General features: G+C 40.9%; 11 protein-coding genes, 1 long non-coding RNA gene and 1 other non-coding gene across 44 annotated transcripts; 2 read left to right on the forward strand and 11 right to left on the reverse strand.

Moving 5' to 3' along the window:
* Positions 1-203994: 203994 nt before the first annotated feature.
* IARS1 (isoleucyl-tRNA synthetase 1) lies at positions 203995-408368 on the reverse strand. Of its 4 annotated transcripts, none has more exons than XM_073352336.2 (36): positions 408072-408368; positions 381848-381942; positions 376567-376669; positions 371171-371297; positions 370278-370434; positions 368256-368375; positions 366770-366852; positions 357143-357260; positions 353462-353609; positions 350465-350552; positions 348685-348745; positions 345970-346065; positions 339725-339847; positions 338164-338255; positions 319137-319235; positions 296108-296234; positions 290840-290913; positions 289877-290071; positions 281873-281959; positions 281004-281087; positions 272142-272289; positions 264427-264547; positions 260008-260099; positions 259528-259605; positions 258916-259037; positions 255206-255308; positions 254914-254997; positions 246408-246582; positions 245331-245443; positions 244737-244832; positions 242626-242802; positions 234698-234809; positions 226434-226559; positions 220350-220493; positions 218652-218804; positions 203995-204591 (listed from the first exon to the last, which is right to left on the reverse strand). In XM_073352336.2, the coding sequence occupies exons 4-36, from the start codon at positions 371287-371289 to the stop codon at positions 204509-204511; spliced, it is 3798 nt and encodes a 1265-aa protein (XP_073208437.1). In that variant the 5' UTR covers positions 371290-371297; positions 376567-376669; positions 381848-381942; positions 408072-408368; the 3' UTR covers positions 203995-204508. The 4 variants fall into 4 exon arrangements, with proteins under 4 accessions (XP_073208437.1, XP_073208436.1, XP_073208438.1 ...); XM_073352335.2 differs by lacking the exon at positions 408072-408368 and adding an exon at positions 384910-385003; XM_073352337.2 differs by lacking the exons at positions 381848-381942; positions 408072-408368 and adding an exon at positions 379329-379428.
* Positions 376375-376509, reverse strand: LOC140915440 (small nucleolar RNA SNORA84). Its single transcript, XR_012160177.1, has one exon. It is a non-coding gene; the product is annotated as a small nucleolar RNA SNORA84 (small nucleolar RNA).
* A 20917-nt stretch (positions 408369-429285) lies between the features above and the next one.
* On the reverse strand, positions 429286-508822 carry NOL8 (nucleolar protein 8). 8 transcript variants are annotated; one of them, XM_073352341.1, is made up of 18 exons: positions 508734-508822; positions 505454-505715; positions 504545-504728; positions 504295-504357; positions 502875-502953; positions 501257-501404; positions 497948-498019; positions 494788-496806; positions 494362-494478; positions 491153-491272; positions 490086-490170; positions 488958-489102; positions 486529-486612; positions 485690-485979; positions 484773-484899; positions 479321-479391; positions 478580-478662; positions 478017-478226 (listed from the first exon to the last, which is right to left on the reverse strand). In XM_073352341.1, exons 3-18 carry the CDS (start codon positions 504681-504683, stop codon positions 478173-478175), a joined length of 3696 nt encoding a protein of 1231 aa, XP_073208442.1. In that variant the 5' UTR covers positions 504684-504728; positions 505454-505715; positions 508734-508822; the 3' UTR covers positions 478017-478172. The 8 variants fall into 8 exon arrangements, with proteins under 8 accessions (XP_073208444.1, XP_073208442.1, XP_073208443.1 ...); XM_073352342.2 differs by lacking the exon at positions 508734-508822 and adding an exon at positions 507324-508693; XM_073352343.2 differs by lacking the exons at positions 478017-478226; positions 505454-505715 and adding an exon at positions 429286-429377.
* A 100-nt stretch (positions 508823-508922) lies between these two features.
* CENPP (centromere protein P) lies at positions 508923-828722 on the forward strand. 3 transcript variants are annotated; one of them, XM_073352368.2, is made up of 9 exons: positions 508923-509334; positions 512259-512410; positions 513122-513267; positions 513728-513816; positions 523237-523325; positions 543948-544044; positions 824717-824796; positions 826873-826964; positions 828375-828722. In XM_073352368.2, the coding sequence occupies exons 2-9, from the start codon at positions 512277-512279 to the stop codon at positions 828494-828496; spliced, it is 849 nt and encodes a 282-aa protein (XP_073208469.1). In that variant the 5' UTR covers positions 508923-509334; positions 512259-512276; the 3' UTR covers positions 828497-828722. The 3 variants fall into 3 exon arrangements, with proteins under 3 accessions (XP_073208469.1, XP_073208468.1, XP_073208470.1); XM_073352367.2 differs by having other exon boundaries at positions 508924-509290; XM_073352369.2 differs by lacking the exon at positions 508923-509334 and adding an exon at positions 509528-509601.
* OGN (osteoglycin) lies at positions 549498-570488 on the reverse strand. The gene is made up of 6 exons (XM_073352366.2): positions 570247-570488; positions 562720-562816; positions 559211-559369; positions 556784-556986; positions 554162-554257; positions 549498-553510 (listed from the first exon to the last, which is right to left on the reverse strand). The coding sequence occupies exons 1-6, from the start codon at positions 570415-570417 to the stop codon at positions 553343-553345; spliced, it is 894 nt and encodes a 297-aa protein (XP_073208467.1). The 5' UTR covers positions 570418-570488; the 3' UTR covers positions 549498-553342.
* OMD (osteomodulin) lies at positions 597332-599349 on the reverse strand. Its single transcript, XM_073352363.1, has 2 exons — positions 598410-599349; positions 597332-597642 (listed from the first exon to the last, which is right to left on the reverse strand). The coding sequence occupies exons 1-2, from the start codon at positions 599347-599349 to the stop codon at positions 597332-597334; spliced, it is 1251 nt and encodes a 416-aa protein (XP_073208464.1).
* On the reverse strand, positions 644401-674610 carry ASPN (asporin). Its single transcript, XM_073352364.1, has 7 exons — positions 674345-674610; positions 666903-667015; positions 660683-660896; positions 659300-659410; positions 657584-657677; positions 655827-655965; positions 644401-644592 (listed from the first exon to the last, which is right to left on the reverse strand). The coding sequence occupies exons 1-7, from the start codon at positions 674580-674582 to the stop codon at positions 644401-644403; spliced, it is 1101 nt and encodes a 366-aa protein (XP_073208465.1). The 5' UTR covers positions 674583-674610.
* Positions 697773-700638, reverse strand: LOC140914473 (uncharacterized). 2 transcript variants are annotated; one of them, XR_012159869.2, is made up of 2 exons: positions 699312-700638; positions 697773-698327 (listed from the first exon to the last, which is right to left on the reverse strand). It is a non-coding gene; the product is annotated as an uncharacterized LOC140914473 (long non-coding RNA). The 2 variants fall into 2 exon arrangements; XR_012159870.2 differs by having other exon boundaries at positions 697773-698330.
* ECM2 (extracellular matrix protein 2) lies at positions 703018-742518 on the reverse strand. 4 transcript variants are annotated; one of them, XM_073352349.2, is made up of 10 exons: positions 742336-742518; positions 734730-735048; positions 720006-720194; positions 715296-715844; positions 714604-714719; positions 711680-711815; positions 710019-710176; positions 709174-709313; positions 705911-706237; positions 703018-704841 (listed from the first exon to the last, which is right to left on the reverse strand). In XM_073352349.2, the coding sequence occupies exons 2-10, from the start codon at positions 735022-735024 to the stop codon at positions 704625-704627; spliced, it is 2127 nt and encodes a 708-aa protein (XP_073208450.2). In that variant the 5' UTR covers positions 735025-735048; positions 742336-742518; the 3' UTR covers positions 703018-704624. The 4 variants fall into 4 exon arrangements, with proteins under 4 accessions (XP_073208450.2, XP_073208449.2, XP_073208452.2 ...); XM_073352348.2 differs by having other exon boundaries at positions 715296-715895; XM_073352351.2 differs by lacking the exon at positions 720006-720194 and having other exon boundaries at positions 715296-715895.
* Positions 828519-929133, reverse strand: IPPK (inositol-pentakisphosphate 2-kinase). Of its 10 annotated transcripts, none has more exons than XM_073352354.2 (15): positions 928778-928820; positions 890263-890310; positions 887213-887340; positions 883695-883865; positions 878949-879044; positions 865830-865896; positions 846915-847036; positions 845626-845715; positions 844173-844231; positions 843658-843730; positions 842145-842424; positions 840672-840822; positions 835145-835247; positions 834184-834263; positions 828519-832486 (listed from the first exon to the last, which is right to left on the reverse strand). In XM_073352354.2, the coding sequence occupies exons 4-15, from the start codon at positions 883707-883709 to the stop codon at positions 832261-832263; spliced, it is 1362 nt and encodes a 453-aa protein (XP_073208455.1). In that variant the 5' UTR covers positions 883710-883865; positions 887213-887340; positions 890263-890310; positions 928778-928820; the 3' UTR covers positions 828519-832260. The 10 variants fall into 10 exon arrangements, with proteins under 10 accessions (XP_073208455.1, XP_073208460.1, XP_073208456.1 ...); XM_073352359.2 differs by having other exon boundaries at positions 883691-883865; XM_073352355.2 differs by lacking the exon at positions 928778-928820 and adding an exon at positions 888958-889039.
* Positions 929134-1001813: 72680 nt separating this feature from the next.
* LOC140914477 (protein BTG1) lies at positions 1001814-1003320 on the reverse strand. The gene is made up of 2 exons (XM_073352379.1): positions 1002981-1003320; positions 1001814-1002451 (listed from the first exon to the last, which is right to left on the reverse strand). Exons 1-2 carry the CDS (start codon positions 1003096-1003098, stop codon positions 1002099-1002101), a joined length of 471 nt encoding a protein of 156 aa, XP_073208480.1. The 5' UTR covers positions 1003099-1003320; the 3' UTR covers positions 1001814-1002098.
* Positions 1003321-1019363: 16043 nt separating this feature from the next.
* Positions 1019364-1047807, forward strand: ATRIP (ATR interacting protein). Of its 7 annotated transcripts, none has more exons than XM_073352374.2 (14): positions 1019364-1019494; positions 1021751-1022204; positions 1026600-1026682; positions 1026974-1027144; positions 1029383-1029498; positions 1031313-1031473; positions 1033610-1033705; positions 1034584-1034713; positions 1037501-1038217; positions 1039688-1039830; positions 1043314-1043405; positions 1044306-1044389; positions 1044648-1044897; positions 1046039-1047807. In XM_073352374.2, exons 2-14 carry the CDS (start codon positions 1021769-1021771, stop codon positions 1046104-1046106), a joined length of 2547 nt encoding a protein of 848 aa, XP_073208475.2. In that variant the 5' UTR covers positions 1019364-1019494; positions 1021751-1021768; the 3' UTR covers positions 1046107-1047807. The 7 variants fall into 7 exon arrangements, with proteins under 7 accessions (XP_073208475.2, XP_073208476.2, XP_073208477.2 ...); XM_073352375.2 differs by having other exon boundaries at positions 1019370-1019464; XM_073352376.2 differs by having other exon boundaries at positions 1019389-1019434.
* An 11586-nt stretch (positions 1047808-1059393) lies between these two features.
* Positions 1059394-1110752, reverse strand: SHISA5 (shisa family member 5). Its single transcript, XM_073352378.2, has 6 exons — positions 1110504-1110752; positions 1102850-1103018; positions 1099269-1099343; positions 1067127-1067242; positions 1066048-1066266; positions 1059394-1062805 (listed from the first exon to the last, which is right to left on the reverse strand). The coding sequence occupies exons 1-6, from the start codon at positions 1110562-1110564 to the stop codon at positions 1062726-1062728; spliced, it is 720 nt and encodes a 239-aa protein (XP_073208479.1). The 5' UTR covers positions 1110565-1110752; the 3' UTR covers positions 1059394-1062725.
* Positions 1110753-1123341: the final 12589 nt, after the last annotated feature.

A 1123341-nucleotide genomic window follows, 5' to 3' on the forward strand; every position in this document is an offset into this window, starting at 1 on the left:
GAATATGAACAGTTTGGTGGGGGGAGTGACATGTCCATGGGCTTTTATGGCTGCAAATGAGACAGACTGTATTGCAGCAGGCATTTAGGAAACCCACCCAAAGCATAATAATATACACGTAGGATATGCACTATGGGCTACATAAGAGCAATGTCTCTAATCATTCTGCATAACAGCAGAAAATGGCACCAGGGGATAAGATAAACAACAAAGCAATCAACTTAACAGAGTATAAAATACAAGTTGTTCACTTACCCCAACAAATGATAAATTTAATGAATACAGCAGTTCAGATTCATGGCATTTTAGTAAGGTATTCAAACATTTTTTAAGAGAGGCAAAACCTACTGTGTTGGGACAAATGAGTCCATCATGGTCCTCACTTCTACTAAAATTCTTAGACTTTTAATATAAAAATTATACTACTCCTGATTATTAGAGGATGGTGTTTATTTTGGTTTCTGGTGACCTCTAAAATTTGTGCAAAATGACTAATATGCCGTTTTGAGTTTGAGGTTTGAGTGCCTTTCTACCACATCTAGTGTATATGTGCACACATACACTCATTTTTGTACAACTTATTGCCAAATAGAACTCTGTTTTACTGGACAATGACAAGTGCAATTCTCCTCAGACTTGACAAAATGGATATCCACCCCACACAAAACAGGATGTGTATAAAACTTATTCTAAATGCAGAGTTCATGTTTAACATACTGCAATACATAATGCTGCTGTTTGCCTGCCACACAACTATAGTGAGGAACAAGGGACCTCAAAAGTCAATAAGAAGAGGTTTCTTTAAACGCATCAGGAGCAAGAGAAAGACCAAGCGAGTGTACATCCTCTACTTACTAGGGAAGGAGAGCTAATAACGGATATCAAAAAGGCTAAGCTGTAGAATGCCTATTTTGCATCAATCTTCACTAAAAACGTTAACAGAGACCAGATACTCAACACAGTTAACATTAACAAGTCAAAATGCAGAAAAAAACAGGTTACCAAATATTTAGATAAGTTAGAGGTACTCAAGTTTACAGAGCCTGATGAAATGCCTCTTAAGGTACTTAAGGAACTTGCTGAAGCAATCTCTGAACCATTAGCAACCACAGGCCCCAACTTTTCAAAGTGCTAGGGGGAAGGTGCTCCACCCCTCCCCCGCCCCCATCCTGCCCCCGGTCCACCTGTTCCCACAAGGCCCCCCCTTCCCTCGGCATCCCCACCCCACCTCTTCCCACCCAGTTCCACCCCTCCCCCGAGTACATCATGTCCTCGCTCCTCCCTCTTAGCCTCCCGCACACCGCAAACAGCTGATCGTGATGAGTGGGAGGCACGGGGAGGGAGAAAGGAGGCACTGATCCCGCGGTTAGCGGGCGTGTGGGTGGCACTAGGTGGGTGCTTCAGCCCCGGAGCACCCACAGAGTCGACGTCTATGTTAGCAACTATCTTTAAGAAGTAGGAGTAGGGCAAGGAGTAGGGCAAACATAGTACCTATCTTTAAAAAGAGAAACAAAGAGGACCCAGGAATTATAGCTCAATCAACCTAATTCTGATACCTAGAAAGATATTGGAACAAATTAAACAATTTTTAAAACCCTATAGTATAATCGGATTATAAGGAATAGTCTATATGGATTTGTCAAGAACAAATCATGCCAAACCAAGCTAATTTTCTTCTTTGACAGCGTTACTGGCCTACTTGATGGGAGGAAGCAGTAGATCTGATATATATTTATTTTAATAAGGCTTTTGACACAGGCCCACATGGCATTCCCATAAGCAAACTAGGGAAATGTGTTCTAGATGAAATTACTGTAAGATAGGTGCACAATTGGTTGAAAGACTGTTCTCAAAAGAGGAGTTATCAATGATTTGCTGTCTGACTGGGAGGGCATATCTACTGGAGTCCCAGGGGGTCAGTCCTGCATCTGGTATTATTTAATATTTTCATTAAGACAATCTCAATTTTGCAACTGCAGGACGATTCAGTAGTTTAGATAAGACTCTCTAATTCTAACTGCTTATCCCAACATCTGCTGTTTGTTCAACCCTAAATCGTCCTCTCTCTGTTTCATTTTTTTAAAATGACAGCTTTGGAGTGTGGGGATTAAAGAATGCCAAGGAGCGATGATGATGACTGGCAAAGATCTAGCGTGTCTTCAAACTAAAGTATTTTGCATGACCGCAGGGGGAGAAGCATCCTGTAACAGATTCATCAGTAAGTTAGTCAGCTGACTTTTTATGCAAGGCATGTTGTATTCAGTCTGTTAATTAATGCATACTGACTCATAAGCAGGGATCCGTTATATTTTCCACTTATTTGCTAAAATAATGTGATACATAAATTATGTTCTTGGCATATACAGAAGTGCATTAAAACTAATTCCTTTAATTATATGCATGATTACATGGCAGCAGATCAGACAGTTTATCAATAAAAATACTGATGAGATGTCAGTCAGAATTTTGTATGGTTGCCAGTTAATTTGCCTAGCCTCTTGGTTTTGGTTTTTGGAAGGGGAAAACTTGGATGAATGCTATCCAGAACTTCTGTCTGTATTTCCTAGGTATTTTCAAGGTGTCTATCACCAAGTCACCTAAGCACGGTTTCTTAAAAGAAACTGAAGGACTACAACACCAAGTATTTGAAGTAGAACAGGTTATAATCAACCTCTTAATATCAAAGACCAAACAGTCTTCCTTCACAGGAAACATAAAAGAAGGGGCTAAGGTGCAAAGAAAAACTGCAAGATTCCCCTTGCAAATTTTCCCTACACCACCCACTCTTGTGAAGAAGCAGAAGCAGATGCAACCTCACAAAACTACCCAGATCTCAGGACACCACAGAGGAGGAAGCGACTTTTTATATGGAACCAGGATCAGGGATAATCTGACAACACAGCTTCTGCTGGAACAACAATGCCTTTTCCTGGGTCTCCCTGTGGTGACTCATTAGCTGTTCAAGGCAACTCAGGCCAAGACAACATGGCAACTAGCGGTTCTTCCCCCTGCTCAGCTTTCTGATCAGGGCATGGAGAGGACACTCCTTCCCTCCTTCTGGGCAGAAATGGGGAAATCTATGTCCAGATGCATGCAGACACACACACGGCCCTACCTCCAGGAAGCAATCCAAGGATAATAAAATAGAGGCGTAAAAAAATAATCCCAGAGACTGGTAACATACAGTGATCCTGTTGGCTGAGTTACCTGGTAATTGCCTGCACACACTCAAACGTAAACTCTGGCTTGATTTTATTGATTTTACTCTTCTAATATTGTTAGAGGTTATTATCTGATAGTTTCAGAAAACAGGCCTATCGAGTTCAGCTTAAATATAGATTCTGAAGTCAAAGTTATTAAAGGTGAAAAATCAAAATTCGTATTTAATATTATTAGCTTGCTAAATTGAAAGTATGCTATTCAGATGCTTATGATTATGGACTTTGCTCAGACCACATTAAGTTCACTTCCCACTAATGATGAACAAACTAGTTTGGAAAAAATATGATGTGACAAAATCCAAAACTTTTTTTTGGCTGAGTAAATTCAGCTAAAGAAGAATCTTTCTTTCTGTACCAGGCCTCAGTCTTTGCCAAAATCTCTCTCTCATTTACAGTCTTTGAAATTAGCATATTCTCACATTCTCCTCGAGTTGAGAGCAGAAGCAACGTCGTCTCAGATGCCGCTGACCTGGAGAAGCACTAAAACATATACAGTTTTCATGTGTTGCCAATTCCTGCAACTGTATCATGAGTTTTGAGACATTTAGTGCTTTTCTTAATACCCCAGATGCTCAAGTCATGTGACTATGTATGAATCTCAGCCTTCATTTATAAAAAAAAATGTCTAGCCCTCATGCTTGTGGAGTAAAACTTGAAAACATGAATCTTAAAGGCTTAAAACAGAATGCAAATAAAAAGAATCAAAAATGTATTTTTCTTAAAAATCTCATTATTTTAAGCCAACCTCATTATTTTTGGGGAGTCTAATTTACAATTTTTGAATGCTCGAGCTGGCAATCCTGATAGAGATGGTACACAAACCCAGCAAATTGTGCCAGACCAATCCCTAACAGAATATTAGCGATGGATTTGGAGTGAAGAAAAAGAGAACAATCTAGCTCTCTTAGAAAAATGAAGGGAGGGGAGAGGGAGCAGCATGCTGTATGCATATGCTGAAGATGGAACTCAGAGATGCACAGCCGTACAGTGTGAAAAACAGCACAGCATGTATTTAAATTGATGGAGCAGGCTGTCCATTCTCACTAAATATACAGAATAATTGAAACTTTAACAAAAATTTGTGCCAAAGTTTTTTATGTTATGAATAAATGGAATCATTTTGTACATTCAGTTAATGCTTTCTGACATGGTAGGATAATACATTTTATTAAAATGCATTTCAGTCACCAGACTGGTACCCTGCTTCTCCAGCCATCATTATCCTGCTAGACATAAACCTGTTTATAAAAGCTAAGATGAGTTTCCTTTTAAACACCAAGTTGAATAGGATTTGTTAACATCTACCTAACCTGAAAAATGCAGGAAAAAATGAAACTGTTAGTTTGATTAACTGCTCCAATATTCCCCCCCACCACCCTCCATTTTCTGTTCACTACCACCACATTTATTTTGTAAACTGTTTATTTTGTTTAACTGCATTCAGAACATGCAATCAAAATTTAAAGACAGGTAACCAGAGCCATAAGACATCCCAGTACTAATTTTCCTTTGCCATTTATGACATCATGGGCCCTGGAACCATGTATATCTCTCATTGACTTCCATGGGACTGACTTGCATGAGCTGCAAGACTAGATCCTCATGTTTGTATGATATATTAAGCAGTGAAATCCAAAAAATGCCAACCTTCAAATAAATTCATTTCTGCTAAGAAAAAGAAGTCGTCCACTGCTGTGTGCCCAACCTATGCGAATTAGAGTTGAGAATCCCATGGCAGCCAAAAGGGTACTGGAAAAGCACACAAAATAGCATTATGTCCTGGCCAAATACCAGACTGAGTGAACTGTCTTCTGTCTGCCTAAATTCACCCACTGAATGCACGTTTCTCCACTTACAAATCATAAACAGACTGTATATAGTATTGTTGGGCACCATTCATCAACTGATGCCTTCTGCCCCAAGATGTGGCTGCACTTAAGTAGTGAGTTAAGGGTTGCCTATGCATCTCTTATTTATAAAGAATTTTGGGATCCTTCCTGATAAGAGATATTGCCAGAATATGAAATATATGATTTTACTATTAACGGTCATAGTCTGAAGAGAGACTTGCAAAGTGCTATTTTGAGTAGTCCAATTTCTCCAACGAATTAAAAATTTGCACTGCAAAATACAAATGATTTTTTTTTATAAAAGGATAGTATCCACTTTACCAAATGAGGGAAAAGATATTGAGGTGTTCCAAGGTTAAAGTTTAAAAGAGTCAATTGTCTACTTATATGCAGTTTTCACACTGCTGGCATGTCTGGCAATTTGGAACACTATTCTGCTGTGTCCTTAACATGCTCATCAAGGGATCTGCCCAACAATTCATTGAGTTCCCTTGTTTCAGAGATTGGTATCTTTAATTGTTTTCCCTAGAATATTCCCTGAACTCATTTCAGTTTGTCTCTCATAAATTTAGTAACCCAGAAATGCATAGCACACAAAAATAAAAGCAATTTGCAAATATTAAAACAGCTTATATGCAAGATACAACTCCCAGATACAAGACCTTTGTGAACCATGAAGTAAAACTATCTGAAAAGTGAAGTAAATGTGTATTGTGGTAATTAGGTCACCACTAAGCTTATAAAGCTTGACCAAAAAAAAAATCAGATTAAAGCTATCCAAATTAACAGCACAAGTGGTAAATTATTCCCAGCCAAAATTATGCCCTCAGTTGCTCCTTCGCAGCTCTGAATGAAGTCAGTGAGCCTATCTAGGTGTAACCATTCCTAGTTTACCCCACAGAAAAAAAAACAAAACACTCCCTTAAAATAGAAATGTAAATATATAAGCACCACAATTCTTACTTGTGATACTTCTATCTTAATGGAGCTTTGAATCATACAACAGTTCTACACATAGGTAGCTCTTCTCAGACACTTTCAAAAAGTGGCACACACAGTATGCTAATACTGTGGCTTCTCACCTTTGTGAAAGGAAACAGAAAAAAAAAATCAAAGAAATGACTTTGTTTGAAGTAAAATAGATGACAACTAGGTGCTTTCAAGGCTTGCGGTACAGCTACAAAACTGTTAAAGCAACAAACCAGATTTTTTCCTAGGATGAGACTAAAAAAATTATTTTGATTCAGAAATGTAGTTGAGGCCCAATTGACACCCCTTTGCACATTTCTGGAGCACTTGACAATGTATGCAGGGTACAGGATCTTTGGGCATCTATTTCCTCACCTTACCACCACAACTACCACCCGCTAAGATATAAGGATTCACCATGACGCAACTGGACCTTCTTTTTTCTGATACTGAGTTTGACCAGGCCCATTGAGGAAACTTAACCTGAACCAGATGGTACTGCAGGAGTGTCCTGAGATGCTCTTGAGATGTAAACCTAAGGTTCCTGCTGTCTTCTATAGCTTGCCAATTTCCCTATATTGTTCCTCCAACCTCTTTTCTATCTCTCTTCCCTCCCACCGATTCTCACCAACATTTATCCAGCTCTGATAAACATATACGTTTTATAGCACTTACCTATGACCAGTTTTGCAGGCTAAAAGTGATCACAGAGCAGCATGATCTTGGCAAACTTTGCTTCCACAGACAGACCAGAAGAAAATAATAGATACAGAGCCAGGAGAGTAAACCCAAAATCCAGGAGTGGCTAACTGGGTCAATGTGCTGAACCTGTTACATTCCAACCAGGGTCCAGGTTGACTGTGGTCCCCTTAACCTTCATATCTTTATTAGTATTTGACATGTAGTCTTGGATTACTTTCTTACTAAGGACTAATATCTCATTTATCAGAAAAAAAATGAGTGAAACTTTATAAAGTCAAAGAGAATAATGGCTGATGTGACACAGAATGCAACCTACCATACACCAAATCATTGATTAGACACCCAAAACATACAAATCAAAATTTCCCTGCAGAAAGAATGAAAGCAGCACCTAAATATGCATCTAAGTAATTCAAAGTCATCCAGGGCAACTGAAAGGGTTTTCCATCAGAGTTTAATGTTTTCTAGTTATGAAGCTCTGCATTTAATTATTCCTCCTTATTTTAAGAAGCAGTACAAAACTGAGGCTGCTCAGGTGTCTGTTCCAATTATTTTACTCCAAATTTTTCCTCTGCCACATGCACATTCCATTCTTTCACAGTATCTATCTTAGTGGTGGATAGTTTCCTTTTTATTACAAGCTATTCTGAATAATTTTAAGCTTTGGTTTTTAAGTGAAGCATTTGAGTAGTTTCTCCTTTTTTAAAAAAAAAACACAAGGAGTCCAGTGACACCTTAGAGACCAACAGTCATGCATCTGGAGAAGTGGGTTTTTTACCCACAAAAGCTTATGCCCAAATAAATTTGTTAAACTTTAAGGAGTCACTGGACTCCTCGCTGTTTTTGTGGATACAAACTAACACGGCTACCCCCCTCTCCTTTTTAAAGACGTTTTTAAACTATGGGGTTAATTTCTGCTGTCCTTACTCAACCAAGACTCTAAATGATCTTAGTGGAAACGTCAGCATCGTTAGGACTCCAGGATTAGCCCCAAAAGATGAAGACCAAGACTTTCAAAATTGACTAGTTGATTTTGGGTGACCAGCATGAGATACATTCAGAGGGACTGATTTTCAGAAGACAGGACAACTCAGCAGTTTCTGAAAATCAGGACCCTTTAATGTGGCTCAAGCCGGGTACCCAAAATCACTAGTCATTTTTGAAAGTCTTGGTCTTCATCTTCTCAGTCCCTTGCTCATGTTATTTACTTAAAAGGAAAGAGGACTAGCTAAACGTAAGCTTTCAGAGCCTGATCCAAAGCCCACTGAAGTCAAATGGGAAAGACTCCCATTCATTGCAATGGATTAAGAGTCACGCCCCATATTGTACATGAATACCACAAAGGAAATAGATGCTGGCTTTGGGATTTTCTCCTGTTTCTTACTGACCATGTTCTGATACATGGTGTGAACACCTGTGTATTTTGCAAAGGATAATGAAAAAAGTACTACAGATAAATCTCTATTGACCAGAAATCCATCTCTACATCGTTTTGCATCTGTCATAACTACATATTGCACCTCATCTTGTTTAATAAACTTGAACATGAGAAGACAAGAGGTGTTTTGACCTCAAATTAGCATATGAGACAAGATAGATAAATAGAGCATGAAATGGTTCCATTTGACTACTACTGCACTTTATCTGTGTGGAGCATTTCCTTGCCAGCTGGAATTGATCAAGGGCATGGCACACTGTTCCAGGAATACATACTGTAAAACAATGAGCAGGCTGGCTTTACTTGACATATGCATTTAGGAGAAAGGTACCTGTAGCACTGCTCGCCTACCAGGGGAATACATCAAAAAGTTCAATCCGGTGGCTAAAGACTAAGCTGGTAATGATTCATACAGCAGCTCACTATTTCGAGCTCAATTACTCAATCATTTCATTCAGCTCAGCACAATACTGCTCAGTTATGTGAACTACTTCACTGAAGTCATGTATTTCCTGTATATGTTACACAATACAGAAGTTATAAATAAATAAATAAATAAATAAATAAAATCACAGATGCCTCCGCAGGAAGACACAGGAAAATTCTGAAACAAAACTATAGGTATAGGGCAGATTTTCACATGTGCTCTGTACCCATAATTGGGGCCAGGTTTTCAGAAGCGGTCAGCAACCACTTAGGCACTTAAGTCAAGAGCTCAGATTTTCAAAATGACCCAGCAGCCAATCTCCCACTGAAAATAATGGGAGTTACTGGATATCTGATAAACTGAAAAGCTGGCCACTCAATTTAGATGCCTAAACAGGAGAAAAACTCTTCTGAAGAAAAACACTGTTCTCTTAATGAGGTGCCTGAGATATATGAGGGTACAATCCAGACTAATGAGTAGCTGTGTCACCCCTGCCCTCTAATCTAGGGTGCCCTTTACAATTCCTTGCTGCTGCAGCCTCCAGCGTGCAGCGTGCTAAGGTTCTGAACACTCACATATGGTACGTCCCTTAATACATTTGCACCTGCACTTCTATCACTCAGGCTTATATGTGGTTATAAAAACAAAGAAGGTGCCCTCCAAAATATTGCTAACATGTTGAGAAATGTAAGTGTATATTTAGAAAAAGTCAGACACAAGGTAACAAGACAGTACTAACATTCATATAACATAAGAATGGCCATACTGGCTCAGACCAAAGGTCCATCCAGCCCAGTATCCTGTCTGCCGACAGTGGCCAACGCCACGTGCCCCAAAGGTAGTGAACCTAACAGGTAATGATCAAGTGATCTCTCTCCTGCCTTCACCCTTGATGAGTAAGGCTCTGATACAACTGTGAACTCCACATGAGTGTACCCCTGCATATGCCCAATAAAGTCAATAGGGGACTGCCCATGTGTTTTATTGCAGGACTGCAGCCAACAATTATTTTTGAACTGGCAACGATTTTAAATATTATCCAAATGATGATGGCCAAAGGGCCCCCATTAAAATCTAAAAATGAAACAAAAGCCAGCATGCAAATTACCCTCAACTTACAGGAAAGCAGGGATCAAAGTCTGAGCCTCAATCCAAAGTTTACACATGTCCTCTGCCATGGTAACAGACCAAACCAAAAAAATTGTTCCATGTGCACTGAATATTATAGAATGATTTTGCAGCTTAGTCCCAACTCTATTAAAAGCAAATATTTATTTCTATTTTTTTCTTGCATACTAGCTTTGATAAACTATAAAGTATAATAACTAACTTCAAATGCTCATTTTAATGCCACTGATAGTGTCTAAAAGCTAGTTTAACAAACTCAAACATTCAGAAATTTAGAAGCAGAAAACTAACGGACAGTGCAAATTATCTGCCACCAAGTATGCCCCCCTTCATCAATTACCCCATGATAATTACCTTGGATTTTGTTCTCTACTAGGGCACCTTATACTAGCGAAAGGATCTGAGTCCTCACTCCCACTTCCTTTACCCAGTGGCCTCCCTGCCCAGGAGGACTCCCCTTCCACTCTCCTGTCTGGCAGAGTCCTCGTAACCCCAACAAGGCTTGGCCCAGGATTCCTGGGGGGCTCGACCCCCAACCCTGCTGTGGTCACCTAGGACGGGGCTAGGGTGTCCCCATTCCAGGGAACTCTCTCTGCACTGGGCACTTCTCTGACCCACAGATCATTACATACAATTAGAAGCAAATGCAAGTTATTTAATCAACAATTAATTTTAAAAAGAATAAGGGAAAATGGGAAAGGTTAAAGGAAACACATCAACCTGCTCTGTGGCAGGGAACAGCACAAACAGCGTCTCTGGGATGTCCGGGCAGTTCACAGTCTGCTCCTTGTAAGTCCCAGGCCTCCTTCTCAGGCTCTGGCTGTGCTGCAGGGATGCTGTGGGTTGGACACTTGCAATGGTGGTGGCAACACACTCTCAGGCTCTAGGTGGCAGGGCCCTTCTTCCCAGCGTTGCCCCCGCCCTGTCAGGGTTACCTATCCCCCTCTGAGTCTGGTCTGCAGAGCCTTCTGGCTGAGGCGTCTCCCTGTGCTGGGTCCACTGCCCAGGGTCCTCCCTTGCTCTCCCCAGCTGCTCACGACACCTGGCTCCGGACTGCCCCAGCTCCAGCTCCGCTCTGCCTCAGCATAGCTGCTGCTCTGCCTCCAGCTCCCTGGGCTGCTTCTCTGGCTCTGGTTGCTACAGCTCTGCTCCCAGGACAGGTCTGCTCTCCAGGCTGCTTCTGTGACTCTGCTCCCAGCACTGACCTGCTTCGTGGGCTGCTTTTCTGGCCCCTCCAGCTCTGGTTGCGGCAGCTCTCCTCCCAGGGCAAGTCTGCTCTCTCTGGGCTGTGCCTCTGGCTTTGAGGCTGCAGCTCTGCTCCCAGGACAGGGCTGCCCTCTCTGGGCTGCTTTTCTGGTCCCTCTGGATCTGGCACAGCTCTGCTCCCCAGCTTTCTCCTTAGCTCTGCCCCACTCTGTCTGACCCAGTCAATTCCAGCTCACAAGGAGGACGGGACCCCCCCCCCGGCCTGCTGACTCCCTGATTAGCCTGCCCGCCCTGTCATTCAGGCTGACCTGGAGCATTGGCCTCTCCCCATTGCTCCTAGGGACTGGCAATCTCAGGGTCGTGATTCCCCATCGACCCTTCCCCCTAGTAGTGGGAGCTAGCAACTAAAACACCCCCCACTGAATGTTAATCGGGGGCAACAGTCCCCAAACATATATATAATCATTCATTCTTCAGTGCTGCAGAAGGAGCATCTGCACCAGTGCTCGTTTTTGGCTTTGCTTCCTTGATCTTAGAAATCCAGGTTTAGCCAGCCTGTGTTTTCAAACACCCTCTGCAAGCAAGAGGCAAAAAAGGAGCTAAAGCTCATTCACAGGCGGTGGCCAGTGATTTCCCCCATTTGCTCAAAAGCAGGCAATTCCAAAACCACTTCCACAGGTAATGTGCATGCCTTTTAGAATGCAGACACACACACGCCGGAGACTGGTGCAATAAGCAGGATGAATATCTCCATGTTCAGAAAACAAGGTCAACCAGTGCCCCTATTTGTCCTACTGAGAAGAAAAGAATATGCACCCTCAGTGGCAGCTACTGGTATATTTATTGTCACTGCACCTTAAACATAAAAGAAATCTATTGCTGGGTAGGGATAGATTTACTGGAGCCAGTTTTCTCATCCCCTCTCGTCTACATTCCGCACATTGTCGTCTCGCTAATTTTGTTTATGGCAATGTCAGTATTGCTGTTACCCAATGCCTCCACCTCTTTCAGTATGATTAATTATGTTCGCTCACCAAACATACAACCACTTTCCAATCATAGAAAAGGCAGTCTTCTGTGTCGGTGTTTTGCCATTTTTTTAATGCCCGGGGTGGAGAACATGTTCAGTATACACACACACAGCGCCAAGCCAAAAAATCCCTCAAACATGCACAATGCCAAGTAGTAGAGCCATGCAACACCCCCTAGAAGCTGTTTGGCACCCTGAGCAACCGCCCTCCTCACCCACGCATAGGGCCAGCCCTGCACAATCCACACACTGAAGACACATGAACACAAGCACAAGTCTTTGTCAGACCAGGGCCATAAAATACAGAGAATTACAAAGTAATCAGGTTTCAGACTGGTAGCCATGTTAGTCTGTATCAGCAACAAAAAAAAAGAGGTACTTGTGGCACCTTAGAGACTAACAAACTTATTTGGGCATAAGCTTTCATAGGCTGAAACCCACTTCATCGGATGCATGCAGTGGAAAATAAAAACAGGAATAGAAATCCAGTCCTCCTGACTCCCAGCCCTGCACACATTCCCCTAACTTACCTCTCCTGTGATTCTCCCTTGCAAAAAAGGATAAAACATTTACTAATTGTCCTATCCCCCAAGTTTAAAAAAAAAAACAAAAAAACAATTTTAGTGGGTTTTTTCCATCTTTTTTGTGTTTCCCCCCCCCCCCAGCTTTTCTGCCACATCTGTATTAACTCCCAGTTCACCATACACAGTGATGGTTTATGCCACACATTTATGGCATAAACCAGTAAAAATACCCCATCAACATTTTCACAAAACCAGTACAAAAAGAGGAAATTTACCTGTTGCGTATGGAAAAGATATTACCCGGCTCTGAAACAGACTTTTTCTTGTTACAGTGATGACAGCAACAAGTATCCTTTCCACAGCAGCTCCATGAGGACTGCTGTCATGAATTCCTCCTTGTGCATGCTCAAGCATTAAAGAAAAGTACAGGTCCATGTTCTCTAAGTAGTCTGAGACAAACTAGCTATTTCCTTTTTAAAAGCATGTTCAGTTATACTGAAAATAAAAATACATAAATAGCTAATGTGGGAATGCTTGTACCATAAGCAACACTTTTGTGAGATCTACAAAGTTCTGTCACTTCTTATATTATGCACAGATCCCCACTCACTCTCCTAGGCTATCTAGAAAGAGATAAGTGTAACAGCTTGTCTGTGGCTTAAAATAAATAATTTTATTAAGAAGATTATTAAAAGTACAACAAAGCAGGGAGCTGCAATCAAATGTAAAAAGGACCAGCATGATTATACTTCTCAGAGTCTGGTTACAACAAACTTCTCACAGTCAAGACTCAAACAGGCTTCCATAAAGCCTTTCAATCACCAAAAAAAAAAAAGACAGGATAAATAAAGAGAGAAATCTGTTACTGGCAGGAACTTTCCTAACTACTATTTTTCTCCTCTTTCTTTCTCTCTCCCTACCCCAGAAGAGTTTGTTTGCAAGCCACCACTCAGACCACTTCCAGGGTAATGAGAAATTACTTAATTCACTACAGTTGCCCATGCCCTGCTGTTATGATAGCCCCAGCAATTAGTACATGCAGCTGTCCTGTTCCAACCCAGACAGAGTATGAGTGTTAACTCTTCCTCTGCCATTCCTTGGACAGGCTCTATCCACCCTATCACAAAGAGTTAAAATAAACTGTAAGGACTTAGGCCCAGATTCTCAGTGGTGTTTAGGCTCCTATTTTCCATTGATTGAAGAAATGAGCCTTAGTGTCTGTTGCTTTGTAGAAAGGATCAGCACTGGCTATACATCTGCTGTTTTAATGGCTCTTCCAGTAACCATGCAATCTGTAATAGCCAGCCATTCAGAAAAATATCTACTACATCTCCTAAGCACTTGAAAAATCCATGCACAGAAAAGGAAACTTGCATGCCAGAGTTACAGTTCTAACAGTTTATCTCATCTGTGAGTCTTGACCGAAAGCAGTACATATATGGAGGAAGACATATGTCTCTAATGTTTCACTTTAGAATCCTGCAGCTGTGTAGTCATTCATAGTTGTCTACTCCAGGTGGAGTGGATGCTCATTGCATACGCCTCACCAGTGATAGAGTATTTTCTGGAAGAAATATTGGCAGTAATATGAAAGTTTATGTAACTCTGCTCCATGCTATGCTGGTAGAGATCATATGGGCATTCTGTCTTTACATCTAAAGGTAATCTGTCAAGGAGCTGAAGCAAATAGCTTATTGTTCCATTAAAAAGTTCTTTGTGAATAACAAAGTCTCTGACTTAAATTTTACAGTTGTGTATGGCATTATACCAATTCAACCAGCTTCTGTATAAATGTCACAACAAAAAATGTTTCTTCACCAATGAGCTTAACATTATAACTGAAGGGTAAATTAGACTATGAGAACTTTGTAAAATAAACTTTTTAATATGTGTTAGAAATGGAATGACCGTTAGGTTAAGGTTGCATAAGCATTTCCATTCTAATTACCTGTTTGCAGTAAAATAGTTTACAAAAATATTCACCTTTCAGCCTTAGTCTCTGCCCAAAGGAAAATGCTTTTGTAAGTTTAAGGAAACCCGGGTTAGACAGCTTGTGAAATTAATACTCTCCCTGTTGGAAAAAAATTACAAGGCATTTTTTGAGCCCCTATATAGCACCAATAGAAAATTTACATTGGGTAAGGAAATAGCCCTCACTGAGGAAAGCTGATGTGTTCTGGTGAAGCTTGATTTTGATGTTGTAGTTATAACCCATTTGTTGCCTTCTGTGCATATGTAATATCTTTTTTGCTCTTCCCCCTGGAGGATGTTTTCACTATGGGACAGAAGGGCTCCCATTGACTTCAGTGGGCATTGCACTAGGCCCTAAATTTGTGTTTAGGCAAGGAAGACTGCTGTGTACAAGCATGCATAGCTAATCAGCTGCAAGCTGAAAAACTACCTAAATGTGCATGCTGGTTCAGGAAAGGCCCAGCATAAAAACTTTACCACCTCCATTGGTAGGAGCAGGGCATGTGTTACATGAAACAATTATAAGCATACACAAAAGAGCAGATATAGAACTGGATATGTAACTTTAATTTTGTAATTTCTTGACTTGAGTGCTTAACTGTGCAATCTTAATGGTCTCTGAATATTTAATGAATACCAATGAATAGTGTATGCAATGTAATAAAAGTTGCCATTATGCAGTAACTATGACAACGCCCAATTTTTATATTATATACATAGTTGCAAAACAAGCTTTTTATCATGTTTACCATTCTTTGCTCTTTCTCAAAAGCTTTCCTACATTATTGCTTACCTAATGCTTAAACAAAGTGACCTTTAAACGAGCATACATAAATCTACAATAAAGCTTCTACACTACTCTATCTCATTATTTAAACTGCAGTCAGCCATGATATTGGAGCACCAAGCAAAATGAAAAAGGAGTTGAAGTGAAGCTTTTCTCTTTCTGCCTCTTCCCCTTATCAGAGACACATATTTAGTAGTTAAACATTATTAGTAATAATATCTTACTATGGAAGACCAAGTATGAGAGGATTTTACATTTTGGTCTGAAGATAACACAGCAGCTGCTTCAGGTTTTTAATGTAACTTTTAAACTCCCTGCTCTGTAATACAGTGAATGGGGCTCTACATTTAGTTCCCAAGTGAAATGTCTGCAGGATTATCTGATATATATATATAGATAGATAGATAGATAGATAGATATATAAGGGATGCAGAAAAGAAAGAAGGCCCTCGATCTGAGAGACTTTAAATAACCCATGAGGAAAAACATAAATTACTCCTTAAGATATAATTAAAAGCAAGCAAGCAAGCATCTTCTACAAAAGTACAAACCAAGTTTTTTGCTAACCCATTAGGAACATATTACCTAATGCCTCTATAAAACCCAAGAGTTTCTCCACTTTAGATCTTACAAAGGGATTTAATTTACTCTTGTGTTAAGTAAGGAAACTTCTTTTAAAAAACACTCTATTCCTAATACTGATAGAGCTAAACCCCTACAGGGTTTTCCCTGCTAACATTCTGTCAATTAAATTTCATTCCAGGAGAGTTAAATGGTTCTATGACATTTGGCCCTTTGTCTGTGACTTAAAAATATGTCAACAGTACATTCTAAAGCTGACAATGCTTCATGTGATGTTAACAAACAAATGGTGTGTTTCTTGCGGATTGCAGAACTGATGTGTCATGAAAGGTAACGGTGTTTGCCACAGAATTTTGCTCCAGAGCATTTCAAATCAAATCAACTGACCCAATATACATAGGGCTTGATTTTGATTTCACCTACACCAATGTAAATCTGGAGCAACTCTGTTAAAGGCAGTGGAGTTACACCAGTGTAAATGAGATCAGAGCCAGGCCCCTAATACTAGTCCTTATTATGGAAGTGAAAATTAGATTATGATTTTAATATATTTAATTTGTGCACTTCAGTCCTTTTACTAAAAATTCATTGAATTTATTCATAAAATTATATACTAAAATGACTAGTTAACTTACTGGAGTATTAATTTTCAATCTTTGGTACAACTATTAACAATTTCCCAGTTACACAAAAAATCCTATAAAGGCTGAATTAGGAAATAGGTTTCCAAGAATTGCTTTAGGTTGATTTTTCTGAAACTATATTAGAGCTGGTGAGGCTATTGGCGGCACTCTGCTTTAGGCCTTGTGCCTAATTGTGCACTTGGATGTATTGTTGAGGCAAAGTAACATGCCTTCGATGTAGCTAACTGCTTAAGTAACAAGCTTTTGTGCTGTCTTCCTCCTTTTTGTTGACATTACTAAGATGGTATAAATATTTAATGAATATTATATTATTATTGTATCATTATTATTAAAGTTCACTTTATTAGGAAACTAAAAGTTGGTAGAGATCTAATTTGCTAGTTCAAAAATACTCCATGCACTGGGGAAAAAATATTATTTTGTGGTTCGGGAAGGGGGGCCTGGGCATTGAGACTCCTGGGTTCCATTCCCAATTTTGCCATCTACTTTTTGTATAATCCTGAGCAAGCCACTATAGGTACATCTACACAGGTAGATAAAAGCCCTGTGACACAACCACAGCCGCCCAGGTCAGCCTCCTGGTTCCACTGCCCCTGAACCAGTTTACTGTGGATTGGGGCTTTGTGTCAGGTCACTGCTGGCTCACTCCCATTGTGACAACCAGCATTAAAATAGTTATAATCTCACACTGAAGACACAGAAAAGGAAGGAAAAAACAGTTAAAGGATGTAAAACTTAGAGAATTACATCTTTCGTTCTATTAAATCACCATTCTCTATAACTGTTTGGAGTCTATTACAGGGAAACCACTGCTGAACTCTTCTTGGAGTGCATTACCAATACTTTCTGAAGGAAAAGAGAATGTTACGTTTCGGAGATCTTCAGCAGCTGTTTTTTCTGAAGTCCAGTGGTGTTTCTTTACAGATAAAAAGACAAACTCAGACAGAAGGGGAGAGAAAAGAATAGCGACAACAGACAGTCCAGCTTCTGTCTCTGGAACTTGTTTTCTCTTGCAACCTTGCTGGAGAAACATAGTCACAGCACACTCTCTTATCAGCCACTCTGGGTACATCGACACTGGAATAAAAGACTCACGAAACGGGTCTGCTGACGCAGGCTTGCAGAGCTAAAAATTACTGGGTAGACGTTCGGGCTTAGGCTGGAGTCTGGTTCCAGAACTTGGGCTCCAACCCAAGCCCTAATGTTTACATAGCAGTTATACAGCATTGCAGCCCAAGCCCTGCAAGCCTGTATTAGCTGACCTGTGCCAGCTGCAGACATTTAAAGGCTGTGTAAATGTACCCTCTGAGACCTGGCAAACTTTGACCAGTGTCAGACTGAAGGCTCACAACTGTGCTACACCGGTTGTCTTGAATAGCTAAGTCAGATTCTGACAGGTCAGAAAGCAAAAGGAGAGAGAGAAGAGGAGAAGTAAAGCAAAGAATGAAGAGGAGACCTTAGGAAGGGGGTGGCAGCAAAAACTAAAAGTTCAAATTCTGAATCCTATGTGGTGTCCAGGATTTAGCTAAGGCCAGTGGAGGTGGCATCACATAGCCCCTTCCTTCTGACCTGATCTGGACAGAACATATTTCTGGATCAGGAAAATAAGGACCCAGCAATGTCATAGTGTACCTCAGAGTGCATGGGCAGCAGCAGCCGTAATGGTGAAGCTTGGTCCTTGCAGTCCACTCATCCCTCTGTCCCAATGAGTGACCTCAAATAAATAATGCCCAACATTGCCCTAATAAAATTAACCAATCAAAACATATTTTGATGACTTCAACTACAATTCTTTCCTACCATTTCTGTAATCTTTTAACTCATTGTTATGCCAACTTAGGACTTCAGCAGGAGACTTGAATACCCCTTTACACAGCTGATACCAATACTTGTCTCCAACTTTGCCCACTGTTACAAATTTTGTATAACAGGCTGAGCTGGACTTTTATTTTTAACTTTGAATAACTTAGAATACAAGCTTCTATGCAACAATTTGAGTTGCCTATAAAGGGGCCTGGTTTTCAGAAGGTGAATGCTCAGCATTGCCTGAAGGTCTATCAGCATTTTCATGTGTATCATACTCCTGCTTTGCAAAGGAGGCATATGCCCAATGAGGTACACTGGGAATTTCCCTCTGCCTACTGCCTCCTCCTGACTATTAAGAGCAGGTTATCACACTAGATCATTACCCTCCTGTCACTGCCTATCATCACTCATGGGCTTCATAGACATAGCCTGGATGTGAGGACCTTGGGAGATGTTGAGTAAGGAGAGGAAAAGGATTAGGGAGAAAGTAACCATCACCAACTTGAAATGATGGTTAGACATCCACAAGGAGATGTCATAGACAGGCCAAGATTTTGGTTTGGACAGAAGAAAACGGGTCTGGAGTAGAAAGGTAGATCTATGAGTAGTCCACATAGATAGTTGAATTTGTGTTTGCAGATGAGATTACGCAGAGATAAGGTTTAGCAGCAGAAGAGAAGGTGACCAAGAACAGAGCCCTGTGGAACCCCAACAGAAAGGTGGAGGGGGATGAGGAGGATCTTTCAAAGGACACTCTGAAGGAGTACTTAGCAAGGTCAGAGGAGAAGCAGGAAAGGGCAATGATCTCCCTGATGCACTGTGCATATAGAGGTATGTTCAGCCAATCAGGGAACTAAGGGGGAAAATGCCATATGAAAAAACTCAATCAACCTACTTTGAAACTTGAAAATGCACCCACAAAAGGCTGCACTGGAATTCTTGTTTATCTAGATATTGCAAGAACACATCAGACTTCACTTGAATTACACACCCCTACTGATAAATTTCAATGGAAATGATACAGAAGCACCAACTTAAAGTAGCAAACTTCCACTCTTTGGAGTTAAGCATTTCGTACAGTTCCAGATTAAACAAAACATCAATATTTTGAAGAGGAGCACACTAGAATGACTTGTTCAAGAAGTGGGCACAATGAAATCGTATTTTCTTATTGAGGCATTTGCTTTCTTTGATTCAGATCCACTTGTCTCTACTGATTGGGTTTCCCATGTAAGACAGGCAGCTCATTTGCAAGTAAACAATTTGCATCCAAAGTCCTCAAACAGGGACTTTCATACTGATATTCTTGAACATAATTCATGTCTAATTAACAATACGGCAATGTAATTAAAGTAGCCATTCTGCTTTCACACCTTTTCTATTAACTATTCTATATCTTTGCAAAACACAATTGTAGCAGCAATGACAATCCCTGTTAAGTGAGTTCAAGTTAACTTTAAAATAAACAGTTCTATACATTATTTATAGAAAATAATTCCTAGTTATAAAACATTAAATAAAATTGATTGACTACCACCTAAGCAAAAGATTGTGTGATTCTCTACCGTAGCTGATAGCCTGGTTACCAGTCCTAACTTCATTTTCTTCCATGTCATTTTTAAGGATTCAGTTCAGCAATCCATTCCTGCTCACAGAAGCGCCAAACCACACACTTAAATCTCATTTACTTCAATGGGATTTAAAAGCACTGCTGACTGGGTATGAGCTTAAGTATGTGCTTAAATACCTACCTTAACTGGGGCCTTAGAGCTGCTGTTGTCCTGTAGATGGATAAAATAGTCAGTTTTGGACATTGGAATATCGATTTATTGGTCACTACAGGTGAAGGATAATTTGACTGAACTTAGTTCAGCTTCCTTCAGTTCTGGAAGAGCATGTTCAATCTTATTTGTCAGTCATGGAAGCAGTTAGAGCAGGGACACAATGCTGGTGACAATTCCATTTGGAGATTAATTGAAGGATATGCTGAATATGACTAATATAAGTAAAAGCTGCACGGAATCATAATTTCTGAGCCAGACATCTTAAAGTGTACTTCTAAGAGAATCTTTTTTAAAACAAACCAAAATGGTCCCATCATGCTCAGACATTTTTCCTATATGTATCCAGAGTTTCTGAACTTACTCCGGGAACTAAAACCAGCTTTTACCACCATTTACTGCTATAGCACTATAGAGTCAACAATTAAAAAGAGAATGAGCTAGCTTCTATTCCACCTTCTGCATCATCAAAATTATTTAAGAATTAGTGATATTCAATAGCACCAGTGAAAATCCAGCAAAGGCAACAGGTTAGCACAGGTGTAGCTAAGGAGGCAGAACTTGGCATGCAATATCTCAACTACAGACAACAGTGTGTGAAAAGGAAAGTACCCAGCTCAATTTCTAGAGCCCAAACAGAGTTGATGGAGCTGGCAACTTATGTAATCACAACATCAACAAAAGCTTTAACCCAGCACATTCCATATAAAAATTGGGACACAAACATGGAACTCCAAAATGCTATTTTATAAAGTCACCTTTCAGAGCAAGCCCACACAAATTGTGTGGGCGTTTGCTTTTTACAATTTGTCAGATGAGAAGATTTTTAATGTTGAATACAAGCGTCTATGCACCATTACACTCCAATCATTAATTTTTCCATTGGAAATCTTCTCCCTTTCCTGCTTTGACACTCCTTATTGACCATTCTGATCAAGCTTCTGCAGAGTAGCTTATTCCTACAATATGCTCCTCATTTGGGTTTAAGTCCAAGGCATTATTCTAAACCCCTTTTAATCAGAGGTCCCTGTATTTTACTATATTTGTATCCTTGTATAAATCTTACTTCTATTAGAGAAGAGAGGGTTATTTGTGGTGAGTAGCACCATCACAGGCCAAATATCACTGGGAGATAATGGCCAATGGCCAGTGGCTCTGCAATCACAGCCGCCAACTCCTTTAGCACTCTCGGATGCAGCGCATCCAGCCCCATGGACTTGTGCTCATCCAGCTTTTCTAAATAGTCCCGAACCACTTTTTTCTCCACAGAGGGCTGGTCACTTCCTCCCCATGCTGTGCTGCCCAGTGCAGTAGTCTGGGAGCTGACCTTGTTCGTGAAGACAGAGGCAACAAAAGCATTGAGTACATTAGCTTTTTCCACATCCTCTGTCACTAGGTTGCCTCCCTCATTCAGTAAGGGGCCCACACTTTCCTTGACTTTCTTCTTGTTGCTAACATACCTGAGGAAACCCTTCTTATTACTCTTAACATCTCTTGCTAGCTGCAACTCCAGGTGGGATTTGGCCTTCCTTATTACACTCCTGCATCCCCGAGCAATATTTTTATACTCCTCCCTGGTCATTTGTCCAATCTTCCACTTCCTGTAAGCTTTTTTGTGTTCAAGATCAGCAAGGATTTCACTGTTAAGCCAAGCCGGTCGCCTGCCATATTTACTATTCTTTCTACACATCGGGATGGTTTATCCCTGTAACCTCAATAAGGATTCTTTAAAATACAGCCAACTCTCCTGGACTCCTTTCCCCCTCATGTTATTCTCCCAGGGGATCCTGCCCATCAGTTCCCTGAGGGAGTCAAAGTCTGGTTTTCTAAATCACTTGTCTAGAGTAGAAGCAGACAGCAGAAGAGTATTGAGTAGGGACAGACTCAACGAGGGTTAGAATGCGGGGTGGAAGCAGCAGGGACTTGGGTGTGATGGGGTCAGGCAAGAGCAGAGCTGCCAAGGAGTGGGGAGGGAGGAAAAAGTAGGTGTTATGAATGGACTATATGGATGGGTAGCAAAAGGGGCAGGGCTTGTGAAGGGGCACTTCGGTTATATAGCTAATTTATGCCTGGTTTCCCATCAGTATATTGTTACGGCCCTGGGAATACCAATAACATGGTTGTGAGAAATGCCATTAAGTCTCCAAGCCAATCCAGTCATTCTGTCTTCTGCCAAAAATGCCAAGAAATCATTTAATTTATGCTTATCATAAAGGAGCCACGTATGCAGTGGATATCTATCTTATAGGAACTGAGCTGATATTACCAACTCATTATGCACTGGTACTCAAAAGCCACACAAACACGGCACTGCAAAAATAATCAATATCAACGGTTTCACATGGTAGTTTCCAGTTGCTATTGAGCTACGTTTGATCTGAACCAGAACTAAAAAGCACAGGATTACAGTAAGAATCCCCTATCCTCTTAGTGTGACTCTAACCATTTTTCCAATTTAAAGTTAGCCTGCACTATGTATTTACTGATGTGGCTAGTTTTCATATAAGTAGTTTTATTAAGATTAAAGCTTCCAGGAGAATTGCCTGGCTCAGGAACAGGTAATGGGACATAGAGCTTTTCACCTCCTGGCTGCTGAGTGAAATCCATCCCAGCTAAGTAAGGACAAAATTTGCTACCACCTGATTGTTCAACTGACTAATTAATGGTCTCAGCCCAGTTCTTAGGGTAAAAGGCATCCACATATTGGCATTAATTCTTGCATCATTGGCAGTCCCAAAAGAGAAGACGAGTGTTGCATGGACCATGGTAACTGAATTCCCCCAACTCCCCCACCAATGGAAGTGGTCCCTCCAGCTGAGCACTGAGGGCAAGCATTAGTAGGGCAACATGAGGAGGCTTGTACTGTAGATGTCCATGCTGAAACTCTTTTGTGGTTAAAGAGAGGGATTCAGGACTATTCAGCCAGTGCTTTACACAAGCACCAAACAAAATTACCAACATTTGAACTTATTTTAAAAGATTAAAACCCATATTTTGCAAAGCAATGTAATATGGATTTATTAATGGTGTCTTACAAATGTACAGTCAGTAAATGTGAATGTTCTTAGGTTGCAAAACTTCAATTAAAATAAACAGGCTTCTATACTATGCATAACTATATTCGCCGATGAGAATCAAGTTGTATTTATTTTCAAACAATGTACAAGGGACCAGTGCAAAATAAAGCCAATAAAGCAAAAGAAGCAATCTAATCCATGGTAATCTAGTAGCTGGTCAAATGTAACTTGATTATTACACCACAGTTTAATAGCACTTAATCCTTTCTGTGTAACTTTTAATACATGGAAACTGAGACTATTTACTTTTCCCTGAGGTACAACGTGAAAATCATTTAAAAATTAACAAAACAACCTGTTCCCACAAATACTGTAGAGTTGAAAGAGCTAAAATCTGTAGTGATTTATAGCCTGTCCAATCCCACTGACTCATAGAATTAATATCCCAGCAGGCTTAAAAGAGCTAGTGAGAGACTGGAAATGTGATGGTTTTCATGCTTGTCTTGCTGACAGAAGTTGTGTATTTTTCTATTGGGAAGGGCATCTTTTCAAAGAGGGTAATGAAAACAAACACTTTCAGTTCTCCCAGCAGAATGAAAATTTACAATTTAGTTTAGTCTTCAGAGATCCCCGATTGTAATGAGCTTGGGAAGACAGAGTGTGTTTTTCATAATAAATACTATAACTAAATTAAACAGAAGTTGTAGGGAGTTTGGGCTGTAGTTTCAAACCTGTAACAAAGAAATGTCTGTAGGCACAGATGAAAAAGAGATACTGACCAAGTGGATGAAGACTTGAAATATCCTTTACACTTGAGAATTTATATAGGTAAAACCTATTACATGAGCACATGGTTGTGTGCTCTCTGTCTTAAATATTAGTAATTTCCTTATTAGGGATTTCTCAGTGGTAACAGCACCCACCTCATGGACTTGAATTCAAATACATAGACCAATGTACTTAAACATCTTTGAGGATCTGGACATTAGGGTTCAAAAGAGTAGAAAGAATCATTTCCCCTCTATCATTTTGAACCCTAATGGCCAGGCCCTCAAAGGTATTTAGGTGCCTAACTCCTATTGAAAATCAGTGGAAGTTGGGCACCTAGGTACCTTTGAGGATCTGGGCCTTAGCACTACCAGTCCATGTTCTGCTTCAGACTATCATCGGCAGTCCCTTTGTGCCAGTTGGGTCTTAACAGGTCCATTAGCAGCTACACAAACAGGCCTTATGAAGTGTTTGATGCATGAATGCCAGAGAGTTGCTGTAGAAACAGCTGGAGAACTTAAGAACAGGACACAGTCACAAGACAGGGTCTTTGGAGGGATATCAATATGTGTTGCACCTTTTGAACAATGATAGTGAAAGGGCTTTGAGGACCACAGAACAATGTCTGGGGTGGGGTGTATTTATTTGCTTTACCTACTCTCCCCAGGCAGGAAGAGATTGCCCTCATCCTGATGCTGACCAAAAGGCGCATGAGAAGCTGAAGTGGGAGATATGAATCTGAGTGGGAGATAAGAATCATTCTCTACCAGGCTAGGTGGAAAAAGGTGAAAAAGTTCCAGGTTCAGCTGAGCTACTGATTTGTCTCCAACAGGAATGATCCTAAACACTCCTCAACCCTCAGCTTTGTGAAACCTTCAAGTGACTTAAAACAGAGCAGAAGAGCATAAAATTGTATGCCAACTCCCTGCTTAGGCAGAATCTCTGGTGATGAACTGCTGTCAGCATGCAGTGATAACCACTTTGAAAGTCCACCGATGCCAGACAGTTACCTAGGCTGTCTGAACAGACACTAGTTAGAATTTTGCAATGGTGACAAACATTTTTAACACTAAGTTTAAGATGGGTTTCTTCTTCGTGACTTTTGGGGTACAGTGAAGTAAATAATTACCTGTGATTTTACTCTGCTGCGCAGGGACTAACAGTTGGATGCTTTGCAGGTGTTTAAGTGAAACTTGGACTTGGAACAGCACTCCTGTGGGTGTATAAGAAGTATGTCTAGAAGCTACTAAAGAGCCCTGGAATACTGCTCAACAAAGCAACTGATGAACCTCCTCTGATCTAAGCACAAAGGATCTCTTCGCTCTTACATGGTTGTAAATCAGAAGTTATTCCAATGAAATGTATGGAGTTATGATAGTATAAACTTAGCATGAAAGGAGAATCAGGGCCCTTGTCTGAATTCTTCATAGACGAGGGAGTTAAACAGAAGACTTCTTGGAGCAGATGGGATTGGAGGCCCCTAACTCTTCAAGCGCAGTTCATATTAAACAATGGCTTTCTCCGATGAAAGTACCTGCCTGGACTGTTATAGAAGGAAAAACAGCACAAATTCTGCCAGGAGAAGAAGAAACATTTCTCAGGGACATGAGAACCAATATCTTATGTGGCATGACCATGAGCTTGAACTTAATTCAAAACACATCTAAAAATGCAAGGATTCTCACTGTTTCTGTAAGGGTACCAGCTGAAATGTAAAGGGAAGTCTTGGACCACCCTCCCCATGGAAATGAATGAAGGCTACATTGGAGACTTGGACTAAGAGGTAGCTTTCCTGGATGAACCAGGAGTTCTCCTCACCACCTCCACTATGAACAGAGAGGTACCCAGAGGGAACCTATGGAGACAATGCAGTCTTGATGTTGTAGACATGAAATATCCTGATACATTTTATTCAACCTTGAAAGATCTTGTTGAAAATAAAGCCATGTCTCCAGATTACCAGGAACGTTTGCCTGATATACAGTATCAGATCCCAGAAAAGCCATATTAGAATGAGAATACAGGGGAGGCTCTTAACCTTCTCACCTTCTCACTCATCTGCAGTATTGCCTTGTATTTATTACTGAAATTCTGAAAACATTGCTGTCAAACTGCAAGGACTGAATTATCTAAGTTAACTGGCAAGTTTAAAGTTCTTCCACTGTTCTACAGGTCAGGGGTAGTTCTAAGAAAAATGTGTCTACCGTGTGGACTTTCTGACTCTTTTGCTGGGTTATAACCTGTACATTGCATCAGTGTTTTTTGTACTGCATACAGTACATCTGTACGACATATGAATACACACATGCCTTTAGCTTTGTGAGTGGAAAAGGAATCTGGAATCTGATACTGCATTGTTACACAACCAAAATTTATCCATCAAAGTATTTTTCCAGTTTTGTAGGGTGATTCTGCTTTTATGAGGTGTTTGTTTCTTTATGTTTCTTTCTTGATAGATTAATCAGCACTTTAGAATAGCTGTCTTAGACATACTTATCTGATGAAGACAAGAAAGGCTTTTTTAAAAGAGTTGGGTCACCAAGAAGGGACTTTCCAAGTTGAGCATTAGTGGAGTATGATTAAGACATAAAAACATTCATTTTTTTTGACTCTGCATCCTTTTTGGTCTGTACTAACATACATAAATAACCCTAATAATTAAGCATACCATGATCATTCTGAAGAAATTAGTCCCTCTGCTTTGTCAGAACAAGGAGTAATAAAGTTTTAAAACTAATAATATTATTTCTATTACAATATGTGGATACCTAATAGGGGCTTATAAATTACAAGCTCTAAAAATACTGTATACAGAGTGGGGTATTAGAAGATATGCTGTATTGTGTACAGTGGTGGGTTGGAATATATGGTATATTGTGTACAGTGGGATATTGGAAGGTATGGCATACTGTATTGTAAACAGCAGGGTGGATAAAAATCAATGATTTTTTTTAAAAAAATTTTAAAAATCAGATTTTTTTATTTAAATTGGATTTTTTTTGATAAAATGCTTTTTGAGGAGGAAAACCTATCTATAGATAGTTTTAATTAAGATATATTATAGCTCAAAGATATCTCCTCATGGTACAGGGAGTATAAATTCTAATTCTATAGTATGAGACAATATATTCAAGTAATGTTTAAGAAAATTTTTGTAAATGAGTTCCAATAGTTCATGAATTAGGGACCCAATTTTATGGAGTTCTAAGGGCTTCAGTATAGATTATTCAGGTTAATCTTTCTATCTACCCAATGTGACTCAGTGCTCAGCCTAGAAGACATCATCAGAGGTGCTTAGTTTTGCAGTTCTCACACTGTGGATTTGTGTCTCCCCAGATAACATGCTTGTTAACAGCAAAAATTATTTTAAATAAATAAACAAACATCTAGAGGTGAGAAATAACAGACCTCAATCCTATTGTCCCTCTCCAAATTTGTGTACACAAAGTCAATCCCTTACCTCTCTCTAAAAGTGCAAAGTTTCAAAAAGTTCAATGAATAGAAGATTGTTGGGAGCGGAACAGATCTGGACAAGGAGAAGAAGTCTGGAGATAAATGTGAGAAGGGAGGGACAGGCAGTAGAAACAAAAGTCAAACTGTTTAAGCAGCATATTCCAGAAGTCTTGAGGTCTTTCTGAGTGTAGCCTTCATTGATTTGAGATCTACCATACCATTCTCTCACTAGAAGGGAAAACCTTTCATGGCAGCAGGCCCTAAAAGAGACCCAGTTTGGGAATATTTTAATGAAGTTCCTCTACCTGTGGGTAAGACAGGCATGCATGCAAAATGCAAACAGTGCAACAAAGAAATGCAAGGCCTGGTTGCCCGAATAAAACAACATCATGAGAAGTATTCCTTCTGAGGAGGAAGCTGCTTTGAAGATGATGAAAAGAACATGTCTGAACATGCAGGATCTTCAGGTTGGTAAACTTTTTATTTCATACTACTTTCTTAAGGACTGCCTGTCTTCCTTCTGCACTATTCTTGCATTCTCATGTTTGAGCAAAAAATATAGTTGTTTCTCTATGGTACTATCATTTTAGATGCAGTTGTGATAAAAAATAAATAGCTGAAATAGGCAGATCTTCCTTTTACAATTTCACCTTTAAAGTAGTACTGAGTGTCAGTGAATGCAGTGAGTAATACTCAATGAGTAGTATGGTAAAAATAATTAAATAACAGCATTGACTTATTTTGTTTCGGAGAATCCATCCTCAACATACAGGATTCTGAAGACTATCCATCTTCAAGATCACTATCATTTTCTATAGTTTCAGAGTTATCTGCCAATGATAGTGTTTCAGTCACATCATGTATGTCACATACAGTATATATATCACCTGTAGCAAAAAGAAAATCTCCATCATCCAGAAACAACCATAGATAAGTTTGTAATAAGAACCAGCAGATTACAAAAAGAGGTAATTGATTAAAAAATTGCCCAGTTCGTTTATGCAACAAACTCTCCTTTCCAGATGATTGAGAACCCACACTTCATTAACATGGTTCAGTCATTAAGACCAGCATACAGTCCACCCAACAGAGCAGATGACGCAGACAAATTGCTGGATAAAGTGTTTGAAAGAGAAATTGCGCAGTGTGCAAGAGGTCTAGAGGGTGAAATTGTTAACCTGAGTCTTGATGGGTGGAGCAGTGTCCATAATGATCCTATTGTATGTGCTTGTGTGACAACAGAAGGGAATGTCTTCCTTACAGAAACAGTTGATACATCCGGAAACACACACACAGCAGAATACTTACAAGAAGTAGCAGTAAAAGCTATAACACACTGTGAAAAAAAATTCGAATGTCTAGTAGGCAGCTTGGTCACAGACAATGCTGCAACTGTATCCAAGATGAGAAGAAATTATTTAGAAGAGAGTCCCAAGCTAATAACATACAGTTAAGAACATAAGAAAATAAGAATGTAAGAATGGCCATACTGGGTCAGGCCAAAGGTCCATCCAGCCCAGTATCCTGTCTGCTGACCGTGGCCAATGCCAGGTGCCCCAGATGGACTGAACCTAACAGGTAACGATCAAGTGATCTCTCTCCTGCCATCCAGCTCCACTCTCTGACAAACAGAGGCTAGGGACACCATTCCTTACCCATCCTGGCTAATAGCCATTAATGGACTTAACCTCCATGAATTTATATAGTTCTCTTTTAAACCCTGTTAAAGTGCTAGCCTTCACAACCTCCTCAGGCAAGGAGTTCCACAGGTTGACTGTGCGCTATGTGAAGAAGAACTTCCTTTTATTTGTTTTAAACCTGCTGCCCATTAATTTCATTTGGTGACTCCTAGTTCTTATATTATGGGAACAAGTAAATAACTTTTCCTTATTCACTTTCTCCACACCACTCATGATTTTATATACCTTTATCATATCCCCCCTTAGTCTGCTCTTTTCCAAGCTGAAAAGTCCTAGTCTCTTTAATCTCTCCTCATATGGGACCCATTCCAAACCCCTGATCATTTTAGTTGCCCTTCTCTGAACCTATTCTAATGCCAGCATACCTTTTTTGAGATGAGGGGACCACATCTGTACGCAGTATTCAAGATGTGGGCATACCATGGATTTATATAAGGGCAATAAGATATTCTCCATCCTATTCTCTGTCCCTTTTTTAATGATTCCAAACATCCTGTTTGCTTTTTTTTTTTTTTTTTGACTGCCGCAGCACACTGCGTGGACGTCTTCAGAGAACTATCCACGATGACTCCAAGATCTCTTTCCTGATTAGTTGTAGTTAAATTAGCCCCCATCATATTGTATGTATAGTTGGGGTTATTTTTTCCAGTGTGCATTACTTTACCTTTATCCACATTAAATTTCATTTGCCATTTTGTTGCCCAATCACTTAGTTTTGTGAGATCTTTTTGAAGTTCGTCACAGCCTGCTTTGGTCTTAACTATCTTGAGCAGTTTAATATAGTCTGCAAACTTTGCCACCTCACTGTTTACCTCTTTCTCCAGATCATTTATGAATAAGTTGAATAGGATTGGTCCTAGGACTGACCCTTGGGGAACACCACTAGTTACCCCTCTCCATTCTGAAAATTTACCATTTATTCATACCCTTTGTTCCCTGTCTTTTAACCAGTTCTCAAACCATGAAAGGATCTTCCCTCTTATCCCATGACAACTTAATTTACATAAGAGTCTTTGGTGAGGAACTTTGTCAAAGGCTTTCTGGAAATCTAAGTACACTGGAATGTCCACTGGATCCCCCTTGTCCACATGTTTGTTGACCCCTTCAAAGAACTCTAATAGATTAGTAAGACATGATTTCCCTTTACAGAAACCATGTTGACTTTTGCCCAACAATTTATGTTCTTCTATGTGTCTGACAATTTTATTCTTTACTATTGTTTCAACTAATTTGCTCACTACTGACATGAGACTTACCGGTCTGTAATTGCCAGGAGCATCTCTGGAGCCCTTTTTTAAATATTGGCGTTACATTAGCTATCTTCCAGTCATTGGGTACAGAAGCTGATTTAAAGGATAGGTTACAAACCATAGTTAATAGTTCTGCAATTTCACATTTGAGTTCTTTCAGAACTCTTGGGTGAATGCCATCTGGTCTCGGTGACTTGTTACTGTTAAATTTATCAACTAATTCCAAAACCTCGTCTAATGACACTTCAGTCTGTGACAATTCCTCAGATCTGTCATCTACAAAGGATGGCTCAGGTTTGGGAATCTCCCTAACAACCTCAGCCATGAAGACTGAAGCAAAGAATTCATTTAGTTTCTCCACAATGACTTTATTGTCTTTAAGTGCTCCTTTTGTATCTCGATCATCCAGGGGCCCCACTGGTTGTTTAACAGGCTTCCTGCTTCTGATGTACTTAAAAAACTATTTGTTATTACCTTTTGAGTTGCAATGCTTATTTGGTGCACCTCTTCGCCAAAGGCGTCAGTGTTCCAGAAATAAAGGCTAATGTTGTTGAAATTGCAAAATACTTCCGTAACAACCATTTTGCAGCAGCTGCTCTGAAAAAAGTGGGAGGAACCAAGCTAACTCTCCCACAAGACATGCAGTGGAACTCAGGAGTCGACTGTTTTGAGCACTAGATTAAGAACTGGCCTAATCTGATGACAGTTTGTGAACAAAATCATGAAAAAATAGATGGCACTGTCACAGCCAAAGTTCTCAACATTGGGCTTTAGAGAAATGTTGAACGCGTGCTGAGTCCCTGAAGCCTATTTCTGTAGCCTTGAATAAAATGCAGGGAAATAGCTGTTTTATTGCTGATGCTGTTGAAATTTGCTTGAGAGATGCAATAGATCTGCTCTGCTCCCAAAGACAAAGCCAAAACAGGTCAGTGGTGATAGAGGAGGCAAATCTGGTCTAAGATGATCTCACCATTATCCGTCCCTGGTATTCCAGACCTAAGGGACAGGTGTCTGCTTATGCAGCACAGAGGGAACTTGAAACAGCCAAAGGAATCTCACCAGTGGCAGTGATGGTTCTGCTGCCTTCTGCATCTGCCATCTACTGTGCTGGATCCCACTTCTTGGAGGCAAGGAGGAGACAGAGCATGTGAGGGAAAGGGAGGAGGCAGAGCTAGGCTCTGATATACTCAGTTCTCAGCTGGTTTAAGGTCCTTGGGGGATCTTTCCTCTTGGGCACAGTGGAGAATTAAGCCCAAATCTCTGAAATAGACCAGAGTAATGGATCACTGAAATAAGCATCTTGGCCTGGTATCCCCATTTATATAGCTATTGTTACAGGAAAATGGTCTCTTACATTTTTAGCCCATGGCTGGTCTCTTTAAATAAGTAATACAGAAATAAAGGTGGATCAGCTGTCTCATTGCTTTGATGGGGATATAGCAGCTCAAGGGCATAACATTCTCATTCATTTTAGCAGGGTTCAAAGACAGCTAGATAGCAAATCAATGACACATTTTTGTGCACTGTCTGAGCAAGAGCTTGCTAATTTGTTTCTCAGTCCCCATTCTATTGCCCAATTTGCTGGGCACTCTCCCCAGACAAACTCTGCCTAGCAGTGTACTTTGCTGCCTGCTTGCATGCTGCAAGACAGTGTATGTCTCTTGGCAGCCATCTTTTATTGAATTTCTCTAAACTACAAAATGCAGGTAGAATGACCGTATCTCTGAGCAGCTGCAGGAATTTTTTGGGGGAAATGTAAACTTGTTGGAGAGCTAAGCTGCTCCTATTATTCAGAGCTTTCACCCCAACAGCAATGCTTGCCTTCCGTGCGGTTTAAGGGTCCGCTTGCATCTTTGCCACTAGAATCAGGAAAATTCCTTGACACTGCCTATGAAATTTATATTAGCACCCTAGATGCATATTAATCATTAGTTATCTTAGTGCTTGAGAATGTGAACGAGGGCTAGGACTTCACTCCAAACAGTGTTTTTATTAAAATAAAAATGGATTATTTTTTCTACCAAAACCTCACTTGGTTTGGTTGTAATTATAAAGCTGTACGCAGTTGTGTTGGCATTCTGTTGGGGTTATATTTATTCATAAGACTGAGTCTGGCACTTTATTCTAAGGTAGCAGTGAGCACACCAAAGAAAAATGACAGCATGCATAAGAATTTCTGCGAGCGCTCTTTTAAGAATCTCAAAGTGTCAGAGCCAGCAAAGTACAAATTGGCCTTAATACTAGCCACATATTAGGACAACTTTCTTAAGATTTTTAATGCATGTACGAAACATACAATCATGGTTTTCTTCATGTGTAGCTCTCTTTTAGAACAATCTCCATCTGCTATTACATAGTATCGTAAAACATGACATCAGAAGTAGTGCTAGAAACCAAAACTCCTTTGTCTCATCAGTACCTGCCTTGAACTCTGCTGCATACCACCATATTCTTTAAATTGTTCCCCCTTACTATCAGCAGTTACAGTACTAGTCGCCTGTGAACCACAGTGTCTTCATAATTAACCCCAAGATCCCGCTCAGTCCAAAATGCTGTATAGGCATACCCAAGAGGTCACTTCCTGTGGAATCCTGCCTCATTTATTGGAAGGTATGTAGTGAATGAGGCAGGAGATTGCAGGAAGAGAAGGAATGGTCTTATGGTTAGGGCTCTACCAAATTCACGGTCCATTTTGGTCAATTTCATGGTTATAGGATTTTAAAAATAATAATGTTCATGATTTCAGCTACTTAAATCTGAAATTTCATGGTGTTGTAATTGTAGGAGTCCTGATCCAAAAAGGAGTTGGGGAGGGGATCACAAGGTTATTGTACGGGGGGGTGTGGTACTGCTACCCTTACGACTGTGCTGCTGCTGGCGGCGGCGCTGCCTTCAGAGCTGGGCAGCTGGAGAGCGGCGGCTGCTGGCCAGGAGCCCAGCTCTGAAGGCAGAGCCATTGCCAGCAGCAGTGCAGAAGTAAGGATGGCATGGTATGGTATTGTCATCTTTGCTTCTGCACTGCTGCCTGCAGAGCTGGGTCCTCAGTCAGCGGCCGCCACTCTCCAGCTGCTCATCTCTGAAAGCAGCACAGAACTAAGGGTGGCAATACTGTGACCCCCCTAAAATAACCTTGTGACCCCCCCCGCAACTCCCTTTTGGGTCAGGACCCCAATTTGAGAAACACTGGTCTTCCCCATGAAATCTGTATAGTATAAGGTAAAAGCACACAAAAGACCAGATTTCACGGTGGGGAGACTGGATTTCATGGTCTGTGACACGTTTTTCATGGCCATGAATTTGGTAGGGCCCTATTTATGTTTAAGGAAGATGAATGCTGCCTTGCAGAACTAGATTCTATTCCCACCTCTACCACCAAGTTCCTATGTGATGCTAGGCAAGTCACTAATATCAGACGTTTCAGAAATGGTCACTAAGTGTGTGTTCCTCATTTTTGGGTGTCCAATTTGAGAGTCTAGGATCTGACTTGCAGAAGTGCTGAGAGGAGCTATACTTTGAATGTATAACATCCTAAATAACACTCAGTACATAAACAGTCCTTAGACTACTGTATTGTCAGTATTGGAACTTAATCTTCTCTTACACAGTGACATTATCAAATATTCTGAATCATAAAAACTCTATTAGAATCTCTTTGTACTTAATAGTAGTCTTACGATTAAAAGATAAAGATATATGTACTATCAGTGACCTATTGACATTTCTGCTCAGCAGCACCCCAGTTTCCTTGGTTTTTCACCATACCCACAGGATGAAGCTATGAAAGAATATACTCTTTCTAGTCCAGACATTATATACTCATATTTCTCCATCCCAGGTTCAGCTGGTGGAAATGCTGTTTTTCAAGGAAAACTTCTTTTCTAATAAATCATCCTCTTTCAGATAGAAATATTTGCTAACTTCACTTCAGAAGCAAAATTATGACCGTCATTAATACAAACTATTGATTACATTTTTGCGGTAGTAATCAACTCTTACAATGTCAGCTGAAGCAGTTGTTGGTAACCAATCTCTGAAAGTTTGCTACATTGGAAGTAGATTGGCTAACGTTTACCCTTTGAAGATTGAATATATCCTTAGAATGGCGGAAGCAGAGTGTTTGCAGATTGTGCATTTTTATAAACTAGTCTCCTGTATTTGTGCTTCAGCTTCCCTGTCAAAAATATCCTCCTCCTACCGTCCCTTACTTATTCCCTCCTTATCTCAAAAAGGACTGCAGATAAGAGAGAGCTCATTGAAGATTTCTTTAAAGAAAAACATAATCCTGCCTTTCCCAAAGTATTTATTTTTATTTCTAATGGCTTCTCCTACGTTACAGAGTTGGGGTGGGGAGGGCATGGAAGGAAGCAAAAGATCATGGCACAAGTCCAGTTCTGTGAAGTTAGGATTAAAAAACAATGGGTCTGATTCTCACTAATGTTAATTTAACACCTTCAATGGAGTTGCTTCTGATATACACAGGTATGTTATCAATCAAGTCCAGTATAATCAGTCCCTCACTAAAGGTTGGATACATCCTTCACTGAAGTCAACTGGAGTCTGTCCAAATAGAAATTGGATTGGGCTCTAAATTTTGACCTTACTCTTTAAATTGTGAAAAGCTTGAAAAAACAGTCTTTAAAAAGTCAGTAGCCCTCTAAGAAGGGATATCTGGTCATACACATCTGCAAAGTTTGAGGTAATTCTCCCTCCAAATTTTTTCTCCCTCACTGAAGTGTTTCAGAAGAACTGACTTCTAAATTTCATCATGAGGGCAAAATAACACACTTTGAGAGAGGGAAAGAAGGAATACTAATTTTAAAAAAATATTGACAAGCAACAGTTTCAATTTAGTTAACTTTCCAAATAAAGAAAACTGATCACTACTATGTCCAAAACTGCACATGATCATTCCTCAGTGATTCAAGACACAATTACAGTTTTAAATTAGCCTAGTAGTAATGTTTACATAATTTCCCTTGAGGAAACTATTCCAAAATTGCCCTCTTAGGAAGCTTCTTGATATTTAGCCAAACTTCCCTCTTGCTAATCCAAAATGCCATTTTTGGGGAGGGACAAGGTGAAGCTAGGTAGCATATAGCAGTGTTAAGCCTCATGCACTAGAAGTTTGGGTTCGAACCTGACTCAAGATATTAGTGAAAATTATCTTGGTGGTTTCCACAATGGCATCTAGTATGTGTAAGCATAAATGGCAGTTTTCTGAAAATGGCTGAGCCCTAAGGACTATAGCATATACTCCTGTTGCTTATGTGCTAAGAAGTTTAGCAGCTTGCTAAATTCTATATACAAACTAAAATCTCCTACTTTATATGCTGCCATAACAATTTACACTAAAATGGTCTCAGGAAGCATTCACAAAAGATCTTCCAACTCAAAAAAAAAAAGAAAGAAAGAAAGACTGTAGCCTGACGGAGTCACAGCAAAGCCATGCAGCCCTGGAAATGCAAACTTAAATTGCAGACAACTGAATGTAATGCTGCTCTGAGAGGCGTCAACTTGCTATGTTACCTTACCCAGGAAAAAGGGACCTGCTTAATCTGGAGCTAATATATCTGCCTTCTGTCACTCTCCTGTAGCCGTCTGGCCCAACCCTGTCACACCACCTTCTTGGGTGGCAAAGATCATTTGATAAAGTCTTGCAGCTCTTTTCAACAGAGTAATGCTGCAGCCACAGAATTGCCCTTTCAAAGTGATAGCACTGTAACCTGCACAAGTTAGGTAACCTATTTTACTTTGTCAGAAATAACACAGCCATGTGAATGTCATCTCAGCAAGGTCTCACACCGTTAACTCAACATTTGAAATGAACAAAGCAACATACTAATGTATTGCTGTGGCCCTATTGTGTCTGCTCAGTAAAAGTGACTATCTCCAGTGTGGAAAAAAATTCATAATAATGCCTCTTGACACTGGGACTACGGATAGCAGTCCCTGTTTTCACAGGCATTAAAATTTAATAGTCATTTCCTCACCTTCAGACCCGCAAGTCAAAAAGTGTTTGGAAATACAGATTTATTTATTTTCGGTGTTTCTCATCCAGCATTATTAAGAAATGCAAAAGGATCTTGCATTGCTTAAATTCATCTGCCAGAGTCAATCACATCAGACTTATGAAAAAACAGTGAAACATTCCCTTTTTTCCCTACAATATTTCTGCTCTCTTCTGATATTTTAACTTTAGTGTCTTGTGAAAGATTTCTAGCTTTAATGTGCTATGGTGATTTTAAATTGTTGCAGTGGTTTTCTGACTAACCTGTGCAACTTTCCCTTGTGTGTCTTGCAGGAACCAACTCACAACTAGAACTTGTGAGGGGAGAATGCCTATGAAAATAGCTCTCTCGCATAAAAGTGCTCACCAGAAAGAGAGAGAAACTATTTATTTGTAATATTGAGAATTTGTATTTTATGCAGCATCTACTGTTGTCAGGGGCTGTCACAAATGGTTCAAATAATTCTTGTCAGTCTGCATAAATTTAAAGACTTCAGGTTTGTTGTTAATATTTAAGATACTAAAAAGAATGCTGTGTGGTCAACAATGCTGTCAAAATATATACTGGATTTTTCCTGAAACTTTTGTCAAGTTTACATCTACACAACTGAAGGAAAATTTAAGCCTACTCCTGGTGTTGTCTGTATAATGTAGCTACTTCATTAACTTAAAAAGCTCAAAGTCTGGTTCAGAATAAAGCTTGCTAAACTTGTGCCCTCCATATGCTCAGGAATGTTAAGGATTAAGGTAAGCAGCACACCATGTTTGCCAACACGTTTCCATGGGATTCTACTTCTGAATAAACCTGGATCAACCTTTGGTAGTTCTGTTGTAAAATCAGATACTCCAAAGGTCAAGAACTGACTTCAAATAAAGTATGGATTGTCACCTACAAGTAAGATAACTTGATCTTCAGTGGTGACCTCCTTAAAATATTTTCTATGAATATTTTTATCAGAAACATCTATCTGCCAAAACAAAGTATAACATTACAAGGAGACAATAGAAAAATACTCATAGTTTTATTAAACACAACTAGCTCAGCACTTACATAAAAAACATTATGGTATATGATTATCTCAACATGCTTTACAACAGTAAGTGTCCCCATTTTACACAGGGGAAAATGAAATGAAACCCCTAAATTAGGAGATACTATGGTGTTGGACACCAGAGAAATGCCTATAAAGGATTACAGAGAGACTCCAACCTCCTTTACACAGGAATAATTATTTATAATTATTATTTATAATTGTTATTATAATAATTATTTATGTAACTTGAGAAAGTTATAAATATATTGAAAGATATCAATTCATTTTCACTGTAGATTTGGTACATGATTAAGTGCCAGTTCTGCCTCATACTGGGAATGAGGGGCGATCAACAGGTTATCTCAAGTGCTTATATACAAATGCACAAAGCCTTGGAAACAAGCAGGGAGAACTGGAGGTCCTGGTGATGTCAAGGAACTATGACGTGATCGGAATAACAGAGACTTGGTGGGATAACTCACATGACTGGAGTACTGTCATGGATGGCTATAAACTGTTCAGGAAGGACAGGCAGGGCAGAAAAGGTGGGGGAGTAGCCCTGTATGTAAGGGAGCAGTATGACTGCTCAGAGCTCCGGTACGAAACTGCAGAAAAACCTGAGTGTCTCTGGATTAAGTTTAGAAGTGTGTGCAACAAGAGTGATGTAGTGGTGGGAGTCTGCTATAGACCACCGGACCAGGGGGATGAGGTGGATGAGGCTTTCTTCCGGCAGCTCACGGAAGCTACTAGATCGCATGCCCTGATTCTCATGGGTGACTTTAATTTTCCTGATATCTGCTGGGAGAGCAATACAGCGGTGCATAGACAATCCAGGAAGTTTTTGGAAAGCGTAGGGGACAATTTCCTGGCGCAAGTGCTAGAGGAGCCAACTGGGGGGGCGCTTTTCTTGACCTGCTGCTCACAAACTGGGTAGAATTAGTGTGGGAAGCAAAAGTGGATGGGAATCTGGGAGGCAGTGACCATGAGTTGGTTGAGGTCAGGATCCTGACGCAGGGAAGAAAGGTAAGCAGCAGGATACGGACCCTGGACTTCAGGAAAGCAGACTTCGACTCCTTCAGGGAACGGATGGCCAGGATCCCCTGGGGGACTAACTTGAAGGGGAAAGGAGTCCAGGAGAGCTGGCTGTATTTCAAGGAATCCCTGTTGAGGTTACAGGGACAAACCATCCCGATGAGTCGAAAGAATAGTAAATATGGCAGGCGACCAGCTTGGCTTAATGGTGAAATCCTAGCGGATCTTAAACATAAAAAAGAAGCTTACAAGAAGTGGAAGGTTGGACATATGACCAGGGAAGAGTATAAAAATATTGCTCGGGCATGTAGGAATGTTATCAGGAGGGCCAAATCGCACCTGGAGCTGCAGCTAGCCAGAGATGTCAAGAGTAACAAGAAGGGTTTCTTCAGGTATGTTGGCAACAAGAAGAAAGCCAAGGAAAGTGTGGGCCCCTTACTGAATGAGGGAGGCAACCTAGTGACAGAGGATGTGGAAAAAGCTAATGTACTCAATGCTTTTTTTGCCTCTGTTTTCACTAACAAGGTCAGCTCCCAGACTGCTGCGCTGGGCATCACAAAATGGGGAAGAGATGGCCAGCCCTCTGTGGAGATAGAGGTGGTTAGGGACTATTTAGAAAAGCTGGACGTGCACAAGTCCATGGGGCCAGACGAGTTGCATCCGAGAGTGCTGAAGGAATTGGCGGCTGTGATTGCAGAGCCACTGGCCATTATCTTTGAAAACTCGTGGCGAACCGGGGAAGTCCCGGATGACTGGAAAAAGGCTAATGTAGTGCCAATCTTTAAAAAAGGGAAGAAGGAAGATCCTGGGAACTACAGGCCAGTCAGCCTCACCTCAGTCCCTGGAAAAATCATGGAGCAGGTCCTCAAAGAATCAATCCTGAAGCACTTGCATGAGAGGAAAGTGATCAGGAACAGCCAGCATAGATTCACCAAGGGAAGGTCATGCCTGACTAATCTAATCGCCTTTTATGATGAGATTACTGGTTCTGTGGATGAAGGGAAAGCAGTGGATGTATTGTTTCTTGACTTTAGCAAAGCTTTTGACACGGTCTCCCATAGTATTCTTGTCAGCAAGTTAAGGAAGTATGGGCTGGATGAATGCACTATAAGGTGGGTAGAAAGCTGGCTAAATTGTCGGGCTCAACGGGTAGTGATCAATGGCTCCATGTCTAGTTGGCAGCCGGTATCAAGTGGAGTGCCCCAAGGGTCGGTCCTGGGGCCGGTTTTATTCAATATCTTCATAAATGATCTGGAGGATGGTGTGGATTGCACTCTCAGCAAATTTGCGGATGATACTAAACTGGGAGGAGTGGTAGATACGCTGGAGGGGAGGGATAGGATACAGAAGGACCTAGACCAATTGGAAGATTGGGCCAAAAGGAATCTGATGAGGTTCAATAAGGATAAGTGCAGGGTCCTGCACTTAAGACGGAAGAACCCAATGCACAGCTACAGACTAGGGACCGAATGGCTAGGCAGCAGTTCTGCGGAAAAGGACCTAGGGGTGACAGTGGACGAGAAGCTGGATATGAGTCAGCAGTGTGCCCTTGTTGCCAAGAAGGCCAATGGCATTTTGGGATGTATAAGTAGGGGCATAGCGAGCAGATCGAGGGACGTGATCGTTCCCCTCTATTCGACATTGGTGAGGCCTCATCTGGAGTACTGTGTCCAGTTTTGGGCCCCACACTTCAAGAAGGATGTGGATAAATTGGAGAGAGTCCAGCGAAGGGCAACAAAAATGATTAGGGGACTGGAACACATGAGTTATGAGGAGAGGCTGAGGGAGCTGGGATTGTTTAGCCTGCAGAAGAGAAGAATGAGGGGGGATTTGATAGCTGCTTTCAACTACCTGAAAGGGGGTTCCAAAGAGGATGGCTCTAGACTGTTCTCAATGGTAGCAGATGACAGAACGAGGAGTAATGGTCTCAAGTTGCAGTGGGGGAGGTTTAGATTGGATATTAGGAAAAACTTTTTCACTAAGAGGGTGGTGAAACACTGGAATGCGTTACCTAGGGAGGTGGTAGAATCTTCTTCCTTAGAGGTTTTTAAGGTCAGGCTTGACAAAGCCCTGGCTGGGATGATTTAACTGGGAATTGGTCCTGCTTTGAGCAGGGGGTTGGACTAGATGACCTTCTGGGGTCCCTTCCAACCCTGATATTCTATGATTCTATGATTCTAGGGCGTGCTTCCGATAAAAGAAATTGGCTGATTACGCTGCGTTTTCTTTCATGCAGTCATACAGCTGAAATATTTCTTTGCCTATTCAATAGTCTGCAGACAAAGGCAAAATACAGACTTCTCTAGATTCCTTCCATTATTCTAATGTATAATTTCTCTAATGTCACAAGGTGTTATTCTGAAAGGTTAACGCAGTATCTAGGGAATAACACCTGAAGGGCCAGATCTTTCTGGTGCATCTTCATAATCAATTTATTTTTAATCTACATTGTTCAGTAAACTGCATCCAGAGCACAAGCAGTGCAGTAAAGCAGCTGTAAAGGGGTTAACGAAGACATTCAACTGAAAGCAAGGGAAAGCAGAAAAATACTGAACCATCACACTTTTTAAAAAAAATTCTGTGTTGCCAGGATCAGGGAACAACGTATATATACAGTACCGCTTTTCATAAAATACAGTTTCCTAAAGTACTTGCACCCAAGGAACTGTCCGGTAGAAGAGAAAATAAGTTACTTTTTGCTAATGGGCTAAGTTTTTACTGCTAAAGCAAAATTTCTTTCTACAGCAGAAGTGTTAGCTGGTGTTGTAATATTTTTAATAAACTACTTATTCCCTCATATTTACAGAATGCTAACATCAGAGAATTAAAATACATGCATAACTAGCAAGATAGCTGTCTGTTGGCTTTATTTGTTTTATTTTATTTATTTGTTGGAAGGCCCACATAGAAATTAAATCTTCCCATGCCCTCTTTCATGCAAGGTTGGAAATATCCCACACAGTGTGCCTCAAAATAAGTTGAATCTGCTTGTGTGAGCTAAATTTAGGGGACTTCTTTATTTTCCAAAGCATACATAAATTCAGTTTCTCCTCTTCCTAAAAGCACTCTCTTCCACCTTTTAAATTTTATCTTTTGTATCTTAAGCAGTCCTGAAAGTGTTACATTTCTGCAGATATTTCATTGTATGGAGAGAGACTTCTCCGTAGATTAATATAAATAAAAATTCACTAAACTGAAAAAAAACCCAAAGTTTGTTCAATTGCATTTGCTTTTTCCCCTAACATTCCTGCTACGGTGTTGTATGTCAATACTTACCAGGCAAAATGTGCTTTTTATCTTAGCTAGAGCAGAGAGAAAGTGTTCGCACAAAATAAAAATACCTCTGATGAAGAACAAAAGCCACCTCTTCAATCCTAACCTGATTAGGACAAAATGGCCTCTGTTATGGATTATCATAGAAGATTAGGGTTGGAAGAGACCTCAGGAGGTCTAGCTCAAAGCAAGACCAACACCAGCTAAAACATCCCAGCCAGGGCTTTGTCAAGCTGGGCCTTAAAAACCTCTATGGATGGAGATTCCACCACCTCCCTAGGTAACCCATTCCAGTGCTTCACTATCCTCCTAGTGAAATAGTGTTTCCTAATATGCAACCTAGACCTCTCCCACTGCAACTTGAGACTACTGCTCCTTGTTCTGTCATCTGCCACCATTGAGAACAGTCGAGCTCCATCCTCTTTGGAACCCCCTTTCAGGTAGTTGAAGGCTACTATCAAATCCCCCCTCACTCTTCTCTTCTGCAGACTAAACAAGCCCAGTTCCCTCAGCCTCTCCTTGTAAGTCATGTGCCCCAGCCCCCTCATAATTTTCGTTGCCCTCTGCTGGACTGTCTCCAATTTGTCCACATCCTTTTTATAGTGGGGGGCCCAAAACTGGACGCAATACTCCAGATGTGGCCTCACCAGTGCCGAATAGAGGGGAATAATCACTTCCCTCGATCTGCTGGCAATGCTCCTATTAATGCAGCCCAATGTGTCGTTAGCCTTCTTGGCAACAAGGGCACACTGCTGACTCATATCCAGCTTCTCGTCCACTGTAATCCCCAGGTCTTTTTCTGCAGAACTGCTGCTTCGCCAGTTGGTCCCCAGCCTGTAGGGGTGCATGGGATTCTTCCATCCTAAGTGTGGGACTCTGCACTTGTCCTTGTTGAACCTCATCAGATTTCTTTTGGCCCAATCCTCCAATTTGTCTAGGTTGCTCTGGACCCTATCCCTACCTCCACAGTATCTACCTCTCCCTGCAGCTTACTGTCATCCGTGAACTTGCTGAGGGTGCAATCTATCCCATCATCCAGATCATTAATAAAGATGTTGAACATAATCGACCCCAGGACCAACCCCTGGGGCACTCCGCTTGATATCGGCTGCCATGTAGACATCAAGCCATTGATCACTACCCATTGAGCCCAACAATCTAGCCAGCTTTCTATCCACCTTATAGTCCATTCATCCAATCCATATTTTTTAATATGTTGGCAAGAATACTGTGGGAGACCGTATCAAAACTTTGCTAAAGTCAAGATATATCCCGTCCACCGCTTTCCACATATCCACAGAGCCAGTTATCTCATCATAGAAGGCAATCAGGTTGGTCAGGCATGACTTGCCCTTGGTGAATCCATGTTGACTGTTCCTGATCACCTTCTTCTCCTCCAAGTGCTTCAAAATGGATTCCTTGAGGACCTGCTCCATGATTTTTCCAGGGATTGAGGTGAGGCTGACAGGTCTGTAGTTCCACGGGTGGTTCTTCTTCCCTTTTTTAAAGATGGGCATTATATTTCCCTTTTTCCAATCATCCGGGACCTCCCCCGATTACGAGTTTTCAAAGATAATGGCCAATAGCTCTGCAATCACATCAGCCAATTCCCTCAGCACCCTTGGATGCATTAGATCTGGACCCATGGACTTGTGCATGTCCAGCTTTTCTAAATAGTCCCTAACCTGTTCTTTCACCAGTAGGGCTGCTCACCTCGTCCCCATACTGTGCTGCCCAGGACAGCAGTGGGGGAGCTGACCTTGTCTGTGAAGACCAAGGCAAAAAAAGCATTGACTACTTCAGCTTTTTCCACATCATCTGTCACTAGGTTGCCTCCCGCATTCATTAGGGTCCCACACTTTCCCTGACCTTTTTCTTCATTTTTTTCTTCTTTCTACATGCCTGTAGAAACCCTTCTTGTTACCCTTCACATTTCTTGCTAGCTGCAACTCCAGTTGTGTTTTTGGCTTCCTGATTACACCCCTGCATGCTGGAGCAATATTTTTGTACTCCTCCCTAGTCATCTGTCCAAGTTTCCACTTCTTGTAAGCTTCCTTTCTGTGTTTAAGCTCACTGAAGATTTCACTGTTAAGCCAAGCTTGCCGTCTGCCATATTTGCTATTCTTTCTGCACATCGGGATGGTTTGTTCCTGAGCCCTCAATAAGGCTTCTTTAAAATACAGCCAGCTTTCCTGGACTACTTTCCCCTCATATTAGCCTCCCAGGGGATCCTGCCCATCAGTTCCCTAAGGGAGTCAAAGTCTGCTTTTCTGAAGTCCAGGGTCTATATTTTGCTACTCTCCTTTCTTCCTTTTGTGAAGATTCTGAACTCAACCATCTCATGGTCACTGCTGCCCAGGTTGCTACCCACTTCTACTTCCCCTACCAATTCCTCCCTGTTTATAAGCAGCAGATCAAGAGGAGTATGTCCCCTGGTTGGTTCCTTCAGTAATTGCACCAGGAAGTTGTTCCCAACACTCTCCAAAAACTTCCTGGATTGTCTGTGCACTGCTGTATTGCTCTTCCAACAGATGTCAGGGTGATTGAAGTCCCGCATTAGAACCAGGGCCTGTGTTCCAGAAACTTCAGTTAATTGTCCAAAGAAAGCCTCGTCTACCTCATCCTCCTGGTCTGGTGGTCTATAGCATACACCCACTACGACATCACCCTTGTTGCTCTCACTTCTAAACTTAACCCAAAGACTCTCAACAGGCTTTTCTCCAGTTTCATACTGGAGCTCTGAGCAATCACACCGTTCTCTTACATACAGTGCAACTCCTCCACCTTTCCTCCCCTGCCTGTCCTTTCTGAACAGTTTAAACCCATCCATGACAGTGCTCCAGTCATGTGAGCTACCTCACCAAATCTCTGTTATTCCAGTCACATCATAGTTCTTTGACTGTGCCAGAATTTCCAATTCTTCCTGCTTGTTTCCCAGGCTTCTTGCATTCGTGTACATGAACCTAAGATAACTAGCTGATTGCCCTGCTTTCTCACTATGAATCAGGAAGCCTCCCCTGTTGCACCCTCTTCCTTGTGTTTCCTCCTGGTATCCCACTTCCCCACTTACCTCAGGGCTTAGGTCCCTGTCCCCCGGTGAACCTAGTTTAAAGCCCTCCTCACTAGGTTAGCAAGCCTGCCGGCAAAGATACTCTTCCCTCTCTTTGTTAGGTGGATCCCATCTCTTCCTAGCAACCCCCTTCCCAGAAGAACTTCCCATGGTTGAGGAATCCAAAACCCTCTCACTGACACCACCTGTGTAACCACGCATTTACCTCCACAATTCAACAGTCCCAACCTGGGCCTTTTCCTTCAACAGGGAGGATGGACAAGAACATTACTTGCACCTCAAACTCCTTTATCCTTCTTCCCAGAGCCACGTAGTCTGCAGTGACCTGCTCAAGGTCATTCTTGGCAGTATCATTGGTGCCCATGTAGAGAAGTAGGAAGGGGTAGCGGTCTGAGGGTTTGATCAGCCTTGGCAGACACTCCATCACATCCTGAATTCTAACTCCATACTTGATGACAAAATTGGTAGGTATTTCCCCAGATGCCCCGAAAATAGAAGGGGCACATTTCTTCCTCCCCAGGGGACTTCTTATGTTTCCCACTCATACTTTTAAAATTGCAGATTAATTTTGAATGCTGCATGGAGAATATGAAAACAAGCCCTGAGGTTCCAATTGTATTTAACACTGTGATTCCATAACAAAATGAACGAGTCCTTTTCTTTCCTTGGGCTTCACACAAAGTTCCTTGAGAAATTCTCAAATGATTAAATTACCTTGACAAATGATAAAACAGCCTCCTATAATCAACCCCCATTTTGTAAAAATATGGCACAAACTTCTTTTTTCAGGAATCCCTTCAGTTACTTGACTTTCTCCCATGGCTGTACCAGTCACTCAAATGCAGCTCAGTGAGAGAAAGAAGATCTTTGCAATGGAAAGGCTAATGCAACTAACCAGTCAAGGACAATTCCACTATAAGAACCCGTTGAAGAGCCCATAGAGTCTAGGCTTTGTTACAGTATAAAATCTGTAGATAAGAAACTTTTTAATGACACTGTTTCCAACCAGAAAAGCCCTCAATTTTTCCTAAAGCATAAATAGATACACATAAATGTCAGGTTTCTAGGGCATGATCTAAATCTCACTGAATTAAACAGGCAATCTTTATACTGACTTCAGTCTGGGACAGGACCTCAAGGTTAAAACCAAAACAATATTTTTACAAAAGAAATAACAGCTAGTCAAAATTAAACTTTAATTTCCAAATTTAATAAATTGAAAAATAAACAAGATTTTTTTTGATTAAATGTTAGTGAATTTTCTTTGGTTTTTGACCAATTACATCAATATTTCACTCACAGGCATAAATCAACTTACTTTACAAAAAGTTATAGGCACTATTCAAAACTAGGCAGCAATTAATCAGATTATTCACTGACAAATACTTGACCAAATTCAGAAATTCCTTATTAAGAATCAGAGACCAAAGAGGCCTTCCCACCAATAAAAGAACAAATAACTTCTTTATATCTTCAATGAGAAACAGAAAAAAACAGAAGCAAATGAACTTTTCCCTACAGTCTTACGAAACCATAGACAGATCAAGAAAAATGAGAATTTTTATTGTGCAGAATGCTATATAATATGGAATAATAAGAATCTAGAATACATTTTTAAACATTTAACAGTTAATCCTCATTTATTTGTTACTATGTGCTGTGACAAAGTTCCTCCTCTGCCTTGGTGGGTCCTGCGCTTATTGGCAGATTTGCTCGCCTCAGAGATTCATGGCAGCCCTCAGTTTGGCCACTTTTGCTAGTGGCTCAAACCTGCCGTTCACTCAGCTAACCTCATTACTGGCCAGCATGGGGAAAAGGAAGGAGAACAATCCCCACAGTCTCTGCTGGTCCACCTTCCCCTCTGGTGGGACCCACGGTCCAGGTCAACTCCTCCTGTATCCAATAGGGAGCTGGGGGAAGGGAGGAACCCAGGTCCACCCTCTACTCCGGGTTCCAGACCAGGGCCCTGTGGATCACAGCTGTCTACAGTGTTTCGTGTAACACCTGTGTGACGACTATGACTCCCTAGGCTACTTCCCCATTGCCTCCTCCCAACACCTTGTCTATCCTCACCACAGGACCTTCCTCCTGATGCCAGATAGTGTTTGTACTCCTCAGTCCTCCAGCAGCACGCCCTCTCACTCTTAGCAACTTGCGCACCCCTCACTGACTGAAGTGAGGTCCTTTTTAAACCAGGTGCCCTGATTAGCCTGCCTGTCTAATCAGGTGCCCTGATTAGCCTGCCTGTCTTAACTGCCTGTCTTAACTGATTCTAGCAGCTTCTTAATTGGCTCCAGGTGTCCTAATTAGCCTGTCTGCCTTAATTGGTTCCAGCAAGTTCCTGATTATTCTGGAACTGCCCCTGTTGCCTTAAGGGACCTGCTTAACCTGGGGCTAATATATTTGCTTTCTATCAATCTCCTGTAGCCATCTGGCCCGACCCTGTCACAGTGCATATTAATCAGCTAATGCAATGGGGCTCAGTAGTACAGCCAGGAATAGAATCTGTGTTTCATGAGTCCAATGCCCCATCCAATGCTCTGACCTACATTTAGGTTAACTATATTGTTATCGTGAACACTATTTAATGCCATTTCTACTGACAATGTTCCTTCATTACTGCAGCCATGGGCTCTAGAGCACGGTGTATTTTTCCCTTGATGCAAACAGTTGTGTAGCTTTGCTGTGCATTGTTAAACAGGTGGAACATTCTACACCAGAGACGACTGCACTTCACAAGCCAGCTACACAGGAATATTGTAAAGTTAGCAAAGCAGGCTGATTATTTGGAATGAAATATGCTAGGAAGAGTTCAACGAGAATAAATATATGTGGAGTTGTAAATTCTTTTTGCAGAACTGGACGAAGAGCTGGTGTGCTGGATGGACCGTGCATCTTTAATCTGAATGCAAGTTAAAATGTTTCAGGTCCCTTTGTAAAACAGCTGGGAACACAAAATACATGGAATAAAATGAGTCCTGCTATCTTCTACTACATAAAACCCCACAAAAAGAAACTAAGGGCATGAGAAATCTGAGATTTCCTTAGACTGCTTCACTCCCCAATTATTTTAATTGCTGATGCTGATGTATCCCCTTCTGCTGTCTCCTCCATCCGAACAAGAATCCCCAGGAGATCAGCAGGAGGGCCGCTTTCGAGTCTCTAAAGATCTCTCCACTCAAAGTGCAAGTCCAATGGATGCTTCCCTAACTATAGATGTAAAATTAGATCTCTTTCTCCTCTCCCTCTTTCTGTTTCAAACATGCACTAGAAATTGACCTACTTCATTACCACTGACTCTAGAGTTCTAGAATGCCCCACTGGGTCCTACTGCCACACCAATTCTCAGTCACTTCAAGTAACTTCTTTGTCTTCTGGTTTGACTGAGTTATTTCAGTACTTATCCACTCACTCACTCGCCAGCAACTCCCATGGAAATTGTATTGTCTCAGATATCAAGTCTCATAGGAACTTAAGCTTTCTGCTAATTGTGTCATCAGAATTTGGGGGGAGATAACGATGTAAAAAATGAAATTGGAGTACTTGTGGCACCTTAGACACTAACAAATTTATTTGAGCATAAGCTTTCGTGAGCTACAGCTCACTTCATCAGATGCATTCAGTGGAAAATACAATGGGGAGATTTATATATACAGAGAACATGAAACAATGGGTGTTACCATACACACTGTAACGAGAGTGATCAGGTAAGGTGAGCTATTACCAGCAGGAGAGCGGGGGCGGGGGAACCTTTTGTAGTGATAATCAAGGTGGGCCATTTCCAGCAGTTGACAAGAACATCTGAGGAACAGTGTGGGGGGGGGAATAAACACTGGGAAACAGTTTTACTTTGTGTAATGACACACCCACTTCCAGTCTCTATTCAAGCCTAAGTTAATTGTATCCAGTTTGCAAATTAATTCCAATTCAGCAGTCTCTCGTTGGAGTCTGTTTTTGAAGTTTTTTTGTTGAAGAATTGCCACTTTTAGGTGTGAAATCAAGTGATCAAAGAGATTGAAGTGTTCTCCGACTGGTTTATGAATGTTATAATTCTTGACATCTGATTTGTGTCCATTTATTCTTTTACGTAGAGACTGTCCAGTTTTGCCAAAGTACATGGCAGAGGGGCATTGCAGGCACATGATGGCACATCACCTTCAGCCCCCAACTAAAACCTCTCCAACACATCATCAAGGATCTACAATCTATCCTGAAGGACGACCCATCACTCTCACAGATCTTGGGAGACAGGCCAGTCCTTGCTACAGATGACATGAAGCAAATACTTACCAGCAACCACACACCACACAACAGAACCACTAACCCAGGAACCTATCCTTGCAACAAAGCCCGTTGCCAACTGTGTCCACATATCTATTCAGGGGACACCATCATAGGGCCTAATCACATCAGCCACACTACCAGAGGCTTGTTCACATGCACATCTACCAATGTGATATATGCCATCATGTGCCAGCAATGCCCTCTGCCATGTACTGGTAATGTTGGTATATGATTCATCTGCCCCTAAGCTAGTATACTTTAAAAAAAAAAGAAATGTTGCCAATAATCCTGAAAACTTTAATTTTCTCTATATGTTACATTTAGATGCAGTATTGGGTCTTATTCTCACACTGTTCAAATTTTCAGAAATGATACCAGTCCAGTACTGTCACTAAATCTCCAGCAGACTTAATTCGATACAGTTATCTGAAGTAACCAGTATATCATTCTGTTCTATGCTCAAAAACATGACTGCTTCAGGAATATGGACCTGACCCAACAGGAGCCTTAGACAGAAAGCACACATATAAAATAAAAAAGTTTAAATAAACATCCTACCTGTAAATCTGATGGATTGATAGTTAGGCTTTTATTCTTCCTTTCGCAAGAAAACAAATTAAAAAATAAAGTTAGGCTACAAACATCACAATTAACCTATATAACCTATATAATTACTACTACTAAGTATTATGAAGGAACCAATTGTGGTTCTACAGTTAAGCCTGAGTTCAGTTTTTCAATTAAGGTGACAATTAGAGCTTTGTTTTACATGGAGAATAGTATTCTCTCCCCTAAACTTACAACCTATAATCTATAAGTGAAGATTGATTTTTCTGATGATTTCCAAGTAACTTTGTTAATTACTTTAAGTTAAAATTCATTAAGTGAACGCTTTTAGAAACTTTACTTTTAATCTCTTATTTCAATAACCTCCTGGAAAGTGGGTGGGGTTGAGAGGGGAAAGGGAGAGGGAGAGGTGGTTGTTTGAAAATTATTTCACATGTAGATTTTCAGCAGGTTATTGTATTATCTTTTGGTTTGATAATATTGGTCATAGCAGTTTAAAAAAAATCTGGCTCTCCTAATTGTCTGAAAAATCTTGAAAATATGGACAATATTTATATTTGGTGGCTAGTAGCATCTCATTTTACAAAAATAATCTTGAAACTTCTATTCTTTGTGAAAGTGTAAAAAGCCACTTTGAGAGCTTTTCTAAACAAAAAAATGGGCCAGAGGAAGTACATATTCCACATTGTACGTCTATCAGACAAGACCGCTGTACACAAACTGCCAGACGAAACCTCAGAAAGAAAAGAAAAGTGAAGCCATCTAACTGCTCACACCCACTCCTCATCTACCCAGGGCCCCACACCTCAATACAAGTACTCTATAACACAGATGCTGGTTCAGTCTTAACACTGTCATAATAGGAATGCATGCCTCCCAGTAGTTCCTTCCCCAAACTTGAATCCGTATAGTCCCAGACTGATGGGACAATATGGCCTGGGAGGAATCTGATTTGTTTGATAGGTAACAGAAGATAAGAGTCTGGAGAACAGCATGCAAAATGGCTGGCAACTCTGTCCCAACAGGGTTGAGGCTGTACTGTATACACATGGGGGTTTAGTGGCTGTGCATGCAGTCAGGTGCATCACTGCATGGAGAAAAGGGGTTATATACGGTGAAATGAATTATTTTTTCCTTTTCTTGCTTTTGAAGTAAATTATGGGTGCAGCCACCCAGAATGATACAAAGTCTAGTGGTTTTTTTTTTTTTGTGTAAGTATAGTTAAAACCTGACGCAGTAACCTAGAGAAACCCCGGAAAAATGTGTCCGGCTACTTTGTGCAACTACAAGTGATAGAAGGTACCTTGTTTTCTTTTTCAAATACTCATGGTGTGACATAAAATGCAATCTCAGTGAACTCCTCTGTCTCCACACTTCTATAATATACTTGAACATCTTCATCTTCAAAAACATGTCATTATTTCACTTGTAAAGATTTCTTTAACTTTTGGGTATCCAACCTGGCATTGATTAATCTGCTTCAGCCTTTAACAAGACCATTGGGCACTGAATGCATTTTTAGTAAGTTTGTAAGATGCTAAGATAAAATAATGTTCTCTGCAAGGAACTCATTCACTTTTCATGACTGAATTCTTAAGGGGATAAATATAATTTCAAGTGGCACCCAAAGAGAGAATGGCAATACTTGCTCAGCCATCAGACTTCTGCTTCAAAAACTTAATTGTCATAATCAAAAGACCAAAAATGGAAATTAATTGCTAGTCAGTAAACTGCATTTCAGCTAATTTGACTCAGCAATTCAGACTTATTCCAAACCAGGGTTTGTCCAGTTTTCTCATCTCCATGGTACTATCACTCTATTCACTCTCTCTACCACTGTGAAATTGACCCCTTTCAACATGATTTTTTTTTTACTGATTTTAGATACATTAAACAATAGCTCTAAAGTAACACAATAGCAGGTTCCTGCACCTTCACCCCACCGGCTCTTAGGACTGAAGGCGATGTCCATCGAAGCCTGACACATGATTCTTTACCTAGAGTTACCAGCTTGCCTTCAAGTACAGTTTCACTGTGAAATGTGAAGCTCTAGGAATGACATTGTGGGGTACCATTTCATTACCCCTTAATTGCTTTCAGATGAACTACATAAATAAATAAATGAGTAAACAAGGAACATTTATTTGTAAATATTTATTTTTCAATACAAATATGACCGTAATTGCTAACCCTGCACATTCAGTCTAGGAACTGAAAGTCAAGCTGGAATCTGTTTTATAGACAGTGATGTGTACAAAGGAAAGATCACGGAGGCCAAATTCTACCTGAGGTAATATTCTTGTAACCACAGTGAAGACTTGTGATGCCTATGCAACCTCAGAAAGAATAATTTGACATGCTGAATATTTATGAATTAATATGTGAGAAGAAACGAACCATCATGTTCAGAACCCAGGCTGAGTCTGAATTACTTTAGTAACATTTTATCTGGGAGTTGCTATGTCAAATCTCAGTTCCACAGTAAAATTGGGTATTTTACTGATTTTGGTGCCATTCCCAAAGATCCTCTGCCTATCTACCATGGGAAGGAAAAAAACACAAGTTATACTTTTGAGTGTGAACTCCTGTTTGTTGAAGAAAATATTTGGGGCAGCTGAGTAGAAAGTCGGTCCATTTCAGCCTTTAATAGAGCTTTACAAAAATAAAACCCTCAGTAGCTAACAACTTCATTAATAATACTTCCCTCTGCCAAGGAATTCAAGTTGTTATACTTAAATTATTAATAAGAAAAGATTACTTAAACTTTCCAAAGTTATAGGACAAAAATATTTCTTCCCTATTTTCTGAGTAGCTCTCATGAAGTCACATTCTTAAACTATTCCCTAATTTTGAAATCCAGGTCACGCTATGAAACTGTGTCTAGATAACTTATGTTCATTTTTCATTTTTTTGTCTAGGATACCTCCTAACCCTTCTTTAAGGAACAATAGTTTCAGACAGGACAAAACAAATTGGAGGGACTTAGGCACCAGCGGAGGTAGTGGTATTTCTTTTAGCCTGCTGGTTAGAGCACTCACCAGGATGTAGGACACTGGGGTTTATTTTCCCCTCTACCTGAAGTGGGGCAGGGATTTTAATTTGAGTCTCCTATATTGCAGGAGAGTGCTCTAGACACTCAGCTATCGGATATTCTAGGATGGGGTCTCTCTCTCCTGTTGAAGCTGTTCCACTATGTATAAGTAATTAAATAGTAATTGGTTATCAGGTAACCAATAGCAGACAGGCACATTTTGACCAAATTACCCATGCTTTGACACACAACTACTTCTACTATTCTAAAGTACTGAGAAATGCAACAATTCTTTCAGCCTTAAACTGAAGTTTCAATGAAGTAGGAACCAAGACAAGCACTTAGGTTAGGAAACAACCACAAAATATGAACTGTTCCTGTTGAGCCTTATAGATATTGTTAATACAATTACTAATTACCTATTCATTGGAAGTAATAAAATAGGGAAGAATTCATTGTGAATCTGAAGGTGGAAGGGAACTTCAGAGAAAATGAAAAGGAAAAGAACAGGTTAAAGAAAATTTAGATAAGATAGATGTATTAAAATCAGCAGGGCCTGACACAATTCACCCTTGGGTATTTAAGGAATTAGCTGAAACAATTTTGGAACCATTAGCAATTATCTTTGAGAACTCATGGAGGATGAGAGAGGTTCCAGAGGATGGGGAAGTGCAAACATAATATCTATCTTTAAAAAGGGGAACAAAGAAGACACAGGAATTATAGACCAGTCAGCCTAACTCTTATACTTAGAAAGATACTGGAACAAATTATTAAACAATTAATTTATAAGTCTCTAAAGCAGTGGTTTTGAAACTTTTTTTCTGGGGATCCAGTTGAATAAAACTGAATAAAATTGTTGATGCCTGCGACCCAGTGGAGCTGGGGATGAGGGGTTTGGGATATGGGAGGGGCTCAGGGCTGGGGTAGAGGGTAGGGGTGCAGGGGTGAGAGTTGCAGGAATGAGGGGTTCAGGGTGTGGGAGGGGGCTCTGGGCTGGGGCAGAGGGTTGGGGTGCAGGAGGGGCTCTGGGTTTGGGGGGGGCTCAGGGCTAAGACAGGGGGTTGGGCAGGGGGTTGGGGTGCGGGAGAGGGTCAGGACTCTGGGCTGGGGGTTTAGGGTGCAGGAGGAGCTCTGGGTTTGGGGGGGCTCAGGGCTGGGGCAGGGAATAGGGGTATGGGCATGGACTTACCTCCGGTGGCTCAGCGGCACAGCCAGGATGCACTGCGGACTGCACTGCACCCTGCAAGTGGCCACCAGCCGGTCTCGCTCCTAGGCGGAGGCACGCAAGCGGCTCCTCACGACTCTCGCCTGCAGGCACCGCTCCCCCCACCCCCGTTCCCATTGACCAGTTTCCAGCCAATGGGAGTGAGGAGCCAGTGTTCAGGACGGGGGCACTACACAGAGCTCTGTGGCCCAGCGCCTTACATACCACGATCCAGTACTGGGTCGCAATCCACGGATTGAAAAACACTGCTCTAGAGTATAATAGGGTGATAAGTGGTAGCCAACATAGACTTGTCAAGAACAAATCATGCCAAATCAACCTAATTTCCTTCTTTGACAGGATTACTGGCCTAGTGGATGGAGAAGGGGATTCAGTAGACATGATATACCTTGATTTTAGTAAAGCTAAAGTTTAGTAAAGTTGACACAGTCCCAGCAAGACATTCTCATAGGCAAACTAAGGAAATGTGGTCTAGCTTAACCCACTATAAAGTAGATGAAAAACTGCTTGAAAGATCATACTCAAAAAGCAGTTATCAATGGTTCACTGACAAACTGGGAAGATGTATCTCCTGGGGTCCCTCAGATTTCAGTCTTGGGTTCAGTATTATTCAATATTTTTATTAGTTACTTGGATAATGAAGTAGAGATTATGCTTATTAAATATGTAGATGACTCCAAGCTGGGAGAGGTTGCAAGCCCTTTGGAGGACATGATTAGAATTCAAAACAACCAGAAGTGTCGTATCTAAGACGTGGGAGGTAGTTTTTCCATTCTACTTGGGCTTGGTGAGTCTCAACTAGAGTATTGGGCACCACAGTTTAAGAAAGATGTGGTCAAACTGGAAAGAGTCCAGCGGAGAGCAACAGCGGAGAGCAAACCTTTTATAAAAGGTTTAGAAAACCTGACCTATGAAGAAACTTTAGAAAAACTGGTATGTTTAGTCTTGAGAAAAAAAGACTGAGGAGGGTCCTGATAACAATCTTTAAATATGTTAAGGGCTGTTAAAAGGAGGACAGTGATCAATTGTTCTCCATGTCCACTGAAAGTAGAGCAAAAAGTAGTCGGCTTAATTTGCAGCAAGGGAAAAGCTTTGTAATTATAAAGATGATTAAGCACCAGAATAGTTTCCTAAGGGAGGTTGTGGAATCTCCATTACTAGATGTTTTTAAGAACAATTCGACAAACACCCTCTCAGGGATAGTCTAGTCTTGGTGCTGCCTCAGCAGAAGAAGAGGAATTCTGGGAGGGCAGAGGGGGAGATAACTTCTAAGGGTATGCCTAAACTGTGATAAAAAACATGCAGCACCAAGACAGAGACTAGGTCAACTGACTTGGGCTGGAGAGGCTCAGGCTGCAGGGCTAAAAATTGCAGTGTTGGTGTTTGGGCTCGGGCTGGAGCCTAGGTTCTGAGACTCTCCCTTGTCACATCAGGCAATTGTAAAGTGCAATAAACAAATGCACTAGTTTTACTGTGCAAATTGCAAGTATAGCCTGTTCACACTCATATTCCTGTGAAACTGCAGCATATGTTTCATTGAACCAGTCTGTCGAAAAGGAGAGGCTGAAGGAAGAGACAGCACACAACTGCATTCTAAAATATCAGTCCCAGAGATAGTAATTGCTGCCTTTGGCTGTTTCTTTTGTGCAGCAGTGTTCTGAGTCTGATACAGGCTGACATCACAGGAGCCTAAATAGCACTGTGATTGTTTGCAGTTCCAATTTGTACCCCTAACTAACATAGAACATAGATTTCTGAAACTCTTACAAAAAATTAACAGCATAAAGGTCTCTAATAGATCTTTCCCCTTTCAAAAGGATGGAAAACACACATAATACAATGTTTAGAAATGCATGATTATACAACGGCTTTTGTTTAAATATTTATATGATGTGCTAAGAGGCACATCAAGATGGGCATTGCAGTAGGTTAAGCATTGTACAAAAACAGAGGTGAAACAAGCCCTACTCTGAAAAGCTTGTAGGCTAAGGCCCTGAATTGCAAGCTCTTGCATGGGCAGATCCCAATGACATCAAACAGGCTCCAAGAGGTACAAGGTGGTGCTGCAAACATTAGGCCCTAAAACTTCAATTTTGAGCACTTTAGATGTTACCTAAGAACTTATATATTATACAAGAGAAAATGGAAACTGGGTAATTAATTTTAGAAGCCTAGTCGTACATGGATTGCAAATACCTAGAAGTACTAATCTTAGAGACAAGATGATCTCTAGTGGGTTCCTGAAAAAGTATGACATAATCAATTCACCTAAAAGACAATCCTCAATGGATCACACTTAAATATATTCATTCAACAAAGAAGACACTCTGTAAAAGAGGATGCACAGTTTGTGGCTTTATCCTCTCAAACTGTAAATCTGTCAAAAACAAAAAGTGCTTCCACTTTGTGGGATTATAGTACAGTTATCACTGTACCTTGTGGTCAAATTCTCCAACTGGACGCAGTCTATTAGTCCCGTTACATGGCTGAGACGTACTGTGTGTGTGTAGCATGCATATCAAACTATTCTAGTCTCAAACTCGTACTTCATGTTTTGTAGCAGTAGCATTTCCAGGTTAGCAAAAGGGCAGCTTGCTATTGGCTCCTAATGCTATTTATGGAACAAAGTGACTTAAAATCTTATTTCAATGTAATAAGAATTTCTCAACTGAAAGATACTCTCAAACACACAGCAGTCATTTAGTAAGATCAGCAATTATGTTGTGTGACATGAGTAACAATCAGTGTTAAGTGCAGGAGCACAAAATGGTGAAGAAATGGCTATTTCTTACGGATATGAAGACAACTGAACTAAATGAGATATATAGGAGTTATGCAAGACTTAGACAGGAGCTCTCCAAAACCAGTTTGATATTATAATTAGCAGAATTGCTCCAAATACATAAAAATAGGTGACAACTCTGTTAGCCCTCTCCCACCTTTCCCAAAGAAGTTGAGGGTGTTAAATAGTCCCTATTTCTACCACAAAACTTTGAAAATAAATCTCAGAAACCACAGTATCTTAGAATATAAATGACAGGAAAGTGTCTCTGTTCCAGAACACCCTAGACCTGTTGCATTTTCTTGAGCAGCAATCAGACAGCTAAAGCTTAGATACAGAGATTTTAGATGAATATCTACCCATAGGTGAGGTGGCCTATTCCTGCAGATTGGGAACAGCAAGTGTCTGTCTGCTGATATCTATATAAAGCCTGCATGTCAAAACCCATAAATCTGCTAAGTCAGGAGCTGCCCTTGTTTTCCTGATAAATGTGTACATTATGTAAACATAAGAAAGCCATACCCACCTAACGCTTCTTTGGAATGGAAACAGGTTTCAGAGTGGTAGCCGTGTTAGTCTATACCAGCAAAAACAACGAGGAGTCCTTGTGGCATCTTAGAGACTAACAAATTTATTTGGGCATAAGCTTTCATGGGCTAAAACCCACTTCATCAGATGCATGGAGTGAAAAATAAGTTGACAAGAAGGAGTGAACTGGACATCATCAAATGAAGCCTGAATAAAGATTGGGAGTGGATGGATCACAACAAAAAGTAATTTTCCCTCTGCTGATACTCACACCTTCTTGTCAACTGTTGGAAATGGGCGACATCCACCTTGATTGCATTAGCCTCGTTAGCGCTACAAAAGTAATTTTCCCTCTCTTGATATTCACCCCTTCTTGTCAACTGTTGAGAATAGGCCTCTTCCACCTTAATTGAATTGGCCTAGTTAGCACTGACCCCCCCACTTGGTAAGGCAACTCCCATCTTTTCATGTGCTGTGATATATATATACTGCATACTGTATTGTTCACTTCATTCATCTGATGAAGTGGGTTTTAGCTCACAAAAGCTTATGCCCAAATAAATTTGTTAGTCTCTAAGGTGCCACAAGGACTCCTCGTTGTTTTTGGAATGGAAGATACTTCTGGATCTAGGAAGTGGGAACGATCTTCTGGAAATAAAACATAGTGTTGCAGGGAAACAAGTCTCCCTCTGGATCTTCCTTATCTATGTACACTACATGTTTGGGATGATGTCCTTTCTCCCCGCAAAATCTTTTGTCTACTTAGTGTCCAATCCTGGAAATACACATGATTATCGTTCCAGTGAAGCACTGTTTCCATCATAAAGTGTCCGACAGTCTCAAAACTGATTGAGTAGCAGAAATGGATGCCTGTCGTAGTGATGCCCAAATACAACCTGCCACACTTGAGAAATCATTGCTAGGTTCTATCTTCTGAGGGCTGATCTGTGATCTTGGCACTACCTTGGTGAAGACTTCTAGAGCTGTGGCTAAGCCAAAGGGAAAAGGAAGAGTAGGGCAGGTGATGGAAAAAACTGACCAAAGCAGACATATTCTGGATAGTATTGCTCAGTGGTGAACATAACTGGCATACTGGATCAGATAACTAGTCCAGGACCAGCTGCTTCAGAGGATGATGCAAGAAACCCTGTTTGGGAAAATTATGAAATAAGATGCACGTAAGTGGCTCTTCGTAATTCCTTTATTGAGCGAGTATTTCATAGCCTAAAGCACAGGGGACGGTAAGCTTAATTCTATTATTAACACCTATTTAAATCCTTTTAAAACTGGCCTGTAGCGGGGTGGTCACCCCACTCCAGCCCTGAAGGAGTTAAAACAGTCTTGGGGGAGCCAATAGTAAAAGCAGCCCTGGACAGGGCTGTGGCTGGGAAAAGCTAAGCTGATTGGGGGAAGCAGCCACAGCAGGGGCCATGCCCCAATCAGGCCACAGCTGGTTCTATAAGAGGGTTGAGGGTCAGGAGCTGTAAGAGTCTCACTATAGCCCTGGAGTGGGAAGGGCTAGCTGCCTGAGAGCAAGGTACCTGAGGCGGAGCAGTGCTGGGGATGGGCAAAGGGAGCTGGGAAGCTCCAGCCTGGTAAACCCCCAGGCTGCAGGCCTGGGTAAAGGCCCAGAGAGATACTGGGGCTGCAGAGGGGCAGCCTGGGAATAGGCAGAGGCAGCTGGTCCTAACCCCTTGCCAATGATGAGTGGCCATTACACTGCAATCTGCCCCAGTAAGTGGGGCTTAGATGATGACTGGCAGCAGCCACTGAGGCAAGGTGGGTTTAGAGGGTTGGGGATTCCCCTGAGAGGGGAGACCCAGAGTGTGGGGGTACTGCTGGGGCAGAACCCCAGGGTAAAGGGCACCGGGGTCCGGGAGGGACATGGATGCCAGCGGCAGACACCAGCCTGCAGAGGGCGCTCCAGGCTGAAATTGAGCTAATTCCCAGGATAACCAGCAGGAGGCATTGCACCGGTGAGTCATCGCTTCGCTACACATCCACACAAAATGACAATCTTCTTTTGAACCCTAATCTCTCTGATTTCCAGTGGCAGTGGGTTTGTCAAGTTCATGGTGCACTGTATTATCAAACTTTTAATTTCAACATTGTGTCTTTAACAATGCTTGTAAGCCTCCACTTTCAAGGTAGCCATCCAGACTGATGGATGAATTGCATTTTAATATGCCTCTCAGTTACAAACTGCTGTTCAAATCACTTCAGAGTTAGGATCCATAGATCCTGTTTAAGACATGAAGCACAGATTCTGTCCATGATTCTCTCCCAAAACAGACAGCTCATCTGACTGACACAAAGGAAATGGAGTGTGAAACAGAAAATGACTCACTTTTGGTTTGGTGACAATGACAATGCCTTTCCTGGGAAGCAAAGGAAGATGAACAATGACAGCCTCTATTACAGGGCAGACAAAGTTTTTGGCTTGAGGGCCACATCGGGTTTCCAATATTGTATGGAGGGCTGGTTAAGGGAGGCTGTGCTGCCCCAAACAGCCAGGCATGGCCCAGCCCCCAACTCCTATCCAACCCCCCTGCTTCATGCCCCCTGATGCCTCCCCCGGGACTCCTATCCCATCCAACCCCCTGCTCCCCGTTCCCTGAAGGCCCCCCTTGGACTCCTGCCCCATCCACCACCCTCTGTCCCCTGACCGCCCCCAGACCCCCTGCCCCTGACTGCCCCCCACTGCCCCATCCAACCCCCCTCATTCCTGACTGCCCCCTGGGAACCCCTGCCCCATCCAACCACCCCATCTCCCTGTCCCCTGCCTGCCCCCAGAACCCCTGCCCCTGACTACCTCCCGCTGCTCCATCCAATGCCCCCTCTCCTTCCTGACTGCTCTCCCGGGACCCCTGCCCCCATTCAACGCCCCTGTTTCCTGCCCTCTGACTGCCCCGACCCCTAACCACACTCAAATTCCCCTGCCCTCTATCCAACCCCCCCGCCTCCTTACCGCGCTGCCTGGCACACCGGTGGCTGGTGACGCTACAGCCGTGCAACACAGCGCACTGGGTCAGGCCGGGCTCTGCAGTTGCGCTGCCCCAGGAGCTCGCAGCCCCGCCGCCCAGAGCATGGCACTGGTGGCGCAGTGAGCTGAGGCTGCAGGGGAGGGGGAACAGCAGGGGAGGGGCTGGGGTGAGCCTTCCAGGCCAGGAGCTCAGGGGCTGGGCAGGAGGGTCCCAAGGGCCGGCTGTGGCCCACGGGCCATAGTTTGCCCACCTCTGCTCTATTATAACCAAACTAATCCAAAGCAGAGTCTTTGAGTAGATGGCCTGTAGGTTTCTTCATCCACGTCTCACAAAGCGTGATGGCTACCAATAATAGGGAAAGGGGAGTCTGGCAGCTAACAGCAGGGAGTAGGAGCAAGTGCTCCTTTGGAAACCTTGCTGGAATTTTCTGTAACCACAGACAGGTTGAAATGACTGAGTACGGTCTCCCATGACAGCAATTTTTCCCAAAGCTCAGGAGCATGGGTGTGCAGATAAAACTCTCAATTGTCCTCCAGAGTCTTGTCTTTTATTAAAAAAAAATTAGCCTCCAACTTCAAAATTTGACACAAGTGTAACTCGTGTAACATTGTCTGCCTGATTTTGCAAAGAGTCTTAAACAGTATCTCTGAGATATGACTTGCCCCGTTAATTTCAATAGGTGTTAATCCAGGGATCAAAGATACTTTTAAATATCAACCTTAACCCTTTCATTGCTCAAAGCACATAAGAAAGGAAGGTTTCCATCCATCAATATCATGAAGATTTACCCCCCCCCAAAAATAAGGACACATTTTAACACAATTTGACTTCAGTTCGTTAAAATTCTAAATTTCATTAAATTTCTCAATTAAATTCTAAAATTTCATTACAATTCTAAAATATGGGTAAGCCTCTAACACAGGGAAGGGTTGAAGGGGAGGGTGGGAGGTTTCATTTCCCTGAAGGACTGGGGGAAGGAGGAAGGAGCAGTTCAGCCAGATTCCTGCTCTAGAGAATTTGAAATGAGAAGAGGAGAGCACATAAGGAAACCTTTCAGAGTAACAGCTGTGTTAGTCTGTATTCGCAAAAAGAAAAGAAGTACTTGTGGCACCTTAGAGACTAGCCAATTTATTTGAGCATAAGCTTTCGTGAGCTACAGCTCACTTCATCGGATGCATCAATAAATATGCTCAAATAAATTGGTTAGTCTCTAAGGTGCCACAAGTACTCCTTTTCTTTTTATAAGGAAACCTAGTATTTATATACACACAAAAACCCTCTTCACTTCTTGAGGCTAAATGAGTGACTCTCAGTATAACCAATTACCTGTGAAACCTGAGGCTAACATTACATCCTCTGCGTTCCCAGCATTTTTCTTGCTTTCCTGGACTCCTCTCCAAGACTCAAATCAAAGACACACGCTGACAGACTATTTTCTTTCTGGAGTTGTTGTAACAGTCTCTAGTGAAGCAGAACTGGATCAAACGTCACATGGCCTCAAGGTGCAAAAAGTCAATCTTTATGGGTGGTATTGCCACTTTCTATCTCAGGAGCTGCACTTTGTCTGTAGTGAAGATATTGTCACAGTCTTTCCAAGTCTCGGTTGAAATATAGATAACACTTTTTATGAAGGGTACATTTGTCAATTGCTAAAAGATTAACAAATGTTATAAGCCATTGGTTTTCAAACTGTGGGGAATGGCAAAGTTATCAGGGGGGCGCAAGGACCTGACGGGTTACAGATTTTTCTTGTTTCTTGTTTTCTAGATTCTAGTTGAGTCTTCAGTTCCTGCTGGCTCCTGGACCACAGACATCTGTGGAAATACTGTTTTTAGACAGAGGGTGACATGTATGTAACATAAGTCTCTTAATGTGAATGGGGGGGGTCAGAACATTTTTTGGGAACCTCTGTTGTAAGCATGTTACAGGCATGAATAGTAAGTTATTAGCAACCTCTTTAGCACCTTTATGATTGATTTGTTTCATATTAAAACCGCTGCCAATAATTTATTAACCCTTTTTGTTCACCCATGAGTGAAATCCTTAAAATATAACAAAAATATTGGTAGTACATTAGCCAGAGGCATCTTTGTTTCTTTGCTGTTTATTTTTTACATTCACAAAAACAATGTAGATTAACAAATTAAGAACAAGCCTGTTCCTCTAACTAGATAGTTGAAAATAGACATTAAAAGCTTGTCCCAGAGTATCATTCACTTAAATAGTTCCAAAGGCCAACCATGTAAAAGCCCTATCTCTGACTGTCACAGACAAATAAAAGCTTCTAAATGCAAGAGTAATAAACTAAAGGGTAACATGAAATAAATAGTTTACTTTGGGGCTTTAAGATATCTAATGTGTGTCAAGTTTGACACTAGAAAATAATTTTTATTAGTTGGCTTGTGGGCAGCGAACAAATATATGAACAGGGGCTAATGGAAAGAAAGCAATTTTTATTTAGATGAACACTGCTGAATAAGTGACGGGGGGGAAAAGGGTATATCAACAGGGAAATGCACAGCTTTTAGTTCAATAAGCAATTTTAAGACTTGCTTTGCTATTTTATTTAGTGCTATTCCTTTTGCAATCCGTGGTAAAGTCAGCACCAATTATAAAACTTTTATTATACTGTAAGCTGTTAACACTCCTCTTTTGAGTTCTAAAGAGATTAGGCTTGCATTAAAATAACTCCTTCAACTTGCTTTTATATATAAGCATTTTTCATTACAAAGACAGTTAGCTAATTTTCATAACTGAATTAGATATATTACTGTTTCCTTTGATGCTGTGTAACACTTTTTGGTTCTGTTAAGTGGAACATAATTACACTTTTCCCCCCTCTGCACATCATAAATCACTCATCTTTCTGACAGCTTCAAATAATTATTTAAGCTTTAGAAAAGTATGCAGTTATGTGAACCTTAGTTTAAAACTTATGTGAAGTTGCTAGGCTTTTTTTGATGCTAGGACTGGATTAACCCCAAAGCTCTGAAGGTTGGTGGCTCTATTCCATTTCCTACCTTCAGGCACTATTCTCCCAGAAAGCCATTCCATACATCGCTTTAAATTGAAGTTTATACCAAAACAATCTTGAGTATTTATTTCCTTGAAGTTTGTGAACTCCTCTTGTGGTGTTAGTTGTGAATATTTAGAGCCACTATTCATGGTAGCCAATAGGGTGCACATAGCAAGGAGTTAAGGGTCCATGTAAATGGGAAATAAAGACATCTCGCATTTGCCGTAACCATACTGTGCGGGTCTCTAATCTCTACACCTCCCACTTTCAGTGCTCATGCAGAGACCCATTGAACCAGTTCTCTTCTCTCCCTTTCAACATTAAAATATCTTGGAAAGATTGGTGACCATGTTGGTACACTCTCTCACACTGCATTAGCTCATATTATAGTGTTTAATTCAGAGAGTCAATTAATAAAACTTGGCATAACAATAGCACTTCATGAAACAGTAAAAAATAGATATTATGAACTAACCAAAACTGATGAGAATGTCTTTGTCTTTATTGCAGGTATTACACACATGCAAAGATATTCTGCACGTTGTCCCCATATTTGCTGAGATCAACAGGAAATCTTTTTATGCTTAATAAACTGGTGGAACATAACAATGGCCACAGTGGGTCAGACCAATATCCTATCTTTTGACAGTAGCCAATGCCAGATGCTTGAGAGGGAATATGCATGACAGAGCAATTTTTGAGTGATCCATCCTCTGTCATCCACTCCCAGCTTCTGACAATCAGAGGTTTAGGGACACATCTTGGCTAATTGATGGACCTATTCTTCATGAACTTATTCTTTTTTGAACCTGGTTATGCTTTTTGCCTTCACAACATCCCCTGTCAATGAGTAAAAATTTCCTCCTTGGAGGTAAGAACTTTTCATTGTACCAAATGTAAACTAACTTTCTTTGGAATTTGAAAATTTTTGAGCTCATATAAAAATATATCCTGTTAGCAATGTCTGTGGCCTACTAAAGTAGGACAACACTGAACAAATGTTGCAAGTGTGCACTGAAGTCTTCCCCTCAGAGTGAGCACAAATCATAGAAAAACATCCTGACCGGAAGCGTAACTGGCTGGCTGGTTTACCTGATAGGCCTGTAGTGTGTGTGTGTGTAAATAGTGAATATTTATCATGTTCACTGTATTAGTAGTCATACCTCAGCTAATGGGATCCTCCTCTCTGAAGAACTTAAATAACCCTTAACTTCGACCCAGCTCTCTAAGGAGAGTGACTGCTGATAGCACTGCTATAAAGACTCAGGAACATATAAAGTAGGAAAGGGCACGTTCACTATAATATATTGGAAAAGTAGAGAAATACTGCAGAGCTATATTGCAGTTTCAGAATGCATTCAGGTGACCAAAAAAAAAGTACTCTAGAATATCATTACAAATGAAATACATTGATTAGTTTTGTGAGTATGTCTAGCTCCTTTTATTCCCTGACATTTGGGTGTGTGAGCTTTTATGCACCAGAACATAGAGTGAAAACTAAATCATCACCAATACTAGCCAGAATTAATATTCACAAGAATGTTTTTACTGGAAGTGCTCTGGGGGCCATTTTGAATTTTTTTATTTATTATTATTATTATTCACATTATATTTTCTAACAATTACAATTGCTTGCAGGTAATTTTCTCCTGTTTATAATCCCTAGATCATCCAGTTGGGCAACCAAAACACCACCATGAGGCTTAGGTGATCAGCTGTAAGGCACAAATTGTGAATAGCAAATTGCCAGTTGTTAACTACGCAAAATAGCAATAATTGCAAATAGTTGTTACAACTAGCAGTAGCGAGAGTGACTTGTCAACCTCTGACTTGTTTGTACAACACTCTGCCCGGAAAAATTGCAACTAAGCATTAGTTCTTAAAAATCTATTTGCAGATAATTCATGGGGAAAGTATTCAATAACTAAGAAGTTTATTCCAGGAATTGAACTAGCACTAGCATGCAGTATCTTTGGGACATTATTACTATGCCAATAAAAAGGAGCAATGATACATTCTTGTGAGGATTACACGCCCCCCAAAAAAAAAAACTACTGCATAATACATGCACTACTATGCTGACACCACCACACCTTAGATTCTTCTCATCAGCTTCTCTGATAAAGAACAGCAATATAGTCACTGCTGATAAGTTCAATATATGCACAGATAAGAATTTAGTGTGTTTGCCAAATAAATTAGTTCAGCAAATAGTTGCACAGCCAAATTTGCAGCCCTTAGGATAGCAATAATTCTGGCTTGGCCAGCCAGCCATAATGCAGCAATGTTCTCAGGCAAAGCCTCAATAAATATATATATATACCATCACTATGCCCATTTTTTAATAGAAGGGAGGACAATTTTCTGAAGGCCACTTACCTCTAATATCAGAATTATGAAAGGCTAAAAGTGCTGAATCTACTCTTGTAAATGAGCGTTTAAGTAACTCAGAACAAATCTGGGCAGTGAAGTGTCTCGAATATATTACCTTTTTGCCTTCTGTCAAATACTGAAAATTAAGATTATACTATGTTTTTATTCAAATTTGGGTCACGTCTCCTCCTCCACACCTGCCACTCCCTTTTTTTGTTTGTTTTTTTGTTTTGCGAATAGGATATTCTGCAACAGGCTTCTGTAGCAGGTAGTGCTGGGTAAGCCCCCAAGGGTCTGGATGCTTCAACACCATAATATTTAAATAGTTCTCCAGATTTTCCCAATAATGTCTTGACTGCAAAGCTGGGCTAGAAATTTCATAAGAACAAATTTAAGTGATTGTTCGCCCACAGCAATCCAGCATCTCCTTTTGCAGCTCTGCTTGTAAACTAAGAAAACAAGGGCTTGTAAAAGTATGAGATTGAGACAATTAATCTAACACTATCAAATCTCACATAAAGTTTACTTTAGATTCACATGGGGCAACTGTATGGGTAAATTCTTCATTTCTCACCACCTTTCCCTATTATTGGTCTCAACTGAATGAAACTGAACCACACTTAGGCCTGGTCTACACTACCGCCGCCAGTCGATCTAAGCTATGCAATTTGGGTTATGTTAGTAGCATACTCAAGTCAACATAGCTTAGAAGCTCTCACGCCAACATTGCTTCCACCTCTCATTGAGGTGGAGTACAGAAATCGATGAGAGAGTGCTCTCCCATCCACTAAGCGTGACTTCACTAGACCCACTAAATCGATGCCGCTGCATCAATTGCAGCAGTGCCAATTTAGCGCCGTAGTGAAGACAAGCCCTTAGTTATGGGCAATTTCAACACCTACTCGCTTCCTTGCACAAGTAAATGTCCTAATAGAGAGGAAATCCAGTGCAATTTATCAATCAATCAAGTTGGCCCATACAATGAATGTGAGGTCTGTCAGATTATGTAGGTCTATTAGCCAAAATCTTCTATTCCCTTCCCCTCCAAAAGGGGGTCAATAGCTGTAGATGTCGAACAGCCTTGAGGCAACCACAGTAGTTATCAATTGTTTTTGTTGCAGCTCTGTGGCCTAAATGGAGGAGTGAATTTCCCTATACACACCAATCCCCATTGTTGACTCCTTTCCCCAAGCCTGTTGACTTTGCCTTAGCACCAGGCAGTGGATTTATCCCCAAAAGCTTGGTATTATGCTGCAGCCCCATGAAGATAGGCATGTGCCAACACAGGAGAATCTGATTCCTGAATCAAGCTAGTCAAAAAATTTCCATCTGAGTCATTTTCTGATGGAGAATGCCCTTTTTGCAAAACCAAAATTTTGTTGCAGAAAATTGAAATGATGGCTCCTTGGCTCCCCGCCCAGAAGGCTCTTGTCAAGTTCATTTTCTGCCAGTGAAATAGGCAAAAGCTTTCCTGGAAGGCTGCTGAAGCAGAGTTCTGGGGAATGGGGAGAGACAGAACTCAGATGCTCCGCTTCTGTACCTCCACATCAGCTCCAGGAGGCAAAAGAACCTCAAAGGCAAAGGTGCCCCAACTCTCTGCTGGTCTGGAGCTGTGGGTTTAGCAGGGAGACTGAAGGCCTGGGCTCTCTGCCTCCGAGTCTGCCAAGAGCCTTTCTGGTGGGCAGCTGCAAAGCCAAAAAATTCCATTTTGATTCTCCCTCAATGGGAATTTGTCTTTGAAACCCTTTCCGTGACAAATTTCATGTCTGATGTTTCAGAAAGATGATTTTTTGTCCCAGAAATGGATTCCCTTTTTCAGACAGCTGTATTTCAGAACTGTAAATATCCCGTTAGCCTTGTTTACCTCTTCCACTGCATTAGCTGCAGATTGCTTAATGCATCATTTGAATTGTTTTGAATTATGCAAGTGAGATTTATTAGTCCTCTGAGGCCTTTTTTAAATGTCAGAAAGTGAATTTAGTGCTGTTGAAAGGTCCCAGATTAATACATCATTGGAGACAGACGTCTCCTACTTTCAGGAGAAAGTACAGCACTTCTATCCCTACTGATGCACCACGAACTCAATCTACATCAGAAGGGGCAAATAGTTAAAGGCATGATTTTTAAACTTTTAATCTCCAAATAGACTGAAGACAAAGGTGTCTGTGATCTCATCTACCTATTTAAATTTAAATATCAACTAATTTTCCTTAGACCATTGAAGGTGCTTCAGATAGTCACTTTCATTACCCTCTGCTTGGAAACTACTTTAACCTGAATAAGCTGAAACATACTGTGTCTTTTAGAATGTATTTTTCCACATTAAACATGGCTAACATGTTTAGCTCCTATTGAGTTTTGAAGTGTCACTAAAACTAAAAAAAATTAATTTTTATGACAAGTTTCAGCCATAAAAACCTGTGTTTTGAACAGTCGATTGAACTATTGTTCACTGTGTGTATATATATATATATAACTATTGATGCTTAGAAGTTGTTTTCAAATTATTTATAGACAATTTTAATAAACTTCATTGAACACAAGTACAAAAATATGGAGCATTTATTGAACGTAGGCCTGTGATATTTTATTTAGACGATTAGGTCCTGGACCTAATCTACTTTGAATGGCTTTTCGCACGCTGTGCAATAAGATGTTCCTGTGCGTTAAAAACTTAGCTTCTGTTATATCTGATTCTGTAAAAAGAGACCTGTCATTACATATCACAGTGAGATAATACTTAGCATTCAATGAGCCTGCAAGCAAAAATGTTTTAAAGGTTTTTAAAACTTGTAAAAACACATTTAATTTTAATGCGGATACATATAATACTTGCTTTTCGCCACCAAAATCAGTTTATTGCAAGGATTCAAGCATTTTTTTAAGTGATTGTTTTTGGTCTCTCTCTCCTAAGTGACCAAAACTCCCTTATTAATGATAACAAATTAGCTAAACAAGCACAGTAACCACTTCCAGGTGACTTACAATGAATACCACAAGCCCACAATCCACCTCAAATGCTGGACTTCTTTACTGCATGAAACTTGAGAGCTCGTGTAATATCTTACATACTTATATACTATATAGTGCTTTTGTTTAAACATTTAATTCTAGAAAATTTAAAAGCTAAAACACCTTCAAACATTTTTGTGTCCAATCCTGCATTCATTGTATACCCACAAATGGCCACCAACATCACTGAGCATTTGAATGTATGGAGAATACAGATTCAGACCCATAACATCAGCCAGCATTTAATAAGAAAAGCAAACGAATTAAAAAAAAAAAAAAAGACAAATGTGTTACAGTCTCTGTAGGTCTCTGTGTCTAGTTAGTGAGGCATCCAAGAAGAGGGGGAGTCCACTATTTATTATAAATATTGAATTGATAACTATCACTGTAGTATCCACGTTCACAACAAGCAAGGGAAGAACACCTCCTATGTAAAATGTTAAAACACTATTCAGCACTTTATAAGGACAGAGATGAGGAAAATAGCAATGTGGATTAAAACAGTAGCTCTCAACCTTTCAGACTATTGTACCCCTTTCAGGAGTCTGATTTGTCTGGCGTGCCCCCAAGTTACACCTCACTTAAAATTACTTGCTTACTAACTCGCACATAAAAATACAGAAGTGCCACAGCACACTATTGCTGAAAAATTTACTTTCTCATTTTCACCATATAATTATAAAATAAATCAATGGGAATATAAATATTGTACTTACATTTCAGTGCACAGTATATAGACCAGTATAAACAAGTCATTGTCTGTATGACATTTTAGTTTGTACTGACTTCGCTAGTGTTTATGTAGCCTGTTGTAAAACTAGGCAACTATCTAGGTGAGTTCATGTACCTCCTTGAAGGCCTCTGCATTCGACCAGGGGTACACATACCCCTGGTTGGGAACCACTGGATTAAAAGACAATGGAAATTATTGTCACAATTATTGAGAAACCTACAGAAAGTCATGCATCTTCCAGTGCTTTCTGATTTGGACCAGGCTTGGCTTTAAGCCAATCTTGGCAACAGCACATTCCAGAGATAACTGTCCATTTCTGAGAATGGTCCTGCTGCTGATTTGCTTGGGTTTCATTCTGTGGGATGGTTAACCTTAAATGTCCTAGAACATTGCAGATGGTGGTGTGGGCTGTAGTCAGAGACTATTAATTCCCAACCCATGACAGACTTTATAGATGGTAACATCAGCACCGTATATCACACACAGTTACTAGCAGCCAGTGCTGAGCAGAAGTGCAATATCTTTTCAGGATCGATCTGGATGGATGGCAGGTGAGCAAGCAACATTCCACGTTAACCAAACATTCTGGTGCCTTAGTATCAGTCTCACTGAGAGCACAGTGCAGTAGCATGAACTAGAAGTCACAAAAGCATGGAAGCCTGAAGTGAATCAGAGGGAAAAAGGGTTCTCCTTTCTTGCTATCTGTGAATGCGGAACAGGGGTGTATCTAGTAAACCTGAAAAAAGGGACCCCTTTGACAAGGGGTAAGCAGATCCCTTCAACCTATGAGGCAGTTAGATTATGTTCCTCAAGACATTTGCTCTTGTCTAAGGAGTGTTCAGTAGTCTAGGTCTCTGTCTCTTCCAGAATCTATGAAAGAAGAAGAAAGGCTCTGAAAAGGCCTTCAGGTGAGTTTCATTTGTATATGGGTGACCCTACAGCTTACACTACCTTACAATCCCCCCACTCACAGTAGCTTCAAAGACCTTTTTGACAGGATCACGTAGAACCACTTAAAACAATTCTTCTCCCTCTTAAGTGCAAGAAATATTGGCATTTCATAATTAACTAAATCAAATCTCACCAACAAAAAGATCTCAGATAAGAATCACAGAATCATAGTTCTGGAAGGGACCTTGAGAGGTTGTCTAGTCCAGTCCCCTGCCCTCACAGCAGGACTAAGTATTATCTAGACCTTATTCCTGACAGGTGTTGCTCTAACCTGCTCTTAAAAATCTCCAATGATGGAGATTCCACAACCTCTGTAGGCAATTTATTCCAGTGCTTAGTCACCCTGACAGAAAATTTTTCCTAATGTCCAACCTAAAATTTCTTTTGTTGCAATTTAAGCTCATTGCTTCTTGTCCCATCCTTAGAGGTTAAGAAGAACAATTTTTCTCCCTCCTCCTTTATGTATTTGAAAACAGTTATCATGTCCCCTCTCAGTCTTCTCTTTTCCATACTAAACAAACCCAATTTTTTCAATCATTCCCTCATGTTTTCTAGATCTTTAATCATTTCTATTGCCCTTCTCTGGACTTTCTCCAATTTGTCCACATATTTCCTGAAAAGTGGCACCCAGAACTGAACACAATACTCCAGTTGAGGCCTAATCAGCGCGGAGTAGAGTGGAAGAATTACTTCTTGTGTCTTGCTTAAAACACTCCTGCTAATACATCCCAGAATGATGTTCACTTTTTTTGCAACAGTGTTACATTGTTGACTCATATTTAATTTGTGATCCACTAAGACCCCCAGATCCCTTTTCACAGTACTCCTTCCTAGGCAAGACATATTATGTCTCTCCGCTACACTGATGAGATCAGATCATTGAGACTCAGGACATTTATGTTCTGTGTCCTGCTCTGAAGCCTGACTGATAACAAAAAAAAAAATTCAGATGTCAATTGCTATAATCACCTCAGTCCTAGAAAAGGGAGTTTAAAGACCTAGCGTTCACTTTGCCAACACTCTCTCAAACGCAGCCAGACCACTATGTGCTTGAGGGTAGCTGAAACCTGGCCATCCCTCAAGAAGGCATTAACAAGCCTCAGCAATTGCAGGTGCATTTATTCCCTACTCGATCTTACCATCAACAAGGGGCAAGGACCCAATTCACAGGTGATCACGTGGACCTTCCAAAATGACTCTTGAACCCTGGATTGGGAAACTGCATTATTGAAGAAATAATAGTTTACTTGCAAATGATTACGGAACATCAGATTATCTGTCATGAATCTGGGTTTCATACATTTTAAAATAACTACTTTACAGTTGGCTTGTATTTATATTAAATTTTAAAAAAAACCTCATCTACACAAAATGAAAACTTTATCATTTAATATATGGTTCCTAATGATAAAATCTTGTCTTGTGGTCCTCTTTGTGATGCGGCTTTACATACAGGCAAGTTCTACAAACAATATAAACGGGAGTCACTTGACCCACCTGTAAAATGCATCCATCCTCTCAGGAGGAAAATGATACATATTGAATAACTCTCAGCAACACACTGCAGGATAACCACTTGCTTAACTTTTGGTTTTTTGGGTAGGCATGTTACATTTCCTTGAGCTTTTAAGACTTGTGACCAGCGGTGCTGGAACAATTTGCATAGTGGAGGTGCTGAGTGCCATTGAACCAAACTGTAAACCCTATATATGACGGAAACTACTTCAAGCCAGGGGGTGCAGCAGCCCCCTCAGCACCCCTAGTTCCAGCACTTATGCTTGTGATTGAAGACCTGGGGGGGAAAAGGCAGTTTGTGACACCATGTTCCAATGCCTTTATGTATAGGCTTACCAGTTACTCTAAATAGAGCCTACTCACTTATACAGATTGTCAAAATACAAGAAACTGATAGACTATTTTAGTATGTTTTGTTCATATTAGAACTAAGTTGACATGATACTGCAAGTTCTAGAGATTTGAAGAAATTATACTAAATTCAGTATCACAATATGGGGGTTGGGCGAGGGGTATTAAGGATTGTATTCACCTTAACAATACACACATTATTTCCCTCCGTTTTCCAGGCTGGGAAAAAAATGGTTTTAAAGCAAGACCCTGTACCATTGCTGCTACTACTGAGGTATCATCTTAATTCAGTCATGTCTAGATTGCTTTACCTAATGGGTACAGGCTACTGCATAATTTGTTTTTGCCAACTGAATAGTCAATTTTATTGGAGCTGGACCGGGTATAAACTGCTACAGTAAAACCTGAGGAAGAGTTTCTATTAAAACATGATTTCAGCAAGTTTTACCATTTGGGCATATGTTTCATCCCATGTGTCTCTCTCACAGGTGGCTTTTTATTTTGTATTTTTTTCAAGTTTAAGCAAAATCCCATTGGCTGTTACTGAATGAAGAGAGTGGATTTTTTCTTCTTTAAAAAAATACTGCAACTTTTTTCAGAGGATAATGGCATGTTTGAAAAGTTCAAAGTGGAAATAAGGTAGACATGTAACTGCAATGTTATCAGCCATAGGAACAGATTACCAAGAGAAATAAATAATTTGTCATTACTTGAAGTCCTTAAATCAAAAGGACTGACTCTCTAAAAAGCGATGCTCTATTGAACCATTTATTCCTGCCATGGATGGGTTCCCTGCTACTGAAATAAATACTGAATGAAGATCTACGAGTTATGCTGTGCAGGAGGTAGGAGTATGTGATCATAGTTTTCTATTCTGGCCTTAAAAATCCATGAAAATAGACTGAACCTTTAAACATGAAATTTGATATGTAAGTAGTCTTTGAGGTGTAGCACGGGCTTTGGTAATTCCAGGACTCTTGGATGTAAAAGAATGTTTGAAAATCCACTTGGTCATACAGAGTAGAACTTTTAAAAAATATATTATGTAAAAACCTGAGCATGCAAATCTTTGAAGAGTTGTTGTGCAACACCTCGGCCTCTGTACTGCTCTACACAGGTCACAACAGCTTTCTGACTGTCCAGGATCTAATAAAAAGAGATACTTTTCTTTTCCCTCTTCCTGCATCCCCACCACTCAAGCACTACAGAAGGAGCATGGGGCTAGGAAGCAGGAAGCAAAGTTCTATTTCAACCTCTTCCCCTGATTAGACTTAATACCCAATACTTGAAAAACCTTATTTTAGACTCACACCAGTGCCCTAAGTAAGCAAATCCCCCATTTTATAGTTAGGGTAGCTAAGGAACAAAGTAGTTAAGTAACTTGCCCAAGATGAGATAGGAAGTTTGTATGGCAAGGCTGCAAGTGAACCCAAATCACTGAAATATCACATCAAAGTTGTCTTCACTAGATCAGCACACACCTAATGTAATTGGTCTGATCTCCACTTTGTATGGATGTTGTAAAATGGGGCGGCTTATGGTTATCCACTTCTGTAACAGAAACTTCTATGTTCTTGTCCAATTAGGAACCAATTTTCTATATGAACTCTACATAAATTCTCACTCTCTTCAAAGAAAGTACATCCAGTGGTTTGAGAAAGTAATACTCAAACTTTATTAAAACAGTTTCAGGATAAGTCACATGAAAAACTCAAAATAGATATTTGTATATAACCAAATGGTGGAACAATAACTCCTTAAAAATATAGACAACTCTTCTAACTGAGAGAGAATCATTCAAGTTCCTCAATAAGTTGTTACTGGTCAGTGGCCCATCTGTCTCCAGAGGAAAACGATATCCTGATGAACATATACTGTAATACACTATAGCTGACCACAGTATTGATATATATCTTAAAAGAAAGATATCTGCATACAAAGTCAATGAAGCTGTACTGGACCATTAGGACAATTAAACTAGTTTAAATATACAAAACTAAAAAAATATTAAGTTTCTACACAACTGCATCTAAGGATGAAAGAAAATGTTTAATGGTTGTTCAACTATTCACTGGTTCATAGTCATTTCCAGTGTTTCTGAGCTCCCACAACTGGTTGAGCTTGATACAGCTTTCCTCACCATACTATCTGATGCTTTAAAGACAATGAGATCTATTGGAAGTTGAGAACCTCAGAAAAATGAGGCCATTCAGGTGCCTAAGTACAAATCTGGATGCCCAACAACAGGCACCAAAGTTAATATCATCTTCACTCATCTAATGCATACAGTGAAGTTGCCTTTCCTAACAATTGCTCACTGAGACACGCTTGTCCTTACATCCATATGCACAACTGCCCTACTGGCTGTGTTGTGACTGCCATTTTGGGTCAACCTCTTTAGATGTCAGTTGGCATCAACAACTTATTTCCCCTCTTTGGAAAGATTGAACTTTGCTTGCTTCTTCTTCTGCACAAAAGCACCAAGAGTCAATGTGATGGCTTCAAATTGCCCCACACTGTTCTGGATAACCATGATTACAATATAAATGCTGAGACTTCCTATTCCTGATGTTCTTATGTGAATTGGGATGGAATCTCTCTCTCTCTCATTCTCTGTCTTTCCCCCCATGGGGCTTCATCCTGCAAAGTGCCTATTGCCCTCAACTCCAATTAAGTTAAACAGAAGCGGGGGACACAAATGTATTGTTTATAAGTGACATTCAGTTACAAAAATGTAAGTGCTTGCTGTAAATTTGAATTAATGTGACAAGAGGATACTAAGCCCCTGGGAGGTTTTAGCCCTAAATGGAGTGGGGAGGTTGCTCGGCTGCTCCCTTTCTGTAACATTCCCATCTCCTTTCTCCAAGATCCAGAATTAGATGCCTAAAAGGAACAACTGAACTGATGTCCTAGCTCACCTATCCAGCCTTATTTGTCCAGTCACACATGTGAAAATCGACATCATTGACTGCATGACCTATATATTTCACAGTAAGCAAAGCAACATTTGGCAAGACAACAAAGTTGACACTCAGTTACCACAGGTGGAATCTTAACACGTGTTCATATTTACATGAATAAAAATTATGGCTGTCAAGCGATTACAAAAATTAATTGCGATTAATCGCACAATTAAAAAATTGTGATTAGAATACCATTTATTGTGATAGAATACCATTTATTTTACTACTTTTGGGTGTTTTCTACATTTTCAAATATATGGATTTCAATTGAAACAGAATACAAAGTGTACAGTGCTCACTTTATATTTATATATGTGCACTGTAAAAAAAACAAAATGGTATTTTTCAATTCACCTAATACAAGTATTGTAGTGCAATCTCTTTATCATGAAAGTTGAACTTACAAATGTAGAAAAAAACCCGCATTCAAAAATAAAACAATCTAAAATTTTAGAGTCTGCAAGTCCACTCAGTCCTATGTCTTGTTCAGTTGATCGCTCAGACAAACAATGTTGGTTACATTTGCAGGAGATAATGCTGCCCACTTCTTCTTTACAATGTCACCTGAAAGTGAGAATAGGCGTTCTCATGGCACTGTTGTAGCCGGCGTCACAAGATGTTTATGTGCCAGATGTGCTAAAGATTCATATGTCCCTTCATGCTTCAACCACTGTTCCAGAGGACATGCATCCATGCTGATGATGGGCTCTGCTTGATAACAATTCAAAGCAGTGCAGACCGACGCTTGTTCATTTTCATTATTTGAGTTAGATGTCACCAGCAGAAGGTTGGTTTTCTTTTTTGGTGGTTCAGATTCTGTAGTTTCTGCATCAGAGTATTGCTCTTTTAAGACTTCTGAAAGCATGCTCCACACCTCATTCTTCTCAGATTTTGGAAGGCACTTCAGATTATTAAACGTTGGGTCGTGTGCTTTAGCTATCTTTAGAAATCTCATATTGGTACCTTCTTCGCGTTTTGTCAAATCTGCAGTGAAAGTGTTCTTAAAATTAACAAGATGTGTTGGGTCATCATCCAAGATGGCTATAACATGAAATATATGGCAGAATGCAGATAAAATAGCAAGGGACATACAATTCTCCCCCAAACAGTTCAGTCACAAATTTAATTAACGCGTTGCTTTTTAACAAGCGTCATCAGCATGGAAGCATGTCCTCTGGAATGGTGGCCGAAGCATGAAGGGGCATATGAATGTTTAGCATATCTGGCTCGTAAATACATTGCAGTACCAGCTACAAAAGTGCCATGCAAATGTCTGTTCTCACTTTCTGGTGACATTGTAAATAAGAAGAGGGCAGCATTATCTCCTGTAATTGTAAACAAACTTGTTTGTCTTGGTGATTGGTGAACAAGAAGTAGGACTGACTGGACTTGTAGGCTCTGAAGTTTTACATTGTTTGTTTTTGAGTGCAGTTATGTAACAAAAATAAATCTATATTTGTAAGTTGCACTTTCAAGACAAAGATTGCAATACTGTTCTTGTATGAGGTGAATTGAAAAATACTATTTCTTTTGTTTATCAAATGCAAATATTTATAATAAAAAATAATATATACTTTGATTTCAATTGCAATACAGAATCCAATATATATGAAAATGTAAAAAAAATCCAAAATAGTTAATAAATTTCAATTGGTATTCTATTGTTTAACAGCACAATTAAAACTGCAATTAATTGCTATTAATTTTTTTAATCGCGATTAATTTTTTTGAGTTAATTGCGTGAGTTAACTGCGATTAATTGACAGCCCTAATAAAAATGCAATAACCTGATTCTCTACAAAGCAGTCTTCCTTCCTCCTGGAACCCAACAGGTCAAGCATAGGCTAGATGCCAGCTCGCTATCAACACATAGTTATTAGTTTAAGATGCTGCAGCAGTGGAACATAAAATATCTGATACTCTTTGATGCTGAATCCTGGTGCCTCTTGACAGGCCAAAAAACAAAGTGAATGATAGAAAATGATCTGGAATTTTAACAATGCATCAAGCAGAGAAAAAGCAGTCATTCTTCAGCTCTAATTTAGATTGCATATTATTTGATACTGGCAAAAAGCCAAGCACAAATTATATAAACTCTGCTACCGCAGCCAAACGTGGTACACAATTCTGCAGAAAGATCTGACCTACTGAAATGACAAGCTGCTAAATGGAAAAAGCTAAAAACAAAACCTGTAAAAAACAAGGGGTTCTGTTTTTCCCTGACCACGAAGGAGAAAAAGGTACAAGTAAATGAATTTATGCATGGCAGGTCAGTCATAACTTAGGGCCCAATACTCTAATACCTGTGTAAGAAGACTGGAAAATCTGCAAGTTTGCATTCATAGAGTTTCCTTGTAAGTCTCTTCCTTTGGAAAAGGGTATGTGATCTGCCTCCCACCCACTGCTGTGGAAAAGACCAGGGGGTTCTACGCTCAGAGCTATCAGAATCTCTCAGATGCACCAGTTCCTCATTTACAGCTCCCTTGCCTGGGAGTGTCACTTGGGCACCTGAAATCCAGGACAGAGCTATGCCCCTGCCCTTCAGAAATCTATGCTTTGGCAGCTTTGCCTTGCCATTTTCTGAGCTGCCCCATGCACGTGTCCAGCTTGGCAGGTGAAGCCCTGTGTCTGGCAGGACCAGGGCTAGGAAGAGGGCGAGGCACCGGGGAAGACGCTGAGCTAGCACTGTTGGGCCCACCCAAATTTCCACTTCTACTTACACCACTGCCTGACTGTCGAGGGATGGGCAAACTACTTAATGTGGGAAACTTAAAATGTTACAAGTAGTGCCTTGACATAAGCTATCCACCTTCACCCCTTCTCAAAAACATCAAAATTGCTGTTTGAAGCTACTACCTTGTATCCCATGCTGTGTGTATGTATTTTTGTTTGATTTGAAGGGAATATTCATGAGATGCGGCATACAACAGTTTCCATTCTCACTGATGTCTCCCTAATAACATTTCGAAATTCCTACTGCTGTAGCTGATTGGAGTGAGGGGAGGGGAGGAATATAGAATCAGTCTGGCTTTGCCTATAAAATTGTAGTGATATTCTGAATATGGTCACCAAGGACAGTATATTAATTACAAAGTTTTCTGGAAAACAAGTGTTTGCTCAAATACTAGCTAAACAAAATAAATTTGTTTATGTCACCCTGAAAAAATCATCTTTTATAAATGCTTTTAGCCACTCAAGGATGGCTTTGGCCAAATGACAAGGCATTAGAGGAGCAGCAATTAATAAGACAGTCATGGTAATTACAATACTTATTGTGGCCTTGTGACAATTTGGGGAATCTGTCCATACAGTTTATGAATTCTGTGTGAGATTATGAACTCAGCTCTCTCTATGTATCTTTACCACACTGCAAACTTCATTTTGAATGTGGGGACTAGAAGCTTTCTCTCTTGTCTCTTTACTTCCATGTTGGCCTGAAATGGGAAGGGGTGGTGATACAGGGCTGACAACAGAGGGTCATTAAATTGGATGGTCTTCTATTCAAATACCAACATCCTAGACCAGGGGTGGGCAAACTATGGCCCGCGGGCCACATCCAGCCCACCAGCCATTTTAATCTAGCCCTTGAGCTCCCACTGGAGAGCAGGGTCTGGGGCTCGCCCCACTCCGGCGCTCCAGCTAGAAAGCAGGGTCGGGGGCTGCTCCGTGTGGCTCACTGAAGCAGCTGCATGTCCCCACTCTGGCTCCTACACATAGGGACAGCCGGGGGCTCGGCTCCACATGCTGCCCCCACCCCAAACGATGCCGCCACACCTCCCATTGGCTGCGATCTGCAGCCAATGGGAGCTGCAGGGACAGCATCTCCAGACTGGGCAACACGCAGCAGAGCCGCCTGGCCATACCTCTGCATAGGAGCCAGAGGAGGGACATGCCGCTGCTTCTGGGAGCTGCATGAGGTAAGTGCAGCCCAGAGCATGCACCCCTGAGCCACTGTCCCAAACCCCAACCCAGAACCCCCCTCCCACGCTCTGAACCTCTCGATCCCAGCCCTGATCTCCCTCTCATACCCCAAACCACTCATCCCCAGTCCCACCCCAGAGCCCACACCACCAGCCGGAGCCCTCACCCCTCCCACCTTCCCTACCTGCCCCAGCCCGTAACCCCCTCCCACACCCTGAACTCCTCATTTCTGGCTCCACCTCGGAGCCCGCAATACCTTCTGCACCCCAACCCTATTTTCATGAGCATTCATGGCCCACCATACAATTTCCATACCCAGATGTGGCCCTCGGGGCAAAAAGATTGTCCACCCCTGTCCTAGACAATAGACTGACTCCCACCCAGAAGAATTGGTTTGTCAGGGGAGAGGCCGCCTGGCCACAAAGCCACTTCAAGTCCTGACCTTGAGTCACCCTCAGAAGGCTATTTCTGGAGTCATCTGACAGAGGGACTGGAAGATTATGAAAGGGCAGGAGCTGATGTATTCAGTGTCTTCAGCCATTTTCGCCAGCCTAGCTTAACTCAGACTGGTCCCCCAAAGACTCCCCTGAGGAAGGGTGAGTTAGAAAACATTTGGGGAATCAGCAACTGGATCCCCTCACAGCAGTCCAGTGAGTGTCCAAATGGGGGTAGCTCAAGTAGATCTGTGACAGGCCCCATGAGCCCAGATATAGCCCTTTAATTCCTTTCTTTTTCCAGGGCACACTTTGGGGAAATGCTATTTTCCAAAAAGGAGAAGACACCTAATTTGCCTAACAAAATTATACTTCATGTGCAACCTTCTGGAAATTGTGCTAGAAGGATTTGAAGAAAATTAGGGCAATCCCTACCAATGACTCCAGAACCAACGAAGGGATCAGCTAACAGCCACTTTATCTTCCAAGGGCAGAAGCAATATGTGGGGGACATGCAGGGTCCTGTCCCCCTCTGCCAGATTTCTGCTTGTTTTGTACTGAGTATGCTCACACGGACTGAGCGTGTTCAGTAACACTGCTGAAGCAGACTACCCACACTCTGCCCTCCCACAATTGGCCGGCACATGTCATCTCTGTGTGAGTGGACAAGGCACTGGATGAGACTTTGCATAACTGAGGTTTGATTTAGGTGGGAACAAAACTACGGAAATGAAATACTAATATCTTTCAGCAATGGACTGTCTTTTAAGGAATTGTTCAGGAACACTGCTGTGCTAGTCATTAGGTGGGAACACATGATGTGCTGGCCAATTTTTAAGAAGTCTGAAAAAACTTAATCAGCTACAGCAAATATAGGAATTTCTAACAGACATTAGAAAATATACTTTATGGGATGGAATAAAAGAACTGCAGTTTCTTAAAACCCACATAGGGAGACTGGAGTTCTATCTTCCAATAGACCCATTTCATAGGCATAATTATCCACTTTATAAGGGAAAGAAAATAAGCAACATGAGTATCTGTCTTTGTTAACAAGATTTGTTGCACAAGTAAACGGCTAACTGCAGTAATATAAAATATAGAATGAATTGTGCTGAAGTTGTACCAAATAGGAAAGGAAGATAAATGTTCACAGTAGCCAACTTAATCACAACTTCCTTAGTTTTACGAAACTTTGGAATTATAGTTTAAGTTTCTGGTATTCACCAGTAATGGCAAACAAAAGAAAAAACTGTTTTCACATTAATCTTTCCTAGCAGTGAGTCTCTCTTGCTTATCGCTGCAGCATTGGTGTAGCAAGTCTAAAGTCCTGGGATAAAAGTAACTTGAACAAGATCACCTGAATAGGTAATGGACTACACAAATATACAGATGCCTAATAATAAAAAGAAAAGCCACATTCTCATGAAGATATAATACAGTCCAGGGGAACACACGGCGGATACCATGCACTGTCACAATCTGTTAAGCTTCATTGAAACTATTCTATTATTGTACATCAGCATATAGCTCAAATATTTAAAAGATGTTGAAAAAAGCTTAAAATGACAGGCTTTTGGTCAGGAATTATAGCTTAATGATATAAATCACCTGAGTAGCTATGCCTGGTGTGATAAAACATACAAATTCTCTTGGCTTTAGCCAAGCTCCCCACCCAAGTGAGCAATTTAGAATTCCAGCTGATAGCTTCGGAGTTAATCAAGTACAGCAGATTAGTCCACTGATAATTGATCAGTACAACAGTACAGAGCATTTCTAAGTGAGCTCATTATCCCATGATTCTCACTATTGTGTTTTTGGTTATTTAGTGGGATAGTTGGATTACATTTCCATTTTTGAATATCATGTTTCCAGTCTAATTATGCTGCAAATTAGTTAGCTGTATTACAGTCCAAATTACAGACTGTATGCTTTCCGGCTTAAAGTGAGACAGAAGACAGGTTGCTTGAAATTTACTACCGGGGTAGTAAATATGGCTAATTTTCCATTAATCACTAGCAAATACGAAATACCACATTACATGTCAATATCTTCTAGTCCTATACCCACATCATGCTGATAGCATCGCATGTAATTGTCATGGTATTGCAATGTGAAGCTATTACAGAGAGGAAGGTCTTGAAGTGAATGCATTCACAAAGGACTCTAGAGAACTGTGTTCATTTTCTGGTTCTGCTATAGCCTCCTTGTATGACTTTGGGCAAGTCACAATCTCAGGGGCACGAAGCACAGTCTGTCTAATTAGGACAGTAATACTTCCTCTGTCTGTCTTGTCTAGATAGTAAGAGACAGTGCCTCCAAATACCTTATAATGTATGTACAGTGCTTAAGAAAATTATCTCAACTGCAACTTACTGAAGGAAGAAAAATGAACAAATTACTTTCATTACTTTTATTTTAAAAAAGATAGAATATCAATGGCATACCAATATTAGCATGAGTTCAGAATGGTGATTACTAAGAATAAAATTATCATGAGTAGGTATGTTCCTGAATAAAATTCTAGCTCTACATACACAAACACCTGACAGTTAAATGCAAGGAAATTATTCCCCAAGAAATTCTACTGTCATGAACAGCTAGAATAACAGAATGTGCAAAGATATTTTCACAACATCCTCAATAATGAATTACAGCCCTCTGTCTGACCCTCAGGATGGACAATAAATATATACTGAAAACATGGAGAAAACCCCAAACACTAGTTAACTCTTTGTAGCATATCACAACAGCACTTACAGTTCTGCTTTATGGCACATGAAAATGGAGCATATTTTCTATATGCACATAGAGCAGTTATGAGACAAAAACTGAAGCTTTGAATGATATACAATATTCTATCCTTCAGCTTCCAACAAAACTGAATGCCAACTTTCAATCAGGCATTTAATAAATGGATAATTAAGCAAAATGTATTATATTGCTCAAGTCTAAGTATTAGATTTCAGAGGAGGCCCTTTGGGGTGAGATTTTAAAAAGCACTTATTGACACTATTCCTATAGCTGGTCAGAAAATGGAATTTTTACTCCATGGAAAATTCTGACATTTTGAAATTTGTTTTTGTTTTGAATTAGAATGAAATGCTGAAATTTCCTGTAAAATGAAAATTCTGAAAAATGTAGATACAAAACTAATAATGTTGAATGTTCAAAAAAAGTTGAAAAAATTCTTTTGATAATGGCAGAACATCTTCTAATATAAAAAGTTAAACAGAATATATAAATTTTATATAAGAAAATATTTTATTTAACATAAAGTATAAATGAAACGAATGAAAATGATAAGGTAAAAACATTTCATTTTGACTATGTAAATGTTTTGACACTATCAAATGAAACAAGAAATTTTCCTATAGAAAATAGAGTCAAAATCAACATGTTCCCAGAAGTTTCAATTTTGATGAAACTGTATTTTTCAATGGGAAACTTTCATTAAAAAAAATTCACCCAGCTCTACTGCTCTCAGTGAAGTCAATAACTCTCATTAAGAAAGCTTTCCATTATAGCATTAACAGATTTTCTCCCTGGTTTTATAGTAGAATGACTTTCAGTATAAAGTATAAATTATTACACTTAATAATTCATCCCAAGTTAAAGATCTTAACCAGAGCTGTCTCTTCCCAGTATGAGACAGATAAGTGGAGCAGAGAATAGCACTGTGCAGACAACTGAATATTCAATTCAGATGCATGTTCAAAAAAATTAGTTTTAGGTACACCCAAAATGAAAAAGTTTCAAAATTTTCAGCAAGTTGTAATGTTGGGAAAAGTTTTGTTTTCGTTTAGAGGATTTTAGCACATTTTAAAACATTTTTTAAAATAAAATTAAGAGAAAATCCAAAATAAAATATATTTCTGAAACAAAAAGTCAAAATGTTTCATTCTGGAAATGCCAAAATACACCATTTTGACATTTCCAGAAAAAAAATTCTACTAAAACTATTTGCTGAAATCTACCCAAATTCACATTTTTTTTTGTGTGGGGCCGGAGTGGGGAGGTTTAACACACAATAATTTGCACAGCTCTACTAGGGAACCTCCTTGCTCCCTTTGATTAGAGAGCTTATATCCATAACCTCCACATCTTTTCCCCACAATTCCCTACTTTTTTGCATATATCAGGATTGCCAAATAGCAAGCAACAATGCTTGTGAATTTTTATTAAGCTGACCAAAGCTCCTATGCTTGGAGCCATCCCAAGTTTGTTTGTTTGGGTTTTTTGTTTGTTTTTTTAGGGTGGGGTGGGGTTGTTGGTTGATTGGGATTTTTTGGTCCACCTCAGGATCCTACAATGGCCACAGCCTGTTTTCAGCTTTTTGCCTGGTTACAAGCATAGGGCTTGATCCAAGCTCAAACAATGGGACTTAAATAGACTTTGGATCAGGCCCTCAATGCTCCTTTCCCTGGATTCTAAAAGAGCAAGTTCTTTGAGGAAGGGGCCATGTACCCCTACTTGTTTGTACAGTGCCATAAGCAAGGGGACTCTGGTTTCTGACTGAGGCATTTGGGTGCTACCACAGTATACACAAAATGAAGAAACACCGGGAGTATTAGAAGCAATTCTTACTCCCATCTGTACAGTAGGAGTTCAGTTTTCACACATCTCCTAGGATCAAAATAATATCACAGTGCTTAGTTTTTAGAACAACCAACATTAAAGGAACCTTTGCAGTCCAAAGCTGCATCATGTCACAGGGGAAGAAGATTTTGCCAAGCAAGTACAATTCTGAAAATTGGTTTTCCTAATAAATCAAGTAGAATAGACATGTCTGCAATACTTGGATATCATTGGAACGAAATGACTCTCTTAAAAGATTTATACATTGAGGGTATGTCTTCACTACCTGCCAGATCGGCGGGCAGCGATCGATCTCCGAGCCCTCTCCTGTTGACTCCTGTATTCCAGCGCCACGAGAAGCGTAGGCAGAGTTGATGGGGGAGCAGCAGCAGTCGACTCACCGCGGTGAAGACACCACAGTAAGTCCATCTAATTACATTGACTTCAGCTGCGTAACTTGGATCAATCTCCCCCCCAGTGTACACCAGGGCTGAGATTAATACATATGTGGAAAAATGAGATTTTTAAAGGAATTAAAGCTAGAGAACCAAGCACAAATGAAAATAAATGAATTCCATAACGTATCCTGATTGGGAATATTTAAATTTGTTCTTAAACGCAATTGAAAATAAGAATGGAAGGTGCAGAAATATGTCCCTGTCAGTTTCTTTACAGTCAGGTGCATCATTTTCTTTATCGTTCACAGAAGAGCAATCACCATCAAACACCTCTAACCCCGCCATTGCTCATTCTGTCAAAATCTAACATATTGGTAATGCTTCTGCAGTCTGCTATTAACACAGAGCTTTTTCAGCATACGGACACTAGCATTAAATCTTGAAGAGGACACTGCAACTTTTGAGATGCATTTATAATGTTAAAGTAAACAATGTCAATATAGTCTATACATGCACTGATACCCCCATCTCATGATAAATACATAGCTAAAATGGCAATAACCGGAGAAAGCTGACTGTATCTAATGGAAAGAATGTTTCTAATGGAAATTAATAAAACCAGTAAATAAAATAGGCTTTTATCTAGAATAAATGCAAGTTTTTTCCTATACTGAGGGAGTCTCTAAGGTGCCACAAGTACTCCTTTTCTTTTTGAGGAAATACAGGTTCACTGACAGTTTTTCTGTATAACAAAAGAAAAGCTACTGATATTCCAGGATATATTATAAACCATACAGGGAGGATTTTAAGAGTATTCTCTGGATTATAACAACCTTCATGATTTTCAAAACTACCTCTAATACAACAGAAGTCCCTGAACAACAAGTAGAAAAAGATATGAAAGGATACATCATTCTCCAACAAACAAAAAAATTATGAAAAAAAGTTTGTGAAAATAAGAAAAAGAAGTCTACCTAAACATAGGCTACTCCCAAGTTATTCATTTTAGATGTCCTTAATTAATATAGGATTACGTATGTGATTAGGTGTTAAGCAGTCTAGGAGTAATGAAAGAACACTTGCAAGGCCAAATGCTGCAGAGCTGAAGGTGACCTATCTTATTGTAGGTGCAAAGGACAAACCCAAAAGGAAATAGCCAGGGGCACAAAAGTGACATTTCCTTCCATGTTATTTTGAATATTTTACATGTATCATCTGATTTGAAGCGCTCACTAAAACTTTCCCCAATGGGAAGGATTATCTAGACTGAAAAAAACCTAACATCAGTGATATGTATGGGCATTGGATCAGACTCCAATTAACCCTTTACCAAATGTAGTACTGGAAGAAAAGAGTTTAGAACCAAGCAAATCAACCACGAGTAAAGCATAGTTATCAGACTCAATATTCATACCAGTGCAACAAGTTTGTGTGAATTTGCCCCTGACAAAATGGAAAGCTAAAGAGGTATTCAAAAGATAAATGTGCTGAATAGACTCAGATGGTTTTTAAGCCCACAAAAGTATCCGAATAGCTTTTAATGTGTCATTTATGTATCTGGATTCCTCATTATAAGGTTTTATTAGTTGTGATAATGCTCACCATGAACACCTAGGATGCTGTAGTAGATTAAAAACAATATTTACATTTGCTAATTTACAAGTATACTTGCAAAATACTGCATGCTGACTATTGATCACTTCAAGACACTAGACATTTACAATTCAATATGAAATCCAGGAAGGACACACCATAATATTATAACAAGTTTATGACCACCTGGACTGCATGGTTGTCACTATAATCCATACCTTGGCCACTGAGAAATTAATTGTGATAACAGGGATGGAATTCAAATCCTCCTGCTCCAAAATCACATTCTCCCTTAGCATACAGCTGTTAAACTGGGTGAATAATGAAAACAATTATATATCCAATATTTTAAATAAAAGTGCCATGACACTTGAGTACGTTATTTTAAAAAATAAATTATTAAACCAGGTCTAGTTAGCAAAACAGGGAGTAAAGTACACAACTAAACCATTATGTTTCTATCCAGCAGAAGACATTGGCTTGTTTATTGCAATATGTTTGACTAAATCATTCACTGAAGTATTCCCATTTGCCAGATGATGATATAATAGATTCTTGATTTAAGTATTAGGAAACCTGGTGTTGACTTTCCTCACCTCTAGCAAAAATAACAATACATTGTCAGACAGTCACCTAAGACTACATGAGTTAAAAGAGACATCAATTTAAACATAACTTGCATCATCTGGGTAACACAGTGCTCTCCACACAAACAAAAAGTTACCTCAGGGAAGTCCCAAGAGTTATACAGTTAGTTACCACTGGTACATTTCTGAAGATAGAAATCTTATGCATTAAATTCTGAGTTGCTTCACAGAGGTCAGTTGCCTAAACACATTACTATCAAATGTCTATCGCAGAAACTGAGAATTTAGAGAGGGAAGAGAACTATTAGGTCATCTGCTGCTTTGCATGACTGAAAAGGCAGCAGGAAGCACTAATGGGGGGGTTGTGTCAAACTGGAGAAGGCCCATATTTGATTTTTACTGAGGCTGACCTTGGGAGTACTTCACATCAGGGAAGCCCCAGAGTGCTGTTTTAATGGCACTGCATATTCCATCTTTATTGTCTATTTTCCCAAATTCCCTCACATAAACCACATGGCAAACCTTCGGCAAATATATACCAAGTGAAAATAAATGGAATATTTGTCACATCTCTATTCTTATGAGCTTTGTTTATTTTATTTTTAAGTGACTCATGCAAGGAGGAATCCACCATTTCCCTGGGGAGAGTATTTCAGTCTAATAGACATCACTGCTAGGAAATGTTACTTACTATTGTGTTCAGCAGAAACTTTCATTAGATCAATTCAGCCCACTATTCTTAGGCTTACCCACAAAACAATTCCTAACTATCCTTGTTTTAATTCCTCCAAATATTTGTAGATGGCTGTGTTACCCATTAGTCATTGTTTGTCCAAGTTGTACATATTTCAGGCTTGACTGTAACTAAATTCCCTACAATGTGACATTTCTAGTATTGAGGTGCTCAGAAATCTACATAGTTTCCTAAGTGTGGTGTCACCAATGTCCAATACATCCTTGGAATGTATTGGGGATAACTTTTTGTTTCATCAAGTGGAGGGAGTAACAAGGAGGACTGCCATTTTAGACTTGATTCTGACCAACAGGGAAGAATTGGTTGTGCATCTGAAAGTGAAAGGGAACTTTGGAGAAAGTGATCAGGGAATTTAGATTTCATTATTCTAGAGAAAGGAAGGAGTGAGAGCAGCAGAATAAGAACAATGGACTTCAAAAAAGCAGACTGTAACAACCTCAGAGAACTGGTAGGCAAGGTCCCATGGGAAGAAAATCTAAGGGATAAAGAAGGTTCAGGAGAGCAACAAAAAATGATCAAAGGTGTAGAACGCCTGACCTCTAAGGAAGGATTTAAAAAATTATGCATTTTTAATCTGGAAAAGAGACTGAGGAGGGGACCTGATAACAGTCTTCAAATATGTTAAAGGCTGTTATAAAAAGAGGATGGCGATCAATCATTCTTCACATCCACTGAAGGTGGGACAAGAAGTAATGGGCTTAATTTGCAGCAAGGAGAATTAGGTTAGATATTAAGAAAAACTTTCTAACTACAAGGGTATCTAAACTCTGGAACAGGCTTCCAAGGAAGGGTGTGCAATTTCCATCATGGGAGGTTTTTAACAACAGGCTGGAGAAACACCTGTCAGGAATGGTCTAGATTTGCGTAAGCGCACAGGGATGGACTTAATGGCTTCTCAATGTCCCTTTCAGTCCTATGTGTCTACAATTCTATGATCCTCCAATATTTGATATCCAATATTTTCTCTCTTTACTAACTCTTGGCAGCAGAAGAATCTCAGAAAATATCATCTATATCAATCTTACCTTCAGTTTTCTTCTGAGATCACTGAAGTTGCCTCTAATTCTTATTGTAACTGACTCCCATACAAACAGTAATGAGCCTGCTTTCCCCATATTGTTCACTCTTCTTGCAATATCTCTGCCCAGGCACCTAAAGTTAAGGTCCCATGGAAAGAACTGCAACCTTACTCTGCTGTTGTCTGTCTAGGATGGGGAGAGCCTAGGCCATGTTATTCACTTCTGAGTCGAGCTAGTGGGAAAACTCGTCTTCTCTGCATTCCATCACACTTTAACATTCAAAAAAAACTGAACCACTCTATGGCTGGTTGAAAAACAAGACAATTTTTTGTGAAAATTTGTCATTTTCTTTTTTGGAAAACACCTACATTTGAAATTTTTCAACAAGCTCTACTTCTAGGTGACTAATTAAGATCGTGACCTCCTCCTCTCCCTCTCTCTGGTGGCTCCTTTTAAGTCCTTGCTATTCAGTCATTGTATAGGCCACCATGTGCCCTCAGACTCTTCTCAGTTTGGTTATCCAATAATGCATGACATGGATGGCATATATTTTGCTAGTACCTAGGATGAATGTCCTCATATGAGTTTTCCCTTCTTCCAGGTGAATTCATCCTTCACATACAGACATACAAACCAGAGTCTCTACCTCTCACCTCAATCCATCTTGTGGCCCCTTCATGATCTTACTTAATTCCCCATGTGTTCTAGATGATTTTGATGCCCCCCCACCTTTCCCTCAGTGGGAACTAGCTTGCATTCCATGCCTATGTATGGGCCTGCTCTCCTTCAGACAGAAACAGGAACATTGTCATATACAAAAAGTTCCTTCATCTATAATACCCATTTACAGAACACAGTCCTTCCATATAGCAATAGGAATGTGTCCTGTTAGTCTCCTCTTCCCACTCAAACTAATTAGGTCTCTTCAATAGCTATTCAACATTCCAATGGGTGATGGGACTGGTTTTTTTAGTGGTCTCCTTCTCTTTTCAGAGCCTATCAGTGTTTTGAAAATCTCTTCCTCCCCACTCCCGAGAGCTTCCACAGGAAAATTTGTAGCTTGCTAGATTTCATGGGCCAAGGCTATAACAACAATCTCAGCTCTGTTCCCCCATTTACATTTACTAGTAAGTCCTCATTTGCCTTCAAAACAAAGCATGTTCAAGACTCTGTTCCCCAATGAGCCATTCATTCACTGCTCTAAGTGCATATTCTGCACTTGCTTCCATAAAGCCCTTAATAAAAATAAAATCAATCTCATCTACCTGTTTGCTAACTTTAATTATTGTTTTCCGCTGTCACTTCCATCAGTCACTCAGCCTCTGTGAATTCCTACTCAAACTATATTCCTTATTAGGATTATATTTCTTTCCTTGCAGAGTTGGTATTTCACGATACCCCTTCTTCTCCAGGGTCAAGGTGACTATGGTCTATAACGGATAAATCTTTAAAATTTCTCAATGAAGGATGAACACTGGAAACAATATCTAGCGAAATTTTTAAAAATGAAGCACTTATCTCCAGAGAACACATTCTGAGAATCAAAGCAAGGAGGCTATATTGCTAAAATTGTATCAAAGTTCAGGATTATAATTACTAGGAGTATAATGAACGGCTGTCTTCATGCCAGGTAGCTCCCAATAACTATTATAAAGCTACCATTATTTTCATTTTATGCTTCATAGAGGAGAAGGCAGAGAGACCTGTCATGCCCAGTTCTATCTCAGCTTGCTATGTTTGATCTCAAACAGGTGTTTCTCCAATAGAAATGCTTCATCAATTCCCACTCCCCGTACACTCCAGTAATGATAGCATCTTTTACCATTTAACTGAAGTCTAAATTCCCCTCGCATTCCAGGAGGTCAAATTAAAGTCAGTCATTTATACAAATCATACAGAAAGTCAACTGAATTTTAATTAAAATGAAAGGCTGTGTAGGCAGGAAGAGCTGAGGCGTTCCCCCTCGCCTGTTTTTCTGAACACAGAAGTCAGTACAATATGTACCCTTCCTTCAAAAGAAAAAACAACAGAAGCAGAAAATAAAAAAAATAGTTCAAAACAGTCCCCCCAAAAAGGCAGAGGCAAGAGAAACATACCCTACCTGCTCAAACCCAAAGATATTTATTAAATATTATACAGGGCTATATAAATATATCATTCATATTGTGCTGTATTTTTAAAGCCCTGAAGAAATATTGACTAATATTCACTACTTCTGTGAGGCAGGCAAGAATCAGTTGCATTTTATGGGTGGATTAACAGACACACAGAAGTTAAAGATTTATCTAGGGTAACACAGGGAGTTAGTGTGAGGCACAGAATTCAGAAATTCCTGAGTCTAAGCCCCATGCTCAGTTCAGTTAGACCACACAGCCTCTACACAATATTCCAGAGCACACAATTCTTAGTGTAAATAATACCAGAACTCCACACATGCCTACCCTAGCACCCACTTACGTAAAGAGTTAACAAATCAACATGATGGTTGTGATTTTACAAATGATGCACATTTTTGCATTCTGAGGCTGCACAGGGGCCTACTTGGTTCCTGGTGTAAAACAGAGTAGCCTAGGGCACCTCTAATTTACACACAACTTGAGCTGTTCCCCAGGTGCTGGTGCAGAGCACAGCAGTTCCACTTGCTACTGGTGTACCCTTCTGTGCTGGGCACTTTCAGTTGTGGCATCCCACCATCAAGAGAAACAGTTATGTTTTCAGACTATTGCCTCATTATGAGTCCCACTGTCCTTCCCTCCCCCATATGCTGCTATAGCAACATAAAAGGGGAATAATCTTAGTAAAGTAGCAAAAGCTATATATCTCTGTAGATGTTTGATATTCATCTAAATTCTTTGGGGCAGGGACGGTATCTATATAAATGTACGTACAGAACCTTACACAAACCAGCATGGGGCCTCTTGGCCCTAACATTATACAAATAACATTAAACTTGTTCTTTATAACAGGAAGATTTGAATTCCAGTATAGTTATTTTAGATGCTGCCCTTGCTCAGTAGTTCCCACCTTTTGCCACACAAGAAGTAAATTCAAGAGGTCTTGGTTTCTAATGTAAATGAAATTGACTTGTCCTAGTCTGTGGGAAGTTTGCTTCTGATAATGAGCTTAGAGAGGTTGTGGGGTTGTTTGAATGCCATAAGAAGGGGTTCAGAGAAGATTTCTTTCAGGATGTGGTCCCCATCAAGTATTGGTTGTAATTGTTTGATGATATCCCACGTGGGCTCCACTGTGCGATGGGAGGTGACAACTAGAGGTGTGAGATTGGAGGGAGTCTTATTTCTGCACAGAAGCAGAGATTTGTGTGGCCCATTTCATGATAAGATCCACTTCTCTGGTGAAGTGTACTCGTTTAAATTCATAACTGTATCAGATATTAAAAATCATGGACTTAATAGAGACACTGGATGTATGGTTTATTACAACAATCTATAACCCATTTAACACCCACACACACACCTCCCCAGCTTCCCCTTCTCGCATGGCTGGAGAGGTGTTAACAGGCCTCTTAACCTTGAATGGCCCCTTGAAATATGTGTTAACTACTTATGCTAAACAATCTGTTCCAGCTTGTATTTAGCTGTGACACTGAGGGCCTGGCTACACTGGAAACTTCAAAGCGCTGTCGCGGGAGCACTCCCATGGCAGCGCTTTGAAGTGCGAGTGTGGTAATCCACCTGGTGTGGTAAATTCCTGATAATCCACCTCCACAAGGGGATTAGCTCCAAGCGCTGGGAGAGCGGCTCCCAGCACTCGGAGCCTGTTTACACTAGTGCTTTAAAGCGCTCTGACTTGCTGACCTCAGGGGGTGATTTTTCACCCCCCGGAGCCAGAAAGTTAGAGAACTATAAAATGTAAGTGTAGCCAAGCCCTGAGTACATTTCCCAAACGTGATGAAGAGCTCTTCGAGTAGCTCGAAAGCTTCTCACCAACAGAAACTGGTCCAATAAAAGATATTACCTCACCCACCTTGTCTTTCTAATGTGCAAAATATATACATTTTTTAAAAATCTATGCCAGTGGTTCTCAATCAGGAGTCTGGGAACCCCTGGGGGGCCACAAGCAGGTTTAAGGAGGTCCACCAAGCTGGGCCCACATTAGATTTTCTGGGGCCCAGGGCAGAAAGCCAAAGCCCCACTGCATGGGGCTGAAGCCCATGGGCTCAAGCCTCGCCACTCATAGTTGAAGCTGAAGCATGAGCAACTTAGTTTCACAGGGCTCCCTGTGGCATGGGATCCCGGGCAGCTGCCCTACTTGCTACCCACTAACACTGTTCCTGGTTTTATATGCAGAAAAACAGTTGGGGCACAAGTGGGCCATGGAGTTTTTAAAGCACGTTGGGGGGGCCTCAGAAAGAAAAAAGTTAAGAACCCTTGATCTATGCAACTGTTAGTGAACATTTTGGAAGCTCTTGCAATATTTGACATAGTCCAGTTTCTCATGGGTTTTAGAAACATCTTCCTTCACCCATCACCAGCCCATGAAAAGTCAGTCAAAACTGCTGCAGGGCATCACTAAGAGCCAAGATCATGTTCTCTATTCCACTTCTGCCTGAGCTGTGGTTTCATAGCTTTCAAATTCCAGAGATTTGTCAGAATTATTGGATTTACCGCCAAGAATTTTTGTAATCCCAGAAATGAAATGGGCAATGGCAACAATATTATTAGCCACTAAACTAGAATACGGAACTGTTGGCACAGCCATTTGAGGCTCAACCTATTCAGCTTTCATTGAATTATTTGTAGTACCATCAGTTGCTGCCCCTACATATCTATAAAAGTGTTCTCTGCTGGGGTAAATCTAATCTGTTAAATATGATTGAGTGATTAAAATGCTGTTCTGGGCAAGATGCAGGTGACCTCACTAATATCTGTTCAACTAGGAAATACAACGTGAACAGATTTTAATTTGTCTCTGTAATACCAAAATAAATTGCACATGGCACACTGCCACATCTCAGAATGCATGTCAAAATACAAATAGCTTTTTGTTTACAATGGTTCACCACCAGATAACAGTGTCATCAGAGTGTGGGTATTGGGGGGTTATTGGACAAAGTAACTGGAGGCGATTGGTAGGGGTGGTGTGAGCTTTTCATTGCCTGAAAGAATGACAAGGGTTTCTTTCCTTTCTTCATCTTCGTCTTCGTCTTCTTTTTTTAAAACTGCAAGGCTCTGCAGCCCTGTCTACTTGAACTGTAGTGTTGGCAGCATTTTAAAGATTCTCAGCATCAACTCATCTTGCTGCTGCAAAACTTTTTTGGTGCTTCAATTGCTTATGAAAACAGCTTTGATGGTCCAGTCGTCCTTAGCTGTCAGCAATAGTTACCACATTATGGTGCCTGAAATACCACAGTCATTTCCCTACGGTTAGAGAGAGTGGACTTCCTTTATGACTACTGTAACTGTCTAAAGTAAACCATATTAGTAAAAATATCATACATCGTGCATTTTATACTTTTCTGATCTGCATTTCTGCTTAATGGTGAAGTTCAATGACACTGAAATATAATGCGGGGCAAAGGGGTTGTTCTAAGAAAGAAATGAAAAAGACCTAAAAAGTTGACTCTGAATTCTCACCGGGAAAAAAGCCTTTGGCTATACATTGATGCCAGATGAAGAGAGCAATCAACCACATTGCTTTCATTCACTATGTTACATTTCACAACTGTGTTGAATAACTCATGTCATCCTGATGATGAAGGCCAAACATCAGTCCTGGATTTTTTTTTTCAAATCTAGAACTAGGAGATTCATATCATTGGGGCAATATGTCTTATATGACCCATACCACTGTCATCAAACTGCATCAGATCTTCATGTGGTTAAAAAATATTTAAAATTGTAAGTGCACACTAAGGGAAGACAATATGCTGCTGAATGTAATCCAGTTACTAAAAATAAATACCATTAGATTTGTTTCAAAAGGAGACAATATTAAATAAGTCATTTTGGAACAAATGAAACCATAAGTAAACAAGCTTTTACAATAATTTGATGGATGAGATTATCAAAATTTTAAAAGAGATTGCTTTTCTGACTACTACACTTGCTTTCATTGACATAAAGAAACAGGATGTGGTTGCTTCTCTTCAGGGATGAAGATAATTGATCTGTGGAAGGAAAAAAAGGGCCTTTATCTAGCATAGATACAGTATACAGTACAGCTGATGGAAAAAATCTGAGAGATCATTTTGCTGGCATGTCTCCAGAACTGCTTATCAGCTCCCACTGCTATATTTTCAACTAACTGAAAGCTGGTGTTTGAAATGCTGAGGATGATCATATTCCCTTTCTTATATGAACTAAGATGAATTTATTTTTCTGTTGTTAGTATGATGACTGAAAGGTGAGTACCCACTCAGAAGAAATAAAAAGGTTAGCATTTCCTTGTCTGGAAAGTGCTGTTCTTTTAGCCATCTGGGCTCAAGGAAATTGTTTTGTTTACAGATGTATTTAGTTATAATAATAATAAACACAAAATAATTAGCCTGACAATACATGAATTGCAGGCATATCAAAAGTGCAGCTTCTAAGATTTTGCACTACTTACCTCAAATGTTCTCTAACAGAATAGTTCTTGGGGCATAAAAGGACCTGTTTGGCAGTGTAAAATAGGTGCAACTCATTTAATGACTAATAAATACACTTTTGTGGTTAGTTAATGAGATTATTAAAATCTGTGTTACCAAAGCGTTAAACTGAAGCTGTAAAAATACAGAATTGAGCTAAGATTTTAAAATGGGTGCCAAAAGTTACACTCTTAAATCCAAATGTGGGCACCTAAATAGGTGTTCTGATTCTCAAAGCTGCTGAACACTCAGGAGCCCCTCCCTAGACAATGCATCCACAAATCATTGTATATGAAGATTTTATTAATTCTGTTTGTATTTTCAGTATTACAGTATAGTGTAATGTGAATCTACTTTCTTTTACACACACACACAATTTAAAAACTAGGACTTACAAAGAACACTATGTTAAATAATCAACTGATCATAATGAAGAAAAGGGATGAGATTTCATTTCTCTTGCATTGAAAAGTGTCACGTATTTCTTCACTGGCAGTTCTGTTACTGGAAATTCCTTATTTGGACCAGCATCCCCATTCAGGAACAACTTTCATCTCATTCCTGGGCTGTCTCTGTCTTCCCTTTGCAAGGAAACAATATATTGCCCCATCTCTTCTGTATAAGTCAGCATCTCAGTAGAATTAAAAATGGGAAACTGCAGAATGTTACTTTTAAGTAGGGTGACCAGATGTCCGATTTTTAAAGGAACAGTCCTGTTTTGGGGACGTTTTCTTATATAGGCACCTATTACCCCTCACCCCCGTCCCATTTTTTCACAGTTGCTATCTGGTCACCCTACTTTTAAGGATTTTGACATTTCTCTTTTCTCATGTGCCTGATGTGGGTTACCCCTTACTTCCTGCTGACCAGATGAGACTAAGGTGATAGAGGGTTGTATGATTAAAATTTTTTAAAAAAAGCCAATGGGATGGGGATACAACATGAGATGATGGAGGTTAGCTGAAGCCAAATGCCTCCACAGTTAATCTTATCTCCCAGCACAAGATAGTTCCGACTACACCTCCTAAAGGCTAGAACTTTAGCCAAACTAGATTGAGAGTTTATGTTCAGCCCTAAGGGTGGAGTGCAAAACTGTGCCAAGAATGGGTGAGCTCCTGAAAGAACTGTGACTCTGACACGCCTCTTCACAGCTCTTGCTGTGAACAGGGTGGGCAAAGCAAAGGGTGTCCTGCATCAACCTAAATGCACCATAGATTGTTGATGCTCCCACCCACAGAATCAATCTCGGGGTAGGTTCTGCCTTACATCCCTTTGGTCATAGAATTGCTTCCCAATCCAGACCTTAATATGTAGTACAGACATGATTTTCATCAGTGCAGTGTGATTTGTACTGCTGGAACCTACCCCACTTTCAAGTGGGGTTAAGATACACTGTAAAAAATTTAGCTGAACTGGTGTAAATAGTAACTGCATTAATGTTTTTCACCAGTTTCATCAGCTACATCAGTGGCTAACAATCCAATGTACAGACAAGGCACCAGGTTCAATCCACACTCAAAACTATAGAAACTTACCAACTGCAGCTGATTACTAGTCAGCCAAACTGCTATTCCAAGAATGCAAACTAAAACTGAATAGAGACTGAAAAATAAAGATGTGCTCAACTGATAAACATTTTGACACCTGAAGGGATACAATCAGCTCCAATCCCACCATTCCCAAAAAAAGAGGTATGTTCTGTGAGCATTGCTATTCAGCCTTCATCTGGGCTGCACCTTTTCTTCTGTTGTTTATAGGCTTAATACGCCATTACAAAAATCCTATTCCATGAGTTTTGATTATCTTACTGGCTATTGGTGAGTGCTTTAATCCATGATAATATATAATATGCCTGAGGGTAAAATCCAGTGCATATTATCAAACATTTCTTATCAAGTTATGTAAATATTAAATTCAAATAGCTATGTTAAAATACTAACTATAATCATTGCATTAACTGCACAGAATTCAAGACATTTAACATTACAGTTTTCAATTTCTCATGTACATTTACACTCTTTGGCATTACTTCTCACATTAATACCATACAGTTAAATTATACCCTCCAGGGAAATACCCTCAAGGAGTATAAGTGGGCCTGGAAACCCCATGAAGCTGACTTGCCATAGCTGAGTTCCTCTGCTGTAGGATGAATGGATTGGGCTACCAACAAGACATGGTATGCCCTCCAGCCCTATGGGGCTTTGCAGGAAAGTCCTTTGTTTTCAATATGTGCAATAAAATTCTTCAAATCTAACCATAGGCAAAATATGTGACCAAATAAAAATCCATTCACGTAAAAAGTTGTAAAATCAAAGACCTAGCTATATAAATAAGTCAATGAAATTATGAAAATACTGAATATTCAAATTTAATTGCTTGAGATAGATTCTTCTACATTTTGGTAATATTCTTGGCTGAACATGTTGCCATTTTCCCAATAATAAGACGATTATAGTATCCTCTAATTTTTATTCATTTCCCTTTTTCAGTCTTCTTGTCAGCCTTTTTAATGTAATTTACTTGGCAAACATTGAACAAGATATTTAAATTACCATGTAGCTTTGTAAAATATAAAATCATTAACACTAAATCACTGTAAATAAACTGTTAGACTACGATATATTACCACATCTGGAAACAATTGGTTATAATGCCTTTGGCTTATGTCTAACAGATACTCTAGTGTCATCAAAATCCCTTATTGAATCTTCATTGTCTTTACTTTCCAGTGTATCTAGTCCTGCAGTTACTATGAAAAGTTTGAGATGGGCAAAATGACAGAACATTTTTCCATCCTTAATCTTTGACTTTTTTCATTAAAATATAATGAATGATTTTGATCACCTAGAAGTAATTATTACAGGAAAACTACAAACCATTAATCAGTATGAAATGTTCCTGTTATGAACTACATCCAGACTATTTTAACAAAGGATTTCTTCCTTTTATAGCATAACTTGACTCAAAGAAACCAATATATTTTGTATTTTTTGGCATTCTTACACTGGATGTGAGCTTTAACATCACCCCATCTGAAGCTGAAGAATCTATTTCAGTCAGAATTAGTGATGTATTTCATTTTTATATTATGAAAGAAAAAAAGCTCTACATTGGAAAATAAAATGAACAAAAATGAGCATTTATATTGCCACAATATAAAATGACATTTATCATAAAATCTTAAACTACTGGCCCATTGTTCTAGAATTCCACTATGAATTACTATGAACTCCTGAGGAGAGATTGTAAAAATTAAACCCCCTCCCACCACCCAAACTCTCCAAAAACAAACACTGTTGATATGTAAGAAATGAATTCTTAATTATATTTAGGAAATTAGAGAGTTCTGGGAGTGTTCATTGGAAGAGGGGCTGAGCATTGCAGAGGGACATTCAGAGGACTCGTGGGTTGGTGAGTGCCTATCGCTAACCTAGGCAGAGAGCAAGCCCTGCAGAGGCCTAGAAGGCAGTGCTTGCGTTGCCAGAGGGTGGTGGTTTCAGTGAGCTGATCCACAACAGGCACAGACAAGACTTCCTCATGGTAAGGGCAGGTGGTGGTGAGGTACCTCACAACCTGGGTACCCCTGGAAGTGTCACAGCTAGTCACTCTGGCCATGATCTAGCAAAGCACTTAAGTATATGAGTCACTTCAATGAGACTACTCATGTGCTTAAAGGTAAGCATGTGCCTAAGCGCTTTGTTGGACTGTGGTTTATTAATGAAATAGTACAGCATTGGATAAACTAATTTTTAAAAATTTCTTTAACGTGTTTGTGGGGGCATGTGTGTGTACGTGTTTTGGTTTGGTTTTTTGTTTTACAAGAAATGTAATTTGGTTTTGCTGGATGTATGCTATGCATGGGGACTTCAGTAGGACTGAGAGTGGGGAACTGAACATGGCCAACTAGCAAATGTCTTGTTTTCTTCCTAGCAAATGTCCAAGTTGAAAGCCTTCGTCAGCTCAAGATAATCTATGGTTATGTATGGCCTGTGACTGGCACGAATACAGTTCAACTATATAAGGCCACAGTAATTTCAATAAAATGTTAATCACCGGTGTAAGAGAAATGCTACTGATATTTTCAACTATTATGGGCACTGGAGAGTTTCAATCTCTGCATAGAGGCCAAGGACTGAACCTGCATGGAGACTTCACTACCCTTTCATATCCCAGTCAAAACTAAAGTCCACTGATGCAACTAGGTGAGGAAATTTGCTCTGTTTCTGACCATACTGTATTTATTCTGTAGGCATCTGAAAGATTTTGACCACCAATGATAAAAATCTCTAACCTTTCACAAACAATAAATTAAATGGAGAGATATTAGAACAGATGCTTTTATGTGCATAATTGGACATTAGTGCATATAGAATAAAAGAAAAATCTGTAAGGCCAAAGTGCCATTTGTTCACAGTTTATTTACAGGCAGTTTCATACACATGTATGTGTTAAAAGTAAAATATTGACTATACTAGGTGTTCAGGAGATTGGCTTGGAGTCATCTGTTCTAACATATTGTATTTAAAAAAAACTCAAACTGAATGATTCCTACTAAAATCAGAGGGTATGCATGGATTTGTTTTTATAGAAAAGAGTTTATAAAAGGCAGTCTGGTCAGTCCTCATGGTTTAACTATTTTATTGCTTTTTAATAATAACATTACAAGTCCACATATACATCTACATCACCCGTACAAAAAGAACACTGATTCTATATATTTAAGTTTATAGAGTAGTCTGTAACAGTTAATGTTAATCAAGTCTTGTGTCTTAAACTATTAATGTTCCCTCAGAACATCAATTATGAACAGCAACTAGGATATAGTAATTCTTCTTGAGATTCATAGGTAAATATTTCTAATTATCAGTTCTTTATTTTTGGGGTAGAGGTATAATAATAAAGAACCAAACGTGCGAGAAATGTTGCCAAGGTATCTTTTAGTACTTCAGTCGTAGAGTTATGCCTTCTGCCTTTTAACCGAGTGTTTTGAAGTAAGCAATATTTCTGAGGATGTGCTATCCAGAAGGTTTCATAGCTTGTCATTAAAGTGTTAGGTAAGTAATCATTGGGGTCACCAGACAAAGCAGAGGTAGTATTGTTAACTTAGATGAATGAACCATAGTAGCAGAGATAAAAATCTCACTGTATTTTGTATGAAATATACTTTGGAGAGAAAAGAGATGTCATATTATATTATATGAGAGAGAAATATATATATGACAAGATTGGAATAAGTTTAGTTTCCAAGAATGACAGGCGCAGTCCACAGGAGATCGGCAGTGGCACACAATAGTCCATCAACAAACACAGTATGAACTGTGCATACAAGAATATTCCAGCTAACCAAAATCAATTCTGTTTTTGCTTTAGCTTCAGATATATTTTGGCACTTTTTCTCTTTACAGAAAATGTTTCATATTCCATACTGTTTCATAACGAAGACCTAAATTGCAGACACACAAAACGAAATCAACAAATCAGAACAAACAACTGTGATTAACCTTTTCAAATGTTATGTTGGCATAAAAGTGTTCAGCACTCACAATACAGCCTTTTCTTCCCTGCGATGTAAATAGGGTTCTGAGTAGCGGTGGCACAATGCAGACAATCCAGTACATTTTCTCTCATAGCTATTCAAATCCATTCTAGGAACAAAAACTCCTTTACGCATTCTCCACTGGAGTAATGTAATATGAAGTCCTCAGTATAATGTATACCCAGATACTGGGTGATGGTGGTGATTACTTCACCTGGATCCAATCAAGGTCAAACATGTTTTCAGCCTACATGTCGAAACAGTTTACCTATGTTCCTTGCTGAATTCTCCTCTCCATGCATATTTTATATGTGTGGGGAGTTTCAAAGGATTTTAAATAAACTAACAAAAAGATGCCTGTAGCACTAGGTGTTGTTGTTCATAAGGTGGGATGATCCACTATGGAAGTAACAGTGAGAACTGGGGTGGAGAGATATTTCAATTATATGTAACATCTAATTAAGTTAACTGTAGTTTGTGAAGGGCTATCAGGGAAGGGGAATCAGCCCAACTCTGATGAAAATGTATTTAACACTCCAATGGGCAGAAACTGAGGCATTCAGGTCTCGATTTTATTTTGTGCTTCCCTTCTATTAGAGCTTTCTGGAGTGTGCGAGAACTCCTTTTGCTTTCCCTCCGTAACTTATACATGGAAGGAACTGGAGGATTTTACTGATTATGTCAGGTAAAACAAGTTCTCCCTTTTTCTTTTCTCCTTTTTACTGTGCTTTCTCTAGGTCTAATTTTTCTATAAAGTTGCTTAACTTAGTATTCTCTCCCCCTTTCCTTCTGTTGTGGTCTCTTATTTCCTTCTATCATCATCTTTCCTTTATAATATCCTCTCTCTCATCCTTCATAATCTTCTCCCTTTACCCACTACCACACATGCCCCACCTCAAGTATTTCCTGTTCACTCTGGGTACGCTGTTTTCCTGTCCCCACCAGAAAAGGAGAGGAGAATACAAAGTAGCGAGGATCTGGAAGAATACAAAGTAGCGAGGATCTGGAAGCCTCAGAGAGTAGCTGCTTCCTGCTCAAAGCAAGCCAAAGAGGAAGTTTCTTAATGTGCAGAAGTGAGATAGGTGGTAGGATTCCTCTCAGCAGTTCAAGTTTCAGAGCTTGATGCCCTCCTCCACATGAATCTCTGGGGTCCCACTCTGCTGCTCTGATGAATGCGGAGAGCCACATACACAGGTGAACCATAGCATTCGAAAATACTCCAACTTGCTCAACAGCCTGAGCCCCATGCCACTCCATACTCGTTCTGCCTCACAGCAGCCTTGAATGCATGCAGCACCAAACATCCTTGCTGCAACTGCCTTCAAGCGTGGCCATCAAGTGTGGATATGCCATGTAACTCAACTGTGTTCTTGGCATGTAAAATAATTGACCATTTAGTGCTCCAGCACAGACATATTTTTTAACCTATCTTATTCTCAGACACCATGCTGGAGTTGGCCCCCAGCACTTCCTGAACACAATGTGCAACCATAAAACTAACATGGTTTGACTACGTAGGAAGCCATGGTTCATTAACATTTACCTGTCAACCTGAGAAGTACTATTCCCATGGACACTGTCCAACTGGGAAATTATCATTCAGAATGAACAACAGCTCCAAAACTTACCCATCTCCTCTTCAGTTTATCAACATTTTCAATATGCACATGTCATAAATATAAAGGGAAGGGTAAACACCTTTAAATCCCTCCTGGCCAGAGGAAAAACCCTTTCATCTGTAAAGGGTTAAGAAGCTAAGATAACCTTGCTGGCACCTGACCAAAATGACCAATTAGGAGACAAGATACTTTCAAAGCTGGAGGGGGGGAGAAACAAAGTGTTCTCTCAGTCTGTGTGTTGTTTTTGCTGGAACCAGAGCAGGAATGCAGGTCAGAACTCCTGTAAAGAGTTAGTAAACAATCTGGTTAGATTCTGTTTTGTTTAAATGGCTGATAAAATAAATTGTGCTGAATGGGATTATATTCCTGTTTTTTGTGTCTTTTTGTAAGTTAAGGTTTTGCCTAGAGGGATTCCCTATGTTTTGAATCTGACTACTCTGTAAGGTATTTTCCTTCCTGATTTTACAGAGGTTTTTCTTTTACTTTTTCTTTAATTAAAATTCTCTTTTAAGAACCTGATTGCTTTTTCATTGTTCTTAAGATCCAAGGGTTTGGGTCTGTGTTCACCTATGCAAATTGGTGAGGATTTTTATCAAGCCTTCCCCAGGAAAGGGGGTGTAGTGCTTGGGGGGATATTTTTGGGGGGGAGATGTTTCCAAGTGGGCACTTCCCCTGTTATTTTTGTTAGACACTTTGGTGGTGGCAGCATAAAGTCCAGGGACAAAAGGTAAAACAGTTTGTACCTGGGGGAAGTTTTAACCTAAGCTGGTAAAAATAAGCATGCAGGTCCCCACTTTCCATCTTTCATGCAGGTCCCCACATCTGCACCCTAGAGCTCAGAGTGGGGAAGGAACCTTGACAGCACATATTTCCAAAAGGTAATATAAGCCCAGTATTCAAATATTCTAGCTAAAGTACACATAGTATCAAAGACATTTATTTCTATATAATGTACTCTCTTCCTGTCATCCCTTAAAGCAGAGGTGGACAAACTATAGCCCACAGGCCACATCTGGCCCACGGGACCCTCCTGTCCAGCCCCAGAGCTCCTGGCCCGGGAGGCTCGCCCCCGACCCTTGCCCCGCTGCCCCTCTCCCCCGCAGCCTCAGCGAGCCGCACCACGCTCTGGGCGGTTGGGCAGCGCAGTTGCAGAGCTGCGGCCTGACCCGGTGCTCTGGGCAGCGTGGCTGTAGCACCGCCAGCCACCGGTGCTCCAGGCAGCGCGGTAAGGCGGAGGTTGGATAGAGGGCAGGGGAGTTGCGGGTGGTGGTCAGGGGGCAGGGGTGTGGATAAGGGGCGGGGTGGGGAAAAGGGGGATTGGATGGGTCAGGGGTTCCAGGGGGCAAGTCAGGAATGAGAGGGGGGGTTGGATGGGGTGGCAGAGGACAGCCAGGGGTGGGGAGTCTGGGGGTGGTCAGGGGACAGTGGGTGGTGGATGGGACAGGAGTCCCAGGGGGGCTGTCAGGGGGCGAGAACCAGTGAGGGTCAGATGGGGGTGTGGGCCGAGCCATGCCTGGCTGTTTGGGGTGGCACAGGCTCCCCTAACCACCCTCCATACAATTTTGGAAACCCAGTGTGGCACTCAGGCCAAAAAGTTTGCCCGCCCCTTCCTTAAAGTATTTATTTCAGTAATTCTAGGACAAAGAAGAATAAGTAATTATTCCAGCTGAAGGGATATATTGAAATTTGGCAGAATTCTTCCTCATCAGGCAAAAATGTACAAATTAAAATGAATGTCCACGTTTGCAGAAAGAAATCTGAAAGCTTGCATCAGCTCTGGGAAAGATGTGTTTGCTGTAATGTCTCAAGTGAAGGCCAGGCAGCTCCTTCCTATAAAAATGTTACTCCCTTCCATCAAGGCTAAGGCCTCTTCACGGATGAAATGTGTCCTAATACTCTTTAGACATTATGCCCCCTTCTCCACTGTTCACTGGGCTGCTGCAGTTTAAACTCTTTCCCTCCACTCCTTTCCCTTCATATTTAAGGAAGTCTTTTATTCTCATTCTAATGTTTGTAGAATGTGGAAGGGTCTAACTTTAAGGTTTTTAACTGGTAACCTGGATAGATTTGCTGTATCTTTTCCTGTAAATTTTCTGGGGGCTTTTATAGGGTGAATGGTTTTCCACAGGGGATTTTGAAAGGGCATTTGCCTGCCTCTGAAAAACAGTGTTTCTCTATTGAACTCTGAGCTCCTTCAGCAAAGCTTTTATCCAGCACAGAAAGTATCTATGTCCTGCACAAGAGCTTTCAAGGAGAAAGCTAAAGGTTGCAGCTCCCCACCAGGGAGTGCTTGTTTGAAATCAATGCAAATTCTGCTCCAGACAGTGTCTGGCCTTGCTTTGGTACACAAAGGGTAGGTAGAGAGCACATAGAGTTTTCCCCACAAAGTCTTCTCACGCTGAGGCCACACCCAATCATAGACTTTATACACTTCCTGAGCAAAGACTATTCCAAGCTAGTGCTGCTGCTCACCATCCCCAAAGCCCTAGGAAGGTAGAACTATTGCTTTGTCGTGTCCCCACCTCACTCACCAAAGGCAATGGCCCCACATAGGTGAGCACAACACACCTTGATCTCATTCAAAGGGTGGCAGAGCTCCATCACCAGAATGCCCTCCCTTCAGCAGCCACGGCAAGAAGTCTGCCTAAATAAGCCTGAAATCCTCCAGCTTCATGCTGGGGCAGTGCCTCTCACTTTCCACAACATTGCAAGCATTCTGGTTTGCTGGGTGCATAGTAACAGAGAAAAGCTCCTGAAGGTGTAACAACATGCTCTAGTGCAGCAGTTTTCAACCCGTGGACCCTGGACCCCGAGGGGTCCGCAGACTATGCCTAAGGGGTCCACAAAAGGTTGTTGTTACAATAGAACAGTGGTTTTTAACCTGTCATCCGCAGACCCCTGTGGGACCACAGACTATGACTAAGGTTTCCAAAGGGGTCTGCACCTCCATTTGAAATTTTGTAGGGGTTCGCAAATGAAAAAAGGTTGAAAACCACTATGCTTGTGCAATTTATGTTCCGTCATTTAAATCAGAGTTCCAGGCTTCCTCTAACTCATTTTTGGTCTATTTTCTTCAGCTACATTGCCTCTGCAAATAAGGGGTCCTGAGATTATTTACATATAGTTACATCCCACTTGGAGAGAACATTGCTGAAAAGTTCATATGCAGATTGATCCCACCATAACTGGCTTGAAAGGTATCCCACATTGCACAAATTTGCAGCCTTTTCTTTGAGCCATTGTTTCCATGCTCATTTTAAAAAGATATGATCATAATACATTAAGGGCAGCAGCAGATTATGGAAGAATTTTTAGGATCCAGGAAAAGAGGTCAGAATGGAGCCTAGACGCAGCAGCAGTGACAATATAAGAGCTGACTGTTGCCCATCAGCCACCTGTTGGGATAATCATGAAGTGGAGGGATGTTGGGAAGGAGAATGAAGATTCTAGGTCAGGAGAGAGACAAGACTATATGGGGGCAGGAATCATTTTTTCTGAGGGTGTGGAGGGGGAAAGGATGTCTAAGATAGGAAGAATTATCTGCCTGGGGGTCCCTAATATTTTCCAGATTCTAGCCCCAGTTAGCCTTACTCTATCCTTGGAAGAATTTTTCCAGACACAGAAGCTGACTCCTACTGATGTAAGAGAAAACTGAGGATCCATTTCACGGCAGTATAAAAGGGCACCACAGTTGTATCAACTGATTAGCAGGTGCTCTTTGCCAGACAAGATGAGATTAAGAGTAGATCAATGTTAATATGAGTACCCCTACACAGTCTCCAGTTTGTGTATGTTTTAAGCGTATGCACCTGATCAATTACAAGCCAGATTTTATTTTTTAAATAAATGTGCTTATGAAAGAAAAGTTTTAATTGGAAGAGGCTTCAGTCTAGAATTTGACCTGGTCCTTAATATATCAAATGTGGTAAAGACCTAGAGAGATAAATATCAGATATCAAAGAAGACATGATGAAGCTAAAATAGAAGCAGTTAAGCTCCTAATAAAGAAAGCTGATCCTACTGCTTCAGTGGAACAATGCAATGAAGGATGCAATTCCAAATGGAAATTTACCAATCTGTGACTGGGATTCTAGTTCTGTACTCCAAGGTGGACAGAGATGTTTTCTTTCAGTTCAGGATACCATTGACACTGGCTGAATACTGTTACAAAAGAAAACACAAGGTGTATCCAAACCCCCTGTTTCACCCTCTTGAAAGAAGAAGATGTAAAGCAGCACAATAAACAAAGTAGCACAAAAAAATTGAAGGTAGCACAAAAGAGGAAAGAAGTAATTTTAAAAAATCATTTAAATATTGCAAAAATTTGAGGACTATCCAATGTTCTCCAATGAAACAATTAGAATTTAGGTAAAACAGAAAATACACTAACAATATAATCTCTCTATAGCAAAACTTTTGTTTTACTAACAGCACTTTGAACTAAGACACTTTTAGGTCATGGTTGTATATTTTGCCTGTTTTGTATACATTATATTTTAATAATTTTGTATAGTGGAGTTCAGCTTTGTTCCAATCTAACTTTTCCAGATGACAAATCATCACAATCAAAATACAGCTCGCTTATTTTAAACATCCATTGTCCATTTCCATCAAGAAGTTATGAATATTTTCCTCCTTCAAAACACCTACAGATGTGGACTCTGAGTTTAAAAATAATACTAATGTCTCCTGGTATCTGTTAGTTAGAGATGCATCAGTAATATCCACACAAAGCGATATTTACCATGAAGTTATCCATAAGGCAATACTAATCTTATTTAAGAAGTACTAATGTCTTCAAAATTCTTCTAGGGGAAAAAAAGGGAATAAAATATTTACAAGGTATCTTTTCACCCCTGTGAATTTTTAATTACTGGAGAATAATCCAGACCTCAATGTATTGTGTGATAAATGATCACTTAGCACTACAAAGCCTCTCAAGTATCACATCTGTTAAAATTTCATGGAGTCACAGCTTTAATGACGTCTGAAAACTCTATATTTAAACAACATTGAAATTAGTTGCACCAAAAAGGATAATATCACTTTGAAATGCTTCAGCCATAGAGGTTGATTCACCAATACTTCAATATTCAGATAATGATCGCTTAAGTTAAGGACCCAATTCAGAAATGAGATTGATACAAGAATTACTGTAGATACTTTAACTGGTGATGTAACACTGAATTTAAGGGGAAAAAAATGTTGTCCAGCATCACTTAACCCAAGCAAAATGGGTTAAGTGATGGAGTCACAGAGTCACAGAATGAGTGTCATTGTTCCTACTGGGAAAAGTTTGATGAATGTATTTTTCATCTTCATGGACATAGACACCTTTGAAAATACAGCATTTTTAATGAGTTGTTCTTGATATTAATGAAATAAACAACCTATTAATGCACCAATCGGAATGCAGCACCATGGATGCCAGCATTCAAACAGGCATATAATAACGGAGAAGAAAGCATAATAAATTGTATTATATGCTTTCAACAAATTTTGGAAAGAGACATTCTATACTCTGTGATCATGTGCCCTCTTGGATGCATCATTAAATGATCACTGCCAGCATGCTATTTGCCATACCATGGTAGAGACTTTCTCTTAACTTCAAAGGACTTTAGATCAAACCACAAACAACTTTCATTTTAAGTTTATAGATACTTTATATTACAGTGCAATACAGGAAAAAGCTGTCTGAGATATGGCACCATTTTAATTTTCCTCCTGCTCCAAAAAGACTATCCTTCATTGCCTCATATTCTCTTCTGAGAAGGTGACAGATCAAGCAAATAACCCATCACCCCATCAGAACAAAATGAACTTTCTCTAGCCTCAAGTGAGGGAAAGCAAACTCCTGTCAGAAAACAAAAATCTTCAAAGAGCAAGATAACTGCCACCAAAAGCAGCTGCTGTGATGGCATTTTAATAATTACTAAATATTATTTTTCAATAAATATAGATTTGCTATAAACAAGGGCTACACAAATTTTAGTACCTGAAAAGAAAGTGAACAAATATCTTTAAATCCACCTATCAAAAAAATTGCTCTGGTAGAAAAAATATTTTTAAATCATTCTTCAAAACGTAGCTGGTAACTTTTGTAAGAAACAAATCAGGTTATATATATTAATATTTTAAAATGTTTTCGCAAAAAGAAAAGGAGTACTTGTGGCACCTTAGAGACTAACCAATTTATTTGAGCATAAGCTTTCGTGTCACGAAGTGAGCTGTAGCTCACGAAAGCTTATGCTCAAATAAATTGGTTAGTCTCTAAGGTGCCACAAGTACTCTTTTCTTTTTGCGAATACAGACTAACACGGCTGGTACTCTGAAACCTGTCATTAAAATGTTTTGAGGCTGTGCATTTACCCAAGAGTTATATTTCATAATTGTACTTTGGATTATTTGACCTTGGAATACAGCTAACCTACAGAATGGTGGACAAAACCAAAACTTGTAATTTGGTAGAGAACTGATGGCTTTGAACCAGAACACAAAGCATTTCAGCTCCATTAGCTGTACTTCTTTATCACAGCCCTTGTTGCAAGTAAATGTCATGGTTAATATTACTTTTTGTAAAGCTCTTTAGTAATTGATGAATCAAAACAAAATAAAAATTAATAAAAAGGCAAACATTTATCAGTGATTCATCATAGCATGACATGCAATGGATAAATTTTTCATAACAAAGCAGTTTTGACATCCCTAACCAGGGACTCCCTGCATTCTTTCAAAATAATGGAATGCATAACTTGTGTTACAAAAATAAACCCAGAAATCCACTTAGATAACAGAAAATTAAAGTAGACCAAATAGTATGCTGTCATTTAACTGCATCAACAAAATACTTTGTGGACAAGCAATGTACTCCAAATTAAGGCCCCTGTCCTGCAAATACTTTGCATTTCCTTAACTTTAAGCATTTCAGCAGTCCCATTATGAGCCCTTGTGCCTGCGTTCAAACAATGAGAATCTGATTTAAATACTCAAAAGCTAGTATATGCTGAGTCAAGGCTCAGATATTTACCAAAGTATAAACTATATACATTTGTATACATAGTACATACACACACACACACAAATATACACTGAAGTATATACTGCAGGTTAGGATGTCATCCTAAACTCCCTCCTTTTGTGGCTGATCTAGGTACTATGGCAACACTAACCAGCACCCCCCAAAAAATCAATTTAAACTTTAGTATTTGTCACTCTTAAAATCCATTAGTGGTTGTTTTCAGATTGTATGTGTTTGTTTTTACTGTCCCTTTGCTTTTTAAAAAAATCACAGCATTGAAATAAATATATCTTATTTATGTTTTACTGTTCAATTTAATCCTAGAGAAAGTATGAGACGCACTGCTAGTCAGTGAATATTAAGGAATTTCTGAATCTCTGTTTATGAAGCATTAATGCAATAGATGGTGCAAAGTAGCCATTGCAGTATATTGAACTCCACTACAGTGTAACTGATTTTCAGTGCACATAACTGGGTGCATTTTAACTGATTCTTCAGCATACATATTAGTGAAAGGACAGACCATGACTATCATGAAGTTATGGCCCGGATTCTCAGCTGTGGCCAAATGGCACACCGATTAACTTAAAGATGTACAAAACTGGCTTTTAAACATTATTGCACTCCCCCTCTCTGGGCTGGTTGTGTACTGGGCCAGTCCCCTGGCATAATCTAGAGCAGCCTGAAGGCTATTCTAACTTTTTACTGGTTGCCAGTGGCCCCAATAAGCCTTGTTTACATCCCGTTTTCCTTGACTGTGCCCCATACATTAGCTTCAAGGAGGGAGATTGGAATAGGAACTGTTACCTTAGCTCTAAGCCACTGGAGGATCCCCCTTACACTGGCACCATCCTCCTGAGTCTGCTTTCATCAGCTTTAGGGCTTCTTTGTGCCAGCAGCATAGCACAAATCAGTCACAATGCAGGGAAGAAACAGTGCCTATGTACTCAAGGGACTCCACTAAACTGGTGATATAATAGCTCCTTTGTACCCTTTATTATGCAGCGTGTCAAAAATTAGCTGGGAACTTTATCTTGTGATTCAGTGTTTCCCTTGGTAGGCAGCACTGACTATTTGTTTTTAATACTGAGTTCAAGAACATCTGACCCGCAATCTGGTTGTCATACCAGACCCAAAATTTGGACAGACAGTTAGTCTGAGTTCAGAATAGGAATATCCACCACTTTAACAAAACAAAACAATAAACAAAGGAAATAAAACAAATAAAAAACAAATAACCCCCCAAACCTGAGGTAAAAATTTACCTCCTGGCTGAAGTCTAGCAGCAGTAAATTTGCTGTCTTCCATCATGTATCAGGTATGAGAAAAATGTAGTTTAAGAGAAATCCCTCCCTTTAATTTTAACCCAGAACTGTTTAAAAACAATAGGAAAAATATCTCTTTCCCCTGAATTTCTCTCCTTGCACGTCCAATTTGATTGTGCTATACAACCACTGAAACTAATCAGTTCAGTCACAAAGCAATCAGTATTATCAAACACTGGCTAACTTGAGTACAGACTAGGAAACTCAAAGAGGAAAATGCTTTGCTCGCAAACAAAACAAAACTGTTTAACTGTAATGTCCAAACTCTGGCCTGGGGCCGATTGTGGCCCTCAAGTGGGTTACAGATTTTCTTATTACTTGATTTTGAATTTAGAATGTTTTCCCTGAGCTGTATTTTAACAGAAAAGCTCGAATCAGCTCCTGCGCTACAGAAGAAAGCATTGATTCACCTACAGTCCAAGAAGCAGCTCTGGTGAAAGCTGGGAATGCTTTGTCCCTACCCTGCTAGCCTCTTGCTGCATCACAGGGAAAGGAGACGGTAGCTCTGCCTGCTCCTATTCCTGCTTCCCTACCAAACTGTGGGAGGCCAAGGGAGAGCAACATAGGAACACAACTGGCTTTGTGAGAGCCCAAAAAAGAATGGGTCCTCTTCCCCGCCCCCTGGCCCCAGTCATCTGGAGCATCCCAGAATAGTAGAAGAGGGAAACTCAGAACCAACAACCGTTTTTGCCTCCCTTGTTCTTGGCCTCAGCCTGGATTGGAGGAGCCTGGAAGTTGTTCTAACTTGCTGTAGTTGGCTGTGTGCCCCAAGGGACTATACAGCAGCTGAGGATAGCCAGAGCACAGGCACTTCAGTCGCTCCTCCAGTCTCTTATAAAATTTCCTTAGATGAGGGGTAGCATTTTCAAAAAGTGCCTACGTGACTGAGGAGTCTAAGTCCCATTGATTAGACTTAGGCTTCTATGTGCCTAAATCTCTTTTCAAAATGGGTCTTAAGACAGTTCTCAAATGTAGTTAGGCCTAAGTATACAGACAGGTGTCTAGTGGATTTTCAAAAGTGAAAACTCCCATTTAAAATAAATTGGATTTGCCTGTCTCTTTAGGCACATAAAAAACTTTGAAAATCTGACCTTTAGGCATTTTTAAAATTTTTTATCTTCATTCACTAATGAACCCCTAGGGGCCATTTTTTCCACATTATTCTCTGTTGGGATTCTCTAACAATACCCCGCCCCCCTCACTTTAGTGTCCAACTTGAGCAAGTCCACAATTAGCTGCTTTATAACCAACTCAGGCTCCTTTTTGCCTACAGGACCGGTGAGTATTAACATATTTCATGGTATGACTTGGTTATCAAGCTGCTCTATTTCCTTCTCCATTAACTGGGGTTCCTTTAGAAGCAGCCTGGTGTGTGCCACCTACTCCTTTTGGTTTGTCTTTTTCCCCGCTTCAGGTCTTGGTTATTGTCCCCCATAAAAACTAGTTTTATTCACAGCCTGTATCTTCAACTTACAAGTTCTAGCGGCATGATTTGAAATTTTCCTCCAGCCAAGTCATCGAGCTTTCCAATCTCTTACTTGTGGTCATCAAGTCTCTTTTTATTTACTTTCTGTACCACTTAGAACCTGTGCAAGGGCCCCTTGCTGATGGTAGGTGTGGCCTCAGTGCACATGTCACATACTGACAGGTTTCAGCGTAGCAGCCGTGTTAGTCTGTCTCCGCAAAAAGGAAAGGAGGACGTGTGGCACCTTAGAGACAAACCCATTTATTTGAGCATGAGCTTTCGTGAGCTACAGCTCACTTCATCGGATGCATGCAGTGGAAACTGCAGCAGACTTTATATACCATGAAACAATACCTCCTCCCACCCCACTGTCCTGCTGGGAATAGCTTATCTAAAGTGATCATCAAGTTGGGCCATTTCCAGCACAAATCCAGGTTTTCTCACCCTCTGCCCCCCCCCACACAAACTCACTCTCCTGCTGGTAATAGCCCATCCAAAGTGATCACTCTCTTCACAATGTGCATGATAATCAAGGTGGGCCATTTCCTGCACAAATCCAGGTTCTCTCACCCCCTCACCCCCCTCCAAAAAACACACACACAAACTCACTCTCCTGCTGGTAATAGCTCATCCAAAGTGACCACTCTTCCTACAATGTGCATGGTAATCAAGGTGGGCCATGTCCAGCACAAATCCAGGCTCTCCCCCCGGGGGACGGACACACACACACAAACTCACTCTCCTGCTGGCAATAGCTCATCCAAACTGACCACTCTCCAAGTTTAAATCCAAGTTTAACCAGAACGTCGGGGGGGGGGAGGAAAAAACAAGGGGAAATAGGCTACCTTGCATAATGACTTAGCCACTCCCAGTCTCTATTTAAGCCTAAATTAATAGTGTCCAATTTGCAAATGAATTCCAATTCTGCAGTTTCTCGCTGGAGTCTGGATTTGAAGTTTTTTTGTTTTAAGATAGCGACCTTCATGTCTGTGATTGCGTGACCAGAGAGATTGAAGTGTTCTCCGACTGGTTTATGAATGTTATAATTCTTGACATCTGATTTGTGTCCATTTATTCTTTTACGTAGAGACTGTCCAATTTGACCAATGTAAATGGCAGAGGGGCATTGCTGGCACATGATGGCATATATCACATTGGTGGATGTGCAGGTGAACGAGCCTCTGATAGTGTGGCTGATGTTATTAGGCCCTGTGATGATGATGTTCCCTGAATAGATATGTGGGCACAGTTGGCAACGGGCTTTGTTGCAAGGATAAGTTCCTGGGTTAGTGGTTCTGTTGTGTGGTATGTGGTTGTTGGTGAGTATGTCACATACTGATTTTGCTACACTTCAAGGCTACATTTCAATGGCTTTTTTCTTTAAAAAACAAAACAGCTTGTATTGCTTTTCAGCCTTTGATTTTTCTCACACTTTTCCCCCTAGCACTTGGTTAGCTTTATCTGCTAACAGCTCAGTAACCTCAGACTGCATACCATTCTTGGCGACTCCTCTTCAGAAAGACAGGTGACATTCCGCTACATGTCTACCATAATGGATCTTTCAGCTTGCAGAGTGAAGCTAGACACTGGCATTTAGGAAAAACTAGCTCACCAGCACTAGCCAAAACTGAGTATTTTTTAAAGGTTGGAAGTGAATCTTTTCAATAAAAATCCATTCAAGCTAAATAATTGAAAAATATCCATCCCGTTTTAGGACTGTACCTTCACCCTAAGTAACCACATGTGCATTGTCGTTGTGTGATTTCAACCAAAGCTCCCCAAGGCTGGTCTATGTTTTAAATGTTTGTACAGTACCAAGCACATTGATAGTTGTCAAATAACAAATTATATAGATCACTGGAAGTGTAGGCTCTTCTCCCTTTCCCTTTTGATGACTGTGTTTAAATTATTCATCTTTTTTGCAACAGGAACCAGGAATTTAGAAGTAGCATATAGGAAAACTGGTATGTTGGAAGCAGAATGTGAATGATTAAATTTCTAATTACCTTTTTCAGTTGTGGCCCTGCAAATTCTTATCCTTCAGGTTGTTTGCTCATTGCTTCTTCCCTGTAGTTAGAGTGAACAGGGATGTTCTATAGCTAGGGTTGCCAATTTTGGTTGGACATATTCCTGGAAGTTTAATCACATGACATAATCTTTACTTAAAGATTAATCTTTAATTCTTGGAGACTCCAGGAGAATCCTGGAGGCTTGGCAACCCTAGTTACAGCACCTCAGCTCTTGCATGTAGTCATTCCAGTATTGATGTGCTCCTCCCCATCTTGAAGTCTCTGATTCATTTAACAGAATGGAGAAGGACAGGGCGAGTGCGGAGAATCAAAAGGGAAAAACTAATTTCTTTCTTTTTTTTCTTTTTTGTTTTAAAAGGTCTTTCTTAAAAGACTAATCAAAAAAATGTTTAAGGAATTGGCCCATATAATATAAATGCTGTTTTATTAAAGAGTCAAGGGTCATTGGAAATCTGCCTCATTGATATAAAAAATGCTGACTTCCCAGATTAATTTTGGTACCAGAATTCAAATAATGCTCAGCTATGAGAAAGTTAGATATGAAAGTGGGAACACCTGTGAGTCTGCCCTACAAAGATTATCTGAACTTTAATTTTTAGCTGTGTTTTTAGCTGTTTTAACACATATTAACATGCATTTACTAAGACAATTGTAAATGCTAGTGTAGGCAGGACACAAATGTTTGTTCCTTGTGGTTAAATACAACTAGCAACAAATATGTGCAGTGTTTACATCAGAATTTACAATTATGTTAAAACATGACTAAAAACGCAAGTATAGACATACCCTCAGAGGCAGCAGTGTGAATCTCAGCTAACGGGTAGGACACAACCTCTGAAATTTGTGTGGTGGATGAGCCTCATTCTGCATATATGTTTTACTTTTTTTTGGATTGTTATACAAAGTGCTACACGTCTATGAATTGGAAGGGACAGTGTGAAATGCAGTATATTCTGAGTTTCCATGCACCCAAGAGCAATGCTTGAGAGAGCTGGTAAGTAGCTGCCTTAATCAAAGCTCACTGAAAGACTTTTGCATGTTGCCCCATCCCCAAGTCACTTATTGACCCAGTAGGCTTCATGCTGCCTGCAGACTGTGAAATACTCTCACATATGCAGTTGCTTATGCTATGCTTTCCTAAGACTTTCTTTTCCTAGGTTTGAAGACAAAGACCACTTTTTAACTTAATTTACAGTACTATTAATTACAAAGCAAGGAGGTGTCAAAAGATACATTATGAACTAGTGCTGGCTGAACCTAAGACAATTCAGAGTTTTAATTTGAGTAAGATCAAAAGTTCAGATGCGTATCTGGATTATTTGTAGTTCACAGAGCTGCACAATTAGGCATAAAATCATGTAAATGTTTGAGATATTTCTGATACTTCTCATTTATGGCTGCAGAACTAAACCCAAAAAACAGGCTCTTTTTTGAGGTATTTTCGCATGTCTTCTCATAGTACCACTCCAAACCAGGAAAGGCTGTGATGTTTCAGAAGGAAAGCTGTGGGGATACCAGATTACTTTGCTGGATTTTTGAAAGTGTTGGCTCAAATAAACATGGAGCAAATTTTCAGGTCTCTTTATTTTGAAATTGAAAATGAGTTGTTTTCTCTCTCTCACACACACACACACACACACACACACATATTGGGCATTCAGAGCCTGATTTTGAAAAATTCATGGTCGCTGGTGTGCCTAAAGATATAAAACTGGTCATTTACATGCAGATATCCAATTTGCCTGCATAATCTTGATACTCCCTTGACCATTCTCCTGAATCCTGGTTACAACAGACGCGCTACCGCAATTAAAACATTAGATGGGTAATTCAACCGTCAGGCCCCAGTGCGTCTTGCCCTCTGTAGTTCCTGACTACAAATTTCAGGCCAGGTGCCCTGCCTGAAAGGCATGGAAATGCCCTCCGACAGCCAACCGGCTGTGTTTAGAATGCAGTTGCCATAGCTGTGAAGAAATGCACCAGATCTACTAGGAAGCCTGCTTCTGTCCTGCATAATTCAGCAACTATGACGCAATGGAGAGCTCTCTGATTAGTGAAGTTAAACAGGGCAGCACTGGTGCCTCCTAAACTAACTTCATAAAAGTCTGTTTAATAAAGTTAACTGTTGCCACAATCAAATCGTTCTAGACTTTTATAGTGCATTCATCCTCATAGTATCTCAGCAGTTTACAGAACGATAATCTCATTGAGCAGTAAGATAGCCTTAGTACTTTCTTCTTCCCTCTCACAATGGAGCAAGGGGGATGTGTATGCTTTTGTTCGTTCTCTTTTGGAATAGCTGTACCAGAGAGGAGTCTTCACAACTGGACCACACAGTCAGTAGCACACTACGTCTGTCTTGTGTAGGCAAGGCCACAGATAGCTGTTTCCCACAGGTATCCTGGGACAAGCCCAGTGACAACTTGGAACTCAGAGACCAGAACATTGAAAATCATGTTACAGTCTGGTGAAAGCAGCTGGTAATAGAACTGGCACAGCATAGCAAATCCATGTCCCAGGTCGTAACCCTGGCGTGCAGGGCCTCTGGATTTTGAATGCAAAATTATGAATGTTCTTTGCATTGTATTCAGCAATCCATTTCATGCTGATGTAATTCACACCACAGCTTAGGCAGACTCTATGTGGTAACACTGTCCTGCACAAACTGTACTCCGTAGACTGCAAGCTAGAGTGCTACAATGTCTCTGTGTTCTGAGAAACCTCAGGAAGGACAGTGCTTATTACACCTTACTACGCTATCGTTTATACAGGTCAACATCATCTGTCTACGCTTTATAATATCCTCTTCCTGTTCCCATACGTGATCTTCTCTCTGCACTTGCCTAGGGTGGTACTATAACTAGTACTAGTGACTTTATTTACTAGAATTTGTATATCCAGTACTGCATAAAATTATTTATTTGCATTTAGGGTCCCAAATACAAATGTATTATATTTAGATTTAATGAAACACTTATCAATTGCCTAAAACAGAAATGTTAGCCAATGTTTTTCTTCAAAATGAAAAGAATGGTCTTAATGTTATAATTTGCTCGTCCAGTCTGGATGACATCATTTCCATGTGCATCTGCCAACTGCTATAAATACTGTTGCCCCTTTTGACCTGAGCAGTTAGTCAGTGTTCAGGGTCTTGTAGGTTGTTTCCATTAGGAGGAGAAATTGATGGAATCCAGTATTTCTTTGATGCAATCCTGTTTATTTACAAAGAGTGACATAAAGTCCTGTTTCTCTGCACACAGTAGGAATCAAACAAGGAGATAGGTTCTTTGCTCACACTACCATGCCTTGTTCAGCCAGCACTCTACCCTAAGAGCTCTCTCTCTCTAGGGTGTTTCTCCCAATGCTTGTTCTGACTGTCTCCTGGATTTCTGCTGCTTTGTCAGCTTCTCTAGTGTTTCTGCTTGTTTCTTCACAGATGCATAGCTCCACCAAAAACAATAGCCAGCTTGCCTGCATTTGCATTCTGCCCACCGTGAAATCCCGCTGTCCACATAACTCAGATGCCTGACTGGAATTGCATGTGGCCTGTGTTTTGTGTGGTAGCTCCTATTGCTTCAGCTACTTAATTCCATTTAAAAAGCTTAATCGTTTCTTACACTTACTCTGAATGTTATGCACATCAGCTTCAAGGCTATTTCACCCAATCCCCAGCATTGTATATTCCAGCCAGTTTTAAATTCTGTATGCATGATCACTGAGTTGTTGTATTTTTATAGTTCCTGGAAGATAAGACAAGCTTAGTGACCACTTCTCTGACTTCTAAGGTAAGATGGCAGAACAGTAGTTACACTTGGCAGTTTCCGATTCCCTTTACATCTTCAGAAACTCCAGCCTATCAGATCTCAGCTGCAGCCTACATTAGAACATAAACTAAGGTTATAGCATTCTGTTTCAAGTTTGTTGATAGTAATTTTACATTTAAAAATGATGCTCGTAAAATATACATGACTTTTTGGATTCCTTCCCTTCTTTACATTGGATGTTCTATTCATGAATAGAATAGGACCTACAAAGGAACTGCAGACTTCTACGCATATTCAAAGGTGAGTGTGGCCTGAGCACAACCCCACACAAATTCTGTCAAAGCACCTCAGTCCTGACCAATAATTTCATTTGCTGACTCATTTCAAGCAATGGGATTGAAGTATGCAAATGAACTGGAGAAAGTGATTGATGACTGACTGAGTTACCTCTAATATCACAATGCTCCTCTGCCTGCAGCACCAAATGGGCACCCTGTGAAAATTAGGCTTTTCCAGTATTCCAATTTTCCTACGGCCAGCATAATCAATAAGGTTTCTTCCCACTGATGCCTAGAATATTCCCTAAAATCTTGGTATTGATTGGACATGCTCTTTAAAAATTATTGCATTACAGAAAGACATACAAATAGAGAAATACCATCATGTTAAGTATTAGGCCTAATTTGCTTGACCAACCGTTTAAGCACTGATTCAGCAAAGCACATAAGCATGCACCACCAAAATCCAATTCCCATCCAATAAAGCACTTTAAGCACATGCTTAAATCCATCCCACTGGAAGTTAACCACATGTAGCAAGTGCTTTGCTGCAAAGGTCTGGATTTAAGTACATGCTTATGTGCAGTGCTGAATTGGGGATTTAAAGATTACCAGAAAATAGTTAAGTCCTTTTTTTCCCCTCTCATTAAACTCTGCAGTAGGTTCTCTTATACGAGCATCACAGAGTCACTGATTCCCTGTAAATCACTGGAATCAAATGCTGATCAAACAATACTTACTCCTTTGACAAAGTATTAAGGAAGGGCACATAGATACTGTGGTGGCAGAGCATTACAGGCCCAACAACAGACACATATTATTGTGAATAGAGGGGATATATTTAGGACATAAAAATTAGGCCCCATAAACATAAATAATGTCGTGCCGGACTGAGGAAGGCAGCTTGTGTAACAGCTTAAAATTTATAACTACATTAGCTGACCTGGGAAAACATGTGTCTCACAATAAGGCAAGCATGACCAGCTAAATTTTCCTTTTTTATAAAATGGCTTGATATGTGTAGAAAGCCTCTAGAAGAAAGAAGAGTGTTTTCTTGGAGCATTCTAAAAATATTAATTCCTAAAGAGGCATGACAAATTCTCTTTGCATTTTCAGAAGCATCTTTAAAAAAAAAAAAACAACCCTCAAGGTTGAAGGAATTATTCTGCAAGCTGAGTTCCCACTAAACTTTGCACTTGTGATAGTTTCTTTTCATTTTCATCAGCATGTACTTTGAATATAAGATAAGGATCACAGTTTTTCCCCAGTGTGAATTTGTTGCTCACATATTAATGCAAACAGAAATGCCACTGAGTTGCGTAGTAGACCTCAATTTGATTGGCCAACGAGCTGAAAGCATCAGATTACAAAGCAGCATAAGATAATATAATGAATGCATTAACTTTGCATCTCTTCCTCCCTTTTCAGTTGCCTCACATAAGTATTTAGAATTTTAAGACAGAATTCAGGGAATTAACAAAAAAAAACCAGTTTCATTTACACCTGTATGGAAAAAAGCTTTAAACTGTCCCAATAAATTATTTATAAGCCACCAAGATGCTCAGAATCAGTCAGAAACATCATGAAAATCTTAGCATTAAAAGCACTTCCAATGCCTGCTTTCAATATGATAAAGCAAACTGTCCCTGCCCCAAAAGAAACCTCAGTTATATTCTTTAATTTCCAAAGATTTAGGGACAGATTGCCCTGATGTGAGGGAGAAAAAAAACCCATGAGGGGGGCCAAGAATCTACATGAGGTTACCCCGATGGAGTCTTCTGTGAAGTATCACATCAAATTGGAAGGGCTTGGCAGTACCACAAGTAGCTTCAGACCCACCACAGAGGCTGAAACCATCCTTCTCCACAGCTCTGTGAGCAATATTGACTGAGCCCCCTGAAGGGAGCTCACTAGCAACTGTGGAAAGGACCCATGGAAAAGAGGAACTCCACCATGATTTCAACAATTTCCATCCCACCATCAACTTCAGCCTGGACCAGTCCACACAAGAGATCCACTTCCTGGACACTACAGTGCTAATAAGCGATGGTCCATAACCACCACCCTGTACCGGAAACCTACTGACCACTATACTTACCTACATGCCTCCAGCTTTCATCCAGACCACACCACACGATCCATTGTCTACAGCCAAACTCTACGATACAACCACATTTGCTCCAACGCCTCAGACAGAGACAAACACCTACAAGATCTCCATTAAGCATTCTTACAACTACAATACCCAACTGCGGAAGTGAAAAAACAGATACCCAGAAGTCACCTACTACAGGACAGGCCCAACAAAGAAAATAACAGAACGCCACTAACCATCACCTTCAGCCCCCAACTAAAACCTCTCCAACGCATCATCAAGGATCTACAACCTATCCTGAAGGACGACCCATCACTCTCACAGATCTTGGAAGACAGGCCAGTCCTTGCTTACAGACAGCCCCCCAGCCTGAAGCAAATGCTCACCAGCAACCACACACCACACAACAAAAACACTAACCCAGGAACCTATCCTTACAACAAAGCCCGTTGCCAACTGTGTCCACATATCTATTCAGGGGACACCATCATAGGGCCTAATCACATCAGCCATACTATCAGAGGCTCGTTCACCTGCACATCTACCAATGTGATATATGCCATCATGTGCCAGCAATGCCCATCTGCCATGTACATTGGCCAAACTGGACAGTCTCTACGTAAAAGAATAAATGGACACAAATCAGACGTCAAGAATTATAACATTCAAACACCAGTTGGAGAACACTTCAACTCTTTGGTCACTCGATTACGCACCTAAAAGTAGCAATTCTTCAACAAAAAAACTTCAAAAACAGACTCCAATGAGAGACTGCTGAAATGGAATTAATTTGAAAACTGGACACCATTAAATTAGGCTTGAATAAAGACTGGGAGTGGATGTGTCATTACCCAAAGTAAAACTATTTCCCATGTTTATTTCCCCCCCCACACCGTTCCTCACACGTTCTTGTCAACTGCTGGAAATGGCCCACCTTGATTATCACTACAAAAGTTTTTTTTTCTCTCCTGCTGGTAATAGCTCACCTTACCTGATCACTCTCATTACAGTGTGTATGGTAACACCCATTGTTTCATGTTCTCTGTTTATATAAAATCTCCTCACTGTATTTTCCACTGCATGCATCTGATGAAGTGAGCTGTAGCTCACGAAAGCTTATGCTCAAATAAATTTGTTAGTCTCTAAGGTGCGACAAGTACTCCTTTTCTTTTTGTGGATACAGACTAACATGGCTGCTACTCTGAAACCTGTGGAAAGGACTGTTGAGGTATTCAAGCAACACTGCTTCCCAATGGGATTTCCACATGGAAATCTCCAGACTAAGCAAGGGACATTAGCACAGTAGAGCAGCTGGATTTCAGCCACTATTCCCTGCGATAGGATTACATTAGCCCTAAGGACCATCTTGAGGCAACAAGATGTTTAGTGTGAAATACCAGAATATCTGTCTCTTTAGTTAGAGTAGCTCAGCAGAGGATTCTCTCTACATCTCCCCAGCTTTCCTCCTTTTGAGAAGAAAATGGGTTATAATATTAAAGTAAAAGGGCAGGTGTGGGAAAACAGTAATTCTCTTTCCAATGCCTTCTCTGGATTTTCTACCTTGTTCCACACAGTTTTTGCCTGTCTGTTCTAATTTCCCACTGTAATCTTAGCATATTTTTTGTTCCTCTCCTTCTGTCTCTCCTATTCTGCTATCTGCTTGCAAGCTCTTCCATTTTTCTTACATAATACGGTGAAAATACTTTACAGCTAAAGAGGAGGGTTGTTTTTTGTTTTTGTTTTTTACAGTTGTGTACCTTACTTAATTTTGGTCAAATTCTCCTCTCATTTATGTCCATACATCTTATCTGGACCGACACAAATTAAATGTGAACAAGGCTTGTTTCTTTTCAAATGAATTTATGTAAATGGTGTATCTGAATATATAAAGAATGCTTATTGGTGTGGAATGATTTCATTGACATGAGTCTGGAATTGGCACATTACTGATGAGTATTAATATTATAAATAGTACATTGAGGCATGTGTGTATATATTTGGCCAATAAATATATAAATAGCTCTTTAGTTTTACGCCTTTTAAAATAAGCCCTTGTCTATACTTAAAATTTATATCAACTGTGTTGCTCAGGGGGTTGAAAAATGCACACACACACACAGAGTTAAACCAGCCTAACCCTGGTGTAGATACGGTTAGGTCGACAAAAGAACACTTCCATGACCCTAGATACTGCCACTCAAGGAAGTTGATTACTTACATGGACCGAAAAACCCCTTTAATCAATGTAGGGAGTGTTTGCATGATGGTGCTATAGCTGAAGTGTGTATAATAGAACTACCACAGCTGAAATGTTACAAAGACTGATATTGTCATACTCACAAACACAAGAATTTCAAAAGTGAGCAGTGACTTTGGGTGCCCAACTTGAGATACCTCAAAAAGCCTGATTACACGAAGTGCTGAGCACCCACCCTTTGAAAATGAAGCCACTTACAGTGCCTCAAGCTGGACACCCAAAATTGAGGCATACAAACTCTCTAATCTGTTTTTTAAATGTTGGCCATAATGTTTGTCTCAGAGGTTTTTCAGCTCAATCTACAGGTTTATCAGTGATTTCCCATCTTCCCCCCACCACCATTGTCATGGTATTTGCCATAACAGTATGGTAAACTATGGAACTAGGTGATACAAATTATTCATATTCATAATACACATTGCCAGCAAACACCATCCAATGCTTGTGACCTCAGAAGTTGATGACCATGGAACTGAGTCTGATGTTTCAAGCACAGAACTGCAGTATTGATTACAGAGGCAGGAGCAACAGGTTGAGTAGAAAGCTTAAACATCTTAATTCCAAGCAAGAAAACATATTTTAAAATATTTTACTTTTTAATCAAATGTTTTAATATATTCATTTTTTAAAGTTTGCTGCAGTGTAATAATGATATTTTAATTCAGAGAATTAAATTGTCACCTGTATTTCAATATTAGTTTTGTATTTCAAAAATATAAATAATTATAAATTTTACTATAAGTGGATTGTTGATGCAAACCTAAATACCATAATAAACAGAAAAGCATGCTACAGTGTAACCCATAAGTTAGAATAATTTAAAATATTGGAACCAAATTTGATGTCATTTCATACATTTTTAAAGTTCTAAGTGCTAATTGCTTGATAGTTGCTTTACCATAAAGGTGCTTTAAAAGCATGTTGGCAGTATTGTTGTAGCCATGTTGGGCACAATGAGGATATGGGAGAGACAAGCTATCAAATTTTGCAGTTTAAAATGGAAACTTCACAACATGAAGAAGGAAGCCAGACTAAACAGTGACATCTACTTCCTCAGCAAATGCAAGAAACTACACATCATCCCCAGAGGACTTACCATCTATAACCCTCTGGCCACTACATACAACTCCAAATATGCTGAACAGCTCTGAAGAAGGACTTCAGAAAAAAGGAAGAACCATATCCTCCACCTTACATAGTCCAAAAGGGTCCATCTTAAGCAAGAAATGATCATATGCTCCCACACACTGGAAGGAAAAAACCAGGAAACCTACCTAGAGATTACAGAGCAAATCCAAAACAACTATCAAAAAAACCTGATGACAACCATCCCACATAAAAACAAAAAGTGGAACCAACTACAACAATCCACAATTAACAGAACACCACCTCCAGGAGAAACCAAGGCACCACAGCCCATCACGTGGACAGTACATGACACTCTAACATTATCAGCCTATGAAGACTACCCCTAACTGGAACTGGTCTGTACTCTCCAAGGGACAGAACTTCTGCCCCACCACAGAATCAGATAACATACTAATGCTGAGAGCTAGAAGTATTTTTCCGCAGACTCCGCCTCAAGGAATTATTTCACAACGAGCCCAACAAACAATTCTCAGACACTACCTACTACAAAGAACTCAAAGATGACCCCTCACCACAATTCACACAGGAATTTCAATATAGCATCAAGTCCTTCCCCAAGTTCTCCAAGAAAAACTCTACAACCTGATCCTCCATGGACCCATCTCAGGAATCTCCCACACACTTCCCAAACAAGGGAATCCAGGCAGACCCTTCATATCTGGTTACAGAAGGAGTATCAGGAATCATAGAAACCATTCTTAAACTACTTACCACACAAAGGGCCAGCTTCCTCCACAACACTACCAACTTCCTCCAAAAACTCTGCAACATTAACAACCTCCCTCAGAACCCCATCCTTGCCACAACGGATGCCACCTCCTATACACCAATATCCTTCACCATGACAACATCGCAGCCTACATCAAATACATACAAGATAATGCACAACACTCAGAAATTCACCCAAACCACTTCAAACTCACCCATTTCATCCTCACCCACAACAACTTCACATTTAACAACAAACACTTTGTCTAAACTATTCAAACAGTCACAGCTAGTAGGATGGCTCCACAATATGCCAACCTCTTCATGGACCACGTCAAGGAAGAATTTCTGGACAAAATCATCATGAAACCAATGAGATACCTGAGGTACATCAATGATATTTTCATCCTCTGGACAGGAGATCTAAACTCCCTCATAGATTTCCACAACACTAAAAAACCACCATCCATCCATCCATCCATCCCTCTCTAGAACACCCCCAAAGCAGCCACCGGAAAACCCTGGGAGAACCTGGTTCGATACAGGGAAAAAAAACCTATTGACCCCACATGCCTAATTGTCACTTCCCACCCCACAGTGGAACTTACACAGGGTATCATCAAACAATTACAACCCTTATTTGATGGGAACCACAGCCTGAAAGAAAATCTTTCCTAAACTCCCTCTTCTGGCCTACAAATAACTCTCCAACCCCACCAAGCTCATCAACAGAAGAAAGCTCCCCACAGACCAGTACACACCAACTCAAAGTGGTACCAGACCCTGCTAGAACAAGAGATTCAAAACCTGCAAACATATCTCCACTTCTACAACAATCAATACCATCCACAGTACACCTTTCAAGATTCATGGACCCTACACAACTATATAACAATGTGTGGTGTACCTCATCCAGTTCACAAAATGCCCCCAATAATAACTCTGTGGGTGATAAACACTATGCTCTCAAATAAACTCAGACAGAAAAATGATAAAAGACAAAAGTCACCGTATCACTCCTGGACAAACATTTTTCACAAAGCAATCACTCCATATCTGGTCTTTCAATACTTGTCATCAAGAGGAACCTGAACAACACCTTCAAAAGGCAAGCTTGGGAACTTAAATTCATAACTCTGCTAGACACAAAGGCTTTGTCTGCACTGCACTTTTGTCGGTAAAACTTCTGTCATTTGGGGGTGTGAAAAAAACATGCCCCCAAATGACAAAACGAAAAGCGCTGGTCTGAACAGCGCTCTCCTGCCAACAAAGCTACCACCTCTCGTTGTGGGTGGATTTTTCTTTTTGTCGGTGGGCAAGCTCTCTCCTGCCAACAAAGAGCAGCTACAATGTGCACCTTTAAGTGGCACATCAGTGTCACTAAAAGGTGCATAGTGCAGACATAGCCAAAAAAACATGGACTTAACAGGGACACTGGTTTTATGGCTCAGGACAACAATTTGTAATAAACCACATTGCCTGGTACCCTTAATTGCCCACTTCAAACCCTTTATGCATAACAATCTAACCCCCAATTGCTCACTTTATTTCAAGTCATCGCCTCCAACATGAGTTACCCTTCTGCTTAATGACAGGTTTCAGAGTAACAGCCGTGTTAGTCTGTCTTTGCAAAAAGAAAAGGAGTACTTGTGGCACCTTAGAGACTAACCAATTTATTTGAGCATGAGCTTTCGTGAGCTACAGCTCATGCTCAAATAAATTGGTTAGTCTCTAAGGTGCCACAAGTACTCCTTTCCTTCTGCTTAACAATCTTTCCCAACTTGCATTTAGCTCAGACACTGTGCTCACTTTCCCAGACCTGAAAAAGAGCTCTATGTAGCTAAAAAGCCTGTATCTTCCTCAAACAGAAGTCAGCCCAATAAAAGATATTACCTCACCTACCTTGTCTCTTTAAAAGCATGGCATTGAAAGAATACAAAAAGGGGTTCTATAATGCTATTATAAATTATAATTAGATTTGATGTAATTAACTGCACCCACTTGCAGCTTTATGCCAAACTCACACAGTTTGTAGAAGTCTTGCGTGTTTATTAAATAACTTGAATAGATTCAGGCACATGATGAAGCAACTTGAGAGGTCCTTCCATAAGGTGCTTACACATGGTGTCTGCTAAGTGGAAACACACAAGCAGTACAAATTTTGTTTTTAAAGTGGTGCAACATTCCAATTACTGCAGTCTTAAAGAAAAAAAAAAAGCAGCTATTCACTCAGCTCTAAGTGCTTTGACTACATGCCATGAAAACAGGGTATCAGAGAACCTAGAGATTATGAACACAGAACACTATTAAGGTGGTGCCAAAAAGATTTAAGCGCGGGGGGGGGGGGGTATCTTAAAATGTCTTGTTTGATTTCTGCTTCTTTTTAAAGTGGTTCTTTGAAGAGCAATGTCTCTTGCCCCAGACACATTTTTGTATTGTTAAGGCAGAAATTCCATCCCTGAATGCTGGTTTAATATTGATTTTGGATTTTTTGAAGAGATTTAAGTACAAATGATAGCATGCAACATTTAAATTTAATTCAGAACTAGTGAGTGAACTTACAAAAAATAACTATAAAATATCAATGTATACATTTCTTATATGCAGTTCACCAATATTTAATATTTCTGTATTATCACTACACCACAGTTTCAATTGGACACTCAATGCAAATGCAAAACAGAAAGAGAGATTAGCTGAACACTATGCAGTGTTGTGCAAAAAGTTCACTTTAAACCCAAGTATGTGAAATTAATATTATCAGATGGGGCATTCTGGGTCAGAGCTTCCTGAGAAAGGTGAAAGACCTTTATAAAGCAGCACAGGGACTGCAGCAGCATTTCTCAAACCTGACAGGGGACAGGAGGACAGGCATTCACTGCCCTGATGATGTTAATGGAGGTCTTGGGCATGGAGCAGCAGACATAGGAGCCAACCACTGCAAAGATTCTATACAGGCTGACTGGCCCCAAGGACTTTTGGGGGAAGAGGCCATTGTAATAAACTCCTATCCCCAGAGGAGATCTTCAGGTAAACAATGAAAAACAGTTTCATGGGGGGAAAAACAGTTTTCCCAATTTGCTTTAAGTTTTCTAGGCCATACAAACAAAGAACTTACAGCTGTCTTCATAGAGAACTAAACCACAGGTAACTCCAAACTGGCAATTGTTTACAATCTTAACCTTATTCTCTGCTATATAAAAGAAAGTGACTGGGAAATAGTCACAAGAATTTTATTCAGTTAATTAGCTCTCTTCAAAAGATAAGATTCAATCTGCATTGATCTCCTGCACCCCCTGGTGGTAAACTCAAAGAACAGCAAAACCAATTCAGTGGAACTGCCCAGATCCAAGCTATAAGGTTCACTGGTACATGCTCTCTCATTACCTCAGTCACTCACTTACTGTAGCCCTCCTTCACGTAACTTTAGCAACCCCAGACAATTCCCTATGTTTGATTTCTTCCTCCAGAAAGCAGCTCTCACTTACAATTAGTCATCTGCATAGGCCACCTTTAATTCCCTAATGCATCCCAGAACGTGTTGCATGGCCAGAGTTGAAAGCCCTTCCCTGGTTGTAGGGTGAACAGACAGCAAGTATGAAAAATTGGGATGGGTGTAAGGGGTAATAGGCACCTATATAACACAAAGCCCCAAATATCGGGACTGTCCCTATAAAATCGGGACATCTGGTCACCCTACCTGGTTGCAACTGACATCTCACAAGGAGAAATGTCATCTCAAAGGGAATCAGTCAGAGGCCACTTAGGGCTGTACAGGTCAAAAGAAAAACCATGAAAATGAATCAGAGGCCAGTGCAGATCAGGAGAGGCAGTGCTCCTTGTGAGTAGCACCGCCACTGCATTCTGAACTAGATGAAGTTTCCCAGTGTTTTTCAGATGCAGCACCTTGTACAGCACGCTGCAGAAATCCAGTCTCAAGGAGACAGACATGGATAACAGTGGTGAGACCCACATCTGAAAGATAGGATTGCAACCACCTTCTTGCCAAGAGTAGCGGGAAGAACATTCTCTTTATAACCACTACTTTTGGGGCATGCAGCCAAGGATCCAAAGAGACCCTCAAGCTGTGAATATAAGTAAAAAAAACAGGCTAGTTCCCTTCAGCCGAAAGCACCAATAGCATCTCTGCCATTCCCTTCAGCTGTTCCCCAGCATTTAACAAACTGTGTTATCCATATTTGAGTTGGAGCCAGCTAAGCTCCTATTTGGATATCTCTCTCAGACACTGGAAAAGCTGGTCAACTGAACTGTCTACGGAGCTGTCCCTTGGGTAGGGCGAATCAGGACGACCGCTCCGGGCCCTGTGCGATTGGCCGGTGAGGTTGGAACCAGAAGAGATTAATCTGTCACTTCTGCCCCAGGTCCCGCGCCCTCCTTGACTGTCTAGGTTCAGTAAAAGAGAAGGGTGTAGAGGAGTATGTTATCTTCATACTGAAGGCTTCTCAACCCATACCACCATTTCTTATAACCACATATATCTGTTCAACAAGAAGGCTGACAATGGAACCCCACAGATGACAGCCCTCAGGTCACGATAACAATATCACCCTCTGGGTCTGCTCCAAAATTAAAGCGCAAAGTCACACTAGAGAAGTTCCTTGATCATTGCTATGATCTGCAGCATGTCAAACCACATCTCCATGGTCAATGGTATCAAAGATTCCTGACAGAAGGAACAGAATTAGCATGGACACTTTATCTTCATCAATCCCCCCCAAAATCACTGAACAGCTATTAATATGAGGTCTCCCTACCATACACAAATCTAAAATCTATCCTTTTGATCCAGGGTCTTGGAAATCTATTTTAACAGAATGGGATTCAAAGAACTTTTCTTTCTAATTTCCATGGGGAAGATTATACCATCTCAAACAGACCTTTTGGGTCCAGGTAAAAGATACCTGCACTGTAAATACAGTGCACACAAAGGGATACAGTCAAGCATTTTTTACCCAAATGAATGCCCTTTTCTATTCTTCCAAGAAAGGAAGTTGAAAGACCATAAAATAAACTGTCCATTGTCAGTATCTAATGTAGAACTGCCCAGCCTCTCTACAGAGCAGGTTTGAAAAAACAAGAGTTTGGTAATGTGAGAAAGACTTCTTTGCTGAGGAAAATAAAAGACTTGCAATTCTAGAAAGATAACAAGTATCTGGCAGGAAAATGACAGCTATGGAGCTCAGACAGGAACTTGTCAAGCTTGTGAAAGCACTTGGTTGATGTTGGAAAGACTACAGAGAAGACAAATACGGGATAGGAAAACTCAAGTGCACCCTGCCCAACGATTAAGTGTTATAATAAACTGACTCATTCTCTTAATGACAAAGTGAAGGCTGGAAGAGAAATGCCAAGACTGGGATGTCACTGACAAAAAGGTTTTGGACTATAGTTTGGCAATAGAGGTCAAATCTTTGTAAAATCCAATAACATGAAACACAGGTTATATGAATTAGCTTTGCTTTGGATCACTATGGTTTAGAAATGCAGAGAAAGGTTGCGTTTGCAGATTAACACAACGCAGTGATTACCCTCAGATGAAAGATGTTGCATAAAGTATGACAAAAGAGGGAAAGTGCACATTAGTATTACTAGTAGGAATAGGCCAGCATAAAGACCATTTTCTGCTGTAGAGAATGAGTAATGTGGACAATTTGAGTTGCGACATGGCCTAGAGAAATATGGGTGGTTTAACAGCAAGGAAGCAGAGTGTGACTACTTAACGGCCCAGGACTCCTGCCATAGAACAAGTGATTGGACCGAGTTCCCAGACACCATAGAGAATAACTGCTGGACAGATAGGGTTTCCAGTTGAAATTTGGATGCATAGGATGCCTCTCAGCCTTGACTGTGTAAACATTTTAGTTGACTGTCAATTCTGTGCATGTATGTAAACAATTTCTGTGACATTATATGCTGTAATAACAGCCACTTCTACTGTGATTCTAATCTCTGTGTACAATCACCACCAATAAATATTTTATACCAACATCCACATGGAATGGAAGTATGCCTCCCACACTGGCAATGCACTCCATAACGACATTGTTCACACCATATTTTTTCTTGCTTAGAAAGAATTAGTACTGCTGGACAGTTAGAGCTAAAGTTAAAATATCCAATTCTTAATATACTTTGTTTTGTCATAGGCAGTGGGGGATGGGGTATTGGTCACTAGTATAAATGCAACTGTATAAACATAACTGCCAATATTGTCAATATGAATTTTTCCAATAGAGTTAAGTAATATTTGTAGTCAAATCACATGTAAGCTCTCCCTCATCTTCAGACTACTTTTGTATTTGCTGAAGAAGCAGCTGATTCAGTTTCTTGGCCCATAGCAGCCCTTGGCATCATAACTGACTTCTTGAGTAACTTTCTGAAACAGGCAGAGGATAGTGACAAAAATTGTTGTAATACCCCAAGCTGTAGTTTAAATCTGCAAAACATCTACTTTATCGAAAAGCTGACAACAAAAATCACTAAATTTTCTCTCAAGCCATGCATATAATGAGTCTAGTCCCAATGATTTGGAAACCCCTATTATGTACAAGCAATGCCTTGACAAACTTTTCAACTGCAGCTCAGTTGGCATTTCTCTTGCTTTTGCCCAGTATTCAAAGAGAAGCACAGGTGAAACACAATCAAACAAAATATGGCCCTCATACAGAGAATTAAAAAAGGATATTGAGAGAGAGATTTTCAAAGGCACTCCTATTGACTTTCATTGGCACCTTACTGCCCTTTTGTGCCTTTGAAAATCTCCCCCTTAATCCTTTCTGTTCTATTGTATGTGTAAGTAAAAATCAGATAGAACGTGTTCCGCAGATTGTGTTCTTTGAGAATGTAATTGTGCTGGGGAGTACTTTTTTTTAAACAAAACCCAGAAGATCTGCTGTGCTTTGTTCCAGCATATATATATATATATGTACAGTAATTTCAAGTTATGCACACATTTTAGAACCCAGGGCAGTTCAGCATATACAAAATTGGATTTAAAACATGTAATCAAGAAAATAAGGGAAGATAATGCAACTGCTTTCTGAAGCAAAGATTTGCCACTGTGTCATTGCATCCTGTAGCCTGCATCATAGTTTCTTGGTATAGAATTCAAGGTACTTTCAAAATGACTCAGTGAATCATCTCTCTCACAACTGGACATAAGTACACATTAAAAAAAAAAGCATGTTAAATTAGCATGCTATTTTTTAAGCACACTGTATTTTCTGACTAACTAACAAAATAATCCATGACACTGTATGGAACAAAATAAAGCATTTGTGAAGATCATCACTCTCACCCAATATACAAGTGATTTAAAAACTCACAACCTCTTCAAACATAATAAGAGTCTCTTACATTGAAGTCAATTTTTCTATAAGAACCATTTAACTATAAATAGAGATTCACTATAACTGGAAGGACAGCCTGCACATGCTGCAAAAATACATACTCAGCCCTATAGTGAAATCTAGAAGTAGAAACAAGTGGGAATTTTCATTATATTTCATCAGACAGGTTCATCTGTATGCCTCTCCTGGTTCCACCACATTTTCACTTTACTTACTGAGAAACTATGACTTCTGTTGATATAAAAATGCTGACAAATTTTTTTAATTAATGTTACAAAAACTGGTCCAAATGCAACCTGAGTGCTGAATGCTGTTGATTTCAGTGGAATTCCACCCATTTATTCCAAGTGTTAATTTTACTCTCCAGGTGCAATATGGAAGCAAAACATGAGGTGCCATAGAAGGGTTTTTAATAGCATTTTTGTTTAACTGAATTTCAGCACTCGACTGCAAAACATGATAAATATCCCTGTTTACTTTCTAAATACCATCCCAGTTCACTATCTCAATGTTGTGATAATTCTTTAATCACAATTCTGAAGGCAGAGCAGATTCCACAAAATGGCTGCAAGAATCCCAGATTAAAATATTTCGTGAATGTCACATCAGTCCAAAATCAAAAGCTACACAGACATTTATTACAAAAATTTTAGCCAGTGTTATGGAAAATTTTAGCATGGCACTCTCCTATTCTACATATGTCCAGTAAAGAAATCTGTGCCTTCCAGCCCCAAACCCAATTGAAATCTTCAACCTGAAATAAGAGAAAGGAGAAAAATAATGTATAGCTTACCATTATCTAGCCAAAATGAGAAAGCCTAAACCTTATTTCACACAATAATTCCCAGTATTAATCTTGTCCACTAGCATTCTACATGAGCAACTAATTATCTTAGCTAAAATCCACTGATTGAATATATATTTAATATACAATGTGAGCAGTCTGAAACTTTAGCATAAACCAGAAGAGGAAGACAATGAAGGTACCATGAAATAAATCATAAGAAAAGACAGATCTGTGCATAAACAGAAGAGACTAAACTAGAAATAAATAAATAAATAAATAAATAAAATGGAGATTTGTGGCAATTCCACTGACTCAACTCTTCCTGCTGTTGTTTTTCTACGTCTCTTCTACACAGAACGAAGCATCTGTATAGTCTTCTTTCCTGCCATTCATAGCCATGAACCAGACTCTCACACCTCTTGTGCAGGGTAGTCAATATTATTTGAATATCACACTGCAGAAGTTTTGTGAGCTCTTTTTAAACAAGCCCAACACTACTTGAAGATTCTAATTTCCTTTCTCCATGAGTGATAGGAAGCTAAAAACAGGAAGACAAATCTTGCAGATGCTATGCTGAGTTTTACAATGGATCCACCTAGTTCTTTGGCTGATGGAGGTGCCTTTTAATTCCAGAATAGATCAAAATCCATACGGGAGAGGGGAAAGGGAGAAAAACAAAAATAAAAATGGTACCTATGATGAAATACTAACCCCACTGAAGTCAATGGTAGTGGTCATTGACTTCAGTGGGGTTAGCACTTTACCCCTAACAAGCAAAAAATGAAAGCTTCATTTCAAAAGACACCTGTCATTTCAGCTCACTCAGGTTATAGCCTCTTTTCCTCATTCTCTTCTTTCAGGCAGATGTAGTTTTGGACTATTCTGGTAGTTGACAAGAGTTATTTTTCACATCCACATCCAGCTCTGTTCCTTGCACCAGAAATCTGATGCAAACAACTTGCAATACTGTTTATTAGTGGATTGACCCCACTCTCAGAGCTAAAGTCAGCAAATATGGTTCTTACGAATGTTTGTGTGCTGTTGGTAATTGTCACATTTCACCTTAGGCTCAGATTTTTGGAAATCTTGGCCTTCCTGTCTGTTGCCCAATTATTTATCTATGGGACAGATGCCTCTAAAATTTACCTCAATTTGCTGGATTAAAGCTACTATTCTGTACAGCCACTTAGTGGCACCGTGTCCTCAATATCACGGACCACTCATATTGTTGTGCCACATCATGGTGGAGAGATGGGAGGCCTTGGTGTACAAGTCTGTTGTCTGGTCCGTCTTATGTTCCGTTAGCCAGACATCACCAGACTGATGCAGATTCAACAGCCATCTATGGAGTGCTAAGAGTGATTGTTCACATGCCACCACATCCTATTTCCTCTCTGCAAGGGGATGCTGGAAAGAGCCCAACAGTTCCAGACTGGTGTACAGGAGACTGGTGAAATATTTTTTTCCTGGTCCTTCCCTTCCTGATGCTTTTCTGTTAATATTAGTTCCCCACTCTCGCCCACCCTTAGTTAATAAACCGTAGAAACTGACATTATTTTATGATGATTTGATTATAGTTCCTCTTTTTAACATCCCCTCTATTTCTAAGTGATAAGCTCAGCTTAGGCTATGGGAAATGGGAAAGAGAAGGTAAGGCCAAGAGTTCTCAAGACCAAAAAATACAGATAGGTTAATCAGAGCTTCTGCTTATCACCCATAACAAGGGCAGGTGACTCAGTTGTTCCTAACTAGTGAAGAGGAGAAAAGAGTAAATATGGATAGGGTTTTTTAAAAATAAACCAAAAGCTATGTCAGTCATATTAAATCCATGTTAATTTATTAGCCTCAAAGCTGACTGCACTTATTTGAAATGATGAACGTAGCAGAATCAGTGCAAATAAAACATTCTTGGCTTTAGAAGCAAGTCATGTCTACCCAGAAAGGAAAATATGCAAGGTTGATTTATGAAGTGATTTATAGCTGCAAACACCACCTTAGTCAAAGAACTATTTTATAGTACAATACTGATTTTTCTAAACCTAACCTCAGTGTCTGTATGATCTTACTAATGAGATTTTTTACCTGCTCTCTCACTGTACCTACTCAATCTATTAATAAATAAGAACCAAAATCATCCCTCCTAAAAAATAATCACAGTGAAAAACATCTTTGAACATAAATTATGCTAGCAAAAGAAATATTACTGCAGTGAAAAAAGTTACCAGGAGTTAGTAACTGCTTTTCCTTCAAAGTCAAGCAAAGTACTAATGGGATACATTGGGAAGAAACATTGACACTCAGCAATGCATTCAATAAATAAAACTACTTAGCAACTTAAAACTGCTATTCCTTCAAACTCATAAGCAATGTACTAATGGGATACATTGGGAAGAAACACTGATACTCAGCAATGCATTCAATAAGTAAAACTACTTAGCATGGAACTGAGGTGTGCCTGGGTTTCAGGAGAGAGAGATGACCATAAACTTGAATAGTCATTAGCAACAGACTTATAGAGCAGCAGGGAGATATGTTTGAGAAGGCATTACTTTCCATCCACCCACAGGACAAATACCACAATGGTGGCCATAAAACAAAGGAAGGAGAGTTTAGTGGGTATGAAGAAAGATGAGAAAAAAGTAATGACTTGTAGATGGGGCTTATTCAACTTAAAATTGAAGGTGATACAGTGTGATGGCTAAAAATACAGACCATCAGAGTACTTGTTCCTCATTGTAAATGAACATTTACTCAGTCAGATCACAGCTCACCAAGTACTAAATGAAACACAAAATGAATATTTACTGGAGACCTACTAGCCAGAGAACAAAACATACTATTTGGAGGCTGATATGATAGTTGATTGAGGGTTCGGAGGCAGCAAAAAAGGTCCAGGGATAACACCCCATGTTGGAAAGTCCAGCATCTGCTGCCTCCTGCTGGGAAAATTAAAGGGTGGCGAGATTCTAACCAGCTTGCTGCCCGTGGGCCCAGCGCCTTCTTTTATATCACTCTGGGTAGTAGGCATCTAATATAACCTCTCTTCATAGCCGCTGAGAAAAAGCTGCTTCCTCAAGAACACTCACCAGAGGACTCCTGGCTACTATATGGGGACTGGGCCTTTTTTTTTTTGTTTGTTTCATTGTTTCTTTTTTAAAATATCATGTGTAATAATGCTGGAAATGAATTGTCTGTCTCTAACCTTCTCTCTATCTCTATCTTAAATTTTGTTTGGGAATTTCCTTCGTTTGACAGACAACTTTTTTCACGTTAGCTCATCAAAATCATTGTGTCTGTGGAGTTGGTACAGCCTCAACAGACAGTGAGCCAGAGCAGTTCCTAGAAAGAGAGAGCCTGGGATGCCTATATGCTATAAGGGAGGCCACATATTTAGATCTCTCTACCGAATTACAATTATTCCATCTACATCAATGTTACCAAAATATGTCTAAAAAGGATAATAAAAAGTTTCTTGTGGAGCTTACAAGTCCCATATTGCTGTGCAAGTGAATTCACTCATCAGAGCCTTCCTCCAACCCTCCACCCCCACTGCTTCTCTTTTTAGACGTTTAAAAATATATTACACATAGATATACAGTAATTTGGGCATCTGACTAAACACTTAACTGCAACTATGGGGACTGCTGCTGCCTGTTGTCCAAAGAGTTTGAGTATTTCCTATTCAAATGTTCTAATCCATAAAAACCACACAATCACTATGTGAGAAGATATTGTCGAATAGATAGTCAAGAATCTACCATATTACGAAGCCTCATACACAATGCTTCTGAGGCTGTTGCAATGACCTACTGACAAGTCTCTGAGCATTAGGTACAGTACTTACCATATCCAACCCTAGAGAAGTTATCAGTAGAGCATACTACTGAAGGAAAATAGTGAATTTAGTACGCATGAAAAGTGCTGGATTGAACGCACCTGGACACAAAACCTGTGTTTAAAAAAATAAGAAATAATCCAAGCTGCAAAACCCTGCCCCCAACAACATGTCTTAACCCAGTACTAGAGGGACTTACTCTAGAGAGTAAGCAGCCCCATCGCTTCTTTTTTGCCCTTGTTTGTTGAGACTGCCATCAAGGGGACCAATTAGTGCACATTTTGGTAGTGTTTTTGATGTAGACTTTTGTCCAGCTGGAAATGGACTGACACACCAAACACATTTGAACCTAGAGTTGATGGGAAAGTTATCTTTTTGCCTCACTTGTCAGAGAAATGAGAGAACCTTAAGAAGTAAGTTGCTAGGAAGTGAATCAGCAGAGAGACAAGGGAGGAGTTACCAAGGGCCAATTGTGTTCCACATTTTATGCAAACACATAAAGGGGGTTGGAATGACAATATGATTTGCAAAAGGTTTTACTTTATCTCTGGTTTGAGGAAGAATCAACAAGCAGAAGAGGTTAAAATATATGGACACTGTGATGGGGTGTTCACCCCACACCAGAGAGGAAGGCCGCATGGGCCTGACATACCCTGTCCCAGAGAGGAGCAGTGGAGGTGAATCCTCCAAGCAGCCTAGGGACGCTGCGCAGGAAGCATCCGGTTGGAGGGAGGCTGCACGGAGCAGCTAATCAGGGCCCAGCGGGCTCGCATAAAAGGGAGCTGCAAGGCAGAGCAGGGTCAATGGCTGCTGGGCACTCAGGGAGTGAGGATTGTGACCCTGAGAGGCTGAGAGAATAGGAAGTACCTTGGACAGAGCAGCTGCTAGCAAGGACTGGGGAAGCAAGAGGAAGCTCCAAGCTGGCTGCTAGGACTAGCTGGTTCAAGGCTCTGAGAAGAAGGCAAAGAAGACGTTGGGGCTGCACAGAAGTGAAGCAGCAGAGATGGAAGTTAGAGGTGTAGCAGGAGGCTGCTATCTACAGAGTCCCTGGGTCGGGACCTGAAATAGTGGGCGAGTTCGAGTCCCTCCCACCTATCACGAGGGAAGTGGCTGGACTATAGAACTGAGAGATACTTGCCCTCCAGCAGGGGGGAAACATGGATGGGCTGAGTCATGAAAAGGATGCTGCGGTTCCTGGACTGAGGTGGGTCTGCAAGCGGACACAAGGGCGAGAGAGGTACCACCAGGAGAGGGTGCACCTAAGAGACAAGACAAGGGCTGAGAGAGCTAATCCCTGAGACAGCCAGCAGGAGGTGCCACTCTGGTGAGTGAACTGCATCACAGACACCAAGAAACTAAAGCTTAATAAATGAAAACTACATGTACAGAAAAGTGTAAGCATCTTTTTCCCAGTCATTAAAGTTGGCCTGTGGAAGTACTCTGTGATGCCATGCTGTTTAAATTTAAGTTTACTGTTTCAAGCTCACAGTACCTCACTTATTTCTCCACTGGTCCTGCATTTCTCAGTTACTTCTGTTCCCAAGGTAATCAGAGTAGCTAAAGACGACCATTCTAGCATTGAGTTTCTTCCTTTCACAAGTCTGAGTCTAAGCTAAAACAGGGCCACCTGTAACACACTGTACCATTCATCATGACTCAGAAAAAAACAGAACTGTTGTGTAGGTGGAAATGACTCCAAAAGAAAAGCGAAGAGGCTGCCTGATTAATATAAGCATACAAATGAATCTCTTGTTCTTCTTAGGTGACTACTCCAGCACCCTCTTTTTAGTCTTCACTAGGAAAAGCCTAAAATTTTGCCCTCTAAGAACTTACATGACCATTTCTGAAGTGCTAGCCTTGACATACCATTCACCCAGTTTTACAGCCAGCTAACCTCATAATTTTCCTGATTAATGATGCACTGTTTCAGAGAATCACACGTACAGCTCTCCCAGGAGTATTTCCCCTTTGCAATAATTACATTTCATGTACCACAAAACTCTAAGGAAATTGAGCTCCTTAGCCATAAAAACTACTGTACTTTTTCTTCCCAAAGATTTGTCTCCAACAACAACCAAGCGTCACATGAGTGAAAGTCTGAATGATATTTCACTCATGTGATTCTGTTTCTATGCAGGCTAAACCTCTCTTTTCTGTTTTGCATGACTCCACAAGCTCTTTTGAGATTTAAGGACTAATCCTATTTCACCAAAACATATTTGTTTGCCTCAGATCCAGTTTCTTTCTCCTCCTCATTGCCAGTGAGAGAGTTTGGATTCCTTTCAATCAGTATGCAGAGCAGTGCTGAGAAATACGTTTACATTTTTTAAAATACTGCAGTAGTAAATGTCTATTAAAAATCATTATGGTTTATCTGAGAATTTTAAGCCTTTAAGTCAGTCTCCTTAGCTGCGATGTTTTAGAAATGAATTACTTCAATCAGTTTAATATATTCTGGGGTTAATTTTAATGCTTATGAAACCGAAAATCTAATAGCATTTGCTAGAGCTAACCATACTTTAGTTTGGACAAGCACTGTGCTAATGTCCCTACATAGCTCTGCCAACATGTTTTCATGCTGACCATCATATCCCTGTTATTCCACCAGAAGTATTGGCCAGAGTACACAGTCCTTGTGATGGAAAACATGGTCTCATTCATCTGGTTGGTTGACACCTTCTAACGGGGGAGTTAGTCACTCTTGTTAGTGTTTTGTCATGACATTTTATGGAGTTCCCCAAAGATGGATAGAAGCGACTTCTTCCGTGTCTTTGGAGGTACTGTATATGTGGTGTAACAATGACTGTGTTGTGGTTGCAGGGATTCCTGGAAAGTCATTTAAAATCCTTTTTAAAATAAGCATTAATCCCTTTTTCTTTTGTGGATATTGGGAATAATATAATTCCAGGGTTTTCTGCATGTCATTCAGGAAACTTCTGGCTCTGTATCCACATGGAGCTCACTGCAAGAACAGGGCCTCTGCGCATTGCTTAGATGGATATATGCTGTGATACGGAGAGCATTTACACAATAATTTAGCAGGCAGTGCTTGGCTTCCTCATCAAAACCTCTGCAGAATCTAAATAATTAATTTAATTTTTCTTTTCATTTATATTTTGCAGGCTTTGAGCAGATCCAAGGATGAATCATTGTTACATTTCAGATTACATTATAGAACTGTGACAATGAATTATCCAATTTCAATGATTTATGCAGGTGATTTTTCTTGAGAAGAAATGGAGAAAAAGAAGAAGTGCTGCAGTGAGCTTGCCTCATTTCCAGGCATAAAAAAAATCTCATGACAAAAATTTGAAAATAGAGAAGCCAAGATGTGAGTTTGGCATATGCTGAAGTTTGTGGCAAGGCAATTTCTCTGGATCTTTGACATAAATTTGTCTGGCCTCAGAAAAGACTCGATTTAGCAGCTTTGGTAGGCAGGGATGCAATAGTTACAGGAGATCAAAGCCGGAAGATTCTGTATTTAAACCAAAAGTGATTATTAACATCTATGCAGAAGTCATCTCAGCAGACTCCAAGAGATGTCACTGAGCTGCACAATCATTGGTGCACATAATGTACCACTGTAATAACAATGTTGTTGTTATTGCATCATTTCCCACCCTCCATGCAGAGATCTTCCCTCTTTGTAATTCAGTTTCAATGACTGTTAATGAACTAGTTCCTATAGAAGTGAAATCATCTTAACTGGCTTTGCTGGGCTAACATCCAGAACCTGTAACAAGAAACTAAACAAACAAAATAAAAAGCTTTTAGACCTTGTATTGACAGCCATACACCATTCTAATAATCAGACCTTGGAGATGGTAGGAAATTCCTTTGATGAATGGCTAAATGTATTATTAGCAGAGACTCTTGGGAAAGGAGAATGGTTCCACTTAAGTCTATTATGAATTATGTATGTATGTATTTCTAGAAGAGCCTACAAATAAAGTGGTTTAGTCTTTTGGAAAGCGCTTAGGACTAGCATGTGACTAGCCCTAAAGCAGCTGCACATTTGGGGCCTTTAAGCAGTCATGTAAGGATTTCCTGGTTTGCAGTTCCTGCCATTTAGGGGAACTCAGGGGCTGTTCCTGAGATGTTCCTCACCCAGCCATCCCAGAAGTAAGTGGACAGGATTTATGTGGGAAGTAGGCAGATTAGAGTTTACTGGATACAGAGGAGGAATATATGGAATCCCCAAATTATAACTCATCCCCCAACAGAACAGGGTGTTGAGGTGGGTAAAGAGAGCAAGTTAGATGGCACAATGGATTGGTGATGAGATACCAGGTGTCACTTCTAAAGCACTGATTCAAAACCAGTCTAGTTCAATAGGGATTGGAAGCTTACTTGTCACCAGTTCTTATAGGGCAGGTGTCCATTTCACAAGAAATACCATGACATTTGCCACTAATGGGCAACCTTGCAGCATTCTCAGCTAACAGACCTATTATCTTCTCACTCTCAGAAGTGGTCCCATCCAAGTCAAGTGGGTAACTTTGCCATGCCTGTGCTGTACTGTGCTGGATAAATAGAAGACTTCAATTTCCAGTACTTTCAATCTGGCATCTTTCACAAGCACTAATATTTAAAAAAGCCTCAGGGGAAAGACACTATAGACCCTTCTAGGGAAAAGTGGAAACTTGGTTTCCCCATTTCTGATTCATCAACAGGAAATTGCCTCTCCATCTAGTCTACAGAAAAACATGGACCATAAGAAGAGTTAAGAGGGAAACTGAGAATCACTGAAATCAGGACAAGTTCACTTCCTCTAAAACATCTTCATAGCTCTTCATGTACAAAGCCTCATTCCTACCCCAACAATTAGCATTTGTACATTAACTTCTCTGTTTCTAGTCTGAAATTTTAAAAGTAATTAATATTTTAGTGCTGATAAATGGTTATAAATCAATGGCCCTATATATAGTAATATATTACTATAACAGAATATTTAATTATATTTAATTTGTATTACAGTATCACCTAGGCACTGTATAGCTCAGTCTCTGTGGCCTATCCATACTTTGCTGAGGCATCTTTGCTGAGCCTGCCTGATCACCTTGCCAGTGAGTGATCACTGTATTGGGTTTTGGGGGCTTTTTGTGTTCTAGATATCTGTCCTCTGGGAACATTACTGAGACCTCTAAATTTATTTCAAAAGCCCACCAAACAACAATTAGATGGGGTTAATGTCAGTTCCTATCTGGACTGGAGCAGCCTAAGTCAAATATAATATCATATTACCAATCCCCTGAGCTATTTATTAATTTGCTTGTTTTTTCTCCTTTTTGTGGATTTGCTTCACAGAAGATAAAATAGAAACATCTCTCAGTCCAGAGGCCAGTTATTAGTATCTTCTTTTAACAGGTACTTTAGCAGAATATTTAAATTCCTCATTTTCTGCGAGGCTGTTTTGCAGAAACAATACTCTGCTCAACTTAAAGCTATATTTCTTAAGTGAAAATTTAAGTACATGTAATGTTTTTTTTCGAACTGCTTATTCAAAAGGTTAAATAGCTAAATAGCATAAATAGCTAAAACATTTTTTACAACACAATACCGTTTTTAAGCATAACATCCCAAGCCTCTGTAAACAAGCCAGTTTACTATAAAAGTCTATGCTCTGAAAGGCAGCCTTTACACACTTGGTATTTTAAATCTGTTTTTCTTAAATGAAGTAACCAAACATGGTGTTCTAATATATTCTGAGAACAAAATGGATGTTGGCAAAAAAAAATGAAGATTTTATCATTAAAAAAAACTACAGACTTGTGTGACTTGATTCATATAAACTAGAAGACATTCTTGCTATCACCAGTTTTGCTAAGAAAAGAAATATCTTGAAAGCACGAGGGACATCTGAAGAAACCAATACCAACACATGGGCATGGGCATGCACATCCGCACGTGCACACCCACCCCACATGTCTGTAAGTTCTATGCCGTTAAAAATTGTCAAGACTGGAACCAGTTTGCTTCAGTTGCTGAAGAGAAGTCTAGTGAATTATCTTGCAATATATATGTAAATGTTCAGTATATTAGTAAGATGCTGGGATGATTTACAAGACAGATTTCATGTGATTTTACATAATACAAAATTTTTCTAATATTGAAGCAGGTGCTGTGTATTTCTAACTCTTGCAGTACCTTGTGCTGTATTTGTGTTCACTATTCTGTTACCAAATATAAAACCACATCTCCCAGAAAAAAAAATAAACTACATTTTTATCAGTAGCCCTAACTCCTGACCCTATGAACAGAAAATAGAAAGCTCTTTCTCTGTCACTGGGATATTGGGAAAACAATGCCCTTCAGATAGTAACTCACTGAGTCAAGAAACTGAATTGCCATGGGCAAAAAATAAAATATAAACTTGGCCAAATCAGTCCAATTATATTCCAAAGAAGATTTTATAAAAGCTCAGATAAGGAGGTCTGCCATAAAAAGACACCAAATTCAACTATTTAAATTTTCCCACCTGGTTTCTGAAGGAAATTAACAATTATGCGTAGACATTTTATCCTATAAGTACAACTAGCTACTGTATTTTACAGGATTTTTACCTGTTTGATCAGTTTCAAAAATTCATATTCTCTGTTCAGATTAAATAATTATCCACCCTATACATAACACTTTTATATCAAAGTCTAGCATTTCTCCATTAGTATCTCTCTAAACAGTAAAGCTTTACAGAGTATTGACCTGTGGGTAGCAGTGTGACGAGAGCTGTGCTGAACAAGATTATTAAGGTTATAATTTTTTATTAAAGGTCATTGACAGATTTATATAGATATCTGTAAAGCTATGCTTATTTTTATTAGTTGCACTTTTGAGCCAGTTAAAAAGAGTTACTCAGCAGAAAATGAACTTTTTATAATTCACACACACAACTGAATCCCTCCATTGACAATTCGTGTTTCCAGTTCCACATATCATTGATAAGTGAGATGACTGTATAATGACAATTTGTGAATGTTTATAGTGGAGTTTACTACCAGCTTTGGGCTGCATTCCCAAGCAACGTGACTCCAAGATGACTCGGTCCCGGCGTGCTGGGGGCCGCTACCGGCTGCACACCATCCACGGGCACCAAGGGCGTGAAACCATTAAGAGGTACCCATGGACAGTGTGAGGCCGGTAGCACGCCCTTGGTGCCCATGGACCGTGTGAGGCCGGTAGCAGCCCCCAGCGCGCCGGGACCAGGTCTTCTTGGAGTTGGGTTGCTTGGGAATGCAGCTCAAAGCTGGTGGTAAACTCCATCTAAGGCTAAATACTGGCACGAGACTGAACGTTTATAGTGTTTCTTTCAAAGCAGTGAAATAAAAGTTGGGGGTTTTGTTGTTTCTCTATTTAAGGAAGGAGAATATAAACAACCACCTGCCTTGTTTGTAGACTTCTCTGCCTCACACCTAAATAGTCCTCTGTAAGTTGTTCAATTGTATTAGATACTTAACTGCCTTATTTTTGTGCATGAGAACAATTAAAAAGTACAGTCTATTCTCTAGTGATAAGAACAACCTGATTTTTGGTTTTTATTTCACATAAATGCATTTTAATTTGTTATAGGTAACATAAGTTTGGTCACCTACTGGAACACATTTTTTCTGTAATTTTTGACAATTAATATATTTTAGTGCAGTATTGAAAAAAGCATAGAATTGCTCTACTATAAAGTTATGCTGAACACATTCTATAGAGCAAGCAAAGGTCAATTGTCAATTGTGGCCTCCTTACCAGTTTCATTTTTTATAAATAGCAGTAGGTTATAAATGCATTCAAAGTCTTAATTCCCTCTGTTTGCACCTTATTCTTCTTCAATAAATGTTATCTACACTTGTTTTATACAGGACTACCAAAGGGCACGTCACCCGTTGAAAAAAATGTTACAAGAATAGTAGCACACTGATGTTTCTCAAACCACATCTGAAATTTAAATTAGTTTTCCGCTGATGTCTCTGTTTAACAACATTATAACTCCTGGTAGACAGTGCTTCATTTACAGATTACTCTTTTCCACATAATATATTTAGGTTTTAACTCTTTTATGCATTACATTTATCTACATGCATTTTACATTATCTGAGATGGGATAACAACAAAGTAGGAGTTTTAACTAAACCTTATCAATAATATATCATGCACTTTCTGTCCCTATCAGTTCATGGCTACTGCTGATACACTTAGCAGTTAGACTTGCCAAAATGACTCAAATGAAACAGAATTATAAAGTTATTAGAAAAGAAGATGCAAGGCCAAATTCAGGCTCATTAATGAATTTTGCAAAGTAAGCATGCCTTCTGATATAGAAGCAATGTTATTAACTGCCTGCATTATGCCTGGCAGCAGCCTCACCAATACACATTATTCCAAATAAGTTGTTCTTGATAGAAGCAGGAATAAGTTGAGTGGATGCTTCTAACGGGTGTTGCTACTTAAGGGAGTTTAAGGACAAAAATATACAAATGTTGACCCCCTTGTCCCTAAATCCTGCTTGCAGTTTTTCTCATAGAGGTTCTGTGGAGCAGCTCATCTGTAGGTTTCAGGGAACAAAGTCAAAACTGAAGAGAAAACCGCACTGCTCTAGTTATACGGCTTTTCTGCTAGGATTCTTGAGCACAGCAACCTGCAAAGATTCTGCATTACAACTATTTTTCAAAATTAGTCAGGATTTAAAAGTTCAGCATGAGGATCTTTGGAAGCCCTGAGTTCTTTAAACTCATCCTTGCTTCGATCACATAACAAACCGATAAAGAGTGGGTTTAATTAATTTCTGTGTAGACGGTTGTCTTAAAGCCTAACACTTTGAGTGTACGGTCTAAGTATAAAAGAAGAGATAACAGATGGATACAGACAGATGGGGGAGCACAAGGAAACAATGGGATAATATTGGTGGATAGGCATCATCACAGCACACCAGCAGCTAACCATTGTCAAGTTTTTTGTAGGCATCATGGCAAAGGAGAATTCTGAGGAGGGATTTCAGGGTGGATAATAAGGTAGCTTTGTGGATGTTTACAGGGAGCACCTTCCAGTGCAAACACTTCTTTGTACTCACTTAAATCAGCTTACAGCAGGCTTACATCAATTTATGTTAAGTCAGTTCAATTAATATAAGCCATTTGTAAGCCAATCTGTGTGTTAACACCAGGTTTGGTTTGCACTAGTTTAACTGAATTTATTTACATATCCATTACAGTTAAACAAATGTGTAGGCCAGCTCCAAAAGAACATGATACATCAGGTTTAGGACATTATGTTTAGGTTTGGCAGTTTTCCCTGTCCTCTTTCATCTACGTACTTAAAACATGGGGCCAGGTTATCCCATCCCACATTACAAACCAAGGGAGGGAGATTTTTAGAGTAAAAAAATATCCATAGGGCTTTCCTCACAAAGAGTCCCAATGGGAGCATGGGTGGGAGTTGCATGCATCTGTATGGAAAAGGGTGTTAGGCCTACTCCCAAACCAGATGTATCCTGGGGAGAAAATGCAGGAATCCAGGACCACTTGCACAGAAGCCCTGGTTCTTTGCACCAGCTCCAGCCCCTTGGTCCCTCCCACTGTCTCCCTGGCAGCACAGCAGAAAAACAGGAGGGGATATGTGCAAAGAGGAGAGATGCACAGACCTGGAGAGGCACAGATCTGGAGGGACTCAAATGCCCTATGGCTCTTTGGCTCTTAATTTGCTCCCCTGCCTTTTTGTCGTATCTTTCTGTGCTGTAAATTCTTGGTTTTAAAGGGCAAGACCTCTTAAAGAAGTTTTCAAAAAATTATGGGTAAAGTATTCAGATTCTCCTCCCCCGCCCCCAATTCATCTTGTGCTTTGAAAGAGCCTAACAAGTGTTTTAATTATAGGAAGGCAACTTTGCACATTTCACATACACAGAGTGATTTTACCTTCCTAATCTCTGAAAAATTAAAATACCAGTCCCACTGAGAAGACAAACTTTGCAGCTCCACAGGGGGATACTTAAATAGTCTCAATTTCATGGTTGTCATTACTAATGTTAGGTATCCATAGTGGAAGGAAGCCCATTTCAGGATCGGCACAATACAGATGACAGTCAGTATCATTTGGTGTGGATACCTGTGGGACCTTAACTACGCCTGAGGGGTTAGTCTACTGATGCAGAGCAGACGTCACTCCACTCCATTTTTTCTCCCAATTCTAGTATCTCAGCAGGAAGAGTGAACAGAGATTCCCCGAGCAGAGAACTGTGCTACTTTACTTTTCCTAAGACATGGAAGGAGATGGTCCTTGCAATGTTAGTAACCTTCCCTGGCACAAATGTTAGTGTTCGTTAACAAGCATGTGTGTAGGATGCACCCAATGTGAGTGAGTAAAGCAGACAGTGATTGCATGAGAAAGATGGAAATTGCAAGACTTGGAATAAGGAAAGAGACAGCATATGAAGGGAGATGGAAGAGAGACATAAGGGACAAGGGGGAAAGAGAGCATAAGGGAGAGAGAAAAAGAAATCATACTTGTGGAAAATGGAGCCTGAAGATAGTGATACAGGGAGAAATACCATGAAGAGTAGAAACTAAAAAATGGGGTGAACAAACAGAAAAGGGAGAGAAAGGAGAAAACCCAGGGAGCTGGAGTAACTTACTACAGTGCTTTAAATTCGTGTTTAATGTCAAACTGTTAAAAAAAAGTAAAAAGATATTGCAATTTTTTATCAAAAAAATCTAATCTAAAAAGACATGTAATTTTATGAGTGGCTCATAAGCTTACCATTAACATAACTCCTCTTAGTTTACCTTCTGCTGGGAAAAGCCTCACTTCTTGTGTGCCACAGCACATTCCAAAACTTACCTCTTTCACAAAGCCTTCCTACATTGTTCTCGCTGTTATCACCATGTCTACTTGCATTTGACTGTTATCATTATTATAAGCAGGGCTAATAGCACCGCCTATTATTAAGGTTGTCCAATATTTCCTATTATAAGACCCTGTTTTCTATTACTTATAACTTCGCCAAATTTCAACTGTTGGAGCTAAAATACGTCATGCCAGGTGAATATCAGGCTGAATTTTTTATTTTATTTTTAATTTCAGTCAATTTCTAAGGAGGTAGCTGGGGGGGGGGAATGGATTAGCCCATGTTAAAAAATTGTGATAGTTTTTTTAGAAGCTGTATGTCCCGCACCCCCTACATTAGAGCAGGATCTTGAAATCAAGCAAGGGGCCAGCCTTTGTGTCAAGGATGTGACTGTTTTTCCCATGCAAATCTGGCTAAGTTGTAAGTCTTTGAAAAACATTAATTTGCATATGCACTTGCTAGAGCTTAGCAGCTGAATTCTCCGAAGATTCCATCCATACTGAGCATGTTCCAGGCCAGGTCTGAGCAGCACTTTCCCTGAAATTGCCACTTTGGATGGCTACAGGCCCAGACTGAGTCTAAGCACTGAAACTCAAAGCAGGGAGACAGTCTCTCCTGTGCTCTCAATGACCCCACTGCTGAGCCTACTTAGCTTGTAGGAGGAAGCTACCTGATTCAAAGGCAAATGGGTCAAGAGCCAGACCAGAGGTGGGACTTGGTGTGATGGGGGAGTAGAATGGAAGCTGAGGCACCTGAAGGAGCCTGAGGGGAAAACTGGGACTGGAGGCTGACAGGGACTGGAGAGGAAAACTGGGACAGCAAAGTAGGTTGCGGGTGGGGAGGATTCTGGGAACGGGTGGGGAAGGAGACCCAGGAGTCAGTGGGGAGAGAGACAGCTCAGATAGTGAGCTGGGAGTTAGGGAACTGGGACTGGCTGTACAAGGAGACTCAAGGCAAGGAGTGTGGGGTGTGGGTGAGGCACTGAGAAAGTAAATGGCAAGGAGACCAGAGCTTTGAGTCTAGACAGATTTGAACAGGATGTGCTGGGCAACAAGACTGCAATGAGAAGCCTGAAATGTGGAGACTGGGACTGACTAGGAAGGAGAATGGGACACTGGGATGAGGAGCCAGGGTGGGAAAGAGATAGGGGCACCTTGGAGAGGATAGCACAGTAGTCGAATTTGGGGAGAATGGGCAGAAGTATCTGTGACCATTAAAACACCCCTCTCTAGGGCTTAGAATGGCACCTGGAATTCCTGAGTCTCACCATTTCCCTGCTGTCAGCAAATATCTGTGAAACCCACTGGCAAAAGATCCCATCCCCTTCTTGTGCTGGGCCTCACGGAGGATGACAACTTACTACCGCTATTAGTTACTCCATTAGTTCAAGAGACAAAGGTCTGTATGATGGATCTAAAGGCACCAACCCTGCTAATGAACCGTGTGGGTGTAAATATGATGCCACATGACTGAATTTCTGTTTTTCCCATCTGCTTTTTTATAAACCTAGGAAATTACACCAAAAAGCTGCATTAAAAGTACATTATGAAGGTTGTAAAGTCAAGCACTCAAAAATTAGGAAATGCCAGAACTGAAGTTGCCTGTGCAACATTAGTTCAGCCCTCTTATGTGTATGCATTATGATACAGTCTTTAACGATATGATCACATACTAATGCCTGCAACTACATTAGATTTTAATATAGTATATAGGTGGGAGAAAATCAGCCTGCGGCACCATTGTTCCTCTTTTGCTGGACCACTTATCTATTCACTTTGTTGAGTCTGTATTCTTTTTCTTTAGGATTGAAATTTTAAATTGCCACATGCTACCTTTAATTCCTAAAGTTAATATGATTTTCTTTGAGTCATTCTACTCAATTACTTATGCCACATAAATAAGAACTATTTTCTGCTTATCATTGCTAGTAGAAGAATTTTCATAGTTTCAAACAGCCTTTATGCCATTTCTCAAAGATATGTCCTGGACCTAGATTAGAGCAGTTGCCTTAGAGAGTTTGCAATGACAGAAGAAGAACCTGGCCTTCATAACACATAGGGAGCAATGCAAATAGTTTTATCTCAAAAGATGCATTATTGTCAACCATAAGCATTAAAAATCATGGGTTTTAAAAAAATCTTAAAAACCATGAGGGTTTTTTTTTTTTAAATATGTTTTGGGTGCTTTTTATTTACCTTCCAATGTTTGAGCTGGGTTAAGTACATTTTAAGTGTTTTCTCTGAAACCATGAGGGATAGATACTTTTTATAAAAGGCAGCCAAGATTCTTACATAATCACTTGACTCCTGGAGCTGTGGCTTTCAGAAAAACAGAAAATATTGTGAGAGTGGTAACAATGAGGATGTTAATAAGATAAATGTTCATCAAGAAACCCAGAACATTAAATCTAATCCAGGCACTGTATCCTATGCAGACCTCAAATTCCCCAGTCTTTACATTAAGCTCTTGAAACTTCCTATAATGTCCAGACTTCACTTCTTCTGTACCTCTCTTATGTGCACAACAACTGAATCTGACTCATCTCGATTTTTTTCTGATTTAAAAAAATTGTGAACTTTGAGATATCAGTGAGAATTAAAACTGGTCAGGAAAAAAAAAATATTTTCTACTGAAACATTTTAATTTCAACAAAGACTCCAAAGGTTTCAGTGAAATTTTCCATTTTACAAAAAAAATCATCAATAAAAAAGTAGATGCTAAATTTTTATCTGCTCCAATGAGACTATAGGGGTACTACATTGTGCCAACTGCATAACTGTAGCATGTAACCTGGCATTCTCTGGGTTATACGGGAAGTGCAAACACAGCTACACTCCTTCATGGCTTGTAGTGTGCTCATGTCCCCATCACCTCACAGTCAGTACATATGGGGGCGGGGAGCCATAGCTTTGCATCCTACATACTCCTCTGTACACCCTAGGTAAGACAGAGCAGGCCCAGCGCTCTCATAGACTGTTGCATTTTTATGCTAGCTCCAGTTTAAGAGATGGGGTGGGGGAGTGAAAATGCAGAGTGAATATAATTTATTTTGACTTGTGTTTGACATAAAAAAATAACACTAATTATATTTCTAAGCCTAGGATGAACCATCTGAATTAATGTTTCTTCATGTCCCTGGTGATTCTGAGGGAAGTAATCATCTATACATCATTTATACCCATTATGAAACTCTGGCAGTGGTGAAAGAGGAGCAAAAAACAAACATATAATATTTTGAGTATGACAACTTAAAAGTTGCTTAACTTGTATATATAAAACTTGTATGTGTAGGATAGACCTCAATATTGATAATATTTTTTAATTTTTTTTTATTTACTCATTACTTTTGGTTATTACAATCTTGATTTTGCCTTTACTGAATTTTAGGAGACAATTATTTTCATACACATGATGCTTGGAGAATCACATGCTTGGGTTTTTGGTTACTTATTTAATGAAATTAAATATTCTAGCTAATTAAGGAAATTAGTAGGAAATCTCTGTTTTCTGCCAGCCGATGACAGACTCCAGGTGTTAAAAGGGATGACCCCTCTTTAGCCATAACACCATATTTATTATCTGCATGTGTGTTAACACAGACTATGGAATGCAGCTCTAATTTCTATTTTCTTTTATACTCTGTTTTGAAAGATGTATATTAGTGTTAATTATTTTGATTCGTGCTTTGCATAGAATATTTGATAGGACTCTTAAATTGCAAACGTACTAGAAATGGTAAGTTGTAAATCTAGGAACCATTTGGTTAAAAAGACAAACCAACAAAAAGTGTCTTCTCAGAGAACAGGGCACTTCCTCCTTCTACAAGAAACCAATTTGATATAGTCATGATCTTTATCACAAGAAAACAAACTTTGTAAGATATTTATGGTATGGAAAGAGACCTGACTATATAAAATAATGTATGTTCTTTATTCAGGATATCACAAAGAGGAGTGGTGCTTAGGATGTGTTCTCAGAACTATAACCCAAGTCATAAACAAGTCTTTATCCCGCTTTGCAAAGAGAAAACACCTTGTTTTTAAACCCCCACAAAGAATCCTAGAAATGTTCTTATTGAAACATATTTATTCTAAAACACTCAGAAGTATGTGTTCTTTCAACTTCAAGGAGTACACATTTATGACTGGGAAATGTTTTGCAAAAGATGTTGGTTATTTTTAACTCATGTTTCCTCTTAAAGGTGAAAACCTTTGTTGTCCCTGAAATGCTTAAGATGGTATAAGCTTCTTTCGAGATGTATAATTGCAAAAAGTTTGTATCTAAATGCAAGACTTCACATAATAACTACCTGAAACCATTGTTATGTGACTATTAAGATGTATGTAAAAATATAACAAGGTCATTTGATGTTGTAACTAATTACTAATATAAGAGCCATTTCAATATAAAAACATTTATATTAATTGGGGAATTAATTACACATTTGGCAATGCTTAAGCAACTTCATTACCAAACACAGGAAGACTGTACCCACCGCAATCTCCATCCAAGTGTGTGTCGGTGGCGGGGGGGTGTCTTTGTCTAGCTAGCTGAAAGAAACAGGTGTGTTCCCCTATAAGGGCTCCCTTGCAACAGAGAGAAGAAGGGGGAGAGTTTTCAGGGATGGACAGGAAGCTTTGTGGGCCAGATCAGGGGAAGGTCACTGCACTGTTTTTTCTGCTGACGGGAAGCGTGGGGATGTATTCATAACCCATGCAGCCCTGGAGATGGATGAGGTGGCAGCACCCAAACACCCATGAGCATGGCAAAAGGACTGGGTTCCCTCTTGACCCGCTGAGAGCATTATAGTGCTCTTTTCCTTGGCGGGAGGAGAAGGAATTTTCCCCTCACCTCCAGATTGGCCAAACTGGGATGGGTTTTTTGGTTTTGCCTTCCCCACAGCAGGTCTGGGACCTGGTGTGGTTGGAGTATGGAGGTTAGGTCATAACATTGCAACTTAGTACCTAAAACTTGTAGATGTCCAATGCAGGTACTCTGCATTGAAGGGATATGGTTATCGGATAAAATGGATTAGTAAAGGATTTGAAGAAAGGTGTCCCTTAAGGGAGCTGAGGAAGGAAGGTTTGGGATTTCTGCACTTCACACAGCATGACCCGACCCCCCTCCTTTATCTAGCCCCCTTAAAGAGAGCTGAGGAACAAGGTTTTGGGTTCCTATATGTGAAACAGTGGGAAGCCAACCACCTGCTCTGATTGGACCCTTTCACCTCAGATGAGGGGAAGGCAGCAAGATACCTGGGATCTGGTTGGGGATTATTTGAAATTATTAAGGAAAAATTGATGATCTGCATCATACAATTTATTGCCAAGTATTCCCAGATATTTTAAGTGAATAAAGTTGCGGCCTAATTAAGCCGCATCCTCTGCCTCTTGTCTAGCCATGCCCGAAGAAAGATGGAAGGAGAACCTCTACAAGAACTGATAAAAAGAAAATACAATAACTTCTCTGATGACCATTTAAGCTTAAAGACTTTCTTTAAAAATCATCTAAGTTTAAAAAGCCTATTTTCAGAGCAGAAAGGCTTTTATATAAAAAAAATTGAGTGCTATAGGACTTTCATATAAGAGGGAGCGTTTGGACTTATTTGAAATGGAATTTCAACTCCTATTCATGGAACTGAAGGTATATGTAACAGAAAATGTACTGAATAAAAGAAAGCATTAAAACTAGTTTACAGATGCACTGAGAATTTCTCACCACAAACACAAAAGCAACATAACCATAAAATTGAAGAATTACAACTCTGCTGTATGTGTATTAGGAGATTGCATATTTATGAGCTGAAGATGCTACAAAGACCATCCAATTAAAATGCTGAACCAATGAAAGGTGACAGTGGCTTATATGAATCTAGCAAAGGCCCTGAAAGAGGTGAGCCCTCCACCTTCAGTGAGACTGTGGAAAAACAGTATAAATTCCTCTGAATTGGGATAGCCACTCTTATGTTTATATGCTCTCTTATTCTTATTACACTCTTACACTTAAACTCTTACGCACTCTATACACTACATGCTTAAACACTCAGCTGTCATCTCAGACTATACATCTCATCTTCATAAGCAAGCAAACAGTAGCAATAAGACAGCTAAGAAAGAAGCCATAACACTGCAGTAGAAGCTGCAACCTTCTAGTCCAGCACTGCTTCTGCAACATGACGACATAACCAAGACTTCAGCATCATGGTGAGAGGTAGTGTGAAAAAGCACTGCTAAAGGGTTACATTTAAATTTTTCTTATAATAATTTCAATGGGATACTGTAATTTAAGGTACTAACAGCTTTTCCTGTTAAACACCAGATTGTTTGAGCTGTGTACTTCTGGAGAGGCGACATAAACTAACCTTGGTAAAGAGAGAAATGGTGGGATTTAATATTCATTAATTTTCCTGTCTCAAGACCACTCCTTGAATGGCTTCTTTTAAGTCACTCAGTTAAAATTTTTCTTTGGTTTCATAGGACTTAATTAAGATCACTCATCTCTGCCTATTTATAAACTGTTAGGTTATCCATGATAAACCAAACAGAATTCACCAACCTGTAAATGAAATTTCTTTGCCAATCTATAAACTGTTTCTATTAGCTAATAAACCTTTAATTGGTTTACTATGGAATTGACTGTCAGCGTTGTCTTTGGTGTAAGATCTAGGGTACCAGTTGATCTGGTAAGTGACTGGTCTCTTGGGACTGGAAGCAACCTAAATTTGGTGTGATTGTTAGTGTAAGTGACCTTTTATCTCAAAGTCCAGTTTGTCTGGGTGGCAAGAAAGACTGGAGAGTCTAAGGGGACTGTCTGTGACTCCATGGTAAGACTGTAGTGATCCAGGAGTTCACATTTGTTACTGGCTTAGTGAAATCTAATTATAGAACACACCACTAGCTTGGGGTGTTTGCCGTTCTTTCTGACAGTCTGCCCTGAGGTAGGTACTCACAGTCATGAGCCATTCCAGACAGCATAACAATTGGTGTAGTTGTAACCCACACCTCCTGGGTGTGGTGTTCTGTCCCATCTAGTGGCACTGAGACCACTGAGAGAGAAATGGAGAGAGAGAGAGAGAGAGAGAGAGAGAGAGATTAATGAGTTTGGCTTTTAGCTCATGTGATAGAGGCTCATGCACTAAGCTCCAGCGGTCCCAGGTTCGATCCCGCCCACCAACAACAGAGGTCTGCCAGCGTTACAAGTGAGGGCTCGTCCAGGATTTCAACTGGGAAATTGCTGAAGCTTGGGACACGCTTCCTCAATAGGGGAAGTATGTAACCCACATCTCCTGGGTGTGGTGTTCTGTCCCATCCAATGGCACGAGACCACTTAGAGAGATTAATGAGTTTGCTCTACTGCCTTAGCTAACAGCCAGTTGACTTTTAGCTCATGCACTAAGCTCCAGAGGTCCCAGGTTCGATCTTGCCTGCCGACAACCGGGGTTTGTCAGCGTTACATAGTCATGACAGGATTCACATGCCATGAGTCAATTGGGCTTAAAGATCAAAACTCAACGCTGTTAAAAGTTTAAATTTGATATTGAGAGTTTTAAGGGTTAAAGATTAGTTAATAAATGAAAAATAAATAAATTATTTTTCAAATAATAATATGAAAAAATGGGTAGTGGGGCAGAGGCTGAGGGAGCTACAAAACCCTTTGATCTGGTGCTGCGAGAGCAGTTATTGTAGACTGTCACTGATGAGGTAAAAGCAGCCATCTGTCACAAAAAACCCTTCAACAGGAGACAGCAGAAAGTATTAAATGTTGACATCTATTCTGATGTTTTGGTACATTAGTACATTCTTAGGCTTGGCAGAATTTGATTTTTTTATAAAATTTAGATAGATGTTTAGTTTTAAGCATTTTAAAAATATTTTATTGATTTATATTTTCACAATTGCATGAAATTATGAGTTTTAACCATTTTTTCTATTTTTATCTATTTAGATTTTTCTCAGTTACAGGAAATTATGGAAGGGTCAGACAATTATTTAATTACAATAGACATTCAGATTCTAAAAGTTAAAGCTTTATAACCATTAAAACATATGTCAAAATATACAAAGTAAATATCCTTAAATAAACAAATCATGCCTGTTTTTACCAGTCATTCATTAGTCCATTTGTAACAAGCCTGCTACAATTGTCCAAATCACTGGATTTTGACTCTAATAAATGTTGAGGCAAATTAAGAAAAATGGTACCTATCTGTAAACTTTTATCATCATCTATGGTAATATATCTTTTCATCAGTTTGTGCATGTACACTTAAATTGACATTTACCAATAAAAATCCAATTCTTCCAATGCTATCCATCTTGTAATATGAATAATTAATGTGTGTTCGGTACATACTATAACTGTTTTACAAGAAATCTGAGGCATAGTAAGGTTAAGTGACTTGCCCAAAGTCGAAAGAGTCAGTGAAAGAGCAAGTAATAGAACCCAGGAGTCCCATGCTCCATCTACAGTATACTTAGTCTTTCTACTGATTTGACTGACAAGTGTGCAGTATAAATAAGGCACAAAGTCTGGCTACAATGGTAGAATGAAGACCAAATATTTTCTCCCATATTACGGTAATCTAGAAAACCACACAAACAGCCTATAAAGAACACTGAGTTCTTTATAGATATAAAAACTATTGTTGTATGTTCATCTAGGACAAAGAAATGCAACACAGTTCAAAGATTAAATATTTCAGCTATGAGTATAGGTTAAACAATTGTAGAACACAGACAAAGAAAGGAATAATACTAAAGCCTACAACATTAAAAGTGTTACAAGTATCATTTTTTCCTCCAGTTCTTTTCTGTGAAGAGCAAAATCTCAGAATATGAAGTCAAAATGAGGAAATTCACAAAAAAATGCCTCTACCTCATCATCTTTTTCAACCAGGAGGCAATAAAAAGTAGTAATGACACCTGCCAAGCAAAACGTATGAGATGAATACCACAGGGTCAGGATGCTATGTCTTCTCTAGGAAACAGTGTATCAACGAGTCTTGATGGCTTTAATGCCATATTCTTGTTTCCATTACCCTCAAGTTCTTTTATGTTTGACACTTTTTAAAATTGATAGAATTGGATGGAAAAAGTTTACACCCCCCAGGTTTTTAACACAAGTATTTAAATTGTGTAGTCAGATTAGTTCTACCCTTTTAAAAAGAGAAAATGTGGAATCATCATCAATTTTCACTTTTTCTATGTACGTATAGGACACAGCATGAAACCTCAATTCTGATTGGCATCTTTTGGTCACTACAGTAATAATTACTTTATCTAATAAATAAGGACCACTTACAATAAGAGGAACAGATTAATTTTTCAGATATTTATACAGTGTTTTGCTATTTTACCTTAACTATTACGTATAAAATTAAGGTATATTTCTCAGTCTTTTATTCTTTTTAAATATATTTTGACATAAATATTGCATTGTTTAGCAAAATACTGATAAACATGATTTTGTAGAACAATTATAGCAGTACCAACAATGCATTAGCACTTTTGCACTAAAGAACAGAATTTCAAGGGAATACCCAGAATAGTTATAGATATATACACATGCACTAATGTCACCATTAATTTGATTTGTTCTTCTGCATATTTCCCTGCTTGGAAGATTGTTGTCAGCATTTAAACTTTTATTGCTGCTGTGCCAAAATGTGAAAATTCACAGCCCAGTTCCCTAAAGTGACAAAAATCCACAACTGTGAGACAGAGGGGGTTGAATATACTTTAAGCTTTGAGGGTCGCTCTCAATATAAGTGCTAAGTAACATGACAGTACCAAAAGAAACTTTGAGATACAATTGATTATCTTTAGCCTTCACCTATGTTAATCCTAATTAAAAATATCCCAAGGCTCTCACCATTGGAATACTGCCAAAGAACCACTTTTCTCCCTTCTAGTTGATTTCCAATTTCAGTAATATAAAAAATATCCCAAAATAAACTTAATAATGAATAGTATATTTCAATCTGCACTCAAAGAGTACTGAAAAGATTATTTTAAAATAATTTGTATCTTTTAAATAATTATTTTAAAGAATCATTACTAACTTATGTACACATGTGAGGAAACAATCTTTTTATTTTATAATGCATTGAAAATAAATATGCAAACATATTACATAGAAGTGTGTCAGTATCATCTGTACTGCAAATATATTTATGTCCTAGTGCTCTACCATGTGGGCATACTTTGTATCCCCTGGTGAATGCAGTCATTTCTGCTGTGATGGGAAACTTCCTAATTTTGGAATCGCCACCATCGATGGAGAACATAAGTATGGCCATACTGGGTCAGACCAAAGGTCCATTCAGCCCAGTACCCTGTCTACCGACAGTGGCCAATGCCAGGTGCCTCAGAGGGAGTGAACCTAACAGCTAATGATCAAGTGATCTCTCTCCTACCATCCTTCTCCACCGTGTGACAAACAGAGGCTAGGGACACCATTCTTTGCCCATCCTGGCTAATAGCCATTAATGGACTTAACCTCCATGAACTTATCTAGTTCTCTTTTAAACCCTGTTATAGTCCTAGCCTTCACAACCTCCTCAGGCAAGGAGTTCCACAGGTTGACTGTGCGCTGTGTGAAGAAGAACTTCCTTTTATTTGTTTTAAACCTGCTGCCCATTAATTTCATTTGGTGGCCCCTAGTTCTTATATTATGGGAACAAGTAAATAACTTTTCCTTATTCACTTTCTCCACACCACTCACGATTTTATATACCTCTATCATATCCCCCTTTAGTCTCCTCTTTTCCAAGCTGAAAAGTCCGAGCCGCTTTAATCTCTCCTCATATGGGACCTGTTCCAAACCCCTGATCATTTTAGTTGCCGTTCTCTGAATCTTTTCTAATGCCAGTATATCTTTTTTGAGATGAGGAGACCACATCTGTATGCAGTATTCAAGATGTGGGCGTACCATGGATTTATATAAGGGCAATAAGATATTCTCCATCTTATTCCCTATCCCTTTTTTAATGATTCCTGACATCCTGTTCACTTTTTTGACTACCACTGCACACTGCATGGATGTCTTCAGAGAACTATCCACGATGACTCCAAGATCTCTTTCCTGATTAGCTGTAGCTAAATTAGCTCCCATTGAATGGGCAAGGAGCCCCCATTCAAAAAACATTATTAAATATATCTCAACACCAGATATGCTTGGGGTAAAATCACCACTATCACATGGTGAAACTACATGGGCATTTGAAAAGTCTCTCTTTTGCACAACCCATGTTCTTGAAGGATTTGGAGAGTGCTTTCATATGACATGACCTTAAAGTAGAGCACCTGATCCACTGTAGTTGTGACACCTGCAGCCAGTTTCATTTCTCAAGATGTCTGTCTGATTTTGCATCAGAGATGTTCCTAAAACATAATTTTACTAACTTCGTATAATGTAAGTTATTTTAGGCACCTTAATAGAGAAATTAGGTCAAAGGTAATGCCAAAATGTCCTAAATTCCTTATTTGTCCTTATTCATTTTAGAATCATGTGCTTAAGTGCTGTCATGAACAAGGATGGGTTCCTGAATATGGGATAGATACTGCAAAGAGAAAGATCCAAGCCATGAAGTTCACATCCAAACCCTACTTGTCACCAAGTTTGGTAGAGAAGGGGATGTTCAGTTTTTCAGCTCTGAATTATGCCCCATCTTTAAAACTGAATTACAATAATACATTCTTTTTTTAATAGTTCCAATTAATTTTCAGGCCCTTTCTGATGATCACCTTTGTGATGCCTTAAACATACATACACACAGACAAATAGATGTTCAGTCAGGACAATGAAATGATCCTGTGCAAGGATATCAATGAGCAGCTCCCAGTGTCTGCGGCTCGCCATTCCCAGCCAATGGGAGCTGCAGGAAGCGGTGCGGGCCGCAGGGACGTGCTGGCCACCACGTCCTGCAGCTCCCATTGGCCGAGAATGGCGAACCACGGCCAATGGGAGCTGCGGGTGTCTGTGGCTGCAGACGGTCAATGTAAATAAACTGTCTCATGGCCTGCCAGCAGATTACCCTGACAGACCACGTGTGGCCCACAGGCTGCAAGTTGCCCACCACTGGTCCAGAGTGTTGCAACCCTGTGACCCAGGAACATCTTAGAGCCAACTGACCCAGGGCACAAAGCAGGTGCATATGGGTTACAGGGATCTCCTGAGTCTGGTATGTACATCCTAGTTCACCAAAGACTGTCATGTGAGGTCTGCTGGTGTCACACTGATCATCTATATCATTATAAAACACATGCATGGATGTTGTATAAGGAGTTATGTAAATATACTGAAAAATATGTTCTTATACTAAATGTTTATTTATCTGGTTTTGCACATGTAAATTAAGTATCACAATGGGTCTCCTCTCATCAGTCTGAACCAACTGATAATAAAGGATTGTGAAAACTTTGAAGAGAGAAAAGTAACAGCAAAAAGTAAACAGTGGGGATGGGTAGGGGAGGAGAGCCTATCCTGAAGTCCATATCAAAGGTTGCTCTAGTATATTTGGGGAACACCCACTCATCCTTCACCTAGGAAATATATGGACAGCAAGTTTGCTTCATGAAAGAGGGGTCTCAGACAGGCATGGTTGAAAACACTGGAGAGACCTTTGGATGAAATGAGCTTCTTTAGACAAGAGAGTAACTTGGTAGTTAAATTTAGTCTCTAGAAAGCAGATTTTGATTTTGTTTTATAGTTCAACTTTTGTTTCCAATATTCTTACTTACTATCACTTGACTGTTCTTTGATAATATTCTTATTCTTGTTTTCACTATAAATGTATATAAGTGCTGTGTTGGGCAAAGTGATTATACTGAGTTGAATCTTACAAACGGGTTTGTACTGTTCATTTGGGAACAGCAGATGTGGTCATTCTGAGAGTGTTCAGTGGATAAGGGACTGGATATTACAGGAACTCTCAGAGAGCTCAGAGGCTGGTCAGCTCCTATCACTACCTGTACAGAGAGAGAGCAAGGCCTGCGGAAGCCTGGAAGGCAGTGCATGTGTTGCCTGTGGATGGTGGTTTTACAGCAGGCACAGACAATACTTCCTCATGCAAAGGAAAGGTGATGGTGAGGTGCCTCACAACCTAGGGTACCCCTAGGGAGAGTCAGAAACTCTTATTCACATGAGTAGTTCCATTGGTGGCAACAGAACTATTTGCATAAATAAAAAATATTCATGAGTAATGATAGCAGGGTCAGTCTCTAGGCTGTATTACAATGATCACATAATGTAACTGCTTTTACTTGCATTTGGCATTCTGAAGATAGCAGCTTCCATCTGGCTCAAGTGAATAAAATGTTTACTAGAATTAGATCTGCCTGGGGTCTGCAGTAGGCTTTGTAGTCCTCTCCTGGCTCCCAATCCAGTACAAATTCCCTAGGCCAAAAGGTGTGGGATTGGCTGCTCAATTCCCCCAACCAGGATATAGCTTTGGGCATCCCATGTGAGAAGTGCAGCAGAGCCTGAAGGGATGCACACATGATCATTGCAGGTGGCATGCAGAAAAGTTCTATGAAGTTGCAACATGCTCAGTGCAGATGAAGTGTTAAATTTTAGTAGTAAGCCTCTAGGTAGCTCTATTAAGCATGTACAAATCGTGATTTTCAGAACCTTTTAACTTGACCCAAAATTAGGTGGATTTTTTGACCCCAAGACAACATCCCAGCCAAATTTCAAGTCCCTGCTTCAAATTATGAAAACAATAGAACTTCTCAAAGAAATGGCTGGAAACTATTTTAAACATTGGACAAAGTACCTATTTTCACAAGCCTTATTTTCAGAGATTGCTGAATTATTATCACAAAAATTTAAAAAACAAAACAAAAACACAAACAACGAGCAAGTATGGAAAATTTCAGCCCAAGTGGTTAAAATTAAGCAAATTCATAAGTAACTGAATACAGTGGCTTATAACATAAAGTGTTAGACATCCTTAACTATGGCATCGCCACCAGCTCCACCTAAAACAGCAGATTTAATCTATAAGAATGAAAGAATTAAAAGCTGTTACATAAATGACAGGAATCTTTATGCTATTATGCCATTACTTAAGTAGGATCCATCTGATGGATACCTGGAACAGAATTTCTAACCCTACATGAAAAATTAAAGCAATGACCACTTTTCAAAGAGATTCTTGTTTCTTTCGTTTTGCTTTGTTGATGTATCCTTAAATATGTAAACCAGGGGAGTACATTTGTGTGAGACAATTCAGAATCTATTCAGAAAAATCCTAACCTCTCACTGTAGTCCTAAGTGAGAAATATAGCAACTAGAATATCAATCACATTTTAATTAAGTCTGTAAGTCACTAGGCAAGTCTGACTATGTATTTTATACTTATATAAATTTGTTATAGATTTAATTGAATCCCATATGACCAAACATTTCAAATATATCTATACTCAAACAAGAAATTAAGCAGTGATTTAATTTTGGTTATAAAACCAGCATTCTGTGTGTAATAACTTAACTTAATTTTAAAGAGAGATGGTTGGTTTTGGTTTTTTGTTTTAAATTCACTATGCTCCTTTAATTCAATTTTGCTACATTTATTTATATTGCTCCAGATTCAAGTAGCATAAATTAAAAGTATACAAATAAAAAGTGAGTCCTGAGAAATCCTACAGAATTAAACAGCAAATCCAGCTTGACTTGACTGACTTCAACTAGACTTCTCATCTGAGTCAGGCTAACAGGTCCAACTGGGCAGAAAAACCTCTGATTTTTCAGAAACTATATATTACTCCAATGCTTAATCCTGCTATGAGTGCAGGGGACTGGACTAGATGACCTCTCCAGGTCCCTTCAATATGATTCTATAACCCCCCAGAATCTCTTTTTCATAGCAAGTATTAAATATGTGCAGACTACTACCCCACAGGAAGTTATCTAAAACTTTACAGATTTGGCTCCCAATGTTTGAAGGACATCACTGGACCTGATATTAAGGGTCTGATCCAAAGCCTATTAAAATGAATGGCATCTTTTTATTGACTTCAATGGGTTTTCTACTTTCTCCTGTGTCTACCTATTCTGTGTTAAAACATTTTTGCCAGAATTCTCTTAGATACCAGTCCTATAATAGCCTTTTCAACTAATTAGAATACATTTCTACCCTTTTTTGATATTACAGCATTGGCAACTTTGATTCATGCAAGATATACTGCATATTTATATTTCGCATTGCTTTGGCAAGTTTATAGTTTATTTTTCCTTTTAAAGATATTATTCATTTTGTGCTTTGATTTTTATGAATTACAAATATTTTTGCATGTGCTTCTGTTGTTGCCTAAAACCCTTAAAAATATTACACCTTAGAAGCTCATTCTAATAGCAAACTTTTACTAAACATCTGGACTTAACTCAAAAACTCAGATTTATTTTAAAAACAGGATATCAATTTTATGTAAAAAGAAAAGGAGTACTTGTGGCACCTTAGAGACTAACCAATTTAGGTGGACTCCTCCTGAAGGTCGAAACAGCAGACTGGACTTCTACATACCTTTTCTTTTTGCGAATACAGACTAACACGGCTGTTACTCTGAATTTTATGTAACTTTATTTAAACATGTTTTCTTCTTTCTTTTCTAAGGAATGAACTTCCACTGACTCACTAATATTACAATCCAGTTAACTAATGGATTTTTCCTAATATTCAATTTAGATAAGCTTGGAGGGGAAAAAAAACAAAACAACTCCACAGTGTTTTCATCAAATCCTTATCTATCTTGAATTTTTGATGCAAATCAAAGAATATGGTGAGTGCTCAGATTTTAGACATTTTAATTTCTGGTTTTTTTACTCCACTTTAAAGACTCATTTGCAATTTATGGACAAAATTACCAGAGAGAGAAAAAAAATGTTGCTTTGATTCAATCAGATAGGCCCCAAACTAGCAAGCACCTATTCACATGTGTAACTGTATTAAGGCACAGGAGTACCTGTGGCACCTTAGAGACTAACAAATTTATTAGAGCATAAGCTTTCGTGGGCTACAGCCCACTTCATCTGATGCATAGAATGGAACATATAGTAAGAAGAGATTATATATATATATATATATATATATATATATATATATATATATATATATACACACACACACATATACACACACACACACACACACATACAGAGAAGATGGAAGTTGCCATACAAACTGTAAGAGGCTAATTAATTAAGATGAGCTATTATCAGCAGGAGAAAAAACTTTTGTAGTGATAATCAAGATGGCCCATTTAGACAGTTGACAAGGTGTGAGGATCCTTTACATGGGGAAATAGATTCAAAATGTGTAATGACCCAGTCACTCCCAGTCTCTATTCAAACTCAAGTTAATGGTATCTAGTTTGTATATTAATTCAAGCTCAGCAGTTTCTCGTTGGAGTCTGTTTTTGAAGTTTTTCTGTTGTAGAATTGCCACCCTTAAGTCTTTTACTGAATGGCCAGAAAGGTTGAAGTGTTCTCCAACTGGTTTTTGAATGTTATGATTCCTGATGTCAGATTTGTGTCCATTTGTTCTTTTGCATAGAGACTGTCCGGTTTGGCCAATGTACATGGAAGAGGGGCACTGCTGGCATATGATGCCATATATCACATTGGTAGATGTGCAGGTGAACGAGCCCCTGATAGCGTGGCTAATGTGAGTAGGTCCTATGATGGTGTCCCCTGAATAGATATGTGGACACAGTTGGCATCGGGCTTTGTTGCAAGGATAGGTTCCTGGGTTAGTGTTTTTGTTGTGTGGTGGCTGGAGAGTATTTGCTTCAGGTTGGGGGGGGGAGAGGGGCTGTCTGTAAGCGAGGACTGGTCTTTCTCCCAAGCTCTGTGAGAGTGAGGGATCACTTTTCAGGATAGGTTGTAGATCTTTGATGATGCAGTGGAGAGGTCTTAGTTGGGGGCTGAAGGTGACACGAAAGCTTATACTCTAATAAATTTGTTAGTCTCTAAGGTGCCACAAGTACTCCTGTTCTTTTTGCGGATACAGACTAACACGGCTGCTACTCTGAAACCTGTATTAAGGCAAGCAGTCCTATTGCCTTCAACCAGGCTATTCATATCAGTGAAGTTACTCGTGTGTGTTAATTTTTTTTGCAGGATTGGGTCCTTAATTAATAACAATGAATAGGCAACACAGAGGAACACCAAGCACCATCTCAATATGATTTTTTCATTACATTCTGATAAAATGAACCTCATTAATACTGAGGTGACAGCATCACAAGTAATATACAAGTATCAAAGTTCAGTTACTATGAAAAGTTTCAAGGACATCAAAAATATTTGGATAAGCAGGAATTCAGAGTATTGGATAGCTATGTGATTCATGTTGAGGGATATAACCAAAATGTGGATGAGTTTCAAAGTAGAGGAGATTGGATAACTGGAAGATTACTATACTGGATTTCAGCATTGAGAAAGTGAGGATTTGAGTAAAGAAATAATGTGAACCAATGGTAGCATAGAGTATTTATAGCTCCTTGTAAAATGAAATAACATTCAGTATACTCAACAATAGACTGAAATAAGACAAAATAATTCTTTCATAAGATGAAAAAAAGGATTAAGAAGCTATTTTTCTTCACAGCATTGTGCAATTAGAAGATGAAACTGGACATCAAATCACAAACCCCAGTGAACAATACGCAGAATGAGACACATGTACACAAGCCCTGCAAGCCATTAGTCATAAATATGAAACCTGCGAACAGTTATACACATAAGTAGCTACATTCATGAGAATAGTCCTGCTAAAGTTACTCACGCATAGTACTGCAGGCTCTGATGCCAAGAGCTTGATCCTGTGAATGCTACCATTTAAAATGCAAGCAGTCCCACTGAGTTAGAAAGGACTGCTTACATGACTAATGAGGTGCTAGATTCATCCCTCAGATATTACCATTCTTTAAAAGGCTCTGCTGCAAATAATTATGAATTTCCTCCAAATTTTTTTTCTTGGAAATAAGTGATAGTTGCCTCAACTCTTATAGTACAGGTATATATAAAATTATGTTTTACTACCTTAGAAATTCCTGAACTATACTATTGCTAACTAATAGTTTGTATAGCTTTTATTAAAAAATATGTTAGCTCATAAAATAACGTCCATACTCCCCATATATCTAAATTGTATTATAAAATGAGTATTGTGCATAAAAAGGTTATTTTATGACAACTAAATTCTGCATCAAAAAATAGATTACATTTGTTTAGGTACAATCCACAGTGTTATCAAAAAATACAGCTATAATATTTTTATATGAATGTAAAGAAAATGCAAACAAAAAAGTACAGAGAAAACACACATTTCTCATTAGAAATGTCAATTAAAAATGAAATAAGATTCCTCCATATAAAAATCAATCAACTTTTCAAAGATGTTTGTCATACACATTAGAACCATACAGAGCAATAAACTAACTGCAATATATTCTCATATCAGGTCATTACCCCACTAAAACCAGTCATGTGTTCCTATAACTAATATAAAAATTGCTAATAATGTCAGCAGCACTCTGAAATTGTGGAGACAGCCTGGGGTTTGGGGTTACAGCAGGTGACTGAGCCAGGATTGCATTTACAGCTCTGCTGCAGACTTATTGTGTGACCTGAGGCAAGCCACCCTCTCTCTTTGCCACAGTTTAGCTATGAATTTAAATAACCATAATACAAGTCCTACCTCAGTAAAGTGTTGTGAAGCTGGGTTAATTAGCATTTGTAAACCACTTTGAGATCCCTCAAATGAAAAAAAAAATCTCTACAATAGCTAATAGTTCTACTAGTCACACAAATGTGCATCCAACATGTGGAAAAGTGAGGTTTAGTTGCTCTGAAGATTCTCTTTTTTCATTTGTATTATTCATCTGGCTCAAACAAACGCAATTTAAGGAATAAGACTATAAACCTTTTTGGAACTCTCCAAAAAAGGAAAGTTTTGTTTTACACCATTGACACACTGAAGCCCACTACAAAAGAATATTTTGTTCACTTTTCCTTAAAATTAAAAACATCACAGATTTTAAAACAAACTATTTTGTGTCTTAATGAATAGAGTGTAACTTTTAATTTATTTAGTGTGAACTGCTGTGCTGTAAACTAGAATGGAGGGCGGGGGTGGGGGGTATATTTCCATGACAGCATTTACTTTTGCTTCTTGAACTGGTAAACAAGGGTGAAAACAGCAAGTTTTATTAACTATGTATTTCTGTCTTTTTATTCCGTGCATTAAGTAATGCCAGTCTTCCCACGCTGAAAGCGAGCGGCTCTTTTATAAAATGCTTTTACTCAAGCTCTGTTAAATCAGCTAGTCCAGTTAAAGTTCTGAGCATGCCCTTCTGTGCCAGACTCGTGGATTATCTTAAAGTAACAGCACTCTAAAACACAGCACAAGATGTGTGTCAGCCTTAAGTTTCTATTTACAATATGGAAACCCCCCGATTGGAATTTTACAATCCGCTGCATGATGGCTATTGTAAACTGACCCAGCCTCAGCGGCCCAGGCTGGCCATTTTCACAGGGACAACTTTCCCACCCCCCGCCTGCAGCTCCGGCCTTTCAGAGTTCCTTGCTACCGAGCGAGCAGCCTGTCCTCAGCCAAGGCTGGTCTCTCCCTAGCTATGCTCCAAGCACAGCAGGTTGTGACCTACTGCGGCTGGGGGACACACACACACACACACACACAACTGGGACAGTCACAATGACTATCTCCATCTCCGCAGGTCCAAGCCTAGTCTCCTAACGCTGCTACCTTTGCACCGGTCCAGCCTCGCTCAGCGGATGGTTCCCACATTCGTCTGCCAGCCTCCCCCCATCTCTGGCCATTTGCCCCAACCCCCGCCCCAGAACGCGCAGGACCCCCTTGGAGCTCCCTGCAGCCCGCCAAGAACCTCCCCCCGCTGCGGAAACCCCCTCAGCACGGGCCCAACAAATCGCCCCGTCTCTCCCATTCCCCCACCCCCGGGGAGCAGCTCAAGGTCACCTAATGACAAAGCCGGCAGCACCTGGAAGGGGGAGCCTGCTGCAAAGCCGCTGGCCACAAACACCTGCCGCAGGAGGGATCCCCTGCTTTGCACTGGGGGGTTGTGGAAGGGTTGGCGCTTGATACCCCGCCGCCCCTGCCCGGCCCGCCAGTGCTGCAGGATCGGAGCCGGAACGGAAAGTTCCTTCGCTTACCTGGGCTGGGGACTGAGGAGCGCGCGCCTCAGAAGTGAAGCTGCTGGCCGGCCGGCCGGGGCGGGCGCGCGGATGCTGCTGCTGCTGCAGCTGTTGCTAAGTCACACAGGCGGCTGAGCAAGGGTCCGCTCAAAGCGCCAGCATCCCCAGCAGCAAGCGGCGGCGCCCGGGGATTCCTCGGCTGCACGACGCCTCCTGCTGCTGCTGCACCATCCTGCTGCGCCCTGCTGCTGCGCTCTGGCATTCCACCGCCAGCCTCAGCCCAACTTTGGCGGGCCCGACGTGAAGGGGGAGCCCTGCAGGACAAACAGATCCTCCGCCCTCCGGGGAAGATTCCAGCCCTGCCCCATGGCAGGCAAGGAAACGCCTGGCAGGCCCAGTGCCAGGGAGAAGGGTTGGCTAAAGAAGGGGGACTCTAATTGCCACTCACTACCCACTGTTCCCATTGGCACAGAGCTTCCCCAAGGGGGTCAAGGGAGAGAAGGGGGGCTGCTCTGGGTGCTACTGGAGAGAGGATGTGTACCCGAAGGAAGGGGATCACCATCCCTCCATTTTGTCATTTCTGCTGGGACAGGGGACAAGAGGGAGGCTGGGTGTCCACCCTGCAAGGGGAGCAATGTTAATCATTATTATCTAAGGGCTATTAAGACTTGGATGCATCCAATCATTTTCTTCTTTAGGAGAGAATTCGGGGGACATGTGGCAGAGCTGGAGGAATAGGGAGTGCTCCTTCCCAGCTGGATTTCCCCCGTTTAACCTGGGCCCTGCTCTAACCCCTCTTTTCCGATGCTCCATTCAGTAGGTCACCCATTCACGCAGGCTCCTGATCCTAAAGGCACAGGCAGGGTATTTCTGAGACTGGGATGCTATTTGTTTTCACTTCACTCCTATATCTGCATATGGAGCAAAGAAACACAACCAATAAAGTGGACTGGGGAAGGGGAACCCTGTGACATCTTTCAGAGGGGTAGCTGTATTAGTCTGTATCAGCAGAAAGAAGGAGGAGGACTTGTGGCACCTTAGAGACTATCAAATTTATTTGAGCATAAGCTTTTGTGGGCTAAAGCCCACTTCATAAGATGCATGCAGATGAAAATATAGTAGGAAGATTATATATATACACACACACACCCCATGAAAAAAATGGGGGTTGCCATACCAACTCTTAATGAGACCAATGAATTAAGGTGGGCTATTATCAGCAGGAGAAAAAACAACTTTTGTAGTGATAATCAGGATGGCCCATTACAGCTTTAATTGTTACCATACAATATATGGGTACCGCCTCACAATTTTATCCTCTCACATCTGTGATTTTATCACAAATAGATTTTTACAGTAGCAGACAGAAAATCATATCACACTTTGACCTTTGAAGCACTACTTCCATCCATGAAAGAGGGGATTTAATTGTGTAGTTATCACTACCATCACTGGAAGTTTTCCTATCATTTCCATGCCTAATAAGGGCCTGACTCAATGTCCATACAAATCAGTGGGAAGAACCCCATTAAACTTCAAGGGGTGATGGATCAGGCCTTAAGACAACAGACCTGTGCATACACTAAACAACATGGTACTGTATCCAAGGCACCCTGAGATGTAAGTACAGTTATTTGTAATACACATTGCAAGGGTGTGTGTGTGTGTGTTAGACATTTCCCACCAGCACAGACTACATGTCACTTAGAGCTGGTCAAAAACATTAAAAATTTGCATTTTTAATCCAAATTTTGAATTTTGTTAATAACAAGATAGAATTTGTGAGTTTTCTCAAAAATATGACCCCTTTTTCAACCAGCTCTGTTAACATTTGGTGATTTAACCAAGCCTCCCTAGTAAAAACTGTACTGTAGCATTTATCTTTTCCCCCACAATATGTATTAAGCTATTTCTTTTAGTAGCTTAACTGAGGATCTGTATTTACAATCCATGATAAACTGACTGGATATTCTAGGGCTCTTCAAGCTCTAAGACCTTGTCTATGCTAGAGAAATTTGGTGTGCTGACCATTCTTTGGTCCCTGTAGCATGCTTCTAACACCCTATTGGCTAGACTTTCAGCACCCACCAGCTCCCTTATCCATAGATGCTGGAACTAGGAGTTTTGGAGGTGCTGCCACACCCCTTGGCATGAAGTGGTTTCCATTACATACAGGGTTTATAGTTTGGTTCAGTGGCTCCCAGCACCCCCCCCCACTATAAAAATTGTTCCAACACCCCTGCTCTTATCTGTCCACATGTGCCCATGTATATGTAACACCGACAGACCCTGATCGTCAGCAGGCAGGATCGAACCTGGGATCTCTGGAGTTTAGTGCATGAGCCTCTATTGCAAGAGCTAAAAGCCAACTGCCTCTTAGGTGACTGTAGAGCAGACTCAATCTCTTTTTCTCTCTCTAAGTGGTCTCAGTGCCACTAGATGGGACGGAGCACCACACTCAGGTAGGGTGTGGATTTTTAATCTCTCCCTCTCTCTCATGCACACACTCTCACATTCACACTCTCTCTCCCCCAATGGTGCTGAGGCTATCATACCACAACTTGAGTCAGTTGCTTGAAAATCTGTCTGCCAAGAGAACAAACAATTCACTGTATTAGCAACAATTGCTACGTGCTACTTCATGATCTGCATGATATATCCCAGTCCCATCGCAGCTGTTTTAATATATGTGCATAAAACATTTCTAATTTGGCTAGTACACCTTCTGCAGGCTGTGCTAAGATAAATTAGAACCTACACACAGGGGCAACAGTTTGTCTGACTAACTAGGAATAATTTGCAGAAAGTCTTTCTGCCTTCTCCCTTTATGGTATCAGGAGCACTGCACTATTTTGTATTAGGTAAAATACAACAGAAATAAAATCAATAATTATTTAATACATAATTAAATAGTAAAGGACCAGTCACTGAAAGTCTACTTATGTCTCCATCTTGCTTTCAGTTTACCAAAAGCACACTCCACCACCATCCTTCGTCTGCTGAGAGTAGGCTGGCTTTACATACTCTGAACATAGTTTCAGAAGCCAACGGAAATAATGGATATACTGTGAATGACTGTGGAGATGGAAACATCCTCAGTGTTGTTGTTGATGGAAGAATTTCTCTTCTGATCACTCTTGAAAAGTCCAAAGTTTTTGAAAGCTCTGGCATTGTGTACTTCGACCTATGGAATGATCAAGGTACCTGCCATAATGATCCTCTATGTCTTGCATCACCATTAATTAGTACACCTTTCTGTTGGTGTAATCCTGGCCGTGTTGGGGATGGAAGTACAGAATAGATGCATGGATTATATCTATCTATAGCTCCAGCATAGGTCAGGAAGCACAATTTTTGAAATTCCACATCAACCTCAGGTACATAGTCCACTCCAACCACAGTTCTCCTGCAGTATGGTTTGTAATGCCATGGAAACTGCTCCATTATGGATTTCCCAACCCCAAGCTCTGCCCAGCTGACAAGAATCTGTCTGGATAGCCAACTTCCCAAAGGCAATTGCCTCTCAATTTTCCATTACTTACTTCAGTTCTAATCCTCATGGTGGACTACTGCAATATTGGGACTAATTTACCACAGAGGTACAAAAAAAGGCTCTCTCACCCTGAAGTCCTTCACCCACTATTGTTCCTCCTAGGTCTCAAAAACCATGTGGTCTTGCCAGTCTCTCCAGACCCTCAGAGTGACCTACTGTCATACTGAAGTACTGTCCTAAGCCAGATACTCCTAAAGGGATAGAGATGGCAATAAATCCATTAACTCATTATCTTTCCCGGGCTCTCCACAAACCTTCCCCACTGCCTCTGGAGCCATCTGAGAAACGTTTTGGTTATTTTTCCAAGGCACAAAGTAACACCTTTCTTGCGGAGCAAGAAGCAAGAGCTGAACATTCACCCCAGCTTTCATTTTGAGCAAATGACAAGAAATGGTACCCATTTCCAGGGACTTATGGGAGCTTCCTTTGGAACTGTGGAAATCTGATTTATCCCACAAGGCCTTTTGAAAGGAACTGCTGTAAAAGGTACCCAGGAGAGCAGATCCTGGTAAATGAAAGTTGCATCTTTCTTTTGCCCAAGGTTCTGATCATTTCTTACTTGTGTGATCTGACTGGCTACAGGCCCCCACCCAGGATGCATGGGATGAAGAAAACGTCCTGGCCTGTCTGATAAGTGCCTACATTTTTCATGGTCCAAAGGGTCAGTGCTTGTCTTATATGTAAATTCTTGTGAAATACTTTTATAATAGAGTCTATAAACACCAAGATTTTCACCAGCTTTCAAAAGGTGTACAGCATTGTTTTCTAGCCCTGGTGGTGTATGAGATGTTAGACTTTTAAATCACATCATTCTGATTACCATCTTGCCTTCCCCATCACCACCTTCTGAATTCCAACCATAACCTCACCCCACTGGATTCCAACTGAAGACCTAGGGCAGCCAGAGGAGCCAGAATGCAAGTCAATACATATTTTTAGAGACATTTTTTAATTTGTCATTTACAAAAAAACAGTAGGACATCCACTATATTTCTGCAGTACTTTCAGCACAAGCTAGTTAGCAATATAGAAATAGGCTATTCCTGCAAAGTTTTAAAAGATTAGAATACTTGATAACATCCAGTTAAGGTTCCTCATTTTATCCTCAAATGTACAATCAACTGAGAAACAACATTTTACAATCCTTTCCCCAGCTACATCTCATACCTGTGTAAACATGAAGAGCAAATGAACTGGGAAAACCTAATAAAAAATAACAGCATCTCTCTTTTGACAATGTTTAAATTGACTCCAGAGAAAAACAGAATTAAAATGTTTGCAAAACAAAAATAATCAGGCAGGCATTAGGTAAATCTGGTGCTATTTTCAGCTTGTGCTTATTAAGCAGTTAGAGCAGATTGTTGGGATACAAACTGAGAAGCATTAGGTGTGCATTCTTTCTTTTGTATGTACAATAGTAGGATAGTATTTGAGTGTATGACTGGAGCACATAATAGTCCCGACAGCAAGTCTCTTACCTTAACATGAAGAAGGACTGGTAAAACAAAGCACAGGAAATACTAACAATTCATCCTTTTTCTTCCCTTCTTTTGGCCTCAGATCCTTGTCCCTTCCTTCCTCAGACTGGCTTTATATATTGTTACAAAACAGCATAAATTCACAGCTCTTTATAACATGTGATGGTAAGATACACCTAGAATCCAGGATGCACTTTGCCCATTTTAGCTACATCTGCCTATGAAAATCTATCCAATTTTAAACAAGTATGTAATAATTCTTTAAGTTTCCTAAGGTTATGGAATCTACCCTATTCAGGTTCCTTATATGGAGCACATCACTGTAGTCTCCACGGGCCAATTAAGTCAGCCCTTACCATTCCTGAAGCTTGCAACTGTCTACATTTTTTTGGTCATTCTCTTTACTTTAACTGCAGTACAGCTAGTGGATTACCCTGACTGGCTGCAGGTTGCCCACCAATGATCTAGACCATCCCTGGCAGCTGTTTGTCTAACCTACTCTTAAACATCTCCAATGATGGAGATTCCACAACCTTCCTAGGCAATTTATTCCAGTGCTTAACCACCCTGGCAGGAAGTTTTTCCTAATATTCAGCCTAAACCTCCCTTGCTGCAATTTAAGCCCATTGCTTCTTGTCCTATCCTCAGGAGATTAAGAAGAACAATTTTTCTCCCTCCTCCTTGTAACAACCTTTTATGTACTTGAAAAGGTATGTACCTTCTCTTTTTCAGACTAAACAAACCCAATTTTTTAAATCTTCCCTCATAGGTCATGTTTTCTAGACCTTTAAAATTTTTGTTGCTCTTCTCTGAACTTTCTCCAATTTGTCCACATCTTTCCTGAAATGTGGCACCCAGAACTGGACACAATACTCCTGTTAAAGACTAATCAGCATGGAGTAGAGCAGAAGAATTGCTTTTGTGTCTTGCTTACAACACTCCCGCTAATACATCCCAGAATGATGTTTGCTTTTTTTGCAACAGTGTAACACTGTTGACTCATATTTAGCTTGTGATCCACTATGACCCCCAGATCCCTTTCCACAGTATTCCTTCCTAGGCAGTCATTTCCCATTTTGTATGTGTGCAACAGATTGTTCCTTCCTAGGTGTAGTACTTTGCATTTGTCCGTATTGAATTTCATCCTATTCACTTCAGACCATTTTGAATTATAATCCTATCCTCCAAAGCACTTGCAACCCCTCCCAGTTTGGTATTGTCCTCAAACTTTATAAGTGTACTCTTTATGCCATTATCTAAATCACTGATGAAGATATTGAACAGAACCGGACCCAGAACTGATCCCTATGGGACCCCACTCGTTATGCCCTTCCAGCATGACTGTGAACCACTAATAACTACTCTCTGGGAATGGTTTTACAACCAGTTATAAACCCACCTTATAGGAGCTCCATCTAGGTTGCATTTCCCTAGTTATGAGAAGGTCATGTGAGACAGTATCAAAAGTTAAGATATACCACATCTATGGCTTTCCCCCATCCACAAGGCTTGTTACCCTGTCAAAGGAAGCTATCTGTTTGGTCTGACACGATTTGTTCTTGACAAATCCATGCTGTTACTTATCATCTTATTAGCTTCTAGATGTTTGCAAACTGATTGCTTTATTATTTGCTCCATTATCTTTCAGAGTACAGAAGTTAAGCTGACTGGTCTGTAATTCCCCAGGTTGTCCTTATTTGCCTTTTTATAGATTGAAAAAGGAAAAATATAGTGCCAGTCTTCTGGAATCTCTCCTGTCTTCCATGACTTTTCAAAGATAATCGATAATGGCTCAGGTATCTCCTCAGTCAGCTCCTTGAGTATTCTAGGATGCACTTCATCAGGCCCTAATGACTTGAAGACATCTAACTTGTCTAAGTAATTTTTAGCTTGTTCTTTCCCTATTTTAGCCTCTGATCCTACCTCATTTTCACTGGCGTTCACTATGTTTAACGTCCTATCACCACCAACCTTACTGGTGAAAACCGAAACAAAGAAGTCATTAAGCATTGACTTCTCTGCCATTTCCATATTTTCTGTTATTGTTCCCCACCCCACCCTCCATTGAGTAACAGGCCTACCCTGTTCTTGGTCTTCCTCTTGCTTCTAATGTATTTGTAGAATGTTTTCTTGTTACCCTTTATGTCTCTAGCTAGTTTGATCTTGTTTTGTGCCTTGGCCTTTCTAATTTTGTCCCTACATACTTGTGTTATTTGTTTATATTCATCATTTGTAATTTGACCTAGTTTCCACTTTTTGAAGGACTTGTTTTTGACTTTTAAATAATTGAAAATCTCCTGGGTAAGCCAGGGTGGTCTCTTGCCATACTTCCTATCTTTCCTATGCAGTGGGATAGTTTGTTCTTGTGCCCTTAATATTGTCTCTTTGAAAAACTGCCAACTGTCTTCAATTGTTTTTCCCTTTAGACTTGCTTCCGATGGGATCTTACCTATCAACTTCCTGAGTTTGCTAAAGTCTGCCTTCTTGAAATCCATTGTCTTTATTTAGCTGTTCTCCACCCTACCATTCCTTAAAATCATGAACTTTATCATTTCATGATCACTTTCACCCAAGCTGCCTTCCACTTCCAAAATCTCAACCAGTTCCTCCCTATTTGTCAATATCAAATCTAGAACAGCCTCTCCCCAGTAGCTTTCTCCACCTTTTGAAATAAAAAAATTGTCTCCAATACATTCAAGAACTTGTTAAATGATCCATGCCCTGCTGTATTATTTTCCACAACAGATGCCTCGGTAGTTGAGGTCCCCCATCACCACCAAGTCCTGTGCTTTGGATGGTTTTGTTAGTTGCTTAAAAAAAGCCTCGCCCACCTCTTCTTCCTGGTTAGGGTGGTCTGTAGTAGACCCCTACCATGACATCGCACTTGTTTTTACCCCTTTTATCCTTACCCACAGACTTACAACAAGTCCGTCTCTTATTTCCTCCGTTCAAGTGTATACATTTTTATTATACAAGGCAACACTTCCTCCCTTTTCCCTGCCTGTCCTTCCTAACCAAGCTGTGCCCTTCTATACCAATATTCTAGTCATGTGTATTATCCCACCAAGTCTCTGTGATGTCAACTATGTCATAGTTGTTTATTTACAAGTATTTCAAGTTCTTTCTGCTTATTCCCTATACTTCTTGCATTATATACAGACATTTAAGATACTGATTGGATTCCCCCTTCCCCCAGTTCTGTCTCATCTCTCCCTTATCCCTGCTATAACAGCCCATGCTCCCCCCAGATTCCTACCCTTTTCTCAGATCTCCATGTTTTGGATTTACCTGTGGGCTTTGGTCACTTGCCCCCTTCGAACCTAGTTTAAAGCCCTCCTCACTAGGTTAGCCAGTCCATATCCACATATGCTCTTCCCCTTCCTCGATAGGTGGGCCCAATCTCTGCTTAGCAATCCTTCTTCCTGGAACAGCATCTGGCAGTCAAGGAAGCTGAAGCCCGCCTGGCTGACACCATCCTCACAGCCAGGCATTCACCTCCAGGATGCATCTGTTTCTTCCTGGGCTCCTACCCTTGACCAGCAGGATCGAAGAGACCACCACCTGCACTCCCAACTCCTTCACCCTTACTCCCAGAGCTCTGTAGTCACATCTGATCTGCTGAGGGTCAGACCTTGCAGTATCATTTAGTGCCCACGTGGATGAGAAGCATGGGGTAGTGGTCAGAGGGCCGGATGATGCTCGACAATCCCTCCATAACATCTCTGATATGGGTCCCTGGCAGGCAGTATACCTCCTGGGATGCCATGTCAGGGTGACAGATGGGTGCCTCCGTACCCCTCAGAAGAGAGTCACCAACCACCATTACCTGACATTTCCTCCTCAGAGACGATCCTCCCAGCCTTAGTAATACATGGCTTCTCCTCCTCCACCTTTGGGAAATCTGAAAATATCCAACATCTCTCCATTGTTCTGGAGCCTGAGACCTTTCCCATAGGATTTTCTGGACCCACCCTCCTCAGGCCTCGATATTCAGGGAAATCCTGGAAAATCCCTACCCATTTTATATATATTATGAAATCCACCTCCTTCCTCAATGTGGGGAAAGGTATGCACAGCCTCTTACTCTCCCTTCCCGCCCCCCGGCCCTTCAATTATGAATTGTAAACACAGGGTTATGTTATAAACAAGAAATAAGTTTATTAACTACAAAAGGTGAATTTAAGTGAATATAAGATGACAGAACAAAGCAAATTACTGACCAAATAAAGCAAAATATGCAAGCTAAGCTCCATATACTTGAGAAACATGTTACAAAATGTAAATTATCGCCCTAAATGTAAATTTAGGCAGGTTGCAAAATTTCTGTGGTTCAGAGCTCCAGTTATATTCCTTTTCAGACTGGCCCCTGTCTCAATCTGGACTCCCACCTTGCCTTCAGGTTGCTTTAATAGTGTTTCTTCTTGGGCAGACAGGCCATGGAGAGGAGAAGTCTCATTTACCTTCTTCCCCACTCTTACATAGGATTCCCGCCTTGTGTAAATCCTGTGTTTCCCAAACTTGACTCCTCCTGCCCTTCCAGTGGAAAGCTACTAAACATTACCTAGGACTTCTTGTATCAGGTGACAAGACCACCTGACCAAGTAGTGTTACTTGTCTAAACTGGCAAGTTTCTGCACAGTAAAGTAGCTTTCTGCATTGTAACTCCTGAGGTGTACACATGCCAAGCCACTTAGTGTGCAGAAACTGCGCACTTGCAGCACTATAAAAAACCCACCCCAACGAGAGGCGTAGAGCTTTCTGCACCGGAAGTACAGTGCTGCGGTGCCAGTGTAGACACCCTGGTCGAGTACAGCGCTGCGATTGGCCTCTGGGAGGTGTCCCACAATGCCTGTTCTCGCCTCTCTGGTCATCGGTTTGACCTCTACTGCCCTACCATCATCCTCACCCCGTAAATTCCTTTTGAATTTTGAAAGTCACCTTCCTGTTTGCTCGGTGACACGTGCAGTGGTCTCCGCGCATCTTTCCAGGTGCGCAAGCCTGCTCCACACACCAGGCAATCCCCCGCTTGGAGCAATGCTGAGCTGCTGGACCTCATCAGCATTTGGGGAGAGGAGGCTGTCCAGTCCCAACTATGCTCCAGCCATACGAATTATGATACCTACAGACAGATTTCACAATGCATGGCAGAAAGGGACCATGTCTGGGACACACTGCATGCAGGGTCAAAGTGAAGGAGCTGCAGAACACTGCCACAAGGCGTGGGAGACAAACCCCTGCTCCGATGCTGTGCCCACGAGCTGCCGGTTCTACAAAGAGCTGGATGCAATACTCTGTGCTAACCCCACCTCCACTACGAAGGCCACTGTGGATACTTCGATGGCTTGCGTGCCAGTTGAGAGTGGACCAAACCAGAGGAGGAAATATTGGACGAGGATGTGGAGGGGGACCCAGAGGCAGAGGATGACTCAGAGGTCAAACATGCATGCAGCCAGGAGCTCTTTTATACACTGGAGGAGGCTATCCAGCCACAACTGTCAGATCTTGGCAAAGCACAAAACAGGAGAGGAGGCCCCTGGTAAGTGGATTTGATTTTGGGAATCACTGAGGCGAGTTGTTGGGGCAGGAGGGTTGCAGAAAGCAGGCATGTATGATGCCCGTACCACCACATGCCTAGTCTGAGTGGCAGAACAGGCTGTTGATTGACTCCCTAAGTTCACGGGAATCTGCCTCAGAGATCTCCAGGAAACTCTCATAGAGATACTCGGCAATCCACCGCCGCAAGTTCTTTGGCAGAGTTGCTTTGTTTCTTGCCCCATTAACAGTAACTGTCCCGCACCATCATGGGGGAAGGAGGGTAACCATTGTTGTACACAAGCAAGCTGCATAAGGCCCAGGGCAGAAGCCGCAGTCTTGAAGAAGACCCTCCCTTGATTCCCTGCTCACCCTCAGCAGAGAGATATCTTCCATAATGATCACATTCTGTGGAAAATGTGCGACAGAAATGATTATCAGGCTCTCCCTACAGTGCTGGCTCTCCCCACGAGCCACATGCCCAGTGTACAGCAGGGTCTGGGAACACTGATTTACCCTGACCCTGCAGCTACTCACCATTTTGGGGGTTTTGTGGCTCATGTGTGCTTGCCTGGGGTCAGCCAGTTAGTAACAGGTGTGTGAATACTGGCTGTGTTTTAAAATCACTGAATCAGTGTTGTGTGTGTTGCAAACAATACTGCTTCTGTAAAATGTTGCATTTAAACTTCACAGAGATGACCTTGGGAGCCCAGCCTCCCTTTTTGTTATCTGCAGTAGAACGGCTACACAGAATTAGAAAGCGGCCATGAAGAACTAAGGAGGACTTTCTGCATGACGTTATGATGCACTCCACGGCCGAAAAACAGGAATTGAAATGCCCACAGTGATCCACAAGCGCCTGGAGAACCATTGAGAAATATCCTTTGCGATTAATGTACTAGTGGCTAGGTGGTCTGGTGCCAGAATTGGAATATGCATGCCATCTGTCGCCTCTCCGCAATTAGGGAAGCCCATTTGTGCAAAACCATATACAATGTCATGCACATTGCCCAGAGTCACAGTCTTTCGGAGCAGGATGCGATTAATGGCCCTGCACACTTCCATCAATGAGTCCAACAGTCAACTTTCCCACTCCGAACTGGTTAGCGACTGATCAGAAGCTGAAGTATCCAGCTTCCACTGTGCAATCGCCATGCATTTCTTCAACGGCAGAGCAGCTCTCATTCTTGTATCCTTGCGCGTCAGGTCTGGGGCGAGCTCATCACACAGTCCCATCCGAAAGTTCTGCAGCCACTGCTCGTCATCTCAGACGTGCATGATGATGTGATCCCACCACTCAGTGCTTGTTTCCCGAGCCCAAAAGCAGTGTTCCACTGTGGTCAGCACCTCTGTGAATGCCAGAAGCAATCTTGTGTCATAGCTAGTACGTGTGGCGAGAACAATGTCACATTCCTCTTGCCTTTGTAGTTTAAGGAACAACTCCACTGTCACTCATGGTGTGTTGGTCAGAGCGAGCAACATGCTGGTCAGCAGTTCGGGATCCATTCCTGCAGACTGAGGAGGCAGAGCACGCAGTACACAAACTGTTGAAAGATGGAAGCACAGGGATTGCTGGGATGCGAAGCAATGCATCATAGGGCATTGGGACAGGACCCAGGATGCTCCAAAACCCCCATCTTCCCACAACTCTTAGCAGCAGAAGAGAAAAAGATGCTCCGTAGGATAGCTGCCCAGAGTGCACCGCTCCAAATACCACTGCAAGTGTGAACACACTATTGCACAGGCAGCTGATAGTGTGAACACACAACAGCGGTTTCCCTTCAACGCTCTCCGAGAGGCACTGTAACTGCCAGTGCTGTAATTCTGCCAATATAGACATGTCCAGGGAAGTAACAGTGGGTAACTCCCAGGAGGGAGAGAGATTAGTATCTTCATGGTTTTGTTGTTCCTGCCTGATGGCTCATCAAATTTGAGGGCCTGTTGTCTGGTGGGTGTTTTCGGATACACACCCCGTTGTAATGGTTACATAGTCCATATTTCTAACTTTAGATACAGAAATGATACAAGTATACAAATTGGATAATCACATTCAGTAAATCATAACCTTTCCAATGGTACCTTACAAGACCCATCTTGCATAAAACATCTCAGTTATGTCATATTCATATCATAAGCATATTTTCATAAAGATATGGAGTGAAACATCACAAAGACGATCTACTTAGTTCACAGCATGGGAAGCAGCAGAGAGTACGACAACCACAGAACCCTCTTGCCAGTACAGCACTTCCTTGTGGTTGACTCATCGAGACATAAGGTTGTAACACACAATTGTCCCCACCCTCCCATTCCATTTCACTGACAGATATGTTCCACTATCTTCACCATCTACAACTTATCTCCACAAAACAAAATAAAAGATTAATTTAAAGAACACTTACAAAGTGAGGCTCTAACTGGTGCCAATGCAATGTGCTGCTGCACCAACCAATTTGTTAACCAACAACATTGGAATTGAATAGCCCTGTAATAGAGCCGGACTCACCTGGTGGCACCTCCTGCTGGTTGTCCTTGGGAATTAGCTCATCAGCCTCTGGAGTGCCCTCTGCCATCTGGTGATCTGCCTTACCACCGGCCCCAATCCCTCCCAGACCCGGTGCCTCCTCCCACTCGGGTGCTGTCCCCTGGCAGTAAACCCCAACAATCCCTGAGGGTCTCTCCTCCCCAGGGAACGCCCACCCACTACCCCCACCTCACCTCAGTCTGGGCTACTGCCAGTCATCGCTTAGCCCCGCTCCCCAGGGCAGACTGCAGTGTATCAGCCCCACATCAGAGGTGAAGAGGTTTGGACCTGCTGCCTCTGTCTAGCCGTGGGCTGCCCCCTTGCAACCTCAGTACCTAATAGGCCCTAATCTAGGCCTCGCAGCCTGGGGGTTTCCAGGGTGGAGCTCCCCTGGCCTTTCCCCCTCAGCCCTGCTCTAATCTGGGTATTCCCTCAGGTCCCTGCAGCCAGGCCCTTCTGTTTCTGAACACAGAGAAAGACTCTGGCTAAGCTTCAGCCTAGCAGCCCCTTTATAGGCCCAGATGCAGCCTGATTGGGGCATGGCCCAGCTGCGACCATTTCCCCAATCAGCCTAGCTTTTCTTGCCCTCAGCCCTGGCTCTCTCCCAGGGCTGGCTTTTAAGCCCCACAGGGCAGGAGCGGGTAACCACCCCGCTACAAGCCCTATTTCTTAAATTTTGAGGTCTCTTCTGAAATTCCTGAAACAAGTGTACAATATAACTACTTATATTTATATAGTACAACACACCTTCCATCCCCAATGATCCCAATGCATCTTACTCGCTGTGTACACACAGCAGTCATTTCTCCTCCTTTTAAAATGCAGCTGCTGCTAGAATGAGCAACCACGTAAGAGAGGAAGGGCAGAACATTTTATCCAACTGAAAGCGTGGCTGGGAATTAAGTAGGTAAAATGCAGTTATAACCAAAATGGAGTCTGGCAAGGCTAACAGGGTCAGCCTCACATCCTTTTATAAGTAAGTGAGATATTTAATTATCAGAATTGGTCAGTATTACAGTTTCAGATCTCTTCTGAAACACTTAGCTGCCAGCAGCACAGTGCCCCCTAATATCAAACTAGGTCACTGACCTAGAAAGAAGAATGCCACCGACTGAATTACCAGCACAATTTCCTCCAGTAATCTCGCATTCCCTTGGAAGTCTCCCATCCAAAAACAGACCAGTCCTAATACTGCCTAGATTTTTAAGAGCTAAAACAGTTATAACTTAAGATGATGACTGTAACACATCCTCAAAGTTTGTCCATGAAGATTTATACCAAACAATCAGTTAACGTTCCCCGTGAGGAAGCATCTTCTCATACATAAAGTTTGAATATGGTATGCATTACAGAAAGAGATTGGGAGAAGTTGGCTTAAAAAAATCTGACTTTCATTTGGAGAGAATTGATGTCTGACTGCAAGATTCTTAAACATACTAGAATACAGCACTGTGCTGCTATATTTCATTGGTCTCCCTTTCCATTTTGTATCACCTCTGATTCTGCACCAAAGGAAAAGAGATGAAGCTGGAACCTAGGGTCACAGCAGAGAATGTATAGTATGATATGTACCTAGCTGTAATGCCTTTGGAATGGCCTAAATTTGCCTGTTAGATGGACTTAACCACCATCTGGTGTGAAAAGCAACTTTATAGCCCAGACATCACAATCTAAACAGTGCCCAAATTGCTGACCTTTCTGGACTGACCCCGGTTACAGAGAAGAGCAACTAAAAATTACTGATTGACTTCTTTCTAAAGTAAATCTGACACCTGCCTGGAAAGCATTCTCACAGTTAAGCAATATGTTAAACCTGACATCAAAGTTGATGAACTTGCAGTGAAAAGCATTTGTTCAGAAACTAAGTGAAAGGAGAGTTCCTTTGGAAGTTAGTATTTGGTGGAAATGTCTAGTACACACCTAATCTTAAAAAGCTGTCACCTGAAACATACAGCAAACAGGCATGAAATAGCTCAGAGCCCAGAGAATTCTTATTTTATTAAAGGGCTACAGCCAACACTGGCAGATGCATAATTTGTCTTGCTTTTTGCTCTTAAATTAGTTTACCAAATGGATGTTGATATAAAGGGGGATGGAGGAGGTGCACATTTGATTTTTTTAAAAAGCACTCTAAAACTCATTAGCAATCACACCAGGATAAAACAGTTCATATGCAAAATATACTAAAATTTGAAAGGAAACAGTCTGGTTTCAAGCTTTTAAAAGATTATTATAAACAACTGATTTCAGTATAACAGAAGAGGTGTTTTAGAGTTTTACAAAAATTCTCTGACAGTTCTTTTGCGTTCCTCGACAGGTTTATTAGGCAGTGGCCTTTGATTTTAAAAACAAAATGCTATGCATTACTCTGTACAGAGGCCATCATGACAAGTAATTTAGGAGGATTTTTAGAAAGGATGGATGGATCTTTTTATAAACATTCACGTCATTTGCAGAAGTCTACTTATAAGGAAAAAGTCACCGTTGTCACCTTTGTCTGGCTTGTCCTTGTCTGTTCCTCCATGAACACAAGTCGATGCCACACAATTCTATTTTGTTGCGAGCACATTCTTTCAATTTCTGGCCAAAGAGTTTTGTCATAGGATCAGCCCACCGTATTTTCAGTCTGCTCAGCGGCAGGGAAGACAAAGGAAAAAGTAGGTAGAAGAAAAGTGGATATGGATGCTGAATGTTGAAGCAAAGAGCATTTGTGTTTAAATAAAATGGAGGCACTGTAGATCTCAGGAACCCAAGACAGAGTGCCATAGAATATTACATTACAGTAGGAGCTAATTTACAATTCAGGCATAAGGCTACTTGAGATTTTATTTTGGGGAGCTGGACATAATCACAAATTGACTTCTAACAAGACTCCTCCTTATTTTTCTTGTAGCTACATGGTTTGTATTCAGAGTCAGGTACTGATAAAATAATCTGCGTGGATTGTGTTTCAGACTCTTGGAGACATGGTCAAAGTGACAAAGAATTGCTATATTTTGAATTTGGTTAATGATTAAATCCTTGGACCTAGGTTGGAGACATCTGAGATGTAAGGCAAAATTCAGGCAAGAAGTTTAACTTTAAGTAGGTAAGACACAAGGCAACAGCAAAAGGTCAATATTGATAAGAATTTTCCGTGATTATTGACATGCTTGATTCAACAGAACAGTCCACTATTTTTACAAATAAATCTTTTGCTTTCTACAATATTTTCCCAGGGGAAAAAAGGAATAATTGATGTAAGTGCTAGTTGTCATCACTGGTTCTGGCAAAAATTTACTGTGCAAACGTTATAGAAAAAATCCTGAAGCAAAATATTTATCAATACTACAAAAGTCCTGTCACAAGTCAAGATGGATTTAGCAAGTTCAAACACATGACACAGAAATGGTCCCAATGGTCATAATATAAATATCAGATTTAGCTTGCTGCTGTTTGGTTAAGAAGATCCCTCTTATTTTGTGGATGAGAGAGTTCTGAAATATCTTATTTACAGTGAAAAATGCCAGCAACATTTATGCTGTTTTGCTGGGATGCTCACTTATCCTTTATACTTGTACTGCTAGCCTAAGGCACACATAACAAAATCAAACATCACAAAGGCAAGGCCAAGTTGCCCAAAAATATGGTTTACAGCAAGATTTATTTGTATATATATGTAAGGTAAGTGGTCTGCAGGTAAAATCTTTATGTCAGGCTAGTGGTTGTCAAGGTAACTAATCTGAAAGCCATTAGGTTCCACTCAGAGAAATCCATGTCACTGTAAAAGAAAGTTAATGCTGCTAATAAACTGCTTTTCTTTTAGATTAATATTGGTTCTTGTTTTCTCACTTTTCCAACCTTTGGCCAAAAGCTGCTGTTTAAGATAGTACTCTAATTTCTTACAACATGTTGTAAAAAGTCTCTCAGTTTCTTTTACTGAGCCCTAAAACTGGCTTTTTAGCTAACCAGATGTAAAACCTCCTATTGTCCTGATGATGTTGGTAAGGTTATAAACATTCCTGTTACCTGAACCTTTGTGTGTATCTCCAGGTATGGAAGTATTTCCCTGCTTATGTATAGGATTTGGTATTAGCCTGCTTTCTCAGCTAATTATCATTAAACAAAAAGGTTAAGGGCCAGATTTATTTTTAAATTAGTTGTAGAGTTATGTGCACAAAACACATGGCTAATTTGGCCCCACATGACCAGTATTTCACATGGCTAATTGGATGTACAAATAACAATATTTAGCCATTCCCTTCGTGTATGCAATTATCCAAAAGATATGTACAATCATGGACTTTGCATGTGTGTATCCAATTGCATGCTTAACTTCTTTAAAAATTCAGGATTGGAATTTTTAGACTTTTATAAAGGGACTTGCCAATGTATTGAAAGTACAGCCAAGATCACTTAGGCACCTAAATACCTTGAAAAATGTGACTCTTGGTGCTTTTACATTAGGTGCATTCATTTGGCTAATCCATCATAGATCTTTAACATATGGTGTCAAGGTTCCTTCCCCACTCTGAACTCTAGGGTACAGATGTGGGGACCTGCATGAAAACCTCTCAAGCTTACTTTTACCAGCTTAGGTTAAAACTTCCCCAAGGTACCAACTATTTTACCTTTTGCCCTTGGACTTTCGCTGCCACCACCAAACATCTATCCGGTATTTATTATTGGGAAAGAGTTCGTTTGGAAACGTCTTTCCCCCCAAAATCCTCACCAAAACCTTACACTCTCCTTCCTGGGGAAGGCTTGATAAAAATCCTCACCAATTTGCATAGGTGACCACAGACCCAAACCCTTGGATCTTAAGAACAGTGAAAAAACAATCAGTTTCTTAAAAGAAGAATTTTAATAGAAGAAAAGGTAAAAAGAATCACCTCTGTAAAATCAGGACGGTAAATACCTTACAGGGTAATTAGATTCAAAACATAGAGAATCCCTCCAGGCAAAACCTTAAGTTACAAAAAGACACAAAGACAGGAATATCCATTCCATTCAGCACAGCTTATTTTCTCAGCCATTTAAACAAACAGAATCTAACACATATCTAGCTAGATTACTTACTAAGTTCTAAGACTCCATTCCTGTTCTGTCCCCAGCAAAAGCATCACACAGACACAGACAGACCCAGACCCTTTGTTTCTCCCACCGTCCAGCTTTGAAAGTATCTTGTCTCCTCATTGGTCATTGTGGTCAGGTGCCAGCGAGGTTATCCTAGCTTCTTAACCCTTTACAGGTGAAAGGGTTTTTCCTCTGGCCAGGAGGGATTTTGAAGGTGTTTACCCTTCCCTTTATATTTATGACATATGGTGTTTCAGACATGAATGCAAATATTTTGAAAAACCAAAATATATACATAAGAACAAATGTGCTCTGAAGAATTGTACAGTACAAACCTTGAACTTTCCTTGCTGCTTATGCCATGTGCCCAACTAGCAAGTCAGCAACACATTGGTTACACTGTTCAGGCACTTTTAGGTACAAAATTAGACTCATACATTTGACCTAAAATAAAGAGCATCTTAATCACAGTATCTCTTGACCTATATGGGTTGTAACAAATTTTTCTGTATGAACCCATCAAAATGTTTGGAAATTCCATTTCCAAAAGCTTTTCTGGAGTTGATCTGAGCTTTTCGAGACATATTGGATAATTATGTTATTTCCAATAGTTCCTGGTGGAACAGAAATATCTCAAGGATCAGAAATACCTCTGGTGAGCTTTTATCACAGAGTTTCAGTATATTGCCTAAAAATAAAGAACAAAAAAAGTTAAGTGAACTTTTTTCAAAACTCAGTAAAGGGACCAGGATCTATATAAGTGTGGGGAAGGTTTAAGTTGATTCTTATTTTGCACAAACCAGTTATCCCAAGTCATTAGTGGAAGTGAGAAACTATTATTTGAACATGGAATTTACTTGCATATTTTAGGCTCTTGGGAACATCCTATGAAAAAAATCATATTTCACTTTTAGTCTTAGCATTGTAGCTGTTGGTCAGTGGCGACTTTTTCCTCTCTCCACATTCACAAACTGTTTTGTTGCATCTAAACAGTTACAGATAGAACACTAACATCTACCTTCCCAATGGAACAGATGTTCTGCAAAGTAGAAGGTAAGACCCTGTGCAGTTTTATATTAGGAAATCTATAGTGCTTACAGTACTGCTAATGTGTGGTATTACAGCCATTCAAATTCACCTTAACTCTTAAACCCACTAAACAACTTACTAGACAACTAACTGTCCTAATTCTGCTTAGAAAACATGGATCTCAACAGGCAAACAGACCCAGCAAACAGGAAGACATAGCTGCAGACTCTGTGCTTGGAGGTAGAGGAGATTAATGAGTGGTGTGTTTCGTCTGTCCGTCTGTTTTCCATGAGGATTGTACAGCTAGGCTGTGGGCCCTTCCATATGGGAAGCTCTGTTTGTGTCTTGGTGTGAGCCATGTGGCTTGGACACTTTGAGTCTTTTATCAGATCTGGTGTTTGAAGAGTGTTTGAACTATTCAGAGACTTCATACACTCCTCAGTATCTAATCCCTCCCTGTTAATGGGAGGGTGGAGCTGAGTAGCAAGGCTAGTATATAAAACAGCTGGTAGGCAAACTTCTGAGCAGGTGAATAGGAGTGGCAAACAGGAGTTAATCAATCGACCCAAACATGGGTTTATGGAAAATAGATTCACTGCCTGGTTTTTGAAGCTAGATAAATTCAAGCTAGAAAGAAGGCATAATTTTTTTAACAGTGAGTTTAATTAACCATTGAACAACCTACCAAGGGTTTGTGGTGGATTCTCCATCATTGGATATTTTAAAATCTAGATTAGATTTTTTTCTGAAAGATATGCTCTAATTCAAACAAGAATTAATTCAAGGAAGTCTTGTGGCCTCTGTGATATGTGAGGTCAGAGCAGATGATCACAGTGGACCCCTCTGGCCTTATAATGTATGCACACTTTGGGGAAATTAGATCTGGATCCATAGTATGTCTTGGGCCCTGCTCTTCCCAGTTAGAGATTGTAGAAGTAGAGGTCCCATTAAACCATTTTTTCTACATCCAATAATACTGGGTTGTTACACGAGTTGTTTCCTTCTTCTTTCAAACGTATAGAAAGCAACCAAGTAGGTTAGAGTGGGATGGGAGTTGCCCAGGATTGACAGCCTGAAGACACATGGGCAAAGGACTATCAATGGTGCCCTGTACTGTGGACTATCACTGTCTAATGTTGTTGGGTTTTGTGTAGTAACAACTGCTGCTTTTTGTTACTGCGTGTGTGTGTGTTCTGAAATGCCCTACATACAGCAAACATTTCACCATTTTTGCCTGCAGCAATTAAAAAGTCCTATTTAAAAAAAATCTATACTTTGATACAATTTTATGTGAACTTCATTAAGGACAAGTCCAGAAATTCCTGCACTAAAGGCAGAATTAACAATCTAAAGTCTGAGATGAGAGTCTAAGAGAATCCTATGCAGTGGCAGAGGCTTCCCCGGGGTCTTGTAAGCTGCAGACATACAGAGGAGATGGATTTAAGTGTATGTACAGTTATGTAAGACCCAAGAAAACAAACCCCAGCTGTGCAGCATTCTTTCTGGATACAATATTGGGGGGGAAAGGTTGATTTATTGTACAGGACAGCATTGTACCCATGAGGGAAAAGACACTCAATTTTGTAACAGCAAAAAGACTCAAGCAAAACATCAACCATTCCTTGAAACATCTCTAAGATTGTATATACACATTACTTACTTTTAATGAGCTGCAGTGGCATATATTAATCAGATATTCTAAGCTAAAGTTACACCATAATCATTACAAAGTACTACAATTATAAGGGAGTTTTCAAGTAGATGTACTTAGTACAGATTAATATTTCTTTAATTATATAACTTATTGAGATCTGAATACAAATGAAGCTATACTGTGACAAACTTTCTGAGTACGCAGATTTACTGGCTTCCCGGGAGCAGGCAGACATGACAAACCTTCACCAAGCTCTCATAATTTTTTTCTGTCCATTTATCATATGCTTACAATAAAAACAGCAAAGATTAATTATGCATATTTTTGAGCACACAGAAAACTTAAATAAAAATGTTAAATACAACTTATATGTAAGATCTGCACAAAACACTCACTGGCCTTGCTAAGCTTTAAAAGGCATTCTAAGATTAGTCTGGCATGTATGTCAAGTGTACAAAAACAACAATGTAAAACTTTTTTTTAAAATGCTGGTACAGACTGTTTCGTGCCTGTATCCTTATTATGCTCAGTGTATTTATAGGAAATGACTCAACTTTAAAATAGTTAAAAGCAAGGAACACTTCTTTTATTGGGGAAAATTGGTCTTCAGATGCTGAGAGGCTAGATCTTCAATCTGCAACCTTAGATAAAATGTGTTTTACATCACACTGAATGTGACCTATATGGACTTCATAGGATCACATTTCCTCATACCAAATTTTTTAGAGCTTAAGTTAATATTAAGATGATGAGGTTCAATAAGGATAAGTGCAGGGTCCTGCATTTAGGAGGAAGAATCCAATGCACCGCTACAGACTAGGGGCCGAATGGCTAGGCAGCAGTTCTGCGGAAAAGGACCTAGGGGTGACAGTGGATGAGAAGCTGGATATGAGTCAGCAGTGTGCCCTTGTTGCCAAGAAGGCCAATGGCATTTTGGGATGTATAACTAGGGGCATAGCGAGCAGATCGAGGGACGTGATCGTTCCCCTCTATTCGACATTGGTGAGGCCTCATCTGGAGTACTGTGTCCAGTTTTGGGCCCCACACTACAAGAAGGATGTGGATAAATTGGAGAGAGTCCAGCGAAGGGCAACAAAAATGATTAGGGGTCTAGAACACATGACTTATGAGGAGAGGCTGAGGGAGCTGGGATTGTTTAGTCTGCAGAAGAGAAGAATGAGGGGGGATTTGATAGCTGCTTTCAACTACCTGAAAGGGAGTTCCAAAGAGGATGGCTCTAGACTGTTCTCAATGGTAGCAGATGACAGAACGAGGAGTAATGGTCTCAAGTTGCAGTGGGGGAGGTTTAGATTGGATATTAGGAAAAACTTTTTCACTAAGAGGGTGGTGAAACACTGGAATGCATTACCTAGGGAGGTGGTAGAATCTCCTTCCTTAGAGGTTTTTAAGGTCAGGCTTGACAAAGCCCTGGCTGGGATGATTTAACTGGGAATTGGTCCTGCTTCGAGCAGGGGGTTGGACTAGATGACCTTCAGGGGTCCCTTCCAACCCTGATATTCTATGATTCTATTATAGCCCTGAAACATTTTATGGTTTAGTAAATAAATCTTGGAGGGTTGTGAGTGAAAGAGGTAGGAAGGGGAAAAAGAAAAAGCCTTGAAACATGTGCCTAAGCTCCAGATCTCCTGAAACCTACAGCTGTAGCCCCATTCCCCAGTTCAATGCCTAGCATTACTCATTTCTCTTGTCTTAATGTAGGTCCTGCCCTCGAGCTGTGGGGGGCTAAATGCTGATGCCCATGCAGAATCTCCTTTAATTTATTCCCCCTGTTTCTCCCCTCTTTAAAGAAACATCTCAAAGTTTTTCATTGCTCCCTGGTTTGTTTGGAATGAGCATTGCTGGCTCCTTATTTATTACTTTTCTTTCCTGTCTATTTGATCATCTAGTTTTGTAACATATAGGACCAGATTGTGACATCCTTACTCATGCTGAGTAGTACCTTACATCATGAATACCCCATTAAAGTCAGATTAGTAATCGTTCCTACAATGACCGCATCACACTATTGTATTTTATTGTTGTATAATGCACTGAGAAGGGAGGCAACTTTAAAAAGATAAATTATTAATAGGCAATTAGAAGTCAGTGGGGCACTCAGGATCATCTCTTCCAAGCAAAGTAGTAATGAACATGAGGAATAGACTGGAGGGAACTGCAAATGCAAGGAAGAGAATCTTACCAAATTATTATGAGCGCACAAAAATAGTTCAAACATATTCAAAGATGAGAGAGCTGTACAGAGATCCAACTTGGAAAAGGGTTTCCTGTTTAAAGGTCAAGTTAAATAAGGCAATATAAATGTTAATTTATCCTCTTACAAGGATTATCAGACACAAGAGCACTGTGATTTGAATATGAGCCTTGGAAAGCTAAGTGCTGGACAGGTGGCAATTCTTGTCCTGGGCACCACCTCTGTATTTGCCTCCTCCGTGAACTGTCTTTCTCCACTGTATGTGCCATATTTAGGTAGCACAATGTGATGGTTACAGCACACATGATGGTCAACATCAATGAACATGGTTGTGGGGAGAGAATTTCAAATAGCAGACACATTAAATGTATTTCATCTAGTTTTCTGCTTGACTGAAACTGCTTTGCCTAGATATTATAAAACACTCATTTAAATCCCAATCCAGGCATTGAGGTTAGATTATATATGTGTTTGCATATATGCAGCAAAATGTAGGCAATTTAAGGATGGTGTGGGAGCTTTATCTTGATGTGATTGAGTATTCTTCATTTCACAGTCAAACAATTTGACTTCACATTGGGGGTATTGTCTTGTACTTTGAGCAGGGCACTGGAAGTTAGGACTCCTGGGTTCTGTTCTCTATTGACTCGCGGTGCCTTTAAGCAAGTCAATATACTTCTAGGTGCTTTCGTTTACTTATTTTAAAAAATGGAGACAATGATTCACAGAAGTGAAAAGACTCAATTAAATTAAATATTTTAAAGAGTTGTAAAATCAGCAGATGGCATATACTATGTAAGCATAAAGCTGCATTTTATTAAAGTAACTCTTGCCTGTGCTGTGAACTTTTACTACATTTCAGCTTCACATGAATTGTCCCATCAAACTCTGAAGGTTGGGGAAGGAGAGATTAAGAAGATGAAGACTGTGAATTATAAACTTGTTCCTTCTCCTCTGTGAAGAAGGTTGCAGCAGTATCAAATGCTGAAAAAACAAAGACTAATGTCTTAGTTATGAATAGCTTTATCAAAAGAATAGGTAAGATAAAGGATACTACATGAGTGTATCTCAAAATGGGGAATGCAAATGAGATGTGGCAAGTAACATTTAAACTCACTGTTGACTCATTAGACAAAATAGAATATGCACTGGAAACAGCTTATCTAGCACCCAGGCTGTCTCCGAACGTATTCGCAAGCCACCATTTTTCAAATCCCTGCTAAAGACACATCATCTGCCTCAAGAAGATGAGTAATAAAATTATAAAAATAATTTTCTTTAGGCCAGCATTTAGATCATATTAATCTTATTTTTGGATTCCCACCTAAGGCCAACAAATCCTCTCCTTTGTATTCATTCTCACTTGTTATGTCACTGTAAAACTCTGTGTGGTCACCTTTGCCTGAGCCAGAGGTTGCAAGAGTTTTTCCCGGATGCAGACCTTGCTATCATGATCCATGCTTTTGTCACCTCTAGACTGGTCTAATGCAATGCACTCTCCCATGGGGATACAACTACCTGGAAGCTGAAGTTAACCAGCAAGCTGCCACATTCTACACTAAATGGAGCATCTCATCAAGAGCACATGACAGCAATGCATCATGATTTGCACCAGCTGTCTACTGGGTTCTACAGGGAATGTAAAACATTGCTTTTTTTGATTTGCCGTATAAAGCCCTAAATGACCCATGACCTCAGAAACTGCCCCCATCCCCATCACTCTTCATGTGATATGGAAAGATGCTGGTTTGGTGTAAAAGAGCGGTTGCTGGCAGGGTATTCTCCATGTAGTCTACTCTGACTTGGAAACTCACTCTCCTCCAACCTTTTTGACCCAAAATAGCTCAGTGATCGACTTGCAGGGCACATTGCAAAAAGCCACCATTTTGACAGGGCTGGACTGGCTGCGGTTTAGCTTATGTATTTGGGAATCAGGGTGATAGATTTCTCATTTGTTGTGATTTTTTGCTGTCTGGAACTTTTATGTTGCTGGTGTGTTGTTTTGTTATAGTTGTTCTGGTTACGGATTGTATTTTTATTGGATGGCAAGACACCTACACCTTTGATACTAACACTTCTCTATCTCTACAGGAAATACCTTGCATTAGCCTTTTTCACGGCTGCATCACGCTGCTGGCTCATAGTCATGTGATCAACGAATACATCCAGGTCCTTCTCCTCCTCTGTCACTTTCAACTGATATGTCCTCAGCTTATAGCAAAAAATTCTTGTTGTTAGTCCCTAAGTCCATGACCTTGCACTTTGCATTATTAAATTTCATCCCATTTCTATTATTCCAGTTTTCAAGGTCATCCAGATCTTCTTGTAGGACATTCTGGTCCTCTTCCATATTGGCAATACCTCCCAACTTTGTCTCATCCACAAATTATATTAGCACACTTCCACTTTTTGTGCCAAGGTCATTAAAAAAATGTTAAATCAGATTGGTCTCAAGACTGATGCCTGAGGAACTCCACTAGTAACCTTCCTCCAGCCTGACAGTTCACCTTTCAGTATGAACCGTTGTAGTCTCCCCTTTAACAAGTTCTTTAACCACTTTTCAGTTCTCAGTATCGCCTGTTAGCTCCATTGGCACCATCTTTCCTCTTAGTGTCTATTCTCTCTACCAATCATGCCCAAATTCTGGCACTAAGGAACATTGATAAGGCTAAAATCACCAAGACTGACAGGGATGCTGGAACAATTTTTATCATGTGGGTGCGGAGAGCCATTGAACCAATCTGTAAACCCTGTAAAAATGGAAACCACTTCAAGCCAGAGGGTGCCAGCAACACCCCTAGCTCCAGCACCTATGAAGACTGAGATGGTCTTTCACTCCTGAGATAAGTTCAAAAAATTAAACATAACCCTCACTTCTTACAAATGAAAAAAAAATTATTTCAAGGATAGATGCTGCATTGCTCTGTGTTGGTCTCTCTAACCTACGGGACATAAATGGCAATCGTGGAAAAGCCTCTGATCATATTCCAGAGCACTATCATAAAATATTTACAACAGCAGGTGGACTACAATGTTTTGTTAACCTTGTAGCTCAACAGTGTCCTTTAGAGGCCAAATTTGGAATCTATGTGGTTCCCCCCTTTAAAACGTTACCGTGTTTACTCTGGTTTATTATTGTGCTTGTTTTATGCTCCCTGTGAAATTCGTAAAAATGCTCAAGTCTCTCTCTTCATTAATTAAATCATGTGTAAGAGGAAAATGCAGGCAGATCCCTAACCACAGAGTTACTGCTGGCCACCACTATAAAATATCTTAATGGCCCTTTTGAGAGGAATAAGACATTTTTTCAAAGTGATTTTTATTTCTTGTAAAAATAGTTCTAAATTGGCAATATTTTACAAAGACTATTACAAAGGTACGTATAATCTATTTGGTATTTTATGACCCCATATGAAGTACCTTGGCCTCTTGCCACTCCAACACCTTCTGAAAAACATTCATTTAAGAAGACAATTGTGCAGTAAAGAATGAACATAGTTTGTATTTCTCTTATATCCCTATCCACTCCTTTGTCTCCCCCCCCAAAAAATATGCACATTTGCATGAAAATATGGTCTATGTCATTCTGATCATACTATATTCCTTCCTTCCCCTTTTTAATATGAGGGAAACTATTTAAAAAATAATTGCTGGTTAGTCTGAGGCCAAGGTCTATGTCTCATGCTGACATCACAACCAGTTGCTATGAAGATAACTATGATGTCACAGACTGATGACTGAATTTGGGTGGAAAAGCACCAGTGGGGGCAGATGCATTCTAAGGTCTGGGTTAGTGGGAGTTTTGCAACTGAGTTGAATGGGAAACCAGATAAGGCTAAACCATAAACTGACATATTAAACTTTTAAAAATGCAAACATGAGGAGTAATCAGACTATTTCTTAGCTCCATAAGACAGCACTGATTTAATTTGTTTCTTTTCTTGGCAACTCCTTTGTTCATGTCACAAATGTAAGGTAACAAATCAGTAAAGCCATGGTTTAATTTTGCAACTCACACTTGGCAATTCAGACACATCATAAAAGTAAGCTGAAAGCAATCAGACGTGGAGTTAAGTTAAGTAACACTGCAGGCTAACAGCCAAGTTTTCAAAAAGGCCCTTAATATTTTTTAAAACATTAATGAACTGTCATTTATAACATTAAGACAATAACAAGGTATTATCATACCCATACATTATGCTTAAAGAATAGTATCTTGGGAGTGAATAAAGTACTCAATAAAATGAGAGTGGGAAAAAAAGGAAAGATTGTCTCAAACTCTTAACCTCACTCAGGCCATGTCTACACTGAACTTTCATCGCTAAAACTTCTCTCGCTCAGGGATGTGAAACCCCTGGCCCCCTGAATGACAAAAGCTTTAATGACAAAGTGCTGGTCTGGACAGTGCTTCGTTGGCTGGAGCCACTCTCTCCTCGATAAAGCTACCGCCCCTTGTTCTTGGTGGTTTTATTTTGTCACCAGGAGAGCTTTGTGGAAGAGGAGGTGGGAAATTTTTTGTTTTGTGTATAGGTTTCTTTTGTGTGGAAAAAGGTTGCTGGTTGACTATTGGTATTTTTTTCCTTAATTTGATTGATTAGCTGTTAACGGCACCTAGAGTCTCTAACAGACATTCTTTTTATGTTTGTAGGCTGAAATAGACTCAACAAAACAAATAAAATCAGAACCGCAAATTCACCTGACACCTGAAGCAGAAAACTCAGCTCTGAAGGAGAAAAGATCTAACGCCTAGCAGGAACATTGCAATTTGGACCTCAGCCTTACACAGCTGAAAGAAAAACTAACAGTGAGAAAGGACTCCCTTCCTACCATGTTAAGATACTTTATCTTCCAATGCTGAGCAATACTGGCTACCTGAGATAAGAAACACAGAAGATTGAAACATTACGTAGCCAGTAAAAACAGCATCACGTGATACAGTAACTAAGGAAAATGACATCACGACAAATTATTTTTCCCTTAAACTGTATTGAAAATGGTTTCCAGCAATTTCTGCTTAATGCTTAACTTCTGTGGTGGGGTTCTCAAATGGGGGGTCAGGACCCCTCAGGGAGTCATGAGATTATTACATGGAGGGTCGCGAGCTGTCAGCCTCCACCCCAAACCCTGCTTTGCCTCCAGCATTTATAATGTTGTTAAATATATAAACAAGTGTTTTCAATTTATAAGGGGAGGGCACAGTCAGAGGCTTGCTATGTGAAAGGGGTCACCAGTACAATAGTTTGAGAGCCACTAGTTTATGGCTAGTTACCAGTCAATCTGTCTTGTTAATTTTCAACTGTAAAGTTTAGATAAATTCTATGTCACTGACAATGATATAGCAGACACCAGAGAGAGGGGTTAATAGCAGGGCTGGCTCTAAGAGTTTTGTTGCACACTGTGGAAAACATTTTTGGCACATCCTGAATGGGCGGGGGGGAAACGTGATTTGGGGAACATCATGGTCATCTGCCCCTAAAAATGACCTATTTAACATAGTTTTTGGGCTGGTAGGAAATAGAGGATGATGCTGAACAAGGAACAGGCCACAAAGAACGTGGTAGGAAGGAACCCAAGATGAACTACTTCCCATGGCAGTTGCTCTAGGGCATCAAGATTGGGAATGTGTTGTTTCCAGTTCCAATAGCCTCAGTATAACATAAAATGACTTGGATTATTCCCTTAAACTGTAATTTAAATCCCACTGATTGCCCATTACATGTACACAACTGATCTTACCACCACTTGGCTTCAGAGATGCCTATATTATGTAAATTTTTGCACACCCTCTCTACTAGATCTTTAATATAGCTACTTTTTGATTCCTTCTGTACTATAGCTTCAGCCAAGCTGATGGTACATCTGACTTTTTATTAACCCATATGTTGGGACCAGTAAGGGCCAAATTCTTGAATAGATCTAAACAGGACTAGGAAAATCTGCTGGGGCATCCAGTTTGCACGTGTAAAAGCTGGTAAAAATGGACACAGCTACCTATCTTGTACATGAGAATGTAGGATTGGCATACCCAGACAAGAGAACTCAGGGATTTTGCCAGTGTATTTGTCTAGGCCCACATGAAAATATGGTTAAAAATTAAGTCCTGAACTAAACCAAATAGAGTGGAATAAAGGTGCTGAGATACCACAATGAACACACTAAGAACCTGAAAAGACTAAATGTCTCAGATCATCACACATGGATAGAGCGAGTTTATTTTCTCCCCACAGTAATCTTCACAAAGCGTCAAATCCCGGGTTTAAGCATCACTTGATAGTAGGTCTTCACACAACTAATTCTGATGACACATTGTCCTTAAACAGTAAGATACTTTTTGCCTCTCTCAGTTCTTGCCAAGGACCTTCCTTGCTTGATGACCATTGCTCCTGTTACAGGAATAATATGCTGTATTTCATCAGCCGCAAGTCTGGCTGGACTATTTCATGCTATTATAAAAGTTGATGGAATACAGTAGAACCTCAGAGTTACCAACACCAGAGTTACGAACTGACCAGTCAACCACACACCTCATTTGAAACCAGAAGTGCACAATCAGGCAGCAGCAGAGACCCAAAACCAAAAAAAGCAAATAAAGTACAGTGTTGAGCATAAATTACTAAAAAAAGTAAAGCACCATTTTTCTTCTTCATAATAAAGTTTCAAAGCTGTATTAAGTCAATATTCAGTTGTAAACTTTTGAAAGAACCACCATAACTTTTTGTTCAGAGTTACAAACATTTCAGAGTTACAACCTCCATTCCAGAGGTATTCGTAAACTCTACTATACTCACATAAGCATAGATTGCAGACTCAATTATCCTAAACTAGATTTCTCCACTAATTCTTAGACCTTCCTCAAGTTACACTGATTGGCAGAGCTCACTTCATATATAATTAGTAATCAGTATAGCCCAAAAGAGCTTAAAAGATAAAATATAAAGGCGTTTGGATGTATGATTAGTCACACAACATATGGTATAATTTTGAGTTCTGATTATTTTTCCTTTGCAAATTACCAATTCTGCTAAGTAAAGATAATGATTTGTCCTTCAAATGTACTAAAGATGATATTCCATGGAAGTACCTTATGCACAGATGTCTAATTGTCATATTCAATCAAATACAGCAATTTATAAGCATTGGGTACCCTGGCAATTTATCAGAGATGTGTGTGTCATTGTTTTAATCACTGAAGAGTATTGGGAACAAATTGCAAAATGAGGGTAATTTCCACAGAATTCCCTGACCTCCAAACCAAGAAGCTCTTAAAATGTAATACAGAAACGTATTTATGGATGGTTTTATTTGGGCATTAAGTGCACCTACAAGAATTTTTTTTTTAAATCTACCTTCTGAGGAGCTGAGTGACCTATCATTAGAACTCTTTACCGACAGGGACAGCAAATTAGCTTAAATATTCAGACTTAGGAGAGAAATAGGAGAGACTTTTCTGCAATTACATAAAAGTTATAATTACATTGGTTATATAAACATTTTAACTGTGAAAAAAGTTAGGTAACTGGAGATGCACACTGCCCCAACCCCAGCCAACCACCACTCAAAGCACAGCAAAACAGTAACATTAACTCAACAAACAGAGCTTCATGCTGTAAGCTGCTTCCATATGTTTACAGAATGGAAGTTTCCTTTTTTCTTCCATTTTGTCGTCTTTTTTTTCTTTTTTCTTTTTTTTTTTTTAAGGAAAACCTTGGGGACCATGTATCAAGTTAGTTTACACTAATGCACAGGCTTTTCATTAGCTGTTTTGTTGATGTCATGAGCTGATACCATGCAAAATCATATCAATAACTACTAAAAAAAGAATAATTGCTTCCTGCTTAACCAATGTGACAAGGCGTTCTAGACAGCTCTCAAGAATTATGAAGGAAAGAGGAAATTAGAAAGATTCACAATAGCAAAGTAGCTATTGTGATCATATTTGATGCAATCGGCAAACAAAACTCAGTTGCTATGAAAAAAATGATTGTGGATAAAATTTTGATGGGAAGAAAAACTTAAAAAAGGCCTAGAGGAATCTATACCTTCACTGAAAAGAAGTTAACCATAAGAAGTGCCGTGATAATAATTGCCATGAAGATTTTGTCTTTAATATTTTATTGAGTGCACATCAACAATGCACAAACACAGGTTTTCGGCACTATACATTCATATGGAAAAACTAAATTAACACCTTGTAACATGACTATACAGATCCACCACTTCAGTCTGAATTACAATCTGGGGGGAAAGAATCTGTATTGACAGAGCTAGACCCTGAAATCCTCTCTGTTGAGCTGGAGAACAGGTGCAGTACCAGGAGCAGCAGAACCATATTTCCCCACATTGCCTTGCCAGTATATCTTAGTACTCACCTGGAGAGATCAACTCTAAGGGAGAGGATCTCTGGTGTCATTCAGCTGTTGGCCCCTCTGCTGTGTGTGCTAACAAGGGTGCCAATTGTGGTGGATTTTGTGGAGTAGACACCTCTCCGGTAGGAATTGTTTGGATACAACCCACTCTTATGGCCCAGTCCAACTCCCACTGACTGCAAGAGAAGCTAGCACGAGCCATTGGGTACACAGTGGCCATCAGATCAGGGAAGAGGGAGTTGTATAGAAGAAAAATATTGACAGGTTTCAGAGTAACAGCCGTGTTAGTCTGTATTTGCAAAAAGAAAAGGAGTACTTGTGGCACCTTAGAGACTAACCAATTTATTTGAGCATGAGCTTTCGTGAGCGACAGCATCCGATGAAGTGAGCTGTAGCTCACGAAAGCTCATGGTCAAATAAATTGGTTAGTCTCTAAGGTGCCACAAGTACTCCTTTTCTTTTTAAGAAAACTATTGACATTTCAAAATATAAATGTCCATCCTTTCACTTGTTGAAACCACATTGCCATGATTTTGGACACAGTTGCAATGATAAATCTACATTGTTACACTGCCTAAAGCTCCCCAGCAATAAAGGACTTGCTCAGCAGAATTCAGCTCTTGCAGATTGCTGAAAGGAACTTATATTTCAATGAGATGAGAAAGATGGGATGCTGTATTGTTGTCATCTGTTAAAAAGTGAGAGAGAAAGGTCAGGGGATTGTTGCCAGGACTGGAAGATATAAACTCTTAAAGTAAGGACATGCTCAGCACTTGATACAGGCTTCTGCAGCATTACATCAAAATGGCCCTGGACCTAATTTATACAACAAAAGACAGTTTAGAGGGAAGTCAATTGAAGTACATAAATCCTAAAGAGTATCACATCAAGTCAAGCAACTATTTTTAGCTTAATCGAGATGAAACAGCAAGACAGGAGGCACAAAAATGAAAGAAAAACTAATTTAAAAAAAGTAAGTAGGAAACTTTCCACATCTCATGAAAGCTCATGAGACAAGATCGCTGAAGAAATAATTAGATAGTACCCTGGGGGAAATGATGACTAAAAATGGAAAGGGAAATAAAAAGAGTTCAACCCAAAGGGTCATTGCTTGTTCCCAAAGATTTCTTACAGTAAGTTTTATAGATATGGGAACTTGATGAGCTAACACTGCAGCAGCCAAAAGTTGAACTTCTATACTAATCCTCATTTGTTAATTACACAACACTAATATGCATAAAAAGGGGAGGCCAAAGTAATCTGGTGACCTAGCAATCATGCTCAATAGTGCCATGTGAAAAAACTCAGGCTTAATCCATTGTCTGATTCTTGCACTGACTACCTGCCCTGGGTGGGCGGGTGGGTGTGTCCCCCTGTGAATGATGACTGATCCTGACTGACCCATGGCAACAGCATTTAAGGACACTTCTGACTTTGTGACAAAATCAGCTGTAGTTGGAGACACCATGTCTCTTCCATCCAATCACAGCTCCGGAGGAGGATAGGATACAGATATGAGAACATGGGTGCGCGTCTTAAAGGACTAGTGGGGAAGTGGGGAATAAACAGAGAGAAAGGGAAGAATACATGGGGGATACAATGAAGAAAGCGAAAGAAGAGAGAGAAAAGGGGGGAGAGGGTGGGAATACTATTTATGGCACTGTGCAAATTAAGACACTAATCCTGGAAAAATAACCCTGAAAAAGGAGCCCTGTACCCATGCAAAGCCCACACACAGTTCTCTTTGGAAGATCAGTACTTCAAAAAAGCTCAATGGAAGCAAATTATTTGAGGAAATTGCAGCCTTAACTTTGGTTCTTTTCAGTGCATGCTGCACAGCCCTTCTTTTATATTTAAGCACAACCTTTATCTGGAGAAGAAGAGCAGAGTGCAGTGAAGGAGTTATGCAGGCAACTTATCTAAAGACAAAACTCAAATTGTTAGTTGAATATGCTCCTTGACATGGAGAACAGTCTTGCACTTGCTTGAAAGATGATCCCTTGTGCCATGTGCCACTTGAAGCAAGACTCTCAGACTTGCAGTGATCCCAATTAGCATAATGATAGAAACTACAAGTACCATCTCATGCCATTCGAAGGGTGATAACATTCACTTCAAAACACACATATTTGGGAATACATAATGCATTATTCTAAATGGAGAAAATAAGACCAGGTAACATTATGTTAAGACAAACCAAAAGCTGGGAGGGGGGAAAAGTAATTTTCACTTTAAACACAACTAAACCAGACACAGGGAATCATCTCCCCAGCATATCTCCCTGCCAATGCAGGATTTAGCTTCCTGTAGTAATTTGTCTTGTTCAGTTTTAATTGTCTCTAGGGCCCAAAACAAAGCTTACAGAAGTCAAAGAGTCCATTGAGGGGTATTTCTAAAAGTTCTCATTGAGGAATTGTTCTGTCGCATTATATATCTCTCTGTCAAGATGTTTTTCCCAATATTCAACCCATATTTCTTATTTAAATTTCATCTAGTTGTACGCAATTTGCCTTGTACTATTTGTGAACTTCCAGATACACAGTAATTTCTATATTGGATCAGACCAATGGCCCACCTGCTCCAGTTCGGTCTCTGACAGTGACCAGCATCAAATTCTTTAGAGAAAGGAGCAAGAAACTCCATAGTAGGCAATTATGTAATAACCTGGCATAGTGGAAATTTCTTCCTCACCCCAGTTACTGATTTGATTACACCCTGAAGGATGAGGGTTTAATATCCCTTATGAAAATAGATCAAAAGGTATCAATTTTTTGCTCATCACTGCATTGCCTTGTTTGTCAATCTTTCTGTTAATCATGTGTCAAAAAAAAAAAAAAGTTAAATTCCAGGCTCAGTCACACCTACGCTGTATTGTGTTGCCTCTATATAAGCAGTTCAAAATTGCCTTGTTCTTTTTGTCAAATTTTAGACTACCAACTCTTAGGGCAGGAACAATGTTTTCTTATGTCTGTACAGCACATTGAGATGCTACTGGAAACACGATAACTATTACCATCTTCCATATAACACTGTGCACTTCTCTCAGAGTAACTGCTTTCCTGCTTCTTCCCTCTCCCATAGATCTGGATTTTAGATGATTTTTCCAGATGATAGGTTGCATTATTCCATGTTAAGTCTCATTTTTATTACTTCTTGTCTATATTTCTCATTTGTTTAGGGCTATTTGTTTCATTTCTCTGTTCTCAAGCATATTTGCAATGCCTCCCACTTTAGTGCCACCTGAAAATGCTATTAATATACACAAATCCTGGCACCGCTCAGATTCTCTGCCTTCTTGCACCACCTTCTCTAACCACATTCTGGTCAGACCCTGCTTCTGAGGATTCACGGAGGCGCCTCTTCTTGATTTGTAGCCTAACATCAGGGTCTTATTTCTGTGTTCCAATCCTGGTTTGGGCGCTGATAAGCTGTGGGACATAAAGCGAAGCAGTTGCTTGCTCGCTCTCTGTAGCTTAGCACCTAACTTGTCATGCAGGAGCACTGAACATGATCAGGTAATATTTGTACAGCAATTTGATAACACAAAGTGCAAATATTACTATTAATGTGAGAAAAAAAATCAAGTGATGTTCCAGAACCTCGCTCCCAACTTGTCCTCACTAATGCAGAAATTGCTTTCCTGTGCCTCACAGGAAAGGAGGTGGAAGTGGGGAAGCATTGAGGGTGAGATTTTTCTAGAAGTGCTCAACGTTAGCCTGACTTTTCTCCCATTGAAGTCAATGAGAGTTCTTCTTTGATTGCAGTGGAAGCACATATTGAGATGCACGTTGAGAGAGGTCTGTCATCACTAACTTAGCTTTCAGCCACTGCTGTGACAGTCAGTCAGGGTACATGCTTTCTGCAGTAAACATTCTTGTGAAAATATGTAGTAGACACATGCAGATGACTTGTGTTAATACAAAGACATCTCAACATTCCCCCTTCATCCCTACAGAGTAAATAACGTACCCAAACTATTTATCTCCAAAGATATTCTTTTTTTTTATTGGAGTATCAACAAGGATTACTTTTAACAATGCAACATATGTATTGTACTTTTGCAAATAGCCTTTGGAGTGAAGACTGGTATAAAAAGAAGGGGAAAGCAGCTGTTTTATTTTCATCTGCAGAATATACCAGCTGCTTAACTAGGAAGCCTATTTTGGCTACATTTTCCTGGATACAATTGGGAGATCATCAGACTTAGCCCATAGAAGGTATTCCTTTGCTGCAGGGTGGACTGCATTTTTGGCATGAAGCAGCACTGTGCATACTTTGAGAAAGGGTAAAGATTCTGAAAGAGATTTTGATTTTTTTCTACTGGTAACTCAGATTCTGATTCCAATTCATATCCCAGTTGTTTTTTTTAAGAGCTGTGTAGGACGTGAACAAATAGGATTTGTGTGACTAAATGCCAAGCAACTCTAAGATGCAGATAATTGTGTCCTATGTTTCAATATCCTCATTAAAATGGATTTCTCATCTCATTAATAAGATTTTTATTTCAGTTTTTACTCTGCTTTTATTTACTTTCTGTAAAAGTGCAAAGCAAAGTCATTAGCTGTAGATCAGCAGTTTTATCTTCACAGAAGGTATAATCCTGAACACATTACTTCAAGTGCAAGGAAAGATGGCAATAAAATGAATGCTTATTTGATTTTCATGTGACTAAATCAAGAGATAAACATGGTTTACGGGAAAATAACTTGGCACTGTCCAATACTTCTAGAACTGTGCATTCCCAGTATTTCAGGAGATACAGATTTTCAGAAAGGGTTTCATCACACTACAGGCAAATACACATATGTAGCTACATGCTAGAAACTTGCTCCACTTCTAGTGAATTGTGTGTATCCCACTGAAGAACAGTAAGCAAGCATAATAAAAGTGATGTTTATATTTGCCACTGATATAGTATATTGTGGAAAACACTATTCAATATAGTTTTATATCTACATTTAGCATGAAGATGAAAAAGAAATGGAGCATAAGGATGTAGAGCAAAGGAGAGGTATTTTAACTAAGTATTGGTTATTCTTATGAGAGTCTTTTCATCATTCCTGTTTCCAATTTACTTAGCTTTCTTCAAAAACTAAGAGAGGTAAAACAGTGATGGTAAATTTTATGCCAGTATTTCATAGTGAGCACAGACTCCAATACCATATCACATCTCTAAAAGGAACCTGTATGAAATCAAAGTGTCAATTTCATAGGATCAGAGAGTCTGATTTATTTGTTCTCTTCCCTCTTTGGACCCTAGGAAAGTTCATGAAGTAAGGGTTTTAGTCATTTGGGTTATCCATCAGAATACTGTAAACAAAACTAAAAACAAAAATGTTTTGCAAATTTTACAACCTAACCATCCATAACATCCACTTAGACAAACTGTACAAGTTTCATGTTTCCTTTAGATTTTGCTGAACCCCAAGGAACCAATGTACCATCTTTTTTAAGGATGTAGGGAAGTGAATTACCACCAAATCAGGAAACATTGTTTTGGAGATAAAGAAAATTTATTGTTCCAAAGTATGGAAATTAGGAAGTATTTTCATCAACATCACACTTCATTAAAACCCAACTAGTGTGAATGCACAGAACTGGGTAACTCTTTCCTCATTAGTTTCAAAGCTATAGTAACACACCCCCGGACACACGGCTTAGAAAATTAAAGATAGCCTCTGCATAAAGGACAGGCAGAGAACAGCATCACTGAGGTAAGAGTCCATTTCTTTCAGGCAAATTACTGCATAGATATCTAGGCTTAAGATCTGACATTACTCTGAATAGCCTTTATAGTAGCTTATGATAACAACAAAAATACATTGTATTTGAAACCGAAAGCAGCATATTACACATGCACTGGTAGAAAACATCATCGGTGTACAATTGCTGATGTTGAAAATACTGTACACAACTTGGATGTTCATTAAAAAGCATACGAATCAGAGTCAGATCTCTCTTCTGTGAAAAAAGTCTACATGGGCTTATTCATAAAAACGGAATCATCAGCATTCAGCTGTTGTTGGTATAACATGAACATACAGAGTCTTCGTATTTAGGGTCTTCATGGAGGTGTCCTTTGTAATCTCTGAACAAAAGGCAAGAGAAAAGATGGAACAGAATTAGCAATCTCTATACAACAGAACATTGTCAACACTCTTATTTCCATATTCTGAAATAATAATCCAGTTCTCTTTATCTCAGCCAAAATGATGCTTGGACAGAAAATTCTCAGCTGAAATCAGATCCTGTCAATGATAATGCAATGAAGTCAAAGGAGAGATCAGCATACATTAAGCTTGCCACTCATCAAAATTTCCAAGGTACTAGTATGGTTTCAACAAAGCTAACATGCAGTTTAAGATTGAAGGACACAAACGTCCCAAAATATGTTCTGGGACAAAGCCCTCAGCAGTTTCAAGTATTCATAGTGTTACGTGGATCATGATGACGATGGCGACGGGAAGACCATGTTACATTGCAACAATATGGAGTCAGGAGTCCATTATGAAAAAGTTAACAGTACAACATGATGAAATTGTAGGATACCTTAAATGACACAAAAGTCCCCATTTTCTTATCTCTCGTTACTTATGTGCTAGAACTGTGTAGCTCAAAAGCTTGTCTCTTTTACCAACAGAAGTTGGGCCAGTAAAAGATATTACCTCATCAACCATGACTCTCAGACTTTGGTACACGAATACTTTTCTCTTCATCTTATCTTTTTGCAGCATTAAAGATTCTGAACTGTGCTGGTTGTGGCATTCAGTTGAAGAACAAGAAATCCTGACTCCCAACTCCATAGATACTAATGTAAACAGAGGTGGTTAGCATACTGGGCTAATATTCCTGATAGAAAATCACCTCTCCTGCTAGAGCTGGTCACTAAATGTCTTCCAAATAAAATTATTTGAGCAGCATAAAGTGTTCAAGGATATTTGGGAAGTTTTCAATAGACAAAATACTCTGACAATTGTTTACATTCATTCCTCCATATGGCTGCCTGCTCCAAGCAGCTTTAGCTGAGCTCAGTGCTACTAAGAACACAACATTCAGAGAAAGAGAACAGGGGTGGGAGAAAACTAGGTGGAAAAAAAAAATCTGTAGTCAGAGTGAAAGTGAGTTGCACTGAGCACATTTAAATGTTTATTTTAGTCTCCTTCCATTAAATAATACATGCTACATACAAAGAGTTTAACAAATAATAGAAGAGTCAGTTATAAATACATGTGGTGAAGTATACCTAAATAAGCCATATGCTACTGGTAAACTGTCTTCCATTTCCTTTTGTAAGATGAAGTGAAAACAAAAGCAGCACAGAACAAAGAATGAAAAAGTCATTTTATCTAACTCTCTGCACTTGAGATGTGAATTAGTGTGCCCAAAACTAAGAGCAAAAACAAAGTCTCATTGAAGTCTGATGGATTAATTTCTTCTGTACCACCTTTATCCAAGGATCAAGGCAATTTACAAATTAAAGCTTCAGTCCTAAATCAAGCATTTGCTAACATGCAGGTGTGATGTTACTGACACAGACTGGGACTGTACAGAACATTGTTGCAACCAAGGTCCTGTAGTGGCACCAAATCTTGTATAAAGGAGGTCAAATAAGGTGTCTAAGACAAGGTTATCATTTGCTGGTTATGATTATGCTATCTGTATGCATGTATAATTTTTGTACATAAAGTTATAAGTATTGGTTGTATACTGTCTGTATTTCAAAAACTTGTGCTATGCTTCTGGGTGACACCCCAGACAATTTGGGAAGTGACAGGGTCGGGCCAGATGGCTACAGGAGAGTAACAGAAGGCAGATATATTAGCCCCAGGTTAAGTAGGTTCCTTTTCCCTGGGTAAGGTAACAGGGAAGGTTCCAGAACAATCAGGAACCTTCTGGAGACAATTAAGACAGACAGACTGATTAGAACACCTACAGCCAATCAAGAAGCTCTTAGAATCAATTAAGACAGGCTAATCAGGGCACCTGGGTTTAAAAAGGAGCTCACTTCAGTTTGTGGTGCGTGTGTAAGGAGCTGGGAGCAAGGGGCACTAGGAACTGAGAGTGATAATGCATACTGTTGGAGGACTGAGGAGTACAAGCATCATCAGACACCAGGAGAAAGGTCCAATGGTGAGGATAAAGAAGGTGTTGGGAGGTGGCCATGGGGAAGTAGCCCAGGGAGTTGTAGCTGTTGCACAGCTGTTCCAGGAGGCACTCTAGACAGCTGCATTCCACAGGGCCCTGTGCTGGAACCCGGAGTAGAGGGCGGGCCCGGGTTCCTCCCAAACCTCCCAACTCCTGGTCAGACACAGGAGGAGTTGACCTAGACTGTGGGTTCATGAAAACGGCCAAACTGAGGGCCATTGTGAAGCTCCAAGGTGAGCAAATCCACCAATAAGCACAAGACTCACCAAGGTAGAGGAGGAACTTTGCCACAGGGGTCAGAACTGCATAGTCTGCTTGATGGCCCATTAAGGACCATCCATAGGCACCAAATTCTGGCACCAGTGGGTGCTCAACCCCCCTCATCCCTGCCCTGACTCCACCCCTACCCCGCCCCACCCCCATTCCAACCACTTCCTCAAAGTCCCCGCCCCAACTCCACCCCCTCCCTGCCCCATTGGACTCCCTCCCCAAATCCCCGCCTCAGCCGTGCCTCTTCCCCACCTCCTTCCCTGAGCATGCTGCATTCCCACTCCTCCCCCCTCCCTCCCACAGCTTGTTACACCGTGAAACAGCTGTTTTGCACCAGCAAGCGCTGGGAGGAGAAGCGTGGACCCGGTGCACTCAGGGGAGGAGGCGGAGGTGAGGGGAGGTGAGCTGGGACAGGGCGCTTGGCTGCCAGTGGGTGCAGAGTACACACCAATTTTTCCCCGTTGGTCTATCCATGGAGTTGGCACCTATGGGACCATCAGCTATACAACTGACCCATTGAAAGAAGGCAGATACACGTAACTCAGCAAGGTATGCAAGGACATGCCTATGGACAGAACGCTAAAGTTTTTCCATGCCATGTGCTGGGTAGCTTGTTTTTGGAACAAAGGAAGCACAGGTCACATCGCAAGAGACTATAAAAGGCAGCTGCATCTCCTCCATCTTGTCTACAATCCTGCTTCTTACCTCTGGAGGAACTTTGCTACACTGAAGCTCTGAACAAAGGACTGAATGACTCATCCAAGCTGTGGATGTACTCCAGAGGCTTGATGTGAACCTTCAGTTTATTCCATCACTGCTACAAGCCTGAACCAAGAACTTTGCCATTACTGTATGTAATTGATTCCATTTAACCAATTTTAGCTCTCAACTATATTTCTTTCTTTTTATGAATAAACCTTTAGATTTAAGATTCTAAAGGATTGGCAACAGCATGATTTGTGGGTAAGATCTGACTTGTATATTGACCTGGGTCTGGGGCTTGGTCTTTGGGATTGGGAGAAACCTTTTTTCTTTTACTGGCATATTGGTTTTCATAACCATTCGTCCTCTCAAGGAGCAGTGCTGGCGGTGATACAAGGGAACTGGAGTATCTGAGGGAATTGCTTGTATGACTTCTGGTTAACCAGTGCAGTAAAACTGAAGTCTTCTCTGTTTGGCTGGTTTGGTGTGTCTTAATAATAAAGGACACCCAGCTTTGGGCTGTGACTGCCCTGCTCTAAGCACTTTGTCCTGAATTGATACTTTCAGTCGTGTCCCGTTAGAGCCCGCTTCGTTACAGCAGGACCGTTGTTACTCTGTGGAGTTCTATAAAGTTCATAGAATCATAGACTTTAAGGTCAGAAGGGACATTATGATCGTCTAGTCTGACCTCGCACAACGCAGGCCATAGAATCTCACCCACCCACTCCTGTAACAAATCCCTAACCTACGTCTGAGCTACTGAAGTCCTCAAACTGTGGTTTAAAGACTTCAAGGTGCAGAGAATCCTCCAGCAAGCGATGCATGCCCCACACTGCAGAGGAAGGCGAAAAACCCCCAGGGCTTCCGCCAATCTGCCCTGGAGGAAAATTCCTTCCCGACCCCAAATATGGCGATCAGCTAAACTCTGAGCATGTGGGCAAGACTCACCAGCCAGACACCCAGGAAAGAATTCTCTGTAGTAACTCCAATCCCACCCCATCCAACATCCCATCACAGGCCATTGGGCATATTTATGTATTCAGTGGAACTCTGCACAGGCAGGGGGCCTCCCTTGCAGAAGCATATAGGGAATGTATTACAGCAGTAAAGTGAGGCCACATCCAGAGTCAAATGCACAATAACAATTCTCCTCAGCACAGGAGACAGCAGAGCTAAACAGCTTTCAATTCTGGAACATTAGAAGGAATGCCCACATTAAAATCTGCAGCAATTTAATATTCTGAATGATTAAGAATATAATATACACTTAATATAAATTATATGCAACAACTGTGCAAAACTACAGTGATGAAACCAGCTTTATTCATATTCTGTATTTTATACATGTTCAAGATTCGCTGTCCTGCTACCTGGATGAACATCAGTTTCTCTCAGTATCACAGGTACACCCATCTGACTATTCAGTGGCTATTTTTACCTGTTTGAAAAAGAATCTGAGACAGTTCTGATGTGAAAAAATAATATTGAGCCACCTGATTCAGATTACTGAATACATATGTACATCCCATATGTATCTTCTGCAGCAGTACTCTCACACCGTTTTCATGAAGCATGGCATTACATGATGGCATGCCTGGAGAGTTAACATTTTGCAAGTTTTTTAGGACCAATTAAAAATGGTGTCAAAAAATATTAGTGCAGGGATGGTCCCCATTACAAAAGCTGACTGAAAACCACCAAACTTTTGCACTAGGTTGGTGGTTTCCATGAAAAATTAAGTGCACCAAATGAAATTAAGTGCCTTATTATGTACTCCCGGACCATGACTCCATAGCCAAATCAGAGCTGAGTTTTACACTTAAGGCAGTGATTATAGTAACAAGTGCTAAAATAGATTAGTGTAACTGTCTTGTTAAATATAATAATGTATTCCACACTGGACTACACTGGTAATTTAAATCTGCTTTCCAAAACAATGTACATGGAGTTCTAAGGATTATTTGGTGGCTGATGTTCTGCAGATAGAGGACATGTTTCAAAATTCCACGGTAAGAAGTGCTAGTTATGAGAGAGCAATAGGAGGAAATAGGTCACCAACAGAAGTGATGCACCTGTGGAGAATAACTGCCTGGAAAAGGATGTAAATTAGTCTTAAAATCTATTTAGAGACTACAGTTAGTATTTACAGGAGCATAAAGCAATCCTGTTTCATAGATGTAGCAGAGATATTTGACAGGCTTGGCAATGTTCGTGAAACGTCTGGCAAGATCTTCTACCATTCTGCTATCTAAAAGAGCTATCCTTAGGTCAGGTAATGTGACTGCTAACTCCAACCCTCCCCTACATGTGGGCCATAGCATGCCACCACAGTGGAAGAGCAGCTCAGTTTTACCTATTGGGGTCCTCATTTTCCAGCCTTTAAACATAGTCTATATAACAAACACACCAGTGACTGCATCGCATAGGATTGTCCAAGTAGTAGTAATGACAAATGCATATGCTGAAACAGACAAGTGGATATCAGGGTCCTGCCAACAGTGTTACACGGCATAGTAGAATCCACGTAAAAACATGTGAATGAACAGGAAATATTTTAAAATCTTTGAGTACATTTAATGGTCATATAAGTAATGGATTAACAACAATGGCTGGAGCTAGGCATTGTGCAGTGTTGTGATGGAGACAACTCTGCCACTGTGTCACAATACTGTCCTTCAATACTCTTACAATTCTAGCCTTCTGCTTGCCCCCAAGAGCCAAGCAAAGAACTGTACAGAGGCTTTGTAATGTGTGCAAATGGAGACTTAAATATATTTTAGTCTGTAACGTTAACAAAGTTCCACTCTGAAAAGTGATTCTGAAAGTGGCATTGTGGGGTTTTCGGTTTGTCTCTTTCACTTGGTCTACATCAAATGGAGTTGAAAAGAAATTTACTTTTTCTTAGATAACTGCCCAGGATCTGAAAGTCAAACTGGATTCTTTCCTTCTCATGCATCACCATCAGTAATACAGGTGCCACAGGTCAAATTTGACGCACACCTGCACTGAGTAACTATTAACCTTCGAGGGGTTTTTGTCAATACAATTAGCCTTCAAATTGGGTTGTACCAGAGCAGCTAATACAGATTCTGTTTTACCAGTGGTGACACACAGGAAGAAAAGAACCACGCTCAACACTCGGAGCCCAGGGTGACTCTGCAGGGCTGTCATTTAAAAAGTGTTTTATTTGTAAATTGAGCCAGTTTTGTATGGAATTAACAAGACAAAACATGGACCTTCATGAGGCTGTTTTTACAGTCTCTTTTCAGAGCAAATTACAAAAGATATAGGATCAGGGCATTAATTCATTTCAGCAATTAACATTTCTTTCCCTCAATAGCTCCCTTACACCCCCTCCCCGCCAAAAAAAAAAAAAAGATTCTCTCATTAACAAAATAATTTAAAAGAATTATTCGGAAGCAGAGTAAAGCCAAATTCACTGCTGAGTTACTCAAATTGTGAACCTGGTCCCAAAGTTTTTTAAAAATTATTTTTAAACATCATTGACTATATAATACCAGCTTAAGATGGGTTTATTATCAGATACACTGTAACCTAACTATATGCATAACCTCATTAAGAAAGCGTAAAAAGCTTCCCCTTTATTATTGTAAGATAGTTTTAATTTGGAATATGAAATAAAAATACACTAGATAAGGCTTGTGTTCTAAACCAAGCATATTTAAATTAGGATTTACTGTAACTGTTAACATGTAACTGTATATGGTAATCTTTTCCTAGCTCTGTTGAAATTCTAAGGTCTCAGATACTTTGCCCAGCAGTGTAAACTGACAGCCTTATTTAGGCAAAACTTACCATTATAACATTTATTTCTGAGAGTTTTCCAGGAGTTCCACAAAGAAAAAATTATAAGAGATAAAGGAAGTGAGAGCATGCAGTTTGACACAAAAATATTAAAAAAAAAAAAGTTTTTCAAGCCTTTCAAAACTCAGTTCAGCCTATAAAAAACATTCCAACACCTGGCACCAGCAGTTTTACAATTCCAGCTGATATTTTATCAAGTTCTTTAACTATCTACCAATGAGTAAAATTATTATTTTGTATTAGAAGTAGCCCTAAAGAGTTAATAAAAAAAATTAGACTCTCCAATACTATGAAATATCAGAGCTGCTGTCTGCCATTTCAAAGCTTTAAACATTTTCTGGAGCTGTGGCTATAATGATAGATAGATAAAAAGATTATTTAAAAAAATAAGTAAAATTGCAGAAATATGCATTGCCATTAGTTGTACAAAATGATTTACAGAAGCCCCAAAATATAATTTACTCCAAAATAATTATTTTCTCTGAAAACATTTGCTCGATATTGATCTTGGCTCTTTGTGGCAGATAATTTAATGTAATGATGTCATAAAAAAGAATTAGAGTAATATAACTCAATTTGTGTATTTATACTATAAAAAGTGTTGCCAAATCACTTCCTATATTACATCATATTAATAGGGAAAAGGAAAGTGAGAACTTGAATTGAGACAATAGAATTGTAACCATTACACACATACTGTGTTAGCTACACAAATCAGCCTGTTAACCAACTGAAAGTACTATGCTTCTTGGGGCTCAGGTATGATTTAGAGAATATTCCAATCAGGGCTTTTAGCCTTTAAAGAAGAGTATTTACAGAAACCGCACATTTTAAATTTACATGTTATGTACAAATTATGGTTTAATCCACAGATGGATGGTATGACTTTCCTTAACTCAATTTATACTTTATTTAACCTTAAGAGTAAATCTACCCATTTTCATTTGTGTAGGAATTATGCTTAAAAATGTAAGAGCTAAAAAAAAGTTATTCCTCATATTTTCCCCTCCAATACCGGATAACTGCTGCAGCTGCACAGGAGCTAGCAAACAGAGCTGTAAACAGGGGAGTTTGAATGGGAGTTTGCAAGGGGAGTTTGTCTTGTGGTGCTTGTTTTTTGCTGTGGGTGGTGGTGTTTTAGTGTGGTTTGTGTTTCCCAGATTAACAGGATTGAGGTGGGAAGGCTATGACAGATACAGAGGCAGCAGTGGGAGTGACCCATGTAGGGGAAGACACAATGAAGATGACTGGATGTGGAAGCTGTGGTACGTACATGATCCTGGAGGGGGCACCTGGTAAGAGTTGTGTCTGTATGAAGTGCCGTCTGATAGAGCTGATGGAGGAAAAGATCCGAGGTTTGGAGATGCAGGTGGAAAGTCTGGTAGAGTTTAGGAAGGGGTTTGAGCAGATTATGGAGCAAAGACATGAGGTATCTGAAGGGAAAAGCTCAGACTTGCAGATGGAAGCAGGACTAGGGAATTCTGAGGGGAGACTAGGTGAGGAAAGTTGTCAGTGGAAGCATGTGACTAAAAGAACCAGGCAGAGGAAAAGACGGGCTAGTGAAGGAGAAACAGAGCCTAAGACTAGGTTTGCAGAGTTGGAAAATGAAGAAGGGGCTCAGCAGGTAGTCACTGAAGGTGGAAGGGCAAGGAAGAAGAGAAGAGCAGCTAGCCCTATAGGAAAAGGGGAAGAGTTAATGGAGATTACACCAAATATGAGCCCCAGGAGGATACAGGATGGGTTAAAGAGGATTACAAGGGAGAATAGGAATGGAAAGAACTTGCAGCCAGAGGGAACAGGGGATAGCACCATCACTAGGAAAAGGCAGGTCTATGTGATTGGGGACTCTTTACTGAAGAATAATAGATAGGCCTGTAACCAGAGCTGATCCAGAGAATAGGAGGGTGTGCTGTCTTCCAGGTGCTAAGATACGGGATGTAGACCTGAGGTTGAAAAGGATTCTAAAGGGAGCAGGAAAGAATCCCCTAATTATCCTTCATGTGGGAACAAATGATACGGCTAGATTCTCGCTGGAAAGTATTAAGGGAGACTATGCTAGGCTGGGGAAGACGCTTAAGGAAATTGAGGCTCAGGTGATCTTTAGTGGGATTCTGCCTGTTCCTAGAGAAGGGCAACAAAGGTGTGACAAGATTATGATTATCAACGGAATGCTTAGGCAGTGGTGCTATAAGGAGGGCTTTGGGATGTATGGCCACTGGGAGGCATTCCTGGACAGAGGACAGTTCTCTCGGGATGGACTTCATCTGAGTAGGGAAGGAAATAGACTTCTAGGATGGAGGCTGGCACAACTGATTAAGAGAGCTTTAAACTAGGAATTTGGGGGAGATGGTTGGGAGATATCCAGGTAATCTCCACGCCAGAATTTAGCATTGAGAGGAAAGAAAATGAAGTAAGAGTGGATACAGCCGTGGGTAGGAGGAAGGGCAGTGTAGATACAAGTCTAATAGGGTCTACTGGTAGTAAAATGACCGTGCCTAATAGGGTACAGAAAGTGAGTGAGGCCAAACAGCAAAAATTAAGATGTTTGTACACCAATGCGAGGAGCCTAGGTAACAAAATGGAGGAACTAGAGCTACTGGTGCAGGAAGTGAAACCAGATATTCTAGGGATACAGAAACATGGTGGAATAGTCGTCATGACTGGGCTACAGGTATTGAAGGGTATGTGCTGTTTAGGAAAGACCGAAATAAAGGTAAAGGTGGTGGAGTAGCACTGATATGATGAGATAGAATGTAAAGAAATAAGAAGCGATGAAATGGATATGACCGAGTCTGTCTGGGCAAAAATTAAATTGGGGAAGAAAACTATTAGAGCCTCCCCTGGGATAGTGCTTGGGGTGTGCTATAGACCGCTGGGACCTAATCTGGATATGGATAGAACCCTTTTTAATGTTTTTAATGAAGTAAATACTAATGGGAACTGCGTGATCATGGGAGACTTTAACTTCCCAGATGTAGACTGGAGGACGAGTGCTAGTAATAATAATAGGGCTCAGATTTTCCTAGATGCGATAGCTGATGGATTCCTTCAGCAAGTAGTTGCTGAACCGACTAGAGGGGATGCCATTTTAGATTTGGTTTTGGTGAGTAGTGAGGACCTCAGAAGAAATGGTTGTAGGGGATAATCTTGGCTCAAGTGATCATGAGCTAATTCAGTTCAAACTGAACGAAAGGATTAATGAAAATAAATCTGCAGCTAGGGTTTTTGATTTCAAAAGGGCTGACTTTCAAAAATTAAGGAAATTAGTTAGGGAAGTGGATTGGACTGAAGAATTTATGGATCTAAAGGTAGAGGAGGCCTGGGATTATTTTAAATCAAAGCTGCAGAAGCTATCGGAAGCCTGCATCCCAAGAAAGGGGAAAAAATTCATAGGCAGCAGTTGTAGACCAAGCTGGATGAGTAAGCATTCTCAGAGACGTGATTAAGAAAAAGCAGAAAGCATATAGGGAGTGGAAGAAGGGAGGGATCAGCAAGGAAATCTATCTTATTGAGGTCAGAACATGTAGGGATAAAGTGAGACAGGCTAGAAGTCAAGTAGAGTTGGACCTTGCAAAGGGAATTAAAACCAATAGTAAAAGGTTCTATAGCCATATAAAGAAGAAGAAAACAAAGAAAGAAGAAATGGGACCGCTAAACACTGAGGATGGAGTGGAGGTCAAGGATAATCTAGGCATAGCCCAATATCTAAACAAATACTTTCCCTCAGTCTTTAATAAGACTAAAGAGGATCTTAGGGATAATGGTAGCATGACAAATGGAAATGAGGATACGGAGGTAGACATTACCATATCTGAGGTAGAAGCGAAACTCAAACAGCTTAATGGGACTAAATCGGGGGGCCCAGATAATCTTCATCCAAGAATATTAAAGGAATTGGCAAAAGAAATTGCAAGCCCATTAGCAAGAATTTTTAATGAATCTGTAAACTCAGGGATTGTACCATATGATTGGAGAATTGCTAACATAGTTCCTATATTTAAGAAAGGGAAAAAAAGTGATCCGGGTAATTATAGGCCTGTTAGTTTGACATCTGTAGTATGCAAGGTCTTAGAAAAAATTTTGAAGGAGAAGGTAGTTAAGGACATTGAATTCAATGGTAAATGGGACAAAATACAATATGGTTTTACAAAAGGTAGATCGTGCCAAACCAACCCGATCTCCTTCTTTGAGAAAGTAACAGATTTTTTAGACAAAGGAAACGCAGTGGATCTAATTTACCTAGATTTCAGTAAGGCATTTGATACCGTGCCACATGGGGAATTATTAGTTAAATTGGATAAGATGGGGATCAATAGGAAAACTGAAAGGTGGATATGGAATTGGTTAAAGGGGAGACTACAACGGGTCCTACTGAAAGGTGAACTGTCAGGCTGGAGGGAGGTTACCAGTGGAGTTCCTCAAGGATCGGTTTTGGGACCAATCTTATTTAATCTTTTTATTACTGACCTTGGCACAAAAAGTGGGAGTGTGCTAATAAAGTTTGCGGATGATACAAAGCTGGGAGGTATTGCCAATTTAGAGAAGGACAGGGATACGCTACAGGAGGATCTGGATGACCTTGTAAACTGGAGTAATAGTAATAGGATGAAATTTAATAGTGAGAAGTGTAAGGTCATGCATTTAGGAATTAATAACAAGAATTTTAGTTATAAGCTAGGGACGCATCAATTAGAAGTAACGGAGGAGGAAAAGGACCTTGGAGTATTGGTTGATTATAGGATGACTATGAGCCGCCATTGTGATATGGCTATGAAAAAAGCTAATGCGGTCTTGGGATGCATCAGGCGAGGTATTTCCAGTAGGGATAAGGAGGTTTTAGTACCATTATACAAGGCACTGGTGAGACCTCACTTGGAATGCACTATGTGCAGTTCTGGTCTCCCATGTTTAAGAAGGATGAATTCAAACTGGAACAGATACAGAGAAGGGCTACTAGGATGATCCGAGGAATGGAAAACTTGTCTTATGAAAGGAGACTCAAGGAGCTTGGCTTGTTTAGCCTGACTAAAAGAAGGTTGAGGGGAGATATGATTGCTCTCTATAAATATATCAGAGGGATAAATACCGGAGAGGGAGAGGAATTATTTAAGCTCAGTACCAATGTGGATACAAGAACAAATGGATATAAACTGGCCACTAGGAAATTTAGACTAGAACTTAGACGAAGGTTTTTAACCATCAGAGGAGTGAAGTTTTGGAATAGCCTTCCAAGGGAAGCAGTAGGGGCAAAAGATCTATTCGGCTTTAAGATTAAACTCGATAAGTTTATGGAGGAGATGGTATGATGGGATAGCATGGTTTTGGTAATTAAATATTCATGGTAAATAGGCCCAATGGCCTGTGATGGGCTATTAGATGGGGTGAGATCCGACTTACGCAGGAAAGAATTTTCTGTAGTATCTGGCTGATGAATCTTGCCCATATTCTCAGGGTTTAGCTGATCGCCATATTTGGGGTCAGGAAGGAACTTTCCTCCAGGGCAGATTGGAAGAGGCCTTGGAGGTTTTTCGCCTCTCTCTGTAGCATGGAGCACGGGTCACTTGCTGGAGGATTCTCTGCTCCTTGAAGACTTTAAATTACGATTTGAGGACTTCAATAGCACAGATATAGGTGTGAGGTTTTTTGCAGGAATGGTGCCTGCGTTGTGCAGGAGGTCAGACTAGATGATCATAATGGTCTCTTCTGACCTAAATATCTATGAATCTATGAAACTGTACATCACACTGTTTTTCTCATTTATTTTACTATTTCAAGCGAGTATTTTCTGTGTGATAATTCGAGCAGCTACACTGATCATTCACTGCACTGAGATCTTTCTGCCCTGCAATAACATTGACAGAATCCAAAGACAGATGTGGTTTTAATAATAAAGTGTAACATCAACTGCTGCTAAGTGACAGCGTTCTCTCTAGTCAGCAAGATTTCACATACAGCCACATTTACACAAATTAAAACTGTGCTTTCTGTATATTCTGTTCTTATGTCTTCTGCAGTGATTTAATGATGGTAATTTTCATTCCTCTATATTAACTAACATCAACCATGCAAATTCTCTTTAGCAGGAGTTCAAACTAGCATTGAACAGTTACAACATTTCACAACCACCTCACTGAAGAAAAGTTCTTTTGGATAACCAGTATTTGTGGTTCACATGAAACAACACCTAGTATGACCTAGGATATAAACCTGAGTCTTGGCTCAGACGATAATTTTGGAATGACTAGGAGAACCTATCAAGTAGACAGTTCTGGGGTTATGGTCTCCCCCAACAGATTCTGAAGTGCACAAATACAACCAAACACTTACCTCAATAAAATGAAAGCACTCAAAAAATTTGAAGACTAGCACTTATTAACACTGAATACAGACTCAAATGGACTACTTTGAACATTAGTGTGAGCAATTCATAGATAAACTCAGTAGACGTGCTTCATGATTGTGAAAGCATAGGCTGGTGGAATTAAACTGGGTAATACTGAATCAATTGTTCAAAATGAAAAATAACAGGTAAAAAAGTGTGTCACTTGCTCGGATTCCGATCTATACAACATTCTGAAATGCCTGCTCTGATCCATACAGTTATACTCCTTTCCTCCATTCCCTTTGGCCAAAAGAAAAAAATCAAGCCATTCCTATAACAATGTGCAGTTTACTGCAGAACAGATTCCCAAAAAGATTCTGCTACTATTTAAATTATTTTTTTCCTCTAAGTAGAGACTTCTTTTTAAATTTACTCATGACATCAGTACATACCTAACATTTTCATTACTGACTGACCTTTCAATTTCAACTGAAGAGGCTCCTAGAAAACTATTCTTAGCCATTTCAGCCAATGCATGTAACTGCACTACTCATGCAAAATTTTACTACATTAAAAGTACTCTCTGTTGGTATGTATATGATGTACTTTGGATTAAACAGATTTACCACAGATCAAATGCACGCAAGTCTGATGAACACACTAAGGCCCTGATATTGCAAACACTTACGTACTAATCTAAGGATTTAAAAAACTAAGTAGAAGACAATCAATTATCAGGCAAGATAATTAGAAAGAAATTTTGACTGTAGGCAACTAAGTTAATTCACTGGAATCCAATTAAAAGGATATATCGCTGCTGTTGAAGAGAAACAAAGTACATAAGCAAAAAAATCTACAGTACACTCAGGCATTAAGTAACTTACCCTGTGTTTGTGCTTCATCTAGGAACAATTTTAGCCTCCTGCTCCTGAGTCCAAACACTTTTGCTGTTTCATAGAGAAGACCTTGATATGTTAGTCCATTCTGACCAACTGGGTTTTCCATTAGAAGAGTTCCCACCACTCCTTTCAGACACTCTAAGGAAACAAATTGTGCATTATTGCTATTTGAGCGGGGAAAACTGCCTCATATTACACATTTGCATTTGTCTTGACCCATAGGACTTATTCCTTCAATTCACCTGTTTCCTCAACATCATTCCTTAATAGCATTCACTTACCCAGGTCTATAAAATCATGAGTGGTATAGAGAAAGTAAATAAGGAAGTGTTATTTACTCCCTCTCATAATAAAAGAACAAGGGGCCACCAAATGAAATTAATAGGTATCAGATTTGAAACAAACACAAGAAAGCATTTTTCACGCAACACACCGTCAACCTCTGGAACTCCTTGCCAGAGGGTGTTATGAAGGCCAATTATATAATCGGGTTCAAAGGGAGCTAGATCGATTCATGGAAGATAGGTCCATTAATGGCTATTAGCCAGGATGGGCAGGAATGGTATCCCTAGCCTCTGTTTGCCAGAAACTGGGATTGGGTGACAGGGCATGGATTACTTGAGGATAACCTGTCTGTTCACTCTCTTTGGGTCACCTGCCATTGGCCACTGTCAGAGGACAGGATACTGGGCTTGATGGACCTTTGGTCTGACCCAGTATGGCTGTTCTTATGTCTAAGCTAAAATATTACAACAAATATCTATCACAGATTAATCACTGGAAAGTTGTCTTTTTGAGCTATAGATCCATGAGCACTGAACTCTGTGAGCACATCAACAAATGAAAGGAAATCACTAGGTCCCCTACAATGGGCAGGCCACAGTAGCTGAAGAGGGGTTATGGAAAACAAATATTTCAGTAAGACACAGGTGATCTTTCACAGAAGTACAGATCATAAATGCTCAAGGAAAAACACCAAATATATTGCTGATTATGGTCCTATTTTCTGCCCAGCGTCAGCCCATGCTGATTTCCAGTGACTTCAAAAGAATCCATGCAGGAATAAGGGCAGTTATTTGCACGGAATCCAGGCCTAAAACAAAGCCTTCACTGGAAAGGCAAATAAGTCTTTTGGAGGCAAAGTAATGATGGAGGGGAGGCAAAGTAATGAGCATACAATGGGATCAAAGAAGAAGAAACCAAATTACACATGCGTATTGATCTCTAGATTGATGATGATATAATTCCCCTATTTTTTAAATCTGCGTAAAAGCAGTGGTTTTGACTCCTGCATCATGCACTCAGTGACAATCCCATTACAAGAGAAGCTGGCCTTTTCAAGTCAATTTTAGGCTTGTAGCCTTTCAGAACAAGTTTTGCATATGCAAATGAATAGTTAGAAATAGAAGAAACTATTCTGAAACTCATATTTAAATGCCAATAAGACCATCATCCCCCTCTCTCAACTCATCTTTCTCTCTTTTTCAAAAGAAGTGAGGAAAAACTAAAACTCATCTTCCACTTTGTACATTAGAAAGTTTCTCTTATATGGGATACCGTAAGTAGAACACACCAACTACCAGTCCAAACATGTATAGATCTCAAGTGAATAGTGTTCACGAAAACTTAAATTACAACAGATAAAACCAGTAACTGAAATGAGAAATATCCTACATACAGTACCTTGTGGTTTTGCATTCACTAGCTGTAAGTTGATATACTGGCAGACGAGGGTATCATGGGTATTGATCAAAGCAGGGGCTGACCCCGATGTCACATGAAGAGTCTTTCCACTGAGACTCAGTAAGTCAGTGTTGCTCAACAGTTCTGAAAAGAAAAATGAGACCAGTCAGGCCATTACAGGCTAATTAACATCTAGCTCTCATCTGATTAACTGACAGAGTATTTCTAGCTACTGTTTCCATTACAGAAATGCTTTCCTTTTCAGATTTCCTTTCTCAAGAGAGATATATTTCTTCATTCTGAAAAACATAAGTGAACTTGTACAGTGAGTTAGAGATACTTTGTTTTATGATACAAAGTATCTCATCTGCTATGGCAATTAATATGTTAAGCATAATGGGCTCAGAATGCACAACAGCACTATCGTGCAAAAAACTTCGAAGATTGTATAAGAGGCTGGGAAGTTAAGATGATGTCACTTAGAAGTACAGCCCTCATACAGGAAAGCCAGGAAACACACCTACTCGGTAGGTCAACTTCTAGAATCATAACTATATATACAATAAATAGCTTGCTTGTTTATAGTAAGCCAACAATGATTCCTTTGTATCAGCCATTTCCAAACCATCAAATTAAAACTTTGAAGTCTTTGCTTCTATCTCAATTTTGTTAGCTGAAGCATCATAGAACATGTTTTAGACAATGATTTATTCAAGGTATTTTTCTGACGCTTCAGATGCCAATTAATGCAAAGGCAGTGGCTAATAAAATGATTTGATTGTGTATGAAGCCCTTGGCGTTTGCATGTAATACCCAAAACAGAGTCAAAGAGCAACAACTAAAATGTTTACTTTCTCATGCCCCCTTTTTGATAAGCAGTGGCCTGGAGTGATGGAGCTGTCAGCTGTCAGAGAGAGGTGACTCACATGTCACTCAAGCTTTTAACAAGCAGAACTTGACTACATGGAGACGCAGTGTAGCGAAGTCAGGCTGTGATTCAACAGTACACTAGCATGCCAAGCATTGTTTCCATGTAGACAAGCCCATAGATGTATCTATATAATAAGAGTCCAGGAATGTCACTCTGAAGCCTAAAATGTCTATTGTGTCAGTGTGAAGTGATGGAAGCAGCTACAAACATGGCTGAGAACTCTTTTTGTGCAGAATATCACCAGGTTGAATTATCACTGCGTTTTCTGGTCTGCTACCCTCCAATTTTTTAGTTCTCAGCCATTTTGACTTAACGAATTACACTCATGCAGTGTACAGCTACTGTAAGACAAGAATCTATGACATGCCAAGAGTCCTAAACTATTATGATATCAGAGATAACGCAACCAGTCACCACCCTCACTCTACAGCTAAGTTGCATGCAACAGTTTCATGAGTTGTATGACGAAGTTGTGCACAAACAGTGGATTACTTGGCCCAACTGTCACACCCATACACCCTAAAGCCGCTCACATAAATCAACACAAACCTCCGAGACATAAATCCAACACAACCACCCATACATGAACACAACAATGACCTTAAACATCACTCTGAAGCCCAGAATGTCTGCTGAATCGGTGTGAAGTGATGGAAACAGCCACAACAGCAGTTCTCAACCAGGGGTCTGGGGCCACCTGGGGGGCCACCAAAATAAACCAGAGAGCAGGGCCAGCGTTAGACTCACTGGGGCCCAGGGAAGAAAGCTGAATCCCAAGCCCTGCTCCTTGGGGCTGAAGCTGAAGCCTGAGCAACCTAGCCTCACAGAGCCCCCTATGGCATGGGGCCCTGGGCAGTTGCTCCTCTTGCTACCCCCTAACACCAGCCCTGGCTTTTAAATCTAGTGATAAACAGTTGTTGCACAGGTGGGCCATGGAATTTTTATTGCATGGGGGGTGGGGGGGGAGGGGCTCAGAAAAAACAGGTTGAAAAAACAAGCACGGTTGTGAGCTCTTTTTGCTTAGAACATCACCAGGTTCAATCATCACTGGGATTCATGGCCTGTTACTATCCAATTATTTAAAGTTCTCAGCTATTTTTGGCTTTAAAAATACCACATATAACTTTACAAATTACACCCATGAGACAGCATGGGCTTTCAGCTACTCACAGTAAATATCTAAGCTTGTGGGTATAACACTAGGAACAAAAAAGTATTTTTCCATCTAAGCCACTAACTGAAAAACCAAAGATTTTAAGATACTAAAACATCCTGATACCGTCTTTGTTGTAGTAAAATGAGACCATAGGAGGGATAAATAATTTAGAACACTATGTCAATGGACTTCACTAAAGCTGATATGGCTAAGTTTTCCCTTCAAAATGCTGAATCAGACAATGACAAAGCTTACCAATGACCCTCATCACTTGGGGAGCTATAGTCCTCTCTGTTAATATGTTCTGACAAGTGTATTGCTTCTGTCTGTTCATTTCATTTTAATGTGAAACTAATGGTATGGTACATCTTACTCCAAGGACCAGGGGGAGTATTTGATGCAACAGCAAGTATTTATGGAAACAAAATATTCCACAAGATCCTTAGGCAATAAAGAAATGCACAAAATTCCCTGCTTTCTCATGAAGCCGACAGTTTTCAGGAATAAAGGGCCGGGTTAAAGCTAAACTTAAATTTTACGGGTTTCAGAGTAACAGCCGTGTTAGTCTGTATTCGCAAAAAGAAAAGGAGTACTTGTGGCACCTTAGAGACTAACCAATTTATTTGAGCATAAGCTTTCGTGAGCTACAGCATCCGACAAAGAGCTGTAGCTCACGAAAGCTTATGCTCAAATAAATTGGTTAGTCTCTAAGGTACCACAAGTACTACTTAAATTTTATGTTAGCATTTTCCAGCAAACAGAATGCTGAAGGGGATGTGTTTACATGTGTATGTGTCTGCTGTCTCCAGAGGGTTAACAGTTACTTTTCAAACAAAGCAGAAAAAAAAAATCAAGTCACTAATGCACAATACTTAGTGAGAAGAATTTATAAAGTAGAGAGACGTAGCAGCAGTTATTTTTAAGCTGCATGAAGCTAGAGCAGCTGTGCCGAGCACTGCCATGCACTAAACCCATGATTACTATGTATTAATTATACAGCACCTTAAATGTGCAAGGTGTTTTACAGAACAAGTAAGAGACATGGTCCAAGGAGCTCACAGTAATACTGGATCCCTGGAATAATCCAGGTAGGAGGTGGACAAGCATGAGTGACAGGAATTGTGATTTATCTTTCAAGTTACTCTAGTATTTTGCATCACAGGGCCGTTGCCATGTCAACACAAAGACAACTCTCCATCTGCAATACTGTCACCATTTACTTAAAAAAAAAAAAGTCTTTCAGAGTAGATGGAAAGCAATATTTTCACATACTTGATATAAAAAGTGTGAAAAATCACAAACCATCATTGTACATCAATATTAAAGCTTTTAAAAAACCCTTCAGTTCAGCCTGGAGCTGAGGTTTGTAGTTGGAAAGCACAGCCACTCAACTGGGATGGCAGTAAGATGGACTTCCCAAAACCCTAGTCCTTCTCAGTCTAGGCCAAACCACCTCCCAAGGGGAAAAAATTTAGCTTATCCACAACTGCACAATGTGTACATTTAATCTTAACTGTTTAAAAAAATACTTTTCATTTTAAATGGTTTACAGCTTTATTTATTTTCTGCTGAGATCCTTTGTCCTGGACGCCAGAGGAAGACAGACTAGACATCAGGAATGTGATTTAAATAGGCCACAGCTTCATTAAGGAACACATCTGAGAATTATCCAGCAATAACTTATCCAGTTCAGGTCATTCTTTCTTTGTAACCTATTCCATCTGGTTGAAGGCTGCTGTTAGCCCTCACTTAACTCGGTCCCAGCAATGTCCTGAGGCCCCACCACCCTCGCCTCAGACAAGGGTTAAGGATCTGGAGAAGAGAGGGCTGTGTCCTTGCTGTACCAGACATAAGGTGCTCCAACCCCACTCCCCACCTTCTTTAGGAGATACCAGACCCGCCACTGAACAATCACCTTAACTGGACTACTGTCAAGTAGCAATAAATTGAATTTTACAGTGTAACCTACCCACCAAGTCCCTGAGAGGAAGACTAGAAAACCCACCCTATCCAGACCAATCTGGCAGTGCGGGAAAAATTCCTTCCTACCTCCAAAAAGGCAGTTAGCACGATGCCCAGAGCAATGCCCCAAAACCCAGCCCTTCCTTAATACCGTGGAGAGATGGGGAAAGGGTATCTTCCCTGAGCAGAATGGTACCCTTGGACAAGGGGAAGGGCTTATAAATCCTCCCCTTAGGAGCAAATAAAATGCTGCACCCTTCTGTCCAACCAATCAGCTACTATGGTTCTACCGACTACTTATCTCTACAACTTCACACCAGACTACTTTGATTTTGTTCTCCTCATTCCAAATACAATACATTGTTGCTATTTGGAAAATTATTTTAAGGAAAGGTTTTCTTCCACAGCCAACTTTATTTTAAATGATCTTGTTAAGCAATCCTGAAAAGCAGAGTACTCTTTTCATATGGTAGAAATATTCCACTTGGTTCTGTGCAACCAACCACTTTAAGTGTCCTGGCTATTAACAAGCTGAATAAGGCAAATGGAGTGTGTCAGATAGAGAGACTCAGTAAGGGTACCCCAAAAGACTTCTACTAAAGACATGAAGAGAAAAAATATTTTTTCAGGGAGTGAGAAACAGGAAAGCAAAAATGTAAGAAAAAAAAATGGTGGGGACACAGATCTAAGGCAAGTTACTGGTCCAGTGATGTAATGTATGGGCACAAACTTCTGCTCCTAATAGCCCTGTAGGAATTTTAGGGCAACTGTTCATACTTTCCATTCACGGTGATCAAATTATTACATTCATCCCCCCCCCCCCTTTAATATTAGCTATTCTTCAGGATTAAGTAATTTTAAAGATAAAAAACAAATTTTTCATAACCATTGACCTCTGTCAATTTTGCAAACACTGTCTTCAGGTCTCCTTTATCCAATCCTGTTGAACCTTGAATTGTGTAATTTGCAGAATCCATATTAACTTTAAATGCTTCAGTTTTTAAAACTCTCTAGAGCAATACTACTCACAGTGACATGTCTGTAAAGAACTCACTAATATACTATAAAAATAAATTTCCAATTCTTGCTAATCAAAGTTTTTACTTTGATGCAGCTAATTCTTTTCTCTTTTTTGATTTATTCACTGAGTGGTTTGGTTACTTAGGGTCTTTACACTACCAGCCAATCAATTGTCCCTTAATTCCAATACAACAGAATACAAAATGTAATCTTATCATAAAACAGAATCTTGATCTCGAAGACAAGAAAATAAAGCCAGCTTGTTTGCCAACATCTCATGGTCACGAATTGCAACATATTTCAGTGTTTAGTTTCTGTTGTATCAGCCACTCTATCTCCGTTATGCTTGCTAAATTATGTGTGCTCTGTACATAACCCATAAAGTGCACTTTACATTTTCATTTGTTTACAGAGTCTGAGCACAAATTCAATCCTATAAAAATGTTTTCAAAATAAACTGTTCTCTAACAGAAGAAGCCTGGAGATCTTCAAACTGCTCTGCTGTAAAATACAAAAGTATGGCAACAGCAAAGAATTTGACTAAAAAGGAAAATCAGTTTGTACTCAATTTAAGTTCTAACGCCATCTATTAGTGTATTTGCAAAATCATGCAACTATATTTTATGGCAGCTTGCCAACTCATGGTACAGTACTAAACTGATGAAAATGCTTTCTGAAATGGATGAAATTTCATCCTAATGAGAACTGAAAAAGAAATACAAATTGGAAATGGATCGCATAACAAAAGTGATGAACACCATTTAGCAAGAACTTTTAAAACCATTTAGATAGTTTATAACTGTAAACTATCTATAAAAACGTTCTCATATGCTTAGTAAAAATCAGCCCTAGAATACTGGGCATACTTCCCAGGAGCTCTTTTTTAGAAACTTCATATAGACAATCTGAGAAAATGATACATTAAAGGATACAAGCTGCCAGTGACATTCTTTGAAAATCAACTGAATCGCTACTGTATGCACTTTCTCAGCTTTCATCCGCAAACATCACTTACCTGATTTTCCATTGAAAACTAACAGCTTTGAATTTTTAAGGCCAAAAATGCAGGACACAACATCCACAAGTTTGGTATAGTTTAATTTATTATCTCCTTTTGGATTTTCCAGCAGCAACACACCATCTAAAAATAAAAACAAAAATGAAGAATTAAAATGAATTTTATTTAAGAAATGAATTTGTATTTTGCAATGATGAACTACTTAGAATTGGTTTGCTATATTATGTAAAATCAATACTGATTATAGTGAACAAAAAAATGTGTCTCACATTTCTTTATCCCAGGAATATGAACTATGGGTCTCCTCTTTTCTTAAATTAAGCCCATTATAAGAGAAAAAAACCCTGTTTCTGGATAGGTTTAGTAAAAAGAAATCTAATCTCCACTGCAGAATTTGTGTGGGCATCTCTCAGTAGCTTTAATCAGCAATAATCCTATACACTTTGACAGAAAAATGAATTTAAATCTAAAAGGAAGCAAATATTTATGCGTGATGCCATCTTCGTAACAAAATAACAGTACAGAGACATACTTATTTGTATGTGACGTAGACAATTTGGGTATTTCTTGAAAAGTGTAAATACAAATAATCTGCTCCTTTGCTACACCAAAATCCTGTGTGCAAATGTTTTATATTGTATTGGATAAATCAATATACAACTCAAAAATATACACTGAATGTATATTCGCAGAAAGAAAAGGAGTACTAGTGGCACCTTGGAGACTAACCAATTTATTTGAGCATAAGCTTTCGTGAGCTACAGCTCACTTCATTGGATGCATTCAGTGGAAAAAACAGTGAGGAGATTTATATACACACAGAACATGAAAAAATGGGTGTTATCATACACACTGTAAGGAGAGTGATCACTTAAAATGAGCTATTACCAGCACGAGAGCGGGGGGAGAAAACCTTTTGTAGTGATAATCAAGGTGGGCCATTTCCAGCAGTTAACAGGAATGTCCGAGGAGCAGTGGGGGGGAGGGGGGGCGGGGAACAAACATGGAGAAATAGTTTTACTTTGTGTAATGACCCATCCACTCCAAGTCTCTATTCAAGCCTAAGTTAATTGTATCCAGTTTGCAAATTAATTCCAATTCAGCAGTCTCTCGTTGGAGTCTGTTTTTGAAGTCTTTTTGTTGTAATATTGCGACGTTTAGGTCTGAGATCGAGTGACCAGAGAGACTGAAGTGCTCTCCGACTGGTTTATGCATGTTATAATTCTTGACCTCTGATTTGTGTCCATTTATTCTTTTACCTAGAGACTGTCCAGTTTGACCAATGTACATGCCAGAGGGGCACTGCTGGCACATGATGGCATATATCACATTGGTAGATGTGCAGGTGAATGAGCCTCTGATAGTGTGGCTGATGTGATTAGGCCCTGTGATGGTGTCCCCTGAATAGATATGTGGACACAGTTGGCAACGGGCTTTGTTGCAAGGATAGGTTCCTGGGTTAGTGGTTCTGTTATGTGGTGTGTGGCTGCTGGTGAGTATTTGCTTCAGGTTGGGGAGCTGTCTGTAGGCAAGGACTGGCCTAAATGCAATACACACTCATTAAAATCTAGCACATGCAGGAGATTGGTTTGCATATTAATCTACCAGGGAGATGTACATACATGCAAATTAAATTAAGAGACTATAATGAAATCAAATCAATTATTTATGTATATATTACATGATGGCTCGGTGCAGTATATTTGAAATTAAGTGAAAGTAACTCATGTGCCAAATGTAGGAGTGGTTTACAATTAACTGGCAGCTTCATCACTCTTAAGCACATACTGGGTAAAGTCCAAAATAGTGATGCTCTATAGACATGCAGTATTTTGCCCTGTAGACAGACACTATTTTATGCTACAGATTTCTATTAAGGAAGTGTCAACATGAATACAGTTAAATTGGTGTTCCACCACAAATTTAGCAAAAAGAAAAGGAGTACTTGTGGCACCTTAGAGACTAACCAATTTATTAGAGCATAAGCTTTCGTGAGCTACAGCTCACTTCATCAGATGCATATCGTGGAAACTGCAGCAGACTTTATATATACACAGAGAATATGAACCAATACCTCCTCCCACCCCACTGTCCTGCTGGTAATAGCTTATCTAAAGTGATCATCAGGTGGGCCATTTCCAGCACAAATCCAGGTTTTCTCACCCTCCACCCCCCCACACAAATTCACTCTCCAATTTCTGTTAGCCGACGGCCAAGGATGTTTGGTGAGGTGCCAGCTATGCCCGTTTATACCATCCGTGACTTTAACCGCTAGGACGCACTGTCCCTTCGCGGCGGGCAGCCCGGGCTAGGCTGACGGATGCCCCAAGGTCCTAACCACCCGTGACTTTAACTGCTAGAGCTCAGAGCTCCTTCGCAGCGGGCAGTCAATACTGACTGACAGGTGCCCCAATGGCAGCACTAAGAGCCTCTCCACACCCGTGACTTTAACTGCTAGAGCTCAGAGCTCCTTCGCAGCGGGCAGCCAGGATTGACTGACAGGTGCCCCAAGAGTTTGCCCCGTGGAGGCGGCACAACTCAACGCTAGGCTCTTAGTACTCTCACCTAATGGCCAGGCTTTAGAGCCCAAACGGCTGAGGTTCTTTAATTGTGTTGGCTGCTTTACAGTAAACCAGAGAAAACAAGTCAGGCTTATGCATAAATGGTTACCAAAATTTATTAAGCTAGATTCTAATCATGTGGTTACAAAATTGCTAGTGCCTACTTATTTAAATGTAGAGATGTTACACACACAAACAAGTTACAAAACTGAAGCCACAATCCCAAAGAAAGAAAACAAAGTATAGAGCTCTATTTCAAAATATGTGTACACTAAAGATAGGAGATCAGGTGTGGGTGCTTCTTACCCTCCTTGCATCTCTCGATTCCAGCGGTGCCAAGCCAGGATCGGTCACTCAATTCCGCGGAAAGACGAATAAGGGACAAGGCGTAGGGACCCTCTTAGCTGCAGAAGCCTTGGGAGGCTGTCACTTGAAATGGCCCACCTGATGATCACTTTAGATAAGCTATTACCAGCAGGACAGTGGGGTGGGAGGAGGTATTGGTTCATATTCTCTGTGTATATATAAAGTCTGCTGCAGTTTCCACAATATGCATCTGATGAAGTGAGCTGTAGCTCACGAAAGCTTATGCTCTAATAAATTGGTTAGTCTCTAAGGTGCCACAAGTACTCCTTTTCTTTTTGCGAATACAGACTAACACGGCTGTTACTCTGAAACCTGTCACAAATTTAGCATTCAAGTTCAATTAAAACACAAAAGACCCTCTCAGAGGCACCTTTAAAAAGAGAATTTAAGCTATTATCATTTTGATATTCATAATAAACATAGCAGCTCAAAATACTGCCATCATTTCAAAAACAAAACAGTGCAATACTCAAAACCAATTATTTTCAGTATCTTATGGGAGCTGCAATATCCCAGCTGGCATTTTGGGTTTGCTCCTCTCAGGGTGAATCCCTGTGTCCCTTGGAGACTGACATCATATTTGAACACAGAAAAATCTTACACACTTTAAAGAATGGAAGTCTTCAAAAACAATGTTTAACCTTGTACTGGATTTATTAGTGTACTTCCCTATCATGCATCAGTCAAGTGAATACCAGAGCTTAGGTTCTGGTAGGTTGAAGGAACATATATTTCACTGCTATGTGTGATATCCGTGAAATAAACAAAATCTGAGCACTAGAACTCGACCAGATAGTTATGAATGCATTATTTCCAGGGCTATCCATTAATCACAATTAACTCAAGCAATTAACTCAAAACAAATTAGCTTGGTTAAAAAAATTAATTGTGATTAATTGCAGTTTTAATCACATTGTTAATAACAGAATACCAATTGAAATTTATCAAATATTTTAGATTTTTTCTACATTTTAAAATATATTGATTTCAATTACAACACGGAATACAAAGTGTACAGTGCTCCCTTTATATTATTTTATCACAAATATTTGCACTGTAAAAAAGAACAAAAATAGTATTTTTCAATTCACCTCATATAAGTACTGTAGTGCAATCTCTGTATTGTGAAAGTGCAATTTACAAATGTACAATTATTTTTTTCATAACTGCACTCAAAAACAAAACAATGTAAAACTTCAGCTCCTGCAGGTACATTCAGTCCTACTTCTTGTTCAGCCATTCACTAAAACAAACAAGTTTGTTTACATTTATGGGAGATAATCCTGCCCGCTTCTTATTTACAATGTCACCTGAAAGTGAGCACAGGTGTTCGCATGGCACTTTTGTAACTGGCTCTGACCTTACACCCCATATTCTTCATAGAAATATTGTTATATGAATATGGCATAACTATGATAGGTTTTATGCAAGATGGGTCAGGTGCAGGATCATTAGAAAGGTCATGATTTACTGAATGTAATTATCCAGTTTATATGCATGTATCATTTTTTGTATCTGAAGTTAGAAATATTGACTATGTAACAATTACAACTGTGTGTGTACTTGGGGATCGCCCACCATACAATATGCAATCAGCCTGGATGGGCCATTAGGAAGGACAATAGGACTTTGAAGATACTAATCTCCCTCCCTCCTGAGAAGTTGCTTGGGATGCTGCTTTGACACTGCAGGGTCATGTGATCATGTCATCTGGTACTGGATAGCAGGTCTTAAAATGCTGATATTTTTCCACAGGATGGGAAACAAAGGATTCCCGCCATATGCAAATCCTATTTAAAGCTGGCGAGTGAGTTAATCTTGGCTCTTCTCCACTGCCTCCCTGCCCAGGAAGAAAGACTGCTGAAAACACCTGAAGAAACAAAGGAACTAAGATGAGGGGCGCCAGGGGCTGAGCCCAGGTGAGAAAGGAAACCCTGGAGATTTAAACTGCAAGCAGTTCAGTTTACCTTCAAGAAACTCTGCAACCTGCAACATTTAGGGTGAGAACTTACTATTTGTAGCCAAATTTCTTTAATGTATTAAGCCTAGTTTGCGTGTTTTGTTTTATTTGCTCAGTAATCTGCTTTGTCCTCTTTGCTATCCCTTATAATCACTTAATTTACCTTTTGTAGTAAATAAACTTGTTTTCTTGTTTATTCTAAACCCAGTTTGTGCAATTCATAACTGGGGGGGGGGGGCGCAAAAAGTTGTGCATATCTTCCTCCACATTGAGGGAGTAGGTGAATTTCATGATCTTACGCTGTATAGATCTCAAGTTGGTCTCAATGGGTCTCAAGTTGCAGTGGGGGAGGTTTAGATTGGATATTAGGAAAAACTTTTTCACTAAGAGGGTGGTGAAACACTGGAATGCATTACCTAGGGAGGTGGTAGAATCTCCTTCCTTAGAGGTTTTTAAGGTCAGGCTTGACAAAGCCCTGGCTGGGATGATTTAACTGGGAATTGGTCCTGCTTCGAGCAGGGGGTTGGACTAGATGACCTTCTGGGGTCCCTTCCAACCCTGAGATTCTATGATTCTATGATCGCTATACAATGCAAAAAACAATATAATTTTGGGTTTATACTCCAGGGAGTGCATGCACCAGCATGCTGGGCAATTTCCTGAGCTGAGTCTTCCCACACAGAGCTGAGTGCAGACTCTGTGTGATTCTGCAGCTGGATGTGTCCCTACCTGTGTATATGCTGGAAGGGAGCTTGAGAGCCTGTCACAACAGCCCAGAGTAAGCGGAACCCAGGCTGGTGGGACAGGCAGGCTCAGTGGGACCCCAGCACATCAGGTGGCACTCCGGAAGAGTGGGATCCAACCCACCACACTGACATTGCAAGGTATTTTCATGCCAAATATGCTAAACATTCATATGCCCCTTCATGCTTCAACAACTATTCCAGAGGACATGCTTCCAGCTGATGACGCTTGTTAAAAAAAATTAAAATTTGTGACTGAACTCCTTGATGGACAATTGTATGTCTCCTGCTCTGTGGTTTTGCCAGGAGCTGGGAATGGGCGACAGTGGATGGATTACTTGATGATTATCTATTCTTTTCATTCCCTCTGAAGCACCTGGCATTGGCCACTGCCAGAAGACAGGATACAGGGCTAGATGGTCTGAACCAGCATGGCCATTCTTATGGTTTTATCTGCATTCTGCCATGCCGCCACCCACTGGGAGCTGCAGGATACCCCTGCCAGTGGCGGCGGCAGGGAGCTGCGGGGTATCCCTGCCACCCACAAGGATTTGGAGCTCCAAGGGCCGTCAGAGTTGGCGGGGGTACCCCATAACTCCCTGCCACAGCAGGCAGCGGGAGACCCTGCAGCTCCCAACCACCACAGGCTGAAGTCACAGAGGCCGCTGGAAGTCACCCATTCCGTGACTTCTGCAACCTCTGTGACTAAATCACAGCCTTAAGCATACGTAACCATCCTTTTGAGTATGTGTCAGGGTGGATCCCACTGTAGGTGACTCACAAACAGTATCCCATCAAAACAGTGGGAATGAGGAGTTCCAGCTGCATCAAACAGGAATTGTAGTTCTGCTCTCCTGAGAGTTTGACCTATCAGTTAAATCCAAGACACTATGTTAGACAAAGGTCCAGTGGGTTACTCCACATCAACACTTTGCAGATTTCTGATACTGTATTATTATATTTCTGAAGCAGGAGGGAGCCTGGATGTTCTGCGTGAAAGACAACTCCAATCAACAGGTGACACAGTGAGATACATCACATTATCCATTTTGAAAGTTGCTGTGATGAGATGACCTGACCTTCAGAATGCCCATCTATAGCTGGACATAGACACTGCAACAGTCTGAATGGATTGCGCCTATTAATGTCACAAAGTAAAGTCCTGGACACAACTAATGCAGGCAACTTGTTTTCTTCTGGTGCAGAGTATGGTTTCAGGAAGATGATAGGTTGATTGACTAGTTTAAATGGAAGTCTGAAACTACTTTGGGAATGAATTTCAGGTCAGATTTTAGTACCCCTTTGTTGTACAGGGGGTTCAGTTACAAGCATCTGAAGCTCAATCACTCCTGCCCAAGTGACCAGCATAAGGAAGACCATCTTCAGAGTCAGCACAGTGATGTAAGGAACATTGTGAAAGAGGTTCAGAAGGAGGCTCTATGAACCTCAGGTTGACTATGTTGAAGTCTCTGGCAGAAGTAGGTTCTCTGATCTGTGGGTAAATACGTAACAACCTTTTGAGGAACTCTGTTATTATTGGATGAGAAAAGACAGAGCATGACTGTACCAGAGGATGTCAAGCTGAAATTGCTGCAAGTTGGACCTTAGAAGTGAAATACCAGCCTCTTAAGTGCAACAGGTAGTCAAATATCTATGGTATTGAGATCTGAATCAGATTCAGACCATGTTGGGCTATCCATATTGAAAACCACTCACAAGGAGATGAATAAGTCTTTCTGGTTAAATATTTTCTGCTGTCTGTCAGGATTTCCTGGACCTGCAGGGAACAGTCCTTGTCTATGGTACCAGCCAACTGTCATGCCCTCAGTCACAGTAATTTCATGTCTGGGTGGAGAACCTGGCTGTGGTGTTGGGAGATCAGGTCTAAACAGTCCAGGAGCTGGATCCGTGGTTGGATGGACATTTGCAGTAGGTCAAACAGCCGAAGCTGCCTCAGTAAGTATGGAGCTATGAGAATGTGGCTCTGTCTCTTCTGATTTGGGAAATCACCCTGGGAATCTATTCAGAGCCAACCATTTGCACTCAACTGGATCAGCTGGTTTCCATCACTTTCCGGTTGTGCTTCTCCTTAAGCAAAAGCTTGCTGCTCCCTGATTCCACAGGCTCTTTCAGGCACAGGCCACCTGCTATACCCCCATTCTTGTTTTAATTTAGCATCCAATCCTGCAATATATTTATCAACAAGCATAGTGCTTACTTCTGAATAGTTCATTTGGCTATTCAGAGCAGTATGTGCTACACACCGTAGTAGAATGATTTCTGGGTTGGATACTTAGGTTGTCAACTCTTTCAGCAGGGCACTGTCTCTTTTGCAAAACCTTATGTGCATGTAGTGGTAAATAAATAAATTAAAAAGCATTATACACACTATTTTCTTTTACCCAGTTGAGTATCATCTTTCATTGAAAGACATAGTTATAACAGTGATAGTTAGATTTCCTCAATAAATCTTTATCAAATACTATTTACAACAACTCATAAAGGAAGTCAGCACCACCTTGTGCACATAACCTCTTTGTTCAGTTATCTTTCAGATTATTCCTTAATTCATCTTATGCGGTGATGGCTCTGAAACATTAAATATGTCTAATTAAAACAAAAATCTCCTACCTTGCTCTTTACCATTAATACAAATGTTGAGATTGACATAAGCACAGGCTGGGTCAACACGATGATGTAAGCCTCCTCTGACAAGTGTGATTTCTAGTTCTGACCCCTTCAGCTAAAAACAAAACCAAACCAAGAGTATTATTTTTACTTCAATAGTACTCTATTAAGATATAAAACCAAAACAAAACATATGCCTCAAATTAAGCACATTAGGACATTTCTATGGATCATATTAAAAATAATTACATGAGAACATAATAAAATGGTAAATTCTATAGCGTTCTCTCTCTCAGGATCTGAGAGAGCGTTGTGAGTATGAATAAATTCAACCTTATTACACCTATGAGATAAAGAAGGGGGGGAAGGGGGAGGAACTGGAGTACAGGGAGCTAGAATGGCCTAATTTTCTGAAGTGCTGTGGTCCACAAATCCCACTGACGTCAATGGGGACCGCAAGTGCTCGAACACCTTTGAAAATGAAATCATAAATGACTTGCCCAAGGTCAAACAACAAGACAGTGGCAGAGCTGAGGAAAAACTTCTGTCTCCTGAATTTTGTCCCATGTCCAAACCACAAGCCTACACTTAACCCCACTTTCCACCTTGTTGTGAAGTGCTATGGAAAAATTTCTTAAAACCGCTGGAATATGGAGAAAGACACATGAACTGTGGGCTGGTTTTGTTGTCCTGCTTCTTCCCCCAACACCTTAAAGTCAGAAACACCTTGCAATTAGTCAGAAAGCAAGTTGTAAGCAAGAAAAAGCACTTTAATCATGGACTATGCTATTTAAGTAATGCCTAGCAATGATGCAGAGCATTCTCCTCCTGACAGCAGAAAAGTCAGCATTTCCTGGTAATGGATTCTTCACATGCTTGAAGCTTTGTTTTTTCTTTATTCCTATTCAGTTTAGGATTCTTCCACATTAAAAATATGCAGAAGTGGACAGTGAAAAAAAGATGACAGGTGTGTGTTCTTTGGGGTATACAGAACCTTATGCTTATTGGAAGCACATTATTTTAATAATTCCCAGACCTACTCCCCCAGTCTGAAATTTATTCAGACACATGTATGACAATAACTGAAAAAATATAACTGATATCCTATAGCAGGTATAGAAATAACCATGCGATAATGTACATGATATTATTTGAGAACTAGTATGGGATCATGTAAGTCAACAGTATTTTAATGCATACATTCGAAAAGAGTTAAGGTTTTCGTTACAAGCCAACTTTTCTCTATGGCACTCACAGTGGTATCTGACTAACCCAGAAACATTAATTCACTCTTGCATCACCCCTGTGAGAAATGGAAATAATAGTATTTTCATTTTTCAGATGAGGAATTGAGGGATAGAGAAATTAAGTGACTTGCCCATCATCATACAGGAAGTCTGACAGAGCTGGAAAAACAAAATGTAGTTTGTACTCTCATTCAAACATTAACTTCCATGAAAGTTATAGTGAACAATGCCGTTCTCAGTCTACGATCTATAGCATGGCCATGCTGGGTGGAATTTTCAATTCTTAACACAAACTGTGTTCAAATTAATGCTGGTGCAGGATGCTGTGGAGAGATCCTTTTATTTGGAAACAAATATAATCTGTAAATAGAGACAAACATGGAACTACCATTTACATGGTAGCTTCTCTTTTCAAAGAGCTGGGTTCTAATATAGGAGGTATGAGAACTAACTTAACTGCCTTTCTGATAAGAAGCATAAGGATGTGTTTTGAGGAGGAACATTTGGGTTAGATGATTAGAGGCCCAAGGAAGGGAACAAAATTCATTTGGGAGGCTTCTTGTCCATTATGAGTCTAGAGGCTGTCAGTCATGAAAGCAGGAGAAAGAGCTCTTGAGGACGGCTCTCTCCTATTAGCAATTAAAGAATCAATACACTAAATCATGTACTTGTCCTTCCCACAGTATTTTCCACAATAAGGGTATTACATTTTGCCATTTTTTAGAACAAGCCTTTTGGAAGTCAGTTTGCTATGAGATATGAGATTGAGGTCCTACATAAAGAGCTGACAATCACTGCAAACATCAGATAAGGGATGAGGTTAGTTCAAACAAAATACTTTCAGCAAAAAGAGTTTAAACTTGATTTCATCTTGAGTCTGCATACAAATTCAAATTCATACAAAACTGTTGGCTTAACAAATTGCACTCAACTGTTCATACATTTGGTAAAAAAGAACCTGCTAGCTTTCAATTCATCTGCAAGGTGCTTTGGGGAATCTATATGCACCATGTTCTCTAGATCTTTTCCACTTTAAGCGTTTTAAAAAGTTATATAATCTTATCGTATATCAATGTTGACATGAAAAGCACTTAGTGAGTTCCACAAACACAGAAGAAAGTCTATGTATAAAACAGGTTTTGGAGTAGCAGTCGTGTTAGTCTGTATTCGCAAAAAGAAAAGGAGGACTTATGGCACCTTAGAGACTAACAAATTTATTTGAGCATAAGCTTTCGTGAGCTACAGCTCACTTCATTGAATGCATCCGATGAAGTGAGCTGTAGCTCACGAAAGTTTATGCTCAAATAAATTTGTTAGTCTCTAAGGTGCCACAAGTACTCCTTTTCTTTTTATGTATAAAATAGTTTCAAATTCATATTGGACCCGATTTGCTAACACCTCTGCATTTATTCATTTAACTGCTGTATGCACAAAAATATCTATAGGTATATATTAGGGGTTATATTTTGTGCACAAAACTACATTATTTGAAAATATTGCTGAATACAGGTTGTGGTAGGTAGCAGTTTGTGTAACAGAATTTCCACACACACACACACACACACACACACACACAGAGCAGTAACTTGTGCAAAGGAAGGTATTTTCATCTTTCACAGTTGTGCATATCTACAGTAAAAGCTTTAACACACAACAAATGCCAAGGTACATTTTTTGTTCAGGACACAGCTAACAATGTCTCTAATTTATAAAAGGTCTTCAACCTCTCCTTACCACCATGTACTCTAGAAGCAGGAAACTTCACAAACGTTAATGGGGACTAGATTGGAGTCAGAGCCATATATTTTTTTCTCTAAATAAAATCATTATTGTGATTGGAGTTCAAAATCTAAACTAAGGAGAAAGCACTGGAGTGTTACCAATTCCTGAATTCCCTTTGCAATTAGCTTTCATTGGAATTTACATGAGATTATTTAATTTTCAGTGTTGAGCAGCATGGTTTTCAAAAAAAATTAAGTGAAATTAAGATACTTCTCCACCCCACCCTGTTAAAATATTCCAGAGACTATAGTGAGAATTCCATACACAGAACTATGTCAGTGGGCCTGCTCCTCGTGTGAAGAAAGTCATTATATTTAGTTAGAAGCGGAATTTTTCTGCTCAATGTAAAATACAGCAACTGCTTGTGGCCCATTGTTGCCAATTCGCTTGATACTATCACCAGTCTTATGTTACATGGTGTTTCTCTTAAAAGCTGGAGGTCTGAGCCTCATTTGAGTATGCACAAATCTCAACATTCATTTTAAAACAAAACAAAACAAAAAAAACAGAAAAACCACCTTCAAGTTTCTAGCCCTTGTGGTCAATGAGAAGGCCTCGAAAACATAAATCCTAAAGGCTCAAAAACTGAAAAACCAACATAAAAAGAAGCCAACATTTAGTACTTTAAAAAAAGTCTCATGTTTTTTTAGTTCATTTTCAAAAATTACGAGTTGTACCCCCAAAAAATCGTGAAGACTTTGACATAACATTTTCTAATATACAGTAAATTTTAAAATGTGAAATCAAAACAAAACATGCATCCATAACCACCATGCACCTTAAGGTCACATTCTACAATGAAAGGGTTTCAACTTTTTTTTTTAAAGTAGTTATTGATATTTGACAGTTAAGATGACCAACATCTAGAGCAAAATGCAAACACAGTAGCACTTAAGAGTTACGAACACCAGAGTTATGAACTGATTGGTCAACCACACAGCAAACTTGGAACCAGAAGTATGCAATCAGGCAGCAGCAGATTTAAAAAAAAAAAAAAAAGCTAATATGGTACAGTACTATGTTAAAAGTCCTACTTCTTGTTCAGCCAGTCGCTAAGAGAAACAAGTTTGTTTACATTTGTGGGAGATAATGCTGCCCATTCTTAATTACGTCACCTGAAAGTGAGAACAGGCGTGAAGTGCCTTCCTAAATCTGAGAGGGATGAGGTTTGGAGCATGCTTTCAGAAGACTTAAAAGAGCAACACTCTGATGCAGAAACTGCAGAACCTGAACCACCAAAAAAATAAAATAAAAAAACCCAACCCCCTGATGGTGGCATCGGACTCAGATAATGAAAATGAACATGCGTTGGTCCACACTGCTTTGGATTGTTATCGAGCAGAACCCATCATCAGCATGGACACATGTCCTCCGGAAAGGTGGTTGAAGCATCAAGGGACATGTGAATCTTTAGTACATCTGGCATGTAAATATCTTGCAACACCAGCTAGAAAAGTGCCATGCAAAAGCCTGTTCTCACTTTCAGGTGACATTGTAAACAAGAAGCAGGCAGTATTATCTTCTGCAAAGGTAAACAAACTTGTTTGTCTGAACAAGAAGTAGGACTGAGTGGACTTGTAGGCTCTAAAGTTTTACATCGTTTTATTTTTCAATACCAGGGTTTTTTGTACATAATTCTACATTTGTAAGTTCAACTTTCATGATAAAGAGATTGCACTACAGTATTTGTATTAGGTGAATTGAAAAATACTATTTCTTTTGTTTTTTACAGTGAAAATATTTGTAATAAATATAAAGTGAGCACTGTGTACTTTGTATTCTGCATTGTAATTGAAATCAATATATTTGAAAATGTAGAAAACCAAAAATATTTAAATAAATGGTATTCTATTGTTGTTTAATCATGTGCTTAAAAAGATTGATCACGCGCTTAAAAAGATTGCGAAATTAATTTTTTAAATCACTTTACAGCCCTAATTTAAATGGTAACCAAACACAGATTAACAACTTAAATATGTAGAACAGCCATACATCTAAGGAAACCAAACACAGATTAACTTCACAGTGCTTCATTTGTTAAAGATTGTCTGTTTACCTCTCTGATATTTCCTTTTATTAAAATGTTTGCATTTTTTTAAATGTTTACTATGAAATAGCTTTTTCAAGTGTATCAATCCGAAACTTGCATCAATTCTTAGCCAATGTTTATGAGTGACCTACCATGCCTGTAGATTTTAAGTCAACAACAGCTATCAAAACTCAGTTTAACGAAGATCAAGATTTTGTTGTGTGCTTCCATTGGCCCATTCACCATTTACAATAGTTACTCAATTTTTCCCCACAGAAAATTTTATCTCTGCTAAAATTCTTTAATATTTGTAGTCTGATCTCTTTTCATCATCTTCACATGACGAGCCCTACCCAACATAACCATCTCACATGTGCTCTGTAAATAACTAGCTTCTAATTTCAAAAATAGCTGACTGTTCTTTCTGCTATCTGCAGAACATGTTCAACACAGCACATCTACAAAGAAACCAGCACTTTCTGCCAGGATCAGCTCTCAACATCACACAGATGGAGAAAATTAAAAATTACTCTTGTGCTCATCCTTAGCTATTCTATGATACATCTTTTCCTCTTTAGATGGGTAGGTAAGTTTCTCTGGTTTTTCATATTTGCACATTCACAGAAGTCTAAAAACAAAATAAGTTGACCAGTATTAAGCTAAATACAGTACTCAACATCACAGTTATGCAAACACAAATGTGCCCCACAATTATACCCTCCGGCAAAAGCCTGAGCAAATAGATGGACTTTCCATGAGGCCTTGAAAATCAGATCTCATGGAAAGCATTTTAGAATAAATGTGCCTCATTTATTCCATTTTCACACACCATTTGCGCATAGTCTACTAAGAATATAATTTCATTCAGACTAAATTCACTTTTTCCAGCTGTCCTACATTCCCCGGCGTTTGCTCTCAGATTTGGCATCAACTTTCTAAGGTCAAAAGTCCAGTCAAGGAGCATCTAGCTCCATATTCATCACAAACTAGCAAATATCTACCTGGAATATGACAAACTACTTGCCAGTTCTCAGGCTTTTACTGTGTTCTCACCAACTCTTATATCAGCATGTTCTCTAATTTTCAGTCAAATATTTCCCAATGCCTTTGTCAAGAGATGACTAACAGTGTTGAACAAAGACAAGAGAAGCCTTTGCTTGAAAAACTCTTCTGACATTACAAGTTCATTCATAAGAAAAACAAATATGTCCTTCTGTATCAGTACAGGGTCAGAAATGACTCACGAATATCTACCTCTTTGTTTTCAGATATTCCCAGGGCATACATCATTCTGCAGATCAAATCAGTAAGTTATTTTATGCCTAGACTCTTCCGTCATGTGGGCTTGTCACTCTTGTTTAATGTGACATACAAGCACATTCTGAGCAGAATAGGGAGATAAAGGCATGCTCAAGACAAGGTGTGGTCCAAGTAGGCCAAATATCTACTGAAGCAAAGGAAGCAGCTCGATTTTGATGCTGAAAAGTGTAAGCCACCTAGCAAAAGATTCCAAATGCCTGCTCTGTATTATCATGCAAGGCTAAACTCCAAAACTATCATTAAAAACTGGGTTAAAATGGTTTCTTCAAGCCTTATAGAAGATCTTAATAAAAATTAGACTTGATTTTAATGCAATATCGTCTTTATCATACATGCAAGGGCAAAATACAGCCCTTTAAAAGTGTATTTGTGAACAAAAGCACCCCTGTATTCACACTCTATTATAATATTTTTTGTCCAAAATACACTTTGTGAGGTATCATTTAAAAACTAACACATAGCTCATCAATATTTTTGTGTAATGTATGTACAAAATGTGCATTAAGAGTTATGAGCATAAGCTGAAATTATGACCATATGTGTTTACCAGACAAGTCTGGAGAAGCGGTAACTGGTTTCTCAAAGACAAGCTGATGCCTCTATCAGGTGTCAAAGTTGATTAGCAATCACTTTTCAAGTGGCCATTCTTTGGCAACAAAGGGGGCCAGGAACAGATCGATCTGCATTTTAGTAAGCAACAACATGGAACCTCTTTCATGAGACTCCATATCTCTGTCCTCACAGCAGGAAGGAACTTCATAGGTAAATCTCAGGAAAATGCATTTCAAAGGGTGACTGGACTATAAAAGCCAGGGGTAAAAACACCCCAAGCTTGCTCTCTCATTTAAGACGACAAAGGAACCAACCCTTTAACTTTGGGGGAGTTCCTGTCTGAGATTTTGGTCACACAGTGCTGCTGGGAACCTGTCATAAGGATTTTTCCTTGAACAAAGTCTAGCTTGTTAAATTTTAACTTCCAGAAAGCGTTTTTTCTTTTATTTCTCTTGCAATCATTTCTGACTTTAATGTCTTATACTTGTACTCCCTTAAACTCTCTCTCTGTAGTTGAATAAACTTTTTTTTTTTTTTTAAATCAAAACTAATCCAGTGTTTTGTTTAAACTGAACTGTTTGGGTAACTTCAGTTAAAGTAGAATACTGTTGCATAAGATCCTCTATAAGGCCTGAAGAAATCATTACTACCCAGTTTTTATTCATAGCTCTGGAGCCTGAGCCCGAACATCTGCACTGCAATTTTACAGCCCCACAGCCCAAGTCAGCTAACATAGCCAGCCCACACATGTTTTACTGCAGTGTAGATATACCCTAAGTGGCCTGATTTTCTAAGATACCGAACACCCAAGCAGAGCCCCGTGACATTTTGTACTTAAAATGCTAGCTATGGCAATCTGCAGGTCTGAAAAGGTTACAGCCATCTGATAAAACGAACATGTAATGTCAACATTTAGGCCATCATCTGTAGTCCAATGTATCATTCAGTTTAATCTGAACGAAAAATCCTTTCAAGCATGTAGTTCAATGTAGCATTCTTACTTGGGTTTTCTCTTGAATAAGCACTTCCCTTGAAGTAGGCACAGGGTATGGCTTCAGGGCAGCCTTTATTGTTGCAAAAATGAAATCTGTATGCTCCTTAATAACAGAATCCAGGTAGTCACCTTCAGGATGTGATCTGTAATATACAGTAATCTCATCCGTAGGAACTAGATTGCGCTGAAAGAAAATCCAGAATTACAGTTCAATGACAGCAAGTTTATCTGTACATATACAAAATTCTGTAAGAAACATGCAAGTTAAAACTTTTTTTAAAAAGTATTTTAGAAAAATATCAGTCAATTTTCTGTTAATATGGAATTAAAAGTTTTTCCTGAAAACTGAAAACAAGGCTGTACCTTTTGACAGAAGCAGAAAGTATTTTTCCAGTCAACTGAATGAATACAAATAAACACTGTACGTTTCTGAATCAAACTAACTAGTTTATAAATATTCATTTCTTCATGATGCTAAATAATTCAGATAGAATTAAAACAACATGTTGGTCTCAGACCAAAGCTTTTAACAAGTTAAACTCTCTGAGTGGTTCTGCAGCTGTTACAATCAAGCACTGAAATTTACATACAGATATCTGAAAACATATGACATTAACCTGCACACATAGTGCTAGATGCACATCAGTGTTTCAGACCAGGACCTCATATGAATTATGAGTTACAATTTATTGGGGTAGGGACTCAAACTCCCCAAGCCTCTAAACAGTACCACTCTTGCTACATTGTACTGCAATATGTATTTTGAAAGCTTAGGATGTTTCTAAATAATTCATTAGGAAAAACAATCAGACTTCAACAAAAGGAACAGGAATGAAGCAATGCAAGTTGTAGGATGTTTTTTAGCAATGACAGTTATTAATGAATAGAGATCAAAAAACATATGGGGTTTAGTGACCAGATGGGATGAATTTATGACCCTAAATCATTCTGATAGTAAACGTAACTTTTGCAATAGCTTCTGTTAAAGGGTAAATTTTCTTGCCTGTATTCTTTCCTATTTGTATTACATACTATCATTGACATCAGTGTGTCAATCTTCACAGATGCTCTCTAAAGAATTAACTCTAAACATATCAGACAGTTTGATTCCCCAGAACCTATCCCATGAACAACAAAATCTCACTCCAGCAAGACTCCAAATGGGAGTCAGGGCAGACGTGTACTATCTGGCCACAATGGCTGTGGAGTCATTAGTTTTCACTTGTGGATTTTGTAGCCATAATATTTTCTTGCACGGGCTATACAGTACTATACAGTACCATCCACATTAAGAAAATCTGAACCCAGGGGTAGTCACACTGATGCATATGCCTAATGTACACTGGTGCAAGGTGGAGTTTCCACTGAGCGCAGAACCAGTGCATATACCTTAGGGGCATGGCACCAGGCTAACTGTATTAACATAGTTATACTGGTTCAAATTGCCTTAACGTAGACAGGGCTGTGGTTTGGGAAACTAGGCCAAAAACCTTGTTTCATGCAACTAGAAAGAGAGAAATAAATAGGCAAAATATTTCTGTCAACACAATGTTGCCAGACATTCCCTCACACATTTTGGTAAAATACACATTTGCTTGTGTGAATGAAGACATACAAGTTGTGGTGTCTTGAAGTATGATGATCGCAGCCTGCTCATCTCTCTGTCACTGACCCAGCTGATGCAGTCTAATTCACACAAACTGGGGCACAGACCTTAAACTCACTGTCTGGTAGAAACTGGGGCATGGATGCAGGTTAGCTGGCTGAGGCTCAACCCAGATAAGACTTAATTGATGCTAGTGGGCTGGGGAAAGAAATCAGAAGATTTGGCATAAGCTCCACTTCTAGAAGATGTGTCTCCACTATAAATGATGTAGACATGCAAGCAATATGGGGCCTGGTTAGACTGCTAGCTGCTATGAGACCAAGAAGGAGTGATCAACAAAGCTTATTACCACTTATGTCTTGACCAGTAGGCTGCAAACATTTCTACAGCTAACCATGCAAGATTAAAGTACATGGGGCTGCACTTTAAATCAATTTGGAAACTTTAACACCTTTGGTATATTAAATAAAACTGATTTTTCAAAATGATATCCCATTCCATCACTTACTAACCTTCTTGCGAAGTTTTTGGATGCGATTAATCACTTCGCGAGCAACTCCTTCGTCAACCATTGACTGATCTGGGGTGACATCTAGGAGAACTAAAACCTGAAAGAATGTACAGCAGAACCATTAATAAAATACACCAGTTATTGCATTAACATGCACTGTTACATTTTTATAAAGCTGTTCACTTAAGGGTGGTTATGGTGAGGAGACAGACTTAATAAGGTGTGTTCATATTCAACAGATCAGCTCCACATATGGATTCAAAGTCACAGTTTCTTTAGTGACAAAGAGCAGCCTTTACTGCTGTTACTCCTGTTACAAATGAACAGTTCATACTGCTGGAGGAGAGTGAGCTACCCATTATACTATCCTAAGTACTGGCATTTCCCCTGACATAGATGAATGTTCAGTAAGAACTAGGTTAAGACAATAGCGCTCATTTCTAGTTGTGTACTAAATATGATTTGAAACTAAGTATCCTGAAGTGAAAGGCTAGTGCAATCACTCACTGTGCGACAATTACTTCATTTAAATATTTAAATGCTTACTTTCTAGGGAAACACTTTGCTTAAAGCAGAGAAATAATTACTACAATACCTGAGCATCAGAATGTGCCTCATACTGGGCAGATCCTCCCATGACCTGGTCAAAGGTGTACATGAGACGGAGATCCTCCTCATGTAATTCATGCCCTTCCACAACAATGGTACCTATAATAATTAATAAGACAATTATTTACACTAGCTTATTACAGAACAAAGCCTTTCTCTCTTAGTCATGTCAGTGAGCATCCTGCAGTTAACTCTTGAACTAAGTATATATTAATATCTAACTTCAAATACAAGAAATACATCAATTGTGACATTGCTTTCAACAAGAAGACAGTATCCAGAAGACGTTAATACAGGTACTTCTGATTATAAGCAACAAAATTGATAGGAATCCTGAGCTATGTTATTTGAAGTCAAGCACTGCTGTCCAACATTGCTAAGCAATTGTCAGGAACACTAAAACTACTCCAAGTTTAGACTTTCCCAAGTAAAGTCATTACAAGCAGCAGAATTTAAGCTCAAGCACCACCACCGGTGCAGACCATTTGGAATCAATAGCGGTCTATTATTACAGCAGAATAAAAGTTAAACATACAAGACAGAGTAAAGATGTTTGGTAAAATCTCACCCACCTGAAACTATTAAACAAATATTTAAAAAAAGTTTCAGCTAGATGTTTACTTCATATATGAATTTAAGAGTCATGGAACAATCCAGTTCTTGTGCTCCATACAAGAATCTATCAGTTTCCTCTGTTCTACATAATACTTTTCACTACAGTACATACAAGCAATGTGTAAATTAAGCACATAAAGCCATTTGTTTCTACTCTAGACAAGTAGGTTCAAGGTATCAATTCACAGCTTCCCTTTATTCACTTGGAAAGTTCCCTAGTTTGCCTGGAATGTTAGCTGGGGGTTGGGCCTTAAAAATCTCTTGCATTTTGATCTAACTATGTATTTGTGTTTATTTTTTTACAAAAAATGTGTGAAACTGATTATTATAAATTTAAACTAAAAGCAATGGCTTGAGTCTGAGAGGCCTGAAATCCTTTGGCTCTTCTTTCCAAGGTCCACATCATGACCATCAACTGCTGATCAATGCATAGAGTCCTACTATGCACCTGACGTTTGGAATTCTTCCAGCTGCTCACTCTTCAGCTCCTTGATGGCAGTCATAACAGCTTTAAAGGCACCTTTCAGACGCTTCCCGAGCACCATATGATCCGGTTCTGCTCTTAGACGGATTCCGTACTTATCTTTATCAGTAGACAATGTCACCTGACGTACGTTAAGTTCCTGCATAAATTTGCAAAAAGAAAATAAACATATAAGCAAAATAACAACTATGACAAAATTAAAACTATACTTAGAAAAATAGGGAAAAAGGGTGGGTGGGAGATTATAGCACGCACGTGAAGAGTTTTCTATCTAGATGTCCTTATAAATAAAAGGATTAAACTGCTGTATCAGTGTGACAATGTATAAGCAAAACAATGACATGTAGATTATTCTTTAGGTGCAGACCCCATTCTTGTATTACAGTTGCAGTCCATTTGGCCTATTGGGTAAAGATTTCACTGCAGTCTAAAGATTCTGTGCAGCTCTAACCTCAAATCAGACTTGCCTTCTCTGATGCTTTTCTACTACATGAAAAGATGTGACTGAAGGATCTTTGTGTGTCCAATAAGTTATATTGCCAGGCATTGGCTCAAAAGGATGCATAACATATTCAGGATTGTGTTAAGAAGTTGGCTTCAGTATATTTGTAGCCAACAGACTACTACAAGTTTTAGTTCTTCAGTGGACCAAACATCAGCCTAAGTATGAGTAATCTCATTTTGCCTCTTTCCTTTTCTGGTTTTCCTACATTCTCATTGTATGTGGATGCATTTTGAACAAGTTAAATTAATGGCCTTGGGTTCTGGAATGCTGCCAGTAAATTCTGATGATGTAGAACTACAGATGCTTTCCTCATTATTTAATTAAATTAAAAGTTGCCTCAGAACTTTTACCCTTGTTACATATATTGGCCTGAAGTGATGCAGATTTTCAAGAACCATTGTAGACTTTTGTACTCTACATTCAACTCTATTGAAAAGCAGAGATCACAACATGCACCACTTGTAATTTCTGTAGGTTTGAGGAATTTCCTTCTAAAGAGGAAAGCACTGTATCTAGATTTAAACTACACTAAAAGTGCTCTGAGTCTTATAGAAAGCCTGTGTTTATTCTGTCTACTTTGTAAAATTAAAGAAGAATGTCACACTCAAGACACACAATTTCATATCTAAAATTGGAGCTTAAGGCAGAATCTTGCTCTATCTTTTTGTTTGTAACAATGCTTTGCAACTTCTGCCCATTAACTCTTTTACTGACATTGTTGGTTGTAAAATTCTATGCACTTACCAAGACCACCGATATTTGAGCTTGTTGAATAACCTACACGTTTTGCTTTTAGTACCTGACAGGTTAGCAGAGTTCACGCAAGTTGCGATAGAATCACCTAATGCATTTAATAAGCAATCTATTTTGTATAAGTTGTGGAAACTAGATGAAAACACCACTCATGTCAGTATGAAAGGACCAACAGCTGATATAGTTAGATTGGGGTTATGATGGCTAAATATTCTATCCACACCACGGACTCATCTCTGAGAAAGTCCTGTTGAAGAGAACAGCTCAGAAGAACACTCACTTAACACACTGTCCCATTTAACAAACTTGCTTAGGAAAGAAAACTGAACTGGAATTAAATGTTTCAGAGGTAATTAAGTTTTAACTCTGTGCTGTTAGACACAAATCCATATGGAAAGTGACAAACGACAGACATAACAAATAAGACAGCTCAAGTTTATAGAACATCTCTGGCCTGAGTTTTAACAAGGTGAATATGAAAACTAGACATACTTGCCAAACAATGTTCAAGAATAATCAGAATAAAAACTAGTTTTCTGTATATAGTGTTAGTGATAATACTAGTAGAATTATTTAAGCAGAGTTACTTGTGCAATCAAGTAGCAGGATAGTATAGGTTTAATTGTGTATTAGTCTTAACATATTGTTTTGATTAGAAAAAACAGTTGGTTTATTTGACTTTGCCACTAGGACATCCTTAATTTTCTCAATATAAAATTAAGGCATTATACTGTGTGCATGAATTTGTATTTATATCTGAACAGCTACACAAAAAGATACCTATACACTGTGTAACATGTTACAATGTGTATCTGTACTACAAGTATTTTAAATACCTGCATCTCAATATTTTAACAATCTACAGTACACAAAGTAAAAGCTCTAGTTTTCAAAAATGTATTAGTTAAAAGTAAATTTAAGTAACTTACACCAAAATAAATAAATGAATAAATATTAAGTTAACTGAAATATTTAATTTACCAGGAAAATAGTATATCATGAATGCAATTAAACTTTCCCATTGCATTTCATTAAAAATTCTCTCAGCACTCTAATTTGGCACCATCCTTTGAGATACTAGGAGATCACTATGTATTTAAGTGATTTTATTCACATTATCTTTGTTGTGAACGCTTAGACCCAGCATTTCTCTCCAGAATCCAATAGTGAGCATGGAATAGGTCCTTTCATCCTGGATTAATCATGACCTTCATTTATGTTTTTAATCAATGCAACAATAAATAATAATAATAATAATTTCAAGAATGTATTTGTTTCATAAACTGACTCAAGGTAAGTTATGTAATATAATTCTTGTCCTCCTAAATGTTTAATCCTTTGTGACATTTAAAAAGTTAAATTATCTCCTGAAAAGCCAACTTTTAAAAATAGAAGTTGCTGTTTTAAAACCTTATTTTTCACGGATGGGGCAGAATCTGCAGTTTTCATACACCACAAAAATGTCATGAAATGAAATCAGAAGGTTCTTGAAGCGAAGCATCAGTCTGTATGAAACAATAGATTTCAGCAGCATGATCTGACACAGAAGAAAATGGCTACGGACTTTGCAGACATGAAATCTTTATTGGATAGTATCCATCCATAATGGACTTTATTTTCAGTCTTGCCCTTTAAATTTATGGATTAGCGACTATGTGCTGTCATTTCAGGTGGTAGCTCTGCAGACATCTTACAATAACAGAATTATAGCTAGAGCTAGCAGAACATGAACATATTTTTTTAAAGGGTGGGTATCTGCTGCTAGAGTATTTATAAAGCACTTTACTTCTTCCTCCATGTGGCAAAAGCTGTAAACGCACCTATAGAAACTGAATTTGGTTTTTTTTATTGTGATAACTATTTATGTAATTTATGTTTTGTTAAGCATATTTAATCTGATAAATTCTGCATCAGGAATTAACCACTAGGATTTCCTCACATAATACAACTGACATCCTATCTAACACCAATTACATTACCTCTGTGACAAACTTGCTCACAACTCTAAAGCCTGATGAAATTCATTCTAGGGTACTTAAGGAACTAGCTGAAGCAATCTCAGAACGGTTAGCAATTATATTTGAGAACTCGAGGACGACATAAGAATGGCCATACTGGGTCAGACCAAAAGTCCATCTATCCTGTCATCTGACAGTGGCCAATGCCAGGTACTTCAGAGGAAATGAACAGAACAGGTAATCATCAAGTGATCCATCCCTTCGTCCATTCCCAGCTTCTGGCAAACAGAGGCTAGGCACACCATCCCCATCCATCCTGGCTAAAAGCCGTTGTTGTCGATTGGAGGTAGAACAAAGAGTAATGGGCTTAATCTTTAGGAAGGGAGATTTAGATTAGATATTAGGAAAATCTTTCTAACTGTAAGGGTAGTTAAGTTCTGAAATAGGCTTTCAAGGGAATTTGTGGAATCCCCATCATTGAGGTTTTTAAGAACAGGTTGGACAAACACCTGTCAGGGATATTTAAGTTTACTTGGTCCTACCCCAGGGCAGGAGGTTGGACTTGAGGACTTTGAAGTCCCTTCCAAACCTACACTTCTACGATACTTGTAGTAAGTTGCGTACTGATTAAATGTGGACTGAATTCTCCCAATAACTAAAGTAAGATGAGTATTCAGCATATTGCATTGGAAGAAAAAAAAAATAAGACCGTAATATCCATCTCAATTTTAGCTAGCCAACTCCTCTGCCAATCTAATGCTCCATCATGCATTATGCTGGGGCATTACAATTAATATGGAACCATGGGAGATGCTGGACATGACCCATATGGAATAGATTATGTTCCATTTTAATATGTAGGGTTAAGAGTTGCACATTTCTTTTTTGGGGTATAAAGCTATAAATAACTTTGATACATAGAACTTAACATCTCTGCTCATACACTATGTAGGGCTATCTGATGGATTTCAAAACCGTGTAAAACCTTGTTAGGACACTGATTCTTCACTGAAAGGGATTTGCAATAGGTCCCACAAACCAGTGCTGGAAATGGCTTAATTGCTAGTGCTGACAAGACAAACCTATTTTTGGCACTGTTACTAAAAGCTTTCTTAAGACTTGTTTCTCTTGTGAGCTTGATCTTGGTCCTTTCTGCACTAGCACTTAAACCATTTTTGGCAAGGCATCTATTTCCTAGCCTAGACAGCTCTACCATTAGTCTTAAGTTTCATTTGTTTAAAATAATTGCTTTATTTTCATAATAAAGAATCAAAGATTGCAGTTCACAAAGCAAGTCAATTTAAAATAGAGCTCTCTGCAGAAAATTGTTCTGGTAAATGAGGTTTTACAAAAATTGACATCTCCTGCACTTCTCAATTTCTTTTGTCAGGAGTTGTACTAAAAGCTTACACTATAAGTGACATCACAGAGGTAAACCACAAGAGAAATCCCACTTTATCAAAATTACCAAAAATCATTTCTGGCATTAATGCTAACAAATAAAAAATAAAAGTAATAAATACTCTGATTACATAATCAAGTTTGATGAACAGCAAAGCTGAGAAGTATAATCAAAACAGAGCATATCATAACTGGCTGAGTTCCTGGATATCTCTAGCTCTGTGCTCTCCTTCCCAGTAACTAACTTGAAAACTTTCAGTAAGTAGCAAAACGAATATTGGGTTTTGGTATCAACCTGAAAGACTAAGATTTACACAGCACAACTCTAACATAGGGGCAAATTAATACACTAAGAAATATTGTATTGAGTTTGTTGCCTGATGTTTGTGAGAGAAAAAGATGTCCCTTATTTTTGTCATGGGTGTGGAACTTTAATCATTCCTCCTTAAAACCATTTATTACAAACTTTCCGATGTTTAATCTGAGAGGTTAACCCAGCCTTACCTTTACACATCTGTCTCTGTTCCTGAAAACCAATGAAAGTTAATACTACATTATACACATCTAAATAAACCAATACTTTTAGCGCTTTACCACAACCCTCATAACTCCCTTGTGGCTTGAGTATTACTCCTAGTTTTACAGATGAAGAAACTGAGGCAGAAAGGCTAAATGACTTGCTGAAGACAAGAGGGTCAGTGCTAACAAAACCAGCATTAGAAGTCAGGAGTTGCTGGTTCCCAGCCCAGTGCTCATACCACTGGACCACACAACCTCCAACTGCCAAGTATTGGAGAGAAGATATTATCAAAGATGGGGTGGCTATTCAACATATACTGCCTCTCCAAGAGCCAGAATGGGAGGCTGTCTTTGTACGGCTGTGAAGGAAATAGAAGATTCCTAGTTAAGATATTTTACCAGTCCTCTGGCATCCAGCTTGGTATCAGCCAGTGCCTGATGGCGCTAGAAAAAGTTAAACACTCTCAGTACACCTAACCAGACTGTGCAATGCTAAGCGGAAGAATTTATATTTTCATATTTAAAGAGACCAGTCAAAATTGGCCTAGAGTGTACCAAACCAAGCACTGGTAGAAGTGTTTCTATAATTTTATTTTCTATTTTATAACTAAAAAAATTCTAATGAGAGCGGTGCTTGTAGAGCAACTTGGCAGAATTCTGCTAGTGGCTATGAACCTGAAAGTGAAATTGATTAGTCCATTTATATTGCCTAATCTAAGAGAAACAAGTACTAAACAGCAAAGAAAAATTGAATTAGTTCTTAAAATCTTTTCCCATCTGGAACTATCTCCCTTGTTATTTGATAAAAACAAAGATTTTTTCAAGTACATTTTTAATCTGTGTTTCTTTAGTGCATATTACCAAGATGATGCACAAAATGAAGTTATATTACAACAAAACAATCAAGTTCATGCAAAGGATGACTGGATGAAAGAACTACTACAGTACATTCAATGTTTATGTGCAATTACAGTTCCCTATGGAGGATTTCATCACATGCTCAGTGAAGACCCTGTGCAATTTTTGTGCTTTAATTTGGATATTTATTTTATAACACTAATCAGCAGATTTTCACCATTGCACGTATTTTCCTATAGACTTCACATGACAATCCACCTAAATCATCAAACTAAACAATTCAACTGTATATTGCTTAATTAATTCTGTGACAGGGTCAGGCCAGATGGCTACAGGAGAGTGATTGATTTTTTAGTGTGTTTTTTAAAAAAAAAATAAAAATCTCATTAATTGGTGCATGTGCTTCTTAAAATATTAGCCCCAGGTTAAGTAGGTCCCTTTTCCCTGGGTAAGGTAACAGGGAAGGTTCCAGAACAATCAGGAACTTTCTGGAAACAATTAAGGCAGACAGGCTGATTAGAACACCTGCAGCCAATCAAGAAGCTGCTAGAATCAATTAAGGCAGGCTAATCAGGGCACATGGGTTTTAAAAAGGAGCTCACTTCAGTTTGTGGTGTGCGTGCAAGGAGCTGGGAGCAAGAGGCGCAAGAAGCTGTACTATTGGAAGACTGAGAAGTACAAGCATTATCAGACATCAGGAGGAAGATCCTGTGGTGAGAATAAAGAAAGTGTTGGGAAGAGGCCATGCGGAAGTAGCCCAGGGAGTTGTAGCTGTCATGCAGCTGTTACAGGAGCCACTGTAGACAGCTGCAATCCACAGGGCCCTGGGCTGGAACCCGGAGTAGAGGGCAGGCCCAGGTTCCCCCCATCCTTCCATCCCCTCAACTCCCTACTTGATACCAGAGGAGTTGACTGGATTGTGGGTTCCACCAGAGGGGAAGGTCTCTGGCCTGTTCCCCGATCCACTAGGTGGATCAGCCGAGACTGCAGGGATTGTTCTTCTTCCTTTTCCCCATGCTGGCCAATGATGAGGCTAACTGAGTGAATGACAGATTTGTGCCACAAAAGTGGCCAAACTGAGGGCTGCCGTGAACCTCTGAGGCGAGCAAATCCGCCAATAATCGCAGGACCCCCCAAGGCAGAGGAGGAACTTTAGAACTGTGACAAACACCTGGCACTCTCCAAGTCATCCTTTATACTCATGTTATCTACCTCGGTAAGAGTTCAAAGTACCCCTAAACCTCAATTCCAAAAAAAATAGTCTCTCTCTTAAACTCTGTAAAACAGCTCAAATACACCACTCCGCCTGAAAAACAGTCTTCCTTACCAAATGTTACCTTCCTCCCCTTCTACCCACACACTTGATTTTTCTACTGCAGGTCATCATCTTTGAAGTGAAGTGAAAGAATATACACTTTAAAATGAGCTGTTTGTAATAGCATTTAATTGAATTCAAGAGACAATGAACAACAGCTCCACAACCAGCATTTAAAGATAAAAAGAAATAAGTTTGTTTCCCCACCCCAATTTCTTGAATTTGGTACAGAGATTAAAAGCTTCAAGAACATCTTGAAACTACTAATTTTTAGATGATTGCCTGAAAACAGGATGCCCAGACAATTTGAAAGTCAACTCAAATATGTCAAATACCAAAAAGGTTAATTTATTTTGAATGGCAGGGTTTTTATCCTTGTAAAGTATTAAAGTAGGGCAGAGTGCATTTTCTCTAATGGACCCGCATTAAAGAGAGAGTACTTTAAAGGCATATCACAGGGGATGCTCAAGATAATTGCCAGAAATTATATAGACCATAAAATCTTACCTATTTGACATTTTATTTTCTATAAACTTTGGAAAAACAGGTTAAGCTTTGAGAACTTTTGGAACATACTCAATTGTTTTCTGCTCTTACTTTTCACAGAACTTTCCATCTAACTAAGCTATGGATCTGCATACTTCCTTAACCCTTCAGCATATACTCTAGTCATTGCATTTTAATATCCTTGAATTATTTATTTATTAATAATGATTACCCCTACAATTTCACCTCCAAGATTTCACTATAATATACTTTGGCAATTCTGGGTGATTTAGCATGCCTCATTTTCATTCAAACTACATTTCTGCCCCACAATGGTCATGGAAAAGTGTATTTCTAAAGTTCTCTGAATGACTTGTATATTACCAAAGTAATGCTGTGTGGTTAGACACTTCCAGAGATGAAGCGTTTCTCATAAATGTAGTCTGTAGATTTAGGGTCATAATCCACCCTTTGCCTACACTTCCCATTTATATAGCTCACATTTGCATATTGACCAAATATGGAATGTGGCCCAAAAGAGCAGTATATGTAACTTACTGAAATTCAGTTAAATGAGGTATTAACCTAGCCAATAGAAATGATATAGAAGTGCTCCTTTGAAACTGACTTGCACAGTAAAGCTCCAATAATATCCTCTGTTGATTATGTTCTTACCTCAAGTATATACTTCTCCAGAGACCGGATGTTTTCCAGAGCCTCTAGGTCCTGATGGATAACCACTACTTCTTTTAGTGGATACTGAAACAAAAATCAATAGAGGTTCAGTATGAGAGAGGAAATAAAGGGCTACAGAAAGTATTATTTTGGTCATTTTAAACTAAATTCCTTTCTGTTTAATTCTGTTTGCTAGCACAGATTTAGTCACTTACTCCCCACTTCTCCGAAAGTTACAGAGCTGCTATATGTTCATGGAATATTGATGTAAGAGATATTAAGAGCTTCTAACCTTTACTGGAATGGTTTTTCTGTCTCGGATTACCCGGCCAAGCTCAATAACAGATTGCATCCAGGAAATGGCATTTTCAATTTTTTTGTCAATCAGATCATCCCTAGATTAGGAAGAAACAATTTAATGTTTACATCTCTTTAGATTTATTTAAGTGGGCCTTTAACCCATCGTCACATCTGTCAAAAATTTCCCACAACAGATTTGGTCATATCCATACACTGGTAATGCTAAGAAGCAATTTTGTGTGTGGGTTTCTTTTATTTTTTAAGAATTATTTTTATTAGCTGTCATTAATACCTTTCACATGACTGACTGATATGAAATAATTATGTACACTATTCATTTTACAAGTATCCAATGAAGAGCAGAATTTATATTTATGATATAATGGAATATCCAAAAATACATAACAAATGAATTAGTTACATTGCTATTGAAATACCCACACACAGTGAATTGGTGGGATCTCCATAATTTTTTATCTTGAAAGTGTGGGTTATAAAAGAATGATGGGCCATGTGCATATTCCCAGAATTCAGACCTGTATTTTCCAGAAAGCTTATGTATTTCAAATCTTTTGCTTTTCTCTGTGGCTTGATAACATGCTCCCCCCCGCCCCCACCTCTGTTTCCAGACAGCTTGTTTTTCAGGTTAAGCACAGAGTCAAAGCTTGTTTCAAATGTAAAAGCAATCACCAGTTCTATAAGTGATGCCAGTTCTTGTTCTTTGTTGATTGTTTGAATGTATCTGTAATTCAGGCAGCTCCTTCAAAACTACATACATTTTCAAGCAAAGCACAGAGTCATTACTATTTTGGTATTTATTTGTGTCAGAAAAGCTGTGAACGAAGGAAAAGTATAATGTGGATGTGAAGTTGCTAATTATATCACTTTAACTGGAAACATTCTTGGTGTAAAACAGAGTGGTCTGGAAGGTTTACCAGAAGGGAGAAGACTCCATGGAGCAAGATTTAAGACTTATGCCCTAATCTGTGATACCAGGAATATTTGGATTAATGTTATTGGCTATTTTTAAGTTTCTGTGCTTCTTCAAGTCAATTTCCCAGGGAAGGACTTAAAAAAAAAAATTTGTACATTATTGCAATGTAAAGTTTCCTTGTTTTTCATAAATGTTCATAGTAAGAAATATTACTTTCCTCTTAGATTTTAAAGCATTATTGTGAAACTGCATTGTGAGAATATTTTTCATAGATTTGTGGTTTATTATAAAACTCAATGAAGTACCACAAAAACAATGTTTCTGATTTTACCTGTTACTTTGGACAGAGAAGAATCTAGTTAGCATACAGCATAAGTAAGGTCCTTCATTCTCAGTTATTACTTTATTTGAAAATTTCCCAGGAATTTATCAACGTAAAATAGGTGACAATTGGTGCAAAAAAACTAACTGAGCAGTTTTCTGGGTAAATATCGGGAGAAGGGAGGACAGAAAAAAGCAACAAATAGAGAAAAGTAAGAGTACTAAAAGTAAAAGCAGTTTAATGCTGTGGTTTATTTCATGAACTGCACGTCAACAGTACATACATATGTGCACATGCGTGTGTATTTGTTCGTTCCACTACTCTGCCTTACTTGAACAGCCTCACATTTACAATTAGACTAAATTTATTATTAAAATAAATGTATCTACTTAATGTAATGTCCTGGATTTTCTTCTCGTCATCAGTATTTTCATTTATTGCGTGATCCAAAATTCAGGTAGAAAAAAAAAAGTTAAAAACCAAATAGTATAAAACCCAGAAACTTTTTGGTTAAAAAAAAAAAAAAATCAGTAAAAACTGAAAACAAAGGGCCTGAAACATAAATCATTGCTAAAAAAATCCTAATATTTCAGGGTGAAAGTTTACAGATCTATTGTTTATTTGACTGTAATTGAAGTACAGATCTATTACAGCAACTCATATTCAACTGTTTTTGTAAAAAGTATTAACTTATTGGATTTCCAGGGTATATAAAAATCTGCAACAAGCAATCAGGAGACTGTGCAATTAAACGAAGAACAGGAAATAAGAGCCACAGCTGGAGCTGAGAATTCTGGGAGTCAAGGCAGGACAAGAGGGTTGGATTAACCTCTTGCATCTTGGTGGCTGTCTTGAAGGTTGTCAGAATTTCCCTAAATCACTAATCTGAATAGCACTTAAAGGGAAAATGAAATCACATTTCTGTGGACTCCCAAGAACTCACGGCTATTACCATTAGTTGTATGTATCAATACATTGCTTAAGTGTCATAGAAACAATTCATTCTCTTACGCATATACAGTTTTAAAAGTTTTAAAAAATACAAATTTATGTCCAACCCTGAAAATGACACAGTCAATTTAATCTGACAACCATAATGTTTGCCATATAGCTTTTTTTGTATAAACCTATCATGCTGCTGTGAAAGTACATGCCACACAGCACCATAGCCTACAACTGCTACAAAAAAAAGATGTCTCTGTTGCGATCTGTGCTACTGTCCTTGGAAAAGCTAGCTCATTACAGATTAACTATCACAATCAAAACTTAATTTAAACATAACACTAAGACAAAAAAGGCACCAACGAAGAAAAATGACTGCCAGATTTTTAGCCACTATAAAACCTCAAGTGTAATTTAGTTTTAAAATAACATCTATCTTTGATTTGATTAGTAGATGGGAACAGGAATGCACATGCGACCCAATACGTTACACAAATTAAGTTGCCATGAATAACTGAATTTCCTTCTATTAATCCATATACACCACCAATTCAAGGGCATTCCTAATAACAACGTATCAGTTTCACATTCTGTGTCATAGAAGAGTACACTTCTAGAATACATAAAACCAGCAGCATTGCTAAATGAATCTCAGTAGATTTCTTGTAACAATACTTTCCACAATTAGTGTATACTGTATGGCCATCAGAAGGAACACAACTAGTAGCTCTCTTGCTTGGTCAGAGACACCAAAAGGCACAATATGCATGAAAAGAAAAACCTAGGTAAGTTTTAAACTCTGATGTCAAATATGGCCAGACATATTCAGCCATGAAAAGGCTCTGGCACAGAGTTTTACGATCCTTTGGGAGTCTTTTGGAGAAGGCAGGCATTGCAGCCTCCAATTAAGCATCCATCTTGAAAAAGATACTGCATGCTGATGAGAAATGGGGAACATTATAGCTCTGTGACCACTCTTCTTTAGCCCCAGCAAGCTGTAGACCCCTACTGCTTCTCAGCATGCAGAGAAATCCAAGTCGGTAGCCAGCCTTTTTGCTGAAGGAGAGAGATTGGATCTAGAAAGAGTGCTAACTCTGCACCTTTCCTCCCAATACTGCCACAGCACCTTATCAATACTGCCCCAGCCAGTCCTGTCAGGTTAACACACCTCAGCAATGGCAAGTGTGTTAAAGACTAAAGGGAAACACTTCCCTAAAGAAAATTGGTGTACAGGAGTAAAATAGTTTCATAAACACTTCAGTTACATATTTTGCCCGCCTAAGGAAAACAGAAGTGTTTAAAACAATAAGCACAACTACAAGATCATTTTCTGGGTGCAAAAGGAATCCTTTGTATCAAAAAATGTGTTCCTTGTATGCTTGTAAATGCCAAAGACTGGTATTTTTGCTTTGTTTAAATATGTGAATAAGGTATGAAGAACTTCTCTCTGTAACTACAGGAAAGAGAACCCTGCCCACTGTCACCAACAGAGGTTGTTTCTTACCTCACTTGAGGAAGCATGAGATAGTGAATGCTATCACTGTTCTTCTCCTGAACTGAGGCCGGATCAATAAGGGTCTTCAGATTCTGATACATCATTTCAGTGATAAAGGGAGTATAAGGTGCCTGCAATATTTTATATATTATTCATGAATGCATTCTCTTACTGAATTGTATCCTCTATATTTTCAACCAATTACCTTCATTATCATCAAAACACAACATTTTTTTGTGTGTTCCTTTTTTCCTATTAATCAGGAATCCTTATGTTACAGGATTATACTGTCCAGCAGACAGCGCTGCAAAAATGGAATATTTACTTTGCGTTTTAACACTACAAAATATAACACTAATTCAAGGAATAGGCCATGATGAACAAATTAAATTGATGCCACCTTTTCACCTTCCGTTTGAGTTTAACCCAGAGAAAACACAATACTATACAATACAATGATAAAATGCAGTAGCAGTTTCCCCCATTTTCAGGTCTGGTCTTTACTAGTTTTCTGGTCTGTTACTTCTAGGGGCAACTGTAACAATTAGAAGCATGCACCCAGGCTTGCTGGGGAATCAAGTTGAATACGTTAAATAATTAGAGTTGAGTGTAAAACCTTACCATGAGTCTGCACATTGCATACAGAACACTGAACAAGGTTTCCAAGGCCATAATGCAGTCCTCATTCCCATTTTCACCCTATTCAGAGTATCCATGGAGAAAGGAAAAGGATTAGAAAAACCATCTACACTTTTTAAATTATGAACTACATTCTCACACTGTAATACATGATTTTACTCCTTCACCCAATAAATGCTAGCTTTCCAAGATCCACAATTACAGTTCAATCCTATCCAACAAAACAAAAATTATGGGCTACAGTGTATTTTTACTTGCCCTATGAAGAAACAAGGGGCAAGAACATAAATGGAGTAAAAAGGGAAAATCATATTTATTTGCAATTTCAGCTATTCAGCTGAAAGCTACACAGTTTTATATAACACACAAAGGTACTATAAGGATTTTATTAGTTTAATTAATCTATTTAAACTACATTGGGTCTATCTACAGTAAAAAGTTAGCAACAGAAATAGCACCTACCTTTAACCTTCTGCGATTCATTCTGATGTACCAGTTGGTCAGTACATCAACAAACTTAACTAGTCGAGGGACTACAGTGTATAGTCTGTAGGCTAAGAGGAAAAATAATTTCTTACTGTACAAAACACTTGCCTTCTGCATCAAAATTCTTCCCTTAAAGAATCACACAGTAATATAAAGCCTTGACAACTTAACACTCATGACTTTACAGAAGGAAATACCTTCATAAGATTAAAAAAATTGATTAGACACACTAGTATTACTAGAATCTGCACTTAAACTATATCATAAAATTAAAATTACGAACATAATCAATTCTCACACTTCAGGGCATAAGCATGTCATCAGCTGAAGGTCAGAAATAAATTGCTATAGTCTGGTACTGCACAGAGGTGCATTATGGCCATTTTATGCCTTAATCTGAAGCAAATTGAAAGAGGATAGTGGACAAGATGGACCACTGATCTATTATGGCTTGGCAATTCCTAAATTTGAACATATTGCTAAAAGAAACTGCTGAATACTTAAATTCACCAAAAATTGTGGGAGAAACATGAATGGAGATGCAATTACCCAATTCAGGAACCATTTTAATTTCTATTGCAATGTTTTTTGTATTTAACTTTTTTTCCCCACGACAGTTTCTTGCACAGTTCTTCTAAATAATAGAGCAGACGAAAGGCTGTAAAGTCATTCATGCAAATAGATTTTATTTTATCTCATGAATAATATTAACAGAATAAAAAGCTAGGCATAGCCATTTTCTTATGTTCTGTGTAATTCAAATGCATGAAGAACTGCTAACACAAATAAGAGGTTCTCACAAACTTCAAAGTCCAACCAGAGGGAAACATGACTTTAAATGCTCAAACATTTTTAGTTTACAAAAAATTGTTTTCTAGAAAGATTAGATAAACTAGTCCTTATAAACAAAAGTTACTAACTTGCAGGCAGCTTGGTTAAAAATAAGGAGCTGCTATTAATACCATGGTCTTTTGCTTCTGCCATTTATTTTATTAATCAAACAGCTATTGAATTATACACCTTTCCTTTGAGAGTTCCACAGCACACTTTTTACAACTGCATTTTGCAAGCTAAAAAAATCTTGTAAAAGACAGAGCACTAGATATTTCAACCTAAAAAGGAAATTTTCTGGAGTTATGTGTCAAGTAAAACAAAGAAACTATTTATGGGGTTTTATGTTCTGATAGAGATCCCATTACTAACGCTGCTTGAAAAGTAACTATGATGCACAACAAGAAAAGCTTGCTAACATACTTGTGTATTTTACAGTGAGATATTTGTTTGTTTTGAAACTACGTTTCATTCACCTTTAGTAGTCTAGAATCTCCAGTTATAACCTGTGCCATGATATTATACTTTGAGCTGACAGAAGGGAAAAAAAGAAAGACACTAAGTCAGTGGTTCCCAAACTGTGGGACATACTCCCCTAGGGGGTACAGAGAAACATTCAGGGAGTGGAGGGGTGCACAGCAGAGCCAAGGCCAGCCCCCACAGGGGGCAGGGAGGGAGCGCCGCCCAGCCCTGCTCCGACCCCAGCTCCACTCTGCCCCGTGCTCTGCCCCCAGCCCAGCTCCAGCCCCACTCCACCCCCAGCTCAGCTCTACCCTCATTCTCTCTCCACCCCAAGGCCAGCTCTGCCTCTAGCCCCAACTCCTTCCCCATCCCCAGTTCTGTCCCCAGCTCTACTTTCAGCCCAACTCCTCTGCTGAGAAAGCCTTGACTGTGCAGTAATGGAGGGGAGACACAACAGATTCCATAAGGGGGTGGGGGGCAGGAGAAGTTTGGACACCACTGCACTCAGTCAATCTCTTAAGCTTAACCACCGTGAGAAACGCTGATTTGTAATTTATCCTCTTGTATATTGCACACAGGCACTATTCAAGCACCAAATGCACTATGGTAAAAATCACTGTTTCTAGATAGGGAATTTCACTTCACTAAAACCATGAAGAATTACTTACTAAATTTCCAACTTCCAATTCAATTTTTCTTTCATCCTTAAATGACTTTATCAACTGTCACAGTCTAGATATTTAATATTTTATTCACTGAAGTACTAAGTACTCAAATGAAAAAGAATATGAAAATTTGACCCAAGATTGCCAGTTTTAAAACCTTATGACTTAATAGGAGAAATAAATGATGCTAAGGTCTACCTGCTAACATTTTATTTTGGTGGCTACAATTTAATGTTAATAAGTGGAAGCCAGCTCTAGCAAAGAGGACCTGTTTAAACTTCCCCCACAGAACTAACAACTTAAGGTTTGTTTGGTGCTGGTTGTTTTTTTTTTTCCCCAAGTAGTGGCCATTCATGTCCATTTTTCCAGTTCTACACCTCTAATGAGCAGAGATAGAAAGGAAAAAAAAATCTATGCTTAAAGAAAGAGCTTAGATTGTGACACAATTCAAAAAATCCAGTAAATAAATACAAAACCAATTCTCTCTCTACTGTATTTCAAATAAGCTCATGCTAATTACTTATTTTCTGTAATATCTACTTATACCAGATTGGAAAAGTCTTCAGCAATTCTCTGGGTGCTTTTGTAGGAGAAACAGAGAGAACCCAATGAAATATTACTTTCTACAATATAGGGATTAGGCATTAGGAGCTGAGCTATGGAAGCAGCATTTGAAATTGTGCTCTTTGATGGGTAAATTCTTTTTATTATTTGCTTTGTAGTTTTTTTAAGTCATCAGACACAAGCATCAGTGCTGGTCCATGACATTTATGTTCTTGTCAACAGCAGTGCCGTACTGTTGTGGCTTGCCAGGCTATATCTGAATACCAGCAAATTCACATTTCAGATTTTAAAAACCAACCTATTTTTAGCCACTGACTCACTGCTTGCTTGCTAGCTACAGTAAATTAAAATAATGGAGCATGAACTACAGGGCAGTTGTATGCCCAGTAAGTCCAACTAAACAGTAAAACAATTAAGTATGCATTGATTGTACATTTGTAACAGACTCTATTAACTATGCTTCAACCAAAAATGTTTCAGCTAGCTATTAAATGCATACTACTACATATTAAATGCACCCACTTATGAGGTCTCTGTGTAAATGGTAGAGGGAGCGAATAAACAATTCAACCCATTAGTAGGTTGAAAGGCTCAGACGAGGTAACCTTGATTATCCCCCAAACTCCTCTGGACTGTGACACTGATGGAAGATCAAGGGTATTGTGTGGAGTCCACTGGTCACTGGCCCTCCTTCTAGGTTGTTAACTGGTCAAAGCGTGGAAAGGCACTGTAAAGTGCTCCCTGTTAGACAGGTCAATGAAGGAGAGAACCACAGGCACTCCCTGTAGGAGGATTAAGGAAATAGTGTGTTGAAAGCCTTTAACAGGGAAATTGTGGAAGGGACACTTCCACCAAAGCAATGTGTTAAGAGTACAGGAGACTAAATTAAATAATGATACAAAGAAACAGTCAAATGAGTATGTTTCAAAGGATCTGTCAGGGCTAATTCCCTGCTCTGGCACTTCAAGTGCAGAAGGTGGGGGCCAGCAAGGATTCTAAAAATTAATACTGGCCACTCCAGGCTTGTATTAAACTCCCAAGGTTACAGCTTTTCTCTGACCTTGGATTGGTAGATGCTGCCACCACCCAAGTGCAGAACCCCTTTGAGAGCTCAGGAAGGCGCACTTGGGAATTCCTTCCTGTGGGGTACCCTCAAACCCTTTCACCCTGCCTACAGGGAAGAGCCGAGAAAGCAAACAAAGGAAATCAGCTGTTGCCACCAGCTAATTAAACAACGTGTGCACAAACCTCTTAGGACACAAAAATCCAATTCTGTTCTTAAAAAAAGGTAAATTTTATTAAAAAACAGAAGGAAGAAAATACACCTGGGAACTTATGCTACTGCTAGATTTTAAAAGAGCAACTACAAGGATTAAGCAACAAGAATAGTTTCCTGAGGTCCAGCTTAAAGGTTACAAGCAATAGGGTTTGCTAATTGCCCTAATTCTCTGAACGGTTCTATCGCACCAAGTAAACTCAATAAGCCTATATTACTGAGCCCAGAGTTATGACGGGTGAGGACAACAGCACTGTGAAATGAATGTGAGTACTTCAAAAACCATGGTCATCTTACAGACTTCATTGTGGGAGAAGTTACTCTAGGCTGAAGGCCACTGTGTCGCCAGAACTAAGTTCTTATAACAGCAAGAATGGTATGTACATCAATTAAATTAATATTCTATAGCTGCCCCTTTCCCTGTGTTACTGTTTTAAGATTTTTTTGCCCCTTTCTTTCATGCAGTCTGATCTGAAATCTGAAAATCCCTGGATAAATGCATCCTTTGTGCAAGCCCATCCCTAGTCACCAGTCAGTGACAATTATTCAAATGAAGTCTTTTTCTGAACTGAAACAAAAAGCAAAAGATACACATACCTGCCATTTCAGCCTTGAAGAACTGAATGAGTGACTGGGTGAAGGAAAGAATCCATTTATCCATGATGTTGTTGCTCTCCTTCATCGTGTTCTCATTGTACAGGAATTCCTTTACATCTTCCTATAAACATCATTGGAAAAATGAATAGTAGTAGAGCATGTCAACTCTTGAACACATTAAATCCTATAAAATAATACCTCTCTCATCATCAGTAGATCTCAAAGTGTTTCACAATCTTTTAATGTGTTTATCTCAAAACACCCCTGTGAGTTAGGTCACGGCCATTTTAACCCCATTTTACAGATGGGGAACGGAGACCCAGAGACTAAGCATCTTGCCCAAGATCACAGTCTGTGGTGAAGCAGGGCACTGAATCCAAGTCTCCCATGTCCTGAACAAGTGCCCTAATGACTGGAGCACCCTTCCTCTTAAAAGCCCATTTGTTATTCATTGACAAGAGCCTCCTATCCACGCTCTCCATTACATTGGTTAGTAAGAGTATTCGCTGTCAGATACAGATATTTGTTCTTGAGACACATTAACAGAAAAAGCCAAGATAAACTGATTTGCACTGATCCTGTTTCATTACACAACAATGTAAACTACAAAAGGGACCAGTTTTCTGTATTTATTAACACACAGAAATAGTAGTACAGTACACAAGGAAATTCAATAATCCCACGTTTTACACCTTTTGTATGTAGTCTCATCACAATTTATGAACACAGGCTAATGATACTGATTTTATGTCCCTTTCATCCATCTGGATTCCAAAGCATTTAAAGAACTTTACTGACTCTGAGGTGTGTGTGTGTGAGAAAATATAGGTAAGTGAACATTAGATAGATAGACAAACATAGGACATGTATATAAATAACTATAATTTTCAAATGCAGCAATTGTTCAATAGCACATGGCACCGCAAAAGAATTGTTACAAGTAGGTGGAAAAAATAGCAAACTCAACTGGAACTGCTGGAGGAATTTTAGGCAGGCATCATGTCATTACTGTACATATTTAGCATTTCATGAGAGGCAGCACTGTTCACTGCCCCTGAACGTTGGACTGTAATGTAGTATACACTGCAAAAGAGAAGGTGGGAAAAGGCTAGAAGTATATGTGCTAAATTGGTAATCTATCCATTCACTTTGCTCTTCCAGAGAGGGAGGGAGGGAGAATACCACATTGACTTCTAACTAAGCAGCTTTTAAACAGTGATCAGTGGAGATCCCTACTGAATCTCCTATACCACTCCCTACAGGTTTTCCCAAAGGCCTGCTATCCCTGTAGTGAGGATTTTTATTCTTGAAAAATCTAATAAAATAAATAAATTAAATAAATAAATTTAAAAAAATCACAGTTTGAGAGGGGCTAGGTCTGAAGACAAGGAAAAAATAGACAAGAATGTGTTGCACTAATTTGCAGACATATCTATCCAACCATAGAATTACCAGGAGACATGGTAAGACGTGTTGTTATGTGACCTTTAAACAAGTGCATCTTGTTTAGAAAATATGTTTTGAAATAGGAAGTCTTCTGTTCTTTGTTGAAAGTAATTATAGTAGGCTTCCTAATCATAAGAACTTTTCTTTCCAAATGCCACTGAAATACCTTTCTTCTATATAGGAGGTTTGCCTTTGTCACAAGGTTTCTTGAAATGGTATAGTAACAAAATAGTACCTCATGTACAGCATCTTCCATCCAAAAAGATCCGAAACTGCTTTGCAAACTTAAAACAACTATCTACAGGAAACGCACGGATCAACATACCTACCTTCACAGATCCAGTTATCACCCCAAACACACCACAAAATCTCACCTACAGCCAGGCACTCAGATACTATAGAATATACTCTGCGGAGAAAGTCCGGGATGTACACCTTAACATGCTTAAAAGCAAGGACACTTCACCAGCGAAGCAGATTGCATCATGGAACGGGCCTCACAAATAGTCCAAAAGAACCTACTTCAATACAGAAATAAAAACCCCACCACTATAAGCTGTTACCTACCATCCCACACCAAAACCCATACTGGAGATCATCAAACAATTAAACCCATACTTGATAGGAAGCACACCCTGAAAGAAATCTTTCCTGAACGCTCTCTTCTGGCCTTTAAACAACCCCCTCAGCCTCATCACCAAAAGCAAGCTCCCCACAGACCAAGACGCACCAACTCAAAGCAACACCAGACCCTGGCAGAAAAACAGATGCAAAACCTGCAGGCATCTCTCCACTGCTGATGATCAACACACCTTTCAAGATCCTGGGATCCTACACATGCTTATCACTACACGTGGTGCACTGGACAAGGTACACTAAATGCCCCAATAATAACTATGCAGGTGAAACCAGACAATCACTATGCTCTCGAATGAACTCTCACAGAAAAATAAGACAAAAACACCATTTCACCTGTGGGTGAACACTTTTCACTTTATGTCTGACCTCTCAGTCCTCATCCTCAAAGAAAACCTGCACTATACTTCACAAGACAAGCCTGGGAGCTTAATTTCATAATTTTGCTAGACACTAAAAACCATGAACTGAATAGAGTCACTGGATGTATGGCTTATTACAACTATCTGTAACCCACTTACTCCCAGCTTTTCCTCCCCTCCTTTTTCCCCCTATGACTGCTATGGTTTTAATGGGCCACTATCCCTTGAAATATGTGTTAACTACTTACACTAAATCTGTTCAACCTTGTATTCAGAATGTCACAGCTGAATACATTTCTCAGACGTGAAGAAGAGTTCTGTGTAAGCACAAAGGCTTGTCTCTCACTAACAGAGGCTGGTTCAATAAAAGATATTACCTCACCCACCTTTTCTCTCTTGCAAATTTAAAGCAATATTGTGTGGCCATAGTCTCAACCTATATCATATCAAGGCTGTTAAAGGCTGGAAAGCAGAAGCCATTAGAATTTAAGTCAGTACACCACATCTGGCCATAGCCCTCTCTACAATGAAATTAAAAACCCATGGCTGGCCTGTCCCAGCTGACACAGGCTAAGGGGCTGATTAATTGCAGTGTAAAAGTTCGGGCTTGGGACCCCAGAGCCCAGGCTCCATCCTGAGTCCAAACATCTATGCTACAATTAAACAGCCCCTTCGTCCGAGCCCCACAAGCCTGAGTCAATTGGTGCAGGCCAGCCGTGGGTATCTAATTGTAGTGTAGGCATACCCTCAGTTGAGGAGCTCATCTTTGAACTGGGCTTCCACTGATTGCCCCGACAAGTGAAACTGTATATAAATCTCTTTGTCCACTATTCATTCAACCACCCCTGTGGTGCAAAATGGCAGCTGCTAAATGGTGCACAACAAGATTACACAACAACTCAGGGTGGGGAAGCAAACAATAGTTTACCCAACTGTAACTGCAATGGCAATTTTAGGAGGCAGAATGTAATTCCCAGATTTCAGCCAGGACACTAGAATTAGCTATTTCTCTCTTACAGGAAGTATAATGAAATTAACAAACAGCCAGAGCCTCTGTATCAGGTCTCACCCAAAAAATAACATCTTTGGCAGCATATTATCTTCTAATTCTATGCTGACACATTGTTTCATTACTGATTCATAAAGAAAATTTACATTTGCTGAATCAAAAAATTATTTGCTGAAGGATCCAGGTTTTCCACATACGTCTCCTATCCCCAACTCTGTTGATCTTGCAAAATCTAACGGGATGACAGCAGAAAATGGCTGGCTGCAAAGCTCATTTCAGCTAATTCCATGGTCACAGGTGAAAAAAAATGGAATTTTTTAGGTAACATGAGAAATTTCTTATGAAGGCTGTGAGGATCCTCAGAAAAGGCTCGTTAATTATAAGGTAGTTACCAAACTTTCCTTGAAAAGATTATTACTAAAAAGACAAAACAATTTGCACAACTATTTATTGAAGTCTGTTGCCATTATCACTTTAAATGGCAGCCTTCCAAAGTGAATCATAGAATATCAGGATTGGAAGGGACCTCAGAAGATCATCTAGTCCAACCCCCTGCTCAAAGCAGGACCAATCCCCAATTTTTGCCCCAGATCCCTAAATGGCCCTCTCAAGGATTGAACTCACAACCCTGGGTTTAGCAGGCCAATGCTCAAACCACTGAGCTATCCCTCCCCCCATTTAAGTGATTAAATGGCTACCATAATTTCAAGAGTACTACAAGGTCTGAACTTTTCACTTAGTTTTTGCTTAGTTTCCAGCCTATTTGAAATGTCTGCACTAATAAGTGGTAACCTGTTATAGGATGACTTTGTTGAAAGGAAGAAATTGCTTTCAAAGGATCCCACTCTCCACAAGCATAAAAATTTCAACATCTGACAAAATAATAGTGTTGCTGAGGAAAGATATTTTGATCTTTTTTGTGGATTAATGGGAAGTGTTCAACACACATATCACTTACTCCAGTGTCTTTCATTAGCTCTTGACATTTACAGGTTACATTCAAAGACCTATTGCAGATAGTAACTATTTTACAAAGATGCAATATTGGTTATATATGATGCTGTCCTCTTGCTATTGCTAAGGTGATTCATAGAATCATAGGACTGGAAGGGATCTCGAGAGGTTATTTAGTCCAGTCCCCCACACTTATGGCAGGACTAAGTATTATCTAGACCATCCCTGATAGGTCTTTGTCTAACCTGCTCTTAAAAAAAAAAATCTCCATTGACAGAGATTCCACAACCTCCGTAGGCTATTTATTCCAGCGTTTAACCACCCAGACAGTTAGGAATTTGTTCCTAATGTATAACCTAAATTGTCCTTATTGCAATCTAAACCCATTGCTTCTTGTCCTATCCTTGGAGATTCAGGAGAACAATTTTTCTCTCTCCTCCTTGTAACAACCTTTTATGTACATGAATATCTAGTATCAAGTATTCTTGACTACCAACATTTTTATGCAAATCTACAGCGAGTGCAGCTATCTTAGGTGGCTCTTTATTCAGTATTACTGATTTACTGTACACTGGGCTAGATTGACCTTTGGTCTGACCCAGTATGAGAATTCTTACAGTAGTCTAATCCTAAACCTAATTACTCACTGTAATTTCTTTTTATTATTTATTAGGGACTTCATTGATGTTTTTGGTACGTATGCTATCAAGAGTGCTTTTGAAGCTCTGAGAAATTATCACTTCTAACTGAAGTCAAAGGTCAGCAAGATGAGAGAGTCAAAGCTTCAAACCCTCCCTTCCTATCACCTAGTTGTGAGCTGTCAAGGTTCCTTCTCCACTCTGAACGCTAGGGTACGGATGTGGGGACCTGCATGAAAAACCTCCTAAGCTTATCTTTACCAGCTTAGGTCAAAACTTCTCCAAGGTACAAAATATTCCACCCTTTGTCCTTGGATTGGCCGCTACCACCACCAAACAAATACTGGTTACTGGGGAAGAGCTGTTTGGAAACGTCTTTCCCCCCAAAATACTTCCCAAAACCTTGCACCCCACTTCCTGGACAAGGTTTGGTAAAAAGCCTCACCAATTTGCCTGGGTGACTACAGACCCAGACCCTTGGATCTTCAGAACAATGAACAATCCTCCCAACACTTGCACCCCCCCTTTCCTGGGAAATGTTGGATAAAAAGCCTCACCAATTTGCATAGGTGACCACAGACCCAAACCCTTGGATCTGAGAACAATGAAAAAGCATTCAGTTTTCTATAAAGAAGACTTTTAATAGAAATAGAAGTAAAGAAATCACCTCTGTAAAATCAGGATGGTAGATACCTTACAGGGTAATTAGATTCAAAACACAGAGAACCCCTCTAGGAAAAACCTTAAGTTACAAAAAAGATACACAGACAGAAATAGTTATTCTATTCAGCACAATTCTTTTCTCAGCCATTTAAAGAAATCATAATCTAACGCATACCTAGCTAGATTACTTACTAAAAGTTCTAAGACTCCATTCCTGGTCTATCCCCGGCAGAAACAGCATATAGACAGAGACCCTTTGTTTCTCTCCCTCCTCCCAGCTTTTGAAAGTATCTTGTCTCCTCATTGGTCATTTTGGTCAGGTGCCAGCGAGGTTACCTTTAGCTTCTTAACCCTGTACAGGTGAGAGGAGTTTTCCCCTGGCCAGGAGGGATTTCAAAGGGGTTTACCCTTCCCTTTATATTTATGACATGAGCTATGAAGCAAAACAGGCCCAGGCTTGCAAGAAGACGAGGATGGATTTGTGGCAGTTGCTACCTTTAAACTAGAAAACAGATTATGCAATTCGTGACAGATTTACAGGCTAGGTACGAGAACAAGGGTGCAAGACTGGGTAATGGCTGCATCCCCTGGAGCAGATTATGAGTTTAAAGAAATGGATGTGTGCCACATGATATGAACTCTCAAGACAGGGAAATGAAACGATGATTTGAACACATTGAAGCTCTATGGTGCTATTTCCAACATTGTTCAAATTCTTCAAAATAAGTCTGACACCAAACCAACTCCTGATCCCAGAGTCCAACAGAAGCACGAGGATAATCTGGTGTACAGGTGTGTTAGATTTACAGAAATAAAGAGCAACTAAATCAGTGGGAACTAACTTTCGCTTTTAGATGAAGTTCCAGTTCACAACACAGAGCTGCTCCCATCTCTCACATGAAAATACAACGCTCCAAAAATATTTTTGAACAAGAATGTTCAAAACTAAATTTAACAGAATGCTAGGATAAGCCAATTTTATTTTAAAACAAAGTTCTGGTTTTGGTGTAGCTTGAGCCAGTTCCTTACAAGGCAAGAAACAGAAGAAAAGTTAGCCGAAGGAAAAAAAGAAATCTGCTCTGAAAGGACCAACAGTCCTAATGGAACTTTTTTCGCAAGTGTTAACTCTGGTGTCCTCGGTAGTTAGTGTTTGGTTGGTGAACTTACTTCTCGTTGAAATGTGACGCTAGCAGCACTGATCTGATTTGAAGCCAGGCTTAAAACGAGCATGTACTGCACAAGGTTTACTCCACAGCTCAATTTTTCTATTCCAGTTCCAACACTATAACCTTGCTATAGCATAAAGTTCATTTCAAAACCAACAAGTAAAAGCACCTTTGTACTGTAAGAAATGTTTATACCTTGAAAAGGAATTATATTTGTAAGAGCAAGAAAGCTAACATACTACAGGTGTCGGTAAATTTCCACTTCCTGTTATGTCTATAACATCATAAACCTACAGAGTGTTTTACAGACAACTAAAAATGATCTTTACAATGTAATTTATAACAGGGATGTAGCCAAGCCTCGAGGAGTGAGACGAATAGGACTAAAGAGCTACAACAGTAAGTTAACTGTGGCTGCTGATGCATGCAACTTGAGAGTTAACCTCATTTTTTATCCTTATCCTTCCCCTGTACCTTCTGTTTTCCTTGATGTACACATATATGCACTTATTACGGCTTAGAAGGGAAGATTAGCATTTGTAGCATTTGAGGCCTGATCAAAAAAAGTTGAAGTCAATGTAAATGACTCGTATAGACTTCAGTGGACTTTGGATCATGCTCCTGGAGCACAGGATGGAAGCATGGTGGTCAGGATCAGAGAACTATACTCCAGGCTTAAGGAGCTCAGCAAGAGAAGGTACTGAGAACAAAAGGAGACTAAGGAGGTGAGGTTAGCTTTGTGGCAAGAGGGTATGTTATTAACATAACATAAAATCCACCAAGAAATAGTGCCAGGTGTACAAACTAGCCTTTGCCTTTTCAGTGTCTCAAAACTTCATACCTTATGTTGTAGGATCACAATATTTTGAATGAGAAAGCGATACGCATTGTACCAGGGCAGAAATACATCCTTCAGCACATCTCTTACTCCTTCCTCCTTAAACCGCAAGTTTTCTGCTCTTACCACAGGAGAATTGATGAGGTACAGCCTGCAGAGAAACAGTGCAATAGGATCAACTAGGAAGAAGTTTAATGGCATTTCCCCTATGGTCTCTATTACTCATATTAGAAAGCTTGTCATTTTAACTAAAAAAATTACATACTCTAAAAGCTCACCTGCAAATACTCATCAAACTTTACAAACCATAGCAAATTCCAAACATTGTGCCACAGTGATAGAAAAACACTAAAGGGGATGGATTCACAGGAAAAAAAAAATCTATAAAAAGACAAAATCGTAAGTAGGTACAGCATGTTGAAGATATGAAGGTTTGTACCCCAGTCATAGTCTTGTTCCAGCTAGAATACTACCAGCATTGACATGCTGGAACTCAGAAAGAAAATAGTCAGGGTTACGAACCAAATATGGATCAGAATACTAATATATCCTCTCCTCAAAGTCCATAAGGGAGAAGTGCTCTTGCTGTTGTGACTTATTCAAAAGCTGTCCTGATGCTGAGGAGTGATCCAATAAGCTCAGCAGGAAGGAAGACCTCTCCTTTTTCAGAATCTCTCCTGCCTGTGCACCTGGAACCAAGAAGGCTGGCTGCCTTGAGACCAGAGTCAATTGCTGGATCCTTCAGAAAGTGTCTCTTGACTTGTCTAGGTTTCAAGAATCCATGTTAAGACAAGGCTCTTCTCTGGCACAATCTGAAAGTTTTACGTCCTTTAGCAATGGATACTACTTAGATGGACTGTTCATTTTTAGGGCTTCCTCTAACAGCATGGGACCCAAAGGATCCCAAGTTCAGTGCCAAGGAAGGTTTCAAATTTGATCTACTTGGTCCAGGAAACACCGTCTCAGATCAGTTTCTCCTGAACCAACAGGTCTCCCATAATTAGAAAGACAACCCTACTGCCCCAATCTCCTTTCTGGATCTTGGGAGAGATGACTTCACAAACAGCATATCTCCTGGAGGAGCGCCCTTCCCAAAAGCACTGAAAACCATTAACCACACAAATATCCAACTGATGTTTTGGAAGGGAAACTGATCCCTGCCTTTTTTTCTGCCTCCACCACAATAACAAGGCCCCTGGTATATCTTAATCAGATAACAAAGGTGGCGGGGGGGGGGGGGGATTTTAAATAACTTGCCCTGTACTAATCCTATAACTAAATTAAAAGGTTTGATACAAAAAACTAACTTTCCCACACAGAAGGAGAGGGAGTAAGGTACCATGACCGCGCTTTCTGGTGGTTAGAAAGGAATGGAGACATGGTGGAAACCAGGTATTTACAACCTAATTGAACAGAATATTGGTCTTGAGGGATGTTCTGCACATGCCTGCTAAATGCCAGTACTGCACAAAAAGATTCAGGGCCCACATGAGCAGGCTCACAACTCCTACAATTTCAGAGTGGTAGCCATGTTAGTCTGTATCAGCAAAAACAACGAGAAGTCCTTGTAGCACCTTAGAGACTAGCAAATTTATTTGGGCATAAGCTTTCGTGGGCTAAAACCCACTTCATCGGATGCATAGAGTGGAAAATACAGTAGAGAGGTATAAATACATAACAAATGGAAAGGCAACTCCCATATTTTCATATGCTGTGTATTTATACCTCTCTACTATGTTTTCCACTCCATGCATCCGATGAAGTGGGTTTTAGCCCATGAAAACTTATGCCCAAATAAATTTGTTAGTCTCTAAGGTGCCACAAGGACTCCTCAATGTTTTAACTCCTATAGTATGGCTCAAGAGATGCAATGTCATTAAGGAGAATATAACTGATGGGAAAATATCTTCCCACTATTTGCTCAGCTCTGCCGGTCAGAATAGACAACTTTAAGAGCTGCCAGCTCAGATTTTCCCATACTGCATGAAGAGCAAATAGGAGTGTTTAACATTGGCTTAGACAAGGGATTTTCCCTTCCTGCCTTATTCCCCCCTTATCTCATCTTCAGGACAGGATAGTGGATGCTTGTTTTTGTAGTACCCATTTGCATAGCCACATGAAGTCAAATTGAGCCACTATTCCTCTTAACCAGTTACCCCACTAGAGCCAACAATACAGAACTTAAGGTGTCCCTACTGAAGAAAACAAGTCAACTTCTTCCACCAGACGCTCAGTGTGAAAACATTTTTTTTTTAAAGTACCAAATAAAAACACTGGTACCTAGAATAATGCATAATGTCTCTGCTATTCTTCTACAAGAAAGCAGTGAAATCTGAATTAATTTAGAATAAGATTTAAAGTCTGTAGCCTGTAAATCTGCTGCAAAGAGGAGAAGAGTGGTTCACACAAATTTTTTTTGGAGGTAATATTGAGAATAATATTCACTTACTTTTTTTAAGTGTATCATAATATGTATCCACTTCAGTTTGCAAAAAGTTTATCTTTTAAAATCTTACATCTGCACTGCCCTAAGCTAATATTTTAAACTACAAAGACAGCTTGGTTTCTACTAGCTTATGTATAACAGAGACTACTGTAGGTCAGAACTAGTGTCTCACTCAGCTAACTTAACCTGTACAATTATTTAAAATAAAGATGTACTTAGTACTTCATTCAACTTGCCAAAAATATTTTCTTTTTAAGATTTCAACATTTTCAGTAACAGATTTATTTCAGAATTCAATTTGTCATGTTTTATAAACTTTTTAGAACACAATTTTCTAAACTAATGAATCTATACAGAGATTTCCTTTAGGGCACTTGAAAACCCTAACTTGGGCTGACAGAATACATTCAAAAATACTGGACCATGAATTCTTCTTGAAAGACCTTCTCACATCAACATAATACATACAATACAGCTGTTAGGGCAAACAGATGGTAAAGCATGAATGTCAGCAGTACAGGAATGGGTACTACTTTGAATTTAACATTCAACTCTAAAAGCTGGATTTCAATATATATGTTTAAAAATAGAAGAAACTTTCTTTTGAATTTAGATAACCCCAATATGTGGCAAAGTAAAATAGTTCAATATTATGTCTAATTACTAAATAAATATGTAAATGAAACAGCAATTTGGCCTCCAATTTTTATTTATTTATTGGTAAAGCAAATATCTTTGTACAAGCCTTTGTACATGCTGTCTCCAACTCTTGCAATTCATTCTCAAGTGACAGGATTTTGGCTGGATCTGGAACCAGTCTCAAAATGATACAAGAAGCTCCAGTCCCCTCAAACTTTAGCCAAGTCACCCACTTTCCTGCCTCCTGGGGAAGAGTAGCTCAGACCTTCTTCTATTCACATTAGAGAAGGAACTGGAGCAAGGTGGTTGGTCCATGCTGCTCCTTATACCTTTGGTTGGGAGCACAAGGCGGCAAAGGGAGCAGGCATGGACCAACAGACACTGCTACTGAAAAGTTTCCAGCCCGAGGGGCATGGAGCACATGCACACCCACAGAGAGTACCTACAGGGACCAGCACTGCGAAGGGAGAGAAGAGGACCCCCTGCAGCTGCCCACCCAGGCCTGGCAGAATTTGTATGAGAGTGGGAGTGGGGGAAGGACACAAAAATTAATTCATTAGAATGTGGGATAAACTGAAAGATCCAGGCCACCTTACTCAACAAATCTGGCAGAGTTTACAACACTACTTGTCTCACATACACTGGAGGTGGGGAGGGGATACAAAGATCTTCAAACAGACCAAAAACACTACATAATTTTTTCATCTCATAATTTGTGAGCCAGTCTCACATGATTTATAGGGGTCTGACTGGTGATTTTTGAACTTTCAGGGCTGGCAATAATGTATAACACAGACACGGCAAACCAATAATACTGTCGTCTCTAAATTTTCCAAATTTATTTTACATAAATGTCATTTTAAATCTTTACCCACTGTGTTCCAAGGTTACCACCACAGCAAATGGCCTGTAAGTAACTTAGGAAAGTAACAAACACTACTGTCTGCAGGCTTCAGAAAACATGCACGTCTCTTGGTTTTATCTGGTGTCCTTGTGTACTGGCAGCTGTGTAATTACAGTACATTGAAGATACTGTAAGTAAATTATTTATAGTAGCAGAAGCATGGACTGTTTTGGACTAAATGCATCTTCAAATGAAATTTGTTTTTAATGCTAGTCAGAATAAAATGCTTCTGAATGTAAAGAAAAGAAACAAGCACAAAACAAGAGTTTATTTTATTTTCAGTCATTTTAAGGACACTTGCTTATGGTCAAACGCCTATTTAAAGCAGTTTATACTGAGCCTGCTTGGCTTGCAATAACATCTTAACCTCAAAATCATAATGTGGCCTGTGTTTACTGAAGCAGAAAATTATTTGACTTGCTTCAGATGCATTTGGTATTTAATGTTGTGTACAGGTGTTTTTACGTCAGTTGTGTGTGCAAGGAGGGGGAAAAAGCTTTGCCTTAGGGCTAAAACAGAAGGAATGAAATGAAGCAGCCGACTTAACTTTTACAACCTTGATATTTTATTTATGGTCCATATTACAGCTATACAAAACTCTCCGTGCTTTGGCTTTACCTATTTTTACAGGACTTAGCATTTTTGATCATTTTGCACCTGTATTGTCTCTACATTGAACATTTGGTCATGTAGAGCTCTCAGACTCCAACCCAAGATATAAAAAGACAGTTATCAACTTTTCTTCAATTCCCCTAGGAAAAAAACCATCCAAACCTACACCCTAGGTCTTTGAAAACCCGGCACCCTGGTGTACTAGCAAGGCATCATGGTGAACACTGGCCTGACTCCTTATGTATAGAAGAAGCATAAAACCAATTGTTTACAGTGATTGGAATGAATGAAACTGTCTCAAAAAACACACTGCGGATCATCAAAAGCTTCTGGTATCTAGAGAAGAAAATACATGTAATCTTCTTGCAGATCCTTCCTATCTCATGAGTGAGAGAAGATATATTTAGACAGCAGATGATATTTGAGGTTAAACATTGTCTAGGTAAGTGATATAAAGTATAGGGGTTTGGTTTTGTTGCACACTGGACTGTCTTCTATAAGGAGATAAAGATGTACGTCTTGGACGACCTCTGAAATTAACAATAACACTGCTACATTCTTTCCCAAACACACAATTTATCCTTATGGCACCTCATGCCATGAAAATTAGTTGCCAAATGCAAATAGCACTTTTTCTCAGAGTTGTATTGCTAGGATACCAGTCTGAACTTTGAGGGATAAGGCCTCAGTGAAGCAATCAAAAGCTCAGCTGTAGAAGCTATTGCCCTCTGATAAAAAATGAAGTGTGACAGAATTGCAGACACTCAGCGGCAGTGTCTGAGTCTACTTGTTTGCCTGTGTTGGCAGATGGGTGCTTAGGTCACTTGATTATACTAACAATAGTGAAATATTACTTTCAAGGTAATGAAGGAAGAAATTGATTACTCTGGAACAAATCCAAAGAAAGGGACATAACTTGCATACTTTTATGAATCATTCATTCTTGTAATGGCTTGTCTACACTGAGAAGTTGTCGACAAAAACTTTTGTCTTTCATAGGTACTTTAAAAAGCCCCCCCCCCCCCCCACACACACACAAGACAAAAGTTTTGCCAATGCAAGTGGCAGTGTGAACATGGCTTCATCGGCAGAAGTACTCTCCTGCTGACAAAGCTAACGCCGCTCGCGGGGCTGGAATTCTTTTGTCGGCAAAAGTGCTGACTAAGTACCCAAAAAGAGCATTTACACACGCTGACTTTTAGCGACAAGGCTGTGTCGACACAGCCTTGTCGCTAAAAGCTGTATGGTGTAGACAAGCCCTTAGACCAGGGGTCGGCAACCTGCGGCAAGGTGGTGAGCCAATTTTTACTGGCACGCTGCTGCCAGCCGAGGTCTGGTCTGCCGGCCTCACTCAGCCCGCTGCCTGCCTGGGTGAATGGAACCCCCAGCCAGCAGCAGGCTGAGCGGGGCCGGCGGCCAGGACCCCGGCTGTGGGTGAGCCGCTGCCGGTCTGGGGTTCTGTCCGCCACCCCGCTCAGCCCGCTGACAGTCTGGGGTTCCGGCTGATACTTTTTCCCCCTCACTGCACAACTTTATCTTTGGCTTACAGCCCGTCTGAGTCAAGTTTGTCAAGACTGCCCAAGTGTGATAGCAGCTTTAACATTTAGGACTTGTCTACACAGTGCAACAGTACACACCAGAAGGGGTGTAAAATTGTAGAGGGCTCTGAAGTGTTGAACTCTAACAGTTTTGTGTTGACTCTACTGATGTGCTCTAAAAAGTTCCTAGTGTCCATGAATATAGTCCTGTTTGAAAACAATACAACATTAACACATACATTTAAGACTGCATCAGCTAGATCAACACAGGGCAGTTAGAGCTCAACATTTTAAGGTGCTCTACAACTTTACACCTCTTCTGATGTGCATTGCTGCACTGTGTAGACAAGCTCTTAGACACTGAATGGTTTCACATATGATTCAAAGAACACTGGAATTAAAGACTCTAAAAGTCAGAGACCAGTGTGCTCTGTGCTACCTAGCTATTCCTTCCATCTGGAGTTCTCATCCTATTACACATTTAAGCACTTGTGTGTGTAACTGCTGGGGATGCTGTATTTACTAACATACTGCTGTGCTGAGACTAATTTGAAGCTACCGTTCGTAAAGATTCTACTGAGGTGGAGGAGAGAACTTCCTTCACAGAAGCTAAAGTAACTCTACATAGAAGCAGTGCCAAAATGACAAGTCTAAAGTAGCTTATTCTAAATAGTATCCAAGAAGTGCTTCAGTGGATGAGCACAAACAACTGAATCACAGAGCACTTTCCTTAACTGAACCAAGTCTGTACTGCTTTGTACTCTGTGTGTGGGCGTGTGTATAAATAAATATGACATTAGAGAATGTATGTCAGGCAGAAAAATGAATTAGCCTTTTATTGAACAAAAATGGGGAAATAATGGAATTGTACCTTTTAGCATTTTGGTTTTTGTTTGTAGGCAGAAAAAATTAGGGAAAAAAACAACTGAACATTGAGTTTAAAACCCTCTATAAAAACTGGGAATCTCTGCAGTCATGCTGCTTCATCTACCAGTTCTCTGCTTCTTCATATTCTGCTGACCATGGTTCGACTATTATAAAAGAGTTTGATCTTGTTGATCAAACATGAGTCTAGTCTTCTTAAAATAAATGTTAATTTTAAAGCAAGTTTCAGCTATGGCCAATGAAAAGTTTTCAATAGACACACACATTTATTATTTGTACTGCCATAGTCTCAGCATGCAATCATGATGCCTGGTGACATAGTATAAAAACTTGAATATAGCAACATTCAAATGGCTCTTTACAACCATAAATAAGATATTAATTCAGATATTCAATGTCCATATTCCACCTTTAGGTTGTGAAGAGATTTTATTGCCCCCAGCCAAATTAACTGCCTCTTATACTTGAGCATGTATGTTATTTTAATGAAACAACTTAAACTGCCCAAAGACCTAGATAGTCTAATCAGTAAGTTGCTTTTTGTACATGAATATATTCAGATCTGCCTCTTCACTTTTGTCTCCAATTTTAACTGAACATAGTGCTTATAAAGATGCTGTATTAAACAGCAATGTAGACTAAATCTTTTCTCCATAGGTAGTTGTAGCAAGGTGAGACTCACTGGTGTGCCGATTCCTGCTGGTCATCTTGAGAATTAGCTCTTGTCCAGCCCGGAGCACCCTCTGCAGGCTAGTGTCTCACCTTCCTTGGGGCCCCCGTGTCCCTCCCAGACCCCGGTGCCCCTTACCCTAGGGTTCTGCCCACTGCAGTACCCCCACACACTGGGTCTCCCCTCCCAGTGGAACCCCCAACCCTCTGTCCTCACCTTGCCTCAGTGGCTACTGCCAGTCATCATCTAGCCCCTGCTCACTGGAGCAAACTGCAGTCTGTAATGGCCACTCATCATTGGCAAGGGGTTAGGCCCAGCTGCCTCTGCCTATTTCCAGGCTGTAGCTCTGTAGCCCCAGTACCTTTGTAGGCCTTTGTAGGCCTTGCGGTTTTGCAGGCTGGAGCTCCCTAGCTCCCTTTGCCCTTTTCCCCAGCACTGCTCTGCCTCCGGTACCTTGCTCCCAGGCAGCTAGCCCTTCCCACTCCAGGACTAGAGTGAGACTCCTCCAGCTCCCGGCCCCCCAGCCCTCTTATCAGGGCCAACTGGGCCCTAATTGAGCTGGCTACAGCTGAGGCTGATTGGGGAAGCAGCCAATCTTGGCTGCTTTTAACCCCTGTTCTCCAGGAGTGGGGCAGCCGCCCCACGACAGTAGTATATAGCACAGGTAGCGACTGCACAAGCTTCCCTCCACCATGCAGCGTATGTGCAGATACCCTATTCTAGAGTAACTAGCTCTGAGAAGTTGATCATAGTTTTCATGACCATTCAAATACTTGGCCTGTATGCTCATAGAGCCAACAATGATACCAATTAGCGTCAGCTTAAATTCACATATTATATAATAGGAATTGGACACAATTCATTTCCTAACAAAAAAGCCATCAGATAGCAATTAGCTTCAGTCATTATCAGCCTTGTTAGGATCAGAACCAACGATTTAGAAGTTCAAGGCTCCATAACCCATTACCAATACCCTGGGTCATCCCTTCCCCCTACTATTTCCTTGCCACAGAGTTCTGAAATACTCTAAACTTAAGTTCCTTCCTATTGCTATCTGTCAAAACCCATTACACGCTTTCTGGTATACATGTCTGATATAACCATTCACAGGAATTTGAAGTATTAGGTATCTACATTACAGAAAAATATAGACAGAATTGCCAGCTCCTACCTTAACGCATCAGCTCCATAACCATTTACAATGTTCACTGGATCAGGATAGTTCTTCTTGCGTTTGCTCATTTTCTGGCCATCACTAAAAAAAACAAATGCCAAGTTTGGGGAATGAGTTCCTAGGATTTTGACAACACAAGAGTTGCTAACCAAGTATCCCTTTACATCCAGCTTCCTTTCCAAATAATTGATTAAAACTCAAATCTGATTGTCACAATATGTTTACAGTTACCCAAGCCACTGTCATGCACTCAGCACACTACTTCAGCATGATGAACAATTCCAGAGTACTGAGAAAATCTGGAAGCAATAGGCTCCTAAGTTACAGACTCAATTAGAAGATTCCATCTTCCTTGGAGATATTAAGGTGTATAATAAGGTGCAAGAGGATAAAAACAAAACATTTGCTTTGGATCAGTAACATCATCCTGAAGATGTGACAAGTTGTGGCACTGGAAAATATATTTACTGTTATAAAAAATATATAAACCTCCAAATCAACATCTCTTTTAAACAGGGTATCCTTCCTTCTGCACAATGGCATTTCACTTCTTTCCTCAATTCCATCCAGTTTTAATTAGATTTGTGGCTGATAAGTAAGGGCAAATATTTCTGTGAAGAACCAGCCATAATTCCTGGATAGGAGACACAAATGTCCCTCTCTGGTGGTCAGTTAAATTCTTCTGCAACGTTGCTACTTTGTGACAAGTTTCTCTCTCGTTGGTAGCCAAAACTGACCTAACTATAACCACTATGTACTCCTAGGCTACCAAAACATCTCACCTGTGATTTAGAGTAACATGTCTGAACCTATTACAACTAGGTGACAATAAAAAGCTGTTCACTAAAGAAAACCAATATACTAACCTAGCAAGAATCAGCCCATTTACAATTACATTCTTGAAAGGCGGCTTCCCAAAAAGAGCTGTGGATAGCACCAGGAGAGTATAAAACCTGAAACAAAAGTGGTAAGTTTGTTATCAGACAGTTCAAACCATATTCTAGGCACGTTATGCTAAAAGCACGATGCTGTCAATTACATATCAAATTTCAATTAAGCTGGATTTATTCACTCTAGCACATTAGAATTAAAAAACATCTTAGTGGACATATAACTGGAAAAGATTCATTAAAATAAACTTATTGTACAACTGTTTTCTTGCTGTGCAGTATATACTATTATTTCTCCAAATATTACACGCAAGTACTAGAATACTAATAAATGACAGTGAAACATTTTGGGAATAATTAGCAAGGTTGGGAAACAGGAAGATGGAGAATTTCCCCTTTAAGTAATAGATTTTTAAAATCTACAAAAAAACCCAAACAAAAACGTACATTAAAGGGTCTTACATAATAAATTAACAATGAAACTCCATCCTTAAATTAGCCTCCATGGTGCCTTATTGTGTACATCTAAACAGTGCGAGTTTAAACACCAATGTGTTACAATGCCTAACAGTAAATTAAGCCCAGGAATGAATGGTGGGCCAGACTGACCCTCTTTTATGGAACACAAATTTAATTTCCAGTTATGGTTGTACTCTCCAAGCCAGCAGGTGCAGGGGCCAGGAGGCTGCTATAGACTAAGCGTAAGTGAGCACTAAAGGGAGACAGCTTCACATAATTAAAAAAACCCTTCTCTATATAGGTTAGGGAGTTAGTTAGCTCTCAAGCGAGTCTCATCCAGTCCTCCTCACTATGAAGGATGGCAGCAGTAATGTAAGACCTCAAATGTGGTGGCACAACAAAAGAATAATCTGGGCTTTCAAATACTATGCAACTCCCAGTGTCGTCTCTCTTTTGCTATATTTCCTAGAACATATATATTAGCTTTCTGGATTCTTGAGAAACTAAGATTTGCTTCCGTACAGGCACCTACATCATAACAGAAGCCTACATGTATCACTAGTTCTGAGATGCTAAAAAGTGTTATAGTAAGTGGAGATGTGAAGGAACTGAATTATTTCACATTTACAAATAGGATTCTTGTCAGAGGCCTGGGCTTGTGCAACTCTTTTTTTTTTTTTTTTTAAATAACTTGAGGGTGGGGCACAGCCTTGTCAGCTAAGGAAGAATATCAAATACATCAGCAATCTATAGAGCTAACGCTAACACAACCTTTAAATTAAAGATTATTTTATGAAAACTAATTGCCTTAGACCAAAGCACAGAAGGTTATCTTTCAAAACTGTTTATTAGCATAAGATTTAGAGAAGAAATTCTCTGCCAAAAGAAGGGTTCATTTGTATCCTCTGAAGTGGTTGGCTCTCAAAAAGCTGCATCGAATTGAACACATCTGTGGCTCTTGAGTATCCAAGACTTGGTAAAGGTTACTTGGGTGCATTATTGCATTTATAAAGTGGCTTAGATGAAAGCTGTGATTGTTATTCCCTAGAGAGGCTTTCAACTCACATCATCATCTCAGGGCACACACCCCTCTGGGCTGTAAAACTCCTAACCAACCAAATTACAATGTAACTTACAAACCTTTATCAAACATTCACACATACACAAAAGTAGAATGAAAATCTTTCCCATTTTAAGTTACTTTCCCAGTCTTTACTCCTTGTCCATAATCCTTTACTCTCCTGCTTACATCCCACTCTTCCCCCTCCATCTTTAGTCTTCAAAAGAAAAAAACCCCTCAATCCTGAGCTTTTGCCCATATGATCAAGACAAACCAAAACTAAAGAGACTGCATACTAGCTGATTCTTCCCTCAGCTAGTATGAGTACCCAACTGACAAACTGTCATGGGTTATTGCATGTAAATATACATACAACACACATGCAAAACAAACAACAAACTGATACCAACAACAGCACTTGTCATGTAATGATGACAACACTGTAAGGCATTTCTATTTTAAAAGTGAAAACTGACTTTGTTTAGAAGGGGCTTCAGTGTTTTTTTGTTTTTTTAATAGGAGACTGGTACATGAGGGTTACGTACTTTGAGGTGGCACATGCAGAAATTTTTTAGTGACTGAAGAAATTTCTCCTGGGACATTAAGTTAGATAGTTCGGTTTCTTAAAAAGATGAACAGAAGTATAACCACAATCATACTGGACAGTATATTTGGAAATAATTGAAACATACCTGGTGTGTACTGTTGGGAATATAGTGCTTGTATAGAAGTATATAATTAATTGCAGTAGTAAATGTTATGAATTTAATGACAACCACAATAGTCATTGCAAAATATCATCTACATATTCCTATTCATGATCATTCTGTGGTTTGATTGGCTTTATAGACTGTACAGTAACTCCTCACTTAACAGTGCAGTTATGTTCCTGAAAAATGTGACTTTAAGCAAAACAATGTTAAGCAAATCAATTTCCCCCTAGGAATTAATGTAAATAGGGGGGATTAGGTTCCAGGAAAGTTCCCCCCCCCCCCAGACAAAAGACTATATTTTTTAGTAAAATACAATGATGATTGTGAAGCTTGGTTGAGGTGGTGAAGTCAGAGGGTGGGATATTTCCCAGGGAATGCCTTAGTGCTAAATGATGAACTTGCAACTGGCTGAGCACTCAAGGGGTTAACTCATTGTTAATGTAGCCTCACACTCTACAAGGCAGCAGGAATGGAGGGAGGGAAGACAGCATGGCAGACAGAGACACACATGGTGTGTGTGTGTGCGTGAGAGAGAGAGAGATGCGCATTTCCCCTTTAAGTATGCTGACCCACTCCTAAGTACACTGCCTTGTTAAGTTAATCTGCAAGCTAAGACCACAGCTGGTGCCAGGAAGCTCCCTCGGTCCTGAGCCCTGTCATGTGTCCCCCTGCTCTATAGAGATGGGGTAAGTGGGGTGCAGAAGCAAGGGGGAGGGGGACACCCTGACATTAGCCTCCCTCTTCCCCTCCCCCCCTGCAGCAAGCAGGAGGCTCGCAGAACAGCTCCACAGCACAGGGCAGGAGCAGCACATGGCAGTGGGAGGAGGGACAGCTGAACTGCAGGCAATTGATAGCCTGCTGGGTGGCTCCTGCACAGGGAACTTATGGGAGCGGGGAGCTGATGGGGGGGCTGCTGGTCCCACCCTGGTTCCAAGCCCCCACCAGCTAGCTCCAATGGGCTGCTCTTCCTGCAAGCAGTGGACAAAGCAGGCGGCTGCCAAACAATGTTATAAGGGAGCAATGCACAACTTTAAACAAGCATGTTCTCTAATTGATCAGCCTTGTAACAACGAAACAACGTTAACCAGGACGACTTTAAGTGAGGAGTTACAAATGTAAAACTTAAAACCACCAAGTACAGTAAGATGCTTTTGACACGCACATCTATAAACCAATTAAAAACATGCCTTTTATAACAGCCAACAGACAGCCGATGCTGGTAAAACGTTCTGTATAAACATGCACAAGTTTTGTGGGATTGGGGTAAAGACCCACATTACCCCAACCCAACACTGACAAACCTCTGTCAGAATGTAAAGGCTTGGTTAAGCAATTAATTCTGGTATGACAACCTACAGGTAGGGCAAAGACTACCCAGGACTATACAGTTTGAAAATCTCCACCATCTGGCAGCTGTTATGTAACCTACAGAATATAAATTGAATTGGTAGGCTCACGCCAATACCCAATGGATCTATGTCCATATCACAAAAATCAAATCACAACTGGTATTACAAGTGGCCTCTCTTTTGAGATTGACAAAGACAGACTCAGTCTGGAGACAGACCACCGCATAAACTCCACAGCTAAGTTACACACTGTGTGAAAAAGTATTTCCTTTTGTCAGTTTTTAATTTCTGCACTTTTAAATTTCATTGACTGTCCCCTTGTTCTTGTATTATGAGGTATGGTACAGAACCTCCCAATCTAACTTCTCTATATTCATTGTTTTATATACTTCTATCATGTTCCCTCCAAACGACTGGAGGATAGCTAATGTGATGCCAATTTTTAAAAAGGGCTCCAGAGGTGACCCTGGCAACTACAGGCCAGTAAGCCTCACTTCAGTACTGGGCAAATTGGTTGAAACTATAATAAAGAACAAAATTGTCAGACTCACAGATGAACATAATTTGTTGGGAAATAGTCAACATGGTTTTTGTAAAGGGAAATCATGCCTCACCAATCTACTAGAATAATTTGAGGAAGTCAACAAGCATGCGGACAAAGGAGATCCAGTGGATATAGTGTATTTAGATTTTCAGAAAGCCTTTGACAAGGTCCCTCACCAAAGGCTCTTAAGCAAAATAAGCAGTCATGGGATAAGAGGGAAGGTTCTCTCATGGATTGGTAACTGGTTAAAAGATAGGAAATAAAGGTAGGAACAAATGGTCAGTTTTCAGAATGGAGAGAGGTAAACAGTGTTGTCCCCCAGGGATCTGTACTGGGCCCAGTCCTATTTAACATATTCATAAACGATCTGGAAAAAGGGGTAAACTGTGAGGTGGCAAAATTTGCAGATGATACAGAACGACTCAAGAATGTTAAGTCCCAGGCAGACTGTGAAGATCTCAAAAGGATCTCACAAAACTGGGTGACTGGGCAACAAAATGGCAGATGAAATTTAATGGTGATAAATGCCAAGTAATGCACATTGGAAAACATAATCCTAACTATACATATAAAATGATGGGGTCTAAATTAGCTGTTATCACTCAAGAAAGATCTTGGAGTCATTGTGGATAGTTCTCTGAAATCATCCACTCAATGTGCAGCAGCAGTCAAAAAAGCAAAAAGGATGTCGGGAATCATCAAGAAAGGGATAGATAATAAGACAGAAAATATCATATTGCCTCTATATAAATCCATGATACTCCCACACCTTGAATACTGCGTGCAGATGTGGTCGCCCCATCTCAAAAAAAAGATATATTGGAATTGGAAAAGGTTCAGAAAAGGGCAAAAATAATTATTAGGGGTATGGAACGGCTTCTGTATGAGGAGAGATTAATAAGACTGGGACTTTTCAGCTTGGAAAAGAGGCGACTAAGGGGGGATATGACAGAGGTCTATAAAATCATGAGTGGTATAGAGAGAGTAAATAAGGAAGTGTTATTTACTCCTTCTCATAATACAAGAACAGGGGACACCAAATGAATTTAATAGGTAGCAGGTTTAAAACAAACACAAGAAAATATTTTTTCATAAAACGCACTGTCAACTTCTGGAACTCCTTGCCAGAGGGTGTTTTGAAGGCCAATTGTATAATCGGGTTCAAAAGGAAGCTAGACAGATTCATGAAAGATAGGTCTATCAATGGCTATTAGCCAGGATGGGCAGGAATGGTGTCCCTAGTCTCTGTTTGCCAGAAACTGGGATTGGGTGACAGGGCATGGATCACTTGATGATAACCTGTCTGTTCATTCCCTTTGGGGCACCTGCCATTGGCCACTGTCAGAGGACAGGATACTGGGCCTGATGGACCTTTGGTCTGACCCAGTATGGCTGTTCTTATGTTCTCCTTTCTGAAGTAAACAATCCCAGGCTTTTTCCATCTCTCTTTATGACAGTTTTTCCAGGCCTTTGATCATTCTCATTTCTCTTCTCAGAATCATATTTAGGTTTGCAATATCTTTTTTGAGATGGGGTGACTAGTACTGCATATAATATGACAGGTGAGGCCACACCAATGATTTATATAAAAGCACTAGAATATTCTCCATTCTGCATCTCATTCCCTAGAAGTGTTAACACGTTAGCTTTTTTTGATCACAGCTGCGTGTTGAACAGCAATTTCCACTGAGCTCTCTACAATGATGCCCAGGTCCCCTTCTTGAACTGATACTTAATACAGAAATATTTGTTTTAAAATAAACATATATTCCATATCCATATAAAATCTATTTCTAGGACTTTTACCAAATAAGGTATTGCATAAAAACTAATAAATTAAATTAGGGAATCTGGGCTCAGGGCTTAGTAACAATGTCTAGAAAAATACTTAAGGAACAGTGTGTCAAGAATAATCATGACCTATAGGAAGTTGTGTCTCAAAGTAACAAGATGTTGATGCTCTTCAATGTTGAGATTCACTCTAATAAATATTCTTTATTAATAATCATTCTGATACTGTACAGTGAATAATAAATCAATATATAATCACAGGAAGTACAAACTGAAGTAAGATCTAAACAGGTGGGCTAGCAGGTGGCAAATGGAATTTAATGTAGTAAGGAACAAAGTAGTAAAGTAATTTTAGGGTTAATGGAACAAAATTAGAAAGGACTAATGAGGAAGAATACTTCAGAATTGAAATAAATAATTAATAGAATTTTACATATAATATGAGACTGCTCCCAGAAAAGCAAATATGGGGTAGTAATGATGAAAGAGTGTTGACTGTGTATAAAGTTTTGGTGAGGATCCATCTAAAATATTATCCACTGCTTTGAACAGAGTTCAAAGTACAGTTCTACTCTGCAAAGGAACCAAAATTATGTGAAGGTTCTGGTCTCCGTGATTTTGTGTTAAGTGTGCTCAACTGGCAAATAAAATATATATTTTTTTAATTGCCAGCCTTCAAAGCGCAACCTGGAATTTGGGAATCAAGTTTGGTTCTTTCCATCTCACACATCACAACCAGAAATTATTGCAAGGTTAAATTAGGTCTTCATTTATACCTATGCAACTTTTCTGTATTCATATCATGCCCTCAATGATACCTGTTCAAACCCACTACCTTTCGGAAACTAAACCTAAATCATTTTCTCTAATCTCAGAGATTTGCAAAAATACAAATGACTGGAATTGAATAAACAAGTCTGTTATATACAAAACAATACTGAATTTAGCTCACTTAGTCCTGTCTGACTTAGCCCTGGTCTACACTGGGGGTGAGGGGGATGGGGAGGAGGGATCGATGTAAGTTACGCAACTTCAGCTACTTGAATAATGTAGCTGAAGTAGACATATTTAGACCTACTCAGCGCGATGTCTTCACTACAGTGAGTAGACTGCTGCTGCTCCCCCGCTGACTCTGCCTGCACCTCTCATGGTGGTGGAGTACAGAAGTTGACAGGAGAGTGCTCAGGGGACAATTTATCGCATCTAGACTAGACTCTATAAATTGATCCCTGCTGGATCGATCGCTGCCCACTGATCCGGCGGGTAGTGTAGACATACCCTTAGAAACTTAACAGATCTGTTTACTGTGCAAGTACCACTTCAACACAGTGAACTACACTAATTTGGGACAATGAAAGGAAAGTCTAGTTAAGAAAGGTTTGTTAAACTAAGCATAGTCAACCTCAAAATTAAGACTTCAAGGACACATGATTATAACAGACATTCCTAAATGGGCCAAAAAGACCAAAAACTAAATATTATATATAAGGAATTACCAGGGACAAACCTGAGATTAGAGAAAGATTTAGGTTTACATCAGGAAAGGTTTGTTTAGCCAAGGAAATATCCGTCAATGGAGCAGTTCACAACGTTATGGAAGTAAACTTAAGTCTAGAAGTTTATAGTTTTGAAAAGGAGTGTCTCCTACTAGTCACACAAGGGTTGACTTAGTTACACTTTTGGCCCTTTCCCATTAAACTAACACAGAAAAGTTAAGTTGCATCTAGACCATGGGGTTTACTGGCTTACTCATCAGGTATGAAATACCTACCATCCCCAGAACAGTTTTTGTCTCAGGTCAGTCAACTCAGTCTTTCCTCCCTTTATGGTAAATAAACTGAATTTCAAGCAGTTTACTTTGTGGCAAATTTCTCAATGAGACTATCCAATGGCAAGTTTCAGAAAGAATAAGAGATTGTCCTGGTATTTGCTGACTACTTCCCTCCCACCACATACGTAACTGCATTTTAGTGAAAGCTGTATGCTTATAGTTTGCACATCACTCAGGAATGGTTCATATGTTAAGTGCACTCTCTCTCTCAAATCTGGAACAGAGTATATTACCATCCTCTGGTTTGGTCAATGCCTTCAGCAATGAAGTCAGCAGGAAAGGCATCTTCAAATTCTTTTCTGTTCTCAAATGGATAATGGACTTGTGCGTAAGGCATGCTCCCACTTTCAAACCAACAATCAAAGACTTCAGAAACACGGTGCAACATTCCCTTTCCACAGCGTGAAGGGATGGTTAGATGATCAATACTGTAAGAGAAAAAGATGGACAAATGCTAATCCAAATATTAAGAACTTTGGTATAATATCCATATTCTGCTTACTCATTCGATAGGGAACAAAAAAAACCCAGTTTCACTGAGATTTCCAACAGGCCAAGATTTCATATAAAAATTTTTACAATTTAAAATTGCTTTGTACATTTAGTATCAATCTCAAATTGAAGTTCCATAAGAACATCACAATGACTATACTAGGCCAAACCTATGGTCCATCTAGCCCAGTATCCTGTCTTCTGACAACAGCCAGTGCCAGATGCTTCAGAGGGAATAAACAGAACAAGACAATTTATCGACTTATCCATCCCATCATCCAGTCCCAGATTCCAGCAGTCAAAGGTTTAGGGACAGCCAGAGCATGGGATTGCATCCCTGAACATCTTGGCTAATAGCCATTGATGGACCTAAGCTCCATGAATTTATCTTTTTTGAATTTAGCTTTTTTGAACCCAGTTATTCTTTTGGCCTTCATCACAACCCCTGGCTATAAGTTACAACAGTTGACCGTGCGTTAATGTGAAGAAGCACTTCCTTATGTTTGTTTTAAACCTGCTGCCTATGAATTTCCAAGAAAGAAATGTATATATACTTAATACAGTATATGTAAAGCCATTCTAGTTTCCTCCATACTCTCCTAAAACCTAAATGGTTTTTCAGGTTTAAGACAATAATAACTAACATTTCTGTGTGCCTCACAGTTGCTAATTAACAACAGAAGTACATGTTCTCAGTGACTGACCTTTCTCTGTGGAGATCAGTGATTTTCACTCCTGACAGCTCTTCCAGCTCTGCCACTGACCCAATGCAAACCACCTGTTAAAAGATAGTAAAATACTTTAGAATCAATTCAATGGATATTTTAAGAGATATTACATAATTGCACAGTATTATGGATCACTTTCAAGTACAATACAGAGCTGAAGTATTTAACTACAAACTATAAGTTAAATTTACCCTTTTATACAGAAATCCTGCAACATTTTATGGTTGTTTTCACTATGTGTAAGGGAAAAAATTATTTTAATCTAAAACCCAATATATATTTATATAAAACACAACAATACTTGACACTTCAACTGAACCTTCCATCCAAAGATCTTGAATCACTTTAAAAGTGGATTATCTCACTTTATATTTAGAAAAAGAGGCCAGAGAGGTTTAATAATTTGCCTAATCACAGAGTTAAACAGCGGTAAAATTTGGCACAGAACCCAGATATGCTTAGTCTCCTGCTCTGACCACTAGAAAATGCTGCTTTCCAAGGAGTCAAAATAGTCTTCACTGACAAATGTGAACTGCTGCATAATGTCATTAACCATTTAAACTAGAAACATTAGCAAAATGGTTAGATGAGAACTGGCTCAGATCCAGAAGTGACACTCATGTTCTAAATCAGAATTTCCCAACTTTTTTGGGGTGGTGACCCCTTCAAAGCCAAACTTTCCACAACCCCCTGATATTTACTACATAAAAGTAGAGTTAAAAATGCATAAGTGATCACCTTTTAGCTCAGTGATTCACTCATCTGGGCTGTGGGAGACCCAAGTTCAATTCCCCCCTCTGCCCGATGTGGAGCAGAAATTTGAATTTATATTTCCTACACTGCAGGAGAATATACTAATCACTGGGTTATGGGATATTCCGGAGCAGGTCTCTCTCAGTATCTCATATTGAAGCTGTTCCCCTGTGTATTAATGCTTAAATAGTCACTGGAGCAGGAACACAAACTTGGGTCTCCAACATCCTAGGTGAGTGCTTTAAATACCAGGCTATAGGGTCATTCTCTGTCCCTGCCTGAGAGCTGACAACATCCCTTTCACAAGTCTAAGAAAAATGGGATTTAGGCATTTCAGATTAGCAACAATTAGCATTTTATCAGACTTTTAAACAATGTGTTTGAGATAAAATGCTCCCTACTTATTAGTGCTTTTAGAGACTGGTATTTTAATGCACAAGTAGCATTTTGACTCCATATAAAAAAGCAGCAAAGGGGCTTTTAAAAATACCTATCCATGGACTGGAGCTGCCTCAATCCTTCTACCAATGTTTGCTTCAGCAGAAAATGGACAATCCACATCATATTTGTTCAAGGTGTAGGCAGATAAAAAGGAAGCAACACAAAAAGTGTCTTGACCAGCTTAGAGTTGACCCAGGTAAGAGGCAATCTCTCTCCCACCCCCGCAAAAGGACTTCTGACTGTCAAGGCAGGGGGATTTTCATAGGCTTTCAAGCCTCCTTTAGTACACAGTCTCATCCATCTTAAAATGGCTCTTAGTTACCAACCATTGTTTCCATCCCAGGACCTGTCAATCCATGTTCATGAAAGAGTTTGACTATATTAAATTACTAGGACTACCGTGAGGGCATAATTTAGCATCTGGCTCAATTGGGATTTTTGGGTCCTGGAAAAAGTTGAGAGACGTATCTTATTTAAAGCAAAAATCAGAGTAATCTATCAAGGAAGAAAAATGTGTGTCCTTAAAACATCCTGCATCCAGCAGAAAACTTACATCTGCACAACCAAACCTCCAGGAGAACCTTCCATGGAATTGCTGCAGCTAGAACAGATTCACAGAATAGACAAAGGTGCAGAACCCAGACTGGTAATTATATTTAATGGTGGGTCAGTTTTCCAGCATTTAGGAATCAGACTGGCAGGACACACACTGCCCAGTCTTGCAATCTATACCTACAATTCAACATCATCATAGGAACATAGGAGTACCCAGTTTGGATCAGACCTGAGGTTCATCTAATCCAGTAACCTGTCTCTGACTGTAGCCAGTAGCAGATGCTTCAGAGAAAGGAGCAAGTACCCTTCAAACAGGCAGATGGGGGATAGTCTGCCCCACACTAGGTCTCATCATGGTATCTGATAGTTACAGACTGGCTTAACCCTGAAGAATGAAATGTGATATCCCTTTTGCACACACACCTATATTGGAATGTACATGAGCAAGCACTCAAAGAAGAAATGTTTGTTATAAATTGTAAATCTGGATATTTTTGATATCCATATAAATGTCCAGTCCTTTCTGAATATTGCTTATGTCTTTGCCACAAGAAGTTGTTGAAACCATGAGCTCCACAGTTTAATTACACATGTGAAACTTACCCATTTTGATTTTCCCCTTTAATTGAATTTCCCCTTGTCTTTGTGTTATGAGAAGAGAGAACAGAAGATTCCTGCATATCAGTACCAAGCAAACCACCTAGGAGCTTTAAAAGAAACTTACAGGGAATGATTTATATGAAGAATGCTTGACAAGATGATCTAGAGGTGGCAGCCTAACAGCAGCTTGACAAACGGAAACAAAACAGACTGGGTGCAGGACATAGAAAAGATTTCCTCACAGACTTAAAACAGCATAACCAAGGATTTCCTGTGGTTAGTGCTGTTATACAAGACTACTGGCAATAAAACTAGTTGGTCAAATGCCTCAGTTGAGTGTGGGGTGCTCCAAGCCACACTAAAGCATCTGAACCACATCTTCACGAAATATTCAGCAACTTCTAGAAAACTGGTTTACAGTTTAATTGAACATTTTATCATCTTCCTGCTTTATAAACTTGGTCGTGCTGTGTTAGAAGATTTTACATCTAGTTGAAATGGGATTTTCTGCTTAGTCCTTTCTTCAGAAACTTATAGGTTTAAACTCTCAAAACAATGATTTTCACAGAGTAATAAAAACACACGTTTCAAAGCTCACCTTCCACTATGTGCTTCTACTACTTTATAATATGCCAAAACAAGACTAGATATTGATTTGTAGTATATTTTACTTTACTAGCAATTAGTCACCTTTCTATATATTAAAAAATAAATCACATTTTTTTTTCTGATTTTAACAGGAAAAAATAGAATTGCATGCATGGAGTGTTCCTTTTTGAAGGGCACATTGTTGAGGTTCAGTAATCTGGTATGGCTACTGGACCAAGGTAAAGTTCAAGAGTTCTGAGTGTTCCAATGTTAACCTATCTTTTATATTAATTTTGAAACAACTTCCCCTTTCATATAAAATATGAGTGAACATAGGTACAACTCAGTTTGAATTTTACTGTGGCCCAGTGGCCATACCAGATTACCAAACCTCAACACTTGCTTTCTAGCCAGTGGGTACATGCAGTCTCAGGAGAAATGAGAGATGTCTGTATGCATTCGACCATTTCTTCCCAATGTCTGACCCCTGGAGGCTATTTGCACTAAACTGCATGGACACGAAGCTCAATCTTCCAAATTAGAAAAGGAATTGTAAAGATTTCATCAGTAAAAGAGGGACAGAGATTGTAAGGAGCATTACCAGAAGCAAACATGGATAGTGTAGTCTTTTGTCCAGTCTTTTTCAGCTGCAGGACCAAACTTCAAATATTTTAGCATAGTACAGTACTGAATTTTTTTCATATGACTAAAACCCTTACCAGTCAGTATAGAGTATTTTCATTTTGACTTGGCCATTCTGTACCCATTAGGTACAAAAATGTCAGTCATAGAAGTGGATTTTAATCCACAGGTGGGCACTCAGAGAATTATAGCGATTGCTTCCAAGGAAGAGTAATATAAGAAAGTGTTTGTTTTATTTTTAGCCATCTCAATGCAGTATAGCATCTGCTGCAGGGAAAAACTGTTAGCATAAAGCAACCAATCAGCTCTTCATGGACCACAATGAATAGTCCAGGGATCACAGTTTGAGAATGTGTCCTAGTTTTTCCAAGGGTCATGCAGGACATAATACTGCAAGGGAAGGATAATACACAGCTGTTAGATGCAGGCCAGGATTCACTTAGCCTAAGAGTCTCCACCACCTCCCTGTTGTATAAAACCTCTCCTCATTTGAGGAGACCTGCCTCATCAGTGGCCCTAGGAAGATCATATCAAAATCAGGAAGACATCATAACAGAAGCCTGAAGCATCTCTAAGCAGGAAAGCAAAACGGATTAATATAAACGGTAGCTTCTCAAATGTAAGTTTTTATAGTACAGTAAGACAGCAGAGACTGCCAACATATATGGACAATACAGCAATATTTGTGTCAATTTTTATGGAAAACATACCTTTTTGTTTATAAAAGTAAACCGTAGGTCAAGGCAAAAATAATTTGATCTTGCTCTGTTGGGCAGTAGAAATGTTTTTAAACGTAAGAACAGGGAAAGGGTATGAGGCATAAAAGTTACTTTTTACCTACATATATTTTCACAGTTATCCTGCTTCAGTCCAGAGTGATAATATGTGTTACCTCCTTATTAGCAAGGGGGGTAGAAAGGAAAAGAAGCTTCAGAACGCTATCACCACCATTCAGGCTTATATGGGCATCCTGACAACTTCACCTGTTTTCTTTTTCCACCTACTTGCATTATCAGAATTGACTAACCAAGCTGATCCCTAAGGTACGAGTATTTTACCTTTAAAGAAATTGAACATCTGCGTGTTTTATGAGACCAGGAACTTGGGCACTGCCAATTACCCCAGTATATAGTTTTGTACATTTACTTCATGCTACTAATGCTGAGACACCTTACAACTCACCCAGTCCATTACCATATATTTATATGTTAGCTTTTCTACGAATGTAGGCTTAACTTGCAAGAGAAAATCTTAGGCGGTTTGTAACTACCAGTTATACACAGACTTTTTCCTGGCTGTTAAAAATTAAAATCAAAAGCTGAAAAATAGTGACTAAAAAAAATCCTTCTCTTCTCAGTTTTATCTTATGATGTTATAATTTCACTAGTTCTCCTGACGCTGTAGATTCTTCCAGGGTAGAGCTTAATTTAAAAGATAAAAAACAAACAAGAAAAATACACCTGAAATTTTACCTTAGAGAGATGAAGAAAAAAAGCACTACTTTTTGTCCTCTGCCTGCATGGCAGTTTTAAGAACTATTAGCAGAGCACTTCAAACTGCAAAGCACTAAGACAGTTCTGTGCTCTAGGAAACTAAGCAAACCAACTTTGTAACATAGCAGGATTTCTTTTATCAATAACTGGAGATTTTTGTTTTCTTACATACCTCTTCAAAATCATTGCTGACCCACAAAGGGATAGGTGTTCCCCAGTATCGGTTCCTGGAAATAGCCCAGTCGCGTGCATCTTTCAGCCAGTTTCCAAAACGTTTCTCTCTCACAAAGTCAGGAACCCTGTTACGAAAGTTAACAGCAATTAAATTATTATCTGCAAACTAAACCTTTAAGTCATCTGATAGGCAGACATTACATTCATACCTCCAGATCACAAGAAAAGTGATTTACTTTTTGAAATTTGCAATAATTGGTGTAGTTTCAGGTTACTGTGTTGACCATTTGCTAGGAATTGCATTTATTACTTGTATGACCTTTGGAGAAAAAAATAATAGTGTTGTTTCTTCTGACTCCTACAGATCCTCAAATATGCTATACAAGTGCAAGAATGTTATGTTTTATTGTTCATTTTCAAAGTAATTCAATCAACATCTGTGTTAGATTAGACAAATATCTACAATGTGCCCATGGATGTATATTATACCCATACAAAAGGTAATAATGATTGTCAAGATTCCTCCCCCACTCTGAACTCTAGGGTACAGATGTGGGGACCTGCATGAAAAACCTCTCCTAAGCTTATCTTTACCAGCTTAGGTCAAAACTTCTCCAAGGTACAAAATATTCCACCCTTTGTCCTTGGATTGGCCGCTACCACCACCAAACTAATACTGGTTACTGGGGAAGAGCTGTTTGGACGCGTCTTTCCCCCCAAATACTTCCCAAAACCTTGCACCCCACTTCCTGGACAAGGTTTGGTAAAAAGCCTCACCAATTTGCCTAGGTGACTACAGACCCAGACCCTTGGATCTTCAGAACAATGAACAATCCTCCCAACACTTGCACCCCCCCTTTCCTGGGAAATGTTGGATAAAAAGCCTCACCAATTTGCATAGGTGACCACAGACCCAAACCCTTGGATCTGAGGGCAATGAAAAAGCATTCAGTTTTCTTACAAGAAGACTTTTAATAAAAAATAGAAGTAAATAGAAATAAAGAAATCCCCCCTATAAAATCAGGATGGTAGATATCTTACAGGGTAATTAGATTCAAAAACATAGAGAACCCCTCTAGGCAAAACCTTAAGTTACAAAAAAGATACACAGACAGAAATAGTTATTCTATTCAGCACAATTCTTTTCTCAGCCATTTAAAGAAATCATAATCTAACACATACCTAGCTAGATTACTTACTAAAAGTTCTAAGACTCCATTCCTGGTCTATCCCCAGCAGAAACCAGCATATAGACAGACACACAGACCCTTTGTTCTCTCCCTCCTCCCAGCTTTTGAAAGTATCTGGTCTCCTCATTGGTCATTTTGGTCAGGTGCCAGCGAGGTTATCTTTAGCTTCTTAACCCTTTACAGGTGAGAGGAGCTTTCCTCTGGCCAGTAGGGATTTCAAAGGGGTTTACCCTTCCCTTTATATTTATGACAATGATGTTCACACTTCACTGGAATACCTTTCTTTAGAAAATTTCTACTAAAAGTTGAGATAAAGAATTAGAAAAATTCACATTATCACTATCTTACAAAAACAGTTCTGAAAAAAAAACCAACAACAATTCTGATACTGCAGGCTTCCAGCCACCCCCCCCATTTTGGGCTAATGGATGAAAATCTTCTAAGGGGCTTGTAAGACAACAGTTAAAGGTTCAGTTGTACTGGGCTAAATTGGTACTGTGGGCAGCCAGTGATGAGCTGCCAAAATCTTAACAACTGGTTCCCTCCTCACCCCACGAGGGGGTTGTGGCACACCCCCGCCCCCTGGGACTCTTGCCCTGCCCCTGCCCCCGGGACTCCTGCCCCATCCAACCCCCTGCGTTTCTTGACACCCCCCCTCCCGGGACCCCTGCCCCCTCCACCCCCCTCCCCTGTCCCCCGACTGCCCCCAGAACCAGGCAGGAGGGTCTCGTGGGCCACTGTAGTGGAGGCCCACCCCGCCCTGCCCCTAAGAGCCAGAGGGACCTGCTGGTGGGCGAGGTGGGGAGTCCCACCAGTGCTTACCTGGGGCAGCTACCAGGAAGCATCTGGCAGGTCCCTCTGGCTCCTAGGGGCGGTGGAGAGTAGCTGTGGGGGGGGGAGCAGGGGAAGCGGCCACTCCCCCACTGATCACATCAAAAGTGGCACCTTAGGTGCCGACTCCCTGGGTGCTCCGGGGCTAGAGCACCCACTGGGAAAATTTGGTGGGTGCAGAGCACCCACCGGCAGCTCCTCACCCAGTGCCCGGCCCCAGATTACCTCTCCTCTGCTCCGCAGAGAAGAGGAGCAGTGCAGCACATTCAGGGGCAGAGGTGGAGTGGAGGTGAGCTGGGGCTGGGTGCGGGGCGGGGAGCTGCTGGTGGGTGCTCTACACCCACCAAATTTTCCCCATGGGTGCTCCAGCCCTGGAGCACCCACAGAGTCAGCGCCTAAGCTGCCACTTTTGGCTGGTTGTTAAATTTAGAAGCCCTTTTAGAACCTGTTGTCCCGTGAGGGCAACAGGTTCTAAAAGGTCTTCTAAATTTAACAGCCGGTTCCAGTGAACTGGTGCGAACCAGCTCCAGCTCACCACTGTGGGCAGCTGTTTAGCACCTATCACCAGCCTTTGCTCCATGGATATCACTTCTATCAACACTGCATGAGTTAGAGACTATTCCAGAGCATGGAACCTTGAGAATAAACAAAGTTCCAGATCCACTAACTCTCCCACAAGGTGATGGCTCTTGCTTTACTCTTAGTAAAACTGCTCATGGGTCTCAAATTAAAAAAAAAAAAAAAAAAATGTAGTCAATGGCAGCACTCTCTGAAGACTTCATTTCTAGCTTAATGGGCTTTAAGAGATGTTTAACTACGAGACCTGAGCGTATGAAATATCTTGGAGATCAAAGACAATGTTGAGGATTATACTATGTCAAGACTAATTAATCTGATAGTTTGGTTAACAATTGATTATTCACATTCTCTACATAGTCACAGGCCACAGCCTGCTGTATTTGTTAAAAAAAACAAACCCAAACCTCAGATAGTTACCTTCTTGTACAGGTTCTTTGAGCTGTGTTGCATACATCCATTCTGATGTATGTGTGTGTGCACCTACACTGGAAATGGGCATATGCTATCACTCAAAGAAGAACTTGTGCATTTTCCAGTTCTTTAGTTAAAAAAACTTTTTTTTAAAGAATTATTTTTTACTGATAGAAGCACCAATAAAAAATAAAAAAAAGAGTTGCATGCTAAAGCTCAATATAAAGACAACATTTCAGGCCTAGAGAGAACTTTTTTGAGAATTATGGGATTCACTTGCATAACTCATTTGGGGCTTTACAGCCTTACAAACACATAGTTACAGCTGAAGAGCATTTTAAAACGTAACTGTTTAATTCAATTCAGTGCCTATACAATGTAATAGAAAAAGTGGTAACTTTTGAGGTCAACAGCATATTACTTTCATGCCTAAAGAAACATTTTAAAAGTCACAGCACATAAAAGAAGTGGTGGGTTGTAGGAAGCAGCCCTGGGAACTTAAAATTCATTATGCATATTCCTTATGAAGTCAATGCATTTTTTTTTTTGAAGTTTCACTGAACATCGAGGCACTACTACATTTTCAGACCCTGTACAGCCATAGGCTTATAAACATTACTGAGCTGGTAATATATTTGTTTAAGCCAAATGTCACAGATACACAAGTAAGAGTATACAAAATTTAAGGGAAAAATATCCAGAATTATTTTTGACTTTCAAAAAGACATTCAAAGATTTAAAATGTCAAAAGCACCCATGTGACCATAGAGTTTAAGTCTTAAATTGTGAAGAGTCAATGGGACTTAAGTGCTTTTGAAATATTTTTTCTTCACTGACTTTACCTACATCCCTCATAGCACCAATGTTGATATTCCCCTAACTCCACTCCCCAAACCGCACCCAACTATTAAAAACTGAAAGAGGGTAAAGAGATCCTGACTTATCCACAGGAATATTTTATTGATTGTTTTTTTCTAAGATTTGAAGTAGCCGTGACTCAAAAGTACTTGCAGGCAAGTCTGCAAAATAGTATGGAAAAATGGTAACTCTGAAGTCTACTAATTCAAGAAAAGCAAAACATTAAAATAAAACTAATGAAATTCAAGTTCAATACTTATGAGTCTCAAATATTTAATGAAATTCGACTCAATTCAAAACGAGTAATTTGCCAAAGAGTATGAACATTGATCAGTTTGGTGAAACAAATATAGTCCAATATCTGATAGCCAGATGTAATGCAGATGTATGCAATCCAGCAGTAGTGTGAATTTCCTAATTCTCACCTGCCTATCCAGCCAGTGATTCAAGCAGAAACTCTTCCAGAGGCATCCTTCAAGCAACCATGTTAGGATTTTCTATAATACTCATCACCATAATATCTGAGGGTGTGTCTGTCTAAATATGCTTTGTTAGATTCCAAAAAAATAATTCCACAAACACTAAAGAAGGCTTCACTGGTTAAGAAGCCATCTCGGTTAAATGGTGAGGTGAAAGCAGCAATAAAAAAATTTATTAATTAACAAATGGAAAAATGAAGAAACAGATCGTAACTACTATAAATCAACAGTTAGTAAATTCTGACAATTGATAAGGGAAGCTCAAGGTATCAATTAAAAAAAACTATGGCCAGCAGGGTTAAGGACAAAAAGAAGGAATTCTTTAAATGTGTATCAGGTTGACTGATTGGGAGCCATCTTGTGATAACTTATGGTACTGTATATTGACCTTGTTACTGGGGTATTTTCTATATGATTATATTGGTTTCTCTCAGCAAGGGTCTGTCTTGAAAAACAGGTAAGAAGGAACAGAACTCAAGCTAAGCCACACCTCAGCTGTTAACATACAGAGCCAGAACTACTGGCCCTAAGGATTCTGGCTAGACCTCCTACTAAGCCTGCTGAACTGGTTTTGACCAGAACAAAAGAACTATAGCAGGGTTTAAAGAGAAAAGGGCAGTAGCTGTTCAGGGGAACCAGACAGACATAGGGACCTGCTGAGAGTCTCTAATACTTTGTTCCCACTATTAACACAACAATTCTTGTTTTAAGAAGGCTGCCACTGATCACAGATTCCCAAACTGAAGAACCACAGGTGCGAGAACTTAATGGGCAAGCCATAAAGAATTAAAGGACAGTAGCATAATTCATGCCAATCAACATGGTTTTATGGAAGATAGGTCTTGTCAAACACACAAACTTGATGGCGTTTTTTGATGAGATCAATCGTCTGGTTAATAAAGGTAACTGTTGAAATAATACATTTGTGTTAGGTATCTGACTTAGCCCTGACACTCCCATAAAATCTGAATTATCCCACCTCCCCTGTCCCCCAAAAAATCCTCCAATGGAGCCCATATTAAATACATTAAAAACACCTGACAGAGATCTCAGAGTAATTGTAAATAGGTAATGGTCATCCAGTGTAGGTGTTTCTAGTGGGGTCTCACAAGGGTCAGTTATTGACAATACTATTCAGTATGTTTTTCACTAACCAAAAAAAAAACAAAAAGAACCAAGATAATTAGTGGACAATAACAAAGAAATTGGTGGGGTGGTAAAGAGTGATGGATACAAATCACCCTTTGATTTCTTGGTAAGGTGGGCTCATTTGAACAACCAGCATTTTAACACAATCAAATGCAAGGTCTAAAAACAAAGGACATAGATCACAAAAGAAGGGCGAATTTCTCCTCAGATGTGGTCACACTGAAAGAACTAAGAGGTCACTGTAGACAACTAATTGAACATGAGGTCCCAAGGCAATGCTGTAGCTAAGAGGACTAATGCACTCCTTGAATGTATAAGAAAAGGAATATCCATAAGAAGGAATAGGGAGGTGATATTTCCTCTCTCTGTGATATTGGTGAAAGCATTACTGGACTACTGTATCCAGTTCTGTGTCCACACTTCAAGCAGGACATTGAAAAAGTGGATGGGTTCAGAAAAGAGCTTCAAAAACAATACCAGATCTGGAAAACATGCATTATAGAGAGAGACTCTAAGAAATTTTATTTAGTTTATCCGACAGAAAGTTAAAAAGTAACCATCATCCTCTCCAAGTACCTACACTGGAAAGAGGTTTCAGATAACAGACTGCTCTTTGATCTAGCAGAAAAAGGCATAATATGATCTGATAAAGAAAAGAACCAGAAAACAACCCCATAATCATGTAAAGCTAGGCTTCTGTCTATGCTTATCTGTCCTTTCCCTATGTTTATGGGTAGAAAGAATTTGAACTATGTGTAACCTGTACTCCCCGTTTGGGGAAAGAATTCCTTATACAGATGGGCCTCCATGTTCATACCTCAGGACTCAGACCAACAGGGGTTGACCGGTTTGAACTGGAAGAGATATCACAAAGTATGTTGAACCAAGCTATAAAAGCTCTACCTTGTTCTTTGTTCTGGGCTTTGCCATATTCCTCTGTGTAGGAATTGGTGAGCCCTTCAGCTGTCGTACTTGATAGCATTAAAGTGCCTCATTTTATCTAAGAGCCCTGACTCTGTTTCTTTGGCTAATACAGAAGTCCAGGGAAGGTTACCCTCCAAACCCTAGATGGGAGGGAAACCCTTTTTCCCTAACAGATCAAAAATATAGAGATCCAAACCTAGACTAAAAAAAATTATGTTATTTAAACAGTGAAGGGAATTAACAATTGGCACAATTGTTCTGGTGATGTGATGGATTCTACATCACTTGAAGTATCAGCATCAAGACTGGATGTTTTTCTAAAAGACATTCTATAGTTCTAACAGAAGTAACGGACTTGATACAGAAATTACTGGGTGAGGTTCTATTTCGTATGTTACGTAGGAGGTCAAACTCCAAGATCACAAGAGTCCAATCTGGCCTTAAATATATATGATGCTGAATCTCTTTGATCATTACCTGAGAAAAAGACCTAGTGGTTTTCTCTTCACCTTCGACATACTGAGCGGAAAAACAGGCTAAGTCATTTATTGCTTGCCTCTTCCAGTCACTTTCCCTTCCCACCCCAAAATTCATCCAGGATTTCTTGGCGTATAGGCAGTCTGGTCCACAAGCCAGATCTTACACCACCAGCACTTAAAACCTCTCCTGCAGCCTGCTGAAGGTACTGGCTCTTTAAACAGTTTCATTTATGCTTATACAGGTGCATTCGAAATCTTAATGGATGCGATTACTACTAGGCCTGAAAGCTTCTTCAGCCAACTAAGGAAGCATCAGACAACAAAAATACTTGAGACAGATAACTAAATGATGTAACTTTTTGCTAATCATAGAATATCAGGGTTGGAAGGGACCTCAGGAGGTCATCTAGTCCAATCCCCTGCTCAAAGCAGGACCAATCCCCAATTTTTGCTCCACATCCCTAAATGGCCCCTTCAAGGATTGAACTCACAACCCTGGGTTTTAGCAGGCCAATGCTCAAACCGCTGAGCTATCCCTGTTTTCTGACCTTTTTACCTTCAAAAGTTATCTTCCACTACACTATCCTTTTTTGTTTGTGCTAAGAATATAAGCTCTGTAACTACCAATGTCAAGTAATTATGGCTGAAATAGCTTAAAGAAATCCAACGGTTAAGCTTTCTTGCACCGAAATTAAGAATATTCAGGCTTCACGGATTCTTTTAGAGTTGAAACTTATTACTGTAACACTCTTCATACTGACCTTCAGAGACCATATCTCCAATCACAAGTGGAAACTGTATTACAAACATTAGCATGTGACCATCATTCTACCAGTGTGGAAAACTTCTCTTTACACAGCTCTTACAGAAACTAATTTCCTTTTTTTAAGAAGTTCTTAGACACTGTGATTACCTTAAATTATTAGTCCTATTTAACATAGCCAGAGGCTGGGACAATCCCCTAGTGACATTAAAATGCTTAAAAGTTTTCTCTTTGCCTCCTCAAAATGTGTAAAAAAAGTAATTTATTTCCCTTAATGTGTACAATAACTGGGAAAGTTTAAACATTTGAATTCTCTCTCCCCTTGAGCTATAAAGCCATGCTTCCTTTTTCTTGAGAAATTGTCTGAGCCTGATGCTAGCTTTTAGTGCAACACTAGAGATCATGTCATCTTCTACAGATGGGGCTCACTAACAGCAACGGTATGCTGCTCTGTTGGATTTATAACATGAGGGTCATCAATTGGTATAATCAGAACATAAGAACTGCTATACTGGGTCGGATCAATGGTCCATCTAGCCCAGTATCCTGTCTCTTACAATGGCCAGTACCAGAGCTTCAGGGGGAATGTACAGAATAGGGCAATTCTGGAGAGACCAACCCATGTCTGCCCTTCCTGGATTCTGGCAGAGGTTTAGGGGTACCCTGAGCATGGGGTTACAGACCTGACTGTCTTGGTTAATAGCCATTGATGGACCTAGGCTCCATGAACTTAACTAGTCCTTTTTTGAACCCAGTCATACTTTTGGCCACCACAACATTCCATGGCCATGAGTGTCCACAAGTTAATTGTACATTGTGTGAAAAAGTATTTCCTTGTTTGCATTAAACCTGCTGCCTGTTATTCCATCAAGTGAACCCCCATTTTTTGTTACTGTTCTAATAAATTTAGTGCTTTAAAATGTTTAACCATTTTTAACAAGGACAATATGTGACTGATCAATCGACTAATTATTTTTGGACTGGTCAAATGCCAAAGCCTAACAGTCTTACCAATCAGCTAATTGTTCTGCCACATGGTACTCTGTCCCTTTATTTTGTTTCAACAGAAATAGCTACTGATTTTCCAGTCTGACATATGTGACTTTTCTGCACATCAGGAAATATCAAGAGCACCTTCTATTTAGAACTTTTACAAGAATGCATGAACTGAACACTAACTATTCCAAATAATATCTATACAAATATTTGCTTATTGTGTTGCAGGGAACAGCAACAATCCTTGAGTTAATTTTCCAAAGCTTGCTTCCCAACCTGTTGGCCACACATCATGCTCTTCGGTGGGAGGAGGTATTGGTTCATATTCTCTGTGTATATATAAAGTCTGCTGCAGTTTCCACGATATGCATCCGATGAAGTGAACTGTAGCTCACGAAAGCTTATGCTCTAATAAATTGGTTAGTCTCTAAGGTGCCACAAGTCCTCCTTTTCTTAATGTTCTTCCTGTAGTTCCTGAAGAAAGATCAAGACTATCTGTCCAAGATACCCACTCCCTTCCTGGAGACCTCATCTCTGCTCTTCAATCCCCCCCAAAACCCCAACTCCTTCTACTGCTAGTCCTGACAGAATTCTGCGCTCATGCGGGCCCACATATTTCTGTGCCTCCTGCGCAGAAAAACGCAAGAGAAACCTGCAGGGGGACACACGTCTCTTCCCCAGCAGCATGTCTGTCCCAGCTGTCTGGAGCAGCTTCAGAGATGCAAATCACTGCAGGGGGGGCACTGGGCATGCATGCCTGCAGGCAAGATGTTGATCACTATCAGGGGGAGGAGATAGCCAACAAGCGTGAGAGACACTGTCCCTCTCTCTTGATACTGCGGCTTGAGGGGCATGGAGGAGCGTAGGTCTTTTCGTTATGCAGGAAGAAGGCTCTTTCCCCGAAGCAGAAATGTAGCAGCCTGCCTGCCTAGTAAAATTGAACTTCTTGAGTATTGAAAAAAACACTTAATTCAATATTAGTATCATGTTACTGAAACTTGTTTGTTTTTAAGTTAAAGAAAATAGCTTTTGTAAAAAAAAACAAAAAAACCCACCACATTTTGTTATTGTGTCTGTTGATGGTTAACTGATCTCATTCTCTAAGGCAAAAATGTAGCAACTTGTCTGCATAGTAACATTGTTAATTATTCTGTTGTTAGTTAACTGTTCCCATTCTCAGTCAATTCCCCCAGGAGCATAAAAACCTGTAAAAGTTTTAAGGCCCCAACATTGCCAGAGTGATGTAAACCCTTATAAATGACATAAGTGGGCTTTTCTTCAGTGAAATTTTAATTCAAGCTTTTGCAAAAAGGTTCTATGGAAACCAGATTTACTATCCCTCAATCTTCCATTGTGAACTATCAATCATTTTTCTTTGTCTGACCCATCCTCTTCCCAAGTTAAGAATCTAATGCCAAAATTTACGCTGGCAAAAAGCAAGCTATGAGATCCAATGGGATATAAAGTCCTTCAAACAGGATCTTTGTCAGCCAAAGTTCTACAGGAAAATTGTTTTCCCTGTCCTCCAAGTGTAAATACTGCAGTGTGTCTAAGATCTGAGGTGTCTACGCCTGTGTGACCTTAGGTGTAGGATGAGAAGAAGAGCAGAGAGTGGCTCCAGCCCTGAATTATATATTAACATAGAAATAATTAACTCATTGTTGTTAATCTGCTCAGAATTTCCACCTCCATTCAGAAACATTCTGGAAACTAATACTGGTTAGAATTAGTTCTGGTACTTTCTAATAGAACATGTTTTTTATTTTCAAAATTGATGGGCAGGGGTAAAAAATATAAAGGAGTACATAATGATTAAATAAAAATGATTGACAGGAAAGACTAAGACAGCTGTTCTTTTTTCACAAGCCTACTTTGAAGTGTTTCCACAGTGCTCATACTATAATTCTAAATATTGATTTAAACTCATTCTACTCCAGAGCTCATACGTGCACTATAGCACTAAATGAGTTGCCACACCTTTCTCCATTTCTTCCTCCCAGCACAAGATATAGGACTACTGTCTCATCACTATTATTTCCATGTCTTGCTGAAGACAACAGTGTAAATATTCAAGTAAATAGTACTGTCAAATACTGCTATAGCAGAAATGTCACTTACTTTACCACCAAAACAACTTTAACTGTTCGCTGAAATTATGTGTCTGATTATATAGCTTTAAGTACATTAAATATTTAATATATACTCATTCTTTTTCATCCATCAACTATTTTTATTCACTACATTCTTCTGAAAGCCACAGTAACTTAGCTATAGTTAGTCAAGTTTCACTTGATAAATTTCTAATGATTAAAAGAAGCTTCTTGGGCTATGAGCTATTTTAAGACACACATTTTTAACATCCTGAAATTTAGTGCAAAAGCCAAACATTTAACCATACACTATTTTAAGAGTTACAGGGAAAAAAGGGAATTTCCTTGACTAGAATAAGAAAGATAGTATGATGGAGGAGTAAGCTACTGCACTAGTTTTCTTCCTCTTCTACAAGCTCAAATCCTATTTTAGGTCTCAAATGTTAATTTGTTTAATCTTATCTGGGGCCCAAAACTAATCTGCCCTTTGGCATAATGGGAATTCTCTCTCCAAGCAAATCCTAAAACCAGAAACCAGTGTGGTTGCTGCACATCACAAGTAAGCTGTATTAATGGAGGGGGAAGTAGAATCTAATAAATAGCACTAGTCCCTCAATTTCAAACACCAAGGTTTCCTGAAAATCTAAACACATTTTGGTTGAAAAAGTAGTCTCAACTTAGTATAACATTTACAATTACTGCCTTTTTAAACAGGCATCTAGACCTCAAAAACCCTAGAATCTAAAATCTCCTTTGTGTTAATTTATCCTACAATAAGCAACTCTCAATGTGCCTCAAATTAATTTTTAATTGTTTTAATTCAAGGAGAAAAGTAAAGTGAATTCTCATGCCATTCTGACACTTTAATTAGCTCCAATACTATGTCATAGACCTAATTTAACATGTAACGAGGGGATTAATAGAGATGAAAAAAAATCAACAGTTTGCAAAGACATGCAGAATTTTCAAGAAAAGAATCTCTCCCTTCCAACTCATGGAAGTTTATTACAATAGTCCACATGCCATCTACCCTACACAAAGAGTTAGGGTCTCCTCAGTAAAAGGAAACTGTATTCTTTCCATATGTGCCCTACTAATTTTTGAAATTATTAGTATTTTCAGTCTTTTTTGTATGGTAATATTTTCCTTTGCTATCCTACCCTGTTTCTCATAGCAACAAACATTTTAGAGCAGCTGTTCTCAAAAAGGGGTCTGGGGCCCCCTGTGGGGGCCACGAGCAGGTTTCAGGGGCTCCACTAAGCAGGGCCAGTGTTAGACTCACTGGAGCCCAGGGCAGGAAGCCAAAGCCCCACTGTGCAGACCTAAAGCCTGGAGCTCTGAGCTCTGCCACCTGGGGCTGAAGTTGAAGCCTGAGCAACTTAGCTTTGTGGGGCCCTCTGTGGTGTGGGGCCCCAGGCAATTGCCCTGCTTTCTACCCCACAATGCCGGCCCTGGCTTTTATATGCCGAAAACCAAATGTGGTGCAACAGGTGAGCCATGGAGTTTTTATAACACATTGGGGGGGCCTCAGAAAGAAAAAGGTTGAGAACCCACTCTTTTTATACAAAGTACACATACAAGCAAGCTGTCATAAATATAAGGGGAAGGGTAAACACCTTTAAAATCCGTCCTGGCCAGAGGAAAAACCCTTTTGCCTGTAAAGGGTTAAGGAGCTAGGATAACCTCGCTGGCACCTGACCAATGACCAATGAGGAGACAAGATACTTTCAAAGCTGCGGGGAGGGAGAAACAAAGGGTCTGGGTCTGTCTGTGTGATGCTTTTGCTGGGGACAGAACAGGAATGGAGTCTTAGAACTTAGTAAGTAATCTAGCTAGATATGCGTTAGATTCTGTTTGTTTAAATGGCTGAGAAAATAAGCTGTGCTGAATGGAATGGATATTCCTGTCTTTGTGTCTTTTTGTAACTTAAGGTTTTGCCTAGAGGGATTCTCTATGTTTTGAATCTAATTACCCTGAAAGGTATTTACCATCCTGATTTTACAGAGGTGATTCTTTTTACTTTTTCTTCTATTAAAATTCTTCTTCTAAGAAACTGAATGTTTCTTTTATTGTTCTTAAGATCCAAGGGTTTGGGTCTGTGGTCACCTATGCAAATTGGTGAGGATTTTTATCAAACCTTCCCCAGGAAGGGGGGTGCAAGGTTTTGGTGAGGATTTTGGGGGGAAAGACGTTTCTAAATGGCTCTTTCCCAAAAATAAACCTGGTTAGACGTTTGGTGGTGGCAGCGGAAGTCCAAGGGCAAAAGGTAAAATAGTTTGTACCTTGGGAAAGTTTTAACCTAAGCTGGTAAAAGTAAGCTTAGGAGGTTTTCGTGCAGGTCCCCATATCTGTACCCTAGAGTTCAGAGTGGGGAAGGATCCTTCACACAAGCTCTCAACGATTTTTACTTTACACGACGCAGACACTATGCTACTTACTCTTAATATCCTAATCTGGCCAATGATGCTGAAAAATTTGCATTTTCAAGTGCAACCTTTCACTTACTGAAATAAAGCCCTCCTTCTACTGCTATTCTTTCCACACCATTTTCTTTAAAATGTTTTGACCTTTGCATGCAAAAGTACATTACACTGGAGTACAAATTAGCCTGATTCAACACATATACATTAATATTTTTACAGACATATAAAAGGACAGACATTCAACATAATGTATTTACTGATAATTTAGTAAATTCTCTAGCGACTTGTTGTTAAAAGTAGGTGAGTCAATTAGTCTTCCAAATCTGGAGTCCTTATTTCAACTAATCCCTTAACTGGCAAGTGACGGTGTTTTTTTGTGGCCACTTCATTGGGGAGGAAGAACATTCGCCACAGATTGTCACAATTGGTAGTCTCTGCTCTAGAGTCCTTGAGCAGGAATAGCACATTTATTGTATCAGAATCCAGGTGTCAGGACTGCTAGAAAAGACCTTAAATTACTCTAATCTACACTAAATCTGATTTTTACCAGTGATAATGCCCTCTCGCTTACATTGTCCTAAAATAAACACAAACATTGAGTTACTTTGGCAGTTGTTTTCTTTTGCATCCCAGTCTAGACGACAGAATGAAGTTTGCGTTCTCCCCAGTAAATGCTACCATCTAGTGTTGGACTTTGCTATATGCTTAGGCAACTGTGGATGCCTTGAAGGAAACTAAATATATTGGATCACAGACAAAAAATGACAATTCTATTATCATATTTTAAAAAGTAGGAAGTTACAGGTGTTTGGTTAAAAAAAGTCCCTACTTATGCCAAATAAAAGAAATATAACTTTCACATTTAAAATTAAACAGCTTACATGGGGAAAAAAATATCCATTTGTTATTCTTAACTAAAGCTTCACTGATAGACAGCAAAAAAAGGGACTTACAGAATTAATTTTATTGCTGGAAGTCGAAAAAGGTGTAGTAAAATCCTTCAAGTTAAATCAATGGGCTAAAACAAGTTAAATCCCCAGGGTTAGCTTTCTCATCCATAAAAACAAACTGCTATCTTTTCAAGTATTAAACATCAAATTGACACCGAAAGTTAAAATTTGCAACAAACGAATTTGCAAAATTCACAAGTAAAAAAGTGCAAAATCATTATTTAGCTATAGTAACATACCATCACATTCAGGAGGCCAGATCCTCAGCTCGTGCAAGTGAGCCCATACTACATTTGTACCAGCTAGTGATCTGGTTTATATACACAACTTAATCACTAATTATAAAAAATATCAGGTATGCATTATAAGCATGAAAAGTAATTATTATTAGAATCTTAACATTTTCTGACTTTCTGCTTTTAATGCTGCAAAATTATCAATATAGATTTTTGCACTAGATTTAATAGCTGATAGGATTGTTTTTAAAGAGAAAAAAATATGACCTTGGGACCTTGCTTCTAGTTGGGAACAAGATGGAGAAAAGGTAAGAACTGGCTGATGAGTCTTCTCTCAGAGTTTCCCATTAACTAATGCAGGGGTCGGCAACCTTCAGCATATGGCTCATCAGGATGATCTGCTGGCGGGCTGCGAGATATTTTGTTTACGTTGACCATCCGCACGCATGGCCCCTCGCAGCTCCCAAGGGCCGCAGTTCGCCATTCCCAGTCAATGGGACCTGCAGGGGGCTGCAAGGACGTGCTGGCCGCCTCTCCCATTGGCCAGGAATGGCAAACTGCGGCCACTGGGAGCTATGGGGGGGCCATGCCTGCAGACTGTCAACATAAACAAAATGTCTTGCAGCCCACCAGTGGATTACCCTGATGGGCCGTGTGCCGAAGGTTGCCGACCCCGATGTAATGCTTTGTGCAATCAAGCCTCCTGAAGGTGGGAAATGTAACAGGCTAGGATGGTTTTAAAAATAAAATGAAGTCATTTATTGTCTTTTGCATCTGTCTTTCTCCCCTTTCATCATTCTTCATTGCCCCCGTGATGGGGCTTTTACTTTAGATACAAAGAATGCCTGATCTGGAAGTTGGTGGGTCCTGCCTGGAGGTAGAGTTTTTGATAACTAGTCACATGCGTACCCTTTGGCCAAACTTAATTGCAGTAGTACAAGTAGGTGAGAGAGGGTGAGAAAAGGGAGACCTTTTTAAAACTGAAATTTACATGCAACAGCTGACTCTACATATCTCTTCTTTTTATTTCCACATTTTTCTACAGTCCTCATCAACTCAAATATAAATTACACAGACTTCCAACTCCAGTGTAAGGTAGGGAAGTATTATCCCTCTTTTATAGATGGGGAAACTGAAGCAACAAGATGAAGTGATTTGTCCAAGGTTACAAAATGAAGTGTAATTCCAGCAATTCTAACCTTGTATAGGAAACATAGGGGAAATGTTCATGCAGCAGAGCCTTAGGTAAGGGACCTTGGCTTATTGGCACTGGGGATCAGGGCTCTTGAGTTTTGTTTACCAGTTTTACCACACTTGCTTCAAGACATTTGGCAAGTCACACAATGTCTGTACTTCCACCTCCCTGGCTATAAAATGGGTAGACAACCAACTTCAGTCATAGAAGATAGAAAAGCTTTTTTGTAAAGCTCTGAGCTCCTACTTAACTTTGAAGTATTACTGTTCCATTTGCTCGTGCATTCTTTTAAGATATTACTAGCTCATTTTTAAAAATGAAGACAGTTGCTAGCTTTAAAGCCATGCCTGTTCAAAAATGTATTAGTGGTAAGTTAATTCATTAAAAAACTAATTAGGAATTCAATTAGGTTATAAAGTTTGTCAAACTATGTTTAAAATTTAATCTGCTTTGTCAAAAGCAACATCTATAAGAAGAGAGAGAATATTCTTAAGGGACAATATTCTTAACAGTCATTTGTTTTAATTATAAAAGCAAGACAGCCATAAAACTCATTTTGCAAAGGTTAATACAGCCCAAAAGGCAACCATTTCCAGTTTTCCTATTTTTAGGAGATGCTGAAGCCCAAAGAACCCAAATCAGAATTTAAAAAGTTAGGTCCTACTCCCAAGACCGTATCAAAATGGCCAAATCACTCCAACACAAAGCACCTGGTTTTGAGACATCCTGAGTACCTACAACTGAAGTCAGCGGGAAATTACCACAGCAACTCTGAAATCAAGCCCCAAGGCTGTGGTTCACGTAAGTGAGACTTATGGTACACAGAAGGGAAAAGTTTTCCGTGAGCAGCCTTTTTTGAGAGAGTCTAAAACTCATGTAGTTTTTGCTACATACGGATTTTTTGTTAAATACTATATCCTGGATGCTTTTAAATAATTTTTTTATGCAATCACATGCTAGAGAAATCAGCATAATTTTACAAGACATTTATAAAAATACAAGCTTCCCTGTGTCAGTGAAGCCACAAAGAAGAGATTATGCCAACCCGTAAAACATCATTGCTTTTACAGGATGCCTTTAAAAAAAAAAAATAAGGCGTTCAGTTAACTTACGGCACGTGTGTCGTCTGAACAGGCAATTTTTCCCAAGACAAACTACTTTCTTGTAATTATTAAGAGTTACGAATATTGTCCATTAACAAAGTCACTAGATGGGGAAGCATAAATTTTTTTTTAAATTACTGTCATACTTTTCATCAGTATCTTATACTATTAGCATAAGCCTATCTTTTCGACGACAGCTGTCTACATTTGGGGTCAAGTTTATCTCCAGTGCAAATGATGTACATAAGGCTGTAGACATCACTTAAATCCTCAACATGATGATTAAGTAGAATTCAAGTGGAGATCCCCTGGATCAGGATGAATGTCGCCCTTGGTGGATATACCTTCAAGTTCTACCCCTAAATGCCCTCTCCATACTAAGATTAAAAGTCCATTAAACAGATATTGTTTTTACTATTGAAACACTCCTTTTCCTTATTAATGAATAAATAACTGTAGTTTTCAAATTGACATCAGGCAAATCAACATGTATACTCATTCTCAGTCATCAAAACAGTAAAAACTTCTTGTAAAAGCTAATTCAAACAGAGGGCAAAACACTTTTACCTCCTCCTTCCATTACTTTCCCCAAAAGCAGAACAGCAGTATGCTCTGCTACTGAAAACTGAAAGCAATATTAAGTATAAAACCGCCTTATAAATCCAAGCTGTTCATTTGCTTACTGGACACTTAATGAGCCACCTCTGAAGCTTTCTGGATAATCTACAACAAGAAGCTACTTAATTTCTCTCATGTCAATTAATATTCACAGCAGGCATATCACTTTAAAAAAAATCTTCCATGCAAGCCAAGTTTCATAAGAGCTATTTAGGGAGATCTTAATTGCTATCCACCTGCTAAAAAGGAGCACAGGGATGGCAGAAATTAATTCAAGTCACTCCTCAAACTGGACTACAGTTTGAGAGTCCCAGAGTATACTGCACTAAAGCCTTCACTTTCTGAGCTGTCTTATCATCAGGGTATTTAAACATTGGACAACCAGTGAAGTAGCACTGTAGAACCAAAAGGTTCTCTATTCTGCTCCTCTTCCCCCCCTTCCCCTCATTTGTGAGGGTACATTTTCATCCTCTTTTCCCTTTTCCTGTCAAGCTTCTTATCATGGACTCATATTGGGGTGGGAGAAGGAAGGAAGGAAGGAAGGCACTAGGACAATCTTTGGAACAATAAATGCTGTGTCAGTGTGCAGAATGACAGACCTGAGTGCTGTCAGCACACAGCTGAGTCACAAAGCCTTAGCATCTCAAAATGGCTGCCATCTCCAATAATTCACTCCTTTTGCCTCTTCAGTAAAGCCTTAGTTACTTATGGTACACAGATATTTAATTTTTTTTTCACATAAGGCATTCATTTTTTTCCTCTCTCTTTCAGGCTATTTTAGTTATTTCAGATACTGGGTCAGTTGGGATTGTGTGTCTGCGGACTGTTTGAGCCTTTGTTCCCTGGATTATCCTTGATCATCTTTGATCAGCCTCAATCAGCCTTGTGATCAACGAGGGGGTAGGGCTGACCTAAGAGAGAAGGCCTTAAAAGCCAGAGACTAAGCAACCAAGGGGACCACAAACAGGGGAGTTAGGAGGGAGTTTGTGGGAGGGAGTCATAATATAATCGCTATGGTTAGGAAGGGCCACATCACCAGTGCCAAAACTGCTCCTGTCTCTTCCACCTCTGCCTGTATCCAAACAACCTAACCATGGATGCCTCTACCCAAATCCTGGTGTGGACTTGCAGAGACTGTGGCCTGCATTTCCCACTCACAGAAAGCCGGGCTGCGGGGGGGACCATCCAGTGTGAAAGGTGCCTGCTGGTGGAATCTTTCAGGAAGCAGGTTGGAGAGCTACAGGAAGAGGTGGCTAGGCTGAGGAGCATCCGTGCCCACGCGGAATTCATTGCCAGTATTCATATGGAGACTTCCAAGGCTGAGGAAGCTATCCCGCTACAGAGGACCGCTGTCACACCACTGGGGGTAGAAGGATATGGCTCTATCATAGGGAGCACTCTGGCTGCTGGTTACTTCCAGCAACGGGCAGTACTCCATCCCTACTCCCACCCCACCCACGATGGTGATGGAAAACCGATATGCTGCCCTGGCAATGAGCAATGAGAAATCAGGTAAGTCAAAAACATGGACACCTGGGAGAAGGGTCAGAATTTGGGGGGGAACATGGGCTGTTATAGCAGGGATAAAGGAGAGACAAGACAGAACTGGGGCGGGGGGGGAGGGGGAGAGAAATCAAATCAGTATCTTAGATGTCTGTATAGTAATGCAAGAAGTATGGGGAATAAACAGGAAGAACTCAAAATGCTAGTAAATAAACACAACTATGACATAGTTGGCATCACAGTCTGACTTGGTGGGATAATATGCATGACTGGAATATTTGTATAGAAGGGTACAGCTTGCTCAGGAAATACAGGCAGAGGAAAAAGGAAGGGGCTGTTGCCTTCTATATTAAAAATGTATACACTTGGACTGAGGCTGAGATGGAAATAGGAGACAGACTTGTTGAAAGTCTCTCGGTAAGGATAAAAGGGGTAAAAAACAAAGGTGATGTCATGGTAGAGGTCTATTACAGACCGGCTAACCAGGAGGAAGTGGTGGATGAGGCTTTTTATATAGAACTAACGAAATCATCCAATGCACAGGACTTGGTGGTGATGGGGAGACTTCAACTACCCAGGCATCTGTTGGGAAAATAACACAGCAGGGCACAGATTATCCAACAAGTTCTTGGAATGTATTGGAAACAATTTTTTATTTCAAAAAGGTGGAGAAAGTTACTGGAGAGAGGCTGTTCTAGATTTTATTTTGACAAATAGGGAAGAACTGGTTGAGAATTTGAAAGTGGAAAGCAGCTTGGGTGAAAGTGATCATGAAAATACACCTCTACCCAGATATAACCCGGTCCTGGGGAGACCAAAAAAAACAAACAAACTCACAGCTTTATAGGGGAGACCACTTGCTTTGGCCCCCTTTGTTCCCTGATGGCCCCCTCCAGAGACCCCCCCCATCCCTAATCACCGCCAGGACCCTACCCCCTACCCCACCCCCCGGCTCCCTGTCCCCCGACTGCTCCGACCCCTATCCACACACCCCAATCCCTGACAGGCACTCACAGGCAGCGGCAGGAAGCAGACCAACGCAGCCCCAGCCCACTCAACTGCGCCACCTCCCAGCCGCAGTGCTCTGCTTCCCGCCGCCGGTGAGTGTGGGGAAGTTGTGGAAAGGACACCCTCCGCACTCACTGGCGGCGGGAAGTGGAGAGACGCGGCTCCAGCCCATTCCGCTTTCCTTGCCCTGGCCCCAGCCGTGTCACTGGGGGACAGGGTTGGGGAAAGGTCCTGCACTCACCTGTGGCAGGAAGTGGAGCACTGCGGCTGGGAGCTGGCAGAGTGGAGCAGGCTGGAGACGGGCTGCTGCACTGCTGGCGAGTGCGGGGGGGATCCCTTCCCCCAGGCGACACGGCTTGGGCCAGAGAAGCAGAGCCGTCTCCTCCTGGCCTCCCGCTAATCCCTCGGGCCACTCTGGGACTGCGGGGCCCCACAAGTGCTTCCTCCACACAGCTCCTGCCTCCCAGATCCTGGGGGGTGAGGTGGGGGGGGCAGGAGGAGCCCCTGACCACCCCCGAGACCCTCTGCCCCTTATCCAACCCCTCGGCCCCGGCCCGGCACCCTTAACACACTACTCTGAGCTTTACTGTCAGAGCTTTACTGCATGTATGCGAACCCGTGTTATACCGGGTCGTGTTATATCAGGGTAGAGGTGTATAGGGTAATGAGTGGTAGGAGGGAGAACAGCAAAATAAAGACAATGGATTTCAAGAAGACAGACTTTAGCAAACTCAGGGAGTTGGTAGGTAAGGTCCCATGGGAAACAAATCTAAGGGAAAAAACAATTGTAGACAGTAGGCAGTTTTTCAAAGAGACATTATTAAGGGCACAAGAGCAAACTATCCTACTGCACTGGAAAGATAGGAAGTATGGCAAGAGACCACCCTGGCTTGACCAGGAGATCCTCAATGATCTGACACTGAAAGAAGAGTCCCATAAGAAGTGGAAACTAAGTCAAATTACAAAGGATGAACATAAACAAATAACATAAGTATGTAGGGACAAAATTAGAAAGGCCAAAGCACAAAACGAGATCAAACTATCTAGAGACAAAGGGTAACAAGAAAACATTCTACAAATACATTAGAAGCAAGAGGAAGACGAAGGACAGGGTAGGCCCATTACTCAATGAGGGAGGGGAAATAATAAGAGAAAATGTAGAATGGCAGAGGTGCTTAATGACTTTTTTGTTTCGGTTTTCACCAAGAAGGTTGGTGGTAATGGGTGGGATGTCTAACATAGTGAATGCCAGTGAAAATGAGGTAGGATCAGAGGGTAAAATAGGAAAAAGAACAAGTTAAAAATTTGCAAACACCTAGAAAATAATAAGGTGATAAGTAACAGTCAGCATGGATTTGTCAAGAACAAATCATGTCAAACCAAACTGATAGCTTCCTTTGACAGGGTAACAAGCCTTGCGGATGTGGGGGAAGCAGTAGATGTGGTATATCTTGACTTTAGTAAAGCTTTTGATACAGTCTCGTGTGACCTTCTCATAAATGCAACCTATGTGTAACTACTATAAGGTGGGTGCAAAACTGTTTGGAAAACTATTCCCAGAGAGTAGTTATCAGTGGTTCACAGTCATGCTGGAAGGGCATAACGAGTGGGGTCCCACAGGAATCAGTTCTGGGTCTGGTTCTGTTGAATGTCTTCATCAGTGATTTAGATAATGACAGAGAGTACACTTATAAAGTTTGCGGACAATACCAAGCTGGAAGGGGTTGCAAATGCTTTGGAGGATAGGATTATAATTCAAAATGATCTGGACAAACTGGAGAAATGGTCTGAAGTAAATAGGATGAAACTCAATAAGGACAAATGCAAAGTACTCCATTTAGGAAGGAACAATCAGTTGCACACATACAAAATGGGAAATGATTGCCTAAGAAGGAATACTGTGGAAAGGGATCTGGGGGTCATAGTGGACCACAAGCTAAATATGAGTCAACAGTGTAGCATTGTTGCAAGAAAAGTAAACATCATTCTGGGATGTATTAGTAAGAGTGTTGTAAGAAAGACACGAGAAGTAATTTTTCCGCTCTACTCCACGCTGATTAGGCCTCAACTGGAGTATTGTGTCCAGTTCTGGGCGCCACATTTCAGGAAAGATGTGGATAAATTTGAGAGAGTCCAGAGAAGAGCAACAAAAATGTTTTAAGGTCTAGAAAACATAACCTATGAGGGAAGATTGAAAAAACTGGGTTTGTTTGATCCGGAAAAGAGAAGACAGAGGGGACATGATTACAGTTTTCAAGTACATAAAAGGTTGTTACAAGGAAGAGGGAGAAGAATTGTTCTTCTTAACCTTTGAGGATAGGACAAGAAACAATTGGCTTAAATTGTAGCAAGGGAGGTTTAGGTTGGACATTAGGAAAAACTTCCTAACTGTCAGGGTGGTTAAACACTGGAATAAATGGCCTAGGAAGGTTAGGGAATCTCCATTACTGGAGATTTTTAAGAGCAGGCTAGACAAACACCTGTCAGGGATGGTCTAGATAATACTTAGTCCTGCCATGAGTGCAGGGACTGGACTAGATGACCTCTCGAGGTCCCCTCCAGTCCTATCATTAATTCAGTGTGTTATATATATGATTACAGAGTTGTCACTTTTTTTTCTTGTTAAAATTTTTGAACTGCACAGTTAGGACAAACAACTGTAACTCTGCAATGTAAGGACAACATGCAAGCAACTGTCCAAAAACCAATGTAATCTGATTTGGAACCATAAACATAATAATTTAATCATAATCATATGTTATTGCATAGTGTCTCTAAAGGACAAAGATGAGGTTATGCCTCAATGGTGCATTTCCACACCTTAAACACGTTCAGATTTCTTTTAAGCTTAACATTTGCTCTGGATTTCCTTAGTTTGGGGATAACTGCAGTATCCCTATAACATATTTTATCCCAAATTACTGATCTAAAACTAGTTTTTCCTCTGGAAATGTATATGTGGGTAAAGACATATGGGTATTTCAGACAGCTGTGAGACTACGTGTATTTATGTGGAGTTTGATTCTGTCCCTATTTATTAGTGCCAGGAACACTGCCTCAATCTTATGTCCCAATTTGAAGCCTTTATTATTATTGGAGGTCGTTAGTTACTCCTGGAGATTTGGTCACTATCACCATTTCACTAACTTAGCTCCAGAAGGGTAGAATGGAAACAAGCCAGTAATTAACACAGTGTATTAATAAGCAGAAATGAAATAATAAATATATGCAAGATACAGTACCAGTAGCATTGACCATTGTTCTCCAACAGCTTCTCCACCATGTGCTCTACTCTTACAAACCAGCTTGGTACAGCTTTGTAAATTAGAGGGGTATCTGACCTGTAAGAAAAGAGTGCACAAACAGGTTCACATATATATATTTTAAATATTTTGGATATCTTCTTACCTAGCAAACAATATATTGTTATATGCCAACATCCTCTCTCCACAACCAAATACTTCAATAGTTAATATTTAGTTAATGTACTGACAGATCAATTTTTGCACACAACACACACACTTGTTAGGAATTATTATACTTAATTTATTTTTGTAACAGCTCCATATTTTCAAAACCCACAACAAAATGTAGCAAATTTAGTTATTTTCGATTCTGAAAATAAGAGAAACTGTATTTGTGGGGGGTTAATTTTATATTCTTACACCTTATTTTGCATCTGACTGATGTAGATCAATGCTGATTTTAATGTAAAACAAGTCAAATTCTTAAGCCTTCCAACTGAGTTTATGTTGTAGCACTTCCCACCACATATTAAATCAACCTGAAACGTTATTACACAAAGAAGTTCATTTAGGCATGTTTCAATTAGCAGTTTAAAATACTACAAACAATTAGTAAATAAAATTTTAAAAATTAGTTCTCAGATTCATAAAGTTTAAGGCCAGTCTCATGTTCTGTATATCACAAGCCATTAAATTTCACCCCTTTACCCCTGTACTGAACCCAATAATTGTGTCTGAGTGAAGGATATCTTTCAGAAAGGTATCCAGTCTTGAAGACTTCAAAACGGACAATCCACCACTTTTTAGTAGTTGGTTCCAATGGTTGATCACCTTTACTTTCAAAAATTTATGCCTTATTTCCAGTCTGAATTTGTCTGACTTCAGCTTCCAACTACTGGTTCTTGTTATGTCTTTCTCCAGTAGATTTTAATACCTAGTATCTTTTGCCAGGGAAGGAACTTCCACACCATAATCAAGTAATTTCTCATGCTTCTTTTTGACAAAGCGCTTCATCTCATTATGTTAAATTTCTCACTGTAGGGCATTTACTCTCTCCAGCCCTTGAATCATTTTTCTAGCTCTCTTCTGCACATCCTCTGTAATTTTTAACTTTAAAATGTGAACACCAGAACTGTGCTCAATATTCCAATATGTATATTGGTGTCAACAATGCCATATATTCAGAGACTAAAATACCTCCCTATTCCTACTCTTCTAATCTCTGTTTTTACATAGTTCACACTATTAACTCAGACCCCAACTTTATAAAAAAAAAATTGTTTAAAATGTCTCCGTTTCACAAACAAAAACTCAGGTTTGGTTGTACAGGATCATATTTTAGTTCATTTGCAGTTTTAATGAACACAAGGGGTTCAATCATGCCTGAGCTAAAGATTTCTGATTTTTACAGAAGAACACTTATTCAAAGATTCTGGAACTGAAAGTTAGAGCCAAGATTTTCTGAAGAGACTAGTGCTAGTTCTAAAGAACCTGAATTTCAGAGAATGGGTGCTCAGCAGTCATAAAAAAGTCAGACCCTTTTAATGAGTAGAACAGAAAAATTGAGGCATCCAAAAATCACCAGGGCACTTTAGAAAACCTTGGCCTAAAGCAATACAAGTTCAATATATAAACACCTCCCTAGTAGGAGACCCTCACACAGTAAAAGGAGCAAAACATTTTCTGAATGTTGTCTATGTTTGATGTATGGTTCTTCACTTGCTCTTTACCACTATCTTTATTTAGTGGGGATTTTCTTAAAAATGGGGCTCTTTAATGTTTGTCCATAGCATGGACCACATTTTAATAGAAACTGTTTTAGGGATCATCCCCCTCTCCCATTTATGGGCATTCAACATCTCTGACAAGCATAGGAATTATACACATGGAAAAGTGATATTAAACAAGTAACGTGTTTTAACTATCTTAGTGCAATTTTACATTACAAACACCACAAATGCTGCTTAGCTGATTGACGGAGAGTCCTGTAGAAGCTTGCTATCTAAATTAAGACACCTGTGGATGTATACAACCTTTTCTTTCCAGTAATTCCTGGAAGTGCCTGCATGTAAATCAGTAGATTTTCTTCACTGCTGTATTTAAAAATCTCATTTTTATTAAATGAAAAAAATATTCCATAAGTGAAAGAGTAAAGATAAGATTTCAATATAGGTTTTGATTCTCCTACACCCTTGTAAATTAAAGTGTATCCATTTATGCCGTTTGACCTAATAGAAAGCAGAACCAGGCCCAAAAAAAGACCAGAAGTAGTATAAAGGAAAGATTCCCACTGGACAGTCTCTTCCACACACCAGTCTCTGTCCTCTTCATATGAAACATAAACAAACAGATATTTCACTTAGCAGTCACTGGGTATTTTTTCCTCACTTTTTTGACATGGGTTAAACCAGGATACAGGTACAGAATAGGTCATATTAATTCTACCCATTCACTTGTTACTCCTTCAAGGCATCCCACCAAGATGCAAACAGCAGCATATGTTTGCATGTAACTACAAACCAATCCCTCAGTATTTATTTTCTTCTACTGTATACAATACTAACCATAAATAGGACACAAACCAGTTGTAGGATTGTATGTACATTGTAGTCAATTATAACTCTGGATCTTCATTAGTGAAACTAAACAAAAGGCTCTCTACGAAGGGGTGCCAATTAGACAGTATTTAAAATGGGTACCAGTCACACACACACACACACACACCTTTCATAGACTTGGGATCTCACAAGCAAAAAAATTTTGTCGAATTAAAAATAAAGTAAAAAAAACAAAAACTATGAATGGAATTTTTGCATGAAGAATTATAGTTTTCAGTCAGCTCTAAAAGCTTATTGCTGCCACCTGCTCGATGCTGTTTCCAGGCAGATTAATACTGAGCAGATGTAATCTGGAGCTGGAGACTTTTTGATGGTGATGGCCAAGGACTTAGTTTTACCTGAATTAGTAACCAGATCAATATGTTTTGCTTCTTATCCAGCCAGATGACCATCAGCTGCAGTGATTCACCAGTTTGAACCAACAAGAATGTCATCAGTGTATTTGCCCTCCAAAGGTTGGTGCTTTCACATCATGAGGGTGTTTATACTGAAGCTGACCACCTACAACAACCTGGTCAATTGTCTTCGTAGCTGAAACAGCCAAGAGACTCTTTGCCGCTGAAGCAAAAATAACCAGTGAAACCTTGCAAAAGGGCCATTTTGGTATCGTAAGTGTTGGTGGCAATAATGATCACTTATACTAAACTCTTATATAAAGCACTTCATCAGTAGATCCCCAAATACTTTACAATGGTCTACCACTATCCCAGTCTTAGATGGGGAAACTGAGGCCTAAAGGGAAAGTGACATGCCCAAGGTTACAGAGCAGGTTTAGGCTAGAGTCTAAGCACAACATTATCTTCTTTAAAACACTGCTGTCTGCACAAATGAGCAAGGTTCCTATCCAGTCTGCTTCAGTACTTGGAGTGCATGTTTGACAGACATTTGTAAGCAAATATCCTGAAGAATGACCTGCTACTATTTCCCAAATGCAGCCATTACTGTCAACAACCCACTCTTAAAACTCTCAACATCTTGCCTATATCCAATGAACTACTTCACATCAAGGATTAGCCTGAAGTTTACAGAATACTGATGAAAATTAAGAGATAGCTCAATTGTTGTGAGAATACTGTGCCTAGTGGTGAGCCTTCCTGAGTGACAGAAGAAAGGAAAGGAAAATCCACCAGCAAAGCTTGTTAAAGCTGAGAAGTGGGAGTATGTTTCATGCAGCCTGATAACCGAAGTCACATCACTTTTCTTCTCCAGTACTGTATCTTGGCTTCTATTTCCCTTTAATCCCAGGTTATAAACTTAATTGTGCAATTAAGAGTTACAATATCTATGACTTTTACTTTATGGGGAAGAGCAAGAGCCTGGAGCGGTAATATTCTTGCAGTATTCTCTTTATTGGAGGGAAGGGGAAGTATAGGCACATTTATGTTACCTTAGAAAACTTCACCACATCGGTTTGACCCCTGCCCTCACCTATATCACATCTGCAAGGGGAACCCTCCCCTCACCAGGACAACCCGTGTGGCAGCAGTAGCACTCCTGAAAAGAAAAAAAACACTCTTCTGAACCTTCAGGCCGCTAAGGGGTATTTCAGTAGCAGGCCCCTGGTTTCAAACAGGGGCAAGGGTATGATCAAGCACCAAATCTGGCACTAATGGGGATTTAATGGGGATGAAATCTTATTCTAGCATTCCAATTGTAGAGCGAGATATTCTACATAATACTGTATAATCTTATACTGAAAAGAATAAGGCCTTTACTTTCCTCTCTACTAACCCCCACCAACAGCTGTACACCCAAATCAATATCAGCTGGGATTACTCCTTTCTGTCTGATAATAGTTAACATTAGAGGAAATACCTTTTCCACATGGAATCCTTGAAGTTTCTACGAAGTGAAACATCAACTGAATATCTTACAGCAATGTAGAGCTAATAACAAAGAGTTAATGTGTAAAGAAAAAAAAAGATCGCACAGTAAAACAGCTCAAGCAAAACCCTAGGGTGATTCAGAAGTAACAAGGTACCATCCTGAAGCTATTATTATTAAAGCAAAATTAATTCAAAGGTAAAAAATCAACTTTATTTCAGTCATTTAAAATATTTGCTATTCTGCTTTGTTGAAAAGTTTCTCTACACATGCTAATGCCTGACACAGCCATGTATCAAATGTCAAAACATATCTAAGCTATATAAACATTTTAAGAAAAATCTAAAGGAGCAATAACTGTAGATTACCGTTGATGTTCAGCACCAGTAGTTCTTTTGTAGAAGCGATAAAGGTAACATGCTTTCTGGACACTTATGAAATGTACTCTCTTTAAAATTCCTCTATTTCAGCACAGTAGAGAAATAGAAGCTAAACATCACTTAGCTGTATACTGGAATGAGCATCCTCTCAAATTCATGAGATCTTTTTGTACATAAAGAGAAGAAGACTGGAAAGACTGCCTCTCTGCATCAACAACAGATTGCTGTGTGTCCAATACATATTTCCAGTAATTTTCTAATGCAGTGGCTCTCAACCTTTCTGAACTACTGTACCCCTTTCAGGAGTCTGATTTGTCATGTGTACCCCCCAAGATTCACCTCACTCAAAAACTACTTGCTTACAAAATCAGACAAACACAAAAGTGTCACAACCACTATTACTGAAAAATTACTTTTTTTCTTCTTTTTACCATGTAATTATAAAATAAATCCATTGGATTATAAAAATTGTATTTACATTTCAGTGTATAGTATATAGAGAGTATAAACAAGTCAGTCTGTATGAAATTTTAGTTTGGACTGACTTCACTAGTGCTGTTTATGTAGCCTGTTGTAAAACTGGGCAAATATCTAGATGAGTTAATGTACCCCTTGGAAGACCTTTATGTAACCCTTAGGGTACATGTACCCCTAGTTGAGAACCACTGTTTTAATGCATGTTTTCGGACCACATTTTAATTTGGCTGAGACAATGTGAGTAAGGGAATATCTTTTATTGGACCAACTTCTGTTGGTGTTAGAGACAAGATTTCGAGCTACACAGAGCTCTTCTTCAGATCTGATATTTGTCTCTCCAATATCCTGGAACCAACATGGCTACAATACTTTTAACTTGGCTGCCTATATTTAATTCTGGATATCCTTACTACTTTTCCATTTTCTTTTATGCAATGTTGTTGTAGCCATTATCACCTGTGGGAGAAAACTTTTCACAAAGCAATCACTCTATATCTGACCGCTCAGGCCTTATCCACAAAGGAAACCTTCACAATACATTCAAAAGACGAACCTGGGAGCTCATAACTTTAAACCCATAACTTCGCTAGATGCAAAAAAATCACGGACTGGATTTATGGTTTATTACAACAATCTGTAACCCACTAATCCCCCTCCTTGCCCCCACTCCTGATATCTGGATCAGTATTAACTGGCCACTGCTCCTTGAATGGTCCCTTCAAATGCATTATCTACTATGCTAAACTATCTGCTCCACCTTGTATTTAGAGGTTACACCAAGGCTTTGTCTACACTGGAACTTTGTTGGCAAAACTTTGATCATTCAGGGGTGTTTAAAAAAAAACAAAAACCTCATACCCCGAGCTATAAAAGTTTTATCAACGAAAAGCGCTGGTGTTAACAGCAGGAGTGCTCTCCTGCCAACAAAGCTGCTGCTACACTGTGCGCCTTTTAGCAGCACAGCTATGCCGGCACACCCATGTCGCTAAAAGCGAGGTAATACAGACAAAACCTGCGTATATTTCCCAGACCTAAAGAAGAGCTCTATGTGAACTCAAAAGCTCATCTCTCTCACCAACAAAAATTGGTCCAATAAAAGATATTACCTCACCCACCTGTCACTCTTCCCATTTTCTTGTCATTTTAATAAACCTGAAATAATTTAAATTAAGAAATTGACTTCTAACCTATCATCCTTTAAGCTTTCTACCTTCGCTTTCACTGTGGCTGATGACAAAATATACAACCAACAGCTATAGGTTCTTGATGTTGCTGCTATAGACATGCATGGAAAGGCTGGAATAATTGACATACAGACTTCAGACGTCACATTTTCTTCTACCTCTTATCTTTCACAGTTCTTAGATTGCCTGTTACTGACACTTTTATCGAGTTGAGCACTATTGATATTAGAATATCAAGTTCATGTGGGGTCATACTTCTCACGAACGTCAGTTAAAGGAACTTTGCAAGGCTCCGTTTTCTACACGCTTTCCAAGCGGTCACCATTTTTCCCTATTGTTTGCGATTTACTTTTAAGACTTATCTGAATGTGTATCATAGCAATAGGATGGCAACATACAAAGGACCTTAATTCTGATCATGTACTAAAGGAAGAACAACTCTTGACATCAGCAAGCAGAAAAACTTGATTTAAATAATTGAGTTTGTGTTTTGTATTTGTACTTTTTAGCTATATTCCTAAAGAAAGCTTGATCCAAATTAGCTGATAACATTAGAACATGTTGATTTGCAACTAAATATAGCTTTTAGACTAATTTTGGAATTTCTTTCTGCTAACCAGGAAGATACACAACAGCTATATACATTTACTTAAGTAAGTATATAGCTAATTTATTCAAAGTCTTAATTTTTACATTTATTATATTATAAAATGGTGAATATGTTTATTTGCTATATAATTTTTATTTATAATTTACAAGTCCTATTCAGAAATTCAAATTCAATTAAAAATTCACAAAAATAACATTTTAAAATACTTTTAACGAATTGAAAAATCTTAAATGTACTGGTTACATAATAAAAGTTTATTAGAATGTTTATTAAAACATGTTTTGCATTTTAAATTAACTGATTTATTTTTTAAAAAATCGATTTAGTGAATTTAACTCATTGTTTCTCGCTCCCATGTGCTTCAGGTTTTTAGAACGAGTAGATCTTATCTCCTCTCACAGCTAGGTTTTATTTATAAATTAGAAGAGGGAAGCCATTTTCGTTGCTTTTTTGACTTCCTATTTGGTTTCTCAATTTTGAATAAACTAGGTTAGTGAACTGAACTAGCTGAATAAACTGAAAAGAAGAAAATATTCTCTCTGCACCTACAGAAGAGGCAACTGCTATCAAAAGCTGGTTTAGCACTTCAGCTAACTCTGGTTCAGTGGTTTGACTTTCTTCAAAATGTCAGCAGCAGGCATGTACTGCTTAATATCAGGGTGGATAAAAATCAATTTTTTTTTAAAATCTGATTTTTTTTTATTTAAATCGGATTTTTTTCATAAAAAGCTTTTTGAGGAAAAAACCTATCTAAAGATAGTTTTAATTAAGATACATTATAGCTCAAAGATATCTCATCATGGAATAGGGATTATAAATTCTAATTCTATAGCAGGGGACAATATATTCATGTAAAGTTTAAGAAAAGTTTTGTAAATGAGTTCCAATAGTTCATGGATTAGGGACCCAAATCTTACGGGGGCTTCTGTATAGATTTAGGTTAATCTTGCTATCTACCCAATGCGACTCAGTCTAGAAGATACCACAAGAGATGCTTAGTTTTACAGTTCTCAAACTGTGGATTTGTGTTTCCAGAGATAACATGCTTGTTAACAGCAAAAAATGTTTTTTAAATAAATAAATACATACAGGTGAGAAATAACAGACCTCAACACTATTCTCCCTCTGCAAATTTGTGTACACAGAGTCAATCCTTTACCTCTCTAAAAGTGCAAAGTTTTAAAAAGTTCAATGAATAGAAGATTGTTGGGGGCAGCATAGATCTGGACAGGGAGAAGATGTCTGGAGATAAATGTGAGAAGGGAGAGACAGGCAGTAGAAACAAAAGTGAAACTGTTTGAGCAGCATATTCCAGAAGTCTTGAGGTCTTTCTGAGTGTAGCCTTCATTGATTTGAGATCTACCATACCATTCTCTCATTAGAAGGGAAAACCTATAATGGCAGCAGGCTGTAAGAGAGACCCACTTTGGGAATATTTTAATGAAGTTCCTCTACCTGTGAGTAAGGCAGGCACGCGTGCAAAATGCTAACAGTGCAACAAAGAAATGCAACGCCTGACTGTCCGAATGAAACAACATCTTGAGAAGTGTTCCTTCTCAGGAGGAAGCTGCTTTGAAGATGATGAAAGGAACATGTCTGAACATGCAGGATCTTCAAGTTGGTAAACTTTTTTATTTCATACGTCTTTCTTAAGGACTGCCTGTCTTCCTTCTGCACTATTCTTGAATTCTCATGTTTGAGCAAAAAATATAATTGTTACTCTATGGTACTATCATTTTAGATGCAGTTGTGATAAAAAATAAATAGCTGAAATAGGCAGATCTTCCTTTTACAATTTCACCTTTAAGGTAGAACTGAGTCTCAGTGAATGCAATGAGTAATACTAAATGAGTGGTATGGTAATAATAATTAAATAACTGCATTGACTTATTTTGTTTAGGAGAATCCATCCTCAACATACAGGATTCTGAAGACTATCCACCTTCAAGATCACAATCATTTTCTATAGTTTCAGAATTATCTGCCAATGATAGCATTTCAGTCACATCATGCATGTCACATAGCCACAGTATATCACCTGTGGCAAAAAGAAAAGAAAAAATCTCCATCATCCAGAAACAACCATAGATAAGTTTGTGATAAGAACCAGCAGATTAAAAAAATTGCCCGGTTCATTTATGCAAAAAACTCTCCTTTCCGTATGATTGAGAACGCACACTTCATTAACATGGTTCAGTAATTAAGACCAGCATACAGTCCACCCAACAGAGCAGATGTCGCAGGCAAATTGCTGGATAAAGGTGTATGAAAGAGAAATTGTGCAGTGTGCAAAAGGTCTAGAGGGTGAAATTGTTAACCTGAGTCTTGATGGTGGAGCAATGTCCACAATGATCCTGTTGTATGTGCTTGTGTGATAACAGAAGAAGAGAATGTCTTCCTTACAGAAACGATTAACACATCAGGAAATGCCCACACAGCAGAATACTTACAAGAAGTAGCAGTAAAAGCTATAACAAACTGTGAAAAAAAATTCAGATGTCTCATACGCAGCTTGGTCACAGACAATGCTGCAAATATATCCAAGATGAGAAGAAATTATTTAGAAGAGAGTCCTAAGCTAATAACATACAGTTGCAGTGCTCATTTGATGCACCTCCTAGCCAAAGACTTCAGTGTTCCAGAAATAAAGGCTAACGTTGCTGAAATTGCAAAATACTTCCGTAACAACCACTTTGCAGCAGCTGCTCTGAAAACAGTGGGAGGAACCAAGCTAACTCTCCCACAAGATGTGGGATGGAACTTAGGTGTGGACCGTTTTGAGCACTATATCAAGAACTGGCCTAATCTGATAACAGTTTGTGAACAAAATCATGCAAATATAGATGGCACTCTCACAGCCAAAGTTCTCAACATTGGGCTTAAGAGAAATGTTGAACACATGACAAGTACCCTGAAGCCTATTTCTGTAGCCTTAAACAAAATGCAGAGAAATAGCTGTTTTATTGCTGACACTGTTGAAATTTGGAAGGAACTGAGTGAGATCTTAAAGAAAGAAATATGCAATGACAGAGTTAAATTATAAGCATTAAAAAAAAACGAATGGGACAAGCACCATCTCCAGCTCATTTTCTTGCAGATATTCTCAATACTCGGTGCCAGGGTCAAACCTTAACTGCTGAAGAAGAGGAGTTCGTTATGACATGGACCCAGCAATCATCCCTCCATAATGCCAACTATAATAAACTTCAGAGCTACGGGTGAACCATTCAAGAAATATAGGTTTGCTGATGACATTTTAAAGAAAGTCACACCAGTGAACTGGTGGAAGTCACTTAAGCACTTGGATTCAGAGACTGTTGAAGTGATAATCTCACTTTTAACAGCAGTATCTTCTTCTGACAGCGTAGAAAGAATATTTTCTTCCTTTGGACAAATTCATTCCAAATTGAGAAATCATTTGGGAACTGAAAAAGCAGAAAAACTGGTTTTTCTTTTCCAGATGATGAACAAACAGGAAAATGAAGGTGAAGATGACTGAGTTAGCTGCAGAAGCCAATATTTTAAGTTTCTCATGTTGGCCTGGCTGACATAGTCTATTTGATTTTTGTTTTTTTTAATTTCATTTAACTGTTTTAGTTAAAACCAATTTTAACAAACCTGATTTTAAAAAACTTGAATGTTTAACTACATTCAAAAATTCATATGCTTGTTTGCTGTTGAAGAAAAAAATCCAGAATACATAACTTTGTTGTTGTTTTAGTTAAATAAAACAATTTAAATGTCTGTCTGGTGATGTTCTCCTCCTAATACACTGTGGCAAGAAAATCCTCCAAATATTAACGATTAACCTGTTGAATTGGAGATATTTATGAAGTCATTGGGAGGTGAACTATCTGCTTCAATTACCTTTGGTAAATGAAATCACCAAACAATCATTCATTTTCTGATATAGCTGTAAAACTAATCTGAAAAGTTTTCAAAATAAATCACTTTAAAAATGTGTACCTTCTAAAAATGAAACCACAACTCAACAGATAGATGTAGAAGAATATGTACTAAGGTTATAACAACCAACAAGAATGCCCATTTATGCAGAAATCCATGATTAAATCAAGTCTTTCAGACTAGTGATTTAAATCAAATAGATTTAAATCAAATCCACCCTGCTTAATATTTTTAATTTAATTTAAATTAGATTAGAGTAAATTTAGGCCTTAGCATAGGTGGTCATCATTTCAAACAGGTTTATTTTTTAAAGTAAAACTGTATTTAATTTAAATAAAAAATTAAATCAAAGTACCTGATTTAAATAAAAACTTGTCAAGTTTTTTTGTTTTTTTTTAAATATCAATTTTTATTCACCTTTGCTTGATCTGTTAGGGAATTCAGAACTGCCCACTTTCAGGGAGAAGGATGAAGAATAGTTAAGTAACTTAACAGAAAAATCCGGATAACATGCCTTCAGTAAAGCAGCTCAGCCTCAGCTAAATTATCCTATATTGCTCAAAACAAACCTACTACGAAACTGAAGGAAAAAAACCCAACAATTCAAGAATTTATTCCTCTACTTAAAGCACATCCCAACTATGGTTTTTGCTTCTGCTGGCACTGAAATGAAGTTTGTAAGTGACTGAAATCTATTACTTCCTTCCAACCCAGTGTCTGCCTCCCAGTATTGCTTGTAACTTACTATCATCAGTAGGAAAGCAAATACAGACTGCAATAGTAGCATTTCTGTCTTGTGTAAGGCACCCCTCTAATATTGGTTTGGCTTAACGTCCAGCATTGTAAAGTTTGCTACATCAGAAAAATAAGATTGCATTAGCTATAGTATAAATTCTCTCAGACACAGTGATTTGCCAACTTCATCATGGAAACAATACATGAAGGTCATTTTCCCCCTCTCCCAGGGTAATCTCAACCTAGATAAGATAATGATGTTGTTCAAGGAGAATTAAAGGTGATCCTTGATACAGAGCAAAAGAAATGCTCATTGCTTAAGGATTCCATCTAGTGGCATTAAAAGAAGTCTGTACTTTTTTATGTATCTAGATTTATCTAGGTCCTTATATCAATGCTGCTGCCAAAATCTTTTGAGTAGGATTAGTACAATTTTAAATAGGGTGACCAGATGTCCCGATTTTATAGGGACAGTCCAGATTTTTGGGTCTTTTTCTTATATAGGCTCCTATTACCCCTCACCCCCTGTCCTGATTTTTCACACTTGCTGTTTGGTCACTCTAATTTCAAAGCTTTTTTAGAAGTGAAACAGTATTAAAAATGTGTTTCTTCTTAAAGAGACTTGGATTAAAAACAGTTTGAAACCAAATATTCTTACCAGATTACTGAACTACATTGTTAAAAATCTAACTTTGTTCTTTATTGTTTAAAGTCTTTATTTACTTTATGCATTACTCAGATAAACAATGAAAATGATGAGTCATTTTCATGTACTGGTTTTCATGCACTTGGCTGCATTTTTGGGCTGCCAACATTTCACATAACGGATACATTTCAGCTGGTCTAGGGCAGTGGCTCTCAGTCGGGGGTCCAAGAGCCTCTGGGGCCACAAGCAGGTTTCAGGGGGTCCACCAAGCAGGGCCAGCATTAGACTTGCTGGGCCCCAGGGCAGAAAGCCAAAGCCCCACCTCATGAGACTGAAGCCCAGGATCCTGAGGCCTGCCACCTGGGGCTGAAACCAAAGCCTGAGCAATTTAGCTTCACGGACCTCCTGAAGAATAATCCTGCTAGCTACCCCCTAATGCCAGCCCTGGCTTTTATAAGCAGAAAAAATAGTTGTGGCACAGTTGGGCCACAGAGTTTTTAATAGCATGTTCAGGGTGGGGCTCAGAAAGAAAAAGGTTGAAAACCCCTGGTCTAGAGTTTTCTCGATATTATAAGAGCAGATCAAATCTAACTCAACAGTGAGTTAGATGTCTGACTCTCTCAAGAGGTTGAACACAAACAATCCTGAGTGTAAACTTCATATAACGCAGTTTTCCCCATATATTTTATTTCTCACTCCCACACATTCAAATATGTAGTCTTTGGAAAGAAAACAGATGGCCATAGTTGTCAACAGACTTTGGATGCATTAAAACTTGCTTTATATTAGGCTGAGCTGGGCAAAGAACTAACTGTCAGCACATCTTAGAGGTCTGCATGGTGGATTACAATAGAGCAGTGGTTCTCAGATTTTTCTCTCTCTCTTTTTTTTTTTTTTTTTTTTACAGTCACAAAGGATTGAGAGATTCAGGTCATGAGAAGATCCGAATGGAAGGCTGTCTGAGTCACCACAGAGTGAGCTAATGAGATGTGGGAGCTGGGCCTTCCGGTGGAAGTGCTTCTCCCTCCCATTTTAGGAGCCCAGTGAAGCACTCTCTCCCCAACCCTGAAGCTGATCATTGTTTTGACTGGGTCAGGAGCTTTTCTGGCATTGGGTGGGAGGAAGCAGACAAAGCTGGGGTGGAAGAAGCCATGTGATGGGATGAGCCCCTTGCCTAGACTTCTATTCTGCCCTTATGATCCACGGAGTTTGCTTATTGCCAGCTAGAGGCTTGCAACTAATTTGCTTTCACTAGCTGATTAGCACTATAACTGGTAGCTCAAGATTCATATTCTTCTGGACAATTTACAACTCAGTGGCAAACCACAAAGATGTCCCTTTAGCTCAGTGGTTCTCAACCTGCAGCCCAGTCAGGACAGAGCTGCAGCCCATGTGACATCCTCAGGGCCATACAGGTAGTATTGGATGTGGCCCACAACGGTAAATAGGTTGAGCACCACTACTTTAGCTATACAAAGTTGGAAGGCTCTAACAGTAAGCAGCAATTATTGCCTAACGTAACAAATCTTAAAAAAAACCCCAAAAAACGCAGATTTCAGACACCTTTAAAAGCAAGCCTTCACTCAGTGATCACAGCATCAACATTCTCAAGACTTCCCAAGTATGGCCTGCAATTGTCTAATTGCACCCCTCCCATCTGTGATAGCTGTCTACTATTTTCCCATTCACAACTGCATAATTTTCCTGTAGCAGTTATAAGAATTTATTACATGGAAAAATATTTTTAGCTACTTCTAATGCGATTTAACAATTTGAAATTAGGAAGATAGCCAGCACTATATGACCACCAAGATGCCCACAGGTCATCAGATGAAAGCCACTGTGGTAGAAAAATTCTTTAACTCAAGACCAACTATGATAAATCTACAAAAAACAATTCTAGAGGTTGAAGAATCACAGCCACTAACATTACTTTATTAATCATCACAGTGAATAAAACTGACAACATTGCCTATCTTTATTGTCTTCATGTGGGGAGACAGAAGAAAAAACAAAACAAACAGATTTAGCAAACTGAAAAAAAGCATTCATTGGATCTCACATCAAGATAGCCTCTGAAGGCAACATTTAACACCAATTAATGTAATTTATTCTCCTTCAGTTTATTTCTCTTCCATACCAAATATTTAATTAAGTGCGCAAAAATGCAGAGGAAACCCAATACAGTAACTCCTCGCTTAACGTTGCAGTTATGTTCCTGAAAAATGCTACTTTAAGCGAAACGATGTGAAGCAAATTCAATTTCCCCATAAGAATGAATGTAAATGGGGGGGGGGCACAATTTTTTTTCCAGACAAAAGACTATATATACACACATGCATACACAGTATAAGTTTTAAACAAACAATTTAATACTGTACACAGCAATGATGATTATGAAGCTTGGTTGAGGTGGTGGAGTCAGAGGGTGGGATATTTAGCAGGGAATGCCTTACTGCTAAATGATAACTAGCACTCGGCTGAGCCCTCAAGGGTTAACACATTGTTGTTAATGTAGCTTCACCTCTGTAAGGCAGCACGAATGTAGGGAGGGGAGACAGCATGGCAGAGAGACACAGCCACACACCGTGTGTGTGTGAGAGAGATATGCATTGCCCCTTTAAGTACTCTGACCTCATTCTAAGTACACTGCCTTTTTAAGTAGATCAGCAAGTTGAGACAACAGCTGCTGCCAGCAAGCTCCCTCCATCCTAGTGTCCCTCTCTTGCTCTGTGGAGATAGAGTAAAGGAGCGGGGGGGGGGGGAAGGGGGCAGGAGCAGGGCGAGGGGGACACCCTGACATTAGCACCACTCTTCCCTCCACACCCTGCATAGCAAGCAGGAGGCTCTTGCGAGCAGCTCCAAGGCAGAAGGCAGGAGCAGCACATGACAGTGTGGGGAAGGACAGCTAAACTGCCCGGCAGTTGATAGCCTGCTGGGTGGCTGCTGAACACAGAAACATACACACACAAACTCACTCTCCTGCTGGTAATAGCTCATCCAAACTGACCACTCTTCAAGTTTAAATCCAAGTTAAACCAGAACATCTGGGGGGGGGGAAGGTTGTTTCCTCTTGTTTTTTCCTACCCCCCCCCCCCCCCCCCCCCAGATGTTCTGGTTTAACTTGGATTTAAACTTGAAGAGTGGTCAGTTTGGATGAGCTATTACCAGCAAGAGAGTGAGTTTGTGTGTGTATGGGGGTGGGGGGGATGTGAGAAAACCTGGATTTGTGCAGGAAATAGCCCAACTTGATTGTCATGCACATTGTGTAAAGAGTTGTCACTTTGGATGGGCTATCACCAGCAGGAGAGTGAATTTGTGTGGGGGGGTGGAGGGTGAGAAAACCTGGATTTGTGCTGGAAATGGCCCACCTGATGATCACTTTAGATAAGCTATTACCAGCAGGACAGTGGGGTGGGAGGAGGTATTGGTTCATATTCTCTCTGTATATATAAAGTCTGCTGCAGTTTCCACAATATGCATCTGATGAAGTGAGCTGTAGCTCACGAAAGCTTATGCTCTAATAAATTGGTTAGTCTCTAAGGTGCCACAAGTACTCCTTTTCTTTATGTGAATATGAAAACTTGTCCACAGTTCACCTTTGTGTGATTACCAGTATACAGCCTCATCGTAAAAGGAAAACATGACTGGTCTCACATATTTAATTCTATAAGTGAAAAAGTTAATTTTCAAGTGGATTTATCTTTTTTTGTTGCTTTTACTCACTCCAAATTTAGCACAAACCTAAGCAGTGATATCGAAGTCTTAATTTTAGCAGCCTCCAAAGCTTCTAACTCATGCTTCCTTCCACGACATCCCTCCACCAACACCTCTTTTTAAAATACGAATAAACTGGAATAAAGGATGTAAACTATGTGTTGCATTGTGCAATATATATTATATACAAACACACAAATGCAACTCAGTTAGAATTGCAGATGGCTCTGCAGTTCAATATATTAGATTAACGACGCTTATCTAAAGGTCCTTAACTGTACAGAAAAGTCTGGTTATCACATCCACACTTTCAAAAGGTGAGTAAAACTTACAGGCAACTTGAGCTTCAATTGGTTTGAACAACTGCCGAGTATCTCAGCTTTTAAGTGACAAATTTATGCTGTACACTACTGTTAACATTGATCAAAATGTGCATTTTGGGGGGCCAATGTAAATCTTAAAATCACATTATTTGCAGTTTTTGGTAAATGATGTAACCACCAATACCTTTAAGCCAGCTGAATTCCGGCAAGAGATGACAGAGTACAGTAGATGCTTGTCTGCAGCAACACCTTGTAAGAGCAATCGCCACTTATGAGCAACATTTCCCCTGGGAACATTTTCCCTACCGAGAATTGTCCACTCAGTAACAACAACATAGCAGCCACATACAACCAACATTTGTGACATCACACCAGGGGCAGAGTTTGGGGGAGTGTGGGGCATATAGGGGCATGGCCTCCCCAAACTGCATCTTCCCACCGCTCTCCCAACCCTGGCCCTGAGTGCAGCTCCAAGGCACACAGCACAGTCCACTTGCCCTGCCTGACTGAGCTTGTGGGGAGAGCATGTGAAGGGGGGAGTTTGGGGAGAGGGTCTAGAAGAGTGATTTTTCGGGGGAGGGGAGAGATGGGGTTGAGGAAGCAGCAGAGGCGCAGCTGGAAGGTTTCTTCCTCCCTTCCTCAGCATCTGGCTTGCAAGTGGTGGGGGGAGACTCTGGGGGAGTTGCTATTTAGAGTGGGGAGTATCTCGGCTGCTGGCAGCAGGGTGCGGTTGTGCTGTTTTTCAGTAGGAGGTCGGACGACTCCCTTCCCCAGGCCACTGACCTGTCCCCTTCTCCCCTCTGTCTCCGCTGTCCATGCTAGGAGCCATCATGCCCCTCCATTGCAGGCTGTGCACAGTGCCCTCCCCAGCCAGCCAGCCCTCCCTCACCAGGGTGGAGCATGAAGCTGCCAGTGGGAGCATCCTCAGCCTGTACTCTGCAGCCAGGCTCACTCAGTCATTTTGCTGACTGGGGAATCCCCTGACCCATTCACCCCAACTATCCCATCCCTTCCAAAACACCCTTAACACTTCATATACCACAGCCCACCCCATGCCTTCCACCACCTCATGAGCCATCATTAGCAGGAGCCATCTTGGACCAAACTTGTCTCAGTGTCGCCCCACTCACCCCACTGTCCCAGGGGCAGGGCTTGGATTCTCTGGGACTGAACCCCTGCTCTGACTGGGGTAACGGGTTCTGTCTCCTTTCTCTGCCCCCCCAATCTCTCCCCAGCTGGAGGGGGCACTCTCCCACCTGCTGCAGGAGAACCAGGCCCAGCGGGCTGACCTCGTGCTGTGGCAGTCCCAGGGCTGAGTGGAATGTGACATGCCTGCCATCAAGGGACCGCAGCCACACCCCCAACCAGAGCACCTGGGGGGCAGAGGTCAGGGGGACCTTTCTTATGGTGAGGAGGGGACTTGAAGCTTTGGCTCGATTTGAGGGGTGTGGTGAAGGCTTTTGCAGCCGGCTCTATAAGGGAAGGGGTGCTGAGCATCAATGGGGTGTGCTGCCTTTGGTGTACTGTACTGTTTTACGTATCAGAAAAAGCAGGCTGGTCAGACAACACTTCCCATAACAGGAACAGCCACTTAGGAGCAACATAGCAAAAGGACTCCGATACGTCACTACTAATGAGCATCTACTGCAATAAAATCAATTCATACAATATGCGAACATTTATGTGGATTGACTGATCAGCTTTATTTCTTTTTTATCAACAGTATCTAGTAGGAGTACAATGGCTCAGTTTGAAATACTAAGTAACAAGAGTCTCATGGGATTCTAAAAACCTGAGGAAATCGGTTTAATTTAATTTAAATTTAAATGAGATGAAGATAGTAATTATAGTAGAGATGGAAAAAACTGTTTAATCCAACACACTGAAAGGTTAAACATAAAAATAGAGTTTAAGCCACTTTGAAAATATACCTGTCAAGAAAACGTTCAAAGAGCCTCCACTAAGAATGTCATCCAGTCAACATTTATATTTCCAAGGCAGAAATCCCTTTGATTTGTTAGATTTTTTTTTTGTTTATTTAACAAACAGTGAAGCCCTTTAAAGTGAGAAACCAGCAGATTAGTCTAGTACAAGACATACTGCAAGCTCACATTGAGCAAGTTTTCCAGCATAATTTTGCCAAAAGTACCACTTCTGACTGGTAGCATTTTCAGACAGAAGTTGGGCAGAAGTTTTGCAGATTCAGTAAAGCTATGAATGAACACATTTCACGTATGTGCCCACCCAAATTTGGAGCAGAGAACTGGACACTTACTTCCCTTCCAAGGTTTGCTGTCATTTGGAAGGAGATCAGGTATCTACTCTCAATTTTGGAATTAATGACCGCGTGTTTTAAATGCAAAAATAAAAAAATAAAATAAAAAAAAAATCACTTCTAGAACTAAATTACATTTTCAAATTTAATTCAGTGCCACAAGTTAATTGCAATTCAGCAGTACTTTATTTCTTGTACTTTCACTATCCTTGCCAGAAAAAAAAATAAAAAAAAAACCACCAAGAAAAACAACCACACTTAAGAAATTACTAGTTATAACCCTCGCATTTCTCTATTAATCTGAAAGTCAAATTTATTTCTCTTCTTACCTCCAGCAGAAAGGATAATTGTGCTTGAAAGTACTGGTGTGAACCAGTCTACCTTGTTCTTTCAGAGCTTTGATGATGTTCTTATCTGCATCCTAAAAAGAAAAAAAAAAAGTTTTCTGAGCAGAACGTTGAAAATTCCCTGTAATAGTTAATTCATGGTTGGGTCCTCAATTGAAAGAGAGAAAGAAAGAAAAAGAGAAAGAGAAAGAAAGAAAGATCAATATTTACATGCGATGATGTGAAACAACAATGTTATGGCTGCAGAATTTGTAAATTCTTAATTATGTGCATCTACTGGGGAGGTACCATAACAACTACTCTAATATTCTTGGAAGAGAACATGCTCCTCAAACTGGGATGCATACCTGCAATTCTAACTTCACCTTATTTTTGTGTGTGTACGTTTCAACTTTCTTTACAAATCACAAATATTTAAGCATACCCAACACCAGCCAGACGCACAAATTCCGTTATGTTTTCAGCCATGCTGTTTTGATACCATAACATTAAGTCTTTTGGCATGTATCGATGCAATTGCTTCAAACCTGATCTTTGAACCTCTTCACGAAATTTGTACTGCTTTATAGTGTGAAACTGATGTGGAATGATTCTAAATTTAGATGTGAAGGCCTAGAAACCAATAGAAGACATTTTATCTTTTATAACACCTCACCAACTGAACCTTTATTATTAGATTGAACAGTTGTATTTAATTCAGGCCCAAAATCGGAGCAGCAACTGATATTCAAAGAAAGCCTGCTGGATTAGTTAATTGCTACAAAATACTCCTTTGATTAAAAAAAAAATGTGCTAGGAAGTTTGATAGAACAGTGCTCCCACAGTGAAAAGACAATTCAATATCATGAAAACATTTTTAAAAGCATTGAACTCTGGCTTACAGTACCAGTATCCTAAACATGAGAAGCTCCATATTTCCTATTTATCTTACTGCCTTATACATATTAGATGGCAACTGGAAAATATTTCAATTTGTTTGCATCATCCTGTATGTGCATCACGGGTTTAAACTTTACAGTTTTCATACCATTTTCCCTTTTTTTTTTTTTTTTAATGTGTTTAGCTATCGATATTATGAGTGGGAGATCCTTATTTAAAAAACAAAACAAAACTTGATTCTTCCCATGACAGGCATATAGAGCAGGCATTAGAGTACACTCTCCTTTCCTTTTTCTAAGACTTACATCATTGTTAACATATCAAGTTACTTATTTGCCTAACATCATAATGAACATTTTGTGTACTGACAGCACACAAGATATCCATATTTCTCTGTTTCAGAGGAGCAGCTGTGCTAGTCTGTATTCGCAAAAAGAAAAGGAGTACTTGTGGCACCTTAGAGACGAACAAATTTATTTCTCTGTTGTAGTCCCAACTGGAGACGGATAACCTTTTTTAATACAAGTCTTTGTAATATGGCCGTCAAAAACATACTGAAGACAAAACCACCAGGGAGAGAAAAATGAGTTTCTACCACATGTAAATGCTAGATCAAACTAAAAAAAAAAACAAACCACTTTACTATTCCCCCAAGTCCACCAACCTTCACATATTGTCCAGCAAAATCCATCACTTCTGCTGTGAAGCAGCCTGAAGCATCAACAGGACAAACTGGAACAGAATCTTTCTGAATAATATTAAAATCCATGCAGACTCTGTAGTCATCCTAAAAGAGAAGTACAAAATATGTTATTCCTAAATGTAGCTTTCAAAAGTCAAGACCTAGGAAAAGGGATTAAAAATTGAATATAAAGCTACTTCATAATTAGACGAAAAACAAACTAACAGTCAAATAATCCCAAAAAACACTTTTGAAAGCATTTTTAAGCAATATACTTCATCCATCAAGATGAAAAGAATGATGTAGGGCACACTTGTTCCCTACCACTTAGGGTTGTGCCAGTTTCCTAGTGAAGGGAACAAGTTTGTTCTATTTTACAGCCTCTGCCCATCATTTGAAAGTAAAGGGCTGGGGGAATACATTTCATGCTATTGTATGAATTAAGAGGGTACACTGAAGTTGTGGTATCTCCTTAAAGCACATGCCTGTAATTCTGTTTCTCAGAAGGCACGTAGTTTTAAGAGATGTCCACTCCTAGGTCCATGCTCTCCACATTTAACTGATATGATTTCCCCCAAGGCTTCAGTTCTCAAGCCTTTTAATACATAAAACTAAGCACCAAACACATCAAATACTCTCATGCTTTAAGTGGGGGCGGGAGGGGAGGTGGACAGGACAGTTAGAGTACTCATCCCAAACAGCAGCCAAACCTGAAACTGTAACCAAATTAAAACATAAGTGTTGCCTTCCTAATGGAGTTGGAAAGTACATTTTTGACACAAAAGGCACAGTAGCACAGAAAAAAAAGTTAGCAATTAAAACTCTGACATCACCTTCAGGAGGAAACGGGAAGAAACCATAGCATCGTTTTATTTTCTTGAAAAGCAAGGCTTTGTACATGCAAAGGTCAGAACCGTGCTATATGTGAGGTCCCCTTTTGACAGTTGAAGGTTATTGCATTTTCTCTGACCAAAGTAGGCATGGACTTTGGGTTTGAGAAACCACTATTGACAAAGTTCATTAGATATGGTTGCAGCTGAACTGGTGCTGAACATGGTCAGCCCTTCTTTACACTTGCTGCTAAGACCTTCCTTAGATGCAATCTTTGTCAGCAGCAATTCTGTTTTGTAGCACAGACAAAGCCCTTATTATCAAATCATGGTACAGAACAGCTTCTATTTGTTTGGCTAGCACAGCTATTATATCCTTGTCCATATTGGTCAGGGAAGTCACGCTACAATCAAGCGTTATGGTACAGGATGAAATGGTGAAGCTCACTCACAATGAGCACGAAATCAACTGTTACAAGGACTAAAGCTTTACATGTAAAAAAACACCCTCAGGTTGCAGCAATCATTTGGCTCTGAAGACAAGACTGACTTTCTCCTCCACAGCCTACTACGTGTACAGTATCTATCTGGCCTCATCTGTGTCATTTAGCTCATTTGGTTATTTGACCAATTCCTTGGTTAGTCTTCCATTATCATTACATGTAGCAGGCAGATTGTGGTGTTAGTGTAACCCAGATGAAAAAACAAAGCAAGAACTGGAGTTACCACAATAGGGCTAACATCATGAGCTGTAAAAGGCTTTGGAGAAAGAGCCAGTGCAGAGCACATCAAAGCCTAGCATACTGACATCTGTCCTATATATGACTATGACCCCTCAGCATTATAGGATCTGGGCCAAGAGGTGACACTGTGGTATTTGCATCATCAGTGCAGCCCACAAATTATATAACACCTAATTACTCCAGTTTTCAACTGCTGGGTGCCTTGACTCTGAACAGCTTAGACTGGAAGCTTTCCAGACTGAAAACTTACTTGGGTGAGTGTGCCTGAATTCAGGCACAGATATCAGAGTGGCAATGACAGCAAGCTCCATAAGAAAACAAGTAAGGCAGTGACCATGTATGTCCATGACGGATATCTTTATGTCCACACTGGGGACACAGACATACAGAAAGATTAAAAAAGCAAAATGAAACAGAAGAAGTTAGAAAAGAAATCTATATTGAAAAAGTTTAGTTTCCTTCTTTGAAAAAAATTACAAAGAAAATTACTGAAAAATGTTATGGAAAACTTAGGACTAAAAGCTAAAATTCAACTAAAATAAAGGTTGTGATGCAACAACCATGATTCTATATCATCTCAATAACAAGCCCATATCATTCAGTGGCAAGGCAGTTAGCAGCATTGTAGCATCTGCCATTCAAAGCATGGAACCAGGTATGGGGCCGGTATTAACACCTACGTAATAAACAGCTGGATGGGGGTAAACCCTGGTTATACAATGCAGAAGATCTGCTATATAGCTAGCAGAAAAATAAAAACTCAAAAACATGTATGTGACTGTAGACGAAGAACTGTCTAGGCTGCTTAATTTTAGTAGCATGTACTTTCAGATAAACAAAGATCAGAAACTTAATGCAAGATTCATGCAGGCTGGTCTTGTTTTCTGATCTATGTTCTTTTTGAATTGTGATATTTAATTTCATGAGCTGGATAATTGTGAGCTAGTTGGTGACATATTAACTCAAGTTGGGGGGAAAACAGTTTGCAAACTGGTCTTAGACTAAGAAGTACTCTAGAACTAACTGCATCTTTTTTTACCCTTTAAATTTTGGTTAAGAATCCTGTGACATTATTGACATGAACTGCGACTGTATAGATCATTGTTGCAACCAAGGTCCTACAGTTGCACCTAATCTTGTACAAAGGAGGTCAAGTAAGGTGTCTATGGAAAGGTTTTAATTTGCTAATTATGATTATGCTGTCTATATGTAAAAAGAAAAGGAGTACTTGTGGCACCTTAGAGACTAACCAATTTATTTGAGCATAAGCTTTCGTGAGCTACAGCTCACTTCATCGGATGCATACTGTGGAAACTAAGTCCACAGTATGCATCCGATGAAGTGAGCTGTAAATCACGAAAGCTTATGCTCAAATAAATTGGTTAGTCTATAAGGTGCCACAAGTACTCCTTTTCTTTTTGTGAATGCAGACTAACACGGCTGTTACTCTGAAACCTGTCTATATGCGTGTACCATTTTTGTATTTGAAGTTATGAATATTGGCTATGTACTTGTTCTCAATGTGTTTAATTATATCTAAGTAGCATCAGTGAAGCATTTGGTCGGCTTCTTGAGAAAGGACTATTCTGAGTAAGTTCCCAATCAAGAAACACTTAACTGACAATGGATTTTGGTAGATGCCAATCCACATTTGAGCTTTCCTGGGAACATTCAAACTAACATGTAAACAATAGTGGCGGCCTGCAAAAAGCTGAATCATTCATGGACATGTGACTTGCCCAGGTGGTTACAATCTCCATCTTGTTGCTGTGATTTTGCACAGGAGAACAAAGGGATTTCCGGACATAAGAAAGAGAATATAAAAGGCCCAGGAAGCCTCTCCATTTTGCCTTCAGCTGGCTCAAGAGATGGCCTCTCCACCCCCAAGAGATGCCTCGAAGAATCTGGAACAAAAGACAGTAACTACCAAGGTGTGAGTGATTGCTGGACCCAGACTAGGAAGGAGTCCAGTCTGTGAAAGAAGCTTATTGGAACATCTGTGGGGGTGAGATTTCATCTGCAATCAGTTCTTAATGTATTAGGCTTAGACTTGCGTGTCTTGTTTTATTTTGCTTGGTAACTTACTTTGTTCTGTCTATTACTTGGAACCACTTAAATCCTACTTTTTATATCTAATAAATTCACTTTTGCTTATTAATTAACCCAGAGTAAGTAAGTAATACCTGGGGGAGCAAACAGCTGACCATATCTCTCTATCAGTGTTATAGAGGGTGGACAATTTATCAGTTTACCCCGTATAAGCTTTATACAGAGTAAAATGGAGTCTTTTGGGGTTTGGATCCCATTGGGAGCTGGGTGTCTGGGTGCTAGAGACATGAGCACTTGTTAAGCCATTTTCAGTTAAGTCTGCAGCTTTGGGGGCGTGGGTCAGACCCTAGGACTGTGTTGCAGCAGATTAGCGTATCTGGCTCAACAAGACAGGGTTCTGGAGGCCCAAACGGTCAGAGAAAACGGGCTCAGAGGTAGTCTCGGCACATCAGGTGACAGTCCCAAGGGGGTTTCTGTGACAGAACCCATTACAGTGGCATAGTCAGCAGGATCCGAATCTGTGCGGGGAACCCCAATGGATTACTGTGACCACTATAATCATACTGAAGCCACATTTTACTTCATTACGCATCCTTGCCTCAAGAGACTTCTCTTTATTCAGAGACAGTACACTAGGTAACAGAACAAGCAGTGAGTGGTTAAGATGTTTAAATATTTCATGGAAGGTGGGATTCTCCTCTTTTCCCCCCACGCTCCCACTTTCCTCTCTTCCCCCTCCCTTGTTGCTACTAATATACCCCTTCTTCCTGCCCCGACGTCAGTGTCATTCACTTCAGTTCCTAATACAAAAAAAGTAAATGAAGTGATAGAGAGGAAACTGAACTACAAAACGTGCTCATCAGAACCAAGGTCACATGGCTTTTTAGGCGGTCTCTCTCCTCTACCTGTTTTTCTCTTTAATTAAACTGAAAGCTTTTTCAGGAGAAGGATCATATTTCTCCTATGTGTTTGAACAGCACTTAGTTTATTGGAGCCCTGATCCTAACAGCCTCCTTTAGGAGCTAGTGCTTTTTTGAACTAACTGGAGGGGATGAGGTGAAATGCAGAGATGTCCAAGAAGAAAAGGTTTCAACATTCAAATCAAATGTGTTATTTAACAATGTGCTACATAAATTCCTTCTGAAGACAAAATATCCACGTATTCAGAAATCAATTTGCTATATCATGAAGTTGTCTACTCTATAGGCAAGTAACAGAAAATTTGGCTTGTGGAGTTAGAGCCATATCACAACATATGCACTATTTGCTATGCATTAAACTGATAGTATCTCTTAAAAACTTTGATTTTAACAGACTGCTAATTATTTCATAGCAGACAGCTTTTTCTCTAAGTTAATTTACATTTTACTGCTTAGTCCTTGTGTACTAACAACTGTATCAAGTTCTGTGAAATTTTCAAACTTCTTTTTTTACACTAACACTCCCTGTGTGGGTTCATCACTTTTCAGTTAACACTTGATCCGGAGTCTGCTTTTATTTGTAGATATGGTGAGGCAATTGTCAACTTAAGGAAATTGTGAACCTTCTGTGCCTCTCTAACCAGTTTATTCTACTCATGTAATTAAAAGTAAAAAGTAGGAGGTTTTCCTGAGTAATATGTGGACAAGAATTTTCATCTTGACAACAGGAAATAAAGCATAGGAATATACACATTCTTCAAAAGGAGACAACTAAATAGGTTGTCACTGAGGCCAAAAAAAAACAAGATTAAAAAAAGGATTGGGCATTTAGATGGATAACAAGAACATCCTGAGTGGCAGTATACCAACATACAATTTATTTAATGCTTCAGGAATTAAACCAATTTCTAACTACCAGAGGTTAGGAAATATCTCACATCTTCCTTGGAGGCATCTGTTGCTTGCCACTGAGACAGGATAGCGGATTAAGCGGACCACAGGTCTGATCTAGTATGTTAATTCCTGGGTTTACAAAGGCCAACTGATTAACTCTTAAGAGAATCTGTCCGACTTTTCTAGACTTCAATATCTCAAGCAAATTGGGGAAAGGAAAAAGGAAATAAAACATCCTTAAAAAAAAAAAAAAAAAAAAAAAAAAGGCCATTGTGCAAAAAATCCTTTTAGCCCAAAGGGACAGAGAAGACACAGAAGCAGGTTAAGTACTTTTTTGTGCTCAACGCAGATAAATTAACAAATGATCATGTTGAAAGGCATACCGTGCTGAACAACAGTCCTAATATTTGTCCAGTTTATGAATTAGAACAGCTGGTCCCTACTTAGCAGTAGAATACTCAATTCTTCTTTGTCATGAAGCTGGCGTTTCTCGATCTTCAGGGAAGAGAAGGAGCTAGAGCACTCAGATGCTACAGGCATGGACGTTTTATGAATAGTAAAGATAACAGGAATGGACATCTAAACTATCTCCCCAATGGTGTGCAAGTAAAGGGCAATTGCATCTACAAAGAGAAGTTTGAGCGTTCACCAGAATGCATGCAATGCTTTAAAAGCAACTGATTACCCTTATTGGCCTGCAGAGAGTCAGTATTGTGCATCTGTAAGGGCCCTTGGAGGCCATGGGAACGTGCTCCAAGTCAAACATATAATAAAAGTTAGTTTTTACTTACAGCACCGAAGTAAGGAGCCTGATGTACAACTCCTGTACCTTCTTCCTCCTTCACATAGTTGTCTGTGACCACAGTAAAAGCACCATTGTTTTTACACTGCAACACACAAAATATTGAAGTATTATATTCTTTTTCAGACATACAGGAAAGTAGTATTTTTCAAAAGGATTGGAAAATGTACATTTAACAGGTCAACCTTTAAGTCAAAAAGCTACAATAACCAGAACTATATTTTAGTTTGCTTTATGCATAGGTATAATTAATTATCTGACATTTCTAATCTCTTATCTCAGCTAAAATGCAAAGCCAATCCATTCTTTTTACAGAGCACGAAGAGCGTAAGACTAAATCTAAGACTTCTGTTAACATCATAAAGTTGACTAATCCATATGCTTGCACTGATCCAATCTCATGCTTAAGAGACTACAAATTAATAGGATCCTATAAACAAGATACATAATAAAAAAAGTCTCCAGCCATTTATAGACCTATATATACACACATACATATAATTATTTATAAACAAAGAAGCTTCTGCATCTCCATTGTTTCTTATTACCATAAAAATAGGGGGGGTTGCCACTAAATATTTTAAGTCAGCTGACAGGTTGATAAGCACTAAGGAAAGCATGAAGGTAAAAGTTTGGGATGACATTTAACATTAAGTTTTAACTTTAATGGTGGAAGAAAATCGTGAAGGATAATGGAACCAATTATCTGCTATCTGTTCAGCATTCTGATAATTAAGAGTAATGAGCTATTTTCATATCCCTCACATAATTTAAAAGTAACTTAAAATGAACTATCCTCGTGATCACAATTGAAGCAATGATTTGTCACAATATTAAGTTTTATCTTGATCTGAAGAGAGATTTTTGAGAGTAAGGAAGCAATTCTGAAAAAAGCTGGAGTACACATATCAACTAATAAGGAATACAGTAAAAGCTTTTTTATCTGGCATGTTGGGGAAATGGGGGGTGCCAGTAACTGAAAAATTCCGGTTAACTAAGAGGGAAGGAGTTTGGGTGCAGGGCTGGGTGTTGGGGCATGGGAGGGAGTGCAGGGTGTGGGAGGGGGTTTGGGGCAAGGGTGCCAGATCCAGGGGGTGCTCATCTCAGGCTCCCCGCAAGCAGTGACCTGTCCCTGCTGCTACTAGGTGGAGAAGCAGCTAGGCAGCTCTGCACGCTACTCCTGCCCCACGCGCTGGCTCCGCAGCTCCCTTTGGCCAGGAACTGCAGCTAATGGGAGATGCGGGGTGGCGCCTGTGGGCAGAGGCAGCGCGCAGACCCACCTAGCCATGCCTCCGGCTAGGAAAAGCAGGGACAGGTCACTGCTTGCAGGGAGCCACCCAAGGTGTGCGCCCCCCGGATGCGGCAGCCTGAAACCCCTCGCATGCCATAACCCGATCCCCCCTCCCACACTCTGAACCCCTCATGGCCATTCCTCTGACTAGGAGCAGCAGGGACATGTTGCTGCTTCCAGGGAGCCACGTGGAGCCAGGTAGGGAGTCTGCTGGCCCTGCACCAACCGGATTTTCTATGAAGATTAGAAATGCCGGTTTATAGAGCTTTCCAATTAATACAGGGCCAGATAATACAGCTTTTACTGTATTGAGATGCAGAGAGGCTACCATACAACCTTCCAACAAGTTAGTATAGAGCCTATCTTTATACCCTGCAGTCCAGTTAATAGCTACAACTGTGATTCCCACCTTCTTCCAAAAATAGGTCTGCTCTCTATTGTGTTGATGAACTCCTTTTACCTCTGCTGACTTCAGGAATTGACTGCATACACCAACTATTCTTTTATGTAAAGTAATTATGTATCAGCAGTTCAGTACTTTAACTATTTGCATCATTCAGTCAAGTTCTATCAAAATGCTTATATACCGATTCTATTTTCCATAACTCATTTCTATAGGCCCATGATGTGTATTAAGCTATGTTCTTAGTACAGTAAAATATGTACTCCTGCTTTAAGTGCAGCATAACAAGACATCCATAAAGACTGGAAAGGCAAAAATGCAAACAGTTACAGCAATATGGGGTCTTAATACTCCACATGAAAAAGCACAAAGAACCTCCAAGTTCAATGTCATCATAATTCCACTTCTGAATACTGAAGTTATGGTTTTAGAAGGCAGAGAATGAGGATGCTGACTGCAACGGAGCAGAGCTAGGTCATAGACACTGGGGAATACTGACTGTTCAATAAAGAGTCCTCTGAAAACCTAAGTCATCCCTGCTCTCAACCTTCATCACCTCCAGGGTGTGTACTTATATGAAGTATAAGCATAAAGGACATAAGAAAGGAAGGCAAAAACAGAAGCAGCCAACTTTCTGGCAAAGTGACAGTTCTCTCTGTTGCAAAGCATGAGATGAGAGTATAGCCATGTTAATGTAATAAGGGACAATGAGTTTGTTTGTGGAAATACAGGCCTGAGATTTAACTTGCTTGTTATTTTACCTATTTTCCCCACAAAAATCCCTTGACAGTTGGGATTTTATTTTAACATATAGCCAGTATTATCACTAAATCCAGCCAAATTATGGGTCTTAAAATAAATGAAAGCAAATTCTTAAAGCACAATATTCATTTTGCCATCATATCAGTGGGAAATATTGATCAAAATGTACAACTATTTAAAATTGCAGTCTCTTGGTTTTAACATTGTCATTTGGTTCTGTGGCTAAACACAAGACTGACTTATCTTACCTTAATAAAATATTCAAATAGTGGTTTATATTTCTTGCCTTTAAGATTAATGCCAGGAAACCTATGTAGAAAAAGATTTATATGTACACACATTAATACACTGTAAATTGCACTAGTTACCTTATAAAGACTAAATCTAGAAGTACTATTTTTCTCTCTTTTTAAATATTTTTCATACTGAAATCTGATATGAGGAAAAGCACTTGATTTCCAAATAGTTTGCTTCCTACTTCTACCTTTATTTGTCAACTTTAATACTGAATGAAAGCGGAGATATTTGTTAATGATTTGCCACTAGTATAAATTCATTATCCCCACAATAAAGTACACATTTATAAATTAATGCAGGAGCAAAGCATAAATCAGTAACCCACTTCATAAGAAGTTATGATAGGACCATCAGGAAATAAAAAAATAAACTGGTTATAGTGGAGCTCTGTAGTATAAGCAGAGTGTCTACTGGTATTTACAATAACGAATAAAACTAAGTAAACATTGGCCCCAAATTACTAAGTCTAGAACTCCAAGCTCAGACGTGTAGTCTCCTGAAAACACCAGAAGGGGATGAGAACTTAGAGCTCTAAAAAAGGACTGAAACAATTCATGTCCCAAGCTTCAAAGAGATGATTAGTTCTGAGACAAAAAAAACAATTTTAACATGCTGGAACATGGAACAGAAAACATGAAGGTGTGAACTATACAGGTGAAGAGCAGTGTAACACACAGGGAGGAAAATCTGGGAAACTAATAAAGCTTCCACGATTAAAAAATATCTATAAATACTAAAGAGCCAATATATAAGAGGCAGATGCATAACTTGCTTAAGCTTTTTCTAGGGAACTGCAGGAAAACAAATTATGTATGCTCCACTTCGGTTTTAAATGTATTTTCATTCTCAAAAAGATGTTCATGTTATAAAAAATGTAATTGTTTTGTAAAAAGGGATAAAATAACTGGCTTTATCTAGGTGCAGGAAGTTTCCAGTTCTTGGAAGATACCCAAGAGTGGATAGGATATCACTGCAAAAGGAAAGGTAAGGATGGGCGGGAAGAGAGGGAGCATAAATGTTTTTGTCATACTGTATGCCTTTTATAAAAATTATGTTTTCTGCTGAAGAGTGCTAAAAAGGTAAATCTGTTTACAGCAGCTTTTTGAATTAGGAAGTTTTATTTTCTATTCTAAACTGTATTGGGATGAATAAAACAAATAAGTCCTTAGAAATGCATGCTGATACTAGCTTTACAAGCGGAAGAGGTAGACTACCATATGGGAAGGATACTGGGTTGCTGAAGACAATTTTTTTCCTACTCTGGCTTCCAAATATATTGTGTTTATAACCTTTTCCTTAGCTACAGTAAACCCAGATGCAGTTGCTACTCTGACAAAAACTTCCATCCAAGCCTAATTTGCAGTTACAGATGTCAAATCCCTTGACAGGCTGTAGCAGGATGTACATAAAAAGACATTCATGCGTTAAACCTATCTCCTAAGAAAGGTTTCAGAGTAACAGCCGTGTTAGTCTATATTCACAAAAAGAAAAGGAGTACTTGTGGCACCTTAGAGACTAACCAGTTTATTTGAGCATAAGCTTTCGTGAGCTGTAGCTCATGAAAGCTTATGCTCAAATAAACTGATTAGTCTCTAAGGTGCCACAAGTACTCCTTTTCTTTCTCCTAAGAAAGCAGTCTTGGATTCTGCAGTTATCTAACTTCTTGCAGTAGTTCATTACTTATTTATAAAAAATGGAAGTTTAAAAGTGTGCAATAATTCATGTACTTGCCTGTCAAGTATCACATAATCACTTTCAGATTTGTACAGTGCTACCAGCCTGGCTTCCATCAAAATATAAATCTTCCCTGTGGCACTATCTAAAAGGAAAAAACAACAACAACAAATGAATACTCTACTTTTGTACCATTACAAAAGCTTCCATTTCACACAAGAGCAATAAGACATCAGGTCTAAAACTACCCAGAATAATTCTGCTTACTAGACTCAAATTTTCTATTTTTCCCGAAAGATACATTTATACCCGTTTGATATAAATGCATCGCAAAGAGCTAAAATTTAGGCAACACACTCTTGACATCAGCATGTGCACAGACTCCCTGAATTGTAGAGGTGATGCTTTCAGGACCTGACCTGCTGAATTGAATTAAAATACCATGGCTGCCTTAACAGATAGTTTGCCCACTGTTCTTTCTGGCAAAGGAAGGCAACCAAATAGGTGTAGCCCAGGCAGATAAAACAGAGGGAAAAACACTGGGCTAAACTATAATAAATTAAACAAGAGCTGCAAGAATTAGTAGATCAGCGCTTTACATAACAATCACACTCTATCCCATTTTGCTGTGTTTCTGAGATTTACTATAACATCATGAAATTACTCTTAGCTCCTTTTTTCTTGGATTTAAAAAAAGGGAAGGTAAATAGGAAGCTTTAAATAATCAAAGTTGAACCTTTATCAAGAATAGGGTAATTCCTCCCTACCACTAACTCCCATACCCTTATATCAACTTGGAATATTTTCACTACTAAGGCAGATCACTATTCCTCCTCACCCCAGCTACCTTTAAAGGTGTAGTTATAGTTTGACAATCAACTTCTGATTTTCCCCAAATTAGCAGAGGTCTAATACTTTGTACTGGTTTAATTATTACCAAACACCAAAATCAGCCATGACGCTGCCATGCAGGAGGCAATGAGATTTTTTTTCCCCATAAAATAATATTAATTTCTTATCTAGCACTTTTCATCCCCAGATACCACAATATTTTATAAAGGAACATAAGTATCCTTATTCCTATTTCACAGATGGGGATACAAACACAAAGGTGATTTTTCCACAGTCAAACAAAAGATCAGTAGCAGAGCCAGGAATAGAAAACAGGTCTGACTCCCAGTCCAGGACCTGCCATACCCAGGAGGCCATGTTGCCTCCACCTAGGTTAATTTATTAATTTGAAGAGGCCTTTGGAAATCCTAGAAGTCCTGGGAAGAAACTAGCAGCAAGCACCTACTCTTGAAGATCAACCAATGTTTTGCCATTATGGCAGAGGCTGTGGCCAAGTTCAGCTAGATATGTTGTAAGAACAGTCTGAGGAAAAAAGTGCATCTGAAAGCCAAATGTTTTCCTAGTGCTCGTTCATTTTAGGAATTTAAGTTCCAAACAGCTGTTTGTTTGTTTTTAATATTCCGTGAAAGACTATTCTAATCGAGGACAAGTTCGCTTGGTTTCTCGTTATAATGATGAACCAATATTTCCTGAACTAGATGTTCCTGAAGAATGAGTTAAATCCCATACATCCTGTGAGGACAATGTGATCTTTGGGTTAAGTTAATGTTGTACATACAGCTGTTTAAAAGACTTTCACGGGGGGGAGTGGGAGGATCTTTTTTCTAGCATACTTAGTGCATTTGACAGCACATTATGCATAGTCAGTGTCACTATTTCTCCAGTATAGTCAGTAAGCAACAAGTGAGAAAAAAATTTAGACAATAGGGAAATGCGATTGCAAAATAATTGGTAGAAGTTAGGTGTTATGCCTGAAACTACTGTTAACTCTTTTTGAGCTTCATAGGTTTCAAGATGATTGTATGTCTTAATACTTGAAGGAGTGGTCAGGAATGAAGACTTAAGGAACAAAACTGAATTTATCCAAAAGCCTGTCTTGGGAAATGGTTGATTTGTCTCCCAGTGTTTTACATGTGCCACTACCTTAGGCATGCATAAATTAAATTTTAAAGTCTATGTTAAAGTGAAAACTCTAACTGTGCCATTTCATCTGTGTTAAGAAAATGCCAGAGGTAATCTGAATCACTGTATTTGGTTATGTATGCTACAAATTTAGAAAAGGTCAGCAGTTTTGGAAAATCTGAAAAATTGAATGCAAAAATGACTGCTTATGCCCAAATCAACCAACATGATCTTAGTGTATTACACAGTCTAACTACAATAAATATTAAAATATACATTAGAAGAAACTTATTAGAACAGGGAATCATTAGGAGGAACTGCGTTTCTTGTATAGATATTGCACAACACTAAGGAAAAATATTCCTTTCTGAAAATGATACAAGGAACAAAGGATGAAGATAACATTCCCCTGGCTGCTGAGAAGCTGGAGCTGTAAACCTCTGAAAGACGGTGGGAGAAGTAGCAAGTAAAGCAAATCTATTTTTTTTCATACATCCTACCCACCTGTTATACATGAATTCCATTTTTAACCATAGGAACATGCTGCAGTGCATTTCCCAATGTATCAGGGGCCCTTGAGGAACAGGCTACCTTACACACTGACTTGAGCTAGCCTAATACATTCTGATTCTCCTCACCAAAGGCAACGAGCCAGTTTGGTCTGAAGTGGTTGGGAAGTGGGGCAAAGCAGAGAAATTGACAAGGGAAGAGTTAGGATTGCTTGGTGAGAGACTCTTTGGGGAGTGATGGGGGATTAACTGGTGAAATAACTAAACACCCATATTGCATACCTGTTTTTGCTCACTATGTAGTAGCGTAGTATGAGCATTTATTATGTAACTGCTAGTCCTTTAGTACTCATGTAATATAGCTACGATACAATCAAAGAGTACAAGATGAATGGAGATTTTAGCAACACAGTAAATTGGACTCATCCTTCAGAACAGCATACAGTCAATTCCAGTGAAATGCTACATGTTGAAAGTCAAACAGAATTGTATATCACAGAGACTGCCATACACATGCATGAGTTCAATGGAACTACATTTTCATTGTATTTCATATCAGGTTAGCACTTGCCTTTTACTTTCACATATTGCAATTCTGGGTTAACACAGAGGGCCAAGTTACTAGGCAGGGTCCAGGGGGTAGTTGTCCAAGCAACAAGAGAGACATTTTCATCTTCATCCAATGGGAAGCTCACAATCACCGAAGGATCTTGAACATCCTTAAATGAAACAGTGATAGGGAGAGGGATATGAAAGGTTTCTTGTGAGTCGGCGAGAAAACACTTTCCAAGGAAAAGCAGTGACAGCTGTTGTCACTCAATTACCTGGTTCCTTTAGTGCCCTGCAACCTAGCTTGTCAAAGAAAGGCAGTAAGAGTGAATGCAGATGAGGACCAACTTAAGCACATCTCTCCACCTCCCCCGTGTAGGCTACTTGCCCAAATCACGAGGGACACAACTGCCTCAGCGTAGTCAGAGTTTATTTCTAAAGGCTGAGAGCTGGGTGCCTGACTCCCTCAGATGCCTTTGATAATCCCTACCTAAGATTATACAAAGATAATCCAAGATCGGAACTGGTTAAAGGTTTCCTTCATAGTTTAATAATTTTTCAGCTGCTGAAACCTGGAGTACAACACTCACCTAGTTTGTCCCAGGAGACCAGCAGTTGGGAGGACAAGCTCTTACTTGAGAAAGTTTTCTCTTAGCAGGCAACTATTGTTAACCAAGGCACATAAACTATATGTCCTCATACATATGAGTACGTGGATGTTTAAAACATAATGCACAATTGACAGATGGTTTTCTACCAGTCAGCCTCCAAGAGTCCTGCCTTCAATCATGTCAAAGGAATCCTTTTGTATTAATAATATCAGTGTTACACTGGGAGAGAGTCAGTGGTGCAAGTAAGCAGGTACAGTCAGATACACCGTACCAGAAAGACATTTTCAGAACAGCAGGGCTCTCCCGGGAACCGCAGCAGAACGTGGGGCTGCCACTCTCAGTAGCCAGTGCCCCACGCCAGGAGCTCCTCTGCTATATCAATACCCACCCTCAGCTCCCCTCCCAGCCCTGCTCTCCAGCGAGGCTGTACAGACCCCAGAACGGAGACGCAGCTGCATGGAAGGGCTGGGGGCGGTACAGCCCGGAGCTGCTGGTGTGGGGTCACCAGGCAGCCCCATGTTCTGCTCCTTTGGCCGTTGGGGTTCCTGGGAGAGCCATGTGGTTCCAAAATCAGTATCCAGTGCAGCGGGAGGACAGAGCCCCACCCCCAAGTAACATGGGTTGGGATGGGGAGCAAGGCAGAGAGGGGTCACATGGGGAGGTCACGTGCACCCCCCCTTTAGCTCATGCCCCCCTTTGTGTCCCTCCCATGATTTGCCTATGCATACCGGTGAGAATTAAAATCTCTTTGCACCACTGGAGAGAGTGAAGCACTTGCACAAGTAATAGTTTCTGTATTATCAATACTATTGGATTGTGGAAGATCTTAAATGAAGTTAAGCCCTGATGAAGAGCCCAGAGTCTTACAGGATTCGCATTTTACATAACTGCGTAAGGAATTATTTCCAACAGGCAAATTTGAAGAGCAAGTGTTACTCAAACCCCAAATCTTTTGAAGCAACAGCAGTTTTATGGCTCAAATCTAAGTGGCAATACAGATCTACCATAGCTCTGTAGAGCTCGTTACCGAATGGCAGCCTGCAGAAATAGTAATATTTTTGTTATAGAACTAAAGAACAAGTTTGCTATTTTGTAACTAAAAGTAAAAGCATTATCAGGCTCCATGATAGATTCTTAATGTGGAGTTTGATTCTCTTTATAAACCTCAAACTGCGTCCATTTATCTTTCCTACCTACTTCACAGCGGTGTTATGTGAATAAACTTAATGCTTGCACAATTTTGCAAACAAAATACTACATATACATTGAATATTTAGTAAGCACAAGTCTTCAATTAATGCTCTGATCTAAATAAATAGCAAACTAAACAGGGTTGGAAAGGTCACTGCTCTAATAGAAAACCTTCAGGTGAAACCTAGATGGATATCTGAAGTTGTTCAGGTAGGTAGACAGCACTTTTATTTCTGAATTGTTGGTGAAACAATGACCCCCACTGCAACATGGTACTGTAACATTAGAGGTGCACCTGGTAAATGAAATATGAAAACCTGAAGACACGACCTCTTTTGTTTGCAAGAGAAGGTGTGTTATCTGTAAAGTCCCTGACAAAAAGGTACATGGGCAATATTCTTCTGCCTGCCTAAAATCCCCCTGGAGTTTCAAATGAACAATTTATTCTTCGTTTTCCCTCCTAAATAATGGCTCCTTCATTCCACCAATAAAGGGATACAACTTCCATGGCAAGAAAGCTGATCCTTTGGTGTACTATACTGTACAGTCTCTCTTTAGTTTGTGTGCTATGAAATCATTAAAATTTAATAAAACATGCAATGTTTTCCAAAGTGAAAAGTTCCAAACTGCATTAAAAAGCTTTCTTTGGGCATTTTTACAACATCTAACAAATTAACATCATATGCATAAACCAGAAACACTCAAACAGATTATGTCACATTGCCATTTGTGCACTGAAAGCATCCCTGACTCCTCTCCAGCAACACAGCTCAGAATAGATACTTCCACTATGGAATGGGCAGCTATTTACGTCAAAGCTAAGGGCTGTTCCAGAAGGAATTCTTTCTATAAGCAGGTGGGGCAGGCAACAGTCAGACTCAGACAGTTATGTAATGCTTGGATTATGAGCAACACCTAGGGAAGACCATGCTATAAATAAAATTTAGTCCCTACCAATTGTTATACAAAGACCGGGATGTTTCTAACCAGCTTGTTCGAATGTTTCACAAAGTACTAAACATGCCAAGCAACTCAACAACATCCTGGCATTTTGAAAGCTGAATCTTGTTATATTTACAAATAAAATAATTGCTTAGTATTTCTCGATTTGAGTTATCTCAGTTCCCTTAACAATATACTTTTCTTTACACAGACACAAAATGACTGGGATTTTATTTATTTATTTTTCAGTTGTGAAAGTTTGCTACATGGCGGCCTCCTCTAAGCACACTTATGGTTTCTGTTACACACTAAAATCGGTTTTTATACTATACTAATAATATCATGCTTCATTGCAGAAGTTCATGATTCCATTTCCTTCCTTCGTTTCTTGAAATGAGTGCTAAGGAATAGCTTTACTAATGGCACAAGAGAAGGCAGAGGAGCAACAAGTGGTATTTAAGCTGCAACACTGGATATAAGATCACAGAATTTAATTCTCCTCCCACAACTCATCTGCTAACTTTGGTAAGTTACAGGTGAGTCTGCTGAACTGCCAGCTAGGTCACCCCAGAAGATAAGAATCAATATACAGGGCATCCTCTGCTGGGGTGAGCAGGAAAGGTGCAGTGTAAAATATTCACTGTAGAAACCCAACAGTGAGGTATCAGAAACGTGTGAGGTAGAAGTGGAGCAATTTCCCAGATCAAAGACTGTGAGAATGGTGAAAGGGGAAACAAATAATGACCAAAGCAACTGTCAGAAAAATCACAGCAGGACATATACATGACTAGGCCAGCTCTTTACTAGCACTATTCTATCAGTTTGGAGTATGTCGATAAGCCTACATTCCATGCAAATGAAGTATTTAAACTTTCCAATCCAAAACAGACAGACACTCCAATATGACAGAGCAATTTCAGGGGTCAGATTATTATACACACATATAGACACTGACATACCTTGTAGTTCTGGTGAGACTCAAAATTCGAAAGGGGAGTGTTACATGCTGTCGAGAAAGGCATAACCTTAACGCCTCTGTAAACCAGTCCTTTGTCATACAGCTGTTTGAAAACCCACCTACAAGTAAATAAGGAACATATAATAGCTTAAGATTCAAACTAAAAGCAGCTGTAGTGTAGGATTATGATCCAGTAGAGAAGATATTCTGAAAAGTTCATATAATTTTCAAACTATAGACAATATTTACTACTTGAAACACCAGAACTTAAAGCATCTGCACATACATATACAAGTTGTATCTTGAAACAATATAAATACTTAATGCCACTATGACATTTTTGTTGTGAATATTCTTTCAGTTAGATTCAGCTTTAGGTCATCCTGCCAGCTCTGCCTTCCTTGCACAAATCACACAACACATGGCAATGTTCAGATGGGATATAAATCACTAACAGTTCAATCTTTCCCCAACTTCCTGCTTGGGGACCATAAAACTTAAATTTCAGTGATTAACACGAGATGCTTTCCTCAAGAGGCCACATCTAGGCAACTACGTTTGTTTAGAGAACAAGAAATTTTGTGATTCCATGATTTACATTAATGAACCATTGTATAACACTTTCCATCCCAAAAGACCCTTGCTTCACCAGCTATATGTATGGCACCGTGCATCATTGGGAGGGGAGAAAATAGTGGATTTTTTTGCAACCCAGGTGAATGATGTCTCTTCAAAAAATAGGCAAAGATCTTCACCGTCTACATTGTACACCTTTATTTGTAAAGTCTCATTCAAGAGGCTTGCATGTTCAGTGACACAGTTCTCCAAGGGCTCAAAATTGTCACACCGGAATCTGGCCCTGTGGTCCTGGGGAGTCTAGTTATTTTGTAGTTGGATGATCAGACTATTCAGCAATTGCTACTGACTTTAAAAACTCTTGAATCACCCAAGCTACGTTTTCAAAGCACTGTTAACATTTTCAGTGTTTCCTTCCAGATGAACATCTTGCAAGCAAACACAGAGCGGTCTCGTTAAATAGTATGTTTATGAGACCAAATTGCGCTGGGTCATGCTGTTTTGGCAATTGGTCCTTTTTTCTGTACACCCTTATTTTGTGCTTCAGAATCTATGCATTCATTTAAACAAAGATCTCTTGGTCTTATGTTTAAGATAACCATTCAACATGGGAAAACAATTCCAACAGCTACAGTGTTATCAGTCTGCAGCCTGAATCACCAGCACTGAGAGATATGAACTGACCTATTGACACTGAAGCCTAATGATAATGTAATAATCAGAAATGTCAACTATTACACTGCAGATAGGAGAAACTATAGACCATATTATGAGGATCTGCACAATCTACTGAGAGTGGCATCCATGACCCAACAGTAGGAGACCAGGAAGTTTAGTGAGCACTTTAATACACTCCAGGGAGCAAAGTGCAGCATCCAAGCACCACCAAAGAGGACAAGTCTCAGAAACCCAGAGAGGCATCCAGCCAGAACCAAAGGGAGCCAAAACCAAGGAGTCCAGCAAACCTTGCAGGATCTTATCATGAACTTCTGCACAATCCATTGAGAGTGCCTTCTCAAACTGGTAGGGCTCATTTTCTAGAAGGAGCTGAAGAGTAGTACTATTTACCCTCACAGAATCTGATCCCTAGGTATATATTCCCCCCACCCTCACCCAAATTCAAAGAACTATTCAAGTCCACATTCTGGGACACATTCTTTCCCCTGCCCAAGTACATATAATTCTGGTCTGGAATAAAGGTGCTCTGAATGTGAGGAAGCCAAATAGTTGACCGCTTTGACAATGGCTACTTTTATAGTTTTTTCTATGCATTACTTTTTGATCATTACTCCTGAGAGAGGAGAGGAGATATACCTGCTAAGTTTATGAAAAGAGCATCATTGCTAGGATTAATTTAAAGCCACCAACCATTCAAGCAATAATATATCCAAAGTGTAGAGAGATAAATTTTATTGAAGTGCACTTTCAAACACAGGTATTTCAGTATCCTAATTAGGGAAGCTCTGTTGCAGTTGAGCAAAAGTATAAATTTTCATTTAATGTTTTATCAACTTAGGCTATATTAAATGACTTAGTTGTGACAAGTCACTGATTTTGGATTTATTCTTCAATATTCTTGCATTTGCCTTCTGAAAAGTGTTGATTAAAATATTTTATATATATTTTTAGATACACAAAAGAGCTCCAATTTACTTTTTTTTTTTCGTAAAGGGACATAGCCTACCAAACCCACAGAGAAAAACAGTTCAGTGCCACATCTATGATCATTTAATGACTGCTTAGATGTATGTGTAACCTTAACAAAAATCAGAGAAGGGGGACCACTAGATGGAGCTACAAAATTCAAATACAAATGAACATCCTCCTCTTGCAATTTAGGAGCTTCAATTTTTTCCACTGCCAGGTAGACAGTATTTAGCTTTCAAAATGCATTACCATTCAGAGATCTCTGAAGAGAGGTTACTACATCTCACACTAAAAATTTGTTTGTTTTTAAATTTCCAGTTGTCAAAGGATATAGTCATTTGTACTCAGAGCAGACTGCATTATTGGGTCATAAAAACAGATTGTTGTTTGATGTAACTGCTTGTGTTACCACCATGACAAAATATATTTGTCATCTCTGAGCTATACATAACTGTCTTTCTATCAATAAAGTATCAGTTACTAGGAGATGACAAAGTAGACAGGACATAACTTTTGCTGCTAGCAGCATTCCCTTCCCCAAAGCAGCACACTAAGCATCAGCAGTTTTGCTTACATCTAAAAAAAATAAAAGTCAGTTACTACTTGCAAGTGGACAGTCCTTTAATTCATCTTTATGTGCCTAAAGTAAGCAAAATATATTTGATGACTAGTCTGAAAGAGGCATTAGGCTTGTGATCCTGGCATAGAGAAACAGCAGCCCTTTCTGGAAGGTCAGCAATACTACAGGGAAGCGTGCAGAAACTTCTCTTACCACAGGTTACTTCTGTGTGCAAAGGAAAATAAAAAAAAAATGTTTTTAACAGAAAAATGTATTCCCTTGATATACTCCTTTCTGCTAACTTTTCCCCTCAAACTTGAGGTGCTCAAATTTAGTTGCACTCAGTCTGTTTAGCAGTAGTTCAATAGGTATTTATAAATTAAATGCAAGGCCTGAGCAAATTTGTCTCTCAATTTCTCCCAACCTATGTTAATGGGGGCTATACAGGAAGAACAAACTTAATCCTAAAAAGGGATTCATCAATAGAAACATAACATGCCTTTCCAAACTCAACCAAAAGCAAGTATTTAAACAAGTTCCCCGTGATGTCTAGTGTCCTTAACCCTAATGAGTTTGAACATATCTACTGTCTCATGTTAGAATTATTCACCACTCTTACTATTCCAAGAATTTCACTCTATAAACAAATATTAGACAGGTGAACGCACATTTTTAATTGCCATCTTAAGCATCTGCAAACTGACGACCTAATTCTCAAAGGCACATTGAACTCCTACCAAACGGTGCAATTTGCAGGTGCTGAGCATCTCTTGGGATCTGGCCCTGAGCCCCATACTCTGATAAGCACTATATTCACAAATAAAAAACAAACTAAAAAAACCCCCCACACAAAACAACAATCCACCCACACAACACATCACAAAGCACAACCCTCATCGTAGTTTTCGGCAGTTGGGATCACATTTAACCTTAATCTGGGTACCAAGAAAACTGTCACAAATCTTTGCTTCAGAGAAGCCTGAAGCCTGTTATCCCGAAAGAAAAGATTTCCCCAATTCTCATACAACCAGCTAGCTGACCTACCATGCAGTACATTCTTCAACATACCTCCCAGATGCAAAGAAGTTGTCTAGCATACACACTTTCAACCCACATGACAGGGAAGTAGCTCCGTGGACCACTCTGACAGGGAGTCTAATATCTACAAGGTCCTTGTGGAGTTATTCTCAAGCCCATTGCTTTGGGGATCTGTCTGGTTGCAAGTTTAGCATCTTGCCTATTCTTGATCAGAAGTCAGAGATCTGAAACCATCTAGAATTCTTTGCTTCCATGAAAGGGAAAGCAATCCCTTCCACTATTCAAGGTAGTTCAGGAAACAAGACTCTCAAAATTATCACAAGCCAACATTGTAGCCACGCGGGGTATTTTTTGTAGTTGTTTTTTAAGGCAATGAGAACTTACCTATTAAACAGAGTTAAAAAATAAGGCTTAGACAAGGAGTCCAGTACTGTCATTAGCCATAGAAAAAACAACTTAAGATGACTAGACTTTTTTTTTTTTTTAAAGTCTTTTAGAGTGCAGCATCAGGGTCCACACAGACATTTAGTGTGGAGCAAGCTAGATTTACAGCCCAGCTTACCACAAACTAAGTGCTCATGTAGACAAGGCCATACACTATGTTTTTAAATTCAGCCATATTCAGTACTGAAGCTTTCAGAATTAGACACTAGATGGTGCTATTAAACTATTTGAAACAAGCGCCGATCCACATAAACACTGAGAAACATTCAAGGTCAACAGGCCCCAAAATATATCCTCCTTCTGGTATTTAAGAAGAGATCAGGACATGTTGGAATCCAAAAAAGACTGTAATATAAGAGCCACAAACACACTTGAAATCCTTACTGATAAATAGGGTGGTGTCAAAAAAGTATATTGGGGTATTTCTCTATTTCTAATTTTCATACTGCCTCCAGTCTTATAAACCAGTGGAGAATAGAAAATGGCACATTACGTCTTCCTAGCAAGCATTTAGATATTTGATTGTTATAAAAAGTGAAACAATTAAGTTATTTTTTCTGTTATTGCTTCTCAGCATGACATTAAATATTTCAGCTATGAGCGGAGTACTATTTCCTTAACTCAACTTTATTTCAGACCTTTACCCATTGACCAGAGAAATTTCTGTTTAAGATCCAGGACTCAACTGACCACAGGACCATCTGGAAAGGTACACCAATAGTTGTGTTAAAAATCCTTACGGTCTTTCATTGGCATGTATATGTCTTTGAGACACTTCCTGCAGGCCAGTCTCAGGTCAGTAAAATGCATGGGGATACCAATTGTTTTCACTTTGACTCAATGCAGCTCTTTTTGGGTCAGAAGATAAAGTATGCTGTATGCCAGCACTTGTTTCAATAACTCGAGATGGTGTGCTCTCAACACTATTTTGGGCTATAAATACAGTTACCTCCTGAATCAACCCTGCACTGAGAGAAACAAACCTAAAAATTCCACACAAGTATGAATAAAAGGATTTTTAAGACTTGGAGGTCTGACTGTACCTTCTCATCAGAAACCCTCACAGAACTCTCTTTTAGAGCACAAAACTAATATTTAAGTAATACTACTGAACAGTAACACCTAGGACTCCTTTAAAGATTCTGCCAAAGTGTTTCAGTCTTTAATATTAAAAAAGATGAAGTTCTGTTCAAGGGTAAAAGTCACCCAACTGGAAATGCCTGTTTCACCTTTAAAAAATAGTCATCTGCCGCCGCCACCACAACCACCAAGCATGAAATGCCAATACAAACACAAAACTTTGTCAAGCACAGAACAGATATTTTCATTAAGGGCCTTTATATAAAGATGGTATGTACTGGGACATTAGCTGGTGCAATGGTTGACACACTAGCCTTCCACTCATGCAGATCTGGACACAAAATCCTGCCTGGTTTGCAAATGAAAATCAGTTTGGGGACTCACCCCAATTTCCTTCTAAAGGATATTCAATCTTAAATGTTTTGGGTTCTTTTGGGGAGGGGGGAGAATGTTTGGGTTTTTTTGTTTTTGGGGGAGTTAGTTTTTTGGGGTTTTTTTTAAAAGAAGGCTTGCATCCCTAAAGACTAATTTTGCAGAAAACAGGATCTATGCTTCTATTTAATGTAGCTCAGAGGAAATGTGCCCCTATGACTACAGCTGATGATAATAATAAAAATCTCTAGAAGGGATTAAAGACTGCCATTCTCTCAGCATGTGCTGAGTCCATTGGTTACGTCACCCGCCATAACCAAGAGTGGTTTGATGAGAACAATGCTGAGATTCAGTGCCTGCTTGACCAGAAAAGAAAAGCTCACTGCATGTGGCAAAATGACATATCACACCAGCAGAAGAGAGTCATACAAGCAATTCAAGGCTGAAGCCCAAAGGAAAATCTGTGGCATCAAAAATAAATGGTGGCAAGAAAATGCCAAGGAGACTGAGCTTTATGCTGATAAACATGACATGAGGAGTATCTTTCAGGCAATAAGGGCCATTTACGGCCCATGCTCCCATGGACCCACACCACTCCAAGCCAAGACGGGTCAATGTATTTTAATGACAACGAAGCCATCAAAGCCAGATGGAAGGAGCATTCTGAGCTACTCCTGAACCACGAGTCAACTGTCTCTGATGCCACTATCAAATCTATACCTCAACAACATGAAAGAGAATCTCCTACAGACCCTCCCTCCCCTGAAGAAGTAACACGAGTCATTATGCAAACTAAGTACAAGGCAGCAAGGCCAGATGGCATAACAGCTAAAGACTCCAAGTTTGGAGGTGAAGAACTGATAGGGAAGCTCCAAACTTCTTCTTCATATCTGGTATAATGAGAAGATTCCAAAAGACTTCAGAAACGCTAACATTGTTAAAATCTTTAAGAAAGGAGATAAGTCGGGGTGTGGAAACTATCAAGGCATTGCCTTTCCATCTACAGCTGGGAAAATTCTTGCCTGTATCCTCTTAAACCGATTACTTCCCCTTGCTAAGGAAATATTGCCAGAATCTCAGTGCGGTTTTAGATCATCCCGCGGGACAACTGACATCATCTTCGTTGCCCACCAAATCCAGGAAAAATCTTGGTGAAGCCCTGTAAAAGGTGCTGGCCAGATTTGGCTGTCCTCCAAAATTTATCAATGTCCTAAGGCTTCTCCATGATCATATGACTGTCACAGTTCTCTGTAATGCCCTTGAGATGGAACCTTTCATCATCAAAACTGGGGTTAAGCAAGGATGCATTGTTGCCCGAACACTGTTTTCCATCTATTTAGCAGTCATTTTGGTCCTCGTTAAAGATCATCTCCCCAGTGCAGTTGACATTCAATATAGAATGGATGGGCGACTCTTTCATCTTCGACATTGCCGCTCAAAGTCTTCAGGGCGTCCATTACTGACTTTCAGTATGCTGATGATTGTGTCATCCTCACACACACTGAGAATGACCTTCAGTCCATACTGGATTTTCTTGCACAAGCTTACCAAAGGAGAGGACTCTCACTCAATATTGAGAAGACTGAAGTGCTCTATCAACCTGCTGCAGGCCTTGTACATGACCCACCACAAATCACCATCAGACAGATAGATTTTGGAGACAGTTGAGCACTTTTGCTACCTCAGTAGCCAACTTTCTCAAAATGCAAAAATTGACAGTGAGATCCAGCACAGGATCCAGTGCGAAACTGCTTCCTTTGGGAAATTGCTCCAACGCGTTTTCACAGACCATGACCTGCAGCAGGACACCAAGATCCAGGTCTATAAGACAACTGTTATTCCAACACTCCTCTATGGATGCGAAACCCGGGTGACCTATCAACAGCATCTCAAGAGTCTGGAAAGGTATCACCAACAATGCCTCCAGAAGATCCTTCACGTCAAGTGGCAAGAACACTGCATTAACACCAGCATTCTCGCTGAAGCCAATGTCACCAGCATTGAAGCAATGATCCTCATGCACCAACTTCGCTGGGCTGGACATTGTGTGCAGATGCCAGACTCTCACCTCCCAAAACAAGTCCTTTACTCTCAGCTCACCCATGGTCAGAGATCCCGTGGTGGTCACAGGAAACGCTACAAAGACACACTAAAAGCATATTTTAAGAAAACTGATTTGGACATCACAAGCTGGGAAGTGCAAGCCACCAACCTATCCCAATGGCTCCATATCCTCCAGTGGCCCGCTTCGAGGAGAAGCGCCTTGCCCTCAAAGCTGAAAAGAGAGAGAGGAGGAAGGAAAAAGAAATAACTTTCTCTCAACAGGTCACTGGCCAGCCACAAAATGTCTGTACCTACTGCAGGCAGATCTGTGGTTCCAGGATCAGACTCCTGAGTCATCTCAGGACCCATATGTAAATCCATGGTAGAGATCATCCTCGAATCAAGAGATCGCCAATCAATTAATCACACCATGGGTAACTGTTAGAAATGCTGTTTGATCAGTCTCCAGCATCTTGTGTCTTGGGAACAGCTGGAAGAGAAGTGTCACTGAAATAGGTAGAAAAATTAAGAAATCCTTTGTGTATTTTAACTGAAGGACTATGGACAGTGAGACAGTGCATTACCATTATTAATATACTGGCATCTCGTCCTGTCGAGCATAGGAGTCATATTTTCCTCCCATGGACAGGTCAGAGCACCTCAAGAGGATTAGCTGTGGTTCAGTCTTAAAGTCATAGCAGAAATTAGTAATCTGCAATTCATTTTACCCATTTAATTTGACACTAAATATGTTTACTTTTTCATGCAAGAGAAAACATTACGAGAGAACAGAAAAATTCTATAAAAACAACCCATGAGAAATTTAAGACCTGAAGGACAGGGGGAGTTCACATCAACTAAAAAACTACATCATTCATAATGAGCCTCAGACATAAATTTAACACTGAACTAAATTTAGCTATAATTCTACTTGTGAGTTTAACACCTGAAGACCATTATGATGTTGTCCACAGTGTTAGCTGAATTTGGGAATCGTCAGCCATGCAGGATCTCGCTCCTTAGAGACACAAAGCAAGTGAAGTAATATCTTTTTTCTCTCCTTTGGAAATCTAGTAAATACCCTTGGCATTCCACCAGAGGGCTGATGAGCCATCCTAGTGATTTTCTAGGGAAGTCACAAGAAGCTGACAAACGCCAGAGCCACAAAGAAAAAACTGAAAAAGCACTAGATTCCCAGCATCTGAATTCAACCTAACAAAAGGGTTTCGGCTACAGCTATCTAGAGTTTGAATTGTTTGTCCTCTTGGAAACATCAAGGAAATTTTTTTCTGGGCTAGATACCCTTGCTTGTTAAAGAGACAACAGAAAATCTTCAAGGCCATTCTGCAGACCTACAAAGTTTGAATGGTTTCAGAGTAGCAGCCGTGTTAGTCTGTATCTGCAAAAAAACCAGGAGTACTTATGCTCTAATAAATTTGTTCGTCTCTAAGATGCCACAAGTACTCCTGTTTTTTTAAGTTTGAATGGAGTAGATCAGGTATGAGACTTCAGGGCCAGACTAGCAATGACCACTTCTTCTATTAATGTCCACTTTATACTTTTCTTTCGAAAACTCTATTCAAGTCAACAAAGAGCAGGCAGATCATTAAGTCTCTTGCCTAACACATTTTCACATTGTACCTGGAAATAAGCTCCAAGAGAAATAATAGGTGAGATGCTTAAACTGACCCATTTTCCATACTCCTGATTCAGTAGTGTAAAAGTAAACCTCTTGAGAAATGTAGGAAACATGTTCCTTGGGGGAGAGGGGGGAAGGGAAAAATCACATCTCACTGTACAGTTATAATAACCAGAGCATTTTAAAGAGATAATTTCTAATGGCATCAACAACATGCTAAAACTACTTACCAGACAGTCTCCATGAACTCAGGATATAGAGTTTTATAGTCCTTGTCAAAGTCAATCCAGCGTCCTAGTCTGGTAATGCTAATCTGTTAAAATATGAACATACAGCTTGAAAGGCAGCTTAAAACAAAGATCATGGTACATTTCCCAGATTTATCTCTTTGTAATAGCTTGTTGAAAAAGCAGCATGTTCTACCCCTATCAGTGAACCAAGCCCACAAAACAGTCAAGCCTGACAATGGTTCAGGGTAGAGCATTTTATCTAGCATGGAGTATGCCAAGAAAAGGTCATGGATACAGGCCTTTCCTTAAATCCAAAGCCATGCAATACAGAAGCATCTACTCACTGCAACTAAACTTAGAGGTTGAGAGAGTATTGTAGCTGGTGAGGCAGATCTTTGCTCAGCATACAGCCAAATGATTCAACAGAAACTTGGCTTTGGCTGCACTAGTTATGTTCTTGATCATAACCACATGTTTGCTATGGCGATAGTCAAAATGGGGAGAAGAACAGAGTTTCACAGTTCTCTCCATTTCTACAGGGTTACTTAGTCTGAGAGCTCTGAACATTTATCTAAATCAGAGCTGGAAAAGCCATTGTGTAAACACTGTACAAAATTATTTCAGGACCAGCTGCCTTCTCTGGCCTCTCTATACTAGGAAGCCACATTGCTGAAGTCACAAGGACTCTGACAAGTCTTTGCTTCACATCTACTCACATAGAGCACATAAGTCAATTAATGAGTAAGTTACATGAACATTATGCTTCACTTCGATAAGCGATATCCTTTCGTTGGGTGGGTAACTGTGCGATGTGCCATCTTTGCAACATGACCAAAAACAGGCTAGACCTTTCCTGATATTGATATATGTTGGTACAGTAAGAGTCAAACTACATTTATTCCTGCAATCAAGTAGATGCACATCTACAAAGATTCACCATCACAAGCAAGCCACATGCACAAAAAATGCTGACAAGTTTTGTGGGTACAAACTGACCAAAATTTGTGATGTACGCCCAATGTTCTTGGTCAATGTTTTATTGAAGTTAAAATCTTAGTCCTTTTCAGATTTAACTTTTATTCACATTGAAACAGTGGATCTCAATTTGAGATTTTGCTCTCTCTGAATTCCCTCTGATGTCACCACACAGTGACATCCGGACATTGCGATTTAACAGTGCGTCATCAAGACAATGCCATGCAATTTCACAACCCCTTGCCTCAATTCTTTGACTTGTTCTGAAATGCAGATGCCAGGACCCACCGCCTGGGGAGTAGGGACTCTGGCAGCTTAAGTACTTTATCTCAGTACTGTGACATACAGAAGGCAGTGTCGGGACTGCTGTGGTCATCAGTCAACACTGTTAGCTCTGCTCTGTTTTTCCTCAGGTGCAGCAAAAGTAGTTCCACCATGTCCTACTGAATTCCATAAGAATTGCACACAATTTTAGACACACAGGCAGAGTTAATACTACCATTCTACTTACCCTCCATTCTGTAGAGTATCTCATCACAATCCCCCTGCACTGATTGTTATATTCTGCAATACCCATTTTGGCCACATCCTCTGGCCCTTTGATTCCTAGTGTTTTGTCAATTTCATACTCCTGGAGAGGAGGAGGGGAGGGGGAAAAAAAGTCAATATATATTGCAGTGCGAAACCTTCAGGATTTTCCAGTTCATTAAATTTTTGTCCCGGCCCTATGGCTATACAAATACATCCAAAGCCCCAGATTCAAATCTGAATGTGCAAGTTTGTCATGCAAAAAAGCATGTACATTTGAGCTCCTATTTTGCAGGTACAGGGTTTTCTCCTCCCACAACCATTACCTGCACTCACATACACAATAAAACCAGTAATAGATGAGTCTATCCTTCAGAAATAAGGGCTGTCATAAACAAAGTAAATCAATAAACAGTCATCCTTTGCATGGCAACTACTAACAATAGGTTTGCATAGCTACTTGTACTTTGCACAGCAAAATTTACAGTTTATTGAATCATTTGCTTTGGAACATTCCAAATTTCTAAATGACATGCTAGTCCACTAAAGTTATTACCAGGCATTACTCATTCCATTTCCCAGGATCAAATTTGGGATGCAGGGGCCAAACAAAAAATACATACCATGTAAAGGTACTCCATGTACAAAGGAGATGATAGAACCCAAAGGGGTGGTGTGACAAGTTGGATCACAGAAACCCCCTTGGGGCTGCCAACTGGTGTGCCAAGACTTCTTCTGCCCCTGCTTTCGCTGCCAGCTATGGACTTCAGTACCCTGTCTTGTTGAGCCAGACACGTTAGCCTGCTGCAAACATCGACCCAGGTCTGAACCACGTCCCCCAAAGCTGCAGACTTAACTGAAAACAGCTTAGAAAGTGCTCGTCTCTAGCTCCCAGACACTCAGTTCCCAATGGGGTCCAAACCCCAAATAAATCCATTTTACCTTGTATAAAGCTTATACAGGGTAAACTAATAAATTGTTTGCCCTCTATAACACTGACAGAGAGATATGCACAGCTGTTTCTCCTCCCTCCCTCCCCAGTATTAATACAGCTGTGCATATCTCTCTCTCAGTGTTATAGAGGGCGAACAATTTATGAGTTTATCCATAGAAGTTTATACATAAGCTTAAAGCTTATACGGGGTAAAATGGATTTATTTGGGGTTTGGACCCCATTGGGAGTTGGGCATCTGAGTGTTTAAAGACAGGAACGTCTCTTAAGCTGCTTTCAGTTAAGCTTGCAGTTTGTGGGACATGGTTCAGACCTGGGTCTGTGTTTGTGGCCGGCAAGCATGTCTGGCACAGCCAGGCAGGGTTCCGGAGTCCGAAAGCAGGGGCAGTAGTAGTCTTGGCACATCAGTTGGCAGCCCCAAGGGGGTTTCTGTGATTCAACCTGTCCAAGGTGGCATGGAGGACCGTGTGGGGAGGATGGTAGGGCCCAGACCAGCCCCTATGGGGGCAGGGAGGGAGCGCCATCCAACCCCTCACCACCCCCTCCTCTGCTCCGGTCCCAGTCCCAGCCACATCCCTGGCTCCCAGCGCAGCGTGCACCTGGCCCCATGTCCAGCCTCGGCCAAATGGCTCTGCTCCTCGCCCTGGGATGAGGCTGGGGAAAAGGCTGGGAGTGGAGCCGCACCTGGCTGTAGGCTTGGCTGCTGGCCCTCACCACAACCCAGCTGCAGCTCTGCTCCCACCCCTGCTCCTGGCTGTGGCCTAGCTCCCAGCCCCAGGCCCTCCCCCAGCTGCAACCCCCTTATCCCTATCCACATTTCCCCACCCCGCAGCCATGGCCCCGCTCCCAGGCCCAGCTCCAGAGAGGCGGGGTGGGGGAGGGCTGCAAGACCCTCAAAAGTTTGGGGACCGCTGTTTTAGAGGAATTCGGAGGGCGGGGGGAGTAACAGAGGAGGGCAGGGAAGAGGAAGTAACAAATTATTCAGATGCACAGGTAACCATATGCAAAGATCAAGGTATCAAAAATATCTGCAGGATCACTTATTGCACGTACCACGGGTAAACCATGACAATCCCATCCAAATCTTCTGTCTACATAAAAGCCACTCTGGTGAGCAAATCTGGTTACTACATCTTTAATGGTTCCTGCAAGAATGTGGCCATAGTGGGGAAGCCCAGTTGCAAATGGAGGGCCATCATAAAAAGTAAACCTGTGAAACAACAGGCAAAGTAAGTATTAGTTCAAAATCAGCCCTCACAAAACAGGAAGACCATTCTTCTGTGCTTGTGCTGCTCCTACTTATATGGCTCCACAAGTTGTATAGTAGAACCGCATAGTTATGAACACCTTGGGAATGGAGGTTGTTTGCAACTCTGAAATGTTTGTAACTGAACAAAACATTATGGTTGCTCTTTCAAAAGTTTACAACTGAACATTGACTTAATACAGTTTTGAAACTTTACTATACAGAAGAAAAATGCTGCTTTCTCTGAAATGTAAATTACAAAAAACAAATTAACAGTACTGTATTTTTTTTTCTCTGCTGCTGCCTGATTGTGTACTTCCGGTTCCAAATGAGGTATGTGGTTGACTGGTCAGTTCATATCTCTGAGGTTCTACAATACCAGCACTGGAGCTAAAAGTGTGTGTGTGTGTGTGTGTGTGTGTGTGTGTGTGTGTGTGTGTGTGTGTGTGTGTGTGTGTGTGTGTGTGTGTGTGTGTGTGTGTGTGTGTGTGTGTGTGTGTGTGTGTGTGTGTGTGTGTGTCCTCCTTCAGGAGGAAAAAAAAGAAAAGGTAATAACATGGAAAGTGGTGCTGGCTTAGATAGAGTTCTAAAGGAGGCAGCAGCTGTAGTATGAGTGGACAAGCAGAAGGGAGAAGAGCTACAGGTAAATAAGCACTTTATTTTCATGCATACCAGTTGTATCTTTTATGCCACTTTTTACCTTGGTCTGTTTTTTGACTGTTTCAGGCATTCCTGAAAACAATCAAGTGTGTTCCAGAGATTCAGTATCTTCTCTTCCTCCTGAGGAAAATTTATGTTTTCTGCAACTTGCTGAACCATTCTTTCCCCTATAAGGATCAAACAATATCATGTAGAAAATGAGTTTTGATTTTCAAGACAGAACAAGCAAGGATAAATAGCTTCTCAATACAGTACACTATGCCATTAGAAAAGAATCTCATAGTATATTCCACCATATCACAGTAAGATTCTTGATCACAGCTTAGCAGCTTGTTTCAAAATCATAACTAAGGTAGCAGTCTGTTCTAAATACACTATGACGTATTTTCATATTTCATGGTGATACAATAGTATGAGGAAGTGGTTCTCCATTTACTCTTGATTACGTTCATTGTTGGTTTTCCACTGGGTTTCCTTGGTTACTTAAAACTAAATGCCCTTTCAAATTTTCTTCCAGATTTGAAGGAGCACTTCCATGAAAAACTTAAGAAATTGTGCTTTCCCCCCTCTAGTCAGGTTGTGGTTCTCCCAGGTATTAAAAAGCAGCTCAAATTTAACACTTTAAATATAGAGATCTGAGCTGGATCCCAAATCAGCATTTAAACTAACATGGTAATGTAAAAGGAAGTACAATAGATGTGTAGTGAAGGATGAGGATGGAAGGGTCTGGACAAGGAGACAGGGAATTAGATCAGTGATAAGAAAGAAGAAAAGTGGAGAGCAACAATTTCTATCTGACTTTGCAACCAGAGCTGTTCAGTAACATTTTTCTGCCCTTGTTTATTACTTTTCTCCTGTTGCTCCCCATTATTTGGTGGTAAAACCTCCACTATGCACTTTGGGAGTTGGTGAATGGCTCTGACAATTTCTAATCAACCTGTTCACCTACTTTTCAGAAGCAAAGTTCTCTGCTCTCAGTAAAAAATCAAGCCAAAGTTTTCAGCCAACAGCCCATTCTTGCTTATTCCTGGCAATTCCCTGAAGAGCTAAAAAACAGCCCAGTGTAAAAGTCAGAGCCCAAAGCTGTACTCTAATTCTGGCTGAGTCAATGACTCACTACAAGGACAATCATTTCTCATTCACAAACAAGATTTCTCCAGCACATGGAGATGCAATAGTGCTAGAAGATTTGACCATTAGAAATACATGAGTATGTGACTGAGATACTCAGGTTTGAACACAGATTTCACAAAACATCTACATAAATTTGTAGTGAGTGCTGGGGTGGAACCCGTGCTGATGGAACATGCTGGTACCAATGACACAGTGATATTCAGGACAAATCCTGTCTGCTTAAGTGGCTGTGGAGATCGGTGAAAAAGGGAAGAAGCTTTAATCTGTCTCTATTCCAATATCTGCTGCTACTGCTCTGGGTTTCCCAAACCACAGCAAAAATGAAACAGTCAGAGTCTTCCGTTTCACTGCTGCCCACAGGTTTGTGAATCACAGAACCGAAAAGACAGAGCTTTGTTAATTGTATTCAGTCTTGTCAAGTACACTGAGAAGCATCAGAAGCACTACTCAGGAAGACAGCATCTATTCATGATCAAAAGGTTTTTTGTTTGTTTGTGTTTTTTTACACAGAGCCATAAAATCCAGAAGCTTCATTTTTAAAATGTGAAAGTTTAAATGCTGCAGAAAATGACAGCTTAGCCTGTCCACCTGTGACATTATTGACATGAACTGTGACCGTAAAGATCATTGTTGCCTATGGATGATGGTCCTATGGTTGCCCCAGGTCTTGTACAGAGGAGGTCAAGTGAGCTGTCTATGGAAAGGTTATAATTTGCTGGTTATGTTGTCTGTATGTGTGTATCATTTTTGTATTTGAAGTTATGAATATTGGCTACGTACTTGTATCTCAATGTGTTTGATTCTAAGTAGCCTCAGTGAAGCATTTGGTCGGCTTCTTGAGAAAGGACTATTCTAAATGCCCGATCAAGAAACACTTAACTGACAATGGACTTTGGGAGATGCCAATCCACATCTGTGCTTTCCTGGGAACGTTCAAACTAACATGTAAACAGTGGTGTCGGCCTGTAAAAAGTTGAATTATTCACGGACATGTGACTTGCCCAGGTGGCTACAAACTCCACCTTGTTGCTGTGACTTTGCACAGGAGAACAAAGGGGTTTCTGCCCTCAAAAGAGAATATAAAAGGCCCTGGAAACCCCTCCATTTTGTCTTCAGCTGGCTCAAGAGATGGCCTCTCCACCCCAAAGAAATGCCTGAAAGACACTGGAACCAAGGACAGTAACTACGGGATTGTGAGCGATTGCTGGACGCAGGCCACAGACTACAAAGTTGGTCTGAAAAGGATTGGTCCCAGACTAGGAAAGAGTCTAGCCTGTGAAAGAAGCTTATTGGAACATCTCTGGGGCTGAGATTTCATCTGTAATCAGTTTCTTAATATATTAGGCCTAAACTTGCTTGCTTTGTTTCATTCTGCAAACAGCTGTGCATATTGCTCTATCAGGATTATAGAGGGCGGACAATTTATGAGTTTATCCTGTATAAGCTTTATACAGAGTAAAACAGATTTATTTGGGGTTTGGATCTCATTGGGAACAAAGTGTCTGGGTGCTAGAGACAGGAGCACTTTCTAAGCTGTTTTCAGTTAGGTCTGCAGCTTTGGGGGACGTGGTTCAGACTTGGGTCAGTGTTTGCAGCAGGCTAGTGTGTCTGGCTCAACAAGACAGGGTACTGAAGTCTCTAGCTGGCAGGGAAAATGGGCTCAGAGGTACTCTCAGCACATCAAGTGGCAGTCCCAATGGGATCTCTGTGATCGAACCCGTCACACACCCATCATTCTCAAAACACATCCAAGAACCGCTCACCTAAGTGAGGCGGCAGGTGAATTTTTCAATCCCTGATTTGTACTACATTCGTAACAGTAAGGATGGCTCATTTTCCTCAATTTTCCTCATATTTCCTCAGAAATATATAGCCCTTTTAGGAGGGGATATGCCACATATCTTTCACAAGTTTGGGCCAGACTGTGTCTGACCCCTGTGCAAATGTTGGAGGGAAGCAAAGTACCCAATGGCACATAAAGGGAGTCCTTGTGCTCAGAGTGCAAAGATTCCACAGAACTGGAGATGATGAAAGTGTTTTTCTGTGCAAAGGATATATGAAGGAGGCAGGTCCACTCCCTCAACAAGGTCAGCCAGTAGAGCCAGTTGACAAGCGACAGACAGATCCACAGAACCTTGGCGCAGTAGCTGTGCACTCCAGGAAGTACCTCCTTAGAGAAAAATGTCTCCTGGGACAGCATGACTCTGCGCCATCTCCAGTACATGGCTTAATGCCACTATTTAGCCCTGGTTATTGCTATAGCACAAAGTCATCTTCTGGTACATAGCTCATCAAGGAAACCACTAGCTGATGATTATAAGGAGTCTTGAACAAGACAATGCTTTTGTGTATTCTAACAAGGCGAGCAATAACCCTACACCAGCATTTCTCAAATGTGGCCACTGTGGCTGCATTCGGCCACCAGGGGCTTTTCTTGCAGCCACAGCCTCTTGGGTGGTGATTTGGGGAAGTGAGGAGCAAAGCAGCGGCCCCTCCCCTGGGGCTGCCAGAAGGGGTTGGGCCTTGCCCCCCTTTGAAAACAACCGGAGGAGCAGACAGCTGGTGTGAGTTGCCCATCTTCCCAGGGCGGTGGGGCTCAGGCTTCTGGCTTCAGCCCTGGTGTGGTGGGCAGCAGGCTCAGGCTGCGTGCTCTTGCCACGGGCTCTGACCGCGAGGCTTTGGGCTCAGGGCTTTGAGGACTCAGCGGTGGCCTCCATCCCTTGGCCACAGGACTCTATCCCTAGGCTCAACACCCCTCTCATGTCCACTGCTGCCTCCCCACCCAGCTCCCCATCCAAGGTTTAATTTGTTCCCCAGCTTGCCAGGGCTGAGTAAGTCTGCTACGAAAAATGGTATTTGTATATTTGTTAATATCACTTTTTACTGCCTCCTAGCTAGCTAACAAGTCTGCTGCTGTGAAAAAATTATATTAACAAACATACAAATATCACTTTTCACAGTAGCTAGCAAGTCTAAAAAAAATGCAGCCAAAAAAAGGGAGAGAAACAATAAGAAAAGACAAGAACATGCAGAGCACCTTATTTGTGTTTCTATTCTGTTTAGGTTCAGTAAAGAAAAGAGACAACTGTACATTATTTTTATTATTGAGTCTGAAAAAACCCCCTACATAAATTACTATGATTTGAACATATACATGTGCAAATTTGTTTTTTCTAAAGTAAATTAAGTATTTTATGAAAAATTGTCTGAGCAGCTACCAGCAAGAGTTGGTGGCCGCACTCTGAGGGCACCAAAAAAAATTGTGGTGAGAACCAGGGCCGTCCCTAGCTATTCTGGGGCCCTACGCAGCCCCCCTCCCCCCCCAAGGCTCTGTGGGGGCGGGGGGGAGGGAAGAGGAACCTCCCCCCAGCTCTCACCGGCGGTGCAGCTGGGGCCAGGTCGCTGTACTTCCCTGAGGACTGCAGCAGGGCTGGGCCTGCACTCACCGGCGGCGGGGAGTAGGGGCAGGGCTGGGGCGGAGCAGGAAGCGGTGGAGTGGGGCGGGGGCTTTGCAGAAGGGGTGGAGTGGGGGCGGGGTTGGGGCGAAGCAGGGGCGGGGGCCATGTGGTAGAGGTGGGGCAGGGGCTGGAGCAGCACGCAGCTGCACAGGGCACTGACAAATTTGGTGCCCCAAATTTCCTGGTGTCCTACACAGCTGCGTACTTTGCGTATGGGTAGGGACGGCCCTGGTGAGAACCCCTGGCCTAGATGTTAAGACTTAATTAATATAAATAACAATACTTCACACTTCTGCAGCAATTTCCACCCTAGGATGTTGGAGTGCTTTACAAACATTAATTAGCTCCATGTCACTATTGGAGGAAGGGATCATCTATGTTTTGTTCACAGCCCCAAGGTCACACAGCCATTTAGTGGCCGAAGTGAAAATAAAACCAATATTTCCCAAATGCAAAGCCTTCTGCCTTAACCACTACACACACTCTATCAAACACAATGGTTTCCTCTGATTGGCAGCAAATACAAACATACTAAACCATAAGTTTACTCAGTATTTACCATGGTGATCTTCTCTGAATGAAGTCATCAATTCCTCATGACTCACTATAGTAAATATTTTAAAAGTTCTTTTCTGTTCATAAGATACTAATAAAATGTAACTGTAACCGGGCTATGGAGGCTGCTATGATATCACAGACTCCATGCATAAACCACAGTATTACTTTTGGCCCATTTCTACTAACTGGAGCACTGTACCAACACAACAGTTTCCAGTAACCACAGGGCACACATTCACATGCATAGCAAAGACTTTCTATTTTTAACAGTACAAAGGAATTTTACCTGAATTGATGGAAGTCTAATTTTTCAGAACTGCGTCGAAAAACCATTTAATGGGCAAGATCAGGGATGTAGTAACTCCTCATTACAGGTCAGTTTTCTCAATCTGCAGGACAGAATTTAGAAAAACTTGACTTTTAATACTACAAAACTATGCTTAGTTACCTGAAGCTGTGGCATAAACAATACTAACAGACGTTAAGCCAATAAAAACTGCTACCACAAAAATTATATCAAGCTGCTACATTAGTAGATAAACTACAACTGGACACAAGACTAGAGCACAGAATTTATTATGTTAAATCTAGTACTTTGATACAGCGGGGGATAAAGGACAAATTAGTGCCTTAAAGACAGACCATTCATAATACAAAAACAACAATGCAATATTCTGACTCTACTACTTCTGGTCTTTGTGTCATGACCCAGAAGCAGGTTGCAGTACCCATCCTGACTGGGTTGCACTGTTCATAGCCTCCAAGACACTGCACTCACATCACCATGGGAGCTCAAGGTATAAGAATTAAATACCGAATCACAGAAATCTAAGGCTGGAAGGAACCTCAGGAGGTCATCAAAGTAGCACCCTGATCTGAGACAGAACAAATAAAATTAGACCACCCCGATGAGCATTTGTCCAACATGTTCTTACAAATCTCCAATGACGGGGGATGCCACCACAACCCTTGGAAACTTATTCTAGAAAATAGCTACCTTTACAGTTCTTCCTAATGTCTAAATCTAAAACTACCTTTCTGAAGGTTAAGCTAATTATTTCCTGTCCTGTCTTTAGTAGACGTGAAAGACAACTGGATTACTGTATTCCGCTTTGTAACAGCTCTTAACAAATTTGACTTATCAGGTCACCCCTCTGTCTTCTTTTCTCAAAACTAAACATACCCACTTTTTTTTTTTTTAAACCTTTCCTTAAATAGGTCAGTTTTTCTAAAACTTTTAATCATTTTTGTCACTTTCCTCTGGACTCGCTCCAATTTGTCCACAGTATTTCTGAATTGTGACACCCAGAATTCGACACAGTACTCCAGCTGAGTCCTCTCCAGTGCCGACCAGGACAATTACCTCTCATGTCTTACAACACTCAAGTTAATATACACAATAATGAGATTTGCCTTTTTCACAACTGCATCACATTGTTGACTCATATTCAATTTGTGATACACTATATCCTCCAGATCATTTTCAGCTATTCTCCATTCCCCTTTCATTTTTCCTTTCTAATCACAATACTTGGCACTTGTCTTGATTGAATTTCGTCTTGTGGATTTCAGACCACTTCTCTGATTTGTCAAGGTTGTTTTGAATTCTAATCCAGTCCTTCAAAGTACTTGCAATGCCTCCCAGTTTGGCCTCATCCCCAAATTTTAGAAGCACACTCTCCACTCCATTATTCAAATAATTAATGAAAATATAGAATAGTACTATACCCAGGACATAGTCCTCCAAGACCCCACTAGGCAACACCCTCCCACAATTTGACACCAAACCACTGATGACTACTCCGAGTACGGTCTTCCATCCAGTTATGCAACCACCTTACAGTCATTTCATCCAGACCTAGTTTGCTTATGAGAATCGTCATGTGGGACTGTGTCAAAAGCCTTACTAAAATCATGTAGCAGTCTGTTGAAAAAACATCATTCCCGTGACACAAGAGGGAGATACAAGCTGATGGAAACTATTTGAACCCCAAATACTGATACACTGTACCTCAAAAGGACACCCTGTACCCACATATTCACCATTATATGATTATGATTGGGGCTGTCAATTAATCACAGTTAACTCACATGATTAACTCAAAAAAAAGTAACTGCGATTAAAAAATTAATCAGAATTAATCGTATTGTTTAACAATAGAATACCAATTAAAATGTATTACATATTTTTGGATGTTCTTCTACATTTTCAAAAATATTGATTTCTGTCACAACACAGAATACAAAGTGTACACTGCTCACTTTATATAATTTTTTATTACAAATATTTGCACTGTAAAAATGATAAACAAAAGAAATAGTATTTTTCAATTCAACTCATACAAGTACTGTAGTGCAATCTCTTTATCATGAAAATGTAACTTAGAAATGTAGATTTTTTTGTTGTTGTTACATAACTGCCCTCAAAAACAAAACAATGTAAAACTTTAGCGACTACAAGTCCGCTCAGTCCTACTTCTTGTTCAGTCAATCCCTAAGACAAACAAGTTTGTTTACATTTACAGGAGATATTTTAAATAAGAAGGCAGCAGTGTCACCTGTAAATGAGAACAGGCGTTCGCATGGCACTTTTGTAGCCGGCATTGCAAGGTATTTACGTGCCAGACATGCTAATCATTCTTATATCCCTTATGCTTCAGCCACCATTCCAGAGGACATGCTTCCATGCTCATGATGCTTGTTAAAAAAATAATGTGTTCATTAAATTTGTGACTGAACTCCTTGGGGGAGAATTGTATTTCTCCCATTCTGTTTTACCCGCATTCTGCCATGTATTTCATGTTATAGCAGTTTCCTTTGATGACCCAGCACATGTTCGTTTTAAGAACACTTTCACAGCAGATTTGACAGAACACGAAGAAGGTACCAATGTGAGATTTCTAAGGATAGCTACAGCACTCGACCCAAGGTTTGAGAATCTGAAGTGCCTTCCAAAGAGGGACAAGGTGTGGAGCATGCTTTTAAAAGTCTTAAAAGAGCAACACTATGATGTGGATAGAACCCAAACCACCAAAAAAGAAAATCAACCTTCTCCTGGTGGCATCTGACTCAGACGATGAAAACGAACATGTGTCGGTCCACTCTGCTTTGGATCATTATTGAACAGAACCCGTCATCAGCATGGACACACGTCTTCTGGAATTGTGGCTGAAGCATGAAGGGACATATGAATCTTTAGCACATCTGGCACATAAATATTTTGCATTGCTGGCTACGACAGTGCCCTGCAAACGCCTGTTCTCACTTTCAGGTGACACTGTAAACAAAATGTGGGAAGCATTGTCTCCTGCAAATTGTAACCAAACTTGTTTGTCTGAGTGATTGGCTGAAGTAGGACCAAGTGAACTTGTAGGTTCTAAAGTTTTACACTGTTTTATTTTTGAATGCAGTTATTTTTGTACATAATTCTACATTTGTAAGTTCAACTTTTGTGATAAAGAGATTGCACTACAGTACTTGTATTAGGTGAATTGAAATATACTATTTCTTTTGTTTTTTACAGTGCAAATACTAGTAATCAAAAGAATAAAGTGAGCACTGTAAACTTTGTATTCTGTGTTGTAATTGAAATTAATATATTTGAAAATGTAAAAAAATCTAAAAATATTTAAATAAATGGTATTCTATTATTAACAGTGCGATTAATAGCAATTAATTTTTTAATTACGCGTGACAGCCCTAATTATGATATGTTTTGTGTAAAGTATGCCTTGTGAGGTATTATTCGAGAAGTCATGATCTGTTTAACATTCATAACTTCAGAGGATAGTAGGTTTTGCTACATGCTTGTTACTGCAATATGCTGAGAGTCCAGGAGATATCCACAGCTAGCCTTTTAGTGGCAACAAAAGAGCAACTAACAACCCCAACACAGATTTACATCAGGACTAGCTTGCTATGTGTTGATGGCCCATTAAGGACAATCTACTCTCCCAGTGGGCCCCTCCCAAAGACCCCTGAGAGAACACAATAGGGACTGCCTAGCCCCCGTGACCAGGAAGGATCTTTCCAGCCCCTCAAAGAGAGTTTAAAATGAAGGGGCAATGCCATCACCACTTGACTGCTCTCCTCTCCCACCTACTCTGAAGGAAACAAGAACTTTGGGAAGAAAAAGAACTGGGGAGATTGGTCCCAGGCTGAAAAGGGAATTCAGCCTGTTTACTAAGAACTGTAAGCAGCCTGCAACATCCAGTAGGGTGAGGAAAACTGCTTGATTCAAATCTTGCTTAGTCTGATAAAGTTTAGGACTTAGACTGTAATTTTAACCTTTTATTTCTTATATAACCAACCCCGACCTCTATGCCTATCACTTATAAATCACTTAAAATCTATCTTTCTGTAGTTAATAAACTTATTTTGATGTTTAACTGTAAACAGTGAGTTTGTCCTAAGTGCTTGGGGGATCTGCTCAGATTACAAAGGCTGGGCAATGTCCACTATCCTTTGATGACAACGCGAACTAATTAATGAGCTTGTATTGTTCAAGAGGTCTTGAGCAGTGTGAGATGGTACATTTCTGAGGGGCGAGGCTGGGTCGGCACGGGGAGGGGGAGGAAGTTTGCTGGTCTCTCCTTGTTTACAGTTCATGAGTGGCTTAGAGAGCATTCATGCAATTTGGCTGGTGTGTCTCCGCATGTTGTTGGCTGAGTGATCACAGCACCTGGAGGGGTTTGCTGCTTGTCACTAGTATAGCATTTTAAGAGACAGCCCAGCCCAGATTGGAGAGTTAAGGGGGCACAGCAGTCCCACAGGTCCAGGTTGTACCCCAGGGGTCTGTAACAAGGGCCTTAACCAGAAGTGATGATAAAAGCTGTATTGATTTTGACTGTACATTTACTGGTTAAAACACTTTTTGTTTTTGTTTTTTAATATCTATCATTCTGCTGGCACGAAAGCATGAAACCAAGCAAGCTGAATTTTTTAAAGTTTAACTTCTCCTAAATGAGAAGTTCTTTTCAAAAGGTTACTTCTGTCTCCAAAAATGTTTTAAAAGCAGTGTACACTAAATCTTTCAAAATTGATACCAAGAGGAAGCCTTGCACCATAAGTGAAAAACTAAACCTGCCACCCACTACTGATGCTGCTAAAATCATAAAAGTAAAAAGAGATATAGTTAAAATGCCATCAATCTCCACTACAAGTCAAGCATCAATATGATAAAAAGGCTCAGGACAGAAAACCCAAGCAACCAAAAAGATATACACAAAGCAACAAAAACCATGACACGATTACTTTCTGAGTTTATTGACATAACTTTGCAGGCAGAAATTATTGTTTTTGCTAGTGATGTGAGAGTATTGTACTGTGGAAATCGCTCTATATCTACTTTTGGTAAGACAACATTTCCACACAGAATGAAACACTAAGCTATGCATTAATTATTTTAAGAAAGAAATAAGATTTTGCCATATATATGCATACATTTGTACTACTACTATGATTTTGCTGTCTCTCTTATGTCTTCTTTAATTCACAATTTAGTGCTATTACTGAATAGTAAATTAAATGTAAACAACATACTACTAGGGAATAAATTTTTAACATACTTTTTTTAAAAGGAGACAACATTCAGCGGGACTGGTGTTCTTCAATCTGTACTGATGGTGCTACAGCTAACATGGACAAATAGCAGTCTTTTTACCTAGAAGAGGGAAATACAATTACATACGCATTAAAATCAGGAGCTTACTAAAATTCTATTTAAAATATATTAAATCAATAATTTAATTATACCATAAATTAATACAATTCAAATAATTTAGCATGGTGGATTTAAAATATTTCAGTCATTGTGGATAGGTCTCTGAAAACATCCACTCAATGTGCAGTGGTGGTCAAAAAAGGGAATAGAATGTTCAGAATCATAAGAAAGGGATGGATAAGAAGACAGAAAATATCATATTGCCTCTATATAAATCCTTGGTATGCCCACATCTTGAATACTGTGTGCAGACGTGGTCGCCCCATCTCAAAAAAGATATATTGAAATTGGAAAAGGTTCAGAAAAGGGCAAAACAAAAATGATTAGGGGTATGGAGCATCCGTCATATGAGGAGAGATTAATAAGACTGGGACTGTTCCGCTTGGAAAAGAGACAACTAAGGGGGGATATGATGGAGGTCTATAAAATCATGACTAGTGTTGAGAAAGTAAATAAGGAAGTGTTATTTACTCCTTCTCATAACACAAGAACTAAATGTCACCAAACGAAATTACTAGGCAGCAAGTTTAAAACAGACAAAAAGTATGTATTTTTTCACACAACACACAGTCAACCTGTGGAACTCCTTGTCAGATGATCTTCTGAAGGCCAAGACTATAACAGGGTTAAAAAAAGAACTAGATAAATTCATAGAGGATAGGTCCATCAATGGCTATTAGCCTGGATGGCCAGGGATGGCATCCCTAGCCTCTCTTTGCCAGAAGCTGGGAATGGGCAACAAAGGATGGATCACTTGATGATTACCTGTTCTGTTCATTCCCTCTGGGGCACCTGGCATTGGCCACTGTTGGAAGACAGGATACTGGGCTAGATGGACCTTTGGTCTAACCCAGTATGGCCATTCGTAAAGATGCTTATTCCAGCTCAAAGGGGGCATCTGGGTAACTTTTCCCCAGGGGAAAGGAGTCAAATCTATTACAGTTAAACCAGACAAATGTCAGCCTTCCTTAAGAATATATTTCCCTTAATGTGCCAGTACAAGTAGAATGCTTACAAAGTACTGTACTTTGCAAGAAATGTTAGTTTCTTTATCTAGCATCCTTTGGTTAATTCCTTGACTTGTTGCTTACTTGGTGATAAGGAAACAGGTAACTACATTCTACAGATCTTTAAAAATACCAGCAAGTCAAGAATCAATATCAAATCCATGGAAGTTTAATGGAACATGAGGCATGTTATGATCTCATATTTCTAAAACTAAAAAGGCATTGACAGTTTAAAATTCCCATATATTAAACAGACATCTTTACCATCCGTGCACTGTTTGCCACTTGAACATTGCAGTTTTGGGAACCTCAAAAAGAAACTGATCATAAAAAACATGAAACTGGCTTCATTGATTTTCAATTTCCAAGCTAAGAGAAACATGTAAAGCAAGTAGCAATTATAATAAGGACAAAATCAGACTTTTAAAATATTAGTTTTAATAACTTAAAAGTTATTAACAATGCATGTTTCTTTACAATGCAATATTTGTTCTACTGTATTCATTATTAGCAGTTTCCCTTTACTCTCAGGGTTAAAGGTTAAGAACATAACTGCCATACTGGGTCCATATCCAGTCTTCTGACAGTAACCATTGCCAGCTGTTTCAAAGGGGAATGAACAGAAAAGGGAAATCAAGTGAGCCAACCCCTGTCATCCAGTCCCAGCACATGCCAGTAAGAGGTTTAGGAACACCCTGGGTGTGGACTTGTATTCTGGACATTTTGGCTAATAGCCATTAATGGACCTATCCTCCATGAAAGTCTCTAATTCTTTTTTAAACCCAGTTATAGTTCTGGCCTTCACCTCACCCCCTGGCAACAAGTTCCTCAAGTTGACTGTGTGAAGTACTTCCCCTTCTTTGTTTTAAACCCACTGTCTATTAATTTCATTGGATGACCCCAGGTTCTTGGGTTATGTGAAAGAGTAAATAACATTTCCTTATTCCCTTTCTCCATACCATTCACGATTTTTTAGATTTCTATCATACTCCCCCTTAGGCATCTCTTTTCCAAGCTGAATAGTTCCAGTCTTTTTGGTCTCTTCTCATACAGAAGCTGTTCTATACCCTTAATCATTTGTGTTGCCTTTTTTGTATCTTTTCCATTTCCAATATATCTTGTTTGAGATGGGGTGACAAGAACTGCATGCAGTATTCAAGGTGATGGATGGGTGTACCATGGATTTATATAATAGCATTATGATATTTTCTGTCTTATTATCTATCCTTTTCCTAATGGCTCCTAACATTTTGTAAGCTTTTTTTGATTGCTGCTGCATATTAAGCATATGTTTTCAGAAAACTATCCAGGATAACTCCATGATTTCTCTGTTGAGTGGTAACAGTTAATTTAAACCCCACCATTTAGCATATATACTTAGGATTATGTTTTCCAATGTGCATTACTTTGCATTTATCATCACTGAATTTCAGCTGCCATTTTGTTGCCCTGTCACCCAGGTTTGTGAGAGTCTTCTGTAACTCTTCACAGTCTGCTTTGTACTTAACCATCTACCCCTCAAGAATTGGACACAGACACACCCCTCCCCAATCTTCCTTCCGTTACTGCCACAAACCAAGAACCCCTAAGAACCAGGCACTCACAGTCTCCCCTCCAAGGTCCTGCCTGCGGCCCAGGCAACCCATTAACCCCATCAAGAGCTGGCACATGCCCCCTCCCACGCACGCACCCCTCCCTGCAGTCACTACTAAGGCGCAGCGCTCCCCTCACCTCCCAGGCACAACCCCCTCATGCTTAGTCCCCACCCCAACAGCTGGTACCACGGGGGGGGGGGTCACTGCACCAAATCCCTGCGAGTGGATAGTCAGCTGAGCCCCCCCTGCACAGCACCACCCCACCTCCGGGTAACCCGCCAGACAGCCCGGCTCCCTGCACTCACCAGTCGCCTCGCCCTCCACGACCCAAGCCACCAGCCGGCTGGGAATGATGCAACCAAAAGAAAGCATGACAGGAAGCAAAGGAACACGCCTGCCTGCTGTATCCAATCACCGCGCTCCATACACAGGCCGCAACAAGGCAGCCTCTGATTGGTCAAGCGGGTCTCTTGGTAACTGTAAATCATGGGGGATGTGATGGTAGGAAGACTGAAGAGGTAGGGCGAGGGGAATGAGTGCGTGCAGAAGTGACGTGACGTGACGTGACGTGCCGTGACGTGACCCACGCCTGGGTTTTGCAGGGGCGTTTCTTGGGAGACCGCACGCGTGACAGGGGGAAATAGGCTGGTGCTCGGTGCTGCACCCGAGTCTGTGGCGTGTTGACAGCCTCAGCCCTTACATGCTGCGTGGGGGCTCGGCGTAGCGGTGCTGAGTTAGAGCATTTGCACGCTGGGGCTCTCTGCATCTGCAAACCGTGCGCTCCTAGCTTCAGACACGGAATCCATTTTAGACGACAGATCTAATTCAATTGAGGGCTCTGCTCTGCAGGGGGGATAGCCCCCCCCCGCACACATACCGTGTGTACCCCCGAAAACTAAGCCGGCATAAGAGGCACCCGATGTATACAATATAATTTCAACTGGTTTAGTTCCATCCGTCTCTGCTTCCCTTCTCTCTCCCCCCTTCCCCGTCTCTCTTTGTTGTTTTGCTCGTTGCTGTTCTTTTCATCCAAATTTTGCTCTCTCCGTCCTGGTTTTTTTTTGTTTGTGTTTTTAAATTACTCCTACACATACACTGAATTGGCCTGCCTAGAGCACAACGAGTGTGTGCAAGAACCAGTTTCTTAGGCTTGCTATTTAGCAAATGGTCATACAAGCCACAGAGACACAGAATACAATAAAATACAAGCCTTATTTGGGAAACTGGATGTTGAGTCTCTGAATGCCAATTTAGAGTGGAAGTTTCCGTAACTTCCCTGCCTGCAAGCAAATCACTTGTGACTTTGGGGGTTTCTTAAGATTGCCTACAAGAGTGCCTCTTAATTTTATTTTTTCTCAGTATTGATACTAGGTGAATGGAGATCAGTACTCCTCAAAGCCACCAAATAATTGGCAAATGGGTGAAGCATGAACAGTTTTTCAATGGTGAATTGTGATGGAAGAGTGGTAGGAATAATCTAAAAATAATGAGGTTCAATAATTTTATTCACACTGACAGTGTACTGGTTGGTGAGGTATCCTTAATGTATGGTGGGTTATTAGAATTGCCTGTTTGATTGAATTTATCTAACTTAATAGGGGTCCATGGGAGGAACAAATAGGAAAGCAACACAACAGATCTAAATGAGCACTTACCAAAGAAAGATAATGTGGCAAGCTGTTACTTTCAAGGATCCTGTCTCTGACAAATTGCAAAAGCTAGGACCTGGAGATCAAAAGAACAGTTAAAAAGCCGTTCTCTGGCGAGCTAGGGGGTCGCTTGTCAGAAGCTATCTAGGGAGACAAGCTGATATAGACAAACTAGGTAAAAAGAAAAGGAGTACTTGTGGCACCTTAGAGACTAACCAATTTATTTGAGCATGAGCTTTCGTGAGCTACGGCTCACTTCATCAGATGTTTACCGTGGAAACTGCAGCAGACTTTATATACACACAGAAATCATGTGTGTATATAAAGTCTGCTGCAGTTTCCACGGTAAACATCTGATGAAGTGAGCTGTAGCTCACGAAAGCTCATGCTCAAATAAATTGGTTAGTCTCTAAGGTGCCACAAGTACTCCTTTTCTTTTTGCGAATACAGACTAACACGGCTGTTCCTCTGAAACAAACTAGGTAGTCAGTCTCTCTAAAGAAGTTGGGCCTTCCTAGTTCCAGGAAATATTAAGTCTTAGGGAAAAGTAGATATGACTATAGTCTGTTATTATTTTAAAAATGTTTTCTCAGAAATGCTTTGTTCTAAAAATTTTAATACTTTGCTTTAAAGAGGCTGAAACCTGTGTGGTCATTGTATATACCTCTGTGATTGTTCTTGGAAGGAACAAAGCTACGTGGTCTTTTCCAAATCACGTCTGCTGAAGTAATCACAGTTTATCCGATTAAGTGAGCTGTAGCTCACGAAAGCTTATGCTCAAATAAATTGGTTAGTCTCTAAGGTGCCACAAGTACTCATTTTCTTTTTGCAAATACAGACTAACACAGCTGTTACTCTGAAACCAGTTTATACTAGGGAACTTCAACCCACTGCCCACTCTGATAGTGGGAAAGTCATGTAACTCCACCCAAGATAGAAGTGAAAGCCTGAGGCCTGAGAAGGTATGCTCAAATAGACCAGGAGGGGTCAGAAATGTAGTTAGGCTAGTAACTGTGAGGTAAGCAAATTGCAATTGTTAGAATTTGTAAAAAATAACCAAGTAATGTAAGGGTAAAAGTGGTTATTATGACCTCGTGGTGATTTTGTTGTAAGATCCACAATCTTGTCCTCACAGCTCACAACAAAGCAATACAGACACTAACATTTGAAATACTACATTGGATTTCATTAGCTTTATAATATTGATGAGGCTAATTATTAAAATGTTTCATGTAATTGGAAGTAAATTGCTGCTAGCTACCTGTGCAATTAGTTCTGTGCTGTATTGGGATTACTTCAGCATTTTTCATTGTTGGAGTCAATGACTATGTAAGAAATTACTGCTCCACTATATATAATAAATAGGGCCCTACCAAATTCACAGTCCATTTTGGTCAATTTCAAGGTCATAGGGTTTTAAAAATAGTAAATTTCATGATTTCAGCTATTTAAATCTGAAATTTCATGGTATTATAATTGTAGGGGTCCTGACACAAAAAGGAGTTGGTGGGGGGATCACATAGTTACTATAGAGGGGGTTGCGGTACTGCTACCCTTACTTCCGCACTGCTGCTGGTGGTGGTACAACCACAGCAACCCTTCTTCTCTATTATTCCTGGCCATCCTTCCAAGTTCATGCCACGTTACATTCCTTAACACAGCCCTATATTCCATCTCTTTATGGGCTGCTCCTTCTTGGCCTGGTGGTCTCTCTACCAGTTCCCTAGCCCATTTCTCCTAGGCTGCACCCACTCTACCCTTCCCTCCCTAAACTCTGTTCCTGACAGTCTTCCCTGCCAAATCCACTTGACATGTCCCTCAGTGACTATGCTTCAGCTACTTCCAGCTCCCTTCCAGGTTAAATGATCTGGAGAAAAGGGTAAACAGTGAGGTGGCAAACCCTGCAGATGATACTAACCTGCTCAAGATAGTTAAGACCAAAGCAGACTGTGAAGAACTTCAAAAAGATCTCACAAAACTAAGTGATTGGGCAACAAAATGTCAAATGAAATTTAATGTGGATAAATGTAAAGTAATGCACACTAGAAAAAATAACCCCAACTATACATACAATATGATGGGGGCTAATTTAGCTACAACTAATCAGGAGAAAGATCTTGGAGTCATCATCGATAGTTTTCTGAAGACGTCCACGCAGTGTGCAGCGGCAGTCAAAAAAGCAAATGGGATGTTAGGAATCATTAAAAAAGGGATAGAGAATAGGATGGCGAATATCTTATTGTCCTTATATAAATCCCTGGTACGCCCACATCTTGAATATTGCATACCGATGTGGTCCCCTCATCTCAAAAAAGATATACTGGCATTAGAAAAGGTTCAGAAAAGGGCAACTAAAATGATGAGGGGTTTGGAACGGGTCCCATGTGAGGAGAGATTAAAGAGACTAGGACTTTTCAGCTTGAAAAAGAGGAGACTAAGGGGGGATATGATAGAGGTATATAAAATCATGAGTGATGTGGAGAAAGTGAATAAGGAAAAGTTATTTACTTGTTCCCATAATATAAGAACTAGGGGCCACCAAATGAAATTAATGGGTAGCAGATTTAAAACAAATAAAAGGAAGTTCTTCACTCACCACACAGTCAACCTATGGAATGCCTAGCCTGAGGAGGTTGTGAAGGCTAGGACTATAACAGGGTTTAAAAGAGAACTGGATAAATTCATGGAGGTTAAGTCCATTAATGGCTATTAGCCAGGATGGGCAAGGAATGGTGTCCCTAGCCTCTGTTTGTCAGAGGGTGGAGATGGATGGCAGGAGAGAGATCACTAGATCATTACCTGTTGGGTTCACTCCCTCTGGGGCACCTGGAATTGGCCACTGTCGGTAGACAAGATACTGGGCTGGATGGACCTTTGGTCTGACTCAGTATGGCCATTCTTATGTTCTTACCACTAACTTCTCTCTCACTGTATTCCAGTTCCCACCCTACCTCAGGCTCCATCTATCTAACTAGAGTTTTTTGTTTTTAATACTGTTGAGAATTGTAATTTCTCTGTCCAAATATTCACCACTGCTCTCCACCCACCAACCAATGTTATAATATTGGCATCATCCACTGATTGTGAAGTATGTGAAAATGTTGCACTAAAGAGAAAAAAAAGTGGAAAGTGCCTGTCATAAATATAAAGGGAAGGGTAAATCCCTTTGAAATCCCTCCTGGCCAGGGGAAAGCTCCTCTCACCTGTAAAGGGTTAAGAAGCTAAAGGTAACCTCGCTGGCACCTGACCAAAATGACCAATGAGGAGACAAGATACTTTCAAAAGCTGGGAGGAGGGAGAGAAACAAAGGGTCTGTGTCTGTCTATATGCTGGTCTTTACCGGGGATAGACCAGGAATGGAGTCTTAGAACTTTTAGTAAGTAATCTAGCTAGATATGTGTTAGATTATGATTTCTTTAAATGGCTGAGAAAAGAATTGTGCTGAATAGAATAACTATTTCTGTCTGTGTATCCTTTTTGTAACTTAAGGTTTTGCCTAGAGGGGTTCTCTATGTTTTGAATCTAATTACCCTGTAAGATATCTACCATCCTGATTTTACAGGGGGGATTTCTTTATTTCTATTTACTTCTATTTTTATTAAAAGTCGTCTTGTAAGAAAACTGAATGCTTTTTCATTGTTCTCAGATCCAAGGGTTTGGGTCTGTGGTCACCTATGCAAATTGGTGAGGCTTTTTATCCAACATTTCCCAGGAAAGGGGGGGTGCAAGTGTTGGGAGGATTGTTCATTGTTCTTAAGATCCAAGGGTCTGGGTCTGTAGTCACCAAGGCAAATTGGTGAGGCTTTTTACCAAACCTTGTCCAGGAAGTGGGGTGCAAGGTTTTGGGAAGTATTTTGGGGGGAAGGACGCGTCCAAATAGCTCTTCCCCAGTAACCAGTATTAGTTTGGTGGTGGTAGCGGCCAGTCCAAGGACAACGGGTGGAATATTTTGTACCTTGGGGAAGTTTTGACCTAAGCTGGTAAAGATAAGCTTAGGAGGTTTTTCATGCAGGTCCCCACATCTGTACCCTAGAGTTCAGAGTGGGGGAGGAACCTTGACATGGTGGCATAGTGGTGGGATTAACCTGAAATCATTTTGAGATCCAGTTGAGATTTTTTGAACTAGAAATACAGATTTTAAAAAGGAAATTTTTTTTTCCTTTGGAAAGGAAGTCCAGAAAGCAGCTGAAACTGAAAGCAGCTTGTTTTTTCTCTGCTTTGTGGCCAAGCAGAGACAAAAGGGGATTATCTTTGTGAATTGCAGGTTTTCTTTGCCTGGAGGCAGGGTACTTAACTTCTGCAGGGAAATTCACAGTCTTCCAACCCAGAGGTTTTTTTTTCTCTCTTCTTCCTAAAAGTAAATAGGGGGTGTGTGTTCTACCCATTTGCTTTTTCTTTGGGCTGGGTAAGCAGGTTTCCAAGTAGTTGGAAGTTTTTTGCTTTAATTTGGGCCCAGAGCAGAGACAAGGGAATTGTCTTTTTCTGTAGGCTGACAATCACTATCAGAGAATAGATATTCTATTCCAGCACAGCAAAATTTTACAGCCAAGTTTTGTTTGTTTATTTCTAAACCTCGGGTATAAAGTTAGTTTAAAAACAGAGAGGTTAGAATGACCAAATCCTCAGCTCGACTACAGCTGGAATTAGCCAAATTTCAGGCTGAGGAAAAACAAAGGGAACATGAAAGACAGATAGAACTCATGCGGCTGGAGAAGGAGGTACAGGAGGCTGCCCACAAGAGGGAAATGGAGGCAAGGAAGCATGTGGAGGAGGAGAGGGAAAAAGAGAGGAAGCATGTGGAGAGGATAAAGGCCCAGCAGAATATACCAACAAACCCTAGCAATCCTTCTCCAGGTACCACTTCCCATCCCAGAAAGTTCCCCACCTACAAGGCAGGTGATGATACTGAGGCCTTCTTAGAAAACTTCAAAAGGGCCTGCCTTGGGTACAACATCTCTACTGACCAATACATGGTAGAGCTGAGGCCGCAGCTCAGTGGACCCTTAGCTGAGGTGGCATATGAAATGCCTAAAGAACACATGAACAAGTATGAACTGTTTAAATCCAAGGCGAGAGTCAGAATGGGGATAACACCCGAGCAGCCTCGTCGGAGGTTCAGAGCCCTAAGGTGGAAACCAGACATGTCATTTACCCGACATGCCTACCACATTGTGAAACATTGGGATGCCTGGATATCAGGAGCAAGTGTTGAATCTCCAGTAAATTTGCCCTTCCTAATGCAAATGGAACAATTCTTAGAGGGTGTTCCTGAGGAAATAGAAAGATACATCCTAGACGGGAAACCCAAAACTGTAATTGAGGCAGGAGAGATTGGAGCCAGATGGGTGGAGGTGGCAGAGAAGAAGAAAACTGGTCGCAGTTGGAGCGGAGACCAGAAGGGACCACCCCAGACCACACCCTATTACCGGGGGCCGCCCAAAGCCCCACCTACCTCCCAAAGAACCCTCCAGACCCCTTATCGTCCCACCACCCCGTTCTCCAGCAACCCTCCTCGCCCCAGTGACCCGTCAGCTGGACGATGTTTTAAATGTAACGAGCTGGGGCATGTAAAGGCCAACTGCCCCAAGAACCCCAACAGATTACAGTTCATTGCACTGGAATCACACCAGAGGTCCACAGGCCCAGATACCTCCCAGATACCCTTGGAGCGGAGGGAAACTGTGAGTGTGGGCGGGAAGAAGGTCACCGCGTGGAGGGACACCGGAGCACAAGTGTCAGCTATCCATGTTTCCTTAGTGGACCCCAATTTAATCAACCCAGAGATCCAAGTGACGATTCAACCCTTCAAGTCCAACTCTTTCAATTTGCCTACAGCCAAGTTGCCTGTCCAGTACAAGGGCTGGTCAGGAATGTGGACTTTTGCAGTCTATGATGATTATCCCATCCCCATGCTGTTGGGGGAAGACTTGGCCAATCATGTGAAGCAGGCCAAGAGGGTGGGAATGGTCACCCACAGCCAGGCTAAACAAGCCGTGAGGCTTAGCTCTGTTCCGGAAACTTCTATCAGGACCCGGTCAGAGGTGATGGACCCGGACCCCAGGCCAATGTCTGCAACAGCAGTAGTGGATCCAGTCCCAGAACCGGAACCAGCCAAACAACCAACACCAGACCCCGTGTCAGCACTGAATCCAGTACTTGCAACCTCAACACCAGAGGGCCCCACCGAACCAAGCTCTTGAGCTTAGCCCATGATCACCCTAGTGGCCATGCTGGGGTGAACAGGACCAAAGACCGTTTGGGGGGGGGTCATTCCACTGGGAGGGAATGGGCAAGGATGTTTCTACCTATGTCCAGTCTTGTGAGGTGTGCCAAAGAGTGGGAAAACCCCAAGACCAGGTCAAAGCCCCTCTCCAGCCACTCTCCATCATTGAAGTTCCATTTCAGCGAGTAGCTGTGGATATTCTGGGTCCTTTTCCAAAAAAGACAGCCGGAGGAAAGCAGTACATACTGACTTTCATGGATTTTGCCACCCGATGGCCGGAAGCAGTAGCTCTAAGCAACACCAGGGCTAAAAGTGTGTGCCAGGCACTAGCAGACATTTTTGCCAGGGTAGGTTGGCCCTCCGACATCCTCACAGATGCAGGGACTAATTTCCTGGCAGGAACTATGAAAAACCTTTGGGAAGCTCATGGGGTAAATCACTTGGTTGCCACTCCTTACCACCATCAAACAAATGGCATGGTGGAGAAGTTTAATGGAACTTTGGGGGCCATGATACGTAAATTTGTAAATGAGCACTCCAATGATTGGGACCTAGTGTTGCAGCAGTTGCTCTTTGCCTACAGAGCTGTACCACATCCCAGTTTAGGGTTTTCCCCATTTGAACTTGTATATGGCCGTGAGGTTAAGGGACCATTGCAGTTGGTGAAGCAGCAATGGGAGGGATTTACACCTTCTCCAGGAACTAACATTCTGGACTTTGTAACCAACCTACAAAACACCCTCCGAACCTCTTTAGCCCTTGCTAGAGAAAACTTACAGGATGCTCAAAAAGAGCAAAAAGCCTGGTATGATAAACATGCCAGAGAGCGTTCCTTCAAAGTAGGAGACCAGGTCATGGTCTTAAGGGCACTCCAGACCCATAAAATGGAAGCATTGTGGGAAGGGCCATTCACGGTCCAGGAGCGCCTGGGAGCTGTTAATTATCTCATAGCATTCCCCACCTCCAACCGAAAGCCTAAGGTGTACCATATTAATTCTCTAAAGACCTTTTATTCCAGAGAATTAAAGGTTTGTCAGTTTACAGCCCACGGAGGAGACGACGCTGAGTGGCCCGAAGGTGTCTACTACGAAGGGAAATGTGGTGGTGGTGTGGAAGAGGTGAACCTCTCCATGACCCTTGGGCGTATGCAGTGACAGCAGATCCAGGAGCTGTGCACTAGCTACGCACCAACGTTCTCAGCCACCCCAGGACTGACTGAACGGGCATACCACTCCGTTGACACAGGTAATGCTCACCCAATTAGGGTCCACCCTTACCGGGTGTCTCCTCAAGCTAAAACTGCTATAGAACGGGAGATCCAGGATATGTTACAGATGGGTGTAATCCGCCCCTCTGAAAGTGCATGGGCATCTCCAGTGGTTCTAGTTCCCAAACCAGATGGGGAAATACGTTTTTGCGTGGACTACCGTAAGCTAAATGCTGTAACTCGCCCAGACAACTATCCAATGCCACGCACAGATGAACTATTAGAGAAACTGGGACGGGCCCAGTTCATCTCTACCTTGGACTTAACCAAGGGGTACTGGCAGGTACCGCTAGATGAATCTGCCAAGGAAAGGTCAGCCTTCATCACACATCTCGGGCTGTATGAATTTAATGTACTCCCTTTCGGGCTGCGAAATGCACCCGCCACTTTCCAAAGACTTGTAGATGGTCTCCTAGCGGGATTAGGAGAATATGCAGTCGCCTACCTTGACGATGTGGCCATATTTTCGGATTCCTGGGCAGACCACCTGGAACATCTACACAAAGTCCTTGAGCGCATAAGGGAGGCAGGACTAACTGTTAAGGCTAAGAAGTGTCAAATAGGCCTAAACAGAGTGACTTACCTTGGACACCAGGTGGGTCAAGGAACTATCAGCCCCCTACAGGCCAAAGTGGATGCTATCCAAAAGTGGCCTGTCCCAAAGTCAAAGAAACAGGTTCAATCCTTCTTAGGCTTGGCCGGTTATTACAGACGATTTGTACCGCTCTACAGCCAAATCGCTGCCCCACTGACAGACCTAACCAAAAAGAAACAGCCAAATGCTGTTCAGTGGACCGGAAAGTGTCAGAAGGCCTTTAACAAGCTTAAAGCGACACTCATGTCTGACCCTGTACTAAGGGCCCCAGACTTTGACAAACCGTTCCTAGTAACCACAGATGCGTCCGAGCGTGGTGTGGGAGCAGTTTTAATGTAGAAAGGACCTGATCAAGAATTCCACCCTGTAGTGTTTCTCAGCAAAAAACTGTCTGAGAGGGAAAGCAACTGGTCAGTCACTGAAAAAGAATGTTACGCCATTGTCTACGCTCTGGAAAAGCTCTGCCCATATGTTTGGGGACGGCGTTTCCACCTGCAAACCGACCATGCTGCACTGAAGTGGCTTCACACCGTCAAGGAAACTAACAAAAAACTTCTTCGGTGGAGTTTAGCTCTCCAAGATTTTGATTTCGACGTCCAACACATCTCAGGAGCTTCTAACAAAGTGGCTGATGCACTCTCCCGTGAAAGTTTCCCAGAATCAACTGGTTAAAATCGTCCTTGAGATGTGGAAAATATTGTTAGTCTTTATGTACTTGGTAGTATATTTAGAGATGCATGTGTCTTATTAACTCTGTTTTCCTAGAGCTCCAGGAAGAAATCCCAGCCAGTGTTTCACCCTAGCTGAGATTTGGGGGGCGTGTCATAAATATAAAGGGAAGGGTAAACCCCTTTGAAATCCCTCCTGGCCAGGGGAAAACTCCTCTCACCTGTAAAGGGTTAAGAAGCTAAAGGTAACCTCGCTGGCACCTGACCAAAATGACCAATGAGGAGACAAGATACTTTCAAAAGCTGGGAGGAGGGAGAGAAACAAAGGGTCTGTGTCTGTCTATATGCTGGTCTTTACCGGGGATAGACCAGGAATGGAGTCTTAGAACTTTTTAGTAAGTAATCTAGCTAGGTATGTGTTAGATTATGATTTCTTTAAATGGCTGAGAAAAGAATTGTGCTGAATAGAATAACTATTTCTGTCTGTGTATCCTTTTTGTAACTTAAGGTTTTGCCTAGAGGGGTTCTCTATATTTTTGAATCTAATTACCCTGTAGGATATCTACCATCCTGATTTTACAGGGGGGATTTCTTTATTTCTATTTACTTCTATTTTTATTAAAAGTCGTCTTGTAAGAAAACTGAATGCTTTTTCATTGTTCTCAGATCCAAAGGTTTGGGTCTGTGGTCACCTATGCAAATTGGTGAGGCTTTTTATCCAACATTTCCCAGGAAAGGGGGGGTGCAAGTGTTGGGAGGATTGTTCATTGTTCTTAAGATCCAAGGGTCTGGGTCTGTAGTCACCTAGGCAAATTGGTGAGGCTTTTTACCAAACCTTGTCCAGGAAGTGGGGTGCAAGGTTTTGGGAAGTATTTTGGGGGGAAGGACGCGTCCAAACAGCTCTTCCCCAGTAACCAGTATTAGTTTGGTGGTGGTAGCGGCCAATCCAAGGACAACGGGTGTAATATTTTGTACCTTGGGGAAGTTTTGACCTAAGCTGGTAAAGATAAGCTTAGGAGGTTTTTCATGCAGGACCCCACATCTGTACCCTAGAGTTCAGAGTGGGGGAGGAACCTTGACAGTGCCCTTTATTTACACATTTATTACCTATAAAATAGAAACATATACTCAAAACTCATTTGCAGCAGGGCACATTGCTAATGTTTTAAAAACCACTAGGAAGCACTATATCTCCACATTGATGAGGGAGTGACTACATAATGCTTTGTTTCAGAGTACCAGCTGTGTTAATCTGTATCCGCAAAAAGAAAAGGAGTACTTGTGGCACCTTAGAAACTAACAAATTTATTTGAGCATAAGCTTTCGTGAGCTACAGCTCGCTTCATCGGATGCATGCAGGAGAAAATACAGTGGGGAGATTTTATATACACAGAGAACATGAAACAATGGGTGTTACCATACACACTGTAACGAGAGTGATCAGGTAAGGTGAGCTATTACCAGCAGGAGAGAAAAAAAAACGAAACAAAAAAAAACATTTTGTAGTGATAATCAAGGTGGGCCATTTCCAGCAGTTGACAAGAACCTGTGAGGAATGGGGTGGAGGGGCGAGGGGGAATAAACATGGGGAAATAATTTTACTTTGTGTAATGACACATCCACTCCCAGTCTCTATTCAAGCCTAAGTTAATTGTATCCAGTTTGCAAATTAATTCCAATTCAGCAGTCTCTCGTTGGAGTCTGTACTGGACAGTCTCTACGTAAAAGAATAAATGGACACAAATCAGACGTCAAGAATTATAACATTCAAAAACCAGTCAGAGAACACTTCAATCTCTTTGGTCACTCAATTACAGACCTAAAAGCGGCAATTCTTCAACAAAAAAACTTCAAAAACAGACTCCAGCGAGAGACTGCTGAATTGGAATTAATTTGCAAACTGGACACCATTAAATTAGGCTTGAATAAAGACTGGGAGTGGATGTGTCACTACAAAAGTAAAACTATTTCCCCATGTTTATTCTCCCCCCCCCCATTCTTGACAACTGCTGGAAATGGCCCACCTTGATTATCACTACAAAAGGTTTTGGGTTTTTTTTTTGTTTTTTATCTCTCCTGCTGCTAATAGCTCACCTTACCTGATCACTCGCCTTACAGTGTGTATGGTAACATCCCCCCTGCTCTCCTGCTGGTAATAGCTCACCTTAAGTGATCACTCTCTTTACAGTAAAAAGAAAAGGAGTACTTGTGGCACCTTAGAGACTAACAAATTTATTGGAAGTGAGCTGTAGCTCACGAAAGCTTATGCTCAAATAAATTTGTTACTCTCTAAGGTGTCACAAGTACTCCTTTTCTTTTTTACATAATGCTTTGTAAGGCTGTTAATGGTTGTGCATACCTATGTGCACTTAAATGTGAAATCAAGCTGTTTTCAACTACCACCACCATTTTTACATTCTCTTTTTCACTTTTGTTCCCTAGATTTGAGACTAGGAATAGGAAGTTTTCATCAATGGCCCTTTCTCTCTGAAATTTGTTTTCCCTATTTATCTAACAAGGCCTGAGTTGTTCGACCTACAGGGCCTAGTGCAAAGCCCATCAGTTCAGGCAAGTTTTTGCCTGAGGCAGTGATAGTGGGTCTGTTCTGCCTTGAATTTGAAATCTGAAGTTAAATCTATTTTATCTGTTATATTTTATGTTTGTCAACCAACTTAGAAGCAGGACAATTTGGAGGAATGCATGAGTACTTGATTGAGTCACAAACTTTTTAGTTATCCTCACCCTCAAAGTGAATTGTGTTTGGCCTCAGGAAAGCACTTTATCTCTGTACATCAGCTTCCTCATCTGAGGAAAATTAGAGTAATATACACTTACAATACTTATTGAACTTGTTGAAATAACTAGTTAGCTAACATCTGTACAATGCTTTAAAGACATTGGGCAAAATCATTCTTCCTTTGCTCATGCAAATAGATTCATTGACTTTAGTGGGACTGTTCACTTAGGAAAGGTAATCTGGATTTAGTCCCTCCTCAAATGCTATCCATGGGCTAATTTTATTTTTTAAGACACATATATGTGACCAGTCATACACGTAATAAGTGCACTTTTAGAAATCAATCAATAAAGCCTAAATGTTACCATAACATTCTTCACTGTCCTAAGTGTGTAATTACAGAAGTTGCATCTTTAGATAAATATGACCAAATACGACTTTTACTTAGGTTAGTTTTCTCTTCTAAATGGTGTATGCCTTTAGAAATTGGTTTCTTTTAGGGCTGTCAAGTGATTACAAAAATTAATTGTGCAGTTAAACAATAATAGCATACAATTTCTTTAAATATTTTTTGATGTTTTCTACATTTTCAAATATATTCATTTCAATTACAACACAGAATACAAAGTGTACCGTGCTCACTTTAAATTTATTTTTATTACAAATATTTGCACTGAAAAAAAACAAAAGAAATAGCATTTTTCAATTCACCTAATACAAATACTGTAGTGCAATCTCTTTATCGTGAAAGCTGAACTTACAAATGAAGAATTATATACCCAAAAAAACTGCATTCAAAAATAAAACAAAACTTTAGAACCTACAAGTTCACTCGGTCCTACTTCATCCAATCACTTTGACAAACACGTTTGGTTACAATTTGCAGGAGACAATACTGCCAACTTCTTGTTTACAAAGTCACCTGAAAGTGAAAACAGGTGTGCGCATGGCACTGTTGTAGCCGGCGTCACAAGATGTTTATGTGCCTGATGTGCTAAAAATTCATATGTCCCTCCGTGCTTCAACCACCATGCCAGAGGACATTCGTCCATTCTGATGACGGGTTCTTCTCGATAACAATCCAAAGCAGAGCGGACCGACGCATGTTCATTTTCATCATCTGAGTCAGATGCCACCAGCACAAGATTGATTTTCTGTTTTGGTGGTTTGGGTTCTGTAGTTTCCACATCTAAGTATTGCTCTTTTAAGACTTCTGAAAGCATGCTCCATACCTCATCCTTGTCAGCTTTTAGATGGCACTTCAGATTCTTAAACCTTAGGTTGAGTGCTGAAGCTATTTTTAGAAATCAATGGTACCTTTTTTGCGTTTTTTTCAAATCTGCCTTGAAAGTGTTTTTAAAATGAACTTGTGCTGGGTCATCATCGGAGACTGCTATAACATAAAATATATGGCAGAATGCGGGTAAAACTGAACAGGAGACATACAGTTCCCCCCCAAGGAGATCAGTCACAAATTTAATTAAAGCATTTTTTTTTTAACAAGCACCATCAGCACAGAAGCATGTCATCTGGAATGGTGGCCAAAGCATGAAGGGGCATACAAATGTTTAGCATATCTGGCATGTAAATACCTTGCAGTGCTGGCTAGAAAAGTGCCATGCAAATTCCTGTTCTCATTTTTAGATGGCATTGTAAATAAGAAGGCAGCAGTATCTCCTTTAAATGTAAACAAACTTGTTTGTCTTAGGGATTGACTGAACAAGAAGTAGGACTGAGTGGACTTATAGGTTCTAAAGTTTTGCATTGTTTTCTTTTGAGCACAGTTATGTGACAAAAAAAATCTACATTTGTAAGTTACACTTTCATGATAAAGAGATTGCATTACAGTAGTTGTATGAGATGAATTGAAAAATACTATTTCTTTTCTTGATCATTTTTACAGTGCAAATATTTGTAATAAAAAATAATATAAAATGAGCACTGTACACTTTGTGTTCTGTGTTGCAATAAAAATCAATATTTTTGAAAATGTAGAAAAACATCCAAAAAGATGTAATACATTTCAATTGGTGTTCTATTGTTTAACAGTGCGATTAATCACGATTAATTTTTTTAATCATGATTAATTTTTGAGTTAATTTAGTGAGTTAACTGCGATTAATCGACAGTCCTAGTTTCTTTAACTCACAGTTGACAAACAAATTTAAGCAGTTATGTTAAAGTAAACTCTGTATTAGTTCCTGTTCTAAAGGAATTTTAAAACAAATTACTAGTTAAAATAATACGTATTTAAGCAATATTAATAAATTATATTTTTCCACTTTGATTGAATATAGCATGTGTCTGGTCAATTCTGCCCTCACCTTTTACTCCTGTTGCTCAACTCCATTTCTCCTCCCACAACTACCTTTGGCTTGCCTTTGTTCATTCTCTATCTTTTTTATCTTTCTCCCCCTCTTCTATGTCTACACTATGAAATTAGGTCGAATTTATAGAAGTCGATTTTTTAGAAAGCGATTTTATAAAGTCAATTGTGTGTGTCCCCACTTAAGACCATTAAGTCAGCGGAGTGTGTCCACAGTACCGAGGCTAGCGTTAACTTCTGGAGCGTTGCACTGTGGGTAGCTAGCCCACAGTTCCCGCAGTCTCCGCCGCCCATTGGAATTCTGGGTTGAGATCCCAATGCCTGATGGGGCAAAAAACATTGTCGCGGGTGGCTCTGGGTACATGTCGTCAGCCCCCTCCCTTCCTCCCTCCGTGAAATCAATGTCAGACAATCGTTTCGCACCTTTTTTCCTGGGTTACCCATGCAGATGCCATACCAAGGCAAGCATGGAGCCCGCTCAGCTCACCGTCACCATATGTCTCCTGGGAGCTGGCAGACGTGGGACTGCATTGCTACACAGCAGCAACTCATTGCCTTATGGCAGCAGATTGTGCAGTATGATTGGTATCCATCCTCATCGTCTCATGGGTGCTCTTGGCCAGCCTCAGTGAGGTCGCTCGGGGTGCCTGAGCAGACATGGGTGCTCCTAGCAGATCTCGGTAAGGTCTGTCAGGGGCGCCTGGACATAAATGGGAGTGACTCAGGTCAGTCTCTTCTTTTAAGTTTTGTCTAATGGAGATTCAGTCCTGCCTGGAATATTGGCAGAGGGATAGCTCATTGATTTAAGCATTGGCCTGCTAAACCCAGGGTTGTGAGTTCAATCCTTGAGGGGGCCATTCTGCCTCAGGCTGCTCTCCCAGCCAGCAGCACCGCGAGCACCCAGGAGACGATCATAGCTAGCAGTCGTACTGCACTGTCTGCTGGTGAGCACCCAGGAGATGACAACAGCTAGCAGTCGTAGTGCACTGTCTGCTGCCAGCCTACCCCTTGCTCCTCCCTTCATGAAAGCAACGGTCTACAATTGTTTTGTGCCTTTTTTTGTGTGGGCGCCATATTGCTGTCAGCATCGTCATCCACCTGCCGCTTCCGCTGCCATTCTGCTCTTCTGCTCACGCCACACCACGGCAAGCATGGAGCCCGCTCAGATCACTGCAGCAGTTGTGACTGCTCTAAACACCAGGCGCATTATCCAGCAGTATATGCAGAACCAGAATCTGCAAAAGCAGGCGAGTAGGTGACGGCAGCACAGTGAGGAGAGCGATGAGGATGAGGACATGGACACAGACTTCTCTCAAAGTACGGGCCCTGGCAATTTGGCCATCCTGGTGGCAATGGGGCAGGCTCATGCCATGGAATGCCTATTCTGGACCCAGGAAATAAGCACAGACTGGTGGGACCGCATAGTGTTGCAGGTCTGGGATGATTCCCAATGGCTGCAAAACTTTCACATGTGTAAGGGCACTTTCGTGGAACTTGTGACTCGCTTTCCCCTGCCCTGAATTGCCAGAATACCGAGAGGAGAGGAGCCCTCACAGTTCACAAGCGAATCGTGATAGCCCTCTGGAAGCTTGCAACGCCAGACAGCTACCGGTCAGTCGGGAATCAATTTGGAGTGCGCAAATCTACTGTGGTGCAAGTAGCCAACGTGATCACTGACTTGCTGCTATCAAGGGTAGTGACTCTGCGAAATGTGCAGGTCATACCAGATGGCTTTGCTGCAATGGGATTCCTTAACTGTGGTGGGGCGATAGACAGAATGCATATCCTTATCTTGGGACCGGACCACGAAGGCAACCAGTACATAAACCAAAAGGGGTATTTTTCAATGGTGCCGCAAGCACTGGTGGATCACAAGGCACGTTTCACCAACATCAATGTGGGATGGCTGGGAAAGGTACATGACACTCGCATCTTCAGGAACTCTGGTCTGTGGGAACGGCTAAAGCAAGGGACTTACTTTCCAGACCAGAAAATAACTGTTGGGGATGTTGAAATGGCTATAGTTATCCTTGGGGACCCAGCCTACCCCTTAATGCCATGGCTCATGAAGCCGTACACAGGCAGCCTGGGTAGTCGTCAGGAGCTGTTCAACTACAGGCTGAGCAAGTGCAGAATGGTGGTAGAATGTGCATTTGGACGTTTAATGGCGCGCTGGCAGAGTTTACTGATCGCTTAGACCTCAGCGAAACCAATATTCCCACTGTTATTACTGCTTGCTGTGTGCTCCACAATCTCTGTGAGAGTAAGGGGGAGACGTTTATGGCAGGGTGGGAGGCTGAGGCAAATCACCTGGCCACTGATTCGGCGCAGCCAGACACCAGGGTGGTTAGAAGAGCACAGCAGGGTGCGCTGCGCATCAGAGAAGCTTTGAAAACCAGCTTCATGACTGGCCAGGCTATGGTGTGAAAGTTCGGTTTGTTTCTCCTTGATGAAAACTCGCCCCCTTGGTTCACTCTACTCCCTTGTAAGCCCCCCTTTTATTACCGCTTGCAGAGGCAATAAAGTCATTGTTTCAAATTCATTCATTCTTTATTAATTCGTCACAGAAATGGGGGGATGACTCCCAAGGTAGCCCAGGAGGGGTGGGGGAGGAGGGGAGGATGGAAGGACAAGGCCATACTGTACTTCAAAACTTATTGAATGCCAGCTTTCTGTTGCTTGGGCAGTCCTCTGGGGTGGAGTGGTTGGGTGCCTTGAGGCCCCCCCACCGCATTCTTGGGCATCTAGGTGAGGAGGCTATGGAACTTGGGGAGGAGGGTGGTTGGTTAGACAGGGGCTGCAGCAGCGGTCTGTGCTCCTGCTGCCTTTCCTGCACCTCAACCATACACCGGAGCATATCAGTTTGAGCCTCCAGTAGCCTCAGCACTGCATCCTGCCTCCTCTCCTCTTGCACCTCCCTCCTCTCCTCACGTTCATTTTGTGCTTTCCTGGACTCTGACATTGTCTCCCTCCACGCATTGTGCTGGGCTCTTTCAGCGTGGGAGGACTGCAAGAGTTCAGAGAACATTTAATCACAAGTGCGTTTTTTTCGGCTTCTAATCTTTGATAGCCTCTGGGACGGAGATGATACATGGAGCGATGAAACATTTGCAGCTGCGGGAGGGAAAAAAGGGAGATTAGTCTTAAAAAAAGAGACATTTTAGAGGACAATGGGTAGACTCAAGTGAACCAAGCTGTTAACATTACATAGCATGTGTGCTTTCTTTACAAGGTCGCATTTTGCCTCTTATATCAAGGGCCTGCCAGTATGGTGTGAGAGATCACACATGCAGGGCTGGCGTGCAACAGAATTCGGCTTGCAGGCAGCCATGATAAGCCACAGTCTTTTGGCTTCTTTAACCTTCCTAACATGTGGGAATGGTTTCAAACAGCAGCGCCCTCATTTCACATACAAAGCACCCATTGGGTTGGCCCTTTAAAATGGGTTGGCCATTTAAAAGGAGGGGCTGTGGTTTTCGGGTTAACATGCAGCACAAACCCAACTAACCCCCCCACACACACCCAATTCTCTGGGATGATCGCTTCACCCCTCCCCCCATTGTGTGGCTAACAGCTGGGGTGATTTCTGTTCAGCCACAGGCAAACAGCCCAGAAGGAATGGCCACCTCTGAATGTCCCCTTAATAAAGTTCCCCTATTTCAACCAGGTGACCATGAATGATATCACTCTCCTGAGGATAATACAGAGAGATAAAGAACGGATGTTGCTTGAATGCCAGCAAACACCAGGACCATAAACTGCCATGCTTTGTTATGCAATGATTCCCAACTACGTGCTGCTGGCCTGTCTGGTTAAAATGTCCTACCACGGAGGATGGAATAAGGCTGCCCTCCCCAGAAACCTTTTGCAAAGGCTTTGGGAGCACATCCAGAAGAGCCTCACTGAGATGTCCCTGGAGGATTTCCACTCCATCCCCATACACATTAACAGACTTTTCCAGTAGCTGTACTGGCCGCGAATGCATCCCAAGTCATCACGGCAAATTAATCATTAAACATGCTTACTTTTAAACCATGTATTATATTTACAAAGGTACACTCACCAGAGGTCCCTTCTCCGTCTTCTCGGTCCGGGAGCCTGCCTTCAGTGGGTTGGGAGGATACTAGATCCAGGGTGAAAAACAGTTCCTGGCTGTTGGGGAAAACGGTTTCTCCACTTGCTTGCTGTGCTTCAATCTCCTCCTCCTCCTCATCTTCCTCATCCCCAAAATCCACATCCCTGTTGCATGAGAGTCCATGGACGGAATCCATGCACAGGGTTGGGGTAGTTGTAGGGGCACCCCCTAGAATGGCATCCAGCTTATCATAGAAGCGGCATGTCTAGGGCTCTGACCCGGAGTGGCCATTTGCCTCTCTGGTTCTTTGGTAGGCTTGCCTTAAGTTTCATGTGGCACTGCTGTGGATCCCTGTTATAGCCTCTGTCCTTTCATGCCTGTGGAGATTTTTTCAAATATTTTGGCATTTCGTCTTTTTGAACGGAGTTCTGATAGCACAGATTCATCTCCCTATACAGCAATCAGATCCAGTACCTCCCGTTCGGTTCATGTTGGAGCTCTGTTGCGATTCTGGGACTGCATGGTCACCTCTGCTGATCAGCTCGCCACGCTGGTCAAACAGGAAATGAAATTCAAAAGTTTGCGGAGCTTTTCCTGTCTACCTGGCCAGTGCATCTGAGCTGAGAGTGCTGTCCAGAGCGGTCACAATGGAGCACTCTGGGATAGCTCCCGGAGACCAATACTATCGAATTGTGTCCACACTACCCCAAATTGGACCCAGCAAGGTCGATTTCAGCGCTAATCCACTCATCGGGGAGGAGTACAGAAACCGGTTTTAAGAGCCCTTAAAGTCAGAAAAAATGGCTTCTTAGTGTGGACGGGTACAGGGCTAAACCAATCTCATGCTGCTAAATCTGACCTAAACTCGTAGTGTAGACCAGGGCTCAGTCTTGTATAGTTTATTCTCCTCTTTCCCCTCACCACAGCTACAGTAAACATATAAGCACCCCAATCTTGCTGTCCTTACTCATGCCCACACGGTAATGAAAATTATTTTGACTGAGTACATAGTAGTTATTTTTGTGGTAAATAATGTATCTTCAAGACTGGGGACAGTAGAGAAGTCACTGTCATGTGTAAGAAGACAAAGTTAAATGCTAACTGTTTAAACAGCCCTTACGCCACACTCTGGTACTAAAGTTCAAAATGCTCCAACAATCACATGGTTGTTCAACAGTTTGTTTGAAGTTGTCTAAATAAAGGCAAAAATCTACTCATAAATACAAAGCCCAAGGCTTTCAAATTTATGTGCCTAAAATTAAGCAGCTAAATGCATATTTAAGCTACTAAATTAAGTTACCTGATTTTCAAATGTTAAACATCCACTGCTCCTCCTGACTTAAATAGTTGCTCAGCACTCCCTAAAAACCAGACCAGTAATATCTAGGTGAAAAACCAATTAAAGAGGTGGCCAAAAGGTGTAAACAAAGCTAATGGGAACATTTTGCTCACTCCAGCTATTGGCAGATCCATCTGGCATAATCTGTAAGTATTTTAATTAATACACGGGGTTACTAAATTGCATTAAGGAACACGATACAAACAGTTAACTATTTGAACACTAGCAGAGTTCTTGAGATGACAGTTTATTTGCACAGCCCTTAAATCCTCCTCCTCCTCCCAAACCCCCCACCCCCACCCCAAAAGCCGATGAGAAGGGGGAGGGTCAGGGTGTCTGTCTGCCAGCGGGGAGAGAAGGGGGCTGGCTAAACATGATGGCTGTAAACAAGGGCTGTAGAACAAGTCTAGCACGTCCCTTGCGAACGGATCCTTCCCAGTCCTCCACTCCGCCCCCTTGTAGTCAAATAGAAATTGAATGTGTATGGACAGTGCTGCCGCAGGCCCCTGCAACTCCTCCCTTCACTCCTAGCATACTCCCCTTGCTACTGCTGTTTCGTGAACGAGATCAATCTTGTGTTCGTGTTCTTTTTTTACACTAAAATACGCAATTTTATCCCGGACCTTTCGAAATGAGGAAGGGTCTTCCTGATAATTTCTCTGCAGCTTTTAAGCCGAACTTCGGGCCGAGCCCGCTAAAGAGTGTTAGACAGACTTGCCCTCGGGATATTTTTAAAAATCCTTTGCCTTTTTCTGAGATGTAAAACGCACAGGATTTGTTACAATGGTTTCGGTGGCAAGAGGACGAATAGCTCCAGTGAGCAATGTGGCGGGATCTCCCAGAGTCCAAACAGCTGATGTTGGGGGAGGGGCGGGCGTCTTGGACGCCCACCAATAAAAACAAACAAGAACCCACAGCTAAAATGCCCACGATCAATCACCCACCCCACCCCTCTTTCCTCAACTTTCAGTGGCAGGATGGCCGCTTCCCCTATCTCCAATTATTGCTGGTGTACCACCCAGACCGCACATGCAAGGAGTTACAAGGGGTGGGGAAGGCTGAAAAGAGTTTTCACACACTGTCCCTCCAGCATATCAACCTTTTGCAAACACAGCTGCAGTGTGCAGCTAGACCCAGGGTTCCCCTGCTAGCTGTCTCTCCTGCCAGTTCGCAGGCATTCACTTGCCTAGGCACCACCCCGTCTGTTCCTCTGAGCAACACGCCACTCAAGCGCTTGTTTTGTGCTTCCACCGGCCGTTAAGCTCTTTACGTATTCGATGCAACCAAGGCAAGCTCGGGGTGGAGCTGCGCAAAAAAATCCGGGCGTAGGCGAGGGTTGTGCATGGAAATCACACAGAATAACTCGCCTGGAGTTGGGCCAAACCACTATTGTGTAAATGCAACAAATGTAGGGGGAGAAGCAGAAAACACCACCGACACCCCATGCAGACGCATTCCTCCTTGCCTGACATGCAGCATGTCGGTTTTGCACGTCGATGCAAGGGTTTGGAAGGAAAAATTATTCGTTGATGCACACACCCCCTCCACACTGGCTGCTTTTGGACTGCTCCATGTCCTGTACATAAGGGGGTGTGAACTGGAGAAACACTAAAAAAGAGCAAGCAAAACGCGGAGGGTGGTGTGTGTTTGTTTTCTCGGGGCTGTGCAACTAGACAGTAAACGGCAAAGAGCGTCCGACGCGACCTCCCTGCTTCTCTCCCCTTCTCCTTTTGTCAAACACACCCACAGTCCTAGGCAGTTGTTATTCTGTAGCGGTTTGCACCGGAGTAACAATCTGCTACAGAAGAAGGCGAGATAAACTCTTCTAGGCAGCAGCCTAAAACTGGTCAAGCTGCCCCACAGCCTGCAGCAGCTCAGCCAGGCTATGCACTGTCAAAGGGCTCTGGTCAAGAAAAAAACAGAGCGGATTGTGAAAAGGTAGAGGCAGCAGGAAAGCCCCTTTGGCTGGGGGGAAACCGCAGTGCTTTACCAACCAGCAACGAACAAGCCAACCCAGAAGGGGGGGAAACGCTAAGAAGAAGACGGACGACATTGAATTTGCTTCTTTGGGGGTTGTTGGCAGCTGTCCAGGGCTGCAAAGAGTATGTGAGAGGGTTACTATGTTGAGAAGAGAAGAGCTGATCACGTGTGGCACAGGAGCCAGGGCTGCCCCCTGGGAGCCTGCCAGGGCTGGGAAGGAGGAAGAGGTGCCGGAAGCCTACCAGCAGCAGCAGAAGGAGGGAGCGCCCCGGAGGGGCTGCAGCAGGGGTCGCTGGCACCACAGCTGGCGTGGAAGGACCCCCGCCTTCTCCAGGAAGCTTTTGGGCAGTAGGACGCACGCCCATTACCAGCAGCAGCACTGCAGGGTCTCCCAGCGGTGCTATCGGCCCACCCGCCCCAGGGTGCTGCTCTCTCTGCGCCCCGTCAACATGATGGGCAAGCGAGCCCCGGGCATGCGGGCCCCCCGCAACACCAACCAGTTCCTGATGCGGGAGAAGTACCAACTCATGCACCTGCGGTCGGACTCGGTGGGCACCGAGAGCGGCGGGTCGGACAGTGAGATGGACCCGCTGGACATGGACTCTTACCTGGGGGTGCTAGAGAACTCCCGGGGGGCGCTGATGGACTTTGCCGAGGATCCTCGCTCCTCCTCCTGGTCTCCGCCCGCTTCCTCGGCCGCCACTGACTCGGAGCCCTCTTCGCAGCAGCAGTTGCGGTTTTTCGGTGGCGGCTTGGCGGACGTGCACCAGGAGGAGAGCTTGCAGTACTTCCCTTCCGAGGACGATGTGATCGAGAGCGAGATATTCATGGAGAAGGACTTCCATGAGTTCTGTAGCAGAATTGCTTGAATTGGGGGGGCATCTATTTATTTGATACAATTACCCCCTTCCCACCACCCACCCCTTCCTCCCGTTGCCTTTTATACTTGGCTGGGTTATGCGGGCGATCGTATCTCCGGGTCACAGCTGGATCCGGTCGAGCTGGGTATGTGGATTCTCATGGGTAAAATGGTTTTCCAAACGTTAAGTTCATCTGTTGGCATTTGAACCTCCCCGGGGACGGGGGGAGGAGGTGGCGGGGCATTTTGCCCCCCCCGGGGGAGGGGGGGAAGGGACATGGGATTACATACTAGGCCTTGTTTGTTGAAGCGCTTTATTTATTTTACCGCCACCCTTTTGCGTTGTTGTCAAGCGGGGCCACGTCATTTTATATTAAAAAAAAAAAACAACCACACGCTCTGGATCTTAAATAAAAGGAACTTTTGTAAATTAAAACAAATCTACTGTGCGAAGTGTGTGCTCTCTGGGAAAATGTGTCCGGTACTAAGAGCGTCGGTGTGGGGGGGTCTCCTGCGTAGGTGTGCGGAGTGTGCGCCTTGCGGAAGGAAGAACGGGGAGGAGGAGCGCGCGGTTTGGCGCAAAGGAGGAAAAGCCACCGCAGCAGCGGTTTGTTTCTGCTCCCGTTGGCAGCAGTGGCACAAGACACACTCCTTGGCTTGCTTCAGCGAAGAGCTAGAAGTGGGATGGGACAGTAACGGAATCAGCGCCTCCGCTCAGTGCAAGGGGCGGGCCACAGCGCGGGGGGACCATGCCTGGTAACCACCAAGGGGGAGCCTATGGAGGTTGCAGAGTACACGGGAATATGAGCATGGTTACAGTAATCGCATTCATCATACTTAAGGCTAAGATTTTGTCACAGTTATTTTTAGTAAAAGTCAGGGGCAGTACAGGGGAAGCTCACAGCCTGAGCCTCGCTGCCCAGGTCGGACTGACAGCCTGAGCCCCACTGCCTGCAGGGGGGAAGTTGATAGCCAGAGCACAGCTGCCCAGGGCAGACTAGCAACCCAAGCCCCACCGCCCGTAGCATTGCCAGAGGCGTCGTCCTGGTTTGGCCGGGGGTCTCCCAGAACTGGGCTCGATCTCCCTGAGGCTACTGAAGCGAATCCGGGAAAATTTAGGCTGCTAAAAGTCCGGCAGCGCAACAGGGCTAAGGCAGGCTCCCTACCTGCCCTGGCTCGACACAGAAGCGGCTAGCATGTCCCTGTGGCCCGTCAGCAGAGGCATAGCCAGGGGGTCTGCATGAGCTGCCCCGAGCCAGAGCACCCACTCCGCAGCTCTCAGTGGCTGGGAACAGGGAACCATGGCCTGTGGGAGCTGCGGGAGCAGTGCCTGTAGGCACTTGGCCGCCCCTGAGACTTGGAGCCGCTGTCAGACATGCTTTCGTTTCCGGGAGCTGCCCAAGGTAAACCCTACCTGGCTGGAGCTACACCCTAAACCCCCTCCTGCACCAAAACTCCCTCCTGCAGCCTGCACCCCTCACACTCTTCCACACCCCACTCCCTGTCCCAGGCTCAGCCTGGAGTCCCCTCCCACACCCAAACTCCCAGAGCCCGCACCGCCCTTCTGCACCCTTATCCCAGGCCCAACCTGGAGCTCCCTCCCACACTGCAAACCCCTCAGTCACACCCCCCAGCCCAGAGCCCCCACCCCCTCCCACACCTCAACCCCCTGCCCCAGCCCGGTTAAAGTGAGTGAGGGTGGGGGAGAGCGAGACGGAGGGAGGGGGGCTCGAGTGACCGTGGAGTGGGGCCTCTGAGAAGCAGCGGGGCATGGGCATTGCCTTGGAGAAGGGGCGGGGCAAGGCAAGGGTGTTTGGGTTTGTGCGATTAGACAGTTGGCAACCAGCCACTGAGGGCATACTGACAGCGAGAGCCTCACCACCCAGGACGGACTGACAACCTGAGCCCCGTCACCCGGGGGAAGACTGACAGCCAGAGCTCCCCCTCTTGGGTGGGAGGAGCTGACAGGCAGAGCCCCGCCGCCCAGGGGGAGATGACAGTTGGGGATTGGTCCTACTTTGAGCAGAGGGTTGGACTAGGTGACCTCCTGAGGTCCCTTCCAACCCTGATATTCTATGATTCTATGACAGACCAAGGCCTGCTGCCTAGGACAGACTGACAGACCAAACCTTGCCACCTGGGTGGAGGGAGCTGACAGCCAGATCCCCACTGCTCAGGGCTCATCCTGCTGCCCGGGGGAGGGGCTGACAGCGAGAGCCACACCGACCTAGGTTTACCACCTTTGAAATGGAAAAAAAAGGCATGCACCCCCACACACAAAGCAAGCCTGACACAACCCCAACAGCAAGCTTCGACAGCTACTTATAGTAATTAGAGAAAGAACACAGAGATAAGACTGATAACATCATTTTCTTACTTAAACTGCAGAGGTGGGAACACTGCCCATCTTTAGCTGGACACAGAAACCTTTAACATTAGATATCCCAGTGTATTGTGATAATAATGCAAATCTTTAGAGCCACATAAACCACACACACACACCCCCCGGCAGATTAAATTATTTTTCTAGCAACTGGCAAAACCATTTAAAAAATGGCCAGGCCGGTCAAATACAGGCCATGTGGTAATCCTTTGCCGCCCAGGGCTCACCCTGCCACCCGCTGACAGCCAAAGCCCTGAAGTTGCGGAGGTCACAAAAAATCACAGAATCCGTGACCTCCATGACAGACTTGTAGCCTTAATCATACTGAATGTGAAATGGTCAACAGGCATTTTGCTGTGAGAGTGAACCACAGAACCAGACCAGAAACATTATTGATCGTATTTATATCATGAGTCAGGGTGAGCATGACTGATGGTAACATGGGGGCGGGGAAAATAAAGCAATAGATATCTTTGCACTCTCAAACTCCAGCCATGAATAGTAGGGAGGAATGAATGTCTACACATCCCCTTTTCCCCATTCTCACACATGGGATCAGATGTGAGACATATTTTAATATGACAGAGAAAAGACAAGCCCACGTGTCAGAGGACTGGTCATACCCCAGTCCATTTGCAGCTATTAAAAATATAATAAGCACCAGCAGCAAACAGGGACTCTAAACTGAAATAGCACTGATTTTTATGATTAATAAATATTGCTTATCTAGACCCTTTTTACATCTAAACACAAAAAGGAAAACTGTTACCCACACACCAACCCTCATCTTGTTTTCTGGCTCCCTAAGGATAAAATGTTTAATTAACAGTGCAGTTGTAAGTTAAGAAAACAAGAAACCAAAACAAGAAGCAGAGCTGGCCTTCTACAATAATAACATGGAAGACAGAGGCATCTACCAATTTTTGGTGGGGGGAAAGGAGAAAAATGAGATTAAACAATTCTACATGTTACTGGAGATCAAAACTCCATGAGGTTTGAAAAGCTTTTCCTGAGCTCTTCCGTGGCATTGCACAGCTCAATGCAAGGCTCAGTGCACACGCAAGAATGTTCAATAGAAACACAGCAGCGAAGGTAAACAGTGTAGCCTTTGATTCTGAAGCTTTTTATTATCCCCTTCGTTTTAAGGAGGGCAATCATAGCAAAGTGGCACATTGGGCATAAGCTACTGAATAACTTTAGCACTATAGTGTAATTTTTTGTATTCTATATAATTAAAGCATTATCATGCCTGCCTTAAGTGCTTGATAGCAGGCTTTTAGTCCTACTCTCCTAGAGATTACGGTGATAGAAATGCCTATCAAGATACTTTAAGGGTCTCTGCACACTTCAAAAATGTAGACACCTAGCAAATGAGCAAAGTTATTTCAGTTTTCCAGGAATGGCTTTATAGGGGGGTGTTGTGTACAGCCTTATCCTTAAAAACCACAAAAATATACTTCTTTTTTTTTTTTTTTTTTTTTTGCTTTGATCCCATACCTCTAAACTTAGGGAAAACTCCCACTGAATACTGAATTATATGAAAAAAGCATTTGGAAAACTTAAAACAATACATATTGAAGACGATGTCTGTGTCCTTTATGTTTGTTCCAGTATTATGAATATAGTCATTCAACACATTAGTACATACATACTAAATCTATCACTGTCTGTATTTGTTCATAGATTCACTGGGAGACATTTGAAGCTCAGGGTTTGTCTGTTTGTGAATGGCACCTTCCTGTCCTTGGAAACAGTTTGGGGCTAATTTTTATCATCATATTTACCAGCTAAAATAAAACTAAGTAAATTCTTTCAGAATCTTAACACATCAGCTGTAGCACTGTAAAGTATAATTTATGGCAATGGGATCTGTGTGTTTGCCTTCCCCAAAGCAGAACTATCTAATTCAGGAGGGCCAAAATTACTTAATTTTTTTTTTTAAATGAGGCATGGGTTGTTGCTGTAAGTTAAGGGCCATATACAGTCAACCTCTTGATCCAAAGCACAGGTCTAACTGATAATGGGAGGTTTGCAATAAGACCTTGTCTACAGTGGACATTTGCCCCCTTCAAACATGAGTGGTCAGTCACCACTGTAGTTGCACCAATGCAAATCTCTAGTGTAGACAAATCAAGCTGAAATTTACACTAAAATAAATTAGTGGCATGAACAGATTTGATCTTCAGAAAGTTTATATTTTATTGGCTAATCCAGAACTGCAGCAACATGTTTAAATGAATGTTTGATGTATGGTTTTTCCGGCTTGACATTTAAATGGTATGATGAAAGCTGACTAGTAATATTTACATGAAGGTTTGCTCTATTATTGTTTTATAGGGTGACAAAACAATCAATATAAATTATATTTATGTTTGATATTGCAGTTTTTATCTATTGAAAACAAAGTATAATTGGAATGCAAATTACTAGAACAGTGTAAAGAAATAATTACAGGCCACATATTGCCTGCCAGAATTACAGAGGTGGATTCACATTAATAAAAGAGGCTCTCTGTGTTCCCATCACTAATCAATGGAACATGCCATGTAGGATCAATTCCAGTTCTAATTTGAAATTTCAAATCTTAAGAGGGAGCTTACTTTTCACCTTCTCACCTCTGTCACTGTTCTTGTTATCTCTTAATCGCTGATTCCAAACATCAGGAGTAAAAATAAACAGCTAAATAACAAAACTAATAACAATGCTTTAAATTAGATATCATCTTTGCACATAGCCTTCTCAGTTTCTTACACAATCACCTCCATGCCTTCTTTCAGGCAGCTCCCCATGCAAGTTACATCCTCAGTGCACTCCTTAGAATGGCCTCTAAACCTATCCACTTACACTGAATTGAGCTGATTTGTATATAAATTGCCTGCTTTCCTTTAAACCTCTTTTCTGGTCTGTCTTTAGTTGCTGAAAGCAGCGACCATACTTCTGGTGTGTTTAGAAAGTACCTACATAAGAAACATAAAAATGACCATATTGGGTCACCCCAATATCCTACCCTGTCTTCCAACAGTGGCCAGTGCCAGGTGCTTCAGAAGGAATGAGCAGAACAGGTAATCATCTAGTGGTCCATCCTCTGTCACCCATTCCCAGCTTCTGGCAAAACAGAGGTGAGGGACACCATCCCTGCTTCAAAGGGAATGAACAGAACACGGCAATCATAAAGACATCTATCCCCCATCATCCATTCCCAGCTTCTGGCAGTCAGAGGCCTAGGAACACCAGGGTATGGGGTTGCATTCCTGACCATTTTGCCTAATAGTCATTAATGGACCTATCCTTCATGAACTTAGCTAATTCTTTATTGAATCCAGTTATAGTTTTGTTCTTCACAGCATTCTCTGGCAACAAGTTCCACAGGTTGACCGTGCTTTTTGTGAAGAAGTACTTCCTTATAATTGCTTTAAACCTGCTGCTCCAAATAATTCATTTAGCTTCTCCACAAAGGCCTTGTCTTCCTTGAGTGTTCCTTTGGAACCTTGATTGTCCAGTGGTCCCAGTGATTGTTTGGCAGGCTTTCTGCTTCTGATGTACTTAAAAAAAAAAATTGCTGCTAGTTTGAGTCTTTTGCTAGTTGCTCTTCAAATTCTTTTTTTAGCCTGCCTAATTATACTTTTTATAATTGACTTGCCAAAGTTTATGCTCCTTTCTTTTCCTCAATAGGATTTCATTTCCAATTTCTAAAGGATGCCTTTTCGTCTCTAACTGCTTCCTCTACTTTCTTGGTTAGCCATTGTGGCATTTTTTTGGTCCTCTTACTGTTCTTTTAAATTTGGGGTACACATTTAATCTGAGCTTTTATTATGGTGTTTTTAAAAAGTTCCCATGAAGCTTGCAGGCATTTTACTCTTGTGACTGTTCCTTTTAAATTTCTGTTTAACTAGCTTCCTCATTTCTGGGTACTTCCCCTTTCTGAAATTAAATTCTTACTGTGGTGGGCTTCTTCGGTATTTCCCACACGCCCCTCAAATCCCTAGACAAGTATGTTAAATTTAATCATATTATGGTCGCTATTAACAAGCGGTTCAGCTATAGTCACTTCTTGGACCAAATTCTGTGCTCCACTTAAGACTAAAACAAGAATTGTCTCCTTGTGGATTCCAGGACTAGCCTCTCCAAGAAACAGTTAATTACGATGTCTAGAAACTTTATCTCTACATCCCATTCTGAGGTGACGTATCCAGTCAATATGGGGATAGTTGTAATCCCCTTTACTATCAAGTTTTCTATTTTTTTGCCTCTTTAATTCCCCAGAGCATTTCAGTCACCATCACCATCTTGGTCAGGTGGTTGGTAGTATATTCCTACTACTATATTCTTATTATTTAAGCATGGAATTTCTGTCCATTGAGATTCTGTGTTACTGTTAGATTCATTTACAATTTGTACTTTATTTGACTTTATGCTTTCTTTCATATAGAGTGCCACTCTCCCACCAGCACGATCTACTCTGTCATTCTTATATATTTGGTAGCCTGGTATTACTGTGTCCCATTGATTATAATTGTTCCACCAAGTTTCTGTGATGCCTATTATATCAATATCTTCATTTACAGGCACTCAAATTTACCCATCTTAGTATTTAGACTTCTAGCATTTGTATACAAGCACTTATAAAATTTGTCACTTTTTAGCTGTCTGCCTTCATGTGATATAATTGAGTGGGGGTCTTTTTCATTTGGCTGTTACTCTTCAGTTCCTACATGTACTTTATCAACTTCTATCCTTTCCTCTTTACTAAAACACAGATTTCAGAGTAGCAGCCGTGTTAGTCTGTATCCGCAAAAAGAAAAGGAGTACTTGTGGCACCTTAAAGACCAACAAATTTATTGGAGCATAAGCTTTCGTGAGCTACAGCTCACTTCATCGGATGCATTCAGTGGAAAATACAGTGGGGAGATTTATATACACAAAGAACATGAAACAATGGCTGTTACCATACACACTGTAATGAGAGTGATCAGGTAAGGTGAGTTATTACCAGCAGGAGAGTGGGGGCGGGGGGACTTTTTGAGGTGATAATCAAGGTGGGCCATTTCCAGCAGTTGACAAGAATCTCTGACACAGAGACTCCCCATTAATAGATCCTCCTCTAGGGGTATGTCTATACTACCCGCTGGATCGGCAGGCAGCGATCAATCCAGCAGGGGTTGATTTATCGCTGGATCGCGTCTAGTCTAGACGTGATAAATCGACTCCCGAGCACTCTCCCGTTGACTCAGGTACTCCACCAGGGCGAGAGGCACAGGCGGAGTTGACGGGGGAGTGTCAGCAGTCGACTCACTGCAGTGAAGACACCATGGTGAGTAGATCTAAGTACATCAACTTCAGATACGTTGTTCACGTAGCTGAAGTTGCATAACTTAGATCGATTCCCCCCCACCCCTAGTGTAGACCAGGCCTAAGGGATGTCTCTGTCCAAACCATGTGCTTCTGTTGGATTTCCCCCAGCATGTAGTGGGTGCTACCACAAATAACCTTAATCTTAAGGTTTGAAAGTACTTTACTGGCTGAAATTCAGCAAGTCACACACTGAGTCACTGGCAAAACTGGGAATAGAAACCAGAAGTTCTTACCTCATAAAGATAGGTTTCAGAGTAGCAGCCATGTTAGTCTGTATCCACAAAAAAGAACAGGAGTACTTGTGGCACCTTAGAGGCTAACAAATTTATTAGAGCATAAGCTTTCGTGGGCAAGAGCCCACTTCATCAGATGCATAGAATGAAGTGCGCTGTAGCCCACGAAAACTTATGCTCTAATAAATTTGTTAGTCTCTAAGGTGCCACAAGTCCTCCTGTTCTTTTTACCTCATAAAATCACTAATCTGACTACTAGCCAGCAATCCCACGCACATTCACAAACTTCTTGACCACATTATGCCCGTTCCCAATTTTTCCAGGAGTGAGGTTGCACATTACACCCCTTCCCAATTTTCTTCCTCTTATACACAAATTTAGAGGCAAAATGTTGAGGTAAATCACAAAACTACTGACAAGTTTTATAAGCTGTAGCAGGCGTACAGGCACTTTTGAGTCTGAATAGACAAGTCTCAGCTTGTTTCAGTCTTTAATCACTGTAGTTTACTAGGACATACATTTTGCTCTGATATTCTTCCTCTTGATAACTGGTTTGATTATTTTAGTATTTGACGAAGTTTTCCATAAGATTAAAATGACATTTTTAGTCCTAACGTTATGGATGGGGGAGAATGGTACATATTACCTGTTGTGAAAGTGTTCCTCTTGTGACTCACACAATGAGTGTTATACAAGCACAAGTACACGCATTGTTAAAGTACCACTTAAACTAAATGAATACATGTTTTAACAGCTTTGAAAAATAATAGTTTGGGGGATTTTCTGTATGATCAGAAAATCAAATTTGTTAATTCGTGAGAAAGACATTAAAGATGCCAAGTTGTTTAAATATCCAGACTCACTTCCCCATTCCTATTTTTCAATGCTGCTGCATTACTAATTTTTTTTAAATATTCAGGTTCCAAGCACACATGAGCTTTATTATAGAGCTCCTAAACATGATTTTGTTTTTGAACAGAAGACGCTATGGGCTTCACCATCTTGAATGCCAATTAAAAATATCACAAGAATGTGGAATTTTGTAAAGACTATAATTGGGAGTTCATTGTAAAATATCTATATGCCTAATATGAAGCTTATGCACCCGTTGTATTCAATGGCAAAATGGGAGCAAAGACTGAGCCCTACATCGACAATATTATGCTAAAACAACATTAAGGGCTCAATTGTGGCTTGCACAATTCACTCCCCTTGCTGGTCACTATACAGGGATGGTTGGAGACCTGCTCAGTCTAGGCAGGGAGAATGGACATGGTAATATCAAAAAGTGAGCAGAGCTTCAGCTTCCTTAAGCATTAATTCAAATTGCAAGAAGAAAAGGAGAGGGACAAAAGAATACATTACTACTACCACTATATTCAATCCATTATAAATACAGAAATAATATTACTTGTAATCACTCAAATCATCTCAGCAAAAAAGTTCAACACTTACCACCCAAATTAAGGTAACAACATCAGCACAATCTCATATTGTGCAAGAAATGTAATAAATATTTAGCTCAAAGAAGTAATTTTAAAAATGCAAGTACCACAAAAATATATGAATTTCAGAATTTTCTGAACAAATCAATAGCCTAAAGATTGATCCAAAAAAGAATTCAAATTTAAAATTTTATAGAAACATACAATATGTTACAATGTAGTTTATATTAAAAAGGACTTCCTTTATATCTACAGTACTATTAAAATTCAACTTTATGAAAAAATGTATCTTGCTGCCGCATTCATATCAACCAGACCCTGTTTTTAATTTATATGAACTAAGTTAAATTCCTTCTACTCCTCCTGCCAAAAAATTAAGGTGATATACACCTATAACATTTGTTAAAAAACCACTTAATTTGAACAGCACTATTATTCCAATGGGAATTGTTAGGACATCAATATCTCATTAGTTATTACTAGGCTGTCAATTAATCACAGTTAACTCACGTGATTAACTCAAAATTAACTTATAACAATAGAATACGAATTTAAATTTATTAAATATTTTTGAATGTTTTTCTACATTTTCAATGTTGATTTCAGTGACAACACAGAACACAAAGTGCACAGTGCTCACTTTATATTATTATTTTTATTACAAATATATGCACCGTAAAAATTATAAACAAAAGAAATAGTATTTTTCAGTTCATCTCATACAAGTACTGAAGTACAATCTCTTTATCATGAAAGTGTAACTTACAAATGCAAATTTTTGTTTGATTACATAACTGCACTCAAAAACAAAACAGTGAAAAAACTTTAGAGCCTACAAGTCCACTCAGTCCTACTTCTTATTCTGCCAATTGCTAAGACAAACAAGTTTGTTTACACTTATGGGAGATACTGCTGCATGCTTCTTATTTACAATGTCACCTGAAAGTGAGAATAGGCGTTCACATGGCACTTTTGTAGCTGGCATTGCAAGATATTTACATGCCAGATGTACTAAACATTCGTATGCCCCTTCATGCTTCGGCCACTACTCCAGAGGACATGCTTCCATGTGAAGAAGTCTTAAAAGAGCAACACTCCAATGTGGAAACTACAATACCCGCATCACCAAAAAATAAAATCAACCTTCTGCTCGTGGCATCTGACTCAGATGATGAAAATGAACATGCGTCAGTCCTCACTGCTTTGGATCATTATCAAGCAGAACCCATCATCAGCATGGAAGCATGTCCTCTGGAATGCTCTTTTAATATCAGGCATGTGCTGTATATTCCTAAATCACACAGACAAGGCAGAGTTTCAGCTGGCCCTTACACAGGCATGGAAGGAGCAATGAATGTTTTCTTGAGTCTAGAGATTATTCCCTGCTAAGAACACCTTGGAGGCAAGGCACTCCAAAAGGGTCAAGGAGGAGGTGAGAACTACTCAACCTACCCCACCTTGCCAGTGGTCAGTGCAGCTAGGCAATGGTGTGCATGCCACTCTGCCAGGCAAGGGAGCAAATGTTGCTTCTCCTTAGGGATGCATGCACTATTGCCAGCTCTACGCATTCAAAAATCATGAGATTTTTCAAAAATAATAAATGTCTGAGTTTTCTTATTTACCATCAGGTTTTTGAAGCTTAAGAGGGAAAAACACCTGCCCTAAGTCCCACATTTGTAGGAGTATTTAGGTGTTGCTGCACTCGATGGTGTAACACCTAACTGAGTAGGAGTCTGAATTTAATTTCCAAAAGTGATTTAGGCACTTAGGAGCCTAAAGCCCAGTGGCTGTCTGCATGAGCTTCTAAGGGTCAAAATCCAGCCTCAAATACACATGCAAAATGTGTCCTTCCCAATGGCACTTGCAAGGGATTCCCCTTTCTCTCTACCACCTTCAGGTTGGGGTCACTGCCATTCTATCCCTCTTCATCTCCCACTCCATCATTATCCTTTGGACCCCCTTAGTCTCCTTCTGCACCACTTCACTCTTCTTCCAGCTTCTCATGTTACTCCATTCTCTAGGGTTGTCAGATGTCTGGTTTTTGACCGGAACAGCTGGTCGAAAACGGACCCTGGCAGTTCCGGTCAGCACCACCAAGTGGGCCATTAAAAGTCTGGTCAGCGGTGCTGCAGGGCTAAGGCAGGCTAGTCCGTATCTGTCCTGGCACCGTGCTGCACCCCAGAAGTGGCCAACATGTCCGGCTCCTAGGTGGGTGGGCCACGGGGCTCCGTGCGCTGCCTCTGCCCCAAGCACTGGCTCCGTACTTCCATTGGCTGGGAACTGCGGCCAATGGGAGCTGGGGGGCAGTGCCTGCAGATGAGAGCAGCGCATGGAGCCTCCTCGCCCTCTGCGCCTAGGAGCCGAACCCGCTGGTTGCTTCCAGGACACAGCACAGGGCCAGGGCAGGCAGAGAGCCACGGGGCTCCGTGCGCTGTCCCCGCCCCAAGCACTGGCTCCATACTTCCATTGGCTGGGAACTGCGGCCAATGGGAGCTGGGGGGCAGTGCCTGCAGATGAGAGCAGCGCATGGAGCCTCCTCGCCCCCCACGCCTAGGAGCTGGACCTGTTGGTTGCTTCCAGGGCACAGCACAGGGCCCCACTGCGCCGCTGACTCTGAGTGCCCGTGGTAAACCCATTCCCCAATCCTGAGCCCCAACCCCCTGCCCCAACCCTGAGCCTCCCCTCCAAACCCGGAGCCCCCTCCTACACCCCAAACCCCTTATCCCCAGCCCCCCCAGAGCTGTCACCCCCAGCCCAGAGCCATCACCCCCTCCCACACCCCAGCCCCCTGCCTCAACCTGCAGCCCCCTCCCACATTCCGAATCCCTCGGCCCCACCCCACACCTGGAGCTCCCTCCTACACCCCAAACCCCTCATCCCCAGCCCCACCCCAGAGCCCCCAACCCTTGCCCAGAGCCTGTACTCCACCCCACACCCCAATCCCCTGCCCCAGCCCAGAGCCCCCTCCCGCACACTGAACCCCTCATTTCTGGCCCTACCCCGGAGCCCTCACCCCAGGTTAGAGCCCTTACCCCCTCACTCCTTCCCACACTGAAACCCCCTGCCCCAGCCCGGTGAAAGTGAGTGAGGATAGGGGGGAGTGAGCCACCAAGGGAGGGGGAATATAGTGAGTGGGGTCAGGGCCTCAGGGAAGGTGTGGGGTAGGAGGTGGGGCCTCAGGGAAGGGGCGGGGCTAGGGTGTTTGGTTTTGTGTGATTAGAAAGTTGACAACCCTACCATTCTCCTTAGTCTCCTCCTGCCCTGCACATCTCCTTGCCCTCCCATTCCCCTGCAACCTTTATATCAACCTCCTGCTTCCCCTCTTAGACCATGTCTACACCAGCAAGCTTACAGTGACACAACTGTACCGATGCAGCTGTGCCACTTTAAGGTCACTCATGTAGCTGCTCTATGCCATAATTAACCCACCTCCAATGAGCGGCAGTAACTATGGATTTCGTGCTGTCCAAACTGGCACTTCTGTCTGTGTAACTTATGTCGCTCAGAGGGATGGTTTTTTCTCATGCATGAGTGACATAAGTTATACAGACAAAAGTGCTAGTGTAGACATAGCCTCAGTTTCCGCAACCACCTTCAGTGTCTCCACTGCTCCTCATAGTCTGTGTCCTAATAGTGTCTTGTCTAGCCCTGCAACCACACAGTGGCAGCCATCTGGCCTGCGGGCATGGCTTTGGTCTCACTGAAAACAACTGGAAATGGTAAGACTGCTGTTGAACATAAGGAAATAGCAGCCATCTTGCTGGCTTCAGCCCAATTGGCAGTAAATAGACATGGTGGCCATTTTGAATAAGGGAAAATTAATGAGTTTGTAGCTTTTCATTGCATTTTCGTGTGACAGGTAAAACACACCTCAAAATCACTAGTCTTGAAATGAAATAGCAAGAGTTGGTAACACTGTCACATTGAGAATTGTTTCCAGTTCTCCCACAGCTGGTTTAGTCCATGCAAAAAACTCAGATAGAAACATTAGTGTAAACCAAGAACAGGCTTAACCACTACTCCATAGTCTAACCCTGAACAAAGCAGGCCTGCACTAGTGCTTCCATCTCCATACACCAACACTTTGGACCAAATTCAGCCTTGGCACAAAGGCAACTCCCACTGAAGTCAATAGGAGCTGTATCTGCACATGTCAGGACTGACTTTGTCCCTTTATGCCTGGGGCTTTCCTTCGTCTGTATTTCCCAAAAACCTGCACTGTTTTTTTGTTTTGTTTTTTGGCAGAGGAATGTTGGTGGAGGAGTATTTATTAAATAAACTATAAAACGCTTGTCTCTTAGCTAGCCCACCTCTTAGAGGTTTGCACAGCAGTTGTCTGTACCACTTCCATTCTGGATTGGCCTTGCCATTCAGCTCTTTGCCACATCTCAGTGCAGTGAGAATAACTGGGAGTGTTAGGAAGCTGATAGCTCCAGGTGGAGACTTAGAAACAGATATGGGAAGGAAAATGTTTCCTTCTGAGAATAAACTGATGCTTACACTAATTATTTTTTCTTGATTTATTCCTCACAAAGTAAAATAACTACAGTAATCAGGAATTAATCACTAATCATTAATCACTCTATCCCACATACAACATTTCACAGCTGACTTGCTGCATTGTATAAGGGTGGAGTGACAAAGGAAAGGTGGATGTAGTAACCGGTACTGGCTATTTTTGGCATCATAATACCAGACTAGCTGAGCCAATTATATGATCTGGTACAGCAAAATGCAAAGTTCCTCTGACACATATTAATTTAAAAATGGCTGCTCAAACCCGCTCATTTTTATTTATGATAAAAAGTCTCTTGTTAAATGAGCTAATTTGTGTTAAATTAATTTATATTGAATAGCACAATTAAATCTTTAATTGCTACTGGGACTACAGCATAGATATTTGTGTAATCAATTTTAGAGGTAAGGAAGGTTCAGCTTCAATAATTTTGATATTTCAATGATAGCTGTGCTTTGCTTTCAAATACTAAATAGGCAAAGATAAGCCAGGCCATGGCTTCATACGCCCAAATGTAACCTCTGCTGGGCATACTTTAAATGCATAACACAACACTTCCATCATCTGTAACAGAGAAAGATAGAGTCTGACACACAATTTGGCATGAGCATTTATCTATTTTTAGGGCTGCACGACTGTGCAGGACCTACTGCATATGTGCACAGAGAACAGAACTTTGAACCAAACTGTTTTCTGATGTAGATGTTTGCAATATACTGAGAGTCTGAAGCTACTTTGTCACGGAAGTAGTGGGATAAATAGAAAAAGAAAAAATGTCACCACTTATACACTTTTACTATTAGTAATATTTTGTCAATACCTGAGGCCAGAATTCTCCTCCAGCAGGAAACAAGTAATTTCTACTGAATTCATTGGGAGTTACTTGTATGCTGGGAGGTTGGGGATGGGGGTGGGAATAAGGCCTCTTAAAGTGCTGGCAAAGTGGACTAGCTATATGTGTTAAAGGTCCTTGCAAAGGTGGGCTAGCTACAGTGTTCATATCTCAGATACATATGGAACCACATCATCATTCTTGTTTATCTGATGAAAACTAGCCACTATACATTTGTGCACAATCACAGTAGGTAATGGGATATAATACACATCAATCTGATCTCGGAATTGATCTCTTCTTGTAAGATTAAACTTTTAAAAATAGACTGACCCAAGCCTCTTTGACACGCTCTCGGCACGCCCAGAACTGTAAGCCAGTGTGTTACCCCTTTGTGTCAGCAAGAGAGAGCTTTGCTGGAGCTTAGACTGTATGTCAACTCGCCGCCACACTAGTCTGTTCAGCTCACCAGCAAACTCCTTGAGATTCTGCCAGGCTAAACCTTGCCTTGCAGATAATATTCAGTGAACGCCAGTTCCCAAGTTTCCGAGATACACCTCTCTGTAGTGTCCTCTCCCTTTGACTCGACTGTCACAGAAATTAAGTCCACTGTCCACAAAGATACAGCACACACAAACTAGCCTGTTAGCCCAGCCCAGGACACACTATTTACCTTAATACACATAGATGGTTTATAGTAAAACTAACCATAACTTTATTCATAAAGAACATAAATTAAAGTGACAGTAAGAAGGAGAAAAAGAGACAGGTATGGTTACAAAGCAAAAATAATGTGTTTTCTAGTGCATAACACTTAATTCTAGCAAGCTATTTCTTTGCCTAAAATAGTTTCCCACTTACATCAAGCTATCAGCAACTCCAGCCCTTCAGGTAGGAGGATTCACCTTTCACATAATCAGTGTGTGCTGTTCACCTTGTCCCCTAAGTGATGGCTAACTAAGGGGTTCTCTTTCTTCCTTTTTACAATCCAGAAAACCTGTGAAATGTATTCTTTGAAAAATAGACCCAGACAAAGTTCCTCTCCACTCCTAGCTCCCTAGTTCCCTCTTCCTCAAGAACCACTATCATCTCTTTTATATCAAGGGTGGAATTAATAAGCCATTCCTGCCACAATGAGCCAGCAGAACTTCAGCTACCTCAGATAGGGTTACATTTTTAAGTTATTACGTTTTCTATTAGTTATTTGGGATGTTTAAAAACACTGTTTTTAAAAGGATAAACTTTACTTGTAGAAATCCTGACTTTGTTGCCAGTGAAAACCACAATGAACAAACTCTGATTGCAACTATGGGCCCATATATGCTATAAAAGCTGAGCTGGGGGCCCAAGTTACCACATGGTAAATCTCCTAACATACCAAAAACATAGTTACCTTAGTTGTTATATTCTTTAGTATTTAAAATTACTTTTTTGAACACACACAACCTTCAGCTAATGTCCTTGTGATGGGATTCGACTCACCACTGCGGCGCCTCCTGCTGGCTATCCTGGGGATTAGTTCTGTATGTCAATGCACTCTCTTCTGTCTCGCCACCATCACTTCTGCTCCAGGGACCCATGTCACTCTCAGAACCTCAGTGTCCTCTTCAATGACATAGCCCTCTGTCTGTGCCAAGCTCTGTGCTCCCCCCTTCCGGGGGAATGTTGCAGTCCCTTAGTCCAGCACTTCCTCAGTGGCGAATGGGGGCAGGCGGCGGGGGAACCCGGGCCCGCCCACTACTCCAGGTCCAGATGGCGGCTGCCTGAGGCACCCCCTCTGACTCTTCAGTAGGTTTCCCTGGACCACTTCCCCACAGCCCCAGCACCCTCTTTGCCCTTGCCTCAGGGCCTCAGCCTGCAGATCCCTGCAGCCCACCAGGAGCTGCCTTTAGCTCCCCGGGTCTCTGCCTGCAGCACTGCTCTGTCCAGGGTGCTTGCTGCCTTCAGCCTGCAAGGCAGCCCTTCCACCTCCCTCCTCAAGCTCCAGGGAATGACTGAAGCTGCTCTGTATGGCATCTGTACCTACATGGGCCTGCCCGAACCTGGCTGCTCCTATAAGCCCTTCTGTGATTGGTTGCCTCTGCACAGCCTCCCTAGGGCTCTATTAACCCCTGGGAGATCCCAGTGTGGAGCAGGTGCCCCATCACAGTTCTGGATTTAAAAGTCATGTTATGCATATGGAACAGTGCACTATTAAATCTCGAGCCATATGCCTCAAGAAGAGCCATATAATTAAGGAACAGGACAGGGAGTCAGGAGATGTGAATTGTATTCCCGGTTCCTCCATGTATGTGATCTTGGTCAAAACCAATTAACCTCCATACTCCACTTACAGGACTTCACATGGTGAGGAAGATTTTTTTCGTAAGATATTTTGAAGTAGTATCTTCTCTTGGTGCTGACTAATACAGTTCTTCAGAACCTCCTACATCATGTTACTTTGGTTCACAAACAGAGGCATAGTCTACACTACAAGTTAGGTAGTAAGCTGTCTTTTGTCAATCTAGCTGTGGAAGTGTCTTCACTTAAATTTGGCTCCCATTGTCGTAAATGCCTCTCTATGCTGATTTAGTAACACTACCTCCCCTAGCAGTGCAGAGTCACAGTTGATATAATTAGGCTGATGCAGTGTCAGTAGCTTTCAGGAGCCATCCCACAATGCCCCACAAAACAATTGATACAAGCACTCCTGGTGAGGATGAGCATCGCCAAGAATGCGCACTCACAAGCAATTTTGTAACTGCAGTTGCTGTATGCTAACGTAAGTTAGGTCAACAACATTTTGTAGTGTTGACCTGGCCTCATTAGCTTACCACTAATGTCACCATGGATAACTTTTAATTCCAAAATATCTGAGCTTTGCTTCCATCCCCCTCCTGATCTTTTTGGCCATTAAAAAAAAATCACTGTATAACTTATATTAAAATAAATATCCCTAAAACTAAGAAATCAAGCTGTAACATCACATTAGCAGGCAAAAATATCAAGAAAATAGCACAGTTCATGTACCTGGCCAGCACTACATTGACAAACAGAGACCTCAAGAAGGAAGTGACATCAAGGATGGGAAGGCATCCACAGCATTTACTTAACTTAATAATTTATGGAAATCAAAGAAAAATAGCATCAGAAAAAAAGCTGAGAATTTTCTATGCAAACATAACCTCACTGCTAGCATACAGCTGTGAGAGCTGGATATCTACCAAAACAGTGTTAAGAAAAGTTAGATGCCCTTGAAAATAAATGCTGTTGTAATAATTGGGCCTACAAGTATACCTGAATTGTAAGCTTAACTGTAAGGAAGTTTATAAAGTGTCACAATAAACTATACCAGTAAGCGTTAATGGGAAAAGGTGCATAAGGAAAACAAAAAGACTAGATTAGTTTAAACAAAAAAGCCCACTAATATAACTTAAGAACTGTGTAAAACTCATGCCTGGTAAACCATAGAAGTGTGGAACCAGTAATTAATTAACCCAAACTGGTGTGCTGGAAATTAGGCCTAAATAATGGACAAAATAATAAGAGGATGGGCTATTATGCCCATCACTTCTTTTTGGGGTCCTTAAAAATGACTTTTGGGAGAAAAGTTGGCTACCACAACCCTAGCTGGCTGAAAGACAAGAAAAAGGGAAGGCGTGAGCTTCACCATCATGGCTGTCACCCCACCATTTCCGGGGACCCCATGATCCAGTGTGACACTATTGTGCCGTCTTTGTCCTGGATCCTGAGAGATGTCCTGACCAGACTGGAGCAGAGAGAGAGCGAAAGAGACCCAGAAACACCACCTCTTCCCCTGGCTTCAGCTAAATCCTGAACATCAGCTGGGTTGTGAGATAGGGTTGCCATGGCTCTCCCACTTTTTGAAAGTAGACTTGCCTGTTTCTACCGTGGGCAATGGGCTCCCCCACCCCTGCCCCTCCTCGCGAGTCCCCAGCCCCAGCCCCACCCCTGCAGCCAGGCTGGCAGCTGGAGCCAGGCTGGGGAGCCCAGGCAATGGGGGGTGCCACACTGTGGACCCTCCACCTGCCCGGGGTGGGAGGACTGAGAGCAGCCCCTGGCTCGTGTCCCTGCCCAGGGCAGGTGGAGGCTCTGCAGCTCTTACCATGGCCGGGCTGCAGCTCTGAGGCCCCGTCTCCCGGCTGGAGCCGGGTTGGGGTAAGAGCCACTTGGGAAGCTGTGGGGAGCTGCAAACCCTCCACCTGTCCTGGGTGGGGACCCACAGGGCAGGGAGACAGGCCAAGGGCTGCTGTCGCCCCCACCCCAGGCAGGTGGAGGGTCTGCGGCTTCCGACCTGCTCCGACTTCTGGCCCTGGCCCCTGCACTTTTGGGAAGGCTCCACCAGAGCTTCCTGGCAATGTGTCTTTTTCCTTCCCTACCTTATTTCTTCTTGTTCCTATTTCTCTCTTTCTTTCCTTTTTCTAATAAGAGCCTGGCTTAGCCTGCAAAGACTGTATATTTTACTATATTGCTGTAAGCCGGTTGCTATAAAGGCAGCTAAATTCAATGCCCTAAGCAGCCTGATACTGGTTACAAGTTTGCCAGGTCTCAGAGTGGCTGATAGGACCATGTGCTATGCTGTGTATTTCCAGCAGTGAGGTTACACGTGAGTCAACACTAGAGACAGAAGCTTCATTTTTTATTGTTTGCCTTCCCCTTTTGTATCTTGTTTGTCTTGTTTTTTCTTCTAGGAAACAGGAAGAAACTTTAACAGCAGCAGCAACAACAGCTCCAGCCCATTTCAACTAACTACTTTTCTTTTTCCCAAAAGGACAATTATTGCCATCTAAAAGACCATCAGACAAGGGGAACTTTCCTTCCACAGACTCTCTCTGACTAAAGGGAAAGGGAACAAGAAATGTTGTTAAAATGAAAACCGTACTTAATATTTTACATTTCAAATGCTTTAACTGTTTTCCTTTTATTCCTCTTTCTTTTGTAAAAGGTTAAAAGGATTTTTAACAATGTGTTTGCCATAGTATTAAGCACAGTAGTAATGATGATCAGTGACAGGGTCACGTTAACACCTTTATTCCATCTAAATTAACACAACAGTGTCTATTAAAGATTCTGGACATTGGTTGGAAAAACTCTCATTACCAACAAAGAGATCTGAGAAATCACCAACCAACAGCTTGTTTCCACCTGAATCAGAAAGAAGCACTAAACATATTTGGGACCTATTTTCCAAATGCCAACACACAGACTCCTACATGGAAATCAACTGATGTGAGGAAACAAGGGCACCCAAGAGAAAACTCATGAAGGACTCTTAGCAGGGAGGGCAGAAGAGTCATTCTCAACATCAAAGTGCAGATGGAAGCAGCAGCAAAAGACAGAGAGGAATGGAAGAGACTAGTTTCCACCCTGATCACCAACATTGTCACAGGAAGAATGCATTAAAAAAAGTTAACATATTTCTTGAGAGCATGGTATCCTCCATCTCACTCAAATTCTCACTACCCAAACGTGGACAGCTCTTGAAACCAAGCTCCGCTTTTGGCTGTTATCTGATCAGGACAGGAAGCAGCATTGTAAGCTTCTGAAGCATTGCCTTGCCAATGTGCCTCCAGCCTGGCCTGAAAGGTTTGTATCTCTATGGGTGAGAGGGTAATTCTACCTCTATGCCTAGTTAGTCTATTATGCTCTCTCTGCTGACACTGCCAATTGTAATGGTGTTTTGGGATGTGAGCATCTGTCTTCAAGGAGCTGGTCTAAGACCAATCAATTCAATTCACTATATGCTGCTGAAGAACTTGACCTACACTTAAAACTCAAGGCAAAAGGCTCAATATATTCCACTTGAACCATCCAGTCTCCTGACTGTTCCTGCTACTGACCAACAGAATCTCACCGAATGCCAAAAATAAGATGGTGAGAAAAAAGGGGGGGTTTGACACAACTGTGTCACACTGTTAAGGAGGAAAAGGTTTCAGCTTTACATCGGAATAATCCATATCCTCTAAAGGCAGATTGTGCCTTTTTCCATGGAAAGGCAGAGGTATCCACGTAACACTTTCACATCTCTATTTGCCATAAGGGGTACTTTCCACTTATGTACGGTTTTTCCCCATTAGCAATAGCTGCTGAAGTTTTAAATTAGTTTACTATTATAATAGCAACTGTGAGTAAGTGGCAATTAAGCAGGCATGAAACACTTTAAAATCAGGTCTTATACTTACAGTTCTTACTCTACCACAAAATGTTCACTCACTGCTAGATTCTTTGAGTATGAGTATTTTCACATTGATGTGACTCCACTGTCTTCAGTGTAATTCCTCCTGATTTACATCACTGTATGAGAAAGGAGAATCAGGTATATATTGTACAGCTGTCCCTAGTGTAAAACTACTACATACTGGTTGCCATTCCATTACAAACTCAGAGCCAGAAATACCCCATGGAAATACTACAGGAAGGCTAATGTTACTGGAAAAGCTCCAAGCTCCCAAGGTATCATATAGTCATGATGGCTTGAGTTTGCCTCCATGGAGAGCAGGGACCAGACCCTCCAACCATGAATATGCCTAGGTGCAGCAGTCTCTTCAGGCCCTCCCATCCCATCTCTCCTCTGGGGTTTGAATCACAGAGCAGGAACCAACAGGAATCACTACTAATGGGACCACTGTAGGTTTGCCAAGTGATGATGCCGCAGAGACAAACTCTTTTACGGTGCTATCCCTACTCACTCACACATCCCATAGCCAGAGAACCTCAACCATCAGGAAAATGGGTTTTGAAGAGGTAGGAGAAAAAGGGACTAATGCCACTTAGGCTCAGGTCTAGTTCCTGTAAAATAGAATTGTTCAGACAACATGAAAAATCAAAACTGAGCACTTTCTTAGGGATCTACATTTATACCTCTCTATGGTATAGCCTGAAAAATTTGGTGTTTCTACCCATTTTAGGTTTAATCTGAAAGCAGGTTTATAGCATATTAAGCATTTTTAAAAACTGATATGAGATATCTCTGGGTGAGTTTTCCTCTGTGCCATCATATTATAAACATTCACACAGAAAGTATGGATAATGCAGTCTATAAAACTTGTATTATTATTTGAACTAATGAACTGTTGAAGTCAACTGAGAGCTTTTAAAAATAGCTTAGCTTCTGTACCACTTTGTATTTGGTTATCGGTTTGGCATAACAGACTATTGTAAATTGTTCCATACAAACATCGCAGTGCCTCTATAATTAGCTCTGAACTGAATTTGTCTACCTCTTCTACCTATTTCTATGTGAATGGCTCATCTGATCAAGGAAGGCTTTTAAGCTGATACTCAGGTTGCTGCCATGACTCGATGATAAAGAGGCTGGACAATTAAAAACCTTTCTATGGTCTCTGCTTCAGCCCCAAGTTGGCACCCCACTGAAATCCTTCCTCATTTGCCTAGCCTTTATGATAATGTAACAGGCATGGCTCATCACAAACAATGCCACATTTTTCTGCTGGGACCATTTGGACACTACTATTTGCCTAATTATTGCTCTATCTATTGGCAGCCATGGATCCTTTGGTGACGCAGACATTTTCCCGTGTTTGGTCAGCTAAGTGGGAGGATTCGTGAAACCTAATATGTTAACAATGAGCTAAAACAGCAGCATAACCACCAGGGCCGGCTCTAGGTTTTTTGCCACCCCAAGCAAAAAATTTGCCACCCCAAGTTCAGGTGGGACTGGGGCTCGCAGGCAGCGCTGGAAGGGGAGGGAGTGATGTCACCTTCTCCCAGCACCTGCAGGGGCTTTCCCCCCTCCCCCGCCTGGCCATGCAGAGAAGCCGCAATATAAGGGGTGGCACAAGGCAGCGTAGCAGCCAGTGTGCAGATGAGGCGGCGCAGCCCCGGCTCCTGGCAGGACTCGCCCTCTCCTCCCCAGGTAGTGGCTGGGCCCTGGCAGCTCAGCACCCTGGGGCTGGGGCTTCCCCTTCCTGCTGCAGCCGGGGGCGCAGCGCCCTCACCCTGTCTAAGTGGCACAGCTCCGAAAGCGCAACTGCCCCCCAAAAAAGGATGGCCAGAACGCCACCCCTGGATATGTGCAGCCCCAAGCACATGCTTGCTTTGCTGGTGCCGAGAGCCGGACCTATAACCACCATCTGAAACAGAGAAGTTTATTAGAGCACAAGACGTAGAGCTAGGCTACACTAGTGCTGTAAGTCGATCCAAGTTACGCTAGTTCAGTTACGTACACTCTCCCCTTGACATAGCTTCCGTCTCTTGGGAAGGTGGAGTACAGACATCGACGGGAGAGCACTCTCCCATCAACTTAGTATGTCTTCACCAGACTCGCTAAATCAACATCGCTGCATCGATCACAGCAGTGCCAATTTACCTGGTAGTGTAGACATGGCCTTAAAAAGAAAAAATAACAGCTCAGCAAAGGCTTTTTTTTGTTGTTGTTGCTATTATGACATTTGATAATAACAAAGAAAAGTATTAAATCAAATAACTTTTTCCCTTTTTCTTTCAGAGCTGATGAAAGATACCAGACTAACAGCAACTAAGGAATAAAAGCCCTTAGTTATCCCCATCACAGGTAGTGGTCGTATAAGCTTCGCCGCAGTGTCCCAGCACATGTATCAACTATGAATTAAAGGGATCACCTGTATGGGGTTAGCAGGGCGATGACCCTTTTTATTCTCTAAAACAAATGAGTACTTGGCTTCTGTTGAGACTGCTAAAAAGGGTGCCAAATGCAACAATGTGTTTGAGTTGTGGACACTGCTCCAATAGAAACTAGACAGAGACAACCATCTTATTTACCTAGGTCAAAAAGCCTACAACTTTCAGTTATTACCAACCAGGTCTCAATTACAGGCACACCTCCATATCCCACTACTAATGTTGTAGATGTGTAGTAGAGAAGTAATGGAGTCTACAATTTCCATATTTAAAAAATCCATTACTTTAGACAATGTGGGACCTTTTCATGAGGTGGGTAGATGTGACAGTAACAATGAACTCTTTAGGCTGCTGCATATGCCAACATTATTTAAAATATGTAACAGGAAAGCTCTGGGAAGATTCCATCCATGTTTCTAATCAAGACATAACCCAAGAAGAGGCCCTTCCTAAACTGTTGATCTCAAGTTGTATATTGGGCCCACTGCATGCTGGGACAGGACTTTAGAAATTAACTTGTGTGAATATAAACAAGTTAAAGAAAGCAGATTAATACAGTAAGTATCCTTGGATACCTTGCTGACCCATCATTTAGAATTCCTACCCTTTCCAAAGTTTGTCGTACTACCCTGTTTTGTTTGGTCCAGCCTACAGGTTGCAAGGCCAGTTTCAGGATGTTTAAAAATACATGATAACAAGTCCTAATGTTACTTTTTGCCCCACAGGACAACAGACCAATCATGGAAACTTTGCCTATGGGATGGGAGCAGGGGTTAGCCAGAATGCCCAAGCTGGTAGTTCTATGAACTACAGACAGGACCCAATCCTGGTCTTAATTGGTGACATTTGGAATTTGGCCATAGAATTTTCTAGGACCCTTAAAATTCTAAATACGTCTTGACAGTCAGCTAGAAGGCATTTGAATAACTAGCTATGGTCATTATCTATAGAGTTAGTGTATACTGGATCACAGATTTGCAGTCTAAAAATATTCAGTAGACTGATGAAAATGGGTTAAATTAGTTATTACTGACTATACAATGTTGTTTTAGCCCAGGATATTAGAGAGACAAGGTAGGTGAGGTCATATCTTTCATTGGACCAATTCCTGTTGTATTTTGTCTTTGTACTTTGTCTTTAAAGAACAACATCTGACTTGGCAGAGTATAATAATTCATAATGTTTTGATGGGTGAAGCCTTGATGATGGGGAAAGTGAAGGGAAAAACAGAGTAGAATTAATGTTTGAGGAACCAAGAGAGTGGCTTATCAGATCCTTACCCTCTTTGGGGATTTAGGAAAATACAGTATGAGGACTTTTTTATATGCAGAGTTACTATCACATGGATATTAAAGAGGAAGTATTTCTACTGTACACAGTAGCTTGGTATTTTACAAAGAGTCCCTCTCAAATAGGTAATATGAGAACCCCCCGTTTTTAATAAAGTAAAACAACCGAAGGAAGTGTGCTGCAGCAGCACAGGGAGGCAGAATCCTCAGCTGCCACACATAGGATCCAGCCGTTGGGAGTCCACACCCTGTCTCAAAAAAACTCCACCTGCTGCTATGGAAATGTGGGCCAGGGAGCTTTGCATTGTTTAATTTAATTTTTCTGTCCCTCTTGTCCCCATCCTTTGGCTTTTTTCGGTGGGGCAGTGAGGGAAGGAGATCTGTACCTGGACTGTTTTTCATTCATTGTAACAAAGCAAGGAACTTTATCGGCCTGCTACTAATAATCATAGTCACAGCATGATATTGCTAGACTGCACTGGAAGTCAGTGCTAAATAGAAAATATTGTTACTGTTTGTACCCAGTAATAAGTGCGGCATCACTACATCAAAGATCCTGTTTATATCAAATTAAGCCCTTTGGCTAAAATATTGTAAATTTTCATTAGAACACACACATTTAAACGAAGGACTTTTCTAATCCATGGCATGCCAAGATTCCAGCTGTGAATTTGTCAGCAATCACCCAGCAGTAATATCAAATTTAATAGGGACATACAGTTCAATCTGTTTTTCTTGGCACATATCTGCAGATGGAGAAAATCTAGCTAAGAAATTGTCCCCATTATTGGAACCCAATATAGGATCAATAAGAAATAAAACATGGTCACTTGTTATTTATATTAAGGTTTTGTTTATACTAAAATATCTGTATTAATTGAAGCTGAGAGAGGCTAGCATCTCCTGTTTGCCTTTTATGGAAGAGAAGCAACATTTGAACAGTACCTTGTTGACAAGTTTAAGCAAGCAGTTACAATTCTGCAATTGCTTACAAAACAAGTCTGTGACCTTGCTTTGTTTCTAATCCAATATACTGTAGCTATATGATGCATCAATGGCTCAGCATCATCATGTCTTTAATGCTGAGGGCATATGTTTGGGTGTCACTGAGATAGAATGAGGCCATTCATTTCTTCTATCCCCCTCCAGCTCCTAAATAGACTCTCTGAAATCATCACAACAGACGGGGGAGGCAAGTACCCCAAGGTCTTCAACCTTACCCAGACTGAGTCAAGTTGATCAGATAGGTAGATGTATCAGCAGGGAAGCCAAATATTAGTAAACTTAAATTAGCAGTACATTATGGATGCACAGCGTTGCAGATGTGCTAGCTAAGAGGGTAATTAGGAAAAAACCCATTCCAATTAACCAAATAACCTTACATGATAGCAGTATTTAAACCCGTTCTCCAGCGCACATCCCAAGTAACCAAGTGTCCTGTTTAAGTGACTGACAATTAAGTCGATTATGTTATATATTTATACTAGCTTTCCTTTCTGTCTGTTTCTGGAATTATAAAGTGCTCTTGTGAGTACTGTCCAAAAGTGAACACCTGTCAACAGTAGGCTACATGGTGTATTTTATATATTAGCTAATGCATTTTAACTAGCATGTTTTAAAACCCTACTGTAGACAGAGCAAATTGTACATTAACACACTTTATCAAAAAAATGGGTCTTCCATTTTCATCTGAATACACAGGATTCAGAAGCAAAATGCTGACAGTATAACCTTCATTACGGTTAAGTAATCTCTCCCCTCCACACACACTATATAACCTGCAGTTTCAATGAGAATAATTCAGATTCTCCTTGTTCTGTCTTCATGGCAAAGACCTACCGTTAGTCCTTAAGACAAGGTGCAGACTTGTATCTTGCACTTCTCACTTCTTCCCTTTGAGTCTTAATCTAATATAAATCTTGGTTCTCAAGCAGGTATAGATAACATATCCTCCCCAGTGCCATTTCCATTTGTTCTGACAATTTCCTTTTTTTTGAGCTCCTAATGCATTAGTGAAGAAGCGCAGAATAGTGCAAATACATTATTCTAAAAGCTTTTTTTTTTAACAAATGCTACAGAGTTTCAAGCATGCTGCATTGAGTAGATCCATTCCTCTGAGCTGTTTACATCTGGGTGCCCATCTCCTCCTCATCCCTGGTGTACGCCTGAAACTTGTCTCCTTCAGTCCAATGTCCAGTTCCTCAGGGAAACGCAAGTGTAACTAACAAAAACTAAACACAATCATCAACAACTTCTTAAATATCAGGCCAAAATCTGCCCAAATCTTGGCTTTGGAAATACATTCTTCCTGCTAATATTTATGTTATTTATTCATCCATCTATTTTTATATGCAAGAAGATTCTTATCCCAGGATCTATGCATCCTGATAAATATTAAAAATACAAATCATGACATAGAAATAACCATTAAAGAAACTCTAGAAAAACACCAAATCCCACAAAACTGAGCCCATCTGAAGAAAGCATATCTAAGATCCCCATCCCTGAAGTCCCCACAACCTTCTTCACAACCCATATGCTTCTGTTCTTTCCAAATGTCTGTCCAAAAAGACAGGCTTTGCAGCATGCCCTCTAGCTCACCATATAACCTTCCTGTTTTACAGCCATACAAACTTCCTGGACTCATAATAAACGTCCATTTATTATTTTGTAAATTTGATGCTGGTCTAAGATTAACAGTTTTAGATATTGGAGTTCTGATTCTGATGGACTAGATACAGTATAGGCAATGGTAGTGAATGTTTATTCAGTACTTCTCTCTCGATCTTGACTGTTGGGTTGAGAGGGAAGCCCAGTCTCCAGACCACTCTGTCCTCTGCTGCAGCTAGGTAGTTAGTTATCCATTATGGGGGTGACTTTTGGGATGTGGACCCCTATCTATCTAAATGGATCTATGGCCCTCATCATCCTCACATCTCACAACTGTTAATGTTTATGCTCAGAACACCTTGGTAATGAAGATAAGTATTATCCTAATTTTAAGAGATGGAGAATTGAGACACTGGGTATTTTAAATGACTTGTCTAAAGGAATACAGGAAGCATATGGCTGACCCAGGATTTGAACCCTGATCTGAGTACCAGTCTAATGTTCTATCCACTATTATTTGTTTGAATTATGTAGAAGCCCCAGTCACAGACCCAATTGTGCTAGGTGCTGTACAAATTCAGAACAAAAGATGGTCCTTCCTGCTCCAAAGAGTTTACAATCTAAGAATAAGACAGCAGATCACAGGTGGACCAAGAAAAAGGCAGAGAAGTTCAGCACAAACACCAATGAGACAATATTAGTCAGCACTACAACATCCTTCTTCCCCTATCTACTAGGATATAAACTGAAACCATGAAGGCCATGTATATGCTACAAACTTTGGTCAACACAAGTTATGTCCAGTGGTGAGCTGGAGCCGGTTTGCACCGGTTTGCTAGAACTGGTTGTTAAATTTAGAAGCCCTTTTAGAACTGGTTGTTCCGCGAGGGACAACTGGTTCTAAAAGGGCTTCTAAATTTAACCGGCCAAAAGTGGCACCTTAAGCACCGACTCCATGGATGCTCCAGCCCTGGAGCACCCAAGGGGAAAATTTGGTGGGTGCAGAGCACCCACCAGCAGCTCCCTGCCCCACCCCCGGCCCCAGCTCACCTCCGCCTCCACCTCCTCCCCTGAAGGCACCGTCCCGCTCTGCTTCTCCGCCCCCCACCCCAGGCTTCCCACGAATCAGCTGTTTGTGCGGGAAGCTGGGGTAGGCTAAGAAGCAGGCTGCGGCTTCCCGCTCAGGCCCAGGGAGGCAGAGGTGAGCCGGGGTGCGAGGAGGGCTGCCCGCGCCGCAGCAGGTAACCCGGGGGGGAGTGCAGGGGAATCACTCCCCGCCCCAGCTCACTTCCGCCACGCTCAGCCTGAGCGGGAAGCCACGGCCTGCTTCTCAGCCCTCCCAGGCTTACCGCCGAACAGCTGATTCACAGGAAGTCGGAGTGGGGGTCGGAGAAGCAGAGTGGGGTAGCGTGTTCAGCGGAGGAGGCGGAGCGGAGGTAAGGTAATCTGGGGCCAGGCACCGAGTGGGGAGCTGGTGGTGGGTGCTCTGCACCCACCAAATTTTCCCAGTGGGTGCTCCAGCCCCGGAGCACCCAGGGAGTTGGTGCTTAAGGTGCCACTTTTGATGTGATCAGTGGGGGAGTGGCCGCTCATCCTGCTCCCCCCCAGCTACGCTCCACCGCCCCTAGGAGCCAGAGGGACCTGCTGGATGCTTCCTGGGAGCTGCCCCAGGTAAGCACCTCTGGGACCCCCTATCTCGCCCCCCGGCAGGGGCAGAACGGGGTGGGCACCCACTACGGTGGCCCACGAGACCCTCTTGCCTGGTTCTGGCAGTCAGGGGACAGGGGAGGGGGTTGGATGGGGCAGGGATCCGGGGGGGGCATCAAGGAACACGGGGGGGTTGGATGGGGCAGGAGTCCCGGGGGGCGGGGGTGGGCAATGGCTCCCTCGTGGGGTGAGGAGGGAACCCATTGTTAAGATTTTGGCAGCTCATCACTGGTTATGTCAGCATAAAGCTGCCACAGTTAGTCTATCACTTGTGCGCATGCACACTTGGCATCTTGCATCAGTGCTGCCTGTACTCAGCAGTAGTGCTTATGTTCATGCACAGGGTGGTGCACCATAGGTAGGTATCTCCATGTGCAACCTACCACCATCGAGTGCGCTGTCTTTGGAATGTTTTGGCAATGCATGGGGAGACAGAAATTTGAGTCATGCAGCAGGGACTGGGAGCAAGGGGTCAACTTTCCATCCCGAAACTATCTCCATCCCATAATGTCATCTCTATCCCATAATTTTTGCGCTTTTTTTAGAAATCCCATGAACCCATGTAACCCTCTTCATTGCCATCTCTGACAGAAGCATGGACCTGCACAGCTCTGCACTATTGTCATAAGCGCTGCAAGCAGAGGATGCATGATCCTCCATTAGTTGCAGAGCCATGAGAAGAACCAAATCAGTGGGGAACATGACAATTTCTTGAAGGGCTGTGGAACATAGCGAGAACCAGTTCAAGGATGTTGGTGGCATTCATGGAGCTGCTGCAGATGGCAGAATGCTGCTTCTGGGCCCGAGAAATGAGCACTGACTGGTGGGATTGCCTCGTAATGCAGATTTGGGATGATGAGCCATGGCTGCAGAACTTTTGGATGTGCAAGGTCACATGCCTGAATCCGTGTGCTCAGCTTGCCCCAGTCCTCCAACGCAGAGACATCAAAATGAGAAATACACTGACAATGGAGAAGCAAGTGGCAATCGCACTGTGGAAACTTGCAATGCCAGATTGCCACTGGTCAGTGGGAAATCATTTTGGAGTTGGAAAATCCATTCTGGGGGCCCCTGTCATGCAAGTGTGCAGGGACATTAATCGTCTCCTGCTACCCAGGACTGTGTCTCTCAGCAATGGGCAGGACATAGTGGATGGATCTGCAGCATAATGGTTCGGATTTGCAGCCAAACTGCAGTGGAGCAATAGATGGCATACATATCCCTATTTTGGCACCAGACCACCCTTCCACAGAGTACATCAACAGAAAAGGCTACTTTTCTATCGTTATGCAAGTAGTGGTGGATCACCAGGGATGCTTCAGCAACATCAGTATTGTCTGGTCAAGGAAGGTGCATGATGCTCACCACTTTAAGAACACAGGATTGTTCAGAAAGCTACAAGCAGGGACTTTCTTTCCCAATCAGCAGACTACCATTGGAATGTTGAAATGCCAGTAGAGATCCTGAGGGACTCAGCCTATCCCTTGCGCCCCTGGCTCATGAAGCCATACACTGGCCAGCTTGACAGCACCAAGGAAAGATTCAACTACTGGCTCAGCAGGTGCAGAAAGCACTTTTGTTAGTCTGAGGAGATGCTGATGTTGTTTACTCACAAAACTGGGTCTCAGTGAAAAAATCCCAATGGCTGAAGCTGCCTGCTGTGTCCTGAATAATATCCGAAGCAAATGGGGAAAAGCTGCTGCCGGGATGGAGGGCAGAAGTGGAGACTGACTCTGGCTTGACCCTTGGTGTGGCTTTGACCTTTGGTGTGACTTCTGACTGTGACCCAGGCTCTGACCACTAAATCAGACTGCCTTGTTATGATCCAGGACATAGTGGGTGTCGTAAAACAAACAGACATACTAGTGTGTGTGATGGTATGGTGTACGTGCTAGTGAGACCAATAACACTAGTGTACATCAGCCTCTGAGTTTTAATATTCATACTTCCAAAGGCTTATAAGCCGACCATAAACAAAAATCAGCAAACTGCCTTACTCAACTTTATAGCTGATTTTGATGTTATCTCCCAACCCAGAAGTAAGGATTTTAAATGTTTCTTTGGCTTTCTGGAAACTTAGCATTAAGCTTCAATCAGGCTTTTGAAGGGTTTTTTTTTTTTTAAATTCTAAATAGGGCAAGGAGACACACAAATACTCTTGATCCATTTCCATCAAAGAGTTGGATAATTTTGCTTATGGTTGATCACTATGGTGGCTTTCTGTGTCTTAGAGGTGCATGCTCACTAAAGAGAAAGGTACAAGGAAAGTTGTACAACTTAAAAGTCCTCAGGCAATGAAGTCTACCCTACAGCTCCCCAAAAGCACAAGCCTTCTCCTTTGTATCTTACTGTCAACTGCTACCAAGGGATATGGCAAAGAACTGTCTTTTACATAATCTCCTTACATCCTGATGCCCTTTCTGAGAATGAAATGAAAATTGAAATGCTGAACTGCCTTAAGTAATGGAAAAGTTGTATAGAACTGAGAGAATTTTTTATTCATTTCTATGGGCAGTTCAAAAATATAGAAAAAATGTCAATCACTGTTACGGAATTCTATAGGATGGTTTTGAAAAACTACATAAAGTTATTTTCTATTAAACTCTGTTGGTAAAGTAATCTCTATGCAATGTTATTTTACAAAGCCTTACTGGTTTAATCCTTACCAAATTCCATTGGAATTTCAAAAAACTGTAGAAAGGATATGACTGTCAATTCAGTAGGTTCAGTAATCTCTATTCAATCTTATTACATTTCTACAGAGCTCTGTTTAATCTGTTTCCCAAAAGGGTGTGGGCCACAGATTTCTCTCTCTAGAGCTTCAGACCAGCCCTGACAGGTATTAAATGTTTACATTTTGAATGTGGTTGGTTGTTTTCCCGGACTTGACATGGCTTTTTTAAAATGCACTGCTGCACTTTTGAGGCACCTGTTTCAAAATGTTGCATACCCTGAAATTTATACAAATATATCCCCACATGTATTTCTCTATCCAGCTTTGTTCTGTCTTGTTTTTGCACAGTGTGTTTGTATTGCTGAAATATGAGGAAGTAAAATAAGACTAAACTGTCCTAATTGCTCTGGGAGTCATTTCTGTTGCAGAGCTACCTCCACGGTCCAAACTCTAATGCAGGTAATCACTTAAGGCCTCAATATCACTATTTTACCCAATACATTCATGTACTGTACATGCAGCCAGTACACAGAATAAGAGCCTGTTTTTGCTTCCATTAACTTCAGTGAGAGCAGGATTAAGCCCTAAATCTTCCCTTGTGTTATAAAATTACCAATAGTGCAGCTCAGTGGTTGTTCTCATTTATTCCTCCCACTCTTTGGAAGAGAAGAAAAAGCAGATTCCTCTCATAGTGATTGGGAACGATAAGCTAAAGGTTTGTGATGAGTTAGAGTCAGCATTTTAAACATGTTGAACACATGTATTTTAAGTTTCTAAATAAGGGGTTGCATACTTTAAAAATTTAAAAAACCCGAACATATCTGTAAGGATGTAGCTAGAGTAAAACAGTATTGTAACCATTACAAAATATACCTCAGCTGAACATAAGATACTGGTAACCCCAGACTCACGTCTAATAAATTTATTGTAATGTAAGAAATCAGTATGGCCCCTATTCTACAAACACACACCTAACGAATCTTATGCCTTTGAGTATTCCCATTGTACTCAAGCATTGCCATTTTTCAGAGTTAAACTTTAACTAGAAATACAAGGTTATTTTTTAATGAAATAAATTCCATCCTGTGTGACAGAAAGTAACGAGCTGTCCTTTCCCTTATATAGTAAACAACACCTTTTGTAAGACTAAGCCTTTTCCAAAAGTCCTGAAACCTTTTTCATTTAAATCACTACTGTAGATGAAAGATTTAAATTTGTATGTCTGTTGATGTTATAAGGCCCCACTTTTTGACTGTTTACATCCACTCTTGGTCTACACTACAGAGTTAGGTTGCCCTAAGGCAGCATACATCAACTTAACTCTGTAAGTGTCTACACTACAACTTTGCTCCCACTGATGTAAGACACCCACGACACTGACCTAATAACTGCTAGAGGCATAATGCTTAGGTTGATGTAGTTAGGGCAACGGAATGGTCTGTGTAGATGCTGCATTACTTACATCACCTTTTGGCTGTCAGCCCTGCTCAGGGCACACAGCTGGAGCCCCAGCCCTGGTGGGAAAGGGAAGGAGCTCCAGCTGTCAGTGCCCCACACAGTTAAGTTGGTGGAAGTGCTCTTGATGAGGATATGCACTGCCAACAGAGAGGGCGTTGTGTGGACATGAACCACTGCAGTACTGTAATTACTGCAGTGACTGTATGTCAACCTAACTTAGGTCAATTTTGTAGTGTCAAAAAGGCCCCAAAGTGTAGAAGTAAAGCTACAATCCATCTGATCAGCTCTAGAAACCACTGTGGTCCAGAATAGAAGGGTTGATTCTTTATGGAATTATCATTGTTTACAGTACCTATAAAGTAGCTTGTTTTACTTAAGAAAAGCAAAGGAAACTTAAATAATTGCAAAAATAAATCAATCAATATGGAAATAGACATAGAAGCGTCTCCTTTTTTGTTGTTGCAATTTGGTATTGGTTTAAATACTGGGATTGGGGATGGCTGAGCCTCATGGAGCTAAAAGGTGTGTGAGGCCCTCAAAATATATTTGTAGGGGGAGAGAGTTAGAGAGTTTGCAAAAAACTAATTTGAGTTCATAATCTTTTTTTCCCTCTGCTTTAAGCATCTCTGTTTTTAAATGGAGAATCCATTTAAATTAAAAGGGGTTTCATACCAAACGAGAAGTTTGTACTATGTATTACGGACAAGACCCTTCCCAAGAGCTAGGTTCGCACAATGGGTGCCATGTATATGCTATATGGAATAAATACACAGATTACTCAATTAGTATATTTTATTTTGCTTCCTCTCCCCTCTTTCTCAGAGTGTCTCCTACTGAGAACAAAAGTCAGTAACACTAGAGAGACAGTCAAATTTCCAACCCACACTATTCCAGTAGGTTTGGAATTACGCAAATCAAGTTTGTCCACGCATAACTGGAGTAAGAACATAGGCTTAGAACATGAGATACATTCTTACATTTTTGTGGTTTGCATAAGCTCTTTCCATATTCTCTCTTTAATTAATCACATGTGACTCGCTTTTCACTTTCTCCCACTAGTTACCTAATAATGATGTTTCCATTGTGAGCTTAAAACATGAAACAAAGCAGAGTTTTAGAATATTGCTCTACAGTAACCACCATCTACAGTAGGGGTTCTCATCCTTTTTCTTTCTGAACAAGAGGAACACCACAAAGGAGACAGGACAGAGTAAGTAACATTTTAGGAACAGCAAACAAGGTTGCAATTAGTCATCAAGTTAGGCTGTCTGCACGCTAGCCTTCTTTCTAAAAAAGTTGCCTCCCACCTTGGCTCACATTAGGGCAGCTACCATATGTTGCCTCTGGGTAGTGCTAGTGTTTGCACAGCCCCTGGTGTTTTAGCCATGTGGCCTAACCCTACTCAAAGCCACCCTATACAACACTGTGGAGAAAATAAAATGCTAGTGGCTCCTGCTGATACCACTGGTGGAAAGCTTTTCAGAAAAATATCTTGTGTAGACAGAGTTTAATAAGGGTAAGGAACATTGCGTATCCCTAAACAAAACAGCCAAAACAAAATGGGTCTGACACACACATGCCTGAAACTGCTTCCTGAGAGACACCTTGTATACACTGGTATCAGAACCATATTAGCTACTACTGTTTAAAGCTGTTTGATGCCATCAAGATTCAAGAATACCAGAATGGAAGAGATTTATTTTTGTCATACAACTATACTTTAAGACAGTGGTATACACTACCAAGAGATTTCAGCAATCTCTAAAATACAGTTACCTGTGCAACAGGAAACACTGAAACTGTTCAACATTACGCAGCAACACTACATAAAAAATGCAGGACAGAAAGCGAAGAGGAAAATCATAGCCAATTCAAAATGCAAAGGAAAATTAGGTCAGAAGAAGTGGCTAACAATTTGTCCTGGACACTAGTGTAACATCTCTTTAAGTCCTAGAAAAAGTGCCATGGGATCTTTAATGACCACATATGGACAGTTGTTTGATTTCCTCTCTTATCCAAAAGATGAAGCTTTCAACAGCACAGAAGACATTTTGACAAATGGTATACATTGGTATATGAGGCGTGGTTTTCAGCAAGTTTGCAGATGACTGAAGGAATTTATTTTGCCCAGAGAGACTTATCTAGAGCTAAACAGAGTAGTTATTTTGCAAAATCCTTAGAAGAGCCTTAGGTGAATTCTTGGTGCATGTTTCAGCTGATGACACAGTAGTGTGAAAGCTTTAAGATTTCATATTCTTCACTGAAGAATTCAGACTGAACTGCAATACACAGGTATCTGGGTGTTTAAATTACTGTCTTTGGAGGGTATAACCCCCTTTAAATACTTTCATAGCCCTGCAGGAAATCAGTATTCCCAGCTGATCAGAAACTTTTTTTCTCATAGACGATAGGGCTTAAAGAGAATTAGGACAATTCTAATTCTTATTCTACCTCAAAAAAGTGGAAATTGGCCTTTAAAATAAAGTTAAAACAAAGCATCAGTCTAAAATGAGAGGTTTTTAAAGTATATTTTCTAATATAGCTTCCCAGATAAGATCATAACCATGTACAGATGTTGATCTGTGTGAGCTAACAGGCTTTAATTTTTACATTTTTATAACCAAGATTTATAGAGCAATGTCTGTTAGTATACATGAACATGTCCTCTGACTCTTCTACCCTCTCTCTCCTAGTTATTGGTCATTGCCTAGACAACAATGTAACCTTCTTTCAGAAATGGCACACTTTCAAAGATAAACTTGATGATCACAACTTTTTTTACTATATCCAACAGTTTTAATCTGCTAACACAACAAGTGCTGGTATTTGGTGTTAATCACATCAGTGTCAAATCCAAGTAATAGAATTATTTCCTAACAATTATCCCCTCACAATTAAAAAAAACCAATGACAAGAATACAGGTTTCCCTTTCTTATGTTTTGCTACCACAGCATGTTTCACAAAGTGCTTCCTTTTGGCTTGACACTACATATGTGATGTATAACATAAACACACACAGTATGGACTTGGATATTTGGTACATCCCCAATGGAATGGCAGAATATGATGGAATGCTCGATCCACAGTTGTGGTCTGGATCAAAGGAGTAGAAAAGAACATCTTTGGGAATTAGTTTGCCTATTTCTGACAGACCTTACAAACCACATACACACACACGGAGAGGACATGCGACAGCATGATTTATGGTTATTGTGGCTAACAAATAACGTAAAGTGAATCTAAAATAAACTGGTGGGGTTTAAATGGAAAAAAAAAGAAAATGAAGAGTTGCTTTCAGTTAGAGAAAGTGGGTCAAATTATGCCTCATTTATACCTTTTAAGACCTTTCTTAAATAAGGGCTGCAGGATCAGGGTTTTAATTTATTATTCAATTCAAAGTTCAGCTGAAGGCTAGATTTGGAGAGCATTAACATATTTGCTGTTTCAGACTACACCTGCAAAGTTCTCTGATAAAATTAAATGTCACACATAAAATAGCCCTGTTGAGGTATTCCCTGAACAGAAACACTCTGCTCAATAGCGGCTCTGTCTGTCACGCTTTCCTCCCTTGCAATTACTGCAGTTCGCTACTTGTCTGTATTCATAGCCCATATGCAAGCCAGCTAAGGCAGGGCATTTTTAAGACACATAATGTGTTATGTCCTGTTACTTCTGGAGTCATAAACAAATCAACATGATTATAAATACCCCTGTATGAAATACAGGGTAAATGAACCCACTGAAATAAGCCCATACATACTGGATATCTGTTACGGGATCAGATTTGTGTGGTAAAAAAGATGCTGCATCACCAGTTGTAAAATCCTTTAAAGGCAGACTCGAGGGGAAAACTTTGTATTGTATGCCCAGGCACTGTGCAGCAGTGGACAGGTGAGCCCAAGGGACTAAACCCAGACAAGCAAGTGTAGGTGGCCACCCTATATAAACACACAAGAGTACATGTGAAAGACACAAGGATAGGGTGACCATATTTCCCTATGCCGAATACGGGACACCTCGTAAAATTACTTGTATTCAAGCGAGTTCAACGGCAATCAATCATACAAAAGTTCAAATTAACATCGAGTTGACAGAGCCCATGAAAAAAGAAATACTGTATAGTTGGATTCTTTTTATTTACCTTTTCTTTAAGGCTTTAGGGTTCACACAGAGAGGGGTAACACACACAACCCTACCACCCCAGATGGGGAGGGGTGACACACACACACTCCTGTTCACCTGTCTCACATAGCGGGGGTGACTGACCGACCCACCCTGCCTGGCACTCTCTGCCCTCCATGCCTGGCTGGGCCCCCAGGACAGACCCACCTCTCCTGTTATCTGGTACCATGTCTTCCTGAGGCAACATGTGTGGGGGCACACAGGGTCACATGCCCCCAATCCCCAGATTTCTGCCACACCAGAATGTGGCCAGCAGCAGCCTTTCAGCACAGTGCAGGAGGGAAAGGACGGGAGCTGCTTCCAGCTGCAGGGGAGGAGGGGCAGGGGGAAGGGATGACCTGGCCTGTGTCTTTTCAGAATTCATCTTTCTGTCCCCTCCCGCCCGCACTGCTCCTGAGTGACTGGAAGCAGCTTGTCCCTTCCGGCCCACACAATGTCAAAAGGCAGCTAACACCTTCAGGCTGCTGCTGGCCACCGACATAACCCAGCCTCCTGTCCCCTGGCTACAGCCCAGGCAGGAAGGGGTTAAGCCCTAAGGATGGATTGTGCACCAGGGCCTGGGGAACCTGACTGCAGGGGCTTCAGCGAACCTGGCCAGAGAGGAGGCTCAGCAGAGGAGGGTGACTAGGGATGGAGCAGCCCTGTGCTCCCTGGGGGCAGGACCCAGGGCCGGCAGGGCGGAGGGAGCGGTAAGAGGGTGCAAAACCCCTGCCAAGGGGCCTGCGGTAGAGCATGTAGGTTCGGGATGTGAACAGGCTGGAAATCGCTTCCCTTCCCCCCACCCCCCCAACCACTCCAGACCTTAGATGAGGGAAGGAGAGGCTTCCCCATGCCAGCACTGTGCAGGGCTCCAGGAGATGGTATGATCGGATAACATGATTTTGGTAATTAATTGATCTTTAAATATTCATGGTAAATAGGCCCAATGGCCTGTGATGGGATGTTAGATGGGCTGGGATCTGAGTTACTACAGAAAATTCTTTCCTGGGTATCTGGCTGGTGAATCTTGCCCATATACTCAGGGTTTAGCTGATCGCCATATTTGGGGTCAGGAAGGTATTTTCCTCCAGGGCAGATTGGAAGAGGCCCTGGGGCTTTTTCGCCTTCCTCTGTAGCATGGGGCATGGGTCACTTGCTGGAGGATTCTCTGCTCCTTGAAGTCTTTAAACCACGATGTGAGGACTTCAATAGCTCAGACATAGGTGAGAGGTTTTTCGCAGGAGTGGGTGGGTGAGATTCTGTGGCCTGTGTTGTGCAGGAGGTCAGACTAGATGATCATAATGGTCCCTTTTGACCTTAGTATCTATGAATCTACATGCAGGGCTTGGCTCCTCCTGGCCAGTGCCCTGGGCCAGGGGGTCTTGGACTTTCCCAGGTCTTGGACTTTCCCAGGGGGTCTTGGACCAGCCCAGCTAGAGGCACTTGGGGAAGGAAGGAGTCTGCCAGCCAGGCTATTGGTGAGCACAGCGCTCCGACCAGGGGCTGGTTCTCTGCACAGCGCTGGGAGAAGGACGTGCCCCACTGGTGGGGATATGGAGGAACAGCAGGGATGGGGAGTGGAGGCGAAGGGGCAAAGTAGGGAGAAGACAGTGAGAGGGGAAGCACATAAAGGACAATGGGTGGGCAGCAGAGGTGACATGTAACCGGCTGCCGACTGGCACCTGCCCACACTTATCCAACCACCGCAGCTCGCAGCTAGTGCCAGCCGGAAATGGGACGGGGGTGGGGCCCTGCTGGTCAAGAGCCGGCAAGCAGCGGGGGCTGTGCCGACAGACCAGCAGCGGGAGCGGCCGGCCCCACGTGCTGCATCTTCGCCCCGCCACCAGCCTTACATCCCCACTCCCGTTGTTGGCCACTGGATCCTCCACATTCACCACTGGTGGGCAGGCGGCTGGTGAGCAGGGATCCAGCCAGCAGCAGGACCTGACAGTACTGATAGGAGAAGACAGTAAATATGGGACAATTTGCCCATTTTTAAGAAGGTTGGGACACCTGCAGGAGGGCTTAAATATGGGACTGTCCCTTTAAAAATGGGACATCTAATCACCCTACACAAGGACAAAGGCCATGTCCCTTCAGTCACCTAACACATTGGGTATATAATCCAGGTAATTGAATTTCTTTAAGTGTCACGCTGATTTTATAAAATGTTTGTAACTGATGGATAATATCCTGATCTGTGTGGCTGCTTATCCCTGCTATCTGCACTTCTGGAACTTTAGAAAACTATTTTTAACAACATGTTTCTTTAACTAAAGTTAGCCACCTAAATTATCTGTGGCTGTTTTTAGATAAGATAGCTCAGCGCTCCCCATAACTGTACCTGACATCTTTTCAGAGTCTGTGACTGTTGTGGATGTAAAAGAGGGCTCAGTTGTGTGCAGAAGCTAACTCTCAGTTTGTCTTTCTGCAGCTGTCTCTCTGCTGCACTGTCAGGAAAAGGCAGAATGCAGTGACACCAGACACCAGATTAACCACCACTGAGTGATCTCCATAAACTGTGAAACAGGAAACCACAAACATAAATGCATAGGAGTAGTCTCCAAGAAAGGGAAAGGAAGGCTTCCCCAAGGACATATTTAGGTACCTAAACAAGTGGCCCAATTTTCCAAAGTGCTGAGCACCCAGTGCAGTGTTGCCAACTCTAGATGAGGTGGTTTCTTTAAAGTCCCAGCTCTGAGAATCATGTGACTATATGAGAATCTCAGCTTTCCATTAAAAACATTAAAAAGTCTAACCCTCCTAGTTTCAGAGAAAAGCTTGAATTCCAGAAGGAAAAATCCAATTTATTAATCTAAGGACCCCACATTTTAAAATCAATTATTTATTATGGCCTGGTAATGGTTTCTGGCTGCTTGGGTTTGGCAATATTGGGCAGGGAGGAAGTATTTAAAAAAAACTTTAATAAGCAATATGCTAGGTGAGTGGCAGAAACCACCGATGCAGTTGACTTAATGTACTCTCTCTAAACACACACATATGAAAGCTTATTCTTTCTACTTTAAGATGAGGTATGATATGGAGCTGTCAAGTGGTGCCATTACCATAGAGATGGGGATAAATAACCACACCATGAACACGTTAAAATGATCACTTGAAATATTTACATTTGTTTCTGTTAGTTTAATGACTCTATGTGTTATTTTAAGACATAAAATTTGGTTTCTTTGTGACCTCAAAGCATCACAACAATCTAAAGTGTATAACAAAATCTAATAATACATTTGTACAGGTATCACTGAAATGTAATAAGGCTGGTGACATTTCTAGTCAACATCACTATCATCATCTTGTTCATCACCATGATCTCTATCAAGAGTGCATGGGTTGCCACAGTCTTCATTGTCTTGGCATGTGCACAATTCTGCACAGGGAAGATTGTTCTGACTGCAGACAGTTGATTGTGCTGTGACCCCCTATTGGTACATGGACATTTACGGTTTTGTAGAAGCTGAGATGCCATTAGAGCCTTGAACAATACAGGAAGTAGTTCAGCATCCACATTTTTGCATCCATGTTGCAATGGTGATCCAATGGTTTACAAAGACAATATGCAAAGACATCCAAACCTTTGTTTGCCAGGACGCTCTTTTCACATGCTCTTCAAAACTATCCTCACATGGTGGGAGTTTGGCCAGTGACTTGTCATTTTTTGATTGAGGCACAAGGAATTCAAGTCTCTGTGGGTCTCCTTTTCTTTCTTGCTCTGGTCATACAATACAGCTCCCAACTTTCTTGCTGCAGAAATTGCAGCTTGTCTGTCACTCTCTCCCAATTTGGCAAAATCTCTGAAGCAGTAAACTGTCTTTGTTTTGACAACATTAAAAGCAGATTTTTTTTCTCCAATACCAAATAGGGATGACACAGAGTCACATCTTGTCAATGCATGTACAGCGGGAAGTATATCGCGGAGGTCAGGAGTAAGTGCATCACAAATTGCACACACAAGTATGAAGCGACCCTTTTCAGTTGGGCTGGTAATGGTGCCTGTTTCAATCCACATTATCTATGCATTCCATTTTTGGAAAGCAGTGAACAGCAAGGACCAAAACATCTGTATCAGGTGACCTAATTACTATGGTTCCTTTGACACCAACAGACCCAAAAATCGTATTTGCACATAGTGCATGCAGAAGCTTCTTTGTACCCACTTTCTCTTGAGTATTGTACAAGTCTTGGTCTTCTTCAACACCTCTACTTGTGATCAACTTTACTACTTCAACACTGGAAAAGTCTCCAGCAAGGAGAAGTGTTTGTATTGGGTGTGCACCTACACATTGAGGTGCATTTTGAACCATACATTCTCAGAGAAATTTTATAAATGACTGCTTTCTGGATGCTATTTTTAGAAACATTTTCTTGCATCCAACCTTAGATCCTCTCTGGCTCTGTTTTTCTGCAGTTTTCACAGAGTTACTGTTATCATATCTGTCAAAGACTTTGATTACAGAATTAGCTTTGTCAAATCCTTTTAGGGCCTCCCTCAAGTGCTCAGCAGCCAATTCATGGAATGTGTGGAATTTGTCTCCAGCCATCATTTGTATGACAGTGTAAAGGAATGGTGCCTGTCTTATAGCACCCTCTTCTGGTTGAACCCAGACTTGCTCTTGCTGAGCCAGCACCCTGGGGAAATTCTGCCTGGAACCTTCTCACAGTGTCCAGGAAAGGTAGTTCCAGCAGGGTTAGCTGTTTCTTTTTCTTTTATTTCAAGTCTCCTCATCAAAATAAGATCAAAACTTCCACAAGTCTGAACCTGACACCGATAAGTTCATCAACCCACAAGTTCCTGGCTCTTACCTCAGAACTTTTGTGATAATAGGTTTCAGAGTAGCATCCATGTTAGTCTGTATTTGCAAAAAGAAAAGGAGTACTTGTGGCACCTTAGAGACTAACCAATTTATTTGAGCATAAGCATCCGATGAAGTGAGCTGTAGCTCACGAAAGCTTATGCTCAAATAAATTGGTTAGTCTCTAAGGTGCCACAAGTTCTCCTTTTCTTTTTGTGATAATAGGGCTTCTCACAGTCTCTCTTCTATCCATTTGTTTCTTGGAGCAATTCCTCCAAGCAGTTGCTCCAGCTTCTGGTAGGTAATGCAGCCCCCACCCCTTCCATTTCTTGCTCCTCCTTTTATGAGGATCAACCAGTTAAGCTGTAGGTCTTTTCCCAGGTGCAGGGGGCAGGGCTGATCAGCCAGCCAGGTAGCTGCCAGTCTCTGACTTCAAAGGAATGGTATCCTTATATCTTCACAGACAGCCATGGCATCTTTGATGTTTACTGTGCTTTCTTTGTTGTGTGCTCTTAGCTCATGGATTTTTTCAGCTTGAGCTTTCAGCTGATGCCCTAATTCAGCTTTGTCTGTTCTTTCCATTGTTCCATCAGCATGGAAGAGGTACATATTTACAGGTCCTATCTAGGTGAATAAGAACAATTGCCACTGAAACATCACCTCTGAATCTTGCTAAGGACAGTGGTCTGCGGAAAACAATTTCTGGACTGATAGTTGCTGAGATTGTCCCTGCCTTGCCAGATTTAAATTTTGCTTTCTTGGCCATGTCAACAAATAAAGTGCCCTTCTGACAAACCTCTCCATTTGTTCATCACCATCATCTGCTGTTGTCAGCAGAGACTCTTGTATATCTGATGCTACATGCAGTGCAGCAGATATGTTCATAAGCACTCCTGGATGTGACTCATGGTCAAATGGATTTGTCATCCTGTTGATGACATGGTTGGAAAGAGCTGTAACATGCTCTTCATCCCTCTTCAGTGCAGAAGCAATGACTTGTTTGTATACTTTGTCTTCACTGTTTCTTGTTCGGACACTTCTTTCTGTCATAGCTTTTGCCTATTCATAATATGAAGCTGTGTACTGTCATCTCTAACACTAATGCTAACCTGTGCATAAGTGTCACTGAATTAAACTACTTTCTAGAATATTTTAAAGGCTAGTACTACATGCATAGGCAATTACAAATTAAAACCTTCTACCAGGCAGACTAGATGCTACATTGTATGTAAAAAAGCTTACAAATGGAGAAGCATTAGATTTCACGTACATTTACATCTATCCACAATGCAGCATATGCTGTAGGTACACACTCTACTGCTACTTGTGCAGTATGAGACTGATCTGGTCAGCAAATTTAAATTGAAAATATAGAAAACTATTATAATCACATGCGAGATACTTTGACAATAAGAATATGTAATATGAAAACATTTCATATTCGTATATTGCAAAATGTTGATATTTGCCATTTTTGCCCCACACTAAACAACTGCATAATTTCTGGGGGGAAAAACTTGCCCCATTCAAAACTAATAAAAATCTTTTAATTCATTGTTGTTTGGTAGCTTTGACTAGTAAACACCACATTGAGGTGTTGAAATTAACTTAATAAAAACTGTAATCATAGTCATGTTGCAGTCTTTCTGGAACAGGGAAAAAAACTGACATTTTCTTCTTTGGGGTACCATTATTTCATTTTGCCTACAGGTTTATGTCACCACTTGATAGCTCCATATCATTCCTCATCCAAACATACATAGCTTTCAAACTATATATGATGTGGGTGTGTGAATGGTGGATACATTAAACTCCAAAAATATGACCCTTTTTGCATAATTGCCACACACCTACTCTACTATAGTTCAATGGAAGTCCAAATTATTGTTAATGAAGATTATTGGAATGAGGTTGAATGAAACTGGGTGCATGATGCACTCATATTGGTATGTTAGAACAGAAAGTCTTGTCTCAGAGGGGGTAGTGAGATAACAGCTTCTTATGGATTCTCCTATTTTCCTCTAAACCAATGGTATGGAGCAGCATTATGTACTACCACCTGAGGCTGACATTAACAAACACAATGAAGATATTTCCATTGGGTTGACCTGAAACCACCGCCTTCTTTCTGCAGCTGATCCAAGCACCGCCCTTCTGTCAATGAAACAATAGAGGGGATATCTGTAGTGCCAGTTCAGGGCAGTGCTTGGCACAAAGACAAGAGGCGGGAGAGCTAAAAACTAAGTGAGGGGAAAGTGAAAGGGAGGTTTTTAAAAAGATCTCTCTGAAATATAAACCAGGGAAGGGGAATTAAGAGCAATGACAAATGGGTTAAAAGATTAATCTACCAAAGTATATGTGAGAACCAATGTATAAAGCTTCAATTTACCAGCCTCCACTCTCCCTTACTGTTTGTTTAGTTGATGTAGAGATTACTAATTTATATTCTCATGATGAGGTTCCAGCTGCTCCAGTCATACCATCAAAATATATCATTACTTTTCAAGCTCCAACTTCACTGCTACTTGCTCCAGTTTTAGGTCAAGATGGTAGTCCCTACTAGTGCCCAAGAGTTCTCTTTGACGCTCCCTACTCTGAGACCTCTCCTGATTAGTGTCTGTTGCTACTGACATTTCTGTTCTTGCTGCTCATATCCAGTCAGTTAAATGTTGGCAATTAGCCCTCCTTATTTGTCTGAGGGCATTATTGTTGCCAATCCATGTGTGGCTCCTCCTGCTGCTGTTCTTCCTTTCTCCTGTCACGGCTCTCCAGGACAGGGAGGGTCACAGAAGGATGTCGGAGAACTGGCCCAGTGTCACGACTGTGACTGGTCTCTTCCTGTTTTCCAAAACTTGGTCTACTAGCACTGTGACGTTGCACTCCATATGTTTTATGAAAATATGTTTATAAGTGTGAATATAATGTAACTGGAATATGCTTCCTGCAAAAGGTCTCTTGTAAGGTATCATTACAAAGCTTACGATCGACTGTGCTAGAAATATGAAGTATTACTCTGAAATCCTATTGTAATTATGCAAAGTGTGGGCCATTAATGGTGGCTTAGAATCTTGATGGCTCCCATTAACTAGGACAATTGGTTGTGAATGGCTCTGTTTACTTGCAAACCTTCCCGGGTAGGGCAAGCTTTGGAAGAATGAAGGCTGGGGTCTCACAGGACATGTGACCATGTCACATGATACTGGAATCCATCTTAAATCTAAGTGCGTTTCCATTTAGAAGGAGGGATGGGGACCCAGAGAGAGAAAAAAGATTCCCACCTTGTGCCAAACCTATAAAAGGGGATGGAACAGAACCACGGGGGTCCCAGTCATGAGAAAACCCCTGCTTTTCACCTAAGATGCCTGCTGGAACTAACAAGGAATGTACCAAGGGAAAGGAGTCTAGTCTGTGAAAGAAGCTTATTGGAACATCTCTGAGGGTGAGATTTACCTGTATTCAGTTTCTTAATGTATTAGGCTTAGACTTGTGTGTTTTGATTTATTTTGCTTGGTAACGTACTTTGTTCTGTCTGTTATTCCTTTAAATCACTTAAATCCTACTTTTTATACTTAATAAAATCACTTTTGTTTATTTAATTAACCCAGAGTAAGTGATTGATACCTGGGGGAGCAAACAGCTGTGCATATCTCTCTCCCTGTATAAGCTTTATACAGAGTAAAATGGATTTATTTGGGGTTTGGATCCCATTGAGAGCTGGGTGCTGGATATAGGAAACCTGCTGAGCAGTTTTTGGTTAAAGTCTGCAGCTTTGGGGGTGTGGACCAGACCTGGGTCTGTGTTGCAGCAGGCTAGTGTGTCTGGCTCAACAAGGCAGGGTTCTAGAGTCCCAAGTTGGCAGGGAAAACGGGCTCAGAGGTAATTCCAGAATGTCAGGTGACAGTCCCAAGGGGGTCTCTGTGACCGAACCCGTCACAAACATTCCGCTTCAGGGTGCTTCTGTGTGTCTGACATGGCTGCCTAGGGAGGAACCTAGTGGAGTCTGGAGATCAAACACAACAGTATATCTTCTAGCCAGTTAAAACGCAACTGCAACAGTTTTGTTGGCTGACCATCAATGAGGCACAAGGTGGATAAATTGTCTGATTTTTTATAAAGGAACTGGGGGGGGAAATGGCCCCTTTTTGGCTGGAAACCTCAATTCCTTGTGCAGAAGTAAGATGCCCATCAGCAGGGGACAAGGATTTTTGGAACAGCAGTGTGGCTAACATGCATATTGGGGATAGAGGTGGTGGGGAGACCCCGAGGCCCCCTCAAAAAGATAGGGCTTCCTGGAGAATCAGGAACTAGAGCCCCCAAGAGACAAGAAGAGAGGCTTATATCTGGAGGGACAAAAATTTCCCCCCTTCAAAGAATGGTTCTAGGTTTCTAATGGAGAAAGGTAAATGGGTGAATGGGAACCCCAGTATAGAGAAGTGGGAGACACTTGCCCAGAGGGTATGTGAGAGCAGGCAGATATTCCAGATCCCCAGGTCTCATGGATATTAGACTCTGATCTGTTTTCAAGGTGAATTTCTAGATCTCTGTACCCACATGTTTCTCTCGCAGCAACGACTGTTTCTGTCTGACCACCATAATACTACAATTTTCTACAGAGGGAGCTGATTGCGATCATCCAGAAGGGTTAACTCTAGTGCAGCAAAAGCTTTACACATCCCAGGACTGTGTATGTTTTCACCAAAGTGTTGTTGGCGCAGGGAGGAGGAGACTGGTCCCTATACAAGAGAATAAATGTTATTGCTGGATCATCTAGACTACTCAGGTAGGGTTTTAGTGCTAGTTTTCAAAATCTAACATCAGTTACCTACAATAATCAAAACAATAAAATGATAAAAACAACTTTCCTTTAAGAGTCACTTGGCAGAACTGGCTTTCCTTTGGAAAAACACAGACACACTTCAGCCAGGGCAGGAGATATGATGATTCAGTGGACAGTGATCTTTTCTTCATTGTGCAGTTAGCTACTGCAGTTTGTAATCTTCAGTCACTGATGAGCCCATCAGTCAAATGCCAGCAAAATATTACAGACCCCATGATATAAAGTCTGGATGCTAGAGTAATAATTGTTTTTAGAGAGTGCACCTCACTTAAAGTAACAGTAAAACCTGGCATATTATGTTATGTTGCAGCCTCTGATACTCAGATCACATTATTGTTCATTTGGACTAATAGCATTTTGTCTGGTTTATAACATCTGTGGATGTAATGTTCATTGTGGATATAAAATGGCTGTTTTCCTTTTTCATTAGTACTGTGTGGCTTCATGCATGTCAGTAACATCACATGTGGTTATATCTGTTCATCTTCACCGAGCACCCTTGCTGATTATTGAGAACTCTATGGCATGAAGGAAATGCAAGACGGTATTCTCAACAAAACTCATGCTGAATTACAGGTCACTAATGCAAGCCAGCCTATTTCCTTGCTTGAAATAATGTGTCTAAAAATGCCAGCCCAGGTAAAAAATGCCAGCCCAGGTAAAAAATTCTACTTGCCTGTCCTTTACCACAATGATAGAAACAAAAGATTAATTTCATTTGCTCATTTAAAAAAAAGTCTACTCATTCTATGAAATTTTGAAAGAGTGATATAACATCCCATATTACTGAGGGAAATTAAACACAAGGACTTACTACAGCATATTTGAACAGAAAATTAAGGAAAATTGAACACCAGAAACTTTGCTCATAACCTTCAGTTAACATGCTCTTTAGAGAAGGGGAATGTTCACTTCTCAAAAACAAGATATTCTCACCCTCTTTGAAGCCGGGCTGGCTGAGCAGGAGGCTGCCATTTTAATCTCTGGGACAGATCACTTTTTTAAAACAAAAGCAAATGGGTATGTGGGGCAAGAGATCTCATAAACTTGAACTGAAACCCTTGTCAAAAACAGCAGGTCATGTTACACGGCAGCACACGGGGGGGAGGGTGTCTGTTTAATAACCTGTCTGTTTCAAGAGATAACATGGAGATCTTCTCTGAAAAGTCAACTGCTATTACTCAAGGCTGGACTTTGTTACTGAAACAAAGAATCAACAAAGTTGCTACCTGCTGCTTAGCTCCCCCTGCTCTGTCAACTGATTCTGACAGTTAGGGTGGGGATGGAGTGAACGGGTGGGTGTATGTGGTTAATTTTTGAGAGCAACTGAAAACATCATTTTTTTAGAAGCTAAGGGTCACTTTATCTCTGTCAGAGACCTAATGTGGTTGGGTGAAGGGACTCAAGAGTCCCGCAGTCGCCATTCTCGAGCACATATGACTGTCTGTGATCCCTGAGTACAAGGCAGGTGGTACTAAGAACAGGCAACTTTCCTAATACAAACATTTATAACTTGCATTACTCACTTCCTAGGTTGCCTCACTTCCTTCCAATGCAAGGATAATTGTGAGGGCCAACTGAATTAACCCTCCGGACTCAGGAGCCCCTGTGGTTGGGGCACCCCACTAAAGCTAGTGTTATGTTCACTGCTCATGCTCCACTGTCATATGGTGTGAGGCATGAGTTTGTTCTTGTGGCACATAAATGCCCACATCTCCTCATTCAATAGGGTTTCAATAGAGGAGTCAGGCTGTCTCTCCCCTAACCGTAACCTTGTTAAATCAGGAAGAGTGGGAAGCTGCAATGAGGGCCAGCAAAACCTTTGTCCACTACCTCCTCTGACAAACATGCATGCATGAAAATTCTAGGCACATTAGTTTGCTGACCTCTGCCGCTTAGAAGGCATAGGAATTTACGGCAGGAGGGGTAAGTCACACACAGTCTTACACCTTGCAGACATCATAGGTCACAATTGAAAGACTAAACAAATTTGGCTTGAATTGTTGACTGAGCTTTCTATATGGTGCTTAAATTCAATCGCATAAAAAACACACTCTAACCACAATGAATTTCTTTGAGGTTGAAATGGAGGAGGGGACAAAAATAGGCAGATTATAAGGGGAAAAGGAAGTGAGACAAACGCTTTCAACTTTAATTTGTCTATGCTGATTGGTTGGAAAAGCTGTTGCTACACAGACAAACTTAGGCTCCGTGCAGTACCTAATAATCACACACATTCTAGCTGACTAATATGCGTATTTCCTTTCTGTTATACAAAGCAGCAGTGTGGCAAACTCTAGTTGATTTGAACTACCCAATGACTAATTTCCTTCCTTGATTTTTAAAAATGTTTTTATCTAACAGATTTGCCTGAAAACACATTAATATATTAATTCAAGCTCTATTTACGTATAAGCAAAACCCTTGAAGTATGGACCTTTTATGTCAAACCATTCAAAGTTATCTTGCTTTAGTTCTTGTTTCCAAAGCAACAGAAGAATACATTTCAAATACCTGCTGATGTATTATCAGATAAAATTCTTTTGAAGCTGCTTGATCACTGGAAGAGGGAAGGAAAGAAGACAGGGCCAAGAAAAGACTATTTTAAAGCATTCTGAATTGAAATTAGCAAGCAGACAAAACACAAGCAAGTAGCTTAGCAAATGCACTTCAGCAACTCTTTTACAAAATCAACTCTCCCTGTTTCATATGACACACACACAGTAAAACTGGCACTGGTACAATTGTTACCTGAGTGCCTGATATTGCTGCTGCTTCCCCTATTCTGTGTTAGTCTATTTGCTGAAAGTCAAGGACACGCCTTGGCTGAGGATGGGAGGGGACGTGGGGGAGGGGACACATTGCCTGTTGCTATGAAATGGAAAACCTAACACACTTCCTCTTCTGCTCCTAATCAAGTAAGACTCAGATTGTCTGAATGTTGGACAAACAACAGAGAGATCCAGTAAGAGGCCTAAATGTATACCAAGAGAAATACAGATGTCTGAGGCTGTTGTTTCTATGAACCTTCAGAAGGGTTATAAGAGTCACTGGTGTATTTTGATCTGACATGAGGAAAACGTTCATGTGACTAAACCTGTGCAATATGACACAAACTACATGGAAACCAGGGAATAAATGAATAAGGATGTCTGGATAAATATGATCAATCACCGCACTTCAAACATAATAGCATTAGGGAGTCAATTTTCAAAGGTGGGAACATAATGTACATATTACAAATTGCATGTGTACAGATATCAGTGTATGATTGCATGTATACAGATATCAGTCATGAGTGGGGATTGAACCAAGATCTCCAGCACTGAGGGCCCAATCCAGTTGCAATCAAAGGAAAGACTCTCTACACAGCCCTTAATTTAAAAAGAGTAGTAACCTGCCTGCCAGTAAATAGCTTAGTCACCAGGGCCCACGACACAAAGCAAGTATACGAAAGATGCACCCAGTATGCATGTACTGCACCTGGAAAAAAACAACAACAAAATAAGAAACTGCATGTGCAAACAAAGCACTTAAACTCTCCATTCAATAATGTTACTACTAGTACAAATTCTGCAGTCCTTACTTAGGTAAAATTCCTCACTGAGTTTACTCTACTTGGGAATTATAATTGGATAAGGACTGCCAAACTGAATCTTCAATAACCCCATTTTAAGCTACAATGTCAGGGGCCATTATTGTACAATATAGTGTTTTAGATGGGCCAAATTGTCCCCTTACATGTACATGAGACTCCCTTTGAAACCAGTGGAATCCATGTGGTTCTGTGGGCAGAATAAAGCTATAATTGTGGAATGAGATGGTCAGTACTCCCTGATGTGTCATTGCACAGAAGGAAGCAATTTTCCCACAAACCTCATGTTGTCTGCACTGTTGTTGACACTTTCAAGTTAGTTCAGACCCGTCATAAGTTTCTTCAAATTGTATTTGTTTTGTATCTGAGTTTTATGTACATTCCTGCAAGCTTTCGGATGTGCTGGTGGAGGTATGAGTAAGTAATTTTTCTAGTGATATGAACAAATGTAAAGTGTTATTTTCTTCGCAAATAACCTTCAACTCCCTCCATGTACACTGCAATCTATCACACCAGGGCCTGCCTATGGAAAGAACACCATGAATGGAGCTGAAATTTTTTCATGTGAATACCAGCCCCTAATTAAATTGCTTGTGAGACATGCCAGAGAGCTCTCACGCCCCAACATTTAGGTCATTGGTAAAGGCATTGTATGACCGTGGTTTTTTGCTAGAGAGTAATGGGGAAGTTACAGGGTGTAAAGGGTCAAACTGTGAACCAGATGAAGTAGGTGGCAAAACCCAATTGACTTAATAGGGTCACACTTGCTCTCAAAGAATTTTGTACCTGTTAATGTTATAAAAAACATGTTGTCTTTCACATCTTGCAAAAGGCTGAGTACATTGTTACCAAAGCAATAATACAGAAATGCCAATGAAAAGGCCATCATAAAAACAAATGGTAAAGCAAAGTGGCTGGATTTTCCCCCTCCAAAGTTCACCAAAATCAGACTACTAGGCACAGTTCCTGGGGTCTACTCTTAAAAGCTTTTGTAAATATTTTCTCTATGACAGGTTTCAGCCGTGTTAGTCTGTATTCGCAAAAAGAAAAGGGTACTCCTTTTCTATTTTCTCTATATAACTGACTTATGGAAAAACACAGTTCTGACTCTCCTCTTAAACTCCTGTAAATCAGGTATAAGTGAAGAAATAATCTGGCCCAGAGTTGTTCAGTTGTCATTTTTATAGTCAAGTTCGAATGCTAAGACATTAATTGTGTCTGTAACAAAGATTAAAGATGGAGGAGAAAAGCCTATAGTGTTACCTTGTTTATCCAGAGGGACCTGTGTAGGTTAGTCCCTGAAAAAATATGTGTATCTATCTATTTTTAGTGCTTTCTCCATTTACAAGTATTTTGATCAAGTGTAAGCATAAATCCTTAATGGAAAAATATAATCTGAGCCACACAAAAACCTAGCTATAGCCAGTTTTCAGGTTAGATGAGCTGAAAAATCACCCAGAGACCTGTGCTAGGAAGGAAATTTTGCAGAAATGAAAGTTTAAGTTAATGTTGGAGCAGGAAAGGACTCGGAATGCCTAAGCAGAGTGTAAACCGAAAAATAAATAAAAATATCTTTCCTTTGTAAGGGCCAAATCCAAATAAAGTGAAGCCTCCCTCTGCAAAGGTACAAGACATGGCTTGCTGCATCCAAGTTCGAAGAGTGTAAGTTCAAACAATGGCCTATTTCAGCCAAATTCTTAACCACTACCTTGGCATACTGTTAGAGGATACTGTGTTACTGAAGATGATATTCTAACAATGAGGTGTAAAATGGAGGTCCTGACAGAATCTCATGACATCTTCCACAGGAGTAGGTATCCTGGCCAAATTCCTATTGATTAAACTCTGCCTACATGGAAAAAAAAACAAACAAAACCAACTAAATCGTGGAGCTTCAGCTAGAAAAAAAACTTTTACTTCCTGGCTAAAGCGATACGTATGGGTTAACACCTGTTCCCTTTCACCCCAAAGATGGCATTTGTAATGGGGGTGAAGTCATCCCTGTATATATTGTTGAATCAACAGGTCAAATGTTTGGGTAATAGGAACCATATAAAGATCAGCTGTTTAAATACATTTCTTGAAGGACTTTGAAACTTGTTTTTGCCTTTAAAATGGTTTTTGTAAATGATCTTCATTCAGCTGCTTGCAGTCTTTAAGGGCCTTATCCCTGTTGAAATAGCCTTGAATATGATAAAATAATACCATATTCCTAAAACAAATGGTAAAGCTACCTGTTCCTAGCCTGTAGGTCTTTGACTGGGAGAGGGTTTATATATTCTGGTACAACTTGCAAGTAAAATAAATAGGTTATGCAATTAAACATTAACCTTAGGATTGATATGCTCACAATGCACTACAGCATGTTCAGTACTGGCAGAACCAGCTATCATTCAGTCTGCTAAATGCTTTACCCTAATATTTCCCTACCCCTTCAACCTGCATTAACAACTGCATTGAAAACATGCCTCTTTGTATCTTTTTCTACTTTCTTCTTTGTTACTTTGATGTGATAAAAAAAGTTTAAGAGTACCATCTGTGTGAAAGAAGGGGGAAAAGCTACAGTTTACAATTCATGTTAACATAAAACATCATATGGGAGACTCAGACTTTACACTAGGTTCTTCTCAGTAACATGGCACAAATGCTAGTGCTGTGAACACTACAGAACATTCAGATAATCCTCCTCAAACTATGGAATTCAAACCTCTGGTTTCCTTTCTACCTTCCCTACAACCAACTTCTTCACTCTTTCTCAACATCTTGCTCAGGGTCCAACTGACTGCCATATTTGGGGTCAGGAAGGAATTTTCCCTCAGGTCAGATTCGCAGAGATACTGGGGGTTTTTCGCCTTTCTCTGCAGCATGGAGAACAGATCACGCACAGATTTAAACTAGAGTAGAGTGGATTGTCAGGAACTTGAAGTCTTTAAATCATGATTTGAGGACTTCAGTAACTCAGCCAGAGGTTACGGGTTGATTAAAGCAGTGGTTTAATCAAAGCGGTGAGGTTCTGTGGCCTGCAATGTGCAGGAAGTCAGACTAGATGATCATAATGGTTCCTTCTGGCCTTAAGGTCTATGAGTCTATCTTATTCCCTCTTCTAGAACCTTAACAAGCCCTCAGTGGTATGAAAGGATTTTCTTTACTACTAAAAACAAAAACCCTCTCTCCATAGTCTTGTTCCAGCCCCTCTGACAATACATATTTCTCCCTAAGCTATTTGTCTAGGAGTGGCTTCATCTTGCTTCTTTCATAGTAATATAGTTGTCACTGTGATGGTACTTTACAGATACTGGACCAGATGAGGGGAGAAACATCTGTGGAAGATGTATCCTAGAGAGGCTATAATGGTGGAAAGCAACTTCAATATTCCCACGCTGGAGGGTGGAGCTGAGGGGTTCGGAGTATGGGAGTGGGCTCTGGGCTGCGACAGGGGTTGGGATGTGGGAGGGGGTATGGGCTCTGGGCTGGGGGTGCAGGCTCCAGGGTGGGGTCAGAAATGAGGGATTTCAGCGTGCGGGAGGGGGCTGAATCTTTTCATGCTAGTGCCTCCGTATTTCCAGTCTGAATGGAGGCTGGCATGCGTGGGTGAGGGCTCTGGCTGGGGCTGCAGACAGGGCTGGCTCTAGGTTTTTTGCTGCCCCAAACTCCGAGGGCGCAAATGCCCAAGCAAAAAAAAAAAAAAAAAAGATGGCCGGAATGCCGCCCCTGGAATTGTGCCACCCCAAGCACATCTTGCTTTGCTGGTGCCTAGAGCTGGTCCTGGTTGCAGACTCTAGGGTGGTTGGGGATGCGGGGTTTGAGGTGTAGGAGGGTGCTCCAGGCTGGAACCAAGGGCAGGAGGGAGGGAGATCAGGGCTGGGACAGGGGGTTGGGGCGTGGGAGGGCATCAGGGGTGCAGACAGCACTTACCTCAGGCGGCTCCCGGAAGCACAGCATGTCCCCCCTCCGGCTCCGACATGGAGTCATGGCCAGGCGGCTCTGCGCGCTGCCCCATCTGCAGGCACAGCCCCCACAGCCCTTACTGGCCACAGCCCTTGGCCAATGGGAATTGCAGAGCCAGTGCTTGGGGCGGGGACAGCGTGTAGAGACCTCTGGCTGCCAGAGGGGGGACATGCTGCTGCTTCCGAGAGCCGTGAAGAGCCACAGCAGGCAGGGAGCCTGCCTTAGCCCCACTGCGTTGCTGACTGGTGCCGTCAGTGTCCCTTTTCAACCTTGTGTTCTGGTCAAAAACTGGACACCTGGCAACCCTATTAGGGTTCAGCAGATCAGAAGAGTCTACAGCTGCACTGTTACCTTCCTAACCACTAGGAAGGCCTACTAATTGCAAGATAGAAAGATAGTCAGACCTGTTGATGTCCACAGATAAAATCCTGCAGAAGCCGGAAGCCTTTTGAGACCAGAGGGAAGATTATTTATCCAAACCTTAAAACGTTTTGCTAAAGAATATGACTCCAGCAAAAATAAAAAGATGTAAAAAATGTATGCAATTGAGCAGGGCACTTTAAAAATCATGCAGCATTAATGGAAATAATAATGATAAAATGCAACCAATCCTCTGCTAAACTACAGCATGTGAGATTGATACTGATTTGTTATCCCACTACTCACAACTGTTATAAACAGTCTGACTGTGGCCAGGGGGGAAATGAATTTCTATAGAACAGAGATATTCCAAAACTTGTCAAAGTGGTGATTCACTAGAGGAATTTTGGGGGTGGGAGGGCTAGTAGGAAGCTACACACAAAACGTTTAGCAGCTGCAGCCTCAGCTATACTGGGTCGTAAAATAACTAGTAACAGACAATGCAAACCACAAATATATATAGAGGAGGAGAAGATACATGCCATGGCTGGAAGGTACTAAACATTCCATGCCAGGAAACAGAAATAATTGAAGTCATTGCTGGTAGGAGTGGAAATCACTTGGCTCCTGTCCTTACAAATAAATTATTTGGTATTACCTATCCACTAGCACGCTATGCTCAAAAACTTGCCAACCCTATTAATTTTAAAGCCATTCTGCATTCACTCTAGCACCATTATTATTTAAGCTGATTTAACACTGAGATTTAACACTATTGGCTTCCTTCACTGAACTACGGTGCAAGCATGAGGAGTTGCTTAAGTACAATGTCCTGAAGATAAACAGGGGCACTGCATGTGTAAAACTGGTTTCTAAGGCAGCTGAGAAATGCTAGTTCTGTACGCCTGATTGGGTGATCAGGGGGTGTGGGGAAGAGGAAGTGCTTGAATTGTCACAAAGCCAGGCCATGATCTGCAAATGCAGAACCCAATGGAAAAAGGACGGGAGTTAGTGACACATCGGCCACCAGTGAGAAGGGAAGGAAGTTCGGGAAACAAATACAAGCCCCTTAAGCAGCCTCACTTCTAGCCAAACTTTTTTTCTGGCAGTGGGAAGCAACAAATCAATTCTGTTTTGCTCCAAAGTGCAGTTTGTGTTTAATTAGTTGGTGCTGTTACAAATGAGGTAGGAAAATCTGGGAGCTGCAGTTTTGTCTCTGTGCCAGCGTTTTGTGTGGAAGCAAATTTTAAAACTTGTGTGAAAACAACATGAAACATAGCTGCCCTTGTGTGACTGCAGCCTTTGAACAGAAATTGGCCTCTTCCTCACTCATTCCACTTACCTAAGTTCAGCCCCTTGAGAAATTCTGTAACAGATTTTGGGTAATTCTACAAATGCATTTTTTTCTCTTCTCGTCTCTTTTAAGAGATAACTAGATTCCCCCCATTCTCTCCTTTACATTGCCATCCTCTCAGTGTTTCTACTGCCCATAAAGACCATTTCTATACTAGAAAGAGAGGCTAGCTCATGTGTTAAAATTCTAGAGTGGATGGGGCAGTTGTAGGTCTAACATACGAACTGTTTGAGGTGAAATCCAACGATGAGCACAGGGTTTATACTGACCAGCTAACACATTTAAAACGTCAACTGCCTTGGTCTATGTTAAGATTTTAACATGCTAGTTAACCTATTAAAAAACACCTTTTTTCGCAGAAAAGACAAAGCTGAAGTCTCCTGGTGGAACTTATCAGTAAATTGCATCACACTGGATGTGTTGGAGTGTGAAGATACCCAATTTCATAGTGAACGGCTATAGGCCCCTAATGACAATTTATGATAAAATTTACAATGACTAATCGCACTTTTCTCACTTCCAGAAGGCTCTCTTAGCACAGAGTAAAACAACAGCCTTTCTAGGATGACAAAACTACAGCTGTCATCTTCCTTTTTAGTACAAGGCACTGTACCACACTGAGGATTTTTGCTGAGGATAATTTATTTACTAGTGTCAGTTTTATAAAATTTTTTATAATTTGCTAGTTATTTAACTGCATGTTGATAAATTTGCAGTACTGAAATACCAAGTTTTTTTTAAAAAAGTTCTTTCTTTCCAAAGGAGAATATTATTGGCAGCTTCTGTATACAGATAATGAGGCAGTTCCTAAGATGGTATGCTCTTCAACTGATTTCCAATGACACTTAATTTATAAATCCTTTGGAAGGTGTGTGAGGGACGGGGGTGGTGGGAATATGGGAGGTGGGGGATTCAGATTACTATTATATAACACGGAGCTAGAAGCTATGTCCAAGCAAGAATTGGACTCTCCCCCTTCAGCTGTCAGATGCTACCTCCTACCCTTTTTTGTTTTCTCCTTTCCCCATCTTCCACTACAGCAATTAAAAACCTAGGGACTGTATAACAAATCACGTGGACTGAATAATGGGAGGATTTTATTTTAATGTTTTGGTAGTTTTATTATCAATAACTGCCTGACATAGTCACTAGACAGGTTTAGGGAATAATATAGAAATCTTGTAAATTTAGCCTATTGCATATTTGTCTTTGTGCACAGAGCTCAGATGCAATAAAGCCAATTTAAAAGTGAAAATCAAACAGGCTGCTTGAAAACATGTTAAATCCTTAAGATGGTGTTAGATAGCTCCAGGCACAGAGATGCTTATGCATAGCAGCTCTGAAACACTCATAGATGAATCTTTTCATGCTAATGCCTCCATATTTCCAGTCTGATCCCTGTAGGGACTGGCAAAAATTGAGAAATCAATAAAAACAATTGGCTTTAGGAGCTGGAATTTATGGCTTTGGAAATGCTGATGGCATACTGCATCACACTAGGCTCACTATTTCTAGCAGTTTGGTGGCCACCTCCCACCCCCCTCCTGCTTTTCCAGTCTGGTTGCTGCTTTCTTGACATATGTTTTCCTTCTGCATCACAGTTCCTATGCTGAAAACTGCTCAGTGGTGCCATCATGAGTGAGACATTGGTACATCACCCCACCAACTCCTTCCCACCACGTAAAATGCTTCCAGCTTTGCAGGAGGAGAAAGACAAAAGACTGATATTGTAATACTGACAAAGAAGAGGGGTTTCTAATGAAACATCTGAAGTTCCCATATCAGACATGTGATGCACACATGTAGTATAGTATACATTTGACTTACAAAATAATGCAAAAGGAAGTACATGATCAAAAGAAAAGAGGAGGGGGAGAAGTATTATAAAAAAGGAGAAAGTGTCCAAATAAAGCCTCTGAACATCTGTGGCCCATGTCTGTAATGCTCAAGTATGACAAACTATCTTGTGAAAAATACAAAATATGGTTTAAAGATGGTGGATTGTGCCCTTTTCTTCATTTTAAAATAAGCCAAATCCTACATCCAATGTGTCATTAACACTTGCTAGGTCAGGCTTTTTTCCTGTTACCAGATTTTAGTAGTTTGTGGTTCTGTACAGCACACTTCACGCCTGAAGTATCTCAAACACCTAAACAACTTAATGAGTTGGATGTTAGATTCAGATAGGGCAGTGTTATCAGAGAAGGCAGCCATTTTGTGCTCAGCAATCACTTTTGTGTAGATTTGTATATAAACGTCTGTATTTACAGGGAAAAGGATGAGAGTGCTGCTCCTTTCTTCACAAAGTGCCACTGGATTTTACATTCTTTCCTGTAAACCAACAGAAACCGGTAGATATGACACTCTGACGGAAAATGAAATCCTCTCTCATATAACCTATTAACCCTCACTCCTTCCAAGAATTTCTCTTCTAACTTCAACAGTTATCCAGCATGCACACGGTACAGATGCTTGCACTTACAAACAGCCCCACTGACATCAATGGGGTTCTTTGCAGGTAACCTCTGTCCTGATCTGTTTGCTGGATTGCAGCCTTCAAGTAAAAGTTCTTAAGGGCCCGGACATGTATTAAGATAAGGGCATGACCATAAAAACACATACTCTGGATTGAAATGCTCACTATTGTGAGTAGTTCTATTGAAGTCAGTGGGCTCACCTGTCCTAGATGGCACTATGTGTCATAGTAAATGTTTGAAGGACCATAGTCACTGCCCTCCCACACACCTTTATATATAATTATTACTAGATAAATTCTTACCCAAAGTACAGTAACTTTATAGTCCAGTGATGTCCTAGTACTGGATTTTATTGCCAACAAAGGGGGGGAGCCCAACTCCTGGTTTTTAATCTGACTAGCCATAAGCACACACATGCTCTACACAAACATTAGAAAAGAAGGGTCTGCCCATTCAGCCAACCTCTTTTGGGGAGAAGGCACTAACGTAATTCACAGGGCTGGCCCACATTTTGGAACCTGAGGCAGGGAGCTCAAATGACGCCCCAATGCCCCCTCACTTGGGCCAAAACTTTGAAAGGTCTCAATTCTGCCTTTTTCCTGTTCTACTTCTCTCATGGTAGTGCTCTGCTGCCTACCCCAGTAAAGGAGAACTAACAACTTAAAATGCCTTGTTCAAAAATTTTTAAGTAACACTTAACTTTCAAACGCCTGAACAGCAAATGTAACTTTTCTTGTGTGCATAGTAAAGACTGGCATTTTTATCTGTTTGAATAATCAAAGTGGTGCTTTCAGTGCCTTCTTGGTTGTAAAGATTTGAACTGCTTCCTGAAGGTCCACAGTCTGGGCCAGCTCATGCTCTACTGAGATGGTTGCAAGGCCCGACCAGCCTCTCCTGTGTCATTGTGGAGCATAGATGTATTTTTAACTTCAGCTTGCAGAAGCTGCGTTCTCCAGTGGCAACTGTTACAGGAAGTGTTAGAAGTATGCACAGAGCAACAAAAACATTTGCAGAAAGAATGGTCATCTTATTTGTGCACATATATTCCAGAGCAGCCTTTGGAGTTGATCCTGTTGAAATGTATCTTGAAAGGGCTTTCAGTTCATCACCTAAATCACTCGCATCAATATCGCGCATGTCATCATGTGTCAACACTGTCTCTAGTGCCCTGCATTGCTGGTGTAGGTCTTCTTCAGGTATAGTGAGGAGTTTTGAAATATCATACAACATCCCAAATATACTGCTGTGTTCCTTGAGCTGCATGAAATCTTCAACTGACTATATTGCACAATCTAGCACCTGGTTAAAGAATTCAACTTTGAATTGTTGTTTGGGGTCTCTTATGGGATTATCCCGTGCCTTGTAATCAAAATGTCGTCTTCTTCTTCGGTGACTCTTGTATTCTTGAATGGGTGGGAAAATAGCTTCAGTGTCAAGTTCCTCTGCCAACTTCTGTGCACACTTCAGAACGTTTTGAAATCCATCATCTGACCGGTAAGACTGTAGGTACGACTTTGCTTTGTCCAGTTGTTCCATTGCTCCAGATATATCAAGGCCAACACCTTTGAGTCTCTTGCTTACCACATTTATTTCAAACAGTATGTCATGCCACAACACTAAGCCACACAGAAATTTGAAGTTATGTATGTTTCTGGTGATTCCATTTCCCTCTGCCACTGTTCTCCCACGAACAGCTTCTGTCATAGCATTATCCTCCATAATGGCAACTATGGCATCATCTATCTTCCCAATTTGGTGTTTGACAGGCTTTATCGCCTCCACTTGACTTTCCCACCATGTGGCACTCCGTGGTTTCAGTATCAGAGAGGATGTTCCCAGATGTTTCTTCAAAATTTGCCATCGATGAGTTGATGCAGAGAAAAATACATAGATGTTTTGAATTATATTAAAAAATTCAGCAGCCTCACTAGAAGCTGATGCTGCATCACTGATCACCAAGTTCAACGAACGAGAACTGCCTGGGACAAAAAAAGCTCGAGGATTTAACTCTTGGATCCGTGTCTGCACTCCTCTGTTCTTTCCTCTCATGTTGGCACCATTATCGTAGCCCTGACCTTTGAGGTCAGCTATTGCAATTCCCGTATTTTCCAGCTTTTTAAGAAGCACATTTGTGATACCAGCTCCTGTAGTATCATCAGTGTCAATAAATTCTAGAAAATGCTCTCTGACAGTCACTATTTCAGGGACATTTTCACGAGGTTCTGTTGTTGTTACAAAACGCACCATTAAAGTCATTTGTTCCATATGGCCGATGTCAGGTTTGCAGTCCAGAATAACAGAGTAATATCTTGCTGACTTCAGATCTGCCACAATCTTCTGTTTGACTTTTGTTGCCAGTAACTGTATGATCTCATTTTGAATGGTTTTTCCAAGGTAGTGGTGTGTGTACACATTTCTTGGGTGGTGACTCTTCTTAGATGCTCCTGGAGTACAGCATCAAACTCAGCCATCAGCTCCACAATTTTAAGGAAGTTTCCATTGTTTGGCACATACAGCTGATCTGAAGTGCCACGCAGTGCTAGGTTTTGGGTAGCAAGCATTCTCTCAATGGCAATGAGCCTTTTCAGAATATTTTGCCAATAAAGAGACACTGATGCAATCTTCTCTTGATGCTGATCATCTATGGTGGCCTTTAACTTTAGTCTCATCTCAAGCTCTTTCCACCTATGGAATGTTCTTTGGTGATTTGCTACCTTCTTGTGGCATGCCTGAGTTTTCCAATCCTTTGTTCCTGTAGAACCCAATGCGGCTGGAACATTAGACTGGAAGAGTTTGCAACAAAAACAGTATGCAGCATTCTGGGTTTTTAAGTACATAAGCCATGGCCTCTCCCCTTTGTCACCATTGGGGATTTCACGCCAGTAATGTGTTGGATGGAAACTTCTATTTTCATTGTCTTTGGGGAACATGAAGTTTTTACTTGCTGTGGCCCATGGAGTACAGGGAAGTCCCTCAGGTTACTGCTCAAGGGGATCCACAGTCCTGGATCATCTAGACTTAAGGAACTAAACTCAGCAGCAGCTGTTTCTTGAGCCTCCACCACACTCTTCTCCAGGAATGTGCATGGTTACATCCATTTGAGATGGAGATATGAGATGGTGAACTGCCAGTTCACCTGCACTCTGACTAACTGGAAGATCAGGCATCTCCTCACCACTCTCATCCTCACTGGGGCCGGAAGGCTCACTGTGAACATTTGTGTCTATGTATCTCGGGAGAGCTCCTTCCTGCTTAGACAGACAAGCTTTCTTTCTTTTTCTGAATGCTGCCCCAGAGGGGCATTTTCCTTTCACTCATGACTGCTGTTCTGTGCCAGCTATAATGGCTCTCAACGCTCAATCGAAGGGGACAAATAAGCAGGCTGGTAGCAGGGCCTGAGTGAGGGAAGATATCAGCGTCTTAAGGGCCTAACTGGCTCCTACTACTTCAGCTGACTGCCTGTTCTCCTCAAGTGGGTTCAGGGAAGCAGCAGGAAACAGGAAGCTCCCTGAGGACCTGGTGTTAATCAGTCCAAGCTCCTGGGGGTGCTAGAGAGGTACATAAGAGGCTCCTCCTTCTCTCTCTCCCTGCAGCTCCTGCTGCTTTCTGTTATTTCTTCTCACCTTTTCTCCTGCCTGCCTGTTATGTTTCTTGTGCCCTCCTTCCTCCAGCACAGCACTCCACCATCTCTGTGCATCTAGAGCAGAGAGAATACATACGCACCAGCAGCAGATACAATTTTCTACACTCTGGGTCCTAATGGTGCCCCCCCACAGTCTGGCACTTGAGGTAGCCGCTTCAGTTTGCCTCATGGTAAGGCCAGCCCTGATAATTCAGAGCAATGACTCAGAATCTTTACCATCAAGCCCCACGTTATTCAAAGCTAGTGAGCTTACGCCCCTACCTTCATGTATGCTAGAGAAAATATTGGCTATATCGACAACCATAAACATAATTCAAAAGTATAGGGAATGTCTCAAGTGGATGAGCATGCTTTTTGTGAATGTAGGTTATCCAGATGTGGAAAGCCTGATTCTAATTGACCCTGGAATGACCCATGAGACTGCACAAGAACAAAATGGGGCTTGGACTCAAGGGGAGCCCTCTTCCTCTGCCCCCCTCCCTACCTCCATTCTGTCTCTTCTTCCATTTCTCTTTTGAGTCCCTGTCTCCCTCCCATTTTATTTTCCTCAGCCTTTCACCCTGCACTTCCTTGAGGCCTTGTCTCTATTCCCCCACTCTGTCCTTCTCACATGCCTGCCAGACCCTGAGGCAGCCAGCTGCACTTGCTCGCCTCCTCCGTTCTGTCAGTCCACACTAGCTGGGCATTTCAGGGCCTGGGAGAGGTCATGGAGAGTAGAGGAAAAGAAACAAGTTCCCTGCCTTCAGTGCTGGTGCCACAGCGGCCTCCCCACAGTCCGATAGTTCCTCCATCTTATTTTAGCCCCCACCCCAAAAAAAGTTTTGTTCTTTACGTAAATGATTTTCCCTGGTAAATCTAAGTTGTATTAGGTCACAAATATTTACTTTGATAACAATGGGCCCAATTTTGAAGTCCTTACACAGGTAAAACTCTCACTTAAAATGTCGCTGTCTGATGCAGGATTTAGCCCCCTGTGATTAGTGGAAAGTTTTACTAGAGTTTAGCACATGGTAGATGCTGTGCAGCCAAAGCTATGAATATGACAGATGTGTGGGAAGAGAGAAGCCTGTTTCTTCCAAGACACAGTGCAGCAGTTTTAAATTGTGAAATTAATTTTGAAACATTGCTTTTAAGTGCATGAATACTGAGAATAAAAGCTGATTAGTGAAAAGGCAGAAATGGCAGTTAGATATCTTATTCCTATTGGATGTCAATAAGTTAGGTGCCTAACTTCCATTTTTATGCCTTGGATTATCTCCCCTTGCACCTTTGTACCCATCCCTGCCATACCACAGGAGGTGGTTCACCCTGCAGTCAGTTGAAAAAGCAAAGACAACAGGGTCTTAAGTGGCTATAACAGAGGTACCAAGGCTTTTGTTTTGAGTGCAAGAAATTGCTCAGAGTCTATGCAGGAGGAATGCTGATTTACTGTAACTCTCCTAACTGTCACTACAGACAGAAATATGACACTCAGGGATGTCACCTTTCAGTTTGAGAGGCCTATGTTCAGAAAAAGAGTATGAAAGTAATACAGCTAAATTTGATAGCATCAAAGATTTTGGTACAAAATATCTTATTTCCCAATTTGCTTGTCTTCTATAAAGCGCTGAAGTGTAACTTAGTTTTATGGTACTAGTAGAAGCAGATCTTTCCTCTGCCACTGATGCTTTGCAGAACTGTTAGATGGTGTAGGCTTGCTTTTTAAAATTTATGTTGCTTTTTTGTGTAGTTTATCATAGCGTGAGGGGACAATCCCCTTGACTTCACTCCTTAAAAATTTTATTAAGATAATGTTGAAGTAAAAAGAAAACGGTACAGAGTTTAAGCATAGAAGTTTCTGCTTATCAGGGAATAAGGTACAGATTATCAAGGGGTGCGAAATTCGGTTTAGGAACGGGTGGCGTAAGGAATACATAATCTGCAATCTCCCCAATTGGGGGTAAAAGTTTAATGGGGCAAAGCACAGCCATTGAGCTATGGGAGTATGTTGTCCATATAATGGCTATGTTCAGGTGTGGAGTATAATAAGTGGATACGATAATGAGGATGGATCTACCCTCATTTGGTGGGATTTAATGTTCAGTGAGTTTATGGTTCCAGTTCATATGGTCCAATGGAAAAAGTCTCTCAGTCCCTTTCCCATAGTTGATGCACGATGTCGTACCGGCTCACACCTCCTGGTACTGTCGATGGCCGGTGATGTTCGATGTTCATGTTCGATGTAGATATCCCTGGACCATCAGATGGTGTCCAAGACCATGAGGCGCCGCATGAGCTGTGCGTAGCGTTGACCGATCCCACAGGTCCACAGCACATACTCGTTGCAGCAGTCCCAAGCGCCCAGGGCTCCGACGATCAGGGCATCCATCTGCACCTCGTAGCCCTTCGCTCTCAGGGTGTCGGCCAGGGGGGTGTATTTTTCCAGCTTACGAGCTCGGCCTTCGCGGAAGGCCAGGGTCCTGTTCTCGAAGGAGACCGTGATGTCAACGAGGATGATCTTTTTCTGGGCCTCGTCGGTGACTACCACGTCAGGTCGCAACTGGCTGTCAGTACCGGGGATGGCGCAGTTCATGGAGACCTCCCCCAGGCGCGGCGCGATGGCTTTCACCAGAGGGTTCTGGATGGTGTTGTGGCGCAGCTGCCAGGCTCTGGAGTGGGGTAGGGTATGGTTGGAGTAGCCGCACATCCTGCAACGCTTGTCTCGGTTCCCATGGCGGACGGCTCCGTTGAGCAGGACGCAGTTGAGCCGGGCGTGGTGGATGAACCACCAGTCGGCGAAACTACTAAAGATTCAATTTGTTCTTTAATGTGTTGTTGCACAGACATCTCCTCTTGGAGCAACATGTCTTTCAGTACAAGTAAGATGACAAATCTATGGTTCTTTTAAAGACTATTTTAACTCTATTGAGGTAATTCTTTCCTTTGGGACTCTAGACTCAAGTAGATGTCAATTAAGTTGAATTTTTGTGTTGTTGTTATGTTTTATAATGAACATGGACTCAGATGAACTTTTAATATTAACAATGTCTCCCCCTACCTCCCCACCAATGCACTTATGGTCAGAAAAACCTGTCTATGACATCTTCAGTCTATGTACAGTCATCTCTGCTTATCATGGTGACAAGGAGAGTTTTTACTTAAACTTAATTTTTGTTAATTTTGCAGAGTATGGTTATACTCTTACTGCAGAGTATTTATTATTGGTGAAGATGGAGACCTAGAAAGAATCCATCTTGGCCTTCGGAGTGTCTGGTGGCTATAGTTAGAAAAAAATTCTTGATTTGACTTAATTAAAATGTAGTAATTGTTTAACAGCTAACAATGGATACCTAGTGGAACAAGCAACCGCAACTGTACTTTGTAATATTCCCTCACCTGTTGCCCAGTGTCATCTCTCCCCCTGTGATGTCTCATTCAACACATTTTAAACACCACGTGGCAAAAGTCTGTCTGTTCTCCAGATAAAGCAGTAAGAATGCCTCTGGCATTATACTAGTCAGGGATGGTCTAGGCAAGCTTGGTCCTACCACAGTGAGATGGATTAGGTAACTTCATGAAGTCCCTTCCAGTCATACATGTCTATTATTCTAATACCTTTGCTTGAAAACAAAGTACTGAGCATTCTCTCTCTCTCTCTCTCACAGACTCAGGGCTAAAAAATGATTATGGGGTTGAAAAGGAATTTTCCCCCAGGTCAGATTGGCAGTGACCTCAAGGACTTTTCACCTTTCTTTGCAGAGTTTGAGTATGGGTTACTTGCCAGGATTATCTGGGTATACAATTTCTCTGCCATTGCAGAGATCTCCGGCATTGATGTTCTCGGTCCCTCCTATTCTCAGTTTGTGGCATATAATTGTCTAGTCTCCTGTAGGTTGTAATACTTTGGTTTAATTTCAGTTGTTGGGTTTAATGTGAAGGTGCTGGATGACGCCGAGGGCCTGTGCAATACAGGAGGTCAGAGTAGATGATTGGGTGGTGCCTTCTGGCCTTAAACTCTATGACTAAGGCCTGACCTAATTTCCTAGTGTAGACCAGTATAATAATGGCACTCAGGGGTGTGAAAAATTCACACCCCATAGCGACACAGTTAAACCAAGCTAGCCCCCTGCATAGACAGCGCTAGGTTGATAGAATTCTCCCATCAATCTAGCTACCGTCTCTCGCAAAGGTGGAGTACCGATGTCTATGGGGGAACCCCTCCAATCAGCATAGGTACAATCTTCACTTGAGTGCTACAGTGGCACCGCTGCAGAGTTTTAAGTGTAGACAAGTCCTCAGTAGCAGATAGAGAGTCTGATAAAGGAAAACAAATTTCCACAATCCCATTGCTACTGAACATAATTATACTTAACAGAATAAATTTAACATAGTCCTTTTCTAGGATTACATTTTTTTTTTTTTTTTTTAAATAAAGCAAGGTAGTTATCTAAAGCATCAAAGGAACTGACCAACATGCTGAAGTTAAAGATATCTTCCTATATATAAAGCTGAGTTAAATAAGTGGAGCAGAATTACAGCAAGTAAAACAGACAAATACTTAATATTTCTCATAAAAACTTCAACATGGAAGCTCCCAATAATGCTTCCCCATCATGGCCAGCCCCAAACAGACACATTGACATATGTTGTAAAGACTATATACTTTTCCTATTCCCTTTAAAAAACTTACGTGCTCTTAAAGTTTTGCTTTGCCCTTTTTTCAGTCACAGCTTTCTAATCCAATTGAAGCCATTTCATCTCCTTCACATATAGCCTTGTAATTTAATGCCAAACTTGTAATACTCTAATAACCCTTAATTTTCAAAGAATAGGTGCTCAGTACTTGGACAATTACCTTTCTTTCAGGTGTCATGTTTGCCTCAATTTCTGGATGCCCATCACAATCACTAGGTGCTTCTGAAAAATTGGGCCCCAGGTTCTCATCCCGATTCTATCACTGACTTGTGCACTCTCTCTCTGTGCTTCTGTCTAAGCCTTGCAGCAAGCATGGTCCTGTTTCCTCTGTGAGCAGGGTCATACTTCAATTAAGATTGCTGGAAATAACTGATGAGAACACCATTACCATGCACTCCTTGCAAGCCACTTGAAGGATAAGAAACAGCCATAATTCAATACCAACAACTACAAGGATGTAAAAGTTGGAAACCCCAGAGATCGAAGTACAAGATGAAAAAAAATGGCTTCCCAAAACCGAAAATGTCCCTATTCCACTTTTTGTCTTTCCAGCTTGCCATCTTGTTCAGATTCTACCTTTTGCGAATAAAACCATTTACAAGTTAAACAGACGTAACAACCACCTCTCTGTAACGGGATGCAAGGAGGATGTAGAAAAGTCAAAGTAGTATATCCTCTCAAAACAAAACAGCTCCCTGCCCTCTGCCCAAACTAACCAACCAACCAACAAAAAACCCCCCAAAACAAACCCAAGTAAGGCCTAAACTGTGTCCATGTCCACTAAGTACTAGTAGTATTGTGAGAGGGGAACCACCTTTCAGAGTCATCATTGTAGTTGCTCTGACCAACATGCTGCCTACATGCTGCCTACTGCCTGAAGGGCAGCATCTGTGTCTGGGTGCAAATGGAGAAGTAACATGCCTGCTCAGTGGCTTTCTGACTCTGTGGTAATCAGGGAAGCTGTCCACAGCTCACTGTAAAAGAAGCTGCACACATTCTTAACAGTTCTCTTGATAGCCAACTCCAGCTGTGGACTCTGAAACTGCTGATGTGGCATGTGTGTAGACTACTCCCATGCAGCAACCATAACGTGCCTAACTTGTTCATTACTGATTTTAATTATTCAGGAACTTACACACTCCCACCTCCAGGCACTGCAGTATCAAACTGCCTTCCAGGTACTGTGTACCATATAGTTAAAAACAACTAAACATTTCTTTCTAGCTGTAGGAGAAATAGCTTGCTTACTTCCTAGAGTTTCATTAATTTGTTTATACAACTGGGTATGTTGTGTTGTTTGAAGACACTAAGGGGAAGCCAAATCAGAAGAATATTTTGCTTTTATTTCTGAAAGCAGCCATGGAACCTATTCACATACCTTATTCTCATGTAACTATGAGCCATGATTCAGTCCTCAGAGCAGCTCATTTTGCACCACTCTGGAAATATATCCCAAGATGGTTTACCCTACCTGCCATCTTTATACATAATTTGTACTTTGGAAAAACGTGTCCATATTGCTATCTCTCCAGAATGCACAACAATGCAAGACAGAAGAAATTAGAAATAGAGATTTGTATGTTAGGTGATTTAAATCTAGCAATGGGATATATCCATTCCCTTAGTGGAGAAACCACTAACAAACATTTCCTTCTACAACAATCTCACACAGAGTAGGAGATTACTTAATTCAGACTTTGAGAAGAGAAATATTGTTGTATCTTTGCCTCTGCTTGGGTTCTTTGGCATACCTGACAATGCTTCTGATTTTTACTGCTTTAACTCATCCAGTGCCAGATTGTTTCTTGGCCTCTAACATTCCAGCCAGAATGAGCTGGCTTGGCTCTCCCTTTAGCTATCACTGCCATGGTTTAATAGGCCGCAGACCTTCAGCTGTCCCTTATCTTCTGTCAGTCCACGAAGAGGCTAGGAATTGAAACCAAAGTATTTGTCTCTAGTAGAGCACAAGGATGCTCTATGTCTCAATTTTCACTATATTAAATGAGTTAGATTCCTGATAGTAGTTTGAAATTCCTGAAAAGCAGCCACTACTCTTAAAAGCCTATGTTCTACATAATTGTATGAATATAAATTTGTATGTGATGTATAATCACTCAAGAGCAAAGACAACCCCACCAAAAGTTGTCTTAAGTTTTACAGATGAATAAACCTTTATTTAAAAAATGGAAAGGTAGGTTTTGTGCAAAGAATTAGAAGTCCATACATATTTTATAAATCTTTCCAGTTACTTAAACACTTTCATGAACTTCCTGTATAATTTTTTATTTTGGTAATTACAATAAATATTTTGATTGTTAGCAAAACAAATCTTAAAGGCTCTGTATCTTGCTAAACACAGAACGCCAATCCCACATGTTACTGAGAACCTCTGTTAGGAGCTGAATGCTTTCAACTCCCATCCATTTCAGTCACTGCTGTAGATTCTCAGCCCCTTGCAGGACTGGACCCAGAAAACATAAAAAAATATAGCCAAATACAAACTACATTGCACTGAACACTAAAAGTATCCGATAAAGCAGCAACGTTACACTCAAAGCAATTTTCTCCAAAGTTAAAAAAAAAAAAAAAGTGTGTATATACACACACACACCCATTCCATCTGTTCAAATTAACAGATATCCCCACATAACAATAAAAGTGCAACTGTACACATAAAAATGGCCATATTTACAGACCTGTTATCCCGACAGCTGTTCAAAACTTGAAAAGTTTCTAACAGTTTATTTTCAGTTCAGCTGCAATATTTTTCCTGTTAAACCTCTGAAAGACCACAAGTCTGAACCCAGACATTTTCATTTTGTTGTAATACAATATACATGTATCAAGAAACATTGCTGGCTAGCACTGTCAAACTTATTGTTTTGCTTTAACTTTTCTTCTTGCATCCTTATGTTTCTTCCGGCATTCCTGGAAATATTAAAATGTTAAATGGCATTAAATCCAGTTTATAAACTCACAAATTGCTCTTTTAAACCTGCTTTGCTTTTATATTTAACAGAAATTAGCCAGCTCTGGCAGTTATAACAAATCAACAGTTTAAGTGGACATAATACACAAATTATATATATTATACAGACAGTTAATTTTTATTTCACAAAACTCCCTGGTCTTAGTAGGATATTAGGCCATTCTGAAAGTCCAAATGATTCATTTTTATTAAAATGAACAAAATAAGCCACTTTTTTTCCACAAGCAACCCCTCCCCTGCCATCATAATGAACTCTTTCAGTTGTTACTGAATTACAGCTTTAATCACTCACCTCAAGTAACAATCTACGTTGGTTTTCCCAATTATCTTTTTCTTCATTGAGGTTTGATGATCTGCGGAACAGCTTAGGACCATCTACACAAGAGATGCATCAGAACAACTTTGAGCCAGGTTAAAACACAACTTAACCATTTTCTTTCTTATAAGCTTTTGTTTGAAAAAATTGTAGTAACATTATCAATTAATTTGAATTTGTATATGGAAAGTTACCAGGATAAGCTATTTTGAATGTATAAGAGACACATTGTTTTAGCTCAAATTTTAACAACAAACCATTGGTGAAAATATAGACTTGTGTCTGCTTTTTTAGACTGATTCACCTTAAACCCTGCTATTAGCAGTCTATTTATAATGCACCTATCAAACCATGGGGGTGCATTAATCATATATTTTTAAAAAACCCAAACATGTCCCAAGACAATGGAAACTCCACACTAAGCAATCCTTCCAAAAAAGCAAACTTAAGTCACTTTCTCCAATAAGGCTTGGGTAAGCAGAAGAACCTTGCAATTGATACTCAAGGAGATGGCTGGTTTTACAGCCCAAAGTGCCTCAACAGTTTTCAAAATGTAGCTTTTAACATTGGACTTTACATTTTCAAATACTGAAACATTCTAATTAATCCCTATACCATCCCACGTGAATTAAATATTATACTAATATAATTTGTTACAATGCCTCTTTGTTAAATTCCATCATCCTGTAGGAAAAATTTGGATAAGTTCAGTTGTACCTCTTAATCTTTCATCATCTTTGGAAAAGAAGAAAAATCTACTCGTCTTCATCTGTGGTAAAGACTGAGACCTGGAAAGATAAAGAAATTTTAGTCTCAGACAGAAGAGCCAACAGTACTATCCCATTCCAAGTGCCAAAAATCATCCCCCATGAAAGGCAAATTATTTTCTAAACACTTAAGCATTTTAAAGAGGAAAGGCAATTATTGATTTAGTCCTAAGTGGAGCACCTGGTCCAAGAGGAAAGGAGTACTTGTGGCACCTTAGAGACTAACCAATTTATTTGAGCATAAGCTTTCGTGAGCTACAGCTCACTTCATCGGATGCATATTGTGGAAAATACAGAAGATGTTTTTATACACACAAACCATGAAAAAATGGGTGTTTATCACTACAAAAGGTTTTCTCTCCCCCCACCCCACTCTCCTGCTGGTAATAGCTTATGTAAAGTAATCACGCTCCTTACAATGTGTATGATAATCAAGGTGGGCCATTTCCAGCACAAATCCAGGGTGGGAAAAGAAGGGGCTTGTAGAAAGCCCAGGAACTGAGAGCAGCTAGGGGCTCCAGGGAAGTAGCCCAGAGTCACTCCCTGGGTGAAGAGAGGTGGGTTTGGGACTATAGAGGGTAGTCTACAGTTAATCCCTGGGAGGAGAGAGAGCCAGAAAGGTAGGCAAGGGTCAAGGGAAAAGCAACAAGGAGTTGGATAGGTTTCAGAATAACAGCCGTGTTAGTCTGTATTCGCAAAAAGAAAAGGAGTACTTGTGGCACCTTAGAGACTAACCAATTTATTTGAGCATAAGCTTTCGTGAGCTACAGCTCACTTCATCGGATGCATATTGTGGAAAGTGTAGAAGACCTTTTTATACACACAAAGCATGAAAAAATACCCGCCCCCACCCCACTCTCCTGCTGGTAATAGCTTATCTAAAGTGACCACTCTCCTTACAATGTGTATGATAATCAAGGTGGGCCATTTCCAGCACAAATCCAGGGTTTAACAAGAACATCTGAGGAACGGGGTTGGGGGGGGGGGTAGTAGGAAAAAACAAGGGGAAATAGGTTGCCTTGCATAATGACTTAGCCACTCCCAGGCTCTATTCGAGCCTAAGTTAATTGTATCCAATTTGCAAATGAATTCCAATTCAACAGTCTCTCGCTGGAGTCTGGTTTTGAAATTTTTGATGGTGGGATAGAAATTGTTGAAATCGTGGTGGAATTCCTCAAGGGCTTCTTTTCCATGGGTCCAGATGATGAAGATGTTATCAATATAGCGCAAGTAGAGTAGGGGCGTTAGGGGACGAGAGCTGAGGAAGCGTCACCATGATTTCAACAATTTCCATCCCACTATCAACCTCAGCCTGGTCCAGTCCACACAAGAGATCCACTTCCTGGACTCTACAGTGCTAATAAACAATGGTCACAAACACTACTCTATACCGGAAACCTACTGACTGCTATTCCTACCTACATGCCTCCAGCTTTCACCCTGACCACACCACACGATCCATCGTCTACTGCCAAGCTCTGCGATACAACCGCATTTGCTCCAACCCCTCAGACAGAGACAAACACCTACAAGATCTCTATCAAGCATTCTTACAACTACAATACCCACCTGCGGAAGTGAAGAAACAGATTGATAGAGCCAGAAGAGTTCCCAGAAGTCATCTTCTACAGGACAGGCCTAACAAAGAAAATAACAGAATGCCACTTTCAGCCCCCAACTAAACCCCCTCCAACGCATTATCAAGGATCTACATTCTCACAAATCTTGGGAGACAGGCCAGTCTTTGCCTACAGACAGCCCCCCAACCTAAAGCGAATACTCACCAGCAACCACATACCACACAACAGAACCACTAACCCAGGAACCTATCCTTGCAACAAAGCCCGTTGCCAACTGTGCCCACATATCTATTCAGGGGACACCATCACAGGGCCTAATAACATCAGCCACACTATATCAGAGGCTCGTTCACCTGCACATCCACCAATGTGATATATGCCATCATGTGCCAGCAATGCCCCTCTGCCATGTACATTGGTCTAACTGGACAGTCTCTACGTAAAAGAATAAATGGACACAAATCAGATGTCAAGAATTATAACATTCATAAACCAGTCGGAGAACACTTCAATCTCTCTGGTCATGCGATTACAGACATGAAAGTTGCGATATTACAACAGAAAAACTTCAAAACCAGACTCCAGCGAGAGACTGTTGAATTGGAATTTATTTGCAAATTGGATACAATTAACTTAGGCTTGAATAGAGACTGGGAGTGGCTAAGTCATTATGCAAGGCAACCTATTTCCCCTTGTTTTTTCCTACTACCCCCTGTTCCTCAGACGTTCTTGTTAAACCCTGGATTTGTGCTGGAAATGGCCCACCTTGATTATCATACACATTGTAAGGAGAGTGATCACTTTACATAAGCTATTACCAGCAGGAGAGTGGGGTGGGTGGAGAGAAAACCTTTTGTAGTGATAAACACCCATTTTTTCATGGTTTGTGTGTATAAAAACATCTTCTGTATTTTCCACAGTATGCATCCGATGAAGTGAGCTGTAGCTCACGAAAGCTCATGCTCAAATAAATTGGTTAGTCTCTAAGGTGCTACAAGTATTCCTTTTCTTTTTGTGAATACAGACTAACACGGCTGTTACTCTGAAAACTGGTCCAAGAGGTGAATGTAGCTGGACTGCTTGGTAATAGTGACCATAATATAATTAAATATAAAATCCCTGTGGCGAGGAAACCACCACAACAGCCCAACACAGTAGCATTTAATTTTAGAAAGCGGAACTACAAAAAAATGAGGAAGTTAGTTAAACAGAAATTAAGAAGTACATTGGCAAAAGTGAATTCCCTGCAAGCTGCATGGCAACTTTTTTAAAAGACACCATAATAGAGGCTCAACTGAAATGTATACCCTAAATTAAAAAATATACTAAGAGAACCAAAAAAGTGCCACCGTGGCTAACCAACAAAGTAACAGAAGCAGTGAGAGGCAAAAAGTCATCCTTTAAAAAGTGAAGTTAAATCCTAGTGAGGAAAATAGAAAGTAGCATAAACTCTGGCAAGTGAAGTGTAAAAATATCATTAGTAAGGCCAAAAAGAATTTCAAAAACAGCTAGCCAAAGACTCAAAAAGTAATAGCAAAAGAATGTTTAAGTACATCAGAAGCAGGAAGCTTGCTAAGAAATTAAATTAATTCTTTGCATCGGTCTTCACATCTGAGGATGTGAGGGAGATTCCCAAATCTGAGCCATTCTTTTTAGGTGACAAATGTGATGAACTGTCCCAGGTTGAGGTGTCATTAGAGGTTTTTCAACAGATTGATAAATTAAACAGTAATAACTCACCAGGACCAGATGGTATTCACCCAAGAGTTCTGAAGGAACTCAAATGTGAAATTGCAGAACTATTAACTGTGGTTTGTAACTGATCATTTACACCAGCTTGTCTACCAAATGACTGGAGGATAGCTAATGTGACGCCAATTGTTAAAAAGGTCTCCAGAGGTGATCCTGGCAATTACGGACCGGTAAGCCTGACTTCATTACCAGGCAAACTGGTTGAAACTATAATAAAGAACAATATTGTCAAACATATAGATGAACATCATTGTTGAGGAAGAGTCAACATGGTTTTAGTAACAGGAAATCATGCCTCACCAATCTACTAGAATTCTTTGAGGGGGTCAACAAGCATGTGGACCAACGTGATCTAGTGGCTATAGTGTATGTAGATTTTCAGAAAGCCTTTGACAAAGTCCCTCATCAAAGGCTTTTAATCAAAGTAAGCTGTCATAGGATCAGAGGGAAGGTCCTCTCAGGGATCAGTAACTGGTTTTCAAAATGGAGACAGGTAAATAGTGGTGTCTCCCAGGGGTCTGTACTGGGACCAGCACTATTTAACGTATTCATAAATGATCTGGAAAAACGGGTAAATAGAGAGATGGCAACATTTGCAGAGAATACAAAACTACTCAAGATAGTTAAGTCCCAAGCAGACTGCAAAGAGCTACAAAGGGATCTCACAAAACTGGGTAACTGGGCAACAGCATGGCAGAGTAAATTCAGTGTTGATAAATGTAAAGTAACGCACTTTGGAAAACATAATCCCAACTATGCATATAAAATGATGGGGTCTAAATTAGCTCTTACCACTCAAGAAAGATCTTGGAGTCATAGTGGATAGTTCTCTGAAAACATCCACTCAATGTGTAGCGGTGGTCAAAAAAGCTAACAGGATGTTGGGAATCATTGAGGGATAGATAATAAGACAGAAAATATCACGTCACCTCTATATAAATCGATGGTATGCCCACATCTTGAATACCGCGGGTGGATGTGGTCGTCCCATCTCAAAAAAGATACATTGGAATTGGAAAAGGTTCAGAAAAGGGCAACAAACATGATTAGAGGGTATGGAACAGCTTCCATATGAGGAGAGATTAATAAGACTGGGACTTTTCATCTTGAAAAGAGACTACTAAGGAGGGATATGATAGAGGTCTATAAAATCATGTGGAGAAAGTAAATAAAGAAGTGTTATTTACTCCTTCTCATAATACAAGAACTAACGGTCACCACATGAAATTAATAGGCAGCAGTTTAAAATAAACAGAAGGAAGTACTTCTTCACACAACACACAGTCAACCTGTGGAACTCTTTGCCAGAGGATGTTGTGAAGGCCAACTGTGATGACGTACAAAAAAGAACTAGATAAATTCATGGAGGATAGGTACATCAATAGCTATTAGCCAAGATGGGTAGGAATGGTATTCTCAGCCTCTGTTTGCCAGAAGCTAGGAATGGGTGAGAGGATGGATCACTTGATCTGTTCATTCCCTCTGGGGCACCTGGCATTGGCTACTGTGGGAAGACAGGATACTGGGCTAGATAGACCTTTAGTCTGACCCAGTATGGCCGTTCTTATGTAAAACTGCATTGCTTTATAATATCAGAAATGCTACACACTGAAAGATTTAACAGTTTAATTTGTAATAGTAATACTAAAGCTATGGGATGTCTGTTTGAAACAAGGAGACTTGCTCACCAACAACTTAAATGTAAATCTAATTATTGGATAAGGAAGTACTTTCCAAAGTATTTGCATGAAGCCAAAATAAGTTGTTTTTTTATTTTGCATGTTAAGTTGCAATGCATGTGAGGTACCGAGCAACATTTACGTGGCAGGGAAGCCAGTTTTCACTTCCAGCCTCAGTCAAATGCACTGGTCAATCAGTGAACCAGGGAATTTTAAATGTATAGCAGCAACTTGTCTGGTGGGCAGTAAGGAATTCAGTTTTCCAGAATGAGGCTTTTGATGCTGGGGTGGAGGTGGGGGGTGCCAAATAAAAGGATTTTTTCCCGGCTGCCACATAAATCCTGATAATCAGTAAGTACTTAATAGCCACAAAATATAAAACCAGATTTACATTTCTTTGAAGTTTTCACTTTCAGAGTCTTCTGGCTCATCATTTTCCTCTGAGCTGCTGTCCTGGAAACGAGGATCCTCTTGCCATGCTACTCTTGCAGGTTTTATTGTTTCAATTTTGTAGGGCTCTGCAATAGTACCACCAAAAAGTCTGATCATTCCCCTGACTACAAAGTGAAACTTCTGTTTAGGTAAGTGTGAAATATCTGATTTGGAAAGGACACTTTTTGTGCTTTCAGAAGGATATGCAGATTTTCCCTATCTTCCTCTGTTTTACATTTCCATCCCCAAAATCTACAGTCAGTATCATTTTGGCTTAAGTAGAGAATAGCAGATCTCCTTTGAAGCCAGTCAATGTTACTCCTTATTGGCCAGGGAGAGTGCTGTTAAATATCCAGAGGATAAGCATAGTCCCCAGGTAGTATTCTCAGCCTTTGCTGATCTGTCAAAGAAGAGAAAAGGACAACAATACAACTGTTTTCCCTGTGCGGTACAACACACCACCCAAAACCAACAGTACAAAATCCAAGTAGAAAGCAATTCTTTACATGCAGATTGTGACGCTGGTAGACCAGCTCACTTGTATGTTAATATTGTTCAAGATAGATGTTAGATTTGTAAGAATATGTTTAGATTCTATACAATTCTTATAAGTTGCTCCATGCATTAATCTTACCTGTAATGTCTGTATACCATGCTATAAGGAAATATTCAAGTTATGCTTAATTGTGAAAATTTGCTTTAAATTTTGCTCAGATCTGTCCATGAGATTTGTTTAATCTGTTTGACAGAAGGATGATTTCATACAACCTGGTGAGTCATCTTATTAAATACAATCTTCAGTGATTCAAAAGTTAAAACAAATAAATGCCAGTAAAAGCAAACTATTAAAAAAAGTACCAGAATCTGCAATGTTACCTTCTTTCACAGCTGACTGGTTCATATCATCACCAAAAAAGGAAAACGTGAAGCCACTAGATTTTTCTTCTGCATTGCCCTCAACATTAAGTCTTAATATATGCCGGTCAGCCAGAGTTGATTCTTCCATATCATCATGTTTGTCCCAGGGTATTATTTCACTTTTTTCAGCTGCACATTTTGTTGATCCAAATACCTCTTTTAAATCCACCGCAACATCATAGTATATTTCTTTAGACACTTCGGGCAATTTCTCTGCCTCCTCCCTTTTCTTCTTTCTTTTAGCTTTACTGGAATTATATTTATTTTAAAAAACAATTATGCACTGGACAAACATTTGAAAGATATGGGGTTTTCTTTTGACTGATCTTTGTATTACTTAAAGGAGACTTCCTATCCAGGGAAATATTCAAATCCTCTAGCAAGTACTTTGCTGTTCTGCATTCCTGTTTTCTCAGTAATTTCAGTTTCTGGTAATAGGATGCCCTAAGAGTTAAAGGATTACATTCCTGTCTCATCAATTTGAGCAAATTTTTCATTTTTCAACTATTTCCTCTCTCCAGATCATACAGATAAGCACAACCTACAGAAGGGAAAAATTCATGTTTGACCTTAAGAGACTGGTGACAACTCTGATCTATTGCTAGCATCATCACTGCTGTACTAAAAGGAATCTTTATAGAGAGTCTACATTTTACTAGGGATGGGGAGACTTGCAAAGGGGACAGCAGAGTAAGCAAGGAGAATGATAGGCTTGTGGCCTCCAAATACTTTTGAAAATCAGCCCTCAAGGGGAAGAAAGTTTGTCTTACAACTATAAGGAGGTGATAAGATATTACCTCTCTTTTTCTGTAGTATCTGTTTTCCTTTCAAAAACTTCATGGTCCTGCCTTGTGGGATCATAGCGTAAGGTATTAATATCTCTGTATGAATAAGAGGAATAATAAAAAGAGATACTGTAACTAAATGTCTAAAATAAAACAACCTAACTGACAAGTGCAATGACATTTTCAGCTCATCTTATTTGTGTTCACAAGCAGATTGAAATTCACTTTTGTTTTTATACAGTACAAAAATTATTAGCATTATGAGAGCAGATCAGTGTGTGTTACAGTCTGTACTGTGAAGAAAAAAAAGATTCCACGCAGCATTCTTCACATCAAATTATTAAAATCTTCAGCATTAAACATCTGTCAGTTGTTCTTTAGGAAACAACATTAATACATAGATATGTTTTATCGTTTGGAGATTAACTGAGTTTATGATTATTATATCCAGATATTCTGATTTCCCCTTAATTTTCAAATATACCAAAAATGGAGATTTTTTTTCCCTTTCAAAACTGAAAATGTTATTGAAATTAGTTAATGAAGTCCAAACTTTAGATCAGAGGAAAATAGCCTGACTGCATTATTCCATCCAGCTTAAAGACAATACAAAAATATTCAACCAAATATTCTGTTTCCCACACAGGCCTCTCTTGTCCTGTGAAATTAAAAGTTAATTTATGCTATCACGGAAGTTAACCCCCCAAAAATAGGTGATTTGACTTCTGTGAAGCAAAAATGCAAGGAAAGGAGGCAATTGAAACTGTTGAGAAAATCTTTAGGAGATACATAAAGTTCTTTATAAGATTCATACAATTGTAAAATGAGCATTGTGACACAGTTGCCTACCAAACAGGGCCATACACCAATAATGGAAGTTGGAACGAAAATATACTATTTGCAAAATACCTCAACACACCACCATTAAAAATAATCATTCCTGTATTAATTCAGCCCACAGATGGATTGCTCCTCCAAATGTATGGATTGAAGATACAGATAAGAGTTCAGTTTTTGAAATGTATTATTAAATGCATTGTATCTAGAAATTGTGGCTTCCTCGGACAATGAAAGTTAGGACATGTGGGATAAAGGTAGAGAATCCACGCCTAACACACTGAAGAAACATCCTAACAGTAGTAAGGACAAACTATAAATGAGAATGTATATTTTTACAAAACACTTCTGTCTAGGAATAAATTTGATGTTGATGAAGAGCAGAAATGGCAATTACCAGAAATCAAAGTCTAGTCTTGTCAAGGTTCCTTCCCCACTCTGAACTATAGGGTATGGATGTGGTGACCTGCATGAAAACCTCCTAAGCTTACTTTTACCAGCTTAGGTTAAAACTTCCCCAGGGTACAAACTATTTTACATTTTGCCCTTGGACTTTCGCTACCACCACCAAACATCTAACAGGTATTATTATTATTAGAAAAAAAGAGTCCATTTGGAAAAGCCTTTCCCCCCAAAATCCTCCCAAATCTTACACCCCCTTTCCTGGGGAAGGTTTGAGAAAAATCCTCACCAATTTGCATAGGTGACCACAGACCCAAATCCTTGGATCTTAAAACAATGAAAAAGCATTCAGTTTCTTAAAAGAAGAATTTTAATAGAAGAAAAAGTAAAAAGGATCACCTCTGTAAAATCAGGATGGTAAATACCTTACAGAGTAATTAGATTCAAAACATAGAGAATCCCTCTAGGAAAACCTTAAGTTACAAAAAGACAAAAACAGGAATATCCAGTCCATTCAGCACAGCTTATTTTCTCAGCCATTTAAAGGAATCAGAATCTAACGCATATCTAGCTAGATTACTTACTAAGTTCTAAAACTCCATTCCTGTTCTGTCCCCGGGGAAAGCATCACACAGACAGAGAGAGAGGCTTTGTTTCTCCCCCCCCCCAGCTTTTGAAAGTATCTTGTCTCCTCATTGGTCATTTTGGTCAGGCGCCAGCGAGGTTATCCTAGCTTCTTAACCCTTTACAGGTGAAAGGGTTTCTCCTCTGGCCAGGAGGGATTTAAAGGTGTTTACCCTTCCCTTTATATTTATGACAAGCCTATTAACCCACTATTCAACCTACTTTCAGTATAATTAGCCATTTTGAGTTTGTCTCTCTTTGGAGGGGAAAAGAAAATAAGGAAGCATTCAACTTTGGTATATTTTAAGCTCTTTGGGGGCAAGGAGATCATTTTATTAACCCATAAATTCTCACGCACAATGGCACTATATAAATAATGATTATGGCCAATAATATAATCTATTGTCATACTGGGATGGGAAGCCTGATTCAAAGGTGACCTTCCATGCATGTGATAAGGCGGGGAGGAGAAAGCTGTTTTCAGTAAACTAATAAAACAGAGAGGAAATTATGTCATGTAACAGAAAATTATAGTCTTCCTAAGGTTCAGGTTTCTTCTGCTAAAGCAGGATCCATACCTGAATTTTTTGGTATTTGTTGCCAGTTTGCTTGATTTAGGATGTTCTAGGCTGATCTGCAAGAGACTTCCCAATATCTCCAGATTTTTCTTTTTCTCAGCAGCAAGTTCTCCTTCCTCATCTGTCTTCACTTTCTTTGCCTCTTCTAGGAAAAATATATAAAAACCTCTATGAAATGACTTGAAGCGTTCTTCCAATATTTTACACCACTAGTAAGTCAGTTAAGAAGCTCACAGAGTTTTAGGTTAAAAAGGATGGGATATGTTCTCTATTCCTCCTTATTTTAAAACTTTTTAAACGATACATTTTGTTTTCCCCTCAAGTTATGCTCAAGCTTTGCTTATGAGGCGGTATGGGCATCAATTTAACATGAAAGATAGAGATTTAATCATTTTCTGTCCCATGATTTTCTTCTATTTTATAATAATTACCCAGACATTGTCATTTAAGGCTGTTAAGGGACATTTCTTGGGGTTGTAGACAAAAATATCCAAGTGAGAAGTAGGACTGGCTGAAAATTTGGGTGTTTTAAAACAGGGTTGGTTTGTTTGAAATTTGTTTGTTTTGGATTGATAGGAGGGTTTTTTTGTTTTGTTTTTTTGCCAAAAAAATTTCTTTTCAGGAAAACATTTTTGCAATTTTCAACCAGCTCAATTGACAATACTCCCCCTTGTGGCTATTGTATAGCATGGTACTGCAAGATGCATAAAATTCAAGTATAGCCAAGGAATAGAAAAGCAAAAAGCAAGGATACTCTCTGGTTAATGGTATCCCCTTATCTTCTGAAAGGTGCAGATACATTTATTTTGATATCATCCTATAACAAAAGAAATGTTTTAAAATGTTGCCCTTCTAACAAGGAAATACACCCCCACCTACAACCCAAACTAGAGTTTACAGTAGCTAAATAGGGCATTTTATAAATTTGTTCTCTAAATTATGATGCCAGTACTATTTACTTCTACACTACTTTCCCATGAAGCTAAATCCAGAGAAGAGAAATCTGTAATAAGTAATTCTAAATGTTCAAAAACTTACACCCATCATGCCTCTCTATTATTACTAATTAGTTGTGACTACAAACTGCTGTGGAAGAGCAAGACCTGGAAAATAAGAGAAAATGTTTACCTTCCTCTTCACTTCCACTTTCAAGGAACCGAGCATCCATACGAAATCTTTCATCTGTGCCAAAGCGTGATTGTAAATGCATGAGCTACATTGATAACAAAACAAAAAATCTGAGATTAAATGTATGCAGTCCAGCAGCTTTATAACAATCAGACAAGCAGTAACAGTTTTAACTGGAATCATGGCCATGAATTAACATAAGCTTTCACTGTAGAGGTTCTCAGGAGAAATTTTTAGTGGCCTCAGAGTGCAGCCACCAACTCTTGCTGGTGACTGCTTTCACACTTTTTCCTAAAATACTTAATTAGCTTTAGGAAAAGCAAATAAAAATGCACATATACACATCCAAATCATTGTAATTTATTTATTGATAGCTAGTAAATCTGTTGTGCAAAGTGATAGTAACAAACATACAAGTATCACTTTGCATAACGGACTTAGCCCTGGCAAGCCTGGGGACAAATTAAGCCTTGGATGGTGGCCAGGGAAGGCAGTGGGGGGCTAATGCCTGAAGCTCTGCTGCCAGAGCCTGGGGCCTGCTGCCATGCAGCCAGAGCCCGGGACTGGAGCCCGAAGCCCCGTGGCCAGAGCCTGCCACCCCCCCACCCCAGGGCTGAACCGCAAAGCCTGAGCCCAACTGCCCCTGGAAATGTGGGGAAACTCACTGGGTGCTTCCTTCTCCGGTGTTGTGCCCAAGGTGTCTCCAAGGGGGGAGCAGAGCCCAACCTCTGCTGGTGGCCCCAGTAACCAACATCAAGGTGGGGCATCCAGGAGCAACAGGGAGGGGAAGGGGCAGCTACTTGGGAGGCTGGGGCCACAAGAAAAAGTGCCTGGGGTCTGCATTTGGCCAAGGTGGCCACATCTGAGAAACACTAATAAGCCTCTTTTGAAAATACCATTTGACTACAGCTTGGGAGGTGTGGGAAAGTGCAGTTACATTATTACATTATGAGAAAACATTATTTCCTCTACATCTAAATGGACTTTTCCAACGCAGGTATTACCATAACTTTGCCAACACCATCCTCTTCAGGTAACTGCAGATATTATTAAATAGGTTCACTAACCTTCTCACCAGCTTTGCCTTCAAACTGGGGTTTGATTTGGAATCGGTCATCTTCACCGGCAGCCTCTTGCTCATCGTCACTGCTCTCAAACAACTTCCCAGAAATTTTACTAGTAAATTCCTTAATTGTTTAATAAAAAAAAAGCAAAACACACAGAGGAAACAGTTATAATAAGCAGTTCTAAGAACACTATCAACTACTAGCCACTTGTTTTGCATTACTTTCCCAATACAGCTGGAAGCCAACACTCTTTCAAGATACCGCATTTACTTCTCCTAATTATTGATGTCCACAAATCCTTGTAAAAAGATGTTACAGCTGCTTTAGATGTTCTGAGACAATTCTTTGGTAATTTTATTTTACAGTTGTGATCATCCAAGTGTGGCAGGAGCACATTTCTGTATGAAGTAACCGCACTTTTCCATATGATTTTATTTTATAAGTTACTGTGATGCTGAGCCAGTGAGAGTTAAACAACCAGCAGGCTGGGTGACCTGAAAGCAACTCTTAAGGACATATTAGAAGAGTACTGAAATGGTAAATAGGACCATTCCTTGCAGATAGTTATCAAAGCCATTTCAAGTTGACTAACAATAGAGGCCTCCATATCAAGGATCTAGAGAATCAAGAATAAACTCTAATCATATTTGCCTGTTTACCTATATCTTGTTGGAAGTTTAACAATGTGATCTAATTAGCTATGTTTCATTACTGAATTCTATTGACTCAGAGATCAAAAGGCGAAATTATCATTTAGATAGGACTTGTGGTATAATAATGTTATTGGGCACATTTCTCTTTGAAATTTGTAGTAAACTACCTGTGAACTGTTTGATGGTTAATTGCCTTATGCTAATTAATACAACTAGTTACCGGTGTATCCCGGGGAAACAGATTAGCTTCAAAGCAACAATGTACATGACCTGTTCTTCATTCAAGGAAGGCCAGCTGTGATCATTTGCTGTCAAGAGGCTTATCCACTTAACTTCAGCTATAAAGAAAGCGTTGGGCCTGATCCTATTTTATCGCAGATCTGTTTAAACTTTGACAGGGAAAGTCTATGCTTACAAGACTGAGGTCTCCAGGTCTACTCTCAATTAACCCTGCCATTCTCATGGAAGAATTTGAACAAACTCTGCACATGGACTGCCTATATGACTATAGGCTTTTATATTGATTGCAGAAGGATTTTTACAAATCAGCAGCCTCACCCATCTCTGCTATGAAACTGACCTAAGAACTTTGTTCTTATCTGTATGTATATTGCTGTTTTAACCACAGCAACTCTTTCTTTTTATTAATAAATCCTCACTATATTAGACTTGGCTGTCCGGATGGGAACCAAAGGGGACTGTATTTTGACTTCTTGATAACCAGTAAGGAAGCTGTTTGGTTACTGGCTTGGTGAAATCTCATTATAAAATAAACCACCAATTCTGGGGATTGTCCGCCCTATTATTTGCAGTTTGCCCTGAATAAACACTCTCAGTGTAGCCCCTCCAGGCACCGTGATCACAGTTACACATTTCATATTCTTGCAACTGCATATCTGATTAGTATTTGTGAAATGCCTTTTATGTAGATGATTCACTGGTGATGCAGATGACACTTTACCCTCTCAAATCCATATAGTCAATAAAAACAGTTTGATAGTTATTATGAAGCAATATTTCAGTTAAACATGCTTTTCTCTAGGTTTCACAGTGGTCATTAGGCTTTCATAAAAAAGTTAATTTGGATTTTGAAAAATGTTATTCTAGGAAAGAGTTTTAGAACCAGTTTTTAAGTACCAGCCTCACAGACTGTCTTTTTGCTTTATGAAATCACAATACACTGGAAGTTACTTGACAAATATAATTAAAATGATAAAAGTCAAAAGAAACGTAATGCAGTTGCAAGTGACACACTCATCAGCAGCAGCCAAGAATGTCACAGCCAAGTCTTCCAGAATAATTATGGCTCCCCATCAGAGTGTTTTGGCCACCGTACAACAATTCACAAAATAATAAACTAACCTCTAAATAGAAGTCAGGAAAACAAAGGGATGGGAGGGAGAAAGGGTGTTTTACATTTAACGTTGACAGTGGCCCTAATTTTAAAACATCTTTGAAAAAGAAAACAGCTTTCAGTTCAGGCTTTAAAAGGGGAGAGAATGAAATATGTCAAGGGAGAGGAAGTTCCCTCCCATCAAACGCATCATCACCTGCTGACCTACTGCATGATGGTGAAACCTCTGAAGAGAGGTGGTGTTACAAAAGGTATTGGTTAAGTAAAGTTCCAGGAGAAAGTCTCAAAATTTACTCAAACTCTACACCATCAGCCATTTTAAAACCCAAGAGGGCCAATTTAAAATTTATCCTCCGCTTTATAGATAGTAAATGTGAAAGATCCATGGCAGATGTAATTTTATCACAGTTGCTCAATTAATAAGCAAAAACCCTTCTGCATTTTGCACAGCATGTAGCATATAAAAGAATATACCTAATTGTTCATGTAGCGAAAGCCCATTTTCATCTAGCATACAGTCAAAATCTTACACTACAGTTAAATACAATAAAATACATTTCTACTCAGTTACCAAAACCAATACCAAATTAAAACAAGGTTCAGTAAACTGGAATGCATGACAGGCTTGACATTCTGACTTAAAGATGCATAACCTTGCTTGTGTATTTCAATGTCATTATTTGTTGGTTTTTGAGTTACATTATTTGGGATGGAGTGAGGGCTAGTGGTTAGATGATAAAATCTTGAACGCCAGATTTCCAGTCCTTTTCCAGCCACTTACTCTCTGCACAACACTGGGCAATTCAAATCTTTTCCTTTTATTTAACTGACAACAGTGGGCAGTGGAGTTTTGGTATAACCACATGTAAGCCTCTCCATGTGACCATTGCTCTTATGGTTCGTGCGAACACTGCATTGCAATCAATTTATACAAGTTATTTTATGCGGTAGAGTGCCTGATTTTTTCAGTTTCCAAAGAGATACTCCAAAATTTGCATTGTCCTTAATTTATAAATTCATGTTTTAACTCTACGAATATGCATCACTTATTTTGTATCATCTGTTTTATATCCATTAGTACGAAGGACAATATTCAAGATTTGATCTCAAACTCTGAATAAGAGTAGGTGTTGCTCTTCAGTACAATACATACTAGCAAATTGGGTAGGTGAATGCCCTCTCAGAAATTCTAAGCCACTTACTTTTCCAGGCAGATTTCCTATAGTCACTTCTTCCTTAGACTTCTCTTCTACTTCAGCTTCACTTTCTCCATCTGAATCAAATACAATGTGCTTATGTTTGCTTGCTGACTGGCTTTCCTGGAAAAGGAGACACATTGTTAAGTTTAACATTTCAAATATTGGTTATATACTATGGGAACTACTGCTGGGCACATTTACAACAGTAGAGAATGAAATTAAAACACCTATTGTGTTTTCTGGAAAAAATCCCATGACACCTTTTTGGACATATCCTAAAAATCAATCTGGCAAAGAAGATAGGCGCTGCTCTCAAACACGATTCAAACCACAGCAACATCTTAGAGAACGCATACTAGAGATACTTATTAAACCAGTATTCTTTCAGTACTGTTTTACTGTTCAGAGACAAGTTGAAAGCATACTTACCAGGTTCAGAAGAGCCCCCTGAATAAGTTTCTTCTGTAATGCTCTCTCTTTCTGTCTCTCTTGTAGAGCTGCAAGTCTCTTCTGATTATCCTGCAATTGTTTCTCCTTTTCATCTGACTCAATTGAGACAGCAATAGGAATGCAAAGCTTTTCTTTACTTTTGTGAAGACTTTTCTTATTGTTCTCACTTTCCTGAAATTTAGAGGCTGAACCTTTACTGCTTGCATCCTTCTTTGGTTTGCCAGGAAGAGATTCTGGGCTTTCCAATTCACATTTAATGTGTTTCTGTGCGACAGATAAAACACTGTCTGTGTCAGTGCTTTCCTCCTCGCTTCCACTGATACTAGTTGTGGTGCAGTCCTCACTGTCTCCTCTGTTTGCTGTTTGATCTTCTGCATGAGAATTCAAGTAGTTATTCTCTCGTAATAAAGGTGGTTTCCAAACAGGCTTTTCACTTCCACCTTCTGAGTATTGGGAATTTAACACCTTCTTGAGCTGGTTGCTGAGAGTATTTTGCTTCTTTTTCACACTTCTGTCTTCAAGTGAACATAATATGGAACTCCTAGACTCTCTGGAAGCTGAGTGTTTCCCATGACAAGAACAGTTTGGCTTTGAAACCTCTTCTAAAGATTTATTTTTCAAATCAACAAGGCTTGAGGAATTTTGGTTACATTTTCTTTTACAGCTGCAAGAACCTTCCTTGCTCATCTCCTCAAAATTCTCACTTTCACATAATGACCCTATTCCTCTGAAAGGCTGAAATTTCAAACTGGAAGTATTTTCCTTTGGCTTCTCATCATCAGCACTCTCCTCTCCCTCTAAAATGGCAGCAACTATATCTTCAGGATTAATAGATGTTTTAGTTGTAGAGGCAATTTCAAAAGGCTTTGTACTATACTTGGTGTTACTAATATTACCTTCAGTTTTGCACTGACTATCCCTCTGTTTACCTGCTGTATCTCCTTCTGAAGATTCAATACTTGCAGTGGCTAATGCTTCTAACTCATGTAATGTAAGATGTAGGCGGTAACAGTTTTGCATCATGTCTTCATAATCAGAATCAGCTTCAGATTCACTTGCTTCCAGCTCTGAATCAAAACCGGTAGACCCAGACTTGCTGTCAACTCTGTTGTCCTGTAGTTCAGAAGTCAGGACTTCTGCTGTTTTGTTATGCACTGCTTTTTTGTTATTTTTGTCTCTTAACTTATCTGGTGACAACACAAAGGAATCATTTACAGAATCAAAGCTTTTGTTGTTTTTGAAAGTTTCATTCCTAACATTGTCCTTCCTTTGCATTTTCACCAGCTCAGAATCTCTTAGAATTTTAGTCTTCACACTGTTTTTATCTGGAGTTTTAGTCACAGCAATAATTTCATCTGTATCTGCTGAATCATAATCAGTGTCATTTTCAATAGTCTTTCCTTGTCTGTTACAACCCTTACTCACTTTCTTCATATTTGGATTGGTTAAAGACCAGTGAGTGTTGTATTTTAGCTCAAAATTATCCCCCACAACTTCCAAATGATCACTTTCAGATGCAGCATTTGTTTTAGCTTTCTGTATTTCCTTTTCTTTCTCTATCATTGCCCTGATTTCTTCTTCTGAATCAATATCACTGTCTGAAATGCTGTTTGTATTCCTGTTAGGCTTAACACCAGCTGCCAGGTTCTTATCCAGAAATAATTCTTTGCCTTTCATGACAATTCTATTAAGACTAGGTGTCTGAAGTAATTTAGACAGACCAGTTGATTTGGAGTTTGACATTTGGACTAATTTTGTTTGTGTTAAGTTTTCTTTTTTCAAGTGGCAACCTGGTGTTTTATTTAAATCTTCACTACTCTGTATCCTCATTTTTTTAGGTGTTTTTTTAAATTCAGGGAACTCTCCTCGTCGTTTCTTGCTTATGCTGTCATCCCCGCCTTCCAACTGCCAGGTGAGCTTGGATATGGGAACTGTGTCAGTCAAGTCTTGCTCCAGCTTTCTAAGGTTGTGGCAATATTTTGATGGGTCATATTTCATTATGTTATAGTCAGAGTTAAGGAATAAAAATAAAACCAAGGAGGCTTCCACTTTTCAACAAGTAACAACTTAAGTTATAGGGACAAGGACAATAGATGTTGTCACAGGCCATGTCTACACTACCCGCCGGATCGGCAGGTAGTGATCGATCTATCGGAGATCGATTTATCGTGTCTAGTGTAGATGCGATAAATCGATCCCCGATTGCTCTGCTGTCGACTATTACTATTCCCTGGCACTGGGAAAGGCCCAACTCCTCCAGAGAGCCTGTCTGTGTCTCAGCCTGCCTCTCAACCACTGACTATTGACCCCATCCTTTCTCTCCTGAGAATGGCTTTTAACTATTTAGTGTCCTTTTGATCTCCAGGCTCTAAACCCAGCAAAACAAGGCTTGCATCTTCATTGGAGACAAGGTATAGGATCCTCTAAGCTCATAACTCCCCCCCGTGCAGCCCCCACATTGGGTAATTGCCCTCCAGTGTTTGCTAAGAGGTTATCTATAAGTGTTGTGTTGCTTTCTTTCTTGCTCCCCCCCCTCGCCCCCCGCAACCTCCTATTAAGCTAGATGAATACATTGCTGCAGAAGAGTCTTATAACCCAGGATATAGGAACTTCACCTTACTGACCAGGTCACATACAATGTTCATAAAATTATTACATCTGAGTATTTTTAGGGTATTATATCACAGCTCCACATCCATCATTTTTAAAGCTATGTTTTATGAACTTTTTAAGTGAGTTACATGCAACATGTACAACTATCCATCTAACTAATGCAAGTTTGTTGCAAGATTTAGGATGAAGCCACCAAGTAATCAAGCACTGGAGGAACATTTTTCTGTTTTTTTTAGCAAACGCATATTTAAAGTGAGTCCATCTGTTTTTTGCACTCTGATCCTTTCCATAATGGCGAGTGAAAGATTTGGAATTCTAATCATCAGCCAATATATACCAATTCTTTGCCAAGCATAGCATTTTAATTATCTCCACATAAGAGACAGTAACTGCACGGTGTTTTGTATCAACAATATAAAGACTTATGCAAATATCTCCTTCCCCCAATAAAGATGGTAAACAAATGAAGAAAATAATGGAACTGTATCTATGATCAGTCAGTGTTTACTAAAGCAGTAGGAAAGGATATTTTGCTTTTGTGTCTACCCTTAAGGTGAAGGATGGGTAAAACTCTGCCAAATTTACTAACGACCCAATCCTGTAAGAAAGAAAAATATACAATTATATCAGAGTGAAAAAAATAATAGGGATTAAATGTCACGAATTAAATGTTTCAGAGTAGCAGCCGTGTTAGTCTGTATTTGCAAAAAGAAAAAAGGAGTACTTGTGGCACCTTAGAGACTAACCAATTTATCTGAGCATAAGCTTCCGTGAGCTTATCACTTATCACTTCATCGGATGCATACTGTGGAAACTGCAGAAGACATTATATACACAGAGACCATGAAACAATACCTCCTCCCACCCCACTCTCCTGCTGGTAATAGCTTATCTAAAGTGATCACTCTCCTTACAATGAGTATGATAATCAAGCTGGGCCATTTCCAGCACAAATCCAGGTTTTCTCACCCCCCCCCTTTTTTTTTCCCAAAAACCACACACACAAACTCACTCTCCTGCTGGTAATAGTTCATCCAAAGTGACCACTCTCCCTACAATGTGCATGATAATCAAGGTGGGCCATTTCCAGCACAAATCCAGGTTTTCTCACCCCCCCCCACACACAAACTCACTCTCCTGCTGGTAATAGCTCATCCAAACTGACCACTCTCCTTACAATGTGTATGATAATCAAGGTGGGCCATTTCCAGCATAAATCCAAGTTTAACCAGAATGTCGGGGGGGGGGAGAGGGGCTAGGAAAAAACAAGGGGAAATAGGCTACCTTGCATAATGACTTAGCCACTCCCAGTCTCTATTTAAGCCTAAATTAATAGTATCCAATTTGCAAATGAATTCCAATTCAGCAGTTTCTCGCTGGAGTCTGAATTTGAAGTTTTTTTGTTTTAAGATAGCGACCTTCATGTCTGTAATTGCGTGACCAGAGAGACTGAAGTGTTCTCCGACTGGTTTATGAATGTTGTAATTCTTGACATCTGATTTGTGTCCATTTATTCTTTTAGGTAAAGACTGTCCAGTTTGACCAATGTACATGGCAGAGGGGCATTGCTGACACATGATGGCATATATCACATTGGTGGATGTGCAGGTGAACGAGCCTCTGATAGTGTGGCTGATGTGATTAGGCCCTGTGATGGTGTCCCCTGAATAGATATGTGGGCACAGTTGGCAACGGGCTTTGTTGCAAGGACAGGTTCCTGGGTTAGTGGTTCTGTTGTGTGGTATGTGGTTGTTGGTGAGTATTTGCTTCAGGTTGGGGGGCTGTCTGTAGGTAAGGACTGGCCTGTCTCCCAAGATTTGTGAGAGTGTTGGGTCATCCTTCAGGATAGGTTGTAGACCCTTAATAATGCGTTGGAGGGGTTTTAGTTGGGGGCTGAAGGTGACGGCTAGTGGCGTTCTGTTATTTTCTTTGTTAGGCCTGTCCTGTAGTAGGTGACTTCTGGGAACTCTTCTGGCTCTATCAATCTGTTTCTTCACTTCCGCAGGTGGGTATTGTAGTTGTAAGAATGCTTGATAGAGATCTTGTAGGTGTTTGTCTCTGTCTGAGGGGTTGGAGCAAATGAGGTTGTATCGCAGAGCTTGGCTGTAGACGATGGATCGTGTGACGTGGTCAGGGTGAAAGCTGGAGGCATGTAGGTAGGAATAGCAGTCAGTAGGTTTCCGGTATAGGGTGGTGTTTATGTGGCCATTGTTTATTAGCACTGTAGTGTCCAGGAAGTTGATCTCTTGTGTGGACTGGACCAGGCTGAGGTTGATGGTGGGATGGAAATTGTTGAAATCATGGTGGAATTCCTCAAGGGCTTCTTTTCCATGTGTCCAGATGATGATGATGTCATCAATATAGCGCAAGTAGAGTAGGGGTTTGAGGGGACAAGAGCTGAGGAAGTGCTGTTCTAAATCAGCCATAAAAATGTTGGCATACTGTGGGGCCATGCGGGTACCATAGCAGTGCCGCTGATCTGAAGGTATACATTGTCCCCAAATGTAAAATAGTTATGGGTAAGGACAAAGTCACAAAGTTCAGCCACCCACCTTGATTATCATACACATTGTAAGGAGAGTGGTCACTTTGGGTAAGCTATTACCAGCAGGAGAGTGAGTTTGTGTGTCTGGTTTTTGGAAAAAGGAGGGGGGGTGTGAGAAAACCTGGATTTGTGCTGGAAATGGCCCACCTTGATTATCATACACATTGTAAAGAGAGTGGTCACTTTGGATGGGCTATTACCAGCAGGAGAGTGAGTTTGTGTGGTGGGGGGCAAAGGGTGAGAAAACCTGGATTTGTGCTGGAAATGGCCCAACTTGATTATCATACACATTGTAAGGAGAGTGATCACTTTAGATAAGCTATTCCCAGCAGGAGAGTGGGGTGGGAGGAGGTATTGTTTCATGGTCTCTGTGTATATAATGTCTTCTGTATTTTCCACAGTATGCATCCGATGAAGTGAGCTGTAGCTCACGAAAGCTTATGCTCAAATAAATTGGTTAGTCTCTAAGGTGCCACACGTACTCCTTTTCTTTTTGCTAAAACAAAATGAATTCTGAATGACAGGAATACTAATAAAAGGAATCTGCCCACAGCTAGCCTTTTTGTTCTATTATATGTCACATTTCTGTATTAAGCCACTATGCTAATTTCTTTCTGGAAAGGAGGGAACATCTCAAATATTATATTCTCATAGTCTGTCTGTAACGTGACAATAATAGAGAGACCAAAAAAAAAATCTGATTTAACCTAAGAGACACCAACCATTAACTGACTCTGCTCTCACAGCAGCTAAAGAGAAAACCCCAAGAGCAAGCTGAACACTAAAAAGGAAATTTTGAAACATCTCGTTAAATGAATACTTGTTTTATTTGCGTAAATCTTGATGTAGTCTCACTTAAACTTATCCTCTCCCTACAACATGGGCTCTAATCCTGCAACAATTTATACTCGAACTCAATGCTGAGCACTGTGAATCGTCCTACTGATCACAGGGCCCAAAATGACTGTGTTATATAAGGCAGCTCATACACAAGATGACACGTTTTATAAAAGTTCATTCTAGACATTGCTATGAACTTTAAATGACAATACACACATGCAAAGATAGCCACTCTATCCCCTCCTAAAAAACAAACTGATGTCGATGCTCTTATTTTATAAGGATAAGGATTATTTTGTACTATTCTGTCATAGCTATTCTGTCACCCTGTATGTATTGTCTCCGATAATCAAATATACAAATCTGAAGTAAACTTAATGTGAAGAAAGCTAAATAAAACTGTGCCTGATGCAGTTCTCTTAACTCAGCAGAATGGATACCCCACAACACCTTATGATCCGGTACTTCTGTTCCTGGCACTGCTTTCATATGAAAGTTCACAACTCCAGCTTCATTCAGTGATTCCAACAGATTTCCCTTGCCATCTGTATGTGGCTTTTCCTTCTTCAATCTTGCTTCTTGTCTCTCCTGTGCCAATCTGTATCAGGAGGAGCATGGTTTAAGCTTGCCACGACATAAAAGCAAAAATAAAAAAGTATCTGTGTGTAAAGCCATCATCAGCGATGGGTGGGTCTCACACTTCTGGACAACCATTCACTCTGAGCCAATGTGAAACATCTCAAAGATACGTTTTGCCAATTCCCTTTAAAACCAGGAAACCAGGAACATGGCCTCCACCCAGCTAACTTTTTTATGACGATGAATATAGCAGGTATGATAAGCATGCTGCAAATGTACCAGCATGCTATCAGTTTCAATGAAAAATAAACAAACACTGAAAGCAGCTAATGGAGAACATATAAGAAAAGGGTAAGGGAAAACTGCAAAGTGGGCAAAATAACAAGTATAAAAAATACAAAACACTGTAGTACCCAAACTATCTTCTTAGAAGTTATTTATTATTAAGTCTGTTAAAATCCCATTTACTTGGATTTGAAGTGAAAGCAATATCCAGTGGCTTTTGCAGATTCATTATAGGAGAGCATTCTTTAATTAGAGCCCTCTTATAAACAAGCTCTCAAAAAATTTACTCAATATAGTATTTGACAAATATAAAGGGAAAAACTCAGGACATGTACATTTAAAGTTGGTAGGATGAATTATTCAGACACTGGTTTGTATTTTGCACAATTCTAGCAAAATTATATATATATAGGGCCCTACCAATTTCACGGCCGTGAAAAAAGCATCACGGACCTTGAAATAATTGAAATAATTCTTTCCCCATGAAATCCGATGTACCCTTGTTCTTAGGAGAGCCCCAGCAAAGAGGGTTTCTAGCTCTTGCTGGGCACCGGAGGGACAGGACTTGTCCATCTCCTGCACAGCTGCTCAGGGAGGTGTGTGACACGTTATTGACATGAACTGTGACCGTATAGATCATTGTTGTAACCAATGTCCTATAGTCGCACCAAAACTTGTACAAAGAAGGTCAAGCAGGTGTCTATAGAAAGGTTGTAATTTGCTGGTTATGATTATGCTGTCTGTATTTGTGTATCATTTTTGTATTTGAAGTTATGAATATTGGCTATGTACTTGTATCTCAATGTGTTTGTTTCTAAGTAGCCTCAGTGAAGCATTTGGTCAGCTTCTTGAGAAAGGACTATTCTCAGTAAGTGTCCAATCAAGAAACACTTAAATGACAATGGACTTTGGAGTCCAGCTCTGAAGGCAGCACAGAAATGAGGGTGGCAATTCCATGACCCCGTCAAACAGGTTTGCGACACTCCCCCACCTCCCATTTTGGGTTGGGACCCCCACGGCTACAACGCTGTGAAATTTAAGATTTAAACATCTGAAATTGTGAAATTTACCAATTTTAAAATCCTACGGCCGTGAAATTGACCATAATGGACTGTAAATTTGGTAGGGCCTTATATATATATTTTGACATTATGTGGCAAAGTAGTTCAACAAGCAACAATATACATTTGTATATTAACATTACCTGTGCAAAAAGCTTTCTTTGGCCAATTCAATTTGTAGCGTTCCACCTTTCCACCTTGTTTTATTTAAAACGGACATACCTAGGAAACAAGCATTAGACAGAAAATGCTTATTACCCATGTATATAATATTTAAGTAATGTTTTTAATCATGTCGCTTTTTGCTATATTTTACATTTTGGAGCATTATGAGACTGATCCTGCCCCCAATTAGACTACTTTGTTGATTACAGGTAGCAAATTTAGGGTCTAATATGGAAAACAAAAGACAAGATATTGTCAACATCCAAACCCTATTTTGACTAACAGTAAGTTAGCCAGTGATAAATAAACATTGAAACATTAGCAAAAACAATGAGGAGTCCTTGTGGCACCTTAGAGACTAACATTTATTTGGGCATAAGCTTTCGTGGGCTAAAACCCACTTCATCAGATGCATGGAGTAAAAAAAAACACGGCTACCACTATGAAATTGAACGATTAAATAGCTCATTCCAAATAAGGATTGAAAAATTCAGATATATCTACATTCTTAGGTTCCCTCACCACTGTATCCAGTCCTTTCACACTATCTTCAAATAGAATTTACTTTTCTTCCCCTCCTTCCCAACAGATCCTACAAGCAGTGGCAGACACATTGGCAATATTGGGAGATGGAGATTGGGAGGGAAGTCCTTATTCCATGTAAAGAGATTAAGGGAAGCACAAAGTTTTAAGATGATTCTTAATTATGTTTAAACCAGATGGCCTATCCCTAAAAAGAAGATTTCCCTTATTCTTTTTCAAAGGTACGTTATCAACCCCATTCTTCCGGTGCAGATGACTGTGCTGAAATAATCTCAACTGGTTTACTGCAGATTACACAGGAGTTGCAGTTTTGTAATGTTCATATGACTACCAGAAAAGACTGGGAATCTGTATTTCCATTCTAAGAGGGTTAAAACTGACCTCCTTAAGGAAAATAAACTTTGCTTAAGCCAACGTTCTTTATTCCCTTTCGTCTCAGTCAATTCTAATGTCATATACAAGTATCAATGTATCAAAGAGAAGAAAATATGTTTAAGATCATTTTCTAAACCTTTTCACTAAGGGGCTAACATATACACTCCACCCTCCGCCCCTAACCCACTAGGCTATTCTGATAGACCATTGCCTGTACCCCGTAACATAAAAATATAGATACTTCAATAAAATACATTATTTTCAAGAGCATCTTCCATAAACACTGATTCCTAAAATAACTGAGCTAAACAGAATTGAAGAATGAAATAGCAAATGAGAGGCGGAAATTAAGAGGTATAGATGAAGAGAAAAACCTATGTCCCTTACTTCAATGGGGGTCTGAGTAGGTTCAGGTATTTGTTACATCCTTAGTTTACAGGGATTAAAATAAACTGCAACAAATATCATTTGTGTACTTACATCTTTTAAGATCTGCTTCAGAAATGCTGATGTTGATGTAAGCAAAAGTTTTCATAGGGTTCCCTGGTCAATAATTAGAAACATTTGGTTACTTTTGTATATAAAATTGTAAGTTTTTGTTTTTAAAATTGAAAACCTGTTCTCTACAGATGGTTAAGGAAAAGTAGTAGTTTTGAAATGGACGTTATTTTCCATTACTAGTTGAAGTAAAGAACAGTTATACTTCTAAAGAGCAAAATGAAAATATTACCCTGTTCATCTTTCCTGATAACAATTTCCACATCTGTAACATTTCCAAACTTGCTGAATCTTTCCTGCAGTTCAGCCTCAGAAACTGTATAGCCAAGTCCTCCAACATATAAACGTTTTAAAACTTGTTTTTTCTCCATATTAAAAAGTCAGACTGTCTCATTTAGGATGTATGTTTTATCTTTCTGTAAAAAAGGCAACAAAAAAAATCAGTATAAATGGTTTTTGTGGTTCTTGGGTGAACTGCACCTGTGATCTCTTTCTCAGTCAGTTGGTGGGCACTTCCAAGTGATGGACCTAAACCTGCACTTCTCTCACCAACCATATTAACTCAACAGGTCCAACAGGACTTGGTCCCTGCTATGAAATCTTCTCTGGGAACTGTGACCCAGCTTATTCAGAACAGAATATGATTTATTCAACAAACGGAATATATCAAGCAGAGAAAAGGAGGTTAAAATAACAAGAGTGCACTACAAGGGCTTCTGATGATCCCAATGGTAAATTGATCTAGGAGCATTTGCTGGATCATAAGGTTTAACACTAGGAACTCAGTATAAGCCCTGGTCTACACTACAGGGTCAGATCGAATTTAGCTGCGTTAGGTCGATTTAAAAATGACTGCATCCACACAACTAACCCCATTTTGTCGACCTAAAGGGCTCTTAAAATCGACTTCTGTACTTCCCTCCCCGATGAGGAGAGTAGCGCTAAAATCGACCTTGCTGGGTCAAATTTGGGGTAATGTGGATGCAAATCGATGGTACTGGCCTCCAGAAGCTTTCCCAGAGTGCTCCATTGTGACCGCTCTGGACAGCACTTTGAACGCCGATGCACTAGCCAGGTACACAGGAAAAGCCCTAGGAACTTTTGAATTTCATTTCCTGTTTGGTCAGCGTGGCGAACTCACCAGCACTCAGCAGCACAGGTGACCATGCAGTCCCCCCAGAATCGTAGAGCTTAGAAAATGTTTCTACGCTCCCCCATCATATCCATCCCTGATGTTAACGCAGATTAGGAGGCGAAAAAACGCACTTGCGATGACGTTTTCCAAGCTCATGCAGTCCGCCCGCACTGATAGGGCACAGCTGAATGCATGGAGGCATTCAGTGGCAGAGGCCAGGGAAGAATTAAGTGAGCGCGAAGAGCGGAGGCAGGATGTGATGTTGAGGCTAATGAGGGAGCAAACAGACATGATGAAGCATCGCTGGAGCTGCAGAAAAGCCAACAAGAGCATAGACCCCCGCTGCATCCACTGTATAACCACCTACCCTCCTCTCCATGTTCCATAGCCTCCTCACCCAGACGCCCAAGAATGCGGGGTGGGGGAAGGCTCTGAGCACCCAGCCACTCCACTCCAGAGGATGGCCCAAACAACAGAAGGCTGTCATTCAAACAGTTTTGATTTGTAGTGTGGCTACAATAAGCAACGTGGCCTTGTCCTTCCCTCCTCCCCACCCCACCCGAGCTACCTTGTCCGTTATCTCATTTTTTAAAAAATTAATAAAGAAAGAATGCATGGTTTCAAAACAATAGTTACTTTATTTTGAAGGGGGGAGGATGGTTGGCTTACAGGGAATTAAAATCAACAAAGGGGGTGGGTTTGCATCAAGGAGAAACACACACAATTGTCACAGCGAAGCTTGGCCTTTCATGAAACTGGTTTTCAAAGCCTCTCTGATGCACTGCATGCCTTGCTGTGCTCTTCTAATCGCCCTGGTGTCTGGCTGCTCAAAATCGGATGCCAGGCGATTTGCCTCAACCTCCCACCCCGCCATAAACGTCTCCCCCTTAGTCTCACAGATATTATGGAGCACACAGCAAGCTGCACTAACAATGGAAATGTTGGTTGCGCTGAGATCTGACCTAGTCAGCAAACAGCGCCAGCGAGTTTTTAAACCTCCAAAGGCACATTCTACCCTCATTCTGCACTTGCTCAGACTATAGTTGGACTGCTCCTTACTACAGTCCAGGCTTCATGAGCCATGAGAGCAAGGGGTATGCTGGAGTAGGTGTGACCGCGCGGTGCTGCCGGCTGGGGAGAGCAGCCTGAGGCAGAAGCTTCCAGCTCCCATGATATTCCAGGTAGGACTGAATCTCCAAGTGGGCCCCATCCTTGCCGTGGTATGGCGTCTGCACGGGTAACCCAGGAAAAAAAAGGCGCAAAACAATTGTCTGCTGTTGCTTTCTCGGAGGGAGGGGCAACTGACAACATGTACCCAAAACCACCCATGACAATGTTTTTGCCCCATCAGGCATTGGGAGCTTAACCCAGAATTCCAATGGGCAGCGGAGACTGCGGGAACGGTGGGATAGCTACCCACAGTGCACTGCGTCTTAAGTCGATGCTAGCCACGGTAGTGAGGACACACTCCGGCGACTTAATGCGCTTAGTGGGGACACACATAATCGACTGTATAAAATCAATTTTTAAAAATCGACTTTTATAAAATTGACCTAATTTCATAGTGTAGACATACCCTAAGTGACCAAGAAAACCTACAGTTGATAATACTATACATTCTTCTGACATATCAGTCCTAAGCAGACTGTATGTGTAAGAGTTGTTTTTGACAAACATACCATAATTAATCAGGTGCTCAATTTGCCCCACCTGTTCGTTTTAAACATTTTATAGAACGTTTAATAAGTTTAAAGACATAGTATCAGAAAGCACTCCTCTTTGTTCCTTTTGTGGGAAAAAGCCAAATATTTTTATAACACAAAGGAAAATAGCTTAAGTATCTTACATTATTGTTCTAATTAACAGCTAAAATTACCATAACTGAAAAACATGAGAAGAAAAGTCTCTTTCCAGTTTGTTTAAATTGTGCATTTGACAGCACTCTGTATGATAAATCAGTCAATTCCATCATTTGTGTCTGGGTCTTTCACAGAACAGTGGAGAGAAAAACATGTGAAAGAATAGTAAAATGTAACTGGAAAACAAAACAAACAAAACCCACCATCAGGAGCCTCCGGGCAGAAGCAATATCTGAATTACTTTTAATTCTAGATATCAGATTAATATAGCAAACCAATTACCCGATTATATTAGATGACTTTGCTATGAATTTATTAGCGCTAGAATAACTAAAATTAGCCTCTAAATCCATATTTAGCCACCTAAATGAAAGTAAGCTGATTTTCACACATGCTGGGCACTTATGGATAACCCCATGTTAGTTACAACAGTATTTGTGGGTACTCAACATCTCTGAAAATAAGGCCACTTGTATTTAAGTGCCTAAATATAAGCATATTGGATGAGATACTGGTCCATCTAGACCCAACTCCTCTGATAGTGGCCAGCAGCAGATGCTTCAAAGAAGGTGCAAGAAACCCTGGCAAGAGTAATTATTGATTATTGAATAACATGCCCATTGGAGAAGTTTCTTTCTACAACCCTTGGTTAGAGAACGGTGCTCTTAACAGTTAATGTTCCTGCCAAACACTAAACTTAAAAAACTCCACACTCATATAGGGGAGGATAGTCTCATTGTCACTAGAAACATCCTATTACTTTTTTTCAACACCCTGGAGAAATGTCCAGTCCTGTAAGTTATTTCGAAGAGTCTATTAGGCTAATAATGCACCAAATAAAAAACTTTTCCTTTAATCAGTTTTTAGATTTGCTGCCATTCAATGTTATGGAATGTCCATTATATTCAGAACGCTCAGGGTTGACACATAGGGCCACTAATACAAACTGTGTTTTTTATCATTAGCGTCAGAAAAAAACAGGTACGTGTGTGCGTGTGAGAGAAAACTACACATCTATCCAAACATCAGAGGTAACACAACCTTCAGTTGTACGAGTTTCGCCGAATTACTTTCACTACGTTGTGCCAACTTTGAACTGGAAAAAAAAACAACAGTCTGGGAATCGGGGGGGGGGGCACGGCTCGGGCCCCCACAGCCCGGGAATGAGGAGGGTGGGGAGCGCCGGGGGGAAAAACAGAGACAGGGGCCATCCATAGCCCCGGGACGGAACAAGCCCCCCAGGCCCCTTTCGGTCTCGGTGGCTTCTCTACCGGGACTTCTCTCCACAGAGCCTCCCAACACGGGCCCCAGACTCCTGACCAGGTCACCGCAGCAGCCTTGACCTCCGAGCTAGAGGTTCAGCCACCCGCCGAGGAGATCTCCCAGATTACACTGATCCTGGGCGGATACACAACGGGTTCACATACCGCACGTGTCAGCCAGGAAACACAGCGACCTCTTCCTCACGCACACGCGTTTCCTGCGTGCGGCTCTATTCACGCCCCCTCCCGCTTCCGGGACACACTGGAAAACAGGGTTCCTCGTGCCTAGAGCCCCCACCACTTCCGTCAAAACCCCATTCGCATACAGGAACCGCCAGCGGCTCACTGTTCCCGACCGGCCGGGTATAGTTAGCACACATCTCTGGCTCGCGCAGGCCGTGCTTGGGCTCATCCACAGGGACCAGAACGCGGGGGTATCGCTCAGGCCAGCGCCCGGAAAACAAACAAAAACTAACTAACTAAGCAACCAACCAACGAAGGCCGGGGCTCGTTGCCCGGAGGCTCGGCGTTAGAGTCGAGTGGGGCGTGTGACTGGCTCCCTGGCCGGCTGTGTGCGTGTGGCCTGGGAAAGGTGACCTGGGCTGCTCCGGTGGTATCGCCCGCAGGGCAGCGGCGGGCGTTCGTTTGGGCGGGCGGTTCGAAGCGTCGGCTCCAGAGCGCAGGCAGCGCGGATTCCGCGGCCTGAAGGGACAAGACAGCCGGTGAGGCTCAGCCCCCTGTGGTGCTGTCATCACGCTCCCTGCCGGTGGGAGTCAAGTCTTGCCCTCTGTCCTCTCAGGGGGAGGCTGGGGTGGGGGAAGGTTTGTTCAACTGGGGCTGAAGCGGTGAATTTGTCGTGAAAGAGGCGCTAGGGCTGCAGCAATTAGGTGTCTGGCGCTCAAGCAATTCTTTTTTTATATTCATAACTGATGCAGCAAGCCCAGAGGTGCTGGGGCGATGCACTGCCAAGCCCAGAGGTGCTGGGGGCTCTGCCCAGGCAAGCGCTGACACAGATTAACCACTGGATAGCAGGGTACTTAACAGTTGGTTCCTCCCTCACTCAATGAGGAATCTTGCAGTTCGTGGAGGGCTCTGCCTCCTCCTTTCTGATCATATTGGGTTCCTGGTGCCTGAGTGGGAAGCAGCGTCTGATCAGCAAGGGACAGACCTGAAGCCTTCTCTGTCCCACTATCAGGAGCCAAGTGCAGTGGTCGGAAGAAGGGTCTGCTGCCAGAGGGAGCTGGCCCCCTTTCTCCTCCTTGGAGCCTGGTCTGTCTGCCTGCCTGAAAACAAGCAACCAATGCAAAATGTCTGTGGGATTTCCCTGAGACTCGGGCCTGCATCCTCCTCACCCCTAGCCATTTGTGGTTTTGGCTCCCAGGGCTGGGAGCTAGGCACTTATATATTTTCTTTTGGGTTTATGAGTTAAGAGACTCCTATCTTTGATTATCTGTATCTGATAGTTATTTGAATATATAGTAGATAAACATCAAAAAGAAAAATGACCTTTCTGGGTGCTGTGTATTCTAAGAGCAATATTTTTAGACTTCAACATTACAAATCATTTCGAGTAAAACACTCAAAAATCAGTTATCTTATTTTCTTAAAAATTTTGAGTGGTAGGCTATTCTGTGATCAGACCCCTTGAAATTGTGCAGGGAGGACAGTGTAGGTGTTAGAGAGCAAACACTTAACTTCAGGAATTTGTATCAGATGGTATATGAAAGACAAATATTTAGACTTCATAAACGTACATCCTGCTAATGATTTGGAAACTTAAGCATTTAAAAAATTGTGGTTAGTTTTCTTAAAATAAATATGTACATTGTGTTTTATTCTCATTTTGAGTCTTCTGTTTTGAAGACGTGCTCACACAGTGCTCACACATCCAAAGTGCATACTTATATCTGAAATACATTGTGTGCTGTACACTAATAGAGAAAATCTTTCTTTTTAAACATAAGCAGAGAACATACACATCTGTTTCTGGAAAATGTAAACATTAAACTGTTTTGTTGTATTTTCAAATATGATGTGCCCAGTTTATTTCTGGTGTGCAACTACATTAACATCAGAATTAATTCACCCAGTGTGTGTGTTACCTCTGCTGACCTTGCAGCCCTTATGAGAAACAAACACAGCTTGGCAGGCAACAGAAATGTTTTGGTTTAGAGAGTGTTGTGCTGTGTTTAGGAAACAAACTGTTGGTAAACAGCGCTATTAATATAGATTCAGTACAAACAGAAACATATGTAGACAACAAAGGACTAGGTTTGAAAGAACACAATTGAGATAAAACAATTAAAAATTCCAATAAAAATAAAATTCACAATTTGTATCCATATTGAGTTTTGTAATTGCTACAACTATCTTTCAAATTTATAAATCCTGAATTTGGTGCGTAAGAAGCTGGCGAAATCTTCAGTTTTTCCAGAAATTAAACTGCTTTTGTATGTGGACACTTCCATTGTATCTTTGTTGCCTGCTGCTGATTTGATGGACACTCTATTATAAGAGTCAAATACTGAAGTAGTTTCTTCAGTTCAGAGACTACTTAGAGCTGTGAACTGTTCACATCTCAACATTGTTGCCATATTTGATGTAGGTCTTCTATCAGTTGTTACTGCTGATTTAAATATTTTGCCACAGTATAGCAACTTAATGTGCTTAACCACCCACTCCCTTCCCTACCATTGGGGTGAAATCTTGGATCTGTTGAAGTCAATCACAAAACTTCAGTTGACTTCAGTAGACCCAGGATTACACCTCTGGATTTGGAACCTACCATGAAATCTGTGTATTTAAATGAGACCAGTATTAAATTCAGTGGAAATTAAAAGCGTCATAGGGAATTACCAATTATTTCCTACAGGGTTGTGTATTTGTTGCATTAGGTTTTATTATACCCTTTCATGAAAAATCCTGTATGAGGAAAGAACACACAAGTTAGAACCTTCATCAGGTTGTCGTCTCCTCCACTCACTTCTTGCTCTGTGTTAGCCCAACTCATAGGGTGGCATAAGAGTTGGAAGCTGTTGTACGGGAATTTATTATGCTTTCAGCAGGATTAACTGCCATCTGTTGTTTTTTTTTTTTTTGCTTATAAAACAAACACCTAATGACAGCATGCAGCCTAGAAGGAACAGACATTATGCATTGATGTGTCCCTAATTGTAGAATGTTCCAATCCCCAATCTTAGAGTGATTCCAAGAGGGGTTTCTGTGGAGTCTTAGGGGACTCAGTTTGTTCCCATTTCTGATAGCACCATAGATTTTTTTCCACTTAAGTATGGGCCTGATCCTGTGCCTGTTGAAGTCAATGGCAAAACTCCCACTGATTTCAGTTATGCAAGACTCAACTCATTTGCTTTCCTTTAAACCTCATAGTAGAGGGGAACATATGGCTCAGTATCTACAATTCCTTTGATTTTAATATTATTCTGTAGCTAGTTTAACATTAAAGTTTGTCAAATATGTATTTGTTAGTCAAAAACACTCGTATCTAAAATATTTAGTTTTCAGAATTGGTAAGCTGTGTGAGCTGACTCATGTAATCTTTTTAAAAAGGGGAGAGAGAAACTTTAATATTGTAGTGCTATATATTTCATGGTTTTTGAATCAATAAATAGGATCAAACATTAATAGTGTTAAAATGAATATACTTATTTACAAAATTTTGTATCATTTTAGTAACATTGAATCTGAGAAATGGAGAGTGACATTTATCAAGTTTATGAAGATGAAATTCATTCTTTGGAAGAAGAAATTGAAATGTTAACTCAAAAGTTTGAAAACAAACAAGAATCTACATTTTATTCTGATGAAGAGATACAAATATCAATGTATGTATTTTATATGTTCAGATTAATTTTGGTTTTTGAATGTGTTCAGCATTGTTCTTGTCCACCCTCATTCATGCTGTTTCATAAAGTAAACATTTTAGCAATAAAAGAATCAGAAGTATTGAGAAATGCACTTGGTAGTTTAGTGGTGGCTGAAGTGTAGCCTTCAGAAGTTTGCAGTGTGACCTGTGGCTGCCTTCTTTAATATGGAGGTACAACCTGTGGGGTTCACAGATTCTATCATGCACTGCTCTGTGCCTACTCTCTGTTGCATGCTGCACCTCTGTATTAAAAATGAGGATAGCAGTGATTTGCTATATTAAATTTTATGTTGGGATCCTGACAAGTTGCTAATTTTTTGACTCTGATTTAAATCTATAATTACAAAGTAAAATAATCTTCTTGAAGCAAATGGGGTTTTTTTGATTATCCTAACTGGAAAGATGCAGATAAGCTGCCAAAACTCATTTTACTGAATGCTCCTGTGTCAATGTGAGAGCTTTCCATAACCACTAGCCTGTTGGTACATGGCAGGGAACATAAAGTATTTACATGGAATAGAACTTACATGAGTAGTGCCACTGAATTCAAAGTATAACTGAAATCATAAGACATTTCTGAATCACCTTCATAGATCTACATGTTAGAGCAACTCTTTTTAAAAGGTTTCTCTGTGCCCTGGTGATTGCTAATGGATCTTTTCAATTCTAGAAAATCACTCCAAGGAGAATCTAAACTACATGAATCTCCACCAGATCTGAAAGCTGAACTGGATTGTTTAGAATCTGACCTCTCTTTTTTAATGAAATTTACTGGCATTTGGTTCACAAATTACTCCAAGGAAACAGTGGAAAAAGGTAAGCATTTGGTTGCCTATTAGTAACATTGCAAGCATTTTGTCACAGTTTGTTTGCAGTTGCAGATTATAATTCAGCATTCAACATTTGCAGAAAAACTTGTGCTTTGAAATGATAAAACACTAGCACAGTAATTGCTGGTAAATGGAATTCTGTGATGTTTATACATATTGCCAAATTATTCTTGGTTTTACACTCAATGGTATTAAAAGGTTATAACAGAAGACAGAATGTTGCCAATATATCTATCGCTGGAGATACACTGAAGATCTAATTTGACTTTCTAATCCATTTGGTAGGAAAGTTTTTCACTTACATGGTTAATTGCATGATTTATATTGTGTATAACATACATTGCCCACTCTTCAAGTTTATAGCTTAATATTGTTTTTGCTAATGGGGAGGCAGAATAATTATTGAATGTGATCAGAAATCTAAAATATTTTAACCTACTTTATAGCTGGAAACAAAACTATACAGAAGCACAGATTGTCAGGAAATTGCTATTCACTGCCTTTTCAGATGGAATTTCATCTTCTAGAAATACAGGTAATGACAAGATATTTCTATGGGCGGGGGAAATCCAAATGGTTATGGATGTGTATTTGTCATGATAGAAGAAATCTGAACTTTTGGAATGGGTACTGTCACAGTCCTGGCTGAGTCCCCCGGTGGACAGTCCACTGGTCTGTTATAATTGGGTCCGCCTTTGAATCCTACATGCATCAAATCCAGCTGCATTTGCAAAGTCTAGTCACTGCTTCCATTTGAGGGTCTCCTAAGACAGTCTCCTGGTTAGGCCTCTTGTCTGGCACCCTTACTGGGATGAGGGTCTCTGCAGTCCCACTGCGATAGGACCCAAAATTCACGTTGAGACCTTCCTAACTTCTCCAGCCACTTTGCACATTCTTCCAGACATCCACCTAGCTGTGGTTGCTCTTGTTTACAGTTCCTTTGTCAGGGACCACATGGTTGTTCAAGCAAGGAAAACAGGTTCTCCAAAGAAACTACTTAAAATAGACATTTTACTATGAGTGCTTTGCCTGCCCAGGGACATTCAGATTTAAACTGGATTAAGTTACAGCAAACTAATTCCACTTTACTCCTGAATGAAAGCATCTACAGGGGTGTGTGTGTGTGGGTGATGGTGGTGGAAACGTTTATTTTATGCACATTGATTTCATACCTTTTAGCTGATTCACCTTAACTTACCTGAGTGTCCCCTATGTGGACATGCTCTTAGCATAAAAGAATTACAGATCTATGCAAAGCAATAGATGCCTGAATGCAATCCCGCCCTTAGAGTTCTTACCATTCCTGAGAGTTCTTGGGATTGATCAGTGTTGGAGGTAGACAAAGCCTCTCCTGCCTCCACTCCAGCTGTGATGTCTGTTTCTATTGATGGGATGGACTGCTTGCTTGGAGAGCATGTCCGTTTTAAAAGCAGTCTATGACAACTTTTCTCAAAAAGAAAAGGAGTACTTGTGGCACCTTAGAGACTAACCAATTTATTTGAGCATAAGCTTTCATGAGCTACAGCTCACTTCATTGGATGCATTCAGTGGAAAATACAGTGAGGAGATTTATATATACACAGAACATGAAAAAATGGGTCTTTATCATACACACTGTAAGGAGAGTGATCACTTAAGATGAGCTATTTCCAGCAGAAGAGCGGGGGTGGCGGGGGCGAAGAAAACCTTTTGTAGTGATAATCAAGGTGGGCAATTTCCAGCAGTTAACAAAAATGGGTGGGGGGTGGGAAATAAACATGGGAAAATAGTTTTACTTTGTGTAATGACACATCTACTCCCAGTCTCTATTCAAGACTAAGTTAATTGTATCCAGTTGGCAAATTAATTCCAATTCAGCAGTCTCTCGCTGGAGTCTGTTTTTGAAGTTTTTTTGTTGCAATATTGCAACTTTTAGGTCTGTAATCGAGTGACCAGAGATTGAAGTGTTCTCCGACTGGTTTATGAATGTTATAATTCTTGACGTCTGATTTGTGTCCATTTATTCTTTTACGTAGAGACTGTCCAGTTTGACCAATGTACATGGCAGAGGGGCATTGCTGGCACATAATGGCATATATCACATTGGTAGATGTGCAGGTGAACGAGCCTCTGATAGTGTGGCTGATGTGATTAGGCCCTGTGATGGTGTCCCCTGAATAGATATGTGGACACAGTTGGCAACAGGCTTCGTTGCAAGGATAGGTTCCTGGGTTAGTGGTTCTGGTGTGTGGTTGCTGATGAGTATTTGCTTCAGGTTGGGGGGCTGTCTGTAAGCAAGGACTGGCCTGTCTCCCAGGATCTGTGAGAGTGATGGGTCATCCTTCAGGATAGGTTGTAGATCCTTGATGATGCGTTGGAGAGGTTTTAGTTGGGGGCTGAAGGTGATGGCTAGTGGCATTCTGTTATTTTCTATGTTGGGTCTGTCCTGTAGTAGGTGACTTCTGGGTACTCTTCTGGCTCTGTCAGTCTGTTTCTTCACTTCAGCAGGTGGGTACTGTAGTTGTAAGAATGCTTGATAGAGATCTTGTAGGTGTTTGTCTCTGTCTGAGGGATTGGAGCAAATGCTGTTGTATCGTAGAGCTTGGGTGTAGACGATGGATCATTGGTGTGGTGTGGGTGAAAGCTGGAGGCATGTAGGTAGGAATTGCGGTCAGTAGGTTTCCGGTATAGGGTGGTGTTTAGGTGACCATCGCTTATTAGCACCGTAGTAGTCCAGGAAGTGGATCGCTTGTGTGGACTGGTCCAGGCTGAGGTTGATGGTGAGATGGAAATTGTTGAAATCGTGGTGGAATTCCTCAACAGCTTCTTTTCCGTGGGTCTAGATGATGAAGATGTTGTCAATGTAACGCAAGTAGAGTAGGGGCATTAGGGGACGAGAGCTGAGGAAGCGTTGTTCTAAGTCAGCCATAAAAATGTTGGCATAGTGTGGGGCCATGCGGGTACCCCTAGCAGTGCCGGTGATTTGAAGGTATACATTGTCCCCAAATGTGAAATAGTTATGGGTGAGGACAAAGTCAAAAAGTTGAGCCACCAGGTTTGCCGTGACATTATCGGGGATACCATTCCTGATGGCTTGTAGTCCATCTTTGTGTGGAATGTTGGTGTAGAGGGCTTCTACGGCCATAGTGGCCAGGATGGTGTTTTCAGGAAGATCACCGATGGATTGTAGTTTCCTCAGGAAGTCAGTGGTGTCTCGAAGATAGCTGGGAGTGCTGGTAGCATAGAGTCTGAGGAGGGAGTCTACATAGCCAGACAATCCTGCTGTCAGGGTGCCAATGCCTGAGATGATGGGGTGCCCAGGATTTCCAGGTTTATGGATCTTGGGTAGCAGATAGAATACCCCAGGTCGGGGTTCCAGGGGTGTGTCTGTGTGGATTTGTTCTTGTGCTTTTTCAGGGAGTTTCTTGAGCAAATGGTGTAGTTTCTTTTGGTAACCCCCAGTGGGATCAGAGGGTAATGGCTTGTAGAAAGTGGTGTTGGAGAGCTGCCTAGCAGCTTCTTGTTCATATTCCGACCTATTCATGATGACGACAGCACCTCCTTTGTCAGCCTTTTTGATTATGATGTCAGAGTTGTTTCTGAGGCTGTGGATGGCATTGCGTTCTGCACGGCTGAGGTTATGGGGCAAGTGATGCTGCTTTTCCATAATTTCAGCCCATGCACGTCGGCTGAAGCACTCTATGTAGAAGTCCAGTCTGTTGTTTCGACCTTCAGGAGGAGTCCACCTAGAATCCTTCTTTTTGTGATGTAGATAGGAAGGTCTCTGTGGATTAGTATGTTATTCAGAGGTGTGTTGGAAATATTCCTTGAGTCAGAGACATTGCTGGGAATATTCCTTGCTCCAACCTTCCTCTGTTGGTTGCTGGGCAGAGTCTTGTTAAAAGTTAATGATTCTACTGGAAGCAACCCAATTGCTCTACCAGAGTGGAACTATTTAATGTTGATAGTCCCTTGATGGCCCTATGTCAGCTTACCAGATTTAATCCGTTCCTGCTACAGATTGGAAGTTGTAATGAACACCAAAGGTGACGATAATAAATGTTGTTAATGAAAAATTAACTTGACAGATTTATTATCATACTGTCATAGATGGATATTACATATACTGATCACTATATGTGGGGTCAGGAAGGAATTTTCCTCCAGGCCAAATTGTCAGTGATCTTGTGATTTTTTTTTTTTTTTTAACGTCTTCCTCTGCAGCCTGGAGTGCAAGTTGATTGCCAGGATTATCTGAGTATATCTCACTTAATCAATTTGCTGCCACTGCGGGCATTGATGCACCTTCTATTCTCTACCTGTTGCATGTAATAATTTAGTCTCCTGTGGGCTGTAATAATGGGGTCTAATTTTGGTTGTTGGGTTTAATATGCAAGTGCTGGGTGGTGTTATGGCTTGTTATAAATAGGAGGTCAACTAGATGATCTAGTGGTTCTCTCTGACTTTACATTTATTTTCCAAACTTTGGCATATTATATCTTTAAGTCTTTTACTGTCTTAAACAGGGCATATGAGTGCCATTAACGTTAATCAGAAATAAGCACGTGCATCAAAAAAAAAAGACTATATTGTCCTCTTTAGGGAGTTACACTGTTTTAATACATGTGTTTTTATTACATAAAACTTGGCGTGTTAATTTCTGTAAGCATCAGTTATCAGACAAGAGGTAATTGTTTTCAAGTTTTTTTTTTTTCTGTTGTACTTTAGCTGATGCTCCAGTGTCTTCATTTTTTGCTGAGGATATACTTACACAGAAATATTGTTACTCAATAAAGATACCTATGAACATGTAAAAGAAATATGGTTTAAGTCTACTTGAAGAGACAAATTAGTTCCGAAAGATTCGGTCAAAAATAACTACAAGGAATTAAGTTTTGACAACTTGGAAGAAAAAATCTAATTTTATTAAGTAGAACAGAGAAAATTAGCCATTCAGATGTATCTGTGAGGTGAAGAGTGATAAACGTGCCAGAATGAGGTTGGGAGGAAATGGTTTCTTACAAAGTCCTTCAGATGTATACTTATATGAAGTAGTATCATAAATTCAGTCTATCTGATACACTTTTGAAACCAGCATGGTATATTCAGATTCTTCAGAATCAAAACTTTCATTTAAAAAAAAAAGTAAGTAAGGGTTAGCTTTCATAGTAACTGATACACAGTGGTGGTGTCCTCAGTTTGCAGAGAGTGTGAAACTATGGTGCTGGGAGTCAAGATCTTCCTTACTCCCATTAATTTAATTAGAATATTACTTCTGACACTAGTATTTAACTGCTGGTCATTCTATCAGCTGTGATGGTGAAATTGTGGGTGAGAATGAAACACACACAGGAATTTAGAGTTGTTGCATGAAAAAAAAGAGTGAAGAAAGAGTCGATAGAGATAAATAGGGAAAGGAGGATAGGAAAAGGAAAGATATACAAGACCGAAATAGCTGTTGTCCTGGCCTGAAAATATTTTCCCACTGAACAATAGTGAACGCAGTTTAACAAAGAATAATATCTGAAAGTTGAATCGCCATATAAAGGCCGTATTCTACTTTTAATCTTTGATCAATCATTGCACTGATATCAATGGATTGTGGATTTAAGGTAGAGTATAATCCTAAATTTATGAAGCAGCATATGGACTGTAATAGTGCCAACCCCAAGAGTTCATAAATGAGTCAGAACCTCCAAAATCATGAGATATATATTTTAATTTGGGGTTTTTTATTTGTCTTTTTGTTTTTAATCTTTAGAGTGAACTTGCATTATGTTTTTAAGCTTTTCCCCTCAGCTATGAAGCTTGTAAGCTTAACTTTATTTGAAACGAAGGGGAGATTTTCATTTAACCCCAGGAGTCCAAGAGTTGGACTTCTAAGAAAAACACGAAATATCATGACAAAAATCAGAAAAGTTGGCAACACTGGTTTAACTACATATGGAATTTGGCCCCCTCCAAAAATAGGTATAAATTGTTGCCTTTAATGGGTAGAAAAGTCTCATAATATATAAAATCTTAAGATAAATATAAGAAAAACGTGAACCTGTTTAGTAACACAACAACCCTACATATTAATGAGACATTTACTAATCAGCTTCCATTATAAAGCCTTATATTTACCTCCTAAAGCTATGGCTTGGTCTGAGCGTTGCCTTGTTTACCCTAAAAACAAAGGAGAATGTTTCTGCAAAATTTAAGAAAGTGAATCTAATTGTTCTTGAGCTACAGATAATTAAAATATTCTGATTAGAAATTTTTTACTTTGTCTAACATTTTCCTCTTAGTTCAAAAAACAGTTTGGGTCTCCCCCTTCAGACTTCTGATATAAGCAAATCTTGGGCCATAATTGTGACCCTAAGTCTGCAAGCCAAAGCACATGTTTAACTTTACTCACAGTTGTAGACCCATTGACTTAAATTTAGGACTGAATCCTACAAAACTGTACTCAGCTGAGCAGTCATCACTTGTGCAAAAAGATTCGCTAAAGTCCAAGGGACTACTCACCTTAGTTTGTTTTTACAGAATCATGACCTCATTTAATGCATTGTGAGGTTAGCATTTTGAAGTGAAGATGCAGAATTTCATGTTGATATTCTAATAAAATTTCAGGCTAATATTCTAATAAACATCCATGTTGACTGTGCACTAAATTATTTAAATCTATGTCGTTAGATGGCAGTATTTCACTATTTACTGGCTGATTATTGAATTTAAATTACATTTTTTTTATCAGAGAAATTGTGATTTTTATGTGAATTTGTTTTGTTGATGGGTCATTTCCTGGGGGGGAAAAAAACAAAAACCTGTGTCAAAATTATAATTTAAAATGCTAGTAGAGAGAGATTAATTTTCTGGTTTTGTTCCCCCCCCCCTTTTGCATTATATAATTTAAGTTTCTGATATTTCATGCTTTTAAAAATATGGAGCTATATAAGCATCTTCTAGCATAGAGGGAATTACACATACAGACTCTAATGTGTATAGCACATATCTACTTGTACAGTTATTAAATACAACAAAAATATATGGTCTTGTAATATGATAGAGATTTTACATATACAAGTCAGAAAATTTAAAGCTGTGGTTTCCATAGCAATTATAATTCAGCTTCCTTGTATGCGCTGTATTACTATGTATGGTGTTCAATTTGAAGATTTTATTTATAATGTGACTGGATTACATTCATTGTGAGAATATCTATGAATTATTTACCTACAGTAGTAAAATGTCAACACAATATTTCATGAACAAAGCAAATGGACACATCTTGCTTTTAATTTCTATTTTTTTAAAGAAACGGACAATGCAGCATGCTTACTATGACATTCAGATTTTTGTATGTGGCTAATGTGTGCACTAACTTTTTTCCGGAAGTATAGTTCAGAAGTTCGTATGTAACAGAATTGAAAAAAATCTTTTTTTTTTTTTTAAAGAAAATATCCTGTTGTGTATTTGGTATGTTGGAGGTTCTGTGGAAATATTTCATACACTGCTATTTGGCTACCTCAGCAGCATGAAAGAGAGGCTGTCTGTGAATTTTTTTGTGCATACAACATTTGTTTAAACAAGGAATTGTTTGGGTAATGGCAGTCTTGCGTTTAAGGCACAAAGTTGGACGTTGTGAGATAGGGATAATCCTGGTTTTGCTACAGACTTCCTGTGTGATGTTATCCAAGACACTTAGGTCTCCAATGTGCAATGAAAACACTGAAGTCAATGGGGGTCTGCATGGATACGGGTGTTTGCCCATATTTCTCAGTGCAGGATTGGGTCCTTTATCCGCAATTTTAAAACTTGAAAATTTTCCCATAACTTCTGTTCCTTACGCTCTCCACCTGTAAAATTAGGATGATAAATGTTTTACCTCGTAGGAGATTTGTGTTGGGACACAGATTTACTAATATGTGTAAAGTATTCTGAGACCCTTAGAATAAAAATATAGCTCTAATCCTCCTGTTAGTATTCTCCCAAACCTCTTTTCGAGGAATGTCCAATTGGGTAACACATCTTCCACCCAGTTCTGGTCTAAGTAAGGATTATTTTTCTTCCCCCTGTTTTGGGGAGATATAAAATGGCCACAGCATAGATCTTCCAATTGAATGAGTTAAATTCTTTTGTTTCCGCAGGTTCTTGACTGAAATCTGAAAGTTTTACCACAGCAAAGGGTTTTTACTTTTGTCTCTAGATTTAAAAAAAAAGAAAAAATAAAGCCTGTACTGGTGCTAAAAGTAATTAATAATGAAAGATGGAGTCCCATGTGCCAAAGCAGAGATCCTTTACAGAAAGATGAAGTTTGACATAAAAATACCATTAGATTCTGCCATATTGTACTTAAACTCTCTCCAAGTACATACACAATTTTAGCTTTATACTAACTTTAAACTCTACCACGTCAAATCTCAAGAACATTGAGGGAGTGGTCAATTTAATTAAAAATTGCCGTTTTCCAGAGGATTTTTTTTTCCTTTAAACGTTTTCAGTGGACCATAAGATGGCGTCTGGGCATAAAATGGTAGTGTCAGTTTCCTGGGATGCCAGTTTTCTATAAAGATACAATTGCTTACATCCAATAACTGTGCTAGCAGTTTGTCTGCTGCTCTGTGCCCAGATCTGAGCCTTCTGCTATATGTTTTAATTTATTTTCTTTCCTTATGATGCTTATTCAACTTCCCAAATTTTATAAAGTATCTTGGCTAGCCTTCTCCAACTCTAGTCATGGCAACATTGGCAATGTCCCTGTACAAACAATGCTACAGAATGTCATGATATGTTTTCATTTGACTCCAGCATTCCCATTAAATTTGTTTCCTCTACCTTACCTTCCCATGAGTTCATAGTAGCTGGAATAGGAAAAACAGTATGGTATGCCCCACTGCAGTGAGAAGTATTAATGCTGCCTGTTTCATGATGTCTTTCCAAGTGATGTGTTCTAACTGTCCTTTCCCAAGCTAACTGCTCTGGCATGTTTTAAAACATATAATACAAAGAATTATATTTTTTCTATTTGAACCTACTTTCTCACTCTCTGTGAAAGCTAAAATTGCATACATTGTTTGAGATTTTAATTTGGTATACACGTTAATCACACTTATTTCTGCAGATATATTTGTGTACGCGTATTCTTGTGAAGTAAAATGAAAGTAAGGCAAAATGGATGTCATAAAATACAAAACAAATTCAAGAAATAAAACACAAGGAGAACTGTAGAGCAAATGATTTTCTTATTCCTCTCTTTAGATCACATTACAGTATTATATGTATTAGTGGTTGGATGACAAAGTTTTGTTTGTTATACCGCGGGTTCTCAACCTTTTTCTTTCTGAGCCCCCACCCCGCCCCCCAAGCATGGCCTATTTGTGCTACAGTAACAGGTTTTCTGCATATAAAAGCCAGGGCCAGCGTTAGGGGTAGCAAGCAAGCGGATTGCCTGGTGCCCCATACCACAGGGACACCTGCAAAGCTACATTGCTCAGGCTTCAGCTTCAGCCCCAGGTGGCTGGGCTCAGGGCCGCAGGTGGCATGGCTTTGGGTTTCTGCCATGGACCCCAACAAGTCTAAAGCTTTCCCTGCTTGGGGGACGCCCAAAACCTTGCGGACCCCTAAGGGTCCATGGACCTGTGGTTGAAAACCACAGTGTTACACAAATAGTTAATTTGTTAATATTACTTGTTGAAGTCATGCTGGGGGATGAAGAGAATGGGACAATAATAGATTAAACAGAAAGCAATGCTATGTTATGAAGCATACAAGCACCATCCTCTTGTACTTCTTAAAAATTACCATTTCTCTTCAAAGGAGCGTAGGCATTATTCCAATAGGTTGTTACCTTTGTACTATTTATGTGTATGATCAAAGATTTTTTGTGTAAGTAGACCTCACTTTAAAATCTGTGTTTAAGATCTCCTTAACTAACAAGTTTATATATAATTATAAATTAATCTGCATTTTTTTCTTAATTTCTCTAATCTAGAGTAATGAAAGCATATCTGCTGTTGTTACTGACCTCAGCATTATAATGGAATGTGGTGAATATTTGGATTTAAGCAAGTTTGTGTCCAGGTAAGGTTTTTGTTTGTTAAATAAATTATTTTTGTATGGTTGATATGGTTCATTGTACTAGAGAAAGTATTGAGTGGGTTGATTCTTTGGATTTGTTGAAAAAGCTGTGTCATTTTCTTCGCTTGGTAACATGTTGTGATCAGTGGCTCTTAAATACCTTCAGATTACTGGGTTTGATACAGGAATTAATAGAGGTAATTCTATGGTTTGTGTCATGGCAGGAGGGCAGATTAGATTATCATAGATTTTTAAGGCCGAAAAGGGACATTTATGAATTATGAAGCCATATTAAAAACAGGAATACATATTTTTGCTATGTGTTTTAGAGCTTTGTATTGCTTAATCCAGAGATAATTTAACTAATTTCAATTAATATGCAAGAAATCCTTTCAAGGTCTGCTTTTCTGTTCCAACATTGTTATACGTGGGCAAAATGTGTGTGATCGCATCTCCCTCTAGTGAATGACCCTCAAAGGATAGGAGTCTGTTTCTTATTCCTAGCTAGTTAAGGGACAACTGGTCAAGCAGTCTTATATAAAGGGATGTGTGGTTGTCTCAGTTTGCATATAAGATGTAAACAATGTCCTCAGCAAGAGAGAAGAAAGAAGACACAGAAAATCTGCATCTCAGCACACAAGTGACAGAAAACAGCATGTAGCATCTTACCTCACTAGACTCTGTTTCCTTCTGCTCAGCTGGTTAGAACTTTGAGGGGGCTAAACGACAAAAATGAGGGGCAAACACCCCAAGGTGTATCTCTCCCTGTCAATCTCCTCCTTCGTACCTGAGAAGACAAAAGAAACAGCAATTGGACTTTGGGAGAGAGGTCCAGATCTGTAAAGTTTGGTCAGTAATTCTGTTAGAAGGATATAGTAAGGACTTCACTTTGAATCAAGGATAGTTTAAGTTAGGCCCTAGGAAGTGTTTTAACTTTATTTTTCTTGTAACCATTTCTAACTTTTTGCCTCATTGCTTGTAGTCATTTTAAAATCCCATTGTAGTTAAATAAATATTTTTATTCTTTAATTGAAACTAATCCGGTGTGTTTAACTTAAATTGGGTAACGCCATTTAAGGTGGCAAGTTGTTGTGTATTCCCTTAAAGGGACAACAGATATAATATATTTGGACTGTCGAAGAGAGGGCTGGTCAGTACAATACATATATTTTTGGGAAAATCTAGGACTGGTAGTGTGTTGGGGTCACTCTGCAGAAAGAACCCAGGCTGGTAAAAGCTAGCGTGTGACCCGTGTGTGGCTGGCAGGCTGCAATTACCTATAGACATTCAAGGTGTTTGCATGCTGGCAGGCTGCTTGTGAGTGGGTCAGGTGGTAGCTACTGCAGTCAGGCATTTTAAGGCACCCAAGGTGCAGAGCAGCCCCTCACTTGGCTAGATTGCACCCCAGTATGTCACAGTCATGCTACCAGTCCGGCCTACAATGGTCTTTTTTTAAACAAGTTTAATATTTTTATTGAAGTGACTTGTAAAGTACATATTTATCTTTCTTATCAGAGAGGTGAGAAGTAAGTAGAGGCACCACTGGCATTTGAACCCACAATCTCCTGTTTACTAGACAGTTATTTAACCAGCTACGCCATGGCATTTAGTGCTACCATCCTCATAGGTCAGGAATGTGAGGCTTACTACTGGTATCGTGTAACCTGCCTTGAATCAGTTGCTTGGTGACTAAACTGGGAACCCCACCACACACCAATTCATAGTGGTGGGTATGCCAGATACCCACTGGAATGAAAAACAATATTCACAAAGGAGTAGTTCTGTCTGGCACTGATACCTTGTAGACAGTTCTTGGTTGAACAGAAGCTAGGGCAGAAAACTCTGAACTGAATTCACTGGGGAGAAAGCATCAGGTGGTTGGCATTGCAACTCAGTTCTGCTCTCTGGCATCTCCTGCATTGGTGCTGGCTTCCAAATATCTTTGGTCTTTCGTGCCTTTTGATCCAGTCAGTAGGACCAAATCCCCCCCTCCTGGTAATAATGCAAGCCGCCTTATTTTTCTGCCTAGGTGTATGTGCCAAAGGTTTGGGTATGATGGTTGCCCTCTTCATTGCTTGCCGGAATGTGAGGACAATCTGCACTGTGAGGATGACCTCAGTGAGGTCGATGACCCTAGAAAGGTTGCCACCATTGACAGAGAGCTGGAGAAGCTTGACATAGATGTAGCCACTCTCTCTGAAATCAGACTAGTTGACGCAGGCTCTCTATGCGAGATGCATTATGCCTTCTTTTAGCATGGAAAAAGGAAACGACCATCACAAATGTGGGATGGTTGGTTTTGCAGTCAACTTCTTAGCACCCAGGGTCAAATGTCCTATTGCAATATGAGGATGTATTATATCACTAAGAATATCTTCCACAGGCAGCTTTGCCAACATCACTGTTACCTTTGCCCCAGCACTTTATTCCACCTTTCAAGAGAGGAACTTGTTCTATTAGTAGGTAGACAGTGTCACCAGCAAACTACCACTAGGTGAGTGACTATATCTATTGGGATAGTTCAGTGTTAGAGTCGCCTCTCATCACAAGATGTGGTTGCTATGCACAGGCCACCATGGAGTAGGAAAAATAAATAACAGTGGGCAAACACTACAGGAGTACTGTGCATTGGTTATAACTACTTCCAGAGGTAGTCATGGCCAGAAGGTCTCCTGGAGACATCCCACATGTAGCCACTGGCACCAACTGGATTTAATTGTCACCCAGAGAAAACACCTACAGGATATTCTCCATACTTACAGTTTTTACAGTTCAGACTGTGACACAGACCATGCTGCAAAATGAGGAAATTCCATTGTATCAAACAAAGCTGTTCGCCCACACATTAATATCAACAACACAAAAGACCAAGGAGGATGTCTTCAACTCACTAAAAATCTCCGGGAAGCTGTGTCCTGCGTTCCACCTCCCCTGATTGCTGATGCAGCGTGGAACACACTTAGACTGAATATCCATATAGCTATAGTCTTCACTTTTGGTAAAAAGAATGTACAAGATAAAGATTGGTTTGCAGCATATGCTGAAAAAATGTTTCCAGTTATTGAAGGAAAATGCACAGCATATCTCCACCACATAGGAACCACTGTCCTGGACATGTTCTAACCTCAGAGTGGCCTAGAGCTCATTGCAGTGAAGAGAGAGACAATGAGCTCAATCATACTGTCTGTCTATATGAAAAGATAACGAGGAGTCCGGTGGCACCTGAAAGACTAACCGATTTGGGCATAAGCTTTCGTGGGTAAAAAACCCACTTCAGATCCATGGACTGAAAATTACAGATGCAGGCATTATTATACTGACACATGAAGAGAAGGGAGTTACCTTACAAGTGGAGAACCAGTATTGACAAGGCCAATTCAATCAGGGTGGATGTAGTCCACTCCCAATAATTGAGGAGGAGGTGTCAAAGCCAGGACAGGGGAAGTTGCTTTTGTAGTGAGCCAGCCACTCCCAGTCCCTATACAAGCCCAAATTAATGGTGTTAAATTTGCAAATGAATTTTGTTCTGCAGTTTCTACACCAGGAGGAGGCATTTCTCTACCAGGAGGAGGAGTCAGGAAGCAAGGATTAATTAGATGAGGTTCAGCTGGATGGGAAAAGAAGGGGCTTGTAGAAAGCCCAGGAACTGAGAGCAGCTAGGGGCTCCAGGGAAGTAGCCCAGAGTCACTCCCTGGGTGAAGAGAGGTGGGTTTGGGACTATAGAGGGTAGTCTACAGTTAATTCCTGGGAGGAGAGAGAGCCAGAAAGGTAGGCAAGGGTCAAGAGAAAAGCAACAAGGAGTTGGATAGGTTTCAGAGTAACAACCGTGTTAGTCTGTATTCGCAAAAAGAAAAGGAATACTTGTGGCACCTTAGAGACTAACCAATTTATTTGAGCATAAGCTTTCGTGAGCTGCAGCTCACTTCATCGGATGCATATTGTGGAAAGTGTAGAAGATCTTTTTATACACACAAAGCATGAAAAATTACCTCCCCTCACCCCACTCTCCTGCTGGTAATAGCTTATCTAAAGTGACTACTCTCCTTACAATGTGTATGATAATCTAGGTGGGCCATTTCCAGCACAAATCCAGGGTTTAACAAGAACATCGGGGGGGGGGAGGAAAAAACAAGGGGAAATAGGTTGCCTTGCATAATGACTTAGCCACTCCCAGTCTCTATTCAAGCCTAAGTTAATTGTATCCAATTTGCAAATGAATTCCAATTCAACAGTCTCTCGCTGGAGTTCGATGGTCACATAAACACCACCCTATACCGGAAACCTACTGACCGCTATTCCTACCTACATGCCTCCAGCTTTCACCCTGACCACACCACACGATCCATTGTCTACAGCCAAGCTCTGCAATACAACTGCATTTGCTCCAACCCCTCAGACAGAGACAAACACCTACAAGATCTCTATCAAGCATTCTTACAACTACAATACCCACCTGCAGAAGTGAAGAAACAGATTGATAGAGCCAGAAGAGTTCCCAGAAGTCACCTACTTCAGGACAGGCCTAACAAAGAAAATAACAGAACGCCACTAGCCGTCACTTTCAGCCCCCAACTAAACCCCCTCCAATGCATTATTAAGGGTCTACAACCTATCCTGAAGGATGACCCAACACTCTCACAAATCTTGGGAGACAGGCTAGTCCTTGCCTACAGACAGCCCCACAACCTGAAGCAAATACTCACCAGCAACCACGTACCACACACCAGAACCACTAACCCAGGAACCTATCCTTGCAACAAAGCCCGTTGCCAACTGTGCCCACATATCTATTCAGGGGACACCATCACAGGGCCTAATAACATCAGCCACACTATATCAGAGGCTCGTTCACCTGCACATCCACCAATGTGATATATGCCATTATGTGCCAGCAATGCCCCTCTGCCATGTACATTGGTCAAACTGGACAGTCTCTACGTAAAAGAATAAATGGACACAAATCGGATGTCAAGAATTATAACATTCATAAACCAGTCAGAGAACACTTCAATCTCTCTGGTCACGCGATTACAGACATGAAAGTTGCGATATTACAACAAAAAAACTTCAAATCCAGGCTCCAGCGAGAGACTGTTGAATTGGAATTCATTTGTAAATTGGATACAATTAACTTAGGCTTGAATAGAGACTGGGAGTGGCTAAGTCATTGTGCAAGGTAATCTATTTCCTCTTGTTTTTTCCTCCCCCCCCCCCCCCCCGAGACGTTCTTGTTAAACTCTGGATTTGTGCTGGAAATGGCCCACCTTGATTATCATACACATTGTAAGGAGAGTGGTCACTTTAGATAAGCTATTACCAGCAGGAGAGTGGGGTGAGGGGAGGTATTTTTTCATGCTTTGTGTGTATAAAAAGATCTTCTACACTTTCCACAGTATGCATCCGATGAAGTGAGCTGTAGTTCACGAAAGCTTATGCTCAAATAAATTGGTTAGTCTCTGAGTTGGATAGGGCAGACCTTGGCTGTTAAAGTGAGGACCCCTGAGCTGGAATCTGGAGTAGAGGGTGGGCTTGGGTTTCCTTACCAGCCACTGGGGAAGTGGTGCAGTCCACACAGTGGAAAGTGGACTGCCTGGGGCAGTTCGCCTTCAAGGACGTAAGGGGAGGACTTTTGGGACCTGGTCAAAGGGCCCAGTCATGAAGAGGAAGCTGCAGCTCCTGGAGCTAGAGGGGCAGAAGAGAGGACCTTGGGTGGAGAGACTGCTAGAGGGTCCAGCAACTGGACGGAGCTAACCCCCAGAGTGTCCAGGAGGAGGTGACTCTAGCGGTGAGTGGGCCACATGACAGGGAATAGTAAACTAATTTATTGCATAAATTACCCTTTCCGTTTTGTATTTTGTTTGACACTTTGAGAATGGCTTCAACTTTGTGTTTCCTAACTAGTTAAACTTTGACTTTGTCAGTAGAATGCAGCATTTTGTGCTGTATCTGCAACACATCTGTATTATATTAAACTTTGCATGGGCTTAGTTCTGGGGGTGGGTGGGTCTGTTGTAGTTTTGTGTGTGTGTGAGAGAGAGAGAGAAAGGGAACCCCATGAGACAATCATTATTACCACAGCTGTAAGAGTCATTTCTTGTTTTTATATCTGGTGCAAAAAGTCATGAGTACTGTGCTGAGTTAATTTTTTTTTCTTTGGAAGTAGTTAAGGGATCCTGTTTCTTTTATAATGGATTTTTGTTTCTTACTTACTTTTTGTTTTTACTGATACGCTTTTGTAAAAGTGGTACAGAAATTGGATAGGGACTATTTTATTGTGGCCTGATAGGGAGTTACTGTGTTACTAAATTTATCTTCTGTTTCTTGGATAACTTCTCTGTCACATGCACAATAGCTTTCGAGATCAGTTCTTTCTGTAGTTAATGGAATTTTTTTTTTAATCCACTCTGGTTCTAGACTGCTAAATTCTTTCCAAAACAGTCTTAAATTATGAGTTCTCTCACAGATCTACCTATTTCTTTGAAAATTTTTCTTAATACTTAAGTATACACACAGGTTACCATTACAAAAAACACAGCAGTGTAGTGCCAATACTTCATATTTCTTCACATCATTATTAAGCTAACCAATAAATTTTTGTTTATGTTGTTGGTCTGTCAGAACTCCAAGTAATTTGAAGGAGTCTCCTACAGTGTTAGGAACACTTTGAGAATCATTTCCAAACTGGCAAAAGTGAGTGAGTGAAATGCCACATTACACTCTCTGAAATGAGTGAACGAAAACAGCAATAACTGTGGGAATGCAGGGTCGGGGGAGACCTAGTTAACTTCAGTGCTGTGAATTATTTCTTGTGAAAATAGAGTTTCCATTTTGTTTCAGATTTCTGAAAACCTTCTTGACAGCTGAATGAGTCAGAGTAGAAATATTTTTCTTCAGGCTCTCCTGCTTATCCATCGGTTCTCAAACTTTTGTACTGGTGACCCCTTTCACATAGCAAACCTCTGAGTGTGACTCCCCCCCCCCCCCGTATAAATTAAAAACACTTTTTAATATATTAAATACCATTATAAATGCTGGATGCAAAGCTGGGTTTAGGGTGGAGGCTGACAGCTCGTGACCCCCCATCTAATAACCTCGCAACCACCTGAGGGGTCCTAACCCCCAGTTTGAGAACTCCTGTGCTTACCCTTCAAAAATTTAGGTTTTGTGTACTCATTTCCTTCACTCCCTCTGACACTGAAGAAAATCACTTATCTTACACGTGTACCGTCAAAGCTAATACTCATTTTGAATTTGGTGCAGTAATGTGGTTCACTGTCTCATATGTAGCAAACATTACGTCTGTACATATGTGTGTACACTTAGGGCATGTCTACACTTGAAACCGCATGTTTTGTCCATACATGTTAAGTGACCCTTAACAAGTATTGCATGAGCAATGCCGATGCACCACAGTTACTCCTTGATTAAGGTAAATTTGCCTTATATCATTGCTGCCACACAGGAGGATGATGGTTGAAAACAAGTGATCAGCATTCAGGTCTTGCATCCCATGGTGGATTGCTCTGCAACTGTACTTTATGCATTCTGGGATTTTTCGTACATCTGTTGTGGGATACCTACTAGAAGGCAGTGGAATTTTGGGATTTGGGGTCAAATTAAGTAATTCCCAAGATTGCTCTTCTTTCATCCCATCATCCATCTATATTTTGTGAGCCAGTAGTATTTTCAAAGTGCTGTCTGGAAGCATGGAGGAGGCATTGGCAAGCACTGTTATCCTCATGGTGGTGAATAGGTTGTTGCATGAATACCTGAATTTTGTTCAGTTACTTAAGGAACAGGGCCTGTTAGGAGGAGGCTGAAACTGACCAACATGTCTCCTTGATGTTTTCCTGGAACGACTTCACTTGGTGACGTGCTGCTTTTTGTGCTCTAGCAATGACGGGCGGGACAGGATAGTGCTATAGACCTGGGATGATCAGCAGTGGTGGCAGAACTTTAGAATGTCCTAAAACACTTTCCTGGAAATCTGTGCAGAGTTTGCCCCAGAGCCTCAAAGCAGAACACCTAGATGAAAGCTGCCCTTAGCCTAGCCATCATCATTTGGAACCTCCCTACTCCCGATTGCTACCGGTCAGTAGCTAGCCAGTTTGGTGTCAGTAGATCAACCATCTCATGGACTCATAGACTTAAAGGCTCGAAGGCACTTCACCCACTCATTCCTATAATAGGCCCATAACCTCTGGCTGAATTACTGAAGTCCTCAAATCTTGATTTAAAGACTTGAAGTTACAGAGACTCCAGCATTTACTCTAGTTCAAACCAGCAAGTGACCCATGCTGAAGAAAGGAAGATGAAAAAACCCCATGGTCTCTGCCAATCTGACCTGGGGAAAATTTCCTTCCCAATCTCAAATAGGGCAATCTGTTAGAGCCTCAGCACGTGGTGAGACTTATCAGCCAGATATCTGGGAAGGAATTCTCTGTAGTAACTCAGAGTCCTCCCTGTCTAATGTCCCATCCCCAGCCTTTGGAGATATTTGCTAATAGCAGATGCAGATGGGCCATGTAACATTGTAGGCAACCTCATCATACCATCCCCTCCATAAACTTATCAAACTCAGTCTTGGAACAAGTTAGATTTTCTTGCCCCCTCTGCTCCCTTTGGAAGGCTGTTAGAGAACTTCACCCCTCTTCGTTAGAAACCTTAATCTAAATTTCAAGTTTGATAAGCAGCAAGACCAAATGGCACCATAGCTAAATAGCAGAGTAAAAGGGCATCATTTAAAAATTGGAAGTTAAACCCCTACTGAGGAAACTCAAAATGAGCATAAACTCTGGCAAGTCAAGTGTAAAAATATAATTAGGTTGGCCAAAAAAAGAATTTGAAGAGCAGTTAGCAAAAGACACCACACTAACATCAGTTTTTTTTAAGTACATCAGAAGCAGGAAGCCTGCCAAACAGTCAGTGAGGTCAATGGATGATTAAGGTGCTAAGTGAGCACTCAAGAAAGACAAAGCCATTGCAGAGAAGCCAAATGAGTTCTTTGCATTGGTCTTCACTGCAGAGGATGTGAGGAAGATTGCCATACCTGAGCCATTCTTTTTAGGTGACAGATCTGGGGTCATTCCTGTGTTGGATTTACAATTACAATTAAAACTGGAGAAGGCCAACCCAAAGAGGAAATGCTTTTCTTCTTTATCCAATGAAGATTCAGCCATGCCTCTAATCCAGTGGTCACCAACTGGTTGAGGTCAATCATGGAGACTCTCCCAATTGATCGCGATCTCCGGTGGTGCAGCCAGGGACAGCAAGTTATATACACTTGTGGTGCCCGGGCTCCAGCAATATTCAGGGCCCGGGGCCCAGCTCCACCAATGTTTAGGGCTGGGTCTCTCCCCCTACTTGCTGACCCTGCTCACCTCCCCCAGCTCAGGTTGACTCTGCTTGGCCGGCTCCCTGAGTCAACTGCTGCAGCAGGGTCCTAGTGCCCCCCATTCACTAATGACAGGGCAGGCTTACCCTGCCCTTCCTCCCTAGCCTGAGCCTCTCCAACGCCCCCAACCCCAGCCCCAGCCAGAGCCCTAATCCCCCCACACCCAAATCTCTGTCCCAGCCCTGAGCACCTCCCACACCCCTAACCTCTCATCCTCAGCCCCACAGCCCTCACCCCTGCACCCCCTCGTATCCCCAAACTCCCTCCCAGATCCTGCACCCCCTCCCCACACCCCCCTCCTGCCCCAAACTCCCTCCCAGAGCCTGCACCCCTCCTGCACCTCTGCCCCAGCCCGGAGCCTGCACCCAGCACCCAAACTCCATCCCAAATCCTGCATCCCAGACCCCCTCCCCCACCCAAACTCCCTCCCAGATCCTGCACCCCTCACACCCTCCTGCACCCCAACCCCCTGCCCCAGCCCAGAGCCTACACACAAACTCTGTCCCAGAGCCTGCACCCCCTCATCCCTTCCTGCATCCCCACCCCCTGCCTCAGCTCGGAGCCTACAGCCAGCACCCAAACTCCTTCCCAGAGCCTGCACCCTTCACCCCTCCTGCATCCTAATCTCCAGTCTAAGACCTTCACCCCAGACCTCCTCCCCCCACCCAAACTCCCTCCCGGAGCCTTAGGCAGGTGGGGGGCAGAGTTTGGGAGGGGCAGGTTCTGGGCACCACCAAAATTTCTACAAACCTGCCACCCCTGGGTGTAGCGGGGCTGCAGCTAAGGCAGGCTCTCTGCCTGCCCTAGCCCCACTCCCGTGGCCATGGGGGGAGTAGAGGGGGAAGGGGTCTCTGCGAGCTGCTCCAAACCTCCTAACTCCTGGTCAGACACAGGAGGAGTCGACCTGGACTGTGGGTTCAGAAAAACGACCAAGTTGAGGGCTGCTCTGAAGCTCCAAGGCAAGCAAATCTGCCAGTAAGTGCAAGACCCACCAAGGTAGAGGAGGAACTTTGTTACAACTGGTATCAGCAATGGGATTTGGTGTACACAGTGCGGCGGAAGAAGGAGGGTGTGTGTGGGGGGGTAAGCCAGGGGGAGGTAGTGCGGGCACTGATGCAAGTCACCGCTGCCCAGCAGGAGACTACCCATGTCCAGGCAGCCGCCCAACAGGAGGCAGTGCGGCTGCAGCAAGAGACTAATGGCCTGCTGATGGACCAGGCTGCTCAAGACTGGGCTATGTTGCGGGAACTGGTAAACCAGGTAAAGGCCCTTACAGAGCTGAATCACAGCTATGATGGGACGCAGATCATGCGGGCCAGCAATTGGCTGCAGAAAATGACGCGGGAGGATGATGTAGAGGCATACCTCCTGGCCTTTGAGAGGACAGCCCTGCAGGAGGCTTGGCCCCAAGAACAGTGGTCTGGCATCCTCACTCCATTCCTGTGTGAGGAGGCCCAGAAGGCCTACTATGATTTGCCAGAAGAGGCTGCGGCAGACTACCCCCAGCTGAACGCAGAGATCCTGGCCAGATCTGGGGTAACGACTGCAGTGCAGGCCCAGCCATATCATGAGTGGAGGTACCAGAAAAACAAAACCCCACGGTCCCAATTCTATGACCTCAACCATCTCGCAGGAAAGTGGTTACGAACTGAGTCCCAGAGTCCAGAGGAAATACTAGAGGTTCTGGTCATCAACCGGTACATGAGAGGATTACCGCCAGACCTTTATGCCTGGGTAAGCCAGAATGAACCCTCCACCTATGACGAGGTTGTCGCACTGGTCGAAAGGTGAAGGACAGCGAGGGAGCTAACCCGACCAGTTAAGGAAGAAGCACCCCGGGTTAAACTAGCAGCACCAAGCCCTAGAGCTCGGGTGACTGGGCCGCCAGGAGAGCCCAGGTGGAAAAAGAGAGGGGCTGAAGGCCCACCAGAAGCAACAAATTGTTGGAGCACAGAGGGGGAAGAGGATCTTGATGTTAGACTGCCCAAACCAAGAGACCAGGGAATGCCTAGGGCTCCATACAGATGTTACGCCGGCGGGGAGTGGGGACACATAGCTGCACAGTGTCCCAATGTCGAGGAGCCTATGCAGAGTAACCTGGGGAACTGGGCAGACCCATGCTCCCTAATCCACCTTGTGGGGGGTCTCACTAACCCCACATATGTGCACCAGACCAGCGAAGCTAAATGGGGTAGAGACCACGGCACTGGTTGATTCAGGGAGTGCTATCACGCTTGTCTCGGGGAAGCTCGTGAAGCGTAGTCAGCTGCTGTGGGCTAAGCATACGGGGATAATGTGCATCTATGGGACAGTTGGTTATTACCCCACCATCCCAGTAAAAATCGAGATTCAGGGGAACGCTACTGAGGTAGCAGCAGGGGTAGTCCCTAAACTCCGATACCCAGTGCTCATAGGGAGGGACTTCCCAGGGTTTGGAGACTTACTCCCGGTCGGGGAATTGGAGAAAGGGGGAAGCCCTGAAGTTAGTGAGGCATCCACAGTAGACTGTCAACCCCCAATCTTCTCTGAAATATCCCCAGATTTGTTCTCCGCTCCCAGAGGGGCTAGAAAGACGAAAAAGGAAAGAAGGGCAGCTAAAGCCTTGGGAACCCGAATACTGGCCCAAAGCCAGAGGGTCGCTCACGTAGGTAGGCGGACCCGAGCAGCTGAAAAGGAGGCCACCCAGGAGGGAGAAGCACCCGAGTCTGACCCACACCCTAACGCCTCTGAACCAGTAGAGGCAACAGAGACTGGCCCCCTAGATCTCGGACAGATTAGCCCCTGGAGAGGAAATTTTGAATGGGACCAGGCTGAAGACCCAAGGTACAACAACATTAAGAAAGAGGTGACCGAAATAGATGGGGTCCCCATGGAAGGGAAAACCCAGGGACCAGGACCCTACTTCATAATGAAGAAAAATCTCTTATACCGGATTGCACCAGTACAGGGGCAGAAGGTACAGCAGATCCTAGTACCTCAAAAACACCAGAATGCTGTATTAAGTCTGGCCCATAGTCATCTTTTTGGGGGCATTTGGGGGTAGAGAAGACCCTGGCATGGGTCCTGCGACGATTCTTCTGGCCCGGAGTACATGAAGAAGTGCGGAGGTACTGGGAGTCCTTCCCGGAGTGTCAGCTGCACAGTCCCTGTCCCCACTTGAGGGCACCTTTAGTACCCCTTCCCATCATAGAGGTCCCCTTCGAGCAAATAACCATGGACCCAGTGGGACCCCTGGGGAAGATGGCTTGGGGCCACCAATATATACTTGTCACTCTGGATTATGCTACTCGCTACCCAGAAGCCGTCCCCCTGTGGAACACGGCCTCTAAAACGATAGCGAAAGAGTTGGTGGGGATCTTTGCCCGAGTGGGGCTACCAAAGGAGATCTTAACAGACCAAGGTACCCCATTTATGTTGAAGCTAATGAAGGACCTCTGTATACTGCTCCATATACGTCCCCTGAGAACTTCAGTTTATCATCCGCAGACCGATGGGCTGGTAGAAAGGTTTAACCGAATCCTCAAGGCAATGATAAGGAAAGTGGTAAATTGGGACGGGAAGGATTGGGATACCCGACTACCCTACCTTATGTTTGCAATCCAGGAGGTACCTCAGGCCTCAACTGGGTTGTCCCCTTTGAATTATTATATGGACGTCACCCCCGTGGCATACTAGATATCACAAAAGAAATCGGGAAGAGGAACCCAATGAGGAGAGAAATATAATTGACCATGTGTTGCAGATGCGGGAACAGATAGCCCGGGTCACCTCTATTGTACGGGAACATTTGGAAAAGGCGCAGGAGGCCCAGCGAACCCATTACAATCACCAGGCAAAAGTCCGACAGTTCCAACCAGGGGATCGGGTGATGGTGTTGGCCCAATGGCAGGGGCCAAGCTTTTGGCCCAATGGCAAGGGGCCCTATGAGGTGGTTGAACCCGTGGGGGAAGTAACCTACAAGGTGCGGCAGCCAGGCCGCCGGAAACAAGAACAAATTTATCACATTAACCTCTTAAAGCCTTGGCACCAACGAGAGGCGTGTGTAGTGGCCCAAGAGACCCCAATCCAGGGAAATGACATGCAGGAGCAGATCAGGATATCTACTGATCTGACACCAAACCAGAAGAAGGAGGTAACTGAGATGATCAACCGATACCAGGATGTGTTTTTCAACCAAACCAGGCCGGACCACCAAAGCATATCACCACATTAACACAGACCCTGGGGCAAAGGTAACTTTAAGGCCCTATTGGATCCCAGCGGCAAAAAGGGAGGAGGTCAGGGCAGAGGTAAAAAGGATGTTGGAGCTGGGAGTCATCGAAGAGTCCCACAGTCAGTGGTCAAGCCCGACCGTGTTGGTGCCCAAACCTGATGGCGCCACTAGGTTTTGTAATGACTTTCGCCAGCTGAATGAGCTATCCAAATTCGATGCACACCCCATACCCCGTATCATTGAGTTAGTTGACCTCCTGGGCAATGCCCGATTTTTGACCACCCTTGATTTAACAAAGGGATACTGGCAGATTCCCCTTGCCAAAGATGCAAAAGAAAAGACGGCATTCTCTGCACCAGAGGGTCTGTTTCAATATACTATTCTTCCTTTTGGACTGCATGGGGCACCTGCCACCTTCCAGGGTCTTGTGGACAAGCTCCTACAGCCTCATACCAGTTATGCAGTGGCATACCTGGATGATGTGATTATTCACACCCCCGACTGGGAAACCCACTTGGAAAAGGTGGAAGTGGTTCTGGACACGGTAAGATGGGCTGGCCTCACAGCCAACCCAGCCAAGTGTGCTATTGGGCTAGCCAAGGCTAAATACCTTGGCTACATTGTAGGAAGGGGCATGGTCAAGCCCCAACTAAACAAACTAGAGGCTATCCAAAATTGGCCCTGGCTGAATCGGAAAAAGCAAGTCCAGGCATTCCTGGGTGTGGTGGGGTACTACTGACGACTTATTCCCCATTTTGCTACCAGAGCAAGTCCCCTGACAGACCTGATAAAAGCCCGGGGTCCAGACATGGTGAAGTGGACAGATGCCGCAGAGAAAGCATTCATAAATCTACGGACAGCTCTCTGCAGTAACCCCATGCTTAAAGCCCCAGACTTCAACAAAGAATTCATTTTACAAACAGATGCATCTGAAGTAGGATTGGGAGCTGTCCTATCACAGATGGTCGGAGATGAAGAACACCCAATCCTCTACCTCAGCAGGAAACTCCTTGCGAGAGAGCAGAAGTATGCTGTGGTTGAAAGAGAATGCCTCGCTGTGAAATGGGCTATGGAAACACTACGTTATTACCTTCTGGGATGAAGGTTTACCCTTGTGACCGACCATGCACCCCTCCAGTGGATGTAGCGAAATAAAGAGAAGAATGCAAGGGTGACCAGATGGTTCCTGTCCCTACAACCTTTCCAATTCACCATACAACACCGGGCTGGAAGCCACCATGCCAACGCAGATGGCTTGTCACGAGTACACTGCCTGACGTCCCAAGTTGCCCAACCCCGTAGTGTTGAGCGGGATTGGGGGGGCGGGGAGAATATGTGACAGGGTCGGGCCAGATGGCTACAGGAGAGTGAGAGAAGGCAGATATATTTAGCCCCAGGTTAAGTAGGTCCCTTTTCCCTGGGTAAGGTAAAAGGGAAGGTTCCAGAACAATCAGGAACCTTCTGGAGACAATTAAGACAGACAGGCTGATTAGAACACCTGCAGCCAATCAAGAAAATGCTAGACTCAATTAAGGCAGGCTAATCAGGGCACCTGGGTTTAAAAAGGAGCTCACTTGAGTTTGTGGTGCGCGTGTGAGGAGCTGGGAGCAAGAGGCACTAGGAGCTGAGAGTGAGAACGTGGACTGTTGGAGGACTGAGGAGTACAAGCATTATCAGACACCAGGAGGAAGGTCCTAGGGTGAGAATAAAGAAGGTGTTGGGAGGAGGCCATGGGGAAGTAGCCCAGGGAGTTGCAGCTGTCACACAGCTGTTCCAGGAGGCACTGTAGACAGCTGTATTCACAGGGCCCTGGGCTGGAACCCGGAGTAGAGGGCAGGCCCGGGTTTCCTCCAAACCTCCCAACTCCTGGTCAGACTCAGGAGGAGTTGACCTGGACTGTGGGTTCAGAAAAACGGCCAAGCTGAGGGCTGCTGTGAAGCTCTAAGGCGAGCAAATCCCCCAATAAGCGCAAGACCCACCAAGGTAGAGGAGGAACTTTGTCACGGTGGATAGTCTTCAGAATCCTGTATATTGAGGATGGATTCTCCTAAACAAAATAATCAATGCAGTTATTTAATTATTATTACCATACTGCTCATAGAGTATTGCTCATTGTATTCACTGACACTTAGTACTACTTTAAAGGTGAAATTGTAAAAGGAAGATCTGCCTATTTTAGCTTTTTATTTTTTATCAGAACTGCATCTAAAATGATATTACCATAGAGTAACAAATATATTTTTTTGCTCAAACATGAGAATTCAAGAATAGTGCAGAAGGAAGACAGGCAGTCCTTAAGGAAGACATATGAAATAAAAAAGTTTGCCAACCTGAAGATCCTTCATGTTCCTTTCATCAGCTTCAACGCAGCTTCCTCCTGAAAAGGAACACTTCTGAAGATGTTATTTCATTTGGACGATCAGGCGTTGCATTTCTTTGTTGCACTGTTTGCATTTTGTGCGCATGCCTGTCTTACTCACAGGTAGAGGAACTTCATTAAAATATTTCCAAACTGGGTCTCTTTTTACGGACTGCTGCCATGAAAGGTTTTCCCTTCTAGTGAGAGAATGGTATGGTAGACCTCAAATCAATGAAGGCTACACGCAGAAAGACCTCAAGACTTCTGGAATATGCTGCTCCAACAGTTTCACTTTTGTTTCTACTGTCTGTCCCTCCTTTTTTACATTTATCTCCAGACTTCTTCTTCTTGTCCAGATCTATTACGCCCCCAACAATCTTCTATTCATTGAACTTTTTGAAACTTTGCACTTTTAGAGAGAGGTAAGGGACTGACTCTGTGTACACAAATTTGCAGAGGAAGAATAGGGTTGAGGTCTGTTATTTCTCACTTCTATTTATTTTAAAACATTTTTGCTGTTAACAAGCATGTTATCTGTGGAGACACAAATCCACAGTGTGAGAACTGTAAAACTAAGCATCTCTCATGATATCTTCTAGACTGAGTACCTTTGGGAAGATAGAGATTAACCTAAATAATCTATACAGAAGCCCCTGGAACCCTATAAAATTGGTTCCCTAATCCCTGAACTATTGGAACTCATTCACAAAACTTTTCTTAAACATTACATGAATAACGTTGTCTCATAGTATAGAATTAATAATCCCTTTTCCATTATGAGATATCTTTGAGCTATAATATATCTTTATCTTTAGATAGGTTTTTTCCTCAAAAATCATTTTATAAAAAAAAGTCTGAATTAAATAAAAAAATTTGATTTTAAAAATTGATTTTTTCCCACCTTGGTACCATATATATATATTAACTACGTATGCTAAACAATCCATTCCACCTTATATTTAGTTGTGATGCTGAGAATGTTTCCCAGACCTGAAGAAGAGCTCTGTGTAAGCTCAAAAGCTTGTCTCTCTCACCAAGAGAAGTTGGTTCAGTACAAGATATTACCTCTCCCCCTTTGTTTCTTTAATATCATGGGACTGACAAGACAAATAATACTGCATACCGTTTATAATGTAGGTGGGCTTGGCAGCATTAGATTTTGTAAAAATAATTTCAATAGATAATATCAATGTTTATTTTTAAGCATTTTGTTCTAGATTTTTATCAATTTACATGTTTGCCGTTGTGCATAATTACAAGGGGCAAACCATAGGTGGTCATTATCCAGTAGATAATGGAATTCAAAAAGTTACATCACATGCCAAAATGTACAAAATATAAGTATACTTAAACTTTAAGTTCTCGAGCAGCATTTTTCTTACTTTGCTGATTTATAAATCTTTATCTATGAAAATATTTTTTCATCTGTTTGTGGGCGTGTAGTGAAATCGACATTTACTAAGATTTACCCATAATAATTAAATCCTTCCAAGCCTAAATATAAGCTAGTCAGAACCGAGATAAATTTAGATCTGCATATAATGACTGAGATATATATTTAAAAAAAGTTCAGGGTTTCATGTCAACAGACTGGAAACATGATGAGGAGCTTGTGGCCTACCACTGTGTTCCATTGTCAAAAATTTTTACTTAACTTCTGCTTACTGCTAATCGAAGATTGCAGCCCCTGGAACAAAATATATAATTTCATATGGCTGTTTTACACCGATTGTTCTCAGTGGGATTAATTCTGTCTGAAAGACATTCTAGGTAAAGTTGAAAGATACAGGAAATTGAAGAGAACCACAAATAGCAATTAGCATTTTCTCATTTTTTGAACTGTAAGTGAAGTAAGGTGTATTTTCTGCCCCAACCAGACACCGTGCTGGCTCCATTATTGGTTGTTACACACAGTTACAGACAGCCTAATCTAAGACATATTTCCCATACTAATTTTAATCCAAAATCAGCACTAAGAGTACGGAGTGTCAACCTGTCTGGAGTGACTCACGAGTGTGAGTGCCATCCTCAGTCCAGACTGTCCAGGAACATGGCACAAACTGGTTGTATGTTCTAGAATTAGATTTCGCCAACGAAGTAACAAGTGTGAACTCCTAAAGCACTATAACTGCCTTAACAAGGAGTCACAGATAGACCAGAGTGCCCAGGGAAACTATCATTCCACCCAGGCAAGCTTGTCTTTGTGATAGATGGTCCCTTACACCAAAAATTGCAGTAATGTTCGGTTTACTCCCAATCCCAAAGGACCAGTCACTTATCCCAGGTCAATTGCATCCCAGGTCTCTCACCCAAGAAAATGCCTGTAGCCAAGCCTGCAATAAACTAACTAAAGATTTATTAACTAAGACGGGGTGGCCAACCTGAGCCTGAGAAGAAGCCAGAATTTACCAATGTACATTGCTGAAGAGCCACAGTAATACGTCAGCAGCCCCCCATCAGCTTCTCTCCTTCCCCCCATGCTCCCGGTGCCTCCTGTCCACCAGCAGCTCCATGCTTCCCGATCAGCTGTTTCGTGGCTGAGGCTCTGGGGGAGGAGTGGGAGGAGCAAGGGCACTGCGGGCGGGATGGGGTGGAGTGGGGGCAGGGCCTGTGGCAGAGCCAGGGGTTGAACAGTGAGCACCCCCTGGAACATTAGAAAGTTGATGCCTGTAGCTGCAGCCCGGAGTCGGTGCCTATACATGGAGCCACATACTAATTTCTGAAGAGCTGCATGTGGCTCCAGAGCCACAGATTGGCCACCCCTGAACTAAGAGAAAGAAACATGAGTTATTTACAATAAAAAATAATAGAAATTTCTCTAATAAAACAAATCCTGTATTTCCTTTAGGGCTATCCCAAGCTAAACACCTGGGGACTCCTGACTTATGCTTAGAAATCTTTGCCCCTTAGAGTTCAAGCAGCATAGGGATGAAGTTCCTTCCGGTCAGGGATTTTTATTCCCTTTCCCGCAGCATTCAAACAGGCGTGGCACCTGTCTCCTCTTTGTGTGTACGTACGTGCACGTGTACAGGCTGTCAGCAAAGTCTTAGTCCTTTGATGCTTTACAATGGCTCATTTGATTTCAATAAGCCTTCTTGGGTGCAGGACGAACACTTACCAATAACTAATGTGTCTTTCCTGTTTGGTGACTTACACAATTATAGAGGTATGTCGAGTGTTTCCATTGTAAAACTTTATATCATGGGCTGCAGATGTTCTAGGTAAGATCAATACATGCAGCATCCTACAAGTATTTCATCAAATCTAAACACATTATCAATTTAACATCTATTTTAACAATGCTAACACAGACATAAGCCAGACTGGTTTCCAGCTATGCATTTGTCTGTGTTCAGTGAGGCCTGTATTCCAATTTCTTTTTTTTTGGTGGAATTAAGAAATTTGAGCAGTTTTATTAAAAACATATAATTATAGATGTGAATTCAAAAACCTAAAGTTCTGTGGGAAATGATTCAAACATTGGTTTCTTGAGGGTTTAATAAGGGATAGAACTTGTCACTTCTTTTTTTTTCAAACCAGCACAATGTGGCCCTAATCGTGCTTGAGTGCTTTGTGCACTAGTGTAATGTAAATTATTAACAACAAAAATAGTGGGGCTCAATCCTATATTTATTTTGCATACAGAAATTCCATTGATTTAACGGAATTATTTCATGTGAAGAAATATAGGCTCCGGCTAATATAACTGTTTCAGAAATATAGGAACATCTCTGTTTTAAGTTAAAATGTATGTTTTGATGAATAGAACGTCTTGTTTCTCCGTTGAAAATCCAATTTCAAGGCTAACTTGATCAGTTGAACATAATGCAGGCAGAGGCTGAGAGCCTGATATTGATTGTGTCTCAGAGATATAGCTGAGTTGTGCAAAGGCCAGTTAATAGTTGAGAGAATCATAGTAGTCCTGGGATTCAATATCAGTTCATATGGCTAGAAAGTAAGGTGGTATTTTCTAAAAGTGTTGGAAAATACTGATGCCGAAAATAAATTGTTGCATTGATATCGCCATGACTAATGTCATGGTGTTGAAAATGAACTAATGACTCCTTGATTATTGTTCAGATGTACTATGGGCATGAAGACTGTAGTCTGGTGGTCCAAGAAAGATAGAAGAGTCTCTGTTTTTACAGAGTTATGTGTGAGAGTACAGGAGGAGAGAGACCTTACTTGAATCCTTAAAGCCCCTAACGCTGGGTGCAGAGGGCAGGAGTCAGGGTTCAGAAATATGAAAAACAATATATATTAAAATAAAAAATGACCATTCCTAAAATATATGTTGTAATGCTAAAACTATATACATTTCTTTTTTATTTGTTTTTATATCTTTCATTTTGATAGTATGTTCCTTGAGTCCCATATTTTCTGTTTACATCTTACTAGCAGTAGTACTACAGAAATTTTAAAAACTAACATCTCGATCCTCCAGTGCACATATACCCATTGCCTTAAATCAGCTTGTATGTGGAAGGTTCTTCCATTATGCAACTTGTTGCAAGTTCTGAGCTTAAGAAAAAAAATGTAATGAATTTAGCTATGAATTATTTAGCAGAAAAAACCCATGTTACATATACTCATCATAGATGCTTTTTACCAGAACTGCCTGAAGGCACTACATAAATTGTTTGGGTTTTTTTCCTACAGTGTCGAAGAACAAGGAAACCTTTTGCTATTTTTCAGAAGCCTTTCGTCCTTTGCTGAGTGGTGTGAACATCGCAAATGCGCCTTCAAACATTTCAAGGTAGTGTGTGACAAAACATTCTATATATTTCATTCCTAAGTGTTGATATTAATAAGAGTTTTGTGATGAAAGGGCAAATTGAACATAAGTATTACTCTGCATAGCACTTTTCAGAATAATAGAGCAATCTTAATTTTGAGTAGAACTCACTTTTTAATAATACTACTATTAAACTTGCAATTGGAGGAGAAAGAACATTATCCAAAGGTTTATAAACTTACTGGGTATTTTGTGTCCCATATGTACAAAAGGAAAATTCTTTATTAATGTGTCATTTAAGTTGATTTTGTCATAGCATTTTCCATATTCTTTTTCAGACAAATTGCAGTCTGATTAAATCAAGTGTAAAGGCATCAGGGAAATTTAAAATACTGTTCCAACTGCAACTTCATGTGAGTGGGTCTTTCTCTGGCTAGCTGGAAGAAAAGGGGTGTTGCCCTTTTGCAGCAGGTGGGGAGAAGGGGGAAAGTTTATTAGGATGGACAAGAAGGTCAGGAAGCAGTTGGAGGTCAGGTCAGAAGGTCACTGAATTGCCTTGCTATTGTTTTGTGTAATTTTTCATGTAAATAATAATTTGTTCCTTAGTGGTGTTTCATTTCATTCTGCTGTAGTTTTACTTGGAAGAACAGTGATTTAAGTTTTAAAAAATAAATAAATTGGTAAAATATGTATTCAGCATACCATCTCCAAGCAATAACATTTATTTACTTATTCCCTGGATTTTTTTTTATAAAAAACATTAATTTCAAATGTTACCTCTTGTAGCCAGAAATAAAAATAAAAAAGCCTTATACAAGATGTGACTGGGCAATAGCGGACCTCATATTAAAAATGTCATGGGATTTACCCGTTCAAATCCATTACAACTGTAATGGCATAAGATGTCATGCTACAGTTTTTTGGTGGTGGTGGTTGTTGGCTTTTTTTAACTAAAATGCATAATTTTTTTTTTAAATAAAATGCATTATTAGGGATAAAGGTTTAACCAACCAACCATAAAATAAAGAAATATACAAGAAAAAAAATTGAGTAACCTCTTCGTACCAGACATGAATCTTTCACTGTAGTCCAGGAAAGGAGAAGATTCCAAAGAAATAGCTACACAACTTGAATACAGATGAAGGACTTCCTCTTTTTTGGCAGGGTATTTTTCATGCTTACAAATTGAAGTGGTCATTTATACACAATCTAACCCTGAAGCTGATATTCAAATGATGATCTATCTTCATTCTGTTGTTGCTCAGGAATACTCCCATTGGTCCTTGGTAAAGCTGGAGGATTTCAGCCCATGTGTAGTCTATTGAAAAAACAGTAAGAGCCAATGGAAAATTTAAGAAAAAATGGAATATTTGAGTCAAATTTTCCCCATTTTTATGGATGTTTTACAACTTATTTTACATAGTTATATTGGGATGACATGACTGTTGATATATGCATGATTACTAGCCTGGGGGGTGATGTTAAAATGTGTCTTGAAAGTGGAATAAGCATATATACTGAGGCAAAAATCAGCTCAGCAAAGCAGCGGAAAGATTGCAGATTCTGACAGAATGATTACAGATTTTGTCAGTCCCACTTTTATCTGTTAATGCGGGATAAATTATGTTGTAGTCATGTTCACAGCTGAGAATTTAAGGTTTCAAAAACATGGGTAGTTCTGTAGCAAAATATAAACCAATTTGTTTCTGTAATATTTTTTATTTGTCAGAGGTCTTAGACAATAAAAATATCGTATAAGTAATAGTAAATACCAAAAAGTCACAACAGTAATTTCAAGGTCTGAATGTTAAGTACTGTATTTGAAGGTACATACTATTGTTGTATTAACATAATTATAGCATAGTTTGATAACCAGTAAAATAGCTGTCTGTAGTGCCATGAAGAAGCAAACAGAAAAGAACTTATCTAAACAAAAACAACATATTCATTAAATGAAGAGATAGCAAATTAAGATTTATTTATGGAGAAGGTATCTGAGGAGGGGTTATGTATGGTAAGGTTAACACTAGTTTAGTTTGATATTACATGGTTCAAGAGAGAGTAGGGGCTTAAATTCATTAAAAGATCCAAGAATCACTATGACTTTGCTATGAAAGAGGTGCTATTGAACAGAATTGTAAAAGTGAACTGTGATCCTGTACAGTTTTCTTACAAGCCATGGAACTTTCATGGTAATACAATTTTACTTTATTTTTTTAAAATGTAAGGTTTTAGATGAAGTTTCCAACTTTTTAAAGGATGTTCTGCCATTGAATAAAGTTGTGTGATGGCTTTTAGGCCATGAGAATATTTTTTCTTGACTTAGAAAATAGCCTGAACCCTCTTAGAGGTATTTCTAATTGATTTTTCTTATTTTTTATTCGTGTCCATAAGTGTGCTAGGCATTTGAATGAACACACAGTGCTTTTCCCTTGTTTTTTTTATTTCAACATGCACAACTACAGTAGGCATATGCCAAACTCATTTTACTAACTTATTAACATTTTTTCTTAGCCCCAAGATGACAAATAAATATCATTGTAAAATTTTTAAACTATAAAAATAATTATACATAAAGTACATTACTCACCTTCTTAAATACTTCCCTAAATCAGTTTTACCACCTCTTTTTTTATGACTTTCTTTCCTGAACAGTAATTTTCTCTGAATTAACTTCAGTTCATCCAATACCTAAAATCTGCTTTGCCCCATTACTTTTTCCCTACACTTAGCATAATTTTTACTCCTTTAATATCTTCTTTTATGATTACAATTTATTATGCTTGTTTTAAGAAACACACTCTTTCACATCACTGTTCTGTATTGTTCCTCCAGTACATTCATAGAGGTTTTTGCTCATGCGATGCTCAACTCCTTTGTTTTTGTTGCTCTTCCTAACTCCTGTTAACAGGGTTGTGTAGAAAGCTTTCAATCATTGACTTTCCTCCAAATGTCAACGTGACCTCCAAATTCTATCATTCAATCTCTTAGTAATAGAATTAACTGACTAAACATGCTAAAATATGATCTATCCTCCCTTGTTAAACATTTTATGTACAGTAAAGGCTGTTGATATTATCATGGAACTTCCTTGCTAATATTCTTCCAGCTGTTAGGATATAGATATTCAGGCCTGTCTGTAAAGGCCTATACTCTAAGAATTTAGGTGTATTCTTATCACTTGGCTAATTATAGTGGTATAAAAGAATCAAAATCACTGTCTGCTGGTGTAAGGGCCTTCTCTTACTGTGACAGTCTGAGGCCCTGTTCTTAGGCTAAGGCCTTTGGCTAAGCAGCAGAGGCAGCCATAAGCTAGGAAGCGAACAGTCACATCCTCACATTCCAAACTAGTCACATTGAAATAAGGTGCTATTGGGCTGTTAGGCACTATCAGGACAGAATTGTATTCCTATCACCTCCAGAGAAAAGGAAGTGCCTAGAAAATGTAAAAGGAAACTTAGTTTGATAGCATCCTGTCTGGCAAGAACTCACTTATCAATAGCTGGGATGTGAAATCCTCACTTCTGTATTGTTTTTTCATTATAGTTCCCACTTTGCTATTGTTTGTCTATATAATCTCTCTGGTTCTGTGATTGTTCCTGTCTGCTGTATAATTAATTTTGCTGGGTGTAAACTAATTAAGGTGGTGGGATATAACTGGTTACATAATCATGTTACAATATGTTAGGACTGGTTAGTTAAATTTCAGGAAAATGATTGGTTAAGGTATAGCTAAGCAGAACTCAAGTTTTATTATATAATCTGTAGTCAATGAGGAAGTGAGTGAGTGTGGGTGGGAGGGGGTGGGGGTGGGTGTGGGTGGGAGGGGGTGGGAACAGGGAATGGGGGTAAGGAAATTGGAATCATGTTTGGCTAAGGGTAGGAATGGGAACAGGGACACAGGTGTAAGGCTCTGTGGTGTCAGAGCTGGGAAGGAGGATACTAAGGAAGGAAACTGGAATCATGCTTGCTGGAAGTTCACCCCAATAAACATCGAATTGTTTGCACCTTTGGACTTCGGGTATTGTTGCTCTCTGTTCATGCGAGAAGGACCAGGGAAGTAAGTGGGTGAAGGAATAAGCCCCCTAACACCAGCTAGTGCAGAACCCTTCCGAGGTATGCTCAGAGGTACAGTGCAAGAGTGATACTGGACATACTAGCATGGTGGGCCATTTGCTCCTGGTGATGTTGAGGTAATTTTATCATGCTCAGATATCTACTGTCCACCATGAAATACTGTACCCTTTTCTGTTTTCAGTTGTAATGTAACAATGGAGATGATCTGTAACCCAATTATTTTCTGATGCATAGGGAGATTTCCTAACTGTGTCCTAGAGCAAGAATGTGCTGGGTAAAGAGTAATATCTTTTATGATATGAAAAATAAATCTTTGCCATCACTAGCTGATCTAGCAATTGAGTGATCATGCAACCCTGAAGTGCTCTAATCCCTAGGATCACTGTACACACAGTTATTCCTGTTCCTCAATGGGGTCTTATATGAAGAAGCAGAAGGAAGGAAGTAGGGGAAGACATGAGGGCATATGGATCACTGATGCTAGGAGCTGCAATGATGCTTTATTGGTCCTTAGTTCATGTGTGTAAATTCCATGATAGCAGCCATTAAGTATGTAAACTCCACGAGTATAGTAACTTTCTACAGTAAATGTCACTCATTCTAAAATCCATTTTGAAGTTAAAAAGGGGGCAGGCTTGAAAATAATTGCAACTTATTATGCTTGTTTTAAGAAACAACTCTTTTAAAAACACCGGCAAAAGTGATCTTTTTCTCTTCCCATGTTTTGTAACTGAATAATGATAGAGCTACATGCATTCTTATTTTAAGTTGATCATTTTTAAAGCTTAAAACTTAACATTTAAAGAGATACTGTCAACTTGATGTATTTTAAAATTGCCTTTAACAATTCTGTTATCTGACAAGGGACCTTGCACAATGTAACTTGCTTTTTTCCCCGTCTATTTCTGTTACACTGATATTTTAAGGGACTTCTCATAATCAATTATGTCTTTACTAAATGTTTATGCATGGAAATAGTGAAACTAACTGTTGACAAAGTGCTGTCAAACACAAAGAGAACACAATTGTTTTTGCGTGTTTTGTGTTTGGTTTTTTGTTAATTTGCAATTTTTTAATGTTAAGCGTTATGACATAAGTTGATTGTGGCCCTTTACACAAAAAGATTTTTGAGCTATTAAACATATTGTCATCTGAAAGTAAGATTTTTTTTTCCATTATGCCTAGAAAGACACAAAAAAAGCATGCCTCTTGTATGAAAAATCCAAAGTTCATATGGAAATGTTGGTCCTACAATTCCTTTTGGAGCTAGCTTTCAAAATAATTATTAATTTCCTTGTGAATTAACCCTTATATTTTTCCAAAACATACAATTCTGCTTGAAAGAATATTTTCATTAAAGATTAGTTTTAAAATGGATAATTAAGAGAAACTGATAAGACAGACCTAGTAAGCCAATTTCATATCTGGTATAAATCATTGACTTCAGTAGAGTTACATCACAGATTAATTTGACACATTTTGTTCAAATGAATTAGCAGAATATGAAGAAATACTTTTTTTTGACCAAAAATGTATTCATTAAAAAGTTTTTGTAGTTTTCATATTTAGGCATATGGTTCATTTAGAAGCTTGGTAAATATACATATTAAAACCCTGACATCTCACTAAGGTACTACCTCAGATCTTAATCCTTTTGAAAGCCATTTTCACTTCTCTAAGTCCCTGAATATTACATGCAAAAGACTTTATTAATGAACATCTTGGAAAATAAAGGACAGAAAAGATTTTCTTGCTTCAATTCTTGGAGTTTATGATGCACAATATTAATGTTAACTAATAAGTAGTAAAGACAACAAATGGAACACTCTTTGTCCATCAATATGACAAATGTAATGATTCTAAAGTTACTTTCCTTTCTATGAAAAAAATTATTAGAAGAGGATGAAGAAAAACATACTTTTTGGGTACCCTTTTAACTTTACCAAGCATGATTAATGAGTATAGACCTGTTAAGAGACTTAGAGACCACTTGTTCTTGACAACATTGTGATAATTTTACCAGACGTATAAGTGATGTTTTCTGATATAGGAGAGACAGCAAGCAGTTCAATGGCATCACAAACAATCAGCAGAAAAAATGATAACTTGCCTGCTAAGGTATATTTTTTTGCTTTATTATTAATGCACAAAAGGGTAGGCAAGCAGTGGTTAAAATAGTAGTGTTCATACTGAAAATAAAAAAGGATACACCTACACTAAAAATAAAGATGGATATTCAGTTTACAATAGACATCTTAATCTATGGGCCTAGATAGAGCATCACCATTTTGTCTGTTGTATTAGATTTTGTACGCATGTAATGACCAAATGACTTTGCACAGTATCACACTGAAGCCTTTTGTTATAGGTTCACATTTGGAAATAATGATAGTGTTGCTTATTCTGTGTTTTATTGTCATATGAGGAACCACTCTGAAGATGAGGTTTTTGTTTTGATGATTTGCTGGAGGGCAATAAAATATTAGTAATTGGGAGACATTAAAACAGTGGTTTGGAGGGCAGTTTTTTATTTGTTTCAAATGTCTGATAAGGAATTTGGAACAGTCAGCTTCTTAGGTTGCCACAAGTAACCAGTTTGTTTTTAGTAAATGCCGCAAATATGTGATAGTCTCCATACAAATATTTCCTTTGGGGTTTGAAGCAGTCACAGGTGGTTTTTGTTAGTTGCTCATTTATAGAACTTTCTGTTTAAGAGCCATAATAATTTCATATTATTAGACTGGAAGATCAAGCTTGTTTGAATTTTGTATACATAAAATGTATACTATACATGGATGTTATGTAGTTGATAAGACTGTATTTAAAACTAAGTGATATAAGAACTGATTGCAGTAAAATATTAAACTGACAATGCAATGATAGTTATGTAGTCAGTGTCTGATTTTAAAGCAAGCGATCAGTAATTATCACAAGAAAGTAAAGAGCAGTGTACTTGGTTGGCTTCCCAGTGAGTTTATAGCATGTGAATAAATGAATAACATAAATATGCAGATGCAGTTGTTTTAAAGTGACACTGTCAAACATTACAGTTCCAAAATTTAACTTAACATAAGAATGTTGTAATCTCAAAGAGATTGTTCTCCAGATTTTCTAATATGTATAAAAACCTATTTTCTCATAGGAAAGCAATCATTGTTATTTGGTCCTATTTATGTATGGAAAGAGCTTTCTTTACTAATCAAGGTTTGGAATGAGATGAAGATATAGTGGGCCTGCTACATATGCAATATTATTACTCTTATACTGGCTATTGTTATACATTGGCCACTACTAGGACAAAGAAATGTTTTTCTTTTTTCCTTTTAGCATCAGCTTGGCTTGGACTTGGAATATAATTGTGGCTGCTGTGGGGTGGCTGTTTTTCTTTTATGTTTTATTAAAAACTTTAAAGCATATGAGTTTCATGACTCGGGTAATTTTTTTAAATGGAAAATGAAAATCAAGTGTTCTAGCTGCTAGTTAATTCATCAACCCCAACAAGAGTGATAGATTTAGTTTTCAAAATGTCAGGGGATTTAAAAGAAAAAAAAATGAAACAATACTGGTGCAAGTGTGATTGTGATTTTTCTTAATTATGGATTCAAGATTAAAAATATCTTCTGGCTTATTTTTATTTTTTAAATAATTATAATAAAATAATCACTTTCTTCTCCAAGAAAATTAAAACCAGCGAAACAATTTTTGATTTTGACACCACTAAAAAGCCTATTAGGTTTAAATTTTCATAGGTGCATAGCAACAGTACCTCAGGCTTTTAATGAGCACATAACAATATTCAATTCAACTATATTAGTTGAGCAGGTTATAATAGCCCATAATGCAAGCACTGTCATATTATTGTTTACTTAGGTTGGAGATTTAAAAAAAAGTTGTTACTGTAAACTGACTTCGTATTACTAAGGAAAAACAGTGATTCCAAAGTGAAATACCATTATGTATTTGAAATTTAAATAGCTACTATTTTATTATTTGTATATAAAGTTGAGAACTTTTTGTATTTCAGCAAGCTCCTTTTATATATCACTGGTCCAGGAAAAATAAGTCTAGTATTAGTGATTAGGTTTTTTTCTACATTTGTATTTATGAAGCTGCTGGGCCAAATGAGGACTGTGCAAATTCCTATTGAAACAAACAAACAAAAACAGAAAAAAAAAAGAAATCTGAAATTGTGTATTTGTGTTAAGTCAGAATCAATATCTTTAGGGTGTAGTTATCTTTATTTTAATCTGAACTGTCAGTCAAAAGCCCCCAGCATTAATATGAGACTATGTCCCTTTGTATTGCTTGTATCTGAAAAAAGCTAAAAGGATAAAACCATGTTGGTAATATAATTGTATTAGGTTTTTATACTGTTTTACAGTTTAAGATAGAACCAACTTTGCATTTTATTCCTAAGCATTTTAAAAAGTTTTCTGTGTCTCTTTTTTACATTTTTCCAGTAATTGAACTATGGCTTCTATTCTAAAAAGTGACATTGTACAAGTCCATCTTTATTTTTTCTTAGAGAGTTCCAGTTGAAACTTTCTTGGTTTACCAAAAGGAAAAACAAAGTTCACCTGCTCGAAGCCTGATCTAAACTCAGTGGTTTTCCTGATCAAGACAAAGAATTAGAGTGAATCTGTGCTTTTTTCAGGTCATGGATTTTAATCAGTAATTAAAATGATTTGAGCCAGATTCTGGTTGTAGTTATACCAGTGCAACCCCATTGCTTCCAACGTGCAATTGAGGTGCTGCGGGTGGCTGTCTCTTGGAACTTAATTAACAATTCTGCTGATGTGCAAGCCAGAATAACATTCTCACAGCTGTGTTTGCTTTGCAGTGTTAGTATGAATATAGTAGTTCAAACTTAAAGCCTGATCCTGCAATCCTTATTCATATGAGTATTGCAATTAAACCACTGAAGCTAAAGGAATGATATCTATGAGTAAAGGATACTTGCAGAAGTAAGTGTTGCAGGTTTAAGCCCATACTTTTGACACTGTCATAAACCTACATGAATCTGAAAGTACAAGTAGTATTGGGTCTGTCAAGTGAGCAGATGCTGTTTTTACACGGTGATTTTTCAGACTAGAACCACATTTTTAACGTGATTAAAAGTTCATTAGGTATATAGAAAAACATAATTAGCAAGGGAAAGGATAGTCATTTAAAAAAGGAACAGGAATGATCATATGTTCCCATACTTAAGTTTTTAGCATGTATAATTAATAGATAGTGGTTGTTAATATGTTCCTACAGGCAGTGTTTTCAAGCAAGAGAAAGCATTAGGATGCTTTGCCAAGATGACTGGGTTGCCTTCCATTCTTATCTCATCCATACGTGAACGGATATAACGTGTGTTGTTGGATTTGCAGAACGTGTCATCTGTGACTGAGGTTATGTTGTTAAACTGCAAAACAAAACAAGGATAGTTTGAAAATGTTTCAGCATCAAAACCTAGATGAAAGTATCTGAATCTTACAAATAATTAATTGTCTCTCCTTTTCTTGGTTTTTTATTTTATTGTTTTTGTGTTTGAATCTTAAGTTTGTTTGTTTTTAAGTCTTCTAAAGGGTTTATTTTATGGGTGCAGTTATTAAGCAGTAATTTTACATTGGTACTGAAATCTAGTACTTTTTGTTGACAAAGGGTTATTCTATTGCTCATTGTGGCCGGGGACTGCCCTTGAAATAGAGAAATCAACAGTGTTTATAGACAAAGTAGTGACAAATTCCAGTATTGCAGTTACAATCAGCCACCAAACAGCTTTAGTGGCTAGGAGACCTTCTATTTTACTTTATTCTGAAGAATTATTTGAAGTCTCAACTACTTTATTGCTTTTTTAATGTTTCAGAGATAGGATGAGCACATGTGCTATGGTGCTAAGTATAGTTAGGTGCATGTCTGTACTAATGTTTAGTTTTCAGTGGAATGTTTTTGGACGATGGTAACACAACAGTTTGAGCCAAATTGAAAACAAATAATGAAAGAAAGGAAGAGTGGTCTTATTTTAGCTAAATCATTATCTGTGCCCTACAATATCAAAAAAATACTTTGAGACCTGAAGGTGCAGAACACGCAGACTCTCTGGTAAGTTAAGAGGTACAGATTCCAGTGTATTATGTGCGAGATAGAGATATGACAAATTGGTCTGTTTCTGTAGAAAAGAGGAGAAAAAAAAATTAGTGTTGATTTTCCTTGATTACACTGTCAGTAGTTCAGTTCCTCCTGTGCCTGTCTACATGGGCAGCAGGTATAAAAGGCCAGGAGAGACTCAGCCACCCCGGTGCTGCTGCTGGACCCCCGGTTGTGGGGTTTGGCAGGAGAAGTTTTTGCTATATTATGCCCCGTGCAGGTTCCTGGGTGGCTGAGGAGGCAGTATGTGGTATTCGGCTTCCTGGGTTCATCGATAATCTCTCCCGACTCCAGAGAGATTACTGCTGAACCCAGGAAGCTTAGTAGCACATACCGCCCTGGATCCTGCATGGGGGATATCAAAAGCTTCTTCCGGATGAGACGCTTTTCCCTGGGGCAGCTTCGGGTATGGGGAGGGAAGGCGTAGCGGGCAGGCGGGGGGAAGCTCAGGACTTCGGCTGGCCTTGAGCTCCTCCGACCAGGGGGTAGCGCAGGGTTCTGGGTGCGGGGGAAGCACGGGGGGGGGTGTGTTCCAACTGTGGGGGGGGGCAGAGCCAGGGAATCCACCCACCTCACATGCCTGTCTAACAATAGGTATCAGCATTTTTCTTCTGAATACATACCTTGGCTAATTATATGTCCATAAAGACATCCCATATGAATGTTCTTTTGTTGGAAGTACTGTATGTAATATGCTAACACAGTGGTCTTAACTTTCCAGAGCACTGTACCCCTTTCAGGAGTCTTATTTGTCTTGTGTACCCAAGGTACACCTCACTTCAAAACTACTTGCTAACAAAATCAGACATAAAAATACAAGTGTCACAGCAAACTATTACTGAAAAATTGCTTACTTTCTCAATTGTACCATATAACTATAAAATAAGTCAATTTGAATATAAATATTGTACTTACATTTCAGTGTATAGTATGTAGAGCAGTATAAACAAGTCATTGTCTGTATGAAATTTTAGTTTGTACTTGCTTAGCTAGTGCTTTTTATGTAGCCTGTTGTAAAACTAGGCAAATATCTAGATGAGTTGATGTACCACCTTGGAAGACCTCTGTGTACCCCCGGGGTACATGTACCCGTGGTTAAGGACCACTGCTGTAACATACTAAGAAATTGCTTGAACAGGATTTGTTACATTTTTGAGAGATTGAAAAGTTTAATAAAACAAGTTCTATTAAATTTCAAGCTTTAATGCCATAGCTTTATTTAAGAGTGTTTGAATGTGGCTGTGACTAAAATATCCTCTAGTATTAACCTTCCTTGGGAATTAAACCAATTAATATTGCTTCACATTGTGATTGTAATGATTTGTTATTATTGTTGGTTGTTGCTCTGTTAATGTTTTCCCCCACTTTCTAGAACCATACTTATAGCTGAATACCAAAGTGGGCTATGTCCTTCTTGCGGTGAAGAATTTTGGATCATTACTGGGGTGAGCCGGTGTCATGGTGCTTTCACTGACTCTTCTATTTTGAGTAATCTCTTTTTGCCATATATCATGTTTTTCTGGGTTGCTGTGCCAACAACCTGACATACAAATTGACAATTAGAATCAAATCAAGCCCTGTTGAGTTTAGTTATGTAATCACAGCTTATTATGTAATAATGTAATAGCTCTCCATAGCTACAGAACTATTTCCATACAAAAACTTTAAGGTGAAGTTAAGGCTACAAGTATTTTTCACTAAGAGCCTTATTGGAATTGTTAGTAAACCTGAAGATGCTTAGCTCCATGTTCTCACTTCTCCTACCTGCATTTCACAGACTCTTAGGATACTCCTCAGATCCTCAGAATTCCCAGCATTAGTAGTTTTCTTAGTCCCAGACAAACCATAATAAGCTATTCAGGCCTGGGGTGAACCAATGGAAGCTCATTTAAGATTTAACAGGCCTCCTGAGTCATGTGGGTAGGGGAAAATTGTTCTTTCTTGCAGATAATCAGATTTTCTTCCAAAGCCCTCTTCTTACAGAACTCACATCTATAATGCTGGAGGAGGGAGGTACTGAATAAGAACACAGGTAGCTGTGGGAGACCAGGGTGTCATTTTCCTCCTCTGTAGATCTGAGGTCTTCAGGAAGGACATTTCCTCTGGAAGTACCACAAGGCTTGGAGAGGTTGTTGGTCCTCCTCAAATCTTTTAGGATAAAAACTCTTTTAAGAGTGTCTTATTTCAGGAGCTCCTGTCCAATTCACTTCCTAGTGTGTTAAAAAAAAAATTGAAATTCTGCCTTGGCCCCTGATCTGACCTACCAATTTGGAGGCCAAATGTACTTTTTTTTTATGTTGATTTTAGAAGTGAGGAGGGCAAAATTGGACTTAAAATGAAACTGTTTGCATAATTAGCAGAGCATTGCTGTTGTTCCATATACCTTAAATAAAAAGCATGCTGTTTTAAAAATCTGAAAAACCTCCTATACCTGTGCTCAGAGTCTTACAGTAAAGTTTACAAATATTTAACAAACACTACATCTATGATAATGGTTATTTATCTAAGTTTATGTAAATTACTCCAATTTTTATAACCTGTTACTTACCTTGAAAGCATTTGCTCTGATACCTCTACTCTTAATTCTGTTGTAGTTTGCATTAAATGTAATTAGTTTGGGGGGCAGAACTGGAAGTCTTATCAGTTTATTTTCAGCAAGTGAAAGTTCTTCTAATAACAGAAGCTTTGAAAAGGCACCATCTTCAATTTCTTCTATCCTATTTCCACTTAAATTAATTCTTCTTAACGTAGCTTTATATAAAGGAAACAAAAAAATTTATTTTTCATGGTATGTAAAATGCAGTAAACCATAATATACTCCTATTATAAGTGGCTCTGGTAGAAATGCTTATAAATATGATTGCCTAACCCTTTGCGTCATAAGTCCCTGTTTTCAGTTTCTTATAACTTTCTCAAACTTTAATTGTTTGGGCTAAAATTCTCCACAAATGCCTTAGGCTGAAAAACACAAAACAAAACAAACAGTTCAGCCACTGCCAAGAGCCAGGCTATGGAAAAATAAGTAGTTTTGCCCAGTTAAAATTATATAAATCTAACCATTTCATTGAGAAGCTCTAGTGCAGTAGTTCTCAAACTTTTTGTACTGGTGACCCTGTTCACATAGGAAGCCTCTGAGTGTGACTCCCCCTCATAAATTAAAAACACTTTTTTATATATTTAACACCATTATAAATGCTGGATGCAAAGTAGGGTTTGGGTTGGAGGCTGACAGCTTGTGACCCCCCCCCCATATAATAACCTTGCAACCCCCTGAGGGGTCCTGACCCCCAGTTTGAGAACCCCTGCTCTAGTGCCTCCATCCTTTAGAGGGGAACTTGAAATTTGCCACAGAAGTTGCCTGGGTTTTAGGGATGTGCCTCCTGTCCCTGTGGAAATCCACCCAAATGTGGTCAAGATATGAGCATCTGAAAAACTCTCAGTTCACACACATTCACTCAAGGTTTGTAAAGAGGCTAACAATTAGTGGCTGATCCACACAGAGAATAAAAGCCTACTACTGTTATTGGTTACTTGTTATCTCAAGTGATAGAGGTCTGTGTTGTGGATCTAAGGGTCCTGTTCCAGATGACCACCTATGTGGGGGGTCAGGAGGGTGCCACTTGATGTAGTTTCTGTTTTTTCTGTTTGTTTTAAAAAATAAGGAAATTACATTGAAGAAAACTGTTAAAAGAATAATAAGGTTGCCAAGTTAAACACTCAAAATTTGGAAATGCCATAATAGTAGCTGCCTGTGTAACGTTAATTCAGTCCCCTTGATGTGTATGTTCACTTTAATTGAACACACAGATTCCAAGAGGTTTATTCTATCCCCTGATAGGGTGAATATAAGTAAAAAGGCATGTGAATTTACAACAAAGATGTCCTTCCAAATGTTAATTAGTCATTGAAGTTAAATAGGTAAGTAGAAACAAAAGCAGTCTTTAAAGTCTGACAAAATCCCCTCTCTTTTCTCTCTACACTGTTGGCCTTAGTACTGTCACCTAAGTTATATAGTCATTATGTCTTTCAGCCAAGAACATACTTGAATTTCTACGGTAAAAGATAAGCATAAAAAAAATTAAGTAAAATAACTTTCCAGGCCTTCTTCACGTTTCCAGAAGAATCACAAAAAGGAGCAAGCCCAGTTCTTAAGACAAATGCTTTTAAAGTCACTTTCAACAAAGAGGAGAATAGATAATACTGCATATGAACAAAGAGATTGACTTGACAGTGTAAGAGAAATCTTAACTTGTAGAATTTCTTTACTTTTGAGAGCTTGGTATTTAATTTAAACACTTAGCATTGCATTAACGGTGACATGCTTAACTTTAGTTAAGACCAGGTTTCTCTGCTGTATGTCCCTACTAATTAGTTAGGGAGAGCGGGGCAATCAGCACAGAAAAAGGTTTAAACAAATAAAAGTGTATATTTTCTTTGCCTCTCTGAATTCCTCGTGATACTTTATGGTTCCTTTAAGACAGCCCAGATTGAGACACAACACTACTTATGTGGTTCATAAAAAGAAAAGGAGTACTTGTGGCACCTTAGAGACTAACCAATTTATTTGAGCATAAGCTTTCGTGAGCTACAGCTCACTTCATCGGATGCAGACTAACATGGCTGTTACTCTGAAATATGTGGTTCGTGGTATTTGTGAATTAGGGTAACCAGACATCCTGATATTATCTGGACTGGGAGCTTTGTCTTATACATACAACTATGTTCCCCTCGCTCCCCCGCCAGCCATAGGTTAGGCTTAGCTAGGTTTTCAGATTTGCTTTTACAATTCTTTTCTAATAGTAGTGTGTTATATATAATACATATTAATGCAATGATGGAGTTCAACAATGAATATGAAATGTATCTTGTTTTGGTATTGACACCGTCCCCCCATTCCATATGCAAGGAAGAATTTAACTTTAAACTATAAGCACATATCACCTAATCAAAAAGATTGAAGTCTAAATATACTTACGAATATCAGCAAAATCTGAGACTGCCACTCTCTTTATTTTGTTGAATCGTGCATAAAGGTAGGCTGTTTCCTTTGGCAGAGGGGGAATAGCAACAATATCAATTTCTTCACAGTATACCGATCCACTTAAACACACACACAGCAGACAAGTGGCCAAATCTGCAAACAAAGAATTTGATTTTCTTGTGTCAGTAGAAAGCTAAAAGATTGACAATCTTTAATACAAAACATAGAATTTCACTGAGTTAAGGTTTGTCGTCTTTCAGGATTTTATATATTTGTTCTCAAGGTAGTATGGTCAAAAAAGATGTCATGGTCATCAAATCCTTTCTCTTAGAAAAAACATTCCTTGTATTGAGGATTGCACTTTTCTACTTACACATTCTAGCTTCCTTTTTCTAATCTGTTCCTGAAGCACCATTTATCAGAGTTACTCAGCTATGTTATTGAATTGGTTTGCAATCATTACAGCTGTGTAAGCATTCAGCATAACTGATTGTAATGTCACTCGCCTTCCTTAAAAATGATTGCTTTCAAAGTTGAACTTATGTTAGAAAAAAAAATCTTAGAAAAGCAAAAGCTTCCATGTGAACCAGTCAAAGACTGAGACCATAAATCACCCTACATCTTATGAGCATGGCCTATGTGCTCTGTACAAGCTGTACATAAATACTTCAAGAGTCTTGTATCCTGTGGCAGATTAGAAATTGCTGGCCAGTTTGATTTACATCGAAAAATATAGGTAATGAATTAATTTATTAAATGAAAAAAGTGAATTTAATATCCTAGGACTTTATTAATTGTATTTACATTGTCACTGCTGTTTTAATTTACATTGTGCCAAAGATTTTTATATTAACATAAGTGCATTTTAGAAGTTTGTATAGGTAAAGTTGAAGATTTTGTTGAGTAGGGAAATACTTGGCGCTTTTGGCTCATTGGGAGACATTTTGGGAAATGAGGGAAATGTCCATTTACTGGTTGTGTCTGCTAAATTAATTAGCAGTGAAATACTTAATGTTGATGTTGACTTTATCTTTAGGCTTCAGAAAACTCATTTGCTATAATGGGGCAGTTTGTGCCTTTGACCTTTCATTTCAGATATTCTCAAGATGAAAACTATCAATTTCTAGTTTTGCGTTTTCAAGGCTGGAAAGAGACATGTATAAGAACAGGAGAATATTTGGATTCTCGAGCACAATTCTGTAGCAAAGGATGCTAAGGCAAATTGCACATTCATGAAATCATGGAATATTCAGGCCTTGCCTCAAAGTTAATGTTGCAGCTTTGAATTCAATTGTGCTACAACTTTTGTTAGTTCTAATCTCTAACTCTTTGTGGTATTGAAACTTTTAGTCATCTTCTATATATATCTGGATCTGGTGCATAGGTGATACTTGTCTTTTTGCTGTCCACCTAACAAAGAAGTTCCTTCTAGATCAATTGGCAGTTTTTGATACTCATAACTAATGAAGTCCTGATGAAATGGCTGGTAGGTATGGGCAAGCTGAGAATTGGTAAGTCTTCAGTTATTTCTTTCCATTGAAAGGGTCCTGAGGTTAATACTGGACCCCATTCATTAGCCTTGCATTCAGTCTTTTGCCTGTGATTTCAGATCTCTACCCTTAGACTCCTCTTGCTCATTTTGTATGTGAATACAGGAAATAGTGTAGTGGTTGGAGAAGGAGTGCATGACTCTTTCATTGGAGTTGGAGGGTGTACTCCTAGCTTTGCTCACTGTTGGATGAGAACTAATTGGCAGATGATTCATTTCAGAGAATGTTGGTTGGCTGGGGAAATGCCTATAGATGGTGGAGGCTATAATTATTCCTTGATTAAAAGATTTTTATAGATTTGCAACTTGAGGGTCTTGTTAAATCATTGTTTGATCCTGGATTTCTAGATAGAAGTCGTACCCAAGAGTGGTTCATTTAATTTATTTTATTTTTGGCAAGGAGTTGGGGGCGGGGTTATTTGTGTTTTTAGGGAGGTGGGGTTTTTATTATTTTTTATTGTATTTATATTTTCCTTTCACATGTGGATCACATCATGGTTAATTACAGAAAAGCTATTTGTGGGGATACACTTGAAAACTACTGGGAAACTTGAGCTAATGGAGAATGTAGCTGCGGAAACCTTAACGGTGATCCTTTTGTGAAGTGTATTGTGCCAAATTAATTTGGATTCTACTTAATTTCTGGATGCATTTCAAGGTATTGATTGTAATGTATAAACTCTGTCAAGTTAAGCTCTGTCTAGCTACAGTACAGACATAGTCTGCTCCTCTCTGAAGTTGAAGTGCTGAGAGCAGATAGCTCTCCATAGAAGTCTCTCTACTTTTTCACTTCACCCGTTGTCTAGTCATGCCATAAAATAGACAGCAGGAAATGGATGTGGTGTAATTAGACTGCAATTTTATTCACTGAAGATAGCTGAAAGAACCCTGCAATAAATTGTATAATTCAGGTCATGATTATTTCCTTAATCACTTCCACATAATCCACAATCTGGTCCCAACCATCCTGTTGTGGGGCTAGAAAAGGAGAGGTATTGGCTACCTGCTGTTCCAGATGTAGGAGTCCCAATACTCCCTCTTACACAGGTCCGTAAGGGATCCTTTCTTTCAAATCCTTTGCCAGTCCATTTTATCTGATAACTGTATCTGTTCCATAACAGTTATCTACGCTGGATATCTGGCACAATTATTACTTATGAAGTTGTGACATTATAACCTAATCCCCACCCCCAAACTCAAACACACACACCCTACTGAGTCCCAGACCTACTGGGAGGAAGGCAAAAAAAATCACCCCACCCTGTCTTGGACAATCTGGTGGTGAGGGAAAAATACCTTTCCAGCTCACCAAGAAAAAGGGCGACTACAAGTAATGCCTACAGCCGGCCGTATAGAAATCCAATTTTTTTGCAAATGTTATGGGTGGTGAGTGGGAGCTGCCAGCCTGATCCAGGTTAAAGACAGCTCCTCTGTGGGTGTGTGGGTTCTAAACACCCTCCTTACATTCCAGTCTGCAGAAAGGGCAGTGACCCCTCCACTGACCTGTCCCTGTTCCCCTCACCTATTGTTGAGAGAGAGTCCTTAAAGGGTAATATCTCTTTATGTCTGGCCAGCCTGCAAAAGACTCACCTCATACAAGCTGCGGTGAGCACGTTTCACTTCAACACGAATTAGTTACCTTATGTTTGCCTGATTGTCTAGTTCATATTGTTAGCTTTATTATGTTTTCATTTGACCATTCAATATGTGTGTTTGCCTAGAGGATGTGATAGGAGCATCAGATAAACTGGGCTGCATGTATTCAGAATGTATCTGGAGCTTCTTTAAAATTTTCACACTGGAGTTAGCAGAAATCCCACTGAGCTCATGAAAACCTTGTTTATGAATGAAAAGATGAGTGCTATATGCAGTTTTCCTTTACTAAACTCTTATTTTTTTTAATGTGAAATATTTTTTTTAGGAAGCTTAATATTGTAACACTTCTATAACTTACCTGTATCTTTGGTTGGTGGTACTTTAGGTACACTCTCATCTCTCTGCAGTTCCAGCTGTATGTTAGAGTCAGGAGAAACAATCATGTCATCTTTTCCCTGTAAGAACAAAGGTAATAAAAATGAAGAGTTCATGAAAGGCAAACCATTAAACCAAACCATTAAAGTCAAACTTTAATATTGTACTACTGTTTAAAATGTGCTGCTTGCTATTCTTATAATGAATACTTCTAACTGAAAGGAATTAGAGAAAAATATTGTTTATTTGCATTTGGACAGCATTTGATATATACCCAGTTTCCCCTTTTGTTTGTGGGTTTCGTACACAGAGAGGAGAAAGAGAAGCATTTCTTAAATAATAGGAAAACTTTATAAAACAACAAATAATGAGGAGGAGGAGACTATGAAACAGGAGTATACCTGAAACTGCTCTTAACTTAATCTTAGAAATTGACTAGATTTAAATTGGCCTTAAACATCAGCATTCAAAAGACTATTTGCAAATAGATAACAATCCTAATACACTGAGACCATCTATATATAGTACATAAATAGTCTTAGTAAAATAAAATACTCTTCCGAATAAAAAGTCAGTGAGAATTTTTCTCCTGAAACATTAAACATGCTAACATCTTTTATCAAGTGTATGTAAACTTTACTTTCCAAACCTATCCCCTTGCAGATATTTGCCCCAGTTCAGCAAGGTACTTTAACCTGGTGACTAAGTGTGTGTCATTCCCTCAGTAATGACTAGTTGACATAGAGGAAGATAACATATTATTGCTATTAGTTACTCCATTAGCTTAGTTGGTAGAGGTCTCTGATTAATGGAATGATGTCTGGTTGGAGGGAGGTCTCAAGTGGAGTTCCATAGGGATCTTTGCTGGGTCTGGTGTTGTTTAACAGCTTTATTAATGAACTGGATGTAGGAACAGAAAGCATACTGATCAAATTCACGGATGAGACAAGGCTAGGGGGAATTGCCAACACTTTGGAAGATCGAGCCAAAACTCAAAGGGATCTTGATAACTTGGAGAAAAGGGCTATTGGCAACAAAATGAAATTTAACAAAGACAAAGGTGCTACACTTAAGGAGGAAAAACCAAATGCACAGATAAAGAATGGCGGATAACTAGATTGGCAGCAGCACTGCTGAGAAGGTTCTGAGAGTTGTGGTGGATCACAACCTCAACCTGAGTCAGCAATGCAATGCTGTTGCCAAAAAAAAAAAAAAGAAAAGCAAATGCAATTTTGGGTTGCACTAACAGAGGCATAGCATGCAAATCACCATGGGAGGCGATAGTACCGGTCTACTTGGCTCTGGTTAGGCCTCAATAGGAATATTGTGTCCATTTTTGGTCACCCATGTATAGAAAAGATGTAGAGAAACAGGAAAGGATCCAGAGGCGAGCGACCAAGATGATCAAAGGGATGGAATGCAAGCCAAATGAGCAAAGGCTGAAAGAACTGGTCCATGTTTAGTTTGGAAAGAGGAGATTAAGAGGGGAGATTATAGCAATCTTCAAATGCTGGAAAGGCTGCCATAAAAAAGATGGAGAAAAGTTATTCTCTCTCACCAGAGAAGGCAGGGCAAGAGGCAGTTGGTTCAAACAACAGCATAGCAGATTTAGATTAAATTTCAGGAAAAACTTTCCAACTGTAAGAACAGTTGGACAATGGAACAGACTGCCTAGGGAGGTTGTGGAAGCTCTTTCACTGGGATTTTCCAAAGAGGCTCGATAGCAATCTGTCTTGGATGGTTTAGACAAAACAAATACTTCATCTTGGCAGGGGGTTAGACTAGATGACCCTTGCGGTCACTTGTAACCCTATGGTTCTGTGATTCTAAGAAAGATCCTTGACTCTACTCCTATATTTTGTCTTCCTTCCCTTTTGCACATTAGTGCAGCTTCCAAAAAGGACTGAAGCTATGGAGGCACAGGCAAGATTTGCACATAAGTATTTAAAAAAGAAATTGCTTTTTTACATATAAAATCTGGTGCCATCTGACAACTTTCTCCTCCCTCTGAAAAGTCACTAACTCAACGCTCTGAAGCACACTAAGGGTCACTCCAAATAGCTGAAAGTTTATTTTAAACACAAAGAGGTAGTGTTTGATCCTGGTTGTCATTAGTTAATTGCAGTAAGTTAATAGGCTTCATCATAGTTATTCACTTCAGAGAATTTTTATAATTAGTCCAAGCCTTAATGAATTAAAACTGCTGATATGAGTAACAATAACTGTGAATTACAACTTGCAATGTGAATGAAATATTGATATCTTTACACACATCCTAAAAAAACTAATCTTCAAACCTTTATTATGAACTTCAATTATATTATAATAGAAAAAATTCATGGTGCTACACAGATATAATGAACACATCTTAAACTGCTGAGTTAGCATTCTTCTTTTTTCATTACTTGGTATCATTCTCTGTCCTGGAATTTACATGAACCTGTTTGTTGCCCCTATTCCTCCCATTTTTAAGTCATTCTTTGAAACTTTCAGATGTCCTTCCTCTTCCTTAAATAACTTAATTGGCCCCATGCACCCAATAACCAATTTTATATTGGGCCCCATCTCCTTTGTTGCTGTCCCTGATGCACAGAAGGCTCCCCAACTGTACCTTATCTCCCCACTCCTCTTAAAAGAGCTCTGGCTTTGTGCTTTGCTCCTCTTCCTGCTCCCAACCTATGAAAATAGTCATGGCCCAATCTCTGCCCTGCCCTTTGCCTCCATTTTTCCTTCTTTGAAAAATGTAGGGTCTCAAGTTACTTGATTCCTCCCCTCCTTCCTCTTAAAAATCAACTGGTAGCATCTAGGCTACTCTGGTTTAGTCCATCCTGTTAAAGAAGCACCATGGTAGGGCTAGAGTTCTCCTTGATCCTCTTTTCAGACTTAACTGTTCCAAAAAACAAACAGAAAACTGGAAACACACCCACTGACAAAGCTGAACTCCACGCTGAACTGTCTCATTTTGTTGGCTGATAAGCCCTGCCCCCTTTGTTCTGAGTGTTTGCTTTTAATTTTTAAGTAATAGTTGTTGATCAAAACAAATTCTTTCTTTTGTAGAACATTAAGCTTAGTTGACTCTGTAGGTAAAACAGTACATATGTACATGCAGGTTTGTGGAGATAAGAGTTAATTGTGAAAATTAAATTAAATCAAAAAGGATTGACATTTTTTCTTTTTTCTAATTTAGTATTTGTGTTGACAGAATGGAGTTGTGCATCCAAAGAGAAAGCTAATAACATACAGTATGTTATGGTTTCAAATAATAAATGTTATAATCATTTTCATCTCAATGCTCATCTGAAGAATATACTATATTCACTTTAAAGAAAGGCTTTACAGTGGTGGTCACTTACACCGCTTTAGTAAGGATCTGTTAGCATTCCTGTTAAAAATCAGTATTCTCTGTTTATAACTGAGTTTAAATACATTGCTACAGATTGAAATTGGCCATATGAAACCAGATTTTCAATTGGGCATGTACAAAAGTGATAGGCCAGAAAAAAATGTGGTTGCATGTTTTGATTAGGTTCAGTGGTAGAAATAGTCAGGAAGCAAATAGTCACAAATGATTGGGCCTTTTAAATTATTGATCTTTTTTACCTCTTGTGTTTTTTTTATTTGGAATTTTGGAACATATTTAGACATAATTGTAGCATATAAGGAACTATTTTATTTTTTTCTTGCAAGGAAAAATTTGTCTGTGGAAAACTGATTTGATGGAAATAATGACTAGCTACATTCCTAAAACTTTATTATGCAGAGTGGTGTATAGCTTTGCTTAATTATATGCACTGTGTATATGGAATTTGATTTGGGCATTTGAATCAGTCAAATACATAACTGCTGACATTTCCCGCATTTACATAAATGCCTTCTCATTTTGCTCTATGGTCATGAAGTAGTCTGCCTCTTATCAAAATAATTTAAAATTGCATATCATTTGATGCTTTGCCTGCTTATATTAAGCTTTAGTCTTTTCAGTAATTTTGTAAAGGCTGTTGACTTCTTAGGTAGCTATCAGTTTGTCATACATCTAGTTTAAGTGGTCTCCAGTCCTTTTGTTGTGTGAATCAATGTTTTAATTGCAAAAAGACAACTATTCTTTCATTACTATGGTAACCAAATAAACCCAGGATATAGAAATGATTCACACAAATTTAGAATAAAGCAAAGATCTACTGTATGCTTTAAGTTAACAGCTGAATTATTGGAAGAAAGATGAAGTGAGAGGAATTAATGTAAAAACAAGTAAGATAAGACTTGATTGTACAATTGCTGCAATCCATAACCTATACTGATGGAGTAGAGGTGGTAGATGAGTCATTTCTAGCACAAATAGCAGAAATATCCAAAACACAAGTTCTGGTAATAAAGGGGGACTTAATTATTGAGACATCTGTTGGAAAAGTAGTACAGCAAAACACAAAATTTCCAATAAGTTTTTGGAATGTGTTGTTTCAGAAAGCAGACAAAATAACCAGGGGAACAGCCATTTCAGACTTGATTCTGACCAACATGGAAGAATCAGTTGCACATGTGAAGGTAGAAGGCAATTTGGCTGAAAGTGGTTGTGAAATAATGGATTTCATGTTTCTAAGGAAAGGAAGAAGTGAAAGTGGCACAATAAAGACAATGGACTTCAAAAAAGCAGACCTAATGAACTTAGACAACTGGCAGGTAAGATCCCATGGGAAGAAAATCTAAGGGATAACGGAGTTCAGGATATCTGGCAGTTTCTCAAAAAGGCAATATTAAAGGCATAACTGCAAACCAAAATACGGAAAGAACTAACTGAATTAATCTCAGAAACATTAGCAATTACCTTTGAGAACTTATGGAGGATAAATGAGGTCCCAGAGGACTAGAGAAGGGCAAACATAGTACCTATCTTTAAAAAGAGAAACAAAGAGGACAAGCAGCTTAACTTGGACACTTGGAAATAAATATACTGGAACAAATTATTAAACAATCAGTTTGTAAGCACCTAGAGAATAATAGGGTTATAAAGACTAGCTACCAGGGATTTGTCACAAACAAATCATGCCAAACCAACCTAATTGTCTTCTTTGACAGGGTTACTGGCCTAGTGAACGGGGCGGAGCAGTAGATGTTGTATATCTTGAATTTAGTTAGGCTTTTGGCACAATTCTGCATGACATTTTCATAAGTAATCTAGGGAAATGTGGTCTAGATAAAATTACTTTAAGGTGGGTGCACAAGTGGTTGAAAGACCATCCTCAAAGAGTAGTTATCAATGGTTTGCTGTCAAACTGGGAGGGTGTATCTGGTAGGATCCCACAGGGGTGAGTGATGGGTATAGTACTATTCAATATTTTCTTTAGTGATATGGATAATGGAGTGAAAAATATGCTTATAACCCCAAGCTCAGAGGGGTTGCAAGCACTTCAGAGGAAAGGGCTAGAATTCAAAATGATCTTGACAAATTGGAGAATTGGTCTGAAATCAACAAGATAAAATTCAGTAAAGACAAGTGCAAAGTACATCACGAAAGAAGGAAAAATCAAATGGGGAATAACTGTCTAGGTAGTAGTACTGTAGAAAAAGATCTTGGAGTTACAGTGGATCACAAATTTCATGAGTCAACCGTGTGATGCAGTTGTGAAAAAGGCTAATATTCTATGGTGCATTATCAGGAATGTTGTATGTAAGACATGGGCGGTAATTGTCTCATTCTCCTCAAAATTGGGGAGGCTTCAGCTGGAGTACTGTGTGCAGTTCTTGTCACCACACTTTAGGAAAGATGTGGATAAATTGGATAGTCTCCAGATAAGAGCAACAAATGATAAAAGGTTTAGAAAATCGGACCTATGAAAAAAACCCTTGAGAAAAGAAGACTGAAGTTCCATGAAGGTAGGGCAAGCAGTAATGGGCTTAATCTGCGGCAAGGGAGATTTAGGCTAACTATTATGAAAAACTTTAACTATAAAGTTAAGTTCTGAAATAGGTTTCCAAGAGAGGTTGTGGAATCCCCATCATTGGAAGTTTTTAAGACCAGGTTGGACAAACACCAAATAGGGATGATTTACATGTTTTTGGTCCTGCCTCAGTGCAGGGGGCTGGATTTGATGCCCGTCAAGGTGCCTTCTAGCCCTGCGTTTCTATGATTCTGTGATCACTACTGCATTCTCTGAGCTGGTATAGCTGACTCGCCCTCTTTTGCTGCTTATGTTAGAAAATAAGTTTCATAGTTAGCAATTAGGCTTGCCTTAAGTAAAAAATAACTTAAAAGCCTCTTAATATTTGGAAATTGCCACTGCAAATGTGTATACATACCATGGAAGTTTTCCTCTGGCAGTTAGCATTAAGCATTAATTAAACAAATTAGCTTTCCTTCAGCCTGTGTGATCCCAGCTGTACATAAGAATGGCTATACTGGGTCAGACCAATAGTCTGTCTAATCCAATACCATGTTTTCCTACAGTGGCCGGTGCCAGATGCATCAGAGGGAATGAACAGAACAGGGCAGCTTATCAAGTGGTTCACGTCTGTCGTCCAGACCCAGCTTCTGGCAGTCAGAGGTTTAGAGACATCCAGAGCATGGGATTGCGTCCCTGACACCCTTAGCTAATAGCCATTGATGGACCTATGCTCCATAAACTTCTTTAATTTTTTTTCAAACCCAGTTATGCATAGTGCATATCAAAAGAACTCTCACCTCTTAGCTCCATTCATGAGTAGTCTGAACAGAACTATGAGATTTGTATTTTAGGTTGGCACTTCGTACTAAATCTTCCTTCCTCTTCTTGAGTATATCTCTTGTTGAGTACCTGACTTCCTGGGCATCAGGATTGACAGTAGCATCACTCACAATTTGTCATTAGGGGGTGCTGAGGAGTGTTGTAGTGCACACTTTCTTCTCTATCCCCCTCAGCCCACGCAAACAGAGTACTGATATTGCAATGGACTCCCTAGTGTTGCTTGGTAGGATACAGTTGCTCAGAGCTATTACAGACCATCAGTTAAAAAAACAAAAGCGGCATTATATTACAATTGATTGTGTTCCAGCTTGAAAGAACTGCTATGGTTTATGATGACATATTACATATACGGTACATACTTTCATGAAAGTGTTTCAAATGCTACTATAATATCAAAACAAACAAACAAAACTCGTGAATTAAGACTAACTACATCCTGATTTTCAATCTTTAACTCACCTTGTTGTCTGTTGGACATGACATGTCCTTTTGAGACCTCTGAAATACCTGGGCACGTCAGGATAAGGGATCTAAGAATGGTGTGTCAGCCATCAATTTTGTGATTGCCTATATTCTCTGGGTTTCTCAGACCCTTAATGAAAACCATAGTTAAGAAAGCTTTTGTGATTCTATTTTTGCTTTGCTTCAATTTTTAGGTGATCCACCTTTTCCCTACCATTTCAAGAGTTTTCTGTAAAATGTGTATACATGCATCTGATAACTAATTCATTCATAATGCTTGTCAGGTTTTTAAAAGATTATATAGCTAATTTATAATATAAATGAAATACCTTTTTCTTTATTGCATCCTGGGATTTGTCTTCATAATCTTGTTTAAACAGTTCTTCGAAAATGTCTGTATCATACTCATAAAGATTGAGTGACTCTTGTTGAATTGGAGGTACTAACTTCACCAAAGGCACAAAGAAAAATAAAAAAACCATAGTCTGGAAAGTCGTCATTTTAGCAGAGAAAATGTGTCTGGCTTTTTCTGAGCTGGAGAAGAAATGGTAGTGTTGACTATCGAGAACACTTTCTTTGTGACTGGAAATAAAAATGCAATCTGTCAAAACAATATTTAAAGCCTAGAGGACTTGTTGGCAGGGATTTCTAACGCATAAGAAACAGGGATCAACTTTTAACTCTTGGTATTCTTTAATTAAATGTTAGCCCTATAAAAATCTGCACTTAACAGCAAAAGATATATTAAAAAGTAATAAATAAAAGCTTACTAGTTTCCAAATAATGAAGGCAATGTTAACCTCATTGTCGTCACTTACATTTAGCAAGATATCATATTTCTTTCATTTTTGTTTGATAGCCAGAAAATTTTGTTAAACAGTATTTAAAATACTTGGCAAGCATGTGGTTGAATTGTTAAAAACAAAAAGACCGAATCTTATTTTGAAGTTCAAAATAATGATTTTCAAAGCTAACTTAAAATAAGAAATTTGTGGTCGTTTGTTTATGGAAACTTTGGATTTGAAAATGAACAAAACAAAAATGTGTATAATTTTTTTTAAAATTGAGAGGACTTAGTTGTACCCCTTACTGAAAAAAGCAAGAAGTAATAAGTTTCTAAGTAAACTTGAAAGGTTTCTACTGTACTTTCCCAATGAAATCGATACAGTAGTTACTTTAGTTAAAACTGTTTTAGATGAACTGTGGATTAAGATGTTTTCTTACAAAAGAACACCTACCGTTGTAGCAGAGTTTGAGTTTTCCTGTGATTTTCTTCAGTATAGATATTCTTATCTATGCATTAATCCCATGTGGCTGAATAAGAGAATAAAGCTGTGGTTTATTTCCAAGATGCTGAAACGAACAGTACTTCAGAGATTGTCAGCTTTAAACACTTCCCATGAGGTAAAGAAGGCTGTGCTAGCATTCTTTCCCTTGGGTGAGAGGTAATATTCTGGAGCAGGGGGTTGTACTCAGAATAATTTTAATAAGTGGTAAATCAGTCTAGTTCATCTAACTTGGAATATTATCTACTAAAACTGGTCATATTCAATGTGTATTGCTCTACCATACCTAATCATTTCACCTCTTTTTATTAAATAAAATATTAATTTATGAAATGAAGACCTATGTATCAAGTCATATGTTTTTCATTTTGTCTAATATTTTAGCTAAGAGACAAAGGAGCTGCTTTCTGACTGAGACAAAGATAGAGTACATATGTTTGGGCCTATCAGAGGGGTAGCCGTGTTAGTCTGGATCTGTAAAAGCGGCAGAGAGTTCTGTGGCACCTTATAGACTAACAGACGTATTGGAGCATAAACTTTCGTGGGTGAATACCCATTTCGTCAGATGCATGTAGTGGAGCCACAGAACTGTTTGCCGCTTTTATATGTATTCAATATTAGTCACATTTATGAACAGTAAAATGTTGCATTACAACATGTATTTAGAGAAGGTCCAAGTTTTAAACATGAAATGCAAGTTTGTCAGCATTAGCAGATTCAGACTTTTTCTGTACTTTCCGTTTTGATACTTTCTCCTAGTGATATTACGATTAACACAAAAATATACAATTTATGTGTTTTTAGGAGGCTATATCTTATAATTTGCAGTCTGGTAATTCATTAAAGTAGGTATTTTCAGTGACTTCTTAGACAACTTGTTGGAAAGATGTTTTTACAATGAATGTTTGTTTTGGGGAAATTCTATATTAGCAATTGAGGAATTTTAGTAATTTGCATCAAGGCTTATGATTTAGATATGAAGGAGGAGCACCAGTTTTCTAAATGTCTGTTGCATACCTTTTTTTGTCCTTTTAATTGTTATATATTTTTGGCAGTCAAGGTAAATGGGAACCAGATGACTGACTTTAAAGTTTGCAAAGTTGCTTTTTTGAGTCTTTAAAAAACATACAGCAAAAAAAACAACAACACGTTTTTGGCAAAGTACAAAGTTATATTCCCCTTTTCATTTAGACTACCAGTTTTCTTGGAAGCTCTATCAGTTGAGAATATATTAACACTGGGCGTAAAGGGTGAACCTATTGGGGATGGAGGTGACATATTTTTGTAATTACTTTATTGTTAAGAAACCAGATGTTTGTCCTGAAGCTCTCAGTGGGGAAATGAATATTTTTATATGCAACATCTGCTGCTTTTAAATTTCTGCAGTTTATAGCCATTCACCACTCAGAAACGTGATTTGTTTTTTAAAAATGTCTGTTGACTTCTTTCTATATGCAAATGAGGCAAAATGTCCTAGATACGATCTCAGTTGTCATACCATAATCACATTCCTAGTATGTTATGAAACCTGGGCTGGAGTCGGAGCATCTTGAATCAGAATCGCTGTAATAACATAAAGCTGAAATAACTTTCAGACTGAAGTCAGGGATCACCTTTAATCCCTTTGTGGCAGGTGGACTCTGTTGTATTGTCTTGACCTCAGAACTAATGGGCCAGATTAGGTTCCTTAGCATTCTAATGTAGGCTGCTGCTAGTGGACTACTCCATTGATTGTCCTGTAGGAGATAACAGTGTTGGGTCTTCAGTACTCAATATGGTGACTCTTAAAGGCCCTCTCCCTTTACTCCACCTTCACAGTTCACTTTGTATACAGATGTTCCGCGACAGAAAAAGTATGATGAGCAGAAGCTTAACACAGTAGCTGTGGAAATTGGGCTCTGAATTGGAACAACTGCAAGTAAAAAACGTTTACTCCACTGTAGGTTTATGTGCTCCCAGTGCACTTGAGTCTGAGACTTTTGCTAGCAATACCATTGGGGTGGTGCATGTGCCCTATACATCTTCATGCTTGCAACTTAGGGATTAAGGGGCAGGACCACGTTGACTCTTTCTCATTTTCATCTCACCAGCTGTGCTAAGGGTTGGAGCTTCCTGTTCTCCTTCAAGCAATAGTCCCTATATGTATTCCACACATCCGTAAGCATGCGCACAATGCGCCCGAGTCCAGAAATGTCTTCAAAGCAGTGTCCATTAACCTGCATATGCGCAGCAGCTCTCCTCATGCGCCCATTTTAGGGTATAAGGCAGTTTAGGTGACACGTCTCCAGTTCCTTCTTCGCACTGCATGGCCTGAGTTGGAATTGTGTCCTCCTTTGCTGTTGCAGGACTTGTAAAAAATTAATTGGAAATAGTTTATATCTTAAGAATTTTAGTTAGTATAAAGTTTAGTACTGAATAGCATACCTGCCCAGCTGGGGGGAAATCTTCCTGGTCCTGGGACTATGCCCAGGGTCCTGGTATTGAAAAACTGCGTCTCCTGCTCTTGCTCCTTGTCCTTCAGCAATGAGCATTATCAATGCCTATTCTGTCTTGGGGAGGCACATACCTCCGCTAAGTGCAGTATCTGCAAATCCTTCCTGCCCAGAACTAGAGAGGCCCAGGAGCTCTGACTGAAAAAGTTGCTAATGGAAGAGGCTATGATGCACCACTTGGACCCAGGCCCAGGAGACCCCTCCCACATACATTGGCCTCAGCTGACCAGCAGTGCCCCTCCAAGCATGAGCCTCAGAGCAGAGCCCTTACCATTGAATCCCAAGGACTCATCACACATGTCTCCCCATGAGAGCAAGAGGTACTCGCATGGGTGTAAGTATAGAGCCCCACGGTGGATTGTCCAAATCTCCAAGCCAGCCCAGATCAGGTGAGATGTCGCATATGGAACTCACGGAACTGGCTCTGCCAAAGAACTCCAGGCTGGAGGGTAAGGCATGGCAGAAGAGGGATGTGCTGGTTCTGACAGTGACTGCGGTACCAGGATGCAAAGACAGACACTCGCTAGTCCCATCCACAAGTGCAGGTCTGGACTTGTTTTGCTGGCTCGTTTATCCATAGACCGTCTGGCGAGCTGAACTGGGCCTGTCAGGTCTCTCTACTGGAACTCCTCAGACTTTGGGCCATGCAGAGAGCTTTGTAATGCCAGGGGTATCTTCTTCGTCTATCCGCAGTCTCCACTCCTTTCAGACCCTGCCCTCCTGAGAGACGTCCTTACCACAGAGGAGGGATCAGCGCTGTTATCTCAGGAGAGACCCCATCTCCATCTTCTGGGCTGGAGCGCCTTGGTACCAATGGTTCTGCCATTATCAGTGGAACCATCGGAGGAATCAGAGGAGGTAGCTGTATCCGTGTCTCCCCGAAGGCAGAGGAGTCCTGGCAGACAGCCAAGACATTACTATTCCTCTGGCTACCACGCTTAGTATGGACACCTCATATTGATTCCCATGGGGGCTACCACAGCTGGTGCATCCTTCCTTCATGCCTTTTTGGGGCCCTTGGGACCCCTATGGCAAGTGCCTGGATCCCTCTCAGGAGTTGTACCACTCCTCCCCTTCTTGTCAGCCAGTTCCGCTGGTTCCACTGAGAGCCTTCTCATCATCCCTGGATGACGCGGTCACTTCTTTGTTGCCTTCTCCATTGGATGACCACTGTCAATATCAGGAATTGTTGCAGAGTGTCACTGAATCCCTCTAGAGGAGGTCCAGAACCTTCCACATAGACTTCTGGACATCTTACAACCACAGGGACTGACCAGGGTGGCCTTCCCAATCAGTGAGATCATATTAGAACCAACCAGAACTGTTTGGCACACACTAGCATCTTGTGCCCCTACACAAAAAAGAGCAGAAAGACGCTTCTAATCCTGCTTCTGATTCGTCGGTGATACAAGTGGCTACAGAGGGAGCTCAGCCACATTACCAAAAATCTCCTCCAACAGATAAGGGGTCAAGGAGACTGGACCTATTAGGTAGGAAGGTTTTCTCTTCTGTGGGCCTCCAATTTTATATTGTTAATTACCGAGCCTTATTAGCAAAATATGATTTTAACAAACATACTAGTTTTGTCGAATTTAAAGACAAGCTACCCATGGAAGACTGAGCCCAATTCCAGTCCTCTCCGGATAACGGGAAGTTGGTACAAAGGTGGCTCCACAGACTGTGGTTTAGGTCACTGATACAGCATCCAGATCTCTGTCCACAGGACTGGTCATGCAAAGTGCCTTGAGACTTCAGTCTTGGGCTTCCCTGGAGAGATCCAAAATATTATCAAAGACCTCTGCTTCGACTACTCCAACCTTTTAAATGAAAAGACAGATGAATCTCTATATTCTCTAAAAGACTCAGGATCCACCCTGCAAACTCTGGGGATTTAAACTCCAGCGCCCTGGAAGAAATACCGGAAACATCCCTTTCAACCACAACTACCCCCTTTGCGTATCTCAAACTCCTAGCATCCATCTGAACCTCTTCATAAGTGACAGTGGATTCAGAGGTCCTGTTTCTCGGCTCACTCCACCAGTCCAACCTTTCCCAACCACAGGCCAGAGGACATTTTTGACATACACGTCAAGATCCATGTACCGCCACCGCTGCCACCTACTTCTCCTCTGTCATCTTTGGAGGCTATCTTATCCTGGATCTTTGGCAGCTCAACGTCTTTATCCAAAAGTTGAAATTCATGATGACAACACTGGCACCTTTAATCCCCTCTCTTCAGGAGGGAGTGTGGTTTGCAGCGCTCAACATGAAGGATGCATACTTTCATGTGGACATTCACCCATCACAGAGAAAGGTCTTACGTTTCATGGCTGTCCAACAGCACAGAGTCCCAGATTAGATGTCAGGGATATACAGAATTTCCATACCTTGGATGACTGTTTCCTTGTAGGCCAATCTCACCAAGAGGTTATGTCAGTAACAATTTCTTCAGCATCTCCTTGTCACCTTAAGTGTTTGCATAAATGAAGACAAATCTGTTTTGTCACCTACAAAGACAATAACTTTATAGGCACGCTGCTGGACTCAATGTCTGTGAGAGCATTCCTCTCCAAAGACAGATTTTATGCGATGACCCACATGATCTCTCTCATCACCTGCGAACCTCAAACCATGGGACGTTGGTGCCTCTCCATGTTAGGCTTGTACCTATGTGACATCTTTCCTGCAACTCCACCTTTGGTGCCTACAAACTTGGTTCCACTTGAACTACTGACTGAGCAGGGATCATAGACTCCCAAGTCACCATTCCCTCCAGAGTTCTCACTTGGTGATCCAACCCAGACAAAGCCTCCCATTCCAAGGGCAACCATTTTGATGGATGCCTTCCTTACAAAATGGGGCACTCACTTGGACTGCTACACTGCTCCGGTACATGGAGCCCCCAAGAGGTCAGGCTACATGTAAAATTACTGGAGCTAAGTGCAATCTGCTTGGCGTACGAGGCCTTTCTTCCCTCATACGCTCATTCCACATACAAATAATGTCAGACAATATCACCATAGTGATATAAACAAACAGGGAGGAGTGAGGTCTTTTCCCCTCTGCCTGGAAGCAATCAGACGTTGGAACTGGTGTATCAGAAATTATATCACCAGGCCACATACCTCTCAAATGTTCAGAACTTCCTGGCGAACTTACGGAGCAGAAGCTTTTCTGCAGATTCTGAATGCGTGATCGATGACACAGTCTTAACCATCATAGTTGCACAATGGGGAACTCCACTATGAGACCTTTTTGTGTCCCAGGCAAACAGAAGCTTCCCATGTTGCGGTCCAGGGGAGCCATAGACCAAGACTCTGAGAGAGATGCTCTCCTAGGCAGATGCACCTTTACTCCCATCCCTCTGCTACCACAAGTTATATGGAAGATCTGGTGTGAGAAAGCCACCATCACCCAACTGATCCAGACGGTTAGAACATAAGAACAGGCATACTGGGTCAGACTAAAGGTCCATCTAGCCCAGTATCCTGTCTTCCGACAGTGGTCAATGCCAGGTGCTCCAGAGGGAATAAACAGAACAGGTAATCATCAAGTGATCCGTCCCTTCGTCTATTCCCAGCTTCTGGCAAACAGAGGCTAGAGACACTATCCCTGCCCATCCTGGCTAATAGCCATTGATGGACCTATCCTCCATGAATTTATCTAGTTCTTTTTTGAACCCTGTTATAGTCTTGGCCTTCATAACATCCTCTGGCAAAGAGTTCCACAGGTTGACTGTGTGTTGTATGAAGAAATACTTCCTTTTGTCTGTTTTAAATCTGCTGCCTGTTAATTTCATGTGGTGACCGCTAGTTCTTGTGTTATGAGAAGGAGTAAATAACACTTCCTTATTTACTTTCTCCAAACCAATCATGATTTTATAGACCTCTATCATATCCCCCATTAGTCGTCTTTTTTCCTAGCTGAGAAGTCCCAGTTTTATTAATCTCTCCTCACAGGGAAGCCGTTCCATACCCCTGATCATTTTTGTTGCCCTTTTCTGAACCTTTTCAATTCCAATATATCTTTTTTGAGATGGGACGTCCACATCTGCACGCTGTGTTCCCAAGATGTGGGCGTACCATGGATTTATATAGAGGCAATATGATATTTTCTGTCTTATTATCTATCCCTTGATGATTCACAACATTCTGTTCGCTTTTTGGACTGCCACTACACATTGAGTGGATGTTTTCAGAGAACTATCCACAATGACTCCATGGTCTCCTTCTTGAGGGATAACAGCTAATTTAGACCCCATCTTTTTATATGTCTAGTTGGGATTATGTTTCTCAATGTGCATTACTTTGCATTTATCAACATTGAATTTCATCTGCCATTTTGTTGCCCAGTCACTGAGTTTTGAGGGATCCTTTTGGAGCTCTTCGCAATCTGCTTGGGTCTTAACTGTCTTGAGTAGTTTTGTATCATCTGCAAATTTTGCCACCTCACTGTTTGCCCCTTTCTCCAGATCATTTATGAATATGTTGATGAGGACTGGTCCCAGTACGGACACCACTCTTTACCTCTCTCCGTTCTGAAAACTGACCATTTATTCTTACCCTTTGTTTCCTATCTTTTAACCGGTTACCAATCCATGAGAGGACCTTTCCTCTTATCCCATGACTGCTTACTTTGCTTAAGAACCTTTGGTGAGGGACCTTGTCAAGGCTTTCTGAAAATCTAAGTACACTATATCCACTGGATCCCGCTTGTCCACATGCTTGTTGACCTCTTCAGATAATCCTAGTAGATTGGTAAGGCATGATTTCCCTTTACAAAATCCATGTTGACTCTTCCCCAACAAATTATGTTCATCTATGTCTGTGATAATTTTGTTCTTTACTATAGCTTCAACCGGTTTGCCTGGGATTGATGTCAGGCTTTCCAGCCTGTAATTGCTGGGATCACCTCTGGAGCCCTTTTAAAAAATTGGCAACACATTATTCACATAATTCCATTTCACAGAACTCCTAATGTTGTCCAAATGCCTTCCTATCAAGGTCTTGTATTTCAGCCTTCTTACTCAGGACAAGGGGGAAAGTCAATCACCCCAACTGAAGCCCACTCCACCTCAAGACCTGGCATTTGGATGGGTGATAGACATAGAATGCTCATGCTCCACCTCTGTTCATGAAATCCTGACCCAAAGCCAGAAGGATTCTATTAGACTCTGGTACCTAGCTAAATGGCTGTGCCTTTCAGCCTGGGCACATTGCTACCAGCATACCCCTTATACCATGGTCATTCCAGTTCCTTTAGACTGTTTTCTCCTCTTAAACACCTCAGATTTTGCCCTTAGTTCACTGCGAGTACACTTAACTGCAATTAGTGCCTTCCTCTCCCTGATGGAAGGATGTTCTATCTTCACTCCTGACCATGGCTCGATTATGAAGAGATTGATCAGAACCTTCCCACCCGTCATTAAACCTATCCCTCAATGGGACCTTAACCATGTCCTTTCAACACTCACAGGCCCACCCTTTGAACTACTGGCAACATGTGCCATGACTCACCTGTCCACGAAGGTGGCATTCTTAGTAGCTATCATTTCAGTGAGAAGGGTCAGTGTGCTGGGAGCCATGATGACAGACTCTCCTTATACAGTATTTCACAGGGAGAAGGTTTCCTTAGGTTACACCCCAGATTCCTCCCCGAGATTGTGTCAGAGGTCCATATCAATCAATCAATCAGCACACTTACCTGTATTTCTCCAAAAACCCCATGCTTCTTCCAAGGAGAAGAGACTTCACTCCCTCTATATCAGGCATGCCCCGCATTCTACCTGGAGAGAACCAAACCCATCAGAAAATCCCAAAGATTCTTTATTGCCCTTGCAGAAAGGGCGTGGGGACAAGTCATATCCGCACAGAGGATTTTGCAATGAGTTTTGGGGTGCATCTTAGCATGCTATAAATTAGCAATGCTTCCCCCTGCTGGGCATCTCACAGCTCGCTCCATGTAGGCACAAGCCACCTCCACAGCATCCTTATCTGACATTCTACTGCAAAACATCTGCAGAGTAGCAACTTGGAGTTCCATCCATACTTTCATGTCACACTACAGTCAAACTCAAGCAGCAACAGTTCAGAGGAAGAATTCTAGGATGCAAAATACTGTATGCTAAGGGCTTGAGCTCAAAGTATTAGATTTCAATATTAGATATATCTTCTGTGTCCTTTTGGAAAAATTTCTAGGAGTGCTAAGAGTGGAGGCAGTTCAGGGATTAGATATGCTGAGTTTTTTTGGGGAATGCATCTGGCTATACTGAAAGAATGACAGGAGATATTTGACATGGGTATTATTAGGCTGCAACTTTATTATTTGATGTCTGGGACTACCCGGCAGATAAAAGTGTACAGTGCAGGTAGCCTCATTTTTATTCTGTAATTACCTTTTTCCATCCAAGTCCCTCCAACAGATTTATTGTCACATAAAGGGGAGGGAGGGTGGGTCCTGCGTCAGACTGCTCCGTATAAAAGGGAGCTTCAGATGCAGGGCTGCCCCTTTAAAACCCTGCATTCCTAGGCGATGAGTCAGCGACCACGCTGTCCCCTTTGCAAGAGTTTTCATCTTCCCTCCTCCCCCAGCCATAAAGCACTGTTCCCTTCATTTGGCCAGCCAGCCAAATACCTCTTCACACACACACCCCCCGCACCCCTCCCCCCCCCGGCTTAAAAGTGCAGAGCGGTCATTTACATAACAACCTCATTTAAGATATGGAGATGAGGAAGGGATGTTAAAGTGCAGGTCTTGGCCTAAGAAAGCTGTAATCTTCTCTGATCAGAAGCTATTTATTTTCTAGGATTCTGGACATCTCTCAAATTCATGCTCATGAGGATGCTCTTTAATGTTAGAACATCTTCAAAGACCTTTGCAGAATACCATTCAAGTGGTCAGTAATCAATAAGACCACAGTTAGAGCAGCAATTCGGGCTGTTGATGACCAGAAAATCACTTGTGTACACTCTCACTTGCTGCTCCAAATAGACATAACATGCTCATGAACAGCTCTCTATGCAGTATATTTGAAGATGCAGTTTTGACATTTTATTTAATCACTTATCATTTGTCGTGATGAGAACAAAACTTTGTGGGTTTTCTCCAGGTGCTATACGCCTCTGCGGAGTGTTTGGTCAGACTCAACTGGACCCTGACTGAACCGGTCAGCTTCGGGTGAGGGGTACATCAGGGTTGTCCACTGTCAGGCCAGCTGTATACTCTGGCGATTGAGCCCTTCCTCTGACTCCTCCTCCGGAGGCTGACGGGGTTGGTGCTTCAGGAGCTGGAGTTGTGGCTGGTCCTGTCGATGTACGCCGATGATGTGCTCTTTGTGGTCCAGGACCCGGGTGATCTGGTGCAGGTGGAGGCCGACCAGGCGATCTAGTCAGTGGCCTCCTCCACCTGGGTCAACTGGGTCAAGAGCTCTGGCCTGATGGTTGGGGATGGGTGACAGATGAGCTCCCTCCCACCCGAGCTTCAAGCTATTTGGTGGAGCGTGGGTCCACTGCTCTATCTTAGCGTTTACCTTTTCCCCACGCATCTTTCACCAGAGAACTGGCAGGATTTGGAGGCCAGGGTGGGTGATTGGCTGCGGAGATGGACAGGACTACTCTGGTACCTTTCCCTCTGGGGGAGGGCACTGGTGTTTAACCAGCTAGTCCTGTCCGTGCTCTGGCACTGGCTTAACACCCTGAGCTCGGCCCCAGGGATCCTGGCCCAGCTCCAGAGGTTAGCTCTGGAGTTCTTTTGGCCAGGACTGCACTGGATCTCTACAGGGGTTCTGAGTCTTTCCCTGGAGGAGGGAGGACAGGACCTGGTCTGCCTCGGTCCATGTCTTCTGCCTCCAGGCCCTGTGGAGACTCCTTTACAGCTCAGGCAGTCCGGCGTGGAGCATTTTGGCACACGCCTTCCTCCACCACCTCCAATGGCTCCGATACAACTGGCAGCTCTTTTTCTCCATCTGAGGGGTCTTCCACGAAACCTCTCTGAGCAGCCAGTCTTCTACCAGGACCTCCTCTGGACCTGGAAGCTGCTCTCGGCAATCAGGTCCATGGTGGCCCTCGAGGGGGCAGACCTCCTCGTGGAGCCCCTGCTACACAAACCCCATCTTCGTGTGCAGGTGGTGGAGTCCTCCTCGGTGTGCCTGAAGCTGGTCCTGGCAGAAACCACCAAAATCTGAGACCTCCTGGACTATGATGGGGGACTGGGTGGATCTCTGAGCACTCAGTCAGCACATGGGGCTCTCCATCCTTCACACCCCCCGTGTATACTCCAGGAGGTAGGGCAGCCTTATCGCCCAACTCTCGGGTTTTCCTGGAGCAGGTCCTGCGAGAGGGTTCTCCCTGCCTGCCCTTCACCCCAGGTCCTCTGGACTTTTTCATTGGGCTCCTGCCCCGCAAGCCCCCTTAACCCTCTCCCTTCCATAACCCGAGCTGGCCCTGGAGCCGGTTGATTTCCAAACTGCACCAAGAGTGCTCGCTCTTTACACGCTCATGCTCCACATGTTTCACTTTCTCACCCTCATGTTCTGCCCCGATGCCAAGTGGCGGGACCTACTATCACCTGCAGAGGGTGAGGAACCCCAGTTTCCCAACCTATATTCCACCCTGGTTCCACGGCCTGCCGGGGATATCTGTTGTCAGCTCCTTCAGTGGAGCTGTGAGCATGGGCGCTTACCTGGCGTGGTTCACCCCCATCCCTGATGCCTGACCCTTTTGTGATGTGAGGGGAAATGCTGGCACATGCCTATCTAGAATGCATCAGGTTTCAGCCCCTATTCTGGCTCCTCCAGAACCTCCTGTTGAGATTCTGGTTGCACTTCTCCCCAGACCATTTCGTATTTGCGCAGCCTGTCTGTGGCCCCACAAAGTCGCTAGATCTCTTCATCAGCCTCCTCCTGGCCCTGGCCAAAAGTGGCTATCTATAATCCCAGGGGGAGGATGTTGGACGGGGAGGGGCTCTGCGACTGTGGGGCCTATTTCTGTTCCTCCTTTGTCTCATGTCTCCAGGCAGAATTTCTCTGGGCGGCGTCCACTGGCTCCCTAGACACCTTTGAGGAGCAGTGGGTGCTGTCCGGGGTTCTCTGCTCAGTTCTGGATTCCTAGTTTTGAACCTGTGACCTTTACTCCCTGCCCTGTTGTTTCTTAGCTGTCTCCCGTATTTAGCTGAGTCCCGGGTTCAGTGGCTCCTCCCACATGGCTGGGGGAGGGGCCTTTAGAAGCGGGTGGGCTTGTGCCCACCCACCTTCCAGAATTTCAATAAGGACAGCAAAACATCTCAGATGAGCAGGCTGCTTGTGGATACTATGGGTAGTATAAGGATTCCTGGAAAATCCCCAAGAAGCATGTATCTAGGCAAGTTCAGAATTTTTTCACCTGATCTTTGTTAGAGCTGACTTAATAAATTGTTTGATCAGTCATTATTTGTTCATTGTTTAGTTATAAAAGTAGAATGTGGGTTCCTTCCTGCAAATCGGAACAAACTTAATTATTGCTGTCTAATTGACCAAAGCTTTCTGAAGAAAATCTACAGAAGGTAAATAAAAAGCTATGCTATCCAAGGTGGATAAAATTAAATCATTTAGAATTTAAATTTTTTTTATTTACATCAGATTTTTTTCTAAAAAATTATGTTAAATACAGGTGTAGTTAAAATAAATATTTAAAATTAAATTTGAAATCTACAGTCTGCATTAAGGTCCAAACTTATAAGTCAACACAATCTTTTAAATACAAAAAACAATATTAAGCAGAACATAATTGCTGCCAAGTTTTCAAGAAAGTCAAACCCTGAACTGGTGGAAGTCAAAGGTCAAGTACTTGGATCCGAGTTTGACGTACTAAACCAGCTTTTGACAGCAGAGAAAATATTTTCTTCATTTCAGTTGATTTAGCTAATTCAGTACCATGACTAGTTTATTCAAAGTTAAGAAACCACTTGGGAGTTGAAAAGAAGGAAAGCTTATTTTCCTCTTTCAATCCATGAATAAAAACTAGCTGTGAGGGAGTGAAATCGAAAATCTTGACAGATGTGGTGAGCAACAACAATCACTTCTATTCAGAAACTAGATAACACTTGCTTTTTTAAATAAATGTTATTTTTTAAATGCAAAGTATGTTTTGATAAACTTCTAAATTGTTTTTCATATATATTTGTCACATTTAAAGTAGTTTTATTTAATAAAAATATTTTGTGCATTTTAGTTGAATTAGAATTTCTGTCCAAACAGAGCTTGACATGAACCACAAATAAAAAAATAATTAACTAGTAAATAAAAATTGGTGAATGATACATTTCTTAACATCATAAAAATATAAAAAAATTGAGAATCTGAATAAATGTAAGAAGCTGTATAATAACTTAAGTAAAAGTGTATAGATATAATGTATCCCTCTGGTTAGCAAAAAAAAGCACCCAATTTAGTGCAAAACCTATATTTATTTGGAAATCAACAGGTTTTAATGGTTAGTAACCAATGAGAGTTTAACCTTTGGGAAAATAACTAAAAAGTACAAATGCAAAACATGATTAAAATCAATTATTTAAGTCAAGGATTCCTGCTTACTGATTTAAATCATGATAAAAATTGGTTATTTAAATCAATCCACCCTATGCAAGTCTAAATTGCGAACTGTCACAATTTTATCAAGTCTCTTTTATTAGGTTTGATTTTTGTTCCTCCTCAAAAAAGCTTTTCTTGATATTTTGATGTCTGTCAATATCGTTGTAGACTTGTGCCTGTATTTAAAATGGTCATTTTTTCGATTGCTTTCAGTGGTATTGAAGTTACAGGCTGCCTTTAAATAAGATGGCTTCCATTTCCCTACAGTTTTGCAGAGGTTCATGGAAGTAGCTCCAGTAAAGATGACAGTCTAATTTTCCAATGTACTGAAGCCAGGTGCCTTTCACAAGAGACAGCTTCTAGCTAGGCTCTGAGGTTTGGAGACTGCACATGCAACTGTAATGGGATCAGGTTCAAAAGTATGCAGGAGCAAAATAGGGGTACACTGTAATGTTGGTAAACAGGAGGGAGGATGAGGGGTATGAGATTTTAGGGGGAAAAGGAGGGAAACTAAAAGTATACAATAATGTGGAGTGGCAGACCAAGTGTGGGAGACAGAACTGGTGGAGCCAAGAAGGAAAATGGGAGAGACAGACAAGGGAGATATTGAGGGGGATGGAGAGGGAAATAAGGCCAACTTCCTGCACCCCAGAGTTCAGACAGCAAGTGGAGACCCTTTTTGATCAGCCAGGAGGTGGCCTGCAATTTTGTGTTAGTTTTTTGTATGAGTAAAGTCGAATTCGAAATATGCAATTATTATACACAAATTGGGGGTATGCAGTTTCCTTCCAAAAGCTCAAAAGCTCACACGCTCAAAAAATAAATTTTTTAAACTGGTCAGATGTTTTTTGGGGGTCTGATTCATGGTTTTTGAATGCTTGGGATTGGCAATATTGGAGTCATGGAATGTTCTTTTACTTCAGTGACTCAGATTCCTGTCAAAGAGCCAAAGATAACAGAATTGGTTAGTTCTAAGTAGAATTTCTGTTTTGTCGGTGTGTGTTGGTGACTCTTCCTCATAGAAAAGACCACAGCAGATACCCTATATAATTTTTCCCTTTAAACAATTTATTTATCCCAATTCATATTTGAAGTCCACCACTAAAGCAGACCTTTGTGAAGTTTTGGTCCAACATGTGATGTAACCGATGATGGCAGCAATTCATATAGGAGGACAGATGTTTTTGTTTTGGGGTTTTTATCCTAAAACCACCTCAGACTCATGTACACTTGTGTGTTTGTTAGCTTTATATTATGGTAATATTTATTTACTGCTCTTATGTATTCCTGCTTTTTAACAACGTATTAGAAGGTTTGTTGCACTTCACTTAGAACTCTTATAAATATTTTTTCCAGCTGCTTAGAGGCCTTGGCTTTCATCTTGTACGCATTCTGTAAAGGATAATATTGGCAAATACTGCAGTTAGAGCAACATTGTACTTGGAAGGAAGAAAAGTAGATTATTACTTAGTTTCTTGGTGCTTGATAGACACTGTGAGTCATTCATGCAATACGTACACAAATAAATCTACTGTATTCTGTTAGGTCCACTCATAAACTTGTGGGATAGCCCTAGGAACATACAGTATCAAAATCATTCAGTTGAAGTAGGTCATTGAAATTTGACACCTTACTAAATTCATACATTTGGCATAAAACATTAAACCTCACTCAGCATCCCTTTTATATGAATTTTTGTGAGTGATTGCAGAAGTTATTAAAATAACATGATTTTGTCATAGCAGCTGGCCAGTGATATGGTTTGGAAATGGCAATACATATTACAGTAGAAGCTTTGTATATAAGTACTATACTTAATCAGAATAATTAGTCTAAAGTATTACATAAACAATGAAACACCATTTGAGTACTTCAGAGGACTAAGATGCTAAATGTAGCTAGAACTGAAAGTGTTTTACATAAACAATGAAACACCATTTGAGTACTTCAGAGGACTAAGATGCTAAATGTAGCTAGAACTGAAAGTGTTTTTTAGAAACCAGCTTAAGCATGCTTCTTCATTCCTTTCTATTTTTTGTTTCTGAAATACAGCTTTTCCCTCATTAACAGTGTTGGTGGTCTGATTAGTTCAGGCCTTAGTTCTTATTACCAAGTCTCTGTAATGCTGAAGTTATCCTTCTACCAGTTAAGAAAAAACTCCAAAATTGCAATATTTCCCACCCCCCAGAATTTGTAAGTTTTTTTTCCAGTTTAATCTTGCCAAATTCACGACTGTGGTGTTTATTGATTGGTATTTCAATGTTTTTTTATTAATACATTGATAAAATGTATAGCAACTAAAATTTTAATTGGGATTAGATGTTGGAATTGGATGTTAGTCCATTTGTTCTGGTTATTTTGTTTTTCTACTGGTTATAAGGTTTTATTTTTTTATTTACACAGCCCTTTACAAACTAGGATCAAGTTAGTTGTCTGAATTGGTGGTCTCTTTATTACCAAAATGCTGACAAGATGGTAGCAAGATTATGAATGGTTAGATTACTGGAACAACAGCACAGATGTGGATAGGTGGAACAACAGCACAGATGGTTCCAAAACCAATATTGTTCAGATGCAGGTTTGTTCTGTGAAAGTTTCTTCAAAGTCTGAAAGAGGTTTGTATAGAAGATAAGGGAATGCAATCAAACAATATATGAAAAGTGTTATGAACCATACAAATTGTTGGTAAAAGTGTATATGCACAGTAGCATATATAGTGAATAACCAAAACAATCTGCGGGAGAAATAGCCTATATCTCCCTCAGAAAGCAGTCACAAAGGAACCTTTCTTTGGAAAAGGAACCTCTTCCAGGAAGATGGGTGGCAAATATAAATATAATGAAAAATTATGGGGAACCTAGAGGTCAAGTTTTCTGTGGGGGTCCTATACCTTTAGAATGCGATTCCCCCTTCCTCCCTTTGTCTGAAGTAGCCTGAGCCTAAGACTTTCAGAGCATGCTGCGAAGCTCATCTTTTTACAAAGGAATTTTGAGAATAATTCACAGAGAAAGGGAGGGAATTGTTGGAGGAGAAGGGTGATTTGAGATTCGAAGGTGCTGGGCTTGCTGATTGTACATTTTGTTGAGTTATACTGATGAACTTAAGTTATATCGGGGTATTATCTATGATGTATTTTAAAGTAAAGGCTACAGTACCTAGAGCGTATGGGCAGGCATCCTTTTTTTAGCGTTTTGTAAATCCAAATAAATATTAATGAATATGTATAGATATGCAGTATAGATATATTTACACTGCAGTTAGACACTTGTGGCGGGCCTGAACCATCTAGCTCTGGCTCAGACTAAGGGGGTGTTTAACTGTAGTGTAGACATTCAGGTTCGGGCTTCAGCCTGGGCTCTAGGAACCTGCAAAGTGGGAGGGTCCCAGAGCTCAGGCAGCAGCCCAAGCCCGTACACCTACACCACAGTTAAACATCCCCTTAGGCTTAGCCCCGTGAACCTGAGCTAGCATGGGCCAACTGCAGGTGTCTAACTGAAGTGTAGACATACCCTTTGTCATTCTTCTGAAGGAACAGCTTTCCACCTAGTTCCTAAAGCATTGCCACTAGTGGTAACACTTAAAAGGTCTGTTTATACAAGTTTTGAAATTAAACACTTTCTGTATAGTGCTGTGGCAGTTGATTAGATTTTATTACTTTGTAGTGGGGTCTCACTTCTCTCACACTTTGTCCGGCTAGCACAAGGTCAAGATTCAGTGCTGGAAATGGCCCACCTTGATTATCATGCACATTGTAGGGAGAGTGGTCACTTTGGATGAACTATTACCAGCAGGAGAGTGAGTTTGTATGTGTATGGGGGTGGGGGGAGAAAACCTGGATTTGTGCTGGAAATGGCCCACCTTGATTATCATGCACATTGTAGGGAGAGTGGTCACTTTGGATGAACTATTACCAGCAGGAGAGTGAGTTTGTGTGTGTATGGGGGGGTGGGGGGGAGAAAACCTGGATTTGTGCTGGAAATGGCCCACCTTGATGATCATACACATTGTAAGGAGGGTGATCACTTTAGATAAGCTATTCCCAGCAGGAGAGTGGGGTGGGAGGAGGTATTGTTTCATGGTCTCTGTGTATATAATGTCTTCTGCAGTTTCCACAGTATGCATCCGATGAAGTGAGCTGTAGCTCACGGAAGCTTATGCTCAAATAAATTGGTTAGTCTCTAAGGTGCCACAAGTAATCCTTTTCTTTTAGTCCAGATACACTGATTCAGTTGAAGATTTTTGGTTTCAAGTCACCATTCGAGTATTTTAAAGAATGAAGTCCCCTCAGAGGAACAAGATAGAGAGAAATAGTCATGCAATATGGGGTTTGGTGAAAGAAGAATATAGGATGATTGAGCTGAATGCGCAAAGAAAAGACACCTATGTTGATAAAAGCCAATTAGTAATAAAGCAGGATCTATAGAGAATGTTTCCTATGGCTTCTCCAACGAAGAGACTATGAAAGTGCTTAGGGAGGATTCTGAGGGTTATTTAAAGCCAAAATTGTTGTTAGTTCTTATAAGACTATAAGCCTGTCTTCCCTTATAAAATGTGCTTGGATGAAGGCAAAGTTAAACTAAAGTTAATATTATATGTTTAAAGGGTAAGATGAATATCACTGCACCTTCAAGTGTTATAATGCTCTGCAGACAGCAGAAGTCTTACCTGTTAGATTTCCATCCAGATACACATTTGTGTATATTGTCCAGTTTCCTGCCTTTGTAATCTTGGTTTTCTCTGCAGTTACTTCAAATCTAGTTTTTGCTGCTTCCTGTTCTACCTCTGATGTAAGGGCATTCGTTTCATAATATACTTAGTAAAGCAATGTCATCAGTAAAGTCAAAATAGTGTAATTAGTCTCCACTAACCCATCTTACACCATCCATGAGGCTTTTGTTGCTCACCTCATCACAGTCTATTACTAATTCAAAGAGAATTGGTAATAGCACACGCCCTTGGCTAACTCCAGGCACAATATTTAACCATTCACCTCACTCAGCCAGGCCTATGTCTGATCTTACTTTCCATTGTATAAACTCCTTATTACGTTGATCAGCTTGTCTGGTATCCCATAGCTTCTAGCAATATTCCTCAGGGTCTCTCTATAGACACTGTTGAACACTTTCTAAAAGTGAATTTAGATGGGTTTTTGCCAAACAGTAGCTTTCTCAATGATCTGTCAGAGTGAATATCTGTTCATGACATGATCTATCTCAATGGAACCCAGCTGTTTTTCTTGTAATATTTCATCCATTGCCTTTTTTGTTTTATTCAGCATAACAGTAGCCAATTCTTTGCCCAGGACTGATAGCAGTACTATGCCTCCAGTTCATGCTCCCTTTTTTTAGCAATGCCATGATAATACCTTCTTTCCAGTGCTGTGGTGCTACTTTCACCGTATTTTGTTACAGTTTTGTTAGCCACTCAATCAGAATTTGGCCTCCCACTGTTAGCAACTCTACTTGAATTCTGTCAACCCCAGGAACTTTCCCGTATTTGAGGGCTTTGATGGCTGCTTTAATTTTATCGGGTGTTATTGGTCCATCTTCTATTTCTAACCTGGTATTGACACTTCTCTTGAATCTGTGAATGATTGTCAGCTCTGGACAGCTTAATATGGAGTGGAAATGTTCTTTCCATCATCTGGCATGTTCTTCATGCATTTTTAACATCTGTTGATGAGAGTTCTAGAAGGGCCTGAGACCTGGGAAAGTCTTTTTTTCCTGTGAGATCATTTGCTGCTCTGTAGAGTTGGTTGAAGTCTCTCCTCTATGCTGCTGCTTCTGCCTCTGCAGCCTTTTCCTAGCATTTTTATCTTATATTTCTGTCTTTGTTTAGAATTATATCTTATATTCCTACAAGATTAGGAAAAGCAGCACCACTTTTGGAAAGATGAACAACATCTGGTCAAACATAGGTCTCCAGTTCAGACTAAAGGCTAGATTATACCATTTGATTGTACTGAGCATACTACTATATGGAGCAGAGGCTTGACCAATGAGACTGTCTAGCAAAAAGAAATTGAAGGCTACCTATCCCAGAAGGCTGAGTAAGATATTACACATTGAGTGTAAAGACAAAATAACAAATGCAAGAGTAAGGGAGCTGATAGAGCAGGACATATTAGAAGATATCATTAAAGAAGGCTCAGATGATTGGGACATGTATAGTGTATGGAAGATGGGAGACAAGCTGAGCAAGCATTGAATTAGGTACTGGAGGGCAGAAAGAGAAAGCGAGGAAGGCCAAGAAAGAACTGGTGGAAGATCGTGACAGAGGGTATTGAATGCACTGGCATAACCTGGGAAGAAGTACCACAATTATTGTGATTGTAATCATTGGAGGAACCGGACTTCTTCATGTGTCGGTGGCACAGGAGGAGCTAAGGAAGAATTTATAAAGTACAAGTTCCAGGGGACGTGTTAAACTGATTTCCCAAATGGATAATTTATGTCTTTAATGAAGCCAGAAAAAGATTGAAAAAGATATACAAGAAATATGGGGACACAATAAAGGAGTTACATATGTAAGTTTCTCAACAGGTAAGTTGGAAATATTTCCAAGGTTCAATTAAATAGTTTTGGGTGACCACAAGGGCCAAAAGTCTGGAAACTGATAGGCAGCTGCAACAAGGCCCCATGACTGAGTGAATACCTTGCAAAAGTTTCTGGTTCCAGTTAAAGCTGCAGACATTACTGATTGAATGGCTATAAAAGAAAACAAGAACACCTAGACTTAGTTTATGTTGCAAATAAATATATTACTCGTAGAGGCTCCTACAGCATATGATGATCAGGTATCAAATTTTCTGATACCTACAGCCTCAAGATAGACAGAAATAAACATGCTCTCCTTTCTTTTAAATGGATAAACTAGTTTTGTACTGGTTGTTATGTTCTGGAGTTAATTGTAATTGTCATGTCAATCAACCATCTATTTAATTATTAAAAAAAATAAATCACTAACAACTTTCTGCTTTAAAAAGCTTTGTTTCCTTCCTGTGTTAACTCCACTTACTTATAACCATAAATTAATTTGGCATTTTTTCCTGTGTTGCCTTTCGTGTCTCATTCATAAGAACGGCCATACTGGGTCAGGCCAAAGGTCCATCTAGCCGAGTATCCTGTCTTCCAACAGTGGCAAATGCCAGGTGCCCCAGAGGGAATAAACAGAACAGGTAATCATCAAGTGATCCGTCCCTTCGTCTATTCCCAGCTTCTGGCAAACAGAGTCTAGAGACACTATACCTGCCTATCCTGGCTAATAGCCATTGATGGACCTATCCTCCATGAATTTATCTAGTTCTTTTTTGAACCCTGTTACAGTCTTGGCCTTCATAACATCCTCTGGCAAAGAGTTCCACAGGTTGACTGTGTGTTGTGTGAAAAAATACTTCCTTTTGTCTGTTTTAAATCTGCTGCCTGTTAATTTCATGTGGTGACCGCTAGTTCTTGTGTTATGAGAAGGAGTAAATAACACTTCCTTATTTACTTTCTCCAAACCAATCATGATTTTATAGACCTCTATCATATCCCCCCTTAGTCGTCTCTTTTCCTAGTTGAGAAGTCCCAGTTTTATTAATCTCTCCTCATAGGGAAGCTGTTCCATACCCCTGATCATTTTTGTTGCCCTTTTCTGAACCTTTTCCAAGTCCAGTATATCTTTTTTGAGATGGGACGACCACATGTGCACGCTGTGTTCAAGATGTGGCCGTACCATGGATTTATATAGAGGGAATATGATATTTTCTGTCTTGTTATCTATCCCTTGATGATTCACAACATTCTGTTCGCTTTTTGGACCGCCACTACACATTGAGTGGATGTTTTCAGAGAACTATCCACAATGACTCCAAGGTCTCCTTCTTGAGGGATAACAGCTAATTTAGACCCCATCTTTTTATATGTCTAGTTAGGATTATGTTTCTCAATGTGCATTACTTTGCATTTATCAACATTGAATTTCATCTGCCATTTTGTTGCCCAGTCACTGAGTTTTGAGGGATCCTTTTGGAGCTCTTCGCAATCTGCTTGGGTCTTAACTGTCTTGAGTAGTTTTGTATCATCTGCAAATTTTGCCACCTCACTGTTTGCCCCTTTCTCCAGATCATTTATGAATATGTTGATGAGGACTGGTCCCAGTACGGACACCACTCTTTACCTCTCTCCGTTCTGAAAACTGACCATTTATTCTTACCCTTTGTTTCCTATCTTTTAACCGGTTACCAATCCATGAGAGGACCTTTCCTCTTATCCCATGACTGCTTACTTTGCTTAAGAACCTTTGGTGAGGGACCTTGTCAAGGCTTTCTGAAAATCTAAGTACACTATATCCACTGGATCCCCCTTGTCCACATGCTTGTTGACCTCTTCAGATAATCCTAGTAGATTGGTAAGGCATGATTTCCCTTTACAAAATCCATGTTGACTCTTCCCCAACAAATTATGTTCGTCTATGTGTCTGACAATATTGTTCTTTACTATAGTTTCAACCAGTTTGCATGCTACTGAAGTCAGACTTACTGGCCTGCAGTTGCCAGGATCACTTCTGGAAGCCCTTTTTAAAAATTAGCTATCCTCCAGTTATTTGGTAGACAAGCTGATTTAAATTATATGTTCCAGACTACAGTTAGTATTTCTGCAATTTCACATTTGAGTTCCTTCAGAACTCCTGGGTGAATACCATCTGTTGTTTTCCTTACATTTTGTTTTTCACTTCTTCCTCTATATTTTCTTTTCCCAGTCTGTTCTTTGCTGGGAAAGGGATAATTTGCCTCACACATCCTCAGTCCTGATATATGAGATGCTACAGTATTTCCATATACTGACAATAAAAATGAAGTTGGAATAATGTCACTAGGCCTGGTAACTATAGCACAGGAACATAGGATGTGCTTTACTCATCTACTTAGCCTGACTTCCTGGGTTACTAGAGTTTTAAAAATTTGGTAAAATAACTTTTGAGAAGAGAATGATAAATGCACACTTTATCATATATTTCCAGAGTTCATCACACAGCTACCAGAAGCTCATATGCAATTGGATTTGTGTGTATGTGTATTACAGTAGATATGTAAAATCTCCACAAGTGGCAAAGTTAATGTTCTCACATTAGTAATTAAAGAAGTTGTTAGCTGCTTAGAAGCAGCTTTGGGATGCAATCTGGTACAAACTCACTACAGCTTCCGTTCATGTTCTTTGCGTCGGAAATTCCTTTATTTATTTGCTTGCAGAGTACAATTTAAAAACAAATATAAAAAGGAAACTGATTCAAGTTATTACATATTTCAGTGGAATGTGAATATATTAAAAGCAATCAGAAAAGTTGAAATAAAAAACATCTGTTGGATGTGAAGCAAATACTTATGTGACTTTTTTAATATATCAAGATATTGAAGTAAATGTCACAAAAATGCTTAATCGTTTTAGAAGGACTTAAAAAGGATCTGAATGTTTTTATGACTAAAGGAAAGAATGGAGACTGTAAAAATAAGTTAGCCATTTTTTTTTTACTGCAACAGTGTTCACGAACAATTGTAATGTAAACGAGGCAAGATTTCTATATTAGTCATTTTTGCTTCTAGTTTTAAGAATTTTGTTCTGATAAAAACATTGTTTGAAAATTTCATGGTTTTGATTTAGTTGATCCAACACATTTAACTATGACTACAGGTTATCAATATTTCTAAAAATACGCCATAATAAAGTCAAACTTGCTGTACTGTTGAGTAATAATGAAAAATAACTACCCTAGCCATTATAAATCTCAATGTATTTTACAAAGCTGGTAAAGTATCATCATCCCCCTTTATGTGATTGAAATGAATAAACCATAAATCTGCAAAGTGACTTGTCCAAAGCTAGAAGCAGAGCCCAGATCTCTTGGTTCCTAGTCACATGTATCTTCCGCATCATGCAACCGCTTCCTTCAGTTACTAGAGTGAAACCTGTTGAAGCAGCCCTGTGATGGTTTTTATTATTTATTGACTGTTATAACAGGTAGCATTATAATGCAGATTTCATTTTACACTTTCATTTTAGCTGTGTTTTTCTTTTGAAAATAAACTCACATAACCATCTGATATCACATAACCGTCACTGGGTTGCCACAAAATCTAGTGTAATATATAGTGGGAAAAAAAGAAGAATGCTTGAAGGGACTACAAATTTAATAGTTGTGAAGACAGAAATAAAATTAGCAGGTGGTCATAGGAACATATTTAAGTGTATATATTCTTGAGAGAAGAAGCATGTGCTAATACTGAGAAGCCATGTCAACATGTTATTACTATAAAGTTAATAATCAATCTCTTGAATTTGTAGTATCCAGCTATGCACACTTTTTAATATCCAAAATTCAATTTTTATTTGTTGGATTTACTGTAGGTATAAAACACAAATTGAAACTAAGTTTTATGTTAGTCTTAAAGTGTCAGCAGTTTGAGGAAGCATGTACAATATTTCTAACTATGCTATATTTAAGTGGTCTTAATGTTAGATTTAAAAAAATGGCTGCCTAAATTGAGACTCTCATGTTTTAAAAATAGTAGTCTAAATTTATAATGTATTCAGAAAAAGAGAAAAGTCATGATACACAGTGTTTTCCAGAAGTTAGTAAGCTATATGTTTGTTGATATGTCCTTTAAAATAATTCAAAAATATGTAATGTTGGCAAATTTTTAATCCTAGATTTAAAGAATTTATTGTATGCACAGATTTTTTTCTATATGACTTCAAAAGAGCTTTTTAGGTTGACAAATATATTAAGAAAGGCCATAACAAAGGAAGACAATTGTTATGCTATTAATCTGTGCGGTTACCATGAAGATGAAAGGGGCAATTATCAGGTGTAAATTTTTAGCAGTGAGAGGAATTGACCATTGGAACAGTTTGCAAAGGTTGTGGTGGATTCTCCATCACTGACTATTTTTAAACAAGATTGGATGTTTTTTTTCTAAAATATGTGCCCTAGGAATTATTTTTGGGAAGTTCTGTGGGTTTGTTTTATACGAGGTCAGATTTGGTGATCGCAATAGTCCTTCCTGGCCTTGGAATCTGTGGATCTTTTCCTGTGAAGTCTGAGTGGTTTTGGTTGATTTTCAAGATCTTTTCATCTTATGAATGAAGAGAATAGAGGGGTGAAAAATTGATATTTTGATTTAAAACGCCTGAAAATTAGTCTTAAATGTAGATTTTAATAAGTTTTGTTTGTCTTTGTAAACAATAAAAATTGTTGTTCTTTAATAAACATGACATCCCAGAATATACACAGTTGTATTTGGATTTTTTTGTAAAGTAATGCTGTTCTGCATCATTAATGTAGTATTTCTGTTGTCTTAATTCAGAAGATCTTATGGAATTAGATGCTGCTTTGTAAAGTGTACAGTTCTGCACTCATGTCTATCTTGTTCAGATGGCAAGTTATCCATAACAGAAGAAAGGGTTTCTCAGGAAATTAGGGCTAGATTTAGCAAAGTAGAAGATCCAAATGAATAAAGATGAAAAAGCATCTCATAATATTCTTAAGTATTCTACCTTCCATAATCACAATTAATCAGTTTCATTAGAGATAATGTACAAAACTCCCCATGGCAAAAGCATGTATATTTAATATTTGTAAGATGGATGTCTGAAAGTAGCTCAAGGTTTACGTCAGTATGGGAATAAAGTAACACTGATATACCAGAGTCCAACACACAAATTTCATCACCTATGTAGAGGGAGACCCTACATTTGTATTCAAAGTGCCTAAAATACAACAAAAAGCATGAAATGATTAATTTTATTAAAATAATTTGAAATAATGGAGAGGTAGAACATAAATATTTTTGCTGTATTGATTTTTCTTAAATAACAAGCAAAAACGTATCTCAAAGACCTGGACACTGTATCACTGGATGCCCACAAAAACTGATCAACTAAAGCCTGTTTTTATAAAGGAGATGCACTGGTAGATTTACAAGCAGAAGATATTTGGTATCTTTATACAATTCATAGGGCACTGTAAAAACAAACAAAAAAAAAGTAGAAGATTTAAATTTTCTAAAGTATTAGAACAAATATGCGCATTGTGCATCCAGTTGAAAATGAAACTACAGACACAAGGCATATGAAAGCACAGAGGTGTCTGAAAAATTAAAAAGGCATAAAAACACTCAGCTGCATGGTTTAAACAGGGCTGAAAGTAAACGTTTTTTTTTGTCCAATGAGCATAGCATTATTCTTATTTAGTTAGTTTTAGTGTATATTTTAACCACCAGTGCTGCTTTTCTAAAGGATGATTTGTAAAAATTTCCTGTGTCACCCAGGATACATTCTCTTATGAAACAAAAGCCAGTTTTCTGCAAGTACTGTTTAAAAGAACAAAATATGTAGTATGTGCTTTTGAATGTATAATGGCACAGAAAGTAAAGTAACATTATTTGTTCATGTATGAAAAAAAGGAATAAGGAATAAAACCTATATCAATAGTTATTGTGCAAGCTAGATCCGAAAGTATTTGTTTTTTTTACGTCTGTTTAATGTTGCTATGTTTTATACGATAGCTATTTAATGAGTCTTCTCTCTAATTCTAATGTTGCAATACTGCATTAAATTCAAACTTTATTAAGAAACTACTCGTGCATGTTCCTTTGCATTTAGATGATACAGATACTGCACAAATGATGCAGACCAGTTTCACAGTTAAGGCCCTAAACATTTTTCTAAGATTAAGAGCATTTTTATTCTTTCAGTTATGTTAAACCAAAACCACTCAGTATACATTTAAAATTAAAATCAACACAAATATATGCAAAAAGTTTAGTCCAAATTGCAAAACTAACATAACCAAGTTCTCTTCCAAGTTGGAATGTGAGTGAGAGGGAAAGGGTAATGATTGGTACAGTCAAGGATTACTTCACTCAACTAATAATTAGTTGCCTGGAAAATGTTAGAAAGCACTGTTCTATATACTTGGAATCTGATCTAACCACTATTGTTTACATAGTTCATATTGCTCATAACTCCCTTGTAGTGCCCCAAATTATTCACCTCTTTTATATATACTTTACTTATACTTTATAATTACTTCCTTAAAAGTAAGGATGAAAGTAGTCATCTTCTCTTTCTCCTTCTTCATGACCATCTTCCGTTTCGTGACCATCTTCTGCTTCATCATATTCTTCTGGTGTTAAAAATCTGCGGACAACTGGAGTTCTCAGTTGTGTTGATTGGCTGACACTTCCTTTTTGTTCACCATAATAAATAATGCGTATGTGGGGAAAGCAGAAGAATGCATATGTGCTTATTGGAGCTGTAAGCTTATTTTGGTCCATCCGAATATAGGTTAAATGATTGATATTCCTTGGATCAATTGAAGGACACATCAGAGTAATATTTACAACTGTAAAAGAGTGAAAAATATTAGTTTAAACATTGAAAATATTAAGAGAACTCAAATTTCTTTAAAATCCACTTTTTTTCATAGCTAGAAACAGGAATAATATCCACCCATGTAACTGATGAAAAATATTGCTATCATCCTGCCTCTTGACTTAAGTTAGAGTTCCAGATATGGAAAAACCAATAAGAGAAATAGCTTTTGATCAAGTAGAAGTGGGAAGGTTTGTGGTGTTAAAATGGCCTAAAATAGATTATTTTAATGTAAGGGAAATGTATTAATAGTGGCCTCTTTCTATATAAATGTTTATCAAATGCCTTTGCTACAAACAAGTTCTAAACAATAAGCTAGACTTGTTAGTTGATTTTTATTAGAGGAAGCTGGAGCGGAGTCTGACAGAGAGCCTGCTTGGAGGTGATAGGAAGATAGCAGAAGTACAAATCTTCTGCAATGTTTCTTCCATTGAGAGTCCAAGATAATTAACAATTCAGAGCATTCCTTGGGCAAGCTGCAGAACTAGGGCTACTATTGAGCCTTATGCCCCAACTGATGGGACCCTCAAAGAAGGGCAGGATGAGGTAACCTGCATCACAGCAAAGCAGAAACCTCCTTGTGTCAGCAAGACTGAATATAGCCCAGAAGTGTTGGTGTTGGGTTGAGGTTAAAAGTCAGGAAGTTTTTGAGTAATAAGCAGAAAAATTATGCAAAAGAAAAAATGTTATAGAAATACTTCTCTCATTTTTATTAAGGACTAATAATAATCAACGTACATTCAATGTCATTGTCTTCAATATACAAATGCTGTAGACTTCTTGGAATATAGAATGCTTGCTTCAGCTTGTTGTGTCCAACATTGAGTTCTACAAGGTTGGAAAGGTTAAAAACATTATATGGGACTTCCTGCAGGTTGTTGTGTGACATTCTTAGAGCAGTTATTTTTGGAAGTCTATTGAAATAGTTTTCTGGAATGTAAGAAATTGAGTTATTTTCGAGGGAGAGATATATAAGTGAAAATGGGAGATCAGGAGGCATAGTCTGTAACCTGTTGTTGCATAGGTTGATCTGCAATAGATTTTTCAGATTTGAAAAGTATTTTCCTTTGAGTAGGGAGTCATCAAGGTAGTTATTGCAGAGATCAAGTATGGTCACATTTAGTAACCCTTGCAGGGCATTTCCAGGTAATCTGGAAATCTCATTGAAACTGAGAAAGAGTCGTTCTAGAGAGCTGGGAAGAGGAAATGGAAATTCATCCAATTTATTGTGTTCTAAGTGAAGTTGCACAAGATTTGAAAGTTTGGCAAAAACACCATGGTCAATCATATGAGATTTAATTTTGTTATGGCTAAGGTTAATTTCTCTCAAGGCAGTGGCATTAACAAAAGATTCTGCAGTTACAGCTTTGATGTCATTATGCTGAAGATAGAGTTGTTGGATGTGGGAAGGAATATGTGGTATCATCTTAAGTTTTCGATGGTCACAGTACATTGATAATGGAAAAGTTGGTGGGCAAAAGCATTCTTGAGCACACTTGGCTGGAGTAGGAAAATGAGGAACTACATATTCTACACTAGGATTAAAATGAAAAATAGGTGGGTATTCATCATCTGGCTCTTGGTCATATTCATCCTCAAAATCATAACCTTCATGCTGACAAAAGACCATAGCTCCAAATAGAAGAGGGATAATTGATAGTTGACATAGAAACCCCATTTTTTTTTGTTTTTCTGTAGTACCCTGTTGAAAAGAAGAAACAAAATTCATAAATAGATGAAACCATATTTAAATTCCAATATAAGAAAAAAATAACTATTTTTTAAATGAGGAGAAAATAATTATTGCAGGAAACATAAACATTTAGTTTGTATAATTACCACCAAAAATTATTATTCTTTCAATTCTGTATTTTCTAAGGCACCTATTAACGTGGACTTCAAACAAGTGAATTGCAATCTTTCCATATTTTTTCCCCTCTCTGGGGCCCAAATCCTAAAGCTGAGGTCAAGCGTGGTGCTAGAGGGTTGTATACCAATTGTGGGAGGGAAAAATTTTCATCCTCCTTTTTTTCACTCTACAGATTGCACAGACATAGTGTGGGGGAGAGGGGCTTTATGCCCACTATTGCAGCCTGAGGTTATGTCTACATTACTGCTGGATTGATGCTCCAGAGATCGATGCACTGGGGGGTCGATTTAGCGGGTCTAGTGAAGAGCCACTCAATCAACGGCAGAGCACTCTCCGGTCGACCCCAGTAATCCACCCCGTAACAAGAAGGGTAAGGTAAGTCGATGGGAGAGTGTCTCCCGTTGACCCAGCACTGTATAGACACCGCAGTAAGTCAACCCAACCTATGTCGACTCCTGTTACGTTATTCACGTAGCTGGAGTTGCGTAACTTCGGTCAACTTACTGCAGTAGTGGCGACATAGCCTGAGAGTTGTACTGGAGTCCATGGGCGCTGCATTCCTTTCAAGATGAACAGGGGCATTTGCTAATGGAGGCACAGGCCACAGCCCTAAAATTCCACTTTAAAGTGATGTCGGTTTCTATGGAGTACAGTAAACATCCTGATGCTCTAACTAGTTCCACAGACTGCTGGGTTTCCTATGCTTGTTGGAGTCTGTGGGCAGTTTTTACTCCACAATCTGAATGAGGGAATGGGCATGCAATATAAATAATTAAGAAAATACAATTATGTCTAATACCATCTTGGTAGTTTTTAGCTAACTGCTAACTTTTAAAAAGGAAAACCTAACTTTTCATAGGCTGAGGAATGCTCAAAGATGGTGAAAGACAGTAAATTTAAAACAAACATTTATTTTATGGAATAAGCAGGCAATCTGTAAAAAACAGGAGTACTTGTGGCACCTTAGAAACTAACAAATTTATTAGAGCATAAGCTTTTGTGTGCAATCCACTGTGAGAGTTTTGAGACAAATATTGGCTATATTTTAAGACTATATATCTTAATTGCTATGAAAAACATTTACAGCTATGTTAGAAGAATACTGCTTCAGGTTTCAGAGTAACAGCCGTGTTAGTCTGTATTCGCAAAAAGAAAAGGAGTACTTGTGGCACCTTAGAGACTAACCAATTTATTTGAGCATAAGCTTTCGTGAGCAAATTGGTTAGTCTCTAAGGTGCCACAAGTACTCCTTTTCTTTTTGCTTCAGGTTGTCAACTAACCACCCCTCAAGAAGGAATTTCCCCCCTCACATGTAGCACAGTGTAAATTAATTCTAATAATAATACCAAGCTCTGAAATAGCACTTTTCAACCATAGATCTCAAAGTGGTTTACAGAGGAGGTCAATATCATTATCCCCATTTTACAGACAGGGAAACAGAGGAACAAAGAGAAGTGACTTGTCCAAAGTCACCTAGTAGACCAGTGCTAGAACCAGGAAAAGAACTCAGATCTCCTGAGTCCCAGTCCAGTGCTTTATCCACTACACCATACTGCCTCCAATTAGCTATGGTTAAAATGTTCAAACTTCTATGATTCCATATATACACATTTAAATAAGTAGCCTGATTCTAGAGGTGCTGAGTAGTCGCACCTTCAATTGGGAAATTAGGATGCTGGGTACATGTCAAGACTGGACTTTAAACAGCTTTCTGGTGACCATCTCACTGCACAATAACTCAAGGTCTTCAGCTGCAATTCTGTACTGCTTCTGGATGAGATACAGATCCTTTTCATGCTATTACATGCAGCAAAAGTTCCATAGCATCATTTCCAGGTAACTTGGAATTCTGTATAATGCTGAATCCATCCTGACCCCAGTTGGAGGCTAATGTTGGATGCTACCAAGCATTGTGGTAGCAGGCATTTTTTTTTCCTTCAGTTGACTCAAACAAATCATGAAAGTTAGAGATGAAAATACTATTAAATCATCCAGTCCATTTCTGTATAAATTCAGAATGGTTTGCAATGGCACAGTTCCTGCTGTGCTCTCCAGTCTAGTTGTAAAAGCCCTGAGTTAAGGATTTTTCACCACTTGGAAAAACTATCCCTGAGCCTTATCTGTGAAGATCTCAGGAAGATTTTGATCACACAAATAAAGGCTGCTCACAAGGGAGACAATTACATGTGCAGCCTTATTTCTGGCATCTCCTAACTTTTAAGTGGTTGATTTTGCAACATTAATGTTATAACGTACTATAATTTGTAATGTAATTTCATAATTTTTGGAAGAAACTTAAAAACTGAAAAAATAAAAATTTCATCATATTGACCTTCAACTTGGGTCCTCTGGAGAGTTGGCGTCTTTAGATTAACAGTGGATCTGTGTACCACTTGAGTAAATTGTAGCAGTAGAAGGTCATTACCATCTGTGTGGGTCTGCCACTAGTGTGGGATGGAGACATTTTGCCAGCAGCAGATGAATGTTGACAACTCAAGAATAATGCGTTAAATTCTGAGTTTTTGAGGTGTCTGTGTTCTAATGGTCACAGATATTCTTGCCCCTGACTCATAGAATATCAGGGTTGGAAGGGACCTCAGGAGGTCGTCTAGTCCAACCCCCTGTTCAAAGCAGGACCAATCCCCAACTAAATCATCCCAGCTAGGGCTTTGTCAAGCCTGACCTTAAAAACTAATAAGGAAGGAGATTCCACCACCTCCCTAGGTAACGCATTCCAGTGTTTCACTACCCTCCTAGTGAAAAAGTTTTTCCTAATATCCAACCTGAACCTCCCTCACTGCAACTTGAGACCATTACTCCTTGTTCTGTCATCTGCTACCACTGAGAACAGTCTAGATCCATCCGCTTTGGAACCCCCTTTCAGGTAGTTGAAAGCAGCTATCAAATCCTCCCTCATTCTTCTCTTCTGCAGACTAAACAATCCCAGTTCCCTCAGCCTCTCCTCATAAGTCATGTGTTCCAGTCCCCTAATAATTTTTTTGCCCTCCCTTCCAATTTTTCCACATCCTTCTTGTAGTGTGGGGCCCAAAACTGGACACAGTACTCCAGATGAGGCCTCACCAATGCTGAATAGAGGGGAACGATCACGTCCCTCGATCTGCTGGCAATGCCCCTACATATACATCCCAAAATGCCATTGGCCTTCTTGGCAGCAAGGGCACACTGTTGACTCATATCCAGCTTCTCGTCCACTGTAACCCCTGGGTCCTTTTCTGCAGAACTGCTGCCTAGCCATTCGGTCCCTAGTCTGTAGCGGTGCATGGGATTCTTCCGTCCTAAGTGCAGGACTCTGCACTTGTCCTTGTTGAACCTCATGCGATTTCTTTTGGCCAAATCCTCTAGGGCCCTACCTATCCTATCCCTACCCTCCAGCGTATCTACCTCTCCTCCCAGTTTAGTGTCATCTGCAAACTTGCTGAGGGTGCAATCCACACCATCCTCCAGATCATTTATGAAGGTATTGAACAAAACCGGCCCGAGGACCAACCCTTGGGGCACTCCACTTGATACTGTCTGCCAACTAGACATGGAGCCATTGATCACTACCCGTTGAGCCCGACAATCTAGCCAACTTTCTCCTCACTGAAGAGTATTTTCACAGTATTTTCCACTGAATGCATCCGATGAAGTGAGCTGTAGCTCACGAAAGCTTATGCTCAAATAAATTGGTTAGTCTCTAAGGTGCCACAAGTACTCCTTTTCTTTTAGTTTAAGACAGGGCACTGATAAATTGGGTTTAAACTATGAAACTGGGGAAAATAAAACTATTATTTGAAAATACTAATGAAAATAACTGAAATATATTTAACAATTTGATAATAGCTTTGCAGTATATGTAATATTTATATAATACTGAAAACTGAAATGAGTCATGAGATGTATAAATTCCTTGAGAAAATACCAAACCAAAATGTAAACAGAATAGGCTGTCAAGGAATTTAAAAAATTAATTGCGATTAAAAAAAATCATGATTAATCATGCTGATAAACAATAATAGAATACCATTTATTTGAATATTTTGGTTGTTTTCTACATTTTCAAATATATTGATTTCAATTACAACACAGAATACAAAGTGTACAGTGCTCACTTTATTTTTATTACAAATATTTGCACTGTAAAAACAAAAGAAATAGTATTTTTCAATTCATCTAATAGAAGTACTGTAGTGCAGTCACTTTATCATGAAAGGTGAACTTACAAATGTAGAATTATGTACAAAAAATAACTGCATTCAAAAATAAAACAGTCTAAATCTTTAGAGCCTACAAGTCCACTCAGTACTACTTCCTGTTTAGTTTCCCTCAGACAAACAAGTTTGTTCATATTTTCAAGAGATAATGCTGCCCACTTCTTATTTACAGTGTCACCTGAAAGTGAGAACAAGCGTTCACATGGCACTGTTACAGCTGGCGTCGCAAGATATTTACGTGCCAGATGCTCTAAAGATTCATATGTCCCTTCATGCTTCAACCGCCATTCCAGAGGATATATGTTCATGCTGATGACGGGTTCTGCTCGACAACGATCCGAAGCAGGGAAGACCAATGCATATTCATTTAAATCATTTGAGTCAGATACTACAAGAAGAAGGTTAATTTTATTTTTTTGTGGTTCAGGTTCTGTAGTTTCCGCATCGGATTGTTGCTCTTTTACGACTCCTGGAAGCATGCTCCACACCTCATCCCTCTCAGATTTTGGAAGGTACTTCAGATTCTTAAACCTTGGGTCAAGTGCTGTAGCTATCTTTAGCAATCTTACATTATTACCTTCTTTGTGTTTTGTCATATCTGCAGTGAAAGTGTTCTTAAAACAAACATGTGCTGGGTCATCATCCGAGACAGTTATAACATGAAATATATGGCAGAATGAAGGTAAAACAGAGCAGGAGACATACAGTTCTCCCCCAAGGAGTTCAGTCACAAATTTAATTAACGAATTAGTTTTTGAACGAGCATCAGCAGCACAGAAGCATGTCCTCTGGAATGGTCACTGAAGCATGAAGGGGCATACGAATGTTTAGCATATCTGGCATGTAAATACTTGTCATGCCAGTTACAAAAGTGCAATGTGAACGTCTGTTCTCACTTTCAGATAACATTGTAAATAAGAGGCAGGCAGTATTGTCTCCCATAAATGTAAACAAACTTTGTCTTAGTGATTGGCTGAACAAGAGGTAGGACTGAATGGACTTGTAGGCTCTGACATTGTACGTTGTTTTTTTTTTGCGTGCACCTATATAACCCCAAACAATCTACATATGTAAGTTGCACTTTCACGATAAAGAGATTGCACTAAGTACTTGTATGAAGTGAATTGAAACATATTATTTCTTTTATCATTTTTACAGTGCAAATATTTGTAATAAAAATATGAAGTGAGCACTGTACACTGTATTCCATGTTGTGATTTAAATCTATATATTTGAAAATGTAGAAAAACGTCCAAAATATTTAATAAATTTCAATTGGCAATCCATTGTTTAACACCCATTGTTTCATGTTCTCTATGTATATAAATCTCCCCACTGTATTTTCCACTGAATGCGTCCGATGAAGTGAGCTGTAGCTCATGAAAACTTATGCTCAAATAAATTTGTTAGTCTCTGAGGTGCCAGAAGTACTCCTTTTCTGTTGTTTAACAGTGCGATTAAAATTGTGATTAAAATTGCGATTAATTTTTTTGAGTTAATTGCATGAGTTAACTGCGATTAATCAACAGCCCAAATACAGACATTCCAGTGTTCAGTATTATATTACATATATTAGCATGGCACCTACAGCAGTTTTACTTTTTATTTGTACAAACCTAAATTAATCTCTAAATCTGTTGCCTTATGTGACCACAATTGGAATATGTAACTAAAAAAGTATAATATGGAGTGCATTAATGAAACAGTTTTTAAAATAGAAAATGTCTTGAACTGGGACTAACTAGTTTTTCCACGGGCAATAGAAACCATGTTTTTGCCCTGGTAAAAACTACCTCTAGTAAATCGCATGCCATTCTTGGTTAAAACAGAAAATACATCATGTGTGCACCAAACCAATTTAATTGCTCAAAACACTATAATTAAACATTTTCAGGAGATTTGACTTTTTTGAGGTATAGTCACCTGTAAAGTTTAAAGTTTTTTTCTGTCCTTCCCGACCTGCCTGTTGATGAATTTAAATTTTTATAGTGATAAATTATTGTCCTGCTGAAACCATCTGAGCAATAATGTAACACAAATAACCACAGGAATAAAAGATCTGTCTAGGCCATATTTTATGGATAGGAAGGAAGGAAGGAAGGCAAAGCAGAGAAAAAATAAATAAATTTGGCAGTAAAGAGGCTTTAGCCATGTCAGCAGCTACAAAAACTGTTGATGTCACAAGTCACTATGGGGATTTCCCAGACATAGTTAAGTAATAATTATAATTACCTCAATAATAATTTCAGGGTTTGTTCAGTATTATCAGTTAGAGTCTAAAAAAGAATGAAGAACTGATACATCTAAAAGTTGCAGAAGGCATTAGTTGTATCTTCAACAGTGAAGTCAGCAAAAGTTCTTGTTGCTCTTCATATTCCTGGGAGGCTGAAGCTGTGGAGTCCAGAGAAAATTTTCACCTTATCAAAATTAAGAAAATGTGCTACTATCCAGTTCAAGTCACATTCTTGCAGGTTAAAAGTTTCAATCTGTGCTCCAGTACTTGAAAATTCTAAGCAATGAAAGAATTACTTTAAAGTCTATTATTTTGAGATCCCCATAACTCATGAACATTTGTGCTTGCTTGAACAATAATATTGCAGATATATAGATGAATTAATTGCTGAATAAATTATCAAATTTGAGACAAATCGTAGTTGAAGGGGTATTGAATGGATGATGCTTGAAAGAGAATTGCCAATCCATTCTAAATATACCTGATGTGTGGTGGTGTTAAAAGCTAACAGGTTTGGTTAGTAGTCTGGTTAATAGTTAGATATGTGACCAACTGAAAATACCTGAAGCTCTTGTCTTTCTACTTCTCTTTGATAGCCGTGATGGGGATAACCAGATTTTTTCAAAGTGAGATTGTCCTGGAGAGGTGGAAAGAATGATGGTTTAATTAGGCCACAACTTTATTACTTAACTCATCTGAGAACTACCCAGCAATAATTAGTACACTGCAGGTTATGCTTCCCTAATCATTTTAGATCCAGTGAAAGTCTGCTCTTTCATCACTGGGACCCCATTGCCCTTCTCTTGTAAAAGGGTTAAGGGGCTGTGGAAATGGGGTTGTCTCCTTGCTATAACAGACTTTAGGAACCTCAACTGCATTTCCCAGCTTTTTTAGGGGATGCCTTCCCCAAAGTCCACTTCCAATTCTGTTTTTTCAGGGAACCAGACCATGTACAGAATGAGTACTTGCATTGGACACCTGACGCTTGCTGTATTGTGACAACTTGAACCTTCCCTCCTGACCTACGCCACTGGGTGCCTAGGCTGCTATGGGGAAGGCAAAAAACCCCACCCATCCTAACACATGCAATGATGAGGGAACATTTCCTTCTCAGTACCAAAAAAGGCAACTAGAGCAGTGCCCACTGCAGACCAAAAAAACTTAGTCCTTCTCTGATCCCTGGATGGGATCATTGATGTGAAAGAGGTCTCAGGCTGGAGATATACGGTTCATATACCCTCTCCCAGATATACAGGTTTCAGTGGTTTACCTGAATCCTGCCAGCTTGCCCACCATTTCAGGTGATATCTTTCTCCCCTCTCAGCCTCTCCTTTTGGAGTTGGGAGAGGGGACCCTTAAAGGCCCACTGCTGTCTTCCTACCAGGCCAGTCAAAGTCCCCCTAGTCATGAGGTGACGGGTTACGTTCATGAGACCTTACTGACAGTGTAGTTGTGCATGCTGTCTTCGCTTCCTTCTCCATCCATCACTTACTAATGAATTTCCAAAACAATATTTGATTACATTCAGCCTTTTTTCTTTAGTGCTCCTCTCACCCAAAACAGTTGCTAGCTCTTTTTGCCTTTTCCTTTTCTGCCTGGTTTTCAGGAGGAGGGAAGTCTAGTCCATTCTCTCTACTCTCACTGTAGCTGCTGGATGAAAGAAAGTTAACACCACATCCCTGTCTCTGTCTTTCTCCAGCTTTTCTCCTGTTATGAGGAGGGCCTCTCACATATCTTCACTCTAGAGTTTACATGATTTCTCTGCATGACTCGTATGTTTTCTTCACACAGAAAACATCCTGCTATAAAGTGCTTCAAGTGTTGAGCTGATATTTTACCAGCTTTACAATGTGCCTTTAAGACTGCACACAATTTTAAAAAACAAAATGTTTCAAAAACACTTTTATAAATTGTGTGAAAATAGCTAAAATATTTGTATGAAATAGATAAAAGCTGAGAAATAAACACTTGCTATTAAATAACTGAAGGTATTGTTTATGGAAAATGGTTGAGTATTGGTACAACATGTGTTAGATTATCTTCTTTTGCTGCTAGTTGATGATTATTTGATTTCTACTTTCATCTAGACAAAGCAGATAATTATAACTGTGATATGAACCAAAAGTGCACCTTAAGAAAGGGACACAGTTACTTTATTTTTTGTTTTTTTAGGGTGAATGAGGAAAGTCGTTCTGGATAAATCACCATGATTGTTTTATTGCATTAGATCCTAAGCAGACAAAAAATGAGTCTAGCCCCCAAATTATGAGACTGACTTGAAAATAATGAGATTTTTTTTTAAAAAAGTTTTTTACTTGCCTTCTAGCTTTTGAGCCTTTAGAGTGCACTTGTTTCATGTTTTCAAGCTTTTCTTTGCAACCAGGAGGGGTAGACGTAAAAAAATTAAGATGAGGCTTTCATGCAATATCATGATTCCAGTATTGGGGACTTAAAAAATTATATATCATGATAAAATCATGAAAGTTGTCAACACTGGAAATAGCTTGCAAGAAGAAAATTATAAATCCTATGTACTTTATTATTAGATATACTATAACTATTTGAAGCAGTCACTGTACCACACTAATTGCCAAAGATTATGGTGAACTACATAGGTACTTGAAATCTTATTTGAAAAAAAATCCTGAGGGGTTGATTTTGTGATTAATAAAAAATAATTCAATTTAAAACTTACTTTATTGATCCAGTTTGTAAATGGTTTTTTGTTGTTTATAAGTTTTTGATGTAAGTCTATGAATATGATGGATTGATGGAGTAGCTGCACTTTATCACGAAAGCTAAATGAAGCACATACACGCACTTGAAACATCCGCCACGTAAAGATATATTCAAATTACTTTGAAGGCATGCAATTTAAATTATAATTCCATACCTGATTAAATTTTTCTCTAGTTCCCAGACAATGGTTGTGTTGCAAATCCTCTAGAGATAACAAAATACTCAAGATCTGATATGATGCTCCTAAAATCTACAATGGAAAAGGACTCTGTCGTTTTGAATTGTAGTGAAGCACTGGACTTGAAGTATAATTTGCTATAGAAGATTGCAGGGTAGATTAAAATTATGTGTTCCTTTTTGTTGCACAAACTATCTTGGATACAAATAAGGCTATATTTTGTGATGCTGGTCAAGTTTATGGGGTTTGATCTCGTTCTCTTTACTTTTGGTTTGAGGTATGGTAGGAATTTCCTTAACATGAAGGGTAAATAGGGGATTAAATTTAACATCATGTACTGAAAGCTTTTTCAGTTATCATGCCAAACACTTTTTTCCCTTTTTTTCTGTTTGTTTACTGTTTGGAAAGTCCAATAAAATTAGGCTGGAATCTAGTGTTTCCTACCCAAATTTGCTAATTTTATTACAATTAAGGTTCCATGAACATTTTTATTACCAATTTATTTTACAGTCAGATTGCAATGCAATAGAAAAAGATGTACTTCAAGCTGAAACTTAGTGTTGGCTTGAAAGTGACTTATTTTCTTAAATCACCAATGGTTTGAGTTTAAGTAACAATGATTGTGATACATGAAATGTGGCCTTACTGACTATCTCTATTCAAATCCTGAGAGTTGGTTAGATTTTCAGTCTGTATTCTGATATGCAATCTCAAACACAAAAAAATTGTTTTTTAGTATTACATAATGTATTGGGGCTTATTTACTGTTTATTTTTTTGTTAACTCAGAAACAGCGGAGGTCTGTACTCTGCAAGATACTCACATATAACCACTCTGAGAAACTTCAAGATGCAGAGAAACAAGTTGTTCTATGGATATCATAACTACCTAAAGAAGTAGGGTAGATCACCATGGGTGAACTCTGAACTGGCAATCAGGAATGGGAGGGGCCCTGATTTTAATGTAAGCCCGAAAAGAAAGGAATGTCTTTGATACTACTTGTACATTCAGGCTCCATTTATACCCATTTTCCCCTTCTAGCCCATATTCTGAGCCTATAAGCTCAAAGGAGCTAAAGGAGTCCCCTTTCTCTACAGAGTGTACATGGCTCATTTGAAGAGGCAGTGGGTTTATGTGTAGAGATGGGAATGAATCTTCTGAGAGTGGGTAGGCAGCTCATGATCCCAGAAAGGGGCAAAATAAAACGACTGCCAGGGGTAATACTATGGGGAACTCTCTTGGAAGGATCAACACACTTGAATTGAAAGGCTCCCCCTCTACAAATTTGGCACTGGAATCGGTGTATGGGAGAGACTGAAGAATTATTTCAAGCCACAGAGTTCTGAAACCTTCTACCTACATCTTAAAGGGGTCCTGCTTTATACTTTTGAGAAAATAATACCATTCCCTGCAGTGTCAACTCTCTGCCTCTAATTTGTTGCCCAATAGAAATTGTTGTCTTTGATCCAGAGTAGTGAAAAGATCTGTTTTTTTTCTAATTCTGGCTCACATAAAGGATATGTTGCATTGAAGTAAGTCATACCCTCAGGGTTGTACCTCCTGCAGACTGGCTGCAGTTGCTAGTTAAGCTGTAGATCCTGGGCAGAAAAAAAGTAATCACCCTAAGAGTTTTCTAGGGACTTCTAGCTGATGTTGCCTATGGGTCTGAAAAGTGTCAAGGAAGTAGTTTTGCCAGGTAAGAGCTACAAGGAAGAACATGAGCAGGCAGGGATATTTGGTATGCTGGCTTTTCAAAAGTAGGGTATATGTTAAAAAACATTTTTTTAGTGCTCATTGTAGTTCAGATTGTGGGAACATTTTGCATAAGTTGATCAGACGGTGATTCTGAGTAAAACTTTCCTTGATCAATATATTAACCAAGTGCAAATTATGAATGGACAATGACTTAGCTGGGCTTTCATAACTTGGAGGAGAAATTTAAAAAATGTTTGTCTTGGGATAGATTTTGTCTGTTTTTCAGATAGTAATCCGTATAACGATGATAGGATCAATAACCAAAAGAAAAATAAATATATTTGTTTGTAAAAAGTCTAATACAGTGTGGCTCCTAATTCCCTGTTAGGGGGTCTTTGAGTACTAATGCAACTGAAATAATATGAACGTCTTTAAATGGCCTTCCATAATCCCACTAATAGGATGCATTACCTGGGTGCAGTTTAGTGTGGAACTTGAACTAGCAGTGATTGTTCATGTGCTCCTCCGATCTGCCCCCTTAGGGTTCATGGACTTTCTCAGGGTGAGGCTATGACAATGTGTGTGGCCTCAGCTCCTTCCTGCCACATCCAGTTGATGGATTCAGGAACAGCTCTGTGTTTCAGCTGGATCCTTTTCTCCAGTGCAATTCACATAGCTTTAGATACTTTTAAAATATCATATTTTAATCTCTAGGGTAAATAGTTTATATGAGGTTTGGAGACAAGATAAAATAATCTTTTTCAGTTCTTGGATACTGTATCCAAAGATCAAGAAGCTGGGATTTAACTGCTTTGCCTCCTGCCCTTCAGTCTTCCCAACATCCGACACCCACACAAGATATTTGGCGTGTTTTGGAGAAGGACATTTTCTCATGATGCTCCATTTGTGCAACATTGATGCAAAGTGCTCATAAGGACAAACAAAACAGACTGAAGATAATAGTTCTGCAAGAAGCATTGGCACTGAGGCCACCTGGATCCGATCATCTGAAAGGATTCAAGGGGTCACATAGATCCTCCTTTGCCCCGAATATATCCAGGGACAAGAGGCTACAAAAGTCTCTTCAAGACCTGTTGGCAGTTGATCTGGGCTCCAAGAAGGTGCCGGATCTGAGGAAAGATATGAAATCTGTTGATCCCAAGACCAAGAGCAGAGATTACTTGATATTGTCAGCCTCTGTATCGAAAGCTAATCCATGGGGCAGGTGTTCCTCAATGCCATGTCCTCCGGAACAAGTTTAAGGAACTGACTGTGGGGAAAGACTTTCTAGCAAGAGCCAGAAAGCAGTTCTTAGTTACATCAGAACCTATTGCTTTGGATCCGAGCCCACTGGATCTGAAGATTAGAGAGAAGACCAGTTCACATCATAAAAAGAAAGACTCTCCACCTTCCATCTTGCCAACATGGTCAACCAGGCGAGTGCTGATTGCATACCCTAGATGCAGATGGAATGTTAGCCTATTATTTGGGTAGGGCTAAAGAAGGCATGTTTTGCTTATTGAGATATGCAAGGTAGTGACATAAGGGTTTATTCACACTATTTCTAGACAATACTCTTGAGACTTGGAGCATCCAGGTCAGATGCTAGATTTGGCAGGCAGTTCTTAAATCCTTATTTGATTAGGATTCCAGGTCCTTTGATCCTTATGGGATTACTGCTTGCTAAACTATCCCATGCGTGGGAACATGTGGAGGTGACTTGAAGAAGAAATGAAGGTTACTCACTTGTAACAGGAGATCTTCAAGATGGATTCTGCATTCCCCACCCATTTTCCCCTCTGCCCCGGAATTCTAATAGCTGATAGGATTTGGGGATGGGAGGAACTGAGGTGGCTGGAGTGTCGCGCCTCCTTTCATAATCTTGTTAGCAAATGCTGAAGGAAGAGGTAGGAGGGGTGCATGAGCATTCCAACTGGCATGTCTAATTATTTTTCCACCGAGTAAGCTTCACCTTGTTGGTGCATCCCATGAGTATGAATATGCAGAGTCCATCTCGAAGAACTCCAATTATAGGTGGATAACCTTCATGCCACCCTAAAATTAAAGAATCCATTTGTTTTTATTTTTTCTCAATTTATTCTCCATATTCTTGGATTTTGGGGGGGCCCTGACCTCTTCTTTTTCTCCCACCTGTGTTTTTGCCTCTCTTGATTTGACCCATACTCACCTTATTTTCTTTTTTTTTTTGCAACAGCAGCAGTGAGCGAACAAAGGTGATCTGTATTTACACTGCATCTGCTGCTTAGCTGAAGAATTGAGCAGGGTTGGAGCGGAGTCCCATGCTCAGTGAGTTATCTCCTTCGACTGCAGGCTGACTGGGGGAAAGAAGTGGGGTCTGAAGCTCCTCCCACTGTCTCAGACCTGCGGGGAGGGCTAAATGATGCCCCAGATTTGCAGGGAGGGCTAAGTAGATGTGGCCTCTGATCAGCACATTCATCTTCTTCCATTAGCCACTTTGAATAGCATTTGTAGCAGCATTAGAGGAAATTCTCCTATATCTGTGACCTGTAATAGACCACCAATTGACTGGAGAAATGATTGGCACAGAGCTGAGACTCCCGTTCAGTCCCCACTCTGGCCCATTCTTTCTAAAGTTGATGTTTTAAAGAAGGTGTGAAGTCCAGCTTTATCCACATGTAAAATGTAAGGTAGGGTCTTTGTTACCATCGTTTTCATAGATTCTGGTTTCAGTTTGTTTTTTCCAGATATGTTTTTAAACTATAACTTTTAACATGTAGGGATTTTGTAAATTATCAGGTGTGTGTGCTGATAGCAAGCCTAACTGCACTGAGATATGAAAGCTAGAAAGTTAATCCCAGAATGGATGAAAGCTCATGAAGAGTAGAAGCTCAATAACACCACTGATGCAAAGAACTACATGTAGAGAATTCTCTGTGAGAGCTTTGGTTCCCCAACGGGTCATGCAATGCCACATCCTTCCTAATGAACAACGTTTCCTTAAATTTTGAGAACAGAGTGCAATTTAGAAAGATAGACATATGTCTAGGATTAATAACTTTAGGAAACTGTTAATGTATATTACGTACATTGTTTCACTGTTCAACATTTGTTTTTGCTCTCTTAATTTACAAGTCATTTTGTTTCACAAGCAAAGATTACATTTCAAATTTGCAGACGTTAAAATATGCAAGATTGAAGCTGTTTGAATGAAAGGGTGGGGCTGATTTAACGTTTTTGGCAATGACAGTGCCAATTTGCAGTAATGAGTGTCTGGTTTTGAAAAAGCAATCTTACAGCAGATGTTTTAGTTTTAGTTTTCTACGGACTTATTTCCATGTTAGGAGCTTTAAAAGAGAGCACAGTCGTGAAAATATTTTATTTCGTTTTCTTGGACATAAAGATTTTTTGTTAAAGCATGGTTAAAGCACAGTTGTTGACGCTTGACTAGTCTTCATATGCACAGGATGTTTAAGCTTGAAACAGTGTGATTTAAAAAGTGTCTTATAAAGTTTAATATGTCCATAGATGTTTCAGATGTGTTGTTATTGAATTGGAAGTGTATGATGCATTTTTGTTGTTCTCATCAGCTCCCTGGGTGTCATGATATGTACAGAAATGTCTCAGATGAAATATAAATTATTGTTTTTAATTTCAAATGATAAAAATTGAATTCTTAGCCAAACCAAAGTGCCCGAAAACAAATAGCTGCAGATAAATAGATTCAGAGGCAATTCAGAATCTACTGTCATGCTTCTGAACTGTAGGTTGCACAAAAGACAATAAAGGGGCTAGTGAGGTTTTGGAAAAATTTAGTTTAATTCTTAGATAAATAAAATTTCTAGAATAACTTTGGGGTGGCCATAACCTTCAAAGTTTTTTAGTTCAATTGTATTTAGTTGTAGAAATAGTAGTTGCATTATTTAAACTTATCAGAGATACACATTTTATTCTTATTTTTATAGTGAATGTAAGAAGGTCATGAACATTTTTGACTTTGAATAAGGGGTCACCAACCTGAAAAGGTGAAGAAACCCTGGTGTAGTGCATTAAAAACAGGACTTGATATCATGAGTTGTTTGTAAATAAACAGGCCAATGACAAAACATTGTCCTGCATGAAATGAAATACTGAGTGGTGATTTGAGTGCTTTGCCCAGTATCAACCTAAGTTCTTACCATCCCCAACTGGAAATGGACATTCCTTAGTCAAGCATGCCCATCTCCCTAATTGGCCATTTAACAAATCAAATGTGTATACTAGTGAAACTGCATAGTTTACAGACAGCCTCCCATATCTCCCAAGATATAGTAATCTTTCCAAGATAGGGTGGCAGAAAGAAATAGCCAAATGGATTACATCTAAGGGAGCCAATAAGCTGTCTGTGTAAAGGCCTAAAAGCCAGTCCATTCAAATACAATGTTATTGCATATGAGAGGTTCACAACTTCCAAATATTGATTATGGTTATCTGGCCTTTAACAAAATACACATCTAAGCTTTGATGCAAATAAATTCCCTATTCAGATAGCTGCATGTGAAACTTGACCTTGCTAAGGGCCTGTTCCAGCTCACATTCTCATCAATGGCAAAAGCTCTTTCCCAAAATGGTTTTTGGGAAAAGAAACAAAAAAGACCAATCCCCTAATTTGTTCACTATGACTTTCCTTGATGGTCCTTTCATCCAAGGAGATGTCAAAGCATTATTTTTCCATCTTAACTGCTATTTAATTGGAGAAAAGACGACATTATGGTGTCCTACTGCATTGTAGGAAAGGGAGGACTTTGTCAAATTAAAGTCATTGAGAATAAATCTGGTGAAATTCAGGATATTTGAAGCATGTGGTGGTTGCTCCAAACTCTTGTTTGCTAACTAATTATTTAGGACTGACAATCTCAGAGCTTGTTTGCAGCTGTGTTGTACCTGGGAGAGGTAGAATTTTTTATTACATTAATTTCTGTTGGTGAAAGAGACAAGCTTTTGAGCTTATACAGAGCTCTTCTTCAGGTCTGTGTATGCTCGAAAGCTTCTTTCTTTCACCAACAGAAGTTGATGTAATAAAAGATATTACTTCACCCATCTTGTCTCTAATTGCAGAGCTTGACCTACAGGCCTATGCTTTCCTTTTGTTGAATAATTTAGTTCTTCTTCAAGTGCTTGCTTATGTAGATTCCATTCTAGGTGTGTGCGCGCACATGTGCACAGTTGTCGAAGACTTTTGCCTTAGTGGTATCCATAGGGCCAGCTGTGGCCCCCCTCATGCGTTGGTGTATCAGGTGCTGCCTGCCCTACGCCCTCTCAGTTCCTTCTTACCGCCCATGGTGGTTGGTCGGAGCACCTCTTTCCCTTGCTTTGCAAGTGGTTAGCATTTTTTCTCCTACTCCTGAACCTTGTGTTGTAGCTGTATTTAGTTTGTTTGTAGTAGATTAGTTAGTAAGTAGCTGTTAGGTACTGTAGTTAGGGTATGTCTACACTATGAAATTAGGTTGAATTTATAGAAGTTGGTTTCTTAGAAATCGTTTTGTTATAGTCAATAGTGTGTGTCCCCACCGCCCATTGGAATTCTGGGTTGAGATCCCAATGCCTAATGGGGCAAAAACATTGTCGCAGGTGGTTCTGGGTACATGTCGTCAGGCCCTCCCTCCCTCCGTGAAAGCAATGGCAGACAATGGTTTCGTGCCTTTTTTCCTGGATTACCTGTGCAGACGCCATACCACGCCATACCCGCTCAGGTCACTGTCACCATACGTCTCCTGGGTGCTGGTAGACGTGGTACTGCATTGCTACACAGCAGCAGCTCATTGTCTTGTGGCAGCAGACAGTGCAATAGGCCTGATAACCATCATCATCATGTCCTAGGTGCTCTTAGCCGCGTCAGTGAGGTCAGTCAGGAGCACCTGAGCAGACATGGATGCAGGGACATAAATAGGAGTGACGCGACCAGGTCATTCTCTTTAGTCCTGCCGCCAGTTGTATTGCACCATCTTCTGCCAAGCAACCAGGAGATGAGGATGGCTAGCATTCCACTGCACCGTCTGCTGCCAGCCTAAGATGTAAAAGATAGATGGAGTGGGTCAAAACAAGAAATAGACCAGATTAGTTTTGTATTCATTTGCTCCCTCCTCCCTCCCGCTGTGAAATCAACGGCCGACAATCGTTTCAGTGAGGTCTTTCAGGGGCATCTTGAAAAGTTTAATGGAGATTCAGTCCTGCCTGGAATACCGGGGGGAGGGATAGCTCAGTGGGTTGAGCATTGGCTTGCTAAACCCAGGGTTTTGAGTTCAATCCTTGAGGGGGCTATTCTGTGTGACAGTTGTTTTTGTTTCTCCTTGATGTAAAGCCACCTCCTTTGTTGATTTTAATTCCCTGTAAGCCATGTCGTCAGTCGCCCCTTCCTCCGTCAGAGCAACGGCAGACAATTGTTCTGCGCCTTTTTTCCGTGCAGATGCAGTACCACGGCAAGCATGGAGCCCGCTCAGATCACTTTGGCAATTAGGAGCACATTAAACACCACGTGCATTATCCAGCAGTGTGTGCAGCACCAGAAGCTGGCAAAGCGAAACTGGGCGAGTAGGCGATGTCAGTGCGGTGACAAGAGTGATGAGGACATGGACACCGACTTCTCTCAAAGGACGGACCCTGGCAATGTGGGCATCAGAGTGCTAATGGGGCAGGTTCATGCCGTGGAATGCCGATTCTGGGCCTGGGAAACAGGCACAGACTGGTGGGACGGCATAGTGTTGCAGGTCTGGGACGATTCCCAGTGGCTACAAAACATCTGCATGCATAAGGGCACTTTCATGGAACTTTGTGACTTGTTTTCCCCTGCCCTGAAGCTCCAGAATACCAAGATGAGAGCAGCCCTCACAGTTGAGAAGCGAGTGGCAATAGCCCTGTGGAAGCTTCCAACGCCAGACAGGTACCGGTCAGTCGGGAATCAATTTGGAGTGGGCAAATCTACAGTGGGGGTTGCTGTGATGCAAGTAGCCAATGCAATCACTGAGCTGCTGCTATCAAAGATAGTGACTCTGGGAAATGTGCAGGTCATAGTGGATGGCTTTGCTGCAATGGGATTCTGTAACTGTGGTGGGGCCATAGATGGAACCCATATCCCTATCTTGGCACCGGAGCACCAAGCCGGCGAGTACATAAAGGGGGGAGAGAAAACCTTTTGTAGTGGTAAACACCCATTTTTTCATGCTTTGTGTGTATAAAAAGATCTTCTGTACTTTCCACAGTATGCATCCGATGAAGTGAGCTGTAGCTCACGAAAGCTTATGCTCAAATAAATTGGTTAGTCTCTAAGGTGCCAGTCTCTTTTGGCACCAGAGCACCAAGCCGGTGAGTACATAAACCGCAAGGGGTACTTCTCAATGGTGCTGCAAGTACTGGTGGATCACAAGGGACATTTCACCAACATCAGCGTGGGATGGCCAGGAAAGGTACATGACGCTTGCATCTTCAGGAACTCTGGTTTGTTTCAAAAGCTGCAGGAAGGGACTTTATTCCCAGACCAGAAAATAACTGTTGGGGATGTTGAAATGCCTATAGTTATCCTTGGGGACCCAGCCTACTCCTTAATGCCATTGCTTATGAAGCCATACACAGGCACCCTGGACAGTAGTCAGGAGCTGTTCAACTACAGGCTGAGCAAGTGCAGAATGGTGGTAGAATGTGCATTTGGGCATTTAAAAGCATGCTGGTGCAGTTTACTGAGTCGTTTAGACCTCAGCAAAACCAATATTCCAATCGTTAGTACTGCTTGCCGTGCGCTCCACAATATCTGTGAGAGTAAGGGGGAGATGTTTATGGCGGGGTGGGAGGTTGAGGCAAATCACCTGGCTGCTGGTTACGTGCAGCCAGACACCAGGGCGGTTAGAAGAGCACAGGAGGGCGCACTGCACATCAGAGAAGCTTTGAAAACCAGTTGCATGACTGGCCAGGCTACGGTGTGAAAGTTCTGTTTGTTTCTCCTTGATGACCCTCCCCCTCCCCAGCCTGCCTTGGTTCACTCTACTTCCCTGTAAGCCAACCACCCTCCCCTCCCCACTTCGATCACCACTTGCAGAGGCTATAAAGTACTTGTTGCTTCACATTCATGTATTCTTTATTAATTCATCACACCAAGAAGGGGATAACTGCCAAGGTAGCCCAAGAGGGGTGGGAGAGGACGGAAGGACAAGGCCACGCTGCACTTCAAACTTGTGGTGTACCGGTTATGCCGATGCCCCCGTCTCACCAGTCCTTGGTCGCAGCATTGGACAAACCCCAGTCAGCCCCGGGCTCGATGCAGGATGTGCCAGCAGGCGCTGTGGTGGAGGAACAGCTGCCCATTCTGAGATCCCCTTCCCCTGCGGGGAAGATGCCCTGGGTCCTCCCCCGGTGGTGCAGTCATCATCCTCCTCTCCAGATGAGGCGTGGCGGGGTCCTTCCGGGCTAGCCCACCAGACGACTTTAGGGAGCACTAAGCAGTGTTCCTACGGATGGCCACCAACTAGGGCCTTGAGGCAAAGGAAATGGTGGAGGAATTGGGCACGTTCAGTGTGCTCTCCATGTCCTCGTCCACATGTGTCACACTCCCGGTGCATGAAGGGGTCCTGAACATTGCCAAAGGCGTCTGGCAAACCTTGTCCTCCATCCCACCCACTTTCAAGGACATATTCTTGCCAGTCTTCTGCCCAAAGCCTCAGAAGTCTGAGAAGGAACGTAGGTTGCACTCTCTGGATGTCCGGAGAGCGCTAGCCTTCTGCATTGAGAGGACCAAGCCATTTTGCAAGTCAACGCAGTTGTTCGTCATGGTGGAATATAGGAATGAAAGGTCGTCCAGTGTCCAATCAGAAAATTTCTTCTTGGATCACAGTCTGTATCCGGTTCTGCCATGATCGGGCAAAGGTGTCGCCACCAGCGGTCGTAACAGCCCATTCAACTAGAGCACAGCATTGTCGGCGGCCTTCCTGGCCCATGTGCCAATTTCTGATATCTTCAGGGCCGCCACCTGGTGCATACATTCACATTTCACTTTGCGCTTACCCAGCAAGCCTGAGACGACGCAGGCTTTGGTAGAACAGTGCTACAAGTTGCATGTCTATGAACTCTGAGCTCATCACCAGGGATTCTGCTTGTGAGTCACCTAGAATGGAATCAACATGAGCAAGCACTCGAAGAAGAAAAAATGGTTACCTACCTTTCATATCTGTTCTTCGAGATGTGTTGCTCATGTCCATTCCATTACTTACTCTCCTGCCCCACTGTTGGAGTTGCTGGCGAGAAGGAACTGAGAGGGCGTAGGATCGGTTGTGCCTGAGATACCACCGCATAAGTCCGGCACTCTGGAGACACCACACCTGGCCCTTTGGATACCGCTAAGGCAAAAGTCTCCAACAACTGTGCACGTGGGCATTCACACACCAAGAATGGAATGGACATGAGCAACACATCTCAAAGAACAACAGTTGCGAAAGATAGGTAACAGTTTTTTTGATTGCTTCAATATGTTTTTCAATGTGGTAAAAAATTGTATAGGAACTTATTTAAAAATATCTGGAACTTGTTCATTCTTGTCACATTAAAAACCAGAGATGGCTAAGTGTTTTTCTGTTTACTTTTTATATTTATGTTCATTATCTCTAAATAGTGCTGAACTGCTTGTAATTACTTGCATGAAACGTAAACAGGATTTGTAGAGAAAATACACATGGATTTGAGGAAATGGAAAAGCAGCAGGTTTGAATGAATGAGTTCTCCCTCCCACCTCCCCATTTTAGAATTACTAAAGTTTTGTAATTTGTAACTCAGAGGCTATAGAAAACATTGTATGTATATTTAAAATCTGTGGACCAAATCCTGCCTTCTGCTGTATAAACTGCATTAGGGAAGATGGTACCAGAAACCTTTTTATCATGCAAGCAGCAGAGCAGGTTCCGCCCTACTGCTTCAACCATTAGAAGGTATAACCAGCTAGCACATAGACTTTTGTTGTACTTCCCACGCCTGTTTGACTAGCTGTTCAGCTGATGTTAAACTGTTCGCTGTGTGTAACCACTGCTCGTGCTCAAACGAGTAGTGGGCAACATCTTATGGTGCCCTTTCCTAAATCGTCATGCACTGCAGGGATAGTATGTGTTTTGGAAATACACACATTATAACATTCAAAAACCAGTCGGACAACACCTCAATCTCTTTGGTCACTCCATTTCAGACCTAAAAGTTGCAATTCTTCAACAAAAAAACTTCAAAAACAGACTCCAACCAGAGACTGCTGAATTGGAATTAATTTGCAAACTGGATACAATTAACTTAGGCTTGAATAGAAACTGGGAGTAGATAGTTTTACTTGTGTAATGACCTATTTCCCCTTGTTTATTCCGCCCCCCACCCCACCCCCCGCTGTTCCTCAGACGTTCTTGTCAACTGCTGGAAATGGCCCACCTTGATTATCACTACAAAAGGTTCCCCCGGCTCTCCTGCTGGTAATAGCTCACCTTACCTGATCACTCTTGTTACAGTGTTTATGGTAACACCCATTGTTTCATGTTCTCTATGTATATAAATCTCCCCACTGTGTTTTCCCCTGCATGCATCCGATGAAGTGAGCTGTAGCTCCCGAAAGCTTATGCTCAAATAAATTTGTTAGTCTCTAAGGTGCCACAAGTACCCCTTTTCTTTTTGTGGATACAGACTAACACGGCTGCTACTCTGAAACACATGACACTGTTATGCCCCACTGTCCTGTCTGGCTCTCCCAGATAACGGTAGGATTTTGCCAAGTGCTTCGGTTTGCATCAGATGTTTCTGGTGTTACTGTATGCTCTGATACAGCTTGGGGTTGTACCTACTGGCTGTACCAAAAATGTTGTTAAAGGTATCTATTACATAAGCTTACTACTTCAAATTGTTCAGCTTATCTATCTATCTATCTATCTATCTATCTATCTATCTATCTATCTATCTATCTATCTATCTATCTATCTATCTATCTATCTATCTATCTATCTATCTATCTATCTATAAACCTTTAGATTTTAGATACTAAAGGTTTGGCATCAGCATGATTTTTGGGTAAGCTCTAAGTTGTATATTGAACTGGGTGTATGGCTGGTCTTTGGGGAGCACAAGAATCTATTATTTGATGAGACTGGTTGTAAAGAACCACTCATCTCTAAACCCAATGTTTTGGTGGTGATATAAGAGCTGGAATGCCTGAGGAAACTGCTTTTATGTTTTCTTGTTAGCCAGTGTGGTAAAACAGGAGTTTACTTTTGTGACTGGTTTGGCATATCTTATAAAAGAATAACTACCAGTTTTGGGTTGTGTTTGCCCTATTTCTCAGCAGTTCGTCCTGAATTTGGCATCCTCAGTTGCGACCCACCAAGGCACGGTTACACTTCCTACCTATGTCACCAGGTCCCTGACTTGCTGTGGAGGAGGTGAAAAAATCTACCCTGCCTTGACCAATTTGCCAGTGAGGGGATAATTCGTTCTCAGCCCCAAAAGAAAAGAGGCGACTAGGGAACTGCCCACTGCAGATCATAAAAAAGGTAGTCTTCCTTTGATACATGGGTGTTAGAGGGTACTGCTGACTTATGAAAGAGTTCCTTCCAGAATGCACAATGTATAAATACCTCCACCTCCCCCACCTTGTCTGGCCACTTTCTGTTCCCCCTTGACTGGGTCAATTCTAGGCTGGTTAGCTGGCTGTTTCTATTTATTTTATTTTATTATTTATTTATGCATGCTTGGCTGCTTAGGCCAGGGGAAGGTTGCATAAATGTTTTTCACCTTGGGCAGCAAAACACTTTGGGCCATTCCTGCCCCTTGGCTTGGCTCTGCTCATGTATGTCCTTCCTCTTGTCCCAATCCCTTTTTTCCTGCCTCCTGGACAAACATCCACCCCTTCAGTAACAGTGAGCATATTACATGCTTTTGTTGGTCATTGGGATAGGAAAAAGTTATACCATTAGTAAATATGGGAAACAAAGCTTTATGTTTCTGTGTTAGCTTAGGCATTAGTGTAATTAATTAATAATTTTATAGTTGTTTAAAATTTACTTTCTTCCCTTTCCTATTTCGTTAGAATAATTTTATAGATTCAGTGTCTCCTTTATGCTACAAAAAACTTTGTGGTGCTAAAGATAATAGGAGGAAGAAAAATAGGGGTAATATATGAGTAATCAGAGGAAAAAATATGGAAAAATGTACTCTTAATTGTATGTAGTAGCTGAGGATGTAAATATTTAAAAACATCAAAATTCAAAATAGGAAACTACATTATAGTGAAATTGCAAAGTTCTGTCTGATAAATGCTGTTAGACCAACAACTTAAAAGCTACATGATATATTGTTGTTTTAAATTGTTCGCAGATTGTCAGGGTTTATAATTTGAAATTATTCCATAGTCCTTCTGAGGTTTACATTCCATGTGGAAATCTCTTAATTGGCTGTGAAAAACTCATTCTTCAGCAAACAATATTTACGCTACAAGGAACTATCACTGTGAGGGAAGTATGAAAGCATGGCTTTGGGCAATTAGGCCTAAAACTCTTTATGCATCTTTCTTGCATTTTATCAGATTAATAGCAGTGTCACCTTTGAGAGTAACTGCTGATCAGATTAATCAATAAATGGTTTTGCCCCAGCAGTTTTCTCTCTCTCTTTCAAACTAAAAAGTTAGTAATTAGTAATATCGCTGACTCACAAAAAGGGAGTGTTATTGTAGCAATGTCTGTCCTAGGATATTAGAGAGACAAGGTAGGTGAGGTAATATCTTTTATTGGACCAACTTCTATTGGTGAGAGAGACAAGCTTTGGAGTTACACCAAGCTCTTCCTCAGGTCTGGGAAGGTCCCAAAATTCTTTGCTTTGTGCCCCCATGTCACCGCCAACCCACTTTCCCCAACATCTGGGTTCTTATCACCTCCGGCTGCCTCCAATGCCTGTAGTTTCACCACCCAGCCCTGCAAACTACGACCCTTACCCACTACACTCAACCCCCTATGATATGAGTATGATAACAGGACATACGCAAATCTGTGATTGTCCCGTTCCCCACCCCCTTCCCTCTTCCTACACAGCACAGATGTGTCATACCCTTTCTGTTTCCCAAGCAGTTGTGTTTCTTTTCAAAAAATGAATTTTCTTTTCACTAAATGAATTTTTTAGCTTTATTATTGCATAAAGTAAAAGATACCTTAGCCCAGGAAAGCAACAGGCATTGCAAGTCAGTTCATCACACTTAGCAAACATAGATTCCTACTAACATTGGAACCATTGCACTTCCCTCCCGTGCAGGGCACCAAACATCAGTGGTGGCTTTCAGCCTCAAATTGCTCCCTCAAGGCATCCCTAATCTTTGCAGCCCTGCACTGGACCCCTCTAATAGCCCTGCTCTCTGGCTGTTCACATTCAGCCTCCAGGTGTTGAACCTCTGAGGTCCATGCCTGAGTGAATCTTTCACCCTTCCCTTCACAAATGTTATGGAGGTTATGATATAACCGTGGGGATGTTGTCATCAGCCAGGTCTAGCTTCCCATACAGACAGCACCAGCAGCCCTTTAAACAGCCAAAAGCACACTCCACAGTCATTCTGCACTGACTCAGCCTGTTGTTGAATCGCTCCTTGCTGTTGTCAAGGCTCCCTGTGTAGGGTTTCATGAGTCACTGCATTAAAGGGTAGGCGGGGTCTCCAAGGATCACAATGGGCATTTCGACTTCCCATATGGTGATCTTCTGGTTTGGGAAGAAAGTCCCGGCTTGCAGCTTCCTGAACAGGCCTGTGTTCCAAAAGATGCGTGCATCATGCACCTTTCCCAACTAGCCTGTGTTAATGTCAATGAAACGCCCATGGTGATCCACAAGCGCCTGGAGAACCATAGAGAAATACCCCTTCTGAATTATGTACTCCGAGGCTAGGTGGGCTGGTGCCAGATTTGGAATATGTGTCCCATCTATTGCCCCTCCACAGTTAGGGAAACCCATTTGTGAAAAGCCAGCCACAACGTCATGCACGTTACCCAGAGTCAGAGTTCCTCTGAGCAGGATGAGATTAATGGCCCTGCAAACTTGCATCAACACGATTCCAACTGTCGCCTTTCCCACTCCAAACTGGTTAGTGACCGATCGGTAGCTGTCTGGAGTTGCGAGCTTCCAGATTGCAATATCCACCTGCTTCTTCACAGGCGGGGCAGCTCTCAATCTCTTGTCCTTGTGCCGCAGGGTGGGGCCGAGCTCAGTACACAGTCCCATGAAAGTGGCTTTTCTCATCCGAAAGTTCTGCAGCCACTGCTCATCATCCAAGACTTGCATGACGATGTGATCCCACAACTCAGTGTTTGTTTCCCGAGCCAAAAAGCGGCGTTCCACTGTGGTGAGTATGTCTGTGAATGCCACAAGCAATCTCATGTCGTATGTGTTATGCGAGTCAACATCATCGCTGGTCTCCATATTGGAAGAGAAGATTGAAGGTCTGGAGCAACAGATAACGACCCTGCATTGCATACGAGAAATGGAGGATTTTCTGGACAAAAGTCAGGATATGCTTCTACGGGCACAAAGCTCTAAAGATTTAGAGCAGGTTGCACAATGGAGCCAAGAGGCCAGTGAAGAAGCTTGGCAACATGTGACCTCCAGAAGAAGGGGGAATGTCCGGGTTCCAGCAAAGCGGACACAGGTAACTAACCGCTTTCATGTTCTCTCCACAGGTACCATTGCAGAGAGTGGACCAGATGATATGTCTGGGAGGAGAAAGCAGAAGGAGACTCCGCTGGTTGGAAGGCATGAGATGCACTGTCCTGAGATGGGGGGTTCCACGACCACCACTCCCAAGAGAAGAAGGCGGGTGGTGGTGGTCGGGGACTCTCTACTCCGGGGGACTGAGTCATCTATCTGCCGCCCTGACCGGGAAAACCGAGAAGTCTGCTGCTTGCCGGGGGCTAAGATTTGCGATGTGACGGAGAGACTGCCGAGACTCATCAAGCCCTCGGATCGCTACCCCTTCCTGCTTCTCCACGTGGGCACCAATGATGCTGCCAAGAATGACCTTGAGTGGATCACTGTGGACTACGTGGCTCTGGGAAGAAGGATAAAGGAGTTTGAGGCGCATGTGGTATTCTCGTCCATCCTCCCTGTGGAAGGAAAAGGCCTGGGTAGGGACCGTCGAATTGTGGAAGTCAACGAATGGCTACGCAGGTGGTGTCGGAGAGAAGGCTTTGGATTCTTTGACCATGGGATGGTGTTCCATGAAGGAGGAGTGCTAGGCAGAGATGGGCTCCACCTTACGAAGAGAGGGAAGAGCATCTTTGCGAGCAGGCTGGCTAACCTAGTGAGGAGGGCTTTAAACTAGGTTCACCGGGGGAAGGAGACCAAAGCCCTGAGGTAAGTGGGCAAGCGGGATACCGGGAGGAAGCACAGGCAGGAATGTCTGTGAGGGGAGGGCTCCTGCCTCATACTGAGAATGAGGGGCGATCAGCAGGTTATCTCAAGTGTTTATATACGAATGCACAAAGCCTTGGAAACAAGCAGGGAGAACTGGAGGTCCTGGTGATTTCAAGGAATTATGACGTGATTGGAATAACAGAGACTTGGTGGGATAACTCACATGACTGGAGTACTGTCATGGATGGTTATAAACTATTCAGGAAGGACAGGCAGGGCAGAAAAGGTGGGGGAGTAGCACTGTATGTAAGGGAGCAGTATGACTGCTCAGAGCTCCGGTACGAAACTGCAGAAAAACCTGAGTGTCTCTGGATTAAGTTTAGAAGTGTGAGCAACAAGAGTGATGTAGTGGTGGGAGTCTGCTATAGACCACCGGACCAGGGGGATGAGGTGAATGAGGCTTTCTTCCGGCAGCTCGCGGAAGCTACTAGATCGCATGCCCTGGTTCTCATGGGTGACTTTAATTTTCCTGATATCTGCTGGGAGAGCAATACAGCGGTGCATAGACAATCCAGGAAGTTTTTGGAAAGCGTAGGGGACAATTTCCTGGTGCAAGTGCTAGAGGAGCCAACTGGGGGGGAGCTTTTCTTGACCTGCTGCTCACAAACCGGGAAGAATTAGTAGGGGAAGCAAAAGTGGATGGGAATCTGGGAGGCAGTGACCATGAGTTGGTTGAGTTCAGGATCCTGACACAGGGAAGAAAGGTAAGCAGCAGGATACGGACCCTGGACTTCAGGAAAGCAGACTTCGACTCCCTCAGGGAACGGATGGGTAGGATCCCCTGGGGGACTAACATGAAGGGGAAAGGAGTCCAGGAGAGCTGGCTGTATTTCAAGGAATCCCTGTTGAGGTTACAGGGACAAACCATCCCGATGTGTCGAAAGAATAGTAAATATGGCAGGCGACCAGCTTGGCTTAACGGTGAAATCCTAGCGGATCTTAAACATAAAAAAGAAGCTTACAAGAAGTGGAAAGTTGGACATATGACCAGGGAAGAGTATAAAAATATTGCTTGGGCATGTAGGAATGAAATTAGGAGGGCCAAATCGCACCTGGAGCTGCAGCTAGCGAGAGATGTTAAGAGTAACAAGAAGGGTTTCTTCAGGTATGTTGGCAACAAGAAGAAAGACAAGGAAAGTGTGGGCCCCTTAATGAATGAGGGAGGCAACCTAGTGACAGAGGATGTGGAAAAAGCTAATGTACTCAATGCTTTTTTTGCCTCTGTCTTCACGAACAAGGTCAGCTCCGAGACTGCTGCGCTGGGCATCACAACATGGGGAACAGATGGCCAGCCCTCTGTGGAGAAAGAGGTGGTTAGGGACTATTTAGAAAAGCTGGACGTGCACAAGTCCATGGGGCCGGACGAGCTGCATCCAAGAGTGCTAAAGGAACTGGCGGCTGTGATTGCACAGCCATTGGTCATTATCTTTGAAAACTCGTGGCGAACCGGGGAAGTCCCATGTCACTGGAAAAAGGCTAATGTAGTGCCAATCTTTAAAAAAGGGAAGGAGGAGGATCCTGGGAACTACAGGCCAGTCAGCCTCACTTCAGTGCCCGGAAAAATCATGGAGCAGGTCCTCAAAGAATCAATCCTGAAGCACTTGCATGAGAGGAAAGTGATCAGGAACAGCCAGCATGGATTCACCAAGGGAAGGTCATGCCTGACTAATCTAATCGCCTTCTATGATGAGATTACTGGTTCTGTGGATGAAGGGAAAGCAGTGGATGTATTGTTTCTAGACTTTAGCAAAGCTTTTGACACGGTCTCCCACAGTATTCTTGTCAGCAAGTTAAAGAAGTACGGGCTGGATGAATGCACTAGAAGGTGGGTAGAAAGTTGGCTAGATTGTTGGGCTCAACAGGTAGTGATCAATGGCTCCATGTCTAGTTGGCAGCCGGTGTCAAGTGGAGTGCCCCAGGGGTCGGTCCTGGGGCCGGTTTTGTTCAATATCTTCATAAATGATCTGGAGGATGGTGTGGATTGCACTCTCAGCAAATTTGCGGATGATACTAAACTGGGAGGAGTGGTAGATACGCTGGAGGGCAGGGATAGGATACAGAGGGACCTAGACAAATTGGAGGATTGGGCCAAAAGAAATCTGATGAGGTTCAATAAGGATAAGTGCAGGGTCCTGCACTTAGGACGGAAGAACCCAATGCACAGCTACAGACTAGGGACCAAATGGCTAGGCAGCAGTTCTGCGGAAAAGGACCTAGGGATGACAGTGGACGAGAAGCTGGATATGAGTCAGCAGTGTGCCCTTGTTCCCAAGAAGGCCAATGGCATTTTGGGATGTATAAGTAGGGGCATAGTGAGCAGATTGAGGGACGTGATCGTCCCCCTCTATTCGACATTGTTGAGGCCTCATCTGGAGTACTGTGTCCAGTTTTGGGCCGCACACTACAAGAAGGATGTGGAAAAATTGGAAGGGAGGGCAAAAAAATGATTAGGGGACTGGAACACATGACTTATGAGGAGAGGCTGAGGGAACTGGGATTGTTTAGTCTGCAGAAGAGAAGAATGAGGGAGGATTTGATAGCTGCTTTCAACTACCTGAGAGGTGGTTCCAGAGAGGATGGTTCTAGACTATTTTCAGTGGTGGAAGAGGACAGGACAAGGAATAATGGTCTCAAGTTGCAGTGGGGGAGGTTTAGGTTGGATATTAGGAAAAACTTTTTCACTAGGAGGGTGGTGAAACACTGGAATGCGTTACCTAGGGAGGTGGTGGAATCTCCTTCCTTATTAGTTTTTAAGGTCAGGCTTGACAAAGCCCTGGCTGGGATGATTTAATTGGGGATTGGTCCTGCTTTTGAGCAGGGGGTTGGACTAGATGACCTCCTGAGGTCCCTTCCAACCCTGATATTCTATGATTCTATGACTCCTCACTGTCAGTTTGTAGCTTAAGGAGCAACTTGACTGAAATTCGTGACGTGCTGGCGAGACCCATCAGCATATTCCTCAGCAGTTTGGGATCCATTCCCGCAGACCGAAAGGGAAGACAGAGCGCGCAGTACAAGAAATGTTGAAAGATGGCACCAATTGTGGATGGAAGCACAGGGATTGCTGGGATGCGAAGTGATGCATCACGGGGCATTGGGTCAGCACCCAGAATGCCCCCCCCCCGTGCCCCTTTCCCACAAGCCACAGCTCAGAATGGTAAGAGGTGCTCTGTGTTATACTGCCCATAATGCACCGCTCCCAATGCTGCTGCAAGTGCCGCAAATGTGGCCACGCCAGTGCGCTTGCAACTGACAATGTGAACATACTGCAGCGCTTTCCCTGCTGTGGTCTCCGAGGGCTGGTTTAACTCACAGTGCTCTACATCTGAAAGTGTAGCCATGCCCTTAATGTCACAGTTAAAAACATGATTGAACAGATAGTTTAGCATATGTAGTTAGCACATAATCTAAGGGATCATTCACCTTCACCTTGGATGGTTCCTTGAATATGCGCTAACTACTTATGCTAAACTATCTGTTCAATCTTGCTTTTAGCTGTGTCTGAGTACCTTTCTCAGACCTGAGGAAGAGCTCTGTGTACCCCAAAGCTTGTCAGTAGAAGCTGGTCCAATAAAAGATATTATCTTACCCACCTCGTCTCACAAAAAGGGAGACATTATTCTGTCTTCTCATTGTGTTTTCTGAAGTATAGAGGAATAAAGCTTCAACAAAACTGGCAGTGATCCAGAAAGAGAAGAAGGGGAGAGGTAATGGGATAGTTGGATATTTCCTCTCCTTTGCTTACCTCCATAAATTGGAATGAATCAAAATTGGGTCACTGATATTTCATAGGATGGCATAAGAAAGGAATGAGAGAGACTATATAGCAAAGAGAAAAGGAGTACTTGTGGCACCTTAGAGACTAACAAATTTATCTGAGCATAAGCTTTGGTGAGCTACAGCTCACTTCATCAGATGCATTCAGTGGAAAATACAGTGGGGAGATTTATATACATAGAGAACATGAAACAATGGGTGTTACCATACACACTGTAAGGAGAAAGAAAAGGAGGACTTGTGGCACCTTAGAGACTAACCAATTTATTTGAGCATGAGCTTTCGTGAGCTACAGCTCACTTCATCAGATGTTTACCGTGGAAACTGCAGCAGACTTTATATACACACAGAAATCATGAAACAATACCTCCTCCCACCCCACTGTCCTGCTGGTAATAGCTTATCTAAAGTGATCAACAGGTGGGCCATTTCCAGCACAAATCCAGGTTTTCTCACCCTCCACCCCCCCACACAAATTCACTCTCCTGCTGGTGCTAGCCCATCCAAAGTGACAACTCTTTACATAATCAAGTCGGGCTATTTCCTGCATAGATCAAGGTTTTCTCACATCCCCCCCACCCCCATACACACACAAACTCACTCTCCTGCTGGTAATAGCTCATCTAAACTGACCATTCTCCAGGTTTAAATCCAAGTTAAACCAGAACATCTGGGGGGGGGGGGGGGTAGGAAAAAACAAGAGGAAACAGGCTACCTTGCATAATGACTTAGCCACTCCCAGTCTCTTGGAATTCATTTGCAAATTGGATACTATTAATTTAGGCTTAAATAGAGACTGGGAGTGGCTAAGTCATTATGCAAGGTAGCCTGTTTCCTCTTGTTTTTTCCTACCCCCCCCCCCAGATGTTCTGGTTTAACTTGGATTTAAACCTGGAGAATGGTCAGTTTAGATGAGCTATTACCAGCAGGAGAGTGAGTTTGTGTGTGTATGGGGGTGGGGGGGATGTGAGAAAACCTTGATCTATGCAGGAAATAGCCCGACTTGATTATGTAAAGAGTTGTCACTTTGGATGGGCTATCACCAGCAGGAGAGTGAATTTGTGTGGGGGGGTGGAGGGTGAGAAAACCTGGATTTGTGCTGGAAATGGCCCACCTGTTGATCACTTTAGATAAGCTATTACCAGCAGGACAGTGGGGTGGGAGGAGGTATTGTTTCATGATTTCTGTGTGTATATAAAGTCTGCTGCAGTTTCCACGGTAAACATCTGATGAAGTGAGCTGTAGCTCACGAAAGCTCATGCTCAAATAAATTGGTTAGTCTCTAAGGTGCCACAAGTCCTCCTTTTCTTTTTGCGAATACAGACTAACACGGCTGTTCCTCTGAAAACTGTAAGGAGAGTGATCAGGTAAGGTGAGCTATTACCAGCACGAGAGCGGGGGTGGGGGGAAACCTTTTGTAGTGATAATCAAGGTGGGCCATTTCCAGCAGTTGACGAGAACGTCTGAGGAACAGCGGGGGTGGGGGTGGGGGGGTGGAATAAACAAGGGGAAATAGTTTTACTTTGTGTAATAACTTATCTACTCCCAGTCTCTATTCAAGCCTAAGTTAATTGTATCCAGTTTGCAAATTAATTCCAATTCAGCAGTCTCTGGCTGGAGTCTGTTTTTGAAGTTTTTTTGTTGAAGATTTGCAACTTTTAGATCTGTAATTGAGTGACCAAAGAGATTGAAGTGTTCTCCAACTGGTTTTTGAATGTTCTAATTCTTGACGTCTGATTTGTGTCCATTTATTCTTTTACATAGAGACTGTCCAGTTTGACCAATGTATATGGCAGAGGGGCACTGCTGGCACATGATGGCATATATCACATTGGTAGATGTGCAGGGGAACGAGCCTCTGATAGTGTGGCTGATATGATTAGGCCCTATGATGGTGTCCCATGAATAGGTATGTGGCAAATATCTCCATGATTATTTCACTGTCTACCTGAGGGCTTCTGTCAGCACCCCCGCTTTTCCATTTTTGTCTCCAGCCGACCTGTGACTTTCCATGTCATGAAGTCGATGCTGTGACTTTACCATCCCCACCCCCCTTGAATGAGGGTTTAGGTGGGTTATAAGGGAGTGATGAGTAGGCTCCTTGCTGTACCAGCCATAGGCGCCTCCAACATGCCCTGTTCCACTCCTTTAATAAACACCTCCTTTAAATCCTTCACCAAACCATGTATCTGATCACTGTATACCCTCCCTGTGGAGTACCTGCACTGGACATCCACCACAAAGAGGCTCCAGCAATTGGTTTAGCTGCTTCTTCGTGCCCTGCCCCTATATACCCAACTGGGTTCTCAGACATCTCCTAATGCTCCCTTTAATATCAGCCAAAAACGTGTCTGTGCCCAAGTCTGACAGGTGAATCCCATCGTCCCTGTATACTAATGGTGCCCCATATGCTGAATCAGGATGTGAAGTTACCCGACTCCCCTGTGACCTCTATGAATTTGATCACCTCCCTGCTCATGTACCTCCTAGCCTTGTTAACTGGGGGGCAGGCGGTGCTTCATTGCTCCCTGCCATACTCTGCATTGCAGCGTGTCCAATCATATCATTTTTACTCTTGGAAAAAATTCCAGGATCTGCCTCAAGTCCCTCTTAGCAATAAGCACTGAGGCTACCCCTTTTCACGTTTCCAAATAATTTCCCCCAAAGTACATCTGGTGCCCACTGTCAGGCCCCCAGAGTGTACACAAATGGCATCAGCTGGTCCCATATCATGCCCCTACTTCTGTGCCAGCTCAGGATTGCTTCCTCACTGAGCCTCAGCTGTGAACCCTCAGACAACTTGGATGCCGCCTATGTGACCAGTAAACAATGCTGTGCCCACATATCCACGCCACTGTCTGTGGCTCGTCCTCCCACATCTGCAATGAAAATATAATGTAAAATTAGCAATGACTCCCCGTCTGGGGTCTCACATACATTCTGTATGCTTCCAAATGCCAACACCCAATTGCTTGAAGAGTCCTAGCCCCCATAGCCAGCTAGGCCACTGCAGTTGCCGCAAGACCGGGGGAAAAGAGCAAGACCAGTGGGAGAAACCCCCTTATCCACTCCTTTCTCCTCTGGACCCTGGGGGATGCGTCAGCATCACCACACTAATCTGCTCTGCTTCTGCAGAAGAGTCTGTGTGTCTCCAGCTCCCTTTAAAGCGGTTTACCCCTTCCCTCAGGAAGCCAGACAATGACCCCACACCCCACCCCCAACTTAAGGTGTGGTGCTGTCATAACCCTGGACCACCTGTTTGCCAGTTTAGGACAACAGGACTGATGATGTATTATAAAACTTAATTAAATTAGGCCCCAGTTCAACAAAGCAAATAAGCACATGCTCAAGTCCAACCCTGTTCAGCAGAGCACTTAAGCACATGCTTAACTCTAAGCATGTGTTTAAATCTCATTGATTTGAATAAGATTTAAGCATGTGCTTTAAAAAGTTTTGCTGAACTGGGGTGTTACAGCTGTAAGGTTATTACTTCCTTGGATTTTTATAATGGTAGGTGAACACACTGTAAATAATATGCTATCAAAAGGAGAGTGAGAAGAGTAGTAGCTTTAGTTAGTCTGGTGAATATTTCTTTTCTACAGGATAAAAGCATTACATCTTCCCGTCTCTCCTGGCAGCATAATAGTTAATAATTTTAATATTACTTTTTGCACAGAACTGTTCATATTTTATAAACAAACTACAACAAGTTTGTCTGTTGGCAGCATATGTTGTTGAGCTAATCTTTTATGGGATGTTTTTCAAGACTTGTGTCAGCCAGCTTGTTAAAGAGAGTTGAAGCACTGGATAATATTTCTTTTTAAAAAACGTTTGCTACTTTGGGAATTTTTTGTAAAGAATTTATCAGCTTTTCTGCTTGTTTTTATACTTAAATTTCACATGCTATAATCAGCAAAGTGATTCATTGAGCATGTAAGGTGAATGTTATTAACTTTTTACCAGATTATTTGAGACACTGGGATGTGATACGTGGCACATGGAGTTCAAGCCAACTTTCCATTTACTGCAGAGCTTTTCCATATGTTTCCTGTTAGCAGCTTCATTCCCAAACCTCAAGTCTCCCCAGAAAGGAAAAAAACCAAGAGTTTTTAAGTCTTTCCGAAGAAAACAAATGTCAAAAAATGGTGTGTGCTGATTATGCCTTCATTCATTTCAAGTAATCATTACTTTTATTGTCATACATTTTTTAAAGTTATAACAAGGGAAGCACTACATAACTGTATGTAAAAATTGGCACACACCTATGTCTGTTTTCTTTTCCCAATTGTGATGTGCTTTATATTTGTATCTCTCTCTAAATGCTACACTGTATTTTAATTTAAAATAAAATGTCATTCTTCAGTCTGTAAAACAGTGAGCAAGGCTGAAAAAATCTAAAATAAAGACACTGTAACTATTTCAATGTGAAATTCCTACAACTCTTCAGTTAAAACTTTTGATCAGAATTCATGCTTCTGTTACAAAAGGGGGTTTCTTCCTACTTCTTTTTGAAAGGACAAACTATAAGGATAACATTTATGTAAATCATGGACAAGTTCAAACATGTTCAGAAACTTTGGAAAGGAAGAAAGAAGATTAGGAAAAATAAGGACAAATGGTCATGGCTCAAAACTTGTAAGTGAATACAGGATGTCGAGACTCCCACTGTTCAGTTTTAGTTTTATGGCCCACCTTCCCTTAGACATTTAAAATAGCTTTTACTAATGCCAATCAGCCAATAGTACCCACAGCTTCTGTTAAGAAAATTAAGTAAGCTACTTGGATATTGCCTCCAATCAGGTGAAATGTAGAAGGGAGGGAGTCCAGCTCTCTTGCATAGTTTTTATAGTTTAAATTTAGAACAGTTGCAAAATTATTTAGTACAATATTAGGTATGCCTTTTAAGACTGAAGCGGAAGATCTATTTAATAATTTAGTAGACATCAGAAGATATCACTGTTACCTTAGATTTTAATTAAATATGAAATATTCACAGACTCCTAGATTGTAGTAGGGTCAAAAAATCCACTCGAATCATCAAATCTGACCTAGGTCAGACTATTGCTAGATAATTGCTGGTATTGTTCACACTGAATAACATTTGTTTGTAGTATTTAACTACTGAATATCAAATAAAGCTGGTTTGTTTAATTCAATGGCACATATCTGAAAAGTAATTTATCACTTTCTGACAGGTTTCAGAGTAACAGCCGTGTTAGTCTGTATTCGCAAAAAGAAAAGGAGTACTTGTGGCACCTTAGAGACTAACCAATTTATTTGAGCATGAGCTTTCGTGAGCTACAGATCACTTTCTGTATGTGTGGATGGGAGAAGTTTCTTCTTAGGAGCTATGTGGCAGATCTGAACTTTTTTTTTAATGAAACATGTTTGTGGAAAATACTTTTTAACTGATTAGTTTAAGGGAGAATGAATATAGACAAAACAGTAGTAGTTTACAGCAGTGTTTTCCAAAATCCAAAAGCTGAACAACCTTTATGAAACCAATCTCACCCATCTTTAGGAACTGTTAGAAGTCTGAACATCTTAATTTTAGGTCTTCCAGTCCCCTGGGTAGTCCTTGGCATCTGCCATGCTTTGGGAAATGTTGGTGTATATCTTAATAATATGTACTTCCTCCACTTTTTGAGGCAATATTTTGAACTTTTTGAGGCAATGGTTGCATGTAGAGTACATATACTATCTACTGCATGCCCCTCTAGCATGGTTTCACAGTAGCAGCCGTGTTAGTCTGTATTCGCAAAAAGAAAAGGAGTACTCGTGGCATCTTAGAGACTAACCATGTATACCCTCTAGCATGGGTATAAATAGGAGTGTAGACAATGAGGCACTGTGTAGGCAAGTAAAGACACACTGAAATCTTAGGGTGTGTACCCTACATGGCTCTTGACACTCTCAAGCCGTGCCTCCCATGTTTATGCTGCTATTTGTAGTAGTATAGTGTCCTGCTGCTGGAGCCTTTCTCTGCTGCAGGGAAAGGCTCTTCCAAGGGGGAGACAGTGAGGAAAAAGCTCTGGGAGCTCTCCATTGCTGTAGTCTTTCTCCTCCATAGGGAGCTGCGAGAGCCTTTTCCCACTTCAGGGAAAGTGTCTGGCGTGGGGAGCTTATGGGAAATGTTCCAGCTACCACAATGTGGACACAGCCTGCTTGTCACTGCAGCATGTAGCTACACATACTCTACACACCACTGCCAGTGTAGTCAAGTCCTTACATGTTTTGATTAGCAGTTACTTCAGATATCAACAGAACTATTTATCATCTTTGGCACTTGAGTTAGGTCCCATTTAAATAAATTAATGCTGTTGTTTCAGGCTCTCTGTAAACTCAGGCAGACATCTCTGTGTTGGTTACACTTCATATTTTGAAGGTTTTCTTCACAACTAGAATAACTAGACAGTTTTTTAAAATTGAAAGCTGAGACTGAAGAACAAATGAGAGAGTTGTCCTTGCCCCACTTCCCCCCCAGCTAGTTTTCATCCCCTTTCTCTCATGCTTTAGGAGGCAGTGGCTTACAATGTGCAAAAGTATTTTCAAATTATCAACAAAACCATCTCTGGTGGATAGGGCTCTGCCATGTACATTTGTGAATACTTTAGGTTGGTCTGACAATTGGGATGATGATTACTGAGTGAATATATTGATTAATCTCAATAGGAGTCTGTCTGAAATATAGGCAGGAAGGAGAAGAATGGCCCCAGAGAACCACCTATTAGCAAACACTTAAGAGTGGTTAGGGGACCATGCCAAAACAGATAAGCTTTGAGTATTCTATCTCTGGTCTCCAGCCAGCCTACAGAACTAGTTTGACCAGGAATGGCTTGGACCCTAATACAAAAGGTCAAAAGATCTCTGGCAAGATAAAAAGGGACCCTCTCAAAGAGGGGTGGCAAATGTTTGGGGGGAACAGACTGATACACGACCTCTCTGGGGGTCTGTGAAGAAGTTAGGCTTGCCCAGTTTACCATCAGGAGATGGTAAATCTTTAGTTAAGATGGACATATTTTTTCATATAGGCAGTTATTTTAAAATCCATTTTTTGGTAAGACCTCTGTTCTTACTTCAAAATAAACAAAGCTTTTGTTTTAAGATGGATGTTTTGTCACTATATACCACTGGTCACAGAGTCCCAGAGGGAAGAAACCAGGTGTTCAAATCAGTTGAACCTGCAAAGTTAATAATGGTGGATACACCACAGGTTGCTCTAGCCCATCTTCTTTTCTAAGAGTGGGAGAACTGTGAAATTCTGCCCCAGGATAGATAAAAGACATGAGACTTAACACCTGAGAAAGTGTGCTGTCCTCACAAGGGGACAGAATTGCAGCTTTTCCTGTACAAACCCGTCTGTGAGATAACATGTAGAACCAAGAATATTACTTTTACTTTTGTTGTAATCAGTGGCTAATTGGCTTCATTATCCCTATGTGGCATAGAGCATCGTGTTTCAAAAATCATGTAGTATTCAGCTAAATCGTGCTTTTTTAAACTTAGTTCTTTAGATATAGAGCACCTGTTGCCAAAAAAAAGTTCTCAGGCACTGTATGTAAAATAATATAATTTAAAAACCTGTTATTTTTCCATAATGGATTGTTCCTTTAATACTGAAGTCAGGTACTTATGAGGAATAGAGGGGGTGGTATGGCTGAAGTTGGTCTTAATTTTGAAATGTCTTGATTTTATTTTTTTAATCATAAATTAGTTTTAGTCATAGGAGTTTGGGGTTTAAAACATATAGATTCACTTTGTGTTTGTCCTCCCTTTCAAGATAGATTTGAAATAAATCCTTGTCACTCTATTTAACGCATGTGATTTATACAAATTGAGTGTACAGTCCTTCTCTGGTTGTGTAGGTTATAATCGAGACTTTACAGTATTTTGAAATAGCTTTTTAAAAATGTGTATTGTTTTATTAAAAATGTGTAGTTACTTGATGATTAATAATAATAATACCTAGCTCTTCTATAGCATTTTACATCAATAGAACACAAAGCTCTTTACAAAGGAGGCTGATCAGTATCTGTATCCCCATTTTACTGATCAGGAAACTGAGACACAGAGGCCAAATGACTTCTCAAGGTCACCCAGCAGGCTAATGGCAGAACTGGGAATAGAATCTAGGTCTCCTAAATCCTGGTCCAATACTCTAATGATTAGGCTAAACTGTCAAATGAACTTAAAGCCTTTAAGTGATGTATACTGTTTTGACTGCTACAGTACAGTTGATTGGTTTGTTTTTTTTTTACTGCATTAACTTATTTTTCTTACTCTCTACAGAACTACTGCTTTGCTTGATATACTGGGATAAGGCTGCCATCCTCTGGTGGAATTTTGATAACTGTTGTGCTGTAAGGAATTGTTAAATTCAAAGAAAAAGATCTATAGTCCTTTTATAAGGCTTTTTAGGAACACAGTTGTTTGTAGAAAATGTGTGCTACAAGATAAATTTTATGGAGTTTGGTGAATACGGGACTGAGGAGAACTGATTGTCAGAAATATATTTAAATAAAAGTGTGGGTGGAGGAGAGATTCCTGTGTTTAAACAGATGTCCTGCTGGCAGGGTCCAACAGAAGACCATCAATAAAGATAAGAAGGATTTGCATCATGCATGCGTTGGCTTTTTCACATGTGCTTACATCTGTGAACCAAACATAGGCTGAGAGTGCAGTTTTCTCCCCATGTTTCTGTATCTTTCTGCTTTGCTTTAGATGGGACTAGTCAGGAATTGGTTAGTTTCAAACATTGCTGGTTTTGAGTAGTTCATGGTCTGCATAGTAAGCTGCTAATTAGAAGTGTGATACATAATTTATCTCCTTGGCCCTCCAGGAATTAATACTGGAGGTTTGCAGGAGTTTGGCACTACTGAGTTTTGGGTTTGAGATTCTTCTTATATGTGCAGAGGTAAACAGATTATCATATGTAGGTTTGTAACAGAGTGGGTTAAGTCTGGGTTTAATCGTGAACTCCATTTTTTTTATTGTACCCTTCATGGTGTATTGTGACCACGATTTGGTATCATGTGCTGAACATGCGCTTAAACTTATCCAAGGTTATTACGGTGTATTTCAATCACCATGCCCAGGAGAGGGGTTTGACATCTCATTGAAGTAGGGCTGGGCATTTGACCTGTCCGAAAATAATTGATCAATTGACTGGTCACATATCAGTCAAATATTTTAAAATGTCAAAATGGTTGAATATTTTATAGCAGTAATTTATTAGAAGAGTAACAATAATAACAACGAAGAGTAAGACTTCATGGTCTTCAATAGGCTTTGCCTTATAGAGACTTATGCCTAATTACAAAAATCAGGTTACTTAACTGAGTTATGTTAACTCAGAAATACGTGAAACTTTCTACTAACAATAGGAAACAGAAATTCTGATACTAGTTCATTCAGACCTGTGTTTCATCTAGTCAAGGTACTTAAGAAAAAGTTGCAGACAAACTTGCATAAAACAGATGTGGGATAATCTGCCCTCTACATTATGTCTCCTCCTAATCCCAATAATTACTTAAGTATAAAATAGAAGATTGGTTTACTTCCTGAAGTTTGAGGTTTAATATTGCTTCCACAATTTTTTAACAAAAAGAAAAGGAGTACTTGTGGCACCTTAGAGACTAAGACATTTATTTGAGCATAAGCTTTCGTGAGCTACAGATCACTTCATCGGATATTCCTGTAATCCATGTAAATGTCAATTTTCTAATTAAACTTCCTTGATAAACTTTGGGCCTTCCAGCATCTTCTAGTAATGAGTTCCACATATTAATTATGCTTTATGAGAAAAAAGTATTTCCTTTTATGGGTTTTGAATTTGCCACCTTTGAATTTCTTTGAATGTCCCCTTGTTCTTGTGTTGTGAAACAGGGAGAAAAGAAGCCACTTCAGTGTACCATTCATTATAATATATGGGGCTGGTAGCACCACCTATTATTAAGGCTGCCTAACACATCTCATTATAGGACCCTGGTTTCAGTTGCTTCTAACATTGCAAAATTTTAACTGCTTGGGTTGAAATATCCCATGCTGGGTATCTGCCTCAAGCTGATTTATTTATTTATTCATTCATACATTTATTTATTTATTTATTTATTTATTTTCAGCTAAAACATTCTGCTGTTTCAGATAATGACAATAGGGAAAAAAATCATTGTTTTGCCAGTGTTAGAGTGACCTTTTATTTCAAAAGCTATAGTACTCCCATATTTTGAGCAGGGACTTGAAATTTGATGGATGGGCACCCTTTTAGTCAGGCATGTGCTCTCTGCCATCCCTGTGAAAATCTACTCTGATTTTCCCAAGTTGTGAGCCTTAAAAATCAGAGTTAGTGCATGCTCAGCAAAGACTTTTGTAGAGTTTAACAACTAAAATCTCTGAAGATTCTGTCTTCACTGGACATGCTCCAGCCCAGGGCTGAGCAGAGCTTGCCCTGTATTTGCAGTTCTGGATTGCTGTGGGACGTTCAAGGGCTGGGTCTGGGAACTGGAACTGAAAGCAGGGAAACACTTTCTTCTGTGATATAAATACCTCTTCTGCTGGGCCCAGGCAGCATGGAGGACATAGCTGCCTGATTCTTATCCAGAGGGGACGAGGGACAGGGGAAGTAGATTGGAACAAATAGCCTGGGACTGGAAGCTGGTGTGGGGGATGGAAAATGGGAGTTGGCTTGTGGGGGAGACGGGCTGTGATCTGAGGAGGATAATGAGATCCTATGAACTGGGGGTGCAGGGAGACTGAGATTTGATGAGGAGCTGGGGGTTGGAAATGAGGGCTGCGTCGGCAAAGTGACAGGAACTTGGAACCAGTGGAGCAAGGGGGAATGGAGTTGGAAAGGAGCAGGGTGAAGAAGAAAAAACAGTGGAGGTGAGAACTGGGATTTTCTGGGCAAGGAGACTGGGATGAGGATCCAGGAGTAAGGAAGAGAGAGAACTCTCTGACAGAGGCAAGTTGGAGGGGATTGGTCAGAAGAGGTCAAGCTGCGGGGGAGCAGGGAATTAGGCAGAAAAGTCTGTGCCTACTAACCACACCCTCCCTCCATAACCTAGAATGGAACCCAAGATTCCTGAATTTCACACTTCCTCTGCTGAGAGATATTATATGTGTAACCCACATGGAAAGTGTCTCATCGCACTTTAGTGCTGATCCACATAGAAGATGACAACATAGCACTATCAGTTACTTAGGGAGCTCAAGTGGCAGCAGTCCACGAGGATGAACCATGTGGGTGTCAATATGATGCCACATGATGGAATTTGGTTTTTTTAGTTTGCTTTTTTAACAGCCTAGGAAATTGCACACAAAAGCTATGTTGAAAGAACATTATTAAAGTTGCAAAGTCAAACTTTCAATGTTAGGAAATGCTAGAATTAAAGTTGTCTGTGCAACCTTAATACAGTCCCTTTATGTGTATGCATTATGATACAAATGTTTAATTACCTAATCACATGCTATTTTTTAAATTTAAGTCTTTTGTTATGTGCCTGATGCATTTGGTGAAATTCTGCTGCCTGGGTTTTGCAGGTCAGACTAAATTGATCATAATGGTCAAATGTCTTTGTCAGAGTTCCCTCCCCACTCTGAACTCTAGGGTACAGATGTGGGGACCCACATGAAAGACCCCCCCTAAGCTTATTTCTACCAGCTTAGGTTAAAAACTTCCCCAAGGCACAAATCCTTCCTTGTCCTTGGATGGGTACTGCTGCCACCACCAAGTGAGTTAGACAAAGATTCAGGAAAAGGACCACTTGGAGTTCCTGTTTCCCTAAAATATCCCCCGAAGCCCCTTCACCCTCTTTTCTGGGGAGGCTTGAGAATAATCTACCAACCAAATAGGTAAACCAGATTCTTAAAAAACAGAACTTTATTATAAAGAAAAAAAAGTAAAAGAAGCACCTCTGTAAAATCAGGATGGAAGGTAACTTTACAGCATAATCAGATTTAAAACCTAGAGGATTCCCCTCTAGGCAAAACTTCAAAGTTACAAAAAAAGAGGGATAAACCTCCCTCTTAGCACAGGGAAAATTCACAAGCTAAAAACAAACGATAATCTAATGTGCCTTGCCTTATTTACTTACTCTTTTTGCAATATTGAGACTCATTTTAGGATGATTTTATGAGAAGAAGTTTTCTGACCTGATGCTTCTCTGCTTCCCCAGAGAACACACAAAAACAAAGAACACAGAACAAAGCCCCCCACCTCCTGGATTTGAATGTATCTTCTTTCCCCATTGGTCCTTTTGGTCAGGTGCCAGCCAGGTAATTTGAGCTTCTTAACCCCTTACAAGTAAGGAGGAATTCTACGCTACCCTTAGCTGTATGGTGATGACAGTCTTAAGCACCATCACCTTGTGGTAGTTGGAAAGAGAATAATATACATAAGAGATCAGTCCCACCTAAACTCTTAGCTACTTGTTATCTTTCACACTTGTATCTTAAATAGTTATCATTCCTGTAAGTCCTTTATATGAGTAGCCTTAGTTGTGTTCATGTAGGAAGGGTTGATGAAATCACTAAACCTCTGGTGGCCCCTAATAGGAGAGAGCTAAGGGGAAGGAAGGAGAAGGCCTGATTTCTCCTCCTGCTTCTGCCACTCTGCCCCCGCTCCAGTTCCTTATTTCTGCCCTTATCCCTACCAACACTGGCTCCTTCAAAGCATCTCTTAAAGGCGATGAGTTGGCTATTCCCGTACTCCTCATAGCACTTGACTGGTTTGTCACTCATGGAAAACAGCATTTTTACTTGGAGCAGAGTGCACAACAGCTGGGAGTGGTGTGGAAAGGCTAAGTGCTGAAACAGCACCTACAAATCCTTTGTCAGCACTACACCTAACAGCACCCACCAATTTCACCACTCTCAACAGCTGCTGCCACTTCTACTATCCCAAGCCCAACAGGACCTACTGCCAGAAATTCCTACCCATTACTTTTCGCTGAAAACTAGCCAGAGTTTCTTGTTTTGACTCATATTCCACAAACTTTTCTGATCTAAGAAATTGTGCTGAGTGGAGAATGTTTAGAAGACTTTATCTAAAGACTTTTAGAGAACATAGTGAATAATCTTTTAGAATATCATCTCAGAGAAAAAAGTAAGAGGAAGAGGGCAGTTGAATTTCCTTGCAGTATTGTTTGCATACAGTACCTCTCTTCATCACTTTCCACTAGAACTTCAAATAAAGAAAACACATAACTTGGTGATTTAGTAAAAGAAAATGTAGTATTAAATTATCTTCAGTGTGTGCAGAACTGGAACAAAGACTAATACAAGGAAAGCCTAAAAAGTACTATAAGAGTTTACTTTGAGATACCTTCAGAAATTATACCTATCAATGTTTATAATTGTGTACTGGGAGTATGTTGCAAAAATAGTACTTAAAAAAATAATAAACTAAGTGGTAAGTGTTGTTGTATATGTTATCAATATTCCACTAAGACAGGAATAAAATAACTTGGGTTCAATCCAACATTTTTATTAAAAGACTTGCATTTCAGAGTAATCTTTAAGTTCATTTAATTTATGATGAATATGAGTAACAAATATACACTAAATAGATATATAAAATATCCATTTTATACAGTACTGTCGGTATTGCATATTCTGCATGTTATCCAACATAAGCGGTTATGTCAATTACATTTACATTATACACTGCGTATATTCAGCAATGTTGGAGTACTTTTAGATCATTAATTATTATTAATGTCATAAAATGTAAAAGAATCATATTGAAAATAAAGAACATGATTACAGTTTATATATATAAAATGTTACTATTTTTGTGCTTCCCTACAGAGATTTTAATAACAGCTCCTAATAAGCTTGAAGCATATGGTAAATTTTGAATGCTGCCTTTTAGTATTCAGAGAGCATACAGTTATGTTGGTAGCAAAACACTGATAGACATTTTATGGTTAAGAGTTGCAAGAATAAATACTAAAAAGTTAGGAGTTTTAAGGTCTTAATTCTCAGGTATCAAACCCAGATTGATTTCACTAAAAAAACTAAATATAATCTGGTTTAGTGACATTAGAAGAACTAAACCAACATCAGATTTGAAATACCATACCTTTTTAATTGCTCTTAGCCAATTAATTTTACCAGTGAAAAATCTGACACACTATATCTGATATATTTTGTTTGCAATTTTTTATGCATTCTATATACACTTTTTAAAATAAAATATTTTCAGTACTGAAAAAGTCATTATAGAATTTTTTTTTTTTAACTTAATGCTTTTCATTGCTTCTGTATTGGGCAAAAAAACAAACTGAGTAGATTTAAGTAAACAATTTAAAATCTGTAATAGGAAACATCAAAGTACAGTTTCCAGTTCTGTTTCCAAGAGTCCTCCTTTCCTTGAAAATCAAGGTTATTGCATAATTTACTCAAAAACATAAGTTTAACATTATAAAATAAAACAAAGGACTGCTATGGTATATTGTGTTTCTAATTTACAATCTCTAAATTAGTGTAGATATTTTGTAAACTGGTTAAAGGGTGTAAAATTGCCCCTTTACAGCAGGTTTCAAGTATTGTAAAACCAGCAATATAACATGTCTATTTAAAGATAGTTTTGGAATGTGCAAACTTCTGTGTCACTGTCAGTAATTCCCAAGCTGCACGCTATTTCTGCCTAAAATACAACGGAACGTTGCAGGTTGAACTTCCCAGTATTTCACAGGGTTGTTGAATAAGCTAATGCCACTGTATAATGTCTTCTTCGTGCTTCCTCCTGTTGGACAGAAATCATTTACTCCCACTTTTGCAATATTATTAGAGTGAAGGAAGACAACCTGTAGGAATAAGAAAAAGAAAAATATGTGATAACATCTAGTAGGTAAAGTGGGGGAAAAACATGCTGATGCAGTCACTGACAAAAAAATTATGATTTGGATTTTCTGTAGAGCAGTTGGATGTACACCCCTATAACAGGGATGGCCAACCTGAGTCTGACAAGGAGCCAGAATTTACCATTGTACATTGCCAAAGAGCCACACTAATATGTCAGCAGCCCCCCATCAGCACTTCCCGCTCCCTCCCCGCACCTCCCAATCAGCTGTTTCATGCCTTGCAGGAGGCTCTGAGGGGGAGGGAGCAGGAGGAGTGAGGACATGGCAGGCTCAAGGGAGGGCGCGGAAAGGGGTGGAGTGGGAGCAGGGCCTGTGGCAGAGCCAGGGGTTGAGCAGCGAGCACCCCCTGACACACTGGAAAGTTGGCGCCTTTAGCTCCAGCTCCGGAGTCTGTGCCTATACAAGGAGCCGCATATTAACTTCTGAAGAGCTGCGTGTGGCTCTGGAGCCACAGGTTGGCCACCCCTGCCCTATAATATCAAGAGTTGAAAGTCAGATGGTAATAGGTCACTAGAAGGGGATTTTTCCATTGTTTTGCAAAATTGTCAGATTTAATTTATTATCCTGTTATCACAGTGCTTTGACTATATGCGTAACATACCAATATACCCTTTCCTTTAACATGTGCATTCACTCGTGTGTGTATTGTATTAACTGTAAACAGTGTAGAGACTTAGGCCAGGTCTACACTAGCAAAAGTATAGCTATATCAGCAAACCCTCTTAATATAAACACAGCTTATACTGGCAAATAAGTGTGTTTGATGGAATAGCTTATGCCAGCTCAGCAAAAGAAATAAGAAATTCCAGTAAAACCACTTCTATGCTGGTATAACTGGATCTACAATCGGGCTTTTGCCAGTATAGTAATGTCACAAAAAACACCACCTCTCCCATAGTTTCTAGTGTAGACCTGGCCTTAGGCCTAAATTTGTTTCTCACAATACTAGCTTGAGTAGCTAGCCTGGTCCTGAAGAATTTCACAGGAGTAAGTTGAAGGTAGCCTTGCCCCCGCAGGACTGAAGTTATTTAAAACACACTACTTGAACTGAAAGGCCTTAAGCGAACTCTGTTATACTAGCATTCCCTAAACGCATCTCCCCAAGCTCTGCGCTCTGTGCCAAGGTGTACATCAGCTGAATAGTTGATCCACATGTACCTCTCCATCTAAACCTCCTAGGCAGTGAAAGTACTTTGGAAATTTTACTTGTATTGGGAAACTCCATATTCATGGAGGTGAGAGCATTTGTTTTGACATTTCTGAAACAAAATGTTTGGTTTTTTTCAGTTTGAAATATCTTTCTGTTTCAAATTTCCTTTGTTTTTTTTAATAAAAACCATAAAAATGTTCAAAATGAAAATATTTCATTTTGAAATGTCAGTATAAAAGTTTTGTTTGACCTAAAATTATTTTTTTGACTTTTCAATTCACCAGAAATTGTGAAAAGTTTTGGTTTTGGTTCAACTTGAAACTATTTTTTTCTTGGCTTTTCAGAATTGCCAGCAAACCAAAAAAATTATTTATATAGATCTGTATGAGCTTGTCTACGTGGTGAGTTATTCTGCAATAAGAAAAGGAGGACTTGTAGCTCCTTAGAGACTAACAAATTTATTTGAGCATGAGCTTCAGCTCACTTCATCGGATACTTTTCTTTTTGCGGATACAGACTAACACGACAGCTACTCTGTATTCTGGAATAGTTATTCCTGATTAACTATTTCCTATTAATTGCCTGTGTGGATACTCTTGTTCCAGAATAAAAGTGGCTTATTTCAAATTAGCATAAAAGAGGGTTAAGTTAATTCAAAATACGGAACTCTTATTTCAGGATAAGAATATCCACACAGGGAGTTAATCAGGAATAGCTATTCCACTATAAATTCACACCCTACCTTAATCTAAATGAACTTCTCATTTTAATACCATGAAAGCTCAAACATTTCAGATAGTCTTCATTATTTGAGCAACATATAGTGCATGAGAGAGGTTCATGAAATTTTCTACAGTGCTTTGCTGCATTAAGGAACAACAAATCCAACTCAGCAATATAACTATAGTGTCATCTAATGTGCCACTTAGATGCCAGCATTTATAGGATGGCAAAATGGTTAATATAGAGTGAAGATGTGCAGCTTCTCTTAATGTAACATATTTGGGCATATGCATGTGTTACATTTTCCTTAAAAAGTAAGCTTTTATTCACAGTAGATAAAAATAAATTTATCTTACTAGAGCTAATATTGTATTAATTTCAGCAACATCTGCCGTTTTATTAACTAACACTTAAAAATGCATAGCTTGTATATACATTAGAGAGCATAATCTTAAGCAACATGTTCTAAAATGGTATTCATAATTGTATTATGAAGTGAGCTGTAGCTCACGAAAGCTCATGCTCAAATAAATTGGTTAGTCTCTAAGGTGCCACAAGTACTCCTTTTCTTTTTGCGAATACAGACTAACACGGCTGTTCCTCTGAAACCTGTATTATAGTGATGATTTAATAAAACAGGAAATATATGTCAGTATTCATGGACAAAAAATCAGGATAGATAAAAATTGATTTAATTTAAAGAGCAGATTTTTTATTTGAATTTAAATTAATTTTTCTTTAAAAACTCTTTAAAATTAAATTTTATTTTATGACAGCCTACGTACATGCTTGCTACCAAAGTTTTACAGAAAGTCAAATGACTGAATTGGGGAAAGTCACTGACTAAGCACCTGGAACCAGAGTTTAAGTGTTCAGTCAGCTTTTGAGTGCTGTTTAGCCTCTTTTGCATATGGAAAGAGAATATTTTCTTCATTCCAGTTTATTCGACTAGTTCATTTCAGCAACTAGTTCATTCAAAGTTAAGAAACTGATTCAGAACTGAAAATGCAGGATAGCTTATTTTCCTCTTCCAATCTAAGAATAAAAACTAGATGTGAGTGGATGAGATCTATTGGTTGCAAATCAGCATATTTTAATTGTTGTCAATCAATTAGGTTAAACCTTTCCTCAGAAAAAGAAAAAATGATTAAAATTGGTGATTTAAGTTCCTTTGATTTAAATCAATCTACCCTGCAAAAAACTTTAACACACAGTTAACCTTGTTCCTTTCCAGAACATTTAGTACAGTGACACTCAAAATTTTGAAAACCAGGAAATGAAGAGTTAATCTGGCTAACTGATGGGTCTCAAAAAATGTATTTGTAAACTGGGAATCATCATGTAATCATTTGTAAACTGGGAATGCATGTGTTTTCTAGATGGGTCCCAAAGGGATTGGTTCTTGGCCTTACTCTATTTAACATTTTAATTAATGACCTGGAAGAAAACAAAATCGTCAGTGATATAGTTGGCAAATTACACAAGAACTGGGAGAGTGGTAAATAATGAAGAGGACAAGTGAATGATACAGAATAATCTGGATCACCTGGTAAACTAGGTGCAAGCAAACAGTATGTGTTTTAATATTTTAATTGTTGTCAATTAAACCTTAATTAATTAATTAAGGTTAAACCTTTCCTCAGAAAAAGAAAAAATGATTAAAATTGGTGATTTAAGTTCCTTTGATTTAAATCAATCTACCCTGCAAAAAACTTTAACACACAGTTAACCTTGTTCCTTTCCAGAACATTTAGTACAGTGACATCTAGGAACAAAGAATGAAGGCCATGCTTAGACAATGGTGGACTCTATCCTGGGAAACAATGACTCCGGAAAAGATTTGGGGTTCATGGTAGGTAATCAGCTGAATATAAGCTCTCTGAATATAAGCTGGATTACTGTGTCCAGTTGTGGTGTCCTCAATTCAAGGATCCAGAGTAGCAGCCGTATTAGTCTGTATTCGCAAAAAGAAATCCGATGAAATGAGTTGTAGCTCACGAAAGCTTATGCTCAAATAAATTTGTTAGTCTCTAAGGTGCCACAAGTACTCCTTTTCTTTTTGTCAATTCAAGGATATTGATAAATTGAGGAGAGTTCAGAGAAGAGCCCAGGAGCATGATTAAAGGATTAGAAAACACGTTTTAAAGTGATAAACTCAAGGAGCTCAATATACTTAGTAGGGTTGTCAAGCGATTAAAAAAATTAGTCATGATTAATCACTCAATTTTAAAAATTAGTTTTGTGATTAATCGCACTGTTAAACAATAACAGAATACCATTTATTTAAATATTTGTGGATGTTTTCTACATTTTCAAATATATTGATTTCAATTACAACACAGAATACAAAGTGTACAGTGCTTACTTTATATTTATTTTTGATTACAAGTATTTGCATTGTAAAAAAACAAAACAAATAGCATTTTTCAATTCACCAAATACAAGTACTGTAAGGCAATCTCTTTATTATGGAAGTTGAACTCACAAATATAGAATTATGTACAAAGAAAACTGCATTCATTAATAGAACAATATAAAATTTTAGAGCCTGCAAGTCCACTCAGTCCTACTTATTGTTCAGTCCATCACTCAGACAAACAAGGTTGGTTACATTTGCAGGAGATAATGCTGCCTGCTTCTTGTTTACAATGTCACCTTAAAGTGAGAACAGATGTTCTCATGGCACTGTTGTAGCCGGTGTCTCAAGATATTTACATGCCAAATGCACTAAAAATTCGTATGTCCCTTCATGCTTCAACCACCATTCCAGGGGACATGCGTCCATGCTGATGATGGTTCTGCTTGATAATGATCCAAAGCAGAGTAGAACGACAGATGTTCATTTTCATCATCATGAGTCAGATGCCCCCAGCAGACAGTTGATTTTCTTTTCTGGTGGTTCAGGTTCTGTAGTTTCCACAATGGAGTGTTGCTCTTTTAAGACTTCTGAAAGCATGCTCCACACCTCGTCCCTCTCAGATTTTGGAAGGCACTTCAGATTCTTAAAACTTGTGTCAAGTGCTGTAGCTATCTTTAGAAATCTCACATTGATACCTTCTTTGCGTTTTGTGAAATTTGTAGTGAAAGTGTTCTTAAAATGAACAATATGCTGGGTCATCATCGGAGACTGCTATAACATGAAATAGATGGCAGAGCAGGAGAAATACAATTCTCCCCCAAGGACTTCAGTCACAATTTAATTAATACTTTTTTTTTTAACGAGCTTCATCAGCATGGAAGCATGTCCTCTGGAAGGTGGCCAAAGCATGAAGGGGCATACAAATGTTTAGCATATCTGGCAAGTAAATACCTTGCAATGCCAGCTACAAAAGTGCCATGCAAATGCCTGTTCTCACTTTCTGGTGACATTGTAAATAAGAAGAGGGCAGCATTATCTCCTGTAAATGTAAACAAACTTGTTTGTCTTAGCGATTGGCTGAAAAAGAACTGAGGACTGTGGAATTGTAGGCTCTGAAGTTTTACATTATTTTGTTTTTGAGTACAGTTACGTAAAAAAAATCTACATTTGTAAATTGTACTTTCACAACAAAGAGATTGCACTACAGTTCTTGTATGAGGTGAATTGAAAAATACTATTTCTTTTGTTTATCATTTTTACAGTGTAAATATTTGTAATAAAATAATATACAGTTTGATTTCAATTACAACACAGAATACAATATATATGAAAATGTAGAAAAACATCCAAAATATTTAATAAATTTCAAGTGGTATTCTATTGTTTAACAGTGCAATTAAAACTGTGATTAATCGTGATAAATTTTTTTGATTTAATCGCATGAGTTAACTGCGATTAATCAACAGTCCTAATACTTAGCTTAACAAAAAGAAGAGAAGGTGTAAAGGGGGTCTACAAACCCCATCCTGAGCATAATTGGGGGGTGGGAGGGGGAGCAGTAAAGTCTGTCCTGTTTACAAGCAAGCAGGTTGATCACAACTCCATACAGCTGCCAGAGTGGCATATCATGGAGGCAGGCACTGACAGCTGCAACCAATGGAGGAAACAAGGCCTGCTATAAATGGGAGAGTACAGGGAAGGAAAAGGAGACAGAAAGGCCTGGACAGCAAAGTAGCAACAGCCCTGCACCAGACTTTCCTCCAAGAAATCTGCCAGGAGACTGAAAAGCCAAAAAGTGAAGGACTAACAGGCTTTATGGGAGGTGAGGGTCCAGGAACTGACTTGACTGAGAGCAAACTAAGGAGGGTCAGTCAGGAGAAGCTGACACCCCTCAAGAGATCACCCCAAGAGGTGATGACAGAAGGTTAAGGGATGACTTGATTACAGTCTATACGAACCTACATGGGGAACAGATATTTAATAATGGGATTGTCAATCTAGCTGAGAAAAGTGTAACATGATTCAATGGCTGGAAGCCGAAGCTAAACAAATTAAGACTGGAAATAAGGTGTAAATTTTTAACAATGAGACTAATTAACTATTTGAACAACTTACCAAGGGTCGTAGTGGATCACTGACAATTTTAAAATCAAAGTTGGCTATTATTCTAAAAGATATGTTTTAGGACTTATATTGGGGAAGTTCAATGGTCTGTGTTATACAGGAGATCAGACTAGATGATCACAATAGTCCTTTCTGACCCTGGAATCTAAGAGTCTATGGAAAGGTATTTCAACCTTAAATTTCTTACAACTAGGAAATACAGAGTTGAGATGCACAGAAACAAAACCTTAACTCTGCCCCTATAGGATTGGCAATAGCCATTAGAAATTATCTGCATGCAATCCAGCTGTGAGGTGTTGCTGTTTGAATACTGGAGGATTTAGTTGGAGCAGCTTGGTCGAACTGCCATTATGGTGTATGAGGAGATCTGAGAGGGCCATGGTTCTGAGCGCCCCCCATTTGTGAAATGAAAGAAAAGAGTTGGATATATATCTTGAGGGATCCAGTATTCCTTAATCCAAAATAGAGTTATATAGGTTGTGTTAATAGTGGTACACAGGAGTCTTCATGCCCTGGGGGTTGTCAGCAGTGATGTATGATACGAGAGTGGGCTGTGGGTTTAATGATGGGTAAGTGAAAGTATAGTGTTAGATGGAATCCTGTGGATGAGAGCAAAAGGATTGTACAAAGAGTTCAGGGGGTTGCAGAATATATCATGCTTGGGTATTTTTCTGGGGAGTAGGTTTAGCAAGTGTGTGAGAAACAAATGTAGGTAGCCTTTAAGTACAACTCACTTAAATACAAGTTTTGCCTTAGTAAAATGAAGGCATTATTCTCTGTGCTACCTTTGTCATGTGCTCTACTCTCTGAATTATGTACAGTATCTGAAAAGGCAGAATGTTATTACATGTGTTATGGGCATATTGGATCATTGCTCAAAGAGGGCAGGGTTAAAGTTGTGTTGGCATGTACTTGACCTCTGTATTTCCTGGTTTTCAGAAGTTTAAGTCTGAAATACCTTAACTCTTCATTTCCTGGTTTTCAGAGGGTTGGGTGTCAATAAACTCAACTTTTTGGAAGGGCATGAGATATCACAAGGGAATCTTAACTGTGCATTAAGTTTCTTGTCAGTGAATTTCCTAGTTTTTTTCAACAGAGAAATGTTTATTTTAGTAGTTAGTGGTCATTTAGGTAGTTGTAGCATCATATACATTTGCAGCTGATGTGGAATTGTGGCTAGGAAATAATAATATTAATAATACCACCTAACTCTTAAATAACACACTATACACAATTATCCTCATTTTACAGGTGGGGAAATGGAGACCGAGAGAGGTTATTGACTTGCCCAGATCACCTAACAGGCCTGTGGCAGACCCAGGAATAATCTTAATCAAGTGGTCTCTCCACTAGGCAGCATGGTTGCTATATGATTCCTAAGTATTCCTCCTCCCTTCTGTATACTTGGTAATAACAGAATGGGGATATTGGTCATGGTTTGAAAGATTTGCAGTGTGTAGTTGCTGAGATGGTCTGTGAGAAAAATCACAGCCAAAACCTTGATATTTTTATTACATGGTAGTTATTGTAACTTTAAGCATGTGAGAAAAGACTGGTGTTTTTCTTTCTCCACTCCACTCCATCATCATTCCCTGCAACGTGGTCCCTCCACCCAATTTACCCAGATCACCCTCCCCTTCCCATCCTAATAAGTCACGGGCACTTTAGAAGACATGAACACACAAAAAGTTGCTCTGCTGCTGCATGTTACATTCACAAACCAAGGATGATTTTAAAACTGAGGTTTGTTAAAGTTACTATCCTAAAAAACAGACAAACTCAGCTTTCACAAGTCCCACAGAAGCTCAGTCTCACCGGAGCACTCCAACAACCTTCCTGCAATCAATTTCTGATCCCAATTTGTTTCTTTTTTTCTTTACAGCAGAGCTCCAAATCTTTAAAGGGTCAGGGCACAACCTTAAAGGTATAGCGGGCCAATAATTATAACTCTCACAGTAAATATGATACTGACATTCTCTTATGAGTTCTGCATGTACACATATCACAGGCAGCAGCTTACTGGAGGGTTGCATGCTAACTTGGTTATATAGCCTGAACTGTGCACTTTGCCAGGCCCTAAGCCCCCACTACAAGGTCCTCAGCCAGACTCTCTGTCCCTGCTTTGGCCAGGATTATCCCAGCCATGCCCATGGTCCACCCAGTTTGGCCCCATCTTCAAGCTAGGGCACCCAGATTCCAGCTCTGTGGGGGATAAGAAGAGGGGATCATACACTCCCTGAGGGTTAGCCCCCCCCAAATCCTAGTACATGCACAGAATAGAAGGAAGGAGATTCAGATCTGCCCCAGAAGGGCACGCCTGGGTGTAGCCCAGGTACAACGGCCACAACATGTTCTCCTGAGCCACCATACTTCTGTGAAAAGTGGCTGGCCAGAAATTTTCTTACATATTCTGTCTGCACATGCACAATATAATCAGTCTGAGTTAGGCTCATGAATCACGAGAGTTAGGCTTGAGCCTATCAATAGTTTAGCTCTTTGTTGAATAATGTTTTTAATACTGCTTCCCCAGAGGAGTAGTGGGAGCCACTTGCTGGGGTAAATATTCAGTGATTGAGACACTTTGGAAAATGATCAGACCCATGGTTTGACCACCAGTGTGCTCAAAAAAGTTGGTGAAATTTGCCAGGCTGAAGAAATGCTGGGTTTTTTTGTGGGGGAGGGCTTTATCTCATGACCCCCTTGGTCAAATGGCCCCAAATTTGGATCACTAACCCTACCCCAGACCCCCATGAGCACACCAAATTTCAAGTGATCCAATAAGAATGCCGTTCTTAGAGCACTTAGAAGAGTCATCCTTTATACTGAACAGGTTTATCCACCCTAATTAGACTGGGTCTGGCACTCCCCGGTACTGTGTATATCTGGGTTCTCTGCTAACAGCAGTACATTTACACCATATGACATATTGCTCTAACAGCTCTGCCTGATGAGCAGATTTGGCTCATTCCTGATTTTATTTTTGTTCAAGTTTCTGGTAAACATGGCCTAAGTTTAACACACAGCCTTAACAAGGGAAATAAAAAAATCAGCAGTCTGAGGTATCTGACTTACTATACTTTTTTTTTTTTTTTTAAAGTAATGCTAGTGATAATTTTACAGCCTTAATATGTCATGCTAGCTATCAGGGCTACAAACAAATACTCTGTACTGTTGGTAAACTTAGGTTACTGGCTTGGCAGTAGAATAAAGTAATAGACATGGCAGATTGTGAAATATTAGACCTTAAAGTTACATTATTCTGATTACCATGCTGCTTTTCTCTTCCAATTTATGCAATATTGTATTGCATATGAAAGCATTTTGGATTCTGATTACTGTTCTAACCTTGGTGTGTTCCTAAATACCAAACCTTAAACCTGCATCATTCATTTCACCTTGATTTCTCCCGCTACACTTCAGTTTCAACTTGATTTTAATAGATAATCTTATAAATTTGTAGGTTTGGAGATCAATATTTTTCAACATGGGAATGAAAATATTTCAGTCCCAGCCTGTGTGTGTGTACAAACCTCTGTTACAAATTGACTTATTACCTATTTGCCCTGTTTTGGGGGACCATTGGTCAATTGGCTTACTAGATATTACTTTACCACACAAAATACCTTTTGGCTGTTTTTTCTTTGCAGAGAATTGCTTGTATTGAGTGATTCTGTTACTTGTACTTGGTTATCCCTTCAAACACATACATTATTTCCCATTTTTCGGTTTACTCATGGAAGAATTCTGGGCCAAAAAATTAAAAATTGGAACCAAAAAAAATTTTGGAAAATTCTGCATATTTTATTTGTCAAAATAACACAATATAATCATGCCAGTTACAATTATTTTGGTAATTTATTTCAAAATATCTGTCAGCAAGTATGTCTGTAACAGTATGGACCAAAAGGAAAAAAAAGAAAGATTTTTTGTTTTGTTTTGACAAATAGATTCCTTACGAGGCATATTATACAGAACTTTGTATAATTCGTTTAAATTACAATACAGAACTGTATTTCCTGCACCTGTGAGAAGCAGTGCAAAGGCTTGGGGCAGTCAGGGGTAGTGGAAGAGCTGAGTGTGAGAGAAGGAGCCTAGGACTGAACCTGAAGGGTGTTAGGTGTGGGTGGGAGGTTTTTCTTTGGATGTGGGCGTGGGATTGTCAGGGTGTTGAGAAGCCTACCCGATGCGGACCCTGACTGTCCCCAAGCCTCTCCCATTCAGTCAGGTACATCTGCCCCTGTCCCCTTACCCCTCATTTCCATGGGTCTCTGCAGCCCCCATCCCCATGCTCAACACTGTCACCCCATTAGCTCCTGAGGCCATGCTCCAGTCTGTCCCCCCACTAGCCATTCTGAACCCCAGTGTATGACCCCCTGCAGCAGCCCTGTGTGCCCCACTCTGTCCTAACCTGGCTCCACAGGCAGGGTGCTGGGGGAATTCTGCAACATTGGGCATAGAATTTTGTGTATTCCAGCATAAAAAACATTTTGCCTGAGAAATGCTGCAGTTCCGCCTTTTTCCCACCAGAGGCCACTGAGGCGCCAGAACAGCCAACTGTTTTCATGCTAGCTGTTCTAGCGCCACAGCGGCCTCTGGTGGGCAAAAGTCGGAACTGCAGCATTTCCTCTGCAAAATGTTTTTTATGCGGGAAAATACAAAATTATGCGAGACAAATGAATTTTGCATGTCGGCAGATGCGCAGAATTCCCCCAGGAGTATCTGTTGTAAGAACAGTATCCAAGATACATAATTGTTAGAGTAATTATGTTCCCTAAGCAGCATAACAAAATAAAAATAAAACCATCTGTAGTAGTATATTACCTGCAGATATTTCAGATCAGGTAGTCCAGAAGGAACCTTTTTCAGTTTGTTGTTTTCTAGATGTATTTCTCGTACATTTGGTATACTGGAAAAACTTCCATTTTCCACATCTTTGATTTTATTGTTTCCCAGTCCCAGCCTAGAAATAAAACAAGAAAACTTAACTGCTGATACATGGTGATTTATAGCAGCGTTGCTGAGCGTCCTTTTCAATCAAGTTTTGTATACAGGAGAAAACTAAAAATCAGAAAAGGAAAAAATGTTAATTTTGATATAAAATAAATCAGCATTGCTTTATGGAACTAATCTGGAACAGAACATTTGCCCAATTTAGCTTCACTTAAAGGGCTATTGTACATTAGTTATTTGGTCAATTGTACATTAGTTATTCAGTTGGTATGCAATAGTTATTCTATCAGGAGCAAACATTAAAACAAAACAAAAATCAGCAGTATTTGTATAAATAAATCATACTCTTTAAACAGATAGTATACCCAATCAATACATTTATGCACAATGAAAAATAATATTTTTGTATTGTTATAATATAGACACAGTAGCAGGAAAAATTAAAATTTTTATATAACGAAATTTAATCATTTTCAGCTTCGTGTAACTCTTCATATACCTCACTTTTATTTTCTACTTTCAGATTTCCTCTTCACATAAATTGTCACTCACACTTTAACTTAGTCTAAGACAGTGACTAGCTGCAGGGCTAAAAATATTATTTCAAAATGTTAAGGGGCCAAAATTGAGGAAGGGAAGATTATGTAAAGCTCTCTTCACTCCTCTCTGTTCTAGTTGCTTTCACTGAATTAGAAGCCTTGCAACCAGCTCCCAGTTTAGGTTTCTAAGAGCAAATTCTAGATTCAAAGTTACTCAGCCACTTTTTCAGAGAACCAGCTGGGCCTTGGAGAGGGACTTTCCTACTTATACTCTCCTGCCCTTTTCCCATGCACTCTCTGCTGGGTGCCCTAGTTCCTCCTGCACTAGTTACTGCTTTTTCCTCTTCCCCCCCCTTGTGAAGAACTGCATGACTCCAGCCAGCTCTCCACTTTCTCAGTACCTTTCTCCCCACCTCTTAAAGAAGCAGAAGCTCAGAACTGCGTTATTCTTCACTAGCCCTCCCCTTTCTGCGTGGGGAAAAGAGTACCAGGAAACATATTATGATGAATCTGCTGAGCAGAAATGTGACAGTAAAAAGGAATATGATGAGTCTGCTGCTGCTTTTTCCCCACACTGCTCGGGGGGCAATAGATCTCCAGCAGAGGAGGATAATTGTGTCAGTTAGGAGACAGTTGGGAAAAGTGATCATGGAGGCAGGGTATGTGCAGATCTGGGAGGAGGCCGTGTGAAGTTAGTTGGTGGAGTAGATTGAACCAGCCAGGTATTTAGAGCCTCTAGAGCCTGAGCACCTGAAGCACTTAGAGTACTTGCCTGAACCTGGTATCTCTTGGCATGCTCCTAGGCACTCTGTCAAAACAAAGACTGGTGTACCAAACATCACTCCAAAAGCAAATTTCAAATTTTCTTCTATCGTGTTTTCCCTCAACAGTCACATTAAAGAGCCCTTTGGGCCACAAGTTGGACATCACTGTTCTAGTGTAATTACAAAATTAATGTTTTAAGCTATTTCACCATACAGTACCCGATCCCAAAAATGGTTGCCAAAAGTGATGGAGAAAATCCTGGAAATTTTGACGTTCCACCAAGTAGTGCTTCTTGGAGGAATCATTCTACATATTGCATTTTACCTTTGAAGATCTTTGTACCGAATAAAATCCTCAAGTTCAACTGCAGTAATTTTGTTGTCATCTAGATGAAGCTCTAGTAAAGAGGATGGTAGCCCTAAAGGGAAGAAAAATCAATGTAATTTAATTGGTTAAAATATTTATATTTATTAAATTCTCAACTACTTCCTCCCTTTTATTTTGGGGAGGGTTGGAAAGGTGCTGGATAGGACTGGTTTGATGTCCGGATCAAAAAATATTCAGCAGATATAAATGTATGTTATGTTTTTGATTTTTCTAGACTTCTTCATTTGTGGTTTAAATCGATAGGGTTTGTTTTTCAAAAGAATTATCAACCTGAATATTTGTTTTTTCTCCTTGAAATTTTATAATCAACAATAAATGGACATTGACTAATTATTCATGGTCTGTTTTTAAAATAAATTAATATATTATTCTTACCCTAGATTAGTTAAATGTTCTGGTAAATTGATTAGATATTTTTATAAGTATTTTAATTATAGTGTCCAATACCTTTAGATTTCTGCTGTCTTTTTAATTATTGTTGTTGGATTTTTGTTTATATGGTCAAACTCTTCCACCTTCACTGATGTTGAGTAATACTTTATTTACTCCATGAATAATCTCACTGAAATCCATGTATCTACTTGTAAATAAGGGTGAAAGAATCAGGCCTATAGATGGTACTGGATTGTGCTGCTGTTCAGGTTTGGGAATAACCTACGGATTCCCAGACCAGTGGAGAATCATGCTTAGCATGGATTAAATGTTTTATTAGGCACAATGGTGCAAGATCACATTTCACTCATAATCATAAGCCCAGGCGTAACTCAATATAGCAAGGACATGAAGAGTGGTTTTGGAGGAGTTTGTGTTTTGCCCATCTGAAAAGTTAAGTGCTCACAAAGAGGCATGATCAAGGAGGAATCGTATCCAGTAATTGTCCTCTATGTCGAATCAAAAGCTTGGATTCTTAATGCTTCAACTTCTTGAGAAGCATCGCTGTTAACAGAAAAAAAAAACTAAAATTTGAATGGAAAGGAAGTATTACTTGGAAAGTTGATCATTATGTAGGTTACTTGGAAGAGGAATAAAAAAGAAAATAACTGTTATTTCAGATTGACTGACTAAGTATCTGTGGCAATTTTCAGTTACGACACTGGCTAATTCCCAGGTATTCTTAGACCTGCATGGTTCTTAAGCATTTGGGAGAAGCTGCCAGAGGAAAGTTAAAAGAGGGAGTTGCAATTTGTTGGGAGGCCTGGCCCAGTTCATTCTCTGGGCTATGCTGAATTGCCCCTCCTTGCTGTTGGTTGGTTTGTTACTGTTTCTGCTGCTTCGTGACCTGAATGAAGATGGCATGCACCATCTGGACAGAGTGGGAGAAGTGAATCTCCTCAACCACTGAGAATAAGAGAGTGTCTACCAGTGCTCAGTAACAGCATTCCAAGGATGAAAAAGGCAGAAGGGAAGGATGGGCAGCTGCTTGTGATGGAGTAGAGAGAGAGGAACAAATTTAGAACCCATTGGATGGAATATAAAATATTATTTTGAATATTGTAATGTTATACTACAGAAATTCAAAGAAAAATAATAGATATAAAATCAGGCTATTCAGGAGAACATTGATGTAGGGGAAGATTCTTATTGTACGTAGCACATATCTGAAAGATTTATAGATTATTCGGGCATATCCTTACTAGAAAAAAGAACCCATACCTTTGGGAACTGAGGTCAGTTTAGCTTCTGCAATTCTAATGTGATAGACTGTCACTCCTTCAAAAGAACCTGGTTCTATTCCATCATTGTCCAAAGGATTTGCACTCATTTCTGCCAAAGCAAGTGTTTTATAAGTAAACTAATACACATTGCATATCAATTCCAGTATGTCTAATTATACAGGATTTACTAAAAGCAACTCTGCTTTCACCTCACTTGTAATCATTATGACTGTTTTGGTAATTTGATTTGAAAAAAAACAAAACAAAACCATGGTTTACATGACTGAGTTTTAAAATTTCCATGCTATAATTCAGAGGAGATTGTCCTGGGATTATGCAGTTTGTGCATACTTCTTTTTAAATGGCAAATCAACCCTGCCCTCTCCCTCCCACCGAATTCTGCATTGCAAAACAGTCTGGAGCTCCATCAACCTCACTATGATCATGGATTATAATTGGAATTTTGAAGTGGCTCCCGTTGGCTATGCAGGAGCAGCTGGGTGCTACCCGTTGGCCTCTTTGGAGAGGTACATGTCTCTAACAGTTTTGCCTGAGTAAGGATTGCATGTTTTGACCTGCGGAGTTACCAAAACCTGACCCACTACCTATACAGTTAGGTAGATTTGAATTTAATTTATGTAAAGCAAATAAAAGATGCTTTAATTGATGATGGTGTGTCAAATTTTCCCTAATATAGATATCTTGCTTTAAAGAGGAACTTCTATATAAGGAACATATGAACAGAAACTACATGTAGGAAACAAAGTTTGCCAGTAAATATATATTCTTTGCTGCTACTTCAGATTTTGCATTTTTGAATCTGAGCCTTTTTTTCCCCTGTCCTGAGTTAGCTTTTGTGTTTTCTCCTGTGGTGAAATCCATGGCATCATAATCAGTTGTCCATGAAATGTGACCTCTCAAATTCAGTGATCAACCTTCATAGAAAGAATAAGTAAAGAAGCTGAGCTGTGACGGAGCCAACTCATTTGAGGTTGTAGCTGAACCCAAGGTTTTGGCCAGCTGCCTCACAAGATCATTAATATTTGGATGTAGATGAATTTCATTCTGAATTTAGCTGTTTTTCAAGAACATGTAGCAATTTAGCATTTTCACCAACTTGTGTTAGTAAAATTGGCAAAATAACATTTTATTAATAAAGCTAATAAAACTTCTATAATATTTCCATAGTGATTTACGACCCGATTATGCAGTCACTCTGTATAGAACTCTCATGCTCTTGGAGTTGTGTATGTAGATTAGCTATGATGTCTGTACTGTATTTATTAGCACATTTGCCATATTGCTTAATGCAATCCTGAAATATTTTTGTCGACTGGTGACATGCAGTCATTTTAATACTGTTCCAATAAGACGGACTTACCCAAAACATGTAAAGCCTTCATTCCTTGAAATGCTTCCTTTTGTACTTTCTTAACCTTATTATCATGAATTCGTAGCTCTGCTAAAGATTTTGGCAGGTTTGCTGGGATCTCAGTTAACTGGTTATGGGACAAGTACAGCCGTCGCAACTTCTTTGTTGATTGAAAGGCTTTTGGGTGGATCTTAAATATTTTGTTGTTGTTCAAAGCCAGTGCCTAAGAAATATGTGAAAAGTAAGAAAACAGTATCTATATTGGATTTTTATGATCATGCATTTGTGAGGACATTGATAAATATTTTTAGTAATTACATATGCATTTTTTATGGAGTAGTAGAAATGTAGGGCTGGAAGGCACCTTGGTCTAGGTATACTTGGTCCTGCATCAGTGCAGGAGGCATATAGCCTCCTGCACTGATGCAGGACCAAGTATACCTAGACCATCACTGTCAGATGTTTGTCCAACTTGTTCTTAAAAACCTCCAATGACTGGGATTCCACAACCTCTCTTGAAAGCCTATCCCAAAGCATATCTACCCTTGCCGTTAGAAAGTTTTTTCTCATTTCTAACATAAACCTCCCTTGCTGAAGATTAAGCCCATTATCTCTTGTCCTACCTTTGGGTTAACAAGGAGACCAATTGATCATCATCCTCTTACCATTCTCTTTATAGCAGACCTTAACATATTTGAAGATGGTCAGCCTCTGCCCCTAGTCTTCTTTTCCCAAAGCTAAACATGTCTAGTTTTTTTAACCCTTTCCTCATAGTCAAGTTTTCTAAACCTTTTATCATCTTTTGTTGCTCTCCTCTGGAGACTCTCCAGTTCGTCCACTTCTTTCTGAAAGTGTGGTGCCCAGAACTGGACACAGTACTCCAGCTGAGGCCTCACCAGTGCTGAGTAGAATGGGACAATTAACTCTCATGATTTAGATGCGACCCTCCTATTGGTACAACCTAGAATATTAGCCTTTTTTGCAGCTGCATCACGCTGTTGACTCACATTGAACTTGTGATTCTACTATAACCTCCCCCCTCTATCCTTTCCTAGCTAGTTATTCCCCATTTTGTAGTTGTGCATTTGATTTTTGCTTCCTGTGTGTAATACTTTGCACTTGTCTTTATTGAATTTCATTTTGTTGTTTTCAGACCATCATCTAATTTGTCAAGGCTGTTTTGAATTCTAATCCTATCTTCCAAAGTGCTTGCAACGCCTCTCAGCTTGATGTCATCCACGGATTTTTATGGCATGGTCTCCAACCCATTATCCAAGTCATTAGTGAAAATATTGAATAGAACAAGACACAGGACAGACCCTAGGTGGACTAGATGCGTCCACCTAGCTTGACAGTGAACCAATGAGAACTAATCTTTGAATATGATCTTTCAACCAGTTGTGCACCCCTTTAAAGTAATTATAGACCACATTTCCCTAGCTTGTTTATGAGAATGTCATGCATGTCCAAAGCCTTACTAAAATCAAAATATATCACAGCTACAGCTTTCCCCATCTACTAGGCCAGTAACCCTGTCAAAAAAGTAAACTATGTTGGTTTGGTATAATTTGTTCTTGACAGATCCACACTGGCTATTCTTTATAACCCTATTATCTACTAGGTGCTTACAAATTGATTGTTTAATGATTTGTTCCAATATCCTTCCAGGTATCAAAATTAGGTTGAGTGGTCTATAATTCCGCGGGTCCTCTTTGTTTCCCTTTTTAAAGACAGGTACTATGTTTGCCCTTCTCCAGTCCTTTGAGACCTCACTTGTCTCCATGTGTTCTTGAAGATAATTGCTAACTGTTCCAAAGTTGCTTCAGCTAGTTCCTTTAAGTACCCCAGGTTGAATTTTATCAAGCCCTGATGTCTCGAATACATTTAACTTATCTAAATATTCTTTAACTTCCTTATTTTGGCTTGTGTTCCTTTCCCCTGGATATTAATATTAACTATGTTAATTATCTGGTTGTTATTAACCTTTTTAGTGAAGACTGAAGCCAAGTAGGTATTAAACACCTCAGCCTTTTTGATGTCATCTGTTATTTAGCTCTCCTTCCCTGCTGAGGCAGAGGATAACCTACATTTTCCTTGCTCCTCATGTATTTAAATAATGTCATCTTATTGCCTTTTATGTCCCTTGCTTGATGTAATTCATTTTGTGCTTTAGCCTTTCTGATTTTGTCCCTACATGGTTGCACTATTCTTTTGTACTCATCCTTAGCAATTTGTCCATGCTTTTTATAGGATTACTTTTTGATTTTCAGGTCATTAAAGAGTTCCTGATTTCTAATTTAACATACATACTGAGACTTGGAAATGAGAACTTACTTACTAATAATTGACTGCATAAATGCAGTTGCTTTTGTTTCCAATAGCTTTTGTTTTAAAACATCTTGCATGTTGTATGTTTTACTTAATCGTAAAATCCATAAAAATTGAATTACTCAAAAAATGTACCGAGAACTTGAAGCTTCCACAAAAAGTAAGAGAAAAGTGCTGTTGGGATGCAGCAAAGATGAGTGATTGTGAGAGGGAAGCTAATCTCATATTCTCATGATTGTTAAAGCAAGCTGTGCAACAAATATTTTGCTCCTTTTGCTGACTGTTTACTGTTCAGTGTAGTAAGCAAAATGACATGTCTACTGATGGGAATAAATCGTATGATTTCTGCTTTTTTATATATTCATTGTTTCAGATATAACATACCAGTGATGCTGTAGTCACATTTTTGAAGGCCATGAGCCAATACAGCTAAATACAGTTGGGAAAGCCAAATAATGAGGAAAGAGTTAGATTTATTTTCTAACTGGCATCAAGAAGTGCTCGCCCCCATTTTGGACTGGCAGACTGTCTCCATCTAGATTTGTTTTGTTGTTTTATGTTAATTTTTTTTTTTTTATAAAACAAATATCCCAACTGAAATTGCTATCTTTCAACACCAGCTTTCAATTCCCCATGATTATTGTGGGACAAAAAGTGCCCTTGGTGGATGTGGGGAAAGGAGGATGGGCATATTGTGAAAAGTCAAACAAAGAGGGAAACAGGCAGTATGTTAGAGAGATTCGAAGGTTAAATCGTGTGATGTACTGAGAGTCCTCTACTCATGTTTTAGTCAAAGGATGTTGAATGTGCTCAGCACCCTGCAAGAACTGAAAAAAGAGCAAGTAAATAAATTGTATGAGGTATAATATGGGAAAATTAGGAATTATGGTAAAGGGGAGGAATAAAATATTTTCTCCCCACTGTCATATCTCAGTCCTTTTCAAGACTTTTGTCTCTGTCTAAGTACTGCTACTGGAGAGGAGGTTGATGTATTCGAAATGGTTTATTAATGAAAATCTGCCCAGCCAGAATTAAAAGGAATGGGTAAATTGTATATAACAACAAAAACATTTAATTTGTCTTACTTTCCATTATATTTGAACTCTGATGTACTTTAAATTATTTTCTGTTCATTTAAACAAATATCCCTCCTTTTGATAGGTCTCTTAATCTTGCTTTCTCTGTGGTCTTCTAGAAATCATTGCCTCACTAGTTGAGGGCCTGCCATGTGAGTATGATCGATACATTGTGTTACTTGAGATTATTTTGCACATAAGATTATACTTTTATATTTCAGTGTCATGACTGTTCATGTTTCTACTTTCCACTGCTTCAGAGAGTACTGTCAAAATGTTGTTACTCTCTGTGATGGGATCCCCGGGGAGCAGCCTAGGACTGTGGGACCACTGTGCCCCCTTAACTCTATCCAGCCTGGGCTGTCTCTCACAATGCCTTGTTAGTGACCAGCATTAAACCCCTCCAGGTGCTATCACCACTCAACACAACCACATGCAGAGACCCACACCCAGCTAGATTGCATGAATGCTCCCAGAGCCACTCATGAATCACACAGAGAAAGGCACCAGAGCCAAATACCCCAGCTCCCAGCACTGTACCTCAGGAATATACCGTCTTGCACGGCTCAATATGAGAAATGCACATTTATTAATTGGTTCACCACTTCATTAATGGAAAGTGGATATACATTAGCCTTTGCAAACGTGAGCAGATTACCAAACACTTCAGGCAAACTCCCTGGTAAAGATAAACAGTTAAACAAATTTATTGACTGCAAAACGTAGATTTTAAGTGATTATAAGTGACAGGTAAAAAGTCAGAGTTAGTTACCACAATAAAATATAAGCACACAGTCTAAACTCTGAGCAACCCTATTAGACTGGGGCTGGAGGTCAGCCCCCGCCACCTGCTTCTCCGAGGCCCCCAGGGACCGCTGCTCTGATGGCCCCTAGTGTGGACCCTGAAACCCTTGCTGCTCCGGGACCGCTGCTCCAGCGGCCCCCAGGGCCAGTGGTACTAGCCACTGTTTGGGCAGCCCTAGGGCTGCCCCAGCAGTGCCACTGCCCCCAGGGCTGCCCCAGCAGCAGCCGTGCGACTGACCACAGGGTCTGCCCCAGCCGCCGGCTCTGAGGCCTCCCTAGCAGCCGCCTGGACGTCTCACCCTGGGATCTGCCCCAGCAGCTGCTCGGGCGGCCCTGGGGTCAGCCATACCGGCAGCTGCAGAGGTCCCGGAAAGTCATGGAATCCATGACTTCTCTGACAGACTTGCAGCCTTAGTAATTAGTAATGGCTCCTGATTAATCTCTGGTTCCAGAGTAGCAGCCGTGTTAGTCTGTATTCGCAAAAAGAAAAGGAGTACCTGTGGCACCTTAGAGACTAACAAATTTATTTGAGCATAAGCTTTCATGGGTTACAGCCGACTTCATCAGATGCATACTTGGTCAGCTCACTTCATTGGATGCATCCGTATTCGCAAAAAGAAAAGGAGTACTTGTGGCACCTTAGAGACTAACCTTTTCTTTTTGCGAATACAGACTAACACGGCTGTTACTCTGAAACCTTTCTTTTTTTGATTAATCTCTGTGTTCTTACACTGGAGGTTAGTATCAGTTAGTGTTCACTTAAATAAAAAATTAGTTCTTTGTTAACTTCCTGTAACGTTCATATTGATTACATTTTTGCGTCTGCATACAATGCATTTCACAAGTAGACACTACGTGTGGCAACCACTAAGGTTGTATAATACCTATTTTCTCTACTACCAATGAATCCACAATAAGTAAAAGCTCTATTGATAGACTGCGGAGTAAATTAGATTTGCTAAACTTTCATTTGTTGTTGAGAAACCAAGTGCTGTTGGAAAGGACTTTTTCCATCAGTCAAATCTATCTATCCTGTATTTATTACCATGAAATTGGGAGTCCCTTTTTAAGGTACTCCATGTTGGTCAGTTGACCTTGACTTGACTTGACTTTTTTTTTTTTTTACTTTGAGTTCAGGTGTGGATTTGTTATTTTCTTTTCTTTTTGTGTATGGTGGCTGTCTATTATGTCTAAAAACTGAATTAAGAGACTATTAAAGAAACCAAGATATACTCCATGAGCTGTGAGGAGATAGAAGATATGGGGAAAAAATCTCAAATATGTGTGAGATAGGAGGAATTTTGCAAAAAGCATGTGATTTTTATTTTTGTTTACCATAATTGTTTATACAGATTTTCCTGATCTAGACCTCCCAGTCACCCCAGCTTGTCCTATTTTCCTTGCACTGCTGGAAGGGAGTATCAGGTACAATCCTGTCTCATTGATATAGTCTAGTTTTAAAGTGTCATTTTCTCATCATAATTTTTAATCATTTTCATATTATTTTAACTTAGTATGCTTACCTATATCTTAAAGAATTAATAAGGCAGACAGGATTTTCAAAGGAGCTCAGTGTTGGCCTTACATTGTTTCATTTGAAGTTAATGGGAGTTTTACCATTCACTTCAATGGAGGCAGAGTTAGGTGCTTTTGAAAATTCCTCCCTGACATCTGCTTCACATGTGGGATTAAGTTTATGGCTGTTGGTTACAGTTCTTAGATGGGGAGAGTGGGAATTTGTCTTATAATCAGTTAAAGCTGAGAGAAATTTCTCTCTGGGTATTTAAAAGCTTGAATGTATTTTCCCTGCCCATGGCATGTGTCTAGATGTTGTGAGCTCCATGTAAACTGACAAGATTGCAGTCTGTAATGTGTATGCACCCAGAGTTGAAGGTATCAAAATATTTTATTCTAATTCATCTAAATTATTGTAGAAGGAAGGATATAACTTATATAAATAAATAAATGAATAAAAATCTTAGTTGCCTAAATAAGACTCAATCAGAAAATAACGAACTTACATAAAGTGATGTGAGTCCTTTGAGATCATTTTCCTTGACCTCTTTAATTTTGTTGTTTTGAAGGTCTATCATGCGAGTATCAGATGGAATATTGTTTGGTATTGAAGTCAAACCTATTTAGTGTTAATGATAAACAAAAATATATATAAATGCCTACTATGTTGATATACAGAAAACCATTAACTGCTAAGCAGGATAACACAATGACAATGTAAATGTGTGGTTTTTAGTTCTGCTTTGAATACATAAGTTGTTAGGTAAGTTTAGCTTATAATTTTAGCTTTCAAAAAAAGTTTCATATTTATACAAAGCTCAACATCAGCCCACAATTCCCATGAATTGTTTTCAGTATTCCATTGAAACAGTTTCTTTTTAAAAGTATAAAATTCATCTGTCATTTTCCCAAAAGATTGTATCTTCCTCTTAAAGTGTAGGCACCAGAAAGTGAAACTGAGTAGGAATTGACTGTATAAAATAAAAAGTTAAACTGCCTAGTCTACTTTTTGTACTTTAAGAAGCTTGGATATTGAAAATAAATAATAATACTTAAACACGTTTCTAATTCATAGATCTCAAAGTGTTTTAGAAAAACAGATAAGCATTTTTTCTCCATTTCACAGATGGGTAAACTGTGACACAGAGAGATCATACTGAGTTAGAATAGAGCTCAGCTCTCTTGACTCCCATGATGGTACTCTTCTATACAGGACATTTTAAAATAACGAGATTTATCTTCACTTGCACTTTCAGTAAAAAATAGTTTGTTAGGATTACTCAAAATAAAATGTACATATCCTCTTTGCTTGTTAAACTAAATGGTTATGATTAGAAAAGTTACAATAAAGTGGCTTCATGGGATTCAATAATTCAGTGGATTCATATTATGTATGATCAGTTTACAAGTCAAAATATGATTTTTAAAAAACTATTTGTAATGTAATCTCTACCTTTGATCTGAAATTCAAATGTAGTCCTTATTTTTCTTTGCTAACTATTGATTTATAAGGCAGAATTGAATCTGGTGTGTTCTTCCAGAGTACTTTGTGTTCTTCAGAATTAAGAGGAGTAAAAGCTACTATTTGTCAGTAAAGTAAGTAGATATGACTTTAAATACAGAGTGGAAGTTTCGTTGGGGAGAAGTAAAGTGGGGTGTGGAGGGATTTTTCATTGGTCTTCTGCATTGCAATGAATTTCACCTTGGATGTTTAACACATTTTAAAATCAGATCAGTCCCACTTCTTGTATTTGGCAACCTGAGTTCAGGGTTTAGTTTTGTTTTTTGCTGCTCCAGTTAATGATCTTATTGTCTTCAGCTTTGGTTGCTGGCTGTCATGAATAGACGAATTCTGAGGATTTCTAACTGTGCCTTTTTAAACTTGAGTTTGAATCCCCAAAATAATGTAAATTAATTTGAGCAATATACACTTCTTCATTAAACATAAAATGTAAGTTTAGAACAACAGCATGCAATAGGAAATACAATCTTATCCTCTGTAAAAGGCTCACTGTCAGACCTGGTTCGGCTTCCATCCCATTGCACATATATTATATGAGACAGAGGCTGCTGCCTGCAGCTGTGGACCCTCTGTTCCTCTCTCCCCACTTCCTCCCATCCAGGAACTGGAGAAAGGCCTATCAGGGAAGGATGGGAAACTAAGCAGGAACTGACAGGAGATTCCAGATAGGAGAGAATTCAGACCATGGCCTCAGGAAGGCAGTGGGGAAGAAGAGGGTATAGCACTCCTAAGGTAGAGTCCAGACAGCAGTACTTGTTCTGGGGGAGGAAGGTGTACTTAATATGGAAAGGGCTGAAATAAAGGTGGTGGTATCCCACAAGAACTCTCCCTAGTACCTGGGTTCAAGATGGCCTGTGTTTAATGGCATGTGCCATAATTGACAAATGTATAATTATTTTAAATATAAAATCTGTTTTATGGATTCTTTTCTAAGTGTTTGAATTTAATAAAACAGTTTTGCAACCTGTAACAGGGCACCCAATTACAATTACCCTGTTACAGATTGCAAAAGTTGTTTATTTTATTCAGATAATGAGGAAAACATCCATAAAAACAGGTTTTTCCCTTTTTTAAAAAAATCTTTAAATAATGAGTTGACATAAACTAAAACATACGTGTCACACATTGTAAGGGCTTGTGTTGCAAATGAGCAGGTTTGAAGGTTAAGAGCTTTGCTCATTGGTAGAAAATGTGCTGATAGAGGGCTACAGTACAAAAGGAAGTATTTCTTCACACAGTGCACAGTCAACCTGTGGAACTCTTTGCCAGACGATGTTGTGAAGGCCAAGACTATAACAGGGATCAGAAAAGAACTAGATAAAGTCATGGAGGATAGCTCCACCTTTGGCTATCATCCAGGATGGACAGGGGTGGAAAGCCATGCTTTGAGTGTCCCTAGCCTCTGTTTGCCAGAAGCTGGGAATGGACGACAGGGGATGGCTCACTCTATGATTGCCTGTTCTGTTCATTCCCTCTGAAACACCTGGCATTGGCCACTGTCACAAGACAGGATACTGGGCTAGATGGACCACTGGTCTGACCCAGTATGGCCTTTCGTACATTCTTATGTACTGGAATATAGCTCTTAGATCTACCAATACTGTTCTTTATGGTTGTTGAACATTTAATTTAGTTTATTCTTTACTTTTGTAGTTAAAAGAGTGGTAGATTCTATTTGTTATTTAAGTGGCATGTTCTGCTCTATATCCTGTACAGAAGTCCTGTGGTTTTGATAACTCTTAGGAAGAAATTGCTGTGCTGTTTTTATTTTGAGCATAAGGATCTTTATTAGTTATATGGTATTTTATTCTTTGTGTTACTCTTTGGTCACTAAATATATTAATAGTGGGTTCATTAGAAAATCAGTACAGTGTTAGTCTTATTTTACTATAAATTTTTAGAGTGTTTCCTGTTAAACGAACTCTTCAGTTAAAAAAATATAAACTTAAAGAGAAATGACAAGCACATTTATGATTGTTAAGCATGGTTATATTTCTTAGAAGAATAGACCTTCAAAGGGTATAGGCATGGGTCTCTTATCCTTGGCAAGATTTTGTAGTATAATATAAAGATGGATATTATGTAAGCTAAGATCTTAAAACAACAAAAACTTCAGTAAAGAAAGGTGAGTGTGTGTGTTGGTTTGTTTTGTTTTTGTGTTCGCGCGCGCACTGGTTTGTGAGGGCTGGATTAGGCCAGGCAGGCCCAATCAGCCATTAAGCAGCAAATGAGTGAGATGTAGGTTGGGTGGCGAGCCTTGATTAGAGGGAAGCTCACCTGAGCATAGGTGGACTTGGGCTAGTATGAACCCAGGCAGCTGGCAGTAGCAAAGGCTGCTGAGTGGAAGGCAGTTGTCACCCTCTGTTCAGTAGAGAGGGAAGTAGAGAACGCAGGGGAAGAGTAGGATCCAGGGCGCCTGACCCTGAGGGAAGGGCATACCCTGAAGTGAGCAGGATCTAGAAGGAATGCAAAGCAGGAAGCAGCCTAGGGAGTAAACACCAAGATTAGGGACTGAACAGATCTTGGCTGCATGTTGCAGGGTCCCTGGGCTAGGAACCTGGATTAGAAGGCGGGCCCAGGTTTCCCTTCCAGACACTGAGGGAGTGGCACTATGGCACAGTGAAAGGGAAGACTGCCTGAGACTGCTAGTGAGAAGGGACTTTGATAGGAAACCATATAATGACCTGGCTGGAGGTCCAAGTCATAAAGAGGAGGTTGCAGTTCCTGGAACGAGAGAGGCACCACAGAGAGGGAAAGAGACGGAGTGATGGAGAGTGATCACTGGAAGAGGTGTCAGCCTGGCAGAGCTAATCCCCAGAATCGCCAGGAGGCAGGGCTGTCCTGCAGTGAGTAGAGCACCCTGTGACAACCTCATTAATATTTCTGAATTCTGATGATGTGTGGAATACTAAAATATATTTCTTTCGCTCTGATTTAAATATGTGTGTGAATTCAGTTCTAGGATAGAACATTAACAGTTTTTATAAAAACTAAGCATGTGTCTGCTCCTATTTTAGGTCCCATTTCAGCAAGGTATTCTGCTCAACTATAAGCATATGAGTACTCCCATCGAAGTCAAAGGATTATTCATGCTCTTAAGATTGTTCATGTGCATAGTTACCTTTCTGAACTGGGACCTAAAAGAATGGGAATTTTGCCATTTGACTGTAATGGAAGCAGAAAAAAAAGATGTTGCCTTCATTATAAACTGTTCTAGAAGTAAAAAGGTTTCTTCCATACCTTGTGGAAGTAATATCATTCTTAAAAGAATTTTTGATGAAATTCATGTATATAACTATTTTTTAATAATGTAAGAGCATATTCTCTAGACAGAGTATCGATGTTAGAGAGAGAATATGATCAGGAAATTTACACAAATTTCTGATTCTGGAATTTAAAAAAAATCTTGCTTTCACCAAGGCTGAGGGGAATTGTGAAGAGAGAAAGAGAGAGTGCACAGATCAGAGAGGAAGGCTGATGGGGAAGACTTGGGTGCACGGTAGATGACAGCAACATGAAGAGGGAGAGGAGAGTCAGATACAGTGCAGTTCATGAAGAGAAGGAGTGGGAAAAGGGAGGAGGAAGCACACCCAGTCTGATCCATCAAGGGGAGCTTGAGAGGACAGGCCTCTTTGATAGAGCCAAGCTGTAGATGCATGATCATATGAAGGGATCCAGGATTCTGTGAGAGCCAAGAACTGGAAGGAGCGAGATATGAAGAGGTTGTGGATGGCAGTAATCTTTTCAGGGATTGAATGGATATTCCAGAGAAAGCAAGAAAAAGGGAGAAAGAAGGAGGATGGGCTTGGGGTTAAGACTTGTGGCATGAGAAGAGCAGATATGGTGGCAGAGATGGGTGTAGGAGGAGGAAAGGGTGAGAATGGAGGGAGGCCCATAGGCAAATGTCACCAGAGGTGAGGAGAGGTATCTAGATGTGGGAGGATTTGTGTTGGCAGGAGGAGTGGGCAGATGAGGATGGAAAGTGGAAGAGTAGGCAGAGCTGGCGGGAATGATAGAGGGGTGAGGATAACAAGGGAGAGGAAAATGAACCAGTGGAGGGAATGGGGAGGGGAAATTTAAAAAAAAAACACCTTTTTCTTTAAGAATACCCAATTTTGTTATAAACTCCAGTTAAAACAACCTATTGGCATCCTTGAATTATATAAAGCCTAACGACAAAGACTTACACAGATAGAGACTATAGTCATTAATTATAGAGATCGTGATCCTTATGTACTATATTATATATCTATGAATCTTAGTGTTGTTCACATATTTTCCTTTGGTGAAAATGTCATCATTATGGTTATGCTATTCAGTCTTAACCTAGACAAATAACTGATATTCTTTCCATGCTCTTGCATTATAATTTTCTTGCGGTTGATTTGTGGCTTTTGTCTCTTGTCATCCTTTTCTGTTGTCATGTGATCTGCCACTCTGCAAATCAACATAAGAACATAAGAATGGCCATACTGGGTTAGACCAAAGATCCATCAAGCCCAGTATGCTGTCCTCTGACAGTGGCCAATGGCAGGTGCCCCAAAGGGAATGAACAGACAGATTATCATCAAGTGGTCCATGCCCTGTCACCCAATCCCAGCTTCTGGCAAACAGATGCTAGGGACACCATTCCTGCCCATCCTGGCTAATAGCCATTGGTGGGCCTATCTTCCATGAATCTATCTAGCTCCCTTTTGAACTCCATTATAGTATTGGCCTTCACAACATCCTCTGGCAAGGAGTTCCAGAGGTTGACAGTGCATTGCATGAAAAAAATACTTTCTTGTGTTTGTTTTAAATCTGGTACCTATTAATTTTATTTGGTGGCCCCTTGTTCTTGTATTATGAGAAGGAGTAAATAACACTTCCTTATTTACTTTCTTTATATCACTCATGATTTTATAGACGTCTATCATATCCCCCCTTAGTCGCCTCTTTTCCAAGCTGAAAAGTCCCAGTTTTATTAATCTCTCCTCATACGGAAGCTGTTCCATACCCCTAATCATGTTTGTTGCCCTTTTCTGAACCTTTTCCAATTCCAGTATATCTCTTTTGAGATGGGGCAACCACATCTGCATGCAGTATTCAAGGTGTGGGCATATCATGGATTTATATAGAGGCAATATGATATTTTTCTGTATTATTATCTGCCCCTTTCTTGGTGATTCCCAACATTCTGTTTGCTTTTTTGACTGCTGCTGCACATTGAGTGGATGATTTCAGAGAACTATCCACAGTGACTCCAAGATCTCTTCTTGAGTGGTAACAGCTAATTTAGATCCCATCATTTTATATGTATAGTTAGGATTATATTTTCCAATGTGCATTATTTTGCATTTATCAACATTAAATTTCATCTGCCATTTTGTTACCCAGTCACTCAGTTTTGTGAGATCCTTTTGTAGCTCTTCGCAGTCTGCCTGGGACTTAACCATCTTGAGTAGTTGTGTATCATCTGCAAATTTTGTTACGTCACTGTTTACCCCTTTTTCCAGATCATTTATAAATATGTTAAATAGGACTGGGCCCACTACAGATCCTTGGGGGACACCACTATTTACTCTCTCCATTCTGAAAACTGACCATTTATTCCTACCCTTTATTTCCTATACATTAACCAGTTACCGATCCATGAGAAAACCTTCCCTCTTATCCCATGACTGCTTATTTTGCTTAAGAGCCTTTGGTGAGGGACCTTTCTGAAAATCTAAATACACTATATCCCTGGATCTCCTTTGTCTGCATGCTTGTTGACCCCCACAAATTCTAGTAGATACTTTTTTAGATATAAACTTTTATGGGAGAAGGGAGTAGGGACTTCTCTAATACAAATACAAGACATTGCACATTTGATACAGGTCATAGTCTGTCCTCATATACTTTGGTACAATTTCCATTGAAATAAAGGGAATATGTGAAGGCAGAATGTGTCTCTCTGAAAATTTTAGTTCTTATGTTTTGTAGGCATTATTCTCTCATCTTTGGATCGAAATAATCTTGTTAACAGATGGGAAAGGAAATATTTGTCTAAATAAAATAGCATTTTACTATTAAGGAAATGAGTTTTATGTAGTCTAAATTGCTTACCAACTTCAACTACATTGATACAAGTCAACCCTCACACAAGGAGGTTGCACTGATTTTAATTACATCAGTTTCTAAACTGGTATTGAACAAATTGGTATAAGTTGTGTGTGTGTAGACAAGGCCTCAGAGAGAGAACTTCATAGATGATATCCTTTGGAAATCTGACTGAAACAATCTAGTAGTAAAAACATTAGTCTCCTTGAAAACTAATACTACTTTATCCCTCAAAACACGATTTGTTTCATAAATTCATAATTCATGGAAATGCAGAATTCACCTCTTTAAAAAATTTCCAAAGAATAATTCCCATGATAGACAGACATGCAGATTTATTCTTACCAAGGTCAGAGCAGTGGACAACTCTCATATAACACTGACATCCAAAGGGACATACTGGAAATATATCAAAAGGAACTTGTTGCAGAATTGGTCTTCTAGTTGGAAATAGAGAGTTATCATCATCATTTTCATCTTCCATATCTTGCAGCATCATATGCTTTAATGTAAAGTGTGAAGGGCCAATGAAATGTTTAGCAGAGCACAAACCCAAGAAGAGAAGCAACACATATTCTTTCATGTCTTCTCACGGAGAATAACTAATCTTGGGGGGAAAAGAACAAAATATAGCCAAAGTTAGAAAATGTAGAACTACAGATAACTTCTTCATACTTCTAGTTTAATTCATCTCTTGTAACACTCTTTGGCCAGAGCCAAAAATGATTCTTACAAAGAATAAGAATGAAGTTGCTGAATAGTTGATGCTGATGCAACAGTTAAGGAGTTTATTGAGCTCAATTAAAAGGTCTCTTGATAATGCCCTGAAATAGGTTTTGAGCGTGGTACAGTGAGCTCCAGACTTATGAGACATGTTGTATGTGAGTTTTGTAGCAAAACTTGTTACAAGTTTTTAGGATATGATCCCAGTTTATTAATCCTCTGATGTCTGTTAGCATTAAATTGCAGTATGTTTTAAACAGACTTACTGTTCCTATTGCATCGAGGGGGATGGGAAATAGTTATATGAGATATAAAATGCATCCATCAGAACATTCTCTGGTCATGTCCTCAAATTTGAGGAGGAAAAAAATCTACAGTTGTAAGTTCTCAAACCCAGAATCAACTTGCCTCTTGTCTTACGTATTCAGATCTAAAGATTCCTGGTAAAAGCCCTGCACTTATTACTATTGTTGCAATGGCATATAGGGAAAGAGTTGATCTTTTATGTGACAAAGATCCAAATGGTATAGGTCTGTATTGTTTAAAATCAGAGACTTAAATTGTACCTGTAAATTAACTGTAAGCCAATGCCCATCCCTGGGAACAGAAGTAATATTTTTATTTGTGTTACAGGAGCACCTGTAGGCCCAAACCCCAAGATTAGGGCACGATTGTTCTTGGAGTACTACATGGACAGAGTCATAGACAGTCTGCCCTGAAAAGCTTACAATCTAAATAGATGAGACTTACGGTTGTAACTTATGGCTGATCCCAGTCCCATGTAGTAATCCAGTGCAGAGGTCTCAAAGATGTTAATCAATTGGGCTATATCCACATCAGAGGAATAGTCTAGCATATGTAGATTAAAAAGTATTTTTTACACTACTAATGCTATTTAGGAATCCAGAAACACTCCCAAATTTCAGACCATCTCAACAAATTACATATATCTTACTGCAAAAGCAGAGACAGATGTTAGTTCATGATGCCTGTTAATAATATGTAATAAATAATTTCTGGGTTTACCTTGTGCCAGATTGATCTCATCCACTCCCCTTGACTAATCCTTGGGAAAGCAGGGAGCCTGCACCATTCAGGCCTGAGCCTTGAATCTTCTGTGAATTAATGCTGAGGCAATTCACATCTCTTGACAATTTCCCCCAGTGCATTGCACACCATATAAATTGAACACATGGGGTGATCAAATAGAACCCTGTGAAATTGCCACTAAGGCTGATGAGCAATTGCTCAGCAATATCTTTTCATGATTCTATTTACGGTAACATTGCAACTACTGAATTATCCCAGTTAGAGTCTGTAAGCAAGTGAACAAAACATTGTGGCCAATAGTATCAGACTGAAGACTGCTCTAAAAGAATCTGCCTGGATGCCTATCCTCTCTCCGAGACTGGAAGAAAGTAATCAACCATTGAAGCAAGTGCAGTCTCAGTTCCATGCCCAGTGGAAAATCATATTGACATGGGTCATAGAAATTGGAGAGTTCCAGATTGTTTCTCTACAGCCTTCTTAATAACCTGCCCATCAAGGTTGTCACTATCTACATGAGTTCCTGAGCATGGCTAAACTGCTTGCCCAAGGAGAGCTAATACCTTTTCCCAAAGAAAACGTTAATAAACAGTCAAAGTAGTTCCAAAACCTCTTATCAGAGTTAATTAATAACATGGAAAATGGTTCCATCTGCTAGATATGTGACTGAAACTCCTTCAGCACATTAGAAATCTTGCAAGCAAAACTGGCAAAAATTAGATACTATGTTAGGAATATAGGAGTTGTCAGTTAGGAATATAGAAATTGCTTCTCACAGTAGACATTACCAGATGCTTCATATTAGACAATTATGGAATATGGGATAAATTTGATTTGTCCCTTCCTAACATGGATCAGCTACCATGGATGTAGCCAATGTTGTTAGAATCCAATCAGTTATGTTCGTATAGTCACAGTGAATAAGAAGCAAAAGTTCTTTGAAATAGAAGCTGTCTGGTTTAATCAGTCACTGAGAATTTTTTAGCAGTTCAAGACTTTCTAGATGCTACAGTGGAGATGAAGAAAGTGCTTTTCTCTTGTACCTTAGCCATGGCATAGGATTTCAAAAACTCTCTCTGCTGTAATCAGTCAGACTCAGAGTATAATATTCACCACTGGCTCCCTGACTTCATCCTTACATGCTTGCTCTCTCTCTAACCCCGCACCACCACCCCAGTGATCTGTGAAGATAGTATACATAAGTAGTGGAATTCAGGGGACAAAAGACCATCATATTTAGTCACTAGACTGTTAATAGAGTGGTCCTCAGCTATGTGATAAGTCTTTCATGGAAAATTCAAACCTAACTGGGTCCACCAATCTGATTAGGTGGATCTATGAAAGAGGTACTCCAGTCCAGGAGCAAAGATAGCTTTGACTTGAAACTGAAGAAGGCAGCATGGTCTAGTTGTTTGGAACACAGAACTGAGATTCAGGAGGCCTGATTTTTGCTCTAATTGTCCACTTACTAGGATATTTAGACTTAATTTGAGGAGCTGAGTGTATCCTACGGTATTCTATGTAGAATCCAAGAGACACTGCTGTAAACTTTGTAATGCATATCCTGTTTATAAGATAATCTTTTTTTGGGATGTAATAGAATTCTTTTGGGAAATGTTGGATGGATGTAGATCCTTGTTTAATTGCTTAATTAAATGTTTAATTGTCTGTTTATGTGTTGCTTTGGCCTATGTTAAATTCCAGTTTTGTGTTTTTGTTGTTTTACATTGTTGCTTTTAATTTACTTATATGAGACCAATGCTTTTTGTGTGTCAGGATCATTGTTCTTAATATTATTGAAACTGTGTGTAAGTATTACATTCATTATACTGGAAGTAACTTCAGAAATCCCAGGGAATATAAAAATTATTATGCTATAATGTAGGGAGGGTATCAGGAGTACCCATTCTTATTCTCTGTCTCAAATGGATGTATAAGTGACAGAAATGTCAGTGGGAAGTAGCACGTGTGTAGCAATTGGCAAATATATTCCATTTGAAATTTCAAATGTTTTTGTGGCGTGAAACACAGTGAAGAGGTATTGAACATTTTCTGCAAAAACACTGTGATTCTTTAGCTCAGTTCTAACTTCTTTACTAATTTTTGTGTCTGCTTAAACCCCAGTAGATTAATATAAATGCTCCAAATGTTTTAATTCATCTATTTTATGAAATATTTAAATAGGTAACTTTGTAATAAAGTATGTGAAATGGGTTACTGTTGTCAAGATAATGTATACCCTCAGCAGTTCTCACACTTACTAATTGACCAGAACACTGAGGGGGAGATTGTGCCCAGATACAGCAGGAGTGGGAAAGGGTACAAGAAGCGTTTCTTCTACTTGCATCATCTGCATAGAGTCCCTATGCTTCCCTGACTTCAGAGAGTGCTCCTTCGCAGCACTTCCAGGAGGACAAGCCACCCCAAATGTATGGGTGGTGAAGTAGAGGGGGCTGTGTGCTCCAGCATCAGGCAGGAAGCTGGTGGGGTGCAGAAGGCATGCCCAGCACTTAGACGCACTGCAATCGTAGTGTTTTCCTTGCACACCCTGAAGCTCTAGAACAGTGTTCCCCAACGTGGTGCCCGTTGCTATTCACACAGAAAGGTTGGGGACCACTGCTCTAGAAGATATTGTGCCTCTACAGACTCCCCTTAGGACACAGTTGAGCCTCTATGATTTGGAATTCTAAAGGCTGTCTGTTTTATCCCAAACCTCAGATTGCCAGATAACATACAGAAGAGATTAACTCTTTTTTTTTTTATGCATTTGTTAGTGTGGTACAGTTCTTGGTATTTCTAGAATATTACATAAAGTTTATGATAAACTCTTAATGTTATTTTAATGTGACTAACGCCATTCAGATGTAATAAAACTTGGATTAGAAATTCCGGTGTAACAGTACAGAAACTTCATAATATTAAAATAGTAAATGTGGATTACAAGAGAAAATACAATAAATCAGTTTGTGGACAGAAAGATGATTTGAAGGCCCTGGTAAGTATGCATATGTTCAAAGAAAAATATTGAAATTACTCTATGGCTAGATTCCAGCAGCAGAAAACTGTAACGTGATCATTGTTTTCTTAAGCCATGACACTGAAGGAGTTAACAGCAGAGTAATCAAGACTTAGTCCTTTTTAGAGCCATGTTTAGAAAGAGCTGCTGTTAAGGTAGTTTGATGAAGGGAGGCAAGTTTCCTAGAGCATTGTTTCTGAAAAGGAAATGTTTAAATGAGCCAGGAATAAAACATTGGTTTTGCTTGAAGACAGGCAGGGAAAATCCTTGTGTTCATTAGTATCACAAATCATTGCTCTGTGCAGAGCTTTTGTCCAAAGAAAGGCAAGATAGTAGCTCTTTTGACCACTATATTTAAAAATAGTTTGGCTTCTGTTAGTCATTGTTCCTTCCCAAAAATAAATGGTTTTATATTTTAACTCTTTGTGTTTCTTTGGACTAATGCTTAAGAAAAATAAAATTAAACAACTTTCTGAATAAGAACATATAAGAAACTAAGATATATTCTGGAAAATACAGCATTATGTTAAAGATACACAGTGCAACTATGAGAAATGCAGACTTAAATAAAATAGCTGAGATAGTGGTTTTTATTTTATTGACTTTGAATAGGGACTACTTTACTTATAACTTGAAAATTAGATGAACATTAATCTATGAGCATTTATGCTATTTTCACTTATTTAAACATCTATCCTGTTCACTATTTTATTTTTGTTTTAAAATCTTTTTTCTGTTATACTTGATAAAATAAATTTTTCATTAAAATGACTTTTAGTAGTATATTAATTATAAGTAATGATTATAGAACAGGGCTGTGCATAGGTTAAAATAACAAGGAAAGATTTATCATATTTTGCTTTAGATGTTTACGTGACAATATAAATCACTTCTTTTCTTTTTATGAGGTTGATTACTGTTTGCTAATCCAGCTAGAGCACTGTTGCTTTTACTCTTTGATTCTAAAATTTCAGTAAACTTGAAAATATTTGAACTACAAAGTATACTATGAAAAATATTTTTACTTTATAAATCATTTAGTACTGCAAAGCACTTATTTACCTAACAGTGTTATCTTCATATAAATATGTTGCTTAATTCTGTACTGCTGTTTAAATGTGAATAGATGCAAAAATGTAACATACCTGGTAAATGTGGCAGTCCTTCCAAAAGCAGTGATAATCCACCGAAGAGGTTTATTTCAATTGTTTAAATTGTAAGTATTAACAAACTTGTTTTGAGTGCTGTGAAATTGAGAGTGGGCATTCCAAGGAAAAATTCAACTTGAAAAGTTCCTGATCTGCCTGACACCCTGGATGATACTTGAGTAAACTGCTTCTACAGATTAGCCCATTTTAGTACTGAAGAAAGACATTAAGAAGACTTGTTATTACTCATGTGGTTTTCATCACTGCTTGTATTACAGCCAAAACTTCTAGCTTAACTCTAGACATCTAGTTAGAAGACTTGGCAAAACCTGAAATATAATAATGGATGGCACCTGGCCATTGGAAGTACAGTGAAGTCCATTCAAATCCATTTCTGATATGAGAACAATTTTTTAAAAATAATTTTTCAGTGCATCATTCCTTATAGAGTGTGGCATTTACTAAAATGTGAACACACATCCATTCAAAGAATAAATAGTGATGATGATCAGCAAGTTATCAAACCTATTCAAAGACTAAAGCTGTAAAATTAATACACTGCTTATCCTTTTATGTAGTTGTATATAGATAAGACATCTTACTTATAGTAAATACCTAGCAACAGACCAAGTGTACACCAGACTTTCTGATTTAAAACCCTACATTATATTATTAAATACAAGGAACAAAGTGTATGCTTTGTTTAAAACAGTAATTTTTTTTTTAGCAAGTTTCAAGGATGATGGTCATTAATGAGAACATTGGAATAAATACCTATTGCGGGAACTTGCTTATGTTAACATAACTCCAGTCTTTAGCTGCAATATGTTATAATCATGATTGGAGCTATAAGTTTAAGCTAGGTCCGTGGAAAAATAGAAATCATTTACATTATTCATACTACAGTATCCATATCAATATAGTTAGAAGCAGGGTTATATGCTCCTTACCTTTAACAGATTGTCTATTTAAAGTGATATGGCACTAACATGAGTTACCTATACTGCTGTTTGCATCGTCAACGTAATTAATGGTTTATGTCCCTCGATTTAGGACAAATTCAGGATTTTCATTTATCCAGTTTTATAGATATGTTACTTTGTCATTACTAATGTAAATGGCTCTTTTTATGTTACAATTCTGATAATCTTGCAAGAGGGGGAAAAAAAGATTAAAAATTCTAGTTCCTTTCCATCCTGATAAAATGTTTGGATGGCAAGGAATTATAAGTTCATGTTGATGACATGTTGATAAGGTTACAGATTTGTTTCAGTAGCACTAGTTATTTTGTCTACTGTACTTTTAAGGGGGAAAAGAAGCAGAGATGCTACACTAACATTTCCAAACTGAAGTTACTATACTAAAGAAAATAAGGCTCGTGTTGCTCACTGCATTGTTCTTTTTTGTATGTTCCAGGTTGATTAGAGTAGATGAGTAATACACCCTTTATGGATCAGTGTTTCCCAAATAGTGAAATTACCTTTCATTAACAATCAAATTCCCACACCAAAAGTTCAATGATACTCCTTTTAATATTTCAGATATGTAGTTCTAGATTTCAAAATCCTATCAGCATTAGAACAAACTTCCTAAGAAAATATGTTGTCTGTATATAGAATGAGTTTGTGTGCATCCATTTACTTGAACAAATTTGGATAAAATTGCTGTAATGAAGTCTGTCTTGGCCCTTTAATAGTAAAAGGGAACATTGTTGAGGTAGTAGTTTGGATAGGAGGAAAATAATTGCATCTTTTTTTTTTCCCCTTTAATAGTGGAGGTTTGGGTAGGGTGATTCTAGCTGAAATAGTTTCAAAATTATGAAGAGACTTAAATTCTAAAATAAAATATTTTATAATCACCTTTGCAGTCAGTTGACTTCCAAATTCTGAACCTCAGAGTCTCTATTTTTTTATGCAATAGTTGATGACATCACAAAAAAAGTAGTTCAGGGAATCCTAATATGGCCAACTAGGCTTTGGGAACTTAATCAAGTTCTTTCAAAAATTCACAAAATCTTTTACAATTTACCATAAAACTGCATCAAAATCTAGTCCATATTTTTAATTACAAGTGAGATTGTCCGACAGTCAGACTGTTGCTTGGCTTGTTCTTAATCAATTAACTTAATTTCACTTAATGACATAGCAGGCTATTCATATAAAATTGGTATATTCTTTAAAACAAATGCTACTTTTAAGAACAGACTAACTTCTGATTGGATAAGGCACAAATCAAGACCAGTATATAATGCAATCAGAAGACCACTTTCTAGTGGTGAGAAATTACATAACTGCAGCTATGGTATAGAAACTTCGCTGGACACATTTATTTGTTGTGTAACAAAATCAGCGCCGTAGAATGTGGCCATGATGAATATTTTTTCCTTTGAGAGTGACTATATTTGGTTACTGGGTACGTATCATTAGGAATATGTTGTCATATGTCCTTAAAACCTTCCAGTATGTTTGAATTTTGTCTTTTTTCCAAAGCTTGTGTGCAAGTCTTAGTGAAAGGCAAAATAAGTTTTCATTAATGTCCACTGTTTTTAAAGGTGGTTACATTAATCATTTTCATGTAAACTCTGACTGTACATATTCTCTCTTGGAGACAAACCATAACATTTTAATAACATGACATATTTCTCTTTTACTGAGAACCCAGTACATTTGAATGCAGTCATATGTTTTGGTTTTAGTTAAGTTCTGGGCTTTCTCAAGTTCGTCCATGCTATTTGCACTACTTGAATATGGAAAGTTTATTCTTCCACTTCTGTGGTTCATCTTGATTCTTCACTCTCTCTCTGGGTAGATGTAATAATTATGCTTGTTTAATTTTATGTACACAACAAACATAAATTTATTGCATCAACACTTTATGTATGTGTTAATGCACTCAAACTTTTTTCTGAAAAGTTGTTTTAACATCTGACTTATAAACTAAAATATTTGAAACCAAAAATAAACGTGTTCTCACTTTACAGCCTGAAGCCTTTCATCTCTACCTTTTAATTATCAACATGTTGAAACCAAATAGGGTATGACTAGTATCTTAAAATATGTCTGTGTATTGTGTTAGAGCATGTACATAAGAGCTGTAAACTCAAGTGTACAGTAACATGTGCCCACATGATTTTCAGACATACTGTTAACAACCAAAACAAAAATATTTTCTTCTTTAATTTTTAAGTGTTAATGAAAAGGGATAGTATTGCAGAGTGTGGTCCACTGGTTAGAGATGGACATAGGAGTCCAGAGGCCTAGGTTCTATTTTTTCTGTTGACATCCTTTCTGGGTTTAGGCAATCTACCTTAGATTCCCCAACTATTAAACGTGACTTTTAAAAGTTCTTTGACAACCTGTAGTGAAAGGCACTATGTAAATGCATTTTTGTATTACTTCTACAGAAGGTACAGGGTGAGTAGTGGCAGTGCAAATTGTCAACATTCCCCAACTGTAACTTGGAGAGACGAGATAAGTAGTTCAGTCTCCATGTCTACTCAGTTGTTGGCCTATCTGCTGATACTGCTTACAAACTTTCTCATTATGAGAATGTTTTTTTGTAATATGGATACCTGTCCATTATAAATGGACTGAGAACCCAATCATGGTCACATAGATAATCTAACAGTTGTAAAGATCATATCTACATGGGACAGCAATGCACACTAAAGGAGTATGAGTTCTAAAATGCACTAACATGTTGCGCACTAATTTGTCTGTGTAGACCCTGCTGTCCCTGTGTAGACCCACACTAATAATTCCCTCATGCACTGTTTGAAACAGTACTACATTGAAGTACCAAGTAGTGCACCTTAGAAATCACATTCCATTAGCTGCACCCTGTTGACAAGCCCTGAGTAACTACATCTTGACCTGAAGTCAAATCACGGCCTTAATGCTGAGAGGCTCCACAACCTGTGTCAAGCTACTGAGTCTTCCAGTTACTAGAGTCTAGGAAAAGTTTTCTGTTTTGAAACACAAAATCAAGCTGATGCTGTACTTCCTTGTTAACAAAATAAAATAATTAAAGAAGTAAAACTCTCACTTCCTAAATATATGTATGTTGTTCTTGCCATATCTTTTTTTGGGTCAATGATATGACAGGGTAGTTGACAATGGATCTGTCTACATGAGTCTTTGCTACAGAGTTATCTTGCTTTCAGTTCTAAGGGCAATATTTAAAGTTATTTTTATTTGCATTGGCTTGGAAGTTTTAAGAAAAAAAAGTCTGTCCAAACCCGTAGATACTTCCATGATTCATTGTACAACAGCAGTAAAATAGATCAAAGCCTTTGCTTTGAGTAATGTTAAAAACACTTGTTCATCAAGCTACAAGAGATGCTTAAATTCACTGTTTGACATCAACCAATTTTTCATTCTGGGGTGTGTGAGGGTGACACTTGGGGTTGTACTATATGTTCTCTTAATGAGTGTTGCATTGTTTTCCTCTTTTAAAAATAAATTAGTATGTTAGAAGCTGGCATCTCTAAACTTAAAATAGTTATAGTTTCCAGTCAATTTGTGTGAAATGTCATTAAAATTACTTTTAGAAACAGCAAAATGTGAGACTTATAACTTGGCATTGTTGTAAACATCATTTATTGCAACTTGCATGTTTGTCTCCAGGTTAATGAATTTTGTCAAACCTGTTACGTGTTTTTGAAGAAGCTGTGTTTTTACATTTCTTTCAGAAGGTGAGCATGTAACATTTAGTAGGTTGACTTGTTGGATCTCTTCTAAACCAAATTTCTTGAAAGATACATGTTCTCATTATGGAAAAGTTTACATATAACTTCAGGAAATATTAATAATACACAGGAAGGAATTACCTCACTAAATTCATTCTCTGAACTCTGTTTTACAAAGCATATGAATGTTCTCACTTAGGCGTGTGTTCTCAGATACAATAAAATAAATTATAGAATGCTTGGTAATGGAGAACCAATGAAGAAGAGAGTTATGAGGAGAGGATGAGGGAACTGGGCTTATTTAGTATGCAAAAAAAGAGTGAGGGGGGATTTGATAGCAGCCTTCAACTACCTGAAGTGGGTTCCAAAGAGGATTGAGTCAGGCTATTCCCAGTGGTGGCAGATGACAGAACAAGGAGTGATGGTCTCAAGTTGCAGTGTGGGAGGTCTAGATTGGATATTAGGAAAAGCTATTTCACAAGGGGGTGGTGAAGCACTGGAATAGGTTACCTAGGGAGGTGGTGGGATCTCCCTCCTTAGAGGTTTTTAAGGCCTGGCTTGACTAAAAGTCCTGGCTGAGATGATTTAGTTGGGGTTGGTCCTGCTTTGAGCAGAGGGTTGGACTCGATGACCTCCTGAGGTCTCTTCCAACCCTAATCTATGATTCTATGCAGGGAAGGGATGTGATCATTTGCTTAAGTGCTTTGCTGAATTAGGACCTTAGTATTAATAGACGAGTTCATTCCATCATAGTCTTAGCCTAATATTGTATGTTTCTAAAAACAGTAGTCTATAGTCAATCATTCAAATTTCCAAATTAATACTACTTTTGTCGCATACATACCACACAAGGTCTTTTGATGATCTTCAGCACACATACTCTTCTACCACAGTCTTAAGGGAAAACTACAAATCAGTGCAAGAAGAAAGGATCAAATCTAGAAATTTAATTCAGATAGCTCTAACTTGCAGAATCAATTATACGGTAGCACATATAATAGTATAAGTTGTTTGATGGAAACTATGGCTTTCCGTACATGAGGCTGGTAGACCTGTAAAATATGTTCACTTTCTCCATCCGTTCCCAATACGTTTTTCTTCAGCTTAAAAAATAATGATTGAGCCCACTATAGCCTTAACAGATATGAATCATTTAGTTCAGGTAATGGAGACTCATGATTTTAGATGCAGAGGATTCCAGGATCGATCCCTTACAACCAGTGACCCACCATGGGGGTGTTGCATGATAGTATTCCAGCATGTTTATAAGCTTGAGAAATGTCACAAGAGAATATAGAAAAACTTCTAGCTTTAACGGACTATATAAACAGTAACACAAAATGCCAAAACAGGTTGTTCGAGATCTTTGTATATTTTTATAGACTTTTTAATGTAAGTATTTTAAGTTTTTGGTTTCCCTATTTTGGTCACTAGAAATGTTTGCTAGAGCAATTTTGAATGGATTTACATACTTATAAAAATGCACAAAATAATGTGTTACTTTCACCACTCAATTGGCATCATTCATGTAACCTGAAAGAAACATAAATTCAGGATTACATATTAAATGTATATGTGGTCTGGAAAATAAAATTCCCTGTTGCTTTATGTAAACTATTTGGAAGCTGATGGCACATATTACTGAAGGAATCATTTCCATTTAGGTTGCTAGTAGTGATTTTAAACAGTTTTGGTGTTGGTCAGCAAGTAAATGTACAATGAGTAACCTCTGAAGAGGTGAGCGAATTATACCACTTTTATAGTATGTGAACAAATTATTCTTGTTGCAGTAAGACTGTTTCATGGTTTTCAGGATAATGAATGTGAAATGCATTATAAATACTCTGAGTAATAAACTGTCTCTTCATCCCACATAAAATAAAAACGTAAGATATCCTTTGCTCAGAAAGTGAGAGAGCAGTGGATTAAACAGACGATTTTCTGGGACTGTAAATGTTCCCCTAATGGATAACATTTTGTTAACACAGTAAATTTGATAGACACACTTTTTAAGCTATTGAGTAATAATGCAACTCAGGTACTCAAAGTAAATGCCTGCTAAATGATGTAACAACTAATGCTTAGTTCTATGAAGAAGAAAATATCTGGGGTTGTTTTTTGCCTTGTTGTCTTTTGCAGCATTGATGTGAAATTCTTTTTATTGAGTAGGGCACTTACGAAGATCATGTGTTCTGGTGCTCAAAGCTTATTTGCGTAATACAATGTTTTGTGATTGCCAAGAGATAACAAGTGATGTGTCCCTAAATATACTATGTATAAACCATTTTTATAGGATGGAAACTAACATGATTTTGGACAATTGGGTTCAATATTACTGATATAAATTATATTTATTAAGATGATGGTGTCTGACAAGAGATGCTGAAAATGCTTTAGATTTGGGGTTTTTTTGTGTTTTTTTCCAAATATGCCTCAGGGAGTTAAGCATCCAACTAACTTTCAGTGGGTGGGCAGTACCAAGCTGTTTTAGATGCATTTGAATATCCCATCTTTATTTTATTATAGTGTTAGATCTACCCCAGAGTTTACTGAAGACAAAAGGAACAAGCAAGTGTGGAGGTTTTGTTTACTTTTTTTTAATCTGAAAATACGTTAAAATGTAGCAATGACCACAAGTCAAGTTATGATTGTAGACTGAAGTGTACTTTCCCCTCCATGTATGCGACATTATTACTACTTATGACTTCAACATATATGCTGAAAGGGCTAGTTTACACACAGTTTTTGTGCTACTTAAACTGTACTGATTTGAAACCTTTATAGCTAAAGTGGTGCAACCCCCTAGTGTAGACATAGTTATATCAGTGTAAAGGTTCTTTTATTCTACCAGTGTAAGTGTACTCACTGGGTATAAACACAGTAGGGGTTGTACACATTTAGCTATTTTGATTAGGAGTGTGGGATTTTTTCTTTTTTACTAAAATATTTAAAATAGTACAAAAACTTTGTGCAGACCAGGCCTAAACATCTGTCTTTAGGTGGATTAAGTTGCATGTTTCTCAAGCTTATAAATTTTCCAGTCTACACCCTGCTGATCATAGTACTATATATTCTGTCAGGTTTATGGTGATTTCACTGGCTGAGACACATAGAACCTCTACAAGATTTCCCCAGTAACTACCTGTTTATTGGCATGTAATTTCTTTGTGCACTACAGAATTGCCTTCTTTTTGCAGTAATGCCTACCAAATCAGTGGATTTCCTGAAAGAGAATTCCCTCTCCATCCTGGTTCACTGTGGGACATATTTGATCAGATCAGCCTGGGGTAGATGACACGTGGGGTCCTCAGAAGAGAGGGACAGGCTCAGCTGCTCCAGAGCCGCCTTCTCTCACCTGTCCCCCAAATCACACACGGAGATCCCACCTGACCGTGAAGGTGATGCAGGGGAGGAAATTTCTCCACCTCTCTGTCACCCATTAACTAGGCTATGGCGGGGAAGGGAGAGTTGATTGTCTTGTGCAGTCCTCCTTCACTATGTATGAAATCAGAAGGGGTGGGCATGCAGCAGTCTTTCTGTGGTATTTGCCTCCCAGAAATCTAATGGAGCTTTAGTTTCATACACCATCTTTTCCAAGAGGCCATGGGTCTGACTGATAACAATTGATAACCAAAGAGGAATTTTTCCCTTGAGGCAAGATTGCAAGGTGTATGGTGGATATTTTTCACCTTCCTTGTAGCATTCTGGAGGCCCGGTTTTAGTTTTAATGAGGAGTAAGGACAAGATTGTAAAAGCTGTACATTTATAAGTGGTAATTTTCTTGCAACTGGTGTCCAGTGTGCCTGTGAGGCTCAGAGGGATCAATTCCCAGAGGTAAATATGAGACATGGGAGATAACTAGTGGACTCTATTAGTCTGAAGGAAGAAGGGTAGACCTTAAGTCATCACGGACTGAGACACCCTTTCTGTATCTTTGTTCCCCTTCATGCGCAGAGGGTGAAAGGATTCTGGGGAAGGCTGAATCCTAGGGGGTTAGACTAAAGGAAGCCATACTTCAAAATTGGTTGGCATAATGCTGGTTAATGTCACATTGGAACCAAGTAAAGACCTGGTATTTGCTTCTGTTAAGGTAATGAAGTTCTGAACTTCTGCTTTAAAATCCATCATTGTATCTATGTTTGATTCCTTGTCAACGGTAAAATTATTTGATTTACGTGTTGTTTTCTCTGAATCTGCTGATACATCAGGGACACAAATATTATCTCTACTTTATAGATGTGGAGAGAGTAACTAGTGAAGAGGTTTACTCACTTACCTACAGCAATATAGTTAGTTAGTGACAGGTCTGATATTAGAATTTGAGTTCTTGGTTCCCTTAGTCTATGTTCAGACCACACTGCCTCTTTGTAAAAAGTAAGATTGATTGAAGTTGTTTCATGGATTTATGAATCTTTATGTAAATGAAAGTACCAGCTGTTGCACTATATTAAAGTGCTTATGTTAAAAGAGGAGTTCTCATGTGTTCAACATTTTCTTGTTTAATTGTCTTTTAAGTATATAGTTTCTCCCAGCTGCCAGGTAGATTGTTATTGCAGTCTTGGAGGAGTTTTTATTTGTTTAATTCTTTGTACAATGCAAAAATCTCTATAAATCTATCAAGTATTTGTTGTTCACAGTGGTCAGTGACCATCGCACTCATGATTGAGTCTTTTATTTCTGCCAACCTACTGTTTGATATACTCAGTTGCACTATAAAACCAGCCAGCTTACAGGCTGGTTCAAGACTCGTGAATGGTATTTTTGTCCTCTGCTTTTCATCAAAAGAAGGTGTTTCTTTGGTTTTGTGTGTCTGTGTAAAGAAGCACAGTGAAAAAGTAATGAACTGGGTTTCGGAAAGCTAGGTTTAAAGAGTTGGAAAGCTGTATCACACAATAAATGTTAATTGCTAAAGTACAGCTCTAGGTACACAGATATACAAGCTGCAGGTGTCTACCGCATGAGCAGATGGAAATTGTCATAACTGTGAGGAGGTGTGATTACTATTACATATGCATAATGCATTTAGCCTAAGCTGCACTATGTACAATACTGGTTGTATATTTAGGAATTATTATAATAGTTTGGAAATCATTTTAAAAGTGAGTTCCCATATTCAAAAGAGCATAAAAATGGATGATTATGTGGGTCTGTGAAATAGTATTCTAGGGGGAGAAAGGGGTTAGGATTGTAAATGGGCTTATGAACATATTAATGGGTTAGAATGTCTATACCTATAACTAGTAACCTTGATGGTAGTTGTGCATATCTACACACAAGATTTCATAATTGAGGATTTAATATGTGGGGGTTTGGAAAACTGACCCAAAAGGTGTAAATATTGGTATTTCAGTACTTGTCCACCTTTTTTCTTTTCTTTTCTTTTCTTTTCTTTTCTTTTCTTTTCTTTTCTTTTTAAGATTAGCTACTGGAGTCCTCCTTTTTCCACTTCATTTACCTGGAAGGAGAGTTGTAAGCCACAGTTTAAACAGTCTACTAGTTAAATTACAGAACTGGGGTGAAAGTCAAGCCCCACTGAAGTCTATGGCAAAACTCATATTGACTTCATTGGGGCTAGGGTTTTACCCTGGGAGCCTAGACCCCAAGATAGATATTTTCAGGTTTGTCACTAACTGTAACCTTAGACAAGGGATTCTTTTCTACTGTCTTCTGGATTTAGGATCTAATAACATTATATTTTTAATACATTAAATCTGTATTTTACTCATTTATTTATCATATTAATGTATAGGCATTTCTATGGTGCTCAACATTGTAGTGTCTAAACACCTATTTTAATTTATATTAATTTCTATCCTCAAATGCCTATTCTCGACTACATTTTGTGTAATACTGCTTTTTTAGAATATGGACTATTTTGAAGAGAACATTTCTATATTTCTTAAAATTATAAAATCTTAAAAATTGCTTAGATATATTTAATGGTAATCTACAAAGTAGTATTAATCTGCAAGTGTTTTCATTCCAATAGCATAATGAGTACACATACCAAAAATTGTAGGCTTTATATGTAACAACACTAGAATAAATCTATACTTCACTGTGGGAACTTTTTTCACACGTATTTAAGAACCTGAAAGCAATTCATAGGGAAAATATATAAGAGCTGGTTTGTGTTTTCCACAGGACAGACGAGTCTTCTCAGAGAACTAATATCTGACCACAATTGTAGAAATATTGGCTGTTCAGCTGCACTGTAGAACAAAACAAAAACATCATTGTTAAAATAGAAAAAGAAGAAAAAATACATTAGTCCAAGAAAAATCTGTTCTATCTTTATTTCTTTTAAAACAGTTTCCTCAAGAGCTTAGGGTTGTCTGTCCCATCAACTTTCACTTGCTAGCTTCACATGTTCCCTTTTGTTAAAAACTTTCACTGCATTTAGGGGGACACTGTCAATTTGATTTTGATTTTTACATTGACAATATAATAAAAAGATTGTGAAAGTGCATCTTTAAATTAGTCTCTTTCATTTATCTGCTTCCTTTTTAAAAGAAACTTGACAGAGATTTGCTTTTAACTGCTCCCATGCTGGTGTTTTTGTTGGTGTTTTGCACCAATCCAAGAGCAAGCATAGGCCAAAAGCACTAATAACAGACATGCTTAGTGTGACAGGGCCTCTACTCACTGTAGGTATGGCATCTCCTTCTGGCCGTTCTGGGGAATAGCTCACCGGATTGACACCTTTTCCTGCATGCTATTCCTCCGCCTCTGTCTGCTGCCCCTTTCTTGCTCCAGAAGCTGCTGCAATCTCTTCATGACTTAGCCCTCCCGCTAGGTCACCATTGTGGTTTCCCATTCTGGCGGAGGTGGAAAGTCTCTTCTCACAAATAGGTTCAGGCAGTCTTCCTACTCACTGCCTTGCCGGTGCCACTTTTCCAGTGGCTGGTTGGGGAAATGGGCCCACCCTTTACTCCAGGTTCAGGCTCAGGGACCCTCTAGTTAGCAGTCAGTCTGTTGTACCCTGTACCTTGCTGCATTTCTCTGAGCCCTTTCCTAACCTCCTGGCTCTTCCCTCCTTCTCTGGGTCTACCAGCTTCACCACTCCTTCCTCCCAGACAGTAACTGCAGGCTATGTGCCTCTGCAGCCTCAAACACTCCTCCCCCTTCCCGGGAGTGTCTGCTCCCTGGCTTTATGGAAGTCCCATCTGTTCCTGTACAGGTGAGCTCCTAATTAGGGCGTTTCAGCCTTAATTCCCTCCAGTTTGCTGCCTAATTGGCCCCTCTGGCCTGCCTTAACCCCTTCAGGGCAAGTGTGGGCAGGATGCCCCATCACGTGTGGGAGCAGAACATCCTACCCTTACCCTCACCAGCTAGTGTACTTCTTCATCCCTAGATCTCATACAGAGAAGAATCCCCCCTCACCGATTCCTGGCTACCTGGGTCTCATGTAGAAGATCCTGGGGAGGGAAGACTTTTTTCCTTAGCTTCTGCTGCTGATTCCTGTGCCTAAGAGAGGGATCTTGAAAAGTGAAGAACACATTTCTCTGTGTCATCAGTCTCCTTTACATGCTCCTTAGCCCTTGTGGAGCAATTCTGTGAAAATCACTTCCCCTTTCTGTCTCCTGTTGGATTACAGTGTCTCTCATGGCATGGCCCATTAGAGAAGAAAGAGAGTAGAGACATCCTCCCAATTTCTTTTCTCTCTGGCTCTCTGTTGTTGAGGGAGATAATCTACACTTAGCTCCTTTGTTCACCTCTCAAGTGTGTGCAGGACACTCACAATTTCTCATAAATTTTTTTTTTTTTGTTAAAAAGCTTTTAAATTTAGAAATTAATTTTAAAGAATTTTCTGTTTCATCACTTCCAAATTAACTCTGAAATATAATCAGTTGCACTGCTAAATGAATTTTCAGAATGATCGGGAAAGAGCGTGCACATGGTCCCCAGAAAAGTGCATGAGAATACCCTGGCAATTTTTTGTGCATGTCTTTGGGCATTGAAGATGCTCCAGCTGTTGTAGACCACAGCATTTTTTCATTGACCGACAAAGGCTAGCAAGAATAAATCACTGTAGTGCTTCCTTTCTTTTACCGCCTACTGAACATAAGAGAAAGTCCAAGATCCTGGTATAGATATTCAAAAATGGACTAGACCTGGACTATCTCAAAGACAGATTTCCCTTCTAGCCAGGACCGCCTAAGAAAGCTGTGATCCTCAGCCAAGATGGAGCGCTCAAAGCCAGGGTTGAAAATAGTGAAAACTGGAGACAGACAGCCTCTCAATGACTGATCCATTGCTGTGAGATTCCCTTTCACAAAATGATCACAACTCTTATCCATGTCAGGACAAATAGCAGTAAACCTTTCCTTGGCCACATTTTTCCTGTGGATCAGATCTCAGTGGTCTACATTCTACAAGTAATAAAGTTAAATCCTGATCCTGCAAAAGGGAGAGAGGAGACAGTTCAGATTTACCACAGATCTTTATTAGTAATAATATTATTTATTATTTGTATACCATAGGGCTAAGGAGTCCTAGTCATGGACCAGGAGTCCATTGTATTAGGAGCTGTACAAACACAGAACAAAAAGATGGTCCCTGCCCCCAAGGAGCTTACAATCGAAGTTTAAGACAAGAAGCTAAAGATAGATAGATATATACACACACACACACACAGAGTGTGCAAGGAAACAATGAGACAATGTTGGTCAACACAATATCCAGTAGTCTCAGCACACCAGCAGCCAAATCATTGTCAATTTTTTGTAGGCATCGTAGCAAAGGAGAGTTTTGAGGAGAGATTTCAAGGTGGATAATGAGATAACTGCAGATGTTTACGGGGCGCGCCTCACCAGCGTGGGGGATAGCATGGGAGAAAGTACGAAGGTAGTTTGTTGGAAAATTTAAAAGAGGGCACTGGAGGCTGGCATCATGGGCTGATTGGAGACAAAGTCGACATGTCAATAGTGAACAGGAGATGATAGGCAGGGTGGTGATCAGCAGTGAAGGGCCTTGACAGTGAATAAAAACCGCTTATGATTAATGAGATAGATAAGGGGGAGCCAATAGAGGGATGCAAAGAGAGGGATGATGTGGTCAAAGTGATGAGCTAAAAAAATTATCTTTGCCGTAGCATTCTGAATGGGTATGAGAGGGACAAGATTGCATTTGTCAAGCCAAAAAGAAGGATGTTGCAGTAATTGAGGCATGAAATGATAGCCTGGATGAGAATTTTAGCTGCGTGGATGGATATGAAAGGCCATATCTTAGAGATGCTATGCAGAGAGAATAGGTAAGACTTAGACATTGCCTGGATGTGAGGACTTACAGAAAAGTCCAATTTGAACAAGATGCCTAGGTTACAGAGTGACAGACAGGATGGTGGTGTTGTCCACAGTGATCAAGAAAGGAGGTAGTGAAGAGGGCCTTCATCTTGGATTTATATAAAATTACTCCGTGTTTGAATATAAATGTAGGGAGAATATTGTCCTTGAATTTTACCTTTGGTAATTGTAGAAGAAATCCAAACATAGGTTCTTAAAACCAAACAAGGTTGTAGCTATACTTACTATTTTAAATTTGCAAGCTGTTTGGTGCTTAGAATGATGTAATAAAGCTTCATTTAGTGTGTGTAGAACATATAAAAAGTTTAATATACCTAAATACATTTTGATCAGACTTTAACATACCGTGTCCTGTTGCTTAGATGGAAAAGGAGATCTGTTGACTACAGTTATGAGAATTCTGTGATTGACGTCCTCACTATTTCTAGACAGAAGTTTTGGTCCAGTATATTTTATAATAGTTTGAGCCTTGCAGAAGTTGTTGACCTCATTGAACGAGAGATCTTATTTCACACATCCTTTGGGTTTTTTTCCCATTCAAAATGTTTTGATGGTGCCAAAGGAAACAAAATCACAACTTTTACTCTTGGGATAGTGAGCACTGGATTTAATGTTAGCTAGCTGCAATAGAAGGATAATGTTACTTAATAAGGAATGCTCACAAGAATGTGTAACACACGTCAAAAGGAAATGGGAATGTACATGTTTGGGAAATAGTCTGACCGGTAAGTGTATTATCAGTGCTTGGTTTTGTTTGATTTTCAAACAGATATTTCATATTTTGCCTAGGGCTGTCAATTAATCGCAGTTAACTCACGTGATTAACTCAAAAAAAAAGAATCACAATTTAAAAAAATATAACACTAGAATACCAATTGAAATTTATTAAATATTTTTGGATGTTTTTCGAAATTTTCAATATTGATTTCAATTACAACACAGAATACAAAGTGCACAGTGCTCACTTTATATTATTCTTTTTTATTACAAATATATGTACTGTAAAAATGATAAAAGAGCATTTTTCAATTCACCTCATACAAGTACTGTAGTGCAATCACTTTATCATGAAAGTGTAACTTACAAATGCAGATTTTTTGGTTACATAACTGCACTCAAAAACAAAACAGGAGATTGAGTCTAGATAAATCTTCATACAGTATTCTGTAAGAACAAGATTACCCTTCTGTCCCATCCCAAGTTCTGACCTAAGGTAGTAACTGATTTTCACTTGATCCATTTACCAATTTTCTTCCTGAAACCACATTCCAATTAGGGAGAGGCCAGACTACACACACTCAATCTCCTTCATGCATTATCATTCTATCTACATAGAACCAAGTCACCCTGAGACTGTTTGCTGCCTATGCAGATAGACTGAAGGGCCAGAGACTTTCTAACTGGTTACAAGCTAGTCATTTTAGATTCCCCCAGTGCTGATTATAATTCACTCCACTAGGGGTCAGACAGCTTCTGTGGCTTCCTTGAGAGGCATACCTATGTCAGGGTACATCTGCACAGAAGCTAGGAGACGAGTCCCAGCTCAGGTAGACATACACGTGTTAGCTTTGCTCAAGCTAGCACACAGTATGGCTGTGGCACCATGGGCAGCACCTCAGGCTAGCCACCCAAGTACAATCCTGTTCAACCCCTTTTGAGTACATACTCCGGTGGCTAGCCTAAGCCACTACCTGTGCCACCCTGGCCACACTGTTATTTTTAGTGCACTAGCTTGAGCAAAGCTAGCACATGTTCATTTACCTGAGCTAGGAATCACACATTCCAGCTGCTGGTAGACATATTCAGAAACATGGAGAGCAACTACATCAGGTTTGGTCCATGCTTTTACGAGACACTTCTTTGGTAGAAAGAAAAGGAGTACTTTGTGTCATCTTAGAGACTAACAAATTTATTTGAGCGTAAGCTTTCGTGAGCTACAGCTCACCTCATCGCATTCATTCAGTGGAAAGTACAGTGGTGAGATTTATACACACAGAGAACATGAAACAATGGGTGTTACCCATCTTTTTGCGGATACAGACTAACATGGCTGCTACTCTGAAACCTGCTCTTTGGTAGAGGCGCCCAAGTCTGGTGCTTCTTTTGACAGAGCTGCATTGCAATCTTTATGTAAATTTTCTCAGAGCACGCACTTCCTTATATCAGATCACTATTTATGTTTCACCAAGAATGGAATATATACAGACAAATACTTGAAGCAGAAGAAATGTTTACTCACCTTACAACAAATGTGGTTCTTTTAGATGTGTTGTCCAGATATAGAGCACAATCCACCCTCCTTCCCTGCTGCAATGGAGTCCTATAACATATAGATTTTGTATGGGCAAAGGAACTGAGTGGCAATTTGGTCTGCTCTGCCCTTTATGCCCCTCGGTGATGAGGACAGGAACAAACTTTTCTCTAAAACCACGTTCCCCCGCAATTTGGAGATCATGGTGTTAATGGGGCAGTCTCATGCCGTGGAACGCCGATTCTGGGCCTGGGAAACAAGGACAGAGTGGTGGGACCGCAGAGTGTTGAGGGTCCGGGATGATTCCCAGTGGCTCCGAAACTTTCACATGCATAAGGGCACTTTCATGGAATTTTGTGCTTTTCCCTGCCCTGAAGTGCAAGAATACCAAGATGAGAGCAGCCCTCACAGTTGAGAAGCGAGTGGCAATAGCCCTGTGGAAGCTTGCAATGCCAGACAGCTACCAGTCAGTCGGTAATCAATTTGGAGTGGGCAAATCTACAGTGGGGGTTGCTGTGATGCAAGTAGCCAATGCAATCACTGAGCTGCTGCTATCAAAGATAGTGACTCTGGGAAATGTGCAGGTCATAGTGGATGGCTTTGCTGCAATGGGATTCTGTAACTGTGGTGGGGCCATAGATGGAACCCATATCCCTATCTTGGCACCGGAGCACCAAGCCGGCGAGTACATAAATGGGGGAGAGAAAACCTTTTGTAGTGGTAAACACCCATTTTTTCATGCTTTGTGTGTATAAAAAGATCTTCTGTACTTTCCACAGTATGCATCCGATGAAGTGAGCTGTAGCTCACGAAAGCTTATGCTCAAATAAATTGGTTAGTCTCTAAGGTGCCACAAGTACTCCTTTTCTTTTTATAAACCACAAGGGGTACTTTTCAATGGTGCTGCAAGCACTGGTGGATCACAAGGGACGTTTCACCAACATCAACATGGGATGGCCGGGAAAGGTTCATGACGCTCGCGTCTTCAGGAACTCTGGTCTGTTTAAACGGCTACAGGAGGGGATTTACTTCCCAGACCAGAAAATAACTGTTGGAGATGTTGAAATGCCAATAGTTATCCTTGGAGACCCAGCCTACCCCTTAATGCCCTGGCTCATGAAGCCATACACAGGCATCCTGGACAGTAGTCAGGAGCTGTTCAACTACAGGCTGAGCAAGTGCAGAATGGTGGTAGAATGTGCATTTGGACGTTTAAAGCGTTGCTGGCGCAGTTTACTGACTCGCTTAGACCTCAGCGAAACCAATATTCCCATTGTTATTGCTGCTTGTTGTGTGCTCCACAATCTCTGTGAGAGTAAGGGGGAGACGTTTATGGTGGGGTGGGAGGTTAAGGCAAATCGTCTGGCTGCTGAATATGCGCAGCCAGACACCAGGACAGTTAGAAGAGCACAGCAGGAAGTGGTGCGCATCAGAGAAGCTTTGAAAACCAGTTTCATGACTGGCAGGTACTGTGTGACACTTCTGTTTGTTTCTCCTTGATGAAAACCCACCCCCTTGGTTGACTCTAATTCCCTGTAAGCCACCCGCCCTCCCGCCTTTGATCACAGCTTGCTTGCAAAGGAAATAAAGTCACTATTGTTTAAAAAACATGTATTCTTTATTAATTGATTATAAAAATAGGGAGATAACTCACAAGATAGCCCAGGTGGGGTGTGGGGGGAGGGTAGGAGGGAAGGAAAAGACCACTTTAAAACTTGTTGAATGCCAGCCTTCTGTTGCTTGGGCTGTCCACTGGGGTGGAGTGGTTGGGTGCCCAGAGCCTCCCACCCTTGTTCTTGGGTGAGGAGGCTATGGAACTTGGGGAGAAGGGAGGGCGGTTAAGCAGAGGCTGCAGCGGCAATCTGTGATCCTGCTGCCGTTCATAAACCTCCACCAGATGCCGGAGCACGTCCGTTTGATCCCGCAGTAGCTCCAGCCTTGCCTCATGCCTCCTCTGATCTTCCTGCTGCCACCTTTCCTCACGTTCATCGGTCACCGTCCTGTATTCTGCTATTGTTTCCCTCCACACAGCTCTGTCAGTGCCGGACGACTGCATGAGGTCAGAGAACATGTCATCACGCGTGCGTTTTTTTCGCCGTCTTATCTGAGATAGCCTCTGGGATGGAGGAGGGAGGCTTGAAACATTTGCAGCTGCTGGAGGAAAAAAAGGGAGTGAAGTATTTAAAAAGATACATTTTACAGAAAAATGGCTATACTCTTTCATGGTGAACAATGCTATTCACATTACATAGCATATGAGATTTTGGTACAAGGTCGCATTTTGCATCTTATATTGAGTGCCTGCGGCTTTGGTGTTAGAGATCACACAATGCAGGGCCAGGCAACAGAATTCGGCTTGCAGGCGGCCATGGTAAGCCATAGTCTTTCGGCTTCTGGAACCTTCATAACAGCAGCCCTCTCCTTTCCCATACCAAGCAAAGCCCATTGAGTTGGCCATTTACTGCTGCAGTTTTCCCGTTAACGTGCAGCAGCAGAAACCAAACTAATCCCCTCCCCCCATCCAATTCTCTGGGATGATCGTTTTTGCCCTCCCCCCACTGCCTGGCTGGTATCAGGGAAGATCCCTCTAGCCAAATGCGAACAGCTCAGCGCCAGTGGCCCCCACTCCCACGCGTGGCTAACTGCGGGGAGGATTTCTTTTCAGCCACAGGCAAACATCTCAGTAGGAACGGGCACCTCTGAATGTCCCCTTAACCAAATTCCCCTATTTCAACTAGGTTACCATGAACCATATCACTCTCCCGAGGATAACACAGAGAGAGAGAGAACGGATGTTGCTTGAATGCCAGCAAACACCGGGACCATACGCTGCCAGGCTTTGTCATGCAATGATACCAGATTACTTGCCATTAGCATGGTGTGGTAAAGTGTCCTCCCATGGAGGACAGAATAAGGCTGCTCTCCCCAGAAACTTTCTGCAAAGGCTTTTAGAGTACCTCCAGGAGAGCTTCATGGAGATGTCCCTGGAAGATTTCCACTCCATCCCCAGACACGTTAACAGACTTTTCCAGTAGCTGTACTGGCCATGAATGCATCCCAAGTCTTCAGGGCTACTTAAGCATTAAAAAATACTTGCTTTTATAATGTGTATTATATTTAAAAAGATACACTCACCAGAGGTCCCTTCTCCAGCTTCGTTGGGTTGGGTTGGGAGGGTATTTCAGTCAGGGTGATAAAAAGATCCTGGCTGTTGGGGAAAACGGTGTGCTGTGTGCTCTCCCCAAGCTCCTCGTCCTCCTCATCTTCCCCATCTGCAAAATCCTCAGGCATGGGGGAGAGTATCCCATGCTCGGAGTCCACGGACAGGGGTGGGGTAGTGGTGGCAGTCCCCCCTAGGATTGCATGCAGCTCAGCATAGAAGCGGCATGTCTGGGGCTCTGTCCCGGAGCATCCGTTTGATTCTTTGGTTTTCTGGTACGCTTGTCTGAGCTCCTTAAGTTTCACGCGGCACTGTGTTGGGTCCCTGATGTAGCCTCTGTCCCTCATGGCCTCTGAGATTTTTTGAAATGTTTTGGCATTTCGTCTTTTGGAACATAGTTCTGTTAGCACGGATTCCTCTCCCCATCCCGTACCTCCCGTTCGGTCCATGCTGGAGCTCTTTTTCGATTCTGGGACTGCATGGTCACCTATGCTGATGTGCTCGCCTGGCCAAACAGGAAATGAGATTCAAAAGTTCCTGGGGCTTTTCCTGTAGGCCTGACCAGTGCATCCAATTTCAGAGTGCTGTCCAGAGCAGTCACAATGGTGCACTGTGGGATAGCTCCCAGAGGCCAATACCTTCGAATTGCGTCCAAACTAACCCTAATTCGAAATGGCGATGGCGATTTCAGCGCTAATCCCCTTGTTGGGGAGGAGTACAGAAATTGGTTTTAAGAGCCCTTTATGCCGAAAAAATGGCTTCGTTATGTGGACGGGTGCAGGGTTAATTCGGATTTAATGCTGCTAAATCCGACATAAACTCGTAGTGTAGACGAGGCCTTTGAGACATAAGTTACACTGACAGAGCTTCTCCTGCCAACATAGCTACTGCTGCTCTTTAGAGGTGGTTTAATAAGTGGACAGGAGAGCTCCTCCTGTCAGCATAGAGCAGCTGCACGAGCTATCTTACAGCAGTACAGCTGTGCTGCTGTAAGCTCGCTAGTGTAGACATGGCCTTAGTCACGTGCAGGGACCAGGTATATACACAGTCCTTAGCTTTCAAGGATGAGGGATGAAATCTACACCCCAATAAAGTCAGTGGGGGTTTTGCCACATGTCCCCATGTATTTAAGTACATTTTGTACATTGTATTTACATATATAAGTATTTTGAAGTGCCATATGTACTTGTGCACAGTTACTTTGAACATGTTGTACTTGTATTTAAGCACATTTTTTAAAAGTTACTTATGCTTTAAATACCTTTATCTGCAAGTATTTTTTCAAAATAGTTTTTGAAACAATCACATCCCTCTCAACTGTCCCTGATTCTGGTTGGCCCCAGAACCCACAGTCTCAGGTTGGGAGCTGCAGCCTGAGTTCTGGCTTTCTTGACTTTTTTCTGTTGGCCCTGCTGTTACACCAGCCAGGGAGAATGATGGTCCCACCCCTTCACTTCTGATAGATCACTGCAACTGACAATAGGGAGACTCGCAGCCCAGGCCCAGCCCAGCAGAAGTGAGAAGACACGCTGCCCAGACCCAGCCCAGCAGCAGCAAAGAGACACATTGCCTGGTTCAGCCCTGCTACAGACTTCAGAAGGGCCAGGATTTTACCTGAGGCCTCCATGACTCAATGCCCAACTGTTAATAACACTGGCTAGCAGAGCACTGCCCGCATAACATAAATGATATGCTGCACCCTGTAAAGTGGCTGATTCCCCCTGTTGTCCAAGAGGCATTGTTTCTCAAGCAGGGACAACAAGCCAGATTTTCAAAGGTTTTTAGATATCTATAAATGACAGATAGGCATCTAGTGGGATTTTGGAAAGCATCTAAGCAAGTTTGGTATCTGACTCCCATTGAAACCAATGGGAAGTAGGTGCCTCACCTGCTTAGGCACTTCTGAAAATCCCAGTAGGTGCCTATCTGCATCTTTAGACACTTAAATGTTCTTGAAAATTTGATCCAGTGTCTCTAGGAGCTTCCTTTTGGGTGGTGGTACTCTGTGCCATCCTCTGCTACAGGCCTTTCAGGCACAGTTTTGCCTAGCTTGCATGAAAAGTGAAACCGTTCAATAGCATTCATTATCAATGACCTATAACTGGCACAGGAACACAAATCATATTAATTAAAATTTAGAGAATTCGAAGAATGATTCAAATGAATTTGTTAAGTTTCTTGTGTAATGTTTTGGCCATTGAAAATAAGACAGCAAAGTGTGTACATGATTATTTGAGATGCAGAACTGTAATTTTGGCCATTTCCTCCTGAATTGCAATGGCATTTTGAAGATATTGGTATTGGGTAATTGTGATAAAGTTTTTGAAAGTTATCCCTGTGTGCAATAACCTCCATGACATGATGCTGACAATGTGTGGTGTTCCTTGAGTACCTGGATACAAGTAAGCCATGTCAGAGATGTTCTTGAGATGTCTGCATGGCCTTGCTACTTCTAAAAGATTGAAAACATTTGTGCTACTATCTATGACTTCTGACAGCATCTACAAAATCATGCAAAGAACTCCTGAGGATCTGAGAGAACTCTCACCCCACTAGCTAGAGTGGAGCTTTGGGCTGTCTGGGAGAAATAATTTTTTCCCCTGGGGTCAAGGAGGAAGTGTTCTCAACCGGGAGCAGCTGAAGCAGTGTTCACATACCCCCGCTCCTCCTCCCCCGTCTTGTATGTGAGAAGTTTTTTCCCTTCTGCAAAATATATGTATAGTTCTTCTCTTGTTTTATGATGTTATGATGTTGCTCAGACATATTCCACAGTTAGATGTTAGAACTAAGAATACACTTATTTAATTTCGCTAACGACATAGCTGGTTGGGTAATATAGAGCAAAACTTGCCCATGCTCAATATACATTGAAGTATTTAGAGGCATCAGAGAAGCAGTCGTAAGTCATTAATACTTCAGAGTCCAATTCTGTTCCTCTTTAAGTCAATGGAATTTTTGCCATTAATGACAGTCCTTTATGAAAATGTTATTTAAAAAAAAATTACTATATTTCTAGTGATATCCACCAATTCCCTTTCTACAGTTGGTCTCTGTATTAGAAGGAGTTGCCCTTTTTGAACATGTTTCCTAAACGGCTTAATTAGAATATGAAAAATAGCCAGTTATGAAAATGTAATATATAAAATACTCCTCCCTTTCTCTCCTATCACAGTATGTAAGAAAATGCATGAATTTACGTAAGGGACTTTTTACCACCTAAAATGATCAAATATTTCAAAAACCTTTTCTTATTTATACACCTTTAAAATTCCTGTTTCTGGCCCCAATCTATTAAATGAGATTTTCCATGCACTCATTTGCTTACAATTATTTTAACAATACACAAAGCTCTGTAATAAAAAGGCTTGTGTTTCTGGAACTTCTCCTGTGGGTAGATTTGTATGCTGAATGTTTTTTACAGCTGCATTTTTAGCGAGAACTTCTCAACAGTTCTGAAAAACAATTTCAGTGTTCTTTTCCTTTTAAAAGTTGAATAGCAGTGTTTTGGTTTTTAATTTTTTTTAATATACTTTCCTCTTAAGTCTAGATCTTTTTAACAGTATGATATAGTCATCCTCTGAAAAAAATTTAAATTAAAAAAAAATCTCTGAAAATGTAGTTTGTCACTTACACGATGTTCTGTGGACAAAAAGTATTAGATACTACTGAGAAACCTAAAGGTTTCAATGCGTAGAAATGCAAAAATATTTTAATTATTAAATAAAGCTGTGAAAAGTAGAACATTGTATCAAAAAAGTTAATCTGTATGTCATACCTGTATGACCATACTTAACCAAGCAAAACAACCAAAGCAGTTGTTTTTACAAAAAGGCCACATACCACGCCAATTTTTACAAGCAATGTGTTATACATTATTTGGTTTGCATTCAGGCAGAATATAATTGTGTCTCATGTATAGTCATCTAACGTTATAAGAGAAAAATTAAAAGTAAATTAACAGGATTCTATCCTCTATAGAGTCTATAGATTAGTGGTTGTTTCATTTTAGAGAAAACAGAGTAATCTGCCTTGTGTATGTGCACTCTATATTCTGTATATAATAGCGATTAATATTAAGTTTAAAAACAAAAAAACTCTTGGTCCTTGGCTATCTGTTTATGTATGAATCCTATATTTGTGTACATTAATTTACGTAGTGAATTTGCATAGTAAAAGTGGGAAATAATATCCATATGTTCATCTGCATCACCAGATCCGACTGCAGAATAATTTCAACTTCAGAGGAAGGGGTAAAAATCTGGATGTACATGTGTGACTTCAGACTCTTTTGTGTGCTGCCTACTACAACTCAGAGGCCTTTTTTAAAGGGCAACCCTTGAATTAACCTGTTCCATCTTCTTTCATCCATTCAGAAAAAGAAAAGATCATTCAGGATCAGCAGCAGTATGTCTGGTAAAACAGAGTGGCAGTTTCTTAAAGTGTCCCTCAGAGGAGCAGGCCAATATATTATTGAAAATAATTATCTGAAAAATAAAAGGTGTCAGTCTTTTATCATCATTCCCTACTGCCATCATAAAAATGGCCATACTGGGTCAGACCAAATATCCATTTAGCCCAGTATCCTGTCTACCAACAATTGCCAAAGCCAGGTTCTTCAGAGGCAATGAACAGAACAGGTAATCATCAAGTGATCCATACACTATCACCCATTCCTAGCTTCTGGCTAACAGAGGCTAGGGACACCATCCCTGCTCATCCTGGCTAATAGCAATTGATAGACCTATCCTTCATGAATTTATCTAGTTCTTTTTTTGAACGATGTTAATGTCTTGGCCTTCTCAACATGCACTAGCAAGGAGTTCCACAGGTTGACTGTGCATTGTGTGAAGAAATACTTCCTTTTGTTTGTTTTAAACCTGCTACCTATTAATTTCATTTGGTGACTTCTAGTTCTTGTGTTCTGAAAGAGTAAATGATACTTCCTTACGTACTTTCTCCATACCAATCATGATTTTATAGACCTTTATCATATCTCCACTTAGTCTCTTTTTCAAGTCGACATGCTGTTAATAGAACTTGCAAAAGTCCCTTATTAAATTGCATATTTTTGCGTGCGTATGTGGGTATGTATATTTAACAGTGTAAACTAAACAAATCAAACAGTCTTTAGGTGATATATCAACTGACACTTAGGAAAATAATAGTGTATGAATAGTGCTGAGACATCTTTTAACTAGGAGATCAGCTGATCTGTGTATCAGATGGAAAATAAATAATGTCACCTCAGGTAAGAAAATGGGTTTTGCAATTAAAATATATGGTGTTTGTTATTTGATCTTCTGTGGTTTCAGAACAACACTGGAGTAGGATCTTATGCATGAAAATGCATATGGTGACAGCTCTCTTGTATTGATAAAATTGTTTTCAAGATGAAGATGTTCCAAATGTGAATCTTCAACCTCCTCCTCCTCATCATCATTACTGTCGGCATCAACATTGTCATCATCGACAACAGATCTACAGATGCGTTCTGGAGGGACTGTCCTGTGAAATCATAAGATAAATTTTGGCTTAGTTACTAAAGTGTACTAGTAAGCACATTCCATACAAGTTGTTCATTTTAGAGATACTGACTAAGAAGGTTTTTTTTAAAAAGGTTTGGACTTGATCAGCAATGAAAAATAGTTATAAATTACCCCCAAAGTAGTTATTTTTATTTTTAGTTCTATACTGTACTTACTGTCCGTATTAATAGATATATGCTAATTGAAGGTTCAAGTAGACATAATTGATATATTTAAAAAATGAGTTTGTCACAAATGATACTTTGTAACACAGTGTGAATGTTTCTTTTTGCATTGTTACTTAATATAATTACTTACCTTTTATTAAGAAATTCTTGGAATACATTAGTTATTAGATAAATTCTTGTCTTGACAACATGAACAAGATTCTTGGCCCATGAAGCTGCTTTGTGCTGTTCAGGCAATGCAAACCAGCTGAAAAAGTGCCCTAAAGGAGCACTTGAGGATTCCCCTGGCAAAGTTGACAGAAAGTTGGTGTAGCCACTTTGAGATCACCTGCTTCCCTGCTGCATAGGGAGTGTAACAGGGCTGGAGGAGATGTTTCTAGAAAGTGCTGCACTCTGGTAATCCTTGATTGCATGAGCAGGAGTCTGCTCCACACAGCATAAATTAGACCAGCCTTTAGACTGCTACAAGTTATGTCGGCAGCTAGTTTGGGCCTCCGGTCAGCCTTAGTATCAGAAAAGCAGAAAGGTGACTTAAAGCCACCTTTTCCCCCACTTTCCTCTGCTGTGGCAAGCAGAGCACAGCTGTAGCTGGGGATTTGACCCCAAATCTTTAACAAGTTGAGTACTTGGAGAATACTGATACCTCAGAGTTGTACACTTTTTAAAAACAGTATTGAGAGATTTAAACCACACTTCTTTTTTGTATATGGTTTTGGAAAATATTGCAATAGGGAATTCAGGATTCAGTCCCTTCTAACAATATTTAAAATGTATGGTTTATGGAAAATGTAGAGTAGGAAGTTAATATATTTTAAAATCCCTTTTTATATTCTCAGTTAACACAGCAGAATTGGTAAATACCGTATTTTGTTGTTGTTCAGCCTCAGAAAGCTTAATGCCTTCATTTCTGTGATTCCAAATGGTACAAACTTCAATTCATTGTGATCCAAAAATAACTCTCTCAAAGACAGATAAGCTCCATAGAATGACACTGGATCTATTCCATCATTGTTAAGTTTGTTAAAAGAAAGGTAGAGATATTCCAGCCCTGGCTTCATGTGACCAAACACATATCCTGGTATTCTCTCAATCTGGTTTCCTATAAGTACGAGATGCAGTAAAGATTTTGGCAGATAGGAGGGAACGTGATATAACTTATTGTAAGAAAGATCAATAGATTCCAAATTCCTGCATTAAAGGAAACAAAAAGGGACATGTAAATAATACAGTATACTATATAGTTTACATTGGACTCCATACAAAATAACATTCAGTTGGTGGCAAGAAGTCCAGATGCTTAAGTATGGGAAAATATTTTTTCTGTGAGAGAGGTTTCTGTTAATAGAAAGAGATTCATTTTATGGTGTGTGGGCAGAGACATCATTATTTCAGGAAAAAAGATCAGAGTAGCAAAAATGTAAGTCATAACGTCTCATTCAAGAGCTATTCTTACACTTTTGTTGAGAGGGGGAAAAATCTAGTAATATGAGTACAGAGATAGGAAACCCCAGGGACTAATTTGTGCTTGATAAGCATCTCAGATTTGCAATAGACTAGTATGCTAGAGAACACCATTTTTTCTTTACTGTTAACAGCTCTTTTCCCATAGCTCTTATCTAGATGGTTTGCATTTTTTATGACTAATACTCATTGGCCAAGGTGGCACTAAAATGGGCCTGATCCAACAACCCTTACACACGTGAGTAGTCCCATTTGCTTCACTTAATTCAGTGTCCCATTGACACTGAGATAAAGTTTGATTTTAAATTTGTCTTCAGTGGGACTGCTTATATGACTAAGTGCTGCAGGATCAGACCTAAGTACCTAAAGATAAGCATCTTTTCTTCAAAAAGTAATATCACCCAGTTACTGTATATCTTTCATGTATTGTCATGACCCTGTCTGTTAACTCTTACTACTTCTTGTGATTTCTGTTTCTTTTTAAAGGTAAGGTAGGGGATGCAGGTGAGCAGAAAATAGCAACCCAGCTTCAGACAGAACTTTATTGTCAGAGATGAGGAGAGGAAAAGTTCTATTTTAATCACCATTTTTAATGTGGATTGACTGATGTGATCAACACCTGTGATTATTTAGCTAATAAGGAATTTGGCTAGGAAGATATGAGATGTACAGTATTTCTTTGTAATACACTGTTTCTTTTTTATTATTGGTATTAATTTTGACTCTGAACAAAACATAATATTTAGCCTTGAGATCAGGGTAGATAAAAAAATATTGGATTTTTTTATTCACATTAAGTACAGGTTTATTTTTTAAAAATAAATCTACTGAAAATTAAATTTGAAATTGACAACTTATGTTAATGCCAGGGCTGTCAATTGATTAAAAAAATTAATCTTAAAAAAAGTAATCACGATTAATCACACTGGTAAACAATAATAGAAAACCAGCATGGAAGTATGTCCTCTTGAATGGTGGCCGAAGAATGAAGGGGCATCTGAATGTTTAGCATATCTGACACGTAAATACCTTGCAACGCCGGCTACAAAAGTGCCATGTGAAGCCTGTTCTCACTTTCAGGTGACATTGTAAACAAGAAGGGGCAGCATTATTGCCTGCAAATTTTAACCAAACTTGTTTGTCTGAGCGATTGGCTGAAGTAGGATTGAGTGGACTTTTAGGCTCTAAAGTTTGACATTGTTTGGGTTTTTTTGAATGGAGTTTTTTTGTACATAATTCTACATTTGTAAGTTCAACTTTCATGATAAAGAGAGTACACTACAGTACTTGTATTAGGTGAATTGAAAAATACTATTTCTTTTGTTTTTTTACAGTGCAAATATTTGTAATCAAAAATAAATATAAAGTGAGCACTGTACACTTTGTATTCTGTGTCGTAATTGAAATAAATATATTTGAAAATGTAGAAAACATCCAAAAATATTTAATACATTTCAATTGGTATTCTATTTTTTAACAGCTTCTGACAGCAGTAGCCTCTTCAGCAGGTGGAGAGAGAATATTTTCTTCATTTCAGTTTCTTCAACTAATTCAGTTCAATGACTAATTCATTCAAAGTTAAGAAGCCAATTGGCAATTAAAAAAGCAGGAAAGATTGTTTTCTCTTCCAGTCTATGAATGTGAGAGGATGAGATCTACTAGTTTTCTCTTCCAGTCTCACTAGATGTGAGAGGATGAGATCTACTAGTTCTAAAATCTTGAAGGACATGGTGACCAGAAACAATCAGTTCATTTAATTATCTACACATAACATTTGCTTTGTTTAATAAATCAGTTAGTTTTAAATACTATAAAAAAAAGTTTTGGTAAATGTTTTTGTCTTATGTATTCTTCACTTTTAAGATAGTTTTATTTAATTAAGGAAAGTAAAATGCTATTTTTGCATTTTAATTGAATTTTAACTTCTATCCAAACAGAAATTGACACAAACTACAATTTAAAAAATTAATCACAGTCTATTAAATAAGAAATGCATTATTTGCCATTTTCTAGCATAATGAAAAATATTAAAATTAAGAATCTGATTAAATATAAGGTAATCCTATATAAAAGTGTGTAGATATAGTGTATCCTCCTGCTGAGCCCCGAAAAAGCACTTAATTTAGTGTAAAGTGTATATTTAGTTGCAAATCAACATATATTAATGGTTACCAATCAATGAGAATCCATCTTTCTTTAAAAAAAAAAAAACCCTAAAAAGTACAAATGCAAAACATGATTCAAATAAGATTAGTAAAAACCAAAGAGTCCAGAATGCTGCAGATTGCTGATTTACATCATGATTAAAATTGGTGATTTAAATAGCTTTGATTTAAATCAATCCACCTTACTTGAGATTTAATTAAATGTTCTCTTGGTTTCTGAGTGGAACTGACCCATGATATCACAATGTTATTTTAAAAGTTATATTATATATTACTTAGATTGTGATAAATTATAATGTGGATAGAAAGGTAATTGAATTTGTTAATGTAAGGGTGATATTATCATGGTATCCATAGATTTTTAAAACAGAGCTTATATATATATATTTTTTGTGGGGATAGGAGGAGCCTCGTTACACGGTACAAATATTACTTTCACAGTAGGGTTTTCTAGTAGTACTGGATAACAAAACAATTAAATCTTAAATTGGTACTTACTCTTGATTAATCCAAGCCAAAGGCGCTATCCTATTTTCTTCTAATTTGTTGTGTTTCAGCACAATTATATTAATATTGCTGGTATGGTTAAAGCAAATTTCTGAAATTTCTTCTATTTGGTTATTTTCCAGATATAGTTCCTACAAGTACATTTGAAAAAGAAAATTTGAAAAACAATATTTACATTTTTTCCTGTTGTGATTTAAAAAGTTAATTTTTAAGTGTCATTGGCCTCTCATGCTAAAACCACTGTTTTCCAGATATCAAAATAATTACCTGAACACATCTGCATAATAAACTCAGTAGTAGTAATTGCATGACTTGATTTTGGAAAAAACATATTTCAAAATTAATATACTTTTCATTTGTGGAAACATATATTACTTTGAAAGACAGATTAATAAAATCATTATTTTTAAAACACCTTTGCATCTTGCTTGCAGTTGCACAATGAGTGTGTGGGTGTATTGAATGCTAAGACTGTTGTAACATAATTCATATTTTCTGGACACAAATTTGCCAAGAGAAAATAAAAATGCTTATTTAGTATAGGAAAGGCATGACAAACTTGCAATAAGAATGAGGTACTAGTTGAGGTATGTGAACAGAGTTGGTCAAAACACAGGATTTCCAGTGCCCAGAGATTTAGATGGATGCTATTTGTGATGGAGTTTGTATAATATGAGTAAATAAGTAAATTTCTGGCAATAGTGACTTTGCAACCAATGACAATATGTCTTGAAACAAATTATTAAGATATAACAATATCATCTGTGCTGTACAGTGGTAGAGGAGTACATACAAAAGAAGAACAGGAACACATCTGGAAAAATAAAGATTTTTACCTCAATAGATGTGGGAAGACCTTGTGGGACAGTTCTAAATTTATTTCTTCCAAGGCGCAAATAAGACAGGCTTTTCAAAGGACGGAGAGCTAAAGGACTGACATTTGCTTCACTAAGTTTATTGCCTTCTAATTCTAGGGTCACCAAGTTCTTTAATTCTGTAGAAAACAAAATAATTGTTAATTAATTTCAATAAAGTAATATAGAATCTTGTACCCTATTAAAACATGAGATGAGTTGTAACAGTTTTTAACATTACTAAAATCCATTCAAAAAATGGGAAAATATAACATTTGCCTGAATGGGTCTTAGCACAGAAAACAATTTTATACTCCCATTTATAGGTTGTAAAATTATTTTTATTTTCAATCATTTGAAAAAATTTCAGCCAATTACTGTACCATGTTCAAAAACTATACTGTAAATAGTTAAATTATGAAAAATGCAACTGAAATGTATTGAGAATACAAAGTTTGTTTACAGCACATTATATAACTTTGTTATTATCCTCCAAGAGAGACATGCAATTTCCATCATATGATTATTGTTATTTTAATATTGTACTTTCAGAATGGGAAAATAAGCAGGTGTAGGGAGCTAATGGCAGCAGAAGGTCCTTAGTAATTCAAGACCTCAGGAGGGTGCATGGAGCAATATATTGGTGCTAACCTTCAGCACAGATGCCCTAAGATCTGTAGGATTCTCCCACAGCACTCCAGTTATTCATTTGTTTAGTGGTCATGTTACTTGCACCCTTTGAAGGTTCACAGGTCCTTGCCCCACCTCAGTGTACTACTATGTGTTGAGAACTCTGCATGGAGTATCCTGTATCCCCCTTCCTAGGGAATGGATATTGTAGACTTGATCTTCCAGATATATTCCAGAAGAACTAAATGTTGGCAACTATATGTAAACAAAAATGATCATTTCATGACAAAAAGTTCTTCATTCTCAATTACAAAATATTGAAGTTCATAAACAAAAATGTTGAATAATTTCATCTAAGCTTTCTTGATGCACAGAGGTCAAAACCTGTTCCCTGTCCCATGAGTATAAAAATATCCGTACTGGTTCTGCTGTACATAATTCAGTAACATTGGGATATAGGGTACATACTCCCTGTGCAGTGCACAGTCCAGTTTCCCTAGGGCACTTGAGCATTAGCACAGACTTTGCTGGGAAAAACACTGACATTCCTCAGAATTACAAGAGAATTCAGATTTTAAAAACTCAAGTTTCATGCAGGTCGTCTTTGTTGCCATACAGACATCTGGAAAAACAGATCTATTTATCAATCTAATGATTACGTTTCTGTTATTTAGCACGTCTCTGCCTCCTCTAGAAACAGAAGATCCTTGAATCTTGCAGTAGTATGCTGCCTTGATTGGCAATGACCAACAAAAATACATTTAGATTCTGACTGGCAAAGATGTGTGCATGTGCTTAACTTTACTCATGAATGTAAAGTTCAACATATGTATAAGTCTTTGCAGGATCAGTCTGTTACTCACATCTAACTTGAATTTTTTCCATCTACAATGGCAGATGAAAATTGGTCTCAGATTCTCCAGATTTTGCTTAATATGCAAATCTCAAAATTCTATTGTGCATTTTGAGTTTCAAATCTAATTTAATTGACTCAATATTCACTTCTTAAATACCTTGTAAACTGTCTTCATCAATAGCATGGAGATGGTTTTCATTTATTTTAAGTTCTTCTAAAGCTGACGGTAATTCAGGAGGAATATGTACTAGTGCGTTTCCATCCATATACAAACGTTTTAACTTTTTCAGGATCTTAATTGGGGGGGGAAAATCAGAATTCAGTTAACAAAATGTAAAATTATATTGTCAAATAACCTAAAATTGTAATTGCCATTTTATTAACCATGTTAATTTTGTTGCTGATGCTGGTAAGTTTAGGACTCATAAAAAGCAGCAGGTTGATAAACTGGAGAACTGGGTCTCATTTACACAGAACAGGTAAAGATTGGGAAGCTGTAGTGTCTCAACACTGTTGTGGAATATCCAGTGTTTTGGTAAGAAAGGAGTTCTTTCTCTAAGTACTTGAACCATTGGCCTTTCAGTATAAACTACCAACAAGGGTGTCAGTTGTGAGGTTATGTTTTGTATATGAACTTCTGTCGCCCAAGAATTGGACTTAGTTCATCAACCTCTTTCATATGCGCCAGCCAGCCACCATCCCAGCCATACTGGATCCCAGTCCTGTTATTAATCCTTAGTAAATCGCCTCTAGGGCTACTGTTCCACTACAGGTCAGCAGACTTTTTGGCTTAGGAGTAGAGGCACGTGGCATTTTCACAGGTTGAGAGTTAAAATGATGTATAAGTTGTAAAGCTTCAGTGTTCTGTTCGTATGAAGAAGAGCTGGTGTGTAAGCTCAAAAGCTTCTCTTTCAACAACAGAAGTTGGTTCAATACAAGATATTACCTCATCCACATTGTCTCTCATACTGTGTGTGTCAATCAGATAAACTATATGGACATCAAGGATTACATAAAAATGATCAGAAAGTCCTTGGTGCCATTATATATGGTAGCGCTTACCCTGGCTGACATTAAACATAGTCTCATCAGTTATCCTGTGGAGCTAAGAGGCAAAAGTCTCCTGCAGGCAAAAGAGTAAATATGGCAGTATACCTTTCAATAGCTGGGGGAAATTTTCCACTGACAGGACACTGAAGGGGGTACAATTTTAAATGAACCCTTTTTGGCTATGACTCATGTTCCTTTTATTCTTTAGTGTGTTTTTTAGATTTTTTTTTGTATGTTTTATAAAATACAAATACAAATTAAGATATTTTATAATAAAATGTCATCTTTTTAAAAAAACTCATATAATAAAAAGGGGGGAAATGTAACTCTGACCTATTTTATTTCACCTAACAGTTGAAATTCTACAACAGAGCCACAAGTGCAATTGTGAGGGGTGTAAGGCCACTGTTCAGTAGGGCATTTAAACCAATGGGACTATATACGTATACGTACTTAAGTGCTTTGCTGGATTGAGGCCAAAATCAGGGTCCAACACTTTTTGCGACTACAGCTTACTATCAGAAGATTTTTAGTATGGACAATCAATGAAGTACTAATAAATAATTCTGATATGTGTATATTGCTAATTAAATAAGTAACATAGATATTCAATCTTTTGCAAAGTTAGTCTTGGAAGACTTCAAAGGCCTATTCTCCATGTAAATGATAAAGGAAATTCCACTTAGTGGCAGTTCTGCTTGTGTGTCAGATGTTCTGTATTTATCTTCCCTGCTATTTTGTTACCTAGATCATTTGTATGAAAATAGGATCTTGTTTTTAGTAGTTTAGTTTATTTCCCAACTTATTCAGAGGATTAATGTTTTTGCAAACAAAAATGTAGGTTTACGCTTTGGTTATTATTGAATTAAACTAAACAAAATCATGTTCTCAAATTCATTTGTACTAAGGGGACAGTGGCACTAATGTCTTTTGTTAGATTACCATAGATGTACAATTACTATCATTATGAAACCATCTTTAGGAGCATAAAAGCATTAGTGTTGGAGAGCTACTGTAATAAGAGAAATCATAAATTAATGTACAGTAGATGGGCTTGAACTTCTGAGGGCATTGATAGTGGAATATAAAGCCTTTCATCTCTAGGTTATTGGCTAGAAATGCAGCTCAGATTGGTATTTAGCATTTATTGGCAGTTAGATGGCCTGTGTGAAATGAGCTGATGGTCACCATCCAGATCGTAACTCAGGTGTGCTTGTAGAGCTTGATCCTGCAACATGCTGAGTATTCTGGCTCTGATCTAGCAAAACACTTAAGTATGTGCCTTAATTAGGCATATAGGTAGTCCCATTGTCAGCAATGGCATTGATCACGTGCTTAAAGGTAAACACGTACTTAAGTACTTTGCTAGATTGGAAATAGAGTGCTCAGCACCTTTCAAGATAAAGGCCATAAAGAAAAACACTGCATTATCTGATGCCAGTTCAGGCACCCTTGTTAGCAGGCTAATGACTGATCAAGTTCTAAAGAAAGAACTTGTCATTCCACGTTAGACAATGAGGCACACTGGTGGGGCAACTTCTGTGTTTTTAGGCATATGAAGAACTTCACTGTGCTGTAAAGCCAGCACCTTTCAAAACCTTCCCTTTCCATACTACTTTTCTTTAAAAGAGAGTCCAAGTACTATGAGGTTTCTAAAAAGGATATAAGAAGCACTTTATGATGATGGAAAAGATATTTTTAAAAATCTCAGTACTGAAGCTGATAAAATACCAGAAAAATATTAATATAATTGTTATTCAGTAAATAACTTTTTCAGTTAATTTTATTCAACTGACTATATAACTGGCTGAAAACTGCAAAAATGATTTATTGAAAATGGCAAAATTTGATTAATCATATATTCATTACATAGGGGTAGATCCCTAGCTAGTGCAAATTGTCATAGCTCCATTGACTCCAGCGGAGCTACAACCATTTACATCAGCTGATGATTTGCCCTATAGTATTCAGCCAGATCTACTTCAAGCACAAATCGGTGACAGAAATGTTAGAAAGAGTATGCATGCTTACTTTGAACGCTTGTGGACCTATGCCTGGAGAAGTAATATTATTTTTACTTAGATCAAGCCTTTCCAAATTAGGGATCCCATTGAACGCTTCATCTGGAATGGAAGTAATGGTATTCCCTAGGACAGATAGTTAAAAATAGATATATCTTAGTGATGTATTGCAGTTTATATGGTCTGAATCAGGTAACTAGGTAATGTACAAGTAAAAATGTATTTATGGAAATAAAGTCAACTGTATGTCTCTTTGTATCTCAACACTAGTAGCATCTAAATTTTGAAAAGCAAATTAGATTGTAGCAACATGGCACTAACGTCTTTTATTAGATTACCATAGATCTAAAATTACTATAATTATGAAACCATCTTTAGGAGCACAAAAGCATTAGTGTTGGAGAGCTAATGTAATAAGAGAAATCATAAATTAATATACAGTAGATGGGCCTGAACTTCTGAGGGCATTGATAATGAAATATAAAACTTTTAATCTCTAGGTTATTGCTTGTTTCTTAGGCTTAGTTTGTTGCATAATTTCTCAGGCTTAGTTGTAAAATGCCTTTAAATTTCTTTCTGTGATAAGAAACTAGTAGTATAAAGCATTTTACATTATAATTTGCTATCATTAAAATTGTGGGTTTTGGAGAGGGCTAAATTTTAATTGGTGAAGAAAATAATATAAAGCAAACATTTTCTTACCTTCAAGCTCTAAGCTTGTTAGCTCTGGATCAGTAATTGGTGGTATTTGTGTAAGTCTGGCATTAATGCAGCTTACTGTGGTGTCAGAAATAGAACATCCTGTTGGCAAAGGAGGAATTTCTGCAGGAGGAACAGGAATTGGGAATCGAGGGGGCATTCTGAAAACATCACCTCGTAAAATATGTTCATCCTCTTCCTCTTCTTCCTCTTCGCTTTTTTGTTGTTTTCTTTCTTGCTCTGGAAGTTCGTTTCCCTTTCTTTTTTCTTCTTCTTCCTTTTCAATTTGTAGCTCTTCCTCTTCATATGCTCTTCTTTTTTCTTCCTCTCTCCTGCTTATTTCCTCCTCTTCTTTCTGATGGGCTTCATAGTCATGTTTTTTTTTCTCCTCCTGACTTTTCTTTTCTTTTCTCTTCCTTTTCTCGTCATCCTTTTTGTGAATTTCCTTTTCTCTCCCTTCAAGTTCTTCCTTCTCTCGTCTGAGTAACTCATCCATTTCAGCCTGGGTACGCAGTGGTTGCAATAGCATTGGGTCACTAGGGTCATTGGGCTCTGGAGAAGCACCAGAAATTTCAGGTGTGTCATCCAGTGAAATATTTAGTACTTAAAATGAGAGTGACCAGGGTAATAAAAGTGAGGGGAAAAAAAGAAAAAGGTTGTATAAGAGGAAATGAGAATGAAGTTAGTGTTAGTAACCATTAAGCCCCGCCCCAAACATTATAAATATTCTAATTATAGAAGAAATAAATTCACATTGAGAATATGATTTTAAAGAATGAAAAATGTATTTCTTATTTATAATCTTAATTATAATATATTATAAATTTGTTACACTAAAATGTTAAATATTTGTTTTGTGGTTCTTGATGAATCTTTACTGTAAAAATGATTCAAATGTCAGTGTATAATACCTTTAGGAGGAAATAATAATATTACAATCATTATGCAAATCCAGCATCTGATGAATTTTACTGAACACAGCTGGTTAGTGGAGAATCCAGATTTTAAGTGAGTATGATGATCAATGGTTAAGCCTTTACAGCAGCTACAACATAGAATAGTTATCTGTATTCTTTTTTGTAAAGGTGTTAATATGATAAATAAGAATGTATCAAAGCAGTTCCAAAAGAATTTGAATATAGGCTTGATTTGGTAGTACATTTTTGAATTATTGCGTTTGTTAATGTTATGTGCCTGGCACAAGGTCCCAAATAGAAAAAAGTGTGCCTGGAGATGGGAGGAGGGTTTACAGTAGCACTAGGTTCTCAGAACCCTTTCCCCCAATGCGGGAGCAGAAGGTAGCTGGTACAGCCCTGGTTAAAGCTGTCTGGAGAGGGGAGGTTGATTGAGCTGTTCTCCCAGGTCCCTGTGAAGTTCAGAGCCATAGTGGAAAGGTTTGGGGACAATGTATACCTTCAAATCAGTGGCACTGCTATGGGTACCTGCGTGGCCCCACAGTATGCCAACATTTTTATGGCTGACTTAGAACAACGCTTCCTCAGCTCTCGTCCCCTAATGCCCCTACTCTACTTGCGCTATACTGATGACATCTTCATCATCTGGACCCATGGAAAAGAAGCCCTTGAGGAATTCCACCATGATTTCAACAATTTCCATCCCACCATCAACCTCAGCCTGGACCAGTCCACACAAGAGATCCACTTCCTGGACACTACAGTGCTAATAAGCGATGGTCACATAAACACCACCCTATACCGGAAACCTACTGACCGCTATTCCTACCTACATGCCTCCAGCTTTCACCCTGACCACACCACACGATCCATTGTCTACAGCCAAGCTCTACGATAAAACCGAATTTGCTCCAACCCCTCAGACAGAGAGAAACACCTACAAGATCTCTGTCAAGCATTCTTACAACTACAGTACCCACCTGCTGAAATGAAGAAACAGATTGACAGAGCCAGAAGAGTACCCAGAAGTCACCTACTACAGGACAGGCCCAACAAAGAAAATAACAGAACGCCACTAGCCATCACCTTCAGCCCCCAACTAAAACCTCTCCAACGCATCATCAAGGATCTACAACCTATCCTGAAGGACGACCCATCACTCTCACAAATCTTGGGAGACAGGCCAGTCCTTGCCTACAGACAGCCCCCCAACCTGAAGCAAATACTCACCAGCAACCACACACCACACAAGAGAACCACTAACCCAGGAACCTATCCTTGCAACGAAGGCCATTGCCAACTGTGCCCACATATCTATTCAGGGGACACCATCACAGGGCCTAATAACATCAGCCACACTATCAGAGGCTCGTTCACCTGCACATCCACCAATGTGATATATGCCATCATGTGCCAGCAATGCCCCTCTGCCATGTACATTGGTCAAACTGGACAGTCTCTACGTAAAAGAATAAATGGACACAAATCAGATGTCAAGAATTATAACGTTCATAAACCAGTCGGAGAACACTTCAATCTTTCTAGTCACTCAATTTCTGATCTCAAAGTGATTATCCTTCAAGAAAAAAACTTCAAAAACAGACTCCAACGAGAGACTGCTGAATTGGAATTAATTTGCAAACTGGATACAATTAACTTAGGCTTGAATAGAGACTGGGAGTGGATGAGTCATTATACTAAATAAAACTATTTCCCCTTGTTTATTCCTCCCCGCCCCCCCCCCTCCACTGTTCCTCAGACGTTCTTGTTAACTCCTCGAAATGTGCTGGAAATGGCCCACCTTGATTATCACTTCAAAAGGTTTTCTGTCCCCCCCTCACCCCACTCTCCTGCTAATAATAGCTCATCTTAAGTGATCACTCTCCTTACAATGTGTATTTTTTCATGGTCTGTGTGTATATAAATCTCCTCACTGTATTTTCCACTTTATGCATCCGATGAAGTGAGCTGTAGCTCACGAAAGCTTATGCTCAAATAAATTGGTTAATCTCTAAGGTGCCACAAGTACTCCTTTTCTTTTTGCGAATACAGACTAACACGGCTGCTACTCTGAAAAGTGGAAAGATTGCACTGCAATTTGTGCATTACATATGCATCTGCACATGCAAACCATGCCAATTTGAATAAATCTAGTATAATTTGTTGCTCTATACATCAATCTTGCTACTAGCTTTACAATCAACTTTCCACCCATGCTCAACCCAGCAGAGATATAGAAAGAAAAAGTGTCACTACTCCTGTCACCGTAAGTACAAAAGTTAAATAGTGTGCATTCTTGTGGGATAAATAATACTTTTATATATGCAAATGTCACCAATCCAGTTTCTCTCCTTTCTTTTCATCATCTGAAACCACAGGGTTGCAGGCTGTTCTTGCTGATATTCTGCCATGTTAACTGCTTCCTCTCACTTGGTCAGCATGAGTACACATTTTTATATGCTCACCGCCCATTGTCTTTGTTTGAGTTCCATCTGCTAAAAGGAGGGCGGACTCAACTACCTTCATAACTTTTTTGATTCTTTATTTTAAAATAGAAATTCTAGTGATAATTTGAAATTAGTGTTACTCAAAAACAATAGTTTTTAAAATTGTATACCCTATTTAAGAGAAAATATTTACTGAACCTTGGAAACTTGTTTTGCTAAAACACATTAACTGGTATTTAGAACATCTTTATTGCTTTGTTACTTTAAAGTCTGATAAGAAATATACTTGGTACTTGTTTCCTAAATGCACAACTAGACTTTCCACCATCAAGTTTAAGTGGAAAAGAGATACAAGGGTCTGATCCTGCTAGGTGGGGACCTTCAGTTGTCCTTTGCTTCCCTGGAAACAATGCAGCATTCTTGCAATAGAAAAGATGCTTTTCAATAGTGAAAAGTTTTGTGGGGGTTCTTCAGTGTGGGGTGATGGATAACTTGGACATTTGGTCACACTATTAAGGTTAATTTTATAGGTAGTATATCCAGGGTTAATAAATGATTAACTGAGGTGCTAATAAATGGTTGGTCAGTTGTCAAAGATGTTAGTGTCCAACAGGTTAATAGATTGCTTGTAACTACCACTTTTTATTGCTTTCTTCTGGTGTGTTTATAACAATTCATAACACATACTACTCGTGTGTCTAATGTGCTTTTATATCATGTCGAAATCATTTATTAACACTTTATAAATGGAACCTTATTTCTTTTTGGTATGTACTGTAAAGGAGTAAAGTTTATGCTTTTATTTCATTAGCTGAAAAAACATAGGGATGATAGTGAGGGGAGGAGAAAACAAAAAAGGGAAAAAATCAATAGAAAATATGGGGCCCTGATCCTTTTCCCATTGCAGGCATAGCATATTTCCATTTGGGAGCAACAAAGAGTTTTACATACCTTTTGGATTTTATTATGGAACATTTTTTGTTGATTCTGTAAAGAAAAACTGAGCTGTACAGCTGCCGTTATTACATAATTTTGAACTTTTCTACTTTCTGTATTTTAAAAAATTGTTTGTTTCAAGAATTCCAAGGCCAGAAGGGACCATTTTGCTTATCTATTCTGACTTCCTGTTAATACAGGCCATAGAATTTCCCCAAAATAATTTCTATAATATATATTTTAGAAAAAGTTAAATATGTATAATAAAATTGCATAAATCATTACTTGTTTTTTTATAGGTTATATCACTTACCCTTTGTCTTTATTTAATGTTTTATTTGAGGTAGTTTTAAAATAGTAAAAATAACAAATAGAAAATTAAATGATGGATAAGAAGATAGTATAGTGTACTGTACCAATATCAGAACAAACTGGGCAGCACTCTCCTTCAGGTATCTCAGTTTTGTGACATGTCAGAGAAAGGCACGTAGTTTCATCACAAATCACTTTTCCTTTTGAACAAAGACAAGTAATGCAAGGTTTGGGGGACCACACAGCTTTATCGTACATAATCATCCCGTTAGCTGTACAATGCCCTTTCTTTCCTAATAAAAGAAAAAGAATTAGGTCAAAAGCAAGAGGTGAATTAAATAATAATTCTTTGATAGCTTAAACTGAAATTAACATTATACAGTTTCATTGTTTAGATCTTGCATATATTTGATATTAATAGTAAATTGGTTGGGGAAGCCAGAGAATATGGCTAATGTTAAAGGCAAATATTTCATTTTACTGGATCTTCAGTAGATGCTTTTCAGCTAATTAATGTTTCAGGTGTTAAATGCTTTTTATTGCTCTTAACCTGAAAGTGAATGAATGATTTCTCTGCAGAATGTATTTAAGTAGAAGAGTCTTAGTTTGGTGCTTGAGTACAGTATGAAGAAAGAATTCTTAAATGTGTGTATTATTCTTTTCTGTAAAAATTACATCAGACATTTTTGATATAATGAGGATATTTCCAATATGTAGATAAAATACTTTAGCTTACAATTTCACTCTGGATATCTGAGTCCTCAATAGTTGATAAGGAACTGAAGAGAACATAAAACATTTCTTTTTAGTATATATTTCTAACGCACCCATCACCATATTCTCTAGGAAGCAAGGGCATCACAATGACTGTCACAAACCTCATCACCTTCCACTCTGAGTGCAAGGAGCATTTCTTTGACCTTGCCTTCTGTAACATAAACACATAGTAACAGGTATATTTCTATTAAAAAAACAAAACAAAAAAACCCACACACTTCCAAACCACGAGACTCCACTGCACATGCATCTCCCTGTGGGGAAAGGATGGGAGAACAAACCATGTGTAACAGATGTGTAGTCATGTTGCTTAATGCATGACTGGAAAGCCTTCAGATTCTATGGTGATGAGCACAGTATAAGAACCTGAACAGAACAGGGCCAAATCCTTACCCATTGAAGTGAAAAGAAGAATGCCCATTGACAACAGCAGAATCAGGATTTAGCCTTAAGTGAGTTTAGTGTTTATTAAAACATGCCAGATTGACAGTTGTAAATAAAAATCCTCTTTCTAAAAAATGGTTTAAACATGGGCAGAATCTATGTCAGCTGCTCTCACATTGCCCTGCCACTGTGTCTCAATCCTGACCTGGTAAGGTCATTAAGGTGGGAGATGGGATGGTATAGTTAATTATCCATGTCCTGTTCAATCTTTGGCCTCTCTGCTTTGCCTAAAGAGGGGACAATTAGCATCAATTCTGATGGTGGCTTTTATGATGTGGACATCTGATGGGAACTGGTTATAGTTTCTATACTTAATCCCTTCCATGTCTGATTGTCTTCATGGAGAGATGTTCCCTGTCTGTGGCAACAGAAGGCTGATGAGAACTTTGCTCTGACCCAGAGCTTCAGATCACCCCTCAGGAAGAATTTTCCAGAATTCTCTGCCTCCAGTAGATAGCCGATTCGTCAGGTTTTAAACCAGACAGTGATTTTTTTCTATGGTTTTGTCCTGAGACAGAACTGGCTATAGTTTTATCTGGTATCACAGATGGGAAACACCATTTTCAAGAGCATGCTGCTCCAGACCTGCTGGTGTGACCTCATATGCACCAGCTGAGGTCATGCCAGTGGGTGTGGAGTGACAGGCTCTTCAAAATGGTGTCCTCAATGCAATGTGCCTCACATGCATTGTGAATTTTGCAAGGTCACATTGGTCAGGGTGGGCCCACGCTGTTTCCAGGTGCGGTATTCTAGGGATGTGGCAGTGGCCAGCCTAGCCTCCAAGCAGCACATGTAGCACGCCGAAGGCAGAATTTTCACAAGATTTTTAACTAAATGTTTCTTCAGTGGCTTTGAGGTTTTTCTCCTCAAAACAGTTAAAATGAAAAAAAATATTTTGGGTTTCTGAGAGTTTGAAAGACAGTACTCTCCTTCTCAGAAATGTCAGTCAGAGACAGCAGGCCAAAGTGAAACCCAGCTGTTAACCAGAGTGGGGGCAAGATCCACCCCAGGATGGTTGAGCAGACCGCATGAAAACTCCTTTTGTTGAGAACAGGCCAGAATCATTGTCATGGAACTGGGGGTAGGTTTTTTTCAAACCAAACATGGGACAGTGTTCTTCTACCAGTTTTTGAATGTTATGATTCCTGATGTCAGGAACCAGTAGGAGAACACTTCAACCTCTCTGGCCACTCAGTAAAAGATTTAAGGGTGGCAATTTTGCAACAGAAAAGCTTCAAAATCAGATTCCAATGAGAAGCTGCTGAGCTTGAATTAATATGTAAACAAGATACCATTAACTTGGGTTTGAATAGAGACTGGGAGTGGCTGGGTCATTACACATATTGAATCTATTTCCCCATGTTAAATATCCTCTCACCTTCTTGTCAACTGTCTAAATGGGCCATCTTGATTATCACTACCAAAGTTTTTTTCTCCTGCTGATAATAGCTCATCTTAATTAATTAGCCTCTTACAGTTTGTATGGCAACTTCCACCTTCTCTGTATGTGTATATATATATATCTTCTTACTATATGTTCCAGTCTATGCATCCGATGAAGTGGGCTGTAGTCCATGAAAGCTTATGCTCTAATAAATTTGTTAGTCTGTAAGGTGCCACAAGTACTCCTGTTATTTTTGCGGATACAGACTAACACGGCTACTACTCTAAACCTACTTATTTTCTGTGGTCAGTCCCCACACAATCCAGACCAAGCAGTGGAGTAGTATAGGTTGAAGTGATTCACATCCTCCTCCCTGGGAGATGGACGTATTTCCACTTCCTATACAACCTCCCTAGTCCCACCGGAGTCATAAAGTGGCTACCCTTTTCCTTATGGAGGCATGCAGGAGTCATGCCTACAGACTTCTTCCTTCCTTCCAGTCTCCCTGGTACGGTAGTCTCCCCCTCACAGCGCCCTTCCTGCCTTTCTCTCAGGAGTTTGGCCCAGGGGACTGGTGAAGGATATTGCTCACAATCAGCAATAAAAGAAAGAGCAAAAACTCTTAAAACCTTTTATAAGAGGTTTTAAGATCCTCTAAACAGAAAGAGACATCTTTAAAGCTGAGATTTTGAGATACCTCAGACAGTTCACCAGACTTCGAAGAATTACATATAAATGGGGGGTTAACTTCATAGGTGCTTATGCTTTTAGAAACTACAACAGTAAAAACACACAAACGCAAAGACCCTAACCTTGAAAAATTGTGTGACTGCTGTGTAATTCTTCCTCATTTGGTTTATAAGTATGTTAAGAAGGTGGAGTAGGAATTCCCTTAAAGTCCTATCTTGTATCGAAGGACTATAAGGTCTTCATTTTTCTGGCTAAAGTTAAGCCTTCTATGGCCTCCTTGTTAAAGAGCATAGTAATACCAGTTGAGGTAGTATTTCTGCCAAACCCATTAGCAGGTGAATAAGATAATCACTCAGACTGAACTTTGGTACAGCAGCCTCAACCCTCAGAGCATTGGCTGCAGTCTCTTATTGTGGAAATCTATGCTTAACTGTGAGAAAGTGCCCCAAAACAGCCCCCCTTCCCCCGCGCGCACACACTAAAATTCTTCATCCCGCCTAAAGCTGTTCTTGTTTTTTGGGTTTCACAAGTCTGGACAAATTACCCCTCCTATGAGGGCATGCTTCAGGATAGGCCTTTATCTAGGAGTGAAGCACATCAGAAAATGGGTGCTTCAGATAATCAGGGAAGGATATTCAATGAAACTCATTGTCCCAGTGACAAGTTTGTTATCCCAAATTAAATTAAAATAAACCAACACTATCAACAAGACTTTTCACAGCATCAGAAGATGAAGAGTGCAGTAGTCTATCTCCTACATATTTGAACTACAGAACCAGTTCCATGGAGAGACTGATATTCTGGAAAGGGTACAGTATTGTTTGTGTTACAAAAAGAAACAATCGCATACAGCCCATTCTAGATTTCAGGTCTCCCAACAAGTCCATAAGGAGATCAATATTCCAGATGGAAACACTGAAATTTACCATTACCTTATTATCTTCCCAAAGCTTCAGAATATGAAAATAAACCTTCTGGAGATATGATCAGGGAGACTCACCCGAAAGCACTAGAGTTTTTTCTGCAGCAAGAAGCATTTTCTATACAGAGTACTCCTTTTTTGACTCATAACTTCTACATGGATATTCACAATTGCCTTACCACTTGTATCTTCAAGTGAAAGGAATATATGTCCACCAATGTCTGATAACTTTTCATCATGTTAGACAGGGCCCAGCAGCCATTGCGAAAACCTTGAGAAATATGGCTTTGAACAAACAAGTGGAAGCACCCATTACAATTCACAGAGAAGTCTACCATTTAAGTTATATCTAAAGCCATCTTTATTTCAGAAGTGATGCAGAAGAAGATAGGGAGTGATTCGCCAAATATTTATCCTAAGATCAACTCTCTGAACTAGTTTTTCTCCTGTGTGGCTACCTGGCACAATTCTTGATTCACTTCCTGTCAGCAATTGGTTAATTCATTCTTAATGTTACATAACAACTATCTAAGAATGGGTCCAGAGAAACTGGTAATCAGTATAGATGCCAGACCCCAGATAGTAGGAATATAACTGGACTCCTGCAAGGATCATCTTTTTGTCCTGTGTTTATACAGTGTCTAGCATGATGGTCTATGAGTAGGCACTTCCATAATACAAATAAAAATATGAGTGGAGGCAGATGTAGCCCAGAGAGGCATATAACCTGTCCAATGCTATGGACTATCAACCTTCATCACTACTTAGAAAATTAGCCTTGATCTACTCCTTGGAACCCTACATGAAGTAGGAAAGTCAGGGTTGACTAGCTCAACAAGACATGCTTAGAACACAAGGAATACATCTATATACCATCTAGTCTTCGGTGCACCACAGGCCAGGTTGGAAGCCTGTTGATTAATGTGTTTGCATGTAAGTCCAGATGGAAAGCCAAAAGAAGAGGAAGAGACATTCAAAAGTAGAGGCTGTTGTCCCCTTATTTCAGAAGTGGGCTAAAAATCCTTCTTTATGCTATTTGCCTCTCAACCACTCGAGAGCAAAGATGGTAAAGAAGATTGTGAAACAGGCCATAGTTATTATAATGACCTTCACATTAATCCTCAGAATTTGTTTCTCAGACCTGATTTAGAGGAAAGTGGAACTTCCTCTCAAAGTCCACACACGCGCACACAGCATAGTGCAAGAGAGATCTATCCTGAGCCAATATCTAGTGTTACCTAACCCATCTTCTGGGAAGCTGAGAGAAAGAAGCGACAGTCATTCATTCTAAGAAGGGTGATAAACACCCTCTTGGAATCTGAGGAAATTCACAAATGATCACTTGTGGCGTAGGTGTTGGCATTACAAGGGACACACATCAGGGCATAGTCAGTTCAAGCAAAGGACATTCTGATGTTTTTTCAATATGCCCTGATCAGTTAGCTCAAGATCAATACTTTTGCAAAGAGCACTCAATGATTGCAGGCATGCTGCACCATAAGAAACCCATGAGAATCTCTCATCATCATCATATAAGATTCCTGAGGATCACCACTCTTATCAGTCCTCTGGCAATATGCAGGTTCTTATCATGAGCTTGATTTGTGGGCTAATAAAGGCATCTTTCAGCTTCACAGTTGGTAGGTCTCTTCTCACTGAAAGTATCTTGTCTATTCACCACACTTCTTCTCTAAGGGGGTTTTGGAGCATGACATTCTCTAAATGAAACTTTGGTTACACATTCTTTCAAATGTGGTAGTTCTAACTCTAAATGTGGTAGAACTAACCAGGCCTCCATCCCCAAGTCCATGATCTTCTCATATTAGGAAGTGGTATTGTTGTTGTTTTGGTTGAATGCAGATGTCCTAAGTAGAAATGCATGTGTTAGATGTGAACAGACGCTACAGAGGAATAAGGTGCATTTAACACACACATTCAAAGCCTCAGGTACAACTCCTCTCTTTACTTTACACTGTAAAGAGAACAGTGTTTTTGTGAGTGGAGAGATCACACATATCTTATGAGAAGGACTGTAAGGCTACTACAGGGACTTCCATCCACATTTTCTCAAAGGCTGTAGAGTCTTGCTGATGAACTGTTTGTTAAAGGAACAGGGTACTCCTGTAACCCTTAAAATTCCTATTCAGTTCTTCACGGGTAAATTGAATCCTCCTCCCTTCCTAGGGATGACTTATTGCTTCCTAAATCCCACCGTGAAGACTGTCTGATATAGAGGGAACGAGAAAGGGAAAATGCTGTCATAGTGTGAATTTTCATGGTAGGACCCTCCATGGAACTGAGGTACTCAGGGGAAAAAAATAGTAAGCTCTTGAAACAATTACACCTAATTTCTTTTCTGTTATTTTCTGAAAAGGCCTGCACAGTCCATAGATTTATATCAATATTTTCAATTAGCATAAGCCTTTATTCACTTGCACTCTGATCAGCTCAAACTATGCTAGCAGGAGAGGAAATTATCTGGGTCCAAATGGTATTTGGTGCCCTTCCTCATTTCACCCAAGTATCCATAATACAGCTGTTAGGGAGACACTCACTGCTAAGATCCTGACTGCAGCTTTCTATGTGCTCTGTAATGGGTCATTATATTTTTTTCATATACTCTCCTCTCATGGCTGATTCCCCACTCCGGCACTTCAAGTGCAGAAGGTGGAAGCCTGCAAGGATTCTAAAAGTTAATACTGGCCACTCCAGGCTTGCATTAAATTTCCAAGGTTACATCTTTTTTCTGACCTTGGATGGGTAGATGCTGTGACCACCCAAGTGCGAGAACCCAGGAATTCCTTCTTGTGGGGTATCCTCAAGCCCTTTCACACTCCCTTCAGAGAAGAGCTGAGAAGACAACAGCTGATTTCCTTTGTTTTCTAACAGCTAATTAAACAACGATAGCTAAGTGGTTTGAGCATTGGCCTGCTAAACCCAGGGCTGTGAGTTTAATCCTTGAGGGGGCCATTTAGGATCTGGGGGGAAAAAAAATTGGGGATTGTGCCTGCTTTGAGCAGGGGGTTGGACTAGATGATCTCCTGAGGCCCCTTCCAACTCTGATAGTCCTTGAGTCTATATACACAAACCTCTTAGGATACAAAAATCCAATCCTGTTCTAAAAAAAGGTAAATTTTATTAAAAACAAAAAGAAAGGAAATACATTTGGAACTTAGGCTTTTTGCTAGATTTAAAAAAAAAAAACAATTACAAGGATTAAGTAACAAGATAGCTCTCTAGAGGTCCAGCTTAAAGATTACAAGCAAAACAAAAGCACCTGGGGTTAGCACAGAAGAGTCCACAAGCCATAAAGAAATAAGAGATAAACCTAATCATGTCTTCCAAGACGTTTCCTAATCTACTTACATATCTGGGGTTTCAAATGAGTAGTTTCTAGATATTATCTGGTGATCCATCATACCTGGCCCAAAGCTTTTTACAGCATAGTTCCAGCCCTGTCTCTGCTCTCCGGGAGAACAACACAGACAGACAAAGGGGAAGTTTTTTTCCCAATTTTCAAAAGTTCTAGCCTTCCCATTGGCCCTTTGGTCAGGTGCCCCTCCCTTCCTTTTACCTATGCAGGGTGACTTTTTAACCGTTTACCGTGGTGGTGAGCAAACTTTTTGGCTTGAGGGCCACATCGGGGTTCCAAAACTGTATGGAGGGCCGGGTAGGGAAGGCTTTGCCACCCCAAACATCCTGATCCCCGCCCCCTATCTGCCCTTTCCCACTTCCCGCCCCCTGACTGCCCCCCTCAGAATCCCCAACCCCCCTTCTCCCTGTCCCCTGACCGCCCCCTCCTGGGACCACCCCCCTGGGACCCTACCCCCTATCCAGCTCCCTCTGCTCCTTATCCCCTGACTGCCCCAACCCCTATCCACACCCCCGCCCCTGACAGGCCCCGCAGGACTCCCATGCCTATCCAACCCCCCCATTCCCCATCCCCTGACTGGCCTCCCCGAACCTCCGCCCCATCCAACCAACCCCTTCTCCCTGTCCCCCGCCTGCCCCCTTGGACTCCCTGCCCCATATCCAACCCCCTGCTCCCCGCCCCCTTACCATGCCACTCAGAGCACCAGGACTGGCAGCTGTGTTGCCCGGCTGGAGCCAGCCACGCTGCCATACTGCCCAGCAGGAGCTCGAAGCCCCGCTGCCCAGAGCACTGGTGGCACAACAAGCTGAGGTTGCGGGGAAGGGGAGACAGCAGGGGTGGGGCCAGGGGCTAGCCTCCCCGTCCAGGAGCTCAAGGGCTGGGCAGAGTATGGCCCACGGGCCATAGTTTTACATAATTTACAAGTAAAGCAAGTACAGAACTACTACCAAGAAGGATTTATAGCTAACTGGCTGGCTGGGTGTCCATAAAAGGGAGCTACCCCCCACCTTTCATTTATCACATCTTCAAAGGAAACTCAAAGAACAGTACACTTGGCCCTGAAAAAAAACAAAACCCAGCAGCTCCAAAGTAGCATATATCCTATCTGAGCTGGAAATATCTCTGCTTTTCTTCAAAATTTCTCTTTTGTTTTTGTTATTTGACAATATCTGAGGACAAGGAAAGTTTTGTCTGAATGAAAACTAGGTAAGAAATGAGTCAGGATTTGGCTTCTTTCTGCAGATGTATATATTCAATTATTAATATTGCTTTCTGTTTAAATTCAAATTTCTTAAAGGGCGGTGTTATACATATAGGGACAAAATCCGCCTAGCCATTTTGCATGTGCTCAGTGCTAACTCGGGAGCAAGTAACTTTTTCTCCTCTTGCTTGACCTGTATAAGGACCAGGCAGAATTGCAGTCCCTGTACCTCATCCTTAGTTCCTCAGGGATTCATGATATTCCATAGGGGGCAGAGAGGAGGTTGAACTATGGCCCTCACTGCCTCTCTTATCCACACACCATACAGGACCAGCAATGCAAGGAGTAGGAAAGACTGCACACCCTTAAATAGTGCAACACTGTACCTCCCATTACACTTACCTACATAACAGACAGGACTTAGCCCATAAACAAGAAACGAGACTGGAAAGTTGCCTTACAGGTAAAGAAACATTTTACTTACTTATTTCATCTCTGTGTACATGATCTTAAACACAAAGGAATGCAGATAGCTGATTACTATTATTGATATTCTATTTGTGTCCATTCCTTTTCATGCATGTGTTTAAATTAATAGAAATGGTCTTTAATTGGTGTTATGCAAGAGCGAGGTGAGGAGAGTAATCATTTAGGAGAGTAAGATCTGGGGGTGCTTTGGAGCAACAGAAATGTAAGATTTTTTTCTGCTGCTGAAGCAGAATTTATAGCAGGTCTATTATTTAATAGACACTTCCAAATCTGATCTTAACTAAAATTTTGAACTTTAAAAACTAGACGGAATAATACCTTGTGGTTGAAATCTTTGGCAGCTAAGCACAGGACTTTCAATCTTTGGAAATATGGTGCAACTCCAGTATTGCATTACGACTAAAATAAAACCAGTGGCTTTTCCTCAACTTTTGGGTAAAAGTCTAGATAAACAGAAATGGACAGAACTGGGGGTGAAGGAAACCGCGCATTATTTCAACATGACTGATGGTCTCTGACAGAAAGATGAGAATTGCTTAAATAGAGTAGATGCTATTTATGTGGTTTTTCTTCTATTTAAAGAATGTTTTCAAATGAAAGGTTTCATGTAAGTAGTATCATTATGAATGCATTATATTAGCACCCACTGAAATTACTACAGTCAGAGTTTTGTCAGCCTTTCCATTAAAACCTCCTATTTTCAAGCTTGTTTTGAGATGGTTAGTTTAGTCTGAAAAAAGGTCCAAACCAAAAGTGAATTGTTCTAGAAAATGTGAATAAAATTTTTTTCTGCCATTTAAGTCACAAGAAGGTTTCAAAAGTTCTCTGGGTATGCAACACATCCTGTAAGACACAGAAAATTTTCATAATGTGAACTAGTACTTTTGGATATGCAGACTGTGGTAGTGATTTTTGTAATGTTTTTCTAGGACCTGGATAGAGACCACTAATTTAATTCACATAGTCCACCAAACAAGCATCAGATTATTATGATTTGGGTCTGATTTTAATGAACATAGGTGAAATACTTCATTATTAGTTCCCTAAGGCAGCAAGTCCCTCTGCTCCAAATTACAAAATTATTTTTAGTATGGAGAATTTCTAGACAGGCATGATGCTCTAGATTAAAGTATCAGTAAGTAGACCCTGAAATAACATGCAATATTTTTATACAGTATCAAGATTTTTCTCTTTCTGTGTCATTATATTCAGCTTCTTTTAAAAATCACCAGATTATAAATATGGACTGAGATTGGTGATCTTGTCTCTTAAGAATGTGTTTTGTATGCTTGTGAGGCTCAGTCTTTCCACTGATAACATATCTGACATGGAGTATCATTTCTAATAATCTTTTGAGATTTAGAGCCATTATCTCAGAGCTATTAATTTATTTTATTAAGAAAACAAATCAGAGTATACCCAAAACACTTAGTTCAAGGAATATTTTAAGTATTAAGGTTTTTAACATTTGGGAAAATATCTGAAGTGGTCTTGAGTATCACTGATGCTATTGCCATTAGGGCACCAGTGAGCAGCCATTAATTGACTTACCAGATATGTTAAGAAAGGAGCTATGAACATTATTACATGACCTTAAAAGCTACTGGATATTTTGAGGTTATGAAAACATTAGTGAGGCTAAGGGAAAAAATGTATTAGGTAAAGTGCAGTCAGTGTGTGGAAAATTACAGAAAATATTACTCTTATGTGGTAAAAAAAAACAAAAAACCTCTGAGACTTATAGACATAGACATGCAGAAATGATTGTCATTAACAAGTTTAATGAACTAAACACAGTAAATTATAAAAAAAAAAAAGTACTGCAGTAATTAGGATTATAAAACTTTTATTTTTTTTATTTAAGTAGGTGTGTCTGTTAGAGGGGGTGTTGGTAGTATTGCCTAACATTAAGGTTTATATGCATATATATAAATGCCACTATAGTTAAGGTTGGCTCATGACATCTATTTAAAGATCAACCTTTCTAAGTCCTCTAAAATTGTCATGCTTAGTTGGATTTCTTTGAAACTGGTGTGCCTCAGGAGGGTGTCATTTGAGCCAGGGTTCCAAAGATATATGCTCAGAAAAAAAAAAGTTTTAAAAAAATTTCTAGGTGGGTTTTTTTTTTTTTTTGCCCAGAGTTAGAGATAAAACCATTATTATGATGCAGGTCAAAATGGTCTCAATCTGTCAAGTTTTATGCAAGGTAGTGCATGGCAGCCACTAAATCTTTGAGGGACCCAAACTGAGAATGGTATTACAAAATGTACGTTTTTGATGTGCCGATACTGAAAAATGTCTGGAAGGTTTCCTTTCCTGCTATTTTATATGCTTTAAAGCTTAAATCTTGTAAGTGCTCTAAAATCTGAACTGTTAATTGGCTTGCTTTGAAATTTGATGTGCCTTATGAGAGCATTATATGGTGTTAGTGATCCAAATTGGGATTATTTAACCAATGGGTTCCTGAGTTACAGGGTCCCTCCAAAAAAGTTTCCTTTTGGTGTTTTGTACTGTTAAACTGAGAAGTACTAATGATTGGATGAGTAGCAGACCTCTTGAAGGCTCTGAACTCCCCATTCCACTAACATATCTAAGGATAGGTTAATGACAAACCTCCTCCTAAAACAAAAGAAGTTTTGGACTGAATCACTGGATGTTCCTAATTTGAGAGTCCACATGTGGCAATTTTATTTTGGGGGGAATGTAATCAAAATATTTCGAGGTAGAAAATAGGTACGTGAATTCTTCCTGGGAGGAGAGGTGTGTTAGGGGAGCAGGTGATTGGAGGAATAGGAAAGAGGGGTTTGGGGCTGTTGCAAGGGGAGGGAGTTGATTGGGTGGGGGGACAAATGGGGATGGATGGTAGGGGAAGCGAGATAGATTGGGGGCTCAGGCGTGAGGGAGGCTTGGTACCCCTCAGCTCTGCCAGTGCACTCCAACCCCACTGCACCCTCAGCTCTGTGAATGTACCTCAACCTTCCTGCACGGCAACAACCCAGCTCTTGCAGTGCCTCCCAACCTGTCTGACCCCCACAGCTCTGCCAGTGCACTCCAAACCCCTGCTCCTCAGCTCTGCCAGTGCATTCCGACCCCTCTGCACCCCACAGCTCTTCCGGTGCATCCCAACCACCCTGCATCACATGTGCCAGTACACACCAACTACCCTATACACCACAGCTCCACCCATGCACACCAAACTGGCTTCCCCATCCCCCTGCACTTCCCAGCTGCCCTGCAATGAACCCCAACCACCCTGAACCTCAACCTTCTTACACCCCCAGTGCTGCCAGTGCATCCCAACAGGTGCAGAAAAGAGCTACCAGGATCATCAGAGGAATGGAGAACCTTCCTTATGAGAGGAGACTTAAGGAGCTGGGCTTGGTTAGCCTAACAAAATGAAGGCTGAGGGGAGACATGATTGCTCTCTATAAATTCATCAGAGGGATAAACACCAGGGAGGGAGAGGAAGTGTTATTTAAGTTAAGAGCCAATGTTATCACAAGAACAAATGGATATAAACTGGCCATCAACAAGTTCAGACTTCAAATTAGCTGAAGGTTTTTAACCTTCGGATGGGTGAAGTTCTGGAACAGCCTTCCAAGGGGAGGGAGTAGTGGGGGCAAAAAATCTAACTTGTTTTAAATCTGAGCTTGATACATTTATGGAGGGGATGGTATGATCAGGTTGTCTACACTGGCATACGGCCCCTCTCTGTCTGTTATTAGCAAATATCTCCAGTGGCCAGAAGTGGGACATTAGATGGGAAAGGCTCCAAGTTACTACAGAGAATTCTTTCCCAGGGGTCTGGCTGGTTGGTCTTGCCCATTTGCTCAGGATCTAACTGCCATATTTAAGGTTGGAAAGGAATTTTTCCCCAGGTCAGCTTGGCAGAGACCCTGGGGTTTTTTCACCTTCCTCTGCAGTGGGAAGTATGAGTCACTTGCTGGTTTGAATGAGAATAAATGGTAGATTCGCTGAAGACTTCAGTAACTCAGCCAAAGGTTATGGACCAATTGCCAGAGTGGTGGGGAGGTTCTGCAGCCTGCAATGAGCAAGTGGTCAGACTAGATGATCATGATGGTCCCTTCTGGCCTTAAAGTCTATGAGTCTAAAAAAGCCCTACATCCCACAGTGCTGCCAGGGCACCTACTGCACCCTAACCCCCCAGCTCTACCAGTGCACCCCAACCCCTCTGAACCCCAACCAGCTCTTCTAGTGAACCCTAACCGTCCTTCACCCTGCAGATCTGCCAGTGTACCATTGAACCCCATCTTCCCTCTGTTCCCCTGGGGCTGGCTAATAATCATTGGAAATTATTTGGATATACTCCAGGTGCGGTCAGTGTATTAGGTGTACCTACATTAAATGTTCAAGGCCGTAGTTGGGCCTGTTTGGTAGAAGTGTGTTTGTGAGGTGAGGATGTCTATGGATTACTTTGTGGTTTGTGACAGCAGTGATTATGATAAGAGGTCTATTTTTTGCACCCTCTGATGTGTGTTGAAAAAGGGAAGAGCTGCATGTATATCTTCAGAATCCACTATACATCATTTCAGTGCAGAATTGTGTACATTCTATAATTAGCAGGGCACAGGGGTTTAACTGTACTGAATGGTGGATGCGGTAGTTAGCTGTGCTTGGTAGAGGTGTGTTTGCAACATCTATGGATTACTTTGAGGAGTGTGACAGAGGTGTGACTGTGATATGAGGACATCTGTTTTCTACCCTCTTGTTGTGTGAGAAAAGGGAAGAAGTGCATGTGTACCTTCAGGATGCAACATGCATAATTTCTATGCAGAATTGTGTAGGTTATGTCAATAGAAGGGTATAGTGCTTTTATTATAAAGGATATTTTCAGAAGTGAGGTGGAATATGAAAAGATTCTGATGCTTTAGTGATGGTTAATGAAAGTGAGATGGTGTCCTGTGAGTAAGTGTAAGGTTGTTGTAAAAGGCTGTGAAATGGTTTTTAAATTGTGTACATGTGGTATTCTTTCTGGGGAGTTGGCTAATTGTGTGGGTGTATACTAGGATCTGGAACCTCCTGAATCTAGTAGTGCTGAGAACTAGTATGTGCATATTAAGATATTGCTTAAAGAAGGTAGAGGGAAGATGGTGTGGGCAACCTTTTTGTCCTTTAATAGTGTTAGATAGTATCCTGTGGGTGAATGTGAATGGGTTGTAAAAGGAGATAAAGCACTTGTACATTTCAGCAGCTGTGGGGTTGGCAGAGTAAAGAGGTGTGTGTGTTAATGGAGCATATTGGGGCATTGCTGAGAGAGAGCAGAGTTAAGTTTGCACAGGCAACTTTAACTGAATTTTCTGGTTTGCAGACGTTTGAGTTTTGCTCAACTCTACATATCATCTTAACTCTTCATTCACATCACTTTTTACCATTGAATGAGAGAGAGAGAGAGAGTGTGTGTGTGTGTGTGTAATTTAAAGTTACAGTTGCATGAATTTCTTTTAAAGCAAAGGAAAAGTGTGGCCTACAGTGAGGAGGGTTTCTAAGTATAGAGGTAAAATGCAAAACATCATTGTTTTCTTCTTACCTGGTAAGACACTGTAACTGGATTCATGTCCACTCAAACCTATAAGAGAGTCAAATACTTCTGTAATGCCATCATCAATATTAATAAGGGGAACGCTTGGTACTACAGCAACAGTAGTTGAAGTCTTAATCTGTGGTTGTCTGTTTGGTCTGTGGTTTGCTGAGGAACCCTTTCTTGATCCTCTATAGCGCATTCTCCTTCTTTGCCGCCTAGGAATTCCATTTGTTTGATTTTCAACAAAATCAATACACCAACAGACAAGCAGGAAATAATAAAGCAAAGATGCAGTCTGCATGTTTTTCTCTTCACAAGCAGTGCCCTAAAAAAGAAAAAGTGAGATATAGATACAGCTTTTTATAGTATATGTCATGTAATGCAAGTTTAAAACACAGTTTTCAGAAAATGCTTAGACTGCTCCAGGGTGGATTTGGTTTAAATCATGATTTAAATCACTGGTCAGGAAGACTTGATTTAATCATAGATTTCTACATAAAAGTGCATTCTTGTTGGTTGTTATAACCTTAATACATATTCTTCACAACTTAGAGATAGATGTAGGTTTCATTTTTAGAAGGTACACACTATACATTTTTAAGTGATTTATTTTAAAAACTTTTCAGACTAGTTTTACAGCTATATCAGAAAATGAATGATTGTTTGGTTATTTCATTTACCAAAGGTAATTGAAGCAGATATTTATGAAGTCATTGGGAGGTGAACTGTCTCCAATTCAACAGGTTAATCGTTAATATTTGGAGGATTTTCTTGCCATGATGTATTAGGAGGAGAACATCACCAGACAGACATTTAAATTGTTTTATTTATCTAAAACAACAAAGTTATGTATTCTGGATTTTTTTCTTCAACAGCAAAGGTATAATATTTTAGCAAAACAAGCATATGAATTTTTGAATTTAGTTAAACATTCAAGTTTTTTGAAATCAGGTTTGTTTTTGTTAAAATAAAATAGTTAAATGAAAATAGTGAAATGAAATATTAAAAAAAAATTAAATTGACTATGTCAGCCAGATCAACATAAGAAACTTAAAATATTGGCTTCTGCAGCTAACTCAGTCATCTTCACCTTCATTTTCCTGTTTGTTCATCACCTGGAAAAGAAAAACCAGCTTTCCTACTTTTTCAGGTCCCAAATGATTTCTCAGTTTGGAATGAATTAGTCCAAAGGAAGAAAATATTCTTTCTACACTGTCAGAAGAAGTTACTGCTGTTAAAAGTGAGATTATCACTTCAACAGTCTCTGAATCCAAGTGCTTAAGTGAATTCCACCAGTTGACTGGTGTGACTTTCTTTAAAACATCATCAACAAACATATATTTCTTGAATGGTTCTTATTCCCAAACTGATTCTCTTTTATGGCCTGCTGCCATTGTAGGTTTTCCTTTCTAGTGAGAGAATGGTATGGTAGATCTCAAATCAATGAAGGCTACACTCAGAAAGACCTCAAGACTTCTGGAATATGCTGCTCAAACAGTTTCACTTTTGTTTCTACTGCCTGTCCCTCCCTTCTCACATTTATCTCTAGACTTCTTCTCTTTGTCCAGATCTGTTCCACCCCCAACATTCTTCTATTTATTGAACTTTTTGAAACTTTGCACTTTTAGAGAGAGGTACGGGATTGACTCTGTACATAAATTTGCAGAGGGACAATAGGGTTGAGGTCTGTTACTTCTAACCTCTATTTATTTATTTAAAAACATTTTTGCTGTTAACAAGCATGTTATCTCTGGAGACACAAATCCACAGTTTGAGAACTGTAAAACTAAGCATCTCTGATGGTATCTTCTAGACTGAGCACTGAGTCCCATTGGGTAGGTAGAAAGATTAACCTAAATAATCTATACAGAAGCCCCTGGAACCCCATAAGATTGGGTCCCTAATCGATGAACTATTGACATTCATTTACAGAACTTTTCTTAAGCATTACATGAATATATTGTCTCATACTATAGAATTAGAATTTATGATCCCTATTCCATGATGAGACATATAGCTCAAAGATATATCTTAATTAAAACTATATTTAGATAGGTTTTTCCTCAAAAAGTATTTTATTAAAAAAATCCTATTTAAATTTAAAAAATCAATTTAAAAAAAATTTTAATCATTGATTTTTATCCACCCTGGATTGCTCTCATATCCCAAAATGGCAGGTTGGCATGGACAATTCAATCTGTTGGATAAAGTCTGTAATGACAGAGCTCTCTAACCAGTCTTGTAATTTTGACTCTCTGTAGTTGAGCAGTACACTTGAATTCAAATATAGCCCTGGATACAGGGATACTGTGTTCAGGCAGCATGGATCTGGAAATCCCTTCCTGAATATGGAACAGATTTCCAGATTCATACCACTCAAATACATGTTCACTGCTCATCTAATAAGTAACTGGCGGTACATTTGGGGCTAGATTTAAGTTTATGGTAGTAGTTCATTGTATTGTCAGAATGATAATTGTTAGTTTTCTGTTAGATACAAATCGTGCCTCCAGCCCAGGCAGCAGACAAGAGTTCATTGATGGCTGTAATTAAAGGAATGCTTTCTCCAACCCTTGACCACCACTGTTGCTTATGGCTGCCTGACCTCTGCAACTCAGGAATGATGGTTTCTTCACACATTGGCAAATCCACTTCTTTCTGTTGTGTCCCAAATCATCTTTAGTGAAGAACACAAGGGCTATAATCTAAAAGGATTGTTCCATATTGAGTTGTTCCCTACGCTATTAAAAACACATCTCAAAATAGCTAGATCATGGAGTTACTGAAGAAGTGGCGTTTTACCCACGAAAGCTTATGCCCAAATAAATCTGTTAGTCTTTAAGGTGCTACCAGACTCTTTGTTGTATTTTTGGAGTTAGTACACTGAACCAGTCATCAAATTATGTTTACTGTCACCAACAAGCAGGGTTAAAAAAAACCCCACTAGACATGATTCCAGCATTTTCTGGAATACAGCAAGCATGTCACACAGCTGTTTTTCAAGTGTGGAATGCACTCCAAAAAGAGGTACTTATGACAAGTATTTCACCAGCTTTTGTCCTCTGACTTGTTGTGACAATCTTGTAGATGCTAACATTATTATCCTACAAAGATGAGAAAATGGGACCTTCTCTGATGAGGACTTGTGATTTGGAATACACCTCACCATCTTTAAAAAAAACAACGAGGAGTCCTTGTGGCACCTTAGAGACTAACAAATTTATTTGGGCATAAGCTTTCGTGGGCTATAACCCGCCATCTTTATAGACTAGACTAAATCTGTGGCATTCTTCCAAGAGAGGCTTAAAGCAAGTACTTTCCTTTCTTTTCTAAGCTCTTCAAGCAGGGTTTGTATTTATCTTTGTGCCTTGTAAAGCACTGAGCTCATTAGAGCTTAGCAAATAATAGATTATGATAGTGCGGTAGGGCTTTATTTGTGTTTTGGAGAGATGTTGTGAGGGATTTTGTTCTGGCACTAGCTTTCCTTAGCCATACTGACCTTTTGTTCTTGTAAATTAAATTTTTAGTTAAATTCTGTTAAGTGTCCAGAATCTTTTGAGTATTAGTCATGGCCTTAAGAGAAAGTGTTGTATAACCCTAGGACAGTGGTCCCCAAACTTTTCACGGTCATGCCCCTCCTTATTCCGGTCTGCACACACCCCCCTCACTGGGAGACAGGAGTGGGGCCACTGCTTGGGGAGGCAGGTGCGGACAGGGGCAAGGGGGCTGAGGCTGGGGTCGCAGCTGGGGCTGGAACAGAGCCACAGCCAGGGGCCGAGGCAGGAAGTAGGTCTGGGATCAGAGCTGGGAGTGGAAGCCGTGGCCAGGCCACGGTCAGGGGCCAAGGCTGGGGGTAGGTCTGGGCCCTGCCATGCCCCCCCAACGTTCCTCTGTGCTCTCTCTAGTGGGGATACGCCCCATAGTTTGGGGACCTCTGCCCTAGGAGCTAGAATAATTTTTTCACCTGAACTAGACTTCATTTAAAACAGAATTCAAAGTGGCAATATTTTGGGATCCCAACAACTGAGGCAAAAATGAAGTTCCTTTTAATATTTACAGTTTCACAAATTACAGTAGCAACATCCATTTAAAATGCTGAAATAGAAGACATCTAGTACATTTAATATTAGGAAAGGTAAAGTTAAGTAGTTGATGTCTTTTTAGGTATCCATTTAATCAAAAATATTTCTAGGAAATAGCTGTGATTTTTTTTGTGTTTGCACAGTATTAGTGATGAGATTGACCCAAGATGTCATGCTTGTCATGCAAGCAATGTCAGAGCGTAAGAAATTTAGATCTGTTCTCTAGTACAAAAACTGGAAGCCATAATCCCATATTTACAGTACAAATGCGTGGGCATTAAATTTTCATACTCTAGTTCTTATAACATGAAGCACCCACAAAAACCTGTATTTTCTGTGATTTTAATAGTCCTCTGTCTTAAACTAGATTTTGGTTTCTGATGTTGACTGTATACATAATGCGTGTAATTGTAAATAATACTGAGTTAGAGGATGTCACTAAGTCTGAGTGACCATCCTTGATAGATGAATAACAAGTTAGCAATTGCTGTAATTTAGTGAAATGAAGTCAGCACATCCCCTTTCAAATAATGCCTTTATATTGGTGCATAGATAGTTGTAAGATGTTGTCTCAGTTTCTTGATCTTAAAACAGTTTTTTAATCACCATGATTTTTTTTTCTGCTAATGTGTCAGGTCATTTTCATACTGCAGGTTTGCCAAGTTTTCCTTTTCTTGATACAAAGCATATGGTGGTATCATAAATATAAAGGGAAGTGTAACCACCTTTCTGTATACAGTGCTATAAAATCCCTCCTGGCCAAAGGCAAAATCCTCTCACCTGTAAAGGGTTAAGAAGCTAAGGTAACCACGCTGGCACCTGACCCAAAATGACCAATGTGGGGACAAGATACTTTCAAATCTGGAAGGGGGGGGGAAGGCTTTTGTCTGTCTGTATAATACCTTTGCCGGGAACAGATCAAGGATGAAAGCCCTTCAACTCCTGTAAAGTTAGTAAGTAATCTAGCTAAAAAATGCATTAGGTTTTTTTTGTTTTGGCTTGTAAATTCGCTGTGCTGAAGGAAATGTGTATTTCTGTTTTTGTGTCTTTTTGTAACTTAAGGTTTTGCCAAGAGGGATTCTCTATGTTTGAATTTGACTGCCTGTAAGATTATCTTCCATTCTAATCTTACAGAGTTGTTCTCTTATCTTTTTTTGTTCTTCTAATAAAGCTCTGATTTTTAAGAATCTGATTGGATTTTTGGGGTCTTAAAAATCCAAGGGGGTTGTGCTCATCTTGTTTATTCTCAAGCCTCCCCAGGAAAGGGGGTGTAAGGGCTTGGGGGAATATTGTGGGGAAATAGGGACTCCAAGTAGTCCTTTCCCTATTGTTTGTCTAAATCACTTGGTGGTGGCAGCATACTGTTCAAAAACAAGGCAAAGTTTGTGCCTTTGAAAAGTTTTTAACCTAAGCTGGTAAAAATAAGTTTAGAGGGTCTTTCATGCGGGTCCCCACATCTGTACTCTAGAGTTCAGAGTGGGTAGGGAACTTTGACGGGTGGCTTCCATGTTTTTCGTGCTACTCATAGCAGAATTTTCATATTTTGTTTTTTTACAGGAAGTTAGTAGTAAATAAGTTTTAGAACAGTAAATTTGTACTTACCTCTTTATAATAATAATCTTTGTTTAGCTACTTTCATCTGAAGCTGTATGAATACTTTAACAAACATTAATTAAGTAGGTATGCGTTATTCCTATTTTACAGATGGGTAAACTGAGGTATAGTGAGGTTACATGTCTCACTCAAGCTCATATACAGAACTAGTGGCAGAGTTGTGAACAGAATCCAGGATTTATTATACCTAAGTGCCTTTTTTGATTACTAGATTTACACCCTTCATTATGCTGTATGCGCTGTGGCACTGAATGTTAGTACCTTTTTCTTATGAGAAACAAATGTTAATGAACATGCCAACACACAGAAACTCATTAAATATCCTAACTGGTGCCTTTTTCAAAGCTTGCTTATTTCCTGATACCTAACATTGCAGATGTGACAAAGGACAAGCAGCCTAATTTTCTTTGTGATTTGTAATTGACTTGCATTCTTTTGACTGTCCATAAATCTGTGTAGTAGATTACAGAACTATAGATGGCCAAACCTCAAAAGGTTTGAATGAAAGAGCTGATTGTAAGGAGAAGCCGTAAGCATGTTTTTTCATGACATCAAGCACTCAGTGACATCTTTACAGTTAAATCTTTAGGTTATATTTAATAATATTGTGACTCTAATTACATTGTAGTTACACAAGAATTGCATTGCAAATAAACAGTGATTGTTCTGATAGCTAATTACCACTCATTCATTTTACCAGAGGTTTACCTAAATTACAGAAATACTTATTAGACATTTCCCATACTTCATGCATGTATTTTTAGAATTCAGCTGTATCAGCTGCATTATATTATCTTTGGAATTATCCTTCCAGTTGTGTGAATGTAGTAGTAGTTACAGGTATCAAAGAGTAAAACTACACTGTAACTACAGCTTCTGTAAGGTAAAGTGAAACTAGTTTATATAATCAGTTTCTACTGATACATGTGAACTCAAGTGCTATATTTTAGCATCAAGAACATTAATTTCTCAGTACTGACTAAAAATTTAATGCTACAGTTTTTTTCCAACTAGTGTCCTTGACCTGTAAGATAAGAAAAGGCCATAGAATCAACTGGTACTACCCTTTGCACCCACTATTGACACTCTTAAATTATCAAACATAAAGTAATATTTAACATAGTGTAGTCAAATTTTAATCAAATGAAAATTGAAACAAAATTAGATTTGAACAATTAAAATAACTGTAAATCATTGCATATCACCAACACTGTGACTTGGGCATCTAGTATTAATTGGTGCTGAAATTAATATATTCTTGTAATTGTTGCTTAATACACTAAACAACAGTTTTCCCTGATATAGTGTATATTTTATCACTTGGGTTAATAGGACATATTTTCTACAGAAATGTTTAAGTCATGCTTATATAAGTTTCTTCATCCTCTCTACTGTTCATCTACAATGTGTAATTAATTGTTTGTCACTTATTTTGTTTTTCTTTCTTACTGTGTTCAGTCTTTTTGTTGTTTTGCCTTATGTGATAGGAAATAGTTAATTTCTAAACACATGATCCTTTATAAACGTTCCACAGAGAGTATTATTTACTTTCTTTATCTGACTCTATTCAGAGTAAGTTCAGAAATCTCTTTGAGTTAATCACTTTCTCTCACAATGCAGGAGGATTAAAATGATTTCTGAACATTAATATACTGCTATTGAAATTAATTTGCATAGAAATTAATTATGATTAGCTATCCCAAGCATTCATATGGAACAAAGAAGCCCAGCTCACCCAATACTGCATACTTTCTTAATTTAGAAAAGCTTTTATACACAGTATTTGCTATAAAGAACTAATCTTGTTAACTTTTAAACATATTTGCAAAGTATTAAACACCACATTATTAACATGTAGTTTAAGCCATTCCACACCATGCTGTAAGCAATAATTGAAAATGTAAAATGTATATTACCTGGTAATCTAACCTAACAGTAGATTCTGCTTGGTGTCATTTAGTCTCCGGTTGCAAATGAAACAAAATCAGACTGATATCTTTAAAACAAAGAGAGCAACAGTGGGGATTGTTGAAACATGATAGATGACTCCTTAGTGAAGTCTGAAATAGCTTCTTTCCCTGGGGACAAAGCGCTGCTCTCTTCTGTGTGTAGAGAATTATCTAATAAGTTATTCAGAAAACTAAAAACCTCACTTTGGGAAAATGAAAAGCAGCAGAATGCATTTGGTCCTTAGGCTAACAAGGCACAGCTGGAAGCTCTCTGTAAATGATATGCTTATGTAAGTAACAAGAAAGTGCATTATTTTCAAGGAAACTGGAAAACATTTGCAGTTTATTTCGTTCTTATTCTACTATAAATGTTTTGAAATCATTTTCCAGGTGACATGATTTTATTGTAGATTTATTATGCTTAGATAGATTGTATACCTATCTAAGCATAATCTTTCTTTCTGAACATAGATCTAGTTTTTTCCAGAATTCACATTTTTATCCCCATTTCTCTGTGTAGACTACTAAAAATCTATGTGAAACAAACTTTTTCATTGAAGATTTAGCATAAAACTTGCCATGTTTTTTTTCTTTTGTCCTTTTACAGCAACTGATTTCACTATAACTGCAACATGCACATGGAAAATAAACAACTGAAGCATTTTCCTTTTCTTTATTATTGTAAGTGTAATTACATCCTGAAATATGACACTGAAGCACAGCTACCCAGAAGCTGCATTGATGTTAATAACCCAAATATGAAAGGGAGGGGGGGAACATGGTAAATTACCACAAGTTCTTTGTGTGCCAGAGAGGCTAATTCCTTCCCACTCAGCTTGAGTTTTTGTAGACTGTCACAGCTTGGTGAGACTTTGGGCCTGCTTAGTTTCAGAAATGACAAATGTATCTACCAGATGGAGTTTACTGAGAGACTTCCAGGGCCTTTTAATCTTTTGAACATTTTTTGTTTTGTTTGAAGCCACACTACAAGAAATTTCTAAGACAACAGTTATGGAATGTATAACAATTTAGTTTGCCATAATTGCTAGTCAGCATGTGTGTAATGAATAGATACTAAGAAAACATATTGCCTCTCCACACAGTTATTTAGGTTATATCGTGCTTTACTTTACAATCATGGAGGGAAAACAATGATTAAGCTCTATCAGTGTGTTTGGAGTTGTTCAAAATGTACAGGAAGAAATTATCCTTGCCCAAAGAATCTTGCATATTATATAAGACAGAACAGTTCAGCACATAATGCACCAGAAAAAGGTCCAAAACCAAATTCAAAGACTCAGGTTTTTTAATACATTTGTCTCCATGGTGAAAGGCATCAAAGCAGAAATATGTTTTTCACAAGAGATCTGAACGAAGAGGGGTAGGGCGTGTAGAGAAGAGGCACAGGTGAGAGTAGGAGGATATAATGGTGCAGATAGATTAGATAGAAATATGTGAAAAAACATAATTGTGCATAGCCTTGAAGTCAAGGATGAGAGGTTTGAATTTAATGCAGAAAGAGAAAGCTGTCGAAGCAATAGTAAGATGGGAGTGGCAGAGTCGAAGTGACAGATAATTTGTCAGTAGCTGGAGAAGTGGAGATAAGTGAGAGGTGAGCAGTGCGGAGAGGAAGGAGCTGCAATAGTCAAGGCAGGAGATCAACAAAAGGTGGACAGAGACTTATGCAGTACATATGGAGGGGAGCGAATGAATTTTAGAGATGATGTGAAGGTAGAGGTAATAGGGTATTGTGAGAGCTTAGATACTGGAAGAAAAGGCGAGAAGGGACAAAAATAGGATAGCAAGATTTCAAGCCTGGTTATTCAGAAGAACAGTGGAGTTTGCTCACAGCTCATTTATTTTTCTGATCATATATGATTAGCTGAAAGACCCTACTTCTGTACTGTATTTGTGTTGTATCATTTATGCAGAATGATTGCACCACAACTAAAGGTGGGGCAGAATTTGTCTGGACTTACCCAAAGAAGGGCGGCTCTGCTTTGTGGTTGGGTGGCGGGGGGAAGGTCAGAAACTTAGTGAGTTCACCTAAGGGGAACAGGAGTCAGCCTATGGGATATTATGCTAGTCGCCCCTTTTAAAGGGGGGCTGGGAAGAAATTTTTCCATCACCACCAGAATTGGCTTTGGTGGAGTGTGGTTTTTTCACCTTCCTCACAGCGGGTGTGAGGATGGACCTTTTCTGGTGAATAGAAAAGGTGGTAGGTCATATGTCGCAACTTATTTTGTAATATTGGGCGGATGTTCAGTGCAGGTAGTCCATAGGGAGGGCAGCCAGTGACCAGATAAATGGCCTGGTAAAGGACTTAAAAGGAGGTCCTGGATAAAGGAACAGAACGGGGAGGGGGTTCAGGGACTCCTATGATTGGTATGGCAGGGAGCCAAACACTCCTTCCTCCTCCCCCAATTCTCATAGCCCTCCTTAACCCTCTTACGAGGCTGGTGGATAGTAAGGTCCAAGCCATAGGTCGGCTGGGGTACCTGGACGGAAACAAAGGGGGGCTGGTGAAAGCCCCAGAAAACTGATTTGAATAATCATGGATTAAACAGCGGAGGGGGCTGGTGAAAGCCCCGGAGAATTGATTTGAATAAGCATGGATTTACCTGCACTGTACAGTTTACCTGCTGGGTAGTCCCAGACATCTATATAATAAAGTTGTGGCCTGATTAAAACCCATAACAAGTCTCCTGTCCTCTTTGTGGTATACCCAGACAATAACATACAGGCATCCTACATCTTTAATCAATGGTTTATTTTTCTCCTTTGTTTTGTAATCAGTGAGCAGACTAAGTAGCACCAACATCCTCTGCAGCTGCTATTGTTGTTTCTAAATGTATCTTATTGTTACAGTTTGATACTAATATGTTTGAAAAGTGTCATTTGCATTTTACTCCCATCCCATGGCATACTTCATGCTATCAGTTCTGTGTTTTCTTTACTCATTGACTTTTCACAAGGGTTTTTGGCATACAATAGTGATCTCACCCCCTGCTTTTCAAGCTGTCCAAATAAAAAGTAAGTCCAAAGTCCCTTCCTGATTGATCAGTGTGTAAAGAGTGAACTGGACAGTATGACTTCACACCATTTGTCAGGCGGCATCTGTTCTTGACTCCATTTAACACTTTTAGCACTCCAGCCTAACAGGCTGCAACTAGTGTGAGCACAATAGCTGAGATTCTGACTCGTATTCAGAGGATAACTCCAATTTTGGCTCACTTTCCCAGACTGGATATGAGTAAACTTCATCTTTAGATTTAGGTTTACATACTGACTTTTAAATCAGAACAAAATTAGATGCCAGTTCTTCAAGTGTCCTCTGTATATTCCCTCTTCTGGGATGTGCCTACCAGTCCAGCTGAGATGATGGAACCTTCTGATAGCTGTTCCTGTTAAGAGTGCTCATGCTCCCAACCAACCCAACACCTCAGTGCTCAAAGGCGTGGCTGTAGAAGGGAGTGTAGCACCCATAGCTGCCTCAGTTGCTTCCAAACAGAGCAGTGAAAGGACATGAACCTCTTGGATCTGTAGCTAGAAAAGACCCTTTTTACCTTTTAGTGTAGTTATTGTTAAGATGTTTTATAGTTAGATTTTAGGATAGTTTTTAGATTAGGATTTTAGCTTTAAGTAGGAATGCTTACCAATACCAACGTGGTAGATCTCAGTTCAAAGAAGCATGGCTTTAAGAGGTGTGTGGTGTTCCCAGCTGACCTCCCAGCATCCAATGCACATGTTTGGTGCCTGAAATTCCTAGGTGAGATTCACTTCCTGGTGATGTGCCTACCAGCATATGTGCCTACCTGTAGCATATTTACTCCTCGAGCTTTGGCCTCAGCACCAAGCTCCAGTTACAAGTTGACAGAGCTTCTCATAGTGAAGTCATCTGTTTCTGTCTTCAAAATTTTTACTGTCTCCATTGGAACCAGTACCATAGAGACCCTAAGGAGCCAGACAGCTTACAGGAACTAACTACATCAGTTCCATAGAAAAGAAAGGCTAAATTAAAACATATCTTGGGTAATTTTTCAGACCATTCACAGCATGCAGATCCAAGACCTAAGGACTTAAGTCCTCTTGTTTTTTCCAAGGGTATGGACCTCAAAAAGAGACCTTCGAACCAAACGTGTCAGCTCAACCCCTTACTATCATGGTTACAGTGCATGTTCATCCAACCTGCATGACATACCAGATCTAGCTAAATCACATTGTTCTGATAAGAGACCAAGACATGAGTGGGAGAGATCTCCAAAGTCCATATTTCCACTTCCTAGACTCCAACTGGCTTGCCGAGAAAGACCGTATCACCAGTCTCCATGTTTCAGTTCCATACCTCAGTTATCTCCCCGATTATTTCAGTATCTGATCTAGGGCTGGATCCAACACTCACTTCTAAGATTCAACTATTTCCTCCAAAAAAGCATCTCCCTCCTCAGAGGAACACTCCTGGAATCCTGTACAGCAAACAAGTGATGTGATGCCAGTTTGGGGTAAATGGCAAGATTAATTTAAGGACTTAAATCCTTAGGTGCCACCATGAATGCCCTGCCCATATTGGCCATCCCCTACTTAACCAATAGCACTTGAGAGAACCTCATTCTCTGGTTCTGGAACAACTTCCATCTGAACCTATGGATATGAGTCATCCAGATCTGAGATGCCCAGACCTGACATCCAGGGAATATTCCACTGCCTTAGTGCAACACACACTCTGATGACAAGGAACCAGCTCCTCTGAATGATTTCCAGCAAATCATGGAACTAGAAAGTGGTTCATTTCTAGATGACAGTGTGGGTGTAGCTGCAGCATTGAGAATGCAATTCAATTTCATGAGCTAGCGGATGTCTCTGATCACCTTAAGTTCTGTGTCATCCACAGTAGTTCTCCATAGGCAAGTCTGGCTGTGGTCATCCTGTCTATCTATGGAAACCAAATCTAAAATAGAGGATCTACCCTCTGAAGAGAATGGACTATTTAGTAAAAAAACTGATGGAGACACACTCCACTGCAAGATCTCTGGGGTTATTTCCTCCTTATAGAAGGAAAGCACCTACGTATATATTCAGGTATCACAGTCAGTACATTCCCCCTTGTTCCTCTTTGACAGCCATTCCTCCATGCAAATCCCCCTTCACTCCCTTTTTAGGGACCCTTTCCACAAGAAGGTATTGAGGACAGAAAAACAAACTCTATTGAAAGCAGGAGCTATATAAGAAGAACAGTTCTTTCCCTGATACTTTCTAATCAACACTTCCACCCCACCCCCACCCCATCCCAATCAAATTCTCAAACCGGTGCTAGATCTCAGAGCTTTAAACAGTTGCATCAGGAAGCTTCATTTCAGAATGCTAACCCTGGCTCTGATTGGCTCTAGCCCTGTCTACTCTGGATTGGTTCATTGCTCTCTATCTCAAAGATGTGTACTTCAGTATTTCTATAAGACCCTCTTATTGTAAATATCTGTTTTACCCTTGCTCTAGACCATTTCCAATATACAGTTTTACCCTTTGCCCTCTCCACTATGTCCAGCGTTTTTACCATATGTCTGGCCTGGTAGCAGCATATTTGGGGAGGCAAGGGATTTTAATTTTCACTTACTTAGACAATTGACTCCTAACGGCTGCGTCAGAAGAAGAATTAGAAAAAGACATTCAGATCATTTGTTCTCTGTTTGGAACGCTGGGTCTTCTCATGAACAAAAGAAAGTCCCTTCTGTCTCCATCCCAAAGGATTTCTTTCTTTGGGCAATCCTCAACTCCAGAAAGGAGAGAGGGCTTTTCTTCTGGAAAAGAGGTTTTGAAACTAAACACCATACAACAATCCTCAACAGTCCTCTCAGAAGGTAATATATTTTTTGATATTTGTAGTCCTTTTGGTATCCTTCTGGCATATGACTCCATGTGCCAGGCTCAGAATGAAGCAAGTTCAACGTTCTCCATTGAGGTGCTTCACACCTAGCATGGACAATATGCTAAAAATTCATCTGCCTCTAATGTGGTGGCTAAAACCAAACAAAGTCCACAAAGGAGTTTTGTTCAACCCAGTTCCCCCTATATTAATAGTTACCGTAGATGCGTCCAAGATAAGAGTAGGGGAGCACATCTCTACAATCTTTTCAGTCAATGTCTTTGAAGCTGCAGAGAACATCTGCTGCACATAAACATGTTAAAACTTAGGGCTTGGCTGTCTGGCTCACAAAGTGTTCTTCCACAAGTGCAGAATGCAGTAACTTATGTGCCCATAGACAATACATACGTAATATTTGCACAAACAGAGAGGAGCTCATTAGTCTCAATCATGCAATGAGTTCAAACTTTGGGACTGTTATATCCCATACAATATTGACCCAATTGCCTTATGTGCAGAGGAGAACACAATAAGATAGCAGATCAACTGAGCAGGGATTCCTCACAGATGTATGAGTGGTCTCTAAAGGAATCAGTGATTCAGAACATTTTCAGCCATTGGCATAAATCTGTTCACCACCTGATCCAATATGAGATGCCCCTGCTTTTGCTCAAGAGTGGATTCAGAAAGTCAATAATTGACACACGTCTTTTTCCTTGATAAAGAAATGGGTCTGATGCATGCATTTCCCCCCACCCTAAAAAGTCCTAAAGAAAATACGACAGGATTTAGCCAGGGTGATTCTAATTGTTCCAGCATGGGTGAGGCAACAGGGGACAGTGAGTTACTCCTTTTATCCAACAGCAAATACAAGATGCTTCCTATAACAATGGCCTCACTATCCCAGCAAGAAGGGAAGATCTTCCACACAGATTGCCAGTCATTACATCTGACAACTTGGGCAACAGGCCACTGAAAGTTTTAGAAAAATCATGCTCTATTGAAGTGCAGCAAATGCTAATGAATGCTAGAAACTATCTAAGTTTCAAGAAAAAGTTACAATCTTATGTGGAAAAGATTTGTGTTTTGAGTGTGTGATAAAAATGTTGACACAGTTTCAGCTCCCATGTAACTTATTTTAGAATATTTGTTACATTTAAAACCAATGGATTGTCTCTCTCTTCCTTAAAGTTCCATTTAGCAGCCATTGCAGCATTCCATACTCACATTAATGGAAATGAATTGGGTTTTTTTGCATATGTTGGTGAAAAACTTTTAAAGGGCTTATTGAATCTGTACCTACCAGTATAGGACTCTTTAAATGTATTTTGAGCAAGCTTATGTCTCCCCCATTTGAATCTCTAGTGAGCTGCTCTTTGTTTCATCTTTATTAAAGATAGCTTTAATAATAACAAGCCCTTTGACTAGAAGAGTTAGTGAGCTAGATGCCTTGATGGTGGATTCCCTTATCCTACTATTTATGAGGACAAGGTGGTTCTTAATCAGTACCCTAAATTCCTTCCTGAAATTATTTCAAACTTTCATGTAAATCAAAGTATTAATTTACCAGTATGCTTTCCAAAACCTGGTACAAATAAAGGGGAAATCTAGGTTACGTTCCTTAGATACAAAGAGAGCACTCTGATGTTATCTGAATTTAAAACTTCATGTCCTTGCCTAAGTTATTTATCTTGTATGTGGATAACTCTAAACGTCTGACCCTTCCAGCACAGTCTCCATCTAGATGGGTTAGACAGCGTATTGAAGAGTGTTACAGAGGAGCTTAACTATCTTCTTCTGTTCATCTTAGAGCCCTAGAACAGTGACTGCATTTGTACTAAACATATTCTTACTGAAATATGTGAAGTGGCTACGTGGCATTTGAGTCACACTTTTACGAAACTTTATGCTTTGGATCTTGCAGCTGGGTTTGATGCAAAGTTTGGCAGAGTGGTGCTGTCATAAATGTAAAGGGAAGGGTAAACCCCTTTAAAATCCCTCCTGGCCAGAGGAAAAATCCTCTCACCTGTAAAAGGTTAAGAAGCTAAAGGTAACCTCGCTGGCACCTGACCAAAATGACCAATGAGGAGACAAGATACTTTCAAAAGCTGGGAGGAGGGAGAGAAACAAAGGGTCTGTGTCTGTTGGTATGCTGCTTTGCCGGGGATAGACCAGGAATGGAGTCTTAGAACTTTTACTAAGTAATCTAGCTAGGTATGCGTTAGATTATGATTTCTTTAAATGGCTGAGAAAAGAATTGTGCTAAATAGAATGACTATTTCTGTCTGTGTGTCTTTTTTGTAACTTAAGGTTTTGCCTAGAGGGATTCTCTATGTTTTGAATCTAATTACCTGTAAGGTACCTACCATCCTGATTTTACAGGGGTTATTCCTTTACTCCTATTTACTTCTATTTCTATTAAAAGTCTTCTTGTAAGAAAACTGAATGCTTTTTCATTGTTCTCAGATCCAAGGGTTTGGGTCTGTGGTCTCCTATGCAAATTGGTGAGGATTTTTACCAAACCTTTCCCAGGAAGTGGGGTGTAAGGGTTGGGAGGATTTTGGAGGGAAAGACGTGTCCAAACTATGTTTCCCAGTAAACCCAGTTAGAGTTTGGTGGTGGCAGTGGTTATTCCAAGGACAAAAGATAAAATTAATTTGTACCTTGGGGAAGTTTTAACCTAAGCTGGTAAAAGTAAGCTTAGGAGGTTTTCATGCAGGTCCCCACATCTGTACCCTAGAGTTCAGAGTGGGGGAGGAACCTTGACAGGTGCTCTAATCATTGTTTAATGAGGACCCTGCCTCCCTTCCTCTATCTGTCTATACTGCTTGCTAAACTATCCCAAGAGTGGGAATATGTAGATGACGCTTGAAGAAGAAATTAAGATTACCTACTTGTAACCAGTATTCTTCAAGATGGACTCAGCATTTTCTTAAGCCCTGCCTGCCTACCTTGCTCCTGTGGAGTCCTAATTTCAGTATTACTTGGTATTCCCGCTTTTGTGGTGTAAGAAACTGAGACAGCAATGGGCACCATGCCCACTTCTATAGCCACTTGAACACAGAACACATTTCATGTTGATAGTGGGGCAGGGGGAAGGGTGCATGAGCATTCTAACAGGCACGGCTATGAGAGAGTTCCATTGTCCCAGCTACACCAGTTGGCGCATCCCAAAAGTATAAATATGCGGAGTCCATCTCGAAGAACTCCAGTTACAAGTAACCAATCTTCATTTACCGTCTTCCATTGTTAATTGCACTCTGTTTTCTTGGTTGCTGGCTTAATTCAACTTATTCATGTTTCCTAGCATTTTATGTGAATTGTTGTTCTTTTAGCTGTTCATCTCATTTGTGGAACCCAATATCTGTTCATAGTGCCCTCTTCTTGAGACCAGAATGGCTCAGGGGAATAGGATACAGAGATATTCACTTTTAGGTCACCAGCTCAGATCCATCCAACATTGGTAATAACCCCAAAATTGTTCTTTTCTAATCTCTACTGAATAGCCTTCTATAAAAATAAACTGAAGAATTTGGTTTATTTCCTAGTGGGTAGTTATCTATATCACAAGTGTCACTAATTAGAGAGACAAGGAGGGTGAGGTAATATCTTTTATTGAACCAACTTCTTTTGGTGAAACAGACAAGTTTTTCTAGCTTACACAGAGCTCTTCTTCAGGTCCTAGAAAGGTACTCAATTAGTGACACTGACAGTTTCAGTAGAGAGCCACAGATTGAATGAGCATGGAGTTAGAATTATTCTCTTAACCCTGTGAAGTAGTTCCTTCGGGAGAGAGTTTAGGTATGCTGGGCCTGCACAGAAGGAAGCTTGCACTACAAAACTGTACCTATTTACTGGATAAACAGAGGATTTCGGTCACCACGTTTAATAGTCGAAAACACCTTTCATGAGTATTCTTTTTACTGTCAAGTTTTAAAAAAAGATAATTTTCTTGTTTAGGGTTAAAGTCAAAACATCCTCACTTTCTCTAATTTATTAAAATTATCATTACCCCTGCATGATGTATTAAGCCATTGTTTTAATATTTTTGAAGCCATGTTGGAATGGCTTTCTATGACAAGATGCTACAGGAACTTGTTGCTGCTGTTACTGTATTTGGGTATGAACTTAATGCACCGTATCTGCTGTACAGTTCACTGTAACTACTAACAAAAATAAGTCATTGTGATTTATATAACATTTCTCAACTGTTCTTGCTGTCTTAGATTTGAGAACTTTTATAGGGTAGTGGTTTTTCCTTCACAAATTCTTTGACTACTTAAATTGTGTGTTGTGAAAACTTTTCAGTGGTTAAACAAAGTTTTTTTATTTTTCCTATATTTTTAACTGCCAAAACTAAAGACCCTCTTTAGTTAGAATTTTCTTATTCAGCTCCTATATTTACAGAACGTGCTGAATATGTAGCTTAAATTTCAAGTCTTTCCACTTCTGGAAGACATCAAATGTTTATACTCTAATTTCAGGGCAGACTGTCTATCCTGTTCTTCCTAATACGTGATCCTTCTGCTGTACAACTCCATGTCCTAAGGCTAGTCAGCTTGCTTCATTTCTGTTATTCTATTATTAATAGAATTCAGTTGCGAGAAGTAGGAATGCCACATTGATGTAGCAAATCTTTCATCTTAAAACATTCTAGGACTTATTCTTTTCCCTTTTTACACTATTTTGTTTCATTTGTTTTTATAATAAATGAAAAAAAATCAATATCAATGTAAATGCCTCCCAGCAGAGTACTAGCATGATACTTCCAGCACACATTTTAAAACAGAATTTAGTAATCTATTGGGTATTTGTACACTACACACAATTATATGTGTAATAGATTTATTTTTACTCTAAATTGTGAGTTCTGCTTTTTTGCCTGATGTGTTGGTGAAAATGCTCTTTTGGTTCCTTGCCATTTTGGTAAGGATAGCATTATGTATAAATTTCTGTTACTTGTGACGATGATTTATTATTTATTGGGTTTAATATATTGCTATTTTCAAAGGCACTTTGCAGACTACAAACTATGGGTTCAGTCCTCCAATACCCTACTAAAGTGAGTAATTCTTTACTCTGCCCCATGAGCGATCAATCTTATCGAGTCTGGTGGCATCATTCAATATCATCTTTAAATGCATATATCTAATAAGACTTTTTAGTAGCATATTGAATGAAGCAAGGTTCTTTCAATGGAATATTTTTATGCATACACAAATCTTCTTTCACTGTAATATAGGCCCTCAGGGCCACATACTATGCTGCACAAAATTCATGACTGGTATAGCTGGGAGTGAAGAAGTGTCTCTAAGTCACCTTTCTGCTTCTCCATATCCTGTAGCTGTTGGGAACTGAAATGGGTCCTGGCACAACTTGGAGCAGCCTGCAATACTGCTCCACCAACTAAGGATCAGATGGAGTGCAGTGCTTTCCAACCCACTATTGACAACTATCCATTTGTGGGTTTCAGGAACAGTCAGCATAAAGTGAGCTGTGCTTAAGGAATCCTTACCACAGCCTTAAAGACTGGTGAAACACATTGCCTCATTTACAGCGCACCATCCATCTTCCACACTAAACAAAGTAGGGATCCTATGGAAACAATATCTGATTCTGTAACTAAAGACTGTAATAATGCATGAGCTCCAAGGGCAGAGTTAAAGCTATCATGTTCAATCTTAACTTGGGTATTTTCCTTGGGATGCTTCACTTCGCAATATTAATGTTCTTTAGGCATCATTTAACTCTGTTTAATAACCTACCATACATGGCATAGTCATGAAAATTTTACTAACTTCATATATTTAGCAGAGGCATTTTAGGTTGAAGCATAATTTGGATACATTTCCTCATGAAAAGTACTATCCTAACATAGTATTTTACTAGCCCTAAATGCTAAACAATCACAAGATTGAAATAAATAAATAATTTGGGGGATTTTTTTATTGCCTCCAGTTGCAGAGTTCCTTTTTATTTCTTTCTTTATTTTATTTTATTTATTTAATGAAAGCTGAAATTTTCACCTAATTACCTGATTCCAGGAGCCAGGGCTTCAAGAAAAATACCAAATACCATGAGACTCATCAAATAATGAGTTGGAAACACTGCTAACAAATAATCAAATCCTTTTTCTTTGTAAATAACTATAAAAAGATTATTTTGTATACAGAGAAAATGTTGGGGACCTGACTAATTCTCTGTACACTATGTTGTAAATGTATTTTAGGATTGTAATATATTTGATTCTGCTTTTGTAAACCTAATCCTTAAAGATAAAAAAGCTATTCCGCATTTGTTTCAGAATACACAGTTTGGTTTTTGTATACACTGATGTATACAAAATTGTTGACTAATTCTGAATGTCAAGTGCTGTTGCTCCTTTAGAAGAAAATATTTAGTCTGTATTTTTTCCATTTTCTTCTGCTTCAATTGTTGAACCACAGCATCTGAGTCTTTACTGACTATTTAGTAAGTTTCCATGGATAAGGGCTTTTGTTGTCATCATATACCAAAACTCATATGTTGATCTGGACCCATTAGAATAGCTTTCTTGCTTTTGCTTTTTCTGTAAAATAAATAACTATTGGTTCATTTGTGCAGTTAGGAACAGTCCATAGTAAGGGATATTGTGAAACCAGACCACCCATATGGAGCACTGAGACACATTCTGCCTCTGTAAGGCAATATGCCTCCCAGAATTCCCACCATCTGCTCCTAGGAGGGGAGTAGAAACAGCAGTCGCTGTGCTTCCTAGAATGCAAAGTCTACCTGGCTTTCCTGTAGACTTCATGATGGGTGGGAGAGGCTGCTTCTCTTGTTTCCCTCTGCCCCACCCCACCACAAACTTGCATGAGAGACAGGGACGCTGCTCCTATGTTAACATTTTTGAATTAAAAGTGATAGAATCATAAAATCATAGAATATCAGGGTTGGAAGGGACCCCAGAAGGTCATCTAGTCCAACCCCCTGCTCGAAGCAGGACCAATTCCCAGTTAAATCATCCCAGCCAGGGCTTTGTCAAGCCTGACCTTAAAAACCTCTAAGGAAGGAGATTCTACCACCTCCCTAGGTAACGCATTCCAGTGTTTCACCACCCTCACAGTGAAAAAGTTTTTCCTAATATCCAATCTAAACCTCCCCCACTGCAACTTGAGACCATTACTCCTCGTTCTGTCATCTGCTACCATTGAGAACAGTCTAGAGCCATCCTCTTTGGAACCCCCTTTCAGGTAGTTGAAAGCAGCTATCAAATCCCCCCTCATTCTTCTCTTCTGCAGGCTAAACAATCCCAGCTCCCTCAGCCTCTCCTCATAACTCATGTGTTCCAGTCCCCTAATCATTTTTGTTGCCCTTCGCTGGACTCTCTCCAATTTATCCACATCCTTCTTGAAGTGTGGGGCCCAAAACTGGACACAGTACTCCAGATGAGGCCTCACTAATGTCGAATAGAGGGGAACGATCACGTCCCTCGATCTGCTCACTATGCCCCTACTTATACATCCCAAAATGCCATTGGCCTTCTTGGCAACAAGGGCACACTGCTGACTCATATCCAGCTTCTCGTCCACTGTCACCCCTAGGTCCTTTTCCGCAGAACTGCTGCCTAGCCATTCGGTCCCTAGTCTGTAGCTGTGCATTGGGTTCTTCCGTCCTAAGTGCAGGACCCTGCACTTATCCTTATTGAACCTCATCAGATTTCTTTTGTCCCAATCCTCCAATTTGTCTAGGTCCTTCTGTATCCTATCCCTCCCCTCCAGCGTATCTACCACTCCTCCCAGTTTAGTATCATCCGCAAATTTGCTGAGAGTGCAATCCACACCATCCTCCAGATCATTTATGAAGATATTGAACAAAACCGGCCCCAGGACTGACCCCTGGGGCACTCCACTTGACACCGGCTGCCAACTAGACATGGAGCCATTGATCACTACCCGTTGAGCCCGACAATCTAGCCAGCTTTCTACCCACCTTATAGTGCATTCATCCAGCCCATACTTCCTTAACTTGCTGACAAGAATACTATGGGAGACCGTGTCAAAAGCTTTGCTAAAGTCTAGAAACAATACATCCACTGCTTTCCCTTCATCCACAGAACCAGTAATCTCATCATAAAAGGCGATCAGATTAGTCAGGCATGACCTTCCCTTGGTGAATCTATGCTGGCTGTTCCTGATCACTTTCCTCTCATGCAAGTGCTTCAGGATTGATTCTTTGAGGACCTGCTCCATGATTTTTCCAGGGACTGAGGTGAGGCTGACTGGCCTGTAGTTCCCAGGATCCTCCTTCTTCCCTTTTTTAAAGATTGGCACTACATTAGCCTTTTTCCAGTCATCCGGGACTTCCCCGGTTCGCCACGAGTTTTCAAAGATAATGGCCAATGGCTCTGCAATCACAGCCGCCAATTCCTTCAGCACTCTCGGATGCAACTCGTCCGGCCCGATGGACATGTGCACGTCCAGCTTTTCTAAATAGTCCCTAACCACCTCTATCTCCACAGAGGGCTGGCCATCTCTTCCCCATTTTGTGATGCCCAGCACAGCAGTCTGGGAGCTGACCTTGTTAGTGAAAACAGAGGCAAAAAAAGCATTGAGTACATTAGCTTTTTCCACATCCTCTGTCACTAGGTTGCCTCCCTCATTCAGTAAGGGGCCCACACATTCCTTGGCTTTCTTCTTGTTGCCAACATACCTGAAGAAACCCTTCTTGTTATTCTTGACATCTCTGGCTAGCTGCAGCTCCAGGTGCGATTTGGCCCTCCTGATATCATTCCTACATGCCCGAGCAATATTTTTATACTCTTCCCTGGTCATAAGTCCAACCTTCCACTTCTTGTAAGCTTCTTTTTTATGTTTAAGATCCGCTAGGATTTCACCATTAAGCCAAGCTGGTCGCCTGCCATATTTACTATTCTTTCGACTCATTGGGATGGTTTGTCCCTGTAACCTCAACAGGGATTCCTTGAAATACAGCCAGCTCTCCTGGACTCCTTTCCCTTTCAAGTTAGTCCCCCAGGGGATCCTGGCCATCCGTTCCCTGAGGGAGTCGAAGTCTGCTTTCCTGAAGTCCAGGGTCCGTATCCTGCTGCTTACCTTTCTTCCCTGCGTCAGGATCCTGAACTCAACCAACTCATGGTCACTGCCTCCCAGATTCCCATCCACTTTTGCTTCCCCCACTAATTCTACCCGGTTTGTGAGCAGCAGGTCAAGAAAAGCGCCCCCCCTAGTTGGCTCCTCTAGCACTTGCGCCAGGAAATTGTCCCCTACGCTTTCCAAAAACTTCCTGGATTGCCACATTTGACAAACTCAAATCTTGCTAAATCCTAGATTTTTATAATATGGCTTCCACGATAGGGAAGAAGAGATTTTACTACCCCTTCAAAGTTATTCATGCTGTTGTAATAAAATTCCAGCTCATCAGCTGGAGACCCCACTCAAAAGAAACATCTGAAGAAATGAAACTCTTTTTTTCCCTATAACAAGTACAGCATCAACATTTTAAAGGGTCTTGGTACCGTTCTGTGGAATCAGCTAATATATAATATATGGCTGAAGTATGAAATTTCAGTTGAGTGTATGCATAACCAGTGGCTGCCACAACCATACACTTGTTATGCGCAGTGTGCATGATTGGCAGCAGGGCCACCTGGGAGGTGTGGGGAGAGGGGCGGGACAATGCCTGAGCCCGGTCACAACACCTGGAGTGGAGAGCTGGGTTCAGCTCTACAGGACATAAACTCATGGGTGTGTGAGTGCGGAGTTGTCTTGCTCTCCAACCCAGTGGCAGCTGAGTGAGTGTGGACTCCATGGACGAGGTGTTGGGGCTTGTGGCTACAGTTGAGATGGCTTCATGGGGACTGCTAATGATGCCTGGGGTCTTCCCATCTCATGTGATACATATGTATACATGCTAAAAATTTTGGGGGAGGAGGAGATACGTGCATAACACATGCTAGCCTTTGAAATCTTGAGCCACTAATTACAATATTATCAGGTTTTAATCCTCTGTGGAATAAAGCACTCAATTTTAAAAGTTAAGAAGCTATTTTAATTGACCAGTAATTTAGCTACACAGTTGGATATGTGTTTTGGGAGGATTTTTAGTTTATAAAAACATGTACCCATTCAGAATCTTTTGTGCACATTTATTTATTTAGACAGGGCTTATTGCCATAGCAAGTTTTCTACGGGCATTGAATATATTTTAAAAATAAAATATTTTAAAATACACCGAAATTAGAGTTTAATAATTTTAAAAACCCTAACAAATACTTCATGCTGACTGTAGTGGCTGGCAGTTAAATCTCTTGCCTAATACTCATCAGTACTGAATAGTATGCAGAAATCAGATTCCATTCTAATCCTACTGCAAACAAAAGTCTGCAATTTTACTGCTTTTTACCTTGTTTAATACCAGAGCAGTTGAAATCAGCTGAGGTGCCAGAGTTAACAGACTTCTGAGTTCATAATAAAGGAATTGGAGGAAGGGCATTTTCTGTGAGCATATTCAGCAATCAGTTTACCAGACCTTTAATTTGTTGACTTTCAAGCCTGTCCTTGGCTTTTGCTGCACGTAGAGATGAATAGAGAGGTGGTGGGGATGGAGAAGCCATAGGTGCTTTTGGGATTGGGTCTTTTTTTTTTGTGACCTTTAATTTGTAGTAATATTATTCGTGAGCCCAGTGTCTTCTGTCCACACATTTAGAAACTGAAATAAATAGATGCAATCCTGTATTTGCCCTGAAGTTCAGCAGACTTGGGCATTGACTACTGTGACAGCTTGGATCACAGAAACCCCTTTGGGACTGTCACCTGATGTTCTTTGACAACCTCTGTTTTTCCTGCCAATTTAGGACTTCAGAACCTTGCCTTGTTTGAGACAAACATACTAGCCTGCTACAAACCCAGACCCAGGTCTGAACTACGTCCCCTAAAAGCTGAAGACTTAACTGAAAACAGCTTAAGAAGTGTTCCTGTCTCCAGCATTCAGATGCCCATCTTCCAATGGGGTCCAAACCCCAAATAAATCCTTTTTACTCTGTATAAAGCTTATACAGGGTAAACTCATAAATTGTTCGCCCTGTATGACACTACTAGAGAGATATGCATAGCTGTTCCCCCACCCCCAAGGTAATAATACATACTTTGGGTTAATTAATAGGTAAAAAGTGATTTTATTAAATACAAAAAGTAGGATTTAAGCAGTTCCAAGTAATAACAGAGAGAACAAAGTGAATTACCAAGCAAAATAAAATAAAACACGCAAATCTAAATCTAATATCTAATCTAATATCTATCTAATATCACTTAAGAAAGTGATTACAGATGAAATCTCACCCTCAGAGAAGTTCCATTAAGCTTCTTTTACAGACTAGGCTCCTTCTAGTCTGGGTCCAGCAATCACTTGCACTGCTGTGGTTACTGTCCTTTGTTCCAGTTTCTTTCAGGTATCCTTTGGGGGTGGAGAGGCTATCACTTGAGCCAGCTGAAGACTAAATGGAGGGGCATCCCAGGGGTTTAAATAGACTCTCTCTTGTGGGTGGAGACACCCTCCTCTCTCCTATGCAAAATCTATCTCCAAGATGGAGTTTTGGAGTCACATGGGCAAGTCACACATCCATGTGTGACTCAGTTTTTACAGGCAGCAGCCATTGCCCACATGATATCTTGAATGTCTCCAGGAAGATTTCTTATGTGGATTGGAGTCTTCCAAGAGCTAATGTCAGTTAAGTGCTTCTTGATTGGGCACTTAATTTGTACATTTCTTTCTCAAGAAGCTGACCAAATCTTTACTAAGGCTACTTTCAAGCAAGTACACAGCCAATATTCATAACTTCGAGTACAAAAATGACACATGCATACAAATAGGATGAGTATATTCAGTAGATCATAACCTTTACAGAGATATTTTACACGGCATATGTAGCATACAACATATTCCAGTTATGTCATATATGCATTCATAAGCATATTTCCATAAAGAATTATGGGGTGCAACGTCACAACTACATAGTGCATTAGTTTGCACCAGAGGGATGTAAATTTTAGCGTGCACTAGCATGTTATGCACTAACTGGCCTGTATGAATCCTGCTAGCACACACTGAAAGTTTCCTGGTGGATATTGTTGTTGTCCTGCTTCAAACAGTACCAAGTTAATGCACACTAGAGAATTTTTGGTGTGCTCCAGAAGGGTCCACCTGGGACAGTTAGTGTGCGACACACTAGTGTGCACTGGAATTCACTCTATTCTGGTGCAGACAAATTGACCATTTTAGACAAGCCTTTGGGCTCTGCCAGATCAGCAGAGGGAGTGAATACCATGGTTGAGGGCATTCTGCTAATACACAGTATTTCTGCATGTACATCTGAAGACTTTTAGAAAATGCACTTGCACATTTCCATCACTGCACTGACATTGTCCAGGATTTTTTGTTACCACCAGCAGCAGTGTTAATACAGACAGCACTGGCATTCTAACCGCTAATTGAAGTGTAGCTTGTATGTTACTTGACTTCATATTTAACTAATGTTTCTGCTTATTCTATATTAAATACAAAAATAGCATTTAATTAATGTTACAATTGTGATTTATATTGAAATTGTGCATTACTAATGGTACTTAAACACCAAAAAAATACTAAGAATGGTACTCATAAAAAGGGGGATAATTGTGTATGATAGCAAGTGGTGAGGATTGCAAGCACTTTGGAGGACAGGATTAGAATTCAAAATGATCTCAATAAATTGAGGAATGTGTCTGAAATAAATGAGATTAAATTCAGTAAAGACCAAGTGCAAAGCACTACACATGGGAAGGAAAATCATATAAATATAAAATGGGGAATGACTGCCTTGCAGCAGAACTCCAGAAAAAGAATCTGGGGATTATAGTGAATTGTAATATTGAATATGTAAAATTGAATATGATCAACAAAGTGGTGATTTTTCAAAAAAGGCAAATGTAATTCTAGGATGTATTAACAGGAGTGTTATATGTAAGACAAGTTAATTGTTTCACTCTTTTTGGCAGTGATGAGTTCTCATCTGTGTCCAGTTTTGGGTACCACATTTTAAGAAAGAGGGAACCAAGTGGAGAGAATCTAGAGGAGAGCAACAAAAATATGAAGTAGAAACCCTGACCTATGAGGAAAGGTTGTAATAATTGGTCATGTTTAGACTAGACAAGAGAAGGCTGAGGGGAGATATAAGTCTTCAAATATGTAAAAGGTAAATTATAAAGAGGATGGTTGTGAGTTGTTCTCCATGTCCACTGAGGGTAGAAAAAGAAGTAATTCACTTAGTTTGCAGCAAGGGAGATTTAGGTGAGATATTGTGGGGGTGTGGGAATCTAACTATTAAGCAATGGAAGAGCTTACATAGGATGGTAGTGGAATTCTTGTCACTGGAGGTTTTTAAGAACGAATTAGACAAACATCTGTCACAGATGGTCTAGCTATATTTAATCCTGCCTCAGCTCAAGGGACTGGATTTGATGACCTCTTGAAGTCCCTTCCAGCCCTATGATTCTATCCCTTGACAAAAGCGAAGTTAAGTAAGGGGTTGTAGGGCTTGGTGAGAATACGGGAAGATGGTGGCTTGGGAGAGGGTATTGAGTGTAGAAGTGAATTTTCCAATTGACTTAATTTTCTTCTTTCATAATCACAGAATATAGTCAACCTCAAACCTAGGCTCAGTTTTAGATCATGCAGGGTTCGCTCTTTTATCAGCTTGGTCTTTTCCTATTATAAAATCTTGTGTTTAAGGGTAAAAAAAAATACAGCTAAATGTAATAAATTGGTCAAAGTAATGCCTGGTATAAATCTGTTTAAAGTATTGGAATTACTGCAGGAATAAGTTTCTTCTGGTGAGTTTATGCAGCTAAGGTGTACTGTAAACTGGTAGTCAACGGTCATGATCAGGATTCCATACTTAACCACTAATTACAGACTAGTGTACATGTAGGTGAAAATGTTCTACATTTTCCTTATATAAATACAGTAAGTTTATATTATGTTTCTACAGCCAGGAAAATATATTCCTTGTCCAAACCCATCCGTTTTTGCACTCATAATCTTACAGGCTATGAGTTTAGATAGCATTGGGGAAAAAAGGATTTTAGTATGTTACTCGCTGTTTCACTTACATTTTAAAAAGTATTGTATCAAATGAACTACATCATGTATGCTTTTTTCCAGTGCCCTTTTCTTATTCTTTGTTAATATCAGCAAAGGTGTTTAACATTTTATGACACTGAATGGTTTGCTGCATTGCTTTGAAGATAATATGATTGCTACAGAATTATTTTTACTGATCTAATTTTTTTAAATGATTAGAGAGCCTCTGAAATGTGCTTTCATTTTTATTTTCAACTAAGCATCTGTTAGCTCTTTAAAAAAGGATCTTAGACTCTGATCTTTAATGAAACTGTTATCAAAGAAAAAACAATGATCTGGTGATGTAATCTTTTTAGTGGTTAAATTAAGTGAAAGTTTTCAAGTCAAATATTTTATGAATGATTTTATGGGTCCAAAATATTATAATTAGATACTAACTGGAAGCTCACCTACTTTACAGTGATGATGCAGGCTAAATCACTCAATTGTTGACCATCTTGTAATGCTTTTACCTGTGTGTCCAAAAGGACAGACACGTTCTCTTACAATCCACTGGGAAAGAATCACAGAGCAGCTCATTTTATTTCAACACAGAAGGAATATGGAATATGCCCCCAGAAGTCCTAGTGACATAGGGCTAGTCTACACGACCGCGCTACATCAGTACAGTTGCACTGATACAGCTGCGCCACTCTAGCACCTTTGGTGAAGACACACTACGCTGACAGGAGAGTGCTCTCCCGTCGGTATAATTACTCCACATCAAGAAGAGACAGCAGCTATGTCAGTGGGAGAGCATCTTCTGCCAACATAGCATGGTGTGGACATTGCTTTAAGTCGATGTAACTTACGTCGCTTAGGGGGTAGCTTTTTCACTCCCTGAGCAATGTAACTTACTTCGACTTAAGCGGTAGTGTAGACAAGTCCATACATAGGGGATCACAGCATCAGTGAAGACACAGTATCTCTGGTAGAGTCTTGCAGTGTGGCTGCTGTTCACACCTGAGCTAGGCTGACATCGATGCTCACCAATCATCTGGACTAACTCTTCAGTGAGACATGCCTTTTAAGAGCAAGACTAGTGTGCTGAGGGGGCTGTATGATGTTTGTTTAGAAACTGGAGTGCACGCACACACAAACATATAATGCCCTTCTATGGCTGAAAGTGATGTGTTTTTCTATGACATTGAGGAAAGGCCATCAGGGCAGGTGCAGCCAACTATCTCCTGATCGCCTATCCAATTGCCGGCTATGCACTTTATGGCATGCATCTACATGTAACACCAGCCAGAATGCACTCCTGAGATTGAAATATTCCATAATAATTCGTAGTTTTACACTTCTTTGTTATGTTATCATAGTGTACTTCATTCTTTTATGCCTCCTGTTTAGTGTAAGATCTTAAGTGGATGGGGGAGATTTTATCTGAACCCATTATTTATCTATTTCTGAAATGCAGACATGTCCTGGTTTTTTTTCTTTGTCTGTCATTGAACGTTATATTTTGCTAGCTTACATGAAAAAATGTCCTCAATCACAGGGGTTTGTATTATTGTTGGATCAGCCATTTCTTTCTGGATGGTTCTCTCCTCAAATTGCTGCTCCAGGATAGAAAGCCATGAAATTACTATAGCAACAGGCAAATAACCCATAATACATGCAGAAGAGGATATTCCTTTTTATGCAGATGATGTACAGTATCACATTTGATGTGTAGGTAGATATGTAATATTGTTATTCCCTGCCCACTTCTATTCACAGTCTCTGTAAACCACAAAGCTTCATTATACTTCCACCTAGATGTACGGTTATTCACAGAACAACACAGATAAATGCATTCCAAATACAGGCAGCAATCTTTGTTCAAAAAACAGCCGAGGGCGCACTCCTGCAGCCCATACTCATATGAGTAGTTTTATTGAAGTCTTTTGAAGACCAGAATGATTGAGCAAGGAATGTCTATCCAGATATTAGCAAAACAAAAAAGATTTTAAAAGCCGGGTGGGGTAAACTTTCAAAAGTGCATGCATTTCCGTGGCAGAACTTTTTCTTCCTTTTGTTTCCTCCAAACAGCACTGCACATTTTGCAAAGTTAGAATGCAAAAGTTTTTTTCAAAGTGTAAGAGAGATTTTTTAAAAATGAATTCTGTGTACTTCATTCACAATTACAATGACACCACAATGGTTTCAATATTTGAAGAAATTAAATTGTTATGCCAGTTTTTGGCTGGAACTTGTTTTTCTTTGTTCCTTCCACAGATTTGCCAAGAAAGGAAGTATTGAAAATCTACTTTAAATATAATGTTTTTCTCCTATAAAATAAGTGAACCTAATGAATTCTTTAAATTGCTCTTCACTTAGTTGGCATGATTAATCATTACAGTGGGGAGCTATATGGACCACAGGTGAAGTTGGAATCCTGAACTGTGGTAAATCCTGGAAAATTACTGGATTTTAATATAACACACAAGGAAGTTTCCTGTTGGAGAAAGTGCCAATAGGGAGAACAAATCCATAATAATCCAGCACAAAATGTGAGACCGAGAGTTGGGATTGGCAGTACACTTCATGTATGAAACCTATAGCAGTTACTGCATTCCTTTTTATAATCAGTGGTCCCTAATATCCTTAAAGAGCTAAAATATAGGAGGAGAACAGAGGAAAAAGCCGACTCTGGAGAAGGACATAAAGAAAAATTAAAAACAGATTTCTGTTGTTTTGTAATTGTTCAAGTTACATTAGAGAGGAGTGCTGAGCCCTCTGTAGTTAAGGATAAAACTAACTTTGCATTATGTCAATTGTGTGTACAGATAATATTAATTGCATATCAAAACTATTAAAAGAACGTTATGCTTGCAAAAACGCATTCAGAAATTAGGGTATGTAAGAATTAAGGTTGCTTATATAACCTTAAGTGGGTTCTCTTGGGCATATAGTATACATTATAATAGTGTCTTCAATTACCTGATCATAAACTATTTTTTCCATGAGACCCCCATCTTCATTAGTGCACAGGATGAACAGCGCTCTATGATTGATGCAATTGTTCCTTTTTTTTTTTATCTTCCTCATTCAATGTGTGGTCCTATATCTTCATTATCGCACACCATTCAAAACATGCACTGAATAAGTAACTATTTCCTTATGATGTTCATTACTGTAGTATCTTAGCACCTCTCAAATATCATAGAATTTATCTTCACAACACCGCTGTGAGATAGCAGAGTAGTATTATCTAGTAGTATTACCCCTATTTTACAGATGAGGTACCAAGTCACATAGAAATGAAGGCTATAATTTGCAAAAGTGTCCTTTGGCTATTTCCAGTCCCTAAGTCCACTTTCTGCTACATATGCAGTGCAGATTCCATCACACCTCTGCTGTTTTTGGTCACAATTTTCCTAGCAGGAGCGAAATGAGATTGACCAATTTCACGGTTAACCAAAAGGTGGTTCTTCAAGGAATGTCCCTGTGGGTGCTCCAATTTAGGTGTCTTGGTGCCCTGCGCTTCTAGGTGAAGACTTGTGGTAGCAGTGCCCTGGTTGATGGCATATGCGTGGCAGCCAGCTTGCGCCACTCCGAGTGATTATCCCATGAGCGCAGCTAACTGTTACCCAGTTCCTTCTCTGTTGCTCTCAGTTTTGGTTGGAACAACATCAGCGCCCTTATCTACTTTCATATTTCTTTGATCTCTGCCCTTTTCTCAGTAAATGTTCCTCATTGTTTATCTCTCCGTTTATTTTTTTTTCATTTTCACGTTTAAAAAAAAAACTTTCCTGTTTTTCTCCCTGCCTCAGGTGGGCAGCTGCTGAAAACTGGGACCATTCCCATTCTTCATTCAGCTAGTCTCTCAGACATGCCTGGCTCTCAGGGTTTCAAATGCTGTCTGACCTGCAAACTCTAAATACCAGTGACAGACGGCTACTCGCAGTGTGTCTGTTGTTTGGGGGAGACACACGTTACCCAAAAGTGTCCCCACTGCAAGAAACTCACAGCATGAACAAGAAAGGCAGGGGACCTCCAATAAAACTTTTAATGATGGAGAGATCCCTCCAACCCACCTTTGACCCCTAGTCCAGGACATCTCCTTGCAAGTCCTCACCTTCAGCTGCCTCTGATATGGAGTCCTCTGTAAAAATGGCTGCTAAGGACCCTGGGTCCTAACAAAGCCACAAACGTGGTCTCACTCCTCACCACACTGGGATTTGCCTCCAAAAACGTGGTCCCCGACCACAAAAACCACCCCGGTACTGACAGCACCCAGAGCACCAGACCACGAGGCACTGGGACCTTCCGGTAGTGAGACATCCCGAGGAGCAAAAGACCCTGTGCGGTCTCGCTCTCATAGCAGCAAAACTAAACGTCATAGCTTGGCATTGAGGAAACAGAAACCTTAGGCACAGAGCAGCACTATGATGCCATTTGCTGCACCAATAAAATATGACACATGTGCGGCACTGACAACACTCCCTCTGGTTCCCAGACTAAGCTTGCCTGCACTGCCAGCACCGAGTCTCCTGGTACCGCAACAGTTTGTCACCCATGCAGACCTACTCATTGCTTCTACACTGGGAACTACGCTCTTTGGCACCCTGACCAGGTCAGGGCCAAGCTTTATCACTACACCCGCTGGCTTGGCACCTCCTCTCTCCAGTGATGAAGAAGAGGAAGTGGAGACAGGAGTGAGCACACCTCACCACTCCTCTCCTAAACCTGAACCTGCTCGGCCACAGGGTAACCCCCGGCAACCCCCAAATTGGTGCCCCATCCCATGGCCTTCCCACCACAGTGCATACTGGGACCCCTGGGCATTGTACAGACTCCAAAACATCCAGCCAGGCAATCCACCCGGGTCCAGGACACAGCGATCGCCTCTGCCATCTGCTCCAGCTTCTCCAGTACTGCTGGAGGAGGTAGCTGAAGAATCTGCGGACAGGCTGGAGAGTGACACCCTCCCACCTACCCGCATCCCGACTTCGTCTCCGGACGAAACAATAATGCCACCTCCCCACACATCACGAGATAACTTCAAGTCCTTTCAGGATTTGTTGATAAGAATAGCTGATTCATTAGACATCTCATTGGCTGAGTTACCAGAGACTCGACAGATATATTGCAAGCACTACCCATTAATGCTGCCATCATGGACCAAGCAAAAACCATATGGCAGACTCCAGCTATGGTCCCACCTTCTTGTAAGCGATCTGACAAGAAGTACTATGTGCCGGCTAAAGGAGCTGAGTTTTTGTTTACCCACACTACTCCAAACTCATTGGTGGTAGAGGCAGTTAATCAAAGGGGGAAGCAACATCAAACCAAAACCACCCCCGATGATAAAGATTGGAAACTCCTAGACCTCTTCGGCAGGAAAGCCTATTCATCAGCAACCCTCCAGTTTCACATAGCAAACTATTCTGCGTTACTGGCAAAGTACACACACATTTTTTCTCAGATGTCATCTTTTACATCGCCGGAACTGCCCTGCAGGCTTCTCTGGATTCTGCTGAAATGGTGGCCCGCTCCGTCGCCACATCCATTGTCATGTGGAGGGCTTCATGGCTGCATATCTCTGGCTTCCCCAGGAAATTCAGGTGACAGTAGAGAACTTACCTTTTGAGGGGCAAAAATTGTTTGCAGAGAACACGGACGTCTCCTTACACACCCTAAAGGACTCCCATGCAACACTGAAGACACTTGGAATCTATATCGCGGCAAACAAAAGAAACAGGTAGATTCTGCAACCAAGTATTCCATCCTGCCCCATACACTCAGCCTCAACGCATTATGATCAACACCGCAAGCAGCACCAGACAAGACGCCGTCAGACACAGGAGTGGTCATCTATGACTCAGCCATCCACTTCTGGGGAAATGTTTTGAAGTGTTGGTTGAGGACACGAAGGCCTACATTCTCCAATTCCAGAGTCACCTTTAATTTCTAGCCCATTTGGAGACCACTTTACATCCTTTTACCCAGTCTGGAGAACCATCACTACAGACAAGTGGGTTCTGGAAATTATACAGAAAGCCTATTCCATCCCCTTTCTTTCCATTCCACCTCCCAGCCCCCTTCCACATCCCTCTTCAGGGACCCATCTCGTAAGTACCTGTTACAGTAGGAAATACATCATCTCCTGCAATTAGGTGCTGTGGAACCAGTACCGATTCAGCGCAGGGGTCGGGGGTTCTGATCACATTACTTTCTCACTCCGAAGAAAACAGGCGGATGGAAGCCATTCTGGACTTACGCAAACTGAACAAATTCGTGAGAACACAGCACTTCAAGATGGTAACCCTAGAAACCATTTTTCTGGCATTGAAGAAAGGAGATTGGCTCTCTGCCCTCGACGTACAGGGCGCTTACTTTCACGTCACTATCCACCCAGCGCACAGGAGATTCCTACGATTCACTCTGGGCAATCTAAAGTACCAATACAAGGTACTTCCCTTTGACCTCTCTACAGCTCCAAGGGTTGTTTCCAAAGTACTGGCTGTTTCAGCAGCATATCTACACAAGCAGGGTGTGACCATATTCCCCTATCTAGACGACTGCTTGCTAAAAGCACCGATATAAGGCGAGGCAATTCATGCCACTCACGCCATTCTAAGCCTATTTATCAACATAGGGTTACAAACTAACCTACAGAAACCCACCCTGACCCCAACCCAACAACTGGACTTTTCTGAGCACACCTCAACTGCGTCACCAACAACAGTTTCTTGCCTTAACAAACCTAATCACAACAGTAAGACACAGCCCACAAACGTCCGCCAGAACGTGCCTACAACTTCTCGGACACATGTTGGCTACCGCGTTTATCGTGAAACATGCTAGGCTGTATATGAGATGTCTACAAACCTGGCTATGCACTGTATGCATTCCTCACAGACACGAGGTCAACAGACTGCTTACAATGCCCAGCAGAGTGAAAGACTCACTCACATGGTGGACAAAACAAACAAATATCTGCTCAGGTGTTCCCTTCCGAAGGGAAACCCCATCAATCACTATCACCATGGTCGCCTCTCTGGTAGGATGAGGGGCATACTTGGTTGACAACACCATCTGGGGCCGATGGTCCCTAGAGGACCCCCAATGCCAAATGCCCACAATACTGCTCCCGAGCAGGACTGGGACACAACTCTCTCGGAGATGCCTTCTTCATCAAATGGGAGGCCCTGCTCCTGTATGCCTTCCCCCCACCCTGTTGAGTCATGCTCTACACAAGATCAGACAAGATAAATCCAGAGTTATCTTGATTGCACCAACATGGTCCAGACAAACATGATTCCTATACCTAATCCAGATGGCTGTCAGATTACAAAAGCTTCCCTCCTGCCTCACCGACTAATAGGATGCCTCATTCACCCCAACATTCCAACACTTCACCTCAAGGCATGGCTAATCCAGGAATGACAGAACTCGAAACATGCTACTTAACAGCTGACATCTCTCCACACGAAGAACATATGCACACTGGTGGAAAAGATTCTCCATCTGGTGCTGAGACAACCAAATCATTCCACAATTCGCCCCATTGCCCACCTTGATTACCTTGATTATATATTGACACTCAAAAAATCTGGCCTCTCGACTAGCTCACTCAGAGTGCACTGATCAGCCATCACCACCTATCACGACAAGGTTGATGGATTCACTGTCTTCACCCATCCACTGACTAAGCACTTTCTCGAAAATACAGAGAACACTTACCCCACATTAAGGGACACGACCCTATGTGGAACTTCAACCTTGTTCTCCGTGCCCTCATGGGCAAACTCTTTAACCGCTAACAACCTGCTCATCTGTACACTTATCCATGAAGGTCGCCTTTTTAGTAGCTATCACATCAGCACAAAGGGTGGGAGAGTTGGGTGCCCTAATGGCTCACCCACCTTATCCCACATTCTTCAAGGACAAAGTAATCCTACACCCACACTACATACGCAAGGTTGCCTCCCCCTTCCCACTACCCACCCTCCTCTCCTCTACTTCGGAGTTTTGGCTCGATCCTCTGGGGTAGAGAAGGAACTGGGTGGCAGTTGGCTGCGCTCGTGGGTTAGCTGCTCGGAGCGGCATGAGACTGTCAAGGTTCCTCCCCCACTCTGAACTCTAGGGTACAGATGTGGGGACCTGCATGAAAACCTCCTAAGCTTACTTTTATCAGCTTAGGTTAAAACTTCCCCAAGGTACAAATTAATTTTATCTTTTGTCCTTGGAATATCCACTGCCACCACCAAACTCTAACTGGGAAATGTAGTTTGGACACGTCTTTCCCCCCAAAATCCTCCCAACCCTTACACCCCACTTCCTGGGAAAGGTTTGGTAAAATCTTCACCAATTTGCATAGGTGACCACAGACCCAAACCCTTGGATCTGAGAGCAATGAAAAAGCATTCCGTTTTCTTACAAGAAGACTTTTAATAGAAATAGAAGTAAAAAGAAGTAAAGAAATCACCTCTGTAAAATCAGGATGGTAGATACCTTACAGGGTAATTAGATTCAAAATATAGAGAATCGCTCTAGGCAAAACCTTAAGTTACAAAAAAGACACACAGACAGAAATAGTTATTCTATTCAGCACAATTCTTTTCTCAGCCATTTAAAGAAATCATAATCTAACACATACCTAGCTAGATTACTTACTAAAAGTTCTAAGACTCCATTCCTGGTCTATCCCCGGCAAAAGCAGCACACAGACAGACCCTTTGTTTCTCTCCCTCCTCCCAGCTTTTGAAAGTATCTTGTCTCCTCATTGGTCATTTTGGTCAGGTGCCAGCGAGGTTACCTTTAGCTTCTTAACCCTTTACAAGTGAGAGGATTTTTCCTCTGGCCAGGAGGGATTTTAAAGGGGTTTACCCTTCCCTTTATATTTATGACAGAGACGGTTGCCACACATGCCACACAAGCACAGCCAACTGGGGCACTGCGCACATGCACAGACAAGTCTCTGACAAGAAGAGCAAGGCGCCAAGACACCTAAAGTGGAGCACCCACAGGGACAATCATCTCAAAGAACCTCAGTTACTGCACAAGGTGAGTAACCTCATTCTGGACACAGCACTGAAACTGACCAGATTTCAAGCATTTCTTAGGGTTGCTAACCTTCCTACATTGGCCGGGAGTCTCCTGGAATCGGCCTCAATCTCCCGGTTGCGATTAGACAGTTGACAACCCTAATTTCCATCTGCTGGTCCTCCATAATGGGATTTTAGTCTGATTTCAATCACAGGTCTCCTGCTGAACATTTCAAGCAGTGATTGAAGATTGAGTCTGTGTCCTACAGGTGCTGAGTGAAATTTAGGATTTTTCACTGCTCAGTGAAACTCAACAGAATTATGTGAGCTTTACACTCACTCTGCTGCAGCCAGTTCTCTTCAGTGATAAAGAAAATGGTCCACTTGCCCCTAGTGAGTACATTTTTAAAGCCATGATTATTATAACTAAAGATATTTTAAAAAATTAATTCTAGTAAGCTCCCCAGTCTCCCCTTTCAAACAGTATCAGATTCTTTTCAGGTTCACCAGTTGACTAATCCCAGAATACTGTTCAGCTATGTTCAAACTTTTGCTATTTTGCGTTTTTTTTTTCAAAATATTCAATTTAGCAACTAATATAGATCTCTGTGTGTGTGTGTATTATAAACAAAAAAAAAACCACTTGTTTTTGCAACTTGCTTAAAGTTGAAACACTTGAAGTGTGCATATGAAAGGTTTCATTTTGCTTGGGATAGTGCTGTCCTGTATTATAATTACAGGCAGTCCTCGACTTTACTACATTTGACTTACAGTGAACGGCACTTATGATGTTTCTGAATTGACATCCTGATAATCGACTTATGACCATTGGTTTCAACTTTACGACGCTCAGTCCTGCAATGGAATGTATCGCGGTTCCAAGTTACGACGTTTCGACTTACGACGCAATTTTCAAGAACCAATTGTGTCGTAAGTCTGAGGACTGCCTGTATATGGTTCTTAACTTCTTTCCAAGATAATTGTACTGTTGAGCATAACCACCAAAAAAAGCAGATCTCCTTTCCATAGTTCCAGCAATTGACATTATCTCTCTTTCTTGCTTCACACAAATTTTTTGTAGTATAAACTGGAGATCAGTTCTGTGAATATTTTTATATTCCTGTAAATCCTCCCCAGTCAGTATATATGATTTATTTGTTGGCCTGTATCCTTTACCCAAGCCACTTTTATCCCTTTCAAACATTTGACAGAGTGTATCATTAAATGTATATATTGGAGGTGGGTCCTTAAATTGCAATAGCATATGTAGGGAAACCTGAAGTAAGGTTCATATTTAATTCCCTGAATATAGATCTTAATCTCAGGTATTGCCACTGATAGCACTTTCTCAGCTTTTAACCATTTCTATTCTGCAATAAATAATAAAAATCAAGATGTACAGCTCACAGACCTCACCCCACCCCCAAAGTTTACAGTTCTCTTGTCAGTCCATTTTGTCCATACACCCTATTTTGAGACCCAGATTTTTCATGAAATTGGGAAGATTACTTCCTGAAATAAAACATGAATACAGAATCCAAAGTGGCACATTGGAATGTGTGTGGCCCTTAGCAAATCAAACAGTGCTATATTTCCTCAGATATTCAAGTCACTAGAGCTTACAGAGCAATATAATTTTACTTGGTCCATATCCTGCCATTGGTTCTTGTATAAAATTCCATTTACTTCAGTAGGCATTCCATCTAGATGAATGGCAAGATACGGCTCATAGTCTGCAGGAAAATTATTTGAATGTAAATGCAATAGCACAGAAAAGGCGCAAGTTGTTTATTTTTTTAATGATAGAAATCGGTATTACTAGTTTTGTGTTTAGATATTTGGGGGGGTGCGTGAGATAGAAATATCAAAATATAATAGTTACTCTAATGGGCCTCTCATATTCATGTACACTAATAGTAATGAGTTATACTGATAGTGCAGTCAATTTATAGGTAAACATATCAACTACTATGTGCTCAACAATTGTTCACGTACAGTCTTGAACATAAGAACTTGTTTATTGAGGAAAAGAGTATTTTGGCCCAGGATGCTCTTTTGAGAAGTACATATTTTTGTTTTCTTTTATGTACTGTGTTACAGTCTTAAACCATATCAAATAAAACCTAAATGAGAAAAATACCATGGGATCTTAACTTCTACCCGTTACAGGCAGAAGAGACCTCAATTTGACATCTGACATCTGGAGGACAGTGTGGTGTTCATATGAGCTGCTTCTTATGTCACTTGCTGTCTATTATGTTGTCTGAGAAGTCTGCACATTAGTTGGTTTTAACATTAGCTAGGAAATAATCAGTAATGAGATGCTTTTCCACTAAGAGACTGTCTGCAGAAGGAGTTGTAAACTGATGGCATAAATATTATGATTTTTTTTATTTAAAAGGAACGGTTCGTTGGCCGCACCTTCAACCAGCTACTTAGGGAAAATGAAAAAGTCAGCTTGTGGTTTACTTTTAAAGCTAAAACATCATTCTTTCCCCCCATTGCTTCATTTTTTCCCCATTACAGATAATGGCATCTCCTCCTGCTGATCTGTTTGGGTGGGTTGCAAGAGAATGGCAAAAATGACTTTTATAGCCATCTTGTAGTGCTGTGACATGGCAATTTGCAGTTTAAAATAATTTTTAAAAGATTATCTCTGCATCTTAATATATTCATCTCACATATTGTCCTTGAAATTTTAATAACACTTTCTGTTAGTGTTTGTTTCACAACTACCCAATGACAGACATTTATAATTCTATACTGTACAAAACTCAAAATAGACTGAAAATGGAAAGGAACCTAGGAGACAGTTTTTAAAGTTTTGGTTCTTTTACACAACTCGGATAAAATGTATTGGGTATTTGGAGCCAAATCCGACTTTCATGGAAGTCACTAGGGATCCTGCCAGCAACTTCAATGGGAATAGATTTAGGTTCTTAAATTGGATAAGAGATTTCAAATAGTTCCTAAAATTCCAAAACAGTTTTCCCCAATTTAATGTTAAAAATGGGGCTCTCTAACACCTCTCAGTAATTATGACAGGTGAAAAAAACTAAACTATTTAGTTGCTTTTTCCCACAGAAATGCTAAGTTAGTGTGCATGTGTAGCAGATATATTAAGAATGACTTGCAAAGGTGAAAAATGGCTTTGTGTTCTTTTTTTTTTATTCCTTTGTGCTATATCTTTACTCTACAGCAGCCCACAAACAACTACAAAGACCTGACTACAACTCCAGGGCCATTTGTTGGCCTCCATATTCATTAGGCCACATGCAAGACTGCATCTCAGTGTCTTTAGGCATGGCTAATGACTACATACACCCCAAACAGACACAGTCTCCAAATGAATCACTGTGCCTCCACAGGTACTAGACTTTAACAGGTGGTGGAAAGATCCTTCAAAGGTCTGTGGAGGAATCCCATTCTCACATCTGTCACCTTCAAAAATCCTCATAATGCACCTCTCTCTTGGGTTGGGAGGTGCATCTTATAGGGTTCCATGGCACAGGCAAATGGTCCTCACAAAAGATATCACTCCACATCAATATCCTGGAACTAAAGACAGTCCATTATGCATGTCAGGGTAATGTTGGACAACAGGGCAGATATTTACTACATAAACCAACAATGGGGAAAGGATCCCAGTCCTTATGTGAAGAATCGCTAACGCTGTGGAACTGGTATACCTCCCATCACATAGAATTCTCTGTGATTTATCTGCCAGACCTTCAGAATGCAATTTCAGACTCCCTGAGCAGGAACTTCCATCAGGAACATGAGTGGGAGCTCAGTGACTCTATTTGTTTCATGGCATCTTCCAGATCAGGGGCCTGCCAAAAGTAGACCTTCGATCAGTGCAACTTCGACCAATTAAAAATGTCAACTACTCTGCTCCAGAGAAGGATATGGCCAAATTCCTTGGGAGATGTCTTACTAATACCTTTACCCCTCTGTCCTAATGTATGCTTACCAATCTATACCTCTAATCCTCAGGACCTTGCTCAAACTGAGACAAGAAGGGGTAAGGGCTTTACTGATAGCACCCTTGTGGCCGAGACAAGTGTGGTTCTACTTCATCTTTCTTTGGCAATCCCTCTTTGCCTTCCCCTCATGGAGGATCTCTTGTCACAGAGCTCAAGCACCCTGATCCATCCCAGCTTTTCATCTCTGAACCTGAAAGCTTGGTTCCTAGATGGTTCTCGGACACAGAGTTAAACTGCTCAGCCAATGTTCAGTCAATCCTTTTGTCTAACAGAAAACCTATTACTTGTGAGAATTACCTGCAAAAGTGGAAACACTTTCTGGTGTTCTCACCACTCTTTTCAAGCCTCAGAAGCTCCCCTCTCAATGATCCTAGATTACCTATTGGACTTATACACACAAAGTCTGTCAGTGAGTTCAATTAGAATACACCTGACTACCATTATGGCCTTCCACTCCCATAGAGAAGGAGTTTTAGCCTTTGCTCAGCCAACCAAGACCAATTTCCTTAAGGGTTTATACAGTTTATTTCCACCCTGTCCGGAAACTCGCCTTTCCATGGGAGATTAATCTGGTTCTCAATGCCTTGAGGAACCCCCCATTTGAGCCAATGACTACCTGTTCCTCTTCCACCTCTCCCTCATCACCTTGCCAAAAGAACTGAAGAACTTGGGGCACTCATCATACCCTATCTTCTACCATGACAGGGTCACACTGTGCCCCCATCCTAGATCCCTCCCTAAACTCTCGTTGGAATTTATATCAACCAAGAGGTATTACCGGTATTTTATCCAAAGCCTTATACCTCAAGAGAGGAAGCTAGTTTCCACGCACTGGATGTCGAGAGCCCTCGCCTTCTACTTCAACAGGACTAAGACCTTTAGGGCCTTCCCAAGACTTTGTATCCTTTATTGAAAGGATGAAGGTACTGCCAGGGCCAGCTCTAGGCACCAGCAAAACAAGCAGGTGCTTGGGGTGGCATATTTCTAGGGACAGCATTCCGGTGCCAGCCATGCTGCCCCTAGAAATGTGCCCCAGCTCGCCAGCGCTCCACTTCTCCCCTTCCCTCCCAGGCTTTCCGTACCAAAACAGCTGTTTCACATGGCAAGCCTGGGAGGGAGGGAGGGAGAGAGAAGCCAAGCAGTGGCACATTCAGGGGAGGCAGCAGTGGTGGAGTGGAGGTGAGCTGGAGCAGGGAGCAGTTCCTCTACCCCCCCCCCGCATTATGTCCTGCACTCCCCACCACCACCCTCGCTCACCTCCGCTCCACCTGCTCCCCTGAACGTGATGCCTCTCCCTCACCTGAGAGGGACGGGGGAGAAGCAGAGTGGCAGCATGTTCAGGGGAGCAGGCGGAGCGGAGGTGAGCTAGGCCAGCGGGTTGCGGGAGGGGAGCCACAGGAAGCAATGGGGGGGAAATTCAGCACGCCCTGGGGAGGAGACGGGGACGGGGATTTGGGGAAGGGGTTGGGGAGGAGTGGGGGGTGGGAGGGGCACAAAAAAAAGCTGGGGTGGCCAAACATTTTTTTGCTTGGGGTGGCAAAAATCCTAGATCCAGCCCTGGGAACTGCCAATTTCCACTCAAAGGCTATCCAAGTGAGTTATGGGTTGTATCTTGACCTACTATGAAGCTGATGGATACATCTTCCTCATAATCCCATTACACTAGGGCTCAGTCCACTTCAATAGCACTCCTGAAGTATGTTCCCTTCGTGGAAATCTGCAGGGCTGCAACCTGGTTCTTAGTTCACACATTTGCAAATGTGATGGCATCACATTTGCATCCAGACTGACACTGTCTTTGGTGATGCAGTCCTCCAGACTGTCTTGGATTTGCCACCTCAGCACCTGCCTCCACACTGAGAAATTGCTTGAGAGTCTCCTATGATGGAGCACACATCAGGATATACACTCAAAGAAGATGAAGAGGTTCCTTACCTGTGCAGTAACTTGAGTTCTTAGAGAAGTTTTGTCCCTGTGGGTGCTCCACATCCGGCCTTCTTTCTTCTTGGCTGCAGAATCTTCCAGGAACTGGAATGGCAGCAGGTTCCCGCCTCCTTATATGCACTTGCCTGAGATTATGAGGCACTACTCTGCGCAGGTGTGGACCTGTGGACACGGCTATTTACAATCTCCAGTCACGAATGTCAGGAATCAGAGCGTGCAGCAAAGCCAGTCTCCGGGAATATGAGCACAGCTGGCCTGTAGTAGCTTGCCTGATTGGTTACACCACCCGCTCAGTGGGAAGAGTCAACAGAGCAGCTCTTAAGCCAAGCAGCAGCAGCTTGATGGCTGCTCAAAGCATTTGCCAGTGACTACAATAGCTTCTGTGCCTAATTGTTCTTAGCCTTTGCTCCCACTTTGTTCCAGTCCTGCTCCTGCCTTTTTTCAGCCTTTCCAGCCCTGCTCCTTCCTTGGACCCAGCCTTGCTCCTGCCTTGGATCCCACCTTGCCTCACTCCAAGTAACCCGGATCAGATTCTTGGCTTCAATTTCTGACTTCTGACTCCAGTTCTGACCCTTGGCTTTGGCATCCGGCCTCTTGACTGTGGCTCAACCGTGGGCTCCTATTCCTGGCTACCAACTCCTGTTCTAATCATTAGTCTTGACTCCTGCTCTAACCAGAGCATTGTTTGTAGTTATTTTTATTATAAATATTAAAGAATATTTGTCCAAATGGCAAAATTAGATCTGTCTCTAGTAGACATTACTTTTGTGATGGATTTTAATATTCATTATTTGTCTATTGGAAACCCACATATAAAAATGAGAGATTTCTTGTTTCCCTTGAAATTAATAATTATTTGATAACTGTTAGACCCTTTCAGAAAATAGCACAAATTCATGTGAAATAATATGAGAAGATATGAGTGGGAACGTTATGAAGCAAAAGAAATTCGTTGAATTCGACAGTATACCACAAATAACATACCCAATTTAGGAATAGTTGAATTGCTGCAAAGAATAATTGAAAACACATGTATTAAAAATGCAGTGGAAAGAAGAAACTACCTTCTGGTAGCTTAATGAAAACACCTAAAACTGCAAGAATGTTAAAAACTATACAATAAAAACATGTTAAAAAGGAAGGATAAAAATAACTTTCCAATATTTTGAATGTTCCTACCAGAAAGGAGGAGCAAATAACTAAATCCAAAGTTGCTCTCTGGCAATATAAGGACTGTGTATACAGAGTATCAGGGAGATGCTGTGTTTGTATTAGCTTAATTTTCAGCCTCACCTTGTATATTTTAACAGTTATGTTTGTATGTATTGTGACAGGGTCAGGCCAGATGGCTACAGGAAAGTGATAGAAGGCAGATATATTAGCCCCAGATTAAGCAGGTCCCTTTCCCCTGAGTAAGATAACAGGCTGTTCCAGAACAATTGGGAAGTTGCTGGAACCAATTAAGGCAGGCAGACTAATTAGGACACCTGGAGCCAATTAAGAAGCTACTAGAATCAGTTAAGACAGGCAGGCTAATCAGGGCACCTGGTTTAAAAAGGACCTCACTTCAATTAGTGAGGAGCGTGCGAGGAGCTGAGAGCAAGAGGCGCGCAAGGAGGTGAAAGTGGGAAGGCGTACTACTGGAGGTCCGAGGAGTACAAGCGTTATTAGGAAGAAGGTCCTGCAGTGAGGATAAAGAAGGTATTGGGAGGAGGCCATGGGGAAGTAGCCCGGGGAGTTGTAGCTGTCATGCAGCTGTTACAGGAGACACTGTAGACAGCTGCAATCCACAGGGCCCTGGGCTGGAACCTGGAGTAGAGGCTGGGCCCGGGTTCCCCCCATCCCCTCAACTCCCTATTTGATACAAAAGGAGTTGACCTGGACTATGGGTCCCACCAGAGGGGAAGGTGTCTGGCCTGTCCCCCGACCCACTAGGTGAGTCAGCAGAGACTGCAGGGATTGTTCTTCTCCCTTTCCTCGTGCTGGCCAGTGATGAGGTTAGCTGAGTGAACAGCAGGTTTGGGCCACTAGCAAAAGTGACCAAACTGTGGGCTGCCGTAAATCTCTGAGGTGAGCAAATCCGCCAATAAGTGCAGGACCCACCAAGGCAGAGGAGGAACTTTTTCACAGTATATCTTTATAATGGGTACATCATTGTATAGTCTTGGCACCACATGTGCTATAATTTGGAGGCACTTGAGTAGTAGTAAAATATTGTTTTCCATGCAGTGTTAAGAATATTAACTCGAATATCTAAAGTGACTCCCTGTATAAGAATGTCTTCCCCTTGTGATGACTCTGTATTTATGGCATCTTACATGGGTTTTCTGTATGAAGCACCAAAAAAATTAAAAAATTAAATTAAGGGTGCTCTTGGAAAATCAGAAGTGAATGCATTTTGCTTCATTATGTCTGCCTTCCATGGAGCATCAGTTGTATATGAGTTGTATATTCAGTTTCATGCCATGCTGATCTGGAGGCTATCAAAAAGAGATGCATTTAAACTGAAATAAATATATTTAGTAGCATGCCAAGCCCTCACATCTTTGGATAAAGGAGCGTTGGCCACTTTCCTGTATTTGCTGGTTTTCCTGGCTGCTTACTGGAGTCATGATGTATCCGTAATCTAAACATTGAGAAATGTGTTTATATATTCTTTATTTGTATTCTTCTTGGTTTAGTTACTACACTTTTCAGTTTTGCATCACTATTAAATTTGCTGAGGAAAAAATATTTAGAAAAGAGTTATCATTTGCTCCTTTTGATGCTGGCCACCTCACATTTAAGCAGATGTAAAATTTGTTACAGCTGAGATCAGAAAAGGTCATTAACTTGTCATCATTAGTTATGTCTACACTGTATATCTGACCTCTCTGTGGAGAAGAGTGAGGCTTGTGCATCTCATTCTCTTAGCTAAATATCACAATAGACTTTGCTTCTTCTCAAGGCAGAAATATAAAGACTACAGTACCTCCCCATCCACTTTTTACCCAATGTTCCGTCTGCTTTGGCACCAGCAACCTTTCTGCTGAAACGAGCTAATCAGTGTTTGCTACCTCAGACTATAACTAGGAGAGAGTCTCCCAGTACTACTACATAAAATCATGTTTCAGAGGTGTCATGTTTGCATTTAAAAGAAACTGCAGGTCTTTCCACTAGTTTCATATACATTTTTTTCTGGCATACGATGTACTTTTTTTCAGAAGGGTGCAATCAATTTAAATCCCTTAAAGGCCCTAGGAGGATGGATGACTTATTACAAATAATTTGTATTGCAGTAACACCTGTACATCCTACCTGATATTGGGACCCCATATATTACATGCTACATGCTGTACAAACACATTGAGACATTCCATGCCTCAAAGAGCTTACAGGGATAGATTTTCATAATTATTTTCTGACATACATTTAATCAATCACTCAAGCCTTTCTAATCTGTTTACAATTTCAGTCTGCAGTGTAGTAATGTACTGAATATTATATGGCATTTCAAAGGCTATCTGATCTTATAAAAAAATTAAAGTTACCTCTCTTTTGATTTTTTTTTATTTTAATTGATGTAATCAGTTTTTCTTAGGGATTTATTTAATATTTTCCCTGGTTTCTGAAGACCAATAGTCTGCTGAAAACCATGGAAACTGGCCCCACACACAACTGACTAATTCAGCATGAACTTCGCAGACCCATTAAAAAAAATTGTGTGTATGTGTGTGTATTTAAACATAGCACAGTCACAGTGCATTGTAGAACAAAGAGGGAAGTGAAGAGTTCATGCAAATTGTCTCAAATAATGGTTGTTTGACTAGAATGTTTTATTTCCCATGTGGGGCCACACAACTGATTATTCAACCAAGTGAGTTAATCCAAATTAAGCCTGAAATATCATTCCTGTATAAAGGGGAACATGTTTTTTCAGTGCTGGCATAAAGTCACGTACTCATACATGGGCTGCTACTTTGAGAGAATGGGAAGGAGGAGACGTGGAGCTGGATTCTCCTCCCTGATACACAGGTTTGAATTTAAGCAGTTACTCTAAATATAAAATTGGTGTGAGTGAAGGCAAATCCAGCCCTTGAATGTTTTAATTGCACACAGCCCTTCCCTATGGGTAGTGGCATGAAGTTGAGAAATATGTAAAATATTCTTGTTGTTTTCATCTAGTTTAGGTTATTGTGACTGCTATAAAATAGCAAATAATTTTTCCAACAAAACTAGTGACTTATCTGGCATGCTTTCTTAAACATGCGCCTTAACCTTGCAACTCATCTTTAACTTGTGATCAGTTTTTAGCAGTTTTGGTTATTGTAGCAATCTGTATAGTGTGTGGTTTACCTATCGTCACCCACTGATGTCAGGCTCCTGGAATACCTGGATAAAAGAAACAAATGAAACATCACTTTACAGTTTCATCTTAGAATTTCCTTCACTCTGCATAGTGCTACACTAGTATATAAATATTAAAATGTCCCATCCATAGAGAATTTTCGGTGGAAGGTGTGCATAAGTATATTGCAATCAGCACACCAAGTAGATAGTGATATTGGTCTAGGATGGTAACATACTGTTTGTGGTCCTTGTACAGTAGATGGGGAGGTGGGGGATTAGGAAAGAATTGCAGTCGGAAAATGAGGACTCTTGGCAAATAAGGGAAGACCAGAAAGGAATTTCCAATGACCAAGGTGGGAAATTATTAGAACATGGAACAGAGTTTTAGTAGTGGGGGACAAAGGAAATGACAGATTTGGGAAATGTACAGAACAGTTGGGTCTGGCCAACATTTATTCATAATGCAAATGAGATTACTTGAGTATATTGTAATATGTATATAATGGGTTGGAAATTTTCTTTTTAAAAAGGTTTTGCTACCTCTTTAATGCTGTAACCGTTCTTAATATTGCAAGCCCTGTATGATTTTTAGTCCAGGAATTTACATACATTTCAGGTAACTAGCGTTGTTTTTAATTACTGAAATGCTTTAGAATTGTCCCCTTGGGTGTGTGAATTTCAGAGTACTTTTTTTTTTTTTAAATCAAAGGTAACTCGAGGCCACAAAATAAAACAAGCCAGTGTTTATAGTGCAGCTCTCAGTAGAGTCAGAGCTGTTGTTTTTTCTAAGTAATGAATACCAAAAAAGGACTAGATTGAAGAAAACAATACTTTAACTCTGAAATCATCAGCATAGCAGCTGCCTAAACATTGCCACAATCCATAACTGATTATATGTTTGTTCATTTTTTTAATGTTAATAAAACTCTTGTGCCTGAACGTGCTGTGAACCATGTCTTCAGTCATTTTTACCATTATATTATTTGTGAAGCTCTTGAAAGTTACTTCAAACACTTGAGTGATGTATTGGACAAGAAGTTGCTGAATTTAGATGCTGCACAGAACCTCTGGTGGTGTTCCTTACTGAGGATTAAAACACATTTACGCCTGCTTAACTTCTGGCTTAATATTTGCGTTAAAGTACTACCATGGGACAAAAGATTCAAACCACTTGAATTGTGCAACTATTTCAAGTATAGTTGGTACATTTGTATGCATTCGTCCTCTTTAATTATACTAAGACAGGTTAACTGTCTTGTGTATTAGTATTGCTCACCAAATTTATTTTGGTAAGAAAATGGATTTGGCCACTAAGATTAGTATTGAATATTTTAGAATATAATTATAAAAAACTGCCTATAATCCTGAAGGGTTTCTGTATTGTAGTACTCATATTTTGGGGGGGAGGAATCTGGGAGGAGGAAATAGCTTTGTGTAAAAGGAGCAGTCTGGGGGGGTCAAGAGACCTGATTAAACGCTAGATTTTTCCACATTATATAATTGAGCAAGTTAGCTAGTTTCTATGCCATTCAGTTTTCAAATCTGTAAACTGAAGATATTACTACTTACTTTTGCACTTTGAGATCACTGGATGAAAAGCCTTTAATAAGTGGAAAGCATGATCATCTGTATTACAAAACTAGTGCTTTTTTACATTAATATAATACACAGGTCTACCATATTTATTAATTACTCCTAATCTATTTTATAAAAAAATACACAAGGTTAGCTTTGTTAGCAATATTTTATACAATATCAATTTTTGTGGTGTTTTTCCATAAGCAAGTGGCTACTCCTGTGATATATGGATCTGTTTACATCTCAGACAGAATGCCTTTGGCAGGGCAAGAAATTTCTCAAATCGCAAAATATTAAATAGTACTTGGGGATTAAATTACCAAAAAAGAAAAGCATCAGTTATTCATTTTGCAGTATTTTTGTCAGTCACACCACATAGTTGTGTGTATAGAAAAGTTGTAACAAGAAAACTTATATCTTGTTTGCCCAAAAAGTGTCTAAGATCTATATTCCTGTTAGCAGGTGTTATTACTTATTACTGTATTTTAAGTAACAGAAGCAACTAGGTCATGTCCCCATTGTGCTAGGTGCTGTACAGACACATAGTAATAGACAGTCTGAAGTTCTTACAGTCCAAATAAATAAAACAGGTAAATTGTGTGAGAAAGGCACTGTTACTGCCATTTAATATCACGAGGCATAGAAAAATTTAGTCACTTGAACATCAGGAACTAAATCCAGACCTCCTGAGTGCCAATTTAACTATAAGACCATCTTTCCTTTCTGAAAACTATTAGGTAAACAGTGAGCAATAAATATTTTTCATTAGAAATCTTACCAAGCAACAGATATGTATTGTAAAACCAATGGTTATATTATGTATTTCAAACTTTCTTTATTTTATTAAATGCTGTACCTTGAAATCAGTCGGGGTATCAGCTAGCCAGCAAACCTATTTATATCTTTAGTTTTGTCAATGGAGATCAATTGTTCATTTAACATAGTCACTGGACTGGTTATAAAATGGAACAGAAAGTTGTTTTTATTAAAAGATATATATTACTATAACTGTGATCTATTAGAAGAGTATTGTATTCATGATTTTACATAAATATTATAGCAACTCTTCCGCTTTGCTTTTATATTTTTGTTAAACTTATAAGGGACTGAATATTTTGAGTTTGTTAAAATGTAACTACATTTGTAAATTCTTTATAGCCTCTCCAAATATTACCCATACTTTGTTGTAAAAGACAAATTAAATTGACTATGCCAGCATAGCCTGAGAAAGGGAACAGCTGTGCTATTTTTCTTCCTAAGAGATGATTTTTTTAAAAATCATCTTGTTTATGAAAAGTTCTTGTTGATAATTGCAGGAGGTGAAATTCTGGTCCAGTTTAAGTCAGTGACATTGATTCTAATGAGGCTCCAATCATTGCAGATAACTCTGCATTTTGGATAATTTCCTAAGACAATAGAGTACATTTTAAAATGAGCAAAGGATCTGTTGAAATATTTTTAAGAGAAGAGTAGGTGTGTGTGTGTATTGGTATGTAAGTTCCTTTGCCTGGTCAGGAAGAGTTGTAAGAAATGCTGACACTACTGTTGTTTCCAAGAAGGAGAGAAAGGAGAAATAGAAGATGCCTGCCAACTAGGTTCTGAATCCTAATTCTCAGTGTGTTGCAGAAGGGAGCTGTCCATAAAATGTGTTTAAGAACAAAGCAATTTGGGAGTAGTTTAATTTAAAAAAGAGATGACACCTTTTATACTCTTTGTCATTTTACTTTTTCTGCCATTTTTTGTACCCTAGGGCCCTGTGATTCATCAGTTATTGCTCCTGTACTTTCCCATGTCTGAATCAGCTTGTCTTGTGGCAACGTATCCTCATTGTGACTGACGTGCTGACTTGTATATACCCCAATGGTATGCACACATGCATACATTGTGGGTACACAGAAGTTTCTTTCTGTTTGTCGCTTATTTTTTTAACTTTGTCTTCTTCCCTATGCTGTTTATATTATCTCTTCTACTTCCAGACCCTTTGATCGTCTCTTCTCACCCATTTCTAATTCTCTTTCTGTCCTCTTCTCTTATTTTTCTCATCTTGACTTCTTTCTGCTTGGGTAGGAGAACAGTGACAAACTTCATCCTCCCTCTCACTATTTCTCTTACTCTCTGCCCTTCTCCTATTCCCTTTTCCTTCAACTCATCATGTTTTGTACAGTAATAACGTAGTAAATTTTCAGTGTCCGTCTTGTGACTTTCATAGGATTTTTCAGTTTTGTTACTTTATATTTTGTAAGGCTATTCTAGAATACAAGCAATAATCTGTTTTTTAAAATATTGAAACTGTTTAATAATTTATTGTTTTATGTGGAATCCTTTTGGGTTTAGATACTGTAATCACTTCAGTACCAGATTAGTCTGTTGTGTTTTTTCAGTGGAATTAGTAACTGACAAGCTTTTTATTTTGAAGTGTTTAACATAATTAGTAAATTCATTCTTACTAGGTACAATGAAGCTAAAATATGAAGGGCCTCAAAGAGCATACATTCACTCCACTGCTGATGTCACACCATTATAGTAAATAATTAATTGAAAAAAACAGTTCCATCCTCCCTTTGGCTTTATACTACCTTTATTATTGGCCAGTTTGTTATTCCATTCATTTGTCACTTCAACATCTGTGCCATGCATGCAGGCTTGAACTGCTCTTTTTGCAATGCATGTTCAGTTCCAGCTGGCATGAAGTAATTCTCTAAATGGCAGCAAATCAACTCAGAACAATATTCAAGATTATTCTAACTAAAGTTCTCAGTAGAGCAGGGCACAAATGGTATCATTTCGCTACTGTACTATGTTGTGAATTGTGCGTAGCTGAAGGAGCGTTTGAGGAGAAATTGTGATTGCACTTTACAAAGAGAATGAAAGGTGTGTTGGCTTCTTGCATTCCTTCTTCCCCTCATATATGTGCTCAGGGTCACAGTCTGGTCTACAGTGGCACTCAGATACCAGGGTGACAGGTGTGGTATAGAAACATGACTAGAATAGAAAGGGATTGTTCTTGAATTTTAGTTTGTAGTGATCATGAGTCATGATAAATCATTCTATCCGTCATCACTGAGATTGAATGATATTGATGAATGAATTTCAGAAAAAGAAAGCTTTAAATATGAATTGGACTTGTACACATTAATGTTTCCAAGGAATTTTATATCTTCAAATCGGCCAGCATTGTGACTTAACCCTTTTTTATTTTTTCCTAGGCAAAAGAAGCAAATTAACTTTATACTATTATTAAATAGGTAAGGAGATAAATATTTTTTCAGTTTAATTGGAACTGGATTTTTCCAGCAACTTGATTCAGTTTAACCTGTAATCTGTATTAGTTTAGATTGGGGAGGGCAAACTTTGGCCTGAAGGCCACATTGGGGATTAGAAATTGTATGGCAGGCCACGAATGCTCACAAAATTGGGGTTGGGGTGCGGGAGGGGGTAAGGGCTCTGGTTGGGGGTGTGGGCTCTGGGGTGGGGCTGGGGATGAGAGGTTTGGGGTGTAGGAAGGTGCTCTGTGCTGGGATTGAGGGGTTTGGAGCATGTGAGGGGGATCAGGGCTAGGGCAGGGGATTGGGGTGTGGGGAGAGGCTCAGCGATGCAGGCTCTGAGCGGCACTTAACCTCAAGCAGCTCCTGGAAGCAGTGGCATGTCCCTTCTACAGCTCCTACATGTGGTGTGGCCCCTGACCCAGTGCCCTGGCTGGAGTGCTGGAGCGGGGCCAAGCCACATGGCGTGGCCCCGACCTGGTGCCCCAGCTGAAGCACCAGAGTGGGACAAGCCCGAGACCACGCTCCCCAGTGGCAGCTCACGGGCTGGCTTAAAACGGCTCGCAGGCCGTAACCTGCCTGCAGGCCAAAGTTTGCCCACCCCTGGTTTAGATGAAATATGTGAGCCAAAGGTGTTAACATAACCCAGTCACAATCCAACATTTAAACAGTTTTAAACAAGATTCCGGGTTAGGTATACAGAGACCTCAGCCTGATTATTGCTTTGGCATACACATCATTAAAATCCATTTAAAATTCTATTAAAGATCCAAAAAAGGAGGAAAAACAGAGCATATGAAATGTAAAGTATTAAATAAGGCTTTCTTTTTAACAGCATCTCTTGTTCCCTTTGCCTTTATCTGGAGAGAGTTTTTAGAAGTTTTTGACTGACTTAGGCTATGTCTACACTTAAAATGCTACAGCTGTAGCATAGACGCTCACAGCAGTGACAGGAAAGGTTCTCCCATCGCTATAGTTAATCAACTTTCCCAAGAGGTAGTAGCCAGGTCGATGGAAGAATTCTTCCATCGAATTAGCTCTGTCTAAATGGGGGGTTAGGTCAGCGTAACTACTTCAATCAGGGTTGTGGATTTTTCACACCCCTGAGTGACATAGCTAGATCAACCTAACTTTTCAATACAGACCAGCCCTTAGAAGGTATTAAAGATGGTAATAACTGCCCTTTTGGGGAAAAGAGAAGAAGTCAATAGAAATGGGCTGCAGCTGTCCCTGCTGCTGTTGTTGAGGTCTGACCACATTTGCTGTGAGACAAGACAAACACACAAAAAAGGGAAGAGAAAAGAATAGCAAAGATAGAAAATGTAACTTCTGTCTCTGGTTTTGACTTTCACTTGCAACCTCACTGCTGGAAAAACACAAGTCCGGCACATGGTCCTAACAGCCATTCTGAGACTTGGCAAACTTTTACGAGCATTGGGCCATTTAGGGCATTGCTTTTAGTTGCCTTTCTGGTCACAGGCTTACAGAAGTACTGCAAAATATGCAGTCTTGGCGGGCTAAGCCAAACTCTTCTTAGACAAAAGAAAAAAGAGACGAAATAAGGTGGGAAAGAGAAAGGAAACATGGAGGGGAAAACAAAGTCTCATGCCAGATGGTGTTTGGGATTTAGCCAGCGGAGGTGGCAATGTCATTTGGATCCTTCTGTCTGGCTCAGTCTGTTCAGGACATCTCTCAGGAGTAGGATGAAGAAGATTGGGGGTCCCAGGATGTGGTAGGGGTGGTGCCACCATGATGGTAAAGCTCACTACAATAGCCAATTTTTCCTCCCCAAAGTTTCTCTCCTTAAGACCTCAAAAGGGAGTGATGGGTGGAATAGCATCATTATGTTGTCCACCTACTTTCTGACACATCAATATTGGTTAATTAATTTCTGGGTCCACACTTTTCTTGTTTATCTTAACACAGTCTTTGAGTTATATCAGGAAGTCTTTTTGTTTGGTCTGATTCAGTCTTTCTATCTCACTTTTGTACCTTTTTCCCACCAGCAGTTGTTAGAGCTTATTGTGACATCTGATGAATTTACACTCTTTTTTACAGTTAAACTCACAATTAGGGTAAATATGTAGGCCCAATTATCACAAGTCTTCAGAGCTTTTTCTGTGTTGCCAACCAAATGCAGGGAGAGAATGCCTAGAGGCAGTAGTGGTAATTAGTTAATAACACTTCTATCAAGTATTATTATTACTGCTACATAACTGTATTGCAGCACAAGCTAGATGCCCAAGCATCATTGTTTAAAAAGAGAGTTTCCAATCTAAATAGACAAGACAGACAAAGAGTAGGGGAAAGATATCACATAAAGCAAAGTGAATAAAGTGGTGATTTCCCAGAATTCCTCGAATTTTGTTTTTGTTCTTTTGTGGTTTCAGTTTTTTTCGGATTCTTTCTTTGTTTTCAAATATTTAGTAATCTATTATTTCATGACAAACACTTAAATTTTACTGAACTAATGTTCATTACTTTGTTGACCAATTTCAATGCTGAGATATAGGCCTGATCATTAGAAGTGCTAAGCACCTGCAGGTCCTGTTGACCTCCTGTTGCGACGCTCAGTGCGTCTTATGAGTATTGTCTGTGCGACTCTTGCTCATGTTAAGGAGAAGATTTTACCAAGTTAAAACTTTATATGTTTGACAACTGTGTTTGAATGGAATATAGTCGTGTACAGTATTGAATAAATGCAGATCACTTAAAGCTTTCCAGTTTTTCAGTCGGACCTACTCTTGCTCCCATTGAAGTCAATGAGGAGTTTTGGCATTTCAGATCAGATCCTTATTTTCAAGGGATAATGATATTTGAGGCTTGTGGCTATAGTTCATAACCAAAGTAAGTGGAAGATAGTCTGGAGAATATTATTGAGGTAGTCTTAAATATTGTATTGTATAGAACTATTAAATAGTTATATAGTACTATTGTTAAAGTATTGACACGGTGCAGATTTCTACAAAGAACTGTCTTGTCCACCTAATGAAGATGAAAGCCTTTTTCTGGTGTGCAGGATTAGCAATAGCTCCAGCACTGAAGTTTGTGAAGATAGGAAATGTGCTCTAGTCATTTAAACATGGGACTGATAATCAGGAAGTCATGAATGGCAGTCATCTGGATCTGATATGACTTGATTAGTTTCTTAAAGCCAAATAATTCCAGAAGTTTTTTGTTTTCAGTTGACATGGATTGCAAACTTTTCATTATGAAAATTCTGTGAAGGAAAGTTCTCAAAACTTTGGAAACTTAGGCAATTATCAAATGAAGTGCAACATATCTTTTTTTTTTTTTTTTTTACTTTCATCCGTACATCGCTTCTATAACAAAAACCCTTGTGCCCGTATATATAAAAATATGTATTTTATGTTCAAATTCCTGGGCAATGACTATCTTACTGGCTTTTGTCATTAGTAAATATTGTCCCCATTTTTATAGATAGGGCAGCCAAGAGATATTAGTGAAGTGAATGGCCTAAGGCCTGAGAGGGAGTTAATGTCAGCAGCCAATGGAGTTATATTGATTTACACCAGTTAAGGATCAGGCCCTTATCTGAATTTTATATTTTTATTGACGCCTGGATATCACTGTCTGATCATGTAAATAGGCAAGCTGAAGTATGTGCATGGTAACAAATAACCACGAGAGTTCTTGGGGACCGGGAAGGGAAGGATTTTTCCATGAACATAAATAAATGGCTCTTAATGGAAACCATTTTTCTCTGTTAGATTTTTTTCAAAACTTTGCTAAGATATAACTAGAATATTGTATGCATCATGTTATACTATTCTGCACAGAAATAGAGTGGATATGTTCTAAGTTGTATCTTTTAAAGTTGAACTGATATATTTTTAAAAAACCCAAAAACTGCTTCAGACCACATCTTTAACAGAATACTGATATAATTATATTGATTTGTTTAAAATGTGGCCATTTAGACAAACTTTTCAATACAAATGATAGAATACCAAATTTGTATCATATTCTAAAATTAACCTTCTCCTCATAATTAAAAGTTTCTTCCACCACCATTATTCTTTCCCCATGCTACCAGAAAAAGTCAAGGATGGTCTTGCAACATTATCTGTAGGTGAACAAATTTATCTTCTGGTACACCAACAGAGGAAACAAACTCCTGAGTCAAATAACTCACAGTGAAAATGGCCTGCCTCCCATCTTCTCGTTTAAACCAGCAGACTGTTACCTGGGGTGCTTAAGCTGATTGAAATTGCTGGCATATTGCACAATGAAAAAGGCAGGTTTTCACTAACCAGGACTAAACCTGCTCAGGCTTTATAAAGGCTATAAGCACTGGACGTATGGGTAAGAATTATTTACATGCGGTAAGCTAAGGTTGCAGGAGCTGGCCTTTAATTTTTCAGGCTCGAATTCTCCCATTGACTTCAATGGTAATAGCTTTGGCATTTAAACTGAAATTGCACATCGTTATACTTAAAAAAACAGTTCAGACCACCATTAAATAAATAGGAAGAGGAAAAAGCAAAGATGCTAGATCAATGTTTGTGTCATTTCAGTAGGAATATCTGATGCTGTGGCACTATTTTTGCAAAGTAGCCTATTTTCAGAGTGGTTTCTGTGCCACTGCAGCTAAGGTTGTGTCAATGCTTCCATGACACAGTGTTTTTTGGCTTTCTATTTGGCATTCAAAGGCTTGATCCCATATTCAGTTTATTTCCCAGATACGGAAAAAATCTGGTTAGCCATTTTTTATTTTTGTTTCCAGTTGCTCCTGTAACTTAGAACATCTTTTTTTAAAAGTGAATCTTGCCAGTAGTTCACAGTGTAAACTAATTCCTTAGAGCACTGCACAGTGGTAAAGTGTGAGGACAAAAAGAGCATAGGATCAGGCCATGTCTCTGCTCTCATACTGGTTGTCAGCAATTATGAATGGGGAACCAAAGAGTAATTACCAGTCTCTTACTGTGTATACGGTGGAGACAATACCTCACATAGTTCTATCCAATTAAGGAGCGGTGGTGTTGAGCTATGGAGTCTGAGTTCTGTCCATTTCTTTTCAGAAAATGTGGAGGACACTCTAGCAGTGATGAGAAGAGAGTTGCATTGTGTTTTGGGAGGGGGGCTTTGGGAGTTTTGGCCTGAGCTCTAAAATTTTCAGTGAACATTTAATAGTTTCAAAGATTCTGAAATGATGATATAGTGCCCACAATCTTATTACCAGTTTAGCAATGAAAATATATGGTGTTCTATGATCAATGACTTCTAGCATTTCTTCCACTGTTCTTTAACTCCCTCTTAGGTTGTGGATTATCTAGTCCAAAATCAACTTTTTAGTATTCAGTATGTGACTGGAGCAATGAAATTGAGCACTGGTAATGCATGACATTTAGTCAATTTGCTGGTGATTGTTGTCTGTAAACAGAGTAGTGATTACAAAGAGAAAAAGTTTACCTATATGCAGCTAGAGTATATTCTATTGGGGAAAATGTTTTAAAAATCCTTGTTTCTGATTAGCTAAAATTATTACGTGAGAAATAGAGCTGAATTCTTTTAGAAATTCATCCTCTGTTATGACAGTATGATAAATTTGTATGTTGAGTAAACTTGCATACATGCAGGCACACATTTTAAAACAGGGCATCATTATGTTGTATCTATGGTATACACTAGATTTCATCTGCACTGAGCATGCCCTGTCCTCTCACAGCTCCTGTGTCCTTATCACGCTTTGCGTACACCATCCCCACAGAGTAAATAATCATGCTCCAAACCTAGGGCAGCAGGGGCTGAGCAGGTCTTTCCCTGCTATTGCTCCGCTTGCATGCTGGGGACTGCTGTGGCATCTGAACTTACTGCAGGGAGACTGTTCCCCCTCTTTTTTCAATGCTTCCTCTGCTGGCACCCATGCACCATGGAGGAGGAAGGAGCCTGAGTCAAACGCAGAGAATGAGAAAAGGGGGAAGAGATGTGGGGTAGAGAATAAGTTCCTGGAGGAAGGAGGTGTAGAGCAGGAGCCTTGGTTGAGGCACTCAACATTAGACAATTGCATGAATTAATGTTGCTCATGCAACTTTAATTTGGCTCCATTGTGCATATGTAGTATGATACAGTCTTTAACTGCATGATCACAGACTATTTTTTCCACAGGACCCTGCCTCATTCAATCCACAGGATAGACTGTGTTCTGGAAACAAATCAGTGAATGAGGTTGCAGAAAAAAAAAGTTGATCTAGTGATTAGGGTACTAACTGTAGATCTGAGTTCAATTATATCCTCCTCCACAGACTTCCTGTGTGACCTTAGGCAGTCCTGTCTCCATGCCTCAGTTGAAAGTAATAGTACTTCCCCACCTTACAGAGGTATTATGAGGATAAGCGCATTCAAAAGATTGTGAGGCATTCAGTTCCCATGATAATGGGGATCATATATGTACCATAGTTAAGTAGATGGATAGTCTGTAGCCCCCTGCCTTATTTGTTGCAGAAGTCGGAAGATGTTTGGTAAATGAAGTGGAAAAATGCAGGGAAAAAAGGGTGGTCTCATGGTTAAGGCACTTAAATGCCACCCTCTGTCAGAGTTCCTTTGTGATGCTGGACAAATCATGTAAAGCAAAGTTTTCACAGGTGGCCATTGTGTGTTCATCATTTTCTGGGTGCCAAACCTGAGGCACCTGGGAAGTGCGAAACACTCACAGCTGCATCTGAGGTCAACAGGAGCTGTGCTCTGAATATATAAAGTCCTTTAAAGTGCTAAGTACTCTGAAAAATCAGACCCTATGAGTCTCACATTGGGGACTCAAAATGAGTTGATGCTTTTGACAATTTTGGTCTTAACATCTATGCTCCATGCTTAAAATGGGGGTAATAATACCACCTGAGAGGGATGTTGTGAAGATAAATTAATTAATATTTGTAAAACACTAAGATACTATGATGAGACCACCATAGAAAAGCCAGTTAGGAAATTAATAATTCTGTATTCAGTGCAGAGTTTCGATGCCATGCAATGTGTACATTGTTTCATATTTGGTGGGTCTGTCCCCAAATCCAACTCTTTTGTATCAGTATTACTTTTGTAATGCTAACAAGGCCAATGCAGTCAAGGTGGTCCATTTCCAAAGTTGAAAAGAAGGTGTGAGTATCAGCAGAGGGAAAATTACTTTTTGTAGTGACCCATCCATTCCCAGTCTTTATTCAGGCCTAATTTGATGGTGTCCAGTTTGCAAATTAATTCCAATTCTGCAGTTTCTTGTTGGAGTCTGTTTTTGAAGATTTTTTATTGAAGAATTGCCACTTTTAAGTCTGGTTTCAGAGTAGCAGCCGTGTTAGTCTGTATTCGCAAAAAGAAAAGGAGTACTTGTGGCACCTTAGAGACTAACCAATTTATTTGAGCATAAGCTTTGAGCTACAGCTCACTTCATCGGATGCATAAAGTGGAAAATACAGTGAGGAGATTTATATACACACAGACCATGAAAAAATGGGTGTTTATCATACACATTGTAAGGGGAGCGATCACTTAAGGTGAGCTATTACCAGCAGGAGAGTGGGGTGGGGGGAGAGAAAACATTTTGAAGTGATAATCAAAGTGGGCCATTTCCAGGAGTTAACAAGAACATCTGAGGAACAGTGGTAGGGGTGCGGGGAGGAATAAAAAAGGGGAAATAGTTTTACTTTGTATAATGACTCAACCACTCCCAGTCTCTATTCAAGCCTAAGTTAATTGTATCCAATTTGCAAATTAATTCCAATTCAGCAGTCTCTCATTAGAGTCTGTTTTCGAAGTTTTTTTGTTGAAGAATAGTCACTTTTAGATCAGAAATCGAGTGACCAGAGAGATTGAAGTGTTCTCCGACTGGTTATGAAAGCTTATGCTCAAATAAATTGGTTAGTCTCTAAGGTGCCACAAGTACTCCTTTTCTTTTCACTTTTAAGTCTGTTATTGAATGTTCAGGGTGATTAAAGTGTTCTCCTACCGGTTTTTGAATGTTACAATTCTTGATGTCTGATTTGTGTCCATTTGTTCTTTTGCATAGAGACTGTCCGGTTTGGCCAATGTACATGCCAGAGGGGCATTGCTGGCACATGATGGCATATGATGGCATTAGATGTGCAGGTGAACAAGCCCCTGATGGTGTGGCTGATGTGGTTAGGTCTTATGATGGTGTCCCTTGAATAGATAGCCGGACAGAGTTGGCAACGGGGTTTGTTGCAGGGATTGGTTCCTAGGTTACTGTTTTTGTTGTGTGGTGTGTAGTTGCCGGTGAGTATTTGCTTCAGTTTGGGGGGCTGTCGGTAAGCGAGGACTGGCCTGTCTCCCAGCATCTGTGAGAGTGAGGGATCGTCCTTCAGGATAGGCTGTAGATCCTTGATAATGCTCTGGAGAGGTTTTAGTTGGGGGCTGTAGGTGACAGCTAGTGGCATTCTTCAACCTATCCTGAAGGACGATGCATCCATGCATCTGATGAAGTGGGTTTTAGCCCATGAAAGCTTATGCCCAAATAGATGTTTGTCTCTAAGGTGCCACAAGGACTCCTTGTTGTTTTTGCTGATACAGACTAACACAGCTACCGCTCTGAAACCAGTAACTTTGTAGTGTTTCTTCTAGGATTACATGTGGAAGGGGTAAACAAAGTCAAAGGATGAAACTGATTTATCATCTCCTGGTGGTTACACAATACATAGGCAATAGGAAGCCACTGGAAAAAGTCAGAATTAATGTGATGATAAAGCTTGGATGATCCGCGTAACAGATCATCACAGCAATGGAAAAACAGATATATTTAAAATTGGTTATTTTAAGTAAACTGAAAGATTGTGATGTTTTTATATTAACAATACTGCCTGCATTGCTCACTGAGATTGCTTACTGACTATTGAATATTATTAGAACTTTTAACATGTGCCAAAAACTTATTTTTTAGTCAATAAATGTATTGAATTTTTTTAAGTCATTGTTTACTAAGCTGTTATAATGTGGTTTCTGAATTACTGTGGTGTTTTTTATATAATAGGAAATAACTTCAGTATCTCCAATGCTATAGTGTTGTAACACACTTTTTGAATGACCATCACAGAACATATTCATGAGTCAGAGTATTATTTTTCATAAATTACTGGAAATCTCCAACACCTTAATCAGTGTGTCAAAGTGTTGGAGAGAAGAATATTATTCTCTCTCACACCCCACAAGGAAAAACAAAGCAAAAAAGAAAACTTAAACCTAGCCTATGACTTGGAAGTTGTGCATTCGGTAGACAAGTATTATGGCTCTCCTTTACTCCTGTCTTTTAGGACCTCTTTTTTTTTGTTAATTCTGTTTCTCCTCAGATTTTGAAAGTAAAACTTCAATATGTATTTAATTTATTTCCAGTATGCTATAATTAAGTGGCAGATATACAGATGGTTACCATGTGATTAAATGATATTTAAAGGAGATGCTTTTGTAAACACATAATGCTGTGCGCATTTGAGTATAAAGAATCCTATTACAGCTTTATTGTAGATATACAATTTAGATCAAATTATGAAAATATAAATATTATGTTTAAAATTCATAGAGTTACTAAAGAAATAAGGAATGTACATATGGCAAATGTGGTGACACATGATATTTTACCAGGACAGGAATTGTCCCTTGGCTTTATTTTGTCTATAAGCCAGAATAAGAACTCAACCATGCTTCCACTGAAGTCAATGGCAAAGCTCACATTAATTTTTGGAGAAGGAACTGGTTATATTTGTTAGCAAGCACTCTTTCTTTTAAAGTTTGCGGAACAATCCTCTTTGTGCAAATGAGATCACCAAGGACAGCTGGACTTGGAATAGCGATGAGCAGAAAAACTAAAGAGGATGTTTCCTCTCTGCACAGATGAGTCAGCTTTCTGGAGTAAAATATATGGTGAGAATGTAACACCTCAACTCATACTGAGCTGGCTAGTTCCACAAGAAAATATTGCATTGCTTAAACTCACACTGGGACGCACATGAAAACTGTGCAAGACAATCTAATAATAAAATCCATGTGCAACTTTCCTCTCTTATTTATTCATTTCTATATTGGAAACAAACATATAGTGAGGTTATTGTGATAAATCTTGCACTCCTTATTGTAGCAAACCAGAACTGGATTCAATTGACTTGAAGTTGATGAGAGTTTTGGTTGAGGAAGAACTGTAGAATTTGACCCTGTCATAAATATAAAGGGAAGGGTAAACACCTTTACATCCCTCCTGGCCAGAGGAAAAACCCTTTCACCTGTAAAGGGTTAAGAAGCTAATACAACCTTGCTGGCACCTGACCAAAATGACCAATGAGGAGACAAGATACTTTCAAAGCTGGAGGGGGGGAAAACAAAGGGTTCTCTCTGTCTGTGTTTTTTTTCTTTGCCGGGACCAGAGCAGGAATGCAGGTCAGAACTCCTGTAAAGAGTTAATAAGCAATCTAGTTAGATATGCATTAGATTCTGTTTTGTTTAAATAGCTAATAAAATAAGTTGTGCTGAATGGAATGTATATTCCTGTCTTTGTGTCTTTTTGTAACTTAAGGTTTTGCCTAGAGGGATTCTCTATGTTTTGAATCTGATTACCCTGTAAGGTATTTACCATCCTGATTTTACAGAGGTGATTCTGTTACTTTTTCTTTAATTAAAATTCTTCTTTTAAGAACCTGCTTGCTTTTTCATTGTTCTTAAGATCCAAGGGTTTGGGTCTGTGTTCACCTATGCAAATTGGTGAGGATATTTATCAAGCCTTCCCCAGAAAAGGGGGTGTAGGGCTTGGGGGAATTTTGAGGGGAAAGACATTTCCAAATTGGCTCTTTCCCTGTTATATTTATTCGACGCTTGGTGGTGGCAGCAATAAGGTCCAGGGACAAAAGGTAAAATAGTTTGTACCTTGGGGAAGTTTTAACCTAAGCTGGTAAAAATAAACTTAGGGGGGTTTTCATGCAGGTCCCCACATCTGTACTCTAGAGTTCAGAGTGGAGAAGGAACCTTGACAGATCCATTATGGAGACCACCCACATACACTCTGGGGAAACTGAGACCCAGGTGATGCTTCCCCTTCCCCACCTTACCCCTAATGCCTACCATGTGGCCTTGAGGAAAAACTGCAGAGAGGAACCAGACAGACACTCCAGGTGATAGGCACATGTATGAGTTTGTTTTTATTTCTCAATCCTTCCTATAAGCAAGAGATTATGATCTCACAGCCCAGTATGATGACTTCACATCAGATAGACAAACTAACTTTTATTGGAAAACAGTTCTTAATCAAACCCAGCTATTGTCTAAATAAATAAATAAACTGGCAAAATAAACTGCTTTTGTTGTAAACTCTTTTCCATGGTTACCATAGGATCATAATCCGTCTTCAGATAGAAGGTACAATTTTCTCTTTTTTTTAAGGAAAACATGAATAAAGATCTGAAAACTCACAATTGTCAAATTTATAATAAGTTATTTGATTAGCTTCTGTCCATTCCCCTGAACCCTCAGGGGCTTTGTAACTTGAGTGAAGTTTATTGTGAGATGTTCTTTGAATCTGTTTAAACATGGATTCAAAATCTTTATTATGTAATGTACATAATACAATTCAGCAGCAGAACTATTTTGCTTAGGCAAAGTATTTTTATGTAAACTATGTTTATTTTAAGATGTAATTATTGAGTGGTAAAGTTTCATAAATCCATATTATTTTGCAGTGTTTGTGCACTCTGTAATTTAGTTGAAAGGCAAAAAATGCATTGGCTTGTATCCTGATTTTCAATTCCTCTTTCATTCTACAAAATTAGAAAATTTATGATTGTTTACAATCTTATTTGGGCCTCAAACTTTTAATAATATACTTTTTTTTAATAATTTTAATATGTTTGGATTTAACTTGAGCCATCACATAAAACATTTTAGTCACATTTTAGTTTTGTTAATGGATAAATACGAAACATATGTATTTTATAGCATGTGAACATACAGTTTGTAAGATAAGTCTGTCTGCTGACTGCTGTCCTGTCTCTGGGTCTATCTAAGTATACCCCCCAAAGACAACAAGCCCCAAGCTTTCACTGCTCTGCGAGTGGAATTGCATGATTCTCCCACTCCTTGACTAGGCCCTGAATTACTCCTTGACTAGGCCCTTTGTGTATCAACTGTGATTATCTCAGCAGGCCTGACTTAGGTTCAGTACCTGCAGCTCTACTCTCTGGGAGCTGTGACCAGTGGTATATACAGAGGGACCATGCAGCCTTTACAAAACACAATATTATTTATTCCTATCAGTAGGAATATTGCATAGTTGAAGAGAACAAGGATTTTAAAACAATAGAATGATTGACATGCAGGCCTATCCACCTATAGCTTACTCAATGTTAGCCCAGCTTCTTCTGACTCCCTCTACAGACTTTCTATGTATATCGGCCTGTTTCCCGCAACAGACCCTTGACAACTGACACCCCTCTCCCCCACTTTATCCCCTGAGAGGAACTTTTTAAATGTCCTTTTGCTCTTAGGCCCCCAGCCCAGGCAAAATAAGCCTTTTAACTTTGCTGGAACCAGGCAGGTAGACACTTCCCTGTTCCCTTAAGGGCCCTTGCAGTGTTTTCCCCAGGGGTATCTGGTCTCTTGTCAATGTTTCATTTTCTGCTTGTTTTTCCTAATAGCCCCTTTTGGCTGAATGATGGAAACTTCCGTTACAGCAATTTGATATCATATATACATACATAATATTCACAAATTAATATAGAGATGGCTCACAACCATAGGCTGTGGACTGTAATGCTAAAGTCAGTTATCAGTGTGCGCTTTCAAATTATAAACTACATTTTCATTATTAACTTGAAAAAAATATCTTATTTGACTGAAACTTCCTAATGTTCATGTTATGAGCCAAAGAGCAAAGCCACTTCTGTATAGTTGTGAGCAAACCAAGTGCTTTGGATTCTGATGCTTTTATGTAAAATGGATTTGTAAAACATAATCAAGCCAGGCATGAAGACCTTAATTAGGACCCCTGCTTTTTGCTGTTTTAAAACAAATGTCTTTTACATAATCCAGGAAATGATTTTTTAAACTTTATGATCATATTTTACTGGACAAATATGCTTGTACTTTAAAATCAAGAAAGCCTTGATCATTGGGGAAAATAATGTTTAAAGAAAGAATCTGAGGTTTCTCATCAAGGCCCCAATCCTGCAATGCTTAAATTTGTGCACATGAATAGTGCCTTTGTTTGCAATCTGGAAAGAAAAAGACCAAAGAAGAAAAAGAGGGGAGAGAAAAGGGGCTCAAGAGATAGAGGTCTTAAAAGCAAAGTAAGTACAAAGTGGGGAGAGAATTGATTTATTTTATTTTGAGTGGAGGGGTGAGGGTAGTAGATAATATGATGAAGAAAGTGGACCCTAATCTGAGAATAGGCTGTGATGAAAATAGACCTTGAAGGAACAATATGGATAGAAAGGGGACAGAAGGAGAAGGGTAAAAAGGAAACCACCTGAGAGAGATAGTATCTTGTTAATATTTCTTGATTTAATTATGGTTAGTCATTTGCATAAAATAAAATAAATTATTGCAGGCTTTGGCCTGGGATTGGTGACTGACACTTTTTGGGGTGCCCAGGACTGAGTCACCTTGTTGCTGCCTTGCTTCTAGTGAGAAGAGGACTTGCTGGTGCTTAACTGGGTTTCAGCCCACTGACACCTCCAGTTTCTTAACTACCCAAACAATCTCCTCAGGGATCTGCCAGCCCTTACTGTGCCTTCCAGGTTAACAGTAGATGCACTTGAGCCCCCTTGAAGCATTCCCAGGCAGTGTCCAGTCCTTAGCCGTTGGACGCTCATAGAAATTACCAGTTAAGCTGTCATCCAAAGGAACGGTGCATACACCAGCTTGTTTGATTCAACTATAATATAGCATTGGGATATACAATAGTGAAAACAATGAGAAGTTTATTATTAAAGGGTAAGATTTAAGAGATAGTGAAGAAGGATAATGATGGAAACAAAAATGGTTACATATAAAACAAAAAGTGAAACATGCTTCCTAGTGTCTAAACTTAGTTTAAGCAGGATAAAGGATAAAACCCTTGTCTAAAGTAGTTTATCTCAATCTCCCAGCATGTCCAACCAACACAGATGGGATCCTTCTTCCTCCATGAAGGATAAAGAAGTGCCCTTTTGTCACTCCGTGTGTCCCCAAAGTTCATTGTTCTGTCTTCAGAGTGCAGATGTCCACTGTGGTTTATTCCCTGGTGCTCTGGTTCCATGTTGCCTTCACATCTGTCAAGGTTCCTCCCCCACTCTGAACTCTAGGGTACAGATGTGGGGACCTGCATGAAAAACCTCCTAAGCTTATCTTTACCAGCTTAGGTCAAAACTTCCCCAAGGTACAAAATATTACACCCGTTATCCTTGGACTGGCCGCTACCACCACCAAACTAATACTGGTTACTGGGGAAGAGCTGTTTGGACGCGTCCTTCCCCCCAAAATACTTCCCAAAACCTTGCACCCCACTTCCTGGACAAGGTTTGGTAAAAAGCCTCACCAATTTGCCTAGGTGACTACAGACCCAGACCCTTGGATCTTAAGAACAATGAACAATCCTCCCAACACTTGCACCCCCCCTTTCCTGGGAAATGTTGGATAAAAAGCCTCACCAATTTGCATAGGTGACCACAGACCCAAACCCTTGGATCTGAGAACAATGAAAAAGCATTCAGTGTTTTACAAGAAGACTTTTAATAAAAAATAGAAGTAAATAGAAATAAAGAAATCCCCCCTGTAAAATCAGGATGGTAGATATCTTACAGGGTAATTAGATTCAAAACATAGAGAACCCCTCTAGGCAAAACCTTAAGTTACAAAAAAGATACACAGACAGAAATAGTTATTCTATTCAGCACAATTCTTTTCTCAGCCATTTAAAGAAATCATAATCTAACACATACCTAGCTAGATTACTTACTAAAAGTTCTAAGGCTCCATTCCTGGTCTATCCCTGGCAGAAACCAGCATACAGACAGACACAGACCCTTTGTTTCTCTCCCTCCTCCCAGCTTTTGAAAGTATCTTGTCTCCTCATTGGTCATTTTGGTCAGGTGCCAGCGAGGTTACCTTTAGCTTCTTAACCCTTTACAGGTGAGAGGAGCTTTCCCCTGGCCAGGAGGGATTTCAAAGGGGTTTACCCTTCCCTTTATATTTATGACAACATCCTCATGTTGATGTCATATGCAAATAGACTTCCATTGTGTTGGCTTGCAATGCTTATTTTATATCTGAACCAAGGCATGCAGGTGAATATATAGAGCCCTGCAAATCTGCGGATATCCGTTTTATATCTACAGCTGTCCGTGGATTGCAGATCAGATGCGGATACAAATTTTGTATCCGCGCAGGGATCTATGAATATGTATCCTTTGTCTGGTCAAAACCTGCTTGTCAACTCTGCTTTCATTCAGACTGCAAAACTTATTTTCCTCTTCATATTTTCCTGGCAGCACTCATGGGGGTGTTTTTTCACACCGCTGAGCAAGAAAGTTTCAGCGCTGTAAAGTGGCAGTGTGGACAAGGCCTAAGTAGAAGGCACAAAACAGCAGGTTAATACAACAAAAGAAATATATACACACACAATTCTTTAAATATACATACATACATACATCTCAAGACTATTGTGAAAATCAGTATGACATAAACTATTGTTTGAGACCTCACTTGACCATCTTTGGATGAATACTATGAAAGCAATGGGTTGGGTGTAGTGAGTTTGTCCGGCCTGTCAGAGTTACTGTTACAGAACAGTGAACCAGTTAGCACTAAGGTGTTCATAATGACATCCCCAAACCGGACTCAACCCCCTCATATACTACTTGTCATTTGTTTTTCATTCTGAAGGTGAGCAAGAACCAGACATCATAACTAAAGCACTAGCACATTTAGATCATTCCCGTAAATACTGTAGGAGAACAAGAAAAAGATAAATCTGTCCATTCCTTCCCCCAATGAATATGGCACTCAATAGATACCTGATAGATGGCTATAATTCACATTAATGGGATTCTACTGCCACTAATAAACAGTGAGGTTGGCAGGTTGACTAAATTACAACCTCTTATGTGCTTGGGACTATCTGCTATTCTGTATATAGTTAATTAAGTGATAATAACATCATTGCTCCAGTTTATGAGGCAGTAATCCATCCTTGAATAATCTGACAAGGGAGAAGTAAAATAATACAAAGGTCCTATAATGCTATAATTGTTTGTGTATCGCAGAATATTTTTTAAACAGTATAGATATGGGGGAGAAGAATGATCATTGTGTAAATAGAGCAGGTTTCTATGAGGACAATGAGTACTCAGGTAGGGAGCAGTTGACTGTAACATCTCTAATACCTGTATGTGATTTCTTCCTAAGTGCACTTTTCTTGCTATACAGCTAAGGCCTGGTCTACACTACGAGTTTATGTCAATTTAGCAGTGTTAAATCCGAATTAACCCTGCACCCGTCCACACAACGAAGCCATTTTTTCGACATAAAGGGCTCTTAAAACTGATTTCTGTACTCCTCCCCAACGAGGGGATTAGCGCTAAAATCGACATCGCCGTTTCGAATTAGGGTTAGTGTGGACACAATTCAAAGGTATTGGCCTCCAGGAGCTATCCCACAGTGCACCATTGTGACCGCTCTGAACAGCACTATGAACTTGGATGCACTGGCCAGGTGTACAGGAAAAACCCCGGGAACTTTTGAATCTCATTTCCTGTTTGGCCAGGCGAGCTCATCAGCACAGGTGACCATGCAGTCCCAGAATCGAAAAAGAGCTCCAGCATGGACCGAATGGGAGGTACTGGATCTGATCACTGTATGGGGAGAGGAATCCTTGCTATCAGAACTATGTTCCAAAAGATGAAATGCCAAAACATTTCAAAAAATCTCAGAGGCCATGAGGGACAGAGGCTACATCAGGGACACAACACAGTGCAGCGTGAAAGGTAAGGAGCTCAGACGAGCATACCAGAAAACCAAAGAATCAAACGGACGATCCGGGACAGAGCCCCAGACATGCCACTTCTACGCTGAGCTGCATGCAATTCTAGGGGGGGCCGCCACCACTACCCCACCCCTGGACCCACTCCATGGACTCCGAGGCTGAGATACTCTCCACCATGGCTGAGGATTTTGCAGATGGGGAAGATGAGGAGGATGAGGAGCTTGGGGAGAGCACACAGCACACCGTTTTCCCCAACAGCCAGGATCTTTTTATCACCCTGACTGAAATACCCTCCCAACCCAACGAAGCTGGAGAAGGGACCTCTGGTGAGTGTACCTTTTCAAATATAATACACATTATAAAAGCAAGTATTTTTTAATGCTTAAGTAGCCCTGAAGACTTGGGATGCATTTGTGGCCAGTACTGCTACTAGAAAAGTCTGTTAACGTGTCTGGGGATGGAGCGGAAATCCTCCAGGGACATCTCCATGAAGCTCTCCTGGAGGTACTCTAAAAGCCTTTGCAGAAAGTTTCTGGGGAGAGCAGCCTTATTCCGTCCTCCATGGGAGGACACTACCACGCCATGCTAGTAGCAAGTAATCTGGTATCATTGCATGACAAAGCCTGGCAGCGTATGGTCCCGGTGTTTGCTGGCATTCAAGCAACATCCGTTCTTATCTCTCTGTGTTATCCTCAGGAGAGTGATATGGTTCATGGTAACCCGGTTGAAATAGGGGAATTTGGTTAAGGGGACATTCAGAGGTGCCCGTTCCTACTGGGCTGTTTGCCTGTGGCTGAAAAGAAATTCTCCCCGCAGTTAGCAACACGGTGGGAGGGGGGGCCACTGGCGCTGAGCTGTTCACATTTGGCTAGCAGAGATCTTCCCTGATACCAGCCAGGCAGTGGGGGGAGGGCAAAAATGATCATCCTAGAGAATTGGATGGGGGGAGGGGGTTAGTTTGGTTTCTGCTGCTGCACGTTAACAGGAAAACTGCAGCAGTAAATGGCCAACTCAACGGGCTTTGCTTGGTATGGGAAAGGAGGGGGCTGCTGTTATGAAGGTTCCAGAAGCCAAAAGACTATGGTTTACCATGGCCGCCTGCAAGCCGAAAATTCTGTTGCCCGGCCCTGCATGTGTGATCTCTAACACCAAAGCCGCAGGCACGCAATATAAGATGCAAAATGCGACCTTGTACCCAAATCACATGTGCTATGGAATGTGAATAGTGTTGTTCACCGTGAAAGAGTATAGCCATGGTTCTGTAAAATGTATCTTTTTAAATACTTCACTCCCTTTTTTTCCTCCAGCAGCTGCAAATGTTTCAAGCCTCCCTCCTCCATCCCAGAGGCTATCTCAGATAAGGCGGTGAAAAAAACGCACGCTCAATGACATGTTCTCTGAGCTCATGCTGTCTTCCGGCACTGACAGAGCTGTGTGGAGGGACACAATAGCAGAATACAGGACAATGGCCGATGAACTTGAGGAAAGGTGGCGGCAAGAAGATCAGAGGAGGCATGAGGAAACACTGGGGATACTGCGGGATCAAACGGACATGCTCTGGCATCTGATGGAGGTTCATGAACAGCAGCAGGATCACAGACTGCCGCTGCAGCCCCTGCTTAACCACCCTCCCACCTCCCCAAGTTCCATAGCCTCCTCATCCAGATGCCCAAGAAGGCGGGGTGGGAGACTCCGGGCACCCAACCACTCCACCCCAGTGGACAGCCCAAGCAACAGAAGGCTGGCATTCAATAAGTTTTAAAGTGGTCTTTTCCTACCCTCCCCTGACACCCCACCCGGGCTACCTTGTGAGTTATCTCCCTATTTTTATAATCAATTAATAAAGAATACATGTTTTTTAAACAATAGTGACTTTATTTCCTTTGCGAGCAAGCTGTGATCGAAGGCGGGAGGGCGGGTGGCTTACAGGGAATTAGAGTCAATCAAGGGGGTGGGTTTTCATCAAGGAGAAACAAACAGAAGTGTCACACAGTACCCTGGCCAGTCGTGAAACTGGTTTTCAAAGCTTCTCTTATGCGCAGCGCTTCCTGCTTTGCTCTTCTAACTGACCTGGTGTCTGGTTGCGCATATTCAGCGGCCAGGCGATTTGCATCAACCTCCCACCCCGCCATAAACGTCTCTCCCTTACTCTCACAGAGATTGTGGAGCGCACAGCAAGCAGCAATAACAATGGGAATATTGGTTTCGCTGAGGTCTGAGCGATCAGTAAACTCTGCCAGCGACCCTTAAAACGTCCAAATGCACGTTCTACCACCATTCTGCACTTGCTCAGCCTGTAGTTGAACAGCTCCTGACTACTGTCCAGGCTGCCTGTGTACGGCTTCATGAGCCAGGGCATTAAGGGGTAGGCTGGGTCTCCAAGGATAACTATAGGCATTTCAACATCCCCAACAGTTATTTTCTGGTCTGGGAAGTAAGTCCCTTCCTGCAGCCGTTTAAACAGATCAGAGTTCCTGAAATCACGAGCATCATGAACCTTTCCCGGCCATCCCACGTTGATGTTGGTGAAACAACCCTTGTGATCCACCAGAGCTTGCAGCACCATTGAAAAGTATCCCTTGCGGTTTATGTACTGGCTGCCCTGGTGGACTGGTCCCAAGATAGGGATATGCGTTCCGTCTATAGCCCCACCACAATTAGGGAATCCCATTGTAGCAAAGCCATCTAGCATGACCTGCACATTTCCCAGAGTCATTACTTTTCATAGCAGCAGCTCAGTGATTGCGTTGGCTACTTGCATCACAGCAACCCCCACGGTAGATTTTCCCACTCCAAATTGATTCCCGACTGACCGGTACCTGTCTGGCATTGCAAAGTTCCACAGGGCTATTGCCACTCGCTTCTGAACTGTGAGGGCTGCTCTCATCTTGGTATTCTTGCGCTTCGGGGCAGGGGAAAGCAAGTCACAAAGTTCCATGAAAGTGCCCTTATGCATGTGAAAGTTTCAGAGCTACTGGGAATCATCCCAGACCTGCAACACTCTGTGGTCCCACCACTCTGTGCTTGTTTCCTGGGCCCAGAATCGGCGTTCCATGGCATGAGCCTGCCCCATTAACACCATGATTTCCAAATTGTGGGGGAATGCAGTTTTAGAGAAAAGTGTGTTCATGATCTCATCACTGCGCTGCCGTCGCCTCCTCTCCTGGTTTTTCAGGTGCTGGTTCTGCACACACTGCACAATAATGCGCAAGGTGTTTACAATGGTCATAACTGCTGTGGTGACCTGAACGGGCTCCATGCTTGCTGTACTATGGCGTCTGCTCCTGCTCGGGCAGTCCAGGGAAAAGGGTGCGAAACAATTGTTGCTGTTGCTCTGGCGGAGGGAGGGGCGACTGACAACATGGCTTACAGGGAATTAAAATCAGCAAAGGGGGTGGCTTTGCGAGAAACAGAATGGCCCCCTCTAGGATAGAACTCAAAACTGGGTTTAGCAGGCTGTTGATTTCACGGAGGGAGGGAGGAGAAAATGAATACAAAACAAATCTGGTCTATTTCTTGTTTTGATTCACTTCATCTATCTTTATACATCTTGCTGGCAGCAGACTGTGCAGTACGACCTCTAGCCATCGTCATCACCTGGGTGCTCGGCAGAAGACGGTGCAGTATGACTGCTGACCATCGTCTTCTGCTGGCTGCAGATTAAAAGACAGTGCCCTGTCAGTAGGACTGAATCGCCATGAGACGAAACTTAAAAGGGAAATGACCTGGCTGAGTCACTCCCATGTTTGCCCAGGTGCCCCTGACCTCATCGAGGTCGGTTAAAAGAGCACCCTGGACTACGTTGACGATGGCTACCAGTCATACTGCACTGTCTGCTGTCAAAAGGCAATAAACTGTTGCTATGTAGCAATGCAGTACTGCGTCTGCCAGCACCCAGGAGACATAAGGTGATGGTTAGCTGAGCGGGCTCCATGCTTGCCGTTGTATGGCGTCTACACAGGTAACTCAAGAAAAAAGGCGCAAAACGATTGTTTGCCCTTGCTTTCACGGAGGGAGGGAGGGAAGGGGGGGCCAGCGATATGTACCCAGAACCACCTGCGAAAATGTTTTAGCCCCATCAGGCACTGGGATTTCTACCCAGAATTCAAATGGGTGGTGGAGACTGCGGGAACTGTGGGATATCTACCCACAGTGCAACGCTCCGGAAGTCAATGGTTGCCTCTGTACTGTGGACACACTTCGCCGACTACATGCACTTAGAGCATTTGTGTGGGGACACACACAATTGACTGTATAAAAACGCTTTCTACATAACTGACTTCTATAACTTCGACCTAATTTCGTAGTGTAGACAAGGCCTAAGTCAGGTAACAAGTGATGAACTTACATATTATCTTCTGGACATTCAGCAATATATTGATTATTTTTTCCCCTTTCCAGAGTAGCAAACAGATAGGAGTGTATATTTCTATGACTGGTTAAAGTTTTTTATTCTCCAAAGTGGCTTTTGCATGTTCCCAACTGTGCAATTGAGCTCCAGGAACCTCCTGAAAAAGTATGCCCATTCAGACCACATGAGTTCCCTCTCACAGAACATTAGAAATCTAGATTCTTAGGATCTGAGCCTGCTCCAATCTATCCAGTATCTTCTTCTTTTTTTTTTTTTTTTTTTTTTTTTAACACAATGAGCTGCAGGCTTAGGGACCTTTGCTTCAGGCCTAGAGAGCTTTCTGTGTTGTTAGTTTATATTGTAGTTTCAATAATTTATGTAATTTTAAAATGTTTATAGATGCCACTGTGCTCTTTAAATTCCTGGATGGACTACAGCTTCAGTCCTGAGACGTTATCTGCAATAAAGATCCACAAACAAAGATTTGGTAGAGGTGATGTCCTTTGTGCCCATCTTCATTCATAGATTATGAGGCCAGAAGGGATCATTAGATCATCTAGCCTGACCTCATGTATAAAACAGGCTATAGAAGTACACCTACTTACGCCTATATTTAGCCCAATGACTAAAGCATATCTTCCAGAAAGGCTTTCAGTCTTGGTGTGACATCAAGAGATGGAGAATCCACCACTTCCCTCAATAGTTTGTCCCAGTACTTAATCACTCTCTCTGCTAAAAATGTGCCTTATTTCTAATTCTTCCAAGATTTGAATGCACCTGTCTATATCAACATGCGCCTCAAGGAACCCCATTCCCTAAATTGTTCTGTCTGCAGGGCTTTTACACCTTATGCCCAAAAGAATAGGCACATTGTTCCATATGACAGAGGCCCATATGAGCTGAACCCTCAGATCTAACCTTGGGGTTAAGAGCGCCATGCTCTTCAAGAAGTGAAGAAGCTGAAGCCTGCAGGGCCAGGCTGGCACCTTCGTTTAGTTTCATGTCAGTGGAACATTCTGTTTTTGATTCTGAGGCTGCTTCTGCATCTGAGTCTGTGCTGAGTCTCCGACATTCCCTGTTTCCCAGCAGAAACAAGCTGGTTTGGTTGTATTGTTGCTGGGGACACGTCTAGATATAGTAGTTTAATTATGAAATGTCTTAATTATTTTGTATTAAACATGTAACGTTCTGTGTGTTTTTAATTTAGACAGAAGTTAGGATGGAAAGAGATTATAGTTATTTATAGAGCAGGCTCTTTCGTAAATGATATAGACTTCTACCAACCATTTTGGTTTCTTGAATGTCTGCCACTTGTACTGAAATATGAACATACAGCAAAACCCCATTTGATTCGAATTTTCTCATCCTTGAGAGCAGGACCGGCTCCAGGAACCAGCAAACCAAGCAATTCGATGGCCGCACTGTCACTCCACCTCCGTGTTCAGCGGCAAGGTTTTTTTTGTTGTTGTTTTTTTTTGCCACTTGGGGCGGCAAAAACACTGGAGCCAGCCCTGCTTGAGAGGCAAGAGGACCTTGTGTTGGCTAGTGATGGCCTCTTAAGACAATTAAGGAGAGGCATGGCTAGGTTTCCAGTCTCCCTTAATCAGAAGAATGGTGGCTATTATCTTTGATGTGAACAGCAAGAATCACCAGGATGTAGTTGATGCTGTGTCAGACACGCAGAAAGGGATATGGAAATTACAGCAAAACCCTTTGGGAGGAGAGATTGTACTTCATTTTCATTTTATTACAAATCTGTCTACCTATAAGGTCAGCAAATAATTACTGAATTTTAAATATCTTAAACTACTAATCTGATTAGGATTTAAACCCTGAGTGGTGAAAGTTTTAATTAGTCTAAACACTGGAAAATAAAAAAGCAATGCAAGTTTTAAGAATGCTCTGCTTTTAATCAGTTACTTTACTTGGTATTGAAGAGAGAGTTCTCCTGATGCAATTACAAGGTGTGATCCACAGGAAAAGCCATGTGAACATATGCTGTTTAAGTAAAATTGCTCTTGCAGTGTATTTTATGATCAGACTAGCCTTGGAGCCTCAAAAGTCTCAAGGAAGCTTATTTTGTTTACATATTGTAAATGTGTGGGAGAGTTCTGTACAACATACATATTAGCAATAGGAGATTGAGGATGCTAGCCCTCACAAGAACCAAACATTAAGTTCTGAAGCCTGACCAGCACCTAAAACTTGGGTTGACCTAGGTATATCACTCAGGGCTGTGAAAAATTTCATGCCCTACGTGACATAGTTAGGTCAACCTAACCCCCATTGTAGATCCAGCTAGGTAGACAGAAAAATTCTGCTACAACCTCTTGAGATGGTGGATTTACAAGAGCAATGAAAAAACCCTTTCCGTCTCTGTGGTGTCAACACTGCAGCGTTATAGAGGTGTAGCTGCAGCTGTGCCATTGTAGCAAGCACTTGTAATGTAGCCATACCATGAGTGTCAACATTAATTCTGAATTTATTGTGAAATTGGCTGGTAAGGATGCCAGAAGAGAAGTGAGTGAAATCTCCCAGTATAATCAATTAGCTTTAGGATCTAGCCCCCATCCCCTAATTTAAGTCCCCTTGGTGCCTGTCAGCATTCTAAATGGGGCTCTGTTTCTGTTATACAAGTCTGTGGGATCTTTATTTTCTGTCAACTTCTGTCAACCTAACAGTGTCTATACCTGGGCTTAGGTACGGACACCCTTGAACAACGTGGCTAGGTCAATCTGAGTTTTAACGTGTACCTTCTTTGTAACAACACCATTAGTTAAGGAACAGTGTATCTGTCATACCTTTCAGAGCAAGACCTCAGTGTTGTTTAAATGTTCCCTGTTTGTGTTTAACATTTTCCATGTGTCTTATACTAAACAAATCCCTAAATCGACTGTATATAAAGTTGCTGACTATGTTAATTACATTTAAACTATAACATTCATGCTTAATTTTTTATATTCTTGTTTCAGATGATTTTAATTTAAAAGGCCTTGAGGTTTAAATCTAATCCAATACTTTCCAGTGGAAAAAAAAAATCGCAGTCTGTATAAATTTTCTTGTATATTCCTTTGTTTTGCTGATTCAGTAGTTCCATTAGTCTGGAAACCTTAAACTGAATGTTGTGGTACAGAGCTTGTGTAGTCAAATTTCGGTGCTTTGATTCTAATCTTTAATGACCACAGCAGCATTCACACCACTCAGGTTAATTGTGCGCCAGGATTTCCATTATAAAAACACAAAACTGTATATAAAGGGGCAACACTACATGTGTGACAGAGCTGTAACTCCTGCAGAGTTTTGTATGGCAAAAAAAAAAAATTGAAGTCTACCTGGCAGTTTGAATCCTCTGTTTAACAGTCACTTCTCAGCTTGTTTGATGGAGTGAAAACATAGCTTCCTGAGTAACCACAGAGAATTACTCATCAGGTTAGGGATTTCAAAATGTTCTTGGCCTGGTATGATGATGTCAGCAGCGGCAACAATGGAATCTGGTCCCAGCACCAATTACACATGACAACATGGTGGTCAGGCCACACCTGAGTTGTGTTGTGGCCTTTGTGTCACCCAGTCTGAGCAAGTACCCCTCTTCCCTTTGCATCTTAAAAGTTTCTCCGGCTGATTTCTGTTAGAACCTTGAAACAAACTGAACATGAATTTTTCTCAGCATTAAATTGAGAAAAATAGAGGTAGGAGGTCACATAGGCATGCTGAGAAGTACTGATCCTCCCTTGTTCCTTGTTGAATGCCAGTCATTTCTTGGATTGCTCTGCATAAAAGGAGTGACCTGTCTCCTCTTCTGAAGCCATAAACAGAAGGTACATTCTGTTGATACAGGCAAATTTACCTTTGCTAGTGGCATTTTTAGCTAATCCCTGGCTTGTGTTTGGTGGCTTGGAAACACATAAGGTGATAAACCTTTGTTCTTGATTACAGCTGTCTTTAAAGGGTAAAAGATGTGTTATAGAGTAATAAATGTCTTCCATGATATGTCAGAACAACCCTGATCACGGCAACACAATTTTATGTTTCTAGGAAGAGAATTGATTTAAACTTGTTCAATGCCCTCTGAATATTAGACAGTTTAAATAATGTAACTTGTGACAGTTGAGAATAGAAAAAATATTTTCACAGAGTAGGATGATGCCAAATGTTTTAAAACCATTGTTTTCAACCTCTGGTCTGCTGACCCCTATGATCGAATAAGGGGATGATGAAAGAAGTATCCAAAACTGTTCTCTCCCACAGAATCTGTGTTTGGTTCCAAAAATTAAATTTACTTGCATTTTACATAAACATATACTTTTTCAAATATATAGCACTTTTCTTCCAAAGATCTTAAAACACTTTATAACCATTAAATATCACAACACAGATTGATACACTGAGTCAGAGAAATTATTTGTATAAGGGGAGTCAGTGGCTCAAGGATAGAATCCCAGAGCCTTGCCTCCCAGGTCCTTGGTCTCACCAATAGACAGCTGTAGCTCATTTTAACATTTTTGAAGGCACCATCAACATAAAACTTTTTAAAACTGCTGTTATTTTTAGTAACACCAAAGATACTATTTTACTGAAAGATTGGTGAAATATTTCTATTTTTCAGTTTGTTTACTTTTTGCCTTTGCATACATTTGTTTTGCCCAGTTGTTTGTGAGACAAAAAATAACAAGGAAAAAATTAAAAATATTATTAAAAATAGTAAAATGTGGTTGTAGTGCACTAAAATGGACAGGAAGTCCAAAAGACAGGTATACTACCTGCAGCCTACGTTCCCTCTAAGGTGCATACCAACGCAGCTGTGCAGGAGGCCACCAAAGGGCACACACTTAGTTAGCAGAGCCGAGCAAGAGTGCACACTCCACTCGGATGTGGCCACAAGCGAGCCTAGAAGATGACAGTGGGGTGAGGTGGGGAATAGGAGAGGACTCTCCCACCCCAGCTCTGGGGCTGCGGTAGTGGGGAGAGGCGCCTCTCCCCGGGCCCCAGCCCCAGGACTGCTGCTGCGGGTAGAGATGCTCTCCCCCGGCCCAGGTGCAGCTATGAGGAGGGAGGGCTGGGTGGAGTCCTCTCTCTACCACAGTCCTGGGGCAGCCTGCACCCCAAACCTTTCATCCCCAGCCCCACCCCAGAGCTCCGCACCCCAGCAGGAGCCCTCACTTCTGACACACACACTTGAACTCGCTTCTCCAGCCCTGAGCTCCCTCCTGCACCCTGAATCCCACCCCACACCTCAGCCTTGAGCCCCCTCTCACACTCTGAACCCCTCGGCCCACCACACATCAGCTCCATATTGGTGCACATAACAGAACTGATTCTGCACATGGATGGGAAAAAGTAGAGGGAATGTTGAAAAGCTATTATTTTTCTTAAAAAAAAACAACAAAAAGTCAATAAACAACAAAAATATAGATTTCAAATTGATTTTGTCCTTTCAAATGTGCAGTGAAACAAGAAGCTGTGCATACTGTCATGCATCCTAGCCCTGTGTGCTTTGTCTTGTCTAATAGACTTGTTGTGCTTTCAGCATCCCAGAAGTAGTAGTTTAGCATTTTATTGTGTCCTAAATGCTAAAAAAATTATTGCTTCAATATTTAGTGTTTGTGACAGATTACTTATGGGAAATATTTCCCATTTCTTCACTTTTGTGCTCATTCCCATATCTGAGAAAATAAGCAATTTGTTCTTATTCAAGATCTTTTTGTTTTCAAGCTAACTTTTGACTTATTCTTTCAAATTTAAATCCAAAATTCTAAGAACCTCTCTATTACCAAAGGTAGTTCAGATATTTTTTCCTGTGTATATAGTCTGTTTAATAGTTACATAATAGATCTTTAGCTGGATTCAACTCTAACATTTGAGACAGAGATTTTTATAGAGAAATGGCGGGGATGGGCATCCCTTCTTAGTCCCCCATACTTAAATTTACTGTTACACCTTTTATGTAGTTGTTTTAATTTGTCCACCAAATTTTCTACTTTTTAACTTCCTTGGTAAGGTGATTACATTTTATATCCATAATTGCTATTGCAGCTTATGTGTTAGCAGATTTCCTGTTTATTCTTTCCTAAATTGCTATCATTTGACATTGGTTGGTTGATTATGGATGTGGTAGAATTTTCACTTCCTGCTTCCTTCTCATTGTCACTCCAGGAAGTCATCCAGTGGGGATGAAATAAATCATGATTTGAGTCTTTGGGCCAGGTTCTACTTTCACTTATAACCGAACAACCTTTATGATCTCAGTTGGGTTACACAGATATAACTGAAATGAGAAATAGGCCCTTTTCCTCTAGATTTTGGCATTTGTGGAGTGAGATTGGGAATAGGAGACAACTCTCCTGCCCCAACCCTCAGGCAGCGGTGGGGAGAGATGTTTCTTCCCCCCCTCCCCCCCCAAACCTCCAGGGCTGTGGTGGCGGGGAGAGATTCTATTGAGGGGCTATTGAAATATTAATGCTTTCTATTCTGTTTCTAATCCAAACCACCTGAACTTCTCACAAGATCAGAGGATCACACTGTAACATTTCCGTATGTCCATAATTTACTAAAGAAGCTTCTTGAACACTTGAGAAAAATTATTTGGCAACATAAAATTATACCCTTTGTTACTTCCAAACAAGACGCGAATAAGAGGCCTCAGCTGGAGTACTGTGTACCGTTCTGGGCTCCACACTTTGAGAGAGGTGGGCAAATTGGAGAGTCCAGAGGAGAGCACCAAAAATGATAAAAGGTTTAGAAAACCTGACCAATGAGGAAAGGTTAAAAAACAGGGCATGTTTAGTCACAGGAAAAAAAAGACAGAGGGGAGCTGATAAGTCTTCAAATATGTTTAAGACTCAAATATGTTTGAGAGCTGTGATCAATTGTACTCTGTGTCTACTGTAGGTAGGACAAAGAGTAATGGGCTTAATCTGTAGTGAGAGAGATATTTAGGTTAGACATTAGGAAAAACATTCTAACTATAAAGGTTGTTAAGCTCTGGAATTGCTGTACGTTTTTAAGAACAGGTTAGACAAACACTGATCAGATATGGTCTAGGTTTAACACTAACCTCCCTGTTTTGTCCTATGATTACAGGGGTGTTAACAGGCCACTTCACCTGGAACAGACCCCTAGAATATTTATGATATACCAAGGCACAGTCCAGATCTGCAACCTTGAGTACCCTACAATGCCTTGTAGCTCCCACGTAGGCCACTCACAAACAGCCTTCCAGTAAGCAAGGCACATCCTGAGAGTGTGTGTGTGTGTAAGTAACTGCAGGATACCGGACACACTTGGGTTACACCTGGCTCTGACCAGCCTTGCTCATACTGCAGAGTGACCCCAACACTGCCCCCAGTCCCGGATTTTCCCCAAGAAATGTATGTCTTGTACTGCCCAACCCTCTTGTAGACAGTAAAAATACTTTAAATGTGTTAGACCTTGAAGGGAATAATATGCCAGTTTATTATCTCAAATAGTTTTAAATAGGATTAAATAAAGCAGTAAAATAATTTTATTAACTACAAAGAGATTTTAAGTGAGTACAACTAATGAGGCATAAAAGTCAGATATGGTCATAAGATGTTTACTAATGCCTAACTTAAACTCTATTACATACAAGCAAAGTTTTTTACCACATGCTCCAGCAGATTATCAAACACTCAGGTCAGGAATCATCTCCCAGAGTCCAATGACTGCTTCCTTTGTCTCTTCATGCACAGTGAATGCAATGGGCAAGGAGAGAGTGCCTTGGGATATTTTCCCTCCTTTTTATAGTTTCTGTCCCCTTCTTGAAAAACATTTCCAGCTGAGAACCAGGATCCAAAGTGTCTATGTGGCAGATATTCCCTACTGGTGTTTTCAGCTGTTTGAATTCCCTTTGCCTTCCCTTCCTGCTTAATGACTTTGTTTACTGCTTTAATGGAAATTAAGCAGAGTACACATTCCTTTGTTTAGAACAGAATTGTTTGCCAACTTTTGTTTGGGCAGGGCTGTGGGGTTTAGAACATGTATTAATGTTATAACTTCACATACAATGTTGCCACACATATTGTATCAGGACACTATTGACCAGTAAATTGTAAGTTTTCAAATGACACCTTACAAGGCATACTTTGTACAAAGGTTATTACAAGAGTGTGTAAGGTGTGAATACAGGGGTGTAGACTGTCACAATGTGTTAACTACTTATACTAAACAATCTCTCCCACTTTGTATTTAGCTGTGACACTCTGAGTACCTTTCCCAGACTTGAAGAAGAGCAGTGTAGATCAAAAGCTGGACTCTTTCACCAACAGAAGTTGGTCCAATAAAAGACAGCACCTCTCCCACCTTGTATCTGTAATATCCTGGAACCAATATGGCCACAACAACATTGCTAACAACTCTTTCTGTGGCCAGTAAAAGAGCTGCATAGCTTTGTCCCACCCACTTATCAGTTCGTTTCATCCTTTTTCCTTTGTCACATCCTACTGTCTTCTCTCTCTTTGCTCCTCCCATGGTAGTATTCTTCCCCTGCTTGAGATGCTGCACCTTTTCCCACATTAGCCTTACTTTTACATCTTTTCATGCACCTTCCTCTTTCTCTTCACATGGTATACTGCCACAACTGAAAGTAGTCAAGGTACTCAAGCTGTTGCACCCTCAATATAAACTAGAGGGAACTGGACAGGATTTAGTACTCACTCCTCACTTTGGTCCACCAGGTCCCAGATTTTTTAATCCTCTAAACATGTTGGAAAGCCTGTCTTTTTTTCTCTCTAAAGGTTGTTGAGCATAGCGTGGATGAGGTGGATATATTTATGGGCAGTCCTTCACTTCTGTTGTGGTTTTAATTTACAAGATAGGCACCCAGACCACAATGATGGATGCCCATTATTATGGTTTAGAAATGTGAAGAAATAAATAAATACTTGATGAAAAGCATGCTTTTATTTTTCTTTGAGTGATGATCCCTATTGTATTCCACTGAGGGTTTACACATGCACACTATGCGTCTGGAGCCAGAGAATTTGAAAGTAGTGTCAGTTTGGTCAGCGCATGCACCATGCTCGCCTCATGGTTTCATCTGAGGTGATAAAGGGTGGGCAGACTGCTATGTCTCCAGTTCCTTCTCACCACTGCATGGGCCGGGTCAGATCTATTACCGTCCTCTTGCATGTGATGCACCTTGAAAAGTTATATATAGTTAGTTTTATAGTATTTTTGTTGTTTTTACTGCTTTACATAGTTTTTAGGAGTAATATTGGGACTTTGGGGGGGTTGTTTTCTCATAAACACCCTCTCCTTTCTACCTCCTTACCACATGTGGGTACTGAACTATGCCAAAGACCCTAGGCTTTAAAATCTGTGCCTCCTGCCCGCTTTCCTTCTTGGTCAGCGACGAACATCAACGCTGTCTCTACTCCTTGGGAGAAGCCAACATTACACCCAGATGCAGTATCTGCCAGTCCTTCCCCAGCCATATGCGAGAAGGTCAGGCTCTCTCCTCTGGAAGCACCTGATGGAAGTTGCCATGCGACATTTGGACCCACATCAGGGAACCTCCCCTGTACATTAGCCTCAGACAACCAGGAGTGTACCTCTGCCTACCATTTCCTAGTCTGGCACCAGCGATACCACCACTATGGCGCCCGTGTTGATGGGTAAGGAAGCATACACATAAGAATAGCAGTAAGACTTCTTCCAAACCTAAGAAAGGGGATGCTCCTTCCATGAGTTCCAGGGGAGGGAGTGCACTCTATAAAGCGCACAAACACAAGAAGAGGCCGCACAAGCACCGGATCTGCTGGTACCAGGTACCAAACCGCATACACCATCAACATTGGCACCCCATAAAGTACAAGATTTGTGCACTCAGGGGAAGACCACCAATCGGATACTGGTTCCAGAGAGAGTACCCTTAACACCAGGGAGCTAGGGAAAAGTGCCAGATCCCCAGGAAGTGTTTGCCCTGGGAGAGCTGAGATCTCCACAGTTTCAGGGACCTTCCACTTCTTGGGAGATGATATCTCCCACTCAGGACATGCCACAGATGAGGCACCCCTCACCCCCTGCTCCAACGGTCTACACACTTCCACCAGCTCCGATGGTACCCAATGGAATTGGTGTCCAAGTTTTCATCTTTGCAGGAGTCAGATGAGGGGCAGGGACTGCCCATCCCCTACTGCCACTATAGTACCCAAAGAGGCCACCTACATCATGGCAATATCCTCCAGTCCTGCAGCCATGGAGCCACTGGTCCCCCCTGCTGTGCAGCCCACTGCAGCACCCTCTAGATCCATCATGCTGGCCCTATTGGGGAGCCAGGCCGTAATACCCACCTTCAGAACCCACCGGTTCCATGAGGGAAACTTCACCTGCCTCCCCATCTCAAGCATGTTCAAGTAGATGCCCAGAGCCGATGATGGAAGAAGAGCTGCTCAGTCGAGTTCTGATGGTACCACTGGAGCAGATTCCCATCATCCCCCCCAGATGCGGCAATGACTTTAGCATCCTCCTCTTCCCCAAATGACTTCCACCAGTTCCAGGAGATACAGAGTGGCAAGAGAGCTTCCCCTGGAGGAGATCCAGGGCACTCAGCATAAGCTCCTGGATAGCCTTCACTCATGAACGCCAGGTAGAGATGCTCTGCCAATCAACGATGCTATCCTCGAGCCAGCTAGAATAATTTGGCAATGGCATACAGCAGTCATATGTACGCCTATCCCCAAGAGGTCAGAAAAACGATACTACATACTAGCTAAGGGGTCTGAGTTTCTTTTCTCACATAACCTCCCTCCCCCAATTCACTTGTGGTCTGGGGGCAATGGAACAGTCCACTCCACACTCCATTCCATCTGATAAGGAGGGCAAGCAGTTGGATTTTGGAGGTCAAAAGGTCTTCTCCTCAGCCAGCCTTCGATTCAGGATTTCGAATGATTAGGCATTAGTTTCCAAATATGATTTCCTGAATTACAGCAAACTGGAGGAATTTGTTGAAAAACTATCACAGCAAGACCAGGCCCGATTCCAGGCAATCTTAGAGGAAGGGAAACTGGTGTCAAGGACATTGCTTCAATCAGCTGTCAATGTGACAGATACTTTATCTTGCTCTATGGCTACGGGCAAAGTTCTGCCATGGGAATTGTGGCTCCATGCCCCTGGTTTCCCCAGGGAAGTACAAAATACCATCGAAGACCTCCCTTTTGATGAATCAGAGCTTTTAAACCAGAAAACAAGTGATTCCCTCCATACCTCAAGGATGCAAGAGCTACACCTCGTTCCTTGGATATTTACACACCTGTGCTAAAGTGTAAATTCTACCACTTGCCATCCATACAACATTACAGGACATCCCAGTTTTTCCATCAGATGCCTTACAAACCACTATGGAAGTGTCAAAAGATTCAAAGATCTCACCTTCTGGGTCCACCTTTACAGCCTTCCTCCTCCCACATGCAGCTCCCGAAGAAAAGATATTTCTTAGAAACTTTAGAGAACTGTCAACCACCTTGCCTACTGCCATACAACCATCCCACTCCCTTTGGGGGTCATCTAGCACTCTTTTTTCCAGCTTGGAGTTGCAATAACAACAAACAAATGGGTGCTAAATGTCATCCACCATGTCTATATGGTTGAGTTCAGCATGCTACCTCATCCACAGCCCCACCCCCCATGTCTCCTCAGGGATCACTCTCATGCCAGCATTCTCACTCAAGAGGTGAACTCCTTACTACAAAGAGGAGTGATAGAGCAGGTTCCTCCAGAATATCAAGGGACGGGGTTCTATTCAACTTACTTCCTGGTGCCCAAAAAGAAAGGTGGGTGGAGGCCAATTCTGGACCTCCACCTTCTCAATCACTTCATCTGCAAGCCCAAGTTTTGTATGGTCACACTAGCAGCGATCAACCCATCATTGCAAGAAGGCAAGTGGTTTACAGCTCTTGATATGCAAGATGCCTGCTTTCACATGGACATTCATTTGGCCCACACATGGTTCCTGAGGTTCACAATCAGATCACATAATTTTCAGTACAGGGTTCTTCTATTTGGACTCAATGCTGCTCCCCAAGTCTTCACCAGGGTTTTCTCTGTCGTGGCAGCTTACATCAGGTATTATGGGGTCCTCATATTCCCATATCTTGATGACTGGCTCCAGGTGGCACAATCCAGATGCAAAGCCCAAGCTCCAACCTCCATGTTACCTGGCCTCCTTTCTTCCCTTGGAATCAGTATCAAGATCAAAAAATCAACCTTGGAACCGACACAATCCCTAGACTTCATAGGGGCCTCCGTCCACTCGGTCATAGCATGTGCCTACCTACTGCGAGACAGGTTCCAGGCTCTGCAAGAACTCGTAAACCACATAATCAACAATCCATCTGTCCCAGACAGGACTTGACTATCCCTCCTTAGCCACATGGCCCCGTGCACATAAGTCACCATCTTCGCTGCGTCCGGATGTGGCTCCAGATGGTTTACTCACCCAAACCTCATGCTGACAGCCCCTCCCCTCAGGTACTCTTTCCCCTCCACTGGTGGACGGACCCATGCCAGGTCTGCATAGGGGTTCCCATTCTCCCCTCCTCCCTGGACAAGACGATCATCACCAATGCGTTCCTTGTAGGCTGGGGAGAGCACATGGGCAATCACATGATGCAGGGAACATGGACTCCTGGGGAATCCAGGATGCACATCATTATTCTGGAACTTCAGGCTGTAAGGAAGGTATGCCAAGCATTTCTCCCATTCACCCGTTCCCATCATGTTCTTATTATGTTGGACAACGTCACCACCACTGTTTGCTACATCAACAAACAAGGGGTCACAAACTCAACTGTTCTATGTTTAGAAGCAATCAGCCTCTGGCACTGGTGCATCGCCCATCATATCCTCTTATCTGCAGCATATCTCCTGGGGATTCAGAATGTGATTGCAGACTTGCTGAGCAGACAGTTTGTGATCGACCACAAGTGGGAACTCCACGATTTCATGGTGCATGACATCTTTGACCAGTGGGGACTCTGACCAGAGACCTCTTCACCTCCCCTATCAACTGCAAATGCAGCACATGCTGCTCCAGTGGGTGGTCTTCATCTCCACTCTCAGGGCAATGCTCTCAAACTCCCCTTGTCAGACTAGATCAACTATGCCTTCCTTCCTCTCCCACTCCTACCATGAGTACTCCACAAGATCAGATGAGACAGAGCAAGTCTCATCCTGATCGCCTCCAACTGGCCCAGACAGTTCTGACTTCCCAACCTCCTTTGTATGTCCGCCCATTCCCACCTTCCCCAATCTACTGACACAACATGATGTCAAGATCAGACATCCCAATCCACCAGCACTTAACCTCAAAGCGTGGTATTTGGATGGGCATCTTCTTTAGAATGGGCGTGTAAGAAGAAAACAAAGAAAGAAGAAGTGGGACCAGTAAACACTGAGGATGGAGTGGAGGTTAAGGATAATCTAGGCATGGCCCAGTATCTAAAACAAATACTTTTCCTCACACTTTAATGAGGAGCTTAGGGATAATGGTAGGATGACAAATGGGAATAAGGATATGGAGGTAGATATTACCACAGCCGAGGTAGAAGCCAAACTTGAACAGCTTAGTGGGACTAAATCAAGGGGCCCAGATAATCTTCATTCAAGAATATTAAAGGAACTGGCACATGAAATTGCAAGCCCATTAGCAAAAAATTTTAATGAATCTGTAAATTCAGGGGTTGTACCGTATGACTGGAGAATTGCTAACATAGTTCCTGTTTTTAAGAAAGGGAAAAAAGGTGATCCGGGTAACTACAGGCCTGTTAGTTTGACATCTGTAGTATGCAAGGTCTTGGAAAAAATTTTGAGGGAGAAAGTAGTTAAGGACATTGAGGTCAATGGTAATTGGGACAAAATACAACATGGTTTTACAAAAGGTAGATCATGTCAAACCAACCTGATCTCCTTCTTTAAGAAGGTAACAGACTTTTTAGACAAAGGAAACACAGTGGATCTAATTTACCTTGATTTCAGTAAGACATTTGATACGGTTCCATATGAGGAATTATTAGCTAACTTGGAAAGGATCGGGATCAATATGAAAATTGAGGAACTGGTTAAAGGGGAGACTACAATGGGTCACACTGAAAGGTGAACTGTCAGGCTGGAAGGAGGTTACTAGTGGAGTTCCTCAGGGATCGGTTTGGGGACCAATCTTATTTAATCTTTTTATTACTGACCTTGGCACAAGAAGTGGGAAATTGCTAATAAATTTTGCGGATGACACAAAGCTGGGAGGTATTGCCAATACAGAGAAGGACCAGGATATCATACAAAAAGATCTGAATGACCTTGTAAACTGGAGTAATAGTAGTAGGATGAAGTTTAATAGTGAAAAGTGCAAGGTCATGTGTTTAGGGATTAATAAAAAGAATTTTTGTTATAAACTGGGGACACATCATTTGGAAGTAACAGAGAAGAAAGAGGACCTCGGAGTATTGGTTGATCACAGGATAACTATGAGCCGCCAATGTGATATCGCTGTGAGAAAAGCTAATGCAGTCTTGGGATGCATCAGGCGAGATGTTTCCAGTAGCGATAAGGAGGTGTTAGTACCGTTATACAAGGCACTGGTGAGACCTCATCTGGAATATTGTGTGCAGTTCTGGTCTCCTATGTTTAAGAAGGATGAATTCAAACTGGAACAGGTACAGAGAAGGGCTACTAGGATGATCCGAGGAATGATCAGTATAAAGAGCTTGGCTTGTTTAGCCTAACCAAAAGAAGGCTGAGAGGAGATATGATTGCTATCAGAGGGATAAATACCACAGAGGGAGAAGAATTATTTAAGCTCAGTACCAATGTGGACACAAGAACAAATGGATATCAACTGGCCATCAGGAAGTTTAGGCTTGAAATTAGACGAAGGTTTCTAACCATCAAAGGAGTGAAGTTCTGGAACAGCCTTCCAAAGGAAGCAGTAGGGGCAAAAGACATATCTGGCTTCAAGATTAAGCTTGATAAATTTATGGAGGGGATGATATGATGGGATAGCCTAATTTTGGCAATTAATTGCTCTTCAACTATTAGCGGTAGATATGCCCAATGGACTGTGATGGGCTGTTAGATGGGATGGGATCTGAGTTATTACAGCGAATTATTTTCTGGGTGTCTGGCTGGTGAGTCTTGCCCACATGCTCAGGGTTTAGCTGATCACCATATTTGGAAGGACATTCCGTCTTTTCACACCTGTTGACTGCTAGAGTTTGGAAAGGCCTCATCAGAACCTTCTCACCCATCCAACCCATCACTCCCCAGTAGGACCTCAACCTAGTTCTATCTGTACTAATGAAACAGCCCTTCGGACCACTGGCATCGTGCCCTATATCCCTCCTTTCCACAAAGGCCACCTTCCTTATTGCTGTCACTTTGGCGAGACGGGTCCGTGAACTTGGGGCCATGATGGGTTTCTCTTTTCATGACTTTCCATACAGATAGTCTCCTCGTGCCAGCATCCCAAATTTTTTCCAAAGGTCATCTCCCAGTTTCATGTTAATCAATCCATTCACTTTGTTTTCTTCCCAAAGCTGCACAACTCTGAAGAAGGACAACTCCTCCACTCCCTTGATGGGACAAGACCAGTCAGGAAATCCCCCAGACTGTTTGTTAGAATAGCTAAAAGAATGAAACATCAGGCACACTGCACACACAGACTCTCCAAGTGGATTTCGGGGTGCGTTACACTCCCTCAGTTATCTGGTCTGCCTCCGCACTCTGGGGTGTGGGCCCATTTTATGAGAGCTCAGGCTTTGAATATGGCCTCCTTCCATGATGTGACTAGATGATCATAATGGTCCCTTCCTACCTTAGTATCTACGAATCTCTGAATCTATGTACCACTCTAGGACAGGTAGAGCAGCCACAGAGAGATCAGTACACACCATTGCTACACATTATGCCTTGGTGTAGGACTCAGCGGCAGCTGCCTTCTTCCGTGCAGCTGTCCTTTGCTCAACCCTTCCATCTTCATCCCTGCATCCTCCTCTGCCTTAGGTACTGCTTGTTAATCACCTTCAGTGGAATACAATAGGGACCATCCTTGAAGAGGAGGAGGTTACTTAACTATAACAGGAGGTCCTTAAAGATAGTAGTCCCTATATGTATTCTACTTCCTGCCCTCCTTCCCCTCTGCTGCAGATCTGCTGGATTTGCAGTGAAAAAGGATCTGGAAATGCCCTTTATCACCTTGGGTGAAACCTGAAGTGAGCCAGGGTGCATGCGCAGACTAACAGACTCTACTTTCAAATTCTCTGGCTCCAGACGCATGGTGCAGGGGTGTAAACCCTCAATGGAATACAAATAGGGACCACACATCACGAAGAACCTCCAGTTACAGGTGATAACCTCCTCTTTTAAGTGCAAATTTTGTCCGACTCTGGAGTGTTAACGAGCTTCCCCACAAATTCAGATGTTTTAATGTTTAGGAGAGAGAGTGCTTCCAGTTTTGGCCAGTCATTCTAGAAGAGAAATTCTGTTATTTACATTTTATTGTGTTGATGCTCACATTTTAAAGTTAAGTATTAAGAAAAGATGAAACATTAAAACATGTTTAATCAACAAATGATCTGAGTAACCAACAAGGAAATTAATCCATTTTGTTTTCTCATTCTTTTGGAGAATCTCTGCTGGAAAAAAAAGGAGCTGTGATGGACATGCCACAATGCTGTCTAACAAACTGAGTTTATTAATGAAGGTTTTGTTTTGTACATTTAATACACATTTTGCTCTTACATACACCTGATTTTGTCTAAACATTGTTAGAGCTTTGCAATTCACTTCAGTATAAATTTAGCACTTTTTAGTCTTTGTCTTTAATAGTTCTTAAGATCAATTGTAACTGGAAAAAAAGTTTATTCTGAAGCCAGTTTGTGTAGTTACCACCTTTACTGCTTGGTTATATTCTTATTTCCCTTTTTATTAACAGGCCAAATATCCTGATAGTGTAAGACTTCCTGAAGGACCGTCTGGAGATTACCTGGTTATAAGGAGCCCTGAACTTTCTGGGTAAGACATTTCAAGATGCTTATTAATGTCTGTATTTAAGAAGAATTGAACAAAACCTGAAATTTGAGTTAATGGTCTCTAGGACTGGAAATAAATCCACCAATAACTGTTTTTCAGTTTCACCTTCATACACTGAAAGGTAGTTTAATCTCAGAATTACATAGGTGACTTTTCTTTAAAAAATAAACAATCACTCTAGTGTATACCATGGGGTTGTGTGATGCTTTTCATAGATGCAACACATACAAAAATCTTGGGAGACAAGAAGCAAATAGCATGTGGTGCAAGCTATTTCACTATGGCCTTTCTGGGGATGACAACTATATGTTGCTACTTTATAGAGCCCTTTAGAAAAATATACAACATAAAAGAGAGAGACAGTAGGAGGCTCCAGTAGAATTTTAGGTTTTGAATTACATTTTAAATAAATTATACTAGTATTAGACTTCATCCTGATCAGCTCTAGTTGAAAATACCTCTGTTGCAATGTATGCCATTACAAATACTGTTTGTGAACCAGGGGCTAAATCTTGCTCATCTCATTGATGACAGTAATTCAATCAATGGAGCCATGTCAGTAAGGTGAGCAGAATTTGGCCCCAAATCTGTATATTTAAGAGCTCTGAGAGTCAAGATAGGCCAAGGAAGCAGTTCCAAAGCTCTTTGTAGCCCAAGTTCAAAGTTGGATTCGGTGCTGGGTAAAATCTAAGGTGTTCTCCTAAGATCTTAGCTCAAGACACTGGAAATCTCATAAAATACCTGCTCTTGTAACATTTCTAACGATCTGGTCCCAAATTCCTACAAGGCTGATTGTATCAATCCAGAACCAGGAAGTAGGTACCTTCCACTATGGGTCTGACCCATAAACCAACCCAAAATGAAAGGTTTGGGACCCCAGGATTGAAATCAAAAACATGTCCCTGCCACACACTATACCTTAAATTGGAAGTGTCTCAAATTAGAGGTTGCAGTTTTGTTCCACCTTTGTTCTCTCCTGTGATACCCTGCCACAGTTGTGGTCAGGAGAGATCCTGATCCCTATTGATATAACAGACAGGGGCAGTTGGCAGTAATTCTCTACAAGAGCCTGGGATTCAGCAATGTCTTCCTGCCCCTGGTCTGAGTGGTCCAGATTTGCCAATTTTCAACGTCATGCTGCAGGGCCTGTTTGTTTCACCTCATGCACAAAGAGTTAGGAGGGTCTGAGGTACAGGGTGATGTGTGGGGGGAAGACAGTATTTCATTATGTACTGTTGCTCGGTACGAGGGGTAAGCTGCTTGAATTACATTTTGCCTTTGTAATAGTGAATAAATTGATAGGGTCCTCAGAGGATGTGTGGTTGATTATTACTTCTAACGCAAAATATATAAATAATGGTTACTAAGATTATTTGAAACAAAGGGTCTTGGTTACATAGTTTTTCCCTCAGTTTATGAAGGTGATAAGGCATTAATTTGCTAATTTTCTTATACAGGGAAACCAGAACTACACAAAGTTGGAAGTGATCATTTCCCCTGTCCTCCAATCTTTTTCATTATACTACATTTAGATTTACCAAGTCTTATTAGTTACTCCTGGGGGAATTCTGAGACACAAAATTAAAAATTCTGTGCATATTTTAAAATTCTGCTTATTTTATTTGTCAAAATAACACACTACAACCACACCAGTTTCAATTATTTTGGTAATTTATTTCAAAATCTGTCAGCAACTATGCCTGTTACAATACAGACAATGAAAAATGATCAGGCACCCCCTTCCTCCATCCCCATGTGGCCCTGTGCCTCCACTCCCCTTCAGCCCCTGCCCCAGTCTGTCCCCCTATATCCAGACCTGGCCCTACTGCCTTCAGGAAGGCAGCCCCTTCTCTTCCCTATCACAGCTGGGGATGGCCCCAAAGCAGCTGCTCTGGTCTAGTGCCACAGTGGCCCCTGGTGGGCAAAAGACATAACTGCAGCAACTTTCTGATAAGTTATTTTCTGCAGGAAAAAAATTATACACTGAAGAAAACTTTGGCATAGAAAAATACAAGCTACTTTTGTGCATTAAAGTGCTTCCCAATATGCATGATACAGGTTTGAGTTAATGATTGTTTGGAAAATATATGTGGATGAAGAAGGGAGAGTTATACCTGTCCTGGATCTTCTGCCTAGAATACCAGCGCAAGGTAATATGCCTGTTGTATATTTTAAAGGTGTTTTCCCTATTTCTGACTTTAAATAGTTTGTGTCCTGGTATTTATGGACTCTGGGCTCACAATACAGAGCATGTTACACACAGTATGTCATACTTTACTTTGCTCTGACTTGTGATATGTGGCAGATCTAGCAGAACCTATTTTGACTAGTATTTTGTAGGAAAGGCTGCAAAAATGAAAGCTGGCATTTTATTAGGAATGTTTTTGAAACTGACACACTGGTCTATCATCCCAATAGGCATAAACCTATGTCTATTAAGCGTTCCCTGTTTAAAAAAATGTGCTTGGTGTGTAATATCGGTAATGCTTTTTGAAAGTCATGACAGCTCAGGCCAAGAACAACTTTTGTTAGAGTCTGAACATTTCACAGCCTGACGCCTTCAAAAAATTTTTTTGTCAAAGCTCGTTGAAACAACATCATTGTTGGTTTTCTTTTGAGGGGGAAGGGTTCATCTAGCTTGCTGTGCTGCTTTAACTTCCAACAAATAACAAACTTAGAGCAAAACTAATTAAAAAGCCCAATCTCATCCCAAATTTCAGTTTAGTGGCATTCTGGTGTGTTGCAGGGCATGGTGGAAATGTCAGTCAAACAGAAGCTCCCTGCTACCTATTTTATATGCCACTGGAGTCTGTCTCATTGAAGACACATTCCAAAAACATTGATGGATCTGCTTTGTTTTTATAAATCTAACTGCCTTTGATTGTTAGGTATTTATTTATACAGTGACTCTAATATGTTCTAGTACTTCCTCCTCTGCACATGCTTCCAAATTGACTGATCTTAAACAGGTCCCCTCTTCTAAAGCAGGCAGAAGCTACCTGAAATCCGTTTGTGATGGCAGCACCTTTGGTAGGGGAAAGAGTTGTCCAGAAACCACAATACTACTTTGTCAGGCTCTGGAGGGGTCTCTAGGAAGCTTGAGGTGATGCTGAAGCTTCCACAGGCTATGTTTATTTTCATGTTTCAGTAATGCATACAGATGTAGCCCCTTACTGCAAAGCAAGAAGTTCAGAATCCCTTGATTTTATCCTTTTCCGGGTATTAACCAGCTGATTTTTAGTTTACATTCCACTGCTGTTCTAAAGCTTGAGAATAACCAGGCTGTTTTTCTAAAGACAGAGGCAAACAACTGGAGACAATTATTCCAAGCTTAATCTTGATGTGTAAATTAGTCTAACAGAGAAATAAAGCAAAGGCTTCAAACCCCTTATTCAAATGATTGAATTAAGTGTGCAACCTACTTTTTCCTCCTTAGCAGAGGTGTTTATGTACTGCTCTAAGTCTAGTCACATGAGCCCAGTACTGTCCTCTTAACTAGGTTTTATGCTCTGTATATTTGCTGTAGTTAGGATTTAATTGTATTTAATCTTTTCTTGCAGCCCTGCAGGATAAGAAAGCAGCTGTGGAAAATGGACCCCAGTGCTTCAGAAACATGCTCCTTTTGCTGGGGATCGAGGCTGCCATTGAAAGTCTGATCAAATCAGTTGGCATGGAGAAATGAATACTACTTACAAAACTTTAACTGGTAGAAATTTGGAAATTCTTTTAATTATGATATTGAGTTATACAGTCTATAATTTTATTGAATATAAACATTAAGTTATTTTCCATTTAAAAACCATACCCATAAACATGCTATCTGTACAATTATGGCACGTTATATATAAATTGTCATGACATGAAAAATAAATACAGCAATTTAAATACAAAAATGCCAAATAAAATAATTAGAGTGAATTTCAGTATAAATTTAACTTTCTGAATTAATGTACCAGAGTGGTTCTTCTGTCCTTAACATTTTCTAGAACGGGTTACAGGAACATATGCTGTCAAATTCAAGTCAATAAAAAGAAGTTTCATTTCACAGCTCTATACAAAAAGTACAGTGATTTTAAAATAGAGAGAACAGTGACACTGAAAGAATAAAGTTGTATTTAAATATTCCTGCTACTCAATTAAGCTAGAATTACAGAAATTAATGACCAATACAGCCACATTGAAGTTTGTGAAGAATAGTCAGGTGGTTAGAAATCAATTTTGTGAATGCTAGTGGAACAGTACAGCTGCTGCTGCTTCTATAACGTGGATGGAGAACAGACACTACTACTTTCACCAAGTGTTACACATTAATGACTGTTTAACATGGCTTGGTTTCGAAGCACTGAAAGCTTGCATCATCACGGAGATAGGTTACTGCTGGCAGACAACAGTCGAGGAATATTGTCAACTTGATACTTTACATTCCATGAACAAATATGAAGCAGTTTCAAGACAATTCTTGCAACCTCATTAGGGCTCTGTCAGATATTTTAGAATTAGCTCACTTGTAAATGTCTAGCATTTCTCAAAGGGGAAAACCATAATACATTTTTAGGGGAAGGAAAACAGTCAACTTTGCACTGGCTTTTAAAAGTACTACAATAGCCAGGCATTTTCCATGTAGTTAAGTGACCACCTCATTTTACTTTTGGAGGCCTTTAAACATTGGAAAAGTGATGGCAGGCAAGCTCAAAATTAATTGCTAGTACCTTTAAAATGGTGTATTTTTCTGGGTTCAGGGGGCCAAAAAGGCTATAATTTATGTAAACATAGAACTCCCTTGCTAAGTAGTTTCAATGAAGAGTTCTTCTGCAAACTCAAGTGCATGATTCTGTAAGTATTCATACACAACTACAAGCTGGTGTACATTTTGATGGAGCAAGCAGTGTACACACATTTACATTCACACATAAACCAGGGTAAGGCTGGTAGATCTTGGCTTAGACCTGCCTGGTTTAAAACAGTAGTAAGCTTGTCAGTCATTACCAGAAAATATCAATCATCTATTTTGTCACTCACAGTATCCCCTTCTGTTCTGGCAAGGAATAACTGAACTGAAGCACCAATGTGGGTGGCTTGATTCAGCCTTCCTACCCCTACAGATGAGCATGCAGTTGAGCAACAGTAGGAGCTGTAGCTGACAGACTACAATTTATTTCAAATTTCTTCTTATTCAGACATAGAAAAGGTTGTTTTGGGGATCTGCTGCTGAGCAGGCAGAACTAACTAATACTACTACATCCATTTCACTATTTTTGTGCAATCTTGATTCTTTGTGCCAGCAAGATTCCTCTTTAAATTACATATGGCAGCAAACTACAGTTAGATGCTTCCTGCATGTAAATGGAAACTATGGTGTACATACACCAAGAGTGGAAAATTACAGTATAAACCTGACCACAGTATGTTGGGTTGGTTTTTTTCCTGTCGATAACTTCTTCATTTTGACTAAAAATGACCAGCCCCTTTGTGACTTTTCTTTTAATCCTCTGCTCAGAGGGTGGTATTATTACAACAATGCAGCTAGCCACACAGCAATAAATCAACAACTAGGTCAGATTGCTGTGGATATAACAAGTCTAATCTAAAGAGCAAACAACTGCACCCCAGAAAGGCACATTACTAACTGGTGGTAGGTTTAGCGGATCAAGGTAACATGGTTCACTCCTAAGTGTTAAGCAATACTGCTGTGTAAATAAGTTTTCATTAGGAATATCACCACTCTGGGCCCGACTGTCAAACGGTCCCTGGTTTCACAGAATTGTACATTGGGTCCCGCCAATGAACATGGTGCCATTTTTTATGAAAGCCAATACTCTGAAGAAGTTCAAATAAAATACAATGAAAGAAGGGTATTAGATTCAAGCTCCCAATATTAATCTACTGTACTACTTTATAAGGAGAGGTAAGTCCTTGTTAAGACAACCTCCATATTTTGAAACTTATTACCAGTATATACCTACTGTATACAGATAGCAGCATTTTAAGATGGGCTTGAAGAACATCTCCTTGTACATTCTTAGGGTATGAGAACCCCAAAGAAATGTAAAGAAGGCTTTTAGACAGGCAAAAGAGAACCTGTAGTTCATTATACCACAATACCCACATTTCTGAATATATAGTTTCATCCCACTGTTTTTGATCTAGTTGAAGCAGTTTCACTTTTAAACTTCACAAGAATCAGAGAATAGCACCTCATCCACACAGATCACCTCTCCAGCTTAGCAGAATGTGTTTAACTTGTTACCACACAAACTAAAGCCACTGCTAAAAGTTGGTACAAAGTTAACTGACACTCACCATCAGGGAAAAGTCACAACCTACAATTACAATGAACTTTACAAGATAAAGCAAATACCATCTGTCGACCCTTTCCTCAAGAAAAATGTCATTGCAGTCACAGCCTGATTCAAGAGCAGCCTTTGCTAGCTGCTATTTAATGCACAAAAAAGTTGATTGGCATGTGATTTCAGTCTAAAATCATATGGACAAAAATTGAGTATACAATTCCTAAAGCTCAATTTGATTAGGAAAGAGCTAGTTCCTGATTCACTAATTTAGCAGGACTAGGTCTGTGTGGACCATAGGATGAAAGCCTGATATGTTCAACCAGGAAATAATTAAAAATCAAGGCTGCTTCCCTAGTAAAATTCCTAACCATTACCCCTCGTTTTGTGAATTTCTACTTACATTTATACAAATTGTGACAGAAAGCTTTTTCAGACTGATCACACCACTTTTGGAAACAAAGTCTGGAGTTCTCAGTTTCACTCTCTGCTTAAAATAGATTTGCATTAACATGCAAGCTCTACCTAGCCAGCACCAAAGAGCAATTATACAATACAGTAGTGTGTTTTGTTTTTTAACATTAAATTACATGGGCAGCAATTTATTTTGAATTAAGTTTAGTGCATTTTTAATGTGCTCAGTGCGGCTTAATTTTAAATTTGGTTTTATCAATGCAGCAGGTGTAGGGGGGTTGGTTTGCTTTTATTTTAAAATATTGAGTTTTAAAATGCACAAGGTACAAGGCCATCCTGTAATTCTCATGTTAATGATCAGGCTTTCTGCATTAGTGCAATGTATCTGGAAATTCTTAACTGCACTGAAGAATAAATGAGAATTACTCGAGAATGTTTCATTCGGTGCTTCACATAGTAGTCATTCAGTTTTAAGAACATGGACTTGATCTGTCATGTCGTTGCAGGGTATGGCACACATCTGTTCTGTAATATTGAATACATTCCTTCAGATTAAATTTATATATTGGAAGGTGGGTTTTTTTTTTTTTTAGTACTAGGCCATGTCTTTGAAAGACATACCCAGTAAAATATATTTCTTAAAGCAAAAGAATTCACAGCTGAAAAATGCACTGAACATAATAGAAAATCAATGTAACTACATTTCATTAACCCTTCACTTTCAACCATAACCTTAAGGAAACAGTTACACTTTATGGAGAACTAATGTGCAGTCTTCATTCTCCTTGAACAGATTTGTCATCACTGGATCATCTTTGGCCTGTACATTCTTCAAATAATAGTTTACTATCTTGCCATCAAGTTTGTACTGATGTGGAATGCTTTCATATGGCTTAAGATCTAGGTCCAGGACAGAAATGGAAAAGGTGAATCTGGATCTGGATGCCAGAACCACAGGCCTTTGAGCAGAGCTGAAAAAGAAGACCAATGTAATCTTGCAAGACAATTTGTTTAAAGCAAACAGACACCTTATATTCTTAGAGGAAATTCAAAGCCCAGTGCCTATCTAAGGCTCTATCACAAATAACTCTGTTTTACATGTAAAGATCACATGCAGTACATTGCCAGCGTCTCCGTATTTGTTAGGCATTGTAAACCAGAAAAATGGGACTTCAGATGATGTAGCTTTTAAAAGCAGCCATGGTTCATTCTTAACTCAGGTATAGTTTTTCCAGTCCAAAATTATGTGGGAACAGGAATGAATAAGCCATTTCTTTACACATGCCAATCCTCTTCCTGTTAGTTTTCATACCAATCTAAACCAAACCTCCCTAAATTGCTCTACCACTGCTAAATGAATTAATCTCAACTGGTGGTTTTGGCAGCAAGAGCTACTTGTATAAATGAAAAGTGTGTCGAAGTACTGCACAGAGCTTCTACAGCTAGAAACAACCATCACCTGCTCAGACATAACGTAGTGTTAGGTAGTGTTAATGCCACTTCAGTTTAGTATATAAAAAGGACATTTGTGAAGTAATAGCCTCTTCTTCCTCTGTATGAAACTTACTTTGTTCAATTTATTGTCCTGAATTAATAAAATTGCCTTCTGCCTATCAGAACTAGCATTCAGGTGTTATGAACACATCTTAAAACAATGATATTAGAAAATAATTCCCTGAATGACTTACAAAATCTAAGTAAAAGGTTTGGATGGGAGAATTTTCTATCTTATTTTCTCAACAATTAAACGAGTATTATAGGTTAGAGAAGAGAGATTACCTTCTTCAGAGCTGATCCTCAAAAACAGCACAAATCCACACGGAAAATTAGTTTCTGACTTCACTGAGGAGATGACTAGGGTTGTGTTGACAAAAAAGTCAACATGGACACTAAGTTACTAAAGCTGTGTAGTTGCAACAAAAGTTGCACCTCTTGATGAATGACCAGTTTTGACAGAATGAGAGCAAGATACTTAACTCTTCAGGTCAGTCACTTAAAAGGGTTAAGTTGGCTCTATCTGTTTTCAAAAGCAGCTTTCCTCCATACCTCAAATCAGAGGATGAACACAGCCACTACCAAGTATGTCTTCCATCCAAAGTCTATCACTCTAATGATAAGACATTGAATAAATCCTAATATCCAGAAAGGAATCAAAAGATATGCAATGATAAAGAATGAGAACGTAACTCTTTTGCCATGGTGACTGAGGTAATTCATTTTTGTTTATCCTTAAAGACACATCATCAACATTAGGACTTTGAAACAGATTTCAGCCTCCAAATTAAGAGTGCGTCATAGCACAGTTAGCTCAAATTATAACTTGAGAGTTGCCCACGTTAAACTCTCTAGCTAGAGTTCGGTAGCCTGTCAGACAGTAGGTTGAAGGTGATACTTGAGCTAGTAATGCAGTGGCAATGCAACAGTTCAACTGCAGTAACTCAAGCTAACTGTTGCAGTGAATACAAGCCCTAAGTAGTTTCAGTGTTAAAAAAAAAAAAAAAAAGTTGAGCCTCCTATTCTAAATATTTTAATCAGAACTTCATGATTAGTACTCCCACTGTCAACATGGGCAACCCAACAGTGAAACACCCTAAAGATTATTGGACTCAAATCAACTATAGAAAGCTTTTTTTCTTGGCTGTCTGAACTGTCTTTCAGAATCCCTTACCATTCATCCTGTAGACAAGGTGAAAGGGAAATCATGATGGAGCAGTCCTTAGCTGTCATTGCTACTCTGTACTGCTGAACCTACACACAAGGTAAAAACAGGATAGGTTATCTCCATAGTAAGAGCACTTGTACAAATATTTCTGGACTTAGTCACAGATGCAAAGCCAAAGTACATTATCTAAGCATGCACAATGAAAATGTAAAGTAATAATCACTTCAGGGTGTTGAGGAGATTATATCGATGTCATCACAGACTTTATGCATTCACTAACATTTTTCCTGTGTCACATGTTACAAATGGTTAACTCTTCATACAGACTGCTTTGCATGAGTACATATTTATTCTATATACTAGGTCAACTAATATGAAATAGCTATTCATTTAAATGTACCATGTGATTTAGAAAGGAGTAAGGAATTTGTGAATAGTTAGTGCCTTTGTTTAGTTAAAAAGTGGTAGTATGAGCTGATTTTCAAAGGGGATGAGCACTTCAATGGGAATTTTAACTGTTCAGCATCTGCCTGGATTTTCTCTTTCATTGATTGTTACAGCATACACAAACTTGGAAGGATTAGATTATCAGTAGTCATTTTCACTGTAAACACACATACCGATGAAAAATAGTTTCATTGACAATAATTGAAATTTACAGATAAGTAAAGGAAGAAAAATGCTGCTTGAATTAAGGTTATTTATTTACTTGCTCTTGACAATTTGTTTTAATGGTTATAAATCTAACTTTCTGAAGGGCGGTTTCTGTCATTAAGTGTCTAACCTCCCCAAAATTTCCCACAACTGTGAAAGTCTAAATAGTTAAAAATGCTTTAAAAAAAATCAATTATCCATCAAAATTATAAAAAATAGAAATCAAATTCTGCCAAGCTTAATTATATATGACATACTTTATGGAAGCTGACAGAATAAAGTAAGCTTTAGCACCCACGCTGAAGAAAGGTACCTTTGTAAATGCAAATGCTTCTGTTCCATCATCTTCAGTTGAAAGATCTAGAAGTTTCTCATAAAATGCTTCATTGTAAGGTCCATCTATCTGTGATGTACTTCTAATAAGTACAAAAAATAGGAAGAAGTTTTACTGATCCAGTTCTAATCTTTACTGACCCAAACCTTTCAAAAAGGTGTTTTCATCAGGTGAGAGTAAACCTTTAGTAAACGTAAAACAGCATTATGATGGGGAAGAACTGTAATGTTGTAAACATGGAGAAACAGCAGATCTTCCCACACAGTTTGCAGGGGCTCCGAGCAATGGCATTTTTACTAGAAGACGAACTGTTGCATCAAATACTTCAATTCCTAAGAAACTGAAGCCACAAGTGTATGAGTTGGCTAATATGTAGTAACAAGCTGGGAACAAGTTTTTAGTTTAGTGCTAATGCACAGCAGATAGAAAGGATACATACAGGTAAATTGACAAATGGAATGCTTAATCTACGTGCACAGCAGAAAATATGTAAAATTGAATTTATGTTTCCTGACTTTTTAAGAAAGTATAGCGTTATATTGCCAACTATTTATTAGCAGGACTCAATATTACAGTTGCTCACTGTACATGTAATATTTCAGTTATAAATCAAAATGTTGATTTCCACATATCAGAAGCTGCTCAGAGAGTAAACAGTACCTTTTGCAAATGAAGCTCTATTACCCTCTTGGGGTTAGTGTCTAAATTACACAAGGAAGTTACATTTTAAGGAATACAAAGGACAATACAAAATGAAAGAGGGCCTTGCCTTAGAGTGATCTTTTACTACAAAAACAAACTGGACTTGGTTTCCATCTGAAGTTAGTCCAGTTTAACTCTCAGTGCTTAGTATTTCCCCAACAACAGATACCAGAAGGCATTTATTGCAGTTGTTCAATACAAGCTGCTACATAGGTCACCATTTTATGATGGCAATCTGGTAAACTCACAGAACTACTGATCTTGGATTTCTGCAGCCTAAATTAACATAGTATTTCATCACTTTCTCTGTTTCAGAGAGGGTCTTACTAGAATAATTTCACATCAGAGCTATACTCCATAAACTTCCTCATCTATTTTACTGCAAGTAGCAATGATGCAAACACAGAAGATTCTCACTTATAAAAGCACCACACTGAGCAACTGAATAGTTAATTACATATTAGAAAAAAGAAAAGGAGGACTTGTGGCACCTTAGAGACTAACAAATTTATCTGAGCATAAGCTTTCGTGAGCTACAGCTCACTTCATCAGATGCATCCGATGAAGTGAGCTGTAGCTCACGAAAGCTTATGCTCAGATAAATTTGTTAGTCTCTAAGATGCCACAAGTCCTCCTTTTCTTTTTACGGATACAGACTAACACAGCTGCTATTCTGAAGCCTGTCATTATATATTAGAATTTCACATTGTTATGAGCACATCTTTATGTACCTCCTGCAAACTGGACGGGAACAGGGGAATTAAGAATTTACTTGGTTATTTTACTTCTTCACTGGTTACCAACATGTAATGGACCATTGCTCTTCCACTAGACTGATGGGCAGCAGAACCTATCACTATCTATAGGGACTTTTATATGTTCTGTCTGGGACCTTGTTTTCTTCTCTTTCCACTAATTGATCACTTCTGTGGCTAAGCTGTGTAAACATGATGTATTTTGGTTTTTTGCACATTACCCATATTGACAGGAAAACATAAAACTCAGCCTTAAATTAACAGAAGTAATTTGTCTGTAATATCTGTCCTCTTGGACAGTTGCTATTACTATGGAGTACAGAAACGGATAAGTCACACATTACCAGATATTTCTATTCCATCAGAAATCAATTTGTAACCAACATATCAATTTCTCACTCCCACAAGACTAAACTGCCCATCAAGTAAGGGAGAGAACAGATGACAATAGGGGATCCACAACCTTAAATTAAGCCTTGGCACTTTCAAAGGAGGAGGAGTGATACTTGTTTCAGTATAATCTAGGCAGAATTTGAGGAAATATTTTTCTGTATCAGATTATAAACTGGGGACAAGTTTCAATAGTGACATAAGTGTGTTAGACACGAGATAAGAAATATTAGACACTCATGTCAACTATTGGCTGAATAATACCGAGGGACTCATTACTTCAAGGCTGCAAACTTGCTCACCTCGACAACCACTAGGAAGAATTTAACATAGGAATTGCCACACTGCATCAGATTCCACCTTGACAAGCATCCTGTATCATCAGAGGAAGGTTTAAGAAAACCAATAGTATGCAGATGTGGAATGAACTAACTCCCATACACACATCCTAGTGGTCTCATCTTACATACTAATAGTTAGAATTTGGCTTAAAATCTTAACGCACTATGTTTCAAATCCCTGCCAAAACTTTAAAATAACTACTTGGGATACTCTTATTCATTCGTCAAATCCCACTTTGACATGCACTAAATTCTTGGTGCTAAGGTCATCCTGTGATGAATTCCACAACCTAATTTCACATCCTGTGAAAGAATAATTCCTTCTATCACATGATTTACTGCCAAAAAGAGCACTCAGGTAAACAAAGGGGAAGTGGGAGAGGTAATCAATTTTAATCATGTTTTGCATTTGTATTTTTTAGTTCTTTTGCTAAGAAAGGGGGGGAAGAAAGGTGATTCTCATTGGTTGGTAAGCATTAAAGCATGTTGATTTCCAACTAAATATAGCCTTTACATTAAATGTGCATTTCTTATCTACTACTCATGATTTTGTATCAATCAATTCAATTAAAAATGAACAAAAGCATTTTAAATTTTTGTATTAAATACCTTAAAGTGCTAGAGACAAGAAAAAAATCAAAAGATATTTTGCATTTAAAACCAGCTGATTTTTTAAACAAAAAGTAGCAGCATCTGTAGTTAGTGAACTGAATGGTTTCCGGTCACAATGTCCTTCAAGATTTTAGAACTCGTACATCTCATCTGTTCACAGCTACTTTTTATTCATAGATTGGAAGAGAGAAAACAAGTTTTCCTGCTTTTACAATTTCCAATTTAGTAACTTTGAATGAACTAGTCACTAAACTGAAGACGCTGAAGAAACTGAAAAAGAAGAAAATATTCTCTCTCCCCCTGTAGAAGAGGCTACTGCTGTTTAGCACTTCAACTAACCCTCACTCCAGTTGCTTAGCCAATGACTTCCAGCAGTTCACTGGTTTGACTTCTTTAAAACTTGGAAGCCAACACGTATTGCTCAATATTTTTTGTATTGAATTTAAATTATTTGAATAGATTACAATAATCTTAGACCTTAATATAGGTTCTTGATTTCAAATTTAATTTTAAATAGTTTTTAATAAATATGTATTTAATTTAAAAATTGATCTAAATAAAAAAACTAATTTGTTTTTAAATCAAAAAACAACATCCACCTCACCTTCATCTCTGGGGTTTCCCAAAACAAGTGGCCTTTAGGATTCCACTAGTAAGCAGCAGGAGCCAACTACCTTTCTGTGAACTTTCCCTCAGATTGGTCTCTTAGGAATTGTATCCTTACAGCTCTGAATTGGGCTTTGGTTATCTTTCCTAGCAGAAATCTAGATGGAAATATATTCACATCAACCAGAAAACTGGCCCCAAATTAGATTGTGCAGAAGTTTATCTGCTGTGTTACATGAAAGGTTAAATTAGAAGTTCCATATCTAGACACTAAAATGAAAAGCATGAAGATCAAGGCAACGTAATGGGTCTCTACCAAAGATGATTCAGAAACAGCAGGATTTGAAACAGATTTTGTACAGTGCTGTATTGTGTCTACACACCTGGCCAGCCTGCAAAAATTAGGCTGTATCTTTTTGTATCAACAGCAGAGTGAGGCACAACAAAGTAATCTGTCCCATGGTATCAAGGAATCCACAAATCTGAAGGGTGGCCATGTGGTTAGAACAAAGGTGGGCAAAACTACAGCCTGCAGGACCGTCCTGCCCAGCCCGAGCTCCCAGCCGGGGAGTCTAGCCCCCGGCCCCTCCCCTGCTATCCCCCCTCCCCCGCAGTCACCACCATGTGGGCAGGGCAGCTTGTGCCCGCCCACCTCCTAGGCTTTCCAATAAACCTGTCCTGCTGCTCTGAGTGGCATGGTAAGGGGGTGGGGATTGGATAAGGGGCAGGAGGTCCTTGGGAGCAGTCAGGGGACAGGGGGGGTTGGATGGTGCGGAGGTTCGGAGAGGGGTGCGTTGGATGGGGGGGAGGTCCTGGGGGGGGGGGGCAGCTAGGGACGGGGGCTCGGTAGGGGGCGGTCAGGGGACAAGGAATGGGGGGCGGTAGATGGGTCGGGGGCCTGGGGGGGGGCCTATCAGGGGTGTGGATAGGGGTTGGGGCAGTCAGGGGACAGGGAGCAGTGGGGGTTGGATAGGGGGTGGGGTCCCGGGAGGGGGCGGTCGGGGACAAGGAGCAGGGGGGTTGGAGGGGGGCAGTCAGGGGGCGGGAAGTGGGAGGGGGTGGATAGGGGGCGGGAAGTGGGAGGGGGTGGATAGGGGGCAGGGGGCCAGGCTGTTTGTTATAGCCATGGTATAGTGAAAGATTATGAAAAACTTCAACCTCCTCACCCCTATTAAAATGAAATCCATCTACATTGGTAAATCTGCATTGTGACTTTGAAGTTACTTGAGAGAGAAGCAAAGGAACAATTTTGCTTCAATCCCAAGCTAAGGAGATGGGATTTCCAGCTTTTGAGGCAACAAAGCAAGTTTAATAGGCCCCCAAACAAGCTGCCCTTGGGAAGGTTCCTCTTCAGAGCTACGTAACCAGTAGTACTACACTACTCAGGAAGCAGAAGTTACAAGCATAGATCAGTGGAGAGACACCAAGACTTCCATATGCAAGGAACTGCTGAGACTACACTCTACACAGGAAAAAAAACGGTGCAAGAAGGCAGAGAGTACAGACCCAAGCTCCTAAATATTGAGACAGTGGCTAATGATCCCATCACCATCTGAAGTGCTGTGTCCAGTTTCTTTGCCTCTCGTAGAAAGACAGCTGAGACCGAAAAGGTCCATTAAAATGGTATGGTGGGGCTTGCATAGAGGTGCATAAAGATCAAAATGAAAACTTTCAGCACCGCCTTAATTCCCAGTCCCATATCAGAATAAGGGGATGAGTGGTGAAATTAAAGGGCAGTGTGATTAGAAAAAAACAAAGTGCTGTTATGTCAGATGTAAATACTAAGGCTGATGCTTTTTAAAAATAGAGCTGAACATTTTAATGGTCATTAACATTCACAACTTTACAAGGCCAGACATAAAGCTAATACATTTCACTGTTATTTGTCAGCCTTCCCCTATGTATGGGTCACCTCCAGAGGCATAATGCTATACTGTGAACCAATGGTCTCATCCATTCCACCAAGTTTTATGATACCCTGAATTTGTATCGAAACCAGAAGACAAATCTCTACAGACAGAAACTTTCCAGAGTCTGCAGTGCAAATTATCACATTACACCTTCCTGAGCACATTACAGAAGACAGCCTGGAAGTCTTACCTCTCCTCAGGAAACTCCTCTAAGTACTGTTCAACTCTATTGTACAAAGGATAAAGTCCCTCAATATCCAGCATGTCCAGCATCTGAGCCTGAAGGGTTTTATAAAGTAGACAGCCCCTTGGTAAGCCAGAGCTCTCCATTTTATTTTTACCTAGAAGAAAAAGTGTTTTCAAATTACGCAGGTTGAAAAAGAACAACTATTTTTACATAATAGACCCAACTATTCCCCAACTTGATCAGCTGAAGGAAAAGCTACAGGCTGATTCTTAGGTTTAAAATAGTAAAATCGTAAGAGGTGGGCATTCAACATTTCACATTTTGAATGACTATATTACGTATAACACTAGAGTTTGACTGTGCAGTGAATCTTATGGGATGGAATCAGATTTTCTTTCTTTCATGACAAAACACTCAAAGGGGAAAAAAAAAAAAAAAAGAACAGAAAAAAATCTCCCTCACACATTTCCATGCTCGGTCTGACATTATTGGAAATATTCAAACCCACAAGGGGCTGTTCAGCCCCATCTTCCCTTTGTGCTTTCGAAAATATCCCCCAGATGAGTCAGACTGATTTACAAGGTAATCTATATCACATCAAGTCATGTAGCATTTCAGATCTTGAATAGCTATTATACATTGTAGAAAACTGTACTCTCTGACTTAAAAAAAACCAAACAAACTTGTTTTTTCAAAGAAATTCAACTCAGGAGATCAACTTAAAGAAAAATCTCAGTCAAAACAGTAATATGCATATGTAATGCAGCATCTGAAATGTCAGGATCAAGCACACCCACTAAATGCCAATTACTGCTTAGAAATGGTTCCATGATCACATAGTGCTACAGTATAGGAGCTGTCCCCCAACCAGCGACAATGTCTTGAAGACTAATTGCACTTTTGCAAGACTAGAGTAGTGAGGATGTAATATGCTCTGCCCCACCCCCCAACTCCCAATCCTCATTTCCATTTCTCACACATACATACCCTTTTTCCTTTTAAATACCTACCTCATGTGGAAAAAAAACAAAAAATAATCCAAACTAAATTAAGTTAAAATAGCAGCTAGCCTGCACCTCAAACTAAGGCAAGAAACTCTACAGTGTTTTTAAGACACAATACAGTAATCAGCTGGAGTACATATTTTCTCTTTCATTTTTCTCCATTACAGCTTTTACATGCTTGCACTGATGAGTGGAGTTTCATCATCAGTAGATGCAATACTAAAAAGTATTAATTCAAATTTAAATTTAGTCAAAATCAATTATCTAGAGTGAACGTAAAAGAATTTTAGAGCAGTGGCTTTTCAGCCCATTAACTTTCTTGTGTTTAAACAGGTAACAACGCTCCCACACTTGTTGCTTCAACTCTCATCCTAAGTAGCAAACAGTAAATAAAATGCAGTGATCTGACTCAGTGTATTATGTACCCTGGATTGTATTATGATATATTTAATTACTGTGAAATAAATCTTACCATTTCTTACCAGCTCCTTACTGAAAGCACTTGCTTCACAGTAGCTCCTTCCTAGTGAAATGGGAACTGTCTTCATGTTACCTGCCCTGCAGGCATCAGTACTACTAAGTAGAGTCATTGTTATTACATGGATTAATTCTTTAATAATCGTCCTTGTACAATGCGGTCCACTGACCATTCCATTTGCAGGGAAGAAGAATGGTTTTAAGTGACGAGCAAGTTCATTCCAGTCAGAGAGAGAGTCCTGATCATCCTTACAGCCATAAATTAGTTCACCATTCTGTAATTGAGCAAAGAAATACTTATGCATTTCGGAAAGTCCAATTATGAATATTTAATGATAAAGAACAGAAAACAAACTCATTAAGTATAAGATTTAACAGTTGAAGAGGCATGTTTCAGGGGATGCAAGCAGAGTCTGATCATGTAACAAAGATGGCTACAATGTATGTTTCTCAGAAAAAATAATTAAAAGTATTGAACAACTGCATCAGTTAGACACTTGTTTATCAGTCACAAATGCAATACTGCATGCTGGGGTAAGTTGTCTAGTAGGTTCTTAGCTGCTAGCCAAGGCACAGCTGCTGAACAGACTCCAGAAGGAAAAGTGACTTGGCGCATAAAGTTTAAGAGTAGGAAAGTTTAAAATTGTTCAAAATCGAAATATTATATTGGTTTATAAGTTGCACAGAACACTCCTCCCAACCCCATAAGTTTAACCGTAAGCCACAAGACTTTTTTCATAGACGCTGACAAAAAAAACAACACCACTATATTGACTTCAATAGACTTTGGATCAGGCCCAGAACAATTTAGGCAGAGTGGCACTGAAGGGTTTGTTTCCCCCCCATTACCACCAGTTTTAAAAATCAAAATACCAACACTTCAACACAGCTGAAATAATTCAGCTGGAGTTATCTTTTACATTGGAGGGCTAATTTGTTTTATGCTGAAAATAGCTGAGACGGGAGAGATCTTGTTTTCTAGAATTAACACACATGCATGTGATATCTCCATAGTCTACAGAGTAGTGTTCATGTTACTGCTGTATGTTTTTGCTCAACAGTTGTGGGCAGTGAAGTAACGTTTTACTTCCTCTAAGGAGAAGAAATGTCCTTACGCTCTTAAGTAAACAATGTACAACATATTCCACACAAGTTATGAAACTGTGCAAAAAATATATCCTTCAAGGAGCACTCAAAATTGCAACATTTTGAAAAACCCAATCGTTTATGCAACAGTTATAGTATTACTTGTGGATGCTGTAATACAGTCCCATCAGCCTCATTATGTCTCAAAGACTTTTCCAACAAAAATTAAGTGGGGTATTGATTTACTTTCCATAACTTCAAATCTACATACATCTTTTCATATTGCAATTAGAAAGTTGGAATAGGGAAAATCCTCATCTAGATATCTAGTGGGGTTTTGAATATTCAGACGTTAAGTTAAATGGACCCAATAATTTACAAGACAGTATAAAAAACGTGCAAGCAATTTCAGTCAATCTTACCTTGAATATTTTTAAATTGTTCTGTGCCTCCTGTAATAAGCTTGTCAAGGCAAAGTGCATTCTCTGTTTATTTCTAGAGAAAAATACATTTGTAATATTTTAACAAACACACAGTTCTCATTATATTACCTTTACAGTAGCAAAAGGAGAACCATATACATTCATCACCCACATTGAATATATTCCCTAAGCATATCATTACTCAAGATGAAGCCAGGGCAAAGAAAGAGATACCACTTAAGAGCAAACAAATCTGAGTAGTATCCAAGTTCTTTCAAGATCTCATGTTTTGCCATCTGGACCACATGCAATAATTAACAGCTACTGAGTTAAATTCTAGAGGTTTAAAAACAAAGATGCAGGAAAAGAACAAATACTGTTGCTATAAATCACAAAACATTTGTCAGCACTTGCTCTCCTTAATCTTAGACAAAATTCAGCCTAATTTAAGACAACTAGCTAGACAGACACACAGTGTCAGCAAATCACTGGAATTAAAGTAAATATTTTCTTACCCTGAGAAGAGATCTAGGGGACAGTATTTGCTCAATCGCTTCCATTTTCCATTTGCTACCTGTTGAAGACACATATCACTATGAATGTTCACGTGTGAATGCTCTCAGTTAATACAATAGCAGGTTTATGAAACATGCATTAGTTTTGTTTTAAGGAACCTCAGAATATTTAAAACTTTTGGACATACTATTTCTGGTCAGTAGAGGGCTACCTTCTCTTAATATTTAAACGGCAATTCAGTTAAATTCCATAACAGCATTAAAAGGGGGAATCTCACATATTAGGAGTAAGGCCCATTCTAGGAATAAACTCTAATATTTAAATAAGGTATTAGTACATGATGTACATATTAATGAGCAAGTGAATGATTTCAGTGTTTGCTGTTACACAACGTGGCTGAGGTAATATCTTTTATTGGAACATCTTCAGCTGGTCAGAGAGAGAAGCTTTCAAGCTAACAGAGCTCTTCGGACATCCACAGACATTACATGACTTCCTGGACCATGTTTAATGAGAAGTACTTGAAACTTAATTTGACATGTCAGTTTACCAAACTGACAACTAAAACTGTGAAAGCTGAGCAAAGATTACTATTACCCTTGTTTGTTTCCCAATTCCCACAAATTTCTACATCTCCAGCTATATCAGAGGTAGGCAAACTACAGCCCGCAGGACCATCCTGCCCGGCCCTTGAGCTCCCGGCCAGGGAGGCTAGCCCCCGGCCCCTCCCCTGCAGCCTCAGCTCACCATGCTGCCAGCGCTCTGGGCGGCGGGGCTGCAAGTTCCTGCCAGACATGCTACTCTGAGCAGCATGGTAAGGGAGTGGGAAGTGCGGGGGGGAGGGGTTGGATAAGGAGCAGGGGGTCCCGGGTGGCAGTCAGGGGATAGGGAGCGGTTGGATGGGGGGGAGGGAGGGAGTGGTCAGTCAGGGGATGGGGTACGGAGGGGCTTGGATAGACATGGGAGTCCTGGGTGGCCTGTCAGGGGGCAAGGGTATGGATAGGGGTCAGGGCAATCAGGGGACAGGGAGAAGGAGGGGTTGGATAGGGGTTGGGGTCAGAGGGGTAGTTAGGGGCGGTCAGGGGATAAGGAGCGGGGGGTTGGATGGGTGGGGAGTTCTAAGAGGGGAGGTCAGGGGGCGGGAAGTGGGAGGGGGTAGATGGGGGTGGGGGGCAGGCTGTTCGGGGAGGCACAGCCTTCCCTAGTCGGCCCTCCATACAGTTTTGGAACCCTGATGTGGCTCTCAGGACAAAACGTTTGCCCGCATTCCCTCTCATGCTCACATCCAGCAACTCAGTGACTCCTAAATACCTACCTCTTTAAACATCGCAAGGAAATAAGCAACACATGTATATGTTTCAACAGGAAAGAAGGATTTTAGTAGCATGTTTATAATAAAAGTAAGCTCACTGCCAGTAAGAGGAAAAGTAGGCTGACTATTTAAAGATTTACCTTTAGGTGCTGATGCATGCAATAACGACACACCTTGTGCTTTATCTCCTGCGATACATGACTAGAGAAAGGAATGAACCCACATTTCGGCTGCAAGAAACAAACATCTATTAAAATGTACTTTTTTTATAATATATATTCCTTTCCTACTTTCATATAGCTAATCAAAGGACTTTAAAAAGATACAGAGCAGGCAATATCTATTAACAAGGTTAATAGGTCATGCTCATTTTTCTTTCCCTATTATCTGAAAGCCCTTATTTTAAGAACACACAACAAAACCACGTATTTATAATCTTGCAATAAGCCTGGAAGAGTTTTGTTGCATTCATACCTTAAAAAAGGTCAGTAATATCATATCCCCTCTTCCAATTTTTGCTGGAGGACTGAAGAAGTCAAGTGAACCTCTCATCATTCTACTGAAGAGGGTTATTTGAATCTTTAGCAAAGATTTCCCTCCCTCCCCAATGTTTGTATGCATGAGCTCACAGTCTTTTAAAAACAACACTTATATAATTCAAATTCATGACATGGGGTAGGTTCATACAGTGATTAAAAGTCTTCCCCTCTAAACTGCTCAGGTTTCAGTGTGTTGTCAGGTTATAACTCGTTATCCAGTCTCTCAGCAAAGGTAGTAAAACAAAATTTACCATGCAAAAGCAAGCAGGGGAAAGAATCATTCAAGCCTTTTTTCAAGCATAGTGAAAAAGAAACATTTTCTTCCTTTGCAAGTTACTTAACAGTATTTCATAAGGAAGCCAGGGTTTCTTGCGCTTTCTGAGGTGCACAAGTGCTGCACTGAATAATTACAAACCTTTATGCTACAAAGAAAATACAGTTACATACACCTTTTACGAGGGGAAACAATATCGTGCTTAAGAACAGAAGAACATAAGAGTGGCCATCCTGGGTCAGACCAAAGGGCCAACTAGCCCAGTATCCTGTGTCCCGACAGTGGCCAATGCCAGGTTCTCCAGAGGAAATAAACAGACCAGGTAATCATCAAGTGATCCATCCCCTGAAAAGCACTAAATACCAAACTATAGCTTCTACTAATTTTTGAAAGATAAATGTGTCTCAAAAATGAGGCCCTGTACTTTTGTAAGAACTACTTTCACATCTGTTTAAATACTTTATACTTGTGAAACTAGCATTTTCAAAAGGCAAAGATTACTGCTCTACCTACTACCTGCACAATTTTTCAAACTAAATATATAATTACCATATACTTTTATTTTTAAAAGAATGCAGGAGCAATTATTTTTTTCCCCCATATTTAACAAATTCACCTTGATCTCCACACAAAGGATTGGCCGATGTTCCACAAAATGATAGGTCTGCAGCCTAGTGAGGTTAGGAAGGCACATAGCATAGCCACTAAGAGTGTCCAAGTCTTTATCACAGCGAGACTCTGGAAAAAGAAAAATAGAGAAAAAGTAACAGTTTGTGTACATGTTTATTTTACACTGCAGAAGGGGGACTGCCAAGAAAGGTAAATGTAGGACACAACCATTGTTTACCACTGATTTTAAAGTAAAGACAAAGACACTGCACTAGCTGTCTTCCCAGTCTAACTCAAGGCATCATGGTATAAGTCACCTTGAATAAAGCCTCAGTTGGAAGTGGGTTAGGAAGAGACAGGGACTATTTTCTTAGGAGAGCATGTAAGCAGCTAGGCCTTATTTCAGTGTGGGACGGTAACTCAGATGCAATCCTACTCTTGCTCCTAGCATATGACCAAGTGAACATATCACCAGCTTCAGTGCACAGTCCCTTAGAGTTTGTACATACAAGAAAAGATGCACCCGTTTAATTGAATTTTTAGTTAAACTGATGAAAAATCCTCATGTAGATGCACTTAAACTGGTTTAACTCTTGTTTAAATCACTTGAGCTTGCATTGAATTAAACTAAACCAACATAAGCGAGGATTATACCAGTTTAAGTCAGTCTACATAGCAGGTTTGCACCAATTTATCTAGTATGATTTCAAATCAATTTAAAGTGGGCAACTTTTCTAATGTAGTCCAGGCCTCATGCTGGTAGAGTTCAGAGGTAGAGTGATGGGGGAAGAAAGGAAGAAATACAGAAGACAAAGAAAACTTATCCTCTCCCAGAATCACATCTGTCATTGACAAGTAGTACTGGGTCCAGAAAACCCTGCTTGGGCATTAGAAATGGCAGTAGTGATTATGTAAGGCCAAATGAAATGACCAAAACTAAGAAAGAAATGGAGCACACCCCTTACTTGTAAAAGATGTTTTCTCCTGCTCCCATCTGTCATTTCACTTGCCCTCCCCCCACCTTTTTTTTAAAATCAGTGGTGGAAGAGGGTTGGTCCCATTTTGATACAGTCAACACTTCAACAGACACTGTCTCAGAAAGAACATCCCTCTCCAGAAGGACACAGATTTTTTTTTTCTTCCAGATTTCAACAGTTTAGTGCAAAGGTTCTCAAACTGGAGGACGGACCCCCCCTGGGTGGGCAAGGAACATATTCTGGGAGGGCAAGGCAAGCTTTAGGATTACCAAAAATAAATAAATAAATAAAAACGGAAACCACACCTTACAGAGCACATTTTACTAAGAGCAATGAATAATTGGCAAAGCCGATTCTTCCAGACACATCAGATCCTCTTATGGCACTGTGCATTTGTCTCAATCCATTTGCTACAGCACGGTGTGCACATTTAATTGTAAGTATGGACCACAATCACAGTTTTGGTTTTGCTCTGATTTCAATGGACCATCGGCTCATTAGTGCAACAGAAAAAAACTTCAAAGTTACAACAAAGAAGCTGAAATGGATTCAAGTGAAGCACTGCTACTGCATATAGAACCAAAGGACTGGAAGGGACCTGGAGAGGTCATCTAGTCCAGTCCCCTGCACTCATGGTAGGACTAAGTCTTATCTAGATCATCCCTGACGGGTGTTTGTCTAACCTGCTCTTAAAAATCTCCAATGATGAAGATTCCACAACCTCCCTTGGCAATTTATTCCAGTGCTTAGCCACCCTGACAGTTAGGAAGTTTTTCCTAATGTCCAACCGAAACCTCCCTTGCTGCTATTTAAACCCATTGCTTCTTGTCCTATCCTTAGAGGTTAAGAACAACAATTCTTCTCCCTCCTCCTCGTAACAACCTTTTACGTACTTGAAAACTGTTATGTCCCCTCTCAGTCTTCTCTTTTCCAGACTAAACAAACCCAATTTTTAAAATCTTCCCTCACAGGTCACATTTTCTAGCCCTTCAATCATTTTTGTTGCTCTTCTCTGGACTGTAATTCCCTGGGTTGTCCTTATTTCCTTTTTTATAGATGGGCACTATATTTGTCATTTTCCAGTATTCTGGAATCTCTCACATCTTCCATGACTTTTCAAAGATAATTGCTAATGGCTCAGATATCTCCTCAGTCAGCTTCTTGAGTATTCTAGGATGCATTTCATCAGGCCCTGGTGACCTGAAGACATCTAACTTGTTTAAGTAATTTTTAGCTTGTTCTTTTCCTATTTTAGCCTCTGATCCTACCTCATTTTCACAGACATTCACTATGTTAGACAGCCAATCACCACCAACCTTCTTGGTGAAAACCAAAACAAAGATGTCATTAAGCACCTCTGGCATTTTAATATTTTCTGTTATTATTTTTCCCCCCTCGTTGAGTAACGGGTCTACCCTGTCCTTGGTCTTCCTCTTGCCTCTAATGTATCTGTAGAATGTTTTCTTGTTACCCTTTATGTCTCTAGCTAGTTTGATCTCGTTTTGTGACTTGGCCTCTCTAATTTTGTCCCCACAAACTTGTGTTATTTGTTTATATTCATCCTTTGTAATTTGACCTAGTTTCCACTTTTTGTAGGACTCTTTTTGATTTTTAGATCATTGAAGATCTCCTGGTTAAGCAAGGATGGTCTCTTGCCATACTTCCTATCTTTCGTACGCAGTGTTTATTAATTATCTCTTTGGTGCTCACCAAATGCAGCATCCCTACTAGTGTATAGTGATTAATAGAAATACAGGGCTTGAACTGCTGAATTTTCTTGAGCACTAGGCATCATTTCTAAATTTTCTCAATAGAAGGATATTCTCCCACACTTCTCTTAATTATTGAAGAATCTAACAGCATGACATATTGTAACAGAACAGTTACAAAAGTTAACAAGAAAAGACACTTTCAGAGGGAGCACTACTGAAGAAAGAGGGGACTAGACACTGATCCCAACATTCATAATAGAATACAACTGCACTGCTGGGAGCATCCAGCTTATTCAGTTTTATTTCTAAATCATCACAGATTACATGGAAACAAATACCTAATCCTTCATAAATTTCCTAATATTATTTCCATGTAATCAGTATATTCATTCCTATCACCAACCTTTTAAAACATGGGCGGTGCTTCTAAAGTGAAGCCACGCACAATTGTTTTCCAAAATGAGAATGGTCACATCTTAATAAACCACCACATAGTTCCTGTTTCAGAAACAGTCTCCAATTCCTGTTTGAAGGCTGTTCTGGGAGTCATGACACCAGGCCCAGAGCATAGCTTACTTACATAAAGTGTAATGGAATTTTAACTAATCATCTCTTCCCATCCCACCCCAGACACACACTCGTCAGTCATAGAATCATAGAATATCAGGGTTGGAAGGGACCCCTGAAGGTCATCTAGTCCAACCCCCTGCTCGAAGCAGGACCAATTCCCAGTTAAATCATCCCAGCCAGGGCTTTGTCAAGCCTGACCTTAAAAACCTCTAAGGAAGGAGATTCTACCACCTCCTCCCTAGGTAACGCATTCCAGTGTTTCACCACCCTCTTAGTGAAAAAGTTTTTCCTAATATCCAATCTAAACCTCCCCCACTGCAACTTGAGACCATTACTTCTCGTTCTGTCATCTGCTACCATTGAGAACAGTCTAGAGCCATCCTCTTTGGAACCCCCTTTCAGGTAGTTGAAAGCAGCTATCAAATCCCCCCTCATTCTTCTCTTCTGCAGGCTAAACAATCCCAGCTCCCTCAGCCTCTCCTCATAAGTCATGTGTTCTAGACCCCTAATCAATTTTGTTGCCCTTCGCTGGACTCTCTCCAATTTATCCACATCCTTCTTGAAGTGTGGGGCCCAAAACTGGACACAGTACTCCAGATGAGGCCTCACCAATGTCGAATAGAGGGGAACGATCACGTCCCTCGATCTGCTCGCTATGCCCCTACTTATACATCCCAAAATGCCATTGGCCTTCTTGGGAACAAGGGCACACTGCTGATTCATATCCAGCTTCTCGTCCACTGTCACCCCTAGGTCCTTTTCCGCAGAACTGCTGCCTAGCCATTCGGTTCCTAGTCTGTAGCTGTGCATTGGGTTCTTCCGTCCTAAGTGCAGGACCCTGCACTTATCCTTATTGAACCTCATCAGATTTCTTTTGGCCCAATCCTCCAATTTGTCTAGGTCCTTCTGTATCCTATCCCTCCCCTCCAGCGTATCTACCACTCCTCCCAGTTTAGTATCATCCGCAAATTTGCTGAGAGTGCAATCCACACCATCCTCCAGATCATTTATGAAGATATTGAACAAAACCGGCCCCAGGACCGACCCTTGGGGCACTCCACTTGATACCGGCTGCCAACTAGACATGGAGCCATTGATCACTAGGACTCTAGGCCCATTACATCTACAGTCCCTAGGACTCTGGCCCATTATGTCTCTCAGAGATGTATTCTTAGTGGAGAAGGGAAAATATTGCAGTTATGGGACAATTATTTAACTCTTGGACCTGCCTTTATACTGACAGCAGGAGTTCTGGAAAAAGAAAAATGGAGAAAGAGGGAAATGAGACAGAATTTTACCACACCAGAAGAGCTTCCTAAATTCAGAAAGTGAGGTTCAGTGTATAAGCAGTAGTTAGTAGAAATGATGATTTCTTTGTTACATGTTTACATGAAATCCAGCTTCTTCCTCACTTGTCTCTGAGGGTATAGATAAGAAAATTGCTTTAGAGGGGTGATCAATAAATACTCATCAAGTCATGGGTACAAAAAAAAACCAAACAGGGCTGTTCCAAAGCCACTAAAATTATTACAGGGGCTGATGAAATGCTGATTCTTCCACCAAACCTAACTCCATGTTGAGTACTAAGTACACAATTGCCATATAGTTCCTCAGGCTTTTTTACACTGGAAGCATATATCGAAACTGGTCAGCTCAAAATTAAGTCACTATCAGTGGTACATGCCCCATCATTGTACTGCTAATGTTTTGCAGTTTCACAGGATGTAGACCTAGTGGCAGCACTCAGACGGAACAAAGGTATTTTACCACTTGTCTACTGAATTTTACTCCTGGGGGAATTCTGCACTACTGCACATGCGCAGAATTTATGTCCTCTGCAGATTTCTTTGCTTCCCCACAGAAAAATGACTTTCTGACAGGAAAGGAAAGGGAAGCCACAAGAGCGGTCATGCGACCCTCCCCGGCAGTATGTTTCAGATGCCCAGGGCAGCCAGCAGAGAGTTTAACCACTATGGGGCATGGGGCGGGGTTGGAGAAGACCTGGTCCCAACCCTGTACCAGGCTCAGCTGCTAGCCCTGGCTGAGCTAGGAGGACAGAACTTCCTCTTCCCCTGCATGGCAGCAGGGCTGGTTCAGACCCACCCCCAGATTTCCCCCAGAGCTGCGAACTGCCCCCCCACCCGACCCATCACTCCTCAGCTGCAGGGGGAGGGATCCCTGTACAGAAAGCTGCTCCCCCATCCACCCAACCCCCATGCATCCAGACCTCTTCATACCAGACCCTCCCACTGATCCTCACCCCCACACACACACTCAGAACCCCCCGCAATGAGCCCCACTCCCCCTGCACCTGGACCACCTCGACAAGATACTCGCACCCAGATCCCACCCAGGGCCGGCTCCAGGCACCAGCTTTCCAAGCAGGTGCTTGGGGCACCATGTAGAATAGGGTGGCAGTCCGTGTCTTGCAGCGGCAATTTGGTGGCAGCTGTTGCGGCAGCAGCAATTCCGCGGTGACTGCTTGGGGCGGCAAAATTGGTAGAGCTGCTCCTGTCCCCACCCCACCAAGCCCCAATCAGACGCACCTGGATACTAATCCCAGAAAACAGTACCCCAGCATCTGGACGCCAAGCCCCCCGAACCTTCCACACCCAGACCCCCCCCACCAAGCTCTATTCCCCCTGACCCAGACCCCGCCCCCCTGCTGCACCCCAACCACTTTCACCTGGACCCCCCTGTAAAGTCTCACTACCACTGCACCCAGAAACCCCAACAAGCCCTTGTGCATCCAGATGCCCCCCGCACTCGGATCCCCCACTGACCCACCAACACCCAGATTGCCCACACAGAACCCTCTCAACCCACACCTGGATCCCTCCACACTTGGTCCTGCCTTGCTGAGCCTGCCTGTCCACACCCGATGCACCAGGCATGGAGGGGGGTGTTTCTGAGGCAGGCCCAGTCCTTGCACTGTGTCATGGTTGCGTGCAGCATCACCACTGAGTCCATGTCCAGGGTGGGGGGAGCTGCACAGTGATTTCCCACCTCTGTGCAGCCAGTGGCCTGTGCTCCCCAAAGCCATGCTGGAGCCTCCACATTTATTTGCGCAGAACTTTAAATTTTTTGGCACAGAATTTTTAATTTTTTGGCACAGAACATCCTCAGGAGTAACTGATTAGATGTTATAGTGATTAAAACTAGGGCTGTCAAGCGATTAATAAAATTTCAATTAACTGCACTGTTAAACAATAATAAAGTACAATTTATTTAAATATTTTTGGATTTTTGTACAATTGTAAATATTGATTTCAATTACAACACAGAACACAAAGTGTACAGTGCTCACTTTCTATTTATTTTTTTATTACAAATACTTGCACCAGAGTGGATAAAAATCAATTTTTTAAACAATCAGTTTTTATTTAAAGATTTTTTTTTTTTATAAAATGCTTTTTCAGGAAAAAACCTATATTTTAAAGATAGTTTTAATTAAGATACATTATAGCTCAAAGAGATCTCATCATGGAATAGGGTTTATAAATTCTATAGTATGAAACAATATATTCATGTAATGTTTAAGAAAAGTTTTGTAAATGAGTTTCAGTAGTTCATGGATTTAGGGACCCAATCTGATGGGGCTCCAGGGGTTTCTGTATAGATTATTTAGGTTAATCTTTCTACCTACCCAATGGGACTCAGTGCTCAGTCTAGAAGATACCATCAGAGATGCTTAGTTTTGCAGTTTTCTCAAACTGAGGATTTGTGTCTCCAGAGATAACATGCTTGTTAACAGTAAAAATGTTTTTAAATAAATATATAGAGGTGAGAAACAACAGACCTCAACTCTATTGTCCCTCTGCAAATTTCTGTACACACGATCAGTCCCTTACCTCTCTCTAAAAGTGCAAAGTTTCAAAAAGTTAAATGAATAGAAGATGGTTGGGGGTGGAAAAGATCTGGACAAGGAGAAGTCTGGAGATAAACGTGAGAAAGGAGGGACAGGTAGTAGAAACAAAAGTGAAACTGTCTGAGCAGCATATTCCAGAAGTCTTGAGATTTTTCTGAGTATAGCCTTCATTGATAACAGACCTAAAAGTGGCAATTCTTCAACAAAAAACCTTCAAAAAACAGACTCCAACGAGAAGCTGCAGAACTGGAATTAATTTGCAAACTGGATACCATCAGATTAAGCCTGAAGAGAGATTGGAGTGGTTGGGTCATTACAAAACCTAAACTTAATTTCCCCAATACTAATTTCTCCCTACTGCTACTCACACCTTCTTGTGAACTGTCTGTAATGGGCCACTCTCTTACCACTTCAAAAGTTATTTTTCCCCTACTTGGTATCCTGCTGTTAATTGATTTATCTCATTAGACTGACCTCACACTTGGTAAAGCAACCCCCATCCTTTCATGTATTTGTACCTGCTCCTGTATTTTCACTCCATGCATCTGATAAAGCTGGTTCTAACCCATGAAAGCTTATGCCCAAATAAATATGTTAGTCTTTAAGGTGCCACAAGGACTCCTTGTTATTTTTGCTGATATAGACTAACATGGCTACCACTCTGAAACCTTCATTGATTTGAGATCTACCATATCATTCTCTCACTAGTAGGGAAAACCTATAATGGCAGCACGCCGTAAAAGAGACCCAGTTTGGGATTCAGCTATCTGAGTTGTGAAAAAAAAGTATTAAGGTTATAACAACCAACAAGAATGCACTTTTATGTAGAAATCCATTATTAAATAAAATCTTCCTGACTAGTGATTTAAATCAAATTCACCCTGATTTGCACTGTAAAAAAACAAAAAATAGTATATTTCAATCCACCTAATACAAGTACTGTAGTGCAATCTCTTTATAATGAAAGTTGAACTTACAAATGTAGAATGATGTACAAAAAATAACTGCATTCAAAAACAAAACAATGTAAAACTTTAGAACCTACAAGTCCACACAGTCCCATTTCAGCCAATTGCTCAGACAAACAATATCGGTTTGCAGGATATAATGCTGCCCACGTCTTGTTTAAAATGTCACCTGAAAGTGAGAACAGGCATCCACATGGTACTGTTGTAGCTAGCATTGCAAGATATGTATGTTGCAGATGCGCTAAAGATTCATATGTCCCTTCATGCTTCAACCACCACTCCAGAAGACATGCGTCCATGCTGACGACGGGCTCTGCTCGATAACAATCCAAACCAGAGTAGAACGACGCATGTTCATTTTCATCATCATGAGTCAGTTGCCACCAGCAGAAGACTGATTTTCTTTTTTTGGTGGTTCGGGTTCTGTAGTTTCCACATGAGAGCACTGCTCTTTTAAGACATCTGAAAGCATGCTCCACACCTCGTCCCTCTCAGATTGTGGAAGGCACGTCAGATTCTTAAATCTTGGGTCGAGTGCTGTAGCTATCTTTAGAAATCTCACATTGGTACCTTCTTTGCGTTTTGTCAAATCTGCTGTGAAAGTGTTCTTAAAACGAACATGTGCTGGGTCATCATCCGAGACTGCTATAACATGAAATATATGGCAGAATGTGGGTAAAACAGAGCAGGAGACATATAATTCTCCCCAAGGAGTTCAGTCACAAATTTAATTAACACTTTTTTTTTTTTTTTTTTAAACAAGCATCATCAGCATGGAAGCATGTCGTCTGAAATGGTGACCAAAACATGAAGGGGCATATGAATGTTTCGCTTATCTGGCACGTAAATACCTTGCAAAGCCAGCTACAAAATTGCCATGTGAATGCTTGTTTTCACTTTCAGGTAACATTGTAAAGAATAAGCAGTCAGCAGTACCTCCCGTAAATATAAACAAACTTGTTTGTCTTTGCAATTGGCGGACCAAGAAGTAGGACTGAGTGGACCTGTAAGCTCTAAAGTTTTACATTGTTTTGTTTTTGAGTGGTGATACATAAAAAATTTTTTTTAAAAATCTACATTTGTAAGTTACACTTTCACAATAAAGAGATTGCACTACAGTACTTGTGTGAGGTGGACTGAAAAATAATATTTCTTTTATCATTTTTACAGTGTAAATAGTCGTAATAAAAATAATATAAAGGGAGCACTGTACACTTTGTATTCGCTGTTGTAAGAGAAATCAATATATTTGAAAATGGAGAAAAACATCCAAAAATATTAAATAAATGTCTATTGGTATTCTCTTATTTAACAATGCGATTAATCGCAATAAATTTTTAATTGCAGTTAATTTTTTTTAGTTAATCATGCGAGTTAACTGCAGTTAATCGACAGCCCCAGTTAAAACATCTCTTCGCAACTGCTGCCAGATTAGTGGAGATGGATTTGTAGTAAATTTGGAAAGAAAACAGAGAAAAATCTAGACCAGTTATACAAAAGGATATTCCCAGCAAGAAACGTCCTTGGAATTTAACATTCCTGCCAATAGATTAATACCATTGTATTTTACTACTCAGAGATTATGCAAATCTCAGTTTCAGAAGTACTGTCTTCATTCCCCAGTCAAGTACATAATGTTTGTCCAGGAATAATAGAATCATAGGACTGGAAGGGGCCTTGAGAGGCCACCTAGTCCATTTCCCTGAACTCATGGCAGGACTAAATATTATCTAGACCAGAGGTGGGCAAACTTTTTGGCCTGAGGGCCAGATCTGGGTGGGGAAATTGTATGCAGGGCCATGAATGTAGGGCTGGGTCAGGGGAATGGGGCGCAGAAGGGAGTGCAGGGTGTGGGAGGAGGTGCAGTGTGCAGGAAGGGGCTCAGGACAAGGGGTTGGGGTGCAGGCTCTGGCCCAGCGCTGCTTACCTCAAGCAGCTCCGGGGTGGCAGTGGGGCTAAGGCAGGGTCTCTGCCTGTCGTGGCCCCAATCCCGGAGGAAGGAGCAGGCAGCTCTATCACCCACTGCCCTCGCCTGTGGATACCACTCCCGAAGCTCCCATTGGCCGTTCCTATCCAATGAGAGCTGCGGGGGGGGGGTGCCTGCAGGCGAGGCCAGCGCATGGAACCCTCTGCCCTCCCTTCCCTCCCCCTACAGGGCCGCTGTGCCGGCTGCTTCCAAGAGCGACAAAGAGCCAGGGCAGGCAGGAAGTCTGCCTCAGCCCCGCGGGCCAGACTGACAGCCCTGATGGGCTGAATCCAGCCCGTGGGCTATAGTTTGCCTTCCCCTGATCTAGACCATCCCTGACAGGTATTTGTCTAACCTGCTCTTCAAAATCTCCAATGATAGAGATTCCATAGCCTCCCTAAACAATTTATTCCAGTGCTTACCCACGCTGACAGTTAGGAAGCTTTTCCTAATGCCCAACCATGCTAATGCCTTATCCGTGCAAAAGACTGAACTATTACTTACTCTGCAAAGTAAATGTGATGGAGATGTTGTAGACAGCATGGATCCCACTGTGTGTACAAGAGTCTCCTGTGTGCAAGATCTAAATCTTTTCAGTAGTCACATCCATTGGGGAAAAGAGCCTCCTTTTGCTCCAATGTGATGGTACAAAGAGTGCAGCCACTGACCCCCCCCGTCATTCCCTTGCAATCTGCAACTGGGAGGACTCAGAAAAATAGGGAGAAAGTGTGGATTCCACAACTTGCCCTAACTACAATCAAAGAACCACAGATCTTGTAGGGATGGATCTCACTGCAGGTGACGGGAAAGCAGTCTTTTCACTGGATGGTGGGAATGAGGAGTTTCAGCTTCATTAGTCAAATAATGAATGAAGTACTGATCTCCCAAATGTGGCATCTGATCTAGTTGCTAAGTCTAGAGCATGGTGTTCAATTACGGTCATTGGGTGGCTCCACTTTGCTGCCTTGCGGATCTCAGGTACTGTACACTCCTGAAGCAGGCTGAAGATGCTGTCTGTGCTCTGGAGGAGATAGTCACAATATTCAGAAGGAGATATTCCCCAACTATCAGATAAAATGGAAATACAGGTGATCCATTTAGGGAATCTGTGACTAGATGGCCTGGCTTTTTGAAGGGTCAGATTATGGCTACGAAGAGGTGAGGAGACTAACTAAAAGGCTTGATCTTGTCAATGTAATAGAGTAAGGCTCTGGAGACATGTAGTGTATGTCATTTCTTTTCCCTCCTGTGGAGTTTTGGGAAGAAGACAGAGGGAGATTGACTGGGTCAGGTGGAATTCTGCAACACCATTTATGGTGGAATTTGAAATGTGATCGCAGCATAACTGACTGTCTCTGAAAGAATTTATAGGGAGGTCCAACCACAAGAGCTTGGAGTTTACTGACCCACGTTGCCAAGGTGACAGTAACCAGAAAGAACATTGCACAGGTACGATGCATACTGTCAAGTAAGAGAACTGAGAAAAATGAGCACAACTCGCCAATATTGCTGTGAGGTGGACCTTGGAACTGGCTACTAGATCAGCATGCTTCAAGGATCCTCAGTTATCAAGGCCTCTTCTGGACATTGATTGTGTTGCACTGTCTATATGAAGAACCTTTCCTATTTTAAGGAACACGTCTTTCTTATGGATGGCTTTCTGCTCTGGGAAACTGCTCCTAACAGATTCATGAAATTCTTAGCAGTAGTACTCAACCAACCACCATCCAATCTTTCAGGTCCAATGACTGCAGGTCTAGGTACAGTATCTGACCACAATTCTGGAATATTATGTTCAGACAGGCTGGGAAATGGTTGGGAGGCCAAATCTGCAATTGGTCTGACAGACGTAACTATCCTCAACCAGTAAAAAGGATTACGGTGGCCTAGGATGTCACCCTCGGGTCCAGGAGGAGGGGGAGGAAACTGTGGAATGACATATAAAAGAAGTCTGAGTGCACTGTAGCAAGAACGCCTTTGGCAACAAACCCAGGCTCATGCCTCCTCTGAAGGAAATCCTGGGCATTTGGTGGCGAAAAGGTCTGTTGTGGGAATCCCCCATTGACAGAATACTGGCCCTACGATGCAGTTTTGCAGCGACCACTAGTGGTTGCAAAAAGAAAAGGAAAGTATGCATCCGATGAAGTGAGCTGTAGCTCACGAAAGCTTATGCTCAAATAAATTGGTTAGTCTCTAAGGTGCCACAAGTACTCCTTTTCTTTTTGCGAATACAGACTAACACGGCTGTTACTCTGAAACCTGTCACTAGTGGTTGGTTACTAAATGCCTGCTGAAGTAGTATGCCAGGCTGTTGCTGACTCCCGGAAGGAGCAGAGCCTATGGAATTATTCTATGTTGATGACACCACATCAATAGCTTCTTTGCTTCCTGGCAGGGGGGTGATGAACCAATTCCTCCCTGCTTGTCTATGTAGCTCATTGCAGATGTATTGTCTGTCAATATCTCCATCATGGAGTTCCGTAGGATGGGTAGGAGTGCCACATAAGCCAGTATCATGGGCCTGAGCTCCAGGATGTTTATGTGGAGGTTCAAGATGTCCTGGGATAAGGTGCCTTGCATCTGCAAGTGGTTCAGATGGGGTCCCCACCCAGTTCCTAATACATCCATGAAGAATGTCATTGTCAGAGAGTGTACAGAGAATCAAATTTCCTTTCAGGCATTCTTGAAGTATAACCACCAACTAGATTCCTGTTTGAGCTGGGACTGTGACCCTCTTGTTCATGTGGTGTCAGGACCTCAGCTGAAGTTATAGGAGCCACAGGTGAAGCTGGACAAACAGCACCACATATATACACACCAACATGTAGCCTAGCAGTCCTGGGATAAGTACCATCTTAACTAGACTTGAGTTTGGGTAATTTATTATCAACTGGACTGGAACACATCCTCTAGGAGACAGACTTTTGCCAGCTGAGAGCTGATCATAGTCCCTGTGAATTCTATCATCTGTAATGGATTGAGATTTTCTCTTAGTTCACAAGGAACCTTAAGTGGGTGAGCAATGAGAGCACATACTCTAGAGCTGTTGTGGTATCCTTCTGGGACTTGCTTCTGATCAGCCAATCATCTAAGTATGGACAAAAAGAAGAGTACTTGTGGCACCTTAGATGTTGGGTCATCCTTCAGGATAGGTTGTGGAAAAGAAGCCCTTGAGGAATTCCACCATGATTTCAACAATTTCCATCCCACCATCAACCTCAGCCTGGACCAGTCCACACAAGAGATCCACTTCCTGGACACTTCAGTGCTAATAAACGATGGTCACATAAACACCACCCTATACCGGAAACCTACTGACCGCTATTCCTACCTACATGCCTCCAGCTTTCACCCTGACCACACCACACGATCCATCGTCTACAGCCAAGCTCTGCGATACAACCGCATTTGCTCCAACCCCTCAGACAGAGACAAACACCTACAAGATCTCTATCAAGCATTCTTACAACTACAATACCCACCTGCGGAAGTGAAGAAACAGATTGATAGAGCCAGAAGAGTTCCCAGAAGTCTCCTACTACAGGACAGGCCTAACAAAGAAAATAACAGAACGCTACTAGCCGTCACCTTCAGCCCCCAACTGAAACCCCTCCAACGCATTATTAAGGATCTACAACCTATCCTGAAGGATGACCCAACACTCTCACAAATCTTGGGAGACAGGCCAGTCCTTGCCTACAGACAGCCCCCCAACCTGAAGCAAATACTCACCAGCAACCACATACCACACAACAGAACCACTAACCCAGGAACCTATCCTTGCAACAAAGGCCGTTGCCAACTGTGCCCACATATTTATTCAGGGGACACCATCACAGGGCCTAATCACATCAGCCACACTATCAGAGGCTCGTTCATCTGCACATCCACCAATGTGATATATGCCATCATGTGCCAGCAATGCCCCTCTGCCATGTACATTGGTCAAACTGGACAGTCTCTATGTAAAAGAATAAATGGACACAAATCAGATGTCAAGAATTATAACATTCATAAACCAGTCGGAGAACACTTCAATCTCTCTGGTCACGCGATTTCAGACATGAAAGTTGTGATATTACAACAAAAAAACTTCAAATCCAGACTCCAGCGAGAAACTGTTGAATTGGAATTCATTTGCAAATTGGATACAATTAACTTAGGCTTGAATAGAGACTGGGAGTGGCCAAGTCATTATGCAAGGTAACCTATTTCCCCTTGTTTTTTCCTACCCCGCCTCCAGACGTTCTTGTTAAACCCTGGATTTGTGCTGGAAATGGCCCAACTTGATTATTATACACATTGTAAGGAGAGTGGTCACTTTAGATAAGCTATTACCAGCAGGAGAGTGGGTTTGTGTGTGTGGGATGTGTGTGTGTGGGGGGGTGAGAAATGGCTCAACTTGATTATCATACGCATTGTAAGGAGTGATCACTTTAGATAAGCTATTACCAGTAGGAGAGTGGGGTGGGAGGAGGTATTTTTCCATGCTTTGTGTGTATATATAAAAAGATCTTCTACACTTTCCACAGTATGCATCCGATGAAGTGAGCTGTAGCTCACGAAAGCTTATGCTCAAATAAATTGGTTAGTCTCTAAGGTGCCACAAGTACTCCTTTTCTTTTTGCGAATACAGACTAACACGGCTGTTACTCTGAAACCTGTAAGTATGTACAGACATGGGTGCCCTGTCTCTGCATGTGCTGCTACCACTGTTAGACATTTCATGAAGACTCTTGGTGCTGTAAGGAGTCTGAATGGCAGTAATGTGTACTGGTAATGGTTAGACCCAATGTGAATCTGCAGTACTTCCTGAGATCAGGAAGCATGGCTACATGGAAGAATGGATTTGCAAGCTGAGAACCATGAACTAGTCTTTAGCCTGAAGAGATGGAAAGATTGAGGCCAACATTACCATCCACAACCTGAGATGGCATACATACTTGTTGAGTTCCCTCAGCTCTAGGAGAGGATGAAGCTCCCCCGACTCCCTTTCTTTTTGGGATAAAGAATGGGGAATAGAGGTAGGTATGTCCTGGTGATGATGAGAAGGAATAGATTTCCTGTGAGGGCAGCACTGAGATTATGGCACTCTCAGTATCAGGGTTTGAAGCTCAATATACTCAGTCTGCCAGGGACAGCTGAGGTTGTGCCACCCCGTACAGGAGCATCTGACCATCAGAAATCAATCCAGATGGGTTGAGTTCCTTTTATTGAAGTTTTGTACAGCTAGTAGAGAATTTTGAATAATTTAGCTGTAACTAAAGAATAGCAGGTCAGACACTTACTAGGTTCTGTCTTGCTGCCATAGGCAGTAGGAGTGATCAAATGGAGGGTCAAGGGAGAATGTCTTTGTATGGGCGAATGAGGAGGCAGAAAGGACATGTGCTGTCCTAGTGGATATAACCATCCAAAATACTACGATCTCACACGTGCACCTATAGGGGGATTCACACTGACATCACGTTTCCAAACTAAGCAGTAAATTCCGAAAGAAGCCCTCTCCAAAGCAGTAGAAACTCCCTGAAGTCCAGGCTGACAGGCCACACAAAACAGCAGCAAAAAGGTGGCCTTCTTAACCTCTGAGGATAGGACAAGAAGTAATGGGCTTAAATTGCAGCAAGGGAAGTTTAGGTTGGACATTAGGAAAAACTTCCTGTCAGGATGGTTAAGCACTGGAATAAATTGCTTAGGGAGATTGTTGAATCTCCACCATTCGAGATTTTTAAGAGCAGGTTAAAGAAACACCTGTCAGGGATAGTCTAGATCAGTGGTCACCAACCAGTTGATTGCAATTTCCAGTGGTGCAGTATGGCTGCCGCTAAGGCAGACTCCTTGCCTACCACAGCCCAAAGCCACTCCCGGAAGCGGGCAGCACAGACCTGCAGCCCTGGGGGCAGGGATCTCCCTCTGCATGCTGCTCCTGCCTGCAAGCATCGCCCCCATAGCATTGCCAGAAAAGCTGTGGGGGCGGTGCTTGCAGAGAGGGGCAGCGCATGGCGCTTGGGGCCTTCCACTCCCCCCCCCCCCCCCGAGGGGCCACAAGGGCACATTGGATCCTTCCAGGAGCAGCGTGGGGTCAGGGTAGGCAAGGACTCTGCCTTAGTCTTGCTGCGCCCGCTGCCGACCAGGAGCCACTGGTGGTAAGTGCTGCCCAGCGGAAGGCCACACCCCAACTCTTATCCCTGAGCCCCCTTCCCGAAGCCAGCACTCCATACCCCCTCCTGCACCCCAGCCCAGAGCCAGCAACCCATACCCCCTCCTGCACTGCAACACTCCACCCCAGCCTGAAGCCCCCTCCCAGAGCCAGCACCCTGTACCCCCTCCTGCACCCCAAAATGCTATCCTAGACCAGAGCCCCCTCCCAGAGCCTGCACCCTGCACTCCCTCCTGCACCCCACCCCCTGCCCCAGGCTCAGCCCAGAGCCCCCTCCCACACTACAAACCCCTTGGCCCCAGCGCAGAGCCCGCACTCCCTCACGAACCCCAACCCGCTGCCTCAGCCCAGTGAAAATGAGTGAGGGTGGGGGAATGGGGGGATGGAGTGAGCGGGGCAGATCCTGGGTTGCCCTTAGATTCAAAAAGTGATCTTCAGCGTAAAAAGGTTGGAGACCACTGGTCTAGAATAGATAATACTTAGTCCTGTCGAGAGCGTAGTGGACTGGACTAGATGACCTCTCGAGGTCCCTTCAAGTTCTATGATTCTTCCAACTGAAAGCACAGCCACTGAAATACAGCTTTCAACAAAAACACTACAAAAAGGGGAAGGATGACAAAGGAGTAAATTATACAAACATTAGCTTAATTACTTTAATCTACTGAACAAACACTAAATTGCTTGAAGGTTTGTTGCAAGCAGAAAAAAAGAAAATACTGGCGGAACAACATGTGCAGGCTCCATTTCAAGGAAAAATACACAATCAGAAGAAAACTGAAGTAGACTTGAGTACATTAAAATGCGTCAGAACACAGAAAAAAGTCAGCAATGGAGATATTGCTAGCTTCAAGTCAAGCAGATGTTGCATACTCAGCTGGGATGGGCGAGAGTCAAAAACAAGCCTTGTATGTCCAAGGTAACACATTGTCTTTCTGCCTGGCTTTAATACGAAGGACATGTGAGTAGAAATCTCATGCCAGATGACACTGACCCATAAATCTCAAGTATCAGTAATTCCCACCTAAATTAGGTGGTCTTTTTAGAAAGACATAGTGTATGAAAAAACTTATAAAGCCATTGAGGTTTGATTTGAAATATTTCCCTGTTAAAAACAAAACTGCTGTCCCAACTTGAATGTGACCTCATCAAGCTGTCATACAACCATAGCATGTGACAGTGTCTTATAACTAAGAATGAGGGCTTGTCTTCACTACCAGGGAGCTCGACGCTGCTGCAATCGATGCAGATGGTGTCAATTTAGTGGGTCTAGTGAAAACCCGCTAAATCGACGGCAGAGTGCTCTCCGGTCAACTTTGGTACCTTACTCTTCTCAGGGAGCTGGAGTAAGTCAACCGGAGAGCATCAATGAAGACACTGGGATAAGTCAACCTAAGCTACGACAACTCCAGCTATGTTATTCACGTAGGTGGAGTAGCGTAACTTAGATCAACTTACCCAACAGTGAAGACAAGCCCTCAGTATCAGTCAGTGCAAGAACAGGAACTCTGAAGAAAATTCTGAGAGCTCTGAGTGCGAGGCACCCCCTTAGAAATGAGAGGGTTAGGTCCCATCATCCTGACTAAATTCCAATTTTATTAACTAATGCAGCCTACTATCATTTCTCCTGTAATTTCAGTTAAATTATTCATTTCCCAGGCTAGTTAATACTGTTGTGTAGTATTACTGGCACTGTTAAACTGTGCTCTGTATGCCACCCCAGTGGTGGATCTATTTCAGCAATGTAGTACAGAGAGTCCTGTACTTAATCTGTAAAGCAATTCCAGTTCTTCTAGATTGAAGGCACCATAAAGTATGTCTCATCTTCCTAGACTTTAGTACCAGATCATTCCCCAGGGGACTGCACTAGTCAAAACCCATGAATTTGTTCAACTAACCACCCAAGAGCCTAAGAGTAATCAGTGAGAAGAGAGATCTCTCTTGAATTTTCTCCTGTACGGATTAGAATATGACATATGATGAGTTTTCCAGGAAAATCTACTTCACAAGTGTCATACTATTTCATTGTGGAAACAAGGAAGCTGAACAACACTTATTATTCAGTTTTCATGCAGACTACAGGTAAAGGGTTCAAAACCCAAGCTTCTTAGTAAAGGAATGCCAAGTTATGGGTGACAATGGATACAAGTCTACTTCCACATTCTGGTTTATTTTACATAAAATACTTTTTCACTAGTAAAGCAAAAACACAAATACGTAAGATATTATCAATGTCTAGCCTCAAATGAAAGCATTGAAAACAAACATCTACTCGCAATTTTTGAAACTGACCAATTCCAACGCACAGTTACCTTTAAACGTCCAAGTGTTTTTTAATTCCATTACAAAAATGGAGAATGGATTTTCTGTTCCCGTTACTATTTGTAAAGGTCTTTTTAGCAAAGAAAAAAACCTGACTACACAAAGTGCTTACAAATGTACAAGTTAAACAAACAAACAATTTCTTCCTCCTGTTTCTTTCATGGATAGTAATTTAGTTGCAATAGATACAACATTTTCACACAGTCTGATTTTCAAGTGGACTGTGTTCCTTTAAGGACTAGGCAAGAGCGATGATTAAATGATATTGTAACTTATCAAAAAACTTATTTATCAGATTTTAGAAATAAATTTTTTTCTTGTGCAATTTAACTGAACATTTTATAGTTGAATGCAAGAATCTTAATTATAGCAATGGGATCCTTACCTGGCCTCTCAGACTGGATCTTTAAACAAAGCTGTTTTACAAAGTCCAAAGGTAGCTGAACAACTTCCTAAAACACAAATATTTAATATTTTAACAGACAGCTTCTTTTAAAAGGAAATATCTTAAAATAAAATGTTACCTGGTAATACACAAAAATACATAAAATTTTGGAGGGTGTCAACAAAGTGGGCCAAAAAGTTACATAAGATCAACTGAACTGCAGTGAAAACAAGCCATTTACTTGGTTGAGAGTTTTGTTTGTTATTCGACCCTATAAAACAGTACAAGTTTCATCTTACTCTGTGTCTGAGACCACCAGATAATCAATACCATATCCTGTCATGAGACACAGAAAAAGCCCTTCGCCAGTTTGTCAGTTTCATGCAACTACAGGAACATTATGCATTTTCTGAAAGTAACAAATCAGTTTGTCTTTGTACTTATAAACTTATATTTATAAACTAGTAAAGTCCTTGTATTTAAGGATTTAACACAGCAACCAAATAGAGCCCAGGAACTTCTAGACTGAAGTGTAAGTAGATCTGATCTCCTCACTCATGGAAGCAACTCATTTATCAAAGAATTGAAATAAGGAGGTAACAGATTACAAGTCTAAAAATATGAGGCTCTCCCAGGATACGTTCATCAGCCAGAAAAAGAGCAAAAAGAAGCCAGACATTTTGAAGGTTAACCATCTTTCCCTAGAAAGAGAGGACAGGGCTGGGTGAAGAAGAGACCCCTTCCTCCAACATGCCACACTGCAGTGACATGGGAAACAGGCTGGGCAGCCCATGCTTACAAAACAATTTTGAAGTCAAAGACGATAGATTAGGTAATGATGTATCACTGGGGCAGGCAGGGTTCCATTCATAATTGCATTATCTCAATTATAAAAAAAAAAAAAAAAAAAAAAAGGAGGTTACTCACCCTGTGCAGTAGCTGACATTCTTCCAGATGAGTGTCCCTGTGGGTGGCTCCACTTCAGGTCAAGGTGCATCCCAGCGCCTTTGATCGGAGATTTCTACAGCAGTACCCCGTAAGGGCTGTGCACGCACTGTGTCTGCCTCTTGAGCTGTCAGTGTTCTAATAACGCATGCACGGCCCGGGCTCCTCAGTTCCTTCTCTACAACTGAGTGTGCTACAAATTCCAAAGTAGAGGGGAGGAGGGCGGGGAGTGGAGCACTCACAGGGACACTCATCTCAAAGAACATCAGTTACTGCACAGAGTGAGTAACCTCCTCTTCTTTGAGAGATGTTCCTGGGGGTGCTCCACTTCAGGTGACTGAAAAGCAGTATCCCTTAAGATAGTTGGGACTTCGGAGGAGGCAAGAAGGCTGTTGACAAGACAGCTCTACCCAATCTGGTGTCAGATGCTGCAGTGTGGATGACAGTGTAGTTATTAGCTAAGGTAAGGTTTGATGCCCAGGTAGCTAGCTGCCTTGCATATGTCAGACAGTAGGACATTACAGAGAAAGGCTGTGGATGTGGAAACAGCTCTTGTAGAGTGTATTCTAATTGACATAGGAGATTGTATTTGCCTGAGTTGGTAACAAAGGCGTATGCAGTCAGCAATCCATTTGGAAAGTCTCCGTGTAGCGATAGCATTTCCTTGTGAGCGCTGAGTAGTAGAGACAAAAAGACTGGGGGTTTTCCTAAATGGTTTTGTCCTATCTAGGTAAAAGGATAATGCTCTGAACATCAAGCGTGTGCATTGTTTCAAAGGCATTAGCATGAGGTATCGGGAAAATATGTTGGAATGGGTATAGGTTCATTGAGGTGAAAGGAACAGTATCTTAGGTAAGAACCTTGGATACGTGCGGAGTGTGACCTTATTGCGGAAGAACGTGGTATATGGAGGGTCCGCCATAAGCGCCCCCATTTCTCCTACTCGTCTGGCAGATGTGATTGCTATGAAGAAGGCGGTCTTCATGGATAGATGGAGAAGGGAGCAGGTAGCCATCGGTTCAAATGGTGTTGCCATCAGAGCTTTGAGGACTAGGTGTAAATCCCAAGGTGCAGCAGGTGGTTTCACGTCCGGGTATAGCGTCTGGATGCCCTTCAGGAACCTTTTGGTGATTGGATAGGCAGACAGTTACATTGTCAACCTTATGGCAGAAGGCAGCGATTGCTGCAAGGCGGACCCTGAGTGAGCTCGTAGAGAGGCCAGATGTTTTAAGGTCTAACAGGTAATCCAGGATCAGTGGGAGTGAAGCAGAAAACTGGAGAGGTCTGTTTACCTACCTGCATAAATGGAAACGGTTCACATCTTGATGCTCTGGTAGTGTCATGTGTTGTGTGTTCTGCTGTGTAGCAAGACAGTGCATACTTGGTCTGAACATGTTAACTCCGCATTAGAGAATCATTGATCAGCCAGGCCCTCAGGTGGAGACGTATGTCGGGGTGAAATAGTTGTCCCCTGCATTGTGATAGGAGGTTCCTGAGTGGCGGAAGAGGAATGGGTGGCTTGACTGACATGCTCAGGAGAAAGGGGTACCACGGTTGTCTGGGCCATGCTGGGGCTATGAGAATGATGTTGGCTCTGTCCATATCTTCTGAATTACTCTGTGCAATAGAAGCATTGGTGGGAACACATATATGAGTCTCGGTCCAAGGGAGCATAAAGGCGTCCCCCCATGTTTCCCCAGGCCTGTTCTGGAGCAGAACGTCGGGCACTTTTTGTTTGTTGCTGTGGTGAATAGATTCAGTTGGGGATAACCTCAGGTCTGGAAAATGTTGGAAAGAATGATGCCATTGAGTTCCCACTCGTGCTGTAAGGGGAACGATCGGCTGAGCTCATCTGCAATGGTATTCTGAGAACCTGGCAGGTATGAGGCGGAGAAATGGATGTTGTGTTGAAGGCACCAGTTCCAAAGTTTTACCACCTCTGTGCAAAGGGAGTGTGATCAGGCTCCCCCGTCTGACATAAAACATGCATGTGATGTTGTCGGTCATGATTCGAATTTGGTGGTTTTGGATGACGGGAAGGAAATGGAGGCAGGCATTGCGTACGACCTTGGCGCTCTAGCAAATTTATGTGAAGCCTGCTTTCTGAAGTGGCCCATAGACCCTGAGTGGTGAGGTGGCTGATGCGTGCTCCCCATCTTGTGAGGGATGCATCTGTGGTGACGGTAATTGAAGGGGGATCTTGTTGGAAGGGAATCCTGGGTGCAGAGCTTGGTGGGAGAGGTCCACCAGAGGAGTGAGTCCTTGACTTTCTGGGGCATAGTTAGTAACCTGTGCTTGTTTGGTTTTATACCGTGGCTAGCCAACCCTGAAGGCATTGCATGTATAGGCGAGTATTTGCGACCACAAATGTGCAAGTGGCCATATGTCCTAAGAGCTGTAGGGAGTCTCGGACTGTAGTCTGGCACTTATCTGGGTAATAAGGATGCCCATTGTGTGGAATCTGGCCTAGGGGAGAGATGCAAGAGCAGCGATGGAATCAAGGTGGGCACTTCGTTGGGTAGGTTGTAAGGTAGATTTGTTTTTGTTTATTTGCAGACCCAAGGTGTGGAAGCAGTGAAGGGTTGCACGAGTTGCGTGGTTCACTTCTCACTGAGTGGGAGACTTAAGGAGACAATCGTCCAGGTAAGGAAATGAGAGGATTCCTTTTTTCTCTGAGATGTGCTATTACAACTGCTAGCACCTTGGAGAAGACACATGGTGCGGTGGAAAGGCCAAAAGGGAGGACCTTGTACTGGTAGTGCTGCGCTCCCACACCAAACCTGAGGAAACGATGTGCAGGGTGGATAGAGACATAGAAATACGCATCTTGGAGGTCGAGGGTTGAAAACCAATCAATGGGAGAGTAACCATCCAGAATTTCTGTTTCTTGACGAACTTGTTCAAACTTTGAAGATCGAGGATCAGGCGCCAACCACCGCTTTTTCTTTTCCATCAAGAAGTAGTGGGAGAAAAACCCTTTCCTTCTGGGTTGAGGGGGTACTTCCTCTATTGCTCCTAGATGTTGTACCTCCTCCCAGAGCAATTGCTCGTGAGAGGGGTCCCTGAAGAGGGACGGGGTGAGAGGGTGGGTGGGAGGTAAGGAGAGGAAGGGGATGGCATAACCCAATCTGATCATTTCCAGGACCCATCTGTCTGTAGTGATGGTTTGCCAGGAATGGACGCAAACCGTTTCCAAAAAAATGGTTGGTTGGAGTTGGGGCTGGAGAGGGTGTGAGGTTTTCTATACCCTCGACCAACACCTCAAATTTATTTATTTTGGTTAGGAGGGTGCGTCACCGTTGTTTGCAGAGGGCAACGTCGCTGGTTCCTGAGCCTATGTCTTTGTTGTTGTTGCGTATCATATTGTCCGAAAGGTGGATGTTGCACAAAGGTATGATAATGCGGTCATTGGTATGGCTGATATCTATATTGTCTCTTCTTTGAGGCAGGTGTTTGGATGCCTAAGAATCAAAGAGTGGCACGGGAATCCCTCATGGAGTGAAGGACCCCATTGGTTGTAGCGGCGAAGAGCTTGTCTCCATCAAAAGGAAGATCTTTGATCATATTCTGTATCTCCTTCGGAAAGGAGGAAGAAACAAGCCATGAGGACTGCCGCCTGACAACGGCCGTGGCTGTGGATCTGGCCACTGCATCCGCAGCATCGAGGGTGGCTTGAAGAGCTGTGCGGGAGATCATTTGGCCCTCGGACACCACTGCTTTAAATTGTTGTTGTTTATCCCCCGACACATCATCAATAAATTGCATTAACTTAGCATAATTTTTGTGGTCATATTTTGCTAAGAGCGCTAACATAGTTAACATAGTTCACTACTCTAAATTGCAAAAGTGGAGGAACACCACACTCTGTGGCCGAAGGAGTCCAGTCACTTGTTATCTTTGTTTGATGGAGTGTAGCGGAAGTGTTGGTATTTGTTTTTCTAATTGGCTGCGTTGACCACTAGGGAATTAGGTGACAGGTGTGCAAATGGAAACTCAGAACCCTTAGATGGAACAAAATATTTTCCGTCCAATCTCTTGCTAATGGGTGTTATTTTAGCTGGGGTCTGCCAAATAGTTTTAGCAGGTTCCATAATGGCCTCATTAATTGGTAGGGCTATTTTGGGTGGAGGTCATAGCTTGCAGGATGTCAGTAAGCTCATGGTGTGTTTCAGGTACCTCCTCTAGGGTAATCTTGACCTCTTCTGCTACTCTGTGAAACAACTCTTGAAAGTGAGCAAGTTCATCAGTAGCGGGAGATGGTGGGGGTACCATGGCATCTTGCGGTGTTATCGCTATAGAAGAGGTGTGTGGGGCAGTGTTCTCTATAGGGGTGGTGGCCACTTCAGGTCTTATCTGGGTTTCAGTGTAAGCAGGCAGTGGGGAGGGTCTGACAGCTTTCCTCCGGCCACCCTGCAGAAGACCTGAGTGTTGTGCGGTGTAGGTCCATGGACCCCAGGGTGGCCATTGCTCCGGGCGGAGCATAGGTGGTCCCATCCAGGGATTGCCATACCAGTGTGGACAGCCTTGAGGATATGGAGCTCATGCTGTAATATGTCTCCCAGTTGTAGATAACTGACTCTGGGGAGAGTATTGAGAGGAAAACATCTGGTCATTGTATTCCTCTTCCTCCCACACTTCACTAGAGGGGCTTGAAGTGGTAGGGGAGTACTGAAGGTAGGGTGCTAAAGGTCTCGGTGACAGGTTGGTGCTGAGAAAAGTAGAGTCAGGAGCACGGGACACCCTTAAACCCTCTGGCTGTAAAAGCTGCTGTGGAGCTGAGTGACCAGGAGTTGGTGCTAGTGTAGCTGGTGAAGGCAGAGTCTGCTGGCGCACCGAAGGTTGTCCTGGGGGCAGAAGCTGGCTCACCAGAGTAGAAGCCCCTGAGGTAGGCACTGCAAGGGAGGCAGAAGACCTCAGGAGGCTCAGTGTAAAAGCAGTGCCGCAAGATCAAAGGATCGTGCCGCACCCGCCGCTTGTGCTGTCGGCGCCATACTAGCAAAGGTGGCCGTAGGAGAGCTGAAGGAGGCAGGCAACTGGAAGCCCTGCGCCTCAGCACCATGTAGTGGGGCAGCCGACTCACGGTCGGTGCCTGAGGTGCCTGCCACGTGAAAGGTGCTGAGCCACAGAGCTGGAGTCAGCGGAGACTGGAGAGCTGGTTTTAACTTCTTCCCCAAGGAACGACTCCTGAGGGGAGAGGAAGCTGGCCATTTTTTGGCTTTTCCTTTGCCTCTGGAGGGTGTCACAGAGGTTTGCTGGCCAGGGTCAGAGGTAGGTCTGAGGGAGTTTTCCAGGAGCAGCATTTTAAGCCTAAGCTCCCTGTCCTTGTGGACCCGCGCTTTCAATTAGTTACAGTGGACGCATTTTTGGAGTACTTGAGACTCCCCCAAACAGCGTACGCACTGTGAATGGCCGTCCAAGATGGGGATGGCATCTTTACAGGAGGTGCATCTCTTGAAGCCTCGGGAACCAGGCATGTCGGAAACTGCGGAGGTTTTTTTTTGTTTTTGTTTTTTTAAAAGAAATAGAAGTAACAGCTAATGTAACTTATCCAAGTAGAAAAGGAGTACTTGTGGCACCTTAGAGACTAACCAATTTATTTGAGCATGAGCTTTCGTGAGCTACAGCTCACTTCATCAGATGTTTACCGTGGAAACTGCAGCAGACTTTATATATATTTATATATGCTGCAGTTTCCACGGTAAACATCTGATGAAGTGAGCTGTAGCTCACGAAAGCTCATGCTCAAATAAATTGGTTAGTCTCTAAGGTGCCACAAGTACTCCTTTTCTTTTTGCGAATACAGACTAACACGGCTGTTCCTCTGAAACCTGTCATTATCCAAGTAGTAATTCTAATGACTGAAACTAACTAAACTGAGAAACAAACTAACTTGCTAGTCTCAAAGAGCACGGCTGAACTCCGTCTCTAGCCAGGAACAGTAGAGAAGAAACTGAGGAGTCCACATTGTGCACGCGCTATTAGAACACTAACAGCTCAAGAGGCAGGCACAGCGAGTGCACAGCCTGTAGGGATACTGCAGTAGAAATCTCCGAACGAAGGCGCTGGGATGCACTTTGACCTGAAGTGGAGCACCAACAGGGACATCTCTCACCTTGTGCTAGTAAGTATCAGAAGGGTAGCCGTGTTAGCCTGCATCCACAAAAACAATGAGGAGTCCGCTGGCACCTTAAAAATTAAATAAATCTGTTACTCTTTAAGGTGCCACCAGACTCCTGGTTCGTGCGCTACTCTAATTCTCTTCTATCGGTGGCTATAATTTCGAGGTTGTGCATTATCTCAATGTAATATTCTCTTATTTTAGTGAAATGGTTGAGTTAAAACCATTTGCAAAGTCCACTTGAATTGTAATTCCACATAAAGTTTCAAATACATTTTCCCTAATTTGGCAATTTAGATTTAGGGTTTACTACATGTGTGTCTCTTCTTCCATACCAAAAAAGACTGCACTCTATTAAAGGTAGACTTGAGGAGTGGGCGGAGTTAAATAAAAGCCAAAATACAGTATTAATCATGTAACCAGTGTTCAGAAGCCAGCCCCCATTGTGGAGTTGATTTAGCTATATGTGGTATGAGAGAACCCAACAGCTTTCAGTCCCTGTTGTGTCCTAGCTGTGTTAAATGTTTTAGAACTTTTTGTTTTGTTGTTCAATAGATATATTCCAAATTTGCCTTTTTTAATTAAACCCAAGATTTTACTGCAGAATAAAAAGCAAATCTAGTGCCCTATTTATACTGCAAGCTCCACTGAGCTTTTATTTTACAAAACTGAGCAGCTTACTCACGAGACAGAGCCAAAAAACCACGTAGTTCTAGTTCCTCCTAAATTTATCTAAGGCATAAAGCTGCCAGTGGAACAATAGTGATGTCTAAAGTCAATTTTTTCTAAATTTATATCCATATAAACATAGATAAAGTTGACAATGCCATTCTCCCCCCCTTTCCCCTCCTCCCCATGCCCTCCTTACATAGGGTATGTCTACACTACGGAATAAGGTCGAATTTATAGAAGTCGGTTTTTTAGAAATCAGTTTTATATATTCAAGTGTGTGTGTCCCCACAGAAAATGCTCTAAGTGCATTAAGTTCATTAACTCGGTGGAGTGCTTCCACAGTACCGAGGCAAGCGTTGACTTCTGGAGTGTTGCACTGTGGGTAGCTATCCCACAGTTCCCGCAGTCTCCGCTGCCCATTGGAATTCTGGGTTGAGATCCCAATGCCTGATGGAGCTAAAACATTGTTGCGGGTGGTTCTGGGTACATATCGTCAGGCCCCCGTTCCCTCCCTCCCTCCCTCCGTGAAAGCAAGGGCAGACAATCATTTCGTGTCTTTTTTCCTGAGTTACCTGTGCAGACGCCATGCCACAGCAAGCATGGAGCCTGCTCAGGTAACCGTCACCCTATGTCTCCTGGGTGCTGGCAGACGTGGTACTGCATTGCTACACAGTAGCAGCAACCCATTGCCTTCTGGCAGCAGACGGTGCAATATGACTGGTAGCCGTCATCGTCATGTCCGAGGTGCTCCAGGCCACATCGGCCAGGAGCACCTGGGCAGACATGGGCGCAGGGACTAAATTTGGAGTGACTTGACCAGGTCATTCTCTTTAGTCCTGCAGTCAGTCCTATTGAACCGTCTTGTGGTGAGCAGGCAGGTGATACGGATTGCTAGCAGTCGTACTGTATCATCTTCTGCCGGCAGGCAAGAGATGTGGATGGCATGCAGTCCTTCTGCACTGTCTGCTGCAAATTAATCCTTTCACATGCTTGCTTTTAAACCATGTATAGTATTTTTAAAGGTACACTGACCGGAGGTCCCTTCTCCGCCTGCCGGGTCCAGGAGGCAGCCTTGGGTGGGTTTGGGGGGTACTGGCTCCAGGTCCAGGGTGAGAAACAGTTCCTGGCTGTCGGGAAAACCGGTTTCTCCGCTTGCTTGCTGTGAGCTATCTACAACCTCCTCCTCCTCATCATCATCTTCTTCGTCCCCAAAACCTGCTTCCGTGTTGCCTCCATCTCCATTGAAGGAGTCAAACAACATGGCTGGGGTAGTGGTGGCTGAACCCCCTAAAATGGTATGCAGCTCATCATAGAAGCGGCATGTTTGGGGCTCTCACCCGGTGCGGCTGTTTGCCTCTCTGGTTTTCTGGTAGGCTTGCCTCAGCTCCTTAAGTTTCACGCGGCACTGCTTCGGATCCCTGTTATGGCCTCTGTCCTTCATGCCCTGGGAGATTTTGACAAAGGTTTTGGCATTTCGAAAATTGGAACGGAGTTCTGATAGCACGGATTCCTCTCCCCATACAGTGATCAGATCCCGTACCTCCCGTTCAGTCCATGCTGGAGCTCTTCTGCGATTCTGGGATTCCATCACGGTCACCTCTGTTGATGAGCTCTGCATGGTCACCTGCAGCTTGCCACGCTGGCCAAACAGGAAATGAGATTCAAAAGTTCGCAGTTCTTTTCCTGTCTGAGTTGAGAGTGCTGTCCAGAGCAGTCACAATAGAGCACTCTGGGATAGCTCCCGGAGGCCAATACCGTCGAATTGTGTCCACAGTACCCCAAATTCGACCCGGCAAGGCTGATTTAAGCGCTAATCCACTTGTCAGGGGTGGAGTACGGAAATCGATTTTAAGACCCCTTTAAGTCGAACTAAAAGGGCTTCATCGTGTGGATGGGTGCAGCTTTACATCCATTTAACGCTGCTAAATTCGACCTAAAGTCCTAGTGTAGACCAGGGCATACAGATGATATCCAGGTGACTTAACTGAAGAATCAGGTCTTAAGTCGTTTTATCATATTCTTTTCCATCTTGGTATTTTTATGGTCCCAGTCACTGTACTATCTAAGCACCTTGCAAAAGGTAATAAATTTATCCTCATTATAGCCTAGTAAGGTAGGAAGTATTATCCACATTTTACAGATGGTGAACTGAGGTGCAGCAAGATTAAGTGCATTGCTCAAGGACACTAAGTTCATCTATAGCCAACTGACAAATTATCCCATATCTCCTGAATCTCAGTCAAGTATCTTAATCACAACACTATCCTACCTCACCTAAACTTTCCCCCCTACTACTACTACTCTTACCCTGGAACTTATTCTAAGCAATTTCAGATTTATTTATTTTTTAAATCAACTTAACAGAAAATGTTTTTACCTTCCCCTGTCCTCAAATATAGAATTTCCTGACAACAAAAGTTGTGTCAAGGTCCAGAAAGGATATTATTTACCTATGCACCAACAACAGAACTCATAACCCTAGCAGGATAGAAATGGGAGCTTTCTCCCTTCAGAATGGGACATTCAGCCTCCACTTCTAGCTCCAGAAGGTCATGAGAGACATTAAAATTGTGTCATTTTGTGTCTAGAAAGGCTATTTAATATGTTTAGACATTTTAAATTGGTCCTTCTAAGCTTTGCATTTTCAAGCTCATGATAACTAAGACTTTATATGCAGAACAAAAAAAAAAAGCGGTCCCAATAAGGTAGTTAAGATGCAACTATTAAAATGTTTGTGACCTGTAATCTGTATGACATTAAATACAACAAAGCTACATTAAAATAATGGGATTTAGGTTGCAACGTCAAACACTCCAAAGTTAGGAAATGCCAGAATTAATGTTGCCTTAGTCTCCTTTTTACATGTGCACTATGATAGTCTTTAATTACATGATGTTATAGTTCAGGGCAAGCTGTACCTTTGACCCTATGACATTCTGGGATGCAATCCAGACTAGTGAGGGGTTGTGTCACCCCCTGCCCTGCAACCCTGGGTGCCGCACAATGCTTTGCTGCTGTAGCTCCCACCTGTGCCACTCTCAAACAGCATTCCAGCCTGCAGGTAACACCCTGAGTGTCTGTGTATAGCTGCCGTCTGCCAGCCATACTCCACTCACATTAGCTTCCACCAACCTTGGTTACTACTTTCAGGGCGACCCCCAACATGCTGCTAGTCCAGGATTTTCCCCAAAAGCGTGTGTTCTGCACTGTCCAGCCCTCTCCAGGGCAGTTCAGTTATTAGAGGTCCGTAGCCCCTGTAAGGGGTCAATGTACAACAGTTTGCTACTTCAACTAAAACAGTTCAGTTTAAACAATACTGGATTAGTTTTGATTAAAGAATAAAACAAGTTTATTTAACTACAAAGGTAGATTTTAAGTGAGTACAAGTATAAATCATTGAAGTCAGAAATGGTTACTAGAGAAAGGAAGATAAAACTAGTAATGAAACAAACTAGGCTTGGTTCAAGGTAAAAATTCTTACCACAGGTTCCCAGCAACACTGCTGACCAAATTTTTTAAGTCAGGATCAGCCCCCAAAGGGCTATTTCCTTTGCCTTCTCAAGTGAAAAAGTGAGAGTGAAAGATAACATACCTGGGGTGTTTTTACCCCTCTCATTTATAGTCCAGTTACACTCTGAAATGCATTTTCCTGAGAGTTACCCCTAGATATAGTTCCTTCCAGCAGTGAGGATGGAGACATGGGCTCTTGAGGTTCCATGCTGCTGTTTGTTAAAATGCAAAGCTATCTGTTCCTTCCCTCCTTTGCTGCCAAAGAATGGCCATTTGAAAGTGATTGCCAATCAACTTTCATGACACCTGGCTAGAGGCGTTGCCTTGTCCTTTGTCTTCGAGAAACTGGTTTGCCTCTTCCCCAGACTTGTCTGATAAACACATTTCAGGTCATAACTTCAGCTTATGTTCATAACTTTACATGTAATGTTGCTACATGAATTTCACCATGATATTATTGACCAGTGAGTTACTAGTTTTCAAACGATACATCACACAGCATATTTTATACAAGATTATTACAATAGTGTTTTGGGTGTGAACACAGGGTGCATGGTCACCAATCCCTCACTCAGTCACCCTATGGGCACCCTTTCCAAGGGATGGGCCTGTACTTCTCTTACAGTGCAATCCGTCTAATTCTCCCCACTTTTAGACTATGTTGCAAGCTCACAGCACCCCTCCTCACCAGCCATGTCTTCAGCGGGCCCAGTTGGGTCGTGGCCACTGTGGTAGACTTCCCCTCAGCATTTGTGATCAATATGAAAATGCAGTAACCAGTTTGCTCAAAACAAACTATTGTTTATTTAACCATAGAAACAAAGAGGGAAACGATTAAATCAAAATGCCTATAGATGTTATCTTACTAAAACCTACATTTTTCTTGCAATTTTAGGTCGGCCCCTCATGCCTCAGGAATTTGGACTGCCAGTGAGGCAGACTGCACCCCTGCCTCTCAGTTTGACCCAAAGACAGTGCCCCCCACTTCACAAAAAAGCCATTTTATGAGCACCAACAACAGAATTCAAGTCACAGGTTGGTTTCCTAGTAATGCGTAAAACCTCCCAGGACTGAGTTAACTCTTTGCTCCCAGTGTAGCAGAGAGCATGATAGTAATCATATAGAAAAAGACATACACACTATTCCTTCAAGATACAGCTGTCTCCCACATTTTTCACATATGATCGTATGATATTTTTTCCACAGGAACCCTGACTCATTTCAGTGAGTTGGATGTGCCACAGTCCCAGTAATTCATGACACAGTATTAAAAAAAAAAAAAAAAATCAATGAAAGCAGGTAGCACCAGATTGAGTCTGGTACCATAAAAACTCATGGATGTAACTTCTATGCCATAAAAACCAACATTCCAGCATGAGAGGTTTGATTTTCTTCACAAATCTCTCCTGTGTGTCTTACTCATGTCTGAGGTCTCAAGAAGCCACCTTGACCTGGCCCACCAGGAAACAAGAGCCCCCTCATTGCCCTGTAATCCAGGACAACAGCTATAAACCAGATCTCTTCTCTCCCCGCCACCAAATCTGTGGCAAAACAGTACACAGCCGCCACAGATGGCGGAGTCTTCCAAATTTAGAGGCATGGAAGCTTTCACTCCCACCCCCACCAACCACTACCTCCAACACTTCCAAACTGATAATCTTCAATGGCTCAGTCCATTGGGCAAAATCTAATGATCTGATCACAATGAAGAATATGGAGACAGTGCAGACCACGAGCTCTGGTCAAAGCTGTGCATCTCATATGGACAACACGCACAAAAAGGTCTGCATACTTTGCATCAAGCAAAATCACCTATAGAATGTTTCTAATGGATAAGCACTTAAACTATACAAGTTAAAGGATAAAATGATTACCCCATAATGAACATATTTCTCCCCAAAAAACTGTTTCATGACGTGTTTTCCGAAGTCTACTATGTTTTGCAGGTGGCGTAAGATTTCCTCTGGTGCCTGAAAAAGAAAGAATAGTACATGGTCATAAGTGAATGCATGCAATAATAATAATAATAATATACAGCACCTGAAATATTCACTTGTCTTAGAAAATTTCCAAATAATTGGGGGCAAGTGCCATCAACTTCTGGAGATCCTAAAGCTGTCACTGAAATTAAAGTAAGTTTCTAGCCCTTACAGTTGCAAATATAATTTTCCGAACACGAAGCAAGTGGAAATTCACACAGCAATGCCTTGTTGAGTCTGCAGACAAGCTGCACAAGTGCCTGTGCTGTTGCTCACAGCTTTGGTAAAAACTGCATATTGACATAAATAGTACTATGATCCATTTCACTGCTGCTATCTGAAATCTTATGGGTAGCAGTAAAACTTTCAAGAATCAGATCAGTTTCCCTCTACTTATGTTCAGGAAATTTCTGAGCAAAAGCAGTAAAGGCAGATAATGAAAGGATTGAAAAAAGGAGACAGTGAAATAGTGGATTAGCCAAAACCCCTCTCTACTGTCACTGCCACGCTTGCAGCAGCCAGGAGGATCTATGGTGGTTAAACAGGGAGATTATATTCCTTCCTACCCGCAGACAGAGGGGTTGAGAATGAGAGCAGCCTTTAATTTTACCTGACTTTTACCTAGTTGTTGCCCCTAGACAATGTGCCCCCTTATTGTAGTTTAGTCTTCTGTGGGTTTTAAACCCTATGTATAAGAGGGTGGGAGTAAATTGATGAGCAAGTATCTGAGTGGCTGTGAGTAAGAACAGAGGAGAAAGGGGGATTTTTACACTGATGTGGAAGAGAGAAGAGTGAAAAATCTGAGGGACAACAGCAAATAGAAGGTAGAGAACACATAGTAAGGAAAGTAAGAGAAAAGAATAAAAGGGACTATACCATCAGAGAGAGAAGAAAACAGATACAGAAATGTATTAAATCTGAAACAGACTAAAAACATGTTACATAAACAGATTATATAAACAGTGCACAGCTGTGTATTTTTTTTTTTTTTAAACTGAAGGGTGCATGACTGTTAGGGCTGTAGTGATATAGGTATTTTTCAATTAGGTCTGGTAAACTTAGTTCTCAGGCCAATAAGTGGGGTGAATTATTCAACTGATTAATCAGATACTGTAGCTGGTGCATTTCTTTATGCAACGTGAAGTGTGAATTAACATGTCATCTATAATATGTTTAATTTTATATCTCAAAACGGTCTGAGAATCCTAGCTTTGGGAGAGCTTTCAGCACTTCTGAAGCAAAAACTAAAAGGCCTTTACCCATGTACAGTTCTACAGATGACACAAACTGTACGATTTAATACTGTTTACCTAGTCAGATTAGTTTTTCCACAATGAAACTTCTTAACGAATAACTAACGTATATGGACTACACAAATACGGGGCCTCATCTACACTGCGTTTTGCCAACAAAACAGTAGGGGTGCATACACTACAAAGCTGCTTTTGGTGGCAAAATAAAACCACCTCAACAAGACGCATAGAGTTTTTCGCATCGAAGTTAAAACATCAGTGTAGACACTGCCGTTCATTATGTCGCCGTTACTGACCTCCCCCAGTGTCCCACAATCCCCACTACGACCACTCTGCTCACTGTTTTGAACTTGGCTGCCCTGTAGGCATGCACCCCTCCCCTTTCAAAACTCCAGAAAGCTATGACATTCTTCAGCATGGAGAGCTCACAGAGCTGCTGAGGATGCTGCTCCCGGTATCTGCGGAGGCTGTGGGAGAACTCTAAGGGAATCACAGAACCATTAATGTGGAATCCTGCTCTCCCAGGCACTAGGAACACAGTGGCAGGCAGAGTGGGCTGCAGATGCGGAGAGCTGAGGGGGACTGCTGTGCTGTAACAGAGTTGGGGGCTGATGTGGAGAGGGGGAGTATAGTGTTCCCTCTAATTATTCCCCATGCATGTGCGGAATGAATTTTGTTACCTGCACCAATATGAAGGTGATGTGTGACAGAAGTACGGGCTAGATGAATGCACTATAAGGTGGGTAGACAGTTGGCTAGATTGTCGGGCTCAACGGGTAGTGATCAATGGCTCCATGTCTAGTTGGCAGCCGGTGTCAAGGGGAGTGCCCCAGGGGTCGGTCCTGGGGCCGGTTTTGTTCAATATCTTCATAAATGATCTGGAGAATGGTGTGGATTGCACTCTCAGCAAATTTGCGGATGATACTAAACTGGGAGGAGTGGTTGATACGCTGGAGGGCAGGGATAGGATACAGAGGGACCTAGACAAATTGGAGGATTGGGCCAAAAGAAATCTGATGAGGTTCAATAAGGATAAGTGCAGGGTCCTGCACTTAGGACGGAAGAACCCAATGCACAGCTACAGACTAGGGACCGAATGGCTAGGCAGCAGTTCTGCGGAAAAGGACCTAGGGGTGACAGTGGACGAGAAGCTGGATGAGTCAGCAGTGTGCCCTTGTTCCCAAGAAGGCCAATGGCATTTTGGGATGTATAAGTAGGGGCATAGCGAGCAGATCGAGAGACGTGATCGTTCCCCTCTATTCGACATTGGTGAGGCCTCATCTGGAGTACTGTGTCCAGTTTTGGGCCCCACACTACAAGAAGGATGTGGATAAATTGGAGAGAGTCCAGCAAAGGGCAACAAAAATGATTAGGGGTCTGGAACACATGAGTTATAAGGAGAGGCTGAGGGAACTGGGATTGTTTAGTCTGCGGAAGAGAAGAATGAGAGGGGATCTGATAGCTGCTTTCAACTACCTGAGAGGTGGTTCCAGAGAGGATGGTTCTAGACTATTCTCAGTGGTAGAAGAGGACAGGACAAGGAGTAATGGTCTCAAGTTGCAGTGGGGGAGGTTTAGGTTGGATATTAGGAAAAACTTCTTCACTAGGAGGGTGGTGAAACACTGGAATGCGTTACCTAGGGAGGTAGTAGAATCTCCTTCCTTAGAAGTTTTTAAGGTCAGGCTTGACAAAGCCCTGGCTGGGATGATTTAGTTGGGGATTGGTCCTGCTTTGAGCAGGGGGTTGGACTAGATAACCTCCTGAGGTCCCTTCCAACCCTGATATTCTATGATTCTATTATATCACTTTCATATTGGTGCACATAACAAAATTCATGTGGTGGGGGTAGGGCTGAGGAGTTCGGCCAGGGATGAGGGGCTCGGGCTGGGGCAGAGGGTTGGGGTGCAGAGGTGTGAAGGCTCTGGATGTGGGCTCTAGTGTGGGGCCAGGGATGAGGGACTCAGGGCTGAGGGCTCTGGGGATGAGGGATTTGGGGTGCAGGGTGCTCTGGGGCTACAGTCGGGAGAGAGGACTCCCCCTAGCACTCTCCCCCAGTAGCAGCACCTGGGCTGGCGGGGAAAGGTGCTTCTCCCTGCTGCGGGAGTTCTGGGGCTGCAGGATAGGCACCCCTCCTCTGGCCCCAGTAGGACAGGTGTCCCTCTGGAGCCAGGCCTGATCTGGCTGAAGCAGGTACAGGCCACAGGCTGAGTTGGGGGCAGGGGCGCCCCTCCCCCGGCTGTGGCAGGTCCCCACCCGAGTGGGTTCCCTGTGTGCCTGTGCAGTGCTAAATAGGCTGTTGCACAGCTTACAGGGAACTTGGGGGAGGGAGGGTACCTCTTCCCCTGCCTCGGGATTGATTGCTCAGGCTGCTGTCTGAACTTAGACACAGCATGCCGATATACTCTCCAACACACACTGTGTCTCCCACACACACACTGCCCGTCACACACTTTCCCTCCCACCTCCCCAAACACTTCCGTTGAAAAGCAGCTGGCGATCTAGTAGGATGCCCATGGAACGATAGGATTGAGAAACCTGCATCATGTGACACTACCTGCCCCATGAGGCATTACAAACCCTTCCCAAAACACTTTGTGGCCAGTTGTACAATGGGGTGGCTACCCACAGTGCACTGCTCTGTGTCAATTCTAGAGCTGCTAGTGTGGATGTGCTCTGCCGACACAAGGAGCATAGACAGAGGTTTAATTAAAGTGGCATAATTTTCGTTGACAAAGCTCTGTAGTGTAGACGTAGCCTGAGCTTACTTATCTGTATTAGCATAGTATGATTTCCATTAACCAATAGGGATTACCAATATGAAAAAAAGATTATATAATAAACTATTATATAAACAAGTAGGAAGAGAAAGAAGCAAGTGTTTAGATGGCATTTTTGTCATTCTAGAAAAATTAAAATTTGTCTTATTTAATTAACTCAAGTAGCATTACCCCTAGTGTTTTGTTTTTTTCCAACTGTGAGGCTGGCTCTCCCTTAGGATCTTTTGTGGAGGCTCAAGTGAGCCTTGGGAAAGGTTAAGGAAAGGAATATTCTCTGTTTTGCTTGAAATGTACCTAAACCAGAAGCCAATATTGAATATTCAGTACTAAACAATGACCTCTCAATAGATTATAATTGATTTCTTGTTTCTTGACTCATGAACCCGCTCTCCTTCCCCCCCCCCCAAAAAAAAAAAAAAAGGTGGTTAGCAGGCAACAAATCTCAGCAGGATACCATGCTGGCAGGACTGAAAACAGGCTGCCTAAAGGCAGCCATATTCCTCCCCACCTGTGTAAGAAGACCCTTTGTTCCAGCACTCTCTTTTTAAATTCTTTTGCATTAGGTGAGGCCACATTTCTGTGCTTAGAGGTTTATGACAGATTATACCTACAAAGCAATCCTCCATTGCAGACAAATGAACTAGAAGGCCTTTTCTGTCTCTCAACTTCCATGGCTGTCAAATTACTGGGCTTCTAAAGTCATGGTTTCTCAGCTGGGTACACAGCTTTGGTCTTCAAGTTGATAAACAACTCCTCCAGGGTCAAATATTAAGTCTTCAGTTCTGTTCCAAGAAAAACTAGTCATTTCTAAATATGAATAGGATGTCATAACATTAAAATTATATAATATCCTATTTAAAATACAAAAAGGATTTTCAAACCACAGTCTGACAATCACAGTGCCTGTCAGCCAAAATATGGAATGCTGAAACCAGCGCAAATCAGCTCCACTTCAGAACTCAATTCCATAACATGCTACAGCAGTGTTTGCACAGATGATGCACACTATCCCTCCTGTGACACCTTAAAGACTAACAGATTTATTTGGGCATAAGCTTTCGTGGGTAAAAAACCCACTGTTCGGGATGTGCAGAGGAGAAGGGGTGAGGTAAGAGCAGCGTATGGTCTCCATGTGAATTTTAAAGCAGCAATAAACTTTCTGCCAACACTGCAGGTTTGACTATAAAAGGACCAATGAAAGGAAGCTGCTGACAAGAGTATTGTCTGACTAACCAAAAACAAAACAATGGAAAAAGGGTAGAAAATGAAAGACAAAGTTAGTTTTCCATACAAGTAATTATTAGGACATCAGCAGCAATTTTAAGAGGAGATCTTTTATTTTTTTTTGTTTAAGTGTAATATTTGTAAGATTGAGTGCTGAATGCCTCCAACAGGAGGGTCACTCAATATAAAGATTAAAAACATGAGCTTCTTCTTGGCTACCTGGCCAGTCTGCACATAATCCAATAAGGGTTTTTTGTTGGTTTGTTTTAATATCTGCATATTACCGTCAGCTTCAGGACTATTTGTATTATGCAAATTACCCCCTTATGGCTTAGAAACAAAGCAGCAAACTGAGTATTGTGTGATAAACTGGGACAGCATTCTTTTTCTTCTTCTACGCTTAGCCAAACAGTCGGCTGTAGCAATTGTTTGCCATTTGGTCCGTTCCTGTTCAACTGCGAAAGCTTGACGGCCTGAAAATCCAACATCGGAACAGACTTAATGAACCCATGTAATAGTGGGGTCTGCCGCTGGGCCACCTCCACCCCTAGGTTGGTGGAATTTTATCCCGAATGTTAGAAGCCACCTGGAGAATGGCGTTTGCTGGAACGTCTTGTGGCATCCTTGCGACATGTCCAAAAAGCATAAGGTGCCGCCTGCGGACAATGGCCCCAGTAGTCTGTAAATCCGAATGACCATAAACATCTGCATTACAGATGAAGTCATTCCACTTTATGCCCAATATATGACGTTGACATTTTGTGTGGAAAGCCTTCAGCTTTGTCCAGTATGCATGGTGTAGCGTCCATGTTTCGCACCCGTACAACAGTATGGGAAGGGTACAGGTCGAATAAATCCTGAACTTGGTTATCATACTAAGACGACGTTGATTCTATATCCACTGGAAACAGTCCATGGCAGAGGCTGCAATGCCAATTTGATGGAGAACCTCCATGTGAGAATTAGAGAAGCTGGTAAGTATAGAACCCTAATGGCAAAAGCTGGAAACTGATTTGATGGTTTCGTTGTTCAAAGTGATTGGAGTCACAGGCGGACCTGGTCCTAGATTTTGCAGTTTTGTCTTTGACCATGAAACATTGAGACCATTCTTAGTTGACTCCCCCTCCATATGCTCGAGTGCCTCATGAAACCTGTCAGGGCTCTGTACTAAAAGAACGTCATCAGTGTAGTCAAGGTCTGTGAGTGAGAGATCACCGATCTCAAGGCCTATGGACCTGACAGAATGCTGCATTATAAAATCCACTGCCTGACAAAAAAGAGTGCAGGAGCCAAAACGCAACCCTGCCTAAAACCAGATACTGATTTAAAAGGCGCTGACATCCGGTTCCCCCAACGTACATGGGCAGTGGTTCCATTATGCAGCTCTCTAATCAAGTCCAGCAGAGTGGTAGGGACACCTACGTCCTTTAAGGCCTTCCATAACACAACATGGTCTACTGAATCAAATGCAGCCTTAAGATCAACATATGCTACATGCAGGGGCTTCCTGAACTCACGATGCATCTCCGACAGCAAGCGAAGGACCAGAATGGCATCTAATGTGGACCTGTTCCTCATAGAGCCTGACTGTTGGGGATGACATTTCTGATGTCGTGAAGGCTCCAGGCATGCCAGCAAAACAGGTGCAAACACCTTCCCTGGAACGGAAAGCAAGGTGATCGGCCTGTAGCTCTTACATTCGCTGCACAGTCCCTTGCCTTTATAGAGTGGATATGACAACGCCGTCCTTCCAGGTGGTAGGCAGGGATTCAGTTCTCCACACCAGACGAAAGATGGCCAGAAGTGATTCTGCTACAGGATCAATAACACATTTTAGCAGCTCTGAGGGGATGCCATCAGCAATGGCTGCACGTCCATTTTTCGGTTTAGAGATGGCACACTTCACTTCATTCTATGTTGGTGCACCAGTACAAATGTCTGGATCTGTCACAGTCTCATCCCCCCATCCCCACCCCCAAGAGGTTGAGATGCCATTCTAGAAGTACTTGTCTTAAACACCATGGTAAACCAAAAAGAAGAGGACTGTCACTAGGTAGCTCCGTTGAGACTGCAAGACCTGACGTTTTTCTCTGTATAATGTTGACAGCATATTACCACAACGTAATGGCTGAAAAGTATATCAAGGTCACCTAAACTATCCAATTATACTTCTCCAAGGAGTGGGAAAGGAACAAACTAGCCGCTTTGAATCAGAGAAGTGAAATAAATTTTACCTTTTAAACTATTCTGTATCTAAAATCAGATGAAACAACTGCAAACATATTGATAACCAAGTGGAATTTAGTGAAGGGTACTTGTATGAAAAACAGAGCAGGAAAATCAGTTTAACTTTTGATGGCTTAGATACGAGACAGTAATGTACAAAATTGATCCCACAACAAAAGATGTCGGCTCCTTTATAAGGCCCATGGGGACAAAGACAGCTCTGTCCCGTAATTCGAAACAGAACATTTATTCACTGGGGCCACAAGTAAACATGATGCACAGCTTCATGCTCACTTCAGTTATTAGAAAATTCTGAGAGTCAAATTTTTGCACAACTTTTCATTACATTCTATAGAATAAAATAGCTTTTGGAGTTTCAAGTACTAAGCAGGCCAGGTGCCAATCACTGTAGCAGATAATTTTGCTCCGTTGCTTTTAACATAAGAGTATATTGTTTTCAGAGCTAGCCAAATATCAGAGGTCATGGAGCTACTAGACACATAATAGTGACCTATATCAGTGTCAGTTGTTGCCTACTATTTGTTATATCATTAGCATGGTGCATCTTAAGTAGGGCCTCTGATACATAGGAAGCAATCTAGTTAATGAATGTGGAAAACTGGTAAACTTCTGATGTATTTTTATGAAAGAATATGCATGACTCAGTTTCCCCTCTCACCTTGTATTGTTACTTGTCAAGGATTCATGGGGTTGACTTCTCTATCTTCCAGCAGGGGAGATATGACAGATGAGAGACCTCAGAAGCATGGAAACTTTCAAGACTATTATATTGAGATGTGCCAGTCGCTATGGGTACATAAGATAATCAGATTTTTGTATCAAGGCATGTTTTTGTTCCTGGCTTGCTAGGTGTTTCCCCTGTGGAATCCGGAATCACTTGGAGGTAACTAACGCAAATCCCTAGACAGGTGAACAATTCTATCGACATACTACCCCTTTGGGGAAACTGCATATACTGTTTTTAACTGGGTTCAGCAGGACCAGTAAACAAATAACTAGGAACTGTATAAAGGGTCAGCCTGAGCTGACTTAGGGTGACTAACTCTGGAACAAGGAACAGAGACATACCAGTATCCCATTCAGACAATGGGTAATACCTGGTACGCTTAGCATGCGTGTCACAGTTCAGGGCAACCACACATGTATACCCGCTCTACAGTCCACCTAAGGCACCCACTTTAGGTTCCTCAGGCCTCACCTCTCTTGGGCAGAGATCTGCATCTGTCCCACTCCTGACCAGGGATTTTCCCAGGATGCACAGTTCCCTGCCTGCATTATGATATTCTCCTCAAGCTACACTGCCTAAACAGGCCAAGCAGCTGTGCTTTGCTTTCTCTCCAAAAGCCATGAACAGCTGTAACTGCCAACAGTAACAAGTTAGCACACAGCGCTTTATAAGCAAGGACATTTATTCTTAAGCCAGTACTGAGAAAACATTTAAAAACGATAAAGAACCTACACACATACTACCAAGCTTCCTGGAGATCTCTCCCCAACTCCAACAAGGGCTCTGGTAGGCATCAATCCTACAAATCCCCAAATGGGTTTTCTGTTGTTACAAGTTCGTAACACCCCAACCAATGGGTTAGTCTTTCCATTATACAGCTTGGGCCTTTGATCTTGAGACCCTAAGACCAAGTAACCACCAGACAATGGTTCTCTCCTCAGGGCATTCCTTTAAAGGGCTGGGTTTTTGCATAACCAGAGGTGGGGAATTTGCCCCTAGAGATTCCCAGAACAAACCACTTGACACTGTCTCAGAAGTCCATTCTTGTCTGGTACATTGTTCAATACAGTCCTCTGAATTCATAACACTTCCCGGGATTCACATCCCATCTCCCCTGTAGAGAGATTACATATAATCCCATCCCACAATAATGCATAACCTTTACATTTAGTACAATGGACTTTGAAAATACTTAAACTTAATTCAGTAAGGTTTTCTCCCCCAAGGATATTGCAGGAAACTGCTACGTGTGTCACAGCATGTGTACACCATTTATTATTTTACGTTTTCTCTGTAATGCTTTTGTACTAAATAAATATATTTTGTTTTGTGAAGGCTGACTGACTACAGGTAGACACAGCCATAGCCCCTGAGAGCGTGCAGAACTGCAGGCACTAGACTAAAGTCACACCTGCTGTGATAAGCACAATGAATTGCAAGAAAATTGCAGCCTAAAGCCTCAGTCTGGAGGGAGAGGGGCATGAGTTCCTGCCTTGAAGAGGTGAGAGCTAGAGGCCTGAGACCTGAATAAGGGTGCCCTGAAGGAGGCCAAGAAGGAACAGTTATCCCAGAATTGTGACTAAGAGACTGACTGACTGCAGTAGATAAAGTGTACATTTAGGATCTGGTTTGTTTTTTAAAATCAATTCATTTAAAAAAAGTTCTTTGTTACTTACATGTTTATCTATTCCTAAAGCTTATTCTTTAGCTCAACTCATTTGTTGCTGTGTAGACAGAGCTCAACTGCATTTGCTGGAACTAGGCCAGATGAATAACAAAATTATTGTACTGGTAATGCAAGTAGGGCTTAGTGTGATATATAAAACTCAAGGTAGTTATGATTTCAAGTGAGAAGTGAAAAGGAAGAATGGCTGATTTAAATAATAAAGATTCTGATTTTATGCATTAAAAGGAAGGTGAAGAAAACAGACATATGAACAGCACTGTCTACAAAGGAAGTTTTTTGACAATTTTTTCATAAGATGTCAGCAGGTCTTTAGTGATGATAGGGGAAAAAACCCAAGGCATAACATAATATCTAGTGTAATACTTCTGACCTTGAGAATAAAGTATCTGAGACATTTTGAGCAATAGCCTCCAATGACTCTCCAAGAAGCATTAATGAGCGAAGAATTCTGAAGTAAGGAATAGGATCAGAACTGGTGGTCAAAAAAGGCAATTACAATTATTTTATGCTGTGGTAGCATCCGGGGCCCTAGTCATGTTTGGTAGTCCACTGTGAAAGAGGCTGTATATAAACACATAGAAGGACTCAGTCCTTGCCTTGAAAAGCTTATAATCCATCTTGTCATTAGTTTCCTTAAGTCGGAGCAGACTTAGTTCTTGTTTACAAGAGCTCTTAGCTCATGACTAGCCAGGAAGTAAATGTACCCCACACTAGCCCACTGCACAGTAAGTATCTGTGTGAACCTTGCAGCCACACTAAAAATCCCATACTGAGCAATTTCAAAGCATGGTAGATCAAAGCCCACTAAAAAGCATTAGTGTGTACATGTTTACAGTACACGGCAGGACAGTGCCAGGTAATTAAGTGTTCCTGTAGACAAGCCCTAAAAGAATGAGCTCTTGCAGATACTGTAAGGCATGTCAGATTAATATTTTGTCTTATAGCTAATGGAGTGGGTTACCACTAAATTGTTCAACTCTAGGCCAGGGTAGAAGCTATTTATAATTGACTGACAGCGCCACCCCACTTCCTTAGGGCTTTTTAAAGTATCTTATACTGAAAAAACCCTTAACAGTTCCCTGTCAGAGCGTCTACTACTGAACCTGTACTTCCAAGAGCAGCACCAGATTAACAAATCAGCACAATGCTTTTCCCAGTGGGCTCCAAAGCTTCATTGCATAGGCCCCAGAGCAGACTCCGTTATAAAAGTGGGCATTAATATGGGATAGAAGTGGAGAGTTTCTTAACAGAATGGGTGAACAGTAACAAGTCAGAAGAACGTGTTGTCTCTTACCTTATTGCGGTTTGGGGAAAACTTCAGAAAACGCAGCACCACACATCGCTAAAGAAGGGAGAGAGTGGGGTGGGGGGGAAATTGTTACATTAGCACTAAAAACAGTATGCTCATTTACGCAGTTTAATTTCTAAAAACAAAATCATTAAACAATTCATTTAAACATGAAAGAAAGGCAAGGTAGGAGATCTTGTGGTTAAAGCACTGAATCGAGATTCAGGCTGGGTACTACTCCCAGCTTTGACAGATTTCCTCTGTGTTCTTGGACACGGCACTCACTACTTCCACTCACAATCTGTAAATTAAGGATAAGACTTCCATACCTCACAGGACTGCTCTGATGATAAATTGCTCAGATATTATGGCATTGACCATCACAGAAAAAAACCAAAACGAAACCAAGTATTTTCTCCGTGAATTTTGTCTCCACATGACATAGTTCTGCTAGAGACCTAGTTGCCTGAAAAAATCAGTACATGATTTCAAGATATTCAGAAGATGTCTACTGACAACACTCAAATAGCTGCAATGTTGAAATTCCCCCTGGTAACGACACTGAGTTTATGAAAGTGAGCAGGTATAAAGAAAAAAAGAGCCACAGCTTTACCACTAAAAAGTCACATGTGACATATTGGACAAAATACCATAGATTTCCAATATGGTCCCTCCCTCCAAAACCACAAGTCAAGATTTTTAAGACACAAAGTGAAGTTACTTCAGCATAATATTAATTTTTTTCAATTCTATACAGGAAACCCACACTCACGTTCACAAGTTAATCACAGGCAAACTGTATGAAAGAAACAACACACTTGTCCCGGATGAGCACTTTCATTTTAAGAGTTCAAGATGAAACAAACAACTGTTGGCCTTATTTAGATTTAGTAAGAAACTGTAAATAGCTGATTAAAGGTCTAATAAAACACCACTTTCCTTGGAGTTGGGAATTCACCTGAGGAATCCTTGCACTCTCAAAAGTCAGTCCTGCCCCCAAAGAGCTTACAGTCTAAGTAGCCAATCTGCAACACTTACTTAACTGCATTTACTTTCCTTATGTGTTAAGTCCAAAAATGGCAGACTTTGAGAGGGACCAGGGCATCGTAGAAGACAGCCTTTATTACACAAAACTCTGGGGACCACAGTAGGGAAAAAAATGAAGCATTTGTTTTCTGTGGTAAACACTTAGCCACCTAACTTTTAGCAAAGTTCCAACCATATTATATGAGACAAAAAAGGAACTACATGTGTCATTTGCTCCTATTGATTAAAGTGTGTTGAAAGCAGAAAAGATACCCTTAATGCAAACTGGGGAAGACACACTTGATTTTGCATCTTTCTGTTACGTTAACTGTGAGTATGTGAAGAAAGTCTCTGGCTATGTTGCAAATAATTGTTTATTGTGCTTGTATGTGCCCAATTCAAAGGTGACACCATGACAAGACAATCGATTCTGAGCACTGAAAGCTTTAACTGCATATTGCTGAATGGGAAAGAGCAATAATTATTTTTAATAAGTAGTGTGAAAAGGAAGAGCACCATGAGGAAGGCAAGACAGATGGTGATGGCAACGCCAAAACACTAACAAGTGAGGTCTGGTTACCAACATTATAGTTAAACCAAAAACAGCCCTTCTGAATTCCAATTTAACTGATCTTAAAAGGGTTCTGATGCTTTGGATTGAAAATTACATTCTTGAAAAAAAATGTTGTAGATAAATCTAGTATTAAAACAAATTAACTTGCATTTGACTACTGTACTGACAAAAATTGCTGGATGGCATTTGTTCATTTCTATAGTTCTGTTACTTTTCTTGATAATGTAAGTGTTGGGTTGGAACTTACATACTGCTTACTTTAAAGTATTACATGGAAAGCACTCTTGTACAGTTGTCAACTGAAATATGTCTTTTCCTCCATGTTTTTAAACATTTAGATAAGTGACACAAAAAAAATTCCTCTTAGCAAGTTTGAAGAAAGACAGTGCAACATCCCTTTAATGTTACTGAGCTTTGAGAGATGACAATCTGAGGTCACTGTATTTACATTGCAACATCTACTCAACTGTTTAAAACCCAGGTTTTGCAACTTCCATTCTTACAAATAACAGAAATGCAGTTCTAGTAAAGTGGTACACTTTAAAAAAAAAAAAAAAAAAAACCTTAAAATTGATTTCCAATTTAGTTTTGATAAATCATTATCTCATGATAAATAGCTACAAGTTTTCTTATGTTCCTTCTATGCAGTCTCAGCAACGAGACAGATTACCAAAGAAGGGAAGGTTTAGACTTTGGTAAGTATCCATTAACTCACATGAATTCCCATCTACTATTAAGTTACTTTCATCCTAATGCCCATCTTAACATTGCATTGATATTCTAATTATTTGATCAAATTTGTTCCCTCCTGTTATTTACTTAATATATTTCATTAAAGAAGGCAACTTCTAAGAGGTAGTACACAGATGAAAAAATGTTACAGCGAAGGAAAAATGTGCTGGTTTTCGAAGGATTAGATGTAGAGCACAAAGGAAAACTTGTGCTGATAAGGTGTACGAACAATGTCACCTATTGGATGAAATCTCTTATGTGGCACCCATTCTTGTAACTGATTTGAATGTTCAACCAGGAGGATATTGAAAATGAAATCTCCGAGACAGTGTACTTACCTGGATACAACAGAACTAGTCTTAAACTAAGTGGGAGTGATTATTATTCAGGATTTCAAGCATAAAGCCAACAAGACCTAACCTTTTCTAAAACCTCTTCTCTGCATTCATCTTACAAAGGAAATGGTACTTAAAAGGTAACACCCCCTCCATGCATGCACATAAGAGAAAGTGACCTTTCATGAAAGGACCAAGGACTCAGTTTACTAAAATGTCCAGGTCAGACAGAGAAAAACGTGGGTCAGGAAATAAAGTGGACCAGAATGAAATAAATGCAGTGAGAAAGGTAAATGCAGCGTGCTATATATTAAAAAGTCTCAGGTCTCCCCTTCAAGCAGCAGGAGGTAGCAAAATAATTTTGGGCTTCTCCACACAGAGAAGTTGTACCACATTAATTATAACTACACAGGAACACTTAATGTGACACAACTTCACCAGTGTGGATGCAATAGTGGTATAAAAGGTGGTTTATATCAGCCTAACTATTCCCATATAGAAATGGAAATAAGCTACACAGGTCAAAGGCAATATATGGACCAAGGTGTGTGTCCATAATAGGTGCTATGTTGGTATGACTTTCAGTTTTGGGTGTGAAGGTCAGGGATATTAGGGGAGATAAGTGATAACTGGACCATGGGCAGGGTGACAGGAACAACAAGTAACTAGGTAAATAAACAAGAATATTCTGTTGTCTTGTCATTAAAAAAAAAAAGGCATAAAAAGGATAAATGTATGTAAGGAGTCCCATTCATGCCTGGAATAGCTAGTGAGGCGAGAAAGCGTGTGCGCTCAATTTTGCCTTATGTGTATGTGCAGTACGTAGCACAATAGGGCCTCAAAACTAATTAGGCCTCCTGTGCTGTAATACAATAGAAATAAAAAATACCTGCTCTTTCAGCCAGTCTGAAATTATTTGTGTCTGCATACTGGGTGCTCTTACATTCAGAGATTACTCACCTAATGAGAGTGAAGTAGGTGGACTGAAGAATAGCTTTGCCTTTCGCTTGCACTATCCAGAGAGAATGTTGAAAGGAAAGACTTCTCAGGAAAGACTTATAGTGTACCAAGTAAGATGTAACAAAAGAATCTATGCAGTGAAAGTGAGTTAGGGGCTGACACAGAGGAGAAACACAAGACAAGACAGACTAAAGTGGTTTTAAAGGATTGTTTTGTTTATTTAGGCCAGGTCTACACTACAGTTAGGTTGATGTAAGGCAGTTTACGTTGACCTAATTTTAGCGTCTACACTACCCTTTCACCGATGTAAGTCCCCCACTATACCGACCTAATAACTCCACCTCCAAGAGGGGCATAGCGCTTAGGTAGATGTGGTTAGGGTAGACTCTGCACAGACACTGCGTTACTTACATCACCTGTCAAAGAAGCTCCACATGGAGCCCACAGCCCAGGCTGTCAGCACCTGGCAGCAATGCTCATAGCTATGAGCTCCACGCAGGGATTACAGCTCAAGCTGTCAGCCCCTACACTGCCCCACTTAAGTTGGTGCAAGCACTCCTGGTGAGGATGCACGCAACCAGCAGCAGGAGGGTACTGTGTAAATGAAAAAAAACACAGTAATACTGCAGTGGCTGTACATCAACTTAACATAGGTCAACTTAATTGTCAAGTGTAGACAAGGCCTTACTCTCGGATGTGCAGAGAGATTGCACTGGCAGAGAACACCATATAACTAAAACAATCCCATAATAAAATTAGCCCTCTTAAAGATAAAAATCCCAACTATCCTGGTATTTCTACACAAATGCACACCCCGCCAAACTTTAAGTAAGCAGACGTCAACCCTCCCTGTGTTGGAGCTGACAAGTTTTAAGAGAGATTCTGTACAGCTAGACTAAAGTAATCAACAAGAGCAGAAACAAGTGATCCCTGCTAATCTCCACATAATACTTACATAATTCTGATAAAGCATCCAATCATTTTAATGGAAAGGTTTCCAACTGCCAAACATTCTAGACTCTGAATACTTTGGCAGCACACAAGAAGCTCGATCAAATATAAGGGTTTGACACTGAATACATAGGCCTGGTCTATACTTCAAGGTTAGGTCAAATTTAGCCGTGTTAGGTCAATTTTAAAATGAATGCGTCTACACAACCAACCCCATTCTGCCGACATAAAGAGCTCTTAAAATTGACTGCTGTACTCCTCCCTGACAAGCAGAGTAGTGCTGGATCAAAATTTGGGATAGTGTAGATGCAAAGCTGTGCAATTCGATGGTATCGGCCTCCAGGAACTATCCCAGAGTGTTCCAATGTGACCACTTTGGACAGAACTTTCAACTCCAATGCACTAGCCAGATACACATGAAAAGCACTGGGAACTTTTTAATTTCATTTCCTGTTTGGTCAGCGTGGTGAGCTCAGCAGAACAGGTGACCATGCAGTCCCAAACAAGCTCCAGCATGGAGCGAACGAGAGACACTGGATCTGATTGCTTTTTGTATGGGGAGAAGAATCTGTCAGGCAGAACTCTTATCCAGCAGAAAAAATGTTGACATATATGCCAAAATCGCATACAGTATGGTGGACACAGGCTATACCAGGGACACACAGCAGTGCCACATGAAAATTATGGAGATCAGGCAAGCCTACCAAAAGACAAAGGAGGCAAACGGTTGCTCTGGGTCAGAGCCCCAGACATGCCGCTTCTATGACCAGCTGAATGCCATTCTGGGGGAAACCCTACTAGTACCCCACCACTCTCCATGGACACCCGCAAGGTAGCAGCCTCATGCAACACGGAGGAGGAGAATGAGCAGCAGGCAACCGGAGAATCCGTTCGCCCAAGCAGCCAGGACCTTTTCCTCACCCTGAAGCCAATACCCTCCCAGGGCGTATTGTTCACGGACCCTGAAGGTAGAGAAGGCACCTCTGGTGAGTGCACATTTGTAACACTACAGGGGCTAACAAATTGTTTTTAATGTTTGATTTGCCCTGAACAATTGGGAGGCATTTGCAGCCAGTACGGCTACTGGAAAAGTCTGTTAACCTGTCTGTGGATGGAGAGGGAATCCTCCAGGGACATCTCCATGAAGCTCTCCTGGAGGTACTCTGAAAACCTTTGCAGAAGGTTTCTGGGGAGGGCTGCCTCATTTCGTCCTCCACAGTAGGACACTTTACCAAGCCAGTAGCAAGTGGTCTGGAATCACTGCAGCACAAAGCATGGCAGCGAATGGTCCTGGTGTTTTGGTCGCACTCATGCAACATTCGGTCTTTACCTTTCTATGTCAGTGTCAGGAGAGGGATATCATTCATGGTCACCTGGTTGAAATAGGGGAATTTTTGTAAGGGACCAATAATCCCATCTGTTTGGTGATCCCCAACACACTGGACCCTGGTCATGCTGGGCTGTTTGCGCTTGGCTAAAAGGGATCATCTCAGACAATAGCCACACCGGGGGGAGGGGTGGTACGGTGCTGCTGCATATCCACCCCAAAACCGCAGCCCCTCCTTTTAAATGGCAAACCCATCCAGCATTGGTTGCTACGGGAAAGGGCGCTGCAGTTTGAAACCATTCCTACATGTTATGAACGCAGAAGAAGCCAATCCTACATACCCTTTGGCTTACCCTGGCTGCCTGGAAACTGAATTCTGTTGCCCAGCAGTGTGTGATGTGTCACCATACTGGCAGGCGCTCAATATAAAAGGCAAAATGCGACCTTGTACCTAAAACATGTGCTGTCTGCTGTGAATTGCTTGATTCACTGTGAAAGTCTCCCTTTTGTTCTCACACATGTATCTTCTTAAAAATCTACTCTCCCTTCCCCGCCACTCCCGCAAGCTGCAAATGTTTCTATGCTCCCCACATCAACTCCATCCCCGAGGTATCACAAATTAGAAGGAGGAAAAAAACACACTCGAGATTACATGTTTTCAGAGCTCATGCAATCCTCCCGCACTGAGAGGGCACAGCTGAATGCATGGAGGCATTCGGTGGCAGAGGCCAGAAAAGCATACAGTGAGCATGATCGGAACACGCAGGAGGAGATGCTGAAGTTAATGGGGGAGCAAACGGGCATGATGAGGCATTTGGTGGAGCTGCAGGAAAGGCAACTAGAGTACAGACCCTGATGAATCCATTGTGTAACCAACCACCTGCCCTCCTCGCCAAGTTCCATATCCTCCTCACCCAGACGCCTAAGAATGCAAGGGGCAGGGGAGGCTCCAGCCACGCAACACTATGCAGTCCCACCAGTCTGTGCTTGTTTGCTGGGCCCAGAATTGGTGTTCCACTGTATCAACATTCCCCAATGCCACCATAATGTCCTAATTGCCACATCCCATGCTTTCAAGAACGTCTGTGTCCATGTCCTCCTCACAATCTTCCTCATGCTGGCGGTTCCTAGCCAGGCTCTGCACATACTGCAGGATAACACGCAAGGTATTTACAATGCTCACAAAAGCAGTGCTCAGCTGAGCGGGCTCCATGCTTGCCATGCTATGACGTCTGCATGGATAACCCAAGAAAAAAGACGCAAAATGTTTGTTTGCCGTTGCTTTCAAGGGGGGAGGGAGAGAGGGGAGGCTGACGACAAATACCCAAAACCACCCGCGATAATGTTTTTGCCCCATCAGGCATTGGGAGTTTACCCAGAATTCCAATGGGCAGCAGGGACTGTGAGATCGCTACCCACAGTGCACCACTCCGTGAGTCGATGCTAGCCACAGTATTGAGGACTTACTCCACCGACCTAATGCGCTTAGTGGGGACATGCACAATCGACTGTATAAAATCGCTTACTAAAGATCAACTTCTATAAAATCGACCTAATTTTGTAGTATAAGACATGCCCATATACTTGTATGCAAGGGATGTAGAAATATTTATTCTGTTTATTCTAAGTATGACAGAATAAAACTTGTTTATTCAGGATATCAAATGTGGTTGTTCCTATTCTAGGACTTGTGAATGTAAATATCACATTTGTATGAATAAATACGAAATGAAACCCACATCTGTGACAGAGCTAAAACTGAACTTTCTTTTAAAATGAAGAGTTTAATGCTAATAACTGTTACTGCAAAACTCAAAAGCAAAGGTGCCAACCAGAATTCAGAAATTGTGGATTTCTTGCTTTTCACGTTATCATAGTGTTAAAGGACTGAAGCAACTGACTTATTTTCCTAATATTAAGGAAAAAGCACTGAATTCGTTTCTGCAACAAGAGAACTGGAAAGAACACAGAACTCTGAAGTTCTTGTCAGAAAGTCGCTGATTCCTAGCTGCACTGGGAAATTGAAATAGCAGCCACATTTTGAATAAAATACACCTGAGTTACTAGCATAGTCTTAAGTGTGATAGTGTTATTGCATGCTTTAAAACAAAATATAGTAGCAAAGCATTCAATAAAATTTGAGTACTTGGGTACTGTAGTATAAACTTAAAACAAGTTGCTAGAGTTTCTTTTCTGCTTATTTACCTTTGAGATACCATTAATGTTAAATCTGGTCTCACCTATTTCTGCTGGAGGACCTGCTGGGATTCTCAAAGGATGTATACTCTTCAGGGTGAATAAAAATCAATAATTAAAAAAAAAAAAAAAGATCTTTTGATAAAATGCTTTTTGAGGAAAAACCTGTCTAAAGATAGATACATTATAGCTCAAAGATACCTCGTTATAGGATAGGGATTATAAAATTCTAATTCTATAGTATGAGACAATATAGTCATGTAATTAATGTTTAAGAAAAGTTTTGTAAAGGAGTTCCAATAGTTCATGGCTTAGGGACTCAATCTTATGGGGGATGTTCAGGAAGAGGGTGTCCAGGGGCTTCTGTATAGATTAATTAGGTTAATCTTTCTATTTACCCAATGGGACTCAGTGCTTAGTCTAGAAGATACCATCAGAGATGCTTAGTTTTGCAGTTCCCCTACTGTGGATTTGTCTCTCCAAAGATAACACGCTTGCTAACAGCAAAAATGTTTTTAAATAAATAAATATACAGAGGTGAGAAATAACAGACCTCAACCCAATTGTCCCTCTGCAAATTTCTGTACACAGAGTCAAACCCTTACCTCTCTCTAAAAGTGCAAAATTTCAAAAAGTTCAATGAAAAGAAGATTGTTGGGAGCAGAATAGATCTGGACAAGGAAAAGAAGTCTGGAGATAAATGTGAGAAGGGAGGGACAGACAGTAGAAACAAAAGTGAAACTGTGTGAGCAGCATATTCCAGAAGTCTTGAGGTCTTTCTGAGTGTAGCCTTCATTGATTTGAGATCTATCGTACCATTGTCTCACTAGAAGGGAAAACCTATAATGGCAGCAGACTGTAAAAGAGACCCAGTGTGGGTCTCATCTATCTCTTGAGTTGCGAATATGTATTAAGGTTATAACAACCAACAAGAATGCACTTTTATGTAGAAATCCATGATTAAATCAAGTCTTTCTGACTAGTGATTTAAATCAATCTAATTTAAATCATGATTTAAATCAAATCCATCTTAATACTGTTAGCTCTTAAAACTTAATTGATGGGGCTAAGTTGTTAAATCTTTAACAAAGTCTTCTTTTCACAAAAGCGTTAATAATTTTGTTTTCCTTAGCTATTTAACTGCCAACAAAAACTGAAGTTTAAGCACTCTTAACTATAATTTCCTTCTCCCAGTGATCAGTCTCTTCTGATGTCATTCATCTAGTTCACCAGTCACAGCATCTTCAAGACTTGATAGACCAGCCATAGAATGGAGATTTTCATAGACACAAATGGGAGTTTGGCATCTTAAGGGCTTGTCTTGGACTTAACTCGTGCTATGAAAACTCTTTGTAAAAAAAAAAAAAAAAAAAAAAAAAGCCCCAGTAGTCATTTGCATCTTTGAAAATTGCCTCTTAAATTTCTTACGTAAACATCAAGCTAGAAAAAAAATCTCAGATTCCTAAAGATATTTTTTCGCACTTTTTTTACACATCAAAAAGCAACAAAAATGTGTATGGATGATCCCATTTTTCTTTAAGGTTACTGTTAATAGGAGATTAAATATATGAGGACTGCACCATACAACGTAAGTACATAAAAACAGCCATACTGGGTCAGACCAAAGGCTCACCTAGCCCAGTATCCTGTCTTCCAACACTGGCCAATGCCAGGTGCCGCAGAGGGAATGAATAGAACAAGTAATGAAGTGATCCATCCAGTCACCCATTCCCAGCTTCTGGCAAACAGAGGCTAGGGACACCATCCTGCTAATAGCCATTGATAGACCTATCCTTCATGAATTTATCTAGTTCTCTTTTGAGCCCTGTTATAGTCTTGGCCTTCACAACATCCTCTGGCAAGGAGTTCCACAGGTTGACTGTGCATTGTGTGAAAAAATACTTACTTTTGTTCATTTTAAACCTGCTGCCTATTAATTTCATTTGGTGACCCCTAGTTCTTGTGTTATGAGAAGGAGTAAATAATACTTTACTTTCTCCACACCAGTCATGATTATATAGACCTCAATCCTATCTCCCCTTAGTCATCTCTTTACCAAGCTGAAAAGTCCCAGCCTTATTAATCTCTCCTCATATGGAAGCTGCTCCATACCCCTAATCATTTTTGTTGCCCTTTTCTGAACCTTTTTTGAGATGGGACGACCACAGCTGCACACAGTATTCAAGATGTGGGCGTACCATGGATTTTTTCTGTCTTCTTATCTATCCCTTTCTTAATGATTCCCAACATACTGTTTGCTTTTTTGACTGCTGCTGCACATTGAGTGATGTTTTCAGAGAACTACCCACAATGACTCCAAGATCTCTTTCTTGAGTGGTAACAGCTAATTTAGACCCCATCCTTTTATATGTATAAATGGGATTATGTTTTCCAATGTGCATTACTTTGCATTTACCAACGTTGGATTTCATCTGCCTTTTTGTTGCCCAGTCACCCAGTTTTGAGAGATCCTTTTGTAGCTCTCTCATTCTGCCTAGGACTTAACTATCTTGAATAGGTTTGTATCATTTGCAAATTTTGCCATCTGACTGTTTACCCCTTTTCCAGATCATTTATGAATATGTTAAATAGGACTGGGCCCAGTACAGACCCCGGGGGACGCCACTATTTACCTCTCTCCATTCTGAAAACTAACCATTTATTCCTACCCTTTGTTTCTTATCTTTTATCCAGTTACCAATCCATGAGTATCATAACTGTAGCATATTTTTAACAAAACCAATATGCATATCTTTGGAGTATGAAGAGAGTTTAAGATGTCAGAAACTTGCAATGTGTGTCACAAGAGACATTCTTACACAGAAGGTGTACTAAGCAGTAGGGAGCAGAAAACTGTTACAGTGAGGACCTGTCTACACAGAGAAGTTACCCCAGGATAAGGTAGGGCATGAATTTGCCGCATAGTAATTATCCCACAATAATTCCCTTTAAGACTGCCTGTTTCTGGTTTAGCTTAATCCACTTCTATAGTGGCCCCTGAAGAACTACTGTGGTCAGTTTCCCCATGGTAGACAAGACTTCAGACTCTAATCTTATACTCTGCATTTCCAAACTTTCCAGCAATTTTTCTTTTGCTTTAAATTGTCTGTCAATTTAGAACTTCCTGAATTATCACTATTTCCTTTTAATGCCCCTACTAATTACTGTTATGACTAATAAAAAGCATTCATGGAGTGCTTTACAAATTCATAACACTGCGCGGATATTTATCCTACTATCTCAATTACTATTTAATGAAGTTTTTGGTCTAGAAATATACAACTGTGCAAGTGCTAGATTCACAGGACAACTCCAGAAGGCATCCCAGTAGTATTGCATTACCTGAAAATGTGCAATTTGAAGAAGGAAAGCCAGTATTAATCCGGAGGGGATCTTGAGACAGTACAGGAAGAGAACTGTATGAAAAGATCAGACTCCTGAGATTGCCTATATAATTTTCAGTTGCGGGTAACAGTGAAATGCTTTCAATTACTCATTTCTCTTGCTTTCGATTAGTTATTTTATCTAATTTAGCTGACTCCTTGGATTGTACACAAAAGCACTTCAATTTCAATTGTGTGTTACTAAACTAGAGGCAAACACACACCACAATAGGCTAAATTAAAAGCTCTGTACATGATCATATACTCACAAAAGAATTTTTTCTTATTTAAAATTTCAAATATTGTATTGTCACTGCCCTACATATTTAATATACTTGCTAAGAAATAACAATTTCCTTAGTTACATGCTCTGAGACCATTAATACTTCTCCTATTTGATGCTACCAAAATGAAGTTTTCTTGGATACAAGATCACTTGGAACAATTATCTGTAGAAAAGATAAATTTAAGTACAGGAGTCTACAGTAAAAATTCTGATCCTATTGCCACTACCAACCTGTAACCATTCTCTAAATCTTCTACAGGACCAAAGTGCCAAGAAAACTTTGAGCTCCCCGTATCTCCCTTCTGTCTCCCCCCCACCAATATGGTTCTAACACTGAACTTGAGTTGTAACCAGTTACTATTTATAATCCTCTAATACCTAGACAGATCAATGAAGTTGCTGGGAACATTTCTCTTTCAGACACTGTATTCTTCTCTCCCTCTACTATTTTAGGTTTCAGGCCAATACCTGCAAAACTCAAGTGATATTATACTCCTCCAGACAACTGCTTTGTTAGGCTATGTCTACCCTACAGACCTTACAGCAGCACAGCTGCACGGCTGCAACTGCACTGCTGTAAGGTCTCCATATAGTGGCTCTATGCTATCGGGAGCTCTCCCACCAACATAATTAAACCCCCCTCAGTAAGCAGCAGTTGCTACGTCAGCGGGAGAGCATCTCTTGCCGACACAGAACTGTCCATACTGGTGCTTTTATCAGTGAAAATTATGTCGATCGGGGGTAGCTGTTTTTTTTCCCCACCCTGACCAAAAGTTTTACCAACAGAAGTGCTAGTGTAGACATAGCCTTAATACTACCTACTGTAGCATGAAGTTCTGTAATCTGAAAACTAACCTGACGTTAAAATCTAGAATAGTTACCTTAAATCACTAATATTACTACTTACTTTTATTGCTTAAAATTACATTCCTAATCAGTGCATTTTTGTTAGTTTGTTCAAGAGCCACACCACATCATCAGGTTGATAAAGCTCCATCAAGCAGAAGCTACTGCTTCTGTACAATGTTCTGCAGGCCTGAAAACAGTAAACAGATTTCTCTGTTTAACAACTTTCAACAGCACCTCATGTTACTTAATCGGAGCACCTACTAGTGTTTTACTTGCAACCAAGGGCTCAGTTGGGTGAGGCATTTGTATTGAGGTATGATGCAAAGCCACACTGATAAAGTGTCATGTACCTTTTAAAGCTTTAAAGGGAAAGGCTGAGGCCATGTTTGTTTACAAGCCTCATGTTCATATTCAAACAACAAGATTTACAATGTACCAATTTACCATTTTTCCACTGACAACAATATTTTCAGTTCACAAAAATAGAGTGACTGACCGATAAGAGGTTTTTTTTTCTATACAAATGAAATGGTTACAGCTAGGATTTCGATTTGTAAAATTTTTAAAAAAAGAATAATCATCTATCCAGTTAGCACATAACATAGCAACATCTACCTCATTGGTTCTTTGGCATCTACCTGGTATTTTGGGTTGATTATGAAATATGAAAATAAGATAAAGCAAGTGTTTGGGCTATTTATTTCTTTGCTACTTGCCATTTAATCTTGTCCTTAAATATTTTTAAAGTTTCTTTTAAAGTTCAATGATATGAATAAAAAAACAACTTGAATCTTATCTACACTGATGGTGGAGAGGGAGAGGCAGGAGAGATTTGCACCAGTGTAACTGCACCAGTGCAAACCTGTAACATACATGTGCCATACCATAGTGGCTCACCCTGGCATGAAACTGGGGTAAACCTCACTAATCCAAGTCACTTTTTTCCTCTAGTGTGATGTGGCTACACTATGGGTTTGTGTCAGTTCAAGAGAAAGTTGACACCTGTGTTTAAAAAACAGTGCAGCTAAGCCCTGCTTTTTGGCAAAGTTGTCCAAGGCTATGGAGAACGGTCTTCATTAAGTATACCTTCCCGTTTATTTTTGCTTTTAGCCCTTTGTCATTTATGGTTACAAAATAAGTTTCTTCATTGAACTACAAAAAATCTGGCCTGTCCAAACAACAAAATCTAAAAAACCACCAAGTGAACGCCATTTTGCACTAGAACAAGTTGAGGCTCTAGCTTTCAATTTAAGGTAATGCAAAGTATAGTTACACATTTACTTTACCAGTATTATAATTAGCTCAATTTATATGAGACTAATGCAAGGTTGAGCATTTAGATCTTAAATCATTAAATGAAATTGCATCAAGTTTCTCCTAGTACCTCAGCCACGTTGTGCAACCTATGTATTTTATAGTTTACATTTAATTAACTATTACTAGAATAATGTACACGTTTCAAACAAACACAGGATTAACAAAATACAATTTGCATGCTTTGTGGAAAAAACAAACTTTTTTTCACAAATGAGCTTGTAAAATGGAAAGTTATAATGAAAGTCTCAACATACTTCCAAGCATAACAAGATAGAAGTTACTGCAAAAGTTATACATATTTGCAGTTTTTTAAATACTGGACTTATTTACCTTGCTGTTGAGGCTAGTTCCACCCAACCACAAGGCTGGGTAACAAAGTGCTTCTCCGCAAGAGCACTATGACATTTTACAACTGACAGTGGTAAAATAAAATAGGCATAATCTGGAGGGAAAGAGTCATACCACGTAGATTATCAATTTGTACACACCTGTGCATGCTGTAATGACAGAAGACCTGTGTTATCTTCACTCAGCAACAAGATAAAACTGCTTACCCAAATGCTAGACTCCCACAAATATCACAGGTTCAGTTATTTATTAATTAAAAAACAATCATGTTTTCAAACAGAACATGTTAAATTATATATTAGAGTTGTACCTGCCTTTGTCTGGCTTTGATTCCCAACACACAATTATGATCAACCAAAAGCTACTTAATTCAAGAGCAACAAAACAAAGCCCAGCTCTGCTAGACAAGTTTTAATTTGAATTATCAACAGCACAATAAAATTATACAACTCCAGTCTATTGTTTAGATTATATATAATAGACAGAGATAGATATGAGAGAGACTGGGTGGAAAACCTTTCCTTAGCATTAATACTACTGTTTCTTGCAGCTATTTCAAACCATGTTTTGGGTAACAATTTTGTTCTTAGAAACCTGTGTCCTAAAGGACCATCCTAAATGTGAGCTTCTTTTAATACATACTATTTTGTGCTTTCATTGTAAGATGTTTTAAACCTTTTTTCTGGACTGCTCAAAATGAGATTAGAGGGAAATCAACAATTAACAGATAGAGCATACTTCTGACATATTACAGATATGACAAACTGCATGAAAGAACAACAAAAGAGATTTACCACCTTTATGGTTATGCCACATAGAATTTTATTTTTCATATATAAATAGAATCTTAGGTACAAATTAGTAACATGCAGAATTTCCATCTATTCTGAGGTGTTGATTAATGGTTTTATTTAAAGAGTTAAGCAAAGTTGCTATTCAAGTCAAGCTACTACAGATAGCATTATTGTTAGGTATCCAAACGTTTTCCATTCTGGTTAATTCTGTACCATGTGAAGTGAGCAAGACTGTACATCAGACAAAGTGAGGAAAGCTATGTTTTCTTAACAATGTCAAGGAAGTTTGACATTTGCACAAGCAGAAAGCATGAACTACTCCAGTTTGCCAGGATCCACTCTTGACATCTGGCACGGAAACCCTGCGGGAACTGGCTAACTGCTAGATCTAAGAAAACTCGTGTCAATGGAGAAACAATCATCAAATGTCCATTTCAAATGGTGTACAACAAGGATCAGTGCTAGTCCTGACACTATTTAATATTTTTAAAACAAAGATCTAGAGAGTGCACACACTGTGGGTTACTTAGGCCAAGTTCAGTGTGCACACCAGAGGCTCCTTGTATCCCTCCATCTCCCCCCAGAAATCGGTGCGCCACCCTCCAATTCCCACTGATTTCAGGGAGTCCATGTAACCCTACTTAATCCCTCCCTCATGTAAGAGCTCCTGTGTCCCCGCCCTGTTCCTCCTTCCCATCATGGCAGGGGCTCGGTCTCCCTTGTCCTCCTGCCCCATATCGTTGTCCCCCATTCTCCCACATCTCAAGGCCACCATAGAACCCCTACTCACTTCTGCCCTCCACCACACGTCCCACATCTCCCTCCCTCCAGACCACTGACACCCATTCTCTCCCCTGTTAGAATGGGTCTGTACTGGTTAAAAAAAATATCAACCTGGTTTAGATGGAAAGTGAAGGCAGCTATTAAAAAAAAATGGAAGGGGAATGTGATAGTAATGAATATAAAATGGAAGCTAAGAATAGTAGAACATTAATAAGGAAAGAAAAGGGACACAAGTAGAAATCTCCAGCCAGCAGAGTTTAAAAAAAACAAAAACAATACACCTCCTTCTCCTCAGTATACGAGGACCAAAAAAATCGGTATTGGTCTATTGCAAAATGGAAATGGTAGTATTATCAATAATAATGCAGAAAAGGCAAAATTGTTAAATAAATATTTCCATTCTGTTTTTGAGAAAAGCCAGATGATGTAGTCATATTGTATGATAATACTCTTTCCATTCCACTAGTATCTAAAGAGGATGTTAAACAGCAGCTACTAATTTTAAAATCAGCAGGTCTGGATACCTGGTATTCAAGAGTTTTAAAAGAGCTGGCTGAACAGCCCACTGGACCGCTAACCTTGGTTTTCAGTAAGCCTCAGAACACCAAGGAAGTTCGACAACATGGAAAAAAGCTAATGTGCCAATATTTGACAAAAGATAAATGGGATGATCTGGGTAACTAATCAATGTCAGTCTGACATTGATTCTGGACAAGATACTGGAGTGGCTGATTCAGGACTCAAGTATTAAAGAAGGGTAATGTAACTAATCCCAATCAACATGGGTTTTTGGAAAACAGTTCCTGTCAAACTAACTTGACTTTTTTTTTTATAAATTTGTTTGATAAAAGGTAACAGTGTTGATGTTAATCAATACTGTGGATGAGACAATGGTGTAGGGAGGAGGGGTTTAGATTTATCAGGAACTGGGGAAACTTTTGGGAAAGGAGGAGCCTATACAGAAAGGATAGGCTCCACCTAAACCAAAATGGAACCCAATTGCTGGCACTTAAAACTAAAATGGATATAGAGCAGTTTTTAAATTAACGGCTGCGGGAAAGCCAACAGGTGCGGAGGAGCACGTGTTCGGACAGAGACAGTCCTTAGAGGAGGACCTACTAGTGGAGATTCTCTGTCTTAGTAAGTAGGCGAGTATGGAAAATGATAAAAATACAGGTAGGATATGATGAGAAACAGTCAAATGAAAAAAGTCTCATACAATTACATCATGTAATGGGAGACAGCTAAAAAGTGACAAGTTTTTAAAGTGCTTATATATCAATGCTAGAAGTCTAAATACTAGGATGGGTGAACTAGAGTGCCTCGTATTAAATGAGGATATTGAAATAATAGGCGTCACAGAAACTTGGTGGAATGAGGATAATCAATGGGACACAGTAATACCACGATACAAAATATATCGGAAGGACAGAACAGGTCATGCTAGTGGGGGAGTGGCATTATATGTAAAAGAAAGCGTAGAGTCAAATGAAGTAAAAATCGTAAATGAACCAAACTATACCATAGAATCTCTATGGATAGTAATTCCATGCTTGAATAATAAGAATATAGCAGTAGCGATATATTACTGACCAAGATGGTGATAGTGACTGTGAAATGCTCAGGGAGGTTAGAGAGGCTATTAAAATAAAATAACTCAGCAATAATGGGGGATTTCAACTATCCCCATATTGACTGGGTACATATCACCTTAAGGTGGGATGCAGAGATAAAGTTTGACGCCTTAAATGACTGCTTCTTGGAGCAGCTGGTTCTTGAACCCACAAGAGGAGAGGCAATTCTTGATTTAGTCTTACGTGGAGCACAGGATCAGATCCAAGAGGTGAATATAGCTGGACTGGTTGGTAATAGAGACCACAATATAATTAAATTTAACATCCCCATGGCAGGGAAAACGCCGCAGTGGCCCAACACTGTAGCATTTAATTTCAGAAAGGGGAATACCACAAAAATGAGGTGGTTAGTTAAACAGAAATTAAAAGGTACAGCACCAAAAGTAAAATCCCTGCAAGCTGCATGGAAGCTTTTTAAAGACACCATAATAGAGGATCAACTTAAATGTATACCCCAAATTAAAAAACATAGTAAGAGAACCAAAAAGAGCCACCCTGGCTCAACAACAAAGTAAAAGAAGCAGTCAGAGGCAAAAAGGAATCCTTTAAAAAGTAGAATGTAAATCCAAGTGAGGAAAATAGATAGGAGCGTAAACTCTGGCTAATTAATTGAAAAAATAATTCAGAAGGCCAGAAAACAATTTGAAGAATAGAAAAAAAAAATGTTAAGTACATGAGAAGCAGGAAGCGTGCTAAACAATTAGTGGGGGCCACTGGCCGATTGAGATGCTAAAGGAGCACTCAAAAACTATAAGGCCATTGCAGAGAAACTACTTGAATTCTTTGCATTGGTCTTCACGGTTGAAGATGTGAGGGAGATCCTCAAACCTGAGCCGTTCTTTTTAGGTAGCAAATCCAAGGAACTGTCCCACATTGAGGTGTCATTAGAGGAGGTTTTGGAACAAATTGATAAACTGAACAGTAATAAGTCACCAGGATCAGATGGTATTCACCCAAGAGTTCTGAAGGTACAAAAATGTGAAATTGCAGGACTATTAACTGTAGTTTGTAACCTATCATTTAAATCAGCTTCTGTACAAAATGACTGGAAGATAGCTAATGTGATGCCAATTTTTAAAAAAAGGTTCCAGAGATGAGCCCAGCAATTACAGGCCAGTACACCTGACTTCAGTACAGGGCAAACTGGTTGAAACTATAGTAAAAAAGAAAATTGTCAGACACAGATGAACATAATTTGTTGGGGAAGTCAACATGACTTTTGTAAAGGGAAATCATGAGATGTAATCCTCTACTACAATTCTTTGAGGGGGTCAACAAGCATGTGGACAAGGGGGATCCAGTGGATATAGTGTATTTAGATTTTCAGAAAACCTTTGACAAGGTCCCTCACCAAAGGCTCTTAAGCAAAGTAAGCAGTCATGGGATAAGAGGGAAGGTTCTCTCATGGATTGGTAACTGGTTAAAAGATAGGAAACAAAGGGTAGGAATAAATGGTCAGTTTTCAGAATGGAGAGAGGTAAAGAGTGGTGTCCCCCAGAGGTCTGTTCTGGGCCCAGTCCTACTTAACATATTCATAAATTATCTGGAAAAAAGGGTCAACAGTGAGGTGGTAAAATTTGCAGATGATATAAAACTACTCAAGATAGTTAAGTCCCAGGCAGACTGCGAAGAGTTACAAAAGGATCTCACAAAACTGGGTGATTAGGCAACAAAATGGCAGATGAAATTCAGTGTTGATAAATGCAAAGTAATGCACATTGGAAAACATAATCCTAACTATACATACAAAATGATGGGATCTAAATTAGCTATTACCACTCACAAGGAGATCTTGGAGTCATTGTGGATAGTTTTCTGAAAACATCCACTCAATGTGCAGCAGCGGGCAAAAAACCAAACAGAATGTTGGGAATCATTAAGAAAGGGATAGATAAGAAGACACAAAATATGTTTCCTGTGTATAAATCCATGGTACGCCCCTATCATGAATACTGTGTGCAGATGTGGTCGTCCCATCTCAAAAAAGATATACTGGAATTGGAAAAGGTTCAGAATAGGGCAACAAAAATGATTAGGGGTATGGAACGGCTTCCGTATGAGGAGAGATTAATAAGACTGGGACTTTTCAGCTTGGTAAAGAGACGACTAAGGGGAGATAGGATTGAGGTCTATATAATCATGACTGTGTGGAGAAAGTAAAGTATTATTTACTCCTTCTCATAACACAAGAACACAAACGAAATTAATAGGCAGCAGGTTTAAAATGAACAAAAGTAAGTATTTTTTCACACAATGCACAGTCAACCTATGGAACTCCTTGCCAGAGGATGTTGTGAAGGCCAAGACTATAACAGGGTTCAAAAGAGAACTAGATAAATTCATGAAGGATAGGTCTATCAATGGCTATTAGCAGTGATGGTTTCCCTAGCCTCTGTTTGCCAGAAGCTGAGAATGGGCAACAGGGAATGGATCACTTGATTATCTGTTCTGTTCCTTCCCCCAGGGGACCTGTCTTTGGCCAGTGTTGGAAGACAGGATGCTGGTCTAGATGGACCTTTGGTCTGACCCAATATGGCTGTTCTTATGTTCTTAAGAAGATGCATCCGATGAAGTGAGCTGTAGCTCATGAAAGCTTATGTTCAAATAAATTTGTTCAAATAAATCTCTAAAGTGCCACTCCTTTTCTTTTTGTGAATACAGACTAACATGGCTGCTACTCTGAAACCTAGAAGAATACAATATCACTGGTAAAGTTTCCAGAAGACAGACACAAAAATTGAGGGACTGGTAAATAATGAGGCAGACAGGTCACTGATTCAGAGCAACCTAGATCTCTTGGTAAGGTTGGCTCAAACAAACATTTTAATATGGCTAAATGTAAATGTACACATCTAGGAACAGGAATGTAGGCCATACTAACAGGATGGGGAACTTTATCCTAAAAAGCAGTCACATTGGAAAAAAAAAAAAAAAAAGACTTGAGGGTCATGGTGGATAATCAGCTAAAGATGAGCTCTCAGCATGATGTTGCAGGCAAAAGAGCTAATGCAATCCTTGGATGCACGAACGAGAATCTCAAGCAAGAGAAGAGAGGTTATTTTACCTCTGTATGTTGCATCAGCATGATTACTGCTGGAATACTGTGTCCAGTTTTGGTGTCCACAACTCAAGAAGAATGTGATAAATTGGAGAGGACTCAGAAAAGCCACGAGAATGATTAAAAGATTAGAAAATATGCCTTACAGTGATGACTCAAGGGGCTCAGTTTAGCTTATCAAAAAGGAGGTTATAGCAGGAGTCGGCAACCGGCAGCATGCGAGCCGATTTTTACTGACACGCTGCCGCCAGCCAGGGTCCTGGCCACCGGCCCCACTCAGCCTGCTGCTTGCCTGGGTGAACGGAAACCCAGCTGGCAGCAGGCTGAGCAGGGCCGGCGGCCGGCACCCCGGCTGGCAGGAGCCAGCGGACAGAACCCCAGACCGGCAGCGGGCTGAGCCGCTCAGCCATTACTGATTTGGGGTTCCAGCTGCCGGACCCTTGCCGGCCTGGGTGAACGGAACCAGTGAGATGAGCAGTACAGGCAGCTGGGACCCCGGCTGGCAGGAGCCAGCAGAACCCCAGACCAGCAGAAGGTGAGCCGCTGCCAGTCTAGGGTTCTGTCCAGCACCCCACTCAGCCCGCTGACGGTCTGGGGTTCTGGCTGCCAGCCCGGGTCCTGGCCATTGGCCCCACTCAGCCTGGGATACCAGCTGCCGGCCCCGCTCACCTCACTGCAGCCAGCAGGGGTCCTGGATGCTGGCCTTGCTCAGCCCGCTGCCAGTCTGGGGTTCTGTTGGGGACCCCTGTAAATGTAAACTTTGTTACTGGCATGCGAAACCTGAAATTAATGAAGACTTGGCACGCCACTTCTCAAAGGTTGCCAACCCCTGGGATTTAGAGTGACCTGACTAATCTATAAGTACCTACACGGGGAACAGATATTCAATATTGGGCTCTTCTAGCAGAGAAAGAGCTAACACAATCCAATGACTCAAAGTTGAAGATATTCAATCTCAATTGGTCTATAAAGGATAGATTTTTAACTAGAGTAATTAACCAAAAAACAATTTATCAAGGGTTGTAATGGATTCTCCATCATTGACAATTTTCAGACCATGAATGAATGTTTTTCTAAAAGAAGGCTGTAGGAATTATCTGGGGGAAGTTCTATGATCTGTGTTCTACAGTACTAGATCACAATGGTCCCGTCTGGCCTTGGAACCTACAAACCTATGAACAAAATGCTTTATAATACAGGAAAGTGCAAGGTCCTACATCTAGGAACAAAGAACACAGGCAAGAGCTATAGAACAAGGGAGTGTACCCTGGAAAGTAGTGACTCTGAAAAGGATTTAAGGGTCATAGTGGACAAGCAACTCAACATGATCTCGCAGTGTGATACCATGTAAAAAAGAGCTAATGTGATCCTTGGAGATATAAATAGCAGCAAAGGGAGTAGGAGTAGGGGGGTGATTTTACCTCTGTATACAGTAGTGGCGAGACTGATACTAGAATATTGCAAAGTTCTTTTGCCCACATTTATGAAAGAAAATTGAAAAGTTGGAGAAGGAGCAGAAAACAGCAGAAAAAAATTGAGAACTGCCTTACAGTGAGAGAGTTACAGAGCTCAATCTGTTTAGCTCATCAAAAAAAAAGACAGGTGACAATTATGGTGTCTAAATAACTTCATGAGGAGAAAATACTTGATAGAGGGCTCTTTATTCTAGTGGGAAAAGGCATAATGAGAACCAATGGCTGGAAGATAAAGCCAGACAAGTTCAACTTAGAAACAAGGCACAATTTCCTGGGCCAACAGGGAAGCAGTAGATACTCCATCACTTTTAGGTCTTGAAATCAAGACTGGATGCCTTTCTGGATTATACTGTTGCCCCTGTTGGCCCAGGCTTTTAAACAATATTTGGAACCTTCTTGGGTTGTTTCTATTCAGAGGAGAAAAATAATATGAGTAAAGTATTTCTGTGGTGCAAATCACACAATCCTTTTTATTTACAAAAATGTATGTGAAGTCCTGTTTCCCTGAACACAAACAAAAACAGGCAGTTCTTATTCAGAAACCCACATCTGCTGTTCCGAGTACTGAGCCCAGAAGCAGCCCTGTCTCTTGGCATCCTCCCAGGGTGACACATCTGTTTCTCTCACTTTCTGCTGACTCTCTCACGGCTTTCTGCCTCTCACACACACAGCCTCTACAAATCAATCTCTAGTCCCTTCAGCCCACATGCTCTTAGCTCTACCATGTGGCCCACTGCCTTTGGTGGTGGCCTCCTATTGTTTCAGTATCACTACATAAAGGGGCATTTAAATGCTCCTTCCATTTGGCCTGAAAGAAGAATGCTTGGCACATCCATCAGCTTTTACAAGGTCAGTACTTGTCTACTGATCAAAGACTCGCTTGTTGATAGTCATTAACACTTTCAAGAATAACAGGTTTTAATTAGACAAGTTATTGGGCTCAGCAGAAGAGTGGATGAAATATACTGGATGAAAGACTGGATGAAATTTCATAATATGATATACAGATAATCACTAATGGTATGTCTACACTGCAATTAAGCATCCCGGCGGGCCCATGTCATCTGACTCAGGCTGCAGGGCTGTAAAATGCAATACAGACCTTTGGGCTCAGGCTGGAACCCATGCTCTGGGACCTTGTGAGTGGAAAAGGTCTCAGAGCCCAGGCTCCAGCCCCTCAGCTCCCACTGGCTGGGAATGGCAAACCGCTGGGAATGGCAAACTGCAGCCACTGGGAGCTGAGGGATTCTGTGCCTACACACGCTCCAAGTAAACAAAACATCCTGACCTGCCAGCAGCAGATGGGCTGGGAGCCAAAGTTTTCCAACCCCTGCTATATTTTAAAAGCTGGCGTCACAAGAAACTCACTTCCCGCAGCTCCCATTGGCTGGGAATGGCGAACTGCGGCCACAGGGAGCTAAGGGGCTCCATGCCTGCAGACGCTCCAGGTAACAAAACGACAATGTATTAGATATTCAATTCAATGACTTCATAGAGTTTTAAATCATCAAATTTTGGTGTAGACCTGTTTTATAAGCCGACCCCCGCTCTTTGATGAGTCACTTTTTTACCAAAAATATTTGGCTTATGAACGAGTATATACGGTAGTTTTCTTTATTAAAAAGAATATTTTAAGATACCATTGTATTAAGGTAAAATAATGTGGAATTTTAATCAGCACTACAGTGTAGAAATATGGTGCATACTCTTATGTCCAAAAGCCACATGTTCATACAAACAATTACTACGTACAGAAAAACATAATTCAGGCAGTGGAATGAAGAGGAAAACAGAATTGGATTTTATCCTATACATTTCAAGCTTCATCAGCGCACACGCTAGAGTGTTCTAAAGATTTGACTTTAACACCACTCTCCATTGTATCAATTTCCACTATACCTTTGGAATCCTGTATTTTAGCTACATAGGCCACCCAAATCTTTGGCTTGAGGAGTACAATATAACACCTTATGGATATTGCAAAATGCTACATTGAGAACAGTAATTTTTACCCATTATAAAAAGGTATTCAACATCATTTGAAATAAATGAGTACTGAATAGCGTTAGAAGTCTGTATTTATGCTTTTATCCCTGAGACCCCTAAAACAGAGGTAAATTATTTTGAAAAAAAATTACATACTGCACTGGAAAATTAACTGGATTCATTAAAAGCATAACTGTCAGGCAGAAAAATATACACAACAGCAGCTCAGTTCTAAAGAGTTGTGTTTCGTTCTCAATAGGAATCGGTACTATTCTAAACAGTTTTTCAGAGAACACCTAAGGAGGGGCTTAAATTGTATTCAGTCCTGTTTACAGTGCTACTCCAATAGACTAAAGGCAGGCAAGTGTGGAGAGAAGGAAGGCAGACTTTAAGTTTATGAATTACTCCCTCATGGCAGTTATCACATTATGCAGAAAAAAAAAAAAAAGAGAGAAAAAGGAGTACTTCAGAGCAGAGAGATGATTCCATCACTTACAGAAAGTGATACATTCTTTCATAAGTTCAAAGCAGGAATTAAAAGGAACAAGACAGTGTCGAGAGGTGTTTACACACTTCTGAAGTTTGATAACCTCAGTTTTGCACACTCGTGTTGCCATTTCCTTGAATCCCTGGGGTTCTCAATAGGACCCTTCCACAAAAAAAATAAAAAAATAAAAAAAATCTAGCCCTTTTTAAAAATTGGCATCACATTAGCTATCTTCCAGTCATTTCGTACAGAAGCTGATTTAAATAATTTACAAGTTACAGTTAGTAGTCCTGCAATTTCACATTTGAGTTCCTTCAGAACTCTTGGGTGAATACCATCTGGTCCTGGTGACTTATTGCTGTTTAATTTGTCAATTTGTTCCAAAACCTCCTCTAATAATACCTTAATCTGGAACATTTTCTCAGATCTGTCATCTAAAAAGAATGGCTCAGGTTTGGGAAGCTCCCTCACATCCTCAGCCATGAAGACCCATGTAAAAAATCCATTTAGTTTCTCTGCAATGGCCTTATCGTCCTTGAATGCTCCTTTAGCACCTCGATTGTCCAGTGGCCTCACTGGTTGTTTAGCACGTTTCCTGCTTCTCATGTACTTAAAAAGAAAATTGCTATTACTTTTTGAGTCTTTGGCTAACTGTTCCTCAAGTTCTTTTTTGGCCTTCCTAATTGTATTTTTACACTTCATTTGTCAGTGTTTATACTCCTTTCTATTTTCTTCACTAAGATTTAACTTCTACTTTCTAAAGGATGCCTGTTTTCCTCTCACTGCTTCTTTTACTTTGTTGTTTAGTTACGGTGGCTCTTTTTTGCTTCTCTTACTATGTTTTTTAATTTGGGGTATAAATTTAAGTTGAGCCTTTAGTATCTTTAAAAAGTTGCCCTGCAGCTTGCAGAGATTTCACTTTGGGCACTGTACCTTTTAATTTCTGTTTAACTAACCTCCTCATTTTTGTATAGTTCCCCTTTCTGAAATTAAATGTTACACAGTGTTGGGCCTCTGTGGTGTTTTTCCTGCCATGGGGATATTAAATTTAAATATATTATGCTGACTATTACCAAGCAGTCCAGCTATATTCACTTCTTGGATCTGATTCTGTGCTCCACTTAAGACTAAATCAAGAATCGCCTCTCCTCTGGTGGGCTCGAAGACCAGCTGCTCTAAGAAGCAATCATTTAAGGTGTCAAGAAACTTTATCTGTGCATCCCATCCTGAGGTGACATGTAACCAGTCAATATGGGGATAACTAAAATACCCCATTATTATTATTATTGAGTTTATTTTAATAGCCTCTCTAATCTCCCTGTGCATTTCACAGTCTTTATCACCAACCTGGTCAGGTGGTCGGTAATATATCCCTACTGCTATATTCTGATTATTAGAGCACGGAATTTTTATCCATGGGGATTCTATGATACAGTTTGATTCATTTACGATTTTTATTTCATTTAATTCTATGCTCTCTTTCACATATAATGCCACTCCCTGAGCAGCACGACCTGTTCTGTCCTTCCAATATATTTTGTATCCTGGTATTGTTGTGTCCCATTGATTATCCTCATTCCACCACGTTTCTGTGATGCCTATTATATCAATATCCTCATTTAATACGAGGCATTCTAGTTCACCCATTTTATTATTTAGACATTAAAAACTTGTCTCCTTTTAGCTGTCTGCCATTACACGATGTAACTGAATGGGACTATTTTTTATTTGACTGTTTCTGATCAGACCCTGCCTGTATTTTATCCATCCTCTCGTCCTCACTAGGATATAGAGATTCTCTATTAATAGATCCTCCCCCCAAGAGATGTCCGAACCATGTGCTCCTCTTCACCTGTCATCTTTCCCCCAGCCCTTAGTTTAAAAACTCCAACTATGGCATACAGTTCCTTGTAGAAGTGGCAGTCTGCAGCTTAGCACCAGATCTACTGTTGCACTCCCTGGCCTTGTGGTATCCCAGGTGAAGTTCCCTCGCTTTCACATGCCACTGTTGCTAATCCCTGTCATATTCCTTTAGCTGCATCCTGCATCCAATTGCCTCATAAAAGTCCACATTTCTACAGCTGGTTTGTGACTGTGCTCTCATAGGCTCTTCCCCCCACAGGCCTAGGAGATCCAATACTTCCTAGGCAACTGTCCAAATGACCAGGCAGGAGCGCGTCCACTGCAGGGGTCGGCAACTTGCAGCTCCAGAGTCACATGCGGCAATTTGGCTGCCCCTTTGCAGGCAGCCATTTTTTGAGGGGGTGTGTCAAGGTTCCTTCCCCACTCTTAACTCTAGGGTACAGATGTGGGGACCTGCATGAAAGACCCCCTAAGGTTATTTTTACCAGCTTAGGTTAAAACTTCCCCAAGGTACAAACTTTGCCTTGTCCTTGAACCGTATGCTGCCACCACCAAGCATGTTAAACAAAGAACAGGGAAAGAGCCCACTTGGAGACATCTTCCCCCAAAATATCCCCCCAAGCCCTACACCCCCTTTCCTGGGGAAGGCTTGATAAAAATCCTCACCAATTTGTACAGGTGAACACAGACCCAAATCCTTGGACCATAAGAACAATGAAAAATCTATCAGGTTCTTAAAAGAAGAATTTTAATTAAAGAAAAAGGTAAGAGAATCACCTCTGTCAAATCAGGATGGTAAATACTTTACAGGGTAATCAGATTCAAAACAGAGAATCCCTCTAGGCAAAACCTTAAGTTACAAAAAGACACAAAAACAGGAATATACATTCCATTCAGCACAGCGTATTTTACCAGCCATTAAACAAAAAGCAATCTAATGCATTTCTAGCTAGCTTACTTACTAAGTTTACAGAAGTTCTGAGTCTGCATTCCTGACCTGTTCCCAGCAAAAGCATCACACAGACAAACCCTTTGTTCCCCCCACCCTCCAGCTTTGAAAGTATCTTGTCTCCTCATTGGTCATTTTGATCAGGTGCCAGCAAGGTTATCTTAGCTTCTTAACCATTTACTGGTGAAAGGGTTGTGCCTCTGGCCAGGAAGGATTTTATAGCACTGTATACAGAAAGGTGGTTACCCTTCCCTTTATTTTTTTGACAGGGTGCAAGGTGCAGGCTCTGGCCAGGAGGTGCTTACCCAGGTGCAGCAGGGCTCTGGCCCCACACGGCTCCCAGAAGCAGCTGGCTGCTGGCACATTTCTGTGTGCCCCTTGGGGACAGGGGGGCAGCGGGTCTCTGTGCTGCCAGTGTCCGCAAACACAGCCCCTGCAACTCCCATTGGTAAGAACCTCCTGGCCAGAGCCTGCACCCCCTTCCCAGGTTAGAACCCACTCCTGCACCCAAACTCCCTCCCAGACCCCGCACCCCCTCCTGCACCCCAATCCGCTGCACCAACCCCAGAGCCCCCTCCTGTTTATATTCAAATGGCAGAAGTCACATTAAAAGTATTGGTGAGCAGTAATAACTTTAACATATTCAATTATTATTAGTTGATAAATTCTAACTCTACAACTATGTAAGGGAGCAGTAGGACTGCTCAGAGCTCCAGTACGAAACTGCAGAAAAACCTGAGTGTCTCTGGATTAAGTTTAGAAGTGTGAGCAACAAGAGTGATGTAGTGGTGGGAGTCTGCTATAGACCACCGGACCAGGGGGATGAGGTAGATGAGGCTTTCTTCTGGCAGCTTGCAGAAGCTACTAGATCGCACGCCCTGGTTCTCATGGATGACTTTAAATTTTCCTGATATCTGCTGGGAGAGCAATACAGCGGTGCATAGACAATCCAGGAACTTTTTGGAAAGCGTAGGGGACAATTTCCTGGTGCAAGTGCTAGAGGAGCCAACTAGGGGGGGAGCTTTTCTTGACCTGCTGCTCACAAACCGGGAAGAATTAGTGGGGGAAGCAAAAGTGGATGGGAATCTGGGAGGCAGTGACCATGAGTTGGTTGAGTTCAGGATCCTGACACAGGGAAGAAAGGTAAGCAGCAGGATACGGACCCTGGACTTCAGGAAAGCAGACTTCGACTCCCTCAGGGAACAGATGGGTAGGATCCCCTGGGGGACTAACATGAAGGGGAAAGGAGTCCAGGAGAGCTGGCTGTATTTCAAGGAATCCCTGTTGAGGTTACAGGGACAAACCATCCCGATGTGTCGAAAGAATAGTAAATATGGCAGGCGACCAGCTTGGCTTAACGGTGAAATCCTAGCGGATCTTAAACATAAAAAAGAAGCTTACAAGAAGTGGAAGGTTGGACATATGACCAGGGAAGAGTATAAAAATATTGCTCGGGCATGTAGGAATGAAATCAGGAGGGCCAAATTGCACCTGGAGCTGCAGCTAGCGAAAGATGTCAAGAGTAACAAGAAGGGTTTCTTCAAGTATGTTGGCAACAAGAAGAAAGCCAAGGAAAGTGTGGGCCCCTTAATAAATGAGGGAGGCAACCTAGTGACAGAGGATGTGGAAAAAGCTAATGTACTCAATGCTTTTTTTGCCTCTGTCTTCACGAACAAGGTCAGCTCCCAGACTGCTGCGCTGGGCATCACAACATGGGGAATAGATGGCCAGCCCTCTGTGGAGATAGAGGTGGTTAGGGACTATTTAGAAAAGCTGGACGTGCACAAGTCCATGGGGCCGGATGAGTCGCATCCGAGAGTGCTCAAGGAATTGGCGGCTGTGATTGCAGAGCCATTGGCCATTATCTTTGAAAACTCGTGGCGAACGGGAAAGTCCCGGATGACTGGAAAAAGGCTAATGTAGTGCCAATCTTTAAAAAAGGGAAGAAGGAGGATCCTGGGAACTACAGGCCAGTCAGCCTCACCTCAGTCCCTGGAAAAATCATGGAGCATATCCTCAAAGAATCAATCCTGAAGCACTTACATGAGAGGAAAGTGATCAGGAACAGTCAGCATGGATTCACCAAGGGAAGGTCATGCCTGACTAATCTAATCGCCTTCTATGATGAGATTACTGGTTCTGTGGATGAAGGGAAAGCGTGGATGTATTGTTTCCTGACTTTAGCAAAGCTTTCAACACGGTCTCCCACAGTATTCTTGTCAGCAAGTTAAAGAAGTATGGGTTGGATGAATGCACTATAAGGTGGGCAGAAAGTTGGCTAGATTGTCGGGCTCAACGGGTAGTGATCACTGGCTCCATGTCTAGTTGGCAGCCGGTGTCAAGTGGAGTGCCCCGGGGTCGGTCCTGGGGCCGGTTTTGTTCAATATCTTCATAAATGATCTGGAGGATGGTGTGGATTGCACTCTCAGCAAATTTGCGGATGATACTAAACTAGGAGGAGTGGTTGATATGCTGGAGGGCAGGGATAGGATAGAGGGACCTAGACAAATTAGAGGATTGGGCCAAAAGAAATCTGATGAGGTTCAATAAGGATAAGTGCAGGGTCCTGCACTTAGGACGGAAGAACCCAATGCACAGCTACAGACTAGGGACCGAATGGCTAGGCAGCAGTTCTTCAGAAAAGGACCTAGGGATGACAGTGGATGAGAAGCTGGATATGAGTCAGCAGTGTGCCCTTGTTCCCAAGAAGGCCAATGGCATTTTGGAAGTATAAGTAAGGGCATAGCGAGCAGATCGAGGGACGTGATCATTCCCCTCTATTCGACATTGGTGAGGCCTCATCTGGAGTACTGTGTCCAGTTTTGGGCCCCACACTACAAGAAGGATGTGGATTAATTGGAGAGAGTTCAGCGAAGGGCAACAAAAATTATTAAGGGTCTGGAACACATGAGTTATGAGGAGAGGCTGAGGGAACTGGGATTGTTTAGCCTGCAGAAGAGAAGAATGAGAGGGGATCTGATAGCTGCTTTCAACTACCTGAGAGGTGGTTCCAGAGAGGATGGTTCTAGACTATTCTCAGTGGCAGAAGAGGACAGGACAAGAGTAATGGTCTCAAGTTGCAGTGGGGGAGGTTTAGATTGGATATTAGGAAAAACTTTTTCACTAGGAGGGTGGTGAAACACTGGAATGTGTTACCTAGGGAGGTGGTAGAATCTCCTTCCTTAGAAGTTTTTAAGGTCAGGCTTGACAAAGCCCTGGCTGGGATGATTTAATTGGGGATTGCTCCTGCTTTGAGCAGGGGGTTGGACTAGATGACCTCCTGAGGTCCCTTCCAACCCTGATATTCTATGAGTCTAAGTAGCTTTGTGTGTGATGAGGCTCTTGAAATATTTTGGTCAAAGACAAAATAAAAAAAATGGCTCTTCTATGAAAGATTGCCAACCCCTAATATAGTGCATAGAGCCTGCCTGGTCAGTTGCACATAGCAAGGGTGAGCTGCTAGGTTTGCTTGCTAAAGTGGGCAATCAGGAAAAAAAGCACTTCAAAAACCACACAGAAGGTTCTGAGGGAGGGAGGTAGCAGCTTCCGGTCTCTGTGACCCCTGACTAATGCTGTTTAAAATTGTGATAACTGCTGGAAGACTGTTAGGGTCAGCATATGCCATATAGTATTTACACTCACACTGTGAGCCTCAGTATGTTGACCGTGACTTTATGCTACTCAGCGAGGGTAGTTTTACTGCATCACTGTAACAGGGCACTTACATCACAGTGAAATTGAGTGTAGATACATGCACACACAGCTGAAGCAAGGCAACTCACATCAGCCTAACTATGTAGTACAGACTAGGCCTCAGTACACATGTAGTCACAGGAGCCCGAGATTACTTCACACAGCTCCTTCAGCAAGGAAAAAAAAATGCTCAACTTACAGTCTGACATGAATTATCCTATTTCTTTGAAGTATTGATACTAAAGTAATATTCATAAGATTTGGAAGTCATTTCACTTATGAAATGAGCTGTATACATTTTCAAAGATCTGCGGTTCACTTTATGTTTTTCTTTTCATAAGAAATCTCAGTCTTTCACTCATCTTTGAAAACTCCAAACTGCCATGAAGCAAGAGCTTTATAGATTTTTGAAAGAATAACCAAATAAAAGCAGCTAAACTGCCTCTCCCTGAAAAAAAGAAAAAGACAGACAGACAGCATTCACTGCACATTTTATTAAATAGCCAACTGGCAAAGCAAAAACAATAGCCTTGTAGCACGGCATCCCTAAGATCTAGTTCCTTTCTCAAATACACTCAGTGCAAAGCGCTGTAATGCACTGAAAAACAAAACAGCAACCAGAAGAAATACGACCATAAGCCGATAAGGAGACAACAGGTTTTCAAAGTTCAAGATATTAATAAATAGGACACCTCTGCACAAGTGCACAGGGATGAACGGGATAGGATTGGAAAATCTTCCTGGGTTATGTCTTTTAAAATGGTAAATTAAAGATCTTAAAAGGCACACAGAGGAAACAAATCTATTCTTCTGAATGTAGAATCTACATCACACTCCATTCAAAAGAATAAACATAGCTGTAGTTATTTCATAGTAGTCTCTCAAAAAAGAGACGTTAATATGTATTTAGTTATTGAATCTGCTGTTAACCTGTAGGCAACAATACTATACATTTATAACTTCATCTTAACTGTTTAGCAAACAAGTTTCAGCAACCTACAAAGCACACCAACTTCATACTATTTCATTATTAAACACATCTGAAAAATCTTAAGTGCCCTTGTACCATTAGCTGTTGAAATGCTAAGTCTATAAATGCTTTTAACAGTTTACAAAGGAAGACTATTCTGGTTTGAAATCATGGCAGCTACTTCAATGAGCATCAGAGTAATCAGTCATTTAGACTTTAGTCATAATATTACTAGTTTTTGTGCAAGTCTTATAACAAGCTAACAAGTTCAGAACAGAAACCTTTAAGAAATGATTATCATACCCACCGGTGGTATTTTCTCCTTGAAAGCAGGGGTTCTCAGGGATACACGTACTCTGGGAGTACGCGGAGATCTTCCAGGAGGTAGGTACATCAACTCATCTAGATATTTGCCTAGTTTTACAACAGGCTACATAAAAAGCACTAGTGAAGTCAGTACAAACTAAAACGCCATACAGACAATGACTTGTTTATACTGTTCTATAAACTATACACTGAAATGTAAAGGACAATATTTATATTCCAATCGATTTATTTTATAATTCTACAGTAAAATGAGAAAGCAAGCAGTTTTTCCAGTAATAGTGTGCTGTGATATGTCTGTATTTTTATGTCTGATTTTGAAAGTAAGTAGTTTTTAAATTAGGTGAAGCTTGGGTGACACAAGACAAAGTCCCCTGAAAGGGATACAGTAGTCTGGAAAGATTGAGAACCACTGCTCTAAAGCACTTTTGGAATAACATGTATGCAACCTGAGCTAATTCTCCCATTCTTCCCTTACTGCTAGGACCAAATGTTAGCATACAAACATTTTTCAAACAATTAGTACTAATGATACTGTATTACAACCCCCACCAAACACACAAAACCCTGTAACTTCAACTAACAGCATTACCATGAACATTAATATTAGTAAAGCATCAATATTGGCTGAAGGAAAAACCAACAAGAGCACCAACCTGCCATAGCCCTCGCATTACATTTGTTACCATTTCTCTTAAATCTCAGAATTCCACCTTTACTGACATTACATTCAAAGTCCCGAAGAAAGGCCCCAGGATTTTCAAGCCAACAGAAAAATGCCTAATGGCGTCTGCTATTTTATTATTTTGCATTTGTGACAAGTGTTCTAACTCAAACATAAGCAGACTTTGTCCGCCTGAGGGCTTCATTAATGAATGGACATGAACCAGAGGGCTGCTCCAAATTCTCATGAAAATGGAATCACAGATGCCACATAAAGACAAGTTCCAGCATACAATGCTCCACGTTGTAAATTTGCTCTGAACATGATGGAATATTGTATGCCAAGAGCTGAAGTCCTAAAGGCATTAAATCTCATTGTTAAATTCTGTGGGTAATGTTTTACTCACACTTGTAGAATGACCAGCTCCACATTATACAGTAAAACAATGGTCTTGGCATAGAGAGTCAGAACCTAGACACTTAGGTTCTTCCTAGCCATACACAATTTAACACCCCAAATGCCACAAAAATCTGTAAATTAAGTTTCTCAGTGAGACAGCAATTAATAAAATAGTATTATTCCCTGTGCTCCAAAAATGGGAAACAGAACTGCAAAGGCTGTATCTAATTCATAAATCACACTAAGCTGTCTAGCTAACTTAGGGCTTGTCTACACTGACAATTTACAGCACTGCAACTTTCTGGCTCAGGGGTGTGAAAAAACACCCCCAAGCGCAGCAAGTTTTAGCGCTGTAAAGCAACAGTGTAGACAGTGCACCAATGCTGGGAGCTACGCCCCTTGTGGAGGTGGGGTTTTTTTTGTTTTGTTGTTGTTGTTGTTGTAAGAGCACTGCGACCACACAAGGCACTTTAAAGCACTGCCACAGCAGCGCTTTAGCATTACCAGCTTAGACTAGCCTAAAGATACGGCAAAAAGCCCACTACTTTAAATACATGATCCTGAGGGTAGCACAACCTCCAGTAGCAACAATGACAGTCCCAGTGAGTATACATTTATTATGAAAGTGACAAAAAGTCCAGTTCACTCAGTAAAGACATTTAACTCCTAAATTAATAAAATATTTTGACGACAGTATTATATATTTCACATAGAAAAAGTAGTCGCATGACAATATTTACATGTAACTCAACACAAGCCCTCAGAGAGCATAAGCATATTTTCCTCTGAAGGGAAAGAGATTTCAAGATAACCATAGAACCAAAAAAACAAAGATTTCCCCACACTGAAGGCAAAGTATTTTTTTTTTTTTTTTTTTTGCATACTATACATCTATCATTGTGGTATCAAAGACACACTGATCAAAACATGTCAGGACTTAAAAATCCTGTTTCTCCCAGATTCCCAAAATAATTACTCCTTTAGTCTATTAAGCCCCACAAAAACATGCTAATAAGAGAAATCCCTCTTTTTCTGGACCACTCCAAATCATCATGTGCCTTGAAACACAAACCAGTTGTTTACAATTATATTTTAACGAAACATTAGGTTACTGGAGTATACCTATACACCAAAAAAAAAAAAAAAACCACACATGAACAAAAGTCATCAGTTCCAATAAACCAAAGGAAAAGCATACATACTAGATTATATACTGAGGGAAAGAAAGGGAATTCATTAGTTCTCTCTTTACAGCAGAAATATCAAACACTCTTTATTTCAAGCCCTGTTTGAAATACAGAATACCTAAAGAAGATTGCCTAATTTAGAAAATTGCTCTTTCATTTTTAATGTAGGAATCTCTGCTGGTAAACACTGGTTAAAAATGCAAATCTACACAAAAGATGTGCAGCTCCCCTCTGACAAGTGAGACACCACCCCCACTTGATAGAAGTCCATGGCTCACAAAAAGGAGATCTTTCTCCTATGTAGAAAACCTTTATTACAGCAATTGCTTGCAAATCTCATTCTCCTGGCTTAACTGGGGGAGTGAGGAAGAAAAACAGGTTTGATAAGGCCCTGTTTACTCTAAAGCTCCAAACCACAGGACAAGTTAACTGATGGGATAGCACCAATGTGGATATCAATGGTGCAAGGTACCCACACTAACCCTGCTCTTTCTGATGAAATGTTTCTCGACATCCACATTTGTGTTGCACCGTGTAGTTGCAGTTGCATTGCCTTTTAGGTACGTATTCCACAGTTCACAGCACAATGCTCTGAACCAGGAGCTTATGGGAAATTTCCAAGGACCACCAGGAAAGATACTAGATGGACTACCTAAGGAGTGACTGGTGAAATGTGAGACAGTAATAAAGCGACTATTCACACTGAAGGGCCTTCTATACCTTCAATTCCTACCTGCACTGGCACTGCACAGGAGAGGACCATAGTGTGATTACGCTTGCCTTAAGCAAGTCTAATCCAAACAGTGCAAGCATTCACACACCAGTAGAAGCAATCTTGCTTATGAATGAGTGATGTGTCACAAGTATTCTAGGGCAGGGGTGGCCAACCTGAGCCTCAGAAGGAGCCAGGATTTACCAATGTACATTGCCAAAGAGCCACAGTAATATATCAGCAGCCCCCCATCAGCTCCCCCTTTCCTCCCACCCGCCGGCAGCCCTGCAGATCAGCACCTCCCCGCTCCCTCCCCGCACCTCCCAATCAGCTGTTTCATGGCATGCAGGAAGCTCTGGGGAGAGGAGGGAGGGCATGGCAGGCTCAGGGGAGGGGGCAGGAAGGGGTGGAGTGGGGGCAGGGCCTGTGGCAGAACCAGGGGTTGAGCAGTGAGCACCCCATGGCACATTGGAAAGTTGGTGCCTGCAGCTCCAGCCCCGGAGTCAGTGACTATACAATGAGACGCATATCAACTTCTGAAGAGCCGCATGTGGCTACCTATTCTAGGGCAACCAAACAATGATTCCAAGCCAGATGTCTCCTGTGCTACATTCAGGTTTCAAAACTTTAAGAGACAAGGACTTTTTCGCAGCATTTCAGCCTCAAGTTACATATCACATATCACCCACTGTGAAGCAAGAACTGCATTTAAGAATAGATACAATTGTTGCACAATCGAGATACAAGAAAGTGTGACATGCTTGGACTGAACAAAACTTTAGTCACTACTTTGCGTATGCAACTGTTCCATTAGCACACACCTAGGCTGACTGACAGCAGACCATTAGAATGACAATAGCACATATGACTAGTGATTATCAACAACAAAACTAAGCTAGTATTTAAACAGTATTTCATATGTTCTAACTTTTTTAATTAAAATAGTTCATAAGTGACCCACAAACCTAGAAGTATTAAGAAGCAAGACTCATTGGCTTGATGCTGTTTGTACTGGAGCAACAACATGCACCCTCCCATTGCACTGCAAACATCGCAAACTTTTTTTGTTGTGTTGAAAAGAGATTTGACAGTTATATGGAATTTAAGGTAGGATTCTACACTTTCCACATGTTTAAATTGCATCATGTCCCTGGAATAAGTAATCCCTTAAGTACAATGGAGCACTGTTTCTGAGATTCCCACCATCCAACTACTGAATGCTGGGTTTGGTATTTTTTAAAATTGCACATAAAAAAACCATAACATTGTAAGTAAGGAGCAAAACTATATTCAACTCTCTCACAGTAACTTATGAAAATTTTCAACGTAAGGGGCAGAAGAAAGTAGAAAAGTCTCCAAGCTCAAATAAAAATAGGTGCCATAATAGCCTTAGCACATTTTTACACATGGTTCTGAATTCTCCTTAGCTAAATTGATTAATACATTACAAGGGGAAAAGCAATTGCACTGGTCTGAAGTTTAGAACCTGATATATTCAGTCCTGGACCAGTAAAAATATGGGTGGAGCAAGTTTTAAGGACTATCAACTCAAACCATAAATGCTTACACAAATGCCTCCTGTCTTTGATCAACTCTGCTTTACCAATAGTAGAAAAGGTTGTTTTAAATCTATGAACAGTATCAGAAGATAAGAGATCTTGGAAAATAACAGTCACTTATATCCATGCTGGAATTAGCATACAAGGCTACAAATGAAATAGCATACAAGGCTACAGAAACCTTGCCAGAACCATATATATACTTGTCTTAAAAGCATGTATAAAGTTGTGATGCCTAATAATTGTAATAAATGAAAATGCACAGCAAAAGAGAAGTGAAGAAGAGTAATAATATCCTGGCAGCAGTAAAATGACTGCACACCTTTTTAATCCAGTACAGAAGACACATAGGTATTTACAAGATTTTCTAGTACATTCATCACCAGCATCTGAGCATATAAGGTTAATGAATTTAGTCTCAAAATTCCCCAATGAGGTATGGATTTATTCCCTTTTTACAGATGGAAAATGGAGGCACAGAGATTAAATGACATGCCTGTATTCACAGAGGAAGTCTATGACAGAGTCAAAAGCAGAACCCAAATCTCCTTAATCTCAGTTCATTGTCTTAGCCACAAATTCACTCTCTCTCTCTAGTGCGGTGGGGGGGAAGGATGGGGGTGGGGGGAGGATGGGGAAGATACTACTAGTGTTCCTCCTTCATCCCTTAAAATGTTTTTCCACATCTTTATTCCTTCTCCTCCCTCCCTCACCCACAGTGTAAGGTAACAAACTTTCCCTGGTGCTTTTCCCACATCTCCCCTCAAAAACATAGTAAATGACTACTCATCAGGTCCTTTTCCCCTTAAAAGGGGGTGCAGACTTTAAGGAAGGCCGCAGGTTTAAATGTCAGGTAAACAATCTGTGCTAGCCCCTTCCATAGTTGTGGCAGTTTCACTCCATACCACACCCCACCCGGGGGAAGAAAACCAGGAAATGGAATCCTAGAGACATTATTAGAATGGAAAACTACCTGTATAGGAAATGAGAAAAAGCACCAGGCAAAGTCTCCTTCCCTTCCAGCTGGGGAGGGGAGGTTGTGTGCCGAAGAATTTGGAATATTTTAAAGGCATGAATGAGAACAAAGGAATAAATCACTTTTCAAAAGTAATCCTAGCTCTCTACATTTGTGAGAGAAAAAGAGGCAGCAGGGGAGACTTGACCTAGGATTTCATCCCACAGCTCCCCTTCCCAGATAAGTGTACTGGGAAGGGATGCAATTTCCCTGTAGTCACCCCTCCCACACAAACCTCCGCCTCCCACTACGGAAAGGGCTAAAATTCCCTGAAGCCCCCAACTCTTGCTGCCTCTCTCCAGGTGAAGGTGCGGAGAGTAGTTTCCCTAGGACTTTACTCCCCCCGCCATCCTGCATCTCTCTCAATGGGGGGCGTTACCCCCACAAACACCCTCGTAAGCGCCACTGCTCAGCTCCACACGGGGCGGCAGGCCGTGGGACTTCCCCGGAGCCCACCCCGGCTTCCCCGCCCTCTGAGCAGGAACCCCTTTAAACAGTGGGGGCCATGGCCTCTGACCTGTGCCCTCCGACCCCTGGCCCGTCGGAGGGGCTCGGAGCGGCTCCTGCGCAGCAGCGACAGCGAAGCGGCCCAAGCCGCCACCCCCGGCGGCCGTTACCAGCCCCGCGCGGAACGCGAGCCGGGGCCAGGCGCCCCGCGCGGAGGAAGGGTTCCGGCTCCCCGTACCTGGCTGTGGGAGACGACGAGGCTCTTGTTCCCTTCCCCGTGGTATTTCCATTCATTCTCATCCATCTTCTCTGCGTCCATCCCCCGCCCGGGCTGCCCCCCGACTCGGTCCCCGTCGGGCGACGGCAGGTCTCCGTCCCGCTGCCGCCGGCCCCGTGGGTCTTCTGCGCGAACGCTCACGAATCAGCCATCTGGTGTTCACGCTCTCCCACAGCCCCCGCAGGCAGCCCGGTTCCCGCAGGAAGTCCCGCCCTCCGCCGGCGAGGTTACGGGGTGGCCGGAGCTCACGCAACCCGAGGCTGGGCCGGCCGCCCAGAGGCTCGTGATTGGCGGGCAGCCATCTTGGGTTTGGTCAGCCCCGCCAGCCGCCATCTTTGATTGGGGCAGGGGCTGGGCTTGCGGAACGAAGTCCTTCCACCTTCACGGAGGGCAGGGAGGGGGTTCGATAGATAGGACTGGTCTGTTTTGTCCGCCATCTTTAGTGGGGGCAGAGGCGGGCGCCTATTTGTCATCCCTCGTGAGTCTGGGGATGGGGTTCAGAACATGGGCATGGGCAAGTGAGCGGGGGCGGGGAGGCTCTGGGGAACGCCTTAACACAGCCACCCCCCCAGCTCGGACTGTCCGAGCAGAATGGGCACTTCCTGGGTGACGTGGGGAGGAGGGGGTCAGTCCATGGGAGCCCATATTCTCAAGGGTATGGAGCTCCCTACAGGTCTAGGAGGGGCACGTTGTCCGGGCTACCCCACACCCCCGAGGGTGATCTCCTCTGGATCACAGTGTAAAGGGATGGACACATTTTGCAAGGTGCTGCATAAGCTTCGAAGTGGGCTCCTCTGCACTTCCGTTTGTTCAATGAGTCACAAAGAACATTGACTGGTCTTAACTGGAGCAAGGACTACGGCTGTGTAATATTAAATGTACCACCCTGAAGCGCAGTGTAGGAAAGAAAAGGAGGACTTGTGGCACCTTAGAGACTAACCAATTTATTTGAGCATAAGCTTTCGTGAGCTCCAGCATCACGAAAGCTTATGCTCAAATAAATTGGTTAGTCTCTAAGGGGCCACTAGTACTCCTTTTCCTTTTGCAAATACAGACTAACACGGCTGCTACCCTGAAACCAGTGTAGGAAAGGCTACTCCTAACGTGTGAGCTGTCCTTATTCCTACTGTGGTGAAACACAGCTCTGTCACGGTAAAGCTTTCTAGTGTTATCACTCACGAATTTAAAAAAAAAATCACAAGTCAGGATCTCAAAAAACTATGATTGGTTTTAAAAACATATTTTAAGAAATAATGTTGGAGTTCTTTTTATTGCCTTCTGCTTTTTGAGCCTTCAGAGTGCACTGTAGCCATATTTTCAAGTTTTTCTCCACATAAGGGCCAAAAAATATGTTTTTTGAAAAAGAAAGCTGATTTTCTCACAAATCACTTTTCAAGAGGAACTGAATATCCTATATAGGAAGCTCACATTATTATTGGTCCAGAAGATTTCTTGCCGATAGTGTTTGTGTTTGACAAGGAGTCTGTCCCTATCCATGTCTTCACCCCTGAAAAGCCAGCCGGGGACCCATATTACACACATCACTATGAGAAATCAAATATCTTAGGAGTAGCATGGTATCTCTTTGTGTTTGATTTTTTCCATATATAGAGCTATAACCACAAAATAAAAAAGAACAAAGCTGCTCTTTTAATGGTAGTTGTACCCTCTACAAACAGGTTTCAGAGTAACAGCCGTGTTAGTCTGTATTCGCAAAAAGAAAAGGAGTACTTGTGGCACCTTAGAGACTAACCAATTTATTTGAGCATGAGCTTTCGTGAGCTACAGTACTCCTTTTCTTTTTGCCTCTACAAACAATAGTGCAAATTTGCTGTTGCTGCTGGGAATACAAATACTAGAAGCCACACACCCTTATACTGTTGAGACAAGGAGTACAGATAAATTCCCAGTATCTGAATTTTAATTTATACAAAATTTGTTTATATCCTCTGAATACAAAATTTTTACAGAGGTCAAACTATATGTATCACATACTCTGAAGATAATTGGACTTGTTCTTTTCATAAATTGTTTCCTCATGGTTACAGGAGATGTCAGGGAGCCACAACCTCTTATTTGCCCTTCTTCACTGTGTGAAAGACATGTAACCTCCATGCTTCAGGATACTCATCTTTAAATGAGTAATAACCTACCTTACAGAGGTATTATGAGGCTTTTGAAGTTCTTTACAATACAAACACCTTAAAATAGATTTTTCTTGTCTTCCCTTTGGTTTAATACAATGTCTCAAAAGGACAAATTGTCTAACAAATCCTGATGTCTGATATTATGCCAACACATTTAATGTATATAATGTATACTCAAATATATACTATGCCAGGGGTGGCCAAACTTACTGACTCTCAAAGCTGCATGCAATAATCTTCAGAAATTCAAGAGCCAGGCGTGCCTGCCGGGTCTCAGGGCTTCAGCCTCACTCCTGCTGAACCCCAAGCCCTGGTAAGCACGCCCTGCAGGGCTGGATCCCTAAGAGACCCTTCCCCACAAGGCAGAAGCACCTAGTCCCACCAGTCTTCCTCAGGACAGAAGCCCCGAGCTCCCCTCATCCCAGTCTGGTAGGTGGAGAATGGAGTGGGAGCATAGCGGGCTCCACGAGCCACACTTTAACTGTAAAAGAGATGTGGTTTGGCTACCCCTGTAATATGCAGTAAAGTCTAAACAAATTACTGTTCTTTGCAAATACAGGGTAAAATCCTGAACTTCTTACTCAATCAAAACTTTCACTGAAGTCGACAAAAAAACAATAGCAGTTTTGACCCTTTGAATTTGGCCCTTTAAAGAATCCAGTACTTTTCTTTATGCTTTTTTAATTCTCATTAAGTAGTCTATGAAGTTTTCCCTTTCTGTTATCAAAAATTCTTCCCTCTACTCAAGGTATTAAAGCAGTCAAGATGACACATAAGCAGACATAAGCCTACAAATTCTTGTATGATTTGTATAGTTCCCAAGTTCGGCTTTTAAACAGTCTCATAAAAAAGCAAAACTTTCTATGTGAATGAAAAGAGAAGCTGCACCTGGAAGACTGAAAATAAAACATGTATAATTCTGCCACAAGAGACACTGATCCCTTGTTATACATCTTGGGTTAGATATGTATGTGTGACTGGTTAATTTTTTTAGAACACCGTTTTACTTTAACTGTGCAAATGAATTGTGGTTAAAGTGGCTTATGCTTCTCTCCTTATTTAGTCAAAATATATGCACTGATAGGATTTTCTTATTAAGCAAAACCACATATGCTGAAACATTGAAAAGAAGAAGTGTTCTTTTTTTTATGAAACAATAATATTGAGCTATATTTTTCTTATGAATAGGAAGTTTAAATTATATTTCTGCCTCATTTATGCTTTCCTTTTATCCAGATTTTCTTTATTTTTTTAATATATTGGTTAATTGTCTATGAATATGTAAAATTATAAACAGTGGCATCTGGCACTACCATAATTTTATCAGGAAAACTTTGTATACAGACATTTCATTATCAGTACAAAATCATTAACTGTATTGCTTCATTTATTAAATAAACTAAACTTGGGGAAATTATACATGTCCATTGATTACATTTTCATGAAAAAAGTACAGAACCAAATAGTATTCCTAATATACTATTTGTAGAGACTGTTCTTGTGCAAACTAATAGCTCCCCATTACTTTTACACCATAATTTTCTTTACAAATTTTCACCATGAAAACTTTTGGTTTTGTACACTTTTAAGCTTACACTGAACTCACATGGAGAGATGTAAGGGCTGGTTTACACTAGAAAGTTAGGTCAACTCCACTAGGTGACTCAGAGGTGTGAAAAATTCACACCCCCTGAGAGACATAGTTAAACTGACCTACGCCCCAGTGTAGACAGTGCTAAGTCAGTGGTTGAATTCTTCCATCGATCGATCTAGCTACCAACATTGGTTCCCAGCTAAAACATTGGGTACCCTTGCAGAGCTGACAGTGTGTCCCAGCCATGCTAAAGAAATCTGAGTCACACACTTCCAGGGGGTGCCACCACAGGTTTCATTTTGATATGGTATGAAGGATTAAGGAGAGAACCATAGACATAAGGTGAATCTCCTCCTCGAGTCCTGTGACTGCCGTAGGTGGCTATCCAGCTTTGTGCTATTCTTTCTGCTTCTTACTAACTCAGTGCTACATTCCACCCTCCTGAAAGAGTGGGACAAAGATCCCATTGATCCTGTCTTAATCCTTGCCTGGAGCCTTATCTAAAACCCACTGAAATCCATGGGAGTTTCTCCACTGATTTCAATGGGCTTTGAATCAGACTCTTGGTCACATAATTTTCCTATTCATGCCCTAGCAGTGTCAGAACTAGATGGTATGATGTACAATGAGCTACACAACTAACCTCTAAAAAAAGAAAAGGAGTACTTGTGGCACCTTAGAGACTAACAAATTTATGCATCCAGTGAAGTGAGCTGTAGCTCACGAAAGCTTATGCTCAAATAAATGTTAGTCTCTAAGGTGCCACAAGTACTCTTTTTCTTTTTGCGAATACAGACTAACACAGCTGCTACTCTGAAACAACTAACCTCTGTTTATCAGGAACCTTGCTGAACTGTAAATACATTTTCGTGAAGTGAGTTCAAAAGTATTTTATTTACTGAGGTAAAATTTCAGCCACATACCTCTTGCTAAACTCACATATTGATATTGGGTGTGAATCATTTCCTGGAGTGAGAAATAAGTCAGTAGTCTAACAGTTGAAAACCAATATCATGACATCATGCTCTGAGAGCAACAAAAGACATTTCTGTTTTGTACTGTATCTACAAATATTGCATGTGTTTGTGAGCAGGGCAAGGAGATGTAGGCATATCTTAACATCTTCACACTCTCAAAAGATACAGAGGATGATGTAAAATAGAGACTAATATTTAATTATTTATTAAAACTAGTAAATATTTCCCAATAGATCTTTTTCCATCAACTAGAAAATTTTGTTCTATAGACATTGATTTCTTTAAAAAGCTCAGGGTGAAAAATCTGTGATTAAAATCAATGGGTCTGAGAATGTATAGCGAATACTAAATTGAAATTGGGACAATTATTATTCTGTTAATTATTTTTAATCGATTGCATTGTGTTTCCAAATTTTGAAAGATGGAATTATCATATTTATTGAAAATCATCTGGTAGTTTTATCATTTATTTTATAGCAACAAAACACAAAACAATAAATTATCCTTTTATAACCCGCACTTCACCAAAAACTTAAAAGCCCCGACTTCCTCATCCTGATAGAGATGGAACCACTGTCGCACTTATTTACTTTTATTGATTCAACCATTTTCTTTTATTTATTTATTTTTTTTTACAATTTTATATACTTGATTAAAGTCCAAACAACTTAACCACCTCAAATTGTGATTTTGTCAGATCATACAAAATAAGCAGTATTGGGCCCAGTTAATACTTGAATTGAAACCTTAAAGAAAAACCAACATGTGGGTGGAAATGGTTACTAACCTTTCTGTAACTGTTGTTCTTCAGGGTGTGATGTACTGCAATGGAGGTGTGTGCACATGCCAAACACAGTTGCTGGATTTTTTTGCCTTAGTGGTATCCGGCGGGTCAGCTCCAGCACCCTCTGGTGCCATGAGCTCATAGCACTGGTATAAAGGATTCTGCCGACCCCGCACGCCTTCAGTTTCTTCTTACCCACAGGCGTCAACTGTGTGGGTGTTCCGGGGCAGCCCCCCAATCAGCTCCTGCCCACCCACTCCCCCTGGCACCACCCCCCCGCCAGCAGCCCCATGAATCAGTGCCTCCCCCCTCCCTCCCCGCGCCTCCCACCCACGGGAAATAGCGGTTTCGCCGCATTCAGGGAGGCTGGGGTGGAGGGGGAGGAGCCGAGACACAGCACGCTCCGGGGAGGGGGCAGAACTGGGCGGGAAGGGCTGGGGCCTTGGGAGAAGGGGTGGGGTGGGGGCGAGGTCTGGGGCAGAGCCAGGGGTCAAGGACCCGCTGGCAGTTTGAAAAGTCAGCACCTGTGCTCTTACCAACTGACTCTGATAAGAGGCGACAGAGACGGAGGGTGGGTCTTGGAATGGACATGTGCAACTCATCTCAAAAAACAACAGTTACAGAAACGTTAGTAACTATTGGGTTTTTTCTTTGAGTGATTGCACATGTCCATTCCAATGTAGGTGACTTACAAGCAGGTTGCACAGGAGGTGTGCTCGGAGTTCAAGTAAAATCTGACTGCAAGACTGCACGGCAGAAGTTGGCATCACCTCTACCCTGTTGGGTAATGGCATAGTGGACCGAGAATGTGTGCACAGAGGACCAGATTGCTGCCCTGCAGATGTCTTAAATAGGAACTTGTGCTAGGAAGAGGCCCGAGATCTTGTGGAATGAGCAGTCAGGTTAGCCAGAGGAGGGATTCCAGCGAGTTTGTATCATGCCCAGGTACATGAGGTAATCCAAGACTAAATCATCTGGGCAGAGATGAGGAATCCCTTCATTCTCTCTGCTGCTGCTATGAACAGCTGAGTTGGCCTGTGAAATGGTTTGGTCCTTTGAATATAAAATGCCAGGGCCCATCTAACTTCCAAAGAGTGTAGGCACTGTTCCTCCTTATTTGCATGCAGCTTAGAATAGTATACTGGTAGAAAAATTGCTTGGTTGCAGTGGAATTTTGAGACCACTTTTGGAAGGAACTTTGGATGTGGGCACAGCTGTACTTTATCTTTGAAGAAGATTGTATATGGGTGTTCTGATGTGAGGTCTCTGATCTCCGAAACCCTCCTGGCCAAAGTAATGGCCATTAAGAAGGCCACTTTCCAGGAGAGGTGCAACAATGAGCACATTGCTAGCAGTTCAGAGGGCAGGTCTGTAAGCTTTAACAGGATGAGGTTCAGGTCCCAAGGAGGGATAGGCTTCTTTAGCTGAGGGTACACCCTCTCCGGGCCTTTGAGAAAGCGGATTACCATTTTTTCCAAAAAGACCAACCTTATTGTCGACCTTAGGATGGAAGGCTGAAATGGCTGCCAGGTGGACCTTGATTGAAGAAAAGGCCAGACCTTGCTGCTTCAAGAGCAGAAGGTACTTCAAAATAAGTTGCAATGAAGACTGTGCAGATGAAACACTATGCTGGGAAGACCAGGTGGAAAATCACTTCCCCTTTACCATGTAAGTCACCCTGGTGGAGGGTTTTTAACAGTCTAATAGAATTTTACTGACCTGCTCCGAGCAAGCTTGCTCTTCAGGATTCAGTCATGGCAGTTCCAAGCTGTCAGATGATGAAGAGAGCAGAGGTTCGGGTGGAGCAGCTGACAGTGGTCTTAGGAAACCAGGTCCAAGTTTAGCAGAAGCCGGATTGGGGTCTCTACCGAAAGGCTTAACGGGGTGGTGAACCAGTGCTGTCTGGGGCACACCAGGACTATGAAGATGACCTGTGCTTGGTCCTGCTTGATCTTCATCAGAACCTTGTGTATCAATCGAATGTGGGGAAAGGCATCATACAAGTGAGTTGTCCATGCTAACAGGAAGGCGTCCATAAGAGACCTGGGGCTGTGGCCTCAAAGGGAGCATAACTGATGGCATTTTCTATTGTCGCGAGTAGCAAACAGGTCTATCGGGGAGTCCTTCCCACCCCACATTGGAAGATGTCCCTTGCAAACTTTGGTCAAAGAGACCACTTGTGATGAGTGGAGAAGGACCTGCTGAGGCAATCCGCACGTTGGTTCTATGTACCCGGCAGGTAAGATGCTTCTAGATAAACTGAATGTGTGAGGCAAAACTCCCACAGCCAGATTGCCTCCTGAAATGGGGGAGGGGGGGGGGCGGGGGAGAACGTGCTGTGCTGTGACTGTTGATTTAATACATGGCAGTTGTATTGTCCGTGAGAACCAAAACCACCAGGTCTGTAATGTGGAGCAGGAATGCTTAGCAGGCTAGGCGGACTGCCCTGAGTTCCCTGATACTGATATGAAGAGAGCTCTTCTTGAGACCACTGGGTCTATGCCCAAACCCTTTATTCTGCCTCCTCCACTGGTCCTGCCTGGCAGGCTGTGTGAAATAGTATCCAGTCTGTTGAGGCCTGTAGTGTTTTCTGGACACTGCTGGTACATACAGACCCAGAGATTTTAGGGTTGCCTTAGAGTCCTTAAGTCTGGCATCTGTTTGCTCTGAAAAGAGCGATGGCCCTTCAAATGGAAGATCCTGGAGGGTTTGCTGCACCTCCTGAGAAAACCCTGAAGACTGTAACTAAAAGCTTCTGTGCATGGTAACAGCCATAGCCATTGATCTGGCCGCAGAATCAGTGGCATCCAAGGCTGCCCGCAGGGAGGCCTGGGCTACTGTCTTCCCTTCTTTAACTAGCAAAGAGAACTCCTATCTGGCCTCTTGGGGGAGCATGTCCTTTAATTTTTGTATCGCTTCCCACATATTAAAACATAGCGGCCTGGCAAAGCTTGCTGGTTCGCTATTCAGAATTGTAACCCACCTGTTGAACAGGCTTTCCAGCCAAAAAAATCCAGCTTTTGGGATCCTTTACCTCTGGCGTGTGGCCTACTTGAACTTGATGGTCCCTCACATTGGTGGCTGCTGCCACTAGAGATCCTGGAGGGGGTGAAAATAGAAATTCATACTCTTTGGCTAGTATGAGGTATTTGCACTCCATCCTTTTGACTGGAGGAGGGAAGGAAGCAGGGGTCTGCCAGAATGCTCTAACTGGTCCATGACTGCCTCGTTAAGGGGTAGAGGCACTCTTGAGAGACCCACTGATGACCAAATGTCCAGTAACCCCTGTGTTGTCTCTGACCACTTCAGCTTGGATACGCAAGTTGGATACACCACCCACTTTAATAAGTCCTGGTAGGCCCTGTGGTCATCTTGAGGTGGGGACACACCAATAGCCACCACTGCCACATTTGGGGAAGAGGCTCAGGCTGGTTGAGAGCATCTGTTCCTTCCTCTGTCTCAACCGAGACCTGTGGGTCCTCCTCTGGAGGTTCGGCACTGGGCTTGGCACCCGAATCCAGGTCAGGGATCTCGTGGCACAGTACCGGAGGTGCCCTACTTTCTGAGGCCACAGAATACGAATGCCTCAAAACAGCGCCCTGTCCCAGGGGAAACCCTCTCAGGTTCCAAAAAGGCCATTGCATGGGTGCCAATCCCCACGGTCCCAGAGGCCAAACATTTGGGGCACCATAGCACATGAGGCCACAGCAGGATAGGAATAGTACAGGGAGCAGTACAGGTGGTCCTGACAGTGGAGAGAGTAGGACTCCACTTTGGACTCCAATAAGAAAAATCAGCTGGGGCTGGGAGACCAAGGTGGTGCCGACCCTCTCAGTGCCAGCAAACAGCATTGCAGAGAAGTCTGAGCTGAGGCTACCATGGGGGTTTTCCCCAGAGGGTGGCCATGGGGCTGTGTGAAAGCACAGAGATGGCTCTCTGCCCTCATCGATACCGGTGGTGCCGAGTTCTGAATCTCCCGGGACCCTGGGAGAGTGAGCAGGTCTCTAGCAGCCACAAATGCCTCTGGGGTACCGCAAACACACTGGTACGCTATCTGCTGCAAGATGGCACTTTCCGTGCTGGAGTTAGCGGAGCTTGTGGGGGTACCAAAGCTAGTGGAGGTGGCCCCTGCAGCACCAAAGAGGGGGAGTGCCCCGACATGGGTCTCACTCTATTTAGATCTCCTTGCCTGCTTCCTTTCGGCACCGGGGAAAATACGGTTACTCACCTTCTCATAACTGTTGTTCTTTGAGATGTGTTGCTCATATCTATTCCAATTAGGTGTGTGCGTGTGCATACACAGTTCACCGGAAGGTTTTTCCCCTAGCAGCACCCATTGGGTCAGCTCTGGAGCCCCCTGGAGTCATGCCTTCATGGCGCCGGATATAGGACCCTGCCAACCCACCACCTCTCCAGTTCCTTCTTACCGGATACTCCAATAGAGGGGAAGGCAGGTGAGTTTGGAATGGATGAGCAACACATCTCGAAGAACAACAGTTATGAGAAGGTGAATAACCATTTTTTCTTCTTTGAGTGCTTGCTCAGATTGATTCCAATTAGGTGACTCCCAAGCCTTACCTAGGAGGTGGGGTAGGAGTTTATGGAATCGCTGATTGAAGCACAGCCTGCCGAACACATCCATGGTGTGCTGGGTGATGGCATAACGTGAAGTGAAGGTGTGGACCGAAGACCACATAGCCGCTCTGCATATCTCCTAGATTGGTACCTGGGCCGGGAAGGCTGCCAAAGACGCCTCAGCTCTGGTGGAATGAGCAGTCAGAGCAACGGCAGGGACCGTAGCAAGGTTGTAACAAACCCAGATACAGGATGTGATCCATGATGATATTCAAAGGTATAGGAGGGAACACGTAAAAGAGGTAGTTCTTCCATGGGAGAAGAAATGCTTCTGCCAACAAACCTGGGTTGTAATTCAGGAAGGAGCGGTGAACAGATTGATCTGGGGAATTCCCCACCACTGGAAGACATTGTTTATCACATCCAGGAAGACAGACCATTCATGGTTGTAGAAAGACTTGCTGAGGTGGTCTGCTAGTTCGTTCTGCGACCCTGGAAGATAGGACACTTCCAAAAATATGGAGTGTGCTATGCAGAACTCCAAGAGCTTGAGGGCTTCCTGACACAGGGGAGAGGAGTGTGCTCCCCGCTGTCTGTTGATATAAAACATTACTGTTGTATTATCTGTCAGGATCAATATGCACTTGCCCTCCAGGAGAGGCCTGACATGCCAGCTGGACTGACCTGAGCTCCCTTACGTTGATGTGAAGCATCAGTTCCTCCTGAGACCAGAGGCTCTGAGTTCTGTGCTACCCAAGGTGTGCCCCCCACCCCATGGCCAAGGCGTCAGTGGTCAGACATAGGGATGGACGGGGTTTGGAAAACACACCTGTGCATACCAAGTGCAGGTCGAGCCACCAGTGAAGAGACTTGAGAACATCCACTGGAAGGGTAACCACCATGTCTAGACTGTGCCTGCTTGGTCGATAAACCAATGCCAGCCAAGCCTGGAGAGGTCTGAGTCTGAGCCTCGCATGTTGCACTACATACATGCAAGATGCCATGTGACCTAGTGTCTGGGTTCTTCTTTCAGGCCCTGATTGTTACCCACATTCTCTACCAGTTGTGGCAGGCCTGACACCTTACCATCCCTTTGGGGTGGGTGCGGGATGGGGTGTCAGACCCTTGCCACTCCCAAGTTTGCGTGCTCGCCTCTCTGTGGGCTGCCTGATGGCCTCCCTCCATGCAATCACCCCTTAGGATAGTGGGCCCTAGAGGCCGGAGTCCATATAACTCACTCCCAGCATCATAGTGGTGCAGCTCAGTGGCTAGAGTCCATATAACACCCCCCCTCGCAGACGGGGTAGTGCGGCCTAGCACTACCATGTAACTCGCCCCAAACATCTGGGCAGGGTGGCCCATTGGCCAGGGTCCATATAAATCACTCCCAGCATTGAAGCAGTGTTGCCCAATGGCCAGAGTCCATATAATTCCCCTTGCAAACAGGGTAGTGCGGCCCAGTGGCCTGAATTCATATAATCACCCCTCACTGGCAGGGTAGTGCAGCCTAGTGGCTGAAGTCCATATGATTTCCCATGCTGAGCCACCCCCCCGACCCAGGTGGCAGCGGGGGAGTGGTAGGGGGACCCAGGCCCATCCTCTCCACCAGGTCCCAAACTCTGGGCCATGGTAGCGGCAAGTTCCCCTTGCCACTGGCTCAGCGGGGATCCGCCTCAAACATGCCAAGCCCCTGCGTGGCTCTAACACCGTTTTCCTCTACAGTTCCTTTGGGTCACTTCCTATCAGAACCTCCAGGCCCTCCATGTCGAGGGGTCCTCTGGTCTGTTCCACTGTGGCAACATGCTCCATCTGGGTGGTGGGGTATATTCCAGGATAGCTCAGTGGTTTGAGCATTGGCCTGCTAAACCCAGGGTTGCGAGTTCAATCCTTGAGGGGGCTATTTGGGATCTGAGGCAAAAATTGGGGATTGGTCTTGCTTTGAGCAGGTGGTTGGACTAGATGACCTTCTGAGGTCCCTTCTGTAGGATTCATACAAGGTTCATGCGCTTGGCAACATTCAGGGCACACCCGGAGTGTTGTATAGGAGCTGTGCACACCCAGCTCTTCTCAAGGGCATGAACCTTGGAATCTCGCCCAGATGACATGAACCGTGGGAAGCCTCCCAGGACTGGGCTCAAGGCCCGAGAGCAAGGAATGCGGTAGATAGAAACTGGTAAATAAGAATGTTAAACAAAGCCACTGTATTCCTTTAATCTGTCGGAGAATGTAATGCGTGGGGGGAGAGAAAGAATAAAGGAGAAGGTGGAAAGCTGTCAGGCAGAAGCCCGTTAGCAGACCAGCTTGCTTGCTTGAAGCTCTGTGCTGTCTTGTCATTGAACCGCAACACCCTTCCAACCCTGATATTCTATATTTGCAGGCTGTCCCTCCTTAGATGCTGGCAGCATATCTCCTTCCCCGCCAGTGGTCAGCCCCAACTGAGCAGCTCCACAGGCTTTTATACCTGTTCTCCAGTTGGAGCATGCCCAGCAGAGCCTCAGGGGTGGGGCTTCCTCTGCTAGGAAGGAAGGGTTAGCCCCTGCAAAACCCGTGCGGGACCGCTCCACCCCATCACAGCGTCTTTCAAGTCGAGGGTGGCATACCAATCTCCTGGATCCAGGGATGGGATGATAGTAGCCAAAGAGACCATTTGAAACTTTAGTTTCTTCATGAACCTGTTGAGATTGTGCAGGTCCAAGATGGGTCTAAGGCCTCCTTTTACTTTCGGTATTAGGAAATACTGGGAGTAAAACCTCTTTCCCCTGAGCTCCACCTCCTCCACAGCCCCTGCCGATAGGAGGGTTTGTACTGTCTGGATGAGAAGTTGCTCTTGAGAGGGGTCCCTGAGAAGGGACAGGGAAGAGGGAGAGTGGGGGGTGAGGAAAATTGGAGAGAATATCCCATCTCTATCGTGCAGAGGACCCAATGATCTGAGGTGATTTGGGACCACATTCGGTAGAAATGGGATAGATGTTCTGAAAACGGGAAAGAAGGATCCAGTTGAGATGTTGTTATAACGCCCTCGGGCGCATCCTCAAAATGTCTGCCTAGGGCTTGATGGCTGCCTGGATGACCCAGACCCCCTGTTATTTGGGGGTTGGGGTTGGCAACGGCGGTTCTGGTTTCTGGGATGACGACAGTTCTGGTCCTGCCTAAACTGTCCCTGGTATGGTTGTGTTATGGGATGAGGCCTGTAGCAAGGTGGACAGCCGCTTGGGCCAGAAGGGTTTAAGATAGCCCTGGGAGACTGGGGCAGGAGAACAGCTGGGCTGATTGGCAGAGCAGCCGCAGCTGGGGGCCATGCCCCAAACAGACCCAGTGGACCTTATAAAAGCCAGGGAAGCCAGGAGCAGAAGAGGCACTCTCTCTCTAGCTCTGAGAGGGAGGGACCTGGCTGCAGGGACCTAAGCAGAGTATCCAGATTGAAGCAGGTCTGGGGAAGGAGCTGAGGAGCGCCAGCGAGGAAAGCCCCAGGCTGTGGCCTAGCATTAGGTCCAACAGGTACTGGGGTTGCAGGGGATAGCCCAAGGTTAGACAGAGGCAGCAGGTCCAAACCCAACCTTGCCTTTGATGAGTGGCTCATACTGCAGTCTGCCCCAGGGCGTGGGGGCTAGCTGGTGACTGGCAGGAGCCTATGACTGAGGCAAGGTAGAGATAGTCAGTGGGGAGTTCCCATGGGAGGGGGAGACCCAGAACTGTCAGGTACTGCCAGGGGCAGCACCCAGTGAAAGAGGCACCGGGATCCTAGGAGGGACACGGGAGCCAGCAGCAGGGCGATACACCGGCCTGAAGAGGGCACTCTGGAGGCTGGAACATTAATTCCCTGAGACAACCAGCAGAAGGCGCTGCTGGTGAGTCTGCAACTGTGACAAGGCCTAAATTCTCTACGCTGGGTGGCAGGGGTGTGCAGACCCAGGGATGTTAGAGTGGCTTGGGAGTCTTTCAGAGTGTGGAGTCTCGAGTCTGTTTTCTCCGAAAATAATGTGGCCCCCTTTAATGGTAGGTTCTGAATTTTCTGTTGGACCTCCCCAGGGAGGCCCGAGGCCTGCAGCCATGAGCAATAGTGCATTGTGATGTCCAAAGACATCGTCCGCATTGCAGAGTCCGCTGAGTCTAATGCTGCTTACAGCAACGTCCTGGGGAACGCCTTGCCCTCGTCCACAAGAGTCAAGAATTCTGGCTTAGAATCCGTTGGGACAAGGGCCGAGAATTTGGACAGTGCGTCCCAAGACTTGAAGTTATATCGCCTAAGGATCGCCTGCTGGTTTGCAATTCGAAGCTGGAGCCCTCCGGTGGAGTACATCTTTCTCCCAAAGAGGTCCAGCTTCTTTGAGTCGTTACCTCAAGGGGTATGTCCTTGTTGCCCTTGCCTTTCCCTTGCGTTAACAGCTGCCACTACCAATGAGTCCAGTGGGGGGTGGGTACACAAGATTCAGAGCCCTTGGAGGGCACAAAGTTCTTTCTCTCAACTCCCTTAGCTGTAGGAGCCTGAGAGAATGGGGTTTGCCAGAGGGTTTTTGTATTCTCCTGAATGGCCTTTATGAGGGGAAGGACCACTCTGGTGGGTCCTGCTGAGGATAAAATGTCTACCATTAGCCTGACACCTCAGTGACCTTCTCCATCTGTACCCCGAGGTTGAGCGACCCGCCTCAGAAGTTCAAGGTGAGCTCTGCTGTTGGGGGGGGGGGCTCGAGGATGTTCCTGCCACTGCCTCATCTGGAGACGAGGAGGAGGAGGAGCCCAGAATATGGGAGGGGCCCTCCTGCCCATCCGGCTCCTCAAAACGCTGTGGCTTTGCCCCAAGCCAGAGTCCGCTTCGGATTTGGCCCTGGCACCAGTCGTGGTGGTGCCTGAAGTACTGTCTGTGGTACTAAGTGTAGCCACAGTGCCAGATACGATGCTGGGTATGGTGCCGGGTCTGTTGTTGGGGCCGGGCACGGTACCAATCCTGGCGCTGGTGGTGGTAGTAGTGGCTGATGCCCAGGAGAAATCTCTGACTCTAGATGCAGTCCTTCTCTCGGACATGATGGAGAAGGAGCGTACCAAGGTGGACCCCTGGGACTGGTGGTAAGCCCATGGGGTCCAGAAGGGCCACTGGGTTGGCATCTGAGCTGGTACCTGCCATGGCCATGGTACCGTAGGAAAGGCTTTTTTTTGCCTCTGTCTTCACAAACAAGGTCAGCTCCCAGACTACTGCACTGGGCAGCACAGCATGGGGAGGAGGTGACCAGCCCTCTGTGGAGAAAGAAGTGGTTTGGGACTATTTAGAAGAGCTGGATGAGCACAAGTCCATGGGACCAGATGTGCTCCATCTGAGAGTGGTAAAGGAGTTGGCAGATGTGATTGCAGAGCCATTGGCCATTATCTTTGAAAACTCATGGTGATCGGGGGAGGTCCCAGATGACTGGAAAAAGGCTAAGGTAGTGCCTATCTTTCAAAAAGGGAAGAAGGAGGATCCAGGGAACTACAGGCCAGTCAGCCTCACCTCAGTCCCTGGAAAAATCATGGAGCAGGTCCTCAAGGAGTCAATTCTGAAGCATTCAGAGGAGAGGAAAGTGATCAGGAACAGTCAGCATGGATTCACCAAAGGCAAGTCATGCCTGACTAACCTAACTGCCTTCTATGATGAGATAACTGGCTCTGTGGATGAGGGGAAAGCAGTGGACGTGTTATTCCTTGACTTTAACAAAGCTTTTGATACTGTCTCCCACAGTATTCTTGCCAGCAAATTAAAGAAGTATGGGCTGGATGAATGGACTATAAGGTGGATAGAAAACTGGCTAGATCATCAGGCTCAATGGGTAGTGATCAATGGCTCCATGTCTAGTTGGCAGCCGGTATCAAGCAGAATGCCCCAAGGTCGGTCCTGGGGCTGGTTTCGTTCAATATCTTCATTAATGAACTGGAGGATGGTGTGGATTGCACCCTCAGCAAGTTTGCAGATGACCCTAAATTGGGAGGAGTGGTAGATAGGATACAGAGGGACCTAGACAAATTAGAGGATTGGGCCAAAAGAAATCGGATGAGGTTCAACAAGGCCAAGTGCAGAGTCCTGCACTTTGGACGGAAGAATCCCATGTACCGCTACAGACTAGGAACCGAATGGCTAGGCAGCAGTTCTGCAGAAAAGGACCTAGGGATTACAGTGGACGAGAAGCTGGATATGAGTCAACAGTGTGCCCTTGTTGCCAAGAAGGCCAATGGCATTTTGGGCTGTATAAGTAGAGGCATTGCCAGCAGATTGAGGGACATGATCATTCCCCTCTATTCAGCATTGATGAGGCCTCATCTGGAGTACTGTGTCCAGTTTTGGGCCCCACACTACAAGAAGGATGTGGAAAAATTGGAAACAGTCCAGCGGAGGATAACAAATGATCAGGGGACTGGAACACATGACTTATAAGGAGAGGCTGAGGGAACTGGGATTGTTTAGTTTGCGGAAGAGAAGAATGAGGGGGGATTTGATAGCTGCTTTCAACTACCTGAAAGAGGGTTCTAAAGAGGATGGATCTAGACTGTTCTCAGTGGTAGCAGATTACAGAACAAGGAGTAATGATCTCAAGTTGCAGTGGGGAAGGTTTAGGTTGGATATTAGGAAAAACTTTTTCACTAGGAGGGTGGTGAAGCACTGTAATGGGTTACCTAGGGAGGTGGTGGAATCTCCTTCCTTAGAGTTTTTTAAGGTTAGCCTTGACAAAGCCCTGGCTGGGATGCTTTAGTTGGGGATTGGTCCTGCTTTGAGCAGGGGGTTGGACTAGACGACCTCCTGAGGTCCCTTCCAACCCTGATATTCTATGATTCTATCTCTGCTGACTGGGAGTGCTGGCAGCTACGATGTTGGCTTCTCCGGGACACATATGAGTCAGTGTCCGACTCCAATGAGTCTGCGCGCAGGGACCATGGTGGCACTGTGCCTGTTGGTGCTGGGGATCAGTGCTGAGGCAATGTAGATCATTGCCAAGTGATAGCCAGCTTGCCTCTGGACTTCACCAGTGGCTTCTGAGTCATTTGGGGACTCGGGACCAGTGCCATGACACTGTGGTCAGGGGAGTGCGGACCTGTCAATGTTATTAGGTCCCGTGCCACCTCATAAGTCTTGGGTGTGGACAGGAGGTCCAAATCCTCCACCTGGGTCTCCTCCAGTGGCACGGGACTCAATGGTCCTTCCAGTTGGCCCAGAGTTGAAGGTGCCAGCCGTTGAGCTGGAGGGAAGGTACGGTCTTGCCCTGGTCTCCCTCCCTTGGGTTCACGTTCACATGCATGGGAAGGGGAGCGCCTTCTGTCAATCTTCCTGTGCTTCTTCTTTGGAACAGCAGACTGAACAGTGCTGAGATTGATCCCATGCCATGCTTGGTGCCAGGGAATGCCAGTGCTGCGGTTCTCTGATCCCAGAGTCCTTCCTCAGCACCTCCTGGACCGAAGGCGGCGTGCTGCGCACTGAGACTGAGGAGCCTGGTGCCGCATCCATGGTGCTCACCTCAGACTGAGGGTAGAGAGCTGCTTCCATTAGCAGCAACTTCTCCTTCGTGTGGGTGCAAAAGCTCCTATAGATCTTGCACCTGTCTCTTAATGGGACTCCCTGAAGCACTTTAGACAATCCGAGTGTGGGTCACCCTTTGGCATAGGCTTCTGGCAAACCCTGCACAGCTTAAACCCCTGTGTCTGAGGCATGTCCCGGGCCCAGGAGAGGGACAGGGAAGCAGGGGAGGGAAACATCCCCCCAGTACTCCAAGTTCAGATGTCTAACTACAACAATTTTTAAACTCTCTAACTATTTACAGAAAATACGCGAGAGGATTGCTCGTTGAAAACGAGAGACAAAACGTTCTGACGCCCATCACTGACGGTAAGAAGGAACTGGAGAGGCGGTGGGTCGGCAGGGCCTTATATGTGGCACCGTGAAGGCGTGACTCCAGGGGGCTCCAGAACTGACCTGACGCTGCTAGGGGAAATACCTTCTGGCGAACTGTGCATGCAGCATGCACGCACCTAACTGGAATCAATATGAGCAAGCACTCGAACAACTATTCTGCTGCTTACGGTACTTCTTCTTAGGCCATGGGAAGGAGGATCAGTGCCAAGACTCTTGAATGGCAGGAGGAGCATTCCACATGAAGTTGAAGTGCTTGGTGCTGAGTCTGAGCATGGTTCTGATGCTGGTCTTAGGGCTGCCTCAATGAGGAGGACCTTCAACCTCACCTCCTGGTTTTTCTTGGTGTGCGGTCTGAAGCCCCTGCAGATCTGGCAATTGTCTTTTCAATGAGTTTCCTCTAAGCACTTGAGACACCTCGAGTGTGGGTTGCTCCTGGGCATTGCCTTGCTGCAGGAAGGGCTTGAAGCCTGGTGACCAAGGCATACTTCAATACAAGGAGCAGACAAGCCTCTCCAATTAAGTGTGGAGGTGTCCAAAACTCACTAACTACTACTAACAAACTAAGTAAACTACAATAACTATATACACAAAGAGAAGAGAAAACATTGGGAGAAATTGCCTGAGCAATGAGGGAAGTTCTAGCAACTGTCACGGGTGGTAAGAAGGAGTGTGTGGCACTAGAAGACATTGGAGCCAATCCAACAGATAACACTAAGGGAAAAAATTCCAGCCACCTACACTGGAATGGATATGTACAAGCACTTGAAGTGGCGTTAGTGACACTTTTCTCTAAATCAGTGCTACAGCATGCAAAGTTTCTGATTAACAACTCTGCCCTTCAAAGTACTGAGCATTCTGGCCCAATGCAACAAAGGACTTAAATGTGTGTTCAATTTGAAGGCTATTAGTAATCCCACTTAAGCAATTGGTTAATTCACATGCTTAAAATTAAGCACAGGCTAGAGTGGATTGAGCCAGAATATTCAGAACTTTGCAGCATTGATCCATAGATGTAAAACAGAGGTCCTGTTTGCTGTGATGATGATTAAAAGAGCCCCAACACTATTTTTTAGATACATATTAACTCTTATATCCTGGCCAAATTCCAACTTGGGTAATAACATTCTACTCAAAGTCTCTTTCTAGTTGCAAATGGATCCAGTATTATTCACTGTCCTAAAATATTGCACATTGTTGCTATGCTTCACCCCAGATGTGGCTGACTTTAAATGGTGGCTGAATAGACAGACAGATATGTACTATTTTACATCCTTTGGGTGGATGTGATTATTAGTGCTCGCTGCTCCAGCGTTCATCTGAGGCCTTATCTATAATCCACTAAATCCATGGAAAGAATCTCATGGACGTCAATGGAATTTGGATGAGGTTTCTGAACTGATGGCTAACCAAGCTCAAGTTTTTGAACATTACAACATTATTTAGCTGTATCATTTTAATCCAAAAGAGTGACCTGTGATCATTAAATGGAGGATTTATCTTAATCATTGGACTACTTATTCATAACTGTGCAGGTTTTCAGTCACATAGTAACCTTGCTTATGATTTTCCAGTTTAAGATAAAACTTGCAGACAGGTTACTTTATCACAATAAGGTATTGTTACTCATGCCTGTTTAAAAGTTATTAAAATGTTTTTCTGGCTGCCTGTGGGATAAGAAAATTTTTCTTAAGCAGATGTTTTGCCCTGAATATTGTACTATTAGCTCATAATCAAACACCCTCTTGCAACATAAATTCGCCTTACTTTATTGTCTCTTAACACAGACACAATCTAGGGTTTGTTCCCTTGACTTGTTAAAGGTTAAAGCAAAGAGAAGGGTAAGATAAAATTGTCTTTTCAGTAAAAGTCCTGGGACCATCCTGAAGTTAGGAAAAAAAACATTTGTATCAATTTTTTTCTTAACTGTCATGATTTGTCAATGTACTTCTGTAAGGAACCTTAAAACCTAGTTAGCAAAAGCCTTTGATCCATCCACTAATTTGTCTCCAAAAGACGAAGTATAAATTAAAATGCAAAATTGAGGGGAACCAGCAGCCCTTGTCAATGGGTGTAGCCTGCAATTATGTGGCCTAAATCTTCTAATTGGCCACAGCAGCAAAAGGGAGAGTCCCAAAGATCCCACTCATAGTTACTAGCAGCATGTCTGATCACTCCACATCTGAAGCAATTGAGCTTTACCTGAAGACAATGTGGAAGATCAGAACCAGAGGGCTACACTGTTGGATCACAAGATAGCCATTGATTATGTCTGAAGCTTGTTCTTGCCACCTGGAGGGGATATTGAAGTTCCTAAGAGGAATTGTCCAAACTTGAGCTGAGATGATGGTTCGGTGGAGTAAACACATCTTTAAACAGGAATAGATACGGCATGTCTTGCACCCTAAGGAGCAGATTCTGCAAGGCAACTTGTCACTTGATATTAGGAGGAGCAGTGTTGGAAAGGATCACCTCATGGTACCTGTTATATATGCATGGATTAATTCAGTTGAGTATCTGCTGTGTAATATGACCTGTTAACTGATGTAATGAGCCACACTGCTGCACTTACCTGAAGAGTGCTGCTCAGAAAGGTTAACAAAACTCACAAGGCCAGAATTCAATCTGAATTTTTGTTGGAGGAATGCACAGTCTCAACAGCTACAATGTCTTATCTGCTAGGGAGGGAAGACATAGGTCAGTATAGCCCTAAAAATGGCTATTGAGAGGATCTGGCCAGGAAAATGCACTGATTCAGCACATCTCTTCAACAGCCTTTGCTAGTGAGATTCCTATGGAGTCTCCAGCAGAAATTATAGCTTCCCAAGGGAAGTCAGGCAGCAGTTCCACATTCTGTTCTCCTTCAGGGGAAAACTCCCTGGGTCACAGGAGCCAGGAAGGCAGACAGAGGTGTACTTTTTACTTCCCTGAATCAATTTGAGCAAATTCACCCCATGGTCCTTTGCAGAACAGCCACTATGGAGCTCAAGACTTTACTAAGATTAGGGTGGCTAAAGGAAGTTTCTGTGATGCAAATCTAATGCTGAACAACTGGAAAGCAATAGGATATCTTTGAGGCTCTAGTCTATAAATTTATCTGAGATGGTAATTAGAGGCAGTGACAAACTGAAAGAATGGGCATGGTGGATCTAGTGACACATTATGATGGAAGAGCCCTAAAGAGGAAGCCCCCCCACCAGATATGTGATGCTTGCTTGTCACTGAAAGTGCTAAACACTCTAGTTGAAACAGAATAAAGGTTGAATTTCCTAATAAAATTTAATATTGTAATATGCATTTTGCCTTTGTGATAAGAGTGACTAAGGGATGAATCAGCAATCCTGCAGCCAGCAGCAGGAACATGAAGTAGAAGCTTACTTGATCTGGCCTTTTGACGCATTACAGAGGAATCACTCTGCATGCTCTCTGTGCCCATGCACCAAGGAAGAACATTTTGATGATATGTTGCCTAGAGGCAAAGGGGCATGCTCCACATGTTTATGCTCATGTGCCCTGTGATTTAGCAATATCCATTATGAACAGCCCTCCATGCAGATCCCTCTTACTCTAAATTTGGATGGCAGCAGAGATGGGGAGGTGTGGGGCTGTTCACCATCAGGCTATAGGTGAACATGATCACTGCCTGCGCAGTGTATAATAAATGTACACCTCTCTGGGGGTGGGGTAAGCCACTTTCTCTGCATGGCCCATTAGAAACTCCATAGATTTTCCTAGATGGTTTTGATAATCCCATGATATATGTATCAGTTATTAATTTAAAATGTGAAAAGAGATACCAGGCTCAAGGCTTTCTTTTAGTTAAAGTGGGAAATGGTATTCTCTGATTCTGACACACAATTATCTTATAAAGGGATCATTATTATTATTATTATTAATTTGTATTTTCTTAATCCTAGGAGTCCTAGTCATAGACAAGGACCCTATTTATAATTTTTTTCTGGGGGAACAAAAGCATCAAGAATTTTTTTTTCACTACAGAATAAATATTTTTACAGCTCTGTTCCACTCATCAAACATTCCAACCATTGTTTTATCTCAAAGTATAAAAATAAAAACATTTGTTATCGATAGTGCCTCCTACTATATGTGCTCAGACTACCATATACTGTAGTACCAAGGGAATATTTCAAGCAGCTGATTATACATATATGTTTAGAAAGAAGTTGTCAGGATCCAAGATACAAAACATACATTTTTAAAAAAATATCCATACCTCTGGCCAAATCTTCAGAGATACTGAGCACCCAGGACTGCAGTCCAAAAACTGAAATCAGTCGGAGATGTAGGTTTTCAGTAACTCTCAGGATTTGTCTTTACGTTACTAACACATTTTATTATTACAAGTGAAAAAAAAATTTTTAATCAGATTTATTTTTCACTGTTTATACTGTTCATTTTTTTTCATTTAACTCCACTTAGACAGTGAAACAGACAGTGAAACATGTCAATTTCACATTCTGGTTCTCAGGCCCCAGCACAAAGCTGCTGTGCTTGCATTTCCAGTTTTGGGTTTCATAACATATGCAAGACATGCAATTAGATTACAGTAATATCTGGCCTCTAGTGTGCCTTACTGCTTAGAATTGGTTATTTCAAAGTTAACCATTTACAGTTCTATAGACTCAGAAGTATTCAAGTGGATGTTTTCACTAGTAGGGTTATAACAAACAATTAAGAGATTTTTGCTGCATGGAATGTTTGGTACAGCCAAACGTGAAAAACAGCTTTTGCATGCTTTTGTATGTTTTCAGAAATTACATGATAGGCAACAAAAGAAGATGCACATGACTTCAACTTAGTACATACTCACGTCTTCTTTTCTGACAGCTTTCCAGGGTAAATCATTAGTTGTTTCGTCACTGTAAAGGTGCAACTACTGCGGACAGTAGAGGGAAAACTAATACACTAAAAATCAATAGATTTTTTTTTTTAAAGTCAAGTTCAAATTGAGGCCTCTGTTGTCTAAGCCCAGGCCTCCATACGAACTACAGGGAAATGAAGATATCAGGCATTAGCTGGCGTCAAATTCTATCGTCCTTAATCTAGCAACATGCCCATCAACAGAAATGGGAATTTTGCTCAATTAAGGACTTGGCCCTTTGAAAGCAGCAAAATGACAGAAATGTTCACTCTAGTAAATCATTCCAAAATACTCCTTTGCTGAATAACTGTTTTTGAAGGACCCATTGTAATTATGAATAACAAATTTGATACTTTTCAAAAAGCAAGGCAGAGAGCCATCTGAATAATGTTTACAGATTCATGGCTGGCTTTGTTGTAATTACAATTACAGTAACAAAATCAATGTCTAAAAAATATAAATCTAATAACCAGAAAAAAAGTTGTAAAATCACCTAGAGTCAGACTGCTGTCTGGCATAAAACAAAACCATCAGAACAAAATCATTGTTTGATTTGATAACATTTGTCATCTGGCCAGAAAAGGTGTCTGCTGGGTAAGATAGCCCGACAATAACAAGAAAAGTAGTGATTTGGTTCATGAGGCAGCAGGAACAGTATGTTTTATAATAAAAGTACTTCAGTACCAAAGTATAAATTGGGAAAACTGGGAGTTACTGTTATGAGCTGAACTTGTATTTGATACACAATATAAGCTACCGTATTTCTATTTTCCATCTCTGCACTCTATTGAAATAGAAGGAAGTGAAATGTCATTCATGACACACATTGCCTCAGGATGTGTGTTAGAATGAGAACATCACTGGTAACAAAAATAAAAATTGAATTATTCCTCTATTGGGCCTATATTACAGCCAATTTGATCAATTAAATATTTTGTGAATCCTGTACATATAAAGTAATATCTAGTTTTCACATTGTTACAATACAAATGCAGTGAAAAACAGCATCACCTAGTGGCTGTAGCAGATACAACATGGTGTTTGTTTTATTGTTTATTGTTCGTGAGCTACAGCTCACTTCATCGGATTCATTCAGTGGAAAATACAGTGGGGAGATTTATATACATAGAGAACATGAAACAATGGGTGTTACCATACACACTGTAACAAGAGAGTGATCACTTAAGGTGAACTATTACCAGCAGGAGAGCAGGGGAAAAAACCTTTTGTAGGGATAATCAAGGTGGGCCATTTTCAGCAGTTGACAAGAACGTCTGAGGAACAACGGGTGCCGGTAATAGCTCACTTTAAGTGATCACTGTCTTGTTACAGTGTGTATGGTAACACCCATTGTTTCATGTTCTCTATGTATATAAATCTCCCCACTGTATTTTCCACTGAATGCATCCGATGAAGTGAGCTGTAGCTCACAAAAGCTTATGCTCAAATAAATTGGTTAGTCTCTAAGGTGCCACAAGTACTCCTTTTCTTTTTGTAAATACAGACTAACACAGCTGCTACTCTGAAACCTGCTATTTTAAAGTGTTTTTGATCTCATTAACCCACAATCCATATACAGGAGTAAATAAACTGCATTCATCCCTCAAACATTGGGAAAGCGCACCTTCATATTCCTGGCTGACAGTATTCTTGTCAGCAAGTTAAGGAAGTATGGGCTGGATGAATGCACTATAAGGTGGGTAGAAAGCTGGCTAGATTGTCGGGCTCAACGGGTAGTGATCAATGGCTCCATGTCTAGTTGGCAGCCGGTATCAAGTGGAGTGCCCCAAGGGTTGGTCCTGGGGCCGGTTTTGTTCAATATCTTCATAAATGATCTGAAGGATGGTGTGGATTGCACTCTCAGCAAATTTGCGGATGATACTAAACTGGGAGGAGTGGTAGATACGCTGGAGGGGAGGGATAGGATACAGAAGGACCTAGACAAATTGGAGGATTGGGCCAAAAGAAATCTGATGAGGTTCAATAAGGATAAGTGCAGGGTCCTGCACTTAGGATGGAAGAATCCAATGCACCGCTACAGACTAGGGACCGAATGGCTAGGCAGCAGTTCTGCAGAAAAGGACCTAGGGGTGACAGTGGACGAGAAGCTGGATATGAGTCAGCAGTGTGCCTTTGTTGCCAAGAAGGCCAATGGCATTTTGGGATGTATAAGTAGGGGCATAGCGAGCAGATCGAGGGATGTGATCGTTCCCCTCTATTCGACATTGGTGAGGCCTCATCTGGAGTACTGTGTCCAGTTTTGGGCCCCACACTACAAGAAGGATGTGGATAAATTGGAGAGAGTCCAGCGAAGGGCAACAAAAATGATTAGGGGTCTGGAACACATGACTTATGAGGAGAGGCTGAGGGAGCTGGGATTGTTTAGCCTGCAGAAGAGAAGAATGAGGGGGGATTTGATAGCTGCTTTCAACTACCTGAAAGGGGGTTCCAAAGAGGATGGCTCTAGACTGTTCTCAATGGTAGCAGATGACAGAACAAGGAGTAATGGTCTCAAGTTGCAGTGGGGGAGGTTTAGATTGGATATTAGGAAAAACTTTTTCACTAAGAGGGTGGTGAAACACTGGAATGCGTTACCTAGGGAGGTGGTAGAATCTCCTTCCTTAGAGGTTTTTAAGGTCAGGCTTGACAAAGCCCTGGCTGGGATGATTTAACTGGGAATTGGTCCTGCTTCGAGCAGGGGGTTGGACTAGATGACCTTCAGGGGTCCCTTCCAACCCTGATATTCTATGATTCTATGGCCCATGCAGGACTAATGTGTGAGGTCAGGACAGCCAGATCAGGCACAATCTGTGCTAAAATGAACTGATTACATCGTCTGAATCTGCTGTGTGTCCTGGAACCCTCTTCACAGTTTTGACCCCAGAAGTGCAGAGTTGAGATTGAGGACTTTGGGATTTTGGAGTGAAGTAGAATAGTTATGTCTAATTTAGATGTCTATCTGACAGTGGCCACACCAGAGGCTTCAGAGGAAGGTATAAGAATCCTGCACTAGGTAAATGTGGAATAATCTGTCCCCCACATTAATTCTCATCCTGGTCTTTAATAGTTAGAGACTGACTTATGAAATGTCAGGGTTTCAAAATGTGTGTTATAATAAGGGCTTTGGAGCGGAGCACGGAGCTGGAGCACGGAGCAGCTCTGGAGCAGTGGAGCTTCAGGTTTTTGCCTGGAGCTGGAGCGGAGCCAGAGCATAGCTCCAAAGCCCTGGTTATAATTAATTATGAAAACTTTGAAAATTTTTGTGATCCATATAAATGTCTATTCCCTTTCTTAATCTTGCTAAATTATTGGCCTCAAAGACACCCTGTAGCAATGAGTTCCACAGTATAATTACATACCATATGAAAATGTATTTCCTTTTACCAGTTTTTAATTTTCCAGTTTTTAATTTAATGTCCCATTGTTTTGGGCTTATGAGACAGGGAGAACAGATGTTCCCAGTCCACCTTCTGTCTATTATTCATCATTGACAGTGCAGGTAGTGATATCTCTAATTATAAAGTTGCCCAGGCACTTCCCATTGTAAGACCCTATTTTCAATTGCTTATAACTTTGTCAAGCTTAAACCTTTTGGGATGAAATTTTGCATGTTGAGTGTTTGTGTTTTTTAATTCTTGTTGTTGAATGGCTTGTTTGTTTACATTGTGTTTTGCTTTAACGTTTCAGCTAAAGTTGTTCAGACATTTTCAGAAATGAGGTTAGGGAAAAATACATTGTTTTTTCAATGTTAAAAAGTGTTTTACAGCCATTTCACTGAGAAGCTCAACTGCATCCATGCTTTGACTTTAAAATTTGGTAGTCACCCTAGAGTCAGGAATATGTCTTTTGCTGTCCCCATGAAAATGTGCCCCAACTTGCACAGTCTATACACTTCCACAAAAGTGCACATGCCACCATAATTTGGGCATTTCCTGACTTTTCAGTGCTTGACCTCGTAACCTTAATGTCCTTTTAACATCGTTTTTTCAAATGTAATTTTATATGCTATTATCACATCTCTTATTATTAATCTTCTTTCTAACATAAACAATTCCTGTCTTTTCAATCTCTCTCCATATAAGTTTTTTTAAGTCTTTAATGATTCTCATCACCTTTCTCTGAACCCCCTTATGCACATGCATCTCACCCTCACGCACATCTAAGCAGATGTGCAATGCAGGTGGAATTGTTATGTTTATATTCAATGGCATCACCAAGTTAATCTCTAGCACCCTCATAAATTTCTGCTAAAAAATCCTGAACATCTGTGTAATTCTGTTACTATTATCATATAGCCATTTATTTGATGTTTTTGCTTCCTTTCACTGCAGATATATGAAACCTCATACATTTTCAATTTAACATAGAAATTCCAGTGCACCCATAATTACAGTCTGTATAAGTATGTGTGACATATCTGGTTTTATTATCCGGAATTTATTCGGCTTCACACTATGAAAGGCTTGAATTGTCCCAAACTGCACATTTAATTTTAACAAAAAAAAGTGATATAAATAAAAAGGAATACCTTATCCAGAAATTAGAACTCATTGAAGCTCCTTCTTGCCAGATTCCTAAATTACAAGGTCTTTAAGCAATCTGAAGATGTACAAAGAACTATGTTAAAAAAATGTAAAGATGAAATATAAAGACTACGATGATGGCTTTAAACAAGAACTGTTTCTAATCAAGTTTCATTGATATGGATAGTACAAAGGAATGTAACTAAAATAATGAGATGAAATTAAGAAAGGAAAAATTTAAGATGACTATCAGACAATATTTCCAAACAATGACATCTTCTTGAACAGTGAAATAATCTCCCAAAGAAAATGGTGGAAACCTCATTACTGGGGATCTTTAAGAACTTGACAAAACATTAGTTAATGTTAAAAAGGGAACAATCCTACACTGTCAAGGAGATGAACTATGAGCTGGAAGGCCTTTTTCATTTCTAACTTCCATCATTTGCTGATATTTAAGGACCCAATCTGCAAGGTGCCAACTGCCAAGGTGCTTCAATAGGAGCCATGAACACTCAGCTCCTAGCAGAATTGAGTCACAAGGAAGTGAGGTGAAAAGAAAACAGTTTCTCCTATTTTGTATTTAGTCGCATATATGTCAGTTCAAAATAATATGCATTTTCTAATATTGACTTTATGATCCTTTTATGAAAATGCAAGCTCTTTGGTGCTTTGCAGTATGTGTTAGACATTCATTTTCTTCTAAATGTTTCGTTCTATTACCAGTTTCTGCTTTCATGAAGAGTTCAGCCGATAAGAGAAAGACAATACATAAAAGTCTCTTGTCTGACACTGAAACATGTCTACTACAGACCACCAATCCAGGAAGAAGAGGTGGATGAGACTTTTTTTAAAAAACTAACAAAAATCATCAAAAGCACAGGACTTGGTGGTGATGGGGTACTTCAACTACCCAGACATCTGTTAGGAAAACACAGCAGGGCACAGATTATCCAACAAGTTCTTGGAATGTATTGGAGAAAAATAATTTATTTCAGAAGGTGGAGAAAGCTACTAGAGGGGAGGCTGTGTAGCACGGTCTCAGTTGATCCGCCAAGCTGCTGGGGGCGGCGGGGAGCTACTGCCTCGCCAAAAGGCCCTGGTCACACCCCTCTCTCAACAGGGAATTAGCGAAAGGAGGTATGCCATCGCAGTTGGCGCAACATGGGAGTACTGGCGAGCATCTGTGGTGCGTCCCTCAGGCAGGGGAGCGCCGGCAAGACTCCGTGATGCGCCCCTCAGGCAGGGGAGCGCTGGCAGGAGTCCTTAGCACATTATTGGGGTTCTGCCACCCCGAGGAAGGGTGGCAGGGGTACGGGAATGCAGGCCCACCCAGCTCCACTGCATTCCAGTCCAGGGCCCTGACAGTGGCGCGGGGTCGGGGGGAGGGTCCCCACCACTGGGACAGTGGGAATAAATTTGGTTCCTCCAACTCATCAGGGTATTCAGCCACTAGTAGCCCGGGTAGCTCCAGCTCGCCCTCAGCATCAGGCTCACTCAGGCTTGGGTCGCTGCCCAGCTCCTCCAGTTCCTCAAGGTACGCTGCAGCCAGCAGTCCTGGTAGCCCGAGTCCTTCCTCTGGGTCAGGTTTCCCCTGGTTTGGCAGCAGCGTCCACAGGGAGCAGCCATCAGCCTGTGTCTGTCTCCCTCCTGGTGCTGCCACCACTGGGCTAAGGGCCACCCCTTTTGTACTTCCTGTTCCACCCCTCCCTTTCTGGGGGGTGGAGTAAGCTTGGCCTGGCTCTGCTCACTCAAGCTGAGGGAGTGGCTCCTCACCCTCTGGCTTGGAAGGAGACCACACCGGCTCCCTACAGGCTGTTCTAGATTTGATTTTGACAAATAGGGAGGAACTGGTTGAGAATTTGAAAGTGGCAGGCAACTTGGGTGAAAGTGATCACAAAATGGTAGAGTTCATGATTCTAGGGAATGGTAGGAGGGAGAACAGCACAATAAAAACAATGGATTTGAAGAAGGCAAACTGTAGCAAACTCAGGGAGTTGGTAGGTAAGATCCCATGGGAAACAAGTCTAAGGGAAAAACAATTGAAGACAGTTGGCAGTTTTTCAGAGACGTTATTAAGGGCACAAGAGCAAACTATCCCACTGTGTAGGACAGAAAGGAAGTATGGCAAGAGACCACCCTGGCTTATCCAGAAGATCTTCAATGATCTAGAACTCAAAAAAGAGTCCTACAAAAAGTGGAAACTCAGTCAAATTACAAAGGATGAATATAAATAAATAACACAAGTATGTAAGGACAAAATTAGAAAAGCCAAGGCACAAAATGAGATCAAACTAGCTAGGGACATAAAAGGAAACAAGAAAACACTCTACAAATACATTAGAAGCAACAGAAAGACCAAGGACAGAGTAGGCCCGTTACTCAATGTGGGGGGAAAGACAATAACAGAAAATGTGGAAATGGCAAAGGTGCTTAATGACTTCTTTGTTTTGGTTTTCACCAAGAAGGTTGGTGGCGATTGAACGTCTAACATAGTGAATGCCAGTGAAAATGAGGTAGGATCAGAGTCTATAACAGGAAAAGAACAAGTCAAAAATTACAGACCAGTCAGCTTAACTACCCAAAAAGATAATGGAGCAAATAATTGAGCAGTCAATTTGCAAACACCTAGAAGATAATAAGGTGATAAATAACAGTCAGCATGGATGTGTCAAGAACAAATCATGTCAAACCAACCTGATAGCTTTCTTTGATAGGGTAAAACAAGCCTTGTGGATAGGGGGAAAGTGGTAAATGTGATATATCTTGACTTTAGTAAGGCTTTTGATACTGTCTCGCATGACCTTCTCATAAACAAACTAGGGAAATACAACCTAGATGAAGCTACTATAAGGTGGGTGCATAACTGGTTGGAAAATCGTTCCCAGGGAGTAGTTATCAGTGGTCCACAGTCATGCTGGAAGGGCATAATGAGTGGGGTCCTGCAGGGATCGGTTCTGGGTCTGGTTCTGTTCAATATCTTCATCAGTGATTTAGATAATGGCATAGAGAGTACACTTATAAAGTTTGTGGGTGACACCAAACTGGGAGGGGTTGCAAGTGCTTTGGAGGATAAGATTAAAATTCAAAATGATCTGGACAAACTGGAGAAATGTTCTGAAGTAAATAGGATAAAATTCAATAAGGACAAATGCAAAGTACTCCACTTAGGAAGGAACAATCAGTTGCACACATAAAAAATGGGAAATGACTGCCTAGGAAGGAGTACGGCGGAAAGGGATCTGGGGCCCATAGTGGATCACAAGCTACATATGAATCAACAGTGTAATGCTGTTGCACAAAAAGCAAACTTAATTATGGGATGTATTAGCTGGAATATTGTAAGCAAGACACGAGAAGTAATTCTTCGGCTCAACTCCGCGCTGATTAGGCCTCAACTGGAGTATTGTGTCCAGTTCTGGGTGCCACATTTCAGGAAAGATGTGGGCAAATTGGAGAAAGTCCAGAGAAGAGGAACAAAAATTATTAAAGGTCTAGATAACATGACCGAAGAGGGAAGATTGAAAAAACTGGGTTTGTTTAGTCTGGAGAGAGAAGACTGAGAGGGGACATAATAACAGTTTTCAAGTACATATGTAAGCAGAGTCTGGATGAGCTCTCCTGTGACATCTAGTGGTGAGCTGTGGAAAAAGACTTCAGAAGCTGATCTCATTTGCATGGACACACCCACCCTGCCTATGTGCTCAGCATGATGGGACTGCTTGCCCAAATAATCACTTGTGGCTGGTGTTGGATCCCCAGTCTCCTTGTTGTTGGGGCAGGGGTAATAAAGGGTTGTTATCCTTGTTGTGAACCGAGATCAGCAGAACTGTACCTGGCATACCCCAATGGAGGGACTCACCCTTAAGTGAACAGTACTTGATAGGCAGGGGACTTGGGTTCCAAAGCCCAATGAATTGAGAGAGGGTGAGGATAGGTATTTGTACCTTCTGTTTAAGGGTCCTAGACACCCTTTCTCTCTCTCCATGGTATAATAAAAGAACTAATTTAGACTCACTTGAGAGTCTTGTTACATGCTGCAGAGCTGAAATCAATTAGACCTACTTTGGGACAGTGTCTTTATTGCAAGAGACTGCCCAGGGTACACCAGCCGTGAGGCTCCTCCACTAACAGCTAAAATCACTGAGAATGGAAATCTCGGGGGGGGGGCCTGAAGATATCTTGGCAAGTGGCTGGTGGAGAGGCGTGATCAGCAGGGTGGTTGGTGGAGAGGTGTTACAAGCAGCTAGCAGGGCGGCTGGTGGAGAGGCGTGGCTAGCGGCTAGCAGGGCGGCTGGTGGAGAGGGCCGGAGCAGAGCCCCACAGAGGCGTGGCAATTGGCCACAGGGGTGACAAGCAAGTGCCTGAGAAGTGCAGTGTGTAAGGTACCTCCTTACCCCCACCTGCCACCTTCCACACAGGGTGGGAAGTGAACTCTGCAGCTGAACCTCTGAACTCTTGGGCTGCATTGGCCAAGGGCAGCAACTGTGAGTGGGGTACAGAGAAGTGATGGGCATGTTAAAGGGACTTTTGGGTTGCTGGACTTAAGACTCTGAGGGGAAAAGGACACTGCCCAAATTACTTGGGGGTGGGTCTTTTGCTCATGGTTTGTGTTTATGAGCCCTAATTGCGGTGTTTTCCCAAATTAATGCTGAGTTAATTCCCTCCTTTTATTAAAATTTTTTGCTACACTCAGACTCTGTGCTTGCGAGAGGGGAAGTATTGCCTCTTAGAGGTGCCCAGGGTTGGTGTTTAATTGTCCCAGGTTACTGGGTGGGGGCTCAAGCCCATTTTGTGTTGTATTATTGAAAAGGAACCCCTAGATACTGAACCCAGCCCTTGTTGCTGTTGGCTTCACCTGGCAGAAGGGTTACACATAAAAGGTTGTTACAAAGCGGAGGGAGAAAAAATTTTCTTCTTAACCTCTGAGGGTAGGACAAGAAGCAATGGGCCTAAATTGCAGCAAGGGCGGTTTAGGTTGGACATTAGGAAAAACTTCCTAACTGTCAGAGTGGTTAAGCACTGGAATAAATTGACTAGGGAGGTTGTGGAATCTCCATCATTAGGGATTTTTAAGAGGAGGTTGTACAAACATCTGTCAGGGATGGTCTCGATAATACTTAGTCCTGCCTTGAGTACAGGGACTGGACTAGATGACCTCTCGAGGTCTCTTCCAGTTCTATGATTCTATGTCTTTCAGGTTTAGGGTCCTGTGAGCCCAGCTCAAATGAGCAACCCATAGTCACATTTATAATCTTACTGAAGTCAGGATAGCAAAGTTTATTCACATTAGTAAGGTTCATAAGATTTGGCTCTTAATTTATAAATATGTTTTTGGATAATTTTGGAAGGACTCAAGTGTTTTTTACATTAAAAACAATTTTAAAAAACATGTTTTTTCTCAATAAAAGAATGTGTTTCCAAAGATTCATAACATTTTTTCCCCATAAAAAATTAACACATTTTGCCTATATACATGCCTCGGATAGATGTGTAATTCCAAAGCACATTAAAGAAGTGGGGTTGTCAGAAAGAGACATTCCTAAAATTAATGGTAAAACAAGTGTTACAAATTAGAATGAATGTCACAAAAATGCAGAAGTTAATTCTGCCCTTTCAAATAACCAGCCCTGCCAAGAATTGTTATAAACAACTTTTGTTGCTGGCTGTAACTTGATTTGCTTCACTGGCTTTATTCTGTTTTTCACATGAGCACTCCAACAGTGCATCATGACACATCGAGAGTCAAAAGAATTTAGCTATATTTTAGTGAAAAATGAACAAATATAAAAATTGGAGCTCAAACAGGAAGAGTAGCAAGTTTAAGACAGTGGGACACATTCTGCACTCAGTTATACTGGTGTAAATAGAGTTACTCTGTGTTTACATCAGCATAACTGACAGCAGGATTTAGTTCAAGACCTAAATACCCACACACCCACCTACTATATAGAACTTCACCACCTTACATATCATTTCTGCATTCAGCCCACTGTGTGTGCAGTTCATAATGTTGTCCCCATGTTCCTTTCTGTGGATATCATTTGTGTGTAGAAGTGGAAACTCTAAACTCCTGAAGATTCCTCCTCGTTCTTCAACCAGAGGGAAGGGTTTGCTGATGGAAGTGCCCAAGAATTTCGACTCGCTAAAACAACAGATCACAAAGGAGCCACCAGAAGCAAGGCTAATCTCATACAGCAGTGGTTTTCAACCTTTCTTCATTTGCAGACCCCTACAAAATTTCAAATGGAGGTACAGATGCCTTTGGAAATCATAGATGTTGTCTGTGGACCCCTGTTGAAAACCACTGTTCTGTGGTAACAACAACCCTTTACGGATCCCGTAGACATAGTCTGGACTCCCAGGGATCCTCGGACCACAGGTTGAAAACCACCAATCTGCTCCACTTTTTTTGGAACTCTATGGGGGTCTCTGGGCAGACACTTCATGGCTGGGGATCTGTTAGTATAGAGCCGGGTGGAGCCAGAGAATTTCCAAGCAGTTTTAACTTCCCTCCTAGGCTTCTTGTCCCCCTCAAAAAGGGGTAAATGTGCACCTGCCTACAATGGAGCCATCAGCAGCATCCATTCTGCCAGGGAAGGGGCAGGTTCTCCTTGCAGACATCCCAGAATATGCACAGTTATTCTCCTGAGTTTGCCATGGAATTTGAGTATCTATTACATTTCAAGGCTATTCTTCTTGCCCTCCTCTGTGAGGCTTTAAATTTTTTCCTGTGAGCGGGAATAGGAACAGGTTTCACAGTTCCTAATGGGATTTTTGATTGCATAGGAACTAAAGATGCAGGCCCCATATATATGCCCTTAAATGATGCAGGTAGTTATTCTTTTCTTATAAGCTGCAACCTGACTAGTCTGAAGATTGTATTTGTTTTGAATTCTTTATACCAGAAGAATCTTCCCAAAGTTTACAGCTTGTGTTAATTACAATGCATAAATGAACTGGATCATGAGACGATTATATTGTTAAGCTTAAAAGTGAGAGTCCTCTCACTTGAGCTGTGTCAGAGAGAACAAACCGTTTACTCATTTCTGCCCAATGTCAGGTCTCAATTGTACCACAGCTGTCAGTGACTGGAATGTGGACAATCCGTGCCTAGTGCTTAGAGCAGGCATCGGTAGCTAGGAATTGGAGCCTAGGGTCAGAGCTGGAGTCTGAGGTCAGGTGCCAGAGCCAAGGATCACAGCTCAAGTCAGAAGTCAGGAATTGGAGCTGAGGGTCAGAACCAGGTTACCTGGAATGAGGCAAGGCTGAGTCCAACACAGGAGCAGGACTGGAACAAGGCAGCACAGGAGTTATCTCAGCCCTGGGCAAATGCTTTGAGGCAGCCACTGAACTGCTGCTGCTGATCTTAAGAGCCAGTCTGCTGACTCTGTCAACCAGTCCAGTGGTGTAGCCAACTAGGCAGCCAAAAAGCTGTGCTTGTTAAGTTGCCTGGAGACTGGCTCTGCTGTAAGCTCTGATTCCTGACAACAGCTCCCTAGATACATCTTTGATAATTTCATAGGCGCTGACTCTGTGGCTGCTCCAGAGCTGGAGCACCCACAGGGAAAAATGGTGGGTGCTCAGCACCCACTGGCAGCCCCTCCGAGCCTCCTGCCCACTGCAGATCAGCTGTTCCATGGTGTGCAGGAGGCATGGGGGGGGGGAGAGGGAGGAGTGAGGGCAGGGTGCACTCGGCGGTGGGGGTGGGGAAGGGGCAGAATGGTGCAGGAACAGGCAGGGCAGGGGTGGAGTGGGGGCAAAGCAGGGGTGGGAAGAGATGGGGAAGAGGTGGGCCCTTGGGTAAGGGGTGGAGTGGAGGCAGGGCCTGGGGCAGAACAGAGTTCGAACACCCCCGGGCACAGTAGAAAGTCGGCACCTCCGGATAATTCTCCCACCCCACCCCGTCAAACTGAAATTAGATCTCCTTGTTTTCCCTAAAAGATCATTCGGATGGAAATTCCCTAATTTTAGTGAGTACATGAGATGAACAAAAATTCCTGGAGATCCATGACCTTGCCGATTGTTTCTAAACAGCAAAATTAGAACCCGTACATAGTTCACCATAATTGTAGCTTCACCAGAGACAGCAATAGTGGAGGCTGTTATGTAGTACCAGTGTGTTCTTCTATTGTGGTATGTAACTACTCCCCGAGGATTACATGACTCTGTGGTAAAACGTGCCTGAGTCCTGTCTACACCACTGTTACTACTATTGCTACCTCCAATGGAGATACAGAAGTGGTCAATTATGGGTCCTAGTTTTCGTAGGGTAGGCAAAGCTGTTGGACCATCTATGGCAATCTAATAATATATTGAGAGAGGATATTTCATGAGCATTATCTTGTTAGCTGCTTTAAAGCAAAGTATAAATTTTGCTAACTTTAGAGGAGACAAACTATTTCAGCATTTCCAATTTTTTCCCCCCAACCAGTCTATCTGAACCTTCACTTTGCAATGCATAAATGATTCACATGGAAAATTTTCCCCAACTCTAAGTATAACTACTTAATAAATTCAGTAATAACATACAGATATATAAAAGCATTTTACAAAGGAAGATAAGTATAATTAACTGCAATTTATAGATGAAGCAAATGAAGCTGAGAGAGAGGAAAAAACTTATTTGAGGCCATAGGAAAAGACAAATAATGTGTAAAGATGGGCATGAACTAATTATCCTGACCTTTGAAGGATCTGGAATGCAAAATCAGTTCCAATTTCAGTTGTTATTTCAGAACAAATCCTACAAATAATAGTTGGGGGTACTGCTACTGGGGTTTTAAGATAAGATTAAAGATGAGATAGGACACAGCATTTTAGTGTTTTTGGAAGTGATTCCTGTGCATATAAAAGTCTGTAAAGTGATATATTTTGGGATGAAAAGCACACTATAAATGGTTTCAGAGTAACAGCCGTGTTAGTCTGTATTCGCAAAAAGAAAAGGAGGACTTGTGGCACCTTAGAGACTAACCAATTTATTAGAGCATAAGCTTTCGTGAGCTACAGCTCACTTCCTCTGAGGAAGTGAGCTGTAGCTCACGAAAGCTTATGCTCTAATAAATTGGTTAGTCTCTAAGGTGCCACAAGTCCTCCTTTTCTTTTTGCACACTATAAATGTAATTTAAAACACACTTAGCACTGTTGCTCTCACCTGCCCAACAAAAATCAATATAATAAGGAATAGTACACATGACCTTTTGTTTGTAAGAAACATACATAAGAAATAACTATTAAAATGTCTGCAAGAGATTTCAGCAGGCAGCCATGAACTGAGCTGAAGGAACTGAACTTCTGTTATCTCAAGGATGCCTGAAACTAGATAAGACAGAGGGAGGGGGAAAAAGGGGAAGGAACTGAAAAATGTTCAAGCTGGTGTGTCTGTAAATTTCCACCACTGAACTGTGATTTTCAGGGGAATTGTGGATCAAAAGCTTGTGTCTCTCTCACCAATATCAATAACAGATATTACCTCATCCACCTTGTCTTTCAGGAACTCATTAATCTCTCCTAAAGATGTTTGAAAGATTGCTGAAGAAACTGATTAATTCAACAGTAACACAAAGTATTCACCATGAAGCACCTAACACATTGCAAGAAAAGAAAGAAAGAAAGAAAGAAAGAAAGAAAGAAAGAAAGAAAGAAAGAAAGAAAGAAAGAAAGAAAGAAAGAAAGACCTTCCCAGTCAAACTCCTGAACAGAGGATCCCAAGAAGCACCCTCAAATTTGGAGCTATTCACTCTCACAATTAACAATCATTGGTGAAAGCCAGAAAGAAATTAGAAATAAAGACGACGACAACTGATGGATTTTCATATTTTTGGTTATCACGTAGTGGATTTATCCATTCCTCACAGACTCTGACAACCACACATCAAATGGAAGATATGAAATGACAGACAGACTTTATTGGTTCTTTTGCAAGAGATAGAACTCTAATCAGATACAGGTTTCAGAGTAACAGCCGTGTTAGTCTGTATTCGTAAAAAGAAAGGGAGTACTTGTGGCACCTTAGAGACTAACCAATTTATCTGAGCATAAGAGAGAAAACCTTTTGTAGTGGTAAACACCCATTTTTTCATGGTTTATGTGTATAAAAAGATCTTCTGTACTTTCCAAAGTATGCATCCGATAAAGTGAGCTGTAGCTCATGAAAGCTTATGCTCAAATAAATTGGTTAGTCTCTAAGGTGCCACAAGTACTCCTTTTCTTTTTAATCAGATACAAACATTCTTATACAGATGGGCTAAGATATCACTTCAGAGGACTTGTTAGTTTTATAAAACAGCATGACTGATGGCAGCCACTTTTACTTCCTCAAACTTTAAAGTGTGATTCAATTCTGAACAGAGGCTCTGTAAAAATAGAAATCTATGTTTACTGTGTCTTGGTGATTTGCGTGTCAAATGTTCTCAGGGTACAAGGAAAAATATTTTTTCTACCTGCTAGTTCTACAGCCTCTTTTTCTTGTGCATCAGCCACAGTGACATAGATCTTGCAGCATAGATTATGATCTCGCTGGGTTTGTGCCTTTAATGGTTTTCAACTGTGCCATCAATGAGTCAGCACAAGTAACTTAGTAAATTATCCTAATGATGATGCACAAGAAGGTATAGTATCTATCCCAGTTTCTTAGATCATGTTGGCTCTGCATGGCTAACAGCAGTAAAAAGCTGTAAAAACTTATTTTGGTCATGAAAGTAAGCAGATAAGCTATTGAACTAGGTTTTCTACAGGAATGACCAGCTGAAAAGGGACTCTGTCGGCTCCAGTCAGCACCACTGACTGGGCCATTAAAAGTCCAGTCAGCAGCACAGTGGGGCTAAGGAAGGCACCCTGCCTGCCATGGCTCTGCGTGGATCCCAGAAGCCGTGGGATGTCCCCCGTCCAGCTCCAACACGGAGAGACAGCCAGGGGGCTCGGCATGTTGCCCCTGCCTCAAGTGCTGCCCCCGCAGCTCCCATTGGCTGGGAACTGTGGCCAATGGGAGCTGCGGGGGAAGCACCTGCAGAATGGGCAGTGTGGAGAATCGCCTGGCTGTGCCTCCGCGTAGGAGCTGGAGGAGGGACATACCGCTGCTTCTGGGAGATGCTTGAGGTAAGTGCTACCCAGAGCCTGCATCCCAGACCCCCTCCCATGCCTTAACCCCCTGCCCCAGCCCTGATCCCCCTCCCACCCTCCGAACCCCTGGATCCCAGCCCGGAGCACCCTCTTGCAGTCCAAACCCCTCATCCCCAGCCCCACCCCAGAGTCTGCATCCCCCACCAGAGCTCTCCCTCCCCTGCACCCCAACCCCTTGCCCCAGCCCAGAGCCCCCTCCCACACTCCAAACCCCCCAGCCCGCAGCCCTCTCCTGCACCCCGAATCTCCCAGCCCCACACCACAGTCTGCACCCCCAGCCAGAGCCCTTACCCCACCGCACCGCAATCCTCTGCCCCAGCCCAATGAAAATGAGTGAGTGAGTGAGGATGGGATAGTGAGTGATAGAGGGAGGGGGTATTGAGTGAGTGGGGGCAGGGCCTCAGAGGAGGGGTGGGGCAGGGCAGGGCAGGGCTGGGCAGGGCAAGGGTGTTCAGTTTTGTGCAAGTACAAAGTTGGCAACCCTACACTGAACACACATAAGAAGCTGATCCAATGAAGAAGAAAGTAATTACCACGTGACTGGTAATAACATAAAAGGATTCCTTGCTGGTAAAACTAAACCAGCTCTTTATCTAGAGAGCTATTTACAGAGATGCTGCAGATTGAATTAGCATTCTAGCCATGTGCATCCAGACTGAGTTTCTAGTACCTCCTCCAAACTCTTTCCTCCAGCAACTAGTGCTCTTCCTTCCAAGTTCCACACATGGTTGCTATCTATACTATTTTATAACATAATTTTCCAGAGTAGAATCACACTTTAAAGAATCATGCTCCATATACAGAATAAACAAAATCTAACACTATGATGACGTTGTTTAAAACATGGGACTGCCAGCTCAAGCACTTCAGTTGATCCCAATTGCTGTGGTATAACAGACCAACAGGAAGTCTAGGTATTACGCTGGAAACTAACATACTAGCTTACACAAATTTTCCTTTGGAAGTCTGCCTGGTGGTGGCAAGGGATAGCCTTTGGAGGAATTCCTGGGTGTTGAGGAGAACACAGGAAATTACAACACGTGTAGGGTTGTCGACTTTACATTTTTTCAAAACCAAACACTACAGGCCCACCTGTCGCTTACTCCCACTCCCCGGAACTCACCTGTCGCCTGCAGAACTGGGGTGGGAGGAACTGATGCAGAGCTTGCCTGCTCAGTTGGGGTGCAGCGGGGTGGGGGTATGTCTGTCCCTGGAGCGAGGGGACAGAGAGAGCTGGGGCCTCAGGTGGCCGAGAAGGTGGGATGGACCATCACAGGTGGCAAGCCCAGCTGCCAGCCCCGCTCCTCAAGTGTCATGCTCTGTCAGGAACCCTCCTCCTCCAGCAGCAGCTGCTCTTCCCACCCTGTTGGTGGCAGAGGCACTGCAGTAACTGGATTTTTGGTGTCCAGTCCAAGGTTGCCAATTTTCTAATCACACAAAACCAAACACCCTTGCCCTGCCCCCTGCCCTGAGCCCTTGCCCCCGCTCACTCTATCCCCCATCCTTCCGTCACTCACTCTCCCCCAGCCCCATTCACTTTCACTGGTCTGGGGCAGGGGCTTGGGGTGTGGAAGGGGGTGAGGGCTCCAGCTGGGGGTGCCAGAGATGAGGGATTTGGAGTCCAGGAGTGGGCTCTGGGCTGGGGCCAAGGGGTTTGGAGTGCAGGAGGGGGCTCAGGGCTGGGACAGGGGGTTGGGGTACAGGAGGAGATATGAGCTCTCGCTGGGGGTGTGGGCTCTAGCGTGGGGCCTGGAATGAGGGGTTAGAGGTGAAAGAGGGGATTTCTGGGCTGGGGTCAAGGGTTATGAAGTGCAGGGGGGGACTGAAGCCTGGAGCAGGGGGTTGGGATGCGGGAGGGGGTATGGGCTCTGGCTCGGGGTGGGGGCTCTGGTGTGGGGCCAGGGATGAGGAGTTTGGGGTGCAGGATGGGGCTCGTGGCTGGGGCTGGGGCTTGGAGTGCAGGAGAGGGTGTGGGCTCCCCTGCCCCTAGAAGCTGGACGTGCCGGCCGCTTCTGGGAGCTGTGTGGAGCCAGGGCAGTCAGGGAGCATGCCTTGACCCCGCTGCGTCACCGACTGGACTTTTAGCGGCCCAGTCACCAGTGCTACCTGGAGCTGCCTAGGTCCCTTTCGACTGGACTTTCCAGTCAAAAACCGGACACCTGGCAACCCTAAACACATTCCGCATGGCAGAAATGTGCCCTTACATTTAGGGCACCAAGCCATAGCCTCCCCTTAGCATAAGTCTTGTCTTAATGAGATCTTCACAGTGCTCAGATACCCAGTCATCTAAGTACATCACTAGACTAGACAACACTCTCTCAGTCCTGATTCCCAGTCCCCTGCTCTAATAATTAAAAACAGTGACTGACAGTATCAAAAAGTTAAGGCAATTCCCAAACAAAAAAACTTGATTTAGCTGGAGTTAAGGCTGTAAAGGGGGAATTACTTAAGGATGAAAAAAGACTTTGAAGAACATTGATCTCTGAAGGTGGCTTGAAGTACCTTTGCTTCATGTTTCCATAATTTCCAGTAGCTGATGTTTTTAAATGTTTTATCTTAACTTACAATTTTCAGGCTTTCACATGTCTGGGGTTCTTTTTACAAATTCACTGTCTCTCGAGCTTTTGGCTTTGCATCTTTTTAATACCTACATAGGTGTATTATGATATATAATGGTCAAAACTGTAAATTAAGGCTGAAATTTTCAAACTTGGGTGCCTAAAGTTATCCTCCTAAATCCATATGTAGGCACATAAATACAACTGGCTTGATTTTCAAAGTACAGAGAAAACAGTACTGAAATCAGTGGAAACTGCACACACCTTTGAAAAACAAGTCAGTCGTATTTAGGTGCCTGTATACAGATGTACAAGCCTCGCTCTAGACAGGAAAGCTTGAAAGTTCCAGCCTAATTCAACACATCAATTAATATAAATTAGGAATAGCAACATTATGTACACTTATTACAGAAGGAAACACTTTTTAATATACCCCCAAAAACATGAAAAATAATTAATTATAAAAATCTGTATTCAGTTTTAATAGACTTATATTTTAATTCCCCCTGAAATCTAAGTTTCTATGCACATGATCTGGTCACCTCAGAAATCAATCTTTTGTCCAGCTGAGCCATACTTTGGGAATAAGTGATTCAAAAGGAGGTACCTGCAACACTTCAAAGGTAGCAGCGCTGGAATCAAAACAATGGTTTACAGGGTGTTGCTGGCATGTGGGGGAACTGTTTGAATAAGACTGTTTCAGTGCAAGAGCAGATACAACAAGTAATATAACCAAGACTGTAGCTGCTGCTGCTGCCGCCAACTCCTCCTCCCTCCTTGTGGGTTGTGTCCTGGAACTGATGTCTAATTGTAAGAAAGGAAAAATATGCACCGGCCAACAGGGACAAACAGGAGAAGAAGGGAAAGTTACAGAAACAAGACTGTACACTCCTGATTTCATGTTTATTAAAACTCAAAACACAGTCTTCATCACAAACTCTGCTGAATTGCACAATGTGAGTTCTAAGGAAGTTGCATGCACACAACTGATGTGATAATATGGCCTCACTAGTCTAAGAAGAACTACCAAAGAGCCCTCTAATGCTTCAGATACTGATATATCAAGAGTATAAGTATTGTGGAAAATGTTTGGTGAGGATTTTTCTTGCAAGATCATAGTGAATTCAAGAAGAAAATAGGGCCAGAGGGTAGCAATTGGGGAGGCAGAAGCTCAAGAAAATAAACAGTTAGAAGAGAGAGAAAAAGTGGGCCAGATGTGAAAAGATTAGCATGAGTGGTGGGAGAAGGCACAGGAGAGAAGGAAAACTTCTAGACACAGGAAAAGGTGAAAGTAGATGGGGACAGAACAGGTAGCAGGAGCAGAGGAAATGTAATAAAATAAAAGGGAGTGAGCAAACAATTAGGAAAGAGAAAGAATCGAGTTAAATGTAGTGGAAGAAAGGAGAAGACAGAATGGAATAACAGAAAAGAAAACACTGACACACAATATCAAAATTAGTGAATCTTAATGGATACTTATGTTGGATATGTTGGCAACAAGAAGAAAGCCAAGGAAAGTGTGGGCCCCTTACTGAATGAGGGAGGCAACCTAGTGACAGAGGATGTGGAAAAAGCTAATGTACTCAATGCTTTTTTTACCTCTGTTTTCACTAACAAGGTCAGCTCCCAGACTGCTGCGCTAGGCATCACAAAATGGGGAAGAGATGGCCAGCCCTCTGTGGAGATAGAGGTGGTTAGGGACTATTTAGAAAAGCTGGACGTGCACAAGTCCATGGGGCCAGACGAGTTGCATCTGAGAGTGCTAAAGGAATTGGTGGCTGTGATTGCAGAGCCATTGGCCATTATCTTTGAAAACTCGTGGCGAACCGGGGAAGTCCCGGATGACTGGAAAAAGGCTAATGTAGTGCCAATCTTTAAAAAAGGGAAGAAGGAGGATCCTGGGAACTACAGGCCAGTCAGCCTCACCTCAGTCCCTGGAAAAATCATGGAGCAGGTCCTCAAAGAATCAATCCTGAAGCACTTGCATGAGAGGAAAGTGATCAGGAACAGCCAGCATGGATTCACCAAGGGAAGGTCATGCCTGACTAATCTGATCGCCTTTTATGATGGGATTACTGGTTCTGTGGATGAAGGGAAAGCAGTGGATGTATTGTTTCTTGACTTTAGCAAAGCTTTTGACACGGTCTCCCACAGTATTCTTGTCAGCAAGTTAAGGAAGTATGGGCTGGATGAATGCACTATAAGGTGGGTAGAAAGCTGGCTAGATTGTCGGGCTCAACGGGTAGTGATCAATGGCTCCATGTCTAGTTGGCAGCCGGTATCAAGTGGAGTGCCCCAAGGGTCGGTCCTGGGGTCGGTTTTGTTCAATATCTTCATAAATGATCTGGAGGATGGTGTGGATTGCACTCTCAGCAAATTTGCGGATGATACTAAACTGGGAGGAGTGGTAGATACGCTGGAGGGGAGGGATAGGATACAGAAGGACCTAGACAAATTGGAGGATTGGGCCAAAATAAATCTGATGAGGTTCAATAAGGATAAGTGCAGGGTCCTGCACTTAGGACGGAAGAACCCAATGCACAGCTACAGACTAGGGACCGAATGGCTAGGCAGCAGTTCTGCGGAAAAGGACCTAGGGGTGACAGTGGACGAGAAGCTGGATATGAGTCAGCAGTGTGCCCTTGTTGCCAAGAAGGCCAATGGCATTTTGGGATGTATAAGTAGGGGCATAGCGAGCAGATCGAGGGACATGATCGTTCCCCTCTATTCGACATTGGTGAGGCCTCATCTGGAGTACTGTGTCCAGTTTTGGGCCCCACACTACAAGAAGGATGTGGATAAATTGGAGAGAGTCCAGCGAAGGGCAACAAAAATGATTAGGGGTCTGGAACACATGACTTATGAGGAGAGGCTGAGGGAGCTGGGATTGTTTAGCCTGCAGAAGAGAAGAATGAGGGGGGATTTGATAGCTGCTTTCAACTACCTGAAAGGGGGTTCCAAAGAGGATGGCTCTAGACTGTTCTCAATGGTAGCAGATGACAGAACGAGGAGTAATGGTCTCAAGTTGCAGTGGGGGAGGTTTAGATTGGATATTAGGAAAAACTTTTTCACTAAGAGGGTGGTGAAACACTGGAATACGTTACCTAGGGAGGTGGTAGAATCTCCTTCCTTAGAGGTTTTTAAGGTCAGGCTTGACAAAGCCCTGGCTGGGATGATTTAACTGGGAATTGGTCCTGCTTCAAGCAGGGGGTTGGACTAGATGACCTTCTGGGGTCCCTTCTAACCCTGGTATTCTATGATTCTATGATTCTACTTTATTTATGCAAAAAGAAAAGGAGTACTTGTGGCACCTTAGAGACTAACCAATTTATTTGAGCATGAGCTTTCGTGAGCTACAGCTCACTTCATCGGATGCATACCGTGAAAACTGCAGAAGACATTATATACACACAGAGACCATGAAACAATACCTCCTCCCACCCGACTCTCCTGCTGGTAATAGCTTATCTAAAGTGATCATCAAGTTGGGCCATTTCCAGCGCAAATCCAGGTTTTCTCACCCTCCGCCCCCCCCCCCCCACAAACTCACTCTCCTGCTGGTAATAGCCCATCCAAAGTGACCACTCTCTTCACAATGTGTATGATAATCAAGGTGGGCCATTTCCAGCACAAATCCAGGTTCTCTCACTCCCTCACCCCCCTCCAAAAACCAGCAGGAGAGTGAGTTTGTGTGTGTGTGTGTGTGTTTTGGGCGGGGGGGTGAGAAAGCCTGGTTTTGTGCTTGATTACCATGCACATTGTAGGGAGAGTGGTCACTTTGGATAAGCGTTTACCCGCAGGAGAGTGAGTTTGTGTGTGTGGTTTTTGGAGGGGGGTGAAGCGGTGAGAGAACCTGGGTTTGTGCAGGAAATGGCCCACCTTGATTATCATACACATTGTGAAGAGAGTGGTCACTTTGGATGGGCTATTACCAGCAGGAGAGTGAGTTTGTGTGTGTGGGGGGGGGGCGGAGGGTGAGAAAACCTGGATTTGTGCTGGAAATGGCCCAACTTGATGATCACTTTAGATAAGCTATTACCAGCAGGACAGTGGGGTGGGAGGAGGTATTGTTTCATGGTCTCTGTGTGTATATAATGTCTTCTGCAGTTTCCATGGTATGCATCCGATGAAGTGAGCTGTAGCTCACGAAAGCTCATGCTCAAATAAATTGGTTCGTCTCTAAGGTGCCACAAGTACTCCTTTTCTTTTTGCGAAGACAGACTAACACGGCTGTTACTCTGAAACCTAACTTTATTTATGCTAATTCTAGATTTCTTCCATGTGTCCAAGGTTTAATTATTTCATTATGGTGTGAAGATGTTGTGGGTGCCTAATAGTTCTTCATCAAGGGAATCATTCAACTAACTCCAACCTTCTAAATAAATCACCTCCACCTGGTAGGGCAATGGTTAAGTAATGACTCAAAGAGAAGAGTTCCACCTCAGGAATCATCAACACTATAGGCCAAATTCTGGCTCATATGAGCAAATGGCCATCAAAGGGGTACACATACACACTGCAAAAGCAGTATAATCCATATTCTGGTTGGTGACAGAAATCACTCATACTTACCCCATGTTAGGAGCATAAATAATCCATAAGGGGAATCTGTGTATAAGGACTGTCGTCTGATTAGGCAGTATAAATGTACAAACGTAGATCATAGCCCTTAATCACTGAGTCCTCCTCCAAAAAATATACTCTTCTGCAGCTCTTTTTGCACATCCTCCAGAGCAACTTTGCTATGTTTTTTGAGGGGATCCGGAATTGCAGCAGTCAGCTCCGACATGGCAATCCCCGACACTGAGAGCATTTTGTGTCTGTACATAGTGCTCTGCCAGACCTTGGCCCTTTGTCCAGAGGACGTCTAACTAAACTGGTACTAAGAAATATCAGCCATAGCCGAAGTAACTTTGATCGTGCATTGTATAATTTCTCCAGAAAAGGGAGATCATTGAATCCAGTGACAATGAAAAAGGTTAGCTGAAAAAATCTGAAGACAACCGAGAAGAAATAGTCTTATCATGGTTTGTCAAGGTTTGTATTTTACTAAAAAGAAAAGGAGTACTTGTGGCACCTTGGAGACTAACAAATTAATAAACCTGTATTTTACTAGAGTTTGATTTAAAAAGTGATGTCTTTTTTCACACCACTGCGGTACAATTACTTTCCTTTCTGCTTGGGTACACCATCTGGAGCATTGTACTTGAGAAGAATAGTGCAGTGTGTGATTTTTTTCCCACAGCTGTTTGAAGTTACATTGTTCCTGTTCTACTATAATTTACTAATTCATATTTTATATTCACCTTTTATAAAAATGACATTTTGATTAGAGAATAAACAATAACAAAAACTCAATTCTGTGATTATTTACACCCTATGTGAATGCCATGGTATCTTGTTTGACAAGGAAATACTTTACAGTTTCCTGTGTAATTCAGGATTAAATAATTTCAGAAAATATTAGTGTATTTTCATTCACTTTTCACCCCATCCTTTGGAATCTCAACCACAGAACAGAAAACTGTAGTAGGTCTGATTCCAGAATCATTATTTTAATGATGTACAGTGTTAAGTCAATAGCAATAAAGCTGGTATTTCTCAGCAGATGGCTCTTTTAAGAAAATATCTTAATAAACATGCCACAAGAGACCACAGAAAGAGAATATATGTCCTCCCAATTTTAAGTGACTTTTCTTTCAGTAAAACAGGTTTAATGGCAGAATGAGGTCATTCAATTTATTCCAGTGTCACACCACAGATGAACCAGAGAATCACACTTAATGAAGAAAGAAAAGGAGGACTTGTGGCACCTTAGAGACTAACCAATTTATTAGAGCATAAGCTTTCGTGAGCTACAGCTCACTTCCTCAGATGCATATCGTGGAAACTGCAGCAGGCTTTATATATACACAGAGAATATGAAACAATACCTATTCCCACCCCACTGTCCTGCTGGTAATAGCTTATCTAAAGTGATTTCCAGCACAAATCCAGGTTTTCTCACCCTCCACCCCCCCACACAAATTCACTCTCCTGCTGGTGATAGCAGCTGGTGATCACCAGCAGGAGAGTGAATTTGTGTGGGGGGGTGGAGGGTGAGAAAACCTGGATTTGTGCTGGAAATCACTTTAGATAAGCTATTACCAGCAGGACAGTGGGGTGGGAATAGGTATTGTTTCATATTCTCTGTGTATATATAAAGCCTGCTGCAGTTTCCACGATATGCATCTGAGGAAGTGAGCTGTAGCTCACGAAAGCTTATGCTCTAATAAATTGGTTAGTCTCTAAGGTGCCACAAGTCCTCCTTTTCTTTTTGCGAATACAGACTAACACGGCTGTTACTCTGAAACTTAATGAAGAGAAATTTAAATAGCAATTACTGCCAGCTTCCAAGAAATCAGAGCTTTGTCTCCTTCTTTTGTTAAACTAAGACTATGGGGACAGGGACCTGCCTCCCACACAGCAGACTGAGAGTTGGTAATTTTATTACTCTTTGATTTACCAATTTTTGTCAAATTGCTGTTGATAGAAATGATAGTTTCTATTGCAAGGCAGCAATTAAAGTTAATGTGCAATACCAGCCAGTTAATTGTGAAAAGCTAAGACCCCTTGCTGAGATATAATTCTCATCTGCTTTTTATTGGCATCCTTCCTTTCTCTACTGATTAAAAAAATTAACTTTAATTTCTGTTTGCTGTGTACATGGCATCTATTTTGTACCTCAGTGAGGTATTGTTCTCTGCATTACAAGTGCAGTCATTTAATGAGTTGCTCTTCTACAAAAAACTATATAGACAACACAAAACAATTTACTTCAAATGGAAGTCAATTTCTTTAAATAGCTGCAGACTTGCATATGCTAGGATTTTGTATCTGCAATGTTCCCCTGGTGTTATCTGGACCGGTGATCTGCTAGATCACTCCAATCCTCAACTCTGGGAACCAGCCTTACCCTGCTCCGCTGTGAGAACCCCCACTCCCGGGCTGTTCATGCACAGCCTCTAGCACGTAAGCTGCTCCCAGCTATGTGAGTGAGCACTTTTGGCCAGCCGCTGCTTGGATTGTGCAACTGAATGACACTAGCCAATATCTCCGGCCCCAGACACAACCCTAGGAACCTCCGTCTTGCAGTGTCCAGTTATGCCTGCTGGACGCTGCAAACTTATATGAGTTTGTCAATTTAACAAAGAAATTGATATGTACCAGGCTTGTTACCCCAAGGGGAGTCTCTGACACGCTTCAAACCAAATGCACTGCTTCTGGTAGAATAAACAAGCAAATTTATTAACTGTGAAAGCTATATTGTAAGTGATTATAAGTCAAACCACAAGAAGTCAGATTTGGTCAAATGAAATAAAAGCAAAATGCATTCTAAGGTGATCTTAGCACTTTCAGTGCCCTTACTAACTGAGCTGCTTCTCACCACAGGCTGGCTGGTTGCCCTTCAGCCAGGTCCTCCCCTTTGATCAGCACTTCAGTAGCTTGGTGGTGATGTCTGTAGATGGAGGTGGAAGAGAGAGAGCATGGCAAGTTTCTCTCCCTTTTATAATGTTCTTTTCTCCCTCTTGGCTTTGCCTCCCCACTTCAGAGTCAGGTGAGCATTACCTCATTGTAGTCCCAAACTGATCAAGAGAAGGGGGGTGACTCACTCAAGAGTCCAACAGATCCTTTGCTGCTGCCTAGGCCAGTGTCCTTTGTCCACTCCATGCATCTGATGAAGTGGGTTTTAGCTTATGCCCAAATAAATTTGTTAGTCTCTAAGGTGCCACAAAGACTCCTCGTTGTTTTTGCTAATACAGACTAACATGGCTACCACTCTGAAACCTTTGTTCCTGTGAGGCTGGGCTGGGTTTGACCCATATATGCCCTGATGAGGTGTGAACTGCCCGTCTGCTCCTGGAGATTTTTGCCTGGGCTTGTTTTAAGCCATGAGGGCACATTTTCAGCCTCATAACTATATACATGAAATTACAACCTATAACATTACTATAACAACAATGCTCAGTGCATCATGAGCCTTCTGAAGACACCCAACATGACAAACTTTGCATTGGATACCACACAATCATATTATAAGGATGAACATGGGGGTGCAGGTTGTTCCCCCGAGGTACAGAGCATCACAGTATCCATGCATGTAAACACCAAATTAAAAAAAGGAGGGCTCAGTCCTCTGTTCCTTGCACATTCAAACTCCCCCCCCAGAGGTGCTGGAACAAGGGGTGCTGGGGGTACCACTGCACCCCCTGACTTGAAGTGGATTCATTATATATAGGGTTTACAGTTTGGTTCAATTTCTCTCAGCACCCCCACTACAAAAATTGCTCCAGCACACCTGCTCCCACCAGAGTCAGAGGTCAGGCCTCTGAACAGAAGATTTGCCATACCAGATCAGATATAATCCAGTGTCCTGCTCCTGACAGGTCAATATCTGATATGTCCGTAGAAGGCAAAACTGCCCATAATATCCAACTGTGCAGTGGAATACATATGTGAGTGTGTATCTAAGGTGGGGAGGAGGATCATCAACTTTTTTGCCTATCAGAAAATCTGTTTATGCCCTGAAGTATGACATACTTTTAATTATTCTTATTAGTTAATTATCAGGTTTAGGGCCAATATTTCAGTCACTCCACATTCAAACCAATCCTTTTGATTTCACTGGGAGTGTCTCACTTTCAGGGTAACTACACCTGTCGTCCCCCCCTCTATGGACCACTTCAGTCAGGTATCAGGTCTCTAGCCATTACCTGTTTCTGGGTAGAGATCCGCCCTTGTCCTACTCCCTTCTGACCAGGGTTTTAAGGCTGCACAGCCCCATAGCATACGCTGTGATGAGATTCCTAGCAAGGTAGGCTGCCTAATGGGCAGCATCTATGCATTGCCTTCTCTCTGACAGCTATGAACCAAATGTATTGCCAGCAGTTACAACTTATCGTACAGCTCTTTCTCAGTAAAATACATTTATTTTTAGGACAAAAGCATCACAGATAGAACATATAAAAAACAATAAAAGTTCCCGTCGCACATCTTCCTTATGGGGCCTTAGTACGCCAATATCCCTTCCAACCCTTCTTCAAGGGTTGGGGTCTTGCTTGGACAGAAGGTCCTGTCCATTTGCTGAATCAAAAACAAGACTCTGTCTCAGTTCAAGCTCATTCGCTTACACCAAAAGCCCTTTCTTTTATTCCTTTTCTATGGAAAACCCAGCTTGAACTAGTATATCAAAGCCATCCCAAGGGTTTGTACCTCCCTGGAACTATTTACAGTCTGGGTCTACACTATGAGTTTAGGTCAGATTTAGCAGCGTTAGATCAGTTTAGCCCTGCACCTGTCCACACTATGAAGCCATTTTTTCCCCGACTTTAAGGGCTCTTAAAACCGGTTTCTGTACTCCTCCCTGACAAGAGGATTAGTGCTGAAATGGACCTTGCTGGGTCTAATTTGGGGTAGTGTGGACTCAATTCGACGGTATTGGCCTCCAGGAACTATCCCAGAGTGCTCCATTCTGACCGCTCTAGACAGCATTCTCAACTCGGATGCACTGGCCAGGTAGACAGGAAAAGCCCTGCGAACTTTTGAAGTTCATTTCCTGTTTGGCCAGCGTGGCGAGCTGATCAGCACAGGTGACCATGCAGAGCTCATCAGCACAAGTGACCATGCAGTCCCAGAATCGGAAAAAAGCTCCAGCATGGACCGAACAGGAGGTACTGGATCTGATTGCTGTATGGGGAGATGAATCTGTGCTATCAGAACTCCGTTCCAATAGACGAAATGCCAAAATATCTGAAAAAATCTCCAAGGGCATGAAGGACAGAGGCTATAACAGGAACCCACTGCAGTGCCACGTGAAACTTAAGGAGCTCAGGCAAGCCTACCAAAGAACCAGAGAGGCAAATGGCCACTGCGGGTCAGAGCCCTAGACATGCCGCTTCTGTGATGAGCTGCATGCCATTCTAGGGGGTGCCCCTACAATTACCCCAGCCCTGTGCATGGACTCTGTCAATGGACTCTCACGCAACAGGGATGCAGATTTTGGGGATGAGGAAGATGATGAGGAGGAGGTTGAAGCACAGCAAGAAAGTGGAGAAACCATTTTACCAGACAGCCAGGAACTGTTTTTCACCCTGGATCTAGTACCCTCCCAACCCACAGAAGGCAGGCTCCCGGACCTAGAAGGCGGAGAAGGGACCTCCGGTGAGTGTACCTTTGTAAATATAATACATGGTTGAAAATAAAGCGTGTTTAATGATTAATTTGCCCTGAAGACTTGGGGTTCATTCACGGCCAGTACAACTACTGGAAAAGTCTGTTAACGTGTCTGGGGATGGGGCAGAAATCCTCCAGGGACACCTCAATGAAGCTATCCTGGAGGTACTCCCAAAGCCTTTGCAAAAGGTTTCTGGGGAGGGCAGCCTTATTACGTCCTCCATGGTAGGACACTACCACGGCAGGCCAGCAGCACGTAGTCTGGAATCAATGCATAACGAAGCATGGCAGCGTATGGTCCTGGTGTTTGCTGACATTCAAGCAACATCCGTTCTTTATCTCTCTGTGTTATCCTCAGGAGAGTGATATCATTCATGGCCACCTGGTTGAAATAGGGGAATTTTATTAAGGGGACATTCAGAGGTGGCCGTTCCTGCTGGGCTGTTTGCCTGTGGCTGAACAGAAATCATCCCTGCTGCTAGCCACTTGGTGGGGGGAGAGGTGAAGCGATCATCCCAGAGAATTAGGTGTGTGTGGGGTGGGGTGGGGGGGGTCGTTAGTTGGGTTTGTGCTGCACGTTAATCCGAAAACTGCAGCCCCTCCTTTTAAATGGCCAACCCATTTTAAAGGGCCAACCCAATGGCTGTTTGGTACGTGAAATGAGGGCGCTGCTGTTTGAAACCATTCCCACATGTTAGGAAGGTTAAAGAAGCCAGAAGACTGTGGCTTACCATGGCTGCCTGCAAGCCGAATTCTGTTGCCCGCCGGCCCTGTGTGTGTGATCTCTCACACTATACTGGCAGGCACTCAATATAAGAGGCAAAATGCGACCTTGTAGAGAAAGCACACATGCTATGTAATGTTAACAGCTTGGTTCACTGTGAAAGAGTCTACCCATTGTTCTCTAAAATGTCTCTTTTTAATGACTAATCTCCCTTTTTTCCCTCCCACAGCTGCAAATGTTTCACCGCTCCACATATCATCTCCATCCCAGAGGCTATCAAAGAAGGGGAAGGAATAGCTCAGTGGTTTGAGCATTGGCCTGCTAAACCCAGGGTTGTGAGTTCAATCCTTGAGGGGGCCATTTAGGATCTGGGGCAAAAATTGGGGATTGGTCCTGCTTTGAGCAGGGGGTTGGACTAGATGACCTCCTGAGGTCCCTTTCAACCCTGGTATTCTATGATTCCCAACTCACCGGTAGCTGTCTGGAGTTGCAAGCTTCCAGAGGGCTATCGCCACTCGCTTGTGAACTGTGAGTGCTGCTCTCATCTTGGTATTCTTGCGCTTCAGGGCAGGGGAAAGCAAGTCACAAAGTTTCATGAAAGTGCCCTTAAGCATGCAAAAGTTTCGCAGCCACTGGGAATCATCCCAGACCTGCAACACTATGCAGTCCCACCAGTCTGTGCTTGTTTCATGGGCCCAGGTTTGGAGTTCCATGGCATGAGCCTGCCCCATTGCCACCAGGATGGCAAATTGCCGGGGCCTGTGATTTGAGAGAAGTCTGTGTCCATGTCCTCATCACTCTTGTCACCGCGCTGCCATCGCCTCCTCACCTGCTTTTGCAGGTTCTGGTTCTGCATATACTGCATGATAATGTGTGAGGTGTTTACAATGCTCATAACTGCCACAGTGATCTGAGCAGGCTCCATGCTTGCCGTGGTATGGCGTCTGCAAGAGAACCGAGTGGCAGCGGAAGCGGTTGTTCACAGCTGAGTGGGCTGCATGCTTGCCCTGTTATGGCAAGACAAGAGCAGCCGAGCAGAGTTGCAGCGGAAGCGGCCCTGCGAGATCACCAGGAGAGCAGGAGAGCAGAGTGGCAATGGAAGCGGTGGCTGATGACCTGCAAGGTGGATTCATGAGAGCAGGAGAGCAAAGTTACAGCGGAAGTGGGAGCCCGTAACAGACAACATGGAGAAATTCGCTATCGAGACAAGAGCAGGAGAGCAGAATGGCAGCGGAAGCGGTGGTTTGATAACGACGGTTAGCAGTCCTACTGCACTGTCTGCTGAAAGCAGTATGGCGCCCACGCGGAAAAAAGGCGCAAAACGATTGTCTGCCATTGCTTTCACAGTGGGTGGGGCAACTGATGACATGTACCCAAAACCACCCACAACAATGTTTTTGTCTCATCAGGCATTGGGAGCTTAACCCAGAATTCCAGTGGGCGCAGAGACTGCGGGAACTGTGGGATAGCTACCCACAGTGCAATGCTCCAGACTCGATGCTAGCCTCGGTACTGTGGACGCACTCCGCCGACTTAATGCGCTTAGTGGGAACACACACACACAATCGACTGTATAAAATCGCTTTCTAAAAATCGACTTCTATAAATTCGACCTAATTTTGTAGTGTAGACATACCCTAAAAAAGAGACTAACAAAAAATCTTCTTTGGTGGAGTTTAGCCTTTCAAGACTTTGATTTTGAAATACAACACATTTCAGGAGCCTCTAACAAAATGGCTGATGCACTCTCCCAGGAAGATTTCCCAGAATCAGCCGGGTGAAAATGTCCCTGTAGTCTAAGTCATTGTAGTCCTTGAAATGTAAAAAATACAGTATAGTTCTTCATGTAATTATTAGTAAAATTAGAGGTGCATGTATCTTATTAACTCTGTTTCCTAAACCTCCAGAAAGAAATCCCAGCTGGTGTGGACCAGACCTGAACCAGGTTGGCCAGCACCATTTGCGATTTAAGGGGGATGTGATAAATGAAGGGGGGTAGCTCCCTTTTATGGACACCCAGCCAGCCAGTTAGCTATAAAATCCCTGTTAGTAGCTGTTCTCTACTTGCTTTACCTGTAAAGGTTTAAAAGTCCATAGGTAAAAGGAAGGGAGTGGGTACCTGACCAAAAGAGACAATGGGAAGGCTAGAACTCTTTAAAATTGGGGGAAAACTTCCCCTTTGTCTGTCTGTGGTGTTCTCCCGGAGAGCAGAGACTGGGCTGGAACTATGCTGTAAAAAGCTTTGGGCCAGGTATGAAAATCATCAGATCATACCCAGAAACTACTCATTTGAAACCCCAGATATGTAAGTAGATCAGGAAATGTCTAGGAAGACGTGATTAGGTTTATCTCTTTTATTTCTTTATGGCTTGTGGACTCCTCTTTGCTAACCCCAGGTGCTTTTGTTTTGCTTTTAACCTTTAAACCGGACCTCAAGAGAGCTACCTTGATGCTTAATCCCTGTAATTGTTTTTTTAAAATCTAACAAAAATCCTAAATTCCAAATGTATTTTCTTTCTTTTTGTTTTTAATAAAATTTACCTTTTTTTAAGAACAGGATTGAATTTTGTGTCCTTAGAGGTTTGTGCATATGTTGTTTAATTAGCTGGTGGCAACAGCTGATTTCCTTTGTTTTCTTTCTCAGCTCTTCCCAGGAGGGGGTATGAAAGGGCTTGAGGGTACCCCACAGGAAGGAATTCCCAAGTGCACCTTCCTGGGTTCTCAAAGGGGTTTTAGCACTTGCGTGGCGGTAGCATCTACCCATCCAAGGTCAGAGAAAAGCTGTAACCTTGGGAGTTTAATACAAGCCTGGAATGGCCACTATTAATTTTTAGAATCCTTGTGGGCCCCCACCTTCTGCACTCGAAGTGCCAGAATGGGGAATCAGCCCTGACAAGATCACATGAAATACCACTTGATCTTTCAAGGCCCACACTTCTCCTCTCACCCCTGGGGCCTCTTATGGTTTCAGTGTCCTGCACTTCTGCCAATGAAATTTCCTAAACTTCTACTTGTATGTCAGTGGGAAAGGAAGAAAGATTATTCTTGTTGGTTTTACTCTTGGAGTTAGTCAAATACTGTAATGACGGGTGCCAATGTAAGAATCTACATAGATATTAGCATTCCTTGCTAATGCATATCCATGCTTACTTATAGAGAGCATCATTGGTTGGTGCAGGAATGATTGGTCCAGAGCCTCTGTGGGCTCTCTTTTCCATCCCATCACAGCTCTTTGTTTTCATACCCATCCTCACTATGGAACACTTTCTCAATCTGCTTTATAAATCCCTTTCCTTATAACAAAACTTATCTTAGATTACCTCAATGAGAATAACACCAACTCCTTTAACCCTTCCTCATAATTGAGATTCCGGAGACGTGGTATAATGTTTGTTGTGCTAAACTGGAACCTCTCCCAGGCAAACATAAAGCCTTTGCTGAAATAAAGTGCCCAAAACATTACACATTATTCCAGATGGGACCCTAAAAAATGCCTTATACAGTAACACACAGTCTTTTGTGTTTTCTGTCCTGCTAGTATACCCTAGACCAGAGGTGGGCAAACTTTTTGGCCTGAGGGCCGCATCGGGTTTCTGAAATTGTCTGGCAGGCCAGTTAGGGGAGGCTGTGCCTCCCCAGACAGCCAGGCCTGGCCCAGCCCAGCCCGTGTCCCCTATCTGAGCGCCCCCTGCTTCTCACCCCCTGACGGCCCCCCGGCAACCCCTACCTCATCCACCCTCACCCCCTGCTCTCTGTCCCCTGACCGCCCCTGGAGCTCCTGCCCCATCCAACTTCCCCTCTCCTTCCTGACCGCCCCCGGACCCACCGCCCCTAACTGCCCCCTGCTGCCCCATCCAACCCCACCTCTTCTTCCTGACTGCCCTCGCGGGACCCCTGCCCCATCCACCCCACCATGCTCCCTGCCCCCTGACGGCCCCTGGACCCACCGCCCCTAACTGCTCCCCGCTGCCCCATTCAACCCCCCTCTCCGTCCTGACTGCCCCCCCCAGGACCCCTGCCCCATCCAACCACCCCTTCTCCCTGACTGCCCCCAGACACCCAGCCCTTAACTGCCCCCCGCCACCCCATCCAACCCCCCTCTCCTTCCTGACTGCCCCCCCGGGACTCCTGCCCCATTCCCCGCCCCCCTGCTCCCTGTCCCCTGACGGCCCACGGAACCCCTGCCACTGTTTCCTCTAAGCTGTGCGCGTGTGTGCGTGCACACAGATCCTAAACCCCACGCACATGGCAAAACACCACGTGCACAAAGATTTGCCCAGAAGACATTTTTTGCACACATGGCCTGTCAAAAATTAGAGGGAACATTGACCCCCGCCCCTGACTGCCCCCTGCTACCCCATCCAACCCCTCCTCTCCTTCCTGACAGCCCCCCCGGGAAGCCCCTACTCCCATTCAACCATCCTGTTCCCTGCCCTCTGACCGCCCCGACCTCTATCCACACCCCCGGCCCCTGACCACCCCCCTAACTCCCCTGTCCTCTATCCAACCTCCCCCCGCCCCACTCCCTGCCCCCTTACCATGCTGCCTGGAGCACTGTTGGCTGGCAGCGCGGCTGCACCAGGACAGGCAGCCCCACTGCGCAGCACAGAGCACTGGGTCGGGCCCCAGGAGCTCGCAGCCCTGCCGCGCAGAGCATTGCGCCGGTGGCGCAGTGAGCTGAGGCTGTGGGGGTGGGAGAACAGCAGAGGAGGGGCCAGGGGCGAGCCTCCCAGGCCAGGAGCTCAGGGGCCAAGCAGGTCGGTCCTGCGTGCTGGATGTGGCCCGTGGGCCGTAGTTTGCCCACCTCTGCACTGAATAGTTTTCTGGGCGAGTTACAGCATTTAGCTTACAGTAGTCCACACAAAAGCAGATTTCCCCATTGGGTTTGGGAACCAGAACCACTGGAGAGGCCCATGCACTCTCAAAGGGGTGGATTACACCCATCTGTAACATGTCCTTGATTTCTCTTTCTATTGCGGTTTTGGCTTGAGGAGCCATCCGGTAGGGTTGGGCTCTCATTGGGAGAGCATCACCTGTGTCAATGGCGTGGTACGCCCGTTCTGTCCATCCTGAGATGGCTGAAAACACTGGTGCGAAGCTGGTGCACAGCTCCTGGATTTGCTGTCACTGCTGACACCCAAGGTTTATAGAAAGGCTCACCTCTTCTACGCCACTGTTGCTTTTTCTTTCATAGTAGACTCTTTCAGGCCACTTAGTGTCGTCTCTCTCCTGGGCTGTAAACTGGAGAACCTTGATTTCTTGGGAATACAAGGGGTTTAGAGAATTAACATGGTATACTTTAGGTGCCCCCTATCTGAGCACCCCCTGCTTCTCACCCCCTGACGGCCCCCCGGCAACCCCTACCTCATCCACCCTCACCCCCTGCTCTCTGTCCCCTGACCGCCCCCGGAGCTCCTGCCCCATCCAACTTCCCCTCTCCTTCCTGACCGCCCCCGGACCCACTGCCCCTAACTGCCCCCTGCTGCCCCATCCAACCCCCCCTCTTCTTCCTGACTGCCCTCGCGGGACCCCTGCCCCATCCACCCCACCATGCTCCCTGCCCCCTGACGGCCCCTGGACCCACCGCCCCTAACTGCTCCCCGCTGCCCCATTCAACCCCCCTCTCCGTCCTGACTGCCCCCCCCAGGACCCCTGCCCCATCCAACCACCCCTTCTCCCTGACTGCCCCCAGACACCCAGCCCTTAACTGCCCCCCGCCACCCCATCCAACCCCCCTCTCCTTCCTGACTGCCCCCCCGGGACTCCTGCCCCATTCCCCGCCCCCCTGCTCCCTGTCGGCCCACGGAACCCCTGCCACTGTTTCCTCTAAGCTGTGCGCGTGTGTGCGTGCACACAGATCCTAAACCCCAGGGTTTAGGGTAGGGTCTGGGAACGGTATGAGGTAATTAACAGCTCCCAGGCACTCTCAGACCATAAATGGCCCCTCCCACGACGCTTCCATCTTATTGGCCTGGAGCGCTTTTAGGACCATGACTAGGTCACCTACTCTGAAGGAAAGCTCTCTAGCATGTTTATCATACCAGGCCTTTTGCTCTTGTTGAGCATCCTGTAGGTTTTCTCGAGCAAGAGCTAGAGAGTTTTTGAGGGTGTTTTGCAGGTTGGTTACAAAGTCCAAAATGTTAGTTCCTGGAAAAAGGTAATAATCCCCTCCAAATGCTGCTTTACCAACTATAATGGCCCCTTAACTTCATGGCCATAAATGAGTTCAAAGGGTGAAAATCCCAAACTGGGATGTGGTACAGCCCTATAGGCAAATAGCAACTGCTGCAACACTGGGTCCAAATCATTGGAGTGCTTATTCACGAATTTACATATCATAGCCCCCAAAGTCCCATTAAACTTTTCCACTAGGCCATTCGTTTGATGGTGGTAAGGGATGGCAACCCAGTGGTTCACCCCATGAGCTTCCAAAAGACATTTCATGGTCCCTGCCAGGAAGTTAGTTTGCAAATCCGTAAGGGTGTCGGAGGGCCAGCCTACCCTGGCAAAAATGTCTGCCAATGCCTGGCTCACGCTTTTAGCCCTGGTGTTGCTTAGAGCTACAGCTTCCAGCCATCGGGTGGCAAAATCCATGAAGGTCAGTATGTACTGCTTTCCTCTGGGTGTCTTTTTAGGGAAAGGACTCAGAATATCCACAGCTACATGCTGAAATGCAACCTCAATTATGGGGAGTGGCTGGAGAGGGGCCTTGACCTGGTCTTGGGGCTTTCCCACCCTATGGCACACCTCACATACATAGAAATGTCCTTGCCCATTCCCTCCCAGTGGAATGACTTCCCCAAACGGTTCTTGGTCCTGTTCACCCTAGCATGGCCACTAGGGTGATCATGGGCTAAGCTCAAGAGCTTTTCCTTATACTAAATTGGAACTACCAACTGTCTCTGAAGATGCCAGTCCTCCTCGTGCCCACCAGAAAGGGTTTCCTTGTATAAGAGTCCTCCTTTTACAACAAACCTGGACCTATTGGAAGAGCTGAGAGGCAGTGGATCACTCCGTGCTGCTGTCCAAGCTCCCTTGAAGCTTTCATCTGCTTCTTGCTCTGCCTGGAACTGCTCCCCTGATGCTGGAGACATTAGTTCCTCGTTGGGTTGTGGACTTGGGCTTGGTCCCACTGGAAGTGATGCAAGTGATGGGGGTGTCTCCGTCGATTGTGGACCGTTCTCCGCTGGTGCACTAGGTTATATTTCAGGCTCGGGTTGAGCTTCTTGCACTGGTTTAGCTGGTGCTGCAGATGCAGGGCTTGTGGAACCCTTTGGTGCTGGCTTCCCTGACTCTGGTGGGGTTGCAAGCACGGGCTCTGGTGCTGACTGTTGACTTCGATTCTTGGGCTGGTTCTGGCTGGGTCCCAGGAACTGGATCTACAACTGCTGCCATAGGCTTTGGTCTGGGGTCTGGTTCCTCTACCTCAGGCTGGGTCCCTGGGCCTGTGGTATCAGAGGATACAGACTGGGTCCTTCTAGGGGGCTCAGGAATGGAGTTAGGTGTGGAGAGCTGCTTAGCCTGGCTGCAGGTGACCACCCCCACCCGTTTTATTAGACTCACATGGTTGGCTACGTCTTCTCCCAGAAGCATGGGAATGGGATAATTGTAATAGACTGCAAAAGTTCATATTCCTGACCAGCCCTTGTACTGGACAGGTAACTTGACTGTAGGCAAGTTAAAAGAGTTGGTCTTAAAGGGTTGCACTGTTACTTGGGCCTCTGGATTGATGAATTTGGGGTCCACCAGGGAATGGTGGATAGCTGACACCTGTGTTCCAGTGTCTCTCCACACAGTAATCTTTCTTCCACTCACAGTTTCCCTTCGCTCTGGGGGTATTTGCGAGACATCTGGGCCTGAAGGCTCTCGGTGGGACCTCAGGGTGATGAGTTGCAGTCAGTTGGTGCTCTTGGGTCAGTTGGCCTTTAAATGCCCCAGCTCATTACATTTGAAGCATCACCCAGCTGACTGTGGGATGGGGCAAGATGGGTGGTTGGAGAGTAGGGTGGTGAGACAAGAAGGCATCTGCAGTCTCCCTGGCTGTGTGGAGGGCTTCTGCTTGCGAGGTGGGGCCTTGGGCTGACTCTGATGGTGGGGTGTTGTCTCGGGTTGCCACTTCTGGTATCCGAAACAACTGCTACGAGCTTTCTTCCTCTCCGCCACTTCCACCCATTTGGCTCTGATTTCCCCCACCTCAATTACAGTTTTGGGCTTCCCATCTAGGATGTACCTTTCTATTTCCTCAGGAACACCCTCTAAGAACTGCTCCATTTGCATTAGGAGACACAGATCTTCCAGAGATTGAACACTTGCTCCTGATATCCAGGCATCCCAATTTTTTACACTGTGGTAGGCGTGTCGGGTAAATGCCATGTCTGGGTTTCATCTTAGGACTCTGAACTGCCAACGGGCAAGCTTGCCTGTTAGCCCCAATCTAATTCTGGCCTTTTGTTTAAAAAGTTAGTTCTCATTCATGTGTTCTTTAGGCATTTCAGCTGCCACCTCTGCTAAGGGTCCACAGAGTTGTAGCCTCAGCTCTGCCATATACTGGTCTGGGAGGATGCTGTACCCTTTCAAAATTTTCTAAGAAGGCCTCTGTATCATCACCTACCTTGTATGTGGGAAATTTCTTGGAATGGGGAGTGGTACCTGGAGAAGGACTGTTAGGGCTACCTGGTTGACCCAGCTTAGCCTTTTCCAGCTCTAAGCACATCAGCTCCATTGCTAAGTGCTTTGCCTCCACTTCCGCCTCTAAGCGTTTCGCCTTCAAGCGCTTCGCCTCTCTTCTCTCCTCTGCTTCTGCCTCTAAGCGCTTCCCCTCTAGGAAGAAATTCCTTTCTTCCGCAGTTAGAACTTGGCCTGGGTTAAGGACATCACTCCATCCTGGCACCAGGATTTTGAGTGTAGGAGGGCTGACCCTTCCCTTCTGGGAAGTCTCCGGTCCCCCATCGCCTCCCTGCATTTCTGTCATGGAGCCAGATGTTTGGGCTTGATCTGGGTCTGTCTTCTCCGTGGCATGCCACTTTGGGAAGACTGGTTGCTCTAGGCTTTTTGTGCCCAACCACAGCCTCATAAACAGGGCTGTCCTACTCTAGCTAGCTATTTCATAGCCACAAAGCTAGAAAAAAAACAACTGTTTGTTGGACTCCCTGGCTTGGCAGGCTGAACCCTTTGTGTGCCCGTTTTCCCTCAGGCAGCAAAGAAAAAAGAGAAAGAAAGGAAAAAACCCTCCCTGGCTTTGCAGGCTGCCAAAAGGAAAAATGTGTCCTTTTAAAATCCTGAGGTCTCTGCTTCTGGTTCAAAATGATCCCACCGCTCTGCCACCATGTCAAGGCTGAGTCCCCTCTCTGGCACTTAGAGTGCAGAAGGTGGGGGCCCGCATTTTCACGAAAAAACTCGTACAGATACAGACAGACATCATCTTCCTTTCCAAATGCAAACAGATGGACATCATACCAAAAGGACTGAAGGTAAAAAATCCATTACAATCTACATACCACACAGACTATGCTGACAGCTTCTGCCACACGCTCTCAAAGAAACTGCAGAACCACCTGATCAACATCCTCTGTAGCAAACAGGGAAAGATTAAGAATGAGCTCTCAAAACTGCAGGTTTCAGAGTAACAGCCATGTTAGTTTGTATTCGCAAAAAGAAAAGGAGTACTTGTGGCACCTTAGAGACGAACCAATTTATTTGAGCATAAGCTTTTTCAAAACTGGATACTCTCATAAAAAAACAACCTTCCACACAAACTTCCTCGTGGCTGGACTTTACCAAAACTAGACAAGCCATTTACAAAACACACTTTGCTTCTCTACAAAAGAAAAGGACACTAAACTATCTAAACTACTACATGTCACAAGGGGACACAGCAATGGTTCCCTTAACCCACCCAGCAATATTGTTAATCTATCCAACTATACTCTTAGCCCAGTAGAAGAATCTGTCCTATCTCGGGGCCTCTCCTTCTGCCCCTCCACCCCCATGAACATGATACAGTTCTGTGGTGACCTAGAATCCTATTTTCGACGTCTCCGACTCAAGGAATATTTCCAATACACCTCTGAACAACATACTAATCCACAGAGACCTTCCTACCAACACTACAAAAAGAAGGATTCTGGGTGGACTCCTCCTGAAGGTCGAAACAACAGACTGGACTTTTACATAGAATGCTTCATAGACGTGCACAGGCTGAAATTGTGGAAAAGCAGCATCACTTGCCCCATAACCTCAGCCGTGCAGAACACAATGCCATCCACAGCCTCAGAAACAACTCTGACATCATAATCAAAAAGGCTGACAAATGAGGTGCCGTCGTCATCATGAATAGGTCGGAATATGAACAAGAGGCTGCTAGACAGCTCTCCAACACCACTTTCTACAAGCCATTACCCTCTGATCCCACTGAGAGTTACCAAAAGAAACTACAGCATTTGCTCAAGAAACTCCCTGAAAAAGCACAAGAACAAATCTGCACAGACACACCCCTGGAACCCCTACCTGGGGTATTCTATCTGCTACCCAAGATCCATAAACCTGGAAATCCTGGATGCCCCATCATCTCAGGCTTTGGCACCCTGACAGCAGGATTGTCTGGCTATGTAGACTCCCTCCTCAGGCCCTACGCTACCAGCACTCCCAGCTATCTTCGAGACACCACTGACTTCCTGAGGAAACTACAGTCCATCGGTGATCTTCCTGAAAACACCATCCTGGCCCTCTATACCAACATTCCACATAAAGATGAACTACAAGCCGTCAGGAACAGTATACCTGATGATGTCATGGCAAACCTGGTGGCTGAACTTTGTGACTTTGTCCTCACCCATAACTATTTTACATTTGGGGACAATGTATACCTTCAAACCAGCAGCACTGCTATGGGTACCCGCATGGCCCTACAATATGCCAACGTTTTTATGGCTGACTTAGAACAATGCTTCCTCAGCTCTCGTTCCCTAATGCCCCTACTCTACTTGCGCTATATTGCGCTATATTCATCATCTGCACCCATGGAAAAGAAGCCCTTGAGGAATTCCACCATGATTTCAAAAATTTCCATCCCACTATCAACCTCAGCCTGGACCAGTCCACACAAGAGAGCCACTTCCTGGACACTACAGTGTTAATAAGCGATGGTCACATAAACACCACCCTATACCGAAAACCTACTGACCACTATTCCTACCTACATGCCTCCAGCTTTCATCCAGATCACACCACACGATCCATCGTCTACAGCCAAGCTCTACGATACAACCGCATTTGCTCCAACCCCTCAGACAGAGACAAACACCTACAAGATCTCTATCAGGCATTCTTACAACTACAATACCCACCTGCGGAAGTGAAGAAACAGATTGACAGAGCCAGAAGAGTACCCAGAAGTCACCTACTACAGGACAGGCCTAACAAAGAAAATAACAGAACACCACTAGCCATCCCCTTCAGCCCCCAACTGAAACCTCTCCAACGCATCATCAAGGATCTACAACCTATCCTGAAGGACGACCCATCACTCTTACAGATCTTGGGAGACAGGGCAGTCCTTGCTTACAGACAGCCCCCCAACCTGAAGCAAATACTCACCATCAACCACATACCACACAACAGAACCACTAACCCAGGAACCTATCTTTGCAACAAAGCCCGTTGCCAACTGTGTCCACATATCTATTCAGGGGACACCATCATAGGGCCTAATCACATCAGCCACACTATCAGAGGCTCGTTCACCTGCACATCTACCAATGTGATATATGCCATCATGTGCCAGCAATGCCCCTCTGCCATGTACATTGGTCAAACTGGACAGTCACTACGTAAAAGAATAAATGGACACAAATCAGATGTCAAGAATTGTAACATTCATAAACCAGTCGGAGAACACTTCAATCTCTCTGATCACTCGATTACAGACCTAAAAGTTGCAATATTACAACAAAAAAACTTCAGAAACAGACTCCAACGAGAGACTGCTGAATTGGAATTAATTTGCAAACCGGATACAATTAACTTAGGCTTGAATAGAGACTGGGAGTGGATTTGTCATTACACAAAGTAAAACTATTTTCCCATGTTTATTCCCCCCCCTGCTCCTCAGACGTTCCTGTTCATTGCTGGAAATGGCCCACTTTGATTATCACTACAAAAGTTTTTCTCCCCCCCCCCACTCTCCTGCTGGTAATAGCTCATCTTAAGTGATCGCTCTCCTTACAGTGTGTATGGTAACACCCATTTTTTCATGTTCTGTGTGTATATAAATCTCCCCACTGTATTTTCCACTGAATGCATCCAATGAAGTGAGCTGTAGCTCACGAAAGCTTATGCTCAAATAAATTTGTTAGTCTCTAAGGTGCCACAAGTACTCCTTTTCTTTTTGCGGATACAGACTAACATGGCTGCTACTCTGAAACCTAAAAATTAATACTGGCCATTCCAGGCTTGTACTAAACTCCCAAGGTTACAGCTTTTCTCTGACCTTGGATGGATAGATGCTACCACCACCCAAGTGCAAAAACCCCTTTGAGAACCCAGGAAGGTGCACGTGGGAATTCCTTCCTGTGGGGTACCCTCAAGCCCACTCACACCCCCTCCTGGGAACAGCTGAGAAAGAAAACAAAGGAAATCAGCTGTTGCCACCAGCTAATTAAACAACATATGCACAAACCTCTAAGGACACAAAATTCAATCCAGTTCTTAAAAAAAGGTAAATTTTATTAAAAACAAAAAGAAAGAAAATACATTTGGAATTTAGGATTTTTGTTAGATTTTAAAAAAACAATTACAAGGATTAAGCATCAAGATAGCTCTCTTGAGGTCCAGCTTAAAGGTTACGAGCAAAACAAAAGCACCTGGGGTTAGCACAGAGGAGTCCACAAGCCATAAAGAAATAAAAGAGATAAACCTAATCACGTCTTCCTAGACATTTCCTGATCTACTTACATATCTGGGGTTTCAAATGTGTAGTTTCTAGGTATGATCTGCTGCATAGGCGCTGACTCCGTGGGTGCTCCGGGGCTGGAGCACTCACAGGGAAAAATTGGTGGGTACTCTGCACCCAGCGTCAGCTCCCCTCCCCACCCCTCTGCCCCAGCTCACCTCCATCTCCACTCTGCCTCCTCCCCTGTGTGTGCCGCATGCTCATTTTTTCCCATAGCTCCTAGTGCTTGGTGCCGTGAAACACCTGTTTTGCGTGGCAAATACTGGGAATGTGGGGGGAGGAGGGGGAATTGGCTGAACAAGAAGTAGGACTAAGTGGACTTGAAGGCTCTAAAGTTTTACAATTGTTTTGGTTTTGAGTGCAGTTATGTAACAAAAAAAAATCTACATTTGAAAATTGCACTTTCATGGCAAAGAGCTTGCCCTACAGTATTTGTATGAGGTGAATTGAAAAAAACTATTTCTTTTGTTTATCATTTTTACAGTGCAAATATTTATAACAAAAAATAATATACACTGATTTCAATTACAACACAATACAATATATATGAAAATGAAGAAAAATATGCAAAATATATTTAAATTGGTATTCTGTTAGTTAGAAGTGAGATTAAAACTGCGATTAATCACAATTACTTTTTTTAACTGTGATTAATTTTTTGAGTTAATTGCGTGAATTAACTGCGATTAATCAACAGCCCTATTTGTAATACTTAATCATGTAGGTCACTCACACTGAAGACAATGGGGTTACTTGTGTGAGTAAAGAGTTCTCATTTAATAAGGATTTTCAGGATCAGGTTCTAAATTTAAACACCCCAAAATAATTTTGCTCATCTGCATTATATAAACTAAAAACTGTTTCTAAGACTGCTTTTAATTGTTAATAATGAAATACATACACCTAAGAAATGTTAGGTTGTGTGTTCTAGCAAGCTTGCTCCTAAAGCTGTAATTTTACATCTGCAAAGCCTACAGCAGTTTTCAGACCTGCATTTATATTTTGGTGAGGTTTGTTTTGCTTCCACTGACAGGGAAAAATGTTTTCTTGTCTTCTTAAATCTTTGCTCTATCTCCTGCATTACAGTTTTATTTCTTTATCTCACATACCTTTTAGCATAGAAGATTTGTCTGTTAAAATAAATTTTAAAAAATACATTTTTGATATAGTTTTCTTTCCTCAAATCAAAAGCTGATTAATTCATAGAATCATAGAATCATAGAATATCAGGGTTGGAAGGGACCCCAGAAGGTCATCTAGTCCAACCCCCTGCTCGAAGCAGGACCAATTCCCAGTTAAATCATCCCAGCCAGGGCTTTGTCAAGCCTGACCTTAAAAACCTCTAAGGAAGGAGATTCTACCACCTCCCTAGGTAACGCATTCCAGTGTTTCACCACCCTCTTAGTGAAAAAGTTTTTCCTAATATCCAATCTAAACCTCCCCCACTGCAACTTGAGACCATTACTCCTCGTTCTGTCATCTGCTGCCATTGAGAACAGTCTAGAGCCATCCTCTTTGGAACCCCCTTTCAGGTAGTTGAAAGCAGCTATCAAATCCCCCCTCATTCTTCTCTTCTGCAGACTAAACAATCCCAGCTCCCTCAGCCTCTCCTCATAAGTCATGTGTTCCAGAACCCTAATCATTTTTGTTGCCCTTCGCTGGACTCTCTCCAATTTATCCACATCCTTCTTGAAGTGTGGGGCCCAAAACTGGACACAGTACTCCAGATGAGGCCTCACCAATGTCGAATAGAGGGGAACGATCACGTCCCTCGATCTGCTCGCTATGCCCCTACTTATACATCCCAAAATGCCATTGGCCTTCTTGGGAACAAGGGCACACTGCTGACTCATATCCAGCTTCTCGTCCACTGTCACCCCTAGGTCCTTTTCCGCAGAACTGCTGCCTAGCCATTCGGTCCCTAGTCTGTAGCTGTGCATTGGGTTCTTCCGTCCTAAGTGCAGGACCCTGCACTTATCCTTATTGAACCTCATCAGATTTCTTTTGGCCCAATCCTCCAATTTGTCTAGGTCCTTCTGTATCCTATCCCTCCCCTCCAGCGTATCTACCACTCCTCCCAGTTTAGTATCATCCGCAAATTTGCTGAGAGTGCAATCCACACCATCCTCCAGATCATTTATGAAGATATTGAACAAAACCGGCCCCAGGACCGACCCTTGGGGCACTCCACTTGATACCGGCTGCCAACTAGACATGGAGCCATTGATCACTACCCGTTGAGCCCGACAATCTAGCCAGCTTTCTACCCACCTTATAGTGCATTCATCCAGCCCATACTTCCTTAACTTGCTGACAAGAATACTGTGGGAGACCGTGTCAAAAGCTTTGCTAAAGTCAAGAAACAATACATCCACTGCTTTCCCTTCATCCACAGAACCAGTAATCTCATCATAAAAGGCGATTTATGATTTATAATTTTATTATAGTTTACTCTGAGGCACTGCTTGGTATCTAATTTAGCGAAATAGTTGTTTTTTCCTTTCTTCTTCCTTTATAACACTGTTTTAATAAGGGCTATTGTGCAGAACAATTGATATCATATAGCTTCGTCTTTTAATGAGATTGTGCAACAATAAATGTAAATAATCAGGGGGCCAATTATTTAATCTAATCACAAAACTAAATTAATCACTAACTGCAGTTTAATTTCCAGCTCATTGCTTCTGACTGTTTTTCACTGTGACCTATTTAGTAATATTGATGCATGACCAGAAGGGGCAGCTGAACCTCATAGTAACTCATGAGTTACCCCGACCAAAAGAAAGATCCTTTCACGAGGTACTGTACAATTTTAATGCAACTACATCAGCACCTCCCCCAAGATTACCTAAATCACAAGCTAAAAAGGACCATTCCCTTAAGGTATAATTTACAGAGTGTTAGAATGAAGAACCATGTATTAACATAATATTGTAGAAGAAAATTCAGTAGGAGAAAATTCAGTCCCCTGCAATATCGTGCAAGCAGTCAGGACTATCACTCATCTGTCCCAAACAAGTCTGCACTGATTCTTATGCAATAGTACAAATAATAATTAAAAATATTAAAGGGAATGTAGTTCTAGTGAAAGGTACCAAGTTACTAGTCTTAGAAACCTTATTTCTCTGTTCATCCTCAGATTGGCAGCAGTGCAAGCTTCCCCTTATCCAGCATGTCAACATGAACCAATCTTCGTCTGGAGGAACTGCTCTTGGGAGTGTAGGGATGGTTCACTCACATTCAAACTTTGACTGTTCTGCTTAAACAGCTAACAAAAGTGCCAATGCCAATTATGATGTTTTTGCGATACAAGCACTTGTCCCATAAGAAATTAAGACCACTACCTCATTTTACAGAACTCACTGAACAGCCTTTGGATAACTCCAGCTTTCATAATGACAGGTTTCAGAGTAACAGCCGTGTTAGTCTGTATTTGCAAAAAGAAAAGGAGTACTTGTGGCACCTTAGAGACGAACCAATTTATTTGAGCATGAGCTTTCGTGAGCTACAGCTCACTTCATCGGATGCATACTGTAGAAACTGCAGAAGACATTATATACACAGAGACCATGAAACAATACCTCCTCCCACCCCACTCTCCTGCTGGTAATAGCTTATCTAAAGTGATCATCAAGTTGGGCCATTTCCAGCACAAATCCAGGTTTTCTCACCCTCCGCCCCTCCACACACAAACTCACTCTCCTGCTGGTAATAGCCCATCCAAAGTGATTACTCTCTTTAAAATGTGTATGATAATCAAGGTGGGCCATTTCGAGCACAAATCCAGGTTTTCTCACCCCCCCACCCCCCTCCAAAAACCACACACACAAACTCACTCTCCTGCTGGTAATAGCTTATCCAAAGTGACCACTCTCCTCACAATGTGCATGATAATCAAGGTGGGCCATTTCCAGCACAAATCCAGGTTTTCTCACCCCCCCACCCCCATACACACACAAACTCACGCTCCTGCTGGTAATAGCTCATCCAAGGTGACCACTCTCCCTACAATGTGCATGATAATCAATGGCCCACCTCCTAAGTCAATGCAGTTATTTAATTATTACTACCATACTGCTCATTTAGTATTACTCACTGCATTCACTGACACTCAGTACTACTTTAAAGGTGAAATTGTAAAAGGAAGATCTGCCTATTTCAGCTATTTATTTTTTATCAGAACTACATCTAAAATGATAGTACCATAGAGTAACAACTGTATTTTTTGCTCAAACATGAGAATTCAAGAATAGTCCAGAAGGAAGACAGGCAGTCCTTAAGAAAGAAGTATGAAATAAAAGTTTACCAACCTGAAGATCCTGCATGTTCAGACATGTTCCTTTCATCATCTTCAATGCAGCTTCCTCCTGAGAAGGAACACTTCTCATGATGTTGTTTCAATCGGACGACCAGGCCTTGGATTTCTTTGATGTACTGTTTGCATTTTACACACATGCCTGTCTTACTCACAGGTAGAGGAACTTAATTAAACTAGGTCTCTTTTACGGCCTGCTGCCATTATAGGTTTTCCCTTCTAGTGAGACAATGGTATGGTAGATCTCAAATCAATGAAGGCTACACTCAGAAAGACCTGAAGGCCTCTGGAATATGCTGCTCAAACAGTTTCAATTTTGTTTCTACTGCCTGTTCCTCCCTTCTCACATTTATCTCCAGACTTCTTTTCCTTGTCCAGATCTATTCCGCTCCCAACAATCTTCTTTTCATTGAACTTTTTGAAACTTTGCACTTTTAGAGAGAGGTAAGGGAATGACTCTGTGTACAGAAATTTCCAGAGGGACAACTCGGTTGAGGTCTGTTATTTCTCACCTCTATATATTATTTATTTAAAAACATTTTTGCTGTTAGCAAGCGTGTTATCTTTGGAGACACAAATCCAGTTTGAGAACTGCAAAACTAAGCATCTCTGATGGTATCTTCTAGACTGAGCACTGAGTCCCATTGGGTAAATAGAAAGATTAACCCAAATAATCTATACAGAAGCCCTTGGAACCTCATGAACTATTGGAACTCATTTCCAAAACTTTTCTTAAACATTAAATGAATATATTGTCTCATGCTATAGAATTAGAATTTATAATCCCTATTCTATGACGAGATATCTTTGAGCTATAATGTATCTACCTTTAGATAAAATGCTTTTTGAGAAAAACACCTGTCAAAAAAAGCCAATTTAAATAAAAAAAACCCGATTTTATTTTCTAAAAAAAAAAAAAATCATTTATTTTTATCCACCCTGTACTGCCAGTGCCCTGACTACCCTAGGGACTCCCACCTGCAGGTAACGTTAGTGGATGGGGGAAAGTCTAGCATACATACTTCCTGTGAATGAGTAATGAACCAATGCCCCAATATAGCGACGAGAGCATTATGCTATGAGAAGTGCCATCAATTGGCATTGAAAAAAAATGCTGCGGCTCTTCAAAGGAGATGAGGTGTAAACCCAAATATCTTAGCCAAAGTCCATCCTGGCTCCCTAACTTCACCTTCCAGTCAGCAGAATAAGATGAAGTCTTACAATGTGTAGCATAGATATATGAAATTGAACAACTGTCATATTGCACTCAAGAATAATGGCATTTCAGCAGTTAAGTATCAGTGTTATATTTGTAAAGGATGTTGTGATTCTTGATGCAAGATATATCTTTATGAAAATGTATGCAGTACTAACTTTGTTTTTCCTATTACTATGTGAACGTATCAGTTACAATTTAAAAAGTATAAAATACCTTTTTCATGTTACACCAGCCATGTGAACATACTCCACTTAGAATTCAAATGGCAAAGTGTGCTCCTTAAAAAAATTAAAATAGCCTGGTACCAAAGCAGATTTTTTCCATAAGCACTTGCTAAGATGGTTTGTTTCATCAAGCAAAGAAAACATGTAATGACTGGATTCATTCAGGTATATCTCCACCCTTCCACTTTAGAATTTCACAGAAGGCAACATGCAAGAAAAACATTTTGATGAAGCCTGCCATTTCCATCTTTTAAATACTCTGTCTACATGTCAAACCACAGCCAGGGAACTGTCTCTGCAGCTTTCATAGCACCCTGTGTCCTAAAAAGCTAATGTACCTGCTGCTCTCTAGCTAGCACCCAAAGAAGTGTTCTTCCAAAAGCAGCACAAACCAGTAATTCATAGCTTGAAATAATAATTTTCTAGCTTCTGCAAGACTGCCCTGAAAGAACGCAGAGGTTACTGAAACTGGTTCTTTTATTTCCCCTGCCCTGATTGTTTCTTTGGAATTCTTTGCTATGCAGTTCCATGCAAAAGACAGTGCTACCATACAAGACAATCATACTACAGTCCTTAGCATTATTAGACCATTCCTGATAGATAATGTACTATATGTGTAATATTACATCACCTTAGGCTGAAACAGTTCACTATGCAGTGTCTCACCCTATATAGACATAAATGTATTTCAACTATATAAACATTACAAGGTCAGTTTTGGTCTAACACAACTTTCATCCACAAACTACACAGAGAGAGAGAGAGAGTATTCTAAAATTCCATTCAATGAAAACTAGGCATGACTAGTTAAGAATTTAAACCACGGAACTATATTTTGTAGTTTTAAATCAGGAAACAAAAATACAGCATCTGTACCATCTTTCAAAAAATATTCTTCTTCTAGAAACTTTAGTCTACTTTCTCTTTTTCAGTTACTCTTTCTACTAAACATCTGTTTAGAACTGATTGTTACGTGTGTGTGGTAGGAGTGACATATTAGAAGCGTAGCGGTTATTTTACTGTATGTTAACTTTTAAGGTTTTTTTTTTAAAGAATGTAACAATTATGCATTCAGTTCAGATTAATAGCTCCTGTTACACAAAACCACTGTCACCTAGTTAATTAGGATGTAACCAGCAGTTACAAAGCTCACCAGCTTTTCCAAAACAAAAATGGATTATTTTCAGATGAGTTACAAGGACTATTTCTAACTTGCCTGGACTTGTCCATCAACTGCATGTTTTGCCATGTTAATGAGACATTTTGCAAGGCTTATTGCTGACATGCTGACAGTAGACAAAGCTCTCTTTCATTAACCACGTAATTATGATCTAGTACAGGGCTACTGAAAACATGAACACTGGCTGTATGCAGTCCTCAAAGGTTCTATTAAAACATATAGCTTATGACTACTAAGAAACAAACTCCTCCCAACATCAAACAATTTCACTCTATCTTTTGGTGAAGCATTAATACCAAAATCTCCCACATAGCAGACTATTTGGCAGGCTATTAGCCTACTTTTTATTAAAATCATTGCTTCCATTAAACTCTGTAATTGATAAAGTACTGTAGATCATATTTAAAACTTTAAAAAACTAAAATGGCATAAAATGTAAAGTTTTAAAATATTAGTAAATTTGTAATTTCTTGTAAAATAGGATATAGATGAGACATTACTACATTCAACTGTAAAATTTCCATCTGGTTTAAGATGAATATACTATCTTACTCTGTACTAAAGATGTTTATGACTAACTGAAAACTCACTTTTCCAATTTAAACAGCCAAACACCCAGAAGCATAAATAAGCCCTTTACTAAGTCAGATGTATTCTACCTTCCTATTTGCTCAAAATTTGTTACGAGCAGTTCTGGAAGGAAAAAATGGCTATAGTGCAAAACAAGTCAAGGTGAACTGACATAACAAAAGAACCTTACACTTTTCTGAAAACTATCTTATGTTCATTAAAAGTTTTTATGTATTGTACTGAAAGTTGGATAAACAGATTTGTCTGAGCACGTCTCTACCATATTGGTTTGCTTCAAGATAGTCTTTAAGTTTATAGGGAAGTAACTCCTTCTTTGAAAGCTGCTTGGGCAAGATAGGATTTCTTCACCATGAAATATGTTAGTAGGAAAGTTGTATTTGTCATTTGTGCCTTCCAGCTGTATTTTTATGACCCTGAGAAAAGTTTGTACAGGCAAGTCACTGGAGAGATTTTTAATTACAGTTGGTTAGAGCTGTGTTTTTTTCCTAGAAGTTACTCAATAAGTACAGGAATCTTGTAAAAAGTTATTAACTAAAAGCCATTGTAAAGAGAGAATTAAGTAACTTTTCTTTTTATTACAAATAGCCAAGTATTCTGTCAAAATATATATCTGTAGAACAATCAGCTGACTGTACATTTCATTTACAGTATACAATCCAGAAAATTACATGCAGTTTAAAGAACTGCTTATACATTAGCCCTTGGCCACAACGAAGAACTTGGCAGTACTACTACAACTTTAATGGCTATGGGGTGAAAATCAACATCTCAATTACATCATCTAACTTCATTATGAAACTGGGATACATACATACATCATTGTACAAGGAATGTTAATTTTTAACTAGAAACTGTCATCATGTTGTAATTCTTGGAAGGGCTTGATCTGCCAATTCTCCATTCCTCTTTACAGCTGTTTCTACTCTCCAGAGCTTTGGCAGTCTTCAGACCCGGTGGGGGGCTTTCATAAAGGACACAGATAGACCCATCTTCTCCTATTCTATAGGACACCTCAAAGGGGTCAACCCAAAGAGTCAATTCACTGGGTAAGAGCTGGAAGAGTCTCTGATGGCTCAGTCCGATCATGCCGGCTGCCTTCCCTATCAAGGGGTCCATCTTGTGGTTGATCCTAATGCATCGGTACCCTGAGCCCTTGGAGGGCATCAGGGGAAACCAGTGGTGTTTATAATGGTCTGTGCGAGGGAACAAAGAGAAAGACAGAAACGTTACTGCTTGCACAAGGGTCCAGGCAACTCCAACACAATCACCTTCCCTCAATCCCTTTATGAAGGGCCACACAGCTGCACAGGGATTCACAGCACTGACGCTGGGAAGGGGGGATACTAATCAATGGAGGTTTCCGAGTAACAGCCGTGTTAGTCTGTATTCGCAAAAAGGAGTACTTGTGTGCCACAAGTACTCCGTTTCTTTTTAATCAATGGAGGGTTATTTAGCCACAGACGGGGGAGGGGGGGGGAATGTCCCAAGCGCCAACCACCCGTCGGCCCGAACACGGGAAGAGAGAACCGATGACGCCGTGGGGCGGAGGGACAGAGACAAGGGAGCAGAGGGCGAGGGCTCCTCTGTGCGGGCTGCTGGGCTGCCCGCCTGGGGCATCTCCGACACCTGCGGGCACGGCCAGTTCAAGGGGCCTGAACCTTCCTGCCCCCGATAGCAGGGCTCAGGCCGACCCCGGCACCGCCCCCGCCCGACCGCCCACACCTCGCAGCGCCTCCTGCAGTGACTCGCTGAAGCAGCGCAGCTGCTCGTCGCCGATGCCGCCGGGGGTGCGTAGCAGGCGGGTGATGAAGCCCGCGGCAGTGGAGATCTCCGTCTTCATGGCCGCCTGCCCCGCTGTCCGCCTCCTCAGCGCCCCACACCAGTGACCGAGTGGTCCGGCGCCTGCCCCGCGCACGATCCGCGCCTGGCCCCCTACCGGCGCAGGGCTCAGCCGCTAGGTGGTGCGGGACGCGCGGCCGGCCCCGCCACCCACTCGACGCTGCTACAGCGACCGCTGGCGAAGGAGCTTGAGTAAACAGTGAGGTACCCTCTCTCCGAGGGGCGGGGCCCACCAGGACCAATGGCACCGCCCCGCCCCCACTGCGTCACAGAGAACAGCCTCCAAGCCTCAAGACACACCAACGGCCTCTGGACCCCCATTGGCTGGCAGTCGGGGAGGGGGAGAACCCGAGAGCACCCTCCCGTCCTGATTTGCCGTGAACAGACGGAAACAGAAGCGCCGTTTGTGTATGTCTGTGGGAGGAGGAGTGGGAGCCCGAGCAAAGGGCTCTTTGAAGGGGGCGGGGACAACCTGAACTCCGGCAATGGGATTGGGTAGGAAGTAAACCCCACGAGCGGGAATGACAGCTAGGGGTACCAACCCCCGAGGGACTGGCTGGGGCAAGGGGAGCCGCGCCAGGAGCCTGGCTGAGCGGGGCACTGTTGTGTCGGGCGTATGGGGCGGGAGAAACACACAGAAACGTTACTGCTTGCACAAGGGTCCAGGCAACTCCAACACAATCACCTTCCCTCAATCCCTTTATGAAGGGCCAGACAGCTGCACAGGGATTCACAGCACTGACGCTGGGAAGGGGGGGGGATACTAATCAATGGAGGTTTCCGAGTAACAGCCCTGTTAGTCTGTATTCGCAAAAAAGGTTCTCTCTCCCCCCCCCCAACTGCCTTCTGTAGTGATAAACACCTCTTTTATCAAGGTTTGTGTGTATAAAAACATCTTCTGTATTTTCCACAGTATGCAGCCAATGAAGTGAGCTGTAGCTCACAAAAGCTTATGCTCAAATAAATTGGTTAGTCTCTAAGGTGCCAAAAGGAAAGGAGTACTTGTGGCACCTTAGAGACTAACCAATTTATTTGAGCGTGAGCTTTCGTGAGCTACAGCTCACTTCATCGGATGCATACTGTGGAAACTTGGGGCACTTTAGTCTCTAAGGTGTCACAAGTACTCCTTTTCTTTTTGCAAATACAGACTAACACGGCTGTTACTCTGAAACCTGTTAAGGTGCCAAAAGTACTCCTTATCTTTCATCAAATTATTAATCACATCCTAGAGGCAGATTTTGGGGTTAGCTGGAGATGAATCCACAACAATGAGATTTAAGACTTATTTTCCTCAAAAGGTATCTGTTATTTAGTGTACAGGTTAAAAATAAGTCCCTGCAATTTGGATTCAAATGTCAGTTAAGAGGCTTGCCTGCTTAGTGAAAGTTCAGAAGCATGAGCAAGAATGTAAAAAATAAAATAAAATAAAATAAAAATCCTAGCTACATTTGGACAGTCAAGCTTTCTTTAGTGTGATATAAACTGAAGTAAATTAAGAACACAAGAACGGCCATACTGGGCAGACCAAAGGTCCATCTAGCCCCATATCCTGTCTTCCGACAGTGGCCAATGCCAGGTGCTTCAGAGGGAATTAACGGAACTAGTAATCATCAAGTGATCCCTCCTCTGTCACCCATTCCCAGCTTCTGGCAAACAGAATTTATCTAGTTCTTTTTCTGAACCATTTTGTAGTCTTGGCCTTTACAACATCTTCTGGAAGAGAGTTCCATAGGTTGAGAGTGCACTGTGTGAAGAAATCCTTTCTTTTGTTTGTTTTAAACCTGCTGCCTATTAATATCCTTTGGTGACCCCTAGTTCTTGTGCGATGAGAAGGAGTAAATAACACTTCCTTATTTAGGTTTCAGAGTAGCAGCTGTGTTAGTCTGTATCCGCAAAAAGAAAAAGGAGTACTTATGGCACCTTAGAGATTAACAAATTTGAGCATAAGCTTTCGTGAGCTACAGCTCACTTCATCGGATGCATTCAGTGGAAAATACAGTGGGGAGATTTATATACATAGAGAACATGAAACCATGGGTGTTACCCTATACACTGTAACGAAAGTGTCAAATAAGGTGAGCTATTACCAGCAGGAGAGCTGGGGAAAAACCTTTTGTAGTGATAATCAAGGTGGGCCATTTCCAGCAGTTGACAAAAACATCTGAGGAACACTGGCGGAGGGGAGGGGGAATAAACATGGGGAAAGAGTTTTACTTTGTGTAACGACCTATCTGCTCCCAGTCTTTATTCAAGCTTAAGTTAATTGTATCCAGTTTGCAAATTAATTCCAATTCAGCAGTCTCTCGTTGGAGTCTGTTTTTGAAGTTTTTTTATTAAAGAATTGCAACATTTAGGTCTGTAATCGAGTGACCAAAGAGATTGAAGTGTTCTCTGACTGGTTTTTGAATGTTATAATTCTTGATGTCTGATTTGTGTCTATTTATTCTTTTACATAGAGACTGTCCAGTTTGACCAATGTACATGGCAGAGGAGCACTGCTGGCACATGATGGCATATATCACATTGGTAGATGTGCAGGTGAACAAGCTTCTGATAGTGTAGCTGATGTGATTAGGCCCTATGATGGTGTCCCCGAATAGATATGTGGACACAGTTGGCAATGGGCTTTGTTGCAAGGATAGGTTCCTGAGTTAGTGGTTCTGTTGTGTGTTGTGTGGTTGCTGGTGAGTATTTGCTTCAGGTTGGGGGGCTGTCTGTAAGCAAGGACTGGCCTGTCTCCCAAGATCTGTGAGAGTGATGGGTCGTCCTTCAGGATAGGTTGTAGATCCTTGATGATGCGTTGGAGAGGTTTTAGTTGGGGGCTGAAGGGGATGGCTAGTGGCATTCTGTTATTTTCTTTGTTGGGCCTGTCCTGTAGTAGGTGACTTCTGGGTACTCTTCTGGCTCTGTCAATCTGTTTCTTCACTTCCGCAGGTGGTACTGTAGTTGTAAGAATACTTGATAGAGATCTTGTAAGTGTTTGTCTCTGTCTGAGGGGTTGGAGCAAATGCGGTTGTATCGAAGAGCTTAGCTGTAGACAATGGATCGTGTGGTGTGGTCAGGATGAAAGCTGGAGGCATGTAGGTAGGCATAGCAGTCAGTAGGTTTCCGGTACAGGGTGGTGTTTATGTGACCATCGCTTATTAGCACCGTAGTGTCCAGGAAATGGATCTCTTGTGTGGACTGGTCCAGGCTGAGGTTGATGGTGGGATGGAAATGTTGAAGGAATTCCTCAAGGGCTTCTTTTCCATGGGTCCAGATGATGAAGATGTCATCAATGTAGTGCAAGTAGAGTAGGGGCATTAGGGAACGAGAGCTGAGGAAGCATTGTTCTAAGTCAGCCATAAAAATGTTGGCATACTGTGGGGCCATGCGGGTACCTATAGCAGATGTGAAATAGTTATGGGTGAGGACAAAGTCACAAAGTTCAGCCACCAGGTTAGCCGTGACATTATTGGGGATACTGTTCCTGATGGCGTGTAGTCCATCTTTGTGTGGAATGTTGGTGTAGAGGGCTTCTACATCTACAGTGGCTAGGATGGTATTTTCAGGAAGATCACCGATGGATTGTAGTTTCCTCAGGAAGTCAGTGGTGTCTTGAAGATAGCTGGGAGTGCCAGTAGCTAGGGCCTGAGGAGAGAGTCTACATAGCCAGACAATCCTGCTGTCAGGGTGCCAATGCCTGAGATGATGGGGCGTCCAGGATTTCCAGGTTTATGGATCTTGGGTAGCAGATAGAATACCCCAGGTCGTGGTTCCAAGGGTTTGTCTGTGCGGATTTGTTCTTGTGCTTTTTCAGGGAGTTTCTTAAGCAAATGCTGTAGTTTCTTTTGGTAACCCTCAGTAGGATCAGAGGGAAATGGCTTGTAGAAAGTGGTGTTGGAGAGCTGCCTAGCAGCCTCTTGTTCATATTCCGACCTATTTATGATGACGACAGCACCTCATTTGTCAGCCTTTTTGATTATGATGTCAGAGTTGTTTCTGAGGCTGTGGATGGCATTGTGTTCTGCACGGTTGAGGTTATGGGGCAAGTGATGCTGTTTTTCCACAATTTCAGCCCATGCACGTCGGCAGAAGTACTCTGTGTAGAAGTCCAGTCTGTTGTTTCAACCTTCAGGAGGAGTCCACCCAGAATCCTTCTTTTTGTAGTCTTGGTAGGAAGGTCTCTGTGGGTTAGTATATTGTTCAGAGGTGTATTGGAAATATTCCTTGAGTCGGAGACGTCAAAAATAGGATTCTAGGTCACCACAGAACTGTAACATGTTCGTGGGGGTGGAGGGGCAGAAGAAGAGGCAGAAGAAGAGGCACCGAGATAGCCCAGCAGAAGAATCTGTCCTAAGGGTATAGTTGGATAGATTAACAATATTGCTGGGTGGGTTAAGGGAACCGCTATTGTGGCCCTTTGTGGTATGTAGTAGTTTAGATAGTTTAGTGTCCTTCTCTTTTTCTTATTTACTTTCTCCACACCAGTCATGATTTTATAGACCTCTATCATATCCCCCCTTAGTCATCTCTTTTCCAAGCTGAGATGTCCCAGTCTTATGAATCAATCCTCACATGGCAGCTGTTCTATACCCCTAATCATTTTTGTTGCCCTTTTCTGATCTTTTCCCAATTCCAATACATCTTTTTTGAGATGGAGCGACCACATCCACACGCAGTATTCAAGATATGGGCATACCATGGATTTATATAGAGGCAATACACTGTCTTATTATCTCTCTCTTTCTGAGTGATTCCCAACATTGTTTGCTTTTTTGACTACCGTGACACAGTGAGTGGATGTTTTCAAAAACTATCCCCAATGACTCCAAGATCTCTTTTTGAGAGGTAATATCTAATTTAGACCCTATCTTTTTATATGTATAGTTGGGATTATGTTTTCCAATGTATGTTACTTTGTATTTATCAGCACTGAATTTCATCATCCATTTTGTTGCCCAGTCACCCAGTTCTGTGAGATCCTTTTCTAGCTCTTTGCAGCCTGCCTGGGACTTAACTGACTTGTGTAGTTTTGGATCATCTGCAAATTTTGCCACCTCACTGTTTACCCCTTTTTCAAGATAGTTTATGAATATGTTAAATAGGACTGGGCCCAGTACAGACCGTGCGGGACACCACTATTTACCTCTCCCCATTCTGAAAACTGACTATTCCTAGCTTTTGTTTCCTATCTTTTAACCAGTTACTCATCCATCAGAGGACCTTCCCTCTTATCCCATGACAGCTTACTTTGCTTAAGAGCTTTTGGTGAGGGACCTTGTCAAAGGCTTTCTGAAAATCTAAGTAGACTATACTCACTGGATCCCCCTGGTCTACTTGATTGTTGACCCCCTCAAAGAATTGTAGTAGATTGGTGAGGCATGATTTCCCTTTAAAAAAAACAAAACATGTTGACTCTTCCCCAACATATTATGTTCACCTATGTGTCTGACAATTTTGTTCTTGACTATAGTTTCAACCAGTTTGCTGGTACTGAAGTCTGGCTTACCGGCCTGTAATTGCTGGCATCACCTCAAGAGCCCTTTTTAAAATTGGCCTCACATTAGCTATCCTCCAGTCATTTGGTACAGAAGCGGATTTTAATGAGAGGTTACAGACTACAGTTAGTAGTTCTTCAATTTTGGTTTAGGTGGAGCCCATCCTTCCTTTCCCCAAAAGTTTCCCCATTTCCTAATAAATCAAAACCCCTCCTCCGTGCACCATTGTCTCATCTACACATGGAGACCTGCAGTTCTGCCTGTCTAACTGGCCCTGTGCCAAAGCATTCCAGGGAATGCTACCTTGGAGATCCTGGACTTCATCCTCTTACCTAGCAGCATAACTTTGGCCTCCAGGACCTCTCTCCTATCCTTCCTTATGTCATTGGTACCTACATGTACCATGACCACCAGCTCCTCCCCAGCATTACACATAAATTTATCTAGATGTCTCGAGAGAGCCACAACCTTCGCACCAGGCAGGCAAGTCACCATGTGGTTTTCCTGGTCATCCCAGCTATATATGTTTCTAATGATCGAATTGCCATCTCTTTCTAATAACTGGAGTTCCCTCCCCCAGAGAGGTATCCTTGGTGCGAGAGGATACCACATCATCATCTGGAAGGAGAGTCCCAACTATGGGATCATTTCCCTCTGTTCCAGTTGGATGTTCTTCTTCCCTGAGACTTTCATCCTCCTCAACAGCACAGAGATTGTCAGATCGGGGGTGGGACCGTTTTACTGTGTCCCAGAAAGTCTCATCTATGTACCTCTCTGTCTCCCTTAGTCCCTCCAGTTCAGCCACTTAAAGCCTATACACTGTCTCTGAGGACCAGGAGCAACTTGCACCAAATACACACATACGCCACCTGCCCCTAGGGCAGGTAATCATACATGTTGCATTGGGTGCAATTAACTGGATAGCCCCACTCTGTTGCTGGGCTTTTGCCTTCATTTTCTTTTTTCTTCTGCAGCTTGTTCCTTTGTTGATGTTTTGTTTTTATCAGGGGGTGTTTTTGGCTGTAAATTTAAAGAATGTTAAGTGTATCTAGCCCCCCCCCCCACTCCTCCTCTAAACTCCCTCGCAAAACTCCCCAGTTAGCCGCTCCTGTTGGCTAATCTGATGAAGTGAGCTGTAGCTCACGAAAGCTCATGCTCAAATAAATTGGTTAGTCTCTAAGGTGCCACAAGTACTCCTTTTCTTTTTACAAGGCTCATAATTAAAGTTCTTTGTATGTGGAAATAATCAAGTCACTTATTTCAAGGAAGTTAGGACCTTATTTCTGGGATTACTAGAGTTCCTTGTTCTCATGGAAGTGGAAACTAAACAGGTCGTCTAAACCTTGTCCTTGGGGAAATGCAGTAGTTCTAGGAACAGTCTGTCTTTTTCCTAAATTCAGACAGCTACTGGCCTTTTTATTCCCAGGGCCCAGCAAAAGCTGCTGCTTCTAGACCATCTCTTCTTTCACAGGCTTCTGCCCTTAACAGAGCCTCATTTGGAGAGATATTTTGTTTCTCCTCACAGACTTTGTATGGCCTTATGTTTCATGGGCTTCCTACCTTAAGTTCTCTCCTAGAGAGAATGTAAAAAGGGTATTATTTTTCCTCTCTGGAAGGAAGATAGCCAGCTACTTATTTCTTTTATCATGCTGCCCAATGAAACCCAGCTGGAGGGCCCTACCATAATCCTGAAAGTGGTAGCAATTGCTTCAGAGTACAGGACGTTTTATTTCCTTTTCTAATCTCTTCACCTCTTCTTTGCCTGTCTTAGTGGTGTATAGATCTTGCACATCACATCTAGTTATGCATGTCATGGTACTTAAGTCTTGCAAGATTTGCATCTGTGGATTTTATAGAAGAAGATTAGCTGTACCTCTAGGCTTTGATTTGTAGCACTAAACAAGGACATAAAATTGCAAAACAGAAATTATAGTATTCACTGGAAATAGTGACTCCAACAAAATTTCAGCCAAGCCACTACATTAATTTACTAGTTATCAATATGTAATAAGTTAATAATTTTTACAGCAAGCAAACTTTGGGAACAAATGTTAGATTAATTTTTCAAGAAGAGAAAAGTTGCTGATTTTCCCCCCATTCCTTCACTCCAGAACATGTTGCTCAATTAACTTAAAATTTTTGCGGAAAAAACTCTCTTCGGACCTAGGACTGATGTGAAATTTCAGGCCCAAATAGGTTGTTTCATCAAGTGTGTAAGGCACGGGGAATCAAAAGGAAAGTCTTATAAACATTAAGACACAACCACAATTCCACTTTGTACTGGAAGAGAGCAGGTCTCTTTTTGAGTCCTTTATAGCATAAATCAAATATTTCCTCACTAAACTGTAACTGAATTCTGGCCTAATCTCAGTTTATTTTTGCTAGCTTCTGCCACTCTGCCTTCTGAGATACTGAATTTATTACATCCATGTTGCACTAAGTTTGCAGTTAAAATCTCTTCACCCTGGTTCTGTATGTACAGACAACATGCTTCCTTCCTTTAAGGGGACAAGTTCCTATTTGCTTTGAAACTGAACAAAATGAATATTTGTAACCACATGGTACAACTAATAACATAGGAATGCAATGTTCTCCTCCACTTTGTCTTACTCAATTATAAAAGGTCAATACTGCCCAACCCATCCACAGTGACTAATACTGTATACAAGCAACAGGACTAAAAACGGATGACCAAAAAACTGGAATGATTGTACTACAGTCATTTAAGCCTTTTTTGTTTTGAAAACGAACTCAGTGACAGTGACCACTTCCTGTCCTAATGGAATTGCAAGACTCTTGAATGAGAAATGTTATACTTGATTAAAATAGTGCACAAAATCTATTCTAGAGTCAAACTTAGTTTTCAGCAATTCAAAATCATTGTCCAAGTGTTGACATCAAATTAAACTCTGGTAGATTTACTTCTTAGGCCTTGTCTACACTAAAAGCACTGTAGTAGTGTAGGAATACCACTATGATTATATTTTTCCAGGAAAGTGCTCTTAGAGTGGATGCAGCTATACCAACAAAGCTGTACTTTTTATTGATACAGTAAAACCGTCCTCCACACACACGAGGAAAAGAAGCTGTACTGGGAAAAGCTCAGTTTTGCCGGTTTAACTGCACATACACTAGAGGCTTTGTTATATCCTTAACCAACAGTGCTATGCCAGCATAAATCCGTAGTGTAGACTTGGCTTTACTCTGGCAATGCCCATGGATTTAGGCCTGATTTACACTTCAGTTTTGCCAGCGTAGGTATGTTGGTTGGTTAGGGGTGGATTTCCCCTCCCCACTCCTAACCAACATAGCTATGCTGGCAAAAGATCTAGTGTAGATGCAGTTCCACTGGCAAAAATATCCTTTTATTGATATAGCTTATTTACTGGTCATTTTTTGCTTATATAAGCTGTGTTTCCACTAGCTACACTAGCAAACCTTTTCTAGTGTAGGCAAAACTTCAGTTACTGAGGTAACAAGTTAAATCCAAAACTTAACAGCCAGATAGGTCACAGAAATGCAGTAATGGAGCAGAGTCAATCTGCTTCCTCTGAAATCAAAGCGTGAAAAAAAATCCCAGAGCAATAGAATCAAGACTAAAGAGATTCATTCATTTGTTTTCCTGCCTATATAGCCACTAAGGTCTTACTTTGAGAATTCAGGCCCCCCATGTCCATCCCAATAAGGTTAATGGCCCAAAATATAGAAGGGTTTGATGACTCTTGAAAGCGGTCTCTGCCGTTTAAGAAGAAAACTTGTCCACATTATATCCCTTCCTAGCCACCCTCTGAGGGGATAAAATTATGCTTCTGACTACAGAAATTCGAAGGCCACTCCAAAAATGAATATACTCAAACTCCCACTCTGATGTACGTTAAAGATTAACTAAAAGAGCTTTTACATTGCCAGAAACTGAACTGCTGGCAGCACCAGTTGATGACTATTAACTAGAGGGTCATACACTTCATTGTTCTGTAGGCAGAGCTCATTACACTGTATGTGAAATGGGAATAATACTTGCTGATATTGGTGACGTTCAGATAAAAGACTAATTACTTAGTAAGTATTTCTGTGAAAAAAAAAAAATTCTCAGAAGATTACAGTACTCTGCCAGAACAACACTGATTTAAGAAGTCTTACTTAGCGGTAATTTAACATAGAACCAGGAATGAACTTCCAGAACAGAAGTTTGTTCAGTCGCAACTATTTATAAGTCAGTTATTTAATTAGATGCAAATGTAATATAGCATCTGCTTATAAACTGAAGCTCCAGGACACTAACATGTTCTAAGATATTTCAAGTTATTGCAACACTACTACACATCTTCCGCAATTAATAAGGAATATCTCAAAGAGGGGTGAAAATAACCTGCCTGTCATCTTTGCTTCTCCTTGGCATGTGGGCTGGAGAGCAGTACACAAAAAAGATTCTGACATAAATTAAGTTAATCAGTATTGTATTGGGCAGGTGGGGGAGCTAACAATTTGAGGTTCCTTAAAAAAAAAAAAAAAAGACAAAAAACACTCTTGGCAATCAAGAAGAGTTATTGTTACATGCAATAATAAATTCTTTCTGATCTTTCCACCTAGATTGCATGCAAGGGACCTCATCTTCCTAAAGAAAAGTAATCAAGTCAGAATTAATTTGGGGACTAAACAAAGAGCTGCAGGGAAGTAAAGTCGATCCATAAGAGGGAGGGCGGAGGGGAGGAAAGGGTAAAATTAGTAGGGCTTCACAGTTAAAATGGCTAGCTATGTGCACAACTTGATGGTGCTGTGTGTTTTCTTTTTGCCATCGTGCTGTACCATTAAAAGCAAACTGACTTTACCAAATGAGGTCTGAACCTTTCCCTAACCATTCCCTTTAATAAGGAAAAACTGCCACTAAGGCATGAATTCTTAGATCCATATTAACACAGTTCAAAGTGCAGGCAGTTTCTTTCAAGGCTGTATCACTCCACAACCAAGCATTGGAAAGCATGGAGAGAGCAATGCTGTGCTCTTACCCTGGGGATTGAGAACTACACTTCATCTCTGATGATTCCTAAAGTTAGTCTTCATTTCATAAAAAGAAAAGGAGGACTTGTGGCACCTTAGAGACTAACCAATTTATTTGAGCATGAGCTTTCGTGAGCTACAGCTCACTTCATTTCATGTTATCCACTCATCCATGGAGTGTACTTTGGGTATACTAAATATCAGACTTTTCAGCACCCTTGTGAGTATAAGTAGGAATAAAACTTCTGACTGAGGCACTGAGATCAAGTAATAGTCAGACCCTTATACTCAAAGAAATAACAAAAAAACAATATTCACTATTAAGCTTGTTATGCTAGATCCATCACCAGTTGATAATATATGCTACTGTTGAAGCCTAAATATAAAATAAATATAAAAGTTTTAAAGTAAAATTCTGTGCATTTCATAAAACATTGAAAAGGAAAATATAGCAATTTTCTTCAAGCTGCTATTTGAATTAAATAAAGTTGATTCCTCTTACCTTTGTTTTTCACTACAATTCTAGTCCTGCAAACATTTAATGCTTAATATTAAATACAAAAGTAGTTCCATTGCCTGCACAGCTGGTGTACTTAAAATTAAGCACATGGTTAAATGTTTCTCTAATATTTTCACATCTATAGAACCTGCTATCCAAGGCTATCAAACTACTTTACAATGAACTCAGCCTAATAGCTCCCTATGAGATAAGCCTTCCACTTCTTACTGATTAGGTATCCTAGGATCTAGGGTATAAGCTGTGCCATTGAGTACTGAGTTTGTACAAGGCCTTTTTCTCTAGTCATATTGTACGGTCTGAGCCCTTTGTCTGAAGCCATATTAGACAAGCAGCAGCCATAAGCCAAGAAGCAGAACATCACATCCTCACATTCCATCTAAAATTACACTAAAATAATGTAATATCGGGCTGTTAAGAAGATGATTTTGCCCTAATAGTACCCACCATCACCAGATGAAGAAACAAATCTTAAGATTGTTAAAAAAAAAAACTTTGTTTGCTAGCATTCTGTCTGGCAAGAAATCACTTGTCAATAGTTTGTGGTTGTGAAATTCCCATTTCTTTATTTTTTTTGTCTTTATGGTCCCCACTTCTCTATTGTTTATCTGTATGGTCTCTGTTACATAATTAATTTTGCTAGGTGTAAATTAATTAAGGTGGTGGGGTATGATTGGTTAAATAATTGTTTTACAATATGTTAAGTTTGGTTAGAGAATTGTTTAGTAATATTTTAGTAAAATGATTGGTTAAGGTATAGCTAAGCAGGACTCAAGTTTTGCTACATAAACTGGGTTCAAGAAGGAGACCAGCAAAAGAAAAAGGAAAGACCTGGAAGAAGAAGAACTCACCTCTAAGACACAGCCTAAGATCAGAGCTGCTAAGAATTCTCTGCACAACCGTGATGTGCAGCAACCAGAACCCAGACAAGACCCACCTTGCCTGGCCAACAGGGAAAGTCTGCCTGCATGATAGGATTCATGAACATAGCATTGTATGCTTAGCATATGTATTCTGTTTGGCAATTGTTAACAAATAGAGGATAAGGATATTACTGTGTAAGGCTCTTTCACTGGTAAAAAGTCCTGCAAACCCGCAGAAGATTACACCGTGAACTCTAGGAATTGGGTAAGAGAGGGTGCCTTTTGCCCAGAGCCCAAGAAATTGGGAAAGAGTGGGGGTGCCTAAATTAACAGGGTTACGCCTTGAGCCCACAGAAGGGTAAAGGTGGGTGCTGTAGAGTGTGTGTAACAGAGAATTGGGTACTTAAATTAGCCACATTACACCCTAGGAACTGGGCAAGGGTGGGTGCCTTTTGCCCAGAGCCCAGAGTTACCATACACACTGTAACAAGAGTGATCAGGGTGTTATAGTGTGTATGGTAACACCCATTGTTTCATGTTCTCTGTGTATATAAAATCTCCCCACTGTATTTTCCACTGCATGCATCCGCTGAAGTGAGCTGTAGCTCACGAAAGCTTATGCTCAAATAAATTTGTTGAAGTCTCTAAGATGCCACAAGTACTCCTTTTCTTTTTGCCGATACAGACTAACACGGCTGCTACTCTGAAACCAGGTATTAAAATATTTACCCATCTCCAAGGGAGAGTGGTTGTGAGTCTTAAATATATCCATATTTGTAGAGTGCTTTGAGAAGTTTTCATGACAGGTATTTTTGTTACTACGTTTGCTTTTAGTCTACAACCTTTTAATATCAACATAAGGTTTGTAAAGTATGTATCACTGCCATAATTTCCTGCCAATACATTTTATTCTCTTGACAGTTGTTTTTATAAATCAAATATATTTTTTTAAATTCTCCATCTTTCACTCCCTGGCTTGTCAAAGGATGGGAATGTTTCAGAGACAACATATTCAGCCACTCAGGATATGGCTACACTGCAGCTGAAAGTGAGCCTTCCAGCCTGGATAGACAGACTTGTGATAGCAGGACTCCTGCTAGCATGTTAAAAATAGCTGTGTTGACACTGCAGTCTAAGCTTGGATGGCTTGACAGCTTGTCTCTTAACAGAAGTTGGTCCAATAAAAACTATTAACTCACCCATCTTGTATCTAATATTTTGGCACCAACATGTCTACAACCAGCAAAGTTATTGGGGGATTTTCCTCAAGCTATTTATTTTAAGTTTCTCTTTCTCTTGCATTTCAGTTTCCTTGCAAATCAGCTGCCAGATCTATCTTTGTGTGACACCCTGCAAACTCCATGCTAACATGTCACATCCACTACAGAGTGAACAAAGTTTTTAGGGTCAAGTGGAGGCTTTTTTTCCCTTTAAAGCATACTGTGCATATTTATACATTTTTTGTGTCTGTTTTATGCATAGTAGGATATAAAATAAGCACATTTAAACTACAAATTTAAGAAAGCAAAAACTTAATTCCCTCGGTGCTAGTGCCTTGACATATGCCTCTGAATGTTAAAATCTGAGTACCCAAGTCAGCTAAAGCAATTCAAACTCCTCACACCTGATTATGTGTAGGTGAGCTAGACAAATTCCAGTGTAATTATGAACAAAATGAAATAACAGGACTTGAAAAATAGGTTTGACTGAAAGATACCACACTTCTCAGATGATCTTTGTAAAAATTAATCTTCTGTGTAAGTGTGCATAAGAGAGAACAAATGTGCTTAAAGAGAAAACAGTCATACCTTAGGTAGAAACAACAAGTACATTTCTCTATTACTTGGACTACATGGCCAAGACCTAGTCCAGTATACTTCCTACAAGCAATAAGAGATTTTTGGATCAGGAAAGAAAACCTCTTTTTAGAAGAGATATCTAACTATCCATTTTTGGAGAGTCAACACAAAAATAATAATTCTCCTCAGTTGTTTTTTATTTTGACTACCTAATCAAATACAATTCATAACACAAAGTAAACAAACATAAAAAAGTTGCTCATCCTACTCCCTCAGAATTCTTTTTAAATTTTTCTCATTAACACCTACTTTCCTATGAGACTGTCCTCTTTATATGAGCCTTTTGAAAATTAAGGGCGGCTGTCCTGTCTCCTTTTTAATTTCCAGGGCCCACTTCTGGGTCCTCTATTTTGGGGAGGGTGTGTCACAAGGGCTTTAAGGCCCCCCTTTTGGATCCTGTAAGGTGTATACCACCAAAACAGATTATAAGCAAAATTAGGCAATAAGCAAGTGAAAAGAAATGTTGATCTGTTATAGAAGCCATTTTAAGAATGGAGGCTACAGTTAAAGTCATTGACTAAATTAACAGAGTTGAAATGATACTGAGAATGATACAGCGATGATACAGAAAATGACACTTTACACTTTTCACCCAGAGATCTCCAAGTGTTTTACAAAGATTGGTAAGTATTATTATCCACATTTTACAGAAGGGAAATTGAGATACACAAAGGATGAAGCCTAGTTCTCACTAGAAAACATTTGCTGATATAGCTGTGGCAATGTAGTCATACCAATAAACTCTCCTAGTGTAGATGCAGCTTCTACCAGCAAAAAAGTGCTTTTACCAATCTAGTATATACTGGTACCCCAAGCAAAATAATATATACCAGTAAATACACTTTTATGCCAGTATAAATGCATCTACACAACGATTTTTGCAGGTATAGAAATGTAGCAAAAAAATAAAAATTATCACACCCCTACCCAACATCACCATATTGATAAAAGTTTATAGTGTAGATCTGGCCTGAATATCTTGCCCAGGGGCACCCGGGAAATCACTGGAAGAACTCTGAAAAGAACCCAGTTCTGACTCCTATTCCCCTGCTTTAAACATTAGACCAGCCTGTTTCTCTTAAACCACTTGCAGTCATGTCTCTATTGTGTATGCTTTCAATTGTTAATCTTGCATTCTCCTTTCAGGGAAAAAAAAATATGAGAGGGAACTGAAAAAAAATTAAGACAGCATGATTAACACCTTTCATATGATTCTGCTGATGCAATAACAATACCAAGGGCTAGTATCAAAATGTTATTCTGTGCTGCATCATGTTCACCTATTTTTTCTGCAGTTTATTCTAACTGAAAAAAACCCAACCAACCAAAGGCCTTACACCCTCAGTTTTGAAGTCATACAAATGAAAATTGCTCTGCTAGGATCACCACAAGACCCAATATTTTGTAATCATCTAGATCGTCTCAAGGTGATCCTCCACAATGATCAAGCTAGGAGTCACAAAGAGGGTAACCATCTATGTTTAATGGAAATAATAATGAAAAACTATATGAAAAATACAGGATAACAATTTTAAGGAGCAATGTGCCATTTGTGCAAAATCTTAAATTCAGAACATGTATACTTCTTTGCACAATTATTGCTGAAATACAGTATAAAGTGTACACTCCCATACATTATTGGATTGGTAGAGGGCATTAGCCACCATAGCAAGGACATATAATCAAATAAGGGTGGAATGTGTCTACAAAACACCAAGACATCAAAATACAGACATGTAACACTATGATGTATCATGGCACTGTGATGTTGCCACAGTGTCATGGCACCACAACATTGGCAAACAATGCCAGAACCCATTATGCTGCTTCTACTTTACCAAACGGTGTCATAATGCCATGATACTGTCAGACTAGGCCCTGGTGTGTCATGACACCATAATGCTGCCAGATCAGGTCAAGCTATGTCACTGTACCAAAACATCAAGCTATGACATGCCACGCTGCACCATGGTGCTACTCAGTAAGATCCTGTCACCTGCTGTGGTGTCACCAAGCAAGGCACTGTGACGTGCCAGGATATCACCAGGCCAGCCTATGCCATGTGCCAGGCTGTCACGTCAGCAGGCTAGGCCAGGCCAGGCCAGGCCAGGTGCTGTGATGTCACCTGGTAAGGCTGTGAGGTCAACAGGCCACGCTCCGTCATGGGCCACACCGTTCCGGAGGTGGGTGGCTTTGTTCTTTATCCCCACATTTATCCACGTCACTCTCCAACGAAGCAGGCTCCAGATACCGCAGCTGGTACCGGGTCGTTTCAGGGGGCCGGCTAGAGCCTGGAAACAACGAGGTGGTGAGGCACGAAACGGGGCCTGCTGTTCGAGGCCTTATCCCTCAGGCGAGTGCGTGACCAACCACTGACAAATTTACAGAGCTGGCCAATCGCTGAGACTCTTGCATCCGGCAGCTCCACGCCCCTCTCTAGCAGATCCTCCGAGGCTGCCGGAGCGAGGGATGCTGGCCGGCGGTGCTCTGATTGGGTAGTGGGAATAACTGCTCGCCGCCGATTGGCTGCGCTGACTGGCGGGGCCAGAGAGCGTGGAAAGGCAGGTGGGGGCGGGGGAGCGCACTCCATTAGGAAGGCCGCGATGCCGGGACCGCAGCGGTGAGGCGGAGCCTCGTTCCTGGCCCCTGTGTGAGCGGCGATCAAGCGGAAGCCCTCGCGGTAACGGGCCCGCCTGTCGCCCCGCGGGGCAGGGTGTTTTCCTGGGCAGGGGCTGCCTTGAGGAGGCGGTGCGGGCAGCGGGGATCGGACAGCGCTAGCCCCGCGCTGCGGGGGGAGTGTGCTCGGAGCTCTTGCTCCCGAGACTGTCCGGGGGTGGGAGCCACAAACCGCCTGGCCCGGGGGTGCGAGGGGCGGGGCTGTGCGCACAGGTACAGCGGGAGACCGTGCAAGCTACGGTCAGCTCTGCTCGGTGTTCAGGAGGGTCCCCATCCCGCCAGCGTGTCCAAGGAAGAGCTGTAGGACAAGCGCCCGGAGTGGTCATAGAGGATCTGATCCTTAAAAATGGACAGACGGACTCCAGGGCCCAGCCTGGCTTTTGCTTCCCCAGTTGGCTTGTTTTGGCATCCGTCAGACCTGCAGGAGTGTTTCTGTTTGGCTTGTCTCCTATGGCGCCAGAGCGAACTCCGGCTGGAGATAATGCAGCAACCAGAGTTCGTTCAAAACCAGTGATTGTGGTTAGAAATATATTGCTTATGGCGGCAGGTGTCTTCTTATTTTTTTCCTGAATTACTTTTATCAGCCCAGTTAACTTTTCTGTGTAATGGAACTGAATCGAGTGATGCACCTTCACTGCCCTGCATTAGCGAATTTAACATAATCTTGATATGATGTGGTTTGTGTTAATGTAAAAGCAATCCAGAAAATATCAAAGCAAAACTGATGTCTTTCTTATATGAGTAGTACTTTATTTTCAAATAGTAGAAATCAGAGATGTTAAAGACCTTTTAGGTTATCTACTTAAAAATACTCCTGTCTATAGTGATGGGCTTGTGGTTTTTGGGGGGAGGAGTGGTACTTTTGAATGTCTCAAACAGAATGTGGTTTCTAACATTTCCTTTGGGAGAACCAATTTCATAGTTTTATAGAAATATTTTTTGATACTCAGACTAATTTTGTACTACTTTATTTAATGAGACACTGGAGAATGACTTAGGCCCCTAGCTTTTAGAAACCTTTTAAAGAACATCTGATGATTATGGCTTGTCTACAGTTAAAATGTTGCAGCGCTGTAGTGTTTCAGTGAAGACACTATTTGCATCAACTGGAGGGCTTATCCTGTTGACATACGTACTCTGCCTCCTTGAGAGGTAGTAACAAGGTTGACAGGAGACTTAATCCCGTGACCTAGTGCTGTCTACGCCATGGGTTAGGTTGGTTTAACTGTGTCACTCAGGTTTGTGGATTTTTCACACCTCTGTGCGATGTAGTTATACTGACCTAATTTCCTACTGTAGATCAGGCCTTAGAGTTAAATGTTGCTTTCTAAAACAGATCGTGGCAGGACTGGCAGAAGTCTGTACCACTTGATGTATGTCATATATGGGTACTTTGATGCCAAGGGGACAACTATCAAGAAACTAAATATCTTTAGTGTGTTCTAAACTTTAAAATCAGAGTAATCTTCAGATAGTATTTTACTATGCATATGTCAGAAAGCTGCTTTTCTAATTGGGGGAATTAAAATAAAACTGTAATGATGTTATCAGGCATTCTTTTGTTCAAAATGTTAGCTGATCCTATGTATCAGCTAGTCAAATTTGACATGAGATTGCTTTAGAATCTAATGCCCCTTCAAAAAATATGTTGCTGTTTTTAAGCTTACTGTGACAGTTTTATGTTCTTGTTTAGCTTATACAGAGACTCTAAAAATAAGACCATGTTGTGTCTTGCTTTTGGAAAACATGAAGAGCAGAATTTCAAGGGCATGCAGCCTTCTGTAGGAAGAAAGAACAGGGGCATGTCTCCTCCTTTTTCTGGAGCCTCCTCCAGAGCTGTTTTTCAAAGGGTGTTTGGCCCTTTCGATTCATGGATGGTTTCTTCTTGGTTAAATTTCCATGGTGTTAAGTAATATTCTGTAGAATGACATTATTCTTATGGATGTAAACAAAACTACAGTTGTTTCTTTTGTTCATTTCTGATGGCATGAAAAACATATGTTTCTATGTTGCTCTACCTTAAATGATTCAAAATCACTTTCTAAATGGATGGGAAGCTCTGGAGTTTGCAACATCGCTTCATCTTTTCCAGTCAGTTAGTGAGGGACTGTGCTGGAGACTCTTGAACCCAGATCACTGTGTGGTAGCACACTTGTTTCTTCATATGTTCAATTGTTTATTTGTATATTGTGGAATAAATTTAATTGGGAAAATGGTCCTTTGAGCATTAAAATGTAATGGTTTTTGTTTTGTTTCATAGGGTAAATATTTATACAGAATGTCGGTGAACTCATTATTTGGGAATAAGAAGAGAAATAGCTCCATATTATATGGTGTGGATCAGGCACGGATTATGGCTTCGTCTTCTGTTTATCGAGAATCCACTAGTCGAGGATGTATCGGGAACCACGGAGATGGCTTTCCTCCAAACAAGCGTTACAAAAGCTTTGAGTCAAAGTCCAAACAAACAGAAGATCCTTTTGAAGACAATGATGACTTCACAGCTGATGATTTGGAAGAAATAGATATAATTGCCTCACAGGCTTTATCACAAGTTCTAGACTCAAATACTCATTCTAGAACAACACACATCCAGAAACCTGAGCAGAATGCTAGACCATCCTTAACCCCTAACAACACCAATCAAAAGTCTTTGAATATTGAACAATGGAGTGTTGCCTCTAGTGCAAAAAAAGATATGAAAGACCAGTTCGGTATGTGTAGTCTTGGAATATGGGACTATAATTGGGGATGTGAATGCCTTGATGTCTCCTTATTTTCCAGATCTGGGGATTGACATGCTGAACTTGTTCTTCCTAGAAAAATGTCTAAAGTAATTAATTATCTTTTGAATAGATTCTTTAATCTCAGCCCCAAAGTAAATTGCACTGTTGCTGAAATGTTCATTTATGTTCTTGAAGCTATCTTGAGTTACCAGAATTAGTGGGGGAAAATGTTCTAATCATCAGGGGAATCTTAATTTCTGGATAACTTAACTGTCAAGAGTTGGTATGTACATCTAATGATATGCCTTAAAGAACTAGTTATAGAGCTTGGCAAATAGTATGACTACATGTGATAAAATAGCATTAAGTAAGAAGTACTCAGAAGCTGTGCTCCAAATATTTGTAGGTGTAATCATTTGGAAAGATCACACTTTGATATGATAGCACTGTTTTTTGTGTGTGTGCAACGCCTTATTCTAAGGAAAGTAAGCCAATTTAGCAAGCTTTAACTCAGTGTCACAATGGCTCTGAACCAGATGCTACTGTAAGGGGAAGTAGCTTGCTGATGGACATTCAGCAAATGTGAGGCAGAAATGGAATTAGAATACCTGGCTTCCCAGACTTCAGTTCTAACCACTAGGCTACACGTGATTGTGTAATATCTGTCATATGCACAAGTGATTTTTAAATTCCCTTTTGGGAGAGAAGGGAAGGTGACCTGTTCATAAATATCATGCAACAAACTTAAATCCTCTGAATGGGTGGGATCTTCTACTCATTGTAAATGCTGATCAATAACTTTTTCTGGCCAAAACAAACCTCAATTGTTATCTGCACTACTGTTTATAACATTTGTAATATTAATGAGAATCTACTAGTGGTCTAAGCACTGGTTATGAAATACCTCACTTCCCTGGAACATCACTTTTAAATCCAGCAGGGTTTAAATCGGGTTTAAATCAGCTCTACACCTTTCAGAGTACGTAAATTGAATTTTGTGTGACTTGATTGAATATGGAGTCTCTCAGATAAGACAGGAATATCCATGTTCCTGACTCTTTGGCCAGTATGTGGAAGGTCCCGGAGCATTTGTGAGAGTAGAAGTTTACCCGTGCCCTGGACAAAATGCTCCCTCTCTTCCCATTCCCCCCTTCCCCCCCCGCCCCCAGAAAGCTGTACAGCATGTTGAATGTGGCTGTGTTTCATCGGTGATACATGCATAGTTTACATAGTACCTTACAAACAGAAGAAGAATATCTCAGGTATGAGTGCCTGCCAGTTGACTCCTAGTAAGCTGTAATGGAAAAGAAAAAAATTTAATTGTTAGGAATTTAGCCTTAACTGGTTAGTGTCTGAATTTATAAAAGCTAAATAGATCCTTAACCCTGAAGCTTCTGTTTTGAAGGCAAAACTCTGGGCTGGTGCGTGGAGCTAGCCACAAATTCAGAGCCCAGGTTTATGCCAGTTTAATATTTGATGGGTGGGCACTGGAGAATACCTGGTGTTCGGAGGTCATTGCTTATCTGTGATAACAATGTGTACGCTTAAAGGACACTTTCTATTGAATTTGGCTTAAAATCTAAGTGGCTTGTGTGAGAATGGAGTAAGAGAAAAGAATCTTCTACAAATTTAAGACCAATAGAAGTGATTGCATACGTTAAATCCAGTAGTGTTTATAATCCAAACAAGTCAAAGTGGATAGGAACCTAAAAGAAAAATAGAATCCAAGTTTTTTTTGTTTATTTTTTAAGTCAGCTTTCATGGAGGAAGAATTCAAAAAGTAAACAATCAAGATAAATATCAAAAAGTAAACTAGATGTTTAAATTCTTCTAATTTCATAGAAGGGACCGTTGTGATCATCTAGTCTAGGGGTGGGCAAACCTTTTGGCCCAAGGGCCACATCTGAGTATAGAAATAGTATGGCGGGCCATGAATGTTCATGAAATGGGGGTTGGGGTGTGGGAGGGGGTGAGGGCTCTGGCTGGGGATGAGGACAAGAAATTAGGAGGTCAGACTGCAGGAGGGGGCTCCAGGCTGGGGCAGGGGTGGGGTGCAGGGAGGGTGAGGGCTCTAGCTGGGGGGCAGGCTCCGGGGTAGGGCTGAGGATGAGGGGTAGGAGGGTGCTCTGGGCTGGGCCCGAGGAGTTTGGAGGGTGGGAGGGGGATCTGGGCTGGAACAGAGGCATGGGGGGGTGAGGGCGCTGGCTGGAGGTGCAGGCTCTGGGGTAGGGCTGTGGATGAGGGCTTTGGGGTTCTGGAGGGTGCTTTGAGCTGGGACCAAGGGGTTCAGAGGGTGGGAGGTGGATCAAGGCTGGGGCTGGGGCAGGGGTTGGGGTCGGAGGGGCACGCTCAGGGATGCAGGTTTCGGGCGATGCTTACCTCAAGTGGTTCCCGGAAGCAGTGGCATAGCCCCTCTCCGGCTCCTATGCACAGGCATGGGCAGGTGGCTCTGCTGCTTGCTGCCCTGTCTGCAGGCACTGCCTCTGCAGCTCCCATTGGCCACAGTTCCTGGCCAATGAGCTGTGGGGGTGGTGCTTGGGGCAGGGGCAGTGTGAGGAGCCCCCTGGCTGCTTCTACATGTAGGAGCTGGAGTGGGGCCATGCTGCTGCTTTCTGGAGCTGCATGGAGTGGCCCCCGACCCTGCTCCCTGGTTTGAGTGCCGGAGTGGGGCAAGCCCCAGACCCCGCTCCCCCGTGGGAGCTCAAGGGCTGGATTAAAATGGCTGGTGGGCTGGATCCGGCCTGCGGGCCATAGTTTGCCCATCCCTGATCTAGTCTGACCTCCTGTATAAAACAAACCATAGAACTTCCCCAAAATAATTTCTACAGCATATCTTTTAGAAAAATATGCAATTTTGATTTAAAAGTTCTTGGTGGTGGAGAATCAACCTGTGGCCAATTATTTCAGTAGTCTAAGGTACTGCAAATAGTGTGGATGATTTAAATCTTCAAGTGGAAAACCTCAATTTAAATAATTGATTTTAATGAACTTTTCCATTTGTACGTTAGTTATTTTCTATAGAAAGGTGCATTCTTATTGGTTTATAACCATTCAAAGATGTTGATTTACAACTAAGTAGAGCCTTTTCCCCTAGATTTGATAGATCTTTTTGCTACCTAGGAGAATACACTATAGTATACATTATTTTAAGCAGTGATATACCTTTATATTTTCAGATTCTTCTTTATTAATTGTACATTTTAGTATGGCAGAAAATCAATGATACATTGCTTATTTAGTAGATAATTAACTTTTTGCTCATGATTTGTCAAGCTGAATGAGGATGGTAAATGGAATTTAATTAAACACACAAAACAGCATATACATTTAATTCTTACTAAACCAAACAAGTCCTTAATACACTACATAACCTGTTGTGCCATATTTATAAAGCTTGACCTTGAAAACTTGATGGTTTTTCCCCTAATTTTTTCTTTATGTAGAAAAAAGCACACTTCAACTTAAATTTTTGATAGAGGCTTCTGGATTTAACGTTTTTATTTAAATGTTTTGAGATTATAAGAAGTTTAGGCCTTAACATATTTTGTATTAAATTCAGATTTCATTTTAAACAGGCTTATTTTTTAAAAGAAACACTTATTATAATTTAAATGACAAAATAAAAATCTTAAATTTTTAAAAACCTGATTTTATCCACCCTCATTACAAGTTGTTTGCTTTGTTGGGTTTTTTTGTTTCTTTTTTGAGTAAAGAAATCCTAATGGATGGGTTATAGTAAAGTTATTGTGGAAACAGAAGTATCAGTTTCCTGAGTTAGTGCCAAAATACTAGTGTGTGTGTGTGTGTGTGTGTGTGTCTATTGATACTTCTATTTCCACAATAACTATATATATATATATATATATATATATATATATATGGGCTTGGCAGAATTCTTTTTTTATTTGTTTTATAATTTTCAGTGGATGACATTGATTATTTTAAAGCATTTTTTTCAATTTTTATCAATTTAAATTTTCACAGTTGTGGGAAACTACGGGTGTGAGGTCAGACAATTATTTAATGACAGTAGATGTTGACATTCAAAAAGTTAAAGCTTTATAACTATAAAAACACAAACTGTCAACATCACATTTCAAAGTATACAAAGTAAATATGCTTAAATCAAACTGAGTTCCCAAATAATATTTTTCACACTTTTCCAGTCTGTAAATTTTGATTGACAGAAATATTTTTTCATTAGTTTGCATGTGTATGGTGAAATTGACATTTACTGACATTTACCAATAAATATATAATCCTTACAAGCTAGAAAATATGTGATGAGTAATAATAAAAAAGTGAGATGTTGAAATGTTATCAATAATAACTTGTTATATGCTTCAAAGTGGAGTTGGTATCAGAATTCCCTCTTTTCACCAGGAAATGGCACTGAAGATATTGGAATTAAAGACACATTTGGATTTGAAGTACTGCAAACACAACATGAAGAAGTTAAGCAAAAGGTTAATTGCCTCTTTTTTTTTCTTAATCGGCTGGTGTACTGGTTATTACAGCAATTTTTGGTGGTGGTTTAATTTGTGACCTTTGGATTAAGTCCTGTTTAAGGTATCTTTAATCACCGTGGTTAGGATGCCTGGATCTGCAGAAGGCCAGTCTGCTTAAAAAACAAATCAGGTTACTCTTCAGGAGAACAACTCTAGGCCAAATTGTGATTTCTGTTGTTTTTGGCTGAATTGAATCCATAATATCAGTGTTGTAAATCCACACTTTTTAAAGGTATGCTCTGCTTGCAGCTGAAAGAAATACAGGATGAAATCCTTATTAAAAATGGAGAAATTAAAATTTTGCGGGACTCAATGCTGCAGATGGAATGCACTTTGGAGGAACAGAGAAGATCATACATGCTATTGGAAAAGGAAAAAGATCAGACACTAAGTGAAAAAGAAAAGGAGTTCTCCAAAAAGGTAGCGTGTGTGGTTTGTTTTTTGTTTTGTTTTTTCTCCCTCTGTTATAGCTGTCTAACTTCTTATGTGGAAAAGCTCAATTGTTTGTAAAAAGAAAAGGAGTACTTGTGGCACCTTAGAGACTCTGAAACCTGTCAATTGTTTGTTTGTGACTTAAGCAAAATAGAATCAGTCATTACTTAATCAAGAGAAGGGCATTTATAGCAAACTTTCCTCTAACTTTTTTATCCAAATTATGGGATAACTTCCTCATAGGGGACAGTGGTGATGTTCTTCTAACAAATTATAGGAGTGTTGCACAAGTGGCTTTTGGAAGGACCTGGAATGTTCAAACTAGAATTACAGCCCCATAACTGTCCACAAGGTCCTTTTGGAAGGACCTGGAATGGACTTTTTTATCCAAATTATGGGATAACTTCCTCATAGGGGACAGTGGTGATGTTCTTCTAACAAATTATAGGAGTGTTGCACAAGTGGCTTTTGGAAGGACCTGGAATGTTCAAACTAGAATTACAGCCCCATAACTGAAAACTTAAAAAGCATTGTATCTCTGTTTCTACAGCCGAACTCCAACTTTCTGTCTCTTCAGTTTTCCCCCAAAAGCACTGTGAAAGGTTGCTGCTGCTGCTTACCCCACTGCTCGGGTCCTCTAGTGCAGTCCTCCCTTGAGTGGCAACTAACTACAGTAACCATCATGATGAGTTTGCCTTATTGTACCAATGTTTGGTTGTGTTGTGTTGTATCTGATTCTCAGCTGGGATAGCGTACAAATGAACTGAGTGTTTTGGCTTAGGTTGCATTGAGTTAATAACTGTAGTTTTGGTGTAGTAGTATGGTAATCTATATGTAAGCGCGGGAAGGTTGGTGGTAGCTGAGCAAAAGGTGAATTATTAGCATAAACAAGTATCTTCACGGCAAAGCCCTTTTCTTTTGACACTGACTTGAAAGGGAAGGTTAACTTAAAGCTTCTCAATAGCAGTTGAAACTTTATGCCCTTGTCATCAATAGGTTTGCTCCTTGGTGACTACTTAGAGATTAAGGGTAGGTCTACGCTACCCGCCGGATAGCAATCGATTCCCGAATGCTCTCCCGTCGACTCCGGAACTCCGGCACTGCAAGAGGTGCAAGCAGAGTTGATGGGGGAGCGGCGGCAGTCGACTCACCGGCATGAAGACGCTGCAGTAAGTCGATCTAGGTATGTTGACTTCAGCTACGCTATTCTCATAGCTGAAGTTGTGTACCTTACATCGACTCCCCGCCCCAGCGTAGACCAGGGCTAAGAAGATGATTAGTGAGATGCACACACAGAGACTTTTTAGTTTTATTAAGAGCATGATCAAGATAAGCAAAATCACAGAACTAGAAAAACAAGAATGACAGCAGAATTCACATCATGCATACTCATGAATCTGCGGATCTGTGGGTTCTCCTTAAGATGAGATTTAGCATTAAGGTGGTCACCAACCTGTTATGCCAAGGTCCTTCTGAGAGCTGGGTATGATTCCTTTTTAGCCACCTATTCCTTACATCCACTTATTTCCAAGACCATATTTGATTAAGTCTTGTCTTTTTGTTTATATTTTCCATTCCTGCTATTTATTTTTGGGACAACTGTTGTAAGCATTTGCACCGATAGATTGTTCTGTATGCAGTCCCGTTAAGGAGGCCTGGCTAAATAAAACCTTTGCTGTCTAGACAATTTAACCACAAAATATATATATTGTTAACTCTTCTGACCAAGGTTACTTACTAATGCTAACTTGTATTAGGCCTAATGTGGCCTTATGCTAATTATTACTACCAGTAGGCCACAGGCTAAATACTAGGAATCAGACTCACTGCAAAGCCTACTTTAAAATGTTTGTTTCTTTGCTTATTCCTGTATGAATTATAGCATTAGTTTCATTTGCACTAATTTAGCAAACATCTTAACTCTTTCTAAGATAGAAATGATTATTCCTGATCTGAGCTTAAGTCATGCATCAAAGGTCAACAAACTCATGCTGTAACATCCCAATCATTGAAGGTTTTAAAGAATACGTTAGTCAAACACTGTCAGGATGGTTTAAGTATACTTAATTCTGCCACACCACTGGGGGGAAGGAAGCAGGGGATGGAATGGACTAGATGACCTATTGTGGTTCCTTGCAGCCCTCCATTTCTATGATTCTGTGTTTGTTACTCTTCCAGTTTATATAGTGTTTAATGCAAAATTACTCACTTGTATTCCTCTTTCAGTTACAGTCATTGCAGTCAGAGTTGCAGTTTAAAGATGCTGAAATGAATGAATTGAGAGCAAAACTTCAGAACTGTGAAAGAACTAAGCCTGTTAATCCGTCAGTTACAAATGCCAGGTACCAAATAGTTTTGAAAGACAGAAAATTCAAATGTGAATTATTTCATGTATGGAGTTTCATTAAACATTGCAGAGCAACTTCTCTGCTGGCATAACTCGATTGGTGTCAAAGAGCAAAGGTGTTGAAAATTGCAGTACACTAGCATTCTTTTGTCAAACGCAGCACAAATATCACATGAACAAATAAAGTGTATGAAAATTAGTTTCCCGGGGTATAAAATAACAAAGCTAAAGTCTGAAGTATAAAGCTCTGATTTAGTATCTTTTCATTGTAAAGTTGCTTCTAGCTAAAATGTGTCCTTTACTGTGAATTTTAAAACGTTAGGTTTATTGACATTTGTGTTTCAGGTTTATTCAAAGCATATTTTGATACAGCTCTAAAAATATTTATTACTCAGATTAAAAACTCTTCAGTTTTCCAGGGTCTTTTGTAAGGCCAAAGAGAACTCTTTCACTTAATGCATGGAAAATTTCTTTAATATGAAATGTTTTGAGTTCAAACTCTTACCATAGTGCATGCACTGTTGTCTGTAATCATTTAAAGGTCTAGAAAACATGACCTATGAGGAAAGATTGAAAAAATTGGGTTTGTTTAGTCTGGAAAAGAGAAGACTGAGAGGGGACATAACAGTTTTCAAGTACATAAAAGGTTGTTACAAGGAGGAGGGAGAAAAATTGTTCTTCTTAACCTCTGAGGATAGGACAAGAAGCAATAGGCTTAAATTGCAGCAAGGGAGGTTTAGGTTGGACATTAGGAAAAACTTCCTAACTGTCAGGGTGGTTAAGCACTGGAATAAATTGCCTAGGGAGGTTGTGGAATTTCCACCACTGGAGATTTTTAAGAGCAGGTTAGACAAAGACCTGTCAGGGATAGTCTAGATAATACTTAGTCCTGCTATGAGTTCAGGGGACTAGACTAGATGACCTCTCAAGGTCCCTTCAAGTCCTATGATTCTGTGTTGCAGAAGTTCACCTAACATGGTACCTTTGTCCTCCATTAGCCTGGGAGGATGTCTCTCTCTTTTTTGCTCTGGTCCCCACCAGTCCCAGACACTTGTATGATGAGATTTTAAAGTTCCCTGTGCCTTGTTTGTTTTTAAATTGAGAGCTGGACCAGGACCCACATGTTTTACCTCTTGGAGCTGCTTGGGGGGGGGTTACTCTAACTTTAATCTTGTAATATACTACGTGCCTGTACAGCCATAACTGGAGAGACAGTGGATTCATAATAGGAAGTTGTAGAGCACAGAAGACGAGATGCTCTCCTGTGAACTCTTCCACTGTCTTAACAGATTTTTTTTTTTCTGTTGACCTGCAGTAAGCTGACCTCTTCCCCCAACAAAATAAGTTTGACTTTTTCAGCCAGAATCCACATCTTGCATTGCCCAAAAAGCTATATGTATTTTGAGCTGGATCATGCTCTAGCTAGTTAAGTAATTCAAGTGTAAATAATATACACTAACAGTACTGTAAATACAGGTGGAAACGTAGTATGTTCGTGTATTTTGTGAAATAACTTACTTTATGATTTCACAGAGTGTTAGCAAACACTTCAAAATGTGCAATTTTGTCTTTGAATAAATTAGTACATAATACCTATATTATTAGTTAAATTAGTACATAATATTTAATAATTAAATAAATTAGTACATAATACCTATACCGTCGACTCTGCCTGCGCAATACCCATGACACATCAGAATTCATGGAAACTGATGTGTATTTTAAAAAAAGGTGTGATACTTCTTATTAGTAACATTCAGAAATTACCCCAAGTAGTCCTTTATCCAAGCATTTGATTTAATCTTTTAGCCCTAAGAAGAGTCCCTCCAGAATTGTAAAATTGGAAGGATGTTCTCTTCAGACTGGAAAAAAATCTTTTCCTACAAAAGAGACTTTCAGCGCTGACATGTCCCTTAAAGTATCCTGTTCTGCAGCAAATTTGCCTGCTGAGACTTCTTTGAACAAGGAGGGTAAGGCACTGTTTTTATAGCATCCAAAAAGTAGCTAGATGTAAAGCTTTGGGTTTCACTGTTGCTTGTATTTGTCTTGTATTGTATGTATGAACAGTTTGTAGGGCATTCCTTCACTTACCACAATAAAATACTCTGGCTTTCCACTCAAAAATTCTCTTTTCTTCTCCTTTGCAGCTATCTGTATTAACTCCCTCTGGCTGAAATTTGCTCTAGCCCTCATGTACAGTCTCAGGACCATGAATATTGCTCTCGGGCATGGTCTACACTGGGAGGGGGGGATAGATCGTCAATAGATAGCAACGTCAATGTAGCTGAAGTCAATGTACTTACCGCGCCGTCTTCACTGTGGTAAGTCAACTGCTGTCGCTCTCCCGTCGACTCTGCCTGCGCCTCTCGCCCTGGTGGAGTACTGGAGTCAATGGGAGAGTGCTCGGCGGTCGATTTATCACGTCTAGACTAGATGCAATAAATAAATAAATGGACATACCCTCAGTCAACTATGAAACTTCTGTTAGCACTAGTGGGAGTTTTATATTGAAAGGCATGGATTTAAATGTGCACGTTGCATAAAAGTGACGATGCTTTCTGCTCTGTCTTAGTTTTTTAGGGAAGACTAGGGTTCTTCATGCACAAGCCTAGCATCCATGCTCTATTTGTGCTGTTTCCTATGACCAAAAACCTGGGGAAAATCCATGTTATCTCATTCCCAGATACTTAGTTCTTTCCTCTTGAATAATTACCTTATTTAACATCTCTTTCTGGATTTTTGGATTAGTACCTCTTGTTGTTTAATAGCCTCATATTTCTTTCCCTTCAAAAAGGAAGGGATGTATGTATTTTGTGTGTTTACTCTCAATGAAGGATTTGGAAGACTGTTTACACAATTATTACTTTTGCATGGATTTGGGGATTAAATATCATTAATAAAATTGTTTCAGTTGCTGGACACTGGAAGAGTACATGACTATTGGAGAACCCTACTTTGAGAAATCTGACTCTGCAAGATTCTCTCAATGAAGTAAATGGAATTACTCATTAGATTCTTTGTGAGAGTAAGGGGTGCAGGATCAGGTCCATACACCCAAACAGTGATTAAAATTTCATGTCTTCTAGAAGGTTGGTAATATGGCAAAAGTCTGCCAAAAGGATGTAATAGTTCATCTATCTCTTAAAAATAAATATTTAAAAAATGATGTAGATAAGTAAAGAATACTTTAAAAGACAATTTGATGCTGAGAAAACAAAGAACTAAATACAGTGGTGTAAAGTGAAGTAATGCACACGTGGCAGAGTCACAGATTAATGCTAGGAAATGATAAAGCTAAGAAATCTGCTCAGATCTGCAAATGGCCAAACGATCAGGTAACCTTTATGGGAGCATCTATGCTGAATCAGAGCAGTTGTCCATCTAGTCCAGTATCCTGTCACAAACAATGGGCAATACCAGCTGCTTTAGAAGAAAAGTACAAGAAACCTCGCAATAGCTGTGAAGTATAAATACTTACACATCCATTTCAAAACACTGGATCTTTAGCAATTACTGTTACAACACTCAATATTCTTGTTATCCATATAAATGGCTAATATCTTTTTTTGAATCTGGCTAAGGTTTTGGTCTTAATTGTAACTTTGGGCAAGGAGTTCCAGGGATATCTCTGATTACATAGTAAAGCACTTTGACAAGTGGAGAGAACTATAAAAGTGTTAAGTATTGTTGAGGACTGCATGGTCACTCTGAAAATCTAAGTTCACTTATATCCTCACTCCTTGACAACTAATGTTGACTGTCTACTAACTAATTTTTTTTTTCAAAAAATCACTGTGGAATGGTGATGTTGAACTAGCCTATGACTAAACTGTAGAGCAAAGGCACACTTTTTTTGTTGACTTTCTCACTGTCTAGTGCAGAGGGATGAATTATGGTTGCCACATCAGGATTAACTCTTGAGACTTTGTTTGAAATAACTGAGTTAAGGCAAAGTAATGTAATTCATAATTACACTTTTTTTCTCCAGATACTTACTAGCTATATCACAACTGTTATCTGATTGAATATGCATGTTGATTAAATACAGTTACAAATGTATAAGGAGCTGGTTTTACTACTTGCATGACTGTACCTTTTTGTTTCAGACAGTAAGACCCCGTGTCCTGAAACTGAACTTGTGACGCAAGAAGTGATGGAGAGAAATGTGACTTACAGTTTTGTTCAAAGACAAAACTCCCAAGGTAACTCTATCTTCTTAATTCAGAAATTAGGTGGCACCAGAGCCAGAAGCTGTCTAAGGAACACTGGGTATGCTTCTATTAAACAACATTATTATGTAGTGTATGAAGTACAATATTATTGTTCAGGAAGGTGGTGATGGAATAATGCTTTCGTTGTTAGGACTGGGATCGTAATCTAGAACTTGTAGGAAGATATTGTTATCCTATATTGATCTAACCTCCCTCAAAAAAATATTCACTTCGGCATCAGTGGAAAGATACGGGTTGAAGAATTTCTGTGGTGTAATTATTTGGCCACCTCTTTCTTTGACTCCAAATCAATTGATGTAATGATTGCTTTTACAGTAAGTAGATATAGAAGAGAGGAAAGAATAGGTGTTTGTTCTTTTTGTTTTGTTTTGTTTTTTTAATATAAGTACATACAGTAAGTGGATAGCAGCATCTCCAAGCCTTCAACACTAGGAAGCTACCAGTACACTATTTTATTCTGAGGTCAGGGTGGCATTATATCTGTTAACACCTAGTTTGGCTCTTGGATACTGTCCTGGGGGCCAAATAAGTAACTAGATAGAGTAGGTGTGTTACGAGGCCTTTGGCTAAGGCATTTTACTAAATTGAGATGCGATAGGGTATCTATGGATATGTTTCTGTGGTGATGACTATTGACATAAAAATGTAATTCATGTTTGGAGATCTGTTTCCATAATTAAAGTGAAAAAAATATTCCATATAAATCTTAAATTCACATTTTTGTTAGGTGTACCACAAATACTGTGTAGTCTGTTGGAGTTTAGATTCCTTGTTTCAGTGAGAGCCTTTTAGTTTCACATTTCAATGAACAGAAAAGAACATCCTAAGGCATTTATATATCTTTGCAGGTTCTGTGTTACTAAATGCACTGATGAAACAGCCTATTGCCCCTGGGTCATTACTAGGACTCTGTCATCTTCTTAGCAGCAACTCTGAAGTGCTACCTGGGTCTGTCTTGCAGCCTAACTTTTTCAACACGTAAGTTTTTAACTGTTAAAGACTGGTAATGGTAATAATTTATCTCTTTACAGGGAGTACATTTACAATACCTTTGAAGTTTATTTAAATATGAATGTGGGACAAAAACCTAAGTGCATAGGCCTTGTAGCATGGCTTACAAGATTATTTTGCTCATTTCTGTTTGCCTAACTGCTTTTTGTAGATCACTTTTCACTTGATGTACCAAAATTATTTTATCCTATGCTTAATTATTCTGGTAAACAATTCTGTGTGTTACTCTTGTTAACAGTGTCTTGCCAAACTTGTTTGCTCACAATCTCTCGATCTTGCTGTGTGATATTTGGGGGTTTTTGTACCTTACAAATGTTTTCTTTGATGTAATTATTCAGAGGTCTCTCAGTACATATAAAATTGAGTGACCATAAAAGTCTTTGTCAAATTATGCTTCTAATCAATATTGCTTGTAATGGAGGACATTTATCTAAGAGTTTTCTTTGCACTGCAACTGTCAAAGCAGTTATATAAGTTCTAAAATGTTAATACTATAACTAGATGCCATATAAGTACTTAATGACATATACATTTTCAACTTTAAAGGATCTACAGTAATTCTTTGATGTGTATTGTATCTCTGGATATGAAAGGACTGATAATTTTAGATCCAGTTGTATTTTGGGGTCATATCTTGAATTTTTTTTACACCTTTTTTGGTTTTTCATCACTCTGACTTCTAATTGTATAGAAATCAATTTCTCCTGTACTGAGATTAGCTTCTAAAGTATCTTCATCTTGGATAACTTGCTCTATAAGTATTACTGCTTTGTCTCTTTCCAAATATTGTGTTCCAAGCCACGTTGTCTTCAATACCATAGCCCTAACTATTTACATAAGTAAAGGCTGTGCAACTGATTTCTGTGAGCCACCATTGTTGTTGCTTCCCCCCCAGCCTCTCCATTGTTCATTCTTACCTGCTATGTTTCCTGTGACCGGTTTTCTCTCCATTGCATCAGATTTCCTGCAATAACATCATTCTGCCTCTTAGATTGTTTGGAAAATATGTATTGTTTGTGTTCGTTTAGCCCTTCACTTATGGCTTCTACATATTACAAGATCTTTCTTCGCAGAAATTGTGCTGGATTCCTTTAAATCAATTTGGGCTTTGATTCTTACTGAAACCCTTTGATCAGTTGGTGACTTACCCTATAACTAAAGCTAACATAGTCTCGTCAGTAAATGTCTCATTTGTTCCAGGCAGCGAGAGCCTCTTAAACAATTGCATTGTGATGCTTATCTTCAATTATTCACCAGCTCTCCTGTAGCATGTGAACTGTTGCTTCCCTCATTTATTTACTTCTATTGAAACGGTAACTGGTGGTGGTTTGTGTGTGAATGCATGTACGTAAAATTAGATAAGGGCATTAAGCATGTATAGCTCATAAAAGGTTGCTAAGGATTATAGCTCGGATGGATGAAAACCACATGACTCCAGTCATATTAATGCTATGATGTGTACCTGGAGGGAAGACTCGGGTTCTTCATGCACAAGCCTAGTATCCATGCTCTATTTGTGCTGTTCCTTATGACCAAAAACCTGGGGAAAATCCATGTTATCTCATATCCCAGATACTTTTTCTGACTGGTCACCACTTCCACAATAAATAAGACTTTTCCAGGAGTGCTTTCTTACTCCTTGTATAATAGTCCAAACTTCCTCCTCTTCCTTTTAAGAAATTATTTCCATGTTACACTCGTTACTGCAGTTTTTTTTTTTTTAAGGCTCTTCAGTTTTTGTACAATTGAAGTATTCTAGCAGCTGAAACCATGTAAATGCTTGTATGGAATTTCAGGTTTCATAGCATCCATTCCTTTGTCCACCACCTGATCATTCTGAAGAGAGGGACTGACAGTATCATAGTACTTGTATGCATCATCATCTGATCAGGACAAACTTGGGACAGGAAGTACTGTAGATTTAAAAGTACAAAAATGACTCTCTAAGGTGTATTTTACACGTTAGCAAAACTGTGTGTGTGCAATAATGAAAATGACTAGTTGGTTACATATGTTACCATATCTCCTGAAACCAGGAGACACCTGCATAGAGTTTAAATGTAAATTGTTCCTCTGCCAAAGACAATGGAAATAAATGATCAATGCAGCCATTTAATTTTACTGAACTTCATTGGCAATCCTGCTAAATAGTTTATCCAATGAACATTTACCCTACTTTTAAAAAAATGTACAATAGAGAGAGAATTATATATAAAATTAAAAATGTATACGCTAATTCCCCACACAATCAGTGGGGAGGAAATGTCTCAAAGTCCCATTGTCAGTGTCAACAGATTAAGGATGCAAATGATAAAACAGTAATAACAGATTTTTTTTTTAAATGTACGCCTAAAGTAGTGTAGGAGTAAGGGGTCTTTCAGAATATATTCTATTTTCTGTTTTGCAATTTAAATAAAACAGACTTGCATTTATTCACTGTGTAGCTGACTGAGACATTGAAAAATGGCCTTCCAGCAGCAACTCTACTGGGAGGACTAAAGGTAAGGTCAACTGTGAAGTTATGCTGCTTGCATGGTAGGGAAGGATGCTCTAGTAGAGCATTCTTTCTGCCACATGTGCATAAAACCGTGACTTAACTGTCTTATTTTGAAATTGGACATCTTAATACAATTCATTTTTCATATTACATACAGAACATGAATAGCCAGAGGTTCAAAGGATATGTATGCATCGTCATTTTGCTGCCTTTGGTACACTGCATGTTTTGAACTATTTCATTTTGTTTTTTACTAGAGGATCTACAGGAATATCCAGCATCAGGACAACTTATTCTCAGGATGGAACTCCTTCTTCTATTGCTGCTTTAAGAGAAGCTCAAAAACTTGCAATAATGGCATTGAACTTGATTGCTATGGATGAAGGATCATCCGAGGGAGACCTGGCAGAAAGTGAGAGTGGACTGTTCCTTCTTAAACGCTTTAAGATCCCAGGTGCAGTGCATCTTCTACCTCTAGTGGAATACCATATCAGTGCATACTGTCAAGCTCTGCAGTTGTCTTCAAAGTCAAGAAACAGTCCTGAAAATCAATCAGTTAGTTCTTCTAGAACTAACTCAAATATAATATCAAGTACCGAGGATTTTAGATCTACTCTGCAAGAGACTACAATTACATCTCTAGGTGTTCTTTATTACTTGGTATATTACAGCTGGGATGTTGTTTATACATTACTATCTTCTGAAGTGAAAAAAGTATCTGAGATGGAGAAGAACATGGTGTGCAATAATCAATCTGATGATAAAAAAGAAAATTCCAGACCACAAGGCCAAACTGGAGAACTACAAGATGCTGCTAATAATGACCAATCCCAACATTCTTTGTTTAAAAAACTGCTTCAGCTGTTAGCTTTGTCTTCTACAGCAACAGGTTCCCAGACAGACAGTATCATGAATCAAAGCCTAAAGGTTTTGGTGAAACTAGCTGAGAATTCAACAGTTGAGTTACTAATAAGGTAAAAGACAGCTTGAGAATGTTTTAGAAAATTATTCCATGCCTTTTGTTTTACATTCCCAAACAGTTCCTATTTTCCTCCGCAAAACTGTGATTCACACAGATTTCAGCAAAATGTGTTATGTACGTGAGAGGATCACAGATTCCTCTCTGCTGCTGCCTCTAATAGCAACTGAGGATACACCAGTGCCTCCGTTACTCATGAACATGATAGGTTCCCACAAGCAGTAAAACTGAACTGATTCTGCTAAGCTTACACTTCACAGCTGCTGTTGCCCCAGTGGGAAATTATCCCATCTGTCACTGGCAAGTGAGAATTTTTCAAGCCTTTGTCATAGTCATAATACCCCTAAACGTGTTCCGTTATATGATCAGAGTCACTGGTAAGTATGTACAGAACGCAGACATCTTGCTATGTGGTTTGTGAACAAAATCTCACTTAATAAATGAGTAAACCTCTAAAATAATTTGGACCTGCAAGTGATTGTACGGATAACTGCAGGTTCAGTTTTAGAGGGTGGATTAGAGGCCCCTTTGAAAATGTACCTCAGTGAGTTTATTTATGTGGAGTGTTTTTATTTCTTCTGACAAATAGCTTTTCTCCTAAACTTGAGGAATAGCTGCATAACAGACCTGTGTTTTATCTGGTGTGACAGTGTCCGGCCAGATGGCTATCGGAGAGTAATAGAAGGAAGATATATTAGCCCCAGGCTAAGTAGGTCCCTTTTCCCTGGATAAGGTAACAGGGAAGGTTCCAGAACAATCAGGAACCTTCTGGAGACAATTAAGACAGGCTGATTAGAACACCTGCAGCCAATCAAGAAGCTGCTAGAATCAATTAAGGCAGGTTAATCAGGGCACCTGGGTTTTAAAAAGGAGCTCACTTGAGTTTGTGGTGTGCGTGTGAGGAGCTGGGAGCAAGAGGCACGAGGAGCTGAGAGTGAGAACGTGGACTGTTGGAGGACTGAGGTGCACAAGCATTATCAGACACCAGGAGGAAGGTCCTATGGTGAGGATAAAGAAGGTGTTGGGAGGAGGCCATGGGGAAGTAGCCCAGGGAGTTGTAGCTGTCGCACAGCTGTTCCAGGAGGCACTCTAGACAGCTGCATTCCACAGGGCCCTGGGCTGGAACCCAGAGTAGAGGGTGGGCCCGGGATCCTCCCAACTCCTGGTCAGACACAGGAGGAGTCGACCTGGACTGTGGGTTCAGAAAAACGGCCAAGCTGAGGGCTGCCGTGAAGCTCCAAGGCGAGCAAATCTGCCAATAAGCGCAAGACCCACCAAGGTAGAGCAGGAACTTTGTCACACTGGTTAGAGCAGTGGTGGGCAACCTGCAGCCCGTGGACTGCAGGTTGCCCACCACGGGGGCTACAGTCTCATGTCCACATTAGCGTTTAAAATCCTGAGTAAAATGATTTGCTTCCTAAAGTCGTTGTGTTTCCAATTCCTAACTCTGATTTTCTTTTAAAAGTTTTTGGCATTTGCTAACTAGCCAGATGCTGCTTCGCTGTGTGTGTCCTGAGACCCCTTTGTCTGCTGTCCATCTGACTGTGCGGCTGTTGGCCATGCTTATTCATCACAAGAAGCTAGCTGCTCAACTTTGTTGTCATTCAGGTAGGAGAGAAATTACTTATCATCTTTATCATCATTCTTAAACATCCTATTTATGAAGCTTAGTTGAAAATATTTTTATAGGTGTGAATTATGGGTGTTTACATAAGTCTTACACCAGTTCTTAACTCAGAAAAGCAAACTATGCAGAATTATATGAGAACTGGCTAGCTGGTGCTAGTTTTCAACAATCTGAAATTTTAATAACCATGTGGATTCTCTTGGCTATTTTCCAGGTCTGCTTTCAAGATTTTGAAAGTTTAATATGGAAAAGTGCTACTGAGAAGTAAAAATCAATTTCCCTCTAATTGGTACCTGACCTTAAAAGACATTGTTGGTCTCTGGGGCTTTGGGACTCTAGACACATCACAAATGTCAAGTAGAAGGTCTTTTTCTAAGAGTCTACCTGATGGTGGGATTCTGAATAGCAGTTCCCCAAAGCCACGTAAATTAACTATTGAAAACTACAACAGACATATATGGTCTAGTGCAGAATGTACTGAAGTAGTATTTCTGATGTAATGCTTAGTAAAGGTAGCTGCATCGAGTGGATTGATTTAAATGACTGATTTTAATCATGATTAAAACCAAGCCGGAAACCTTGGTTTAAATCTGTTTTTAATTGTGTTTTGCATTGATATATATATTTTTCCCAAAGAAAAGTTTATTCTCATTGATTGGTAACCATTAAAACATACTGATTTGCAATTAAATGTAGCCTGTATGGTAAATTAGGTGCTTTTTTCCATACCTATACACATTTATTTAAGCAATTATGTAGCTTAACTTAAATCTACTCAGATTCTTAATTTTTCCATCTTTTATTATGTTAGAAAATTGGTGAATGATATATTTCTTATTTACAAGATGGCTACTTCTTTACTTCCAATTTTGATCAAGCTCTATTTGGATGGAAGTTCAAATTCCATTCAAAATGCACAAACAACATTTTAATTTCTTTTATTAAAGTGATTGTTAATGTGCTGGATACATAAGAAAAATGTTTATCAAAGCATGTTTTTCATTTAAAACTAACTCATTTATTAAACAAAGGAATTATTATCTGTAGTTAGTGAATTGAACTGATTGTTTCTTGTCTCCATGTCCTTCAAGATATTAGAACTAGTAGATCTCATCCTCACACACCTAGTTTGTATTCATGGATTGGAAAAGGGAAAACAAGCTTTCCTGTTTTTCAACTCCTAGTTGATTTCTTACCTTTGAATGAACTAGTCATTACACTGAACTAGTTTAATAAACTGAAATGAAGAAAATATTCTCTCTGCACCTGCAGAAGAGGCTACTTCTGTCAAAAGCTGATTTAGCACTTCAACAAACTCTGATTCCAGGTGCTTAGCTAGTAACTTTCACCAGTTTAGTGGCTTGACTTTTTTTTTTTAAATTCAGCAGCAAACATGTACTGCTTAACATTATATTTATATTTCATTTAAACTATTGTAATAGAATTATAGTAAGCTTAAGTGTTAGCAGATTGTCAATTTCAGTTTTTTTAATTGTAGATTTTTATCCACCCTTAAGTTTAGCTTTGGACTAGAATTAATGGAACTGCTGGCTTGGTGAGCAATTTGTAATGGATTAGCTAAAAAGGCAACAGACAAATAATGAACATCCTTGGTTTGACTCAAAATGAAGCTGGCTCTTAAAACCCCACATCTTAGAAAAGGGAGATTGACCAACAGCCAATTTATTGGTAAAATGATACCTTCCTGCCTTTTATAATATTAAAAGAAAGGTTCAATCTAGAAACGGAGTGACAATATATCCAGATTAAACACGCCATCTTTCTTCAGGTTGACCCCAGTGCATGCACTGCCCAAGGCCCACCCAAACTGCTTTCATTTCTTCAAATATTACCCAGAAAAATTAAACACAATTCCCTTTTTTTTAAAAAAAAGGAGGGGTGGTGGGGGAGGGTGGAACTAGGCCAGTTATTCTCTGCTAACCAATGGAAGCAGGCTTAACCAATGCTCTGAACTGCTTCTTAGACCTCCAGTTAAGATTAATCTATCAGAAAATCATGGAAGATGCAGTGGATCCCTGCTGGATTGTTCAAAATGGGTGATATTAAGTTAGACAATTGTTGATACTGTGATTCATCAGGTGTTAATTTAACTCATATGCTCTGGCAACGTTCCTACACTTATATGTTTTGGGCAGAATTTTAATTAGAGATAAGTTTTTCCTGTCAAAATTGTTACAAGCAAAACATGTAATTTGAAACCTAATGGGTATTAATTGGCAGCTGAATAAATATGAAAAACTTGATTCAGCAGAGCATTAATAATTCTTAAAAGACTAGTGCTGCAAAAATGGAAATCCAAAAAGCAACCAACAGTTGAAGATTGGCGTAAAGACATCATAAGTTTGACTATGATGGAAATACCACAACAAAAATACCCCTCCATCCCCAAAATTGTCAGATATGGGATGCTTTCCTGGAATTATCTGAGTGATCCTATTAAATGTGTGCCCCCCTCGTCTCCACCTCTTTTCTGCCTACTTCCTTTCCTTGTCTTCTCTTCCCCCTCCTCTGAAGTTTTGTTTGTTCTTCTAATATTTTTTTCAGTTTCTCTGTACATTAAAAAGAATAAGGCAGAATAAGATTTTAAAACAAATTTGATTTTTATAAAGAAATGTTGTTTGCAAACTGTGTAATACAAATAATTTATTTATATTTTAACTGTTCCTATTATATATAAACAAATCTTTCAAGTATAGGTTAAGCTAAGATAGCAAATGGTTAACACATCATGAGAAGTTTTATATTATGGGGGGGGGTACTAAAAAAAAAAACAAAAAACCTGTCAAACTCTTATCCCAGTCACTATACCCTCCTTTATCTGTCCTGATAGATAAATGCCTATGTAACTCATCCTCGGCAAACTATGAAGAAGCCCTGAAGAACTTACTTATCTTTACAGCAACTGTGATTCTTAGAGATTTTCTGTCCTGTATGAATTCCACTCTTGATGTACATGTGCCAGAGATGGGAACCTTTGGCCCATGCCTGCGCCTTAATTTTCCTTGCTCTATGCTTGGGTATAAAAGGATGGAGAGAGGCCAACTCCTTACCTTCCATAATGAAGAATGAACTGCTAGCAGTGTCCTTTGCGTAGCTCCAAGTTCCAGGACCTATTCCAACATTTTAATTTATCTAGGTATTTATGGTCCCTTCACCATAGTGTCAGAATGCCTCACAATCTTTATCCTTGCAGCACCCACATGAGGTAGGGAAGTATTATCCCCAACCCATTTTACAGATGATGATCAGAGGCACAGAGAGAGTGAGTGATTTGTCCAGGGTTGCACAGGAATTGAACCCAAGTCTCATGAATCCCAGCCCACAAGTACCCATGAGCACCAAACCACTGGGCTATCCTCCCTCACCAGGAGAAAAGATATTTGTATCAACAAACAAACTACTTAATAGAAGAATTAATTAAATTTGTTTAAATATAATTTCAGAAACCTGTCTTCTTCTTGCACTGTACATGTATATTACTTCAAGACCAGATAAATCCGCATCTGAAATGCTTTGGCTTCAGCTGGAACAAGAGGTAAACAAAGACTTTCTTTTCACATGTGCTTGCTTGTTGTTTCCTGATAATGGAGAAAGTGTCCCGTACTGCCCAAGAGTCAGCCTTGTAGCTGATTTGGTTGTGACATTGAAGTTATCTGCTCTGGTATTAAGAAATGAAACTTCTGTTTTCAGGAAGAGCTATTTGAAATTTTTAATTAAACTGTAACTATTTTTACAGCTGTTCTCAGCCATGTTCTTGTGGACTATTAGTATGAGTAGGAAAGTTTTATTATGTGATTATATATAATAGAACCAGTCTGTTCCAGACAAACAGTTCTCCATACAGAAAAGTGAAAAACAAACTTGTTCATAATAATAGAAGTACTAATATGGAAAAGCTGGTCTCCGATTTGTTGCTGTAGCACTTCTGTACTGACATACAGTAATGGCTTGCTATGTAGGCTACTGTCCTTTGTTCCTTTAGCATTGTAAATTCTTGGCATTTATTTGAGCTAAAACAGTCAACTTTGAGTCTGTTCTTAAACTTCAGCATGACCTTACTTATTTTTTGATTGTGCTGCTGTCAATGTAACTTTAACATTAATTTTCAAGGAAGCTGGGGTTTGGGTTTTGTGCGCTGTGAAGATTGAATATATTCTATTTTACCACTACCTACAAACACTGGCACCCTTTATCTCCAGTATTGGAGAGATTTTGCTTGCTAGTCAGAAGGAGGATCAAAATGTAAAGTAGCATTGGAAAACTGTTATGTTAGATTTGTACAAAACATCTACACAATGTTAGTTATAAAAAACTCAGGAATCCTTGAAACTAGAAATGAAATGCCATTTCCACTTTATTTGCAGCATAATCATGTTTGCTTAATCTCCAGAATCCTAGTTCTCAGTGTAATGCAATCTGCATGTTTTTATATTAGACTGTTAGATTCCTGACTAAGTGTGTGTGCTGCTCCAGTCCATCAATTTTACTACTTGGTACAGATTGCCAGTGCAGCCTCGAGGTATGTAACTAGAGCTGTTTAATTAAACATACTAAAGAAGACACGTTCCACTTAACATTGTTATAGTAACAATATACATTGTGATTTAGGAGTGTTTAAAAGATGCCTTCTAATATGAAGCTTGAATTTCTCTGCTAGACTGTGCCCTGAAACTTGGACACTTGCTATGACTGACTCCAGTAAAAGTCATAACAAAATAACAGAAAAACAAAATTACCTATTAGAAAACAATCTCCTATATGACTCTTTCTTCTGCAGGTAGTCAAGGCGCTTATTATAATGTTGCATAGACAATGGGTGAAGGTTAGAAGATCTGAGAGCAACGTGAGTGCGTATAGAGAACGAATTATTCAGTTTTTACGGGACACTGTTTTGCTCTTACATAGTCTATCTCAAAAAGATAAACTGTTTCATGAACATTGCCTGGAAGTTCTCCATCAATATGATGAAGCCATGCCTGGTGTCAGAGCCATCCTCAAAAAAACTCCAAATTTGAAGGCCTCTGAAGGTAAGGTCCTGGCTGAAACTAAAGGTGGTTGGTTTTTTTTGTTTGTTTTTTTTTAAATCAAATGCACAAAACCCATTCTTACTATTTTACCATTCTCAGGAGAAACTTTTCATGGTTTTTATTGCTGCTTGAATTTGGGGTAGGGTTTAGTAAGAAGATCCAATTATTTGCCTTCTTGCAGAATGCTGCCTATGACTCCAGCATGTTTTACTGGCCTTACATAAACCTCTGTGTTCAAAGATAGATGTAGTTCTTAATGAATCTGTCCCTCAGCAGACACCAAATAATGAATTCTACTTAAATTTTGAATGTACATCTTGTAACTGATGCTGACATCAGTTGCCTCCCATGTTAGGATCTAGAAATCCACTGAACTAGTAGTTATGCCACAATATTGAAATTATCTGCTGCTGGATCTCAGTGCCTGCTTCATCAATTTCACTCTCTTCTCTTCAGGATTGCTTTCTTGCACTTAGGACCGCAGAGCATGCAGGCTTTCTTGAAGCCAATATCATCTCCTCTGCCATTGCTGAACAGTTGTCTGCATATTCCTGCTCCTTAATATCCATTCTTACCAAATGAGAAGTGTTCGTTTTCACGAGCTTACATAGTGGAAATGTTGAAGTTCTTTCTACATTTCCATGTAACACAATGTTGTTTCTCTGCTGCCAGGGTAGTGGCTTTTTGAAGGTATAACTGTTTTATTTTGTAAACTATGAAAATTAACCCTAAAATACTGTACATACTATAAATAGGTAGTATTTTCAACAGGTAGCTAATATTTGGAAACAGCTAAATTTAAGGGGCTTTTTGAAGCAGTTCTTGCCTCAGGTTGGGTTTCAAAATGTTTTTGTAAGTGAAAGTTCATCGAACACAAACACACACGTTAACAGAATACTTCACTGGATCAATCATTCTGAACTCTGTCAGGATAGCAGTCTTTTAAAAGGTGTTCTTGGTGGGGGGCTGGAGTGGGGGGAGGGGACTTCTGGAGCGGAGTATTATTGTTTCCTTTAATACATAATGCTCATTTGTGTTCTTAACCAAAATTAATATGTTTATGTTTAAATACATTAACTGAGGAATTTGATGTTTAAAATTAAGTTCTGACATTCATTTGTAAAATAATATTCTGTTTCAGAGCTGGCTTTGGATGAGTTGTATCCTCCTGAGCCAGAAGTAGATGATCAAGAAATGGACTGCAGCTAGTAATTCAGCAATAATCCACCCTCATCTGAATTCTTGTTACTTAGCTTTGTTACCAATATACATGTGTGAAATATAATCTGTGTGTGGTAAACTTTTAAATTAATGGTGTGCTAAAGATTAATTACTGTCACTTAAGTGTAGCATGACTCAAATATAAAAGTTTGAAGTTTTTTTGACTATTTTACTTAATTGCCAGCTAAATTTAGCATAATGTATTTTGATATCAAAAATCTTTTTGATACTAAGAAGAGAATTAAACTTAAATCTTGTTTTATTACGTATTTTTGCAGTGTGAAAATACTTAACTTATAAGTGACATGGAACTAAACTTGGCACAAACATGCTGTGAATGAAGTGAAAACTTCAAACTGTCACACTTTCCAATTAACTGTAATTAAGTCTTTATGGTGTTGAATGTACGGAGTCTCAAGATCATTGTAACTTTACCACGCAAGACTTTTTTTTTTTTTTTTTAAAGTGTGGTTTTTTTCATATGCTATTTTTATTCAGTGTTTTGTCTAAATGACTGCATTTTGTGTTTGACAGACTTCAAGAATTTGCTCATTCTTATAACGGTAGTGACTTTAGTACTCTGATTTTAAAATATATGTATTGCATTTACATAGTTGACAACTTTTGCCTTGAAAAAAGGGTATTAAAACCTACTGTGCCCCTGCACCTATGACTAATAGTCATCTATGTTTCTGAATTTCATAGCAGGCAAAATCTACGAACACAGACATGGCAAGGTGAAACCAGTGAATTTCAAACGTTTAAAAAAAAAAAAAAACAGCAGCAGCAGTATGTCATCTTGTTTGAGGGTGCAAAGATGAGGCAGTAGATTTGGGAAAAATCCTACTTTCTCCAATGGATTCATCGTGTGTGCATTGCTGCTTTTGCAACATTTGATACTATCTGCCGCAGTAAGTGTGTGTTAGGTCTTCATCCTATGATGGAGCAACACTTAGTGGAGCAATGGAACTTTGTTTAACATTTTATACGTGCTGAAGCCATTGAATGGCTATAATCAGTACAAATCCACTGCATCTTTACTGAGAGGGGGGAAAAAGGTTTATACTGTTGTGGTAGCATCACCTGTGCCATACATGCTTTAAAGATGAGATTTCTGATATGGTTTATATTCTGTTTATCTTCCTAGAGCTAGAATAGATTTAATTTAAACTGTATGGAATAAGGTGGTTTTACAGATGTTTTTCAGAAATTTAAATAAGAGATTCTACAGACCTGGAGCTTAGAAAATGAAATAAATGCATCTCTTCCCCCTGAAGAATTACAGTTAAATTACCAATCCTTTTAAAATGCACAGAACTGAAAAGGTATTCAAAGCTAAATCGGTGGAGGTGTGTATCTAACAAAGTAAGGTCAAACACAACTCTATGGCATGTCTCTGTTTGTAATGTGTTAAGTTGGTAATGCTGCATCTTCTCAATTCCAAAAATTCAGGGAATATTCTAGGTAGCAACAGACATAACGCTGTAGATTTTTGTGCAGATTAAAATGGGGAAAGCCTGCTCTATGTGGAAAACCAGGTCCCTTTACCTGCCTGGGGAAAGTGCTAAAGGTATAAGAATATCTTTGCTTCCTATGTACATTACAGCCAGCCATTTAACTTGCTGGAGGTGGGGTAGGGAGTGTGTTCCTAGGCTGGTCTCTAACAGACAGAAGGTGGCCTTTATATCATGGCTGGTGGAAAAGCGGGAAAGCACCGTGAGGCGAAATGGATACCCAGAAGGAGTGGAAAGAAGAGTGGAAGTGGGGGAAGGAAACGGGAGGCAGAGTAAAGAACTGAGGAAGCGGTGTTGGGGGAGCTAGGCTTATGGTTGGAATTATGTTAACTTAGCAATGGCAGTTGCAGACCCCTGTAGTGAGGAGGGAATCAGGGGCCTAGGGGTGGAGGTAAGGGGGGGGGAGGTGGGCAAGTTCACAGACCTCTGTGGTAGAAAGGAGGAGCAGTGTGTGTGTGTGTGGTGGCGGGGAGGGGGGGGGAGTAATGGAGGAAGGCAAGAAGCACCTGCTGAGTGCAATGCACTTGTCCTGCTGAAACCTGTCAGCTGTGAGACCCTTTTAGTAGTATTTCTGTTGTCGTGCTTATGCCCTGTCATTCAAAAACAGGCAATGAAAGCATTGGTAGAGTCAGGGGGGCATGGTCTAATTCTAGCACTAATGTGGTGGGTGGGCTCACTGAGAGTAAGGGCAGAATTTCCATTTTAAATAAAGGCCTTCATCACTGCCCTCTTGGTGGGGTAATGATATAAAAAGCTAGTATTTACACTAGTGCTAGTGGTTGGATACTAGTACTCCCTTATTCCTCCATGTGCAGCGGAGACTGTTACTGCCCTGCAATTGCTTCTTTCTCAATTGTTCCCCTGTTACCCGTAGCACCTTCTCTTCTCCATGGCGGGGCATGGGCTGGAGCTGGCAAGCTTGCCAAAGGGCTCTAGAGCTTTCACTTTCAGCAAGGAAGTAAAACATGTTCCAGTCCCCCACGGACAGATTTGAAACATCTTCTGCAGGGAAGCACTTGCTGGATTGGCCCCGTTTCAGCTCCTCCACTCATGAGTACAGCCAAGCTTCTCAGCGTGCCAGGCTCTGTGAAGCAGCATGCCTGAGCCCTAGCAGTGCTGCAGAGGGAGGAGTTTTGTGCCTTACACCAAAGTTCAACTATTTAGTTCCTGAAATTATTTTACACCCAACTGGTAACCTTTGACCAAACATACAGGTACTAAAATTAAGATATGGGAGGGTATCCTTCAGGGGATCTTACACCAACTGTGCAGGCTCCTGTCCAGTAGATTGGTGGGAGCCAGGCAGAGAAACCTATTCTGTGTTTTGCAGGCTCTTGCCCTCCTACAGTGGTATGAGGGGTTGTCACCTCCCGGGTGCAGTCTGGGAGCCCTAGGAACTGCTGTACCCCTCTAACCACTCTGCTCACACTGCTTTGCTGGAGATAAGAGGGCCTGGTGAGGCTGGCAGTTAGCACCACACACCCAATTGAGTTACCTGGGTGCTTTACTCTAAGCCACTCAAAGACAGACAGCCAATTTCCTAGCTCCCCAAACTTGTACCCCCTGCTAGAGTATAAACCCAGAATTATATAATCTTATGCTGCACAGGGATTTGTACAAGGTAAAACTCATTAATAAAGTTTGCCTTCCTCTAAACGTGGGAAAGGTATGCAGCAACCGTTGCTCACAGAGCTGAGATCCTCCCCAGACACTTCACTTAAAGGCACACTAGTTTAGATAAAGCTTAAAATAAGTTTATTAACGACAAAGAGAGATTTTAAGTGATAGCCAGCAGATTGTTGGGGACACTGGGGCATGGCCACTAGGTAACTTGAGGGGATGGAAGACCACGAGTGTCGATGAAGCCCCTCGCACTAGGCCCAGGTGTCCTTGGGCCCCCCCCTCCCGCCTGGAGGCAGTCGCAGCAGCTCTGCGTACTAGGCCCAAGTGTCCTTGGCCCCCCCCGCCTGGAGGCACACACAGCAGTTATGCTGAGAATCTGCAACAATATGTTGCAGAGTCAGACTGCCTGAAACTAAGCAAGGCCACACAGGGCAGATATGAAAGAACAATGCTGAATAAAGCAGCTTTATGTATAGTTTAATAAATGATACAGGGAACTAGCTGGGAACTGGATTGGCTGGCTATATGGATACTTGGGGCAGCTTGCTATTGGATAAGTATGCTGAAAAAAAGGATGTATAAAAGCCTGTGTAATTTCCTGCTCTGTGTACAGGATTTGAAATTCAAATCTCCCTGTACCTATTTGAAGCTTCAAATAAACTTTTCTGCTTCTCCACCCCATTGTGATTATTGGGTATAGCACACCGGGTAACGAACCACTCAAGCTGTTGTTCAGCCTCTCGGCACTGGGTGCCGGCAACAGCTTTTGGCGTCCCTGGGTGGGCGACGAGGCTGCAATTTAGCCTTGCCCGGACCCTTCCTGGAGGTCGAGGATTGCCACGAGTACCGACGCCCAGCGCGCACTGGTGAGTTCATCGGGGGCCTCTGAGGAGACGCGATTTGATCGACCCGGAGGGCACAATGGTGCAACGCACTTATATAGTGGAGAAGCAGTTGTGGACGGCGGTGAACAACCGGTCCCTTTAGACATGGGGGAGGAGCAGCTGCAGGCCACGGTGAAGAACCGGTCCCTTGAATAAGGTAGGAACCTTTTAAAATCCGGATTGTATGCTCTGTTGGAACCTAGGGACGCCCAGAGTTACCCTGTAGGCATGGGACAGGGACAGAGCTCAGGGGTTAGGGCACGGTGTACGCCCCTAGAGTGCATTCTAGCAAACTAGAAGGTATTTGGTGCGAATCCAATGACTAAGAGCCAATTAAAACAATTCTGTACAGTTAACTGGCCTCAATATCAACTAGAGGACCAGGAGTGGTGGCCACCAGGAAGGTCAATTAATTGCAACACGATCCTCCAATTAGTTTTGTTTTGTCAAATAAATAAATAAATTGAATAAATATTTGTACGCACAAGCGTTTATGGCTTTAAAAAATAGAACAAAGCTGTAATTCTGCAAAGTTGTAATTTGACTCCAACTGATTCGGTAGTAGCTAATGTTAGTCCCCAGACCCCCACCCCCACTGTAATGGCAGAGCGGGTGTCCCCTTCAGCCCCCACACCTCCACCTTATAAGGGTAGGATGCCTCAGGTTACAGAGATTGCCCCTTTGGTGGTACTCTATCCTTTGCTTACCGAGACTATTATGGCTTGCCCGGGGCAAATGGACGTCAGGCTACCACTATGCAAGTTTAGTGTGCCATTCAATCCAATAGACTTAGCAGCTTTTAAAACACAGGCTGGGGAATTCTCAACGAACCCAAGCAGGTTTATTTCAGTCTTTAAGGGGTGCCTCAGTAGTCACAAGCTGGATTGAGACGACTGTAATATCCTCCTGAAAACCCTGTTGTCTGAGGTGGAGAGGGATCAGGTTACAGCTAAGGCAAGGGAAGCGTCAGCATTCAAGCAAAAAAAAAAAAAAAAAAAAAGAAAGGAAGCTGTCTGTCAAGTTCCTCTCCAAATAATTGTAAGCGGCTCAGGGCATTTCGGGGTATGGCAAGCTTTTGCAGGATCCCAGAGTTTGGACTATGGCCTAAACCCCTGTACTACTGTGTAAAAGGAGCAGATCATGACCCCTTCTATTGGACCCTAGAGGCTGACAGGGCATTTAAAATCCTGAAAAGAAAACTGATGGAAGCCCCAGCTCTGGACCTGCCGGATCTCTCTAAGCCGTTTTCAGTTGTATGTACATGAACGAAGGGGGGTGGTCCTAGGAGTGCTCACACAGCAGTTAGGAGCATGGAGACATCCCATGGCTTATTTTTCTAAGCAATTGGATCAGGTTGCAAAGGGTTGGCTGGCATGTTTACGGGTGGTCACAGCTACTGCCCTAGTGCTTGAGTAAGCGGAGAAGCTAACATTGGGAGGGGTTATGGAAATCTATACTCCCCATATGGTCCGAGCCTTATTGGATGCAAAGGGAGGGCTTTGGTTCACCCAGGCTCGGATTGCCCGGTACCAGGCTAAGCTGTTAGAGAACTCTAAAGTCACCTTACAGCCTTGCCCCTCCCTTAACCCAGCCACTCTCTTGCCAAAAACAAAGGAACAGAAACATGACTGTTTAAAAATCATACATGCCCAGTACTCCAGCCGTCCGGATTTAAAGGATGTACCTCTCCCAAATGCAGATTATGAGTGGTACACTGATGGTAGCAGTACTGTAATAGATGGGCAAAGGAGGGCGGGTTATGCTGTTGTGACGCTCCATGACACTGTGGAAACTGAAGGTTTGCCTGCTGGGACCTCTGCCCAGCTTGCCGAACTAATCGCCCTGACCCGTGCACTTGAACTGTCAAAAGGAAAGCGGGTCAACATTTTTACTAATTCAAAGTATGCTTTTGGTGTGCTGCATGCTCATGCTGGCCCATGGAAGCAAAGGGGAACGCTGACAGCCCAAGGCTCCCCAGTCAAGTATGGGCCCCAAATCCTCCGGCTCCTAAAAGCTGTACAACTCCCCTCGGAAGTGGCGGTGGTACACTGTAAAGCCCATCAAAGGGAGGATCAAGATGTGGCCAGAGGTAACGCCCGGGCAGATAGAGAGGCTAAGCATGCTGCCACCCTGCCATCCCCTCAGACTGAGAACGCCCATATGCATGCCCTTATCCCATCAGTAGGGGAGCTTCCAACCCCTCAGTACTCTGGGGAGGAGAGACAGCTAACTGACAAACTCAGTCTCCGGGTAAAGGAGGGATGGCTCCATTCCCCAGAAGGGAAGGTCCTCTTACCAAAGGGCCTAATCCGGCCAGTGCTGCAGAAACTACATCAAACCACTCATGCTGGCAGGGAAGCACTTATCCAACTAATGGGAAAATATTTTATCACTTCCGGACTCCGACCCCTGGCTGCCCAGGTACAAGCGGACTGCTTAGTCTGCCAAAAGAATAACCCCCGACCGGGACATCCTGTGCCACCAGCTGCCCTAGAACCCACTCCGGGCCCTAGACAAGTGTGGCAAATAGACTTTACTGAGTTTCCCCGGACCCAAGGGTTCAAATATCTCCTTGTTATAGTGGGTCGGTTCAGCGGATGGCCAGAAGCCTTCCCATGCCGTAACTGCACTGCCAGAACAGTGGCCTTCAAGTTTGTTAAGGAGATCATTCCTCGCTTTGGACTCCCCCTGTGGATGGAATTTGACAACGGGACACACTTCACATCAAAAATCATTCAAAGCATCTCACATGCCTTACAGGTCCCCTGGAAACTCCATACGCCCTGGAGACCGCAAGCCAGTGGGGTAGTGGAGCGTACCAATCAGACCCTTAAACAGCATCTCTCAAAAGTGTGCCAAGAAGCCTCACTGCGATGGCCTGATGCTTTGCCCCTCATCCTACTCCATATCCGCGTTCTCCCAAAGGGTAGATTAGGGCTCAGTCCCTTTGAAATTATGTGTGGAAGGGCATGGCCTATGAATGGCACCCCGGTTCTGTCAGAGGAATGGGAGTTGGGTAATGGTTTTTTTGTCACAGTATATGTGTTGCCTGTCTGCTGTTCTCTTGTCTCTTCACAGGTATACCAAGGATTCCCAGCCTCTCCCCTTGGACTCTCCCGTCCACTCCTTACAGCCCGGTGACTCTGTGCTTGTTCGCACCTGGAAAGACGAGCCTCTCCAGGAAAAGTGGAAAGGACCCTATACCGTCCTGCTGATCTCCCATACAGTGGCAAAGATCGAGGGACACAAGAACTGGATCCATTACTCTCGTCTGAAGGCAGTACCCACCCCCTCGTCAACAGAACAGTGGACCATCCAACCTGCTGACTCCTCATCTACTGATGATCTCGGGCTAAAGCTACTGTTTAAAAGACACAAATAGCAGGCACCTTAATGCTAAAATGGGCCCACCCAGGTACTGGAGACCCTGGGCTGGAAAAACTCTGGTGATAATTAATTGGGTAACGTTGTTCTCTGTATTGGTATTTCCAAACTGTGCATAGCGGGAGCATAACTCCTTTGTTTTGCTTGCGCACCATGTTGCTAATTTAACAAACCATACTGATTGCTGTGTATGTGCTCCAACTCCACTGTCCCCCCAAAATGGGAATGCCTGTTGACATGCTGCCCTTGACCCGAGCAGAATTAGCCACCACCAAAGAGCAGGAAAGAACGGACTCGCCATTCTGGAATAAGACCTCTTTACAGCAAGCCACCTATCAGGACCAGGAGTATTCAGTTGCAGTACTCACTGAGGAAGTGTTATGTTTTACCTGAAACTAAACTAATCTAATCACTATGGGCATCCTGTGGAAAAAAGCTCTTGTGTTATTACACAGTGGGTTAATGGGTATTAAATAAAGACCAAAAGGGGAGGCCAACAGTATGGGTGTAATGGTTCCTCCCCTTTTAGAAAAACTCTTACAAATACTCTTACCACAAAAAAAAAAGGTTTGGAAATGTAACTTGCCGTCCAGTTAATATCTCCAATGTAGCAAGCCAATGGTTGGTTTGTAATGGTCCCTATGGCAAGTGTAATTTGAACGGCACAATTAAAAACGCCCCCACTCATATTTAATCAAAAAAATAAAATGCCCCCTTAGGGGCATATAAATTATTTAAAAAAGCAGCCAAAGCAGCCTTAAATATCCCAGAAATCCCCTTAAGAAACAGTCCTTACTGGGCCCTACAGGGTCACTATTTTGTATGTGGCTGAAAGGCTTACAAGGTGCTGTCAGCCAACTGGACAGGTAGCTGTTATATAGCTCATGGAGTTCCTCATCTGTCAATAACTGCCACACTGCCCAAAGGAAAAATTAGAAATGCCCAAAACACCTCTGTTGAGTCACGAAAAAAGACCCTGCGGCGACTGACTATGGCATTGAAGGGCAATATGAAGAAACCCCTCACAACCAAAAAGCTTGTAGGGTGCTCTGTACTGGGAATAGTGCCACTGTTTACCGGGCTAGCCATGGCATGCATAGGCCACTATACTATAAGGCTGCAAATGGTACTTGAGAAGGTGGCCTTAGAGTTAGAGGACTTGGTTAGTAATTTAGGGTCAGCAGTAAAAACATTAAATAAAAAGATACAGCAGCTCAGAACGTTTTCCCTCCAAAACAGACTGGCTTTGGACTATCTCTTGGCATCCCAAGGAGGGGTTTGTGCCCTCATCGGACCCCAATGTTGTGTATATGTAAATAATAGCAGTTATAAAATCTATAAAAAGGTGGTACAGGCTAAGGCCCATGCCCGAGCCAGAGCACAGGTTGCCTATACTGCCCCAGAGAACGATTAGTTGCAAACCTTGTTTTCAGGCTGGGGTTTGTCGTCTTGGCTTGGTGGTTTATTTAGCCTGCTATTAAAACTTCTCTTTCCTGTATTGCTTGTATTATGCTGTGCAGTATCATGTGTTAGGGCCCTTTTGCAAAAGTTAATAAGTCATTCTCTTCAGGGCTATCACAAAGTGCTTATGCAAAGTCCTATTGTAAAAAAATAAGTAGCCCAAGTAAAAAAACTCAGAGCCAAGGTTGTTGAGTGTTCTCAAAGGGGGGAGTTGTTGGGGACACTGGGGCATGGCCACTAGGTAACTCGAGGGGATGGAAGACCACGAGTGTCGATGAAGCCCCTCGCACTAGGCCCAGGTGTCCTTGCCCCCCCCCCCGCCTGGAGGCACTCGCAGCAGCTCTGCGTACTAGGCCTGAGTGTCCTTGGCCCCCCCCACCTGGAGACACACACAGCAGTTATGCTGAGAATCTGCAACAATATGTTGCAGAGTCAGACTGCCTAAAACTAAGCAAGGCCACACAGGGCAGATATGAAAGAACAATGCTGAATAAAGCAGCTTTATGTATAGTTTAATAAATGATACAGGGAACTAGCTGGGAACTGGATTGGCTGGCTATATGGATACTTGGGGCAGCTTGCTATTGGATAAGTATGCTGAAAAAAAGGATGTATAAAAGCCTGTGTAATTTCCTGCTCTGTGTACAGGATTTGAAATTCAAATCTCCCTGTACCTATTTGAAGCTTCAAATAAACTTTTCTGCTTCTCCACCCCGTTGTGATTATTGGGTGTAGCACACCGGGTAACGAACCACTCAAGCCGTTGTTCAGCCTCTCGGCCCTGGGTGCCGGCAACAAGATCAAAGCAGATTACCTAGCAACTAAGCAAAAACGCACACTAAATCTAGCGTACTAGATGGCTAGGATCTGAATTAGCAATTTCTCACCCTGACTGATGATACAAGCAGTCCACCAAGTTTCCGTACACAGGTTAGAAATCCCTTTATCTGAGAACCAGCACTTCCCCAGTTCAGTTGTTGTTCCTCAGGTGTTTCCAGGAGTTCTCTTGCAGGGAGAGTGAGTCCTAGAGATGATGTCACAATCCACCTTATATAGCTTTTCCATAGGGCGGGAACTCTTTGTTCCAAACTCCATTCCTAGTTCAGCTTGTAGAAAAGTAGAGGTATCAAAATGGAGTTCAGTGTCATGTGGTCTGGTCACATGCACTTGCTGAATCACAGCAACCATTACGCTCTGGCTGTCTGGAGCCTTCTCAGGAAGGCTCACCAGGTGGGGGACAAGCTTCTCCTAATGCCTATTGTTTCCCCTAATAGCCCATTACCTTGAATAGACCCTTCACAACCAGCTGTTTAGAGTGGAAGCATCTTGTCTAGTGGGTGTTACCCACATGTAACTACATTTGAAATACAGATATAGTCAATATTCATAACTTCAGATACAAAAATGATACATGCACACAAATAGGGTAATCAATCAATTTTTTCAGTGACACCTCACAAGATGCATCTTGTACCAGATGCATCATAATTCTCATATCATATAATATGGGGGCAGTGTCACAGACCTTTACTCCTGTTATCTGTATTAGCTGGTTTCCAGTGTGCTTAATTTTGGTGTCTTTTTCCCAAGGAACTCAAACTGTTTAAAACCGTAAGACTTTGTGAGTAGGGTATATCCCTACTGAACAGACGTGATTTGAGAAGAACAGACTCTAGTTCACAGCCTAATTTAAACTGACAAGTTATTTTACATACTAAGTTTCCACATTGGGGAAACTAGGAGAGAATTGCTTGTTTGGCATAACTTTGATTCTTCACCTCAGTGTCCCATCCTCCCCGTCCATGGATTTTGAGATTTGTGCCAACTTCTTTCATGGGAAAATAAATGCAGAGTGTAACATAAGGAACAGTTGCTTAAAATTATGAGAGCCTCACCTTTCTCTTTCACCATGGTGAAAGATGCAATATGCCTTACCTTTTTCTTTCAATATTTGAGGCTAACTAATTGTATTTGGAAGCAAGGTGTTCCTCCTTTATACAATATTCTGCTTATCCATTTTAAAAGGTCAAGGTTCTTTGAAACAATGAGCTGCTGCCAGGGAAGACAGTGAGGATTTATAAACCAAGGACCAGGTCCTCCTTCCTAGTTCCAGGCCTGGAGGCCATCTGAGCAGATCCTGTTCGTTTCAAATTTTGGTCATGTAGCAAAAGAAAAACTACTGTAAAATCATGGAAAAAATAGATGAAGGGAAGAAGTTATGAAGAAAAGCATCAGATATGACTTGGTAGGTAAGTGGCTGACAGAAAACTGGTTAAATTTATTGATTTATTACAATCTCAGTAGACCCAGATACAGTTTCCAGCCTAAACAGTTTACAAAACAAGAATGACACTAGCTACCTGCAGTCTGATTAATTTTGGGATTGGACTGTATGTATCTGCTGACTGTCTAATATGTCAAGAGCAATTTAGTTGAGGACAGTGTGAAATAAAGTTTCTACACTTCACCTGTACACTAATCATCAAATTATATACGAAACATTGCTACAATCCAGGTGGAATGAGATCCATGTAATACTCTTGATTATTCCAAGGTAAATAAATGCCAACCTAAAAGCAAATTTTTTACAATTGAAGATTATAGGGAGCCTGATAGTTCAATACTCTAATAAAGGGACACAGAACCCTTCAATTGTTTAACTCAAGACTTCTCAGTGACCTATATGAAATGAGTGGGAAGTCTAAATTCAATTTCTAGTACACAGTATCCATATTACAAAATCACCACCTCATTTTGGACAGATATGCTCTTTTAGGCAGAATCAGAAAAGCTTACTCATACACCTTGTTTACACTAGAGTAAAAGGTTGTTAGAATGTGTTAGCTCAAATGTTTTAACATGGAAGACGTAGCACACCGCTCTTAACACATGCTACATTGGTCAAGTTGAAGCACGGGGGTGCATCAGCTTTAATCAATCAGTTTAATGTGTGTTTAAGTCTGTACTCCATTGTCTACACTAGACTTTCCCATAGTGTTGGAATGTGTTGGCTAATGCATTCTAATATCACGCCTTTAATCCTAATCCAGATAATGCTTTACAAATGATCCTTTTAGATTAGGTTTGAACAATATTGCCAAGGTAACAGAGAAAGAAAAGGAGTACTTATGGCACCTTAGAGACTAACCAATTTATTTGAGCATAAGCTTTCGTGAGCTACAGCTCACTTCATTGGATGCAGACTGTAGAAACTGCAGAAGACATTATATACACAGAGACCATGAAACAGTACCTCTTCCCACCCCACTCTCCTGCTGGTAATAGCCCATCCAAAGTGACCACTCTCCTTACAATGTGTATGAAAATCAAGGTGGGCCATTTCCAGCACAAATCCAGGTTTTCTCACCCCCCACCCCCTCCAAAACGCACACACACAAACTCACTCTCCTGCTGGTAATAGCTTATCCAAAGTGACCACTCTCCTTACAATGTGCATGATAATCAAGGTGGGCCATTTCCAGCACAAATCCAGGTTCTCACCCCCCGCTACACACAAATTCACTCTCCTGCTGGCAATAGCTCATCCAAACTGACCACTCTCCTTACAATGTGTATGATAATCAAGGTGGGCCATTTCCAGCATAAATCCAAGTTTAACCAGAATGTCTGGGGGGGCGGGGGGGGCTAGGAAAAAACAAGGGGAAATAGCCACTCCCAGTCTCTATTTAAGTCTAAATTAATAGTATCCAATTTGCAAATGAATTCCAATTCAGCAGTTTCTCGCTGAAGTTTTTTTGTTGTAAGATAGCAACCTTCATGTCTGTAATTGCGTGACCAGAGAGATTGAAGTGTTCTCCGACTGGTTTATGAATGGTTTCAGAGTAACAGCTGTGTTAGTCTGTATTCGCAAAAAGAAAAGGAGGACTTGTGGCACCTTAGAGACTAACCAATTTATTTGAGCATAAGCTTTCGTGAGCTACAGCTCACTTCATCGGATGCATACTGTGGAAACTGCAGAAGACATATACACAGAGACCATGAAACAATACCTCCTCCCACCCCATTCTCCTGCTAGTAATAGCTTATCTAAAGTGATCACTCTCCTTACAATGTGTATGAATGTTATAATTCTTGACATCTGATTTGTGTCCATTTATTCTTTTGCGTAGAGACTATCCAGTTTGACCAATGTACATGGCAGAGGGGCATTGCTGGCACATGATGGCATATATCACAGAGAAGTTTGTCTTGCCCCTGCCATGCCCATTTTTGTTGAAAAGACTTAAGTCTGAAGTGGCAGCAACCATGAGCAATATATTCACCATACAAGATGACTAGAAATACTAACGTTAGAACTGTCAAACACACTGGAGTAACACGTAGCTAAACAGGCACACTTTTAAATGTGACAGCTTTCAAAGTAATATGTAAACAAAATGGACACTATATACTTCAGACATTTGCATTTATTATAAATAGATGTACAGACTTTATGCCAGTTCTTCTGAATACTTCTCACATGTAACTACAATCTACTTACAAAGCAAGGTTATAATTGAGAAAAAACCCTAAATTATATGGTATATTAGTACAACAGAATATTCTACTGTATTTAATTCACTACTTTTTGAAATAAAGGCACTTACAGAGTTTATAAAAACACTTAACTTTTGAAACATGTAAAGTTTGAATTCCATTCCCCCTCTCCCTTAACACTATCAGTTTTACATTTGCAATATATAAGCTACTTTTGACTAACGTGTTATCAATGCATAAAATAAGACTTTCTGCTCTTAATTACACCCACTATTAACATAACTACATGAGTTAAATAGAAACAGAATTCACTGGGTTACATGGAAACAACAGATTTTGGTCCAATGTCCATCTTTTAGCTATGATTAATATTCACTATACACTAAGAATGAGAAATTGAGTTAAGTACTTCCACTATGAAACAGGAAAATGTATAAATCTGCACCCATTTCCTCCTCCTTCACCCTGTCCAGCTCCAGGAGTAATTAATTCATTAAGCAATTCTTCATTACTAACATACAGCTGCCATTAACATATACATAGTGAGGAAAGGATACCACACATGCAGTTCTTATCCTACCCCTAATCACATGATATTCTCCTATCCTCAGATAGCATGTCTCTCTCACCATCCTGAAATTATCCTGACTGTCCATTGTACAGTATCTGGTTTACAATATCTCTACTATGGATCCTCTGTACATGGACTATTTTCTCGGGGCTAGGGGATTGTAAGTCACATAGGCAGGATATATGCCTACACACAAAGTTCACCTTGTGCCATGCTCTTCCCTTAAATGGGAAAGCCCAAGAGGAATAGTTATGTCCAAAATTGTACCACACCTCACTGGAGTTACCACTTTAAGCAGAAGAAAGGTCAAAAATGCAGAGGCCCCAGCTTTGTAATCAAAGAACCAAACTACTATGGAAAATCCCAGCCCCAACTCTGAGGGCCTCAGGTCATCTGTGCTGAATAGCTGCCCCTTTCTGTTCAGCCTCTACCCTGGCAGCTGTCTAATCTGGTTTCTGTGATGATCTTGGTCCCCTCTACTGCACCTCTGCACTCCTAATCGTCCAGCCACTCACACTGGTAGAAGCTACAGAAAAGGAATTATTTTCTGAAGTGTTTTCTGGCATAAGACATACAGGATTTCTAGGGGAACATACCACAGCAGAAACTTCTCAGCTGGTCTCCCCGCTCCTCTCCAGCTGTTCCCACACAGCTCCAAAAGTGCAGTATTTACAGTGAGGTGCTACCCCATCTTCTGGTTGCGAAGCAGGGAAGAAAATGCACCATGCACTGTATAACTCAACTCCCTCGTTGTGCCTGTTTCATGGCCCCATTTAATGTTATTAGCACAAGTGCTCCCCTTGGTGCTATGTAACAAGGCAGACACAGAGTCTCCTATTGGAATGCTGGACACTTGCTGAAAGTTTGTGAAATTCCCTGGAGACCATCTCAAACGAAGGTTGAAAAATCCAGGTATAGACTGCCTTTTAATTTCTATTCCTACCGTCTGATACTAAGTTGAAGTATAGTCAAAGCTGTTTTTGAAAGTTAGTTTCAGTCACAGCCATTCTGCAGTTAGAGGCAAGATAAACAACGCTATCAGTGACAAGATCATGTCTGTACAAACAAACTTGATATATATTTATATTTAACCTATGACAAGTACAGGACCCCAAAACAAGCAGCTTGTAAACATCTCTAAACAAATGAAACCAGAATGAGAGTAATGTCATAATATTCCATCAGTTCAGCTCCACTGAAGTAACAGTTAATTGATTAGCTTCACCACTGGACAATAAAAGCCTATTTCAATTTTAGAGAAGAGTTGTGGAGGGCTTTTTTAAAAAAATCAGATTGTGCAGTGTGTCTAAAATTGTGACTGGTTGGGTAAATAAATTCTAAAATTGAAAGTAATGCTGTGACTGGTCACAATCACGATGGGTTATAAAAGTCAACATTTTAACAAGACACTTATGATAGACAATTTTTCTCCCTGTACATGTGCAATTTTCCCTGAAGTAAGCTCCTTTGCATCTCTAGGGCCAAATCCTGCCATCTTTACTTAGTCTAAACTCCCATTACACTCCGTGGAAATTGGGAGGATAGCAGGATTTGATCTTTGATGTACAGCATGTTGAGATTTTTTTTTCCCAGTATTTTTTAAGTCCAGATTTAATTTTATTGGAAGAGGTGTCTTCCTTATAAAGTTCCTATCTTAGTGTAAAAAACCACACTCAAGATGTCCCGGGCTTGATCTTGCTGGCAGGCACATGAGGTACATCTCCCTTTCTCTTAAGTGAGCAGGATTTAGCACTGGGCCAGACTGTTCTTCTGCAAGTTTGAGAAGCAGTGTTTTCATCACAGGGACAATGCTTGGTTCCATCAAGGTGAAATTTTTTTCCATCATCATCAAAACATAGTCAAAACTTGCAATAATGAAGCAAAAATTCTCATGCAGCGTTCTTAGGTTCTCAGCTTTTTGACATGTTTATTTAATTGACCAATGGAGGGTTGGTTTGTTTGTTTGTTGCCAGGGATATCAGAGAATTAAACAAAGGAAGTGAAAAGACACCTAATGACTTGACATGTTTTGAGTTTTAAAATTGGAAAGGAATAGATCAAGCGCATGCCTGATGGGCACAAAATAAATGCAACCAGTGTGGAAAAAAAGCTATAAGAACATGTTCCACTATCCCTTTCTGAAGGCAATTCTATTCCAGCAAAGGAAATTTCCCTTTTAAAATCACTAAGTTAAGTGTAGCTTAATTCATCATGTTAACTTGAAAACAGGAAGATCAAATTTTACTAAAGTTTTCTGACAGTTAGGTTTAATATTTTAATAATACGCAGATGAATGCTACAGCTTTGGGTGCTTACGACGACTGTTTAACTTATTTCTGATCATTCTTTGTGAACCCACCCTTCAAATTATTGCACAATACACATTACCATGCTTCTTATATCTGAACTATTCCCTTTTCACCCTTTTGTCACTGGAATTTGAGCAAGTTTCTCCTGTTGTATTTGCTTGAGGTATGGAGTGAACTTCAAGTGATAATTCTTTTTCTTGCTGAGCTCAGTGTATTTTAAAAAGCTACTGATTTAGATTTCTCTCTTTACAGAGGGATGAGGGACTGCTGCGTTTTACGAAAATGTGCTACAGCTGTATGGTTTAAACAGCACACGTTATACTTTACAAAAAAGTTTTGCACAGAGGCATAATAGAAAATCCATTCAATAGGTGGGCTTCTGAGGGTCCATGTAAGCAGGATTGTATGGGGGTTGATTGACTGGGTAGGGCGCTCCAGCACCAACTGCAAAAAACCAAAACACAACACAGGTATCTCATATTAGTGTTCTCATTCTATACTTACTTTTCAATGATAGCTCTAATTCAGGGGTGAGCAAACTTTTTGGGCCGAGGGTCACATCTGGGTGGGGAAATTGTATGCAGGGCCGGGGGTTGGCGTGCAGGAGGGGGTGCGGTGTGCAGGAATGGGATCAGGGCAAGGGATTGGGGCAGAGGAGGGGTGAAGACTGCAGGAGGGAGCTCAGGGCAGGGGGTTGGGGTTCAGGGTGTGGCAGGGAGCTCAGGACAGGGAGTTGGGGTGCAGGAGGGGTGCGAGGTACAGGCAGGGGGCTTAGGGCAGGGAGTTGGGGGGCGGGGTGCAGGAGGGGTTTGGGCTCCGTCCCTGCGCTGCTTACCTAAAGCATCTCCGGGGTGGCAGTGGCGCGCACTGGGGCCAGGGCAGGCTCCCTACATGCCTGCCCTGGCCCCACGCCGTGCCGCTCCAGGAAGCGGCCAGAACCACATTCCTGCCCAGCCCCTGGGAGGGAGAGGGGACACAGGGCTCCAGAACACTGCCCTTGCCATGCCTCCAGGTACCTCCCCCGAAGCGTCCATTGGCCACGGTTCCCTGTTCCCGGCCAATGGGAGCTGCAGGGGGCGGTGCCGGAGGCAAGGGCAACGCATGGAGCCCTCTGCCCGCCCCCAGGGACGTAGTGCTGGCCACTTCTGAGAGCGGCACGGGGCCTGCAGCACCATGGGGGGCAATCCCGTAGGCCAGATCCAAAGCCCTGAAGGGCTGGATCCGGCCCATAGTTTGCCTACCCTTGCTCTAGTTCCTATTGAATAAGTCAAAGATTCAGCTTAAGTTGCATTTTAGTTGTGTTGGAGAATAATTTACTAGCGATAACTTGAGAAATATTCACACTTAAACAACTGAGCCTGGAAGCTCTTTGCAGCGGGCTATGTGCATTTTCCTTTGTAGGATCAAGCACGTTTTTGGGACCTAAATAATAAATCCTCCTCCGCTGTAGGCTGCAGCTCATTAGGGAGTAGCTTGTCAAATACCAGTAAGAAGATCCAACACTCCATTGGTTAGAGGGCAACAGTGCACATACTGAGACAGGCAAAAGTTAATGTCATGTAGGTAAGTGAAAATAAGCCACTGGATGAGAAGATAAAGGACTGAAAGATATTCCTCAGATGGTGGAGAAACAGAATATCCTCCTGGGGAGATGCTCACATTGTTAATAGCATCAACTAGGAGTTACTTAAAAATTCTTTTTTTTTTTTTTTTAAATAAAAAACCCTATCAACTTTCTACCCAAGACAAAAATATCAGCATTTTACGTTATTTATTTTTCCCCCCCAAATATTGATTTTTCTCATTGCATAACATTTTCAGCAAGTGTATTCAACTTCCTTCACCAGACATCTCAAAAACCAGTTCTTTTCTTGGACAAAAACAAAAAAAATGAGCGTCAAATCAGACCTTTCATTTGTCTCTACAGTCTAATCCAATCTCCTTTGAGTTTATGACTGTTTTAGCTGAGCACTTTTCAAATTAATTTAAGCTCACATGTTTCCCCCCCCCCCCCCGCCACATCCCCCAGTCAGCAGGAACTTTTTTGGCTGGTGTTATATAAAGTTATGTCAACGTGGACATTCTGTTTTATCTGAAGGTGCTGAGGTTCATGGCAATTCTGATGTCTTCCAGGAACAGCTTCCACAGTAATGGGGTAGTTGCTGAGTAAGCTGTCTCCAGCACTCAGACTCACCCTTGATATAAACAGTTTAATTGTTCCAGGGAAACATAGCTGTTGTGAGATATGATGATCACAGAGCATGACATGATCTTTCAGGTAATCTCCCCTTGCTATGATCATCATAATTCCTTTGTTACAGCTTCCTCAAGTCCCAACTTGTGCTCAGTGTTGCTGCCTAGTTCCTCTTATGTACAAAGCAGCACAACCATAGTATCTCAGTCTTTCATCTCCACTGGAAGGACTTGTATTTTACAATCCAGTTCAAGGCTGCCTTCCTTGTTTTCAAGACCCTCTCTAGATTCTAATTCTAGTTCTCAAAACTTCTCTTCTCCTCCTTGCTCCCTCTGCTTAAGCACTGGCCTCCTCTCTTGATTTCATCGTGAATGGTACAGAGGAATCCACTTTTTGCTGATTCTATCATCTGAAACATCTTTTCTGTAGAGTGCTGCCCAATCAATTCTAAATTCCAGCACAAGTTCTCTTTTCCTTTGTCTACACTTCCTGATGTTTTTGTTTCTGCTGTTTTTCTTTAAATTATTTTATTTACTGAGCATCCGGAATTAAAAATATTGTACTTTGAAAGAGCTACTAAGTGGGCTTGTTTTCCATGCTATTCAGGATAGGAAAATATATCCATACTTACATAAAGTGTCTTTTCGTCTAGTTGGAAGGTCCACAGATATTTTATAGTGAATTTTCAGTCTAATTGCACTTTGAAAGATGAGCACCTGTCCTCTAAACTACAAGCAAGCTGAAGCTGCCTTTGTAAGCCATCTGTGAACCTTCTTCCATAGAAAAATTGTAATTTTCCATTTGTAAGTGATCCTAACAGTGATGACTGGCAAGAGACGCATATAGTACATGGAGCTATAGCCCTGGTCTACACTAAAATTTTGCTCCCACTGACATAACTTGCCCACTACACCGACTTAACTCCACCTCCATGAGAAATGCTGAGTCAATGTCGATGTAGTTAGGTTGATGAGGGGTCAGTGTAGACACAGCGTTGCTTACGTCGACGGTTGCTGGCTTTCAGAAGCCATCCCTCAATGCCCCACACCGACAGGTCAGTCTGTGCAAGCGCTCCTGGTGAGGAAGCGCACCACTGACACAAGGAGCAAAGTATAGACACACAGAAGCGATATACTTACTGCAGCAGCTATATGCCGCCGCAAATTAGGTGGACTTAATTTTGTTGTGTAGACATGCCCTTAGAATGGAATCAAATGGTACATTTTTAATCTATTTTACCTAAAAATCCCATTTTGGATAAATACAAAGAACGGATCACCTTTGTGAAGTGAAGTATTAGTGTTAGTCTATGAAAGCCAAGCATGTTAATTAAGAAAGGGTGCCCCGACAAACAGACTGGTGGTGCTCATGTATAGAATTAACATTGATTTGTTACCAATGCATTTGTCTTCCTAGTGAGCCTAGTGAAGAAAGAAGAAACATGAAGTTTCTCTTCTTCAGTTGTGTTTTGCTCTTCTTGCTATGGCCTTACCTGCCACTGTCTCACAGTAGGCTGGTGGTCCTGAAGGTTGCGTTGGATAAGGTGGAGGATACTGTGTTGGGTAGGGTGCTGCTGGCATTCCATGTTGTGGCTGGACCGGTACAGGATGATATCCTTGATAGGGTGCCCCTGGGTAACCAGGTGGTATCCCAGGTTGCTGGGGATATGGTGCATGGACCACTGTGGTGGAAGTTGTGGTGGTCACTACAGCTATAAACATACAAAAGTAAGAAGCATTTACTACTGATGTGTCAAGCAGACATCCAGAAGAAGTAATGAAGATATGGAATATTTTGAACATTCTTTCCTATTCCCAAAAGGGAAATCACTGTTTGATTTGTCTTTGTAAACACCAGGGAGAAACCCCAGTTCAGATTTCTCCAACATATTCAGAGACTGGTACCTCCGGCCCTCATGTTTAAGTTAGTGGGATGTCTAGAGTAGAAAATTAGGAGTTAAGCCTTACAAAGTGGTACAGGATGCTTTGAGTCATAGTCAACACAGCTTGTCCATTAACAAAAATTTCCTATTTTAATTGACGTAATATGGCTAGCTCAGGAAATGATTTAGATAATCTGTTCCTCAGTGATAATCCAAAAGACAGATCATCAAGATTCCTTGTTTTAACGTAGCATGAGATGGAGAGGAAGTAGTTCTCATTCTCAAAAGGTTTGTTTAATCTCCTGGCACTAATGACCTTTCAGTAATTGCAACCACAGTTACTTTTGCTCTGTTTGGACCTTGATATATTTACCATGGCCCCTCTCTTGCAGAGACTGCCATAGGGAAGAATGTTTAAAGGAATCAATTATTCCAACATTTGCTCACTAAAGAAAAAACATTTGAAAACAGGGAAAGACAATTATGTCAAAAAATATTCAGCGATTCCTATAACTACATCAGAGTTTGAAGTGTCTCAAAATGCTTACTTTTGGTATTCTGTGTGATGGTGTGTGGAAGGGGCGGGGAGAGGAGGAGTTGTGCTAGTTTGACAATGATGCTATTTACTAAAAACAAAAAACTTCATTGAAGAGAGATAAAAGTTAACAAAAATATAAACAAATACTCACGCTGTTGCCTCCGACACATTTTATACAAGCAGCAGCATGAACAGGTGAAGCACAGAATGACAGTGACTACGAACACCACGAAGATGGTGACCCCTATAGCCACAAAGGTCCCAAAACTGAAAAAGAAGAGGCACTAGAAAGTCACACTGGTTTTTGTAAAAAGAGCAGGAGTACTTGTGGCACCTTAGAGACTAACAAAGACTGACAGTAACATTCTTCAGCTATGCAAAAACACTTAGGAGTCTGTGTGCCATTCCAGCTCTATTTTTGTTACCATTTATTGTTCACTATCACATATTTGAACAGTAAAACAGCTGTTTAAGGGTCCGGTCCTGAGTGAACTCAAATCTACTGAAAGACAATGCAAGCAGGAAGCCACTCAGCACCTCCTAGGGAGCATTAAATGTTTTGCATGATTGAACCCTAACATGGATAGTTTAATATTTTCTATTGTGATGTGGTTGTGTGTATTTGTACTTTCAAGACCAGAGATATAAAGCTTCAAACTCATTTTAGTCACATTTTGGATTTTTGGACAGTGGTTCTCAAACTTTCAGAAGCTCAACACAACTTTTTTTCATTAATAAAATTGTGGATCACCCATTAAACATGGAATGCTTGAATCAGTCAGAATGCAGGTGTTCTGTTTGTTTTTTCCAAGCCGTCTCCCACTCCAAAGTCTTCACAGACCTCTTGGTGATTGCAGACAATGGTCTTAGACCCTGTGTTTTGCAGGTCTTTTCAGATCTGGATCTTGTGCAGTTTGGATGCAACCAGAATTGATTACACTATCCAATGACTATCTAGTAGTTTGCATTAGAGAGACAGGAATACTCATCACAGATAGCACCCTTGTTGGCAGTCTCAACATAGGCAAGCCAAGGATTGCTTTGGCATTTTTTTTTCTTTTCTTTCAGTAGTACCAAACTAAGGAGACAGTACAGGGTGTTAGGGTCTCAGAATTTTTTTTTTTTTTAATGATTACCCCGATTAACCTTTTCAGTCTAGAAAGTTAGATACTCAGTGGAAGTCTCCCATTTTCTGCAGACCTTTTTACTGCTGTGCCTGGTCCTCAAGCTTTTCTGAAAAATCATTGTTTAGAAGCCCAACTATAGCTGACTTCCTATGTAGTCTTCTTTACTGATACATAAATCACAATGCCTAGGTTCAAGCAAAGGCCTTTTATGCTTTAATTATAAAGTAGCTCAAATGTATGCATTTAGACAATCTGCTATTGTTTTCTGTGATTTGAAATCTAATGAAGCGCTTCATCCATTCAGGCTATTTTGTGTGGACTTAGATTGAAAATCTTGTGGACAGTTAAATTTGGCATATATATTTCTTCTTTATGCTAGTTCAAAATGAATTAAGTTCTGGCACATCATCATCCAACAATGGTAAAAAACAATCACAGGAAATCACTTTCTTTTAACAATGAACTTTAATAAGAAACACAAGATTATGTTTAGAATTATCCTGCCCTCTGCTTCATTGCTGAGCTTCTGCCTAAAGTATTTCCTAGCCTTCTTCCTGTCTTGTTTCCTATCACAGTTTAAATAAAACATATGTATGCCTACAACCATTTTCACATTGGCAACTGAATAGCTATCAGATGGTGATTAGTTTTCACTACTGACAACCCAGGCAAATTGAATAACTGACCTCAATTTGAGAGGCTCTGAGCTCCTATTACCAATTCCTGAGGCCTCATGTCTCGGTTTTCCAGTAGCCTAATAGGCTGGCAGCCAATAAACACTAGTGAAATTAGAAGTAAAGGCTCTGTACTGTTATTTATTAAGTGAATGGCTAGTGCAAATTAAGACTGGCCACAAAGACCCATTACAAGATACTTTAAGCACATACTCAAAAGGAACAAGAGGGAAAGGAGTCAAGTGCACAAAGATTCATATATGAGAATAATTTTGTTTGTAAACATACAGAAATAGTCACACAAATCCCAGCACAAGAAGATTTAAGTACTTCACATATGGTCTTGCTACATGTTTTATGTGTTTTTAAGAAACTAACTTATTTTAAAATAAAGACATTTCTGGCTCTTATTTCACAGATTGACTTCACTGACAAAATTATGCCCTGGTGTCTAGTTGTCCTCTTTGCTTATGTGACTTACAATGGCCTTTCTTACCAGCATTGTGATATAGATATAACTCACAGTTCAACTGCATTGCCCACCAAACCTTCATATTATAGTACTTAAACTAAGGTCTTGTCTTCACTGCTAAAAAAGGTGTGTGTTTTTTACCTCAGGGTAACTAACACGAATGAGCAATCCAGAGGTAAAAAACACAGTAAAGACCTGACACTTCAGTTTTATTGTAAGGTAAACAGCTCCATATTTCCTCCATAGGTTGATCTCAGCAAGTTTACCTCATGGTAAAACTGAAGTGGCCAGGTCTTCATAGTGTTTTTACCTCAGGACAGCTCATCTGTGTTGGTTACCATGAAGTTTAAAAAAAAAAAAAAAAACACACACATGAACACACACACCTTTTTAGTGGTGAAGACAAGGCCTAAGTTGCAGCCTGCCTGTGACTGCCCCTGACAGCTTGATTCCTTTTTATATGCCTATTCTTGTACTGAACTTAACATTGTAGTATCTCAGACCAATCCAAGGAGGAAAAAAAAGTGACAAACTCATGTATGGTTGCTTCTTTTAACTGTAAAAGGAAATTACATTTGTTTTTATAAAACGCTGGTTTGCTATGTGCCACTGTTTGTGGAGACTAAGTTGAAGATAGTTTCCTTACTTGATCAACTAGCTAGTTCACAACATTCTATTGCCAAACTACTAGGTAATAAACATTTTGTCCAATTTTTTGACAGAGTGCTAGCTATAGCATCCTGGTCATTTAGGTAACTGCGTAACAGAGAAGGTGTGCTAATAATAATCAGCCAAACCACACCACAGGACTTAAGCTATTTCTGTCAAAGTGTTTTGTTGGGAACAACTCTTTCCCCCATATTAAGTAGAATCACTTTTCTCTATGTTACCAAGCCTTTGATAGACATTCTAGACAGAAGTCATGCGTAGAAAATACTAAAAAAAAATAAAAAAATTATGTATTCAAACATTTTGGGACTCCTAGAAACCATCTTCAAACCATTACCCACACAAGGGGACAGTTTCCTCAAAAACACAACAAACTTCTTCCAGACATTCTGCAACATCAACCACCACCCTCGGAGTAACAGCCTTGCCACTGTGGCGGTCACCTCCCTATATACCAACATCCTTCACAATGACAGCATCACTGCCAGCCTTAAATATCAACAAGACAATGGACAACACTCAGTTATCCACCCAAAATACATTGCCAAACTCATCCAATTCATCCTCACCCATAATTTTACATTCAACAAGCAAACACTTTGTCCAAACCCTGGGAAAAGCCTCCAGCACTAGAACGGCTCCCCAGTATGCCAGCCTCTTCATACATCCCTAGGAATAACTATTGGACAAAAATGCACCACAAAACCAATGTCATACCTGAGATATGTTGATGATATTTTCATCCTCTGGACAGACAACCTAAACTCCTTAACAGATTTCCACTACAACTTCAACAACCACCACTCATCCATTAAATTGTCTCTAGAACACTGCTACACTAGCATCAACTTCCTGGACACCACAATCAGCTTCAATAATGGAACCCTACAGACAACTATATACAAGAAACCCTCGGATTACCACATGTACCTTCACAAATCCAGCAATAACCCCAGACACACAAAGAAATCTTATCTATAGTCAGGCACTCAGGTACCACAGGATATGCTCGAAAAGAAACTCCAGATATACACCATAATACATTTAAAACTGCCTTCACCAAAAGGAGGACACTCCACCAGAATAGAGATCGCATCCTGGAACAGAACACCCAAATACTCTGAGTGAACATGCTTCAATACAGAAAAAACCCTCTGATCACACATCCCATGTTGTCACCTACCACCTCACTTTGCATCTCATATGGGGTATCATTAAACAATTACGACCCATACTCAATGGGGACCACACCCTGAAAGAAATCTTTCCCGTACCCCCTCCACTGGCTTTTGAACAACCCCCCAATCTTGCTATGCTCATCATCATCAGAAGCAAGCTCCCCACAATTCAGGACCCACCAAATCAAAGTGGCACCAGATCCTGCCAAAACATCAGATGCAAAACCTGCAGACATCTCTCCACTGCTATGATAAATCAATACATCTCACAAGATCCATTGGTCCTATACATGCCTATCACAACATGTGGTATACTTCATCTAGTGCACTAAATGCCTCACTAACAACTATGTGGAGGAATACAATACACCCATTACACTCTCAAATGAGCTTTTACAGAAAAACGATGAAAGACAACAACAACCATATCACCTGCAGGCAAACACTTTTCACAAAGTGATCCCTCTTTCTGACCTCTCAGTCCTCATCCTCAATGGAAACCTGCACAATGCCTTCGAAAGTCGAATCTGGGAGCTTAAATTCATGACTTTACTAGACACTACAAATCATGGACACAAAAACAATGGATTTAGGATTCATTACAACAATCTATAACCCACTAACCCTCCTTTGTCCTATGACTGCAGAGGTGTTAACTGCCTACGTCCCCTTAAAACATCTCTTGCAATATGTGTTACCTCCTTAAGCTAAACAATCTGTTCCACCTTGTATTTAGCTGTGACACTGAATAGCTTTCCCAGACCTGAAGAAGAGTTCTGTGCAAGCTAGAAAGCTTGTCTTTTTCACCAACAGAAGTTGCCTCACCCATCTTGTCTCCCTAAATTCCCAAAAAAGTAGTTACAAAGATATTAGCAAACATATAGCAACAGCTATATTCTAATCTCACAATATAAACATGTCCTTACAAATATTCTCTTGTGGCACTCACACATTCAATCTTTTCCAACATTGCTGAGTATTATATTTTTCTAATATCTTTCAACCAACAATGCAGAGATACCAGCCTGAATGTTAGTGCCCGAGTGTTAGTGCTGTATTATGGTGCTTCAGATAGAGACTTTTTTTTTTTTTTTTTTTTTTTTAAAAAGAACTGATTCACTCGGATGAAGAATGATGTGGATGTTTTTCCTCTGCATATAAAATTGCTCTGATATGCCCTATACTGCAAAATCTTTGACAGATGGCATATATAAGTTACATGTGAAGTTTGTTTCTTAAGGGGTACATGTAGAATTTATGCCAACTTTCTCATTCAGTTTAATGCCTGAGTGTGACTTATCTGCCAGTCAAGCATTTTTGTTATTTCAAATCACAAAAGCAATTAATTTACTCGCATTAGAGATTCTAAATTCATTGGGGGAATCCTGTGTTTCTCACCCACTCCCATCTCTATTCTTTGTGTGCACCACATACTCTCTCTCCAACAGGTAAGACACTGAAATGGGAGTTAGGGGAGACCCAAGGCTCTGCCACCAACCTGGTACATGACATAGGCAGAGAGATTAAGTTACTTGCCAGTTTCCTTACGCACAGAGCTGGGTTAATTCCCATTATAAAGCACTTTGTTATCTACGGACGGCAAGTAGTAACTATTTTTACTATTCTGGAATTCCTGCACTGTCAGGAACAGCAACTCATGTTCCTGATGAATCCTCCCAGAGAGTGTTCTCAGTAAAGAAGCAGAAGCACAAACAAAATCATTTACTGACGCTGGAAGAGGTTTGCCATGTGGCAAAGGAAGAGAAGAGACTCAGAAGGGAAGCTAGCATTTTTTACACATCTATTGCCCACCAAACTGTGTGAACTTCAGCAATGGTACATTGCAAAGGAAACCATGTTCTGCAGGAAAAGCAACGAAGGCCTCTGTCATGGGTTTGGTCACAGAGACCCCCTTGCCGGTTGCTGGCACGTCTCTGCAACCCCTGGTCGGGGCGGTGGGGGGAGGGAAGGGAGAGGAGGCTCTGTGTGCTGCCCCTGCTCCCAGCACTGTCCTCACAGCTCCCATTGGTTGGGAACCAGCCAAAAGGAGATGCGGGGGCGGCACTTGAGGGTGTGGGCTACGCAGAGACATGCCAGTAGCCAGCCCCTTCCAGGAGCAGTGTGGGGCCATGGCATGAAGGCAGGCAGCCTACCTGAGTCTTGCTGGGCCTCCCGGTTGAAAGCTGCACCTCACACCCCCTCCTGCAGCCCAACCCCCTGTCCCGGTCAGAAACCTCTCCTGCACCAAATTCCCTCCCAGAGACCTCACCCCTCTCCTGTACCCCCAACACTCTGCCCCTGCCTGGAACCCCCTCTTGCATTCAGCCTCTGGCTGTTATCAGGGACTTGTATAACTCTGAACATCTCTCTAGTTTTCTTTTTCAAATAACTCATGCACCATTTTTTGCTAAGCTTTCAGAGTAATTATTCGAATCCCTAGAGTTCTGGTTGCCTTCCTTTACTATTTTTGTACTGGTTTAGTACAAAGAATTGCAGCACAGCCTGGCCATCTTAATCCAGTGCCAGAATTATTTTTCTGTTACTTGTGTTCAGTCCCTTATGAATCCCAAACTCACATTGGCGCTCTCCATGCACTCACCTTTAACCTCAAATGGCTGTTAAATATTTGGCATAAACCCAGTACGTCAATACTAAAAGTAATTTATGATAAACCTCACACTGTTTTGATAGTATGTATGTGGCATAACTGCAGAAGCTGATTTTTTAAATCCATCCTTGCAATCACCTAAGGTCAAGTTTAAAAAAAAAAAAAAAAAAAAAACCTACCAAAATTTATGGCCCGTCCGGACCCCTGGCATGACAGTAGTCAGGAATAGCTTTTAAGAATGGTTTTCCACACGACATAAAAAAAGATATCAATTGGGGTCAGAAACACTTAGCTGGATTTACCATTCCCCAAAATCTTTCTAGTTAATTAATTAAATGTATTGTTGTGTTCAATTAACAGTAAAAAAAAAAAAAAAAAGCGCCACTTTCTTAGCTCAATATGCTAACAGTTTTAGAAAGTTAAGTACTGTATTTCAGAGTTTATTACTTGTAGTGGCCAACTATTCCCAATGTTATCAGAATGGGTGTCCCAAGCTAAAATATTTCAGAGATGCTTTACCTGAGTATCTATTTGCTTTGTCAGAAGAGTTTTTAGTTTTTAATACATCTTAACTTAAAGAAGTCTCACCAACTGTAGGGGCCTAAATGCACTTTAAAAATATATATATATAGCTACTTCCATTTGAGCATCTCAAATAGCTTTATAAATATTCAAGAATTAAGTTTCACTACCCTCCTGTGAGATGGGGGAAACCAAAGAAGTCACGTAACTTGTGGTAAATCACCCGGAAAGCATGATCAGAGCAAGATCAAAACAGCTCTTGCATTTACTAGTCAAATGTCTTAAAAGACCATCTTTCTTCCCCCCACATTCACAAATCATGCAACTTGTTAGCAAATTGGCCAGTTCCAACTTAAAGGCTAAAAGTGGAAATTGTAGTTTAAAATAATTTTCCAAACACACTATTTTTTTTTTTTTAGGGAACAGGAATTTTTACCATTACAGTGAGCAACTTACTTGATTAACCTGAAACATGGGACATTTCAAACTGTTTTTGGCAAAATCTGCAAATCTCTGAGTGGATCTAGATCAATTTAGGGTTTTAGCAAAAACCATGAAACAGCTAGTGGCTTCACAATGTTTCTACCCAAAACCAAACTTGGCATATTTTGGCTGAGTTTTCTCTCAAATTTCCGAGTTTGTTTAAAACCTGAAATGCTAACGATTATAATTCACATGACCAAAAAAATACAGAAGTCTTCAAGCCTCTGAAAACTAAAGCCACTGTTTTGCTCAGGTCCAGTTTCCACCTCTTGAATTATGATGATAGGTGGGGGGAGGGAGAGGTCTCCATTAAATAGAATTTCCATCCAGAGTTTCTTTAAACTGCTTTATGGATAGGGAGTAAAGCCAAATGTCAATGTTTTTATCTTAACTAAGGTTATTTCCACAGCAAGGTTAGCCAAGTAAAAACTTTGTTTGGAGAACTCACAGAACTAAGACTTCTGACTCATAAATCCAGGGTGGCCAGTACTTACGACCAGAGTAAGTTAAACCACCTTTCAGTTAAAACACTAATGTATGGCCTCTTGCAACACATGCTCAAGGGTAAAAATTAACCTCACACTGTTATGAATAGCTTGAGCTCATTCATTGCCATTTCCTGTTTCTTTCCCTTCAGACAAGAAACAAGTGCTCAGTTGCCAGTGAGGAAAATTAAAACCAGAACACAAACCAATAGCCACTTTTACTGAGGCAATGGGAGAATCTGATCAATAGCACCAAGCAAGGAAAAATAAATATGAAATACTGGTGTTCCCTGTGGGTCTCTCCAGGCTAACATTATACATATGGCAAGCTTAAAATATATAGTTGTAGTTTGAATAAAAAAATCTGTTTACCTTAATATTAAATTAATATTAAATTAAATTAAAAATGTGTGTAGGAATTTATTTAAACGACAAATTATGAATTAGAGCCTGTTACACCAGTCTCAATACTGAAGATAAGAAAATGGGCATGTTTAAAAAAAAAGAAAAAAAAGTCAAAATTGTTAGGCATTTTAAAATTTGATAGAATCACAGAATATCAGGGTTGGAAGGGACCCCAGAAGGTCATCTAGTCCAACCCCCTGCTCGAAGAAGGACCAATTCCCAGTTAAATCATCCCAGCCAGGGCTTTGTCAAGCCTGACCTTAAACACCTCTAAGGAAGGAGATTCTACCAGCTCCCTAGGTAACGCATTCCAGTGTTTCACCACCCTCCTAATGAAAAAGTTTTTCCTAATATCCAATCTAAACCTCCCCCACTGCAACTTGAGACCATTACTCCTCGTTCTGTCATCTGCTACCATTGAGAACAGTCTAGAGCCATCCTCTTTGGAACCCCCTTTCAGGTAGTTGAAAGCAGCTATCAAATCCCCCCTCATTCTTCTCTTCTGCAGGCTAAACAATCCCAGCTCCCTCAGCCTCTCCTCATAAGTCATGTGTTCTAGACCCCTAATCATTTTTGTTGCCCTTCGCTGGACTCTCTCCAAGTTATCCTTCTTGTAGTGTGGGGCCCAAAACTGGACACAGTACTCCAGATGAGGCCTCACCAATGTTGAATAGAGGGGAATGATCACGTCCCTCGATCTGCTCGCTATGCCCCTACTTATACATCCCAAAATGCCATTGGCCTTCTTGGCAACAAGGGCACACTGCTGACTCATATCCAGCTTCTCATCCACTGTCACCCCTAGGTCCTTTTCCGCAGAACTGCTGCCTAGCCATTCGGCCCCTAGTCTGTAGCGGTGCATTGGATTCTTCTGTCCTAAGTGCAGGACCCTGCACTTATCCTTATTGAACTTCATCAGGCAGTTTACAAAGTTTTCCATATGGCAGATCTTACCTTTGAGGATTCCATCAATGACTTTTCCATCATTTTTACTGGCTTATTATAGCCCCTTCTATAAAAGCTAACTGCGTATACTGGTTTTCTCCATCATGCACATGGGGAGTTTATTTGCAATAGTGTACACTGCAAGTTGGCCCTTAAAAAGGGGGGGGGGGAACAAAAACAGTTCTTCAGCAAAAATCAGTTTAACAAGACTATTAATTTCTAAAAGTTGTTTTGAACTATTCTGGGATCTGTTCTATTTTGTAAGGAATGTGTTGACAATGTCCCTTAGCAAGGTGCTTCATGAATATTCACATTTAATAGCATGAAGAGAGTGACCCAGAAGTGTTTGGACGTCCCCTCCCTCATCAGTAAGTCAGTAAAACAAATACAAGAACAGTATAGTAATGATCCACTCAGCTTTCTCAATAGTAGGGAGTTTCTGAGCAACATTATTTTGCTGTTATCAATTTTAGTGTTTTATGTTGCAGCCCAACACCATAGGCTGATCACCTGCCTCGTAAAAATCAATAGCAGAGTCCCAAATGGAATTCATGGAGTCTCTGGCTCTCTCCCCTTTACAGGAACAGAATTCTGGGGTAAGTTTTTTTTTGGGGGGGTGGGGGGGAGGAAGAGGGGGAGACAGTACAGGCTTGGATTTGTGAAGGTCACTTACGGTGGAAAGACTCTCTCAAAGAGGAAGGTTTTACAATATGTCCTAAAGATGGTCACACTCTAGATTTGCCTCTTCTCCTCTGGAAGATTGTCCATAGCTAGATCCCCTTGACAGAGAATGCTTTGTCCCAGTTTTCACACGCTTCTTTCTGCTGTAGCAGGGCAGTTGCCCCGCTCCTGTGAAAGGCTAGGCTGATTGGGAAAGCAGCTACAGCTGGGGCCATGCGCCAGTCAGGCCACAGCTGGCCCTATAAAAGGGCTGTGAGCCAGGAGCTGAGTCAGTCTCTCTCTAGCCCTGGAGAGAGAAGAATGCTGGGGAAAGGCAAGAGGAGCTGGGAAGCTCCAGCCTGCGGGCCTTGCTAAAGGCCAAAGAAGGTACTGGGGCTGCAGAGGTACAGTCCAGGGTTACGCAGAGGCAGCTGCTTCAAACCCCCTTGCCAGTGATGAGTGGTTTATAGACTGCAGTCTGCCCCAGTGAGCGGGGGCTAGAGGTGACTGGCAGTAGCCACTGAAGCAAGGTGAGGATAGAGGTTTGGGGGTTCCCCTGGGAGGGGAGACCCAGACTGTGGGTTACTGCTGGGGGGAGAACCCGGAGGAAAAAGGGGCACCGAAGTCCGGAAGGGACACGGGGGCCAGTGGCAGGCGAGACACCGGCCAGCAGGAGGTGCTCCATATGCTGCAGAGCTAATTCCCAAGATGACCAGCAGGAGGTGCTGCACCGGTGAGTCATTGCTTCGCTACATGGGGTGGAGAATGCGGGCATAGGTGGTCCACCCCTGATACAAGGGGCTGGGCAAGGACTGAGGGACTATTGCCTGGAGAAAGGGGACAATGGATCCTGGCTACACTGGCGGAAACCTCAGGTACCATCCCTGGTTGGGCCCTGGTGTCAGCGCCCCGACGGAAGGGGCGGATGACCTGCAGGGGATCCGGGAGACCCAAGAGGGACTGTGGGAGGTGCAGTCGTCCCTCCACAAACAGTTGGAGCAGCTGGCGGAGGAGCAGCAGGCCCTGGCAAAGCTCCTCCAGAAGGAGTTTCTGAGGAACCGCAGAGAGCATGATGGAAAGCCAAGTGCCAAGGCCAGGACGCCTGGGGCTGAATGCTGGACTTGTTATGCCTGTGGGTGGCAGGGACACTTGAGATGGGACTGTCCCTACTGGGTTGGGGGAAAAGGAGCCTCACCCCTCTACACCAGGCTTTGTGAATTGCATGGTCCCAGAGGAGTGCAGCGGTCACAAGGATTCATATATCAAAATACTGTCTGTGGAGGTAGCTGGGGCTTGAGCCATCAGTGGCTTTGAACATTAGGAACAAGGCCTTAAGCAGATGTCAGAAGATAACTGGAAGCCAGTGGAGGAACTTGAATGCAGGCCTTCTGCACTCAAAACAGCATGAAACATGGAGAAGCTTTGCAACCGTACTCTGAACCAGCTGGTGCCTCTGCAACATCTTCATATTCACCTTCAGGTAGCATGGATTACAGTAATCCATCCTGGAGGTGGCAAATGCATTGATTAATGTGGCATGTTTGTCCTCTAGGATGAAGACAAAGTTTGAGCAAGCTGGAGGTGAAAAAGCTTTTTTGGAAATAGATGCTACCTCATTATCCAAGCGAGGCAAGGAGTCACAGGACCCCAAGGCTTTGCACCACTTTGACAAAAGGGGCTGTCAACACTTTCTACTGGGCATACAAAATCTTGGCCAACACTTTAAAGCATTTCTATTTTCTGATCAATATCACTTTGGTCTTGGCTGCGTTCAGTTTGAGCCAACTGCTCTTCATCCAAGTTGTTATGGGCATTCTGACATTTTAGTGGTGGTGGTTACATCAGTTGAGTGTCAAAGCCCATGAAGTCTCTCACTCTTTCCCAGTGGTTTCATGGAGACGTTGAAGAAAAGAGGGGATAGTCTGGATCTCTGTGGGACACTGGAGGTTAGGCCCTTTAGAGGGGAAGAACAGTTATCACCTCTGAGTTCTGCTGGAGAAGAACGACTGAACCCACAGCAGAAATCAGTGGCCCAGCACTGCAATGTCATGTAGGCATGTTAGTAGTATCTTGTGGTCACACTGTGCCAAAAACTCAAGTGATCCTGTAGTATGAGCATGGAGATCTTACCCTTATCCATGGCAATGAAGATGCAGTCTTTTAGTGTTAGTAGAGCAGTCTCTGCTGTGCCCTGGTCTGAAACCTCATTGTGAGGCATCCAGGATGTTGGCTGATGTGACATGTTATTTGGAGTTTGGTGGTTACTACTTTCACATTTAATTTTGCCCAGAAGAAGGTATGGGCGCTAAAAACAAAGAGCAAAATGAAATAAGTTTGGATATAAATTTGTCCAGTTTCTCAAGATTATACCTAGAGAATAGTGTACAAATGGACTTGCAGGATTCAGATAAATAAACATGGTCTCAATACCCACTGGGAAACTGAACTGGAGCAATTTAGATGAATTTTTGGATAAAATATGATTTTTGGACTGCTTGCAAGCCAGGATCTTTCAGATGGAGCATCGGATTTTGCTGTTTTAGAGTAATGTGCTTCACAGTAGTTAAATACTATTTTGGGGGCAGGGGGATTCAAAATTGAACGGAGTCACATTTCCAGGTACCACATAGATAGTAGTTTGGTATTTATACAAGAGTAAAACTTCTATCTTAATTCATCTGCTGTAAATTTCAAGGTTCCCCAATTTTTCACTGCAATTTAGAAAAGTGTATTTCAAGATTCATCACTGCAGCAGCAGGAAACAATTGGCAAAACAAGTGGTAGATTTGACACACAGTCTAACTTTTAAGTATTCTGATCAGTGTTTTTGGGAATTGCTCTAAAGAATCATTACTGGAAGAAAATTAGGGTGTGTATACTTGAGTAATTTTTAAATCATGCTACAACATGCAATACAGTAGAACATATTGTTTTACTGGATTTGCCCATCTCTGGGCTTGTCTTTACTGCAAAGCTAACTCAGGTTGAGTATAACCCCCAATATGAGTCCAATCCCTAAACACAAAACTCACACTCAAGTATAATGGTGCTTTTAACTCAGTCGGCTGGTCCATCAGTGGCACAGGCTAAAGTTCAAGTTAAACACAATTACTCAGTGTTACCGAATGCATCTCTGTATTCACACACTAATCAGAATAATCTTTCACAAAATAGGCTTTGAGGTATCATTTGAAAACTAACAACTCACTGGTCAATAATATGATGGTGTAATATGTGTAGCAACATTTGTAAAATGATTAACATAAGATGAAATTATGATTACCAAACAAGTCTGGGGAAAGGGTAAACAAGAAAAGGACTGATATCCTGGCACCCCAAAATTCACCACTGTCATGTAATTAGGATGTGTTTTGTACAAAGTATGCCTTGTGAGGTATCATTCTAAAAGTCTTGATCAGCTAGACATTAATATCTCATTGGATTGTAAGTGCTATTGTCGTATGTGAAATTATGAAGTTTGGCTCTGTATGTTACTGAAACATGTGATGCTGAAAAACACATACAAGCAGCCTTTCAGGTACAAAATAAAAAGGCCAAACAATGTTAATGGCTCATTGAGGAAATGCGCACAGGCACAAGGACTTGTCGAACCCGTTCAAAAGGCCAGGAGACAATTCAGGCCAGTGAGGACTTGGCAGGTGTTTCCTAGCCCAAGCAGGGGCAACCCCAGGGGTGGAGTTGAAATAGGTCCCCTGGAATTAGGTCAGATTGGTACCGCACATGAGCCAATGACCTGCTATATGTGAATGTGAGGGAGGAGGCAGTGGAAGTAAATGGCGTACCCATAGAGGGAAAGACCCAAGGCCATATTCTGTGTTCAGACGCGATCTGATGTACCGGATAGCGCAAATACGAGGGGAAGAAGTAGAACAGCTTAGTCCCACAGAAACACACAAGGGCAGTACTAGAGTTAGCTCACAGTCATTTATTTGGGGAACATCTAGGAGTAGACAAGACACTGGATAGAGTCCTAATAAGGTTTCACTGGCCAGGAATACATGCGGAGGTCCAACACTATTGTGCCTCCTGCCCAGAACGCCATTTGCATAGCCCCCAACCTCACTTGTGGGCCCCATTGGTACCTTTGCCTATTACTGAAGTCCCTTTTGAGAAGATAGCCATGGACCTAGTGGGCCCTCTAGAAAGATTGGCACAGGGCCACCAAAACGTACTAGTCATCCTTGACTATGCCACACAGTATCCAGAAGCCATTTAAGAAACCCCACTTCCAAGGCAATAGCAAAAGAACTACTCCAGGTTTTTGCCAAAGTGGGCATCCCTCAGGAGATCCTGACTGACCAAGGAACCCCCTTCACGTCAAAATTAATGAAGGACTTATGTACCCTGCTCCGCATCCAGGCTCTATGGACCTCAGTCTACCATACACAAACAGATGGCCTGGTTGGGTGGTTTAACTGTACCCTTAGAAGTATGATCCAGAAGGTGGTAGCACAGGACAGAAAAGACTGGGATACCCTTCTACCATATCTGATGCTTGCAATATGGGAAGTCCCCCAGGCGTCCACTGGTTTCTCTCCCTTTGAGCCACCCTTGTAGAATCATTAGATATCTTCAAGGAAGATTGGGAAGAACAACCCAACACAGGAAAGAATGTCATTGAGCATGTGACACAGATGAGAGAGCGAATAGCTCGAGTAACCCCTATAGTATGAGAACATTTGGAAGAAGCACAAGAGGCCCATTGGACATATTACAACCACTAGGCGAAAGTACGGAGATTTCAGCCGGGAGAATGGGTGATGGTGCTAATGCCGACAGCAGAAAGCAAACTCCTGGCCAGCTGCCATGGGCCATATGAGATAGTGGAAGCCACGGGGGAGGTAGACTATAAAGTCAGACAACCAGACCACCAAAGGCCAGAACAGATCTACCACGTCAACTTACTGAAGCCCTGGCGTGACCGAGAGACATGCCTGGTCATTCAGGGAGCTCCACTCCAGACAGATGACCCACAGGGGCAGGTGAGGATATCCCCTGAATTAACCCCAGAACAACGAACAGAGGTCATTGATACGATCCAACGGAACCAAGACGTGTTCTGTACACAGCCAGTCCGTACAACACTGGTCCAACAGCATTTAGTCACTAGTCCTGGAGTAAGGGTGACGATAAGACCATACCGAATACCGGAAGCTAAAAGGGAAGAAATTAGGACAAAAGTGAAGCTGAAGCCGGAACTCTGGGTTATTGAAGAATCCCACAGCCAGTGGTCCAGCCCTATTGTCCTAGTCCCCAAGCCTGACGGCACCCTGAGGTTTTGCAACGACTTCTGGAAGTTGAATGAAGTATCCCAATTTGATGCCTATCCAATATCATGCATCGACGAGCTAGTTGATCAGTTAGGCAAGGACCTGACTAAAGGATATTGGCAAATTCCCCTGGCCAAGGATGCCAAGGAGAAGACTGCCTTCTCTACACCTGATGGAGGACAGTGTATTGGAACAGGCCCTTTCGGACTCCATGGGGCCCCTGCAACATTCCAACGACTTATGGATAAATTGCTGCGACTCCATGCCAAGTATGCTGCTGCCTATTTAGATGACAGTCATCCATAGCCCTGACTGGGAAACGCACCTAGGAAAAGTATAAGCGGTGCCAGATGCCCTTGGGAGGGTTGGCAGTGAGGCCAACCTTCCAAAGTGCGTGATAGGGCTAGCATGACACATCTATGGGATGGTGGGGGGGAGGTGCAGGGAGAGGCTCTTTTCTAGTCTGAGTTTTGTAAAAGGGGCTAGTTTAAGCTGTGTGAAAACTGGCTTTTGACACATCTTCCCCCAATGCTAAACTACTGAAATTAAGATCAGCATATATACTCGGGTAGAAGCCTGTTCAGTACAAAAAAGGAAGTTCCAACCTGAATGCCTAAACTAATGTCAAACCTCCCTCTCCCTGCACAAAATGCTTTTTATATATATATATAAACTATCAGAGCACACTGCAAAGCCTACCTTTCACACACATCTGTGTTAGGCTAAAGGGGTGGAGAGTGTAATACACTTTGTTTTCCTGACTCATGGTTTTGTGCAGGTACATTTTGTGGCTTTTTTGAAAATCTTGATTCAATTTAGTTGTTACGACTTGTGCTTTTGGGTGGCCAACTTGACACTTTAAAAGGGCCTAATGTTCAAGAAGTTCTGGGCACCCTATGATGTTGGCAGACCACTTGCCAGCTCATACCAAGCCCAGGGCCTCACTGAACACTGACAAATGCATAGTTGGAAACCAGTCTGACTCACCGTGCGTTAGTAATAGTTAAAATAGATATTAGTGTTGTAAGAATGTGTTTAGACTTTATGGATGCTTGTAGGATGCTGCATGTATTAATCCTACTTATATCTGTATAGTTATATTGAGTGTTTACATTGTAGGTCTCTGCAATTGTGTAACTCAAACAGGAAAAGGAGGATTCATTAAAGTAAAATACTCACAACTGCATACAAGATGGCCCAATGAAGGCAAATGAAGCATTCGCAAAAAGAAAAGGAGGACTTGTGGCACCTTAGAGACTAACCAATTTATTAGAGCATAAGCTTTCGTGAGCTACAGCTCACTTCCTCAGATGCATATCGTGGAAACTGCAGCAGGCTTTATATATACACAGAGAATATGAAACAATACCTATTCCCACCCCACTGTCCTGCTGGTAATAGCTTATCTAAAGTGATTTCCAGCACAAATCCAGGTTTTCTCACCCTCCACCCCCCCACACAAATTCACTCTCCTGCTGGTGATAGCCCATCCAAAGTGACAACTCTTTACACAATGTGCATGACAATCAAGCTGGGCTATTTCCTGCATAAATCCAGGTTCTCACATCCCCCCCACCCCCATACACACACAAACTCACTCTCCTGCTGGTAATAGCTCATCCAAACTGACCACTCTTCAAGTTAAAATCCAAGTTAAACCAGAACATCTGGGGGGGGGGGGTAGGAAAAAACAAGAGGAAACAGGCTACCTTGCATAATGACTTAGCCACTCCAAGTCTCTATTTAAGCCTAAATTAATAGTATCCAATTTGCAAATGAATTCCAATTCAGCAGTTTCTCGCTGGAGTCTGGATTTGAAGTTTTTTTGTTTTAAGATAGCGACCTTCATGTCTGTGATCGCGTGACCAGAGAGATTGAAGTGTTCTCCGACTGGTTTATGAATGTTATAATTCTTGACATCTGATTTGTGTCCATTTATTCTTTTACGTAGAGACTGTCCAGTTTGACCAATGTACATGGCAGAGGGGCATTGCTGGCACATGATGGCATATATCACATTGGTGGATGTGCAGGTGAACGAGCCTCTGATAGTGTGGCTGATGTTATTAGGCCCTGTGATGGTGTCCCCTGAATAGATATGTGGGCACAGTTGGCAACGGGCTTTGTTGCAAGGATAAGTTCCTGGGTTAGTGGTTCTGTTGTGTGGTATGTGGTTGTTGGTGAGTATTTGCTTCAGGTTGCGGGGCTGTCTGTAGGCAAGGACTGGCCTGTCTCCCAAGATTTGTGAGAGTGTTACGTCATCCTTTAGGATAGGTTGTAGATCCTTAATAATGCGTTGGAGGGGTTTTAGTTGGGGGCTGAAGGTGACGGCTAGTGGCGTTCTGTTATTTTCTTTGTTAGGTCTGTCCTGTAGTAGGTAACTTCTGGGAACTCTTCTGGCTCTATCAATCTGTTTCTTTACTTCTGCAGGTGGGTATTGTAGTTGTAAGAAAGCTTGACAGAGATCTTGTAGGTGTTTGTCTCTGTCTGAGGGGTTGGAGCAAATGCGGTTGTATCGCAGAGCTTGGCTGTAGACGATGGATCGTGTGGTGTGGTCAGGGTGAAAGCTGGAGGCATGCAGGTAGGAATAGCGGTCAGTAGGTTTCCGGTATAGGGTGGTGTTTATGTGACCATTGTTTATTAGCACTGTAGTGTCCAGGAAGTGGATCTCTTGTGTGGACTGGACCAGGCTGAGGTTGGTGGTGGGATGGAAATTGTTGAAATCATGGTGGAATTCCTCAAGGGCTTCTTTTCCATGGGTCCAGATGATGAAGATGTCATCAATATAGCGCAAGTAGAGTAGGGGCTTTAGGGGACGAGAGCTGAGGAAGCGTTGTTCTAAATCAGCCATAAAAATGTTGGCATACTGTGGGTCCATGCGGGTACCCATAGCAGTGCCGCTGATCTGAAGGTATACATTGTCCCCAAATGTGAAGTAGTTATGGGTAAGGACAAAGTCACAAAGTTCAGCCACCAGGTTAGCCGTGACATTATCGGGGATAGTGTTCTTGACGGCTTGTAGTCCATCTTTGTGTGGAATGTTGGTGTAGAGGGCTTCTACGTCCATAGTGGCCAGGATGGTGTTATCAGGAAGATCACCGATGGATTGTAGTTTCCTCAGGAAGTCAGTGGTGTCTCGAAGGTAGCTGGGAGTGCTGGTAGCGTAGGGCCTGAGGAGGGAGTCTACATAGCCAGACAATCCTGCTGTCAGGGTGCCAATGCCTGAGATGATGGGGCGCCCAGGATTTCCAGGTTTATGGATCTTGGGTAGTAGATAGAATATCCCAGGTCGGGGTTCCAGGGGTGTGTCTGTGCGGATTTGATCTTGTGCTTTTTCAGGAAGTTTCTTGAGCAAATGCTGTAGTTGCTTTTGGTAACTCTCAGTGGGATCAGAGGGTAATGGCTTGTAGAAACTCGTGTTGGAGAGCTGCTGAGCAGCCTCTTGTTCATATTCCGACCTATTCATGACGACAACAGCACCTCCTTTGTCAGCCTTTTTGATTATGATGTCAGAGTTGTTTCTGAGGCTGTGGATGGCATTGCGTTCCGCATGGCTGAGGTTATGGGGCAAGTGATGCTGCTTTTCCACAATTTCAGCCCGTGCACGTCGGCGGAAGCACTCTATGTAGAAGTCCAGTCTGCTGTTTCGACCTTCAGGAGGAGTCCACCTAGAATCCCTCTTTCTGTAGTGTTGGTAGGGAGACCTCTGTGGATTAGTATGCTGTTCAGAGGTATATTGTTAACCTATCCAACTATACTCTCAGCCCAGCAGAAGCAGCTGTTCTATCTCGGGGCCTCTCCTTCTGCCCCTCCACCCCCACGAACATGATACAGTTCTGTGGTGACCTAGAATCCTATTTTCGACGTCTCCGACTCAAGGAATATTTCCAAAATACCTCTGAACAGCATACTAATCCACAGAGGTCTCCCTACCAACACTACAGAAAGAGGGATTCTAGGTGGACTCCTCCTGAAGGTCGAAACAGCAGACTGGACTTCTACATAGAGTGCTTCCGCCGACGTGCACGGGCTGAAATTGTGGAAAAGCAGCATCACTTGCCCCATAACCTCACCATGCGGAACGCAATGCCATCCACAGCCTCAGAAACAACTCTGACATCATAATCAAAAAGGCTGACAAAGGAGGTGCTGTTGTCGTCATGAATAGGTCGGAATATGAACAAGAGGCTGCTCAGCAGCTCTCCAACACGAGTTTCTACAAGCCATTACCCTCTGATCCCACTGAGAGTTACCAAAAGCAACTACAGCATTTGCTCAAGAAACTTCCTGAAAAAGCACAAGATCAAATCCGCACAGACACACCCCTGGAACCCCGACCTGGGATATTCTATCTACTACCCAAGATCCATAAACCTGGAAATCCTGGGCGCCCCATCATCTCAGGCATTGGCACCCTGACAGCAGGATTGTCTGGCTATGTAGACTCCCTCCTCAGGCCCTACGCTACCAGCACTCCCAGCTACCTTCGAGACACCACTGACTTCCTGAGGAAACTACAATCCATCGGTGATCTTCCTGATAACACCATCCTGGCCACTATGGACGTAGAAGCCCTCTACACCAACATTCCACACAAAGATGGACTACAAGCCGTCAAGAACACTATCCCCGATAATGTCACGGCTAACCTGGTGGCTGAACTTTGTGACTTTGTCCTTACCCATAACTACTTCACATTTGGGGACAATGTATACCTTCAGATCAGCGGCACTGCTATGGGTACCCGCATGGACCCACAGTATGCCAACATTTTTATGGCTGATTTAGAACAACGCTTCCTCAGCTCTCATCCCCTAAAGCCCCTACTCTACTTGCGCTATATTGATGACATCTTCATCATCTGGACCCATGGAAAAGAAGCCCTTGAGGAATTCCACCATGATTTCAACAATTTCCATCCCACCACCAACCTCAGCCTGGTCCAGTCCACACAAGAGATCCACTTCCTGGACACTACAGTGCTAATAAACAATGGTCACATAAACACCACCTTAGAGACTAACCAATTTATTTGAGCATGAGCTTTCGTGAGCTACAGCTCACTTCATCAGATGTTTACCGTGGAAACTGCGGTTTCCACGGTAAACATCTGATGAAGTGAGCTGTAGCTCACGAAAGCTCATGCTCAAATAAATTGGTTAGTCTCTAAGGTGCCACAAGTACTCCTTTTCTTTTTGTGAATACAGACTAACACGGCTGTTCCTCTGAAACCTGTCATAAACACCACCCTATACCGGAAACCTACTGACCGCTATTCCTACCTGCATGCCTCCAGCTTTCACCCTGACCACACCACACGATCCATCGTCTACAGCCAAGCTCTGCGATACAACCGCATTTGCTCCAACCCCTCAGACAGAGACAAACACCTACAAGATCTCTGTCAAGCTTTCTTTCAACTACAATACCCACCTGCAGAAGTAAAGAAACAGATTGATAGAGCCAGAAGAGTTCCCAGAAGTTACCTACTACAGGACAGACCTAACAAAGAAAATAACAGAACGCCACTAGCCGTCACCTTCAGCCCCCAACTAAAACCCCTCCAACGCATTATTAAGGATCTACAACCTATCCTAAAGGATGACCCAACACTCTCACAAATCTTGGGAGACAGGCCAGTCCTTGCCTACAGACAGCCCCGCAACCTGAAGCAAATACTCACCAACAACCACATACCACACAACAGAACCACTAACCCAGGAACTTATCCTTGCAACAAAGCCCGTTGCCAACTGTGCCCACATATCTATTCAGGGGACACCATCACAGGGCCTAATAACATCAGCCACACTATCAGAGGCTCGTTCACCTGCACATCCACCAATGTGATATATGCCATCATGTGCCAGCAATGCCCCTCTGCCATGTACATTGGTCAAACTGGACAGTCTCTACGTAAAAGAATAAATGGACACAAATCAGATGTCAAGAATTATAACATTCATAAACCAGTCGGAGAACACTTCAATCTCTCTGGTCACGCGATCACAGACATGAAGGTCGCTATCTTAAAACAAAAAAACTTCAAATCCAGACTCCAGCGAGAAACTGCTGAATTGGAATTCATTTGCAAATTGGATACTATTAATTTAGGCTTAAATAGAGACTTGGAGTGGCTAAGTCATTATGCAAGGTAGCCTGTTTCCTCTTGTTTTTTCCTACCCCCCCCCCCCCAGATGTTCTGGTTTAACTTGGATTTTAACTTGAAGAGTGGTCAGTTTGGATGAGCTATTACCAGCAGGAGAGTGAGTTTGTGTGTGTATGGGGGTGGGGGGGGATGTGAGAACCTGGATTTATGCAGGAAATAGCCCAGCTTGATTGTCATGCACATTGTGTAAAGAGTTGTCACTTTGGATGGGCTATCACCAGCAGGAGAGTGAATTTGTGTGGGGGGGTGGAGGGTGAGAAAACCTGGATTTGTGCTGGAAATCACTTTAGATAAGCTATTACCAGCAGGACAGTGGGGTGGGAATAGGTATTGTTTCATATTCTCTGTGTATATATAAAGCCTGCTGCAGTTTCCACGATATGCATCTGAGGAAGTGAGCTGTAGCTCACGAAAGCTTATGCTCTAATAAATTGGTTAGTCTCTAAGGTGCCACAAGTCCTCCTTTTCTTTTTGCGAATACAGACTAACACGGCTGTTACTCTGAAACCTGTCATTATAAATGAAGCATTGTGTAGCATCAAAGGACCTTGTTGATTGCATTCCTTCCTCCCTCCAGGAAGGGAAGGCCTATGCATGAATTTATCCCATCAGCTTGGATCCTGGAGGGAGCGGGAGATAAAAATCTCTGACAAGGAGAAACTGGGCTCTTTATGCTGTCTGGACTCTGAGGGGCAAAGATTCCAAAACATAAGCAACAGATACCCAGATTGCTTGGCATGGGTCAGCTCTAATGGATATATACATCTGCTTATTATAAAAGCTTATTACCTTTTCAAATCTAAGACTAATTCATTTGTGTGTGTGTATGTATGTTTGTAAATAACTCTTCTTTTTCCTAGTTAATAATAATAATAATCTTTTTCCTAGTTTATTAAAAGGACTGGCTACAAGCATTGTGTTTGGTTTGAGATCGGAGTCCAGTTGACCTGGGGTAAATGATTGATTCTTTGGGACTGAGAACCTGAATATTATTCTGATTTTGGGTGTAAGGGATCATTATTAAGTCCAACTTTCCAGGGTGGCAAGACAGACTGAATGCCCTAGGGGACTATCTTGTGACTGCATGGCAAGGCTGTTATAGGGCTTTGGGAGTTCATACTTAAAGTGTTGGTGAAATCTAATTATAGAACATACAATCAGTTTGGGATTTCTGCCCTGCCTTTTGATAGGCTGCCATGAGTTTGGCACTCACCATCGTGAGCCACTCCAGACAGCGTGATACACCCATCCTCTGATAGTCAGGCCCTTTAAGAAGTCTCAAATCAGGCACCCAAAATTCACTAGTAATTTCTGAAAATCTTGGTATATAGTTTTAATTGATGGCAGAGCATCCAGAGCCTAATTTAGGCTTCTGTAATGTTTATTAAATGAAAAATAATTTCTGGGAATTGTGATGGCATCAGCACCATTAAAGACACTCAACAGGACAACAGCTTGATACAAACACTAAATCATTTGGACACGAGTCAAATTTTAGAACAATTATGACACAGAAGAAAAGAGAGTGGGAGAGTCACTAGTAATTCATTTTCCTAAGGCAGAGGAGGGGGAAAAAAAGCCTTGGAGGAAAGAAAAAAAAAACAACTAAAAACACAAAACCACACAACAACTGAGAAAAGTGGGATCAGATCAGTTAACCTACTCTTTTCTCTAATTTACTTAATAGCCACTGATAATTCTACCTCAATACTGTGAAAGGGGTTCTGAATTTCATAGGGCAGGCCATATTTTCAATACAGAGGTGGTCTTGGACACTGTCCCTCTCCCACCCCCTAGCTTCCCTCTCGCAATTACAGCTACTTGCTTCCTTGGAGAGGTGCTATTAAGCAAGTTTATTTTTGTGTGTCTTATTCCAATTTAGCAGCTGGAAAGAGCATCAATATTTTGTAACCAGCCGGTTCTCTTACAGCTGCCAGCAAGAGTAAGGGCATTGCAGACAAACAGTATTCCACAGATCAGTTTGTCAACTCTGAGCCAAGAGTATCCATCAAGTAATAACTCTGACTGCAAGACAAATGCCCCATAGCAATAGTGCTCATGGCATCCTGATTTATCAGGACCATGGATGCACTAGCCATAACTGCAAAGTGGGGCACAGGAAGACCTACTTCCATTTACCTGTTGCATATCCCATACTATTTTTTTTTTTTTTTTAAATCTGGTGACAGGCAGATAGGATTCCTGGGTCCATGGAAGTAAGGGACTCAAGGCAGTTATCATCCCAGTATACACCCGACTCTGATATGTCTTGTGTTTACATTATCCCTGAGTGTCTTTAGTGGACTTTTTTCCCCCAGAAGCTCCTTTTTAATTTATACTAATGGGTGTGGCCCTAATCAGTCTGCAAAGTCAGACTCAAAGCAATGAAAAACAGAGTTAATAGTAACAAAACATTTACTTTTTCCCAAAGGTTATCCGCTGTATGGTATGTCACACCTTAAAATTGTTAGACAATATTTCTGTTTGTTGTATATAGGGACAAAAACAGGACAAAAAAAATCTTTGACATACAAGATCTGCCATCGGTAAATAATTTGGGGCAATTTTCTTGGCAACAAATTCAAATTATGGACCAATCCTGAAAATATTTACTGTGGGTTGTAACACTTAATGCCAGTCCCATTGACTTCAACCTTTGAACATTTCTTATTTCAATGGGACTACTCAAACATTATATCCCACAGTAAATGTAATTATTGGCAAGAATAGGTAATTATTTGAATCTCCAAATTCAGAACAGTTTATTCCTAACACAAACTTCATTTCTATGAGCTCAATACTTGAATTATCATAGCTGTTGTACATACAGATTAGAACTTCGTACTCTGTATTTTTCAGTTTAAGCTATTTAGAGATGCCAAATATATAGGGATAGTACAGGAAAATAAATCCCCCATGTGTGTCGTATTGGTGAGCACTTGTGCTATTTACTGTAGACAGGAAACAAGTTACTGTTTAAGAAATCTTATCTACATTAAACCTAAACATTATACAAGGGTTAAAATCTCCATGTCGTTGTTCAAGAATCCTTAAGTAACCCACTTCAAAAATATTTCCATTTTAAAAGTTAAAAGTTTGATGTTTATACGTGGACCTTACTTTGTTTTTGTTGAATCAATTTCAGCTGGAAATTTTGAAGTAATGGGTTAGCTATGAGGACACTACTCTGTATGATTGCTTTCTCAGTTGTTACAAAGCAAATCCACAGGGCTCATTTCATATAATGTCTGCGCACAGGAAGATTCAAGCTTACCCCATTTTAATTTAAATTAAGAGCTTCTGATCCGAAGTCTTTCCCTGAAATTCTTCCTTTGCAGTCTTCAGGTTCTCTCCCTCTCACTGAGAAATGAAACTGAACTGCATTTCTTGAAATGCCTCCGGTATTGAAGGCCAGATTTTGTTCAGTGACATCAGCAGAAAGACACACCTCACTCAATGCTCAGAAAAGCCTTCTTAAAGGCATAGTGCCTCTCTTAGTTCGGGGGTAACTCTATTTATGCACACACATCAAAGACAACACGACCCTTCCAATTTGTCCACTGTTTTCCAATAATTACATCTCAGTCTGTTAACCCATGTAGTGTGGATGATATTAAAACAATTGCAAATTCACACAGACATTCACATTTAACCTGCTAACCTACATATTAAAAGCACCTGATGTCAAAAAGCAAAAGATTTAAAGCATACCAAAAGTGTAAAAGTAATTCATGTTAAAAAATTAAGTACTGTGAATGCAACTCACCATGGAAAGGGCTTGAGAAAGGTACTTACTGCTCAATTAGCACCATCAAGGCTGATCACAGTAACCATACCTGGACAGGGCTTAATAAAAGGGGTTAGGCACACTCTTGTCCGTATGGAGTCTCGGAGAGGAGCTGGCTTCTGTGGGCATGAGCTCTGTCCACAGAAGCCATCAGTTGCCATCAAAAAGTATCAGAAATACATACAGCTGAACCTGTTCTAACTGAAAGCATAAGAACGGCCCTACTGGGTCAGACCAAAGGTCCATTTAGCCCAGTATCCTGTCTTCCGACAGTGGCCAATGCCAGATGCCCCAGAGGGAATGAACAGAACAGGTAATCATCAAGTGATCCATCCCCTGTCGCTTATTCCCAGCTTCTGGCAAACAGAGGCTATGGACATCATTCCTGCCCATCCTGGCTAAAAGCCATTGATGGACCTATCCTCCATGAATTTAACTAGTTCTTTTTTGAACCCTGTATGGTCTTGGCCTTCACAACATCCTCTGGCAAAGAGTTCCACAGGGTGACGGTGCATTGTGTGAAAAAAAAACCAACAACTTTGTTTTAAACCTGCTGCCTATTAATTTCATTTGGTGACCCCTACTTCTTGTGGTATGAAAGTAGTAAACAACACTTCCTAATCTACTTTCTCTACACCAATCATATCTCCCGTTAGCCGTCTCTTTTCCAAGCTGAAAAGTCCCAGTCTTATTGATTGCACCTCATATGGAAGCCGTTCCATACCCCTAATCATTTTTGTAGCCCTTTTCTGAGCCTTTTCCAATTCCAATATATCTTTTTTGAGATGGGGCGACCACATCTGCACACAGTATTCAAGATGTGGGCACGCCATGGATTTATATAGAGGCAATATGATATTTTCTGTCCTATTCTCTATCAGTTTCTTAAATATTCCCAGCATTCTGTTTGCTTTTTTCACTGCCACTGCACATTGTGGATAGTTCTCTGAAAATATCCACTCAATGACTCCAAGATCTTTTTCTTGAGTGGTAACAGCTAATTTAGACCCCATCATTTTGTGTGTATAGTTGGGATTCTGCTTTCCAATGTGCATTATTTGGCATTTATCAACATTAAATTTCGTCTGCCATTTTGTTGCCCAGTCACCCAGTTTTGAGAGATCCTTTTGTAGCTCTTCACAGTCTGCCTGGGTCTTAACTATCTTTAGTAATTTTGCATCATCTGCAAATTTTGCCATCTCGCAGTTTACCCCTTTTTCCAAATTATTTATGAATATGTTGAATAGGACTGGTCCCAGAACAGACCCCTGTGGGACACCACTATTTACCTCTCTCCATTCTGAAAACTGACCATTTATACCTACCCTTTGTTTCCTATCTTTTAGCTAGTTACTAATCCATGAGAGGACCTTCCCTCTTATCCCATGGCAGCTTACTTTGTGTAAGAGCCTTTGGTGAGGGACCTGTCAAAGGCTTTCTGAAAATCTAAGTACGCTACATCCACTGGATCCCCTTGGTCCACATGCTTGTTGACCCCCCTCAAAAAATTCTAGTAGATTGGTGAAGCATGATTTCCCTTTACTAAAAACAAATTATGTTCATCTCTATGTCCGACAATATTGTTCTTTATTATGGTTTCAACCAGTTTGCCCAGTACTGAAGTCTGGTATAGAAGCTGATTTAAATGATATGTTACAGACTACAGTTAGTAGTCCTGCAATTTCACATTTGAGTTCCTTCAGAACTCTTGATGAATATTATCTGGTCCTGGTGACTTACTGCTGTTTAATTTATCAATTTGTTCCAAAACCTCCTCTAATGATACCTCTATCTGGGACAGTTCCTCAGATCTGTCACCTAAAAAGAATGGCTCAGGTTTGGGAATCTCCCCCACATCCTCAGCCACGAAGACCGATGCAAAGAATTCATTTAGTTTTTCCGCAATGGCCTTATCGTCCTTGAGTGCTTCTTTAGCACCTCTATCATCCAGTGGCCCCACTGGTTGTTTAGCAGGCTTCCTGCTTCTGATGTACTTAATTTTTTGCTATTACTTTGAGTCTTTGGCTAACTGTTCCTCAAATTCTTTTTTGGCCTTCCTAATTGTATTTTACATTCATTTGCCAGTGTTTATGCTCCTTTCTATTTTCCTCATTAGGATTTAAACGTCCATGTTTTAAAGGATGCCTTTTTGCCTCTCACTGCTTCTTTTATTTTGTTTAGCCATGGTGGCTCTTTTTTTGGTTTTCTTACTATGTTTTTTAATTTGGGGTATACATAGCCAGAAACACTGTGTGCATCCCCACTTCTGTGACTGTGGGGCTGACAAGTAAGGGCACTGTTGGGATACACCTTTCACACAGCAGGATCAGAGTGTTCCACCTAGTCATATATGGGTGTGAAAGGTGTCATCCTCCAAAACTCTTCAGCTTTGGGAGTTTTTGCCAATTTTATACTGGAGGCTTGAGACCCAAGAATGACAGTCATGGAGACGTTATCCTTTAAGAATTGAAGTTGTAATAGAAAACACGTCACCGGCAAATTTATAACAAAGTAGAATAATAATTGTGAAGAGAGAGATTACTGGCATTTAGCTTTGGTATTTGGAGTAATGGATTCAGGAATCCCAAAAGTTTAAGATTCTATTCTTCAGAAGGAACTGGAAATCTTCAGAAAACATGCTTCAATTTTTAGAATTTACCTAGTAGAATTTTGAGGAAAAAGAGGAGATGATTGCACAAAATGGTGAACTGGAGTAACCTGTGTGTGAGCACTAGAACATGAATCATTTTTTCCTTATGCCATTACAGTAGTGGGGGGGTTGGATAGGGGTCCCGGGAGGGGGCGATCAGGGGACAAAGAGTGGGGGGGTGGATAGGCATCGGGGTAGTCAGGTTAACGGGTGGGGGGGTTGGATGGGTCAGGGATTTTAAGGGGGGTAGTCAGGGGGTGGGAATTGGGAGGGGGCGGATAGGGGGCAGGGGCCAGGCTGTTTGCGGAGGCACAGCCTTCCACTACCCAGCCCTCCATACCATTTCGCAACCCCGAAGTGGCCCTCGGGCCAAAAGTTTGCCCACCCCTGTGATAGCCATATGTGGCTGTTAGCAATTGTCAAAAGTTACATCCAAAATGAATAGGTAGATCTCTCCCAATTTAAAGAGGAATCATGTAAATTAAATCCACAGAAAATTTTATTAGGCAAAAAAGTTGTTTCTTCCAGTTTTCAAACTCTGGAATCCATTCCAATACCTTAAACCTTTTCCATGTCAGTGAGAGTTGGTTAAACTTGTAATGGACTTCCTCCTAGTCTACAAGCCAGCCACAAATCAAGCTCAGAGAAGCCCAGATGGAATAGCAAACAACCAGAGTTCATCCCTTCACCTATCATCTTGGAGTAATTGAGGTGAGGAAAGGCAAAATGCTGAACTTTGAGCCAGTGGGGGTGTTGCCATTTATTTTAATGGGAGAGAGATCTTACCCTTAAAGCTTCCATGGAGAGAAAACAAACGTGCAAAGTCCCTGGCCTTCCTTTCCCCACTTAACTTTGCAGTATTTCCGGTGAACTTTTTTGTTGTTCCTTTAAACACAGATTAACAGCATTCATACTGCTCATGCACTGCACACTTCCTCCTGCTTTAAGGATCTTCTGAAACAGTTGCTAGCTGTGCTAGGCGGTGGAGTCTAGATGTTGGAGTATGGCATTTGTCATTTTCATTCCCGTTACCATCACACCAACATACCCACCTTGTGCAAGTACCGCTCAGAGTTAAGTATACAAAATGTTATCAGCCCTAGCTAATTTCTTCATTTCAGTTAGCTCATTGGTCAAACTTAGAAAACAGACTGTAAAGCTGAACTGTGAATATAAGAACACAAAGTCAAACAGAACAGAAGTCTATATAGCACACCTACTCGTTAGATACAGCTCACTCAAAGCCACAGGATGAGTATCACTCAATTTTAACTGCAACACAAATCACAAACAGAAGAGAAAAAAAATAACCTTTGAATATCCTGTTAACATCTTCTATTTTATCTTTTGAAGCAAAAGCACTATTCACTCCTTAGATGCAAGAAATATATAAAGTGCTTCCCTGAAATTATGAATATGCCATCTCATTTGGTCATTAATCTTGCTGTTCAGTTTACTGTTGCTTTTTTCAATACAGCAGCTGCTCAAAACAAACCACAATGCTTTAGCTTCTGCTTTGTGCACACTTCCTCCAAGTTATTTACTTTCTTTTGTTGAAAATAGGAGGCTTGCACAGAGTAACTAACACTAGTTTCACGAATCTTAGCATATAGTGACAGAAAAAAAATATACAGTAGACCTTTAAAAAAATTGTTTTATTCAATGTCTGAACACTGTAGAAAACCTAAGCATCATTACGGAGATTCAATAGCCTCTCTGTAGGTAAGATGGCACCCAACTTCCATCAAAGCCATATTTTAAAATCAGTGTTATATATTTTTTTCCTAATAATGTTCAGGTAGGAAGTTGTTCTGAAGGCATTAGAATTATAAATACTTCACTAATATTTTGTAAAGTTAATATATTAGCTTTATTCCCTACTAAACAGGATCCTTTAAGAAAATATTGATAGCAAAAGCAAGGTAAGATATATGAACAAAACATGGCCCTCTTTCTCCATCTCCACCTCCCTTTCCAAAAAGCCCATGATTCAGAATTTAAGAAACCCTATGGGATGAATTAAGGATTTATTTGTACCATGAAAGCATAAATGTTTATATTAATAACATGGGTAATGGAAGAACACACTAACCAGTTCTTTTTCAATACTAATAGAGTTGAGTATCAATTATTTGTGTATACTTATTATATCACTCAAAATATACTCCACAACTCTATAGCAGTCTTACAGTCACATGAGTGGGTTTTTAAGGAGCACTGAATACTTGGTGCAATAGAGAAAAACTAGTACAATAGGGCAGCAGAGCTATTTAGTATAGAAGATCTAATGGTTAAACAGGACCCCCACTGCTACAAAAGCATGCCCCCCCCCCTCTCTCCTCTGCTCTATGAGTTTGTAAGTTCTACCGCCAACACCTAGTTACTTTGTCCTGTGGCTGGGGATTTTCCATTCTCCAAACCCTAGTCCGAACTGAGAAGCTGGAGACAACTGGTTTCCCCCTAGACTTCAGCTATCCCATTGCTCTGTCTGGGCCAGGGTTGACCCTTTCAAAAGACGGACTTGTAGACTGCCCTTCCTTGATGACAGGTTTCAGAGTAACAGCCGTGTTAGTCTGTATTCGCAAAAAGAAAAAGGAGTACTTGTGGCACCTTAGAGACTAACCAATTTATTAGAGCATAAGCTTTCGTGAGCTACAGCTCACTTCCTCAGATGCATATCGTGGAAACTGCAGCAGGCTTTATATATATATACACAGAGAATATGAAACAACACCTACTCCCACCCCACTGTCCTGCTGGTAAGCTATTACCAGCAGGACAGTGGGGTGGGAGTAGGTATTGTTTCATATTCTCTATGTATATATAAAGCCTGCTGCAGTTTCCACGATATGCATCTGAGGAAGTGAGCTGTAGCTCACGAAAGCTTATGCTCTAATAAATTGGTTAGTCTCTAAGGTGCCACAAGTACTCCTTTTCTTTTTGCCCTTCCTTGTGTCACCACCCCTAGGACTTGCAAACCAACACAGAACTAAAAAGACAGGGACCACAACTAGCCCCACATTCAGAATGGAATTTGCAGCCCGAGACTGACAAACTGAGTCCCCAATATCAAACAGAATTTGTAAGTTAAATACAGACAGATTCTCTAAACCAACACACCATGTCATCACCTTTTTAGCTTGCCTTTCACTATCACATCAAATGTAATCTTCATCCTCATCTTCAAGACCTTTAACTCCACCTCTGCCTACATATCCAGCGGTTTCTTATTACGGTTGTCCCCTCCCACCAACTATATCAGCTTTCTTGTACATTTGCCTACTCTTCCCAGAATCATTTTTGTGCCATTTTTCACACTTCCATATACATGGAATGCCCTCCCAATTCTGGTCTTTCTAGTTTATTGTTGGCCGCCTCATCACTGACCCTAACTCATTCAAATCCCTTCTTCTTTCATGATGCTCATAAGCAGAGAGTCAATTTTAAGTAGTATTAGATAAACTAAGTGGAGCCATGAAGGTGTGCGCATATTTAAACTAGAAAACCACAGGATATAGCTGTATAAGACAGACATCACAGTCCTCATCACTAAATTAGCGTAACCCTTGTTCTTCCTCTACCTCCTTTAGTCATCACACCCAAAATTAAGTTTTAATTGGTTCAGTGCAAGAAGATAGGTATTGAATGGTACAAATAAAAGACTAACACTCTTATGGGCACTGTAATAAACAAACTTAAAGCAAAACAACCCAACCAACCAAACCACGCTACTAGTAGTAAGGCAGGCATACTTCAAGTTTTTACCAGTTTGAGAAGTATTACCAGTTTTATCAGTGTTCTCTATTCTATATAGAGAGAATGCCAGAAATATTTAGACTCTTAAAATGAAAGAAGCATTTTAAAATTTAGCCACTAGATGCTAAAAAAGTCTGCCAATGTTTAAATATAGTAAAAGAACAACAATGGTTTAGAAAAACTCCCATTCACTAAACAAGATGGAAAATTACATACTATTGAGATTATGGCCTAAACTAACATTATGCAATGTTTATCTCCAAGTCCCTACTTCTTCATATAAACTAAAATATACAGTAATCTTGAGAACACTGTGGCGTGACTTATCAGTATTTTCATTTTGCATGTGTTGTATACACCACATTAATAAAGTATCTTTGATAAAAACAGATGTAAGCCTTAAGTTATTTACCTGGGTCCAGGTCCCCAGTCATCATCGAAGTGTGAACGCAACTTCAACGTTTCTTCCTTGAGGGGTTGATATGTCCTGTAATAAGACAGATACACATCTCAAAAGTGGAATTTAAGTTCTTTTTACCAAGTACTCCATGCCTTCGCAATGACATTTCATGCACAGGGGAAAGGCCAATCCAACCAAAACTGGACTTGTTTCCACTCTTCAGAAGTCAGTGTATTATCTTTGGGATTCCTAGTGCACATGAGAAACCATATGCCTACTCCCATGAGTACGATAGCTCAAGATAGTCTCTTGAGCTCACGAATAGGAAAAATATATAAAGCCAGATGAAATCCAGTTCATTTTCATTTTCAAGATCATTTTGATCTGGCTTGGTTAACAGAAATAGAGGTTACTTTAAAGTAATGCCAGACAGATACAAAGTATTGCATTCTTGTTCTCAAAGGCATCATCCTTTTGATGGTGAAAAGCCACAGTGATGTGCATATTAATCAGGACAGTCCCAAGCAGTTGTTCCCCAAACTTTTGAAAACTGAGTAAGGGAAATGAAACCAATAGCACCCATCTTCATCCTTGCCACGTCATTAAAAGTCTACTTATTTTAATTCTTAATCTTTTGCAGTCCCCCACATACAGTAAACACTGGCACAGAGTAACAAAATGATTAGGGTGGTCGATTAATCGCAGTTAACTAACACGATTAACTCAAAAAAATTAATTGCGATTAATCACAGTTTGAATCAAACTGTTAAACAATAGAATACCAATTGAAATCTATTACATATTTTGGATGTTTTTCTACATTTTCAAATATATTGATTTCAGTTACAACACGGAATACAAAGTGTACAGTGCTCACTTTACATTATTTTTATTACAAATATTTGCACTATAAAAACAACAAAATAAATTGTATTTTTCAATTCACTTCATACAAGTACCATAGTGCAATCTCTTAATCGTGAAAGCGCAACTTACAAAAGTAGATTTCTTTTTGTTCCATAACTGCACTCAAAAACAAAACAACGTAAAACTTTAGAGCCTACAAGTCCACTCAGTCCTACTTCTTGTTCAGCCACCCGCTGAGACAAACAAGTTTGTTTGCGTTTATGCGAGATAATGCTGCCCACTTTTTATTTATGTCACCTGAAAGTGAGAACAGACATTTGCATGGCACTTTTGTAGCCAGTACTGCAAGGTATTTACATGCTAGATATGCTAAACATTCATATGCCCCTTCATGCTTTGGCCACCATTCCAGAGGACATGCTTCCATGCTGATGTCGGTCGTTAAAAAAATAATACATTAATTAAATTTGTGACTGAACTCCTTGTGGGGAGAATTGTAGGGCTCCTGCTCTGTGTTTTACCCACATTCTGCCATATATTTCATGTTATAGCAGTCTCGGATGATGACCCAGCACATGTTCGTTTTAAGAACGCTTTCACAGCAGATTTGACAAAACACAAAGAAGGTACCAATGTGAGATTTCTAAAGATAGCTACAGCACTCGACCCAATATTTAAGAATCTGAAGTGTGTGGCACATGCTTTCAGAAGTCTTAAAGGAGCAAAATTCCAACGTGGAAATTACAGAATCTGAATCGCCAAAAAATAAAATCAACCTTCTGCTGGTGACATCTGACTTGGATGATGAAAATAAACATGCCTCGATCTGCACTGTTTGGATAGTTATGGAACAGAACCCATCATCAGCATGGACGCATGTCGTCTGCAATGGTGGTTGAAGCATAAAAAGACATATGAATATTTAGCATATCTGGCACGTAAATATCTTGCAATACCAGCTACAACAGTGGCATGTTAACGCTTGTTCTCACTTTCAGGTGACACTGTAAACAAGAAGCGGGCAGCATTATCTCCTGCAAATGTAAACAAAATTGTTTGTCTGAGTGACTGGCTGAACAAGAAGTAGGACTGAGTGGACTTGTAGGTTCTAAAGTTTTACTTTGTTTTGTTTTTGAATGCAGTTATTTTTTGTGCATAATTCTACATTTGTAATTTCAACTTTCATGATAAAAAGATTACACTACAGTACTTGTATTAGGTGAATTGAAAAATACTATTTTATTTCTACAATGCAACTGTTTATAATACACTTTGTATTCTGTGTTGTAATTGAAATCAATATATTTGAAAATGTGGCAAACATCCAAAAATATTTACATAAATGGTATTCTATTATTGTTTAACAGCGCAATTAATCGCATGATGAATTTTTTAACTGCACAATTAATTGTGATTAACTTTATCGCTGAAAAGCCCTAAAAATGATCTTTGCAAAGCGATGTCTTATTTCTCTTTTTTTGTTTTATGCTATCATATTAACAAACACTATACACTAGGTCACAATTTAAATTTAAGCACCTAGTTTCTCCGTGTTTGAGAAGTATTATGCAACTGCTTTATACTGCAAAAGGACTAATTCTCCACCGCTTTCATCTGAGGTTTCCAATAAGTGTTGTAAACAAACATTCAACAAATTCTACAATCCTGTCAGGTAGGCAAGAGTTTAAGCCTCAGTTTACCCACCAGTCAAATGCTGTTAAGGAAATAAGGCTTACTGAAGTCCATGATTCAGTGACATGGTGTAACCGGGCACAGATGCACCCAGCAGCTGCTCCTGCTGGTCATCCTTGGGAATTAGCTCACCAGCCTCTGGAACACCCTCTGCCGTCTGGTAATCCGCCTGTCACTAGCCCCCGTGCCCCTCCCGGACCCGGTGCCGTTTTGTCTGGGGTGCTGCCCCTCAGGCTCAGGGTCTCCCCACCCAGGGAAACCCCCCCCTACCCACTATCCCCACTTCACCTCAGTCTTGGCTACTGCCAGTCCTCACTTAGCCCCGCTCCCTGGGCAGACTGCAGTGTATCAGCCACTCATCACAGGCGATGGGTTTGGACCTGCTGCCTCTGCCTACCCATGGGCTTCCCCCTGCAACCCCAGTACCTATTTGGCCTTACTCTAGGCCTACAGCTTTGGGGGTTTCCAGGCCGGAGCTCCCCAGCCCCTCTGGCCTTCCCCCAGCCCTGCTCCACCCCAGGTACTCTCTCAAGCTCCCCAGCAGCCAGGCCCTTCTCCCTCTAAAGGCAGAGAGAGACTGACTACTCCTGGCTGCCCTGGCCTTCTTATACAGGCCAGCTGTGGCCTGACTGGGGTATGGCCCAGCTGCGGCTACTTCCCCAATCAGCCCAGCTTCTAGCCCACAGCCCCAGCCCTCTCCAAGGGCTGGCTTTTCAGCCCTTCAGGGCAGGAGTGAGTGTCTACCCCACTACACATGGCTAAAACCTGAAGGACCTACCATGGCCGTAACCAGTACAGGGCGAGTGGGGCAGCTGGCCAGGGCGCAAAGCTACAAGGGCGGAAAAATGGGGTAGAAAAACAGTAGAGGGTGCAAATATGCTTGCTTGCCCGGGGCGCTAAAATGCTTAGTTACAGCTCTGGGACCTAGTTCAAATTCTTTGTTCTAACTATAAAATCATATACCCTTATCTATCATCTTTTGGTATGCAGAAAAAAAAAATGTACTAGCTCACACACTTGAGTTTGTCACATACCTGTCGTCCAGCACATTACACATAAATTGTTCATCTTCTCCAAATTTATATGACCTATCCAAGCAGCAATATCGGCTGATGCAGTTTCCACAGCAGAACTGTGGGCAGGATTTTTCAGAATATGTGCGTCCATCAGAATCTGTGTATTCCCTACAATATTCACCCAAAGCTGAAAATAAGGAAATAACCAACAGTCAGACATTTAAAAATCAAACATGTTTGGATGTATCTACATTAGCTGTCAGCTCATCTAGTATCATATAATCATAGAAAATTAGGGTTGGAATAGACCTCAGGAGATCATCGAGTCCAACCCCCTGCTCAAAGCAGGGCTAACCCCAACTAAATCATCCCAGCCAGGGCTTTGTCAAGCCGGGCCTTAAAAACTTCTAAGGACGGAGATTCCACCACCTCCCTAGGTAACTCATTCCAGTGCTTCACCACCCTCCTAGTGAAATAGTGTTTCCTAATATCCAACCTAGACCTCCTGCACTGCGACTATTGCTCCTTGTTCTGTCATCTGCCACCACTGAGAACAGCCGAGCTCCATCCTCTTTGGAACCCCCCTTCAGGTAGTTGAAAGCTGCTATCAAATCCCCCCTCACTTTTCTCTTCCGTAGACTAAACAAGCCCAGTTCCCTCAGCCTCTCCTCGTAAATCATGTGCCACAGCCCCCTGATCATATTCGTTGCCCTCCGCTGGACTCTCACCCATTTTGTCCACATCCTTTCTATAGTGGGGGGCCCAAAACTGGACGCAATACTCCAGATGTGGCCTCAACGGTGCTGAATAGAGGGGAATAATCACTTCCCTCAATCTGCTGGCAATGCTCCTACTAATGCAGCCCAATATGCCGTTAGTCTTCTTGGCAACAAGGGCACACTGCTGACTCATATCCAGTTTCTCATCCACTATAATCCCCAGATCCTTTTCTGCAGAATTGCTGCTTAGACAGTCAGTCCCCAGCCTGTAGCAGTGCATGGGATTCTTCCTTCTTAAATGCAGCATTCTGCACTTGTCCTTGTTGAACCTCATCAGATTTCTTTTGGCCCAAGCCTCCAATTTGTCTAGGTCACTCTGAACTCCATCCTTACCCAGTGTATCTACCTCTCCCCCCACCTTATTGTCATCCGCAACATCATATCAGAATGTAATAAATACTACTTCAGTTGTGTCTTCTAAATTAATGATTTCCATCAGAGCTAAGGTGAGTTCTTAGCCTTCAGTCTTTCCATTTATAATATGCTCTCTCCAACCAAGATAGGTTAGCTCTCTCCAAGTGTTCTCCCAGGCACATAAAGGAGAAAACTGTTTGAAAATAAAATTATAGACATTCCTTGTAGTGTTATTTTCATCACAATGGCGGCTAGCAAATACAGCAATGACTTTCAAGGATCATGGTACCAACTTTATCAGCCAATCAGGGCTCTTCTAAAAATGCTGCATGAGTACCAAAATCAGTGTTAAAAGAAAAACTTTTAATAAAATCTTTCCAGGTATTTGATTTGATGCACAAGATGCATCAGAGTAACATGTACTATAGATTCAGATGCCCACATGGATCTGTATCTTTTAAAAAGCTATGGGGCAAATCCCAATCCTACAGAATTCAATGACAAAAATCTTTCATTGACTGGTCCCCCCAGTTTTCAAGGTGATCTGCAAGAATTTTATGTTATGTTTTGTTTTGTTCGATGTTGTTCCTTTTTCTATCTATCATGTATAAAGAATGAAAGGTTTATTTTATGGTTTTTCCTGCACGTTAACTTTAGAAATATAATAAAGACATCATCTGGTCTCTCCTTTGGCTAGGGGGTTTCAGAGGTGTTCTCTGAGCTTTCACAGCTTAACTCAGGGGTGGCCAACCTAAGCCTGAGAAGCAGCCAGAATTTACCAATGTGCATTGCCAAAGAACCACAGTAATACGTTAAAAGAAAAGGAGTACTTGTGGCACCTTAGAGACTAACCAATTTATTTGAGCATGAGCTTTCGTGAGCTACAGCTCACTTCATCAGATGTTTACCGTGGAAACTGCAGCAGACTTTATATACACACAGAAATCATGAAACAATACCTCCTCCCACCCCACTGTCCTGCTGGTAATAGCTTATCTAAAGTGATCAACAGGTGGGCCATTTCCAGCACAAATCCAGGTTTTCTCACCCTCCACCCCCCCACACAAATTTACTCTCCTGTTGGTGCTAGCCCATCCAAAGTGACAACTCTTTACATAATCAAGTCGGGCTATTTCCTGCATAGATCAAGGTTTTCTCACATCCCCCCCACCCCCATACACACACAAACTCACTCTCCTGCTGGTAATAGCTCATCTAAACTGACCATTCTCCAGGTTTAAATCCAAGTTAAACCAGAACATCTGGGGGGGGGGGGGTAGGAAAAAACAAGAGGAAACAGGCTACCTTGCATAATGACTTAGCCACTCCCAGTCTCTATTTAAGCCTAAATTAATAGTATCCAATTTGCAAATGAATTCCAATTCAGCAGTTTCTCGCTGGAGTCTGGATTTGAAGTTTTTTTGTTTTAAGATAGCGACCTTCATGTCTGTGATTGCGTGACCAGAGAGATTGAAGTGTTCTCCGACTGGTTTATGAATGTTATAATTCTTGACATCTGATTTGTGTCCATTTATTCTTTTACGTAGAGACTGTCCAGTTTGACCAATGTACATGGCAGAGGGGCATTGCTGGCACATGATGGCATAGATCACATTGGTGGATGTGCAGGTGAACGAGCCTCTGATAGTGTGGCTGATGTTATTAGGCCCTGTGATGGTGTCCCCTGAATAGATATGTGGGCACAATTGGCAACGGGCTTTGTTGCAAGGATAAGTTCCTGGGTTAGTGGTTCTGTTGTGTGGTATGTGGTTGTTGGTGAGTATTTGCTTCAGGTTGCGGGGCTGTCTGCTTCCCCCTCGGCTCCCAGTGCCTCCTGCCCACCGGCATCCCCACCGATCAGCACTTCCCCTGCACCTCCCAATCAGCTGTTTTGTGGCCTTCAGGAGGCTCTGGGGGGGAGGAGAAGGAGCAAGGGCACTGCAGACTCAGAGGAGGGCGTGGGAAGGGGTGGCGTGGGGGCAGGGCCTGTGGCAGAGCCAAGGGTTGAGCAGTGAGCACCCCCTGGCACACTGGAAAGTTGGTGCCTGGAGCTCCAGCCCCTGAGTCGGTGCCTATACAAGGAGCCGCATATTAACTTCTGAAGAGCCACAAGTGGCTCTGGAGCCACAGGTTGGCCACCCCTAGCTTAACTGAAGGTATGGGGTGATTCAGCTTTAACCAAGCCATCACTTCTCTCCAATTTTTATTATGCATTGGCGCTAGGTAGGCAATTTATATGATCCAACTTAAAGTCAAAGTAGTTGAGAAGGCAAGGGATTTTAAGTCTGGTCTCTTGTGAAGTCAATTTCACAGTTAGAGTACAGAGTCTCACATGATAGAAGAGACCTGCATACCTACTGTTAAAAAACAACAAACAACAACAACAACAACAACATTGCATACAGTTTACATATTTTTATACCTAAAAGACAGTTCAGTTCATCCTTCCCATTTTAAGGTCATCTTTAATATTTTGGCAGCTCACATTCTGGAGGCTGATAATACTTCACTCCTTGCATCTGAGGATTTCAAGAAGCTTTACAATTTATCAGGTTCCACAACATACTTTAGAGTTAAGTATTAGTGTGAAGACCAGGGATGCACATTTTGTGGGCAGAGGAGAGAACTCCTTGATACTGAACTATTTTTGTTGTTTCAAGATATATTTCTGTTAATAGTCTATACGGTTTTGACACTTTCTTTAGCCATATTTTAAAGCATCCAGTATAACCACATGTCAGGACCTGTTATTTAAAATAAATTTAGTTAAAAACAAAAAACCTATGAGAACAGTATTACTGAAAGATTGAAACTGTGGCGACCCCATTTCACCCAACTTAATATGGCAATAAATGAGATGGTAGGGACTATCCCATTATTGGACTTTTATGGTTTTAGGTTTGTCTCCTTTTGATTGGATCCAGGATTTAGAGATTACCTTACCTCTGAGAAGAGAGTAACCAGACTCGTTGTTGCAACATGGAACTGAGAACAATATTTCCTGGTTTCTATTCCCTGCTTGACATTTGTGTTGACTCACTGTTTAACCATGTGAACGTTACAAATTATGTGTCTCAGTTTACCATCTGCAAACCAAGGGTAATATCATATTGTGAATTAACAAATGATGGTAGAAAAATTTGCCCTTAAAGCACCTTTTTATCTGAGGATCTCAAATTATTTCAGTTGTTATTGTTCCTCTGACAGTCTGTATCTTCTGAATAAGGATGTTGAGTTATTGTACATTAAAATATTAAATTAACATATTTTATTAAGAGATTAAGAAGTTATTACTGTTGTATTTTAAACGGATTCTGCTGTAATTTAAATAATCTCTCCTCTCTCTGTTTCCCTCATTACATGGTTCTCCAATACTAATCTTCATCTGAATATTTTATCCATCTCTAATTCTGAGAAATAACTAACAACACAAAAACCAAAACCACCACCCAGATATGAAGACTCAGATATATTCAAAAGGTAACAGGAAATTCTGGTTTATTAATGCCTTCTAAAGACTTCTGCAAATTGTGCCCATATGATCTCACTTCTGGTATAATGGTTTTCTTATTGAATGAAGAAATATGTTTGTGTAGGAAGCAAAATCATAAACTGTTCTCCTTCCTCTGTCTAAAATAAGGAATTGCAAAGCAATTAAGATACTTCCACATATATTACTTCTGTGTTGCATAAAGACAAAAACAAAAGGGTTTATCCAGGATTACCACAGGCCTGAGTACAGAGGCAAACAAATTGTAGAGTGTTAAAATAAAGGCAGAAGAGGTACATTCTAATCTATACTAAATTAAAATAGACAAGAAACACATTTGCAGGAAGGACTACTATAACAATGTAAATTTATTGTTTAATTTAACTGCAAGGTATAATAAACTACATATGATCCTCAGTTATTTTCAACTCCCTGTTATTCCCAAGGCCCTATTAATTTCATTGACAAATGAGTTTATTTAAACTCAGCTGTCAATGATAACGTCCTCAGCTTCATTACTAATTATTTCGACCACATTAACGCCCACAGTCTAGATTGTGCTAGGTGTTCTTTAAAATATAAGACAGTTCCTGCTCTGAAGAGCTTAAAATCAGGTGGGGGTGGGAGGGAAGGGATATAACAGAGTGGTCAACGTAACAGCTAGGAAGCACAGTTGCCAACTTTCACATGGTAAATAAACACCCTGACTTTCACAATAAGCCAAAAATCAAGCTAATCCCATTGCAAAACAAGGCCAAAACAAGCCAATCCCTAAGAACCCCAACACTCTATGTGGCTAGATCCCCCCAGTGTGCAGTCTGGGACTGTGGAGGGCCCGCTGTGCGACCCTGACTCTTCCCCCCCCTTACCCCTGCTTGCCGGAGCCGATAAAAAAAAAAAGAAGCAATAAGCTACAAGCCAAAAACTAGCCAACACGCAATTCACAAGCCAATTAAGCTTAAAACAAGCCCAATTTCTGTGTTTTTTTCATGAGTTTGGCATGTCTGCTAAGAAGCCTATTGGTAGTTCTCCTTTTTTGAATTGCATCAACTATCCCCAGATGTTCTTACCTAAAAATCATCTAATTTAGCTGAGTTATTTGATGGGACAATTCCCTGATAAAGAGTTTATCCAATCACCAATTACTACTGTTCAAGAACAGATTCATGTCAGTATAGTATTCATAGTTGTTACCATAACTCCTTCAGGACCACTCCTAACAGATGTTTTTTATTATACTGTCAGTAAGTCAATTTGGACACAATTCATAGCTAACTTGATTAATAAGCTTAAAAACATATCTGTGAATATTCCTCTCTCTCCCTCCCCCCCAAATGAATTGAACTAACTTGCACTGAGAGTGATGACCTTGATGTAAAGGAAAAGCTGAGGCTCCTTTAACTTTGACTTTTTCCTGAGCTCCAAGCCAGCTAGTCTTCCTAATTAAGCTCCTTTCCTGTAGATATTTTCCATTTATGCCTGATGCCAGATCAAAAGTTTTCTTTGCATGAAATAGATTATTAGAGCTGTATGAAAAATTTAAAACCAATTTTGTAAACCTTGACATTTATGTGTTGATTTTTTTGGATGCCCAATCTTAGTTACCTTGAAAATGCTCAATTTCCATAAGTACTAAGCACCCCCCTTCTTTAAAGAAATGGGTCCCTTTAAAGATTTCTAGTACTAGCAAAAAAATAATAAATAAAAATGAGGTCCCATAAATCACTAGTCATGTTTGAAAATCTTAACTAGATTAGTGTTAGTCACCAGTGTTATTTGTGACTGTAGTTCTTCCAAATTAATATCATGATATGACATTAACAGCCTTGTGACTTTTTTGCTCAGTAGTTTACTCAGAACATGTTACCACTGTAAAAAAATAAAAGAGAAAAATAAATTCCCAAACCAAAAAACACTGCAACAAGGTAGCACAAGGTAAAGTGCATCTTAGTTTTCACATGTTAAACCATTACTCCCCAAGATCACTGATGTTACTAAAACATTCTCTTGGGGAACCATAGCCTTCTACCGCAGTTTCTTTTTTGTTTTGAAAAAGAGAGTTGTTTGATGTTCTGAACATTTTTGTTTTTCTAATTCTTGTGGTAAAGGGGCCTTAAGACATCTTGACCAGGTACCCCTGCTCAACGGCAGCCAGTATATTTTCTGAAGAGCCCCAGGGCCACTTGCAAATATGCTTCTGGTCTATTTGAGCTTCCCATGTATTAGGACAAACAGGAAACTGGACTGGATGCACAGGAGAGGGTTTTTACATTAGCAGCTGTTTGTGGGGAGGGGTGGAATCCTACCTAATGTTAATACCTAAATGTTTGGGACCAAACATGCCACAACATTTATATTCAGAATGAAAAGATGTAATATTCAATATTGTTAAGAAATCGATCAGGAATGAATATGTTCATTACAATTCCTGTGAAGTCATCTAGTCACCCCTTCTCAGTGCCTAGGCCAAGGCAAGATTGTTTCCTATGATACTCTCCAAAGCTTCATCTAGTTTTAAATGACTCGGCTATTACGGTGTTCATTGATCTCCTATGGAGTCTATTCCATGATCTAATGGATCTCACTGTCGAGAAAGTGTTTCCCAGTATCTAGACAAAGTTTATTTAGTCCTTGCTGCCGAGTAAATACTGAGTATTTACTATTCTCCCGCCTTGCCTCCCGCAAGTCCCTATTACAGCGGTACCAGTAGCTGGGGCGGCGAGCCTTGCCTTTACTGCCCCTCCTGTATTTATGGGAGGCTGAAGAGCGAGTGTCGCCCTGACGGGGACATTTGAAGACAACAAGACCAAGCCCCCGACAGCACTGAAATTAGCTCCTCCCGCCCCAGCCAGGCGCGAGGGGGGGCTCCCTAGCTGGGACGGCGGAGTTTGAAAGGAGGGTTCCCAACAAGGTGCCCCTGCCAAGCGCCTCGGGGAGCAGCACCTCCGCGCCCCACACTCCGGTTCACCAGGAGCAGCCCTCACGGGGCCACCCCAAGCTCTGGCGAGCGGACTCTGCTCAGCCCGGCCGACCCCCGCTCGGCACTCACCGCCGGCCTGCAGGAGCAGGAAGCTGAAGGCCAGGAGGCTACAACCGCTTGCGGGAACCATGGATCCTGCCTCCGGGGGACAGACGGCAGCCGCTGCTCGGTGGTGGGTCGGTGTGTGATTGTTTTTCAAGCGAGGTGGGGGAGCGCCCCAGAGCCCCGGCCTCCGTTCGCCAGAGACGCCCCTTGCCTGGCTGAGGGGAGGAGTAACGAGCGTCTGCCTGCCGGCCTACCAGCTCAACGCCCCCTTCTCCTTCCCTTGTGGGGGCGGTCCATGCACGCCCGCCTGTAGCCTGAGGCGCCGCGGGCGGTAGCAGAAGCCCTGCCCCGACCCACTTGACCTGAGCTGGACAAGGCGGGGCGGGGGGAGAACTGAACTGGGCACCGGGATGCCTGGGTTCATTCCCCCCCCCCCGCGCCACAGAGCCCTCTGTGCCTCGGGACCTTCGCCAAGGCAATCCTTCCTCTCGAGGAAGCTGGGAGATCCAGGCTGCAACTTTAGCTGCGGATTGAGGCAAATTATAGAACCGGTCCCTTTGGTCCTGTGCCCTTTTGAGCTGGAGGGTGCACGCTGGCAGTGTTTAAAACATGAGGAGAGCGGGATCGTAACACTCCCCTCCGTCAAATTCCCCTCATAGGATTAGAAGGGACCTCAGAGAGAGCTGGCTCTTCGCGCATCCCAGCCCCAGAATTCAAAGAGCTTTAGATGCAGGGTTCCAGTGTGGGCACTTTTCTTTTTAGTTTCCCCTGGTGCCGGAATAAGTATCAGTCCTAGGGTGGTTTTATTGTTTATCATGGAGTTTAGTATAGGAATCAAGTAAACATGGGTCAATCCTTCAAATAATAAATATTTGCAGTTGCAGACTAAGTTCACACAGGTGCTGCTTCTTATTTACAGTGTCACCAGAAAGTGAGAACAGGCATTCCCATGGCACTTTTGTAACCTGCATTGAAAGCTATTTGCGTGCCAGATATGTAAATATTTGTATTCCCCTTCATGCTTTGGTCACTATTCTGGAGGACATGCTTTCATGCTGATGGTGCTTGTTAAAAAAAGAAATTGTTAATTCAATGTGATTGAACTCCTTGGGGGAGAACTGTACCTCTCCTGCTCTGTTTTACCCACTTTCTGCCATATATTTCATGTTATAGCAGTCTTGGATGATGACCCAGCATGTTGTTCGTTTTAAGGACACTTTCACTGTATGTAGATTTGACAAAACGCAAAGAAAGTACCAATGTGAGATTTCTAAAGATAGTTACAGGACTCGACCCAAGATTTAAGAATCTGAAGTGCCTTCCTCTGAGAGGAACGAGGGGTGGCACATGCTTTCAGAAGTCTTAAAAGAGCAACACTCTGATGTAGAAACTACAGAATCCAAACCACCAAAAAAGAAAATCAACCTTCTGCTGGAGGCATCTGACTCAGATGATGAATATGAACATGTGTCGGTCCACACTGCTTTGGATTGTTATTGAGCAGAACCCATGATCAGCATGGATGTATGTCCTCTGGATAGATGGTTGAAGAATGAAAAGACATATGAATCTTTAGCGCATCTGCACGTAAATATCTTGCAATGCCGGCTGCAACAGTGCCATGCGAACGCTTCAAGTGACACTATAAACAAGAAGTGGGCAGCATTATCTCCTGCCCATGTAAACAAATTTGTTTGAGTGATTGGTTGAACAAGATGTAGGACTGAGTGGGCTTGCAGACTCTAAAGTTTTACATTGTTTTGTTTTTGAATGTAGTTATTTTTTGTGCATAATTCTACATTTGTAAGTTCAACTTTCATGATAGAGAGCATTGTACACTTTGTATTCTGTGTTGTAATTGAACTCGGTATATTTGAAAATGTGGAAAACATCTGAAAATATTTTAAATAAGTAGTATTCTATTATTTTTTAATTACCCGCTTAATTTTTTTAATTGCGTGACAGCCTTTATTTTGAGCTTTTAGCGTTTGCATTTTCAAGCATCTCTACAACCACAAGGACTATAAACTTACTTCATTCTAAATGCAAGCTTAGAATCACATTTAGTGACACAGCCTTCTGGGACCTGGACGGTTGGGAAAAATACCCATACCAAATATTGCAAGACTTGCAGTAAAATTGCATGAGTTGCCAAACACTTGTTTGCACGTACACGAAAGCTTGATTATTCTATGCAATGCGACAATGTTGGTAGCAAAGGCTAATTTAAGATTTTGAAGGCCACCTGTGACCTTTCTGTGGAGCACAACAGCAGCCTTTGAGCTAACCTCAAATCCCCCATTTCTAATTCACTTTGCTATGGGTATCTGCACTGCCTGCTTCTATATGGCAGGTGGTCCAACAGTTCTATTGGTGTTCTTTACAGCTGCAAAGATTTTCATGCAATGATTTGCTTATTTTAGTATTTTTCAAATGTACATTGATTTTATCAAATAAATGCCTTTTTTGTAGATTCATTTCAGTAAGTCATTTCCATAATACTGAATGGACATTAATTGCTTTGTTTCTACAAAGATAGTGTATACCATTTACCAGGTTGCAGTGACTTTGGTGTAGGGCGATGTGGTTTCAAGACAAATTTTTGAAGAGTTACAGTCGTTGCAAACCTTGTAAATGAAGTGGGCAGAGAAGACTCTTCCCTCCCCCAACCCAGTCTGTTTCACTTCCTTTTTTTACCCTGTCTTTAGGAGAGAAAAGTGTGGCAGCAGCTTTAAATGCTCTTTCCTTTTTGTAGTTGTATTTCTAAAAAGAAAGATCTGTATTCCATGTCTGAACCTTACTGTAGTTTTGTGGTTTGGGAGGTTTCAATTCCGGCTGCCCTTTTCTTGAACTCTCAGGTCCCTAGCCATCTGTGCAGAAGGCAACAATGATGTAATGTCAGCTATTGCTCTATTTATACCCTGCCATATTGGAGCAGGGAAGATAACTGAGTTACTTAAAATACAGACTTCCTTTACCCAGGATATTGTAGTTTACATTGCTACATAAAAATAGGGAAAGAAACCCTCATATTTAAAAGTTGGCTTTAAAATGGGGATTTTTGGATGCTGTACCCACAAAGCAGTGATGTTTTAGATGTCAAACCATAATAATAATCTCAAACTACAACAAAGTAGAATATCCTGATTAATTAGAAGGTTAGAAAGAATAATACCAATGTGGTATCATTAAGTGAAGTGATAACAGGCCCCTTTCCTCTAAGTGTATTTTTAAAACACAGTATTACCATGATTAGCTGAATCAAAACAACAGAATTTACATAACCACACTGATGACACAGGTGCCTAACTCAAAGAAAATTAGATATAATTTTAACAATAGTGAGTTAAAATCTACTGAAATAAAATAAGCAGAGAATAAGTCCATGTAACCTAGATTCCAAATCAATTTCCAAGCTCATAAATGAAAAGTTGATGTGGAGTGGAATCCAGTCCCCCCCCACAACCACCCACACACATTTGAGCCTGCGGTTGAATTCGTAGGCCATCCCAAAAGTGAGGAACACCAACTATGGAAGCAGTGATTTGGTTGGCATAGCACTTAAGAAGGTTCATGTTTCCAGTAGATCCTGGATAGACAAGGGGAAGGGAATAGAAGAGGAAGCAAAAAGTAAAGTTATTCTTTAGCTTGCATGCATTGCAGTATTGCACGTACATTTTCTAACAGTTTTCCTTTAAAAGGTGCTAAAATAATGGTGCCTATACACAAAAAGCATGTCTACAGGATTTTGGAACTGGGGCAAAAGTACAAGGGCCAAAATTTCACATAATGGGCTAGATTCAGTTTAGTTTTCACCAGTTTCTGCCAACATGATCCAGGGCCTTTTGTGGTAGAATGTCCTCCTTTGGAAGGGGGGTTGTAATGACAATGCACCTGCAACCCACCCATCCAACAGAGGGCTTTTAACAACCTTGGCTTGGGTAATGGCCTAGGCAGCCTCCACCTGCAATGTTCCAACCACACTTCAGGACTGTTGCCATAGCACTATCCCTAAGGGGTGTGATGGCAAAAATACCTGATCTTCCTTTAGGAGCGCATCCCCACTGGGTCAGGAAGTGGAATTTACACTTGCCAGCAGTATTTGGGGTAACAAGTTTATTTACTACAAGTCAGCATGATTATTTTTTCTTCCACACCCCCTTCCCAGGTAGTATATAAAAGGTATTTGCATCTCAGGACAAGTGCACCTCCCATGCATAAAATTGTGTTAAAGGAAGTATTCTAATTAAAATAATTCATTGCATCAAGATAACGGTGTGCAAATTACTACAACCCAGCCACTAAGCCAAGGATAAAACACATTTTGTTGAGATAAAAGCATAATACTGTTCAAGGAAGCCAGGAGTCTGAGTCATAACACCTAGGATCCACCTGCTCTAGCCCTCCAGGAGTTTTTCACAAAGTGAGACTAAGGGGAAAGTTACACAAGTCAAGAAAAAAAAAAAGGGCACAAAATCTAAACTACCACAACATGAGCAAACTCTTCACCACCACCATTATGCATGTGAATCAGAAAGGTAACACTAGAGTGTATCTGGAACAGGCATCTACACTAACTGAACCACTGCAAACAGCAGTTATGTAGAGCATCCACACTAGCCATTTTGTTCCAGATGCACAATGCACCACATCCACATATGGAAGCACAGTTGGGTGTATAGGTTGTTGTGTCTTAGCCCAGCACAGCTCCTTTGAACAAGTACATTATATCCACTGTCTATTTAGACTTCTTGACCATTGTTTGTTACACTGAATGTGTCAGTTCTTTCCTGAAAAAAATCAACAACAGTACATGTGTGTCACCAGGATCAGCGACTATGCAAGCACAAGCATGCAGCAGAGTAGATGCCATGGAAAAGACTCATCAGCTCCCTCTGGACCACTTGCTAGATTGCCTGTGGGCCATGAGGTCCAGTGTATATCACTGTAAGCACTGACAACTTTTGGTCTTGGTTTTTGAAGTGTAGTGCTTGATTTAATTCATTTCTTTCCACCAAAATAATTGAGTTTTATTTTATTTGTGGAGAAGGTTGTGTTTTATTTTGTTGCTATACTAGTGGTTTCTTTCTCCAATGTTTCTCTTTAGGAAAAAGACTGGAATACTCTGATTCCAGGTGATATTGCTCCATCAACTAGTGGAGTGTCGCTGTCTCCTTCACCACATAATGCAGTAGAGCAGCAGGGGATGTACCGCTTCTCAGGAGGAAAGTGGGAAGGCAGGGTAAATTTAAGTTACTTTATGCCAGGTTTGATGACAATGTTGTTGTGTTCTCTTTCAGATTTCAGAAATGAGACACTGCTGGGGCAGTGGACCTAGACAGCTACAGCAATCCCCAGTGAAGTGAGTGCATGAAGTGAGTGTCTTCTTTACTTATCAGCCATTGATTTGTGTCCTGGCTTTTTCTGGTGCACTCTCAAAGGAGAAGAGATTTTTAATGTTTTTTAAAAGGTAGATGTCCAAGCTGTGTTTTATTTATGCTTATTTGTTTTATTGATTTTTGGGTTGAGGTGTCACGGAAGGATGAGACAGCTGCACAGGGCAGCTGACTTCAGCCTGATACTTGGGCAGCACTCAGATTAGATTCATCATGAACAGTGTTAGGAGGAGGCAGAGCTGAGCAGCCACAATTGTCTCAGGCCTGTATGCAGCCAACTTGACAGGTAACCAAGCATTTTTAAGTTATAAAGTAGTGCCTGAAGGGTAGCTAAGAGTTTTGTGGGATTCCACTGGGAGGACTAGTTGAACCAACATAGCTGCTATACTAGTTCTTCCTATCAACACTGTTAGTCCACTGGAACATATTGATGTAGTGATGGACAAACATGGTTAGTCTCAGAGCATGTGCCATCACAGTGGTGGCCAAAGCACCATTGAGGACAACGTTACAGGCACAGTAGAGGATTAATAAAAAATGATTTAGGCTTTGTCTATGCCAAAAGTCTGGTGTACTAGAGAACATAGAATTTCATTGGCCGCCCTTGTTACCATATGTAGCCCAGTGGGGCAGCTTACCTGTAGTAATATTCATTGTTTTGTTATTCTGCTTTATTATATTTAGTAGTAATGCAAGGAACCTACAGGCTTTTATTCTGTAAGATTTGGCTTTAGTAGATAGCATGAGGCTTGAGGCCTATAACCTTTGGTATAGATAAATTTAAGTAACTCATAAGTTATAGGAAACTGAAAGTAGCATGCAAGAGGGGGAATTTTGTCCAGAATACCGACATCAGCCACCCACACCAACATACAGAAAGTTCCAGACAGAATGTCCGACCGCAAAGCTAACATGACAACAAATTGACGTGTATGCTAATATGGAACATCATACATATACTAACCTATAGCAAACGGACACCTTAGGGGGTGGAAATACAAATAAGGACCTCTATTGAATATGCATTGGACAAGGCAGCATCAGTGTAACCTACTATAAAAGTAACGTCCCAGGGACAGCAGAAGGGTGGAGAGATGTAGACCTTGGTATGGCCCAGAATGATGGCCACCGGGGAAGATGAGGACAAGGATGGTGAAGAGAAAGATAAGGGTTAAGTATGTAAGATAATGGTTAAGTAGGTTAAGAAAGATAAGGGTGTAAGTATGGATGCCCAAATGTACTTTCTGTATTATCTCTATCTGCCTTGTTGAGTTTAAGTGTGTGTATAACTTTGCTAAATTATTAAGAAATCATATTTGTATCTATCTATCTATATCTATCGAGAGAGAGAGAGTTCCTATGGTGTGAGTGTTGCACCTGTTCACATCGGGGTTCCCAAATTATATGATGATTTTGCAATAATCTTACTGGGCCTGATCTTGGGACAAGAACCTGTTAATCCTCAAGTTTACAATGATATATTCCCAACTTTGGGTCAGGCTACACATATAGCATTGCTAAATACAGTTGGGAGCAAGAGGGAACCATACAAAAAATCAGTACGGAGACTTATTGCATTCATGAAGCCCAGCAGATCTCAAAGTAACTATCATTCTTGGGTTTCAGACTCAATATCCACTCCACTACTACCCTCAGGGAGTGGATTATGGGCCTGATTTGGGCCTCAATATCCAACTCCCAGTGATGCCAGCAGGGCTGAGGGTACTCAGTTCTTTGCAAGATTTGGCACTAGTGGCCCTTATTCTCCATTCAGTATTTCTGCAGAATTTCCCGGATATCACTGGGAGTTCTGCTCAGAGACAGGGATAGAGTACGTGCCAACCTTCAGACAAGCTAGCCTCTGAACTTAACAGTGAAACAGGAGCTGTGCCACTTGTCTCATAAGGAGTGCAACTGAATAATTAAAACCTGTCTCTGCAGTGGTGCAGGATTCCAGCAAGTGTAACTGATTTTCAAATGAATGTACAGAAAAAAAACCTTGTCCTCTCTACCCCAGAAAATTACACTCCCAGAGTATAATTATCCCTACCACTGATATACTCCGAACCCTATGGAATATTTTTGTAATCTTCTTGATTATAAGCCCCTCAGGTTAGTGACAGTATCTTACTATCTGTAAGGTTTCATCCACAGCAGAGCACTAGACAAATAAATATTCTTCCTGGAGTACTTTAACACTAATCAGTACCGGGTTTACCATGGCGCCAGCAGGCCGGTGAGTGTGGCTGGGGGCAGGAAGGGCGTGGGAGAGTGGGTCTCTGGAGGATCTGTGTGGGGTACTCCTGGGGGAGTGAAAACAGATCCCCTGCAGATTTCATTTCTTTCCTTTCAAAAGTGACCGAAAAGCAAAGTGAGGGGAGTGGCAGCTGAGCATACCCATGGGTTTAGTTTGGGGGGCAGTGCCCGCAAACAGAGGCGAGGCATGGGGGCACACGGAGTCACACGCCACTGCCTCCCCCGCTTTCTGCAAGCGCAGAGCTGCCCAACTGAAAAAAGAGGGTGCTGCTCAGAAGATGCCACTTTCTGAGTCCTAGTGCTGGTTGAGCTCCCCTTCTGTGTGCTGGGAGCCATCCTGTTTTCTGTACAACAGTGAGTGCCTATGGTGGGAAAGGGCAGGGGCAGGCTGGGGCTAGGGGGAAAGAGGCATTGGGGAAGAAGGGGGTCGGGAGGAGATGGAGCGGTGGGGAGGGGGCATGGGATAGGGAAGAGAAGGGGACAGGGGAAGCGGGGGCAGAGGCCTGTCCTGTAGTAGGTAACTTCTGGGAACTCTTCTGGCTCTATCAATCTGTTTCTTTACTTCAGCAGGTGGGTATTGTAGTTGTAAGGAAGCTTGACAGAGATCTTGTAGGTGTTTGTCTCTGTCTGAGGGGTTGGAGCAAATGCGGTTGTATCGCAGAGCTTGGCTGTAGACGATGGATCGTGTGGTGTGGTCAGGGTGAAAGCCTAACAAAGAAAATAACAGAACACCACTAGCCGTCACCTTCAGCCCCCAACTAAAACCCCTCCAACGCATTATTAAGGATCTACAACCTATCCTAAAGGATGACCCAACACTCTCACAAATCTTGGGAGACAGGCCAGTCCTTGCCTACAGACAGCCCCGCAACCTGAAGCAAATACTCACCAACAACCACATACCACACAACAGAACCACTAACCCAGGAACTTATCCTTGCAACAAAGCCCGTTGCCAATTGTGCCCACATATCTATTCAGGGGAAACCATCACAGGGCCTAATAACAGCCGCCACACTATCAGAGGCTCGTATACCTGCACATCCACCAATGTGATATATGCCATCATGTGCCAGCAATGCCCCTCTGCCATGTACATTGGTCAAACTGGACAGTCTCTACGTAAAAGAATAAATGGACACAAATCAGATGTCAAGAATTATAACATTCATAAACCAGTCGGAGAACACTTCAATCTCTCTGGTCACGCAATCACAGACATGAAGGTCGCTATCTTAAAACAAAAAATCTTCAAATCCAGACTCCAGGGAGAAACTGCTGAATTGGAATTCATTTGCAAATTGGATACTATTAATTTAGGCTTAAATAGAGACTGGGAGTGGCTAAGTCATTATGCAAGGTAGCCTATTTCCTCTTGTTTTTTCCTACCCCCCCCCCCCCGATGTTCTGGTTTAACTTGGATTTAAACTTGGAGAGTGGTCAGTTTGGATGAGCTATTACCAGCAGGAGAGTGAGTTTGTGTGTGTATGGGGGTGGGGGGGATGTGAGAAAACCTGGATTTGTGCTGGAAATGGCCCACCTTAATTATGCACATTGTAGGGAGAATGGTCACTTTGGATGAGCTATTACCAGCAGGATAGTGAGTTTGTGTGTGTGGTTTTTGGGAGGGGGGTGAGAGAACCTGGATTTGTGCAGAAAATGGCCCAACTTTATTATCATGCACATTGTGTAAAGAGTTGTCACTTTGGATGGGCTATCACCAGCAGGAGAGTGAATTTGTGTGGGGGGGTGGAGGGTGAGAAAACCTGGATTTGTGCTGGAAATGGCCCACCTGACGATCACTTTAGATAAGCTATTACCAGCAGGACAGTGGGGTGGGAGGAGGTATTTTTTCATATTCTCTGTGTATAAATAAAGTCTGCTGCAGTTTCCACGGCATGCATCCAATGAAGTGAGCTGTAGCTCACGAAAGCTCATGCTCAAATAAATTGGTTAGTCTCTAAGGTGCCACAAGTACTCCTTTTCTTTTTGCGAATACACTAACACGGCTGTTACTCTGAAACCCTTTATTTGAGCTATTCATGACCCTGAGCTTGTTCGGAAAACGTCTGCATATACTGGCTGCAGTTTTTCTATTTCTTTGCATTGCACGTTTTCCCCACATGAGGCCACCACTGTCCTCAAAGTCAAGAAATAATGTGGCCCAGATATTATATCAAACAAAATCCTGAAACAGCAATGACTGCTTTTAGGAAGGCCTATTTTAAAATCAACTCAGATACTTTGTGAGGTAGTCACACTGAAAAACGGAAGCCCTCAACCCACACTAATAGACATCTATGTTAACTACAGTAACTGCAAATTCTTTTGTAATATCTTTTAAAATACATGGCTTGATCAACAAAGTTGTCCCTTAAAGTCAGACTGGACTCCTCTTAAAGATATAAACAACATCTTTATCCTACAGATACTCAGAGAAGAAACTGAACAAGGTAGCATTTGCCTGCTTTGTAGTCCCGTCCCACTCACTCACACCCCAAAGAATCATTTAACTCAGTCTGGCACCTAGTATTAAGTCTTACAATGATTAGAAAATAGTATTGGTGGAAAAAACAGGACATGAAATCCATATACTAATCTGTCAAATGTAGGATAGAAATAAATATGCAAATAGAGGGGAAAGAAAGGAAGGCCAGCTAACTTTTTTCAACACAATCAACAGTGGTTAACCTGCCGTATTGGAACCAGCCCCGAACCTCGGATTTGCACTTGACAATTAAATGCTCATTGATTTTTTTTCCCCTCTAGCAAACAAAAGTCTCAGTATTTGAAAGAAAAGACAAAACTCACCAGACTAAATGAATGCCTGAGACATGGAAATCAAATACATTCTCGGTTATACATACCTGGGCCTCATAAGAGATATAGGGTTGTTCAAAATTAGAAAAGCACTCCAAGCATGTGGGCCTCTATACCATGAAGAAACCACTCAACACTCCATTAAACCCTTTTACAGTGTAATCCTACTCATTCTACTGTTACACCTGTTAGGACAAAACCGTCACAGAAACCCTGTGTCAGCTACCAGGCTAAATGCACTTCTGATCCCTCTCAGTATAAGTATGGGTCATTACACTATTGAATCTATTTCCCCATGTTAAGTATCCTCACACCTTCTAGTCAACTGTCTAAATGGGCCATCTTGATTATCACTACAAAAGTTTTTTTCTCCTGTTGACAATAGCTCAGCTTAATTAGTCTCTTACAGTTGGTATGGCTACTTCCACCTTTTCATGTTCTCTGTATGCATATCTATCTATCTTCTTATTATAGGTTCCATTCTATGCATCTGATGAAGTCGGCTGTAACCCATGAAAGCTTATGCTCAAATAAATTTGTTAGTCTCTAAGGTGCCACAAGTACTCCTGTTCTTTTTGCGGATACAGACTAACACAGCTGCTACTCTGAAACCTCTCAGTATGAACACACCCTCTCTAGGTCTCAGGCCTCTAGCCATCATCTCTCATGAGGCCCTGGCTCACAATATGCTATGTATCAACTGTGATTTACCTCAGCAGGTCTCACTTCTGTTCCCTATGAGGCAATGACAGTGATAATCAGTTACCAAATAGCCTCATGAAAGCAAATATTTATTTACTGCAAAAGCATTTTCAGAGAAGCCATATTTTAAAAAAAAACAGACTATATGCATGTCTAGCTTACCAAGTATGTAACTATCCTCTACTTGGGAACTCTGGTAGGTCTGTTCTGCAGAGCTATGTCAGCTTGTCTCCCTATCAGCTCCTGGCAACTCAACCCCCTTTGCTATAATCAAACCACTTTTTAAATGGTTTGCAGACCTTTGATTTACTAATTCCTACCTTTAGCAGAACAAGGTTTGCCACAGGTTGGAGGCAGGAGCCTTGAAGGCAACAGCCTGCCCCATTGTCTTCCAAGTGTGTTTGAGTGTTCTTATTTGGGAAGTCAGTCAATAACATTTATGCACAGCCCTCATTGAAATCAAGCATTATAGACATGTAGTAAACATTCCACTACTCCCAATGTAAATATTAATACAGTCACTTGGGAAATTTTGTATACAGTAACTTACCCTGACCCAGTCACCTACAGAGTTCATAAAATTGCTCTCAATATTCATATTATGTACAAGCTTTATCTATGTCACTCCCTTTATTTACAGCTCTGCTAACAGATGTGCACATGAAGTCCTGCAATAGGGTATGCAGAGCACAACTGGGTCAGTTCCCCTTATAATCAATGTAGAAGTGAGCACTGGACTTCCGGTAACATCACAACCAAATTTTCTCTGTACTGCAACACACTGGAGACTAAAAAACAAACAAACAAAACCAAAAAAATCCAAACAGTGGATTATGTTTTCATTTCATGTAATTCCTGGGACTCAACATTAGACTTCCGATCAGTGAAAGAAACAACCCCACCCAGATAGAAAAATGGTAAAAAATGGGAGATCAACAAAAAAAACATTAAATAACTGGAAAAAACAAATCCAGCTAGGCTGCTACATATCCCTGCTCCAAACGACCAGAATAGACTCCTTCACTACAGTGAAGTATTCAGGCAGATAAATGCAGAATTGAGGATTAAGATTGAGGTGGACTGTGTGAAAAAACAAAACTCAGAACAGCTATGTAAGAGTGTGACAAGCACTTACCACTTCACTTTCCAAAATACACAGTCATAACATCTGTTTAGATTATCAGAAACCACTTAAGACTATCAAGGAAAAATACCAAACATTGTCAAACATCTTTCTGGGCATATAATTGATATCTGCTGTCCAAAATAAGAGCCTGATCCCGTGAGGTGCCTAGACCCCTGAACTTCCATGACTTCACCATTATAGTTAGGGTTCCTTGGCATTTCACAAAGGGCACTCAGAATTTTGCAGGCTTGGGCTAAATAGATGATGTAAATTGTACTTTACTGCACCGGGGCAAAGCATATTACTAGGGGTTTGATCTTACGGCCATTAAAGTCATTAAGAGCATTGTCATTTACTACATTTGGAGCAGGACTGGGCTCTTCATTTTTCACACATCCCAAGAGGACTTTTCATAACTAAAGATTTTGCTAATTGCCAGACTTGTGAGCTAAGTAAATTTAACCTGGATTCTGATGAATAAAAAAAACACCAAGATGGCCTTTAATATCTTTACAAAGCTATCAGTTTTGGGATGTGTAAACACATTAATGAAACTTTCTTT

The sequence above is a fragment of the Lepidochelys kempii genome, chromosome 7 (assembly GCF_965140285.1).
Source record: "Lepidochelys kempii isolate rLepKem1 chromosome 7, rLepKem1.hap1, whole genome shotgun sequence".
Classification (NCBI taxonomy): domain Eukaryota; kingdom Metazoa; phylum Chordata; order Testudines; family Cheloniidae; genus Lepidochelys; species Lepidochelys kempii.

Excerpts from the sequence above, each read along its gene's own strand:
- IARS1 (XM_073352336.2), bottom strand. The coding sequence starts at position 371,289 with ATGGTTCAGCAAGTTGCAGAAAACATAAATTTTCCTCAGGAGGAAGAG. Across the intron at positions 350,553-353,461 it reads GCAATATGTGAAAGTAAAAG|ATAGTGCCACAGGGAAGATT; the intron begins GCAAGTGCTAAC and ends TTTTCCTTTTAG. Across the intron at positions 338,256-339,724 it reads TTGCTGGACAATATGTGAAG|GATGCAGATAAGAACATCAT; the intron begins GTTGGTGGACTT and ends TTTTCTTTTTAG.
- NOL8 (XM_073352339.1), bottom strand. The coding sequence starts at position 504,683 with ATGGAGAAAAAACAAGTTTTAAAACGTTTATATGTTGGAGGACTTGGC. Across the intron at positions 502,954-504,294 it reads TGAAGCAGATCTTAAAAGAT|GTATGTCCGTTTTAAATAAA; the intron begins GTAAGTACACAA and ends CTTGTTTCCTAG. Across the intron at positions 479,392-484,772 it reads AGTGAAAACTTCAAAGAAAT|GTCTCAGTCTTTACCACAGA; the intron begins GTAAATCTGGTT and ends TTATCTTTCCAG.
- CENPP (XM_073352368.2), top strand. The coding sequence starts at position 512,277 with ATGGAGAGTGACATTTATCAAGTTTATGAAGATGAAATTCATTCTTTG. Across the intron at positions 523,326-543,947 it reads TTAAGCAAGTTTGTGTCCAG|TGTCGAAGAACAAGGAAACC; the intron begins GTAAGGTTTTTG and ends TTTTTCCTACAG. Across the intron at positions 824,797-826,872 it reads AGGAGCCCTGAACTTTCTGG|GTTTGAGTTAATGATTGTTT; the intron begins GTAAGACATTTC and ends TGCATGATACAG.
- OGN (XM_073352366.2), bottom strand. The coding sequence starts at position 570,417 with ATGACGACTTTCCAGACTATGGTTTTTTTATTTTTCTTTGTGCCTTTG. Across the intron at positions 562,817-570,246 it reads AGGATGCAATAAAGAAAAAG|GGAAAAGATGACATGATTGT; the intron begins GTATTTCATTTA and ends TTGTTCTTACAG. Across the intron at positions 553,511-554,161 it reads TGCGTGTTCTGCACCTTCAG|TTTAACAACATAACCTCAGT; the intron begins GTCTCAAAGTAT and ends TTTGTTTTGCAG.
- OMD (XM_073352363.1), bottom strand. The coding sequence starts at position 599,349 with ATGGGGTTTCTATGTCAACTATCAATTATCCCTCTTCTATTTGGAGCT. Across the intron at positions 597,643-598,409 it reads TGAAGACAATGACATTGAAT|TTGTAAATATTACTCTGATG; the intron begins GTACGTTGATTA and ends ACTCTTTTACAG.
- ASPN (XM_073352364.1), bottom strand. The coding sequence starts at position 674,582 with ATGAAAGAATATGTGTTGCTTCTCTTCTTGGGTTTGTGCTCTGCTAAA. Across the intron at positions 667,016-674,344 it reads TGTCCACTGCTCTGACCTTG|GTTTGACTTCAATACCAAAC; the intron begins GTAAGAATAAAT and ends AACACTAAATAG. Across the intron at positions 660,897-666,902 it reads AAGGACTCACATCACTTTAT|GCACTGGCTTTGAACAACAA; the intron begins GTAAGTTCGTTA and ends CATATTTCTTAG.
- ECM2 (XM_073352348.2), bottom strand. The coding sequence starts at position 735,024 with ATGCAGACTGCATCTTTGCTTTATTATTTCCTGCTTGTCTGTTGGTGT. Across the intron at positions 711,816-714,603 it reads TAGGTCCACAAGCGTTCAAA|ATCCTGAAAAAGTTAAAACG; the intron begins GTAAGCATGCAT and ends CCCCCAATTAAG. Across the intron at positions 704,842-705,910 it reads CTGAACAACAACAAAATACG|GACAGTCCCTCCAGAACGCA; the intron begins GTATTTACCAAT and ends ATGATTTCACAG.
- IPPK (XM_073352353.2), bottom strand. The coding sequence starts at position 928,858 with ATGGACGCAGAGAAGATGGATGAGAATGAATGGAAATACCACGGGGAA. Across the intron at positions 843,731-844,172 it reads CCCCTAGATCTCTTCTCAGG|AAATAAACAGAGAATGCACT; the intron begins GTAAGAAAATAT and ends ATTTTTCTCTAG. Across the intron at positions 835,248-840,671 it reads GAGGAGTTTCCTGAGGAGAG|AAGTACATCACAGATAGATG; the intron begins GTAAGACTTCCA and ends TGTACTTATTAG.
- LOC140914477 (XM_073352379.1), bottom strand. The coding sequence starts at position 1,003,098 with ATGAAGACGGAGATCTCCACTGCCGCGGGCTTCATCACCCGCCTGCTA. Across the intron at positions 1,002,452-1,002,980 it reads ACTGCAGGAGGCGCTGCGAG|ACCATTATAAACACCACTGG; the intron begins GTGTGGGCGGTC and ends TCCCTCGCACAG.
- ATRIP (XM_073352370.2), top strand. The coding sequence starts at position 1,019,941 with ATGGCGCCAGAGCGAACTCCGGCTGGAGATAATGCAGCAACCAGAGTT. Across the intron at positions 1,038,218-1,039,687 it reads ACAGTTGAGTTACTAATAAG|TTTTTGGCATTTGCTAACTA; the intron begins GTAAAAGACAGC and ends TTCTTTTAAAAG. Across the intron at positions 1,039,831-1,043,313 it reads TCAACTTTGTTGTCATTCAG|AAACCTGTCTTCTTCTTGCA; the intron begins GTAGGAGAGAAA and ends ATATAATTTCAG.
- SHISA5 (XM_073352378.2), bottom strand. The coding sequence starts at position 1,110,564 with ATGGTTCCCGCAAGCGGTTGTAGCCTCCTGGCCTTCAGCTTCCTGCTC. Across the intron at positions 1,099,344-1,102,849 it reads TGTAATGTGCTGGACGACAG|GACATATCAACCCCTCAAGG; the intron begins GTATGTGACAAA and ends GTCTTATTACAG. Across the intron at positions 1,066,267-1,067,126 it reads AATGTGTCGGAGGCAACAGC|CTGTAGTGACCACCACAACT; the intron begins GTGAGTATTTGT and ends GTATGTTTATAG.